This window comes from Phyllobates terribilis, unplaced genomic scaffold (assembly GCF_046119375.1).
Source record: "Phyllobates terribilis strain yellow unplaced genomic scaffold, ASM4611937v1 Scaffold_4__5_contigs__length_816908805, whole genome shotgun sequence".
Lineage (NCBI taxonomy): Eukaryota > Metazoa > Chordata > Amphibia > Anura > Dendrobatidae > Phyllobates > Phyllobates terribilis.
Genome location: NW_027362764.1, coordinates 358,724,175 through 359,699,349, shown reverse-complemented (window position 1 = coordinate 359,699,349; position 975,175 = coordinate 358,724,175). Strand labels below are relative to the sequence as shown.

Here is a 975,175-nt window from a genome sequence, read left to right as displayed (position 1 = left end):
ACACTTTTATGGAAGTCATGGTGACATCTACTGCAGCTACGCCCTTTCATTTCGCTATCAGTGGAGGCCTGATCCATGTAAAGCTCAATGCAAAGTTGCAGAAACTCCTTCAAGGAAGCAGAGATAATGTAATCCTGAGTATATCATTTCGGCTACTTTCAAGTCAGACATTCACTTAAAACTCTCTACTGGGTAACTGTGTGATTACTGAACGCATTACAGCATTTAACACTGATTAAAAAGGAACAATTTCAAAATTATTCAATGAACAGATTTTAAAGAATAACATTTCTGAGAAAGTTTAAAGTTGTGGAATTTCAGGACTGTGCATTTCTATTTCAGTGTACATAAAAGGAGAGGTTTATGATATTGAAGGCACTAAATATACATGCTGATTAGTATGGCAATTCTTGTGACCACTTACATCCTGAAAAGTAGTCATTGTGAGAAAATATGATGTTTATTGCATTATTGTGGGACTAGGTAAATAAAATTAATATTCATTAGTAATTTGGAGGACATCATTCTAATCCCAATTATCCAATCCCAGAGAACCAACTTTAGGTCTCAAATATTTGTCCTAGTTATTATTGGATGGAAAACTGCTATATTTATTTCAATTTGAACATTTTCCAATGATTCTTCTGTAAGTTTTATTTTAGGCTGAATTCACACAGATCATTTTTGCAATTTTTTTAAATTTTTTTTTAAATGCCAGATATGAGCAACACTGGAATGATAAAGTATGAGTAAAGCCAGACTGAGTGAGCTCTGTAAACTATCCTGGTACATAGCAAAGCCGGAGTGGTCAGCTTGCAGCAGTGTCCATTGAGTCTGCATTTCTTTTGTTTCTTCTAGTGCATTCTTCTTACACCTGAACAACTGAAGATAAACCGCTTTGTCTTAAAAGCTATGACTTATGCAGGACTACATATTAATTACAAAAGACAAACAGTGTCCTATTTTCAATAATTTGGAAATCCTCACATTTTCTAGCCAAAGATTTCAATATTATACCAATGATGATGGGAATAAACCAACAGAAAAATGTGCAAGGCATAAAGATATGGATAAAAAATATAATTTTATTTCAACATCAATTAAAATTGAATAGAGTAAAAAATTATACATAATACAAGACATTCATGGCTGGTGAATACCATAGCAACATAATAGACCCACGATATATATACAATCAAATACAATAGAAAAAAGGTACAATCATATGTTACAGACGGATACCAATGTAGCGAAGGTATTAATGTACAATAGATGTAAGTAGTAATTAAAAAATATTAATTACCACAAAATAATATAGTATAATTCCATAGGTATGGAGTATACAGAAATGCACAGTGGCAATAATAGAGTAGTAACAAATCTCACCAAACCATGAAGAACCACACCCGACACGCATTTCGCATCCAGCTTCGTCCCATTGACGTAATACCTGTACATTAATACCTTCACTACATTGGTATCCGTCTGTAACATATGATTGGACCTTTTTTCTATTGTATTTGATTGTATATATCGTGGGTCTATTATGTTATTATGGTATGTTTTAATTGATGTTGAAATAAAATAATATTTTAATCCATAGTTTTATGCCCTTTCTTTCTGTTGGTTTAGTCTATCTTTATGTGCAAATTTTGGCTATATTACCTCTTGCTCACTATATATTTGTAGGTTTACTTATTGATGATGAGAACAGTTATGTTTAGGACACTGCCTTTAAGTTACAAACAAGAGGTAACAGATAGAGCGGAAGTTTATATGATTGTGGGATGACGATGCTCATATTGGTCTGATGCAGTCTGTAATCATGGAGATGCATATTGTAGAGGTTAGTATAGAGACCAAGATTAATCAAGTTATTTTTAATGTTGCCTTACATTGTCACAGTGAAAGAAATGCCTGTATAGTATATTTGTGTAGGTCTTTTCAGCTGCATTTCCACTAAAATTGGGGTTGAAACATTTCTTGTGACAACAAAGCTAAAAGGATACCAGCAGTTCACACCAATTCTCTGTACAATACATAAAACATTGCTACAAAAATATTTAAAAAATACAAATGAAGTACATTTTACAATTTTCACAATTATGGTAGATTACTGCATCACAGATCATCAACAGCTGATATTTTTGTTTAAAAGAGAATTACTTTTGGTTGCCTTTCTGCACTCTCTCAATGTTACGGCATAGTTCTATTCTTTAAATATAAAGCACAACAAATCTCCACCAATACTACAAGTTGTGGAATTATGAAAATCATATAATCCATATGTGATCCTGTGATTTTAAATAACTCCATGACTTTTCCTTCTTGGCGTTGCAATTTTAATGTTGAAGAATATTGGTAAAGTTTAAGGGATGGTCTGAAGTCCAAATTAATAATATTCATCCTAGATCCCTATTTATTTAGTGCCATAATTTTAACTATTTTTGTCTATACATGAATTAAAAATACCCCATTCTTCCCTCACTACATTAACTGCTTTCTTTTTCCCACTTTCTTTTTGATGACGCTTCATTTGAGAATCGCAGTGCGTGCAGTAATGAGCTGGTAACACAGCGCTTTGTCAGAATACCCGCCATGCAAAGACTAGTGCCGACCCCTCAAGTGACGTCACTGGTTTCTGCACACTGGATATTCTGACAACACGCTTTGTTGTCGGCTCATTACTGCTGCTCTGAGCCAGCAACCAATGGAGCGCTGTCATTGTGCACATTGCAGATCGCACCGAGACTAGCTCAGCCCCTGAAACGAGCAGCACTGATGACACTTAGTCTCGGGGAGGGGGCAGGGGCTGCAGCAGTGACTGCTGAACTGTGATTCTCAAACGAAGCATGCGTCATCAAAAAGTAAGTGAAAAAAAAGAAGAAAAGCAGCTAGTGTAGTGTAGGCAAGGATAGGTCATTTTTAATTCAAGTATAATAGAAAATAGTTTACATTATAGCACCAAATAGATAGGGATTTAGGAGGAACATTTTTGGACTTCAGACCACCCCTTTAATGTAGTATACTAAATGAATATACTAATTGAGAAGAGACCATAGCACTTAAACTGCTTCAGCATATATAAATACATACACGCACTTATTTATGTGCGTTGGTTGACGAGTGATTGTCTGGTGCATCAGTTCAAGTATACAGTAACAGTGGACATGGCTTTATTTTGTTGTTTTTGGAAAGTGTTCCTTGTTTTTGCAGTGTTCCTTCATAATATCACCTAATCAGATTATTATGAATAGATGGTAATCACTTCTCGTCCACCACCACGAACAAGCAGAACTCTATGTAAGCCTTCGGTTAACACTTCTAAAAATTCCATATCTGGTATGCAATGGTTAAAGAATTTAGGATTTTAGGAGTTTTAATGATTTTACAGTAATTTATAGAAATTTTTGTTTTTTTAAAGATAAAAAAAGAAAATTGGCTTCGACTTGTGGAAGAAGAAAACACAGATATACCACTAGTTCTATGCATTTGATTTACCAGAGACTATGTTCACATGCACATATAAAAAAAAATCATTTTTTAGAATGCACGCCCACAGGAGGCAGACACTCAGACGCAGTCTACCTACGTATGGGCGTCCACCTCCAGTAGGAGTATACGCTCCAAAATGATGCACGACAGAGCGCATGTTAACTCGGTCGGCACTATTACAGTCAATAGCCCCGTCGCCGCATATGCTCCAACATAATTTTGCGGGGAAAGTTCAAACGTCAGCCCCAACAGGACCAATGAAGGTGTGACAAACTCTTAGTTTACTGGGAACAGCAGTTCTGACACAATCAGAGCTTTTACATGTAGAATACAGCAGAGGCTCATCGAATCAAGACCACATCAAAAAATAGACATATAAAACATCACTTTTAATAGAGTTATTTTAAAAGTCAAAACAAAAAACATACATTGCTTTAAATCATCAAATGGCTTGGTTAGGGGACTTGGCCCTATAATAGTCCTGAGCCGTCAAAGCTGTAGAAATAGAACAGATAATGCACTCACCAACAGTGTTGCTTGATAATAGTCCTGTTTATTCGGGATTACACATGCGGAGTGGTCGTGCAGGTTCTGGGGTGCGGGAGTAAGAGGACAATGGCCGTTTCTCGCGAGTCCTGCGCTTCAACGGGTCCACTATCCGTTGCGCAATATTAGCCATGGATCTAAAATAGGTGAATTCTGGGTGTATATTATATTGAAACCCGGCGCATAAATGATCATGACACTGTCCGCATTCAGGTAGGGTGAAATATATTTAGGGCTATTTAGAGAATTATTTCTACTTCTAACTCAAGATCTGCCATTTACCTACACCTATAAAAAGGTTCTATTTTGACTAACTAAGTAGAGATGGCCAACTGGTGCCTGGGGTATGATCCCTAATTGAGAAATATATCTTTAATATTTCTTGTATGGATACCCCTCCCTCTGGTTAGGGCCATCTAGGGTTAGACAGGGAGAGACGACGGTAGAACGATGACATCACTGCGCAGGATAAGGGTGCCAACATCTGCGGCAAGGCAGGTGACAGTAGGACTATTATAGGGCCAAGTACCCTAGCCATGCCATTTGATGACTGGATCATTTTAGGTCTGCTTTAAAGCAATGTATGTTTTTTGTTTTGACTTTTAAAATAACACTATTAAAAGTGATGTTTTATATGTCTATTTTTTGATGTGGTGTTGATTTGGTGAGCCTATAGTCTACAACTGAGTATATATATACCTGTGAAACAGAATTTGAAATAGTTACGAAAGCTTCCCCCACCCAAGAAGGCTTTCCATGTACAATGACTATTACCAGTGAGCTGCTTATCATGGGAAGGGGGGAAGACATGGAAGTTAGTGTTAACCCCTTTCTGACATTTGTGGTGATAGTACGTCATGGTGCCCTGGGCCTATTGGGCCAATGACAAACTATTACTTCAAATGTTGATTGCGCTCGCGCACAAGTGGTGCGGGGCGATCGCCGCTGGGTGTCAGCTGATTGTCACAGCTGACACCAGGTACTATATGCAGGGAGCGGTCCTGCACCGCTCCCTGCACATTAACCCCTGAAATGCTATGATCAAAGTTCATCGCAGCATTCCGGTGGCAAGGGGAGGTAAGCGCCGATACTTACCTCCTCTCCGGCGTCCCGCGCAGTCTGAGCCGGGCACCTGTGGTTGTCATGGTGACCCAGATGTCCTCATGACAACATCTGGGTCACCAGACAGCAATTAGTTACTGTGATCATGCGCAGTGCACAATCAAAGTATATTTTCCCTGTGCAGCAGCTGCAGCTCTGACAGCCTGTATAGCACAGGGATGCTGCTGCATTCCTGTGCTATAAAGGCGATCAGAGTGAAAAAAAGTGAAAATCCCATAGTGGGACAATGTGTAAAAGTACCAAAAGTGTCAGAAAGTGAAAAAAAAAAAAAAAACTGTAAAAATATATATAAAAAAAAAAAGCAAAAAGAAAAAATAATTTTTAAAAAAAAATACTGTACCCATAAACAAATATTATGAAAAAACAAACAAAGAAACAATAAAAGTAAACATATGTGGTATCGGTGCGTTCGGAACGACCTGACCTATAAAACTGTCCCACTAGTTAGCCCCTTTAGTGAACACGGTAAAAAAAAAAAAAAGACAAAAAAAAATGCAATAAAACGCGATCAAAATACGAATGCAAATAAAAATGGTACCGTCATCTTGCCCCGCAAAAAACAAGTCGCCATACAGCTCTATCAGCTGAAAGATAAAAGTTATAGCTCTCAGAATAAAGCGATACAAAAATATTATTTTTTCTATAAAATAGTTTTTATTGTGTAAAAGCGCCAAAACAAAAAGCTATATAAATGTGGTATCGCTGTAAACGTACTGATCCAAAGAATAACGCTGCCTTATCAATTTTACCACACGCTGAACGGAATAAAAAAAATAAAAAATCCGTAATTGTTGGTTTTTGTTTATTATGCCTCCCAAAAATCGGAATAGAAAGCGATCAAAAAATGTCACGTGCCCAAAAATGGTACCAATAACAATGTCAACTTGTCCCGCAAAAAAACAAGCCATCACATGACTCTGCTGGCCGAAATATGGAAAAATTATAGCTCTCAAAATATGGTGATGCAAAAACTAGTCTTCGAAAAAAAAGCATCTTTTACTGTGTGACAGCTGTAATCGCACCAACTCGAAGAATAAAGTCGTCTAATCAATTATACCGCACAAGGAACTGCGTAAAAATAAACTCTAGGGTTAGGATTGTGCTAGGGTTAGGGCTGTGCTATCATTAGGGTTAGGGTTGTGCTAGGGTTAAGATTAGGGTTGGGCTAGAGTTAGGGTTGAGTTATGGTTGGGCTAGGGTTAGGGTTGGGCTAGAGTTGGGGTTGTGCGGGGGTTGGGGTTGTATTATGGTTGGGATTTTTTCAAAAGTAAAGAAAAAAAAATGACGACGATATGGCGACTAGTGTTGAGCACAAGCGCTCGCTACTTGAGTTTGCAGCGGGTGCTTGGGTATCCACTGAGTATCGCAGGTGCTTGAGTGACATGCTCTAGTCTCTGCCCCATATGTTTTGCAGCAGTAAAAAAAAAACTTGCGGGAATTGCCTGCTATGCACAAGCGATTCCCGCATGTTTTTTTTGGCTGTATAACAGCTGCAAAACATATGGGGCAGAGACTCGAGCATGTCACTCAAGCATTCGCAATTCTTGGTGCATACCCGAGTACCCGATGCAAACTCACGTAGCGAGCACTTGCGCTCAAGACTAATGACAAGTTATTCAATGTAATGACCTAATGTTATCAAATTCTGTGTTGTACCGCTGGGTTCAAAATGTTCACTATACCCCTTGATAAAATCCTTGAGGGGTCTAGTTTCCTGAGGGGTCTAGTCACTTGTGGGGGGTTTCCACTGTTTTGGCACATTAGGGGCTCCCCAAACGCAACATGGCATCCACTAATTATTCATGATAATTTTACAGTTGTGCTCAAAAGTTTAAACACATCGGCAGAATTTTTGCTTTCTTCGCCTTGTTTCAGAAAATATGAATGATAACAAAAAACCTTTTCTTCACTCATGGTTATTGGTTGGTTGATGCCATTTATTGTCAAACTACTGTGTTTTCTCTTTTTAAATCTTAATGACAACCAAAAACATCCAAATGACCCTGATCAAAAGTTCACATACACCAGTTTTTAATACCGTGTATTGCCCCCTCTAACATCAATGATAGCTTGAAGTCTTTTGTGATAGTTGTGGATGAGGTTCTTTATTTTCTCAGATGGTAAAGCTGTCCATTCTTCTAGGCAAAAAGCCTCTAGTTCATGTAAATTCTTGGGCTGTCTAGCGTGAACTGCGTGCTTGAGATCTCCCCAGAGTGGCTCAATGATATTGAGGTCAGGAGACTGAGATGGCCCTCCGGAACGTTCACTTTGTTCTGCTGTAGCCAATGACAGGTCGACTTGGCCTTGTGTTTTGGATCATTGTCATGTTGGAACATCCAAGTACATCGCATGCGCAGCTTCCGGGCTGATGAGTGCAAATTTGCCTCCAGTATTTACTGATAACGTGCTGCATTCATCTTTCCTTCAACTTTTACCAAGTTTCCTGTTCCATTGTAGCTCACACATCCCCAAAACATCTGTGTGTCACCCCAGGCCTGGATGCCACAAATATTAAAGGCTGTGTCTGAGAGCAGGAGGGAGGTTCCCTGGTCAGGGACCATTAGCATGCAGCACCTCCTGTCCCAGGCCAGTAGGGGGAGCAGGCTGCCCCTATAAAAGCTGGAACTGGGGCAGGGTTAGAGAGACCAGGACCCACTTCTGAAGCATCCAGAAGGGTTCCCAGAGGAAAGGGACAGGTCAGCAGCAGCTGAGGAGTCTGGGAAGCAGAGGAGGAACAGCAAGCCAGGGACAGAGGCGACGAGAGCCTGTCCTGGCTGAGAGAGAACTACACAACCAGACACTGGGGTCCGAGGCTATCAGGGTTGCAAGCCCTGCAGCAGAAAACCAACTCGCAAGGGATTTCAGGTTCCTTGGCCTAAGAAGCCTGGAGGCTCCGCCACACAGAGGGACCAGTACAGCAAGGAGAAGCAACAGGTACCTAAGGCCCGAGTCGCAAGCCATACAGGCGTAGTACACGGCCAGCTCAGGGACGTGGGCTATCACACCACGAAAAGGGGGATAGTCAGCAAGGGCAGAGAGAGAACGGTAGGCCTACCCACTCACCCTGACCAGTGGGGCTTGCCCGAATGCTCTCAGACACCCAGGCCCATTCCTACCTTGTACTCCTGTTGGGTCATTAGTATTAACTACAATAAAGACCCTGGACTGTTTGAAGCAGACTCTGAACCCTTATTATTGCGGCCTGCACCATCACCCCCAGCATCCTATTACACTGCCCTGAGGCTACACTCTTCCCGTGGGGAGTTATCCTATCCCTGTGCTGCATACCAACATCAGCCTCAGCGGTCTGCCTTGCAGCGGCGGTCATCCCTGACCACAATCCACGGGTGGCGTAGTGGGACATTCAAAACCCTACAAATAGACTGCCACAGCATTTGGTCTGACCACCCTGAGCCACGGGATCGGGTTGCCACTACTACCCCCAACATTGCACTGAAGCCCAGTTCCGGGTGCCCCACGGCCCAGGGGGCGAGTCACATCAGCGATCCACCTCCGTGCTTTACAGTAGGTATGGTGTTCCTTTCATCATAGGCCTTGTTGACCTCTCTCCAAATGTAACATTTATGGTTGTGGGCAAAAAGTTACATTTTGGTCTCATCACTCCAAATTACCTTGTTCCAGAAGTTTTTCTCTCTGTTATTTGGTGTATCGTAGGCAAGATACTTTGTGGCATTTGCGCAGTAATGACTTTCTTCTGGTGACTCAACCATGAAGCCATTTTTCTTCAAGTGCCTCCTTATTGTGCATCTTGAAACAGCCACACTGCTAGTTGTCAGATAGTCCTGAATTTCAGCTGATGTTATTTGTGGGTTTTTCTTTGCATCCTGAACAATTTTCCTGGCAGTTATGGCCGAAATTTTTGTTGGTCTACCTGACCGTGGTTTGTTTTTTACAGAGCCCCTGATTTTTCATTTGTTAAACACAGTTTGAATGCTGCTGACTGGCATTATCAATTCCTTGGATATCTTTTTGTATCCCTTTCCTGTGTTATACAGTTCAACTACCTTTCCTGCAGATCCGTTGACAATTCTTTTGCTTTCCCCATGACTCACAATCCAGAAACGTCAGTGGCTGGATGAAAGATGCAAGAGTCTGTCTGGATCCCAGAAACTCACTCAGCTTTTATGCACACACACTGATTACAAGCAAACAGGTCACAGGTGAGAATGTTACCTTTAGTAGCCATTCAAACCCATGTGTCAAATTCTGTGCATGTTATCAGGCCAAAATCACCAGGGTATGTGAACTTTTGATCAGGGTCATTTGGATGTTTTTGGTTGTCATTAATATTTAAAAAGCGAAAACACAGTAGTCTGACAATAAATGGCTTCACCCAACCAATAACCATGAGTGGAGAAAAAGTATTTTTGCTATTATTCATATTCTCTGAAACAAGGTCAAGAAAGCAAAAATTCTGCCGGGGTATGTAAACTTTTGAGTAAAAGCTCTGGAGCTGTGGTTTCCTGTTAAGTAAAGCTGGACCTTGTGTTTGTTCCTGAAGCGGGCGGATTCCCGTAGCAATAAGGACTGTGCCATAAGTAATGTTTATGTTTTCATGCTAGACCAGGAAGGCCGAGTATGTTTTGCTAATGTTGACCTGAAGTATTTTTAATAAAACCAGTGGAAGGTTTAACGAAACAGTGTTTCTGTGCCTAGCTTTATGTGCAGCCAAGTAAGCCGATCTACCACAATCCTAACAAAATAAAATGACATCTGAAAAATGATGCAGATATAAAGTAAACATGTGGGAAATGTTATTTATTAATTATTTTGTACAGCATAACTAACTGGTTTAAGAATATAAAGATAGGAAGTTTGAAACTTGCAATTTTTTTTCTAAATTTTCCCCAAAATTGCAATATTTTCACAAATAAACTCAAGTCATATCAAACAAATTTTACCACCATCATGAAGTTTACTATATGTAACAAAAAAACATTCTCAGAATCAGTGTGATCCATTGAAGCGTTCCAGAGTTATTATCTCATAAAGGGACACAAAATTTGGCCTGGTCATTAAGGTCAAAATTAACTTGGTCACTAAGGGGTTAAACTTGCTACGAACAAAGAGGTCTTTTTTGAGTGACAAAATTATCCACATTATTTCCCTTTTATCAGACCTCCAAAATTTCAACATCACACTGATTTTTGTAGGATAATTGAAAACATCACTTCTAAGAATCTTAGAACTTCAACAGGTTTTAATCATAATAATTTTTTTAACTCTTAAGGTGCTTCACTGAAGCAATGTGTAAGGAAAAAATTAACATTTAACTTTTTTCCCCAAAATGTTAGACCTAATTTATTTTTATTTTTACAAGGGTATCAAGAGAAAATGTACCCCAGTATTTGTTCTGCGATTTCTTTTAAGTACGCAGATACCCCATGTGTGGAGGAAAACCACTGTTTGGGCACACAGCAGGGCTCAGAAGGAAAGGAGCACCATTTGACTTTTTGAACACAAGATTGGCTGGAATCGAGAGCGGATGCCATGTTACATTTTGCAGGCCCCTGATGTGCCTCAACAGTGGAAACCCCCCACAAATAACTCCATTTTGGAAACTAGACCCCTCAAGGAATGTATCTAGATGTGTGGTGAGCACCTTGAACCCCCAGGTGCTTCACATAAGTTTATAACTAGTGTTGAGCATTCCGATACTGAAATATCGGGTATCGGCCGATATTAGCGGTATCGGAATTCTGATACTTAATTCCAATACTTTTACAATATCGAATACCGGAATCGGAAGTTCCCATAATGCCTGCGCTCTGCAGTGTCTCTGAAGGATGACAAGCTGGATGGCAGCGCTCAGCTGCGATCCAGCCTGTCATCAGAATGCCATCCCAGCGTGAGAGAATTCTCCTGATTGTTTAAAAGCCGCCGGCTTTTAAACACTCACACAGCCCCATACTGCTTCCCCGCAGCCTCCGACCCCGATTCTCCGCTCCCCTCGCCACCTCCCATCCCGATCGTAAGTTAGGACCGCGCGGGGAGCACAGCACCAAGGAGCGGGGAGCGAAGGACCCGGGCGTGGAAGCCGGCAGTGAAAAGACTTCACCGCCGGCTTTCCCGCCGGTTATTTCAAATGAACAGCTGAGGTATCAGGTGATGCTGATCAGCTGTTCATTTGAAGTAGCCGCGGTGCCCTCAGAGGGTTCATGTGAGTTCATGCTTGACTGCATTGCATGAACTCACATGAACTTTCCCACGGCCGCACAGGTCAGCCTCACCTCCCAGACCATCAGCCCGTCATGATTAGTGTGTGCGCGATGTCTGCGGGTGTGTGCGCGGTGTCTGTGCGATGTCTGTGGGTGTGTGCGGGTGTGCGCGGTGTCTGTGCGATGTCTGGGGGGTGTGTGCGTGCAGGCAGACATAGGCCGATGTGACACTACTACTCCCATCGGCCTATGTCTGTCCCCCGTCCACTCGTGCCAGCAGGATCAGCTCGATGGGAGCATTAGTTCCTATCAGCCTGATCCTGCTATTTAAATTGCCCTACTGTGTCCCCAATAAATTTTAAATACATTTCATTGGTGGCCAGTGGTTACCTACAATAAATTAGTTCATACATTACCTGTCCCCGCCGATCGCCACCTAAAATAAAGTAAAAAATAAAAAAATACACCTACACTCACCTAGACACCTAATTCCCCGAAGCCATCGATCTCCTGTAATAAAATCTAAAATAATAAACCACAACCTTATCCTTACCCCTCCGTAGTAGTCCACGAGTGTCCCACGAAGATCTCCAGTTCAGAGCAGCCACATAGAATGTGACCGCTCTGAACCGCTGCCGCCGCTAGAATGGCGGGGCCGTAAAGCAGCCCCGTCACTGCATAAGCGGGTTCGCCGGAGTTCAGGCAGCGCTGCTCCGGTCAGCTCCTTTACGGCCCTGCTGTATCGTGAGAAATTCCCACGGTACAGCAGTGCCGTAAAGGAGGTCTCCAGAGCTGCGCTGCCTGAATGCACTCCGGTGACCTCAGTCAGGGGCTCCCGCTGCCGGGAGCGGACGTGTTCCCGGCAGCGTGAGCTTACAGCAGCCATGCACAGCTGTCACCATCTCCAGATGTGACAGCTGTGCATGGGAGATCAGCGCAGGAACGTGGACAGGTAACTATTTTTTTTTTTAGTACACTAAGAATTAAATAAAATGGTGTGTTTTATTTCAAATAAATTATTTTTTTCTGGGTGTAGTGTTTTTTTTTCTTTTTAACACTTTGTAGATTAGTAATGGGGGTGTCTTATAGACGCCCATCATTACTAACCTGGGCTTCATGGCAGCTGGCGCTGACATGAACCCCAACCCTATTACCCCCTGCCACCGCACCAGGGCAGCATGGAAGAGCGAGGCTAAGTGCCAGAATTGGCGCATCCCATGATGAAAATGATCTTGCTGCGAAATGCACGGTTCTTCTTCTTGAACCATGGAAGGAAGTGCTGTTTGAGAAACTCAACATACATTATGGAGTTCATCTTTACCCCTTCAGGGATCCTAAAAGGGCTGACAATCTCTCTCCCCATGATTCCAGCCCAAAACATTACTCCACCTCCTCCTTGTTAGCGCCGTAGCCGTGTTTGCATGGGGTGTCCATCAACCAGCCATCCTCCACTCCATCCATCTGGACCATCGAGATCATTTCATGCATGATAATGCCCCGTCTCATGCTGCACATAACAAATCTGCATCTCTGGCTGCTATGGGCATAAAAGGGGACAAACTTATGGCGTGGCACCCATGCTCCCCTGACCTCAACCCCATTGAGAACCTCTGGAGCATCATCAAAAGGAGTGTCTATGATGGCGGGAGCCAGTTCACATCTAAGCAACAGCTCTGGGACGGTATTCTGTCCTCATGCAAAACAATTAAAGCAGAAACCATCCAAAACCTGACAAATTCAATGGATGAGAGAGTTCAGAAGCTCCTTTCAAACAAGGGGTCCTATGTGGAAATGTAACATCACCTAGAATAAAGTTTTGAGTTGAAAACTGTTTGATTTCAGTTTGTAATAACCTGCTAATGCTTATAATTTCAAAAATGACCATTTTTTTGTTCTTTATTAAAATAAAAAGGTTGAAAACTCTGTTGTGCATAATAATTTGGAACATGCATTTTGAGTCCAGTTTGAGTTTTTTATTTTTTTTTTAAATATACTGTTATCATAGGCAGTTTGTACAAAAACCTTTCAATTGTACTCTAATAGTTATTTGACTGGAAAATTACAATGACTGCAATTCATATAGGTAATTTGGGAAAATCTGAGAAAATATTATTTGCATAATAATTTGGAACACAGTGTATACTGGAGGCTATATGGGGGCTCATGCTGTATATAGGGTTTGACTCATACGTAATATAGGGGGCTGTGTACGGGATCATACGGTATATAGGGGGATGTCAGCACACTTAATTCTGCTTAATATTAAGTGATACAATTAATATTATCCCCTTCCCGACCTTGGAAGTATTCATAGGTACTTACAGACCTTGGAGATATGGATACGTCATATCTTTAATGCGGCACTGCAACTCCAGTTGCCGTGATCGCATTAGAGCTCTGTCTCCATCTTGCAGCAGGGACCCGGGAGTCTACGTCCTAGGGGCTGGCTCTGCCCCCCCATAATGACAATCACTGTGATTGGCTGTTCTATTTTGAACAGCCAATCACAGCGTTTCTCAGTGTTCCAGACAATCAGATTGCCTGAAAAACTGATGCACAGCCTACGATAGGTGCTGTAAGAGCACCGATATTAGGCTGGTGCCTAGCAATGGTGGAGTCACCAGGGCCAGTTCTGATTGGTGCGATTGGACGAAGACGCTGAAAGCATTAATCAGTGTGCACAGACGCAGTGTGAAATCTCAGTGACTGCTCTGCACTTCCTCCTTCTGGGTTCCAGACATGAGTACAGTAGTCATTGACTTCTGTTGTGCTGGGCCTTGTGGTGCCACATACTTTTTTAAGTCTGTGTCATCACTGCTGGTGTTCCTGCTGCTGCTGACGAAAGAAGAAGAGTTGCTGATCCCTCCTTGATCCATTCCTAGTCCACCCCAATCCCCCCTCCCCCCCACCATTTTTACCCCTCTCCCCACCCTTCTGCCACCGAGCGCTTATCAGTAATTGAACGCTTGATTTTTGGCAGTTTTTTTCTTTTTCGTGCATCCTGCAGCCGCTGAGCGCTGATCAGTGACGCATTTCTCTGATCAAGTCCTCCAGCAGTACAGTGCCATGAGAAAAACCAAGGTGTGGTATAAGAAGCTGGCCGTGTATTTCGTACAGATGGCAATGTACAAAGCTTTCATGCTATCGCAATGTGCAGGCCAGACCGGTACGTCGTACCTTCAGTTCCAAGAGGTAGTGATCAAGGCCCTAATCTTTTTAAGTCAGGAGGGAGTGGATACCAGCACTTCTGGAACTGAAGCTGCTCGTATCGTATCAGGCAAACATTTCTCCGGTGATGTCCCTCAAAGCAAAAAGAAAGGAAGTTCGCAAAAGAGGTGCCGAGTGTGTTACAGAAGGGGGGAAGTAATTCCCGGCACTCTCGTGTTCAATGAATAATTGCTCTTTTATTTCATTGCTCCAAAGGACGTTTCAGCCTGTCCCAGGCTTTTTTCAACAATGATTGTCCTTTGGAGCAATGAAATGAAAGAGCAATTATTCATTGAACACGAGAGTGCCGGGAATTACTTCCTTTCCGCATATTTTACTCCAAGTGCACAATGCTAACGGAGTGCTGATCCATTATTACTGTGTCCATGTTACAGAAGGGGGACACTCAAGGATACCACTTATCAATGCGACACCTGCCCCAAACCCTAGCCTGTGTATAAAAGAATGCTTCAGACTGTATCACACAAGCATGGACTACTAAATTAATTTCTGACATAGACAACTGACGCATGACAACCTGACGTACACTACACAACTCACGTATTATTATTTATATAGTGCCATTGATTTCCATGGTGCTGTACATAAGAAAACAGGTTACATACCAAATACAGATATCACTTAAAGTAAACAAACTAACAATGATAGGGTGGTATAGAGGGAAGAGGACCCTGCCCTTGCGGGCTTATATTCTACAGGATGCATTTTAAACAATTTATGTATGCCACCATATTATAAAATTCACATACTAGGACACACCAGATCAATTACAATATAGAGTCACTTGTGGGGGATTTCCACTGTTTCGGTACATCAGGGGCTCTCCACACACAACATGACGCCTGCAGACCATTCCATCAAAGTCTGCATTCCAAACATCACTCCTTCCCTTCCGGACCCTGCCATGCGCCCAAACAGCAGTTTTTCTTCACATATAGGGTAACAGCATACTCAGGAGAAATTGAACAACAGATTTTGGGGTCCATTTTCTCCTGTTACTCTTGTGAAAATAAAAATATTGGGACTAAAATAACATTTTTGTTGAAAAATTTTTATATTTTTATTTTCACAACTCAACATAATTTTCTGTGAAGAACCTGGGGGTTCAAGGTGCTCACCACACATGTAGATAAATTCCTTGGGGGGAATTTACACTACTAAGGCACATCAGGGGCTCTCCAAATGCAACATGACACTCACAGACCATTCCATCAAAGTCTGCATTCCAAAACGTCACTCCTTCCCTTCTGAGCCCTGCTGTATGCCCAAACAGTAGTTTTCCCCCACATATGGGATATCCGTGTAGTCAGGAGAAATTGCACAACAATGTTTGTGGTCAATTTTATCCTGTTACACTTGTTAAAATAAAAAAAATTGGGTCTAAAGTAAAATTTGTATGAAAAAAAATTAAATGTAAATTTTTTCCTTTTCCACATTCAATTAATTACTGTGAAGCACCTGACGGGTTAATAAACTTCTGGAATGTGGTTTTAAGTACCTTGAGGGGTGCAGTTTTTAGAATGGTGTCACTTTTGGGTATTTTCTTTCATAAAACCCCCTTCACTTCAAATGTGATGTGGTCCTTAATAAATGGTTTTGTAAATGTTGGATAAATGAGAAGTGGTCAACTTTTAACCCTTATAACTTGCTAACAAAAAAAAAATATTTAAAAAATTGTGCTGATATCAAGTAGACATGTGTTAAATGTTATTTGTTAACTGTTTTGTGTGACATAGCTCTCTGATTTAAAGGCATACAAATTAAAAATTGAAAATTTCTAAATTTTCTGATTTTTTCACAAATGCAAGCAAGTCATATCAAAGAACTTTTACCACTATCATGAATTACAATATGTCACTAAAAATAATGTCAGAATCAGTGGAATCTGTTGAAGCGTTCAAGAGTTATTATCTCTGATGACATTGGTCAGAAATGTAAAATTTAGCCTGATTATGAAGGTGAAAACAGGCTTGGAGGCTGAAGGGGTTAATATAAAATAATTATAATATGTTAATATTAATACTGAATATAATTAATTTCAGCCTACTGGTTTGGCCCTCCACAACAGTCACGGTCTCTCATATGGCGTTTTTGAAAAATTAATTCCCCAACCCTCCTTTAAAGCAATAACATACTTTAATTGATAATATATCTGCAATGGACAGGTGAAATAAAAACAAAAACCCCCCCAAAATTTTCTGCTTCAGCGCCTATTACATTTTGTTGAACATGAAAAATTTGGTGAAAAGGCGCATAATAACATCCACCTGAAATATCTATAAATGCAAGCTTCACATAGAACGCAAACCTTTATCTAAATTTTATCCCTGTGTAACTCAGGGACATTTTAAAAATACTTTTTGCGATGTGGTTCTATATGATTTTAAATTGTTAAAAAAATCATCCCAAATCAAGCAGGATTAAAAATAATGTAAAGAAAAAAGATCCCTCGGAAACCAGATTGAAATTGCAATCCAATTGGCGGCTAAGGGGGAGGCACTGTCATTTAGAATAATCATGACTATACAAAAAAAGCAGTCAATATGTTATCTCATGACAAATACTATGAAATACTACAAGGAGAATAAGAAATTATAGTACACCCTAACCGTACATTGTGTATATTTCCGAAATCCCCAGACTGGACAGAATGCCTTCCAGGGTCTCGATCCATTCAAGCCACACAGGGTGGGGAGATACTAGATATTCTATGTAAGAAACAGGCAGCAAAACTATGTTTGGTCTTAACAGGTAGCAGGGGCCTCGCTGGATCCGACTGCACCAGTAACGCCTCCCTAAGACTGTTCATTAAGAACTTATGACCCATCTGAGGTTTTGGAGTTTTAGCTGCCAGAAGCACGGGGAGGGAACTTAAGTTGAGCCCAGAGGGCAGAAGGGGAGTGACCGAAAAGGGGATAAAAGCTAGTGTAAGGCCAAGTGGTCTCTCTCTCACCCTCTGTCATGCTGTTCACTTCGAAAAGGGGGCCCAAGTCGAGTAACCTGCTGCAAAGGAACTAGAAGCCAGCTGGTAGCACAGGCCCCCATGAGGCCCAGCGCACACATAGTCGAGCATCACACCGGTAATTGACATGATCTATCTGCTTATATCTGCTATAACCTGTATTTGCATATTTGACCATTAAATATGTATAACCATTGTGTATATAGTGTATTGTCTCTTGTGCCCTTAAGGAGATTAAATACAACCCCTGGCAAAAATTATGGAATCACCGGGCTCGGAGGATGTTCATTCAGTTGTTTAATGATGTTGAAAAAAAGCAGATCACAGACATGGCACAAAACTAAAGTCATTTCCAATGGCAACTTTAGGGCTTTAAGAAACACGAAAAGAAATCAAGATTAAAAATGTGGTACTCAGTAAGGGTAATTTTTTTCACACCAAGCAGAGGGAAAAAATTATGGAATCACTCAATTCTGAGGAAAAAATTATGGAATCACCCTGTAAATTTTCATTTCCAAAACTAACACCTGCATCAAATTAGATCTGCTCGTTAGTCTGCATCTAAAAAGGAGTGATCACACCTTGGAGAGCTGTTGCACCAAGTGGACTGACATGAATCATGGCTCCAACATGAGAGATGTCATTTGAAACGAAGGAGAGGATTATCAAGCTCTTAAAAGAAGGTAAATCATCACGCAATGTTGCAAAAGATGTTGGTTGTTCACAGTCAGCTATGTCTAAAATCTGGACCAAATACAAACAACATTGTTAAGTTGCTAAAGGCAAACATACTGGTAGACCAAGGAAGACATCAAAGCGTCGAGACCGGAAACTTAAAGCAATATGTCTCCAAAACAAATGAGGAACGAATGGGAGGAAATTGGAGTCAATGTCTATGACTGAACTGTAAGAAACCACCTAAAGGAAATGGGATTTACATAAAGAAAAGCTAAACATAAGCAATCATTAACACCTAAACAGATAAAAACAAGATTACAATGGGCTAAGGAAAAGCAATCGTGGACTGTGGATGACTGGATGAAAGTCATATTCAGTGATGAATCGCAAACCTGCATTGGGCAAGGTGATGATGGTGGAACTTTTGTTTGGTGCGGTTCCAATGAGATTTATAAAGATGACTGCATGAAGACAACATGCAAATTTCCACAGTCATTGATGATATGGGGCTGCATGTCAGGTAAAGGCACTGGGGAGAAGGCTGTCATTACATCTTCAATAAATGCCCAAGTTTGCATTGATATTTTGGACAGTTTTCTTATCCCATCAATTGAAAGGATGTTTGGGGATGATGACATCATTTTTCAAGATGATAATGCATCCTGCTATAGAGCAAAAACTGTGAAAATATTCCTTGAAAGAAGACACATAAGGTCAGGTCAATGTCATGGCCTGCAAACAGTCCGGATCGCAATCCAATCGAAAATCTTTGGTGGAAGTTGAAGATAATGCTCCATGACAAGGCTCCAACCTGCAAAGCTGATCTGGCAACAGCAATCAGAGAAAGCTGGAGCCAGATTGATGAAGAGTACTGTTTGTTACTCATTAAGTTCATGCCTCAGAGACTGCAGCTGTTATTAAAGACAGAGGTGGTGCAACAAAATACTAGTGATGTATTGGAGTGTTCTTTTGTGTGTTTGTTTTTCATGATTCCATAATTTTTTCCTCAGAATTGAGTGATTCTATAATTTTTTCCCTCTGCTTGATCTGAAAAAAATAACCCCTACTGAGTACCACATTTTTTATCTTGATTTATTTTAGTGTTTCTTAAAGCACTAAAGTTGCCATTTGAAATCACTTTAGTTTTGTGCCATGTCTGTGATCAGCTTTTTTTCAACAACATTAAATAACTGAATGAACATCCTCCGAGCCCGGTGATTTCATAATTTTTGCCAGCGGTTGTATATAATTTAACCTTGGGCTGTTCTTTTATCTCGATCCACATGCCGTTTCTTGGTTTAACTTTCCATGCTACTGGGGATGGTTTCTGGCCAGAGATAATTTCAGTTAACGGACCGGGTTTATATTGAACGAGGACCTGGTGGCAGTTGTACCAGGCTGATAAGGTTTTGTTTCACTGGGGTGAGTGAAAGGGACCTCTCAGCCTGGTGGGGTGTGGTAGAGTGTGGTGACACATCAGTGACTGTGTGGGCCACCTCCTCTCATTCTCTGTGATTTCATGGGCCCGTGTGGACATTGGGTGTCTGTGTAAAACTGTGCCAAGCTGAACTTACGTTCCCCCAGGAGGTGCGGAGCGTCACATTGGAGCAAAGTGGGGAGACATTATCACGTGATCCTTCTGATGTAATAGTGACGTCACGCAGGGTGGCAAGGTGCGGATCCTTCACATGTGGTGGCAGCAGTGAGATTTTGCGTGATCTCTCTGGTGCCATCCTTCACAGACACTTATTTACCATCAGATCAACGGGACTGCTATGGGCATGAGAGTAGCACCAACTTTTGCAAATGTATTTAAATTATCAGAACTGTAAGTAAAAATGTTAAACCATCAACATGGGAAATTGATTTATAAAACTAAAATTTTCAACGATCTTTTTTCCTAGTAAGAGGCTCAGAGTAAAGTTTTCCATGCATAGCTTACATATTAAAGCCCCTTCTCGCTCCCAAAACTTGAAAAATGAAAGGATACAGTTTTCATCACCTTGTTTATTCTTGGGTGGCCCAGGCATATTCAGCAAGACCAGCTGCGCACGCTGAGATCTGTTCAACACAACTTCATTTAGTTTTACTGCAGTGTGCATTCTTCTAACATTTGACTGATTTCTGAAATTTAAAGAAATGAAAAAAAAAGGAAATATATATGTGGCATACAATCATTAAAGGGATTGTCTAGAATTAGAAAAACATGATTAAGTGTGTTTGTAGATGGAATTGCAGAAGAGATGCAATTTCACACAACCCGTATACAGGTGTGGAATGGTTTTTAGAAGAAAGCAGCCATAGTTTTTTTTTTAAATTCTGCACAACTCTTAGATCTTTTCATTCAGCTATTATCCATGCAGTCAAATATATTTAATTTATAAATCTTCTAAGAAAAGGAAGTTTGTGTCTCATTTGCTGGCTCTTCTTTACAGAGCCCCTCTGAGTTTAGTTCTTGTTCCCCTACTCTTTTCCGACAATACAGGTTATATGTCTTTAACCCCTTTACCCCCGAGGGTGGTTTGCACGTTAATGACCAGGCCAATTTTTACAATTCTGACCACTGTCACTTTATGAGGTAATTACTCTGGAACGCTTCAACGGATCCCCCTGATTTTGAGACTGTTTTTTCGTGACATATTGTACTTCATGTTTGTGGTAAAATGTCTTCGATATCACTTGCGTTTATTTGTGAAATAGACGGAGATTTCGTGAAAATTTTGGAATTTTCAAAATTTTAATTTTTATACCCTTAAATCAGAGAGATATGTCACACAAAATAGTTAATAAATAACATTTCCCACATGTCTACTTTACATCAGCACTATTTTAGAACCCACATTTTTTTTGATAGGAAGCTATAGGGTTAAAAGTTGACCAGCGATTTCTAAGTTTTCCAACAAAATTTACAAAACCATTTTTTTAGGGACCACATCACATTTTAAGTGACTTTGAGGGACCTTTATAACAGAAAATACCCAAAAGTGACACCATTCTAAAAACTGCACCCCTCAATGTGCTCAAAACCACATTCAAGAAGTTTATTAACCCTTCAGGTTCTTCACAGGAATTTTTGGATTGTGGAAGAAAAAAATGAACATTTAACTTTTTTCACAAAAATGTTACTTTAGACCCCAATTTTTTTTATTTTTGCAAGGGTAACAGGAAAAAATGGACCCCAAAATTTGTTGTATAATTTCTCCTGAGCATGCCAATACCCCATATCTTGGGGCAAACCACTGTTTGGGCGCACAGCAGGGCTCGGAAAGGAAGGAGCGCCATTTGACTTTTTGAATGTAAAATTTGCTTGAATAATTAGCAAAAGCCGTGTTGCGTTTGGATAGCCCCTGATGTGCCTAAACTGTGGAAACCCCCCACAAGTGACACCATTTTGGAAACTAGACCACTCAGTGAACTTATCTAGATGTGTGGTGAGCACCTTGAACCCCCAGCTTCTTCACAGAAGTTTAGAACATTGAGCCGTAAAAATAAAATTTTCACATTTTTGCAACAAAAATGTTTTTCAGCCCCCAATTTTGCATTTTCATAAGGGTAACAGGAGAAATTGCACCATGCAATTTGTTGTGCAATTCCTCCTGAGCATGCCGATACCCCATATGTGGGGGAAAACCACTGTTTGGGCGCACGGCAGGGCTCGGAAGGGAAGGCGTGCCATTTGACTTTTTGAATGTAAAATTTGCTTGAATAATTAGCGGACGCCATGTTGCTTTTGGAGAGCCCTTGATGTGCCTAAACAGTGGAAACCCCCCACAAGTGACCCCATTTTGGAAACTAGCCCCCTCAAGGATTTTATCAAGGGGTATAGAGAACATTTTGAACCCAGAGGTACGACACAGAACTTGATAACATTAGGTCATCATATTGAATAAGTTGTCATTAGTCTTGAGCGCAAGTGATCGCTACTTGAGTTTGCATTGGGTACTCAGGTATGCACCATGTATCGAGGGTGGTCAAGTGACATGCTCGAGTCCCCACTCGCACGTTTCATGGTTATTAGACACTCAAAAAAAACAATATGCAGGGATCGCTCGTACACGGCAGGCAATCCCTGCAAGGTTTATTTGGCTGTATAACAGCTGCAAAACATTTGGGGCGGAGACTCGAGCATGTCACTCCAGCACCCGCGATACTCGGTGCATACCCGAGCACCCGAAGCAAACTCAAGTAGCGAGCACTGGCGCTCACTAGTCGCCATATCGTTGTCATTTTTTTCTTTACTTTTGAAAAAATCCCAACCCTAACCCCAACCCTACCCCTAGCACAACCCTAACCGTAGCACAACCCTAACCCTAGAGTTTATTTTTTACGCCGTTCCTCATGTGGTATAAGTGATTAGACCGCTTTATTCTTCGGGTCGTGCGATTACAGTGCTACCAGATTCATATTGGGTTTTTATGATTGACAGCTGTCACACACTAAAAGACGCTTTTTTTTGCGAAGACTAGTTATTGCATCTCATATTTTGAGAGCTATAATTTTTCCGTATTTCGGCTGACAGTCATGTGACGGCTTGTTTTTTGCGGGACAAGTTGACGTTTTTATTGGTACCATTTTTGGGCACGTGACATTTTTTGATCGCTTTCTATTCTGATATTTGTGAGGGAGAATAAACAAAAACCAACAATTCCAGGTTTTTTTTTCATCGGGTCAGTATGATTACAGTGGTACTACATTTATATTGTTTTTTTTTATGTTTTGGCGCTTTTACACAATAAAAACTATTACTAGTGGGACAGTTTTATAGGACAGGTCGTTCTGGACGCGGCGATACCATATATAGGTACTTTTATTTTTTTTCCACAATAATATCTATTTATGGGTACAATATATTTTTATTTTTTTGTATTATTTTTTTAAAATATTTTTACAATTTTTTTTATTTATTTTAACATTCTGATTCTTTTTATACTTTTACACCTTGTCCCACTATGGGACTTTCAATTTTTATTTTCAGATCACCTGTATAGCATAGACAGCAGCAGCAGCTCCCTGTGCTATACAGGCGGTCAATGCTGCAGAGGAAGAAGATACTTTGGTCATGCACTGTGCATAACCAAAGTATCTTCCTGCTGTCTGGTGACTCGGATGTTGTCATGACGACATCGGGTTGTCATGGCAACATCCGGGAGCCGCGGCAGACAGCGTTGGACGCCGGCAGGAGAGGTGACTATCTGCGATCACCTCCCCCGCAATGCTGTGATCGACTTCGATCGCAGCATTGAGGGAGTTAATGTGCAGGGAGCGGTGCAGGATCACTCCCTGCACATTGTCACAGCTGACACCCGGTACTATCAGCTGACACCCGGCGGCGATCGTCCTGCACCGCTTGTGTGTGGGTGCGATCGAAATATGACCTAATAGTACTTCATTGGTCCAATCGGCCCAGGTCACCATGACGTACTATTAGGTCACATGTCACAAAGGGATTAAGCTTTCTGTTACTTAACTTTCCTCTCGCCTATATATCCTGAATGTAGCATACAGACTCATATTTCTACCCAGCCTATACAGGTACTCATTGCACTGCTTCACCTCTGCTTCAGAATACAATAGAACATTATCATTATCACACACAAAGCTGTTCACAGTAGTGCACAGCCTTACATCAACTTAATTGTCACCAACCAGTGCTTTACCTTATGCTAATGATTTAAGGCTAACATCTTCCAGAATCTGAACCTCTTACTCCTGACTCCTAGACTTTTCTTGTGCTGCTCCATGTTCTCTGGAATGCACTACCCCAGATAATCAGATTAACCCCTTTCCAACCAAGTCAGTAATAGTACGTAGCTGCGCCCTGGGACTTATGGACCAGCTACATACTATTAAGCGTGCGGCGATCGCGCCCGCACACAAGCGGTGCCTGGCGATCGCCGCCGGGTGTCAGCTGATTGTCACAGCTGACACCCGGTGCTATGTGCAGGGAGCGGTCCCACACACCTCCCTGCACATTAACCCCCGCAATGCTGTGATCGAAGTCGATCGCAGCATTGCTGTGGCGAGGGGGGGGGTGATCGCTATACTCACCTCTCCTGCCGGCGTCCAGCGAGGTCAGCGGCGGCTTCTGGAGGTTGTCATGATGACCCGATGTCGTCATTACAACATCCGGGTCACCAGGAGGCAGGACGTTACTTTGGTCATGCGCAGTGCATGACCAAAGTAATGTCTCCCCTGTGTGCAGCGCTGACAGGCTGCATGGCATAGGGAGCTGCTGCTCTCTATGCCATGCAGCCAAACAGGCTGCAAAAAGTGAAAGTCCCAACATAGTAGGACAATGTGTAAGAGTAAAATAAAAATTAAAAAAATAATTCCCAAAAAATAAAAATATATTTAACCCATAATATTTAGTTATTATGAAAAAAATAAAAATAAACCAATAAAAGTACACATATTTGGTATCGCCGCATCCGTAACGACCTGACCTATAAAACTGTCCCACTAGTTAACCCCTTCAGTGAACATGGCAAAAAAAAAAAAATAAAAAATGACGCAAAAAACAATGCTTTATCATCATATCGCCAAACAAAAAATGGAATAACACGCGATCAAAAATACGAATGTAAATAAAAATGGTATCGCTGAAAACGTCATCTTCTCCCGCAAAAAGCAAGCCACCATACAGCTCCATCATCCAAAAACTAAAAAAGTTATAGCTCTCAGAATAAAGCGATACAAAAAAATATTTTTTTCTAGAAAATAGTTTTGTGTAAAAGCGCCAAAACATAAAAAAACGATATCAATGCAGTACCGCTGTAAACGTACTGACCCGAAGAATAAAGCTGCCTTATAAATTTTGCCACACGCGGAACGGCATAAAAAAAACCCCATAAAAACAATTCTGGAATTGCTGGTTTTTGTTCATTCTGCCTCCCAAAAATCGGAATAAAAAGCGATCAAAAATGTCACATGCCCGAAAATGGTACCAAGAAAAATGTCAATTTGTCCCGCAAAAAACAAGTCGTCACATGACTCTGTTGGCCAAAATATGGAAAAATTATAGCTCTCAAAATATGGCGATGGAAAAACTAGTCTTTGCAAAAAAAGCGTCTTTTAGTGTGTGACAGCTGTCAATCATAAAACCCGATATGAATCTGGTATCGCTATAATCCCACTAACCGGAAGAATAAAGTTGTCTAATCACTTGTACCACACGAGGAATGGTGTAAAAAAAATAAACTCTAGGGTTAGGGTTGTGCTAGCATAGGGTTGTATTAAGGTTGGGCTAGGGTTAGGGTTGGGCTAGGGGTTAGGGCTAGGGTTGGGCTAGGGGTTAGGGCTGGGGCTAGGGTTAGGGTAAAGGTTGGGCTAGGGTAAAAGTTGGGCTAGAGTAAAGGTTGGGGTTGGGATTAGGGTTAGGATTTTTTCAAAAGTAAAGATAAAAAAAAAGATGACGATATGGCGACCAGTGTTGAGCGCAAGTGATCGCTACTTGAGTCTGCATCGGGTGCCCGTGTATGCACTGAGTATCGTGGGTGTTCGAATGAAATTTTCGAGTCTCTGCCCCATATGCTTCGCAGCCAAAAAAAACGTTGATGGGATCGCCTGCCATGCACGAGCAATCCCCGCATGTTTTTTTTGGGTGTCTAACAACCGTTATACATGTGGGGCAGGGACTCGTGCATGTCACTCGAGTACTCGTGATACATGGTGCATACCAGAGTATCCGATGCAAACTCAAATAGCGAGCACTTGTGCTCAAGACTAATGAGAACTTATTTAATATAATGACCTAATGTTATCAAATTCTGTTGTACCTCTGGGTTCAAAATGTACACTATACCCCTTGATAGAATCCTTGAGGAGTCTAGTTTCCAAAATGGAGACAATTGTGGGGGGTTTCCACTATTTAGGCACATCAGGGGCTCCTGAAATGCGACATGGCATCCGCTCTTGATTCCAGCCAATTTTGCGTTCAAAAAGTCACGCAGTGCTCCTTCCCTTCTGAATCCTGACGTGTGCCCAAACAGAATATTTTCCCTACATATGGGATATTGGCGTACTCGGGAGAAATTGCACAACAGTTTTTAGGTTCTATTTTCTCCTCTTACCCTTGTGAAACTAAAAAATTTGGGGCTAAAAGATCATTTTTGTGGAAAAAGTTAGATTTTTTTACTTTCATGGCTTCATGTTTTAAACATCTGCGAAGCACCTGGGGGTTAAGGATGCTCACCACACATCTAGATAAGTTCCCTGAGGGGTCTAGTTTCTAAAATGGTGTCACTTGTGGGGGTTTTCCACTGTTTAGGCACGTCAGGGGCACATCCGCTAATTATTCAAGCAAATTTTTCATTCAAAAAGTCAATTGGCGCTCCTTCCCTTCCGATCCCTGCCGCAAGCCCAAGCAGTGGTTTTTCCCCACATATATGAAAATGCAAAACTGGGGGCTGAAAAACATTTTTGTGGGAAAAATGTGAAAATGTTATTTTCACGGCTCCATGTTATAAACTTCTGTGAAGCACCTGGGTATTCAAGGTGCTCACCACACAGTGGGGGTTTTCCACTGTTTAGGCACATCAGGGGCTCCCCAGACGTAACATGACGTCCGCTAATTATTCAAACAAATTTTACATTCAAAAAGTCAAAAGGCGCTCCTTCCCTTCTGAGCCCTGCTGTGGGCCCAAACAGTGTTTTTTCCCCACATATGTGGTATCTCTATGCTCAGGGGAAATTGCACAACACATTTTGGGGTCCATTTTTTCCTGTTACCCCTGTAAAAATAAAACAAATTGGGGTGTAAAGTAACATTTTTGTGAAAAAAGTTAAATGTACATTTTTTTCTTCCCCATTCCAAAAATTCCTGTGAAGCACATGAAGGGTTAATAAACTTCTTGAATGTGGTTTGAGCACCTTGAGAAATGCAGTTTTTAGAATGGTGTCACTTTTGGGTATTTTCTGTCATAAAGGCCCCTCAAAGTCATGTGATGTGATTCCTAAAAAAATGGTTTTGCAAATTTTGTTGTAAAAATGAGAAATCGCTGTTCAACTTTTAACCCTTATAGCTCCCTAATAAAAAAAAAAATTGGTTCCAAAATTGTGCTGACGTAAAGTAGACATGTGGGAAATGTTATTTATTAACTATTTTGTGTGATATATCTCTCTGATTTAAGGGTATAAAAATTTATATTTTGAAAATTGCAAAATTGTTAAAATTTTCGCCAAATTTCCGATTTTTTCACAAATAAACTCAAGTGATATCGAAGAAATGTTACCACTAACATGAAGTACAATATGTCACGAAAAAAACAATCTCAGAATCAGCAGAATCCGTTGAAGCGTTCCAGAGGTATTACTTCAAATTGACAGTGGTCAAATTTGTAAAAATTGGCCCGTTCATTAATGTGCAAACCACCCTTGGGGGTAAAGGGGTTAATTGCCAGTGTCCACATTTCAAATATGCCCTAAAAAACATCTTTTTAGACAGGATTGTCACATTACATCAATAATCTGTCTTTTCTCAGGCCTTACTTTCTACATATTAATCAGTATTTGGTCTTTTCTTTCATTAGTTTCCCTCATAATTGATGCACTTAGTAGCACTTTATATCTGTGCATATACAGTTAATGGCCAAAACCAATTTCTGGCAGCATTTCATGTTACAATAAATCTCTAAAATGACAAAAAAAAGTATAATAATAATTATATTATTATTATAATATACAGTACAGACCAAAAGTTTGGACACACCTTCTCATTTAAAGATTTTTTCTGTATTTTCATGACTATGAAAATTGTACATTCACACTGAAGGCATCAAAACTATGAATTAACACATGTGGAATTATATACTTAACAAAAAAGTGTGAAACAACTGAAAATATGTCTTATATTCTAGGTTCTTCAAAGTAGCCACCTTTTGCTTTGATGACGGCTTTGCACACTCTTGGCATTCTCTTGATGAGCTTCAAGTGGTAGTCACCGGAAATGGTTTTCACTTCACAGGTGTGCCCTGTAAGGTTTAATAAGTGGGATTTCTTGCCTTATAGATGGGGTTGGCATCATCAGTTGTGTTGTGCAGAAGACTGGTGGATACACAGCTGATAGTCCTACTGAATAGACTGTTAGAATTTGTATTATGGCAAGAAAAAAGCAGGTAAGTAAAGAAAAACGAGTGGCCATCATTAGTTTAAGAAATGAAGGTCAGTCAGTGCGAAAAATTGGGAAAACTTTGAAAGTGTCCCCAAGTGCAGTTGCAAAAACCATCAAGTGCTACAAAGAAACTGGCTCACATGAGGACATCCCGAGGAAAGGAAGACCAAGAGTCACCTCTGCTTCTGAGGATAAGCTTATCCGAGTCACCAGCCTCAGAAATCGCAGGTTAACAGCAGCTCAGATTAAAGACCAGGTCAATGCCACACAGAGTTCTAGCAGCAGACACATCTCTTCAACAACTGTTAAGAGGAGACTTTGTGCAGCAGGCCTTCATGGTAAAATAGCTGCTAGGAAACAACTGCTTAGGACAGGCAACAAGCAGAAGAGACTTGTTTGGGCTAAAGAACACAAGGAATGGACATTAGACCAGTGGAAATCTGTGCTTTGGTCTGATGAGTCCAAATTTGAGATCTTTGGTTCCAACCACCGTGTCTTTGTGAGACGCAGAAAAGGTGAACGGATGGACTCTACATGCCTGGTTCCCACCGTGAAGCATGGAGGAGGAGGTGTGATGGTGTGAGGGTGCTTTGCTGGTGACACTGTTGGGGATTTATTCAAAATTGAAGGCATACTGAACCAACATGGCTACCACAGCATCTTGCAGCGGCATGCTATTCCATCCGGTTTGCGTTTAGTTGGACCATCATTTATTTTTCAACAGGACAATGTCCCCAAACACACCTCCGGGCTGTGTAATGGCTATTTGACCAAGAAGCAGAGTGATGGGGTGCTACGCCAGATGACCTGGCCTCCACAGTCACCAGACCTGTACCCAATCGAGATGGTTTGGGGTGAGCTGGACCACAGAGTGAAGGCAAAAGGGCCAACAAGTCCTAAGCATCTCTGGGAACTCCTTCAAGATTGTTGGAAGACCATTTCCGGTGACTACCTCTTGAAGCTCATCAAGAGAATGCCAAGAGTGTGCAAAGCAGTCATCAAAGCAAAAGGTGGCTACTTTGAAGAACCTAGAATATAAGACATATTTTCAGTTGCTTCACACTTTTTTGTTAAGTATATAATTCCACATGTGTTAATTCATAGTTTTGATGCCTTCAGTGTGAATGTACAATTTTCATAGTCATGAAAATACAGAAAAATCTTTAAATGAGAAGGTGTGTCCAAACTTTTGGTCTGTACTGTATATATCTATAATATAACCAGCCAAGAGTCCCTCTATCTGAAGCCTCTATAGACTGTGCATGCGCGACGCACAGTCTGGCTCCAGACAGAAGAATGCATGGAGCTGTTACAGGTAAGAGGAGTGTTTGGCGCCGGAGATCGCGGTATGCGTAGACACTGAACGCATACCGCAATCTCCGGCGCCATACTTACCTGACTGGGAGGAGCGTTGCCGCGGCGCCTCTCTTCTGGCCGGAGAAAGGGGGCGGAGTGAAGGCGTCAGAATCGGTGCATGCGCATAGCGCTATCCGGCGCCATTTTACTGAAGACACATTTGCAGTGTGTCTTTGGCAAAATGGCGCTGGACAGCGTGGTGCTCAGGGAATTAAGGTGAGTATAAGTGTTTATTTTTTTTGTATGTGTGCAGCGTGAAAGGAATGAGGGGTGCCATAATACCAGGATTGGGGGATGAGAGGGCCACACATACCACGATTGGGGGATGAGGGGTACCATACATACCAGGATTGAGGGAATAGGGGGCCACACATACCAGGATTGGGGGATGAGGGGTGACATGCATACCAGGATTGGGGAAGAGGGGACCATGCATACCAAGATTGGGGGATGAGGGGTACCATGCATACCAGGATTGGGGGATGAGGGGTACCATGCATACCAGGATTGGTGGATAAGGGGTACCATGCATACCAGGATTGGGGGATGAGGGGTACCATGCATACCAGGATTGGAGGATGAGGAGTGCCATGCATACCAGGATAGGTATGAGGAGGCCACACATACCAGGATTGGGGGATGGGGGATGCCATGCATACCAGGATTGAGGGATGAGGGGCACCATACATACCAGGATTGGGATGAGGGGTGCCATGTATATCAAATTTGGGATGAGGGGTGCCATGCATACCAGGATGAGAGATGGGGTGCCATGCATACCAGGATTGGGATGAGGGGTGCCATGTATAAGAGATTAGAAATGAGGGGTGCCATGCACACCAGGATTGGGGATAGGGGGTGCCATGCATACCAGGATTGGGGGAAGAGGGGTGCCATGCATACCAGGATTGAGGGGTACCATGCATACCAGGATGCATACCAGGTTTGGGGGATGAGGGGTACCATGCATACCAGGATTGGGGGATGAGGGGAACCATGCATACCAGGATAGGGATCTAGAGGGGCCATGCATACCAGAATTCGGATGAGGGGCCATGCATACCAGGATAGGGATGAGGGGTACCATCTATACCAGGATAGGGATGAGGGGTACCATGCATACCAGGATTGGGGATGAGGGGTGCCATGAGTACCAGGATTGAGGGTGAGGGGTGCCATGCGTACTAGGATTGAGGGTGAGGGGTGCCTTGCGTACCAGGATTGAGGGTGAAGGGTGCCATGCATACCAGGATTGAGGGTGAGGGGTGCCATGCATACCAGGATAGGGATGAGGCGTGCCATGCATAATTACCAGGATGGGGGCAGCACAAATACCAGGATGGGGGCAGCACATACCAGCATGGGAGACAATATACCAATAAAAATGCTCGCCACCTGGGAGTAGAACGGGCTCAATAGCTAGTATATATACACATACACACACACACATATTTTTATTATAATATATTTTGTATGTATATACACACTTATTTATACATTAAAAACACGTGTGTATGCACATATATACAATAAATAAGCATGTTTTACAGTATAGACTAACACAGACCTTGATTTTTATTTACTTTGTAATATATAACTGAATTTTGTGGTGGGAAAAACTAAACTATAGGAAGGAAAGAGGTCCACACACAGAATAGATCTCACACAGGTAGATTAACCACAAGCAGTATAAACAATTAACAGATTAGAAGACTTTATAATAACTTACAAGTTCTCCCATTCTCTGCAGCATGAAAAAAGTGACATTAATAACATACAGTACATTGACTTATTTTTGGGCAGAATCGTAAACAATCATTGTATGGCACCACAGTAATATATACATACATTATTTCTTTCTCCAATAAAACATGGCTTTAGACAATCTTGCCAATTTAAAGCATTTCACATCTATATTGTATGAAACTAGCAGCATCAATGATTTGTTACAGGGCTTTTGTTTCTGTTTTGGCAGAAGGCATCAACTATCCAAAGTCATGTAATGCGGTCTACGTTATTAGCTGATTAATTACAAACAGACAAATACACTTGATTGCTGGGGCATTCAACTGGCCAATACGATTCAATGTGGATACATTTAAATTACCTTATTTAAAATTCATAGAATCATAGAATGGTAGAGTTGGAAGGGACCTCCTGGGTCATCTGGTCCAACCCCCTGCTCAAAGCAGGATTCACTAAATCATCTCAGACAGATGTCTGTCCAGCCTCTGTTTGAAGATGTCCATTGAAGGGGAACTCACCACCTCTCGTGGCAGCCTGTTCCACTCATTAATCACCCTAACTGTCAAAAAGTTTTTTCTAATATCTAATCTGTGTCTCCTCCCATTTAGTTTCATCCCATTGCTTCTAGTCTTTCCTTGTGCAAATGAGAATAAAGATGATCCTTCTACAATGTGACAGCCCTTGCCATATTTGTAGACAGCTATTAAGTCTCCTCTCAGTCTTCTTTTTTGCAAGCTAAACATTCCCAAATCCTGCAACCGTTCCTCATAGGACATGGTCTGCAGACCAGTCACCATTCTGGTCGCTCTTCTCTGAACTTGCTCCAGTTTGTCTATGTCTTTTTTAAAATATGGTGCCCAAAACTGGACACAGTATTCCAGATGAGGTCTGACCAAAGAGGAGTAAAGACCGATAATGACTTCACGTGATCTAGACTGTATGCTTCTGTTAATACATCCCAGAATTGTATCTGCCTTTTTTGCTGCTGCATCACACTGTTGACTCATGTTCAGTCTATGATCTATTAGTATACCTAAGTCTTTTTCACATGTACTGTTGCTTAGCTCTATTCCTCCCATTCTGTATATGCTTTTTTCATTTTTATTGCCCAGATGTAGTACTTTGCATTTTTCCCTGTTAAAAACCATTCTGTTGGTTGCTGCCCACTGCTCCAGTTTATTTAGGTCTTTTTGAATCCTCTCTCTCTCTTCTCTAGTATTAGCTATCCCTCCTAGCTTTGTGTCATCAGCAAATGTAATCAGTTTACCCTCAATTCCTTCAACTAAATCATTGATAAAGATGTTGAACAATACAGGTCCCAGGACGGAGCCCTGTGGTACCCCACTTGAGACATTCATCCAGCTGGATGTGAAGCCATTTACAACCACCCTTTGAGTCCGATCACTAAGCCAGTTATGAATCCACCTAACAGTTGCCTGGTCCATTGCATACTTGGTCATTTTTTCAATAAGGATTGTGTGAGATACTTTGTCAAATGCTTTGCTGAAGTCAAGATATACTATATCTACAGCATTTCCCTGATCCACCCAGTCAGTGATTCTGACATAGAAGGAAATTAACTTAGTCTGACATGACTTGTTAGTTACAAACCCATGCTGACTCTGGTTAATCACTTCATTCTTATCCAGGTACTTACATACATGTTGTTTAATAATTTGTTCAAAGATCTTTCCTGGTATAGAAGTCAGACTCACCGGCCTATAGTTCCCTGGGTCCACCTTCTTCCCCTTTTTGAAGATAGGAACAACATTTGCTCTTCTCCAGTCTTCTGGGACTTCTCCTGTTCTCCAAGAATTTTCAAAGATTATGGAGAGTGGTTCTAAAATTTCTTCTACGATCTCCTTCAGTACTCTGGGGTGTAATTCATCTGGACCTGGAGACTTGAACTCATTTATGTTAGCTAAATATTCCCTCACAATCTTTCTGTTTACAGATAACTTGGATTCTTCTATTCCTTTAAAAGGACAGTGAAGATCAGTTGATGTTACATTTTCTTTCTGAGAGAAAACAGATGCAAAATAGGAATTAAAAAGTTTGGCCTTCTCAACATCCTCTCTTACCATTTCTCCATTTTCATCCTGTACAAATCCTATAGCATCTTTGACTTTTCTTTTACTTTTGACATACCCCCAAAATCCTTTTTTATTGCTTTTGACATCTCTTGCAAGCCTTAATTCATTGTCAGCTTTAGCTAACCTGATACGTGCCCTACAGGATCTGCAGACTGCATTATAATCTTCTTTAGATATGCCTCCCTCTTTCCATTTAATAAACATTTCTTTCTTTCTTTTTAGCATGTGTTTAAGTTCTGTGTTCATCCATCCTGGTTTCCTTAAATGCTTCCCATTCTTCCTACTTTTCGGGATTGTTAACGATTGTGCTTTGAGAATCTCATTTTTAAAAATTTCCCATCCTTCCTGGACATTTTTGTCCTTAAGGACATCCAGCCATTGGATCCCTCCTATTCTCTTTCTGAGTCTCTTAAAATCTGCCTTTCTAAAATCTAACCTTGAAGTTTGAGTCTTCACATGTCTTCCTCCTCTAGTTATCCAAAATTCTATAATAGCATGATCGCTGCCTCCTAGGGTCCCAGCCACCTTTACCTCCTCAACCATTTCCTCCAAAGTAGCAGATCCCCTTGTTTTCTCCCCTACCTTTTGGAAGATAAAGTTGTCAGCAAGAGAGGATAAGAATTTGCTTGACCTGTTAGTTTTACTTGAGAGAGATTCCCAACAAATGTCTGGATAGTTGAAATCTCCCATGACCACTACGTCATATTTTTTTGAGAACTTGGTCATTTGATACATAAAGAGTTCATCCATATCTTCAGCTTGCCCAGGTGGCCTGTAGTAAATGCCTACAATGGTGTCCTTTCCGTTGTTCTCTCCTTGTATTCTTACCCAAACAGTTTCCACAGAACTCCCAGTCTCTGAAGCTTCAATCTCTGTGCAGATATACGCTTTTCTAACATACAATGCGACACCTCCTCCTCGTTTATCAAGTCTGTTTCTTGCAAATAAGTTGTATCCTTTTAGCCTTTTATTCCAATCATGTGTATCGTCCCACCAAGTTTCAGTGATTCCAATGACATCATATTCCTTTTCCTGCGTTAGTAGTTCCAATTCTCCTTGTTTGTTGCCCATGCTTTGTGCATTTGTATAAAAGCATTTTAGTTTGTGATTGGTTTCTCTTCCTCCCATATTTTTATTATTTAAATTGTTTTCTTTGTTCTTCCTTTCCACTTCCAGTAGCAGAGATCTCAATAGTATTTGTCAGCTGTATGGCTTTTTCTGGCCTTTTGCTTCCCTTCCCACATTGTTCTAGTTTAAAGCTCTCCTGATGAGTGTAGCAAGGCGACTTCCAAATACATGTTTTCCAGTCTTCGTAAGGTGCACCCCATCTCTAGCAAGTAGTCCATCGTATAGGTAATTCATTCCGTGATCCAGAAATCCAAATCCTTGTTGACGGCACCATCGACGTAGCCAGTTGTTCACCTGTAGAATCTTATTCCACCTCATTGTTCCATGGCCATCCACTGGGAGGATGGATGAGAAGACCACCTGCGCTCCCAATTCTTTCACTTTCTTGCCTAAGTCTTCAAAGTCACTGCAGATGGTTTCCAGGTCCTTTCTTGCGGTGTCATTTGTCCCCATATGTATTAGCAGGAATGGGTAGTGATCTGTAGGTCTGAAGAGTCTTGATATCCTGTCAGACACATCTTTAATTTTTGCTCCTGGAAGACAGCACATTTCTCTTGAGGTTATGTCTGGTCTGCAGATAGCGGCCTCTGTTCCTCTTAACAGGGAATCCCCCATGACCACCACTCTCCGTTTTTTCTTCACAACATTCTTCTTTCTCCATCCAGGAGGATTCTGAGGGCTTACAAGGTTATTCATTGCTGGCAAAGTCTTATCTTGCTGTAAATTAAAGTACCTTATATGCTAAAGGGCAGTGATGGCGAACCTTTTAGAGACTGAATGCCCAAATGGCAACCCAAGACGCACTTATTTATCACTAGGTGCCAACACGGCAATTTAATCTAGGGCAGGTGTTGACACTGCAGGAGACTTGCAAAATATACTCACACACACACACACACACACACACACACACACACAGCGCCCCTCTGCAAAATATACACACACACAGGGCCGGCTCCAGATTTTTGAGTCTCGGCGGGCCCCTTTAACACATACCATTATTCTTGATGCACAGATACGGGAGGAGAAATATCAATATACAACACAGGGCCCAGCCTGCCCTCTCATCCCGCACACACACAGAACGCAGACATGCACACACACAGTACACAGACTTGTATACATGGTACGCAGACATGCAAAAAAACACTGTATGTAGATATGCACTCACATACAGTACGCAGATATGCACATACACAAACATATACATAGATACATACACATACAGGCATATGTACATAAACATATTTGAAAAATTCACAAAACACAAACAGACAAATATATACACAGTCATACACACTGACATACATATATACAGTTGTGCTCGAAAGTTTACATATATTACTTGGAGTCATATTCTGTTGTTTAAGTGTTCCCTTTATTTTTTGAGCAGTATATACAATATACAGTTGTGCTCAAAAGTTTACATACCCCGGCAAAATTTTTGCTTTCTTGGCCTTGTTTCAGAGAATATGAATGATAAAAAAAACTTTTTCTCCACTCATGGTTATTGGTTGGGTGAAGCCATTTATTGTCAACCTACTGTGTTTTCGCTTTTTAAACCTTAATGACAACCAAAAACATACAAATGACCCTGATCAAAAGTTAACATACCCTGGTGATTTTGGCATGACCACATGCACAGAATATGACGCAAATGGGTTTGATTGGCTACTAAAGGAAACATCCTCACGTGACCTGTTTGCTTGTAATCAGTGTGTGTGCATAAAAGCCGAGTGAGTTTCTGGGATCCAGACAGACTCTTGCATCTTTCATCCAGCCACTGACGTTTCTGGATTGCAAGTCATGGGGCAAACTAAAGAATTGTCAACAGATCTGTGGGAAAAGGAACTGGGGAACTGAATAACACAGGAAAGGGATACATAAAAATATCGAAGGAATTGAGAATGCCAGTCAGCAGCATTCAAAATGTGATTAACAAATGGAAAATCAGGGGCTCTGTAAAAACCAAACCACTGTCAGGTAGACCAACAAAGATTTCGGCCACAACTACCAGGAAAATTGTTCAGGATGCAGAGAAAAACCCATAAATAACATCAGCTGAAATTCAGGGCTCTCTGAAAACTAGCAGTGTGGCTGTTTCATGATGCATAATAAGGAGGCACTTGAAGAAAAAACAAGCCAATTTGGAGTAATGAGACCAAAATTGAACTTTTTGGCCACAACTATAAATGTTACATTTGGAGAGAGGTCAACAAGGCCTATGATGAAATGAACACCATTCCTACTGTAAAGCACGGAGGTGGATCGCTGATGTTTTGGGGATGTGTGAGCTACAAAGGCACAGGAAACTTGGTTAAAGTTGAAGGAAAGAGGAATGCAGCACGTTATCAGCAAATACTGGAGGCAAATTTGCACTCATCAACCTGGAAGCTGCGCATGGGAAGTACTTGGACGTTCCAACATGACAACGATCCAAAACATAAGGCCGAGTCGACCTGTCATTGACTACAGCAGAACAAAGTGAAGGTTCTGGAGTGGCCATCTCAGTCTCCTGACCTCAATATCAGTGAGCCACTCTGGGGAGATCTCAAGCGCGCAGTTCATGCTAAACAGCCCAGGCATTTACAGGAACTGGAGGTTTTTTGCCAAGAAGAATGAGCAGCTTTACCATCTGAGAAAATAAAGAACCTCATCCACAACTACCACAAAAGACTTCAAGCTATCATTGATGTTAGAGAGGGCAATACACGGTATTAAAAACTTGGGTATGTGAACTTTTGATCAGGGTCATTTGGATGTTTTTGGTTGTCATTAAGATTTAAAAAGAGAAAACACAGTAGTCTGACAATAAATGGCTTCACCCAACCAATAACCATGAGTGGAGAAAAAGTTGTTTTGTTATCATTCATATTCTCTGAAACAAGGCCAAGAAAGCAAAAATTCTGCCGGGGTATGTAAACTTTTGAGCACAACTGTATATTGTATATACTGCTCAAAAAATAAAGGGAACACTTAAACAACAGAATATAACTCCAAGTAAATCAAACTTCTGTGAAATCAAACTGTCCACTTAGGAAGCAACACTGATTGACAATCAATTTCACATGCTGTTGTGCAAATGGAATAGACAATAGATGGAAATTATTGGCAATTATCAAGACACCCTCAATAAAGGAATGGTTCTGCAGGTGGGGACCACAGACCACATCTCAGTACCAATGCTTTCTGGCTGATGTTTGGTCACTTTTGAATGTTGGTTGTGCTTTCACACTCGTGGTAGCATGAGACGGACTCTACAACCCACAGAAGTTGCTCAGGTAGTGCAGCTCATCCAGGACGGCACATCAATGTGAGCTGTGGCAAGAAGGTTTGCTGTGTCTGTCAGCGTAGTGTCCAGAGGCTGGAGGTGCTACCAGGAGACAGGCCAGTACACCAGGAGAGATGGAGGGGGCCGTAGGATGGCAACAACCCAGCGCAGCAGGACCGCTACCTCCGCCTTTGTGCAAGGAGGAACAGGAGGAGCACTGCCAGAGCCCTGCAAAATTACCTCAAGCAGGCCACAAATGTGCATGTGTCTGCACAGACGGTTAAAAACCAACTCCATGAGGGTGGTATGAGGGCCCAACGCCCACAGATGGGGGTTGTACTCACAGCCCAACACCGTGCAGGACGCTTGGCATTTGCCACAAAACACCAGGATTGGCAAAGTCGCCACTGGTGCCCTGTGCTCTAAACTGATGAAAGCAGGTTCACACTGAGAACATGTGACAGACGTGACAGAGTCTGGAGATGCCGTGGAGAGCTATCTGCAGCCTGCAACATCCTTCAGCATGACCGGTTTGGCAGTGGGTCAGTAATGGTGTGGGGTAGCATTTCTTTGGAGGGCTGCACAGCCCTCCATGTGCTCGCCAGAGGTAGCCTGACTGACATTAGGTACCGAGATGAGATCCTCAGACCCCTTGTGAGACCATATGCTGGTGCGGTTGGCCCTGGGTTCCTCCTAATGCAGGACAATGCCAGACTTCATGTGGCTGGAGTGTGTCAGCAGTCCCTGCTAGATGAAGGCATTGAAACTATAGACTGGCCCGCCTGTTCCCCAGACCTGAATCCGATTGAGCACATCTGGGACATCATGTCTCACTCCATCCACCAACTTCACGTTGCACCACAGACTGTCCAGGAGTTGGCGGATGCTTTAGTCCAGGTCTGGGAGGAGATCCCACAGGAGACCATCCGCAACTTTATCAGGAGCATGCCCAGGCGTTGTAGGGAGGTCATACAGGTACGTGGAGGCCACACACAATACTGAGCCTCATTTTGACTTGTTTTAAGGACATTACATCAAAGTTGGATCAGCCTGTAGTGTGTTTTTCCACTTTAATTTTGGGGGTGACTCCAAATCCAGGCCTTCATTGGTTTGATTTCCATTGATGATTTTTGTGTGATTTTGTTGCCAGCACATTCAACTTTGTACAGAACAAAGTTTTCAAAGTTTTCAATGAGAATATTTCATTCATTCAGACCTAGGATGTGTTATTTGAGTGTTCCCTTTATTTTTTTGAGCAGGGTATATATATATTATATATATATATATATAATATATATATATATATATATAATATATATATATATATATATACACACACACACACACACACACACACACACAGGTGCATCTCACAAAATTAGAATATCAAAAAGTTAGTCTATTTCAGTTCTTCAATACAAAAAGTGAAACTCATTATATAGAGTCATTACAAACAGAGTGATCTATTTCAAGTGTTTATTTCTGTTAGGCTATGTCCCCATGATGCAGAAATGCTCAGGATTTTTTCCTGAGCGTTTCTGCATCTCCCTGGCAGAAAAAAATGCATGCGGATTGTACATGTGGATTGTACATGCGTTTTCCTGCCAGGGACATGCGGAAATGGAGCGTTATTCACTGACATTTCCGCATGTGGATTGACAAGTGCATTCCAAGCGATTAGCATGACTTGGAAAGTGCTTGTGACAACTAGGTCACACTATATAAATCCACGCAAACTGCATGGATTTATATAGTGTGAACCGAGAGAGTGGTTAAAAATAAAAAAAGAAATATATACTTACCCTCCGATGGCCCGCGCTGTCTTGTTTCGCTCGGTCCCGGCTGCCGGCAGCAGTGGATTGAAAGACCTGCCGACGTCAGTGTCGCGTGACCCGTCACATGACTCTGACGTCAGCGCAGGTCCTTCAATCCACTGCAAAGTGCCGGGAAGCAAGGAGGAGCGCAGCGCGAGCCGCCAGAAGGTAAGTATACATTTATTTTTTATTTTATTCTTTTTTTTTTACAGATTTTTTAATGGTACCTGAGTGTGGATGAGACTCTCCTCTCATCTACACCCGGGTACCATCCGCACATTAGAACGCACCAATTACGCAAGTACAGATGCAGTCTTGCGCAATTGGTGCGATCTAATGCAAGTCAATGGCAGCGAAAACGCAGCATTTCCGCAAAATAATTGATAGTGCTGCGTTTTTTTCCGCAACGATAATTCGCAGCGGAAATTTCCGCAGCATGTGCACAGCACATGCGGATTATCATTGGGGAACATTGCTGCCCTTCTACCACGCGTTTTTAATGCGTTTCCGCAGCTGCAAAAACGCTGAAGAAACGCATTAAAAAAACATCATGGGCACACAGCCTAAATGTTGAGGATTATGGCTTACAGCCAATGAAAACACAAAAGTCAATATCTCAGTAGATTAGAATACTTTATAACAGCAACTTGAAAAATGATTTTAAATCCGAAATGTTGGCCTGCTGAAATGTATGTTCAGTAAATGCACGTAATATTTGGTCAGGGCTCCTTTTGCATCAATTACTGCATCAATGCGGCGTGGTATGGAGGCGATCAGCCTGTGGCACTGCTGAAGTGTTATGGAAGTCCAGGTTGTTTTGATAGCAGCCTTCATCTTGTCTGCATTGTTGGGTCTGGTGTCTCTCATCTTCCTCTTGACAATACCCTATAGATTCTCTATGGGGTTAAGGTCATGAGAGTTTGCTGGCCAATCAAGCACAGTGATACTGTTGTTTTTAAACCAGTTATTGGTACTTTTGGCAGTGTGGACAGGTGCCAAGTCCTGCTGGAGAATGAAATTTCCATCTCTAAAAGCTTGTCGGCAGAGGGAAGCATGAAGTGCTCTAAAATTTCCTGGTAGATGGCTGCGCTGACTTTGGTCTTGATAAAACACAGTGGACCTACACCAACAGATGACATGGCTTCCCAAACCATCACAGATTGTGGAAACTTCACACTAGACCTCAAGCAGCTTGGATTGTGGCCTCTCCACTCTTCCTCCAGACTCGGGGACCATTATTTCCAAATGAAAATTAGAACTCTGGGACCTTGTGGAGTGTGTCAATGACTGCCTTCTGGACATCGGTCAAATCAGCAATCTTCAGCATGCATGTGGAGCCTACTGGAACAGACTGTGACATTTTTAGACACATAGGAAGCCTTTGGAGGTGTTTTCTGATAATTATTCTAATTTACTGAGATAATGACTTTCGTGTTTTCATTGGCTGTAAGCCATAATCATCAACATTAACAGAAATAAACACTTGAAATAGATCAGTTTGTAATGACTCTATATAATATATGAGTTTCACTTTTGTATTGAACTGAAATAAATAAACTTTTTGATGATATTCTAATTTTGTGAGATGCACATGTATATATATGTATAGGCTACTACTTTGAAGAGCCTAGAATATAAGACATATTTTCACTTGCTTCACACTTTTTTGTTAAGTATATAATTCCACATGTGTTAATTCATAGTTTTGATGCCTTCAGTGTGAATGTACAATTTTCATAGTCATGAAAATACAGAAAAATCTTTAAATGAGAAGGTGTGTCCAAACTTTTGGTCTGTACTGTACATGTAAATGAGATTCCCTCTGAGGCGTCGTTCTTCTGAGCTAAACAAGCTCAACTTTTTCAACTTCTGATCATATGAGAGGTCTTCCATCCCATGATTATAGCTTACAGCCAATGAAAATGCAAAAGTCATTCTCAGTAAACTAGAATAATTAACACAAAACACATTCAAAGGCTTCCTAAGCAATTAAAAAGGTCACAGTCTGTTCCAGTAGGCTCCACAATCATGGGGAAGACTGCTGAATTGACAGATGTCCAGAAGGCAGTCATTGACACACTCCACAAGGTCCCAGAGTTCCAACTTTCAATTGGAAATCAAGGTCCCAGAGTCTAGAGGAAGAGTGGAGAGGCCACAATCCAAGCTACTTGAGGTCTAGTGTGAAGTTTCTACAATCAGTGATGGTTTGGGGAGCCATGTCATCTGCTGGTATACGTCCACTGTGTTTTATCAAGACCAAAGTCAGCACAGGCGTCTACCAGGAAATTTTAGAGCACTTCATGCTTCCATCTGCCGACAAGCTTTTTGGAGATGGAAATTTCATTCTCCAGCCGGACTTGGCACCTGTCCACACTGCCAAAAGTACCAATACCTGGTTTAAAAACAACACTATTACTGTGCTTGACTGGCCAGCAAACTCACCTGACCTTATCCCCATATACAACCCCTGGCAAAAATTATGGAATCACCGGGCTCGGAGGATGTTCATTCAGATGTTTAATGTTGTTGAAAAAAAGCAGATCACATACATGGCACAAAACTAAAGTAATTTCAAATGGCAACTTTAGGGCTTTAACAAACACTAAAGGAAATCAAGATTAAAAATGTTGTACTCAGTAAGGGTAATTTTTCTCAGACCAAGCAGAGGGAAAAAATTATGGAATCACTCAATTCTGATTAAAAAATTATGGAATCATGAAAAACAAACACACAAAAGAACACTCCAATACATCACTAGTATTTTGTTGCACCACCTCTGGCATTAATAACAGCTTGCAGTCTCTGAGGCATGGACTTAATGAGTGACAAACCGTACTCTTCATCAATCTGGCCCCAAGTTTCTCTGATTGCTGTTGCCAATCAACTTTGCAGGTTGGAGCCCTGTCATGGACCATTTTCTTCAACTTCCACAAAAATTTTTTCAATTGGATTGAGATCCGGACTATTTGCAGGCCATGACATTGACCTTATGTGTCTTCTTTCAAGGAATGTTTTCACAGTTTTTGCTCTATGGCAGGATGCATTATCATCTTGAAAAATTATGTAATCATCCCCAAACATCCTTTTAATTGATGGGATAAGAAAACTGTTGAAAATATCAATGTAAACTTGGGCATTTATTGAAGATGTAATGACAGTCATCTCCCCAGTGCCTTTAGCTGAAATGCAGCCCCTTATCTTCAATGACTGTGGAAATTTGCATGTTCTCTTCATGCAGTCATCTTTATAAATCTCATTGGAACGGCACAAAACAAAAGTTCCAGCATCATCACCTTGCCCAATACAGATTCGCGATTCATCACTGAATATGACTTTCTTCCAGTCATCCACAGTCCACGATTGCTTTTCCTTAGCCCATTGTAACCTTGTTTTTTTCTGTTTAGGTGTTAATGATGGCTTATGTTTAGCTTTTTTGTATGTAAATCCCATTTCCTTTAGGCGGTTTCTTACCGTTCGGTCACAGACATTGACTTCAGTTTCCTCCCATTCGCTCCTCATTTATTTTGTTGTGCATTTCCTGGTTTGGAGACATATTGCTTTAAGTTTCCGGTCTTGACGCTTTGATGTCTTCCTTGGTCTACCAGTATGTTTGCCTTTAACAACCTTCCCATGTTGTTTGTATTTGGTCCAGATTTTAGACACAGCTGACTGTGAACAACCAACATCTTTTGCAACATTACGTGATGATTTATCTTCTTTTAAGAGTTTGATAATCCTCTCCTTTGTTTCAATTGACATCTCTCGTGTTGGAACCATGATTCATGTCAGTCCACTTGGTGCAACAGCTGTCCAAGGTGTGATCACTCCTTTTTAGATACAGACTAACGAGCAGATCTAATTTGATGCAGGTGTTAGTTTTGGAAATGAAAATTTACAGGGTGCTTCCATAATTTTTTCCTCAGAATTGAGTGATTCCATAATTTTTTCCCTCTGCTTGGTCTGAAAAAAATTACCCTTACTGAGTACCACATTTTTAATCTTGTTTTCTTTTAGTGTTTCTTAAAGCCCTAAAGTTGCCATTTGAAATTACTTTAGTTTTGTGCCATGTCTGTGATCTGCTTTTTTTCAACAACATTAAACAACAGAATGAACATCCGAGCCCGGTGATTCCATAATTTTTGACAGGGGTTGTAGAATCTATGGGGTATTGTCAAGAGTAAGATGAGAGACACCAGACCCAACAATGCAGACGAGCTGAAGGCTGCTATAAAAGCAACATGGGCTTCCATAATACCTCAGCAGTGTCACGAGCTGATCGCCTCCATGCCACACTGCATTGATGCAGTAATTGATGCAAAAGGAGCCCCGACCAAGTATTGAGTGCATTTACTGAACATTTCAGTAGGCCAACATTTCGGATTTTAAAACGATTTTTCAAGCTGCTGTTATAAAGTATTCTAATTTATTGAGATAATGACTTGTGTGTTTTCATTGGCTGTAAGCCATAATCATCAACATTAACAGAAATAAACACTTGAAATAGACCACTCTGTTTGTAATGACAATATAATATATGAGTTTCACTTTTTGTATTGAAGAACTGAAATAAATGTACTTTTTGATGATATTCTAATTTAGCGAGATCAGTGGTTGGTTTTTCAGCAGACTCTTGAGTATCTGGATTCACTGTGAATGTGAGGCCTCTGATCGTGTCCTCATAGTATGTCAGTTCTGTGTGGATTAGCTGGTAATAATTATTGTGCCTAAAAATATATAACTTTTTCGATGGTGGGTTCTTCCTCCCTCCCCTCCTCATTACCTTTCTTCGATCTCCCCTTTCTCTTTTTCCTTCCCCGGGTGTCCCCTCCCCCTCTTCCTTTGTTTTTATACATGCGTGAAAAATTAAGAGGAGTTCAGGTTATCTGTTAATGTACTTTACTAGTTTTCTATTATTTGCGATTCAGCTGTGACTCAATGTAACACAGATGTCATTTTTCTCTTATTATTCATGCAGTTGATTCTCAATTTCATTTTGTCATTTGTCATATCTGATTCTTCCTCTTTAAATAAAGAATTATAAAAAAAGATAAGATAATGGGAGAACCTGAAAAAAGGGTGGAGGGTGGGGAAGGGTAGGAAGAAGTTCATTATATAGAAGAGAAGAGAGGGGTAGGTAACAAGATTGTCCTTGGTTATTACTAGATAAGCTGTATCCTACCTAGCGGCAAGGGTTAGCACCCTAAAGGGAACGTAATGAGGCCCCCACTGCACGTCGACTCTCCCCTACTAGATTTCCTTATAAAACCATACCTCTTATTAAAGAAAACAGCTGAATGTCAAATGCTCATTCAAACTTCCATAGTGTTTGTGTTTTGAGACCAAAAATTCACTTCATTTTACATTGCAAAATGGGTCTATCCCAATTTCCCCTTCTTGGTGGTAAATTAACCTGCTCAATGCCCATGAACCTGATGTTGGATGTAGCACCTCCATGTTCAATATTATTGTGTCTAGCTGGGGTGTGTCTCTTTTGTAGGCAATATCTTTAAGATGTACACCAGCCCTTCTACTAAGCTCACGTGTTGTTTTGCCTAAGACTGCTTCATGCTCAGTCACTAACAACCCCACCGCCCCATATACCTTAGATAGCCGTTGGCCTATCATTCAGCCAACAACTATTACTCCTGACTCTCCCATACACAGGGGCACTCAGCTGGCAGTGCACTCTTGTGTTTTCTAAGAGAAAACTGCAAACAGACACTCTCTCCATGAACAAATGGATTAACAGTGTGAAATCAGTCACACTGGATCCTTCTGTTCCCGACAACATATATTGGGAGACAACTAGGACTCATACACAATAAACTGCTTGTCCCCTTTGATTATGCTGCCTCCTAACATATTCCTCTGGTGAATCTAGTTAGCAGCATTTAAAAGTCCTGTTACTAACCAACTCCTAAGATGTACAAAACCTAAACAAAGCTAATATCGTAGATGAAACATTAATACCAGAACCTACTTTTGGGTGTCAGTAGCAGTTGGGTTGATTGAAGGATTGCCCACTACTTGGACAACCCCTTCTTGATCTAAATGTTTGGAGCCAAAAAAATAAAAAAACTTATACTCACTTCCCATGCTGGGCAGTTCCAGTGGGTTTGTTGAGACACGTGACCCTGGAGCCCAATCAGCACTGGCATCACTGTCCCTGCCTTCGGACAAATCAAACATGAAGAGGAAGTTAGGGCTGCAGCTGATCTCTGACTTCCTCTTCGTGTTCAATTCGACAGGAGGTAGGGACAGTGACGGCGGCACTGATTAGGCGCCGGGTCACATATCACAACAACAGTATGGGAGCCCAGGGAGCGTGAGTGCCCACACCGGGGGAAATGCGCCAGCACGGGTGGCAAGTATAAGCTTTTTTATTTTATTGGGGCCAAGCATGATGTATGAGAAGGGGTTGTCCAAGTAGTGGACATACATGCCTGGTGGCCAAAGTTTAAAACAGGCATTGAGATATCCAGCAAGAAACACAACTTTTCATAACAGCACCCTTCAAATTTCACAATGAAACATACTATAACATTAGTAATCCAGCACCGTAGACAGCACAAAACATATTATAAAACAAAAACTGCCATTTTTGTTAATTTAACCTCACAAATAACTAATTAAAAAATAAACAAAAAGTTTTATGTATTCAATAATGGTACCGTAAAAACTGCAGATTGTTGTGAAACAAGTCCTCATATAGTTCTGCAAATGAGCAAAATCTAAAAAAGTTATGGCTTTCTGAACATGATGAAAAAAAAAAAAAATGTATGTACCATATTTTTCAGACTATAAGATGCACCAGACCATAAGATGCACCCCAAATTTTGGGAAGGAAAACAGGATATATATATATTTTTTTGTAAATGGTGGTGCATGTTATGGTCAGATTTTACGATAAGCTTAGTGGGGGGGGGGGGTGGCTGCGATGGAGCGGAGTCACAGGAGGAAAGGCCTCAATCTGCACATGCGCCGCCTCTGAAGGCCATTTTCCCAAAGCCCATTGCATCAAAAATTAATGGGAAGTGCGGGGACTTCGCTCACCGCCGACATTTTATGAAAGCCCAGGGACCGCAGCCTCCCATCCCTTCCCCCCAGCCCGGGGCCAGCAGCATCAGCCCACTCCTGCTGCTACCGGCCTCCTTCAGCAGCAACCCTGCTCCTGTGACCCTGCTCCACTGCAGCCTCAAACCTCGCCCCCCGGTAAGCTACATTTGAATTACAAGACGCACACTCATCTACCTCCCAAATTTTTTGGGACAAAAGTGCATCTTACAATCCGAAGACTATGGGATAAATATATGTATATTTTTAGTTGTCAAAAGGTTATTTTCTTGTGTACAAGTAGTAAAAAGTAAAAAAAAATTATATAAAAGTTGGATATCACTATAATCGTATTGTCCCAGGCTATACAACGATATCATTATTTATCCTGTATGGTGCCTTAAGAAAAAATATGAAAAAAAACAAATACCAGAATTTCTGGATCTTCACAAAAAAATTAAATGCATCAAAAATGGTACCAGCGAAATCTACAAACTACAAAAAGTAAGCCTTTACAAAACTCTGCCTCTGTCAAAGTAAAAAAAAAACAAAAAGCTATGAGTTTAATAAAAAGTCAGTCACCAGGTTTAGGCTGTCCCACCTGAGGGCAGCATAAAGTAGGGGCAGAGATCCCGATTCCAGAGGTTTTTTACTTAATCGGCTTCTTGCTTTGTTAGTCCTCTCAAAGATGAACTCCTGCTATCTAGGACTCTATAATAATTTATTCTCATGAAGTACCCCATAATTTAGACTGAACTCATCCTTCTGAGGCAGAACCACAGAATATAAAAATCGATTTTAGAAAACCTACAGCAAGACACCGAAAAAGTAAAGCACAGGTGGAAACAAGGTCTCTTTCTCTACCCTTTTCCTGCCCTCAGATTGGCAAGCAAAAAGCTAGTGATAGATTCTCTTCAAATCAATTGTGGCTCATTATACAGTGCTCAGCACAAATGAGTACACCCCAAAAGATTTGTCAGAAAACTTTGGTTTCCTTTCAGAAACAACATTTTTTATGGGATGATATACTACAAAAAACTCCCTCAAATGTGGACAACTGATTACAAACAAAACTTGTTGTTATTTTGCACACTCTCAAAAGTTATTTTTCTAACAAATTCATTCAAGACCATGTTGCAAAAACAAGTACAACCCAATGAAAGTCTTGAGAGTAAAGCTAAAAGTTTACGCTACAAAATTCTAATTAACAAGAATTCAACCACAGGTAAGTCATTAAACATGTTTACAGTAGAGAGTTGACTATTATTATTATAGCGCCATTTATTCCATGGTGCTTTACATGTGAAAGGGATATACATAGCACCCTGCCCGCGAGGGCTCACAGTCTACAGGGGATGTGTGAGGATACAGTAGGTAGGGGTAGAGCTGGTCGTGCAGCGATATAGTGGAGCGAGGGTTACTGCAGGTTGTAGACTTGTCGGAAGAGGTGGGTCTTCAGGTTCCTTTTGAAGGTTTCCATGGTAGGCGAGAGTCTGATATGTTGGGGTAGAGAGTTCCAGAGTAGAGGGAATGAGCGGGAGAAATCTTGTATACAATTGTGTTAAGAGGAGATAAGAGGGGAGTAGAGAAGGAGATCTTGTGAGGATTGGAGGTTGCATGTAGGCAAGTAGTATGAGACTAGGTCACAGATATATGCAGGAGACAGGTTGTGGATGGCTTTGTATGCCGTGGTTAGGGTTTTGAACTGGAGTCTCTGGCAAATGGGGAGCCAGTGAAGGGATTGACAGAGAGGAGAGGCCGAAGAATAGTGGGGGGACAGGTGGGTAAAGTGGGGCAGCAGAGTTTAGGATAGATTGGAGGGGTGCGAGAGTGGTAGAAGGGAGGCCACATAGCAAGAGGTTGCAGTAGTCGAGGCGGGAGATGATGGTGTGCACTAGTGTTTTTGCAGATTCATGGTTGAGGAATGTGCAGATCCAGGGGGATATTTTTGAGTTGAAGTCGGCAGGAAGTGGAAAGGGCTTGGATATGTGGTTTGAAGGAGAGGTTAGAGTCCAGGGTTACCCCGAAGCAGCAGGCTTGCAGGACTGGGGACAGTGGTCAGCCATTGACTTTGATGGATAGGTCAGTTGTGGGGGTTGAGTGAGACGGTGGAAAGATGATTAATTCAGTTTTATCCATGTTAAGTTTTAGAAATCTGTCAGAGAAGAAGAATGACATAGCGGACAGACATTGTGGGATTTTGGTTAGTAGGGAGGAGATATCGGGTCCAGATAGGTAGATCTGTGTGTTATCAGCAAAGAGGTGATACTGAAAGCCATGGGACTCTATGAGCTGTCCCAGGCTGAAGGTTTAGATGGAGAAGAGCAGAGGTCCTAGGACTGAACCTTGCGGGACACCGACAGATAGAGGGCGAGATGAGGAGGTAGTGTGTGAGTGGGAGACACTGAATGTCCTGTCTATTAAATATGAGGAGATCCAAGATAGGGCCAGGTCTTTCATGCAAAGAGATGGGAGAGTCTGTAGTAAGAGGGAATGGTCCACTGTGTCAAAGGCAGATGACAGGTCCAGGAGGAGAAGGACAGAGTAGTGTTGCTTGGATTTGGTACTTAGTAGGTCATTGGTGACTTTAGTCAGGGCAGTTTCAGAGGAGTGGTGTGGTCGGAAGCCAGATTGGAGGCGGTCAAAGAGAGAGCAGGAGGAGAAGTGGGAGGACGGTTCAGAATGGACGTGTTGTTCCAGTAGTTTTGAGGCGTAAGGGAGAAGTGATATGGGGCGATAGCTAGACAGAGTGGATGGGTCAAGGGAGGGCTTTTTGAGGATGGGTGTGATCGAGGCATGTTTGAGGCATGAGGGGAAGATACCAGTTGTTAGTGACAGGTTGAAAAGGTGGGTTAGGGTTGGGATGAAGACTGTGGTGAGGTTAGGGATGAGGTGGGATGAGATTGGGTCAAGTTCGCAGGTGGTGAGGTGTGATTTGGAGAGTAAAGAGGAGAGTTGATCGTCCGTAATGGTGGAGAAGCTGGTTTTGGAGGAGGACGGTTGAGTAGTTATGAGGAGGGGTTGTGGGGACTTTAGGCAAAAGCTTTGTCTGATGATGTCAATCTTCTGGTTGAATAATGAGGCAAAGTCTTCGGCTGAGATGAAAGTTGAGAGAGGAGGCGCTAGGGGACGGAGGAGAGAATTGAAAGTTTTAAATAGCTGTTTAGGGCTGCAAGACAGGGAGGATATGAGAGATGAGAAGTGTTTTTGTTTTGCTGCAGTAAGTGTGGACTTGAAGGTAGTGAAGGACTGTTTGAATGCGATGAAGTGCTCGTTGTAGTGGGACCTTTTCCATTTCTGCTCAGCAACCCTGGAGGCCCTTCGCAGTTCTTTAGTCAGGTTGGTGTGCTAGGGTTGCCTGTTCAGTGGGCGAGCTGTGGTATGTGTGAGGGGGGCGACGGAATTGAGAGCTGCAGCTGTTGTGGTGTTATATAAAGTGGCATCTGCATTTGCATTGTGTAATGAACTTATGCCTGTGAGAGGGAGAAGGGATTCAGAGAGTGAGTGTAGGTAAAGGTGCTTGAGATTTCTGCAAGGGTGTGCAAGTTTGTGGAGTGGGGCTTCTGCCCCTGGAGAGGAGAGGGAAGAGAATGTGAGTAGGTTGTGGTAAGAAAGAGAGAGAGGTGAGCTAGAGAGGTTAGATAGGGAACAGAGGCGGGTGAAGATGAGGTCCAGTGTGTGGCCATCTTTGTGAGTGGGGGCACAAGACCATTGAGCAAGGCTGAAGGAGGAAGCTTGGAGACAGATGAGTGCGAAGTGTCAATGGGCAGGTTGAAGTCATCCATGATGATAGTGGGGTTTTCAGTGGAAAGAAAATGAAGTAGCCAGGTTGTGAAGTGGTCAAAGAAGGTGGTGGCTGGTCCTGGTGGGCGTTAAACGACGGCCAGTTGAAGGTTGAAGGGAGAGTAGATGCACACACAGTGCACTTCAAAAGACTATAAAAGGGAGTTACGTTTAAAAACTCCCTTCCTACTTCATATTGTCAGCAATGGCACCATATGGAAGATAAATGTCACAAGACCTGAGAAAGAAAATTATTTCTTGACACAAGAAAGATGAAGGCTACAAGAACATCAGCAAAGCTTTACTTAGTCAGAATACTGTAGCAAAATTTAACAAAGATGGGACTGCAACCATCCCAGAGACATTCAGGCTGATCACGGAACATAACACCTAAACAGGAGTGTCTTCTCATGAGAAAGGTTGACGAAAATCGACATGCAAGTTCACCTTAGTTAGCTAAAGTAGAAAGCCAAACCGGGGTGAATGTTTCTCATGACACAATGCGGCATATTTAGTGGCCAAGTATGTCTCCTGATCTGAACCCAACCTAAACATCTATGGGGAATTCTGAAGAGACAAGTTGAGCATCAATCTTCATCCAGCATCCAGGCTCTAATAGAGGACGTTCTTGAAGAATAAATAAAATAGATGTTGCAATATGTCGCCAACTTGTTCATTCCATGAATGCCTAGAAGACTGTTCTTAAAAATCATGGAGGTCCCACAAAATACTAAATGTAGATGTTTTTGATGTATATGATGTATAGCATCAGCTAATTTGAGCAAAACTGAAGATTTTGTAATGAAAGTTATATTATTAACCTTACTTTCATGTTATGGGTTGAAAAATGTTTGATGAAACTTTAGTTTTGTCAAAATTTTGTACATTGTTATTGTATTCAGTCAGATATTAATTAAAATGTTTGTTTTCAAAGGAGGTGAACTCATTCATGCTGAGCACTGTAAATTCAGATTCTGTTGCATTAATAAGCTGTAAGCTTCACATGACACTAATTGACAGCCTTCTCCCCAATTCCATACCAAAAGAGAAAGCAAACAATCAATAGTGAGTAGGAAGGGGGAGCCAGCAGCTCATGAAATCTCAAGGCTTTCAGTGTGTACAGAAACACATTGGCCCCAATTATGGTGAAAAATTCTTTGAAATGTTGCAAGAATGTGCGACTTTTGGAGTTTTCTTTATGCCAGCTCCAGCCAGATCCAATGGTCAAAGTCATGATAAATTGCGCCACAAAAGTGGAGTAAATTACACCAGAAATGTGTGTTTAAGCCCCTGACTGGAGTAACATTCCAGGTAGACCATGAATTTGGTGCAGCACACCTTTCATTAATACAGGCGTGTAAAACACCAGTCTTAATTAATCAGAGCCTATATGTGCTGAACTAATAAAAAGTAAGTTTATCAGAAATATTGAATTTTTACACATACATAACGCTCCTATTACTTACGGTTTCATGTTAAAAAGATCCCTGTATCCTGTTGCATTTAGATCTTTAACTTTGTGTTTCTCAGCAATAAGTTTTTCTTTGGTCCATGTCATTTGTACATTCTCTGGAGCTGCGTTACTTGATTTGGCAATCACCGCAGAATGTGATGCGGTATTTCTGTCATGGATAAGTTGTGCCTAAACAAAAAGCATAAGTAGGAGTGAATTAATAAACTGTCATAAGTTTACATTTAGAGGTGAATTTTAACTTAATTAATCCACTTGAAAAGTGCTCAGAAAATGCCAAGCTGGTATACTGCATTAGAGACAGGAGGGAGAGACAAGTTTTACTCGACACAGACAATAGGGAGGAGTGGAACAGTCAAACGTTGGTTACCAGATATACCCGATGCTGCAATGTTACGGTTCATTGCTTCTGTTTAAGGGTTTTTCATGCAGCAAATTTTGCTCTGTCTAAACGTACATCCTGAATTTTACTAACACTCACAGCGGAGGAGGTATCTAGACAGTAGGTCTACCACATAAATGGAACTAAGGGAATTAAGTTAATCAGAAGATAATTGTATAAAATTTCACAAGCAACATGATATTCATTTATTATCTTCCAAACTTTTTTGAAAGTTAAGAAGTTTACTGTTCTGTATCACAACACAAAAAAGTATACAAAACAGCACAAAGGAAACATGGCATTGGGATGCTAGGAAGGTAGAAAAACATTTATTAAATGGCAAGTTTAAAGGGCCAGAGTTCTATATTTGTGTAAGCATATGACCTGACGCAAAACAGAATGTTTAGGAGCTACAATTCATTGAAACATAATAAGTTATACCATGTTCCATAGGTTTAGCACAAAAACACAATTATTCATTGATTACCAACATCAATATTCAATTATTCGCCTTAAAAGTAGTATGGCGGATGGCAGGAAAGGGTTCAACGTTGAAATTGCAACACCAAGCAGAAAAAGTCGTGGAATTATGGAAATCACAGGATCGACAGATATGTTAAAGATATGAAAATGATTATAATTGTTTAAAAATCTTGACTTAAATCAGTATAAAGTATGAATGCCATGGGCAGAAATGAATCCTCTTAAACAGCTTAGCATCCTATCAATGAGGTTATAAATGATCGTCTCAGGAATGTTCTGCCACGAATAAACTTGGGCATGCAAATCATCAAGATCTGTTGCTGGCAGCTCTCTTTGCTATGTGCCAGATATGCTCAATGGGAGAAAAGTCTAGGGATGCTACAGGCCATGGTAACACGTTTAAACCACAAAGGCTCCTTTTAGTTATACGAACAACAACATGCAGCCTGGCACTGTCGTGTTGAGAAACTGCTCCTGGGATAATTTATGCTTCTTTATGAAGGACTGTTCATGGCACTGCCTATTTGGTGTACAGACCAATCTCTGACTATCATTGCATCAAAGACACAAGTGAAACTCACCACTGAAAAGAATAGATCTCTATTCCAACGTCCATTGCTTTCTTGCTCTGCACCATGATAGCCTTTGAGAGTGGTGGCGTGAGGTCACCTGTAGCTGGATGTCTGGCTCATAACTCAATATTATGCAAATGTCTTTTGATGGTTTTTGTAGACACTGTTTGAAGTCTTAGGCTTGGTATGTGACATCTAATTTGATTTGCAGCTACAGAATGGATAATTTTGCACCATTCTTCGAATCTGACAACGCCAGCCATGAAGAGGCCTTCCCGAGTCACACCAGTTCTACTTCTAGGATTATGGTGGTGTGGGGTGGCATAATGTACGGTAGCCAGACTCCTCAAGTCTTCATTCCAGATACAATAACAACTTAAATTGATTTGGTCGTGGAACCACTGATACGGCCATTTCTATTAAGTGTGCCACGAGCCATATTTCAACACAACACAAGGCTGCATGTTGCTCAGCCAACTATGAGCAGCCATGGGTTGCCCTAATTGGGCTACCCATACCTGCAGTATCATGCACATCTAGGACATCATTGATTAGCGATTGCAAAGGTAGCTGTCAAAAGTGGATCTTGACGATTGGCTTGGCCAAGCGCAATCTGGTACTTCGACGGTGACATTGTGAGACATCGTAGATCTGTTGCTATTTCACAATATATTATTGATGAGTGACATAAAACAGGAGCTAAAGTTGACTTTAATATCTAACCATATTATATATCGAAATCTACATAAAACTATTATGTCTGATTGGTAGGGTCTGACAGAGCTGCCAAATGACAACAGACAAGCTGTAAAAGAAAAGTCATTTATGTTTTTCTAATAACAGAAAACTAGCCATTTTGGACATACTGTAGCTTGAGGCATCAATGAAGAAGACATCATGACAACGCATTTTTCACAAGCACACATTTTTATTTTTTAGTATGGCGAAACTCTGGCACTTTAATTCTTTCACCAAGAAATAAATACACAATGGGATGACAATACCCGTACTACCTCATTTTGTGGTTTGTCATTAGGTAGCAGAGAATAGGAGTCTTGTGCCACTGGTCGTGGAATAGAGTAGATTTTTCTTCTAACTGAACCACGTGACTCATCTGTAATGCTCTGTATCTAGGACATAAAGATTGCCCAGAGCAAATTACATAGCAGAAGGTTTCTAAAAAGACAATACAACAGAAAGCAATCCTAGATAGAGGAGAGTTAGAACAACTGCCACCTATAACAATACATCGTAACATATGCAACACTTAAGAAATGTGCATGAATAAGTATGAGGAAATTAGAGATTAAGATTTAAATGCAGCTTAATTATAGCTGCACGTCAGTACTCCTAGGAGCCAAAACAGCACAAACATGATTGGACACACCTCTTACTGACAGGCTATTGTGTATATATAGCAGCATGTCAATCACTGTCCTGATGAGGTGCGCTCTCCTCATTTATACACCGGCCTTATAAATGATGTGTACGGTGTACTCTTTCAGATCTCCCAGCTGCCAAATGGCACAATGCTTCTCTATGCCATTTTGGCTATAAGAAGTATAGACATATAGCTGTAATACGCTTACATATAGAAGCGGATTAACCCTTAATCTGCAGGTTAATAGAGTTGGGGGACATGCGAGGTTCCCTTTAAAATGAACAGTAATAAAGTCAGACAATACTTTACTGCAGCCATATATTAATCAATATATGTTGTCAGTTTAGATTAATTTCTGTCAGCAAGTACCAATTCGAAGGCTGAAAATGCAAACAATTATTTGTGCAATAATTTGTGAAAAACTTTCTTCATCACAAAGTAAAATCAGACTGGAAAATGCATCCTGTAACATTAAGAAAAAAAAGTTAGATATTAAAATGCCACTCTATAAACCTAAGAAATAACATATCAATTCGCTCTATTGCTCATTTATTGGGTAAATGAAGGCCTGGTAACTGACGTACAGGGTATTTTCTCTAAGGCCTATTCAGATATCCGTTTTTTTCACATACAGGTGCTTCTCACAAAATTAGAATATCATCAAAAAGTTAATTTATTAAATTTATTTCAGTTCTTCAATACAAAAAGTGAAACATATATATTATATAGAGTCATTACAAACAGAGTGATCTATTTCAAGTGTTTATTTCAGTAAATGCACTCAATACTTGGTCGGGGCTCCTTTTGCATCGATTACTACATCAATGTGGCGTAACATGGAGGTGATCAGCCTGTGGCACTGCTGAGGTGTTATGGAAGCCCAGGTTGCTTTGATAGCGGCCTTCAGCTTGTCTGCATTCTTGGGTTTGCTGTCTCATCTTCCTCTTGACAATACCCCATCGATTCTCTATGGGGTTAAGGTCGGGCGAGTTTGCTGGCAAATCAAGCACAGTGATACTGTTGTTTTTAAACCAGGTATTGGTACTTTTGGCAGTGTGGACAGATGCCAAGTCCTGCTGGAGAATGAAATTTCCATCTCCAAAATGCTTGTCGGCAGAGGGAAAAATGAAGTGCTCTAAAATTTCCTGGTAGATGGCTGTGCCGACTTTGATAAAACACAGTGGACCTACACCAGCAGATGACATGGCACCCTAAACCATCACTGATTGTGGAAACTTCACACTAGACCTCAAGCAGCTTGGATTGTGTGCCTCTCCACTCTTCCTCCAGACTCTGGGACCTTGATTTCCAAATAAAATGCAAAATATACTTTCATCTGAAAACACCACCTTGGACCACTGAGCAACAGTCCAGGTCTTTTTCTCCTTGGCCCAGGTAAGACGCTTCTGGCGTTGTCTATTGGTCATGAGTGGCTTGACACAAGGAATGCGACACTTGTAGCCCATGTCCTGGATACGTCTGTGTGTGGTGGCTCTTGCAGCAATGACTCCAGCAGCAGTCCACTCCTTGTGAATCTCCCCCAAATTTTTTAATGACCTTTTCTTAACAATCCTTTCAAGGCTGCAGTTATCCCGGTTGCTTATGCACCCATTTCTACCACACTTTTTCCTTCCACTCAACATTCCATTAATATGCTTGGATACAACACTCTGTGAACAGACAGCTTCTTTAGGAATGATCTTTTGTTGCTTACCCTCCTTGTGGAGGGTGTCAATGACAGCCTTCTGGACATCTGTAAAGTCAGCAGACTTCCCCATGATTGTAGAGCCTACTGAAACAGACTAGGGGACATTTTTAAACGCTTAGGAAGCCTTTGCAGGTGTTTTTTGTTGATTATTCTAATTTACTGAGATAATGACTTTTGTGTTTTCATTGGCTGTAAGCCATAATCATCAACATTAACAGAAATAAACACTTGAAATAGATCACTCTGTTTGTAGTGACTATATAATATATGAGTTTCACTTTTTGTATTGAAGAACTGAAATAAATTAACTTTTTGATGATATTCTAATTTTGTGAGAAGCACCTGTATGTGAAATAGTGAACTGATTCTCATCAGTGTTTTGAATCAGATTTCCATCAGTGTTTCAGTTTTACCATCAATGTTTCATCAGTGTTTTTCTTGTATGAAAAAAAAAAGCATCTCCTATTAATTGCAATTTTAAAGGGGGTTTCCGGGTTGAAAAGTCTGCAGTCACTGAAGAAAAGGAAGGATATGTTCAAGCGTACATACACAGGAGATATATGGTTAGTTCTCCAAGATGTTTGGAACAACCTGCCTGTTGAGTTCTTTCAAAAACTAAGTGCAAGTGTACCTAAAAGTACTAATGCGGTTTGGAAGGCAACAGGTGGTCACATTAAATATTGAGTTGAAAGAGTATAATAAATAAATAATAAAAAAACAGACACCTCTACATAATCTCTTGCTCTCTTTTGGATTCAATCTCCATGTACCCAAATCTCTCTTCGACCACTCTGAATTTAGTGGTCAGCTCCTTTGAAGGTATGCTCACACTGGTGTATAAAGACAAAATAAAAAAAAAATCAGTCCCATTCTCATCCAGGAGAGTGGGACGGTTTTCTCTCACTTGTCATCCGTCTGCTGTCCAGGTGCAATCCGTTTTTTTACTCTAATCTTTTACGGGATAATTTACAGTTTCCTATGCTGTAGAATTATAATGTATCAGTACATATCGGATGTCATACTGATGGTCTGTATAGCATGCAAATTTTTTCTCGCGCACTGTCCGATTTTGGAGTGAAATGATAGCATGCTGCGATTTTTTTCTCTTGCCAAATACAGTTGAGAAAATAATTTGCAGATCTTTACTGCCCCAATGAATAACATTGGTCCGAGTGCAATCCGATTTTTATTGGACAGCACTCATCCAATTTATTCACTAATGTGAGCGAACCCTCAAAGTGTAAAAAAAAACTTTTATAGGCGTAGATGACATTGGTAGAAGGTTCTCCATAGATGGTCCATACATATAATATCCATAGCTACACTGTTCATACATGACTCTCCATCAAATATAGACATGAGACAAAAGTACGGAGCTTGGTACCCCTCACTGTCACTATCAGTAAGGTATTCAGATCTGGACCTTCCACAAGGCAGAGCTAATTCATATGAAATCACTGACTATCTCGATCACTGTATATTACATTCCTGCTGTCGTTCCTATATTGTACAGGTCAGCCTCTCCATGTTGTCTGCTCGCACCTCCCTCACCATATACATTACATCGTTGTTGTGAGTACAAAATACATGGCTGCAATAATTCATGTTACTTGTTGTTCGGGCATGACTCTAATCACAGGTTCCCTTTAACCCCTTCATGTACATGTACGGCACAGCAGGAAGCGCGATCCAGCAAGATGTCATACATGTAGGGCGCGCTGATGGAGCCGGCTCACATGCAGAGGTGGCGAAATCATCAGCAGATATAAGCTATACATCATAGCTGACACCCTGCTGTAACGCCCAGGATCGATGCTAGCACCACCTGCCTGTGTCTGATTGACAGCTCTAATACCCTGCCATGAAAAAGCATTGCAGAGTAATAGACCAGTGATCATACCAGGAAAAGTTGATGTCCATACTAGGATTAAATTTAAAAAAAAAAGTGAACTAAACTGTGTAAAAATGTGAAATAATAAAAAGGAAAGTGTGAAAAAAAAAAAAAAATTATTCATTCAAATAAAAACAATTCTACCAAAACAAAAGTAAAAGAAAAAAAAAAGTACACATATTTGGTATTGCCGTCTATAGATCAAACCATTCTATAAAACTGGAAAAAAAAGTGATCAAAAAACAAACATGGCAGCTCGCACATTTCTTAGTAGTTTATTAGCAGACAAGTATTGAGCTTGGTCTCCCATTGACGTGAATATACTGCAGTATGCAGGCAGCGGACTCCAAGCAATGTACAGAGATAATGTATATATCCTTGTACCTCTCTTAGGCTAAGTGCACTGTGTCCGTGCACCTAGCCTACAGTATACGTCTGGAAACCTTTCCTGACGTATTCTGTAACATTACTATGGCCGACCATTCACCAGACACAGTGTGATCAAGCCTCTGCACCAGTTTAACTGTATAGGAAAGTGCAGCATATTGCACTTTACTATACAGGGTAATACTGCAAAGAGAAGTATACTATGCAAAATACGTCTCTTTACAGGGAGTCTTTTGGGATCCACACTAACAGTACACACCGATGAGCGCATTCCTCCCGACGAGTGTATGCACCCAACAGTGTTCACAATTGCAGTGTGGACCTAGCCTTGGTTCAGGCCGCTGCTGAAGAAGTTTCAGCTAATCGTAAGTCTATTGGATAAAAAGGAGGTTCTACAAAGTACTGGGGGGTGAATAGTTACGCACACTTAAGTATCCAATAATTTTGTTCTATTTGGTGTTTGCTTCACAATAAAAAGAAAACCAAATGTTCACAGTTGTGGGCATGTTTCTTTACATGAACTACATGTTCTTTTGTAGTTCTTTTACATGAACTACAACTGCAAACCCTCCAAAAAAACTGTGAAATTCCAAGTTGTGAGGTAACAAAACACGAAAAATGCCAAGCGGGGGTGTGAACACTTTCACAAGTCACTGTATTGGGCACTAAAATGGCATATTTGCAATTTTCAGTCTGCAACATCTATTGCGCACTAATTTATGGAAAAAAAGTGGAGGCACAATAGTCACCTAGATGATGTCACTGAGTGTAATTTGCAAAATGGGGTCACTATTTGGTGGATTTCTGCTGTTTTGGAAGCTTAAGGCCTCTGCAAATGGTGCACACAAACTAATCTAGAAAACTGATCACTAAAAACTAATTTAGTCCATTTTCTCCTGTTGCCCTTGTGAAAATGAAAAATTTGGGGTTAAAGCAACATTTTTGAGGGAAAAATCACAATTTTCATTTTTTTCTTACACGTCTATAATTCCTGTGAAGCAAAGGGTTAATAAAGTTGTTGAATTTAAGCACATTGAGGAGTGCAGTAAATGGTGTCACTTTTGAGTATTTTCTGTCACATAGACCCCTAAAAGTTACATCAAATGTGATGTGGTCCCCAAAACAATTGGTTTTGTAAATTTAGATGAAAGAATTAAACATTTCTGATAAACTTTTAACCCATTTAATTTCCTAACAAAAATATTTATTAATTTGGGGTATATCTCTGGTTTAAGGGCATAAAAATTCAAAGTATCAAAATTGTGAAATTTTGTCATTTTTAATATTTTCATAAAAAAACTCAAATCATAGCAACTGAAGTTTACCACAAACATGAAGTACAATGTGTCAGGAAAAAAACAAATCTCAAAATCACTGGGATATGTTGAAGGGTTTCAGAATTATTAGCTCAAAAAATGACACTGGTTAGAATTGAAAAATTTGGCCTGGTAAGGGAGGTGAAAATAGGCTTCGGGGTAAAGAGGTTAACGGCTTGGATAGCCAATTTGAAATATAGTATACTTTGACAATCTTTTTCATTCTTTTTTTATCCCCTCTTTATCTTCCCGTCTCCTGCAGATCAGATACAGTGATCCTGGTGTGTTTGTAGAATAATTATAAATTTTGTTTTGCTCTTAACCCCTTCCAAACATACGCCATATTAGGAAGGGGCATTATGATCGCGGTCGTAGAGGGTAGGACTGCGACTGGGTCGTGAGGTAGAGGGGACTGCTGATGTCATAGCATATTTCAGCTGGATGTGCGTCTGAGTACTCACATCCAGCTGAAATGCATTGCCACGTAGAGACCCACTGTGTCCCTGCGCCACAATACACGCTGCCAGCCAATTGAAGGCTAGCAGCTGACGTCGGTGTGCAAGTCAATGGCTAAGCATGGCTCTGCTTGTCGCTTGCATGACAATGTCAGCTGCCAGCTTCTGTGGTGGCTACAGAAGAGGACACCACGCAGAATGGGTTAGAAGGAAGGCCAGTAGAATAGATTGATATAGAATACAACGTTATAGATCAGGTAATATTTTACATATAGACACACAGTTATATATATACGGACAGCGTTTTGTATACATATACAACTTTGTATAAATTAATGTGTGTGTATTATGTAAAATCCTACTTATGTATATATAAAGGTAGGATTTTATAGAAACACTCATGATTTTATGCACACTCACATATAGAATCTTATATACACCAAGAACAAAGTTCTACAAACACAGGCAGGATCTTGTATACATACACACAACGATAAATCTATATATGTATACATGTACAGTGCATTGTGAAAGTATTTGGCCCCCTTGAACTTTTCTAACTTTTGCCACATTTCTGGCTTCAATCAAAGATATAAAATTCTAATTTTTTGGGGAAGAATCAACAACAAGTGGGACACAATCGTGAAGTGGAACGAAATTTATTGGATATTTTAAACTTTTTTAACAAATTAAAAACTGAAAAGTGGGGCGTGCAATATTATTCAACCCCTTTACTTTCAATGCAGCAAACTCACTCCAGAAGTTCAGTGAGGATCTCTGAATGATCCAATGTTGTCCTAAATGACTGGTAATGATAAATAGAATCCACCTGTGTGTAATCAAGTCTCCGTATAAATGTACCTGCTCTGTCATAGTCTCAGGGTTCTGTTTCAAGTGCAGAGAGCATCATGAAGACCAAGGAACACACCAGGCAGGTCCGCGATACTGTTGTGGTGAAGCTTAAAGCCGGATTTGTTGTTTGGGGTATGTCTCTATCAGTTTCGCACATCGAGAGGCGGAAAATCTTGCCCATTCTTCCTTGCAAAACAGCTCGAGCTCATTGAGGTTGGATGGAGGGCGTTTATGAACAGTAGTTTTCAGCTCTTTCCACAGATTCTCGATTGCATTCAGGTCTGGACTTTGACTTGGCCATTCTAACACCTGGATACGTTTATTTTTGAACCATTCCATTGTTGATTTTGCTTTATGTTTGGGATCATTGTCTTGTTGGAAGATAAATCTCCGTCCCAGTCTCAGGTCTTTTGCAGACGCCAACAGGTTTTCTTCCAGAATGGTCCTTTATTTGGCTCCGTCCATCTTCCCATCAATTTTAACCATCTTCCCTGTCCCTGCTGAAGAAAAGCAGGCCCAAACCATGATGCTGCCACCACCATGTTTGACAGTGGGGATGGTGTTTTGAGGGTCATGAGCTGTGCTGCTTTTACGTCAAACATATCGTTTTGCATTGTGGCCAAAAAGTTCGATTTTGGTTTCATCTGACCAGAGCACCTTATTCCACATGCTTGGTGTGTCTCTCAGGTGGCTTGTGGCAAACTTCAAACGAGACTTTTTGTGAATATCTTTGAGAAATGGCTTTCTTCTTGCCACTCTTCCATAAAGGCCAGATTTGTGCAGTGTACAACTGATTGTTGTCCTATGGACAGACTCTCCCACCTCAGCTGTAGATCTCTGCAGTTCATCCAGACTGATCATGGGCCTTTTGGCTGCATCTCTGATCACTCTTCTCCTTGGTCGAGATGAAAGTTTAGAGGGACGGCCGGGTCTTGGTAAATTTGCAGTGGTCTGATACTCCTTCCATTTCAATATAATCGCTTGCACAGTGCTCCTTGAGATGTTTAAAACGTGGAAAATCTTCTTGTAACCAAATCCGGCTTTAAACGTCGCCACAACAGTATCTCGGACCTGCCTGGTGTGTTCCTTGGTCTTCATTATGCTCTCTGCACTTGAAACAGAACCCTGAGACTATCACAGAGCAGGTACATTTATACGGAGACTTGATTACACACAAGTGGATTCTATTTATCATTACCAGTCATTTAGGACAACATTGGATCATTCAGAGATCCTCACTGAACTTCTGGAGTGAGTTTGATGTACTGAAAGTAAAGGGGTCGAATATATTGCACGCGCCACTTTTCAGTTTTTAATTTGTTAAAAAAGTTTAAAATATCCTATAAATTTCGTTCCACTTCACGATTGTGTCCCACTTGTTGTTGATTCTTCCCAAAAAAATTAGAATTTTATATCTTTATGTTTGAAGCCAGAAATGTGGCAAAAGGTAGAAAAGTTCAAGAGGGCCAAATACTTTCACAATGCCCTGTATATACAGGATTTGATACAATAATGATTTTCTGTACACACATACACGCAGGATTTGATATATAACATGTAACATGTGTGCATATACAGTACAGACCAAAAGTTTGGACACACCTCATTTTAAGATTTTTCTGTATTTTCTTGACTATGAAAATTGTACATTCACACTGAAGGCATCAAAACTATGAATTAACACATGTGGAATTATGTACTTAACAAAAAAGTGTGAAACAACTGAAAATATGTCTTATATTCTAGGTTCCTCAAAGTAGCCACCTTTTGCTTTGATGACTGCTTTGCACACTCTTGGCATTCTCTTGATAAGCTTCAAGAGGTAGTCACCGGAAATGGTTTTCACTTCACAGGTGTGCCCTGTCAGGTTTAATAAGTGGGATTTCTTGCCTTATAAATGGGGTTGGGACCATCAGTTGTGTTGTGCAGAAGTCTGGTGGATACACAGCTGATAGTCCTACTGAATAGACTGTTAGAATTTGCATTATGGCAAGAAAAAAAGCAGCTAAGTAAAGAAAAACGAGTGGCCATCATTACTTTAAGAAATGAAGGTCAGTCAGTCCGAAAAATTGGGAAAATTTTGAAAGTGTCCCCAAGTGCAGTTGCAAAAACCATCAAGCGCTACAAAGAAACTGGCTCACATGAAGACCGCCCCAGGAAAGGAAGACCAAGAGTCACCTCTGCTTCTGAGGATAAGTTTATCCGAGTCACCAGCCTCAGAAATCGCAGGTTAACAGCAGCTCAGATTAGAGACCAGGTCAATGCCACACAGAGTTCTAGCAGCAGACACATCTCTTCAACAACTGTTAAGAGGAGACTTTGTGCAGCAGGCCTTCATGGTAAAATAGCTGCTAGGAAACAACTGCTAAGGACAGGCAACAAGCAGAAGAGACTTGTTTGACTTGTGAATGTACAATTTTCATAGTCATGAAAATACAGAAAAATCTTTAAATAAGTAGGTGTGTCCAAACTTTTCATCTGTACTGTATATATATCTCAAAAAAATAAAGGGAACACTCAAATAACACATCCTAGATCTGAATGAATGAAATATTCTCATTGAAAACTTTGTTCTATACAAAGTTGAATGTGCTGACGACAATCGCACAAAAATCATCAATGGAAATCAAATTTATTAACCAATGGAGTTAATGGGTTCCTCCTAATGGGTCTAGGATGTGTTATTTGAGTGTTCCCTTTATTTTTTTGAGCAGTGTATATACATATACACACACACACACACATATACACTGTGTGCAGAATTATTAGGCAAGTTGTATTTTAGAGGATTATTTTTATTATTGATCAACAACTATGTTCTCAATCAACCCAAAAGACTCAAATATCCAAGCTTAATATTTTTGCAAGTTGGAGTGTTTTTTTTATTAGATTTGGCTATCTTAGGAGGATATCTGTTTGTGCAGGTAACTATTACTGAGCAGAATTATTAGGTAACTTAATAAAAACCAAATATAATGCCATCTCACTTGTTTATTTTCACCAGGTAAACCAATATCAGTGCACAAAATTTAGAAATAAACATTTCTGACATGCAAAAACAAAAACCAAAAAAATTACTGATCAATATAGCCACCTTTCTTTATGATGACACTCAACAGCCTTCCATCCATAGATTCTGTCAGTTGCTTGATCTGTTTTCGATCAACATTGCGTGCAGCAGCCACCACAGCCTTCCAGACACTGTTCCGAGAGGTGTACTGTTTTCCCTCCCTGTAGATGTCACATTTTATGATGGACCACGGGTTCTCTCTGGGGTTCAGATCAGGTGAACAAGGGGGCTATGTCATTATTTTTTCTTCTTTTAGACCTTTACTGGCCAGCCACGCTGTGGAGTAGTTGGATGCATGTGATGGAGCATTGTCCTGCATGAATATCATGTTTTTCTTGAACGATACCGACTTCTTTCTGTACCACTGCTTGAAGAAGCTGTCTTCCAGAAACTGGCAGTAGGTCTGGGAGTTGAGCTTCACTCCATCCTCAACCCGAAAAGGACCACAGGTTCATCTTTGATGATACCAGCCCATACCAGTACCCCACCTCCATCTTGCTGGCGTCTGAGTTGGAGTGGAGCTCTCTGTCCTTTATTGATCCAGCCTTAGGCCCATCCATCTGGCCCATCAAGAGTCACTCTCATTTCATCAGTCCATAAAACCTTTGAAAAATCAGTCTTGAGATACTTCTTGGCCCATTCTTGACGTTTTATTTTATGTTTCTTGTTCAAAGGTGGTAGTTTTTCAGCCTTCCTTACCCTGGCCATGTCCCTGAGTATCGCACACCTTGAGCTTTTTGATACTCCAGTAGCGTTGCAGCTCTGAAATATGGCAAAACTGGTAGCGAATGGCATCTTGGCAGCTTCACGCTTGATTTTCCTCAATTCATGGGCAGTTATTTTGCGCCTTTTTTGGCCAACACGCTTCTTGCGACCCTGTTGGCTATTTGCCATGAAACGCTTGATTGTTCAGTGATCACGCTTCAAAAGTTTGGAAATTTCAAGACTGCTGCATCCCTCTGCAAGACATCTCACAATTTTGGACTTTTCAGAGCCTGTCAAATCTCTCTTCTGACCCATTTTGCCAAAGGAAAGGAAGTTGCCTAATAATTAAGCACACCTTATATAGAGTTTTGATGTCATTAGTCAACACACCTCCTCATTACAGAGATGCACACCACCAGATTTACTTAATTGGTAGTTGGCTCTCAAGCCTATGCAGCTTGGAGTAGGACAACATGTATAAAAAGTGATCAAAATACGCATTTGCCTAATAATTCTGCACGCGGTGTACAGGTGCATATCACAATTAGAATATCATCAAAAAGTTAATTTATTTCAGTTCTTCAATACAAAAAGTGAAACTCATAGAGTCATTACAAACAGAGTGATCTATTTCAAGTATTTATTTCTGTTAATGTTGATGATTAACCATAATTCCTCATGGTCTAAGTCTAGTATGAGTTCCCCAAAAATCTGAGGTCTTTGAGGGTCTAATCTTGATTTTTACAGATTCAAACACCACCCCAAGTTTCTTAGAATGGGGCAAATTTCCATCACCTGCTTCTGACAATGACCATATGAGTTTCCTACTATGAGGAAATTGTCCAGATAGGGGATAATCGGTCTGTTCTTTTCCCAGAGGTGGGCAATAACTTCTGCTATCAACTTAATGAACACCCAAGGTGCTACTGCTAAACCAAAGGGAAGGGCCTTGCACTGAAAGTGCCTCCTGACCCCTTTATTGTTACTGCCACTCTGAGGAATTTTTGAAAATGTGCATGTATTGGTATGTGGGGATATGCATCCCTTAGATCTAGTATCGCCATGTAACAGCCAGGGAAGAGAAGTTTCATCTCTGATTTTATTGATTCTGTTACGGATCTGGGTGGTGGAACCTCTGTGCTGCGGTGCAAGGAGGGACCAGAGGGGCGTAACTAGGTATCAACTCGGACCGACCAAGGCCCTACGGTGGCTCAATCGACTCCGTGACCAGGGAAGGACCGAGCAGGGGGACCAGGTGCTACTCTGAGGACCGACCTTGTATGAGAGCAGGTGACTCCCACGGGTCAGAAGGCAGGGACTGACCGGTACAGCAGATGAGCACGGCAGGCAGGCTGACGGGTGATCCGGGCAGATGGACTGGCAGGCACGGCTGGTAACAGGCAGGTGCTTCTAGGTAAGCGGGCTGGCAGGCACGGCAGGAGCCTCCAGGTAGGCTGGCAATCCACCAGAAAAAAGTTTTTTCCTCTTACCCTCTTGGTGGCCAGAATGTTCTCTACCTCATAGACGTCCTAAGCAGAGACCGGAGCTGGGGAGGTACTTGGATTGTCGGAAAAAGAATTAAGCACAACTGCTTTGAGGAGAGATATGTGCAAGGAGTTGGGAATCCGTAAGGTGGCTGGGAGTTTTAACTTGTAGGCTACTGGGTTGATTTGCTTGAGGACTTCAAACGGACCGATGAACCGTGGACCCAACTTATAGGAGGGTATTTTGAGACGAACATGTTTGTAGGAGAGCCAAACCTTGTCTCCCGAACGGAATTGAGGTGGATCCAGACGTCTCTTATCAGCATGCTTCTTCATCCGCTCGGAGGATTGAAGAAGTGCGGATCTAGTGTCCTCCCAAATAGTGGAAAATTCGCTGACCAGAGACTCTGCGGCAGGGTTGTCCACTGAAGCGGAGACGGGAAATGGAATCCGGGGATGTTGACCGTAGACCACAAAGAACGGGGACTTGGAAGAAGATTCGCTCTCATGGTTGTTGTAGGAGAACTCGGCCTATGGTAGAAGCTCCACCCAATCGGTATGGTGAGCATAGACAAAGTGCCAGAGGTAGCTGGTAAGGATCTGGTTGATACACTCCACTTGGCCATTGGACTGTGGATGGTAAGCAGAGGAGAAATCCAGGGTGACATCCAGCAGCTTACACGTAGCTCTCCAGAAGCGCGAAGTGAACTGGATCCCTCGATCAGACACAATGTGGAGGGGTAGGCCGTGAAGACGAAAGATGTGATGGATGAAGTGCTTAGCCAGCACAGATGCAGACGGGAGACCAGGCAGAGGAATGAAGTGGGCCATTTTAGAAAAGCGGTCAGCGACCACTCAAATGATCGTACAACCGGCAGAAACAGAGAGATCCGTAATAAAGTCCATAGCAATGTGTTGCCACGGGGCAGCAGGTACGGGAAGAGGCAGGGGACGGCTGGCAGGAAGATGTCTGGGAACCTTGTTGCGGGCATAGGACGAACAGGCCGTGATGAAGTCTACCACATCCTGGCGCAGGGTAGGCCACCAGTAATGCCGGGTAATGAGCAGGAAGGTCTTCTTCTGGCCAGCATGGCCGGCTAATTTGGATGAATGACCCCAGTGAAGAACCTTCTTACGATCCGGAACCGCTACAAACGTCTCACCGGGTGGGAGACGACACAGATCTAACGGGGCCACATTCATCACTTTGGAGGGGTCGATGATATTCATAGGCTCCTTCTCTTGATCGGAAGACAAAAAGGATCGGGACAAGGCGTCTGGTTTAACGTTCTTGTCCGCCGGGCGGTAATGTAGGGTAAAGTTAAAGCGGGCGAAGAACAAAGACCACCGGGCTTGACGCGGATTGAGTCTTTGGGCATTCTGTAGATATGCCAGGTTTTTGTGGTCAGTATAGATGACCACCTGGTGCAGAGTCCCCTCGAGCAGGTAACGCCACTCCTCCAGCGCCAATTTGATGGCTAGCAGTTCTCTGTCTCCTATGGAGTAGTTGCGCTCAGATGAGGAGAAGAGCTTGGGGAAGATGCCGCAGGTTACCATTCTCCCGGATGGAGATTTCTGGGTGAGCACCGCTCCGGCTCCGGAAGAGGAGGCATCAACCTCCAGAAAGAACTGTTTGTTGCTATTTGGACGGTGCAACACTGGGGCAGAAGAGAAGGCTTGTTTTAAGGAGAGGAAGGCCTCCTCCGCTTCGGACGGCCATTCCTTAGGATTTGCTCCCTTTTGGGTGAGCGCAGAGATGGGAGCAGTCCGGGAAGAGAAATGTGGAATGAAGAGACGGTAATAGTTGGCGGAGCCCAGGAATCGCTGAATCACCTTCAACCCCTCCGGACGGGGCCACTTTAAGACGGCAGAGATCTTCTCAGGGTCCATCCGTAGACCTGTCTTAGAGATAATATAGCCCAGGAACGGAAGAGAGGACTGCTTGAAGAGGCATTTCTCAAATTTTGCATATAGGTGATTCTGCCTGAGCCTAAGCAGGACCTGACGAACATCCCTCCGATGTGAGGGAAGATCCGGAGAGAAGACCAAGATGTCGTCCATGTACACCACCACGCAAGAATATAAGAGGTCATGGAAGATGTCATTAACTAATTCTTGGAAGACGGCAGGAGCATTACAGAGACCGAAGGGCATCACACGGTATTCATAGTGACCGTCCCGGGTATTGAATGCAGTCTTCCACTCGTCTCCTTGGGGGATCCGGACCAGGTTATATGCCCCACGAAGATAGAGCTTGGTGAAGATCTTCGCGCCTTTAAGGCGGTCGAACAGCTCAGACATGAGCGGTAGGGGGTATTTGTTTTTGACAGTGATTTAGATGAGTCCTCTATAATCGATACATGGACGTAGTGAACCGTCTTTCTTTTTAACGAAGAAGAATCCGGCTCCAGCCGGGGAGGAAGATTTCCGGATGAATCCCCTAGCCAGATTTTCTTCGAAGTACTCCGACATGGCCCGGGTTTCGGCCAACGACAACGGGTAGACACGCCCACGGGGTGGAGTGGCACCGGGTATCAGGTCGATAGGGCAATCATATGGCCTATGGGGTGGCAGAGTCTCTGCCTCCTTCTTGTCGAAGACATCAGCATAGGACCAGTAAGGTGCCGGTAGACCGGGTAAATTAGCCGGAGTAGATGGAGGTAGAGCCGGGCGAACCGGAATCAGACAGGTCTCATGGCAATCCTGCCCCCAACGGAGCACCTCACCGGATTGCCAATTCAGAACGGGTTCATGTTTCTGTAGCCAGGGTAGACCTAGCAAAAGGGGGTGAGAGAGTCCGGAGAGCACATGGAAGGAAATCCTCTCTGAGTGCGCATTCCCACCTGCAGGGTTACGGCCTCTGTGACGAGCAAGATGGTCACCGGAAGGAGTCTTCCATCCACGGAAGCGACTGCCAAAGGTTCGGCCAGAGGTTTGGTAGGAATCTGATACTTCTCTACAAGGGACTGGGATATGAGATTCCCAGCGGCTCCGGAATCCAGATGTGCGGTTTCAAAGAAGCGGTTCTCTCCACAGGAAATAGAGACGGATAAAGTCAAGGACGGAGAGGATTTACTTTTGCCTGGGACGACCTCTCCACGCGGTCCTAGGCACTGGAGTTTCCTGGCTTCAACGGGCAGGATCGAATCAGGTGCTCCTTACTACAACAGTAGAAACTGCTCCCCTTGGCTCGGCATGTCTCTTGGCGAGATTTGACCATCTTGGTCTGGTCGATCTGCATAGGTTCGGGCGAGCGTGCGAGTTGCTGATTGGGAGGCCGGTTTCTGGAAAGCAGGAGCAAGACGAGGAAATCTTCTCTCCCGGGTAGTCTCCTTGGCACGTTCTAGGAAACGGAAGTCAATTCGGGTTGCTAGTGACACCAGGTCATCCAGGGTGGTAGGAACGTCCCGGCCGGCTAACTCGTCCTTAATCCGACCGGAGAGGCCCTCCCAGAAGGTGGACAGCAGGGCCTCGTTGTCCCAGGCAAGCTCAGATGCGAGGGTATGGAACCATATGGCATACTGGGCCACGGTGAGACTCCCTTGGCGGAGACGGAGCAGTGAGGAGGCAGTGGAGATCCTTCTTCCGGGTTCATCGATTACCTTCCGGAAGGCAGTGAGGAATGCCGGAAGATCGGACACCAGGGAATCCCCTCTCTCCCATAGAGGGTTTAGCCATGCCAATGCTTACCCGGTGAGGTGAGACATGATGAAAGCCACCTTGGCCCGGTCAGAGGGAAACTGATGTGGCAGAAGTTCAAAGTGCAGCGTGCACTGGTTCAGAAAGCCCCGACATAGGACGGGGTCACCTCCAAAACGAGGAGGCGCAGAAAGCCGGGTTCCTAGGCTGGATGCCATGGTATTGGTAGGTAGCGGCGCTGCCGGAGGGGGTGTCGCTCGACTTGAGGCGGACACAGATGGGACAGACAGCGTGTCCAGGCGAGTGTTGACAGACCGCAGGTAGGTCAGGATGGTTTCCTGTTGGGATCTCTGACGAGAAACCTCCTGGTACAGGTCAGCAAGCGAAGGGGCCTGGGGGCCACCGGGTTTCATGGCTCGTGCAAACTGTTATGGATCCGGGTGGTGGAACCTCTGTGCTGCGGTGCAAGGAGGGACCAGAGGGGCGTAACTAGGTATCAACTCGTACCGACCAAGGCCGTAAGGCGGTTCAATCGACTCCGTGACCAGGGAAGGACCGAGCAGAGGGACCAGGTGCTACTCTGGGGACCGACCTTCTATGAGAGCAGGTGACTCCCAAGGGTCAGAAGGCAGGGACTGACCGGTACAGCAGATGAGAACGGCAGGCAGGCTGACGGGTGATCCGGGCAGACAGACTGGCAGGCACGGCTGGTAAAGGCAGGTGCTTCTAGGTAAGCGGGCTGGCAGGCACGGCAGGTAACAGGCAGGAGCCTCCAGGTAGGCTGGCTGGTAGGCACGGCAGGTAACAGGCAGGCGCTTCTAGGTAAGCGAGCTGGCAGGCATGGCTGGTAACAGGCGGGAGCCTCCAGGTAGGCTGGCTGGTAGGCACGGCAGGTAACGGGCAGGTGCTTCCAGGTAAGCAGGCGGACAGAGCCCATAGACAGACTGGCGGACAGGACTGTAGACAGACTGTCGGGCTGGAGAGTAGACAAGCAGACTGACAGGACTTGTAGTCTGGCAAGCAGCGGGACCTGAGGGCTGAAGCAGAGTATCACACACAAAGCTACAACCTTGCACGGGCACCTCCATATTGGAGGAGGTGCCTTTTATAGGGGAAGTCCTCCGGCCATTGGCTGGGGACTTTTTAGGACGGCGCACGAGGCCCCTTTAAGAGGGAGGGAGCGCGCACGCGCCCTAAGCACAGATTCGGGGAGTCTGCGTGCACCAGCAGCAGCGAGGCCAGAAGACGCCGGAGCAGGACCGTGGCGGTAAGGGGGACGGCGTCTCTGCAGGGCAGGAGGCAGAGACGCCGATGCTACAGATTCCATCTTTAAGGTGGGAATTTTTTAAAATTTGTTCAAGTGTTTTAGGTTGATTATTGGACTGTAGGAATTGTCCGGCTTCTTTATCAGAAACAGAGGGGAATGGAACCCTCTCTTCCCACCTGATCTGGTGGCACCTCCAATAGGACATTATTTTTTAGGATGTTTAAATTTCAGTCTCTAGCGCCAGCTGTTCTGGAGGGGATACTTGTGGAGCAGTCATCACAAACTTGTCTGGTGGATGTTTCAGAAACTCTAGTCTCAACCCCGATTTTATTAGGCCAAGGATCCAGGCACTCGAGGAGATTTTTTTCCCAGGCTGGAAGGAAGAGAGAAAGCCTTCCCCCCACCTGAGAAACAAAGTCATTTGGGGGGTCTCTTGCTCTCCTGGGAGGGACCACTGAAGAGAAACCCCCTATTCTTTTTGGATCAGATCCCACTTGTCCCATTCCCTAAACATCCTCTTTCGGCTAAACTTCTTGCTCCAAAACGGCTGCTTGAAAGATGAATAGGAGTTTTTTGGAAAGTATTTTTTCTTATGTCCTGCGTTCAAGGATATAGTCCAGGGTTGAGCCAAATAGGTATTCCCCTTTGCAAGGGAGAGAACACAATTTCCTCTTTGCCTGCATGTCTCCTGGCCAGCATTTTAACCAGACAGCTCTGCATCCTGAGTTAAACAATGCCGCTGATCTGGCCGCTAACCTTGCTGAATTGGCTGATGCGTCTGAAAGGAAGGCCGTCACTCCCTTCATTACCGGGAGTGTAGCTAAGATGGATTCTTTGGGAACATTATCTTTCAGCTGATCATCTAACTTACTCAGCCAGATCATTAGTGATCTGGCTGTACACATTACCACTATGATTGGCTTTAAGGCCCCAGCTGACTACTCCCATGCGCCTTTTAGGAAAGTATTGATCTTTCTATCTAGGGGTCTTTTAGCATCCCTGTATCCTCAAAGGGAAGGGAAGACTTTCTTAAGGCTTTTGATATAGCGACATCGAACTTGGGGGCCTTACCCCAAGAAGTTGTTGCTTCCTTCTCAAAGGGGTACTTCCTCTTAAAGGCAGAAGGAAGTGGGTCCTTTTTCTCCAGTTTCTCCAATTCCTTGTTAATGAGTTCCTGCACTCTCTCATTGATGTGAAAGGATTTACGTTTTCTCTGATCTTGAGTTCCAAACATTATGTCTTGCACCGTTTCTTGGTCCTGTGGTCGACTAGCCCCATGGTAGATCTTATGGCTTTCACCAGATTATCTACTTCATCTAGTGGAAAGCAATGACGGGTTCCTGAATCACTTTTAGAAGAGGAAGAGCACGAGGAAAAGTCCTGTAAAACCCCTTCATCTGACTCCGTAACTGACAAAGTGGGAGATCTTTTGCGTTGTGCTGTTCTCTCTGAGTGGGATAGGGATCTTAAGGCGTTCTCCACCTCTGTTTTTATGAGGGACCTCAGATTGTTGGAAAAATTAGCATTTTCTTCTGAAACTGTCTTGTCAATACAAGATTGACATAACCATTTAAGCCAGGTTCTGGCTAACCCTTGACCAACAAAGCGCAGGCTTTGTGGTTAGATTCAGTAGAACATTTTTTGGTGGGCCTCCTACCATAGGGGAGAGACAGAGAGAGAGAAAGATAACCTCATTAACAGGCTGGACTTTCATGTAGATCACTCACCATTCAGAGGATATAAAGGGGTAGCGGAACAGGAGGCAGAATATCATCCAAAATCTCTTCTCTCAAGACTGCTGGAGCTGAGCCGACACCTGGACTCCCTGGTCCTGTGCCCTCCACTTGAGCAGCCGCCATGTGACCGTGGCTGCTGCTTTTCCTGAGGGCATTTCTGCCATCGGCTTGTCCCCGGCTGGGAACGCTGGGGTTGTAGTTCTGGCTCCTGCATAGCAAGCTGCTGCGGTTGCAGCTGTATTAAGGAGGGTTGCACCGACTCCATTGCGAGCCATAGGAGACCCTGCCTCGAATAGATATTCATCAAGGGGATCTGCTGGCCGGCGCTCTCCTCTTCCGTTACCACCCCCAGAATTCTTGATCCGAGTGAAAGGTCCCAGCATGCATCATCAGGGGGCAACTTCCAGTTCGCACCCTGTGATCACACGGCCAGGACGCGCAGCTGCCGGCCACTATGCTGTTAAGGTGCCGCAGCCCACGCTACGTCAGATGGACCAGACCCCATCGGGCCTGGCGCCGCCGCAGCCGAGACTGTGTCTTGCTGGAGGTCAGATGGCCCAGGTCTGGGAATCTTCTTTTTTTCTTTCTGACGGCACCCAGGAGGCTCCCCTTTCAAGGACAGGAAAACACTGAGGCATTGAAGCGCCGCCCTTTTATGTGTGGGGCTGGTTTTCAGCATAAGGCACTGGTAAACTTCATATGATTGAAGGAAGGATGAATGAACAAACGTATCCAGACATTCTTGATAAAAATCTACTGCCATCTACAAGGAAGATGAAGATGAAATGAAAGTGAACATTTCAGCAAGACAATGATCCTAAACACACAGCCCAGGAAACTCAATTGGTTTCAGAGAAATAAAATAAAGCTTCTAGAATGGCCCAGCCAATCATCTGACCCGTATCCAATAGAAAATGTATGGAATGAACAAAAGATTAGAGTTCATAGAAGGTGCCCACAGAACCTCCAGGATTTGAAGTGTTTGTGAGAAAACTTAAGAAAAGAATGTTTCATCACCAACAAAGGCTTTTGTACGAAGTATTAATTACATTTCAGCAAGCAAAACATTTCATCAAGCAATTCAGAATAGCAATACTTTTCCCATATGTCATTTCTCATTATTACACATACCTTAATTTATGGCTATCTATGGTTTGATTTCTTAGCATGTGTGGATTGGGTGGGTTGTTAACATCTGGTGAGAATGTCAGGGTAATAGCACGTTTAGAAATATATTTACTAAGAAAAATGATGACCTGTTCAATACTTATTTCATGCAGTTATCCCCCTCTGCTGTTATCAAGTTGTCACGAACAGCATTCCACTGCCTCCAATCATGAGAACAATTATGCAATTGACTGATGATTGATGGACGAGGCCACGGCTGCTTTCGCTAATATTTATTGTTGGTTGACCATAAAATACAAGCAATTGTTACCATTCACCTTTAGTGTCTCCCCTATTTCCTCATATATTGTAAGCTTGCGAGCAGGGCCCTCTGTCCCCCTGGTATCTGTTGATTTATGTGATTATTGTTATTCTGTAATGTCTTATTGTCTGTACAAGCCCCCTCTAAAACATAAAGTGCTTCGGAATATGTTGGCGCTATAGAAATAAAAATTATTATTATTATTAGGCCAGTTATTGGGAAACTCACCTTGAACGTATAGTATACACACATCGGATTCCAAAGCATCGATATAGATAAATATCTCCCCCTCTCTCTCTCTCTCTATATATATATTTATTAAATTCCTCTGGTGAGCTGAAATCTACAAGTCTGACCACAGATTCTCAACTGGATTAAATGGGATGTCTAGTCACAAGTGATAAGCCTGCAGTCACTCCGTGTGACTGCAGACTTATGAATCCCCCCAGCGCAGGCACTGTGCTCTGTGGGGATTTGCCAGTATGAGACCCGGTAATGGAGGGTATATATGTGCTATACAAACCTCCGGCCCGGCCAGCGGGCGTGGCCTCATTCTCCATACACTTGTATTGAGCAAGACTGTGTCTTCTAGTCGGACGCGCCCACTGGCTGTCCACATCACTAGACGGGGCATGACCTTGCTCCATACAAGTGAATGGAGTGCGGTGGTGCTGAATGGCCAGGGGTTTTATACCGTCGAATCCCCGCATTACACAGTGCCTGCGCTGGGGGGATTCATAAGTCTGCAGTCACACACAGTGCCTGCAGCTTATCACTTTTGACCGGACAACCCCTTTAAGGTCTGGGCCTTGACTAGGCATTTTCACGTTTCCCCTTAAACCAATCGAGTCTTGCTTTAGCAGTATTGTTTGGGTCATTGTCTTGTTGGAATGTGAACCTCCGTACCAGTCTCAAATCACTGACAAACTGAACCAGGCTTTGCTCAAGAATATTGCTGCTGTATTTCGCAGCATCCATCTTCCCCTCAACTTGCACCATTTTCACTATCCCTGCTGCCAAAAAACATACTACAACATGGAGTGTATGGCTTATTGTGGTCGTATATAGACAGTTACTGTCTCTGCTTGTGAACTCTGCAGCACCTTCAGGGTTATCATTGGTCTCTCCGCTGCATCTCTGATTAATGCCCTCCTTGTCCGGGGTGAGTTTTGGGGGCAGTCCGCTCTTAGATTTGTTGTGGTACCATGTTCTTTCCATTTGATGATAATGAATTTGGTGGTGCTCCAGGGGATCATCAGAGATTGGAATACCGTATTTTTCGGACTATAAAACACACTTTTTTCCTCCAAAATTTTGGCGGAAAGTGGGGGGTGTGTCTTATAGTCCGAATACTATATACCTGTGTATACTGTATGGCTTTGTGTGGCAGGAGGTGTGGGGGAGTGGCAGCGGGGGATCAGCGTGGCACAAGAGGCAGCAGCCACCGGCTGCAGCCTACGCTGTGCCCACTACTAAAGTAAATGAATATTCCTTTTCCCATGGGCGTGGAGAGCAATGAATATTCATTTTCCTTAATTGCCGGCACACTGTAGCCGCAGCGCGGCTCCTGCTGCCGCTCTGCGGTCTGTGTGCCCGCTATTAAAGCTCATGAATATTCGCTACAACCCACTCCCATGGGTTGTAGTGAATATTCATGGCCTTCAATAGCAGGCACACTGACCGCAGAGCGGCAGCACGAGCGCGCTGCGGTACAGTGTGCTGGCTGTTGAACAGACTGAATGGTCACTGCTCCCCACGCACAGAGTCCTGGAGTGGGGAGCAGTGACTATTCCGGCACAGCATCTCACACTGTGTGCGGACGCATGGCAGGGATGCCATGAGCGCCCTGCCATGCGCAGCTCACACACAGTGTCGGCAGCAGAGCGGGACAGTGCTGGAGGAGAGAGGAGGGAAGCATGATTATTTATTTTTTGTGGGCAGAGTGATGGGGGCTCAAAGGGTGCCATGCATACCAGGATGGGTGATCAAGGGGTGCCATGCATACCAGGAAGGATGATCAAGCGGTGCCATGCATAGCAGAATGGGGGATTAAGGGGTGCCATGCATCCCAGGATGGGGGATCAAGGGGTGCCATGCATACCAGGATGGGGATAAGGACCACATATACCCGGATGGGATGGGGGGCCACATATACCAGGATGGAGGATATTAACAGAATTGGGGGACATTACCCCAATACCAGTGTCAGCAGCAGACCGCCTCCCCGATAACAGGGCATCATGACCACATTTTTTGCTTAAATTTTTTTTTCTATTTTCCTCCTCTAAAACCTTAGGTGCGTCTTATGGTACAACGTGTGTTATAGTCAGAAAAATATGCTTTTTTTTTTTTTTTATAATCCAACCCTGACTTGTACTTCTCAAAAACTTTGACCCTGACTTGTTTGGAGATCTCCTTGGTCTACATGGTGTTGTTTGGTTAGTGGTGCCTCTTGCTTAATGGTGTTGCTGCCTCTGTGGTCTTTCAGAAAAAGTGTGTATATATTGACATGTGACACTTAGATTGCACATACGTGGACTTCCTTTCACTAACCATCAAGGTAATTGCTTGCATCAGAAATTTTTAGTGGCTTCATCGCAAAAAGATACATACATTTAAATTTATGGGCATATTTTTCTCACTTCACCAACTTAGACTATTTAGTGCTATTGCATCACACACAAATTGGATTACAAAAATATTTAAACATGGGTTGCAATGTAACAAAATAGATAAAAAGCAAAGGGGATGAATACTTTTGCAAGCCAATGTATTACATTTTATATACTTAATTTGAAAAGTAGTGTTTATAAAAATATACAAAATACAGTGACTTGCCGTCCATAGTGGCAGACCATACAGCTGCTATGGGGCCCGAAGATTCAGGGGGCCCGGTGTAGGCTGCCCTGTCCATAGACACGCCCCTCTAGATCACTGCGCTGCGCGCAGTCACTAGAGAGGAGTTGAGCAGCCTGAGCATGGTGCTCATTAGAGCCTTGCTAATGGAGACAGAGGGAGTCGTCCTGGATGCAGGGGTGAGACTCAGCTGACTGACGCACTGCAGGTTTAAAATGGCAGCACTGTGTACTCTATGTGAAATGACTGCCAAATGAGTTTCTACCATGAGTGTGGTCTGTTGGATGTGTGGGTGTTAAGGCCGGGGGAGGGGTTGTAAATAGAATTGTGCTAACTATTTACAAGTTTATGGGTAGGAGGGCTGTCATTGTGAACAAAAAGTCAGGAAGCCTCCTTCACATGGAGCAACTGTCACTGTGCTGTGTCAGTCACCACAGGGCCAGAGGTGGAGCTCCTGAACCTGGGACCAGAGGGAATTATGGCTGAACATGACACCTGTGTCAATGGAAGCATATTAGTAAATTGTATAAATTACTGCTTCACTCACATTTATCTGCACTGCAGTTCATGCTCTCCTAGTGGAGGATTAAAGAGGTTATCCACTACTTTTTGATTGATGACCTATTTTTAGCCAATGCTTCTATTGTCACAGGTGCCATGTTCAGTTATAATCTCTCCTTGTCCCTTACGATAGGTCATCAATGTCTGATCAGTCGGGGTCCGACACCCGGCACCTCCCGCTGATCAGCTATTATTGGTGCTGGCCGGAAGTGCTAACTTGTGGAGCTGGTCATCTTCTGGTAGTTGCCGAAGCTTGGTACTACACATCCATCTCCTATTCAAATCAATAGGAGGCGGACGTATAGCACATTACAGTCACCTCTATCAGAAGACGGCCAGTTCCACAAGGGAGTACTTTTGGCCGGCACCGATAACAGCTGATCGACGGGGGTGTCGGACCCCAATGAATCAGACAATGATGACCTATCCTAGGGATAGATCATGAATCAAAAACTAGTGGGCAACCTCTTTAACTGAAGGAGGATTAGACAGGTGGAAGAGTGCACAGCAGAGCAAAACACAAGGCTTTCAGAAACAGTAAATCTAACCCCAGACCATCACTAACCACTAGTCTATTTGTTGCATCTAGCTTAAAAGGGTTGTCCAGGTTTGAGATGAAAGTCTACAATCACTCCATATGACTGCAGACTGTTAGGATTCTCTGGTTACAGTGGCAAGAGCGGGCAGTCATGGGAACACAAGTAAGCGATTTGCATTCTTCCAGTCACATTCCGACTAGAAGTGCTCAGCCTCGATCAAGTGAGTGAGGCCGAGCATGTCTAATCGGCATGTGACCACATATATGCAAATCACATACTTGTAGCCATGTGACCCGCGGCCCTTGCCACTGGCATCGGAGAATCCTGACAGCGCATGATGTGAGGATTCAGATGTCTGCAGTCATATAGAGCAATTGCAGACTTTCATCCCAAACTTGGACAACCCCTATGTCTGTGTGTAGATATATATACACGTGTGTGGCTACATAATAAACAAAAGAATACAGTCGCCTTTGTAAGCGCAGAGATATTCAAATTGAAGGTACATAAATTGGCCAATTCATGGGAGCCCATGAACAATGACAATATATACCATTCTTTCTTGGGACCTAACCAAATTTAAAGGGGAGGTAGGATCCACCACTAGTTAATAACAGCCTTTCACACTTCTGTTTTTCCACAGACCGATTATTATCATCAGACTTTGATCAGAGTGTGGTCCAAATGTCATCCGTTTTTATTTTAAGTGGAGAAATAAAAAAAAACATCCGTGTGTCATCAGTGTGACACGTACTGGTGCCTGGAAATCGGCGGTACAGTTAGCGCTATTCCCAAGTGCCAGGTGCTGAAGGCATCTGTCATCATTGTCCTCTGCTAGCTGTGATCACGGAATCAATGGCGCTATATAAACAAATAATAATTATAATCAGCGCGAGCAGGGCACAATTTTGACTTTTATTGTGCCCCCGCTGTGTTCAACAAGTGTAAAAATAAGAATAAAATAAACTCTTATACTCACCTGTCTGACATACTGTCCCATGCTGTAATCCATCTGACTGAATTCTACATCAGCATCGGCATGTCATTGGGAGTGGGGCGCGGTGGATGTTAGGCTGAGACGTGCGGGGAAACCCTGCCCACAGCCCATCAGTCACTGAGTCACGCTAGACTTGATGTGACATATGCGAATGCCAGAAGAGGCTGCAGCCGGGGGTCACGTGATGCCTGAGAGCGGTCAGCGATAGCGCCACTCACAAGCAAAAAACACTTGTTGGCACAATTTAAATCCATGGGGGCAATGTTAATAGTAGTGGACAACATCTTTAAGCCGTGTGTCTGTGATTACATCACTATTTTGCGTCTGCTGTGAATAGTGCCTCAGTTCACAAGGTGCATAGAGCAGCTCATTGGGGAAACAGGCCAAGGTGATAAGTTTTTATATTTTTCATACGTCAGGACTTGTAGGGATTTGTGGGGCCTTATACTGTGATGGGGACTACTGAAAGAGGGTCATCATTGTGTGAGGGGGCTTGTCGGGACCATCATATTGTGGTGGGGACTACTGTGGGGGGCCAATTTTACCGTGTGTGGGGGACCTGTGCTGACCATGATACTGTGGGTACCTTAATCATATTGTATGGAGCGCCATCATACAATGTGGGTCTGTGGGGATCATTATACTTTGCAGGGACCATCATACTGTGTTGAGGTGCTGTGGGAGCTATTATACTGTGTGGGTGGTTGTGGGGACATCATACTCTGCTGGGGGGACTATAGAGTCATCAAACTGTGCGTGTAGGGGTTACACTAGGGGAATTTACTGTAGGGGGTATCATACAGTGTGTTGGATGCATTTTTGGGGGTATTTAAATCTATAGGTCGATAAAAGGGGTGAGAACACAAAGGGCTTCAGTACGGGCACATTGCACATTTACTAATTATATGCCACAAGACATGTCCATTTCCCAGTCTTAAAAAGTTGAATCATGCCTTTTTGTGACTGCGCCTATATACTGTGATTCCACTTACTTAGATATTTTTTAATATGGGGTTGGCCCAATTTGGACTTTTGCTATGGGGCCCCATGATTTCTATGTACATGCCTGACAAAATATATTAAAAAAGGGAACAAAACAATACAGTATACAAAAATCACAAAATTAAAAGGAATAAAAAAGAAAAGTACTAAACCTGTGTAACAAAAATGGCACATCTTAGTGGAGGGATAGGAAACTGGTACAGAACCACAGTGAACTGTGTCTTCCAGGACTGAATGATTATAATTCAAAATCTGTATTTAACAGAAAACTCGAGCCCACATACCTACCCTGGATGAACTCAAATTGGGTCTGGTCAATGGGATGCGGCTAGGTTCAAAAAAAAGTATGGGATCCCAGATTTTCAAAATATCTCTCCACCTGGATGTCCCAGGCGGGAAATATTAATGCCATATTTCCTATCATGATTTTAGCTTTCAATAGATGAATAACAATATATAAGCCATTTTTCCTATCTGTTCGATATTAATTTGGAGCTGATGCAGTGACCGCCCAGTGAGTTAAGTACATGAATTATGTTCCTCACTTTGTCAAAACACCAAAAATGTATGTCTCTCATAACTGTAGGATCTATGCAGTTTACAAAATAAACAATGTTCATAACTGAATCCAGCTCCACACAGTTTACTATAATTCCTATGAAAACCAGAACAGTTTTCTCAGGTGTTGATAGATTGTCGCTTCTCAGCCTCGTGTATACACTAAGCCCAGAATTCATGGATGTTCTTAGCTGCTGTTCAGCACATGAATTAATTCAATAACCTGTCCACAGCAGGAGATCATAAAGCAACCGGGGGTCAGATGAAATGCTAGCTCTTGTTCCTTTCCCAAGTTATAATTAAGCCATGTTTCAATGTTTAATATAAGGATGACATGTCCTCTTCTCAAGAGATGGCTTTATGGGTTATGATCCCATTTTAACTTTACATCTATGACAGTAATCCTAACACTACAGGTGCTGATTAGGTTCACCTCTATAGCTTAGATTAAAACCAGGCCATGTGTTCAATGGCCAGTCAGCTGGGGAAGCTGAGCAGAGTGGATTGTGTTGGATGTATAAAGAGACAAGCAAGAATCTCTCTCTCTCAGCAGAGACTGCACAGGATGTGTGCACCAAACTACAAGCATCACTGGTTGCTATGGATGATAGCAGTTTGTGTGGCCCAACTGAGACTAGATCAGTTGTGTATGCGTAGCCAGGGTCTGTATTGTTTATTTAGTGCCTGAACAAGGCTAGGGATTTTAGGTTTATGCTTTTTGTTGGTACTCTGAAACCAGTGAAAACAAACATTCAATTTTTGAGATAAAATCACTGTGGCTTTGTCTTCCAAACAGCAGAGGCAGCAACCTGAGACAGTGAATCCCTACAATATATACCGTATTTTTCGGACTATAAGAAGCACCGGACCATAAGACACACCTAAGGTTTTAGAGGAGGAAAATAGGAAAAAAAATGTAAGCAAAAAATGTGGTCATGATGCCCTGTTATGGGGGAGGGGGTCTGCTGCTGACACTGGTATTGGGGTAATGTCCCCCAATTCTGTTAGTATCCTCCATCCTGGTATGTATGGCCCACATCCCATCCTGGTATACGTGGCCCCCATCCCATCATGGTATACCTGGCCCTCATCCCCATCCTGGTATGCATGGTACCCTGTGATCCCCCATCCTAGTATGCATGGCACCCCTTGATCCCCCATCCTGGTATGCATGGCACCCCTTGATCCCCCATCCTGGTATGCATAGCACCCCTTGATCCCCCATCCTGGTATGCATGGCACCCCTTGATCCCCCATCCTGGTACGCATGGCACCCCTTGATCCCCCATCCTGGTATGCATGGCACCCCTTGATTCCCCCTCCTGGTATGCATGGCACCCCTTGATCCCCCATCCTGGTATGCATGGCACCCCTTGATCCCCCATCCTGGTATTCATGGCACCCCTTGATTCCCCATTCTGGTATGCATGGCATCCCTTTATCCCCCATCCTGGTATTCATGGCACCCCTTGATCCCCCATCCTGGTATTCATGGCATCCCTTGATCTCACATCCTGGTATGCATGGCACCCCTTGAGCCCCCAATCCTGGTATGCATGGCACCCCTTGAGCCCCCATCCTGGTATGCACGGCACCCCTTGAGCCCCCATCCTAGTATGCATGGCACCCCTTGAGCCCCCATCGTGGTATGCATGACACCCTCTGAGCCCCCATCCTGGTATGCATGGCACCCCTTGAGCCACTATTCTTGGAATGCATGGCACTCCTTGATCCCCCATCCTGGTATGCATGGCACCCTCTGAGCCCCCATTACGCTGCCCACAGAAAAAATAAACAATCATACTCACCTCCTCTCTCCTCCAGCGCTGTCCCGCTCTGCTGTCGACACTCTCACTGTTTGAGCCGCGCATGGCAGGGCGCGCTTGGTGTCCCTGCCATGCGCCCTCACACAGTGTGAGGCACTGTGCTGGAATAGTCACTGCTCCCCACACCGGGACTCTTTGCGTGGGGAGCAGTGACCATTCAGTCTGTTCAATAGCCGGCACACTGTACCGCAGCGTGCTCCTGCTGCCGCTCTGCGGTCAGTGTGCCTGCTATTGAAGACCATGAATATTCACTACAACCCATGGGAGTGGGTTGTAGTGAATATTCATGAGCTTTAATAGCGGGCACACAGACCGCAGAGCGGCAGCAGGAGCAGAGCTGCGTCTACAGTGTGCCGGCAATTAAGGAAAATGAATATTCATTGCTCTCCACGCCCATGGGCATAGGGAGCAAGGAATATTCATTTACTTTAGTAGTGGGCACAACGTAGGCTGCAGCAGGTGGCTGCTGCCTCCTGTGCCACGCTGATCTCGCGCTGCCGCTCCCCCCACACCCACCACCACACACAGCCATGTATATAGTATTCGGACTATAAGACGCACCCCCCACTTTCCTCCAAAATTTTGGAGCAAAAAAGTGTGTCTTATAGTCCGAAAAATACGGTATATACACACACAGTTGAAACCAGAAGTTTACATACACTATATAAAAAGACAGATGGATATTTTTCTCAATATCTGACATGAAATCAGAATAAACCCTTTCCCGTTTTAGGTCAATTAGGATTACCATAATTTTTAATATGTGCCAAATGCCAGAATAATGAGAGATAGAGAATGTTTTAGGGCCTTTTTATTACTTTATGCAAAGTCAAAAATTTACATACATTTCATTAGTATTTGGCACCATTGCGCTTAAACTGAGAGACTTGGGTCAAACATTTGGGATATCCTTCCACAAGCTTCTCACAATAGTTGGTCGGAATTTGAGCCCATTCCACCTGAGAAAACTGGTTTAACTGATTCAGGTTTGTAGGTTACCTTGCTCGCATCTGCCTTTTCAGCTTTTCCCATAAATTTTCAATAGGATTGAGATCAGGGCTTTGTGATGGCCACTCCCAAAACATTGACTTTGTTATCCTTAAGCAACTTTGTTACCATTTTGGCAGTATGCTTCGGGTCATGGTCCACTTGGAAGACCCATTTCCGCCCAAGCTTTAACTTCCTGCCTGATGTCTTGAGATGTTGCTTCAGTATTGCCACATAATATTCTTTTCTCATGATGCCATCTATTTTGTGAAGTGCACCAGTCCCTCCTGCAGCAAAACAACCCCACAACATTATACTGCCACCACCGAGTTTCACAGATGGGATGGTGTTTTTAGGCCTCCAAGTTTCTCCCTTTTTCCTCCAAAGGTAATAATGGTCATTATGCCCAAAAACTTCAATTTTAGCTTCATCAGACCACAGGACAAGTCTCCAAAAATTAAGGTCTTTGTTCCCGTGTGCATTTGCAAACATTAATCTGGCTTTACATTTCTTTTGGAGTAATGGATTCTTCCTGGCAGAGTGGCCTTTCAGCCCATGTTGATACAGTACTCATTTCACAGTAGATATTGACACAATCTTACCAGCTTCTGCCATCATCTTTACAAGGTCTTTTGCGTTTGTCCTTGGGTTGATATGCACATGTTGGAACAAAGCACGTTCATCTCTGGCACAGAAAACCTGTCTCATTCCTGAGCGGTATGATGGCTGGACATTCCTATCTTGTTTGTACTTGCGCATAATTGTTTGTACCGAGGAACGAGGCACCTTCGGGCATCTTGAAATTGTACCCAAGGAAGAGCCAGACTTGTGCAAGGCCACAATTCTCTTCCTGATATATTGGCTGATTTCTTTAGACTTTCCCATGATGCTACACAAAGACGCAGTGTGTTTCAAGTTTGCATTAAAATACATCCACAGGTGTGTCTCTAATTAACAAAAAACAAAAATTCCAAAAACATAAAATCAGAAACTTCCAAACACATGACATCATCATATTGGCAGTGCAGAATTGTTTAAAGGCATAGTAATCTTAGTGTATGTAAACTTTTGACTGTACAGTAAGTAATGAAAATGCCTTAAAACATTCTCTCTCTCTCATTATTCTGGCATTTGGCAAATATTAAAAATCATGGTAATCCTAATTTACCTAAAACGGGAAAGGTTTATTCTGATTTCATGTCAGATATTGAGAAAAACATGCATGTGTCTCTTTATATAGTGCATTCAAGCCTCAACTGTGTGTCTATATACAGTACAGACCAAAAGTTTGGACACACCTTCTCATTTAAAGATTTTTCTGTATTTTCATGACTATGAAAATTGTACATTCACACTGAAGGCATCAAAACTATGAATTAACACATGTGGAATTATATACTTAACAAAAAGTGTGAAGCAACTGAAAATATGTCTTATATTCTAGGTTCTTCAAAGTTCTTCACTCAGTGTGAACCTGCTTTCATCTGTGAAGAGCACAGGGCGCCAGTGGCGACTTAGCCAAGTGTCCTGCACGGTGTTGAGCACAACCCCCATCTGTAGACGTCGAGCCCTCAGACCACCCTCATGGAGTCGGTTTCTAACCGTTTGTGTAGACACATGCACATTTGCAGCCTGCTTGAGGTCATTTTGCAGGGCTCTGGCAGCGCTCCTCCTGTTCCTCCTTGCACAAAGGCGGAGGTAATGGTCCTGCTGCTGGGTTGTTGCCCTCCTATGGCCCCCTCCACGTCTCCTGGTGTACTGGCCTGTCTCCTGGTAGTGCCTCCAGCCTCTGGACACTACACTGACATACACAGCAAACCTTCTTGCCACAGTTCGCATTGATGTGCCATCCTGGATGAGTTGCACTACCTGAGCAACTTCTGTGGGTTGTAGAGTCCGTCTCATGCTACCACGAGTGTGAAAGCACAACCAACATTCAAAAGTGACCAAAACATCAGCCAGAAAGCATTGGTACGGAGATGTGGTCTGTGGACCCGACCTGCAGAACCACTCCTTTATTGAGGGTGTCTTGATAATTGCCTATAATTTCCATCTATTGTCTATTCCATTTGCATAACAGAATGTGAAATTGATTGTCAATCAGTGTTGCTTCCTAAGAGGACAGTTTGATTTCACAGAAGTTTGATTTACGTGGAGTTATATTCTGTTGTTTAAGTGTTCCCTTTATTTTTTTTAGCAGTGTATATAAATATCACACACACAGGATTTTCAATACATACACCACATTATATATGCACAGATATGATTTTATAGAAATACTTATGATTTTATGTACGCATACATAGGTTCCAGTATATACACAGGTAATATTGCATAAATATGTTATATACACACTATATATATATTGGTGTATATATTGGGGAAGTTGAAGCTAGGAATTTTCCAACCATGCCCAGACTGGTACTCGGGAAGACTGGTCAGACTCCTGATGGACCTGTCAATCGAGGAGGGGGGGGTGCTAACTTTCAAAAGCAGGAAGGTAGGTGCTAAATTGTATGGGCTCCTGGTAGGTCCTCCCTGCAGCCCATACAATGTAGCTTCTACCTTCCTCGCAGAGACATCATACCTACCAGGAACTAGGGGAGGGCTAGGCCTGGGGAGGTTTAGATAGCTGAAACAGCTGTGCAAGGCTCCTGATTTGATCACTTGAATTAAGAGGTGGGATGGGCTTAGCTTATCAGTACTGAGCTTACTTACTGTACAGAGCTGGCCGTAAACTTAGTGCAGATCGGCTGTAAGCACCTCTCTCTGCTGCAGATTTGACTAGAGGCCTGCGGAGTTGAGTTATGGAACAGGAGGAAGCTGCAGAGGAGAGGATCAGAGGTACTGGTGATGGACTGCTGGGGGGAGCATAGGGTACAGGAGAGTGTAGAAAGCTACTGGTGGTGAGTGTGCTTGGGATAAGGGATTATGTCACTTCTGCAGAGTGAGGGTTGTTGTGACTTTTGTGATAAGGAGGTTGCTCTGACTATGGAAAAGGGATCTACACGCTGTGACTAACAATATTTTGAAGGAGCTGCTGGAACTATTTAGGAGTTAACTAACTTCTGGGGACGATCTGCTCACCAAACTTTTATTTTCTGCAACAGTGATTAGCAACCAATTCCGCTTGTCGCCAGAAGGGGGGGGGGGTAGTTTTGTACTTGAGAACTTTCAGTGTTATTTTCCTAGGAATCGATATAGGTATACTATTCTTGAGTACAGAAACAAGACACTGAAATAACAAATCTCATCAAAATTGAAATCAGTTGCTGATAAAAGAAATGTATCACAGACTCAAATAAGCTTACCTCTCTCTCTCTTTCATTCTTAGACAGTTGCATCTGCTTAAGCATTTGTGATCTTTGTTCCATCATTAAAGTCTTCTCATATGTAAAGGCAGAAATGTCATTTTCAAACTACAAAAAAACAAAAAACAAAAACAGATTTACAAAACAAAACGTAAGTCAATTTAGTGACCATGTATATTTGTGTATATTTGCATGTAAGGCATAGTCATTCAGTGGCATTAGATAGCCATAACCACTACTGCGGAAGTGCACAATGTTGTACACATTCAAGAACATTTCATCTTTAATTTTTCAATATACAGTATAGCAATAGAACCACGTAAGAGCCCAAAATGGCTATGGTATATACAAGTGCTTCTACTAAATTAGAATATCATCAAAAAGTTAATTTATTTCAGTTCTTCAATACAAAAAGTGAAACTCATATCATACAGTCATTACAGAGTGATCTATTTCAAGTGTTTATTTCTGTTAACCGCTTCCCGACTGCCCACTGTATATAAACGTCGGCGATGTCTGGGCTCTGTGCAGCGCTGATGTTTATAAACAGGGGACATCATCGGTACCTGATTAGATCAAGTCCCAATGATGTTAACCCTTTGCTATCTTCTAGATGCCGCGATCTATGACGATCGCGACATTTAGGAGATAGTGAGAGGAGAGGGGGTCATCAACTTACCTTTCCGACAGCCCCCGTGATGCCTGAGAGAACTGTCACACTAACTAACACTAATTAACCCCTTCTGTGCACACCGTAAAAAAATAAAAATCGGAGCAAAAAACTATGCTTTTTCATCATATCGCCAAACAAGTAGAATAAAATGCGATCAAAAAGCCAAATGGAAATAAAAATGGTACCGCTTTAAAAGTCATCTTGTCCCGCAAGTAAAAAAGCCGCTATACAGCTCCATCAGCCGAAACATAAAAAAGTTATAGCTCTCAGAATAAAGCGATGCAAAAAACATTTTTTTTCTATAAAATAGTTTTATTGTGTAAACGCGCCAAAACATAAAAAAACTATATAAGTGTAGTATCGCTGTAAACATACTGACCCGAAAAATAAAACTGCCTTATCACTTTAACCACAGGCAGAACGGCATAAAAAAACCCCTCAAAATACAAATCCTGAATTGCTGGTTTTTGTTCATTTTACCTCCCAAAAAACCTGAATAGAAAGCGATCAAAAAAATGTCACGTACCCAAAAATGGTAACAATAAAAACGTCAACTCGTCCCGCAAAAAACAAACCCTTACATGACTGTTGGCCGAAATATGGAAAAATTATAGCTCTCAAAATATGGTGATGCAAAAACTAGATTTTGCAAAAAAAAAGCGTCTTTTAGTGTGTGACAGCTGCCAAACATTAAAACCCGATATGAAACTGGTATCACTGTAATCGCACCGACCCGAAGAATAATTACGTCTAATCACTTATACCGTATGAGGAACGGTGTAATAAATAAATAAAACCAATTCTTCACCTGCTGATAATTTGTTTATTATGTCTCCCAAAGATCGCAGTAAGGCTTGGCTCACAATCATCCTGCGCTCTGCGCTTATACAGGGGTTTCCATGTAAATCTCTGAAATACGTGATTCAGACAGAACCCCTGGCGGAAGATTCCCTGTAATGAGTCACATGAAGATGGACTGCTGTCCAGAAGGCAGTCACTGACACACTTCACAAGGAGGGTAAGCCACAAAAGGTCATTGCTAAAGAAGCTGACTGTTCCCAGAGTGCTGTATCCAAGCATATTAATGGAAAGTTGAGTGGAAGGAAAAAGTGTGGTAGAAAAAGGAGCACAAGCAGCCGGGATAACCGCAGCCTTGAAAGGATTGTTAAGAAAAGGCCATTCAAAAATTTGGGGGAGATTCACAAGGAGTGGACTGCTGCTGGAGTCATTGCTTCAAGAGCCACCACACACAAACGTATCCAGGACATGGGCTACAAGTGTCGCATTCCTTGTGTCAAGCCACTCATGACCAATAGACAACGCCAGAAGCGTCTTACCTGGGCCAAAGAGAAAAAGACCTGGACTGTTGCTCAGTGGTCCATGGAGTTGTTTTCAAATGAAAGTAAATTTTGCATTTCTTTTGGAAATCAAGGTCCCAGAGTCTGGAAGAAGAGTGGAGAGGCACACAATCCAAGCTGCTTGAGGTCTAGTGTGAAGTTTCCACAATCAGTGATGGATTGGGGAGCCATGTCATCTGCTGGTGTAGGTCAACTGTGTTTTATCAAGACCAAAGTCAGCGCAGCCATCTACCAGGAAATTTAAGAGCACTTAATGCTTCCCTCTGCCGACAAGCTTTCTAGAGATGGAAATTTCATTCTCCAGCAGGACTTGGCACCTGTCTACACTGTCAAAAGTACCAATACATGGTTTAAAAACAACAGTATCACTGTGCTTGATTGGCCAGAAAACTCGCCTCACATTAACCCCATAAAGAATCTATGGGGTATTGTCAAGAGGAAGATGAGAGACACCAGACCCAACAATGCAGACGAGCTGAAAGCTGCTATCAAAGCAACCTGGGCTTCCATAACACCTCAGCAGTGCCCCAGGCTGATCGCCTCCATGCCATGCCACATTGATGCAGTATTTAATGCAAAAGGAGCCCCGACCAAGTATTGAGTACATTTACTGAATTTACATTTCAGTAGGCCAACACTTCGGATTTTAAAAACATTTTTCAAGCTGTTGTTATAAAGTATTCTCATTTACTGAGATAATGACTTTTGTGTTTTCATTGGCTGTAAACCATAATCATCAACATTAACAGAAATAAACACTTGAAATAGATCACTCTGTTTGTAATGACTCTATATAATATATGAGTTTCACTTTTTGTATTGAAGAACTGAAATAAATTAACTTTTTGATGATGTTCTAATTTAGTGAGATGCACCTGTATATATATATATATATATATATAATATATATATATATATATATATATATATATATATATATATATATATACACACACACAGTTAGGTCCATATATATTTGGACAGAGACACCATTTTTCTAATTTTGGCTCTAGACATTACCACAATGAATTTTAAACAAAACAATTCAGATGCAGTTGAAGTTCAGACTTTCAGCTTTCATTTGAGGGTTTCGACATTAAAATTGGATGAAGGGTTTAGGAGTTTCAGCTCCTTGACATGTGCCACCCTGTTTTTAAAGGGACCAAAAGTAATTGGACAATTGACTCCAAGGCTATTTCATGGACAGGTGTGGGCAATCCCTTCGTTATGTCATTCTCAATTAAGGCAGATAAAAGGCCTGGAGTTAATTTGAGGTGTGGTGCTTGCATTTGGAAGGTTTTGCTGTGAAGTAAACATGCGGTCAAAGGAGCTCTCCATGCAGGTGAAACAAGCCATCCTTAAGCTGCAAAAACAGAAAAAACCCATCCGAGAAATTGCTACAATATTAGGAGAGGCAAAATCTACAGTTTGGTACATCCTGAGAAAGAAAGCAAGCACTGGTGAACTCATCAATGCAAAAAGACCTGGTCGCCCACGAAAGACAACAGTGGTGGATGATCGCAGAATAATCTCCATGGTGAAGAGAAAACCCTTCACAACTGCCAACCAAGTGAACAACACTCTCCAGGAGGTAGGCGTATCAATATCCAAATCTACCATAAAGAGAAGACTGCATGAAAGTAAATACAGAGGGTTCACTGCACGGTGCAAGCCACTCATAAGCATCAAGAATAAAAAGGCTAGACTGGACTTTGCTAAAAAACATCTAAAAAGCCAGCACAGTTCTGGAAGAACATTCTTTGGACAGATGAAACCAAAATCAACCTCTACCAGAATGATGGAAAGAGAAAAGTATGGCGAAGGCGTGGTACAGCTCATGATCCAAAGCATACCACATCATCTGTAAAACACGGCGGAGGCAGTGTGATGGCTTGGGCATGCATGGCTGGCAGTGGCACTGGGTCACTAGTGTTTATTGATGATGTGACACAGGACAGAAGCAGCCGAATGAATTCTGATGTATTCAGAGCCATACTGTGTGCTCAGATCCAGCCAAATGCAGCCAAACTGATTGGTCGTCGTTTCATACTACAGATGGACAATGACCTAAAACATAAAGCCAAAGCAACCCAGGAGTTTATTAAAGCAAAGAAGTGGAATATTCTTGAATGGCCAAGTCAGTCACCTGATCTCAACCCAATTGAGCATTCATTTCACTTGTTAAAGACTAAACTTCAGACAGAAAGGCCCACAAACAAACAGCAACTTAAAACCACAGCAGTGAAGGCCTGGCAGAGCATCAAAAAGGAGGAAACCCAGCGTCTGGTGATGTCCATGAGTTCAAGACTTCAGGCAGTCATTGCCAACAAAGGGTTTTCAACCAAGTACTAGAAATGAACATTTTATTTACAATTATTTAATCTTCCTCAATGAAGGTAATCAATCTCTCTCAGCATATTCTTACTCAGGCACAACATGATGTTCTGTGTAAGGGTCTTTCCTTTTCACCAATAACAGGCTTTGATTATTTCACTGCTTTAAAAGACCTCCACCTTTTTGAGTGCAAATTGATCTTTAAAAAAATATTTGATAGACCTGCTGACATTTATTTATTCCCCACTGTAGAGGAACAAGCGGCAGTGAACACACTTCAGAGTCTCCTTGATGAGCAAGAATCTACTCAATCCAGTAAGTTACCTGTTTCCATCATTCTTAAATCACAACGTTTTCCACCCTTGTCGATGTATCCAAATATAGATGTCTTTGTTCGTTTGGTTGATAATGAATTTAAACAGATTGCCTCCTCCTTACCTGATGACAACTGTACTAAGGATGAGCGGTTAGCAATCAATGACCTCAAAAGACTACAAGACGTCGTCATAAAACCCTCTGACAAGGGTGGTAACGTTGTTCTCTGGCCAACCCATATGTATATACGGGAAGCCAAAAAACAATTAAATGATGGGAATACATATAAAAAACTTACTTTTAATCCCCTGTCTAAATATCAGGCTGAGTTAAGATCCCTTTTGGAAGACGCAGTAATCCAGGGTACTCTCACAAAGAAAGAAGGTGATTACCTGTTCTACAAAGACCCTCGGATCGCCACGTTCTACCTCATCCCTAAAATTCACAAGGATATCAATAATCCTCCAGGTAGGCCCATTGTCTCAGGGGTGGGTAATCTTTGTGAACCAGTATGTCGATTTATCGATCATTTACTACGGCCTTTGGTACAAACCCTTCCTTCATTTATCCAGGATACAACTGATTTCCTAAAAAAGATGGATGGTGTACACGTGCATAATGACGTCCTGATGGTTACATGCGATGTAGAATCTCTCTACACCTCAATCAACCATGATGATGGCTTAAGAGCGGTTGAAATATTTCTTGAAATGTCTGACTATTAAAAGAACCTGAGAGCATTGATTCTACAACTACTCCAATTTGTTCTAAGTCGCAATTTTTTTCTCTTCCAGGATTCCTTTTTCCTGCAGCTCCGGGGCACTGCTATGGGGGCAGGCTGTGCACCCTCCTATGCTAATCTTTTCCTGGGACTGTGGGAAAGGGAATTCCTCATGACTAATCCATTACCTTTATCAAGTAACATCCTATACTGGGGTAGATACATAGATGACATTTTTTTCTTGTGGCAGGGTTCCCTGGAAGATGTTACATCGTTCATCAATCTACTCAACAGAAATAATCAAAACATCAAGCTCACTTTCACCACTGGAAGAGAAAAAGTTGTGTACTTGGATGTCATTTTGGAAGTTGATCCCAATGGCTTTTTCTAGACGGACGTCCATCGTAAACCCACTGCAGCCAATACTTTACTCCATGCACAATCCTCACATCCCAGGAATTTGATCAAGAGTATTCCTACTGGGCAGTTCCTAAGAATGCATCGTATTTGCTCTAATGACCTCAAATTTGAAAGACAAGCCTCAGTTTTAAAAAATAGATTCTACAATCGTGGTTATAATGACAGTACCATACATCAAGGCTACAGCAGAGCAAAATTCTCTAAAAGAAAGGACCTTTTGTACTCTACAAAGGTTAAAAATAGAGAAGACACTGTGAGATTCATTTCTACCTACAACGCAAGAAATGGTGAAATGTGGTTAGCCTTGAAAAAGCATTGGCAAGTTCTACAAATTGATCAAACCCTCAAAAAATATTTACCATCCCATCCAACCATTATGTATCGACGCTCTAAAAATCTCAAGGATCTGCTGGTCCATAGACATTTGGTATCCCCCAATACAAAAGGTCTTTTTGGTTCAAAGGGTCCTCCTTGGGGCTGTCGCCCATGTGGCTCTTGTGTTGCCTGTACCAATATCGAGTCCACCAAAGTTTTCTCTAATTCAGATAACACTAAAGAATTTAGGATTACCCACTCCATTAGCTGTACGACTAATGGAGTGGTGTATTGTGCAAAATGCCCTTGTGGTAAAAAATATATTGGACTAACTTCAAGAGAATTGCGGAGATGAACCAGGGAGCATGTCTTAGACATTAGATCAGCCAGGGAAGTTGATAACATAGACCATCTAAAAACACTTTCCCGCCACTTCAAACAATTTCATGACTGCGACCCAAGTGGTCTTCAAGTAAGTGGTATAGATCGAGTTTACCCGGGGGTTAGAGGCGGCAATTGGAAAAAGCTCCTGGCACAAAAAGAGGCAAGGTGGATCACAATTTTGAACACCTTAGCCCCTTATGGCCTGAATGAAACAAATAGTTTTGTTTCTTTTATTTAAGCAGTGTGTATTCATATAAGGCGTCTTTATGATCATTTGTATTTATTCCTATTTTTAACATATTTTTAATTATTTATTCTGACATCTTATGCTCACGTTATCCTTGTTTTTCTTTGTTTACTTACCCCTCTTTTTTTCGTTTTTTATGTATAGTTCTTTTGCCAGCTGATCCATTTGTCTTCCAGCCATATCCCTCAGACTGTTGGTGACATCAGGATTCCATAATATCTTCTTGCCATATTATTGTTATCCCTAGCATCTATTATGTTACTGGTGCTTGACGTTCACCTAAAAAATTCTTTTGTGTTTGTAACTCTTTCCAATATATGTTGTTTACTCTATTGGTACTGCGGTTGCCTGTTATATATGCAATCTATGTTGAAGTGCCTTATATAATTTGTATATATCTATATACCAGAGGGATTTGATTTTCAACCCATTTAGCCCTTCTATACTATATGGATAATTGGGTTCCATTCTCTATTTTATTACTGAGGACGGTACTTTTCACGAGTTGCTAATTGCAATCTATTATACATATTGAGGCACCTATGTTACACATCTTCACATTCACATATTTCTTTAACACATCACATTTCCATATATGATTATTTTCTTTCACTATTTTATATCTGTGCTTCGTTATATTCCATCACCCATGCACTTATTCACATCACATATACACCTTCCCACATCCACTCTCACTTTCCCTTCCATTCTCTGCCTAATACTTTATCCCCTCTGTCTCATCTTGCGTCTCAAACGGTGGAACGCACATCTCAGTGCACTTCCTGTGCATCGGGTACTACGTCACTTCCGGTTGGTGCGTTCCACCGGCTCATTGACACGCACGCCGGCATCCGACTTCCTCAGCTGATCTGCGCTCCTGTGAGTCGCATCTCAGCATGTGAAAGGGGCGTACCGCATACACGATATGGCGCTATATCAGCAGGGCAACTCATGTGCAAACACTCCATTCTTATTATTCCTTGTCCCTCATTGGCTGGACCTTCCATAAATACCCTCCTATCCTTCTTCCCACTATATCCTCGTTAAAGCTCCGGAGAAACGCGCGTTGGATCCAGGTCACACCGGTCAGTACCAGCTCAGTCATTTAGCACATGCTCTACTTTGCACACCATGCTCACCCATTTTTGTTACCTTAATATATAGTCAGTACTGTGAGAACTGTATTAGCACATTGCACTTTTACCACTGTTGTCTCACTTTATTATCTGCAATACACTTATGTAACTCTTTCTGTGGAGGATGGTTTTTATGTACTAATTTCTTGCATGTATATCTTAATATTGCTGCTACATACCTATGTGACCTCTTTTTTGTGTTTCCTTTCCCTAATTTTTATTCTAATTACGTATATTTTAATATATCATTAATAAATGTTACATTTTATATTTCATCTAGTTTATGTGTCATATATATAGGTCTTCTAATTATTTAATCTGTCCAATTACTTTTGGTCCCTTTAAAAACAGAGTGGCACATGTTAAGGAGCTGAAACTCCTAAACCCTTCATCCAATTTTAATGTGGATACCCTCAAATGAAAGCTGAAAGTCTGAACTTCAACTGCATCTGAATTGTTTTGTTTAAAATTCATTGTGGTAATGTCTAGAACCAAAATTAGAAAAATGTTGTCTCTGTCCAAATATATATGGACCTAACTGTGTATATATATATATATATATATATATATATATATATATATATATATACAGTACAGACCAAAAGTTTGGACACACCTTCTCATTTTAAGATTTTTCTGTATTTTCATCACTATGAAAATTGTACATTCACACTGAAGGCATCAAAACTATGAATTAACACATGTGGAATTATATACTTAACAAAAAAGTGTGAAACAACTGAAAATATGTCTTATATTCTAGGTTCTTCAAAGTAGCCATCTTTTGCTTTGAGGACTGTTTTGCACACTCTTGGCATTCTCTTGATGAGCTTCAAGAGGTAGTCACCGGAAATGGTTTTCACTTCACAGGTGTGCCCTGTCAGGTTTCATAAGTGGGATTTCTTGCCTTATAAATGGGGTTGGGACCATCAGTTGTGTTGTGCAGAAGTCTGGTGGATACACAGCTGATAGTCCTACTGAATAGACTGTTAGAATTAGTATTATGGCAAGAAAAAATCAGCTAAGTAAAGAAAAACGAGTGGCCATCATTACTTTAAGAAATGAAGGTCAGTCAGTCCGAAAAATTGGGAAAACTTTGAAAGTGTCCCCAAGTGCAGTTGCAAAAACCATCAAGCGCTACAAATAAACTCGCTCACATGAGGACCGCCCCAGGAAAGGAAGACCAAGATTCACCTCTGCTTCTGAGGATAAGTTTATCCGAGTCACCAGCCTCAGAAATCGCAGGTTAACAGCAGCTCAGATTAGAGACCAGGTCAATGCCACACAGAGTTCTAGCAGCAGACACATCTCTTCAACAACTGTTAAGAGGAGACTTTGTGCAGCAGGCCTTCATGGTAAAATAGCTGCTAGGAAACCACTGCTAAGGACAGGCAACAAGCAGAAGAGGCTTGTTTTGGCTAAAGAACACAAGGAATGGACATTAGACCAGTGGAAATCTGTGCTTTGGTCTGATGAGTCCAAATTTGAGATCTTTGGTTTCAACCTCCGCGTCTTTGTGCAACGCAGAAAAAGTGAACGGGTGGACTCTACATGCCTGGTTCCCACCGTGAAGCATGGAGGAGGAGGTGTGATGGTGTGGGGGTGCTTTGCTGGTGACACTGTTGGAGATTTATTCAAAATTGAAGGCATACTGAACCAGCATGGCTACCACAGCATCTTGCAGCGGCATGCTATTCCATCCGGTTTGCGTTTAGTTGGACCATCATGTATTTTTCAACAGGAAAATGACCCCAAACACACCTCCAGGCTGTGTAAGGGCTATTTGACCAAGAGGGAGAGTGATGGGGTGCTACGCCAGATGACCTGGCCTCCACAATCACCAGACCTGAACCCAATCAAGATGGTTTGGGGTGAGCTGGACCGCAGAGTGAAGGCAAAAGGGCCAACAAGTGCTAAGCATCTCTGGGAACTCCTTCAATATTGTTGGCAGACCATTTCCAGTGACTACCTCTTGAAGCTCATCAAGAGAATGCCAAGAGTGTGCAAAGCAGTCATCAAAGCAAAAGGTGGCTACTTTGAAGAACCTAGAATATAAGACATATTTTCAGTTGTTTCACACTTTTTTGTTAAGTATATAATTCCACATGTGTTAATTCATAGTTTTGATGCCTTCAGTGTGAATGCACAATTTTCATAGTCATGAAAATACAGAAAAATCTTAAAATGAGAAGGTGTGTCCAAACTTTTGGTCTGTACTGTATATATATATATATATATATATTTTTTTTTTTTCTTCATCTTTTATATTTAAAAAATTAAGATAAGGAAAATGGGCCGATGCAAAAAGTTTGGCCACCCTTGGAGACTTGTGTGTTCAGATAACTTTGACCATTGTTTCAGACCTTAACTAGCCTGTTAGGGTTATGGCTTGTTCACTATCATCGTTAGGAAATGCCAGGTGATGCAAATTTTCTAGCTTTATAAAAACCAAGCCTCCTCTAACCTTATGCCAAAAACAGCAGCCATTGGTTCTTCTAAGCAGCTGCCTAGCACTCTGAAAATGAAAATGGTGGAGGCCCACAAAGCAGAAGGCTATAAGAAGATATGAAAGCATTTTCAAGTTGCCCTTTCCTTAGTTTGAAATGTAATTAAGAAATAGCAGTCAACAGGAACACTGGAGGTCAAGATGAGGTCTGGATGACCAAGCAAAATTTCAATGAGAGCTGCTCATAGGATTGCTACAGAGGCAAATCAGAACCCCCACTTGACTGCAAAAGACCTTCAGAAAGATTTAGCAGATTTTGGAGTTGTGGTACATTGTTCTACTGCTCAGAGACACCTGCACAAAAATGGCCTTCATAGAAGAGTCATCAGAAGAAAACCTCTCAATAAAATTCAGCCAGTCAGAAGTATGCAAAAGAACATCTAAACATGCCTGATGCATTTTGGAAACAAGTCCTGTGGACCGATTAGGTTAAAACAGAACTCTTTGGCCACAGTGATCAAAGGTATGTGTGGAGAAAAAGGGTAAAAGAATTTCAGGAAAAGAACATCTCGCAAACCAGTAAGCATTGGGGGGTGGATCAATCATGCTTTGGGGTCGTGTTGCAGCCAATGGCACGAGTAACACTTCACGGTAGAGGGAAGAATGGATTCAATGAAATTTCAACAAATTCTTAATGCAAACATATCTGTAAAAAAGCTGAAGTTGAAAAGAGGATGGCATCTACAAATGGATAAAGATCCTAAACACACTTCAAAATCCACAATAGGCTACCTCAAAAGGCTCCAGCTGAAGGTTTTACAATGGCTTTCACAGTTCTCCTGATCTGAACATCATTGAAAATCAGTGGCTAGACCTCAAAATAGCGGTGCATGTAAGATGACCCAGGAATCTCATAGAACTGGCAGAATTTTCCAAGGAAGAATGGATAAAAATCCCTCAAACAAGAAGTGAAAGACTTTTCTCTGACCATAAAAAGCATTTACAAGTTGTAATACTTTCAAAAGGGGTGCTACCAGGTACTAACTATGCAGGGTGCCCAAACTTTTGCATTGGCACATTTTCCTTTTTGTAATTTTTAAAATCTAAAACATGAAAATATTTTTTTTTCCTAAAATACAAAGGAAATGTGTCATCTTTAACTTTAGGCTTTTTAGAGATCATTTCATCTTCAACTTGCTTAACTTTCATCTTCAACAGAGATGGCATCTGCGTGACAACGTGGCTAATCAGGGATGTTCATGGGCGGAGCCAATTTTTTGTAGCGAACAAGTCAGAACCCCGAACACGAATTTGAAATGCCTAACAAATTCGCTCAACACTAGTCGCACGTGAGCCCAAGTATGCAAGTCGCATAAATGTGGTCAAGTGACTTCCCACTTACAAGGGAATCGTGACAGTGTGCACATCACACACGGTCACGATTTTGTAGTCACATTGACTAAAGATTTGTTTTCCTGACCCAGAAAACCTGTCTCACCCACTAGATCACTATCTCTTATACAAGCAGAAATAACAGGCTAGATGTATAAAACTGTTAAATAAACTGCTTTTGTTGCAAATAGCAACCAGACTCACACAGAATGCACAATTATACATGGGGTCAAAATTGTTGGTACCCCTCGTTTAATGAAAAAAAAACTCACAATGGTCACAGAAATAAAACTTGAATCTGACAAAAGTAATAATAAATTAAAAATCTTAGAAAATGAACAAATGAAAGTCAGACATTGCTTTTCAACCCTGCTTCCACAGAATTAAAAAAAAAAATTAAACTCATGAAATAGGCCTAGACAAAAATGATGGTACCCATTTTATGGCATACCACACAGGGAATGCCATAAAAATGAAATCAATGCAATAATTGTAGGAATGAGAAAAAAAAAATTTCTCCAAGATTTTTCTTTTTTTCAGTACATTTGGCATTCAAAACGATAACTTACCTCAAAAAACAAAACAAAAACAAAACACTAAAAAAATAAATGTTATAGCTGTCGGAAAGCATAGACAAAGAAAAAGCTTGAAGAAAGAAAAACAAAAGCAAACAAAAAAATCTAAAAAAAAAAAAAATGGGCACGCAGAGTGGAGGTAAGGGAGGGGAATATAGAATAGGTATAAAGTTTGAATAAGATTCTTGCTGTACTATATCATATGCATATTAAAATGGGATTGCAATGGACAAAAAAATAAAAGAGACCGAATTCATGACATGTATTGGTTTGAAATGTATTGCTTAAAATCAATAAAAAAAAGTTTGGAAAAAAACAAAAAATGGGAAAGTACTTGAATGGTTAAACTCTTAGCTATCTAATTTCATCTGTTTTAAAAGTGAAAAGAAAACCAACCATTTCAACTACTTCGACTTCAGCATCCAGGCGGAGGTGATACAAGAACATCTGGAGATCTTTTTTCATCTGAATGCTATTATCATCCATTTGTGCAACAGTGAAAATCCGCATCCTGCACTTTCTCCAAACCTTTAGAAAGGTCAACAATAATGAATATTAGTAACTATAATATCAGTCTATATAAAACAATGCATCATTTGCTAATGTACACATACAAAATGGTTTATAGTGGCAGCATGACAAATTCTTTAAATCACATTATAATTTACCAGTATTCTTTTCTGATGTTCTGACTAGTGTGTTAAAATAGAATGCATGCTTCAATATACATAAAAAATAGAATGATGGCAACCTGAAAGATACCTCTTACATTGAATGTTTAATGTTTTTCCTCCACTTTTTCACAGCGCCCTAACTTTTTTTTTTATTTCAACTTACATGAAAATGAAAAATGGGAAACAAATTCGAAACAAGATGAAATGGTGAAAAGATGCAATACTGGAACTGTTTTCTTTTTTGGGGGGGGGGGGGGTTCGGCTGGGCTCACTGTGTGGTAAATATGATCTGGTAACACGTTTCTGCTGCTCAGTTATGGTTATGTCACACAATCTTTGCAGCCAATCAGCCTCTCCCCTCCTTCAGACAAATCAGACATTCGGAGGAAGTGAGCTGCAGCTATACTTTCCTCCAGACGTCCATTACCTCCAAAGGAGGAGATATTGAGGCCTGCTAACTGGCTACAAAGATTTAGTGAAATAATGTCACGCAAGCCCCGGGAGAACCAGTACAGATACTGCTGAAATGGCGTCAGCAATAGAGGTAAGTATAGGTGTTATTATTTTACTTACTCAGTGATTAAGAAGGGGTTGTCCAAGGATTGGACAACTGCTTTAAAGAAGATCTGCCACCAGATTTCACACTACAAACTGCATAAGTTATTAAATAAATCTTGGACATGAGTACGCTAGTGCAGCCAGTTACTGAAAAGATTCATGTCAAAATGATTGTATAATCCCCAAATTAAGATGAGTATTTTTATATCTTGCTGGGGAACTTTTAACTCCTTGCAACCTCATGAAGTACAATTCCATAATGGTTGAGTGGATTAATGTTACCTGTCATATTATTATAGCGGTCATGTTACATGGGCCTGCATCATCAGCAAAAGGTGTCAGATGTTACACATAGTTAACAGCCTGGTGCAATTGAAAGGACCGAATCAGAAAGTGTAACCCACTAGGTGGTGAAATAAATAGCTGCCGCCACATGGGGCTCCCACTGTAGCCTTATGAAACACCCCTCATCACCCCCCACATCGGCTAATGCAAAACTAACAAACTTCAAGCTTTTTATGTACAGAAACCAGCAGTAACATTTAATAGAATGTTTGTCAATAGAAAACTGGCAGGTCTAAAGTCTTTTCTTGTTGATTTAACGCCATTACTATTGGAAGAGGAATACAAAACAAAATAAAAGTACACATATTTGGTAACACCAAGTCCATAAGGACCAAAACTAGTGCATCACTTAACCCACTCACTGAACACGAGAGGAAAAAAAAAACCTACAAAGGCTGAATATGGCTCAGTGGTTAGCACTGCAGCCTTGCAGCACTGAGGTCCAGGGTTCAAATCCCACCAAGGACAAAATCTGCAAGGAGTTTGTATGTTCTCCCCGTGTTTGTGTGGGTTTCCTCAGGGTTCTCTGGTTTCCTCCCACACTCCAAAGACATACTGATGGGGAATTTAGATTGTGAGCCCTAATAGGAAAAGTGCCGATAATGTCTGTAAAGCGCTGAGGAATTAATGGTGCTATATAAAAGTGAGTAAAATAAAAAATAAATAAATATCTGTCGTCTTCCCTTAACACCTTCACCCCGAGCCATTTTTCACCTTCATGACCAGGCCAAATTTTACAATTCTGGCCAGTGTCACTTTAAAACTCTGGGACGCTTCAACTGATCCCAGTAACTTTGACATTGTTTTTTTCGCAGCACATTGTACTTCATGTTAGTGATCAATTTAGGCCGATATTATGTGTTTATTTGTGAAAAATATCGGCGTTTTGGTGAAGATTTAGTAAATTTTACAACTTTCACACTTTTAATTGTTATGTCCGGAAACCAGATAGTTATATCACACAAAATAGTTAATAAATAATGCTTCCGTTTTTTTTTTTAGGAAGTTAGAAAGGTTCAAAGTTCAGCAATTTCTCAATTTTACAACAAAATTTAAAAAAACATTTTTTTTTTTTTTTAGGGACCACATCACATTTCAAGTGACTTTGAGGAGCCTGTATGACAGAAAATACCCAAAGGTGACACCATTTTAAAAACTGCACCCCTTAAATTGCTCAAAACCACATTCAATAAGTTTATTAACCCTTCAGGTAGTTCAAATGGAATTAAAGCAATGTGTAAGGAAAAATGAACATTTTACTTTTTCCCTCAAAAATGTTGATTTGGGCCCAATTTTTTCATTTTCACAAGTGTACAGTACAAGTTGTTGTGCAATTTCTTCTGAGTACACCTATGCCTCATATGTAGTGGAAAAACTATTCTTTGGGTGCATGGCAGGGCTTGAAAGGGAAGGGATGCCAACTTAATTCTGGAGCTCAGTTGGCTGGAATAGATTGTGGATGCCATGTCAAATATGGAGAATCCCTGACATGCCCAGAGAGTAGAAACCCCCACAAGTGACCATATTTCAGAAACTACACCTCTGAAGGAATTCATCTAGGGGTGTAGTGAGCATTTTTAACCTTCAGGTGATTCACAGAATTGTGTAACATTGGGCTGAGTAAATGGAAAATTACTATTTTTTCCACTAAAATGTTACTTTGCCCCCAAGTATTTAATTTTCAAAAGGGTTAATCAGAGAAAATTAATGATACAATTTGTTGTGCAATTACTTCAGAGAATGCTAATACCTCATATGTGGTAAAAACTAATTTTGAGGTAAAGTTCTGAAGGGAAGAAGCGCCATATTGGAGTTCAGATTTTGCTGGAATGGTTTGAGGGTGCCGTCACACTGAAGGAGCCCCGGAAGGTTCCAGAACTGCAGAAATCCCATAAGTAACCACCTTTTACAAACTACACCCCCCAATGAATTTATCTAGGGGTGCCGTCAGCATACTGACACCATATGTGCCTCACAGAATTTTATACCATTGGGCGCTGAAAAAAAAATAATTACATTTTCAACACTAAATGTTGTTTTAACCCCAAATTTTTAATTTTTATTAGGGGTAATCAGTAGAAATCGACCACACAGTTTGTTGTGCAATTTCACCTGAGTACGCCAATAACCTACATGTATTCGGGAAACACTTTTCAGACACAGTGGAAAGCTCAGAAGGGAAGGAGCGTCATATAATACTGCAGATTTTGTTGTTTTGGTTTGCAGATTCAATGACCCACTGGGAGAGCGCCTGAGGTACCAGAACAGAAAAACTCCCCAGAAGTGACCTAATTTAAAAAAGTACACCTCTCAATGAATTCCTCTAAGAGTACAATTATCACATTGACACCATAGGTGTGTCACAAAATCTTATACCACTGGGCAGTGAAGAAAAAATAATTACATTTTTACCACAAAAATTTTGTTATAGTCCCAAATTTTACATTTTCACAAGTGGAAAAGGGTAAAATTGGCACCAAAAATTGTCAATTTTGGCTGAATGTTTCTGTACAGTACAGTTTAGTCAAACAGCAAGAATCGGCTGGAAGGAGTGCTATTTGACTCTTGGAGTCCACAAACTATTTTACAATAATTTGTTCTCCATGTACAGATCACTTAAAGGGAACCTGTCACCAGAAAAAACGCTATTAACCTGCAGATATGGGGTTAATCTGCAGGTTAATAGCACTATAAACCTATCTGGCGCCCACACTTAGCCGATAAAATGCTGTGTTGAGAAAATGAAATTAATTCCCCGTGGCAGCTGTAACCGCAACCCTCTACACTGACTGACAGCCGGCCCCAATAGAGAGCCTGTATCAGTCAGGGCTGGGGGCGCGGTTTCAGCTGCTGCTTTGTAAACACCATGACTGAAACCTGAACATTGTCAGGGGAAGGGGGCAGTTAGCCAAAAACTGCAAGGAGAAAATGAACTAAGTGTGGGCACGGGCAGGTTAATAATGCTATTAACGTGCAGATTAACCCCATGTCTGCAGGTTAATAGTGCTAGCACGCGTAGCTCTGTGTCTCTGCTGGATGTCAGGCTGAATGATGGCATCATGCCACCCAGGGCCGCCATAAGGGCATTACTGCCCTTACTGGTGTATAGGGCCCGGTGACTCACGTAAACTTGAAATCTATTGTTGTGTGAGAATAGTTAACAACTGCCAGCCTATCACAGGCCAGAAGCGGACGTCAGTGCGCACGTTGCTGGCATATGACATCACTGTCATGCGCCGGCGACCTTGCTTTGGGTGATGGGAGAGCCAGGCGCTGCAAGATAAGGAGAATTTTTTTACTTTTTTTTGTAAAGCTGCACTACTGGGTCAGGATGGAGAGACCTGGGGGGCAGGATGGAGAGACATGGGGGTCAGGATGGAGACACATTGGGGGGCAGGATGGAGACACATTGGGGGGCAGGATGGAGACACATTGGGGGGCAGGATGTGGGACATTGGGGGCCAGGTTGTGGGACATTATTACTGTATTGGTTAATTATTGAGACAATGGAGGCAGAATGGAGACATGGGGGCAAGATGTTGGACATTATTACTGTAGGGGTTGAAGGATATTATTACTGTTGTGATGTATTTTGTTTTTGAAAATATTATTTTCAGTGAGGGAGGTCGTGTTACTGTTAGGGCTGTACTGTCGCTTTTTTTTCTTCATCTGGCGTAGTGTACAAGTTGGAGAAAAAGTGAGGAATGTGCTCTGGAAGCGGTGCTTTAGATAACGGTGAGTCAGTGTGTTATCTGTACACTGACACTATACACTGTATACTATGTACAGAGCTCCTGCGGATAATGGCACTTATCGTAATACTAGAATTGCGTTTTTTTTTATTAATGATCAGTATGGTATTATTCGGTTACTATGTGGTGGTAATATGTGATCTGGTAACGGTGTAACGGTATTTGTCCCTTGTATGTGATATTATTGGTCAGTTTAAAAAATGTATGTGACACCTTACCTTAAATAAAAATATACCTAAAAAGAGTAATGGGTATTATAAGAAATTTTTAATCGGTTAGAGTACAGTAGATTACGGCCCGGCCAGAAGAGTCTTCCTTAGCCTGGTAGCGGCTTAAATTTTTTTTTGGGCCAAATCTAAAGTTGAGAAGGCTATATATGTGATATGGTGTTCGATGGGAACTGTTAATGTGTGACTGGTGAGAACTTGGTGCAGACGTAGCAGGAAAGTGGGAAGAGTGGAGGATAATTGTCAGAATTGGCACATCTTATGGATTCGCCATTTCTTGGCGGCTGAGAGCTTATGTCCTTAGACTGGGAGGGGGCCAATATCCAAGGTCCCTTCCTAGTCTACTAATATCAGCCCAAGGCTATATGCCTAGCCTTTGCAGATTATTAATTATAGGAGGACCCCACATCATTTTTTTGGGGGGTACCCCATTTTAATAACCAGTAAACGCTAAATATATAGCTGTGAGTTGATATGAATAGCCTGGAAGGCTCCATGTGTATTACCACCTTCCCAGGCTCTAACCATTAGCCCCCAGCTGTCGGCTTTCCCTCAGCTGGTTATTGCAATTTCGGGGAACCCCACGCTATTTTTTTTGTTAATTTATTGATATACTAGCTAAATACATGAACATTAAACTACTCACGTACTGCACTGACATCTTTTTATCTATTCTATGTAAATATCTATTCTTTCTATTCTATTCTGATAGGGTCACACTGAATTTACTGTACTCTGCTAATGAAATGTTGGGTTTTCTAGGGGATGGGTGTTTAAAAATGGTCTGAGTGCTGCACAATTTTTTTTCTCGCACCCATTGACTTGCATTGACGGGTCTCGTCAGATATACGTGAGAAAATGCAGCATGCTGCGATTTTTTTCTCAGCATGACTTGAGTTGAGAAAAAAAAATTGCAGATGAGCAGGCAATCGCAGAATAACATTAGTCAGAGTGCAATCCAATTTTTTAGAAAATGGCATTCGTTCATTTAGGTGGCTGTAGGTGCCAGAAGAGCAGGCTCCCCTCTCTAGAATTTGGGGGTACAGAATTCGCTGGATTTCTTTTGGGGGGGACGAGGAGCCATAGCACTTTTCCAGAGCCTTTGCGCTACCAGTAACGTGGAAGCCCCCTATCTTATCACTGACAGAGGACAGACATTAGTGAGGACTTGCTTTTTTTTGTGGATTGATTTGAAGCTTTTGCTAGGAACATTTTACAAAACATTTTGGATCACGTTTATCCTGTGCTCTAAGCACTTACAGTCATGGCCAAAAGTTTTGAGAATGACACCAAAATTATATTTTCACATGATCTGCTGGCCTCTGGTTTTTATTAGTGTTTGTCTGATGTTTATATCACATACAGAAATATAATTGAAATCATATTATGAGTACCAATAGGTTATATTGACAGTTAGAATGAGTTAATGCAGCAAGTCAATATTTGCAGTGTTGCCCCTTCTTCTTCAAGACCTCTGTAATTCTCCCTGGCATGCTCTCAATCAACTTTTGGACCAAATCCTGACTGATAGCAGTCCATTCTTGCATAATCAATGCTTGCATTTTGCCAGAATTTGTTGGTTTTTGTTTGTCCACCCGTCTCTTGATGATTGACCACAAGTTCTCAATGGGATTAAGATCTGGGGAGTTTCCAGGCCATGGACCCAAAATCTCTATGTTTTGTTCCATGAGCCATTTAGTTATCACCTTTGCTTTATGGCAAGGTGCTCCATCATGCTGGAAAAGGCATTGTTGGGCGCCAAACTGCTCTTGGACGGTTGGGAGAAGTTGCTCTTGGAGGACATTCTGGTACCATTCTTTATTCATGGCTGTGTTTTTAGGCAAGACTGTGAGTGAGCCGATTCCCTTGGCTGAGAAGCAACTCCACACATGAATGGTTTCAGGATGCTTTACAGTTGGCATGAGACAAGACTTGTGGTAGCGCTCACCTCTTCTTCTCCGAATAAGCTGTTTTCCAGATGTCCCAAACAATCGAAAAGGGGATTCATCAGAGAAAATGACTTTGCCCCAGTCCTCAGCAGTCCAATCTCTGTACCTTTTGCAGAATATCAGTCGGACCCTGATGTTTTTTCTGGAGAGAAGTGGCTTCTTTGCTGCCCTCCTTGAAACCAGCCCTTGCTCAAAGAGTCTCCGCCTCACAGTGCGTGCAGAAGCACTCACACCAGCCTGCTGCCATTCCTGAGCAAGCTCGGCACTGCTGGTAGTCCGATCCCGCAGCTGAAACAGTTTTAAGATACAGTCCTGGCGCTTGCTGGTCTTTCTTGGGCGCTCTGGAGCCTTTTTGACAACAATGGAAACTCTCTCGAAGTTCTTGATGATGAGATAGATTGTTGACTGAGGTGCAATCTTTGTAGCTGCGATACTCTTCCCTGTTAGGCCATTTTTGTGCAGTGCAATGATGGCTGCACGTGTTTCTTTAGAGATAACTGAAGAGAAACAATGATACCAAGAACCAGCCTCCTTTTAAAGTGTCCAGTGATGTTATTCTTACTTAATCATGACTGATTGATCGCCAGCCCTGTCCTCATCAACACCCACACCTGTGTTAATGGATCAATCACTAAAACGATGTTAGCTGCTCCTTTTAAGGCAGGACTGCAATGATGTTGAAATGTGTTTTGGGGGTTAAAGTTCATTTTCTGGGCAAATATTGACTTTGCAAGTACAGTAATTGCTGTTAAGCTGATCACTCTTTGACATTCAGGAGTATATGCAAATTGCCATTACAAAAAATGAAGCAGGAAACTTTGGAAAAATTACTATTTGTCTCATTCTCAATACTTTTGGCCATGACTGTACATTGGGGTTTCCACCTAAATCTACAAATGAAAAAATTCAGCTGAAACCCCCAAGGGATCCATTCAATAAAATGAGGCAACAGAGTTACTCTGGACTCCGTCTGGCCTCTGCTCAGTAGTGCCCTTCTTTTCAGAAATGCACAAATTATAGCAATAACAGGTTTATATAGTTTTTCTATGTTTGGCAGCAATCACAAACTAAGATGTTCTTCTTTGCAAAATAACATTTTTGCATCACCATATTTTGAGAGCTATAATTTTTCTATATTTTTGCTGACAGAATCATCTTAGGCTTGTTTTTTGCAGTATAAGCTGATGTTTTTCTTGGTACCATTTTCGGGCACATGACATTTTTGATTTCTATTCTGATTTTTGGGAGGCAGAATGAACAGAAACCAGTAATTCAGGATTTTATTTTTTTATGCCAATCCGCGTGTGGTAAAATTGTTAAGGCAGCTTTATTCTTCGGGTCAGTATGATTACAGTGATACCACATATATATAATTTTGTTTTTATGTTTTGCCATTTATACACAATAAAAACAATTTTATAGAAAAAAATATTTTTTTTTCAACACTTTATTCTGAGAGCTATAACTTTTTTTATTTCTCTGCTGATAGTGGCTTTATTTTTGAGGGACAAGATGACGTTTTCACCTATACTGTTTCTATTTCCATTTGACTTTATGATTGCGTTTTATTCCACTTTTTTACTTTATGATGAAAAAGCATTTTTTTTTACAAGATTTCACTGAAGAGGTTAAATAGTGTGACATTTAATAGGTCAGGTCGTTCTGGACGAGACGATACCAAATATGTGTTTGGTTTTGTTTACATAAATATACCTATTTATTGGTTTATTTTTTTTCTTCATTATGTATGTTTATTTATTTTATGATTTTTTTAAAATATTTTTACAATTTTCTTTAATACTTTTTTAAAATTTTTTTTACTTAGTCCCTAAACAGGACTTTAACTTTTATTAGTCTGATCGCTGGTATAATGCAGTGCAATGCACCAGCACTGCAATGCATTATCACTTTGAGCGAAGGACTGACAGAAGTCTCTTAGACCATTTTCTGAGAATGGTCTTTTAGGTTTGCCGCAGATGGGTGACCTGGATGTCATGATGACTATCTTGGGTTTCTATGGCAACGATTGGGCCCTTGTAATGACGTTGCGGGGTCGCTGATCTGAAGAGAGAGGAAATGGATGGAAACTGTTATGTTCTGCTACCAGAGCTAAGGAAAGAGAGGAGATCTATCCCTACGATAGAACTCAGCTGAATCCCTACGATGTAACAGGGGACCTGATCCTGCGATCAGACCTGCTAAAGTCCTAAGCTAGTCTGTACGGAGACCTATAGATGTGGGGATGGAATCCCTACAAGTACTAAGGACTGGGAGGAAAATGGACACCTCCTAACAGAAATAGTAGCAGACAGACGAACAAACAAAATATATAGAATATAGAGGTCCGTAGACCAAGCAAACTAACAGAGTTGGATACAGAGCACAGGCTAGCTAGAAAGTAGTTATACAATGAAGTCCAGCAAAGCCAGAAGGGCGGAGCAGGATTAAATAGGCCAACAAGGTCATGTGACCAGCAAAGGAAAAAACCTAAGAGCAAGGTTCTAACAGTACCCCCCCTTCTAAGAGGATCCTCCGGATCCCCTAGGACCAGGCTTATCAGGAAATCTCCTGTGAAACGCTCTGATAAGTCTGGACGCGGAAACATCATCTGACCTCACCCAAGAGTTATCCTCGGGTCCGAAACCTTTCCAGGCCACAAGATACTGCAAACTACCTCTATACCGTCTAGAGTTAAGGATGCGAGAAATTTCATATTCCCCGTCCTCCACCACCGGAGGAACAGAGGCAGAGGCGTCACCATCCGACACAACAGCTTTTTTTAACAGAGAGACATGAAATACCGGATTAATTCTCCAGGAGGTAGGAACCTCCAACCTAACAGCAGATTGGTTGACAACCTGAAGTACCTTAAAGGGCCCTACAAACTTGGGACCCAATTTCTTAGAAGGAATCCTCAACCGCAGATTCCTAGAGGACAACCAAACCATGTCACCAACAGCGAACAAAACCTCCTGTCGTTTCCTATCAAAGTAGTCTTTAGATTTTCTGTTGGCCTCCTGAAGATTACCACGCACATCCGTCCAAACTCTCTCCAAATCACCGGAAAAATTCTCCTCCTCAGGCACGGCAGATCCCAACTTGGAGAACGACCCAAACGACGGATGTCTCCCAGAACAACAAAAAAAAGGCGAATAACCAGCAGAAGAAGATGTATGATTGTTCAGAGCAAATTCAGCAAGTGGCAGAAACTCAGACCACCCCTCTTGATTGTCTGCCACAAAACAACGCAAGAACTGCTCAACATCCTGGTTTTTCCTTTCTGTCTGGCCATTAGATTCAGGATGATATCCGGACGAGAACGATAAATGAACTCCCAACCTGTCACAAAAGGCACGCCAAAAACGAGCCACGAACTGAGGACCCCTATCAGAAACAATGTCAGTAGGAACGCCATGAAGTCTGACAATTTCCTTGACAAAGGCCTTAGCGAGAGTTTTAGCGCAGGGCAGTTTGACGAGGGAACCAAGTGACACATCTTGCTAAAACGGTCCACGACCACCCAGATGACAGTAAAACCCTCAGAGGGGGGAAGGTCAGTTATAAAGTCCATAGCCAAATGTGTCCAAGGAGCACTGGGAACCTCCAAAGGACAAAGCAACCCCGCAGCAGGAGTATGTGAGGACTTAGATCTAGCACATATAGTACATTGACGCACCCACTTAATGACTTCCTTCTGCCATCCAGGCCACCAAAAACTGCGACCCACCAGTCTCTTGGTCTCAGAGATTCCGGGATGACCTGCCAACCGAGATTCGTGACACTCAACAAACAAATCTCTCCTAAAGGTCCCAGGCACAAACAACCTCCCATGAGGAGTGTTAGATGGGGCATTCTCCTGTGCTTTAAGAATCTCATCTTCCAAAACGGAGTCCAAAGCAGCTATCACAACACCTTCTTGTAAAATGTTCTCCTCTTTCTCAGCACCGACTATGGGAGAAAAACTGCGAGACAAGGCATCCGCCTTAACATTCTTAGTACCAGGGATGTAAGTAACGGAGAAATTAAATCGCGAGAAAAACAGTGCCCACCTAGCCTGACGGGCATTCAGGCGCTTGGCAGCATCAAGATATATCAGATTTTTATGATCCGTAAGAACCTGAACGGGAAATTCCGCACCTTCCAAGAAGTGGCGCCAGTGTTCAAATGCGAGTTTAATAGCCAATAATTCCCAATTACCAATATCGTAATTCAGTTCAGTCTCCGAAAATTTTTTTGAAAAAAAGGCACAGGGATGTAATCCATCCCCGTTATCCTGAGACAATACTGCGCCAACCCTCACAGAGGAAGCATCAACCTCAACCAAAAACGGCTTAGTCACATCAGGCTGCATAAGGATGGGAGCAGAGGTGAACCTCTCCTTGAGATACACAAAAGCTTCAATAGCCTCAGAAGACCACTGAACCGCATCAGCACCTTTCCTGGTGAGATCGGTCAGAGGTTTGACAATACTAGAAATTTTTTTTATGAATTTTCTGTAATAATTGGCGAAACCTAAAAACCTCTGTATCGATTTTAAACCAATAGGCCTAGGCCATTCCTGTACAGCTTGAACTTTAACCGGGTCCATCTCAAAACCTTCGCTGGAGATAATGTAACCCAAAAAACTAATTCTCTGTACAGCGAACTCACATTTCTCCAGCTTAGCAAAAAGCGAATTGTCCATTAACAACTGTAATACCTCACGTACGCTCCGCCAATGAGACTCCAGATCCGGCGAATAAATCAAAATGTCATCCAAATACACAACCACATTTTTGCCGATCAAAGGTCTAAGGATGTCATTAATAAGATTCTGAAAAAATGCAGGAGCATTGGTAAGACCAAAAGGCATCACCAGATTCTCAAAATGACCCACAGGAGTGTTAAAAGCAGTCTTCCATTCGTCACCCTCCTTCATGCGCAACAGATTGTATGCCCCCTTAAGGTCAATTTTAGAGAACCACTTGGCCCCCATTAACTGGTTAAATAAATCAGGAATCAATGGCAGTGGGTAAGGATTGCGTACAGTAATTTTGTTAATCTCACGAAAATCCAGACAAGGACGTAAACCGCCGTCCTTTTTTTTTTACAAAAAAAAATCCAACCGCCACAGGAGACTTAGAAGGCCTAATGTGACCGGCGGCCAAACTTGTCTGTATGTATTCCTCCAAAGCCTTCCTCTCAGGAATAGTAAGGTTAAATAAACGACTTTTAGGAAGAGTCGCTCCAGGGACAAATTCAATAGAACAATCATAGTCTCTATGGGGAGGCAAAACCTGCGATTCCTTCTCAGAAAAAACTCTCCAAAAATCCTGAATAGGAACAGGCAATTCTCCCCTATCCAAAGCTGCAATACGCCCGTTACAACACTTGTCATAACATTTATGGCTCCAGGATTTAATTTCACTGGTAGACCAATCCAGTACAGGATTGTGAAATTTTAACCAGGGCAATCCCAATATTACTGGAGAAGGCAAGTTATTCAACACTACCAAATCCAATTTCTCATGGTGAACACCATTAATAGTGAGAGGAAATTCACAGACCTTGAGAGTAATATTCTTCAAAGGGGAACCATCCACAGAAACCACAGCAATGGGGGATGATAAAGGTTCGGGTTTTAAATTGAGTCTTTCCAAGAATCCCCCATCAATTACATTCAGAGTAGACCCACAATCGACAAACACCCGAAATTCCATTAATTTTTCCTGAGCAATCGTGGAAGCAGCTAAAAATACACCCTTGGAATTTAAACAGGCAATACGGGCATGACTGACCATTTTTTTTTCTTTCTTCATACGAAGCTCACAGCCTTTAATCAAATGACCAGATTTTCCGCAATAGAAACACAAACCTTCAAAAAGTCTACGGTCTTTTTCTTGAGAGCGAGGTGCCACCGATCCAATCTCCATCGGTTCACCACTGTTAGTACACTCATTCTCATAACCAAAAACTGACATAGCAGAGGATTTGCTCTCATTAACCCTTGCACGCAGTCTTCTATCCACCCGTATAGATAATTGCATAGCCTGTTGCAAATCTTCAGGTGTAGGATAAGCAATTAGCAGGTCTTTAACCCTTTCATTGAGCCCAGCAAGAAATAGACTTTTCAGAGCAGAATCGTTCCACCCTGTTTGAGTAGACCATCGACGGAAATGAGTACAATATTTTTCCACATTACCTGATCCCTGTCTCAAACATCTTAACTCAGTCTCAGCTGATGCGACACGGTCAGGATCATCATATAATAGCCCCAAAGCAGAAAAAAAACTATCCACTGATCTGAAGCATGTATCACTAGTTTGCAAAGAAAAGGCCCACTCCTGAGGCTCTTTGCGCAAAAGTGACATTATGAACCCTATGAGCTGGGATTCATCCCCAGAGGACTTGGGTCTCAAACGAAAATATAATAAGCAAGCATTTTTAAATGAAAAAAATTCTCGGTGTTCACCAAAAAATAAATCCGGCAAACATACCTTAGGCTCCAAGAAATGTGCTCCAGGACAGTTACTCACGTGCTGACGGAGCTCGGCCACCTCCAGAGAGAGTCCCTGCAGGCGATGAGCCAAATCCTGAACCGACACCATGAGGGAACAGAAAAATCTTTCCTTAGAGAATTTGCAGGCTGGACTTACTGTTATGTTCTGCTACCAGAGCTAAGGAAAGAGAGGAGATCTGTCCCTACGATAGAACTCAGCTGAATCCCTACGATGTAACAGGGGACCTGATCCTGCGATCAGACCTGCTAAAGTCCTAAGCTAGTCTGTACGGAGACCTATAGATGTGGGGATGGAATCCCTACAAGTACTAAGGACTGGGAGGAAAATGGACACCTCCTAACAGAAATAGTAGCAGACAGACGAACAAACAAAATATATAGAATATAGAGGTCCGTAGACCAAGCAAACTAACAGAGTTGGATACAGAGCACAGGCTAGCTAGAAAGTAGTTATACAATGAAGTCCAGCAAAGCCAGAAGGGCGGAGCAGGATTAAATAGGCCAACAAGGTCATGTGACCAGCAAAGGAAAAAACCTAAGAGCAAGGTTCTAACAGAAACAAAGTGCTGTAGAGTTCTGAACTGGCTAGCAATGAGTCCAGATCTAAATTCCATTGAACACCTGTGGAAATATATTAAAATTGCTGTTGGCAGAAGGCACCTTTCAAATACGAAAGACCTGGAGCACTTTGCAAGAAAAGAGTGGTTTAAAATCCCAGTTGAGATGTGTAAGAAGCTTGTTGATGATTATAGGAAGCAATTTATTGCAGTTATTTATTCCAAAGGGTGTGTAACTAAGAAAACCATGTTCTGGAACAATTTCAAGGGTGCCAACAATTTCGACCATGACTAACTATATACATATTGTAAGGTGGCTAATGGTCGCATAGTCGATAGGAGGTATTTGTCACAGAGATGGCTGGTCTCGGTGATATAATACACAGAGTGTTTCTCTAGTGCATGTAGCACTAAGAGGATCGTTTGTTGCACCTGGGACAGGTTTAAGGGTAGTTTGAGAGTTGGGCGGGTCTTGCTACCCACATACCTCACTTCTGGGTGTGGTTAACAGCCTATATAATGGAGGCGGTTTGGCACATGGTCTGTGTCTGGAAGAAGGCGGCCTCCTGTGTGTTGTCTCCAGACTGAACCATGTACTGGATGCCTACCAACCTGTGTGACCACAGCGCTGGGTAATCAGAGTCTTTGCTAAAGGACTGTTTTCTTTGTTTTTGACTGCACTAAAGGCTGTTTGTTTGTATTTTTTTTTTAACCGGTTTATGAAGCCCATAAACAGTTATGGACACTTAAAGAAGGAACATGCCTCCTGTTTGCCCCTCATCGCACCTGAGTGCAATCCCTACTATAATATATATATATATATATACACACACACATATACATACACAAAGTATATATATATATATATATATATATATATATATATACACACACATACACTTAGTGCAACACAAAGGGAGAAGGGAAAGGGAGCCCAGACTCTAGGGAAAGGGGGAAGGGGAGGGGGAGACTTCCTAGTCTGGTCTAGTGTCACCCTGTCTCAATTACCATCCCTATATTGGCTCTCCACCAATCGCCGGGCGCGTGCCTCGCCCTGACTAAGATGAGCACTAATCGATCTCCACTAAACTCTATAGACAACAACGGTGGACAAGCGGGGGGGGATGGTTGCTTAGCTTTAAACGACTCCAGATAAATGTGCACATGGCCTCAAGCTCCAGAGAGGACAAAGTACTGCCCTTGCTAAAGCCTCACAAGTAGTAATGAATATCGCCAGCACCTCCCTCTCAGACACACCAGGTATTTATACACCTAGGCCAGGGAGCTAATTAGCCAGAGGGAGGTAGCCGCTGGGTCCTAGAGACAGCCAGCCTCTAAGAAGATGTCTTTCATACCCACATCTTCTCTCCTCAAGCGCTGTGTCCCGATCTGTGCCGGAATAGTCACTGCTCCCCACGCCAGGACTGCGTGCGTGGGGAGCAGTGACCATTCATTCTCCCTGATAGCGTGCACACTGTAGCCGCAGCGTGGCTCCTGCTGCGCTTGGCTGTCAGTGGGCCAGCTATTAAAGGCCATGAATATTCATCACTCATCCCGCAGCGTCTGAGTCAGGTCCCGGATGTTGCTATGGTGACACGATGTCATCATGACAACATCCGGGTCATCATGACAACATCCGGGTCACCAGGAGGCAGGAAGTTACTTTGGTCATAAGCAGGGCACAACCAAAGTAACTTCTCCCTGTGCAGCACTGACAGGCTGCATAGCACAGGGATGGTGCTGCATTCCTGTGCTATGCAGCTGATCAGGTTGCAAAAAGTGAAAGTCCCATAGTGGGACAATGTGCAAAAGTAATAAAAATGTCAGAAAGTGAAAAAAAAAATAAAAAAAATGTGTTAAAATATATATATATATATATATAAAAAATATGAAAATAATAATAATATAAGAAAAAAATTATATATTGTACTAGGAAATAAATAATGTTATGAAAAAAATAAATAAAATAAACCAATAAAAGTACACATATTTTGTATCGCATCCGCATCTGGAACGACCTGATCTATAAAACTGTTCCACTAGTTAACTCCCTTAGTGAACACGGTAAAAAAAATTAAATAAAAAACTAAACTTAAAACGATGCTTTATCATACCGCCAAACAAAAAATGGAATAAAACGCGATCAAAAGGACGAATGTAAATAAAAATGGTACCGCAGAAAATGTCATCTTGTCACGTAAAAAACAAGCCACCAGACAGCTCCAACGGCCGAAAAATAAACAAGTTATAGCTCTCAGAATAAAGCGATGCAAAAACAATTCTTTTTTTCTATAAAATAGTTTTTATTGTGTAAAAGCGCCAAAACAAAAAAAAAACAATATAAATGTGGTACCGCTGTAAACGTACTGACCCGAAGAATAAAGCTGTCAATTTTTCCACAAGCAGAACGGCATTAAAAAAAAAAACCCAAAAAAATTCCTGAATTGTTGGTTGTTTGTTTTTGTTTATTCTGCCTCCCAAAAATCGGAATAGAAAGCGATCAAAAAATGTCAGGTGCCCGAAAATGGTACCAATAAAAATGTTAACTTGTCCCGCAAAATACAAGCCATCACATGACTCTGTCGGCTGAAATATGGAAAAATTATAGCTCTCAAAATATGGAGATGCAAAAACTAGTCTTTGCAAAAAAAAAAAAAGTTTTTTTTTAGTGTGTGACAGCTGTCAATCATAAAAACCCAATATGAATCTAGTATCGCTGTAATTGCACCAACTCGAAGAATAAAGTCGTCTAATCACCGCACGAGGAACGGAGTAAAAAATAAACACTATAAATAAATACGTTTAGGGTTGTGCTAGGGTTAGAGTTAGGGTTGTGCTGATTTCAGTAGTAAAGAAAAAAAATGATGACGATATGGCGACTAATGTTGAGCGTAAGTGTTCGCTACTTGAGTTTGTATCGGGTGCTGGGGTATGCACTGACTATAGCGGGTGCTCGAGTGAGATGCTCGAGTCTCCACCTCAAATGTTTTGCAGCTGTTATACAGCCAAAAAAACCTTGCGGGGATTGCCTGCCATGCACGAGCGATCCCCGCATGTTTTTTTTTGGGTGTCTAATAACCGTGAAAATGTGGGCGGGGATTCGAGCATGTCACTTGAACACCCGCGATACTTTGTGCATACCCGAGTACCCGATGCAAACTCAAGTAGCGAGCACTTGTGCTCAAGACTAATGACAACTTATTCAATATGATGACATAATGCTATGAAATTCTGTGTCGTACCTCTGGGTTCAAAATGTTCACTGTACCCCTTAATAAAATCCTTGAGGGGTCTAGTTTACAAAATGGAGTCACTTGGGGGGGTTTCCACTGTTTAGGCACATCAGGAACTCCCCAAACGCAACATGGCGTACGCTAATTATTCAAGCAAATTTTTACATTCAAAAAGTCAAATGGCGCTTATTCCCTTCCGAACCCTGCCGTGCGCCCAAACAGTGGTTTTCCCCTACATATGAGGTATCGGCTTACTCAGGAGAAATTGCACAACAAATTGCATGGTGCAATTTCTCCTGTTACCCTTATGAAAATGCAAAATTGGGGGCTGAAAAACATTTTTGCTGGAAGAATCTGGAAATTTTATTTTCACGGCTCAATGTTCTAAACTTCTGTGAAGCACCTGGGGGTTCAGGGTGCTCACCACACTTCTAGATAAGTTCCCTGGGGGGTCTAGTTTCCAAAATGGGGTCACTTGTGGGGGTTTCCACTGTTTAGGCACATCAGGGGCTCTCCAAACACAACATGGTGTCTGCTAATTATTCAAGCAAATTTTACATTCAAAAAGTCAAATGCCGCTCCTTCACTTGCGAACCCTGCCGTGTGTCCCCACATATGGGGTATCAGCGTGCTCAGGAGGAATTGCACAACAAATTTTGGGGTTCATTTTTTAATGATACCTTTGCGAAAAAAAAAGGGGTCTAAAGTAACATTTTTGTGAAAAAAAATAAACGTTCATTTTTTTCTTCCACATTCCAAAAATTCCTGTGAATTACCTGAAGGGTTAATAAACTTCTTGAATGTGGTTTTGAGCACCTCGAGAGGTGCAGTTTTTAGAATAATAATCTTTATTTTTATATAGCGCTAACATATTCCGCAGCGCTTTACATACATTATTGTCACTGTCCCCATAGGGGCTCACAATCTAGATTCCCTATCAGTATGTCTTTGGAGTGTGGGAGGAAACCGGAGAACCCGGAGGAAACCCATGCAAACAAGGGGAGAACATACAAACTCCATGCAGATGTTGTCCTTGGTGGGATTTGAACCCAGGACCCCAGCACTGCAAGGCTGCAGTGCTAACCACTGCGCCACCGTGCCGCCCAAATGGTTTCACTTTTGGGTATTTTCGGTCATAAAGACCCCCCTCAAAGTCACTTCAAATATGATGTGATTCCTAAAAAAATGGTTTTGTAAATTTTGTTGTATAAGTGAGAAATCGTTGGTCAATTTTTAACCCTTACAGCTCCATAACAAAAAAAAAATTTTGGTTCTAAAATTGTGCTGATGTAAAGTAGACATGTGGGAAATGTTATTTATTAACTATTTTGTTTGACATATCTCTCTGATTAAGGGCATGGAAATTCAAAGTTTGAAAATTGGGAAATTTTCTAAATTTTCGCCAAATTTCCTTTTTTTTTCACAAATAAACGCAAGTGATGTCGAAGAAATTATACCACTATCATGAAGTACAATATGTCACGAAAAAACAATCTCAGTATCAGTGGGATCCGTTGAAGCGTTCCAGAGTAATTACCTCATAAAGTGACAGTGGTCAGAATTGTAAAAATTGGCCTGGTCATTAACGTGCAAACCACCTTGGGGGTAAAAGGGTTAAGGTCATGCCATAGCATCTAAATCAAATTAAGGTCAGGACTCTGACTAGGCCACTCCAAAGTCTTAATTTTGTTTTTCTTAATCCATTCAGAGGTGGACTTGCTGGTGTATTTTGGATCATTGTCCTGCTGCATAACCCAAGTGCGCTTCAGATTGAGGTCATGAACAGATAGTTGGACATTCTCCTTCAGGATTTTTTGGTAGACCGCAGAATTCATGGTTCCATTTACCACAGCAATGCTTCTAGGTCCTGAAGCACCAAAACAGCCCAAAATCATCACACTACCACCACCATATTCTACTGTTGGTATGATGTTCTTTTTCTGAAATGCTGTGTTACTTCTACGCAAGATGTAATGGGACATACACCTTCCAAAAAGTTCAACTTTTGTCTCGTCAGTCCACAGAGTATATTCCCAAAAGTCTTGGCGATCATCCAGATGTTTTCTGACAAAACTTAGACGAGCCTTTATGTTCTTTTTGCTCAGCAGTATTTTTCATCTGGGGAACTCAGCCATGCATGCCATTTTTGATCAGTCTTTTTCTTATGGTAGAGTCATGAACACTGACCTTAACTGAGGCAAGTGAGGCCTGCAGTTCTTTGGACTTTGTTGTTGTGGGATCTTTTGTGACCTCTTGGATGAGTCGTTGCTGCGCTCTTGGAGTAATTTTGTTTGGCCGGCCACTCCTAGGAAGCTTCACCACTGTTCCATGTTTTCACCATTTGTGGATAATGGCTCTCACTGCGGTTTGTTGGAGTCCCAAAGCTTTAGAAATGGCTTTATAACCTTCTCCAGACTGATAGATCTGTCATGGGTGTATCAGGTGTGACAGTCGTTCTGGATCCGGCTGTACAAGGTCACTGTGCTTGGCTCCGCAAAAGCCTCCTTGATTCTTTTATCTCTGTAGTTTAGAGATATCCTTCTCCTTCTAGGACCCAACAGAGACCTCCACCGTCTGCTGATAATTGACACACCCTTGCTTGAAAGTTAAAAACTCTCAGGGTCTCCAGAGAGTCGCTGGTGATAGATCTTTTTTCCTCTGTCCAGGCCTAGAGTACTAGTAGTCAGCTAGATCTCAGCTACTTTGTTTCTCATTTCTTCCTTAATTTCTTTGGATCACAGCATGATGTCTAGCTTTTGATGATCTTTTGGTCTACTTCACTTGGTCAGGCAGGTCATATTTAAGTGATTTCTTAATTGTGAACATGTGTGGCAGTAATGAGGCTGTGTGTGGCTAGGGAACTTGAACTTTATTTGCCAAAGATGTGATAAACCATAGTTAATTTATGTTTTAAGTGGGGCAATATCTTTTTCACACAGGGCCCTGTAGGTTTGGATTTCTTTTTTCCCTTAATAATGAAGGCCTTTATTTAAAAACTGCATTTTGTGTTTACTTGTGTTATCTTTGTCTAATATTTAAACTTGTTTTATGATCGGAAACATTTAAGTGTGACAAACATGCAACAAAATAAGAAATCAGGAAGGGGCAACCACCTTTTCACACACATATATATAGTTAGTCATAGTCGAAAGTGTTGGCATATGTGTGTGTGTGTGTGTAGATATTCTATATAATATACACTGCTCAAAAAAATAAACGGAACACTTAAACAACAGAATATAACTCCACGTATATCAAACTTCTGTGAAATCAAACTGTCCACTTAGGAAGCAACATTGATTGACAATCAATTTCACATTCTGTTGTGCAAATGGAATAGACAATAGATGGAAATTATAGGCAATTATCAAGACACCCTCAATAAAGGAGTGGTTCTGCAGGTGGGGTTCACAGACCACATCTCAGTACCAATGCTTTCTGGCTGATGTTTTGGTCACTTTTGAATGTTGGTTGTGCTTTCACACTCGTGGTAGCATGAGACGGACTCTACAACCCACAGAAGTTGCTCAGGTAGTGCAGCTCATCCAGGACGGCACATCAATGTGAGCTGTGGCAAGAAGGTTTGCTGTGTCTGTCAGCGTAGTGTCCAGAGGCTGGAGGAACTACCAGGAGATAGGCGAGTACACCAGGAGAAATGGAGGGGGCCATAGAAGGGCAACAACCCAGCAGCAGGACCACTACCTCAGCCTTTGTGCAAGGAGGAACAGGAGGAACACTGCCAGAGCCCTGCAAAATGACCTCCAGCAGGCAACAAATGTGCATGTGTCTGCACAAAAGGTTAGAAACCGACTCCATGAGGGTGGTATGAGGGCCCGACGTCCACAGATGGGGGTTGTGCTCACAACCCAACACCATGCAGGATGCTTGGCATTTGCCACAGAACACCAGGATTGACAAAGTCGCCACTGGCGCCCTGTGCTCTTCACAGATGAAAGCAAGTTCACATTGAGCACATGACAGACGTGACAGAGTCTGGAGACGCCGTGGAGTGCAATCTGCTGCCTGCAACATCCTTCAGCATGACCGGTTTTACAGTGAGTTAGTAATGGTGTGGGGTGGCATTTCTTTGGACGGCCGCACAGCCCTCCATGTGCTCGCCAGAGCTAGCATGACTGCCATTAGGTACCGAGGGGAGGTCCTCAGACCCCTTGTGAGACCATATGCTGGTGCGGTTGGCCCTGGGTTCCTCCTTATGCAGGACAATGCCAGACCTCATGTGGCTGGAGTGTGTCAGCAGTTCCTGCAAGATGAAGGCATTGAAGCTATGGACTGGCCCGCCCGTTCCCCAGACCTGAAACCAATTGAGCACATCTGGGACATCACGTCTCACTTCATCCACCAACGTCACGTAGCACCACAGACTGTCCAGGAGTTGGCGGATGCTTTAGTCCAGGTCTGGGAGGAGATCCCACAGGAGACCATCCGCAACCTCATCAGGAGCATGCCCAGGCGTTGTAGGGAGGTTATACAGGCACGTGGAGGCCACATACAATACTGAGCCTCATTTTGACTAGTTTTAAGGACATTACATCAAAGTTGGATCAGCCTGTAGTGTGTTTTTCCACTTTAATTTTTTTTTTTTTTGAGGGGGGGGGGGGGGGGACAGACTCCAAATCCAGGCCTTCATGGATTAATAAATTTGATTTCCATTGATGATTTTTGTGTGATTTTGTTGTCAGCACATTCAACTTGGTACAGGACAAACTATTCAATGAGAATATTTCATTCATTCAGATCTAGGATGTGTTATTTGAGTGTTCCCTTTATTTTTTTGAGCAGTGTATATGCACAGTGATGAACATATATACAGCAAAAGGATAACTATGTTTTCAACTTTTGACTTTCAGGTTCCATATCTCACCCTTTACTACTGCTTTTAATGTGATACTACTGTCATTTCATAGGCCTTCATATTGCATCTTGGCTATTTCATACATAAATTTGACTTACAACCATTTAGCAAATGATTAGTTATGCAGATTCTTGATATGTCACTGCATTGCTACTGTTTTGCTCATGTATGGACAGTGTTCCAGCACAACAATAAACCAAAGCATACATCGAGGTTGGCGAAGAAATGGTTCAATGACAATTAAGTAGAGGTGCTGAATTGGCCCTCACAGTCCCAAAACCTCGACCCAATTGAACACTTGTAGGTAGGGTTGAAGAAAAAACTGTTATACATACCCAAGTGTGTTGACAAGCAAGCACCAACTTTGTGAACATGTAAAAGAAACCTGGGATCAGATGTCGGTCGATACATGTTTGAATCTTATAGAGAGCATACCCAGAAGGATTCAGGCAATGTTGAAAGCCAAAGGTGGATTTATCAAATACTAACAAAATAATAATTTAAATTTTGATTTTTAGGAGCAAAACAGAAACAATGCAGTGACATGACAAGCATCTGCATAACTAACCACATGCTAAATAGTTGCAAGTAAAATTTATATTTGCGATAGCCAAGTTGATTGTCTCTAAATGAGGGTAGTCTCATGTTCAAAGTAGTAGTGGATGGTGAGATATGGAGCCTGAAAGTCAAAGGTTCAAATCATTGTTACCCTTTTGCTCTTCACTGTGTGTATATATACAGGTGCATCTCACAAAATTAGAATATCATCAAAAAGTAAATTTATTTCAGTTTTTCAATACAAAAATTGAAACTCATATTATATAGAGCTATTACAAACAGAGTGATCTATTTCAAGTGTTTATTTCTGTTAATGTTGATGATTATGGCTTACAGCCAATGAAAACTCAAAAGTTATTATGATGTGTTTATGATATGATGATATTCAAATTTTGTGAGATGCACCTGTATTTCTTCTATAAAATAGCTTTTGTGTAAAAGCGCCAACACATACAAAAACTAGATAAATATAGTATCGCTGTAATTGTATTGACCTGAAGAATAAAGTAGCCTAATCAATTTTACCAGCATAAGAAAAAAAAAAACATAAGACAATTCCTGAATTGCTGGATTTTGTTCATTCTGCCTCCCAAAAACCGAAATCGAAAGCGATCAAAAAATGTCATGTGCTCGAAATGGTACCAATAAAAACGACAACTCATCCCGCAAGAAAAAAGGCCTCACATGAATGTCGGTTGAAATAAGGAAAAATTATAGATCTCAAACTACGACGATGCAAACATTAGTTTTTGCCAAAACAAAAAAAGTGTCTGTTATTGTTTGACAGCAGTCAAATATAAAAACCCTCTATAAATCTGGTATCACTGTAATCGCATTGACCCAAAGAATAAAGTTGTCTTATCACAAAGAATGGCGTACAAAATAAATAAAATCAATTCTTCACCTGATTTGTTCATTCTTCTTCCTGTGCTCTGTGCTGAGCGTTGACAATGGGGATTCCATGTAAATCTCTGAAATATGTGATTCAGACGGAACCCCTGGCGGAAGATTCCCTATAATGAGGCAGATAGAGGCACTGTGGACGCCGTCTGAGCTGTCATCCCACGGTATTCGTCTTTTTATTAGGCGTGCATAAAAGTGCTGTCGGCCACAGTTTTGTGAACATCTTGAAAAAAAGGACACCACTGAGCAGAGGCCAGACGGAGTTCAGAATAACCCTGTTGCCTTATCATAGTGAATGGACCCCTCGGGGATTTCATCTGAATTACGTCGCTCGGAGATTTAAATGGAAACCCCGATATCAGTGCTCAGCATAGAGCACAGGATAAATGGGAACATTTTACATAACATTTTGGATCAGAATAAAAGTTTTGAGTCTATCGACAAAAAAGCAAGTCCCCACTCAGGCCCGTCATCTGTTCACGAAAATATAGGGGGCTGCCAAGTTACCAGTAGCGCAAAGGTTCTGGAAAAGCGAAATCGAACTAGCCCTTGCCCCCCAAAAGAAATTCCGCAAATTCCGTGATCCCAAATCCAAATGCCCACCTCCCTTCTGAGCCACCCAGTGTGCCTAAACCGCAGTTAGAATCCACATGTTTGGCATTTCTGTAGTGATGAGAGCCTGCCTAATTTATGGGTGCATGTCTCCAGAAGCACGAGCTGGGCATAACATGCTGGTCACTACAATGGCAGTTTGCAATTTTCAGTCAGCAAAATCTTGTTTGCTGCTTGTTTCTGGAAAACACCCATTCAGTTAAAATCCTCACCACACCTGTAGATAAATTCCCAAAGGGGTATCATTTCCAAAAAGGGGGACGCTGCTTTATAGTATTTAGGGTCTCTGTATATGGAGTCCGCATACTATTCTAAGAAAATCTGCGCTCCAAGAGGCAAATTGCGCTCCATCCTTCCCGAGACTCGATGTGTGGCTAAGCAGTACTGTACAGCCATATACGGGGTACTTCTACATTCAGCAAAAATTGTGTGACAAATTTTGCTGACATTTTTACCCATTTCCCAGTGAGAAAATGTGAAATCTGGGGCTAAAAAACTTTGATGGTAAAAATGTAATTCTTTCTTCATCACCCAATGGTGTAAAATTCTGTGAGGCACATGTGGTGTCAACATGCTCACTGCACCCCTAGATGAATTCATTGAGAGGTGTAGTTTCTAAAATGGGGTCTCTTATGGGGAGTTCTATTGTTCTGGCACCTTAGGGGCTCTGCCAATGTGACATGGCACCATCAAACCAGCCCAGCAAAATATGAACTACACTATGGCGGTTCCTCCATTATGAGCTTTGCACTGCGCCTCAAAAGTAGTTTTCGACCACATATGGGGTACTAAGGAAAAATTGCACAACACATTTTGGGATCCATTTTTTCCTGCTATCCTTGTGAAAATGAAAATATTTGGGGCTAAAAACATTTTTGTGGGAATTTTTTTTCCATTTTCACAGATCAACATTGTAAAATTCTGTGAAGCACCTGTGGGTTCAAAGTGCCCACCACACATCTATATAAATTCCTTGTGGGGTCTAGTTTCCAAAATGGGGTCACTTTAGGGGTTTCCACTGTTCAGGCAAATCAGGGGCTCTGCAAATGCGACATAACACTCGCAGACCATTCCATCAAAGTCTGCTTTCCAAACCACCACTCCTTTTCTGAGCTCTGCCATGCACCCAAACAGTAAGTTTCCCCCACATATGGGGTACCTGCGTACTCAGGTGAAATTGAACAACAAATTTTGGGTTCCACTTTCTCCTGTTACCCCTGTGAAAATAAAAACAATGGTGCTAAAAGAGCATTTTTGTGGGAAAAATGTGAAAGCTTTATTTTCACGGCTCAATGTTATAAACTTCTGTGAAGCACCTGGGCGTTCAAGATGCTCACCACACATCTAGATAAGTTCCTTGAGGGGTCTAGTTTCCAAAATGGTGTCACTTATGGGGAGTTTACAAAGTTTAGTTACATCAGGGGCTCTCCAAAAGCAACATGGAGTCTGCTAATTAATCCAGAAAATTTTGCATTCAAAAAGTCAAATGGCGCTCTTTCCCTGCCAAGACCTGCTGTGTGGCCAAACAGTATTTTTCCTCCACAAATTGGGCATCAACGTACTCAGGAGAAATTGCACAACAAATTGTTTGGTGCAATTTCTCCTCTTACCCTTATGAAAATGCAAAATTTAGGGTTAAACATTTTTGTGGGAAATAAGTGAAATCTTTATTTTCACAGGCTCAATGTTATAAACTTCTGTGTAGCACCTGGGGGTTCAAGGTACTCACCACGTATCTAGATAAGTTACCTGAGCGGTCTAGTTTCTAAAATGGTGTCATTTGTGGAGGGGTTTCCAAAGTTTAGGCACATCATGGGCTCTCCAAACGCAACATGGCATCCGCTAATTATTCTAGAAAATTTTGCATTCAGAAAGTCAAATGGTGCTCCTTCCCTTCCGAGCCCTGCGCCCAAACAGTGGTTTTCCCCCAATATGGGGTATTGGCATGCTGAGGAGAAATTGCACAACAAATTTTGTTGTTAATTTTTCCTGGTACCCCTGCAAAAATAAAAAAAGTTGGTATGACGACACAGCTTTTCTTCCTAATTATGCCAGACAATTTCTGTAGGCCAGGAGCAATATACCTTTATTTTTATGTTGACTTTTGAACCTATGTTCTTCCTTGGTTGCCCAACACAAACTAGTGTTCATATAAACCTGAATACCGATCACTTGAGGTGATATTGGCAATTGATAAATGGCTGCTATTCACATCTTATATCAGCTCTTACAACATTTCGTCTGCTAGTTTTGCAATACAGGGACTCTGAACAATGGATGTTTGCTAAGATATGTTAAATGCCATTGTAGGGTGTTTGCCAGCCAACATTGGGGGGATGAGCTGTGGCTATTCTAGTACTGTACATTAATATCATGCTCCCTGACCCTTGAAGGATGAAGTATAAAAGGGGGTCTCTGTGTCTATTCAAAAAGACACTACAGGATGACAGCCTAAGGGACCACAGCCCTGACTGAAAAGATACAGAACTGCTCCATTGACCATTGCTGAACTCTCAGAGACAATTTAAAGAATCCAGGTTGGGACAATCAGTTCACCTGGCCACATATCTCACTACTCTAATCCCGGCAGGCCAGTGAGACTCTGAAGCTTGCACCATCTCGTGTATTTGCTGGTGAATGCTGGTGATTCAATAAATTATTGCCACACTATTTACCATCACCCTCTGTTGTGTGAGTAGTGTTCTGCCCACGAAAGACCCCATGTCTTCCCATTTGGGTCTAAAGTAAAGTTTTTGTGAAAAAAAAAGTTAAATGTTAATTTTTTTCTTCCACATTACAAAAATTCCTGTGAAGCACCTGAAGGGTTAATACATTTCTTGAATGTGCTTTTGAATACCTTGAGGGGTGCAGTATTTAGAATGGTGTCACTTTTGGGCCTTTTATGTCATATAGACCCATCAAAGTCACTTCAAATGTGATGTGGTCCCTAAAAAAATGGTTTTGTAAATTTTGATGGAAAAATGAGAAATCGCTGGTCAACTTATAACTAGTGTTGAGCATTCCGATACTGAAATATCGGGTATCGGCAGATATTCGCGGTATCGGAATTCCGATACTTAATTCCGATACTTTTACAATATCGAATACCGGAATCGGAAGTTCCCATAATGCCTGCGCTCTGCAGTGTCTCTGAAGGATGACAAGCTGGATGGCAGCGCTCAGCTGAGATCCAGCCTGTCATCAGAATGTCATCGCAGCGTGGGAGAATTCTCCTGATTGTTTAAAAGCCGGCGGGCGGTAAAAAGCCGCCGGCTTTTAAACAATCACACAGCCCCATACTGCTTCCCCGCAGCCTCCCACCCCGATCCTCCGCTCCCCACGCCACCTCCCATCCCGATCGTAAGTTAGGACCGGGCGGGGAGCGCAGCACCAAGGAGCGGGGAGCGAAGGACCCGGGCGGGGAAGCCGGCAGTGAAAAGACTTCACCGCCGGCTTTCCCGTTCTGTGCTGCGCTTTCCCGCCGGTTATTTCAAATGAACAGCTGAGGTATCAGGTGATGCCGATCAGCTGTTCATTTGAAGTCGCCGCGGTGCCCTCAGAGGGTTCATGTGAGTTCATGCTTGACTGCATTGCATGAACTCACATGAACTTTCCCACGGTCGCACAGGTCAGCCTCACCTCCCAGACCATCAGCCCGTCATGATTAGTGTGTGCGCGGTGTCTGTGCGATGTCTGCGGGTGTGTGTGTGCGGTGTCTGTGCGATGTCTGGTGGTGTGTGCGTGCAGGCAGACATAGGCCGATGTGACACTACTACTCCCATCGGCCTATGTCTGTCCCCCGTCCACTCGTGCCAGCAGGATCAGCTTGATGGGAGCAGTAGTTCCCATCAGCCTGATCCTGCTATTTAAATTGCCCTACTGTGTCCCCAATAAATGTTAAATACATGTCATTGGTGGCCAGTGGTTGCCTACAATAAATTAGTTCATACATTACCTGTCCCCGCCGATCGCCACCTAAAATAAAGTAAAAAATAAAAAACTACACCTATACTCACCTAGACACCTAATTCCCCGAAGCCATCGATCTCCTGTAATAAAATATAAAATAATAAACCACAACCTTATCCTTACCCCTCCGTAGTAGTCCACGAGTGTCCCACGATGATCTCCAGTTCAGAGCAGCCACATAGAATGTGACCGCTCTGAACCGCCGCCGCCGCTAGAATGACGGGGCCGTAAAGCAGCTCCGTCATTGCATAAGCGGGTTCGCCGGAGTTCAGGCAGCGCTGCTGCGGTCAACTCCTTTACGGCCCTACTGTATCGTGAGAAATTCCAACGGTACAGCAGTGCCATAAAGGAGGTTTCCGGAGCTGCGCTGCCTGAATGCACTCCGGTGACCTCAGTCAGGGGCTCCCGCTGCCGGGAGCGGACGTGTTCCCGGCAGCGTGAGCTTACAGCAGCCATGCACAGCTGTCACATCTCCAGATGTGACAGCTGTGAATGGGAGATCAGCGCAGGAACGTGGACAGGTAACTATTTTTTTTTAGTAAACTAAGAATTAAATAAAATGGTGTGTTTTATTTCAAATAAATTATTTTTTTCTGGGTGTAGTGTGTTTTTTCTTTTTAACACTTTGTAGGTTAGTAATGGGGGTGTCTTATAGACGCCCATCATTACTAACCTGGGCTTCATGGCAGCTGGCGCTGACATGAACCCCAGCCCTATTACCCCCTGCCACCGCACCAGGGCAGCGTGGAAGAGCGAGGCTAAGTGCCAGAATTGGCGCATCCTATGGATGCGCCATTTCTGGGGCGGCTGACGGCTGGTGTTTCTAGCCTGAGAGGGGGCCAATATTCATGGCACCCTTCCTGGGCTATTAATATCAGCCCCCAGCTGTCTGCCTAGCCTTTGCTAGCTATTAAATTAGGGGGTACCCCACGTCATTTTTTTGGGGGGTCCCCCATTTTAATAGCTAGTAAAGGCTAGGTATTCAGCTGGGGGCTGATATTAGTAGTCTGGGAAGCTCCGTGGGTATTACCCCCTTCCCAGGCTTCAAACATCTTCCCCAGCCGTCTGCTTAACCTCCGCTAAAGACTAAAATTATGGGGGATCCCACGCCAATATTTTTTTAAATAAATCCTTTATTTTAACACTAAATGACAAGTACAGTAATCAACACTGTCACTGTACTTCATATATATGTGACTGACATGTTTCTATCTATCTAATCTATGTGTGATGCACTATTCCTTCTATTCTAAATTGTCGGGTACAGATGCTGAATTGCCGGCCGGCTTTTTTAAAGAGACGGTGCATGAAAACACTAATATTTTTTTAAATAAATCCTTTACACTAAATGACAAGTACAGTAAGCAACACTGTCACTGTACTTCATATATATGTGACTGACATGTTTCTATCTATCTAATCTATGTGTGAAGCTCTATTCTGTCTATTATAAATTGTCGGGTACCGCTGCTGAATTGCCGGCCGGTTTTTTTAAAGAGACGGTGCATGAAAACACTATTATTTTTTTTAATAAATCCTTTGCACTAAATGACAAGTACATTAAGCAACACTGTCACTGTACTTCATATATATGTGAATAACATGTTTCTATCTATCTAATCTATGTGTGAAGCTCTATTCTTTCTGTTGTAAATTGTCGGGTACCGGTGTATGCGCTGATGAATTGCCGGCTTTTCGCGTAATACATTCTACATTATTCTTAGTTGTTTTACTTCATGTAGAATTAACCTACAAGGAAAGAAAGGGTTTATTTTCATTCCGATATTTCTGTCCCATTGACTTGCATTGGTTTCCGGTATCGGAATCGGCAATATCCGATACTTTTTGAGTATCGGTCCGATCCAATCCGATACGATATTTCCTGATATCGGAAGGTATCGCTCAACACTACTTATAACCCTTATAACTTCCTAACCAAAAAAAAAAAAGTTATGTTTCAAAAATTGTGCTGATGTAAAGTAGACATGTTAAAAATGTTATTTCTTAACAATTTTTGTGTGACATCTCTCTAATTTAAGGGCATAAGAATTCAAAGTTTGAAAATTGCAAAATTTTTATTATTTTCACCAAATTTGCGTTTTTTGGCCCCGATAAAATAAAAAAAACTATTCTCAACTCCCAAGCTGGCACCATTCTAGCAGTGTCAGCAGTCGCGGGGTTCTGGTGCTGTGGAATGACACATGGTCCCTGGTGCCCAATCAGCTCTTGCATCACTGTCTCCACCTTCGTACAAAATTGAACAACAAAAGAAAGTCAGATCAGCTGCAACCCAAACGTCTTCTTCATGTTCAAAACATACGAAGGCAGGGCCAGAGATACCAGCGCTGATTGAGCGCCGGGCAGCACATATCATTCCACTGCAACAGAGCCCCGGGACCGCGAGTGCCAACCCCACTGGAACGGCACTAGCACGGGAGGGGAGTATAGGTGTTTTATTTTATTGGGACAAAACATTTAGTTCAAGATGGGGTTGTCCCAAGTATTACTTGCCCTTTTATGCCTCTGCTGCATCCCAGTGTGTTTACACGACAGGGATGTCGGTGCTACATCCCTTCTTCTACACATGAACACTAAAGCAAATCCGTTGCCTTAGCGGGCTTGTGCCTTCTACCCTGGCATAACTACTGATACCAGTGACTGAAAGTATTGATCAGGTATTGCAGACTTCAATGCTGCAGCATTCATCAAAGGCGTCAAAGGTTAAGCAGTGCCTAGTTTTTTTTTAATTTTTGATCATTTAACCATTACACCATTATTTTTTTTTCTTTTAAACAGACAAACTTTGTAACAACTATATAAATAAACCACTATATAACTTTAGAAATTATTACGTGTTCAGTTCCTTACCATCTTCTAAATAATTGTTTGCAATCAGTGACTGAGAACACTTTACATTGACAGGCTGATGTATTTAACTTGCATCAGAAACCAAATCATGCTATGAGCCAAGGGTGTACACTATGTTCAGTTTTGCAACTTCTGAAATGTAAATAAAAATGTTCTTATTCAACGACCGCAAACAAATTGAGAAGAATCAAAACACAAAATATCAGAAAGTTGTAGAACTTTTCATTGATACCATGATTGAGGTACAATTTACATAAAACTACTTTAACTGTGTGAATGTGAAAGAAGTAAAAACTACTACAACACTACTACTAAACTTCAACAATTTGAGTACATTTCAGCAAATTGTAAGTTCTAAAGTATGGATGCTGCTAAAGTCGTTAAAAGGGGCTGCCCATTACTGGCAATCCCTTTTCAATGTCCCTAAAGCGACGAGGAAAATTAAAAAAGGAAACTTTTCTCCAGGATGAGGGCACTCCTCCACTCTGAGTGTTGTGCCCCTCTATAATCTTGTGATATGGGCGCTGCAGCCTATCAGAGGCCGCTGATGGTTTGCAGCCTACATATTTCTGTTAAGCATACTCAACTTTTCTGTTTTTTTTTTTTGTTTTTTTTAAAGTTTTATGAAACACAACAGGGACACTGAAGAAGGGCTGTCTAGTAGTGGACAACCAACCTTCTTGATGTTGTCATCTTCTGCTCTTGCTTTTTCCTCCTCTTCTTCCAAGAGCTATAACTTTTACTTTTCCATTCTCATGGCCATATGAGGGCTTGTTTTTAGTTGTAATTTTGTATGACACCATTAATTTTATCATGTGATGTACTGGAAAGTAGGGAAAAAAATCCAAGTGCAGCAAAAAAGCAAAAAAAGCGCAATTATGAATTTTTCTTTTTTCTTGTGTTCATTATATGGCAAAAATGACCTGGCAATATGATTCCTCAGGTCAGTACGATTATCCAGATTCCAAACATGTATAGTTGTTTTGATGTATTTACTTATTTATTTATTTATTTAAGGGGTAAAAAAAAAAAAAATAATTTCACTTGTGTCATCATTTTCAGAGCCCGTAATGTTTTAAATTTTTGGTTGATAGGGCTATGTGAGGGCTTATTTTTTGTGCCCAGAGCTGACATTTTCATTGATACATTTTGAGGTAGATACAATGTTTTGAGCACCTCTTAATACATTTTATTGCAATATCTTGGCAGCCCAAAAAAAACGTAATTCTGCAGTTTCAATTTTCTTTTTCATTATGTGGTTTATCAATGGGGTTAAATTACATTTTGATAGATTGGACTTTTACAAATGCAGCAATTCTAAATATGTGTTTTTATTTTTAATGGAGGGGTAATTTGAACTTTGATTTATTTTTTTAAATTTGAAAACCTTTTTTTCACTTTATATTGTATTTGTTAGTCCATTTAGGAGACTTGAAATTGAGCCCCGTCCGTCATTGCAATCCATCGTTGATACACGATCACGACATGGGGGCATAGAATGACGCCCCCCCATCTGCTGACGTGCATTAAATGTAGCTGATGCCAGCAGCAGGCGGAGATCCGCTCCACCCACCATCAGCCATAGTTTGCCGGGAAAGACGCTGACTCCGCTTGTCAGCTTGCATCAAAGTCAGTGAGCCGGCATATGACATACCAATACATCATACAATATGCTGGTAAGGTGTTAAAGAATCACTTGAACAAAGTATTCTCAAATACACTATGTAGAGAAAATAATTGAATTTTTTTTTTCATTGGAGCTTTTTTATAGAATGAGACTCAATGTCAAAGGCTATGTTGTCTTCCTTTACAAACATTTGAAAAAAAAATGTGACATTTAAAAGCTTACTGAACTGCAGCATGGTCTAATAGGATGCCAACACTGCAACAATTCAGTTTGTTAAAACGCACCTGTCAGCAGGATTGTGCTCAGTAAACTACATACACTGCATGGTGGGCAACATTACACTGAATAAAATTATACCTTGGTTGATTAACTCCAATCTGTGGTTCTTGTGTAATCCCTTTCAGTTTGGAGATAATATTATGCTCGTGCTTCAGGGTGGCCTGTAGGGTGGGCTCTATCTGGTACTCTGCTTACATATTCGTCTGTATGCTCTTATGACAGCTCACTGTGCCTTCACCGACCTAAAAGTAAAGATTACACAAGAACCACAGGACGGACTTCATCAACCAAGGTATCATTTTATATAGTGTAATGTCACCCACCATACAGTGTATGTAATTTACTGAGCACAATCCTGCCGACAGGTGTGCTTTAAACTTCTTTCATCATAAATATTCCATGATCAACTGCGCGTGGCATTATTAAAAAATCAAGACTGTTGGGAAGAGCAGCAACTCTGCCAAAAAGTGGAGACCACATCGAATTGCACTGCGTGGTCACTGAGTGCTGAGGCACACAGCACATTAAAGACACCAACGCTCTGCTGACTTAGGAACAGTGGAAACATGTTCTGTGTAGTAACTTCTCTATCTGGCAAACTGATGTTAGGGTTTGGAGACTGACAGGAGAATGCCTGGCTGCATTGGGCCAACTTTAAACTTTGGTGGAGGACGGATGATGCTATTGGGTGGTTCTTCAGAAGTTGGCCTAGGCCTCTTAGTTCCAGTGAAGGGAAACTGTAATATTTCCCCATACAAAGACATTTTCGGTTGTATGGTTCTAACTTTGATTGAATAGTTTGGGGAAGGCTCTTTTCTGTTCCAGTGTGACTGAGCCCTACTCAGGTCCATAAAGACATGGTTGGGTGAAATGAAATGATTGAAGGTTGCCAGCCAGACCCTCTTGTCCATTATCACTGGCTGATCTCACAAATGCTCTAATAGATGAATGGGCAAAAATTCCCACATTCACACTCTTATAACTTGTAAACCTTTCTAGTAACGTGGAAGCTGTTATAGCTGCAAACAGGGACCAATTTCGGATTAATGCCAATGGATTTAGATTGGGCTGTCATAAAGCTCCTGTATGTGTAACGTGTAGGTGTTCCAATACTTTTGACCATATATAATATTTTCAGGAGTTATTAACATGTAGAAAGCAATGAAGAAGATACGTACCTTGTGTTGGCGCAACAAGAAAGGCAGCAGCATCAACATTCCACCGTCATGAACAATCCACCATACATCAACATTTCCTTCCGCAAAACGCTCCTGGTTGGTAGGGAACAAATCTATATTTTTGGCCACAAGTAAAGCTTGTTGAGCTGTTGTTGCATCTCGTACAGTGTCTGTAGACATACATTAAAATTAGAAAATGCAGCTATACTTAAAGCTAAATTTTTTATTATTTAAATTAAATACAGATGTAATAACATTTTGAATTTGACGAAAACATTATAAACAAGGCATATACCAAGTGGGAGAAAAACTCCCTCTCTTGGCAAGAGCCTCTCACTCAACTGAGCCGACTTCAGCTGTAGTCGCAGCCAGGCTGGGGAATTCCCGGCTTTGCTGCTGTGCTGACGTCACGCTCCCATGATGCCGTGCATCAAGAAAAGTGAACACAGTCTGCCGATCTGAGCCCAGGCAGCACTGTGACTGAACTGGATGTGATCAGTCCAGCAGCTGTGGATATGTGCTGATTGTGCTCCATAACTCACCAGGCAGTGAGCTGGAGGCTTCTCTCCGGTTTCCTCCTTCACCCCCTATTTCCCCGAGCTCACACTGTCCAGCAATGAAGCCTGAGAAGTGATTGTGCCCCTCCCCCACTGTCACCACAGGCACCTTGAAAAGAGAAAGATGTTGCCAGCAACAGAAACTAAACGCTGAGGAAGATATGTGCCAGAAAAGAGGGGTGTTTACTACATATGGTCAGTGTATGAATAATTGTGTGTATACATATGTGACATGTCTGCTTATATGTGAAAAGTGCATGCAGGAGTGTATGGTGCATTTGAGAACTGTATGTAAACATATATGCAGTGTGTTTGTGTGTGTAATATATATACCTTATGGGCAGTTCCTAAGGGCAAAAAGAATTGTGGAAGACTAATTGAAATTGGATATGACCATAAAAGCAATGGAAACTAAGTTTAGAGCGCATGGTTATCCAAAAAAGATCCTAGACAGACTAAGGACTAAGGCTAACAATGTGGAGAGAAAGGATTTATTTGTACAAAAGGAACGAAATAGTGCAAAAAGGTTTCCCTTTATTAGTGAGTATTGTGAAGAAGGTGACGCTATTGCAAAAATCATCAGACGACATTCGCCAACCCTGAGTAGGGGATTTCCTGGGGTAAGTGAGTTCCAAAATCCCCCAATTATGGAGTACCGGAGAAGCAAATGCCTTGGTGATAAACTGGTGAAATCTGTTTCAGGCCCTCTTAGAAAGGTTACACAAACATCAATGACGGGGACACAAAGGAGAGGGTGTTTTCCGTGCCTCTCTTGTGTCAACTGTTCATTGATGCTAAAAGGTCTATCCTTCCCCAATCCAGCGACGGGAGAAGAAATTAAGATTAAACACTAACTGACGTGCTCATCTGAGTGTGATTTATATGTTACAATGCCCTTGTCCACAGTACTATGTTTGTGAGATGACGTGTGATATTAAAACACGTCTCAACCAACATAGATACGATATTTGTAAAAAAAAAAAAAGGACCTACCTGTACCTAAGCACTTTTTCGAAAAAGGTCATTCGGAAAAGGAATTGAGATTCTGTATTATTGATCATGTGCCCATACATAGGAGGGGTGGTAACCGCATTGAGGCTCTTAAAAAGTTAGAACTCCGGTGGATCTATGTGCCCACGTAGCAGATTTGATGCAGAGCGTTTTTGCCTCTCTCTGGCAGAAAAACCCATGCAGATTTACATGCATTTTTTCTGCCAGGGAGAAGCGTTTTTACATGCGTTTTTTCAAGCAGTTTTCCAAGCGATTTTGAGCATCACTTGGAAAAGTGCTTGACAAGTTGGTCACACAATATAAATCCATGCAACTGGCATGGATTTGTATTGTGTGACCAACTTAGATGCTTTAAATGCTGCATCTATAGTAAAAAAAAAAAAAAAAAAGAATTAAAAAGTTAAAAATAAAAAAAAACCTGTATACTCACCTCTCCGGTCTCCTCCCGGCCGCCTCCTCTCTCTTCGGCGTCCCGCGGTGTACTGACAGGACCTGTGGTGAAGTCATTTAGTCAGCTGATGGTCACGCGACCATCACCTGACAGCTGACGTCAGCGGTCACGTGACCATCCGCTGATTAAATGACGTCACTGCAGGTCCTGGCAGTACACCGCGGGACGCCGAGAAGAGAGGACGCGGCCGCGAGGAAACCGGAGAAGTGAGTATACAGTTTTTTTTTTAATTTTTTTAACTTTATTTTTTTTTTTCACCGAGTGGTAGCGGGATGAAGAGGAGTTGTAGTCACCTCTTCATCCTGGGTACCACATGCACCGCGATTATGCCACAAATTCGTGGCCATTGAATTTAATTGAAATGCAGCAAGTCCACATATACCTGCGGGTTTGCTGCATTTCAATGTTTCTCAATGGCAACGAATTTGCGGCGTAATCGTGGTAGAAATGGTCATGCTGCGTTTTGCAACGCAATGCGAATTCGGCACGGCACATCTGAATTCACATTGCTTTGCATGGCAGACTGTTTTCAAGCGTTTTCGTGGCCGTAAAAATGCCGCAAAAATGCTACAAGAACGCTATGTGAGTACATAGCCTAAGACTCTCAGGCCTGGAGGGCTTAATATTGACTTTAAATTACATATAATAGTATAAATCCCTCCTTGATATGGGAGCTGGTTGCTCTAATTCTCTGTATATGAGGTTGTGGAATATTTTTTGTAAAATGTTTTATGATGTATTTTATGACATATTAACATGTTTTTATTTTTTCAGATATGTGAAAAAGAAAATATCCATGGAAGTATGGTGGGTACTATTATTATGTATATAATTTATTATTATTGAAAAAAAAAATGTCTATAAAGAATTTTATTTGGACACTCCCGGGCTGCCTTATGTGGTTGCAGTTTTGTTCTCTAAAGGTCTATGATATATGGAAAGCTATGAAGTGGAGTATACTTGCTTTGGAGGCATTTGTTCATATGATTATACGGTGCATAAGGCTGCTGGGAGATGCGGAGGGAGTGTGGATGTAATCCATTCATAACGTCCTATCCTGCACTCCTAAGGGCTAGTTGCACTCTTAACATGACCTATGTGGTCTAATTGATCTATATCGATATTAATTTTAAATGTTTAAGCCTCAGTATGCATGTATTGTGAGCCTGACTGTTGTGGGCAAGTCTGCCCTTAAGTAAAATGGCGGCCTTGGAAGATGAACACTGTGCATGCACACGCACACTGTACAGATTGGTTGGTTCCGAGGAGACGTCACAGACACGCACAGTGCGGCAGGGAGGAAGCCAAATACAGCGTGGGTGACGGAGGTGTCTTCATCATAGATGTAGAGTAAGATTTATTTCTGTAATGTGACTGTTTTTAGTACCCCCATATGAATATGATATTCTTCTTTATAAGAGCTCATGGGCACTTTATTACACTGTTGCACTTTAGAAACAGATGTATATCAACTGGGTGACTTGCTCACGTGTATCACTGAATGTGCTGGTATGAGCACCCGATGTATTAATTAACACTGTTTTACATAATTAATCGATGGTATACTGGGGAAACACCATTTAAATGTCCAGCTGATGTTTGTTCACTGCTTGAGAAAGGCCGAAACATTGCTGCTAATGGATCAGTAAAGCCACGGTGTTTTTCACTTTAAGTTTTGGAGCGCTGCCTGTTTATTCTAATTTTCTATTTGTGGAAGGTTTGGACGTCACCTTAACAGATTTTATTGCACCCGGCTTCTTTTGGTAGTGCTGCCAGATTTTCTTTAATTATTATATATATATATATATATATATATATATATATATATATATATATATATATATATATATGCAGTGTGTGTATTTTTATATACCTGTATGCAGTGTTTGTGTGTGTGTTTATTACCGTATAAATATATATATATGCACACAGCTAAAATAACAAAGGAGTGGCTTCAGAACAACCCTGTGACCATTCTTAACTGGCCCGGCCACAGCCCTGACCTAAACCCAATTGAGCATCTCTGGAGAGACCTGAAAATGGCTGTCCACCAACATTCACCACTTATGACCATGTGATATTTCAGTTTTTCTTCTTTTATAAATCTGCAAAAATTTCTACATTTCTGTTTTTTTCAGTCAACATGAGGTGCAGAGTGTAGTTTAATGAGAAAAAAATTAACTTTTTAGAATTTACCAAATGGCTGCAATGAAACAAAGAGTGAAAAATTTTTAAGGGGTCTGAATACTTTCCGTACCCACTGTATATACAGTACAGACCAAAAGTTTGGACACACCTTCTCATTTAAAGATTTTTCTGTATTTTCTTGACTATGAAAATTGTACATTCACACTGAAGGCATCAAAACTATGAATTAACACATGTGGAATTATATACTTAACAAAAAAGTGTGAAACAACTGAAAATATGTCTTATATTCTAGGTTCCTCAAAGTAGCCACCTTTTGCTTTGATGACTGCTTTGCACACTCTTGGCATTCTCTTGATGAGCTTCAAGAGGTAGTCACCGGAAATGGTCTTCCAACAATCTTGAAGGAGTTCAAACAAATGCTTAGCATTTGTTGGCCCTTTTGCCTTCACTCTGCGGTCCAGCTCACCCCAAACCATCTCGATTGGGTTCAGGTCTGGTGACTGTGGAGGCCAGGTCATCTGTTGTAGCACCCCATCACTCTCCTTCTTGGTCAAATAGCCCTTACACAGCCTGGAGTTGTGTTTGGGGTCACTGTCCTGTTGAAAAATAAATGATGGTCCAACTAAACGCAAATCGGATGGAGTAGCATGTCGCTGCAAGATGCTGTGGTAGCCATGCTGGTTCAGTATGCCTTCACTTTTGAATAAATCTCCAACAGTGTCACCAGCAAAGCACCCCCACACCATCACACCTCCTCCTCCATGCTTCACGGTGGGAACCAGGAAAAAAATAAAGGGAACACTTAAACAGCAGAATATAACTCCAAGTAAATCAAACTTCTGTGAAATCAAACTGTCCACTTAGGATGCAACACTGATTGACAATCAATTTCACATGCTCTTGTGCAAATGGAATAGACAATAGATGGAAATTATTGTCAATTATCAAGACCCATTCAATAAAGGAGTGGTTCTGCAGGTGGGGACCATAGACCACATCTCAGTACCAATGCTTTCTGGCTGATGTTTTGGTCACTTTTGAATGTTGGTTGTGCTTTCACACTCGTGGTAGCATGAGACGGACTCTACAACCCACAGAAGTTGCTCAGCTAGTGCCACTCATCCAGGATGGCACATCAATGCGAGCTGTGGCAAGAAGGTTTGCTGTGTCTGTCAGCATAGTGTCCAGAGGCTGGAGGCGCTACCAGGAGACAGGCCAGTACACCAGGAGACATGGAAGGGGCCGTAAGAGGGCAACAACACAGCAACAGGACCGCTACCTTTACCTTTGTGCAATGAAGAACAGGAGGAGCACTGTCAGAGCTCTGCAAAATGACCTCCAGCAGGCCACAAATGTGCATGTGTCTGCACAAACGGTCAGAAACCGACTCCATGAGGGTGGTATGAGGGCCCGACGTCCACAGATGGGAGTTGTACTCACAGCCCAACACTGTGCAGGACGCTTGGCATTTGCCACAAAACACCAGGATTGGCAAAGTCGCCACTGGTGCCCTGTGCTCTTCACAGATGAAAGCAGGTTCACACTGAGCACATGTGACAGACGTGACAGAGTCTGGAGACGCCGTGGAGAGCGATATGCTGCCTGCAACATCCTTCAGCATGACCGGTTTGGCAGTGGGTCAGTAATGGTGTGGGGTGGCATTTCTTTGGAGGGCCGCACAGCCCTCCATGTGCTCGCCAGAGGTAGCCTGACTGCCATTAGGTACCGAGATGAGATCCTCAGACCCCTTGTGAGACCATATGCTGGTGCGGTTGGCCCTGGGTTCCTCCTAATGCAGGACAATGCCAGACCATATGCTGGTGCGGGTGGCCCTGGGTTCCTCCTAATGCAAGACAATGCCAGACCTCATGTGGCTGGAGTGTGTCAGCAGTTCCTGCAAGATGAAGGCATTGAAGCTATGGTCTGGCCCGCCCGTTCCCCAGACCTGAATCCGATTGAGCACATCTGGGACATCATGTCTCGCTCTATCCACCAACGTCACATTGCACCACAGACTGTCCAGGAGTTGGCGGATGCTTTAGTCCAGGTCTGGGAGGAGATCCCACAGGAGACCATCCACAACCTCATCAGGAGCAAGCCCAGGCGTCGTAGGGAGGTCATTCAGGCACGTGGAGGCCACACACAATACGGAGTCTCATTTTGACTTGTTTTAGGGACATTACATCAAAGTTGGATCAGCCTGTAGTGTTTTTCCACTTTAATTTTGAAGGTGACGCCAAATCCAGGCCTCCAATGGTTAATAAATTTGAGTTCCATTGATGATTTTTGTGTGATTTTTTTGTCAGCACATTCAACTTTGTACAGAATAAAGTATTCAATGAGAATCTATTCATTCAAATCTAGGATATGTTCCCTTTATTTTTTTGAGCAGTGTATTACACAGATATATTTGTGTACCTATAGCTCTCTTCTCTATAGAAAGAGATACATATACAAACATACCTGTATAATATATAGTACACAGGTGTATTTATATTTCTCTCTCTCTGACATGTACACACATACATATTTATATATAGCAATAGAGAGCGCTATATACACATGTGATCAAAATTGTTGGTACCCCTCGTTTAATGAAAGAAAAACCCACAATGGTCACAGAAATAACTTGAATCTGACATAAGTGATAATAAATTAAAAATCTATGAAAATGAACAAATGAAGTCAGTTATTGCTTTTCAACCCTGCTTCCACAGAATTTAAAAAAATAATTAAACTCATGAAATAGGCCTGGACAGAAATGATGGTACCCCTGAAAATAATGTGACAAAAGGGACATGTTAAATCAAGTTGTGTCCACTAATTAGCATTACATGTGTCTACAATCTTGTAATCGGTCAGTGGGCCTGTATATAGGGCTACAGATTACTCACTGTGCTGTTTGGTGACATGGTGTGTACCACACTCAACATGGACCAGAGGAAGCAAAGGAAAGAGTTGTCTTAGGAGATTAGAAAGAAAATTATAGACAAGCATGTTAAAGCTAAAGGTTATAAGACCATCTCCAAGCAGCTTGATGTTCCTGTGACTACAGTTGCACATATTATTCAGAAATTTAAGATAAATGGGACTGTAGCCAACCTCCCTGGATGTGGCCACAGGAGGAAAATTGATGACAAATCAAAGAGACGGATAATACGAATGGTAACACAAGAGCCCAGAAAAACTTCTAAAGAGATTAAAGGTGAACTTCAAGCTCAAGGAACATCAGTGTCAGATCACACAATCCGTCGTTGTTTGATCCAAAGTGGACTTCATGGGAGACGACCAAGGAGAAAACCACTGTTGAAAAAAAATCTTAAAAAAGCCAGACTGGAATTTGCCAAACTACAATTTGACAAGCCACAAAGCTTCTGGGAGAATGTCCTATGGACAGATAAGACAAAAATGGTAGTTTTTGGCAAGGCACATCAGCTCTATGTTCACAGACGGAAAAATGAAGCATATCAAGAAAAGAACACTGTCCCTACTGTGAAACATGGAGGAGGATCTGTTATGTTCTGGGGCTGCTTTGTTGCATGTGGCACAAGGTGTCTTGAATCTGTGCAGGGTACAATGAAATCTCAAGACTATCAAGGGATTCTAGAGAGGAATGTGTTGCACAGTGTCAGAAACCTTGGTCTCAAGTCGCAGGTCATGGGTCTTGCAACAAGATAATGACCCAAAACACACAGCTAAAAACACCCAAGAATGGCTAAGAGAAAAACATTGGACTATTCTGAAGTGGCCTTCTATGAGCCCTGACCTTAATCCTATTGAGCATCTTTGGAAAGAGCTGAAACATGCAGTCTGGAAAAGGCAACTGTGACATGCAGAAGTAGTGCTTTTGCAGAGTGTGACATGCAGAAGTAGTGCTGGTGCTTTAAAAGCATCTAGCAACTAGAGGGGTTAACACAGTGACAGGAGAAGGGGAGTGTTTTAGCAGAGCCCCAGGGGGATTGTGGGGAAGTTGTTTACTGTCTGGCTGGAGCCAAAGAGAAAGGTGGTGTGGTGTGTGTTCTGTATCTCACAGAAGCGACCCCTGCAAGTTAAAAGGATTCAAGTCAGGAGTGAAGCTAAGCACCGGTCAGGTAGAGTTCCTGAACTAGCAGTGCAGAGTATTGTAAGGCATAAAGATAAGGACTGGAAGAAATGGTGTCACAGGGATCATCTCCCTCAGCAAACCCTCCACCCCTCCTCCATCTCACTGTGCTGTAAAGAATGTTGTGTTCATTAATGTGCCTTTGCATTAGAACTGTGCTGTCCTGTACTAATTGGAAGACTGTGAACTGCTGTGCAGATAAGGAAACTGTACTGTTTGTCACTGGAGCTTGTTGCTCACAAGACTTAACTTGCACTAGCTGTGCGGGTTCTTATTAAATGCTACTGTACTACTGTTTATGAGAACACTTGTCAAGTGTGTCTGGTCAGCAAGTGAAACAACCTACGTGTCTGTGCCTGAGGGTCAATGCCCCTGTGTGCCTGAGAGAAGCTGCAGCACATGGTCTATGGTCGCCTTGAGTAACGGTTCCCCCAGGATTCCAAAGAATTCATGTAACCTGTCTCGAACACTATCTGAACCTAGCGGCGTGAATGTAACATTGGTGGCCCGTACGAGGAATCCTGAGCGGGAATTAGTGTGTAGAGGGAGAAGAGGAAAAGTGTCTGGAAAAACACAGCAGCGCAGCACCTCAACTCAACTCTGCTACACCAGTTTAAGGGGATCAGCCCTAAAGAAAAACTCACTAGCAGCAATGGATGTGGAAATACAAATGGACAGAATTAGTGAGCTGCTTCTTCAGTTAACCTGTGAAGAATTGAGAACAGTAGCAGAACATGTAAAGATGTCAGTAGAACAGATTTGCAAAGCACACAATCGCTGCCATTAATGCAAAAATGGATGAGCTGGGGGAGAAAGAAGCTGAAGGCATCATGGGGACATTCCTCCAGGAACTAACACAGTTTCTAACCAGGTTGAAGTTGGAGGATGGAGGGGCGGCACCAATTACCAAAAGCGGGAATCTCCGTCCACAGACTGAACTACAGGAATTGAAAGAATAATTCAAAGCCCTACAGGAATCAACCAAAATCTCTGAACGGGTGATAGACTCAGACAGGGCTTTTAACCTGCTCGGGTTAGATAAATCAGGGTGACAGTCCTCTCTAACACCACAAATCACCATAAGGAAAGAATTCAAGATCCTGGGACAGATTGGAGAGTGTGAACAGAAAGAGAGACTGTCTTATAGGAATTTGTTGCACCAAATCGATGCAGGCTTACAGAAAAGCTACCAGCCAGATGAGATCGTGGTGGGGGTGGTGAAAGCGATCAGCCCAGGACTGAACCTCCATAGTATGCTAGAAATGAAGAGTTGACCTTGCAATAGCTGAGGATGATTTTAAAAGGGCAATATAAAGAAGAGAGTACTTCAGAATTGTTCCACCAACTCATTAACCTCTCACAGAAAAATAATGAATCACTCCAAAATTTCTTGTTCAGAGCAATTGAACTTAAGGATAAACTGTTGTTTGCATCCAGAGATGTAGAAGCGGAATAGAAGTTTGATGCTGGACTAGTCCAGAAGAAGTTGTTGAGATCATTGGGAACGGGATTAACCAGCAAAGATATCAAGTTGCAGCTGAAACAGTACCTAGAAGATCCTGGCATTTTGGACGAAGTCCTAATTGAAAAAATTAATGAGGCTGCTAGTTTGGTGTCAGAGAGCGAACAGAAGTTAAAGAAAGGCTCTGCTCCTAAAATCACCAAAATGAGTCAGCTGAAGTTGGAGACCCCCTGTGGCCAGTCCGAAGATCATCATAAAGACCCTCCAGTGCCACCTCCGGTAGGGAACCTTAAATCATCAACAAAAGAGAGGCCTGACAGTGCTGACTGGGAGGAAGTAATAGGAGAACTGCGAGCCGAGTTGATTGAGGTGAAAAAGTTGATTCGTTCCAGGCCAGAACTTGTATCCCTGAGACCCAAGAGTGGGTTCCAAAACAGAAGATACCTGGCTTGTGAAGCGTGCCATTCATCAAATCAGAGTACGGTATGTGTCCACTGTCTAAGATGTGGTGAGGAAGGACATTATGCCAAGGAATGCCAATGGTCATGGTCATTTGGGTTAAAAGACAGGAGGTTGCCAGTGCGGGCGACTGGTAACCACGACACGGAGGAGGCCCCAGAAGCAAATCCAAATCTCACCAAACCCCAGAAAGGTGCATGAGGTAAAACGGCTGCGTCAGTACTATCCCCAAGTGTGTTCCCGTCTACAACAGCTGCAAGGGAGACAGGGGCATCAGTTACTTAATGCCCAGTGCGGAGGTCAAACGATGTACTCCTGGGAGGCGGATTCCTCAGTCAGTAAAGATAGCCTCATTAGCCTAATTGGTGAAAGGTGATTTATACAATGCCAGCTAGATGGACTCCTAGTAAAAGCACTGTGGGACACAGGAGCCTAAGCGAGCCTCTTAAATGAAGAATGGAGAAGACGCTACCTGCCACACACTAGCCTTCGGTCACTAAGAGAACTCTTGGGACCAGTGGAACTCCACGGCAAAGCCGTCAACCAGACTGTAATCCCTTTCATAGGCTGGGAGGAAGTGACTTTCCAACTCAGGGCCACGAAGAACAGCAACACCATTGAGCTCTTGGAACCTTTTCTCGTGACAAGTGATCAGAACGTGGTAGAGAATCCTATCCTGGGTTATAATGTAATCAGTGAGGTCATCACGAAACACAAGTCAGGGACACTGGTAGTGGATGCAATTGCCACATCGCTTGCCATACCCAACGAGGTGGCGGAAAATGTGATTCATAGAGTAAAGAAAACAGTGAATACAATGGACCTAAAAGAGGTCAAGGTAGGCTGGCGCCCAACCGTCATCCCTGCAAACCAAATGGTGGGGGTGAGATGTGGAGTCCGGGTAGAACCGGGAAGAAAATTCCAGAAAAGACTGTTCGTGCCAAAAGACTCTCAGAAGTTTTGGAAGGCCTAGGTCAAGGTGAGACTGTGCTTACGATCCCTACTGGTGGGTTTGCTCGAGTGACAATACCGGTGATGAATACTACGAGACACGAAATTAAATACAATTAAAAAGGAACAAGGTACCAAAAAATAAGGGAAGATCAACGGAGCCTTTTTTATATATAACAAGCGTGATTGGTGAATATAAGACACTACAAATGGCTCATAGGCATCCTTCAATTATTAACCATAATGATCCTTATACTGGAAAAGTCATTCAACACCTCAAGGTCACATGAGATTAATAATAGCAACATGTAATATAGCAGTAGCAGCATGTAATATTAATAAAGTGCTTAAGTGCATATGGATCACATAAATAATCCAATCTAACATGCAATTCTACTCAAGTCCATATCAAATACATGTAAGGCTGTGTGCCCACGTAGCGTTTTACAAGCGTTTTTGATGCGGAATTTCCGCAGCGGAAACGCTTGTAAAATGCTTGGTAACCCGCACCCCATGATCCCCAATGGGTTTCCGCAACTTCTATGCACATGCTGCGGATTTTTCCGCAGCGTTTATGCCGCGTTCAAAAATCCGCAGCATGTCATTTAATTTTGCGTTTCCGCAAGTGGAATTGCCTTTGTCCAATGCATAAAAAACGCAAGGCAATTCCGCATGTGGAAAACGCGTGATAAACGCGCGAAAAAAGCGCGATAAACGCGTGCGGAATTCCGCATGCGTTTTTCCGGGAGAGGACTTGCATTTATGCAGCAGAAATTTTCTGCTTCATAAATGCAACGTGGGCACATAGCCTAATACTTCTAAATCAGGTGAACTTAATGAGGTATATAAATAGCAGCATATAGTGTAGATATCAGTAAAGTGCTTAAGTGCATGCAGACCACAGCATGAATCATAAATATGGCATACAACCCTATCAAACGTAAACTAATGTTTTCTAGGTCACTGGCACATTATATGGTGATAAAGAAAAGGAGACCCATATAGTGTCAAATAATCACCTGTTTTGTGTAGCACGCACCAATATACATAGTAACATAGTTTTTAAGGTTGAAGGAAGACTAAGTCCATCTAGTTCAACCCATTGCCTAACATGTTGATCCAGAGGAAGGCAAAAAACCCCATGTGGCAAACACTAAGCTCCACATTGGGGAAAAAAATTCCTTCCCGACTCCATACGACAATCAGACTAATTCCCTGGATCAACGCCCTATCAAGGAATCTAGTATTTATAACCTGTAATATTATACTTTTCAAGAAAGGCATCCATGCCCTTCTTAAATTTTAACAGTGAATCACTACTTACATCATGCGGCAGAGAGTTCCATAGTCTCACTGCTCTTACAGTAAAGAATCTGCGTTTGTGATTATGATTAAATCTTCTTTCCTCCAGACGTAGAAGATGCCCCCTTGTCCCCGTCTCTGGCCTCAGAGTAAAAAGATCAGTAGAAAGGTCTTTGTACTGTCCCCTCATATATATACTTGTACATAATAATAAGATCCCCCCTAAGCCTTCATTTTTCCACAGTAAATAACCCCAAGTGTAATAACCTGTCTTGGTATTGCAGACCCCCAAGTTCTCTAATAACCTTGGTCGCTCTTCTCTGCACCCTCTCTAGTTCAGCTATGTCTTTCCTATACACCGGAGACCAAAACTGTACACAGTATTCTAAGTGTGGTCACACTAGTGACTTGTATAGAGGTAAAATTATGTTCTCCTCATGAGCATCTATGCCTCTTTTAATGCATCCCATTATTTTATTTGCCTTTGCAGCAGCTGCCTGACACTGGCCACTAAACATGAGCTTGTCGTCCACCAATACACCCAGGTCTTTTTCAGTTACAGTTTTGCCCAGTGTTTTACAATTAAGCATATAATTATACATTTTATTTCCTCAGCCCAAGTGCATTACCTTACATTTATCCCCATTAAAGCTCATTTGCCATTTATCAGGCCAAGCTTCTAGTTTAAATAGATCCTCCAGTAATATAAAATTGTCCTCCTCTGTATTGATTACCCTGCAGAGTTTAGGGTCATCTGCAAATATTACTCTGTATGCCCCCTACAAGGTCATTAATAAATATGTTAAAAAGAAGGGGGCCCAATACTGATCCCTGTGGTACCCCACTGTTAACTGTGACCCAGTCTGTGTGCGTTCCATTAATAACCACCCTTTGTTTCCTATCATTGAGCTAGTTCTTAACCCACATACATATATTTTCCCATATCCCCATTGTTCTCATTTTATGTATCAACCTTTTGTGTGGAACCGTATCAAAAGCTTTTGAAAAGTCCATATACACAACATCCACTGCATTTCCATGGTCCAGTCCAGAACTTGCCTCCTTATAAAAACTCAGATTAGTTTGACAGGAATGGTCCCTCGTAAGAAATGTTGATATTGCGTCAGGAGGTTATTCTTCTTCAGATACTCTATTATAGCATCTCTTAGGAAACCCTCCAGGATTTTACCCACAGTAGAGGTTAAGCTTACTGGCCTATAATTTCCAAGTTCAGTTTCTGTCCACTTTTTGAATATTGGTACCACATTTGCTACACGCCAGTCCTGTGGTACAGACCCTGTTATTATGGAATCTTTAAAGATTAAAAATAATGGTCTATCTATGACGTTACTTAATTCCTGCAGTACTCGCGGTTGTATCCCATCCGGGCCCGGGGATTTGTCAACTTTAGTGATTTTTAGACACCGTCGTACTTCCTGCTGGGTTAAGCAAGTGACATTTAATGGAGAATTTTTGTTATCACTGATCATGTTTTCTGTCATGTGATTTTCTTGTGTAAATACGGTTGAAAAAAAATCATTCAGCATATTGGCTTTTTCCTCATCCTCATCCACCATTTCACCCAGACTATTTTTAAGGGGGCCAACACTATCATTTTTTAGTTTTTTACTATTTATGTAGTTAAAGAATATTTTGGGGTTATTTTTACTTTCTCTGGCAATGATTCTCTCTGCCTCAATCTTTGCTGCCTTGATTTGTTTTTTACATAATTTATTTAATTTTCTATATATATTTAATGCCTCATCACTACCTACTTGCTTTAGTTCTCTAAATGCTTTCTTTTTGTCACTTATTGCGCCCCTTACAGCTCTATTTAGCCATAGTGGTTTCCTCCTATTTCTAGCATGTTTATTCCCAAAGGGTATATATTGTGTACAAGTCCTATTCGGGATGTTAATAAATGTCTCCCATTGGCTTTGTGTAGTTTTATGTCTCAGGATATCATCCCAGTTTATTGCACTAAGATCATCTCTCAACCGTTGGAAATTTGCCTTCCTGAAGTTTAGTGTCCTTGTAACCCCTCTACTATACATCTTATTAAAGGATACATGAAAACTTATTATTTTGTGATCACTATTACCCAAGTGACCCCCAACTCGTATATTTGATATGCGGTCTGGCCTATTGGTTAATATTAGGTCTAGCAGTGCCCCCCTTCTTGTTGGGTCCTGAACCAGTTGTGAAAAGTAATTGTCTCTCATAGTTGTCAAAAACCTATTACCTTTGCTTGAACTACATGTTTCTGTCCCCCAATGTATTTTAGGGTAGTTGAAGTCTCCCATAATAATGACTTCTCCTTGAGTCGCTGCTTCATCTATTTGCTTTACGAGGATATTCTCCGCTACTTCCATTATTTTTGGAGACTTATAATAAACCCCTATCAGTAATTTATTATTTTTTTCCCCCTCCCCTTATCTCCACCCACAGGGACTCTACATTTTCATTAGATTCACATATATCCTCCCGCAAGACGGGTTTTAAGGATGATTTTACATATAAACACCCCCCCCCTCTCTTGTTTGTACGGTCATTTCTGAACAGACTATAGCCCTGTAAATTAACTGCCCAGTCATAGCTCTCGTCCAGCCATGTCTCAGATATCCCCACCATGTCATAATTATTTTTCAACAAAATTAATTCTAATTCCTCCATTTTGTTGGTGAAGCTTCTTGCATTAGTGTACATGCATTTTATGTATCTCTCTGTACCTCTATTCCTTCTTACTATATTGACTGTTCTAACCCCACCCCCAATTTCTTTATTTGTGCCCAGGTCACTATCTGCACTAATACCCTCCCCCCCCAATCCCTAGTTTAAACACTCCTCCAACCTTCTAGCCATTTTCTCCTCCAGCACAGCTGCACCCTCCCCATTGAGGTGCAGCCGGTCCCTAGTGTAGAGTCTGTAGCCAACTGAGAAGTCGGCCAAGTTCTCAAGGAACTCAAATCCCTCCTTCCTACACCAGTTCTTGAGCCACTTATTTATCTCCCTAATCTCCCGTTGCCTCTCTGGCGTGGCACGTGGTACCGGTAGTATTTCAGAGAATACCACGAGGTCCTTGCTTTCAGCTTGCAGCCTAATTCCCTGAAATCATCTTTAAGGACCTTCCACCTACCTCTAACTTTGTCATTTGTGCCAATGTGCACCATGACCGCTGGGTCCTCACCAGCCCCTCCCATTAATCTGTCAACCCGATCAGCGATGTGCCGGACTCGAGCGCCAGGTAGGCAGCACACTGTTCGACGATCCCTGTCTTTGTGACAGATTGCCCTATCTGTTCCCCTAATAATTGAGTCCCCCACTACTAGCACCTGCCTGGCCTGCCCTGCTCTCCTATTTCCCTCTTTACTGGAGCTGACACTCCTCCGGCTTTCAGGGGACATGCCTTGCTGTAGCAGTGCTACCCCTGTACCGTCACTCCCCTCATCTGCCAACTTTGCAAACTTATTGGGGTGTGCCAGATGAGGACTAGCCTCCCTGGCACTCTTCCCTCTACACCCCCTTCTAACTGTCACCCAACTAGCGGCCTCACTGTCCTGCAGCTCCCGACTACCACCCTCCCCCACATCTACCCCAGTGAGCTGCTGCTCAGTGAGCAGCAGACTCCTTTCCATATTGTCAATGGATCTCAGTGTTGCCAGCTGCTCATTTAGATCCAGTACCTGGGCTTCCAAAAGCACAACATGCACACATCTCACGCAGCAGTAAGCAACCCCGACCGGCTGTTCAAGGGATGCATACATGTGGCAAGATGTACACTGGATAGCATTGTCAAAAATGGAGCTCATTTTCTAATGGGGATTGCAATAGACAGAATGTTAAGTAAAAAGAAAAGTAAAGAATTAATAAAATACAGACAGCAATTCAGTCCAAAGTCCTCCCTTCCAAACTCCCTGAATCCAAAGTCACTGAAAAACAAGTCACACACTTACTTCGTTCACACTTACGCTCCGGTCACACTCGCAAACTAAGAGATTTAAAGAGTTTTTTTTTTTTTTTTTTCCCCTTTTCCAGCAATGCACCCTACAGCTCAATGCACTCCCAAAGGACTGGATGCCCAACCAGTTGCCCCTTATAAACCCTTAATTATGACCCCTCCCCCTTAATTAACCCCTTGTGACTATAGCTACACCTCAGGATTTTAGTGCAATGTAGTTAACCCTTAAATACACAGGTAGTAAAATATGAAAGCTCCAGCTTCCTGCTTCCCTTGTTATATATAAAAAAGACTCCGTTGATCTTCCCTTATTTTTTGGTACCTTGTTCCTTTTTAATTGTATTTTATCATGTCTAAAATAAAATATAAATTTTATTATACTACATTGTAGTTACTTCTATTTTTTACTTGGTGATTAACTATTCACCTTGTAAAGTGTTGTGTAAAAATTGAATTTGGAAGTACAAATTAGTTCTGATATACGTATGGACCCTTCGTGTTAAACGAGACACGAAATTAGACTGGATCGAAAGATTGTGTTATGTCACATCGAAACCGTTAAAACAGTATATCTAGCCAGTGTGAGACCCGCCCAGGGGTCTACAGTGAATTCAGTCTCCCCACCAAGGAACAGGGGTTGTCCAGGGGAAGAAATTGCACGACCCACCTCGGAGTCCTGGGATCCCCCAGTACCCCTGGAACACTTGTGTGCTGAAGATCTAGCGGTAGCAAAACAGATGCTGAGAGAAGAGTGTCATGCGTTCTCCAAAGATGACTCTGATAGACGGATTTTGGTAAGAACTTACCTGTAAAATCCTTTTCAGCGAAGGAAGGAAGGGAGACACAGACATTACTAGTGGGTAGGCGGAGCCCACACAGGATAGAACACCTCAGATTACAAAAAAGTGTTGACTGGCCCCTCCAGCTTGGGCTCCTCCTACTCCAGCTCCCCAGTCCGTACACAAGCTAAGGAAGAGCAATTAACACCAGCGGAGCAACACAACCCCTTCTGAAAAACTCAGAAAAAAGCAAGAAGACAGGTTATGCATATAACAGAAAAAACCACACAGTCCCAGGTACTACTCGCTGGACCTGACCACTGCGATGAGCTGGCAATGCTGGAACAGAGCCTTAGCGCGCCGACCCCAGCCCAGATAACCGCCATCAGAGAAGGGTCACGCCGCATCTAAAAACACAACAACACACTTCTGCCATGGGAGGGAGCTGTGTCTCCCTTCCTTCCTTCGCTGAAAAGGATTTTACAGGTAAGTTCTTACCAAAATCCGTCTTTCAGCAGCAGAATGGAAGGAAGGGAGACACAGACATTACTAGTGGGACGTCCCAAAGCAGTCCAGAAATTAAGGGTGGGAAAAAAACAACAGAGGCAGATTCCCAACAACTTAGATAAATGCGCAACCAGCGCTAAACACAAGTTAAAGAGATAACCTAAACTACAGCCGCCTGCATCAGCGGAAGCACTGACGTCCACCTTATAAAACTTTGTAACAGTGTGGACGGAGCGCCAGGTAGCTGTCCGGCAGAGTTGAGCTGCCGAGGCCCCTTGATGAAAAGCCCACGATGAACCCACAGCTCTCGTGGAGTGAGCTCGAATCTTAATTGGGCAAGGCTCGCCCTTAAGTCGGTAAGCCTCTAAAATGGCTGACCGAATCCATCGAGCTATAGTGTCCTTGGAAGCTCGTTGACCACGACGACGACCTGCTGGAATCACAAAAAGTGAGTCCGACTTCCGAAAACCTTGAGTAATAGACAAATAGAACTTTAACGCCCGCACTAAATCCAATGTGTGCAAGGCCCGTTCCTTCGCATTCCTCGGTTCTGGACAGAGCGAGGGCAACACAATATCCTGGTTAACATGAAATTGTGACACCACCTTAGGTAGAAAGTCGCCCTGTGTGCGAAGCACTACGCGATCCGGGTGAAACTCCAGAAAAGGAGGCAAGCAAGAAAGAGCCGCCAACTCAGAAACCCTTCTCAAAGAGGTGACCGCCACCAGGAAGGCAACCTTCCAGGAAAGCAATGAAAGGCTAACAGAGTCCATAGGCTCAAAAGGCCCATGTTGAAGAGCCTCCAAGACAAGATTGAGCCGCCAAGGAGTCACAAGTGCCTTCCGCGGCGGAAACTGACGGGTTACCCCGCGAAAAAAGGAACGTACGTCCCTACGCGAGGCGATAGCCTTCCGAAACAGCAAGGATAGAGCGGAAACCTGACCCTTCAGGGTGCTAACTGCCAAACCCTTGTCCAGCCCATACTGCAAAAAGGCCAACAAATTAGGAATGGAAAAAATCCTGGGGTTCCTTGAAGAACCCGAACACCACGAGAAGAAGGCTTCCCAAGTCTTGTGATAAATCCTAGTGGTAGCAGGACCTCTGGCCGCTCGCAGAGTGGCAATGACTTCGGCTGAAAATCCTTGACGGGTCAAGATTTCGGTCTCAAGAGCCACGCCGTCAAACGCAGAGACTTCAGGTCCGGATGACGAATGGGCCCTTGGGTTAACAGGTCCGGGCGAAGTGGAAGTGGAAGCGGAGGCGCTGCCAGAAGCGACACCAGCGTTGAGAACCACGTCCTCCTTGGCCAATCTGGGGCCACCAACATAGCCGAGACTCTCTCCAGTTTGATCCGACGTAACACCAAAGGAAGTAAGGATATCGGCGGAAACACATAGATCAGCTCGAATTAGTCCCACGGAGCCACTAGAGCATCCACCGCCACAGCCTTCGGGTCCTTGTACCTGGACATGAACGTCGGTAACCTGGCGTTGAACCTGGATGCCATCAAATCCACTTGGGGAGTTCCCCAACGGGAGCACAGCAATGCAAAAACTTCCGGATGAAGACTCCATTCTCCGGGATCCACCTTCTCGCGACTGAGGAAGTCCGCCGTGATATTCTGAACTCCTGGGATGTGAATCGCGGAGATGGCTGGAACCCTGGCCTCGGCCCATAACATGATCCGAGAGACCTCCATCATGAGCCTGGAGCTCCTCGTCCCACCTTGATGGTTGATATACGCGGCCGCCGTCGCGTTGTCTGTCTGCACTCGGACTGGCAGACCGCTTAAAGGGACCGTCCAGTGTTGGAGGCAAAGGAAAATCGCCCTCAACTCCAGGATGTTGATTGGCAGGACAGACTCTTCTGACGACCATACTCCCTGAACCCAGAGATCGTTCCAGACCCCCCCCCAGCCCGTCAGACTGGCATCGGTGGTTATGACCGACCACCGCGGAAGGAGGAAGGACTTCCCCTGGGATAACGCTTCTGGATGTAACCACCATCCTAGAGACTCTCGCACCCTGTGTGAGATGATGACACTGCGATCCAGCGAAGCCTGCGATCGATCCCAACGGGTCAGAATGAGCATTTGGAGACCCCTGGAATGAAATTGAGCAAACGGGACCGCCTCCATTGACGCCACCATCAAACCCAGAAGGCGCATACACCTTCGAAGGGACATTGCTGTCGAAGACTTCATAACCCGTACATGTTGACGAAGACTTGCTTGCTTGTCCGGAGGCAAGGACACCACTGCCCGTACCGTGTCGAAGTGCATCCCCAAAAACAGGATTGACTGTGACGGTTCCAGAGATTACTTCTTCCAATTGACTAGCCATCCGAAGTCCTCCAGGAGCTGAAGGGATAGATTGCGAGCCCTCACCGCCTCCTCCTCTGTGGACGCCACAATCAAAAGGTCGTCCAGGTAGGGAAGAATTGTAACCCTCTGCCTTCGAAGGATCGCCATGAGAGGTGCCAGAATTTTTGTAAAAACTCTGGGCGCTGAGGCCAACCCGAATGGCAGGGCCACAAACTGGTAATGGTCCTGACCTATGGCAAAACGTAGGAAGCGCTGGTGGGCCCTTCCGATGGGAATATGCAAATAAGCGTCGCGAATGTCGATTGACACTAAAAAATTGTTCTGCGACAGAGCCGCCACAACCGAGCGAAGCGACTCCATGCGGAATTTCCGTGTCCGGACATGCAGATTCAATTTTTTGAGATCCAGAATGGGGCGAAATTTGTCCTCCTTTTTGGGGACCACAAAGAGGTTGGAGTAAAACCCCCTTCCCCAGTCCTCCGGCGGAACTGGCACCACCCCACCATTCTGCAGAAGGGAATCGACCTCCCGCCGTAGAGCGGCAGCTAGCTCGGGCTCTGACGGAATGCGAGATTGGCAAAATCTGTCCGGGGGTCGAGAAAGAAACTCTATGAAATAGCCTGCCGACACAACCCGCGTCACCCAGGCGTCTGAAACGTGGGACGCCCAAGTCGACTCGAATTGGAGCAGGCGACCCCTCACTCGAGGACCCTCGAGTGAGACCCTGGCGTCAGTCCGCCTTAGCAGGCTTTTTGTCAGCTTCCCGTTTGTCTTGACGGAAGTTCTGTTTCCAGGGAGTGCGGGATTTCTGAGAGGTCTTTTTTCCTGAAAACGAGGGATGACCCGATCCCCAAGAGGGCTGACCGAACCGTCCCCTGGGCTGAAAGGGCCGCCGACTACTACCGGCACTAGACTTGCCAGACGCAGAAGCCACAGCTCTTCGCTGAGGTAAGGCCGTTTCTTTTGCCTTGGCCTTAGCAATCAGTTCTGTGAGGTCAGACCCAAACAGCTGACCACCCTTGTAAGCTAAACACAGCAAACCTTGCTTGGAAACCGCATCTCCGGTCCACTGCTTAAGCCACAGTGCTCTTCTGACTGTGACAGCCGAGGATTGCGCCCTGGACAGCAGTGACGTAGTATCCAGAACTGCATCTCTGCCATATCGTGCTGCCTCTTCCAACAACCTGAAAAGCCCTTCTACCTCGGATAGCGGGGATCCATCTTGCCACGCCGTCCGTAGGCGGTCCAACCACCTCAGGGAAGCTTCACCAGCACACATGGCTCCTAACGCCGCTCTGAATCCATGACCCGCGGCCTCGTAGATGGATTTAGCCGCCATCTCCGTTTTTCTATCCAGCGGATCCTGCAGACTCGCCTTCCCTTTAACAGGAAGTAATGAAGATTTGCTAAGCTGGGATAAAGGGACATCCACTTCAGGAGAAGGAATCCAATTAGCAATCGACTCCGTAGAACACGGATACAGTGCCTCAAAAAACCGTGTCCCCTGAAAACGTTTATCCGGACACAGGCGTTCCTTCTCCACCGCCCCATCAAGTTCATCCAGAGATGGTAACTTTGACCGCGACCTATGCGACTCCTGAAACAGCCGGGCCGACTTACCAGGGCGTCTAGTTACCTCCTCCGGTAACTGTAACGCCTCCCTCATAGCTCCAATAAAAGCATCCACACGGCCGAAAAGAGAGGCAGAGCGCCCCTGCCGATCCGCTTTATCCGAATCGGACATCTCCCCAGCAGAGCTTGAAGGGGAACCCTCCATATCAGAGATCTCCGAGTCGCTGCGCGGGGAGGACAGTACCGGCCTGTGGCGCTACCTGCCATGAGAAGACAGTTGGGATCTAGCTGACACCCAATGACCTAGAAGGTCAGACAGGCTATCAATAGAACGAGTGAGAGCCTCCATTTTAACATCACTGAGCCCCCCGACCTGCGCTACACTTGACGCCGTCGAGGGCTCCTGCGAGTCAGATACGCGAGACTGATCCTGTAGCGGACCTGGGAGACGGTCCGCGCCTCCTGGACCCTGATCTGACATGCCCTCACACAGTATATAGCAGGCTTAAACCTGTCAGTAACTAGGACAGTGTGGCTTCTAAAAGGAAAGAAACGAACGCTGAAGGGTTAAAGCTCTTAAAGAGAGAGCTAACCCAGCTGTCCCCCAATTAAGGGTTAACCGCCTACCAGGGGGTTAATGCAGCAGACTCCCCACAACCTCTGCTAAATGAAAGAGGTGTGCGAGTCCCAGACAAAAAAAACTCTATATGAGGTAGTAGCTGCAGGGCAGCACAGTCTGCCACCTAATTGTGCCGCAGAAAGGTGCCCTGCGCTGTGGGGGTGAGGAGGTTAAGCTTCTGCCCTGACAGGCAGAAGCGACTCACCCAGCTAGCCGCGGTGCAGTGTTCCTTCGGTTCTGACGGGAGGAGAGGAGAGTGAGGAGCCGGAGGAGGCTGTCAGCAATGGCCGCCGCGCAGTGAGAGAGAGAAGCCGGAAGGGGAGGGACAGGAGAAAGCGCGCGCTCAGAGCGCTACCTGCCCGCGAAAAGACCGGGAAGGCGCGAAGCCACGCCCCCCCGCCGGCATTCAAAAAAGCGCGCGACTCCTCCGCTCCTGCCCCGCTTCACATGTCCTGCAGGGATCCACCTGCGGACAAAAAACACACAGTCACCAACAGTACACATGTAACAGCGGCCGCCGCAGCAGCCGCTGAAGCACTCAAACACATTTACCAATGCTGAGTACTCACCCAGCTGAGCGCCACAGGGACCCCTAGGGATTTGTGGCGCTGTGGCCCTTAGCTTCCCCCCAGGGCGGAGAGCGCAGGGACCCCAATGGCGCGGTTTGCGTCTCCACCGGGAAGCGTCCCTCATCCCCCGGGGCCGGCAGGGTTCTGCAGGGACCACCATAAAGGGTATGCAGATCCGCCAGGGGAGGGGTGGGGGTCCAGCAGCGCTGAGACCCCTGAGACCTCTAGACCACGGGGGGTCCAAGTCTCCGTCCGATAAAAATAAAAAAATTTCCCGCAGCAACTATCCTCTGCGACCTCAAATTTTAGACTGGGGAGCTGGAGTAGGAGGAGCCCAAGCTGGAGGGGCCGGTCAACACTTTTTTGTAATCTGAGGTGTTCTATCCTGTGTGGGCTCCGCCTACCCACTAGTAATGTCTGTGTCTCCCTTCCTTCCATTCTGCTGCTGAAATAGGCTGTATCCTGTCGTTGAAAATCAGTTTGAAAGACACGACCACAGTAACCAGAAGTTACATGTCTGTGGCAAAACCATTACATCGTGAAGTGAAAGAATATTTACAAGATCTCATCAACAGAGGTTGGGTCCAAAAGTCAAAGTCGTCTTATTCCTCTCCTATTGTCTGTGTTAGGAAGACTGACGGTATGTTGAGACTCTGTTGTGATTACCGGGAACTTAACCGAAAGTCAGTACCTGATCGACACCCGATACCAAAGATCCAAGATATGCTGGATAGCCTATCAGGAAGCACCTGGTTCTCTGTCCTCGATCAGTGTAAGGCATACCACCAAGGGTTTGTCGAAGAGTCCAGTAGACCCTTGACAGCATTCATCACACTGTGGGGATTATATGAGTGGATCCGTATACCGTTTGGGCTCAGTTCAGCAGAATTCCAGAGGAGCATGGAGACATGTTTAGAAGGACTGAGGGACGATATCTGCCAGCTGTACTTGGATGACAATGTGGTACACAGCAAAACCTTCCGGGAGCATGTTGAACAATTGAGGACAGTATTACAAAGGTATCAACAACACGGAGTTAAGTTGACCCCAAAGAAGTGTTTACTGTTCAAAAGACAAGTCCGATTTCTAGGGAAAATTGTGTCCGGAGAAGGATATACTATGGACCCAGCAAAAATCGCTCCGGTACTGGCTTTAAAAGACAAGCGTCCCTCTACTGTCGGGGAGTTGAAGCAGATATTAGGATTCCTCTCCTACTATCGTACTTACATTCGGAACTTCTCCAGGATTGCCACCCCACTATACCTCCTCTTGGGGGAGGCAATAGAGACAACAACACCCACGGAGAAAAAGAAGAACGCGCTTAGGACCAGGCTTAAAAGAAACAACGCCGTTTCGTCCCAACAGTCCATTCTCTGGACAGCAGACCACCAGGAGGTATTGGAAGAACTAATAGACTACCTGGTAAAACCACCCATCTTGGGATATCCAAATTTCAACTTACCATTTGTTCTTCATTGTGATGCTTCTCAAGTTGGACTGGGAGCTGCCCTGTATCAGCATTCAAGATGGAAAATTGAGAGTCATCGGTTACGGTTCTAGAACGTTGATAGACGCAGAGAAGAATTACCATCTACATTCTGGAAAATTGGAGTTCCTGGCATTGAAATGGGCTATCTCTACTATAGCAAAGAGTTTGAGGTATACACTGACAATAACCCTTTGACCTATGTTCTTACTACAGCCAAACTGAATGCAACGGGTCAGAGATGGGTCGCTGAACTAGAGGACTTCAATTTCAGCATCAAGTACAGGCCAGGAAAGTGCAATGCGGATGCTGACGGATTGTCAAGAATGCCACTAGAGCCTGAGGAGTTCATGCAACAATGCTCAGAGGAAGTCAGTCTGGAAGCAAGTAAGAGCACTACCCAAGCAGTACAAGCTTATCAGGAGGAAGACACACCATTGTGCTGACGGTGGAAACCACCATAAAAGCGGGAGAACAAGATCACACCCAAGCTATTCAATAATTACCAAAAGGGAAAATCCATAGAGCACAACGGGAAGATCAAATAATTGGTAGAATACTACTTTATGTGGACTTAAATAGGTTTCCAAATAAACGGGAGAGAGACAATGAGTCACCAGCAGTATCTATTTTAATTAAAGAATGGACAAAGCTCTACCTCAGTGAAGACTGTATCCTGTATTGTAAAGGAGGACAAAACCGGCAGTTGGTACTACCCAGAGTGTTCCGTAGGTTGGTCTTCAAAGAACTCCATGAAAACATGGGACACCTGGGAGTGGAAAGGACAACACATTTGATCCGTGAACGTTTCTTCTGGCCGTACATGCAGAGAGATATTGAGAGGTACGTGACCAGGGAGTGTGGGTGTCTGAAAGATAAACGTCCCAACACATCAACCCGGGCACCTATGGGCAACATCCAAACTACATATCCGTTTGAGATGGTTTCAATAGACTTCCTACAACTCAAGACGTGCAAGGGTGGTTACGAATACATCTTGGTGGTGATGGACCATTTCACTCGATTTGCTCAAGCATATGCCACCACCAATAAATCGGGTCGAACAGCAGCAGTGAAGCTCTTCAATGATTTTGCTTTGAGGTTTGGGTTCCCTAAGAGGTTACACCACGATCAAGGAAGAGAGAACCAGCTCTTTGCCAAGCTAGGAAAGTACTGTAGAATTCAGAGATCCCACACAATGCCCTATCACCCAGAGGGTAATGGACAAGTGGAACGTTTTAAACGGACATTATTGTCGATGTTGCGCACTGTAACAGCTGATGAGAAGAAAGACTGGAAGAGTTCTGTCAAAAGTGGTACATGCCTATAACTGTACAAAGAGCGATGCAACAGGTTACTCACCCTTTTTCCTATTGTATGGACGATCGCCAAGACTGCCAATCAACATTATGTTCGATACTCCGGTGTCAGAGACTTACAGAACGTATTCGAAGTACTTTCGGAAATGGAAGGAACGGATGGTAGAGGCATACAACATAGCGTCCAAAGTGGTTACGCAAAAACAGAGCAAGAGTAAGGAGTACTATGATCGAAAATGTTATGGAGCAGAATTGGCACCGGGAAGCTGGGTGCTAGTCAAGAACGTACGTGAGAAAGGTGATCCAGGAAAACTTCGCTCATACTGGGAAGACAAGGTGTATGTGGTTGTAAGGAGGAAAGCTGATGACAGCCCAGTGTATGAAATACGATTGGAAACGGGAGACAAGTAAACCAGAATAGTCCATTGGAATTTACTACTACCCTGTGATTATCTCCCACCACAACAAGACTTCCCAGAAGTAGACCGACATCGTCCAAGATCGACTAAGGGACCACCACAGACTGAAGCTCCGGAAGTGGATAGTGACCTTGAAAGTTCCGATGAAGAAGAAAAAAAAATCGTATTTCACGGACCGGCAAGGAGAGGGATGTACCATTCTCAGGAGAGTGAACTAAGTCCCGAGGCTCCAGAGTTTGTACCAAGGAATACAGATGAAGTCCAATTCAGATCTGATGATCGAACACCGGCCCCTGAAGAGATTGATCGACACTCAGGAGGAGCGGAATTACCAGACCATGTGGAAACAAGCAACTCAGGAGAAGTACAGAAACTTACAGAGGCAGCTCCAAGAGCATCTGAGGAAGCATGGGAAATGAGTGTGGCGGAAGAAACTTCTGTGACCGAAGAACCCATGGTCTCGGAGGAACAACCCACCAGGAGGATGTTGACTCGAGAAATGAGGAGGCCCGTGATGCTGACGTAAGAGACACTTGGTGAATCGAGTCAAGTGCCAAGGACTGTCGACTGGAAACAGGTATCTCTGCCTGCGGACCAGGTAAGCCCACTTGAGTGGTATTCACCACCGAGAGACAGTAAGGAAGATGTTGCCTACGGGAAAGACTTGTTTCCATGCTTTGATTTTCCTTAAAAGACTTTGTTTTAACAGTTCTTTGTTTCTACATAGAGAGAGAGAGAGCTGGTTGAAGACGTAAGAAAACTCCAGCTGAAGAGATGCTGATTGTTTTAATTGTGTTAATTGTTTATCTCTTACAGGCATCCTACATGAAAAAGGTCGTAAGATTAGGTTGTTATCAATGTTTATGAATGTTATACCTATTTCACAATGCCAATTTGTATATAAAGTTATCCATCTTTCTCCACTGTCTCAGAATTGGTCAGATTGACCAATTAAGACGAATGTCAAGGACGACATTCAAAAAGGAGGGAAGAGTGTGACATGCAGAAGTAGTGCTTTTTTAGAGTGTGACATGCAGAAGTAGTGCTGGTGATTTAAAAGCATCCAGCAACTAGAAGGGTTAACACAGTCACAGGAGAAGGGGAGTGTTTTAGCAGAGCCCCAGGAGTATTTCTGGGAAATTGTTTACTGTCTGGCTGGAGCCTAAGAGAAAGGTGATGTGTGTGTTCTGCATCTGACAGAAGCACCCCTGCAAGTGAAAAGGATTCAAGTCAGGAGTGAAGCTAAGCACAGGACAGGTAGAGTTCCTGAACTAGCAGTGCAGAGTATTGTCAGGCATAAATATAAGGACTGGAAGAAATGGTGTCACAGGGATCATCTCCCTCAGCAACCCCTCCCCCCCTCCTCCATCTCACTGCGCGGTAAAGAATGCTGTGTTCATTAATGTGCCTTTGCATTAGAACTGTGCTGCCCAGTACTAGTGGGAAGACTGTGAACTGCTGTGCTGCTAAGGAAACTGTACTGTTTGTCACTGGAGCTTGTTGCTCATAAGACTTAACTTGCACTGGCTGTGCGGCTTCTTATTAAATGCTACTGTTCTACCATTTATGAGGACGCTTGTCAAGTGTGTCTGGTCAGCAAGTGAAACAACCTACGTGTCTGTGCCCGAGGGTCAATACCCCTGTGTGCCTGAGAGAAGCTGCAGCACATGGTCTATGGTCGCCTTGAGTAACGGTTCCCCCAGGATTCCAAAGAATTCATGTAACCTGTCTCACCCCTATCTGAACCTAGAAGCGTGCATGTAACACAATCTTCAAACACGAGACAACTGGAGCAGTTTGCTCATGAGCAGTGGGCCAAAATACCTGTCGAGAGGTACAGAAGTCTCATTGACAGTTACAGGAATTGTTTGATTGCCTCAAAAGGTTGTTCAACACAATATTAAGTTAATGGTACCATCATTTTTGTCTAGGCCCAATTTATGATTTTATTTTTTTTTTAAATTCTGTGGAAACAGGGTTGAAAAGCAATGTCTGACTTTCATTTGTTCATTTTCATAGATTTTTAATTTATTATTACTTTTGTCAGATTCAACTTATTATGTGACCATTGTGGGTTTTTCTTTCATTAAACGAGGGGTACCAACAATTTTGACCACGTGTGTGTGTGTGTGTGTGTGTGTGTGTGTGTATGTATGTATATATATATATATATATATATATATATATATACACACACACACAAATATTATATATATATATTATATAGACAGAGGGTGAAGTTGTGCGATATATAAATCTATAAGATATAGGGAGTCAAATTTGGAACAGCACCATATCTTCAAACAGATTATAGACAGTATAGCAAAAAAAACGGCAAGCAGCACTCCAAAAGTTCTTTGAAAAAATGTGGACTTTATTAGCCCGATGTGGCGATGTTTCGGTTGCGGTGCAGTGATCAAGCAGGGATGAAGGTTGTCCGCAACCGAAACGTCACCACACCGGGCTAATAAAGTCCATATTTTTTCAAAGAATTTTTGGAGTGCTGCCAGCCATTTTTTTGCTATATATATATATATATATATATATATATATATATATATATATATATATATATATATATATAGATAGAGAGAGAGAGAGAGATATATGGAAAAATATCAGCAACCAGCCAGAAACCTTCAAATTAGGAAAAAATAGAATGGAAATAGCACTTCACTGAAAATAAGTTATACAGATAGACTTTATTCCCCCATCTGATCTGGATGGATAAAGTCGGCCTTTTTCACTTATTTCCACTGCAGCGCTGCTTCAACTCTATTATTCAACTCGCTCCATTTTTAGCCAGGAGATGTAAATGTGGATTTTTATTAGCAGATATGGGTGACGCATGTTGTGGTTACTCTTTAGTCTTCTCTCTGGTTCTATACATATATATATGTTAGACAGGAGACCCCTTTATATAGATTGCCCCCCCTTTCTATTAATTCCATTTGATTAATGAGCTCTTAGGCTGTGTGCCCACTATGCGTTTTTTTAAGCGTTTCCGCAGCGGCAATTTCGCCACAGAAACGCTTAAAAAACGCTTGATAGAAGGTCTGCCATGTTCCCCAATGATAATCCGCATGTGCTGTGCACATGCTGCGGAAATTTCTGCTGTGGATTATCATTGTGGAAAAAGCCGCAGCACTACCAATTATTTTGTGTAATCATGGTGTTTTCGCCGCCATTGACTTGCATTGAATCACTTAATATCCGCATGACTACATGTGCACATGCGAATATTAAGCGATTCAATGTGCGGATGGTACCCGTGTCTGGAGAAGAGGAGACTCTCCTCCAGACCTGGGTACCATAGTACCTGAAAAAAAAAAAAAAAGAATTTAAAATAAAAAAATACATTATACTCACCTTCTGATGGCCCCCGGTCTCCTTAGTGATGCGTCCTGGCTTCCCGGCGGCTCGCGATGGTCTAAAAGAACCTTCCATGACGTCATTTAGTCATGTGACTGGTCACATGACTAAATGACGTCATGGAAGGTCCTTTTATACAACCGCGAGACACCGGGGAGACTGGACGCATCGGATAAGGAGACCAGTGGCCATCGGAAGATGAGTATAATGGGCTTTTTTTTTTATTTTTTACCATTTTTATCTTTTTTTAACATTTTTATCTTTTTTTAACTAACTTGGTCACACTATATAAAATCCATGCCGGTTGCATGGATTTATATAGTGTGACCAAGTTGTCAAGCACTTTCCAAGTGAAGCTAAAATCGCTTGGAAAGCGCTTGACAACCCGCATGAGAAATCGCATGTGCAAAACGCGTGACAAATGCTTATCCCTGGCTGAAAAAACTCATGTAAAATCCGCATGTGTTTTTTCTGCCAGGGAGATGCAGAAACGCTCAGGAAAAATCCGAAGCATTTTTGCATCGTGGGCACATAGCCTTAAGGTCACTACACTGCTGCTGAGAGAGGCACTACCTAGCAACCAGCCTCTGGGTGCGTGTCTCAGAACACAGCACACTGAGCTGCCAATCCCAAGATGGCCGCTCCCATAACTGTGATTCTCTTATTTCATAACACAAGTAATTCTTCCAAAGGTAATGTATTTCATGTTAATTTATATCTACAGTCTCCTTACTGTAATATACCATAATATGTGTGGAGGTGATAGGTCTGCTTTAACAGCAGTTCCCTACTTAATAGAGTATTGATGGCCTTGCTTTGTACTTCTATTTCTCACTTAATATTTTTATTTAATCTGCTAGCTTATACACTTTACAGACATTTCTATCATGTGCCACACTGGAGCTCAATACTAAATCGTTTATCAGTATGTCCTTGGAGCATGGGAGATAACCAGACAACCATGAGGAAACCTACCCAAGCACAGGAAGAACATGCAGACTCCTTGCTGATGTTGTCATTTAAGTGCACGACTACAGAGCTGCAAAGTTGCAATGCTAACCACTGAGCCACCATGCTACCCAGACTAAGTAACCAGTCACTTGTTTTGACTCGTCTATAACATGTAAAGAGCACTGGGGAATACAAGCAATTAAACAAAACTATTCCACCGGGTACATTTTGTAAAGTGTTAATTTAGCCATTGGGTATAAAAATAGGCTCACAATTATTTAAATAATAACTAATAGCAACTCCAAAATAAAAAATTTTCAACAAAAGAAAAAAGAATATTTTTTTTGCTAAAAACGTTAATGTTTACTAAATACACATGCATACAAAAAGTGTAAAGAGCGACAATCTCCAGAACACTGGTAACAATGCAGTTTATATACTGCTGTAGAAGTGGGTCCAATCAGTGTCAACGTATAGAATTTTTGTAGAATAACCACAGAGGTCAAAAGAATAAATTGTACAGTGGTGTGAAAAAGTATTTGCCCCCTTCCTGATTTCTTATTCTTTTGCATGTTTGTTACACTTAAATTTTTCAGATCACAAAACAAATTTAAATATTTGACAAAGATAACACAAGTAAACACAAAATGCAGTGTTTAAATGAAGGTCTTTATTATTAAGAGAAAAATAAATCCAAACCTACATGGCCCTGTGTGAAAAAGTGATTGCCCCCTAAACCTAACAACTGGTTGGGCCAACCTTAGCAGCAACAACTGCAATCAAGCGTTTGTGATAACTGGCAATGAGTCTTTTACAACGCTCTGGAGAAATTTTGACCCACTCGACTTTGCAAAATTCTTGTAATTAAGTCAAATTTGAGGGTTTCCGAGCTTTTTAAGGTCATGCCACAGCATCTCAACTGGATTAAGGTCAGGACTTTGACTAGTCCACTCCAAAGTCTAAATTTTGTTTTTCTTAAGCCATTCAGAGGTGGACTTATTTTGTATCATTGTACTGCTGCATAAGCCAAGTGCGCTTCAGCTTTAAGTCACGAACAGATGGCCGGACAGTCTCCTTCAGGATATTTTGTAAGACAGCAGAATTCAAGGTTGTATTTACCACAGAAAGTCTTCCGGGTCCTGAAGCAGCAAAACAGCCCCAGACCATCACACTACTACCACCAAATTTTACTGCTGGTATAATGTTCCTTTTCTGAAATGCTGTGTTACTTACAGTATACGCCAGATGTAATGGGACACACACCTTCCAAAAAGTTCAACTTCATTTAAAAACTGCATTTTGTATTGTGTTATCTTTGTCTAATGTTTATATTTGTTTTGTGATCTGCAACATTTAAGTGTGACAAGTATGCAAAAGAATAAGAAATCCGGAAGGGGGCAAACACTTTTTTACACCACTGTATATACAAACATACAAGCCTAATTTACAGGTTCCTGTATGTTGCTGTGTCGCTTGTTATTTGCTTGGCAAGATGACATTTAGGCTGTGTGCCCACAATGCGGATTTAGTGTGTTTCCGCGGCGGCATTTCCATGACATCAGTAGTCATGTGACAGGTCACGCGACCGCTGACAGCAGCGATCGAGTGACCTGTCACATGACCGCTGACGTCATGGAAGGTCCTTTTACATTACCGGTACCCGCCACAGAGCCAGCTGCGACGCCGGGAGCAGACCGAGGCAACCGGAAAGCTGAGTATAAGGTTATTTTTTACGTTCTAATTCTTTTTTTTTTTAACATTATGTTGGTCACACAATATAAATCCATGCCGGTTGCATGAATTTCTATAGGGTGATTAAGCTAAAATCGCATAATCAAAACGCTTGACAAACGCTTGTCCCTGGCAGAAAAAAATGCATGTACAATCCTCATGTACAATCCTCATGCGTTTTTTTAGCCAGGGAGATGCAGAAATGCTCAGAAAAAACCTGCAGCATTACTGCATCGTGGGCACATAGCCTTATACTGAAATCATTTAGGGGTAGACACAAAGTTTTAATCACTTCCTGTTGCTTTTTTTGCCCTGGCAACACAGCAAAAAAATGCAATTTGATTTTTCTTCTTTTTGTGGCGTTTACCAATTGGCAAAATTCATTATATATTTTAATAGTGCGGGCACAGCAATATTGATTTTATATTTCTATTTAATAAGGCGAAAAAAAAAGGGTTTTGTTCTCTCATTTTTTTGAATAAAAATATTTTTTCTCATTTGTAGTCCCCTTTGGTGGACTTGGACTTGAGATCATCTGATATACTATATACACTGCAATCTAACAGTATTGCAGTATATAGCAAAAATCACGGTCTATGAAACCCAGCCATAGGCCATAGGCAGACTCCCAGCTTCCATAGCAACCCACGGTGGGTCCCTTAGCCATGTGCTTTAAATGCAACTGCGAGTTTGGCAGTGGCATTTAAGGAGTTTTCATCAGTGAGCAAAGCTCTCCTCCATTCGTTGATGTTAGAGATAGATGATGGTTGAATAATACAGCCATCATCTGCTGGGAAAGATGCTGGCTCCATTCCTGAACCTGCATCAAAAGAGACCCGACATAAGAAACATTATGTCAAATGTCAGGAAGGGGTCAATCACTTCAGCATCCCATAGAAAATAAGAACAATCTAAACTCGCCTCCCATAGAAGTGCTGTTCCAACCATGTTGGCGCAGGCGTTTGACGTGACTACTGCAGCTAATCAGCTGAATTTCATTAACATGCTGTCAGAGTGGACGTCAGCTCTCACAGAATAGTAAAAGTTTCAGCTGATAAGTGGCTGTTAACTGGCTGCAGTGGTCACATAACCTGCCGGGAATAGCACTGCTGGAACTGCAGCCTCACTGCGGGAGACAAATATGGATAAGATGCCAACTAGTAGGAAACCGGAACTACTTCCTGATGTGGACTGGAGACTGGCAATCTACAAGTGAAAACTTCACTCCTTCAATGGTGCAGCAATATGACTTCCATTAATATTTCAGATTTCCTTGTACAGAAAAAAATAAAACAGGACACAATAAATAAAAAGGCAATACCCACCAACAAAGGGTTTCCAGCTGTAAGGATTATTTGGCTGCTTCCAAGAGTGTGGCCAAGCCATTAGTACAGTATTGTGCTTCATACCACCAAGACCAGCAGACTGGATCAAGTGTGACATTCCATCTCGAACACTGGGCGAAACTACTAGCTGACAAAATCCTTTCGTCTTTTCTGCAATCATTAAAGCTTTAACATTCTAAAATAGAAATAATAAATACAGATTTACTGAATTTTAAATAACACTTTAACCTAAAGGGAACCTGTCATGTCCTATCTACTATCTATAATAAATTTATAACATTTTATGTACTTATATCCTACCTGATTGTTTTCAGTCATAGGGGTGTGATTCTCATATTCAGTCAGGGGCGGCGCTGCATTCACTCACTACTGGCGTCGCCACGTATTTGAATTTTACTCCTGGCTAGCACTGATATTATTGGGGCACATATACATTTCTACATGGATAGGATATAAGTACATAAAATGTTATAAAATCATTATAATACCACCAATTTTAATGAAAAAAAGCTTGTTAGTGATGCAGTGTAGATAGTAGGTAGGACATGACAGGTTCCCTTTAAAATACAAAATAACTATACAAAGGAAGTAAATTGGATAAGACACATGGAATTTGCTAAGCATTTGCATAATCGCTGCCTTGCATCTCATTACTGTATAATTCACAGTCACAGCAATTAACTGTGGAGAAGTAACAAACCAAGTGTAAAGGAAGTATAGTACTAAGCCATCTCAGGGTGACTGTTCTTACATCTTCGCCTTTCTGAGCTTCTGTGTGTTTATCCAGAAAAGTCCCTTGGAGCACAGAACCAACAATTGTTAATCCTTTGCCGGCCTTCAGTTGAGTGGTCAGTGAAAGAAGTCGGGGATGCTTCACATTCTGCTCCGAATCTAGGTTTACTAACACCAAAATCTGAGGTCTGAAATACATGAAAATATTAGGAGTTATCCACAGAGCCAGCTCATTTTCCTAAAACTGTTGGCAGTCGGACAGAGCTGACACACAAGGTCCATATTCTCTGTAGTCCAATCTAGTGTCCAACAACACAAACCTAAACCGTTATAGAGAAGACTCCTATAAGGTTCTGTCAGAAGTACGTCCGCGTACTCCCTGATGTATAACTCTGGCAGAAATCTCTGCTATATCTCACTGTATATACGGTGTTGTATAATTGTTGTTTTTCTGCTGTTCCTCTCCTCTGCAAATTAGAAATTATTATACTACGCTTTCCTATATAGTGGAAAGCAGCAAGGCATACCAGTGCATAATTGCAGCCTATGCTGAAGGACAATCTTATTCTTCTGGCATATACTGGGTGCATGGTGGTATATAGACTTGGTTGTAGCGTAGCCCAGAAGCGACGTGTTTGAAGTCAACAACATACAGTACAACTAATCCCTAATTAGTACAGTGTTAGGAGTGAAGGAAGAGGAAACACATTATGTAAAAGCATCTGCATACTTTTTTTTTCTTTAATTGAATACTAGTTTATACTTGACTTTCAGCAGGGTTCTACCCATTAAAGGCAACTCTTATTATAACAACCCCATTTAAAGGGAATTTGTCAGGAGCTGTAAGGTCACCACATGGGTTGAGTAGAAGACAACCACAAATGGATATTCCGTTGTTTATAAAAGCAACCTTACATCTTAGAAAATGCACGAGGACTACCAGCTAATGTATTGATCCTCTGCATTATGTCCGTCCCCATGTGCTTAACTAACATCTCTTCCACATAGTCAAAAAAAGAAAAATGAATCAAGGCCTTAGGAGTGGTGCTAGGTGGGAAATAATATAAAGGATTACATCAGGAAGATATGTCTGAACCTGTCTTTTACTACCCAAACTAGCAATGCAGTTAGTATAGGTGTGCACAACATGTGGCCCGCCAAAGGGTTTGTTGCTGCCTTTCAGACACAAATACATTTGAACACTTTGGCGCCGAGACAGGGGCAGAGCTGCGCTAGTCAGCTCCCACCCCGACGTGCAGCGGCGTGAGGTCAGCGCGCTGCTGATCTCATCACACTGCGGCTAGCGCCTGAACCATAGAGGAAGTGGACACATTGGGCACTGGTAAGCACTCCATGGACGAGCTAAAGATGAAATGTGCTATTATTTTTGGTGAGGGTGCTAGAGGGAGGGGTAAGATGTTGTGTTACTATGAAGGCATATAATTGGGCAATGGGGGAAATTATGGGGCAATTAAGGGGGGTTGTGAAAGAAGACATAGTATAGCAATGGGCAGTCGGGTGGTGAGACTTAATGCAGAGGCAGTGTGGGAAAGATATGGAAAGGGGCAGTGTGGGGGGATATTATGTTGAGGGTAGTATAGGGGAAATTATGGAGAGGGGCAGTGTAGGGGAAGATTATGGAGGGGCATTCTGGGGGGGATGTTATTGAGAGGGGCAGTGTGGGAGATATTATGGAGAAGAGCAGTGTGGGGGGATATTATGGGGAAGAGCAGTGTGGGGGAGATGTTTTGTGCAGGAAGAACAATGAGGGGCAATTACTAATTCAAGGGTGCAGCATGGGAGATATTTAGATTTATGATACATTTATTTTTAAAGGCATTGTTTCGAAAGGTGCTGCTAAAGATTGAGAACATGGGAAATCTGGAGAGACGAGCTCTGTGTGTAAATTCTCATCATAGAAGCTGTACTACATGGAGATAATAGGAATGGGAAAGACTTGAATCAGAGAAGATTTCAACTTCCAGTATCTCTCTACCATTCTTAAGGATATTTGGGAATTGTAGGTTCATGCAATACAATTCTATATGGGGCTGACCTGACATTACAATTCATCGCTGTACTAAGCTTGGTGCTGCCTTCATGTACTGATTGTGGTTCTGGTGCTGAATTCTAATACATACAACGTTTCTGCCGCTGTATTCATGTACCGACAGTGGTTCTGGGGTTGCATTCATGTGCTGATGGTGGTTCTGATCTTGTATACATGTAGCAATCCATAGCGTGCTTGATAACTACCACTTAGAACTAAAAAATCCTCCAAAAGTTGAGATTAAAGACTATGAAGGGGATTTGGCAAGTTTCTTCTCCAAAAACTCAGCTTAAACTAGCATGTGTTCACATTGATTTTACTGAGCAGAAACTCTCCAAATCCTCCTCAAATACTTGGTTCTGGTGATGTATTAATTGAAGAGGTTGTCCACTACTTTAGCACTGATGACCAGTCCTTAGGATAGGTCATCAATATCTGATTGATCGGGGTCCGACACCCGTCACACCCGCTGATAAGCTGCTATTGGTGGAGATCGCCGGAAGTACTCACTTGTAGAGAGGCTGACGCAGGGTACTACACATCCGCTTCCTATTGATTTGAATAAGACCTGGACGTGTAGTACCCTGCGGCGGCCACCGTCAGAAGATGGCCAGCTTCGCAAGTGAGCACTTCTGCCGACCCAGATAACAGCTTATCGGCAGGGATGCCGGGTGTCAGACGCCGACCGATCAGACATTGATGACCTATCCTAAGAAAAGGTCCTCAATGCTAAATTAATGGACAACCTCTTTAATAAACTGATGTTGGTTCTGGTGATGTATTCATCCAAGTACCCGTTTAAAAAGTTTTGTGGTCCCAGGGATTGGTTTAATATGGCAATGCAGTCCTTGGACCAAAAAATGTTGTGCAGTCCTGGTTTAGCAGCTACTGTATAAGGATATGTTCACACATGGCGATTTTGCTGCATTATTTACACAGCGTATATGGTACACAGTGTTTTACAGTACCAGCATCATCAATCAGATTTATGAAATTTAATAAGCACCCTGGGTTTTTATCGTGTGTGTATTTTGTACCCTGCTGCGTTTTTGTCAAGACGCATCATGTCAACTCTTTTAGTGTTTTTTGCAGCGCTATGCACCTATTCATGTGAATAGAAGAAAAATGCAAAGTAAATATGCTGCAAAAAACATAAATAAGAACAAGATAAAAAAAGCGTATTGTATGTTTTTCATGCCGCCACTCTTGATTTTGGTGTAGAGAAAAAAATCTGCAAAAAAGCAATTTGTCAACAAACCCTTAGGCAATGCTTGAAAATCGCTGCTAAAATGCTGAACGAATTGATATGCAGAGTCTTGGCAAAAACACAGCAGGGTTCAAAGTACGCAAAAAAAACAACAAAAAAACAGCATGTGTATGAGTTTTCACTAATCTCATTGAAATGCTGCAAAAACTCCACGTATGTGTCACGTAAGGTGTGGGCAAGACTCAGTGCAACACAAAGGCAAGAATGGGAAGGGAGTCCAGACTATAGGGAAAGGGGGAAGTGGAGACCTCCTAGGCTGATCTGATATCACCCTGTCTCCCCTACCGTCCCTTTATAGGTTCTTCACCAATCGCCGCACAGGAACCTATCCCTGTATTTCCCTAGTTATTGTCCCTGGCTACGGAAGGAGGGGGATGAGCACTAGTCAATCCCCACTGACAACTAAAGTCATCAAATGGGACAAAACAGAGGAAAGAAACTTAGCTAGAGTCGACTTCAGAGAGATTGCAACACATCCTCTCAGCTCCAGGAGGAAGTAAGCAGACTGCAACAGCTCAAAGCCTTCACAAGGGGTCATGTGAATATCACTGGCACCTCTGTGTAGCAACCAGGAAGTATTTAAACACCCAGGCCTGACTGTCAATTAGAGCAGGGGGGAGGTAGCCGCTGGATCCTAGAGTGAGACAGCTAAGAATGTGTCTGTAATGCCAAACAAAGGGATCTCCTGCAACCAACTGAAGGGTGACTGTCTGTCACATCTGACACACCAGAGACAGTACCCCCTCCTCAACGAGTTATCTCCATACACTCAGAACCAAGTTTCTCAGGATAAGAGGCGTGAAATGAACGAACTGACCTGGGAGCATTTACCTCTGATGCTGAAACCCACATGCTCTCTTCTGGACGGTAACCCTTCCAGTTTACCAAGCACCAAGTATTATAGGGAACGACGATGGAGATGGAAATATACAATCCTAAAAATCTGAAACTCAAAATTACCATCAACCATTACTGGGGACGGCGGTAGGGGTGAGGGCTCAAGAGATTCCACATATTTCTCGAAAAAGGACCCGTGGAAAACATTGTGAACCTTAAAGGGCCTGAGGAAGCTCAAGACTAAACGCTGCTGGGTCAATAAGGGCGGTTATTTTATAGGGACCAATAAACCTAGGTTCCAGATTCCAGGAGGGAACCTTCAACTTGATATTCCTGGTAGACAACCACACAAAGTCATTCACATTCAGGTCCGGATCTGGCAAGCGTTATCTGTCAGCCATACGTTTATACCCGTCTCTCATGATCTTTAAATTAAATTACTCAGGATCCCCACGCCACACCGAGGAGAGTGACAAAGCAAAACGTTTCTCCTCAGGAACTCCCGAAGCTCCTCCCCTACTAAAGGTACCAAATTGTGGGTGGTAATCATATGCACCAAAGAACGGTGACCTGCCAATGAATTCTTGACAATTATTAATGGCAAATTCAAACAGCGTTAAGTAGGATGCCCAATTCTCCAGATTTTCGGAGATGAAACACCTGAGGTAGGACTCCAAATTCTGATTGACAAGCTCGGTCTGTTCATTCGACTGAGGGTGGAAGGCAGAGGAAAAGAACAGCTGCACCCCAGTCGAGAACAGAATACCTTCCAGATCTTGGAAACAAACTGGGTCCCCCCATCTTACACCACATCGGAGGGACCTCGTGAAGCTTCATGATCTCATTTATGAACACCTGAGCAAGTGTCTTAACATTGGGAAGTGCAGGTAAAGCGACGACGTGAACCATTTTACTGAACCTATCTACTACCACCAAAACCACCGTTTTGCCTGCAGATACCGGTAGGTCAGTAATAAAATCCATTGATAAGTGTGTCCATGGCCTACTAGGGATAGGTAGTGGAATAGGATTACCAGACGGACGGGTATGCGAAACCGTAGAATGTGCGCAAATACTATAAGCAGATACGTGTTCAATCACAGCCCGATGCAACCCCGGCCACCAAAAATGAGGAGAGAGGAGGTCCGCGGTTGCCTTACCACCTGGGTGACCAGCAAGAAGAGAGTTATGATGTTCCTTAATTACTTTGCGGCACAGATTAGATGGTACAAAAAACCTTCCTGAAGGGCAAAAGGCAAGGGCGTCCTCCTGAGCCTCCAACACCTCACCCTCCAGTTCAGGATATAATGCCGAAATGACTAACCCCTTCTGTAGTATCGGGGCAGGGTTCTCATGGTCACCGCCACCAAGGAAGCTCGGGGACAAAGTATCAGCCCTGACATTTTTGACCCCTGGACGAAAAGTCCAAAATTGAACCTATTAAAAAATAGGGACCATCTGGCTTGCCTAGGGTTGAGACGTTTAGCTGACTGGAGATATGACAGGTTCTTATGGTCAGTAATAACAGTAATAGGATGGACAGCCCCCTCCAACCATTGTCGCCATTCTTCAAATGCCAATTTGATCGCCAAAAGTTCCCTATTATCCATGTCATAATTTCTCTCAGTCGAAGACAATTTTTTAGAAAAGGCGGCGCATGGACGCCATTTATCAGGGGACGGACCCTGAGACAACACAGACTCAACCCCCACATCTGACTCCAAAATAAAGGGTTGAGAAACATTGGGTTGACTGAGCACAGGTGCAGTGGCAAAATAATTCTTTAAGGAACGAAAAGCCCGAAGGGAGGCATCCGACCATTTGGAAAAATCAGACCCCTTCTTGGTCATGTCAGTAAGGGGTTTCACAATTACTGAGTAATTTTGGATGAATTTCCGGTAAAAATTAGAAAAGCCCAGAAAACGCTGTAGTGCCTACAGGTTCTCGGGACTGCCCCAATCAAGGACTGCACGGATCTTCTCCGGATCCATCCGAAAACCCTAAGATGACAACAAGTACCCCAAAAACTGCACCTCCTGAACGGAGAAAACACATTTTTCCAGTTTGGCATAAAGTTTGTTATCCTTTAATATCTGGAGCACCTGTCTAACATGTTCCTCATGTGTCTCAAAATCAGGTGAGTAAACCAAAATATTTTCCACCAGAAACCTCCCCACCATGAGAGATCTCATTTGCATGTATAAATATATGTGTGGTCAGTACAAAGGACTAGCACATGACTTATTCCTTCCAAAGACTATACTAAGGACAAGGGGGCACGCATTACGGGTGGCAGAAAGGCAATTCCTGGACCTAAACATGAAAAGTTTCTTTACAGTAAGAGCAGTTGGACTGTGGAATTCCCTACCACAAAAGGTAGTAATGGCAGACACTATAACACCTTTCAAAAAAGGGCTGGACGATTTCCTCGATACACACAACATTGTGGGCTACAGTTAAATTATACAAAATATTACACCTATAGTAGTAAATTTAATACCACAATAGTAATTACATAACCAGTATTATAATTAGGTTTGATCCAGGGGTTCTAGGACTGATGGCCTTTTCTCGGGGTCAAGAAGGAATTTTTCCCCACGATGCAAATTGGCTGAATGTGTCTTGGGGTTTTATGTCTTCTTCTGGATCAACAGGTTTAGGCATAGGGATTTTAGTAATACCATTATTAGAATCACAAGAGTAATACAAAATATAACACTAATTAAAAAATTATAAACTGGTTCATTTTTAATTGTAATGGTGCAGCAATAATAAAAATGGTAATACTACATTTATCAGGCCTAGTACCAGTAAGTTGTTAGTATGTTAGTGTTGGGAGAACAACTGGGGGAGAAAAGTTGAACTGGATGGACCTAGGTCTTTATTCAACCTACGTTACTATGTTACCAAATGATGGAAAATATCATGTATGAAATGCTGAAATACCGCGGTCGCAATGGTCAAACTGAAAGGCATAACCAGACTCTCGAAAAGCCCTTTAGGGGTATTGAACGCTGTTTTCCATTCATCCCCTTCTCTGATTCTAACCAGATGGTGGGCTCCCCTAAAATCCAACCTGGAGAATACCTTAGCTCCTACAACCTGGCTGAACAAATCAGGAATCATAGGAAGAGGGTATGGATCTCGGATGGTAATTTGGTCTAATTCCCGGAAATCTAAACAGATCAGTAGACCGCCATCGTTTTTCTTCACAAAGAAGAACCCTACCGCCACAGGCAAAGAGGAGGGTCTAATATGTTCCTTCTCCAAACTTTCCACAATTAAATCCTTCATGGCTTGTCTCTCAGGGCCACAAAGATTATACAGTCTGGACTTCGGTAGTTTAGCTCCAAGGGTCAGGTTAATAGGACAGTCATATGCATGATGAGAAGGCAAACCCTGACACCCCCTCTCAAAAAAAACGTCCTCAAAACCAGGCAGAAAACCAGTTAATATTTCTGTAGAGACAGTAGCAAGGGAAATAGCTAAACAGTTCTCATGGCAGTAATCTCCCCATTCAATAATCTCCCGGATTTGCAAATTCACTAATAAATTATGTTTCACCAGTCAGGGAAGACCCAAAACATTAGGGGTGGGAAGACTGTCCAGGACACAGCAAGGGATTATTTCACAATGAACCGACCCCACCCTCAGTTTTACATTATGTACAATGTGAGTAAATGATTTCTGTGTAAGTGGCGCCAAGTCAATGGCGAAGATGAAAATAGGTTTAGCTAAAGTACAGCAAGCAAGACCATGAGTTTTCACAAACTCATCATCAATCATGCTGACTCCAGCATGGAGCTTGTCAACAAACACAGAAATTTTCTCGGTTTTGCTCTCTAGCACCACTTCTGCTGTCAGGACAAACCAGGAACTGCAGGTTGGCAACAAATGCACCCCTTGTTTATCCAACTCCAGACTACCAAGAGTTAATCAAGTCTCCTTTTGTTTAGGAATTGAAGGACAAGTCCCGACAAAATGTCCCTTTTCCCCACAAAAGAACATACGCCCTTTTTCTTGCGAATCTCCGGGGAGATGTATGATGCAGAGGCACCCCCTTACTGCATGGGTTCTCCACCGCCTCTAGCACTGGTTCATCCCCAGACTGCTCCCCCGGCAAAAGTACATAACCTCGACAAGAAGGCCCCAAAAAAGGTGGTCTTACCCGTCTATCACTACGTACGGCCAACGACATGGCAGCCTCCAAGGACCGAGGGGTTTCATATACTGCCAAGGCATCTTTCAACCTTTCAGTAAGACCCTCACAAAATTGACTTCTAAGGGCTAAGTCATTCCATTTAGAATCCGTTGCCCATCTTTGGAATTCAGAACTGTAAGTCTCCACTGACCGATTCCCCTGCTGAAGGCGACGTAGCCTAGACTCAGCCAAATTACCATCAGTGATCCTCTTCTTCTGATTGCTGATTTGTTCAGCCCGGTTGTAGGAGCTAAGGTATTCTCTAAGTTGGATTTAAGGGGAGCCTACAATCTGGTTAGAATCAGAGAAGGGGACGAATGGAAAACAGCGTTCAATACCCCGGAAGGACATTTCGAGAGTCTGGTTATGCCTTTTGGTTTTGCCAATGCACCTGCGGTATTCCAGCATTTCATAAATTACATTTTCCATCATTTGGTGGGGAGGTTTGTGGTGGTCTATCTGGACGATATTTTGGTTTATTCACCTGATTTTGAGACTCATCGGGGGCATGTTAAGCAGGTGCTCCAGATATAAAGGGATAACAAACTTTATGCCAAACTAGAAAAATGTGTTTTCGCTGTTCAGAAGGTCCAGTTTTTGGGGTACTTGTCATCTTCGGGTTTTCGAATGGATCCGGGGAAGATCCGTGCAGTCCTTGACTGGGAACATCCCGAGAACCTGAAAGCTCTACAATACTAATTTTTAACAGAAATTCATTCAAAATTACTCTGTTACAGTGAAACCCCTTACTAACGTGACTAAGAAGGGATCTGATTTTTCCAAATGGTTGGATGTTTCCCACCAGGGTTTTTCTTCCTTAAAGAATCATTTTGCAACTGCACCTATACTCAGTCAACCCGATGTTTCTCAACCCTTTATTTTGGAAGTTGATGCGTTGGATGTCGGGGTTGGGGCTGTGTTGTCTCAGGGTTCGTTACCTGGTAAATGGTGTCCATGTGCCTTCTTTTCTAAAAAAATTGTCTTCGGCTGAGAGAAATTATGACATAAGTAATATGGAACTTTTGGCGATTAAATTGGCGTTCGAGGAAAGGCGACATTGGTTGGAGGGGGCTGTCCATCCTATTACTGACCATAAGAACCTGTCATATCTCCAGTCAGCTAAACGTCTGAACCCTAGACAAACCAGATGGTCCCTGTTTTTTACTATGTTCAATTTTGTTGCCACTTTTCGTCCAGGGGTCAAAAATGTCAAGGCTGATGCCTTGTCCCAGAGCTTCCCTGGTGGTGGTGACCATGAGAACCCTGCCCCGATATTCCAGAAAGGGGTAGTCATTTCAGCTCTTTATTCTGAACTGGAGGGTGAGGTGTTGAAGGCACAGGGGAACGTTCCTGCCCTTCAGGAAAGTTATTTGTGCCGTCTAATCTGCGCCACAAGGTAATTATGGAACATCATCATCCAGGTGGTAAGACAACTGCGGACCTCCTCTCTCGTCGTTTTTGGTGGCCGGGGTTGCATCGGGATGTGTTTGAACATGCAGCTGCTTGTTGTATTTGCGAGAGTTCTAAGGTTTCGCATACCCGTCCATCTGGTACTCTTCTTCCACTACCTATCCCTAGTAGGCCATGGACACTTGGATTTTATTACTGACCTACAGGTTTCTGCAGGCAAAACTGTGGTTTTGGTTGTAGTACATAGGTCCAGTAAAATGGTTCAGGTGGTCGCAATGTCTGCACTTTCAAATGCCAAGACACTTGCTCAGGTGTACATAAATGAGATTGTGAAGCTTCATGGGGTTCCCTCCGATGTGGTGTCAGATCGGGGGACCCAGTTTGTTTCCAAATTCTGGAAGGCATTCTGTTCTTGACTGGGGGTGCAGTTGTCCTTTTCCTCTGCATTCAACCCTCAGTTGAATAGACAGACAGAGCGTGTCAATCAGAATTTGGAGACCTATCTTTGGTGTTTAGTTTCCGAAAATCCAGAGGATTGGGCATCCTACCTGCCGCTGGCAGAATTTACCATTAATAATCATAGTCAAGAATCCTCTGTCAGGTTACCGTTCTTCGATGCATACGGTTATTACTCACAGTTTGGTGCCTTTAGTGGGGGAGGAGCTTTAGGAGTTCCTGAGGAGGAACGGTTTTCTTCGTCGCTCTCCTCGGTATGGCAGGGTGTGATGAGTAATTTAAATATCATGGGAGACAGGTATAAACGTATGGCTGACAGAAGACGCCTGCCTGCCAGGTCCAGACCTGAATGTGAATGACTGTGTGGTTGTCTACCAGGAATATAAGATTGAAAGTTCCTTCTTGGAAGCTGGGACCTAGGTTTATTGGTCCCTATGAAATAGCTGCAGTCATTAACCCAGCAGTGTTTCGTCTTGAACTTCCTCAGGCCCTTAAAGTCCACAGCGTGTTTCATAGGTCCTTACTTAAAAAATATGTCGAACCTCTTGAGCCCTCGCCTCTACCACCGCCCCCAGTAATGGTTGATGGTAATCTGGAGTTCCAGATTTCGAGGATTGCAGATTCTCATCTCCAACGTCGTTCTCTACAATACATGGTGAACTGGGAAGGCTATGGTCCAGAAGAGAGCTTATGGGTTTCAGTGTCAGAGGTGAACGTTCCCAGACTGGTTCGCTCTTTTCACACATTTTTTCCTGAGAAACCCGGTCCTGAGTGTCCAGAGGCCACTCGTAGAGGGGGTACTGTCATGGGTGTGTCAGAGGTGACAGTCGTGCCCTGCAGTTGGTTGCAGGAGATGTCTACCTTTGGCATTACAGACATTTTCTTAGAAGCTGGCTGTCTCAAGGACCCAGCGGCTACCTCCCTCTTTCTAATTAGCTCCTGGCCTGGTGTATAAATACCTGGAATACCTGGTGTGTCTGAGAGGGAGGTGCCAGCTATATTCATTTCTACTTGTGAGGCTTTGGCAGGAGAAGTGCTTCATCCTCTCTGGAGCTTGAGGCCATGTGCACATTTGGAGTCGTCTAAAGCTAAGCAATTCCCACTGTTTGTCTACCCTTGTTGTCCATAGAGTTTAGTGGAGATCGACTAGCGCTCATCTCCTCCCATCCCTAGTCTTAGCCACATGCCAGGGAAAGTCAGGGCGAGGCACGCGTCGGCGATTGGTGCAGAGCCAATATAGGGACGGTAGTTGAGACAGGGTGACACTAGAACAGTCTAGGACAGTGCTGGCGAACCTATGGCACGCGTGCCAGAGGGAGCACGCAGAGCCCTCCCGGTGGGCATGCGCGCCATCACCGCAGCACTAGCGCTACTGGATCGGGCCCGGCGGGTGAGAACTCTGAGCCCGCCGAGTGCCAACACAAGCAAGCCTTGCTACTTCAACTAGATGTGCGTTCTTGGACGCACATCTAGCTGAAGTGTATTGCGGCGCATGAACTTGCCCGTGCGCTGCAATACACGAGGCCGGCCAATCAGAGGCCGGCCAATTAGAGGCCGGCCAATCAGAGGTTAGCGGCTGCCGGCCAATCAGAGGCCAGCCAATCAGAGGTTAGCGGCTGCCGGCCAATCAGAGGCCAGCCAATCAGAGACCAGCGGCTGCCGGCCAATCAGAGGCCGGCCAATCAGAGACCAGCGGCTGCCGGCCAATCAGAGACCAGCGGCTGCCGGCCACTCAGAGACCAGCGGCTAGCAGGTGACGTCAGCGTACACGCGACTGGGCGCATGGCAGTGACATCATGCGCCCCGTCGCTAGGACGCTGGAATCAGTTGCCGGCTACAGGAGAGGACGCGGCGCGGGAGAAGAAGAAAGGTGAGTAGGAGTGTTTATTATGTTTTTTTTTTTTTTTTTTAATATGCGATGCACAGTGGCGCCAGCAGGCATATATACATGGACTGGGGGGAGGGAGTATATATACATGGACTGGGGGGGAGGGAGCATATATACATGGACTGAGGGGAGGGAGCATATATACATGGACTGAGGGGAGGGAGCATATATACATGGACTGAGGGGAGGGAGCATATATACATGGACTGAGGGGAGGGAGCATATATACATGGACTGAGGGGAGGGAGCATATATACATGGACTGAGGGGAGGGAGCATATATACACGGACTGAGGGGAGGGAGCATATATACATGGACTGAGGGGAGGGAGCATATATACACGGACTGAGGGGAGGGAGCATATATACACGGACTGAGGGGAGGGAGCATATATACACGGACTGAGGGGAGGGAGCATATATACATGGACTGAGGGGAGGGAGCATATATACATGGACTGAGGCGAGGAAGCATATATACATGGACTGAGGCGAGGGAGCATATATACATGGAATGAGGGGAGGGAGCATATATACATGGACTGAGGGGAGGGAGCATATATACATGGACTGGGGGAGGGAGCATATATACATGGACTGGGGGAGGGAGCATATATACATGGACTGGGGAAGGGAGCATATATACATGGACTGGGGAAGGGAGCATATATACATGGACTGGGGGGGGAGCATATATACATGGACTGGGGGGAGCAGCATATATACATGGATTGAGGGAAGGCAGCATATATACAATGATGGGGGCAGCATATATACAAGGATGGGGGGAGGGCAGCATATATACAAGGATGGGGGGAGGGCAGCATATATACAAGGATGGGGGGAGGGCAGCATATATACGAGGATGGGGGAGGGCAGCATATATACAAGGATGGGGGAGAGCAGCATATATACGAGGATGGGGGAGGGCAGCATATATACGAGGATGGGGGAGGACAGCATATATACGAGGCTGAGGACAGCATATATATGAGGATGGGGGCAGCATATATACGAGGATGGGGACAGCATATATACGAGGATGGGGGAGGGAAGCATATATACAAGGATGGGGGCATATACCAAGATAGGGGTGAGCACATTCTTTATTTCTGCAGTCTCATACCCCTGCTCCTTCCTGTGGCTGCTCTATGCTGCCCTCGCCTGCTCTTTGTATCAGTTGTTTGTATCAGTAAAACCTCAATATTTAGGTTAAATTGTTGTGTTGGCACTTGGCGATGATTAAGAGGGTTTTGGATTGCAGTTTGGGCACTCGGTCTCTAAAAGGTTCGCCATCACTGGTCTAGGAGGTCTCCACTTCCCCCTTTCCCTAGTGTCTGGGCTCCCTTTCCCTCTTCCCTCTGTGTTGCACCTGGCATGACAGGATCTCCTTGCAATAGAGAGATCACAATTCCAACTCGTTGCTCCTCATTTCCGGAGGAGTAAGGACAAAATTTAAAATACAGTTTGCAGGACTACTTGAATACAAAAAACTTGTCCCTACCTCCTGAAAACCAGTCCGGGAGTGCAACCATGGGCTCAGGCTGGACAGGCCTACCCACAGAGACCCCCACATTAGTGACCTGTAGCCACTTATACTGTTGCTGAACCTCACAGGGGAGGTCATTCACCTCCAGAGACAGACTGCGCAGCCGCTCTGCGAATGAACCCATACAAAGGGAGAAAGGAAAAAAAATAAAAAAACACACCCCCAAAAAAAACAACACACAATTAAACCCAAGTGTCAGTTTTTTTTTTTCTAAATGTGCATGGCCGTGATAATGTCACGCAAGGTGTGGGAAAGACTTAGTGCAACACAAAGGAAAGCGGGGGAAGGAAGCCCAGACTCTAGGGAAAGGGGGAAGTGGAGACCTCCTAGGCTGATCTGAAATCACCCTGTCTCCCCTACCATCCCTATATAGGTTCTTCACCAATCGCCGCACAGAAACCTATCCCTGTATTTCCCTAGCACTTGTCCCTGGCTACAGAAGGAGTAGGATGAGCACTAGTCGATCCCCACAGACAACTAAATATAGAAAAGGGGACAAAACAGGGGAAAGCAACTTAGCTAGAGTCGACTTAAGAGAGATTGCAACACATCCTCTCAGCTCTAGGAGGAAGTAAGCAGACTGCAAAAGCTCCAAGTCTTCACAAGGGGTCATGTGAATATCACCGACACCTCTGTGTAGCAACCAGGAAATATTTAAACACCCAGGCTTGATTGTCAATTACAGCAGGAGGGAGGTAGCCGCTGGGTCCTAGAGAGAGATAGCTAAGAAGGTGTCTGTAATGTGAATGAAGGGATCTCCTGCAACCAACTGCAGGGCAACTGTCTGTCACATCTGACACACCGTGACAGTATGAACATAACTTAAGGGTAAGTTCTGCGAGGATTTGCTGAGTTTTTTATGTTTTTTGTGTTAGTTAAAGTACTTGTCTCACAGTGGAAACTCTCCCATCATGTATAATAAACTCTTGAGACAGAGTTATCTTCCAGGCACCGTCCTCCACCTAGCCTGGAAGAGGTCATTTATATAAAGTGATAAAAGAGGATTTATTCACAACAAGTCATCTGATATGAGGCATCACTCTCCTCAGCAGTCTATAACCTATATGCCCATATTAATAGTTTATATAGTCATATATTTTGACAGTTTCCCTTTAAATGAATATGATTGTGCATTTTGATTATATTAGTTGCATTGAAACATTGTAGTTTAACTACGTATACCTTGGTAACAAAGTACTGTAACTGTTATAAAGGCTGGTGCATTTCTGGACCAGCTATCAGCCTTACTAACCTTACTAACATTGCTTCTCAATGAGATTGTCATTGTCTTTTCCATACTTTTACCATCCAGGTATCACTCCCCCAAAAGTGTTCCAAAATTATTACTTTGAAAGAACATACTTAAATGGCAATTGTCTAGTGTCAATAATTGCAAAAAGGAAACTTTCCAGAAAGTACACTGTGTAAAAAAAGTAGAAAACAACTCCACAAGATGATGCTCTGATTCGAAGACCAAGTGGCATCCACCATAAGGAGTACAATTCAGGGTATCAAGAAAGAAATGGCATCACATGGGGTCAAAGAACATGCTTCAAAAATGTCCTGCCAACTTCTGCAATATTGCTGCAGGACTAGCTGACCTGAAAAGAAGCAACTTTTAACTGCTGCAATAAAGAAAAAGCACTTATCATACGGAAAAGAAGTTCAAAACTGGTCTCTGGACAAGTGGGAAAAAAAAGTAATTTTTTTTTACTAATAAAACTGTTTGAAGGGCAAAATAATAAACCACATCCAACAAACCCCAAAACAGCCACTTACTGTGATGTTTATGCTTTATACCTGCTGCATCAGAGACACTATTCCATCGAGGTCATAATTACCAGTGAAAAATATGTGGCTGTTCGGAATAAGAAACTGTTACCAACTATGCCGAAATGGATTCCAAATGGTGATTGCAGGATCTGGCACTTTGACATAATTCCAGGTAAAATAAGGAGATTTTGGCACAACACAAGCTTGCATTATTAAACTGACCTAGAAACTTACTCTAGGCTATTATGAGATGCATTAGTGACAAAAATGAGCTGAACAGCAAAAATTAAGAAGTTTGCAGATAAACGGAGAAAGACATTCAGGAAAGTGGTCTTCGTGTCTAAGAGGGGGAAGCAACTATTCACAGGTAAGGAGGTGACTTCAAGTACTGAAATGACATTATTCCATAACCTCCATCTCTATTACATGTTTGACCCAGTACCTTTGCACAGTACTGTCGTATAACACAATTATAATAAATTAAATGGATGCATACCTCCAGTTTTTTGTATGTGTTGCACCATGTTCAACTCTAAGCAAAGCATATCGAGCAGCATTTAAGGACAATCCGCGGATTCCATCACCCCATTCTTTCTCTGCCCTAGATTGAAATTTCACATACAGATTTTACATGCTTCAAATTTTTTTGTTTATTTTTTTACCGAAAACAATGACCACAAAATACAAGATTTACATTCTTTTATAAACGTTACCTAGAAAATGAAGTTAGCTATTTGCCACCAGGTTTTATCACGTTTGTGCTATACCCAATAGTTAAAGAGTAACTGTAATTTCAATTTTTATTTAGTCATTTAATAGTATTAGTGAAAATAATTAACTTTGTTAATTATTAACTATATCTTAGCAGAGAAATCTGTTTCTTTCTCCACTGGGATTGATCATTGATTCTCAAAATTCAGTTAAGAGAGACAGATCAATCCAGGAAGAAAAATAAGCAGATTTCTCTGATGAGATATATTACAAAGCTGCTTATTTTCATGTGCACTAATGATTTATAAAATAAAAATTATAACAACGGTAATGCATTAGATATTTGCGACACAACTTTCCTACATGTGAATAAGCATTGTAAAATGTTAGCAGTTAGGGATTAACAATGCAAAAAAAAAAACGGCAGAGAAGACCTTGGATTAAAATAAAAATTGTTGCTATATCTGTATATATCCCTAAACAGGACATATATCCCTAACCCACATATATCCACATCTAATATAAGTAACACAGGAGCAACACCATATCGGACAACTGCAGAACAAACAGATTTGTATCTGTCATTGCACAAGATTGTGTCCTGTACACATTGTGCCAGCTTGGATATCACGGATTTATCCAGGGGCAAAGAACTATATTCCAGTCATCAGCCAAGCACAACATTTTACCTCGCTGCTCCCTCGATAGATGCTAAATATAAGTTCCTAATTGGAGAAACCCATTTTCTATGTAATTATGGGAGTGATGTGCCTCACCAATTATGTGCCATGGAAAAATGGCAACGTGAAAGCCTGGATATAATATTTAAATTACATGTACCAAAAAGCCTAGACTGTAGTGAATTGATAGTTGCTCAGCCATAAGAATCACAGTGCCATTTATGTTAAGGGGATGAATTACTTAAGAGGCCATGGAAAAGTTGTGGCTGATGATTTGTGAATAACTTGTCTACACGATAAAACTTAACAGAACATACAGTAGTGTTCAAAATAATAGCAGTCCAATATGACTAACCAGATTAATCACTGTTTTTGGTATATATTATATTACCACATGTCAAACAATTTACCAGTTGGTGCAGTAGATTCTGAGAAAACCAACAGACTCAGCATTCATAATCTGCATGATTTTGAGTCTGTGTATTTAAATAATTAATTAAAATGGGGTGTGATCAAAATAATAGCGGTGTGGAGTTCTATTAGTGACGTCAAAAACTCTGTGAAGAAACAGGTGTGAATCAGGTGGTCTTTTTTTAAGGGTGAAGCCAGCACATGTTGTACATGAATTTCTCCTTGAAAGCCTGAGAAATATGGTGGTTCGAGACATTGTTCAGAAGAACAGCCCGTACTTTGATTAAAAAGTTGATTGGAGATGGTAAAACTTATATAGAAGTACAGACAATGATAGGCAGTCCGGCTAAAATGATCTGCAATGATTTAAAATGGAAAGCCAAATCAGAGAGACGTGGAAGAAAACGGAAGACTACCATTCGAATGGATTAAAGAATAGCCAGAATGGCAAAGGCTCAGCCAATGATCAGCTCCAGGATGATTAAATACAGGCTCAAGTTACCTGTGTGTACTGTGACAGAAGACGCCTGTGTGAAGCTAATCTCTTAGTAAGAAGTCCCTGCAAAGGCCCACCGTTAAAAAAAACAACAAAAAAAAAAACACATGTACTGAAGCAGATACAATTTGCCAAAGAACACATCAACTGGCCTAAGAAGAAATGGAGCAACATTTTGTGGACTGATTAATTTGGGTCCAGGGGCTGCAGACAGTTCGTCAGACGACCCCCAAACTCTGCATTCAAGCAACAGTACACTCTGAAGACAGTGAAGCTGTTACGGATCCGGGTGGTGGAACCTCTGTGCTGTGATGCATGGAAGGATCAGAGGGGCGTAACTAAGAGCCTACCTGGACCGACCCTGGCCACACGGCGGCTTAGTTGACTCCGTGAACCAAAGAGGGACCGGGAAGGTGAACCAGGTGCCACTCTGGGACAGACCTTGTGTGAGAGCAGGCAACCCCTACGGGACTGATAGCGGAAGCCAACAGGCACAGCAGATGAGCAGGCAGGCACAGGCAGGCAGGAGATGCGGGTAGACAAGCAGGCGGGCACGGCTGGTAGACAGGCAGGCGGGCATGGCTGATAGACAGGCAGGCGGGCACGGCTGATAGACAGGCAGGCGGGCACGGCTGATAGACAGGCAGGCGGGCACGGGAAACTGAGGGCTGGAGAGCAAAAACCTTGCACAGGCACCTCCATTTTGGAGGAGGTGCCTTATATAAGGGCAGTCCTCCGGCCATTGGCCGGGGACTCTTTAGGATGGCGCGCGCAGCCCCTTTAAGAGGGAGGGAGCGCGCGAGCGCCTTAAGTACAGTGCCCGGGGAACTGCGCGCGGCGCGCGCACCCCGGGCAGGTGCAGCAGGGGAGCCAGAGGATGCCGGACCGAGACCATGGTGGTGAGGGGATCGGCGTCTCTGCCCGGCAGAAGCATGGTGGTGCAAGCATCATGATATGGGCATTTTTCTCTTACTATAGTGCTGGACCTATTTAAAGCATACCAGGGATCATGGACCAGTTTGCATATATTTGAACACTTGAAGAGGTCATCTTCCCTTATGCTGAAAAGGATATGCCCTTGAAATGGGTGTTTCAAAAATACAACGACCCTAAACACATCAGTAAGAAAGCAAAATCTTGGTTCCAGTTCAACAAAATTGAGGTTATGGAGCGGCCAGCCCAATTGCCAGACCTTAAGATGATAGAACACTTGTGGGGTGACATCAAAAATGCTGTTTCTCAGGCAAAGCCAACAAATGCCAAAAAATTGTGGGATGTAGTCAAAACATCTTGGGCTGGAATAACAGTTGACAGGTGCCAGAAGTTGGTTGACTCTATGCAACATAGATGTGAAGCAGTTCTAAAAAGCTGTGGGTACACAACTAAATATATTAGGTTAGTGAATCACAGGAATGCTAAATCCTCAAAAAAGAGAGTACATATTGTGAGTTTGTAAAGACAAATGCAGACACTATTTTTAGAACAGTCCAATGCTCATTTTTTGTTATTTTCTGTAAAGTAGTTAAAAATTATATACATTTCTCTTCATGTTTTGAATTATAAAACAGTATGCAATGTTCCCAATGCATGGAAATAAAAACTATTATAAAGATTTTGTGCTTAACTCATGTTTTTGAACACACTGCTATAATTTTGAACACTATTGTATGCTAGAGGATTGTCTACAGCAGAAAAGCTCTTAAATAGAAATGCCATGTACATGTCCTAGTGTCTTGTGCTATGTCTGTGCTCAGAGTAATAACTGATAAAACAGCTTGGTTTTGGTAAATATTCTCCCAACCAAGTTGCATTTTTCAACCCAGTTAATTTGTACGTGGTGGAATTTCCACCACGAAGATCCCCACAGATTGTCAGAAAGGGGCATATGTGTCCTCTTTTCTTAAAGGGTTGTCCACTTTTGTGTTGAAAAGAAGTATCTTTGCAAATACCTTGCGTTGCTCTTACTGCCTGTGAGCGGCTATATCCTTGGCCGCTCACAGGCATCACATGACCCCCCCGCTGATGTCATGTCAAGTTAGGCGTCACATCAGTGACGTGGTCCCCACGGTGGATGCTGGGCTGTGGGTGGGGTTACCCCGCACGTCACACCCAGCATCCACCGTGCGCTTTCCCAATGAATGGGGAGAGGGAGAGCACACGGTGGATGCTGGATGTGACGCGCGGAGTAACCCCACCCACAGCCCAGCATCCACTGTGGGACACAGCAGAGAGAGAGACCCCCAGCTGCACCCAGAACATGCAGCCGCGGGTCTCGTGATGCCTGTGAGCAACCAGTGATAGCGCCGCTCACAGGCAGTAACAGCAGCACAAGGTATTTACAAAGAAACTTCTTTTCAACATAAAAATAGATAGGCCAATTATTAATAATTCTGGACAACCCCTTTAATGTAATGGTGGTCAATAATGCAAACGGTCACAGTTTATTGGTCACAGGACTAACAGATATCGGAGTACAGTGCTCAGCAACCTTTGCCAGTTTTAACAGAAACGGAATAATGTGGCAGTGTGTATATGCAACCGTTGCTCCATTTGGTGATTGCTGGAGTAGTGGATGAAATCCCACCACTCTAGTAATTGATAGGTACCTACTATAAATCAGAATGCCGTTTCAGCTACCTTATAGAACAGTCAAGCCATTTATTAACAAAGGCCATATTAAAAAACAAACAAATCAGTAAACCGAATTAGGAAAAGATCTTCAAGCGAATTAAAGAATTTTAGACAGAACAACAAAAAAGTAACAGCGAGTGCTGCCGACTTACCCGCGATATTCAATATACTTATAAATACATCCTGCTATTAGCATAGCCACTAATGCATAATACCATGAACATATGAACATCAGAGCAAGACATAAACTCATACCCACAAACGAAAGTGTCCTGAAACAAAAATAACGGTTAGTTCAGTCTTAAACTAAAAATGTATGATGATGACCTCAATTAATATCCTGTGACCCTCAAAATTTATGCTCTCTGTAATAATGTGCCAAGCAGCTGTAAAAGCTGGACAAGATGTACCTGTGTTCAATCGCATTCGTCCTCGAGGTAAGGCCACACACTGCACTTATGGCACAGGATTGACACAGTCCAAAATTTCCATGCAGTTGACATCGTAAAGTTTTTACATAATCAAGAATGGCTTTGACAGTAAGGTTCCGATTAATCAAGATTGGTGTATTGTATGTCAGCCGCACTCAGCACCCCCGCCAATCAGCTGTTACTGGTGCCAGCAGCCGCCGGCCGGAAGTGCTTACCTGCAGGGCTTGGCCATCCATCTGTAGTGGCCGCCGCAGGGTACTGCACATCCGCCTCCTATTCAATTCAATGGGAGGAGGATGTGCAGTATCTATCTTTATTACCTGTATTGCACAGGCGTGGCATAGCGGGTCGTGCGGCGTTGCCTCGGTGATGTGGGGGATGACATGCTTCATCCTTCCGATTATGTTCGACGGGCACCGGCCTGCATCATCAAGTGGGCGCGGCATCATTCCCGGATGCACACTGATTGGCTGTGGCTACACATTCCTCCCATTCAAATAGAAACTAGTTTTAAATGTAGCCACGCCTCCTGACCAAGCCGTGAGGCGAAACGAGTGTCGATTCGCCCAGCTGATCCCTCTCCCGAGCCCCACGTGTACCGCCGGCAACATGTCTCAAGGTAATAATACTCTTTAGATTAGCTGCGGATTTATAGTCTGGACTTCACAACTGCTTTAGGTTATTCCCTCTGTCTATATCTATTTACTCCTATTCAGGTGCATATTGAGCTAATGTGCTATTCATAGCTAATGAGGGGAACCTACAAATATATGCCTATCTAGGAGTAGTATTATTGTGTTATCTTGGTATTTTATTGGTGATACCACTATCTATATACAGTACAGGCCAAAAGTTTGGACACACCTTCTCATTTAAAGATTTTTCTGTATTTTCATGACTATGAAAATTGTACATTCACACTGAAGGCATCAAAACTATGAATTATCACATGTGGAATTATATACTTAATAAAAATAGTGTGAAACAACTGAAAATATGTCTTATATTCTAGGTTCTTCAAAATAGCCACCTTTTGCTTTGATGACTGCTTTTGCATACTCTTGCCATTCTCTTGATGAGCTTCAAGAGGTAGTCACCGGAAATGGTCTTCCAACAATCTTGAAGGAGTTCCCAGGGATGCTTAGCACTTGTTGGCCCTTTTGCCTTCACTCTGCGGTCCAGCTCACCCCAAACCATCTCGATTGGGTTCAGGTCTGGTGACTGTGGAGGCCAGGTCATCTGGCGTAGCACCCCATCACTCTCCTTCTTGGTCAAATAGCCCTTACACAGCCTGGAGGTGTGTTTGGGGTCATTGTCCTGTTGACAAAGAAATGATGGTCCAACTAAACGCAAACCAGATGGAGTAGCATGCCGCTGCAAAATGCTGTGGTAGCCATGCTGGTTCAGTATGCCTTCACTTTTGAATAAATTCCCAACAGTGTCACCAGCAAAGCACCCCCACACCATCACACCTCCTCCTCCATGCTTCACGGTGGGAACCAGGCATGTAGAGTCCATCCGTTCACCTTTTCTGCATCGCACAAAGACACGGTGGTTGGAACCAAAGATCTCAAATTTGGACTCATCAGACCAAAGCACAGATTTCCACTGGTCTAATGTCCATTCCTTGTGTTCTTTGGCCCAAACAAGTTTCTTCTGCTTGTTGCCTGTCCTTAGCAGTGGTTTCCTAGCAGCTATTTTACCATGAAGGCCTGCTGCACAAAGTCTCCTCTTAACAGCTGTTGTAGAGATGTGTCTGCTGCTAGAACTCTGTGTGGCATTAACCTGGTCTCTAATCTGAGCTGCTGTTAACCTGCGATTTCTGAGGCTGGTGACTCGGATAAACTTATCCTCAGAAGCAGAGGTAACTCTTGGTCTTCCTTTCCTGGGGCGGTCCTCATGTGAGCCAGTTTCTTTGTAGAGCTTGATGGTTTTTGCAACTGCACTTGGGGACACTTTCAAAGTTTGCCCAAAATTTCGGACTGACTGACCTTCATTTCTTAAAGTAATGATGGCCACTCGTTTTTCTTTACTTAGAATTTGTATTATGGCAAGAAAAAATCAGCTAACAGTCTATTCAGTAGGACTATCAGCTGTGTATCCACCTGACTTCTGCACAACACAACTGATGGTCCCAACCCCATTTATGAGGCAAGAAATCCCACTTATTAAACCTGACAGGGCACACCTGTGAAGTGAAAACCATTTCTGGTGACTACCTCCTGAAGCTCATCAAGAGAATGCCAAGAGTGTGCAAAGCAGTCATCAAAGCAAAAGGTGGCTACTTTGAAGAACCTAGAATATAAGACATATTTTCAGTTGTTTCACACTTTTTTGTTAAGTATATAATTCCACATGTGTTAATTCATAGTTTTGATGTCTTCAGTGTGAATGTACAATTTTCATAGTCATGAAAATACAGAAATTTCTTTAAATGAGAAGGTGTGTCCAAACTTTTGGTCTGTACTGTATGCGTATGCCTTCACGTGCTGTTATCTGCAGCACAATTAGACAGACTGTATTTGCATGATTGCTATATCTCTGACATTTCTTGCTGAATGAATATCATGTTTACATTTCTGGGAGCCCGAGTTTAAGGATCTTTTTGGTTATATGGGATTCTGTAATATTCTCTCCTATATGATTATTTTTTATTGTCCTGCTTACCGATCCATATTTACTGTATATCTCCATATCTCCTCACTCTTTTGGGCTTCTTATATCTGTCCATATGGACTAGAGACAGTTAAAGGATACTGTCTCTATACCTTAAGTCGCTCTTCTTTTTTGGTCATTAGAGAGACAGTTTTGTAAGTTGGGTCGTTATGGACGCGGCAATACCAAATATGTGTACTTTTTTTTTCCCCACAAATAAATGCATTCATTGGATAATTATTTTTTGTTTTTTTTTGTTTTTAATATAGTAAAAATATTTTTTTTTAAAAATCACAATTTTTAATAACTTATTTAACTATTTTACCTTGTCTCACTACGGCACCTCAACTTTACACTGACAAATCGCTGATCTAATACTCTGCAATGCTTCTGCATTGCAGGGCATTAGATCGGAGTCTCTCAAATAGTGAGGAGGCGTGCCAGTTCCAGCTCTGGGTGTCCCCATGGCCATCTTTTGTCCGGGTCACCATGGAGACCATGAGCACAATGCGATCTCGCATTGAGCCGATGGGAGCAGAGAGGGAGCTCACTCCCTCTGCGATGCTCCTCGATGTGACTGCCACTATTGACAGTGGCATCAGAGGGGTTAAACGCCCGCGATCAGTGCTAGCACTGATAGTGGGCATTGCTGCAGGGTGTCAGCTCTCATATAGAGCGGACACTCACACTCTATCACGGCGGCGCGCAGCATGAGCCCGCGCGATTGAGAAGAAGTATATGTGGTTTGCGGGAACGCCGCTCCTGCAGTGCCGTACATGTATAGTTTATGTTGGGAAGGGGTTAAAAAAGTAGGTACAGCGTTCATACATTATACAAGAATGCCTATGTCTACATGCACATATCACCACATGCTCCCTAAATATTACAAAAATCTCCATGAAGAAAAGTAAAGCTTGTTGGCTGCTTCAAGGAAAAAAAACACTGTAAGCAAGCTACTTATTTACAGGAATTCTGCATGAAAAAGGCAAAATTAAATGAAAATGGGCTTAAATCCTCTATTGCAGAAATCTAAGGCTGGTCATGTAATGTGTCAGGTTTGCAATATGTAACTCAGACAAGTGTGAACATAACCTAATTGACTAGATGTGGCAAGTGAGTAAGGTAATTAAGTATTAGGTACATCCTCGGCAATGAACAGGTTAACGTGTTTCAAGTCTGCATTTCTAAATCGCACAATTCTTAAGAAACCATAGCAATAAGGCAATAAACTGCTTTTGCTGAAAAGCTTGCAGGTCTTTAGGTTTCACAGTCGTTTCATGAAAGCCATCTTCTGTCAGAATGAGACTACGGCAGCTCCCGCCATGCCTGGTAAATGATTAATTTTACCAAGGAAGCCGCGGCAAGGCATTACTCATGCATATTGGTTTTCATGTGGTTTCCGATGTGGTGACAGGCTCAGATAGTATTATTCCCTATTCCCTTTACTGAAGTTTGCCATCAGCAATTAACACTAGTATAAGATTTATGAGACTCATATATTTATTAGTCTTTTTCCTTTTAATATTTAGTGTGGGTCAGAAACACATGGCAAACCTAAAAGCAGCTCATATGCTAACAAAGGTAGGGTACCCACGGCTATAATCAGTATAAATCTTGCTAAAATTAATATAGCTCAAAATTACTACTTTTAGAATTAACTTCCTAATGTACCATTAAGTAGTACGAGTTAAAAATTGGCAAAATGTCTATAATCAGAGGGCACTAGTAAACATCTGTATTTGTATTTGCCTCATTGGCAATAAGGAAAAAATTTGAGTAACAGGAAAAAGAAATACAGAAATTGTAAAGAATGTGGACTAAAAATAAATATAAATACATCGGACAAATACTTACCAATGATAGTATTTAAACCGTGGTCTCCAATTTGGAGTTCGCAATAATGTTTGCAAAGCACAAGCCAGGTTAACAAACATGTAACACATCAGGAAAAACCTAGGAAAAAATATGTGGAAAATAAAATGTAACAATTTTGTTCATTGCAATCTATATAATTTATAAAAAGCTTTAGCACTTTAAAGGGGTTAGTCACTTAACACAATCACTTATTCAAGAATTATTTTTATTAATTATTTGTATAAATTACATTTGGTCAATGAGTAACAGACTACAAAAACCACTGCTATAAAAGAAAAAAGGCATTTCTGTTAAAAAAAAAAAAAAGTCCCTAAAATTGCTTCCCTCTAAAACCATCACACAATACTAGCAGGCACAATTTGCATAAGTGTCATTTATAATCCAGACAAGTCTGTTGAATTTTCAGAGTGCTAATTGCATGCAACTAATGTATTATCAATTTCTAAGGTATATGCAACTAATTAATTTGTAAATATTTTGGAAGATCATGTGCAAGGCAAGAGGAGATCTATAGTGGGCCATGCTTTACTAATAAAGTAGTCCAGCTTTAACCATCTTTAAAAGTCCCCATTTGCCCTTTAGTGACCAAGCTAATTTTGACCTTCATGACCAAGCCAAATTTTAGCAACCTGACCACTGTCACTTTATGAGATAATGACTCTGGAATGCTTCAACGGATTCCACTGATTCTGAGATTGCTTTCTCGCGACATATTATTCTTCATGATGGTGGTAAAAAAAATTGATATGACCTCCGTTTATTTGTGGGAAAAAAAAAAAAAACTTTGGTGAAAATATTAAAGAAAAAAAATCTCAAATTTTTAAACTTTCAATATTTATTTCCTTAACCCCTTAATGACCGAGTCAATTATGTCCTTAATGACCAGGCCAAATTTTACAATTCTACCTCTTGAAGCTCATCAAGAGAATGCCAAGAGTGTGCAAAGCAGTCATCAAAGCAAAAGGTGGCTACTTTGAAGAACCTAGAATATAAGACATATTTTCAGTTGTTTCACACTTTTTTGTTAAGTATATAATTCCACATGTGTTAATTCATAGTTTTGATGCCTTCAGTGTGAATGTACAATTTTCATAGTCATGAAAATACAGAAAAATCTTTAAATGAGAAGGTGTGTCCAAACTTTTGGTTTGTACTGTATTTATTTGTGAAAAAAAAATGAAATTTTGAAAATTTTGTAAATTTCAAACTTTGAATTCTTATGCCCTTAACTCTGATTTATGTCACACAAAATAGTTAAGAAATAACATTTCCCACATGTCTACTTTACATCAGCACAATTTTTTTTAACAAATTTCTTTTTGTTAGGAAGTTATCATGGTTAAAAGTTAAACAATTTCTTATTTTTCCAACAAAAATTACAAAACCATTTTTTTTAGCGAACACCTCACATTTAAAGTGAATTTGAGGGGTCTATATCTCAGAAAATACCCAAACTTAACACTAGTCTAAAAGCTGCACCCCCAAGGTGCTCAAAACCATATTGAGGAAGTTTATTAAACCTTCACGTGATTCACAGGATCTGAAGCAACGTGGATAGACAAAATGAACATTTAAATTGATGCGTTTTTTTAAAGTGTTTTTTTTTCTTTTTTTTTTAAGTGTTTATGTACATCAGTGAAAGGTTTTTGGAGCTAAATAAAGTTATTTGGTGGGACATTGCTTTTTGGATTACAGTCAGAACTGGGGTGAGTATATTGGTTAATTTAATTGATTTAAGAATGTGTCTGTTGTATTTCAAATAAAGTGTTTACTCTTCTGTCTGTGTGTTTATTCTCTTTAGTTTGGTGATGAAAGGGTCTGATTGACACCTTGTGATCACCAAACCAAAGAGCTAGGTGTCAGCTGATTCCATTCACCCAATCTTCATTAGCATTTCCATTCATGTCATTAGCATTCCTATTCATGTAATTTATGCGGCAGCTGTGAGCTGCTATTTTTAGCCTAGGAAGGTGCCACTATGCAAACATGGTCCTTGGCCATTAATTACAGCTCACAGCTGTTTAGTTAGCCTCTACGTCTCCACGAACAGCAAGAAGTAGCGCTTTGGATGCTGCAATTTTTTGTTGCATCCAAAACGCTGTGTTCTAATGTCGCACTTTTGTTGTCGGTACATGTGAATCCACCGCATATAATGACACTTCAAATCGGTCAAAATCTGTGGAGGAGACTAGTGTGTTCGCAAAAGAAATTGACATGCTGCGGGTGAGTTTGGGTACCTGGCCACGATCAGGAGCTGCTGCAGGTTTGACGCTGCGTGTATATACAGCGTCAAACCCGCAGTGTCCAGATGTTACAGCATAGTGGATGGGATCTCTAGAAATCCCATGTCCACTATGCGTGCTTCAGAGGCTGCGGATCACTGACATGCAGCGCGTCTTTCAGGAACACATGTCAAATTCTTTTGCGGTGTCGATCATCTCCGCAACAGAAATTTGACCACTAGAAAGTATTGAATGAGATAAATCCACATGGTTCAGTGAACACATGTGGATTTACCTGCGTTCAATAGAACAAAGCGTTCTGGACGCAGCAATACTATATGTCCAAAGCGCTGCTACGTCCAGATCATGGGCACAGTGCATAAAATTAAAAAAAATAAATAAAATGGCATGGGCTCCAACGTCATTTTCATAACCAGCAAAGGGAAAGCTGACCACTGTGGGCTGATATAAGTAGCCGGGGAAGGGGCCATCAGCCCACAGCTGTTTGTTTAGCCTTTACTGGCTAGATTACAGGGGGACCCCAGAAAAAAATTGATGTAGGGTCCCCCTATAAAATCTAACCAGCAAAGGCTAGGCAGACAGCTGCAGGCTGATATTAATAGCCAGGGAAGGGGCCATGGATACTAGCCTCATCCGCGGCTATTAATATCACCCCTCAGCAGTCCCAGAAATGGCGCATCCATAAGATGCACCAAATATGGCGCTTAGCCTCTGCTCTTCCCACTGCCCTGTAGCGGTGGCAAGTGGGGTAATGGGGTTGGGGTTCACGTCAGCCCTGTATTGGCGGCTGACATGATGCCCAGGTTAGTAATTAAGGGCTTCTATAAGACGTCCTCATTACTAACCGCATCGTAAAGTTGTCGGCGCTTTTTCAATAAATACACGGCCAGAATAAAGTATTTTAATGAAATAAAAAACACTTTTTTTAAAAAGAAAAATTAAATTATTGTACGCCTTGTACCTGAAGCCTTCGATCTTCTGAAAAAAAGTAAAAAAACAAACAAACAACCATATCTCTCACCTGTCCGCCATCACGGCATAGTCCACAATTTCCGCCAACGATCAGGGTCACTTCTACAGCAGTGACATCTGCAATCACTGATGTCACTGCTGTAGAAGACAGCAATGCATACTGACAGGAGTGTTATCTTACTCCTATCCATATACATGCTGCTGCAGGAGGTCACTGGGGTTCATCAGCTGAAGATCACCACCATGGGCGCATTCTTGAGAATGTTCCCACGGTGATGTCACGTGAGTGATCAGCTGCTGCCTGGGACCATGAGGACACTGGAGGCAGCCGGACAGGTGAGTATAAGGTTTTTTTTTTTCTATTTTTCACCGCAGGCACGCAGGCTGGGCAGAGCAGACTACTGCTCCTCTCAGCCACGCCGCTCTCGCTGTCATCAGCGGGAGCAGCAGTCGGATGAGAGGAGTAGTAGTCCTCTCCCGACCCGGGTACCACCCACAGCGCTTTTCCGGCGTGAATTTGCGCCCATTGGCTTTAAGAGAAACACCGCAAAATAGATATTATACCTGCGGGTTTGCTGCGGTTCAATGCAAGTCAATGGGCGCAAATTCACGGCGGAAACGCCCTAACAATGGCCATGCTGCATTTTTTTCCGCAATGGTAATCCTGGGCGGAAATTTCCAAATCATGCATATCAGGATTACCATTGCTATAGCTGGCAGACCTATTAACAGTGTTTCTGCGGTGGGAAAACAGTTGTGAAAACGCATCAAAAACGCTTCGTGTGCACATAGCCTTTGGGCACACGGCAGGATTCGGATAAGAAGGAGCACCGTTTGACTTTTGAATGCAAAATTGTCTGGAATCGAGAGCGGACGCCATGTCGGTTTTGGAGAGCCCCTGATGTACCTAAACTGTTGAAAACCCCCACAATTGACCTTATTTTGGAAACTACACCAGTCAAAGATCCATGGGTATAGTGAGCATTTTGAATCCACAGGTATGACACAGAATTTGATAACTACAGTGCATTGTGAAAGTATTTGCCCCCCTTGAACTTTTCTACCTTTTGCCACCTTTCTGGCTTCAAACAAAGATATAAAATTCGAATTTTTTGGGGAAGAATCAACAACAAGTGGGACACAATCGTGAAGTGGAATGAAATTTATTGGATATTTTAAACTTTCAAAAAAAAAAAAATGAAAAGTGGGGCATGCAATATTATTCGGCCCCCTGGAGCTAATACTTTGTAGTGCCATCTTTTGCTGAGATTACAGTTACAAGTCGCTTGGGGTATGTCTCTATCAGTTTTGCACATCGAGAGGCTGAAATTCTTGCCCATTCTTCCTTGCAAAACAGCTCGAGCTCATTGAGGTTGGATGGAGGGCGTTTGTGAACAGCAGTTTTCAGCTCTTTCCACAGATTCTCGATTGGATTCAGGTCTGGACTTTGACTTGGCCATTCTAACACCTGGATATGTTTATTTTTGAACCATTCCATTGTAGATTTTGTTTTATGTTTGGGATCATTGTCTTGTTGGAAGGTAAATCTATGTCCCAGTCTCAGGTCTTTTGCAGACTCCAACAGGTTTTCTTCCAGAATGGTCATGTATTTGGCTCCGTCCATCTTCCCATCAATTTTAACCATCTTCCGTATCCCTGCTGAAGAAAAGCAGGCCCAAACCATGATGCTGCCACCACCATGTTTGACAGTGGGGATGGTGTTTTGAGGGTGATGAGCTGTGTTGCTTTTACGCCAAACATATCGTTTTGCATTGTGGCCAAAAAGTTTGATTTTTGTTTCATCTGACCAGAGCACCTTATTCCACATGTTTGGTGTGTCTCCCAGGTGGCTTGTGACAAACTTCAAACAAGACTTTTTACGGATATCTTTGAGAAAAAGCTTTCTTCTTGCCACTCTTCCATAAAGGCGAGATTTGTGCAGTGTACGACTGATTGTTGTCCTATGGACAGACTCTTCCACCTCAGCTGTAGATCTCTGCAGTTCATCCAGAGTGATCATGGGCTTTTTGGCTGCATCTCTGATCACTCTTCTCCTTGTTCGAGATGAAAGTTTTAGAGGGACAGTAGGGTCTTGGTAGATTTGCAGTGGTCTGATACTCCTTCCATTTCAATATGATCGCTTGCACAGTGCTCCATGAGATGTTTAAAACTTGGGAAATCTTTTTGTATCCAAATCCGGCTTTAAACTTTGCCACAACAGTATCTCGGATCTGCCTGGTGTGTTCCTTGGTCTTCATGATGCTCTCTGTACTTGAAACAGAACCCTGAGACTATCACAGAGCAGGTGCATTTATACGGAGACTTGATTACACACAGGTGGATTCTATTTATCATTACCAGTCATTTAGGATAAAATTGGATCATTCAGAGATCCTCACTGAACTTCTGGAGTTTGCTGCACTGAAAGTAAAGGGGCCGAATAATATCGCACGCCCCACTTTTCATTTTTTATTTTTTTTAAAAGTTTAAAATATCCAATAAATTTTGTTCCAATTCACGATTGTGTCCCACTTGTTGTTGATTCTGCCCAAAAAATTAGAATTTTAGAAATGTGGCAAAAGGTAGAAAAGTTCAAGGGGGCCAAATACTTTCACAATGCACTGTATAGGTAATAATATTGAAAAAGTTATTTTTTTTCGCAAAAATCTTGCTTTAGCCCCAAATTTCTCACTTTTCCAGAGGTAACAGCAAAAAGTGGACCCCAAAATTTGTTACACACTTTCTTACAAGCGAGGCGATACCCTACATGTAGTCTAAAAGTTTTGTTTGGACAAACTGCAGAGCTCGGAGCAATTCTTGAATTCTGGAACACAAATTTGGCTGAAGGAGATATCGAACACCATGTCACATTTGCAGGGCCCCTAAGGTGCCTAAACAGCAGAATTCCCCCCCAAAACTAACCAATTTTGTAAACTACACACAAATGTGGCTCTATTTGGAATAGATTGTCATATTTGCAGAGCCTGTGTGGTTCAAGAGCAACATAAATCTCCCATAAATGTATTTTCTGTAAATTATATCCTGTAATATATTTATCTAGGGAGGTGATGAATAGCTTGAAATTTTTTAATTAGCATTTTTTTCACTCACTTTCATGAATCTTCTTTGAACGTTCTGAGGAACACACCACATATTTTATTGAACTAGTTTTCAGTGTTCAAAAGTACATCCAATATGGCACTAATGTGAGTACTAGACACATGGCTGTGCCTATAATAACAGATGGCGTCTTTAGGGTAAAATTGAGGGAATTCCAGGACCCATTAAAAGCTTACAGAGATATTGAGCAAACAAGAAAATCCTTCTAGAATCTACATGCAGCGCTAAGAATGCACCATACTTTAGGCTGTGTGCCCACTATGCGTTTTCCAAGCGTTTATGCTGCGGAAATTGGTCCCCAATGACAAGCCGCAATCTCAATGCCCATGCTGCGGATTTTTCCGCAGCATTTATGCTGCGCTCAAAAATCCGCAGCATGTCCATTAATTTTGCGGACACGCAGCGTAATCGCCGCCACTGACTTGCATTGAAACGCATAATATCCGTGTCAGCACATTTGTACACACGGATATTATGCGTTTCTATGTGCGGATGGTACCCAAGTCTGGAGGAGAGAAGACTCTCATCCAGACCTGGGTACAATAGAAACTGTAAAAAAAAAAGAATTTAAAATAAAAAATAAAGATTATACTTACCTTCCGGTGTCCTCCCGGTGTTTTCTCCCCTCCGTCCGGTCCCTTGCAATGCTCGCGCTGTTGTGAAGGACCTGCCATGACGTCACTGAGTCATGTGACCCATCAGGTCCTTCACAACAGCGCGAGCCGCCCAACACACCGGACGCAGCGGAGATAACACCGGAAGGACACCGGAAGGTAAGTATAAACTTTATTTTTTACCATTCTTATTCTTTTTTTTAACTAACTTGGTCACACTACTATAAATGCATGCCGGTTGCATGGATTTATATAGTGTGAACAAGTTGTCAAGCACTTTTCCAAGTGATGCTAAAATCGCTTGGAAAAGAGCTTGATAACCCGCATGCAGAAAAGAATGCAAAGACGCTTGACAAATGCTTCTACCTGGCAGGAAAAAAGCATGTAAAAAACGCATGCGTTTTTCCTGCCAGGGAGAAGCGTAAAAAATATGCAGCATTTCTGCATCGTGGGCACATAGCCTTATGCTGCATCCAAAGCGCTGCATTTGACGAACGCAGGTGAATCTGCATGTGTTCATTGAACCATGCAGATTCACCGCATTCAATACATTGTAGTGATCTAATTTCTCTTGCGGAGACTAGCGACGCCACAAGAGAAATCGATATGCTGCGGTCTGGAAAGACACGCCGCAAGTCCATGTCCGCGGGTGATCCGCAGGTGCACGGAGAGGCATAGTGCACATGAGATTTCTACAAATCCCATCCACTATGCTGTAACATCTGCCCGCTGCGGGTTTGACGCTGCATAACCTGCAGCATCAAACCCACAGTGGCTCCTGACCGTCTGCACATACCCTAAGCATACCCTATGCACATACTCCAATAAAGTGATCATGCAAGTATCACCAACATAAATATATAAGTAATCTAAATGGAAACAAAAGTTTTGTGTAGCAAGACGTAGTCGTAAAAACAGTCAAAATAAGATAAATTCTAAAAAATATTTATGCGAGTAATCAAGCCCTGGAATTGTCAGATGACCTGACTTTTCAAGAACATTTGTGGGGTTCTCATTCTGGAATATACAGACGTGGATATGTGGACGAGAATTTGAATAATAGTTTGGTATGTGATAAATCAAGTCCTGGAATTTAATTGTGAAATGGGGTAAATGTGTTTTACTGACACAAATTTGGCCATATTCATGTAATATTAATAATGGGTAGTATTGTGGCAGTGTCACGAAAGGTGTGGGAAAGACTAAGTGCAACACGGGGGAAGAAAGCCCAGACACTAGGGAGAGGTGGGGTGGAGACCACCTAGGCTGATCTGATATCACCCTGTCTCCCCTATTGTCCCTATATTGGTTCCTCACCAATTGTCACACAGGAACCTAAACCCCGCATCTCTCAAGAGCTTGGCCCTGTATAGGGAAGGGTGGGGTGAGATCTAGTCAGTCCCCACTAACAACTAAAGACAACAAGGGAGACGAACACAGGGGAAAGTAACTTAGCTTGAGCCGACTTCAGAACGATTACACCAAACGTCCTCCAAGCACCAGAGAGGAAGTAAGTAGACTGCAACAGCTCCAAGCATTCAGAAGAGAACATGTGAATATCATTGGCACCTGCCTGTAGTAAACAGCAGGTATTTAAACACCCAGGCCTGGGTCTCTATTAGCAGGAGGGTGGTAGTGACTGGGTCCTAGAGTGAGACAGATCTAAGAAGGTGTCTGTAATGCCAAACGAAGATATGTTCTGCAACCAATTGCAGGGCGACTGTTTGTCAGATCTGACACACCAGTGACAGGTAAATTTCAAAACAGGGTGTGACACTAAGGCTAGGTTGGGATGGGCACATGGGGCAATAATATTGGGAATCACTCGTTCTGCCATGCTTCCTACAAACCCAGCATCTTTTTTGGGGACGGTTTTGGATGTGAGTGGCAGGGACAAGGTGCATAAAATGTCACTCTGATAGTCTCCGGACATCCTCTGACTCCAAGACTGCCTTTTGTGCCTGCATTGAGTCAAAAAGACACTTGACAAATTTCTCCTGGTACTGAAGAAAGGTCAGTCCTCCTTTTGACCTTTTATAGAGGACAAAGCTATTGTAGTTAGCAATCTGAATGAGGTAAATTGCTACCTTTTTGTACCAGTCCCTGGTCTTCCACTTCACCAGGTACAGTTGAAGCACCTGGTCCAACAAGTCAATGCCTCCCATATATTTATGTGATGCAGACCAGTCCATCATAGTGGTGTCCACATGCAGCGTAGTAAGCATGTAAATGTCCTTCTTGTCATTCCACTTCACTTCAAGAAGTTGGTCACTTGCAAGTGAGAATAGCACCCCCTTCTCCAAACGTCTGGACACCAACTGGGAGTGAAACTCCACTAGATTTTTCCTGGCTTTCCCACAGGCCCCTGTATTTGCAGCATGGAGGGATTAGTATAGAGGGATACTCGTGCAATAGTTGTCGGTATACACATGGTACCCTTGATGGAGAAAGAGCGTCATTAGCTCCCAGACAATTTTACCTGGGATGCTAATTGCCTGGGGGTAGTTTGAGGAACTAATTTGGTGGTCCCTATCTTCATAAATTATAAAGGTTGACGAGTAGCATGTTGTGCTTTCACACATTCTGTAGAGCATGACGCCATATTTTGCTCAAGTAAAGAAATCTCAGTAGGGTTTCATAGCAGCCTCGGGACATTAAGCTGCAAATATAGGGGTGCGGTAGACAGATTTTGTTGCCCAGTACGAGAGGACTGAATTTTTTTTTTTTTTTTTTTTTACTAATCCCATATTCAGGGTAATGCCTACATTTTTTTTTATTTTGGGGACATTTGTGGGGATCCAGGAACGGGAATGAATGGATTTTGTTTTTTGGGAAATATATAGTCGGGCATATCAATTGGTTTGGTGGGCAATCAATTGTAGGACTTTAGGGGTAATGAAAATTCGGAAAAAATCAAAAGGTGTAAAATTGTATTCAAGGGGCTGCTTAAAAAAAAGGGGGACTTTGAAGGGAAAAGAAACTGTTGTGATACTACAGCGGTGGCGGCTCTGCGGTACTTGGTCCTGCCTCTGAAGCTTCAGCAGTGACGACTGACTCCGCTACCATCGGGCTGCCGGATCCCTTGGAGGAAAAATAGTTGTAATTTACTGAAAATTTCTCTGCTTCAGAAGTAGATTCTGTTTCGCTGCCAGAGCAAAGCAGGGGGAACGCCTGCTCCGCTGAGAATGTTGTGCAGACCATCGCTTTATTTTATACGCCTGCCTGACAAAAAAACGAAACCTAATCTATCACAATTAGTCCTAAACCTAACACTAGTATCCTAACACTAGTATTTTTTTTTTTACTTTTAAAAAAAACTGTACGCCTATCTTTAACCCTAGTAACTAACTGCTAAGAATGAAAAAAAATAAAATTATAGAAAAAAAAAATCAGACAAGGGAGATGACAGAAGGGCGGGAGATCAATGAGGTTTAAAGGTACAGACACGGAGGTAGAAATTTGATTTTTTTTACTCTGACGGGGCAGCAATTGGACATAGAGGCATAGCCCAAGTGCTGCCATATTTACAAATATTGGGTTTTTTTCATCACTGTGATAGGGTCTATCACAGTAATCAAAAGTCAGCAGCCAATGAGAAAAATGCCTGCTGCTGCTGGGTGCAGGGAAGCAGATCTTCACGGGCGCACTGAGCATGGGCCCGCCATTTTGTTTCATCAGAAAAAGGAGGGGGCCGGGGGAAGGTCGGATCCGGTACAAAGGTACCGGGGGCGAAATCGGGGACATTGTTTTTCTCTCCTTTGGCATGTAAGATCATGTCAGAGGAGAGAGAATCTATTTTCTGACCAGATCACAGTTTTTTTTAACGTGATTGTCGTTATTCATTGAATAATGGCGATCACGTAATCAGGGACTGGAAAAACTGTCCCTGATCACGTTCACCAGGAACTCTCCTACCCTCGGTAGCTGAAACTTCAAAGAGTTTGCCACTCTGGTGGGCACTACAGCCAAATTCCCGATTGCAGTTTAAAAAACGGCAATGAGGGAATAAGGCCCCTTAACGACAGCAGTTTTAATGCGCATCGGCGGTCGTTAAGGGGTTAAACCAGTTAGTCATGCTGTACAAAATAATTAAAAAATAACATTTCCCATAAGTCTACTTTACATCTGCATCATTTTTCAAAAGTTATTTTATTTTGTTAGGATGTTACAGGGGTTAAAAGTTTAGCAGCAATTTCTCATTTTTTCAATAAATTTACGAAACCTGTTTCTTTAAAGACCTATTCAGCTTTCAATGGACTTTGATACCATTTTAAAAAACGCACCCCTCAAATACTTCGAAACTCTTGTCAGGAATTTTTAAACCCTTCATGCGCTACACAAAGTGGAATAAAAAAAATATATTAAAATTTAACCTCTAAAATGTTTCTTTAGCACCAATTGTTTTACTTTTGCAAGAGGCAACAGCATAGAGCATACAAAAAAGTTTGTTACGCACTTTCTTTCGAGTGCAGCGATTCCCTACATATAGTTAAAAAGTTCTTTTTGGACAAACGGCAGAGCTCAGAATGAAAGGAGCAATATTTGAATTTTGGAATAAGAATTAGCTGAAATACATTGTGGGAGACAAGTTACATTTGCAGGGCCCCTAAAGAGCCTAAACAGCAGAAACCCCCCACAAATCACCTCCCACTACTCCCCTCCAGGATTTTATCCAGGGTTATAATGAAGATTTTGAACCCAAAGGTACTACACAGAATTTGATAATATTAGGTTATCATATTGAATATGTCTTCATTAGTGTTAAGCACAAGTGCTCACTACTCGAGTGTGCATTTGGTGCTCGAGTATGCACTGAGTATCGTGGGTACTTGAGTGACATGCTCGAGCTCCCGCCCCGCATGTTTCACGGTTGTTAGACACCAGAAAAAAAAAAAACATGCAGGGATTGCGCGCATATGGCAGGCAATCGCCACATGTTTTTTGGATGTCTTAACAGTCACGAAACATGCCGGTTGGGGACTCGAGCATGTCATTCGAGCACCCTCGATGTTTGGTGCATATCCAAGCACTCGATGCAAACTTGAGTAGTGAACACTTGTGCTTAACAGTAGACATGATATCGGCATCATTACGTTTTAACTTTTGAAAAAATCCTAAGCCCAACCCGAAGCCGAAACCTAACCCTAAGCTGAACCCTAACCACAAAGAATGAAAGAAATAAAATTGATAAGATGAAAAAAAGTAAGACTAAAGGAATGATTTACAAATTATTGAGCTTTTGATCACTGTGGTAAACTCTTTCAGTGATCAAAAGTCAGCAACTAATAGGAAAATTCCCTGCTGTTGAAGGGCACACTGCTCATGCAGCCGCTATTTTTTTTCATGAAGAGGAGGCGGAGGGCCGGGGCACAGAGCAGGAGGGCACGAGGGATGGTGGAGGTACATAGGGTGGCTTGGGGACATCATTTCTATTCTCTGACATTTTATAACATGTCAGAAGAGATAGAAATTATTTTTATAGCAGACACACTTTTTTGAGTGATTGCAATTATTCATTGAATAACAGTGATCACGTGATAGGGGACTGGAAAAAACAGCCCTGATGGTGTTCTCCAGGGTCTCCGCTACCCCCGATAGCTGAGACACAAGAGATTTTACCAGCCTCACTGCGCATGCACAGTCAAGCTATATTCTGGTCACAGCTGTCAGTGCGCGTGAGCAGTGAAGCTGGTAACTACACAGCCTCATTGCGCACACGCGGGGAACAGAGGTTCATAGCGCATGCACAGTGAAGCCATACAGCCTCACTGCTCAGGCACGGGACCAGCGGCCAGACATGTAGAAATGCGCATGCGCCCCACAATAATAGTGCTTGCCGGGAGCAATATTCAAATACGTGGGCGGCGCCAGCAGTGACTGAATGCGGCGCCGCCCATGACTGAAGACTAAATAGCAGAATCACACCCCTATGACTGAAAGAGCAAGTAGGATCTAAGAGCATAAAAGGTTATAAAATCATTATAATACCACCAATTTTAATGAAAAAAGCTTGTTAGTGATGCACATTGCATCACTAACAAAGCAATGGGGGCAGTGTAGATAGTAGCTAGGACATGACAGGTTCCCTTTAACCACACACAGGCTTGATTGCTGCCACACCTGTTCGCAATGAAGAAATCACTTAAATAGAACCTGACTGACAAAGTGAAGTAGACCAAAAAATCCTCAAAAGCTACACATCCAAAGAAATTCATGAACAAATGAGAAACAAAGTAAATTGAGATCCATCAGTCTGGAAAAGGTTATAAAGCCATTTCTAAAGCTTTGGAACTTCAGCGAACCATAGTGATTGCCATTATCCACAAATGGCAAAAACATTGAACAGTGGTGAACCTTCCCTGGAGTGGCCGGCTGACCAAAATTACCCCAAGAGCGCAGCAACGACTCATCCAAGAGGTTACAAAATACACAACAACATCCAAAAATCTGCAGGCCTCACTTGCCTCAGTTAAAGTCCGTGTTTATGACTCCACCATAAGAAAGAGACTGGGCAAAAATGGCATGCGTGGCAGAGTTCCAAGACGAAAACCACTGCTGAGCAAAAAGAACATAAAGGCTCTTATCAGTTTTGCCACAAAACATCTTGATGATCGATAAAGCCTTTTGGGAGAATACTGGTGTGGACTGACGAGACAAAAGTTGAACTTTTTGGAAGGTGTATGTCCCATTACATCCTAATACAGCATCTCAGAAACAGAACATCATAGTAAAATATGGTGGTGGTAGTGTGATGGTCTGGGACATTTTTGCTGCTTCAGGACCTGGAAGACTTGCTGTGATAAATAGAGCAATGAATTCTGATGTCTACCAAAAAATCCTGAAGGAGAATGTTCGGCCATCTATTTGTGACCTCAAGCTGAAGCACACTTGGTTTATGCAGCAGGACAATGATCCAAAACACAGCAGCAAGTCCACATCTGTAATGGCTTAAGAAAAACAAAATTAAGACTTTGGATTGGCCTAGTGAGAGTCCTGACCTAAATCCAATTGAGATGCCGTGGCATGACCTTAACCCCTTTAAAACCCAAGGTGGTTTGCACGTTAATGACCAGGCCAATTTTTACAATTCTGACCACTGTCACTTTATGAGGTAATTACTCAGGAACGCTTCAACGGATCCCCCTGATTCTGAGACTGTTTTTTCGTGACATATTGTACTTCATGATTTTGGTAAAATTTCTTCAATATCACTTGCGTTTATTTGTGAAAAAAATGGAAATTGGCGAAAATTTTGCAATTTTCAAAATTTGAATTTTTATGCCATTAAATCAGAGAGATATGTCACACAAAATAGTTAATAAATAACATTTCTCACATGTTTACTTTACATCAGCACAATTTTGGAACCAACATTTTTTTTTGTTATGGAGCTATAAGGGTTAAAAGTTGACCAGCGATTTCTCATTTTTCCAACAAAATTTACAAAACCATTTTTCTAGGGACCACATCACATTTGAAGTCACTTTGAGAGGTCTTTATGACAGAAAATACCCAAAAGTGAAACCATTCTAAAAACTGCACCCCTCAAGGTGCTCAAAACCACATTCAAGAACTTTATTAACCCTTCAGGTGCTTCACAGGAATTTTTGGAATGTGGAAGAAAAAAATGAACATTTAACTTTTTTCACAAAAATGTTACTATAGACCCAATTTTTTTTTTCATTTTCGCAGGGGTAACAGGAAAAAATGGACCCCAAAATTTGTTGTGGAATTTTCCCTGGGCACGCAGATACCCAATATGTGGGGAAAAAACACTGTTTGGGCGCACGGCAGGGCTCGGAAGGGAAGGAGCGCCATTTGAATTTTCGATTGTAAAATTTGCTTGAATAATTAGCGGACGCCATGTTGCGTTTGGAGAGTCCCTGATGTGCCTAAACAGTGGAAACCCCCCACAAGTGACCCCATTTTGGAAACTAAACCCCCCTGGGAACTTATCTAGATGGGTGGTGAGCATTTTGAACCCCCAGGTGCTACACAAATTAATCCGTAAAAATGAAAAAGTTTTTTTTTTCCAGTTTTTCATTTTTACGGATTAATTTGTGAAGCACCTGGGGGTTCCAAGTGCTCACTATGCATCTAGATAGGTGCCTTGGGGGGTCTAGTTTCCAAAATGGGGTCACTTGTGGGGGAGCTCCAATATTTAGGCACACAGGGGCTCTCCAAACGCGACATGGTGTCCGCTAACAAATTGAATGGAAAATCGGCTCCAATTGTTAGCGGACACCATGTTGCGTTTGGAGAGCCCCTGTGTGCCTAAACATTGGAGCTCCCCCACAATTGACCCCATTTTGGAAACTAGACCCCCCTGGGAACTTATCTAGATGGGTGGTGAGCATTTTGAACCCCCAGGTGCTACACAAATTAATCCGTAAAAATGAAAAAGTATTTTTTTTTCCAGTTTTTCATTTTTACGAATCAATTTGTGAAGCACCTGGGGGTTCCAAGTGCTCACTATGCATCTAGATAGGTGCCTTTGGGGGTCTAGTTTCCAAAATGGGGTCACTTGTGGGGGAGCTCCAATGTTTAGGCACACAGGGGCTCTCCAAACGCGATCTGGTGTCCGCTAACAAATTGAATGGAAAATCGGCTCAAATTGTTAGCGGACACCATGTTGCGTTTGGAGAGCCCCTGTGTGCCTAAACATTGGAGCTCCCCCACAAGTGACCCCATTTTAGAAACTAGACCCCCCAAGGCACCTATTTAGATGCATAGTGAGCACTTGTAACCCCCAGGTGCTTCACAAATTGATTCGTAAAAATGGAAAAGTGGAAAAAAAAACACTTTTTTATTTTTACGGATTAATTTGTGAAGCACCTGGGGGTTCAAAATGCTCACTATGCATCTAGATAGGTGCCTTGGGGGGGTCTAGTTTCCAAAATGGGGTCACTTGTGGGGGAGCTCCAATATTTAGGCACACAGGGGCTCTCCAAACGCGACATGGTGTCCGCTAACAAATTGAATGGAAAATCGGCTCCAATTGTTAGCGGACACCATGTTGCGTTTGGAGAGCCCCTGTGTGCCTAAACATTGGAGCTCTCCCACAATTGACCCCATTTTGGAAACTAGACCCACCTGGGAACTTATCTAGATGGGTGGTGAGCATTTTGAACCCCCAGGTGCTACACAAATTAATCCGTAAAAATGAAAAAGTATTTTTTTTTCCAGTTTTTCATTTTTACGAATCAATTTGTGAAGCACCTGGGGGTTCCAAGTGCTCACTATGCATCTAGATAGGTGCCTTTGGGGGTCTAGTTTCCAAAATGGGGTCACTTGTGGGGGAGCTCCAATGTTTAGGCACACAGGGGCTCTCCAAAAGCGATCTGGTGTCCGCTAACAAATTGAATGGAAAATCGGCTCAAATTGTTAGCGGACACCATGTTGCGTTTGGAGAGCCCCTGTGTGCCTAAACATTGGAGCTCCCCCACAAGTGACCCCATTTTAGAAACTAGACCCCCCAAGGCACCTATCTAGATGCATAGTGAGCACTTGTAACCCCCAGGTGCTTCACAAATTGATTCGTAAAAATGAAAAAGTGGAAAAAAAAACACTTTTTTATTTTTACGGATTAATTTGTGAAGCACCTGGTGGTTCCAAGTGCTCACTATGCATCTAGATAGGTGCCTTGGGGGGTCTAGTTTCCAAAATGGGGTCAATTGTGGGGGAGCTCCAATGTTTAGGCACACAGGGGCTCTCCAAACGCGACATGGTGTCCGCTAACAAATTGGAACCATGTCGCGTTTGGAGAGCCCCTGTGTGTCTAAACATTGGAGCTCCCCCCACAAGTGACCCCACTTTGGAAACTAGACCCCCCAAGGCACCTATCTAGATGCATAGTGAGCACTTGGAACCCCTAGGTGCTTCACAAATTGATTCGTAAATATTAAAAAAGTATTTTTTTTTCCACTTTTTCATTTTTACAAATCAATTTGTGAAGCACCTGGGGGTTCCAAGTGCTCACTATGCATCTAGATAGGTGCCTTGGGGGGTTTAGTTTCCAAAATGGGGTCACTTGTGGGGGAGCTCCAATGTTTAGGCACACAGGGGCTCTCCAAACGCAACATGGTGTCCGCTAACAATTTGAGCCGATTTTCCATTCAATTTGTTAGCGGACACCATGTCGCATTTGGAGAGCCCCTGATGTGCCTAAACAGTGGAGCTCCCCCACAAGTGACCCCATTTTGGAAACTAGACACCCCAAGGCACCTATCTAGATGCATAGTGAGCACTTGGAACCCTCAGGTGCTTCACAAATTGATTTGTAATAATGAAAAAGTGGAAAAAAAAATACTTTTTCATTTTTACGAATCAATTTGTGAAGCACCTAGGGGTTCCAAGTTCTCACTATGCATCTAGATAGGTGCCTTGGGGGGTCTAGTTTCCAAAATGGGGTCACTTGTGGTGGAGCTCCACTGTTTAGGCACATCAGAGGCTCTCCAAACGCAACATGGTGTCCGCTAACAATTTGAGCCGATTTTCCATTCAATTTGTTAGCGGACACCATGTCGCGTTTGGAGAGCCCCTGATGTGCCTAAATAGTGGAGCTCCCCCACAAGTGACCCCATTTTGGAAACTATACCCCTCAAGGATTTTATTAAGGGGTATAGCGAACATTTTGAACCCAGAGGTACGACACAGAATTTGATAACATTAGGTCATCATATTGAATAAGTTGTCATTACTCTTGAGCGCAAGTGCTCGCTACTTGAGTTTGCATCGGGTACTCAGGTATGCACCATGTACTGTGTATGCTCGAGTGACATGCTCGAGTCCCTGCCCCGCATGTTTCACAGTTATTGGACACCCAAAAAAAAACATGCGGGGATCGCTCGTGCATGGCAGGCAATCCCCGCAAAGTTTTTTTGGCCGCGAAGCATATAGGGCGGAGAATCGAGCATGTCACTCAAATACCCACGATACTCAATGCATACCAGAGCACCCGATGCAAACTCAAGTAGCGAGCACTTGCGCTCAACACTAGTCGCCATATCGTCATCTTTTTTTCTTACTTTTGAAAAAAATCCCAACCCCAACCCTAACCCCAACCCCAGCCCTAACCCTAGCACAACCCTAACCCGAGAGTTTATTTTTTACGCCGTTCCTAGTGCGGTATAAGTGATTAGACGACTTTATTCTTCGGGTCGGTGCGATTACAGTGATACCAGAATCATATGGGGTTTTTATGATTGACAGCTGTCACACACTAAAAGACGCATTTTTTTGTAAAATCTAGTTTTTGCATCGGCATATTTTGAAAGCTATAATTTTTCCATATTTTGGCAGACAGAGTCATGTGATGGCTTGTTTTTTGCGGGATGAGTTGACGTTTTTATTGGTGCCATTTTCAGGCACGTGACATTTTTTGATCGCTTTCTATTCCGATTTTTCGGAGGCAGAATAAACAAAAAACAACAATTCAGTTATAGTTTTTTTTTTTTTTATTCTGTTCCGCGTGTGGTAAAATTGATAAGGTAGCTTTATTCTTTGGGTCAGTACGTTTACAGCGGTAACACATTTATATCGTTTTTCTATGTTTTGGCGCTTTTACACAATAAAAGCTATTTTATAGAAAAAATTATTTTTTTGCATCGCTTTATTCTGAGAGCTATAACTTTTCGATTTTTCGGATGATGGAGCTGTATGGCGGCTTGTTTTTTGCGGGACAAGATGACGTTTTCAGCAGTACCATTTTTATTTATATTCGTCTTTTTGATCGCGTGTTATTCCATTTTTTGTTTGGCGGTATGATGATAAAGCATTGTTTTTTGCTTCGTTTTTTATTTTTATTTTTTACAGTGTTCACTGAAGGGGTTAAAAAGTGGGACAGTTAATAGGTCAGGTCATTCCGGACGCGGCAATACCAAATATGTGTACTTTTATTGTTCGTTTGCTTTTTTTTCATAATAATATTTATTGATGGGTACATTATATTTTTATTTTTGGTGGATTATTATTATTCTTTTTTTTTTTAAATATTTTTACAATTTTTTTTTTATTTTTTTTTACACTTTCTGAGAGTTTTTACACTTTTTTACTTTGTCCCACTCTGGGACTTTAACTTTTTTTATTCTGATCGCCTGCACAGCATAGGGATGGAGCACCATCCCTGTACCATGCAGGCAGTCAGCGCTGCACAGTGATAACATTGTTTGGTCGTGCACTGCGCATGACCAAACAATGTTCTTGCTGCCTGGTGACCCGGATGTTGTCATGACTACATCGGGTCGTCATGGCAACACCCGGGAAGCCGCGGCAGACAGCGCTGGAGGCCGGAAGAGGAAGTGAGTATACCGATCACCTCCCCTTGCCACCGCAATGCTGCGATCGACTTCGATCGCAGCATTGCGGGGGTTAATGTGCCGGGAGCGGTGCGGGACCGCTCCCTGCACATAGTACCGGGTGTCAGCTGTGACAATCAGCTGACACCCGGCGGCGATCGCGCCCGCACATCCTATGAGCGCGCGCGATCGCCATGACGTACTAATACGGGTCAGGCTCTTAAAGCCCACGGCACAGACTCGTATTAGTACGTCATGGGCTGTAAAGGGGTTAAAAAGGCTGTTCATGCTTGGAAACTCCCCAATGTGGCTGAATTACAACAATTTTGCAAAGATGAGTGGGCCAAAATTCCTCCAGAGCATTGTAAAAGACTCATTGCCATTTATTACAAACATGGACCTGGACTCTAAGCCAGGTGGGCTAACCAGCACTATTATATGGACTTGTTACTCTATGTTTTACCTTGCACCGAACAAAGGCAGTATTTAAGTTTTCTGATTTATGATGATTGCAATAAACCAGCCAGACTTTAAATAGAAACGGTTTCTGTGTCAACCTCTTTGAGAAGCCGAGTGAGTAGTCTTACCACAATATACAGTTGAAACCAGAAGTTTACATACACTATATAAAAAGACACATATGCATGTTTTTCTCAATACTTGACATGAAATCAGAATAAACCTTTCCCGTTTTAATTCAATTAGGATTCTCATAATTTTTAATATTTTCCAAATGCCAGAATAATGAGAGAGAGAGAGATAATGTTTTAAGACATTTTTATTGCTTACTGCAAAGTCAAAAGTTTACATCCTGTGACAAAGTCACTGGTAAGGTGATAGAGGAAAGATATCTTTCACAGAGGATATTAGCTACCGTGAATTGAAACCATGAAGTTTGCTCCAGGGAGTGTTTTTTTGTTAATGACCAATGTGAAGAGTGGGAGGTCATTCACTATATCTCCACCTCAGGGTGTGGTCTGGGGCTTAAATACTCAGCCTGCTGAGGCATTCAGTGTTCAGTTTATCTGGAGAGGCATACTACAGACAGATGTGTGTTCTGTGCTGACCTGAACCATGTGGAGTTGCTAAACTCTGAGCAGGCAGACCCCTGCTAACACAGGGACTGTGTTGTGCATAACCACTTTGTTTTGTTTGCTCTTCCCATTTTGCTCAAAGGGCTGTGTTAATTTTCATGGACTCAATGTTGGTTTATGCCACATGCTAATAAACCAGAAAGAGATTGAGAGAGACAGAGTAGCTGTGTCTACCTCCGGGTGTAGCTGAGTGAGTGATCTACCACAAGTGGTGGAGAATGCGGGCAAGATCTCCAGGAGCCACGAGTAGCAGCGGAGGAGAAACCGCATGTCCTGGGTAAAGACAGCCATAAGCCAGGAAACTAAAACAGACGGTATGGAGGACCAAGCATCTGGCGCTAGCCCACCAGGAGACAAGAAAGCTGCTATTGCAACATATCCACCAACAGCAGCAGAAGCAGCAAGACCAGCTACAACAGCAGCAGCAGTTGGCATTACTCGCAGAGGCGGTTCATGCGAGGCCAGCAACCTCTCCCCCAAGTCGGTAAATGCTACCGCTAGAGCAGTGGTCGGAGGTGCTGATCCCCTATTTGACTGGTGATGTCACACTGGGTGAGGGAAGGAAAAAGTGTACAATAACAGGAAGAGGGGAAAGGAAGCCCAACAACTAGAAAAAGGGGGAGTAGAGACCCCTAGCCAGATCTAATATCACCCTGACTGCCTATAGTCCCTAAATAGGTTCCGTACCCATCGCCGAGCAGGAAACCTAATCCCTCAATGTCCCTAAAGCTAGGCCCTAGGTAGGGAGGGGACGGGGTGACAACTAGTCAGTCCCCATTGTAACTAAAGGCAACAAGGTAAACAAAGGGGAAACACTTAGCTTGAGAAGAGACTAGAGAGATCAAGCCAACTATCCTCCAAGGGAACTCCAAGAGGATATTAGACGACTACTAGTACTCCAGGCCTGGATAGAGGAAAATAGAGCTATCACCGGTGACTCTCTGGAGACACAGAGTTTTTAACTATCAAGCAAGGGTGTGTCAATTAGCAGCAGAAGGAGGAGGTCACGGCTTGTTCCTAGAAGGAGAAGACTATCAATAAACTACAGTGATAAAAGGATCAAGAAGGCGTCTGAAAAGCCAAGTGCAGTGACCTTCTGCAGCCGGATCCAAAACGACTGTCTGTCAAACTAGATACACCCGTGTGACAGGCGAGCCCCAGGAGGCTTATTACGACCTGGCTTTGCAAGATGCCCAGGATTATGTTAAATTCAAAACTGAAATACTGGCACGTGCTGGAGTGACTATGTCAGTCAGAGCCCAAAAGGTTCAGCACTGGGCTTATTATAGTGATAAACCACCTCGCTCCCAAATGTTCAACCTTCTGTATCTTGCACAGAAGTACAGAAGTGGCTGCAGCCGGAGTCCTCCACTCCAGCCCAGATGGTAGAGCGGGTTGTCATGGACAGATTTGTGCACTCCCTTCCAAGGCCGGTGCAGACCTGGGTTGCCCAGGGAGATCCTCAGAATGCGGATGACCTGGTCGGCCTCGTAGAAAGATACCAGGTGGTTGAGAGGTCCCTAAAGAAGCTGGGTGGTGTTGCATCCCCATACTGGGGTAGTCAGAGGGAGCCAGAGTTCCAAAAGAGGGGGAGTAAAGTCACAACTGGGGGGTGGGGAATCCAAGGTCCCAAAAGGTTGCAAAGGGGTTGCCAAAGGCCGCTGGGAAAGACCTGATCTGCTGGAGATGTCACGGTCCTGGACACACAGCTGCCCGTTGTCCTATGTCCCCCGAGAATATGGACTACAGCGTTGGAAGGCGCTGTTTGTATTATGCATACCCCACCTGCAGTGAGGACTATCAGCTTGGTGAGGGGCCACAGTCCTGTCTCATGACCATAAATTGGTTACTGTTGTTGAGACTTTTGGACTCGTGGAGTTTGGTGAGTCTGATAAGGGCCACACTCCCCCACCAGTTGATCCCTGGGAAACACGTGGGTGTCCGCTGTATCCATGGGGACGCCAAGGACTACCCTGTCGCCCAAGTGATTAAAATAAACAAACCGGGGTACTGACTCCCATGAGAACGGGGTAGTCAGAGACTTGTTACACCCAGTTATAATCGGGCGGGACTTCTGGCTGTTCTGGGACTTGTGGGGAAAAGATGGGGGTGCCCACTAGCTCAGACTGGAGCCTGTTCGTCCATGAAGAAACACCCTGTGTGTTCTTACTGCCAAGGAGGACGAGACTGGGACCCATGAGGATGAGATTTCTGAACTGTGGGATTCTGGGGTGGGAGGGGGGGGTGGATTTTGTAAGGCACAAATGCAGGGTCTTATGTTCAAAGGTACATTTGACAATGTGACGGTGATAAATGGGGTTGCTCAAGAGCCGGGGGCTGACGTCAGGTTCCCAAGTTTCACCTTAAATGAGGAGCTACTTTATCAGGTCACTAAACAAAGAGGCTAAGTGATAGAGCAGTTTGTGGTGCCGGGTCCCTATAGACGTAGGGTATTAGATTTGGCCTATTCACATGTGTTAGGTGGGCATCTGGGTGTAGACAAAACACATGAGCAGGTTCTGCAGAGGTTCTAATGGCCTGGGTGTCACCGAGACATTGTTAACTTCTGCCGGTCTTGCCCTACTTGTCAGCTAACTGCTCCAGTGTCCCATTTTCCAGAGTCCCTTGGTGCCATTGCCCATTATAGAGGTCCCGTTTGACCGAATTGCCATGGACCTTGTAGGGCACTTAGCCCTACCAGGGGTCATCAATACATCCTGGTGGTACTGGATTATGCAACACTGTACCCAGAGGCGGTACCATTGAGAAACTCTTCTGGCAGGAGAATAGCATGGGAGCTGGTACATATTTTCTCTCAGACAGGCCTGCCAAAGGAGATCCTGACAAACCAGAGAACTCCTTTCATGTCGAAAGTGATGAGGGAGTTGTGTAAGGCTCTCAATATCACGCAACTCAGGACGTCAGTGTACCATCCACAGAATGAAAGCCTGGTGGAAAGGTTCAATAAGACCCTAAAGTCCATGCTTAAAAAGGTCGTTGAGAAGGATGGCCAAAACTGGTAATGCCTACCTCCCTACCTGCTATTCTCTATTAAGGAAGCTCCACAGGCCTCTACGGGGTTTCTTATCCTTCGAGTTGCTTTAAGGATGGCACCCTCCGGGACTATTGGACATTGCGAAGGACACCTGAGAAGCAGAGGTAACACCCCACTGGAGCTTCATCGAGCATATGGCCCAGATGCAAGACCGAATCGCAAGGGTAATGTTGGTTGTAAGGGAAAGCCTACTTAAAGCATAAAAGGCCCAGGCAAGATTCTGCAATCAGTCGGCGAGACTGAGGCAGTTAAGCCCTGGAGACCGGGTGTTGGTGTTGATCCCCACGGTGGAGAGTAAATTCCTGGCCAAGTGGCAAAGGCCATATGAGGTGGTCGAAAAATTGAATGACGACAACTACAAGGTTCACCAACCTGGGAGAAGAAACCCTTATCAGGTGTACCACATTACCTGCTTAAACACTGGCGAGACAGGGAGCCGGTGGAAGCTACGTGCTTGGAGTCCTGAGTCACAGTGGAAGATACACTATCACCGGCACAGAAGCAACAGTGCCGAGAGCGGATTCAGTGGAACCAGGACCTGTTTTCTGAGCTGCCAGTTTGTATGCAGGTGGTCGAGCATGAAATCTTGACAGAGAAGCATGTAAGGGTGAATCAAAAGCCTTATCGCATTCCCGAAGGCTGCCGCGAGGTGATCGCCAAGGAGGTGAGGAGAATGTTGAGCCTGGGCGTCATCGAGGAGTCAAAAAGCGGCTGGCCCAGCCCCATTGTCCTTGTGCCGAAGCCAGATGGAGAATGGTGGTTCTGTAAGGACTACAGGAAGCTGAATGACTTGTCAAAGTTCGACGAATATCCGATGCCCGGAGTCGATGAGCTCAATGAGAGGCTAGGCCAGATATATCACTAATTAATCACCACATAAAGGATATATAGATCGATAGGTAATACATAAGGAGTAACCCAATTATTATAGCATATACACAATTCCTCCTCTTATTATAATAATCAAATAATTAGAAATAGTCATCTATTATTTCATGATATTACTTTATTCAGATATTTTAACACAGCAGGCAAGGTAAAAGTAAAAAAACAGCCCCTAAAAGAATTCCTTAAAACCACATGGGTGGTGTGGTCCGCCACTATCTTATTGACATGAGGTAGTATGTTGTACAAATTAATTAAACATATATCGGTATTACCAGCATATGTAGTGCACAGCATAAGTCGGTTAGTTTACTATTGAGATATATTAACCACTTCGCGCCAAAGCCTGTTTTTGCCTTCGTGACCAGGCCAATTTTTTCAATTCTGACCACTGTCACTTTATGAAGTAATTACTCTGGAACGCTTCAACGGATCCCCCTGATTCTGAGATTTCTTTTTCGTGACATATTGTACTTCATGATAGTGGTAAAATTTCTTCGATATCACTTGCGTTTATTTGTGAAAAAATCGGAAATTTGGCGAAAATTTTGAAATTTTCAAACTTTGAATTTTCATGCCCTTAAATCAGAGAGACATGTCACACAAAATAGTTAAGAAATAACATTTCCCACATGTCTACTATACATCAGCACAATTTTGGAACCAAAATTTTTTAGTGTTAGGAAGCTATAAGGGTTAAAAGTTGACCAGCGATTTCTCATTTTTCCAACAAAATTTACAAAAACATTTTTTTAGGGACCACATCTTATTTGAAGTGACACCATTCTAAAAACTGCACCCCTCAAAGTGCTCAAAACTGCATCCAAGAAGTTTATTAACCCTTCAGGTGTTTCACGGGAATTTTTGGAATGTGGAAGAAAACAATGAACATTTAACTTATTTTCACAAAAATGTTACTTTAGACCCAATTTTTTTTTTCACAAGCGTAACAGGAAAAAAATGGAATACACAATTTGTAGTGCAATTTCTCATCAGCACGCTGATACCCCATATGTGAGGGAAAACCACTGTTTGGGCGCACTGCAGGGTTCGGAAGGGAAGGAGCGCCATTTTTAATAATTAGCAGACGCCATGTTGCGTTTGGAGAGCTCCTGATGTGCTTAAACATTGGAAACCCCCCTACAAGTGACACCATTTTGGAAACTAGACCCCTTAGGGAACTTATCTAGATGTGTGGTGAGCACCTTGCACCCCCAGGTGCTTCACAGAAGTTTATAATATTGAGCCGTAAAAATAAAATTTTCACATTTTTCCCACAAAAAATGTTTTTCATCCCCTAATTTTGCATTATCATAAGGATAACAGGAGAAATTGCACCATGAAATTTGTTGTGCAATTTCTCCTGAGTACGCCGATACCCCATATGTGGGGGAAAACCACTGCTTTGGTGTACAGCAGGGTTCGGAAGAGAAAGGAGCGCTATGTTGGCTGGGATAGGTTGCAGACACCATGTCACATTTGAAGAGTTGCTGACATGCCGAAACAGCAGAAACCCCCAAAAGTGACCCCATTTTGTAAACTACACCTCTCAAGGAATTCATCTAGGGAAGTAGTGAGTATTTTTAAATTTTTAAATTCATACCATTGGGCAGTGAAGAAAACATAATTGTATTTTTACCACAAAAAAATGTTTTACCCTCAGGTTTTACATTTTTACACGGGGCAATGGGTAAAAATGGTGCCGAAATGTGTCACACAATTTCTTCTAAAAGTGGCAATACCCCATATGTGGCTGTATCATACCGCTTAGCCACACGGTGAGATCTGGGAGGGATGGAGCGCTATTTGACAATTGGAGAACAAATTATTGTAGATTAGGCATTTGGATTTGGGAGCACAAAATTTTCTGAATTTCTTTTGGGGGGCAAGGGCCATTTTGCTTTTCCAGAGCCTTTCTGCTACCAGTAACTTGGAAGTCCCTTATATTTTTAACAAATGACGGACCTGAGTGGGGACTAGCTTTTTTTGAGGACTGAGTTGAAGCTTTTATTGGGAACATTTTACGTAACATTTATCAGGCGCTCTAGGCTGAGCACTTACATCGGGGTTTCCATCTAAATTTCCAAGTGATGTAATTCAGATGAAACCCCTGCAGGATCCGTTCACTATAATGAGGCAGCAGAGTTACTCTGGACTCCGCCTGGCCTCTGTTTAGCGGTGTCCTTTTTTTCATAAGTGCACAAAACTGAGGCCAACCGCACTTTTATGCACGCCTAGAAAAAATGACACCGTGGAATCACAGGCCAGATGGCATCCACAGTGCCTATATCTGCCTCATTACAGGGAATCTTCCGTCATGGGTTCCGTCTGAATCACGTATTTCAGAGATTTACACGGAAACTCTGGTGTAAGTGCTCAGCGCAGAGCACAGGATAAATGTGAGCAGAGCCTTACTGCGATCTTTGGGAGACATAATAAACAAATCAGTAGCAGGTGAAGAATTGGTTTTATTTATTTTTTACGCTGTTCCTCGTGTGGTGTAAGTGATGTGATTACTTTATTCTTCGGGTCGGTGCAATTACAGAGATACCAGATTTATATCGGGTTTTTATGATTGACAGATGTCACACACTAAGACGCTTTTTTTTTGCAAAATCTAGTTTTTGCATCGCCATATTTTGAGAGCTATAATTTTTCCATATTTCGGCCGACAGAGTCATGTGACAGCTTGTTTTTTGCGGGACGAGTTGACATTTTTATTGGTACCATTTTTTGGTACGTGACATTTTTTGATCGCTTTCTATTCCGGTTTTTGGGAGGTAAAATTAACAAAAACCAACAATTCAGGAATTGTTTTTTGAGGTTTTTTTTTATGCCGCTCTGCGTGTGGTAAAAGTGATAAGGCAGCATTATTCTTCGGGTCAGTACGTTTACAGCGATACTACACTTACTGTATATCTTTTTATGTTTTGGCGCTTTTACACAATAAAACAATTTTATAGAAAAAAATATTTTTTTTGCATCACTTTATTCTGAGAGCTATAACTTTTTTATTTTTTGGCTGATGAAGCCGTATGGCGGCTTTTTTTTTGCGGAACAAGATGACGTTTTCAGTGGTACCATTTTTATTTCCATTTTGCTTTTTGATCGCATTTTTTTTTTTGTTTGGCGATATGATGAAAAAGCATAGTTTTTTGCTCCGTTTTTTATTTATTTTTATTACGGTGTGCACAGAAGGAGTTAATTAGTGACAGTTTTATACATCGGGTTGTTTCGGACGCGGCGATACCAAATATGTGAACTTTTTTTGTTTTTGCATAAATATACGGATTTATTGGTTTAATATTTTATTTATTTATTTATATTTATTTTGTGATGTTTTTTAACAGCTTGAAAACATTTTTTAGACTTTTTTTTAAACATTTTTACTTAGTCCCTGCATGGGACATTAATTTTTATTTTTCTAATCACTGTTCTCATGCAATGTAATAGACATGTATTGCATTGCATGAAAGCTTAGCTGACAGTTTCACACTGTCTGTCTCCTGCTAGGCTTCAGCTGCAGGCTGAGCCTAGCAGGACACCATATATGGCAGATCTGGAGGCGGTCATGTGACCTCCAGCTGCCATAACAACGGCAGGTCCTGGAAGGCATCAGGGGGCCGTCAGAGAGGTAAGTGGACGACCCCCTCTCCTCTATCTTTTATATGCCGAGATCACTATAGATTGCGGCATATAGCAGATAGGAAAGGGTTAACATCATTGGGACCTGATCCAATCAGGTCCCGATGATGTCCCCTGTCAGAGCTGTTGCTCTGAACCGCAACTGCAGCACTTGCAGGACCCTGGGGGTCCTGAGGGCTGCAGGACCGCCGACCGTTCATAAACGTCGGAGCTGCACAGAGCCCAGGCAGCGCCGACGTTTATGTACAGTGGGCGGTTGGGAAGCGGTTAAACAATTCTACCCAATATATCAGTAGAGTTAGCATGTATAACACTCAGCACCAACCATTTAGTATCACATGTATAATCCTCAACATAAGCTGAATGTATAGCAGCTAAAATACAAACCAGATGCCATGGCAGTATCTCCCTTGGGGGTACTTGGGTGGTGTGGAGATACTGCCATGGCATCTGGTTTGTATTTTAGCTGCTATACATTCAGCTTATGTTGAGGATTATACATCTGATACTAAATGGTTGGTGCTGAGTGTTATACATGCTAACTCTACTGATATATATTGGGTAGAATTGTTTAATATATCTCAATTGTAAACTAACTGACTTATGCTGTGAACTATGTATGCTGGTAATACCGATATATGTTTAATTAATTTGTACAACATACTACCTCATGTCAATAAGATAGTGGTGTACCATACCACCCATGTGGTTTTATGGGATTCTTTTAGGGGCTGTTTTTTACTTTTATCTTGCATGCTGTGTTAAAATAACTGAATAAAGTAACATCATGAAATAATAGATGACTATTTCTAATTATTTGATTATTATAATAAGAGGAGGAAGTGTGTATATACAGATATATCACTACCCTGAATGAAAGGGTACTGGCAAATTCTTTTGTCCCCTAGTGCCAAGGAGAAGACTGCCTTCTCTACTCCTGACGGGTGCTTTCAGTACACCAGGATGCCATTTGGTCTGCAGGGAGCCTTAGCTACCTTTCAGAGGGCCATGGACCGGATCCTAGTCTCTCATAAAAAGTATGCCGTAGCTTACCTGGATGACACTGATATTCATTCCAAATTGGGGAAGTCATTTACAGGAGGTTCAGGAGGTACTGGATGCACTAAGGAAAGCAGGGTTTACTATAAACCCATAGAAGTGCGCCATGGGGAAGGAATAGGCAAAATACTTGGGCTACATCGTTGGAAAGGGCGAAATAAAACCGCAAGTAAATAAAGTGGAGGCTTTGCAAAATTGTCTGCAACCGAACACCAAGAAGCAAGTTCAGGCGATTCTAAGAATTGTTGGGTATTATCGACGATTTGTCCCAAATTTCGCCAGAATAGCCGCCCCCTGATTGATCTTCTTAAAAGCACAAAGACATCGATTGCCAAGTGGCCCCTAAAGCGGAGATGGCATTATAGGAGTTGAAGCTCGCCCTATGTAAACAGCGAGTCTTAGTAGCACCTCACTTCACTAAGGAGTTCATGGTTCAGACTGGCGCCTCTGAGGTCGGGTTGGGAGCTGTGTTGTCCCAGGAAATAGATGGGAATGAACATCCAGTCCTATTCCTGGGTAGGAAACTCTCCTCCTGTGAAAAGAACTATGCCATCGTAAAGAAGGAGTTCCTGGACATCAAATGGGCAATTGAGACACTAAGATATTACCTGTTAGGCCGAAAGTTGAGGCTAGTATCCGATCATGTGCCCCGGAGATGGATGAGGGAAAGGAAGGGGAAGCATGCCCGGATGATTAAGTGGTTTCTAGCGCTCCAGGACTATAATTTTCATGTGGAGCACAGGCCTGGGAAACTACATAGTAATGCAGATGCCCTCTCTAGACTTCCCTGCTTAGCGAGTGAAAGTGCCAAAGCCCCCGGGCTTTGGGCACAGGAGGAGTATATGTGACGAAATCACTGGTAAGGTGATAGAGGGAAGATATGTTTCACGGAGGCTATTAGCGTCCGTGAATTGAAACCATGAAGTTTGCTCCAGCATGTTATTTGCTGAGAGGATTCAACCTCAATTTTAAAAAGGGATGTCTATGTGGTTTTTGTGAATGACCAATGTGAAGGGTGGAAAGTCATTCACCATATCTCCACCTCAGGGTGTGGTCTGGGCTTTAAATACTTGGCCTGCTGAGCATTCAGTGTATCTGGCGAGGCATACTCCAGACAGGAGATGTGCGTTCTGTGCTGACCTGAACCATGTGGAGTTGCTAAACTGTGAGCAGGCGAACCACTGCTAACACAAGGATTGTGTTGTGCGTGACCACTTTGTTTTGTTTGTTTTTCCCGTTTTGCCCAAAGGGCTGTGTTTAGTTTCATGGACTCAATGTTGGTTTATGCCACATTCTAACAAACCAACAAGAGATTTAAAGAGACAGCGCACCTGTATCTACCTCTATGTGCAGCTGAGTGAGCGATCTACTGCAATACACTAAAATTACTATGCCTTTAAACAATTCTGGACTGCTCATATGATGATGTCATGTGTTTTGGCAACATCTGAGTTAGAGAGACACCTGTGGATGTATTTTAATGCACACCTGAAACATACTGCTTCTTTGTATAGCATCATAGGAAAGTCTAAAGAATCAAGATATCAGGAAGAGAATTGTGGACTTGCACAAGTCTGGCTCATCCTTGGGTACAATTTCAAGATACCTGAAGTTGCCTCGTTTATCTGTACAATTATACGCAAGTACAAACAAGACGGGAATGTCCAGCCATCATACCACTCAGGAAAGAAACTGGTTCTATGTCCCAGAGATGAATGGGCTTTGGTCCGACATGTGCATATCATTCCAAACACAAAAGAAAAAGATTTTGTGAAGATGATAGCGAAAGCTGGTAAGATTGTGTCAATATCCACAGTGAAACGAGTATTGTATCAACATGGGCTGAAAGTCCACTCTGCCAGGAAGAAGCCATTACTCCAAAACAAACATGAAACAGGCAGATTAATATTTGCAAATGCACACACAGGAACAAAGACCTTAATTTTTGGAGACATGTCTGGATGATTTCCTCGATACACATAACATTGTGGGTTATAGTAAAGTAGAAAAATGTTACACCTATAGTAGTACATTTAGTACTGTAATAGTAATTACATAACTAGTATCATAATTAGGTTTGATCCAGGGTTCTAGGACTGATCGCCTTTCCTCGGGATCAAGAAGGAATTTTTCCCCGTGACGCAAATTGTCTAAAGGTGTCCTGGAGTTTTTGCCTTCTTCTGGATTAACAGATTTAGGCATAAGGATTTTAGTAACACCTTTATTAGAATCACAAGAGTAATACAAAATATAAAACTAATTAAAAATGATAAACGGTTTCATTTTTAATTGTAAATGTGCAGCAATAATAAAAATGGTAATAATAATACATAAACTGGGACTAGGCCTCACCAGTTAGTAAGTTAGCGTAGTGTTAGTGTAGGGAGTACAATTGGGGGTGGAAGGTTGAACTTGATGGACGTAGGTCTTTATTCAACCTACATTACTATGTCCTGTGGTCTGATGAAACTAACATTGAACTTTTTGGGCATAATGCCCACAGTTACGTTTGGAGGAAAAAGGGAGAAGCTTGAAAACATAAAAACACCCAACTGTGAAACACAGGGGTGGCAGCATTATGTTGTGGGGTTTTTTTGCTGCAGGAGGGACTGGTGCACTTCACAAAATAGATGGCATCATGAGAAAAGAAGATTATGTGGCAATACTGAAGCAACATCTCAAGACATCAGCCAGGAAGTTAAAGCTTGGGCAGAAATGGATCTTCCAAATGGGCAATGACCCGAAGCATACTGCCAAAATGGTAACAAAGTTGCTTAAGGATAACAAAGTCAATGTTTTGGGAGTGGCCATCACAAAGCCCTGATCTCAATCCTATTGAAAATTTATGGGCAAAGCTGAAAAGGCAGGTGCGAACAAGATGACCTACAAACCTGGATCAGTTACACCAGTTTTGTCAGGAGGAATTAGCCCAAATTCTGACCAACTACTGTGTAAAGCTTGTGGAAGGATATCCCAAACGCTTGACCCAAGTCATTAAGTTTAAGGGCAATGGTACCAAATACTAACGAAATGTATGTAAACTTTTGACGTTGCAGTAAGTAATAAAAATGCCTTAAAACATTCTCTCTCTCTCATTATTCTGACATTTGGCAAATATTAAAAATTATGAGAATCCTAATTGACCTAAAACGGGAAAGGTTTATTCTGATTTCATGTTAGATATTGAGAAAAACATGCATATGTGTCTTTTTATAAAGTGTATGTAAACTTCTGGTTTCAACTAAGACGCACCTTTTTTCCACCAAAACTTTGGAGGAAAGTGGTGGGTGCATCTTATAGTAGTCCGAATATGGTGGCTGTGGATGGTGGGAGGTATGGGGGAGCAGCAGTGGCGAGGAGCTGGCACAGGAGGCAGGATCCGCTTGCAGCAACCTACACTGTGCCCGCTACTAAAGAAAATTAATATTCACAGCTCCCCACGCCCATGAGCGTGGAGAGCAGTGAATATTCGTTTTCTTTAATAGCGCTCACACTGTACCCGCAGCACAGCTCCTGCAGCAGCCGGCAGTCAGTGTGCAGTTATTAAAGTCCATGAATATTCACTACAATCCACTCCAATGGGTTGTAGTGAATATTTATGCACTTTAATAGCAGGCACACAGTCAGATGGCCGCTGCATTAGCTGTGCTGTGTGTACAGTGTGCGCGCTATTAGGGAGAATGAATGGTCACTGCTCCTCACACACACAGGCTGGACGTGAGGAGCAGTGACTCTTCCGGCACAGCATCTCACAGTGTGAGGGCTCATGGCGGTGACGCCATGCGCGGCTCACACTGTGAGATCAGTGCTGGAAGCAGAGCAGGACACAGCGCTGGAACAAAGGGAAGAAAGTTGAATAGAAGTGTTTAATTTTTTTTTGTGCAGCATGTAATGGGGGATGCCAAGCATACCAGGAAGAAGGATGCCATACATACCAGGAAGAGGGATGAGGGGTGCCATGCATACTCGTATGAGTGGACCATGCATTCCAGGATGAGGGGTGCCATGCATACCAGGATGGGGATCAGGGGTGCCATGCATACCAGGATGGGGATCAGGGGTGCCATGCATACCAGGATGGGGGTCAGGGGTGCCATGCATACCAGGATGGGGGTCAGGGGTGCCATGCATACCAGGATGGGGGTCAGGGGTGCCATGCATACCAGGATGGGGGTCAGGGGTGCCATGCATTCCAGGATGGGGATCAGGGGTGCCATGCATTCCAGGATGGGGATCAGGGGTGCCATGCATTCCAGGATGGGGATCAGGGGTGCCATGCATTCCAGGATGGGGATCAGGGGTGCCATATATACCAGGATGGTCAAATGGGGTGCCATGCATATCAATGCCATGGGTGCCATACATATCAGGATGGGGATGAGGGGTGCCATGCGGTGTACGCGCGTGCCCATACCGTGCTGTCCGGCGCTATTTTGCTCAAGACACACTGCAAATGTGTCTTCAATAAAATGGCGCAGGATAGCGCGCTATGCGCATGTGCCGATTCAAACACCTCACTCCTCCCCTGGTCTCCGGCCAGAACAGAGGCGCAGCGGCAACACTCCTCCCGGTCAGGTAAGTATGTAGCCGGAGATCACAGTATGTGTTCAGTGTCTACGCATACCGCGATCTCCGGCGTAATACACCCCTCTTAGGATTTAGATATATGTCAAACCGAGAATTCTCGGTGCACGGAAAGGAAACCACTCCTTGTAAATAACAAAGATAGAATCTGGCACTCAAAATTGCAGAAGGTGTAGTTATTAATTGCATAAATAATAGGCCAACAGGAGTATATGAAAAGCAATGTACAAAATTGTAACGTTTCGGTCGTTAAACCACGACCTTCATCAGACTAAAGAAGCAAAAATAAATAGTATAAGAAAAAATAAAACAAGATACAATAGAACAAAACAATGTCCAATATACAATGACAAAATAGGATGTACAATAGGTTATTTTCAGATGCATGAGGAGGTTGGTGTGTAACAACATTATCTACACTAGGAATAGGCAAAATTAAATGAACAGCATCATCTCGAAAAATTTGTACCACCTGTATACTATGGGATAATCCGAAAAAATCAGTTGGAGAAAATAGAAAAAAAGGAAAAAATAGAAAAAATTAAAAATTAGCCTCTTAACTGGACTATATGACAAATGCTGTCTAGATCATAATAACCGGGGTTACCTGTGAAAGGGGTAAGACTCAGTAAGAGCCTAGTTAAACAGAGTCCAATGAACAGGTGGGAAGGAAACAGAAAAAGGCTTCAATGGGATATGATGTGCAGCGTACAGAAAGAAAATGGACTGTGTGGGAGTGAAAAAGATGTCCACCTAAGTAATTAAATATAATAGGAAAGTGGTAGAGCTTACCGGATTGCCAGTGAATTAGGACACCAATAGAAAGCAGCACTGTGGAGCATGGGCTTATAATGCCAAGTGAAAAGGCGCTGTATGGAGTGCTAAAGCCAATATATAAATAGCCCGAAGTTGAGGCGTGATTAAGAGGCATAATCAAAATACTAACACCCTATTGGTGTATTGTGTAGTAGGGGTGTGTATCGCCTTACTTCCATTGGTGGACCGTGGAAAGGATAACAGTGTGGTATAGCGTTGGAGCGCTCCATGTGACCGAACAGGAAGTGCATCACTGGGGCGCGCCGCGCACCTTAAGTGCGTCAATGGAACGCATCCTGAAACGCTCCACGCCGCTGCACCGGAAGTGCGTAATAAGACCATGTCGCCAACCGGACGTGCGTCACTGGAACGCATGTGGAGCGCAACAGGAAGTGAAGAAACTACAGAGGTACAGAAAGTGAGGCATGTTGGTGGAACATAATTGTAGCGCTCATTTAGGTGAACAGTAAAATGGCACCGGACAGCACGCTATGCGCATACACCGATTCAGACGCCTCACTCCTGCCTCGGTGTCCGGCCAGAACAGAGGTGCCGCGGCAACACTCCTCCCGGTCAGGTAAGTATGCAAGTATGTCGCAGGAGATCATGGTATACGTTCAGTGTCTATGCATACCGCGATCTCCGGCGCCATACACTCATCTTACCTGTAACGGCTCGATGCGTTCTTCTGTCTGGAGCCAGACTGTGCAGGTGCGTCGCGCTTACGCAGTCTATAAAGGCTTTGGACAGAGGGATGCTTGTAGCGTTATATTATAGATATTTCGTCCATAATAACTGAAAGAAAGGCACAATTCCCACTCTAATTATACCTCAAAAGTTTGAAAACTGTAAAATTCCCTGGTAGCAAAAGGGTTTAATTTATGAAAATCACGAAAATGAATAAAATACATTTTTCCTTTTCTATGTTAATAAAACATCACAATACTTACATGGAAAGAATTGGTGCAACACTATCTAAGGAAGCAATTAAAATTCCAATTTCACAAATACCAGCAGTCAACAACAAGGCCCATGTTGGTTCTCCATTGGCTTTTCCATGTCCAAACACCTAAATAAAAAAAAAAGTGTAAAGCATCATTTCTAAAACTTATGCAACAAAATCAATTCCTTCTGGAGTGGGGACCCACTGTACCTCACCTTTGTAATAATGTTAACAATATTATTTCTCAAATTACTTACAACACTTAATTGATATATTTAGTCCATGATACCTGAAGAAAAGGCACAATTCCATCTCTTGCAATGGCTTGCAGCAAACGCGGAGCACCCGTCAAACTTTGAAGTCCAGCACCACAAGTGGAAAAGAAAGACCCAATGACAATTACCCAAGGAGATGGCCAGGCCAATGTACCTATTACAAGTTGGCCACTAACTGCTTCACCAAATCTGCCATGCAAACATAGATAATAAGGTTAACAGACAATTTATTAAATGTGTGGTAATTTTAAAATGCCCATTATTAATACTAAATGAACGTGTTCAAGGAGCCGTTAATACAAATAGCTTAAACCAGTTTCACACAGAAGATCAGATCCAATAGTTTGACCTTCCAACTTAAGTTAAATGCTTCACAGGTAAATATAAAACAGTTAGGTCATGTCAGGATGGCTTTTCCAATGAGAATGGTTTACGTTTTACAGATGTGTGAAACCGGCCTTAGTTAAATTTCACGTTTAAAGGAACACCTCTTTTAAAAATGAAACGCCCGTCATAATGTAAATATGTGATTCTTACAGAGGCATTTCAAAGTCTGGCTTCTGCCTTCAAAACCACAATCCGTGCAGTACAGCTAGTTCAGCTTTATAGGGCCTACAACATCATGTTATTATAAGTCCAGATGTTGCACACGAGAGTTGAAAGCTTCATAATAGTCTTCCGCTGTGGCCCTGCTAGTGATGTCTTTGAAGTAGACAATTGTACAGCCACATATGAAAAAAGACAAAAAACTTCTGCCTCTACCAGCTATTAATGAACATGCAGACTGCAGTTGTCTACGATATCCAGACCTGTGAGTATAAGTGACACACAAACCTATGGTGTATTGCTGCATGTGTATAACTGATCTAACCACAAAACTGAGAATAATAAAACCCAGAAAATGAGAAGTGAAAAACAAAATTCATAATTAAAAAATATATACTGATGGACTGGAGCCTTCACAATTCCGTTTCAGAGGAAGAATAGTGTTTATTCTCCAGCCTTACACTGGCAATTGTTTGCATACATTTTTTTCAATAATATTACTTACTTGTCACGCAGAAGTGCACCCTCAATGCAAGCACCAAATAGAACCACACAGGAAAGATCTTTTAATCATTTAAGGAACAAAGCAGAATATGAGTTATAAGATCATGTTATGGCAGTTGATGTAGGAAGGTAGCAGCTAACAAATGATTATAGAGCATAGAAAGGGTAATTTAGACTAAAATATAACTTTTAATTAGGCTAGGCTATGTCAGCAGATATGGAGCATAACTGTCTCCACTAATCCCTGGTGTAGCAGTATTATGGCATAGGAGGGGAGTTACCTGATTGGAAGTGCACTCATTTGCTATTTGCATTTGATTAAAGACATTGCATTTAAAACTCCCCTCCTATGCCATAATACCGCTCCATCAAGGCATTGATCTTATCCTGTGTGACCAGTGCCCTCCGTGATTATTTGGAAGCATATTTTGCACCCCTGATATGGTTGTTGTCACGACCTGGGGGATATTTCTACATGATCTCCATTGTCATATATTTTAAACTTATATTTTAAATTATCTCAGTTGATGTAGGACCGTGTAATTAGACTTGTTCATCAACTTCACCACATGTAGTGGTTTTTTTTGGTTCTGACTACCAGCAACAAAACCATAAAAGAACACATACAGTAGTGTTCAAAATAATAGCAGTCCAATATGACTAACCAGATTAATCACTGTATAAATTATATTGACACATGTCAAACAATTTACCAATTGATGCAGTAGATTGTAAGAAAATCAACAGACTAAGTAAGCATTCATGATCTGCATGTTTTTGAGTCTGTGTATTTGAATAACTGAAAGGGGGTGTGAAGATACAGGTGTGAATCAGGTGGCCCTTATTTAAAGGTGATGCCAGCACATGTTGTACATGCATTTCTCCTTGAAAGCCTCAGAAATAAGAGTCTTTTGAGACATTGGTTAGAAGAACAGCTTACTTTGATTAAAAAGTTGATTGGAGAGAGTAAAAGTTATAAAGAAGTGCAGATAATGATAAAGGAAAAATGATCTCCAATGCTTTAAAATGGAAAGCAAAACCAGAGAGGCATGGAAGAAAACGGGAGACTACCATTCAAATGAATCGAAGAACAGACAGAATGGCAATGGCTCAGCAAATGATCAGCTCCAGGGTGATCAAAGACAGTCTCAAGTTACCTGTGAGTACTGTGACAGAAGACACCTGTGTGAAGCTTATCTTAGCAAGAAGCCCCCGCAAAGTCCCACTGGTATAAAAAAAAAAAAAAAAAAATGTACTGAAGCGGATATAATTTGTCAAAGAACAAATTGACTGGCCTAAAGAGAAATGGAGAAACACTCTGTGGACTGATGAAAGTAAAATTGTTCTTTTTGGGCCCAAGGGCCACAGACAGTTCGTCAGACGACACTCATACTCTGCATTCAAGCCACAGTACGCTCTGAAGACAGTGAAGATTGGTGGTGCAAGCATCATGATATGGGCATGTTTCTCTTACTATACCGAGTATCAAGGATCAGTTTGCATATATTAAAATACTTGAAGAGGTCATGTTGCCTTATATTGAAGAGGATATACCCTTGAAATGGGTGTTTCAACAAGACAATGACCCTAAACACACAAATAAACAAGCAAAATTTTGGTTCAAGTCCAAAAAAATTTAAGTTATGGAGTGGCCAGCCCAATCTCCAGACCTCAATCTGATAGAACACTTCTGCGGTGACCTCAAAAATGCAGTTTCTGAGGCAAAGCCATCAAATGTCAAAAAATTGTGGGATGCAGTCAAAGCAGCCTGAACTAGAATAACAGTTGACAGGTGCCAGAAGTTGGTTGACTCTATGCAACACAGATGTGAAGCAGTTCTAAAAAACTGTGGGTATACAACTAAATAGGCTAGGTTAGTGATTCATAGAAATGCTAACGCCTCAAAAAAAGTACATATTGTGAGTTTGTAAAGACAAATGCAGACACTGCTATTTTTTTTTTAGAACAGCCCAATGTTCATTTTTGTTATTTTCTGTAAAGTAGTTAAAGTTATTTACATTACTCTTCATGTTTTGAAAAAAAAGTGGTCAATGTTCCCAATGCAAACTAAACTTTTTTTTTTTTTTTTTTTAAAAAACAAACAAATAAAATTTGAGAAATTTAATTTTGACTTAGCCTCTGTTTGTTTATGACCCAACTTTCTTATACCAGTATTATATCTAATTAATAAACATACAGTAAAAGATACATATAAAAGATGTGGTTGCAATTGCCAAAATTGTTCCAAATGGGATAGACTTCTGAGCATCTTTCAAGTCTCCAGATCGGTTAGAACCAGCCATGATGCCTAATTTGAATAAACAAATATAAAAAGAGGAAAAAAATGTAAATGAGGCTAAAACAAACACAAAAGAAAAGTACAAAATTATGGTTCCAACAGGTTTCCATTGCTTTTTGCCAGGAAGTATAATGTGGTCTGCCGGGCTATTCTTTCCCTAGAAATGTGGATACCAGAGAGGAACCTTATCAAATCATCAAGAGTGTTCATATTGTTTTATTTAATTAAAGAGGTGCAAATTTCAACGTTTATTGATTGCTATGATATCCACGTTTTTCGTTTTTTCTATGCAATTTTCAAATTTTGATATTTTTTATACAAGTTTTTTATTGCGAGTTCTTTTACAGCCTTTCTTTGATTTCAATGTAGACTTGGTGAGGATTCCTTTAAGAATTTGCATCAAAGAAAGGTTATGAGAGTAATCTTGAAGTGAACATACCCTTTTAAGTCAAAGGAATCACTATGTATTTGTATAAGGATGTGGACTGTCTTAACCTGTCGATACGAGTTCAGTGTCAGACAGTGAAGTGTGGAGGAGAATTCAAGTTCAGGTGAGGTGGGTTGCTAGGGGCAGTATGGGCCAAATGTTCAGGGCAGTGGGCGGAAAAAATGCAGATCGGTGATTCCAACAGTGTCTGGAGCCTATGGCTCAGGCCAGGTGCCATGGAGTAGGCCTGGTCTTCCAACATCACGAGGTTGATGGACATGGAGTTACACGATGGAGTGGGGGGAGGGGGGGAGTAAGTGGACGATCTCAGGTGCACTGCTGGTGTGAATAATGAATCCCTGAGGCTGATTGGGCTTGGGGTCCAGAATGAACGTGTGGCAGAACAGGAGAGGAGTTGTGCCAAGGAGGAAGGAAGTCTGCATTGCTATGCCCTACCTGTATCCAGCGGATGAACTTGGACTGTTTATTAAAAGTTTGACTGTTGGAAAGAACTTTGTGTCCCATGCATTATGTGCGGTGCGGCTCCTGAGGACGGAAGCTTGGAGGCAGCGGAGGCCTGTGGCCTACAAGTGAGTGTGATGCACCCCACACCCTACAGAACACTGGGACTGTGACATCCCTTGTCTGTAAAGTGCCAGAGCGTAACTGTAAAGCAGAATGGTCACTACTACCGCTCCGTTAATGACCTATGGTACTATGTGAACAGAGCTTTAGGCCACTTTAATATGGGAGTTCTTAGTAGAGATGCAATTTTTATCAATATACTATTCCTCTGTTTATACTCCTCTTATAATTTTGGCTTAAAAATACTGACCTAGAAATTGACATATGATATAAGCTTAAAACTGTGAAGTATGATTTTCTTATTGATGAACTAATTATCCCTTTTCTGCTCCATGCCATGATTACATTGTGTTGCGGCAATAAAAGTATCAAAAACAAACACAAAAAAATCAAACCAAATTAATCCCGTCCCACCCATTGTATAAGGGAGCGTCTAGGCTTTTTTTGGAGATGTGTTCTCCATTAAATTTGCCATACAACCAATACATCTTGTGAAATACAATGAAAAAATATGTTCTGTATAATAAATATACAAGAGTCAGTCAATAAGTAATGCCTCCTATTTTTTTTCTCCTTAAATAAGGTAGTTATGTTAAATATTCGAATTTGGCACAATTCCTCAAACCTTCTTCTATAATCCACAGCAATTGCAACTTCGTGCACCAACAGGTGGCAGGACTGTATCCGTTTGCAAAATGGCTGACATCGATGTTTGTATTAGACAACGTCTGTGATTGAATTCTTGAATGCAGAAGGTGAAACGCCCATTCGAATTCATGAGAGACTGAAAAATGTGTACGGTGATGCAACAGTGGATGTCAGCACTGTTAGACGATGGGTTCGTCGCTGTAACACAGCTGAAGGGCCATCACCGTTGGCTGACAAAATGCAGAGTGGCAGGCCAGTAACCGCAGTGACTCCAAGCAGCATTCAGCGAGTCGATGACATCATTCGTGGTGACCGCCGGGTGACTGCAGATGAATTGTGTGGCATTATCGGCCTCAGTAAAGGCAGTGTAATGAAAATTATTGGACAACTGGGATACAGAAAAGTTTGTGTACGGTGGGTCCCAAGAATGCTTTTTACCATGCTGGAATACATGCCATTGTTTAACGGTGGACCAAGACTGTGGAAATGGATGGAGATTATATTGAAAAGTGACAAATTAATCGTTAATGTTGTGGTTTTCAACCTATGTAATTGCATTTGAATTTCTTGCCAATTAAAAGGTGAAAAAAATAGGAGGCATTACTTATTGACTGACCCTCGTATATATACTGTATGTATGTATGTATATATATATATATATATATATATATATATATATATACACACACACACATATATATATATATACATATATATATATATATACATATATATATATATACACACTACAGTACAGACCAAAAGTTTGGACGCACCTTCTCATTTAAAGATTTAAAGATTTTTCTGTATTTTCTCCCAGCGGAAGTACCCGCACAGGCAGCGCCGCTCCCCGGTCCTCACTAACACGGTTCGCTGATTGGTCGCGCCAATCAGCGATATTGGCGCGAAATTTAAAACACCGCTGTCCTGATTGGTCGCGGGCAGCGGCCGCCACCAATCAGCAACTGGCGCAGCCCGGCCGCGAATTGGCACCGGATTTGAAACACGCAGGCCACCGTCGGGAGTTCAGCGGCGACGCAGTCGGGAGATGACCGGTGCTAGCCGGTCATCTCCCGGCTGCTCGCAGCAGAAGTACCCCGACCGGCGGCCTCGCTCCCCGGTCCTCCCTTCACACTTGCCGCAAGGTCAGCAATGTTGTCACAAGCAGTATTGAAAACATGACGTAATTACAAAATTCATTAGGGGCCCCGGGGGGATACATTGGGGGGTTCATTTAAAGTAGTGCACAACCCATTTAAACACTGCTTCGCTGTTTAGTCGCGCCCGGTCGGCCGCATACATATTCTAGAATACCCGATGCGTTAGAATCGGGCCACCATCTAGTAATTGTAATAAAGTCCTTGCTTATTTTAAAGGTTATTGATATATTAGAATATATAAAAGGCATTTTAGATATAGAATGACATTCAGTTGAAATAAGAATGATAAGTGTGTCTTAATGTTTGTGAATATCTGCTGACCTCTTCAGAAGTGTCTTCTCTTCCTTATCTCTTTAACAGAATGCTTACGATCAGATTATAGGGTTTTCATATCTTATCAACCCATATGTTGTTTTTCTTTTTCTTTAAGTTTCCAGAACTAGCATATACACGCCTCTGTCTGTGTCTATTTAAACTCAAACAAAGTGATAATGGGTCAGACATTTGATTTTGATATCAATTTGTCTCCTTGCTAGCATGATCAATAAATAACAAAATATCTTATGAATTCAGGTGTGGACTATTTCTAATTGATAAGGAAGAAAACTCCACTGACAATGGCGGTTTTGTAATGATTACTGTAAGCTGAATGAGGTGTTCAAGTTTGATGCCCCGGATCAATGAGATGATTGAGAGGTTGGGGTCAGCAAGATACATCACAACCCTGCACCTAACATGAGTGTACTGGCAAATTCCCATGTCTCAAGTGGCTGATTCCAATACACCAGGATGCCTTTTGGTCCACAAGGAGCCACAGTCACCTTCTAGAAGGCCATGGACAGGGTCCTAACTCATCACAAGAATTATGCTGCAGCTTACCTAGACGATATTGTGATCTTCAGCCCGGATTCAGAAAGTCATCTGCAGGAGGTACTGAACGCACTGAGGAGGGCAGGGGTTTACCATAAACACAGAGAAGTGCAACATGGGGAAGGAGGAGGCCAAATGGATAAATTATATAGTAGGTAGGGGCGAAATCAAGCCTCAGGAGAACAAGGTGGAGGTGATCCAAAATTGGAGGAGATCCAAAATTGTTAGCAGCCAGTCTCCAAGAAACAGGAAAGGGTTTTTCTAGAAATTGTGGGATACTATTGGCAGTTCATTCTGAATTTTGCCATGAGAGACGCACCCCTGACCGATCTCCTTAAAGGCACAAAGTCATCGATAACCAAGTGGACTCCCAAAGCGAAATAACTTTCCAGGAGTTAAAGCTAGCAAGGGTTGTGGGCTGCGTTGTCACAGGAAATAAATGTGTAGGAATATCCAATCCTTTACCAAAGTAGGAAACTTTCCTTGTGTGAGAAAAATGATGCCGTTGTGGGAAAAAAAAGCTTGGCCATCAAATGGGCAATTGACACTTTGAAGTACTACCTGCTGGGCCGAAAGTTGCGCCTCTGATATGGATAAGGGAAAAGAATAGGAAGAATGTCTTGGTGACTAGATGGTTTCTGGTACTCCAGGACTTTAGCTTACATTTGGAGAATAAGCAAGGGAAACTAAACGCTAATGCAGATGCTCTGTCAAGGCATACCTGTCTAGTGACTGAAGGTGCCAAGCGCCCCCAGTTTTGGGCGGAAGGGAGGAATATGTAAGAGGGTCACTGGTAATGTTTCACTGAGGTTATTAGCTTCAGTGATATAAATCTGGAAGTGTTGTTCCAGCATTTTATGTGCTGAGAGGGGTTATTCAGCCATGACAGGGTCAGGTCTATTATGAACAGCTGAAGAAGTGTGCGGGACAGCTGTTCATCATATCTCCATCCTAGAGAGGAGTCCAGGAGTTGAAAGTGAAGCCTTTGGACTTAATGATTGTTCTATGTACTCTGGAGGGGAGCTGACTTCCAGAACTGGGCTCTTGGTAAACAGAGCTGAATCCTGTTTCCTGTGCTGGTGAACATAGCAGTTATAAGGACTATAGTGATTGTGGTTTTGTTTATGTCAAGAAGACTGAATATGTCTGTTTCGTTTGTTTGGACTGGTTTATGAAGCCAGTTTTAATAAGCCAGTTGAAAATTTAAATGAGAAGCATTCATGCGACCTCAGTGACCTCATTAAGCAGCCGAGTGAGCTGATCTACCACAATACATATGGGAAAATAAATATATACTAGCTCACCTGATTTTGCTACAATATAATATAATATATAGAAGCAAAACAATGTTGGCTGGTGATAAATCATAGCTCTACAGGTCTTGATTAGAATGCACCTGCAGTGTTTTATACAGAACCAGGAAGTGTGCTGTAGGGAATATGATAGCGCTATATAAGCATAGTAAAAAAATGTATTTGTTGCTGACCAAAACTGAGCGAGAATAGGTGTCTGAGGGTGAGAGGTGGAAAGCCCTCTTGGTGCAGACTCCATTTCGGACTAAATCTGAGGTAAAGCTGGATGTGTAACTGAAAGGGTGAGCCTATTCTGTCATATGGACTGTTTTGTTTTTCCTTTGCTTGACTTAATGCCGGAGTGAAGCTGTATATTTTGCTTTCTGCTGTAAGTATTATTAACTTTAATAAATCTTCCTATGTGCCATAAGAACTTTGTGCCTGTGTGTGAACGCTGCCAACTGCTAAAAAGCTGAATCCTTACAAAATATTATATGTATACGCGCACAAAAATGTGATGTAATTGGGTTACATTGGACATTGAACTTTACAAAAATAATTGTGAAAATAAAATATTGTAAAGAAAAAGAAAAAGAATTTCACAGAAGCCAAAGACCTTTTTCCTTATTTGTAGATTTGTTTATACAATATATCTTTGTCTATATTGGTCTTATAAATAAAAATGCGTTACATATTAAACCGTGAGCTCCACCGATTCTGTCACTCTCTTCCTTTTTGTACTGTGACATTCCATTGTAGAAATATTATTATTCATTGCTTTTGGAGTGCAATATGTGAAATCTCTGCGTTTCTTCAGACTCTTCTCTGGGCATTTGCGCTTTCACTTCTCCCTCCGAGGCTCTGTGAAAATATAGCTCGTCATCTGATCTGGGGTCTGGTGGTCTCAGATGCTGCTGAGCTATAATTGGCAGGATCTGGGAGGGGAGACATGAAAAGCATGCACCAGAGAAGACTCTGAAGAAACGCCCAATTTAACTGCAATCGGAGTTTTCAGATATTGCAATTCGAAAGCAATAAATATGAGTATCTCTGCAATGGAGTAATGCAACACAAAACAGAAAAGAGTAGCAGAATCAGGATATATCATGGATTTTTGCAAAGTATTGGAATTTAACAATTTTTTTTGCATAAGTGACAGATCCTCTTTGAAAACAAAGTATAAAAAAAAACTTTATGATGTTCTTAAAAATTTGGATAAAAATTATTTTCATATGCAAATTGGTTAAAAGTGATACTAAGATAATCACAGGCATACCAAAATTGTAAAATCTGGCCTGATCACAAAGACTTCAATTGCCTTGCAGCATGAAGAGATTAATATCTGCTGAAGCTTTCCTCAAATAAAAAAAAGTTGAATATATAAGAACCAGAGTCATGGCTTGTTTATATGGCTTACCAAAATAATTTTACCTGTTACAGATGGAAAGTAAATCCCAACAAGCATTGTGAAATAAGTCATTATATCGGTCAAGACGTATTTTTGACTGTAAGCTTTTTGTCCTTCTCCTGTAGCAGATGATGTTTGGTTCCGCTCAACAATAGATCCTTTTTGACTGTAAGCACTCCAAAGATTCTCTGGAAAAAAAAGTTTCAGTTTTTGACACAACGTTGCATTCGAATACACGCATGTTATATATATCTACTATGTTTTTATAAACCAGCTGTAGGACGTGGGTAGATGGGGGTGTTACAAGCCCTTCTCTCCCTGTCCTTAATTCGCCCCAGCCACTGCCTGTGCTCTGCTCCTTTCGTGTCCCCCGTGGGGGTTGGAGGGAAGGGGAATGAAGAGACCATCTGTTCGATGCCGAAAGACGCTGCTGCTCATCACCACCACCGCCTCTGCTCTCTGGCACCGCTGCTGCTATGGCTTCTTCTTCTCCGGCAGGTGAGTCTTATTTCCGACTGCGCAACAAGCAGGGGAGGGAGGGAAGGAGAGAGGGAGGCTGCACAGAGAGGCGCAGGCCACGGCCTCCACTCTGAGCGCTGAGCTGGGTCTGAGCCTCGCAGCAGTGGGCGGATAGTGAGTGAGTGCAAATCTCACTGCGCCACCGGCAGGAGCGGCGCTGTGATCTGGCCAGTACAGGCCCGGGACATGTCAAGTGGATCACCCCCTCCTCCTCTGCTGCCTGCCTTCATCTCTGCACCCCCTCCTGTCACATTTCCCCTGTACTAGGGAATTGCTTAACTAGCAATCCCTGACATAACCGGCTCCATTGTGACACCTGACAGCAAGTACCAACCTCTTTAGTGACCTGAGCAGAGTACAGGCCCTCAGGGCTCACAGGGTACAAGCTGCCACAATCCCTGCCTGAAGGGCATAACTATCAACAGCGCCAGCATTGCCCCATCTGAGATATATATCTATACCTATCAATCTATCTAGCTATGAAAATGTCAGTATATCTGTTGGACGTAAAAGCAACACAGGGACAAGCGAAACAGACAAAGAATGGCTCAAATACGTGCCAAGGAAGCAGCAGAGCGACGTGCAGCCTGACTTGAAGATGCACGGTTGAGAGCACTGCGATCGCGTTCTGCAGCTTCAGATCTGCTTTGTTCTCAACAGAATGAACGCGACAGGCTGAGAGTGGCTGAAAGACGTCAACGAGAAACAGCAGATCAGCAATTGACATGACGCCATCTGATACATACAAGATTGCTATTCATGCTGACAAAATGCCTGCTGGAGAACATGTGCTTAGATTCAATGCGCCAACAACAGACGAAGTGGCAATTGTTAAAGCCGTAGATAAATTCAAACCTACAGAAATTGTTCTTCATCGGAGAACTGACAAAAGTTGCAGGAACTCATCGATGCTACGATGCCTGCAATATCCACTCATTTTTGGGACGGTGCCGATGGATATCACTTCAACGTTAAGATGGTTAATCCAGTCAGTGGCAAAGAAACAAACAACAAATGCAGAGCAATGAACTATTATTCATACCGATTAATGATTCGAGAGAATGAAGACAATCACATTTTGAAATGCTATCAATTGTTTCACCAATACATCGTAGATATGTATGCAAAAATCGAAACAGAACGTTTGGTATTCATCCCCTTGAATCAGACCAAGCTTCGCTCTGAAGAAGACGTTCATTTGGGCGATGCAGTTGTAAACTACTGTAATTTTTTTCTTGTTACACAGTTTACCAATCGGGTTAATTCATTTTATATTTTGATTGATCTGATTTAGAAATGTGAGATACCACATGTGTATTTTTTTTTTATTTTAAAAAGAGAACCTGTCATCAGGTTTTCCCACTTAAAGTAGGGCTAGCACCTCTAAGTCCTAATATACAGCATTTTACAATGCTGTGTATATGTCCCCAATGAGCTCTGCATAACACAAAAATAGCTGGTCTTATACTCCCCTACGTCCGATGGGAGTCGCTGTTCTTAATCCGGCTCCTCCTCTCTTTTTGCTATCACAGCCCTTCTTCTTGCTCCTTCAAGGTCAGCTCCACAAACAGCTGTTAAAGGCAGATGATGACTGAATTGTACTGCCATTACCCGTTGGCAAAGATGAGCCCACATCAAAGTCAGAAAGTTGGCATATGACATAACCTTATTGACATGACGTACAGTTAAGTGGGAATTCTACTTTCAACAAATGTGGCATGAATAACTAGTATAAGCAAAATGTTGTAATATATCTAAAACAGAGAATTTTGCTTCTTTCTCCACATAGGAGACACTTTTCGCCTTTGTATCCTGAAATCACCATCCACTTTGAAAAAAACACTTAGGGAAATAAGGCAGTGAGAAACATGAAGAATGGGGAGGTGCAGCGAGAAAATACACTGATGTAAAAGAGCTACTGAATGTGAAAGGATACAAAAGCTGACAATGTGACAGTGCTAGGGAAAGGGCATCAAGGCTAATAGTTGGCTACATTTTCTGAATGCAGTTTCATGGTATGGGTAAAATTCCAAAAAGTATAAAAATGGTTTCTTAATACTTTTTCGTAAGCAAAGACATACATGTTATTTATTCTTTAACATCTGGTTACTTACCGATGAAAACACCACTTGCAACTCCAGGAATTCCCTGTATTTCAGTGATGTCATTTGTGAGAAAGTATGGATCACATGTAGTACTGTCATTTGTAGTTAAACAGAATTTATTCCACATGGCTTCATTAATTGTACTATTAGAAATATATTTGGCACAAATATCGAGGTTTCGTGTGGCTAGTACACGATTTCCAAGAAGGCATATGCTGCAAATGACAAACAGAGAGGCAGCTATTTAAAATCTTTGAAAGATATAGGAAATTATCAAGAAAAAAATGGACAAGTGATACAATTAATCTCCAAAACATTAACAAAAATAGTAAAAATGTTTTGAACAAATCAAATTGCACTTAGAGGCTTGTATTTTGCTATAAACATGTTTACACTTTGTTCCTGCACCTGTCTGCTCCTGAGACAAGGCCCCACTTCCCGGTGAGTAAATCCAGCCTGGGTACAATTGGGGTGGCCCTCAATTCTGCTCTGTGGGAGTCTTTTTTGAGGACCACGCAAGTTGGCTTAACAGGCTAGATTTATATACCGGGAAGAGGAGGCCAAACCTTAGGAACAAATAGAGATCTACCATTCATTATAAGGTGCATTTTTTATCTTTATATTTATCTGTAATTGACCAATATATCGTTTTTAAAGACTAAATCACATTTTGAAATTCTATTTATGACAGATCAGATATTTTTGAACATTTTTTAATTTTTTTCCTCTATTACAATTATTACATATAATGAATTTTAAAGCATATAAATTAACTTACGGAAAATCTGGTGGATCAAAGGCTGATTTAATTACACCTGCATATATTGCCATAATGGACAGTATCACACAGGCAAGGAAAACGAGTGCGAGTTTGTTGACATATTTAACACCAACAAAAACTACTATCGCCATCATAGCAATGATGCATGTCCCATAAATTCTCATGTTGTTTAACATCGCCTGAGGATCATCTTGTTCTATTGGAAATATAGCAGCATTTGGTGATATATAGGTCTGCAAAAAAAGAAATAAATAAATACCACGATATTAGTGAGCACCTGTCAATATGGAAAATGTGCAACATGAGAGAGTATTAAATGTGAAAGCTTGCCTTTTAACAAAATATACATTTTCCTAATTCCTTAAAAGGAATTTTTCAGCAGAAAGGACCTTTGGTTTAAATTAGATCGTTAAATGTAATATTTAAGCATGGGCTGCAATAGACTGGTTCCATTGACTTTCTATACAGAGCGTCTTTCTGGACATGTTCTGATCTTGCCAAGGGTCATAGTAAAAAGAAAAGAGGGGAGGTGATTTGTGACACAATCTATTGTGAATGGTGGATCCTGAGTTCTTTTGTACATACAGATGCTACTAATCATTGTACTCATCAATGATGTTAAAGGGACGGTCTGGCCTTAGGGTTCAAGTCTGCAGTCACTGTATGTGAATGCAGTCTTGTGAATCCTCAAACCGGTCACATGCCAATTACACAAGCAGTCTTGCTCAATGCAAGTGTATTCAGAGATACTGAACACATCTAGTCGCAATGTGGCCTGAAGTATATAAGTTGTATACTTGAAGACAAATGACCGCCCACTCCCGCCGGTCAAATTGGGTTTTTATAACTGCCAAGATGTACCAGTACGTCCATTTACAGGAATGCACTTCAAAATAGGACGTAATGGTATGTCAAATGTCGGGAACGGGTTAAAGCACCACTCCAACATTTTTTTTGGAGTGGTGCCACTAATCCAAGTTATAATTATACTCACCAGCCGCCGTCTTCAGCTGTTCCCGATGCTGCTTCAAACCAGGGGAGGACAAACTGCCGATGCAGCTGCACAGGAGCCCAGAAGGAGAGGGCCCCTGTGCAGCTGCTGACATTTCTTTTTCTCTCATAGAGCCAGCGGCTGTATCTACACTAAGAGGAGAGAAAGAGGGCCTGTACCTGAGTCATTTGCTGTCAGACAGGGGCTTGCAGACGACGCTGGTAGGGCCCCCTTCCTCTCCTCTTAGTTGGTGCTGTCGCTGCTCTCTGATGCAGGAGTGCGGGATTCCTGGACACACCCCGGCTTCTCAGTATTCAGGCTCAGGCAGGATTACAGCAGGCCTGGTAAGTAAGGCTGATGTTATCAGCCAATCCTGTCTGCCTCTGCACTGCCTCTGACTGCTGCTCTGAACAGCCTCCGAGCAGTCAGTACATATGACAGCTGAACTGCCTGACTGATGTTCTCATGAGCTATCACATCAATCCCCTTGTAGCTACCTCCACCCCCTGTACTGAGGTGGCTAAACTAGAAAACCGCTGCACTGGTCCATTCAAAAGCAGTGCCCGCAGTGTGAATGCTGCCTTAATGGCCAGTGCAGCCATTCCAAAAAAGCCCCTCAGTACAGGCGGTGATAAGTGGCTCCGTCCATAAGTTTTCTATGGGATTAAGGTCTGGAGACTGGCTCATCAAGAGAATGCCAAGAGTGTGCAAAGCAGTCATCAAAGAAAAAGGTGGCTACTTTGAAGAACCTAGAATATAAGACATATTTTCAGTTGTTTCACACTTTTTTGTTAAGTATATAATTCCACATGTGTTAATTCATAGTTTTGATGCCTTCAGTGTGAATGTACAATTTTCATAGTCATGAAAATACAGAAAACTCTTTAAATGAGGTGTGTCCAAACTTTTGGTCTGTACTGTATATATTATATAATCTGTAGCTTGGTCGCCATAAAAGGAGGGGGGCCCAAACATTTCTTGCACAGGGGCTCCAAGCTGTCTGTGTCCGCCCCTGCTTCAAACCCTTGCTACCATTTTGTGACCGCAACCTTTGACTGGCCAGACGTAACGATCACAAGCTCTTAATGCAAGTAATTTTTAACATGCTTAACTTGCCACATCATGAGAATGTGGCAGAAGATCTGAGTAAATAGATTTTTTGTTTCTCATCTCTGTTTGGGAGAGATTAACTTGTAAAATTTCTATACTAGTTTCTTGGGGTGTTTACTATTTCACTGGACAACCCGTTTAAAGAAACGAACAGAGTATAAAGTCTTATAGTTAAAGGGGTATTCCCATCGCCAACATTAGCAAATACCTCCAATTTAGTATAGTTCAGATTCGCCATGTCACTTACCCCATATACACGGTATTTCAGTAGCTTAAATATCCATGGTTATAAGCAATAAGAGCTTTCTAACTAACTATCACTATATGAGTGGTATTTACTGTTGATACCCAAGTTACTGCAATGCCCTACATGAGGTAAGCGACATAGAGAATCTGAAGAACTATATTTTTAATTGGAGGTATTTGCTAATGTTATTACACCTACTACATATTGGGATAGGATCTTAGAGATGGGACTACCCCTTTAATGCTCCTTACTCACGAGTCTCCATACTCAATTGACCTCTTTAAAGGTATGTGCCCACGATGCATACAAGTCCACAGCCCAGACGCTGCAGAAGAGCTGGCGGCGGCTGGGCCACAGGCGGTTTTAATTGCAGCAGGAACTTGCTTTCCCATACATAAGCAGGCTTATGTCTTAGAGAGGAGTTTACATTGGTAGGTTCCTGGTATGATGCCTTAACGTGGCTACCAGGTACACATGAACTGGGCAATTTATGCGCTAAGATTTCTAATTTATTTCTATTTTCTAGAGCAGTAATGCAATTCAAATTTCATATATTTCAAGTTCGTATACTTAGCGTTGCAGTGTGCCATTTTGTTTGTTAGTTATATATGGAGGTAGCAGCTCCGAGCAAGCACCTGTACACTCCTATTTCTTGTTTTGGAAGTGCCGGTCAGTTTTTTCTGTTTAGCCTTAGATACAGTCAGGGCCAGCGTTAGTGTGGGTGCGTGCAAACTGAGCAATTGCCTTAGGGCCCCCAGTCTCTTAAGGGTCCCCAGCGTTTATATTCTGAGCTTAACACTGCTTATTGACCTTTGGTGACATCACAGTCGTCTGCCCTTGATGTCAAAGGTCCATTAACTTCGGGAGTCTAGAGGTGATTAAGAGGAGACAGGCTGTTATGTACTGTATGTACAGTGTGTATGTAGGTGCCGTGTGTGTATATACATATACAGTGGGCACAGAAAGTATTCAGACCCCTTTAAATTTTTCACTCTTTGTTTCATTGCAGCCATTTGGTAAATTCTAAAAAGTTTTTTTCATTAATGTACACTCTGCACCCCATCCTGACTGAAAAAAACAGAAATGTAGACATTTTTGCAAATTTATTAAAAAAGAAAAACTGAAATATCACATGGTCATAAGTATTCAGACCCTTTTTGCTTTAATAAATTTGCAAAAAATCCTACATTTCTGTTTTTTTTCAGTCAAGATGGGGTGCAGAGTGTACATTAATGAGAAAAAAAATGAACTTTTTAGAATTTACCAAATGGCTGCAATGAAACAAAGAGTGAAAAATTTAAAGGGGTCTGAAAACTTTCCGTACCCACTGTATATGTACAGTGTTGTGTGTGTGTGATAACATCATTATATTTGAATAAACGTTGATTTTTTTTTTTTGTTCAAGAATAAATGTGGATCGTTTCTCACAGAAAAAAATAAGACATCCCCTGAAAATAAGCCCTAACCCATCTTTTGGAGCAAAAAATCATAAGAACCTGTCTTATTTTCGGGGAAACATGATAAACCCTCCTTACAGACGTTCACTTCCCGTCATTGGGGCAGTGCATGGAGCGGTTACAGTCACTGCTCACTACACGGTGAGCGTGTTGTTATCACTTTGTTTGTACCATGACTGACAACCTCTGCAGTGTAGGTGTGATATCAGCATGCTCACTGCTTAGTGAGCAGTGACTGAAACCTGTCACGGTTGTGTCAGGTGTTACAGACAGTCGTCCTGGATCCAGCTGTAGAGGTTCCTTGCGCTTGGCTATGCAGGCACCTTCTTGATCTTTCCATCTCTGTAGTGATATCCAGCTCCCTCTAAGACCCAGCAGTAACCTACACCTTCTGCTGCTATTTGACACACCCTTGCTGGTTGTTTAAATACCTTTTATTTCTCCAGAGAGTCTCCGGTGATAGCTCTATGTTGTTTACCTTGTCGTCTTTAGTTATAGTGGGGTCTGATTAGTGCTCACCCCGTCCCCTCCCTACCTAGGGACTAGCTCTAGGGACATTCAGGGTTTAGGTTCCTGATTGGTTCGGAACCTATATAGGGACAATAGGATAGTCAGGGTGTTATTAGATCAGCCTAGGGGTCTCCACACCTTCTTTCCTTAGTTGTTGGGCTCCTTTCCCCCTCTTCTGTCGTTGTACACTTGTTTCTTCCCTCGTCTTGCGTGACAAGACCACTCCCTGCACGCCCATAGTACTAGAAGCAGTAAGCTACAGGAAGGATACAAGTTCACTTTCTCCCTGTAACTGCAGCTCCAATAAGGCAGCCCAACATGATTTCATCTTGTTTACCCACAGATTAACCCTATGTCTGCAGGTAAGTAGCATTTCTAGATGTGATAATTTTCCTTTAAACAGGACCAGTCACCAGGTCAAAAGTATCACGTCTTTGGGCTTACTTTATTCCTACTGCTTCCCCGAGTACTCTTTCACTTATTTATTTTTTTTGGTGGGGGGAGAGGGGGGTGATTCAGTCTACTATGCAGTTCCAGAGATGTGGGTCTTTTTATCTACACAGTATCCAGTGGGCAACGCGACTTGAAATTGGCACTAAATGAAAATGCCCATTGGATCTTTATGGTGGATTAAAAAAAAGAAAGAAACAGAATACTCCTGGAAACTGCTGGAATAATACAAAGGAAACAAATGGCCACTTTTCTCCTGGTGACAATTCCTTTTTAATGATCATGAGACAACCCCTTTAATTAATAATGATCAGACTTTGAATTTAGCATTGAGAGAACCATTATAAAGATGGGGGCTAGGTCTAGCAAAAGTTTAGATCACAAAATGGCATTTTGGAACGTCACAGTATCAGGGTCAGTATTTTACTAGATAAGGTATGATAATCACTACTCATTAATGGGGTGAATTACATTAGATTATTACAATAGGAAATAAATGACGAATACAGCAGTAAGATATATTAAAAATGTATTGAAAAATATATCACACAAATATAAAGTAGAATAGAAATAAAGCTCACCAATAGAATTTCTATTGTACCAAGAATGTACATAGCTCCAGCGAAAGTTGTACCCAAGTAGAAGCAAAGACCCACAGCACCTCCAAATTCTGGACCTAGAGATCTTGATATCATGTAGTATGATCCACCAGCTGTTAAATTCAAGCATTAAATAAAAAAAAAAAAAACATTTATTTTTTTAAACCAAAACAAATTCACATTTAATTTGCGTTAACATTTCTTATTATTTACCCAAATGTAAAATATTCTAGCTACTTACAGAGCTTGTCTGGAACTAATATCACGGGGCTCAATATCAGATCAGTGGGGGGTTGACAAATGTCAACCCCACTACTCTGCTACAGTGGCGGCCATAGAAAGCTCACAGTGTAGAAAGCATGTACAACACAGCTCCTTACACAGCAAGGTGGCAGTTGCCTGGGATTGTAGCTCAGATCACATATTATCTTCATTGGGAACTGATCTGTAGTTCTCTTGCGAATAGCATGTTCCAGCTCCATTTCCTGTCAACTTCCATCAACTGTGGCTCCAGGTATCAGCTAATTGGATGGGGGTACCAAGTGTTGTAAAATCATTGATTCTGAAACAACCCCTTTAAAAACTTATTGACATTGCTTCTGCTAGATCAGATTTCCCCATGAGTTGCATTTGGAAAGGCGTTTTCTCTGATGACAATGCCTTAGCCATTGTCTGTTTTCTTCCACCCCTTCTCCCAAGAGCCATAACTTTTTATTTTTCCATCAATATAGCCATATGGGGGCTTGTTTTTTGTAAGACAAGTTGTACTTTTGAACGACACCATTCATTTTATCATGTAATGCACTGGAAAATGGGAAATAAAAATCTGAGTGCGTTGAAATTCCAATAAAGATCAATTTTACAATTGTTTTTTGGATTTTTCATTTAACATATTCACTATACAGTAAAATCTTAGGGCTTATTTTTTACACCCTCAGATGATGTTTTTACTGATACCATATTGGGGTAGGTAAGATGTTTTGATTGCATAGAGTATAGAGAATAGTCTGTTAGCTTTGGCTGTAAGTACAGTACAGACCAAAAGTTTGGACACACCTTATTTTTCTGTATTTTCATGACTTTGACTTTAAAAATTGTACATTCACACTGAAGGCATCAAAACTATGAATTAACACATGTGGAATTATATACTTAACAAAAAAGTGTGAAACAACTGAAAATATGTCTTATATTCTAGGTTCTTCAAAGTAGCCACCTTTTGCTTTGATGACTGCTTTTCACACTCTTGGCATTCTCTTGATGAGCTTCAAGAGTAGAGATGAGCGTTGTTCTACTCGAACTGTTCGCCAATCTCAAATTCGAGCTGTTTTGGGCGGTGTTCGAGCCGTTCGGCGAACACGAACAATTTGAGAAAAATTCGGCTGTTCGAGGTTATGTTCGATAACTGTTCGTGCACCAAAATCATAACTGGATTTTTTCTCAGTAATGATGAAAATTAATGTTAATACGCAGTTTGAGTGTACAGCGGGGTGGGGGGAGGGGCAGGGGATGGATCTCTGCAGGAACAATGAAGATCTCCATTTTTTTTTCTCTTTCCCGCATTTGCAGTGGGGAGGTGCAATCTGTCAGCCTATCAGCAGCGCACACACGGAGCGAAGTGCTTTTTTTCACACAAGCAAGGGCATGTGTCATTGGCAGTGTATGTCACATGTCCTTGCCCTATAAGACCAAGCAATTTTCCCCGTCGCCACCATTTTCTCACTGCTGCAGCTGCGTGTTAGACGGCACCGCTGTTGCTGTGTGCGCTATACCTTATTAATTTCAAGCCAATTTTCGCACAAATCTACAGATAGCTTGGGAGTAGGGAATAGTCGTGATTGCAGTCCTTTTAAGGACTAGGTTACAGCATTTCCTACGACTTTTATCAGGCAGGTCTGTGCTCTTAAATAGATAGATTGTGGGAGTAAAGACTAATTGTAATTGGAGTCCTTTTCAGGACTAGGTTACATCAGTTCCTATCAGTTTTTGCCAGGCAGGTCTGTGCCAGTGCTGTGCAAGTTTTTTTCACAGCATTTGGCTGAATCTAGCAAAGCTAATCCTTTTTGGCCTATTGCAGAGTGTGTTAGTCAGTGGAGTAGCCTATCTGTGTTGCAAGATATACCACCTGTGTATAGAATACCAATTTTTTTACTGCACCTAGTGAAGTAAAATCTTTTGGGCATAGCATCATTCTATTAGTCCATCTATACAGACCTCCATCAGGTTGCAAACTGAATATATTTTTTTCTGCATCTACCTCTGAAAAAATATTGGGCTTCTAGCTGTGTGTGGGACTTGTTCTATTAATCCATCTATACAGACCTCCATCAGGTTGCAAACTGAATATATTTTTTTCTGCATCTACCTCTGAAAAAATATTGGGCTTCTAGCTGTGTGTGGGACTTGTTCTATTAATCCATCTATACTGACCTCAATCGGGTTGCAAACTGAATATATTTTTTTCTGCATCTACCTCTGAAAAAATATTGGGATTCTAGCTGTGTGTGGGACTTGTTCTATTAATCCATCTATACAGACCTCCATCAGGTTGCAAACTGAATATATTTTTTTCTGCATCTACCTCTGAAAAAATATTGGGCTTCTAGCTGTGTGTGGGACTTGTTCTATTAATCCATCTATACAGACCTCCATCAGGTTGCAAACTGAATATATTTTTTCTGCATCTACCTCTGAAAAAATATTGGGCTTCTAGCTGTGTGTGGGACATGTTCTATTAATCCATCTATACAGACCTCCATCAGGTTGCAAACTGAATATATTTTTTTCTGCATCTACCTCTGAAAAAATATTGGGTTTCTAGCTGTGTGTGGGACTTGTTGTATTAGTCCATCTATACTGACCTCCATCAGGTTGCAAACTGAATATATTTTTTTCTGCATCTACCTCTGAAAAAATATTGGGCTTCTAGCTGTGTGTGGGACTTGTTGTATTAGTCCATCTATACTGACCTCCATCAGGTTGCAAACTGAATATATTTTTTTCTGCATCTACCTCTGAAAAAATATTGGGCTTCTAGCTGTGTGTGGGACTTGTTCTATTAATCCATCTATACAGACCTCCATCAGGTTGCAAACTGAATATATTTTTTTCTGCATCTACCTGTGAAAAAATATTGGGCTTCTAGCTGTGTGTGGGACTTGTTCTATTAATCCATCTATACAGACCTCCATCAGGTTGCAAACTGAATATATTTTTTTCTGCATCTACTTCTGAAAAAATATTGGGCTTCTAGCTGTGTGTGGGACTTGTTCTATTAATCCATCTATACAGACCTCCATCAGGTTGCAAACTGAATATATTTTTTTCTGCATCTACCTCTGAAAAAATATTGGCCTTCTAGCTGTGTGTGGGACTTGTTCTATTAATCCATCTATACAGACCTCCATCAGGTTGCAAACTGAATATATTTTTTTCTGCATCTACCTCTGAAAAAATATTGGGCTTCTAGCTGTGTGTGGGACTTGTTCTATTAATCCATCTATACAGACCTCCATCAGGTTGCAAATTGAATATAATTTTTTCTGCATCTATCTCTGAAAAAATATTGGGCTTCTAGCTAAGTGTGGGACTTGTTCTATTAATCCATCTATACAGACCTCCATCAGGTTGCAAACTGAATATATTTTTTTCTGCATCTACCTCTGAAAAAATATTGGGCTTCTAGCTGTGTGTGGGACTTGTTCTATTAATCCATCTATACAGACCTCCATCAGGTTGCAAACTGAATATATTTTTTTCTGCATCTACCTCTGAAAAAATATTGGGCTTCTAGCTGTGTGTGGGACTTGTTCTATTAATCCATCTATACAGACCTCCATCAGGTTGCAAATTGAATATAATTTTTTTCTGCATCTAACCCAGCCAATAGTTTTGGCCTAATACCACAGTTTGGCCACTCAGCTCTGCTCGGTTCCCATCCATTGTTTTTTTGTGCAAACAACTCCAGAGTTGTGAATTAGTTAACCACCAAAATGAGTGGAAAAAGGCCTGCTGCTGGTGGAAAGGGGAATAAGCGCGTTGGGAAGGGGAAAAAAGGTTGTGTCCGTGGGGTAGGTGTTAAAGCAACAGTAACATCTGCAGAAGAAAGACCATCTTCCAGCCAAACTAAAATGTCTACTTCTTTTAGCGGACAATGTGATAAGATCCCTTTCTTACGGCCACGCCAATCGCTACAAATTCCAGATGAGGCACAAAAACAGCAGGTGCTTCAACGGATATCAAGTGCTCCTTTAAGTGGGCTCTCCTCCACATCAACTTCAACATCACAAATACTCCAGTCCTCAAAGGTGTCACCCCAATCGCACTTGCTTCCTCACAGCTCCCAAATCTCCAGCTGCCCGTCTGAGTATGAGGTAGAACAGATGGTTGAGTCTGCAGAGCTGTTTACTCATACTATAGCCTGGGAATCAGAGGTCGACTCCAGCGCTTCTGTGAATCCAGACGAGGAAATGATCTGCACTGATGCCCAGAATCTTTATGAGTCGGATCCAGGACCAGACGCAGAAGGTTCTGACCATAATGTAGACCCTCATTCCCAAACTGTAACTCCTGTTGGTGGAGACAATGAGGAAGACGATGATAAGACTCAAATACCTGATTGGAGCGACAACTTTAGTTTTTTGTCAGGGCAGGAACAGGTTGGCTCTGAGGACGACGGGTGTGATAACGCACAGGGTGATGATGATGAGGTTGGAGATCCCACTTACTGTCAACCCACAGTCAGCCAAGAGATGAGGTCAGCAGAGGAGGTGGAGGAAGATGCTAGTGACGACGAGGTCAGGTTGCGCCTTCCTGGACAGAGACGTAGTACTGGAAGCACGTCAACAACTGCATCCTCAAACACAACTCTGCCTCTCACCACAAGTCGTGGTGGCTCTTCAGGTCGCATGGGTGCTAAGCCTTGCATAGCCTGGGCATTTTTTCAGATCGATAAAGATGACCCAACTCGTGTTATCTGTAACATTTGTCAGCAAAAGCTAAGTAGAGGCCAAAAAATACATAGTTTGAGTACTTCATGCATGAACCGGCACATGGACATGAAGCATAAGTTGCAGTGGGAAGCTCAGTGTGCTACAATGCGGCCTAGCCGGCCGGGCCAACCACCGTCTGCCATATCTTGTGCATCCGCGGCCTCTTCATCCTCTGTGACTGGGGGGACAGCAGTCACACCTGTTTTGGGGCGCAGACCTGCCACCTCTTTACCCGCAACAGCCAGCGTGATTGGCAGGTCATCATTTTCTTTGGAGGTGGTAACACCAGCTGGTGTTGAGCGCTGTCCGACATCGATAGCACCACCTTTGGATCAAGGCAACCTAACATGTCCGCCTGCATCTTCCTCACAGACCGGCAGTTTGCCGGGGACACCCTTATCAACCCCGTCTAAGCACAATAGCCAGCCCTCGGTCCCTCAGATGTGGACAAGTAAAAGACCATTTCCTCCTAGCCATGAGAAAGCTAAGAGGTTGAATTTCACCATCTGCAAGCTCTTGGCTACAGAAATGCTGCCTTTCCGCCTGGTGGACACAGAGGATTTTCGAGACCTTATGTCCGTCGCAGTGCCCCAGTACCAGATGCCCAGTCGGCACTACTTCTCAAAGAAAGGTGTGCCTGCGCTCCACCAGCATGTCGCACACAACATCACCGCTTCTTTGAGAAACTCTGTGTGTGACAGGGTGCATTTCACCACAGACACTTGGACGAGTAGGCATGGACAGGGGCGTTACATGTCGCTGACTGGGCACTGGGTAACTATGGTGACAGCAGGACAAGGGGCTGCTGTCCAAGTCTTGCCGTCCCCACGAGTTGTGCGTCAATCCTCTTTATGTCAAAGTTCCTCCACTGCTTCTGCCTCCTCAACCTCCTCTCGGTCTTCCACCTGCACCCAAAGCCTGTCTGGTCATGCCACAAGCTTTCTAACTGCGCAGAAGGGATCCTGCACACCTCCTTACTATGCTGGCAGTAGGGCTCAACGTCATCAGGCGGTTTTTACATTGAAATGTCTGGGAAATGTGAGTCACACAGCTGAGGAGTTGTGGTCAGCTCTGGAGAACCAATTTCATGAATGGTTGTCTCCACTGGACCTGAAACCAGGGAAGGCCGTGTGCGACAATGCTGCAAACCTGGGTGCGGCCCTTCTCCGGGGCAATGTCACACACGTGCCTTGTATGGCTCACGTGTTGAACCTGGTTGTCCAGCAATTTTTAGCCCACTATCCCAGACTAGATGGCCTTCTGCAGAGGGCACGGTCGCTGTGTGCTCACTTCCACCGTTCGCATCCCGCAGCTCAGCGACTTACATCTCTACAGAAGTCGTTGGGCCTGCCACTTCACCGGCTAAAATGCGATGTGCCTACCCGGTGGAATTCAACTCTGCACATGTTGCAGCGACTGTGGCAGCACCGACAAGCCCTGGTGCAATACGTTCTGACGTATAGCCTGGGCCAACGAGATTCAGAGGTGGGGCAAATCACGCTGGAGGAGTGGTCTCAGATCAGGGACCTATGCACCCTTCTGCACAGTTTTGAAATGGCGACGAAGATGTTTAGTGCTGACGATGCCATTATCAGCATGACTATTCCGGTGATTTACATGCTGGAGGACATGTTAAACAGAATTCGGAGTCAGGTGGTGGCACAAGAGGAGGTGGAGGAAGTAGAGGAGGAGGAGTTGTATGCGGAAGGGCTAACATCTGCAAGGTCCAGACGGTCGGCAGCACCAAGGCGGCAGGCATGTGAGGGTGGGGGAGATGGTTTTACTAGGGCGCATGGTAGCAGCCAAACTAGTGAGGAAGGTGCAGGAGCCCAGGAAGAAGTGGAGGACGAACTGATGGAAGACTCATCAGATGTGGGAGACCTTGATCACATTTCTGTTGTGCGAGGTTGGGGGGAGAGGACAGAGGAAGGAAGCATGATTGTTACCTCGCCACCAACACAACAGGGACTTGGTGCTCCTGGATGCGCAACACACATGAGTGCCTTCTTGCTGCACTACCTGCAACATGACCCTCGAATTGTGAGAATTAGAAATAATCCTGACTACTGGGTTGCCACACTGTTAGATCCCCGGTACAAAAGTAAATTTGCAGAAATTATTCCTGCCATAGAAAGGGATGCACGCATGCAGGAGTATCAGCAGAGACTGTTGCAGAATCTTACATGTGCTTTTCCACAAAATACCAGTGGTGCACGTAGTGAGTCTCACAGTTCCAACTTGCCAACCGTGGGACCGTCAAGTGTTCAGCACTCAAACCGTAACAGAACCACAGTATCTGCTGGTAACATCAATTTTGCGGAATCATTTCACCACTTTTTTAGCCCATCCTTTGCAAGGCCACAGGAGACAAGAAGTCTGACACATAGTCAACGCCTAGAGACGATGGTACAGGAGTATCTCCAAGTAAACATTGAAGCCACGACTGTGTCACTGGACCCTTGCTCTTTTTGGGCTTCCAATCTGGATAAATGGCCGGAGCTAGCCACTTACGCCTTGGAGATCTTGTCATGCCCCGCAGCCAGCGTTCTGTCTGAACGTGTGTTCAGCGCTGCTGGTGGTGTGCTGACAGATAAGCGCACGCGGCTCTCCACTGATAATGTAGACAGACTCACGTTCATAAAGATGAACAAATCATGGATCCGAAACGACTTTTATACCCCTGTGTCATCCTGGGGAGAGTAAAAGCTTGATGATTGGTTAAAATCACTCTACCAACCGTTTTAAGCTTTCAAATTACTAATCATGTTTATCTGTATCTTGGCTGGAAAATAATTTGGGCTTTGTAGCAGTGTGCAGCACTGATTCTATTAGGCCATCTATACTAAAGCTTCACCAGATTTAAAATTAATAATAATTTTTAGCTGCATCTAGCCCAGAAAATAATTTTGGGGCTCCGAGATGCGCAAGACACATAAGTGCCTTCTTGCTGCACTACCTGCAGCATGACCCTCATATTGTCAGAATTCGAAGTAATCATGACTACTGGGTTGCCACACTCTTAGATCCCCCAAACTTTTCGATCAACCTTTTCATTTTAATAAAGACCAAAAAAATGGTCATTTTTGAAATTATAAGCATTAGCAGGTTGTTAGAAACTGAAATCAAACAGTTTTCAACTCAAAACTTTATTCTAGGTGATGTTACATTTTCACATAGGACCCCTTGTTCGAAAGGAGCTTCTGAACTCTCTCATCCATTGAATTTGTCAGGTTTTGGATGGTTTCTGCTTCAATTGTTTTGCATGAGGACAGAATACCCTCCCAGAGCTGTTGCTTAGATGTGAACTGCCTCCCGCCATCATAGACACTCCTTTTAATGATGCTCCAAAGGTTCTGAATGGGGTACAGGTCAGGGGAGCATGGGGGTCACACCATAAGTTTGTCCCCTTTTATGCCCATATCAGCCAGAGATGCAGATGTTTTATGTGCAGCATGAGATGGTGCATTATCATGCAGAAAAATGATCTTGCTGTGAAATACACGGTTCTTCTTCTTGAACCATGGCAGGAAGTGCTGTTTGAGAAAATCCACATACATTATGGAGTTCATCTTTAGCGCCTTCAGGGATCCTAAAGGGGCCGACAATCTCTCTCCCCATGATTCCAGCCCAAAACATTACTCCACCTCCTCCTTGTTGGCGCTGTAGCCGTGTTTGCGTGGGGTGTCCATCAACCAGCCATCCTCCACTCCATCCATCTGGACCATCGAGCGCTGCACGGCACTCATCCGTGAACAAAACAGTTTTGAAATCAGTCTTCATGTAATGTTTGGCCCACTGGAGCCGTTTCTGCTTGTGTGAAGTGGATAGAGGAGGTCGACAGGATGGCGTATGCACAGCTGCAAACCTCTGAAGGACCCTGCATCATGTTGTTCGGGGGACGTTGGAGGCACAAGCAGCTTCAAAAACTTGTCTGCTGCTATGACAAGGCTTTTTTGCCGCTGCTCTTTCAACCTGACGTAATTGCCTGTAGGAAAGAGTCCTCAATTTGCCCTTATCAGCACGCACACGTGTGTACTGTGAATCAGCTACATACTTCTTGATTGCCAAGACACTTCATCCTGATCATCGCACAATGTTGATTGTAGTCATGCCTTGACCTAAACACTCCACAATTTGTTGCTTCTCAGCAGCCGACACATCCTTTTTCTTTCCCATTTTGGCAGAAAATGTAGGCTGCTTAATAATGTGAGACAGCCTTCTTAAGTAGTCTTGCCTTTCATTGGACACACCTGCCAAACTAATTAGCACAGGTGTCTGCAATTGCTTACAGTGATATAAAGAGCCCTGACACACATCACCATCAATGAATTTAACTGACAAACAAACAAATTCTTCCCTTATCACTCCTAAACACTTTTTGCATAATAATTTGGAACGCAGTGTACATGTGCTTTTCCACAAAACACCAGTGGTTCACGTAGTGAATCTTACAGTTCTAACTTGCCAACCGTGGTCTGTATGGAGTTGTTCAATAAAGGGCCCAAAATTAAGATAACATAGATGGGAGAGGTCTCTATGAATAGGAATTCCTAAGTATTTGATACTCTGTGAGGGCCAGGCAAAGGGAAAGTTGGACTGGATGGAATCCTATATGGATTTGGGGAGGGAGACATCGAGGGCCTCAGACTTCGCTGCATTGATTTTAAAATTTGACCATGTAACAAAGTGATCTATTTCAGCCATAACAGCATGGATGGATATATGTGATTGAGTGATATATACTAGGACATCATCAGCAAATAGAGAGCACTTGTACTCGGTGCCTCCCACCTCAATCCACCTAATATTGGGGTTATGGCAAATTGATGAGAGCAGGTGCTCCGTCACTAGGATGTATAAGAGAGGGGACAGAGGACATCCCTGCCTTGTCCCATTGGTGATTGTGAAAGGTGATGAAAATGTTCTGATGCACCCCCTGGGCCTTGGGACACCCGGAGCCGGACCCTTTTTGGTGGATGCTGGTGGTTGTAGTCTTCGTGGCGGCGACCCGGTTCCGTGGCTCAGGGTGGTCAAACCAGTGGCGGAACTATTTATGTGGTTTTGATGTTTAAATGTCCGACTACGCCACCCGTGGATTGCGGTCAGAGTGAACCGCCGCTGCAGGGCAGACCGCTGAGGCTCGTGTTGTGGGTGCAGCAGAGCGTAGCATAACTCCCCACGGGAGGAGTATAGCCTCAGGGCAGTGTATGCGGAGGATGGGGGTGATGGTGCAGGGCAGCAGCAGTAACGACACGGAGTCAGTGATGCAGTCCAGGGCCTTTACTCACAGTTCTTATTATCCAGACCACGTCTGCAGGTAACGGCTGCCCACGTCGTACTGTGCTCACCAGGTGAGGGGCTCAGACAACTCCCAGATAACTTTGGAGCGCTTCACAGGACCCCCTTTGTGTGTCCTTTGTCTGGCCTTTCTTACCAACCCTTCTGTCCGGCTGCCTCGGGCCTCCTCTTGGTAAACTTGGCGCCAGTTTCCCTGACCCTATGTGGTGCCTTCCTAGCGGGTGTAGCGAGGGGCTGCGCCACATAAAATGTCACAGCCTCCGGTTTCTAGCTGAGGGTCGTTTCCTGCCTCCACTAGTTTCGGGGACCGGTCTCCCCCTTTGGCCTGACCCCTCCACGCAGGTGGATTCGGGCGTGCGGTGGCGACTCACCCGTCCGCACCCCTGGGATCCCTTCATTCCTCGTTCCTGGAGCCTTCTCCGCTCCTCTTCCTTCCTTCTCCCTCTTCCAGGCCTGGGCCTCTGTTACTAGGCCCGCCTCCGGAGCAGAGCTCATGCAGAGCCCCTGCTCCCTGCCACTTCTGCTCAGACTTCTCTGCACTGAACTAAGATGGTGCCCACCTTTTATACTCCCTTCTCAATGCACCCAGGAACTGCTTCCTCCCTGCTCCTGCACTACAGGGTTCCCCTTCCTCAGTGTTCCCTCCCCCCACTACAGCCAGGGACAGGGACTGTCGTGCCCATCTCAGAGGCATATTGGTCGCCCTGCCCCACGGCAATGTGGTGTAATGCATGCAGGTGTCGGGTCCTGATCCACACTCCATCCTTACCTGAGAGTGAGATATCACACCTCTGGGTGAGGTGCAATACCTCTGTAGCAACCGAGCCCTCAGGGTGCTACAGTTCCATTTATCTTCAGCCTAGGTGACGTATTGTGATACAGGGCCGTGATTTTGGCTATAAAAGGGTCCCCTAGACCCCTACCCCAAGCTTTTTAAGAGAATCATATATGGCGTGCCAGGAGACTCTATGGAATGCTTTCTCAGCATCCAACGAGAGTATCTAATTACAAATTTTTAACTGCATCTAGCCCAGGAAATACTTTGTGCCTAGTAGCAGTGTCTGCTAGTCAGCGGATTATCCCGGCTGTTAAGCAAGCTACTCCACCTGTAGTTTAGACACTTAATTTTTTCAAAGGAAATGCTTCGGGACCATGGGATACTCAGTGAAGAGCATCAGGAGGCACCCCAAGGCATAGGGGCTGGGACTGGCAGTAGGATGCCTTGCGGTGGACAGCCGAGCTCGATCCTTATAAAAGCTTTTTAACTGCAGCAGCTTTAGTGGACGCTACTGGAGCTGGAATTACGCGGCTGCTGGCATGAGACTTGCCCTCCAATAGATCCTTGTAAATGGATTTAAAGTGTATTCATTCAAATTAGAGAGACAATTTAAATTAAAAAGCTTAGAGCTGCCTCCACCACAGGGGGGCTCGCTCGACCCACCAGCGGACAGGCACCAGTATTGGGAGAGGGGGGCTGGCCATCAGGGTTCACCGCGGCTCTGGCACAAACCCGGCGACACGGAGGTGGCACGGGCAGGAGCGGACTGGCCGTGTCGGCTTCTCACTTTTTGGATTTTAGAAGGGCATGACATGCCTATATCTGTGTCTCCCCCTCCTTTTACTCCTCCACCTCTTTTATTTTCGCATGACTATATGTACTTGTCACTTTTCCATGTGTTAGTTATGTCTTCTGAGCAGTTTGTCAGCTTTTGGACACCTTTGAAGGTGTTTTCTATGTGTTTCTATGTGTTTTTGTTTGCCTGCCATTGGTTTTAACGGTGTTCGAAGGTGTTCGACGAACAGTTCGGCGAACACACGGGTGTTCGACGAACCGAACCGAACTCGAACACTACGGGGGTGGCTCAACACTATTCAAGAGGTAGTCACCGGAAATGGTTTTCACTTCACAGGTGTGCCCTGTCAGGTTTAATAAGTGGGATTTCTTGCCTTATAAATGGGGTTGGGACCATCAGTTGTGTTGTGCAGAAGTCTGGTGGATACACAGCTGATAGTCCTACTGAATAGACTGTTAGAATTTGTATTATGGCAAGAAAAAAGCAGCTAAGTAAAGAAAAACGAGTGGCCATCATTACTTTAAGAAATGAAGGTCAGTCAGTCCGAAAAATTGGGCAAACTTTGAAATTGTCCCCAAGTGCAGTTGCAAAAACCATCAAGTGCTACAAAGAAACTGGCTCACATGAGGACCGCCCCAGGAAAGGAAGACCAAGAGTCACCTCTGCTTCTGAGGATAAGTTTATCCAAGTCACCAGCCTCAGAAATCGCAGGTTAACAGCAGCTCAGATTAGAGACCAGGTCAATGCCACACAGAGTTCTAGCAGCAGACACATCTCTACAACAACTGTTAAGAGGAGACTTTGTGCAGCAGGCCTTCATGGTAAAATAGCTTCTAGGAAACCACTGTTAAGGACAGGCAACAAGCAGAAGAGACTTTTTTGGGCTAAAGAACACAAGGAATGGACATTAGACCAGTGGAAATCTGTGCTTTGGTCTGATGAGTCCAAATTTGAGATCTTTGGTTCCAACCACCGTGTCTTTGTGCGACACAGAAAAGGTGAACGGATGGACTCTACATGCCTGGTTCCCACCGTGAAGCATGGAGGAGGAGGTGTGATGGTGTGGGGGTGCTTTGCTGGTGACACTGTTGGGGATTTATTCAAAATTGAAGGCATACTGATCCAGCATGGCTACCACAGCATCTTGCAGCGGCATACTATTCCATCCGGCTTGCGTTTAGTTGGACCATCATTTATTTTTCAACAGGACAATGACCCCAAACACACCTCCAGGCTGTGTAAGGGCTATTTGACCAAGAATGAGAGTGATGGGGTGCTACGCCAGATGACCTGGCCTCCACAGCCACCAGACCTGAACCCAATTGAAATGGTTTGGGGTGAGCTGGACCGCAGAGTGAAGGTGTCAGGGTCAGAAAGAATATATTTTTTTCCACTTTTATACGCTTTGCTTATGTACTAACCACCATTTTGTGTCTTCTAACAATAAGCTTTCCTTGCTACGTGTTACTTAGATCGAAACTTATGCTAAGATGGCGCCGGTATCGGCCAGCACCTGTTTCAGAGAAATGAAACCGGATCATCAACTGACGGTTGCAATATCTGCCCAGAGACTGAGTTAAGGAGACATGGACCAATCAGGAGTGGCCGGATACTAGACATTTATGGCTTACCCCGCCCCGAACAATCCCTTTCCCCTCCCCATTATGTAGTGTATTTAGGTTTGTGCATGCGGAAATAAAGGCAGAACATTGCTGAGATCGTGGCTTGCCAGTAGCCTTCTGAGCGTGCTCTGAGTTTGAACCAGCTCGTTGTCTGACTCATTCTTTGAATAATTGACCCATGCTCATAGCCTTAATTTGGAGTGACTAGAGGATGAGTGGATTGTCGTTACGACCCCGACATTTGGCGCCCAACGTGGGGCGTGGCTAGCGGTCCGCCGCCCTCCCGGACCCATATTGCTGACTTCCCTGGTGGTGACCGCGGCGGCTGAATTTGAGGCCTGATCAACCTCCATCGAACGCGGTAAGTTGAGATATATATTTTATATGTTTCACTTGCCTGTGTGTCAGCCGCAGCAGTTCCTGTGGGGTTGTCTGTTTGGATCTGGGTGGGTGACCGGTCGAGTGGTGAGACCTCAGGCGTCCCGCGCCACGTCCCGAACCAGCAACTGTGAGACCGAGTGACGTCGCATGCCTGCGTGTGCTCGTGTGAACACCACCTCCTCCTCCCCCGGTCACTGTACTCTTCTTAGATAGTTGTCTCCCGTGACTGATAGTCGGAATTTCAAAGCATTCCTAAATTGAAGTGTGAAAGAATCTGTGACGAATTGAGGAGTGCTCTTCGTCTACCACAGAGAAACCTCATAAGGAAGTATTCTGCTGTCAGAGTCAGGGTGCCGTGGTGAGTCGCACTGTAAAGTCGCCATTCAAGGTTAGGGAAAGGGATAGATGAGGGGTCTCTCTGTCTTATCAGTGTATTGAGGAGTGCTCTACACTGACGGGTGGCGACCTGTCGACTGCACCAGTGATCTGAGTCGCGACAGATCAGTGGATTCTATAAGAAAATGTTGCGTATGTTCAAATCTGAAAGACCTCACAAGTTGCCGGATGGTGCAGTGGGAGTCATCCAGCTAGTAGAGTCACGGGAAGGCAACAAGGCTGTTAAAAATGTTAGGAATCTGTATAAAATGATAAGTCTACCCAGTACGGGCAGACTTCAGCCTCCAGTGTGGAAGGAATGCGTTACAAAAAAAAAGGGGAAGTTGAGTGATGAAGGACTCCTGCACCAGGCTCAGGCACATCTTAGAGTAGCAAGTGATTTAAAGGCTGAGGACTGGAAGGAAGTAGATGGTGCAGGGGGGGCAGAGAATGCCGAGCCATTGTTCGGATACATGAAAGCTGTAGAATGTGATTTGTTATGTGACCCTAAATTGGCCGTAACCCCGTTGATGCCTGTCACTACACCGAGCCCTCAGCCACCACCCTATAATGGCGCCGACGCCAAATCATCGGAAGGATGGACGTGTCGTGTGTGCGGAGAGCAGAACCCGCCCTGGGCGAAGTTCTGCTGTGTCTGTGGGGCGGGCCGCCCATGGCTCGATGCCCCGCCTGCCCCCAAGAACAATCCCACTCCCACTCCAACTCCTCCCTCCAACGGCCATCTTACTACACCTTTTACTTGTTGTGGGAGGCCCGGGAAACCCCAATCCGGCCTATATCCACTATTAGATCCGTCCGGTGCTTATTACCAGCCGCCAGTACGGGTGGAAAAGACCGCAGTCCCAGAGCACCCATCTGAAACCAATGCGATACCCTCTGCTCCAGCCCACGATGCTGAGGCACTCCCTCTGTTCCCCATGGGGGTCGCCCATAACCCTGGGGATATCCTCCTCAACTCCCCAGAATTTCAGGCCAGACTGCTCTCCCTCTGCCAACATACTGTTACTCAAGATGATACGGAGCCAGATGAGGGATGGGCTCAAGATACTCCAGCGCCCCCCCCTTTACCCCATACGTCTCCTGTGGCACCCTCCACCCCACATTCATTACCCATACTCCGGCCCTTGCTCCAAGCAACTGCTGAAAGAGCACCACCCCCCAGCCCCTCAGAAGTCTGGGACCCCTGCCGCTCCCGGAATCTAGTAGACCCATCAGGACGCCCTGTCACTCTGTCAATAGGCTATGGTGACATCCTTACACATCGGGTGGGGGCCATAGTCAACCCTGCAAACTCCTGTATGAGCCATGCTGGAGGATTGGCTCGTAAAATTGCCCTTGCTGCTGGTTCCACTCTGGCTGCAGAATGCCAGGCTCACTTAGTCGAAAAAGGAGAGCTTTCAAAAGGCCAGACCTTAGTCACCCGTGCGGGTAGACTGCCCGCTGATGTCATCATACATGTGACGCGCCCCCTGGGCCAGTGTTGTTGGGGATACCCGGAGCCGGATCAGATGGGGGTTGTAGTCTCCGAGTGGCTGTGACCCGGTCCGTGCCCAGGGTGTCAAGCTCAGTGTGTGGCAGTCCTTATGATGTTACTAGATGTTCTTTTGTGTCGACTACGCCACCCGTTGAATTGCGGTCAATACGGCCGCCGCTGCAGCAGGGTCCACTGAGGCCGGTGATGTGTGTGCAGCTTAGGTAGTATAACCCCCAACGGGAGGGGTATAGCCTCAGGGGGTCAGCCGTGGAGGATGGTGGTTGTGAAGGTGCAGCAAGGAGACTCAGAGGCATAAAATGCAGTTCCAGGGTTTTACTTACTGGTGTTGCTCGGGTCACTGTGTACAGCAGTGACCACCCAAGCCGTGCTGCGTCCACCAGGTCCTGGACTCGGTCAACTCCCAGGCAACTCCGGAGTGTGGTCCTGAGCTCCTTTCTGTCTCTCCCTTCTTCTGGCCGTTCCCACCAGGGATCCACCTAAGTCCGGCTCCCTCTGGCCTCTTGTTGGTCAAGCCTCCTCTGGGCTCCCTGACCCTATTCTTGGTCTGCCTTCCGGGTGGATTTAGTGGGTGATCGTGGCAGATCCTGCCCACGACCTCCGGTTCCTGGCTAAGGTGTGCTGTAGCCTCTGCCAGCTTGGGATCCGGTACCCTGTTGCCGACCCTTCACCCTATTAGCTCTCTTATGGGCTCTTGGGGTCCCCTCTGCGCCTCTGGGTCTCTCTCTCTTCTCCTCTGCTCTGCTTCTCAGGTTACACTCTGACAGACTGACTGACTGACTGACCCTGATCTAAGATGGTGCCCACCTTATATACTCCCTCTATGTGTGAGCTCAGGTGACCAGCACCCAATGAGCTCCTAGCTTTACCCAGGCTGCTCCCCCTATCTGCCCCTACACTACTGGGATGTTCCACCCCCCTCCCACTCCAGCCAGGAACAGACACTGTCGTACCTGCACATTTCTCTAGTGGGAGTACCATCGGTCTGTTCCCCGGAAATGGGATGTGTGTAGTGCATGCAGCCTACTAGCTCAGTTCCACACTCCATCCTTACCCGGGAGTGGAATATCACACCTCTGGGTTGAGGTGCAATACCCCTGTAGCAGCCGAATCCTCAGGGTGCTACACATGCAGTGGGTCCTATTTATGACCCCCAGAACCCCGAAGAGTCACGTTCCACTCTCGCATCTACCATCCGTTCAGTACTCCTCCATGCAGGAAAATTGAGTCATCAGGATATGCCCAGACGCACTTTAGCGATACCACTCGGGCCCTGCATGGAGGAACACGTACTATCCCTCAAGGAGGGCATGGAGACCCTCCCCCATGGATTGGACTCAATACGCATTGTATGTGTCCGTAGTCCAGCAGTTCATGCTGCTATGCCTTTGGCCCTTAAGCTACTAATGGCAACCTCCTCCCCGACACCGATACCTAATGCGGTTCTGTTGCCTGAAGAATCCCCCCTAGCGGCCACCCCAAACACCACCAAGGAACACGCGACGCTGCCCGGTCCTCAACAAGTTCCTGGACCTTTAGGGATGATCAAATATCAACCCTTTACCCCAGTACAAGTAGACACTCTGGTCTCAAAGCTTCCTGATCCCGATAAATCTCCCATGCAGTATGCTAGACGCTTGGACACAACCAGAGCCATTTATGGTGCAACCTGGGCTGATTTGGCAGGTATCACATCTGTGAAGGCCAAGGAATATTTCTTGCCTACTATCGAAAAGGCCATGGATTCCACAAAAGCAGGATCCCTTAGTACGTATGAATCCGGCCTAGAATACATGATACAGTTGAAGGCCTGGGCTCAGGATCGCTTATCAGATCAGGCCGGGTCTGTACAGGATGTTCAACAAGATCCTGATGAATCAGTAGAAAGATACGCTGCACGACTCAGCATGCACTTCGAGGATTTGGGGTATAGCCCTCATGTGAAAACACAGGCCGCCCTGTTGGTCCAATCCCTCATCGATGGCCTACAAGATACTCTCAAAGATGAAGTCCTGAGGGTGCGCCCCGAGATTCATTCTTCTTCTTTTAACGACGCGGTGGACATTGTCAAAGCTTTCCAAAAAGCCATGCTAAAAATGGAAAAGGATACTAAGCCAAAGAAGAAAGCCGCTCCTGCCATGGTATATCAAGCTCAAGAAAGCTACCCACCCCCTGGCAACCAACATGGAATCAAGTGGGTAATGGTTAAAGGCACAGGTGATGACACTCCTCCCACGTATAGGAAGCAGGACAGAAGAAATGACAGGGGGCCACCTAGAGACAGGAGACAATCTCGTGATTCTGAAGGACGCATGCTGTGTTGGGAATGTGTTAGCCCTAATCACATTCTCAGAGACTGTCCAACCCGCAGACAGTACCATGACCGCTTGTTTCATGACGGTCCACGCAACCATGGACCTTCCCGTGAACCATCTCACCCACGCCAATGACGGCCCGGTCAACCAGTGTCCACTTTCCCGGCTACGCACCCCACGGCCGCCTGTGGGACCGTCACTTTACAGGTGGACCATCAACCATTGAAGTTCCTAGTGGACACTGGGGCGGCCACATCTGTCATTTCTTCCACACAGCTCCCTCCCTCGGTATACCTATCACCAGATACCCTCACCTGTGTTGGGGTGGAAGGCCAACATATTTCCTCTCCACTCACAGTCCCTGTGTCTGCAGGGCCGTTTACCAGAGTACTCACAAGATTCCTGGTCTCCGGAACTTGCCCCGTCAATTTGTTGGGGGCCGACCTCCTAGAACGGATGAAGGCGACTATTATTTTTGGGAACCATGGTATGGAGCTCCTTTTACAGGACCCTCATTCTGAACAAGGGACTGAAGACCGCTGCGTTCTCAAAGGCTTCCCTCTCATGATGATGACTATACAACCTCACACTCTTCTTGATACCTCACAGTTCCCTCACTCTCTGTGGTCCAGCGGGCCAGAGGATGTTGGCCTCCTGCAGGTTCTCCCTGTCCGAGTACACCTCAAACCTGGACACAAGTACCCACGGTTGCCACAATACCCCCTCAAGGCGGCACAGGAACAAAGCTTGGGTACTCAAATCACCTCTCTTCTGGAATCAGGAGTTCTTGTCAGATGTGTATCTCCATGCAATACACCCCTCTTTCCTGTAAAAAAGAAAACCGCTCCGGGAGAGCCTCCAAGATACCGGTTGGTTCAGGATCTCAGAGCCGTCAATGCAGCTACCATTTTAGAAATTCCAGTGGTACCCAACCCAAACACCCTCTTGTCTCAGGTGCCTCCAACGGCCACCTTGTTTACGGTGTTAGATCTGGCCAACGCCTTCTTCAGTATACCCTTACATGAAGATTCGTGGTTTCTTTTTGCCTTTACCTTTCAAGGAGCACAGCTTACATGGACCAGGACTCCACAAGGAGCCCAGAACTCTCCTAACCAATTCACTCATTCTATGAAGTCTATTCTGGAGCCATGGGTTCAAGAGAACCCTCAGGTCACTCTTCTACAATATGTGGATGATCTTTTACTCTGCGGCACTGAAGAAAATTTGCCAGAGATGTCAGCATCCCTTCTCTGGTTTCTTCACTCAGCTAACTGTAAAGTCTCGAAAGGAAAAGTCCAATGGTGTCTGCCCAAGGTCATTTTCCTCGGACATTGTATCTCACAAGAAGCTAGACATCTGACTGAGGAAAGAAAACAAGCCATCATGGATATTACTTTCCCAACCACCTACTCTGCTATGCAGACTTTCCTTGGCCTCATCACTTACTGCAGACAATGGATCCCTGATGCCTCAAAGCTCATGCAACCCCTGTACGATTGTCTCAAGGATGAAGGCTCAGTCTGGCTTCATGCTGAAGATCCACGAGTCTCTCACCAACGCAGACTATGTTTTGACCGCCTTAAACAGGCTGTTGTCTCTGCCCCGGCCTTGGGCTTACCAGACTATACTCAGTCATTTCATCTCTTTGTCTCGGAATCTGAAGGTCATGCCTCTGGAGTCTTAGCACAACGCTATGATCATATGTATCGGCCTCTGGGCTACTACTCAGCCCGCCTGGACCCTGTCGCCCGAACTGCCCCCACGTGCCTTAAGGCGGTCCACGCTGCTCACATCCTCCTTGACAAGTCAGCTGATATCGTCCTTGGACATGATCTAGTTATACAGGCTGGCCATGATCTCTCGGCTGTTCTGCAACAAACATCTCCGAAACATCTAACCAACCAAAGACACCTGCGGCTGCAGTGTTCCCTATTGTTGCCCTCCAATATAACATTTACCAGATGTCTGACTATCAACCCTGCCACTTTGCTTCCACCTTCTAGGGGGGAAGACGAACAGGGTGAAGGTCCATTGGTGGAACCTCATGATTGTATAAAAATTTTGCAGGAAGAGACTTCTGCTCCAGAGAATATGGTGGCACATCCGCTCGCACACCCTGCCTTGCACCTATGGACTGATGGATCCCGTTTCGCAGACCCTCAAGGGAAGTTCCACACGGGATATGCTGTCACAACAGACCTAACAGTCCTCAAGGCTGAAGCTCTACCACCATACATGTCTGCACAAGAAGCTGAACTTGTAGCTCTCACAGAAGCCTGCCACCTGGCAGCTGGAACAACGGCAAACATATATACCGATTCTAGGTATGGACATGGAATTTGCAATGATTTTGGACTCTTGTGGAAGTCTAGAGGATTCATCACAGCTGCAGGTACACCAGTGAAACATGCCTCATGGATTAAGGCCCTAATGAAGGCCCTGGAACTACCCATTCAGGTTGCTGTCATCAAGGTCAAGGCTCATGGAAGACTAGATTCCAGGGAAGCCAGGGGCAACCACCTAGCTGACCAAGCAGCCAAGACTGCAGCAGTGGAGAATGTGTCATCAAAGTGGCAGGAAAAGGAAGAAGAGATGGGGGAGACCCTGCAAACCGTAGCTGTGGCGCTCACTAGAGCAAGGGCCAAAGAACAGCCGGCGGAAGACCATACAAGTCCAGCGGGGACACGAGTGGAATCCAGGGGGGTCAGGATGCCTGAAGAAACATTGTGTGAAGAACAAAGGAAGACCCCCACTGAAGAAGTCAAGCAATGGAAAGCGGCGGGAGCCGTGCTGGCAGGTCGCAAAGATTTAAAGGTCGACTTAACTCTTTACCAAGTGGACGGAAAACCTTGTTTGCCCAGGCGCATGTACTCAGCCGTGGCAGCATGGGCTCACGGGCCTACACACAGAGGAAAGAATCAAGCCTTGGCATGTATCAAGAAACTGTACTTTGCACCCGGAATCTCTTCCACTGTGACTGCATACTCAAAATCCTGCTCTGTATGCGCTACCTGCAACCCAACGTGTACGGCACGGGTCCCTCTCCAACACCTGGCTAAACCAGACTACCCTTGGCAGAGCATACAAGTCGACCATATCCAAATGCCTAAAGCAGGAAAATATGAGTACGTTTTGGTAGCCGTGGATATGTTCTCAGCCTGGCCCGAGGCCTACCCGGTTGTCAACATGACTGCTAAAGTCACAGCCAAGAAACTGATCACTGAAATTGCCTGCAGATTTGGAGTTCCCCAAGTCATAGAATCGGATCAAGGACCAGCTTTCTCAGCAAATATCTACAAAGAACTTTGGAATATGTTGGGAACAGATTTGGGCCTCCACACTCCATACCATCCTGCCAGTTCAGGCAAAGTGGAAAGGATGAATTCCACACTCAAGACCCAGCTCTTGAAAATGACCCAAGATCATCCCCTCCCCTGGCCCGACCTACTCCCTATAGTATTGTATCAAATCAGACACACCCCACAAGCTAAACGTGGGCTAACTCCCTATGAAATTTTGTTCGGGACCCCACCTAAAATAGGAAAAATTAGGCCCCAAGAGTTGTCTGAAACACATGATCGAGTAGTAAAATTTGTGATTGCTCTGTCTAAAGAATTGACTAACACCCGCTCTACAGTATCTGCTTCTCTCCCAGAATCCACAGGTGATGCGGTACATGATTTCATCCCAGGAGACCTGGTGTACGTAAAGAAGTTTGTCCGGAAAGACTGTCTCCAACCCAGATTTGAGGGCCCCTACACTGTGATCCTGACTACTCCTACAGCTCTGAAGCTTGAGGGCAAGAGCACCTGGATTCACGCCTCCCACTGCAAGAGAGACAAAACGAGCCTATAAAAGATGACTACCTTCTTCTATATCCTTTCCATATGCTTACTGTCTGTCCCAGGGTGGACAGCTACCACATTTTGGGTAGATACTCACGTAAAAATCCAGACGTATCGATTTGATTACTGTGACATAGTGGATTGTGCAGGAATGACATGGTACTGGTATGATGCTTATGCCCGAGGAACGTTTTATCTCTGTGTAACCCATCCAGGAAACGAAAATTGCTATTATTGGTCAGATGTGGGGTGGAATACGGGAGATACTGACTGGGGATACAAACCAAAGGAAGCTGTAAACAGGAAGGACCGAGAAGGGAGATCTCTATTAACCCGAATGACCCTGAGCACTGGATTTATAGATAAGGTACAGTGGCCACGTAGGCCAAAATGTTCATGGGAAAAAGACTGCTTCCCTTTATATCTGAATCTGGAGAACCCTCAAACAGGAGATTTGGGGAAATATGTTTTGAGTAGCTACAATGGTGCTATAAACCCTAGGCAAGGAATAATAGAGCTAAAAGATATACAAACAAAACCTACACCAGCCCCTTTGAACACAAGTCAATCTAGCGGGGGTGCTATGCTACAAAAACTTTTAAACGAGGTCATCCCCATCCCAGGGCTTGGGTGGGAAGAACTTTTCTCCATAGAAACCCAGGTAAATCCCCGTAAAAATCTATGGTTAGAATGGGTACGGTACAATGTTAGAGCCCAGAATATATCCGTAAGTTGCGTGGCCTGTGCAGCCGCCAATACTCATCTGTACACCCATGCTTTCCCAGCTGACCATAATAGTACCCTCTGTTTATTAGAGTTGCTAAAAAATAAACTAAACGACAGCTCTTGTCCTGAATACATTCCCCTGGTTAGCTCCAAGGCAAAAATTCGGACCCCAGGTGAAGTAACAATAACCAAAGATAATTATACATGCTATTCCCCTGACAACTCTAGCGGTCGTTCTTTAGGAATTTTCAAAAACGGTTTCTGTCAGACTAACGAGACTGTGGACACTGGTCTACTAAGCAATCATTCCATATATATATATGATGGTTATTGGCTCTGTGGGGATGGACGACTCAGACCCAGGCTTCCCACCACCTGGACCGGACAATGCACCCTAGTAAAATTAGCCATGCAATTCAGAATCCTGCCCTGGAACCCGGAAACGACTCCTGAACTGACCAGGAAAAAGAGAAGTCTGGAACAGCTGCATATGAGCTATGCAGAAGACCCGAAGGTCTATATAGACTCTATAGGAGTCCCTAGGGGGGTCCCAGATGAGTACAAGGCTCAGAATCAAGTAGTTGCTGGATTTCTCTCTCTCATCCCGGCTATACAGATCAATAGGAATGCAGATTGGATAAACTATGTCTATTACACTGAACAGAGATTTATAAATTACAGCAGAGATGCCTTCCAGGGCATAGTTGAGGAACTAGGGCCCAATACAAGGATGACTCTTCAAAATAGATTGGCAATAGATATGATTCTTGCTGAGAAAGGTGGAGTATGTGGGATGATAGGGGAAGAATGTTGCACATACATTCCCGAGAACTCTGGAGGTGAATGGGAAAACCATGATAGCTCTTCAAAGGATAACAAGTCTGGCAGAGGAAGTGAAGGCGAACACAGGGGTAGATACCTCCTTCTTCTCAGGTTGGATGGGAGGGCTCAAGGGATTCCTCCAACAAGCTTGTCTAGTAATGGGAGGTCTACTAGTATTGGGCCTGGTGGTCCTATGCTGCATAGTCCCCTTATACAGGAAAGCTATAAACAATGCTGTTCCAACCTCCGGGACCTTTTTGAATCAAGAAACCACATCTCTGTTACATGATGATACCAGTAAGGAAGACATGGAGAAATACACTCCTTTGAACAAGCCTGACCAGACCCCCCATGACAGAGTCCAATTGAGAGATTTAGTTTAGGGTCAGTTGGGAGAACTCCATGTGTTATTTAGGGTAGGGCTCAATTATTTGGGGGCGTCCCATAAGGGGGCAGCTTCTAAGATAATTGGGTGAAGAAATCCACCTCCCCTCTCCCCACACATGGACAGTCTCAGAGGCCCCGAAGCAAGGGAAAGCTTAGTGTTTAGGGGGGAATGTCAGGGTCAGAAAGAATATATTTTTTTCCACTTTTATACGCTTTGCTTATGTACTAACCATCATTTTGTGTCTTATAACAATAAGCTTTCCTTGCTACGTGTTACTTAGATCGAAACTTATGCTAAGATGGCGCCGGTATCGGCCAGCACCTGTTTCAGAGAAATGAATCCGGATCATCAACTGACGGTTGCAATATCTGCCCAGAGACTGAGTTAAGGAGACATGGACCAATCAGGAGTGGCCGGATACTAGACATTTATGGCTTACCCCGCCCCGAACAATCCCTTTCCCCTCCCCATTATGTAGTGTATTTAGGTTTGTGCATGCGGAAATAAAGACAGAACATTGCTGAGATCGTGGCTTGCCAGTAGCCTTCTGAGCGTGCTCTGAGTTTGAACCAGCTCGTTGTCTGACTCATTCTTTGAATAATTGACCCATGCTCATAGCCTTAATTTGGAGTGACTAGAGGATGAGTGGATTGTCGTTACGACCCCGACAAAGGCAAAAGGGCCAACAAGTGCTAAGCATCTCTGGGAACTCCTTCAAGATTGTTGGAAGACCATTTTCGGTGACTACCTCTGGAAGCTCATCAAGAGAATGCCAAGAGTGTGCAAAGCAGTCATCAAAGCAAAAGGTGGCTACTTTGAAGAACCTAGAATATAAGACATATTTTCAGTTGTTTCACACTTTTTTGTTAAGTATATAATTCCACATGTGTTAATTCATAGTTTTGATGCCTTCAGTGTGAATGTACAACTTTCATAGTCAAGAAAATACAGAAAAATCTTTAAATGAAAAGGTGTGTCCAAACTTTTGGTCTGTACTGTAGGTCGTTCGTAATTTTAGTCAGGACAGTTTCAGTGGAATGATGGAGACGGAAACCAGATTGTAGGTTGTCAAAGAGCAAGTTAGATGAGAGGTGGGAGGAAAGTTCAGCGTGTACATGCTGCTCAAGGAGTTTGGAAGCAAATGGGAGGTTGGAGGGAGAGTAGAGGCAGACAGAATGGACTTTGAAAGAAGGGAGGTTAAGGGAGGGAAGACGAGGGATTGGGTTAAAGGTACAATTAGCACAATGGAGGAGACCCACTCCCCCGCCATGTCTGTTGCCAGGGCGAGGGGTGTGGGTGAAGTAGAGACAACCGTAACAAAATGCACATCAGGGGAGGTAGGGTCGGAGCGTGTCAGCCATGTTTCGGTGAGGCTCAGGAAGGAGAAATTTCTTGAGATAAAGAGGTCATAAATCACATGGAAATCATTACAGACAGAGCGGGCATTTCAGAGTGCCCCAGAGATAGGGAGAAAGGTGGGTGGGAGTCAAGGGCACAGGTTTTATATAGGAGAGAGTGCAATAATTCATATTAGGTTGAAAGTGATAGGAGGGGGAATTAATGGGAGGTATCAGCTGTGTGGGACCAGGGTTGGGAGATCTGTCGCCAGCAGTGAGGAGATGCATGCAGGGAGAGGGAGAGTAAGCATGGAGAACAGAAAGAGGAGAAGAGAACTGTCTTTAGAACCAAAATTGTTGGAAAATATCAACAATCTTAAGGTTACAAGTCCATCTCCAGAGATCTTGATCTTCCTTTGTCCACGGTGCACAAGAAAATTACAACCCATGGCATTGCAGCTAATCTCCCTGGATGTGGACAGCAGAGAAAAATTGATGAAAGGTTGCAAATGCAGGATAGTCCGGAAAGTGAATTAGCAGCACCAATAAGGTTCCAACTAAATTGAAGCTGTTCTGTAGGCTCAGGGTGCATCTCTGTCAGTGCGAATTATCCATCAACATTTGAATGAAATGAATTGCTATGGCAGTGAACCCAGGAGGATCCCACTGCTGACAGACAGAGTTAGATTGTAGTGTGACAAAATATACGCGAGTAAGCCAAAATCCTTCACGGAAAGCAACTTGTGGACAGATGAGACCAAGATAGAGCTCTTTTGTACAGCACATCATTCTTCTGTTTACCAAAAATAGAATGAGGCTTACAAAGAAAAAACACAGTACCTACAGTTAAATATGGTGGAGGTTCAAAGATGTTTTGGGGTTGTTTTGCAACCTCTGGGGTGGCCATACAGTTCTTTTATTAGTCATCAAAGATCTGGAGAGTCAGCAACAGTAGTGGCACCCAATGAATATGATATTACCGCAGTATGCAGCTGTGGTACTGGGTGTATAGATAAGCTTAGGGAGAACTGTTGCTTAAAAAATCTGATACCTGCTCTAGGTCTGAATGACAATAAAATACACTGCTCAAAAAAATAAAGGGAACACTCAAATAACACATCCTAGATCTGAACGAATGAAATATTCTCATTGAATACTTTGTTCTGTACAAAGTTGAATGTGCTGACAACAAAATCACACAAAAATCATCAATAAAAATAAAATTTATTAACCAATGGAGGCATGGATTTGGAGTCACCCCCAAAATTAAAGTGGAAAAACACACTACAGGTTGATCTAACTTTGATGTAATGTCCTTAACACAAGTCAAAATGAGGCTCAGTATTGTGTGTGGCCTCCACGTGCCTGTATGACCTCCCTACAACGCCTGGGCATGCTCCTGATGAGGTTGCAGATTTTCTCCTGTGGGATCTCCTCCCAGACCTGGACTAAAGCATCTGCCAACTCCTGGACAGTCTGTGGTGCAACGTGACGTTGGTGGATGGAGCGAGACATGATGTCCCAGATGTGCTCAATTGGATTCAGGTCTGGGGAACGGGCGGACCAGTCCATAGTTTCAATGCCTTCATCTTGCAGGAACTGCTGACACACTCCAGCCACATGAGGTCTGGCACTGTCCTGCATTAGGAAGAATCCAGGGCCAACCTCACCAGCTTATGTCTCACAAGGGGTCTGAGGATTTCATCTCGGTACCTAATGGCAGTCAGGCTACCTCTGGCGAGCACATGGAGGGCTGTGCGGCCCTCCAAAGAAATGCCACACCACACCATTACTAACCCACTGCCAAAGCGGTCATGCTGAAGGATGTTGCAGGCAGCAGATCGCTCTCCACGGCATCTCCAGACTCTGTCACTTCTGCCACATGAGCTCAGTGTGAACCTGCTTTCATCTGTGAAAAGCAAAGGGCGCCAGTGGCGACTTTGCCAATTCTGGTGTTCTGTGGCAAATGCCAAGCATCCTGCACGGTGTTGGGCTGTGAGCACAACCCCGATCTGTAGACGTCAGGCCCTCATACCACCCTCATGGAGTCTGTTTCTAACCGTTTGTGCAGACACATGCACATTTGTTGCCTGCTGAAGGACATTTTGCAGGGCTCTGGCAGTGCTCCTCCTGTTCCTCCTTGGATGGAAACAAAGTGCTGGAGAGTTCTGAAATGGCCAGCAATGAGTCTGAATCTAAATTACATTGGAAACCTGTGGAGAGATCTTAAAATTGCTGTTGGGAGAATGCACTCTTCATTTATGAGAGACGTAGACCATATGCAAAAGAAGTGTGGTCAAAAATTCCAGTTGAGAAAGTTGTATAAGAAGCTTGTTGATGGTTATAAGAAGCGGCTGATTGCAATCATTTATCTCAAAGGGGGAGAAAGCAAATATTAAGTTTGGGGTGCCAATATTTTTGTCTGGCTCTTTTTTTGGGTTGTGTGTGAAATTAAGTCCAATATGCCTTTTTACTCTTTTTTGTGTTGTTCCAATTCAAAAGGAAATAAACATGACATTACTAGTATTAAAAGGTAACTTCAAATCTCAGAAATACAGAAGAGTCTGGGAGTACAAACTCATGACAACCTTTGACACACTCTGCAGGAATGAATGTGTCATATGGATTTATGTCTTTCTATATCAACTAAGGAATGTGCTCCTCAGACCACGTAGGGGCATCACAATCACAGGACAATAATACTTTCACACTCCTTATCTATGAACTGTTCCAATATTTACAGCCATAACTGCTTATCCTTCTCCCAAAATGATAGTTCTGCTTCACGTCACTTGTCTTATCCGTTACATTATTTTTGTGTCCTGTTGTGCATAAATATGTTATTTTTCAGTTAGGTAGGTTATCAGTACATTAGGTATTACTAGGGACAACCTAAGTCCTTGATTTTTTGCTCTCCTGATACCAGTTACCCCAATGCATTGATAATGTCCCTAGTAATCCCTAATGTACTGATAATCTACTTAACAGCGGGCGGTTTACATCCAAGCGGGGCGATTTGATGCACCCGCTCCACGTCGGCTCTCCCTTAGTTACCCCAATGCATTGATATTTATTTTAATGGGTTGTGTCTGGTTGTTACACTAACCAAAACACTTTTAGTTGTACTCAATAAAAGTTATTTTTAAGGGGATATTTTTTCTTTTGTTTTTGTTTTTTCATCTTTTCAGTTAGCCATTAAAAGGTATCAATGACTGAGGACTCTCAAATCTTAATATTTTTCACTATTATTGTTTTCATAGTACAAAAAATATAGGTGACACATTCTCCTTAAAATGTATTTAAAGGACTTTTCACAAGAACGAATGTTGAATTTATTCAATAGATTTTGGAATAATAACTTCCACAATTGGATGTGTTTAACTAAAATGTTCCCGTGCCGAAATAACCTTATATATGTTCCCCTGTGTAATGGCTGTGTCTGACCGTGCAGGAACATGGTCTGATCATACCACATCTCCTGGGCAGGGGAGGAAGCAAAATACTATACAGACATTACAGCAGGGGATCACAGCTGATTCTTTCTTTGAAGTATAACATTAATTAAAAACAGGTAGGGAAATGTTTTACCTCACAAAAAGAATCAGCTGTGATCCCAGGCTGTAATGTCTGTATATTCTCTTGTGCTTCTTCCCTTACCCAGGAGATGTGGTATGATCAGTACACGGTCAGACACAACCATTGATTAAAATGATCTTTTGTTTGTGGGAAAACCCCTTTAATATCTGAGCTGAAAACAAAAAGGAGGTGAGAATCTTAGGCTGCAAAATTTATCAGTGCAAAATCACAAGGTGTGAGATATTCCTGTGAAGCCGCCAAACCACATTGGTCAAACCTGATAGTTAGTGGAAAATTAAAAACGTTATCTTCTTTTCTTACTAATTGACGCAACTGAGTGGGATTAACCTCTTAAATGGGGTTGTCAGACACAAAACTTGCCCTGTATAGATAGTTATTTAAAAAAAAAATTGTAATTTGCTTTATTAGGAAATTCCCTACTGTAATCTCTATACAGATAATACTGGTATTTTTTTATTTTATTTTACTTCCTCTGACGTTTCATTTTAGAGGAGTCTCAAACAGGACGTCACAGGAGGATGGCCCTGCAATCACTTCCCCGCAGCGTCTATTACTTCCATTGAATCAGTACATCATTAGAGGGCACTTGCCACAGTTTCTTTCATTGCCGTCCCCTTATGATGTCAAAAATCAATTGCGGTGATGGAGGCAAGAAGTAGTGACAGAAGTGCCACAGCTTATATTACCTCTGTCAAACTTCTTCTGTCACTGCCACTTTGCAGTATCTGTCTGTGCCACTTGTGACACTCAGCCTGCCCGGCTTCCGCCACTACCCTCTGATGACATCTCGTTTAGATGAAAGAGGCGGGAGGGCACAGAAACTGAGGGGTGGCAGTGAAAGAACGGTGTCGGAAATGATGAGCGCTTCAGCTTCTATCTGCCTCAATCACCACGAATAATTCTAGGCATAATCAGGGACGGCGCTGAGCGCAAGTGATCACAGCACCATCCTCTGAAGAAGTCCTGTTTTTTTTTTTTTAAAAAAAAAAAAGCATACTATTCTTATTTTTTAGTCTACGTAGTTGTATGAGTCCTTGTTTTTTGTGGGATAATAATTATAATAATAAATAAAAATAATAATAAATAAAAATAATAATAGGGATGAGTTATAGTTTTGGATCACACCATTCATTTTGCCATATAATGCACTGAAACCCTGGGAAAAGTTTTTTTTAAGTGGAATGAAATGGTGAAGAAAATTATTTTTTTGTTTTGTATTGATAGTATTCATTCAATGGTAAAAGTAGCCTGGAAACATGATTCTCAGAGTTAATACAATTTCAGTAATACCAAACTTGCTTAGATGTTTAGGTTTTTTAGCTTAAGTAGTAGAAAAAAACAATTTAGAATTTTGTCACATTTCGGTCACCATTTTCTAAAATCAGTGTGAAGGTTTGTTTTTTATGAGCTGCAGATTTTATTGATATCATTTTGACGTACAATTAACATTTTGATTGCTTATTTTATTTCATTTTTTTTAGAGGAAGGTGAGGTGATTGAAAAATACAAATCTGGCATTTCAATTTTGCTTCTGTTTAAGGCATGTACCTTGCGGCTTAATTTTATATTTTATTCCGTACATGGTGATAGCAAATAGATTTCTTTTGTTAATTTTTATTTCTTTATTTTTAACATGGGAAAAGGTTGACGATTCAATTTTTTATATAGTTTTTAGATTTATACATTTACTTTTTTTCACTCTACTTTAGCCCTGTCACGGAAGTTGAACCTGCAATTATTTGACCGCTTATACTATATACTGGAACCCAAGTGTACTGCAATAAATAGTGTAAATGAAGGTCTCCTATGAAACAGCCAGTGGCTTGGCTGCACAGTAGTGCCAAGATGGCAAGCATGAGGTTCTTCAGCAGGTCCTAAGCGGCCATAGCAACCTATCCCTACCCCACAATTGCAACGCAGGAAGTCAATGTGTGCACGCATTGGTAACTGCTCCTTTAAATACTGCCGTCCGAGATTCACAGCGACATTAAAGGGAAAAGCTCAGCTCCAGTCGCGGCTGTTAGTGACAGATGCCGGCCTCTACCGTGTGTGTGTGGAACAGGTTCAGATCCTGAGCCCTCTCCATGACAGATATAGCCATCATAGGGTGTTAAGGGGTTAAAGATCATTTATTATATAAAGTACTTTTGTAAAATGTCCCAAGTGAAAATATTACAGAATTTGTACAATTGGCCATTGTAGCTAGCAATCATGACAAGGCTTTCATTTTTTCAAGAACATAACATGAGAAGTAATGTGATCAGTTGTTATGGGAAACAAAAACTTCATAAATCTCCAGCAATTAAGGGAAAAAAAACAAGTGTTTTACCTGGGACAACTCCATTCGTTGCAATTGCACTCATAGATATGGCAGTCAACATTGTCTGGAAAAATCAAGTCACATGATGGCGGTTACTTCAGGAGAAGACATAAAAGTGCCGGCTTACATGTTTTAACACCACATTTTATTGTTAATGAACATATCAACCTCCTAAAAGGACACAGTTTTATTTCACATCATGTGAAAGGAAACCAGTCAAGTAAAGAAATGTCATTACCTGCAGATATGGGGTTAATCTGCAGGTTGATAGCATTCTGAAGCTGCCCGATGCCCGCACTGAGAACCCTGGGCAGGTTTGGGCTTTTAGCAATGGGGTGGACCGGCACAACATACTTGGTGCATAGTGAGCAGCGGCTGTAACTGCGCCCGGCACTGACAGAGAGCAGTTTATTTCCGCCTGGCAGTGGGGCTCTCAGTATCTATAGATTAACCCCAGATCTGCAGGTTAAAAGCGTGTTTTTACATGACAGGTTTCCTTTAAAAATTTATCAGGCAAGTATAGGAGAGAAAGGAGAGGATGCTCTTATTTGCAAGTATGAGTTCTGTGGTTAAATATTACTACTGAAATACAGATTGCATCAAAAAGACATAGTTTGCAGTTTTTTTTTACATACATAAAACAATGATACTTGGAAGCAACCAGGAGGATGGCCTGCTCCACTTCGCGGCATTCGAAACTTGAAGCATTTAGAAGGCAAAACATAATTAATCATCACAAGAAGAGATACCAGTGCTTGCAGTGTCGGGTACTAGCTACAGGGAGTAGTATCAGTAGAATGTTAAGCTTTATTCACTAGAAAAATCCCACAAAGTTTCAACCCAGATGTTGCGCCTTGGTCAAGAAGTCAAACATAACAAATCGTGCTATCAAAGGGGAATGCAGTCCCTATCCATTTAATTACATAAGCAAAGCATGTGACATAATTTGTGACAACATAGCATCCTGTTCACACATTACCAATGTATACAAAGCAGTGTAAAAAAACCCATCACAAATCAGCATCAACACAGACAGCATGGTGGCTCAGTGGTTAACACTGTTGCTTTGCAGCCCTGAGATGCTCCCACCAAGAACAACATCTGCAAGGAGTTTGTATGTTCTCCCCGTGTTTGTGTGCGTTTCCTCTGGGTTCTCCGGTTTCCAAAAGACATACTAATAGGGAATGTAGATTGTGAGCCCCAATGGGGACAGTGCCAATAATGTCTGTGAAGCGCTGTAGAATTAATAGCGCTATATAAGTGAGTAAAATAAATAAAACACGATTATCTGCAGAAATCATTGCCCATAGCAAGTCTACAGTCATGGCCAAAAGTTTTGAGAATGACACCAAAATTATATTTTCACATGATCTGCTGGCCTCTGGTTTTTATTAGTGTTTGTCTGATGTTTATATCACATACAGAAATATAATTGCAATCATATTATGAGTACCAATAGGTTATATTGACAGTTAGAATGAGTTAATGCAGCAAGTCAATATTTGCAGTGTTGCCCCTTCTTCTTCAAGACCTCTGTAATTCTCCCTGGCATGCTCTCAATCAACTTTTGGACCAAATCCTGACTGATAGCAGTCCATTCTTGCATAATCAATGCTTGCATTTTGCCAGAATTAGTTTTTTTTTTTTTGTCCACCCGTCTCTTGATGATTGACCACAAGTTCTCAATGGGATTAAGATCTGGGGAGTTTCCAGGCCATGGACCCAAAATCTCTATGTTTTGTTCCATGAGCCATTTAGTTATCACCTTTGCTTTATGGCAAGGTGCTCCATGATGCTGGAAAAGGCATTGTTGGGCGCCAAACTGCTCTTGGACGGTTGGGAGAAGTGGCTCTTGGAGGACATTCTGGTACCATTCTTTATTCATGGCTGTGTTTTTAGGCAAGACTGTGAGTGAGCCGATTCCCTTGGCTGAGAAGCAACCCCACACATGAATGGTTTCAGGATGCTTTACAGTTGGCATGAGACAAGACTGGTGGTAGCGCTCACCTCTTCTTCTCCGAATAAGCTGTTTTCCAGATGTCCCAAACAATCGAAAAGGGGATTCATCAGAGAAAATGACTTTGCCCCAGTCCTCAGCAGTCCACTCCCTGTACCTTTTGCAGAATATCAGTTGGTCCCTGATGTTTTTTCTGGAGAGAAGTGGCTTCTTTGCTGCCCTCCTTGAAACCAGCCCTTGCTCAAAGAGTCTCCGCCTCACAGTGCGTGCAGAAGCACTCACACCAGCCTGCTGCCATTCCTGAGCAAGCTCGGCACTGCTGGTAGTCCGATCCCGCAGCTGAAACAGTTTTAAGATACGGTCCTGGCGCTTGCTGGTCTTTCTTGGGCGCCCTGGAGCCTTTTTGACAACAATGGAAGCTCTCTCCTTGAAGTTCTTGATGATGCGATAGATTGTTGACTGAGGTGCAATCTTTGTAGCTGCGATACTCTTCCCTGTTAGGCCATTTTTGTGCAGTGCAATGATGGCTGCACGTGTTTCTTTAGAGATAACCATGGTTAACTGAAGAGAAACAATGATACCAAGAACCAGCCTCCTTTTAAAGTGTCCAGTGATGTCATTCTTACTTAATCATGACTGATTGATCGCCAGCCCTGTCCTCATCAACACCCACACCTGTGTTAATGGATCAATCACTAAAACGATGTTAGCTGCTCCTTTTAAGGCAGGACTGCAATGATGTTGAAATGTGCTTTGGGGGTTAAAGTTCATTTTCTGGGCAAATATTGACTTTGCAAGTACAGTACTTGCTGTTAAGCTGATCACTCTTTGACATTCAGGAGTATATGCAAATTGCCATTACAAAAAATGAAGCAGTAAACTTTGGAAAAATTACTATTTGTCTCATTCTCAATACTTTTGGCCATGACTGTATACACGAGAGAAACAGTGAATTCAGTATAATGTGTACAAATGGATCACAAATAGAGAGATAAAGGAAGAACCTTACAAGTAGATAGCGACAGATTACAGCATTCAGAAAATGTGAACACATACTCACTCACCACTGCGCTCTTTGAAGCTCTCCGTGCTCTAAGCTGATGTCAGAGCATACTGGGTAGCGAGGCAGCCCTTCACATCTATCTGTAGGAAGTGTGCGCTAAGCACCCATATATCTGATATTATCATCAGGAGTGGATTAAGAGTAGCCAGGGTCCCGGGTAGTTTAGAAGGGCCCCCCACCCCCGGGTACCTGATGTGTCACGTGACATGTCACATGACCCCCTTTGATAAATCATGTGAGCAACACACAAGGTGGTTTGGTGCATATATGTAAATGGAAAAAAAAGCAGATAGCGCAAATTTTTCCCTTGTGTCCAGCATTATACATAACATAGCGTTATACAAAATAGAGCAGGGTGGGAGATCAATTTTCCCAAGGGGCCACATGAGAGACCGTGACTGTTGTGGAGGCCGAACCAATAGGCTGAAATTAATTCTGCTCAATACTAATATTAACATATTAATTATAATTATTTGTTTACATTAATTGTATAACTTAATATTGAGCACTATTAAGTATGCTGACATCCCCCTATATACAATGTGAGCCCCCCATAGCTGGTTATATACAGTGTGAGCCCCCCATAGTTGGCTATATACAGTATGAGCCCCCCCATAGCTGGTTATATACAGTATGAGCCCCCCCATAGCTGGTTATATACAATGTGAGCCCCCCATAGAGGGTAATATACAATGTGAGCCCCCCATAGCAGGTTATATACAGTATGAGCCTCCATTGCTGGTTATATACAGTATGAGCCCCTATAGCTGGATATATATATAACTAAAAAAATAAACACAACACATACTCACCTCGCTCCCATACCCCCGACACTGTGCTCCAGACGGTACCCGGGGCCATTCCCGCTCTGCCTGATGTCATGAGGCAGGGTGGGCCCAGCATCTGCGTGCAATGGAGACAACATGCGGCCGTGGCGGCCGGCTAGGAGAGGCTGTGTCGTGACGTGAGTGGGCATAACTGTTAAATAGACATGCCCGGCCACCTGCGCTGTGTATGCTGGGTCCGCTCTGCCTGACGTCATGCGGCAGGGCAGACTCAGCATCATTCAAGCTGCCTGCAGCCGCGGGCCCACGGCGGTGCCTTAACACATGGGATTGCGAATTATAATGGGGGCAATTCATGCGGTAGCCCAGACTACCCTCATTATAATCCACCTATGGATATTATAGTGTGGCCAGGATCTAAGCAACTGCATTACTATGGTCAGGGACTATTGAACATTCATATAGGAAGTAAAATAAAGAGAGCGATGAGGTAAGTATATGGTGCAATCCAGGTGCATCAGATGGAGACTGTTTTCAAAGGTTTTACGGACTGGTGAGATGAGAGTGACTCTAGATGGACAGATGAATAGGTTGGTTGCGTGGCTGTATCAGTAACTGGCACAGACCTCCACTTCAACTCAGACGCCAGCAAGGCAGAGGTGGGGTAATTATTTGGGTTTCATTAATAAAGATTAGCTGGCTGGACCTTTTTGGGTTGAAGTTGGTCTAAAAATCAAATTACCTAACCCATTGCCAGTTTTTAGAAGACACTTTATACAAGCAGTGGTATAGGAAAAAGTCTGCATCTTTTAAGAAAACCATGATTTTTATGCAGGACAATGCTCCTTTGCAAGAATCAAAGTACTTTGCTGCTTGGCTAGCCATTAAAGGCCTTAAAGATGTAAGAATAATGACATGGCACATCTCATCTCAACTCTTTTTCATGTTTCATTTAGTCGCATGATAATTCTGCATAATAGTTGCCCAATAATTTTTTGCATAGATATTCTCTTAACCCCTTAGTGACCAATAGAAGTCGTTTTACTGACCTGCGATATAACAGAATGTGGGGGCTCCCTCTTTGACCTCATTGGCACCCTGAGATCTTGATCGTGTGGTCCCGATGTTTGCCATGGCAGCTTATGGCCAAATAACGGCCTTACAGTCTGCCAGCTATAGCCTGTACAGAAGTTATTAAAATTTAGGTGGTAAAAACAAACTTTTTCATTCTTGTCATGCCACTTAAAATTACTTACTGAAAAGAACTAGAAGGGTTAATGAACTACCTGAAAGCAATTTTAAATATGTTGAGGGGTGCAGTTTTTAAAATGGTTTAACTTGTGTGTGGTTTCCAACATATAGGACCCCCAAAGTCACTTCAAAACTGAACAGGTCTCTATAAAAAATAAGTTTTGTAAATTTCCTTGAAAAAAATGAAAAATTACTGCTATATTTTTAAACCTTCTAAAATGTAACAACATAAAACAACACTTTACAAATGATGCTGCTGTAAAGCAGACATGAGGGAAATGTTATTTATTAATGTTTTGGGGTAGTATGACTATTGGGATTAAAGGGATAGTCATTCAAAGTTTGAAAATTGCAATTTTTAAAACATTTTTGACAAATTTCTTATATTTTTATAAATAAACGCAAAACATATCAACCTAAATTTACCATTATTATAAAGTATCATGTGTCACAAAAAACAATGGGATACGTTGAAGCATTCCAGAGTTATTACTACATAAAGTGACACTGGTCAGATTTAAAAAAAATTGGTCCGGTCACTAAAGGGTTAAGACAAAACCTCACTTTTAGTTTCTTAAATATTCAGGTTTCAGGTCTATTAACATTTTGGATTTGTTACGCTCGCGCCCGGACTGACTGGCGTGAGCGTGATTAGTGATCCCACTGTACCATGAACCGGGGAGTGCCTGGAGGGGCGTAACTAAGTATCAACTCGGTCCAACCAAGGTCACACGGTGTCTCAGTTGACTCCTTGCTTGAACCAGGGAGGAACCGAGCAGAGGGACCAGGTGCTACTCCAGGTCAGACCCCGGTCACAGCTGTTGACTGACACCGGGGAATGCAGGAACAGGCAGGTTAGGCTGGTATACAGACAGGTGGGTACTGGCTGGCACGGCTGGTATGAAGACAGGTGGGTATTGGCAGTCACGGCTGGTATGCAGACAGTAGGGGACTGGCAGGCTGGGCTGGCATGCAGACAGGATGGGAATGGCAGGCACGGCTGGTATGCAGACAGGAGGGGAATGGCAGGCACGGCTGGTATGCAGACAGGAGGGGAATGGCAGGCACGGCTGGTATGCAGACAGGTGGATACTGGCAGGTAGGAACGCAGGTAGGATAGGAACCAGTTCAGACTGGGACACAGGAACGGAGCCGCAGGTGTGGTGGACAGCAGAGCAGAGCAAAACCGCAGATGCGGTGAACAAGCAAAGCAGAACCGCCGGAGCGGTGAGCAAACAGAGCAGGGCGAAACCGCAGATGCCGTGAACAAGCAGAGTGGAGCAAAACCGCAGGTGCGGAGAACAAGCAGAGCGGAGCAAAACCGCAGGTGCGGTGAACAAGCAGAGCGGAGCAAAACCGCAGGTGCGGTGAACAAGCAGAGCGGAGCAAAACCACAGGTGCGGCGAACAAGCAGAGCGGAGCAAAATCGCAGGTACGGCGAACAAGCAGAGCGGAGCAAAACCGCCGATGCGGTGAACAAGCAGAGCAGAGCAAAACCGCCGGAGCGGTGTACAAGCAGAGCGGAGCGGAACCGCAGGTGCGGTGAACAAGCAGAGCGGAACCGCAGGTGCGGTGAACGAGCAGAGCAGAAGGTGCAGGCAGACAGGACAGGGCTCTGTTCACATGGAGCAGACTGGAAAATACAGGAAGATGGTTAGAACACAGGAGGTAGATACGGAGGAAGGGAAAGGGGACAAGCAGAACCAGATACACACAAGGTACTTACAATGAAGTAGCGAGTGGACACAAAACTCACAAACAGAAGTACAGAGACAACGAGTTGGAGTTAGGTGCAGGTTCAGACACTGCAGGAAAAGGGAAGGTTCGGACATAGAGACAAACAGGTAATGGGCTAGGACACTGTTCAGACAGGAACTGAACCGGGAACAAGATACAGTAACGAGCCTGGGAACTCTGCCCCCAGGGTGGCGGAAACAGACTAGAAGTCAGAGAAACAGGTAGCGGCCCTGGGTACTCGGCCCCCAGGGTGGAGGAAACAGACTAGAAGTCACAGTTACAGGTAGAGGCCTTGGGTACTCAGCCCCCAGGGTGGCGGACAGACTGGAGTCAGGATAGGACCTGGCAGCTCACAGTTGCACAGAACAGACAGTAAGAAAGTGTTGGTCAGGCACCACCCACTGAGTGGAGGGGGTTTAAGTATCCAGTGACTCACAGCAATAGGCTGAGGACGCATTAGGACTGCGCACACTGTAGCTTTAAGAATCAGAAAGCAACAGCGCCGACGCCCTAAGCCAGCAGACAAGACACATACAAACAGCAGGTACTGGAGCAAAAGTGTGCAGCCTGGCCTGAAAGGTAAGATTGTGGTCTTGCATGGTGGGAGATGGTAAGCCATGCAAGCACGCCACCAGGGATGTTACAGGATTGACAGACAACACTGTAGTTGTTCAATAATAAAAGTAACCATCAAAATAAAATTCACTAAAAATTGTGCACAGAGTGTATATTTCCAATCGCCAAGGATTTTTAAGGAAGCAATTATTGGCAAAACCATTCAGTTGTCACATTGGGGAAACACCCCTAGGTAGCACTCACACAAAGGTGGTGTGTCAAACATAAGAACAGGATGAGTGGATCATTCTCAGAAGGCGAGCCTCCAGGAAGAAACAAATGTAAGTCCAGCTCACCATAATAGACATCCTTAGATATTCGGAGCACAGGAAAATGCTGCATCAGAGCATAGGGAAATCACAAACAGGAGAAAATCCAGCTCAACGGACTTGTGAACAAACTTCTTTATTTATTTCAGCCTTAAGAGTATGCAGTCACCTGAAACGCGTCGATGTTGCATATCATGTAACCTACATCGCGGATTCTGTTTTTTCCTCTACCAAGCACTTTTTTGGTGAATAAAGAAAGTAGTTTGTTCACAAGTCCGTTGAGCTGGATTTAATGGATTTTCTCCTGTATATGTGATTGTCCAGGAATAAATATCATAGGCTATATGAATAAAAAAACTGAAGTGTAAAAATTGGAATCTCATCTAGGTATTTGGTTTCTAACATCCTGATATAACAGAAGTTCACAAGTTGGAGAGGACGTATTTGGAAACCTGCTTTAATACAATATCAGACATGTCATTAGTATGTGTTTTTGCTGGCCATCCTTCAATCTCATAATCCAGGGGCCACAATGGGGGGGGGGTCAAAAAAGGCTCAGTTATGTAAATGGACATATGGAGATCTTCGATCAGGACCACATGTAACAATCCATCCTCTTATAATATGTGAGGGCCATTTTTTATATGGTTGGGCAATAAAGACATACTATTAAGAGTGGTTGGCAGACGTGAAAACTGTTTTTGGAGAATCACAATTGACTCCGACAGTACTGTATACTTAGAAGATGGTAAATTACTGACTAACTGGTACGGTAACGAGTCTTAAAACAATATTCTTATGTACGAGTCAATATACTATGAATATGTTAAATGGGCTTCCTTACAGCCAAATGTTGATGATAAGGAGGATAATTGCAGTTGAGACACTTACTGATGAAAATAATAAGATGATGCCCATCAAATTAATTGAAGGTGACATTCTGAGTTTGATAAATAATAAAGGGATAAAGTAAAAATATCAAAATGTAAGATTCTGCTTGGTGCCGGTAAGAGAGAGGTTTGTTTAAGAGAATGGCTAGTATTCTAAGATAAAATAGGACGATGCTGAGAAAAGCCTTACCGGACAGTTAAAACAGAGGTACCTATATAATTTATTTTGCCTCATACCCATTAGGTAGGAAGAAGGGTTGTTGAACAATTAGGATTCTTAGGATTCTGTAATTGCAACGATATGCAGGAAAGGGATCTAAGGGAAATGTTATCAGATTCCTAATTTTTACACATGTAGATTGCTACATGTGATGTAGGTTATCCAATTCCTGTGTGGGCCTCTCTATCATTTGGGAGAATACACAAAAATGCGGACTGAACGTGAATCTAAATGAATAGACTATTCAGGAGTCTATTGGAGTTTCAGATTCTTGAACATTTCCACAGCATTAACATAATGTTTCTTAGCTTAGATCTGAATAATTGATGGATATTAGTGATGAGTGAGCATACTCGCAAATACTCGGTACTCGCCCGAGCATCTCAGTACTCGAGATGCTCGGAGCTCGCCGAGTACTTCCGAGATGCTCGAGCGGATGCTCGGGTCCCCTCCCTGCATGTTTCGCGCTCTTTAGAGCACCAATCAACATGCAGGGATTGTCTGCCACACACTGTAATGCCGCAGCCATGTTGGTTGTGGCATTATAGTGACTGGCTGGCTGCACAGCGTCATCAGGTCTACATCAGACCTGGCGCCGCCGTGCTCGTCAGTCTATTCCGCAATTAGGCAGTGAAGGGGGAGGTGCTGTTGAGCTAGGGAGAGATTTGGTTGTTTATTAGTGAGTGTAGGCATTCCACAAGATTCTCTACACATATCCATGTCAACTAACAGTCCTTCTGAGGAGTAATCCAGCTGTAGATATATCAGTGCTATGCAGGCAGGCAGGGTATATAGCAGACTGCAGTGCATATAACAAGAGGGTCCATTCCAGTTCTGTCTGCTGGTGCTGTTACAGCTATTTCTACAAATAGCCCCAGGTAAGAGGGGCCAGAATAATTTTTTTTTTATCTTAATCCTTAAAAAGCAATCCAGAGAACACAGTTTTTCTGCGCCATTTGCTTGTTGGCACTGCAGAACACACCCAGGTCCTTTCCATATTACAGTGCTAAAATCCAGCTATTTAATCCAGCTGTGGTTTGTCTGTCACACGGATCACATATAATTGCGCTGAAAATTCTGCCATTTTTGGCCTCCATTAAAATTTTGTTGCAGTGTGTCAGTGAAGTTATTGACACGAGATAGTTGTTAAAAATAGTTACCTACAGGCCAGCTATTTAAAACTGTGGTTTGTCCGTCACACGGATCACATATAAGTTCCCTCCAAATTCAGCCATTTGAAGTGAGCGTGGAAGATATTGCCCTCCATTTAAAATGGGCAAGGCAGGTGGCAAGGGACGAGGAACTGGACGGTGATGGTGCATGCAGAGGCCAAGGCCGTGGTCCAGCTGAAATTGTGCCACAACAAACACCCACATCTTCTCGCTCGACCTTCCTGTCCCAATTAATAGGGGACCGTAGAACACCACTATTGAACACAGAGCAGTGTGAAAAGGTTATTGGTTGGATAGCAGATAATGCTTCCAGTCACTTAGTCACCACCACCACCCTGTCTTCCACGCTGTCAAGTCTCAGTAGCCGTGAGTCTGGACTGCATATTCCTCACCCTGATCCTCCTTCCTCCCACCATGCCGAGTGCCCAGAGACAACTGATCCCACACTAGGGCATTCTGAAGAGCTGTTCACTTTTCCATTTATAGATTCGGGCCTTTCGCCCGGTCCACTTGAAGCGGGGCAAGAGGAGATCGCGTGTAGCGATGCCCAAATATTTGAGCAGCCACGGTTACACGAAGGCGACGGTGGGAAAGGGTCACAAGAGATGGATGATGATAAGACACAATTGCCAGAAAGTCAGGAGGAGGACCAGGGTGCGGAAGTGGAAGACGAGGTGGTGGATGATATAGTAAATGACCCAATCTGGCAGGAGGACACGCAGAGCAAGGACAGCAGCACACAGGGGGAGGGAGGCAGAGCACCCCAACAGGCAGGAAGAAGCAGTGTGGTGGCCTCAGACAGAAGGCAGACAGCAGTTCCCCGTAACACCAATACAAAGGAAGTTGCCAGTACAACTGTTAGGCCTTCCCGAGTTTGGTTGTTTTTTAACTCTGCCGTTAACCCCAAAAAGGCAATTTGCACCACTTGCCAGGCCAGCATCAGCAGGGGTAGCAAAACTAGCAGCCTGACCACCACCAGCATGATCAGGCACATGGCAGCAAAGCACCCGACTTTGTGGGCCAAACCCCAGGGTCCAGGAACAGTGTCTGCGGGTGACACCACTGCTTCTTCCGCTGTTGTGCGTGCAAGCCAATCCCCTATCCATAGTGCATGTAAACATGCCTCCTGCCCTGCACCGGTCATTGCACACTCTCAACTAGCACCATCTGTAAGCACGTCCATGTCCCAGCGCAGCATTCAGTTGTCCATATCCCAGTCCTTGGAACACAAGCGCAAATACGCAGCCAACGCCCCACAACTAAATTCCCACATTTCGGTTACTGCTTGCACTCGAAATTTTGCCTTTTAGGCTCGTGGAGATGAAAGCTTTCCACAACCTGATGGTAGCGGCCGTCCCTCGGTACTCAGTCCCCAGCCGCCACTATTTCTCCAGGTGTGCCGTCCATGCATTACACAACCACGTGTCCACAACATTAGCCGTGCCCTCAACAATGCAGTTACTGGGAAAGTCCACCTATCCACGGACCCGTGGACAATTGCTTCTGGGCAGGCACGGTACATATTGCTGATGGCATACTGGGTTAACAGTGGAAGTCGGGACCCAGTTGGACCTTGGGACGGAACACATCCTCCCGACGCTGAGGATTGTGGGTCCTCGGTTAATCAGGGCTGCCTCCACAGTCTACAGCTCCTGCACCTCATCCTCCTCAGCATCCTCCTTTTCAGCCTCCATCTCTGAAATGACAAGCTGGAAGCACTGCAGCATTGCCTAAGCCAAGCGGAAACAGGCTGTGCTGAAGCCAATATGATTATGTTTGTGGACAGCTCTGAAAGAGCAAGCAGATCTATGGCTGACAGCTGAACCCACAGTGAGGCATGGTCGTATGTGACAATGGCCGGAAACTGGTGGCGGCTTTGAGGTGAGGCGAGCTCACACATGTACCATACCTAACCCACGTGCTTAACCTTGTGGTTCAGCAGTTTCTCAAAACCTATCCGGAACTGCCGGATCAGCTTGTCAAAGTACGCCGCCTGTGTGTCCATTTTAGAAAGTCAGCTACAGCTTCTGCCGCCCTTGCCGTGCTTCAGCAGCGTTTGCAGCTTCCGGCTCACCGACTGGTGTGTGATGTCCCCATGCATTGGAATTCTACACTTCAGATGTTGGGAAGGACTTGTGAGCAGAAGAGGGCAGTTGTTGACTACCAGCATCAACAAGGCTGTTGGTATTCAGTTCAGACTCCACACACAAGACCTCAGGAGTGGACATGGATGTCAGACATCTGTACCATCCTCCAAAACTTTGAGGACTCCACCAAGATGCCATAATTAGCGTCACCATACCGCTTCTCTGTCTTCTGAAACGCTATCTGCTCACAATCAGCGGATGCATGGCAGGCGGAGCATGAGGAGATGGAGCAAGGAACCATACAGGGTGATTACACACAGCCCAGCCTCATCTCATCCCAACGTGGATTGGGTGACAATGAGGAAGAGGAGGAGGAAGAACAGGAGCTAGTTTCCTGCGCTATAGATGGTACTACCTGCACTGTCATACCGTCTGTTCAGCGTGGATGGCCTGAGGACAGGGAGGAGGAGGAGGAGAGCATGGTCAGTCGTCCTCTTGGTGAGGACACGGAAGTCTTGCCTGTTAGCATTATGGCACGCATGGCTGAGTTTATGTTACGCTGTCTTTCCAGTGACCCTCGCGTTCTCAAAATTTTGGGTGACAGTCATTACTGGTATGACTACAAAAATGGGGCAGTACCAGAAGGCCCTTGTTGCGGAATTATTAAAAAAAATTCCCATCTGAAAACGCTGGCGGCAGAGGTCACAGTTCGTTGGATAACCAAGGAGTACAGATGAGAGAGACACAACTCCAATCCAGCAGACGCAGGGGAACACTGTCAAAGTTCTGAGAGAGTTTTCTCAGCCCCTCCCATCGCACAGGCCCTGAGGAGCGAGGTACTCTCACAAGGAGTGCAAAGTTTGGGAAGATGATGAGGGAGTACCTTTCCAACCGTACCAACGTCCTCTGTGATTCCTCTGTGCCTTATAATTATTGGGTATCCAAGCTGGACACATGGAATGAACTAGCTCTCTACGCCTTGGAAGTCCTGGCCTGCCCTGTCGCCAGCGTTTTATAAGAGCGAGTTTTTAGTACTGCTGGTGGAATTATAACTGATAAGCACAGCCGAATGACAACTGAAAATGCTGACAGGCTGACTCTTATAAAAATGAACAAGGGTTGGATCGGGCCAGACTACTCAACACCACCGAATGATAGCAGCGTAACAGGACACTGGATTTGAATTTTTTTCTGGGAGGTGTATTCCCATGCACCTTTTCACACCCACACATGGGTATACGCTTCCTGATTTTGGCTATTTGCTCTTGTCCTCCTACTTCTCCTCATCCTCCACCACCATATCACCAGGGCGACCGTGGTCCGTGATGCAACACCCGTAAAAAAAATTTTTTATACAGTATGTTCATGTATACCCCCCAGGGGTAAATGTTTGTCAGGCCATACACTTAGTGCATGGGCATTACAAGTGTAGGAGACCCGCTCCTTTCTAATGGGAATATTTTTTTATGAGGCCCTCCTCCACGTCTTTTCCAAGGTGCATTGGAGTGCCTCCCAATTTTTGGCAGCCGTTGCATTCACTGCATAGGCAAACACTATGGGAGAACCACTTCCCAATAATGGGAACATTGTTTTCAGGAGGCCCTCTGACCTCCACGTCTCTTCCAAGGGGTATTGGAGTGCCTCCAAATTTTTGGAAACCCTTGCATTCACTGCATAGGCAAACACAATGGGAGACCCACTTCCTAATAATGGAAACATTGTTTTCAGGAGGCCCTCTTTTAAGTCTCTTCAAAGGGGTATTGGGGTGCGTCCAAATTTTCAAAGGGGTATTGGAGTGCGTCCAAATTTTGGGCAGCCCTGCCACTCACTGTATATGCAATAACAGTATAGGAGACCCTCTCTTTAGTAATGGGAACAGCAAAGCATAGCAGGCTGATGGCACTCTAAGAATAGGGAGGGCCGACAGATGGACCTTCAAAAATAGGCTTTGTGACTTTCAGAGTCCCTCCTTCATAAATGAAACAGGATGTGTCTGATCACGTCTCACACACCACATGGCCAGATAAGGTTGTAAAATTGTTAATATTACATTTCCCGGTGAACGCATTTGTCACGGTTGAAAGCAGTGCAAAAAAGCATCAAAAACGCTACGTGTGAACATAGCCCAAGGTGTGGAGGAGTATTTTTGTTTTTGGTTATTTATTTTGCCTTATATACAAGTCATTACTCTGGAAAGGATGTTCCTTAACATATTTCCCAGGAAAATCCATTTTGATTTCGCTTTTGTATGTTTTATTGTGAGTCCGTAAAAGTGGCATAATACCTCTGACAACGTTGTTCACAGCAGTGACCCCGGAGTCAGGCTAAGTGCCCACGATGCAGAAATTCTGCATATTTTTTACGCTTCTCCTTGGCAGGAAAAACGCATGCGAATTTTAAATGCAGTTTTCCCGCCAGGTAGAAGCGTTTGTGAAGCGTCTTTGCATGCATTTCTGCATGCGGGTTATCAAGCACTTTTCCAAGCGATTTTAGCATCACTTGGAAAAGTGCTTGACAACTTGTTCACACTATATAAATCCATGCAGCCGGGATGGATTTATAGTAGTGTGACCAAGTTAGTTAAAAAAAAGAATAAGAATGGTGAAAAATAAAAAAAATAAAGTTTATACTCACCTTCTGATGTCTTCCCGGTGTTTTGTCTGCTCCGTCCGGTGTGTTGCACTGCTTGTGGGTGTGTGAAGGACCTGCGGTGACGTCATTGAGCCATGTGATGGGTCACATGACTCAGTGACGTCATGGCAGGTCCTTCACATCAACGCGAACATTGCAAGACACCGGACAGAGCAGACAAAACACCGGGAAGACATCAGAAGGTGAGTATAAACTTTATTTTTTATTTTAAATTCTTTTTTTTACAGGTTCTATGGTACCCAGGTCTGGATGAGAGTCTCCTCTTCTCCAGGCCTGGGTACCATCCGCACATTGAACCGTGTGATATCCGCATGTGCAAATGCAGTGATGCGGATGTCACGCGGTCCAATGCAAGTCAATGGCGGCGATTACGCCGCGCTTCCGCAAAATTAATGGACATGCTGCGGATTTTTGAGCGCAGCATAAACGCTGCGGAAAAATCCACAACATGGGCATTGAAAGTGCGGCTTGTCATTGGAGACCATGGGGGGCGGATTACCAAGCGTTTATGCTGCGGAAATTCCGCAGCATAAACGCTTGTAAAACGCTACGTGGGCACCAAGCCTTAGAAATGCTTTCAGGGGTCTTCCCCATGCTGTTCTCATGTCTTTTGAGCACTATTCCCATCAATTTGGGCAATTTTTAGGCCTTCTGCAGACCGCCGGGAGGAGCCGCCTGAAAAATGCTCGAGTTTCCCATAGACTTACATTGGGCTCGTTGCTCGGGTCTAGCACCCGAATATTCCACTGTGCTCGACCTGAACAACGAGCACCCGAGCATTTTAGTGCTCGCCCATCTTTAATGGATATTGCTTATTCCAAGTGAGTAGGTAATCGTGAGACACCATTAAAAAGACAAGAACTTTGGTGGAGTTACAAATTAGATACTCTTGAACCAAGAGGCCTGAGCCATGATTAACCACTTCGCACCAGAGCCTGTTTTTGCCTTCGTGACCGGGCCAATTTTTTCAATTCTGACCACTGTCACTTTAGGAGGTAATAACTCTGGAACGCTTCAACGGATTCCCCTGATTCTGAATTTGTTTTTTCGTGACATATTGTACTTCAGGATAGTGGTAAAATTTCTTCGATATCACTTGCGTTTATTTGTGAAAAAATCGGAAATTTGGCGAAAATTTTGCAATTTTCAAACTTCGAATTTTCATGCCCTTAAATCAGAGAGATATGTCACACAAAATAGTTAATAAATAACATTTCCCACATGTCTACTTTACATCAGCACAATTTTGGAACCCAAATTTTTTTTTATTAGGGAGCTATAAGGGTTAAAAGTTGACCAGCGATTTCTCATTTTTCCAACAAAATTTACAAAAACATTTTTTTAGGGACCACATCTTATTTGAAGTGACTTTGAGGGGCCTTTATGACAGAAAATACCCAAAAGTGACACCATTCTAAAAACTGCACCCCTCAAGGTGCTCAAAACCACATTCAAGAACTTTATTAACCCTTCAGGTGCTTCACAGAAATTTTTGGAATGTGGAAGAAAAAAATGAACATTTAACTTTTTTCACAAAAATGTTACTTTAGACCCAATTTTTTTTATTTTCACAGGGGTAACAGGAAAAAATGGACCCCAAAATTTTTTGTGCAATTTCTCTTGAGCGCGCTGATACCCCATATGTGAGGGAAAACCACTGTTTGGGCGCACGGCAGGGTTCGGAAGGGAAGGAGCGCCATTTGACTTTTTGAATGTAAAATTTGTTTGAATAATTAGCGGACGCCATGTTGCATTTGGGGGGCCCCTAATGTGCCTAAACAGTGGAAACCCCCCACAAGTGACACCATTTTGGAAACTAGACCCCTTACGGAACTTATCTAGATGTGTGGTGAGCACCTTGAACCCCAAGGTGCTTCACAGAAGTTTATAATATTGAGCTGTAAAAATAAAATTTTCACATTTTTCCCACAAAAACGTTTTTCATCCCTTAATTTTGCATTATCATAAGGGTAATAGGATAAATTGCACCATGAAGTTTGTTGTGCAATTTCTCCTGAACACGCTGATACCCCATATGTGGAGGCAAACCACTGTTTGGGCGCACGGCAGGGTCCGGAAGGGAAGGAGCGCCATTTGACTTTTTGAATGTAAAATTTGTTTGAATAATTAGCGGACGCTATGTTGCATTTGGGGGGCCCCTAATGTGCCTAAACAGTGGAAACCCCCCACAAGTGACACCATTTTGGAAACTAGACCCCTTAGGGAACTTATCTAGATGTGTGGTGAGCACCTTGAACCCCAAGGTGCTTCACAGAAGTTTATAATATTGAGCTGTAAAAATAAAATTTTCACATTTTTCCCACAAAAACGTTTTTCATCCCTTAATTTTGCTTTATCATAAGGGTAATAGGATAAATTGCACCATGAAGTTTGTTGTGCAATTTCTCCTGAACACGCTGATACCCCATATGTGGAGGCAAACCACTGTTTGGGCGCACGGCAGGGTTCGGAAGGGAAGGAGCGCCATTTGACTTTTTGAATGTAAAATTTGTTTGAATAATTAGCGGACGCCATGTTGCATTTGGGGGGCCCCTAATGTGCCTAAACAGTGGAAACCCCCCACAAGTGACACCATTTTGGAAACTAGACCCCTTAGGGAACTTATCTAGATGTGTGGTGAGCACCTTGCACCCCCAGGTGCTTCACAGAAGTTTATAATATTGAGCCAAAAAAATACAATTTTCACATTTTTCCCACAAAAAATGTTTTTCATTCCCTAATTTTGCATTATCATAAGGGTAACAGGATAAATTGCACCATGAAATTTGTTGTACAATTTCTCCTGAGTACGCCGATACCCCATATGTGGGGGAAAACCACTGCTTTGGTGTACGGCAGGGTTCGGAAGAGAAAGGAGCGCTATGTTGGCTGGGATAGGTTGCAGACACCATGTCACATTTGAAGAGTCGCTGACATGCCGAAACAGCAGAAACCCCCACAAGTGACCCCATTTTGTAAACTACACCTCTCAAGGAATTCATCTAGGGAAGTAGTGAGTATTTTTTAATTTTTAAATTTATACCATTGGGCAGTGAAAAAAGCATAATTATATTTTTACCACAAAAAAATGTTTTACCCTCAGATTTTACATTTTCCACACAGGGCAATGGGTAAAAATGGTGCCGAAATGTGTCACACAATTTCTTCTAAAAGTGTCAATACCCCATATGTGGCTGTATCGTACCGCTTAGCCATACGGCGAGATCTGGGGGGACGGAGCGCTATTTGACAATTGGAGAATAAATTATTGTAGAATAGGCATTTGGATTTGGGAGCACAAAATTTTCTGAATTTCTTTTGGCGGGCAAGGGCCATTTCGCTTTTCCAGAGTCTTTCTGCTACCAGTAACTTGGAAGTCCCTTATATTTCTAACAGATGACGGACCTGAGTGGGGACTAGCTTTTTTTGAGGACTGAGTTGAAGCTTTTATTGGGAACATTTTACGTAACATTTATCCGGCGCTCTAGGCTGAGCACTTACATCGGGGTTTCCATCTAAATTTCCAAGTGATGTAATTCAGATGAAATCCCTGCGGGATCCATTCACTGTAATGAGGCAGCAGAGTTACTCTGGACTCCGTCTGGCCTCTGTTTAGCGGTGTCCTTTTTTTCAGAAGTGCACAAAACTGTGGCCAACCGCACTTTTATGCACGCCTAAAACAAATGACACCGTGGGATCACAGGCCAGATGGCATTCACAGTGGCCTATATCTGCCTCATTACAGGGAATCTTCCGTCATGGATTCCGTCTGAATCAAGAATTTCAGAGATTTACACGGAAACTCTGGCGTAAGTGCTCAGCGCAGAGCGCAGGATAAATGTGAGCAGAGCCTTAATGCGATCTTTGGGAGACATAATAAACAAATCAGTAGCAGGTGAAGAATTGGTTTTATTTATTTTTTACGCCGTTCCTCGTGCGGTATAAGTGATGAAATTACTTTATTCTTCGGGTCGGTGCGATTACAGAGATACCAGATTTATATCGGGTTTTTATGACTGACAGCTCTCACACACTAAAAGACGCTTTTTTTAAAAAAATCTAGTTTTTGCATCGCCATATTTTGAGAGCTATAATTTTTCCATATTTCGGCCGACAGAGTCATGTGACGGCTTGTCTTTTGCGGGACGAGTTGACCTTTTTATTGGTACCATTTTTGGGTACGTGACATTTTTTGATCGCTTTCTATTCCGTTTTTTGGGAAGTAAAATTAACAAAAACAAACAATTCAGGAATTGTTTTTTGAGGGTTTTTTTTATGCCGTTCTGCGTGTGGTAAAAGTGATCAGGCAGCGTTATTCTTCGGGTCAGTACGTTTACAGCGATACTACACTTACTGTATTTTTTTTTATGTTTTGGCGCTTTTACACAATAAAACAATTTTATAGAAAAAAATATTTTTTTTGCATTGCTTTATTCTGAGCTATAACTTTTTTATTTTTTGGCTGATGGAGCTGTATGGCAGCTTTTTTTTGGGAACAAGATGACGTTTTCAGCAGTACCATTTTTATTTCCATTTTGCTTTTTGATCGCATTTTTTTCCACTTTTTGTTTGGCGATATGAGGAAAAAGCATAGTTTTTTGCTTCGTTTTTTATTTATTTTTATTACGGTGTGCACAGAAGGAGTTAATTATTGTGACAGTTTTATAGCTCAGGTTGTTTCGGACGCGGGGATACCAAATATGTGTACTTTTTTTATTTTTGCATAACTATACGGATTTATCGGTTTAATATTTTATTTATTTATTTTAATTTATTTTGTTTGTTTTTTTTTAACAGTTTCAAAACATTTTTTTTTACTTTTTTTTACATTTTTACTTAGTCCCTGTATGGGACAATAATTTTTATTTTTCTGATCGCTTATCTCATGTAATGTAATAGACATATATTACATTACATGAGATCTTCACACAGTCAGTGTGTCCTGCCAGGCTTCAGCTGCAGGCTGCAGGCTGACGCTGGCAGGACACCATATATGGCAGAGCTGGAGGCGGTCATGTGACCTCCAGCTGCCATAGGAACCCAAGGTCCTTGAAGGTATCAGGGGTCTTCGGAGAGGTAAGTATACCACCCCCTCTCCTCCTGCTGTGTTCTATATGCCACGATAACTATAGATCGCGGCATGTAGAAGACAGCAAAGGGTTAACATCACTGGGACCTGATCCAATCAGGTCCCGATGATGTTCCCTGTCAGAGCTATCGCTCTGCACCGCTCCCGCAGCACTTGCAGGACCCTGGGGGTCCTGAGCGCTGCGAGACCACCCACCGTTTTTAAACGTCCGCGCTGCACAGAGCCCAGGCAGCGCGGACGTTTATGTACAGTGGGCGGTCGGGAAGCAGTTAAAGTAGAATCCTTCATTTAAGCAGAACTCTAGATACAACAGCATAATTAGTGTAAACAATCAAATCAAACAAAGAAATGTAAGCTGGTACCTGCCTTAACTTCCATTAGGAGTATAGTCCATCACCAAGTTTAGATACTGGCCATGCCATCATTTTATTTTAGTGTGCACTTCACACACTCCCTATAGACAGACATGAAGGGCTGCCTAGCAGCCCCGACATCAACTTCGTTTGTGAGGACCTTCAGATCGTGGTAGTAAGCGAGTATGTGTTAATATTTTCTGGATGCCATGAGCGCTGTAATCTGTAATGTAAGGATTGATCTGTATCTTCTTATTTGTGATCTCTCTCTAAGTATGAGCAGAGGTGTATCTAGGTTTTCTGGCAAGAATTCAGTTTGGTGCTTCCCCCTCAAACGGTTTGAGTAGACATGATGTGACCGCTTACTCATATGTGATTTGCTTACATACAGTCACGTGCTGACAAGCAGCTTTTCATATTTCTCTCAATGCTCAGTGAAAAACAGAGAAGCAATAAGAAAAGCTAGTTGTCATGAGACCGTAAGTATGAAAATCTCATAGGTATGAAGTGGCCATGTGATAACTGCTGGAAGTAGGAAGCAGAGCAAATCCTGACTGTGGGTATATTTATGCTGTTAGGATTGACATACTACAGGGCCTGTATTTTAACTAAATGGCTTGTCCAGATTTGTGATGAAAGTCTGTAGTTACTCTACTCACTGCAGGCCTCTGAATTCTCAATGTGTGCACTGCACACTTTTAGGATTCTCCCGAGACAGCGGCAAGAGTGGATGGTCATGTGAGCGCAAGTATGCGATTTGCAAACTTCCGGACACATTCCGACTAGATGTGTCCTGCCTTGCTCAATTCATATTCATTGAGCGAGGCCATGCATGTCTAGTCATCATGTGACCAGATGGAAAGTGCATTATTGCGGTTTAGTGACCTCTCGCTCTCATTGCCAGCACCAGAGAATCATGACAGTGTGCATTGAGCGCTGTGAGAATTCAGAAGTCTGCAGTCACAGAGTAACTGCAGACATTCATCATAAACTTTAAAAGGAACCTGTCATATCCAAGCTACTATGTACACTGCCCCCATAGCGTTGTTAGTGATGCAATGCATCACTAACATGCTAATTTCATTAAAATTGGTGCAGCTATAATGATTTTCTAACCTTTAATAGACTTAGATCCTACCTGCTCATTCAGTCATAGGGGTGTGATGCTCATGTTCAGTCATGGATGGGCGCAGCATTCAGTCAGTGCTGGCGCCGCCCATGTATTTGAATAACGTGCCCGGCGAGCACTGATACTGTGGGGCGCATGCGCATTTGTCCATGTCCTGCCACTGGTTCCGCACATGCGCAGTGAGTCTGTGTAGTTGCCAGCTTCACTGCGCATGCGCTATTACCTGTGGCTCTCCGCGCGTGCGCAGTCCAGCTATATTGCGGTCACAGCTTCAGTGTGTTAGTGCACATGCGCAGGAGCATATGCGCATCACAGTGGCACAGTGTGAGGAGAGGAGTGCATGTAATTGTGGCACCAAATGTAATGTGCGCGCTTACAATTACATGTACTCCTCTCTACACACTGCCATGGCAACGCGCAGAAGTTGGAGCAGATACTGTACCATGAGACAGGCCAGTACACCAAGAGATGTGGAGGGGAACAACCCAGCATCAGGACCGTTATTCTCCTCCTTTGTGTAAGGAGGAACAGGAGGAGCAGTGCCAGAGCCCTGCAAAATGACCTCCAGCAGGCCACTAACATCGATGTGTCTGCTCAAAATGTCAGAAACAGACTCCATTAGGTTGGTAAGAGGGCCCGACGTCCACAAGTGAGTGTTGTGCATTCAGTTTCACAGCATGCAGGGCGATTGGCATTTGCCAGAGAACACCAAGTTTGGCAAATTCCACATTGGCGCCCTGTGCTCTTCACGGATGAGAGCAGGTTCACACTGAGCACATGTGACAGACGTGACAGAGTCTGGAGACGAAGTGGAGAACATTCTGCCGCCTGCAACATCCTCCATCATGACCGGTTTTGCAGTTAGTAAGAAATGGTGTGGGTGTGGGGAGGCATTTCTTTGGAGGGCCACACAACCCTGCAAGTGCTAGCCAGAGGTACCCTAACTGGCATTAGGTACCGGGATGAGATCCTCAGACCCATTGTGAGACATTGTATGTATGTGTATAATATATATATATATATATATATATATATATATATATATATATATATATATATATATATATATATATATATATATATATATATATATATATGTATACACACATACATACACAGTACAGACCAGAAGTTTGGACACGCCTTCTCATTTAAAGATTTTTCTGGATTTTCATGACTATGAAAATTGTACATTCACACTGACTGTGCAAAGCAGTCATCAAAGCAAACGGTGGCTACTTTGAAGAACCTAGAATATAAGACATATTTTCAGTTGTTTCACACTTTTTTGTTAAGTATATAATTCCACATATGTTAATTCATAGTTTTGATGCCTTCAGTGTACATACACAAACAGCTCTGGCAAAAATTAAGAGACCACTGATTTTCATTTTCTCTGATTTTTCTCTTTAAACGTATATTTTTGAGTAAAACGTACATTGTTGTTTTATGCCATAAACTACTGACAACATGTCTCCGAAATTCAAAGCTAAAAAATTTGTATTTATTTGCAGCAAATGAGAAATCGTCAGAATAATAAAAAAGAAACAGTGCTTTCAGACCTCAAATAATGCAAAGAAAACAAGTTCTTATTCATTTAGAAACAACAATACTCATGTTTTAACTCATGAAGAGTCCAGAAATCAATATTTGGTGGAATAACCATGATTTTTAATCACAGCTTTCATGCGTCTTGGCAAGCTTTCCACCGGTCTTTCACACTTCTTTTGGGTGACCTTATGCCACTCCTGGCACAAAAAAATAAGCAGTAGTTCTTTGTTTGATGGCTTATGACTATCCATCTTCCTCTTGATTACATTCCAGAGGTTTTCAGTGGGGTTCACGTCTGGAGATTGGGCTGGATGAAAGGCATTTTTCTAGCTTTACATTACTTGAGGCCTGCCTCTAGGAGCCTGTTACGAACTGTTCTTCCAGCGCACTTCACCCCAGCTGCCATTTGCCATTCCTTTTCTAGCTCACTTGATGTCATCCTGTGGTTGCTGAGAGACATTCGAATAAGAGGACAGTCATCCCGGTCAGTGGAGAGTCGCTTTCGTCCTCTGCCGGTCTGCAGCTTTGTTGTCCCCAATGTCTGCTGCTTGACCGTGTTGTAATGGACTGCCGTCTTCGTAATTTTAAGGATGGAGGCAGCATGACGCTCACTGTATTCCTCTGCTAGTAAAGCCAGAATTGAGCACTTCTTTTCCTCACTCAAGACTTTTCTTTCCAACTACTTTGGCATGGTTAAAAGTTATTTTTTCATTCAAATTACTTTTGGGCTATTCCTAGCACTTGTTTTGCCATCCAGCTTGTCCTATTGCAAGAGGATTGTGAAGACCACAGCAGTGTTTTTTATACTTTCCCTCGTTACGCAAGATTTGGTTCAGGTGATCACCTAATCAGAAGCACATTAAGTAGAATGAGGTGTACTTTGGTTGGAATTCAACTGACACTGGAATGGAATGGCTGTCAGACATGTAGAGTTGGTGATTTTTAGAAAACTGCAGTGGGCTCTTAATTCTTTGGAGATCGCGGTATGCGTAGACACTGAATGCATACCGCGATCTCCGGCGCCATACTTACATACTTACCTGACCGGGAGAAGCGTTGCCACGGCGCCGGCCGGAGACCAGGGCGGAGTGAAGGGGTTGGAATCGGCATATGCGCATAGCGCTATCCGGCGCCATTTTACTGAAGACACATTTGCAGTGTGTCTTCAGCAAAATGGCACCGGACAGCGCAATATGGGCTCGCGGGTACTCCGGCGTCGCACTCATCCCCCGGCCTCCGGCAGAACAGGACACAGCAGCGCTGGAGCACAGGGAAGAAAAGTGAGTATAAGTGTTTGTTTTGTTTATGTGCAGCGTGAAAGGGATGAGGGGTGCCATGTATACCAGGATTGGGGATGAGGGGGCCACACATACCAGGATTGGAGGATGAGGGGTGCCTTGCATACCAGGATTGGGGATGAGGGGTGCCATGCATACCAGGATTGGTGATGAGGGGTGCCATGCAAAGCAGGATAGGGATGAGAGGTGCCATGCATACCAGGATGAGGTGCCATGCATACCAGGATAGGGATGAGGGGTACCGTGCATACCAAGGAGGGATGGGGTGCCATGCATACCAGGATAGGGATGAGGGGTACCATGCATACCAGGATTGGGGTTTGAGGGGTGCCATGCATACCAGGATTGGGGATGAGGGGTGCCATGAATACCAGGATAGGGATGAGGGGTACCATGTATACCACTATAGGGATGAGGGGTACCATGTATACCAGGATAGAGATGAGGGGTACCATGCATACCAGGATGAGGGATGGGGTGCCATACATACCAGGATTGGGGATGAGAAAGCCATGCATACCAGGATGGCGGGTTGGGTACCATACATACCAGGATTGGGGGATGGGGGTGGGGGTGCCATGCATACCAGGATTGGGGATGAGGGGTGCCATGCATACCAGGTTTGGGGGATGAGGGGTGCCATGCATACCAGGATTGGGGATGAGGAGTGCCATGCAAAGCAGGATAGGGATGAGGGGTACCATGCATACCAGGATGAGAGATGGGGGGTGCCATGCATACCAGGATAGGGATGAGGAGTGCCATGCATACCAGGATTGGGTATGAGGGAGCCATGCCGATGAGGGCAGTACATAACAGGATTGGGGAGCCCAAATACCAGGATGGGGGCAGCACATACCAGCATGGGAGACCATATACCAATAAAAATGCTCGCCACCCGGGCATAGAACGGGCTCAACAGCTAATATTATATATAATATCCCTAGCTCTAGCTTTATTTTTATATAACGCCAACATATTTTGCAGCGCTTTAAATACATTATCATCGCTGTCCCCATTGGGGCTTCGTGTCTAGATTCCCTATAAGTATGTCTTTGGAGTGTGGGAGAAAACCCATGCAAACACGAAGAGAACATACAAACTCCATGTAGATGTCGTTCTTGGTGGGATTTGAACCCAGGACCCCAGCGCTGCAAGGCTGTAGTGCTAACCACTGAGCCACCGTGCAGCCTATATATTGTATACATTATATATTATAATTTATATTATATTTTTTGCACATATTTTAAACATGGTAGCCTGTGGGGCCACATATGTAGCAGGGTGCCTATAAAGAGGTATATATTGGACAATTCTATCAAAGGCATACTTTGTAAAAAAGGTAAAGAGAATATATAATCAGAAAATTACCTATAGTTAACTCAAGTTTATATATGTGCAGTATTGTTTACATTTTTTTGCAAATATCACCCCCCACATATTTCGATCTTTATTAAAAAAAAAAAAAAAAAAAAAAAAAAATTAAGCTTGCAATCTTCATACTGGCCACTAGGCTTATTATCAAGTCATATTTTCAGTCCTATTGGTAAGAATTTTCAGCTGGTTTTTATCAACATAGGTACAGGTAACACCTCTATAGATAATGACCCTGCTCCTCCACTTTCACGATGACAAGGGGCTCAGACCCTATCTTTTATATTGAAACATCTAATGAGCGTATACAGTCTATTGCGTGCATGTGAATTTGCTGATACAGGAAGTAAGATACATTTAAAAAAATTTTTAATTCATTTTAAAAATACCACTGAGAAGTAAAGAAATACAAGTAACAAAATTAATAATGTCAACTTACACATAAACAGCACATCAGGACTATGCAAAAGGATTCTAGAACGCCTGCATTTCCAACTATCCACGTCAATCTCAAAAAAAGAATTACTCCAAGAATATTTTGCAAGCAAGGCAAATATACTCCAATGAATGTCCCCATTCGCGTTTCCTGTAATAAAAATTAACAGATTTGGTATAAAAAAGTTTTATTTTTTTTATTTCATATGCACTACATTTAATTTTAAAGGAAACCTGTTCATTGATGCTGCCCAAGTCACACTTCCACATGAATCAGAGACTTGTTCCGGTGTTTTAAGGAAAACAGTTATAAAAGTCATAAAAGCAGTGACTACAATGACCAGTCAAGAGGCAGATCCCTGGCAGCACTCCCTGCCTCCAGACTGACCGGCCTCTCCCTACACGTGTATAGGAAGTGACCCAGGGAAGCAGAGCGAAGCCACGGTGACCGTTCTCTTGGCTTGGAGCAGTAATTTTGATCCAGGTCGGCTTTTAAAAGTATATTTTTTCTGAAACTCAAGGGGAGCAGGGTAAAAGCATTCTCAGACTCCGTATTGTAACGTTCTACTCCCTACATTGCAGCATTCACTATGCATTCCCTCTCTCAGATTCCACCACTTGCTGCCTACATCCATGTACCAGTATGTACTGTGCAAGTTTTTTAATATGGCTAAAAGATCTGCACGACTCCAGCTACTTTACACTTGGATAAGATAATTCTAAAAAGGAGATACTTTTTTGTCTACTGGACCTTTCCTCCCGAAACCTTCAACAACGTAACCTTTCCCTTTCTTTTACTCACACTTATATTGACAAAAATACAGACTACAAGCAGCATTTCTTATTGGCTCTATATATTGAAAAGAACAGTACCTGGCTATCTTATCATCATTTAGCATTGCCAACTTTTCTTGTAACCTTGGAGAGATCCAGGGTCAGGCTTGTACTGTTGACCATCTTCATGTCAGCACACACTGGACTCAAATCGTGCTCCTTTGCTTACACTTCCCTCATTCAAACAGAGACCATACAGTTGTTTAGAAGAGACCTATGATGTATAAATGTTGTTGATCTCTATTTGTCTCCACCCCTACCTTCTATCTTTTGCTAGCCCGGTTGGTCACCTTTTATCTCAACATCGCTCACTATGTCTTTTGAAGTTACATGGGCTTCCTCTCATGATTTGACCAATCCCACCTACAATTTTGGCTTTTCCCATTCAATGTTAATCTTTATTATTCCATAGAATTTCCAATTCATTATGTACTATGTATTATATAGTTAACTTTAATTAGAATTTATTTGAATCAGTTCTGTAACAGATCAGTTTTTTACATTACAGCAATCTTACATGCAAAATGTATACCATTTGTTATCAATAAAAAAGTTATAAGACGACCCGATCCTTTCCTACCATATCAGTGAGAAACATTTTCTTTCTTTATTGTTAATAAAGAAACTACAAGAGTTGTGTGTGCTTTTAGGCAGTAGCAATTCATGTTAGGATTAACAAAAGTTAAAAGAGAAATGTCAATTGACTAATATAGAATTGGAAGTGACAAGGAAAGGATGTGGCGAAACATACCTACCTCCTTATAGGCCTGAGAGGACTATACCGAGCATTGTGTGTATAGTGTTGCTATTCTGCTGTCTCTTGGCTTCCAGCAGTACAGAAGACCTGCCATCTGTCATTAAAATCTCTGCAACCTCTATCAAGCCAGGGGAGGGAATTACCTGTCATGTCGTGGTGGGTTATTAGAAACCGAAATACCGGTAAGTCTAATTCTATTTTCTCGAATAACGCCCCTTGACAGCACTACAGGAAGAGGAGTACCAAAAGACTAATGTTAGGGAGAAACAATAGTTTTCAGAACTTTTCTCCCAACTGCTAAGTCTTTAATAGGCATTAGGTCTAGCCTATAATGTTTGGTGAAGGTATGGACTGAGGACCAGGTAGCAGCTCGGCAGATCTGCTCGATGGAAGCGCTGTGTGTCTCTGCCCAGGAGACAGATACGGCCCTAGTGGAGTGTGCCTTAAGTTTTTCTGGAGACAAGATTCTGGATCTAATATGTTTTGATAGTTGCTTTTTTGATCCAGTTGGCAATAGCACATTTTGAGATTTTCTTGCCTTTATTTTGGCCTTTAAGTTGGATAAACAAATTTTGTTCCTTTCTCCAAGGTTTCTTTTTCTGGAGGTAGTGAAGGACCACTCTTTTTACGTCCAGGGTATGGAATTCTTCCTCTCTTTCATTTGTTGGATTTTGGCAGAAGGAACGTAGTTATATCTCCTGTAAGAACTCTGATACTACCTTCGGCAGGAAGAATGGGTCCAGTTAGAGAATAATCCAGTCGTTCAGTACATTTAAGTATGGTTAATTAGGAAGGCCGTTTTCCAAGATAACTTGTGCAGTTCTATTGAGGAAAATGGCTGAAATGGCGGTAATGTCAGGCCTTTAAGGACGATATTAAAGTCCCATACGAGAACATGGTTAATCAGTGCGGGATGAAGACGGGTAGCTGCAGTTATGAACCTTTTCACCCAAGGATGTTCAGTCAGGCTCTGGTCAAAGTATGAACTTAAAGCTGCAATCTGCACTTTAAGACTGCTACAGTTGTGCTGAAAAGTTTACATACCCCAGCAGAATTTTTGGTTTCTTCGCCTTGTTTCAGAGAATATGAATGATAACAAAAAACTTTTTCTCCACTCATGGTTATTGTGGTTGGGTGAAGCCATTTATTGTCAAACTACTGTGTTTTCGCTTTTTAAATCTTATGGACAACCAAAAACATCCAAATGACCCTGATTAAAAGTTCACATACCCTGGTGATTTTGGCCTGATAACATGTTCAGAATTTGACACAAATGAGTTTGAATGGCTACTAAAGGTAACATCCTCACCTGTGACCTGCTTGCTTGTAATCAGTGTGTGTGCATAAAAGCTGAGTGAGTTTCTGGGATCCAGACAGACTCTTGCATCTTCCATCCAGCCACTGACGTTTCTGGATTGTGAGTCATGGGGAAAGCGAAAGAATTGTCAACGGATCTACGGGAAAAGGTAGTTGAACTGTATAACACAGCAAAGGGATACAAAAAAATCCAAGGAAATGACAATGCCAGTCAGCAGCGTTCAAACTGTGGTTAACAAACTGAAAAAATCAGGGGCTCTGTAAAACCAAACCATAGTCAGGTAGACTAACAACAATTTCGGCCACAAGTGCCAGGAAAATTGTTCGGAATTGCCAGGGAGATATTAATTTCAGGGAGATATTGAGAATATTAGCCATTTCTCCCAAGCCTCTCTCCTATAGTATTTGTCCAGATATGACAATCTACAGTGTCTACCTGCAAATTATCACACACAGCCAAAATAGCTTACACAAACAATTGCCAGGCAAGAAGTGTTACAACCTAACTAAAATGCAAATGTATTTCCTCTTAACACAGAACTGGGATAGATTGACACCTTCCAGCATAGGGGCAGAGGTGAATGGAAGGAGGAAATTGCTCACTTAGTCTCCAAGAGAGTTTAACAATTCCCCAGCTGCAGATACGGAATATGGAATATTGTAAGTTTCATAATTCCGATAATGATGGGGCCTATATTTTTAGTGGCAGGATCAGCCAGGGAACGTATGCATATTTCCCTGTCGCTGTAAAACCCTCCGTGGAGCCATAGTGCAAAAGCAGCAGAATGATGGGTCGCAAATACATCATGCGTGGTCTCTAAATGAAGGTAAAATGATAATAGAAAATTTGGTATCACTTTTGGGCTTCTGGGATCAACGCGAGATAAGTTATCCCAGAAGTTAGATTTTTTTAATTCAGACTTTTAGGGTGGAGCCGAGCCCACATGATGTCATCACAGGGGTGTGTGGGCTGACCTTTCTTCTCGGCATAATAGAGCCAAAGAAAGATTGATCAATGTTCTTTGTCCGGGAGTAGATTTTTATTATAGCGAAGGACTCTGTTCAATAACAGTTTAAGAGGAGCGTCTCCCCTCCACCTACATTGAATCTCAGGGATCGTATAGTATGTGTCTCCTTTAATCCTTATTATTTTGTGTAACTGCTTATGTATTTTAAGGTCTTCTTTGTAAAATCCTTGTATATATTTTTCCTAAGCACTGCCTTCCTTTTGGATCAAATATAAAGTTTAATATTTCTGTTTCTTTTGTCCTGTAATCGTTCTCGCCCCCGAAGCCATAAGCTAAAAGAATGCAGGCGTCCACCCAGGCCTATATTATATTTCAAAGCTGGATGGTGGTGGCAGAGAATAATAATAATTGGGCTATTGTGAAGCAGACAGTGACTGTACGGGGCATCTACACATATTCAATGCATTGGAATCCGGAGGTGTGATGCCATACTCTCACTGGTCGCTTGCCGATACCCAAGTAGTGAGTAGTCTGGATCGTGTGCTCGTGATTCCGGACGAGATCCGTGACACAGTGACGGCACGGTGAGATATTGCGTGATCTCCCCGGTGTCGTCCCTGAGGAATCCCTGACAGGGATGCAAAGAAAAACCCACAAATAACATCACTCTGAAAACTAGCGGTGTGGCTGTTTCAAGATGCACAACAAGGAGGCACTGGAAGAAAAATGGGCTGCATGGTCGAGTCACCAGAAGAAAGCCATTACAGCGCAAAATGCCACAAAGTATCTCCCCTACAATATGCCAAACAACACAGAGACAAGCCTCAAAACTTCTGGAACAAGGTAATTTGGAGTGATGAGACCAAAATTGAACTTTTTGGCCACAACCATAAACGCTACATTTGGAGAGAGGTCAACAAGGCCTATGATGAAAGGAACACCACTCCTACTGTAAAGCACGGAGGTGGATCGCTGATGTTTTGGGGGAGTGTGAGCTACAAAGGCAAAGGAAACTTGGTACAAGTTGTAGGAAAGATGAATGCAGCATGTTATCAGCAAATACTGGAGGCACATTTGCACTCATCAGCCCGGAAGCTGGGACGTACTTGGACGTTCCAACATGACAACGATCCAAATCACAAGGCCAAGTCGACCTGTCATTGGCTACAGCAGAACAAAGTGAAGGTTCTGGAGTGGCCATCTCAGTCTCTTGACGTCAATATCATTGAGCCACTCTGGGGAGATCTCAAGTGCGCAGTTCATGCTAGACAGCCAAGGAATTTACAGGAACTGGGCTGTCTATCTGAGAAAATAAAGAACCTCATCCACAACTACCACAAAAGACTTCAAGCTGTCATTGATGTTAAAGGGGGCAACACACGGTATTAAGAACTGGGGTATGTGAACTATTGATCAGGGTCATTTGGATGTTTTTGGTTGTCATTAAGATTTAAAACTTCCATGGGTTGTAGAGAATATCCATGGTCTTTAATAGCAGGCACACTGACAGGAGCCACGCTGCAGTACAGTGTGCCGGCTATTGAACAGACTGAATGGTCACTGCTCCCCACGCACAGAGTCCCGGCGTGGGGAGCAGTGACTATTCCAGCACAGCGTTTCACACTGTGTGAGGGCACATGGCAGGGATGCCATGCACGCCCTGCCATGCGCGGCTCACACAGTGAGAGTGTCGGCAGCTGAGCAGGACAGCGCTGGAGGAGAGAGGAGGTGAGTATGAGTGTTTATTTTTTTTTTTGTAGGCAGCGTGATGGGGGCTCAGAGGGTGCTATACATACCAGGAAGGGGGCACAGAGGGGTGCCATGCATACCAGGATGGGGGCTCAGAAGGTGCCATACATACCAGGATGGGGGCTCAGAAGGTGCCATACATACCAGGATGCGGGCTCAGAAGGTGCCATACATACCAGGATGGGGGCTCAGAAGGTGCCATACATACCAGGATGGGGGCTCAGAAGGTGCCATGAATACCAGGATGGGAGCTCAGAGGGTGCCATGCATACCAGGATGGGAGCTCAGAAGGTGCCATACATACCAGGATGGGGGCTCAGAAGGTGCCATACATACCAGGATGGGGGCTCAGAAGGTGCCATGCATACTAGGATGGGGGCTAAGAAGGTGCCATGCATACCAGGATGTGGGCGAAGAGGGTGCCATGCATACCAGGATGGGGGCTCAGAGGGTGCCATGCATACCAGGATGGGGGCTCAGAGGGGTGCCATGCATACCAGGATGGGGGCTCAGAGGGGTGCCATGCATACCAGGATGGGGCCTCAGAGGGTGCCATGCATACCGGGATGGGGGCTCAGAGGGTGCCATGCATACCAGGATGGGGGCTCAGAGGGTGCCATGCATACCAGGATGGGGGCTCAAGGGATGCCATGCATACCAGGATGGGGGCTCAAGGGGTGCCATGCATACCAAGATGGGGGATAAAGGGGTGCCATGCATACCAGGATGGGGGATAAAGGGGTGCCATGCATACCAGGATGGGATGGGGGCCACTTATACCAGGAAGGAGGGGCCATACATACCAGGATGGAGGATATTAATAGAATTGGGGGGCATTACCCCAATACCAGTGTCAGCAGCAGACCCCCTCCCCCATAACAGGGCATCATGACCACATTTTTTGCTTACATTTTTTTTCCTATTTTCCTCCTTTAAAACCTAGGTGCGTCTTATGGTCCGGTGCGTCTTATAGTCCTAAAAATACGGTAAGCAGATTTCCAATTGGCACCTATAAGGAGTTTCGCGACCAAAAAACATATGTAGGGCAATAAGTTTGATTTCATTAGAAAGAAGATCTGTCTCTAGAGAGAGGAGAAATAGTCGAGGAGACAATTTTATTTTTTGCTTCCCTATTTTAGACAATAGAACCGTATTATCATATTTTAGGGTTTTTAACTTTGGACAAGATCAAAATATATGCATGATGTTTCCGCTGGATCCACAATCTCGCCAACAGAGATCCGAGAGGTTGGGAAATGTTTTCTTTAATCTAACTGGCGTGAGGTGCCATCTAGAAATTTTTTTATAGAAGTTTTCAAAAATATTTACATTAACCCCTTTACCCCCAGGGTGGTTTGCACGTTAATGACCAGGCCAATTTTTACCATTCTGACCACTGTCACTTTATGAGGTTAGAACTCTGGAACGCTTCAAAGGATCCCCCTGATTCTGAGATTGCTTTTTCCTGACATATTGTACTTCATGTTAGTGGTAACATATTTTCGATATCGCTTGCGTTTATTTGTGAAAAAAAAACGGAAATTTGGCGAAAATTAGAAAATTTCACAGTTTTCAAACTTTGAATTTTCATGCCCTTAAATCAGAGAGAAATAACATTTCCCACATGTCTACTTTACATGAGCAAAATTTTGGAAACAAAATTATTTTTTGTTAGGGAGCTATAAGGGTTAAAAGTTGACCAACAATTTCTTATTTTTACAACACCATTTTTTTTAGGGTCCACGTCAGATTTGAAGTCACTTTGAGGGGTCTTTATGACAGAAAATCCCCAAAAGTGGCATTCTATAAACTGCACCCCTCAAGGTGCTCAAAACCATATTCAAGAAGTTTATTAACCCTTCACAGCAATTAATTGAACGTGAAAAGAAAAAATGAACATTTTACTTTTTTTCACTAAAATTTTACTTAAGACCTCAATAGTTTTATTATCACGAGGGTAACAGGAAAAATTGGAAACCAAAAGTTGTTGTGCAATTTCTCCTGAGTACGCTGATACCCGATATGTGGGGGAAAGCCATTGTTTGGGCGCACGGCAGGGCTCGGAAGGGAAGGAGTGCTATTTGACATTTTCGATGCAAAACTCGCTAAAGTTGACAGCAGATCACGTCGCGTTTGGAGAGTCCCTGGTGTGCCTAAATAGAGGAAACCCCGCAAGTGACCCAATTTTGGAAACTAAACACCTTAAGGAACTTATTTAGATGGGGGTTCAAAGTGCTCACCAAGAGTTTCGCAACAGTTTATGACCTAGAGTCGTGAAAAAAAAACATTTTTTTCCACAAAAAACATCTTTTAGCCACAATTTTTTGATTTTCACGAGGGTACCAGGAGAAATTGGAAACCAAAAGTTGTTGTGCAATTTCTCCTGAGTATGCTGATACCCCATGTGTTGGAGAAAACTATTGCTTGGGCGCACGTCAGGGCTCGGAAGGGAAGGAGTGACGCTTTGGAATGCAGACTTTGATGGAATGGTCTGCAGGCGTCATGTCAGGTTCTCAGAACCCCTGATGTGCCTAAACAGTGGAAATGCTTAATAATTGCCCCCTTTTTGTAACTGATACCTGATTTGTGAATTTTATTATGTAGTGTCATACGTCAGTCGTGTAGGACAACCTGACGAACACTACACAACTGACGTATGATAACGTGACGAACACTAAGTCAGCTGTGTAGTGTTCGTCAGGTTGTCATACGTCAGAAATTAATTTAGTAGTGCATGTTAGTATGGTACCTTCTGAAGCATTCTTTCATGCACAGGCAAGGTTTGTCAGGGCAGTTGTGACATTGATAAGTGGTGTCCTTGCGTATTCCCCTTTTGGAACACACTCTGCACCTCTTTTGTGACTTACCTTTTTTTCCTGTTTGAGGGACCTCTCCCGGGAAATGCTGGCCTGGTACAATTCGAGGTTCTTCAGTTCCGGAAGTACTGTGGTCCTTCCTCTGAGGAGGAAGAGGAGGAGGAAGAAGAAGAGGAGGAAGACGAGGAATCAGAAAAATAAAGAAAGGTGGGATCCTCGCCCTCGCTGTCAGTGTCGGAGGCAAGGAAAGCGTATGCCTCCTCCACTGAATAGCAAGTTTGGGATGAGCGGGACATTTTTTGTTGTGTGTGTGGTGCGTGTGTGTCAGTACTTTATTTAGAGTGTGTGTGTGTGTGTGTGTGTGTCAGTGAGCTTTGTGTGAACTTTTTTTTTTTTCTGGAAAAAAAAGGAACAACCGTAGGTGGTGCAAACAGCGAGCACGAGTGCGGATCGGTAAACTGTGTCACCAATCAACTCTCGGCAGCTGCTGGGTGTGCGCGCGGATGTGGTGCAAATGAGGGGGAGTGTAAAACTGCGAGCACAAGTGTGGATCAGTGATCTGTGGTCACTAATCAGCGCTCAGCCGCTGCAGAAAGCATAAAATGAAAATAAAAAAATGGACAAAAGTTGAGCGATCAAGTACTGATCAAGTAATGATCAGCACTTGGTAGCAGAAAGGCGGATGGGGGGGGGAGGGGAGAGAGGGGGATTGGGGTGGAGGAGGACGGATCAAAAAATCCTACTTACAGTTGTCTTCTGTCAGATATCTTCTGTAGCAGGAGTTGCTATTGTGGTGTCACAGACTTCTGTGGCGCACAATAGGACAGCGCGACAGCGCTCTACAAAAGAAAAAAGGCTAGTGGAAAAAAAAGTGTAACGTAGCAAGCGCAAATGCTGATCAATGATAAGTGTCACCGATCAACGTTCAGCGGCTACTGGATGCACGCACGGAGGTGGTGCAAAGTGGGGGGGGGGGATGGACAGTGCCAAAAATAAGTCCTGGAAAACAGGGAGCACGGACATTGATCAGTGACGTAGTCACTGATCAGCGCTCAGCTTGTGCAGGACACACGAAAAAAATAACGCGCTTGGTGGCACAAAAAGGGGATGGGGAGGGCGTTAAAAAGAGAGAGGAGAGAGGGGGTAAAATGAGGGGGAGAGTAGGGTTAGGGTGGATGAGGGGAGATCAGAGATGGACTTACCAAAGTCTTCTCTGTTCTTTTTTCAGCAGGATCAGGAGCAGGGTCAGGAGCAGGATCAGGAGCAGGAGCAGGATCAGGAGCAGGAGCCCAGCATCAGCAGGAGACCGAAGACCAGAGCAGACCGGAGCAGGAGATCCAGGACACCGCAGCAGGACTGGAGCAGGACACCGGTGCAGCAGATCCAGAAGACCGGAGCAGGTAGGAGAAAGGTCCTGTAGTGTCACAGAAAAATCTGTGGCGCTACAAGGCCCAGCACAGCACAGATCAGACAAGACTGCTCTGTAGAAATCCTCACAAAGTGTGAGGATCTGCAGGGCGGTCACGGGGGGCTGATAGGGTGGTGACAGCCAGGTCACAGGCCGGTCACCACCCGGTCAGGCACTTTGATTGGTGCGATCGATGATGACATTGATCGTACCAATCAGAGATGGCTGGGGCCTGGGCCGCATCACTGGGGGTCATGGTGTGGTGACAGGCAGTTCACAAGCCGGTCACCAACCCGTGACCGCTCAGTCACCTGTGGTCAAGAACGCTGATTGGAGCGATCGATGTCATCATCGATCGCTCCAATCCGAGGTGGCTGAGGCCTGTACACACACTACAGGGGGTTATGGGGCGGTGACAGGCAGGTCACAAGCCGGTCACCGCCCAATGACCGCCCTGTCACGGCCCTGTCACCGCGCGGTCGCGCCATGAGCGGTGCGATCGATGTGATCGGCGACCGCACCAATCGTGGCAGGTTGGGGAGAGGGCTGGGGTCTCTAAGCAACAGCCTAAGATCGGTAACAGAGCACTGATCCTAGGCTGCACATCACTGTTTCCGGCAATCTGATTGCTGGAAACAGTGAGAAATGCTGTGGTTGGCTGTTCAGAATTGATTTGGTGATTTGAATGCCAAGAAAGGAGATGTTGATGTCTTCCCAGGAGTAAAGGAATTCATTTTTTATTATATTTTTTAGATTTAAGTCTATATGGAAACCAAGGATTTTAGATTTTACATTGTTAATTTTATAATATGAAACAAAGGCAAATTTATTAATTAAGTCAGACAACTCCCGTAACGAGTTTAGGGGGATCAGAGATGGTTAGAAAAATATTGTCAGCTTAAAGTCCAATTTTATTTTGTCTCATCTGAGTTGGTAGGCCTTTAATGATGTGGTTAATCCTAATTAATTCTATAAGGGGTTCCAACATAAGGATAAAAAGGAGAAGTGAAAGAGGACAACCTTGTCTAGTTCCGTTAATTAGATTAAATATATTTGAGTAATGATTATTTGCAATAGCTTTAGCTGAGGGGGCAGAATATAAGGCCTGAATGGAATTTAAAACCGAGCCTTCGAAACCAATTTTTTTTTTTTTTAGAGTAGCCAGCATAAAGTTTCAATTTATGCGGTCAAAAGCTTTTTCTGCATCAAGGGATAAGAGAATGTGAGGGATTTTAGATTTTTCTATAATAGATATGAGGTTTATAATTCTACGAGTACCATCAGAGGGTTGTCTATCTTTAACGAAGCCTAATTGATCTGAGTGACTCATGTCAGGGATAATGCCTTTTAATCTTTCTGATAGGATTTTGCAAAAATTTTGACGTCGCAGTTTAGTAAAGAAATGGGGCGATAATTTTGTAAGAGTTCCGGACTATTCCCCAATTTAGGGATGACAGTAATATTAGCATGCAATGATTCATTAAGGAAGGATGAAGTCTTGAATTCATGATTAAAGAAGGATAGTAAGGGAGAAAGTAAGCTAGATTTGAAGATTTTGTAATACTCATTTGAGAAGCCAGGGGCTTTGTTGTCCTTCAAGTTGGAGATAATCGTTAAAATTTCTGTTTCAGAGAATGGGGTATTCAGAAAGTTGAACTGTTTTTTATTTAAGTTAGGGAGGTTAACATTGACTAGGAATTTGCTTATGTCAGCTGAACTCGGTTGGGGGCATTGTGGGTCATCTTTTAGGATATACAAAGAAGAATAAAATTTGCCTAATTGGTTTGCAATGTCTTGCAGAAGAAAGTAAGAGGAGTTGTCTGCATCAGTGCGTTGGATTCTAGATTTAGTACGTTGTGTTTTAACTTTGTTAGCAGTCAGTTTGAACATCTTACTAAAAGAATAATAGTAGTTTTGTCTGCATATTTAGATCATCTTGACATGTTCATTTAGTAAAAGTAGTTTAAAGTCTGATCTTAATTTTAGTAAAGTTTGATGGGTATGAGTTGAGGAGTTAGTCTGTTGAATCTTTTCTTCTAAGTTAATTTTCCTAGTTAAATCCAGAATTTTTGCAGAGATACCAAGGGTTGAGTTTTCTTTAAAGAATAGAACAATAACTTTTTCTATTTCTTTTTTGTAGGAAGGATGATTAAGAATGAAGGAATTAGCTTTCCATTCTCTGAAATTATTTGGTGAGGCCAAAAAAAGTCACATTTTACAAATTATAGGTGTGTAGTCAGACCATGTTATATTACCAAATGAGGATTCCGAGAATTTTTGAAGGGAGCCAATATCTGTTAGGAAGAGATCAATTCTAGAGGCAGATTTATGGGCATTTGAATAGAAAGATTATTCCCTTGAAGAGGCATTAAGGCAGTGAAAAACATCAAACAGCTGTTCATGTATAATCCAGTTGTGAAGTGTGGTGTGTAGTTTCTGGAAGAGGAAGTAGAGTCCAGGACTTTATCTGGGATAGCATTAAAGTACCCCATAATTATGAGAGTACCCCTATGATGTTTATTAGTTTTTTTCAATAAATTTAGGAATTTTATTTGACCCGAATTTGGAGCATAAATATTGACTAAGGTGAAAATGTTTGATTCAATTTCACAGAGAAGAATAAGGAATCTGCCATTTGGATCGGCTAATTCCCCAATAAACTGAAAGGAGACAGAGTTACTGATGGCAGTAAGAACACCCCCTTCTTTCCTGACGAAGAGGCTCTAAATTAATGAGGAAAGGATTTGTGACTGAATTTGGGAGGATTAGTTTCAGAAAATTTGGTCTCTTGAAATGCGACTATGTCCGCTTTCGAATGGACTGCTTCCCTCCAGGCAGAGAACCGTTTCAAGGGACTATTGAGTCCCTGAACATTTAATGAGACAATTTTTAAAGACATAGGGTGTAAAGAAATCGAGGATTTAACACGAGCGAAGTCATATGAAAGGTGAGGAAACCGTGTAATTATTTGATGTAGGTGCTAAGGGCAATAGAACAGACATTTAAAACAATAAAGAGAACAAACAAATTACCAAAAAATTAAACAAGGTTAATTCCCAGCTAACTAAGAGGAGAGAATGGGAGCCAAACAAAGACACTCGCAAACAATCCTAAAAAGGTGGGGAAAAAGAAAGTCTGGCAAACTCTACAGCGAAGGACCAAAGTAGTAGAGATTAACAAGGAGCCCAATCTTCAACGTGATGAAAGGCGAAGGAGGCCAGGAAAGCAAGAAAAAGTCAGGCAGTGGCTCCGCAATCAGATTGTTTTTTCAAGAAATTCCATCCCTCCTTAGGATCCTTAATTAAGTGATTTTTCCCCTCCAGAAAAACAATCAGTTTGACAGGAAAGCCCCAGCTATATAAAATATTTTCCTTTCGGAGGTAGTTGGTTATGTTAGAAAAGGACTTCCTTAAGGTGAGAGTCTCTTTTGAAAAATCTGGAAAAATTTTGATAAATTCATAGGGTGGAGGAAGAGATCTGTGTTTTCTTAAAAAGCTAAAAGTTTTTCCTTTGTTTCCAAAAAGTGGAACCTTGTGATAGTGTCCCTAGGAGAGTCTTTCGAGATTGAGCTGGGTTTCGGGAGCCTCTGGGAACTGTCTAGAGTAATTTCAAGGTCTGAAATGGTGGGAAATATTTTTTGAAGAGTTTTTTATATATATCCTGAGGAATATTTTCAGGAATGCCTCTAAATTTCAAATTATTCCAGCGGTTCCTGTCCTCTTGATCTGTGATCTTATTTTTTTAAAGAGAAAATTTCCATTTTCAAGAGGGAATTTGATTTTTCTAATCTTGACTGTTTTTCAGCTTTGATCTCAACTCTTGCCTCTGTTTTTTCCACTTTTTGTTGTATTTCTAGGAAAGAATTTTGAAGATTGTCAAACCTTTTATTCAGACTGGCGCCTAGTTCAGAGATTGTTGATCTCACGTAGTTGCAAATAAAGGCTTCAGAAGAGGATAAATTAATGGGAAGCTCTTCAGACTGTGTAGTTTGGAACTCCATCTCAGAAATTTTGAAGGGATGGGTTGAAGCGGGACTGTGCAAATCTAGTCTTGGTTTTTGTTTATGTGGAGTAAAGTTCGGGGGAAGAGTCTTCTGATTCTCCATCTGTGTCATTAAGATCCAGAGAAGCAAATTTGTTGGTTTTGTTATTAATAGACCAGTCCTTTTTTTGAGAGGAGCTATTGGATACCTGAGTAAGTGATTTATTGAGAACAATGGGAGCGCAATCTGGTTTAGAAAGATTCTCTTTAGGCTCATCTTTGGTACATAGAAGATCTTTTTGAACTAGAGGTTTAGAAGAGCAGTGAGAAGTTGTGTGAGGCAAAGAGGAGGAGTTGATATCCCCCGTGCTCTTTGTTTTAATAGATTTCCCTTTTGTAAGAGATTTTTTAGAGCTCAGGGATGAGGCAAGTTTAGAAAAGGAAGAAGAGGAAGAAGAGGTGTTTGCATGAGGCGATCTTTGAATATGGTATGGTTAACAGGTGAACAGGTAGGCCCAGCAGAGCTGAGAGAGTTCCCAGGTTTCACAAAATAAGGTTTGTCACCTGGAAGCACAGTACATGAATGAGAAGGGATAACTGGGCCCTGGAGAGCGATTTCTCAGGGCAAAGTGCCTGTGAAAGTTTTTAGGGAGAGCACGTCCCTCCATGGAAGATTTAGTGTGTGCGGTGCTGCGCTGCATCTGAGGTAGCACACCTGCTGCAGGCTCTGTCGTTTTCACCAAAGGCTGCTCAGAAATAGTAACCAGGAGAGGAACTGCATCCTCAGCAGCCGAAGGGGAAGCCTCAGGAGGATGAGAAGACCCCATCGACAGATCCAACGGACCGCGGCCATGATGATGCACCATCTCAGGAGGTGAAGTGAGTAGGAGCAGATGCCATGGATAAACAAGATGGCGGCGGTAATGGCCACAGCAACTCCACCCAAGGCAGCTGGGAACCAGGAGCATGAAACGCAGAAATGCCACCAAAGCACAGGACTAAGAGGGTCAGGACCAACACCGACAAACACAGCTGGGGAGTCATTCTTCAGGACGAGGGGTGTGGGATGGAGGCGATGAGAAGCCGGCTGAAAATAACGGCTAAGGTAATTAATGAGGTACAGCCACAGACAGGCCTCCGATCTTGTGGGGCATGATAGGATTGAAACCGTACCTGAATGGACTCAGAAGGATGGTCAGATGAATCCTGAGGAGATCAGGAATGGTACAAGGTACTTTTTTATAAGGATTGGGATCCAAATGAGGGCATTAAATGAGGTTTCTGGTCTTAAAGTTGCAGAGCTCAAAGAAACATGTCCTATTCAGAGTGCATGTTGGCTACCCCCCATATTTTATGGTTTTGTTTTAACGGTGTTCATTGTGTGGTAAAAATTACCTGTAAACCAGATTCTCCAGGTCAGTATGATTATGGTGATACCAAACTTGCATAGATTTGTTTTTGTTTAACAGTAAAAAAAAAAAAAAAATTGTAAAAATAATTAAAAAAAAAATAAATTTGTGTCACCATTTTTGAGGCCAGTAACATTTTTTTTTTATTCAATAGATCAGTGTGAATGTTCATTTTTTGAGTCCTGAGCTGACTGTCTTATACACATCAATTTGAATGGAGTCTTCAATGAAATTCAGCATGTGGCAGCGACAAGAGACTTTAGCAGTTCCTCGACTGCCATGGTAACCCATCATTGCTCCACAGTCATGTCAAAGGAGGCCGATGGGAGCCGGTATGTGTGAGCACCACCAACAATGCTGTATAATGCAAGAGAGTATACAAACAGGACATCAGAGGATCACAGCTGATTCTGTGAGGCAAAACATTTCAAACTTTAAGAAATGTTTTACCTCACAAATAGAATTAGCTGGGGGCGCGGCCTGCTAGTCATGGAGTAGGTACGTGTTTTCTTGTGCTCCTGCCTCAGAATAAGCAACTGGGATGAAATGCCTTTTCAAAGACATTGAACTCTTATAAAAAGCTACTAAACTAACTCAGGATGCTTCTGAAACATTTTGAGACCTTCTTTGATATTATCTGAAAAATTTTACCTCACAACTATGCTGAGTAATTTTCCTGAGGGAAGCTTAAAGGTTTGAGCATTTTGAGATCTTATTACCTCATTATTTCATCACCTGGTCTTTGATTTGACCTTGGGGTTCATCTCGTACTACATAGAAGCTTTGAAGATTGGCCGCTCTTGAACGGATAAGTACCATTTTTTTTTTTTTTTTTGCTGTGCCACAAATTTTACATTGAAGCCATTTTTGTACTTCATCATATTCAACTATGCCATCTTGTGTGATAACAGAGGTTTTATGATCTAAAAGGATTTAAGTAGTCTTATTTAAATCTGTTACACATAGGTACCATTTATTGCATGACTGTGGGATCTTCACTGAGTTTTGGTGCCGCCATCTTGTGCTTTACGGTTCTTAACTCCGCCATTTTATGTAAAACTGTGATGATCTAACTGAAAAGACTACATATGGACCTGACATCCCTTTTACTCCTGATATAGATCTACAAATGTATGACTAACAAGAGATATTACAGTTCGTGAAAAATATTTATTAATATCTTTGGCCGCGATAGTTGATTATCATTATAAACAACAATTTCGGTACAGAGAAGAGAGGACTCTCCGTGAGCAAATGAAATCATTGGGTTTCCAACGAACACGAGCTGCACAGATCTGAAGAAGGAAACCAGTGTTTATATATATATATATATATATATATACATATAATTTTGTGTGTGTGGTAATTTTTCCTCTGTCATTGCTAACACTGCTACAAAGCTTTCTTTATTATTATATATATGTACAGTGCCTACAAGTAGTATTCAACCCCCTGCAGATTTAGCTGGTTGACACATGCGGAATTAACTTGGCATTGTGACATTTGTACTGTAGATCAGCCTGGAAGTGGGAAATGCACTGCAGCAAATTTTGTTTTTGTTTTTTTTTTATTTTTTTTTAAAAACGTTAAAAGTTAATTCAGAGTGTCATTTATTATTCAACCCCTCAAACCACAAGAATTCTGTTTGGTCCCCCTAAAGTATTAAGAAGTAGTTCAGGCACCAAGAATAATGAGCTTCACATGTGTGGATTAAAGATCTCTTTTGCCAGCCTTTTCTGACTATTTAAGACCCTCCCCAAACTTGTGAACAGCACTCAGACATGGTCAACATGGGAAAGACAAAGGAGCATTCCAAGGCCATCAGAGACAAGATCGTTGAGGGTCACAAGGCTGGCAAGGGGTACAAAACCCTTTCCAAGGAGTTGGGCCTACCTGTCTCCACTGTTGGGAGCATCATCCGTAAGTGGAAGGCTTATGGAACTACTGTTAGCCTTCCACGGCCTGGACAGCCTTTGAAAGTGTCCTCCCGTGCCGAGGCCAGGCTTGTCCGAAGAGTCAAGGCTAACTCAAGGACAACAAGGAAGGAGCTCCGGGAAGATCTCATGGCAGTGGGGACATTGGTTTCAGTCAATACCATAAGTAACGTACTCCACCGCAATGGTCTCCGTTCCAGACGAGCCTGTATGATACCTTTACTTTCAAAGCGTCATGTCAAGGCTCGTCTACAGTTTGCTCATGATCACTTGGAGGACTCTGAGACAGACTGGTTCAAGGTTCTATGGTCTGATGAGACCAAGATCGAGATCTTTGGTACCAACCACACACGTGACGTTTGGAGACTGGATGGCACTGCATACGACCCCAAGAATAACATCCCTACAGTCAAGCATGGTGGTGGCAGCATCATGCTGTGGGGCTATTTCTCAGCCAAGGGGCCTGGCCATCTGGTCCGCATCCATGGGAAGATGGATAGCACGGCTTACCTGGAAATTTTGGCCAAGAACCTCCGCTCCTCCATCAAGGATCTTAAGATGGGTCGTAATTTCATCTTCCAACAAGACAACGACCCAAAGCACACAGCCAAGAAAACCAAGGCCTGGTTCAAGAGGGAAAAAGTCAAGGTGTTGGAGTGGCCTAGTCAGTCTCCTGACCTTAACCCAATTGAAAACTTGTGGAAGGAGCTCAAGAATAAAGTCCACATGAGACACCCAAAGAACCTAGATAACTTGGAGAAGATCTGCATGGAGGAGTGGGCCAAGATAACTCCACAGACCTGTGCCGGCCTGATCAGGTCTTATAAAAGACGATTATTAGCTGTAATTGCAAACAAGGGTTATTCCACAAAATATTAAACATAGGGGTTGTATAATAATTGACCCACACTTTTATGTTTAAAATTTAATAAAATTCAACTGAGCAACATAACTTTTTGGTTTGTAAGATTTATGCTTCTGTTCATAAAACCTACTCTCGTTTGCAGTTTGAAGGCTGTAACTTATTTGCATCTTATCAAACCAGCTAAATCTACAAGGGGTTGAATACTACTTGTAGGCACTGTACATGTCTTGGTGCCGTGGTTCTTGGTGTAGGTAAGATGTTGCCTTCTCTTCATACTGTGTGTAATAGTGAATGGGAGAAAAATGAGCAGATTTGATTAGCTAATATCTGAAGACAGCTGATATTATCTACTTTTATTGTAATACCTAAGGTAATTGTTTTTAATAACATACATTTATTTGTTAGAAATATCTCTACTTTATATATAACTAATTTACTGGATGTATAAAAGCTATATTTCTCTCTCAAATTTTTCGCCTCAGTGGCGGGCTTTGGTGGCTGATTTTTGATACTGCAGCAAGGGGTCTTTAGATTCTTATGATCTTTTTTCTCATGTCTCCTTTGTGAAAACATATTATTATTATAGTATTATATATTATATTATTATTTTATTGGTTGTTTTATCTCTTTAGAGGTTGAAATTTTAAATCTTATCGCTCTAGCTAGGATTTTCACTCATTCCTTATTCTCCTAATTCATAATACTCATTGCTATGATAGTTTAGTACAGCATAAAGACTCTGGTGAACTGCAATTTATCTGAACCACTCTGTCATAATTGTTTGGTAATTATTTTCCAATTTCATCTTGTGAGGGATCACAATTAACATAATGTCTTCATTGAAACCTAAATCTATTCCCAACAACAAACCTAGGGACAGGTCAAGATCTCCATATAAAACTTCTGCTAAGAACACCCGGTCTCAGGACAAAGAAATATCTGATGACGACTCAATGTTCACTGAATCTCAGTCATCCTCAAAAAAGAGGAAGGAGAGGGAATCTAAGAAATCATCTCATACAAAGCAGGTGACGGAGGAGAGCTCTGAAGAGGATGAGACCTCCTCACCTACTGTAAGCCCGGATAAGCAGAGATCTAGGAGAGACGATTCATCCTATACTGACCCAAATGATCCTCTTCAAAGTTTCAAATGGGAGCAGCCATTAGACCAAACATTTTTCAAGAGACTGTTTACAGCTTTTAAAAAATCCATGAGACTGGACACAAAAAAAGACCTAGATAGGAGATTTGAGAAACTTCAGACCTCGATTCATTTCATCTCACATAGAGTAGAAAGAAATGAAGCTGAGGTTTTTGAATTAGGAAAAATGACTGATAAGTTGGGGAAGGAGCAAAGTACTCTAAGGGAAGATCTAAAATTCATTAAAAATAAGATGAGAGATTTAGAAGACAGGGATAGAAGACAAAATCTGAAGCTGAGAGGGATCCCTGAGTCAGTCAAAAATGACCAATTAGATCTTTATGTAAAAGGTCTGCTAAAGAAGTCCTTACCATCTCTGACAGATCTAGATGTCACTATTGTTAGAGTCCATAGACTTCCAAAACCTAAACATATCAGACCGGACATTCCAAGAGACGTAATTGTCAAATTCCATTTCTTTGATACAAAAGAAAGGTTAAAAGAATTTATAAGAACTAACAAAATCCTACCTTACCCCTATGAGAACATTAAAACTTTTGCTGATCTCTCAAAAGAGACCATGTTACAAAGGAAAAACTTAGCAAAAATCACAGACATTCTTCGGCAGAAACACCTCCTGTATAAATGGGGCTTTAACCCAGCGAAGGTGTTGTTTTCTTTCCAGTGCCGGACTGTCGCCATAAGCAATGTAGAGGAAGGTCTACAGATTCTAAGAGAACTTGGTAATACTATTTCCTGAGAAGTTAATTTTATGCATTTGAATTGAGGTTTTGGGCCAGAACTTAAGCCCTTTCCTAGAGGAGTTAGTTCCTACGATTAGTAGATCCTCTAGAGGAAGTAATCTTCAGCAGTTAAGTTAGGTTATTTTAGGCTAGATTCAGTTTTTAGTGGTTTACTACTGATCGTACTTATTTTTTATTGATTCATTAAGTTGTTTTCAGAATCTTTACAATGTCTCCATCCCTTTTTTTTTCATATTTCTAAAACACCGTGCTCAAATGACAAGCATCACTACTGACACCTTCTCCCATGGCAGTTAAGATTTTATCCCATAACGTTAATGGACTGAATAGCCCAAGAAAGCGATATCTAGTATGGAAACAGATAAGAGACTCTAGAGCAGATATTATTGGTCTTCAAGAAACCAAATTCGCAGCAGCCAACCAGCCCAAATTTACTCATAAGAACTTTCCCAACATCTTCTATGCCTCCAATCCAAAGAAAAAATGAGGTGTAGCAATTCTTATAAAAAACACAGTAACTTTTGAAAAACTTCTGATATTAGCCGATGAAGATGGAAGATATCTAATTTTAATATGTAAAATAAATGGTGTAGAATTCACCCTAGCTATTGTTTATGTCCCTAATAGTGGTCAAATAACCTTTTTGGATAAAATAATGAAGCTTATTCACCAAACCAAGAGGGGCAAATTGGTTTTGTTTGGGGATTTTAACATGGTACCTAACGCCTTAATGGACTCCTCCACTAGATCAAGACAGTTTCTCTCTAATTTAGACCAGTGGATTAATAAGAATGAGCTATATGATGTATTTAGATGCCTCAACACATCTTCTATAGAGTTTACCCATTACTCAGGAAGGCATAACTCATACTCCCGCATTGACCTGATCCTGACAGACATATTTTCTTTAACCAAATTCAAATCTGTGCGGATAGAGCCAAGGTTATGGTCTGATCATGCCCCTATCTTATCTGAAATAATTATTGGCCCAGTTTTAGTAGAGAATAGGCTATGGCGAAACAACAGTTACTTATTTACCCATCCTAAATACAGATGTGCAATAGAACAATCAATTAACAATTACTTTAGAGAGAATGATTCTGACAATACTCCAATTTATTTACTTTGGACGGCTTTTAAGGCGGTACTAAGGGGTCATCTTATCCAACTAAATTCATAATTAAAGAAAAACAATAGAGACAAAACAGTTGAAATCACTAAAGAAATGATAGCTTTAGAAGAAAAATTATTTAATAACCCTTTCCCAGATTTGCAAACTCAAATACTGACATTGAGGCAGAAACTCAAAACCCTTTTATCTGAAGAATTCGACAAAGTTACTCAAAGAATTAGAGCAAACCATTACTCATCAACCGATAAACCATCTAAAGCCTTTGCGGCAAGACTTAAACATTTTAGACAAGACAAAGATTAGTCAAATTATAGATAAAAATGCCCATTTAGTTACACATCCTAAGAAAATCACAGACATCTTTGCTGATTTTTATAAAAATTTATATAATCTTAAGGATAATCCCAACTTTTCTAACCCCTCATGTGAAGTGATAGACTCTTTTTTTAAATTCCATAAACCTCCCTTCCCTTTCTAAATCTGAGCTGGAAGAATTGAATTCCCCATATACTAAATTAGAAATTTAGTCTGTGTCCATCACCTTAAGTGTCCATTAGCTGAAGTGTCTGAAATTTGAATTAATCCTAAATAATATGATGCATGCAGACTGTACCTTATCTGCCATCACTGCACTCTAATCAGCATCTGTTTATCCATTCCTCTTACAGGTATGTCACCCAACTTTCCCATGCTGACTTCTATGCCGTCTTCTCTATACAGTTCTGTTCCTACTTTCTAATGGTACGTCACCCAACTTTCCCATGCTGATTTCTATGCCGTCTTCTCTATACCATTCTGTTCCTACTTTCTAATGGTACGTCACCCAACTTTCCCATGCTGACTTCCATGCCGTCTTCTCTATACCGTTCTGTTCCTACTTTCTAATGGTACGTCACCCAACTTTCCCATGCTGACTTCCATGAAGTCTTCTCTATACCGTTCTGTTCCTACTTTCTAATGGTATGTCACCCAACTTTCCCATGCTGACTTCCATGCCATCTTCTCTATACCGTTCTGTTCCTACTTTCTAATGGTACGTCACCCAACTTACACCAGCTACCCCCCACTTTCATTTATGACCTTGTTTACTCAGTCTTTGAGTATCCAGCATCTGGTTCAATCTAATCAGCTGATCAAGATGAGCACAGACCACTCCCCGCTGGTTCACAGCTGAATGCATTCTGTTACAAATATATTGTGGGCCAGGAGTATGTTAGACTTTAGTCTGTGGCCATCACCTTAAGTGTCCATTAGCTGAAGTGTCGGAAATTTGAATTAATCCTGAATAGAACCTGAAGAGAAATGAATACTTTGTCAGAGTAAACAATGTTTGTCTTTGTTTTCACTCTCACCCCCTTAATCCTTCACTTCTTACAACCACCCCCTAATCCCTACACCTAGTAATGAACTCTTCATTTCTCCCTCCATTCTCCCCACCCATCTCACCTCCTCCTCAGAGCTATTCCTCAACATACAATCCTTTGCCTCCAAACACAGACAGCCACCTCATGCCCTCTCCTGCTCCCACCTACTAACGCTTTCTCTGCTCCTGCTCACTGTCGGAGACATCTCTCCAAATCCTGGCCCTCCTCACCACATCCCTACACTCACTTCCACCTCCTACCCACGATCTATCCCAAACTCTCGTAACCCTTCTAACCTTATACCCATCCGCCCAGCCCCCGCTTCCCCAGTCCCACTAACAGGAGCTCTATGGAACGCTCGCTCCGTCTGCAACAAACTTTCCTACATTCACGATCTCTTCATCACTAACAAGCTTTCCTTCCTCAGCATCACTGAAACCTGGCTCACCCCCTCCGACACAGCCTCTCCTGCTACACTTTTGTATGGCAGATTCCACCTCTCCCATACCCCCCGCCCCACCGGCAAGCACGGTGGAGGAATAGGTTTCCTCCTCTCAGAAAACTGCTCCTTCACCCATATCCCACTGCCGCCCTCAATTACTCTCCCCTCTTTTGAAGTGCACTGCGTGCGCATCTACTCCCCATCCAACCTCCAACTGACTGTCATCTACCGCCCCCCAGGATCAACCACCACTTTCTTTGACCACTTCACCACTTGGCTACTTCATTTCCACTTCCCTATCAGCTGCCTCTAAGCTTCTATCCCTCACTTCCTCCTTTGGTCTTACTCAGTGGTCTTCCACACCCACCCACAAAGACGGCCACACACTGGACCTCATCTTCACCCTCCTCTGTTCTCTATCTAACCTCTCTAACTCACCTCTCCCTCTTTCTGACCACAACCTACTCACATTCTCGTCTCTCTCCTCCCCGGGGCAACAATCCCCACTCCACAAACTTGCATACCCTCGCAGAAATCTCAAACACCTTGACCTACACTCACTTTCTGAATCCCTCCTCCCTCTTACAGACATTAGTTCCTTACATGATGCAGATGTTGCTGCCACTTTATACAACACCACAACCGCTGCAGCTCTCAATTCGGTCGCCCCCCTCACACATTCCAAGGCTCGCACAATCAACAGACAACCCTGGCACACCAGCCTAACTAAAGAACTGCGACGGGCCTCCAGGGTTGCTGAGCGTAGATGGAAAAGGTCCCACTCCCATGAGCACTTCATCACATTCAAACAGTCCCTCACTACCTTCAAGTCCACACTCACTGCAGCAAAACAAACATACTTCACATCTCTCATATCCTCCCTGTCTCACAACCCCAAACAATTATTCAACACCTTCAATTCTCTCCTCCGTCCTCCAGTGCCTCCTCCCTCTCCTCTTATTTCAGCCGAAGACTTTGCCTCATTCTTCAAGCAAAAGATTGACACCATCAGACAAAGCTTTTGCCTAAAGCCCCCACAGCCCCTCCCCACACCTACTCAACGCTCTTCCTCCAAAACCACCTTCTCCACCATTTCTGAAGATCAACTTTCCTCCTTACTCTCCAAATCACACCTCACCACCTGTAAACTTGACCCAATCCCGTCCCAACTTATCCCAAACCTTACCACTATCTTCATCCCAGCCCTAGCCCACCTCTTCAACCTGTCACTAACAACTGGTGTCTTCCCCTCATGCTTCAAACATGCCTCAATCACACCCATCCTCAAAAAGCCCTTCCTTGACCCATCCTCTGTATCTAGCTATCGCCCCATATCACTTCTCCCCTATGCCTCAAAACTACTGGAACAACATGTCCATTCTGAACTGTCCTCCCACCTCTCCTCCTGCTCCCTCTTTGACCGCCTACAATCTGGTTTCGGACCGCACCATTCTACTGAAACTGCACTCGCCCCCTATCTGTCGGTGTCCCCCAAGGTTCAGTTCAAGGACCCCTGCTCTTCTCCATCTACACCTTCGGCCTGGGACAGCTCATAGAGTCTCACGGCTTTCATTATCACCTCTATGCTGATGACACACAGATCTACCTCTCTGGACCCGATATCACCTCCTTACTAACCAAAATCCCACAATGTCTGTCTGCTATTTCATCCTTCTTCTCTGCCAGATTTCTAAAACTTAACATGGACAAAACAGAATTCATCATCTTTCTGCCATCTCATTCAACCCCCCTAACTGACCTATCAATCAACGTCAATAGCTGCCCACTCTCCCCAGTCCCTCAAGCTCGCTGCCTTGAGGTAACCCTGGACTCTGAACTCTCCTTCAAACCACACATCCAAGCCCTTTCCACTTCCTGCCGAATCCAACTCAAAAATATCTCCCGGATCCGCACATTCCTCAACCATGAATCTGCAAAAACACTAGTGCACGCCCTCATCATCTCCCGCCTTGACTACTGCAACCTCCTGCTCTGTGGCCTCCCCTCTAACACTCTTGCACCCCTCCAATCTATCCTAAACTCTGCTGCTCGACTAATCAACCTGTCCCCCCGCTATTCCCCAGCCTCTCCTCTCTGTCAATCTCTTCACTGGGTCCCCATTGCTCAGAGACTCCAGTTCAAAACCCTAACCATGACATACAAAGCCATTCACAACCTGTCTCCTCCATATATCTCTGATCTAGTCTCCCGTTACATACCCGCATGCAACCTCCGATCCTCACAAGATCTCCTTCTCTACTCCCCTCTTATCTCCTCCTCCCACAATCGCATACAAGATTTCTCTCGTGCTTCCCCCCTACTCTGGAACTCTCTACCCCAACGTATCAGACTCTCACCTACCGTGGAAACCTTCAAAAGGAACCTGAAGACCCACCTCTTCCGACAAGCCTACAACCTGCAGTAACTACCGCTCCACCATACCGCTGCATGACCAGCTCTACCCTCACCGACTGTATCCTCACCCATCCCTTGTAGATTGTGAGCCCTCGCGGGCAGGGTCCTCGCTCCTTCTGTAACAGTCGCTGTCACATTGTGTTCAAGATTATTGTAATTGTTCTTGTATTATACCTCTTTTTCACATGTAAAGCGCCATGGAATAAATGGCGCTATAATAATAAATAATAATAAAATTTCTTCTCTAATTAAAAACCTTAAAAATGGGAAATCACCTGGCCCAGATGGGTTTCAAAATGAGTTTTATAAGTGCTTTGAAAATTTGTTGGAAGATCCTCTAGTTAGATTATCAAATACATCCGCGATTGAGAGCCACTTGCCTGAGATGCTGGAGGCTTTGGTGATAGTCATCCCCAAACCCAAAGGTGATCCGAACGACACAAAAAATTACAGGCCTATTTCTCTTTGAACAGTGACACCAAATTATTGGCTAAATTAGCGGCTCAACGACTTCAAAATTTTGTTCACGAACTAATTAACCCAGACCAGGTGGGTTTTATTCAGGGAAGATCGACATCAGATGCCACAAGACGAGCCCTTAATATTATCTCGATTATAAGCAAAAAGAAATCTCCAGTAGAGATGAGCGTTGTTCTACTCGAACTGTTCGCCAATCTCAAATTCGAGCTGTTTTGGGCGGTGTTCGAGCCGTTCGGCGAACACGAACGATTTGAGAAAAATTCGGCTGTTCGAGGTTATGTTCGATAACTGTTCGTGCACCAAAATCATAACTGGATTTTTTCTCAGTAATGATGAAAATTAATGTTAATACGCAGTTTGAGTGTACAGCGGGGTGGGGGGAGGGGCAGGTGATGGATCTCTGCAGGAATAATGAAGATCTCCATTTTTTTTTCTCTTTCCCGCATTTACAGTGGGGAGGTGCAATCTGTCAGCCTATCAGCAGCGCACACACGGAGCGAAGTGCTTTTTTTCACACAAGCAAGGGCACATGTCCTTGCCCTATAAGACCCAGCCATTTTCCCCGTCGCCACCATTTTCTCACTGCTGCAGCTGCGTGTTAGACGGCACCGCTGTTGCTGTGTGCGCTATACCTTGTTAATTTCAAGCCAATTTTCGCACAAATCTACAGATAGCTTGGGAGTAGGGAATAGTTGTGATTGCAGTCCTTTTAAGGACTAGGTTACAGCATTTCCTACGACTTTTATCAGGCAGGTCTTTGCTCTTAAATAGATAGATTGTGGGAGTAAAGACTAATTGTAATTGCAGTCCTTTTCAGGACTAGGTTACATCAGTTCCTATCAGTTTTTGCCAGGCAGGTCTGTGCCAGTGCTGTGCAAGTTTTTTTCACAGCATTTGGCTGAATCTAGCAAAGCTAAACCTTTTTGGCCTATTGCAGAGTGTGTTAGTCAGTGGAGTAGCCTATCTGTGTTGCAAGATATACCACCTGTGTATAGAATACCAATTTTTTTACTGCACCTAGTGAAGTAAAATCTTTTGGGCATAGCATCATTCTATTAGTCCATCTATACTGACCTCCATCAGGTTGCAAATTGAAAATAATTTTTTTCTGCATCTAGCTCTGAAAAATATTTGGCCTTCTAGCAGTGTGTGGGACTTTCTCTATTAGTCCATCTATACTGACCTCCATCAGGTTGCAAACTGAATATATTTTTTTTCTGCATCTACCTCTGAAAAAATATTGGGCTTCTAGCTGTGTGTGGGACTTGTTCTATTAATCCATCTATACAGACCTCCATCAGGTTGCAAACTGAATATAATTTTTTTCTGCATCTACCTCTGAAAAAATATTTGGGCTTCTAGCTGTGTGTGGGACTTGTAATATTAGTCCATCTATACTGACCTCCATCAGGTTGCAAATTAAAAATAATTTTTATCTGCATCTACCTCTGAAAAAATATTTGGGCTTCTAGCTGTGTGTGGGACTTGTTCTATTAGTCCATCTATACTGACCTCCATCAGGTTGCAAACTGAATATAATTTTTTTCTGCATCTAGCTCTGAAAAAATATTTGGCCTTCTAGCAGTGTGTGGGACTTTCTCTATTAGTCCATCTATACAGACCTCCATCAGGTTGCAAATTAAAAATAATTTTTTGTCTACATCTAGCTCTGAGAAAATATTTGGCCTTCTAGCAGTGTGTGGGACTTTCTCTATTAGTCCATCTATACTGACCTCCATCAGGTTGCAAACTGAATATATTTTTTTTCTGCATCTACCTCTGAAAAAATATTGGGCTTCTAGCTGTGTGTGGGACTTGTTCTATTAATCCATCTATACAGACCTCCATCAGGTTGCAAACTGAATATAATTTTTTTCTGCATCTACCTCTGAAAAAATATTTGGGCTTCTAGCTGTGTGTGGGACTTGTTCTAATAGTCCATCTATACTGACCTCCATCAGGTTGCAAACTGAATATAATTTTTTTCTGCATCTAGCTCTGAAAAAATATTTGGCCTTCTAGCAGTGTGTGGGACTTGTTCTATTAATCCATCTATACAGACCTCCATCAGGTTGCAAACTGAATATAATTTTTTTCTGCATCTACCTCTGAAAAAATATTTGGGCTTCTAGCTGTGTGTGGGACTTTCTCTATTAGTCCATCTATACTGACCTCCATCAGGTTGCAAATTAAAAATAATTTTTTGTCTGCATCTAGCTCTGAAAAAATATTTGGCCTTCTAGCAGTGTGTGGGACTTTCTCTATTAGTCCATCTATACTGACCTCCATCAGGTTGCAAACTGAATATATTTTTTTCTGAATCTACCTCTGAAAAAATATTGGGCTTCTAGCTGTGTGTGGGACTTGTTCTATTAATCCATCTATACTGAACTCCATCAGGTTGCAAACTGAATATAATTTTTTTCTGCATCTAGCTCTGAAAAAATATTTGGCCTTCTAGCAGTGTGTGGGACTTGTTCTATTAGTCCATCTATACTGACCTCCATCAGGTTGCAAACTGAATATAATTTTTTTCTGCATCTACCTCTGAAAAAATATTTGGGCTTCTAGCTGTGTGTGGGACTTGTTCTATTAGTCCATCTATACTGACCTCCATCAGGTTGCAAACTGAATATAATTTTTTTCTGCATCTAGCTCTCAAAAAATATTTAGCCTTCTAGCAGTGTGTGGGACTTGTTCTATTAATCCATCTATACAGACCTCCATCAGGTTGCAAACTGAATATAATTTTTTTCTGCATCTACCTCTGAAAAAATATTTGGGCTTCTAGCTGTGTGTGGGACTTTCTCTACTAGTCCATCTATACTGACCTCCATCAGGTTGCAAACTGAATATAATTTTTTTCTGCATCTACCTCTGAAAAAATATTTGGGCTTCTAGCTGTTTGTGGGACTTTCTCTATTAGTCCATCTATACTGACCTCCATCAGGTTGCAAACTGAATATAATTTTTTTCTGCATCTAGCTCTGAAAAAATATTTGGCCTTCTAGCAGTGTGTGGGACTTGTTCTATTAATCCATCTATACAGACCTCCATCAGGTTGCAAACTGAATATAATTTTTTTCTGCATCTAGCTCTGAAAAAATATTTGGCTTTCTAGCAGTGTGTGGGACTTGTTCTATTAATCCATCTATACAGACCTCCATCAGGTTGCAAACTGAATATAATTTTTTTCTGCATCTAGCTCTGAAAAAATATTTGGCCTTCTAGCAGTGTGTGGGACTTGTTCTATTAATCCATCTATACAGACCTCCATCAGGTTGCAAACTGAATATATTTTTTTTCTGCATCTACCTCTGAAAAAATATTTGGCCTTCTAGCAGTGTGTGGGACTTGTTCTATTAATCCATCTATACAGACCTCCATCAGGTTGCAAACTGAATATAATTTTTTTCTGCATCTACCTCTGAAAAAATATTTGGGCTTCTAGCTGTGTGTGGGACTTTCTCTATTAGTCCATCTATACTGACCTCCATCAGGTTGCAAACTGAATATAATTTTTTTCTGCATCTAACCCAGCCAATAGTTTTGGCCTAATACCACAGTTTGGCCACTCAGCTCTGCTCGGTTCCCATCCATTGTTTTTTTGTGCAAACAACTCCAGAGTTGTGAATTAGTTAACCACCAAAATGAGTGGAAAAAGGTCTGCTGCTGGTGGAAAGGGGAATAGGCGTGTTGGGAAGGGGAAAAAAGGTTGTGTCCGTGGGGTAGGTGTTAAAGCAACAGTAACATCTGCAGAAGAAAGACCATCTTCCAGCCAAACTAAAATGTCTACTTCTTTTAGCGGATAATGTGATAAGATCCCTTTCTTACGGCCACGCCAATCGCTACAAATTCCAGATGAGGCACAAAAACAGCAGGTGCTTCAACGGATATCAAGTGCTCCTTTAAGTGGGCTCTCCTCCACATCAACTTCAACATCACAAATACTCCAGTCTTCAAAGGTGTCACCCCAATCGCACTTGCTTCCTCACAGCTCCCAAATCTCCAGCTGCCCGTCTGAGTATGAGGTAGAACAGATGGTTAAGTCTGCAGAGCTGTTTACTCATACTATAGCCTGGGAATCAGAGGTCGACTCCAGCGCTTCTGTGAATCCAGACGAGGAAATGATCTGCACTGATGCCCAGAATCTTTATGAGTCGGATCCAGGACCAGACGCAGAAGGTTCTGACCATAATGTAGACCCTCATTCCCAAACTGTAACTTCTGTTGGTGGAGACAATGAAGAAGACGATGATGAGACTCAAATACCTGATTGGAGCGACAACTTTAGTTTTTTGTCAGGGCAGGAACAGGTTGGCTCTGAGGACGACGGGTGTGATAACGCACAGGGTGATGATGATGAGGTTGGAGATCCCACTTACTGTCAACCCACAGTCAGCCAAGAGATGAGGTCAGCAGAGGAGGTGGAGGAAGATGCTAGTGACGACGAGGTCAGGTTGCGCCTTCCTGGACAGAGACGTAGTACTGGAAGCACGTCAACAACTGCATCCTCAAACACAACTCTGCCTCTCACCACAAGTCGTGGTGGCTCTTCAGGTCGCATGGGTGCTAAGCCTTGCATAGCCTGGGCATTTTTTCAGATCGATAAAGATGACCCAACTCGTGTTATCTGTAACATTTGTCAGCAAAAGCTAAGTAGAGGCCAAAAAATACATAGTTTGAGTACTTCATGCATGAACCGGCACATGGACATGAAGCATAAGTTGCAGTGGGAAGCTCAGTGTGCTACAATGCGGCCTAGCCGGCCGGGCCAACCACCGTCTGCCATATCTTGTGCATCCGCGGCCTCTTCATCCTCTGTGACTGGGGGGACAGCAGTCACACCTGTTTTGGGGCGCAGACCTGCCACCTCTTTACCCGCAACAGCCAGCGTGATTGGCAGGTCATCATTTTCTTTGGAGGTGGTAACACCAGCTGGTGTTGAGCGCTGTCCGACATCGATAGCACCACCTTTGGATCAAGGCAACCTAACATGTCCGCCTGCATCTTCCTCACAGACCGGCAGTTTGCCGGGGACACCCTTATCAACCCCGTCTAAGCACAATAGCCAGCCCTCGGTCCCTCAGATGTGGACAAGTAAAAGACCATTTCCTCCTAGCCATGAGAAAGCTAAGAGGTTTAATTTCACCATCTGCAAGCTCTTGGCTACAGAAATGCTGCCTTTCCGCCTGGTGGACACAGAGGATTTTCGAGACCTTATGTCCGTCGCAATGCCCCAGTACCAGATGCCCAGTCGGCACTACTTCTCAAAGAAAGGTGTGCCTGCGCTCCACCAGCATGTCGCACACAACATCACCGCTTCTTTGAGAAACTCTGTGTGTGACAGGGTGCATTTCACCACAGACACTTGGACGAGTAGGCATTGACAGGGGCATTACATGTCGCTGACTGGGCACTGGGTAACTATGGTGACAGCAGGACAAGGGGCTGCTGTCCAAGTCTTGCCGTCCCCACGAGTTGTGCGTCAATCCTCTTTATGTCAAAGTTCCTCCACTGCTTCTGCCTCCTCAACCTCCTCTCGGTCTTCCACCTGCACCCAAAGCCTGTCTGGCCATGCCACAAGCTTTATAACTGCACAGAAGGGATCCTGCACACCTCCTTACTATGCTGGCAGTAGGGCTCAACGTCATCAGGCGGTTTTTACTTTGAAATGTCTGGGAAATGTGAGTCACACAGCTGAGGAGTTGTGGTCAGCTCTGGAGAACCAATTTCATGAATGGTTGTCTCCACTGGACCTGAAACCAGGGAAGGCCGTGTGCGACAATGCTGCAAACCTGGGTGCGGCCCTCCGCCGGGGCAATGTCACACACGTGCCTTGTATGGCTCACGTGTTGAACCTGGTTGTCCAGCAATTTTTAGCCCACTATCCCAGACTAGATGGCCTTCTGCAGAGGGCACGGTCGCTGTGTGCTCACTTCCGCCATTCGCATCCCGCAGCTCAGCGACTTACATCTCTACAGAAGTCGTTGGGCCTGCCACTTCACCGGCTAAAATGCGATGTGCCTACCCGGTGGAATTCAACTCTGCACATGTTGCAGCGACTGTGGCAGCACCGACATGCCCTGGTGCAATACGTTCTGACGTATAGCCTGGGCCAACGAGATTCAGAGGTGGGGCAAATCACGCTGGAGGAGTGGTCTCAGATCAGGGACCTATGCACCCTTCTGCACAGTTTTGAAATGGCGACGAAGATGTTTAGTGCTGACGATGCCATTATCAGCATGACTATTCCGGTGATTTACATGCTGGAGCACATGTTAAACAGAATTAGGAGTCAGGTGGTGGCACAAGAGGAGGTGGAGGAAGCAGAGGAGGAGGAGTTGTATGCGGAAGGGCTAACATCTGCAAGGTCCAGACGGTCGGCAGCACCAAGGCGGCAGGCATGTGAGGGTGGGGGAGATGGTTTTACCAGGGCGCATGGTAGCAGCCAAACTAGTGAGGAAGGTGCAGGAGCCCAGGAAGAAGTGGAGGACGAACTGATGGAAGACTCATCAGATCAGGGAGACCTTGATCACATTGAAGGTTGTGCGAGGGTGGGGGGAGAGGACAGAGGAAGGAAGCATGATTGTTACCTCGCCACCAACACAACAGGGACTTGGTGCTCCTGGATGCGCAACACACATGAGTGCCTTCTTGCTGCACTACCTGCAACATGACCCTCGAATTGTGAGAATTAAAAATAATCCTGACTACTGGGTTGCCACACTGTTAGATCCCCGGTACAAAAGTAAATTTGCAGAAATTATTCCTGCCATAGAAAGGGATGCACGCATGCAGGAGTATCAGCAGAGACTGTTGCAGAATCTTACATGTGCTTTTCCACAAAACACTAGAGGTGCACGTAGTGAATCTCACAGTTCCAACTTGCCAACCGTGGGACCGTCAAGTGTTCAGCACTCAAACCGTAACAGAACCACAGTATCTGCTGGTAACATCAATTTTGCGCAATCATTTCACCACTTTTTTAGCCCATCCTTTGCAAGGCCACAGGAGACAAGAAGTCTGACACATAGTCAACGCCTAGAGACGATGGTACAGGAGTATCTCCAAGTAAACATTGAAGCCATGACTGTGTCACTGGACCCTTGCTCTTTTTGGGCTTCCAATCTGGATAAATGGCCGGAGCTAGCCACTTACGCCTTGGAGATCTTGTCATGCCCCGCAGCCAGCGTTGTGTCTGAACGTGTGTTCAGCGCTGCTGGTGGTGTGCTGACAGATAAGCGCACGCGGCTCTCCACTGATAATGTAGACAGACTCACGTTCATAAAGATGAACAAATCATGGATCCGAAACGACTTTTCTACCCCTGTGTCATCCTGGGGAGAGTAAAAGCTTGATGATTGGTTAAAATCACCCTACCAACCGTTTTAAGCTTTCAAATTACTAATCATGTTTATCTGTATCTTGACTGGAAAATAATTTGGGCTTTGTAGCAGTGTGCAGCACTGATCCTATTAGCCCATCTATACTAAGCTCCACCAGATTTAAAATTAATAATAATTTTTAGCTGCATCTAGCCCGGAAAATAATTTTGGGGCTCCAAGATGCGCAAGACACATAAGTGCCTTCTTGCTGCACTACCTGCAACATGACCCTCATATTGTCAGAATTCGAAGTAATCATGACTACTGGGTTGCCACACTCTTAGATCCCCCAAACTTTTCGATCAACCTTTTCATTTTAATAAAGACCAAAAAAATGGTCATTTAAGATAAGATAAGATAAGATAAGATATACTTTATTTATCCCGGAGGAAATTGCGGTATCACAGCAGCAGAACACAGATCTCGAACATGACACATATGATAACAAAACATTTGGAATGCTTTAGACATTGCTTTTCAGACATTTGTTAAACACCCCCATAGCTGTTGGAACAAACGATCTCCTGTATTTTTCCTTTTTACACCTTAGTTGTATTAGGCGATTGCTGAATGTGCTCTTCTGTTTTGCAAACAGTTCATAAAGCGGGTGTGTGTTGTTGCCCATTATAGCTCTGCACTTCTTCTTAATCCTATCCTCTACCACCTCTTCAAAAGTCCCAAGCTGTAGGCCCACCGTCGCGCTAGCCTTCTTTATAAGTTTGTTGAGCTTGTTGGCGTCCGCAACACGCACACTGTTACCCCAGCAAATTATTGCCGCAAAGGTGGCACTAGCCACAATGGATTGGTAGAACACCTCAAGCATTTTGCCACACACATTAAAAGACCTTAACTTCTTTAGGAAGTACAATCTACTCATCCCCTTCTTGTAGACCTTCTCCATGTGGCACTTCCAGTCTAGCTTGCTATCCAGGTAAACCCCCAAATATTTGAAACTGTCCACCATCTCCACATCCTGACCGTCAATGGTAACAGGTAGGCATACCTTCTTGCACCTTCCATAGCTCATCACCAACTCCCTGGTTTTCTTAACATTTAGTTCTAGATGGTTAGCCTGGCACCATACTACAAAGTCCGCAACCACCCTTCTATATTCCTCTTCGTCCTGGTCCTTCCCAATACCGCCAACTATCACAGAGTCATCCGAGTACTTCTGGAGGTGACAACGGTCTGATTTATACTGAAAGTCAGCTGTGTACAATGTAAAGAGGAATGGCGACAGCACTGTTCCCTGCGGGGCTCCGACACTGCTCAGTACACTATCTGATGTAGCCGTCCCCCACCTAACAAACTGTGGCCTATCCGACAGGTAGTCAATTATCCAATTCACAAGTCCCTCATCCACCGCCATTTTAATCAACTTTCCTCGCAGTAAGAGTGGCTGTAATGTGTTGAACGCACTAGAGAAATCAAAGAACAAAGCACGCACTGTGGTTCCATCATTGTCCAAAAAGGAATGTACTGTTTGTAGCAGAGACGCTACAGCATCGTCCACACCCAGTCCCTGCCGGTACGCAAACTGAAGAGCATCAGTATGCGCCATCACCCTCGGACACAAGTGAGCAAGTACTATTCTCTCCAAGGACTTCATCGCATGCGATGTTAAGGCCACCGGTCTATAGTCCCCCGGGGAAGCCGGGAAGGTAGTCTTGGGAATCGGCACCAGGCAGGAAGTCTTCCATAGCACTGGTACTCTCTTTGATTGTAAGCTCTGGTTAAAGAGATGCTGGAAGACAGTACATAACTCATTTGCACACACTCTGAGGACACGTGGACTGAGACCGTCAGGCCCTGCTGCTTTGCCAATGGCCAGCTTACTAAACTGGTCCCTCACGTCATTTTTGGAGACCGAGAAATGATCTATTTCACCCCCTGTTAATTTAGCTAGTTGTTCCCCGGCCTCCTCCCCCTTCCCTGCTGCTACCGCACCTTTATTGCTGAATCTATTGAAGAACTGATTCATTTCATTAGCCATTGTAAGTCCACCACCCCCCTGCTCCGACCTTGCCTTAAACCCAGTCACTAGCTTCATTCCAGCCCACACCTCTCTGGAGCTTTTTTGTGCAAATTGATTTTCTAATTTAACTCTGAATGCCTCACGGGCAATCTTAATTTTCCCCTTTAGGTCTCGCTGTATAATTTTCAATGCCTCCTTGTCCTTCCTTTTAAAAGCCAGTTTTTTCATGTTTAGTAAATGTTTCAACTCTTTTGTAATCCATGGCTTATTGTTTGCATAACACCGAATCTCTTGAACAGGTACTACAATGTCCATACAGAAGTTGATGTAATCAGTAACTCTGCCAGTAATCTCATTAACATTACATTTCTCTTTCATGGTACACAACACCTCCCAGTCTGTACAGTCAAAGCAGTCTTGTAACGCCTCCTCTGCTGCTGGACACCACTTCCTTATCTTTTTAAATTGTCACTGGTTGTTTGCGGACGTCTGGTTGGTAAGCAGGAGACAATAGTATGAGGTTGTGGTCAGATTTCCCCAGGGGGGGTAATGCAGCCGATGAATAAGCATTCTTAACATTAGCAAAGAGGAGATCCAGTGTGTTGTTGTCCCGTGTAGGACATTTGACATATTGATAGAACTTTGGTATTGCAGATGAGATCTTTACTCGATTGAAATCCCCAGAAATTACAGTTAGAGAGTTTGGGTGTTTAGTCTGAAGCCGGGCCATCACCCCTGACAACACATCCCCAGCAGCCTCTGGGTTCGCAGATGGTGGTATATACATCACAACTACAATAACAAGAGTGAATTCTCTAGGCAGATAGTAAGGCCTGAGGCCCACTGCTAACAGTTCAATATTTGGACAGCAATGTTTCTCCTTAACAGTTACATGCCCCTGATTGCACCATCTGTTGTTAATGTAGAGTATCACTCCTCCACCTTTTTTCTTGCCGCATCTAACTCTCTCTCTATCAGCCCGAACCATTTGAAACCCTGGTACCGAGACACTTGAATCTGGGACCTCCTCATGCAGCCAGGTTTCTGTAAAGCACATGAGACTGCATTCCCTAAACTCCTTCTGGGTCTTACTCAGAGCCAGCAGTTCATCCGACTTATTTCCCAGCGATCGTACGTTACCCATGATAATGGATGGGACCACTGGTTTAAACCTTCTCCTCCAGGACTTGATCTTCTTGCCTGCTCTGCAGCCTCTGAAAGGTCTCCTTATTTCCCGTGGAACATTCAGTATTGCCACTGCTGGAGAAGACTTTATCCTGCGCAGTTCCAGAAGACGATCCCTAGAATACACTGCTCGTTTAGCAACAGACCTAGGGTCCACCATCCCGTCATTATTTCCACCCGTCACACCAGTCCTCTCCATGGCAAATCGTATACAGTGACCTCCACCGCTCACATATGGCTGTATCCCTGTCACAGGCTGTGGGTAGCAGCATGCATCCTTCAGTAGCATTAGCTGAGATGGTCCGTATTGCGTGCCCCAGAGTGTCTGTACCTGCAGGAGACTTGTAAGTGGTGGAAGAAGATCCAGGTGCAGATCTCGTGCTGTGTGCCCAGCAGCAGTTGATAGTGTGGGAAGTGTTGTATCTTCCATCCCCAATAGACGAGTATACAGGAACGTTGCAATCCAGAGAAGGTAATAAAATAATAAAATAAAATAACTGTAACAAAACTGTAACTAAAATAAAGTAGAAGCTTCTGCTGCTGCAATGGGCTGCCAGTAGTCCGGCGCCGTATTGTCTCCACAATCTAGCAGAGAGGCAGACAGGCATGTCCACACCCTCCGGAGTCAGAAAGTGAATCATTTTTGAAATTATAAGCATTAGCAGGTTATTAGAAACTCAAATCAAACAGTTTTCAACTCAAAACTTTATTCTAGGTGATGTTACATTTTCACATAGGACCCCTTGTTCAAAAGGAACTTCTGAACTCTCTCGTCCATTGAATTTGTCAGGTTTTGGATGGTTTCTGCTTCAATTGTTTTGCATGAGGACAGAATACCCTCCCAGAGCTGTTGCTTAGATGTGAACTGCCTCCCGCCATCATAGACACTCCTTTTGATGATGCTCCAGAGGTTCTGAATGGGGTAGAGGTCAGGGGAGCATGGGGGTCACACCATAAGTTTGTCCCCTTTTATGCCCATATCAGCCAGAGATGCAGATGTTTTATGTGCAGCATGAGATGGTGCATTATCATGCAAAAAAATGATCTTGCTGTGAAATACATGGTTCTTCTTCTTGAACCATGGCAGGAAGTGCTGTTTGAGAAAATCCACATACATTATGGAGTTCATCTTTAGCGCCTTCAGGGATCCTAAAGGGGCCGACAATCTCTCTCCCCATGATTCCAGCCCAAAACATTACTCCACCTCCTCCTTGTTGGCGCTGTAGCCGTGTTTGCGTGGGGTGTCCATCAACCAGCCATCCTCCACTCCATCCATCTGGACCATCGAGCGCTGCACGGCACTCATCCGTGAACAAAACAGTTTTGAAATCAGTCTTCATGTAATGTTTGGCCCACTGGAGTAGTTTCTCCTTGTGTGAAGTGGATAGAGGAGGTCGACAGGATGGCATATGCACAGCTGCAAACCTCTGAAGGACCCTGCATCTTGTTGTTCGGGGGACGTTGGAGGCACCAGCAGCTTCAAAAACTTGTCTGCTGCTATGACCAGGCTTTTTTGCCGCTGCTCTTTTAACCTGACGTAATAGCCTGTAGGAAAGAGTCCTCAATTTGCCCTTATCAGCACGCACACATGTGTACTGTGAATCAGCTACATACTTCTTGATTGCCAAGACACTTCATCCTGATCATCGCACAATGTTGATTGTAGTCATGCCTTGACCTAAACACTCCACAATTTGTTGCTTCTCAGCAGCCGACACATCCTTTTTCTTTCCCATTTTGGCAGAAAATGTAGGCTGCTTAATAATGTGAGACAGCCTTCTTAAGTAGTCTTGCCTTTCATTGGACACACCTGCCAAACTAATTAGCACAGGTGTCTGCAATTGCTTACAGTGATATAAAGAGCCCTGACACACATCACCATCAATGAGTTTAACTGACAAACAAACAAATTCTTCCCTTATCACTCCTAAACACTTTTTGCATAATAATTTGGAACACAGTGTACATGTGCTTTTCCACAAAACACCAGTGGTTCACGTAGTGAATCTTACAGTTCTAACTTGCCAACCGTGGTCTGTATGGAGTTGTTCAATAAAGGGCCCAAAATTAAGATAACATAGATGGGAGAGGTCTCTATGAATAGGAATTCCTAAGTATTTGATACCCTGTGAGGGCCAGGCAAAGGGAAAGTTGGACTGGATGGAATCCTATATGGATTTGGGGAGGGAGACATCGAGGGCCTCAGACTTCGCTGCATTGATTTTAAAATTTGACCATGTAACAAAGTGATCTATTTCAGCCATAACAGCATGGATGGATATATGTGATTTAGTGATATATACTAGTACATCATCAGCAAATAGAGAGTATAGCCTCAGGGCAGTGTATGCGGAGGATGGGGGTGATGGTGCAGGGCAGCAGCAGTAACGACACGGAGTCAGTGATGCAGTCCAGGGCCTTTACTCACAGTTCTTATTATCCAGACCACGTCTGCAGGTAACGGCTGCCCACGTCGTACTGTGCTCACCAGGTGAGGGGCTCAGACAACTCCCAGATAACTTTGGAGCGCTTCACAGGACCCCCTTTGTGTGTCCTTTGCCTGGCCTTTCTTACCAACCCTTCTGTCCGGCGGCCTCGGGCCTCCTCTTGGTAAACTTGGCGCCAGTTTCCCTGATCCTATGTGCTGCCCTCCTAGCGGGTGTAGCGAGGGGCTGCGCCACATAAAATGTCACAGCCTCCGGTTTGTAGCTGAGGGTCGTTTCCTGCCTCCACTAGTTTCGGGGACCGGTCTCCCCCTTTGGCCTGACCCCTCCATGCAGGTGGATTCGGGCGTGCGGTGGCGACTCGCCCGTCCGCACCCCTGGGATCCCTTCGTTCCTGGAGCCTTCTCCGCTCCTCTTCCTTCCTTCTCCCTCTTCCAGGCCTGGGCCTCTGTTACTAGGCCCGCCTCCGGAGCAGAGCTCATGCAGAGCCCCTGCTCCCTGCCACTTCTGCTCAGACTTCTCTGCACTGAACTAAGATGGTGCCCACCTTTTATACTCCCTTCTCAATGCACCCAGGAACTGCTTCCTCCCTGCTCCTGCACTACAGGGTTCCCCTTCCTCAATGTTCCCTCCCCCCACTCCAGCCAGGGACAGGGACTGTCGTGCCCATCTCAGGGGCATATTGGTCGCCCTGCCCCACGGCAATGTGGTGTAATGCATGCAGGTGTCGGGTCCTGATCCACACTCCATCCTTACCTGAGAGTGAGATATCACACCTCTGGGTGAGGTGCAATACCTCTGTAGCAACCGAGCCCTGAGGGTGCTACAGTTCCATTTATCTTCAGCCTAGGTGACGTATTGCGATCCAGGGCCGTGATTTCGGCTATAAAAGGGTCCCCTAGACCCCTACCCCAAGCTTTTTAAGAGAATCATATATGGCGTGCCAGGAGACTCTATGGAATGCTTTCTCAGCATCCAACGAGAGTATCTAATTACAAATTTTTAACTGCATCTAGCCCAGGAAATACTTTGTGCCTAGTAGCAGTGTCTGCTAGTCAGCGGATTATCCCGGCTGTTAAGCAAGCTACACCACCTGTAGTTTAGACACTTAATTTTTTCAAAGGAAATGCTTCGGGACCATGGGATACTCAGTGAAGAGCATCAGGAGGCACCCCAAGGCATAGGGGCTGGGACTGGCAGTAGGATGCCTTGCGGTGGACAGCCGAGCTCGATCCTTATAAAAGCTTTTTAACTGCAGCAGCTTTAGTGGACGCTACTGGAGCTGGAATTACGCGGCTGCTGGCATGAGACTTGCCCTCCAATAGATCCTTGTAAATGGATTTAAAGTGTATTCATTCAAATTAGAGAGACAATTTAAATTAAAAAGCTTAGAGCTGCCTCCACCACAGGGGGGCTCGCTCGACCCACCAGCGGACAGGCACCAGTATTGGGAGAGGGGGGCTGGCCGTCAGGGTTCACCGCGGCTCTGGCACAAACCCGGCGACACGGAGGTGGCACGGGCAGGAGCGGACTGAACGTGTCGGCTTCTCACTTTTTGGATTTTAGAAGGGCATGACATGCCTATATCTGTGTCTCCCCCTCCTTTTACTCCTCCACCTCTTTTCTTTTCGCATGACTATATGTACTTGTCACTTTTCCATGTGTTAGTTATGCCTTCTGAGCAGTTTGTCAGCTTTTGGACACCTTTGAAGATGTTTTCTATGTGTTTCTATGTGTTTTTGTTTGCCTGCCATTGGTTTTAACGGTGTTTGAAGGTGTTCAACGAACAGTTCGACGAACAGTTCGGCGAACACACGGGTGTTCGACGAACCGAACCGAACTCGAACACTACGGGGGTGGCTCAACACTAATCTCCAGCAGTATTGTTGGCCCTAGATGCGGAGAAAGCTTTTGACCGGGTGAACTGGTGTTATATGTTTAAAACTCTTGAAAAATTTGGATTTCAAGGCAGGATATTCAACAGCATTAAGGCTATGTATTCAAATCCATCGGCCCGGGTGTACACAAATAATTTTCTTTCAGTTAAGTTTCCTTTATCTAATGGCACCAGACAGGGATGTCCCCTCTCGCCTATACTTTTTGCCCTATTTATTGAACCCCTAGCTGCAAAAATTAGGTCTGACCCATTTATAGAAGGTATAAACTTTAAACAAACATGCTCGAAAGAAACACTTTTTGCAGACGATATTCTGCTTACTATCTCAAACTCCCTTTTGTCACTTCAGTGTTTAAATTCCCTGATAAAAAATTTTGCTAATGTTTCGTTTTATAAAATTAACTTTTCAAAAACACAATGTATGACTTTCAACTTAGAAGACAACTTGGCCACTGCCTTGAAGGTACAATTCGACTTTAACTGGCAACCGCAGCAGATTTCGTACTTGGGCATAATTCTGACAAAATCTCCATCAGCTGTGGTCAATGACAACCTGTCGGTCCTTCATAAATCCCTCCAAACCGAATTATTCCGTATGAGTAAAATAGACCTATCGTGGCTGGGGAGAATCATTACCTACAAGATAATGGCCCTTCCTAAATTTTTATATGTAATTAGATGTATCCCATTGCCTATACCTGGAAAATGGTTCAATAAATTTCAAACACAACTCAGAATGTTTATTTGGAACAAAAACAAGCCACGAATATCAATCACTCTTTTAGAAAAACATAAGAGACGAGGTGGATAGGGTCTCCCAAATCTTTTTAGTTATTATCAAGCAACGACATTGAAACTCTCAAATGGTTGGTTACTAAAAGACAATCCTATTCCCTGGGTCTCCTTGGAAAAGGCCCAAATAAATTACAGTGACTTGAAGCTAGTTATCACAGCTTATCTTATAGACCCTAGTAAACCTCTACCAAATTTTCAGACACTCAAGGCAGTTATCACCGTCTGCAGAAATCTGCTCAAAAAAACAAAGTCAAAATTTAAAGATTTTCAGCCTAATTCTCTTCCAATTCAAATTTTAGAAATTTTAATCGCTAAGCTGAAATTGAGTACATGGTTGGAATTGGGTATCTCAGTAATCCAAGATATAATTCTGGATAATCTTATTACTTTTCAATCCCTCCAGGATAAATATACTTTACCTAACAAAGAAATTTCGACATGGTTAAAATTACAATTATTACTGACTTCAAAAAACATTCTCTTTTCTCTTCCCCAATTCATTATTGACCTTTTATCTAAACCCTTCGGTAGCCCCAAATGGGTGACAAACCGTCTGTATAGGATTTACAATGATGACATTGAACTACTAAAGACTAAAAACATAATAACTTGGGAAAAAGAACTCCAAGTTCAAATAGACATATCACAACTCTCTTCATCTCTAGACATCATTTACTCAAACACTCTGTGCTTCTCTACATGATTCCCACTATAAGATCTTGTCTAGATGGTACTGGACACCGGAGAGAATTTATCAAGTCTCACCACCGACATCATCTGACTGTTGGAGGGGTTGCGGGAAGATGGGGACCCTCTCACATATTTTCTGGGGTTGTCCTAAGCTCAATAATCTTTGGACAGAGGTTAGAAACCTTATTAAAAACCTCACTAGCTTACGAATTTCCTTTAATCCACAATTGGTTCTTCTGCTGCTAGGTATAGATACTTTCCACAACAATCTAAGGCACATAATTTGTCACATTTTAATAACTACTAAATTGTTGATAGCTTCACGTTGATAACAAGCTGAAGCTCCAACCATAGCAGATGTAATAGACAGAGTTTCTATCCACAATATCTATGAATACAATATAGCCCTTAGACAGAAGGACTTGAATAAATATAAATTTAAATGGGATATTTGGTCGCAAAACTTTATGCCAAACTTAATTTCTTGACACTCCATTAATATTGTGAAACTACGATTTTTGAATTCTGACTGAATAACGGTGTATTTATATCATTTTGTTTAATTCACTAACTGAATGTAGTTCCGAAACGTAGGTTATGATACTCTTTGTAAGAATTCGGGATGTTAAAAGTAATGTATTACCCTTTTGGTTAACCAACTTGTATGATTATGTTGTAAGTTCCTTTCATGTTGTCTGTTTTTCCCCTTTCCCCAAATTTATGTTCTTTCCTTGTAAATCTGTGATTAAAACATATTGCATAGATATATCTGTATTATATGATAATAACTCACATGTTATATCTACAATAACCACTCTGTATAATATAATACATAAAGTATTTACAGTTTTGTTAATAGAAAACTTAATAAAAATATTTTAAAACAAATAGAATTAGCTGTGATCCCATGCAGTAATATCTGTATACACTTTTGCTTCCTTCCCTGCCCAGGAGCTGTGGTATGATCAGACACACAGTACACAACAGGGACACATTTCATCTCAGCACAGCAACATTTCTTTTAAACACATCCAATTGTGGAACTTATTATTATTCAAAGATCTATTTATTAAAATATTTAGAATTGACTTTGTTCGTGGGAAAACCCTTTTAAAGACCTCATCAACCCTACGTGGAAAAAAAACTGAAAATGTTAGCTATTTGTGTTTTTTTGCAAGAAGAAAGTGCTGTCTTATGTTAACATTGCTATTTTTTTACCTTTACTTCTTTCCTCTTACGATCTTCATACTCTTCATGTTCTTTAACCCCTTGTGGCAAGTTTGTGTAATTTGCAAGTTTGTTCAGAAGTGAGGACACCATTGGGTTACTGTCCATTTCTTCCTATAGAATTAAATAAAGATGAAATATTTCTATTTATAAGTAGTTACATTCTAATGAATTTTAAATTGTAGCTACATTTTTCCAAAACTTGACAGATCATAGAAAGATATCAGAAGTTTTTGACTGGTGAAGGTCTGCATGCTGAGACCCCCCTCAAATGCTAAAACAATTAAGTAGAAGTAATCAGTCAGTTGAATACTGCTCTCCTCTCAGACTTAAAAGGGGTACCCCTTTTTGAGACAAGCCAAACCCCGGGGCATCGCTTTTTTTTTTTTTTTTTTTAAACACAACAGAGCTTTACTGCAGCAATCAGTGAGCCCAGCAGCTTTTTATAACAAACTGCGCCCGGTGAACTTGATTTTCTGAAACGTTAACAACCCCTTTAACCCCTTCTCGACATTTGTAGCATACATACACGTCATTGTCGGAACGAACTTCCCAACCGATGCAGTATATATACACATCATGGAGTTCGCCCACACACTGGGGACTGTGCGCAGGCGATCGCCGCTGGGTGTCAGTTGATTCTGACAGCTGACACCTGGAACTTAGTGCCAGGAGTGGTGCGGGTACAGCTCCCGGCACTTTAACCTGCTAAATACTGCGATTGCAGCATTTAGCATGCAGGGAGAGGGTCTGGCAGAGGGAAGAAAGTCCCTCTGCCCTTGGATCAGAGACCCTGCAACGTCATCACAGGGTCCAATCAGTGCCATGGTGACCCAATGTCGTCATGACGACATCCAGGTTATCAGAACAAGCAAAGTTGACACAGTGCATGATCTAACAAGTTTGCCTGTCAAGTTTGACAGTTTCCATAACATAGTATAGGGATGCAGGAGCATTCTTAACCATTCAGCCTGCAAAAAAGTGAAAGTCCCATAGTGGGACGAAGTGAAAAAGTGAAATAGAAAAAAAAAAAAAAGTGGAAAAAAAACTTCAAAAAGAGGAATGTAAATATAAATGGTATCGCTGAAAACTTCATCTTGTCCCAGTATACTGCTCCATCAGCTGAAAAATAAAAAAGTTACAGCTGTCAGAAAGTGATGCAAAAATAATTATTTTTTCTATAAAATAGTTTTCATTGTGTAAAAGCTACAAAACATAAAAAAATATATATGTAGTATCGGTGTAAATGTAATGACCCAAAGAATAAAGCTGCTTCATCAATTTTACCACACGTAGAATGACATGAAAAAAAACACAATTCCTGAATTGCTGATTTTTGTTCATTCTGACTCCCAAAAATCAGAATAGAAAGCGATGAAAAAATGTCAGGTGCCCGAAAACATTACCAATAAAAACTTCAACATGTCTCACAAAAAACAAGCCTTCACATGACTATCTGGGCTGAAATATGGAAAAATTATAGCTCTCAAAATATGGAGATGCAAAAAAATAGTTTTTGCAATAAAAAAGCTTTTTTTTTTTCTTTTTTTTTTACAGTGTGTGACACCAGCCAAACATAAAAACCAGATTATAAATCTGATATCGCTGTAATCGCACTGACCCAAAGAATAAAATAGTCTAATCACTTATACCACATGAGGAACGGCGTAAAAAATAAATAAAACCAATTATTCACCTGCTGTTGATTAGTTCATTCTGCCTCCCAAAGATCTAAGTAAAGAGGGGTTCCAAGGGGTTTCCATGTAAATCTCTGAAATACGTGATTCAGACGGAACCCCTGGCAGAAGATCTCCTATAATGAGGCAGATGAAGGCATTGTGGACACCGTTTGGCCTATGATCTAACGATGTCCGTCTTTTTATTAAGCGTGCATAAAAGTGCCGTCGGCAACAGTTTTGTGCACTTCTGGAAAAAAAAGGACACCACTGAATAGAGGCCAGAAGGAGTCCAGAGTAACTTGCTCCCTCATTATAGAAGGTTTCATCTGAACCACTTCATTCGGAGATTTAAATGGAAGCCCTGATTAGAAGTGCTCAGCGTAGAGCGCCGGATAAATGTGAACCAAAATGTTATTAACAAAAGCAAGTCCATACTCAGGTCAGTCATCGGTTATCGGAAATATAGGGGGCTTCCACGCTACTGGTAGTAGAAAGGCTCTGGAAAAGTCCTATGGCTCCTCGCCCCCCAAAAGAAATTCAGCAAATTCTGCGCTCCCTAACCCAAATGCTGCCTCTCCCTTTTGAGCTTCAGAGTGTGCCTTAACCAGAGTTAGCATCCACATGTTTGGCATTTCTGTAGCGATGAGAGTCCGCCTAATTTACGAAAGCCGGTCTCTCCAAAAGCATTAGCTGGGCACTACAGCGTATTGTTCACTACAACGGCAGTTTACAATTTTCACTGAGCAACATCAGTGGCTGGTTGTTTGAGGAAAACACTCATGGAGTCAAAATCATCACTACATCTGTAGATAAATTCCCAAAGGGGTATAATTTCCAAGATGTGGTCACTTGAGGGGGGATTCTGCTATTCTAGCACTTAGGAGCTCTGTATATGGATCCTGCAAGCTATTCTATAAAAATCTGCACTCAAGAAGGCAAATAACGCTTTGTCCCTCTCAAGTTTCACCAAGTGGCTGAGCAGTACTACACAGCCACATATGGAGTAATTCTACATTCAGCAGAAATTGTGGGACAAATTTTTATGCCATTTTCACTCATTTCCCAGTACAAAAATGTAAAATCTGGGGTTAAAACAAAATTTTAGTGGTAAAAATGTAATTATTTTTTTCTTCACTGCCCAATGGTATAAAATTGTGTGACCCACCTGTGGTGTCAATATGATCACTGCACCCCTAGATGAATTCATTGAGAGGTGTAGTTTGTAAATTGGGGTCTCATATGGGGGGTCTGTTCTGGCACCTCAGAGCCCAACCACTGTGACATGGCACCCTCAACCAGTCCAGCAAAATCTGAACTCCAATATGGCGCTTCTTCCCTCCTGAGCTTTGCACTGTGCATCAAAAGTAGTTTTCGACCTATGTAGGGTATCGCAGACACAGGAGAAATTGCACAACAAATTTTGGGGTCCATTTTCTCCTGTTACCCCTTCGAAAATAAAAAAAATTGGGGCCAAAAAACATTTTTGTGTGAAAAATAGGATTTTTTAAATTTTCACGGCTCTACATTATAAACTACGATGAAGCAATTTGGGGTTCAAGTGCTCACCACACATCTAGATAAGTTCACTGAGGGGTTCAGTTTCCAAAATGGGGTCACTTGTGGAGGGTTTCCACTGTTTAGGCAAATTAGAGGCTCTCCAAACCCGACATGGCGTCCTCTAATTATTCCAGCAAATTTTACATTCAAAAAGTCAAATAGCCCTCATTCCCTTCAAAGCCCTACTGTGTGCACAAACAGTGGTTTTCCCCCACATATAGCACATCGGCTTGCTCTGGAGAAATTCCACAATAAATGGTATGGTGCAATTTCTCCTGTTACCCTTGTGAAAAAAAAAATGGGTCTAAAGTAATTTTTTTTTTGTGAAAAAAAGTTAAATGTTCATTATTTTCTTCCACATTCCAAAAATTCCTGTGAAGCACCTGAAGGGTTAATAAGCTTCTTGAATGTGGTTTTGAGCACCTTCAGGGGTGCAGTTTATAGAATGATGTCCCTTTTGTGTATTTTCTGTCATAAAGGCCCTTCAAAGTCACTTCAAATGTGATGTGATCCCTAAAAAAATGATTTTGTTAATTTGGTTGGAAAAATGAGAAATCGTTGGTCAATTTTTAATCCTTATAACTTCCTAACAAAAAAAATATTATTTTGGTTACAAAATTGTGCTGATGTAAAGTAGACATATGGGAAATGTTATTTATTAACTATTTTGTGTGACATATCGCTCTGATTTAAGGGCATGAAAATTCAAAATTTGAAAATCGCAACATTTTCAAACTTTTCAGCAACTTTCCAATTTTTTAACAAAGTGACGCCAGTCATATCAAACACATTTTACCACTATCATTACGTACAATATGTGAAGAAAAAATAGTCTCAGAAGCGCTCCAATGTTATTACCTTAAAATGACACTGGTCAGAATTGTAAAATTTGGCCCGGTCATGAAGGTGAAAACAGGCTCAGGGGTGAAGGGGTTAAGACAGGCTCAACTGAAAGTCTATATAACGAGAGCAGTGGGTGCTTTCTTACCTTTAATATGCCTACATTCCCCATTCCTGAATGATTTTTCCTTAGAAGAAATTCATGAACACTTACAAACATGATATGCAGCATGGGGGTGAGAAGGGGGTTCAGCTGCAGCTCCCTATAAAGTGTTTATGGAATAATTCAGGTGGAGAGAAGAAGATCTAAATGGAAGTGTGACATCTAATTATCCCAAAGCAAACAGAGCAGCTCTAAGGCTCTCTTAATATTAGTGGAGCAGTTTTCATTTATAAACACTACAAAGTGCTAGATAAACCAATGACAAATACCATCAATGCCCAATGGTTGCCACTGAGATATAGTGGGACTTCTATCATGGTGTGTGTCACTTTGACACACAGTCTACTGCTGCAACTGAATCTGTGATAGATACTTTCACCAAATGTGAACACAATCTTATTCTTGGAAATAGAGAGTGAAAATAATAATTTACAGAATCAAACAGATGTGAGAAAACTGAATCCAAAGTTTCAGGTAATCTCAATCTACAGCTCCCTAAGAAGTCATTTTAAATAATAAAAAAAAATGTTATCTGTTACTACTATCACTAAAGGGTGTGGTATGTCTGAAAAGAAAGCTTACATGTATCAGAATATCAAGTATGACCTGACAAATTAATTTTAACATATAGGATATATCATTTATAACCCCTATCAATTTATCAATATGGCATATTTGTGCATATAACCTCTCCAGATTAGATCAATGGGAAGAAGAAAAAAAAAAAAACCTTTTGTTTTGTCATGGCCCCAAATGATTTGATTCTTATGGACTGTGTTTTGCAGTGAGACATTTCCCCAGAGTGTGCCTTAAAGGAACTGTGGCCAGGCCAGGCTTACCTCAGGGAGGGTGTCCGCCCATGGAAACAGGGGCTGTCTACTAATCTTATTTCATTATGTGCCTTTTAAGAACTTAAAACAACTGAGGACCAGAAATGTGATTTTTAGTTAATTCTTTAGGTACAGATAAAAGAGTACTAGAGCTCACAACTGTAGACATGTGCCCCTTCAGTCCTCCCGCAGAAAGCACAATGCTGCGGTGAAATGATTTTATTTCAATCCTTTAACCTTGAAAGAACCTTACTGCCGTTGATCAAAATAGAACAGCTTTCTTCTTGTAGATGTGCTTAAGATTCAAATAGACTCCTTCACATGCCCCGGGAAGCTTGCACGGATTAGAACCATAGCCTTTTACAAATATTGCATGAAACTTGTTTTCTCCTACTTAAAATTTCACAGAGCTTTATGCCACTATAAATCACAGACAGAAAAACTTAATTTATTTTTTACTTTAGCACATTGCACAGAACAATTAGATAGGCGCAAGAGTATTATGTTATGACAAGACTCTCATTGTGGGAAATATAGTCTACATTAGGGGAAACCAGAATAGAGAGGAAGAAGGAATAACGATGGCAAACAACCCAGACATGGTATATCAATCAGGGCATACACACTACATGCACAAAATAATAGCGAAGTAATTTTCTCTAGTGCTTCCCTTAAAGAGTATTTACAATTTCAGTTTTTTTTTTGCCATTTCTGTCCAGCATTAAAGTTATTTAACTCTGCAAATAACTTTATTAAGTAATTTGGTTTCATGATCTCCCTGAACACTTAGGACACCTGAGCTCAACACCTTGTATGGGAGCAAACATTCCTAAGATGCGTTCCCCTCCATAGCCAGAATTCTTACTCCCAGTGCATAGTAACCCAGTACTGAAAAGTCAAACAAGTAGACCAAGTAATAAAGCAGTGGTTTTCAGACAACTTTGATGCAAGTATATTTTTTACAGGACTGAAGCCATACCGCTTAATAAAGGAATATGCAAAGTTAAATAAATTTCAATGTTGGATAAAGTTAGAAAAAGCACAGGGGAAGGGGAACAGGGGAAGGATACCACTCGGATCCCTTCACCTACCCACTCACCAAAGAACTAGCAACAGAAAATGTGAAAGTTTAGTTATTCATTTAATATTCTTACTTATATAGCGGAATCATATTGCGCAGCGCTTTAAAGATATTGTCATTACTGTCCCCATTGGGTCCACCAACCCAGATTTCCTATCAGTATGTCTTTGGAGAGTGGGAGGAAACTGGAGAAACCGGAGGAAACCTACGCAAACACGGGGAGAACATACAAACTAAGTCATGTTGTAAATGAAGTCCGATCTGTAGACAGCAAGGTAAAGGGAATAAGAAGAGGAGCAGAATTATATAAAAGTTTGTTGGAAAACATCTAGTGAGCGATCCTAGTCAATGACAGCTATCTCTGCATGCATATACATCAATTAAAGTGTGATTCTGTAAAGACATTACATTTTCATCTGCAATAGAGCGTCATGCTCTCCTTAGACTGGTGTGTTAAGTCCATCTTCAGTGGTGGACACAAGTTCTCAGTAGTCTCCCTACTCTGTCTTCATGATCTGTAATAATCTGAGATTTCTTGCTGACTGCTGTCTTTCTTGCCGATACTGATCATGTAACTCCGCCAATGACTTGTCACATCACTCATTGGAAAGACGAATAAAATACAATTTTACATCAGGCAACTACTCTGAAATGCCAGATTGACTAGGCCACTCCGAAACATTTACACGTTTCCCCTTAACATCTTTACCACCTTGGGTTTTTCCATTTTCATTTTTTGCCCTTCGTCTTCCCAGAGCCATAACGTTTTTTATTTTTCAGTAAATATGGCCATGTGAGGACTTGTTTTTTGTGGGGTGAGCTATAGTTTTGAACAGCACCATTGGTTTTACCATATCGGGTACTGGAAAACAGGAAAAATATTCAAAGTGCGTTGAAATTGCAAAAAAGTGCAATTCCACAATTGTTTTTTTTTACCATGTTCCCTGAATGCTAAAATTGACTTGCCATTATAATTCACCGTGTCATTATGAGTTCATAGACACTAAACATTTATAGGTTCTTTTTTATTTAAGTAGTAAAAAAAAATCCAAAGTTTGCAAAAAAAAACAAGTGCCACCCATTTTCTGAGACCTGTAGCGTCTTCATTTTTCGGGATCTGGAGCCGGGTGAGAGCTTATTTTTTGCATGCCAAACAGACGTTTTTATTGATACAATTTTGGGATAGATACGATCTTTTGATCGCCTGTAAATGCATTTCATTGCAATGTTGCGGCAACCAAAAAAACGCAATTCTGGTGCTTTGATTTCTTTTCTCGTTATGCTGTTTACCGATCGGTTTTGAATGGGACAAAAAGGGGGTGATTTGAACTTTTATATTTTTTAAGATTTTTAAAAACATTTTTTTTTTTTTTTTTAAACTTTACACGTTTCATGTCTCCATGGGAGACTAGAAGCGGCGATCTTGAAATTACCTGTGTTACACATAGCAGAGCGTCAGTCCGGGTGTGGGTAATTAAAATGCTCACTTGCTAGGAGTACCAACCGCTGGGCGGCGCTCATGGGATCCGGGTAATGACGACCCCAGGTTGTTATGCCGAACCGCGGTCATGTGACACAGGTACCGTTGGGCGGGATTAGTGACGAGCTTTCGGTAAGCGTGAGTTAAATGCCGCTGTCAGAGATTGACAGCGGCATTTAACTAGTTAACAGCCACAGATGGATTGTGATTCCACCCGAGGCATGTTAGGGGCACATGACAATTGATCTGTACAGCTGACTTGTGCCCGAAAACATGCAGGCTCAGCGCTGGAGCCCGCATGGAGTGCAGCGATACCACTTTAGATTAACTCATACGCTCAAGGTGGTAAAGGGGTTAAACCACTCGAGTGTTTCTTTAGCAGTATGCTTTGGGTCATTGTCTTGTTGGAAGGTGAACTTCCATCCCAGTCTTAAATCACTAACAGGTTTTGTTCAAGAATATCCCTGTATTTTGCACTATCCATATTTCCCTTGACTGATCATTTTCCCTGTCCCTGTTGCCGAAAAACATACCCACAGCATGATGCTGCCACAACCATGTTTCACTGTGGGGATGGTGTTCTTGGGGTAATTAGCTGTGTTTGTTTGGCACCAGACATAGCGTCTGGTTTAAAAGTTAAATTTAGTGTGCTGACCACAGCACCTTCCTCTATATATCTGGTGAATCTGCCACGTATTTTGACAAAAATCAAAATGAGCCTTATAATTTTTGTGTGCAAGTAAAGGCTTTTTTTCTGCCCACTTCCATAAACACAACCTCTATGGAATGTGTGGCTTATTGTGGTCGTATGGACCAATACTCCAGTCTCTGCTTGGGAACTCTGCAGCTCCTTCAGGATTATCTTTGGTCTCTGTGCTGCCTCTCTGATTAATGCCTTCCTTGCCCGGTGAGCAGCTCTCTTGGCAGGTTTGTTTTGGTACCATGTTCTTTCCATGTGATAATGGATTTGATGGTGCTCCAGGGGATCATCAGAGATTGGGATTTTTTGTCAAAACCTAACCATGAATTTGTCCCCGACTTGTTTGGAGATCTCCTTGGTCTTCACAGTGTTCGGTTAGTGGTGCTCTCTTGCTTGGTGTTGCAGCCTCTGTGGTCTATCAGAAAAAGTAAGTATATACTGAAAACCATGTGACACGGATTGCACACAGGAGGACTTTCTTTCACTAAGCATGTGACTTATGAAGGTAATTGCTTGCACCAAAAATTTTTAGGGGCTTCATAGCAAAAGGGGTATATACACATAAACATGCCAATTTTTAGTTATTTGAGCCCATAAATTTAATGTCTATATTTTTCTCACTTCATCTTAGGCTATTTAGTGCTGAAGCATCACACAGAAATAGGTTTACAAAAATATTTAAACACAGGTTGTAATGTAAGAAAAAAGGTAAAAAGCCAAGGGGTTGAATTCATTTGCAAGCCACTATATATACACATATATACACACACATTACACTGTGGGCAGAATTATTAGGCAAGTTGTATTTTAGAGGATTATTTTTATTATTGATCAACAACTATGTTCTCAATCAACCCAAAAAACTCAAATATCCAAGCTTAGTATTTTTGGAAGTTGGAGTGGGTTTTTTTTAGATTTGGCTATCTGTTTGTGCAGGTAACTATTACTGTGCAGAATTATTAGGCAACTTAATAAAAACCAAATATAATCCCATCTCACTTGTTTATTTTCACCAGGTAAACCAATATCAGTGCACAAAATTTAGAAATAAACATTTCTGACATGCAAAAACAAAAACCAAAAAAATTACTGATCAATATAGCCACCTTTCTTTATGATGACACTCAACAGCCTTCCATCCATAGATTCTGTCAGTTGCTTGATCAGTTTTCATTGTGTGCAGCAGCCACCACAGCCTCCCAGACACTGTTCCGAGAGGTGTACTGTTTTCCCTCCCTGTAGATCTCACATTTTATGATGGACCACAGGTTCTCTATGGAGTTCAGATCATGTGAACAAGGGGGCCATGTCACTATTTTTTCTTCTTTTAGACCTTTACTGGCCAGCCACGCTGTGGAGTAGTTGGTTGCATGTGATGGAGCATTGTCCTGCATGAAAATCATGTTTTTCTTGAACGATACCGAATTCTTCCTGTACCACTGCTTGAAGAAGTTGTCTTCCAGAAAGTGGCAGTAGGTCTGGGTGTTGAGCTTCACTCCATCCTCAAACCGAAAAGGTCCCACAAGTTCATCTTTGATGATACCAGCCCATACCAGTACCCCACCTCCACCTTGCTTGGCGTCTGAGTCGGAGTGGAGCTCTCTGCCCTTTACTGATCCAGCCTCTGGCCCATCCATCTGGCCCATCAAGAGTCACTTTCATTTCAGCAGTCCATAAAACCTTTGAAAAATCAGTTTTAAGATATTTCTTGGCCCATTCTTGACGTTTTATCTTATGTTTCTTGTTCAAATGTGGTCGTTTTTCAGCCTTCCTTACATTGGCCATGTCCCTGAGTATCGCACACCTTGTGCAGCTCTGAAATATGGCAAAACTGGTGGCGAATGGCATCTTGGCAGCTTCACGCTTGATTTTCCTCAATTCATGGGCAGTTATTTTGCGCCTTTTTTGGCCAACACGCTTCTTGCGACCCTGTTGGCTATTTGCCATGAAACGCTTGATTGTTTGGTGATCACGCTTCAAAAGTTTGGAAATTTCAAGACTGCTGCATCCCTCTGCAAGATATCTCACAATTTTGGACTTTTCAGAGCCCGCCAAATCTCTCTTCTGACCCATTTTGCCAAAGGAAAGGAAGCTGCGTAATAATTAAGCACACCTTATATAGGGTGTTGATGTAATTAGTCAACATCCCTCCTCATTACAGAGATGCACATCACCAGATTTACTTAATTGGTAGTTGGTTCTCAAGCCTATGCAGCTTGGAGTAGGACAACAAGTATAAAAAGTATCATGTGAGCAAAATACGCATTTGACTAATAATTCTGCACACAGTGTATACATACAGGGTGGTCCAAAAGTAGATGGCCAGAAAATAATAACATTTATTTTGATTTATATATAAAAGATATTTACTAACACAAGCATAACATTGACAATTAAATTTTATTCTGAACAATAATACAAAAGCCCTTAAATTTTATCAACGTAGGTGCTCAAACTGTTTTACTTACAATTTGCACAGCTTTGAAGTCTGCCTCATACGCTTCAACAAACTTTTTTGCACAAGTCTCTTCGGGTATTAATTTCTTGAAATGCATCTGTTATGTCATTTTTCAAATCACTGTCACTTTTTGGTTTTCGACTATAAACTTTGTCCTTGAGTACTCCCCAAAAGAAAAAATCCATTGGGGTCAAGTCTGGTGAACGTGCCGGCCAATCAAGTGGGCCTCTTCGGCCAATCCATTTATTAGGAAATGTTTCATCAAGATACTCACGAACTACTCTTGAATAATGTGGAGGGGCCCCATCTTGTTGGAAATAAAGGTAATTTGAATTAGGATGTTGCTGTAACTGGGGAACAACTTGATTCATTAGAATTTTGAGATACTTCTCTCCTGTGACTGTTCCATCAAAAAATATTGGTCCTAAAACTCCAAAACTTGAAATACCACCCCAAACATTGACACCAGGCTCATTTAGTTGTTGCTCTAATGTTAAATGCATGTTCTCATTATACCAGTAAATAGAATTATACCAGTAAATACAATTATGTCTGTTAACATGGCCGGATAATTTGAAAAAAGCTTCATCACTCCACATAATGTTATCTAAAATTACTGGATTTTCTTCAATTTCATTAAGCATAATCTCATTAAATTGCAGCCACCTGTCTGGATCATCCTCCAATAAACCATGAATTAGATGTGGACGATAAGCTTTCCACCCAATAGATTTCAGGATTCGCATGATAGATGCTCGTGAAATTCCCAATTCCAAAGAGGCTCTTCTGGTGGACTTTTTTGGACTCTTCCGCCAAAGCCAGAGGCCTTGGCACCTTCCGCTAAAGAAATAGTGGATCCTGGACAATGCGTCAGCATTGCCATGCAGTTTCCCAGGTCTATGCTCTACATGGAAGCTAAAATCCTGAAGGGCTAGGAACCACCTGGTCACTCGGGCATTGTTACCCTTTTTCTCGCTCATCCACCTTAGTAGGCCATTGTCTGACACCAGCCTGAACTTCCTGCCTAAGAGGTAGTATCTTAGAGTGTCCAACGCCCACTTATTGGCCAAAATTCCTTCTCCACTATGGAGTAATTCTCCTCACAAAATGTCAACTTCTGGCTTAAATACATTATGGGGTGCTCTTCCCCATTCATCTCTTGTGACAGGACAGCAGCCAGCCCGGTATCTGACAGAACAATTTGGACCACAAACTCTTTAGAGAAATCTGGTGCCACCAACACTGGCTGTTTACACAGGGCTTGCTTTCGTTCCTGGAAAGAAGTCTCAGCTTCTGGAGACCACTTGGTCATAGCCGATTTTGTACCTTTAAGGAAGTTTGTCAAAGGGACGGCTATCATGCAGAAGTTAGGGATGAACCGAAGGTAGTAGCCCACGATGCCATGGAACGATCCGACCTGCTTTTTTGAGTGAGGTTGTGGCCAACCCTGAATTGCGTCAACTTTATTTGTTTGAGGCTTTATCTCGCCTCTGCCTATGACATAGCCCAAATATTTAGTTTCCTCCATGCCCATGCCACATTTCTTCGGGTTGATTGAAAACCCAGCCTTTCAAAGAGCATCGAATATCGCCTGAACTTTGATCAGATGGCTTCTCCAGTCCTGGCTGTGGTTCACGATATCATCCAGGTAGGCCGCTGCATACTTCTTGTGGGGAGCAAGGATCCGGTCCATGGCTCTCTGGAAGGTAGCTCGAGCTCATTGCAATCCAAACGGCATCTTTGTGTACTGAAAACACCTATCTGGCGTTGAAAAGGCAGTCTTCTCCTTGGCATCTTGGGCCATAGGAATTTGCCAATAGTCTTTTGTGAGGTCAAGAGTGGTAATGTACCTCGCCGGCTCTAGCCTTTCAATTAGTTCTTTTACTACCCTGGGCAATGGGTATGAATCGAACTTAGATACCTCATTCAGTTTCCTATAGTCATTGCAAAACTGAAGTTCTCCATCTGGTTTTGGCACGAAGACTATGGGAGTGGACCAGCCACTCTTGGACTCTTCAATGACTCCCAGGCTCAGCATCCACTTCACATGTTTTGATATCACCTCTTAGTGGGCTTCAGGAATCTGACATGGCTTCATGTTCACTCGGACATGAGGCTCCCTAAGCACCCTGTTCCGCTGCAGCAACTCTCGGCATTGTTGCCTCTGGGCACGTGAAAGAGATTCTGCCAGTTTGACCTCTCCCACGTTGGCTTCAAACTTCGCCACCAAATACGGAGCTTCCATGGGCTCCCTATCTCGCAATGGCTTAATCAGGTTGACATGGTACACCTGGTAGGGCTTCCTCCTCCCTGGTTGGTCCATCGTAGGTACTAGCACCAGTATCCGATCCCCAGTGTTGGAGTGTCTCACCCTCGCAGACCTATTGCACACCCTCGACTGTGCCTCTTGTGCTCTGAGAAGGTGTTCTTTCATGATGGGCATCACCTCTGCAATCCTTTCTTGCATATGGGCCCTATGTTCGATTACACTGCAGCATGGTGTAGACTCCGACTCACAGGTCTCCTTTGCTACATTCTCGAGTCCGCGGTGGTGTCCGCCATGCAACAGCTTAGAAGGGGAGAATCCAATAGAGGCCTGTGGAACTCGGATAGAGAATAGTAGGTACGGCAGTAGACAGTCCCAGTCCTGGCTGTCTTTCTCTACAACCTTCTTTAACATGGCCTTCAAGGTTTTATTAAACGTCTTTACTAAGCCATCTGTCTGTGGGTGGTAGACTGAGGTCCTGAGTTGTGTGATTTGCAGGGTCTTGCACAACTCCTTCATCACCTTTGACATAAATGGAGTCCCGTGGTCCATTAGTATCATTTTAGGTAACCCTGTCCTGGAAAAGATATGGATCAACTCCCAGGCTATACACTTGGAGGAGTTTAGTAGTAGTACGGTCTCCAGATAACGGGTAGCATAGTCCAGTACCACCAGGATATACTGATGTCCTCTGGCAGACTTGACCAGAGGTCTCTGTTAGAACCCTCCTGTTAGTTTTTTCTATCTTGTGTTTTGCGGTCACGTGACCATCTGCCTATATATTCCAGCTCCGCCCTTCTGGCTTTGCTGGACTTCAGTGTTGTTTGACTGTTTTGCTAGCCTGGTGCTTCGGTGCCTATCTCTTGTCAGTTTCTTGGTCCTCTGGGACCTCTAGTACTTTTTGTCAGTTTGTCTTTTGTGTTCTGCAACAACTTCTGTTTAGGAGGTGTCCCATTTTTGTCCCAGTCCTTACTACTTTTAGGGACCCCTCCCTTATTTCTATAGGTCTTCGTTCAGACTGGCCAAGGACGAAGGCGGGTCTGTTCACAAGGAACAGGCAGCCCGCTACATCGTAGGGATTCAGCTTAGTCTTACTGTAGGGACAGATTTCCCCTATCTTTCCTTAGTACTTGTTGCAGATCATAACAGTAAGTCCAGCCCAAAAAAACTAAAAGGAAAGAAATTCGGGGATCAGTATGGTTTCCGTCCAGGAGTTGGCTCAACGCCTGCAGGGATTGTCTCTGGAGGTGGCCGAGCTTCAGCAACACGTGAGTAGCTGTCCTGGAGTGCATTTTGTCGAACCTAAGGTAGGACTGCCTGATGTTTTTTTATGGTAAACAGCAAGATTTTTTTTCCTTTAAAAATGCTTGTTTGTTATATTTTCGTTTGAGACCAAGATCCTCTGGGAATGAATCACAGCGCATTGGTTTTATTATGTCACTTTTGCGCAAAGAACCACAGGGTTGGGCCTTTTCTCTCCAGCCTAATGATCCGTGTTTAAGTTCTGTTGAAGAATTTTTTTCTGCTATGGGGCTATTATATGACAATCCTGATCGAATCTCATCTGCTGAATCAGAACTTAGACGTTTGAATCAGGGGTCTGATGATGTTGAAAATTATTGCACACGCTTTAGAAGGTGGGCTTCAGAAGTTAAGTGGAATGATTCGGCGCTGAAAAGTTTATTTCTTGCTGGTCTGAGTGAAAGGGTTAAGGATTTGCTAATTGCATTCCCTGCACCTGAGACTCTGCAGGAAGCTATGCAATTAGCTGTCCGTATAGACAGGAGACTGAGGTGCAGGCTCAATGAGGTAAAGACTCCTGTAACTTCAGGTCCTAGTTTCCAGAAAATCTGCTCTGACTGTGGGGAACCGATGGAGGTTGGGGGGATGTCACTCCGCTCTCAGGAAAAAGACTGGAGATTAGCCGAGGGATTGTGTCTTTATTGTGGTAAAGGTGACCATTTGATTAAGTTTCTGTGAGCGTCGTTGAAGTAAAGAAAAAAAAAAGTCAGTTACGCCCGTATAGCTTGTTTACGCTCTGCAGGAGAGTTTCTTTCTGGGAGTACTACTCTGCAGGGAGATTTGATTGAATTTCAGGTATTTGTGGATTGTGGTTCAACACTTAATGTGATTGATAAAGGGTTTTTGGAAAACCTTAAATTGAAATCCAAACCTTTGTCATCACCTATTTCTGTGGTTGCAATTGATAACACTCCTTTGAAATGTATTACTCACAAGACTGCTGCATTTCCTCTCACTATCAATGGAGTTCACCAAGAAATTTTGGACTTGGTTGTTTTGGATAATTTACCCTCTCCAGTTGTTCTAGGATTACCTTGGTTAAAACTGCACAATCCTTTATTGGACTGGTCTACTAATGTGATTAAGTCTTGGAGTCCGAAGTGCTATGATAAATGTTGTAATGATCGCATTGCGGCTGTGGAAAAAGTGGAATTACCTGTACCTATTCAAGATACCTATCGTTGAAAGAAAGGCTTTGGAGGAGTACATACACACTAGCCTGGCTGCTGGTCACATTAGACCTTCTAAGTCGCCTGTGGCAGTTGGATTCTTCTTTGTTAAAAAAAAGGACGGCAGTTTACATCCATGTCTGGATTTTCATGAAATTAATAAGATTACCGTACGCAATTCCTACCCATTACCGTTAATTCCTGACTTGTTTAACCAGTTAGTGGGAGGTAAGTGGTTCTCCAAAATTGATCTCCGGGGGGCATACAATTTGTTACGTGTGAAGGAGGGTGATGAATGGAAAACTGCTTTTAACACTCCGGTAGCTCATTTTGAGAATCTGGTGTTGCCTTTTGGTCTTACCAATGCACCTGCATTTTTCAGAACCTTATTAATGACATCCTGAGACCTCTGATTGGTAAGAATGTGGTTGTGTATTTGGATGACATTTTGATTTATTCACCAGATCTGGAGTCCCGTGAAGTTTTGCAGTTATTGAGTGATAATTCACTCTTTGCTAAGCTGGAGAAATGTGAGTTTGCTGTGCAGAAAATTAGTTTTTTGGGCTACATTGTCTCCAGCGAGGGCTTTGAGATGGACCCTGTGAAGGTTCAGGCTGTGCAGGAATGGCCTAGGCCTATAGGTTTGAAATCTATACAGAGATTTTTGGGTTTTGCCAATTACAGGAAATTCATTAAGAATTTTTATGTAATTGTTAAACCTCTAACCGATCTCACCAGGAAAGGTGCAAATACGGCCCAGTGGACTACTGAGGCCATTGAAGCGTTTGAGTATCTCAAAGAGAGGTTCAGTTCTGCCCCTATCCTTATGCAGCCTGATGAGACCAAGCCTTTTTTGGTCGAGGTCGATGCTTCATCGGTGGGGGTCGAAGCAGTTTTGTCTCAGGAGAACAAGGGTGGAGTACATCCTTGTGCCTTCTTTTCGAAAAAATTTTCGGAAAGCGAACTGAATTATGATGTTGGAAATCGGGAGTTGCTGGCTATTAAACTCGCGTTTGAACATTGGCATCATTTTTTGGAAGGCGCTAGATTTCCTATTCAGGTTTTCGCAGATCATAAGAATTTGATCTATCAGGATGCTGCCAAGCGCTTGAATGCCCGTCAAGCTTGGTGGGCACTTTTTTTTTCTCGGTTTCATTTTTCTGTTACCTATATCCCTGGTACTAAGAATGTTAAAGCCGATGCTTTATCTAGCAGCTTCTCTCCTACGGTCGTTGCCGAGGAGGAGGAGAGCATTTTACAGAAAGGAGTTGTGGTGGCGGCTTTGGACTCCGTTTTGGAGAATGGGATTCTGAAAGCTCAAGATGATGCTCCATCTAACACTCCCCAAGGGAGGTTGTTTGTGCCTAGAGCCTTTAGGAGAGATTTGTTTGTGGAGTGTCATGAGTCTCTGTTGGCAGGTCATCCAGGAACTTCGGAGACTAAGAAACTGATCAGTCGCAGTTTTTGGTGGCCTGGATGGCAGAAGGAAGTCATCAAGTGGGTGCGTCAGTGTACTGTGTGCGCTAGGTCAAAGGCTTCACATACTCCTGCTGTGGGGTCGCTTTGCCCTCTGGAGGTTCCTAGTGCGCCTTGGACGCATCTCACTATGGATTTTATTACTGATCTTCCTGTGTCCGAGGGTTTTACTGTCATTTGGGTGGTCATGGACCGTTTTAGTAAGATGTGTCACTTGGTTCCATTCATTAAGTTGCCCTGCGCCAAGACACTCGCTAAGGCGTTTGTTAAGGAGATTGTCAAGCTCTATGGCATTTCCACAGATATTGTTTCTGATAGAGGACCTCAGTTTGTGGCTCGCTTTTGGCGTGCTTTTTGTGACAGGTTGCGAGTCCATTTGTCATTTTCGTCTGGTTATCATCCTGAGTCTAATGGACAGACTGAAAGAAAGAACCAGGATCTTGAACAGTTTTTGCGTTGTTTTGTGGCGGACAATCAAGAGGTGTGGTCGGAGTTTCTGCCTCTCGCAGAATTTGCTCTTAATAATCATACATCCTCCTCTGCTGGGTGTTCTCCTTTTTTTTGTTGCACTGGGAGACATACGTCTTTTGGTTCGTTCTCCAAATTGGGGTCGGCGGTGCCGGAGGAGGAGAATTTTTCCGGTGATTTGGAGAGAGTTTGGACTAATGTACGTTGTAACCGTCAAGAGGCTAACAAAAAGTCCAAGAAGTATTTTGACAGGAAACGTTAAGAGGTTTTGTTTACTGTGGGTGACATGGTTTGGTTGTCCTCGAAGAACCTGCGGTTGAGGATTCCCTCTAAAAAACTGGGTCCTAAGTTTGTGGGTCCATTTAAAGTGCTTCACGTTGTTAACCAGTCTACTGTTAGGTTGGATGTCCCTACTTCCTGGAAGATTAATCCTGTGTTTCATGTTTCCTTGTTGAAAAAGGTTGACGTCTCTGATAGGGACGTCACTGTCACAGTTCCTCCTGTGGTGGAAGACTACGAATATGAATTCTAGATGGCATAGAGGGAAATTACAGTATTTTGTCTCCTAGAAGGGTTTCGGTACCGAAGACAACGCCTGGGTAAGGACGGATGATGTCTCTGCTCCTAGGCTTGTTAAAGCTTTCCACAGGAAGTTTCCGGATAGGCCTAGGCCTGGAGGATCCTCATAAAAGAGGGGGTACTGTTAGAACCCTCCTGTTAGTTTTTTCTATCTTGTGTTTTGCGGTCACGTGACCATCTGCCTATATATTCCAGCTCCGCCCTTCTGGCATTGCTGGACTTCAGTGTTGTTAGACTGTTTTGCTAGCCTGGTGCTTCGGTGCCTATCTCTTGTCAGTTTCTTGGTCCTCTGGGACCTCTAGTACTTTTTGTCAGTTTGTCTTTTGTGTTCTGCAAAACCTTCTGTTTAGGAGGTGTCCCATTTTTGTCCCAGTCCTTAGAACTTTTAGGGACCCCTCCCTTATTTCTATAGGTCTTTGTTCAGACTGGCCGAGGACTAAGGCGGGTCTGTTCACAAGGAACAGGCAGCCTGCTACATCGTAGGGATTCAGCTTAGTCTTACTGTAGGGACAGCTTTCCCCTATCTTTCCTTAGTACTTGTTGCAGATCATAACAGTCTCACTAGATCCATGGCAATGCGATCGAACGGGACATCATTGATAGGTAGAGCTGCGGAAGTGAGCCATTGGGGAGGTCAACTGACAGGTGGGACAGGACCTACAATAATTTACGATCTTTCGGTGACACCCGGGCCAGTAGAACCTTTGAAGGATATTTTCCTGGGTTTTTTCTACCCCCAGCTGACCCCCTAAGACATGTGCATGGGTCTTATCTAACACCCTGCGTCTGTACGGCCCTGGAACTAGTAACTCCTCATTTACAGCAAAGTACAGATATCGGGTGTCAGCCCTCGGCTCTTTAGCAACACCATTCAGAACAGTGACATTATCAAACGTTCCTATAGATTTAAGTCTCTGAGCTGGGCGGTTCCAAAGATTCCCTCGGACACCTCCAGCTCAGGGATGTTAGCCTCTGGGGGATGCTGCCTCATCCTCATCCCCAACAAGCACACAAAAAGGAAACCCATTGGCTGCGGCTTGCGATGTGGTTTCTTTAGGAGCGGCCTGGTTGTCATCTGAAAAAGTCAGCAACCTTTATTTCTCCCAAAAGTTTCAAAACAAGGCAAAGTCCCACCCTATTATAACAGAGTGCAACAGGTCCTCGACTACGTTCACCGAATGGGAGTCGGTGCCACAGTTTGTGTCTATGACCACTAAGGCCACAGGGTAGTCCTTAGCGTCCCCATAGATAAAACAAATGCTGACCTTCTTCCCCGGAATAAGCCGATGAGGAATTGTGGCCCTCACTAGGGTTACCAAACTCCCCAAGTTTGTACTCCATTCACTGACTCTGGACATGCCTGCGATCCCTCACCTGGTTGAGGAACATTACTGCAGGTAGAATATGCAAAATATGAACAGCGCCGTCCTGCACTGCACTCCATTGGCTCATTGGTCATGGGAAAATGGGTGGCTGTGTGACCGGGGGTGTGACACCTCCAACAAATTAAGAGGAGCCTTTGGCAGCAACTCTGACCCCTCTTGGGCTCTAGGACGCCCCCCAGATGTGGCTCTATTGCCCCTTTTTTGCGTGTCCGTTACCCTCAGTATGGAGATGCTACGATCCCTTGCTTCCCCAAGAAATCTCTACCGCCTGGTATCTTTGCACTGTTAAATATTAGTTATGGATATCCATTTTTTATTCTGAATTCTGTACCCATACATTGAAGAAGCCTCGTACTAGGTTTTTAGCGGACATCACAAAGTGCTAATCTTAGCTCAGTGTAAGTTAGTGCCATATATGAAGAACAGATGATATGAGGGGCCTATATAACCCCTGTAAAACATAGGGAGGGGCTCTCTTGGACTTCACTGGACCCCAGACAAAGGATCTACGTGTGGATGTCAGCCAATGTAGGCCCAAGCACATGTGCTCCATCCTGACATGTGCTTGTGTGGCGCCCTGCTGCGCATGGTGCCACAGAACCCGGAAGGGTGCACGGATGGATTTCTCCACAAGAGACCCTCACTACATGCAAACACCTCCACCTTCCACCTCATACCAGCAGAGGGAGCCCTGATAGGGATATATAAAGGGAAGGTGAAGCCAGGCAGCTCAGTTGTTTTTCTAGTCAGTTTACAGTGAGTGCTCAGAGTGAGAGCAGCACGCACGCTGCTGTATGAGGCAAGCTAGGCCTCCAGCAGTACTGTAGCCTAGTGAGGGCCCCGAGCGTGGCCAAAGGCGAGTGGAAGAAAGGAGTGATCAAGGGGGCAGAGGAGCATACAAGGCTCACCCCAGTATATCTACCGGACACCGGGTCCGAGCCTACAGGGACCCTTTACACCCAGTAGGGATAACCGGAATCCCAGGAGGACTACAAGTCCCTGGCAAACCTGAAGCTAGACACATACAGGACCAGGAACCACGAAGGCCCCGACATCCAGGGAAAGTGGTTACCAACCGGAGGTCCTACTTCAGAGCAACAGGTGGAGTGAAAAGCAAGACACATAAGCTAGGCACAGTTGCAGGCTGGCCAGGAGCTTACACAGAGGCAGACACGGATCAGGAGGCCTTATACCCGCTCCCTGGGGAGAAGTCCAAAAGTGCGCCCTTCACCTAGATTACCCTAGACAGTATCTATCAGCTGTACCAGTAAAGGTAACGAAGCAAAACCCCCTATCTCTGTCTGTTACTCCTGCTGCGTTCTCTACCTGCACAACAACGCCCAGTGCACCCATCATCTATCTACACTGCCCTGAGGCCCGCTCCACCTGTGGGGAGCTGTACCATCTTTAGATGCCTTGTCACCTGCCCTAGAGGACTGCTGCAGCGCTGGTGACCTTCACCAGACACCACAGGTGGCGTCAAGAATTTCTCCGAACTTTATAAGTAATCGCTACCCCTTTTGTGCACTGTCCGCCCTGGGCCAGCCACCGTGATATAGATATATATATATACACATACTGTCCCCAAACAGTAAGGCCCCCGGGGGCGCGACACTTGACAAGGCAAGGAAAGATGGACACTCAAGAATCAATCACTTTGTAACTATTTCACTTACTTTATGTAACTACTGCAATTATTCTTTTTAATGGACAATCCAAGAATAAACCGCTACTTTTTTTTATAAGAATATCATGATATATTCTTTAAACAATCACATCTGATAAGAAGTCCTCTATAAAAAATATACAGAAATAAGTACATTTAACATTTGGTGAGCCACAAGTTCTGATTTTTTTGTGTATTTAAAGTGGATTCCTTCTCCTTGAACAAGGAAAGGGGGTGAGGAGAAAAGCATTGGCTGAACACCTGTTGTCCAAGTGTCAGGAATTCCACTAACTTTGTCACAAGAATCAGACAGCACCTACATGAAGGAGGACTAAGATGTGCCAGATGGATTGAAGTACTTCAAGTATCAGATGAGCAGAGGATAAAAAGGATATTATTAATTCTTTCTCTAAGCAAAGTAAACTTAAATTTAAGGCTACTGACAAGACTGACTTAGACGTTTTGTTGCTTAGCTTATTTGGAGAATGTAAAATGGAGAAAGTTAGAGTCTAAGCTGGTGTCATCATTTCATAGAGACAAAGAAAAGTGGAAATTTTTTTTACAATTGGTTGACATATTTCATAAGCTCGTGTCAGAAAAGTCTAAGCAGGACGACTGTGTAGAAATAGTGTCAAATACTAATGATGTTACGGATTCTAACTCTAATGTGGAAATTGAACTAGATGTGAGACACATGTCTGTAATAGCTACTGAAGCTGACCTTGTGTCGGATGACAAAAACGGACAAACAAAAAACGGACATGGGAGGAGACATGATTGACGTACGAGAAACTGACATATAAGGTGATTTGGGAGGAGACATAATAGACCTAGGTGACGTTGGAGGAACTGACGTACAAAGGCCATTAAAAATAGCTGACAACTTAGAAGCCACAGATGCCCATCTCCAAATTACAGTTAGGAAACATTTATTAAAATTATACAAAACCATGCCAAAATATGATGTCAAAATCCATGTCTGTAGAAATTCAGTGATATTTGAGAGCTTTGCTGATAAGTTTCATTTAACCAATGAGGAGAGGAGTCAATTATTTAAAATATGGATTCCTGTGACATTTTCCAGACGTCTAGTATAAACGCCCATGGGTGTGGAGAATAGGGAATTATCATTCTCTTCAGTACATGGAGGAGCGCTGAGCCAGAGCTCCTGCTGACAGTGCCCACTACTAAAGAGAATGCATATTCACTCTTCTCCACGCCCATAGTCCTGGCGAGGAGAGGAGTGAATATACTGGCAACAGCTCACATCAGTGTCTGAGAGCGCACGCTGTGCTTCAGATGCTGACATGAGCTGCTGGCAGACAAGAGCAGCGCTGCAGCAGAGGTGAGAAAGGCAGGTGAGTATAAGTGTTTATTTTTTTATGTGTGCGGTGATAGGGCCATACAGACTAAGATAGGGGGATGAGGGATCCTATGCATACCAGGATTGGGGGATGAGAGGTCCTCTGCATACCAGGATTGGGGGGATGAGGTGTCCTATGAATAACAGGATTGGGGGATGAGGGGGCCCTATACATACCAGGATTGGGGGATGAGGGGGCCATGAATACCAGGATTGGGGGATGAGAGGGCCATGCATACCAGGATTGGGGATGAGAGGATCATGCATAACAGGGTGGAGATGAGGGAGCAATGCATACCAGGATTGGAGATGAAGAGGCCATGTATACCAGGATAAGGAGTGAAGGGGCTATGCATACCAGGATTAGGGTTGAGGGGGGCATGCATACCAAGATTGGGGATGTGTGTGCAATACTTACCAGGATGGGGAAATTTACCAGTAGCTGCTGCATTTCCACCCTAGGCTTATACTAAAGTCAATAAATTTTCCACGTTTTTTGTGGTAAAATTAGGTACCTCGGCTTATACTCGAGTCGGCTTACACTCGAGTATATATGGTAATTGAATTATAGTATGTTTAATATTTATTAATTAATTCTTTTGTGCTGTTAACATTTTCTGTGTACTAAGTGTTTTTTTTGCATGGCGAAGGTAACCTTACTGCATGATGTATGTGACAGCTGCAGCATCTGAAATTTGAGCAAATAATATTGATTCCATTCATCCTGTTTTCAGTTTGTGTAACTTAAAGTTTGTAGCCAGTAAGAAGAATTTCTAAGACATTTCTATCTTTGCAAGTCAAAGAAGTTCTTTAAAAATCCTAAGATTCACTAAAGAAAAATCTTATACAAGTTGTATTTGAGGAATATTCAAAGAAATATTAAGACATTAAATGTAATAGTTAACAATGCACATTGATAATTAGGATACAATAATTTTAGGTATATACCCCTATTGGTATGTTGAATGTATGGTTTGAACAGATCTGTGACAGTCAGAGTGTAGTGTGATATACAGTACAGACCAAAAGTTTGGACACACCTTCTCATTTATATACCTATAAAGAGAAAAATCTGAGAAAATTAAAATGTGAATGAATGAATGAAAATATTATTATATATATATATATATATATATATATATATATATACACACACACAGTACAGACCAAAAGTTTGGACACACCTTCTCATTTTAAGATTTTTCTGTATTTTCATGACTATGAAAATTGTACATTCACACTGAAGGCATCAAAACTATGAATTAACACATGTGGAATTATATACTTAACAAAAAAGTGTGAAACAACTGAAAATATGTCATATTCTAGGTTCTTTAAAGTAGCCACCTTTTGCTTTGATGACTGCTTTGCACACTCTTGGCATTCTCTTGATGAGCTTCAAGAGGTAGTCACCGGAAATGGTTTTCACTTCACAGGTGTGCCCTGTCAGGTTTAATAAGTGGGATTTCTTGCCTTATAAATGGGCAAATAATCTTAAATGACGTGCGATCCCCCCAATTTATAATAACCAGCAAAGGTAAAGCAGACAGCTGGAAGCCGATATTATCAGGCTGGGAAGATCCCTGGTTATTGGGCCTTTCCCAGCTTAAAACTACAAGCCTGCAGCCACCCCATTGGTGCATCACATTAGATGTGCCAATTATGGAGCTTTGCCCAGCTCTTTCAGATTGCCCTGGTGTCATGGTAATCGGAGTAATGGTAGTTGGGGTTGATGTCAGCTGTGAATTGTCAAAAATCACAACTGCAATCAAGCCATGTGGTTAGTAATGGAGACGTGTCTATCAGACACCCCCATTACTAACCTAGTAATAAAAATTAAAAACACACACAGAAAAATATAACTTTATTTGAATTAAGACCTCCCTGGTCATGGGTATTTCAAGTGTGACAGTCGTTCTGGATCAGGATGTAGAAGGTCCCTGCCTTGGATTTGCAGACGCCTTCTTGATCCTCTCATCTCCGTAGTGTAGTTATATCATTCTCTCTTTAAGACATAGCAGTGACCTTCACTTTCTGGTGCTAATTGATACACCCAGCTCAGATTAGAGACCAGGTCAATGCCACACAGAGTTCTAGCAGCAGACACATCTCTTCAACAACTGTTAAGAGGAGACTTTGTGCAGCAGGCCTTCATGGTAAAATAGCTGCTAGGAAACCACTGCTAAGGACAGGCAACAAGCAGAAGAGACTTGTTTGGGCTAAAGAACACAAGGAATGGACATTAGACCAGTGGAAATCTGTGCTTTGGTCTGATGAGTCCAAATTTGAGATCTTTGGTTCCAACCACCGTGTCTTTGTGCGACACAGAAAAGGTGAACGGATGGACTGGTTCCCACCGTGAAGCATGGAGGAGGAGGTGTGATGGTGTGGGGGTGCTTTGCTGGTGACACTCTTGGGGATTTATTCAAAATTGAAGGCATACTGAACCAGCATGGTTACCACAGCATCTTGCAGCGGCATGCTATTCCATCCGGTTTGCGTTTAGTTGGACCATCATTTATTTTTCAACAGGACAATGACCCCAAACACACGTCCAGACTGTGTAAGGGCTATTTGACCAAGAAAGAGATGACCTGACCTCCACAGTCACCAGACCTGAACCCAATCGAGATGGTTTGGGGTGAGCTGGACCGCAGAGTGAAGGCAAAAGGGCCAACAAGTGCTAAGCATCCCTGGGAACTCCTTCAAGATTGTTGGAAGACCATTTCCGGTGACTACCTCTTGAAGCTCATCAAGAGAATGCCAAGAATGTGCAAAGCTGCAAAGCAGTCATCAAAGCAAAAGGTGGCTACTTTAAAGAACCTAGAATATAAGACATATTTTCAGTTGTTTCACACTTTTTTGTTAAGTATATAATTCCACATGTGTTAATTCATAGTTTTGATGCCTTCAGTGTGAATGTACAATTTTCATAGTCCTGAAAATACAGAAAAATCTTTAAATGAGGTGTGTCCAAACATGTATATGACGCACCCCCTGGGCCATGTTGTGCCGGATCCGATGGGGGTAGTAGTCTTCTTGTGGCGGTGACCCGGTCCGCGCCCAGGGTGGTCAAACTAAGTGGCAGTGCTCGGCATTAAGATGTTATAGAGTTCGACTACGCCACCCGTTGATTGCGGCTATGAAGCCGCCGCTGCAGGGCAGACCGCTGAGGCCGGTGGTACGGTGGTGCAGCGTGGATGGTATAACCCCCAACGGGAGGGGTATAGCCTCAGGGCAGCTGGTGAGGCAGGGAGGAATGATGGTGGTAGTGGTGGTGTGGCAAGGAATCACTGAGACGTGCGGTTGCAGTTTTCACAGCTTTACTCACAGTTCTTTATCAGGTCACTTGTGCGCAGTAAGGACCACCCGAGCCGTGCTGCGCCCACCAGGTGAGGGACTCGGCTAACTCCCAGGCAATTCCGGAGCGTGGTCCAGGGCTCCCCTCTCTTCCTTTCTACTGGCCGTCCCCACCAGGGACCCACCTTTGTCCGGCTCCCTCGGGCCTTCTGGTGGCGAAACCTTTCCCGGCTCCCCTGACCCTATACGTGGTATGCCTTCCTGGTGGATATGGTGAGGGGTCGCGCCAAGGCTTGACCACGACCTCCGGTTCCTGGCTGAGGATAATTGGCCTCCACCAGTTTGGGATCCGGTACCCTGTTCTGCCAACCCTTCACCCATTAACTCGTGGGATCTCAGGGTTCCCTCTCTTCTTGCGTCTCTGGGCCTTTCCTGGTGTTCCTGTTCCTCCTTCTTCTTTCTCTCTCTCTGCCTCAGGCCTCCACTTCAGGCCTGGCTCTGGAGCTGGGCCCGGACTGAGCCACAGCTCCCTGTCAGCCCTCTCTGGCTGAGCTCCTCTCCTCTTCTCCTCCAGACTGCGCTGAACCGAACTGACTGCTGTCCTAAGATGGTGCCCACCTTATATACTCCCTTCTGACACCCGAGCCCAGGTGACTAGCACCCAATGGGCTCCTACCTATGCCCAGAGTCCCTCCCCTCTCTGCTCCTACACCACTGGGATGTTCCACCCCCTCCCCACTCCAGCCAGGGACAGAAGCTGTCGTACCTGCACATCTATCTGGTGGGAGTACCGTTGGTCTGTCCCCCGGAAATGGGGTGAGTGTAGTGCATGCAGCTAACTGAGCTATGTTCCACACTCCATCCTTACCCGGGAGTGGAATACCACACCTCTGGTTCGAGGTGCAATACCCCTGTAGCAGCCGAGTCCTCGGGGTGCTACATATATATATAAAAGGTATATAGGAATCATGTGCTAGGGCCGTTATGAATTTCCCTGGATGCGCATAGAAGCATTTTGAACCGGTTGGAGTGCATTGTAATCACAGCCACAGCTGTTGTGACTATGCAAAATAAAAGACCATGGATTTGGTTAAACTATTTTACCAAGTCAGATTTAAGAAAACCTGACATGGTTTTTTTTTTCGTGAAGAAATCTGTAGGATTGGAAGTAACATGGATCTCTCCCTCCACTCCAGGTTTTGGGAATAGCCCATGTTCACAAAACCCAGTTAAACTTCCAGTTTAGGTGTGTCAGTGTTTGGTTTGCAAGCAGCAGAGAAGTAGACTCTCTGCAATACTTGTCTGTGTGAGTCAGCAACACAAGCCAGAAGAAGCAAAGCCAATGACACACCCACGAGGGTTAAGGTGGTAAAGTCGCCAACGGTAACAGGCGGATACAGACTTCTGGCTGCGAACCGGACAATGAAGTTCTGGATTTATTTTGTGAGTTTGAAAATAAAGACGTTTAAGTTGAACTTTCTAGCCTCATTGCCGCACGGACACGAAAGCTGCTCCCGTACATATGGTGTAGAACGCGCAGTGTCAACTAAGGAATACCCAGAAAAAGCTGCATGTCCGTGATTAAGCCTGCAAAGTTACAGCTCAAGCCTGCTGACAACATGGAGGAGCTAATAAAGCAGTTGGTCCTCACCCAACAGCAGCAGCTGCAGTTTCAGCAGCAACAGCAAGAGCAGAACCAGCATCTGCAATGGCAACAGCAGGAATGGCAGCAACAGCACCAGACAAAACCTGCTACTGCAGCAGATTGCGGCCCTGCGAGAAATGCCCTCACTGCAGACTCCGGTCTGTCCCGAGGCTCGGGACAAAGAGCGGAGCTTAGGATATAGAGTCCAGAGGACGACCTGGAAGCCTTTCTCACAGTCTTCAAAAGAACCCGCGTGACAGGAGAACTTTCCAGCCAACCAGTGGGCTGAAGTGGTGGCCCCGTTCCTGGTGGGAGATGCCCAGAAGGCGTACCTTAACCTCAGCTGCGAAGATGCTCGGGACTATGGATGCCTAAAAGGGGAGATCCTTGCTCGGATGGGGGTCAACACCTATGTACAGATGCAGCAGGTATATCAGGGGACATTTGTGGAGGCCCAACCAGCTAGGTCTCAGGCATTTGACTTATTGCACTTGTTAAAAAAATGGCTCCAGCCTGAGACCTTGACCCCAACCCAGATGATAGAGGGTTGTGGTCGACAGACTTGTGAGAGTCACCATACAGAGTTTTGTGGCGCAAGGGGACCTGGGCAACCTAGACCAGGTGGCATGTGGCTGCCAACATCCCCCTGACTGCTGAACCCATGGACTGCAAATTAAATCACTGGGTGTCAATATACGCTCAAACCATCTATACCGCTAACGTTGTTGGTCCAGCTAGTGAACCCCATCTGTGCCAGGTGCATGTCAATGGACACAGAGCGGAGGCTCTCTTGGACTCAGGGAGCCTAGTGTCATCCATACATCACCAATCTCCAGCCTAGAACCCACTGTGGGGAAAGTGGAGGTCGTCTGTATACAAGGTTTACTCCGGAAGTATCTGACAGTGGAGGTTACCTTTTCCACTCCGTGTGGGGATGTTAAACATGTGGTGGGGGTAGTAAAAACCCTACCTTAAGGACTGTGTTGGGAAGAGACATACCCCTGTATTGGTAAAATTAATCTTCCCAGGATAAAGGTTAGTCCGAATGCAGAACCTGAAGATCCAGAGTCAGGTATACCTGCCGAAGAGGTCATCCACCTAGGGACAGAGTAAAACCCAATTGGTTTAGCCTAGAGGTATTGGCAGAAGAGATTTTAAAGACCCCCATCGATCCCGGAGCTGGAAGTATCCCGGGGAACTTTTGGCACAGCCCAGCTCCAGGATCCCACTCTGACCCGGGTATGATAGAGATAAAAGGGGTGGCTCAGCAACCGGGGGCAGAAGTTGCTATATCTAGTTGAGAAGATCGGGAACGAAGTAGAGGAACAGCTGGTAGTGTCCCAATCGTACCGCCAGGCGGTACTCAAGGTCTCCCACGCACATATGCTGGGTGGTCACCTAGGGCTTAAAAAGATGCAAGAGTGAATTTTGAAGTGGTTATTTTGGCCTGGGATTTATGCAGGGATTCAGAGGTTTTGAGAGTCTTGCCAAGAGTTTCAGCAGACCACACCCACATCCTCTGCCTCTTATAGAAGTACATTTTGAGCAGATTGCTATGGATCTGGTAGGGCCCATAGTTAATTCAGTCCATGGCCACCAACACATTAGTGGTAGTAGACTACGCTAAAAGTTACCCTGAGGAGATTTCGCTTCGTCACACCTCAGCTAAACTTATTGCCTAGGAGCGGTTTGTCATGTTCTGCTGCCTTGGATATTCTTACAGATCAGTGGACTCCTTTTATGTCTAAGATGACAAAGGAACTGTGTAAGCTGCTCCAGATAAAACAATTGCGCACGTCAGTGTACCATCTACAGGCTGATGGATTAGTTGAAAGATTTAACAAAACCCTTAAATCTATGTTAAAAAAAGGAGGTGGCTAAAGGTGGGAAGGACTGGGATATGTTGTTTCCGTATTTAATGTTCGCCATTTGGGAGGTACTGCAGTCCTCAACGGGGTTCTCTCTATTTGAACTATTGTATGAAAGATATCCTAGGAGCCTGCTGGACATAGCTAAAGAAACCTGGGAATCGGAGCCCACCCCTTATAAAATCATTATAGAGCATGTAGCGAGTATGCAAGACCGGATTACGTCCATAATGCCTATCATAAAGGAAGATCTCTTGAATGCCCAGGCAGCTCAGAGTCGAGGTTACAATAGGAAGGCCATAGATAGGTCCTTTACAAAGGGGATAGAGTGTTGGATTTGGTACCCACTGCTGAAAATAAGTTCTTGGCCAGGTGGTAAGGCCCATATAAAGTTTGGGAAAAAAAATGGGAGAGTGAACTACAGGGTATATCAGCCCGGTAAGTGGAAACCCGAGCAAATTTACCATGTCAATCTATTAAAAGAATTAAGAGACCGGGAATGTCTGGTTCCAGAGCAGACTCCGGTCGCATCTCTTATGGTCCCTCCGACACAGGCCCAGGAAGAAGCGGTGAATGAGATAAATATTAGTAACAGTCTCCCAACACAGCAGCGAAGGGAGACTTAGAAACTAGTGCAGGTAAGGGTGTGAATGAAACCATAACACGTGCCAAAGGCAAGCCATCTTAGAAGTGGTAAAGATGATGCTTCAGTTAGGAGTCATGAGTCATTGAAGAGTCCAGGAGTGAGTGGGCTTGTCCCATTATACGGATTCCAAACCCGGACAGATCGTTATGGTTCTGTAATGATTTTCGAAAATTGAATAAGGTGTCAAAATTTGACCTTTATCCAATGCCCTGGGTGGATAGGCTGATTTAGAGACTGGGACAGGCCCAGTATATCAAGACGCTCAATCTGGCATACCCACTTGTCCCAGGTGCAAGCGTTGTGGATTCTCTCAAAGCTGCACGTTTGACGGTGAACCCAAAAAAATGTGCAATAGATCTTGAGGAAGCCAGATATTTGGGGTATGCAAATGGCTGGGGAATTATTAAACCCAAAATAAATAAAATTGAAGCCATCCAAAACTGGACCCGGTCTTTAACTACAAAACAGGCGAGGGGATTCCTCTGTATCATTAGATATTATAGACGGTTTGTACCTAATTTTGCTGGGAGATCGGCACCGCTGACCAATCTCAAAGGGATGGAAGTCAGTCTTGGTTCAATTGAATCCTCAAGTGGAGAACGCCTTCCAGTGCATTAAGTTGGGACTGTGTGGACAGCCCATCCTTATCAATCCCAACTTTAGGAACGGATTTATCATACAAACTGACATCTCTGAGGTAGGGCTAGGAGTGGTTCTGTTGCAAGAGGTGAACGGAGAAGAACATCCATTCACCTACTTAAGTAGGAAGCTTACCCCGGTAGAGAAAAATTATAGCTTAGTGGAGAAGGAGTCCTTGGCTATTAAGTGGGGCTTGGAGCCCCTATGCGGCTATTTACTGGGGCGACAGTTTCGCCTGGTGACAGACCACACACCCCTTGTCTGGATGATAAAAGTTAAGGGTAGGAATGCTCGGGTTACCAGATGATTAACTTCCTTGCAAAATTTTAGTTTTTCAGTGAAACATCGAGCTGTCAACTTGCAAGAGAATGTGGATGTCACTGTTCAACCCCATAAGTTTGAAAGGGGGGGGGGTATACGAGACAGTGAGGGGAATCATATCTATATGATTGGTAGTGCGATTGATCTCTTCCTTCACTCCAGGTTTTGGGAGTAGCCCATGTCCAGGAAACCCATTTAAACTTCCTGTTTTAGGCTTGGGTGTGTCAATATTTGGTTTGCAAGCAGCTCAGAAGGAGACTGTGCAATACTGGTCTGTGTGAGTCTGAGCACAGGCCAGAGGAAGCAAAGCCATTGACGCACCCACCAGTGTTACAGTGGTGCAGTCGCCCTCGGCAACAGGCGGATGCGGACGTTTAGTCTGCGAATAAGAGGATAAAGTTCTGGTGGGTTTATTTTGTCAGTTTGAAAATAAAGACATTTAAGGTTGAACTTTGTGTCACTACCTCATTGCCGCATGGACAAGAAAGTCGGTGCCTTACAATATTTATATATACATACACATAGGAGGAAGGTACCCCTTAGGAAAATGAACACAGCCTACAGCAAGCAGCACATTACAAGAACTGACAAATGACCCAGTCCCAAATGCTGCTTTTAAATTAGCTCAAAGTTACGCCCACACACCTCCCCTTGATGAGCTCATGTGGGGGCAGGTTGTGGGATGTTTTGGGTCTGTTAGAATTTTATGAGATCCCCAACTTACAGGATATCTTCACCCCTGAAGGTTCCAGGAGGTAGATATTGACCTCATATTTCTTATGATTTAACCTAGAGATCAAAGATGGCCTTGTTCGCATCATCTATAGGACAGTTATTAAGATGGAGTGGTTCTAGTGGCCCCACGGTGAGTAAGTCACGTCAGTCCCTTTGCTACGATGCCAAAAATCTCTCTCTCATAAATATTGGATCGGTACAAAACTCCAAAGTTCATATTTAGACAATGGAGACACAAAGGCTGGAACATTTGCAGCAAAATCCTTTGAATCTTCCTTGGAACAAAGGAGCCCTTGCACTTCTCCACCTCCGCGTAAACAAATGTCATTTTGGTATGTGGTTCCCAGAGAAGATCTTTCCTGTTTAATTACCTGGCCACTGAAGGGGCTCTGTTTCAAAGGAAGTATAGGGTTTGGTACTCAATTAGCCACGTTAGAGGTAGACACAGGATACTGTTTCTTTAAAAATGTCCAAGGCAAGTTTATTATTCCTGCATAAACTGCACTTTTACAAGTAAACAAATGCAAGCCTGGTCCGGCACAGTGTAACAAAAACAGAAAATAAACAGTCCATACAATATGGCGGGTACGTCCGCTCACGGTCCGTGTCTTTTTTGCACAAAACACTCTAGAGGTCTCCACACCTCCAGCCACAGATACTGAATGAGACACTTGGTCTCCATTTTATGCACACGTCCGGGGGTGAGGATATGTGAGCAGCCAATCCCCCATCTCTTATGATGAAAACAGCCCTGATGCACTTAATTAACCCTCTCAGCAGTACTTGTGCTGGAGCATGTTTATCTGGATTTACATCACTAAAGTAACAATCCTCAGCGATACATACCTCCCCTCAAGGACATGTCCGGTGGCCATTTTACATACCCCCCCCCCCCACTCTGCCCAAAGTCGGGGGGCTTGGCACCTCTGCTAACATACAGTGGACCCTCAACAATGCGTCAGCATTTTCATGCAGTTTCCCAGGCCTATGCTCTACACGGAAGCTAAAATCCTGAAGGGCTAGGAACCACCTGGTCACACGAGCATTATTCCCTTTTTTCTCGCTCATCCATCTTAGTGGGGCATGGTCTGATACAAATCTGAACTTCCTGCCTACGAGTTAGTACCTTAGGGTGTCCAAGGCCCACTTGATGGTCAAACATACCTTCTCCACTATGGAATAATTTCTCTCACAGGATGTCAGCTTCCGGCTTAAATACATTATGGGGTGCTCCTTCCCGTTCACTTCCTGTGGTAGAACAGCACCCAGTCCAGCATCTGATGCATCCGTCTGGACCACAAACTCTTGAGCAATCCAAAGCCACAAGCACTGGCTGTTTACACAGAGCCTGCTTTAGTTCCTGGAAAGCAGTCTCCGCTTCTGGAGACCACTTAGCCATAACAGACTTTGTCCCTTTAAGGAGGTCTGTCAAAGGGGTGGCTACCATGGTGAAGTTTGGGATGAACCGGCAGTAGTAGCCCACGCTGCTCAGGAATGCTCTGACCTACTTTTTTGAGAAAGGTTGTGGCCATCCCTGGATCGTGTCAATTTTATTTATTTGGGGCTTGATCACGCCTCTGCCTACGACACAGCCCAAATACTTGGCTTCCTCCATGCCCATGGCACATTTCTTCAGGTTGATTGAAAACCCAGCCTTCCGAAGAGCATCGAATATTACCTGGACTTTACTTATATAGCTTCCCCAATCCTGTCTGTAGATCACAATATCATCCAGGTAGGCCACTGCATACTTCTTGTGGGGAGCTAGGATCCGGTCCATGGCTCTCTGGAAGGTAGCTGGAGCTCCCTGCAACCCAAACGACATCTTGGTGTACTGAAAACACCCATCTGGAGTTGAAAAGGCTGTATTCTCCTTGGCATCTTGGGCCATAGGAAATTGCCAATACCCGTTTGTGAGGTCAAGGGTGGTAGTGTACCTGGCCGGCCCTAGCTTTTCAATTAGTTCATGTACCCTGAGCATTGGTTTTGAATCGAACTTCAAGACATCATTCAGTTTCCTATAGTCATTTCAAAACCGCCATTCTCCATCTGGTTTTGGCACTCGGACTATGGGACTGGACCAGCCGTTCTTGGATTCTTCAATGTCTCCCAGACTTAGCATCCGCTTTACTTCTTTCGAGATTACCACTCGGCAGGCTTCGGGAATCCGATACGGCTTCAGGTTTACCCAGGCATGAGGCTCTGCAAGGACCTCATGCTCTATGATCTGGGTACAACCTGGTAGTTCGGAGAACAGGTCCCTCTTCCGCTGCAGCAACTCTTGGCACTGTTGCTTTTGGGCACGTGACCTCTTCCATATCGGCTTCATACTTCGCTACCAAACACGGAGCTTCCACGGGCTCCCTATCTCGCCATGGCTTGATTAGGTTGATGTGGTACACCTGGTAGGGCTTTCTCCTCCCTGGTTGGTGAATTTTTTTAACTGACATCACCAACCTTCTTCACTACTTCATAGGGACCCTGCCACTTGGCCAGGAATTTGCTCTCCACTTTAGGCACCAGCACCCGTACCCGATCTCCAGGGTTGAAGTGTCTCACACTCGCCGACCTATTGTACACCCTCGACTGTGCCTCTTGCGCTTTGAGGTGTTCTTTTGGAGTGATTTTGTGTGATTTGGAGGATCTTGCACAACTCCCTCATCACCTTTGACATAAACTGAGTCCCTTGGTCCATTAGAATCTCTTTAGGCAACCCAGTCCTGGAAAAGATATGGACCAACTCCTGGGCTATACACTTGATGGAGGAGTTTCGTAGGGGCACGGCCTCCGTATACCGCGTAGCATAGTACCACCAGGATGTACTGATGCCCTGATGTATGTACTGATGTCCTCTGGCGGACTTGACTAGGGGTGCCACTAGATCCATTGCGATGCACTCGAACGGGATCTCAATGACAGGAAGAGGCATTAAAAAGGCTACGGAAGTGAGCCACTGGGGAGGTCAGCTGACAGGTGAGACACTACCTACAATAATTCACTATCTCTCGGTGACACCAGGGCCAGTAGAACCTCTGGAGGATCATTTCCTGGAATTTTTTCTACCCCCAGATGTCCACCCAAGACATGTGCATGGGCCATATCTAACACTCTGTGTCTGTACGGCCCTGGCACTAGTAACTGCTCGATTACATCCCCTCTGAGCTTGGCGAACCGATATAGTAACTCCCCATTTACGGCAAAGTGCGGATATCGGGTATCAGCCCCCAGCTCTTGAGCAACACCATTAAGAACAGCTACATTATTAAACGCCCCTTTAAGAGTTAAGTTCCTGAGCTGGGCGGTTCCAAAGTTTCCCTCGGACACCTACAGTTCAGAGATGTTAGCCTCCGGGGATGCTGCCTCTTTCTCATCACCAACCAGCACACAAAAGGGAAACCCGTCGGCTGCGGCCTGCGATGAGGTTTCCTCAGGGGTGACTTGGTTGTTGCCCGGACAAACCGGCTTCCTCCCATTCTCCAAAAACTCCCAAAAAAGGGCAAAGTCCCGCCCTATTATAACCGGATGCAACAGGTCCTCGGCTACGCCGACCTCATCGGACTTGGCGCCACAGTTTGTGTCTATGACCACTCGGGCCACAGGGTAGTCCTTAGCATCCCCATGGATACAACGGATGCCAACAATTTTCCCTCGAAACCAGTTGATGAGGAACTGTGGCTCTCACTAGGGTTACTAAACTCCCCGAGTCTAACAGAGTAGTCACTTGTATACAATTCACCGACACGAGGCATGCCTCTAGTCCCTTCCCTGGTTGAGGGACAGCACTGCAGGCAGGATATGCAAAATATGAGCAACGCCGTCCTGCGCTGCAGTCCATTGGTTCAGTTGTCATGGAGCACCGGACGGCTATGTGACTTGGGGCGTGACATCTCCAACATGCTATATTATGGGGCAGGACCTTTGGCAGCAACTCAGACCCCTCCTGGGTTCTAGGACACCCCCCAGATGTGGCTCTAGCTCCCCTCTTTTGGGTGTCCACCCCCTTTTGAGAACCCCAGTATCGAGACACTACGACCCCTTGTCTTCCCAAGGAACTCTCAACTGCCTGGTAAATTTCCACCAAACCCACCAAGTCATCGGCATTACGGGGATCTCCCTGGGCAACCCAGGATTGCACCAACCACAGAAGGGAGTGTATGAACCGGTCCATGACAACTTTCTCAACCATTTGTGCTGAGGAGGAAGATTCAGGTTGCAACCACTTTTGGACCAGGTGTAGGAGGTTGAACATCTGGGACTGGGGAGGTTTGTCATTGTAATAGGCCCAGTGGTGCACCCGTTGTGCCTTGACAGTCAGAGTCACTCCCAAGCGCGTCAAAATCTAATTTTTTAATTTGGCGTACTCCTTTGCGTCCTGCAAGGCCAGGTCATTATACACTGTGTGCAGAATTATTAGGCAAGTTGTATTTTAGAGGATTATTTTTATTATTGATCAACAACTATGTTCTCAATCAACCCAAAAGACTCATAAATATCCAAGCTTAATATTTTTGGAAGTTGGAGTGTTTTTTTTTTTAGATTTGGCTATCTTAGGAGGATATCTGTTTGTGCAGGTAACTATTACTGTGCAGAATTATTAGGCAACTTAATAAAAACCAAATATAATCCCATCTCACTTGTTTATTTTCACCAGGTAAACCAGTATCAGTGCACAAAATTTAGAAATAAACATTTCTGACATGCAAAAACAAAAAACAAAAAAATTAGTGATCAATATAGACACCTTTCTTTATGAAGACACTCAACAGCCTTCCATCCATAGATTCTGTCAGTTGCTTGATCTGTTTTCGATCAACATTGCGTGCAGCAGCCACCACAGCCTCCCAGACACTGTTCTGAGAGGTGTACTGTTTTCCCTCCCTGTAGATCTCACATTTTATGATGGACCATAGGTTCTCTATGGGGTTCTGATCAGGTGAACAAGGGTGCCATGTCATTATTTTTTCTTCTTTTAGACCTTTACTGGCCAGCCACGCTGTGGAATAGTTGGATGCATGTGATGGAGCATTGTCCTGCATGAAAATCATGTTTTTCTTGAACGATACCGACTTCTTCCTGTACCACTGCTTGAAGAAGTTGTCTTCCAGAAACTGGCAGTAGGTCTGGGAGTTGAGCTTCACTCCATTCTCAACCCGAAAAGGTCCCACAAGTTCATCTTTGATGATACCAGCCCATACCAGTACCCCACCTCCACCTTGCTGGCGTCTGAGTCGGAGTGGAGCTCTCTGCCCTTTATTGATCCAGCCTCTAGCCCATCCATCTGGCCCATCAAGAGTCACGCTAATTTCATCAGTCCATAAAATCTTTGAAAAATCAGTCTTAAGATATTTCTTAACCCATTCTTGACATTTTATCTTATGTTTCTTGTTCAAAGGTGGTCGTTTTTCAGCCTTCCTTACCTTGGCCATGTCCCTGAGTATCGCACACCTTGTGCTTTTTGATACTCCAGTAACGTTGCAGCTCTGAAATATGGCAAAACTGGTGGCGAATGGCATCTTGGCAGCTTCATGCTTGATTTTCCTCAATTCATGGGCAGTTATTTTGCGCCTTTTTTGGCCAAGACGCTTCTTGCGACCCTGTTGGCTATTTGCCATGAAACGCTTGATTGTTCGGTGATCACGCTTCAAAAGTTTGGAAATTTCAAGACTGCTGCATCCGTCTGCAAGACATCTCACAATTTTGGACTTTTCAGAGCCCGTCAAATCTCTCTTCTGACCCATTTTGCCAAAGGAAAGGAAGTTGCCTAATAATTAAGCACACCTTATATAGAGTGTTGATGTCATTAGTCAACACCCCTCCTCATTACAGAGATGCACATCACCAGATTTACTTAATTGGTAGTTGGCTCTCAAGAATATGCAGCTTGGAGTAGGACAACATGTATAAAAAGTATCATGTGATCAAAATACGCATTTGCCTAATAATTCTGCACGCGGTGTAGGTCTTCTGCGGCTCTCCTGTTAAATATGGCACCAGCACCTCCGCCCACTGCTCCGGAGGCAATTTCTCCTGTTCCGCCACCCTCTCAAAGACCGTCAGAACGCTTCAACTTCATCACCCAGGGTCATATTTTGCAATGCTCTCCTTACCGTCTTCCTCGCGTGAGAGTTATCACCTGAAGTAGGAGGTGGGGCGGTTGCCCTTCCACAGATCACCTCAGCCAGGAGCTCCATCTGCTGCATGTGCTGTAGTTGTTGCATCTGAAGCTGCTGTTGCCACTGCTGCTGTTGGTGCTGCTGGAGGTTAGCCTGCACCAGTTGCTTAATCATCTTCTCCATGCTGCCGGACGTCCCTGGCTGGCTGGCGGCCTTCATCCAGGACAAATCGTTTCTTGTAGCAGTCACACTGCCCCTTGGGATTTGTGCCTGTGCTTCTAGCATCAATTGTAGTGTTTGGTACTCACTTAGCAATGTTAAAGGTAGACACAGGATACGTTTTTTTTTTTAAAAAATGTCCAAGGCAGATTTATTATTCCTGCATAAACAGCACTTTCACAAGTAAACAAAAGCAAGCCTGGTCTGGCACAGTGTAACAAAAACAGAAAATAAACAGTTCATACAATATGGTGGGTACGCCCGCTCACGGTCAGTATCTTTTTTGCACAAAACACTCTGGAGGTCTCCACACAGACAGTGAATGAGACGCTTGGTCTCCATTTTATACACACGCCCTGGGGTGGGGATATGTGAGCAGCCAATCCCCCCATCTCTTATGACTGCTCGTAAAAACTAGCCCTGATGCACTTAATTAATCATCTCAGCACTACTTGTGCTGGAGCATGTTTTTCTGGTTTTACATCACTGAAGTTACCATCCTCAGCAATATTTATCTCCCCTCAAGGGCATGTCCGTTGGCCATCTTACAGAAGTTAAAGAGTTAACGCTCTATTTCACTTGTTTTAATTACTTTCTCTCTCCATAGGTCTAATTAATCCCAGATATTCAATGTCTAATTCAAAAGAAGTTTGGAGTGTGAGCTTTTATCCCCCTTATGTTTAATGTGAGGAGGGGGGGCATGTCCCTTCCCTGGAGTTGTCTTACTTTTTTTAACTTTCCTCTAAGACAACAAGGATCTGCTGCTGTGGCCAGATCTTGGTACTACTTGAACTGTTAAAGACTGGGGATTATCGGCCAATTGGTATTGTGATGTGTTGCCCACCCGGCTGGATTTGGAGAGTTATTCTAAGGACCAGTGTCTTATTTCTCTTGGCATCGGATTACTGGGTGGCACCACTGGATTTTTTTCCTGTTGCCATGTTTCCGACTCTGGGAAATTATATCTCTGGTGGAATATTCTGTAATTGACCTAACAAAGGTTGTTGGATTATTCACCGGTCTGCCATTCCTGCCTGCCTGCTCTGTCGCACACCCCATCACAGGATACATTCTCCTGTAATCAACAGTGCCCTGCAAAAGTATTCACTCCCTTGGCATTTTTTCACAACCTGGAATTTGCCTGTTATTATTTTTGAGGGTTTGCATCAGCTCGTGTAAAGATCATGGCTACTACTGTTAACATTTGTTTTTGTTTTTATTGTGAAGCAAACAACAAATAGGAAAAATATTAGTCAAAACTTCAGTGTGTAGAACTATTCACCACCCTAAAGGCAGCACTTTGCAGAGCCTCCTATTGCAGCAATTATAGCTTAAAGTTGCATTGGATTAATCTCTATGATCTTTCCACATTTAGCCACTGGGATTTTTGCCCATTCCTCAAGGTAAAACTGCTCCAGCTCTTCAAGTTACATAGTTTCCTCTGGCAAACAGCAACCTTGAAGTCTGACCACAGATTGTCAATTAGATTAAGATCTGGGCTTTGATTAGGCCACTCCAAAACATTTACACATTTCCCCTTAAACCACTCAAGTGTTGCTTTAGCAGTGTGTTTGGGGTCATTGTCAGTGATTTGACACTGGGGAGGATGGTCACCTTCCAACAAGACAAACAGGTTTTGCTCAAGAATATCCCTGTATTTCGTATCTTATATCATCCCCTGGACTCAGACCATTTTCTCGGTCCCTGTTGCCAAAAAACATTACTACAGCATGATGCTGCCAGCATCATGTTTCAGTGTGGGCATGGTGTTCTTGGCGTGATTAGCGGTGTTGGTTTGGTGCCAGACATCGCATTTATCTTGGAGACCAAAAAGTTTAATTTTGTTCTTATCTGACTTGTTTGGAGATCTCCTTGGTCTTCATGGTGTTTGGTTAGGGGTGCCTCTTGCTTAATGGTGTTGCAGCCTCTGTGGTCTATCAGAAAAGGTATGTATATGACGATGTGACACAGATTGCACACAGGTGGACTTCCTTTCACTAATCAAGTGACTTATGAAGGTAATTGCTTGCACCAGAAATTTTTAGGGGCTTCATAGCAAAAGGGGTATATACATATGCAAGAAAACCCACAAAAGCACAAAAAACAGCCTTACCAACTCCAGGTCAGATTACCAATACACTAGCAGGATGCAGCAGACCCCAATGATAATTGCGGGGGCAGCACAAGTGCAAAATACTGATGGAGCAACTATTCACAGACCTACCAATTCATGGAGGGGGTTGATTGACAAGTAGTAAAAATGCACACAGACGAAGCTTGCATAGGGCGCCAGTCACACAGATACATGTGATGCACAGTGTCTTGCATACAGCCTATTGATGACGCCTATACTATTACACCAGGTGGGCTGCCCAGCACTATATAAGTGCACCGCACATTACTCAAGCAACAGTAAAGGCCTGGCTGCACCCTGCAAAAAGATTTAAAAAACAAAATGAAAAAAGTATGTATAAAATACATAAGGCATTGGTCGATAATTTGGCCAAAATATGCAAGCTCATAACCCATGTCAAGGGTACTCATACTTGCAAGTCCTAACACTAGATTCAAACACAAGTGGAAAAATTAGAAGTAGGCGCTGGTAGATTCAACCACTCAGCCAGCAGCTGGTGATAGCAGCAACCAATTACTGCTGGGGTGAGAATGCGGACAATTTATAATATGACCTGCGCTGGTTGTGTGGGTCTCGACGCTAAACCAAGAACAAAGGATAGTGATAAAAGAGGTATTTTATTTAAGGATCTCTTTAAAATGATCCAAGATTTAAAAAGGCTCCAGGGTTAAAGATCAAAGGCTACAAATCCAGACCCCTTTGTCCAAATCCCTCCGGGTAAACGTTAGTCCAGATATATCTGTTTGTAAGCTGAGTCCCTTAAGGGTGCTGAGAGGGTGACCTCCAGGTAAGAAGGCTTTCTGTGGAGAAAGTGGTAGATATAAATAAGTATATTGGTGTAAATTAGACTGTAGACTACTTACGTTTGGGGAAGTTTTATGAGTACCTGAGGTGGTGGTATCTTGTGATTTAAAGTGGTAGTTTCCTGAGATTTGAAGGTTGGATTCGTAAAGTTTACACGGTATTATAGGTAGAATACCAAAAAGCAAACATAAAATGTTAGGCGTAATGAGGTTTAAATGTAATGAAGGACTTCGGTTCTAGTGAGTATCTCCCATTGTGAGCATTTACCTGATAGTTTTAGGGTGAAGACTTAGTCTCCCCTTCGAGGGTGCCCGTGTGTGCCCGTTTGGTTGAGGCAGAGCCGATACTAGGGTGTAGTTTGCCTATTACCTGAAAGCGAAGGAGAGGTAATAGGAGAATAGTATTAAAGGGGTATTCCCATCTCCAAAATAATATCCCAATATGTAGTAGATGTAACTATATTAGCAAATACCACCAATTAGAATTGTAGTATAGTATTTTGGATTCGCTAGGTCTCTTTCCTCATGCACAGGCATTGAAGGAACTTCGATATCCAAGGTTACGTCCAATGATAAAGTGACAGTTAGCTAGCTGCTAGTGGTCGTAACCGTGGATACCTAAGGTCCTGTATTGCCAGCATATGAGGTAAGTGGCATAGCGAATCAAAAATACTATACTACATTTCTAATTGGAGATATTTGCTAATATTATTATTATTACTACACCTATTACATATTGGGATAGGATCTTGGAGATGGGAATACCCCTTTAAATGAAATTAACTTTAGGTGAGCTGAGTATACCTTACGGTTACCAACCTGAGCAGTACACAGTAAATACTTTAGTTGTCACAGGCCTGCAGCCAAGTGGAGGGGTATGGGCAGGCAATGGTTGTGGCCTGCTGTCTCCTTTTGGTGGGTAGGCTGTGCCCGAGATAGAATAAATACCTATGGTCAGTAAGAGTTATAGCATTAGTGGTCAGCGGTTAAAAGTTTAGTGGTCAGCGGTTTAAAGTTTCCCCCTGGTCCCTACCATGAGGAGTTAAACTGACAGTCAGTTGCCGCTGGTGGAGACTAACCTTGCTTTAGCTCCGGATGCTGGTTGGAGCTGGGGAGTACCTTAAAAGACGGTGTTCCTTCAGGGGATCTTGATGCAGTGATTGCAGGTGTTCTGATCCTATGGAGGACTCACAGTTATGTTGAAGCTACGAAAGCTGTGCAGAAGGCTGGCTGTACAGAGACACGGCCGGTGGCTCCGAACGCAAACATGTTGCTGCGGTGGCGCGCTTGTTGCTTGAGCAGGAAGGACCTGCGTGACGCAACATCCACGTGTTGATCACGTGGTTCAGGGCCCGACGGAGAACAAAGAGGACCAATTCCTATGCGTTTCAGAATCTACGGATTCCTTCATCAGGAATGGTGCCTTTGTGTTCACTGATTTTTTATATACACCTGCTTCTTGTGCAATTACTAGGCTGATGTTGATTAAACCATTTGGTTAATTGAAAGCAAAGAGCTCTATCTCACTATTGAGACCATGTGGTCTCATTGAGTCCAATCTAAAAATCTATTGGCTTTCAGCACTCAACACCTGCTTTATAAAGTCCTCCTGCCACCAATGTTTATGTATAACCTGGATACCAGTCACTGTTATGTCCTTGGTTGAGCCTCCATGCTTATCACGAAAATGTTTAGATAGGGAGTGACCATCATATTTATTTCTTATAATCCGTATGTGTTCCCAAAGGCTTTTATTTAGGGGGCGTATTGTGTGGCCCACATAGAGTTTCTGGCAGGGACATTTTAAGCCATACACTACCCCTTTAGTGGAACGGGTAATGTAATCGTGGATATTAATTTCTATGTTACCATGACTCACTGTTCTCTGTTCCTTATGGTTTTACACACACTACATTTTCTGCATGGAAAGGAAACCGGTGAGGCCAAAAGGGGTTATTGCTTGAAAAAAAATGGGGGGTTTTTTAACTGAAGGTTCAATGATATTGCCCAAGTTCCTGGCCTTTTTACAAGCACATTTGGGGTGAAGGGACAATTGATCTCCTATGGTTTTATCGTCCCTCAAAATGTTCCCATGTCGTTTCACAATTTTTTTCAAGATGTGAACATTGGAGCTATAAGTGGAGACGATTGTAATATTGATGTTACTGCTGGACTCCAGATTATTATTTTTGATTTTATTCAATAATGGATCAGAGCGTGCTAATTCTTTAACTTTATTGGCCGCAGCATTCAGCATCTGTTCCTCATAGCCTTTGTTGAGGAATTTGGTGGTAAAGAACTCAGCTTGTCTCTCAAAGTCGTCGATTTTAGAACAATTTCTGTATACCCTCATATATTGGCTCCTTGGAACGTTGAGGAGCCAACTAGGAAGATGACAGCTGTCCCTGTGGATGTAGCTGTTGGTGTCGGTGGGTTTAAAACGGGTACGTGTATACAGTTGGTTTCGCTGAATAAAAATATTAAAGGTCCAAGAAGTTGACCTGTTTAGTGCTGATATTATAGGTAAAATCAACGTAAAATTCATTATTATTTATTTCGGTTAAAAACTGGGTGAGTGAAGGCTCGTCACCCGACCTGTGACAGCCTTGGATGCACGCCTGTGACAACTAAAGTATATACTATGTACTGCTCAGGTTGGTAACCGTAAGGTATACTCAACTCACTTACAGTTAGTTTAATTTAATACTATTCTCCTATTACCTCTCCACCGCTTTCAGGTTAAAGGCAAACTACACCCTACTATCAGCTCATCCTCATCCACAAGGGCACACACGGGCACCCTCGAAGGGGAGACTAAGTCTTCACCCTCCAACTATCAGGTAAATGCCCACAAGGGGAGATACTCACTAGAACCCAAGTCCTTCATTATGTTTAACCCTCATTATGCCTAACTTTTTATGTTTGCTTTTTAGTATTCTATCTATAATACCGTATAAACCTTACAAATCCAACCTTCAAATCTCAGGAAACAAACACTTTAAATCACAAGATACCACCACCTCAGGTTCCTGTAAAACTTCCCCGAATATAGGTAGGCTACAGTCTAATTTACACCAACATACTTATTTATATCTACCCCTTTCTCCACAGAAAGCCTAACTCGGAGGTCACCCTGTCAGCACCCGTAAGGGGCTCAGCTGACAAACAACAGAAACCCTCTTAGATACATCTGGACTAATGTTTACCTGGAGGGATTTGGACATAGGGATCTGGATTTATAGCCTTTGATCTTTAACCATGGAGACTTTTTACATTTTGGAGCATTTTAAAGAGATCAATAAATAAAAAAACCATTTTATCACTACCTTTTGTTCTTGGTTTAGCATCGAGACCCACACAACCAGCGTAGGTCATATTATATATTGTCTAGATTCAAAAACAGCTCACAAAGGACATGAGTTCAAGAAAAAACAGCCTTACCAACTCCAGGTCAAATTACCAACTGTAACGGGTCTGGGAGGCGGAACCTCTGAGCTACTATACAAGGGGGCGGTCCTTGTAAGGGAGCGGGTGGCGACCAGGGAAGATGGGCAGGCAGTCACAGCAGGAGACCGAGACAGTCTCTGAGTGAACGGGCTGGAGGTCACGGCAAGTGACCGGGGCAGTCTCTGGATGAACGGGCAGGAGGTCACGGCAAGTGACCGGGGCAGTCTCTGGATGAACGGGCAGGAGGTCACGGCAAGTGACCGGGGCAGTCTCTGGATGAACGGGCAGGAGGTCACGGCAAGTAACCGGGGCAGTCTCTGGATGAACGGGCAGGAGGTCACGGCAAGTGACCGGGGCAGTCTCTGGATGAACGGGCAGGAGGTCACGGCAAGTGACCGGGGCAGTCTCTGGATGAACGGGCAGGAGGTCACGGCAAGTGACCGGGGCAGTCTCTGGGTAAAGGGTAGGTACGACCTGTGATGGCAGAGCCTCCAGGTAGGCTAGCAGGCAGATGGTAGATGTGTGCTCCCAGGTGAGCAAGCGAGAGTCTCTGGAATGGCAGGTGGTCACAGCACGTGACGGCGGAGCCTCCAGGTAGGCTAGCAGGCAGGTAGCAGGTGTGCGCTCCCAGGTGAGCGGGCAGGAGTCTCTGGAATGGCAGGTGGTCACAGCACGTGACGGCGGAGCCTCCAGGTAGGCTAGCAGGCAGGTAGCAGGTGTATGCTCCCAGGTGAGCGGGCAGGAGTCTCTGGAATGGCAGGTGGTCACAGCACGTGACGGCGGAGCCTCCAGGTAGGCTAGCAGGCAGGTAGCAGATGTGCGCTCCCAGGTGAGCGGGCAAGCTGGTCCATAGACAGACTGACAGGAGTTGGAGGGCAGACCGTCGGACCTCAGGCTAGCAGGCAGGTAGCAGAAGAGCGCTCCCAGGTGAGCGGGCAAGCTGGTCCTTAGACAGACTGACAGGAGTCGGTAGGCAGACCGTCGGACCTCAGGCTAGCAGGCAGGTAAGCGGAATATCAGGCAGAAATCAGACAGCAAACTGGCAGGAATCTGGCAGGTAACTGGCAACGGGACCTGAGGGCTGAAGCAGAGTAGTGAACAGTGCAACAACATTGCTCGGGCACCTCCATTTTGGAGGAGGTGCCTTATATATGGTGAAGTCCTCCGGCCATTGGCCGGGGACTCCTTAGGACGGTGCGCGCGGCCCCTTTAAGAGGGAGGGAGCGCGCGCCCTAAGCACAGTGGCCGGGAAGGAGCGCGCGCTGCCAGCAGAGCGGGAGGAGGACGCCGGGCTCGGAGCAGAGGGGTGAGGGGAACAGCGTCTCTGCCTAGCAGAGGGCAGGGACGCCGGCGCTACAGTACCCCCCCTTTAGGCCCCCCCTTTTTTAGGCCAGAGAGAAATTTAGCTAGGATGAGAGGGGCATGGATGTTCTCCCGGGGCTCCCACGTTCTCTCTTCAGGACCAAACCCCTTCCAATCTACTAGAAAAAAGGTCCTCCCTCTTACCCTTTTGGTGGCCAGAATGTTCTCTACCTCAAATTCGTTTTCAGCGGAAACCGGAGCAGGAGGCGTACCTGTAGACTTGGAAAAAGAGTTAAGTACCACAGGTTTGAAGAGAGATACATGGAAGGAGTTAGGGATCCGCAAATTGGCCGGGAGTTTCAATTTATAGGCCACCGGGTTGATCTGACTGATGACCTCCAGAGGACCGATGAACCGAGGCCCTAACTTATAGGAAGGAATCTTGAGCCGGACATACTTGGACGAGAGCCAGACCTTATCCCCTGGACGGAATTGAGGAGGATCCAGATGTTTTTTGTCAGCATGTCTTTTCATACGCTCGGATGACAGAAGGAGTGCGGATCGGGTACTCTCCCATATGGAGGAAAATTTGTTAACAAGAGATTCCGCAGCCGGATTGTCCACCGAGGTGGAGACGGGAAATGGGATCCGAGGATGCTGACCGAAGACTACAAAAAACGGGGATTTGGAGGAAGATTCGCTCTCGTGATTGTTGTAAGAAAATTCGGCCCATGGCAGGAGATCCACCCAGTCTGAATGGTGGGCATTAACGAAGTGCCGGAGGTAACTGGTCAGGTTCTGATTGATCCGCTCCACTTGACCATTAGACTGTGAGTGGTAAGCGGAGGAGAAGTCCAGGGTGACGTCTAGCAGTTTACAAATGGCTCTCCAGAAGCGTGAGGTGAACTGTACCCCACGATCCGACACGATGTGGAGGGGCAGGCCATGAAGACGGAAGATGTGGCGGATAAAGTCTTTAGCCAGCTCGGGTGCAGATGGGAGGCCTGGCAGGGGAACGAAATGAGCCATCTTGGAAAAGCGGTCAGCGACCACCCAAATGACCGTACAACCGGCAGAGACGGGGAGATCAGTTATAAAGTCCATTGCTATATGCTGCCAGGGGGCAGCAGGTACTGGGAGCGGAAGGAGGCGACCGGCTGGCAGATGTCTCGGAACCTTGTTGCGGGCGCAGGACACACAGGCAGAAACAAAGTCTATTACGTCCTTGTGCAGGGTAGGCCACCAGTAGTGCCGGGTAATAAGCTGGAGGGTCTTTTTCTGACCGGCGTGGCCAGCTAGTTTAGACGAGTGACCCCAGTGTAGGATCTTCTCCCGATCAGGTACTGATACGAACGTCTTACCGGGAGGGAGACGATTTAGACTCACGGGAGCCACCTGCATTACTCTGGCGGGATCGATGATGTGTTTCGGTTCTTCCTCGAGATCAGACACCAGAAAGGATCGGGATAAGGCGTCCGCCTTGATGTTTTTGTCAGCCGGGCGAAAATGAAGAATAAAATCAAAGCGAGCAAAAAACAAGGACCACCGAGCTTGGCGTGGGTTAAGTCTCTGGGCATGCTGGAGGTAAGCCAAGTTCTTGTGGTCAGTGTAAATTATTACCGGGTGAAGAGCCCCTTCGAGCAGGTAACGCCACTCCTCCAATGCCAGCTTGATGGCCAATAACTCTCGATCTCCAATGGAATAGTTGCGCTCAGAAGAGGAGAAGAGTTTGGAGAAGAAGCCACAAGTTACCATTCTCCCGGAAGATGATTTTTGGGTAAGTACCGCTCCGGCTCCAGAGGAGGAGGCGTCAACCTCCAGGAAGAACTGCTTGTTGCCATCTGGGCGATGCAGCACCGGGGCGGAAGAGAAGGCCTGTTTTAAGGAAAGAAAGGCCTCCTCTGCTTCGGGCGGCCACTCTCTGGGATTAGTGCCCTTACGGGTGAGCGCGGAAATTGGGGCAGTCCGGGAAGAGAAGTGCGGTATGAAGAGGCGGTAGTAGTTGGCGAAGCCCAGGAACCGCTGAATGGCCTTCAACCCCTCCGGTCGGGGCCATTTCTCGATGGCAGACAGTTTCTCTGGATCCATTCGTAGGCCGGTCTGAGAAATAATGTAGCCCAAAAACGGAAGCGAGGTCTGCTCAAAGAGGCACTTCTCATATTTAGCGAAGAGGTGATTCTGCCTGAGCCTGAGCAGGACCTGACGAACGTCTCTCCGGTGAGTCTGGAGATCCGGAGAGAAGACCAAGATGTCGTCCAGGTACACCACTACGCAGGAGTAGAGAAGGTCCCGGAAGATGTCATTGACCAACTCTTGAAAGACGGCAGGAGCGTTACAGAGACCAAAGGGCATTACCAGATATTCATAGTGGCCGTCCCGGGTGTTGAATGCAGTCTTCCATTCATCCCCTTGACGGATACGGACCAGGTTGTACGCCCCACGGAGGTCCAGTTTGGTGAAGATTCTAGCCCCCCTCAGACGATCAAATAATTCTGGAATGAGCGGAAGAGGGTACTTATTCTTCACCGTGATCTGGTTAAGGCCTCTGTAGTCTATACAGGGACGGAGAGAGCCGTCCTTTTTTACGAAAAAGAAGCCTGCTCCCGCCGGGGAGGTAGATTTCCGGATGAATCCCCTGGCCAAATTCTCCTCAATATATTCGGACATCGACCGGGTCTCAGCAGCGGACAATGGGTAAATACGCCCACGGGGAGGCGTAGCACCGGGTAACAGGTCGATAGGACAGTCGTATGGTCTATGAGGGGGTAATGTCTCTGCCTCCTTTTTATTAAAGACATCAGCAAATGACCAATAGGGAATCGGAAGTCCAGGTAGATTAGTTGGGGTAGGAGAAGGACGGGCGGGATGAACAGGAACCAAACAAGTCTTATGACAGTCCTGTCCCCAGCGAAGGACTTCTCCGGTCTGCCAGTCAAGCACGGGTGCATGTCTCTGGAGCCAAGGTAGACCTAGTAAGAGGGCGTGAGAGAGTCCAGGCAGAACATGAAAAGAGATGCTCTCAGAATGCAGCATTCCCACCTGCAGAGTTATGGATTCGGTGATGAGTTGGATGGGACGTGGTAAGAGGCCCCCATCCACAGCAGCGACAGATAATGGTATAGCCAGAGGTTTGGTGGGAATGCGGTATTTTTCTACCAGGGCCTGTGAAATAAGATTCCCGGCCGCTCCAGAGTCAAGTTGGGCTAGTTCGAAAAAACGATTCTCCCCGCAGATAATTGAGACTGACAGCAGCAGAGATGGAGAGGATTTATTCTTGTCTAGGTCGACCTCTCTGAGCGAACCTAGACACAGGCGTTTCCCGACCTCTTCGGGCAGGTACGGATCCGGTGCTCCTTACTGCCACAGTAGAAGCAGCTCCCCTCGGCACGGCGTAAGTCCTGACGGGTTTTGACCATCTTGGTCTGGTCGACCTGCATAGGCTCAGGAGAGTGTACCTGGGGAGAAACGGAGGGAGTGACGGATTTCTGAAAAGTAGGAGCTAGACGTGGGAACCTCCTCTCACGGGTGACTTCTTTGGCACGCTCCTGGAACCGTAGGTCAATCCGGGTGGCAAGAGTTATTAGGTCATCGAGAGTGGTAGGAATGTCTTGACCGGCAAGTTCATCTTTAATACGGCCGGACAGACCCTCCCAGAAGACAGATACCAGAGCGTCGTTATCCCAGGCCAGCTCCGAGGCAAGGGTACGGAACCGTATGGCATATTGACCCACGGTGAGACTTCCCTGACGGAGGCGTAGCAGAGATGATGCGGATGAGGTCTTCCGTCCAGGTTCGTCGAAGACTTTCCGGAAAGCCGTGAGAAAGGCAGGCAAGTCGGACACCAGGGGGTCTCCTCTCCCATAGAGGATTTAGCCAGGCCAGGGCCTCCCCGGTGAGATAGGACATGATGAAGGCAATTTTGGCCCGTTCGGAGTTAAACTGGTGGGACAGGAGTTCAAAGTGCAGGGTGCACTGATTTATAAAGCCCCGAGCCTGAGCGGAGTCGCCTCCGAAGCGAGGAGGTGCAGAAAGCCGGGGTCCGGGGTAGGATACCATAGTATTGGTGGGCAGCGGAGCTGCCGGATTACGAGTCATGGCACTGGTTGCTGGTGGAGCAGTCAGAGTGTCCAGGCGAGAATTGACATTCCGCAGGTGACCCAGGATGGACTCCTGTTGGGACCTCTGACGGGACAGTTCATGACACAGGTCCGAGAGTGAGGGAGCTTGGGTGCCACCGGGTTCCATGGCCCGAGCAAACTGTAACGGGTCTGGGAGGCGGAACCTCTGAGCTACTATACAAGGGGGCGGTCCTTGTAAGGGAGCGGGTGGCGACCAGGGAAGACGGGCAGGCAGTCACAGCAGGAGACCGGGACAGTCTCTGAGTGAACGGGCTGGAGGTCACGGCAAGTGACCGGGGCAGTCTCTGGATGAACGGGCAGGAGGTCACGGCAAGTGACCGGGGCAGTCTCTGGATGAACGGGCAGGAGGTCACGGCAAGTGACCGGGGCAGTCTCTGGATGAACGGGCAGGAGGTCACGGCAAGTGACCGGGGCAGTCTCTGGGTAAAGGGTAGGTACGACCTGTGATGGCAGAGCCTCCAGGTAGGCTAGCAGGCAGATGGTAGATGTGTGCTCCCAGGTGAGCAAGCGAGAGTCTCTGGAATGGCAGGTGGTCACAGCACGTGACGGCGGAGCCTCCAGGTAGGCTAGCAGGCAGGTAGCAGGTGTGCGCTCCCAGGTGAGCGGGCAGGAGTCTCTGTAATGGCAGGTGGTCACAGCACGTGACGGCGGAGCCTCCAGGTAGGCTAGCAGCCAGGTAGCAGGTGTATGCTCCCAGGTGAGCGGGCAGGAGTCTCTGGAATGGCAGGTGGTCACAGCACGTGACGGCGGAGCCTCCAGGTAGGCTAGCAGGCAGGTAGCAGATGTGCACTCCCAGGTGAGCGGGCAAGCTGGTCCATAGACAGACTGACAGGAGTTGGAGGGCAGACCGTCGGACCTCAGGCTAGCAGGCAGGTAGCAGAAGAGCGCTCCCAGGTGAGCGGGCAAGCTGGTCCTTAGACAGACTGACAGGAGTCGGTAGGCAGACCGTCGGACCTCAGGCTAGCAGGCAGGTAAGCGGAATATCAGGCAGGAATCAGACAGCAAACTGGCAGGAATCTGGCAGGTAACTGGCAACGGGACCTGAGGGCTGAAGCAGAGCAGTGAACAGTGCAACAACATTGCTCGGGCACCTCCATTTTGGAGGAGGTGCCTTATATATGGTGAAGTCCTCCGGCCATTGGCCGGGGACTCCTTAGGACGGCGCGCGCGGCCCCTTTAAGAGGGAGGGAGCGCCCTAAGCACAGTGGCCGGGAAGGAGCGCGCGCTGCCAGCAGAGCGGGAGGAGGACGCCGGGCTCGGAGCAGAGGGGTGAGGGGAACAGCGTCCCTGCCTAGCAGAGGGCAGGGACGCCGGCGCTACACCAACACACTAGCAAAATATGGATGGAGCAACCACTAATCACTACCACTATATAAGCCTCATCTGTGTGCATTTTTAATACTAGGCAAACACCCGCTCCATGAATTAGTAGGTTTGTGAGTGGTTACTCCATCAGTATTTTGCACCCGTGCTGCCCCCACCTTTATTATGGGGGCTGCTGCATCCTGCTTGTGTATTAGTGATCTGACCTGGACTTATTAAGGCTGATTTTTTGAGCAGTTTGTGAATACATATGCACATGCCAGTTTTTAGTTATTTGATCATATAAATTAAATTTCTGCGTATATTTTTCTCAGTTCACCAACTTAGACTATTTAGTGCTGATGCATCACTCACAAATCAGTTTACAAATATATTTAAACACAGGTTGTAATGTAACAAAATAGGTATAAAGCCAAGAGGGGGTGAATACTTTTGCAAGCAACTGTACGTATATGTTCATTCCCCATGTATCCAAAGAAAGGAATATAATATACAGCTGGTTATATTGGATAGGTGTTCATTCCCCTATTATCTATATATAATTTATGTTCATTCCGTGTCCAAAATGCACAAGAAATCTATTATAACTCTCAATATTTTTGGGACAATAATCACGTATGATTTTTCCTAAGGAAGAAGTGTATTATACGTCGAAAAGCGTCGAATATAACAGCATGTCTATTTATTCTTCTGAAATTAGCGTCTTTAATAATCAGCAGAGCGAACAAGTAGACACATTTTCCCTAGTCTTAATTGCAAACAGTCTGAAATCCCATGGATCCGAAGCAGCTGAACATCATAACAAAAAGCATAATTCTACGGATCAGGTTGGCATCATCTGCTATTCTTAATTTAAAATGTTTGTCGGATGGGACCTTATTGCGCTATTTGTTTTCCAGCCTTTCTACTTTGGACCAATAAGTTATATTCATGTTTCTTCATTCTTTTTAGTACATCCCCTACAATACACTGGAGATGTAGAGAAAATGAACTTGCCGGTAGATCCCATTGAGATGAAAGATCATTGCTAGGTGTTCCAGCTGCCAAACAACTAGCATCAAATGGTACTGTTTATGCCACATACAAACATATTCCAAACTGAAAACCTGTTAGAAATCAAAAGTTATAATCTTGCAGAATCAATCAGTGCAGCTCTGGGAGCATTCAGTAGATTTTAAAACCCACAGCATTTATATTCAATTTGCAGATTTGCTGCAAAACAATTCTGCCAGGGAATTCACTTTTGAATGTAAAACATGAGATATGTAAAGCAGGTATAGAAAATACCCCATTAAAACGTTGAGAAACGAATAGCCTTAGTAATATAGAAGGTGTCAGGTCAGTAGATTTCATCCTGATTAAATACTGAAAAGTAATCCCTTGGTGATTACATTTTTTTTTTACCAGCGGATTCTAAAATGAAATCCATTACAAGTCACATTTTGTGGTCCCCATTCACCAAGACTGTGGCCAAGGAGAAGCAGAGGAGCTGTGTCATTATGACAGCACAAACGCTACTCAATACATTATATGACAATGAGTGCAATTTGACTGCATATATTGTTAAATTGGCATGCACTACTGCACCTAACCCCACCATAACAGGGAATTGCAAAAAAAATAAACAAAAAAAACGTAGCACGATATAACAAATTTCAAAAAATGTTTTATGTTGCCATATTCTGAGAAAAATGTCATTTTTTCATCAGCGTAGCTATGTGAGGCCTTGTTTTTCTGGACCAACAATCATTTTGGGGTACATAGGACTATTTCTTTTGTTACATAATGTGGTATTTTTATAGTTCGGTTTATCAAGCTGACTGGCATTCTATTAAACCCTGCATCTACTAGAGCCTAATAGGTGTAATAGGAGGTCATAGTGATTGTTAGGCTGCTGGCTGCCATGTGTCACATCTCCATGAGAACCAGCTCCTGCGACTTCTGTCGCCAGGTGACACAGTGTTCACTCCGCGGACAGCGCTGATTATAAAAATGTCAGAACCAGAACCTCTGGACGGAGGGCTCTGTCCAGCCACTAAGGTGGGTGTGGCTGGGACCTGTAGTGCCATCCGGTCTGGCAGTATTGGTGTGTGTGCTTTTAGCTGAATTTATCAGCTCCCTGCTCCGGCCAACTGGAGAGCACCACACCCTACTAAAACTTCTAGCTTGCTGCTGGAAGCTGACAGATATAGCTGAGTGTTTCCCTGGCTAGGTGTACGGCTTCTCCTCCAGGTTTGCTTAGTATCTTCTCGTTTTGACCCCAGCTTGTTTCTGACTATTCTTATGAATCCTGATTATGTCCTTGAGGTGACTTTCGGCTTTAACCCTGCTTGGCGACCATTCCTACCTCTGAATGGCAGCACTTCCATGGTAGCATTCCAGGTCCCTGTCCAGGGTTTAAAGCGTATTGGGATTTCTCTGGAGTCTACCAGACGGAATGGCTTGTGCCAAGTCTGTCTGAGGCAGCCTTTTGAGCATTTGGCCTCAGGCAGACATTACACCATGAAAACAGCAGCACCACAGAACCATGCTGCTGGTGATGTGGTGACAGGCAGCAGATTGACCGGTGGGATGTGCAGCTGACACTTGCTGCAGGAGGTGGAAGGTTAGCTCCTGAATCCATGGGATTATAGTACCGAATCTGTATTACAGAAAATGCAACTCCCTTAGTGACAGTGCCGTATGTACAGTTAGGTCCATAAATATTTGGACAGAGACAACATTTTTCTAATTTTGGTACTAGACATTACCACAATGAATTTTAAACAAAACAATTCAGATGCAGTTGAAGTTCAGACTGTCAGCTTTCATTTGAGGGTATCCACATTAAAATTGGATGAAGGGTTTAGGAGTTTCATGTGCCACCCTGTTTTTAAAGGGACCAAAAGTAATTGGACAATTGACTCCAAGGCTATTTCATGGACAGGTGTGGGCAATCCCTTCGTTATGTCATTCTCAATTAAGCAGATAAAACACCTGGAGTTGATTTGAAGTGTGGTGCTTGCATTTGGAAGGTTTTGCTGTGAAGTAAACATGAAGTCAAAGGAGCTCTCCATTCAGGTGAAACAAGCCATCCTTAAGCTGCAAAAACCCATCCGAGAAATTGCTACAATATTAGGAGTGGCAAAATCTACAGTTTGGTACATCCTGAGAAAGAAAGAAAGCACTGGTGAACTCATCAATGCAAAAAGACCTGGGCGCCCACGGAAGACAACAGTGGTGGATGATTGCAGAATAATCTCCATGGTGAAGAGAAACCCCTTCACAACAGCCAACCAAGTGAATAACACTCTCCAGGAGGTAGGTGTATCAATATCCAAATCTACCATAAAGAGAAGACTGCATGAAAGTAAATACAGAGGGTTCACTGCACAGTGTAATCCACTTATAAGCATCAAGAACAAAAAGGCTAGAGTGGACTTTGCTAAAAAAAATCTAAAAAAGCCAGCACAGTTCTGGAAGAACATTCTTTGGACAGATGAAACCAATATCAACCTCTACCAGAATGATGGAAAGAGAAAAGTATGGCGAAGGCGTGGTACAGCTCATGATCCAAAACATACCACATCATCTGTAAAACACGGTAGGCAGTGTGATGGCTTGGGCATGCATGGTTGCCAGTGGCACTGGGTCACTAGTGTTTATTGATGATGTGACACAGGACTGAAGCAGCCAAATGAATTCTGATGTATTCAGATTCATACTGTGTGCTCAGATCCAGCCAAATGCAGCCAAACTGATTGGTCGTCATTTCATACTACAGATGGACAATGACCCAAAACATAAAGCCAAAGCAACCCAGGAGTTTATTAAAGCAAAGGAGTGGAATATTCTTGAATGGCCAAGTCGGTCACCTGATCTCAACCCAATTGAGCATGCATTTCACTTGCTAAAGACTAAACTTCAGACAGAAAGGCCCACAAACAAACAGCAACTGAAAACCACCGCAGAGAAGGCCTGGCAGAGCATCAAAAAGGAGGAAACACAGCGTCTGGTGATGTCCATGAGTTCAAGACTTCAGGCAGTCATTGCCAAGAAAGGGTTTTCAACCAAGTACTAGAAATGAAAATTTTATTTACAATTATTTAATCTGTCCAATTACTTTTGGTCCCTTTAAAATCAGGGTGGCACATGTTAAGAAGCTGAAACTCCTAAACCCTTCATCCAATTTTAAACCCTTTACCCCCGAGGGTGGTTTCCACGTTAATGACCAGGCCAATTTTTACAATTCTGCAATTCTGACCACTGTCACTTTATGAGGTAATTACTCTGGAACGCTTCAACGGATCCCCCTGATTCTGAGATTGTTTTTTCGTGACATATTGTACTTCATGATTGTGGTAAAATTTCTTCGATATCACTTGTGTTTATTTGTGAAAAAAAATGGAAATTTGGCGAAAATTTTGCAATTTTCAAAATTTGAATTTTTATGCCCTTAAATCAGAGAGATATGTCACACAAAAGAGTTAATAAATAACATTTCCCACATGTCTACTTTACATCAGCGATTTCTCATTTTTCCAACAAAATTTACAAAACCATTTTTTTAAGGGACCACATCACATTTGAAGTCACTTTGAGAGGTCTTTATGACAGAAAATACCCAAAAGTGACACCATTCTAAAAACTGCACCCCTCAAGGTGCTCAAAACCACATTCAAGAACTTTATTAACCCTTCAGGTGCTTCACAGGAATTTTTGGAATGTGGAAGAAAAAAATGAACATTTAACTTTTTTCACAAAAATGTTACTTTAGACCCAATTTTTTTTATTTTCGCAGGGGTAACAGGAAAAAATGGACCCCAAAATTTGTTGTGCAATTTCCCCTGGGCACGCAGATACCCCATATGTGGGGAAAAACCACTGTTTGGGCGCACGGTAGGGCTCGGAAGGGAAGGAGCGCCATTTGACTTTTTGATTGTAAAATTTGCTTGAATAATTAGCGGACGCCATGCTGCGTTTGGAGAGCCCCTGTGTGCCTAAACAGTGGAAACCCCCACAAGTGACCCCATTTTGGAAACTAGACCCCCCAAGGCACCTATCTAGATGCATAGTAAGAACTTGGAACCCCTAGGTGCTTTAAAAATTGATTCATAAAAATGAAAAAGTGGAAAAAAAAACACTTTTTCATTTTTACGAATCAATTTGTGAAGCACCTGGGGGTTCCAAGTGCTCACTATGCATCTAGATAGGTGCCTTGGGTGGTCTAGTTTCCAAAATGGGGTCACTTGTGGGGGAGCTCCAATGTTTAGGCACACAGGCGCTCTCCAAACACAATATGGTGTCCGCTAACAATTTGAGCCGATTTTCCATTCAATTTGTTAGCGGACACCATGTCGCGTTTGGAGAGCCCCTGTGTGCCTAAACAGTGGAACTCCCCCACAAGTGACCCTATTTTGGAAACTATACCCCTCAAGAATTTTATTAAGGGGTATAGTGAACATTTTGAACCCAGAGGTACGACACAGAATTTGATAACATTAGGTCATCATATTGAATAAGTTGTCATTACTCTTGAGCGCAAGTGCTCGCTACTTGCATCGGGTACTCAGGTATGCACCATGTATCACGGGTGCTCAAGTGAAATGCTCGAGTCCCTGCCCGCATGTTTCACGGTTATTAGACACCCCAAAAAAACATGCGGGGATCGCTCGTCCATGGCAGGCAATCCCCGCGAGGTTTTTTTGGCCACGAAGCATATGGGGCGGAGACTCGAGCACCTGCGATACTCAGTGCATACCCGAGCACCCGATGCAAACTCAAGTAGCGAGCACTTACACTCAACACTAGTCGTCATATCGTCATCTTTTTTTTTTTTATTTTTTTTTTACTTTTGAAAAAAAACAACAACCCCAACCCTAACATTAGCACAACCCCAACCCCAGCCCTAGCGTTTATTTTTTACGCCGTTCCTCGTGCGGTATAAGTGATGAGATTACTTTATTCTTCGGGTCGGTGCGATTACAGCGATACCAGAATCATATCGGGTTTTTATGATTGACAGCTGTCACACACTAAAAGACACATATTTTGTAAAATCTAGTTTTTGCATCGCCATATTTTGGCAGACAGAGTCATGTGACGGCTTGTTTTTTGCGGGATGAGTTGACGTTTTTATTGGTGCCATTTTCAGGCATGTGACATTTTTTGATCGCTTTCTATTCCTATTTTTGGGAGGCAGAATAAACAAAAACCAACAATTCAGGAATTGTGTTGTTTTACATTTTTTTTATTCTGCTCCGGGTGTGGTAAAATTGATAAGGTAGCTTTATTCTTCGGGTCAGTACGTTTACAGCGGTACCACATTTATATTGTTTTTTATGTTTTGGCGCTTTTACACAGTAAAAGCTATTTTATAGAAAAAATTATTCTTTTGCATCGCTTTATTCTGAGAGCTGTAACTTTTTTATTTTTCGGATGATGGAGCTGTATGGCGGCTTGATTTTTGCGGGACGAGATGACGTTTTCAGTGGTACCATTTTTATTTATATTCGCCTTTTTGATCGCGTGTTATTCCATTTTTTGTTTGGCGGTATGATGATAAAGCATTGTTTTTTTTTTTGTTTTTTTTACCGTATTCACTGAAGGGGTTAACTAGTGAAACAGTTTTATAGGCCAGGTCGTTACGGACGCGGCGATACCAAATATGTGTACTTTTATTGTTTGTTTTTCCTAATAATATTTATTGATGGGTACATTATATTTTTATTTTTAGTGGATTATTATTATTTTTTTTATATATTTTTACAATTTTTTTTTAAATTTTTTTTTCACTTTTTGGGAGTTTTTTTTTACTTTTTTACTTTGTCCCACTAAGGGACTTTCACTTTTTTTTATTCTGATCGCCTGCACAGCATAGGGATGGAACACCATCCCTGTGCCATGCAGGCAGTCAGCGCTGGACAGGGAGAAGATAGTTTGGAGATGCACTGCGCGTGTCCAAACAATCTTCCTGCTGTCTGGTGACCCGGATGTTGTCATGACGACATCGGGTCGTCATGGCAACACCCGGGAAGCCGCGGCAGACAGCGCTGGAGGCCGGAAGAGGAGGTGAGTATACCGATCACCTCCCCTTGCCACGGCAATGCTGCGATCGACTTCGATCGCAGCATTGCGGGGGTTAATGTGCTGGGAGCGGTGCTGGACCGCTCCCTGCACATAGTACTGGGTGTCAGCTGTGACAATCAGCTGACACCCGGCGGCGATCGCGCCCGCACAGCCTGTGTGCGCACGCGATCGCGATGACGTACTAATACGGGTCAGGCTCTTAAAGCCCAGGGCACTGACACGTATTAGTACATCATGGGCTTTAAAGGGGTTAATGTGGATACCCTCAAATGAAAGCTGAAAGTCTGAACTTCAACTGCATCTGAATTGTTTTGTTTAAAATTCATTGTGGTAATGTCTAGAACCAAAATTAGAAAAATGTTGTTTCTGTCCAAATATATATGGACCTAACTGTATGCTGTGCATGTCATCAAGGAGTTAGTGTATAATACACATATTACAATAATAATGAAATGTTAGACTACCAGTAAAGTACCTCAAAAAGTGCCATGTTTTTTCCATCATATAATGGGTCTCTGTCCATCTCATTATGAATAAAGGGGCTGTTTTCCCTAGGATTTCCATCACCTATAGAATAAACAAAGAAAATTTTCAATACATTTCCATGGTGTAAGAAGATAAATGTTATGTAAAAGACATTACATGCAAAGACAACACTACGTTCAATGAGGGTAGGTTTTGGCTTTAAATGAACCAGTTTATTTTTATTTATTTATTTATTAAATACCAGGATGAGGATGATGGGTGCCACGCATACCAGGATTGGGGATGAGGGGTGCCACGCATACCAGGATTGGGGATGAGGGTGCCACGCATACCAGGATTGGGGATGAGGGAGCCACGCACACCAGGATTGGGGATGAGGGGTGCCACGCATACCAGGATTGGGGATGAGGGGTGCCACGCATACCAGGATTGGGGATGAGGGGTGCCACGCATACCAGGATTGGGGATGAGGGGTGCCACGCACACCAGGATTGGGGACGAGGGGTGCCACGCACACCAGGATTGGGGACGAGGGGTGCCACGCACACCAGGATTGGGGATGAGGGGTGCCACGCACAACAGGATTGGGGATGAGGGGTACCATGCATACCAGGATGGGGGTGAGGAGCCCATTCATACCAGGATAGGGATGAGGGATGGGGTACCATGCATACCAGGATAGGGATGAGGAGTACCACACATACCAGGATTGGGGATGAGGGGTGCCATGCATACCAGCATTGGGGATGAGGGGTGCCATGCCTTCCAGGATTGGGGTTGACAGGTGCCATGCATACCAGGATGAGGGGTACCATACATACCAGGATGAGGGGTACCATACATACCAGGATAGGGATGAGGGGTGCCATGCATACCAGGATGAGGGGTACCATACATACCAGAATAGGGATGAGGGGTGCCATGCATACCAGCATGAGGGTACCATACATACCAGAATAGGGATGAGGGGTGCCATGCATACCAGGATGAGGGGCCCATGCATACCAGGATGGGGGTGAGGGAGCCATGCATACCAGTATTGGGGATGAGGGGTGCCATGCATACCAGGATGGGGGTGAGGGGTGCCATGCATACCAGGATGGGGGTGAGAGGTGCCATGCATACCAGAATGGGGGTGAGAGGTGCCATGCATACCAGAATGGGGGTGAGGGGCCCATTCATACCAGGACGAGAGGTACCACACATACCAGGATTGGGGATGAGGGGTGCCACGCATATCAGGATTGGGGGTGAGGGGTGCATGCATACCAGGATTGGGGATGAGGGGTGCCATGCCTTCCAGGATTGGGGATAAGGGTACCATACATACCAGGATAGGGATGACTGGTACCACGTATACCAGGATTGGGGTGAGGGAGCCATGCATACCAGGATTGGGGATGAGGGATGCCATGCATACCAGGATTGGGGATGAGGGATGCCATGCATACCAGGATTGGGAATGAGGGATGCCATGCATACCAGGATTGGGAATGAGGGATGCTATGCATACCAGGATTGGGAATGAGGGGTGCCATACATATCAGGATTGGGGATGAGGAGTGTCATGCATACCAGGATTGGGGATGAGGGGTGCCATGCATACCAGGATAGGGATGAGTAGTGCCATGTATACCAGGATGGCGGTGAGGGGTGCCATGCATACCAGGATGGGGGATACCATAGATACCAGGATAGGGATGAGGTACCATGCATACCAAGATAGGGATGAGGAGTACCACACATACCAGGACTGGGGATGAGGGGTGCCATATACACACACATATATATATATATATACACATATATATATATATATATATATATATATATATATATATACACACATACACACAAATAGATTCTGTATATCTGTATCTCTATACTTCGATAAATAGTACACACATACTAGCTTTACTTTATGTAACAGCTAATATTTACATAAATCATTTCCATCACGTACAGCCTTTCAAAAGTATGGCATACTGATTGCAAGGTACATGTAAGGCTCTTTTCACACTTTTCTTAACAATGCTTTTATTAACTTCACATAATAATAATAATAATGAATATAGAAAAGAGAAAGGGGGAGGGGAAGCATCATCATTTATCATCAATACTTATTACAGATCTTCATAATACACTGGGTACGGAAAGTATTCAGACCCCTTTAAATTTTTCACTCTTTGTTTCATTGCAGCCATTTGGCAAATTCTAAGTTAATTTTATTTCTCATTAATGTACACTCTGCACCCCATCTTAACTGAAAAAAAAAGAAATGTAGAATTTTTTGCAAATTTATTAAAAAAGAAAAACTAAAATATCACATGGTTATAAGTATTCAGACCCTTTGCTCAAACACTCATATTTAAACCACATGCTGTCTATTTCCTCGTGATCCTCCTTGAGATGGTTCTACTCCTTCATTGGAGTCCATCTGTGTTTAATTAAACTGATAGAACTTGATTTGGAAAGGCACAAACCTGTCTATATAAGACCTCACAGCTCACAGTGCATGTCAGACCAAATGAGAATCAGGAGCTCAAAGGAACTGCCCAATGAGCTCAGAGACAGAATTGTGGCAAGGCACAGATCTGGCCAAGATTACAAAAGAATTTCTACATTACTCAAGGTTCCTAAGAGCGCAGTGGCCTCCATAATCCTTAAATGGGAGAAGTTTGGGATCACCAGATGTCTTCCTAGACCTGGCCGTCCAGCCAAACGGAGCAATCGTGGGAGAAGAGCCTTGGTGAGAGAGGTAAAGAAGAACCCCAACATCACTGTGGCTGAGCTCCAGAGATGCAGTAGGGAGATGGGAGAAAGATCCACAAAGTCAACTATCACTGCAGCCCTCCACCAGTCTGGCCATTATGGCAGAGTGGCCCGATGGAAGCCTCTCCTCAGTGCAAGATATATGAAAGCCTGCATAGAGTTTGATCAAAAACACACGAAGGACTCCCAGATTATAAGAGATAAGATTCTCTGGTCTGATGAGACGAAGATAGAACTTTTTGGTGATTATTCTAAGCGGTATGTGTGGAGAAATCCAGGCACTGCTCATCACCTGCCCAATACAATCCCAACAGTGAAACATGGTGGTGACAGCATCATGCTATGGGGGTGTTTTTCAGCTGCAGGGACAGGACGACTGGTTGCAACTAAAGGAAACATGAATGCGGCCAACTACAGAGATATCCTGGATGAAAACCTCTTCCAGAGTGCTCTGGACCTCAGACTTGGCCGAAGGTTCACCTTCCAACAAGACAATGACCTTAAGCACACAGCTAAAATAACAAAGGAGTGGCTTCAGAACAATTCTATGACTATTTTTGACTGGCCCAGCCAGAGCCCTGACCTAAACCCAATTGAGCATCTCTGGGACACCTGAAAATGGCTGCCCACCAACGTTCACCATCCAACCTGACGGAACTGGAGAGGATCTGCAACAAGGAAGAATGGCAGAGGATCCCCAAATCAAGGTGTGAAAAACTTGTTGCATAATTCCCAAGAAGACTCAAGACTGTACTAGCTAAAAAGGGTGCTTCTACTCAATACTGAGCAAAGGGTCTGAATACCTATGACCATGTGATATGTCAGTTTTTCTTTTTTAATAAATTTGCAAAAATTTCTACATTTCTGTTTTTTTTCAGTCAAGATGTTCTTTAACCCCTTAAGCCCCGAGGGTGGTTTGCACGTTAATGACCAAGCCAATTTTTACAATTCTGACCACTCTCACTTTATGAGGTAATTACTCTGGAACGCTTCAACGGATCCCCCTGATTCGGAGATTGTTTTTTTATGACATATTGTACTTCATGATTGTGGTAAAATTTCTTCAATATCACTTGCGTTTATTTGTGAAAAAAACGGAAATTTGGCGAAAATTTTGAAAATTTTGAAAATTTGAATTTTTATGCCCTTAAATCAGAGAGATATGTCACACAAAATACTTAATAAATAACATTTCCCACATGTCTACTTTACATCAGCACAATTTTGGAACCAAAATTTTTTTTTGTTAGGGAGCTATAAGGGTTAAAAGTTGACAAGCGATTTCTAATTTTTCCAACAAAATTTACAAAACCATTTTTTAGGGACCACATCACATTTGAAGTCACTTTGAGAGGTCTTTATGACAGAAAATACCCAAAAGTGACACCATTCTAAAAACTGCACCCCTCAAGGTGCTCAAAACCACATTCAAGAACTTTATTAACCCTTCAGGTGCTTCACAGGAATTTTTGGAATGTGGAAGAAAAAAATGAACATTTAACTTTTTTCATAAAAATGTTACTTTAGACCCAATTTTTTTTATTTTCACAGGGGTAACAAGAAAAAATGGACCCCAAAATTTGTTGTGCAATTTCCCCTGGGCACGCAGATACCCAATATTTGGGGAAAAAACACTGTTTGGGCGCACGGCAGTGCTCGGAAGGGAAGGAGCGCCATTTGACTTTTTGATTGTAAAATTTGCTTGAATAATTAGCGGACGCCATGTTGTGTTTGGAGAGCCCCTGTGTGCCCAAACATTGGAGCTCCCCCACAAGTGACCCCATTTTGGAAACTAGACCCCCAAGGTACCTATCTAGATGCATAGTGAGCAATTGGAACCCCCAGGTGCTTCACAAATTGATTCGTAAAAATGAAAAAGTGAAAAAAAAACACTTTTTCATTTTTATGAATCAATTTGTGAAGCACCTGGGGGTTCCAAGTGCTCACTATGCATCTAGATAGGTGCCTTGGGGGGTCTAGTTTCCAAAATGGGGTCACTTGTGGGGGAGCTCCAATGTTTGGGCACACAGGGACTTTTCAAATGCAACATGGCATCCGCTAACAATTTGAGACGATTTTCCATTCAATTTGTTAGCGGACACCATGTCGCGTTTGAAGAGTCCCTGTGTGCCCAAACATTGGAGCTCCCCCACAAGTGACCCCATTTTAGAAACTATACCCCTCAAGGATTTTATTATTGTTTACATTAGGTCATCATATTGAATAAGTTGTCATTAGTCTTGAGCGCAAGTGCTCACTACTTGAGTTTGCATCGGGTACTCAGGTATGCACCATGTACAGCGTGTGCTCGAGTGACATGCTCGAGTCCCTGCTCCGCATGTTTCACGGTTATTAGACACCCAAAAGAAAACATGCGGGGATCGCTCGTGCATGGCAGGCAATCCCCGTAAAGTTTTTTTGGCCGCGAAGCATATGGGGCAGAGATTCGAGCATGTCACTCAAATACCCACGATACTCAATGCATACCAGAGCACCCGATGCAAACTCAAGTAGCGAGCACTTGCGCTCAACACTAGTCGCCATATCGTCATCTTTTTTTCTTACTTTTGAAAAAAATCCCAACCCCATCACAACCCTAACCCCAACCCCAGCCCTAACCCTAGCACAACCCTAACCGTAGCACAACCCTAACCCTAGCACAACCCTAACCCTAGCACAACCCTAACCCTAGCACAACCCTAACCCCAAACCCAGCCCTAACCCTAGCCCAATCCTAACCCAAGAGTTTATTTTTGACGCCGTTCCTTGTGCGGTATAAGTGATTAGACGACTTTATTCTTCGGGTCGGTGTGATTACAGCAATACCAGAATCATATGGGGTTTTTATGATTGACAGCTGTCACACACTAAAAGACGCATTTTTTGTAAAATCTAGTTTTTGCATCGCCATATTTTGAGAGCTATAATTTTTCCAGATCTTGGCAGACAGTCATGCAACGGCTCGTTTTTTGCGGGATGACTTGACGTTGTTATTGGTGCCATTTTCAGGCAAGTCGCTTTCTATTCCGACTTTTGGGAGGCAGAATAAACAAAAACCAACAATTCAGGAATTGTTTTTTTTGGTTTTTTTTTATTCTGTTCCGTGTGTGGTAAAATTGATAAGGTAGCTTTATTCTTCGGGTCAGTACGTTTACAGCGGTACCACATTTATATTGTTTTTCTATGGTTTTGGCGCTTTTACATAATAAAAGCAATTTTATAGAAAAAAATATTTTTTAGCATCGCTTTATTCTGAGAGCTATAACTTTTTTATTTTTCGGCTGATGGAGCTGTATGTCGGCTAGTTTTTTGCGGGACGAGATGACGTTTTCAGCGGTACCATTTTTATTTATATTTGTCTTTTTGATCGCGTGTTATTACATTTTTTGTTTGGCGGTATGGTGATAAAGCATTGTTTTTTGCTTCGTTTTTTTTTTTTTTACCGTGTTCACTGAAGGGGTTAACTAGTGGGACCACTTTATAGGTCAGGTTGTTCCGGACGCGGCGATACCAAATATGTGTACTTTTATTGCTTTTTTTTTTTATAATAATATTTATTGATGGGTACATTATATTTTTATTTTTGGTGGATTATTTTTTTTATTTTTTTTTAAATATTTTTGCAATTTTTTTTTTTTTTTTTCACTTTCTGGAAGCTTATATAGTTTATTACTTTGTCCCACTCTGGGACTTTCACTTTTTTTTCTCTGATCGCCTGCATGGCACAGGAATGCAGCACCATCCCTGTGCCATGCAGGGTGTCAGCGCTGGACAGGGAGAAGATTGTTTGGAGATGCACTGCACATGTCCAAACAATCTTCCTGCTGTCTGGTGACCCGGATGTTGTCATGACGACATCGGGTCATCATGGCAACACCTGGGAAGCCGTTGCAGACAGCGCTGGAAGCCGGAAGAGGGGGTGTGTATCTGCGATCACCTCCCCTTGCCCCCGCAATGCTGCGATCGACTTCGATCACAGCATCGCGGGGGTTAATGTGCTGGGAGCGGTGCAGGACCGCTCCCTGCACATAGTATCGGGTGTCAGCTGTGACAATCAGCTGACACCCGGCGGCGATCGCGCCCGCACAGCCTGTGTGCACGCGCGATCGCCATGACGTACTAATACGGGTCTGGCTCTTAAGTCCCAGGGCACAGACGCGTATTAGTACGTCAGATGTTGTTAAGGGGTTAATGAGAAAAAAAAATGAACTTTTTAGAATTTACCAAGTGGCTGCAATGAAACAAAGAGTGAAAAATGTAAAGGGGTCTGAATACTTTCCGTATCCACTGTACATTGGATTTCAAGTTACTCACTAAATTCCACAATATTGCACAACACGCCATGGATTGTAACTGGTATTTTGGAGACAGTCTCAATATACCCATGACTAAATGTAGGAACTTTATTCTGGAGAACAAAACTTTCGAGAAAACGCTCATATCTGTGTTGCTCTAAGACAGCAATTTCTGTTCATCTGTTCCACTTTAGGAACATGCAGAACACAGATCCATTACATAATGGATGCAAATGGCACCAAAAGGACCCAAATGACTATCTTCTGGTGCTCATTGCATCCATTATTTTACTTGAATAAATGGTGCAGCATGAGATAAAGCATTCCATGAAGTACATGCAAGTCAAGGTGCAGAAGGGATTAACCCCTTACCACCGAAGCCTGTTCAGACCTTCCTAATATTACCCCATTTTTCCAATCTGACATGTTACTTTATATGTTAATAACTTTGGAATGCTTCTTTTAATCCCAGTTTTTTCTGAGAGATTTTTTTTGCAACACATTGTACTTCATGATATTGGTAAATTTAGGCTGATAAAATCTGTTCCCATCTGGGAAACTACATCCCTCAAGGAATTCATCTAGGGGTGTAGTGATCATTTTGGACTCATAGATGCCTCACAAAATTTAATATCATTGGGATGTAAAAATAGTAAATGACGTGTTTTCCATGAAAAAAATTGTTTAAGTGTCAAAATGTTTCCTTTCACAAGGCTAGCAGGAGAGAATGGACCCCACAATTTGTAAAACAATTTACCTTGAGTACATATATTCCCAAAATGTGGTTGGAGACCACTGTTTGGGTACACAGCAGGGCTCAAAAATGTAAGGAGCACACTTTGTTCTAGCTAAAATTGTGCTTCAAGAGTCCAATTGTGGATACTATGTAAAATTTACAGATCCCCCAATGTACCAAAACTGCAGACACCCTCCACCCCAAAGTGACCCCATTTTGCAACCTAAATTTCAAGAAATTCTTCTAGGGGTATGGTGAGTATTTTGAACCCACAAGTGTTTCTCAGAATTTTAGAATGCTGGATCACGTTAGCAAAAATCACGTAATTACTTACTGGTAATGTGTTTTTTCAGAGTCCCATGACACCACCCTAACAAGAGAGAGGAATCCGCCCTCCAAGGACAGGAAACCATCAGTCTTTAAAAGGGGCGGTTACTCTCCCCATGTCAGTCGGTTAGAGTCTGAAAAACGGACGTCCGGAATATCGTTAGTCCACCACATGTAAAACACAAAACAACAAGAGGAAAAGAAGAAAAAAAGTGATGAACCCTCAACAATGGGATGGAATATGAGGGTGCTGTCATGGACTCCAAAAAAAACACATTACCGGTAAGTAATTAGGTGTTTATCGATCATCCATGACAGCACCCTAACGAGAGAATTACAAAGAAGAATAGAATTAGGGAGGGACCACAGCCTGTAGAACCCTACTCCCAAAGGTGATATCAGCACCTAAAGATCTAGTCTATAGTGCTTATAGAATGTAGAAAGCGAAGACCACGTTGCCGCTCTACAGATTTGATTGATAGATACTCCTGACCTTTCTGCCCAGGTAGTAGCCACGGCCCTTGTAGAATGAGCTCTGAAATTCTTCTCCACTTCTTTGCCGCTTGCAGAATAGGCCAACGTATCAGACTCTCGCCTACCGTGGAAACCTTCAAAAGGAACCTGAAGACCCACCTCTTCCGACAAGCCTACAACCTGCAGTAACCACCGCTCCACCATACCGCTGCACGACCAGCTCTACCCTCACCTACTGTATCCTCACCCATCCCTCGTAGATTGTGAGCCCTCGCGGGCAGGGTCCTCGCTCCGCCTGTACCAGTCGCTGTCACATTGTGTTCAAGATTATTGAAATTGTTCTTGTATTATACCCCCTTTTTCACATGTAAAGCGCCATGGAATAAATAGCGCTATAATAATAAATAATAATAATAATAATACTAATAGCCTCCCTAACTCAACGAGCTAGCGTGGCTTTGGAGGCCCTACATCCCTTCATCTGACCCTGAAAGCAGACAAAAAGGGACCTATCCTTCCTCCAGGAACTAGTGGATTCTAGGTACCTCTCTAGACAGCGTTTAACATCTAAGGAATGTAATTTTTGTACCTTATTGTTGGTGGGACTATTACAGAAAGTGGGCAGGACAATCTCCTGTGCCCGGTGAAATGTAGAGACTACCTTAGCGAGGTATGTTTGGTCGGGTCTCAAGATCACCCTATCAACTCAAATCAGGGTAAAAGGAGGGTCTGCTGAGAGGGCCTGATTGTCTCCTATCTGCTGAGCGGAGGTCAAGGAAACCAAGAGGACCGTTTAAGGGAAAGGACTTTGATAGGAACATCCTGTAAGGGTTCAAAGGGGGAGTTCCATTAATGCCGAGAGTACCAGGTTAAGATCCCAAGGGGCTGAGCTAAAGGACCGAACAGGTTTAGATCTGGTGCATGCTTTTATGAAACGTGAAACACAAGGGTCCCCTGCTAAGTTGAAGTTACCAGGACCCTAGGAGTGACACGGCCCGCCTCAGAGTCATAGTCGGTGATTCTATGGCCTTCAATACTAGAGTCTGGCTCTTCTTCACTTTGGTGGAAGGCGACACTCTTGTATGTCTGAGTCCAATATAAAAGTCCTAGAAAAATCTCAGACGTCGATGGAGTCGGTCTTGATTTGTCCAGGTTGATAAGCCAACCCAGATTCTGCAACATCTCTGAATCCACCTGAACTGCTACCCGCAGGAACTGCTGGGACTGGACACATATGGAATATGATGGTATGCCTCTTTTAAGTCCAGGACTGCCATGTGGCAGCCTGAAAAGAGAAATTTGATTGCAGCCCCAAATGACTCCATTTTGAAAGTCAGGACCTCCAGATAATCGTTCAGTTTTTTAGGTTCAGGATAGTTCAGAAAGAACTGTCTGGTTTTTTTTATACCAGGAAGAGGGGAGAGTAATACCCTCTCCCCTCCTCCTAGGGAGGAACCCGAACTAGGACTGCTTTGTCCAGGAGATTTCGGATTTCGCTCTCCAGCGCCCGCTCGTCTTCAGATGCTCTCGGGGGGGGGGGGGGGGTGAGTGACGAGAAAACTGGTCGGAGGAAGATTTGGAAACCACAACTGCAGCCCTGCTTTTATGAGGTCTAGAATCCAGTCGCTCAAGGAAATCCGTACCCAGGCTGGAAAAAAGTGAGAGCCGACCTCCCACCTGGGGAAAAGCGTCAACCCATATTTTCGAATGGCAGAGAATATTTCCTTGAGGCTTTCGCCACTGCTACATTCTAAAGAGTATGCCCCCGAGTGCCCACACTCTCCTTCTGAGCTATCTGAGTCTTCTAAGGGCTGGGAGATCAAATTAGAATAAGAAGTTGGCTGTTTTCCCTGAAAGAAGGTCCTAAAGGTATTCTCAACTTCAGACCTAAGTAGGGACTGCAGGCTGTTAGAAAAACCTGGCGATTCCTCTGTAATGGTCTGTTCTATACAGGCTCTGCATAATTTCTTAGCCCAAGTGACCGTGAGCTCACACTCACAGAGCCTACACTGCAAGTCTTTAGATTTAGCCGCCGACTTCCCAGGTTTTTTCTAAGTGACAAAAAGAAAAAAACAGGGAAAAACATTCAATAAAATGTCATTCTCAGAGTACCGAAGCTGAGGGAGGACCCTTGTCCTGTGACAATTCTCCTCTGGAGGTCTTGTGGGAAGAATGACTGCTGCAGCGGTGCGTCTTTTACTGAGACCCCGTCTCTGCAGGAGCCTCCATCCCACTCATGGCTGCTCGTCTGGAGCAATGGCACAGACCGAAGATGAATGGAGTACTGAGGTATCGCTCCATCCCATCCTCCTGCTTTTTATCAGAAAGTGCTTCGGCTCCCTGTAGCCTGCCTCCCAGTCTGAACCCAGAAGTCCGGGTGGGTCACATGACCGGAGCACTCGTCACCGGGGACCGCAACCTGATGTGCACATTCCAGGAATACGGCGCACACCAATCAGAAGGCGCTGCCATGGGTCCGCCCCCAGAAGTCCGGCGCACTAGTCACCCGGACCAGCTTCTTCCGGCAGGCCAGGCGCGTGTGCAGCCCCGGACACCCAGCGGACGCCCACCACAGCATGGCGCCGCCAGGCCATCACCATGAGGGACCACAAGCCTCCTCCGGGACCGGGAGCTGCAACCCTTGGTGCATGGAGCCACGTGGCCCAATCCCGCCTACCCCGCGCCCGCACTCACGGACCAACCGTGCATCCTGCCGCCAGCCTCCAGCTGCCCTGGCATGCAGGTATGTCCCCCTTTTAGGGAAAAAAAGGCAAAAAGCCCAAAACAAAAAAAATCAATCTTCTGGAATAGCTGTTCCTGAGGCTCCCCGTTCAAGGACAGGAAACCAACTGACATGGGGAGAGGAACCGCCCCTTTTAAAGCCTGATGGTTCCCTGTCCTTGTCGTTTGAAAAGATCAGGGCTCGAATGGGAAGAATTACTATTTGGCTTTTGGAGCACAAATTTAGCAATAATGGTTTGCAGCAGCCATTTAAGGAGTCCCCAAGGTCCTAGAGAGGTAGAAAACCACTAGAGTGACCCCATTTTGAGAAGTGCAAGGAGCGTGTTATAAGCAATTTTATCCGATAGATGTTTAACCGATTTCTTTACCATTGGGCTACGTGAAAGTGAAAAATTATATTTGTTACAATAAATGTAGATTTATATCAAAATGTTTCATTTTTACAATGGCTAGTAAAGACCCTGTGATTTTGTTACACTATTTCTCTCAAGTACTGCAATAAATTATAAGGTCATATACCCCTATTTGAACACAGCAGGGCTGAGAAGGGGCGTCATTTGGCTCTTGGGGCATATTTTCCTAGAGTACTTGGTGGCTCTGGAAATTGTTAACACAAAAGTAGCAAAACAGCATAATTCCCCAAAAATGATGCCATTTTACAAATTAGTTAGGGAATTCATGTAACGGTGTAGTGACTATTTGACCAAATTGGCACTTTGCACATTGGATGTTGCAAAATGAAAATCAAAAATGCCATTTTAGTGCCCAATACATGGTGCCCAGCTTGTGCGTCGTGTCACTCCCCCCCCCCCCCCCCCCGCATAAATCATTAAATGGGTTGTCCAGGGCTCAATATGAGATAGGCGGAGGTCCGACACCCCAACTTATTAGCTGAAAACTGTAACCTCTAGTACAATAATGTAATGGCAAAATACATCAGCACTATGAATTGTACTTGACTGTGACCATTAAGCAATATACTGGACTGCAGTGATCTGCCTAAACATTACTTCATTCTGGTTCTGCCAGAGCAGTTTTCAGCTGATCTCTTGTGGATGAACTAGCCAGTGGAAATGTCAAGGATTACACTTTGAAAACCCCATTAAGTGGGCTCACACCCGCACTGCAGGGCTTAGATGGGGCTGTGGGGGGCCTTTCGCTTTTGGAGTGTGGTTATTTTTGTTATATTTTTACATATTTTATTAGACTTTTACTTTAACTTTTGCACTTAGTCCGGTATGGGACATCAAATTTTACTTGTTTTTTTTGCTGGTCTAATATCTTTAAAATGTATGCATCATGGTATATTAAAACTTTCAGGAGGCCTAATAGATGTAGACTAGATGTAAACTATGGCAGGGCTTAGTAGACCACCACAGCAGCACAGCAGCTTATTTTCTTTTTTTATGGTGTTCACTTCAAGGGTCAACTGGTGGGACACTCTTATAGGCTGCGTCGTTCTGGACACTGCGATACCGTGTGTGTGTACGTACAGGTGCTTCTCACAAAATTAGAATATCATCAAAAAGTAAATTTATTTCAGTTCTTCAATGCAAAAAGTGAAACTCATTATATAGAGTCATTACAAACAAAGAGTGATCTATTTCAAGTGCTTATTTCTGTTAATGTTGAGGATTATGGCTTACAGATAATGAAAACACAAATGTCATTATCTCAGTAAATTAGAATACTTTATTACACCAGCTTGAAAAATGTTTTTAAAATCTGAAATGTTGGCCTACAGAAATGTATGTTCAGTAAATACACTCAATACTTGGTCGGGGCTACTTTTGCATCAATTACTGCATCAATGCGGCGTGGCATGGAGGCGATCAGCCTGTGGCACTGCTGAGGCGTTATGGAAGCCCAGGTTGCTTTGATAGCAGCCTTCAGCTTGTCTGCATTGTTGGGTTTGGTGTCTCTCATCTTCCTCTTAACAATACCACATAGATTCTCTATGGGGTTAAGGTCAGGCAAGTTTGCTGGCCAATCAAGCACAGGTCTTCCTCCAGACTCTGGGACCTTGACTTCCAAATGAAAATTGGAATTCTGGTACTTTGTGGAGTGTATCAATGACTGCCTTTTGGACATCTGTCAAGTCAGTAGTCTTCCCCATTATTGTGGCACCTAGTGAAACAGACTAAGGGATCTTTTTAAATGCATAGGAAGCATTTGCAGGTGTTTTTTGTTAATTATTTTAATTTACTGACAATGATTTTTGTGTTTTCATTGGCTGTAAGCCATAATCATCAACATTAACAGAAATAAACACTTGAAATAGATCACTGTATTTGTAATGACCCTATATAATATATGAGCTTCACTTTTTGTATTGAAGAACTGAAATAAATTAACTTTTTGATAATATTCTAATTTAGTGAGATGTACCTGTATGTTTATGTATATATACAGTACAGACCAAAAGTTTGGACACACCTTCTCATTTAAAGATTTTTCTGTACTTTCTTGACTATGAAAATTGTACATTCACGCTGAAGGCATCAAAACTATGAATTAACACATGTTGAATTATATACTTAACAAAAAAGTGTGAAACAACTGAAAATATGTCTTATATTCTAGGTTCTTCAAAGTAGCCACCTTTTGCTTTGATGACTGCTTTGCACACGCTTGGCATTCTCTTGATGAGCTTCAAGAGGTAGTCACCGGTAATGGTCTTCCAACAATCTTGAAGGAGTTCCCAGAGATGCTTAGCACTTGTTGGCCCTTTTGCCTTCACTCTGCGGTCCAGCTCACCCCAAACCATCTCGATTGGGTTCAGGTCTGGTGACTGTGGAGGCCAGGTCATCTGGTGTAGCACCCCATCACTCTACTTCTTGGTCAAATAGCCCTTACACAGCCTGGAGGTCTGTTTGGGGTCATTGTCCTGTTGAAAAATAAATGATGGTCCAACTAAACGCAAACCGGATGGATGCAAGATGCTGTGGTAGCCATGCTAGTTCAGTATGTCTTCAATTTTGAATAAATCCCCAACAGTGTCACCAGCAAAGCACCCCCACACCATTACACCACCTCCTCCATGCTTCACGGTGGGAAGCAGGAATGTAGAGTCCATCCGTTCACCTTTTCTGCGTCGCACAAAGACACGGTGGTTGGAACCAAAGATCTCAAATTTGGACTCATCAGACCAAAGCACAGATTTCCACTGGTCTAATGTCCATTCTTTGTGTTCTTTAGTCCAAACAAGTCTCTTCTGCTTGTTGTCTGTCCTTAGCAGTGGTTTCCTAGTAGCTATTTTACCATGAAGGCCTGCTGCACAAAGTCTCCTCTTAACAGTTGTTGAAGAGATGTGTCTGCTGCTAGAACTCTGTGTGGCATTGACCTGGTCTCTAATCTGAGCTGCTGTTAACCTGCGATTTCGGAGGCTGGTGACTCGGATAAACTTATCCTCAGAAGCAGAGGTGACTCTTGGTCTTCCTTTCCTGGGGCGGTCCTCATGTGAGCCAGTTTCTTTGTAGCGCTTGATGAATTTGGCAACTGCACTTGGGGACACTTTCAAAGTTTTGCCAATTTTTCGCACTGACTGACCTTCATTTCTTAAGGTAATGATGGCCACTCGTTTTTCTTTACTTAGCTGCTTTTTTCTTGCCATAATACAAATTCTAACAGTCTATTCAGTAGGACTATCAGCAGTGTATCCACCAGATTTCTGCACAACACAACTGATGGTCCCAACCCCATTTATAAGGCAAGAAATCCCACTTATCAAACCTGACAGGGCACACCTGTGAAGTGAAAACCATTTCCGGTGACTACCTCTTGAAGCTCATCAAGAGCATGCCAAGAGTGTGCAAAGCAGTCATCAAAGCAAAAGGTGGCTACTTTGAAGAACCAAGAATATAAGACACATTTTCAGTTGTTTCACACTTTTTTGTTAAGTATATAACTCCACATATGTTAATTCATAGTTTTGATGCCTTCAGTGTGAATGTACAATTTTCATAGTCATGAAAATACAGAAAAATCTTTAAATGAGAAGGTGTGTCCAAACTTTTGGTCTGTACTGTATATATATATATTTTGTTTTTAACATTTTTGTGGAAAAAAATGTTTTTTTTTCCTTATTTTCACAAGTCAACGTTATAATTTTCTGTGAATCACCTGGGGGTTCAAAGTGCTCACCACACATCTAGATAAATTCATTGGGGGTCTAGTTTCCAAAAAGTGGGGACTTGTTGGGCATTTCCACTGTTTAGGCACATCAGGGGCTCTAAAAACATGACCCGACGCCCGCAGACCATTCTTTCAAAGTCTGCATTCCAAAGAGTCACTCCTTCCCTTCCGAACCCTGCCGTGCGCCCAAACAATGGCTTGCCCCTACATATGAGGTATCAACGTACTCAGGAGAAATTGCACAACAACTTTTGGGGTTTCATTTCTCCTGGTACTCTCGTGAAAATAAAAATATTGCGGCTAAAAGATCGTTTTTGTTGAAAAAAATGATTTTTTTTCTTTTATGGCTCTACATCAAACTTTTGCGAAACACTTGGAGTTCAAAGTGCTCACCACACATCTGAATAAGATCACTGAGGGGTCTAGTCTCCAAAATGGGGTGACTTGTTGGGGTCTCAACTGTTTAGGTACATCAGGAGCTCTCCAAACGCGACATGGGGTCCGCTGTCCCTTCCAGCGAGTTTTGCATTGAAAAAGTCAAATTGCGCTTCTTCCCTTCCGAGCACTGCCGTGCGCCCAAACAATGGCTTTCCCCCACATATGAGGTATCAGCATACTCAGGAGAAATTGCACAACTTTTGGTTTTCAATTTTTCTTGTTACCCTCGTGAAAATAAAAAAATTGGGGTCTAAAGTAAAATTTTAGTGAAAAAAAGTTAAATGTTAATTTTTTCCTTTCAAGTTCAATTAATTGCTGTGAAGCACTTGAACGGTTAATAAACTTCTTGAATGTGGTTTTGAGCACCTTGAAGGGTGGTTTTTAGAATGGTGTCACTTTTGGGTATTTTCTGTTATAAAGACACCTCAAAGTGACTTCAAATGTGACGTGGACCCCCAAAAAAATGGTTTTGTAAATTTTGTTGAAAAAAAATTAGAAAAATCGTTGGTCAACTTTTAACCCTTATAGCTCCCCAACAAAAAAAAAAATGTTTCCAAAATTGTGCTGATGTAAGGTAGACATGTGGGGAATGATATTTATTAACTATTTTGTGTAACATATCTCTCTGATTTAAGGGCATGAAAATTCAAAGTTTGAAAATTGTGAAATTTTCAAAATTTTCGCCAATTTTCAGCTTTTTTCACAAATAAACGCAAGTGATAGCAAATAAATTTTACCACTATCATTAGGTACAATATGTCATGAAAAAAAAATCTCAGAATCAGTGGGATCCGTTGAAGCGTTCCAGAGTAATTACCTCATAAAGTGACAGTGGTCAGAATTGTAAAAATTGGCCTGGTAATTAATGAGCAAACCACCCTCGGGGGTAACGGGGTTAATGCCAAAGAGCTCAATTTTTGTCTCATCTGACCACAGCACGTTCTCCCAATAACTCACAGAATCATCCAGGTGCTCATTGGCAAACTTCAGACGGGCCCGCACACATACCTTGCGGGCACTGCAGGATTTTATACCTTTAAGGCGTAATGTGTTACCAATGGTTTTCTTGGTGACTGTGGTCCCAGCTGCATTGAGATCATTAACAATTTCCCCTCGTGTAGTTTTAGTCTGACCTCTCACTTCCTAATGATCAAGGATACCCCACGAGGTGATATTTTGCATGGTGCCCCAGATCGATGTTGATTGACAGTCATTTTGTATTTCTTCCATTTTCTTACTATTGCACCAACAGTTGTCTCCTCCTTATCCAGCATCTTACTTATGGTTTTGTAGCCCATTCCAGCTTTGTGCAGGTCTATGATCTTGTCCCTGAAATCCTTAGAAAGCTCTTTGGTCTTGCCCATGTTGTAGAGGTTAGAGTCTGACTGATTAATTGAGTCTGTGGCAGGCGTCTTTTATACAGGTGACTACATAAAACAGCTGTCTTTAATGCAGGTAACAAGTTGATTAGGAGCATCTAACTGGTATGTAGGAGCCAAAACTCATAATGGTTTGTAGAGGTTGAAATACTTATTTCTCACTGCAAAATGCAAAAAAAAATTATCTATGTCTCAATGTTAAAATTAACCTACCCTTAAAATTATAGACTGTTCATGTCTTTGTCAGTGGGTAAACTTACAAAAACAGCAAGGGATCAAATACTTATTTCCTTCACTGTATAAAAATATTAATATATTATATGCACATGCACACACACACACACACACACACACACACATACATACAGTATATATATCCGCTCACTCAGCTGCACATGGAGGTATACGCGATACACAATCAATTTAAATTTTCAGTTGGATTATTATGAGGCATAAACCAATGCAAAGTTCAAGAAAATAAACATAGCCAATCTGGCATAACGGTAAAACAAAGTAAGAAAATGTCTATCAAAGTCCTTGCACCAGCTGGGGTCCGGCCACTCAGGATTAGGAAAACATAATGTTCAGATTAACACAACCAAACACGAGCTCTTCTCTCTGGAGCCGATCTCCAGGTGCTGAACATCTCCTAAGTCCAAAGGCTGGCTCTTTATAGCCCCCAAACCATGCCCTGGAGAGGAGATAGGGTGGATGATGCCCTCCCAGCACTTAGCCATCCAGCTGTAAAGCATGCCCTTGTAAAGCCTGGCTATTAACCCTCTCTACACTTAACGTGCAGGAGAAAAATTCCAAGATTTCACATCACTGAAGCTTAAAGTCTCAGTGACACATCTCCCCTCCAGTATTCTGCAAGTGACCCTGTCACAATACAATATATATATACACACACACACACATATACACACCCACACACATTTGGTATCGCAGTGTCCAGAACGACGCAGACTATAAAACTATCCCACCAGTTGACACCTTCAGTGAACACCATAAAAAAAGGCAAAAAATTATGCATTTTCATCATACCCTGAACAAAAAATGGAATAAAACAAGATTAAAAAAAACAAATGCAAATAAAAATGGTATCTCTGAAAGTCATCTTGCCCCGCAAAAAACAAACCACCATACAGCTCTATTAGCTAAAAAATAAAAAGTTATAGCGCTCAGAATAACGCGATGCAAAATAACTTTTTTTTCGATAAAATGTAGTTTTAAAAAGTGCAAAACACAAAAAAAAAACTAATTGAAAATGGTATTGCTATAATCAAACTGAAACAAAGAAAAAAGCTGCCTTATCAATTTTACCACATGCGGAATGGCATAAAACATTATCCCCTCCCCCCCCCAAAAAAAAAAATTGTTGGTTTTTGTTCACTCTGCCTCACAATTGAAAATTGGAATATAAAGCGATCAAAAAATGTTATGTGCCCAAAAATGTATCAATAAAAACATCAACTCGTCATGAAAGAAAAAACCCTCACATAACTGTCAGCAGAAACATGGAAAAATTATAGCTCTCAAAATATGGCGATGCAAAAACTTGTTTTGCAAACAAAAGCATTGTTTATTGTGTGACAGCATCCAAACATAAAAAATATATAAATTTGGTATCGCTGTTATCACACTGACCCAAAGAATAAAGTCATATAATCACTTGTTCCGCACGAGAAACAGCGTAAAAAATAAAAATAATTCTAGACCTGCTGATGATTTGTTCATTCCGTCTCCCAAAGAGACTCACATTTATCCTGCACTCTATGCTGAGCGCTTACATCAGGGTTTCCGTGTAAATCTTTGAAATACGTGATTCAGACGGAACACCCAGCGGAAGATTACCTACATTGAGGCAGAAGGAGACACTGTGGACACAGTCTTGCCTATGATGCGACAGTTTCCATTTTTTAAGAGTGCATAAAAGTTGCCCACACTTTTGTGCACCGCTGAAAAGTAGGACACTGCTGAATAGAGGCCAGATGTAGTCCAGAGTAACTGTTACCTCATTATAGTGAATGGATCCATCAGGGTTTCATCTGAATCACTTAATTCGGAGATTTAGATGGAAACCTCAATGTAAGTGCTCAGCGTAGAGGGCCTCACAATGTGTGAATGCATGAGGACAACCTGACAGAACGCTAGTCTTGCTATATTGGCCAAACAAGATAACTCCCCAAGAAAGCAAGTATTGCTTCTAAGGGGTTTTCAACCCTCTCCCAACCCCATGTAAGGGCTAAAAAATCTTTAAGGTGTATCTGTAAGGCATATCGGTAAGGAAAAACAAAACCTCAACAGACACCTGAAACAATGGTTAAAATCACAAGTTCAGCAGAAACACAAGTGCAGACGTGAAAATGAGTTGAAAGGGGTGGTATTTTCTTTCGTACATTACAGTACGAAAGGAGAGGAGGAGAGGAGGATTACACCACCTTTTTACAAGTTTCGTAATTTTCCCTGCATTACAAAAATTTCATGGTGTTAAAATTTGGGGTCCTTTTTTGTGTCCCCCCCCCCCCCACACACCCACACCACAAAATGAGGGTTGGGGTGCCAGTAGTGCCACAAGAATGTGGAGAATTCCTTACTACAGAATTACACACCACAATCCATGCTGACTGTGTCCAGAATGCCCCAAACCCTTTTATGAGGGGTGTGTTAAGAGTGTTTTTATCCCACGGTGGCTTTTGACAGGTAATCTGATGATGCAAATTGGTTAGAATGATCAGTAGATGTGAGGAGATGAACATAATGTTTGCTTCTTTGCATAACATGACGTTTTAGGGGGTAAATTCTAAGGGGTACACATGCAAAACCCCTGAAAATGGGGATAAACATTGCAATTTGACAAGCTTCCAGACATTTTTCGGCGCCTTTGAAAGCATACTGATTCAATCAAGGTTATCATTATCAACCCTTTGGGCAGGGTTTCAGTTTAGGGGTGCACCAGAGGTGTAGTTTTTATTGTAGGTGGTTGAATTTGACAGGATCACAAATGATAGGCCATCCGCCATCACTGAGGAGATTTTCAAAACAATCCATTCGACAGTTTCAGAGAAAAGTCAACTTCTCTGGAATTGCTCTAGCCACTTTCCAACTTGGGGTTTTAGAGGGTTGCAGCCCCGAGAATTTAATTGAAAACAGCAAAACAATTTCCGTGTCAATAAATTCAGGTTCTGGCCTACAGTTACACAAAATTTCGTTTCAATCCGACCATTGTTTCAATTTCAAAATGAATTTGGAAATATTGATGCTTTAATTTTTCACAGGAGTGTAGTATGCTTGATTATGAGCATCGAGGCACCACATATTGATACAAATGAAAATAAGGGTATATACCACAGACTGCCTTATGACTATGCATCATATGTACAAGGTTATACTAATGTGTTTCAGTGCCGATATCTCCAAATATTATATTCTTGTGTCTTTGCTGGTTCCTACATTTTCTTAAATGAGATGGGATTTTCAAAAGTGCTTTATAGTTCAATAGTGATATTGGAAACCATAGGATTATCTAAAATAATGCTATGACCCAGGCAGTCTCCTATCTGTTAAATGCTGAAGCAGCCTATAAATTTTGTAATATTAACTGGCCAGCCATAATATAAAAACTATCTGCATAACATTGTGTGTGCTCCCCTCATGTTTACAAGACAGCATTGAACAGTTTGTGCCAGATGTCACAGGACACCTCCCCAGATCTTGTGGGCATTAAGACAAATAGCAGTGGATGCTTTAAAGCAAACCTGTCATCAGTATTGGGCTAAATAAACTACAGGCGGTGCCAGGCTGACACCGTTACACTGATTAAAATGATACCTGGATTGATGAAATCTGTTCTGTGGTTCTTGTTTAATCATCATTCGCATTTTGGAAATAAATAGATTCTTGTGCTTCGGGGCAGGGATTTTGTTGGTGCTCTGGCATTATCTTCATCATTGTGACTTAAATGACAGATCACTGATCCTTAAATGACCTGCCTTCTATTTTAAATACTATGCTTGCGCAGTTCATATTTTGGTCTTTAAAAAAATGTTTCAACTCCCACAAAATGCTACTGTGCACGCACCATTTTGTTGGAGCAAATAAAAAAAGTTAAACATTTTTCAAAAAAAACAAAAACAAAATATGAACTGCGCAAGCGGAGTATTTAAAATAGGAGGCAGGTCAGTGACCTGTCATTTAAGACCATAAGGATGAATATGAGAAGAGCACCACATAAAGCCACGCCCACAGGCCCACCCTGGAGCATGGACATATCATTATATCCAAACTGCAAACACTAATTACACAAGAACCACAGGATGGATTTCTTCACCTCAGGTATCATTTTAATCAGTGTAACAGCGCCAACCTGACACTGCCTGTAGTTTACTTAGCACAATCTCACTGACAGGTTCTCTTTAAGGTCTTTCATTTGAGAGGTGGGGTTTCCATGGATCTGACTTGATCCATTCAACATAAGTTTCTCTAACCATTCCTGAACAATATATGCAGCTAGGCAGAGAGCATTAACATGGCGAAGAAACTGCTGCCTTCAAGGAATACGGTTTCCATAAAGGAGTATCTTTTTGTCTACTATAATGAACAGGTTGAAGTCAAAGTAAAGTCATAAAAGTCCAATATGAAAATACTCAATTACATCTTTTAGCAAGCAATTTAATTTACTGTTAAGAAATATATTTACCAGTACAAATGAATTCCTCATTTTAAGAGGGCAACATGGCTAATAGTAAATTAAGATTATTGCACATTGCTTACAGGACTATGGTCTGCCTTTAGCTTTCACAACACCTAATGACTGCAGAAATGTTCACAAACGTATTCGAAAAGAACACCCTTCTGCTCCGAGAATGTTCCCTATTTTGTACAGTTTGCTAATGTACATTATAGCATTGAAAGTCCTGAAATACTGTCCACAACAATCCATAAAAAATGCAAAATCAGGGAAATTATTTATATTAACGTTCTTTCTAATAAAAAACATTCTAAATCGGCTTCAAACTTTAGCAATATTGCTTGCATACTCAACGTAAAGCACAGCCAAAAGTATTAAAATAGCACTGATTGCTGTTATTAAAACGGGTCTTGAAGTGCTATATTCCATCAAACAGTAAAAACCACAGGCACAGAAGAACTAAAGCCATATGTCTAATCCTTTTACATAACAGATGATATCAGCACCGTACTCATGCAATCATCTAGTCTAATCACTCAAATTACATTTATTAAGTCACTGCCTACAAAAAAAAATAACTAAAAATGCGGTTTCAAAATGAAAACTTATATCTTCTGCAAACAACAAAAACCTTCAACAAAAAAAATACAGGAATAGAATACTTTAGAAGGAACAAGAACACATAGCAAAATTCACAATAAGAAAAGAATAAAAGCCCAAAGTGAATACTTACCAGAACTAGGACCAGTGTCTCTATAATCCAGGATGTTCATTGTAAGGGTTTATGTAGGAAATGGAGGCCAGGTAATATACAGATAAGAAAGCAAACTCCTGTTTCCCACTCACTTCCACTAATGATTGTTTGTCAGTAGCAACCAAACTACTCAAAGGAAAGTCATCAGGCTTCCCAGGGTTGACACAAAGCCGAGCAGCACAGCAACAGCAATACACTTTGACAGGTTTAAGCCGAGGGATCTTTACCACTGTAAATAGTGCACGGTCTGAAGGGGATCGACAAACTGCTAGAAGCAAGTCTCTTAATGAGGATTGCCTTAAAACGACTCCCATTAATCGTTTCACTGCTAGAAAATATAGAAATTATATTATTTTTAGCAAACAATCCCTCCAAAACCTCAATTATTACAAGGAAAAAGTATTTTTATTTCGTTCAAACAATGGATACATTAATTGAAATATAAAAATGCATGTATTTTCACCAATTTTTGAGGTTAAGGTTTAGAAGAGGTGAAAATAATGAGAATTTAAGGCATGTCTGCCACAAGACAGACAAATGGATAACAGGTGGGTTCTCTTCTTGGGGTAAGTGACAGATACAAACATTTCTGCAACCTAAATACATATCAACGCCGGTGCTTAAGAATTAAATGTATGGATTTCTTCATGATGCATTTAGTTGAAGAGGACAAAAACTGTTGCAATACATACGGAAAAAGTGGTAACTATCCATTTATAGAGAACAGAGAAAAACTTTGCTGCTGTTTTAGGGCAGTAAAATCTCTCAATTATTGTCCATCACCCACCATTAAATACAGTTGGCATTATCTGAAAAATTAAATATAAGCATCTATATATTGTATACCAAAATGTCACTTGAAAGGTTTGGTTCCATTCACTTTACAAATCTCATTTTGTCCGGAAGGATTTAGTAGTTTATTATGTCATGTGACCAGTATACTTAATCCTCTATAAAGGACTTTGGGATTTTCCAAGTATCACTTTTCACTGACCCATTTTCTCATTGCTACACAATAAAAAAAAATCCCTTTGTGAACGGTAGAAAAAATATGCATGTTTGCAATAATTTCTATATCTCAAGTTTTAAACAGAATTAAATAGAAGTTAGATATTCTTGAACTGCAGACTGACAGCAGATGGTTGACCATTATTCCAGAGGAGTCGATGGAAGATTTTACCTTTTAACACTTTTTTGCTTCTCCACTCATGACACCAAAAGAGCAATAGTCTATTCATTCACTAGAATAATTCAGTTGCAGCAAACTGCTCAGCAATGTGTTATAGGAGCATGGAAAACACATAGGATATATTCACCCCGCCATCAGAGGAACAGTGGCGTTCAGATCCGGTCGATTACAGTGATACCAGATTCATATCGGGTTTTTATGTTTGGCCGTTTTTACACACATAAAAAACACTTATTTTTGCAAAGACTAGTCTTTGCATCGCCATATTTTGAGAGCTATCATTTTTCCATATTTCAGCCGACAGAGTCATGTGGCGGCTTGTTTTTTGCGGGACAAGTTGACATTTTTATTGGCACATGACTTTTTTTTTTAATCGCTTTCTATTCCGACTTTTGGGAGGCAGAATAAACAAAAATCAACAATTCAGGAATTGTTTTTTCGTTTTTATTAATACCGTTCTGCGTGTGGTAAAATTGATAAAGCAGCTTTATTCTTGGGGTCAGTACGATTACAGCTATTTATATAGTTGTTTTTTTTTACGTTTTAGCGCTTTTATACAATAAAACTATTTTATAGAAAACAATTTTTTTGCATCGCTTTTTTCTGAGAACTATAACTTATTTTTTGTCAGGCTTGTTTTTTTCGGGACAATATGACATTTTCAGCGGTACCATTTTTATTTACATTCATCTTTTTGATCTACTTTTATTCCACTTTTTCGGCGGTATGATAAAAAACTAAGCAAAAAAACTGTGCTTTATTTTTTACGGTGTTCACTAAAAGAGGTTAACTAGTGGGACAGTTTTATAGGTCAGGTCATTCCAGACGCGGCGATCCAAAATAGATATATATTTTTTAAAATATTTTTACAATTTTTTTTTTTACTTTACTTCATCCCACTATTGGATTTTCTGCAGGCTGATCGCAGTTATAAGGTTTAGCAGTGCAGGACCTATCAACCCTGCAGACACAAGTTAGTTTTATCATGCGCAGTCCATGATCAAACTAACTTGCTGGTGCCTGGTGACCCGTATGTAGTCATGGCAACAATTGGGACCCTGCACTGATAGCGCATGGTCTGCGATCCAAGAGCAGAGGGGGGGCTTCTGTCCCTCAGCTCACTCACTAAATGCTGCAATTGCAGCATTTAGGGGGTTAAAGTGAAGGGAGTGATGCAGGCATCGCTCCTCGCACTGAGTGCTGGTTGTCAGCTGTCAGAATCAGCTGACACCTGGCGGCGATTGCGCCCACAGCCTGTGTGTGGGCGTGATCGGCTTGTCGGAATAACACATACCTCGTCCAAAAGGCCCAGGGCACAGGGACGTATTATTACGAATAATGTTAGAAAGGGGTTAAGCATGAAGGTGGATCAATCATGCTTTGGGGTTGTGTTGCAGCCAATAGCACGGGGAACATATCACACGAAGGGAGAAGAATGGATTCAATGGAATTTCAACAAATTCTTAACGCAAACATAACACAACCTGTAAAAAGGCTGAAGTTGATAAGAGGATGGCTTCTACAGATGGATAATAATACCTCAAAAGGCGCAAGCTGAAGGTTTTACAATGGCCCTCACAGTTCCCTGATCTGAACATCATTGAAAATCTGTGGCTAGACCTCAAAATAGCAGTGCACGCAAGACGACCCAGGAATCTCACAGAACTGGAAGAAATTTCCAAGGAAGAATGGATGAAAAGCCCTCAAACAAGAATTAAAGACTCTTGGCTGGCTAAAATAAGCGTTCACAAGCTGTGATACTATCAAAGGGGATGCTACTAGGTGCTTGCCCATACTATTGCATCAGCCCATTTTCCTTTTTTTTAATTTTTAAAATGTAAAATATGAAAATATATACATTTTTTTGCCTAAAATACAAAGGAAAATTCATATTTAACTTTTGGCCTTTTAGAGATAATTTCAACCATGCTGAACTGTTCACAATAACAGTACTTTTGTCTAGGGGTGTCCACACTTTTACATGCCTGTGTATGCAAGATTTAAGCAGTAGGGCAGGGCTCGACAAACCCAGGCGCCTGGTCGCCAGTGGCGCCTAGAAAATGTTGTCTGGCGCCTAGAAAATGTTGCCTGGTGCTTGAGGAGTTGAGGAGTTGAGAAGAAAAAAAAATACTCTCAATCCAATCCCACCTCCTGCACGGAGTCATCCAATCGGAGGAAGCAGGGACAGTATCGCTCAGGCCGCCTTCTCCACTTTGCTCCGCCCCCCTTATGCTCCGGGACTGGACAGGGAGAGTTGGGTTACGGGGGAAGGATCGCTGTGGTCGGGGGCCCGTTCTCATCTCCCGCTACCTGTGTAAGTACATACAAAGGCCGTGCTCCCCGGGGAGACGCCGTGTGTGAGGGGGTCTATATGTACAGTTTGTCAACAAAAAAACGGAACAGGCATTTTTTTAAAAAAATTTGTTTCTTTGATTTTTCTGAGAAAAAAAACTGAGAATATAAAAAATTTATAAATGTAATGACATCTATTTTTTTTTTTTAAAAAGCAATTTTTAAAGCATTCGTAAAAATTTTAAAAAAAATGTCAAGAAAAAAACGGAACAACAATTTATCTTTACTTTTCCCTCCAAAAAACATTTAAGGTGAGTATGTTGTTTCATTGATTTAGAAAAGTGTTGTTCCTACAAAAAAGGATTTGAAACTTCTTATGGTTAGAAAATAAAATATATGGATAATAAGGCAGATTGATTTTTAATCTTCTCTAGAAGTGCTGAGAGACCCTATCCTGCTGGACCACCACTGAATGGAGTTTCCTACATTGCTAAATCTTTTTGTAAGTAGGGTATAGCAGTATATACACAGTAAATGCTGTAATTATATGGTTACTATATGGCAGTATATTCACAGTGTATCCCATTATTATATGGGTACTATATGGCGGACTGCAGAGTGCTGCTGGAAGAACAAAGTCGGGTGCCGCCGGGAGAACGAAGCCGGAGTACTGCCTCGTCCACTCGGACAAAGAAGGGTAAAGAGATCATGTGTAAGTTATAATTGGCATAGCAGAGCAAAGTGCACATTTTTTTTTCTTTTCTGGGTTCAGGAAAAAAATGAAGCGCAGAGCAACAGAGAGAATACCAGAAAATGAAAAGCAACTGAAAATGACACAGTTCTTTACAAAGACCTCTCTTGAAAGCGCAGTGCAACAGGTAGAAAGTGCCGGGCAACAGGTAACTGAAGAAACAAGAGTTGACCCACCAGCAGAGGAGTCCCCATCAACAAGCCGTTGTCAAACTGCTGGACCCAGGAGATTTAGGCAAGAGTGGTGTAAAGAACTCGCATGGCTTAAATTTGACCATACAACTGGTATAGCTATATGCGAGATTTGTGCTTCCTTCCCTGGCATTGCTGACCAAGCATCTAGGATCGTAAAAGGATTTTCAGGACCCTTTAAACTTGAAACCTTCAAAAAGCACGCAAAGTCTCTCCAGCATCTAAATTGTGTGGAGGCTAAACATGCAGCGTTGGCTCCAGAAGCTACTCCATTGGCTGATTGTATAAGGAAAATGGATGAAGACATTTTTAAACATATGACCATTCTATTTAATGTGGCCTATTATATTGCCAAAAACAACAGACCTTTCACAGATTTTGAAGGGTTGCTAGAGTTGACGGAGAAATTAGGGAGTGCTGTGCGACAGGAATATGCAAACGATAAAAGATGCAAAGAATTAATTTCCCATATTGCAGAAATAATCAGGAAAAACCTAATCAGTGAGCTCAAAGAGGCAAAATATGTCAGCTTGATGCTAGATGGCTCAACTGACAAAGCAGGGGTTGAACAACTGATTCTGTATGTCAGGTACATCAAGGACAACAGGGTCAAAGAAGTATTTCTTTCTGTTTCTCCTCTTGAAATGGCTACTGCAGATGGATATTTAGAAGCGCTCACAGAAGAACTTAGAACACTTGGTCTTGTAGGCTGGCTTTCTTCAAGTCACTTGATTGCCATTGGTACAGATGGTGCTGCCAGCATGATTGGGACCGAAAATGGCTTGGTGCAGAAAATACGCCAAAACATCAGTCATTTAATTGGCATTCACTGTGTTGCACACCGATTGAACTTAAGTGTATTAAGTTCAGTAAAACAAGCTAAATTAATTGATGATTTTGACTCTATTTTAAAGAAACTCTACCAATTTTATCAATACTCACCTAAGAGAATGCGACAGCTGAAGCAAGTAGCAGAAAACCTGCAGCTTACAATTCTGAAATTCCAATACTTGCATAATGTCAGATGGGTAGCAAGCAAAGTCGGTGCTCTGTCTGCACTTGTCAAAGACTGGAAATGCGTGACAATCCACCTAGAAAGTGTGGCTGCGGAAAAAGACAGTGCCTCTGCAGCTGCCCATGGTTTACTGAGAAAGCTCACAGATTTTAAATTTGTTCACATGCTCCATTTTCTACTGGACTATCTGGAAATTCTTAAAAACTTGTCACTTATATTTCAAAGGGAAGAGCTTTTTTAAGCACAATTGAGTTGCATGTGAAAAGCACAATTTCAACAATCAATTCACTTAGAGATGCACCAAAACAACATGAGGCCAGATTTGTCTCAGGAACATCTCTTCAAGGACTGTTTCAAAATGTACAGCTACATGGACTGAGCAACTCTGTAGCTGCATCAATTCAGCAGGAAAAAGCTAATTTAATTAATCATGCAGTTAAATACTTGACAGTGCGATTTCTAAGTGATATAAATATTGAAAGATCCACCGCAGTGTTTGACACATTTGCCTGGCCAGCAGGAACAACATTGCAAGACTACGGTGTGGTTGAGATTACTGCATTGGCTCATCATTTTCGTAAACAGCTATCTCCACCTGAAAGTGATGACCAATGCATTCACTCACTCCTCAATGAGTGGTATGAGTTTAAGGTCCTTGGAAAAGGAAAGAAACTGTGTGAGCTTCTGGATTTGGCACTCTCCAACACCGAGAGATTTCCAGTTCTGGGAAACCTGTTGTCAATTGTGGCGGTGCTCCCTGTCTCAACCTCATGTTGTGAAAGAGGATTTAGTTTGATGAACATGGTCAAAAATAAATTCAGATCAAGGATGCAAGAAGAAAGTTTAAGTGACTTGTTTATGATCACCATGAATGGGCCATCTGTGAAGGCGTTTGATCCTGCCAAGGCTGTGGACCACTGGTACTTCAGCTCTAAAATCACAAGGCATGTTCGTGGCCACAAAAAGCAAAGTGAAAAACACTAGAATGTTGCCTAAAATCTAAAATATCAAAATATAATATTTATTATCTTTAAAAGTAAAATGTTGTTTATAACGTTTGTAATGTTTTTTTTGTTAAATTAAAAACCAAGTTTGCTTAAAAAAAATTCTGGCTCCTAAATTTTTTGGCTGGCTTCTAGATTCTGAACAACTTTGTCGACCCCTGCAGTAGGGCCATCATATTCCATGTAGGAGGACCTTTTTTTCCCTTGCAGATTGTTATATTCCACATAGGGGCTATAGGGACATGATACTATTATATAGAGGGGCTGTGGGATCATTATAATATATACAAGATGCTACGGGGGACATAATACGGTGAGTAGTGAGCAATCATGCAATCATACTATATATAGGAAACTGTAGAGCTTCATACTAATATATTATATATGTGGTCTTTTGGGCTTTGGGCCCATCATATTGTATATACGGGGTTCTAAACTTTATACTATATATAGGGAGCACTGGAGCCCTCAATATACAATAAAGGACTTCAGATGCCCTCAAATTGTGTATAGGGAGCTGTAGAGCCATCATACTGTACATACGGAGCTGTGTGGGCACTCAGGGGACATTATTTGTTGCACATGGGGGCATGATTAGTTTTGATTGGGGGCACTCAGGTGGCATTTTTTGGGAGGTATTGTTACTTTAAGGGTATTTGTTGCTGGAAGGGGGCACGTGGGATATTATAACCTTCAAAAGGAAAATATGGAGCTTTATAACTTTCTAGGTAGCACAGTAGCTGCAGGTGAACGCAGAATGGAGTGTTTTTGTAGGTTGGGAATAGATGGGGATGTTACTGGAAATTTGAGAAATCAAATGTGTCTTTGTTGTAGACTCTGCAGACTATACAGGCTGGCAGAAGTGGTAATCGAGGTCTGAACCAAAGGAGAAAAGTGAACAGCCCCAATTATAAAGAACGTTCGCTGTAAGTCACTATCTCTAACTGTACTGTAATAACTTGTATGTTCTGCAGGACTGGTATCTACCAATATAAGGTCAATGTATTGTGGTAATATTGCTCTTTTTAATAGAGTTTTTTTATTTTTTTTTTTATTTAGTAACCGCTGAATATATATCAGTCATTATGCAGTAGAAGGTGTATTGTAGTATCATTGGTCTTTTTATAGAGTGTTTTGTTGTTTAGAGCTAAACTGTCATATATGTATTCATTTTTTGTGGTAATTGTAATATAAATTGTGTAGCGATATTATTTTGGCTTTTTATAAATAGTACTTTTGATAATATTGGTCTATGTATAGTGTATTTTAGGTTAGCAACAATGGTACAATGTAATTATACATTTATAGATCCACGATTACGGTAAATGGCGGAGGAGAAAGTGGTATGGACAGACATGTACTTTGGCATGTACAGCACAACAACGTTTCGACTCAGGAGAGTCTTTATCAAGTACTTGATAAATACTCTCCAGAGTCGAAACGTTGTTGTGCTGTACATGGTGAAATAAAAGGCAAATTTATTGGACTATCATCCTGGAGTGGGCGCTGTCTAACTTTTCCTTATGCTGTAATTTCACCAAGTTGGTTCCTTGGTAATTGGACATGCGTCCCAGCTGTGGAGTGCTGCTGCCAATATCTTCTTTTGAACCAGACATGTACTTTGGGTCTTGGGCTCCTGATCTTTTAGGACCTTTGCAACACCCCTGTCCTGCACATAGAGTAAGCAACTTAGCTAATCAGAAGATCTATACTACATATCTCATTGGAGGTATTTAACAATAATAATATTAGTATTACAACAACCACATATTGAGATAGGATCTTGGAAATGGAAATACCCTTTTAAGCTTTACCCAATGCTGCCAATTTTTTGTTTTTTGCATCCCCTTCTTCCAAAGACCATAACTTTTTTACTTTTCTGCCAATATAGCCATTTTAAGTCTTGATCTTTACAGGTTGGATTGAAGTTTTTAACAACACAATTAATTTCACCATACAATGTACTAGAAAATGGGAAAAAAATCCAAATGCGGTGAGATTTATTTAACCCCATTCTGACATTGTCAGTAATAGTACGTGCCTGTGCCCTGCGTCTTATGGACCAGATACGTACTATTATGAACAGGCGATAGTGCCCGCACAGCAGCGGTGCGAGCGTGATCGCCGCCGGGTGTCAGCAGCGGTCCCTCACCGCTCCCGACACATTAACCCCCAAAATGCTGCAATCTAAATCGAAGGTATAGCAGCGATCCTGCACTGCTATACCTTATAACTGCGATGAGCCTGCAGAAAGTGAAAGCCCCATAGTGGAACAAAGTAAAGAAGTTAAAAAAAAGTGAAAAAGTTTTAAAAATATTTTAAAAAATAAAATATATATATATATATATATATATATATATATATATATATATATATATATATATATATATATATATGTATATATTGTATTTACAAATAATATGAAAAAAAGAGTCAATAACGAAAGTACATATTTGGTATCGCCGGCTACGGAACGACATTACCTATAAAACTATCCCACTAGTAAACCCTTTGGTGAACACTGTAAAAAAAATTAAAAAATGTAAAAAAAACTAAGCAAAAAACAGTATTTTATCATCATACCGCCGAACAAACGTGGTATAAAAAACTATCACACAGAGAAATGTACAGTAAATAAATATGGTACAGCTGAAAATGTCGTCTAGTCCCGCAAAAAACAAGCCGCTATACAGCTCTATCAGCCAAAAAATTAAAAAGTTATAGCTCTCAGAATAAAGTGATGCAAAAGAATTATTTTTTCTAGAAAATAGTTTTTATTGTGTAAAAGCGCCAAAACATAGAAAATGATATAAATATAATATCGCTGAAAATGTACTGCCTTATCAATTTTATCATACACGGAACGGCATAAAAAAAAACCAAGAAAACAATTCCTGAATTGTTGGTTTTTCTTTATTCTGCCTCCCAAAAATCAGAATAGAGAGTAATTAAAAATAACACGTGCTGGAAAATGGTACCAATAAAAATGTTAACTTGTTTCACAAAAAACAAGCCATCACATGACTGTCGGCCAAAATATGTAAACATTATAGCTCTCAAATATGGCGATGCAAAAACTAGTCGTTGCAAAAATAAGGGTTTTTTAGTGTGACAGCAGCCAAACATAAAAACCCGATATAAATCTGGTATTGCTGTAATCGCACACACCTGAAGAATAAAGTCGCCTAATTGCTTATACCGCACGAGGAACGGAGTAAAAAATAAATAAAATCAATTCTTCACCTGCTGCTGATTTGTTAATTCTACCTCCCAAAGATTGCAGTATGGTTCGGCTCTCATTTATCCGGCGTCCTGCTCTGAGTGCTTGCACCGGGTTTTCCGTGTAAATCTCTGAAATACGTGATTCAGACTGAATCCCCGGTGGAAGACTCCCTGTAATGAGTCAGATGGAGGCACCGTGGACGCCGTCTGGCCTGTGATCCCACGGTGTCTGTATTTTTATTAGGCGTGCATAAAAGTGCCATCAGCCACAGTTTTGTGAACCTCTGAAAAAAAGGACATTGCTAAACAGAGGCCAGATGGAGTCCAGAGTAACTCTGCTGCCTCATTATAGTGAATGGATTACATGGGATAGGGTTAAATTGTGTTAGGATTAGGGTTGTGTTAGGGTGGAATTTTTTCAAACAAAGAAAAAAAAAGACGACGATATGGCGACTAGTGTTGCATACACGTGCTCGCTCCTATAGTTTGCATTGGGTGCTCTGGTTTACACTGAGTATCGCGGGTACTCGAGTGACATGCTCTGGTCCCCTCCCAGCATTTTTCACGGCTGTTATACAGCCAAAAAAAAAAAAACGCGTGGATTGCCTGCCAAACACGAACAATCCCCCTATGTTTTTTTTGGGTGTCTAGCAGGATGGGGACTCGAGCATGTCACCCGAGTACCCACTGCAAACTCAAGAAGCCAGCACTTGCGCTCAAGACTAGTGACAACTTATTCAATGATTACCTAATGTTATCAAATTCGATGTCGTAACTCTGGGTTCAAAATGTTCACTATACCCCTTGATAAAATCCTTGAGGTTTGTAGTTTCCAAAATGAGGTCACTTGTGGGGGGATTCCATAGTTTAGACAGATCAGGGGCTCTCCAAATGCATCAAGGCATCAGCTCTCGATTCCAGCCAATTTTGCATTCAAAAAGTCACAGAGTGCTCCTTCCCTTCTGAACCCTGATGTGTGCCCAAACAGTGTTTATTCCCCACATATGGGGTATCGGCTTACTCAGGAAAAATTACACAACAAATGGTATGATGCAATTTCTCCTGTTACCCTTATAAAAAAAACAAAACTGGGGGCAAAAAACATTTTTATGGGAAAAATGTGAAAATTTTATTTTTAAGGCTCAATGTAATAAACTTCTGTGTAACACCAGGGGGTTCAAGGTGCTCACCACACATCTAGTCTACTTTCCAAAATGGTGTCATTTGTGGGGGGTTTCCACTGTTTAGGCATATCAGGGGCTCCACAAACGCGACATGGCGTCCGCTAATTATTCAAGCAAATTTTACATTCAAAAAGTCAAATGGCGCTTCTTCCCTTCCGAACACTGCCGTGCGCCCAAACAGTGGTTTTTCCCCGCATATGGCGATTCGGCAAGCACAGGAGAAATTGCACAACAAATTTTGGGGTCCATTTTTTCCTGTTACTCTTGCAAAAAAATGTTAAAATGTTCATTGTTTTCTTCCACATTCCAAAAATTCCTGTGAAGCACCTGAAGGGTTAATAAACTTTTTGAATGTGGTTTTGAGCACCTTGAGGGGTGCAGTTTTTAGAATGGTGTCACTTTGGGGTATTTTCTGTCATAAAGACCCCTCAAAGTCACTTAAAATGTGATGCGGTCTCTAATAATATGGTATTGTAAATTTTGTTGGAAAAATGAGAAATCGCTGGTCAACTTTTAACCCTTATAACTTCCAAACAAAAAAATTTTGGTTTAAAAATTATGCTGATGTGAAGTAGACATGTGGGAAATGTTATTTATTAACCATTTTCTGTGATATATCTCTCTGAGTTAAGGGCATGAAAATTCAAAAGTTTGAATACTGCGAAATTTTCACCAAATTTCCATTTTTTTCACGAATAAACGTCAGCCATATTATTATTATTTATTATTATAGCGCCATTTATTCCATGAAGCTTTACATGTGAAAAAGAGGGTATACAAACAAAAACAATTACAGTAATCTTGAACAAAACAAATCAGCAACTGGTACAGGAGGAGAGATAACCCCGGCGGTGGAGGATCACAATCTATATATCAAATAAATTTTACCACAATCATGAAGTACAATATGTCACGAAAAAACAATCTCAGAATCACTGGGATCCGTTGAAGCGTTCCAGAGTAATTACCTCATAAAGTGACAGTGGTCAGAATTGTAAAAATTGGCCTGGTCATTAACGTGCAAACTACCTTCAGGGGTAAAGGGGTTAAGAAACAAAAAACAAATAAGAAAAAAAACAAAAACTTATTGCAACATTTTTTGGGGGTTTTGCTTTTACCTTGTTCATTGTGTATTAAAAATGATCAGTTTGATTATGGTATTGCCATTTTTATTATTATAATTATTTTTAGAGTGAAAATATTTCAGAAACTTGTAAAACAAAACAAAAAAAATTATGCTGCCATTTTTTGAGACACCTTGTTCTTACATGGATTGAGCATTGTGAGGGCTTGTTTTTTTGTAGGGCATGCTGTAGTTTTTGTAACATGTTGAGAGATTCTTATTGGACTTTTGCAAAGATTAACGATCGCTTTTATTCATTTTATATTTTGACAGATAGGACATGGCAATACCATCCAGTACAGACCAAAAGTTTGGACACACCTAATCATTTAAAGATTTTTCTGTATTTACAAGACTATGAAATTTGTACATTCACACTGAAGGCATCAAAACTATGAATTAACACATGTGGAATTATATACTTAACAAAAAAGTGTGAAACAACTGAAAATATGTCTTATATTCTAGGTTCTTCAAAGTAGCCACCTTTTGCTTTGATGACTGCTTTGCACACTCTTGGCATTCTCTTGATGAGCTTCAAGAGGTAGTCGCCGGAAATGGTTTTCACTTCACAGGTGTGCCCTATCAGATTTAATAAGTGGGATTTCTTGCCTTATAAATGGGGTTGGGACCATCATTTGTGTTGTGCAGAAGTCTGGTGGATACACAGCTGATAGTCCTACTGAATAGACTGTTAGAATTTGTATTATGGCAAGAAAAAAGCAGCCAAGTAAAGAAAAAAGAGTGGCCATTATTACTTTAAGAAATGAAGGTCAGTCAGTCCGAAAAATTGGGAAAACTTTGAAAATGTCCCCAAGTGCAGTTGCAAAAACCATCAAGCCCTACAAAGAAACTGGCTCACATGAGGACCGCCCCAGGAAAGGAAGACCGAGAGTCACCTCTGCTTCGGAGGATAAGTTTATCCGAGTCACCAGCCTCAGAAATCGCAGGTTAACAGCAGCTCAGATTAGAGACCAGGTCAATGCCACACAGAGTTCTAGCAGCAGACACATCTCTTCAACAACTGTTAAGAGGAGACTTTGTGCAGCAGGCCTTCATGGTAAAATAGCTGCTAAGAAACCACTGCTAAGGACAGGCAACAAGAAGAAGAGACTTGTTTGGGCTAGAGAACACAAGGAATGGACATTAGACCAGTGGAAATCTGTGCTTTGGTCTGATGAGTCCAAATTTGAGATCTTTTGTTCCAACTACCGTGTCTTTGTGCGACGCAGAAAAGGTGAACGGATAGACTCTACATGCCTGGCTCCCACCGTGAAGCATGGAGGAGGAGGTGTGATGGTGTGGGGGTGCTTTGCTGGTGACACTGTTGGGGATTTATTCAAAACTGAAGGCATACTGAACCAGCATGGCTACCACAGCATCTTGCAACAGCATGCTATTCCATCCAGTTTTCGTTTAGGTGGACCATCATTTATGACCCCAAACACACCTCCAGGCTGTGTAAGGGCTATTTGACCAAGAAGGAGAGTGATGGGGTGCTACACCAGATGACCTGGCCCCCACAGTCACCAGACCTGATCCCAATCGAGATGGTTTGGGGTGAGCTGGACCGCAGAGTGAAGGCAAAAGGGCCAACAAGTGCTAAGCATCTCTGGGAACTCCTTCAAGATTGTGGGAAGACCATTTCCGGTGACTACCTCTTGAAGCTCATCAAGAGAATGCCCAGAGTGTGGAAAGCAGTCATTAAAGCAAAAGGTGGCTACTTTGAAGAACCTAGAATATAAGACATATTTTCAGTTGTTTCACACTTTTTTGTTAAGTATATAATTCCACATGTGTTAATTCATAGTTTTGATGCCTTCAGTGTGAATGTACAATTTTCAAAGTCAAGAAAATACAGAAAAATCTTTAAATGAGAAGATGTGTCCAAACTTTTGGTCTGTACTGTATATATATACACACACACATACATACATACACATATATACACACACACACATTCACTCAGCAACTTAAAAATATGGTAGAATGTGAATTGTGATACACGAATGCCATGTTAAGTTCCTCATAATACTTCTCACCATTCTGTATTAGCCACCTCTTATAGGAATTGTGGTACTTTCAAGGACCATAGAAGATCTAGTTTTCTTTCACAAGGGGCTTTTAGCACGATGCGCTCATTACAAAAGAAAAACAGCCTGGTCTCCTGGGAAACATGTCCCTGTGGTGATTTGCTGACGCGTTCCTCTATGACGCATCTCATGGGGGGGGGGATATCATTGCATCACTGGATGCACATTTTGCAACCTCCAGGACCGAGGCAATCTGGCGCGAGTGCCAGATACTAATACTACATCAAGGTACATCACCTTATTGGATATGACTGGTATATAACACCCTCATCAGCTACTCATTCTATGAACCCCTTCTGAAGAAGCAACTTGAAACACAAGTCAATGGGCACCTGGTGACATATGCCATAGATATATAAAACCTTATTACCTATCACTTACAACTACTGCTAGTAATCTTCAATGTTATTTTAGGCTCAGCAAGTCTGGGTCGCTCTTATAAGCCTCCTAGGTGGAAGACGAGTCGTTTGTATTAACTCAATTACTGTATACTACCTAGGGCACTTTATGTATGCGTGATACAAATTCTCTGTAGCGTCGGCGTCCCTGCCTCCTGCTAGGCAGGGACGCTGTTCCCCTCAACTCTCCGCTCCGTGCCCGGCGTCTTCCTCCCGCTCTGCTGGCAGCGCGCGCTGCTTCCCGGCCACGGTGCTTAGGGCGCGCGCGCTCCCCCTCTCTTAAAGGGGCCACGCGCGTCGTCCTAAGGAGTCCCTGGCCAATGGCCGGAGGACTTCACCATATATAAGGCACCTCCTCCAAAATGGAGGTGCCCGAGCAATGCTGTTGCAAAGCCTTCACTCTGCTGCAGTCCTCAGGTTCCGCTACCAGTTATCTGCCAGTCACCTGCCAGATTCCTGCCTGTTACCTGCCAGTCACCTGCCAGATTCCTGCTTGATACCTGCCTGATATCCGCTTACCTGCTTGCAAGCCTGCGGCCCGACGGTCTGCCTTCCGACACCTGTCAGTCTGTCTATGGACCAGCCTGCCCGCTCACCTGGGAGCGCTCACCTGCTACCTGCCTGCTAGCCTACCGGGAGGCTCTGCCGTCACTTGCCGTGACCACCTGCGCGTCCAGAGACTCTTGCCCGCTCACCTGGGAGCGTCCACCTGCTACCTGTCAGCTAGCCTACCTGGAGGCTCTGTCGTCACTTGCCGTGACCACCTGCCTGTCCAGAGACTCTTGCCCGCTCACCTGGGAGCGTCCACCTGCTACCTGTCTGCTAGTCTACCTGGAGGTTCTGCCGTCACTTGCCGTGACCACCTGCCTGTCCAGAGACTCTCGCCCGCTCACCTGGGAGCGCTCACCAGCCACCTGCCTGCTGTCCTTCTACCCAGAGACTGTCCCTGTCACTTGCCGTGACTACCTGCCCTTCTACCCAGAGACTGTCCCTGTCACTTGCCGTGACTTCCTGCCCGTCTTCCCTGGGAGCCACCCGCTTCCTTACAAGGACCGCCCCCTTGTATAGTTGCTCAGAGGTTCCACCGCCCAGACCCGTTACAGTCTCTACCCTGAGAGACAGATGCATATTTTCTTGATACACTCTAGAGGAGGATGCTTATTTTTCTCATGACACGCCCCCTGGGCCGTGTGCGGGGGAATACCCGGAGCCGGGTCTCTGTGTAATGTCGGGGGTTGTAGTCTCCGTGGCGGCGACCCGGTCCCGTGGCTCAGGGTGGTCAAACCAGTGGCGGATCTGTTTACTTGGTTTTTAATGTTGAAATGTCCGACTACGCCACCCGTGGATTGCGGTCACTGAGAACCGCCGCTGCGGGGCAGACCGCTGAGGCTGATGTGCGCAGCAGAGGAGTATAGCCTCAGGGCAGCGTGTGTAGATGGTGAGGGTTGTGGTGTGTGGGCGCAGCAGAAATGACTCAGAGTCCGTGCAGTGCAGTTCAGAGTCTTTACTGTTGGTAATGAAGAAGGCCCTGCCCGGAGTACTGGCTAACATTAGAGGACTGGTCAGTCTGTGAGCGAACAAGAGTCCCCCTGGCCAGGTGGAGGTGTAGGCCTTCCCGTCTGACTGCACTCTTCCTGGCTACCTTGCTGTAGTCGTGTAGTAGCCCACGTCCCTGAGTGTACCGTGTGGTGCTCACCCGTATGGCTGGTAACTTGGGGCCTTTGGTACCTTCCGCTCCTCTATGGCGGTGCCCATCCCTTGCGTGTGACTGAGCCTCCAGGCTTGCTATGGCCAGAGGACCTGAAATCCCCTGCCAGGTGGTTTCTGCTGCTGGATGTTAATATCCTCACAGCCTCGGACTCCGATGTCCGGTTCTCTGCGTCTTCTGCCAGGATGAGCTCTATCAGCTCCAATCCCTGGCCTTCAGCTCCTGGCTCCTACAGAGCTCCTTGCTGCTGCTCTGTCCCTTCCTCTGGAACTAACTAACTAACCCCGCCCCAGATCCAGTTTATAAAGGGCAGGTTCCTCCCCTCCCTGGACTGGGGCAGGAGGCGTTGCATGCAAAAGTGCTCCTGACCAGGAAAACCCATGCTCACTCTCAGACATGGTATTTCTACCACTGTGGCAACCAGACCCTCTGGGGTGCCACACTCATACATTTAAAAAATGGATGTATGTTTTCCTTATATACTGATTATCTTGTTACTCCTCAGATACGAAACATATATACCTTAACAAATGTCCATTCCCCTTTAAAAAAAAACGTCCATCACTGCATTAGCATACATTTATACCAGTCTATATATGATCACCAGGTTTTACATTTACCGCACCATATCCTTGCAAATGTTTATGTAATTTATCATGTTATCTTGATTGTATGAAAACAGGAATTTTTTGCATATGAAGTAGTTAAAGGTGTCCTTTTGTCGCTCTCATTTCTGTTAAGTTTAAGCTCCTAGTGATTTATAGGCCTAATTGGTTGACTATTCTTTGCAACCTAGCTCTTGCTCAGTGACATTGGATGAAGAGTGTCTGAACAGCAATTTTCAAATCTTGCCACAAATGGTCAATGGGATTTAAGTCTGGACCGTAACTGGGCTATTCAAACACATTAATATGCTTTGATCTAAATCATTCTATTGGAGATCTGGCCGTATGTTTAGGGTTATAGTCCTGTACTGCAAGATGAACCTATGTCCCAGTCTCAAGTCTTTTGCAGTTTCTGTCCTGTATTTAGCTTCATCTATCTTCCCATCAACTCTGAATCAGCTTCCCTGTCCCTGCTCAAGAAAAGTATCCAAAGAACATGATGCTGCTGCCGCCACCTTGTTTGATAGTGGAGATTGTGTTTTCAGAGTGATGTGCAGTGTAAGTTTTCTACTACATATGGTGTTTTGTAATTAGCCCAAAAAGTTCTATGTTTGTCTCCTCTGACCAGAGCATAAATTACACACAGGTCGGCGGCTCAATTTCCGAATATATATGGGACTTCTGGAGGCAATTTGTCACCCAGAATATTATTTAGGGGTATCAAACTTGACTAGCAGCTTTCTGTGTAAATTTTAGATTGTCAGTATCAGTAGTGTCAGCTGCTAATCAGTGCTGGTGATGTGGTTGGACCTGGAGGCAGGAAGCCAGCTAGTCCTGGAGTGATAATCTCCTTCTGATAAAACACTCATTGATTTGAAAGGGCACACAGCACTGCTACTCAGCAGTGTTGCCACCTCCACATTACAGTGGGAGCCTGTCCTTTCCTTTGAGTGTTGCTGCCTGCTTATAATTGGTTAACATCATACAGGGAGAAGAAGTACACACCCCCAGTGAAAACTTACATTTTATTTTTAAAGACCATGTGGGTGTTAACTCAAAGTACCAAATGCTTTGATTGCCAATATGTCCGAAATGGAGAGGCAAAATTAAATAAAAAATATTCCTTTCTGCAGCCACTATTACATCCTGTGTCCAACATGAAAAAAATAGTGATAGGTCCTCTTTAATCACTTTTATTAAATATATAAATAGCTGGTAAAACAGCTCCTAATAAATTATAGAGCACCATTCACACATTTACTGTATAAGGCTATGTGCCCACGTTGCATTTATGAAGCAGAAAATTTCTGCTGCATAAATGCAAGTCCTCTCCCGGAAAAACGCATGCGGAATTCCGCACGCGTTTATCGCGCATTTTTCGCGCGTTTATCACGCGTTTTCCACATGCGGAATTGCCTTGCGTTTTTTATGCATTGGACAAAGGCAATTCCGCTTGCGGAAACGCAAAATTAAATGACATGCTGCGGATTTTTGAACGCGGCATAAACGCTGCGGAAAAATCCGCAGCATGTGCATAGAACTTGCGGAATCCCATTGGGGACCATGGGGTGCGGATATACATGCGTTTTTCAAGCGTTTACGCTGCGGAAATTCCTAAGGCTATGTGCCCACGATGCAGAAATGCTCAGGATTTTTTCCTGAGCGTTTCTGCATCTCCCTGGCAGAAAAAAAACGCATGCGGATTGTACATGCGTTTTTCCTGTCAGGGACATGCGGATGTGAAGCGTTCTTCACATGCATTTCCGCATGCGGGTTGACAAGCACTTTCCAAGCGATTTTAGCATCACTTGGAAAGTGCTTAACATCTTGGTCACACTATATAAATCCATGCAAACAGCATGGATTTATAGTGTGACCCGAGAGAATGGTAAAAAATACGACCCGGCTGCCGGCAGCAGTAGAGTGAAGGACCTGCCGACGTCAGCGTCGCGTGACACGTCACATTAGTCTGACATCAGCGCAAGCCCTTCATTCCACCGCGAACTGCGGGCCACCAGAAGGTAAGTATAATATTTATTTTTTATTTTATTCTTTTTTTTTTTTTTTTTTTTTACAGTTTTCTATGGTACCCAGGTCCGGAGGAGAGTCTCCTCTCCTCTAGACCTGGGTACCATCCGCACATTAGAAAGCATGGAATGCTCATCTACATATACAGTGATGCGTAATCCATGCGGTCTAATGCAAGTCAATGGCGGCGAAAACGCAGCGCTTCCGCAACATAATTGGTAGTGCTGCGTTTTTTTCCGCAATGATAACCCGCAGCGGAAATTTCGGCAGCATGTGCACAGCACATGCAGATTATCATTGGGGAACATGGCAGGCCTTCTACCAAGCGTTTTTTAAGCGTTTCTGCAGCATTTTTGCCGCTGTGGAAACGCTTAAAAAACGCATCGTGGGCACACAGCCTAAGGCATACTTCCTTTATCTCACATACTACATTCTAAAAGTAATGGGCTTATAGAAAAAAAAGCCTAATGCTCGATCATCTTGTTTGTACTTTTAATACATTTCTTTCACATTGTGCAAGTACATAAGAGATTATGGAGCTTTTAAAAATTAATCTAAAAGACAGAACATGGTATACAAATAGTCTCACTTTCAGTAAAAACTCCTCCCCAGTAAAGTTTGTTGACTTGCTACTTCTACTAAGAGAATGGTCACAAATAAGTTTTCAAGGTCTCAGTATCTAAAACAATTCCTGCAATAACTTGAGGACTGCAATTCACAGAGTATTTGCATGTAAATGCTGAGTTAATGGCAATGTATTGCATACATTGTTCCTCTTTAGGTCTTTCAGGAAACAAACAACTAAATAAAAGTTGAATACTATCAGGCTAATAAGACAAATATGGAGAGTGAGGCAGCACATTCCGTGAAATGAACCTTTAATTAACTCAGTGACCTTGCAGCTCAAATGAGCGTTAAAGTAACAGGTTAATGAAGTTGTTTAGGCAAGCTGTAACTTATTCCATGGAAGTGATGATGAATGCATACAAAAGTGCATATTACACATTCAACTGAAGACAGGTTAATCGTGTCTCTTCTTAAAGGGAACCTATCACTTCCAAAAAGCTATTTATCTGAAGTGGTAACCAGCAGGTAAATGTCACTTTTATCATGTCTGGCAGGCTTACTGGAAGTACAACAACAGGGAAAAATAAAGTTTTGTTCTCCCTGCAGCCACCCACTTGCAATAATCGGGTTAATGCAGAGAGCTGTTAAAGTCACTGCTCAATACACAGCACATTGATTGACCGCCTTCTCTGCCATGTGTGCAGAGACCATATATTTTTTTAATATATACTTAAATGTCAAGATTAACGCCGCCTGGGAAGGTCACGCAGAACTACCTTTTGTGATCTCTTGAGCGAACAGCCATCTGCTGCCCCCTATCGTCTGGACAATTACATGATTGGCCGAAGATTAACGTAGGGGGTCGCAGGCTGTTTGCATTAACAGGCCAGTTATTGGAAAACTAACAGTGAGCATACGGTATACACACCTCCGGACTCCAATATATGGAATATATGTATATACCCCCGAACGATCACTACTAACTTCACGATAACCCAAGAAAGATTATTAGCTGCCACCACCAGTTGGGTTTTATACAAGCTGACTGGACACCTGGTTCTGGTAGCATATGGCTTCGGGTGCAGTTTACAGAACAAAAGGAACAGAACTATTACATTTTATAGTTAATCCAGAAAGATAGGGAGTGTTTATAAAAATACACAAAGAATTTTACAAAGGGGACAAAACAATACAGAATACACAGTTAAATAAAATGATAAACCAAGAAAACTTACTTGGCTTCAGGTTTATGGAGGGAGGCTCTCCAGAAAAATCAGACAGCACCTACAGTGAACTGTGCCTCCACGTACTGATGACACCAAAAGTTAGCATTTGCTCTTTATTAGCTCATAAGTTACACCCACAAACACTGCCTCTTCATGACTCCTGCATGGTTGGACTTTTCAGTTTCAGAAAATTATGAGTTTACTTAAATGGACTACATCTTGGCTTCAGAGAGTCGCATGTGCTCGGTATCTACGTCATAAATTGGATCATGATTTTATCTTTGCATAGAGACCAACTATGCCAGAAGTAGCCTCGTCTATCAGGTCCGTATTCAATTGACAGGATTCTGGTCATCGCTCAGTGACTTGAAACTATGCTTTACATTCGTCACTTTATCACGTTTACAAAAATATGATTTTCCTATCTATTGTATAGACGCAATTCATGCAAATTTCCCTTCTTACTTTTCTAGTAAGCCAAGACATCTCAGATCTTTATGTTTTCTTCAGGTCTCACATCTGTTTAGCCATTGGAGTATCTATGGTTACCTAATTCCAAAATAGGGGGTCAGATGCACAGAGGAGAGTGTAAACTTCTCTCTCATCTCTGTAAGCATTTTACTTTTCTCCATGACACTTAAATATTGAAAGCCTGGTCTTATACTTTACATGGTGTTACTACTATCTCCTGACCACTAAATAATAGTGTAATGTGTAAATGAAAACAAACAATCTTATCAGTTTGATGCAATGTTAGCAGCTATGCTGTATTATGAGGTTTGGAGGCAGCCGAGGTGTGCATTATGTGGTTTTGCAGCAGCTGAGGTGTGCATTATGAGGTTTTGCAGCAGCTGAGGTTCGTATTATAAGGTTCTGTAATGGCTGAGATGTGTATTGTGAGGCTCTGCGGCAGCTGAGACGTGTATTATGAGGTTCGGGGAAGGAAAGGAAGTCTACAGCTTCTGAACCACAAATCAAGATGGTGTAGTTAAAAATCATAAAGTCTTTATTTCAAGGATTTAAAAAATGTCAAGCATCAAGAATTAGGATAAAAAAACATCAAAAACTCTACATATGAGGAGATGGTAGGGAGAACATGGGGCAAGAAAATAGAAGAACCAGACGCATTTCGAACGAAGGAACGTTCTTATACTTGGTTTAAACATAATGATGACAAAAGGAAGGAACCTTTATAGGGAGCGTAAGTAATGATTAATTACTAGTGGTTAAATATGGAAAACCTGTGGGAAGGATCATGTGTCATGAATGTTTTTTTTTTCGTGTTGTTCAATCACATGCAATTAAAAACAGGAATTATAAATAAAAACAATAAATCCTTTCAGTGAGTTTGTAATGCAGCATAACCTCCCCTCTAAGGTTCAAACCCAGTGGTACCCTGGTGTTTATCCACTTCACGTCAGAGCCTGTTTTTGCCTTCGTGACCAGGCCAATTTTTTCAATTCAGACCACTGTCACTTTATGAGGTAATTACTCTGGAACGCTTCAACAGATTCCCCTGATTCTGAGATTGCTTTTTCGTGACATATTGTATTTCATGATAGTGGTAAAATTTCTTCGATATCACTTGCGTTTATTTGTGAAAAAAATCGGAAATTTGGCAAAAATTTTTAAAATTTTGCAATTTTCAAACTTTGAATTTTCATGCCCTTAAATCAGAGAGATATGTTACACAAAATACTTAATAAATAACATTTCCCACATGTCTACTTTACACCAGCACAATTTTGGAACCAAAATGTTTTTTTGTTAGGAAGCTATAAGGGTTAAAAGTTGACCAGCGATTTCTCATTTGTCCAACAAAATTTACAAAAACATTTTTTTAGGGACCACATCTTATTTGAAGTGACTTTGAGGGGCCTTTATGACAGAAAATACCCAAAAGTGACACCATTCTAAAAACTGCACCCCTCAAGGTGCTCAAAACCACATTCAAGAACTTTATTAACCCTTCAGGTGTTTCACGGGAATTTTTGGAATGTGGAAGAAAACAATGAACATTTAACTTTTTTTCACAAAAATGTTACTTTAGACCCAATTTTTTTATTTTCACAAGGGTAACAGGAAAAAATGGAATACACAATTTGTAGTGCAATTTCTCATGAGCGCGCTGATACCCCATATGTGAGGGAAAACCACTGTTTGGGCGCACTGCAGGGTTCGGAAGGGAAGGAGCACCATTAGACTTTTTGAATGTAAAATTTGTTTGAATAATTAGCAGATGCCATGTTGCGTTTGGAGAGCTCCTGATGTGCCTAAACAGTGGAAACCCCCCACAAGTGACACCATTTTGGAAACTAGACCCCTTAGGGAACTTATCTAGATGTGTGGTGAGCACCTTGCACCCCCAGGTGCTTCACAGAAGTTTATAATATTGAGCCATAAAAATACAATTTTCACATTTTTCCCACAAAAAATGTTTTTCATCCCCTAATTTTGCATTATCATAAGGGTAACAGGATAAATTGCACCATGAAATTTGTTGTGCAATTTCTCCTGAGTACGCTGATACCCCATATGTGGGGGAAAACCACTGCTTTGGTGTACGGCAGGGGTTCGGAAGAGAAAGGAGCGCTATGTTGGCTGGGATAGGTTGCAGACACCATGTCACATTTGAAGAGTTGCTGACATGCCGAAACAGCAGAAACCCCCACAAGTGACCCCATTTTGTAAACTACACCTCTCAAGGAATTCATCTAGGGAAGTAGTGAGTATTTTTTAATTTTTAAATTTATACCATTGGGCAGTGAAGAAAACATAATTATATTTTTAACCACAAAAAAATGTTTTACCCTCAGATTTTACATTTTCACACAGGGCAATGGGTAAAAATGGTGCGGAAATGTGTCACACAATTTCTTCTAAAAGTGGCAATACCCCATATGTGGCTGTATCGTACCGCTTAGCCATACGGCGAGATCTGGGAGGGACGGAGCGCTATTTGACAATTGGAGAACAAATTATTGTAGAATAGGCATTTGGATTTGGGAGCACAAAATATTCTGAATTTCTTTTGGGGGGCAAGGGCCATTTCGCTTTTCCAGAGCCTTTCTGCTACCAGTAACTTGGAAGTCCCTTATATTTTTAACAGATGATGGACCTGAGTGGGGACTAGCTTTTTTTGAGGACTGAGTTGAAGCTTTTATTGGCAACATTTTACGTAACATTTATCCGGCGCTCTAGGCTGAGCACTTACATCGGGGTTTCCATCTAAATTTCCAAGTGATGTAATTCACATGAAACCCCTGCGGGATCCATTCACTGTAATGAGGCAGCAGAGTTACTCTGGACTCCATCTGGCCTCTGTTTAGCAGTGTCCTTTTTTTCAGAAGTGCACAAAACTGCGGCCAACCGCACTTTTATGCACGTCTAAAAAAAACTGACACCGTGGGATCACAGGCCAGATGGCATCCACAGTGGCCTATATCTGCCTCATTGCAGGGAATCTTCCGTCATGGGTTCCGTCTGAATCACGTATTTCAGAGATTTACACGGAAACTCTGGTGTAAGTGCTCAGCGCAGAGCACAGGATAAATGTGAGCAGAGCCTTACTGCGATCTTTGGGAGACATAATAAACAAATCAGTAGCAGGTGAAGAATTGGTTTTATTTATTTTTTACGCCGTTCATCGTGCGGTATAAGTGATGAGATTACTTTATTCTTTGGGTCGGTGCTATTACAGAGATACCAGATTTATATCGGGTTTTTATGATTGACAGCTGTCACACACTAAAAGGCGCCTTTTTTTGCAAAATCTAGTTTTTGCATCGCCATATTTTGAGAGCTATAATTTTTCCATAATTCGGCTGACAGAGTCATGTGACGGCTTGTTTTTTGTGGGATGAGTTGAAATTTTTATTGGTACCATTTTTGGGTACGTGACATTTTTTTGATCGCTTTCTATTCCGTTTTTTTGGGAGGTAAAATTAACAAAAACCAACAATTTAGGAATTGTTTTTTGAGGTTTTTTTTTATGCCGTTCTGTGTGTGGTAAAAGTGATAAGGCAGCATTATTTTTCGGTCAGTACGTTTACAGCGATACTACAGTAACTGTATATTTTTTTTTATGTTTTGGTGCTTTTACACAATAAAACAATTTTATAGAAAAATTTTTTTTTTTTTGCATCGCTTTATTCTGAGAGCTATAACTTATTTTTCGGCTGATGGAGCTGTATGGAGGCTTTTTTTTTGCGTAACAAGATGACGTTTTCAGTGGTACCATTTTTATTTCCATTTTGCTTTTTGATCGCATTTTTTTCCACTTTTTGTTTGGCGATATGATGAAAAAGCATAGTTTTTTGTTCCGTTTTTTATTTATTTTTATTACGGTGTGCACAGAAGGGGTTAATTAGTGCAACAGTTTTATAGATCGGGTTGTTTCAGACACGGCTATACCAAATATGTGTACTTTTTTGTTTTTGCATAAATATACGGATTTATTGGTTTAATATTTTATTTATTTTTATTTATTTTGTGATTTTTTTTTAACAGTTTGAAAACATTGTTTAGACTTTTTTTACATTTTTACTTAGTCCCTGTATGGGACATTAATTTTTATTTTTCTAATCACTGTTCTCATGCAATGCAATAGACATGTATTGCATTGCATGAGAACTTTGCTGACAGTTTCACACTGTCTGTCTCCTGCTAGACTTCAGCTGCAGGCTGAGCCTAGCAGGACACCATATATGGCAGATCCGGAGGCGGTCATGTGACCTCCGGCTGCCATAACAACGGCAGGTCCTGGAAGACATCAGGGGGCCGTCGGAGAGGTAAGTGGACGAACCCCTCTCCTCTCACTATCTTCTAAAAGCCGCGATCACTATAGATCGCGGCATATAGAAGATAGCAAAGGGGTAACATCATTGGGACCTGATCCAATCAGGTCCCGATGATGTCCCCTGTCAGAGCTGTCGCTCTGAACCGCAACCGCAGCACTTGCAGAACCCTGGGGGTCCTGAGGGCTGCAGGACCACCAACCATTCATAAACGTCGGCGCTGCACAGAGCCCAGGCAGCGCCGACGTTTATGTACAGTGGGAGGTCTGGAAGCGGTTAAGGAATAAATATAATATGCTTCTCTGTTGTGAAGCATTTTTTCACGGTCACCACCTCTTATAGGTTTTGGAATAAATTCTATGGCATAAACTACAAAGTTGGCAACTTGTATGTTATGGCAGGTAATGAAGTGTTTAGATGCATTAGAGGTATTGCATTTTGATGGACTGACAATATATCATATCATAGAGATGTTCTCTAATCCTGAATTTTAATTATCTAACGGTAGAATCCACATACAGTATTTAACCCCTTTCCGACCTTGTCAGTAATATTATGTAGCTGTGCCCTGAGCTTATTGGGCCAGCTGTGTACTATTATGCATGATACGATCGCGCCCACACACAAGCGGTGCGGGGCGATCGCCGCCGGGTGTCAACTGATTGTCACAGCTGACACCCGATGCTATGTGCCAGGAGCGGTCCTGCCAGCATACGCCCAGTGGTGGACCCTTTGTGCTCTGACAGACATAGTCACTCCTGAGCATGCCAATATCTCAGTTTTTAATTTAACATATTCCTTTGAATCCTGTAAAGTCAGATCGTAATAGGCCTTTTGCAGCTCCCCAGTCAAATATGGAGTCAGAACCTCCGCCCACTGCTCCAGCGGTAATTTCTCCGGTTCAGCCACCCTCTCAAAAAGAGTCAGGAATGCCTCAATATCATCCCCCGGGGTCATCTTCTGTAACGCTCTCCTTACCGTCTTCCTGACGTATGCGTCATCAATTGGAGTTGTCGGAGCCGTCGCCTTGCCATGGATCGCCTCTGCAAGTAACTCGATCTGCTGTTGGCGATGCTAATCCTGTTGCTACTGCTTCTGGAGCTGAACCTGTTGTATCAGCAGCTTAGTGGTCTCTTGTTGCTGCTGCATCTTCTCACGGTGGCTTTGCAAGTGCTGTTGCTGCATGATCTGCTGGCTCTGCACCAGGTGCTTAATTAGCTCTTCCATGCTGCCGGACATCTTTTGCAGGCTGGCAGCCTTCACCCAAGGCATCCACCAGTCTCTGTAGCAGGTACACGTGTTCCTGGAATCTTGCACGTACTCTGGCACAAACTGTGGTAAGACGCCTCACTCGGCCGCTTCCGTAAGTAGACTCAAGAACCGTGTTTTCTCTGCAGGCTTTATTTAGTGGCATAAAGCCCTGCAGCTTCAGCAAAAATAAACACAATGATAGCACAGTCCATAGCAGTGTGGGATTAGCCACACAGGTTGTAGTCCCAGCTTAAAGTTCCTCTCTGAGGTGTGGCCTTCCAGTCTGGAGTCTGCCACTCCAAACTCAACAGAAAAAAAAATGGTGACTGAGCATTTAAACTCTGCTCAGTCACACCCTGAGGGGAGGTATGGGGATTGAGTTCCCGCCCATCTCTATGTCACTCCCATAAAACTACACCCTTTAAAAGAGTTAACCCCCAGCAGTTCACACAGGAGAGCATCCTGAGTGACACATACCTCCCCTCGCATATAATACCAGTGACTGTCACAATATACACACGTAAGGGGCACAGGGTGGTAGTCATGGCAAGGGGTTGTGGTTCTTCTCCCACACCCTGGCTCTCCACAAATTAAAAAATAAAGTCCTGATTTTCATGTGACTTGTGTGCATTGAATAACATTCCCAGTTTTCCTTGAGTGTCTCATTTGCTCTGGGACTAAGACCTCAGGTGCAGGCAAATAATCAAGCACAGTCTCTTGTTTCTTATTTAACAAAACAATTTTTTACTGTGGAACTAGGGTTCAGTTTTGGTCTCAGTTACAGCACATTTCAGCCAGGGATGTGGAGTCAGTAAGCCAAACCTCCGACTCAGACTCCTCAATTTGCATGACGACTCCGACTCCCTCATACATGGCTCACGTGTAAGTGATAAATTTACTGTAGCACAGATTCATCTCAGCTAAAAGTCTAGACCCTTAGATCAGGAATAGGACAGAGATTTATAGCACATTTCATATCTTTCCCAAATTCTTATGAAAAAATATTCCCCACAAACTGCATTGAACTACTGTACCCAATGTATTATATATTTTAGGAGTCGGTCCATTTTATACAGATTTCGACTCCACCAAAATGGACACCGACTCAGACTCCACAGCCATGGTTTCAGCCTTCTTCAATACCCCTTTCACTCTTAACTCTTTGTTCCCCAGGTATGATCCACCTAGTACCGCTGCTTTCCAGAACCTGGTTCTGCTTCCCGTAAAGACGTTTTGCAACAGCTGAGGTATGCATTATGAGGTTCTGCAGCATCTGAGATCTGTATTATGTACAAGGCATTTTATATTTTTCTATGGATTTCAAGATCATTGACCTTTTTTTTTTTCCTTTTCATAACATCCAAGAAAATCAGATGCAAATCTGCAGTAACATGACATTATTTGGCATAGATTTAGAGCTTACCCGCAAAATTATTGGTAGTGTCGCCAACTCGTATGAGCCCACACTTAACAATAAATTATTATGCGGGATAGGCATGGCGGTATTAACTTATAAAATGTGCCCTCATATGTATGTGGTGCTGCACCTCAGTCTGATCATTTCAGTGGAGCCCAGAGGCAATGTCAGGAATAACCTGAAGACACTTTATTATGAAGGAAAGCAGAGATTCTTTTCCTAATTTTATGCAATCCCCTTTAACGCCTGTTTTTGGTCTTTTTGGTTTGAGTACATGCAGAAAAGGGCCACCAGCTACATCATGCATCATCTGGTATTCTCGTCGTGTACATCTAAGGCATATCCACAGGATTTACCAGAAATGCATAGTTAATGCTGATAACTCCACGTGGCCATGACCAGTGTGATTCTAGTGTATAGAAATTTTGACCACTTCTCCACGAAAAACAGTGCCTCACTCTCGAAATACATGTGGGTCCCTCTGGTGAGATCCGTATATACTATTCACCTATGTGATATCAATGGATACGGGATAAATATAAGGGATCAGAATACTCCTTTAAGGGCGAGTTCAGATTCCACACCACATATTCGGTGGAGATTACAGTGCAATACATGTGGGTGGGGTCATTTCATGTCAGGAAATAAAACTGAAGACCGCCAAAGTCAATTTTATTTGGATATAAAAAAAATGAATTCCTTCCAGTGTTTGTGTTCTGGGAAACTATGTAAAAAAAATATATAGGTTGGGGCACCAAAGGCAATCTTCACAGCCAGAGCTGATGTTCTGGTGCTTTGTGTTACTGTCAGATTTGCATTATATCAGCCTATATTATTTTCTACTGTATGGTTCCTCATCCCTTTATAACTCCTTTATGTTTACGATTTATAGCGTTATACAATACAGAGAAAATGTAAGGACAAAAGTAACATTAGGCAAGACATTACAAAGTAATAAGCAAGACATGGTTAAAAAGCATTGAATCATATTTTGTATTTAAAAAAAAATCTTTTCGGTTGGAGCGCACAGGGGGTTGCACAACTGTATTTGGTAAAACTACTTAAGGCTGTGGACCCACTATGTGTTTTTTAAGCGTTCCCACAGTGGCAATGCCACTGCAGAAACGCTTAAAAAACGCATGGTAGAAGGCCTGCCATGTTCCCCAATGATAATCCACATGTGCTGTGCACATGCTGCGGAAATTTCCACTGTGGATTATCATTGTGGAAAAATGAGCAGCACTACAACTTATTTTGCGGAAGTGCTGCGTTTTCGTCGCCATTGACTTGCATTGGAATGCATGACATCCGCATCACTGAATCTGCACATGCAGATTTCATGCGTTTCAATGTGCGGATGGTACCCGGGTTTGGAGAAGAGGAGACTCTCCTCCAGACCCGGGTACCATAGTACCTGTTAAAAAAAAAAAAAAAAAAGAATAAAATAAAAAATATTATACTTTCCTTCTGATGACCCCCGGTGTCCTTGTCTTGCCTTGCCGGGAGCTTGCGGTAGACTAAAAGGACCTGCGGTGACGTCATTTAGCCATGTGATGGGTCACGCGACCACCGACGTCGGCAGGTCCTTAATCTACCGCGAGCTGCCGGCAAGCCAAGACAAGGACTCCGGGGGCCATCAGAAGGTAAGTAAATATTTATTTTTTACCATTCTTTCGGTCACACTATATAAATCCATGCTGGTTGCATGGATTTATATAGTGTGACCAAGTGGTCAAGCACTTTCCAAGTGATGCTAAAATCGCTTGGAAAGAGCTTGACAACCCACATGCGGAAATGCATGTGAAGAACGCTTCACTTCCGCTTGTTCCTGGCAGGAAAACGCATGTACAATCCGCATGTACAATCCGCATGTACAATTCGCATGCGTTTTTTCTGCCAGGGAGATGCAGAAACGCTCAGGGAAAAATTTGGAGCATTTCTGCATCGTGGGCACATAGCCTTTTTTTTCCACCATACTGTGGATAGGTGATAACTTTAAGCATGGCCATCAGGACAGTTGGGTAGCACTCAAAGGGACCTAAAAAAATGGTCAGTAAAAGACTTGATTTGATTTTATAAGAAGGAATTAGGAGAAAAACTATTTGTGGATGCAACGAATGCAGCTAAAATAATACAGCTGTTTGTCTAATCCTCTCATTTAGCATGAATGAATTTCATATTAAACAGAAATATGTATGCCAAAAAACCCTGAAGGGATTTCGCATACCAGCAAGTCCAAACAAATTGCTGCTAAGACGTGTAAAACACTTGCATAAAAGGGAAAAAATCATTTTAAATTATCATAAAAATATCAAATAACCAAAGAAAAATGAGCTGTGCAGTTTTGAGTGAAACTAAGTGATCAGTGGGGGGTGTCAAAACTCCCACCGATCTGCAGGAAATGTAAAGTCCAACAAAATATAAAATAATGCAAAGTTTAGTTATAGCAGAGTTTAAGAACGCAGCTAGTGTTTGAAACGCTTCCGGCGTTTTCCTCACACCCATGCCAAGGAGTATGCAGTAGTGCTGGCTAGGTTTTAAATGAAGCAATAAAACTTTATGGATTGAAGCTGGATCATTACCTTTCTTGCAAAGTTTAGTTCTACTTTAACCCCTTTACCACCTTGGGTTTTTCCATTTTTGCGGTTTCGTTTTTTTTGCTCCCCTTCTTCCCAGACTTTTTTCTTTTTCCATCAATATGGTCATGTGAGGGATTGTTTTTTGTGGGACGAGCTGTACTTTCGAACGACACCATTGGCTTTACTGTATCATGTACTGGAAAACAGGAAAAAAATTCAAACAGCAGGGAAATTGCAAAAAAAAAAGTGCAATTCCACAGTTGTTTTTGGGGACTTTTTTTGCCATGTTAAATAAATGCTAAAACTGACCTACCATTATAATTCTCGAGGACATTACGAGTTTGTAGATACCAAACATGTATAAGTTAATTTTTATTTAAGTGGTGAAAAAAAAATCCAAAGTTTGTTAAAAAAAAGTTGCCATTTTCCAAGACCTGTAATGTCCCCATTTTTCGGGATCTGTGGCCAGGTGAGGGCTTATTTTTTGCGCGCCGAGTTGTCATTTTTATTGATACCATTTTGGGATAGATATGATGTTTTGATCACCTGTTGTTGCATTTTATTGCAATGTTGCGGCGACCAAATGAATGTAATTCTGGTGTTTTGATTTTTTTCTCATTACGCCATTTACCGATCGGATTAATTATTTTTATATATTGATAAATCAGGAAATTCTGAACGTGGAGATACCAAATATATGAATATGTGATTTTATCATTGTTATATTTTGAATGGGGCGAAAGGGGGTGATTAAAACATTATTACTTTTTTTAATAGATTTAAAAAATTATTATTTTTTTTTTTACTTTACACTAGTTTCAATAGTCTTGGCGGCTGAGCGGCGACCGCTGGGAGGCGCTCAGACTCCCGGCAATAACAACCGCAAAGGTCTTCTGCAGACCCTGGGTTGTCATGCCAACCTATCGGCGACCCGTGGTCAAGTGACACAGGTGCCGATGGGCGGGACTAATGACGTCCTTCCTCCGTGGTCATGACTGACAGCTCCATTTAACATGTTAACAGCCACGGGTGGATTGCGATCCCACCCGCAGCTGTTAGGGGCACAGCTGTCATGTCCCCAGAAAAGTGCGGACTCATCGCCAGAGCCCGCACCAAAGGGAGAGATCTGACGTGTGCCGTATGTAAGGAGCTGCCCACTTTCTAAAGACTATGATACTTTTCCAGCAACGGACCACCATTTTTGTCAATATTATTATTGCTTTATTAGTGGTTTACTTGTTATGTTTTATATAGTTCTGCTAACTTGTCAGTATGTGCACTAGATTCACTTGTAAAATGTCCAGCATTCCACTAATCTGTATCTCAGGATATCTGTATCTCAGGAGTATCTAACCATTGTTCCAACAGCCAATAATCTCATTATGTAAGACCCCCACAAGGGGTCTTACATGCAGTCTCAGATGAAGGTTTCTAGAATATTCTTCATTGTTTTTATCTAACAGTAAATGCTTAAGGGGGAGGGGGATCACTTCTGACCTGGGAAGGGGCTGACCCCAGCGAAAGAGAGGAGAGTCATGTTTTAGTCAGAGTTGTGTGGAAGGATTGAAGGAAGAGGATGGAGACCGTGGACTTGGAAGAATGGATGAATAAACATGTTAACATTATGGATTATGTCATTTGGATTTAAACTTTCTTAAAAGGGCTGCTGCTACTGGATACATGTGCTTTCATCGTTTTATCTGCCGTCTAGAGGATCATGGACTGTGGCTACAGACTATACTGGCTGGAGATAAGAAATCTGTCGGCCAACCAAAAGTTGGGAGACAGTGAGTATGGCCTGATACAAAGCCAGTGGAACTACTGAACCCAGATTGGGAACTTGAGGACTGAGAGAACTGTATTTTGGCCATTTACCTGGAATTGCTTTATTACCATGGCTGTGATCAATAAAATATTGTTGCACCATGGAATCAATGGCGCTATATAAATAATAATAATAATAATAACAACCACCCCCACTGGTCAGCAAAATAGACATCCCCTTGTGTAATGGCCTCACTCCCCTCATGCTGTTGGAGGAATTATAAACTATAAATGACTTCTGTTTGTCAAATATGTCTGCTTGAAAAAATAAAAAAAAGGAGCAGACAAGACAAACAAATGGTTACATTGTTCTTCAATAAAGATTAGTCTTTTTAACCACTATAATCCACTCTCCTCTTATTTCATGATAGCTCCCTGTTGGTTGAATTCCTCCTGTTCTAGCCACACGCCCTGAACTACAGAGTCTCTCAGATGTGACACCCATCAAGTGGTGTTTGCATCCGTAGTTATGAGGTCGCTGATCAAATACACCCATGATACCCCCCTGCTGACAGATTTTCTATGCTTAATCACCATAATAGAGTGTCTGTTGCTACCGACGAAAGATTTATGCTTCCTTCTAAACTCCCTCCTAGCTGTTCTTGGCCCATCAACATATCCCATTGCAGCTGCCAGGTATGAAGTTAGGCCCAAAATACTGCCAGAATGCATGAGGTCAAGGTTTCTAATAACAATATTGCCTTCTTGAGAGTCACAACAGGTCTGTTTACTGACAAGATTACTGTTTACTGTGCTTTTTCTCCTTTGGGAGACAGTATGTCTGATTTGTCGAGTCCAACATAAGACCCAGAAAGGACTGAACTTTTAACGGTCTTCATCGTGATTTTAGATTCAGCAACCAATTTAACTCCCCTAAAATAGCCATGACTCTTACTAGTTGAGTATTGCAGTACTCCACTGACCTTCCCACAATCAGAAAATAGTCTAGATATGGGATGATCAGCATATCCCAAAGATGAGCTGTCATCTCAGCTATGATCTTGGTAAAAACTCTTGCAGCCATGGACAGACAAAAGGGTAAGGCCCTGAACTGGAAATGTTTTAAATTCCCTTTTATGGATAGAGCCATGCTTCAGAATTTTTGGTGGTCAGTATTTATGAAGGAACATGGTACTACATCCAGTACAACCATGTAGCAGCCCAGAATCAGAAGTCTTATCGCAGTCTCGTTTGATTCTATCTTGAAGGGATGATATACTAAGAACATGTTTAGACTCAGTAAATTGATTATGGTCCTGAAGGCCCAGTCTTTTTTTTTTTTAATCAAAAAAAGAGGGGTGAATAGAATACCCTGCCTTCCTCTTCTTCAGTACTTCTTGAAGGACCAGCTTCTGAACTAGACTTAGAACTTCCATTTACAGTGCCGATTGTTCTTTGCGTGACTTCCTGGCAGATGTTACCATGAGAGTTTTTTGAGGGACCGAACAAAACTCCAACTTCAGGCCCTTTTTTATTATCCCTAGCACCCAGCCATTGGACAATATTTTTCTCCAGGCCAGGAGAAAGAGGGAAAGCCGCTCCTCCCCCCTACCCTCCCCCATCTGGGTGCTGGTGTCACTGGGAATTTTTTCTTGCCTAACGAAGAGGGACTCACAAACATGAAACCTAGATTTCTTCTTTTCACACTTTCCTTGATTCCTGGGAAGGTTTCCTCTGCTGTATCTTTTTTTCCAAAAGGACCTCCTCTTGTATTCTTGTACTACGGAAAAACTTGGAAATCCTTATTACTTATTGCCAGCTTTTTCCAGGATGTCATCTAAGACCAGACCAGAGTGGAACACTCCTTAACAAAAAAATAGAACATAATTTTGTTTTTGACTGTACATCCCCTATCAGCATTTCAGCCATAAAGCTCTCCTACCAGCATTAGAGAGACCGCCTGACCTCGCTGCTAGTCTCCCACAGTCTGCTGAGGAATATGCAAGAAATGCCGCTGCACCCTGTACTAAAGGCAGATTGTCAAGAATTTTTTTCCTTGGGAACGTTTTCCTTCAACTGATTTTTCAGCTGCTGAAACCAGATCATAATGGATCTTGTTGTACAGGTCACTGCTGTGGCTGTTCTTAAAGCACCTGCTGAAGCTTCTCAGGTATTTCTTAAATGACTGTCTGTCTTCATATCTAGCAGGTCCTTTAGAATACCCAAGTCTTCGAAGGGTAAATTAGATCTTTTAGATTTGGCTACTGCAACATCGATTTTTGGAATTTTATCCCATAATGCTGCTTCCTCTAACTCAAATGGGTACTTCCTTTTCAAGGATGAAGGCAGTGAGCCTTTCTTTTCTGCTTTTTTCACTCATCTTTTATGAGCTTTTGGAATTTTCTCATTCACAAGGAATGTACGCTTTTTTTCTTTGTTCAAGCCCCCCAAACATAACATCCTCTATTGACTTCGGGGTGTTAAAATCCATACGGTCCATAGTGGTCCTTATTGCTTTTATGAGCCTGCTTGTATCAATAGGGAAGCATGGTCTACTTCCTGCACAACCATCAGATGATGAAGAGGAGGAGGAGCCTGGTTCATGGTCACACTCTGATTTAACGGATTCATCCAAATCAGAGAACAATTGTCTAGGCCTCATTTTCCCTTTTTAGCACTTTCCTGCATAACGGAATTTGAGAGAATCCTTAACCTCTGCTTTAATGACCGAGTTCAGATTCACTGCAAAATAAGGGGCCTCTTCGCAAACAGTTTTCTTAATACATGATGCACAGAGCCCTTTCTGCCGGTCTGTCGGTAGTGGGAACTTGCAAAGCACACAGCATCTATTTTCACGTTTTGGAGTTAACTTTCCTAGATCTTTCCTATTAAACAAATAAAGAAAAAACAAGGGGGGCACCATTAACAAGGCGAACTTTCACAAAGATCACTCACCACCCATTGTTATTCAAGGGTACTGGATTCGAAGGCTGGACCAGGTCACAGGGCTATTCCTCTCTGGACCCCTGGCTGGTCTTACTGTCGCTCTTCCTGCTACTCGTCAGACTGCTGCACCCTCTTTGCTGATGCTGCCACGGTTGTTATAGCTGCTGTTCCTTCATCTGTACTGTGGGGAGAGCCAGGACACGGACGCTCTAACCATAGTCCGCTCTCATTTTAAATGAAGCGCCCACACAGCATTCTCCCTGCCTCCTCTGGAACTCACCGGAAGCGAACTCATCGCTTCCACTTCACGCAACCTTGAAGTGCTCGTCATCAGGGCGCACTCCCAGCGGGCACCGCGCATGCGCAGAACCGAGATGTTGCAGCGGTTGGAGACTGGGAAACTAAAGCTTCTGCCCCTCATGCTCGCACACTCAGACAAGCCTTAAAAAGGACCCGCAGTGTCGCTTTCAGGCTTGTCAGACGTTCTTCCAGGCAACCAGTTCAGGCCTAGGTAAGCTCCTTTTTCCAGCTGCTCCTGATATCTTCAACTTGAGGTCCCCCATCAAGGACAGGAAACCAACTGATGTGAGGGAGAGGTGCCACCCTTTTATTTTGGTGGGTTTCCTGTCCTGGATGGGCGGATCCTCTCCCAGGTGGTGCTGTCATGGGTGAAAGGAAAAATAGTAACAATTACAGAAAGGTCCACAATTAGGAGTTTGTGGGGGTTTTTTTCTATTGAAAGAGGAGATCTCAACAAGTCAAAAATGGCCATTTTTTGCTACAATTTTATTCCAGCTGCTCAGAGTATGGCATTTTTTGTTTGTTTTTGTTTTTTCTTAAATTTGCCATATGGTGGTCGTTTACCAAGGTGCTCATAAAAATTACTAGTAAATAAGGCCCACATCTCTGGGACTGCATGTCAGATTTAAAAAAAACAAAAGCAAAAAAAATGGCATTTTAAACATGGGAAAGCAAGAATAAAATAAGAGCAGAAATGGTTTTACATGGTGAAAGATCCTCTTTAAAATTTATATTTATATTGTCTAAATAAAACCGAAATCCTAAAAACTAGTAACCAGCATGTAAAATACGTTTCTTTGAACGCCATGTAATATATTTTTTTTTACAACCCCCTTTTGGTATTGATAAAGAATGTATAATTCACGGGGAAAGGCTGTATTAGTTGGGCCCAAGTCTTTTTTCAACCGATGTAACTGTTTCATTTTGCCTTTATTGCAGTGTCCTTATGCTTGCAGATTTAAAAATTGGCCACTAGATGTCAGTTCACACTGCTTTTACCCAAGACTTGGAAACAGCACAAGTACCTGACATTCTGCATCTATGCAAATAATGGAGAGTTTGTGCAATACTTGTACATAAACGTCCTGGACACTCAAAGTAGCCAAAAATGTATACATTCTGGAGACCTTGTGGTTTAGAGAAGAAATAGAAAAATCACTGGAGAGGAGTGTTCCTCTCAAGCAACTATGTACTGTGCTATCCTCTAGGCCAGGGGTCTCAAATATGCGGCCCAAGGGCCTCATGCGGCTCCGAAGGCTGTTTAATGCGGCCCACAGGGACCGGAGCACCCGTAACGATTGCTACAAGATACTACAAGATGCAGACAAGGATGGGGACATTACCACGAGATGGGGAAACTACTACAAGATGGGGACATTACTATAACAAGTTGGTCAGAATTACGATATGGTGCAAATTGTAAGAAAAAAAAACCTGTATGTAGCCAATTAGGGGACACAAAAAGAAATAAAAAAATTGTAAAAACTGTAAAACTGTAAACTTGTGAAAAGTATAAAACTGTACCATAGCCCATAAAATGAATGGCATGTAAATGATTAAAATAAAGCCAAATTTCAAAAAATAATCCAAAAAGGTGTATAGAAAAACAATATGGTATCATTAAAAATTTCATATCATCCTGCAAAGAATGCAGCCCATATACTTACCCGAGTTTGAGACCCCTGCTCTAGACTTTCATCAGACAATCTGTAAGCAAGAGACGTTTGGCTCAAAGATTAAAATAAGTGTTACCAGTTTGTTTATGCCTAGAAAATTCTGTGCACAAACAAATCTCTCTCCAGAGTGAGAGACGGTTATCTGCTGGAAATATGCACCTTGCATCTCTACAACTTGCTGGAGAAAATGGTACCCCTGAAAAACGCAAAGCATAAGCCGTCATACAACTTCACTGATGGGAAAATTTTAAAACTTATGGCCTTTAGAATACAGTGACACAAACTTTTTTTTCAACACAGTATGCATTGTAGAAAAGTAATAAAAACACAAAACTATATGAATCTGGCATTGCCGTAATTGTACTAACCCAAAGAATAACGTTAACACTTTGTGCAGGTCACGCACACACTTGACATTGGGTGCTGAAAGGGTTAATTTATCTCCTCTCAAACTCGCACTGAACTTCTGTTATAAGCTACAAAAGTGAGCTTAAATCACACCCCAACATAGTTCACAGATGCCCGGACACAAAACAAGCGGCCACCACTCTGACACAAGTGGTGATTAGACCCCGAAATACATACTACTGTCAGACAGTAAAAGGTCACACACTCTCTCAAAGGCTAAAGATCGTTCAAAGCATATAGGGACAAAAAGGTATTAAAAAGTTTCAGGTTTCAAATAAAAAATACAGAGCTTACAAGAAAAGGTACAAAAAGAAAAATTAAGTGATGCAAAAGTTATAAAATAAAAAAAAAACTGAGAAACATCAGAAATACCTAAACGTTTCTGGCTAAAGTTATTCTCCTGTTTCCTTGAGGGTAGTTAACCCCTTTACCCCCGAGGGTGGTTTGCACGTTAATGACCAGGCCAATTTTTACAATTCTGACCACTGTCACTTTATGAGGTAATTACTCTGGAACGCTTCAACGGATCCCCCTGATTCTGAGATTGTTTTTTCGTGACATATTGTACTTCATGATTGTTGTAAAATTTCTTCGATATCACTTGCGTTTATTTGTGAAAAAAAAAACGGAAATTTGGCAAAAATTTTGAACATTTTGCAATTTTCAAAATTTGAATTTTTATGCCCTTAAATCAGAGAGATATATCACACAAAATAGTTAATAAATAACATTTCCCACATGTCTACTTTACATCAGAACAATTTTGGAACCAAATTTTTTTTTTGTTAGGGAGCTATAAGGGTTAAAAGTTGACCAGCGATTTCTCATTTTTCCCACAAAATTTACAAAACCATTTTTTTAGGGACCACATCACATTTGAAGTCACTTTGAGAGGTCTTTATGACAGAAAATACCCAAAAGTGACACCATTCTAAAAACTGCACCCCTCAAGGTGCTCAAAACCACATTCAAGAACTTTATTAACCCTTCAGGTGCTTCACAAGAATTTTTGGAATGTGGAAGAAAAAAAATGAACATTTAACTTTTTTCACAAAAATGTTACTTTAGACCCAATTTTTTTTTTATTTTCGCAGGGTTAGCAAGAAAAAATGGACCCCAAAATTTGTTGTGCAATTTCCCCTGGGCACGCAGATACCCCATATGTGGGGAAAAACCACTGGGCGCACGGCAGGGCTCGGAAGGGAAGGAGCGCCATTTGACTTTTTGATTGTAAAATTTGCTTGAATAATTAGCGGACGCCATGTTGCGTTATGAGAGCCCCTGATGTGCCTAAACAGTGGAAACCCCCATAAGTGACCCCATTTTGGAAACTAGACCCCCCAAGGCACCTATCTAGATGCATAGTGAGCACTTGGAACCCCCAGGTGCTTCACAAATTAATCTGTAAAAATGAAAAAGTATTTTTTTTCCACTTTTTCATTTTTACGAATCAATTTGTGAAGCACCTGGGGGATCCAAGTGCTCACTGTGCATCTAGATAGGTGCCTTGGGGGGGTCTAGTTTCCAAAATGGGGTCACTTGTGGGGGAGCTCCAATGTTTAGGCACACAGGGGCTCTCCAAACGCAACATGGTGTCCGCTAACGGGACCGCTCCCTGCACATAGCCCCGGGTGTCAGCTGTGACAATCAGCTGACACCCGGCGGCGATCGCGCCCGCACAGCCTGTGTGCGGGCGAAATCGCAGGGCGTATTAATACGATTCTGGTCCATAAGGCCCAGGGCACAGATACGTACTAATACGCCCTATGTTGTAAAGGGGTTAAAGGTGTTTGGAGATCACACGGAGCTCAGGCCGACCCCACACGTGAACACATTTCCATGTGTAGCTTAGCTTTTATAAGTCTGTTACTGAGCGCAAGCTTTCAAGACGGCCTATATTGTATTATTGAAATGCAGGTCTGTCACTGGACTGTGGGCTAATAAGGAGGCAAGCACATTGCATATTAAATACTTTATTTCTTCAACCACCCCCCTCCTTCCTGGCTTTAGTAACTAGGAGATGTCCAGCCTGGCCATACAGGACATCTGCACAAGCTTTGTGTCACGCAGTGCCTTGGGACTGTGTGCGTTTACCTGGTCCCTAGAGCTAGGGGCGCCCTAGGCTATCCTTGTCCCCCGGATTGCTCCTGAAGGTGGAGATGCCGTGTTTACGTGCCTTGCTACGCTCCTATATCAACCGAGACAATCCAAGTTGGAAAGCTTCAGGAGTTTCAACTTAACAGAATAACTCTTGAACTGCCACCAAGTAAGATGATTAAGGATTTCTAACCAGTGAAGGAGTTTGTGAAACAAGACACAGCGATCTTTTGGCCCCTCTCTGTAGCAGTATCCCAGTGACACTTTGAAGCTCTGGCTCCCCAGGCAAAGATGTCAGAAATGACACACTGTAGTTCCAGTGACACCCCCTTGGGTTCAGAGTTCCTGTGAGGAATATTACACTCCCATGAGGCAAATAGGCTGCTGATTTAATTCCCCCCAGATTTGTTGAGAAAAATGGAGAAGTTTATCACAGTAGCAGTATCATGTTTGAAATTTCACCAAATATTATGCAGCATGTAGAGCAGGGGTCTAAAATCCACAGATTGGGGCCCCTGAGGCTGCTTTATGCGGCCCGCAGGCACCATAGACGCTTATTGACGATCTCGGCCCGGTCGAGGAACAGCCAACAGCAGAGCTTTATTTCAGATAAATGTGCGTCCTTGGACGCATATTCAATTGAAATGTATTGCCGCGTAGAGATAAGCTCTCTGCACAATACCAATGCGAGCCGCCGGCCAGTATTGAAAAGAATGTGAATTTCTTTGTTGTATGCCTTTACGATTCTCTTCATAACTCAGGCCAGAACCAAGATAGAGAAATGGAAAAACACCATTCCTCTCACAGGATTTCATCCGATATACCACAAGAGTATCTTTGTTAATATTTTACCCATGCTGACTCAATGCAAAATTTTGAAAAGCAAAAAATTCACATGTGCCTCCTATGCTCCTAACCATATCTGCACCATAATTCAAGTTGGGATTTCAAAGCGATCATATTTCAAAAAATAACTACATGAACAGTGTCAATTTGCAGATGTCGAATTCAGATCTGTTCAGCCTGTGGTCTGAAAGTGTCGGGTCTATATTTTCCAAATAACAAAAAAAAAGTTTCATGACTTGTCTTGATCCTAAACCAGGCAAATCATATATATATATATATATATATATATATATATATATATATATATATATATATATATATATATATATATATATATATATATATATATATCAGTCATCTGCTGAATTCTCCACTTGAAACATTTTTATGGTATAAATGTCTGTTTGCTGTATTTCTGCTATGTTATCTGTTGCATTTTATTCAATATTTACTGATACAAGTCTGTCCTTCCATCATTGTAGACTTTATCTGATGGAAGGTGTTATACTGTGTCAGGCATAGTGTGTTTGGCCTGTAACATAGTAACATAGTCTTCCTTCAACCTTAAAAACTAAGTCCATCTAGTTCAACCCATAGCCTAACATGTTGATCCAGAGGAAGGAATAAAAAACCCATGTGGCAAACACTAAGCTCCACATTGGGGAAAAAATTCCTTCCCGACTCCATACGACAATCAGACTAGTTCCCTGGATCAACGCCCTATCAAGGAATCTAGTATATATAACCTGTAATATTATACTTTTCAAGAAAGGCATCCATGCCTTTCTTAAATTTTAGTAGTGAATCACTCATTACTACATCATGCTGCAGAGAGTTCCATAGTCTCACTGCTCTTACAGTAAAGAATCCGCGTCTGTGATTATGATTAAACCTTCTTTCCTCCAGACGTAGAAGATGCCCCCTTGTACCCGTCTCAGGCCTCAGAGTAATAAGATCAGTAGAAAGGTCTTTATACTGTCCCCTTATATACTTGTACATAGTAATAAGATCACCCCTAAGCCTTCGTTTTTCCACAGTAAATAACCCCAAGTGTAATAACCTGTCTTGGTATTGCAGACCCCCCAGTCCTCTTAATAACCTTGGTCGCTCTTCTCTGCACTCGCTCTAGTTCAGCTATGTCTTTCTTATACACCGGAGACCAGAACTGTACACAGTATTCTAAGTGTGGTCGCACTAGTGACTTGTATAGAGGTAAAATTATGTTCTCCTCATGAGCATCTAGGGCTCTTTTAATGCATCCCATTATTTTATTTGCCTTTGCAGCAGCTGCCTGACACTGGCCACCAAACGTGAGCTTGTCATCCACCAATACACCCAGGTCTTTTTCAGTGACAGTTTTGCCCAGTGTTTTACAATTAAGCATATAAAGTATACATTTTATTTCCTCTGCCCAAGTGCATTACCTTACATTTATCCCCATTAAAGCTCGTTTGCCATTTATTAGCCCAAGCTTCTAGTTTACATAGATCCTCCTGTAATATAAAATTGTCCTCCTCTGTATTGATTACCCTGCAGAGTTTAGTGTCATCTGCAAATACTGAAATATTACTCTGTATGCCCCCTACAAGGTCATTAATAAATGTTAAAAAAAAGAGGGCCCAATACTGACCCCTGTGGTACCCCACTGTTAACTGTGACCCAGTCGGAGTGTGTTCCATTAATAACCACCCTTTGTTTCCTATCACTGAGCCAGTTCTTAACCCACATTCATATATTTTCCCCTATCTCCATTGTTCTCATTTTATGTATCAACCTTTTGTGTGGAACCGTATCAAAAGCTTTTGAAAAGTCCATATACACAACATCCACTGCATTTCCTTGGTCCAGTCCGGAACTTGCCTCCTCATAAAAGCTGATCAGATTAGTTGGACAGGAACGGTCCCTCGTAAACCCATGTTGATCTTGGGTCATGAGGTTATTCTTCTTCAGATACTCTAGTATGGCATCTCTTAGGAAACCCTCCAGGATTTTAGCCACAGTAGAGGTTAAGCTTACTGGCCTATAATTTCTAAGTTCGGTTTTTGTCCCCTTTTTGAATATTGGCACCACATTTGCTATACGACAGTCCTGTGGTACAGACCCTGTTATTATGGAATCTTTAAAGATTAAAAATAATGGTCTATGACGTTACTTAATTCCTGCAGTACTCACGGGTGTATCCTATCCGGGCCCGGGGATTTGTCAACTTTAGTGATTTTTAGACGCCACCGTACTTCCTGCTGGGTTAAGCAAGTGACATTTAATGGAGAATTTTTTTTCATCACTAATCATGTTTTCTGTCATTCGATTTTCTTTTCTAAATACGGTTGAAAAAAAAAAACCTTTAGCATATTGGCTTTTTCCTCATCCTCATCCACCATTTCACCCAGACTATTTTTAAGGTGGCAAACACTATAATTTCTTAGTTTTTACTATTTATGTAGTTAAAGAATATTTTGGGATTATTTTTACTTTCTCTGGCAATGAGTCTTTCTGTCTCAATCTTTGCTGCCTTGATTTGGTTTTTACAGAATTTTAATTTTCTGTATTTATTTAATGCCTCGTCACTACCTACTTTCTTTAGTTCTCTAAATGCTTTCTTTTTGTCACTTATTGCGCCCCTTACAGCTCTATTTAGCCATAGTGGTTTCCTCCTGTTTCTAGCATGTTTATTCCCATAGGGTATATATTGTGCACAGGTCCTATTCAGGATGCTAATAAATGTCTCCAATTTGCTTTGTGTAGTTTTATGTCTCAGGATATCATCCCAGTTTATTGCACTAAGATCATCTCTCAACCGTTCGAAATTTGCCTTCCTGAAGTTTAGAGTCCTTGTAACCCCTCTACTACACATCTTATTAAAGGATACATGAAAACTTATTATTTTGTGATGACTATTACCCAAGTGACCCCCAACTTGTTTATTTGATATTGTGTCTGGCCTGTTGGATAATATTAGGTCTAGCAGTGCCCCCCTTCTTGTTGGGTCCTGAACCAGTTGTGAAAGGTAATTGTCTCAAACCTATTACCTTTGCTTGTACTACAGGTTTCTGTTCCCCAATGTATTTTTGGGTAGTTGAAGTCCCCCATAATAATGATTTCTCCTTGAGTCGCTGCTTCATCTATTTGCTTTATGAGGATATACTCCGCGGCTTCCATTATTTTTGGAGACTTATAACAAACCCCTATCAGTAATTTATTATTTTTCCCCCTCCCCTTATCTCCACCCACAGGGACTCTACATTTTCATTAGATTCACATATATTCTCACGCAAGATAGGTTTTAAGGATGATTTTACATATAAAACACACACCCCCCCCCCACCCTCGCTTGTTTACACGGTCCTTTCTGAACAGAGTATAGCCCTGTAAATTAACTGCCCAGTCATGGCTCTCGTCCAGCCATGTCTCAGATATCCCCACGTCATAATTATTTTCCAACAAAATTAATTCTAATTCCTCCATTTTGAGGGTGAGGCTTCTGGCATTAGTGTACATGCATTTTATGTATCTCTCAGTACCTCTATTCCTTCTTACTATATTGACTGTTCTAACCCCACCCCCAATTTCTTTATTTGTGCCCAGGTCACTATCTGCACTATCTTCCCCACCTATAAAATGAATACCCTCCCCCCCCAATCCCTAGTTTAAACACTCCTCCAACCTTCTAGCCATTTTCTCCCCCAACACAGCTGCACCCTCCCCATTGAGGTGCAGCCCGTCCCTAGCGTAGAATCTGTAGCCAACGGAGAAGTCGGCCCAATTCTCCAGGAACCCAAACCCCTCCTCCCTACACCAGTTCCTGAGCCACTTATTTATCTCCCTAATCTCCCGTTGCCTCTCTGGCACGGCACATGGTACAGGTAGTATTTCAGAGAATACCACCTTGGAGGTCTTTGCTTAAAGATGATTTCAGGGAATTGGACTGCAAGCTTAAAGAGTCTCCCCCCCACCTCTAACTTTGTCATTTGTGCCAATGTGCACCATGACCACTGGATCCTCACCAGCCCCTCCCAGTAATCTGTGTCCTTGATCAGCTCTTCACCCCCTGGTGTGGTGACCAGCTGTTAATTTTTCCACAAGCAGCATTCACAATCTCGCTCACCTGATGCTACAACTCTGGCAAAAAATTAAAGAGACCAATGCAAAATTTTCATTTTCGCTGATTTTTCGCTTTATAGGTATAATTTTGAGTAAAATGTACATTGTTGTTTTAGTCTATAAACTAATGACAACGTGTCTCAGAAATTCAAAGCTAAAATTTTTGTATTTATTTGCAGCATATGATAAATCGTCAAAATAATAAAAAGAAACAATGCTTTCAGACCTCAAATAATGCAAAGAAAACAAGTTCTTATTCATTTAGAAACAACAATACTCATGTTTTAACTAAGGAAGAGTTCAGAAATCAATATATGGTGGAATAACCATGATTTTTAAATCACAGCTTTCATGCGTCTTGGCATGCTTTCCACCAGTCTTTCATACTGCTTTTGGGTGACCTTAGGCAACTCCTGGCACAAAAATGTAAGTAGTTCTTTGTTTGATGGCTTGTGACTATCCATCTTCCTCTTGATTACATTCCAGAGGTTTTCAATGGGGTTCAGGTCTGGAGACTAGGCTGGCCATGACAGGGTCTTGATGGGGTGCTCCTTCACCAATGCATTGATTGACCTAGTGTGTGGCATGGGGCATTGTCCTGCTGGAAAAACCAGTCCTCAGAGTTGGGGAACATTGCCTGAGCAGAAGGAAGCAAGTGTTTTTCAAGGATAACCTTGTAAGCGGCTTGATTCATACGTCCTTCACAAAGATTAACCTGCCCAATTCCAGCCTTGCTTAAGCATCCCCAGATCATCACCGATCCTCCAATAAATTTCACAGTGGGTGCAAGACATTGTGGCTTGTATGCCTCTCCAGGTCTCCGTCTAACCATTAGATGCCCAGGTGTTGGGCAAAGCTGAAAATTAGACTTTAGAAGATTACCTTACTCCAGTCCTCTATGGTCCAATCCTTATGGTCTTTGGCAAACTTCAGCCTGGCTCTCCTTTGATTCTCATTGATGAAAGGCTTTTTTCTAGTTTTACATAACTTGAGGCCTGCCTCTAGGAGCCTGTTACGAACGGATATTGCCATGCACTTCACCCCAGCTGCCATTTGCCATTCCTTTTGTAGGTCACGTTGTCATCCTGCGATTGCTGAGTGACATTCGAAAAAGAGGACGGTCATCCCGGTCAGTGGAGAGTGGCTTTTGCCTTCTGCCAGTCTGTAGCTTTGTTGTCCCCAATTTCTGGTGCTTGACTTTGTTGTAATGGAATGCAGTCTTTAAAATTTTAAGGATGGAGGCAACATGACGCTCACTGTATTCCTCTGCTAGTAAAGCCAGAATTGAGCCCTTCTTTTCCTCACTCAAGACTTTTCTTTTCAACTCCTTTGGCATGGTTAAGTTATTTTTTCATTCTAATTACTTTTGGGCTATTCCTAGCACTTGTTTTGCTATCCAGCTTGTCCTATTGCAAGAAGATTGTGAAGACCACAGCAGTGTTTTTTATACTTTCCCTCGTTACATAAGATTTGGTTCAGGTGATCACCTAATCAGAAGCACATTAAGTATAATGAGGTGTAATTTGGTTGGAATTCAACTGACACTGGAATGGATTGGCTGTCAGACATGTAGAGATGGTAATTTTTAGAAAACTGTGCAGTGTTCTCTTAATTTTTGCCAGAGCTGTATAGCTCTCTCTATAAATCGAGATGCATCATAAGGGGTGCACGTGGTGTGGGGTGCAGGCACGTGTCCTCTTCAGTCAAGTGTCCTATTCAACAAGTGTCGGTCATTTTAATGGCAGTCATTCAGGGTAACCCACACTTTGTACTCTCTTCTAACTATGTACTTTATTCCTGCGTCCATATTCCTGTGTGCTTTTTATCATCCACACATTCACCACCCCATCCCCCTCCATCACCACGCATCCACATCTGCCCCACCCTCCTCTCTCCCATGTACAGCTTCCTTGTTTTTAATTTCCTGAAAAATCTCACTCCATCTTATTCAAAGTTATTGCACAATAAACCATATCACAAATCCAAAAACTATTTGCTCTCTCTCTTTTTACTGCTACTACTCATTTCAGGGGATATCTCTCCCAACCCTGGTCCACCCTACGCCAACCTCAACCCCTCCCCCACCTCACATTGAAACACTGCTCACCTCATTAACATCAGTTGTACTCCATCTCCCTCCTTCAATTGTGCACTGTGGCATTCAAGGTCTGTATGCAGCAAGCTTCCTTTCCTGCAAAACTACTTTCTGACCAACTCTCTCAATCTGCTGGCGATCACTGAAACCTGGATTCAGGATTCTGACACTGTCTCACCTACCGCTATTTCTCATGGTGGCTTGCGTTTTTCCCATTCTCCGAGACCTGCAAACAGGCTTGGTGGTGCAGTCACCTTACTCCTGTCCCCACAATGCATCTTCCAGGTTATACCCCCAGTTCCATCACTCTCATTCCCTTCTTTTGAGGTCCACACCATCAGGTTCTTCCATCCCCTCTCCCTCAGAGTAGCGGTCGTATACCGTCCCCAAAGCTCACCCACCCAGTTCCTTGGCCATTTTTCTGCCTGGCTGCCGCACTTCATGTCCTCAGATTTACCAACCCTTATCCTGGGAGACTTCAACATCCCCATAAATAACCCCACCTCCCCATCCGCTGCTAGCTTTAACAGAGTTATTGTCTGGAATATGCTTTCATTGTTAGCGGGTTTAATGATAGATTTTTAACAAATGCAGAAAAAAAAACTTCCATTGATTTACTAGTGTACTTTTCCGGTACATTACTACAATATCCTGTGCGTTATTTGCACTTCACAAGCTGCCACAGCTGTACTTAGATTTAAACACTTTTTGAGCAGCTATTTTTTATCCAGTTACTTTGCAGTATTGACCATCAGAGATAGGCTCAGTTCAATGTGTTTTCATATATCTGTTATTTATCTTATTGATTATGATTATTCTGTGGGATGGTTTCTATAGTAGATGAGCTTCCACTCAGTGGGTAATCCCACTGTGCTTTTACTTGTATTTTAATATACTTGGTGTGTCTTTTGATGTACAGTACAGACCAAACGTTTGGACACACCTTCTCATTTAAATTTTTTTCTGTATTTTCATGACTATGACAATTGTACATTCACACTGAAGGCATCAAAACTATGAATTAACATATGTGGAATTATATACTTAACAAAAAAGTGTGAAACAACTGAAAATATGTCTTATATTCTAGGTTCTTCAAAGTAGCCACCTTTTGCTTTGATGACTGCTTTGCACACTCTTGGCATTCTCTTGATGAGCTTCAAGAGGTAGTCACCGGAAATGGTTTTCACTTCACAGGTGTGCCCTGTCAGGTTTAATAAGTGGGATTTCTTGCCTTATAAATGGGGTTGGGACCATCAGTTGTGTTGTGCAGAAGTCTGGTGGATACACAGCTGATAGTCCTACTGAATAGACTGTTAGAATTTGTATTATGGCAAGAAAAAAGCAGCCAAGTATAGAAAAACAAGTGGCCATCATTACTTTAAGAAATGAAGGTCAGTCAGTCCAAAAAATTAGGCAAACTTTGAAAGTGTCCCCAAGTGCAGTTGCAAAAACCATCAAGCGCTACAAAAAACTGGCTCACATGAGGACCGCCCCAGGAAAGGAAGACCAAGAGTCACCTCTGCTTCTGAGGATAAATTAATCCGAGTCACCAGCCTCAGAAATTGCAGATTAACAGCAGCTCAGATTAGAGACCAGGTCAATGCCACACAGTTCTAGCAGCAGACACATCTCTACAATAACTGTTAAGAGGAGACTTTGTACAGCAGGCCTTCATGGTAAAATAGCTGCTAGGAAACCACTGCTAAGGACAGGCAACAAGCAGAAGAGACTTGTTTGGGCTAAAGAACACAAGGAATGGACATTAGACCAGTGGAAATCTGTGCTTTGGTCTGATGAGTCCAAATTTGAGAACTTTGGTTCCAACCACCGTGTCTTTGTGTGACGCAAAAAAAAAATAAAGGTGAACGGATGGACTCTACATGCCTGGTTCCCACCGTGACGCATGGTGGAGGGGTGTGATGGTGTGGGGGTGCTTTGCTGGTGACACTGTTGGGGATTTATTCAAAATTGAAGGCATGCTGAACCAGCATGGCTACCACAGCATCTTGCAACAGCATGCTATTCCATCCGGTTTGCGTTTAGGTGGACCATCATTTATTTTTCAACAGGACAATGTCCCCAAACACACCTCCAAGCTGTGTAAGGGCTATTTGACCAAGAATGAGAGTGATGGGGTGCTATGCCAGATGACCTGGCCTCCACAGTCACCAGACCTGAACCCAATCGAGATGGTTTGGGGTGAGCTGGACAGCAGAGTGAAGACAAAAGAGCCAACAAGTGCTAAGCATCTCTGGGAACTCCTTCAAGATTGTTGGAAGACCATTTCCGGGGACTACCTCTTGAAGCTCATCAAGAGAATGCCAAGAGTGTGCAAAGCAGTCATCAAAACAAAAGGTGGCTACTTTGAAGAACCTAGAATATAAGACATATTTTCAGTTGTTTCACACTTTTTTGTTAAGCATATAATTCCACATGTGTTAATTCATAGTTTTGATGCCTTCAGTGTGAATGTACAATTTTCATAGTCATGAAAACACAGAAAAATCTTTAAATGAGGTGTGTCCAAACTTTTGGTCTGTACTGTACATACATACAATTCTGACCTTCATCAGACGGATTGCCTTTTTACATTTTAGAATGGGACAGCTCTGTTAAGCAGCCGGCAATACATTGACTCAGTGTATTGCCAGTAAATGAGGTCAGCGCATGCGCAGTGAGTATTTTCCCACTCTTGACAATGAGTTGAACTCATATACTCAAATATTCACTACGCATGCGCTGACCTCATTTACTGGCAATACACTGAGTCAGTGTATTACCGGCAAATGAACAGAGCAATCACATACAATGTGGCTGTTCTGTTCATGGGATCTCCGTGGGACCCTCATTATTTGGACTGCGTCAGAAAGGTAAGGATGAGGTTGGTTTATTATTTAATTTTTATTACAGGAGATCGCTTCAGCTGGAATGGGCGTGACGTTAAGTATGGTTTAATTTAGAACAATGAAGGGTGTCTGTTTTATTTCAAATAAAATATTTTATTCTGTGTGTGGGTACTTTTATTTTACCTTCACTTTGGGGTTAGTAATGGCGGAGTCTTATAGACGGGTCTTCATTACTAAGCTGGGCTTGATATTAGCTGGCATTATAAGCTGACATCAACCCCAACCCTACAACCCCACTGCCACCTCTACAAGGCAGTAGGTAGAGAGAGGCTATGTGCCAGCTGGGGGCTGATATCAAATGCCTAAGATGGGACCATGAATTTTGGCCTCAATGAATTTCTGGAGCAGCTGAGCGCTCCTGTTTCTAGCCTCGAAGGGGGCCAATATTCATGATCCCTTCTTAGGCTATTAATATATCAGCCACCAGCTGTCTGCCTAGCCTATGCTAGCTGTTAAAATAGGGGGACCCCACGCCATTTTTTTTCCAGAAATTTACTCATTTATTAATAAAATGAAGTGAACAGTAATGTACACACGCAAAGCATGGATTATATCTATCTAGCTATCCATACATCCTTAAGTGAAGATATTCACGGTAATCCCCTGTCCATTACTGTGCACTGGCAGGCGGGTTTTACAAAGCTCTACATATGCAAATCCGACACCACTGCAGCAAGCAGAAGAGGGGGAGGCTGAGAAGCAGGGAGTGAAATCCCTCACAGCAGCTGTGAGTGGCACAGGACGGCCCATTTCCCCGCCACGTGCTCCCTTTGTTTAATAAACTATAATTCAACAGCGACTTATGGGAAAAGGATACACCCGAGTGATACACAAAATAGATTGTTGGAAACCTGAGGGAATGTCGCCCTAGCTTTAAATACAGTCCAGAGTGCCCAGATGGGGTGATACCCAGCACGGCCTTGCAGGGGCCCCTAGGACGCTGATGTCTGGTTTCCACGTGTAACAGTAGCCTGGCTGGGTCCGATGACACCAGAACCGGCTCCCTAGGACCGTCCAGTAAAGACGTATGGCCCATTTTTGTTTTGGGAGCTTTTAGCTGGGAAAGAACAGGGGTGGAGATTGGGCTCGACCAGGGGGCAGTAGGGGGAGGAGTGACTAAGAGTTTGAAGGTCTCTGTATCTAGAGCCTATTGTCTTTTCCTGGGGAGGTAGTTACGTCAAGTTGTGTGGGGAAAGTCCTGCAACAACAAGAGGGCCCGCACGCCTCCCATGTGGCAGTCCTTCCCCCGAAAGCCAGACCTTTCCATCTAAACCAGTAACTGAATCGTAATAACTGCTTTATATCTGTTGTACCCATACTTTTGTATTTGTAACTCTGACCAGTGTGTGTGTGTGTGTGTGTGTGTGTGTGTGTGTGTGTGTGTGTGTGTGTGTATAACCCTTATGTTTTTAGTGTAGTGTTTAATGTGCCTTTAAGGCGATTTAAATATATAATAATAATTTAACCTTGGGCTGTTCTTTTATCTCGATCCACGAACCTTACATCTGTTGTTCGGTCCAACGAACACGCTATGGGGCTGGTTTCTAGCCCGATATCAGTCCGTTATATCAAATAGAAACTCGTGGCAGCTCTCCCAGACCGACCAGGCTCCGTTTCACTGGAGCGAGTGAAAAAGGCTCTCAGGGGGTGTGAGTGAGTGTGGTGCCACGTCAGTGGCTGAGTGGACCTCCTCTTCTCACCCCCCGGTACCTTCCTGTACACGTACAGACAGGGTGTGTGTGTAGGAACTGTACCAATCTGACCTACGAGTCCTCGAAGGGGGTGCGGAACGTCACGTTAGTGCAAAGGATAGAATTGTATCACGTGCTCTGCCTGGAGTAGTGTGACATCAGGCGTGTGGCGGGGTGGGGATTCATCCTAAGTGGTGGCAACAGCAAGAATTCTGCGGGGTTTCCCTGATGCCATTTCGTCACATAGCTAGCCACATATCTAGCTATACATATATCTAGCCATCTATCCGTCCATATATCTATTACCTATCCATATACAGCTGTGCTCAAAAGTTTACATCCCCCGGCAGAATTTTTCCTTTCTTGGCCTTGTTTCAGAGAATATGAATGATAACAAAAAAACTTTTTCTCCACTCATAGTTATTGGTTGGGTGAAGCCATTTATTGTCAAACTACTGTGTTTTCTCTTTTTAAATCTTAATTACAACCAAAAACATCCAAATGACCCTGATCAAAAGTTCACATACCCTGATGATTTTGGCTAGATGACATGCACAGAATTTGACACATATGGGTTTGAATGGCTAAACATCCAAATAACGAAGTTCCCCGAACATAGCCTTAACAGAGCGGCCTCATTGTAAAATGTGACTGCTCTGTTAAGCAGCTGGCAATGCACCGACTCCGTGTATTGCCGGTAAATGAGGCTAGCGCATGCGCAGTGAGTATTTTCCCACGCATGCAATCAGTTGAACCGAGTACAACGTGGCCGCTCTGTTAAGGGGATCTTCGTGGGACCATCGTTATTTGGACTGCGTCGGAAAGGTAAGGGATGAGGTTGGTTTATTATTTTAACTTTATTACAGGTGACCATGTGCTTAGGTGTAAGGTGAATATATTGAGTTTTTTTATTTTTTGCAGGGGCAGCAATCATCAGGGACAAGGTGTAGGTGAGTATAATGTGTTTTTATTTTTATTACAAATATTTCTTAACCCCTTAACCCCCGAAGGTGGTTTGCACGTTAATGACCAGGCCAATTTTTACAATTCTGACCACTGTCACTTTATGAGGTAATTACTCTGGAACGCTTCAACGGATCCCCCTGATTTTGAGACTGTTTTTTCGTGACATATTGTACTTCATGATTGTGGTAAAATTTCTTCGATATCACTTGCGCTTGTGAAAAAAACGGAAATTTTGAAATTTACATTTTTATGCCCTTAAATCAGAGAGATATGTCACACAAAATAGTTAATAAATAACATTTCCCACATGTCTACTTTACATCAGCACAATTTTGGAACCAAATTTTTTTTTTGTTAGGGAGCTATAAGGGTTAAAATTTGACTAGCAATTTCTAATTTTTCCAACAAAATTTACAAAGCCATTTTTTTAGGGACCACATCACATTTGAACTCACTTCGAGAGGTGTTTATGACAGAAAATACCCAAAAGTGACACCATTCTAAAAACTGCACCCCTCAAGGTGCTCAAAACCACATTCAAGAACTTTATTAACCCTTCAGGTGCTTCACAAGAATGTGGAACAAAAAAATGAACATTTAATGTTACTTTAGACCCAATTTTTTTTATTTTCGCAGGGGTGACAAGAAAAAATGGACCCCAAAATTTGTTGTGCAATTTCCCCTGAGCACGCAGATACCCCATATGTGAGGAAAAAACACTGTTTGGGCGCACAGCAGGGCTCGGAAGGGAAGGAGCGCCATTTGACTTTTTGAATGTAAAATTTGCTTGAATAATTAGCGGACGCCATGTTGCGTTTGGGGAGACCCTGATGTGCCTAAACAGTGGAAACCCCCCACAAGCGACCCCATTTTGGAAACTAAACCCCTTAGGGAACTTATCTAGATGTGTGGTGAGCTCCCTGAATTCCCAGGTAGAGATGAGCGTTGTTCTACTCGAACTGTTCGCCAATCTCAAATTCGAGCTGTTTTGGGCGGTGTTCGAGCCGTTCGGCGAACACGAACAATTTGAGAAAAATTCGGCTGTTCGAGGTTATGTTCGATAACTGTTCGTGCACCAAAATCATAACTGGATTTTTTCTCAGTAATGATGAAAATTAATGTTAATACGCAGTTTGAGTGTACAGCGGGGTGGGGGGAGGGGCAGGGGATGGATCTCTGCAGGAACAATGAAGATCTCCATTTTTTTTTCTCTTTCCCGCATTTACAGTGGGGAGGTGCAATCTGTCAGCCTATCAGCAGCGCACACACGGAGCGAAGTGCTTTTTTTCACACAAGCAATGGCATGTGTCATTGGCAGTGTATGTCACATGTCCTTGCCCTATAAGACCAAGCCATTTTCCCCGTCGCCACCATTTTCTCACTGCTGCAGCTGCGTGTTAGACGGCACCGCTGTTGCTGTGTGCGCTATACCTTGTTAATTTCAAGCCAATTTTCGCACAAATCTACAGATAGCTTGGGAGTAGGGAATAGTTGTGATTGCAGTCCTCTTAAGGACTAGGTTACAGCATTTCCTACGACTTTTATCAGGGAAGTCTGTGCTCTTAAATAGATCGGTTGTGGGAGTAAAGACTAATTGTAATTGCAGTCCTTTTCAGGACTAGGTTACATGAGTTCCTATCAGTTTTTGCCAGGCAGGTCTGTGCCAGTGCTGTGCAAGTTTTTTTCACAGCATTTGGCTGAATCTAGCAAAACTAATCCTTTTTGGCCTAGTGCAGAGTGTGTTAGTCAGTGGAGTAGCCTATCTGTGTTGCAAGATATACCACCTGTGTATAGAATACCAATTTTTTTACTGCACCTAGTGAAGTAAAATCTTTTGGGCATAGCATCATTCTATTAGTCCATCTATACTGACCTCCATCAGGTAGCAAATTGAATATAATTTTTATCTGCATCTAGCTCTGAAAAAATATTTGGCCTTCTAGCAGTGTGTGGGACTTTCTCTATTAGTCCATCTATACTGACCTCCATCAGGTTGCAAATTAAAAATAATTTTTATCTGCATCTACCTCTGAAAAAATATTTGGGCTTCTAGCTGTGTGTGGGACTTGTTCTATTAATCCATCTATACAGACCTCCATCAGGTTGCAAACTGAATATATTTTTTTCTGCATCTACCTCTGAAAAAATATTGGGCCTTCTAGCAGTGTGTGGGACTTTCTCTATTAGTCCATCTATACTGACCTCCATCAGGTTGCAAATTCAAAATAATTTTTTGTCTGCATCTAGCTCTGAAAAAATATTGGGCTTCTAGCTGTGTGTGGGACTTGCTGTATTAGTCCATCTATACTGACCTCCATCAGGTTGCAAATTGAATATAATTTTTATCTGCATCTAGCTCTGAAAAAATATTTGGCCTTCTAGCAGTGTGTGGGACTTTCTCTATTAGTCCATCTATACTGACCTCCATCAGGTTGCAAATTGAATATAATTTTTATCTGCATCTAGCTCTGAAAAAATATTTGGCCTTCTAGCAGTGTGTGGGACTTTCTCTATTAGTCCATCTATACTGACCTCCATCAGGTTGCAAATTGAATATAATTTTTATCTGCATCTACCTCTGAAAAAATATTTGGGCTTCTAGCAGTGTGTGGGACTCATTGTATTAGGCCATCTATACCAAGCTCCACCAGCTTTGAAATTAATAATAATTTTTAGCTGCATCTAGCCCTGAAAATAATTTTTCCCAATAGTGGTAGCAATAGAAATATGGGGCGCGCGCCTGGCTAACAAAAAGATACGCTTCATAACACAAAACACCTAGCCTAGCGCACTGCATTAATAAGATGGCATCATCGTCTCTCCCAGTGCTAGGCCTACTACGCAGGCTAGTATTCCTGTGCCTAAAACACAATGTATGGGTCCGCGCTAGCCACTATGCTGAGGGGTATAAAGCTGCTGCTAACGCTTTATAACAATTCAATTGGCAGATTTTCACAGAGCTCTTCCACAACGCCCACCCATCGGGCAACAGTTGCCCACCCTCCCTATGGGATCTAGTGGCGAATAGTTGATGCCATTAATCAGAGCGTCAGTTGCCCCGTCAACGTGGCAAGCATACGGTAAGGCATGGGAAGAGTGGACACGACTAGTAGCAGGCAGACGGGTTGACCAATGTGAACAAGCCAGATCACAAGTCACCATAGAATTTCTCCACCAGCTAATGATGAGGGGCATATCAGGGGCGTCAGCGCAGCGGTGTCTGACCGGAGTAGCATTTCACTTCCAACTACTGAATTGGGGAGATGTGACAAAGATTCATCATCAGACAATCCATAAAAGGGTGGAAAAGGGGTCAGCCAAGTCAGGAGTGTAGACGTCCCGTCCCGTGTCACTAAAACTGATTTCTCACATCTTATCCCTAACACCATTAACATGACACTCACAATTTGAAGCAACACTAATGTCTACTGCATTTGTGATCGCCTTCTTCGGGGCGCTATGTATAAGCGAATTAGTCCCTCAATCCAAAATTACCACCAGTGGACGCTTATTACACCAGGAAGTAGTCATAGCCAATAATGCAATACGTGTACGCATACACCAATCGAAAACGGTTCCAGCGGGCAGGGGTACTTGGGTACTTCTACAACCCACAAACGGTACACTGAGTCGGGTAACAATAGTAAAAACATATCTAACCATCAGATCACAAAGTAATTTCTTCGTATCACACATTGATGGAACGCCATTATCAAGATACCTGTTCCAAGCTATATTTAATAAATGCATAACATCGGCAGGGAACCACCCCAAAGATTACGGGACACACTCATTCCGCATAGGTGCGGCCACGGAAGCAGCAAGAGCAGGACTGTCAGAAACGGAAGTTCAGAGGATAGGGAGATGGCGATCCGCGTGTTTGGCGAGATACATAAGACCGGACTTGTTATCCTAACGTGGTTTGTTTCTTTTACAGGTGACGCTAAGCCAACAGTGTGAGTGATAGGCCACTCGTATATATATTGGGCACAGAAAAGGACGAAAGTCCGCCCAGGCGGGAGGAAATTAGAGTTCCATAACACATATTTCAACTGGAGAGGTATTAGAGGCCTGCTATGGCCACAGGTACTAATGGAGGTAATCAAGGTAGGGAGAGAGGCAAGAGGTCCGGTCATCTTAGTTATACAGGCCGGGGGAAACAACCTAGGTCATCACAAGAGCGCATAACTAATGGCAATAATGAAACTAGACACTGAGCGCTTCAGAGAATTTTTCACAAAATTAGCTATAGTATGGTCAGAGATTGTGCCGATAGCGGTATGGCAAGGTGCGCGAGACATCACGGCCATCGAATGGACAAGGCGGGTAATAAATATTCGGATGGTAAAATTTAGAAGAGACAGAGGCGGTGTAGTGATACGACACCGACAACTGGAAGGAGATAAAGCAGGCCTCATACGGCCCGACGGTGTTCACTTAATAGATATTGGACTGGACATATTCCTGTCAGGACTCCAGGACGGAGTGGAACAAGCGTTAAGAGTGATGGGTGGGGGTCAGAGTCCTGCATACGAGTACGCTGGATCCTCCGTGGCCTGGAAATAGAAAGGACATGTTGGAGAGTTACACTTGTTGGCCAACTTGCCGGAGTGGGGACCCAGGGCATGCTGCAACAAGCTGAATTATTTTAGAAATAAAATGCCTTTCTAATGGAATGAGTATAAAGAGTTAATAAAGCTGTGACCGATCCTCACCCATCCAGTTGTAAGAGTTACATTATTGGGTTGTCCATGAAAGGGGGGCGGTAGGGGGGCTGAGCATCTGGGTTTGGTTGGGGGTCCCCACAGTCTGCCTAGGCTAGATTAATTTAAAAATTCTTATTAGATACAGAGGCGGTGCAGCTTGCTTCGCAGCTGGGCTACTACGCCCAAAGTATTGCCTAGGCTAGATGCAGTTAAAAATTCTACGCTGACTAGCAGACACTGAAGATTTGGAGCAGACCTCTGAGTAAACAGCTCTTCAGACTCAACCATCTGTGTTACCCCAAGCCATAGTGTATGTAGTTTCTTACAGTTAAAAGGGGGGGGTGCGACCCAACCCACCTGGAATTGACGATGCCAACGTCACGTAAGACACAGCAAGGGGACTCCCAAAATTGTGGCACAGACACCACTTAACCCTAGAACGCATACCTGTGGCCTTGCAGGCCCGCCCAGTTAATTGTTTTCTATTTTCTGCAAGATTGCTTTAGTTAGAATTTTGAAACTCTAGGTATTCTTCATGTATATAGTTGTTTGTCATTTGAGTTTGAGTTATTCCATGTTATTTGCACACGGGCCTAAAGGGCCCCAGGTATGTGAAAGTGTAGATTTTTATGGTCATGCGTTCTAGGGTTAAGTGGCATCAATTGCCCCACTGTTGCTTAAAACGGTTGGTGAGGTGATTTTACCAAATCCCCAAGCTTTTAGTCTCCCAAGGATGACACAGGGGTAGAAATGTCCTTGCGAATCCATGATTTGATCATCTTTATGAACGTGAGTCTGTCTACATTCTCAGTGGACAGCCGCGTGCGCTTATCTGTCAGCACACCACCAGCAGCGCTGAACACACGTTCAGAGAGAACGCTGGCTGCATGGCATGACAAGATCTCCAAGGCGTGAGTGGCGAGCTCCGGCGATTTTTCAAGATTGGAATACCACAATGAGCAAGGGTCCAGTGACACAGTCATGGCTTCGATGTTCACTTGGATATTCTCCTGTACCATCGTCTCTAGGCATTGACTATGTGTCAGACTTCTTGTCTCCTGTGGCCTTGCAAAGGATGGTCTAAAAAAGTGGTGAAACGATTCCACAAAATTGCTGTTACCAGCAGATACTGTGTTACTGTTACCGTTTGAGTGATGAAGACTCGACAGTCCCACCGTTGGCAAGTTAGAACTGTGAGATTCACTACGTGCACCACTGGTGTTTTGTGGAAAAGCACATGTAAGATTCTGCAACAGATACTCCTGCATTCGTCAATACCTTTTTATGGCAGGAATTATTTCGGCAAATATACTTTTGTACCGGGGATCTAAGAGTGTGGCAACCCAGTAGTCGGGATTACTTCGAATTCGGACAATCCGGGGGTCATGTTGCAGGTAGTGCAGCAAGAAGGCACTCATGTGTCTTGCGCATCCAGAAGGACCAAGTCCTTGTTGTGTTGGTAGCGAGGTAAGAATCATGCTTCCTTCCTCTGCCCTCTCCCTCCAACCTCGCACAACAGAAATGTGATCAAGGTCTCCCTCATCTGATGAGTCTTCCATGCCCATTGCCAGTTCGTCCTCCACTTCTTCCTCGGCTCCTGCACCTTCCTCAACAGTTTGGCTGCTACCATGCGCCCTGGTTAATCCCTCTCCCCCACCCTCCCATGCCTGCCGCCTTGGTGCTGCCAACCGTCTGGATCTTGGAGATGTTATCCCTTTGGCATACGACTCCTCCTCTACTTCCTCCACCTCCTCTTGTCCCACCACCTGACTCCGAATTCTGTTTAACATGTGCTCCAGCATGTTAATCACCGGAATAGTCATGCTGATAATGGCATCGTCAGCACTAAACATCTTCGTCGCCATTTCAAGACTGTGCAGAAGGGTGCATAGGTCCCTGATCTGAGACCACTCCTCCAGCGTGATTTGCCCCACCTCTGGATCTCGTTGGCCCAGGCTATACGTCAGAACGTATTGCACCAGGGCTTGTCGGTGCTGCCACAGTCGCTGCAACATGTGCAGAGTTGAATTCCACCGTGTCGGCACATCGCATTTCAGCCGGTGAACTGGCAGGCCCAACGACTTCTGTAGAGATGTAAGTCGTTGAACTGCGGGATGCGAACGGCGGAAGTGAGCACACAGCGACCGTGCACTCTGCAGAAGGTCATCTAGTCCGGGATAGTGGGCTAAAAATTGCTGGACAACCAGGTTCAACACGTGAGCCATACAAGGCACGTGTGTGACATTGCCCCGGCGAAGTGCCGCACCCAGGTTTGCAGCATTGTCGCACATGGCCTTCCCTGGTTGCAGCTCCAGTGGAGACAACCTTTCATGAAACTGGGTCTCCAGAGCTGACCAAAACTCCTCAGCTGTGTGACTCACATTTCCCAGACATTTCAAAGTAAACACTGATGCGTTGAGCCCTGCTGCCAGCATAGTAAGGAGGTGTGCAGGATTCCTTCTGCGCAGTTAGAAAGCAGGTGGCATTACCAGACAGGCTTTGGGTGCAGGTGGAGGACCGAGAGGAGGTTGAGGAGGCAGAAGCAGTGGAGGAAGTTCGAGATAAAGAGGATTGACACACAACTCGTGGGGACGGTAAGACTTGGACAGCAGCCCCTTGTCCAGCTGTCACCATAGTTACCCAGTGCCCAGTCAGCGACATGTAACGCCCCTGTCCATGCCTTCTCGTCCAAGTGTCTGTGGTGAAGTGCACCCTGTCACACACAGAGTTTCTCAAAGAAGCGGTGATGTTGTGTGCGACATGCTAGTGGAGCGCAGGCACACCTTTCTTTGAGAAGTAGTGCCGACTGGGCATCTGGTACTGGGGCACTGTGACGGACATAAGGTCTTGAAAATCCTCTGTGTCCTCCAGGTGGAAAGGCAGCATTTCTGTAGCCAACAGCTTGCAGATGGTGAAATTCAACCTCTTAGCTTTCTCATGGCTAGGAGGAAATGGTCTTTTACTTTTCCACATCTGAGGGACCGAGGGCTGGCTGTTGTGCTTAGACGGTGTTGAGTAGGGTGTCCCCGGCAACTGCCGGTCTGTGAGGAAGATGCAGGCGGACATGTTAGGTTGCCTTGATCCAAAGGTGGTGCTCTCGATGTCGGAGAGCGCTCAACACTAGCAGGTGTTTCCACTTCCCAATGAACTGACGACCTGCCAATTACACTGGCTGTTGCGGGTAAAGAGGTGGCAGGTCTGCGTCCAAAAACATGTGTGACTGCTGTCCCCCCAGTCACAGAGGATGAAGAGGCTGCGGATGCACAAGATGGGGCAGACGGTGGTTGGCCCAGCCGGCTAGGCCGCATTGTAGCACAGTGAGCTTCCCACTGCAACTTATGCTTCATATCCATGTGACGGTACATGCATGAAGTACTCAAACTATGTATTTTTTGGACTCTACTTAGCTTTTGCTGACAAATATTACAGATAACACGAGTTGGGTCATCCTTATCGATCTGAATAAATGCCCAGGCTATGCAAGGCTTAGAGCCCATGTGACCTGAAGAGCCACTACGACTTGTGGTCAGAGGCAGAGTTGTGGTTGAGGATGCAGTTGTTGACGTGCTTCCAGTACTCAGTCTCTGTTCAGGAAGGTGCAACCTAACCTCGTCGTCAATAGCATCTGTGATGCCCCGCTGCGCTTGGTATCACAGATCCTACAAGAGTGCATTGATGGAATCCTCCACAAGAGGCCCCCATAAACATTCACACATCTCCACCTTCCACCTCAGACCAGCAGAGGGAGCCCGTTAGGGATATAAATAGGGAAGGTGGAGCTAGGCAGTTCAGTTCCTCTGAAGAGTTCCTGCAGTAGAGAAGCCTAAGAGAGGTCAGTCTGCAGTGGAGCTCAGTCTAGTCTAGAGAACGCAGTTAATAGTTCAGCAGTGGAGCACGAGGCTCCTGCTTGCTAGATTCAGGGAGCCCAGATAGAGCTTAAGGTGTGCCGGTGCTGTAAGATCAGTGAAGCGCGGCAAGCTGCCGTTAGTGTGTATAGCCTAGTGAGGGCCCGAGTAGGCCGAAGGCAAGTGGCGAGTTAGTACATAAGGGGCAGAGGAGCTTAACCAGCTCACCCCGAAGCATTTACCGGACACAGGATCCGAGCTTACCGGTATCTCTATGACCCAGTACGGCATAACCGGAATCCCTGGAGAACTACAAGTCCCAGGATCGCCAAGGTGCTGATATGTAACAGAGCCAGGAGACGCTTAGGCCCCGCATACTGGGAGCGTTAACTCCAAGAGAAGGCCCTACCACAAGGTCAGCCAGCGCAGGACAGAGACAAAGTTAGGCCTAGCTCCAGGCAGGTCAGAAACTTACTACGCAGAGGCAAGAAACAGGAGGCCCTACACCCGCTCATTGGGGAGGATCCTGATATGCACCCTTCACCCTACAGTGCTCCGGGATGTGCCTGAATTTCCACCAGTAAAAGGTACTGAAGTGACTACCGTGTCCGTTCCCGTTCTTGCTCTGACCCAGCTGGGTCTCGCCTGTCCTGCATTCCCCCTGCATACGCTGCCCTGAGACCTAGCTCCACCTGTGGGGAGCTATACCATCGAGCTGCCTTATCACCGGCCTCAGTGGACTGCTGCAGCGCTGGTGCTTGTCCCCAGATACCACAGGTGGCGTCATGAACTCTTATAAAATTAACAATTATCCACCCTTTTAAAGAGAGACCCCAGGGTACGGGCCAGGGAGCAGACCACCGCGACATCCCCAAGGCCAGGCAAATCCCCGGGTACAGAGTCATCCCCATCCCCAGGGCTAGTCACATCCTCCTCCACCTCCTCTGCTGAGCTCATCGACTGTCTCACTGTGGGTTGACAGTAAGTGGGATCTCCAACCTCGTCATCATCACCCTGTGTGTTATCACACCCGTCGCCCTCAGAGCCAACCTCTTCCTGCCCTGACCGAAAAGTCAAGTTGTCGCTCCAATCAGGTATTTGAGTCTCATCATCGTCTTCATCATTGTCTCCACCAACAGGAGTTACAGTTTGGGAACAAGGGTCTACATTATGCTCAGAACCTTCTTCATCTGGTCCTGGATCCAACTTATAAAGATTCTGGGCATCGGATCAGATCATTTCCTCATCTGGATTAACAGAAGCTCTGGAGCAGACCTCCGTTTCCCAGGCTATAGTATGAGTAAACAGCTGGGCAGACTCAGCCATCTGTGTTACCCCATACAGACGGGCAGCTGGAGACTTGGGAGCTGTGAGGAAGCAAGTGCGATTGGGGTGACACCTCTGAGGACTGGAGTATTTGTGATGTTGAAATTGAGGTGATGGAGAGCCCACTTGAAGGAGCACTTGATATCCGTTGAAGCACCTGCTGTTTTTGTGCCTCATCTAGAATTTGTAGCGATGGGCGTGTCCGTAAGAATGGGATCGTATCACATTGTCCACGAAAAGAAGTCGACATCTTAGTTTGGCTGGAAGATGGTCTTTCTAATGCAGATGTTACTCCCCCCCCCACCGTGGGGGGCCTCGACCCACCGGCGGACAGGCAGCAGTATTGGGATAGGGGGGCTGGCCGTCAGGGTCCACCGCGGCTCTGGCACAAACCCGGCGACACAGAGGTGGCACAGGCAGGAACGGACTGGCCGTGTCGGCTTCTCACTTTTTGGATTTTAGAAGGGCATGACATGCCTATATCTGTGTCTCCCCCTCCTTTTACTCCTCCACCTCTTTTCTTTTCGCATGACTATATGTACTTGTCACTTTTCCATGTGTTAGTTGTGTCTTCTGAGCAGTTTGTCAGCTTTTGGACACCTTTGAAGGTGTTTTCTATGTGTTTCTATGTGTTTTTGTTTGCCTGCCATTGGTTTTAACGGTGTTCGAAGGTGTTCAACGAACAGTTCGGCAAACACACGGGTGTTCGACAAACAGTTCGACGAACAGTTCGGCGAACACACGGGTGTTCGACGAACCGAACCGAACTCGAACACTACGGGGGTGGCTCAACACTATTCCCAGGTGCTTTACAGAAGTTTATAACATTGAACCGTAAAAATAAAATCTTCACATTTTTTCAACAAAAATGTTTTTCAGCCCCCAATTTTGCATTTTCATAAGGGTAACAGGAGAAATTGCACTATGCAATTTGTTGTGCAATGTCTCCTGAGTAAACCGATACCCCATATGTGGGGGAAAACTACTGCTTGGGCATACGGCAGGGTTCGGAAGGGAAGGAGCACCATTTGACTTTTTGAATGTAAAATTTGCTTGAATAATTAGCAGATGTGCCCCTGATGTGCCTAAACAGTAGAAACCCCCCACAAGTGACACCATTTTGGAAACTAGACCCCTCAGGGAACTTATCTAGATGTGTGGTGAGCACCCTGAACCCCCAAGTGTTTTACAGAAGTTTATAACATAGAGCCGTGAAAATAAAAATAAAAATTAAACTTTTTCCACAAAAATTATCTTTTAGCCCCAATTGTTTTATTTTCACAAGGGTAAGAGGAGAAAATGGACCCCAAAAACTGTTGTGCAATTTTTCCTGAGTACGCCAATTCCCCATATGTGGGGAAAATACAGTGTTTGGGCGCACGGTAGAGTTCAGAAGGGAAGGAGCACTGTGACTTTTTGAAAGCAAAATTGGCTGAAATCGAGAGTGGATGCCATGTCGCCTTTGGGGAGCCCCTGATGTGCCTAAATAGTGGAAACCCCCCACAAGTGTCCCTATTTTGGAAACTACACCCCTCAATGATTTTATCAAGGGGTATAGTGAACATTTTGAACCCAGAGGTACGACACAGAATTTGATAACATTAGGTCATCATATTGAATAAGTTGTCAATAGTCTTGAGTGAAAGTGCTCGCTATTTGAATTTGCATCGGGTGCTCAGGTATGCACCAAGTATCGCGGGTGCTAGAGTGACATGCTTGAGTCCCTGCCTGCATGTTTCACGGTTATTAGACACCCAAAAAAAAACATGCAGGGGATCGCTCGTGCATGGCAGGCAATCCCCGCAAGGTTTTTTTGGCTGTATATAACAGCTGCAAAACATTTGGGATGGAGACTCGAGCATGCCACTAGAGCACCCACTATACTCTGTGCATACTCGAGCACCCGATGCAAACTCAAGTAGCGAGAACTTGCGCTCAACATTAGTCGCCATATCGTCATTTTTTTTCTTCACTGCTGAAAAAATCCCAACCCCAACCCTAACCTTAGCCCAACCTAACACTAGCCCAACCCTTGTCCAACTCTAACCTAGCCCAACCCCAGCCCCAGCCCAACCCCAACCCCAACCCTAGCCCAACCCCAACCCTAAAGTTTATTTTTTACGCCGTTCCTTGTGCGGTGTAAGTGATTAGACGTTTTTATTCTTCGGGTCGGTGTGATTACAGCGATGTCAGATTCATATCGGATTTTTATGATTGACAGCTGTCACACACTAAAAGACGCATTTTTTTGCAGACTAGTTTTTACATTGCCATATTTTGAGAGCTATAATTTTTCCATATTTCGGCCGACAGAGTCATGTGGCAGCTTGTTTTTTGCGGGACAAGCTGACGTTTTTATTGGTACCATTTTCGGGCACATGACATTTTTTGATCGCTTTCTATTCTGATTTTTAGAAGGCAGAATAAACAGAAACCAACAATTCAGGAATTGTTTTTTGAGTTTTTTTTATGCCGTTCTGCGTGTGGTAAAATTGATAAGGTAGCTTTATTCTTTGGGTCAGTACGTTTATAGCGGTACTAGAATTTATATATTTTTTTTTATATTTTGGCGCTTTTACACAAAAACTATTTTATAGAAAAAAGAATTGTTTTTGCATCGCTTTGTTCTGAGAGCTATAACTTTTTTATTTTTTGGCCGTTGGAGCTGCATGGCGGCTTGTTTTTTGCGGGACAAGATGACGTTTTCAGTGGTACCATTTTTATTTACATTAGTCTTATTGATCGCGTTTTATTCCATTTTTTGTTTGGCGATATGATAAAACAGTTTTATGTTTCGTTTTTTATCGTGTTCACTAAAGGGGTTAACTAGCAGGACAGTTTTATAGGTCAGGTTGTTCCGGACGTGGCGATACCAAATATGTGTGTATATATTATATATATATATATATATATATATATATATATATATATATATATATATATATATATATATATATATATATATATATATATATATATTATTTTTTTCATTTTTTTTATATTTTTACAATTTTTTTTTTTTTTTTTCTTTCAGTTTGACATTTTTATTACTTGTTCACATTGTACCACTATGGGACTTTCACTTTTTGCAGCCTGATCGGCTGCATGGCATAGAGAGTAGCAGCTCCCTATGCCATGCAGCCTGTCAGCGCTGCACAGGGAGAAGTTGCTTTGGTCGTGCACTGCGCATGACCAAAGCAACTTCCTGCCTCCTGGTGTCCCGGATGTTGTCATGATGACATCGGGTCACCATGGCAACATCTGGGACCGGACTCAGACGCCGGCAGAAGGTAAGTATAGCGCTTACCTCCTTTTGCCACCAGAATGCTGCATTTCGGGGGTTAATGCGCTGGGAGCGGTGCGGGACCGCTCCCTGCCCATTGCACCGGGTGTCAGATGTGACAATCAGCTGACACCCGGCGACGATCTCGCCCGCACCGCTTGTGTGCGGGCGAAACCGCCAGGGCGTATTAATACGCATCAGGCCCATAAGGCCTAGGGCACAGATACGTACTAATACGCCCTGGGTCGGAGAGGGGTTAACATTTTTCACAAAAATGTTACTTTAGACCCCAATTTTATTTTTGCATGGGTAACAGGAAAAAATGGACCCCAAAATTTGTTGTGCAATTTATCCTGAGCACGCCAATACCCCGTATGTGGGGGAAAACCAGTTTGGGCACACGACAAGGTTCGGAAGGGAAGGAGCGCCATTTGACTTTTTGAATGCAAAATTTGTTTGAATAATTAGCATATGTCACATTTGGGAAGCCCCTGATGTGTGTGGTTTCTACTATTTAGGCACAAGTGACCCCATTATGGAAACTAGACCCCTCATGGTACTTATCTACATGTGTGGTGAGCACCCTGAACCCCCCAGGTGCTTCACAGAAGTTTATAACAAAGCCGTGAAAATTAAAAAAAATAAATAAATCAAACTTGTTATACGAAAATGATCTATTAGCCCCAAATTTTTTATTTTCGCAAGGGTAAGAGGAGAAAATGGACCCCAAAGCACCAAAATTACTTAGCGGTAGCCGGTTTTTCCTGAACCCATGACAGCACCCCTTGGGAGGGGGATCCGCCCCACCAAGGAAAGGAAACAGTCTGAAATAAAAGGGCTGTGCCTCTCTCCTGCTGCAGTTGATTAGAGAGCATTGAGAGGACCTCCAGAAAAGGTTAGACAATTAACCAACACCTACAATATACATAAGCACCCAAATAAGTGCACACCCAGGCTGTGAGAAAACGAAGAAAGGGTAAAGAATATGGGTGCTCTCATGGGTTCCGGAAAAAACGGCTACCTGTAAGTACTCTTGGTGTTTTCCCTTCACCAATGACAGCACACCTTGAGAGAATTTTGGAGAATATGAGGACCCTAGGGAGGGACCACCGCCTGAAGTACCCTTCTCCCAAAGGTAAGGTCAACAGAGGAGGACAGATCCAATCTATAGTGCTTGTAAAAGGTGGAAGGTGCAGACCAAGTAGCAGCTTTACATATCTCATCTATCGAAAAGTCCGCTCTCTCCGCTTAGGAGGTTGCCACGGCTCTGGTGGAGCGAGCCTTGATACTGTGCAGGGCCGTAACTCCTGTAGGCTAAACTAATGGCCTCCCTAAGCCACCTGGAAATAGTACCTTTTGATACCAAGTGACCTTTCCTATTCCCCTGAAAGTCCAGAAACAAGGAATGATCTTTCCTCCACTGACTAATCATATCTATGTACTGTAACAAGGACCTCCTGACATCCAGATTATGAAATCTAACCTCCCCGGGGTTTTTGGATTACTGAAAAATGAAGGTAATACAATCTCTGATTACAGTGAAATCTGGACACTACCTTAGGAAGTTATGCTGGATCTGGACATAGGATGATCCTGTCATCCTAAATTTGGGTATATAGAGGATTAACAGAAAGGGCCTGCAAGTCACTCACCCAACGGGCTGATGTTAAGGCCACTAAGAGAATAGTTTTAAGGCTGAGTTCACACAATGCATTTTTTATGCAATTTCATGGCTTTTTTTTCCGCTTAGCCTCCGCTTGGGAAGAGCGGTGGCTAAGCGCCAGATTTATGGATGGATGCATGATTTCTGGGACTGCTGAGGGGTGATATTAATAGCCGCGGAGGGGGCTAGTATCCATGGCACCTTCCCTGACTATTAATATCAGCCCGTAGCTGTCTAATTTAGCCTTTGCTGGTTAAATTTTATAGGGGCACCCTACGTCAATTTTTCTGGGGTCCCCCTGTAATCTAGCTAGTAAAGGCTAAACAAACAGCTGTGGCCTGATGTTAATAGCCAGGGAACATTGTTGGCTAATGGCCCCTTCATGGCTACTAATATCAGCCCCTGCAGGTTATCTCTCCAAAGATCCTCACCCTTAGGCTATGCGCGCACGATGCGTATTTGAAGTAGAAATTTCCTGAGCGTTTCTGCATCTCCTTGGCAGGAAAAAAAATGGGTGCGTTTTTGTACATCAATGAATGCTTTTTGGAGCTAAATAAAGTTTTTTGGTGGGACATTGATTAAACCCTTGGATTACCTTCAGAACTGGGGTGAGGATATTGGTTTATTTAAATGATTAAAGAATGTGTCTGTTGTATTTCAAATAAAGTGTTTACTCTGTTTAACTCTTTAATTAAGTTTGGTCATGAAAAGGTCTAATTGACATCACAAAACAAAAGAGCTGGGTGTCGGCTAGTTCCATTCCCTTCATTAGAATTCCCATTCAATTAATTTATGCAGCTGCTGTGAGGTGTTATTTTTAGCCTGGGAAGATGCCATTAGGCAAACGTTTTTCCTGGCCATAATTAACATCTCACAGCTGGTTTGCTAGCCGCTAGGTCCCCCAATCAGCACTCCGCATCACTTTGGACGCAGAATATTTTTGTTGCGTCCAAAACGCGGTGTTCTAATGCCACACTTTTGTTGTCGGTACATGTGAATCCACCGCATATAATGACACTTTAAACCAGTGAAAATCTGCAGTGGAGACTGGCGTGTCCGCTACAGAAATGGACATGTTGCGGGTGAGTTTGGGTGCGTGGCCACAGTCAAGAGCAGCTGCAGGTTTGACGCTGCATGTTTATACAGAGTCAAACCCTCAGCACCCAGATGTTGCGTTATAGTGGATGGGATCTCTAGAAATCCCATGTCCACTATGCGTGCATCAGAGGCTGCGGATCACCCGTGGACACGGACATGCGGCGCCTCTTTCAGGACTGCAGCATGTCAAATTCTCTTGTGAAGTCGCTAGTCTCCAACAGAAATTTGACCTCTAGAAAGTATAGAATGGGGCAAATATGCATGGTTCAGTGAACACATGTGGATTTACCTGCGTTCAGTAGAATGTAACGTTTTGGACGCAGCAAAAAATATGCGTCCAAAGCGCTGCTACATCCAGATTGTGGGCATAGAGCCAAAAAAAAAACAAAAAAACAAATGGCATTGGCTCCTGCGTCATTTTTATAACCAGCAGAGGGAAAGTCAAACGCTGGGGGTTCAAATGGGTCGTTAGTGAGTGCGTTCAAAATCCAAATTCAGGTCCCAGGGAGAAATTCTGAGAATCCAAACCAGTCTAGACCTAGCGCAGGATTTAATGAACCTAGAAACCCAACTGTTCCCTGCCAGGTTATAATTATATAGTGCCTCCAGAGCAGATACCTGAACTTTGAGTGTTCCACGTTGCCAACCCCAAGTCGTATCCTTTTTGCAGGAACTCCAGGACCGGGGCATTTATAAAATTCAAGAACTTCACCCAAATTCTGCTGTTGATTTTAGTTGTTATAGGATTTCTACTACCTAGTAGGGTAGAAACTAGGCCCAATGAAAACCCTTTATTACTCAGTAATTACTCTCAAATTCCACACTGAAAGATGGAAGCCTTTGGCCTGCTCAAGGAATACTGGCCCCTGACAGAGAAGGTCCGGCCTTTCCGGCAGGATTCAGGGATCTGAAATCGACATTAGTAGGAGTAGGGAGAACCAGGGTCTTTTTTGGTCAGAAAGGGGCTATCAGAATTATCCTCATGACTGTCAGAATCATTACTATTGGGGGAAATGGATAGGCCTTCCTGAATTTCCACGGAAGCTGGAGAGAATCTACAGCATAAGGATTCTCTGTTTGGTCTAGTGAACAGAATTTCGCCACTTTTCTGTTGGCCCTGCTGGTGAACAGATCTATGTCTGGTGTACCCAACAGCTGGACAATCTTCTGGGAGACTACCAGGTTTAGGGCCCACTCCTTGTTTTAAAGTGTGGCGACTCAGAAAATCTGCTTTCGTGTTCACTAACCCCCTTATGTATAGAGCGCTGAGGGATGGGAGACGCTGCTCCGCTAGTTGCAGGATTCAGTTTGCCACTATTATCAGGGAGCGCGATCTTGTTCCTCCCTGGTTATTTATGTAAGCCACTGTTGTCAGATTGTCTGACCTGACATGAACATGGTGACCCTGAATGTGGGGAAGGAAGCCTATCAGGGATTTCTCCACCACCCAAAGTTTTTTTAGATTTGATAATGCCCCCTCCTCGTGACATGCCCAGTGTCTCTGAAATGAGAGATCTGCTAGATGACCCCCCCCCCCCCCCCAAGCCGGAACCGCTTGCATCGGTTGTAATTATATAATTGACCGGTCTGGACCACTGCATGCCTGAGGTCAAATTTCCCCTGTTTGTCCACCATGAGAGGGAGTCTATACTCTCTAAGGAAAAAACGAATCTTCCTTTTAAACGTTCGTTGAAGAATCTCTGTGCTTACAGGACCTACCACTGAAGAAGCCTCATATGACCTTGGGCCCATCTGACTGCTGGAAGACAGGATGTTATGGAACCCAGTAGGGACATTGCTTCTCTCAAAAGACATTGCAGGAGACCTGATGGCTTTTGTGGCCAAATTGACCATTTTGCATACTTTGTCCTCTGGAAGGAAGTAGGCTTGGAGATGAGAATTTAGAGTTGGGCCCAGAAAGATTTGAGTCCTTGAGGGAGTTCGTCTCGATTTTTGAGAATTTATTAACCATCCCAGTCGTAAAACCGCTATGACCTCTAGAAGTTGAGTGGAACAGTGGTCCTCTGATCTCCCGATCACAAAAAAATTGTCTAGGTAGAGAATGATCACCATGTTTTTGATCTGTAGGAAGGCTGTCATCTCTGCTATGAGCTTTGTAAATACACACGGAGGTATCGAGAGACCGAACGGTAGGGCAGTGAATTAAAAAAGTCTTAGTCTCCCTTGTATGAACAAGGCTACCCTTAGGTACTTTTGGTAGGCTGGATGGATTGGGACGTGGTAATAGGCATCCTATAGGTCGATTACTGCCATAATTGTGGTGGAGGAGTTTTACTGCCGACTTCACCAATTCCATTTTGAACGTCTGGTTCTCCACCAATTGGTTTAGGCTCTTGAGGTTGATAATGGGACCCATTTGTTTTTTTTATCAAAAATAAGGGGGAATAAAATCCCCTTCCTCTTTGTGACTCTGGAACCTTGTGAAGGACCTGCTTCCCTACTAATTCTAATATTTCTGCCTTCAAGGCCATCTGTTCCTCCACTGACTTCCTCCTGGAGGTGATTACAAAGGTTCGGTGAAGAATCTGACGGAAGCGCATCTTCAGGCCATCCCTCACAATAAACACCCGATCAGGTCAAAGAAGTATAGATGCACAAATTCGATAAAAAGATTTTGAAACTTTTATTGAATTGAAATTTAAAAAAACACACATAAATAAATAAACAGATGGTATCATCAGGCATAGAGATAAACAGAATGTAAATAAAGACAATACAACCTTTCAACTGCAGGTAAGGACAGCCCCAGTGCGCATTTCGCAATCAGCTTCTTCAGGGGGAATAGTAAGTTTATTTCCATGCTTGATGATACCATCTGTATTTTGTGGGCCATGATTGACTTTGCCCTATATTGACACTTGTCTACCATTTGTGGGCTTTATGGCTTCTTTCTATATGACCTATTGACATATTTATAGATATATACCTTTACGGCATTTTGACTACATTTTTTATGCTGGATACTTTAAGGTGGGTACTTGTAATCCACTAATGCTTACTAGATGAATGAATTTTGGATACTGATCCTTTATTTAATTCTTTAAATATTTATCACTGGGTTCATTGATATGATCTCCTTTTGTTAGTCTTGTTAAAAAGAATAAAAATGATTGATTACCCTTGTTATTAGCACTGCAGGCACCTTCATTGGTTCACTTCTCCTTTATGTGTGTTTTTTTAAATTTCCTTTAAAATAATTCAATAAAAGTTTCAAAATCTTTTTATCGAATTTGTGCATCTATACTTCTTTGACCTGATCGGGTGTTTGTTGAATAGAAGTATTGTACCAAATAGGCTTTTCACTTTTTGGATTAACATCCCTCACAATAACCAGCACCCAAGGGTTTGACGTAATGGCCTGCCAGGCTGGAACAAAATGGGATAGTCTTCCACCGACTCTCAGCCTGGCGTCATTGGGAGGCTTTCTTGGTCGTGGAGGAAGATGGTCCTCCAAACATATAACCCTGACTCCTTCTATGATCTGAAATCCCATCTCTTCCTGTCTTCTGGAGGGCGACCCCGGTTAACTCTCTTCCTCCGAAAGCAAGACCTTTTTGTATTCCCCGAGAAACCTCTTTTCCCATCGCCTGCTTTCTCCAAAAGCTAGTTCAGCTTTTGGCCAAACAGGAGCTTGCCGTAGCATAGGAGAGAGCATAATTTTTGCTTCGACTGTACGTCTCCTGGGCAACCCTTGAGCCACAAGGCCGGTCTGGCTGCATTGGATAGGTTCGCTGACCTGGCTGACAGCTTTACCGAATCAGCTAAAGTATCAGAGTGGAAGGCTGATGCTGCCTGCATTAGAGGTAAATTAGACAGGATTTTATCTCTAGGGGTTCTTTTGTCTTTAAGCTGGTCTTCTAATTGCTGTAACCACACCATGAGTGACCTTGCTACACAGGTGCCTGCAATCGCTGGCTTAAGGCCTCCTGCTGCTGCTTTGCATGTGTGACTCAGGAAGGAGTCTGCCTTCTTATCTACACCATTTTTAAGGACACCTGAATCTTCCAGGCGTAGAGATGATCTTTTAGAAGACCAAGCTACCGATCCATTGACCTTGGAGATCTTATTCCAAGATTCAGAATCCTTATCCACGAAGGGGTATTTCCATTAGAGGATGAAGGTAACACCCATGTTTTCCCAGGCTTCCTCCATTCTCGGTTGACAAGGGCCTAAATTCTAGGGTTTACTGGGAATGTGCCTTTCTTTCTCTCCTCCAGGTCAGCAAACAATGTCCTCAAGGGATTTGGCTGCTCTCTCTTTCCTTAACCCCATAGTGGATCTAACGGCCCTGGCCAACTTGTCCGTATCCTCAATAGGGAAGCAGGGTCTACCACTATTTGAAAAAGAATTGAACGACGATGAATCACTGAGATATTGATCCTCTGACTGGGAAGATGAATCACAGTCGGAGGAGACTTCCTTATGAGATCTTTTCTTCCCTTTAAGCAAACCCTTCAGTGAGCCTTGCACCTCTGCATGGACTATGGACCTCAGATTAGCTGCAAAATCTGGTGTACTCTCTGCAATGTTCCTATCAATACAGCCTGAACAAAGCTGTTTTTGCCAATCTACGGAAAGGGGTATATGGCAGAAGGGCACACATCCTTTTTCTTCTGTTTGGTGCTACTTTGCTTAGGCTCCTAGGGGTTGAAGCACATAATAAAACTTTCATTAACACAAAGTATCATTCACGAAGATCACTCACCCCTGAAGTCACTGAAGGGTATCAGATTTGGAGGTTGTGGCAGGATATGAGATGAATCCCTTTTGGATGGCACAGAATCATCAGACACCATGCTTCTCTGGCTGTTGCTACGGTTGCTTGAGCGACTGTCTGTATGTGAGGAGTCAGCCTGTTTTTTCCGCTGATGCTGTTACGGCTGAGGTGGAGGGGTCAGAAGCTGCTGCTGCTCCTGATTGTCCTGGTCTGCCATGGCTACCAAGACTGTATGGCTGGGGCATGAGCAGTGCTGACCTGTCCTCCCCCACTTTAAATAGGGGCTGGTGCCATCCAGATCCTCCTTCGGTTCAAGTGCCCTCCCCCCTCCTTGCACCCGCCGGCCAAGGCTTCATGAACCGGCCGGCAAGCGCTTACAGGGCGCCGCCATATTGGATCCAGGCCCCGCCCCCCGAAGTCATTCGGCACGCCTCTCCCAGCGTGCACCGCGCCGAGACTTCAGGGGCAGCGTCACACCCGGAAAAACGCCACTCCATGCAGGCGGCTGGTGTGGAGCCTGGATGGACGGCAAGGGGAGGGTGGCGCAGCGGTCTGCGGGGAGCCGGAGCCCTCCTCACCGCTTGAGCCCGCTCTGACACAGTCCCAAGGAGCTGTGGACGGTGCCTCCGGAGCCTTGAACGCGGTGCACAGGCCAGAGCCTGCTCTTCCAAACCGGAACAGGCCCCGGGTAAGCTGAAACATCATCTTACTTTCTTCTGCAGACCGGTTCCCATCAAGGACAGAAAACCAATTTAAGCAGGAGAGGCAGCGCACTTTTATTTCAGATGGTTTCCTGTCCTTGCTGGGGCGGATCCCCCTCTCAAGGTGTGCTGTCATGGGTGAAGGGAAAAACTGTTGTGCAGTTTCTCCCAAGTAAGCAGATACCCCATATGTGGGGAAAATACACTGTTTGGGCACATGGCAGGGTTCAGAAGGGAAGGATCACTGTGTGACTTTTTGAATGCAAAATTGGCTGGAATTTAGAGTGGACATCATGTTGCGCTGTTTGGAGAGTCCCTGATGCGCCTAAACAGTGGAAACCCCCCAAAAGTGACCCCGTTTTGGAGACTAGACCCCTCAAGGATTTTATCAAAACGTATAGCGAACATTTTGAATGCAGAGGTACAACACAGAATTTGATAACATTAGGTCATCATATTGCATAAGTTGTCATTAGTCTTGAGTGAAAGTGCTCGCTACTTGATTTTGCATAGGGTACTCAGGTATACACCAAGTATCGCGGGTGCTCGAGTTCCCACCCCGCATGTTTAATGGTTGTTAGACACCCAAAAAAAAACCTTGTGCATGGCAGGCAATCCCCGTGGTTTTTTTTGCCCACGAAGTATATGGGGCGGAGCATGTCACTCGAGCAGCCGTGATACTTAGTGCATACCCGAGGACCCGATGCAAACTCAAGTAACGTACACTTGCGTTCACCAATAGTCGCCATATCATCTTTTTTTTTTTCTCTTTACTTTTGAAAAAATCTCAAACCCCAACACAACCCAAACCCCAACCTGCAAAGAATAGAAAAAAAAAATATATTTTTTATATTAAAATTTTTAGCTAAATAAGGAAGGGGGGGGGGTTCAAAGGGTGGTTTGATTTTTTTTATTTTGATCACTGTGATACAGTTAATCACAGTGATCAAAAGGAACCAATAGAGAAAATTTTCTATTGTTGCCGGGTACCGGCTGGCAAATCTAGGCGGGCGCACAGCGCATGCACCCATCATTTTTCTTTTCAGCAGCAAGATGCCAGAGGGTCGGGGGAAGATCCGGGGGTGATCAGAGAACAGCAGCGGCACAGGGTGGGCTAGGGGTGCTCAATTTCTCTCTCCTCTGAAATATTTCTCATATCAGAGGAGAGAGAAATGATTGTATGTGCAGGCACACTTTTGTTTTTGTGATCAAACCACCAGTAGCCAAGACCCCAGAGAATTTCCGATTCTGGGGCGGGGGCTACAGCCTTATTCCTCAGGTACGCATTTTCACGGCACTGAGGAATAAGTACCCTTGACTGCCGCCATAAAGATGCGTTACGGCAGTCATTAAGGGGTTAAATTAACTTCTCCAACCTTCCAGCCATTTTTCCCCCAGCACAACTGCACCCTCTCCATTTAGATTCCCTTGTGTAGAGCCTATGACCATCAGAGAGGTCTGCCCAGTTTTTCAGAAACCCAAAACCTTTTTTCCTACACCAATTCGTGAGCCACTTATTCACCTCCCTAACCTCCCACTGGCTCTCTGGCGTGGCACATGGTACAGGCAGTATTTCAAAAGACACTACCATAGAGGTCATTGCTTCAAGCTTACAGCCCAATTCCCTGAAATAATCTATAACCCCTTTCTGACATGCTCAGCCGTAGTACGTCCCTGTGCCCTATTGGACCAGGTACGTACTATTACGCGCACTGCGATCGCGCCCACACTCAAGCGGTGAGGGGCGATCACTGCCGGCTATCAGCTGATTCTCACAGCTGTCACCCTGTGCCACACCGCTCCCGGCACATTAACCCCCGAAATGCTGCGATCGAAGTCGATCCTCTCCGGCTTCCCGCGCTGTCTATGCCAGGTCCCGGTAGTTGTCATGGAAACCCGATGTCGTCATTACGACATCCGGGTCACCAGACAGCAGGAAGGTACTTTGGTCATGCGCAGTGAGCGATCAAAGTAACTTTTGCCTGTGCAGCGCTGAAATGCCGCATAACATAGCTATGCTATGCAAATGACCAGCCTGCAAAAAATGCAGGTCCCATAGTGGGATAAAGTGTAAAAGTAAAAAAAAGTGTAGGAAAGTGGATTTTTTTTAAAAAAAAAAAAAGTTGTAAAAATAAAAAAAAATGACAATCTAAAAAAAATAAATAAAAATATACTGTACCCATAAATAAATATGAAAAAAACAAAAAACAAATAAAAGTAAACATATTGGGTATCGCCACGTCCGGAACGACCTGACCTATAAAACTGTCTCACTAGTTAACCCCTTTAGTGAACACGGTAAAAAAATAAAAAACAAAGCAAAACACGATGCTTTATCATCCTACTGCCAAACAAAAAAAAACTCTCAAAAAGACGAATGTAAATAAAAATGCTACAGCTGAAAACGTCATCTTTTCCCCAAAAAAAAAAAAAAAAAAGCCGCCATACAGCTCCATCAGCCAAGAAATAAAAGTTATGGCTCTCAGAATAAAGATATGCAAAAAAAAATAATTATTTTTTCTATAAAAATAGTTTTTATTGTGTAAAAGCGCCAAAACAGTTTGCATCGGGTGCTCGGTTATGTGGTCAGAATTGTAAAAATTGGCCTTGTCATTAACATGCAAACCACCCTTGGGGGTAAAGGGGTTGAGGACCTTCTAGCTACGTCTCACTTAGTCATTGGTGCCAATGTGCACCATGACTGTTGGGTGCTCACCAGCCCCTCCCATTAATCTGTCAACCCGATCAACATTGTGCCGAACTCAAAACGCCAGGAAGACAACACACCATTTGGCGATCCCTGTCTTTGTGACAGATTATCCTATTTGTTCCCCTAATAAATGGAGTCCCCCCCCCCCTAGGGTGGGAAAAGCAGCAGCTACTGGTAAATCTCCCCATCCTGGTATGCATGCCCCCCCATCCCCAATCCTGGTAGGCATGCATGCCCGCCCCCCTGCATCTCCAAATCGGGTATGCATAACCCCCCCGCATCTCCAAGCCTGGTATGCATGCCCCGCCGCATCTCCAAACCCGGTATGCATGCCCCCCTACCGCATCTCCAAACCTGGTTTGCATGCCCCCCCACCCCACATCCCTAATCCTGCTATACATGGCCCCCCATCACTGCACACATGGAAAAAAATATAAACACTTCTACTCATCTTCCTTGCCTCTGCTCCAACGCTGCGTCCTGTTCTGCCAGCAGCTAATCTCAGAATCTGAGCAGCGCATGACATCACTGCCATGCGCCCTCAGATGCCGAGGTGAGCTGCAGGGATATTCACTCCTCTCCACGCCAGGACTATGGGCGCGGAGAAGAGTGAATATTCATTTTCTTTAATAGCGTGTAGTATCCAAAGCGGCTGCAGCTCAGAGATCCTGTGTACCCGCTTCTAAAGAGAATAAATATTCACTCCTCTCCATGCCCATGGGAATGAAGAAGAGTGAATACTCATACTCTCTAATAGAGGGTATACAGGATGCTGAGCCGCAGCAGAAAGACGGCGGCTGTTACTGATACTGCACGCTATTAAAGAAAATTAATATTCACTGTTCTCCACTTCCATGGGCATGGAGAAGAGTGAATATTCATTTTCTTTTAGCAGCAGGCACACAGGATCGCTGAGCAGCAGCAGCCAGCTACTGCCTGTGCCCAGTTCCTCAGCCGCAACCCCCCCCACACACTGGAATGTATATGCTATAACGTATATACTCGAGTATAAGCCGAGGGGGATTTTTTAGCATAAAAGATGTGCTGAAATAGTCGGCTTATACTCGAGTATATACAGTAAGTGATACATCGCTGGATTCAACTTCTCTTTGCCTACATTATACATGTCAAACTCTGGCCCGTGGACCCAATCTAGCCTGAAGGGGATATATGGCCCACGACACCAGAACAGCCACCCCCATGTGGGGCCCTTAAGTCTGTACGGAGACCTGTGTGAGGCCCATTCTGTACTAGCTACTGAACCCGTTCTACGCCAGGGTGGCGAGCATTTTTATTGGTATATGGTCTCCCATGCTGGTATGTGCTGCCTCCCTCCTTGTATTTGTGCTGCCCCCATCCTGTCTCCACCATCCTATCCTGGTATGCATGGCACCCCTCACCCCCAATCCAGGTATGCATGGCACCCCTCACCCCCAATCCAGGTATGCGTGGCACCCCTCACCCCCAATCCTGGTATGCGTGGCACCCCTCAACCCTATCCTGGTATGCGTGGTACCCCATCCCTCATCCCTATCCTGGTATGTATGGTATCCCTCATCCTGGTATGCATGGCACCCCATCCCTCATCCCCAATCCCGGTATGCATGATACCCCTCACCCCCAATCCCTGTATGTGTGGCACCCCTCATCCCCAATCCCTGTATGCGTGGCACCCCTCATCCCCAATCCCTGTATGCAAGGCACCCCTCATCCCCAATCCTGGTATGCGTGGTACCCCATCCCTCATCCCTGTCCTGGTATGTATGGTATCCCTCATTCCGGTATGCGTGGTACCCCTCACCCCCAATCCCGGTATGCGTGGCACCCCTCATCCCCAATCCCGGTATGCGTGGCACCCCTCATCCCCAATCCCGGTATGCGTGGCACCCCTCATCCCCAATCCCGGTATGCGTGGTATCGCTCATCCCGGTATGCGTGGCACCCCTCACCCCCCCCAATCCCAGTATGCGTGGCACCCCTCACCCCCCCAATCCTGGTATGCGTGGCACCCCTCAACCCCCCCAATCCCGGTATGCGGGGCACCCCCTCATCCCCCCAATCCCGGTATGCGTGGCACCCCCTCATCCCCCCAATCCCGGTATGCGTGGCACCCCCTCATCCCCCCAATCCCGGTATGCATGGCCCCCCTCATCCCCAATCGATATGCGTGGTCCCCTCACCCCCCAATCCTGGTATGCGTGGTACCCCTCACCCCACAATCCTGGTGTGCGTGGTACCACTCACCCCTTTCACACTGTACACACATACAAAAAAAAAAAATGAACACTTATACTCACCTTTCTTCTCTGTACTCCAGAGCTGCTGCGTCCTGTTCTGCCGGGGGAGGAATGCGGCGCCGGAGCACCGCACTGTCCGGCGCCATTTTGCTGAAGACACACTGTAAACGTGTCTTCAGTAAAATGGAGTCGGATAGCGCTATGAGCACGCGCCGATCCAACGCCTCACTCCTGCCCCGGTCTCCTGCGAAGAGAGGCGCCGCGGCAACGCTCCTCCCGGTCAGGTATGAGAGTATGGCGCCGGAGATCGCGGTATATGTTCAGTGCCTACGCATACCGCTATCTCCGGCGCCATACACCTCCTCTTACCTGTAACGGCTGGATGCCTGCTTCTGTCTGGAGCCAGACTGCGCGTCACGCATGCGCAGTCTATCGAAGCTTCAGACAGAGGTAAGCATCCACGGTTATATTATAGATACTGGTTGGCCCGCTGTGTGTTTGACATCACTGGCCTACATCATGCTGCTCTAAGATGAGGTAGCAAAGACATGCTGTTCCATTTAAGCCAAATCAAACTCGCAAGCTAGGAGGGATTATTTGATTTCGTTCCTATGGTCCCTACCCATAATCCAAACAGTCCCTGTCCCTATTCACTACTGTACACGTACTTTGGCAAAACTAATGTTTGTTTGGTCCTACCGTGTTTCCCCGAAAGTAAGACACCCCCGATTGTAAGACGTATCGGGGGTTTCAGGGGGGCTCGGCTAATATAAGCCGTACCCCGAAAGTAAGACATATGTCTTACTTTCGGGGAAACACGGCCGTCTCCCTCTCATCTAGCTGCGCGCCGCCTCCTGCCCACTTCGGCGCCGCCCCCCCCCTTCATACGTCACCGCGTCTGCCGCCTCCGTCTGACCCACGCCTGCGCCGCCCCCCTCTCCATACGTCACCGTGCCGTCCCCTGCACTTGTCACTGCCGCCTCCTGCTTAAAATACGGTAATGCACACAGTATTACATCAGTAAAACACACTGGCATATTGGGGTATCATCTGCTGTATGTAACCCAGTGGGTATCAGCAGGTGTCACACTGGATTAAATACAGCAGGTGGTACTGTATCACACTGGGTTAGATACAGGTATAGGTACAGGTTTGCACTTTGCTGTGCCCACATGAGCTGTTTGACGGCTTAGGATGCGCCTATGCAAATTTACTCGGGCACGTCCCTACTCCAAAGAAACCTCCCCCCCCGCCCGTCACAGAAGGTAAAATGCATATACACTAAAAAAAACACATTTTACACATTTTTTTTAGCTGTCAGTGCCCCTTTAACTGCGGGATGCGGACGGTTAGAGCGGGATGAGCGAAGGGATGTGGAGGCCGCGGGAGCAGCAGTAATGTTTTCCGTGGTCCATCAGGACAACATACAAAAACACGCTGTGTGGGATACTGTATGGAGCTGTAACCCTATGGAAGGCTGTGTGGGATACTGTATGGGGCTGTAACCCTATGGAAGGCGGTGTGGGATACTGTATGGGGCTGTAACCCTATGGAAGGCGGTGTGGGATACTGTATGGGGCTGTAACCCTATGGGAGACACTGATACAAGCAGTGCTTATACCGTATGCTATATTTTAGGCCCTAGACATGAGCGCTTCCGGTTCCAGTGGTAAAAGGAAGAGTTACACCGTGGAGTATAAAAAAGCGATTGTCGAAGAATCTTGGGGCAAAAATGTAGTGCAGTTCTGCAAGGAGAAAATGCTGGATCACCGACTGGTCCAAAAATGGCGTGCAGAATACACTAACCTGAGTGAAAAAGTGGAGAGCGGAATGGCTAAAAAGCGCAAGATTGGATGTGGTCGGCAACCAATGTATACAGAGCTGGAAAGCCTAGTCTCTGAGTGGGTTGCAGACAGGAGAGCAAAGACATTGGTGGTGACCAGGGCTCAGATTCAGGAATATGCCCTTGCAGTGTCGCCACAGTTTGACATTTCCCCTGAACAATTCAAGGCATCACAGCACTGGGTGGATAACTTTCTTGAACGCAATGACCTGTCTTTGAGAAGATCCACAACCCTCTTTAGGTTGGAAGATGCTGAGATTGTTAAACGTGCATTAGCCTACAAGAAGTTTGTGGATGATATTGACTTCTCTAAATACAGTCTTTGCAACATGATCGCCATGGACGAAACTGCCGTGTTCATGGGCCAAGCAGCTCAAACCACCATTGATCAACGAGGTGCCTCCTCAGTGTACGTTCCCTCCACCGCTTATGAAAGTGCACGTGTCACCTGCATTTTAACGATTCGTCTGGATGGCACTAAAGCAACACCGCTACTCATTGCAAAGGGCAAAAAGGAGAAGATTGAGCGGGTTTCTGGCATTTATGTGCTGGAAACTGAAAAAGCCTGGGCCACACAAGATGTTATAAGAAAGTGGCTTGATTTAATGCTGCCGCTTGCAATGCGCGGGAACAAAAGAGGGATGCTGATCTGGGATGCAGCCAGCACACCGCGCCAAAACCATGAAAAACTTCCTTCATGAGCGGAGAATCGACCAAATCATGATTCCTGCAGGGATGACGGCTTATCTTCAGACTCTCGATATCGCCATTAACAAGCCGTTCAAGGACTATCTGCGTGTGGAAATCAATGACTACATTGAAAACCGAATGGAGAGAAATGTACGTGGGAACTTTGTGAAGCCCAGACTGTCAGAGATTGTTAACTGGGTGAAGAATTCTTGGAATAAGATCACCAACACCTGCGTTGCAAATGCACTGCGAGCTGGCTACCTGGACAAAGCCTGCTCATTTCAGGACAGTGCCGTTGCTACCCATGAGAAATATGGGCCAATGATTCGGCAAGAAATGTCGTCCCGAGAGTCCCAAGAAAATCCACAGGAACCTAAGAGTGTGGATGTTTATGATGATATTCCTGAGGATGATGACATGGTTGTCATGGAATAAATCTGTTTTATCTTCCAGTATTCCACTGTTCGTTCTTACCATTTTTCATTGTTTTACATGTTATGCAATGTTGTAACAAGACATTCTTGGCACTTCCTTTTATAAAACTGTTTTGTGGTGAATACAATACAGGTTGTTAATAAATGTTAATTTTATGGTTAAAACAAAAAATTCGACAATTTTTTTCCAATGTAAGACATACCCCGAAAGTAAGACATAGTGGGGCTTTTGGAGATAAAAAGAAAGTAAGACACTGTCTTACTTTCGGGGAAACACGGTACTAATAAAGCTTCCTTGAAACAAATTATATTATTATCTATATAGTTTGTGCGTCCATTTTTAGAGAACTGTAACTTTTATTTTTCTGTCAATTGAGTTGTGTAAGGGCTTGTTTATTGCGTGGTAGCCTGATAGTTTGATAACAATTTGAGGTGCATATGACTTTACTGCATTTTTACTTATTTACCTCTTCACAGCATTTAAAGACTAACTTTCTCATTGCTGAGATAGAATCTGATCAGTAGCAACTGCCATCTCCTATGTAGACAGAAGGCAGGAAGAGCTCTGCCTCTATCTCCTCCCTCCTTCTGTCTACTAAAAATCTTATCAGTAGCAACAGTAATCTCTCTCAATAATAGGAAAGTCTGTCTTCACCAAATACATATTTTACCTCAGAACTGAGAATTTTGGATAACTGAAAGCAGATTTTTCTGATAAATATTACAAAGTTGCTTATTTTCACATGTACTATTCATTTATTTAATAAAGTGTAACATGGTTTTTATTTTTAACCCCTCTACCTCCTAAACCTGTTTTTGCCTTCATGACCAGGCCAAATTTTACTATTCTGACCACTGTCACTTTATGAGGTTGTAGCATCGGCGTCTCTGCTTCCTGCCGGGCAGAGACGCCGTTCCCCTCACCGCCGCGGTCCAGGTCCGGCGTCCTACTGCTCCCCTGCTGCTGTGGCGAACACCGCGCGCAGCTTCCCGGGCTCCATGCGTGCTGCCTCCCTCTTAAAAGGGGCCGCGCGCGCCATCCTAAAGTCTCCGGCCAATGGCAGGAGGACTTCCCCTATATAAGGCACCTACTCCAAAATGGAGGTGCCTGTGCAAGGTTGTTGCTCTGTGTGCTAACAGTAGCTTCAGCCCTCAGGTCCTGCTGCCTGTCAGTCCTGCTAGCCAGTCTGTCTACAGTCCAGCCCGCCAGCCTGCTTACCTGGAAGCACCTGTCTGTTACATGTAGTGCCCGCCCACCTGCCTATCTGGAGCACCTGCCAGTTACCTGTCGTGCCCGCCAGCTCGCCTACCCGGAGCACCCGTCTGGCTATCTGCCGAACCAGCCTGCTTATCTACCCGGACCACCCGTCAGCCTTCCTGCCGTGCTCATCCGCTGCACCGGTCAGTTCCTGCCATCTGACCCGTGGGAGTCACCTGCTCTCACACAAGGTAGGTCCCAGAGTGGCACCTGGCCCCCCTGCTCGGTCCCTCCCTGGTTCACGGAGTCGATTGAGCCGCCGTGCAACCTTGGTCAGACCGAGTAGGCACTTAGTCACGCCCCTCTGGTCCCTCCTTGCACCAAAGCACACAAGTTCCACCACCCGGACCCGTAACAGTTTGCACAGGCCATGGAACCAGGTGGCCCCCAGGCTCCTTCACTCTCTGACCTGTACCAGGTGGTCTCACGTCAGAGATCTCAACAGGAGACTATCCAGTCCTATCTGCGGTCTGTCAACTCCCGCTTGGACACTCTGTCCACCCTGTCTGTGTCCGTCTCTAGCCGAGCGGCACCCCAAACTACTGGTGCCATGGCATCCGGCTCTGGACCCCGGCTCTCTGCGCCTCCACGTTTTGGTGGTGACCCCGTCTTATGTCGGGGTTTCCTAAATCAGTGCACGCTGCACTTTGAACTCCTGGCACATCAGTTCCCCTCCGACCGGTTCAAGGTGGCGTTCATCATGTCTCACCTCACCGTAGAGGCATTGGCATGGCTAAACGCCTGTGGGAGAGAGGGGATCCCCTGGTATCCCATCTTCTGGCTTTCCTGGCTGCCTTCCGGAAGGTCTTCGATAAGCCCGGACGAAAATCTTCGACTGCCTCCTCACTACTCCGTCTCCGCCAAGGGAGTCTCTACGTAGGCCAGTATGCCATATGTTTGCGAACTCTCGCATCCGAGCTTGCCTGGAACAATGAGGCCCTGGTGTCCACCTTCTGGGGAGGGTCTTTCTGGTCGGATCAAGGATGAGCTAGACGGTCGTGACATCCCTACCACCCTGGACGACCAGGTGTCATTAGCTACCCAGATTGACATCCGTTTTCTGGAACGTGCCAAGGAGACTACACAGGAGAGAAGAAGATTTGATGTACTGTCATTTGGGTGGTCGCTGACCGCTTTTCTAAAATGGCCCACTTCATCCCTCTGCCTGGTCTCACGTCTGCATCAGTGCTGGCTAATGACTTCATCACATTTCTCGTCTCCACGGCCTACCCCTCCACATTGTGTCTGATCGCGGGGTTCAGTTCACTTCGCGCTTCTGGGGAGCTACGTGTAAGCTGCTGGATGTCTCCTTGGATTTCTCCTCTGCGTATCATCCTCAGTCCAGTGGTCAAGTAACAAGTATCAACCAGGTCCTTACCAGCTTTCTTCGGCATTTTGTCAACGCTCACCATAACGAATTGGGTTGAGCTACTGCCCTGGGCCGAGTTCTCCTATAATAACCATGAGAGTGAGTCTTCTTCTAAATCCCCATTCTTTGTGGTCTACGGTCAAGAGTCTTCTTCTAAATCCCCGTTCTTTGTGGTCTACGGTCAACACCCCAGGATTCCATTTCCCATCTCCTCTTCAGTGGACAATCCTGCTGCAGAGGCTCTGGTCAGCGAATTTTCAGCTATTTGGGAAGACACTAGATATGCACTTCTTCAATCCTTCGAGTGGATGAAGAAATATGCTGATAACAGACGTCTGGATCCGCCTCAATTCCATCCGGGACACAAGGTCTGGCTTTCCTACAAATATGTTCGTCTCAAGATACCTTCCTATAAGTTGGGTCCGCAGTTCAACGGTCCGTTCGAGGTTCTTAACCAAATCAATCCCGTGGCTTACAAGCTGAAACTCCCAGTCACCTTACGGATTCACAACTCCTTTCATGTATCCCTCCTCAAACCTGTTCTCCTTAATTCTGACGATCCAGGTGCCGCTCCAGCTCCAGTCTCTGCTGGGGAAGTCTTTGAGGTAGAAAACATTTTGGCCACCAAGAGGGTAAGAGGAAACACCTTCTTTCTTGTGGATTGGAAGAGGTTTGGCCCTGAGGAGAGGTCTTGGGAACCCAGGGAGAAGATTCATGCCCCTCATCTTCTTAAAAAAATTTCTTGCGGGCCTTAAGAAGAGGGGGAATAAAGGGGGGGGGGGGGGGGGGGGGGGGGAGTACAGTAGTATCGGCGTCTCTGCCTCCTGCCGGGCAGAGATGCCGTTCCCCTCACCGCCGCGGTCCAGGTCCGGTGTCCTACCGCTCTCCTGCTGCTGTGGCGCGCAGCCTCCCGGGCTCCGTGCTTAGGGCGCGCGTGCTCCCTCCCTCTTAAAAGGGGCCGCGCGCCATCCTATAGGGTCCCCGGCCAATGGCCGGAGGACTTCCCCTATATAAGGCACCTCCTCCAAAATGGAGGTGCCTGTGCAAGGTTGTTGTTCTGTGTGCAAGCACTTTCTTCAGCCCTCAGGTCCCGCTGCCTGTCAGTCCTGCTCTTCAGTCTGTCTACAGTCCAGCCCGCCAGCCTGCCTATCTGGAGCACCTGCCAGTTACCTGTCGTGCCCGCTTGAATAATTAGCGGACGTTTGGGGAACCCCTAATGTGCTTAAACAGTGTAAACCCCCCACAAGTGACACCATTTTGGAAACTAGACCCCTCGGGCCTCGGGGAACTTATCTAGATGTGTGGTAAGCACCTTGAACCCCGAGGTTCTTCACAGAAGTTTATAACATTGAGCCGTGAAAAATAAAAAAAATTACTTTTTTTCACAAAAATGATCTTTTAGCCCCAATTTTTTTATTTTCACAAGGGTAAGAAGAGAAAATGGACCCCCAAAATAACTGTTGTGCAGTTTCTCCTGAGTACGCTGATACCCATATGTGGGAGGGAAACAAAAAAAAAAAAAAAAAAAAAGAAACCCACACGGCAGGGTTCAGAAGGGAAGGAGCACTGACTTTTTAAACGCAAAATTGTCTGAAATCGAGAGAGGATGCCATGTCGACAGAAAAATGACAGAAAATAACCAAAAGTGACACCATTCTAAAAACTGTACCCCCCAAGGTGCTCAAAACCACAATCAAGAAGATTATTAACTCATCAGGTGTTTCACAGGAATTAATGGAATGTGGAAGGAAAAAAAAAAATATTTTTTTTTTCACAATAATCTTACTTTAGACCCAAATTAGTTTATTTTTTATATATATAGATTTATCTATCTATCTATCTATCTATCTATCTATCTATCTCCCCCCCCCCCCCCCACAAAAAACCTTTAGCCCCAAATTTTTATATTTCACACAAGGGTAACAGGAGAAAATGGAACCCAAAATTTGTTGTGCAATTTCTCCTGAGCACGCAGATGCCCCATGTGTGGGGGTAAACTACTGTTTCAGCGAACAGCTGGGCTCAGAAAATAATCGGTGACGTTTTGGAATGCAGAGTTTGAGGGAATGGTCTGCGGGTGTCATGTCGCATTTGGAGAGCCCCAGATGTACCTAAAAAGTGGAAAACCCCCACAAGTGACCCCATTTTGGAAACTAGACCCCTCAAGGAATTCATTTAGATGTGCGATAGAATCTTGAACTTAAAAGGTGCTTTACAGCATTTTACAACATTGATCTGTGAAAAAATGGAAAACAATATATATTTTTTCCCAAAAAATGTTGTTTTAAGCCCAACTTTTTTCATTTTCACAAGGATATCAGGATAAAAAAAATGGACCCGAAATTTTTTTGTGCAATTTCTCCCAAGTATGCTGATACCCCACAGGTCGCGAAAACTACTTTTGAGACCGGTCACAAGAGAAGAAGTGCAGTATTGGAGTTCAGATTTGGCTGGAATGGTTTGAGGGTGCCATGTCAAATTGGTCATGCCCCTGAAGTGCCAGAACAGCAGAACCCCCCATAAGTGATCCCAATTTAAAAACTACACATTTCAATGGAGTTCATCTATGGGTGTAGTGATCATATTGTCACCACAGGTGGATCACAGAATTTTATACCATTGGGAAGTGAAGAAAAAATATAATTACATTTTTGCCACAAAAATTTAGTTTTAGTCTAAGATTTTACATTTTCACACTGGGAAATGGGCACAAATGGCACCAAAATTTGTGCCCACAATTTCTGCTGAATGTAAAAATACCCAATAGGTGACTGTCCAGTACTGCCTTGTCATACGGCAAGACTCGGGAGGGACGGAGCGCTATTCGCCTTCTGGAGCGTAGATTTTCCCAGAATACTCTGCGGACTCTATAAACAGAGCCCCTAAGTGCTAGAAGAGCAGAATCCCCTCTCAAGTGACCCCATTTTGGAAATTATAGCCCTTTGGGAATTTATCTACAGGGGTAGTGATGATCTGACTCCATGGGTGTTTTCCAGAAACAAGCAGCAGTGGATGTTGCTGAGCGAAAATTTGCAAACAGACACGCATCCGTAAATTAGGTGGACTCTCATCGCTACAGAAATGCCAAACATGTGGATACAAAATGTGGTTTAGGCACACTGGGGCATTTGGATTTGGGAGAGCAGAATTCGCTGAGTTTCTTGCAGGAGACGAGGAGCCATTTCGCTTTTCCAGAGACTTTGTACTACCAGTAACGTGGAACCCCACTATATTTCCATTGACAGACCTGAGTTGGGACTTTATGAAGGGATTGCCAGTTTGTTAGACAGCTGTGACACGAGCAGGGAGTGCCTAACAGCCGCGACACATGCAGCCGCTGCGGCACTAACATAGATGCCTAGCACGCTGAAAATACTCGGCGAGCACCCAAGCGTTCTCGCCGAAAAAATTAACAATAAATGCTCACTCATAACTAGTTAGGAACATTTAACCTAACGTTTGGGATCACGTTTATCCAGCGTTCTACGCTGAGCACTTACATTGGGGTTTTCATCTAAATCTACAAATAATGTGATTTGGATGAAACTCCCGAGGGATCCATTCACTATAATGAGGCAGCAGAGTTACTCTGGACTTAGTCTGGCCTCTGTTCAGTGGTGTCCTTTTCAGAAGTGCACAAAACTGTGGCAGACGGCACTTTTAGCCTACAAAGCAGGGCTGTGGAGTCGGTAAGCCAAACCTCCGACACCGACTCCCTCATACATGGCTCATTTTAAGTGATAAATTTACTGCAGCACAGATTCATCTCAGCTAAAAGTCTAGACCCTTAGATCAGGAATAGGACAGACATTTATATGACATTTCATAACTTTACCAAATTGAACTACTGTACCTAATTTATTATATATTTTAGGAGTTGGAGTCGGTACATTTTATACCGACTCCACCGCCGTGCTAAAAAGACGGGCACTGCTGGACCCCAGGTCAGACGGCATCCACAGAGCTTCCATCTGCCTCATTATAGGGAGTCTTCCGCTGGGGGTTTCGTTTGAATCACGTATTTAAACGGAAACCCTGGTGTAAGCTCTCAGCGTAGGATAGATTTGAGCAGAGCCTTACTGTGATCTTTGGGAGGCAGAATGAACAAATCAACAGCAGGTCAAGAATTTGTTTTAATTTTTTACACCATTTCTTTTGTTGCTTAAGTGATTAGGTGACTATTCTTCAGGTCAATGGGATTACAGCGATACCAGATTTATAAAATCGGGTTATGTTAGTGTGTGTGTGACAGCCAAAAGAACACTTTTTTTTTTTTTGCAAAAAAAAAAAAAAAGGTTTTGCATCACCATATTTTGAGACGTATAATTTCTCCATATGTCTGCTGACAGAAGCATATGACTGCTTGTTTGTTGCAGGACGAGTTGTTTTTATTGGTACCATTTTCGGGCCCATGACATTTTTTGATCGCCTTCTATTCCAATTGTTGGGAGGCACAATGAACAAAAACCAACAATTCAGGAACTGTTTTTTCTTTTTTTTTTTTTTTTTGGGGGGGGGGGATGGGGGGGGTGGTGGTGGGAGTTTTCTACGCCATTCCGCATATGGTAAAAGTGATAAGGCAGCTTTATTTTTCAGGTCAGTATGATTACAGCGATACCACATTTATATATGTTATGTACAGCACAGACCAAAAGTTTGGACACACCTTCTCATTTAAAGATTTTTCTGTATTTTCATGACTTTGAAAATTGTACATTCACACTGAAGGCATCAAAACTATGAATTAACACATGTGGAATTATATGCTTACCAAAAAAGTGTGAAACAACTGAAAATATGTCTTATATTCTAGGTTCTTCAAAGTAGCCACCTTTTGCTTTGAGGACTGCTTTGCACACTCTTGGCATTCTCTTGATGAGCTTCAAGAGGTAGTCACCGGAAATGGTTTTCACTTCACAGGTGTGCCCTGTCAGGTTTAATAAGTGGGATTTCTTGCCTTATAAATGGGGTTGGGACCATCAGTTGTGTTGTGCAGAAGTCAGGTGGAAACACAGCTGATAGTCCTACTGAATAGACTGTTAGAATTTGTATTATGGCAAGAAAAAAGCAGCTAAGTAAAGAAAAACGAGTGGCCATCATTATTTTAAGAAATGAAGGTCAGTCAGTCCGAAAAATTGGGCAAACTTTGAAAGTGTCCTCAAGAGCAGTTGCAAAAACCATCAAGCGCTACAAAGAAACTGGCTCACATGAGGACCGCCCCAGGAAAGGAAGACCAAGAGTCACCTCTGCTTCTGAGGATAAGTTTATCCGAGTCACCAGCCTCAGAAATCGCAGGTTAACAGCAGCTCAGATTAGAGACCAGGTCAATGCCACACAGAGTTCTAGCAGCAGACACATCTCTACAACAACTGTTAAGAGGAGACTTTGTGCAGCAGGCCTTCATGGTAAAATAGCTGCTAGGAAACCACTGCTAAGGACAGGCAACAAGCAGAAGAGACAAGTTTGAGCTAAAGAACACAAAGAATGGACATTAGACCAGTGGAAATTTGTGCTTTGGTCTGATGAGTCCAAATTTGAGATCTTTGGTTCCAACCATCGTGTCTTCGTGCGACGCAGAAAAGGTGAAGGGATGGACTCTACATGCCTGGTTCCCACCATGAAGCATGGAGGAGGAGGTGTGATGGTATGGGGGTGCTTTGCTGGTGACACTGTTGGGGATTTATTCAAAATTGAAGGCATACTGAACCAGCATGGCTACCACAGCATCTTGATGATTTGGGGTGAGCTGGACCGCAGAGTGAAGGCAAAAGGGCCAACAAGTGCTAAGCATCTCTGGGAACTCCTTCAAGATTGTTGGAAGACCATTTCCAGTGACTTCCTCTTGAAGCTCATCAAGAGAATGCCAAGAATGCCAAGAGTGTGCAAAGCAGTCATCAAAGCAAAAGGTGGCTACTTTGAAGAACCTAGAATATAAGACATATTTTCAGTTGTTTCACACTTTTTTGTTAAGTATATAATTACACATGTGTTAATTCATAGTTTTGATGCCTTCAGTGTGAATGTACAATTTTCATAGTCATGAAAATACAGAAAAATCTTGAAATGAGAAGGTGTGTCCAAACTTTTGGTCTGTACTGTATATGATTTGGTATTTTTACACAAACTATCTTATAGGAAAAATTATCTTTGCATAACTTTATTCTGAGAGCTATAACTTATTAATCTGCGGCTGAAGCTTAACCCCTTAAGCCCCGGAGCATTTTCCGTTTTTGCATTTTCGTTTTTGCTCCCCTTGTTCCCAGAGCCATAGCGTTTTTATTTTTTGGTCAATATGGCCATGTGAGGGCTTATTTTTTGCGGGACGAGTTGTACTTTTCAACGCCATTACTAGTTTTACCATATCCTGTACGGGAAAACGGGAAAAAAATTCCAAGTGCGGTAAAATTGCAAAAAAAGTGCAATACCACAGTTGTTTTTTATTTATTTTTTTTACCACGTTCACTGAATGCTAAAACTGACCTGCCCTTCTTATTCTACAGGTCATTACGAGTTCATAGACACCAAACATGTATAGGTTCTTTTATATTTAAGTGGTGAAAAAAAAATCCAAAATTTGGTAAAAAATAAAAAATAAAAATAGCGCCATTTTCCAAGACCTGTAGCGTCTCCATTTTTCGTGATCTGGGGCTGGTTGATGGCTTATTTTTTGCGCACCGGGCTGTCGTTTTTATTGATAACATTTGGGGTAGATCCGATGTTTTGATCGCCCGTTATTGCATTTTATTGCAATTTTGCAGCGACCAAAAAACGTAATTCTGGCGTTTAGAATTTTTTTCTCGTTACGCCGTTTACCGATCGGATTAATTCTTTTTTTATATTGATAGATCGGGCGATTCTGAACGCGGCGATATCAAATATGTGTATGTAGGGTTTTTTTTTTTTATATTTTATTTTGAATGGGGCGAAAGGGGGGTGATTTAAACTTTTATATTTTTTTAAAAACTTTTTTTTTTTTTACTTTTTGCTTGCTTCTATAGTCTCCAAATGAGACTAGAAGCAGCAACTGTCCGATCACCTCTGCTACATACAGGGGACGAGCAGGTCCCCTGCATGCAGCAGAAATGGTCCTGTTCTATGAGCGCCGAGCACTAGGTGGCGCTCATAGCAACAAGATCATGACAACCACAGGCGTCTGCTGCAGACCCTGGGTTGTCATGCCCACCCATCGGTGACCCGCGATCACGTGACGGGGGTCGCCGGTGGGCGGGGCTTATGACGCGCAACCCGGAAGCGTGCGTTAAATGCCGCTGTCGGAGATTGACAGCGGCATTCAACATGTTAACAGCCGCGGGTGGATCGCGATTCCACCCGGGGCTGTTGCGGGCACATGTCAGCTGTAATAATCAGCTGACATGTGCTCGGTTCAGTGAGGGCTCAGCGCAGCAGCCCTCACTGAACGGACAGTACGCAAATATGCGTACTAATACGTCCCTGGTATTTAAGGGGTTAAGGTCAGCTTGTTTTTTGAGAAATAAGATGACATTGTCAGCTATCCCATTTTTAATTAAATTAGTCTTTTTGAGCGCATTTGATTCCACTTTTTGTTCGGTGAGATATATATATAAATATATATATATATATTGTAAGGCAGCGCTAGACATCATAATGGGGAATACTCGCTTCGCTGCGACAATCAATGCACACGTGCAATGTCTTTCCGTTTTTAAACAATGCTCAGCAGTTTATTACTTCATAAACCGCATATGACCAGGTCCAACTCAGTGGCACACCGACACACATATATATAATATTCACGAGCCAAGTGACACACCGGCCCACTTGCTCCAGGTACAGCCTTCAGCAAGGTAATAACATAGCCATGACCATATTAATGTCCATATAACACAGGGTATTACCTTTGCCGGGTTTAGCTGCTGCAGTCCATTTAATCCGCCACCACTGTGGCTTTGCGGCTTCCCAGGTGGGGGTCTCCAGCCGTCGTTCCCTCAAAGGCCACTGACATCCACACAGGATCCAGGCTCTGCCTTTCAGGCACCAGGCTTCACTCGGCCTCACACGGTCAGTGTCCCACACACACGGGAACAGGCCTTACGCCTCTCTCACAGAACACACCTGTCTCCCATCAAGCAGGGTTTATATATGCATCCCGTGCACACACACACATACTGACAGGACCTTGCTGATGTCACAGTCATGTGACCAGTCACCTGAGGGGAAAGGTACATGATCAGGTAAAACACATCCTGGACCATTACCATAATGCCAGCAAGTCGTCGCTGCATTACAATATATATATATATATATATATATATATATATATATATATATATATATATATATATATATATATATATATATATATATATATATATATATATATATATATATATATATATATATATATATATATATATATATTTTTTTTTTTTTGAAAACAGCACCATTTAATAATTACTCACTAGTGGGTGCCAGGCCTCCAGTCTGTCCAAACTGTTGCATATCAAAGAAGGTATAGCAAAAGGCAGCACTCCAAATAATTTTTTTAGAAAAAAATGGACTTTATTGAGCCCAAAAAGCAACATTTCGGTTCACAGAACCTTTTTCAAGCAGAGTTCAAATGCATAAGGTGCAATATATATATAGTTACAAACAGTGATTCCATAATAGCAATTAATTTATACAAAACCATGATTTCACAAAAAAAGTGCATGTCTCAAAATAACGTTCCAATTACATACTTGGTGATAAATTTAGAAAATACATTATTATCTTCAATATCATGATCCATAACTCTCATAAAGTGACAAGTGCTTTGATTGATAATTATTAGTGCCAGGTGTAAATTATAAATACTACAAATGAGGGTGCGACTCACCCCGCAGCAATCATGCACCAACATACTTCCGACTTCCTCCACGCTATTCTCGGCGTCTCAGAATTCAATCGGCACATATGTCTCCCGTGAGACCCACATTGTTTTGTCACATGACCGGAGCAAACTTAGTCCGCCCATATCGTGACGTCACCGGACATGCGCTTTACACTTGTGACACTACGGTCGCCATCTTTCTAGTTGGCAAATACCACACAGAAGATTATTTTTAAATATAGATAGAATGTGCACTTGATTAATATAGTTTGTCCTATCCTCTCCTAACCCATAAACTACAAAGACGCGCACACTTCTTATATCAATATTATCAAGGACACCATCCTATTCACACTTCTCAATTTATTTATATTATGAGGACGGTGTCCATACGATAATTCCCATGTTCATAATTATAAATGAACAGAGAGATAATATATTAATACTTAACCCAAACACCCTTCCATGGAATTCCCTATCCCTAGGTTCATCCATGGAGTGAGATTAAAGAGTCAGAGGAGGAACCTTCCTCAGGTCCCCACCCCCTTCCCAATCTCAGGCGATAATTGGAAATACATTATAATTCAATTCTCTCCATAAATAGGAGTACCATTTCACAATATAGAGATATATTTCTATCTTCATTAGGTGGAAACTTGAATATTTTGAACTACTATATAGTGTATATAAAAAAAATTTTTTTATGAAAAATCCATTCCCAGAGGAAGTCTCCCTTTCTTTATACGCATGTTGCTGCAAGTCGAGTCACCTCCATAAGATATCATAGTGAAAGTGATTGATCTGCAAGAAACCAAAAACATCGATATATAAATATATTAAAAAATAAAAACTCAATTATATTTAAAATACTCCAATTTTCATATACTGCTAATGTCTGAACATAATCCTCAGGTGATACCTGCTGTATTAAATTCAGCATTTAATCCATTAGGCTTCAATGTGTTCAATTTATGGATCCACTCAAGTTCCTTTCTCTTTAATAATTATATTCTGTCACCACCCAGTCTCTGCAATGGGACCGCATCTATAATTCTAAACCTTAATTGTGCCACAGTATGTCCCGCCTCCACAAAATGCTTTGATACAGGTAAATCCATCCTCTTTTTTCTAATAGAATGTCTATGATTATTCATGCGAGTTTTAAAATCACATGTAGTTTCTCCTATATACCAAAGTGAGCAAGGGCACTCCAACAAATATATTATACAGTCGGAATCACATGTAAAGAAATTTTTTATATTATATACTTTGAGTTTTTGGATGAACAAACCGATCACCTTTTAACATAAACGGGCAATTAACACATGAAAGGCATGGATAACAACCCTTTCTCCCCCTACCTGTAATGAATGTCTGAGTCACAGTTTTAGAGGGGCCAATAATTGAATGTACTAATACATCTTTAATATTTTTATTTCTTCTATAAGAAAAAAGGAGGGGGATTTTTAAATTCTGGCACGTCCGGTAAACACTTTAACATTTTCCAATGGTTCCTAACTATACTCGCTACCTGTTCACTGTCTTCACAAAATGTCGATACCATAGGTATTCTATCATCCTTATTACCTTTAGTCGTTTTTTTCAAAATAATATCCCTATTTAGTTCACTAACTTTTTTTTCCTGTTTATTTAAAAGTTTCTGAGGGTATCCTCTCGACCTAAGTTTTTTCGTAAGTTTCTGTGCACTTTTATGCAAACCCTCCTCACTACTCTCTATTCTTTTAATTCTTACATATTGACTAAAAGGTAATGATTCTACCATACGTCTTGGATGGTGACTGTTGTACCTCAGGAAATCGTTTCGATCCGTCGGTTTAGTGAAAAGGGAAGTCAATAGTTTTCCATTTTCCTGTGTGATAAGAACATCCAAAAACTGAATAGATTTACATGAGCTCACCAATGTAAATTTAATAGTCCTATCGACCTGATTCAAATTAACATAAAAATCCTCCAGTTCCTCTTGTGTACCTGTCCATAGGAGGAAGACATTATCTATGTATCGCCACCACACCATAACGTGTCTAAAGTGGTGGGACACAGACAAGGTCCTCCTCCAATGTAGCCATAAGAATATTTGCATAAGCAGGGGCCATATTGGCCCCCATCGCGGTTCCACGTTTCTGGAAGAAATAATGACATAATACGAACTCTAATAGTTCAATAATACGTTTCCTACTGTTTTCTCTGAGATCCATATATGACAGTCTCCGTTCAATCGCCTCCACCCCCCTATCATTATCAATGGAGGCGTATAGAGATACCACATCAAATGAGGCCAAAATTACCTCATTTTTTAATTCGACTTCCTGTGTTTTTAATAAAAAATCTGTGGTATCTCTCACAAAGGATTTAGTATTTTTCGCCAACGGATTTAATATTCTATCAAGATAAGTTCCAATTTTACTCGTTAATGAATTTACCCAATGTGGGTCTCATGGGAGACATGCGCAGATTGAACTCTGAGACGCCGAGAATAGCGTGGAGGAAGTCGGAAATATGTTTATGCATGATTGCTGCAGGGTGAGTCGCACCCTCATATGTATTATTTATAATTTACACCTGGCACTAATAATTATCAAAGCACTTGTCACTTTATGAGAGTTATGGATCATGATATTGAAGATAATAATGTATTTTCTAAATTCATCACCAAGTATGTAATTGGAACGTTATTTTGAGATATGCACTTTTTTTGTGAAATCATGGTTTTGTATAAATTAATTGCAATTATGGAATCACTGTTTGTAACTATATATATTGCACCTTATGCATTAGAACTCTGCTTGAAAAAGGTTCTGTGAACCGAAACGTTGCTTTTTGGGCTCAATAAAGTCCACTTTTTTCTAAAAAATTATTTAGAGTGCTACCTTTTGATATACCTTCACACACACACACACACACACACACACACACACACACACACACACACACACACATACATACATACTGTTCCCTGAAGAAGTTGACTGGGGGTACAGTTTTATAGGTCGAGTCGTTCTGGACGCAGCGATACCAAATGTGTAGTTTATTATTTTTTTTCCATGAAACTATTTGGAGTAGAATATATTTACTATTTTGAGATGTTTTTACAATTTTTTTTTACCTAGTCCCTCTATGGGACTTTCACTTTCTGCAGTCTGATTGCAGTTCTAATGCATTTGAACTGTCAGCCCTCCAGATAAAGTTAGCTAGATCATGCACTGCGCAAGATCTAACTAACTTGCTAGTACCTGTTGACCCGGATGACATCATGACGGTCGGAGTGCAGAGGGGGCTCCCTCCGTCTGCATGCCTGCTAAATTCTGCGATCACAGCACTGAGGGGCATAAAATGCCAGAAGTGGTGCGGGCACCGCTCCTGGCACTTACTCAGAATCAGCTGACACCCGGTAGCGATCGACCACGCACAGTCCCTGTGTGTGCAAAACCACCTGGATGTATCCACACGTCCAAGGTCGGTAAGTACCTAGTGACCTGGACGCATGGATACATTCAAGGTCGTAAAGGGGGTTAACGGCCTTCAGTGCGATCTCGAGCCAATTCGACTTGATGGATGAACGCTCTGTAGGAAGATCGATCTTGTGCAAGCCTAGATAGGTCCACCACGGTTTTCTCCGCCATTAGCTTGATAGTATAAAGCCATAGGGTTGCTGGTCTTCTTCTTCGCCTTGTTCCTTCAATTCTTCAAATCATGATGTCTTTCTCCAAAGGATTGCTCTCTTCGTAAGACTAGGCAAGTCTTAGCTTGTGATCCTAGTTGCTTCAAGTGACATGTCTGGCTTAATTTGTTCATTCTTCTTGCCACGGTATTGATCACCTTCGCAAGCACCACATTTTGAAGGCATTGATTTTTTTGTCTTGTTTCTTTATTGTCCGGGCTTCGCATCCATATGTTACTACAGAAAAGACCAGACTATGTACGAACAGTGTCTTCGTCGCCAGTGAAATGTTCCATGATTTGAAGACCAGTGACTTCATTGTTGATTTGCCCATAGCTAGTCCCGAATTGACTTCAGGTGTCATCGCTGCATCTTGAGTGATTATTGACCTAAGTAGGGTGAAGTCCTTTACAACTTCCAGTTTGTCGCCATCCATCTCAACTGTGTTCCGGTCATACCTGGCAGTAATCAATCTCTTGGTCTTCTTTGTATTGAGTAGGAGTCATATGTTTGAGCTTTCCATCTTCACACTCCATAATAAGTCCTTCATTCCATCTACCCTTGTTGCCAATGTTGTATCGTTTGTGTATTTAATATTGTTGATGATTCGTCCAGCAATTTTGATTCCTTTTTTTCAGCAAGTCCAACCTTCTTGAAAATAGATCCTGCTTATAAATTGAAGAGAAATAGTGACAGGAAGCAGCTTTGTTCAATGCCTCGCTCTACTTGGAACCATGTCGTGTCACAGTGTGCTGTTTAGACTGTTGCTTCTTTGTCGATGTAAAGGTTAAGCACACTCATATCCTTCATGGTATTGCAAAGTTTCTGATGATCAATGCAGTCGAAGACTTTGCTGTAGTTGATGAAGCAAGAATAGATCTCTGTTGTATTCTTTGGGCATTTCTATTATCCATCTAATATAGCTAATTACTAGTGTTGAGCGAGTATGTTCTGTTCCGAGTATGCTCGGGCCGAGCTCCGAGTATTTACAGCTGCTCGGTGATGTGTTTAAATCGCTCCCCGTGTGCATGATTTGCAACTGTTTGACAGCTTTATTACATGTGAGGAATGTGTAAGAAATAAACATTCCTCACATGTAGTAAAACTGTCAAACAGTCGCAAATCATGCACACGGGAGCGATTTAAATACTCGGAGCTCAGCCCGAGCATACTCGGCAAAAGGGTTAATAGAACATACTCGCTCAACACTACTAATTACATCTCTTGTTCCTCTGCCTTTTCTGAATCCTGCTTGTTCCTCTGCCAGCTCCTTTTCAAAGTAAGGATGTACCAGTATTTGTAGGATCTTCAGTATTATTTGGAACGCTGGTGGGTAAGGACCCACTGTGCCTCAGGCTGGGCTCACCCTGGAGGGGTGTGACTAAGCGACTACCTGGTTTTCGCTAGAGCCTCCAGTGGTGAGGATAGGCTTGGCTGCAGGTAGTCGCCAGGTACCACTCCAAAGCAGTTCCCAAGACTGCAGCAGCTGACCGGACGGTCTGAGGCACAAGTACGTGGAAAGGGATGGCAAATACCGAAACGTGGTCAGACGGTCCAAGGTTGGGGCAGACAGCACAGGATCAGTAGGCGCAGCCGAGGTCAGGGATATAGAGGTCAAACAGGAATGGGTAAATAAGCTGGGTCATTAAAGGGAAGCGGTTTCAAGAGAAAGCTATATATCGTGAACTAACAGGGAAGGAACAATGTTCTAGCAGAGAGTGGTAGCTGCCTAAAATGCGACCTAGTGGCAAAGGATAGGCCGGGGAACCAAATCTCTGCAGGACACTACAGGGTTAAATTCATGCAGAGACCTGCCACTCCACCCTAAGGCTAGATGGATACCACATGTGCAGCAGCAATGCTGTGATGTACAGGAGGAAACAAATTCAGCAGCACGGCCTGCCGCAAGAAGAAACCGCACAGCGAGTGGGGCGGCGATGGCATACAAGTAGATGCCACCGTGACAGTATTTTGATGGAATGAGGTAGGAATACAACAGTACGATTGTTTTCATAGTCAGTAGCATCTCCCTTATTTGGAATAAGAATAAACACAGATCTTGTCCTGTCCTTGGGCCATTTACCAGTTGTTCATATCTGTTGTCACAGGTGTGTGATGACCTCAACTGCTGTTTCAGAAGACTATTAGCTCTATTGGAATATTGTCACATACAGGTGCTTTGTTTTTTGACAGAAGCTTTATCGCAGCTACGACTTAATCTTTCAAGATGTTCAGTTACTTCTTAAGGACTTTGTATGTTCTCCCCGTGTTTGCGTGGGTTTCCTCCGGGTTCTCAGCTTTCCTCCCACATTACAAAAACATACTGATAGGGAATTTAGATTATAGGAACTGTTCCCATTAGGGCTCACAATGTCTGTAAAGTGCTGTGGAATTAATGGCGCTATATAAGCGAGTAAAATAAAACGTATGGGTTAATTGTATATTTCGATTAATCAGATTGTTACAGCGACGGGTGATACAAATATGCTTGTTTTTTTAAATCTCTTTTTAAATGGGTAAAATGTTGGGCAATTATAATTTCTATATGAAAAAAAACAGCTGTGCTTCACAGAAGTACCAAGTTGGCAGTGACTAAGCTTTTAGCACTGGTAATCCATTGGTGCCTGGCAGGCGGGGGTGGCTCAACGGGAGCCTATGACTGCGGAATTTCAATGGAGCAAAGACTGACAGCAGCATTTAAATGGTTAATAGCAGCAATCATGGACAGATGCTGGCATCTACTGCATGTAGAGGAATCTCTGCTCCAGAGCTCCATTCACACACTGACCCGAGTGCTGTCGTGCATGTACATTATTTTGTGCTAAGGGGTTAGAGAGCCACCCCCATGAAGATTTCTAACTACATACACCTAAACGTGTATAAAAGAGTACAAAGTGCAGATCTCAATATACTTCCTTCTCCAGTGATCAGCAGAGTTCCTGACCTCTTCTGCACTACTTAACTGCAGACGCCTGGTTTTGAGTTCTATATCTTTATTATACTATATACCTACAGGTTTCTGTCTATATGATCCTCTATATCTGCCATTTTGTTCAACCAAACTGCAGTATTTGATGTATGGTGGTTATTTGTAACATGTTCTTATGGGGCAATTGATCTATGTCATTATCTGTACCTTCAGGTTATTGATTACTTGTGGACATGGTCTTTCTGTATAGTTTCTGTTTTTTACTGGTTTTAGCATGTTTGTGTCAGTGCACATTAATAAATTTTGGAATTTTTTGATTTAACACTATAGACTCATAGGTGTGCATTTCCATATTACATTGTCTCTTTCTTCTTTTTTTGCTTCAGATTATCTTGTCATTTTTTGCCCTATGATTGGCACTGGTGCACCCCCCATTTCCATATATCTATCTCTACTTAACCGCAGATGAGACTATCCAGACCATAGTGTCTTTTGTATGGACTGGAAGTGGCTTTCTACGGCCACGTTCACACGTTCAGTAATTTTAGTTAAAAATTTGTGTGTGAGTGTATGCAAAAACAACTGCTCTATTTATTAAAGAGCAATTGTAATGACACAGTGCTATATAATAATATGATTATTGAAATATATTAAGACGATAAAAACTTTTATGGGAGTGCTTTTTAAACTCCTCCTAACCACTGTTTTGCAGTCAGAAAACAACAGGACCTGAAGTCACCCATTCTGCACATTGAGATCCACACCAAACTAACATTACATATTCAATGGATAGGTGACTTTTAGTAGATTACGATATCCTTTTAAAGTTTGATCATCAGCATCTAATCTATTTTCTTCAAACTTTTTTTTTGTAGAAACCTGTGCCCAATGAGTGTGAAAGCACTTCCCAAGTCTCTGACTCCCTGGGTCTAATCCCCATCCAGCACCTCCTTCCTCTGTTTGACTGACATTGTTACAAAGTTGTAGTAATTATATATTAAAGCGAACATATCTGGTCCCCTACTGTCCAAAATAGTTTCTACAGCAGGAAAGGATACATGCTGCTTATTCTGACAAAATGGGATGTGCCTTACTGAGTTTGCCATCTTTTAAACCAGTACTATCATTCCCCAGCTGAATACATGCTAACAAGGAAGGACTAGTCAGGCATGGCATCCCTTCTCCCAGATTAGTCCTGGTTTGCATTCTTTAACTATGCCCCATGGCCGTGATCAACACCCGCCATACAATCACAGTTATGGTAGGACTGACAGCAAAATGGAGAGATTTTGGAAGGCTATATGAGACCTTTAGAAGAAAAATCTAACGAAATCAGCATGCAGTTTGGGACAGTCTGGGGACCCAACAGTCTCCCCTGTTACTTAGCCATGTAACCGAGATAAGCCTGTCTAACACGTGCTCTGCAACGTACATGACATATCGGCAGGCCTACTGAAGCAGGTCACCAGCCCATTTATTATCCAGAAAGGATCACTATCCATAATATTGGTCACATCTGCAACATACAACTAACTTTAAAAGGGGTTGTCTGAGTTAAATGGGTCTGCCAAATGAAGGGAAAAGCAAAAAACACACAAGCGAGAAGGTAGAAGTTTCTCAACTCACACAACCTCTCTTACATGTATAGTTTGGGTTTTGCGTTCAGTAATATAATGACAGCCGTTTTGAAAAACCTTATAAATGTCCCATAGACAAAACCACAGTAAATGCACAACAACACAATTTATAATCACATGTATTTGTAATAGTGTACTTTATGCATTATTTCCTGGAGGACTCCTCTAAAAAGTCACCATAAGTACATACTACCTACGCTCCATAACCCATCCCCGGGACTGCAGAGATCTGCGCTCGGCTTTTTCTGTCAGCCCCATAAAGAATGATGCATGTACACCACAACCACACACCCTCCAGGCAAGGGGGGGGACGGGACTCAGCACCACACACCCTCCAGGCAAGGGGGGGGGGGGGTCAGCACCACACACCCTCCAGGCAAGGGGGGGGGGGGGGTCAGCACCACACACACACCCTCCAGGCAAGGGGGGGGGGGGGGGGGGTCAGCACCACACACACACCCTCCAGGCAAAGGGGGGGGTCAGCACCACACACACCCTCCAGGCAAAGGGGGGGTCAGCACCACACACACCCTCCAGGCAAAGGGGGGGGGGTCAGCACCACACACACCCTCCAGGCAAAGGGGGGGGGGGGTCAGCACCACACACACCCTCCAGGCAAAGGGGGGGGGGGGTCAGCACCACACACACCCTCCAGGCAAAGGGGGGGGGGGTCAGCACCACACACACCCTCCAGGCAAAGGGGGGGGGGGGTCAGCACCACACACACCCTCCAGGCAAAGGGGGGGGGGTCAGCACCACACACACCCTCCAGGCAAAGGGGGGGGGGTCAGCACCACACACACCCTCCAGGCAAAGGGGGGGGGGTCAGCACCACACACACCCTCCAGGCAAAGGGGGGGGGTCAGCACCACACACACCCTCCAGGCAAAGGGGGGGGGGGTCAGCACCACACACACCCTCCAGGCAAAGGGGGGGGGGTCAGCACCACACACACCCTCCAGGCAAAGGGGGGGGGGTCAGCACCACACACACCCTCCAGGCAAAGGGGGGGGGGTCAGCACCACACACACCCTCCAGGCAAAGGGGGGGGGGGGTCAGCACCACACACACCCTCCAGGCAAAGGGGGGGGGGGTCAGCACCACACACACCCTCCAGGCAAAGGGGGGGGGGGTCAGCACCACACACACCCTCCAGGCAAAGGGGGGGGGGGGTCAGCACCACACACACCCTCCAGGCAAAGGGGGGTCAGCACCACACACCCTCCAGGCAAAGGGGGGTCAGCACCACACACCCTCCAGGCAAGGGGGGGGGGTCAGCACCACACACACCCTCCAGGCAAAGGGGGGGGGGGGGGTCAGCACCACACACACCCTCCAGGCAAAGGGGGGGGGGGGGGGTCAGCACCACACACACCCTCCAGGCAAAGGGGGGTCAGCACCACACACACCCTCCAGGCAAGGGGGGGGGGGGGGGGGTCAGCACCACACACACACGTTTCAAACAGTCAGCCATGCCACAAAACCCCTCAGCAGAGGACGGCGCTGACACGTAAATGAAGTGCAAGCTTCCGTGTGACGAGAAGCAGCGGGGAGGGGCGGGGCTTGGCGTGACGTCACCGCTGGGCAGGTGAAGCCTTGCAGTGGGCTCCGCAGACAGTGGAGGGCTCCGCTCCTCGAACAGTGTGCTCTCTGCAGCGCTCACTCACACCTGCCCACTGAGAAGGTGACGGCTACCCGGCCGCTCGGTCTCTTACCTAGTAGGGACTCCTCACTGTGACACCGCGGTCCATGGCCAGTCCTCTCCTGGCCCGCTGCCGCCATCTCACTCTCCGGAGCATCCTCCTGTTGCTCCACAGGGACCACAGTAAAGCTGGTAGGCATCCCGCCTGCGTCCGTCACAGAGCCGTGTGCCCACACCGTCACCTGGTGGCCACTCGCCCGAGCTATACACTGGCCCAGGGACAGACTGACTTCTCCCCGCCCAGGTTTACTCTCCGCCCTATCAGTTTAACTCTTGTGTATCGCTACAGGGCTTCAGATAAGAAGCGGTTAACCCAGGAGGGCGGGGCGAGCCGGGGATCTCGGATACCGATCTGGCACGTGATGGTCACCGCTGCCGTCCGTGCACAGGGCGTGGCCAAACCTTTCCCGCCAATGACGTTCAAAACAGACTTCTCTCCTGCCAAGTCCACAGTCCACACACGGCCGCGGTGACGGGTGAGGAGCGGGCAGTGTGCAGCAGCTAGCCCTGCTCAGCGCCTATACCTGCTTAAAGGGAATGTGTCACCCCCTGGGCGATATCAGACCGCTACTATGGGCATACAGGTGATAGACAAGGAAATCTATACTTACCTGTATGGCCCATAGTAGAGGTTTGATTGCAGAGGAAATGCTTTTTATAAAATCAATAATTTTCCTTCCACGCAGCTATATAAGGGCTTGTATTTTGTGGGACGAGCTGTAGGTTATAGGCTATGGCTCCACTATCAGTATTTTACCTCAGTATGTGTAAGCCAAAACCAGGTGAGGAACAATCAGAGGAAAAGTATAATAGAAACACGTCACCGCTCTGTATTTAGCACCCACTCCTGGTTTTGGCTGTGGGTATGTGCCCATGATCCGGTGCTCTGGGATTTTGATGCTGTGTCTTTATGCAGCGTCAAACCCGCAGCGGCCAGATGTTACAGCTCAGTGGATGGGATCTGTAGAAATCCCATGTCCACTATGCGTCTGTGCGTGCATAATGAGCTGCTGTTCTGCTGTGTCAGGGCCGCAGACGGCTCCGCACAGTGCGCGCATACCCTTACAGATACTGACAACTACAACACTAGTGTGGTGGCTAATCCTAATCCTGTAAGATGTTAAAGTAGGTGACCAAATAAATTCCCAGAAAGAATCAATATGTATACGTAATAATCCAAATAACTGCTACTGAGCGGAATAAGCTATAGTTGCTATACTAGGTCCCAAAATGGGGAAAAAAGGTGCTTGAAAGTGGTATGATTAAAATAGCCTAAATGGAATGATCAAAAAATATATATATGTAAGACATGCCTTACGCAACCAAATAGAGATCAGCTATAGTGCATGTAATGGTCATTACCCCTGATGAAGCCACATTCCTGAGTGGCAATACATGTGGGGTCTCCGCATCTTCACAGGTTACCATCTAGCCTTAATACCTTAATATTTTTTCTTTTGTGTATATACAGGTGCATCTCACTAAATTAGAATATCATCAAAAAGTAAATTTATTTCAGTTCTTCAATACAAAAAGTGAAACTCATATTATATAGAGTCATTACAAACAGAGTGATCTATTTCAAGTGTTTATTTCTGTTAATGTTGATGACTATGGCTTACAGCCAATGAAAACACAAAAGTCATTATCTCAGTAAATTAGAATACTTTATAACAATAGCTTGAAAAATTTTTTTAAAATCTGAAATATTGGCCTACTGAAATGTATGTTCAGTAAATGCACTCAATACTTGCTCGGGGCTCCTTTTGCATCGATTACTGCATCAATGCGGCGTGGCATGGAGGCGATCAGCCTGTGGCACTGCTGAGGTGTTATGGAAGCCCAGGTTGCTTTGATGGCAGCTTTCAGCTCATCTGCATTGTTGGGTCTGGTGTCTCCCATCTTCCTCTTGACAATATCCCATAGATTTTTTATGGGGTTAAGGTCAGGCGTGTTTCCTGGCCAATCAAGCACTGTGATACTGTTGTTCTTAAACCAGGTATTGGTACTTTTAGCAGTGTGGACAGGTGCCAAGTCCTGCTGGAGAATGAAATTTCCATCTCAAAAAAGCTTGTCAGCAGAGGGAAGCATGAAGTGCTCTAAAATTTCCTGGTAGACGGCTGTGCTGACTTTGGTCTTGATAAAACACAGTGGACCTACACAAGCAGATGACATGGCTCCCCAAACCATCACTGATTGTGGAAACGTCACACTAGACCTCAAGCAGCTTGGATTGTCTGCCTCTCCACTCTTCATCCAGACTCTGCGACCTTGATTTCCAAATGAAAATTGGAACTCTGGGACCTTGTGAATTGTGTCAATGACAGCTTTCTGGACATCTGTCAAGCCAGCAGTCTTCCCCATGATTGTGGAGCCTACTGAAACAGACTAAGGAACCTTTTTAAATGCTTAGGAAGCCTTTGCAGGTGTTTTTTGTTAATTATTCTAATTTACTCAGATAATGACTTTTGTATTTTCTTTGGCTGTAAGCCATAATCATCAAAATTAACAGAAATAAACACTTGAAATAGATCACGTTGCAAAGACTCTATATAATATGAGTTCCACTTTTTGTTTTGAAAAACTGAAATGGATTAACTTTTTGATGATATTCTAATTTAGTGAGATGCACCTGTATATTTTTCTGTTTTGTACAGATTGTTTATTATTTTCCACCCTTGTGAGAGCAGTATATGCCTTTTTGTGTCAAAATTCTATAATGTTTTATAGCTGTTAGTGTATGTGCACACCATCCGTACAGGTAGCGTTTTGAACGCAGCATACTTTATGCTGCATCTAAAGCGCTTCACGCAGGTGAATCTGCATGTGTTCATTGAACCATGCGGATTCACCGCAATCAATACATTGCTGTGATCTAATTTCTCTTGCTGAGACTAGCGACTTCGCAAGAGAAATTTACATGCTGTGGTCTGTAAAGTAGCGCCGTATGTCCGAGTCCTCGAGTGAGCCATAGGTGCACGGAGAACCATAGTGGACATGGGATTTCTATAAATTCCATCCACTATTCTGTTACAACTGGTCGCTGCGGGTTTGACGCCGCATAACACGCTGAGTCAAACCCGCAGCGGCTCCTGACCGTGTGCACATACACTCAACACATCCTAGATCTGAATGAATGAAATATTCTCATTGAATACTTTGTTCTGTACAAAGTTGAATGTGCTGACAAAATCACACAAAAATCATCAATGGAAATCAAATTGATTAACCAATGGAGGCCTGGATTTGGAGTCACCCCCAAAATTAAAGTGGAAAAACACACTACAGGCTGATCCAACTTTGATGTAATGTCCTTAAAACAAGTCAAAATGATGCTCAGTATTGTGTGTGGCCTCCACGTGCCTGTATGACCTCCCTACAACGCCTGGACGTGCTCCTGATGAGGATGCGGATGGTCTCCTGTGGGATCTCCTCCCAGACCTGGACTAAAGCATCCGCCAAGTCCTGGACAGTCTGTGGTGCAACATGACGTTGGTGGATTGAGCGAGACATGATGTCCCAGATGTGCTCAATCGGATTCAGGTCTGGGGAATGGGCGGGCCAGTCCATAGCTTCAATGCCTTCATCTTGCAGGAACTGCTGACACTCCAGCCACATGAGGTCTGGCATTGTCTTGCATTAGGAGAAACCCAGGGTCAACCGCACCAGCATATGGTCTCACAAGGGGTCTGAGGATATCATCTCGGTACCTAATGGCAGTCAGGCTACCTCTGGCAAGCACAAGGAGGGCTGTGCAGCCCTCCAAAGAAATGCCACTCCACACCATTACTGACCCACTGCCAAACCGGTCATGCTGAAGGATGTTGCCGGCAGCAGATCGCTCTCCATGGCGTCTCCAGATTCTGTCACATGAGCTCAGTGTGAACCTGCTTTCATCTGTGAAGAGCACAGGGCGCCAGTGGCGACTTTGCCAATCCTGGTGTTCTGTGGCAAATGCTAAGCGTCCTGCACAGTGATGGGCTGTGAGCACAACCCCCATCTGTGGACATCGGGCCCTCATACCACCCTCATGGAGTCGGTTTCTAACCGTTTGTGCAGACACATGCACATTTGTGGCCTGCTGGATGTCATTTTGCAGGGCTCTGGCAGTGCTCCTCCTGTTCCTCCTTGCACAAAGGCGGAGATAGCGGTCCTGCTGCTGGGTTGTTGCCCTCCTACGGCCCCCTCCACGTCTCCTGGTGTACTGGCCTGTCTCCTGATAGCGCCTCCAGCCTCTGGACACTATGCTGACATACATAGCAAACCTTGCCACAGCTCGCATTGATGTGCCATCCTGGATGAGCTGCACTACCTGAGCAACTTCTGTGGGTTGTAGAGTCCGTGTCATGCTACCACGAGTGTGAAAGCGCAACCAACATTCAAAAGTGACCAAAACATCAGCCAGAAAGCATTGGTACTGAGATGTCGTCTGTGGTCCCCACCTGCAGAACCACTCCTTTATTGAGTGTGTCTTGATAATTGCCAATAATTTCCATCTATTGTCTATTCCATTTGCACAACAGCATGTGAAATTGATTGTCAATCAGTGCTGCTTCCCAAGTGGACAGTTTTATTTCACAGAAGTTTGATTTACTTGGAGATATATTCTGTTGTTTAAGTGTTCCCTTTATTTTTTGAGCAGTGTATATACAGGGTGGGCCATTTACATGGATACACCTAAATTAAATGGGAATGGTTGGTGATATCAACTTCCTGTTTGTGGCACATTAGTATATGGGAGGGGGAAAACTTTTGAAATCTGCCATTTTGGATCCAAGTTTATTTTTTTCAATGGGAAGAGGGGCATGTGACACATCAAACTTTTTGAGAATTTCATAAGAAAAACAATGGTGTGCTTGGTTTTTAACGTAACTTTATTATTTGAGTTTTTTACAAGTTTATGACCACTTATAAAATGTGTTTAAAGTGCTGCCCATTGTGTTGGATTGTCAATGCAACCCTCTTCTCCCACTCTTGACACACTGATAGCAACACCGTAGAAGAAATGCTAGCACAGGCTTCCAGTATCCGTTGTTTCAGATGCTGCACATCTCGTATCTTCACAGCATAGACAACTGCCTTCAGATGACCCCAAAGATAAAAGTCTAAGGGGGTCAGATCGGGAAACCTTGGTGGCCATTTAACTGGCCCACGATGACCAATCCACTTTCCAGGAAGCTGTTCATGTAGGAATGCTCAGACCCGACACCCATAAAGTGGTGGTGCACCATCTTGTTGGAAAAACTCAGGGAACGTGCCACCTTCAGTGCATAAAGAGGGCATTGATGTTTCCACTGATGAAGAATGGCCCCACTATCTTTGTACCCCATATACCACACCATACCATCAATTTTTGTGTTCCAACAGTCTTGGAGGGATCTATCCACTGTGGGTTAGTGTCTGACCAATAGCGGTGGTTTCGTTTGTTAACTTCACCATTCACAAAAAAGTTCTGTGTAAGCATTAGGGTCCTGTTCTAATTTTTGTTTTGCCCATTCTGAAAATTCAGTCGCTGATCTGGGTCATCCTCATTGAGATGCTGCAGCAGCTGTATTTTGTAAGGGTGCCATTTGTGAGTAGCTAATATCCGCCGAAGGAATGTTCGACTGATGCCACTCTCCAGTGACATGCGGCGAGTGCTACGCTGTGGGCTCTTGCTGAATGAAGCTAGTACTGCCACTGCCTTTATAATTATATATAGTGACATAACCTATGTGCTGCACTATCTGTTTGCTACACATGATACCTTATGCTTATTTTTAATCAGATGGTTTTATATGTATGTCTGTAATAAAATCTATTATTTTAAAATTATTTATGCCTCATTTAATAGAGACATTATTACTGTTCTATTAGTGTTTTTTGTGTCATTTAAAAACCTTCAGCAAAGGTTTGGGGTGTGACTCATTACTGCACAGTGTGAACATCGCCGCACTACAGTATGGTGGAGAATGCGGGCAGTGTGAACTGAGGCATACCCCAAAAGCTGCATGTCCGTGATCAAGCCAGCAAAGCTACAGCTCAGGCCTGCCGACAACATGGAGGAGCTACTGAAGCAGTTGGTAGTCACCCAGCAGCAGCTGCAGTTTCAGCGGCAACAGCAGCATCTCCAACAGCAAGAGCGGCACCAACAGCACAATCAGCAGCAGCTACTGTATCAGCAGCAGCAGAAAGCTAATGAACTGATTCTGCAACAGATTGCTGCCCTGCAAGATACATCCCCGACGCTGACCCCCCATCCGTCGTGAGGCCCGGGACAAAGTAAGAGCAGCGTTGAGGAAGATGAGTCCTGAGGACGACATGGAAGCCTTCCTCACAGTTTTCTAACGCACAGTGGAGTGAGAGTGCCTGCCAGCTGATTAGTGGGCTGAAGTGGTGGCCCCGTTCCTGATGGGAGAATGCCCTGAACTACAGAAAGCTGAAAAGTGAGATCCTTACCCAACTGGGGGTAAATACCTATATGCGAGCCCAGCGTGTTTACCAGTGGTCCTTTGAAGAGACCCGCTAGGTCTCAGGCTTATGACTTATTACAGTTAGTCAAAAAGTGGCTCCAGCCTGAGACCTTGGGCCCACCCCAAATGGTAGAAAGGATAGTGGTTGACGGGCTTGTGCAAACTCTGCCAGCAGCCATACAGCGTTGGGTGGGGCAAGGAGACCCGAGTAACCTGGACCAAGTGGGTAGCCTGATACAGCCACTCATGACTTTGTATGGGACTCTGCCCCAATGCGAATGGCACGCCGGCCCCTGCAAGTCTGGGAAAGGGTCACGTCCCTCTGCTGGGGACAGTAAAAACCAAGCCCACACTGAGGGGGCACCCTGGAGTGAGGGTGGCAGGAGACCAGTTTCCCCTAAAACGGTCTTGAGGACCCCCAGATCGACAGATTAGTCGAATAGTTCAATAAAACCCTCAAGTTCATGTTAAAAAAAAAAGTGGTTTCTAAGGATGGGAAGGATTGGGACATGTTACTGCCCTATTTGATGTTCGCTGTCCGGGAGGTACCACAGACTTCCATGGGGTTCTCACCCTTTGAGCTATTGTACGGCAGGCATCCTAGGGGGTCTGCTGGACGTAGTTAAAGAGATGTGGGAACAGGAGCTGAATCCGCATAGGTGTGTAATTGGGCACGTGGCAAATATGCAGGATCGGATCGCAGCAGTCATGCCTATAGTAAAAGAGCATCTAATGGATGCCCAGGCAGCGCAGACTGGCACGTATAATAAAAGGGCCACAGTCAGGTCCTTTAAAGAAGGGGATCGGATCTTGGTATTAGTGCCCACTGCAGAGAGTAAGCCCTTGGCCAAGTGGCAAGGGCCATATGAAGTCCGGGAAAAGGTGGGGGAAGTAAATTATAGAGTATACCAGCCTGGGAAGAGGAAACCCGAAGAGTTATACTACGTCAATTTGCTTAAAGCCTGGAAAGACTGTGCATGTATGATTACGGAGACGACTCAGGTCGTATCGTCTGTGAACCCTCCTACACCGGCCCGGGAGGAGGCCGGAGGAGAGGTAAAAAAAAAGCGACACTCTCACTAAACATCAGCGGCGGGAGGCTCGGAAATTAGTGCAGCAGAATGGGGACGTATTCTCCGAACTGCCAGGCCGTATTGCTGTCATCCAACTTGATATTGTCACCGAGCCTCGAGTGAGAGTGCGAATGAAACCGTACCTTGTACCAAAAGCCCGGAGGCAAGCCATTGCAGCAGAAGTAAAACAAATGCTCACACTAGGAGTAATCGAGGAATCCAGGAGTGAGTGGGCTAGCCCCATTGTGCTGATTCCATAGCGATTCTGTAACGACTTACTAAAATTGAATGAGGTGTCAAAATTTGACCTTTATTCAATGCCCCGGGTGGACGAGCTGATTGAGAGACTGGGGCAGGCCCAGTACTTCACCACGTTCGATCTGACCAAGGGTTACTGGCAGGTGCCTCTGACAGAATTGGCAAAGGAGAAAACTGCCTTTATAACACCAGAGGGCCTCTATCACTATGTCGTCTTGCCTTTTGGGTTACATGGGGCCCCGGCTACATTCCAGAGGCTGATGGACATAGTTTTGGAGCCCCATCAGAAGTACGCATCCGCATATTTGGATGATATTATCATCTTTAGTACTGATTGGCAGACCCACTTGTCCCAGGTACAAGCAGTAGTGGATTCCCTCAGAGTAGCGGGCCTGACAGCGAACCCAAAAATATGTGCGATAGGTCTCGAGGAAGCCCGGTACTTGGGGTACGTGATTGGCTGTGGAGTTATCAAACCCCAAATAAACAAGATCGAGGCCATTCAAAACTGGCCAAGCCTGTGGGTACTAAACAAGTAAGAGCTTTCCTCGGCATAGTCTGGTACTACCGACAATTTATACCTAACTTTGTTGGGAGAACGGCGCCCCTGACCGATTTGTTAAAAGGTAAGAAGTCGGTAATGGTTCGGTGGAACCCTCAAGCGGAGGAAGCGTTCCAGTCCATGAAGTTGGCTAGTCCTCATCAGCCCCAATTTCAAGAAAACCTTCATCGTGCAAATTCATGCCTCAGTGGTAGGCCTAGGTGCGGTACTGTCACAAGAGGTGAACGGAGATGAACATCCATTCACCTACTTGAGCAGTAAACTTACCTCAGCAGAGGAAAAATTATAGCGTAGTGGAGAAAGAGTGCTTGGCTATTAAATGGACCTTGGAGTCCCTATGCTATTATTTGCTTGGGCGACAGTTTCGGTTGCTAACAGACCATTCACCCCTTGTGTGGATGAGAAATGCAAAGGAGAGTAATGCTCGGGTCACCAGATGGTTCCTGTCCCTACAAAATTTTAGTTTTTCAGTGGAACATCAGGCTGGGAAGTCGCAGGGAAATGCGGATGCCCTGTCATGGGCACCCTGTATTGTGACAAGTGTTCAAACCCACAAGTTTGAACAGAGGGGGTAGATATGTGAGGCAGTGAGGGGAATTATATGTGAGGGACGATATATTTCCCCCAGAATGCACACCGAAGCATATTGAACCTGCTGGAGTGCATTGCAATCACAGGCAAGCATGTGGTTGCAGTGTAGAGTAAAAGTGAGTTTGGATTTGGTCAAGCTATTTGACCAACGCTGATTTAGTAAAACTCGGCATGGGCTTTTATTTCTTGGAGTGGACTACAGGATGGCAGTGGGGCAGTCCACTCCCTCCAGCCCGGGTCTTGCAGGTGGCTCATGTCCACAGTTTCATTTAAAAATCTGCAGCAAAGGTTTGGGGTGTGTCAGTGTTTTGTCTACAAGCTGAAGAGCAGGTGGATCTGCAACACAGGCCTGTGTGAAGCTGAACAAAGAGCCAAGGGAAGCAAAACTCCTGGTGCACCTCAGCGTGACATGGCGGTGCCGTCGCCCACGGTAACAGGTGTAATAGGTCTGGGAGGCGGAACCTCTGAGCTACTATACAAGGGGGCGGTCCTTGTAAGGGAGCGGGTGGCGACCAGGGAAGACGGGCAGGAAGTCACAGCAGGTGACCGGGACAGTCTCTGAGTGAACGGGCTGGAGGTCACGGCAAGTGACCGGGGCAGTCTCTGGATGAACGGGCAGATGGTCACGGCAAGTGACCGGGGCAGTCTCTGAATGAACGGGCAGATGGTCACTGCAAGTGACCGGGGCAGTCTCTGAATGAACGGGCAGATGGTCACGGCAAGTGACCGGGGCAGTCTCTGGATGAACGGGCATATGGTCACGGCAAGTGACCGGGGCAGTCTCTGGGTAAAGGGTTGGTACGACCTGTGGCGGCTGATGATAGACGTGAGCTCCCAGGTGAGCAGGCGAGAGTCTCTGGATGAACGGGTGGTCACAGCATGTGACGGCGGAGCCTCCAGGAAGACCAACAGACAGGCGGCAGATGAGTGCTCCCAGGTGAGCGGGCAGAAGTCTCTGGACAGGCGGGTGGTCACAGCACGTGACGGCAGAGCCTCCAGGTAGGCTAGCAGACAGGCAGCAGATGAGCGCTCCCAGGTGAGCGGGCAAGCTGGTCCATAGACAGACTGACAGGAGTTGGAAGGCAGACCGTCGGACCTCAGGCAAGCAGGCAGGTGGCTGAAGTGCGCTCCCAGGTGAGCGGACAGGCTGGTCCTTAGACAGACTGACAGGAGTAGTAAGGCAGACCGTCGGACCTCAGACTAGCAGGCAGGTAGCAGATAATCAGGCAGGAATAAGACAGCAAGCTGGCAGGAATCTGGCAGGTAACTGGCAACGGGACCTGAGGGCTGAAGCAGAGTAGTGAACAGTGCAACAACATTGCTCGGGCACCTCCATTTTGGAGGAGGTGCCTTATATATGGTGAAGTCCTCCGGCCATTGGCCGGGGACTCCTTAGGACGGCGCGCGCGGCCCCTTTAAGAGGGAGGGAGAGCGCGCGCGCCCTAAGCACAGTGGCCGGGAAGGAGCGCGCGCTGCCAGCAGAGCGGGAGGAGGACGCCGGGCACGGAGCAGAGAGGTGAGGGGAACAGCGTCCCTGCCTAGCAGAGGGCAGGGACGCCGGCGCTACAGTACCCCCCCCTTTAGGCCCCCCCTTTTTTAGGCCAGACAGAAATTTAGCTAGGATAAGAGGGGCATGGATGTTCTCCCGGGGCTCCCACGTTCTCTCCTCAGGACCAAACCCCTTCCAATCTACTAGAAAAAAGGTCTTTCCTCTTACCCTTTTGGTGGCAAGAATGTTCTCTACCTCAAACTCGTCCTCAGCAGAAACCGGAGCAGGAGGCGTACCTGTAGACTTGGAAAAAGAGTTAAGTACCACAGGTTTGAGGAGAGATACATGGAAGGAGTTAGGGATCCGTAAGTTGGCCGGGAGTTTCAATTTATAGGCCACCGGGTTGATGTGACTGATGACCTCCAGAGGACCGATGAACCGAGGCCCTAACTTGTAAGAAGGTATCTTGAGTCGGACATATTTAGATGAGAGCCAGACTTTATCTCCAGGATGAAATTGTGGAGGATCCAGGCGTTTTTTGTCAGCATGTCTTTTCATCCGTTCGGACGACTGAAGGAGTGCGGATCGGGTACTCTCCCAAATGGAGGAAAATTTGCTAACGAGAGATTCCGCAGCCGGGTTGTCCACAGAGGTGGAGACAGGAAAAGGAATCCGAGGATGCTGACCGAAGACTACAAAAAACGGGGATTTGGAGGAGGATTCGCTCTCGTGATTGTTATAAGAGAACTCGGCCCATGGTAGGAGATCCACCCAGTCTGAATGATGGGCATTAACGAAGTGCCGGAGGTAACTGGTCAGGTTCTGATTGATCCGCTCCACTTGACCATTGGACTGTGGGTGGTAAGCGGAAGAGAAGTCCAGGGTGACGTCTAGCAGTTTACAAGTGGCTCTCCAGAAACGTGAGGTGAACTGTACCCCACGATCCGACACGATGTGGAGGGGCAGGCCATGAAGACGGAAGATGTGGCGGATAAAGTCTTTAGCCAGCTCGGGTGCAGACGGGAGGGCTGGCAGGGGAATAAAGTGAGCCATCTTGGAAAAGCGATCAGCGACCACCCAAATGACCGTACAACCGACGGAGACGGGGAGATCAGTTATGAAGTCCATAGCAATATGCTGCCAGGGGGCAGCAGGCACAGGAAGCGGAAGGAGGCGACCGGCTGGCAGGTGTCTCGGGACTTTGTTGCGGGCGCAGGACACACAGGCAGAAACAAAGTCTATTACGTCCTTGTGCAGGGTAGGCCATCAGTAGTGCCGGGCAATAAGCTGGAGGGTCTTTTTCTGACCGGCGTGGCAAGCTAGTTTAGACGAATGGCCCCAGTGTAGGATCTTCTTCCGATCAGGTACTGAAACAAACGTCTTACCGGGAGGGAGACGATTTAGACTCACGGGAGCCACCTGCATTACTCTGGCGGGATCGATGATATGTTTAGGTTCTTCCTCGAGATCGGACACCAGAAAGGATCGGGACAAGGCGTCTGCTTTGACGTTTTTGTCAGCCGGGCGAAAATGAAGAACAAAATCAAAGCGAGCAAAAAACAAGGACCACCGGGCTTGGCGCGGGTTAAGTCTCTGGGCATGCTGGAGGTAAGCCAAGTTCTTGTGGTCAGTGTAAATTATTACCGGGTGAAGAGCCCCCTCGAGTAGGTAACGCCACTCCTCCAACGCCAGCTTGATGGCCAATAACTCTCGGTCTCCTATGGAATAGTTGCGCTCAGAAGAGGAGAAGAGTTTGGAGAAGAATCCACAAGTTACCATTCTCCCGGAAGATGATTTTTGAGTAAGTACCGCTCCGGCTCCAGAGGAGGAGGCGTCAACTTCCAGGAAGAACTGCTTGTTGCCGTCCGGGCGATGCAGCACCGGGGCGGAAGAGAAGGCCTGTTTTAGGGAAAGAAAGGCCTCCTCTGCTTCGGGCGGCCACTCTTTTGGATTAGTACCCTTACGGGTGAGCGCGGAAATTGGGGCAGTCCGGGAAGAGAAGTGTGGTATGAAGAGGCGGTAGTAGTTAGCGAAGCCCAGGAATCGCTGAATGGCCTTCAACCCCTCCGGTCAAGGCCATTTCTCGATGGCAGACAGTTTCTCTGGATCCATTCGTAGGCCGGTCTGAGAAATAATGTAGCCCAAAAACGGAAGCGAGGTCTGCTCAAAGAGGCACTTCTCGTATTTAGCGAAGAGGTGATTCTGCCTGAGCCTGAGCAGGACCTGACGAACGTCCCTCCGGTGAGTCTGGAGATCCGGAGAGAAGACCAAGATGTCGTCCAGGTACACCACTACGCAGGAGTAGAGAAGGTCCCGGAAGATGTCATTGACCAACTCTTGAAAGACGGCAGGAGCGTTACAGAGACCAAAGGGCATTACCAGATATTCATAGTGGCCGTCCCGGGTGTTGAATGCCGTCTTCCATTCATCCCCCTGACGGATACGAACCAGGTTGTACGCCCCACGGAGGTCCAGTTTGGTGAAGATTCTAGCCCCCCTCAGACGATCAAATAACTCCGGAATGAGCGGAAGGGGGTACTTATTCTTCACCGTGATCTGGTTAAGGCCTCTATAGTCTATACAGGGACGGAGAGAGCCGTCCTTCTTTTTGACGAAAAAGAAGCCTGCTCCCGCCGGAGAGGTAGATTTCCGGATGAATCCCCTGGCCAGATTCTCCTCAATATATTCGGACATCGACCGGGTCTCAGCAGCGGATAATGGATAAATACGCCCACGGGGAGGAGTAGTACCAGGTAACAGGTCGATAGGGCAATCGTATGGTCTATGAGGGGGTAGTGTCTCTGCTTCCTTTTTATTAAAGACATCAGCATAAGACCAATAAGGAATCGGAAGTCCAGGTAGATTAGCTGGGGTAGGAGAAGGACGGACGGGATGGACGGGAACCAGACAGGTCTTATGGCAGTCCTGTCCCCAGCGAAGGACTTCTCCGGTCTGCCAGTCAAGCACGGGTGCATGTCTCTGGAGCCAAGGTAGGCCTAGCAAGAGGGCGTGGGAGAGTCCAGGCAGAACATGAAAGGAGATACTCTCAGAATGCAGCATTCCCACCTGCAGAGTAATGGATTCGGTGATGAGTTGGATGGGGCGTGGTAAGAGACCCCCATCCACGGCAGCAACAGACAAGGGTACAGCCAGAGGTTTGGTGGGGATGCGGTATTTCTCTACCAGGGACTGTGAAATAAGATTCCCGGCTGCTCCAGAGTCAAGTTGGGCTAGTTCGAAATAACGGTTCTCCCCGCAGACGATTGAGACTGACAACAGCAGAGATGGAGAGGATTTATTCTTGTCTAGGTCGACCTCTCTGAGCGAACCTAGACACAGGCGTTTCCCGACCTCTCCGGGCAGGTACGGATCCGGTGCTCCTTACTGCCACAGTAGAAGCAGCTCCCCTCGGCACGGCGTAAGTCCTGACGGGTTTTGACCATCTTGGTCTGGTCGACCTGCATAGGCTCAGGAGAGTGTACCTGGGTAGAGACGGAGGGAGTGACGGGTTTCTGAAAAGTAGGAGCTAGACGTGGTAACCTCCTCTCACGGGTGACCTCTTTGGCACGCTCCTGGAACCGTAGGTCAATCCGAGTGGCAAGAGTTATTAGGTCATCGAGAGTGGTAGGGATGTCCCGACCGGCAAGTTCATCTTTAATACGGCCGGACAGACCCTCCCAGAAGACGGATACCAGAGCGTCGTTATCCCAGGCCAGCTCCGAGGCAAGGGTACGGAACCGTATGGCATATTGGCCCACGGTGAGACTTCCCTGACGGAGGCGTAGCAGTGATGATGCGGATGAGGTCTTCCGTCCGGGTTCGTCGAAGACTTTCCGGAAAGCCGTGAGAAAAGGCAAGTTGGACGCCAGGGGGTCTCCTCTCTCCCATAGAGGATTTAGCCAGGCCAGGGCCTCCCCGGTGAGATGGGACATGATGAATGCAATTTTGGCTCGGTCGGAGTTAAACTGGTGGGACAATAGTTCAAAGTGCAGGGTGCACTGATTTATGAAGCCCCGAGCCTGGGCGGAGTCGCCTCCGAAGCGAGGAGGTGCAGAAAGCTGGGGTCCGGGGTAGGATACCATGGTATTAGTGGGCAGCGGAGCTGCCGGATTGCCAGACATGGCACTGGCGGAGGTTGCTGGTGGAGCAGTCAGAGTGTCCAGGCGAGTATTAACATTCCGCAGGTGACCCAGGATGGACTCCTGTTGGGACCTTTGACGGGACAGTTCATGACACAGGTCCGAGAGCGAGGGAGCTTGGGTGCCACCGGGTTCCATGGCCCGAGCAAACTGTAACGGGTCTGGGAGGCGGAACCTCTGAGCTACTATACAAGGGGGCGGTCCTTGTAAGGGAGCGGGTGGCGACCAGGGAAGACGGGCAGGAAGTCACAGCAGGTGACCGGGACAGTCTCTGAGTGAATGGGCTGGAGGTCACGGCAAGTGACCGGGGCAGTCTCTGGATGAACGGGCAGATGGTCACGGCAAGTGACCGGGGCAGTCTCTGAATGAACGGGCAGATGGTCACGGCAAGTGACCGGGGCAGTCTCTGGATGAACGGGCAGATGGTCACGGCAAGTGACCGGGGCAGTCTCTGGGTAAAGGGTTGGTACGACCTGTGGCGGCTGATGATAGACGTGAGCTCCCAGGTGAGCAGGCGAGAGTCTCTGGATGAACGGGTGGTCACAGCATGTGACGGCGGAGCCTCCAGGAAGACCAACAGACAGGCGGCAGATGAGCGCTCCCAGGTGAGCGGGCAGAAGTTTCTGGACAGGCGGGTGGTCACAGCACGTGACGGCAGAGCCTCCAGGTAGGCTAGCAGACAGGCAGCAGATGAGCGCTCCCAGGTGAGCGGGCAAGCTGGTCCATAGACAGACTGACAGGAGTTGGAAGGCAGACCGTCGGACCTCAGGCAAGCAGGCAGGTGGCTGAAGTGCGCTCCCAGGTGAGCGGACAGGCTGGTCCTTAGACAGACTGACAGGAGTAGTAAGGCAGACCGTCGGACCTCAGACTAGCAGGCAGGTAGCAGATAATCAGGCAGGAATAAGACAGCAAGCTGGCAGGAATCTGGCAGGTAACTGGCAACGGGACCTGAGGGCTGAAGCAGAGTAGTGAACAGTGCAACAACATTGCTCGGGCACCTCCATTTTGGAGGAGGTGCCTTATATATGGTGAAGTCCTCCGGCCATTGGCCGGGGACTCCTTAGGACGGCGCGCGCGGCCCCTTTAAGAGGGAGGGAGAGCGCGCGCGCGCCCTAAGCACAGTGGCCGGGAAGTAGCGCGCGCTGCCAGCAGAGCGGGAGGAGGACGCCGGGCACGGAGCAGAGAGGTGAGGGGAACAGCGTCCCTGCCTAGCAGAGGGCAGGGACGCCGGCGCTACAACAAGTTTGGAGAAGGACTGTGTTATGACCCGGCTACGATCCAGAGGATACCGTTTACCTTTACTTTGTGAGTTTTGCCAAATAAAACCTTTTAAGTTGGACTTACCTTGGATCACTGCCTCATTACTGCACAGTGTGAACACCACCGCACTACAATATGTGTGTATTTATATAAATATATATATACACAGGGGCGGACATATCACTGGTGCAACCTTTGCAGCCACACAGGGGCCCAAGAGGAAGGGGTCCATTTATACCTCCAAAGCAGGTGCAATTTTGCATTTTTAGGAGCTCTTGGGCTGCAAAGTGTCTATATATTGTTCTTGCACAGCACTTTTCCTTATTCTGGGACCTCATATAGCAATAAGACATACTAGGTCCTAGAATAAGGAAAAAATGGTGCAATAATAGATTATCTGTACATAATGTCTGTGCAAGACAGAAAAACATTAAGGCTAAATGGTAACCTGTTAAGAAATACAGACTAGGATGCAGAGACCCCACACATATCACCGCTCAGGAATGTGACTTCATCAGGGGTAATGACCATTACACCACTTTATCTGATCTCTATTCTTTGTGTCTTTGCATCTTCCCACACTCTTGACTCACCTTCACTCATTTTTTCACATTCATGTTTGTGTGCCTTTTATATACACGTGTCTTTTATCATGTTCTTGTGTCATCTTACACTTTTTATTCACTTTCACTTGATTTTCACTAAAATGTATTAAATTTACTAAAACCAATTGAGTTTTATGTCACTATCATCTATTTTTAAAATACCATTTTTATACACACTTGTATTTAGTTCTTCATTGAATAGGGCTATCTGGCAATGGGACCCCCGGAGTCTTGGGCTATATCATCTGGTATCTGCTTTATTCATTGTCAATGGAACTGATGGAAATATCAAAGCGCAGTGCTCGGCAGCTCATAGATAATGAATAGAGCAGAGGTCAAGCATGCACAACTCTGCTCCATTCAGGACGAGAATGCCAAGTCCTGTTTTCAGAATCTCTAGGGGGCCCAGTAGTCGAATCTCCAGTGATCAGCAAGTTATACACGAGCCGATGGATCGTGGGTAACTTAATTATTTTGTGAATAACCCTTTAAAGAACCATGTTGATTCTAATATTCTTTGCAATAACAGTATCATACATGAGCCGAAAATAAATATGTTCACACACACAAACATATACCATACACACACGTACGTACACATATACCGTACATACATACAAACAAATGCATACACATAACGTACATACACACATACCGAACATATATACACGTATACATACACACATACAGTACAGACCAAAAGTTTGGACACACCTTCTCATTTAAAGATTTTTCTGTATTTTCTTGACTATGAAAATTGTACATTCACACTGAAGGCATCAAAACTATGAATTAACACATGTGGAATTATATACTTAACAAAAAAGTGTGAAACAACTGAAAATATGTCTTATATTCTAGGTTCTTCAAAGTAGCCACCTTTTGCTTTGATGACTGCTTTGCACACTCTTGGCATTCTCTTGATGATCTTCAAGAGGTAGGCACTGGAAATGGTCTTCCAACAATCTTGAAGGAGTTCCCAGAGATGCTTAGCACTTGTTGGTCCTTTTGCCTTCACTCTGTGATCCAGCTCACCCCAAACCATCTCGATTGGGTTCAGGTCTGGTGACTGTGGAGGCCAGGTCATCTGGCGTAGCACCCCATCACTCTCCTTCTTGGTCAAATAGCCCTTACACAGCCTGGAGGTGTGTTTGGGGTCATTGTCCTGTTGAAAAATAAATTATGGTCCAACTAAACGCAAACCGGATGGAATAGCATGCCGCTGCAAGATGCTGTGGTAGCCATGCTGGTTCAGTATGCATTCAATTTTGAATAAACCCCCAAAAGTGTCACCAGCAAAGCACCCCCACACCATCACGCTTCCTCCTCCATGCGTCACGGTGGGAACCAGGCATATAGAGTCCATCCGTTCACCTTTTCTGCGTCGCAAAAAGACACCGTGGTTGGAACCTAAGATCTCAAATTTGGACTCATCATACCAAAGCACAGATTTCCACTGGTCTATTGTCCATTCCTTGTGTTCTCTAGCCCAAACAAGTCTCTTCTGCTTGTTGCTTGTCATTAGCAGTGGTTTCCTAGCAGCTATTTTACCATGAAGGCCTGCTGCACAAAGTCTCCTTTTAACAGTTATTGTAGAGATGTGTCTGCTGCTAGAACTCTGTGTGGCATTGACCTGGTCTCTAATCTGAGCTGCTGTTAACCTGCGATTTCTGAGGCTGGTGACTCTGATAAACTTGTCCTCAGAAGCAGAGGTGACTCTTGGTCTTCCTTTCCTGGGGCGGTCCTCATGTGAGCCAGTTTCTTTGTAGCGCTTGATGGTTTTTGCAACTGCACTTGGGGACACTTTCAAAGTTTGCCCAATTTTTCGCACTGACTGACCTTCATTTCTTAAAGTAATGATGGCCACTCATTTTTCTTTACTTAGCTGCTTTTTTCTTGCCATAATACTAATTATAACAGTCTATTTAGTAGGACTATCAGCTGTGTATCCACCTGACTTCTGCACAACACAACTGATGATCCCAACCCCATTTATAAGGCAAGAAATCCCACTTATTAAACCTGACAGGGCACACCTGTGAAGTGAAAACCATTTCCAGTGACTACCTCTTGATGCTCATCAAGAGAATGCCAAGAGTGTGCAAAGCAGTCATCAAAGCAAAAGGTGGCTACTTTGAAGAACCTAGAATATAAGACATATTTTCAGTTGTTTCACACTTTTTTGTTAAGTATATAATTCCACATGTGTTAATTCATAGTTTTGATGCCTTCAGTGTGAATGTACAATTTTCAAAGTCATGAAAATACAGAAAAATCTTTAAATGAGAAGGTGTGTCCAAACTTTTGGTCTGTACTGTACATATACCGTACATACACACTCATACAGATTGTAACGGGTCTGGGAGGCGGAACCTCTGAGCTACTATACAAGGGGGCGGTCCTTGTAAGGGAGCGGGTGGCGACCAGGCAGGCAGTCACAGCAGGTGACCGGGACAGTCTCTGGAAGAACGGGCAGGAGATCACGGCAAGTGACTGGGGCAGTCTCTGGATGAACGGGCAGATGGTCACGGCAAGTGACCGGGGCAGTCTCTGGGTAAAGGGTTGGTACGACCTGTGGCGGCTGATGGTAGACGTGAGCTCCCAGGTGAGCAGGCGAGAGTCTCTGGATAAACGGGTGGTCACAGCATGTGACGGCGGAGCCTCCAGGAAGACCAACAGACAGGCGGCAGATGAGCGCTCCCAGGTGAGCGGGCAGAAGTCTCTGGACAGGCGGGTGGTCACAGCACGTGACGGCAGAGCCTCCAGGTAGGCTAGCAGACAGGCAGCAGATGAGCGCTCCCAGGTGAGCGGGCAGGAGTCACTGGACAGGCAGGTGGTCACAGCACATGACGGCGGAGCCTCCAGGTAGGCTAGCAGGCAGGTAGCAGATGTGCGCTCCCAGGTGAGCGGGCAAGCTGGTCCATAGACAGACTGACAGGAGTTGGAAGGCAGACCGTCGGACCTCAGGCAAGCAGGCAGGTAGCTGATGTGCGCTCCCAGGTGAGCGGGCAAGCTGGTCCTTAGACAGACTGACAGGAGTTGTAAGGCAGACCGTCGGACCTCAGGCTAGCAGGCAGGTAGCAGAATATCAGGCAGGAATAAGACAGCAAGCTGGCAGGAATCTGGCAGGTAACTGGCAACGGGACCTGAGGGCTGAAGCAGAGTAGTGAACAGTGCAACAACATTGCTCGGGCACCTCCATTTTGGAGGAGGTGCCTTATATATGGTGAAGTCCTCCGGCCATTGGCCGGGAACTCCTTAGGACGGCGCGCGCGGCCCCTTTAAGAGGGAGGGAGAGCGCGCGCGCCCTAAGCACAGTGGCCGGGAAGGAGCGCGCGCTGCCAGCAGAGCGGGAGGAGGACGCCGGGCACGGAGCAGAGAGGTGAGGGGAACAGCGTCCCTGCCTAGCAGAGGGCAGGGACGCCGGCGCTACACAGATATATACATATTGTACATAAAAATCCACATATACTATACATGCACAGACATATACCGTACATACATACACAGATGCACACACATATACCAGACATACACACACATATACCGTACATATATACACATACATATACGATACATACTGTAGTGTGGCGGTGTTCACACAGTGCAATTTAACAGGCAGTGACCCAAGAATGTCCAACTTAAAGGTTTTATTGTCCACAAAACTCACAAATTAAAGGCAGCTTTTATTCTCTGGAATGCAGCCAGGATCTCCAATACAGAAAGTATAACTCAACCTCGTTATACTGCACCACCGTGTTACTGAAGGTGCATCAGGTACGTTGCCTTCACAGGCCTGTGTTCAGCTTCACACAGGCTGGTAGTGCAGAGCCTCCTGCTCTGCTGCTAGCAAACACAACAATGAGCCACCCAAAACCTAGGCTGCTTGTTTTTAAATGAAAAGTGTGGGCAGGAGCCATGTGCAAGACCCAGGCTGGCAGGAGTGAACCGCCCCATTGCCATCCTGTAGTTCACTCCAAAAATAAAAACCCATGCCGGGTTTTCTTAAATCCGACCTAGCAAAATACAGGTGCATCTCACAAAATTAGAATATCATTAAAAAGTTAATTTATTTTAGTTCTTCAATACAAAAAGTGAAACTCATATTATATAGAGTCATTGCAAACAGAGTGAGCTCTTTCAAGTGTTTATTTCTGTTAATGTTTATGTTTATGGCTAACATGAAAACACAAAAGTCATTATCTCAGTAAATTAGAATACTTTATAACACCAGCTTGAAAAATTATTTTAAGGCTGTGTGCCCACGATGCAGACATGCTCCGAATTTTTTCCTGAGCATTTCTGCATCTCCCTGGCTGAAAAAACGCATGCGGATTGTACATGCGTTTTTCCTGCCAGTGACAAGCGGATGTGAAGCGTTCTTCACATTCATTTCCCCATGCGGATTGACAAGCGCTTTCCAAGCGATTTTAGCATCACTTGGAAAGTGCTTGACAACTTGGTCACACTAAATAAATCCATGCAAACGGCATGGATTTACAGTTAGGTCCATATATATTTGGACAGAGACAACATTTTTCTAATTTTGGTTCTAGACATTACCACAATGAATTTAAAACAAAACAATTCAGATGCAGTTGAAGTTCAGACTTTCAGCTTTCATTTGAGGGTATCCACATTAAAATTGGATGAAGGGTTTAGGAGTTTCAGCTCCTTAACATGTGCCACCCTGTTTTTAATGTCTAGAACCAAAATTAGAAAAATGTTGTCTCTGTCCAAATATACACTGCTAAAAAAAATAAAGGGAACACTTAAACAACAGGATATAACTCCAAGTAAATCAAACTTCTGTAAAATCAAACTGTTCACTTAAGAAGCAACACTGATTGACAATCAATTTCACATGCTGTTGTGCAAATGGAATAGACAATAGATGGAAATTATTGGCAATTATCAAGACACCCTCAATAAAGGAGTGGTTCTGCAGGTGGGGACCACAGACCACATCTCAGTACCAATGCATTCTGGCTGATGTTTTGGTCACTTTTGAATGTTCGTTGTGCTTTTATACTCGTGGTAGCATGAGACGGACTCTAAAACCCACAGAAGTTGCTCAGGTAGTGCAGCTCATCCAGGATGGCACATAAGGTGTGGCAAGAAGGTTTGCTTTGTCTTTCAGCGAGTGTCCAGAGGCTGGAGGCGCTACCAGGAGACAGGCCAGTACACCAGGAGACGTAGAGGGGGCCGTAGGAGGGCAACAACCCAGCTGCAGGACCGCTACCTCCGCCTTTGTGCAAGGAGGAACAGGAGGAGCACTGCCATAGCCCTGCAAAATGACCTCCAGCAGGCCACAAATGTGCATGTGTCTGCACAAACGGTTAGAAACTGACTCCATGATGGTGGCATGAGGGCCCGATGTCCACAGATGGGGGTTGTGCTCACAGCCCAACACTGTGCAGGACGCTTGGCATTTGCCACAGAACACCAGGATTGGCAAAGTCGCGACTGGCGCCCTGTGCTCTTCACAGATGAGAGCAGGTTCACACTGAGCACATGTGACAGAGTCTGGAGACGCCGTGGAGAGAAATCTGCTGCCTGCAACATCCTTCAGCATGACCGGTTTGGCAGTGGGTCAGTAATGGTGTGGGGTGGCATTTCTTTGGAGGGCCGCACAGCTCTCCATGTGCTTGCCAGAGGTAGCCTGACTGCCCTTAGGTACCGAGATGAGATCCTTAGACCCCTTGTGAGACCATATGCTGATGCGGTTGGCCCTGGGTTCCTCCTAATGCAGGACAATGCCTGACCTCATGTGGCTGGAGTGTGTCAGCAGTTCCTGCAAGATGAAGGCATTGAAGCTATGGACTGGCCCACCTGTTCGCCAGACCTGAATCTGATTGAGCACATCTGGGACATCATGTATCGCTCCATCCACCAACATCACGTTGCACCACAGACTGTCCAGGAGTTGGCGGATGCTTTAGTCCAGGTCTGGGAGGAGATCCCACAGGAGACCATCCGCAACCTCATCAGGAGAATGCCCAGGCGTTGTAGGGAGGTCATGAGGCCACACACAATACTGAGCCTCATTTTGACTTGTTTTAAGGACATTACATCAAAGTTGGATCAGCCTGTAGTGTGTTTTTCCACTTTAGTTTTGGGGGTGACTCCAAATCCAGGCCCCCATTGGTTAATAAATTTGATTTCCATTGATGATTTTTGTGTTATTTTGTTGTCAGCACATTCAACTTTGTACAGAACAAAGTATTCAATGAGAATATTTCATTCAGATCTAGGATGTGTTATTTGAGTGTTCCCTTTATTTTTTTGAGCAGTGTATATGGACCTAACTGTATATAGTGTGACCGTAAAGAATGGTTAAAAATAAAAAAATAAATATATACTTACCTTCTGATGGCCCCCGGAGTATTGATTCGATTCGTCTCGGCTTGCCGGCAGCTCGCGGCACACTGAAGGACCTGTCGTCACATGACTAAATGATGTCAGCGCAGGTCCTTCAGTCCACCGTGATCTGCCGGCAAGCGAAGACAAGCACACCGGGGGCCATCAGAAGATAAATATAATATTTATTTTTTATTTTATTTTTTTACAGGTTCTATGGTAACCGGGGTGTGGAGGAGAGTCTCCTCTCCTCCAGACCTGGGTACCATCCGCACATTTAAACGCATGGATTCCGCCGAATGTACAGATGCAGTGATGCCGAATCCAAGCGTTCCAATGCAAATCAATGGCGGTGAAAACGCAACGCTTCCGCAAAATAATAGGCAGTGCTGCGTTTTTTTCCGCAATTATAACCCGCTGTGGAAATTTCCACAGCTTGTGCACAGCACATGCGGATTATCATTGGGGAACATGGCAGGCCTTTTACCAAGCGTTTTTTAAGCGTTTCTGCAGCGGAATTGCCGCTGCAGAAACGCTTAAAAATTGCATCGTGGGCACACAGCCTAAATCCGAAATGTTGGCCTGCTGAAATGTATGTTCAGTAAATGCACGTAATATTTGGTTGGGGCTCCTTTTGCATCAATTACTGCATAGAATGTGACGTGGCATGGAGGCGATCAGCCTGTGGTATTGCTGAAGTGTTATAGAAGCCTAGGTTGCTTTGATAGCAGCGTTCAGCTCTCCTGCATTGTTGGGTCTGGTGACTCTCATCTTCCTCTAGACAATACCCCATAGATTCTCTATGGGGTTAAGGTCAGGCGAGTTTGCTGGCCAATCAAGCACAGTGATACTGTTGTTCTTAAACCAGGTATTGGTACTTTTGGCAGTGTGGACAGGTGCCAAGTCCTGCTGGAGAATGAAATGTCCATCTCAAAAAAGCTTGTCAGCAGAGGGAAGCATGAAGTGCTCTAAAATTTCCTGGTAGACGGCTGTGCTGACTTTGGTCTTGATAAAACACAGTGGACCTACACCAGCAGATGATATGGCTCCCCAAACCATCACTGATTGTGGAAACTTTACACTAGACCTCAAGCAGCTTGGATTGTTTACCTCTCCACTCTTCCCCCAGACTCTGAAACCTTGATTTCCAACTGAAAATTGGAACTCTGGGACCTTGTGGAGTGTGTCAATATCACGCAGGGTGTGGGAAAGACTTAGTGCAACACAATGGGAAGAGGGAAAGTAAGCCCAGACTCTAGGGTAAGGGGGGAGTGGAGACCTCCTTGGTTGATCTAGTGTCACCCTGTCTCCACTAACGTCCCTATATTGGTTCTTCACCAATCGCTGCACGCGTACCTCACCCTGTCTTTCCCAGGCGTTTAGCCCTGGCTACGGAAGGAAGGGGGATGAGCGCTAGTCTATCCCCACTGACATTAAAGACAACAAGGAGGAACAGACAAGGGAAAATTTCTTAGCTTTAGACGACTCCAGACAACTGCGCACACGTCCTCAACACCAAACAGGAAGAAGTACTGCTCTTGTTCAAGCCTTCACAAGGAGTAATGAATATTGCCTGCACCTCCCTCTGACACACAGCAGGTAATTATACGCCCAGGCCAGGGTGTTAATTAGCCTGAGGAAGGTAGCCGCTGGGTCCTAGAGACAGCCTCTAAGAAGTTTTCTGCAATGCCAAATGCAGAGATCTCCTGCAACCAACTGCAGGACAACTGTCTTTCACTGCTGACACACCTGTGACAGTACCCCCCCTCTATGAGTGTCCTCCGTACACTCAGGACCGGGTTTCTCAGGATAAGAGGTGTGGAGAGCCTTCACCTCTGATGCTGAAATCCACATACTCTCCTCAGGACAATAGCCTTTCCAGTGCATCAAGTATTGTAGAGAACGACGTTGGAGACGAGAATCTACAATACTCAAAATCTGGAACTCCAGAATACCAGCAACCATTACTGGGGGTGGTGGTAGAGGTGTGGGCTCAAGAGGTTCCTCATACTTCTTGAATAAGGACCTATGGAACACGTTGTGGACCTTAAGGGCCTGAGGAAGTTCAAGACGAAACGCTGCTGGGTTAATGACAGCGGATATTTTATAGGGACCCATAAACGTAGGTGTTATGTTCTGCTACCAGAGCTAAGGAAAGAGAGGAGATCTGTCCCTACGATAGAACTCAGCTGAATCCCTACGATGTAACAGGGAACCTGATCCTGCGATCAGACCTGCTAAAGTCCTAAGCTAGTCTGTACGAAGACCTATAGATGTGGGGGAGGAATGCCTACAAGTACTAAGGACTGGGAGGAATATGGGACACCTCCTAACAGAAATAGTAGCAGACAGACGAACAAACAAAATATAAAGAACATAGAGGTCAGTAAACCTAGCAAACTAACAGAGCAAGACACAGAGCACAGGCTAGCTAGAAAGTAGATATACAATGAAGTCCAGCAAAGCCAGAAGGGCGGAGCAGGATTAAATAGGCCAACAAGGTCATGTGACCAGCAAAGGAAAAAACCTAAGAGCAAGGTTCTAACAGTACCCCCCCTTCTAAGAGGATCCTCCGGATCCCCTAGGACCAGGCTTATCAGGAAATCTCCTGTGAAACGCTCTGATAAGTCTGGACGCGGAAACATCATCTGACCTCACCCAAGAGTTATCCTCGGGTCCGAAACCTTTCCAGGCCACAAGATACTGCAAACTACCTCTATACCGTCTAGAGTCAAGGATGCGAGAAATTTCATATTCCCCGTCCTCCACCACCGGAGGAACAGAGGCAGAGGCGTCACCATCCGACACAACAGCTTTTTTTAACAGAGAGACATGAAAGACCGGATTAATTCTCCAGGAGGTAGGAACCTCCAACCTAACAGCAGATTGGTTGACAACCTGAAGCACCTTAAAGGGCCCTACAAACTTGGGACCCAATTTCTTAGAAGGAATCCTCAACCGCAGATTCCTAGAGGACAACCAAACCATGTCACCAACAGCGAACAAAACCTCCTGTCGTTTCCTATCAAAGTAGTCTTTAGATTTTCTGTTGGCCTCCTGAAGATTGCCACGCACATCCGTCCAAACTCTTTCCAAATCACCGGAAAAATTCTCCTCCTCAGGCACGGCAGATCCCAACTTGGAGAACGACCCAAACGACGGATGTCTCCCAGAACAACAAAAAAAAGGCGAACAACCAGCAGAAGAAGATGTATGATTGTTCAGAGCAAATTCGGCAAGTGGCAGAAACTCAGACCACCCCTCTTGATTGTCTGCCACAAAACAACGCAAGAACTGCTCAACATCCTGGTTTTTCCTTTCTGTCTGGCCATTAGATTCAGGATGATATCCGGACGAAAACGACAAATGAATTCCCAACCTGTCACAAAAGGCACGCCAAAAACGAGCCACGAACTGAGGACCCCTATCAGAAACAATGTCAGTAGGAACGCCATGAAGTCTGACAATTTCCTTGACAAAGGCCTTAGCGAGAGTTTTAGCGCAGGGCAGTTTGATGAAGGGAACCAAGTGACACATCTTACTAAAACGGTCCACGACCACCCAGATGACAGTAAAACCCTCAGAGGGGGGAAGGTCAGTTATAAAGTCCATAGCCAAATGTGTCCAAGGAGCACTGGGGACCTCCAAAGGACAAAGCAACCCCGCAGCAGGAGTATGTGAGGACTTAGATCTAGCACATACAGTACATTGGCGTACCCACTTAATGACTTCCTTCTGCCATCCAGGCCACCAAAAACTGCGACCCACCAGTCTCTTGGTCTCAGAGATTCCGGGATGACCTGCCAACCGAGATTCGTGACACTCAACAAACAAATCTCTCCTAAAGGTCCCAGGCACAAACAACCTCCCATGAGGAGTGTTAGATGGGGCATTCTCCTGAGCTTTAAGAATCTCATCTTCCAAAACGGAGTCTAAAGCAGCTATCACAACACCTTCTTGTAAAATGTTTTCCTCTTTCTCAGCACCGACTATGGGAGAAAAACTGCGAGACAAGGCATCCGCCTTAACATTCTTAGTACCAGGAATGTAAGTAACGGAGAAATTAAACCGCGAGAAAAACAGTGCCCACCTAGCCTGACGGGCATTCAGGCGCTTGGCAGCGTCAAGATATATCAGATTTTTATGATCCGTAAGAACCTGAACGGGAAATTCCGCACCTTCCAAGAAGTGGCGCCAGTGTTCAAATGCGAGTTTAATAGCCAATAATTCCCGATTACCAATATCGTAATTCAATTCAGTCTCCGAAAATTTTTTTGAAAAAAAGGCACAGGGATGTAATCCATCCCCGTTATCCTGAGACAATACTGCGCCAACCCCCACAGAGGAAGCATCAACCTCAACCAAAAACGGCCTAGTAACATCAGGCTGCATAAGGATGGGAGCAGAGGTGAACCTCTCCTTGAGATACACAAAAGCTTCAATGGCCTCAGAAGACCACTGAACCGCATCAGCACCTTTCCTGGTGAGATCAGTCAGAGGTTTGACAATACTAGAAAAATTTTTTATGAATTTTCTATAGTAATTGGCGAAACCCAAAAACCTCTGTATCGATTTCAAACCAATAGGCCTAGGCCATTCCTGCACAGCCTGAACCTTAACCGGATCCATCTCAAAACCTTTGCTGGAGATAATGTAGCCCAAAAAACTAATTCTCTGTACAGCGAACTCACATTTCTCCAGCTTAGCAAAAAGCGAATTGTCCATTAATAACTGTAATACCTCACGCACGCTCCGCCAATGAGACTCCAGATCTGGCGAATAAATCAAAATGTCATCCAAATACACAACCACATTTTTACCGATCAAAGGTCTAAGGATGTCATTAATCAGATTCTGAAAAAATGCAGGAGCATTAGTAAGACCAAAAGGCATAACCAGATTCTCAAAATGACCCACAGGAGTGTTAAAAGCAGTCTTCCATTCATCACCCTCCTTCATGCGCAACAGATTGTATGCCCCCTTAAGGTCAATTTTAGAGAACCACTTGGCCCCCAATAACTGGTTAAACAGATCAGGAATCAATGGCAGTGGGTAAGGATTGCGTACCGTAATTTTGTTAATCTCACGAAAATCCAGACAAGGACGTAAACCGCCGTCCTTTTTTTTTACAAAAAAAAATCCAACCGCCACAGGAGACTTAGAGGGCCTAATGTGACCGGCGGCCAAACTTGTCTGTATGTATTCCTCCAAAGCCTTCCTCTCAGGAATAGTAAGGTTAAATAAACGACTTTTAGGAAGAGTCGCTCCAGGGACAAATTCAATAGAACAATCATAGTCTCTATGGGGAGGCAAAACCTGCGATTCCTTCTCAGAAAAAACTCTCCAAAAATCCTGAATAGGAACAGGCAATTCTCCCCTATCCAAAGCTGCAATACGCCCGTTACAACACTTGTCATAACATTTATGGCTCCAGGATTTAATTTCACTGGTAGACCAATCCAGTACAGGATTGTGACATTTTAACCAGGGCAATCCCAATATTACTGGAGAAGGCAAGTTATTCAACACTACCAAATTCAATTTCTCATGGTGAACACCATTAATAGTGAGAGGAAATTCACAGACCTTGAGAGTAATATTCTTCAAAGGGGAGCCATCCACAGAAACCACAGCAATGGGGGATGATAAAGGTTCAGGTTTTAAATTGAGTTTTTCCACGAATCCCCCATCAATTACATTCAGTGTAGACCCGCAATCAACAAACACCTGAAATTCCATTAATTTTTCCTGAGCAATCGTGGAAGCAGCTAAAAATACACCCTTGGAATTTAAACAGGCAATACGGGCATGACTGACCATTTTTTTTTCTTTCTTCATACGAAGCTCACAGCCTTTAATCAAATGACCAGATTTTCCGCAATAGAAACACAAGCCTTTCGAAAAACGACGGTCTTTTTCTTGAGAGCGAGGTGCCACCGATCCAATCTCCATCGGTTCACCACTGTTAGTACACACATTATCATAACCAGAAACTGACATAGCAGAGGATTTGCTCTCATTAACCCTAGCACGCAGTCTTCTATCCACCCGTATAGCTAATTGCATAGCCTGTTGCAAATCCTCAGGTGTAGGATAAGCAATTAGCAGGTCTTTAACCCTTTCACTGAGCCCAGCAAGAAATAGACTTTTCAGAGCAGAATCGTTCCACCCTGTTTGAGTGGACCAACGACGAAAATGTGTACAATATTTTTCGACATTACCTGATCCTTGTTTTAAACGTCTCAACTCAGTTTCAGCTGATGCGACACGGTCAGGATCATCATATAATAGTCCTAAAGCAGAAAAAAAACTATCCACTGATCTGAAGCATGTATCACTAGGTTGCAAAGAAAAGGCCCACTCCTGAGGCTCTTTGCGCAAAAGTGACATTATGAACCCTACGCGCTGGGATTCATCCCCAGAGGACTTGGGTCTCAAACGAAAATACAATAAGCAAGCATTTTTAAATGAAAAAAATTCTCGATGTTCACCAAAAAATAAATCCGGCAAACATACCTTAGGCTCCAAGAAATGTGCTCCAGAACAGTTACTCACGTGCTGACGGAGCTCGGCCACTTCCAGAGAGAGTCCCTGCAGGCGATGAGCCAAATCCTGAACCGACACCATGATGGAACAGAAAAATCTTTCCTTAGAGAATTTGCTGGCTGGACTTACTGTTATGTTCTGCTACCAGAGCTAAGGAAAGAGAGGAGATCTGTCCCTACGATAGAACTCAGCTGAATCCCTACGATGTAACAGGGAACCTGATCCTGCGATCAGACCTGCTAAAGTCCTAAGCTAGTCTGTACGAAGACCTATAGATGTGGGGGAGGAATGCCTACAAGTACTAAGGACTGGGAGGAATATGGGACACCTCCTAACAGAAATAGTAGCAGACAGACGAACAAACAAAATATAAAGAACATAGAGGTCAGTAAACCTAGCAAACTAACAGAGCAAGACACAGAGCACAGGCTAGCTAGAAAGTAGATATACAATGAAGTCCAGCAAAGCCAGAAGGGCGGAGCAGGATTAAATAGGCCAACAAGGTCATGTGACCAGCAAAGGAAAAAACCTAAGAGCAAGGTTCTAACAGTAGGTCCCAGCTTCCAAGAAGGAACTTTCAATCTTATATTCCTGGTAGACAACCACACAAAGTCATTCACATTCAGGTCCAGACCTGGCAAGCGTTTTCTGTCAGCCATACGTTTATACCTGTCTCCCATGATCTTTAAATTACTCTGAACACCCTACCACACCAACGAGAGCGACAAAGCAAACCGTTCCCCCCTCAGGAACTCCTGAATCTCCTGTCCCGCTGAAGGTACCAAACTGTGGGACAAAACCGTATGCACCGAAGAACGGTGACCTGCCAGTGGATTCTTGACGATGAGTATTAATGGCAAATTCTGCCAGCGGTAAGTAGGATGCCCAATCCTGATTTTCGGAGGCGAAACAGCTGAGGTAGGTCTTCAAATTCTGATTGACACGCTCAGTCTGTCCATTCGACTGAGGGTGGAAGGCAGAGGAAAAGGACAGCTGCACCCCCAGTCGAGAACAGAATGCCTTACAGAACTTGGAAACAAACTGGGTTCCCCGAATCAGACACCACATCGGAGGGAACCCCGTGAAGCTTCACAATCTCATTTATGAACACCTGAGCAAGTGTCTTGGCATTTGTAAGTGCAGGTAATGCGACGAAGTGAACCATTTTACTGAACCTATCTACTACCACCAAAACCTCCGTTTTGCCTGCAGAAACAGGGAGATCAGTAAAAAAATCCATGGACAAGTGTGTCCATGGCCTATTAGGGATAGGTAGCCAAAGAAGAGTACCAGACGGACGAGTATGTGAAACCTTAGAACACACGCAAATACTACAAGCAGCTACATGTTCAACCACATCCCGATACAACCCCGGCTACCAAAAATGACGAGAGAGGAGGTCCACGGTTGTCTTACCACCTGGATGACCAGCAACCACAGAGTTATGATATTCCTTAATTACTTTGCAGCGCAGATTAGATGGTACAAATAACCTTCCTGAAGGGCAGGAGGCTGGGGCGTCCCCCTGAGCTTCCAACACCTCATCCTCCAGTTCAGGATACAGTGCCAAAATGACTACCCCTTTCTGTATTATCGGGGCAGGGTTCTCATGGTCACCACCACCAGGAAAGCCCCGGGACAAACCATCAGCCTTGACATTTTTGACGCCTGGACGAAAAGTGACAACAAAATTGAACCTAGTAAAAAACAGGGACCATCTGGCTTGCCTATGGTTGAGACGTTTAGCTGACTGGAGATATGAGAGCTTCTTATTGTCAGTAATAACAGTATTAGGATGGATAGCCCCCTCCAACCAATGTCGCCATTCTTCGAATGCCAATTTGATCACCAAAAGTTCCCTATTACCCACGTCATAATTTCTCTCAGCCGAAGACAATTTTTTAGAAAAGAAGGCGCATGGACACCATTTACCAGGGTATGGACCCTGAGACAACACAGCCGCAACCCTGACATCCAACGCATCAACCTCCGCAATAAAGGATTGGGAAAAATTGGGTTGACTGAGTATAGGGGCAGTGGCAAAATGATTCTTTAAGGAACAAAAAAAAGGCATCTGACCATTTGGAAAAATCAGACCCCTTCTTAGTCAAAGCTCAGAAATCGTTGTAGAGCCTTCAGGTTCTAGGGACGTTACCAATCAAGGACTGCACTGATCTTCTCAGAGTCTATTAACCAGCATCTGCAGACGGTCTGGGTAGAGGGCGTGGAGCCTGTGGGGCTCCGTGAATCCGGAGCCTCAGTCACATTAATAAATCATCATTTAGTAGCCGACCAATGCATTGTCCCCGGCAGCCGTATGTTAGTCAACTTAGCCGGAGGTGAATCTTTGAACATTCGGAGAGCCTGACTAAATTTAGACTGGGGTCACAATCATGGAATGGTGGATATAGGAGTAGTGCGGCACCTACCTGTAGATGTGTTGTTGGGAAACAATCTGGGAGCAGGATTAGTATGCCACTGGGCCAATGTCGTAACCGGAAGCCAAGGACCGGTTCACACTGCATCAGCCGATAGGGAAAGGAGCAATATCAAGATGTCAGCAGTGAGTGATACACAAAATGCAATGACATTGTAACGTGTCTGGGAGGTGGAATCTCTGAGCTACTGTATAAAGGGGCAGTCTTTATAAGGAAGCAGGTGGCTCCCAGGGAAGGCGGGCAGATAGTCACAGCAAGTGACAGGGGCAGTCTCTGGGTAGAAGGGCAGGAGGTCACGGCTAGTGACGGGAACAGTCTCTTGACAGGCGGGTGGTCACGGCAAGTGACAGCAGGGTAGGAGTCTCTAGACAGACAGGTGGTCACGGCAAGTGACGGCTGAGCCTCCAGGTAGACTAGCAGGCGGGTAGCAGGTGAGCGCTCCCAGGGGAGCGGGTAAGAGTCTCTTGGCTGGCTGGCAGGTGGTCACGGCAAGTGACGGCAGAGCCTCCAGGTAGGAGCTCCGCCTTATATATGGGAGCTCCACCGGCAATTGGCCGGGGACTCCTTAGGACGGCGCGCGCGGCCCCTTTAAGAGAGAGGGAGCGCGCGCGCGCCCTAAGCACAGTGCCCAGGAAGCGGCGAGCGCTGCCAGCAGCGCGGGAAGAGGACGCCGAGGACGGAGCAGGGAGGTGAGAGGAACGGCGTCTCTGCCTAGCAGGAGGCAGGGACGCCGACGCTACAGTACCCCCCCCTTTAGGCCCCCCCTTTTTTAGGCCGGAGAGAAATTTATCAAGGATGAGCGGGGCATGGATGTTCTCCCGGGGCTCCCACGTTCTCTCCTCAGGACCAAACCCCTTCCAATCCACTAGAAAAAAGGTCTTTCCTCTTACCCTTTTGGTGGCCAGAATGCTCTCTACCTCAAACTCGTCTTCAGCAGAAACCGGAGCAGGAGGCGTACCTGTAGACTTGGAAAAAGAGTTAAGTACCACAGGTTTGAGGAGAGATACATGGAAGGAGTTAGGGATCTGCAAGTTGGCCGGAAGTTTCAATTTATAGGCCACCGGGTTGATTTGTTTGATAACTTCCAGTGGGCCGATGAACCGGGGCCCTAACTTATAGGAAGGAATCTTGAGCCGGACATACTTGGACGAGAGCCAGACTTTATCTCCAGGACGGAATTGGGGCGGATCAAGACGTCTTTTGTCAGCCTGTTTCTTCATCCGCTCGGAGGACTGAAGAAGTGCAGATCTGGTACTCTCCCAAATGGAGGAGAATTCGCTAACAAGAGATTCCGCAGCCCGATTATCCACCGAGGCGGAGACGGGAAACGGGATCCGAGGATGTTGACCGTAGACAATAAAAAACGGGGATTTGGAGGAAGACTCGCTCTCGTGATTGTTATAGGAAAATTCGGTCCACGGTAAAAGATCCACCCAGTCAGAATGGTGGGCATTAACAAAGTGCCGGAGGTAACTGGTTAAACTTTGGTTGATCAGCTCTACTTGACCATTGGACTGTGGGTGATAAGCAGAGGAGAAGTCCAAGGTGACCCCCAGCAGTTTACACATGGCTCTCCAGAAGCGAGAGGTGAACTGAACTCCTCGGTCGGATACGATGTGGAGAGGGAGACCATGAAGACGGAAAATATGATGAATAAAGTCTTTAGCCAATTCAGATGCAGACGGAAGGCCCGGCAGGGGAATGAAGTGAGCCATCTTAGAGAAGCGGTCAGCGACCACCCAGATGACCGTACAACCAGCAGAGACAGGGTGATCCGTTATAAAGTCCATGGCTATATGCTGCCACGGGGCAGTAGGTATGGGAAGAGGCAGAAAGCGGCCGGCTGGCAGATGTCTAGGAACCTTGTTGCGGGCGCAGGACGCACAGGCTGAGACAAAGTCTATTACGTCCTTGTGCAGGGTAGGCCACCAGTAATGCCGGGTAATAAGCAGGAGGGTCTTTTTCTGGCCAGCATGGCCAGCTAGCTTAGACGAATGTCCCCAGTGTAGGACTTTCTCACGATCAGGTACTGTTACGAACGTCTTACCGGGTGGAAGATGATTAAGATCCACGGGAGTCACCAGCATTACCTTGGCGGGGTCGATGATGTGCTTTGGCTCCTCCTCTAGATCGGAGAACAAAAAGGATCGGGACAAGGCATCAGCTTTGATGTTTTTGTCAGCCGGGCGAAAATGAAGAACAAAATCAAAGCGAGCTAAAACAAGGACCACCGGGCTTGGCGCGGGTTAAGTCTTTGGGCACTCTGGAGATAAGCCAAGTTTTTGTGATCCGTGTAGATTATTACTGGGTGAAGAGCCCCCTCGAGAAGGTAACGCCACTCCTCCAGTGCCAACTTAATGGCTAACAATTCTCGGTCTCCTATAGAATAATTGCGCTCAGATGAGGAGAAGAGTTTGGAGAAGAAGCCGCAGGTTACCATTCTTCCGGAAGACGACTTTTGGGTGAGCACCGCTCCGGCTCCGGAGGAGGAAGCGTCTACTTCTAAGAAGAATTGTTTGTGGCTGTCCGGACGGTGCAGCACAGGAGCGGAGGAGAAAACTTATTTCAAAGACAGGAAGGCCTCCTCTGCCTCGGGCGGCCATTCTTTGGGATTAGCGCCCTTATGGGTGAGCGCAGAGATAGGGGCAGTCCGGGAAGAGAAGTGTGGAATGAAGAGGCGGTAGTAGTTGGCGAAGCCCAGGAACCGCTGAATAGCCTTCAACCCCTCTGGTCGAGGCCACTTCTCGATGGCAGACAGTTTCTCAGGATCCATTCGTAGGCCGGTCTGAGAAATTATGTAGCCCAAAAACGGAAGCGAGGTCTGCTCAAAGAGGCACTTCTCATATTTAGCGTAGAGGTGGTTCTGCCTGAACCTGAGCAGAACCTGACGAACATCCCTCCGGTGTGTGGGGAGATCCGGAGAGAAGACCAAGATGTCGGCCAGGTACACCACTACGCAGGAGTAGAGAAGGTCCCGGAAGATGTCATTGACCAACTCTTGAAAGACGGCAGGAGCGTTACAGAGACCGAAGGGCATTACCAGGTATTCATAGTGGCTGTCCCGGGTGTTGATTGCCGTCTTCCATTCATCCCCCTGACGGATACGGACCAGGTTATACGCCCCACGGAGGTCCAGCTTGGTGAAGATTCTAGCCCCCCTCAGACGGTCAAATAATTCCGGAATGAGCGGAAGGGGGTATTTATTCTTCACCGTGATCTGGTTAAGGCCTCTATAGTCTATACAGGGACGGAGTGAGCCGTCCTTCTTTTTGACGAAGAAGAAGCCTGCTCCCGCCGGGGAAGTAGATTTCCGGATGAATCCCCGGGCCAGATTCTCCTCAATATATTCTGACATGTATCGGGTCTCAGCAGCGGACAAAGGGTAAATGCGCCCACGGGGAGGAGTAGCGCCGGGCATCAGGTCGATTGGGCAGTCGTATGGTCTATGAGGGGGTAATGTCTCTGCCTCCTTTTTATTAAAGACGTCCGCATACGACCAATAAGGAGCCGGAAGACCAGGTAGATTGGCTGGAGTAGGAGAAGGACGGACAGGATGGACGGGAACTAAACAAGTCTTATGGCAGTCCTGTCCCCAGCGAAGGACCTCTCCGGTCTGCCAATCAAGCACGGGTGCATGTCTCTGAAGCCAAGGTAGGCCTAGTAAGAGGGCGTGAGAGAGTCCAGGCAGAACATGAAAGAAGATGCTCTCAGAGTGCAGCATTCCCACCTGCAGGGTTATGGATTCGGTGATGAGTTGGATGGGATGTGGTAAGAGGCCCCCATCCACGGCAGCGACAGATAAAGGTACAGCTAGAGGTTTGGTGGGAATGCGGTATTTCTCTACCAGAGACTGAGAAATGAGATTTCCGGCAGCTCCAGAGTCAAGTTGGGCAAGTTCAAAATAACGGTTCTCCCCGCAGATGATAGAGACCGACAGCAACAGAGATGGAGAGGGTTTACTCTTGTCTAGGACGACCTCTCTGAGCGATCCTAGACACAGGCGTTTCCCGACCTCTCCGGGCAGGAACGGATCCGGTGCTCCTTACTGCCACAGTAGAAGCAGCTCCCCTCGGCACGGCGTAACTCTTGACGGGTTTTGACCATCTTGGTCTGGTCGACCTGCATAGGCTCGGGTGAGTGCGCCTGGGGAGTAGCGGGAGAAGTGACAGGTTTCTGAAAGGTAGGTGTGGCACCCCAGGGGTCTGGTTTCCACAGTAATAGCAGTATTACGTCTGTGAGCAGGTGGGAGGTCTCCTGGGCAGGAATCCTAAGCATGCCACACCTCCTGCCCAGTCCTGGGAGGGGAAGTACTTCCCCTATATAAACTGGGGCTGAAGCAGGGTTAGAGAGAGGAGTTCCAGACAGAGACGGAGTCTGGTCTGGACACGCAGAAACAGGGACAGATAGACATCAGGAGCTCTGTAGGAGCCAAGGAGAGGCGCCAGGGGCTGGAGCTGTGCAGAGCTCGCCCTGGGAGAAGGTACTAAAACCGGACACAGGAGTCCGAGGCTGTGGGGACTAAGATATACCCAGCAGCAGAATCCATCCGGCAGGGGATTCCAGGTCCTCTGGCCATAAAAGCCCGGAGGCTCAGTCACAACGAAGGGACCAGCACCGCCATCCCAGAGCGGAGGCTAACAGGAGGCCCCAGGTCACCAGCCATACGGGTGAGCACCACACGGTATACCCAGGGACGTGGGCTACTTGTAACCGCCGAAAGCAGGGTAGCCAGGAAGGGTACAGACTAACGGGAAGGCCTACAACTCCACCTGGCCAGGGGAACTCCGGCTTACTCGCAGACTAACCAGGCCCCAACTACTAGCCAGTACTCCCGGGGGAATTTGCCTTGTACCATCAGTAAAGGCCCTGAACTGTACCCTCGCGTTTCCGTGCTTCCTTGTCGCACCGTTAGTGCTGGGACATCCACACCATCACTCCCAACATCATCCACATCCGCTGCCCTGAGGCCATACCTCTCCCGTTGGGGGTTATATCAACATTGCTGTACACCTATACCACCGGCCTCAGCGGTCTGCCCTGCAGCGGCGGTTTGATAACCGCATCCAACGGGTGGCGTAGTCGGACACTAATACCATCATACCAATAACCGCCACTAAGTTTGACCACCCTGGGCGCGGACCGGGTCACCGCCACACGAAGACTACTACCCCCATCGGATCCGGCTCCGGGTATCCCCCGCGCGCACGCGCGCCGCACTACAGCACTGGCCCAGGGGGTGAGTCATAGGGGCTAGACGTGGAAACCTCCTCTCACGGGTGACCTCTTTGGCGCGTTCCTGGAACCGGATGTCAATCCGGGTGGCAAGAGTTATTAAGTCGTCGAGAGTGGTAGGTATGTCCCGACCGGCGAGTTCATCTTTAATACGGCCGGACAGACCCTCCCAAAAGACAGACACTAGGGCGTCGTTATCCCAGGCCAGCTCCGAAGCAAGGGTATGGAACCGTATGGCATATTGGCCCACGGTGAGATTTCCTTGATGGAGGCATAGCAGAGATGATGCGGATGAGGTCTTCCGTCCGGGTTCGTCGAAGACTTTCCGGAAAGCCTTAAGAAAGGCTGGCAGGTCGGACACCAGGGGGTCTCCTCTCTCCCATAGAGGATTTAGCCAAGCCAGTGCCTCCCCCGTGGATGGGACATGATGAAGGCTACTTTGGCCCGATCGGAGATAAACTGGTGGGACAGGAGTTCAAAGTGCAGGGTGCACTGGTTTATGAAGCCCCGAGCTTGAGCGGGGTCGCCTCCGAAGCGAGGAGGTGCAGAAAACCGTGGTCCGGGGCAGGATACCATGGTATTGGTGGGCAGCGGTGCTGCCTGGCTGCGAGTTATGACACTAGCGGTGGTTGCTGGTGGAGTAGTCAGAGTGTCCAGGAGAGAGTTGACATTCCGCAGATGACTCAAGATGGACTCCTGTTGGGACCTCTGACGGGACAGTTCATGACATAGGTCCGAGAGCGAGGGAGCTTGGGTGCCACCGGGTTCCATGGCCCGAGCAAACTGTAACGGGTCTGGGAGGCGGAACCTCTGAGCAACTATACAAGGGGGCGGTCCTTGTAAGGAAGCGGGTGGCTCCCAGGGAAGACGGGCAGGTAGTCACGGCAAGTGACAGGGACAGTCTCTGGGTGGAAGGGCAGGTAGTCACGGCAAGTGACAGGGACAGTCTCTGGGTAGGAGGGCAGGTAGTCACGGCAAGTGACAGGGACAGTCTCTGGGTAGAAGGGCAGGTAGTCACGGCAAGTGACCGGGACAGTCTCCGAGTAGAAGGACGGGTACTCACGGCAAGTGACAGGGACAGTCTCTGGGTAGAAGGACAGCAGGCAGGTGGCTGGTGAGCGCTCCCAGGTGAGCGGGCGAGAGTCTCTGGACGGGCAGGTGGTCACGGCAAGTGACGGCAGAGCCTCCAGGTAGGCTAGCAGACAGGTAGCAGGTGAGCGCTCCCAGGTGAGCAGGCAAGAGTCTCTGGACAGGCAGGTGGTCACGGCAAGTGACGGCGGAGACTCCAGGTAGGCTAGCAGACAGGTAGCAGGTGAGCGCTCCCAGGTGAGCAGGCAAGAGTCTCTGGACAGGCAGGTGGTCACGGCAAGTGACGGCGGAGCCTCCAGGTAGGCTAGCAGACAGGTAGCAGGTGAGCGCTCCCAGGTGAGCAGGCAAGAGTCTCTGGACAGGCAGGTGGTCACGGCAAGTGACGGCGGAGCCTCCAGGTAGGCTGGCAGACAGGTAGCAGGTGAGCGCTCCCAGGTGAGCAGGCAGGCTGGTCCATAGACAGACTGACAGGTGTCGGAAGGCAGACCGTCGGACCGCAGGCTTGCAAGCAGGTAAACGGATATCAGGCAGGTATCAAGCAGGAATCTGGCAGGTGACTGGCAGGTAACTGGTAACGGGACCTGAGGGCTGAAGCAGAGTGAAGGCTTTGCAACAACATTGCTCGGGCACCTCCATTTTGGAGGAGGTGCCTTATATATGGTGAGGTCCTCCGGCCATTGGCCGGGGACTCCTTAGGACGGCGCGCGCGGCCCCCTTAAGAGAGGGGGAGCGCGCGCGCGCCCTAAGCACAGTGGCCGTGAAGCAGCGCGCGCTGCCAGCAGAGCGGGAGGAGGACGCCGGGCACGGAGAGGAGAGGTGAGGGGAACAGCGTCCCTGCCTAGCAGGAGGCAGGGACGCCGACGCTACATTCATCTTTAATCCGGCCGGATAGACCTTCCCAGAAGACGGACACCAGGGCGTCATTATCCCAGGCAAGCTCAGAAGCAAGGGTACGGAACCGTATGGCATATTGGCCCACGGTGAGACTCCCTTGACGGAGGCGTAGCAGAGATGAGGCGGATGAGGTCTTTCGTCCTGGTTCGTCGAAGACTTTCCGGAAGGCCGTGAGAAAGGCTGGCAGGTTGGACACCAGGGGGGGGTCTCCTCTCTCCCATTGTTAGAACTCTCCTGTTAGGTTTTTTCTATCTTGCTGGTCACATGACCTTTTTTGCCTATTTAATCCTGCTCCGCCCTCCTGGCCTTGCTGGACTTCATTGTAATTTCTACTCTTAAGTTAGCCTGGTGCTTAGTTACCTTTCTCAGTCAGTTTAGCTAGGTCTTCGGACCTTTATGTTCTATGTTGTGTGTTTGTCTTTTACTGCTACAATTTCTGCTAGGAGGTGTCCAACTTTATCCCAGTCCCTAGTTCGTGTAGGGATCCCTCCCTTGCAACTATAGGTCTTCGTACAGACTAGCCGAGGACTTTAGCGGGTCTCATCGCAGGATCAGGTTCCCCGTTACATCGTAGGGATCTAGCTTAGTTCTATTGTAGGGACAGATTTCCTTTCTTTCCTTAGTGCTTGTAGCAGATCATAACACCCATAGAGGATTTAGCCAGGCCAGCGCCTCCCCAGTGAGATGGGACATGATGAAGGCCACTTTGGCTCGGTCGGTGGAAAACTGGTGTGCCAAAAGTTCGAAGTGCAGGGTGCACTGGTTAATGAAGCCCCATGCCTGACCGGGATCTCCACCAAAACGAGGCGGAGCGGAAAGGCGGGGACCGGGAAAGGATGCCATGGTATTGATGGGCAGCGGCGCTGCCAGGGTAGTAGTTGTGCGAGTGGAAGCAGCTCCCGACGAGGTAGTCAGTGTGTCCAGGCGGGAGTGAACACTACGCAGGTGGCCCAAGATGGAGTCCTGTTGGGACCTCTGACAGGAAAGTTCATGACATAGGTTCGAGAGCGAGGGAGCTTGGGTGCCACCGGGTTCCATGGCCCGAGCAAACTGTAACGGGTTTGGGAGGTGGAACCTCTGAGCTACTATACAAAGGGGCAGTCTTTGTAAGGAAGTGGGTGGCTCCCAGGGAAGGTGGGCAGATAGTCACGGCAAGTGACAGGGACAGTCTCTGGGTAGAAGGGCAGGAGGTCACAGCTAGTGACGGGAACAGTCTCTTGACAGGCGGGTGGTCACGGCAAGTGACAGCAGGGTAGGAGTCTCTAGACAGACAGGTGGTCACGGCAAGTGACGGCTGAGCCTCCAGGTAGGCTAGCAGGCGGGTAGCAGGTGAGCGCTCCCAGGGGAGCGGGTAAGAGTCTCTTGGCTGGCTGGCAGGTGGTCACGGCAAGTGACGGCAGAGCCTCCAGGTAGGCTAGCTGGCGGGTAGCAGGTGAGCGCTCCCAGGTGAGCGGGTAAGAGTCTCTCGGCTGGCTGGCAGGTTGTCACAGCAAGTGACGGCAGAGCCTCCAGGTAGGCTAGCTGGCGGGTAGCAGGTGAGCGCTCCCAGGTGAGCGGATAAGAGTCTCTCGGCTGGCTGGCAGGTGGTCTCAGGCAGGTATCAGGCAGGTGCTTTCTGATCCGCAGGCGAACTGGTCCATAGACAGACTGGCGGATGCTGGTAGACAGACTGTCGGACCGCAGGGAATGCAAGCAGGTAGACAGAGCTGGAAAACAGACTGGCAACGGGACCTGAGGGCTGAAGCAGATGTGAAAGGCTTTGCAACATCTTTGCTCGGGCACCTCCATTTTGGAGGAGGTGCCTTATATATGGGAGCTCCACCGGCAATTGGCTGGGGACTCCTTAGGACGGCGCGCGCGGCCCCTTTAAGAGAGAGGGAGCGCGCGCGCGAGCGCCCTAAGCACAGTGCCCGGGAAGCGGCGAGTGCTGCCAGCAGCGCGGGAAGAGGACGCCGAGGACGGAGCAGGGAGTTGAGAGAAACGGCGTCTCTGCCTAGCAGGAGGCAGGAAAGACATATTGGAGCTAGAGAGGGTACAAAGGAGTGCGACTAAGGTAATAAAGGGAATGGAGGGACTAGAATGCTCAGAGAGGTTGTCAAAATTAGGCCTATTTACGTTGGAAAAGAGAAGGCTTAGGGGAGACCTCATAAACATGTATAAATACATCAGGGGGCAGTACAGAGATCTCTCCCATGACCTGTTTATACCAAGGATGGTGACAAAGACGAGGGGGCACACTATGCGTCTGGAGGAAAGGAGGTTCCTGCACCAGCATAGAAGGGGATTCTTTACGGTCAGAGCCGTGAGACTCTGGAACTCTCTGGGAGAGGAAGTGGTGATGTCCAACTCACTTAATGAGTTCAAGAGAGGCCTGGACGCCTTTCTTGAGAACAATAAAATTACATCTTATGCTTAGTTAATTAATCCAGGGATTTAATCTGACTGCCAGATTGGTGTCGGGAAGTGAATTTTTCCTCAATGATGTAAATTGGCCTATACCGCATGTTTTTTTTTTTGCCTTCCCCTGGATCAACGCTGCGGAATAGCTGCAGCGCACAAGAAATAGGCTGAACTGGATGGACGCTTGTCTTTTTTCGGCCTTATAAACTATGTAACTATGAGGCAGGGACGCCGACGCTACAGACATTAAAAACTATTAATCCTAGTTATGTAATTACTATTAGGCTGTGTGCGTGACGCGCCCCCTGGGCCATATTCTTTAGGGGGAATATCCGGAGCCGGATCAGATGGGAGTTGTAGTCTTCCGAGTGGCTGTGACCCGGTCCGTGCCCAGGGTGTCAAACTCAGTTGTATGTGGCAGTCCTACAGATGTTAATAAGTTCTTAATGTCGACTACGCCACCCGTTGTATTGCGGTCACTATGGCCGCCGCTGCAGCAGGGTCCGCTGAGGCTGATGGTGTAGGTGCAGCTTTTGATGGTATAACCCCCAACGGGTGGGGTATAGCCTCAGGGGGTCAGGTGCAGAGAATGGGGGTTGTGGTGGTGCAGCATAGATGTTAAAGGAAGACAGAGTCGGGTTATGCAGTTAAGGGTATTTACTCACTGCTGATGTTCCGGTCACTCCAGCTTCAAGTGACCTCCCGAGCCGTGCTGCATCCACCAGGTCCTGGATCCAGCCAACCCCCAAGCGAGTCCGGAGCGTGACCCTGAGCTCTCCTTCTGTCCTTTCTCTGGCCGTCCCCACTAGTGATCCACCCAGGTCCAGCTCCCTCGGGCCTTCTGTTGGGAGACCCTTGGCCTTGGGTTCCCTGACCCTCCACGTGGTATGCCTTCGGGGTGGATGTGGTGGGTGGCCGTGGCAGACGCTGCCCACGGCCTCCGGTCTCTGGCTGGGGTGTGTTTTTGCCCCCACCAGCTTGGGTTCCGGTACCCTGATGCCGACTCTTCACCCGTGGATTGGATTTGGGGTCTCAGAGTCCTCTCTTCTGTTTCCCCCTCTGGGTCTCTCTTGCTTTCTCCTCTCTCTCTCTCTGGGGCTGCTCTGCTCCTCTGCTTCTTACTTCTCTGCAAAGGCTGACAGACTGACTGACCTGCCTGCAAAGACTGACCCTGTTCTTTGATGGTGCCCACCTTATATACACCCTCTATGTGTGAGCTCAGGTGACCAGCACCCAATGAGCTCCTATCTTTACCCAGGCTGCTCCCCTTATCTGCCCCTACACTACTTGGGATGTACCACCCCCCTCCCACTCCAGCCAGGAACAGACTCGGTCGTACCTGCACATTTCTAAGTGGGAGTACCGTCGGCCTGTTCCTCGGAAATGGGATGTATGTAGTGCATGCAGCCTACCGAGCTCAGTTCCACACTCCATCCTTACCCGGGAGTGGAATATCACACCTCTGGGTTGAGGTGCAATACCCCTGTAGCAGCCGAATCCTCAGGGTGCTACATTCCCCCCTGGTAAATCACAGCACGTCCTCGGGCTGTAAGACATAACACCAAAAACATACAAATTTTTGCATAAACATATAAAACATATAAAACATTATATATATATATATATCAATATAAAACATTCTCGTCGCCTCTGGCTCCTCCTCCGGTCACTGTGCAACGTGTGACTGGGTAAAGTGCGGCAGTCTCTCTAGAAAACTGGTTTTCCTATAAAACAGGTAGGGGGCGCTTTAGGACGCGCAACTATATACAAGGATATGGCCGCTCTCAGTCCTCGGCCAGGTATTAGGGAGGAATGACCGCTCTCAGTCCTCGGTCAGTGGGATTAAGGGAAATACGGGTAACAGTTCACACATGCTGGTCCCAACGGGGACTATATTAGCAACAGCAACAGTTTCAGTTTCAGTTCCAGTTCACGGTTTCAGTTCACGGTGCCCCGACGGGCAACTATATACAGCTTCTGCTTCGCTGTCCTTAGCGACGGCGTCCTCCTGCTCTTGCTTTATGGTTACCTTTGGCTTCAGACCCGTCCGGGTCCTCTCCCAGATGCGGCACTCTTGGTCTTATGGGCGCGGTGGTGGTGGCGCCCGGGTTGCCCGGGCCTTGCGGCCAGGCCTGGGGTATCTGGAAGGTAAAGGGCACCGTAAGGACGGCGGCGCCCTGGGCTACTTGGCCCTGCGACCAGGCCGGGGGCTCCGCGGAGGTAGGGGGCGCTGTTGGTATTGCGGCGCCCGGGGGTACTAGGCCTTGCGACCAGGCTGGTGGTACTTCCTGCTTGGTCACGCTCGGGGTCGAGGCGTGTGACGTCACAGGGGTCGCGGCTCCCGTTTGAGGCCTAGTCTGCGGCGGTGACGTTGCAGCGACGGGCACGGCAGGATAGACTTCGGGCTCTGCGACGGGGAGCTGGGGCAGGTACGCGGTTTCCCGGTCTGGGGTATAGACGTCCCCTTTACCTGCCTCCACTCGTTCGGCTCCCTTCTCGGCGCCGTCTCCGGCCTTCAGTCCTCCCGCGCCATCCTCAGAGGCGGTCTGTCTCCTCGTCTCGGGTGGCGTGCTCCGCTCACAGGTCTCGGTCTGCTGGGCCATCTCACGGCTCCACTCCGCCAACGTCTCTCGCTGCACCCGGGCCATCCTCCTTGCGAGGCCCTCCAGAGCGGTCTGTGCACACTCCCGGTCTCGGGGGAGCTGTGCTAGGACCTCCACTAGGCCTAGTGGGGTCGTTGTTTCCAGCAGGCTCCTGACCAACGGGTCGGTGCTGCTCTGCTCTCCTACAGTCGTCTCCAGCAGGCTCCTGGCCAGCGGGCCGGTGCTGCTCTGCTTTCTCGCCATCTCCGGGTAAGCTCCTCCGATACTCTTCTCCAGGCTTCTTGCCTCCGGGTGCGCTCGCTCTAGACTGCTCCAGGCGGCACCCATCTTTTCTCTCTCCTTTCGTCTCCTCCCACCTCGAGGGCGGTCCCGGGGCCACTTGGTGACTGTCAGCTCCAGGGGCTGTTCTTTCACGCTGACAGACACCTCTAGCATCACAGTCTCTGTTGGTGGGGGCGGTTTCCACTTTTGGCGCCATTTTCGGTCCTGGCCCACGATGGGAGGTGGCCTCTCGCCACCCTCTGGCACGCCCATAATGGCGTCCGCTCTTCCAAGGCGGGAAACCTTTGGAAATGGCGGGAATCGCTTCCCAGTGGCGGGAAACTCTGCAGATGGCGGGAAAACGCGGTTAATGGCGGACAACCGGCTGGAATCGACTGGTGATGGGGTCCGATGGCGGGGACCCTCCGGAACCGGCAGGAGACTTCTTTTTGAGGTAAACTCATTCTTTTCTTCAGGCACGCAGTACCCGGTTGTTGCGGGCACGTAATCCTGCCGACTACGCCAAAGTTGACGCGCCCCCTGGGCCATATTCTTTAGGGGGAATATCCGGAGCCGGATCAGATGGGAGTTGTAGTCTTCCGAGTGGCTGTGACCCGGTCCGTGCCCAGGGTGTCAAACTCAGTTGTATGTGGCAGTCCTACAGATGTTAATAAGTTCTTAATGTCGACTACGCCACCCGTTGTATTGCGGTCACTATGGCCGCCGCTGCAGCAGGGTCCGCTGAGGCTGATGGTGTAGGTGCAGCTTTTGATGGTATAACCCCCAACGGGTGGGGTATAGCCTCAGGGGGTCAGGTGCAGAGAATGGGGGTTGTGGTGGTGCAGCATAGATGTTAAAGGAAGACAGAGTCGGGTTATGCAGTTAAGGGTATTTACTCACTGCTGATGTTCCGGTCACTCCAGCTTCAAGTGACCTCCCGAGCCGTGCTGCATCCACCAGGTCCTGGATCCAGCCAACCCCCAAGCGAGTCCGGAGCGTGACCCTGAGCTCTCCTTCTGTCCTTTCTCTGGCCGTCCCCACTAGTGATCCACCCAGGTCCAGCTCCCTCGGGCCTTCTGTTGGGAGACCCTTGGCCTTGGGTTCCCTGACCCTCCACGTGGTATGCCTTCGGGGTGGATGTGGTGGGTGGCCGTGGCAGACGCTGCCCACGGCCTCCGGTCTCTGGCTGGGGTGTGTTTTTGCCCCCACCAGCTTGGGTTCCGGTACCCTGATGCCGACTCTTCACCCGTGGATTGGATTTGGGGTCTCAGAGTCCTCTCTTCTGTTTCCCCCTCTGGGTCTCTCTTGCTTTCTCCTCTCTCTCTCTCTCTCTGGGGCTGCTCTGCTCCTCTGCTTCTTACTTCTCTGCAAAGGCTGACAGACTGACTGACCTGCCTGCAAAGACTGACCCTGTTCTTTGATGGTGCCCACCTTATATACACCCTCTATGTGTGAGCTCAGGTGACCAGCACCCAATGAGCTCCTATCTTTACCCAGGCTGCTCCCCTTATCTGCCCCTACACTACTTGGGATGTACCACCCCCCTCCCACTCCAGCCAGGAACAGACTCGGTCGTACCTGCACATTTCTAAGTGGGAGTACCGTCGGCCTGTTCCTCGGAAATGGGATGTATGTAGTGCATGCAGCCTACCGAGCTCAGTTCCACACTCCATCCTTACCCGGGAGTGGAATATCACACCTCTGGGTTGAGGTGCAATACCCCTGTAGCAGCCGAATCCTCAGGGTGCTACATGCGCACTATGCATTTTTTAAGCGTTTCCGCAGCGGCAATTCCGCCGTGGAAATGCTTAAAAAACGCATTTGTTAGAAGGTCTGCAATGTTCCCCAATGATAATCCGTATATGCTGTGCACATGCTGCGGAAATTTCCGCTGCGAATTATCACTGCAGAAAAATCGGCAGCACTACCATTTATTTTGCGGAATCGCGGCGTTTTACCCACCATTGACTTGCAGTGGGCCGCATGACATCCGCATGACTGCACGTGCACATGCGGATATCATGTGGTTCAATGCGCGGATGGTACCCGGGTCTGGAGAAGAGGAGACTCTCCTCCAGACCCGGGTACCATAGTACCTGTAGTTAAAAAAAGAATTAAAATTAAAAAAAAAACCTTATACTCACCTTTCCGCCACCCCCCGGTCTCCTCTGCTGTCTCCTTGGCTTCCGGCGGTGGTCTGCAAGTACCTTCCGTGACGTCATTTAGTCATGTGACGGTCACACGACCGCTGACGGCAGCGGTCAGGTGGTGGTCGCGTGACCATCACATGACTAAATGACGTCATGGAAGGTCCTTTTTAGAGCATCGGGAGCCGCCGAAGATACCGGACGCATCGCTAAGGAGACCGGGGGGCATCTGAAGGTGAGTAAAGTGTATATAATATTTTTTTTTACTATTGATGCTACATTTGCAGCATCGTAACTTGGTCACACTATATAAATCCATGCCTGTTGCATGGATTTATATAGTGTGACCAAGTTGTCAAGCACGTTTCCAAGTGATGCTAAAATCGCTTGGAAAAGCGCTTGACAACCCACATGCGAAATCGCATGTTAAAAACGCTTCACTTACGCTTCTACCTGGCAGAAAAAATGCATGTAAAATCCGCAGTACTAAATGTACTACTATAGTTGTAACATTTTATCTAATTTAACTGTAACCCACAATGTTATGTGTATCGAGGAAATCATCAAGCCCTTTTTTGAAAGCTGTTAGTGTCTGCCATCACTACCCTTTGTGGTAGGGCATTCCACAGTCTGACTGCTCTGACTGTAAAGAACCCTTTCCTGTTTAGGTGCCAGAATCGCCTTTCTTCCACCGGTAATGAGTGCCCCTTGTCTATGGTCTTTGGAAGGAATAAGTGCTAGTCCTTTGTACTGACCACACATATATTTATACATGTAAATGAGATCCCCTCTGAGGCGTCGTTTTTCTAAGCTAAACAAGCTCAACTCTTTCAACCTCTCATCATATGAGAGGTCTTCCACCCCTTGTAATAATCTAGTTGCTCGCCTTTGAACTCACTAAAAACTTCTGAATATCCTTTTTAAAATGTGGAGCCCAAAACGGGATCCCATATTCCAGATGTGGCTTCATCAGTGATTTACAGTGCCTACAAGTAGTATTCAACCCCCTGCAGATTTTGCTGGTTGACACATGCGGAATTAACTTGGCATTGTGACATTTGTACTGTAGATCAGCCTGGAAGTGGGAAATGCACTGCAGCAAATTTTGTTTTTGTTTTTTTTTTTGTTTTTTTTTTAAAACGTTAAAAGTTAATTCAGAGTGTCATTTATTATTCAACCCCTCAAACCACAAGAATTCTGTTTGGTCCCCCTAAAGTATTAAGAAGTAGTTCAGGCACCAAGAATAATGAGCTTCACATGTGTGGATTAAAGATCTCTTTTGCCAGCCTTTTCTGACTATTTAAGACCCTCCCCAAACTTGTGAACAGCACTCAGACATGGTCAACATGGGAATGACAAAGGAGCATTCCAAGGCCATCAGAGACAAGATCGTGGAGGGTCACAAGGCTGGCAAGGGGTACAAAACCCTTTCCAATGGGTTGGGCCTACCTGTCTCCACTGTTGGGAGCATCATCCGTAAGTGGAAGGCTTATGGAACTACTGTTAGCCTTCCACGGCCTGGACAGCCTTTGAAAGTGTCCTCCCGTGCCGAGGCCAGGCTTGTCCGAAGAGTCAAGGCTAACCCAAGGACAACAAGGAAGGAGCTCCGGGAAGATCTCATGGCAGTGGGGACATTGGTTTCAGTCAATACCATAAGTAACGTACTCCACCGCAATGGTCTCCGTTCCAGACGAGCCCGTAAGGTACCTTTACTTTCAAAGCGTCATGTCAAGGCTCGTCTACAGTTTGCTCATGATCACTTGGAGGACTCTGAGACAGACTGGTTCAAGGTTCTATGGTCTGATGAGACCAAGATCGAGATCTTTGGTGCCAACCACACACGTGACGTTTGGAGACTGGATGGCACTGCATATGACCCCAAGAATACCATCCCTACAGTCAAGCATGGTGGTGGCAGCATCATGCTGTGGGGCTGTTTCTCAGCCAAGGGGCCTGGCCATCTGGTCCGCGTCCATGGGAAGATGGATAGCACGGCCTACCTGGAGATTTTGGCCAAGAACCTCCGCTCCTCCATCAAGGATCTTAAGATGGGTCGTAATTTCATCTTCCAACAAGACAACGACCCAAAGCACACAGCCAAGAAAACCAAGGCCTGGTTCAAGAGGGAAAAAGTCAAGGTGTTGGAGTGGCCTAGTCAGTCTCCTGACCTTAACCCAATTGAAAACTTGTGGAAGGAGCTCAAGAATAAAGTCCACATGAGACACCCAAAGAACCTAGATAACTTGGAGAAGATCTGCATGGAGGAGTGGGCCAAGATAACTCCACAGACCTGTGCCGGCCTGATCAGGTCTTATAAAAGACGATTATTAGCTGTAATTGCAAACAAGGGTTATTCCACAAAATATTAAACATAGGGGTTGAATAATAATTGACCCACACTTTTATGTTTAAAATTTAATAAAATTCAACTGAGCAACATAACTTTTTGGTTTGTAAGATTTATGCTTCTGTTCATAAAACCTACTCTCGTTTGCAGTTTGAAGGCTCTAACTTATTTGCATCTTATCAAACCAGCTAAATCTGCAGGGGGTTGAATACTACTTGTAGGCACTGTATAAGGGGGCAACAGTATGTTCGGATCGTGGGATTTTATTTATCTTTTTATACATCCTAAAATCTTATTTGCTTTTGCAGCTGCTGCTTGACATTGAGTAGTGCTGCTCAGCTTACTTGTAACCAGAATACCCAAGTCCTTCTCCTCTTCTGTAGTCCCGAGTATACTTCCATTTAATGTGTATGCAGCAATAGGATTACTTCGTTCTAGGTGCATTACTCTACATTTATCTACATTAAACCTCACCTACCAAGTGTTTGCCCATTCAGTCATCTTATCCAGATTGTTCTGCAATATCGTAATGTCAAGATCAGATTTTAGTATCAATAGCTGCAGTGTTACTGCGCATGTGGTGACCGCAAGATACATTGACGTGTGCGCGCGCTGGAAGCCACAGATCACAGTGCGTGCGCACTGAAGCTGGTAATCACACAGCCTCAGTGCGCACGCGCCAGACCAGCATCCCGACGTGTGCAAATGCGCATGCGCCCCTCAAACCTAGCGCTTGCCAGGAGCAGTATTCAAATGTCATGGGCGGCACCAGCACTAACTGAACGCGGCACCGCTCATGACTGAATCTGAGAATCACACCCCTATGACTGAATACGAGCAGGTAAGACAAAGTATAAAAAAACATTATAACATGATTATACTACCACCGATTTTCATGAAAACAGCTTGTTAGTGATGCACATTGCATCACTAACAACTCTATGGGGGCAGTGTACTTAGCAACTAAGACGTGACAGATTCCCTTTAAATATTGGTACAACATTGGCTATCCTCCAATCCTGTGTCACTACCCCTGTTACAAGAGTCTCTAAGAAAATGAGATTCAGCGATCGGTCAATTACTGAGCTCAATTCCCTCAGTATCCTTGGATGAATACCATCTGTGTCAGGGGATTTGTCATTGTTTAATTATCTCAGTGTCACAGGTGTGTTAGAGGTGACAGACAGTCGCCCTGCAGTGGGTTGCAAAATATCTACGTTTGGCATTGCAGACAGCCTCTTAGATAAGAGGCTGTCTTTAGGACCGAGTGGCTACCTCTCTCTTGCTAATTAGCTCTCTGCCTGGGTGTATATACACCTGGTGTGTCTGAGAGGGAGTCACCGGCTCTTTCTTTTTCTACTTGTGGAGCTTAGCAGGAGCACTACTTCGTCCTCTCTGGAGCTTGAGGCAGTGTGCTTATTTGGAGTTCATCTAAAGCTAAGCTATTTCCCCTATTTTGTCCACCTTTGTTGTCTATAGAGTTTAGTGGAGGTTGACTAGTGCTCATCTCTTTCCATCCCTAGCCATTTCCATACGCCAGGGAGAGTAGGGCGAGGCACACTTGCGGGGATTTCTGAGGAGGCAATATACGGACGTTCGTGGAGACAGGGTGACGCTAGACCAGACTAGGAGGTCTCCACTTCCCCCTTTTCCTAGTGTCTGGGCTCCCTTTACCTTTTCCCTCTGTGTTGCACTGTCTTTCCCACACCTGGCGTCACATTATAGCCGGCCGAGCATGTTTTGAAAAGGGAAAAAAAAGGGGGGGGGACTGACTTTTTGTTTTTTTCTCTTTGTGTGTTTTTGGGCTTGCACCTTTTTTCCTTTCTCCCTTGGGTATGTGGTAAGTTGTAGAGCGGCTACACAGTCTCTCTCTGAAGGGGAATGACATGACCTCCGTGGTGAGGTACAGCAGCATTAGCGGTTACAGGTCGCCAATATGGGGGGGTCTCTGCACTTAGGCCTGTCCAGCCTGAACACAAGGTTGCCCTCTCAAACAGGTTTTCAGGAGGTTAGGGCGCAAGTTTTTTGTATTTAAGGAGGCATGCAAATTGTATTTTAAACTTCGTCCCTACTCCTCCAGTAATGAGGAGCAACGGGTTGGTATTGTGATCTCTCTTTTGCAGGGCGATCCTCAGTCATGGGCGTTTTCGTTACCACAGGACTCGGTTTGTCTCCAATCTGTGGACGGGTTTTTCAGAGCTCTGGCCCTCATCTATGATGACCCTGACAGAGTCGCCTTGGCTGAGTCTAGGCTACGTCGCCTTCAGCAGGGGATTCGGTCAGTGGAAACATACATTTCGGAATTCCATAAATGGGCAACGGATTCCAAATGGAATGACTCAGCCCTTAAAAGTCAATTTTGTGAGGGTCTTACTGAAAGGTTAAAAGATGCCTTGGCAGTATATGAAACCCCTCGGTCCTTGGAGGCTGCCATGTCTTTGGCCACACGTCTTGATAGATGCCTTCAGGATATACGAGTGCGACCACCTTCTCCGGGGCCTTCTTGCCGGGGTTGTGTACCTCTGCCAGGGGAGTAGTCTGGGGGTGAACCAATACTGGGGGAGGTGGAGGAACCCATGCAGTTAGGGGGTGTCTCTACATCATACATATCCCCAGAGATTCGCAAGAAAAAAAGGTGTATGTTTTTTTTGTGGGAAAAAGTTACACTTTGTTGGGACCTGTCCTTCAATTCCTAAACAAAAGGAGACTCAATTAACTCTCGGTAGTCTGGAGTTAGATAAACAAGGAGTGCATTTGTGGCCAAACTGCAGTTCCGACTTTGTCCTGACAGCAGAGGTGGTGCTAGAGAGCAAAAGCAAAAAAATGTTTGTGTTTGTTGACAGTGGAGCCGGAGTCAGCACGATTGATGTTGAGTTTTGTGAAAACTCATGGTCTTGCTTGCTGTGCTTTATCTGAACCTATTGCCATTGACTCAGCGCCACTTGCACAGAAACCATTTACTCAGATTGTACATAATGTAAAACTGAGGGTGGGGTCAGTTCATTGTGAAATCATGCCTTGCTATGTTCTGGACAATCTTCCTACTCCGATTGTCTAAGGTATACCTTGGCTTGTTAAACATAATCCGTTGGTGGATTGGCAAACTGGGGAGGTTATTGAATGGGGAGATTACTGCCATGAGAACTGTCTAGATCAGAGGTCTCAAACACGCGGCCCGCGGGCATGCGGCCCCTAAGTCTGCTTTATACGGCCCGTAGGCACAGACCCCTTGACGATCCCGACCTGGTCCAGGAGGAGACGCTGACAGCAGCGCTGCATTGCCGCGCACTGCATCGGCTCTCTGCACAGCATTTCCAATGCCAGCCACAGGCCAATCAGTGGCCAGCAGGCAGTGACGTCATGCGCCGGTTTCTGCGCAGTGCGCGGCAATGCAGAGCTGCTGTCGGCGGCTCCTCCTGGACCAGGTCGGGATCGTCAAGGGGTCTGTGCCTGCAGGCCACATGTGCACAAAGGATGCCGAGGGAACGGAGGACAGGTGAGAAGAATCTTACATTACTGCAAGATGGGGACCACCAGGATGGGGCACATTACTGCAAGATGGGAACCACCAGGATGGAGCACATTACTGCAAGATGGGGACCACCAGGATGGAGCACATTACTGCAAGATGGGGACCACCAGGATGGAGCACATTACTGCAAGATGGGAACCACCAGGATGAGGCATATTACTACAAGGTGGGGATCAGGATGAGGCATATTACTACAACACGAGGACCAGGATGGGGCACATTACTGCAAGATGGGGACCACCAGGATGGGGCACATTACTGCAAGATGGGGACCACCAAGATGGGGCACATTACTGCAAGATGGGGACCATCAGGATGGGGCACATTGCTACAAGATGGGGACCACCAGGATGGGGCACATTGCTACAAGATGGGGACCACCAGGATGGGGCACATTACTACAAGATGGGGACCACCAGGATGGGGCATATTACTACAAGGTGGGGACCAGGATGGGGCATATTGCTACAAGATGGGGACCACCAGGATGGGGCACATTACTACAAGATGGGGACCACCAGAATGGGGCACATTACTACAAGATGGGGACCAGGATGGGACAAATTACTACAAGATTAGGACCACCAGGATGGGGCACATTGCTACAAGATTGGGACCACCAGGATGGGGCACATTACTAGATGTTTGCCAGAATTACTATATGGTGCTAATTGTAAAATAATATTACAGTATGTGGCCAATTAGAGGAAACAAAATTGTAAAAATTAAAAAAAAAATAAATAAATAAAGCATATTTTGCCACTAAAAATGCTGTTTTATATATAAACTAAACACAAAAAGTGCACCTTTATTATCGCCACATCTGTAACGACCCAAGCTATAAATAAAATAAACAGCAAAAATGTTCAGATGGTGTATACAAAAAAAATGGTATCACTAAAATTGTCACTTTGAACTGCAAAGAATGCGGCCCCCCAAATTCAAATTTTTTCCATGTGCAGCCCATAAACCCAGCAGAGTTTGAGACCCCTGATATAGAGGAACAAATGATCTACAGTAGAACACACTTTAAACCAGTGGATACAGGGGCGGACCTGAACGGGGTCCCGAGAGAGAGGGGGCCCCTCCAGCCTCCAGCAGGGCCACCATCAGGGCATGACTGTCCTGACTCCAGTATGGGGCCCGGCCGGGGCCCCCTCGGAGCCCCGTTGGGGCCCCCCTCTTGTGCGTCTCCTCATTGAGCCTCCGCAGGGCCAGTGTCAGCACCTGGCGCACCCGGGCAAATGCCGGGGCCCTGAGTAGGCGAGGGGGGGCCCTCACCGTCAGGCACTGTGCGCACTATGGGACCCGTGAGCGGAGGAAAGTGGTGTCAGCACCCGCTCCCCCCGCTTGCTCAGGGCCCCGGCACCCGGCACAATATTTACCCCTCCCCGTGCCTCCGCAGCAGCTGCTGCACTGTGACGTCTCAGGTCAGAGGGCGCGGTGACGTCTTTACACCGCACTCTCTCCTGAGCAGTCACAGCGCAGAGCGGGATGAGGCCGGCGACACTGGAGTCCGGAGCAGCAGCAGCAGGTGAGACGTGAGGTGAGTATTTGATTTTTTTTTTGTTGTATGGAGGCCTGTGGCAGTATAAGGGAGGGGGGTCAGGTGGGGGTGTGTGACATCCTGCATGGGGCATTATAAGGGGGGGGTGACATCCTGCATGGGGCATTATAAGGGAGGGGGGGTGTGACATCCTGCATGGGGCATTATAAGGGAGGGGGTGTGTGTGACATCCTGCATGGGGCATTATAAGGAAGGGGTGTGTGTGTCATCTTGCATGGGGCATTATAAGGGGGGGTGACATCCTATATTGGGGGGGAACAGCCTGCGTGGGGCATTATGTGGGGGGAACAGCCTGCGTGGGGCATTATGTGTGGGGAACAGCCTGCATGGAGCATTATATGGGGGCCAGTATTCTGTATGGAGCATTATATGGGGGCCAGTATCCTGCATGGAGCGTTATATGGGGGCCAGTATTCTGTATGGAGCGTTATATGGGGGCCAGTATCCTGTATGGAGCATTATATGGGGGCCAGTATTCCGTATGGAGCGTTATATGGGGGCCAGTATCCTGTATGGAGTGTTATATGGCGGCCAGTATTCCGCATGGAGCGTTATATGGGGGCCAGTATTCTGTATGGAGCATTTTATGGGGGCCATTATTCTGTATGGAGCATTATATGGGGGCCAGTATCCTTTATGGAGCGTTATATGGGGGCCAGTATTCTGTATGGAGCGTTATATGGGGGCCAGTATCCTGTATGCAGCGTTATATGTGGGCCAGTATCCTGTATGGAGCGTTATATGGGGGCCAGTATCCTGTATGGCACGTTATATGTGGACCAGTATCCTGTATGGAGCGTTATATGGGGGCCAGTATTCTGTATGGAGCATTTTATGGGGGCCAGTCTCCTATATGGAGCATTTTATGGGGGCCAGTATACTGTGTGGAGCGATTCGCTGGTTTCTGAGCTATTGTGGAATTTACAATAGATATCACTCATGTAATGTAAGAAGTGAAATCTTTGCATTGTACTATATATATATTTCTCTTCGGTATCTGTGCATCATGAATCGTGGTATGTGTTAAACGGGCCCACTGAGACTCTTTCGCCCGAGGCCCACAAAAACCTGGAGCCGGCCCTGGGCCCCCGGCCCCATGCTGAGCGCTAAGCGCTGGGACATCTCAGCGCTGCTTTCCTCTGTGTAGCAGTGCAGCGCTGCTGCGGCAGCGCCTTCATGATTCCCCTGACTTCCGGTCATGTAACGGCGCCGTCACATGGCCGGAAGTCAGGAGAATCTGGTGGCAGCGACGTAGACGAGCGCAAGGATTCTGCAGGGATCGCATGGGGGTAAGTATAACAAGTTTTATTTTTTTTAAATACAATTAATTAACTAGGAGTGGGGGGAATCAGAGATGCACGGGGGCGATGAGATGCACATGGGGGGGATGAGAGATGCACGAGGGGGATGAGATGCACTGGGGGGTGAGATGCATGTGGGGGATGAGATGCACAGGGAGGGGGGATGAGATGCACGGGGGGATGAGAGCTGCCCATGGGGGGGGGGTGAGAGATGCACGGGGGGGATGAGAGATGCACGGGGGGGGTGAGAGATGCACATGGGGGGGTGAGAGATGCACATGGGGGGGTTATGTTTACATAACTTTGTTGCCCTATAAAGGGCAGGGGGGGGCCAAAAATTTCTTGCACAGGGGCCCAGTACAGTCTGTGTCCGGCCCTGAGTGGATACAGATGGTTATCTTGATTTTTCCAGCACGCCCTATCCAAAGTGGAAAAAGAACATTCCCTCTAGCCATTTTCATGGCTTCAGACACAATTACACTTCACTAATAGATTATAAGGAGCAGTCAAACATTTTGATGTTGAGGTTTAAAGAAAAAGGATACCTGGAGACATTGGTTACATCTGCCTATCAAAATAATCTTATGCTCACACAGAATGATTATCTGGTAAAAAAGATACCAAAGAATATAGAAAACAATAGACCCGATTGGAAACCCAGTTTCATTACAATGTACATTAGGGGTAATCGGAGTGTCCGTAGTATTCTGAATAAATACTGGTATTTAGTCAGAAAGGATCCTATCTTGAAAGATTTAGTTCCATCAAGACCTAATATTGTCTTTAAAAGAGGCAAAACGTTGAAGAACAATATTGCACCCAATCATTTAAGACCTATGGATAAAAAGATCAGTATCACACAGAGTAAAATCAAAGAGAGAGTGGGAGTTTTTAAATGTGGAAATAATAAATGCTATTGCTGCTGACGTGCCCCCTAGGGTACTCGGTAGCTGGGCCGGTCTCTTCTATTTGGGGTAGTCACGGCGGCAGTGACCCGGTCCGTGGCCCAGGGCCGTCAATAAGAAGAGTCAATTGGGGAATAAAAAAAAGGGGAATAAAGTTTGTGACGCCAACCGTGGTATGCGGCTATATATGGTCACCGCTGCTATTCAGATCCACTGGGGCTGTTGGTGACGCAGCAAAGATGGTTCAGCTCTCCACGGGTAGAGCTAGGCTCCAGGGTAGCATATAGGGATTGATGAAGTAGATGTTGTTGGTGTAGTGCAAGGCAGGTGGTGCAGCAATTAGTTAAGGACACAGTGGGGTGCAGTCTTCAAGTATTTATTCACAGTTGTCAAGATGCTCCAGGTTACAACCGCCGAATTATAACCACCCACGTCGTCCTGTGTCCTCCGGGGAAGTGATCCAGCCAACCCTCAGATAACTTTGGTGCACTTGTACGGGACCCCTTTCTGTGTATCTCTCCAGGTCGTCTCTCTCTATGCGCTGGCTCTCGCCCTCTTGCCCTGCGCCTCACACACAGTGTCCCGAGCCAGTGGCCGTGGGCCTTGTTGGGCGACGTCCGGACTGTCCCCTTGGTCCTATATGGCCACCTTTTCAGCGATTGTGTGTGGACTGTGGCTACGGCACATGAAGATACCGCAACCTCCGGTTTGCTAGCTGAGTCTTGTAGTTCTCCACTAGTCTAGGGCCGGTCCCCTTCTGCGGCCTGATCCCTCCACGATCAGCGTGAACTCGGGCGCACGGGTGGCATCCCACACTTGCCGTGCCCCTAGGATCCCTTCTATCTCTGGAGTCTCACTGCTCCCGTCTTCTCTCCTCCTGTGGAACTGCTCTCAACTCCTCCCTTGCTCCCCTGAGCAGAACTGAACTGAACTACTGCTCCAAGTACTGGAACCAGGAATGGCTTCTTCTAGATGTTTCTACCCTTGTTTTTTTTTTTTGCTATCGGTGGCCGCTCACAGGCAGCATGTGCCCCCCCCCCCCCCCCCCCGCTGACGTCATGTCAAGTGAGGCGTGACTCAGGCCTGGGGTCCACGCGGTGGCTGCTGGGTTGTGGGTGGGGTTATTCCCCGCGTCACACCCAGCATCCACCGCGTACTTTCCCAATGAATGGGGACATGGAAAGCGCACGGTGGATGCCGGGTGTGATGCGCGGGGTAACCCTGCCCACAACCCAGCAGCCACCGGTGGAACGCGGAAGAGGGACCCTCAGCGGCAGCCTGAACTTGTCGTGACGTCAGCGGATGTCAGAGCCGGCTGCAGCTGGGGATCACGTGCTGTCTGTGAGAGGCCACCGATAGCGCCGCTCACTGGCAGAAACAGCACCAGGAGGTAATTAGAAAGAAGCTTCTATTTATCATTAAAACACATTGGCATATTTATAAAAGTACTGGACAACCCCTTTAAATAATGTCATCCTTGTCTTGGAAACTCTGTAGGTTTGTGCATTTTTTATATTGAAGGCATATAAATATGGGAGATAATCTGCAAATACATCAAAATAACCTTAGGGAACATAATGATGTGTAATTATGGGAATCTATGGGCAAAGGGGGAAAACATTTTTTTTTTCAAAAAAGTTTTTTGTTTTTTTATCAAAAAAAAATTTTTTTCTATTTTTTTTTGTAGAGATGGAATAGTTTAAAAAAAGTGGAATTAGTGGTTCTTCCCCCCCTCTTCTCAATAAGAAAGAAAGGAGAAAAAAAGCCATTAATATGATACCTTAAATCTACTTGAACCTTGGCTGTTCTGGGTTTAGGCTTAGAACAATTCATTCATTCCATCCCACTCCTAACGTGTCCGTTGTACCCACCGATTCGCGGAGACGTGGGATGGTGCTGGGTGTTTAAGGGGAACATAGCATCCAAACAGGAGCCCACCCCAGGGAATGTAGAATAAAAATGCACTACATGGCAGCAAATAGATTTGTATCAGTTATTAAATCTTTATTTTATAAATGTGATGATTTTTTAAAGTAGGTGTTGCTCTATTAGTGAAGATATTGTGTGCTGAGTTACATGGGGAATAATACAATGGTAGGTGTGTGTATCACCCAGAGAGGCCATCAGCTGTTTTAAATGAACTATGAGAGAACATCCTTCCTTCTAATGAATGGCAATGGGTATATAAAGTTTCTAAGTTGTAAAGTACCATGCACCTGATGAAGGCTCTTACGAGCAGAAACAAGTTGTGCGACCATATGACAGTCATCTGTTCATTATGACTGATGGAATGTTTTTATTTTTTATCAAAAATATTTTTATTTTTTATTAAAAACTTTTCTTGAAAAAAATCGACTGGGATTTATGGTACTAGCACATACCCACAGATTTAATCAAGTTTCGGTACGAGGATCTCAATATATCCAAACGGGAGCGCCTCCAGGATTACCATTTTCTTCAAAGATGATTGGATACATGCCAGCCCCTGGAAAAAAAAATATCCTGATCCCCGGCAGCAGCAAAGATGATGTCCCTGCCCCTTTGGACCATGCTGATGGCAATTGCATCCCTTGCCCAATGACATTGTCTCAATGACTTAATAAAGGAGGCGAGGAGCCTCCTACCGGGCAGAGACGCCGTTCCCCTCACCGCCACGGCCCTGGTCCGGCGTCTTCCGGCTCCCGTCTTGCTTGCAGCTACTGTGGCACGCACTGCGCGCAGGTTCCCGGGCACTCTTAAAGGGGCCGCGTGCGCTGTCCTAAAAAGTCCCCGGCCAATGGCCGGAGGACTTCCCCTATTTAAAGCACCTCCTCCAATATGGAGGTGCCTGTGCAATGGTTGTTGTTTCGTGTGCTAACACTTGCTTCAGCCCTCAGGTCCCCCTGCCTGTCAGTCCTGCCCGCCTGTCAGTCCTGCTCGCCAGTCTGCCTGCCAGTTACCTGCCGTGCTCACCAGCCTGCTTACCTGGTGGCACCTGGTCCCCCTGCTCGGTCCCTCCATGGTTCACAAAGTTGATTGAGCCGCCGTGCTAACTTGGTCAGGCCGAGTAGGTACTTAGTCACGCCCCTCTGGTCCCTCCTTGCACCGAAGCACAGAGGTTCCACCACCCGGTCCCGTAACATTTTTCCTCAGGTAATGCAAAGCCATTCCCCTTTTTATATCTTTGCAGTTGTAATAAAAATTTGTGACTGAGCATCTGAGATCAGACAAGCCCGTACACAAATAGACACTGGTTGTGTGCCCTTGTCTATGATCGATTGACTCTCTGATTAGATCAAAACTGGCAAATCCGTGAAACTTTTTGAGTTTCTCCGTAAGCTTTCAATACAGGTTTCCACATCACTGAGTTAGCAATGGGGGCGTCTGATAGACACCTCTCCATTACTAACACCAGAGCTGGATGTCAGCTGTGTTTTTGGGCAATTCCCTGCTAACATCAACACCAACTTCATTACCCTGATTGTCAATACGCCAGGACAATCGAGAAGAGCTGAGGCGAAGCGCCAGAGTTGGCGCAGCGAATGTGATGACCCACTTCTGGGGCGACTGTGGGCTGTTATTTTCAGGCTGGGAAGGGCCCAATAACCAAGGACCTTTCTCAGCCTCATAATATAAGCCCACAACTGTCTGCTTTACCTTTGCTGGTTATCAAAAATGGGGGGTAACTTGATGCAGTTTTTTTAAATTATTTATTTACTAATTAGGCTAAACAGGCTAAACACCCTTTAGTGCCATATTAAAGACACTAAATGGTGCAAGTTTATTATATGTAAGGGGCTTCTGACATTATATATCTACAGAACTTTTTAATTCCTATTTTGCATCTGTTTTCTCTCAGAAAGAAAATGTAACATCAACTGATCTTCACTGTCTTTTTAAAGGAATAGAGGAATCCAAGTTATCTGTAAACAGAAAGATTGTGAGGGAATATTTAGCTAACATAAATGAGTTCAAGTCTCCAGGTCCAGATGAATTACACCCCAGAGTACTGAAGGAGATCGTAGAAGAAATTTTAGAACCACTCTCCATAATCTTTGAAAATTCTTGGAGAACAGGAGAAGTCCCAGAAGACTGGAGAAGAGCAAATGTTGTTCCTATCTTCAAAAAGGGGAAGAAGGTGGACCCAGGGATCTATAGGCCGGTGAGTCTGACTTCTATACCAGGAAAGATCTTTGAACAAATTATTAAACAACATGTATGTAAGTACATGGATAAGAATGAAGTGATTAACCAGAGTCAGCATGGGTTTGTAACTAACAAGTCATGTCAGACTAACTTAATTTCCTTCTATGACAGAATCACTGACTGGGTGGATCAGGGAAATGCTGTAGATATAGTATATCTTGACTTCAGCAAAGCATTTGACAAAGTATCTCACACCATCCTTATTGAAAAAATGACCAAGTATGCAATGGACCAGGCAACTGTTAGGTGGATTCATAACTGGCTTAGTGATCGGACTCAAAGGGTGGTTGTAAATGGCTTCATATCCAGCTGGATGAATGTCTCAAGTGGGGTACCACAGGGCTCCGTCCTGGGACCTGTATTGTTCAACATCTTTATCAATGATTTAGATGAAGGAATTGAGGGTAAACTGATTAAATTTGCTGATGACACAAAGCTAGGAGGGATAGCTAATACTAGAGAAGAGAGAGAGAGGATTCAAAAAGACCTAAATAAACTGGAGCAGTGGGCAGCAACCAACAGAATGGTTTTTAACAGGGAAAAATGCAAAGTACTACATCTGGGCAATAAAAATGAAAAAAACATATACAGAATGGGAGGAATAGAGCTAAGCAACAGTACATGTGAAAAAGACTTAGGTATACTAATAGATCATAGACTGAACATGAGTCAACAGTGTGATGCAGCAGCAAAAAAGGCAAATACAATTCTGGGATGTATTAACAGAAGCATACAGTCTAGATCACGTGAAGTCATTATTGGTCTTTACTCCTCTTTGGTCAGACCTCATCTGGAATACTGTGTATAGTTTTGGGCACCACATTTTAAAAAAGACATAGACAAACTGGAGCAAGTTCAGAGAAGAGCGACCAGAATGGTGACTGGTCTGCAGACCATGTCCTATGAGGAACGGTTGCAGGATTTGGGAATGTTTAGCTTGCAAAAAAGAAGACTGAGAGGAGACTTAATAGCTGTCTTCAAATATGTCAAGGGCTGTCACATTGTAGAAGGATCATCTTTATTCTCATTTGAACAAGGAAAGACTAGAAGCAATGGGATGAAACTAAATGGGAGGAGACACAGATTAGATATTAGAAAAAACTTTTTGACAGTTAGGGTGATTAATGAGTGGAACAGGCTGCCACGAGAGGTGGTGAGTTCCCCTTCAATGGACGTCTTCAAACAGAGGCTGGACAGACATCTGTCTGAGATGATTTAGTGAATTCTGCTTTGAGCAGGGGGTTGGACCAGATGACCCAGGAGGTCCCTTCCAACTCTACCATTCTATGATTCTATGATGACATCAAGCTATTCTATCTATCCTATCTAATATCTTTCTACCATCTATCTTCAGCTTTATATTATTATTTTTTTATTTCAGTTTTGTGCACAAAAATCGCACAGCATACACATGGTCCATGTGCCGTCCGATTCTTTATCTTGCACCCATTGACTTGCATTTGTGAGTCTCGGCCATTTTACGCGACCATACGCAGAATGCTATGATTTTTTTCCTCAGCTAGTCGCAGATGAACACTGCCTCATTGAATAACATTGGTGCGAGTGCAATGTGTAGTGCTGGCGTCTCTGCCTCCTGCCCTCATTCCCTGGCAGAGACACCGACCCTCTCACCGCCGTGGCCCCCTGCCGGAGGGTCCCGCTGTGGCATCCTCTCACCATGCTGACACTGCCTAGGGTGCGTGCACTGCGCTCAGATCCCCAAGCACTGTGCTTAGGGCGCGCACGCTGCCTTCCTCTTAAAGGGGCCTTGCGAGCCGTCCTAAAGTGTTCCCGGCCAATGGCCGGAGGACACTAACTATTTAAGGCACCTCCTCCAATATGGAGGTGCCTTTGCAACTTTGTTGGTTTGTTTGTAACATTCAGTTCAGTTCTCAGGTCCCAGTACATGTGTCCGCCTGCCTATCTATCAGCCATGCCTGCCTGCCTGTCTATCACCCGTGCCCACTTGCCTGTCTATCAGACATACCCACCTGCCCGTCTATTAGCCATGTCTACCTGCCTGTTGTTGGGGGTCAGTTGCCATCCACCCAAAGTCAGTACCGGAGTAGCACCTGGTCCACCTCCCTCCTCGGATCACAGAATCGATAAGCCGTCGTAGATCTAAGGTTGGATTTGATTGGGCACCTAGTCACGGCCCTCTGGTCTCTCCTTGCACCACAGCACAGTGGTTCCACCACCTGTCCCGTTACACAATGCCATTTTTTATCACATTGCTGTTTGGCGTATTTATACGCAGATATGAGCAACCCCCAACAATTGTTATCTGTTTCAATCTATGTTGCAGCTGCTTTAACTAAGTATATTCTGTTTTATGGTTATCTATGTTCACACATATTAAAGAAGAACTTTAACTAGTTTTTTCATGTTGAATTGGACATACAATGTAATAGTGGCTGCAAAAAAATATATTTTTTTAAAATTTTGCAGAGATATTAACAAAAATTAACTCATTAGGTTTCAATATTCTGATGTGTGTGTTTTCAGATAGTTTTCATTTTGGGTATGTAGTTCTTCCTCCTGTAACACGTAGAGAAATCATAAGCAGGCATCAACAAAGAAGAAACAAAGAAAGAAGAACATGCTGCTGTTATTTGCTAAAACGTAGAGAGGCCCAGCAAGACTGGCACCAAACCAGCACGGCGCTGCCACAGATGCACTTTGCACAAGCTGCGCAGCTATGCAAGCCCTTGAGAGCCGGGAATACTCTTCACTGAGCTCCCATTAAACAGAAGGGGGACTTTGGCAGAGCCCTTCCCAGGCCCACTGTCACTGGAGAGCTGGAGTTTGGTGATGCGGCCAGTGCCTAGTCAAGAACCAGGTGAGTACCTCTGCAAGAACCCCGGGAAGTATAGCAAGAAGAGAGAAGGAGACAACCCCAAAGAAAACCCCTGAAAATATAGCAACGGCTACCATGGGCGTACCCAGGATCAAAACTAGGGGGGGGGGGCAAGCCATGGTCACAGATACCGAAGAGAAATATATATATAGTACAATGCAAAGATTTCACTTCTTACATTACATGAGTGATATCTATTGTAAATTCCACAATAGCTCAGAAACCGGCGAATCGCTCCACACAGTATACTGGCCGCCATAAAATGCCCCATACAGGATACTGGTCCCCATATAACGCTCCATACAGGATACTGGCCCCCATATAACGCTCCATACAGAATACTGGCCCCCATATAACGCTCCATACAGAATACTGGCTCCCATATAACGCTCCATACAGGATACTGGCCCCCATATAAAGCTCCATACAGAATACTGGCCCCCATATAACGCTCCATGCAGGATACTGGCCCCCATATAACGCTCCATGCAGGATACTGGCCCCCATATAACGCTCCACACAGAATACTGGCCCCCATATAACGCTCCATACAGAATACTGGCTCCCATATAATGCTCCATACAGGATACTGGCCCCCATATAATGCTCCATACAGAATACTGGCCCCCATATAACGCTCCATACAGAATACTGGCCCCCATATAACGCTCAATACAGGATACTGGCCCCCATATAATGCTCCATACAGAATACTGGCCCCCATAAAATGCTCCATACAGAATACTGGCCCCCATATAACACTCCATACAGGTTACTGGCCCCCATATAACACTCCATACAGAATACTGGCCCCCATATAACAATCCATACAGGATACTGGCCCCCATATAACGCTCCATGCAGGATACTGGCCCCCATATAACGCTCCATGCAGGATATTGGCCCCCAGATAATGCTCTATGCAGGATACTGGCCCTCATATAACGCTCCATACAGAATACTGAACCTCATATAACGCTCCATGCAGGCTATTCCCCACACATAATGCCTCATGCAGGCTGTTCCCCCCCACATAATGCCCCATGCAGGCTGTTCCCCCCACATAACGCCCCATGCAGGCTGTCCCCCCCCATATAATGCCCCATGTAGGATGTCACTCCACCTTATAATGCCCCATTCAGGATGACACACACCCCCACTTCCTTATAATGCCCAATGCTGGATGTCACACATCCCCCCTCCCTTATAATGCCCCATGCAGGATGTCACCCCCCCTGATAATGCCCCATGCAGGATGTCACATCCCCCCCTTATAATGCCCCGTGCAGGATGTCACCCCCCTTGATAATGCCCCATGCAGGATGTCACCCCCCCCTTATAATGCCCCATGCAGGATGTCACACACCCCCACCTCACCCCCCTCCCTTATACTGCCACAGGCCTCCATACAATAAAAAAAAAATCAAATACTCACCTCACATCTCACCTGCTGCCGCTGCTCCGGACTCCAGCGTCGCCGGCCTCATCCCGCTCTGCGCTGTGACTGCTCAGGAGAGAGTGCGGTGTAAAGACGTCACCGCGCCCTCTGACCTGAGACATCACAGTGCAGCAGCCGCAGAGGATGCAGGAGCTGCTGCGGTGGCACGGGGAGAGGTAAGTATAGTGCCGGGGCCCTGAGCAAGCGGGGGGGAGCGGGCGCTGACGGTGAGGGTCCCCCCGCCTGCTCAGGGCCCCGGCATTTGCCTGGGTGCTGACGCCGGCCCTGGTGTGCGGCTTGCGTGCCTGCTTCTAGGGGGGGGGGCAGCTGAAGGAAATGATCAGGTGTCGAATATCTCCCAATCATCCCCAGACAACCACTCCCTGCTAACTTGCACAGCAGAGTGGACAAAATCCCACCACTGCCTAGTGCCAGATACAGCACCGTCCAGTGTTGCCTGGCAACCGGGGAACACAGTGTTCCATGTTTCCCGGGCAGTGAAACCAATGTTTCTCAGTGTGTGAGATGTATGACAAACAGTTCTGATCTCCTGGTCTAACCTCCTTAAAAAGTTCAGGGAGTAGAGCACAGATGACTAACACCTTTCAGATAAGGTCACAGCAGTGAGTGTAGGAGAGGGGCAGCACAGCTGAGTCGTACAACAGACCGGACGCAGCAGAGAAAACACCGGGAGACATCGGAAGCTAAGTATAATCTTTATTTTTTATTTTAAATTCTTTTTTTAACAGGTAATATGGTACCTGGGTCTGGAGGAGAGTCTCCTCTTCCCCAGACCCTGGTACCATCTGCACATTGAATCGCATAATATCTGCTTGTGCTCATGTGCTCATACGGATATTATGAGATTCAATGTAAGTCAATGGCGGCAATTACGCTGCGTGTCCGCAAAATTAATGGACATGCTGCGTATTTTTCCGCAATGATAATCCGCAGCGGAAATTTGCGCAGCATGTGCACAGCACATGCGGATTATCATTGGGGACCACGGGGCACGTATTACCAAGCGTTTTTTAAGCGTTTTCGTTGTGGAAATTCTGCGGCAAAAATGCATGAAAAACCCATAGTGGGCACGCAGCCTAATCGTAATGACCCGCAGAACACAGCGATCAGATTGTTTATGGGGATCGGTAAATGGCGTAAAAAATATGGCGTAATTTATATTTTTTTTATATTAAACCCAAAAAATGTAATAAAACTGCAATGATTTTTAACAGTACAGAAAAGCTTTTATTCTGCGCTTAAAAATGCAGCGAAGTTTTTTTTCTTCATTCGATTTTTTCAGAAGAAGCTGAGGAGTAAATGCTCCAAAACCGCAGAGTAGTGATGAGCGAGCGTGTAATGTTAACTCTTTCGGCGAGCACGCTCAGGTGCTTACAGAGTATTTTCGGCGTGCTCAGCAACTACGTTTGAGCCGCAGCGGCTGCATGTGTGTGGCGGCACTAACATAAATGCCGAGCGCGCTTGCCGAAAGGGTTAACAAACCACACTTGCTCATCTCACTCTTCAGATGATTCTATGTGGAGCCTTAAAAAACGCAGCTACTTACTTCTTTAAGTGCAAAATCAAAGCTTTTCTGTCCTATAGAAAACACCTTAAAAACGAGGCTTCACATCTGCAGCAAAACACATCAAATAAGGGTAAGAAAATTTTTCTTGTGTAGTTTGGTGCGCACATCTGCAGGACGCACAGATGACATTGCGGAGTGGGGTATGGCCAGGGTCGTTGCTAAAATTTGCTGCGGTGCGCTACCGTATTATTTGTCCCTCTTTCTGTTCTTCGAAAGTTGGGAGATATGCTCACTCTCTTAGGGACTCCCAGAATTTGTATTTTGATGTTAAGACTGCTTAAGGACCTTTGTTGACTTCACAGTCATGTGACCATGATGTCACCTAAGGCAGTGATTTTCAACCAGTGTTCCGCGGCACACTAGTGTGCCGCGACACATGGTCGCGTGTGCCGTGGGGAAAGTTCCCCAAACTATGGTGCCCCCTGTGTTTTGTTTCCCGGCAATGCGCTCGATGCGCAGTCACGCCTTCTTACAATGTAGGAGACGTGTACAATAACACATGCGCAAGCTTTGAACCTCGCGCGACTTAATGACGTCACCGAGGCCGGCGCGTCATCCTGAGAGCGGAGAGACTTTCGCATTTGCCCGCCGCCAAGGTAATGCCCGCCAATAATGTTGACTATATGAGCTTTTGCCTGAGTATATGAACTGTTGGCAGAATACTCAGCATATGAGCTGGTACTTTTAGTACTCCAGCAGTATACTGCATATAACAATGAGAAATGTAAAGTGAGAAATACTATAGTCATGAGGCTGGAGTACTACAAGTACCAGCTCATATGCTGAGTATATGAGCTGGCACTTGTACTCTGGCCTCATGGCCATAGTACTTCTCATTGTACCCCTTTATATTGCAGTATATGAGCCACATAATAATCAGCACCATATACTGTGGCGCTGTACAGTGCACATCACCACAGTATATGATGCTGATAATCATGTGCTCATATACGTGGGACTGTATTTATGAGGTTACATGGGATTGAATATATGAGGGGGTTATCCTTTTTTATTTCACTTTTTTAAAATAAATAATTTATTGAAAGGACCTCTGCCAGGCATATTTCACTCTTGAGGGCTAAAAAAGTAGCTCTTGTGGTGGTAAGAAGCTGATTTAAAACCCCCAAGAGTGAACTCCGTGAGAGTTGTATGTATGGAATAATAAATGATATTAGTACCGTTCTTCAGCAGTCATGTCCTGCTTGAATTGACTCTAGTGGCGTAGCACTTGGCAGCCGGCTCTATTCTACTTATAGAGAAAGCTGAGTGCTACGTCAGTAGTGTCAATTCAAGCTGGAAATGCAGACCGTAGTAATATAAGTTATTATCACACACATACAGCTCTCGCGAAGTTCACTCTTGGGGGGTTTAAATCAGCTTCTTGTCACCACGAGAGCTGCTTTTTAAGCCCTCAGGAATGAAATATGCCTAGCAGAGGTCCTTTAAGTGTGGCAGATAATGTAATACTCTTCTATTTTAGTGTGTGGCTGCGCACACTATCTCAGCAGTGATGGAGAAGTATTTGAGAATGGAAAAGGCAAATGCCGAACAGGACCCTGGACACAATTCTAACCCAAATGAAGGCCCTAGTATGAGAGTTCGACAAAAGAAAAAAGACAAGACGGTGAGCTCAAGGCAATACAGTGAAAGCTATCTTTCATTTGGATTTACTTCCACTGGGGATGCGACAGCACCAACACCACTGTGCTTGGTGTGTGGTGAGAAGCTTTCCAATAGCGCTATGGTGCCAAGCAAACTTAAACGCCATCTCCAAACGAAACACCCTTCCGTTCAAAATAAACCGATGGAGTATTTTGTACGCTTACGTACAAACAATGAGAAAGGGGCAACTTTTTTGAGAAAAAGCACAAAGGTAAATGAGAGAGCCCTCAAAGCTAGCTACCTTGTTGCTGAACTCATAGCTAAATCAAAAAAGTCCCACACTGTGGCAGAAACATTAATACTACCAGCTTGTAAAGCTATTGTAAATGAGATGCTTGGCCCTGAAGCAGCTAAAGAGATAGCTAAAGTGTCTCTCTCTGATAACACAATTGCCAGACGGATTGATGACTTGTCTGCGGACATTGAAACAGTTGTTTTGGAAAAGGTGCGCATCAGTAAGAAATTTGCCTTGCAACTTGATGAGTCGACGGATATCAGTGGACATTGTCAGTTGTTGGCCAATGTGCGTTTTGTGGATGGTGAAGCCATTAGAGAAAACTTCCTATTTTGCAAGGCACTGACAGAAAAATCAACAGGAGAGGCAATATTCCAAGTCACATCGGAATATCTTGATTAAAGTGGACTTACATGGGAAAACTGCACAGGTGTCTGCACTGATGGAGCCGCAGCCATGGTCGGGCGCATTAAAGGCTTTGTAAGTAGGGTTAAAGAAAGAAACCCAGATGTTCTTGCTACCCACTGTTTCTTGCACCGTGAGGCCCTCGTTGCAAAGACCTTACCAGCAGATCTAGCTCCTGTGTTGGATGATGTTGTGCGCATAGTGAACTTTGTGAAGACGCGACCTTTGAGATGTCGCTTATTTGCGTCTTTGTGTACAGAAATGGGAGCGGAACATAAAATCTTATTGCTCCACACGGAGGTCAGGTGGCTGTCACGCGGCAAAGTGCTGGCCTGTGTGTATGAGTTGCGAGAGGAACTTAAAATATTTCTTACAAACGAGAGGTCCGATTATTCAAAGCTGCTTGCAAGTGATGAGTGGTGTGCAAAGCTGGCATACCTGGCTGATATATTTCAATATCTGAATGAACTAAACACACGGATGCAAGGTCGAAATGAAAACCTGCTTACAAGCACTGATAAAATGAACGGATTCCGTTTAAAGGTGCAGCTCTGGCAACAACATGTGCAGGGTGGCAACCTTCAGATGTTCCCACTCACCGAGAAACTGCATGATGACAATACTGCTGCAATGTGCGAAGCGATTGGCAGACATTTGAAAACTCTTGAGGAGAAGTGTAACATACCTGGCGGCGTCCTTGCATAGTGGTCCATCTCCCACTGTGCAAGAGCGCGCACTTGATCTCCAGTCCAGAATGTCTCTCTGGCTTCCCTCCATGCTGTCTGTTTGTGTCTATTTCTGCTGCTTAAGGGCGGCGCACGATCACTTCCTGCTTTTTGTACCTGCTGTGGGTCACACCCCTTGTGCGTCCTCAGCCTATTGCTGTCTGTCACCTGGTATTTAACCCAGCTGCCCCAATCAATCCCTGCCTGAGCATTGTGTTTCATTCAGTGTGTGCTTTCACTCTGAAGGTGCCAGGTCCCGTTCTGTGTTCTCTTGTCTGCCTATCCTGGAGGCTGTATTTCCAGGCCTGTCTGAACACGCTCCTAGCCTGTTCCTCCCGCCTTCTAGGGGCCGATTACCTAGACCCGCTCCTGTATCTTGTCTGTCCTGTCTGAACACGCTCCTAGCCTGTTCCTCCCGCCTTCTAGGGGCCGATTACCTAGACCCGCTCCTGTATCTTGTCTGTCCTGTCTGAACACGCTCCTTGCCTGTTCGTCCCGCCTCTCTGGGGGCCGTATTCCCAGACCCGCTCCTGTATCCCGCTGCAGTGTCGGTCTCCTCCGTACACTCAGTTCCAGTCTGTATTCTCTCCTATCTTTTACCTGTTTTTTCTCTATGTCCGTTCCTTTCCTTTTTCTGCAGAGTCTGAACTCGTACCTAACTCCTGCTTGTTGTCTCTGTACTCCCGTTTGTGAGTTTGTGGTCCACTCGCTACTTCACTGCAAGTACCCTGTGGGTATCTGGCTCTGCCTTTCCCTTCCTGTCTGTTCCGTGTGAACAGAGCCCTGTCCGTCCTGCTCTGACTCCTTGCTCGCTGCTCTGGCAGCCTTGCTCCGCTCTGACCCTTTTTGCTCACTGCTCCGGCAGCCTTGCTCCGCTCTGACCCTTTTGCTCACTGCTCCGGCAGTCTTGCTCTACTCTTGCTCACCGCTCCTGGCAGTCTCGTCCTGCTCTGCTCTTGCTCACCGCTCCAGGCGGTCTCGTCCTGCTCTGCTCTTGCTCACCGCTCCAGGCGGTCTCGTCCTGCTCTGCTCTTGCTCACCGCTCCAGGCGGTCTCGTCCTGCTCTGCTCTTGCTCACCGCTCCAGGCAGTCTCGTCCTGCTCTGCTCTTGCTCACCGCTCCAGGCGGTCTCATCCTGCTCTGCTCTTGCTCACCGCTCCAGGCGGTCTCGTCCTGCTCTGCTCTTGCTCACCGCTCCAGGCGGTCTCGTCCTGCTCTGCTCTTGCTCACCGCTCCAGGCGGTCTCGTCCTGCTCTGCTCTTGCTCACCGCTCCAGGCGGTCTCGTCCTGCTCTGCTCTTGCTCACCGCTCCGGGCGGTCTCGTCCTGCCCTGCTCTCGCTCACCTCTCTGGGCGGCCTCACTCTGCTGCGTTTGTCCGCCACATCTGTGGTTCTGTTCCAGAGTCCCAGTGTGTACTGGGTCCTATCCCGCCTGTGTTCCTACCTGCTAGTGCCTTCCTGTCTGCACTCTAGCCGTGCTTGCCTGTACCCCCCTGCCTGCATACCCGCCTGCCTGCATACCAGTCGTGCCTGCCTATTCCCACCAGTCTGTGTGCCAGCCTAACCAGTCTGTTCCTGTATTCCCCTGTGTGGGTCAACAGCCGTGTCCGGGGTCTGTCCTGGAGTAGCACCTGGTCCCTCTGCTCGGTTCCTCCTTGGTGCACTGGCGTCGTATGCCGTCGTGCGACCCTGGTCGGATCGGGTGAATACCTAGTTACACCCCTCCAGGCATTCACTCTCCGGCACGGTCCAGTGGAATCACACGCACACGCCGCTCAGCCCGGGCGTGTGCATTACAAGAAGTTATCGTTCTATTTCTCTTCAGCCTTCACAGAATGCCTTGACTGTGTTAGGGACCCATACAGCTCATTATCCGTTGCTGGAAAGGACATGACTTTAAAGGAGCAAGAGGAACTCGTTGAACTGAAGCAAGATCGCGGTTTAAAGCTAAAGTTTGCTGATCTTCCTTTGGACAGTTTTTCGTTATCTGTTGCCAAGGAGTTCCCCATTCTGGCCAACAAAGCTATTTTGACATTGCTCCCATTTTCAACCACATATCTATGTGAACTGGGCTTCTCAAGTTTGACTGCGATAAAAACTAAAAACAGGGAGAAACTGAGAACTGTTGAGGAAGAGCTTCGTGTGTGTCTTTCCACCATTCCTGCCAGGATATCCCTTTTGTGTTTATCGAAACAGGCCCAGGTTTCACACTGAGTGAGTAAAATAAATTTAGAATCTATATTATTAACTATATGTATAATATGACTGTTTTAGTGTCATTTTGTGCTATTTTGGTTGGTGGTGTACCCCAGGATTTTCTAAGTATAAAAAGTGTGCCGCGGCTCAAAAAAGGTTGAAAATCACTGACCTAAGGTCTCTTAACTGCAGGAGTCTAAAAGAACTGAATAGGAGACAGGCTGCTATGCAGGGCTACTGATAGGTCGAAGGAAGAGCAAACTGAGCAATTTCTCAGGGTCTCCATTCTTGGGGCACCCAGCATTTCTAGTTGGAGGTTAAGGCTATGTGCCCACGATGCAGAAATGCTTCGGATTTTTCCTGAGCGTTTCTGCATCTCCCTGGCAGAAAAAACGCATGCGGATTGTACATGTGTTTTTCCTGCCAGGGACAAGCGGAAGTGAAGCTTTTTGCACATGCGATTTCGCATGCGGGTTATCAAACACTTTCCAAGCGATTTTAGCATCACTTGGAAAAGTGCTTGACAACTTGGTCACACTATATAAATCCATGCAACCAAAAAAGAATAAAAATGGTAAAAAAAACCCCAAAACATTATACTCACCTTCTGATGACCCCCTGTCTCCTTATCCATTGCATACGGTCTCCCCGGTGTCTCACTGTGGTCTAAAAGGACCTTCCATGACGTCATTTAGTCATGTGATAGGTCACGCGACCGCCAACGTCAACGGTCGTGTGACCCGTCACATTTCTAAATGACGTCATGGAAGGTCCTTTTAGACCATCTCAAACCACCGGGGAGCCAGGACGCATCACTAAGGAGACCGATGGCCATCAGAAGGTGAGTATAATGTATTTTTTTTGTTTTAAATTCTTTTCTTTTACTGGTACTATGGTACCCAAGTCTGGAGGAGAGTCTCATCTTCTTCAGACCCTGGTACCTTCCGCACATTGAATCGCTTAATATCTGCACATGCACATGTAGTCATGCGGATATTAAGCGATTCAATGCAAGTCATTACGCAAAATAATTGGTAGTGATGCGGATTTTTCCGCAATGATAATCCGCAGCGGAAATTTCCGCAGCATGTGCACAGCACATGCGGATTATCAGTGGGGAACATTGCAGACCTTCTACCAAGCGCTTTTTAAGCGTTTCTGCGGCGGAATTGCCGTTGCGAAAACATTTAAAAAACGCATAGTGGGCACACAGCCTAAGACTGCTGTCTGTTATCAGCAGGAGTCCAGAGCTGAAAGGAGACAGGCTGTATGTGCAGTGTGTGTATATGTGTGTGTGTATCTATAATACACACACACTGTCTGAAGCCTTTATAGACTGCGCATGCGCGATGCGCAGCCTGGCTCTAGACAGAAGACCGAATCCAACCGTTACAGGTAAGAGGGGTTTATGGCGCTGGAGATCACGGTATGCATAGACACTGAACGCATACCGCGATCTCCGGTGCCATACTTACATACTTACCTGACCGGGAGGAGCGTTGCCGTGCCGCCTCTCTTCGCCAGAGACCGGGGCAGGAGTGAGGCGTCAGATCGGTGCATGCGCATAGCGCTATCCGGCATCATTTTACTGAAGACACATTTGCAGTGGGTCTTCAGCAAAATGGTGCCAGACAGTGCGGTGCTCCGGCGCCGCACTCCTCACCCGGCCTCCGGCAGAACAGGACACACAAGCGCTGGAGCACAGAGAAGAAAGGTGAGTATAACTTTATTTTTTTGTATGTGTGTACAGCATGAAAGGGATGAGGGGGCCACACATACCAGGATTGTGGGGTGAGGGGACCATGCATACCAGGATTGCGGGGTGAGGGGATCATTTGTAGCTCCCCGAGGGTTCGGTCGCTACAGAGGTATTGCATCTTAACCAGATGTGCGATATCTCACTTCCAGGTAAGGATGGAGTGTGGATCAGGACCCCAACACCTGCATGCATTACACCACATTTCCGGGGGGCAGGGCGACCGATATGCTCCAAGTAGAGCACGACAGTCCCTGTCCCTGGCTGGAGTGGGGGGGAGGGAACACCGAGGAAGGGGGGACCCTGTAGTGCATAGGAGGGAGAGGGCAGTTCCTGGGTGCATTGAGAAGGAGGTATAAAAGGTGGGCACCATCTTAGTTCAGTGGAGTCAGAGAGAGGAAGTCACAAAGTAAGGGCCTCTGAATGGGGCTCTGCTCCGTAGGCGGGCCTAGCCTGTAAGGCCCAGCCAGTACTGAAAGAGCAAGGAGAGTGGGGAGTTATACTACCCTCTGCTGCACCCACAACACACAGCCTCAGCGGTCTGCCCTGCGGCGGCGGTTCACTCTGACCGCAATCCACGGGTGGCGTAGTCGGACATTCAGCATATAGACTGCCATTAGATTTGACCGCCCTGGGCACTGACCGGGTCGCCGCCACGGAGACTACAACCCCCAGCATCCACAACAGGTCCGGTTCCGGGTATCCCCACACACACACGGCCCAGGGGGCGTGTCAACTTTGGCGTAGTCGGCAGGATTTCGTGCCCGCAACCACTGGGTACTGCGTGCCTGAAAAGAGACTGTTTTACTGTGTTGAATGTGGCGCCCGCCCCAGCAGAATGGACGCCATTATGTGCGCACCAAAAGACAACAAGAAGCCACCTCCCATTGTGGGTCAGGTCCCAGAATGGCGCCAAAGAAGGAGCCCACCCCCAACAGCCTTGAGTGCGGCTGTAGAAATGTCCATCAACGTGGGGGGGCTGCCCCTGAGAGTGATTGTCAGCAGGTTGCCCCGGGACCACCCCCAACAGGGGCGGAAGGAGAAGAAAACCAGGGGGGCAGGGTGTAGTTTGGATCAGTCTTGGCAGACCACACCCGGAGATGGTGAGCAGCACCGACTCCAGCACCCTGACGGGTGGCCTGCTGCAGGCCGAGGCGGTCCCGTACAGCCTCACGGAGCTGATGGCTCAGCTCCCTGGAGAAGACCCGGAGTACTTTCGGACTGCGCTGGAGGATCTAGACCGGAGGATGGTCGAGGCGCAGCGGGAGGCCATAGCGGGATGGAAAGAGGAGATGGCCCGGCGGGTCGCAACCCAGCAGCAAGTGACGCCGCCAGCACCGGACAGCGTGCCAGCCCCTGAGGACGAGGAGCGGAGGCCGGAAGCCGAGAACAGCGCAGCCCTGGAAGCAGGTAAGGGGGACACCCCTGCCACCAGCCCTGATGCTACAGACCTGCCCCTGGACCCCGTCGCGGAGCCAGACGTCCCGGGAGTCGCTGCGCCTCCCTCGCTCCCGCCGCCGGCATCTAGGCCCCAAGCTGCGAACACAGTCGCCGGACCACGCCCCAGGCCGTGCCCCCTGACCCTGGGTGCGGTCGGAAGCGGCCCGCTCCAGGCCCGGTCGCAAGGCCTGACCTCTCCAGGCGCCTTCCAGCAGCATGCGCCCCCGGTCCCAACACTACCACCCCTAGGGACCGACTTATACAGCCAGCTCACTGGACCTGATGGAGAGACGGTCCCCCTGCCACGCGGATGGGTTCACCCTAGTCATCGGAGGGACCTGTCTGCAGGGGCCAAGGCCCCGCTTGCTCCGCTCCCGCCCGCTCCACAGCCAGTCACCATCCCCCAGCTCCCGGAGGAAGAGGTCCAGAGGTATTGCATCTCAACCAGATGTGCGATATCTCACTTCCAGGTAAGGATGGAGTGTGGATCAGGACCCCGACACCTGCATGCATTACACCACATTTCCGTGGGGCAGGGCGACCGATATGCTCCAAGTAGAGCACGACAGTCCCTGTCCCTGGCTGGAGTGGGGGGAGGGAACACCGAGGAAGGGGGGACCCTGTAGTGCATAGGAGGGAGAGGGCAGTTCCTGGGTGCATTGAGAAGGAGGTATAAAAGGTGGGCACCATCTTAGTTCAGTGGAGTCAGAGAGAGAAAGTGACAGAGTAAGGGCCTCTGCATGGGGCTCTGCTCCGTAGGCGGGCCTAGCCTGTAAGGCCCAGCCAGCACTGAAAGAGCAAGGAGAGAGGTTTTGGAGTAAGAGGAGAAGACAGGGAGCAGAGGCTCAGACCGAGGCCTGAGAGAGCGGCCGGAGCCTGGAGGAAGGAGAAGGAAGGAAGAGCGGAGGAGGCTCCAGGAACAAGGAACGAAGAGACCCCAGGGGTGTGGGCCGGCGAGTCGCCACCGCACGGCCGAATCTACCTGCGTAGGGGGGTCAGGCCAAAGGGGGAGACCGGTCCCCGAAGCTAGTGGAGGCGGGGAGCTACCCTCAGCTAGAAACCAGAGGCTGTGACATTTTATGTGGCGCAGCCCCTCGCTACACCCGCTAGGAAGGCACCACATAGGGTCAGGGAAACGGCACCAACGTTCACCCGAGAAGGCCCGAGGCAGCCGGACAGAAGCGAGGTCACTGGTGGGGTATGACAGGCCAGAGAAAGGACACACAAAGGGGGTCCTGTGAAACGCTCCAAAGTTATCTGGGAGTAGGCCGAGCCCCTCACCTAGTGAGCACAGTGCGACGTGGGACGTTATGACCAGCTGGAGTAACGTGGATAAAGAACTGTGAGTAAAAATCCTGGACTGCATTACAGGACTCTGTGTCGTTACTGCTGCTCCCGCGCACCATCACCCCCAACATCCGCACTTGCTCCCTGAGGGGAGTTATACTACCCTATGCTGCACCCACAACACCAGCCTCAGCGGTCTGCCCTGCAACGGCGGTTCACTCTGACGGCAATCCACGGGTGGCATAGTCGGACATTCAGCATATAGACTGCCATTAGGTTTGACCGCCCTGGGCAAGGACCGGGTCGCCGCCACGGAGACTACAACCCCCAGCATCCACAACAGGTCCGGTTCCGGGTATCCCCACACACACACGGCCCAGGGGGCGCGTCACATGCATACCAGGATGAGGGGTACCACATATACCAGGATTGAGGGGGAAAGGGGACCATGCATACCAGGATTGCGGGGTGAAGGGACCATGCATACCAGGATTGCGGGGTGAAGGGATCATGCATACCAGGATTGCGGGGTGAAGGGACCATGCATACCAGGATTGGGGGTGAGGGATAATGTGAATTCGGACTCTATAATCTTATCCATAGTAGGATTAATAGGATTGGGACTAGGATTAGTAGCAAACCAATGTTTTAACTTGATTGATCTATAGAATCTAAATAGCTCAGTTTCAAGTTTAAACCAATCCACGTGGCTACTCAGACTAAAGGAAAGTCCTCTACCCAAATTTTTTTTATCTGTGTCAGAAAGAATTTTACTTGAAAGGTTTACCACTAGTTGTGATCTTTCTTCCTGTTGCCCAACCTCTGTGGAAGTATTCTGCTCCTGGACGTTTTTCTTTTTTGTTCGCCGGTGTTTTCTTCCACCACTTCTCCGGTTCTTATGCCAGTGTCCATATTTACTGTTGTTCCTAAAAAAGCAGCACCATCAGTGGATACATCCGTATTCTTATGTGTGGGAAACGGTTTCCTAGAACGATCAAAGGATCTTAAATCTTGTTTGCTATTATCCTTTTGCCAATTATAAATATTGCCACTTTTGTAATCACCAGCATCTCTGTTCCATTTCTGTCTCTTAACTTCGTCCAAGTCATCCTTAACCTTCTTATTTCTCAATGTTACTGTCTCTTTAAATTTTTCAAAATCTTCTATACTGATAAGACCATGCAATTTTGTTTCAAGTTCCACCACATCAATCATTAATGTTTTAATTTCTTGTTGCAAATAATCCATGTTTAACAAAAGGACATCCATCCCATATTTATTAGAAATTGCAGCAAACTTCTCACAAAAAAATGTGTTGCCAAAAAATAAATTAGGTCGAATATTAGAACGGATGCCTCTAGGTATACGTTTAGCTATATAATATTCTTTCAGTGTGGTAAGATGTAATTTCAAAGTAATGAGTCTCTTGGTCTCAAGACCATACTTGCGTTTTACTTCAGAAGCTGATGGTGTGCTCAAAAACAATACATCCTCTTCAATTCCAGCCAAGATCCTCTCCTCGTCCTCCATGGTATATGAAAAAACGTCAGTAGCAACATCATGAAGACTCTCTGCTGCAGACATGCTCAAAAAGGTAATTGCATAGAAAAAAAAGAAAAAGAGCAGCACAAGCAAACAACTTATAAATGGGTGGGTGCCCGTCCTCAGGTAAATACCAAACCTTCTTACATATGAAAAAAATAGTAGAAACAGCACTCCATAAATAGATGATTTATTAGCTCAGCAAGAGCTGTGGCAATGTTTCGGCTGAATACAGCCTTTTTCAAGCAAAGTGCAGCGTATACAGGTGAGGTATATATCAGGTCATCCATTTAAAGGACAATTACATTATAAAGTGCAAAAAGTACAATGTGCAAAGCGCATAAAAACATACAATACATATACATAGATAGATCACATTATATAAAGCTTTTTTTGATTCATGAAAATACATACACATTGTTTGTTTACATGATATAGCTCAATCCATGATAAATTACTTAATAGATACAGGTGTATGGAATCAAAAAAAATCAGGATTGACTCACCACATCAACATGTTAACAACGCCGAAAAGCGGAGTCTCCAGTGTTAAGAAACGCATGTCAGGATTGCTGCTACTTTTTGCACTTTATAATGTAATTGTCCTTTAAATGGATGACCTGATATATACCTCACCTGTATACTCTGCACTTTGCTTGAAAAAGGCTGTATTCAGCCGAAACGTTGCCACAGCTCTTGCTGAGCTAATAAATCATCTATTTATGGAGAGCTGTTTGTACAATTTTTTTCATATATATATATATATATATATATATATATATATATATATATATATATATATATATATACAGCTCTGGCAAAAATTAAGAGACCCCTGAACAGTTTTCTATTGGAAAGCATGGAAAGACTGGTGGAAAGCATGCCAAGACGCATGAAAGCTGAGATTAAAAATCATGGTTAGTCCACCAAATATTGATTTCTGAACTCTTCCCGAGTTAAAACATGAGTAATTTAAGGTCTGAAAGCACTGTTTCTTTCTTAGTATTTTGACGCTTTATCATTTGCTGCAAATAAATGCAAAATTTTTAGCTTTGAATGTACATTTTAATCAAAAATATACCTATAAAGAGAAAAATCAGAGAAAATGAAAATTTTGCAGAGGTCTCTTAATTTTTGCCAGAGCTGTATATATACACTGTGTTCCAAATTATTATGCAAATAATATTTTCTCAGATTTTCCCAAATTACCTATATGAATTGTAGTCATTGTAATTTTCCAGTCAAATAACTATTAGAGTACAATTGAAAGGTTTTTGTACAAACTGCCTATGATAACAGTATATTTTTTAAAAAATAAAACACTCAAACTGCACTCAAAATGCATGTTCCAAATTATTATGCACAGCAGAGTTTTCAACCTTTTCATTTTAATAAAGAACAAAAAAATGGTCATTTTTGAAATTATAAGCATTAGCAGGTTATTACAAACTGAAATCAAACAGTTTTCAACTCAAAACTTTATTCTAGGTGATGTAACATTTGCACATAGGACCCCTTGTTCGAAAGGAGCTTCTGAACTCTCTCGTCCATTGAATTTGTCAGGTTTTGGATGGTTTCTGCTTCAACTGTTTTGCATGAGGACAGAATACCCTCCCAGAGCTGTTGCTTAGATGTGAACTGGCTCCCGCCATCATAGACACTCCTTTTGATGATGCTCCAGAGGTTCTCAATGGGGTTGAGGTCAGGGGAGCATGGGGGCCACACCATAAGTTTGTCCCCTTTTATGCCCACAGCAGCCAGAGATGCAGATGTGTTATGTGCAGTGTAACATACCTGGCGGCGTCCTTGCATAGTGGTCCATCTCCCACTGTGCAAGAGCGCGCACTTGATCTCCAGTCCAGTCTGCTAGCCTGGTTCCCTCCATGCTGTCTGCTTGCCTCTGTGTCTGCTGCTTAAGGGCGGCGCCCAATCACTTCCTGCTTTTTGTACCTGCTGCAGGCACACCCCTTGTGCGTCCTCAGCCTATTGCTGTCTGTCATCTGGTATTTAACCCAGCTGCTCCAATGAATCCCTGTCTGAGCATTGTGTTTAATTTAGTGTGCTCTTTCACTCTGAATGTGCCAGGTCCCTTTCTGTGTTTGCTCGCTTGCCTTTCTTGTAGGCTGTATTTCCAGTCCTGTCTGAACACGCTCCTTGCCTGTTCGTTCCGCCTTCTAGGGGCCGCATACCTAGACCCGCTCCTGTATCTTGCTACTGTGTCTGTTCTTGTCTGTATACCCTTCTAGCCTGTTTCCTGAGTTTCTCTATGTCCGTACCTTTCCTTTCTCTGCAGAGTCTGAACTCGTACCTAACTCCTGCTCGTTGTCACTGTACTTCCGTTTGTGAGTTTGTGGTCCACTCGCTACTTCACTGCAAGTACCCTGTGGGTATCTGGTTCTGCCTTTCCTTTCCTGTCAGTTCCGTGTGAACAGAGCCCTGTCCCCTCTGCTCTGCCTTGCTCACCGCTCTGGCGGTTCTAGCCTGCTCTGCCTTGCTCACCGCTCCGGCGGTTCTAGCCTGCTCTGCCTTTGCTCACCGCTCCGGCGGTTCTAGCCTGCTCTGCCTTGCTCACCGCTCCGGCGGTTCTGGCCTGCTCTGACCCTTTGCTCACTGCTCCGGCAGTCTTGCTCCGCTCTGACCCTTTGCTCACTGCTCCGGCAGTCTTGCTCCGCTCTGACCCTTTGCTCACTGCTCCGGCAGTCTCGCTCCGCTCTGACCCTTTGCTCACTGCTCCGGCAGTCTCACTCCGCTCTGACCCTTTGCCCACTGCTCCGGCAGTCTCGCTCCGCTCTGACCCTTTGCTCACTGCTCTGGCAGTCTCGCTCTGCTCTGACCCTTTGCTCACTGCTCCGGCAGTCTCGCTCCGCTCTGACCCTTTGCTCACTGCTCTGGCAGTCTCGCTCCGCTCTGACACTTTGCTCACTGCTCCGGCAGTCTCGCTCCCCTCTGACCCTTTGCTCACTGCTCCGGCAGTCTCGCTCCGCTCTGACCCTTTGCTCACTGCTCCGGCAGTCTCGCTCCGCTCTGACCCTTTGCTCACTGCTCCGGCAGTCTCGCTCTGCTCTGACCCTTTGCTCACTGCTCCGGCAGTCTTGCTCCGCTCTGACCCTTTGCTCACTGCTCCGGCAGTCTCGCTCCGCTCTGACCCTTTGCTCACTGCTCCGGCAGTCTCGCTCTGCTCTGACCTCTTGCTCACCGCTCCTGGCGGCCTCGTCCTGCTCTACTCTTGCTCACTGCTCCAGGCGGCCTCGTCCTGCTCTACTCTCGCTCACCGCTCCGGGCGGTCTCGTCTTGCCCTGCTCTCGCTCACCACTCTGGGCGGCCTTACTCTGCTGTGTTTGTCCGCCACATCTGTGGTTCTGTTCCTGAGTCCCAGTGTGTACTGGGTCCTATCCCGCCTGTGTTCCTACCTGCTAGTGCCTCCCTGACTGCACTCTAGCCGTGCTTGCCTGTACCCCCCTGCCTGCATACCCGCCTGCCTGCATACCAGTCGTGCCTGCCTATACCCACCAGTCTGTGTGCCAGCCTAACCAGTCTGTTCCTGTATTCCCCTGTGTGAGTCAACAGCCGTGTCCGGGGTCTGTCCTGGAGTAGCACCTGGTCCCTCTGCTCGGTTCCTCCTTGGTGCATTGGTGTCGTATGCCGTCGTGCGACCCTGGTCGGATCGGGTGAATACCTAGTTACGCCCCTCCAGGCATTCACTCTCCGGCACGGTCCAGTGGAATCACACGCACATGCCGCTTAGCCCGGGCATGTGCATTACATGCAGCATGAGACGGGGCATTATCATGCATGAAATTATCTCAATGGTCCAGATGGATGGAGTGGAGGATGGCTGGTTGATGGACACCCCATGCAAACAAGGCTATGGCGCCAACAAGGAGGAGGTGGAGTAATGTTTTGGGCTGGAATCATGGGGAGAGAGATTTTCGGCCCTTTTAGGATCCCTGAAGGGGTAAAGATGAACTCACTAATGTATGTTGAGTTTCTCAAACAGCACTTCCTGCCATTGTTCAAGAAGAAGAACCGTGCATTCCGCAGCAAGATCATTTTCATGCATGATAATGCACTGTCTCATGCTGCACATAACACATCTGCATCTCTGGCTGCTGTGGGCATAAAAGGGGACAAACTTATGGTGTGGCCCCCATGCACCCCTGACCTCAACCCCATTGAGAACCTCTGGAGCATCATCAAAAGGAGTGTCTATGATGGCGGGAGGCAGTTCACATCTAAGCAACAGCTCTGGGAGGGTATTCTGTCCTCATGCAAAACAATTGAAGCAGAAACCATCCAAAACCTGACAAATTCAATGAATGAGAGAGTTCAGAAGCTCCTTTCGAACAAGGGGTCCTATGTGCAAATGTTACATCACCTAGAATAAAGTTTTGAGTTGAAAACTGTTTGATTTCAGTTTGTAATAACCATTTTTTTGTTCTTTATTAAAATGAAAAGGTTGAAAACTATTTCTCCACTCATGGTTATTGTTGGGTAAAGCCTTTTATTGTCAAACTACTGTGTTTTCTCTTTTTAAATCTTAATGACAACCAAAGACATCCAAATGACCCTGATCAAAAGATCACATATCCTGGTGATTTTGGCCTCATAGCATGCTCAGAATTTGACACAAATGGGTTTGAATGCCTAATAAAGGTAACATCCTCACCTGTGACCTGCTTGCTTGTAATCAATGTGTGTGCATAAAAGATGAGTGAGTTTCTGGCATCCAGACAGACTCTTGCATCTTCCATCCAGCCACTGACGTTTCTGGATTGTGAGTCATAGGGAAAGCAAAAGAATTGTCAGCGGATCTACAGGAAAAGGTAGTTGAACTGTATAACACAGGAAAGGGATACAAAAAGATATCCAAGGAATTAATAATGTCAGTCAGCAGCGTTCAAACTGTGATTAACAAATGGAAAGTCAGAGGCTCTGTAAAAACCAAACCACGGTCAGGAAAATTTTTCGGGATGCAAAGAAAAACCCACAAATAACATCAGCTGAAATTCAGGACAATCTGAAAACTAGCGGTGTGGCTGTTTCAAGATGCACAATAAGGAGGCACTTGAGGAAAAATGGGCTGCATGGTCGAGTCGCCAGAAGAAAGCCATTACTGCGCAAATGCCACAAAGTATCTTGCTTACAATACGCCAAACAGCACAGAGACAAGCCTCAAAAAGTTTTGGAACATGGTAATTTAGATTGAACTTTTTGGCCACAACCATAAATGTTACATTTGGAGAGAGGTCAACAAGGCCTATGATGAAAGGAACACCATTCCTACTGTAAAGCATGGAGGTGGATCGCTGATGTTTTGGGGATGTGTGAGCAACAAAAGCACAGGAAACTTGGTAAAAGTTGAAGGAAAGATGAATGCAGCACATTATCAGCAAATACTGGAGGCAAATTTGCACTCATCAACCCGGAAGCTGAGCATGGGACGTACTTGGACGTTCCAACATGACAACGATCCAAAACACAAGGCCAAGACGACCTGTTATTGGCTACACAGAACAAAGTGAAGGTTCTGGAGTGGCCATCTCAGTCTCCTGACCTCAATATCATTGAGCCACTTTGGGGAGATCTCAAGAGCGCAGTTCATGCTAGACAGCGATCTAGGACGGTGGGGTTTCAGAGGCTCGAAGAAGAACAGGAAGAGGAGAAAGTAATACAACATATTAATACCAATTCCTGGAGGATGGTGAATCTCTCTAAACATGTGAAAACTGGTTCTCAATCCAATACCCTCAAAAAAGGCCTTCATTTCTGCTTACCCACACGTCTCTACAAATTTAATGTTATAAAAGACCTGCACCTTTTTGGTCGAAAGCTGATATACAGTACAGACCAAAAGTTTGGACACACCTTCTCATTTAAAGATTTTTCTGTATTTTCATGACTGAAAATTGTACATTCACACTGAAGGCATCAAAACTATGAATTAACACATGCGAAATTATATACTTAACAAAAAAGTGTGAAACAACTGAAAATATACCTTATACTCTAGGTTCTTCAAAGTAGCCACCTTTTGCTTTGATGACTGCTTTGCACATTCTTGGCATTCTCTTGATGAGCTTCAAGAGGTAGTCACTGGAAATGGTCTACCAACAATCTTGAAGGAGTTCCCAGAGATGCTTAGCACTTGTTGGCACTTTTGCCTTCACTCTGCGGTCCAGCTCACCCCAAACCATCTCGATTGGGTTCAGGTCTGGTGACTGTGGAGGCCAGGTCATCTGGCGTAGCACCCCATCACTCTCCTTCTTGGTCAAATAGCCCTTACACTGCCTGGAGGTGTGTTTGGGGTCATTGTCCTGTTGAAAAATAAATGATGGTCCAACTAAACGCAAACCGGATGGAATAGCATGCCGCTGCAAGTTGCTGTGGTAGCCATGCTGGTTCAGTATGCCTTCAGTTTTGAATAAATCCCCAACAGTGTCACTAGCAAAGCACCCCCACACCATCACACCTTCTCCTCCATGCTTCACGGTGGGAACAAGGCATGTAGAGTCCATCCGTTCTCCTTTTCTGCGTCGCACAAAGACACGGTTTTTGGAACCAAAGATCTCAAATTTGGACTAATCAGACCAAAGCACAGATTTCCACTGGTCTAATGTCAATTCCTTGTGTTCTTTATCCCAAACAAGTCTCTTCTGCTTGTTGCCTGTCCTTAGCAGTGGTTTCCTAGCAGCTATTTTACCATGAAGGCGTGCTGCACAAAGCCTCCTCTTAACAGTTGTTGAAGAGATGTGTCTGCTGCCAGAACTCTGTGTGGCATTGACCTGGTCTCTAATCTGAGCTGCTGTTAACCTGCGATTTCTGAGGCTGCTGACTCTGATAAACTTATCCTCAGTATAAGAGGTGACTCTTGGTCTTCCTTTCCTGGGGCGGTCCTCATGTGAGCCAGTTTCTTTGTAGCGCTTGATGGTTTTTGCAACTGCATTTGGGGACACTTTCAAAGTTTTCCCAATTTTTCGCACTGACTGACCTTCATTTCTTAAAGTAATGATGGCTACTCTTTTTTCTTTACTTAGCTGCTTTTTTCTTGCCATAATACAAATTCTAACAGTCTATTCAGTAGGACTATCAGCTGTGTTTCCACCAGACTGCTGCACAACACAACTGATGGTCCCAACCCCATTTATAAGGGAAGAAATCCCACTTATTAAACCTGTCAGGGCACACCTGTGAAGTGAAAACCATTTCCGGTAACTACCTCTTGAAGCTCATCAAGAGAATGCCAAGAGTGTGCAAAGCAGTCATCAAAGCAAAAGGTGGCTACTTTGAAGAACCTAGAATATAAGACATATTTTCAGTTGTTTCACACTTTTTTGTTAAGTATATAATTCCACATGTGTTAATTCAAAGTTTTGATGCCTTCAGTGTGAATGTACAATTTTCATAGTGTTATGCACACGCCCGGGCTGAGCGGCGTGTGCGTGTGATTGTAGTGATTCCACTGGACCATGAACCGGAGAGTGCCTGGAGGGGCGTGACTAAGTATCTGGCCGATCCGACCAAGATGGCACGACGGCATACGACGCCAGTGCACCAGGGAGAAACCGGGCAGAGGGACCAGGTGCTACTCCAGGTCAAACTCCGGACACGGGGGTTGACCCACACAGGGATTACTGGATCAGGCTGGTTAGGCTGGCGCACAGACTGGAGGGTATAGGCAGGCACGACTGGTATGCAGGCAGGCGGGTAAAGGCAATCGCAGCTAGAGTGCAGACAGGGAGGCACTAGCAGGTAGGAACACAGGCGGGATAGGACCCAGTACACACTGGGACTCAGGAACAATACAGGTAGAGGGGTACAGGCAAGCACAGCTAGAGTGCAGACAGGGAGGCACTAGCAGGTAGGAACACAGGCGGGATAGGACCCAGTACACACTGGGACTCAGGAACAGGCAGGTTAGGCTGGCACAGACTGGTGGATATAAGCAAACACGGCAGGTATGCAGATGGGTGGATACAGGCGAGTATGCAGGCAGGGAGGTACTGGCCGAAAGGACGGGCTGGAGCACAGAAAGGTTAAGACCCAGTACAGACTGGGTCACAGAACCGCAGATGCGGTAGACAACCACAGCAGAGAGGGAACGCCCGAAGCGGTGGGCAAGAACAGAGCAGGACGGGGCTGCAGGAGCAGCGAGCACAAGCAGGGCAGGACAGGACTGCCGGAGCAGCGGGCAGAAGCAGGGCAGGACAGGACTGCCGGAGCAGCGGGCAGAAGCAGGGCAGGACAGGACTGCCGGAGCAGCGGGCAGAAGCAGGGCAGGACAGGACTGCCGGAGCAGCGGGCAGAAGCAGGGCAGGACAGGACTGCCGGAGCAGCGGGCAGAAGCAGGGCAGGACAGGACTGCCGGAGCAGCGGGCAGAAGCAGGGCAGGACAGGACTGCCGGAGCAGCGGGCAGAAGCAGGGCAGGACAGGACTGCCGGAGCAGCGGGCAGAAGCAGGGCAGGACAGGACTGCCGGAGCAGCGGGCAGAAGCAGGGCAGGACAGGACTGCCGGAGCAGTGGGCAGAAGCAGGGCAGGACAGGACTGCCGGAGCAGTGGGCAGAAGCAGGGCAGGCTAGAACCGCCGGAGCGGTAAGCAAAGGAGTCAGAGCAGACTAGAACCGCCGGAGCGGTGAGCAAAGGAGTCAGAGCAGGCTAGGCTGAGTAGGGGGGACAGGGCTCTGTTCACACGGAACAGACAGGAAGGGAAAGGCAGAGCCAGACACCCACAGGGTACTAGCAGAGAAGTAGCGAGTGGACCACAAACTCACAAACGGGAGTACAGAGACAACAAGCAGGAGTTAGGTACGAGTTCAGACTCTGCAGAAAAAGAAAGGGAACGGACATAGAGGCAAAACAGGTAAAGGATAGGAGAGAGTTCAGACTGGAACTGAGTGTACGGAGGAGACCGACACTGCAGCGGAATACAGGAGCGGGTCTGGGAATACGGCCCCCAGAGAGGCAGGACGAACAGGCAAGGTGCGTGTTCAGACAGGACAGACAAGATACAGGAGCAGGTCTAGGTAATCGGCCCCTAGAAGGCAGGAGGAACAGGCTAGGAGCGTGTTCAGACAGGTCAGACAAGATACAGGAGCGGGTCTAGGTAATCGGCCCCTAGAAGGCAGGAGGAACAGGCTAGGAGCGTGTTCAGACAGGCCTGGAAATACAGCCTCCAGGATAGGCAGACAAGAGAACACAGAACGGGACCTGGCACCTTCAGAGTGCAAGCACACACTGAATGAAACACTATGCTCAGGCAGGAATAGATGGGAGCAGCTGAGCTATATACCAGGTGACAGACAGCAATAGGCTGAGGACGCACAAGGGGTGTGACCCACAGCAGGTACAAAAAGCAGGAAGTGATCGGGCGCCGCCCTTAAGCAGCAGAAACAGACACAAACAGACAGCATGGAGGGAAGCCAGAGAGACATTCTGGACAGGAGATCAAGTGCGCGCTCTTGCACAGTGGGAGATGGACCACTATGCAAGGACGCCGCCAGGTATGTTACAGTACCCCCCCCCTTACGCCCCCTCTTCTTCAGGCCTGCCAGAATCTTCCGCAGGGAATTCGAGGGCCAATTCTTCACTTCGAAGAGATCACTTCCCCTGTCCACCGGAAAAACTGGTCTCCTCTGGGTAGCTAGGATGCTACCTCCCATCCAGCCACCCTTAGCAACAGACGAAATGGGTGGAGTACCAGGAACAGCACACAAGGAAGTCTCTCTCCACATATTTTCAGGTGGCACCCCAGAGGGTACAGGAGACAACTGGAAGTCCTCCACCGGGTTGGAGGGGGACAGAGACTTGGGGGTAATCTCTGCTTCGAGGTACATCTTGTCAAGCTCACAGGAAGAAATAGACGGGTTATCAGGTACATAATGAGGAAAAGTCACTGTCTCTTTGTTTTCTGGTGGTACCCCGGAGGATTCAGGAAACAACTGGAGGTCCTCCGCCGGGTCAGAAGAGTGCAGAGGCTCAGAGAAAACATCTGCTTCAGAGTACACTAGGTCGGACTCACTGGACGAAGCAGGCGAGGTATCGGGTACCGAGTATAGGAAAGTCTCTGTCCATTCTCCACCAGGTGGCACCCCGAAGGGTTCTGGAGACAACTGGCGGTCCTCCGCCTGGTCAGAGGGGTGTAGAGACTCACGGGTAACCTCTGCTTCAGAGTACACTAGGTCGGACTCACTGGACGAAGCAAGCGAGGTATCAGATCCAGGATATAGGAAAGTCTCTGTCCATTTACCACCAGGTGGCACCCCGAAGGGTTCTGGAGACAACTGGAGGTCCTCCGCCTGGTCAGAGGAGTGTAGAGACTCGGGAGTAACCACTGCTTCAGAGTACACTAGGTTGGACTCACTGGACGAAGCGAGCGAGGTATCAGGTACAGAGTATAGGAGAGTCTCTGTCCTTTCGCTACCAGGTAGCACCCCGAAGGGTTCAGGAGACAACTGGAGGTCCTCCGCCTGGTCGGAGGGGTGTAGAGACTCGGGAGTAACCTCTGCTTCGGAGTACACTAGGTTGGACTCACTGGACGAAGCGAGCGAGGTATCAGGTACAGAGTATAGGAGAGTCTCTGTCCTTTCGCTACCAGGTAGCACCCCGAAGGGTTCAGGAGACAACTGGAGGTCCTCCGCCAGGTAGTAGAGGTGCACAGACTCTGAGGTAACCACAGCTTTGGAGCATCCTTGGACATGCACACCGGTTAAAGTGGGTGAAGCATCTGATGCCGGGTGCAGGAAGTTCTCCTGTGTGGAGTATGGATGGGCAGAAGTCTCTTCGGGCAGGAGAACTGGTGCACTACCCACGCACATTACCCGTTGGGGCTTCTCCGGGATACAGGGAGATGAAGCTTCAGTAGGGACTTCAAGGTTGGGGTCAGGAGGTCTCAGGGAGGACAGACCCTGGCGTGACGGCTTGCCTCTACGTCTAGCACGTCTGGACTGCCTCTTGAGGTTGGGAGAAGTATTCCGGAAAGCGTAGTCACCCTGTGAGGATTCTGGGTGGGCAGTAGTCTCATTGGGCTGGAGGACTATTGCGCTACCCACACACATTACCCATTGGGGCTGCTCCGGGATATTGGGAAGTGAAGCTTCAGCAGGAGCCTCCGGGTTAGGATCATCGAAGACCATTAGAAAGGCCACCAGGAAGGCCATTAGGTCCAGGAGGATCGGATCCTGTGTTTCATATAGGGGGTTGATCCATTCCAAGGCATCACCCGCCAGGTAAGACATAATGAATGCCACCTTAACCCGATCGGTGGGAAAACATAGAGGGTAGAACTTGAAGTGTAGCATGCATTGCTCCACAAATGCACGACTTTGTCTAGGATCCCCATAATAACGTAGCGGATCCGCGGGAACGAGAGCAGATAGATCCATCTGGACGGGTGCGCAATTCGCCTGGAACTCAGCTAAAGGAAAAAAAAAATATTTATTTATTTATTTTAATGCATGTATTCGCTGGAAAACTTCTCAGAGAGCGAAGGCCGTGGGGCTCAACGGGAACCATGGCCTGAGCATGCTGTTATGCACACGCCCGGGCTGAGCGGCGTGTGCGTGTGATTGTAGTGATTCCACTGGACCATGAACCGGAGAGTGCCTGGAGGGGCGTGACTAAGTATCTGGCCGATCCGACCAAGATGGCACGACGGCATACGACGCCAGTGCACCAGGGAGAAACCGGGCAGAGGGACCAGGTGCTACTTCAGGTCAAACTCCGGACACGGGGGTTGACCCACACAGGGATTACTGGATCAGGCTGGTTAGGCTGGCGCACAGACTGGAGGGTATAGGCAGGCACGACTGGTATGCAGGCAGGCGGGTAAAGGCAAGCGCAGCTAGAGTGCAGACAGGGAGGCACTAGCAGGTAGGAACACAGGCGGGATAGGACCCAGTACACACTGGGACTCAGGAACAATACAGGTAGAGGGGTACAGGCAAGCACAGCTAGAGTGCAGACAGGGAGGCACTAGCAGGTAGGAACACAGGCGGGATAGGACCCAGTACACACTGGGACTCAGGAACAGGCAGGTTAGGCTGGCACAGACTGGTGGATATAAGCAAACACGGCAGGTATGCAGATGGGTGGATACAGGCGAGTATGCAGGCAGGGAGGTACTGGCCGAAAGGACGGGCTGGAGCACAGAAAGGTTAAGACCCAGTACAGACTGGGTCACAGAACCGCAGATGCGGTAGACAACCACAGCAGAGAGGGAACGCCCGAAGCGGTGGGCAAGAACAGAGCAGGACGGGGCTGCAGGAGCAGCGAGCACAAGCAGGGCAGGACAGGACTGCCGGAGCAGCGGGCAGAAGCAGGGCAGGACAGGACTGCCGGAGCAGCGGGCAGAAGCAGGGCAGGACAGGACTGCCGGAGCAGCGGGCAGAAGCAGGGCAGGACAGGACTGCCGGAGCAGCGGGCAGAAGCAGGGCAGGACAGGACTGCCGGAGCAGCGGGCAGAAGCAGGGCAGGACAGGACTGCCGAAGCAGCGGGCAGAAGCAGGGCAGGACAGGACTGCCGGAGCAGCGGGCAGAAGCAGGGCAGGACAGGACTGCCGGAGCAGCGGGCAGAAGCAGGGCAGGACAGGACTGCCGGAGCAGCGGGCAGAAGCAGGGCAGGACAGGACTGCCGGAGCAGTGGGCAGAAGCAGGGCAGGACAGGACTGCCGGAGCAGTGGGCAGAAGCAGGGCAGGCTAGAACCGCCGGAGCGGTAAGCAAAGGAGTCAGAGCAGACTAGAACCGCCGGAGCGGTGAGCAAAGGAGTCAGAGCAGGCTAGGCTGAGTAGGGGGGACAGGGCTCTGTTCACACGGAACAGACAGGAAGGGAAAGGCAGAGCCAGACACCCACAGGGTACTAGCAGAGAAGTAGCGAGTGGACCACAAACTCACAAACGGGAGTACAGAGACAACAAGCAGGAGTTAGGTACGAGTTCAGACTCTGCAGAAAAAGGAAGGGAACGGACATAGAGGCAAAACAGGTAAAGGATAGGAGAGAGTTCAGACTGGAACTGAGTGTACGGAGGAGACCGACACTGCAGCGGAATACAGGAGCGGGTCTGGGAATACGGCCCCCAGAGAGGCAGGACGAAAAGGCAAGGTGCGTGTTCAGACAGGACAGACAAGATACAGGAGCAGGTCTAGGTAATCGGCCCCTAGAAGGCAGGAGGAACAGGCTAGGAGCATGTTCAGACAGGTCAGACAAGATACAGGAGCGGGTCTAGGTAATCGGCCCCTAGAAGGCAGGAGGAACAGGCTAGGAGCGTGTTCAGACAGGCCTGGAAATACAGCCTCCAGGATAGGCAGACAAGAGAACACAGAACGGGACCTGGCACCTTCAGAGTGCAAGCACACACTGAATGAAACACTATGCTCAGGCAGGAATAGATGGGAGCAGCTGAGCTATATACCAGGTGACAGACAGCAATAGGCTGAGGACGCACAAGGGGTGTGACCCACAGCAGGTACAAAAAGCAGGAAGTGATCGGGCGCCGCCCTTAAGCAGCAGAAACAGACACAAACAGACAGCATGGAGGGAAGCCAAAGAGACATTCTGGACAGGAGATCAAGTGCGCGCTCTTGCACAGTGGGAGATGGACCACTATGCAAGGACGCCGCCAGGTATGTTACACATAGTCATGAAAATACAGAAAAATCTTTAAATGAGAAGGTGTGTCCAAACTTTTGGTCTGTACTGTATAAAAAAAAATGTTTGCGCAACAATCTCATGACACCTCTGAAATAGGAGAAGAGGCTGACCGACCTGATTTTTTAAGCCAGGAAATGCAAGCTCTGCAAATTTTGGAGGAATTGGATATTGATATCCCAGAAATTGAGCTTGACTACAACCGGAGTGAATCAAAATGGGAGAAGAAGAATTTGAAACCCAAATCCATGAATATGCCTTCCTTTCATACGTGTCCCGCCGTAAAGGTTTTCGTGGACATGGTAACCAGAGATGTATTAGCACTGCCCGAAAAAATAGTAAGATCACCCACTGACATAGAAGATAGGCGTAACATCAATTAAATGAAATGTTGGGATGATGTTATTTTTAAACCCAGTGGCAAGGGGGTAATATTGTCATTTGGCCTGAGGACAAATACATCCTAGAAGCAAAGAAACCGTTGATGAATAAGGAGTGCTACAGACCCCTATGGAGTGATCCAACAGCCCAGTTCTTGGATGAATACAAGAACATTATCCATCAAGAATGGGAAAGTGGAGCAATTATGGAAAATGAGAAGGGCTTTCTCTCAGTTAAAAACCCTAGAGTGGCAACATTTTACTTGCTCCCCAAAGCTCATTAGAACTTAGAAAACCCGCCTGGGAGACCCATAGTCTCAGGAAACCTGACCGAAAAGGCCAATCAGTGGCTAGATCAGGAACTAAGGGGATATGTGTATGATCTTCCCTCCTATACCAGGGACACAATGCAGGTGTTACAGGAGCTACAAGGGTATCAGCTCGATGAACAGGAATTACTTGTTACCTGTGATATAGAAAGCCTGTACACTAGCATTGACCAGGAGAGGGTCTGTAAGGCTGTGGAATTCTTTCTGTGTAAAAATCAGGAATACAATCCCGTATGTAGAAAATTTGTACTGGACCTTTTGAGGTTCATTCTGAAACGCAAATTCTTTTTTTTTGACGGCCGCATCTATCTCCAATCGCGGGGTACTGTGATGGGTGCGGCCGTGGCACCTACTTTTGCTAACTTATATCTAGGGTGGTGGGAGGAGGAAGTAGTTTTTGCTGAGGATATGTCATCGTATGTGAACCATATTGTAACGTGGAAACATTACATCGATGATGTACTCATGGTGTGGAGAGGCATGGAAGAAGATATACGAGCCTTCATTGATATTCTGAACAATAATATCTTTAATTTGAAACTTACGCTCTCCTTCCACAGACAGAAGATTCCATTCCTAGATATAATGATACAAAGGCGCATGAACAATATGGTGCAGATGGATTTATATAGAAAGGATACATCTACTAACAGTATTCTTGATGCTGGAAGCTCTCATTCTGCTGCTACCATTTGAGCAATTTTTACGTTTACATCGTTATTGTTCAACTTTTGAGTTCTCTAAACAGCAAGCTCAAGAACTCAAATTAAGACTTCTTGAGAGAAATTACTCGGGAAGAATGATTAAGAAGGCACACAATCATGCTTTAAGAACCGAGAGGGATGAACTTTTAGTCCCCAAAAAGAATAATAATAACAAGTGTTATCAGGTGAGGTTTATTACAGAGTACCATGAGGACTGGTCAAAAATGTTAGATATTCTGGATCAATATTGGGATATTATTAGATCTGATGAAGATCTTAAAGACAGTATTACACCTCGAGCATCGTCCGGATATAGGAAAACTACCTCTGTTTCAAACCTCTTGGTGTCTAGTCACTTCAAGCGTAGTAATGCATTAATAAGGAAAAGGGATCCTGGATTTTTCTCATGTAAGATGTGTAAGGTCTGCTAAATTTTGGTCCCTAAGAAATCGTTTGTGGACGCATTTGGGAAAACGTACTGTATAAAATCTACCAACATCTAAACAGCTCCACTAGTGGTCTAGTCTACTGTCTGGAGTGTACATGTGGACTCAGGTATATGGGCAAAACAGTGAGGGACCTTAAGACCCGTATAAGACAACACATCCAAAGTATTGTTAATTATGATAAGGATGAACAAGAAAGTCAGGAACAGAGGAAAATATTCAACCCCACGCCAATTGCAAAACATTTCAAAAATCGGCATTTGCTGCAGTGAAAGGAACTTAAGGGCTGGGCAACTTGTCAACTAAAACTGGATGCCAGAGGTGGGGATCTTGACGCCATGCTCTTGAAAAGGGAGAGCAAGTGGATTTTCAGGTGTAATTCTGTAAACCCACATGGCTTAAATGAAAACTTCAATTTTGGCTGTTTTTTGTGAGTCCTAATTCGTGAGGTCAAATGGTCAGCCATTTTTGCCTAAATCAATTTTTTGGATAAGCATAACAAAATCTTTAGAATGCCCTTATTCTACCACTCCAAAATGTCCTTGTCCCTCTTCTTATATGTGTAGAATCTTTTGGAGGGATTAAATTATAAAATTACGGTATTCTTCCAATCTGTAATTATACCTATTGAGAATTAGATCTAAATTGTTAATATGAACGAAGTATGGACAATTTTTCTTCATTTTCCTTCTGCCATGTGTATCTGACACTGCTGGATTATTCCAACTTGATGACACATGGAAAATTTATTATGTGACAAGAATAAGTGGATCTGACTCTGTTGGGCTATTTTGAGTGGAGTGATATGTGGAGAATTAATTATCCAAATATTTGCACAACATAGGTGGATATGGTTATACTTAATAATTTGGAGTTGGTGGTATGGACATTAGTCATGTTTGGATATGACACTCATATATTTTTTTTTCCTCTTTTCCATTATTTAAATTATTAGAGGGACAAATTAATTTTTAAACTCCCATTCTATGACTACCTATTGGGACTTTGATAAATATGAAAATTGTGAAGAAAATAGAGACCATAACTTTCCTCTGATATATGGATTTAATCATGTTGGGTCATTTTGAGTAGAATGACATATATCATTACACTAACTGAATGATAAGATACAATACATGATTCTTTCCTGTGATGTGGCCATATTTAATGATCTAAAAATTATGATATGGGAATTGATTACACTGGATATAGTATATGGTTTCCTCTTCCTTTCCTATTTTCATGAATTACTGTATTTTTACATGAATTTAATGGTGGATAATAAAACACAATTTACTTATGGAATAAGTTTATTAATTGATGACTGGATATATGCTAGCAAACATTTCTATGTTAGATTCATTCATCAATGAATTATTTTTTATTTAGACAACTTGATTGGTCGACCCACCTGTTAATCTTGATGGAATGTATAAATATCCGGAATTTGAGGCCAACCCAGCCCTTAGAAAAAGCCGGTATATCGGTGAAACGTGCGTCAGGGATTGTATCTCGAGTTCAACTAGTAATGTGAGAGGGAATCATATAAGTACCCCTAGAATACAGCTCATGTATAGAACAAAGCTGACCGGACTGTGAATTAGCACAGCCTCCGCATGTGTGTGATCATGTCAGCACCGATCAGCTGTGCCGGTGGTTCTTGTGGCCGGAAAAGCTGATTTCAACATTCAGAGCAGTTTAGGGGGTGTATGGTGTGGTCTGGTGTCCTACAGACCATTCCACATCCCTTGAATACTACCTATACCTATCACTCATATTTCTCTAGCTGGGTAATGTCATACTCACCAGCAGAGATTAGACACGCTGATTAGCTCGTGTGGCTTTACAGATTGACCACATGTTACAGGCTATAAATCAGATAGACGGCGTCACCTGTGCTGTGTATATACTGACTATATTGGTGATTATATGATTTTGCACTCTGAATTAAGTGCGACCATACTATATTATTGAACTGTCCAGTTAATAAAGTGCTTTACTGATGTGACAATCTATGACAAACAATACATTTATATTCCATGTATATAACACATTTGGATTGCACATGGGAGTTTTTGTCTGATGGGGCAGATATTAAAATATATATATAATATCTCTGATGGAAGATCAACTTTAATAAGTACAGCCATTATTTATATTTGGGGAAAATTGATGTGTATAATATACAGCCATAACCCATTTATTATAAAGGGACTGGGTTAAGCATTCCCATTAACATCTTTCTCACATTTCTATGCACCGGGATTTTTTGTGGGTTATCGTCATTAACTGTGACTTTATATACATCTGTAGATGTATGTGATCTGTATATTTTAGAATTATCCATTTTAATAATTTTTTGTAATAAAGATCAACATTTTTTTTACTTTATTGTCATCTTTTCTTCTACCCCCTCCCATAGAGTGTCCATGACTATTAGGTAGTGTACATCTGTGAATAGAGGTCTCATGAGATTTGACTTATTTCTTTTGTGTCTAGGCAAACTTCCCCATGACACTGGTATTGTCGATGATCCGTTTAACCAAACCATCTAATATTAATACCCATCTTCCCAAGAAACTCCTTTACTTAACTAAAATAAGACCAAAACACCATATACTTTGGGAAAAACTGGCCACAGCAGCCTTTATTTAAACAAAATTACATAGATAAGTAATTAAATTAACACACAATGGTAGGAGGGTCCTTGAAGCTCCAAAGATCTGGTGATTAACATAAACCAACAATTAACACCAACTTGCCCCCAGCCGATACCCACTGGCTCGAGAGCACCACAACCCAACATGGGTTCCAAAAATTACTTCCACTTCCCAGATCAGCAATCAACGCTTTCCAATTAAGGAATCCATACCCAAATGGACCCCTTATACCAATTTAAAACCAACTTCAAGGACCCCCAACCGCCACAACGAGGGCGCTTTGAATATCTCAATGCCCTATTAACTTTAATCCTGGCTTTATTGATTTTCTCCACTGACCTAGCCCTACGCCAACATCTTCGAGGAACAATCTCCGACCAAACAATAAACAAGCCTGGAAATGCCACCCACAAACGCAACAAATCATGTTTAACATCCCTTATCAACTCTCTAAAAGGGTGTGAACCTAGGTCGTTCCCCCCCCACGTGCAACACCAAAATGTCAGGTGACCTATCTAAACGCGCACTGTGATGTACCTCCTGCAGCACTCTGCACCAACTCATGCCTCTAAAGCCCAACCACCTAATCACAGCTGTTTCTCTGTCAAAACCGAGCTGCCTTCCTGCAGGCCTTATATCCGCCCTCAGTGCTCCCCAGTGCACGTAGGAGTGTCCCAGAATCCATACCAACGCGGAATTGGAACCTGCAGAAAATACAAACAAACTTGAACAACTCTCGCAATAACAACACCTGCCGTAAATCAAACATTAAAGTTGTATTTTACCCTGAGCCTGAGGCCTGATATAACTCCGATAACGCCTCGATTCCCAACGCCCAATGCGCTGTATAGTCTCCCCACTAAGACCACCTGCAGCCGCTTCCGTTGCTGCTCCAATCCAAAACAAGTGGGACCCAAAACGGGATGCATCTAACCCTAATGAATTTAAACACTTCCTAAATACCGCTATGAACTGATATCTGGACAAGAAGGAACCATCCTCATGACACAATAACGGACCACCCTGCTTTGGTTCGGACTCCCTAAACAGTTGCAAGCATCTTAGCGGACACATAATGGAATTCCCAATTGCTCTCAAAACTACATGCCTCCCTTTTCCCAACTGGTCCGTTTTAGATTTCCTGATCCAAAATTCCACACCTCCTGAGGTACCAATCACATCTGCTGACAAAAGCCCCCCGCCCACTGACCTGCTGGGTGACACGATCTCACCCAACCTCAACGCTCCAAAGAAGGCCAGGGAGAAGGCCAATCTAAAAAGACAGATTTCAAACCCGGAGCAACACACAGAAGGTAACACCCCCCCAATCTTTTCCAAAATGCCAAATGAAACCGGTCTCCTGGAGTCCACTTGCCCTTTCCCTTTCCGAAACCCCTTCAAAGCCTGTTTGATCAAAAAACTTTTTGTCAAATCTCTCTGACCATGAAACTTGAAACCAAAAGCCAAAGCCGCCATAGTCCGAGAGATTTTTGCTACCGACCAACCCTCCCCAGCCCCTTGACTAATCCATGACAATAGTGCGCCTAACTGATCGTCATCCTGAGCCATAAGCCCGACTGTATTAAGCAACCGATCTTCCCATAAATGCCAAATAGACTGATACGCTTCCCAAGTTCCCCCCGCCAACGATGACCTAATCAGCGACTCATCGGCCCGCATACCACCTTCCAAAGATCCAGAGGGCACTCCAGCCCCTTGCCTGCCGCCTCTGGTGCCAACTGCCGCAAGCGCTCCCACTGAAAACGAGAAAGTGAGTCAGCAATGGCATTCTGGACTCCCGGTACGTGAGACGCTGTCACATAAGCATTCATGGAAAGGCAAGTCAGCACTAACTGTCGTAGAACCCTAATCACTGGAGGTGAAGATGCTGTAATGTTATTAATTGCAAACACAACCCCCATGTTGTCGCAATTAAACCTCACCCTCTCATTTTGCAGTTCCCCCTTCCACAAATATATTGCCACCAAAATGGGAAAAATCTCTAATAGGGCTATGTTCTTTACCAATCTTGATGTTACCCACTCCTTAGGCCAACTGGATGCGCACCATCGACCTCTAAAGTACGCCACAAAACCTCAACTTCCCGCCGCATCCGTGTACAACTCCAAAGCACAGTTGTCCTGTACTTCCTCCATGAGCAATGAGCATCCATTATATTGCTCCAAAAATTTCTCCCACACTACCAAATCGTCTCTGTGTTCAGCTGACAAACGCATGTAATGATGCGGCAATTTTAGACCCGCCGTAGCGCTGGCTAACCGGCGAGAAAAAATTCTCCCCATAGGAATAATGCGACATGCAAAATTAAGTTTCCCAAGAAGAGACTGCATTTCTCTCAAAGTCATCTTCTTTAACTTCCTAGCCCGTGCGACCTCTTCCTTCAAAGCCTTCACTTTCTCCTTAGGCAACCTAAATTCCCAATTCACTGAATCAATTACAATTCCTAAAAAACAAATGGTGGTAGTTGGACCTTCGGTCTTTTCTGGAGCCAAAGGCACTCCGAAACGCTCTGCTACCCACTGAGTCGCTCTCAGCAAAATTTCACAACATGAAGAATCGCCCGAACCGATGCACAGAAAATCATCCAGGTAATGTATAATGGATTCGAGCCCTGTCACATCCTGTACGACCCATTCCAAAAATGTGCTGAAAGCCTCAAACAAGGAGCAGGATAAAGAACATCCCATGGGCAAACATCTATCTACGAAAAACTCGCCCTCCCAGTAATAACCCAACAACCTAACACTTTCAGGATGAACGGGCAACAACCGAAATGCTGATTCCACATCCGTCTTAGCCAGCAATGCCCCTTTACCACACTGTCTGACCCACCGAGCCGCCTCATCAAATGATGTATAAACCACGGAACATAGTTCCGGATCAATCCCATCATTCACTGATTTTCCCCGCGGATAGGAAAGATGGTGAATGAGCCTAAACTTATTAGGCTCCTTTTTGGGCACCACCCCCAATAGCGATACTACTAAATTCGAAAAAGGAGGATCGGAAAACGGACCCACCATACGCCCCAAAGCTACCTCCTTTTGTAACTTAGCAGAAACCTCCTCCGCATATTGATCTGCTGATCTAAGATTTTTCAACACCCGGGAATCTCGAATGGAGGTGGAGGAATTTTAAAACCGTCAGCAAAACCTGATACTAACACTGCAGCTTTTTCCCTATCGGTAAACCTACTTAGATAAGGGAGCATCGCGGTTAGTTTCACCGGCGTTTCCCCCTTGGGAATTGTTGGCCCCTGGCTTAGCCTTCTTTTTGAAACATCTGGCAGCACCGTGTGATGATCCACTGCAGTGCGAGCAAAGATGCTTGAACCTGCAGCTAGCCCCAAATTTGCACTGGCCGTCGTTGAACTGCCAGCATAAGCCCGGTTTCTGCGTTCCCGCTTGCCCTGACGTGCCTCCGCTCCCCTGCGTACTTGATTGACCCCCGGAATGGCCAGCCAAACCGGCCCCCCCATGAAAGGAATGCCCTAATCTAGAAGGAGCCATCACCCGTAGCCAAAGGCCAAAGTCCTTCTGATCCCATCTTATGGCAGGACGAATAGCTTTCCTCTGACAAAACTGCTCGTCATAACGAAGCCATGCTTGTCCCCCATAAGTTCTGTGAGCCTCCCTAATAGCATCCATATAGCAAAACAAGGGAGAGAAATTCTCCGGTGCTTTTTCACCTATTACGCTCGCCAAAATGGCGAATGCCTGCAGCCAATTAGTAAAAGTCTGCGGGATTAAGCGCCACCTTTTCTTTTCCTCCTCCTCCTTCTTACTATCATCCTTCTTACTTTTTTCCAGGTTAAATTTCACCAGAGGCAAAAGAGAAAAAATTTCGACGTACTCATCTTTCCAAATTTTTTCCCTCACCTCCTTCTTGAGGTGTGCACCCAACGGACCCTCAAAACACACGTAAACCTCGCCGTGAGACCTATCATCCAAATGAATTCTACACTCTTTTTCTTTCTCTGTCTGGACTGACACCAAACGGGCTCAGGCAATTGGCTCGCGCCCCCAAATCTATTACCTAAGCTGTTCAGCCTGCCCCATTGCGGGCTCACCCATGCGGCTAAATGGCCCGAAACAGCACTACTACCCCTTTCCAAACGCAACAATAACTCCCTCACATTTGCTAAAACCTCACTCACACTCTCCCCAACCTGTTCTTGACTTGTACCCCCAGCCACAGACCCCCGATTAGCACTTAAACCTGGGGATAAAAAATTCTGGGATAACAAACGAGACATAGAACCCAACTCACCGGGCTGCGGAGGAGCTGTGGTCCCCCCAGCCGATAATCCCGACTCCAGCCGTCCATCCCGACTTCCGACTCTTCCCGTTGGACCCTCTCTCTCTTGAGGCCCGAGCACCGCCGATGCACTGGATCCCGCCGACGCAGCCCTGTAAGGCCGAAAGTTACTGACATGCACTGGAGCTGAAGAAGGACCAAAGGGTTGTGTATGTGGGGACATATTAATATCACCCGACCCCCTGTCTGCTCTGCCCACTGCCCGCAAGGTCTGTGTATTGGCATCCGGTCCTGAATTTAACGCTGTCCAGAGACCATCTGTAAGGGCCGGTAACAACACTTGCCTGTTCTCACCGCCCGATTGCTGCCCATCGTGGATAATCCTGCCATCTACTGTGTCTGAGGAGGCGGGCCGCCCGACCTGAGCATCTCTGAAGCGACCCCCCGTGACGTCACTGGTGTTGCGAGGACTGGCGCATGTAGGCCCCTGCCTGAGCGCAGACTGCAGCCTACTAACCGCCGCGTGACACGCGCTGCAAGCGGATTCCTCCCAGACCGGGGCCTGCTGCTGCGCTTCCTAACCGGCACCCGGCCTGGAGGGTCCCCGGAGGGGCTCCTGCGCCTGCGCTTTGTCTCAGGAGCTAAATCAGGCGACAGCCTGGCAGGAGGCCGCGCCCGACGGGAACGCCGCTCAGGCTGCGCTGAGACAGCCACCATCCCCGCTCCCCTTCCAACGATCGCCGCTACCTGCTCTTCCAGCCAGCCCGCAGGGTGCGACTCTGCAGCCGCCCTCAGGGACTCAAACAGCTGCTCCGTGGACGCCATGAGGTACGCAGCACGATGTGGGGGAGACAACTCACCACCCTTGTGAGTGGGAAAATGTGACGGCCCTCCCCTCCCTGGCACTTAAACCCCCCCGTTAAACCCCTCCCAATGCTAATAGCCTTAGCCTCTCCCTCCAACCCATTGTCATGCAGGCCTGCGTCCAAGCCTGCGGGGGAGGGGGCGGCTGTACTCCGGCCTGTCCTTTACTACCCTACTGCAGTCACTAAACCGCCTGTGTCCTAAACTATGCCTTAAATTTTATACACTAATAGACCCACCACTGCCTATCAGCCCTAATATTTCTATCACTAACTAAACCTTGAACTCTATCCTATGCTTTCCCTATACACTATACACAGACTCATATTATTACAGTCACAAAAATACAATAAAACCATACACTTGGTACAAACACAGTTTAAAGAGGGAGAGGCATATGACAGCCCCTGTCACACCCTTACACTATCGCTGAAGTTGGGTGAGAGCTTGTTTATTTTCAGGACTAGCTTTCATCTTAAAATTTTGATGATGTACATCTTTTTGATCAGTTTTTCTTTCGTTTTTCAGAGGGGAAGTGACTGCTGTTATAAACATTGGCACCCCATGACCTCATTGCTGTAGTGTAGATAAAGTACCCCCTCCTTCTGTAAAGCATCTAAATGCCACTGTAGGTATTGACAGTGACACCTAACCTCAAGCGATATTTATCAAAAGTGGTACATGGGAAAAGTAGAGGATCTCGCTTTTGCTGCTTTCATTTTGCAAAATTCCTCTAAAAAATTAGAAGTAGAATCTGATGGGTCGTTAAGTCATTCCAGCAGTTTTCTATTGAACTAGTTTTGCTTAATCTCTGATATCGTTAAATTATTTAATACTAAACCATTCATCCACTATACATTCCAAATATATTTTTCATTGCATTCGGCTTTGATAAATATACAAATATTACAATACTTTAAATCTGTTGCTCAGACAATCCATAATATTTTTTCTTGTACTTTTGTAAACTATAGTGCTTGGAACAAGTAATGCTTTACATTGGCTCTCAGCTCTCGGATGAATGTTTGGAATTATATTTTCTTGCTCAGTTCTTCCTTTATCCAAGAAAAATCTCTAAGACAAAAGCAAACAGAGAAAGTCATAAACTTCATCTAAATGTTTCTGATAGATTTAAAACAGCCTTTTGGTATACACAAAGATACGAGTAAGTTGCAGAATTTCCTGCAAACGAAAATTTGCCCCATACATGTGATCTAGAACTGATGCAGACATTTCTGAAAAGAAGATTATATGGTAATGTTCACACCTGTGTTTGGCAATATTGTTTGTTTGTCCTGTGCATTGAAATGGCCGTGTAGAATTAATGTCCAAAACTGATCCATCACATAAATGATGCAAATGGAAGTAAAGTGACCACATACATCATGTGTGTCCATTTTTATAATGCAAAACAAAAAGTTTTGCATGATGAGCTTTTTCTGACAGCGGATGTTGGCACCCTAAGATAATGAAATGGCTGCTCCACTCAACGTCGACAGACCCTGAATGTCCTTTACCCTCACTATAGAAAATGTGCAACACCAAAGCAATAATAACTATAGAAAGAAATACACATAAATTAGAGGATGAGGCACAGGCCTATGAACAAGTTCACTCAGTCACACAGGAAAGATGAAGGAAATAAGCAGAACCATAAAACAAACAGAAAACGTGGAAACCTCCCAGACCCAAATGAGATTACTAAAACAAAATAATCTCTAGCTAAGAAGCTGGAATTCCAAACACAATCAATCTTGATGTATAGCCAGAAAAGAAGTCAGGTGGAAGGTGAGTATAAAAAGTCTCTTACAAGATGTGATAGGAAAGAACCAAATAGGGAAGTGAGAGACATCTGAATAGAAGCAAACTGAAGAAAGGAAAGAAAAGAAAAAAGAACCATCAGCAGTTGGACAGAGACCATACAGTTCATGATTCAGCAGAGAGGGAAACTGACCATGTAGCAAGAGGTCACTGGATCATGTCCCTGAACCGAGGCATGACAGTACCCCCCTTCTATGAGGGGCCACTGGACCCTCAGGAGGCCCTCCATGTGACATAGCTAATGGAACTTTATCACAAGGCGATCCACATGAAGATCCTCTGAATTAACCCAGGAGTTATCTTAAGGACCATAACCCACTTGATGAAATACTGTAAACGGCATCTGACACAAGGAACTCAGAACTCCCTCCACCTCCCTCCCGATGCTCCTCCAAATCCACCTTAATTATATCTTGAGGACAAGGTGTCCCCTCAAAGCTTTTTAAAAGGGAAAGGAGTTATTGATCTTTCAAACCACAGGAAGTTGAGGTTTAACCGTCACAGGATTCAAGACTTTAAAAATCTTATAAGGACTGTGACAAAGTCACTGGCAGTGTGTTGGAAGGGAGATATACGTCACTGAGGCTGTTAGCCTCAGTGATGTGAAGGCATGGAAGTTTATCCTGCACATTAAATGCAGAGAGGGTTAACAGCCCAGGTTTACAAGGGAATGTTTTTAGTGGATGACAAAGTGCAGGCCGCAATGTCATCCACAATATCTCTAATCCAGGGAGTGCTCTGGGCTTTAAATAGCCAGTCCTGACACTCAGTTGTGTTCAATACCTGGGGAAACCTGCACCAGAGAGGAGCTCACACGTGCTGTGCTGAACCGTGTGTACTTAATCATAAGTGGCCAGACCTTGGTCGATATACGGACTGTGCTGCAAGTTTTATATTTTGTTTTGCTGCTTTAGCCGAAGGAGCTGTGTTTTTCTTTATGGACTACCGGGTAGTTTATGACGCTGAATAAACTAACCCAAAATTTAAAGAGACAGTGTCCTGTGTCCCTACCTCCGCCTACAACTGAGCTTGTCGCTTTACCACAGGACCTACAAATTTGGGAAAAAACCTCTTAGATGCAACTTTAGGACACAGATTTTTTTAGGACACCCACACAAACTCCCCCACCCTAAAGATAGAGGCTTTCCCGGTTGGCAGCTTCTTTAGACCCAATCACTGGTTACCGAAAGACTCCCTTCTACCTCCTTCCAGGCTTTAATTATTCGGAAAGTAAGTCTCTCCTCCTCTGAGTTAGACAGATCAGTGACAAAGTCCTTGGACAATTGACTACAGGGCTATGACAGAACCTCGATAGGCGAAACAAAACCTGCTGGAACCTGATGAGAGGTTTTGGTCCTGGCACAGACTTTGCAATTACGGACATACTCTTCAATATCTTTAAGCCGCCAAAAAGATCTAGAAAGAAACCTCCAAATGGCATAAAAACTGAAAGCCCTGCCAAAATAGAACCATGCATCTCTTTAAGAAGATCTACTCAAAAAAAGGGCGGTATATTAAATTTGTTTAGAGGTAAATCTTGCACACTGACCTGAGCATTCTGAATGCGCTGTCTGAGATCTGTCCTCAGAGCACCCACCACTATCCCCTCACCAAGAACCTTGACTGTTTTTTTGTCCCTCAATTCTGGGACGTTACAAGATAAAACATCAGCCTTAACATTCTTAGATCCAGGGAGACAAGCTATGGAAGCCAATGATCTCGACAGACATCCAGAAAAGCAGTAGTCACCCCATGACCTAATCTCTTGGGTCTCCCAATTGATAGCCGGATTGTGTTTAAACCATGGCAGGCCTAGTACTTACTTTGTAGGTAGAGAAGGTAGAACCATAAATTAAATGGATTCAGAGTGTAACCCTCCTACCTTTATGAATACATTCATGGTTGCATGACTTTGTGAAAGAGGAGAGTTAACAATAGCAGAAACTTGAATAGGTGTTGAGACGAGTCATGATCAATTTATTCAGGGTAGAACCTGAATCCACAAATGCAAGTATGCAAGCAAAACCAGACTTTGTCTCTAATACAGGCATCCATTTTTTCCTTATAGGTATCCCTTGAGACTATCTCAGACTCCTGAAATCTGCATCTCTACAAAAAGTCTCTTCTTTTTTTTTCCTTTTGAAATTCTTTAATAAATTTGAAACATTGAACCATGATGTGATCCGAACCACCGCAATATAAACAGAACCAAGCTGATGCTCCAAGTTTAGTTCCCCCTCTGATGTCTCTGCAAGCACCAATTTGCATAAGTGCACCAGTCTAAACTCGTAGAGAGGAAGATGCAACTGAAACTTCTTTAAATGTGTCTCTATCTCTCAGGCGTCTATCTAAATGAACAGCCAGTGTCATGGCTTCCTGCAGGGACCGTGGGCAGGGACTGTAAGCCATCATGTCCCTAATCATACCTGAAAGTACCTGACAGAACTGACTCCGAACAGTGAAGTCATTCCAGGAGGGCTCTATTGCCCAACGTCTAAACTATGAGCAGTAGTCCTCAACTCTACGGCCTCGCTGAACCAACTTATGGATCTAGGATTCAGCAACAGCGACTTTGTCAGAGTTGTCATAGACGAGGCCAAGAGCTTAGAAAAATGGCTCCGAGGAAAATTCCGGGGAATCCACGGCCAAAGAAATTGCCTAGGCCTGCTAATCCTGTCGGAGTAAGGACAACATAATGCCCACTCATTGACTCTCACACCCAGAGGAGACAGGTTGGAGTCAAAAGTATAATTTGCATGAGGCAGAAAATTGAGAACTAACTTCTATCGCAGACTAAGCAGTCCGGTAACTTTACTTTGGGTTCTATTGCGCTATTAGGATTAGTGAGTTGTTGATGAGTGAATATGTTCGAAATCTGATCTTCAAACTTAAGTTTGACACGAAAAATCGGTAACGTTCGGAGAATTTTTACGTGGTTACGTGATTGCGGGGCAAGTACAGCGTTTTTAACAGTTTTGCTAGCATAGTACTTGTGTATAATGAGCGGGGAGACGTGGTAGATGAGTGGGGGGCTGGTGATAGCACAGAACAAGTCAGATCAATGGCGCGCTGTTTTTTTTTTTTTCTTGTAGGCAGTAACTTTAAGTCAGGAAAGCGCGGCTAACCAATCAGAGCGCAGGAAGCATCCACAGTGTCCCAGACACAAGAGCTTCTGCACTTGGCTGCTGAAATCACATGTCCTCTTAATATAAAAACTGGCCATGTTCCCTCAGTGCCATTTTATGCATGTCACTCATGTTAGATACTGCTCCTGCACCCAGCCCCTGTGTAATGAGAGATATTAGCTAGATAAATGGGCACTTGTTTGGAAGTCAGATAGTGTAGATAAGTCCTGTGCTGTGTACCTGTGCAATCGACCTTGCAGCACTTTTTTTTGTTTTTGTGCAATTACTGAGATTCTGACAGAAAGATGAGGGCCTATGGCATAAAACAGTGTTGTACATTGGTTGTACTATCTGTGCTCCATGCAGGGGTATACCGTCAATCTATTTTTGCAATTGATAATGTGATAAAGCAAGCAAGCCCTTGTAGGCCACTTTTTGATTTTGTGGGGTTGAAATTCAGCTATCTGCAGAGCTTGTCAGTGCAGAGCTGAGTGGAGAGCACAAAAACCTTTTTTTTTCATTTGCTAATGTGATAGGGCAAGCTGTGTTAGCCCAGTTTGTCATTTGATTCGGTGGGTGAACTTCAACTGTATGCATAGTAAAACAAATATATTTTTTCTGTTGGCACGCAGAGTCCACAAAAGATTTTTTTGTGTGGCAAACGTCATACATTCAGCTGTACATCAGCTACTATGTTAGTGACGGTGAACTTCAGCTGTTTTCAGAGTAGAAATTTTTTTTTTTTCTGTTGCTAGACAGAGTTCAAAAAATATTTTTTTCTGTCGCAAACGTGTTACACTCTGCTATAAGCCACCTAGTCCTTTTAGTGGCGGTGAAATTCAGCTGTATTCAGAGCTTGTGCAGAGTCAAAAAATCTATTTTTTGCTGTTGCTAACGTTATACAGCAGGCTAGATCTCAGTTTGAAATAGTTTGAAGAATATCTCGTATGTTATACAGGCATCATCCACAGTAAAAAAAAACACTTTGTTCGATTCCTAACGTTATACAGCAAGCCATATCTTACCTTGTCATTTAGTGCCGCTGAAATTCAGGTGTGTACAGAGCGGTTGCAGAGGAAAAAAATCGAATTTTGTTTTTCTAATAGCATGCTCCTACTACAGTATCTGAGCAACATGAGTGGGAAAAAGAGAGGTCGTGGTGGAAGGGAGAATAGGTTTGGTGTTCAAAGTATACGTGGGGTAGGTGGTAATGTTAATGAAAGCACTAGTGAACCATCACCGTCATGTCCTATCCAAAGACAACTGACAACTTCTGTTACTGGACGGGCTACTCCACTCCCTTTCTTTGGCAGCCGCAAAGCGATACTCCTTGTTGATAAGGGACAGAAAGAGCAGGTGCTCCAGTGAATGGCAAGTGTAGCGCCCCGAGGGTTCGGCCGCTACAGGGGTATTGCACCTCTGCAAGAGGTGTGGTATTCCACTCCCAGGTAAGGATGGAGTATGGACCAGGGCTCAGTTAGCTGCATACAGCACACACACCCCATTTCCGAGGGACAGCTCAACGGTGCTCCCACTAGACATAAGTGCAGGCACGTCCGACTATGTCCCTGGCTGGAGTGGGGAGAGGGTGGAATACCCAGTGCTGTAGGGGCAGATAGGGGTTGGTTCCTGAGCGTAGGAAGGAGCCCATTGGTTGCTGGTCACCTGGGCTCATGGTCAGAGGTAGGTATAAAAGGTGGGCACCATCTTAGCTCTAGGAGAAGTTCAGTGAGAGGAGAAGACCGGGAGTGGAGGCTCTGTAGGAGCTCCACTCAGGAGCGGGCCTAGAGAGAGGCCGAGGAAGAGAGAGAGAGGAGGTGAAAGGGAGCTGTGATTAAGTCTCATCCCAGCTCCACGAGAAAGGAACAGGAAGGAACAGAAAAGGAGAAGAGGGGACAGGGAAACAGAAGGGCTCAGGAACAAGAAGGTGGAAGGGACCCTAAGAACCCACGAGAATACAGTGTGAAGGGTCAGGCAGATTAAGGGTGCCGGATCCCAAGTTGGTGGAGGAGAAACTACCCTCAGCCAAAGACCGGACGTCGTGATCATTTATTGGTGCGACACCTCATTAAACCTGCTAGGAAGGTACCATATAGGACAGCGGAGAATGGGGCCCACGTTTACCCTCACAAGTCCGCGGCAGCTGGACAAAAGTGGGTCACTGGTGAGGCAAGCCAGAGAAAGGAAAGAAGGGGGTCCTGTGCCATATTCCTGAGCTGCCTGGGAGTTGACCGAGCCCCTCACCTGGTGGACGCAGCACGGCTCGGGCGGTCACTACCTGTACAGAAGTGACCCGGAGTACCTGAACTGTGAGTAAAAGACATTGGACTGCAGTACGTTGTCTGTGTGCTCTTTCGCTCCTCCAGCACTAACGGTACTGGGACTCCCACCACCATCACTCCCACCATCCACTACACTGCCCTGGGGCCGCACTCTTCCCGTGGGGAGTCACACCATCCCAGCTCCATACATCATCGGCCCCAGCGGTCTGCCCTGCAGCGGCGGTTCCTAATAACCACAATCCACGGGTGGCGTAGTCGGACATTATCTAAAACACCTAAAAGACTGCCACTGGTCTGACCACCCTGAGCCACGGAACCGGGTCGCCACTACTACCCCCATCGTTCCCCTATTGCCCGGATCCGAGTGCCCCACGGCCCAGGGGGCGAGTCACAAGCACTGCTTCAAGTGGCCTCTCCTCTTCTTCCTCCACCTCAACATCACACACAGTACAGTCCACAGATGTGGCACCCCAATTACCTTGCTTCCCCAGTGTCACAACTGTCCAAGTGCCCAACTGACTTTAGCGAACCACAGATGGACGAGTCTGTAGAACTGTTCACCCATTCTATACCATGGGCATCAGAAGTGTGCGCCAAACTGTCAGGATGCCAGGTTTAATTTTACTTTGCCAGTAGTTTTTCCCTGAGCCAAGATGGCTTCCACTGCCTCACTGGGGTCATGTGTTTCCTGCCTGTGGACCTACTTAAACTGCATGTGTTGCAATCATGCCTTGCCTGAGTTTGCTACTCACCTGTGCTAGCCCTCTGAATAGAGTCTTGCTGACCTTGTGTTTACTCCTAGTCATCCGCTGAAAGGATTGCTGCCTGAATCCTCTGCTAAAGGGACTTCTGATGAAAGGAACCGCTGGCTGTTGCTCACTCACTCTGGGATCTCTGAACTTTTGTCTTCCTGAAGAAAACTTCTCCTGGATCTCTACACTTCTGGTAAAGTCACCATCTGTGCTCAGTATTTAATACCCGGCTCCAGCTCTGCTTAAGACATCGCTGTTTCCTCCGCTGCACCTCCTGCATTCCTCAACATCCAGATCCATATTCCAGTTTGTCTTCTTTACTATACTACGTGAGTCCACAATCAACTGAGGAATACCTACGCCCGCTTACTATCCTTATTCCTGTTTGCATATTACTGTACCTAAGTAAACTTGGACTATTGTTTAGCGTTTACATTCCCCAAAAGTAATGAAAGCCGTGCCTTACAGATTATGTTCTAAGAAGTATTGTTTGGAATGAACTTACCTTCATAAACTGTTTGCTGTGAACCTTTGCACTTGTGTTTAAAATAGACTGTCACACTACTCTTGTCTCCGTCTCTGCTTTGGCCCACGCCATTGGACTTCAGCTTATCTACTAACATCGTAACACAAACATTCACAGAGTCAAGAAGAGGAGGAAAGCATTTACACCAATGCCCAAAATTTTTTTAGGTTGGATTTGGGGCAGGACGGAGTAGGACCCGAGCAGGTTCCTGACCCTTGTCACAAGACGTTAACCACTGGGAAGGGAGGTGATCCTGATGAGACTCAGATACCTGAGGCTCATGCAGACTGTACTGTGCTGTCAGGGTAACAAGAGGAGAACGGTCACTCTGAGGGAAGGAATGGGATAACTTATTGGATGATGACGAGGTTGAAGATCCTACATGGTTGGAGCCCAGAGTCATGCAGCCGAGTAGCTCATCTGAGGAGGTGGAGGAAGACAAGGAGGTTAGCTTCCGCCCTACGGCGCAGCCACAGAGTGATGCAAGTACGAGGAGCACTGCATCCACTCTGGCTGTGGCCAGCAGGGGTTGCAGGTCTGCAGCTTGCATGGGTGGCAAGGGTTGCCTGGCCTGGGCCTTTTTTGAGACCACAAAGGATGAGCCAACTCATGTTATCTGCACACTTTGCAAGAAAAAACTCAGTAGAGGGAAAAATTGCAATAATTCGACTACTACATGCATGAGCCTTCACATGCGCACACAGCATGGGTTATGCTGGGAATCTCACTGTGCTAAAATGTAGACCAGCGGACCTCAACAACCATCAGCTGCCCCATCAACAGCATCTGCTGCTTCTTCCTCCTCCTCTGTAACCGTGCCAAGTATTGGCACGCAGGTCTCCCACCGCAAAACTTCTGGTTCTCTACCCGCTCCAGTCAGGCTGAGTGAGAGTCTGTCAGCTGTAACGGAAGAGGACATGCCTGCTGTGTTTGTTTTACAGAGTACACCACATGTTTCTCAATCTAATGTAACATCTGCACTTGCACCTCACTCACGGTATAACAGTTTGTCCGTTTCACCGTACTCCACCCTCCCTCGGCACTGCAGCAAGCTCTCGGTCCCACAGTTGTGGTCATGTAAAAGATTGTTTCTTCCCACACATGACAAAGCTAAGAGGTGGAACTCCACCATCTCCAATCTGTTGGCCATGGAAATAGTGGTGTCAGGCCCTAATTTTTTGAACTGTGAACACTCCTGTATGGCTGCTTTTTTACTGAGGAGGTAACCGGAGAACTTGGAGGAAACCCCCGCAAACACAGGGAGAGCATACAAACTACTTGCAGATATTGTCCTCTACCATCATAGCTTGTTGTCAGACCACTGCTGCTGTCTACCTTGTGAACATTGTGTTGAAGCTTTCAAGGGGTCACGGGTTTACTGTGACAGAGAGGAGCCAGAAGACCGCAGCGTCTGGTTCCTCCCACTCCTGCAGTCATTAGAAAGAAGCCTTTCGCCTTCATATTAATCGGTGCAGGGGTTAATCTGCTTAGTTGTGAGCTCTTGTAACCTTAACGTGATTCAGGCTCTCAACAGATTTGTTCCATGCATCTCCCCGACTGTGATAACACTGTACCCCAACACATCAGCCTGTCGCCTACTGTGGAAACCTTGAAAAGGAAGCTGAAGACCCACTTCTTTTGACTAGCGTACAATCTGTGGTAAGCCTCGCTCCAGCATACCGCTGCACGACTAACTGTACCCTGACCTACTGTACCCATCCCTTGTAGATTGTGCGCCCTCACGGGCAGGGTCCTCTCTTCTCTTGTACCAGTGACCCCTTTTGACATGTAAAGCGCCTCGGAATAAATGTTGCTTTAATAGTAATAATAATTATAGTACTTGTACTCTGGGTCAATTGATGGCACTTTCCAGGTGTCTACCCCTAATTTGGTGTGTTTTGGCAGCTTTTGGGCCTGTTTGAAGGTGTTGTGTATGCATTTTTTTTTGTCCCCCCTTTGAATCTTACGGCGTTTGGTAACGTTCGACGAACATTCAACGAATAAATCACCGAATATTGCAAATTCGGCGATCGTAATCCGAATCGAATATTGAAACATTCGCTCATCTCTATTGATGACATCTGATGTCTGCAACTTCCATGTACAAAGTTTGAAGTTGTGTGGCCAAAGGGTTCACGGAATCCATGATGACACCCCAGCACACATCAATGTGCTGGCAATAATATTATGACTGAGCCTACATACTCACACGGGTAATGTACAAACCAGGCGAGACACAAAACCTGCACTCAACAGGTCCCTGTTCAGACTAGGAAAGTCCCTAATCTGAGCCTAATATATCTGACTGCAGAGAATGGAACGCTAAGATTACAAAATGGCGCCCCTTTCAACGTTGACTGACCCTGAATGTCCTTAACTGCATTCTCACTATAGACAACATGCAGCACCAAAGCAATAATAACAATACAAAGAAATACACAAATTATAGAATGAGGCACAGACCTATGAAGTCTTCACACATTCACTCAGGAAAGACGCGTTTCTGGCGCTGAGTGCGCCCTTAGTCATAGAGCATACTATTTACAAAGTGAAATGGAACTTTTAAAAGGAGAAAAAAAAAACACATATGCAGCAAATTCACAATTATGCAAGCACCTAACACAGGAAAAGCACACACACATAAGTACAGACCAAAAGTTTGGACACACCTTCTCATTTAAAGATTTTTCTGTATTTTCATGACTATGAAAATTGTACATTCACACTGAAGGCATCAAAACTATGAATTAACACATGTGGAATTATATACTTAACAAAAAAGTGTGAAACAACTGAAAATATGTCTTATATTCTAGGTTCTTCAAAGTAGCCACCTTTTGCTTTGATGACTGCTTTGCACACTCTTTGTATTCTCTTGATGAGCTTCAAGAGGTATGTACAATTTTCATAGTCATGAAAATACAGAAAAATCTTTAAATGAGAAGGTGTGTCCAAACTTTTGGTCTGTACTGTATGTACCATGCTTCAAAACTTTATATACACTGTGTTCCAAATTATTATGCAAATAATATTTTCTCAGATTTTCCCAAATTACCTATATGAATTGCCGTCATTGTAATTTTCCAGTCAAATAACTATTAGAGTACAATTGATAGGTTTTTGTACAAACTGCCTATGATAACAGTATATTTTTTAAAAAATAAAAAACTCAAACTGCACTCAAAATGCATGTTCCAAATTATTATGCACAGCAGAGTTTTCAACCTTTTCATTTCAATAAAGAACAAAAAAATGGTCATTTTTGAAATTATAAGCATTAGCAGGTTGTTAGAAACTGAAATCAAACAGTTTTCAACTCAAAACTTTATTCTAGGTGATGTTACATTTGCACATAGGACCCCTTGTTCGAAAGGAGCTTCTGAACTCTCTCGTCCATTGAATTTGTCAAGTTTTGGATGGTTTCTGCTTTAATTGTTTTGCATGATTTCAAAAATGACCATTTTTTTGTTCTTTATTAAAATGAAAAGGTTGAAAACTCTGCTGTGCATAATAATTTGGAACATGCATTTTGAGTGCAGTTTGAGTTTTTTATTTTTTTAAAAATATACTGTTATCATAGGCAGTTTGTACAAAAACCTTTCAATTGTACTCTAATAGTTATTTGACTGGAAAATTACAATGACGGCAATTCATATAGGTAATTTGGAAAAATCTGAGAAAATATTATTTGCATAATAATTTGGAACACAATGTATCTACATACTGCTCAAAAAAATAAAGGGAACACTCAAATAACACATCCTAGATCTGAATGAATGAAATATTCTCAGTGAATACTTTGTTCTGTACAAAGTTGAATGTGCTGACAACAAAATCACACAAAAATCATCAATGGAAATCAAAGTTATTAACCAATGGAGGCCTGGATTTGGAGTCACCCCAAAATTAAAGTGGAAAAACACACTACAGACTGATCCAACTTTGATGTAATGTCCTTAATACAAGTCAAAATGAGGCTAAGTATTGTGTGTGGCCTCCACGTGCCTGTATGACCTCCCTACAATGCCTGGGCATGCTCCTGATGAGGTTGCGGATGGTCTCTTGTGGGATCTCCTTCCAGACCTGGACTAAAGCATCCGCCAACTCCTGGACAGTCTGTGGTGCAACATGACGTTGGTGGATGGAGCGAGACATGATGTCCCAGATGTGCTCAATCGGATTCCGGTCTGGGGAACGGGCGGGCCAGTCCATAGCTTCAATGCCTTCATCTTGCAGGAACTGCTGACACACTCCAGCCACATGAGGTCTGGCATTGTCCTGCATGAGGAGGAACCCAGGGCCAACCGCACGAGCATATGGTCTCACAAGGGTTCTGAGGATCTCATCTCGGTCAAGCTACCTCTGCCGAGCACATGAAGGGCTGTGTGGACCTCCAAAGAAATGCCACCCCACACCATTACTGACCCACTGCCAAACCGGTCATGGTGAAGGATGTTTCAGGCAGCAGATCGCTCTCCACGGCATCTCCAGACTCTGTCACGTCTGTCACATGTGCTCAGTGTGAACCTGCTTTCATCTGTGAAGAGCACAGGGCGCCAGTGGCGACTTTGCCTATCCTGATGTTCTGTGGCAAATGCCAAGTGTCCTGCATGGTGTTGGGCTGTGAGCACAGCCCCCATCTGTGGACGTCGGGCCCTCATACCACCCTCATAGAATCAGTTTCTAACCGTTTGTGCAGACACATGCACATTTGTGGCCTGCTGGATGTCATTTTGCAGGGCTCTGGCAGTGCTCCTTCTGTTCCTCCTTGCACAAAGGCGGAGGTAGTGGTCCTGCTGCTGGGTTGTTGCCCTCCTACGGCCCCCTCCACGTCTCCTTGTGTTCTGGCCTGTCTCCTCGTAGCGCCTCCAGCCTCTGGACACTACGCTGACAGACACAGCAAACCTTCTTGCCACAGTTCGCATTGATGTGCCATCCTGGATGAGCTGCACTACCTGAGCAACTTCTGTGGGTTGTAGAGTCCGTCTCATGCTACCACGAGTGTGAAAGCACAACCAACATTCAAAAGTGACCAAAACATCAGCCAGAAAGCATTGGTATTGAGATGTGGTCTGTGGTCCGCACCTGCAGAACCACTCCTTTATTGAGGGTGTCTTGATAATTGCCAATAATTTCCATCTATTGTCTATTCCATTTGCACAACAGCATGTGAAATTAATTGTCAATCAGTGTTGCTTCCTAAGTGGACAGTTTGATTTCACAGAAGTTTGATTTACTTGGAGTTATATTCTGTTGTTTAAGTGTTCCCTTAAGTTTTTTGAGCAGTTTATATATATCTATAATATAACACTGCAAGTGTCCCACTGTCTGAGGCCTCTATAGACTGCACAGTCTGGCTCCAGACAGAAGAACGCATGGACGCATGGAGCCGTTACAGGCAAGAGGAGTGTATCGTGCCAGAGATCGCGGTATGTTTAGACACTGAACGCATAACGCGATCTCTGGCGCCATACTTACATACTTAGCCGACTGGGAGGATCGTTGCCGCTGCACCTCTCTTCTCACCGGAGACCGGGGCAGGAGTGAAAGTGTCGGAGTCGGTGCATTTGCATAGCGCTATCTGGCACCATTTTACTGAAGACACATTTGCAGTGTGTCTTCAGCAAAATGGCGCTAGACAGCGCGGTATGGGCACGCATGTACTCCGGCGCCACACTCTTCCCCCGGCCTCCGGCAGAAGAGGACATGGGCACCGCAGCGCTGGAGCACAGGCAAGAAAGGCGAGTGTAAGTGTTTTTTTTTGTATGTGTACAACGTGAAAGGGATGAGGGGGCCACGCATTCCAGGAATGGGGGGGAAAAAGGGGGCCACACATTCCAGGAATGGGGGGGATGAGGGGGCCACGCATTCCAGGAATGGGGGGGAATGAGGGGGCCACGCATTCCAGGAATGGGGGGGGGGGGTGAGGGGTCACGCATACCAGGAATGGGGGGAAATGAGGGGGCCACACATACCAGGAATGGGGGGAAATGAGGGGGCCACGCATACCAGGAATGGGGGGAATGAGGGGACCACGAATGCCAGGAATGGGGGGGAATGAGGGGACCATGCATTCCAGGAATGGGGGGGATGAGGGGACCACGCATACCAGGAATGGGGGGGGAATGAGTGGACCACGCAAACCGGGAATGGGGGGGAATGAGGGGACCTCGCATACCGGGAATGGGGGGTAATGAGGGGACCACGCATACCAGGAATGGGGGGGAATGAGGGGACCACGCATACCAGGAATGGGGGGGGAATGAGGGGACCACGCATACCAGGAATGGGGGGGAATGAGGGGACCACGCATACCAGGAATGGGGGATGAGGGGTGCCACGCATACCAGGATTGGGGATGAGGGGTGCCACGCATATCAGGATTGGGGGTGAGGTGTGCCACGCATACCAGGATTACGGGTGAGGGATGCCACGCATACCAGGATTAGGGGTGAGGGGTGCCACGCATACCAGGATTAGTGGTGAGGGGTGCTGTAAAGATCTGGGGTTGTAAGTAATCACCTAGGCAGGTTAACGATGCAACAATATTTTATTAATCACATCCATGGTAATGCAGCAATTCCAAGTAAATGGCCAAAATACAGTTCTCTCAGTCCTTACGTTCTCAACCTGGGTTCAGTAGTTCCACTTGCTTTGTATCAGGCCATACTCACTGTCTCCCAACTTTTGGTTGGCCCACAGATTTTGTATCTCCAGCCAGTATAGTCTGTTGCCACAGTCCACGATCCTCCAGATCAGGGTTCCCCAACTCCAGTCCTCAAGGCCCACCAACAGGTCATGTTTTTAGGATTTCCTTAGTATTACACAGGTGATAATTGCATCACCTGTGCAATACTAAGGAAATCCTGAAAACATGACCTGTTGGTGGGCCTTGAGGACTGGAGTTGGGGAACCCTGCTCCAGATGACGGATAAAACAATGGAAGCACAGATATCCAGTAGCAACAGTCCTAGAATAAAGTTTATATCCAACGACATATCTACAACTGTAGTACGTTTATCCAGCCCAGTTGATAACTGATCTCCAACAGTCCATAAGCCATCCATCCATCAGCTCCACGTCCACAACCATAGGTCCAATCCCTCCAGTGTCCTTCCATCAACTCCTCTACATCCCTGGGGTCAGCCCCCTCCCAGCACAGAAGTGATCACCCTCCCCCTCAAGCATTCACTGTAAGCCAAAAACAATGAAGAATATTCTAGAAGCCTTCATTTGAGACTGCAGGTAAGACCCCCTGTGATGATGGCTCCACTGTGTCTCAATCCAAACTCACCTAATGAGACCATTGGCTGTTGAAACAATGGACTCCTGAGATAAAGATGTCCTGAGATACAGATTAGTGGAATGCTGGACATTTTACAAGTGAATCTAGTGAACAAACTGACAAGTTAGCAGAACTATATAAACATAACAAGTAAATCACTAATAAAACACAAAAATAATATTGGCTAAAATGGTGGTTCGTTGCTGGAAAAGTATCATAGTTTTTAGTAAGTGGGCAGCTGCTCACAGGTGCCATGCATACAAGGATAGGGATGAGGCGTGCCATGGATACCAGGATAGGGATGAGGGCAGCACATAACAGGATGGAGGAACAGGATTGGGGAGCACAAATACCAGGATGGGGGCAGCACAAATACCAGCATGGGTGACCATATACCAATAAAAATGCTCGCCACCCGGGCGTAGAACGGGCTCAATAGCTAGTATATTATATATATATATATATACATACATACATACACATATATGCTATTCCTGTGTTAGGTGCTTTGCATAATTGTGAATTAGTTTCACATGTGATTTATTTATTTATTCCCCCCCCCCTTTCTCCTTTTAAAAGTTTAATTTCACTTTGTAACTAGTATGCTCTGTGACTAAGGGCGCACTCGGCGCCAGAAACGCATCAGAGTATTTTTACCACCAAATGTAGAAATTTTTATTCTCCTTTTTGATATGAAATAAAGTTTGAAGATTGTTTTAACTGGAGGTGCTTTTCCACTTTGTGCTTTTGATACTTGTAAGGGGGCTAATGGTCGCGTAGTCGATGGGAGGTATGTATCACAGAGATGGCTGGTCTCTGTGATGTTGTCACGGGTGTGTTGCCACGAAGATCGTCACGAGTACACAGCCTGACTTCTCGCAGCTGACTTGTTGGTGCTTTGTGTCTCTCGGCAGTGAGGGAGTTAATTCTCTCTCTCTCTGGGCTAGATGAGGTCCAGCCTCGCCCAGCTGCAATCAATACTTCTGTAGTGAGACTCCTTCTTATACCTGCTGGTCTGTTTGGGAAGTGTCGGTGTAAGCATTTCATTCAGACTGACAGAGCGGATCGTGGTGTTTGGAGTTGCTGAGATAAGTGTATTTGGAAGTGTTTTTCCCTTTCCTCGCTTTATCATTTATCTTCTTTCCCGTTGGTTTTCCCTCTGTTGTAGTTGAGAAGTTGTTTGTATGCAAGGTGGTTTTGGTTTTTCCCTTGTACTGTCTCGTTCGTCTAAGTATTGTGTTTGGGCATATTATGTCTTGTTCCCTTTGGTTGTGATCGGGGTCCTTCTCAAGACTAGATTACTGTGGTGCAGGGATCTTCAGGAGGTAGGGGTTACGCTGGCGGCCTGGACCTCTGTACCTTTAACAGTACCTCCAGGTTGAGGGATTAGTCAGGGCCCCAGCTTAGGGTCAGCTTAGGCCCCCTACTTCCAGTATACGGAGACAGCGTGACATTTTCACCGACCCAACTTAGTTTTTCTCCAGCTACCATGGATCCAGTAGCTGGTCTAGCTCGGCAATTGCAGAGTTTGTCCATGGAGCTGGCGGACGTTAGGTCCAAGGTTTGGCATCCTCAGGAGCAAGCCGGACCAGAACCTAAAGTAGCTCTCCCTGATAGGTTCACTGGGGGGCGGGACAAGTTTTTTGTTTTCCGGGAGGCATGCAAATTGTACTTTCGGCTGCGGCCTCGGTCATCGGGGAGTGAAGAACAAAGGGTGGGAATTGTCATCTCGCTCCTACAAGGGGACCCACAATCCTGGGCGTTCTCTCTTCCCCCGGGTTCCCCGGCTCTCCAGTCAGTGGATAGGTTTTTCGCTGCTCTGGGACTCGTATATGATGACCCAGATCGGATCTCCCTTGCTGAGTCTAAGTTACGTAGGATCCAGCAGGGAGATCGTCCGGCGGAGGAATTCTGTTCGGAGTTCCGTAGGTGGGCCACGGACACCCAGTGGAATGACCCGGCTCTTAGGAGCCAGTTTTGTCATGGTTTATCCGACAAATTACAGGATGTGTTGGCACAGTATGACTCTCCCGTGTCACTGGAAGCCGCTATGGCCCTTGCTATTCGCGTGGACAGACGGCTTCGGGAGAGGTGCGGGATAATTCTACCCCCTGTGATGACTCCACCTCCTACAAGGTCCCCTCATATGGTGGTTCCCCTGGTCAGTCCAGAGGAGCCTATGCAATTAGGAGGGACATCATTTCGGGGGAGGGGACCGGTGGTGCGCCATAAGGCAGGAAGGTGTTTCTTCTGCGGGAGAAAGGGACATTTTATTGGGGGGTGTCCATCCCGTCCCTTGCAGAGTGAAGAGTCGTCGGAAAACTGTTAATCCCAGGTTGTGTGGTGGACGGCAATCTGGGAGTAGGTATTTCGTCCCTAGGTTCGTCTCAGTTTCTCGTACCGGCGGAGGTGGTGGTGGGTACGAGAACTGAGAGGATATCTGTTCTTCTGGATAGTGGGGCCGGGGCTAATCTGGTTGATGCTCGGTTTGCCCGGGTCCAAGGTATGCGGTTGAGTGAGTTGGCTAAACCCATCCCCATATTCTCGATCGATGCCAGGCCTCTCGGTCAGGGAAGTTTTTTGCAAGCTGTGCATGACGTAAAACTTCAAGTGGGGGCAATACATAAAGAACTGTTGTCTTGCTACGTGTTGGAGGGTCTTCCCACTCCTATTGTGTTGGGCCTTCCTTGGTTAGCTAAGCATAACCCGGTTATTAATTGGCAAACCAGGGAGATAAGCCAATGGAGTAAATTCTGTAATAAAAACTGCATGAACACGGTCATTGGTGCGGTTACTCCTTGGGTCTTACCTCCATTTCTGGCGGACTTTGAGGATGTATTCTCGGAGAAAGGGTGTCAGGAACTACCTCCTCATCGCGTGTATGACTGTTCTGTAAAACTGCTCCCTGAGGCCAAGTTACCTAAAGCTAGGTTGTATAACCTTTCTGGTCCTGAGAGGCAGGCCATGAAGGATTATATCTCAGAAAGTCTGGCTAAGGGGCATATTAGACCTTCATCTTCACCGGTGGCTGCGGGGTTCTTCTTTGTTAAGAAGAAAGATGGAGGCCTACGCCCTTGCCTGGATTTCCGTGAACTTAATCGGATTACGGTCCGAGATCCGTATCCGCTCCCACTTATTCCCGATCTCTTTAATCAGATCGTGGGCGCCAAATGGTTCTCTAAGTTGGATCTCAGGGGGGCGTACAATCTGATTAGGATGAAAGAGGGGGATGAGTGGAAGACGGCGTTTAACACTCCGGAGGGGCATTATGAGAACCTTGTCATGCCATTCGGTCTGACTAATGCCCCGGCGGTGTTTCAACACTTTGTTAATGACATCTTTCGCCGCCTGGTGGGACAGTTTGTTGTCATATATCTGGATGATATCTTAATTTACTCGCCGGATCTGGTGTCTCATCAGGAGCACGTTAGGCAGGTGTTACAGATCTTGCGGGATAATAAACTGTATGCCAAGTGGGAAAAGTGTGTGTTCGCCGTACAGGAACTCCAGTTTTTAGGCTTCCTGGTTTCAGCGTCCGGTTTTCGTATGGACCCTGGGAAAGTGCGGGCAGTTCTTGAGTGGGATCGGCCAGAGAATCTTAAGGCACTACAACGTTTCCTGGGGTTTGCTAATTATTACCGGAAGTTCATTCGTAATTTCTCGTCCACGGTTAAGCCTCTCACAGACATGACTAAAAAGGGGACGGATTTTTCTAGGTGGTCTGACAAGGCTTGTCAAGCATTCTCCTCTTTGAAAAAATGTTTTGCCTCGGCGCCCATACTCATTCAACCTGATGCGTCTCAGCCATTCATTGTAGAGGTAGACGCTTCCGAGGTAGGGGTGGGAGCAGTATTGTCACAGGGTTCGTCCCCTGGTAAGTGGCATCCGTGCGCCTTTTTCTCTAAAAAATTGTCGTCCGCTGAGAGGAATTACGATGTCGGCAATAGGGAACTCTTGGCCATTAAGTTAGCTTTTGAGGAGTGGCGCCATTTTTTGGAGGGGGCAGTTCATCCGGTCACCGTCATCACCGATCACAAGAACCTGCTATATCTGGAGTCCGCGAAACGTCTGAATCCCAGACAAGCTAGGTGGTCATTGTTTTTTACCAGGTTTAATTTTGTCGTTACATATCGTCCTGGGTCAAAAAATGTAAAGGCGGATGCCTTATCTCGTAGTTTCCCGGGGGCCGGGAATACGGACGACCCGATTCCTATCCTTCAGGAGGGGGTGGTGGTTTCGGCAGTATGCTCTGAGCTGGAGGAGGAGGTATTGGAGGCTCAGGGGGACGCCCCTATTGGACCTCCAGGGAGACTGTTTGTTCCAGATCAGTTGCGACAAAAGGTGATCGAGGCACACCATAACTCTGTTTTTGCAGGACACCCGGGGAGTAAAGCAACTGTGGATCTCCTCTCGCGTCGGTTTTGGTGGCCTAACTTACATAAGGAGGTGGTAACTTTTGTCGCGTCCTGTGGGGTTTGTGCGCGCTCTAAGACCTCACATACCCGTCCGTCTGGGGCCCTCTTACCTTTGAAGATCCCGGAGCGTCCTTGGACTCATCTGTCTATGGACTTTATTACGGACCTCCCTCCGTCTTCGGGTAAAACGGTCATACTCGTTGTAGTGGACAGGTTCAGCAAGATGGCACATTTTATCGCTCTTCCGGCTCTCCCTAATGCTAAAACTCTTGCGCAGGTGTTCATTGGGGAGATTGTGAGGCTTCACGGGGTACCCTCCGAGGTGGTGTCTGATCGGGGGTCTCAGTTTGTGTCTAAGTTCTGGAAGGCGTTTTGTGCACGGCGGGGGATGCAGTTGTCATTCTCTTCGGCTTTTCATCCTCAGACCAATGGTCAGACGGAACGTATGAACCAGAGCTTGGAGACATATCTCCGGTGTTTTGTGTCAGAGAACCAGGAGGACTGGGCTTCTTTCTTACCTCTGGCAGAGTTTGCTCTTAATAATAGGCGGAGCGAGTCCACTGGTAAGTCCCCGTTTTTTGGGGCATATGGTTTTCACCCCCAGTTTTGTACTTTCAGTAGGGGGGGCTCTTCGGGGGTTCCTGAGGAGGAACGATTTTCCTCATCACTCGCTTCAGTATGGAGAGGGGTGCTGAAGAATCTGAATACTATGGGGAACCGATACAAACGTATGGCTGATAGGAGGAGAGTGTCTGGTCCGGACCTAAGTGTGAACGATCGGGTATGGTTGTCTACCAGGAATATTAAACTTAAGGTTCCCTCCTGGAAATTGGGTCCCAGGTTCATTGGGCCGTACAGAATCAGTTCTATTATTAATCCGGTGGCATTCCGTCTTGATCTCCCCCCTACGTTTAAAATTCACAACGTGTTTCACAGATCATTGCTTAAGAGGTATGTGGCGCCGGTGGTACCGTCACCTTTACCTCCCCCTCCAGTGGTTGTCAATGGTAACTTGGAGTTCCAGGTATCGAGGGTCATTGATTCACGCTTTAATCGCCGGTCCCTTCAGTACCTGGTTCATTGGAAGGGGTATGGTCCTGAGGAGAGGATGTGGGTTCCTGCGTCGGATATTAACGCAGACCGATTAGTTCGGGCCTTCCACACGACTCACCCGGATAAACCTGGCCCTGAGGGTCCGGAGGCCCCTCGTAGAAGGGGGGGTACTGTCACGGGTGTGTTGCCACGAAGATCGTCACGAGTACACAGCCTGACTTCTCGCAGCTGACTTGTTGGTGCTTTGTGTCTCTCGGCAGTGAGGGAGTTAATTCTCTCTCTCTCTGGGCTAGATGAGGTCCAGCCTCGCCCAGCTGCAATCAATACTTCTGTAGTGAGACTCCTTCTTATACCTGCTGGTCTGTTTGGGAAGTGTCGGTGTAAGCATTTCATTCAGACTGACAGAGCGGATCGTGGTGTTTGGAGTTGCTGAGATAAGTGTATTTGGAAGTGTTTTTCCCTTTCCTCGCTTTATCATTTATCTTCTTTCCCGTTGGTTTTCCCTCTGTTGTAGTTGAGAAGTTGTTTGTATGCAAGGTGGTTTTGGTTTTTCCCTTGTACTGTCTCGTTCGTCTAAGTATTGTGTTTGGGCATATTATGTCTTGTTCCCTTTGGTTGTGATCGGGGTCCTTCTCAGGACTAGATTACTGTGGTGCAGGGATCTTCAGGAGGTAGGGGTTACGCTGGCGGCCTGGACCTCTGTACCTTTAACAGTACCTCCAGGTTGAGGGATTAGTCAGGGCCCCAGCTTAGGGTCAGCTTAGGCCCCCTACTTCCAGTATACGGAGACAGCGTGACAGATGTAACCCGGAGTATTTTCTCTATTGCACGCATGCACTAAAAGGACTAATTGGTGCACCTGGGAGGCGGCTAACGGGTTGCTAGGAGACAATGGGCGGGTCAAGCAACCCACCTACCTTTCCTCTGGGTGTGGTTAACAGCCTATAAAATGGAGGTTGTTGTTTCGCATATGTTCTGTGTTTGGAGGAAGAAGGCCTCCTTTGTTTCGTCTCCAGACTGAGCTGTGTGCTTGACCAGAGAACCAGCCTGTGTGACCACAGGTCCGGGTCACTAGAGACTTTGCTAAAAGGACTGTTTTACTTTTGCTTTTGCCTGGACTAAAGGCTGTTTGTTTGCATTTTTCTTTTCACGGTTTATGAAGCCAATAAACCGCTATGGACATTTAAAGAAACAATCCCTAAAATTGGTGTTAGACTTGCGGGCAGCGTTCCCAGCAGACACGTGTGACTGCTATAAGAAGAACAACATGTCCTGGGTGAAGTCTGCTATAAGCCAGCAAGTGACAACGGACAAGATGGAGGACCTGCTCAAGCATCTGTTGGAGACGCATCAAGCGCAGCATCTGTGACGCCCAGCTGCGCTTGGAATCACAAATCCTAGAAGGGTGTATTGAAGGATTCCTCCACAAGAGGCCCCCATAACCATTCACACAACTCCACCTTCCACCTCAGACCACCAGAGGGAGCCCGTAAGGGATATAAGTAGGGAAGGTGGAGCCAGGCAGTTCAGTTCCTCTGGAGAGTTCAGCAAGTACAAACCTGAATGCAGAGTCGAGCTCAGTTAGTCTAGACTGGAGTAGAGTTCCTGCAGTGCAAAAGCCTGAGGGAGGTCAGTCTGCAGTGGAGCGCGTTCTAGACTCAGTCGTAGCTCAGAGAAGTGAACTTTAGGTGTGCCGGCGCCATAAGATCGGTGAAGCGCGGCAAGCTGCCCTTAGTGTGAGTAGCCTAGTGAGGGCCCGAGTAGGCCGAAGGCGAGTGGAGAGTTAGTTCATAGGGGGCAGAGGAGCTTAACTAGCTCACCCCGAAGAAGAATATACCAGACACCGGGTCCGAAGTTTACCGGGATCTCTATGACCCAGTAAGATACAACCGGAATCCCTGGGGAACTACAAGTCCCAGGATCGCTAAAGTGCTGATACGTAGCAGAGCCAGGAGACACATAGGCCCACAGCTAAGGTGCGTGTACTCCAAGAAAAGGCCCTACCACAAGGTCAGCCAGCGCAGGATAGAGACAAAGTTAGGCCTAGCTCCAGGCAGGTCAGAAACTTACTACGCAGAGGCAAGAAACAGGAGGCCCGAAACCTGCTCATTGGGGAGGATCCTGACATGCACCCTTCACCCTACAGTGCTCCGGGAAGTGCCTGAATTTCCATCAATAAAAGGTGCTGAAGTGACTATCGTGTCTGTCCCTGTTCTTGCCCTGATCCGGCTGGGTCGCGTCTGTCCTGCATATCCCTTCATACACTGCCCTGAGGCCCAGCTCCACCTGTGGGGAGCAATACCATCAATCTGCCTTATCAGCCTCAGTGGACTGCGCAGCGCTGGTGATCTTCACCAGAAGCCACAGGTGGCGTCACAAACTCATTCTTTTATAAAATCAATCAATTATCCACCCTTTTTAAGGAGCGACCCCAGGGTATGGGCCCGGGAGCCGACCACCGCGACATCCCTAAAGGCCAGGCTAAAAGGCCCGGGTACCGAGTCATCCCCATTCCCCTGGGCGAGTCATCTCCAACTTGGCGTCACGAACAGGATTGCGTGCCCACTGCAACGACGGAGTGTTATGCCCGTTGCCACCGGGTACTGTGCGCCTTTATTCTGAACTGTGTACGTAAAGTTGTGGTGAAGGTTGCCGCCATTGTTGGGTCGCCGAGCGAGAAGAAGGGCGTAACCGCGGGAAAATTAGGGGCGTACCTGCAAAAGAGCGCGAAGCCCCGGACACGCCCCACGTCTCGACGTAAAAGTGGGAAGCGCCAGGTCCTGTAAGAAGCGTCGCTGAACGCTCTGATATAGGACGCAAGCGACGCAAAGTCCTGAAGAGAACCGTCACCTGCGGAGCTGCGGCCTACCGGAAGAAAAACTAAAAAGGTAGGCCACGGTTAACTAGGGGGGCGCTAAGATGTCCGATGAACAGCAGAACGCCGACATGCCGGCCAACGTCCCTGAAGTTCAGCCCGCGCCCGATGATGAGCAGGTCGAATCCGCCACTCCACCAGCAGCGCCTGTATCACCTGTCATTCCTATGACTTTACCGTACATTCCTGGAGCAAAGTGGCTCCCCCAGTACAACGGCAAACCAGATACCCTGTCTGGATTCAAACGGAAGATATGTGGTATCTTGGACATGTACTTCATGATAGGTAAACAAAGAGCCGCTGTTGTATTAGGACAAGTGACCGGTGCTGCGGAACTGGAAGTGGAAACATGGTCGGCCGCAGACCAGGAGTCAGTGTCCGCAATATTTCAAAAACTACAGACTGTCTTTGAGGACCTTACTGAGGCTTACCTCCGGATGAGGTTCTACAGCTGTTCCCAACAGCCAGAGGACAATGTTCGGGACAACGCCTGGCATCTTCAAGGGGCCCTGCGGGCTCTGAACCAGGTTAGTCGAACCAGCATTGAGAATGAGAACAAAATGCTGAAGGAACACTTTGTCTGGGGACTGAGGTCTCCAGAGGAGAGCAGGACTGTGCGTTGGTGGTCCCTGGATCATCCAGATGCCACCTTTGACAATCTTAAGGACATGGCTATAAAAGGACTGCATCCCCTGGAAACAAATGCCATCCAACATTACCAGGGTGGGGCAACCCCAGTGCCTGCTACACCCAACTTTTCCCCAGTGGCTGCTGAAGCTAAAGTCCCAGCAACGTCCCCTAAAGAACTGGACAGTTTGCGCTCTGAGGTGCATCAGTTGAGCAAAACCCTGACCACTGTGCTGAGTGCTCTGCAGCTGCGGACGGAGCCTGAGGAAGGAGGGAAGATCCTGTTAGCCGATAGCCCTGAGGATGTCCCCTGGATGCGAAGGAGGAGGAGGCCAACACCACCCTCGCCGAGGACCAGTGACCAGAGCCGTCCACCAAAGGACCCAGCCTGCTACCGCTGCCGCAAGACCGGACACATCGCCCAGAATTGTCCTTTAAACGAGAAAACCCTGGGTCCGAGGGCTGACACCCAGGAGTAGACTCACCAGGCCCATCAGACTGGTACAACAGGTTTGTCGGAGGAAGACCTTTCCTGTCCATTGTGCTGGACGGGATCCCGACGCATGCCCTGCTGGACACAGGATCTCAGGTAACCATCATGCCTGAAGTCCTCTACAAGAGGTTCTGGTCCATGGACGACCTACGTCCGCCAGCTCCAAATTTGTCTGTATATGCTTCAAATGGACTCCCCCTTAACCTACTCGGGGTTAAGAATGTGACTGTGCAAGTGGGGAGAGTGGAGCTGAAGGACCAGGGACTAATTGTAGTTGAGACTAATCCTGATGACACCAACCCGTATATGGTACTAGGCACTAATGTTGTTGGTAACTGTTTGGGAGAGGTTGTGTTCTTACTCCAACAGATCGCCAACACTGCCAGACCAAGACTGAGGAGGGCACTGCAAAGGGAGATCCGAGTCCTGATGTATCAACAGCAAGTAAGGTTAACAGATGGTGAAATCGGTAACGTGCGGGTAACAGACCCCATACCCATTGTCGTCCCCCCAATGAGTGAAATGCTCATCTGGTGTAGAACTGCCATAGGTCTTAGAGGACAGAGCTACCAGGCGGTAGTAGAACCCCTCTGCTCTGAGCCTAGACCCACGCTCTTAACCGCCAGGGGAGTGGTAGATGTACGTAATGGAAGGGTGCCCGTCCGTCTTCTCAACTTAGGGGAAGATGAGGTCAGACTGCCACATTATGCCACTGTTGCCAAATTACATGCTGTCAATAACAACTGCATCCACGAGGCGGAGTCCTTAACCTCACCAGATGAAGTAGAGGATAATGACCCTGCGACCCAGGTGGAGGATTGGTGTCAACAGCTCCATGTTGGGACAGACACCACTCCTGCCCATCAAAAACAGGGTGTACACCGGGTGGTTCAAGAATACTCGCAGGTGTTCAGTAAACATCCACTAGACTTCGGGAGGGTATAGGGGGTTCAACATCATATCCCCACAGGCAACCATTCCCCAATCAAAGAACGTTATAGGCCTTTACCCCAAGCTCACTACCAGAAGGCAAAAGAAATGCTGCATGACATGAGGAAGGCGGGAGTAATAAGGGATAGTTGTAGTCCCTGGGTAGCTCCCCTAGTGCTGGTTAGGAAAAAGGACGGGAGCATGAGAATGTGTGTAGATTACCGACAAGTAAATTGCATTACACATAAAGATGCATACCCTTTACCACGCATAGAGGAGTCCTTAGCTGCCTTAAAGTCTGCAAATTACTTTTCTACCCTTGACCTCACTAGTGGATACTGGCAAGTAGCTGTGGCTGAGGAGGATCGGGAGAAGACGGCCTTCACCACCCCGATGGGACTCTGCGAGTTCAACAGTATGCCGTTTGGACTTTGCAATGCCCCCAGAACGTTCCAGAAATTGATGGAGTGCTGCCTGGGACACCGCAACTTCGAGACTGTGTTACTTTACCTGGACAACGTGATAGTGTACTCCAGAACGTACGAGGACCACTTGAAACACCTGGCAGAGGTATTTGAGTCACTGTCCCGGTACGGGATGAAGTTGAAGTCCTCAAAGTGCCACCTGCTCAAGAGAAAGGTACAGTACCTGGGGCACATTGTCAGTCCGGAAGGGGTAGCACCAGACCCGGAGAAAGTCACAGCCATCCAGAAGTGGCCAAAGCCGAAGAACCTCAAGGAGGTGCGTCAGTTCTTGGAACTAGTAGGATACTACCGGAGGTTCGTAAAGGACTGCACTAAGAAGGCAGCTCCTCTGCAAGACCTCTTGGTAGGGCAGTCCCCCAAAGGCAAAACCCCCCCATTCCATTGGGGTAAGGAGCAGGCCGAGTCGTTTCAGGAGATGAAGGAGATCCTGACAGGTGATAAGATCCTAGCCTACCCTGACTACAGCCAACCGTTCCTGCTGTATACAGATGCCAGCAACGAAGGTCTGGGCGCTGTTCTAAGTCAGAAGCAGAATGGGCAAGAGAAAGTGATCGCATACACAAGTAGGAAGCTCCGCCCGACGGAGAGGAACCCAGAGAACTATAGCAGCTTCAAGTTGGAGTTCCTGGCCTTGGTCTGGGCCATCACTGAAAGGTTCAAGCACTACCTGGCCTCCAGCAAGTTCACTGCCTTCACTGATAACAACCCCTTGACCCATCTTGAAACAGCTAAGTTGGGGGCACTGGAACAACGATGGATGGCTCGGCTGTCAAACTACCAATTTACAATTAAATACCGGGCGGGCCGCAAGAACGCCAACGCCGATGCCCTGTCTAGGATGCCTCCCAGTCAGACACAGAAGAAGAAGTGGATGACTTGGAAGAGATAGAGCTACCTGCCTTTCATCGGAATGGAATGATCCATGAGCAGAGAGCCTCCAGGAAGCAGCGTGGAAAGACGTTAAACCCCCTGCCTCACCACAGCTGGAAAGAGACCCAGGACAGTGACCCGGTTGTCAGCCGCATTAAACAGCTGATAACCCAAGAAGGTGCCTCCCTGGAGAAGGATGCGTCTCTCCAAGCGAAGCAGCTGTGGAACGAGAGAAGCCGGCTGTTTATCTACCGTGAGAAGCTGTGCCGGAGGTACGTCAATCCAAAAACCCATGAGACGGTATAGCAGATAGTGGTCCTGAAGACAGACATCCAGATGGTATTAGAAGCTTACCACGATCAGGCGGGGCACTTTGGTTGGAAAAAGCTTGAGACCCTGCTGAAATGTCGATTCTACTGGGTAGGAATGCGCAGCTCCATTGAGAGGTGGTGCCGAGACTGTGGACCCTGTGGCCTAAGAAGAAAAGACTTCAGCAGCCAGAAGGCACCCCTGCAACCCATCAAGACGACTCGACCCCTGGAGATCGTGGCCCTGGACCATATCAAGCTCTCCCCCAGCAGGTCGGGGTACTCATATGCTCTGACCATGGTGGATCACTACTCACGTTTCCTGGTGGTCGCCCCCGTCAAAGACCTGACGGCAGAAACAGCAGCAAAGACGTTCCAAGCGTACTTCTGCAGACCCCACGGATATCCTTAGCAGGTGCTGACGGACCAAGCCCCGGCCTTTGAGGCTGAGTTGTTCAAGGAGTTCTGCCATTTGTATGGGTGTAAGAAGATAAGAACTACACCGTACCATCCATAAACCAACGGTCTCTGCGAAAAGATGAACAACATCATCATCGACCTGCTAAAGACCATACCACTTGAGGAGAGAAACCAGTGGCAGACCTACTACCTGACTTAGTGGATCTGTATAATCATATACCAGTGAGTTCCACCAATTCCGGCATAACTCATGCGGGCAAGGCCAGGAAAGCTGCCCATGGATCTAGAGTTTGGTGTTGTTGAGCCTGAAGCTGATATGACCACTGAGGACTGGGACACCACCAGACAAGAGCAGTACAGAAGGGTACAAGCTTGTGTCAAGGACAGTCTTACTCGGGTGAGAGAAAAGCAGGAAGTTCAATACAATAAAAACGCACCCGCAGAACCCTTCACACCAGGTGAAACAGTACTAAAAAGGAAAAGACGCAACCACAAACTTGATGACCAGTGGGAAAAAGAACCCTACACTGTGTTACCGTCAAGATTTGACAACAAAAAGACATGTTTAATCAGTCAAGATGGAGGAAGAACATCTGCTACAGTGTCCAGGGACCACTTAAAGTTGTGTCCAGACTTACTGAAACCCCAAGAAAAGGTGCCTCTCACAATCCAGGAAGAACCTGAAGAAGCGGTGATACACACTGACCTGGGAGACTTCCCAGCTGATTGGCCTCAAATAGGAGGTGCAGTAATCATCCCAGTACTCCAATTCTATGAACAGCCAGAAAACCCTCCACAGCAAGTTGAACCTGTAAGTGCTGCAGAAGAGCCAGCTCAAGAAGTGTCCCTGGATGAAGGATCCCCGGTAGGAGCAGAGCAAGAGGGCCCAGCCAATGGTAGACTTGCCAGTCCAAGAGAGAGGTTAAGGCAGTTTTATAACATGGTCACACGTAGAACTGGTAGAGTAACTGAGTAGAGATGAGCGTTGTTCTACTCGAACTGTTCGCCAATCTCAAATTCGAGCTATTTTGGGCGGTGTTCGAGCCGTTCGGTGAACACGAACAATTTGAGAAAAATTCGGCTGTTCGAGGTTATGTTCGATAACTGTTCGTGCACCAAAATCATAACTGGATTTTTTCTCAGTAATGATGAAAATTAATGTTAATACGCAGTTTGAGTGTACAGCGGGGTGGGGGGAGGGGCAGGGGATGGATCTCTGCAGGAACAATGAAGATCTCCATTTTTTTTTCTCTTTCCCGCATTTGCAGTGGGGAGGTGCAATCTGTCAGCCTATCAGCAGCGCACACACGGAGCGAAGTGCTTTTTTTCACACAAGCAAGGGCATGTGTCATTGGCAGTGTATGTCACATGTCCTTGCCCTATAAGACCAAGACATTTTCCCCGTCGCCACCATTTTCTCACTGCTGCAGCTGCGTGTTAGACGGCACCGCTGTTGCTGTGTGCGCTATACCTTGTTAATTTCAAGCCAATTTTCGCACAAATCTACAGATAGCTTGGGAGTAGGGAATAGTTGTGATTGCAGTCCTTTTAAGGACTAGGTTACAGCATTTCCTACGACTTTTATCAGGCAGGTCTGTGCTCTTAAATAGATAGATTGTGGGAGTAAAGACTAATTGTAATTGGAGTCCTTTTCAGGACTAGGTTACATCAGTTCCTATCAGTTTTTGCCAGGCAGGTCTGTGCCAGTGCTGTGCAAGTTTTTTTCACAGCATTTGGCTGAATCTAGCAAAGCTAATCCTTTTTGGCCTATTGCAGAGTGTGTTAGTCAGTGGAGTAGCCTATCTGTGTTGCAAGATATACCACCTGTGTATAGAATACCAATTTTTTTACTGCACCTAGTGAAGTAAAATCTTTTGGGCATAGCATCATTCTATTAGTCCATCTATACTGACCTCCATCAGGTTGCAAATTGAATATAATTTTTTTCTGCATCTAGCTCTGAAAAAATATTGGGCTTCTAGCTGTGTGTGGGACTTGTTCTATTAATCCATCTATACAGACCTCCATCAGGTTGCAAACTGAATATATTTTTTTCTGCATCTACCTCTGAAAAAATATTGGGCTTCTAGCTGTGTGTGGGACTTGTTCTATTAATCCATCTATACAGACCTCCATCAGGTTGCAAACTGAATATATTTTTTTCTGCATCTACCTCTGAAAAAATATTGGGCTTCTAGCTGTGGAAGGGACTTGTTCTATTAATCCATCTATACAGACCTCCATCAGGTTGCAAACTGAATATATTTTTTTCTGCATCTACCTCTGAAAAAATATTGGGCTTCTAGCTGTGTGTGGGACTTGTTGTATTAGTCCATCTATACTGACCTCCATCAGGTTGCAAACTGAATATATTTTTTTCTGCATCTACCTCTGAAAAAATATTGGGCTTCTAGCTGTGTGTGGGACTTGTTGTATTAGTCCATCTATACTGACCTCCATCAGGTTGCAAACTGAATATATTTTTTTCTGCATCTACCTCTGAAAAAATATTGGGCTTCTAGCTGTGTGTGGGACTTGTTCTATTAATCCATCTATACAGACCTCCATCAGGTTGCAAACTGAATATATTTTTTTCTGCATCTACCTCTGAAAAAATATTGGGCTTCTAGCTGTGTGTGGGACTTGTTCTATTAATCCATCTATACAGACCTCCATCAGGTTGCAAACTGAATATATTTTTTTCTGCATCTAGCTCTGAAAAAATATTGGGCTTCTAGCTGTGTGTGGGACTTGTTGTATTAGTCCATCTATACTGACCTCCATCAGGTTGCAAACTGAATATATTTTTTCTGCATCTACCTCTGAAAAAATATTGGGCTTCTAGCTGTGTGTGGGACTTGTTGTATTAGTCCATCTATACTGACCTCCATCAGGTTGCAAACTGAATATATTTTTTTCTGCATCTACCTCTGAAAAAATATTGGGCTTCTAGCTGTGTGTGGGACTTGTTCTATTAATCCATCTATACAGACCTCCATCAGGTTGCAAATTGAATATAATTTTTTTCTGCATCTAGCTCTGAAAAAATATTGGGCTTCTAGCTGTGTGTGGGAGTTGTTCTATTAATCCATCTATACAGACCTCCATCAGGTTGCAAACTGAATATATTTTTTTCTGCATCTACCTCTGAAAAAATATTGGGCTTCTAGCTGTGTGTGGGACTTGTTCTATTAATCCATCTATACAGACCTCCATCAGGTTGCAAACTGAATATATTTTTTTCTGCATCTACCTCTGAAAAAATATTGGGCTTCTAGCTGTGTGTGGGACTTGTTCTATTAATCCATCTATACAGACCTCCATCAGGTTGCAAACTGAATATATTTTTTTCTGCATCTACCTCTGAAAAAATATTGGGCTTCTAGATGTGTGTGGGACTTGTTCTATTAATCCATCTATACAGACCTCCATCAGGTTGCAAACTGAATATATTTTTTTCTGCATCTACCTCTGAAAAAATAATTGGGCTTCTAGCTGTGTGTGGGACTTGTTGTATTAGTCCATCTATACTGACCTCCATCAGGTTGCAAACTGAATATATTTTTTTCTGCATCTACCTCTGAAAAAATATTGGGCTTCTAGCTGTGTGTGGGACTTGTTGTATTAGTCCATCTATACTGACCTCCATCAAGTTGCAAACTGAATATATTTTTTTCTGCATCTACCTCTGAAAAAATATTGGGCTTCTAGCTGTGTGTGGGACTTGTTCTATTAATCCATCTCTACAGACCTCCATCAGGTTGCAAACTGAATATATTTTTTTCTGCATCTACCTCTGAAAAAATATTGGGCTTCTAGCTGTGTGTGGGACTTGTTCTATTAATCCATCTATACAGACCTCCATCAGGTTGCAAACTGAATATATGTTTTTCTGCATCTACCTCTGAAAAAATATTGGGCTTCTAGCTGTGTGTGGGAGTTGTTCTATTAATCCATCTATACAGACCTCCATCAGGTTGCAAACTGAATATATTTTTTTCTGCATCTACCTCTGAAAAAATATTGGGCTTCTAGCTGTGTGTGGGACTTGTTGTATTAGTCCATCTATACAGACCTCCATCAGGTTGCAAACTGAATATATTTTTTTCTGCATCTACCTCTGAAAAAATATTGGGCTTCTAGCTGTGTGTGGGACTTGTTGTATTAGTCCATCTATACTGACCTCCATCAGGTTGCAAACTGAATATATTTTTTTCTGCATCTACCTCTGAAAAAATATTGGGCTTCTAGCTGTGTGTGGGACTTGTTCTATTAATCCATCTATACAGACCTCCATCAGGTTGCAAACTGAATATATTTTTTTCTGCATCTACCTCTGAAAAAATATTGGGCTTCTAGCTGTGTGTGGGACTTGTTCTATTAATCCATCTATACAGACCTCCATCAGGTTGCAAACTGAATATATTTTTTTCTGCATCTACCTCTGAAAAAATATTGGGCTTCTAGCTGTGTGTGGGACTTGTTGTATTAGTCCATCTATACTGACCTCCATCAGGTTGCAAACTGAATATATTTTTTCTGCATCTACCTCTGAAAAAATATTGGGCTTCTAGCTGTGTGTGGGACTTGTTGTATTAGTCCATCTATACTGACCTCCATCAGGTTGCAAACTGAATATATTTTTTTCTGCATCTACCTCTGAAAAAATATTGGGCTTCTAGCTGTGTGTGGGACTTGTTCTATTAATCCATCTATACAGACCTCCATCAGGTTGCAAATTGAATATAATTTTTTTCTGCATCTAGCTCTGAAAAAATATTGGGCTTCTAGCTGTGTGTGGGAGTTGTTCTATTAATCCATCTATACAGACCTCCATCAGGTTGCAAACTGAATATATTTTTTTCTGCATCTACCTCTGAAAAAATATTGGGCTTCTAGCTGTGTGTGGGACTTGTTCTATTAATCCATCTATACAGACCTCCATCAGGTTGCAAACTGAATATATTTTTTTCTGTATCTACCTCTGAAAAAATATTGGGCTTCTAGCTGTGTGTGGGACTTGTTCTATTAATCCATCTATACAGATCTCCATCAGGTTGCAAACTGAATATATTTTTTTCTGCATCTACCTCTGAAAAAATATTGGGCTTCTAGCTGTGTGTGGGACTTGTTCTATTAATCCATCTATACAGACCTCCATCAGGTTGCAAACTGAATATATTTTTTTCTGCATCTACCTCTGAAAAAATAATTGGGCTTCTAGCTGTGTGTGGGACTTGTTGTATTAGTCCATCTATACTGACCTCCATCAGGTTGCAAACTGAATATATTTTTTTCTGCATCTACCTCTGAAAAAATATTGGGCTTCTAGCTGTGTGTGGGACAAGTTGTATTAGTCCATCTATACTGACCTCCATCAGGTTGCAAACTGAATATATTTTTTTCTGCATCTACCTCTGAAAAAATATTGGGCTTCTAGCTGTGTGTGGGACTTGTTCTATTAATCCATCTATACAGACCTCCATCAGGTTGCAAACTGAATATATTTTTTTCTGCATCTACCTCTGAAAAAATATTGGGCTTCTAGCTGTGTGTGGGAGTTGTTCTATTAATCCATCTATACAGACCTCCATCAGGTTGCAAACTGAATATATTTTTTTCTGCATCTACCTCTGAAAAAATATTGGGCTTCTAGCTGTGTGTGGGAGTTGTTCTATTAATCCATCTATACAGACCTCCATCAGGTTGCAAACTGAATATATTTTTTTCTGCATCTACCTCTGAAAAAATATTGGGCTTCTAGCTGTGTGTGGGACTTGTTGTATTAGTCCATCTATACAGACCTCCATCAGGTTGCAAACTGAATATATTTTTTTCTGCATCTACCTCTGAAAAAATATTGGGCTTCTAGCTGTGTGTGGGACTTGTTGTATTAGTCCATCTATACTGACCTCCATCAGGTTGCAAACTGAATATATTTTTTTCTGCATCTACCTCTGAAAAAATATTGGGCTTCTAGCTGTGTGTGGGACTTGTTCTATTAATCCATCTATACAGACCTCCATCAGGTTGCAAACTGAATATATTTTTTTCTGCATCTAGCTCTGAAAAAATATTGGGCTTCTAGCTGTGTGTGGGACTTGTTCTATTAATCCATCTATACAGACCTCCATCAGGTTGCAAACTGAATATATTTTTTTCAGCATCTACCTCTGAAAAAATATTGGGCTTCTAGCTGTGTGTGGCACTTATTCTATTAATCCATCTATACAGACCTCCATCAGGTTGCAAACTGAATATATTTTTTTCTGCATCTACCTCTGAAAAAATATTGGGCTTCTAGCTGTGTGTGGGACTTGTTCTATTAATCCATCAATACAGACCTCCATCAGGTTGCAAACTGAATATATTTTTTTCTGCATCTACCTCTGAAAAAATATTGGGCTTCTAGCTGTGTGTGGGACTTGTTCTATTAATCCATCTATACAGACCTCCATCAGGTTGCAAACTGAATATATGTTTTTCTGCATCTACCTCTGAAAAAATATTGGGCTTCTAGCTGTGTGTGGGAGTTGTTCTATTAATCCATCTATACAGACCTCCATCAGGTTGCAAACTGAATATATTTTTTTCTGCATCTACCTCTGAAAAAATATTGGGCTTCTAGCTGTGTGTGGGACTTGTTGTATTAGTCCATCTATACAGACCTCCATCAGGTTGCAAACTGAATATATTTTTTTCTGCATCTACCTCTGAAAAAATATTGGGCTTCTAGCTGTGTGTGGGACTTGTTGTATTAGTCCATCTATACTGACCTCCATCAGGTTGCAAACTGAATATATTTTTTTCTGCATCTACCTCTGAAAAAATATTGGGCTTCTAGCTGTGTGTGGGACTTGTTCTATTAATCCATCTATACAGACCTCCATCAGGTTGCAAACTGAATATATTTTTTTCTGCATCTACCTCTGAAAAAATATTGGGCTTCTAGCTGTGTGTGGGACTTGTTCTATTAATCCATCTATACAGACCTCCATCAGGTTGCAAACTGAATATATTTTTTTCTGCATCTACCTCTGAAAAAATATTGGGCTTCTAGCTGTGTGTGGGACTTGTTGTATTAGTCCATCTATACTGACCTCCATCAGGTTGCAAACTGAATATATTTTTTCTGCATCTACCTCTGAAAAAATATTGGGCTTCTAGCTGTGTGTGGGACTTGTTGTATTAGTCCATCTATACTGACCTCCATCAGGTTGCAAACTGAATATATTTTTTTCTGCATCTACCTCTGAAAAAATATTGGGCTTCTAGCTGTGTGTGGGACTTGTTCTATTAATCCATCTATACAGACCTCCATCAGGTTGCAAATTGAATATAATTTTTTTCTGCATCTAGCTCTGAAAAAATATTGGGCTTCTAGCTGTGTGTGGGAGTTGTTCTATTAATCCATCTATACAGACCTCCATCAGGTTGCAAACTGAATATATTTTTTTCTGCATCTACCTCTGAAAAAATATTGGGCTTCTAGCTGTGTGTGGGACTTGTTCTATTAATCCATCTATACAGACCTCCATCAGGTTGCAAACTGAATATATTTTTTTCTGTATCTACCTCTGAAAAAATATTGGGCTTCTAGCTGTGTGTGGGACTTGTTCTATTAATCCATCTATACAGATCTCCATCAGGTTGCAAACTGAATATATTTTTTTCTGCATCTACCTCTGAAAAAATATTGGGCTTCTAGCTGTGTGTGGGACTTGTTCTATTAATCCATCTATACAGACCTCCATCAGGTTGCAAACTGAATATATTTTTTTCTGCATCTACCTCTGAAAAAATAATTGGGCTTCTAGCTGTGTGTGGGACTTGTTGTATTAGTCCATCTATACTGACCTCCATCAGGTTGCAAACTGAATATATTTTTTTCTGCATCTACCTCTGAAAAAATATTGGGCTTCTAGCTGTGTGTGGGACTTGTTGTATTAGTCCATCTATACTGACCTCCATCAGGTTGCAAACTGAATATATTTTTTTCTGCATCTACCTCTGAAAAAATATTGGGCTTCTAGCTGTGTGTGGGACTTGTTCTATTAATCCATCTATACAGACCTCCATCAGGTTGCAAACTGAATATATTTTTTTCTGCATCTACCTCTGAAAAAATATTGGGCTTCTAGCTGTGTGTGGGAGTTGTTCTATTAATCCATCTATACAGACCTCCATCAGGTTGCAAACTGAATATATTTTTTTCTGCATCTACCTCTGAAAAAATATTGGGCTTCTAGCTGTGTGTGGGAGTTGTTCTATTAATCCATCTATACAGACCTCCATCAGGTTGCAAACTGAATATATTTTTTTCTGCATCTACCTCTGAAAAAATATTGGGCTTCTAGCTGTGTGTGGGACTTGTTGTATTAGTCCATCTATACAGACCTCCATCAGGTTGCAAACTGAATATATTTTTTTCTGCATCTACCTCTGAAAAAATATTGGGCTTCTAGCTGTGTGTGGGACTTGTTGTATTAGTCCATCTATACTGACCTCCATCAGGTTGCAAACTGAATATATTTTTTTCTGCATCTACCTCTGAAAAAATATTGGGCTTCTAGCTGTGTGTGGGACTTGTTCTATTAATCCATCTATACAGACCTCCATCAGGTTGCAAACTGAATATATTTTTTTCTGCATCTAGCTCTGAAAAAATATTGGGCTTCTAGCTGTGTGTGGGACTTGTTCTATTAATCCATCTATACAGACCTCCATCAGGTTGCAAACTGAATATATTTTTTTCAGCATCTACCTCTGAAAAAATATTGGGCTTCTAGCTGTGTGTGGCACTTATTCTATTAATCCATCTATACAGACCTCCATCAGGTTGCAAACTGAATATGTTTTTTTCTGCATCTACCTCTGAAAAAATATTGGGCTTCTAGCTGTGTGTGGGACTTGTTCTATTAATCCATCAATACAGACCTCCATCAGGTTGCAAACTGAATATATTTTTTTCTGCATCTACCTCTGAAAAAATATTGGGCTTCTAGCTGTGTGTGGGACTTGTTCTATTAATCCATCTATACAGACCTCCATCAGGTTGCAAACTGAATATATTTTTTTCTGCATCTACCTCTGAAAAAATATTGGGCTTCTAGCTGTGTGTGGGACTTGTTCTATTAATCCATCTATACAGACCTCCATCAGGTTGCAAACTGAATATATTTTTTTCTGCATCTACCTCTGAAAAAATATTGGGCTTCTAGCTGTGTGTGGGACTTGTTGTATTAGTCCATCTATACTGACCTCCATCAGGTTGCAAACTGAATATATTTTTTTCTGCATCTACCTCTGGAAAAATATTGGGCTTCTAGCTGTGTGTGGCACTTGTTGTATTAGTCCATCTATACTGACCTCCATCAGGTTGCAAACTGAATATATTTTTTTCTGCATCTACCTCTGAAAAAATATTGGGCTTCTAGCTGTGTGTGGGACTTGTTCTATTAATCCATCTATACAGACCTCCATCAGGTTGCAAACTGAATATATTTTTTTCTGCATCTACCTCTGAAAAAATATTGGGCTTCTAGCTGTGTGTGGGACTTGTTCTATTAATCCATCTATACAGACCTCCATCAGGTTGCAAACTGAATATATTTTTTTCTGCATCTACCTCTGAAAAAATATTGGGCTTCTAGCTGTGTGTGGGACTTGTTCTATTAATGCATCTATACAGACCTCCATCAGGTTGCAAACTGAATATATTTTTTTCTGCATCTACCTCTGAAAAAATATTGGGCTTCTAGCTGTGTGTGGGACTTGTTCTATTAATGCATCTATACAGACCTCCATCAGGTTGCAAACTGAATATATTTTTTTCTGCATCTACCTCTGAAAAAATATTGGGCTTCTAGCTGTGTGTGGGACTTGTATTAGTCCATCTATACTGACCTCCATCAGGTTGCAAACTGAATATATTTTTTTCTGCATCTACCTCTGAAAAAATATTGGGCTTCTAGCTGTGTGTGGGACTTGTTCTATTAATCCATCTATACAGACCTCCATCAGGTTGCAAATTGAATATAATTTTTTTCTGCATCTAACCCAGCCAATAGTTTTGGCCTAATACCACAGTTTGGCCACTCAGCTCTGCTCGGTTCCCATCCATTGTTTTTTTGTGCAAACAACTCCAGAGTTGTGAATTAGTTAACCACCAAAATGAGTGGAAAAAGGCCTGCTGCTGGTGGAAAGGGGAATAGGCGTGTTGGGAAGGGGAAAAAAGGTTGTGTCCGTGGGATAGGTGTTAAAGCAACAGTAACATCTGCAGAAGAAAGACCATCTTCCAGCCAAACGAAAATGTCTACTTCTTTTAGCGGACAATGTGATAAGATCCCTTTCTTATGGCCACGCCAATCGCTACAAATTCCAGATGAGGCACAAAAACAGCAGGTGCTTCAACGGATATCAAGTGCTCCTTTAAGTGGGCTCTCCTCCACATCAACTTCAACATCACAAATACTCCAGTCCTCAAAGGTGTCACCCCAATCGCACTTGCTTCCTCACAGCTCCCAAATCTCCAGCTGCCCGTCTGAGTATGAGGTAGAACAGATGGTTGAGTCTGCAGAGCTGTTTACTCATACTATAGCCTGGGAATCAGAGGTCGACTCCAGCGCTTCTGTGAATCCAGACGAGGAAATGATCTGCACTGATGCCCAGAATCTTTATGAGTCGGATCCAGGACCAGACGCAGAAGGTTCTGACCATAATGTAGACCCTCATTCCCAAACTGTAACTCCTGTTGGTGGAGACAATGAGGAAGACGATGATAAGACTCAAATACCTGATTGGAGCGACAACTTTAGTTTTTTGTCAGGGCAGGAACAGGTTGGCTCTGAGGACGACGGGTGTGATAACGCACAGGGTGATGATGATGAGGTTGGAGATCCCACTTACTGTCAACCCACAGTCAGCCAAGAGATGAGGTCAGCAGAGGAGGTGGAGGAAGATGCTAGTGACGACGAGGTCAGGTTGCGCCTTCCTGGACAGAGACGTAGTACTGGAAGCACGTCAACAACTGCATCCTCAAACACAACTCTGCCTCTCACCACAAGTCGTGGTGGCTCTTCAGGTCGCATGGGTGCTAAGCCTTGCATAGCCTGGGCATTTTTTCAGATCGATAAAGATGACCCAACTCGTGTTATCTGTAACATTTGTCAGCAAAAGCTAAGTAGAGGCCAAAAAATACATAGTTTGAGTACTTCATGCATGAACCGGCACATGGACATGAAGCATAAGTTACCAGGCAATGTGAACTGAGGTCTAAGATGGTAGACATGCAAGAAATAGGAGCATGTTCACACTAGCAAAAAAGAAACAAAACCTACAAAAGACAAAAGACAAAAATATATCTCATACCCTACCATCATTATATATAAATGTAAAGCAAAGTTGCATAATAAATATAGGGTACTTAGTGAACTATTTTTAATCAAAAAAAGTATACAAGCCGTCCCACCAGCGGCAAGGTGACCCTAAATTGGGACGGTACCTATACTGCCTATATTAAAAACCTTACTGTATATCAAAGCTGAAGTAATGCATATAGAAGGGTAGTGTCACGCTGTCTCCGTATACTGGAAGTAGGGGGCCTAAGCTGACCCTAAGCTGGGGCCCTGACTAATCCCTCAACCTGGAGGTACTGTTAAAGGTACAGAGGTCCAGGCCGCCAGCGTAACCCCTACCTCCTGAAGATCCCTGCACCACAGTAATCTAGTCCTGAGAAGGACCCCGATCACAACCAAAGGGAACAAGACATAATATGCCCAAACACAATACTTAGACGAACGAGACAGTACAAGGGAAAAACCAAAACCACCTTGCATACAAACAACTTCTCAACTACAACAGAGGGAAAACCAACGGGAAAGGAGATAAATGATAAAGCGAGGAAAGGGAAAAACACTTCCAAATACACTTATCTCAGCAACTCCAAACACCATGATCCGCTCTGTCAGTCTGAATGAAATGCTTTCACCGACACTTCCCAAACAGACCAGCAGGTATAAGAAGGAGTCTCACTACAGAAGTATTGATTGCAGCTAGGCGAGGCTGGACCTCATCTAGCCCAGAGAGAGAGAGAATTAACTCCCTCACTGCCGAGAGACACAAAGCACCAACAAGTCAGCTGCGAGAAGTCAGGCTGTGTACTCGTGACGATCTTCGTGGCAACACACCCGTGACAGGTAGACAAATAGGACCGGGTCCCAACTCCAGACCACCCAGGCCCGTGGTAAGCTACATATATACCAGTCAGCTCAACAAAGGGGATGCCACACCCTTAAATTGCACAGAATGCAAACAAGACAAAAAACCAGGCAATGTGAACTGAGGTCTAAGATGGTAGACATGCAAGAAATAGGAGCATGTTCACACTAGCAAAAAAGAAACAAAACCCTCAAAAGACAAAAGACAAAAATATATCTCATACCCTACCATCATTATATATAAATGTAAAGCAAAGTTGCATAATAAATATAGGGTACTTAGTGAACTATTTTTGATCAAAAAAAGTATACAAGCCGTCCCACCAGCGGCAAGGTGACCCTAAATTGGGACGGTACCTATACTGCCTATATTAAAAACCTTACTGTATATCAAAGTTGAAGTAATGCATATAGAAGGGTAGACAAATAGGACCGGGTCTACCCTTCTATATGCATTACTTCAACTTTGATATACAGTAAGGTTTTTAATATAGGCAGTATAGGTACCGTCCCAATTTAGGGTCACCTTGCCGCTGGTGGGACGGCTTGTATACTTTTTTTGATCAAAAATAGTTCACTAAGTACCCTATATTTATTATGCAACTTTGCTTTACATTTATATATAATGATGGTAGGGTATGAGATATATTTTTGTCTTTTGTAGGTTTTGTTTCTTTTTTGCTAGTGTGAACATGCTCCTATTTCTTGCATGTCTACCATCTTAGACCTCAGTTCACATTGCCTGGTTTTTTGTCTTGTTTGCATTCTGTGCAATTTAAGGGTGTGGCATGCCCTTTGTTGAGCTGACTGGTATATATGTAGCTTACCACGGGCCTGGGTGGTCTGGAGTTGGGACCCGGTCCTATTTGTCTACCCTTCTATATGCATTACTTCAACTTTGATATACAGTAAGGTTTTTAATATAGGCAGTATAGGTACCGTCCCAATTTAGGGTCACCTTGCCGCTGGTGGGACGGCTTGTATACTTTTTTTTGATCAAAAATAGTTCACTAAGTACCCTATATTTATTATGCAACTTTGCTTTACATTTATATATAATGATGGTAGGGTATGAGATATATTTTTGTCTTTTGTCTTTTGTAGGTTTTGTTTCTTTTTTGCTAGTGTGAACATGCTCCTATTTCTTGCATGTCTACCATCTTAGACCTCAGTTCACATTGCCTGGTTTTTTGTCTTGTTTGCATTCTGTGCAATTTAAGGGTGTGGCATCCCCTTTGTTGAGCTGACTGGTATATATGTAGCTTACCACGGGCCTGGGTGGTCTGGAGTTGGGACCCGGTCCTATTTGTCTACCCTTCTATATGCATTACTTCAACTTTGATATACAGTAAGGTTTTTAATATAGGCAGTATAGGTACCGTCCCAATTTAGGGTCACCTTGCCGCTGGTGGGACGGCTTGTATACTTTTTTTGATCAAAAATAGTTCACTAAGTACCCTATATTTATTATGCAACTTTGCTTTACATTTATATATAATGATGGTAGGGTATGAGATATATTTTTGTCTTTTGTCTTTTGTAGGTTTTGCTTCTTTTTTGCTAGTGTGAACATGCTCCTATTTCTTGCATGTCTACCATCTTAGACCTCAGTTCACATTGCCTGGTTTTTTGTCTTGTTTGCATTCTGTGCAATTTAAGGGTGTGGCATCCCCTTTGTTGAGCTGACTGGTATATATGTAGCTTACCACGGGCCTGGGTGGTCTGGAGTTGGGACCCGGTCCTATTTGTCTACCCTTCTATATGCATTACTTCAACTTTGATATACAGTAAGGTTTTTAATATAGGCAGTATAGGTACCGTCCCAATTTAGGGTCACCTTGCCGCTGGTGGGACGGCTTGTATACTTTTTTTGATCAAAAATAGTTCACTAAGTACCCTATATTTATTATGCAACTTTGCTTTACATTTATATATAATGATGGTAGGGTATGAGATATATTTTTGTCTTTTGTCTTTTGTAGGTTTTGTTTCTTTTTTGCTAGTGTGAACATGCTCCTATTTCTTGCATGTCTACCATCTTAGACCTCAGTTCACATTGCCTGGTTTTTTGTCTTGTTTGCATTCTGTGCAATTTAAGGGTGTGGCATCCCCTTTGTTGAGCTGACTGGTATATATGTAGCTTACCACGGGCCTGGGTGGTCTGGAGTTGGGACCCGGTCCTATTTGTCTACCCTTCTATATGCATTACTTCAACTTTGATATACAGTAAGGTTTTTAATATAGGCAGTATAGGTATCGTCCCAATTTAGGGTCACCTTGCCGCTGGTGGGACGGCTTGTATACTTTTTTTGATCAAAAATAGTTCACTAAGTACCCTATATTTATTATGCAACTTTGCTTTACATTTATATATAATGATGGTAGGGTATGAGATATATTTTTGTCTTTTGTAGGTTTTGTTTCTTTTTTGCTAGTGTGAACATGCTCCTATTTCTTGCATGTCTACCATCTTAGACCTCAGTTCACATTGCCTGGTTTTTTGTCTTGTTTGCATTCTGTGCAATTTAAGGGTGTGGCATGCCCTTTGTTGAGCTGACTGGTATATATGTAGCTTACCACGGGCCTGGGTGGTCTGGAGTTGGGACCCGGTCCTATTTGTCTACCCTTCTATATGCATTACTTCAACTTTGATATACAGTAAGGTTTTTAATATAGGCAGTATAGGTACCGTCCCAATTTAGGGTCACCTTGCCGCTGGTGGGACGGCTTGTATACTTTTTTTTGATCAAAAATAGTTCACTAAGTACCCTATATTTATTATGCAACTTTGCTTTACATTTATATATAATGATGGTAGGGTATGAGATATATTTTTGTCTTTTGTCTTTTGTAGGTTTTGTTTCTTTTTTGCTAGTGTGAACATGCTCCTATTTCTTGCATGTCTACCATCTTAGACCTCAGTTCACATTGCCTGGTTTTTTGTCTTGTTTGCATTCTGTGCAATTTAAGGGTGTGGCATCCCCTTTGTTGAGCTGACTGGTATATATGTAGCTTACCACGGGCCTGGGTGGTCTGGAGTTGGGACCCAGTCCTATTTGTCTACCCTTCTATATGCATTACTTCAACTTTGATATACAGTAAGGTTTTTAATATAGGCAGTATAGGTACCGTCCCAATTTAGGGTCACCTTGCCGCTGGTGGGACGGCTTGTATACTTTTTTTGATCAAAAATAGTTCACTAAGTACCCTATATTTATTATGCAACTTTGCTTTACATTTATATATAATGATGGTAGGGTATGAGATATATTTTTGTCTTTTGTCTTTTGTAGGTTTTGCTTCTTTTTTGCTAGTGTGAACATGCTCCTATTTCTTGCATGTCTACCATCTTAGACCTCAGTTCACATTGCCTGTTTTTTTGTCTTGTTTGCATTCTGTGCAATTTAAGGGTGTGGCATCCCCTTTGTTGAGCTGACTGGTATATATGTAGCTTACCACGGGCCTGGGTGGTCTGGAGTTGGGACCCGGTCCTATTTGTCTACCCTTCTATATGCATTACTTCAACTTTGATATACAGTAAGGTTTTTAATATAGGCAGTATAGGTACCGTCCCAATTTAGGGTCACCTTGCCGCTGGTGGGACGGCTTGTATACTTTTTTTGATCAAAAATAGTTCACTAAGTACCCTATATTTATTATGCAACTTTGCTTTACATTTATATATAATGATGGTAGGGTATGAGATATATTTTTGTCTTTTGTCTTTTGTAGGTTTTGTTTCTTTTTTGCTAGTGTGAACATGCTCCTATTTCTTGCATGTCTACCATCTTAGACCTCAGTTCACATTGCCTGGTTTTTTGTCTTGTTTGCATTCTGTGCAATTTAAGGGTGTGGCATCCCCTTTGTTGAGCTGACTGGTATATATGTAGCTTACCACGGGCCTGGGTGGTCTGGAGTTGGGACCCGGTCCTATTTGTCTACCCTTCTATATGCATTACTTCAACTTTGATATACAGTAAGGTTTTTAATATAGGCAGTATAGGTACCGTCCCAATTTAGGGTCACCTTGCCGCTGGTGGGACGGCTTGTATACTTTTTTTGATCAAAAATAGTTCACTAAGTACCCTATATTTATTATGCAACTTTGCTTTACATTTATATATAATGATGGTAGGGTATGAGATATATTTTTGTCTTTTGTCTTTTGTAGGTTATGAAGCATAAGTTGCAGTGGGAAGCTCAGTGTGCTACAATGCGGCCTAGGCGGCCGGGCCAACCACCGTCTGCCATATCTTGTGCATCCGCGGCCTCTTCATCCTCTGTGACTGGGGGGACAGCAGTCACACCTGTTTTGGGGCGCAGACCTGCCACCTCTTTACCCGCAACAGCCAGCGTGATTGGCAGGTCATCATTTTCTTTGGAGGTGGTAACACCAGCTGGTGTTGAGCGCTGTCCGACATCGATAGCACCACCTTTGGATCAAGGCAACCTAACATGTCCGCCTGCATCTTCCTCACAGACCGGCAGTTTGCCGGGGACACCCTTATCAACCCCGTCTAAGCACAATAGCCAGCCCTCGGTCCCTCAGATGTGGACAAGTAAAAGACCATTTCCTCCTAGCCATGAGAAAGCTAAGAGGTTGAATTTCACCATCTGCAAGCTCTTGGCTACAGAAATGCTGCCTTTCCGCCTGGTGGACACAGAGGATTTTCGAGACCTTATGTCCGTCGCAGTGCCCCAGTACCAGATGCCCAGTCGGCACTACTTCTCAAAGAAAGGTGTACCTGCGCTCCACCAGCATGTCGCACACAACATCACCGCTTCTTTGAGAAACTCTGTGTGTGACAGGGTGCATTTCACCACAGACACTTGGACGAGTAGGCATGGACAGGGGCGTTACATGTCGCTGACTGGGCACTGGGTAACTATGGTGACAGCAGGACAAGGGGCTGCTGTCCAAGTCTTGCCGTCCCCACGAGTTGTGCGTCAATCCTCTTTATGTCAAAGTTCCTCCACTGCTTCTGCCTCCTCAACCTCCTCTCGGTCTTCCACCTGCACCCAAAGCCTGTCTGGTCATGCCACAAGCTTTCTAACTGCGCAGAAGGGATCCTGCACACCTCCTTACTATGCTGGCAGTAGGGCTCAACGTCATCAGGCGGCTTTTACATTGAAATGTCTGGGAAATGTGAGTCACACAGCTGAGGAGTTGTGGTCAGCTCTGGAGAACCAATTTCATGAATGGTTGTCTCCACTGGACCTGAAACCAGGGAAGGCCGTGTGCGACAATGCTGCAAACCTGGGTGCGGCCCTTCGCCGGGGCAATGTCACACACGTGCCTTGTATGGCTCACGTGTTGAACCTGGTTGTCCAGCAATTTTTAGCCCACTATCCCAGACTAGATGGCCTTCTGCAGAGGGCACGGTCGCTGTGTGCTCACTTCCGCCGTTCGCATCCCGCAGCTCAGCGACTTACATCTCTACAGAAGTCATGGGGCCTGCCACTTCACCGGCTAAAATGCGATGTGCCTACCCGGTGGAATTCAACTCTGCACATGTTGCAGCGACTGTGGCAGCACCGACAAGCCCTGGTGCAATACGTTCTGACGTATAGCCTGGGCCAACGAGATTCAGAGGTGGGGCAAATCACGCTGGAGGAGTGGTCTCAGATCAGGGACCTATGCACCCTTCTGCACAGTTTTGAAATGGCGACGAAGATGTTTAGTGCTGACGATGCCATTATCAGCATGACTATTCCGGTGATTTACATGCTGGAGCACATGTTAAACAGAATTCGGAGTCAGGTGGTGGCACAAGAGGAGGTGGAGGAAGTAGAGGAGGAGGAGTTGTATGCGGAAGGGCTAACATCTGCAAGGTCCAGACGGTCGGCAGCACCAAGGCGGCAGGCATGTGAGGGTGGGGGAGATGGTTTTACCAGGGCGCATGGTAGCAGCCAAACTAGTGAGGAAGGTGCAGGAGCCCAGGAAGAAGTGGAGGACGAACTGATGGAAGACTCATCAGATGAGGGAGACCTTGATCACATTTCTGTTGTGCGAGGTTGGGGGGAGAGGACAGAGGAAGGAAGCATGATTGTTACCTCGCCACCAACACAACAGGGACTTGGTGCTCCTGGATGCGCAACACACATGAGTGCCTTCTTGCTGCACTACCTGTAACATGACCCTCGAATTGTGAGAATTAGAAATAATCCTGACTACTGGGTTGCCACACTGTTAGATCCCCGGTACAAAAGTAAATTTGCAGAAATTATTCCTGCCATAGAAAGGGATGCACGCATGCAGGAGTATCAGCAGAGACTGTTGCAGAATCTTACATGTGCTTTTCCACAAAATACCAGTGGTGCACGTAGTGAATCTCACAGTTCCAACTTGCCAACCGTGGGACCGTCAAGTGTTCAGCACTCAAACCGTAACAGAACCACAGTATCTGCTGGTAACATCAATTTTGCGGAATCATTTCACCACTTTTTTAGCCCATCCTTTGCAAGGCCACAGGAGACAAGAAGTCTGACACATAGTCAACGCCTAGAGACGATGGTACAGGAGTATCTCCAAGTAAACATTGAAGCAACGACTGTGTCACTGGACCCTTGCTCTTTTTGGGCTTCCAATCTGGATAAATGGCCGGAGCTAGCCACTTACGCCTTGGAGATCTTGTCATGTGTTATGCACACGCCCGGGCTAAGCGGCGTGTGCGTGTGATTGGTAGTGATTCCACTGGACCGTGCCGGAGAGTGAATGCCTGGAGGGGCGTGACTAGGTATTCACCCGATCCGACCAGGGTCGCACGACGGCATACGACGCCAGTGCACCAAGGAGGAACCGAGCAGAGGGACCAGGTGCTACTCCAGGACAGACCCCGGACACGGCTGTTGACCCACACAGGGGAATACAGGAACAGGCTGGTAGGCTGGCACACAGACTGGTGGGTATAGGCAGGCACGACTGGTATGCAGGCAGGCGGGTAAGCAGGCAGGGGGGTACAGGCAAGCACAGCAAGAGTGCAGACAGGGAGGCACTAGCAGGTAGGAACACAGGCGGGATAGGACCCAGTACACACCGGGACACAGGAACAATACAGGCAAAGGGGTACAGGCAAGCACGGCTAGAGTGCAGACAAGGCTGAGCAGGGAGGACAGGGCTCTGTTCACACGGAACAGACAGGAAGGGAAAGACAGAGCCAGACACCCACAGGGTACCTGCAGTGAAGTAGCGAGTGGACCACAAACTCACAAACGGGAGTACAGAGACAACTGGCAGGAGTTAGGTACGAGTTCAGACTCTGCAGAAAAAGGAAGGGAACGGACATAGAGGCAAAAACAGGTAAAGGATAGGAGAGAGTTCAGACTGGAACTGAGTGTACGGAGGAGACCAACACTGCAGCGGGATACAGGAGCGGGTCTGGGAATACTGCCCCCAGAGAGGCGGGACGAACAGGCAAGGAGCGTGTTCAGACAGGACAGACAAGATACAGGAGCGGGTCTAGGTAATCGGCCCCTAGAAGGCAGGAGGAACAGGCTAGGAGCGTGTTCAGACAGGACAGACAAGAGAACACAGAAAGGACTCAGTTCAGACACGGGAACTAATACCGAAAAGCAGGAGACATACAGGACTCAGTTCAGACACGGGAGCTGAAACCGCAAAGCAGGAGAAATACAGGACTCAGTTCAGACACGGGAGCTGATACCGCAAAGCAGAAGACATACAGGACACAGTTCAGACACGGGAGCTGATACCGCAAAGCAGGAGACATACAGGACTCAGTTCAGACACGGGAACTGATACAAAAAGCAGGAGACAAGAGACGGGACCTGGCACCTTCAGAGTGCAAGCACACACTGAAGGAAACACTATGCTCAGGCAGGGATAGAAGGGAGCTGCTGAGCTATATACCAGGTGACAGACAGCAATAGGCTGAGGACGCACAAGGGGTGTGACCCACAGCAGGTACAAAAGGCAGGAAGTGATCGGGCGCCGCCCTTAAGCAGCAGAAACAGACACAAACAGACAGCATGGAGGGAAGCCAGAGAGACATTCTGGACAGGAGATCAAGTGCGCCCTCTTGCACAGTGGGAGATGGACCACCATGCAAGGACGCCGCCAGGTATGTTACAGTACCTCCCCCCTTACGCCCCCTCTTCTTCAGGCCTGCCAGAATCTTCTGCAGGGAATTCGAGGACCAGTCGTTCACTGGGTTGGAGGGGGACAGAGACTTAAGGGTAATCTCTGCTTCGAGGTACATCTTCTCAAGCTCACAGGAAGAAATAGACGGGTTATCAGGTACATAATGAGGAAAAGTCACTGTCTCTTTGTTATCTGGTGGTATCCCGGAGGATTCAGGAAACAACTGGAGGTCCTCCGCCGGGTCAGAAGAGTGCAGAGGCTCAGAGAAAACAACTGCTTCTGAGTACACTAGGTCGGACTCACTGGAGGAAGCAGGCGAGGTATCGGGTACCGAGTATAGGAAAGTCTCTGTCCATTCACCACCAGGTGGCACCCCGAAGGGTTCTGGAGACAGCTGGCGGTTCTCCGCCTGGTCAGAGGGGTGTAGAGACTCACGGGTAACCTCTGCTTCAGAGTACACTAGGTCGGACTCACTGGACGAAGCAAGCGAGGTATCAGATCCAGGATATAGGAAAGTCTCTGCCCATTCACCACCAGGTGGCACGCCGAAGGATTCTGAACACAACTGGAGGTCCTCCGCCTGGTCGGAGGGGTGTAGAGACTCAGGAGTAACCTCTGCTTCGGAGTACACTAGGTTGGACTCACTGGACGAAGCGAGCGAGGTATCAGGTACAGAGTATAGGAAAGTCTCTGTCCATTCACCACCAGGTGGCACCCCGAAGGATTCTGAACACAACTGGAGGTCCTCCGCCTGGTCGGAGGGGTATAGAGACTCAGGAGTAACCTCTGCTTCGGAGTACACTAGGTTGGACTCATTGGACGAAGCGAGCGAGGTATCAGGTACAGAGTATAGGAGAGTCTCTGTCCTTTCGCTACCAGGTAGCACCCCGAAGGGTTCAGGAGACAACTGGAGATCCTCCGCCTGGTCGGAGGGGTGTAGAGACTCGGAGGTAACTACCACTTTGGGGTACCCATTGTCAGGCTCACAGGACGAAGCGGACAAGGTATTGAGTACCGGGTGTAGAGAAGTCTCTCTCCATTTGTCATCGAGTGGTATCCCGGAGGGTTCAGGAGGCAACAGGGGATCCTCCGCCAGGTAGTAGAGGTGCACAGACTCTGAGGTAACCACAGCTTTGGAGCATCCTTGGACATGCACACCGGTTAAAGAGAAAGAAGCATCTGATGCCGGGTGCAGGAAGTTCTCCTGTGTGGAGTCTGGATGGGCAGAAGTCTCTTCGGCCAGGAGAACTGGTGCACTACCCACGCACATTACCCATTGGGGTTTCTCCGGGATATTGGGAAGTGAAGCTTCAGTAGGGACTTCAAGGTTGGGGTCAGGAGGTCTCAGGGAGGACAGACCCTGGCGTGACGGCTTGCCTCTACGTCTAGCACGTCTGGACTGCCTCTTGAGGTTGAGAGAAGTATTCCGGAAAGCGTAGTCACCCTGTGAGGATTCTGGGTGGGCAGTAGTCTCATTGGGCTGGAGGACTATTGCGCTACCCACACACATTACCCGTCGGGGCTGCTCCGGGATATTGGGAAGTGAAGCTTCAGCAGGGGCTTCAGAGTTAGGGTCCTCGAAGACCATACGAAAGGCCACCAGGAAGGCCTGCAGGTCAAGGATGACAGGATCCCATGCTTCCCATAGGGGGGTGACCCATTTCAAGGCATCACCCGCTAGGTAGTCAATCATAAAGGCCACTTTAGCCCAATCGGAAGGAAAATAGAGAGGGTAGGCCTTAAAGTGTAGCATGCATTGCTCCACAAATGCACGACACTGTCTTGGATCCCCATAGTAACGTGGCGGATCCGCAGGAACGAGGGCTGATAGATCCATCTGGACGGGTGCGTAATTCGCCTGGAACTCAGCTAAAGGGGGGAAAAAAATTTATTTATTTATTTTAATGCATGTATTCGCTGGAAAAACTTCTCAAAGAGCGAAGGCCGTGGGGCTCAACGGGAACCATGGCCTGAGCATGCTGTTATGCACACGCCCGGGCTAAGCGGCGTGTGCGTGTGATTGGTAGTGATTCCACTGGACCGTGCCGGAGAGTGAATGCCTGGAGGGGCGTGACTAGGTATTCACCCGATCCGACCAGGGTCGCACGACGGCATACGACGCCAGTGCACCAAGGAGGAACCGAGCAGAGGGACCAGGTGCTACTCCAGGACAGACCCCGGACACGGCTGTTGACCCACACAGGGGAATACAGGAACAGGCTGGTAGGCTGGCACACAGACTGGTGGGTATAGGCAGGCACGACTGGTATGCAGGCAGGCGGGTAAGCAGGCAGGGGGGTACAGGCAAGCACAGCAAGAGTGCAGACAGGGAGGCACTAGCAGGTAGGAACACAGGCGGGATAGGACCCAGTACACACCGGGACACAGGAACAATACAGGCAAAGGGGTACAGGCAAGCACGGCTAGAGTGCAGACAAGGCTGAGCAGGGAGGACAGGGCTCTGTTCACACGGAACAGACAGGAAGGGAAAGACAGAGCCAGACACCCACAGGGTACCTGCAGTGAAGTAGCGAGTGGACCACAAACTCACAAACGGGAGTACAGAGACAACTGGCAGGAGTTAGGTACGAGTTCAGACTCTGCAGAAAAAGGAAGGGAACGGACATAGAGGCAAAAACAGGTAAAGGATAGGAGAGAGTTCAGACTGGAACTGAGTGTACGGAGGAGACCGACACTGCAGCGGGATACAGGAGCGGGTCTGGGAATACTGCCCCCAGAGAGGCGGGACGAACAGGCAAGGAGCGTGTTCAGACAGGACAGACAAGATACAGGAGCGGGTCTAGGTAATCGGCCCCTAGAAGGCAGGAGGAACAGGCTAGGAGCGTGTTCAGACAGGACAGACAAGAGAACACAGAAAGGACTCAGTTCAGACACGGGAACTAATACCGAAAAGCAGGAGACATACAGGACTCAGTTCAGACACGGGAGCTGAAACCGCAAAGCAGGAGAAATACAGGACTCAGTTCAGACACGGGAGCTGATACCGCAAAGCAGAAGACATACAGGACACAGTTCAGACACGGGAGCTGATACCGCAAAGCAGGAGACATACAGGACTCAGTTCAGACACGGGAACTGATACAAAAAGCAGGAGACAAGAGACGGGACCTGGCACCTTCAGAGTGCAAGCACACACTGAAGGAAACACTATGCTCAGGCAGGGATAGAAGGGAGCTGCTGAGCTATATACCAGGTGACAGACAGCAATAGGCTGAGGACGCACAAGGGGTGTGACCCACAGCAGGTACAAAAGGCAGGAAGTGATCGGGCGCCGCCCTTAAGCAGCAGAAACAGACACAAACAGACAGCATGGAGGGAAGCCAGAGAGACATTCTGGACAGGAGATCAAGTGCGCCCTCTTGCACAGTGGGAGATGGACCACCATGCAAGGACGCCGCCAGGTATGTTACATCATGCCCCGCAGCCAGCGTTCTGTCTGAACGTGTGTTCAGCGCTGCTGGTGGTGTGCTGACAGATAAGCGCACGCAGCTCTCCACTGATAATGTAGACAGACTCACGTTCATAAAGATGAACAAATCATGGATCCGAAACAACTTTTCTACCCCTGTGTCATCCTGGGGAGAGTAAAAGCTTGATGATTGGTTAAAATCACCCTACCAACCGTTTTAAGCTTTCAAATTACTAATCATGTTTATCTGTATCTTGGCTGGAAAATAATTTGGGCTTTGTAGCAGTGTGCAGCACTGATTCTATTAGGCCATCTATAATAAGCTCCACCAGATTTAAAATTACTAATCATGTTTATCTGTATCTTGACTGGAAAATAATTTGGGCTTTGTAGCAGTGTGCAGCACTGATCCTATTAGGCCATCTATACTAAAGCTTCACCAGATTTAAAATTAATAATAATTTTTAGCTGCATCTAGCCCGGAAAATAATTTTGGGGCTCCGAGATGCGCAAGACACATAAGTGCCTTCTTGCTGCACTACCTGCAGCATGACCCTCATATTGTCAGAATTCGAAGTAATCATGACTACTGGGTTGCCACACTCTTAGATCCCCCAAACTTTTCGATCAACCTTTTCATTTTAATAAAGACCAAAAAAATGGTCATTTTTGAAATTATAAGCATTAGCAGGTTGTTAGAAACTGAAATCAAACAGTTTTCAACTCAAAACTATATTCTAGGTGATGTTACATTTTCACATAGGACCCCTTGTTCGAAAGGAGCTTCTGAACTCTCTCGTCCATTGAATTTGTCAGGTTTTGGATGGTTTCTGCTTCAATTGTTTTGCATGAGGACAGAATAGCCTCCCAGAGCTGTTGCTTAGATGTGAACTGCCTCCCGCCATCATAGACACTCCTTTTAATGATGCTCCAAAGGTTCTGAATGGGGTACAGGTCAGGGGAGCATGGGGGTCACACCATAAGTTTGTCCCCTTTTATGCCCATATCAGCCAGAGATGCAGATGTTTTATGTGCAGCATGAGATGGTGCATTATCATGCAGAAAAATGATCTTGCTGTGAAATACACGGTTCTTCTTCTTGAACCATGGCAGGAAGTGCTGTTTGAGAAAATCCACATACATTATGGAGTTCATCTTTAGCGCCTTCAGGGATCCTAAAGGGGCCGACAATCTCTCTCCCCATGATTCCAGCCCAAAACATTACTCCACCTCCTCCTTGTTGGCGCTGTAGCCGTGTTTGCGTGGGGTGTCCATCAACCAGCCATCCGCCACTCCATCCATCTGGACCATCGAGCGCTGCACGGCACTCATCCGTGAACAAAACAGTTTTGAAATCAGTCTTCATGTAATGTTTGGCCCACTGGAGCCGTTTCTGCTTGTGTGAAGTGGATAGAGGAGGTCGACAGGATGGCGTATGCACAGCTGCAAACCTCTGAAGGACCCTGCATCTTGTTGTTCGGGGGACGTTGGAGGCACAAGCAGCTTCAAAAACTTGTCTGCTGCTATGACAAGGCTTTTTTGCCGCTGCTCTTTCAACCTGACGTAATTGCCTGTAGGAAAGAGTCCTCAATTTGCCCTTATCAGCACGCACACGTGTGTACTGTGAATCAGCTACATACTTCTTGATTGCCAAGACACTTCATCCTGATCATCGCACAATGTTAATTGTAGTCATGCCTTGACCTAAACACTCCACAATTTGTTGCTTCTCAGCAGCCGACACATCCTTTTTCTTTCCCATTTTGGCAGAAAATGTAGGCTGCTTAATAATGTGAGACAGCCTTCTTAAGTAGTCTTGCCTTTCATTGGACACACCTGCCAAACTAATTAGCACAGGTGTCTGCAATTGCTTACAGTGATATAAAGAGCCCTGACACACATCACCATCAATGAGTTTAACTGACAAACAAACAAATTCTTCCCTTATCACTCCTAAACACTTTTTGCATAATAATTTGGAACGCAGTGTACATGTGCTTTTCCACAAAACACCAGTGGTTCACGTAGTGAATCTTACAGTTCTAACTTGCCAACCGTGGTCTGTACGGAGTTGTTCTTTAAAGGGCCCAAAATTAAGATAACATAGATGGGAGAGGTCTCTATGAATAGGAATTCCTAAGTATTTGATACCCTGTGAGGGCCAGGCAAAGGGAAAGTTGGACTGGATGGAATCCTATATGGATTTGGGGAGGGAGACATCGAGGGCCTCAGACTTCGCTGCATTGATTTTAAAATTTGACCATGTAACAAAGTGATCTATTTCAGCCATAACAGCATGGATGGATATATGTGATTGAGTGATATATACTAGGACATCATCAGCAAATAGAGAGCACTTGTACTCGGTGCCTCCCACCTCAATCCACCTAATATTGGGGTTATGGCGAATTGATGAGAGCAGGTGCTCCGTCACTAGGATGTATAAGAGAGGGGACAGAGGACATCCCTGCCTTGTCCCATTGGTGATTGTGAAAGGTGATGAAAATGTTCTGATGCACCCCCTGGGCCTTGGGACACCCGGAGCCGGACCCTTTTTGGTGGATGCTGGTGGTTGTAGTCTTCGTGGCGGCGACCCGGTTCCGTGGCTCAGGGTGGTCAAACCAGTGGCGGAACTATTTATGTGGTTTTGATGTTTAAATGTCCGACTACGCCACCCGTGGATTGCGGTCAGAGTGAACCGCCGCTGCAGGGCAGACCGCTGAGGCTGGTGTTGTGGGTGCAGCAGAGCGTAGCATAACTCCCCACGGGAGGAGTATAGCCTCAGGGCAGTGTATGCGGAGGATGGGGGTGATGGTGCAGGGCAGCAGCAGTAACGACACGGAGTCAATGATGCAGTCCAGGGCCTTTACTCACAGTTCTTATTATCCAGACCACGTCTGCAGGTAACGGCTGCCCACGTCGTACTGTGCTCACCAGGTGAGGGGCTCAGACAACTCCCAGATAACTTTGGAGCGCTTCACAGGACCCCCTTTGTGTGTCCTTTGTCTGGCCTTTCTTACCAACCCTTCTGTCCGGCTGCCTCGGGTCTCCTCTTGGTAAACTTGGCGCCAGTTTCCCTGACCCTATGTGGTGCCTTCCTAGCGGGTGTAGCGAGGGGCTGCGCCACATAAAATGTCACAGCCTCCGGTTTCTAGCTGAGGGTCGTTTCCTGCCTCCACTAGTTTCGGGGACCGGTCTCCCCCTTTGGCCTGACCCCTCCACGCAGGTGGATTCGGGCGTGCGGTGGCGACTCACCCGTCCGCACCCCTGGGATCCCTTCATTCCTCGTTCCTGGAGCCTTCTCCGCTCCTCTTCCTTCCTTCTCCCTCTTCCAGGCCTGGGCCTCTGTTACTAGGCCCGCCTCCGGAGCAGAGCTCATGCAGAGCCCCTGCTCCCTGCCACTTCTGCTCAGACTTCTCTGCACTGAACTAAGATGGTGCCCACCTTTTATACTCCCTTCTCAATGCACCCAGGAACTGCTTCCTCCCTGCTCCTGCACTACAGGGTTCCCCTTCCTCAGTGTTCCCTCCCCCCACTCCAGCCAGGGACAGGGACTGTCGTGCCCATCTCAGGGGCATATTGGTCGCCCTGCCCCACGGCAATGTGGTGTAATGCATGCAGGTGTCGGGTACTGATCTACACTCCATCCTTACCTGAGAGTGAGATATCACACCTCTGGGTGAGGTGCAATACCTCTGTAGCAACCGAGCCCTCAGGGTGCTACAGTTCCATTTATCTTCAGCCTAGGTGACGTATTGTGATACAGGGCCGTGATTTTGGCTATAAAAGGGTCCCCTAGACCCCTACCCCAAGCTTTTTAAGAGAATCATATATGGCGTGCCAGGAGACTCTATGGAATGCTTTCTCAGCATCCAACGAGAGTATCTAATTACAAATTTTTAACTGCATCTAGCCCAGGAAATACTTTGTGCCTAGTAGCAGTGTCTGCTAGTCAGCGGATTATCCCGGCTGTTAAGCAAGCTACACCACCTGTAGTTTAGACACTTAATTTTTTCAAAGGAAATGCTTCGGGACCATGGGATACTCAGTGAAGAGCATCAGGAGGCACCCCAAGGCATAGGGGCTGGGACTGGCAGTAGGATGCCTTGCGGTGGACAGCCGAGCTCGATCCTTATAAAAGCTTTTTAACTGCAGCAGCTTTAGTGGACGCTACTGGAGCTGGAATTACGCGGCTGCTGGCATGAGACTTGCCCTCCAATAGATCCTTGTAAATGGATTTAAAGTGTATTCATTCAAATTAGAGAGACAATTTAAATTAAAAAGCTTAGAGCTGCCTCCACCACAGGGGGGCTCGTTCGACCCACCAGCGGACAGGCACCAGTATTGGGAGAGGGGGGCTGGCCATCAGGGTTCACCGCGGCTCTGGCACAAACCCGGCGACACGGAGGTGGCACGGGCAGAAGCGGACTGGCCGTGTCGGCTTCTCACTTTTTGGATTTTAGAAGGGCATGACATGCCTATATCTGTGTCTCCCCCTCCTTTTACTCCTCCACCTCTTTTATTTTCGCATGACTATATGTACTTGTCACTTTTCCATGTGTTAGTTATGTCTTCTGAGCAGTTTGTCAGCTTTTGGACACCTTTGAAGGTGTTTTCTATGTGTTTCTATGTGTTTTTGTTTGTCTGCCATTGGTTTTAACGGTGTTCGAAGGTGTTCGACGAACAGTTCGGCGAACACACGGGTGTTCGACGAACCGAACCGAACTCGAACACTACGGGGGTGGCTCAACACTATAACTGAGATTGCAGACACTGATACCCCACAGACCACCGCACTACGCAAATCAACACGTAGGACGAGAGGTAAACCCCCTGCTAGGTACACTCAGTAAATAGCCAGGTTTCTGAGAGTGTAGATAGTTACCCCTGGGGTATTGTATAATAAATTGTAATGTATTGAATTAATTGTGTATTTTCAAGCATGCTAATCAATTTGTGCTTTACTTCATTAATTCTTTTATACATAACCAAAGAACTGCGTGGCTGAGGACTATGTGCAGCCCAAAAACTGCTTTTGTATATAATTGCGCTCCTTGGAGTGCCCTTTTAGGTGATCTCAGAAGGAAAACCTGTCTGGAGTGGCTCTCTTGGAGGTCCAACATGGAATCTTCATGCCCTGCAGCCACCCCAGGGCCTATGTAGAGGGTTTAGGACAGGTCCCTCAAAACCACCAAGTACTCTACCCTGTGAGTTGGACATCCTGTATGGGAACCTCACCACAAGAGACTTGGATACTGAGGACACTTTGCATTTGTTATTGTTATGTAACATTTAAGATTCGTGCCTCCCATAAAGGGAAGATTGTTCTTGTATTGCTTATGTTTCCTATTGTTATGGTTTTATAAAATGTACTTTAGCCCGGGAGTGCTGAGTTTAACTAGGGGGGAATGTGACGCCCAGCTGCGCTTGGAATCACAAATCCTAGAAGGGTGTATTGAAGGATTCCTCCACAAGAGGCCCCCATAACCATTCACACATCTCCACCTTCCACCTCAGACCACCAGAGGGAGCCCATAAGGGATATAAATAGGGAAGGTTGAGCCAGGCAGTTCAGTTCCTCTGGAGAGTTCAGCAAGTACAAACCTGAATGCAGAGTCGAGCTCAGTTAGTCTAGACTGGAGTAGAGTTCCTGCAGTGCAAAAGCCTGAGAGAGGTCAGTCTGCAGTGGAGCGCGTTCTAGACTCAGTCGTAGCTCAGAGAAGTGAGCTTTAGGTGTGCCGGCGCCATAAGATCGGTGAAGCGCGGCAAGCCCGAAACCTGCTCATTGGGGAGGATCCTGACATGCACCCTTCACCCTACAGTGCTCCGGGAAATGCCTGAATTTCCACCAGTAAAAGGTACTGAAGTGACTATCGTGTCTGTCCCTGTTCTTGCCCTGATCCGGCTGGGTCGCGTCTGCATATCCCTTCATACACTGCCCTGAGGCCCAGCTCCACCTGTGGGGAGCAATACCATCGAGCTGCCTTATCATCGGCCTCAGTGGACTGCTCAGCGCTGGTGATCTTCACCAGAAGCCACAGGTTGCGTCACAAACTCTTTCTTTTATAAAATCAACCAATTATCCACCCTTTTTAAGGAGCGACCCCAGGGTACAGGCCCGGGAGCCGACCACCGCGACATCCCTAAAGGCCAGGCTAAAAGGCCCGGGTACCGAGTCATCCCCATTCCCCTGGGCGAGTCACATCAACAGCAGATGGCGCAACAGGAGATCACCAAATTGCTTATGCAGCAAATTCAGCTCCATCAGCAGGCACAACAGGACCAGTGCCGACAACAGCAGCAGCAGATCGATTTGCTAGCAGAGGCGATCCGTGGCTCGGCAACAGCTCCGACAACAAGGTCAGTGGGCGATTTTTCCATCCGGAAGGCAGTAAGGGGAGCCCTGCAGAAAATGACCCGGGGGATGATATAGAGGCCTTCCTAACAGTGTTTGAAAGTGTCACCGAGAGGGATAAACTTCCGCCAGAGCAGTGGGCCGAAGTGCTGGCGCCATACTTGACGGGTGAGCCCCAGAATGCTTACTATGATTTGGCTCTGCAGGATGCCAAGGAGTATGGTAAACTCAAGAACAGGGGTGACTATTAGGCTGTGTGCCCACGATTTGTTTTTTAAGCGTTTCCGCAGCGGCAAAAACGCTGCAGAAACGCTTAAAAAACGCATGGTAGAAGGCCTGCCATGTTCCCCAATGATAATCCACATGTGTTGTACACATGCTGCGGAAATTTCCGCTGCGGATTATCATCGCGGAAAAAACGCAGCACTACCAATTATTTTGCAGAAGTGCTGCGTTTTCGCTGCCATTGACTTGCATTGGAATGCATGGATTCTGCATCACTGCATCTGTAGATGCGGAATCGATGCGTTTCAATGTGCGGATGGTACCCAGGTCTGGAGGAGAGGAGACTCTCCTCCAGACCCGGGTACCATAGAACCTGTAAAAAAAAGAATAAATAAAAAATAAATATTATATTTACCTTCTGATAGCCCCCGGTGTCTTTGTCTTCGCTTGCCGGCAGATCGCGATGGATTGAAGGACCTGCGGTGACATCATTTAGTCATGTGACGGGTCACGCAACCGCTGACGACGGCAGGTCCTTCAGTGTACCGCGAGCTGCCGGCAAGCCAGGACGGAGTGAATAAAGACTACGGGGCCATCGGAAGGTAAGTATAGATTTATTTTTTTATTTTTTTACCATTCTTCTGGGTTACACTATATAAATCCATGTCGTATGCATGGATTTATACAGTGTGACCAAGTTGTTAAGCACTTTCCAAGTGATGCTAAAATCGCTTGGAAAGCGCTTGACAACCCGCATGCAGAAATGCATGTGAAGAACGCTTCACTTCCGCATGTCCCTGGCAGGAAAAACGCATATACAATCCGCATGCGTTTTTTCTGCCAGGGAGATTCAGAAACGCTCAGGAAAAAATCCGGAGCATTTCTGCATCGTGGGCACATAGCCTTAGTGTTGAGCGAATTTGTTGGCCATTTCAAATTCAGGTTCGTGTTCGGGGTTCTGGCTTGTTCGCGCCAAAAAAAATCAGCTCCGCCCCTGAACATCCCGATTTTACCACGCTGTCACGCAGATAACATCTGGGCACAACGCGTCCACCGCTGGGTATATTACTGGGACAGACCCCCTCGCTCCCAAATGTTTGACCTTTTGCATCTGGTCCAAAAATGGCTGCAGTCAGAGTCCTCTATGCCTGCGCAGATAGCGGAATGAGTGGTAATGGACATGTTTGTGCACTCCCTGCCGAGACTCATACAGACTTGGTTTGCCCAGGGTGATGCCCTGAATGCGGGGGGTCTGGACTGGTCAAGAGATACCAGGGGGTTGAGGGTTCCTTGGGAAGGCAGCCCACTCAATACTATGGGTTCCAACAGGGGGCGGAGGCCCAAAAGGGGGTGGGGCGCCCAAGGTCCAAAAGGGCCGGGGAGGTGGTGTCCAAAGTCCCTTCCAGTGATGTAATTTGTTGGAGGTGCCACGGCTCAGGCTACATAGCGGCCTGTTGTCCCCTAATCCCCGAGCAGATGGACTGCAGCATTTGACGCCGCTGTTCATACTACGCGTATCTGGCCTGCAGTGTGAACTATCCACCCAAGCATGTCCTGTGAAAGTGAATGGGTGGCAGGTAACAGCATTGCTAGACTCCGGGAGTCTGGTGACCCTTGTGAGAGTCACTCTTCCCCTCCAACTGATCCCGGGAAAAAAAGTCAGAGTATGGCGCATTCATGGCGATGCTAAGGACTATCCGATGGCCAGAGTGGACATTGAAACAGCCCACGGTACCGAGTCCCACAAGGTCAGCTTCGTTCAGGACTTGTTGCACCCTATCATTATAGGCCGGGACTTTTGTTTATTTTGGTATCTGTGGGGGAAGGGTTCAGGGTTCGCTGGCGCAGTTGAGAAGCCAGGTAACCCTGAAGAGGTATCACCACACTCAGAATCAGACAGGTTTCCCTTTTGTGCTCTTGTGGGGGATGAGGAGGTAGTGTCCCCTGAGCCTGACATTCCAGAGTTAGGAGTGACCAGCCAAAATTTTGGGTCTGCACAACATAGGGACCTAACTCTGAAGGAAGCCTTTAATAATGTCGCTGTCATAAATGGGGTTGCACAGGAGCCGGGGGTTGACACAAGGTTTCCTTATTTTATGATGAGTGGGGAGTTGTTGTACCGCGTCACGAAAGTGAGGGAGGAGCGTGTGGAGCAGTTAATAGTGCCAGGCCCCTATAGACGGAAGGTGTTGGACATGGCCCATTCACATGTCTTGGGGGGACATCTGGGAGTGGAAAAAACGCAAGAATGGATCGTGCAAAGGTTCTATTGGCTCGGGTGTCACCGGAAAATACTGAAGTATTGCAGGTCTTGCCCCTCGTGTCAGTTAACTGCCCCCACCTCTCACTTTCGATGTGCCCTTGCCCATTATTGAAGTGCCGTTTGAGAGAATTGCTATGGACCTGGTCGGTCCCCTGGTTAAATCTGCTTGTGGGCATCAATATATATTGGTTATCCTGGACTATGCCACATGCTATCCTGAAGCGATTCCACTGAGAAACTCCTCCTCAAAGAGTATAGCCCGCAAGTTGGTCTACTTTTTTTCTTGAACAGCTTACCAAAGGAGATACTGAGTGACCAGGGAACTCCCTTTATGAGTAAGGTGATGAGAGAGCTATGCAAAGTCCTGCAAATCTCCCAACTGAGGACTTCAGTATACCATCCTCAGAGAGATAGTTTTGTGGAAAGGTTTAACAACTCTGAAGAGTATGCTCTGGAAGGCCATAGAAAAGGGCGGTAGAGACTGTGACTGTCTGCTATTGCTATTGCTATTGCTATTGTTCTCCATCCGAGAGGTTCCACAGATCTCTATGGGATTCTTGCCATTCTAACTCCTGTATGTTCAACATCCACGGGGTCTCCTGGATGTCGCAAAGGAAACCTGGGAAGCCGAAGTCATGCCCCACAGGAGGGTCATTGAGCACATTGCTCTGATGTAGGAGAGGATTGCGAAGGTGATGCCCATCGTAAAGGAACATCTCCTCCAGGCACAAGAAGCTCAGGCCAAGGTCTACAATCGATCAGCCAGGGGGAGGCAATTCAATCCGGGAGACAGAGTCCTCGTGCTAATACCTATGGTGGAGAGTAAGTTCTTGGCCAAATGGCAAGGGCTGTATGAAGTGGCGGAAAAAGTTGGTGTAGTGAACTACAAGGTTCATCAACCAGGACGACGTAAGCCGTATCAGATATCACGTCAACTTCATCAAGCCCTGGCAAGACAGAGAGGCTATGGAGACTCCATGCTTGCTGAGCAAACCAGAAGGTGACGTTGGAGGAGGCACAATAGCGGAAACGCTAATGAAGGCCCAGAAACAGCAATGTCGGGAGTTGCTACAGAAGAACCGGGATCTGTTTTCGGAACTGCGGGCTGCACAGGGGTCATAGACCACAAGGTTCTGACGGAGCCACATGTGCGGGTGAACTTGAAGCCCTATCGGATACATGAGGCCCGACAAGAGTTTATTTCCAAAGAGATGGCTCATATGCTGAAGCTCGGGTTCATTGAGGAATCCAAGAGTGGGTGGTCGAGCCCGATTGTCCTGATTCCAAAGCCCGATGGGGAATGGAGGTTCTGCAAAGACTATCAGAAGTTGAATGAATGAGGTCTCAGAGTTCGATGCATATCTGATGCCACGCATCGATTGGCTGATCGAGCGACTTGGGCCAGCAAGGTACATAACCACCTTGGATTTGACGAATGGATATTGGCAGATCTCCATGGCACAGGGAGCCAAAGAAAAGATTGCGCTTTTTACACTGGATGGATGCCGTTTGTACTTCAGGGGCCCCTGCCACCTTCCACAGAACTATGGAACGAATCCTTGCTCCTCATAACAATATCATCGAGGTATGCTGCGGCATATTGCTTATCTTCAGCCCAGACCGGTAAAGTCATCTGGAAATGGTCCAGGCGGTCTTTGGTGCTCTAAGGAAGGCGAGGTTTTCAATAAACCCAAAGAAATGTGCCATTTGGAAAGAAGAAGCCAAATACCTGGGTTATGTTGTTGGTAGAGGCGAGATCAAACCCCAAATCAGTAAAGTGGAGGCAATCCAAACCTGGCCAAGACCGCTGTGAAAAGAGCAGGTTAGAGCCTTCCTGGGGATTGTGGGATATTACAGGAGGTTCATCCTAAACTTTGCCATGATGGCCGCACCCCTGACTGACCTCCTTAAGGGGATGAAATCGGCAATGGCCAAGTGGACTACAGAGGCGGAGTCGGCCTTTCAAGAAATGAAGGTGGCGCTGTGTAAGCAACCGGTCCGGGTGGCCCCCGATTTTAAGAAAGAGTTTATACTCTAAACAGAAGCCTCAGATGTCGGTTTGGGAGCAGTCCTTTCCCAGGAGATGCACGGGAAGGCGCACGCTGTCCTCTACCTGAGTAGAAAGTTGTCCTCCTGCGACAAAAATTATTCGGTCATAGAGAAGGAATGCTTGGCCATAAAGTGGGTGGTGGACACGTTACAGTACTACCTCTTAGGTCGAAAATTTAGACTATTATCCAACCATGCCCTACTCAGATGGATGAGGGAGACAAAGGGAAAAAATGCCTGGGTCATCCGCTGGTTTTTAGCCCTACAGGATTTTAACTTCCATGTAGAACATAGAGCAGGGAAGCTACATGGTAATTCTGATGCCCTCTCGTGAATCTCCTGTTTTACAGCAGAAGGTATCAAGACCCACGGCTTTAGGCTGAGGGGAAAATATGTAAGGTGGCTAATGATCGCGTAGTCAATGGGAGGTATGTATCACAGACATTGCTTGTCTCTGTGATGTAACCCAAAGTATTTTTTTCTAGTGCACACATGCACTAAGACGACTAATTGGTGCATCTGGGAGACGGGTTACGGGTTCCTAGGAGAGAATGGGCGAGTCCATCAGCCCACATACCTCACCTCTGGGTGTGGTTAACAGCCTATAAAATGGAGGCTGTTGTTTGGCACATGTTCTGTGTTTGGAGGGAGAAGGCCTACATATATATAACTGAACATGAGGTTCTCAGTTTAACATTCTGATCAGACTGTATGAAGCCCACTGCCACGTCATGGCAAAAATGATAATTTTTTGGAAGCCTCTCCTTTTTGGCAGGAAATGTTAGGGCCCACTACGATGTTTGACGTGACGTGGCAATGGGCTTCATACAGTCTGATCAGAATGTTAAACTAAGAACCTCATGTAAAGGTATATATATTTTTGCCGAGAGGCATTAGATCAAATGTACGATATTTTGGAGATGCGGTTCATTCTCCTTTTTTTTCTCTAACATTTTATACACTTATATCCTACCTGCTTGTTTAGTCATAGGGGTGTGATCCTCGCATTCAGTCAGAGGTGGTGCCGCATTCAGTCATGTCTGGACACTTGTTCAGCATGACATGGCCAGCCGCAGTTCCCCGCACTTGCACAATGAGGATGTGTAGTTTCCAGCTTCACTGTGCATGCGCACACGTGGGTAGCCGCGGCTGGCCACATCATACTGCGCAAGCGCCCCACTTACATCAGCGCTAGCTGGGAACAAAATTCAAATGTGTGGGCGGCGCCACCTCTGGCTGAATGCAGCGCCACCCCTGACTGAATGCGAGGATCACACCCCTATGACTAAATGAGCAGGTAGGATATAAGTGTATAAAATGTTAGACTCATGATATTAGCACCAATTTTAATGAAAAAAGCGTGTTAGTGATGCACATTGCATCACTAACAATGCAATGGGGGCAGTTTACATAGTAGATAAGACATGACAGGTTCCCTTTAAGTATCATTTAGTCTACAATAGAGATGAGTATATCAATACACAGAGGGTCGCAATTTGAGTTGAATTTACTAAAATCTAAGGTCCCACGCAAATTTAAACTATGTACAATTTGATTCACGGGGATTAGTAAAAAAATAAATCTGGCTCCATTTCACACACTATACTGCGATTTTAACTGCAGCCAGTGTATAATCATCCCAGGCACACACCTCTTAACTGTGCACTGTGTTTCATAGTGTTAGACAGTAGTGCTGCTGCCTGGATTGCCTTTTCTGGCCTTAAACTGCTAATCCTCTCCTTGCCTGCCCCATCTAACTCTCCACCATGTTGTTACTGCCACACTCACTGCACAGGCATGCCAGTCACACATCTCCTGGCTGCCCACTGTGTTTTATAGTGGGCAGCCAGCAAATGAATGACTGGTGTGGCTGTGTTTATAGTGTTTTATAGTGCTAGACTGTACTACTGATGCTCGAAACACTCATGTTTTTATACCTTCATGAAACAGCTCTAAAAATAAAGAGAATTTTTAAAAACGCTTGGTGACTAAAAGCCAAAACTTCATGTTCAAAACAGTGTTCCTGTTTTAGCTTCAGAAAAAGGGACACTTTTTGGAAGCCTTGATGGTTGATAAAAAGCCTTTGTAATTTCCATAACTTCACGTTTAAAACAGTACACCTTTTTTGTCTCCAGAAAAAGGGGATCATTTTTGGACAGCTTGCTAAAAAAAAATATTTGCAATTGCCTAATTATTTTGGAATCCAAAACAGTGCACCTGTTTTATTTCCCTAATTTAAGGCATTATTTTTGGATGGGTTATGAAAAAATTTGTACTTCTTCATTTAGCAAAATGCAAAGCTCTTTATACAATTTTCTTTTGGGACTATTGTTGCACCCAACCATATGAAAATGCCATAGCTTCATTAATTTGCACCACCTGTCTGTAAACATCAGCAATGCATTCATCTGCCCTTCCCAAAAGGGAACATTTTTTAAGCCAGTTATAAAATGCAAATAGCCTAAAAAGTCTGATACTACAGTGTGTTATTAAATATGCTGTTGGTTACCTCTGGTTACCATCCATTTTTCCCTAGGCAGATATGTTAAAGTCATATGGAAATTAAAGGGATTGTCCACTATTAGGACAACCCCTTCTTAAACTAAATGTTCGGCCCCAATAAAATGATAAAGCTTATACTCACCTCCTGTGCCGGTTCTGTTCCAACGGTGTCAGCACTAACGGTCCCGGGGCTGTGATGCGGTGGAATGACATGTGATACCCAGTGCTCAATGAGCACTGGCGTCACTGTCCACGTCTTCAGACAAACTGAACATGAAGATGAAGTCCAGGATGAGCTGCAGCCCTGGCTTCCTCTTCATATTCCGTTTTGGGCATTACTTATCATTCCACCGCATCACAGCCTTGGGACTGTGAGTGGTGACACCGCTGGAACGGTGCCATCACGAGAGGTGAGAATAGGCTGTATTTTATAGGGGGTAAACATTTAGTTTAAGAAGGGGTTGTCCTAGTAGTGTACAACCCCTTTAACAAGATTGTGTTTGCATTACAGAGCTCAAAACCTGTTCAGTTAATTTCAAAGGTAACTTATGGCATTCTACAGATAATTTCCAGGCAAAGAGAGGATTTTTGTTGTGCGATTCATGCAGGTTAGTCGCAAATCTAATTATCTGGTAAAAATTCAGCAAAACCATTAAATTGGTATTTAAGAAGATCTGCTCATCTGTAGTTTACATATATTGTAAAATTTAGGATCTGTATTTTTTGCTGAAGTAATCTTTACTTTACTGAACAAAAATCTCTGTGCCCTCACTTTCAAGATCGAATGTGATCTCTTACAATGTGACTATTTATTTGTTTAAATGTGTGCGCAAATCTGTAAGGCATATTTTAGATAAGTTTTAGCCAAGAACTAGAAAAGAAGTAGAAGTAGAGCGATGCCCTTTACTAGTAAATCAATAACACTCATGATAAACTGTACTCGAGTAGTGATAAGCGAATATGTTCGAAAACCGATCACTAATGCTAAATTGGACACGAATATCTCACATTCGGGTTTGTGATCGGAAACACGAGCCTTTTTTCTTAAAATTGGCAAAAATCAGTAACCTTCTGTGAAAAAGTGAGGAAAAATTATTGTGTTGCAATTAAAGTGTTTTCAACACTTTGGCTAGCATACTGCTTGTGTATGATGAGCGGGGAGGATGTGTTTAAGGGGAGGGGCTGGAGGGAGAGCTGACAGAAGCTGAGAACAGCGCCGTGCTCTATTTTTTATTCCTAACTTTATATGTGCAAATCATGGCTACCCAATCAGGACGCAGGAAACATACACACTGTCCAAACACAAGGGGTTGTGCCATTGGCAGCTGAAATCACTAGTAATGAGTGAGCACTAAAATGCTCGGGTACTCATTGCTCGGGTCGAGCAAATTGGAATGCTCGGGTCCTCGACCCGAGCAACGAGCCCAATGTAAGTGTATGGGAAACTCGAGCATTTTTCAGAGGGCTCCCCCCAGCGGTCTGCAGAGGGCCTAAAAATTGCCCAAATCGATGGGAACAGTGCTCAAATGACATGGGAACAGCATGGGGAAGACCCCTGGAAGCATCACCGCCTAACCACAAACACGTGGACAAGTGAATGTGGCCAGGGACAGTACGGAGCCAGTCCACAACTTTTTTTTGCTGAGAGTTGTATTTAGCTCGGTGAAAGAACTGGCATAGAGGGAAACCGTATGTACCCTGCGTGTCATTTCTCCCAGGAAGTCCTGTAATTGAGCTTGTTGCAGAAGCAATGGCAGCCCGCGCAACATCAACTCGCACTTGTTCGTGGTGCTTTGACACACACACACATCTTTCTTTGCGCATTTAATTTCTTGAATACAGGGTTGGACAATGGCCTGATCTGTAATGCGTTTTGAGAAATAACATGCATAAGCATGGCCGATCCACATTAAAAAAGCAGCCATAGAGTGTCCGGGAACCTTCCCCCACACTTTTCGGCAGGGTTGGACGGGCCCACCAGAGAACCGGAGACTCCTCCGGCGGGCCCTGGCTTCTCCTTCAGGAGAGTTCATAGTGCCGAGGTGAGGCCATGATGATGATAGAGGCCACCATCTGCTTAGTTTTCTGTTACTTGGAATGAAAGTGCAAGTATACAGCCAGCCACCCGCCCACAGGCCGCAACACTAAACGGCCAGATTGATGGGCAGCTCTTTCCACTTGAAATATGACCTTTTAAGCTCGTGGAGGCAGAAGCTTTTCACAACCTCATGCCGACGGCCGGGTGTCCATACTCTGTCCCCAGCCACCACTATATTTCCCGGTATCGCCTCCGCCTTCTACAAGCATGGGTCCCACAACATTACCCGTGCCCTCCCTGAATCCTCTGGTGCGCCTTGGATTCTACCTCAGGAGAGTTCATGATAGTGCTAACTTTGCAGCTGCTATGGGGTTCTTGAGCGGGTGAGAAAGGTTAGCCCTCAGAATCAAATCCTCTGGTGGGCACAATGTTTTTCAATCTGAAACAGCTTCTCAGTGGGAGTTGTATTTCACCACAGCCATATTCTTTAGCTCGGTGAAAGGACTGGCATAGAAGGAAACCGTATCTACCCCGGCTGTCATTTCTCCGTCACCAGGTTCTGCCCATTGTCACACATGACCATGCCTGGCTGTATGTTCAGCGGTGAGAGCCACAGATCAGGCTGCTATGTTACAGCTTTCAACAACTCTGCAGCGCTGGGCAGTTTGTCAATTAAGCATTAAGCATGTTATCTTCAGCACAGCCTGTTGCCGCTTGGCCAAGGCAGTGCTGCAGTGCTGTCAGCTTGTGACTGATGTGGTCATTTCAGAGATGGAGGAGGAGGTGCATGAGCTGAACAATGTGATTACATTGAGGTTAAATTGGTGATGCTGTTTTTTATACTAAAGAAAGATCCTACTGTTTGCTTTTTTTTTTTCGTTATTTTTAAAGACAAATGCATTCACCGGGAAATGTCATTTTAACATTTTACAACCTTATCTGGCAATGTGGTGTGTGACACATCATCAGACACATCCTTTTTTATTTATGATGGAGGGACTCAAAGTCATGAAGCCTATTTTTATAGGGACATCAGACGGCCCTTACTATTCTTAAAAGGCCAGCAGTCGGCCCTAGATATTGTTAGAGAGCCATCAGCAGGCTATGCTTTGTTGTTCCCATTATTAACAAGTGGGCCTCCTATACTGAAGAGACATAGAGGAGGGTCTCAGTAAAAAAAAATGTTCCCATTATAAAGGAGCGGATCTCCTATAGTGGTTATGCCCTTGCTGTGACTGAAAGGGCTGCCAAAATTTGGGAAAAACCCCACTAAGAATTTAAAGACACATAGAGCAGGGCAACAGTAACAAGGTACGACATGTTCCCATTAGAAAGGAAAGGGTCTGCTATACAGTTATAGAGAATGCAGTGAGTCCAACGGCTGACCAATTTTAGGAAAAACCCCACTAAGAATTTAAAGACACACAGAGCAGGGCCACAGTAACGACAAATTCCGATTATAAAGGAGAGAGTCTCCCATAGTGTTGGCCTATGCAGTGAATGCAAGGGCTACCAAAAATTTGGAGGCACTTCAATGCCCTTGGAAGAGACGTGGAGGAGGGCCTCATAAAAAAAAATTCCCATTTTCCCATTAGAAAGGAGCGGGCCTCCTATACTTGTAATGCCCATGCACTAAGTGTATGGGCTGACAAACATTTACCCCTGGGGGTATACATGAACATACTGTATAAAAATTTTTTTTTACGGGCATCATAAGCACCCTTTAAAAAACTTATGTGGGTGTTGCATCACGGACCATGGTCACCCTCGTGATATGGTGGTGGAGGATGAGGAGGAGGAGGACAAGAGCAAATGGCCAAAATCAGGAAGCGTATACCCCTGTATGGGTGTGAAAAGGTGCATGGGAATACACCTCCCAAGAAAAGACACTGGATTTGAGTTTGTTACGGTGCTATCATTCGGTAGTGTTGAGAAGTCTGGCCCAATCCAGCCCTTGTTAATTTTTATAAGAGTCAGCCTGTCAGCATTTTCAATTGACAGGCGGATGCGCTTATCAGTTATAATTCCACCAGCAGCACTAAAAACCCGCAATGATAAAACTGTTAGAACCTTGCTGTTAGGTTTTTTTTCCTTTGCTGGTCACATGACCTTGTTGGCCTATTTAGTCCTGCTCCGCCCTTCTGGCTTTGCTGGACTTCATTGTATATCTACTTTCTAGCTAGCCTGTGCTCTGTATCTAACTCTGTTAGTTTGCTTGGTCTACGGACCTCTATGTTCTATCTATTTTGTTTGTTCGTCTGTCTGCTACTATTTCTGTTAGGAGGTGTCCCATATTCCTCCCAGTCCTTAGTACTTGTAGGGATTCCCTCCCCACATCTATAGGTCTCCGTACAGACTAGATTAGGACTTTAGCAGGTCTGATCGCAGGATCAGGTTCCCTGTTACATCGTAGGGATTCAGCTGAGTCCTATAGTAGGGACAGATCTCCTCTCTTTCCTTAGCTTTGGTAGCAGAACATAACAGTAAGTCCAGCCAGCAAATTCTCTAAGGAAAGATTTTTCTGTTCCATCATGGTGTCGGTTCAGGATTTGGCTCATCGCCTGCAGGGACTCTCTCTGGAGGTGGCCGAGCTCCGTCAGCACGTGAGTAACTGTCCTGGAGCACATTTCTTGGAGCCTAAGGTATGTTTGCCGGATTTATTTTTTGGTGAACACCGAGAATTTTTTTAATTTAAAAATGCTTGCTTATTGTATTTTCGTTTGAGACCTAGGTCCTCTGGGGATGAATCCCAGCGCGTAGGGTTCATAATGTCACTTTTGCGCAAAGAGCCTCAGGAGTGGGCCTTTTCTTTGCAACCTAGTGATTCATGCTTCAGATCAGTGGATAGTTTTTTTTCTGCTTTGGGACTATTATATGATGATCCTGACCGTGTCGCATCAGCTGAGACTGAGTTGAGACGTTTAAAACAAGGATCGGGTAATGTGGAAAAATATTGTACACATTTTCGTCGTTGGTCCACTCAAACAGGGTGGAACGATTCTGCTCTGAAAAGTCTATTTCTTGCTGGGCTCAGTGAAAGGGTTAAAGACCTGCTAATTGCTTATCCTACACCTGAGGATTTGCAACAGGCTATGCAATTAGCTATACGGGTGGATAGAAGACTGCGTGCTAGGGTTAATGAGAGCAAATCCTCTGCTATGTCAGTTTCTGGTTATGATAATGTGTGTATTAACAGTGGTGAACCGATGGAGATTGGATCGGTGGCACCTCGCTCTCAAGAAAAAGACCGTCGTTTTTCGGAAGGCTTGTGTTTCTATTGCGGAAAATCTGGTCATTTGATTAAAGGCTGTGAGCTTCGTATGAAGAAAGAAAAAAAAATGGTCAGTCACGCCCGTATTGCCTGTTTAAATTCCAAGGGTGTATTTTTAGCTGCTTCCACGATTGCTCAGAAAAAATTGATGGAATTTCGGGTGTTTGTTGATTGCGGGTCTACACTGAATGTAATTGATGGGGGATTCGTGGAAAAACTCAATTTAAAACCTGAACCTTTATCATCCCCCATTGCTGTGGTTTCTGTGGATGGCTCCCCTTTGAAGAATATTACTCTCAAGGTCAGTGAATTTCCTCTCACTATTAATGGTGTTCACCATGAGAAATTGGATTTGGTAGTGTTGAATAACTTGCCTTCTCCAGTAATATTGGGTTTGCCCTGGTTAAAATTTCACAATCCTGTACTGGATTGGTCTACCAGTGAAATTAAATCCCGGAGCCATAAATGTTATGACAAGTGTTGTAACGGGCGTATTGCAGCTTTGGATAGGGGAGAATTGCCTGTTCCTATTCAGGATTTTTGGAGAGTTTTTTCTGAGAAAGAATCGCAGGTTTTGCCTCCCCATAGAGACTATGATTGTTCTATTGAATTTGTCCCTGGAGCGACTCTTCCTAAGAGTCGTTTATTTAACCTTACTATTCCTGAGAGGAAGGCTTTGGAGGAATACATACAGACAAGCTTGGCCGCCGGTCACATTAGGCCCTCTAAGTCTCCTGTGGCGGTTGGATTTTTTTTTGTAAAAAAAAAGGACGGCGGTTTACGTCCTTGTCTGGATTTTCGTGAGATTAACAAAATTACGGTACGCAATCCTTACCCACTGCCATTGATTCCTGATCTGTTTAACCAGTTATTGGGGGCCAAGTGGTTCTCTAAAATTGACCTTAAGGGGGCATACAATCTGTTGCGCATGAAGGAGGGTGATGAATGGAAGACTGCTTTTAACACTCCTGTGGGTCATTTTGAGAATCTGGTTATGCCTTTTGGTCTTACTAATGCTCCTGCATTTTTTCAGAATCTGATTAATGACATCCTTAGACCTTTGATCGGTAAAAATGTGGTTGTGTATTTGGATGACATTTTGATTTATTCGCCAGATCTGGAGTCTCATTGGCGGAGCGTGCGTGAGGTATTACAGTTATTAATGGACAATTCGCTTTTTGCTAAGCTGGAGAAATGTGAGTTCGCTGTACAGAGAATTAGTTTTTTGGGCTACATTATCTCCAGCAAAGGTTTTGAGATGGATCCGGTTAAGGTTCAGGCTGTGCAGGAATGGCCTAGGCCTATTGGTTTGAAATCGATACAGAGGTTTTTGGGTTTCGCCAATTACTATAGAAAGTTCATAAAAATTTTTTCTAGTATTGTCAAACCTCTGACTGATCTCACCAGGAAAGGTGCTGATGCGGTTCAGTGGTCTTCTGAGGCCATTGAAGCTTTTGTGTATCTCAAGGAGAGGTTCACCTCTGCTCCCATCCTTATGCAGCCTGATGTTACTAGGCCGTTTTTGGTTGAGGTTGATGCTTCCTCTGTGGGGGTTGGCGCAGTATTGTCTCAGGATAACGGGGATGGATTACATCCCTGTGCCTTTTTTTCAAAAAAATTTTCGGAGACTGAATTGAATTACGATATTGGTAATCGGGAATTATTGGCTATTAAACTCGCATTTGAACACTGGCGCCACTTCTTGGAAGGTGCGGAATTTCCCGTTCAGGTTCTTACGGATCATAAAAATCTGATATATCTTGATGCTGCCAAGCGCCTGAATGCCCGTCAGGCTAGGTGGGCACTGTTTTTCTCGCGGTTTAATTTCTCCGTTACTTACATCCCTGGTACTAAGAATGTTAAGGCGGATGCCTTGTCTCGCAGTTTTTCTCCCATAGTCGGTGCTGAGAAAGAGGAAAACATTTTACAAGAAGGTGTTGTGATAGCTGCTTTAGACTCCGTTTTGGAAGATGAGATTCTTAAAGCTCAGGAGAATGCCCCATCTAACACTCCTCATGGGAGGTTGTTTGTGCCTGGGACCTTTAGGAGAGATTTGTTTGTTGAGTGTCACGAATCTCGGTTGGCAGGTCATCCCGGAATCTCTGAGACCAAGAGACTGGTGGGTCGCAGTTTTTGGTGGCCTGGATGGCAGAAGGAAGTCATTAAGTGGGTGCGCCAATGTACTATATGTGCTAGATCTAAGTCCTCACATACTCCTGCTGCGGGGTTGCTTTGTCCTTTGGAGGTCCCCAGTGCTCCTTGGACACATTTGGCTATGGACTTTATAACTGACCTTCCCCCCTCTGAGGGTTTTACTGTCATCTGGGTGGTCGTGGACCGTTTTAGCAAGATGTGTCACTTGGTTCCCTTCGTCAAACTGCCCTGCGCTAAAACTCTCGCTAAGGCCTTTGTCAAGGAAATTGTCAGACTTCATGGCGTTCCTACTGACATTGTTTCTGATAGGGGTCCTCAGTTCGTGGCTCGTTTTTGGCGTGCCTTTTGTGACAGGTTGGGAATTCATTTGTCGTTTTCGTCCGGATATCATCCTGAATCTAATGGCCAGACAGAAAGGAAAAACCAGGATGTTGAGCAGTTCTTGCGTTGTTTTGTGGCAGACAATCAAGAGGGGTGGTCTGAGTTTCTGCCACTTGCCGAATTTGCTCTGAACAATCATACATCTTCTTCTGCTGGTTGTTCGCCTTTTTTTTGTTGTTCTGGGAGACATCCGTCGTTTGGGTCGTTCTCCAAGTTGGGATCTGCCGTGCCTGAGGAGGAGAATTTTTCCGGTGATTTGGAAAGAGTTTGGACGGATGTGCGTGGTAATCTTCAGGAGGCCAACAGAAAATCTAAAGACTACTTTGATAGGAAACGACAGGAGGTTTTGTTCGCTGTTGGTGACATGGTTTGGTTGTCCTCTAGGAATCTGCGGTTGAGGATTCCTTCTAAGAAATTGGGTCCCAAGTTTGTAGGGCCCTTTAAGGTGCTTCAGGTTGTCAACCAATCTGCTGTTAGGTTGGAGGTTCCTACCTCCTGGAGAATTAATCCGGTCTTTCATGTCTCTCTGTTAAAAAAAGCTGTTGTGTCAGATGGTGACGCCTCTGCCTCTGTTCCTCCGGTGGTGGAGGACGGGGAATATGAAATTTCTCGCATCCTTGACTCTAGACGGTATAGAGGTAGTTTGCAGTATCTTGTGGCCTGGAAAGGTTTCGGACCCGAGGATAACTCTTGGGTGAGGTCAGATGATGTTTCCGCGTCCAGACTTATCAGAGCGTTTCACAGGAGATTTCCTGATAAGCCTGGTCCTAGGGGATCCGGAGGATCCTCTTAGAAGGGGGGGTACTGTTAGAACCTTGCTGTTAGGTTTTTTTTCCTTTGCTGGTCACATGACCTTGTTGGCCTATTTAGTCCTGCTCCGCCCTTCTGGCTTTGCTGGACTTCATTGTATATCTACTTTCTAGCTAGCCTGTGCTCTGTATCTAACTCTGTTAGTTTGCTTGGTCTACGGACCTCTATGTTCTATCTATTTTGTTTGTTCGTCTGTCTGCTACTATTTCTGTTAGGAGGTGTCCCATATTCCTCCCAGTCCTTAGTACTTGTAGGGATTCCCTCCCCACATCTATAGGTCTCCGTACAGACTAGATTAGGACTTTAGCAGGTCTGATCGCAGGATCAGGTTCCCTGTTACATCGTAGGGATTCAGCTGAGTCCTATAGTAGGGACAGATCTCCTCTCTTTCCTTAGCTTTGGTAGCAGAACATAACAAAAACGCTGGCGGCAGGGCAGGCCAGGACCTCCAAGGTATAGAGAGCCAGTTCATTCCACGTATCCAGCTTGGATATCCAATAATTATAAGGCACAGAGGAATCACGGAGGACGTTGGTATGGTTGGCAAGGTACTCCCTCAGCATCTTCCCAAACTTTGCACTTCTTGTGAGAGTACCCCGCGCCTCAGGGCCTGTGCGATGGGAGGGTCTGAGAAAACTCTCCCAGAACTTTGACAGTTTTCCCCTGCCTCTGCTGGATTGAAATTGTGTCTCTCTCACCTGTACTCCTTGGTTGTCCAACGAATTGTGCCTTTTGCTGCCAGCGTTTTCAGATGGGAATTTCTTTAATAGTTCCGCAACAAGGGCCTTCTGGTACTGCCCTATTTTTGTAGACCTGTTCGCCTCAGGAATAAGAGATATAAAGTTCTCCTTGTAGCGTGGGTCTAGAAGTGTCACCAACCAGTAATGACTGTCACCCAAAATTTTGAGAACGCGAAGGTCATGGGAAAGGCAGCGTAACAAACTCAGCCATGCATGCCAGACTACTAACAGGCAAGACTTCTGTGTCCTCACCAAGCGGATGACTGACCATGCTCTCCTCCTCCTCTCTGTCCTCTGGCCATCCACGCTGAACAGACGGTATGACAGCTGTGCAGGTAGTACCGTCTATAGTGCATGAAACTAGCTCCTGTCCTTGCTCCTCTTCCTCATTGTCACCCAATCCACGTTGGGATGAGATGAGGCTTGGCTGTGTGTAATCATCCTGTATGGTTCCTTGCTTCATCTCATCGTGCTCCGCCTGCAGTGCATCCTCTTTGATTGTGAGCAGAGAGCGTTTCAGAAAACAGAGAAGCGGGATGGTGACGCTAATTATGGCGTCATCTCCGCTCACCATCTTGGTGGAGTCCTCAAAATTTTGAAACATGGTACATACAGTACAGACCAAAAGTTTGGACACACCTCATTTAAAGATATTTCTGTATTTTCATGACTATGACAATTGTACATTCACACTGAAGGCATCAAAACTATGAAATAACACATGTGGAATTATATAGTTAACAAAAAAGTGTGAAACAACTGAAAATATGTCTTATATTCTAGGTTCTTCAAAGTAGTCACCTTTTGCATTGATAACTGCTTTGCACACTCTTGGCATTCTCTTGATGAGCTTCAAGAGGTAGTCACCGGAAATGGTTTTCACTTCACAGTTGTGCCCTGTCAGGTTTAATAAGTGGGATTTCTTGCCTTATAAATGGGGTTGCGACCATCATTTGTGTTGTGCAGAAGTCTGGTGGATACACAGCTGATAGTCCTACTGAATAGACTGTTAGAATTTGTATTATGGCAAGAAAAAAGCAGCTAAGTAAAGAAAAATGAGTGGCCATCATTACTTTAAGAAATGAAGGTCAGTCAGTGCGAAAAATTGGGAAAACTTTGAAAGTGTCCCCAAGTGCAGTTGCAAAAACCATCAAGCGCTACAAAGAAACTGGCTCACATGAGGACCGCCCCAGGAAAGCAAGACCAAGAGTCACCTCTGCTTCTGAGGATAAGTTTATCCGAGTCACCAGCCTCAGAAATCGCAGGTTAACAGCAGCTCAGATTAGAGACCAGGTCAATGCCACACATAGTTCTAGCAGCAGACACATCTCTTCAACAACTGTTAAGAGGAGACTTTGTGCAGCAGGCCTTCATGGTAAAATAGCTGCTAGGAAACCACTGCTAAGGACAGGCAACAAGCAGAAGAGACTTGTTTGGGCTAAAGAACACAAGGAATGGACAGTTAGACCAGTGGAAATCTGTGCTTTGCTTTGATGAGTCCAAATTTGAGATCTTTGGTTCCAACCACCGTGTCTTTGGGTGATGCAGAAAAGGTGAACGAATGGACTCTACATGCCTGGTTCCCACCGTGAAGCATAGAGGAGGAGGTGCGGTGGTGTGGGGGTGCTTTGCTGGTGACACTGTTGTGGATTTATTCAAAATTTAAGGCATACTGAACCAGCATGGCTACCACAGCATGTTGCAGCGGCACGCTATTCCATTCGGTTTGCGTTTAGTTGGACCATCATTTATTTTTCAACAGGACAATGACCCCAAACACACCTCCAGGCTGTGTAAGGGCTATTTGACCAAGAGGGAGAGTGATGGGGTGCTACGCCAGATGACCTGGCCTCCACAGTCAACAGACCTGAACCCAATCGAGATGGTTTGAGGTGAGCTGGACCGCAGAGTGAAGGCAAAAGGGCCAACAAGTGCTAATCATCTCTGGGAACTCCTTCAAGATTGTTGGAAGACCATTTCCGGTGACTACCTCTTGAAGCTTATCAAGAGAATGCCAAGAGTGTGCAAAGCAGTCATCAAAGCAAAAGGTGGCTACTTTGAAGAACCTAGAATATAAGACATATTTTCAGTTGTTTCACACTTTTTTGTTAAGTATATAATTCCACATGTGTTAATTCATAGTTTTGATGCCTTCAGTGTGAATGTACAATTTTCATAGTCATGAAAATACCGAAAAATCTTTAAATGAGAAGGTGTGTCCAAACTTTTGGTCTGTACTGTATGTCTGACATCCATATCCATTCCTGAGGTCTTATGTGTGGAGTCTAAACTGAATACAGATGGCCTTGTTGATGCTGGTACTCAACAACTGCACTCTTCTGCTCACAAATCCTTCCCAACATCTGCAGTGTAGAGTTCCAATGCGTGGGGACATCACACACCAGTCTGAGCTGGAAGCTGCAAACGCTGCTGAAACACTGGAAGGGCAGCGGAAGCTGTAGCTAACTTTCTAAAATGGGCACACAGGCAGCTTTAACAAACAGATCCGGCAGCTCCGAGTAGGATTTGAGAAACCGCTGAACCACGAGGTTAAGCACATGGGCCAGACAGGGTACGTGTGTGAGCTCGCCTTGCCTCAGAGCCGCCACCAGTTTCCGGCCATTGTCACACACGACCATGCCTGGCTGTAGGTTCAGCGGTGTGAGCCACAGATCTACCTGCTCTTTCAGAGCGGTCCACAACTCTTCAGCATTGTGCGGTTTTTCTGCTAAGCATATTTGCTTCAGCACAGCCTGTTGCCGCTTGGCCGAGGCAGTGCTTCCAGCTTCTGACTGATGTGGTCATTTCGGAGATGGAAGCTGAAGAGGAGGAGGCTGAGGAGGAGGAGGTGCAGAAGCTGTAGACCGTGGGGGCAACCCTGATTGACCTAGGGCCCGCAATCCTTGGCGTCGGGAGGACCTGTTCCGTCCCAAGGTCCGACTGGGTCCCGGCTTCCACTATGTTCTCCCAGTGTGCCGACAGTGAGATGTACCGTCCCTGCCCACAAGCACTTGTCCACGTGTCCGTGGTTAGGTGGACTTTACCGGTAACTGCTGAGAGCACGGCTAATGTTTTGGGACACGTGCTTGTGTAATGCGGGGACGGCACACCGGGAGAAATAGTGGCGGCTGGGGACAGAGTACCGAGGGACGGCCGCCGCCATCAGGTTGCGGAATGCTTCCGTCTCCATTAGCCTAAAGGGCAACATTTCGAGCGCAAGCTGTCGTGAAATGTCAGAATTTAGTAGTGTGGCCTGTGGGGCGTTGGCTGCGTATTTGCACTTTCGTTCCAAGGACTGGGGTATGGACAACTGAACGCTGCGCTGGGACAAGGACATGGACGTGCTTCCTGATGTTGCTACTTGAGAGTGTGCAACGACAGGTGCAGGGCAGGTGGTGTCTTCGCATGCACCATGGACAGGGGATTGGCTTGCATGCACAACAGCGGAAGAAGCAATGGTGCCACCCGCAGACACTGTTCCTGGACCCTGAGGTTCGGCCCACAAAGTCTGGTGCTTTGCTGCCTTGTGGCTGATCATGCTGGTGGTGGTCAGGCTGGTCGTTTTGCCACCCCTGCTGATGCTGGCCTGGCAGGTAGTGCAAATGGCCTTTTTGTGGTTATCGGCAGAGTCTTTAAAAAACAACCAGACTCGGGAAGACCTAACAGTTGTACTGGCAACTTCCTTTGTATTGGTGTTACGGGGAACTGCTGTCTGCCTTCTGTCTGAGGCCACCACACTGCTTCTTCCTGCCTGTTGGGGTGCTCTGCCTCCCTCCCCCTATGTGCTGCTGTCCTCGCTCTGCATGTCCCCCTGCCAGGTTGGGTCAGTTACTATATCATCCACCACCTTGTCTTCTACTTCCACACCCTGGTCCTCCTCCTGACTTTCTGGTAATTGTGTCTCATCATCGTCCACCTCTTGTGACACTTTCCCACCGTCGCCTTCTTGTGACCGTGGCTGCTCAAATATTTGGGCATCGCTACACGCAATCTACTCTTGCCCCGCTTCAAGTGGACCGGGCGAGAGGCCCGAATCTATAAATGGAAAAGTGAACAGCTCTTCAGAGTGTCCAAGTGTGGGATCAGTTGTCTCTTGGTACTCGGCATGGTGGGAGGAAGGAGGATCAGGGTGAGGAATATGCGGTCCAGACTCACGGCTACTGAGACTTGACCGTGTGGAAGACAGGGTGGTGGTGGTGGCTAAGTGACTGGAAGCATTATCCACTATCCAACCAACAACCTTTTGACACTGCTCTGGGTTCAATAGTGGTGTGCTGCGGTCCCCTAGAAATTGGGACCGGAAGGTCAGGCGAGAAGATGTGGGTGTTTGCTGTGGCACAATTTCGGCTTGCCCACGGCCTTGTCCTCTGCCTCTGCATGCACCATTACCATCACGCCCAGTTGCCCGTCCCTTGCCACGTGCCTTACCCATTTTAAATGGAGGACAGTATCTTCCACGCTCACTACAAATGACTGAGTTTGGAGCGAACTAATAAGTGATCCGTGTGATAGAGAAAACAGAGTTTTAAATACCTGGCCTGTAGGTAAGTAGTTTGAACAGCAAACTGCGGTGAATTGCTTCAATGACACACTAAAGGAAATTTTTAATGGAGGCCAGAAATGGCAGTATTTTCTGATAACGTATATGTGATCCATTTGACGGACAAAACACAGTTTTAAATAGCTGGATTTCTAGCGCTCTAATATAGAAGGACCTCGCTGTATTCTGCAGTGCCAACAAGCAAATGGCGCAGAAAAAATGGTGTTCTCTGGATTGCTTTTTAAGAAAATAATGAGGATTAAGATCCAAAGAAAAGTATTCCTGGCCCCTGAGACCTGGGCCTTTGTATAGAAATATCTAACAGCAGCAGAAGGCAGAATTGGAATGGAGCCTCTTGTGCTATATGCACTGCAGTCTGCTATATACACTGCCTGCCTATACACCCTGCCTGCCTGATATCTCTGCAGATGGATTAGTCCTCAGAAGGACTGTGTGTTGGATGGATATGTGTAATGTACGGTTTTTCTCCCTACACTACCTAATACACGATCAAATCTCTCCCTGATACAGCAGCAGCTCTCCCTACACTGTCTGATCCGGAGTGGCTGTGACGAGCATAGCGTCGTCAGGTCTGATATAGACCTGATGACGCTGTGCGGCCAGCCAATCACTGTAATGCCCACAACCAACATGGCTACGGCATTACAGTGCATGGCAGGCAATCCCTGCATGTTAATTGGCTCTCTAAAGGGCGCCAAACATGCAGGGAGGGGACCCGAGTTCCCGCCCAAGCAACCCTGAAATACTCGCCGAGCATCTCGAGCAGTGAGATGCTCGGGCGAGCACCGAGCAGTAGCGAGCATGCTCGCTCATCACTAGAAATCACATGTCTTCTCTATATAATGAGCAGACATGTTGTGTGAGCGCCATTTTCTGGTTATAACTGGTCACAGACGCTGCTGCTGGACGCTGCTCCAGTATACTGAGAGATTTTAGCTAGTTAGATAGGAAGCTACTTCGAAGTCAGATAGTTCAGATAACTAGTGTCCTGTGTGTCTGTGAAATCAACCTTCCAGCAGATTATTTTTGTGCCAATACTGAGATTTACACAAAGACAGCAGGGCCCATGTCATAGAACTCGATTGTGCACTGCTTCTATTGTGCTCCATGCATGAGTATCCCTTAACAAATCTATTTTTCCACTTGCTAATGTCATACAGCAAACCCTACTAGCCTTCCTTGTCATTTTGTGGGGTTGAAATTCAGATGTATACAGAGCTCCCGAGTGCAAAAATCTATTTTTTTCAATTGCTAATGTGATACTGCAAACTATAGTAGCCCACCTTGTAATTTATTTGTGGGAAATTCAGCAGCACGCACACTATAAAAAATAAAAAAAAAATATTTTTTTCTGTTGCTAACCAGAGTGAAAAAAAATGTTACAGCATGATAAACATGATACAGCAGGCTAAATCTGTATGCTTGAAATATGTTGGAGCAGATCTCCTATGTTATACAGGTGTCATCCACAGTAAAAAAAAACAAACTTTCTTCTGTTACTAACGTGATACAGCAAGCCATATCTCACCTTCTCACCTTATCATTTAGTGCAGCTGAAATTCAGCTGTGTGCAGAGCTATTGCAGGGCAAAAAAAAACTATATTTTTCAGTTGCTAACGTGATACAGCAAGCCATATTTCACTTTGTCATTTAGTGCCACTGAAATTCAAGTGTGTCCGGAACTGGTGAAGAGTAAAAATTCTAATTTTTTTGCTAATAGCGTGCTGCTACCACACTGTCTGAGCAACATGAGTGGGAAAAAGAGAGGTTGTGGTGGAAGAGGGAATAGGCTTGGTATTCAAGGTATACGTGGAGCAGGTGAAGACGCGTAGCTAGTGTTTTGGTTCAGGAGGGACGAAACTTCTGAGTGGACCCCTAACCAGGTAATCCTGATTACAACTATGGTGGCGCATCCTAATAGAGGATATAAGAGTACCTCAGCAGATGACCGCAAGGTTACTAAAAATAATCTCTATACAAAGACCAGCACTCAAATTTCTGTCATATGGTGACATATTGATAGATGCCAGTCCTGCAGAATATATAAGAGATTACAGTACAGTTATATATATAGTTACTTACAGCTGATGTTCTTTCTGGTTAAAATTGTTCACTTTTCTCATCTTTTCCATCTGGCCCAGATCGACATGACGACTTCTCCAGCCAGGACTCGGCTGCAGAGATTACAACAAAGACACATTTGACTCCGTACGTCCTCATCTATTTCCAACTTGCACAAACTCCTCATCCTGCTGATACCCTAATACTGAGCCATTGCTGCAGTATGTATACCTATTACTGCACCTACTGTGTGCCCTCTAGATGGAAAAACAAACCACTAGAATAAAGTAATGCCCTGTGCAAGTGCCCTGGAAAACAGTGCCCATAATGTGCCCCATATAAAGTAATAATGCCCTCTGTGTGCCCCTTTGACAGTTCCAATAACCAGAGTTCCCCTATAACAATAAGTGCCCACTTAACAATTAATAATGTCCTGAGTCCCCCCCATATACAGCTCCCCTATACACAATATGATGCTCTCTTATACACAGTATAATGCCCCCTCACTATATAGTACCCCCCTCCCCACACAATATACTGACCTCTTAGTAGCCCCCGAACTGATGGCTCTAAAACTGTATGATGCAGGGGCGGACACTGACAGCTTGAGGCCCCTGTGCAAGAACTGTGTATGGGTCCCCCTCCTTTTATTGAGACAAAGCTACAGATATATATATACATGGTTGTCAAAAAGTAGGTGGACAGAAAGTGTAATAAGGTTATGAAGGGGGAGATTTATCAAAAATGGTGTAAAGTGAAACTGACTCAGTTGCCCTTAGCAACAAATCAGATTCCACTTTTCATTCCTCACAGACTCTTTGGAAAATGAAAGGTGGAATCTTATTGGTTGCTAAGGACAACTGAGCCAGTTTCACAGATCTAGTTTTCACAGATAGATCTCCCCCAAATCTGTTTTCTTTTCAGATAATTCAGATAACACATAATGGAAAATAATTTAAATACAGATGAAAGAAAATGGATTTTAACAGAGTATTGGAAATCTCAAAGTGCTGAAACCATTAGAGCAAATTGGGTTGAAACATCTTGTACTCAAGCCCAAAGAGACAAACCATTTACCGTATTCGTGACAAATTCAATGCCACTGGCTCAATCCTTAATGCTCTAAAAACTGGTCGACCCAAAACAGCCTGTACAGAAGATAATAAACAACTTGTCCAAAAAAGTCCACCAGAAGAGCCTCTTTGGAATTGGGAATTTCACGAGCTTCTATCATGCGAATCCTGAAATCTATTGGGTGGAAAGCTTATCGTCCACGTCTAATTAATGGTTTATTGGAGGATGATCCAAACAGGCGGCTGCTATTTAATGAGATTATGCTTAACGAAATTAAAGAAAATCCAGTAATTTTAGATAACATTATGTGGATTGATGAAGCTTCTTACAAATTATCCGACCATATTAACAGACATAATTGTATTTACTGGTATAATGAGAACATGCATTTAACATTAGAGCAACAACTAAATGAGCCTGGTGTCAATGTTTGGGGTGGTATTTCAAGTTTTGGTGTTTTAGGACCAATATTTTTTGATGGAACAGTCACAGGAGATAAGCATCTCGAAATTCTAATGAATCAAGGTGTTCCCCAGTTACAGCAACATCCTAATTCAAATGACCTTTATTTCCAACAAGATGGGGCCCCTCCACATTATTCAAGAGTAGTCCGCGAGTATCTCGATGAAACATTTCCTAATAAATGGATTGGCCGAAGAGACCCACTTGTTTGGCCAGCATGTTCACCAGACTTGACCCCAATGGATTTTTTCTTTCGGGGAGTACTCAAGGATAAAGTTTATAGTCGAAAACCAAAAAATGTCAGTGATTTGAAAAATTACATAAGAGATGCATTTCAAGAAATTAATACCCGAAGAGACTTGTACAAAAAAGTTTGTCGAAGCGTAAGAGGCAGACTTCAAAGATGTGCAAATTGTATTAGAAAACCGTTTGAGCACCTGCGTTGATAAAATGTAAGGGCTTTTGTATTATTGTTCAGAATAAAATTTAATTGTATTCAAATTAATTGTGTGTGTGTGTGTGTATATATGTATATATGTAATATATATATATGTATGTATGTGTATGTAAAATATATATATATATATATATATATATATATATATATATATACACACACACACACATACTGTACCTTACGTAGTCTATATACTAAGCGACTGTGCTATACATAATAAGCTTACATTCTTGTATCCGTGTGCAGTGTCGGTGTGCTGCCCGATTTTACAGACACATTGAGCATGTCCTATTCTGATCCTCAAAATCGGATCAGAACAGGACATTCTCTGACCCTCACAGATCTCATTCAAAGATCCGTGATATTCACGGATGTGTGAATTAATCTATAAAACTCTACAAGTCCTTGTGCTGTCTAATAAAAAAAATCTGGCAGCACACGGACATTTCACACAAATGTGAGAATGCAGCCTAAGGGATTTTACAGGTAACATTATCACTCCAAGTCACACAGTGCATATACAGAATAATATTTTCATCCAGGCACTTACCGCTGACATCTCGTCTGATCAAAGTCTGTTTCTGCTGCTTTTTCTCCATCTGGTCAGAACTTCATGTCCACATCTCCCAGCCATGACTCGTCTTGTCACGATGATCTCCAGCCTAGAAAACAACAAGGTCACATATATTGTATACATACATGTGTCTCACTCACACTTTGGAGGTGGGAGAAGACGTTATCAGAAACTGAGCATCCTCTGCCACATCTCAAATCATTACAAGTCCCTGACAGCGTCTTCTCCCATCTTTCAAGTCTTTATAAAGTGTCCTATGCATCTTACCCCCCATCATTGCTCTCCTCCCATCTTTGTTCTTCCACACCACACCTCAGTGTCCTTTTCCCACCCTCATCATTGTTGTCCCACACCACCCCCCATCATTGCTGTCCCACACCACTCACATCATTATATACTCTATATAGTATAATGCACCCCAATAAAAAAAAACAAATACACTATTCACTTTTTCTCCTCATTCCCCACACTGCTCCGAACGCCTGCACATCTCAGGACAGCGCCAAGTGATAATGTCGTCGCACCCAGTCAGTGTCAACGTCAGATGCAGAGGGGGACTGATGGGAGAGGGAGCGTCGTGCTCACTCATCATTGAACTTGGGTTGGTAGGTGGGGGGCCCGATACCGGCACCTGGGCCCCCCGTCCTCCTGCTCAAGGGCCCACGGCAATACAGTTACACTGGCGTAGATCCAGGTGGGCCCTCTCAGAGTGCGGGGCCTGGGGCCACTGCCCCCTCTGTCCCCCGGTAGCTACGCTACTGGGTAGGTGGTAACGTTGGTGAAAGCACTAGTTAACTAACACCATCACGTTCTATTCAAAGACAACTGACAACTTCTGTTACTGGACAGGCTACTCCACTCCTTTTCTTTGGCAGCCGCACAGCGATACGCCTTGTTGATAAGGGCCCGAAAGAGCAGGTGCTCCAGTGGATGGTAAGCGCTGCTTCAAGTGGCCTCTCTTCTTCTTCCTCCACCTCAACATCACACACAGTACAGTCCACAAAGGTGACACCCCAATTAACTTTGCTTCCCCCCGTGTCACAACTGTCCATCTGCCCAACTGCCCAACTGACTGTAGGGAGCCACAGAAGGGTGAGTCTGTAGAACTGTTCACACATTCTATGCCATTGGCATCAGAAGTGTACTCCAATAATTCACAGAGTCAAGAGGAGGAAAGCATCTGCACCGATGCCCAAATTTTTTTTCGGTTGGATTCGGGGCAGGACAAAGTAGGGCCGAGAAGGTTCCTGACCCTCGTCACCAGACGTTAACCACCGAGGAGGGGGAGGGGATCCTGATGAGACTCAGATAACTGAGGCTCATGCAGACAGTATTATGTGTATCAGGAAAAGAAGAGGAGAAGGGTTACTCTCAGGGAAAGGCTGTTACGGATCCGGGTGGTGGAACCTCTGTGCCACGGTGCAAGGAGGGACCGGTATAGCGGATGGGCACAACAAGCAGGCGCGCCAACAGCAGCAGCAGGAAGAGGAGCGCTGGAGGACGCTGCGCGGGGAGCCAGGAGGTGAGAGGGATGGCGTCTCTGCCTGGCAGGGGGCAGAGACGCCGATGCTACAAAGGCATGGGATAACACATTGGATGATGATGAGGTTGTGTACCACACTTGAGGAGGTGGAGGAGGAGGAAGACGAGGAGGTTACGTTGCGTCCTACGGTGCAGACAGAGTGATGCAACCGCAATAAGCACTGCATCCTTAGTCACAACCGTGGCAGTGAACAGCAGCGGTCGTGGTTCTGCAGCTCACAGGGGCAGCAAGAGTTGCCTAGCCTGGGCCTTCTTTGACACCGCAAGGGGTGAGCCAACTCACGTTATCTACGAATTTTGCAAGAAAAAACTCAGTAGAGGGGAAAAGTGCAATGATTTGACTACTGCATGCATGAACCTTCATATCCGCAACCAACATGCGTTACTCTGGCAATCTCAACGTGATAAAATGCGGACCTCAACAACCATCAGTCACGCCATCAACCGCATCTGCTGCTTCTTCCTCCTCCTCCTCTGTTACCGTGCCAAGTATTGCTACACAGGTCTCCCACCGCAGAACCTATGTTTTTTTACGCGATCCAGTCAGACTGAGTGAGAGCCCGTCAACTGTGATGGAAGCGAACATGCCTGCTGTGTTTGTTTCACCGAGCACACCACAACTTTATCAATCCATCGTAACATCTCCACCTGCATCTCACTCACTGTCCAGCAGTTTGTCCGGTTAACAATACTCCGCCCTCTTTCAGGACTGCAGCCAGCCCTTGGTCCTGTAGTTGTGGTCATGTAAAAGATTGTTTCCTCCTACATAGGTTACAAAGTTAAGAGATTGAACGCCACCATCTCCAATCTGTTGGCCACGGAAATGGTTGTGTCAGGCCCTAATTTTTTGAAATGTGAAAAGTCCTGGTTGGATCTCCATCTGCTGGGTTGGCTTAGTGGAAGAGTTGTCGATACCCATTATACTAGTTCTACTTTAGTGAAATTAATTTTTTGGTGCAGATACTGTTGTCACAGGGGTACACATGATATAATCAAAATTGGTTTTCTTACTACTGTGGTATATAAAGCAGTTGCAGCGGTCGTAAGGGCCTAGGGTACTCGGTAGCCGGGCCGGCAGTCTTCCAGTGAGGTCACGGTGGCAGTGGCCCAGCTCCATGGCCCTGGCCGAGCAGATGAAGGGAGTATTTACAGGGGATTCGTAGTCTTTATGTGACGCCACCTGTGATGCCTGGTCAGGGATGTCCATCACTGCTGTGTGGACCTTGTGGGATAGATGGTATAGCAACTGGGATGAAACACTTCCCACGGGTGAAGCGGGCCCCCAGGGATTGAGAAAGTTTATGCGAAGGATGGTGGTGGGGAAAACAGGGTGCAGAGAGCAGGGTGGCAGCAGTGATGATAGCCGTGGTGGTAGCACAGCTGCGGGGAGGCAAAGAAGAAGAAGACAGACATGAGGAAAGCAGTCCAGTTACCTTTATTGCAGAGAAAGCTGTGGAGTCCGGGGCACTGGTCACTAGGTCCTGGACGGTCCGGTCAGCCTGGAAGCAATCTGAGTCCACCCCGTCAGGTGGGTTTGGAGGCCTGCCTGCTGCGCTTCTCCATTGCAGACCCCACTGCCTGTGAGCTATCATGCGGTCCCTTTTCTTCACTCCTGCCCTAAGCTCCGTCCTATCAGGTGGTGTGAACCTATAATGGATACTGCCGTCTTGGGTGCAGCTCCGGGTTCTAGTTATGTTGCTGTGCTGCCGGGCCTCTGCTTGTGGCCAGAAAACCCCAGATTCGGTTGCCAGGATGTGCAATGCCCGTACAACCCAGGACTCTGGTGTCCTCTGCTCGGCTGCCTGGGGTGAGCTCTTCACTTGCTCTTCTCCCCAAAAATTTCTCCTTCTCCCTCTGCTGCTTTCTCCCCCTCTTCCTTCCCTCTCACCCTCACTGACTAACTCCTCCCCCCAGCCAGAAAAGGCAGCTCCCCAAAATAGGGTGTAGAGCTCCCCCTTCAGGTCAGGGATCAGAACCTGTGTATGTATGTGGGGTTTACCTGACTTACTCCTCCTGCTTCCAAGCGTAATATCACATCCGGTGAAGGAGGCAACACTACTGTGGCAACCGGCCCATGGGGCGCCACATTCCCCCCCTAGTGAAGCACAGTACGTCCCGGACTGTAAAGACATAAGGAAATACAATTGTATCCAGCCGTACAAGTCATCATCAGGGCGATGGGCAAGGTCAGTGTCAGCCCAATAGCGTTTGTAAAGGATGTAAGGCATCATGGTCACTTGGGAACCAGTGTCCAAGTGAGCATTCAATGGAATGCCATCAATCACGACGGGCAGGATCGGCCGTCCCCCTACGTACATGTCCCTCCCGTTGTGTGGGCAAACACGCGTTGTACTTTTACAAGCAGCTCTGGCAGATCTGGTTAGGTTTTGAGAAACCGATGAACCACTAAGTTGAGCACATTTAGTGCTCTGTCATTATTAATGTGTATCCCTGTATGGAGACAAATATCAGCACCGAAAAATTAAAAGACGAAATATAGCCTGCTTTATATACCACGGTACTAAGAAAACAAATTTAGATTATATCTTTTGTACCCCTGTGACAAAAATATCTGCACCAAAGAATTAATTTCACTAGAGTAGAACTAGTATAATGAAGACAGAAACCTCTTCCACTACAGCCAAACCCAATCAATGGAGCCCCAATCAGGATTCCCCACATTTCCAAAAATTATTGGCAGACACCAGCAAAGTGGCATCAATTTCACTACACTAGAAATAGTGTAATTAGGACTGACACCTCTTCCAGTACAGCCAACCCAGTAGATGGAGACTCAATCAGAAGTGTTTACATTTCCTTAAATTATGGCCAAACAACACCAAAGTGGCATCAATTTCATTACAGTTTTAGTAGTATAATGGTGACTAACACCACTTCCACTACAGCCAACCCAGCAGAGGGACACACAATCAGAACTGTTCACATTTAAAAAAATTAGGGCCTAAAGCTACCATTTCCGTGGCCTACAGATTGGAGATGGTGGAGTTCAACCTCTTTGCTTTGTCATGTGTAGGAGTAAACAATCTTTTACGTGACCACAACTGCGGGACCGAGGGCTGGCTACAGTGCTGAGAGAGGGCAGAGTTCGGTGAAACGGACAAACTGCTAGACCGTGAGTGAGGTGCAGACTGAGATGTTACGGTGGATTGAGAAACATGTGGTGTGCTCAGTGACACAAACACAGCAGGCATGTCTGCTTCTGTTACAGCTGATGGGCTCTCACTCAGCCTGACTGGAGCGAGTATACAACCTTAATTTCTGTGGTCGGAGACCTGCGTGACAACACTTGGCACGGTAACAGAGGAGGAAGAAGAAGCAGCAGATGTGTTTGATCGGGCGGCTGATGGTTGTTTATTGAAAACCAATTTTGAGTTAATCATGATTGTGTACCCCTTTGTGGAGAACAATATCTGCACCAAATAATTAATTAAACTACAGTATAACTATGCAAATGAATAGAGATCAAAACCTCTTCCACTACGAACAACACAGGAGATGAAGACCTAACCAGTAGTGTTCACATTTCTCTAAATTAGGGCCTAACACCAACAAAGTGGCATCAATTTTACTAGAGCAGAAGTAGTATAAAGGAGACCAAATCCTCTTCCACTACAACCAAACCCAATAGATGGAGATCCAATCAGGATTCCCCATATTTCCAAAAATTAGAGACAGACACCAGCAAAGTGGCCTCAATTTCACTACAGTAGAAATTGTAAAATTTGTAATGACACCTCTTCCCCTACAGCCAACCCAGTAGATAGAGACCCTATCAGGATTCCCCACATTTCCAAAAATTAGTGGCAGACACCTGCAAACTGGCATCAATTTCACTACAGTATAAATAATGTGATTAGGACCGACACCTTCCAGTACAGCCAACCTATTAGATGGAGACTCAATCATGAATGCACCATCCTCTCCAGTCGTTCACCACATGTCAGACACACGAGATGTTCTAAAAAATGTGTGAAAGAACATTGTTTGAAAAGAAATTGCTTCTGCCACTTACACTACTGCTGCTGCTAATATATTGGCATTGACGAATTGACGTGCCGGAGGTTGGAAATGTAGAGCTGCAACGAACTCTGTGTGCCTCACTGCTGGCTTGGGGAAAACCTACAGCATGTTAAAGTTGTGTAAAAGCGTGTTTCAATACTGCAGCTTTTGCAGGTCCCTTTCCAGGATGGGAAGCATCTGGATAAATTTACTCTTATAATGTGGATCTAACAGAGTGGCAACCCAGTAGACAGCACTATTTTTAATCATAAATATACAGGGAACATGTTGCAGATAGTGCAGCAAGAATGCACGCATATGTCTGGCTCTTTCCTCAGGTTCAAGCCCATGCTGTGTTGGTGGCTGGGTAATTCTGATTCTTGTTTCCTCCGTCCCCTCCTGCCAAACACGAAAAGAGAGGAGATGATTATCCTCTTCATGTTCTGACTGTTGCTCGCCCATCACCTCTTCCTCTTCCATTTGTTCCTTGCCTTCACTAACACCTTTGTGACGCCCTGCTGTGCATGGAGTCACAGACAAAAGGGGGGTGCATTTCAGGTTTTCTCCACAAGAGGCCCTCAGAGCATACACACACCTCCACCCTACCTCAGAACCACCAGAGGGAGCCCTTTAGGGAATATATAAAGGAGGGTGGAGGCAGGAAGAGAGAGAGTTCAGTCAGTTGTCTAAGGAGTGAGTCCAGTCAGGAGTCTCTGCTGAGACACAGAAGGTTAGTGACTCAGCAGGTTTCTGCTGAGGGGAGTTGTTTGGAGTCTGCTGCAAGCAGCTCAGAGAGAGACAGCTAGGAGCGTAGCCTAGTGAGGGCCCAGAGTAGGCCGAAGGCTAGTGGAACAGTAGCATCGGGGACCGAGGAGCTTCATAAGCTCACCACAGAAATATACCGGACACCGGCTCCGAGTCTGCAGAGCAGTATACCCTCTGTGGAAAACAACCGGATCTTTCCTGGAAGACTTCAGGTCTCAGGATAGCCCAGGAGCGGACACGTAACAGGACCAGGAGGCACGGAGGCTCCGCTATACCAGGAGCGTGCTCTTCAGCAAAAGGCCCTAACACCAGGTCAGCCGACGCAACACAAGGACTAAGTTAGGCCTAGTTTCAAACAGGCCATAAACTACACAAGCGGCAAGGATACAGGAGGCCCTATACCTGCTCACTGGGGAGAGACCTGCAGTGCACCCCTCACCCTACAGTGCTCCGGGCGGTACCACAACTCCACCAGTAAACAGGTACTGAAGCCAAACGTGAGTGTGTCTCCCATTTTTCCTTGGACCCGGCTGGGTCACCGCCATATATTGCACCTTACCGAACACCGCTGCCCTGAGGCCTAGCTCCACCTGTGGGGAGCTACCCCATCATAGCTGCCGTAACACCGGCCTCAGTGGACTGCCGCAGCGCTGGTGGTCCTCACCAGACACCACAGGTGGCGTCACGAACTTTCATTTTCCATTTAACCCCTTTTTTTTAAGAGAGACCCCAGGGTACGGGCCCGGGAGCCGACCACCGCGACATCCCCCAAGGCCAGGCATTAAGGCCCGGGCGCCGAGTAGTCCCCATCCCCTGGGTGCCACATCTCTCTAACTGGCGTCACGAACAGGATTGCGTGCCCGCGGTAACAGAAGGAGTTGTGCCCATTGCCACCAGGTACTGTGCGCCTTAAGAAACTGTAAAAAACTCACAGTGGTGAAGCTTTTCCTGCCATTTTCTGGAGTTTCCCGCCATTGGCCGCCATCTTTCCGGTCACCATGCGAGAAGAAGGGCGTAACCGCGGAAAAACTAGAGGGCGTAACCGCTGAAAGCGCGCGAAGTCGAGGACACGCCCCACGCACTGACGCAGCGTCAGGTCCTGGCAGGAAGCCCAAGCGAACGCTCTGACATGGAACGTAAGCGACGCAAGGTCCTATCAGAAGACCTCCGCCTGCGGAGCTGCGGCCTACAGAAGGAAGGTAGGCCACGGTTCACTAGGGGGGCGCCAAGATGTTGCAGCAACAGCCCGACGTCACTGACCAGGCTGACAGCCCCGATGATGCGCCCGCAGCCGCCGCCGCGCAAGACGGAGCAGCCGCCCCTTTACCAGGGCCTGTAGCCCCTATTTTACCATTGACTTTACCGTACATGCCTGGAGCAAAGTGGCTCCCCCAGTACAACGGCAAGCCGGACACCCTGTCCGGATTCAAGCGCAAAATATGCAGCATCCTGGACATGTATTCTATGACCGGCAAACAAAGAGCTGCAGTAGTTGTGGGACAATTGACTGGTGCTGCGGAGAGAGAAGTAGAGACTTGGTCGGCCGCAGACCAGGAATCAGTGTCCACAATTTTCAAAAAGTTACAGACTGCCTTTGAGGACCGCACTGAGGCAGACCTCCGGATGAGGTTCTACCAATGCTCTCAGAAGCCGGAGGACAGCGTTCGGGACTATGCCTGCCGTTTACAGGTGGCCCTGCGAGCTCTAAAACAGGTTAGTCCAATTAGCATAACCAATGAGAGTAAAATGCTAAAAGAACAATTTGTCCGGAGGCTGAGGTCCCAAGCGGAGAGCAGGACTGTGCGTTGGTGGTCCTTGGACCATCCAAATGCTACCTTCGACACCCTTAAGGACATGGCTATCAAGGAACTGCAACCCCTGGAGACAGCAGATACGTCTATCCAGCGTTACCAGGGTGGGGCCACTCCAACGCCAGCAGCACCCACCTTTTCCCCGCTGGCAGCTGAAGCCAAAGTGCAGGCAGCGCCCCCTACTGAGCTGGACTGTCTGCGCTTAGAAGTGCGCCAGCTGACCAAAAACCTGGCCACTGTGATGAGTGCCCTGCAACTACGGACTGAGCCAGAGACGGAAGGAAAGATCCTGCTAGCCGACTGCCCTGAGGATGTCCCCTGAATGAACCGGAGGAGAAGGAGGACGTCGCCACCCCGGAGGAGGACAGCGCCACCCCCAGGAAGGACCAACAACCAGCGCCATCCTCACCAAGAGTTCGTCTGCCACCGCTGCCAGAAGGCAGGTCACACAGTGCACCAGTGTCCTTTAAACGAGCAAACCCTGGGTCCGAGGGCCAGCACCCAGGAATAGACTCAGCAGGCCCCTCAGACTGGCACCGCAGGTTCGTGGGAGGAAGACCTTTCCTATCCATCATACTTGACGGCATTGCGATACCTGCCCTGCTGGACACCGGAACCCAGGTAACAATCATACCTGATATCCTCTATAGCAAATACTGGTCCATGGACAGTCTCCAACCCCCAAACCCAGACTTTTCAGTATATGCCTCTAACGGCCTCCCTCTTGACCTACTCGGGGTTAAGAATGTAGCAGTAAAAGTGGGGAGAGTGGAGTTAAAGGACCAGGGACTCATTGTAGTGAAGACTGTCAATGAGGAAAATGGACTGAATATGGTACTAGGCACTAACATTGTTGGTAACTGTTTGGAGGAGGTTGTGTTTTTACTCCAACAGCTCGCTGACGTTGCCAGACCAGGGCAGAGGAGAGCGATCCAGAAGGAGATCCGAGCCCTGACGTACCAGCAGCAAGCGAAGCTGACCGGCGGTGAGATTGGTAACGTGCGGGTAACTGACCCGATACCCATTGTAATTCCCCCAATGAGTGAAATGCTTATCTGGTGTAGAGCAGCAATAGGTCTTAAAGGACAGAGCTACCAGGCGGTAGTAGAACCCCTTAGCTCAGAGCACAGACCTACACTCTTAACCGCCAGGGGGGTAGTAGATGTACGTAATGGGAGGGTGCCCGTCCGTCTTCTTAACTCTGGGGAAGACGAGGTTAAATTACCACGTTATGCCACTATTGCCAAACTCTACACTGTAAATAATAACTCTATTCACACGGCGGAGTCCTTAACCTCCCCAGACCAAGTGGAGGATAATGACCCTACAACACAGGAGGGGGATTGGTGTCAACAGCTCCACGTTAGGACAGACACCACTCCTGCCCACCAGAAACAGGGAGTACATCGGGTGGTTCAGGAATACGAGCAGGTATTCAGCAAACACCCGCTTGACTTTGGGAGGATTATGGGGGTACAACATCACATCCCCACAGGCAACCATCCCCCCATCAAGGAACGGTACAGGCCTATACCTCCAGCACACTACCAGAAAGCCAAGGAGATGTTGCATGACATGAAGAAGGCAGGGGTAGTAAGGGATAGTTGTAGTCCCTGGGCAGCTCCCCTAGTTCTAGTCAGGAAGAAGGATGGAAGCATGAGAATGTACGTAGATTACCGTCAAGTAAATCGCATTACACATAAAGATGCATACCCTTTACCACGTATTGAGGAATCCCTGGCTGCCTTGAAGTCTGCAAATTACTTTTCCACCCTTGACCTCACTAGTGGGTACTGGCAAGTAGCTGTGGCTGAGGAGGATCAGGAGAAGACGGCCTTCACCACCCCGATGGGACTCTGCGAGTTCAACAGTATGCCGTTTTGACTCTGCAATGCCCCCGGAACGTTCCAGAGATTGATGGAGTGCTGCCTGGGACACCGCAACTTCGAGACTGTGTTATTATACCTGGATGACGTTATTGTGTTCTCCAAGACGTATGAGGACCACTTGAAGCACCTGGCGGAGGTATTTGAGTCACTGCCCCAGTATGGGATGAAGTTGAAGCCCTCCAAGTGCCACCTGCTCAAGAAGAAGGTACAGTACCTGGGACACATTGTCAGTCCAGAAGGGGTAGCACCAGACCTGGAGAAGGTCACTGCCATCCAGAAATGGCCACAGCCGAAGAACCTCAAGGAGGTGCGTCAGTTCCTGGGACTGATAGGATACTACCGGAGGTTTGTAAAAGATTACACCAAGAGAGCAGCACCTCTGCAAGACCTCCTGGTAGGACAGTCCCCCAAGGGCAGAAATTCCCCGTTCCACTGGGGTAAAGAACAGGCTGAATCATTTCAAGAAATGAAGGAGATCCTGACAGGTGATGAGATCCTAGCCTACCCTGACTACAGCCAACCGTTCCTGCTGTATACTGATGCCAGCAATGAAGGATTGGGAGCTGTCCTAAGTCAGAAGCAGAATGGCCAGGAGAAAGTCATCGCGTATGCAAGCAGGAAGCTCCGCCCGACCGAGAGGAACCCAAAGAACTATAGCAGCTTCAAGTTGGAGTTTCTGGCCTTGGTCTGGGCCATTACAGAAAGGTTCAAGCACTACCTAGCCTCCAGCAAGTTCACTGCCTACACTGATAATAACCCCTTAACTCATTTTGAAACAGCCAAGCTGGGAGCCATGGAACAACGATGGATGGCTCGGCTGTCAAACTACCAATTCTGGGCGCTGTTCTAAGTCAGAAGCAGAATGGGCAAGAGAAAGTGATCGCATACACAAGTAGGAAGCTCCGCCCGACGGAGAGGAACCCAGAGAACTATAGCAGCTTCAAGTTGGAGTTCCGGGCCTTGGTCTGGGCCATCACTGAAAGGTTCAAGCACTACCTGGCCTCCAGCAAGTTCACTGCCTTCACTGATAACAACCCCTTGACCCATCTTGAAACAGCTAAGTTGGGGGCACTGGAACAACGATGGATGGCTCGGCTGTCAAACTACCAATTTACAATTAAATACCGGGCGGGCCGCAAGAACGCCAACGCCGATGCTCTGTCTAGGATGCCTCACCAGTCAGACACAGAAGAAGAAGTGGATGACCTGGAAGAGATAGAGATACCTGCTTTTCACCGGAGTGGGATGATCCATGAGCAACGAGCCTCCAGGAAGCCGCGTGAAAAGACGTTAAACCCCCTTCCTCACCACAGCTGGAAAGAGACCCAGGACAGCGACCCGGTTGTCAGCCGCATCAAACAGCTGATAACCCAAGAAGGTGCCTCCCTGGAGAAAGATGCGTCTCTGCAAACAAAGCAGCTGTGGAATGAGAGAAGCCGGCTGTTTATCTACCGTGAGAAGCTGTGCCGGAGGTACGTTAATCCAAGAACCCATGAGATGGTATGGCAGACAGTAGTCCCGAAGACAGACATCCAGATGGTATTAGAAGCTTACCACGATCAGGCGGGGCACTTTGGCTGGAAAAAGCTAGAGACCCTGCTGAAGTGTCGATTCTACTGGGTAGGAATGCGCAGCTGTATTGAGAGGTGGTGCCGGGACTGTGGACCCTGCGGCCTAAGAAGGAAAGACTTCAGCAGCCAGAAGACACCCCTGCAACCCATCAAGACGACTCATCCTCTGGAGATCGTGGCCCTGGACCATGTCAAGCTCTCCCCCAGCAGGTCAGGGTACTCCTATGCCCTGACCATGGTGGATCACTACTCACGTTTCCTGGTGGTCACCCCTGTCAAAGACCTAACAGCAGAGACAGCAGCAAAGACGTTCCAAGCGTACTTCTGCAGACCCCATGGATACCCGGAGCAAGTACTGACTGACCAAGGCCCGGACTTTGAGGCTGAATTGTTCAAAGAGTTCTGCCATCTGTACGGGTGTAAAAAGATCAGGACTACACCGTACCACCCCCAAACTAACGGTCTCTGTGAAAAGATGAACAACATCATCATCGATCTACTGAAGACCATACCACTAGAAGAGAGAAACCAGTGGCCAGACCTACTACCTGACTTAGTGGATCTGTATAATCACATACCAGTAAGCTCCACCAATTGCACTCCGGCATATCTAATGCGGGCAAGACCTGGGAAGTTGCCCATGGACCTGGAGCTTGGTGTGGTAGAACCTGAAGCTGATGCGACCACTGAGGACTGGGACACAGCCAGACAGGAGCAGTACAGAAGAGTACAAGCCTGTGTCGAAGACAGTCTCACTCGGGTGAGGGATAAACAAGAGGCGCAATACAACAGAAGTGCACCAGCAGAACCCTTCACACCAGGAGAAGTGGTATTGAAAAGAAAGCGGAGGAACCACAAGCTTGATGACCAGTGGAAGAGAGAACCCTACACTGTATTGAATTCAAGGTTTGACAACAGGAAGACGTGTTTGATCAGCAAAGATGGAGGGAGAACCACTGCAACAGTATCTCGGGACCATCTAAAGTTGTGTCCGGATCTGCTAAAACCCCAAGAAGAAGTGCCCCTCATCATCCAGGAGGAACCTGAAGAAGCAGTAATCCATACTGACTTAGGTGACTTCCCGGCAGATTGGCCTCAAATAGGAGGAGCGGTGATCGTCCCAGTACTCCACTTCTTCCAGCAACCAGAAAACTCTCTACAGCAGTGCTGACTTTAACTAGGGGGGAATGTGACGCCCTGCTGTGCATGGAGTCACAGACCAAAGGGGGGTGCATTTCAGGTTTTCTCCACAAGAGGCCCTCAGAGCATACACACACCTCCACCCTACCTCAGAACCACCAGAGGGAGCCCTTTAGGGAATATATAAAGGAGGGTGGAGGCAGGAAGAGAGTTCAGTCAGTTGTCTAAGGAGTGAGTCCAGTCAGGAGTCTCTGCTGAGACACAGAAGGTGAGTGACTCAGCAGGTTTCTGCTGAGAGGAGTTGTTTGGAGTCTGCTGCAAGCAGCTCAGAGAGAGACAGCTAGGAGCGTTGCCGACGCTCTAAAGAGCGGCAGAAGAGGCAGCCAGCTTACTGCCAGTGTGTATAGCCTAGTGAGGGCCCAGAGTAGGCCGAAGGCTAGTGGAACAGTAGCATCGGGGACCGAGGAGCTTCATAAGCTCACCCCAGAAATATACCGGACACCGGCTCCGAGTCTGCAGAGCAGTATACCCTCTGTGGAAAACAACCGGATCTTTCCTGGAAGACTTCAGGTCTCCGGATAGCCCAGGAGCTGACACGTAACAGGACCAGGAGGCACGGAGGCTCCGCCATACCAGGAGCGTGCTCTTCAGCAAAAGGCCCTAACACCAGGTCAGCCGGCGCAACACAAGGACTAAGTTAGGCCTAGTTTCAGACAGTCCATAAACTACACAAGCAGCAAGGATACAGGAGGCCCTATACCTGCTCACTGGGGAGAGACCTGCAGTGCACCCCTCACCCTACAGTGCTCCGGGCGGTACCGCAACTCCACCAGTAAAAAGGTACTGAAGCCAAACGTGAGTGTGTCTCCCATTTTTCCTTGGACCCGGCTTACCGAACACCGCTGCCCTGAGGCCTAGCTCCACCTGTGGGGAGCTACCCCATCATAGCTGCCGTAACACCGGCCTCAGTGGACTGCCGCAGCGCTGGTGGTCCTCACCAGACACCACAGGTGGCGTCACGAACTTTCATTTTCCATTTAACCCCTTTTTTTAAGAGAGACCCCAGGGTACGGGCCCGGGAGCCGACCACCGCGACATCCCCCAAGGCCAGGCATTAAGGCCCGGGCGCCGAGTAGTCCCCATCCCCTGGGTGCCACACCTTCACTAATAGTTTTTCGACAACCCCTCTCGATCGCAGTGAACCACCCTCCCTTGGCACCCTGAGGTGTCCCCTGGTGTATGACGTTAGTAACAGAAGAAAGTATTTTTTTAGTGTGGAAGAGGCCTGTATAACATACGAGATATTCTCCAAACTAATTCAAACTGAGATATCCCCTGCTATATAACTTTAGGAATCGGAGAAAATATTTGACTGTGGATGAGGCCTGTATAACATAGAATATATGTTCCAAGATATTTAAAACTTAGATCTAACCTGCTGTATTACGTTAGTCACAGTAAAAAAAGAGATTTTTTTTTACTCTGCATCAGCTCTGCATACAGCTGAGTTTCACCCCCACTAAAATAATAGGTGGCTTTTAGCAAAGTGTACCACGTTTGTGACACAAAAAAATCTTTTGTGCACTCTGCCTAGCAAGACAAAAAATCAATTATTTTACTCTGAAAAACAGTTGAGGTTCATCGCCACTCAAATAGCAGGTGTCTTTTAGCAGAGTGTATCATGTTTGCCACACAAAAAATTTGGTGGTGGACTGTGGCTAGCAACAAGAAAAATATATATTTTTTTACTCTGAAAACAGCTGAAGTTCACCTCCACTAACGTAGTAGCTGACATATAGCAAAGTGTATCACATTTGCACACAAAAAAATCTTTGGTGGACTCTTCCTGCCAAGAGAAAAAAATATATATTTTTTTATGAAGTTCACCCAGCAGAAAAAAATTACAAACTGGGCTAACACAGCTTGCATTATCACATTAGCAAATGAAAAAAGGGTTTTGTGCTCTGTCGTCAGAAGCTCTGCAGATAGCTGAATTTCAACCCCACAAAATCAAAAAGTGGCCTACAAGGGCTTGCTTGAGTTATCACATTAGCGAGTGCAAAAATAGATTGAAGGTATACCCTTACATGGAGCGCAGTACAACCAGTGCACAACACTGTTCTATGGCATGGGCCCTGCTCTTTCTGTCAGAATCTCAGTAATTGCACAAGAAAAAAAAAGTGCTGCAAGGTCGATTGAACAGGTACACAGCAGAGGACTTATCTACAGTATCTGACTTCCAAGCGAGCGCCCATCTATCTAGCTAATATCTCTCAATACACAGGACAGAGCACACTGAGCAACGTCTGTCTCCTTCAGTGACATGAATAAAATGGCGCTGAGGAAACATGGCCGGTTTTTATATAGAGAGGACATGTGATTTGATCAGCCATTTGCAGAAGCCCTTGAGTCTGGACAGTGTGGATGCTTCCTGCGCTCTGATTGGCTAGTCGCGCTATCCTGACTTAAAGTTACCGCCTATAGGAAGAGAAGAGATAAAATTGCAAGCGCGCCGCTGATCTGACCTGTTCTGAGCTATCACCAGCCCCCCACTCATCTACCACGTCCCCCCGCTCATCATACACAAGCACTACATTAGAAAAGGTTAAAACGCTGTAGTTGCCCCGCAATCACGTTCCCGCATTTATTCGCCGAATGGTGCAGATTTTTTCCGAATTTATTATTACTTTTTTTTTATTTTTTTTATTCCATTCTGTGTGTGGTAAAATTGGTAAGGCAGTGTTATGCTTCGGGTCAGTACATTTACAGCGATACCACATTCATATTTTTTTTAATGTTTTGGCGCTTTTACACAATAAAAACTATTTTATACTAGTTTTTGCATCGCTTTATTCTGAGAGCTAGAACGTTTTTAGTTTTCAGCTGATGGAGTTGTTTGGCAGCTTATTTTTTGTGGGAAAAGATGACGTTTTCAGGGGTACCAGTTTTATTTACATTCATCTTTTTGATCGCGTTTTATTCCATTTTTGCTTGGCGGTATGATGATAAAGCATAGTTTTTTGTTTTGTTTTTAATTTTTTTACCATGTTTACTAAAGGGGTTAACTAGTGGGACAGTTTTATCAGGTCGTTACGGACGTGGCGATACCAAATATGTGTACTTTTTTTTTTTCATAATAATTATTTATGGGTACAGTATGTTTTTACTTTTTTAGACTATTTATTCATTTTTTATTTTATATTTTTACATGTTTAATTTTTTTCTTCCCTTTCTGATGAATTGTTTTTTACTTTTACACTTTGTCCCACTATGGGACTTTCATTTTTTGCAGGCTGATCACTTGGACAGCATAGGGATGCAGCAGCATCTCTATGCTATGCAGGCTGTCAGCCCCTGCACACACAAGTTAGGTAGAAAGTGCGCTGAGCACGATCTACCTAACTTGCTGATGCCTGGTGACCCGGATGTCGTCATGACAACATCAGGTCACCATGGCAACGATCCGGACCCAGCGCACACACAGTGCGGGACCCCGGATACAAGGTAAGAGGAGCACTCTTACCACTGTCTCAGAAATGCTGTGATCAACTTTGATCATAGCATTTCCAGGGTTAATGTGCCAGGAGCGGTGCGGGACCGCTCCTGACACATAGTACCGGGTGTCAGCTGACACCCGCTGGCAATCGTGCCAGCACAGCCTCTATGCTGGTGCGATTGCCAAGGCATAATACATACCTGGTCCAATAGTCCCAGGGTGCAGGTACATATTATTACACAATGAAGCAAACATCAGCTCACAAGGTTGAGAAATTCCTGAAATAAGGTTTCCATGGAAAAAAGAGTGAAAATTTTTTCTTTTTCATGTTTTAATCTACAAATAAATGTGATGTTTTAATGATTTTTGCGGTTGCTGGATTTTCCCCTTTTTTTTCCATGGTACGTATTATTACACCTGACGTCAGAAGCTGAATCTCGGACTTCTCCTTGATGTCGCCTACTTGATGTATTGTGAAAATATAATTTGATTGTGAAGAACTTGCTTTGTAAGCTTCATGATTAAGGTTTACTTAACGCCATTGTAAAGCTATATTTTTCTACTTTATTGAGAACGCTTTTGTTTTTTTTCTGTAAGCTTTGAAAATTCAATAAAAGAGAGAGATAGAGATTTTCCTGCTTCAAAGTACATTGATTTCTATGGGGTTTGGATTCAGGTTCGAATTAGGGTAAAGTTCTGGTACCGAAACCGAACTTTGGACTAAAGTTAGGTTGAACCCAACGAACCCGAACTTCCACGATTCCGCTCATCCCTAATTTCTTAGGCTATGTTCACGCATATTTTTTATGCTTTTTTTATGCAAATTTTTACCTGCATTGTACAGTACCAGCAAAGTCAATGAGATTTCAGAAATCTCATGCACACAGCTTGGTTTTTTGTCCTCAATATTTTGTGCAAAACCTTGGGTTTTGCAAAATGCAGCATGTCACTTCTTTCAGCCTTTTTTCAGCATTTTACACCCATTGAAAGCAATGGGTAGTGGAAAAAATGCAGAAAAAATGCAGACATCAGGCTTTGCTGCGTTTTTGGTGCTAAAACCTGATAAAGTTGAATTCGGTTATTTTCTTTGCCACTAAACTTCATCAGCATGCACTAGAGAGAAATGTGACGCACCCCCTTGGCCATATTCTTTAGGGGGAATATCCGGAGCCGGATCAGATGGGAGTTGTAGTCTTCCGAGTGGCTGTGACCCGGTCCGTGCCCAGGGTGTCAAACTCAGTTGTATGTGGCAGTCCTACAGATGTTAATAAGTTCTTAATGTCGACTACGCCACCCGTTGTATTGCGGTCACTATGGCCGCCGCTGCAGCAGGGTCCGCTGAGGCTGATGGTGTAGGTGCAGCTTTGGTGGTATAACCCCCAACGGGTGGGGTATAGCCTCAGGGGGATCAGGTGCAGAGGATGGGGGTTGTGGTGATGCAGTGTAGACGGCAATCAGAGACAGAGTCGGGTTATGCAGTTTAGGATGTTTACTCACTGCTGATGTTCCGGTCACTCCAGCTTCGAGTGACCTCCCGAGCCGTGCTGCGTCCACCAGGTTCTGGATCCAGCCAACCCCCAAATAAGTCCGGAGCGTGACCCTGAGCTCTCCTTCTGTCCTTTCTCTGGCCGTCCCCACTATTGATCCACCCAGGTCCAGCTCCCTCGGGCCTTCTGTTGGGAGACCCTTGGCCTTGGGTTCCCTGACCCTCCACGTGGTATGCCTTCGTGGTGGATGTGGTGGGTGGCCGTGGCAGACGCTGCCCACGGCCTCCGGTCTCTGGCTGGGGTGTGTTTTTGCCCCCACCAGCTTGGGTTCCGGTACCCTGATGCCAACTCTTCACCCGCTGATGGACTTTGGGTTCTCAGAGTTCCTTTTCTTCTGTTTCCCCCTCTGGGTCTCTCTTTCTCCACTCTCACTCTGGGTCTCTCTTCTCCTCTGCTCGCTGACTTTCTCTCTGCAACTGACCCTGTTCTTAGTTGGTGCCCACCTTATATACACCCTCTATGTGTGAGCTCAGGTGACCAGCACCCAATGAGCTCCTATCTTTACCCAGGCTGCTCCCCCTATCTGCCCCTACACTACTTGGGATGTACCACCCCCCTCCCACTCCAGCCAGGAACAGACTCGGTCGTACCTGCACATTTCTAAGTGGGAGTACCGTCGGCCTGTTCCTCGGAAATGGGATGTGTGTAGTGCATGCAGCCTACCGAGCTCAGTTCCACACTCCATCCTTACCCGGGAGTGGAATATCACACCTCTGGGTTGAGGTGCAATACCCCTGTAGCAGCCGAATCCTCAGGGTGCTACATTCCCCCCTGGTAAATCACAGCACGTCCTCGGGCTGTAAGACAAAACACCAAAAACATACAAATTTTTGCATAAACATATAAAACATATAAAAACATTATATTAATTAGCAGCATCAATAAAACTTTTTATAATAAACATTCTCGTCGTCTCTTGCTCCTCCTCCGTCAGGCGATGCACATGGAGGGCGTAAGGACCTTTGGCACACTTGTGCCGGGTGAAGGTGACCTCGTCCCCGATGTAAAGGTCACGACCTCTGTGTCCCTCCGGTAGGTGGGACTCAACGTCTCTCCTGGTTACGAAGACGTCGCCTAGGGTGTGGTGGTCTCGGATGAAGCCCCACCCATGCTGCAGGTTAAACTTTATCACAGTCCCGGTGGTGCGGGGACTGTGCGCTGCACGGGGGTCCCTCCTGGTCCGGCTCTTCTGCTCGGCGCTCCTTATTTGGGCCTGTTGTTCCCGGACCCGCCTCTCTCTCCGCTCCCTCGCAAACTCCTCGAGCTGCTGTCGGCAGCACTCAGCACGCTCCGCTGCAGCTGCCCGGGTTTCTTGAGTGAACCCCATTAGATCTTCTCCGGTGGGGTCCCACTCAAATTGGGTCTCTTCAAGCGGGGGCGAGATCCTTATCACGGGCTTCGGAGCCGGAATCAGGGGTGCACACATGGCCCCAACCCTCCTCTGGTGCTCCAGTCCATAATATTCCTGGGGCCAGATGAAAGGCTGCCCGTCCGGCCACGTGTGCTGGGCAAACAAGTCCTCTCCCAGACGCGGCACCCTTGGTTTTACGGGCGCGGGCGCGGTGGTGGTGGCGCCCGGGTTACCCAGGCCTTGCGGCCAGGCCTGGGGCACCTGGAAGGTGAAGGGCACCGTTAGGACGGCGTCGCCCTGGGCTACTTGGCCCTGCGACCAGGCCGGGGGCTCCGCGGAGGTAGGGGGCGCTGTTGGTATTGCGGCGCCCGGGGGTACTAGGCCTTGCGACCAGGCTGGTGGTACTTCCTGCTTGGTCACGCTCGGGGTCGAGGCGTGTGACGTCACAGGGGTTGCGGCTCCCGTTTGAGGCCTAGTCTGCGGCGGTGACGTTGCAGCGACGGGCACGGCAGGATAGACTTCGGGCTCTGCGACGGGGAGCTGGGGCAGGTACGCGGTTTCCCGGTCTGGGGTATAGACGTCCCCTTTACCTGCCTCCACTCGTTCGGCTCCCTTCTCGGCGCCGTCTCCGGCCTTCAATCCTCCCGCGCCATCCTCAGAGGCGGTCTGTCTCCTCGTCTCGGGTGGCGTGCTCCGCTGACAGGTCTCGGTCTGCTGGGCCATCTCACGGCTCCACTCCGCCAACGTCTCTCGCTGTACCCGGGCCATCCTCCGTGCGAGGCCCTCCAGGGCAGTCTGTGCACACTCCCGGTCTCGGGGGAGCTGTGCGAGGACCTCCACTAGGCCTAGTGGGGTCGTGGTTTCCAGCAGGCTCCTGACCAACGGGTCGGTGCTGCTCTGCTCTTCTTCCAGCAGGCTCCTGGCCAGCGGGCCGGTGCTGCTCTGCTCTCCCTCCTCGGTTTCTAGCAGGCTCCTGGCCAACGGGCCGGTGCTGCTCTGCTTTCTCGCCATCTCCGGGTAAGCTCCTCCGATGTTCTTCTCCAGGCTTCTTGCCTCCGGGTGCGCTCGCTCTAGACTGCTCCAGGCGGCACCCATCTTTGTTCTCTCCTTTCGTCTCCTCCCACCTCGAGGGCGGTCCCGGGGCCACTTGGTGACTGTCAGCTCCAGGGGCTGTTCTTTCACGCTGACAGACACCTCTAGCATCACAGTCTCTGTTGGTGGGGGCGGTTTCCACTTTTGGCGCCATTTTCGGTCCTGGCCCACGATGGGAGGTGGCCTCTCGCCACCCTCTGGCACGCCCATAATGGCGTCCGCTCTTCCAAGGCGGGAAACCTTTGGAAATGGCGGGAATCGCTTCCCAGTGGCGGGAAACTCTGCAGATGGCGGGAAAACGCGGTTAATGGCGGACAACCGGCTGGAATCGACTGGTGATGGGGTCCGATGGCGGGGACCCTCCGGAACCGGCAGGAGACTTCTTTTTGAGGTAAACTCGTTCTTTTCTTCAGGCACGCAGTACCCGGTTGTTGCGGGCACGTAATCCTGCCGACTACGCCAAAGTTGACGCACCCCCTTGGCCATATTCTTTAGGGGGAATATCCGGAGCCGGATCAGATGGGAGTTGTAGTCTTCCGAGTGGCTGTGACCCGGTCCGTGCCCAGGGTGTCAAACTCAGTTGTATGTGGCAGTCCTACAGATGTTAATAAGTTCTTAATTTCGACTACGCCACCCGTTGTATTGCGGTCACTATGGCCGCCGCTGCAGCAGGGTCCGCTGAGGCTGATGGTGTAGGTGCAGCTTTGGTGGTATAACCCCCAACGGGTGGGGTATAGCCTCAGGGGGATCAGGTGCAGAGGATGGGGGTTGTGGTGATGCAGTGTAGACGGCAATCAGAGACAGAGTCGGGTTATGCAGTTTAGGATGTTTACTCACTGCTGATGTTCCGGTCACTCCAGCTTCGAGTGACCTCCCGAGCCGTGCTGCGTCCACCAGGTTCTGGATCCAGCCAACCCCCAAATAAGTCCGGAGCGTGACCCTGAGCTCTCCTTCTGTCCTTTCTCTGGCCGTCCCCACTATTGATCCACCCAGGTCCAGCTCCCTCGGGCCTTCTGTTGGGAGACCCTTGGCCTTGGGTTCCCTGACCCTCCACGTGGTATGCCTTCGTGGTGGATGTGGTGGGTGGCCGTGGCAGACGCTGCCCACGGCCTCCGGTCTCTGGCTGGGGTGTGTTTTTGCCCCCACCAGCTTGGGTTCCGGTACCCTGATGCCAACTCTTCACCCGCTGATGGACTTTGGGTTCTCAGAGTTCCTTTTCTTCTGTTTCCCCCTCTGGGTCTCTCTTTCTCCACTCTCACTCTGGGTCTCTCTTCTCCTCTGCTCGCTGACTTTCTCTCTGCAACTGACCCTGTTCTTAGTTGGTGCCCACCTTATATACACCCTCTATGTGTGAGCTCAGGTGACCAGCACCCAATGAGCTCCTATCTTTACCCAGGCTGCTCCCCCTATCTGCCCCTACACTACTTGGGATGTACCACCCCCCTCCCACTCCAGCCAGGAACAGACTCGGTCGTACCTGCACATTTCTAAGTGGGAGTACCGTCGGCCTGTTCCTCGGAAATGGGATGTGTGTAGTGCATGCAGCCTACCGAGCTCAGTTCCACACTCCATCCTTACCCGGGAGTGGAATATCACACCTCTGGGTTGAGGTGCAATACCCCTGTAGCAGCCGAATCCTCAGGGTGCTACAAATGAACATTGACAAACCGTAGTAAAAACAGCACCAAAAACGCAGCAAAACAATGCAGCAAAATCTCAGGAAAACCTGCTATTTGAGGCAAAAACTTCACTGCCAAAACAGCAGGTTTGGCTGCAGAAAAAAATGCATCAAAAACGTAGCTTTATTTCAGTCAGGGTTAGGCTATGTTCCCACGATGAGAATTTGGTGAGTTATTGATGTTGCAGATTTTCTGCAGCATTTCTGCACCTGTTAGCTAAGGCAGGCTTTGTGTCTATGTAGAGTTTTTTGCTAGTTTTTGGCTTTGCATATTTATAGAACTCAGGCCCACTATGGTTTTTTCTTTACTCAGCATAAACTGACCTGCGGTGCATGTTTCAAATCTGAAACATGTAAAAAAAAAACTCATTGTGAGAATGTAGCTTTACTTAATAGGTGCAGAAAATCTGAAACATCAAAAACTCAAAGGCTCTTCTTGGGAACGTAGCCTAAGGCTATGTGCCCACGATGCAGAAATGCTCCGGATTTTTTCCTGAGCGTTTCTGCATCTCCCTGGCAGAAAAAACGCATGCGGATTGTACATGGGGATTGTATATGCGTTTTCCTGCCAGGGACAATCGGAAGTGAATCGTTCTTCACATGCATTTCCGCATGCGGGTGTCAAGCGCTTTCCAAGCGATTTTAGCATCACTTGGAAAGTGCTTGACAACTTGGTCACACTATATAAATCCTTGGAACCAGCATGGATTTATATAGTGTGACCGGAAGAATGGTAAAAAATAAATATTATACTTACCTTCTGATGGCCCCCGGAGTCCTTGTCTTGGCTTGCCGGCAGCTCGCGGTAGATTTAAGGACCTGCCGATGTCAGCGGTCGCGTGACTTATCACATGACTAAATGACGTCGACAGGTCCTTTAGTCTACTGCGATCTGCCAGCAAGCCGAGACAAGGAGACCGGGGGCCATCAGAAGGTAAGTATAATATTTATTTTTTATTTTATTCATTTTTTTACAGGTTCTATGGTACGCAGGTCTCCTCTTCTCCAAACCTGGGTACCATCCGCACATTGAACCGCATGCATTCCGCATGTACATATCCAGTGATGCGGATTCCATGCGTTCCAATGCAAGTCAATGGCGGCAAAAACACATCACTTCAGCAAAATAATTGGTAGTGCTAAGGATTTTTCCCACAATGATAACCCGCAGCAGAAATTTCCGCAGCATGTGCACGGCACATGCGGATTATCATTGGGGAACATGGCAGACCTTCTACCAAGTGTTTTTTAAGCGTTTCTGCAGCGGAATTGCGGAATTGCGCTTCTCTTTTACTCAGTGTAAACTGACCTGTGGTGCTTGTTTCAAATCCGCATCATGTCATTTTCTCTTGCAGAAACGTGGAGAGTTTTCTGTGACGATTTTCCCCATACACTTCCATTAGATGTGGAAAATACGCAGGTATAAAACGCACATGCATTCTTAGTTCATTCCCTCAGTGGAAACACATCAAAAATGCATGTACCATAGCCCACACAGGACTATATCAATAAAGTTTTGTCAAAGCCAGCAAGCATAAAAAACAAAGTAGCTTTATTTCAAACATGACATATTAAAGAGACAAAAAATGCCGCGTTAAATATTCGATAACAACGTATGTAAAAAAAAATGCGCTCAAAAGCACAAGTAAAAAATGCAAATAAGCAAATCTACTTAATAGGTGCAGAAGTGGTGCAGAAAATCTGCAACATTAAAAACTCAACAAAAGCTTGACGTGGGAACATTTTTTTTTTAGTGCAGTATTTTTTTCCAGGTGTCTTTATTACATTTTTGATGCTGAAATGCACTAAAAACATATATACATTTTTACCTGCGGCTTTTCAACATCTAATTCAATTCTCTGGGGAAAACCTGCACATAAAACTCAGCATACCCATAAAAGAAATTGACATTTCCGATTTGAAACACGCACCGCAGATCAGTTTTCTGCAACATAAAAAAAAAAAAGCTGCTGAGTTTTTTGCTCAAAGAAAATAGGCAGCCTCAAAAACTTATTATGGGGACTTAACCTTAAAAGCCTCCAGAATGTTGTTGGTTTAAATATATTTCTATGAAGCTACTGTAATAGTGGGGAAGGGCGTAGCCTTCCCTTGGCACTGAGATAGTTAAAGGAAGTGTTCCTGAAGTCAGACCTCTCTGAACTGTTGGTAGAGGGGAGGAGTCCTGAGGAGATAATTTGCATATTCCCACTGCATTTTGGGGTAAGTGAAGAGTCTCCGCGAGCTCAAAGAACACTGGATTTTGGCTGTTGGAGCTGAAAAGAGGACATCGGTAAACCGCGCGCATTTTGCAGCTTTTTTTTTAAGCTTTTTTCACTGTTTTCAGAACATTAACAATAAGAACATGGAAGAGTCCAGGAGCCATTTGGTGAGCTGCATATCCTGCTACATGTTCACAGACTTGCCAGTGGAAAAGCCAAACTTCACATGCCAGAAATGCAAGCTTGTGTCCCTGTTGGAGGAAAAGTTGCGAAATCTAGAAGAGAGGTTAACTACCTTGAAAATCATTAAGGAAGGTGAAGAGTTCTTAGACAGAGCAGAATTATCTCTTCATGATTCAGAAAGAGAAGAAATTCGAACTGCACCTGACGAAACAGAGGAATGGAAGCATGTGACCCACAGAAGCAGGAGGATCGAGAGGCAGTCAGCACCCATACTGCTCAGGAACCAGTACCAGGCTCTCACGCAGGAGAACCATGAAGAAATACAGCAAAATAAGACTTTGCCAGCAATGAATAACCTTGTAAGCCCTCAGAATCCTCCTGGATGGAGAAAGAAGAATGTTGTGAAGAAAAAACGGAGAGTGGTGGTTATGGGGGATTCCCTGTTAAGAGGAACAGAGGCCACTATCTGCAGACCAGACATAACCTCAAGAGAAATGTGCTGTCTTCCAGGAGCAAAAATTAAAGATGTGTCTGACAGGATATCAAGACTCTTCAGACCTACAGATCACTACCCATTCCTGCTAATACATGTGGGGACAAATGACACCGCAAGAAAGGACCTGGAAACCATCTGCAGTGACTTTGAAGACTTAGGCAAGAAAGTGAAAGAATTGGGAGCGCAGGTGGTCTTCTCATCCATCCTCCCAGTGGATGGCCATGGAACAATGAGGTGGAATAAGATTCTACAGGTGAACAACTGGCTACGTCGATGGTGCCGTCAACAAGGATTTGGATTTCTGGATCACGGAATGAATTACCTATACGATGGACTACTTGCTAGAGATGGGGTGCACCTTACGAAGACTGGAAAACATGTATTTGGAAGTCGCCTTGCTACACTCATCAGAAGAGCTTTAAACTAGAACAATGTGGGAAGGGAAGCAAAAGGCCAGAAAAAGCCATACAGCTGACAAATACTATTGAGATCTCTGCTACTGGAAGTGGAAAAGAAGAACAAAGACAAAACAATTTAAATAATAAAAATATGGGAGGAAGAGAAACCAATCACAAACTAAAATGTTTTTATACAAATGCACAAAGCATGGGCAACAAACAAGGAGAATTGGAACTACTAATGCAGGAAAAGGAATATGATGTCATTGGAATCACTGAAACTTGGTGGGACGATACACATGATTGGAATAAAAGGCTAAAAGGATACAACTTATTTGCAAGAAACAGACTTGATAAACGAGGAGGAGGTGTTGCATTGTATGTTAGAAAAGCGTATATCTGCACAGAGATTGAAGCTTCAGAGACTGGGAGTTCTGTGGAAACTGTTTGGGTAAGAATACAAGGAGAGAACAACGGAAAGGACACCATTGTAGGCATTTACTACAGGCCACCTGGGCAAGCTGAAGATATGGATGAACTCTTTATGTATCAAATGACCAAGTTCTCCAAAAAATATGACGTAGTGGTCATGGGAGATTTCAACTATCCAGACATTTGTTGGGAATCTCTCTCAAGTAAAACTAACAGGTCAAGCAAATTCTTATCCTCTCTTGCTGACAACTTTATCTTCCAAAAGGTAGGGGAGAAAACAAGGGGATCTGCTACTTTGGATCTAATCCTTATAAACAGGGAGGAAATGGTTGAGGAGGTAAAGGTGGCTGGGACCCTAGGAGGCAGCGATCATGCTATTATAGAATTTTGGATAACTAGAGGAGGAAGACATGTGAAGACTCAAACTTCAAGGTTAGATTTTAGAAAGGCAGATTTTAAGAGACTCAGAAAGAGAATAGGAGGGATCCAATGGCTGGATGTCCTTAAGGACAAAAATGTCCAGGAAGGATGGGAAATTTTTAAAAATGAGATTCTCAAAGCACAATCGTTAACAATCCCGAAAAGTAGGAAGAATGGGAAGCATTTAAGGAAACCAGGATGGATGAACACAGAACTTAAACACATGCTAAAAAGAAAGAAAGAAATGTTTATTAAATGGAAAGAGGGAGGCATATCTAAAGAAGATTATAATGCAGTCTGCAGATCCTGTAGGGCACGTATCAGGTTAGCTAAAGCTGACAATGAATTAAGGCTTGCAAGAGATGTCAAAAGCAATAAAAAAGGATTTTGGGGGTATGTCAAAAGTAAAAGAAAAGTCAAAGATGCTATAGGATTTTTACAGGATGAAAATGGAGAAATGGTAAGAGAGGATGTTGAGAAGGCCGAACTTTTTAATTCCTATTTTGCATCTGTTTTCTCTCAGAAAGAAAATGTAACATCAACTGATCTTCACTGTCCTTTTAAAGGAATAGAGGAATCCAAGTTATCTGTAAACCGAAAGATTGTGAGGGAATATTTAGCTAACATAAATGAGTTCAAGTCTCCAGGTCCAGATGAATTACACCCCAGAGTACTGAAGGAGATCGTAGAAGAAATTTTAGAACCACTCTCCATAATCTTTGAAAATTCTTGGAGAACAGGAGAAGTCCCAGAAGACTGGAGAAGAGCAAATGTTGTTCCTATCTTCAAAAAGGGGAAGAAGGTGGACCCAGGGAACTATAGGCCGGTGAGTCTGACTTCTATACCAGGAAAGATCTTTGAACAAATTATTAAACAACATGTATGTAAGTACATGGATAAGAATGAAGTGATTAACCAGAGTCAGCATGGGTTTGTAACTAACAAGTCATGTCAGACTAACTTAATTTCCTTCTATGACAGAATCACTGACTGGGTGGATCAGGGAAATGCTGTAGATATAGTATATCTTGACTTCAGCAAAGCATTTGACAAAGTATCTCACACCATCCTTATTGAAAAAATGACCAAGTATGCAATGGACCAGGCAACTGTTAGGTGGATTCATAACTGGCTTAGTGATCGGACTCAAAGGGTGGTTGTAAATGGCTTCACATCCAGCTGGATGAATGTCTCAAGTGGGGTACCACAGGGCTCCGTCCTGGGACCTGTATTGTTCAACATCTTTATCAATGATTTAGATGAAGGAATTGAGGGTAAGCTGATTAAATTTGCTGATGACACAAAGCTAGGAGGGATAGCTAATACTAGAGAAGAGAGAGAGAGGATTCAAAAAGACCTAAATAAACTGGAGCAGTGGGCAGCAACCAACAGAATGGTTTTTAACAGGGAAAAATGCAAAGTACTACATCTGGGCAATAAAAATGAAAAAAGCATATACAGAATGGGAGGAATAGAGCTAAGCAACAGTACATGTGAAAAAGACTTAGGTATACTAATAGATCATAGACTGAACATGAGTCAACAGTGTGATGCAGCAGCAAAAAAGGCAAATACAATTCTGGGATGTATTAACAGAAGCATACAGTCTAGATCACGTGAAGTCATTATCGGTCTTTACTCCTCTTTGGTCAGACCTCATCTGGAATACTGTGTACACCACATTTTAAAAAAGACATAGACAAACTGGAGCAAGTTCAGAGAAGAGCGACCAGAATGGTGACTGGTCTGCAAACCATGTCCTATGAGGAACGGTTGCAGGATTTGGGAATGTTTAGCTTGCAAAAAAGAAGACTGAGAGGAGACTTAATAGCTGTCTACAAATATGTCAAGGGCTGTCACATTGTAGAAGGATCATCTTTATTCTCATTTGCACAAGGAAAGACTAGAAGCAATGGGATGAAACTAAATGGGAGGAGACACAGATTAGATATTAGAAAAAACTTTTTGACAGTTAGGGTGATTAATGAGTGGAACAGGCTGCCACGAGAGGTGGTGAGTTCCCCTTCAATGGACATCTTCAAACAGAGGCTGGACAGACATCTGTCTGAGATGATCTAGTGAATCCTGCTTTGAGCAGGGGGTTGGACCAGATGACCCAGGAGGTCCCTTCCAACTCTACCATTCTATGATTCTATGATTCAATGATTCTAGACCAAGCTAAGGGGTTAGCTTTAGTGGTCCAGTCAGTAGAGTAGAGGGGGAACTTAGTGCCCTGATCAAGCCTTGAGTGATATAGAGCTTGTTCCTGGCATAATTCCTTGTGGGCTGCAGTACCTGTAAACAGCCACAAGATGCCACTGTCCAGGGTGCAGATGTCAGGTTGAGTCTGCTAGCAGTGTTACAGACAGTGATGAGTTAATGCTGTGTGATGACAGCTCACTGAGGGTGGGCACATTAGGAAAATCTCTGTTTAGTTTCCAGAATCAGGAAGTGATTCTTCAGTAAGAGATAGGACAGTGAATTGTACGGGCAGCTAATATATGTGGCTGCTAGGGTAGACGGGAGCTCCATACCCTCAGACAGTGGGATCACCAGTGTGAAAGTCTCCCTACGCAAGAGCAAGAGTCCTGTTAGCCGGCCGGAGAAACTCATCAAAGGTAGTGAGGACCCGGGGCACTTCTAGTCTGCAGGAAGCAGAGGAAGATAAATAGGACTCCAGGCTAAGACATGGGGGAGAGATATCGGATCCAGATCACTGTTGGTATTTCAGAAGAGTCTCTTGGGCCAGAGATTAGAGTCACAGAGATGCTTCACTTAAAGAGGGAACCAGGGCTGAAGGAGTTACCAGCGCCTGTGAGAGAGATGATAACCTGTCGGGCCTTATCCATTATATCTGCCTGTAAATATTGTACATATTCCTCTTCCCCAAGTAAAGTTCAAGTTCTGGTTAAGAACCTCGTGTCCTCTGAATTTATTGCTGCCCTGGTCCCGGAAGAGAAATGCCTGGAGACAGCCGCGATCGGATGGTTTGAAGTAAGTGGAGAGCCCCACATACAAAGCCGCACATCAGAGAGAGGACACGTATTGTCTGTAGGGTGCCAGAGCGAGAGGGGGCTACAGCTCGCCCATGACTACCTCGCTGGGGCACCTTACATTTGGCGTAGTCGGCAGGATGCGAGCTCCTCGCATGAAGAAAGCAGGGAAGAACCGATGCTGAACACTGAGGAGAAAGTGTTGGAAGGCATGTGGCCCAAGATGGCGGCCCGAAGCATGGATTCCAAGATGGTGACAATGGCGGTAAAGTCTGGGAGAACCGCCTATCGTTGGAGTGGACGGCGCCGGAGAGCGTGAAAAGATGTCCAGCCCCTACGAGTTCTGGCCCAAAGAAGGATGGGCCCATCAGTGAAGATGCGTCCCAGGATGGGACGTCCAGTGAAGAAGAAGGCGCGGCGCGAAGTGAAGTCTGGCCCAGTGAGTATCAGCACGCACAGAGAAGGGGCGCGGCTGAAGGCGGAGCTGCCGAGAGTGACGAGTGACGCGGCGGTCGCGTCAGAAGGCCGGCCCAGGAAGAGGAGGAGTTGGACGCGCAGGACGCACGTCACTGGTAAGCGACCAGCGCCATTTTCTGTCCAGCGCACGAGAGGAAGGAGGTGCTGCAGTGGACGCTCTGCGAAGATGGCAACCGGAGGATCGGATGACCTGTCTGGAATGAACGCCGAGGAGGAGATCTTGGAGCTGAGTACCCCAGGGGCCGCAATCGAGAGTCGCTCACCCGTGGATGCTGCCCGTGAGTCCTTGCCCCCAGTGGCTGTCCAGTGGTCGACTAGGCCCGATCCGGAGCTGGGCCTGCTTGTCCATGAGTTCTGTATGTGGTGCTGGAGCCGGATGCCGGAAGACCCGTCCCCCTCGGCCGAGGGTGGAGAACATTCCGGTGGGGCCGGAGCAACAGCTGCAGCGGGTCTTGACGGAGGTGAGCAGCCTATACCCCAGCAGCCGGTTCCACCTGCGGCGCCTGCTGCGACAGCTTCCACGGCGACAGGGGCCCCTAGGCCTGAAAGGAGTGGTGCGGAGGCGAGGCTTCCCAGAAAGAGGGCCCCGCAAGAGAGTTTTTGGCAGCTGGCATTGGAGGCCATCAACGCCCCTTCGGTGAAGCATTACGCCGAGCTCGGGAGTCTGAAGTGGACTACCCGCAACCCCCGATGACACCACGGGAGCAGCGGCGATGGACTGACACCTTCCTGAGAGGTTGGCTGGAAGGGTCCAACGCGGCGCGGAGAGAGTCGGTGGAGGCCTCCCAGACTCGGGGACGAGTTCTTGAGTTCCACATCCGTGAGGGGTACGGATTCCTGGAGGAAGAGTGGACCGGGCACGAGGTGTTCGTTACTCGCGAGGTAATTAAGCGAGATTATCTGCCTGATCGCCTTCACAATCTGCGTGTGGGGGACATAGTGCACTTCGTTAAGTGCGAGTGTTCCGGAGGGTGGTACGCGGCTGCGCTCACCTGACCGTATGAATGGAAAGATGTCCTGGAAAAGGACAAAGAGGTCTTCAGGAGGAGGTCCAAGAGGGAGGCTAAGCAGCGCTGGGCTAAGGAAGCCCCTAAAGGCTTTCTGCCCCCAACTAAGGCCAGTGCTCCGCCAGCAGAGGAGCCTAGGAGGCGGCAGTGGGGGGAGATTGTGAGCAAGGAAGAGGAAGATCTCGCAAGTGGCAAGGAAGATGATTTCCCTAGTGAGGTGCCAGAGGAGGAGTCGGCGCCACAATACCCAGGAGGGGCTGAGAGCGCTGTCGGGGAAATTCAAGCTGGCACCAGTAATGTCGTCCACAGCTTTACAGTGACCAGCTACGGCCCTACCTAGGTCGGCTGTGGCAGTGCTACATCCTCGGACGTGGACCCTGGGCCTACTAAGTACCCCGATCAGCCTTGGAGGTGGAAGAAGCCACCTTCCTCTGCAGCATGGGCCGCCTTCATGAAGGAACGGAAGGAGGCCCGGAAGAAGTGAGCTGGCTAAAAGGTCCGTTGACCTTTCACCTTTTCTTCTACTAGGACCCACCAGCTGTGGTCCTGATTCTGGGACTGTTTCCCAATGGGGGCGGAGTGCCCCATGTTGAATTAGGTTGGAGAGAAAAATGGAGGACTGTCCCCCTACCTCCCAGGCCAGGAAGGCCTTAAGCAGCACTAAAGTTGTGTGCCCATGAGAGCTGCTCTTTTTGTTTTTACTCTTTATTTTTCTTTTTGTTGCGCTTGTTGCGCCTTTTTCTGCTGGAATTTAAAATGCTGATGCACACCTTGAGGATGGATGTCCTCCAAATCTAAGAGACTTGCGGCCTAGCGGGAAGAACCGGTGACCCCCTCTAGGGCCAAGAAGAAAGAGACTCACGGGGTGTTACCGGTGACTGTGTGCCTCAGAATGCAGCCCTTGAAGGAGATTGGGGGCTATTGAGGTGTTGGCATGTCTTAAAAATATGGACATGGACACTGTGTTTCCAGGATCCTTACCAAGAAGGACCGGTACTCCTGAGAAAGTTTTGAAAACTTGATAATGGACTGTCCGGAATTGCAGTTCCGGTGCCCTTAACCGAGAAGGGCCGGTCTCCTACTCAAGAAGAAGACTTCAGGACCAGTCGTGTACTAAAATGTTTTAGTAAATGTAGTAGTGTGATATAATGCCATAGCTGCTGATATGTGTTGATTGTTTAGTGTGGTCGGGGACGACCAACATTAAAGTGTCGGGGAATGTAATAGTGGGGAAGGGCGTAGCCTTTCCTTGGTACTGAGATAGTTAAAGGAAGTGTTCCTGAAGTCAGACCTCTCTGAACTGTTGGTAGACCAAGCTAATGGGTTAGCTTTAGTGGTCCAGTCAGTAGAGTAGAGGGGGAACTTAGTGCCCTGATCAAGCCTTGAGTGATATAGAGCTTGTTCCTGGCATAATTCCTTGTGGGCTGCAGTACCTGTAAACAGCCACAAGATGCCACTGTCCAGGGTGCAGATGTCAGGTTGAGTCTGCTAGCAGTGTTACAGACAGTGATGAGTTAATGCTGTGTGATGACAGCTCACTGAGGGTGGGCACATTAGTAAAATCTCTGTTTAGTTTCCAGAATCAGGAAGTGATTCTTCAGTAAGAGATAGGACAGTGAATTGTACGGGCAGCTAATATATGTGGCTGCTAGGGTAGACGGGAGCTCCATACCCAAAGACAGTGGGATCACCAGTGTGAAAGTCTCCCTACGCAAGAGTCCTGTTAGCCGGCCGGAGAAACTCATCAAAGGTAGTGAGGACCCAGGGCACTTCTAGTCTGCAGGAAGCAGAGGAAGATAAATAGGACTCCAGGCTAAGACATGGGGGAGAGATATCGGATCCAGATCACTGTTGGTATTTCAGAAGAGTCTCTTGGGCCAGAGATTAGAGTCACAGAGATACTTCACTTAAAGAGGGAACCAGGGCTGAAGGAGTTACCAGCGCCTGTGAGAGAGATGATAACTAGTGTTGAGCGAGCACTAAAATGCTCGAGTGCTCGAAGCGCGGGCCGAGCTCGCCGTGATACTCGGGTGCTCGACCCGAGCAACGAGCCCAATGTTAGTCTATGGGAGACTCGAGCATTTTTGCGGTGGCACCCCCGGCAGTCTTTTAAAAGCCTAACAAGTGCCCAAAACGATAGTGACAGTGCTCAAATGACATGGGGACAGCATGGGGATCGCCTCAGGAAGCATTTCTGACCCCCAGGTCACTGCTGTCAACAACGTGGTCAGAGGTATTAAGCCACTTTTACAGGCTCACAATAAAACGTTCAAAAACGAAACTCAAACTTTTTTCCTGTGAAATATGTTAAGGAACATCCTTTCCAGGGTAAAGACTTGTGTATAAGTTAAAATAAATGACCAAAAACAAAAATACTCCTCCACACCTTCGGCTATGTTGACAAGTAGCATTTTTTATGCGTTTTTGCACTTTTGTATTGCTTTCAACTATGACAAATGCATTCACCGTGAAATGTCATTTTAACATTTTACAACCTTATCTGGCCATGTGCTGTGTGACACATGCATAAAGTGCTGAAAAGACAAGGGAACAGCATGGGGAAGACCCCTGGAAGCATCTCTGACACCCAGGTCACTGTCTAAAAGTGTGCCCATCATAAGTGATCCTTACCGCATCAGAAGATGCAGACTTGCAACTATCCCCATGCAAGTTCTAGTCCCAGGGCAGTGTTCAATTGTACCTCCCCCATTCCTTGCAATACAAACTCAAGTATGCAGCCTGCCACCCACCCACCCCCAGGCTGCAATACCATACTGCTTGCTTGCTTGAACTTGAAATTGGGCCTTTTAGGCATGTGGAGGCAGAATCTGGCCACCACGTCATGGCTGTGTTGCCGGCCTGGAATCCATACTCAGTCCCCAGCCGCCCGGCGGCCGGGTGTCCATACTCGGTCCCCAGCCGCCCCGCGGCCGGGTGTCCACACACGGTCCCCAGCTGCCTGGGGGCAGCCGGGTGTCCATAAACGGTCCCCAGCCACCCCTATTTCTCCTTGGAACATCCCCCCACACACTTTTCTTAGCCCAGCCTGCTTTAGGCAGCATTGGACGAGCCCACCAGAGAACCAGACTCCTCCGGTGGGCCCTGACTTCTCCATCGGTGGAGTTGAGAGTGCCAAGGTGAGGAGCATGATGATGATGACAGAAGTTAGCATCTGCTATGTTTTCTTTTAATGCAAGTGTAAGTGTGCAGCCTGCCACCCACCCACCCCCAGACTGCAATTCCATACTGCTAGCTTGCACTTGAAATGGGGCCTTTTAGTTTGGAGGAGGCCGAAGCTGGCCACTACCTCATGGCTGCTTCGGCAGCGAGGTATCCATACTCAGTCTCCAGCCGCCCATATTTGTCCTGGTGTGCCTTATAGATAAGATTAAGTGCGTATACCAAAACATTACATGTGCCCTCCCCATTGCATTTAGTGGGAAGGAGAGCCTATTCCGCTGTAGTGTGTGCATGCCAAACCCCTGTTCATGGTACATGCGAAGATGCCTCCCACCTTGCACCTGTCGTTGCAGACTTGCAACTATCCCCATTCAAGTCCTTGTCCCAGGGCAGTGTTCAATTGTACCTCTCCCATTCCTTGCAATGCAAGCGCAAGTATGCAGCCTGCCACCCACCCACCCCCAGGCTGCAATACCATACTGCTTGCTTGCACTTTAAATTGGGCCTTTTAGGCATGTGGAGGCGGAATCTGGCCACCACGCCATGGCTGTGTCGGCGGCCTGGTATCCATACTCAGTCCCCAGCCGCCTGGTGGCCGGGTGTCCCCACTTGCTCCCCAGCCTCCAGGGGGTGGCCGGGTGTCCATACTCGGTCCCCAGCCACCCCTATTTGTCCCGGTAACCTTTCCCACACTTTTCTTAGCCTGGCCTGCTTTAGGGCAGCATTGGCCGAGCCCACCGGACTATCAGACTCCTCCGGTGGGTCCTGGCTTCTCCATCAGGGGAGTTGAGAGTGCCAAGGTGAGGAGCATGATGAGGATGATAGAAGTTAGCATCTGCTTTGTTTTGTTGTAATGCAAGCGCATGTATGTAGTAGCGGCTAGGCCTGAGGTGGTCAGCGTTTTGGCGCATATCCTACCTCCTCCGAGGATTGCTGGATGTTTTCCTGCTACTATCCAAGTTCTATGACTCCCGTTAAAACAAAGCTTCAGGTGATAAATGATGGATGAGGTAGTGGCAAAGGAGAAAGAGCAGGAGGAACAGGGACCATTCACATCAATATCAGGTCAGTCAACCAGATATGTCTTGTAGGATATGTTTCTGTAACAAAAGGAGCGGTTCGGCTACACAGTTATAGGGCATACAGTGAGTGCAATGCCTACCAAAAATTTCGAGCCACTCCAATGCCCCTTGGAAATGACATGGAGGTCAGAGGGCGTTAACTAAACCTTTTTTTCCATTTATAGCAACTGGGTCTCCTGTGCACTGTTGGCCTAAGCAGTGAATGGAAGGCTTTCCAAAAATTATGAGGAACTGCAATGCCCCTTACAAGAGCCATGTGTGGCACCCCAGGGGTCTGGTCACCACAGTAATAGAGATATTACGTCGGAGAGCAAGTGGGAGGTTTCCTGGTCAGGATCCCTTAAACATGCAACATCCTCCTGCCCCAATCCTGGGAGGAGAGAATTCTGCCCTTATAAACTGGATCTGGGGCGGGGTTGAGTGAGTCAGAGAACAGTCAGAGTCAGAGTGAGAGCAAGGGAAAGTAATAGCAAGGAGCTCTGTAGGAGCTAGGAGCTAAAGACCAGGGGCTGGAAGCTGAGCAGAGCTCGCCCTGGCAGAAGACAATAGGAACCGGACACAGGAGTCCGAAGCTGTGAGGACTTATATATCCAGCAGCAGAAACCAGCCGGCAGGGGATTTCAGGTCCTCTGGCCATAGAAGCCCGGAGGCTCAGTCACAAGCAAGGGACCAGCACCGCCGTCGTGGAGCGGAGGCTAACAGAAGGCCCCAAGTCACCAACCATACGGGTGAGCACTACACGGTACACTCAGGGACGTGGGCTACTTCTAGCCGCTTACAGCAAGGTAGCCAGGAAGAGTGCAGACAGAAGGGGAGGCCTACAACTCCACCTGGCCAGGGGAACTCCTGCTTGCTCACAGACTGACCAGGCCTCTTATGCTAGCCAGTACTCCCGGGAGGGTCTACCTTATAATCATCAGTAAAGACCATGAACTGCACTGCAAAGACTCAGTCATTCCTGCTGCGCTCGTGCACCATCACCCCCATCATCCACACTCACTGCCCTGAGGCTATACTCCTCCCGAGGGGAGTTATCCCATTCGATGCTGCGCACACAACACCAGCCTCAGCGGTCTGCCTCGCAGCGGTGGTACTCCCTGACCGCAATCCACGGGTGGCGCAGTCGGACAATTAACCTCAAAACCTAAGAAAGAATGCCACTGGTTTGACCAGCCTGAGCCACGGGACCGGGTCACCGCCACGGAGACTACAGACCGCAGAGACCCGGCACTGGGTATCCCACACACGTGTACACACGGCCCAGGGGGCGCGTCACATGCAGTACAGCATATTACAAACATAAGTCCCATTATTGGGGAGTGGGTGTCCCATGGTATTTGCTTATGCTTTCCAAGAAAAAGTTGCCAAAAATTAGGACGGAGCAACTTGCAATGCCCCTTACAAGATCCATGCAGTACAGCATATTACAAACATAAGTCCCATTATTGGGGAGTGGGTGTCCCATAGTATTTGCTTATGCTTTCCAAGCAAAGGCTGCCAAAAATTAGGACGGAGCAACTTGCAATGCCCCTTACAAGAGCCATGCAGTACAGCATATTACAAACATAAGTCCCATTATTGGGGAGTGGGTGTCCCATAGTATTTGCTTATGCTTTCCCAGCAAAAGCTGCCAAAAATTAGGACGGAGCAACATGCAATGCCCCTTACAAGAGCCATGTAGTACAGCATATTACAAACATAAGTCCCATTATTGGGGAGTGGGTGTCCCATAGTATTTGCTTATGCTTTCCAAGCAAAAGCTGCCAAAAATTAGGACGGAGCAACTTGCAATGCCCCTTACAAGAGCCATGCAGTACAGCATATTACAAACATAAGTCCCATTATTGGGGAGTGGGTGTCCCATAGTATTTGCTTATGCTTTCCCTGCAAAAGCTGCCAAAAATTAGGATGGAGCAACTTGCAATGCCCCTTACAAGAGCCATGCAGTACAGCATATTACAAACATAAGTCCCATTATTGGGGAGTGGGTGTCCCATGGTATTTGCTTATGCTTTCCAAGCAAAAGCTGCCAAAAATTAGGACGGAGCAACTTGCAATGCCCCTTACAAGAGCCATGCAGTACAGCATATTACAAACATAAGTCCCATTATTGGGGAGTGGGTGTCCCATGGTATTTGCTTATGCCTTGCAAGCAAAAGCTGCCAAAAATAAGGACGGAGGAACTTGCAATGCTGGCACCCTGGTGGTATAGTGGTGGTGGAGGCTGAGGATAAGGAGAAGAAGATTAAACAGCCGAAACAAGGAAGCGTATACCCATGTGTGGGTGTGAAGCGGTGCATGTCAATACACCTCCCGAAATAACACAGAGGATTTGACTTTATGTTACTCTGCTGTCATTTGGTGGTGATGAGAAGTCTGGCCCAATCCAGCCCTTGTTCATTTTGATAAGGGTCAGCTTGTCAGCATTGTCAGTTGACAGGCGAGTGCGCTTATCAGTTATAATTCCCCCAGAGGCACTAAAAACACGCTCCGATAACACGCTAGCGGCAGGGCAGGCCAGGACCTCCAAGGCATACAGAGCGAGTTCATTCCAAGTGTCCAGCTTGGATACCCAATAATTAAAAGGCACAGAGGAATCACGGAGGACGCTGGTACGATCGGCAAGGTACTCCCTCACCATCTTTTGAAACTTTCCACTCCTTGTGAGAGTACCCCGCGCCTCAGGGCCTGTAAGCTGGGCGGGTGTCAGAAAACTGTCCCAGAACGTTGACAGTGTTCCCCTGCCTCTGCTGGATTGGAGTTGCATCTCTCTCGCCTGTACGCCTTGGTTGGGCAACGAACTGTGACCTCTGCCGCTAGCGTGTTCAGATGGGAATTTTTTTAAGAGTTCTGCAGCAAGGGACTTCTGGTATTGCCCCATTTTTGTAGACCTCTCCCCCTCAGGAATAAGAGAGTGAAAGTTCTCCTTGTAGCGGGCGTCTACAAGTGTCACCAACCAGTAATGACTGTCACCCAACATTTTGACAACGCGAGGGTCACGGTTAAGGCAGCGTAACATAAAGTCAGCCATGCCTGCCAGACTGGTAACGGGTAAGATTTCCGTGTCCTCACCAAGATGACGACTGACCATGCTCTCCTCCTCCTCCTCTTCCTCCTCCCCCCTGTCTTCAGGCCACCCACGCTGAACCGACGGTATGACACTTGTACAGGTACTACCGTCTACAACGCATGATAGCAGCTCCTGTTCTTCCTCCTCCTCCTCCTCCTCTCCCTCACTGTCCCCCAATGCACGTTGGGATGAGATGAGGCTGGGCTGTGTGTAATCGCCCGCTACGGCTTCTTGATCCATCTCATCATACTCTGGCTGCAATGCCTCCTCTTTAATTCTCTGCAGAGAGCGTTGCAAAAGACAGACAAGTGGGATGCTGACACTAATGATGGCGTCATCGCCACTCACCATCTTGGTGGCCTCCTCAAAGTTTGTCAGGATGGTACATATGTCAGATATCCAGGTCCACTCCTGAGGTCTTATGTGTGGAGTCTGACCTGAATATCGACGGCCTTGTTGCAGCTGGTACTCCACAACTGCTCTCTTCTGCTCACAAATTCTTTGCAACATGTGGAGGGTAGAGTTCCAACGTGTGGGGACATCACACACCAGTCGGTGTGCCGGAAGCTGCAAACACTGCTGCAACACAGCAAGGGCGGCGGAAGCTGTAGCCGATTTGCGAAAATGAGCTGACAGGCGGCGTACTTTCACGAGCAGATCTGGCAACTCGGGGTACGATTTAAGAAACCGCTGAACCACGAGGTTAAGCACATGAGCCAGGCATGGTACGTGTGTGATCTCACCTCGCCTCAGAGCCGCCACCAGGTTACGGCCATTGTCACACACGACCATGCCGGGATGTAGGTTCAGCGGTCTCAGCCACAGATCTTCCTGCTCTTTCAGAGCTGTCCACAACTCACAAGCAGTGTGAGGTTTATCACCTAAGCTTATGAGTTTCAGCACAGCCTGTTGCCGCTTGGCGGAGGCAGTACTGCAATGCTTCCAGCTTGTAACTGATGTGGTGATATCTGAGATGGAGGCTGAACATGAGGAGAAGGAGGAGGAGGAGGATGCGCAGGAGCTGTACACTGTGGGGGCAACTCTGACTGACATAGGGCCCGCAATCCTCGGTGTGGGGAGGATGTGTTCCGTCCCAAGGTCCGACTGGGTCCTGGCTTCCACTATGTTTACCCAGTGTGCCGTCAGAGAGATGTACCGTCCCTGGCCACAAGCACTTGTCCACGTGTCCGTTGTCAGGTGGACTCTCCCAGTAACTGCGTTGTTGAGGGCACGGCAGATGCTTTGGGACACGTGCTTGTGTAGTGCGGGGATGGCACACCGGGCAAAATAGTGTCGGCTGGGGACCGAGTACCGAGGGACGGCCACCGTCATAAGATTGCGGAAGGATTCCGTCTCCACCAGCCTAAAAGGCGGCATTTCCAATGCAAGCAGTCGTGAAATGTGCGAATTTAGGACTGTGGCCTGTGGGGCGTTAGCTGCGAATTTCCGCTTTCGTTCAAAGGTCTGGGATATGGACAATTGAACGCTGCGGAGGGACGTGGACGTTGATGCTGTTTCTTGAGAAACTGCCATAACAAGTGAAGACTGAGAGGAGGGGGCATCTTTACATGCAGTATGGACAGGGGATTGCCTTGCACACACAACAGGGGGTTCTATTGCACGCACAGCAGTGGAAGAAGCAGTGGTGACACCTGCTGACACTGGTCGTGGACCCTTGGTTTCGCCCCACAAAGTTGGGTGCTTTGCTGCCATGTGCCTGATCATGCTGGTGGTGGTCAGGCTGGTAGTTTTGTCACCCCTGCTGATGCTGGCATGGCAGGTGGAACATATGGCCTTTTTGGGGTTATCAGCAGAGTCTTTCAAAAAATTCCAGACTCTGGAAGACCTACCGCTTGTACTGGCAACGTCCCTCGTGTTGTTGTTACGGGGAACGGTTGCCTGCCTTCTGTCTGCGGCCACCACACTGCTTCTTCCTGCCTGTTGGGGTACTCTGCCTCCCTCCCCCTGTGTGCTGCTGGCCTCACTCTGCATGTCCTCCTTTCACGTTGGGTCAGTTACTAGATCATCCATCACCTCCCCCTCTTCCACTTGCGCACCACGATCCTCCTCCTCACTTCCTGGCAATTGTGTCTCGCCATCGTCCACCTCTTGTAACAGATTGCCAACGTCGACTTCCTGTGGCCGTGGCTGTTCAAATATTTGGGCATCGCAACATGGGATCTCCTCTTCCACCACTTCAAGCGTATCAGGCGAGGGGCCCAAATATGGAAATGGACCAGTGAACAGCTCTTCAGAGTGTCCAAGTGTGGGATCACTTGCTGTCTGACGACACTCGGCATGGTGGGAGGAAGGAGCATCAGGGTGAGGAGGAGTATGCGGTCGAGACTCACGGCTACTAAGAGTTGACCGTGTGGAAGACAGACCGGAGGTGGTGGTGCCCAGGAAACTGGAAGTATTGTCTGCTATCCAATTAATAACCTGTTCACACTGATCAGTTCTCAATACTGGTGTTGTTCTGTGCTTCCCTAGTAATTCGGTCAAGAAGTGGGAGCGAGAAGATGTGGCTGTTGGTTGTGGCACATTTTCACCTTGGCCACGGCCCCGTCCTCTGCACGAACCATCACCAGAACGTCCACTTCCACGTCCCTTGCCACGCGCCTTGCCCATTGTAAATGAAGTAAAATAGCTTACACTTGCACTATCAATGGAAAAAGGGTAATAAAGAGTAGATTAGAACCGTGGAAGAGGAAAACCACAGTTATTGTTTACTGGGGTATACCACACTTTTTTAAATAGAGATATTTGCGGCTGAACAGTGAGCGACACACTCAAAGTGCTTTTTTTTTAGATACCAAAGGCCCAAAACTGGATATTACAGCGATTTGACCCGTGGAACTGCGAAACCACGCTGGGATGTCGGGCCTACACAAGACTATTTTCAACAGATACATTTTTGTGTCACAACAGTCAGGAGACACTACTGTTTTTCTTTACGGAAAAAACTACCAAAACCTGAATAATAGAGATTTTTTACCGTGGGATGGCAAAACCACAGTTATTGTTTACTGGGGTATACCACACTTTTTTAAATAGAGATATTTGGGGCTGAACAGTGAGCGACACACTCAAACTGTTTTTTTTTTTAGATACAAATGGCCCAAAATGGATAATACAGAGGTTTGAACCGTGGAAGTGCAAAACAACACTTCTGTTTCTCTAGCCTACACCAGACTATTTTCAAAAGTTATATTTGTGTCTGAAAAATCAGAGACACGCTTTTTTTGGGGGGGAGGGGGGAGGGGGGACACACCAAAAGGTTAATAAGACGGGTATTTGTACAGTGTGAAGGAGGAAAAAAAAAGGAGGATTTAGATGGAAAAAAAAGGATTTTTCCTGGCCCCCGACACCTGGTGCTAAGTCCAGCAATTTCAGCAACAGGAGCACACAGGACTGTAATGCAGCGTTTGCTGGTATAACCACTGTGTCTCCTATACAGCCTGCCTGCCTGGTATCTGGGATGGATATTAGTTCTGAAAAGGACTGTTTGTTTGTTCTGGCAGCCTTTATGTTATGCACACACCCGGGCTGAGCGGCGTGTGCGTGTGATTGTAGTGATTCCACTGGACCGTGCGAGAGAGTGAATGCCTGGAGGGGCTTAACTAGGTATTCACCCGATCCGACCAGGGTCGCACGACGGCATACGACGCCAGTGCACCAAGGAGGAACCGAGCAGAGGGACCAGGTGCTACTCCAGGACAGACTCCGGACACGGCTGTTGACCCACACAGGGGAATACAGGAACAGACTGGTAGGCTGGCACACAGACTGGTGGGTATAGGCAGGCACGACTGGTATGCAGGCAGGCGGGTATGCAGGCAGGGGGGTACAGGCAAGCACAGCTAGAGTGCAGACAGGGAGGCACTAGCAGGTAGGAACACAGGCGAGATAGGACCCAGTACACACTGGGACTCAGGAACAATACATGCAGAGGGGTACAGGCAAGCACAGCTAGAGTGCAGACAGGGAGGCACTAGCAGGTAGGGACACTGGCGGGATAGGACCCAGTACACACTGGGACTCAGGAACAGAACCACAGATGTGGCGGACAAACACAGCAGAGTGAGGCCGCCCAGAGAGGTGAGCGAGAACAGGGCAGGACAAGGCCGCCTGGAGCGGTGAGCAAGAGTAGAGCAGGACAAGGCCGCCAGGAGCGGTGAACAAAGGATCAGAGCTGAGCGAGACTGCTGGAGCAGTGAGCAAGAGTAAAGCAGGACGAGGCCGCCTGGAGCGGTGAGCAAGAGTGGAGCGAGACTGCCGGAGCAGCGAGCAAAAGGGTCAGAGCGGAGCAAGGCTGCCGGAGCAGCGAGCAAAGGAGTCAGAGCAGGCTAGAACCGCCGGAGCGGTAAGCAAAGGAGTCAGAGCAGACTAGAACCGCCGGAGCGGTGAACAAAGGAGTCAGAGCAGACTAGAACCGCCGGAGCAGTGAGCAAAGGAGTCAGAGCAGGCAAGGCTGAGTAGGGGGGACAGGGCTCTGTTCACACGGAACAGACAGGAAGGGAAAGGCAGAGCCAGACACCCACAGGGTACTTGCAGTGAAGTAGCGAGTGGACCACTAACTCACAAACGGGAGTACAGAGACAACAGGCAGGAGTTAGGTACGAGTACAGACTCTGCAGAAAAAGGAAAGGAACGGACATAGAGAAAAGACAGATGAAAGATAGGAGAGAGTACAGACTGGAACTGAGTGTACGGACGAGACCGACACTGCAGCGGGACACAGGAGCGGGTCTGGGAATACGGCCCCCAGAGAGGCGGGACGAACAGGCAAGGAGCGTGTTCAGACAGGACAGACAAGATACAGGAGCAGGTCTGGGTAATCAGCCCCCAGAGAGGCGGGACGAACAGGCAAGGAGCGTGTTCAGACAGGACAGACAAGATACAGGAACGGATCTAGGTAATCGGCCCCTAGAAGGCGGGAGGAACAGGCTAGGAGCGTGTTCAGACAGGCCTGGAAATACAGCCTCCAGGAAAGGCAGCAGGCAAGAGTACACAGATAGGACTCAGTTCAGACATGGGAACTGATACCGCAAGGCAGGAGACAAAGACAGGACTCAGCTCAGACACGGGAACTGATACCGCAAGGCAGGAGACATAGACAGGACTCAGTTCAGACACGGGAACTGATACCACAAGGCAGGAGACATAGACAGGACTCAGTTCAGACACGGGAACTGATACCGCAAGACAGGAGACAAAGAACGGGACCTGGCACCTTCAGAGTGCAAGCACACACTGAATGAAACACTATGCTCAGGCAGGGATAGATGGGAGCAGCTGAGCTATATACCAGGTGACAGACAGCAATAGACTGAGGACGCACAAGGGGTGTGACGCACAGCAGGTACAAAAAGCAGGAAGTCATCGGGCGCCGCCCTTAAGCAGCAGAAACAGACACAAACAGACAGCATGGAGGGAAGCCAGAGAGACATTCTGGACTGGAAATCAAGTGCACGCTCTTGCACAGTGGGAGATGGACCACCATGCAAGGACGCCGCCAGGTATGTTACACTTTACAGACCCTACACTAACTATTTCGCAGTTTATATCTCTCCCTAAATCAGCAGCGCTGTCCCTACACTGTCTAATCCGGAGCGACTGTGTCCAAGATGGCGGCGCCCCGTTTTAAATACTCGAGGTGACGCTGTGCGGCCAGCCAATCACTGTAATGCCCACAACCAACATGGCTGCAGCATTACAGTGACTGGCTGGCAATCCCTGCATGTTCATTGGCTCTGTAGAGAGCGCCAAACATGCAGGGCGGAGACCCGAGCTCCCGCCCGAGTAACCCGGAAATGCTCGGTGCTCGCCGAACATCCCGAGTAGTGTGATGCTCGGGCGAGTACCGAGCAGTGTCGAGCATGTTCGCTCAACACTAATGGTAACCTGTCGGGCCTTATCCATTATATCTGCCTGTAAATATTGTACATATTCCTCTTCCCCAAGTAAAGTTCAAGTTCTGGTTAAGAACCTCGTGTCCTCTGAATTTATTGCTCCCCTGGTCCCAGAAGAGAAATGCCTGGAGACAGCCGCGATGGGATGGTTTGAAGTAAGTGGAGAGCCCCACATACAAAGCCACACATCAGAGGGAGGACACGAATTGTCTGTAGGGTGCCAGAACGAGAGGGGGCTACAGCTCGCCCACGACTACCTCGCTGGGGCACCTTACACTACCATGCTTAGGTCGGGAGACCGGCTGACCAGTCCGTGCATAGCAGTCAATCTCAGTCCGATTTATACGACTGCGCCCTAACTCTTGATATCTGGGGCTGATATATCGTGACTATAGTGGCGATTCGGGTCTCATTTAAAGCTGACAACCTCAGTGCAGGACCACCGCTATAGCTGAAATCCAGGCTGAAATATGGTCATTAGCAGCTTGGACATTAAAAAATGCAGAATCAAAGCTCTAGCTCCCCAGAGTGATTCCCCACTCAGAGATTCCTGTTACTTGCTACAGTCATAATGCTATAACTGTTAAAAGCAGATCGAAATTGGTAAATTTGCTATGGGCATTAAAACTAGTGTTGAGCCACCCCCGTAGTGTTCGAGTTCGGTTCGGTTCGTCGAACACCCGTGTGTTCGCCGAACTGTTCGTCGAACTGTTCGTCGAACACCTTCGAACACCGTTAAAACCAATGGCAGGCAAACAAAAACACATAGAAACACATAGAAAACACCTTCAAAGGTGTCCAAAAGCTGACAAACTGCTCAGAAGACATAACTAACACATGGAAAAGTGACAAGTACATATAGTCATGCGAAAAGAAAAGAGGTGGAGGAGTAAAAGGAGGGGGAGACACAGATATAGGCATGTCATGCCCTTCTAAAATCCAAAAAGTGAGAAGCCGACACGACCAGTCCGTTCCTGCCCGTGCCACCTCCGTGTCGCCGGGTTTGTGCCAGAGCCGCGGTGGACCCTGACGGCCAGCCCCCCTCTCCCAATACTGGTGCCTGTCCGCTGGTGGGTCGAGGGAGCCCCCCTGTGGTGGAGGCAGCTCTAAGCTTTTTAATTTAAATTGTCTCTCTAATTTGAATGAATACACTTTAAATCATTTTACAAGGATCTATTGGAGGGCAAGTCTCATGCCAGCAGCCGCATAATTCCAGCTCCAGTAGCGTCCACTAAAGCTGCTGCAGTTTAAAAGCTTTTATAAGGATCGAGCTCGGCTGTCCACCGCAAGGCATCCTACCATTAGTCCCAGCCCCTATGCCTTGGGGTGCCTCCTGATGCTCTTCACTGAGTATCCCGTGGTCCCGAAGCATTTCCTTTGAAAAAATTAAGTGTCCAAACTACAGGTGGTGTACCTTGCTTAACAGCCGGGATTATCCGCTGACTAGCAGACACTGCTACTAGGCACAAAGTATTTCCTGGGCTAGATGCAGTTAAAAATTTGTAATTAGATACTCTCGTTGGATGCTGAGAAAGCATTCCATAGAGTCTCCTGGCACGCCATATATTATTCTCTTAAAAAGCTTGGGGTAGGGGTCTAGGGGACCCTTTTATAGCCAAAATCACGGCCCTGTATCGCAATACGTCACCTAGGCTGAAGATAAATGGAACTGTAGCACCCTGAGGGCTCGGTTGCTACAGAGATATTGCACCTCACCCAGAGGTGTGATATCTCACTCTCAGGTAAGGATGGAGTGTGGATCAGGACCCGACACCTGCATGCATTACACCACATTGCCGTGGGGCAGGGCGACCAATATGCCCCTGAGATGGGCACGACAGTCCCTGTCCCTGGCTGGAGTGGGGGGAGGGAACACTGAGGAAGGGGAACCCTGTAGTGCAGGAGCAGGGAAGAAGCAGTTCCTGGGTGCATTGAGAAGGGAGTATAAAAGGTGGGCACCATCTTAGTTCAGTGCAGAGAAGTCTGAGCAGAAGTGACAGGGAGCAGGGGCTCTGCATGTGCTCTGCTCCGGAGGCGGGCCTAGTAACAGAGGCCCAGGCCTGGAAGAGGGAGAAGGAAGGAAGAGGAGCGGAGAAGGCTCCAGGAACGAGGAACGAAGGGATCCCAGGGGTGCGGACGGGCGAGTCGCCACCGCACGCCCGAATCCACCTGCGTGGAGGGGTCAGGCCAAAGGGGGAGACCGGTCCCCGAAACTAGTGGAGGCGGGAAACGACCCTCAGCTAGAAACCGGAGGCTGTGACATTTTATGTGGCACAGCCCCTCGCTACACCCGCTAGGAAGGCACTACATAGGGTCAGGGAAACTGGCGCCACGTTTACCAAGAGGAGGCCCGAGGCAGCCGGACAGAAGGGTTGGTAAGAAAGGCCAGACAAAGGACACACAAAGGGGGTCCTGTGAAGCGCTCCAAAGTTATCTGGGAGTTGTCTGAGCCCCTCACCTGGTGAGCACAGTACGACGTGGGCAGCCGTTACCTGCAGAAGTGGTCTGGATAATAAGAACTGTGAGTAAAGGCCCTGGACTGCATCACTGACTCCGTGTCGTTACTGCTGCTGCCCTGCACCATCACCCCCATCCTCCGCATACACTGCCCTGAGGCTATACTCCTCCCGTGGGGAGTTATGCTACGCTCTGCTGCACCCACAACACCAGCCTCAGCGGTCTGCCCTGCAGCGGCGGTTCACTCTGACCGCAATCCACGGGTGGCGTAGTCAGACATTTAAACATCAAAACCACATAAATAGTTCCGCCACTGGTTTGAGCGCCCTGAGCCATGGAACCGGGTCGCCGCCACGGAGACTACAACCACAAGCATCCACCAAAAAGGGTCCGGCTCCGGGTGTCCCAAGGCCCAGGGGGCGCGTCAGAACATTTTCATCACCTTTCATAATCACCAATGGGACAAGGCAGGGATGTCCTCTGTCCCCTCTCTTATACATCCTAGTGACGGAGCACCTGCTCTCATCAATTCGCCATAACCCCAATATTAGGTGGATTGAGGTGGGAGGCACCGAGTACAAGTGCTCTCTATTTGCTGATGATGTCCTATTATATAACACTCAATCACATATATCCATCCCTGCTGTTATGGCTGAAATAGATCACTTTGTTACATGGTCAAATTTTAAAATCAATGCAGCGAAGTCTGAGGCCCTCGATGTCTCCCTCCCCAAATCCATACAGGATTCCATCCAGTCCAACTTTCCATTTGCCTGGCCCTCACAGGGTATCAAATACTTAGGAATTCCTATTCATAGAGACCTCTCCCGTCTATGTTATCTTAATTTTGGGCCCTTTATTGAACAACTCCATACAGACCACGGTTGGCAAGTTAGAACTGTAAGATTCACTACGTGAACCACTGGTGTTTTGTGGAAAAGCACATGTACACTGTGTTCCAAATTATTATGCAAAAAGTGTTTAGGAGTGATAAGGGAAGAATTTGTTTGTTTGTCAGTTAAACTCATTGATGGTGATGTGTGTCAGGGCTCTTTATATCACTGTAAGCAATTGCAGACACCTGTGCTAATTAGTTTGGCAGGTGTGTCCAATGAAAGGCAAGACTACTTAAGAAGGCTGTCCCACATTATTAAGCAGCCTACATTTTCTGCCAAAATGGGAAAGAAAAAGGATGTGTCGGCTGCTGAGAAGCAACAAATTGTGGAGTGTTTAGGTCAAGGCATGACTACAATCAACATTGTGCGATGATCGGGATGAAGTGTCTTGGCAATCAAGAAGTATGTAGCTGATTCACAGTACACACGTGTGCGTGCTGATAAGGGCAAATTGAGGACTCTTTCCTACAGGCAATTACATCAGGTTAAAAGAGCAGCGGCAAAAAAGCCTTGTCACAGCAGCAGACAAGTTTTTGAAGCTGCTGGTGCCTCCAACGTCCCCCGAACAACAAGATGCAGGGTCCTTCAGAGGTTTGCAGCTGTGCGTACGCCATCCTGTCGACCTCCTCTATCCACTTTACACAAGCAGAAACGGCTCCAGTGGGCCAAACATTACATGAAGACTGATTTCAAAACTGTTTTGTTCACGGATGAGTGCCGTGCAACGCTCGATGGTCCAGATGGATGGAGTGGAGGATGGCTGGTTGATGGACACCCCACGCAAACACGGCTACAGCGCCAACAAGGAGGAGGTGGAGTAATGTTTTGGGCTGGAATCATGGGGAGAGAGATTGTCGGCCCCTTTAGGATCCCTGAAGGGGTAAAGATGAACTCCATAATGTATGTGGAGTTTCTCAAACAGCACTTCCTGCCATGGTTCAAGAAGAAGAACCGTGTATTCCATAGCAAGATCATTTTTATGCATGATAATGCACCGTCTCATGCTGCACATAACACATCTGCATCTCTGGCTGATATGGGCATAAAAGGGGACAAACTTATGGTGTGACCCCCATGCTCCCCTGACCTCTACCCCATTCAGAACCTCTGGAGCATCATCAAAAGGAGTGTCTATGATGGCGGGAGGCAGTTCACATCTAAGCAACAGCTCTGGGAGGGTATTCTGTCCTCATGCAAAACAATTGAAGCAGAAACCATCCAAAACCTGACAAATTCAATGGACGAGAGAGTTCAGAAGCTCCTTTCGAACAAGGGGTCCTATGTGAAAATGTAACATCACCTAGAATAAAGTTTTGAGTTGAAAACTGTTTGATTTCAGTTTCTAATAACCTGCTAATGCTTATCATTTCAAAAATGACCATCTTTTTGGTCTTTATTAAAATGAAAAGGTTGATCGAAGAGTGTGGGGGATCTAAGAGTGTGGCAACCCAGTAGACAGGATTACTTCGAATTTTGACAATCTGAGGGTCATGCAGGTAGTGCAGCAAGAAGGCACTTATGTGTCTTGCGCATCTCGGAGCCCCAAAATTATTTTCCGGGCTAGATGCAGCTAAAAATTATTACTAATTTTAAATCTGGTGGAACTTAGTATAGATGGCCTAATAGAATCAGTACTGCACACTGCTACAAAGCCCAAATTATTTTCCAGCCAAGATACAGATAAACATGATTAGTAATTTTAAATCTGGTGGAGCTTAGTATAGATGGCCTAATAGAATCAGTACTGCACACTGCTACAAAGCCCAAATTATTTTCCAGCCAAGATACAGATAAACATGATTAGTAATTTTAAATATGGTGGAGCTTAGTATAGATGGCCTAATAGAATCAGTACTGCACACTGCTACAAAGCCCAAATTATTTTCCAGCCAAGATACAGATAAACATTATTAATAATTTGAAAGCTTAAAACGGTTGGTGAGGTGGTTTTAACCAATCATCAAGCTTTTACTCTCCCCAGGATGACACAGGGGTAGAAAAGTCATTTCGGATCCATGATTTGTTCATCTTTATGAACGTGAGTCTGTCTACATTATCAGTGGAGAGCCGCATGCGCTTATCTGTCAGCACACCACCAGCAGCGCTGAACACACGTTCAGACAGAACGCTGGCTGCGGGGCATGACAAGATCTCCAAGGCGTAAGTGGCTAGCTCTGGCCATTTATCCAGATTGGAAGCCCAAAAAGAGCAAGGGTCCAGTGACACAGTCGTGGCTTCAATGTTTACTTGGAGATACTCCTGTACCATCGTCTCTAGGCGTTGACTATGTGTCAGACTTCTTGTCTCCTGTGGCCTTGCAAAGGATGGGCTAAAAAAGTGGTGAAATGATTCCGCAAAATTGATGTTACCAGCAGATACTGTGTTTCTGTTACGATTTGAGTGCTGAGCACTCGACGGTCGCACGGTTGGCAAGTTGGAACTGTGAGATTCACTACGTGCACCACTGGTGTTTTGTGGAAAAGCACATGTAAGATTCTGCAACAGTCTCTGCTGATACTCCTGCATGCGTGCATCCCTTTCTATGGCAGGAATAATTTCTGCAAATTTACTTTTGTACCGGGGATCTAACAGTGTGGCAACCCAGTAGTCAGGATTATTTCTAATTCTCACAATTCGAGGGTCATGTTGCAGGTAGTGCAGCAAGAAGGCACTCACGTGTCTTGCGCATCCAGGAGCACCAAGTCCCTGTTGTGTTGGTGGCGAGGTAACAATCATGCTTCCTTCCTCTGTCCTCTCCCCCCAACCTCGCACAACAGAAATGTGATCAAGGTCTCCCTCATCTGATGAGTCTTCCATCAGTTCGTCCTCCACTTTTTCCTGGGCTCCTGCACCTTCCTCACTAGTTTGGCTGCTACCATGCGCCCTGGTAAAACCATCTCCCCCACCCTCACATGCCTGCCGCCTTGGTGCTGCCGACCGTCTGGACCTTGCAGATGTTAGCCCTTCCGCATACAACTCCTCCTCCTCTACTTCCTCCACCTCCTCTTGTGCCACCACCTGACTCCGAATTCTGTTTAACATGTGCTCCAGCATGTAAATCACCGGAATAGTCATGCTGATAATGGCATCGTCAGCACTAAACATCGTCGTCGCCATTTCAAAAATGTGCAGAAGGGTGCATAGGTCCCTGATCTGAGACCACTCCTCCAGCGTGGTTTGCCCCATCTCTGGATCTCGTTGGCCCAGGCTATACGTCAGAACGTATTGCACCAGGGCTTGTCGGTGCTGCCACAGTCGCTGCAACATGTGCAGAGTTGAATTCCACCGGGTAGGCACATCGCATTTTAGCCGGTGAAGTGGCAGGCCCAACGACTTCTGTAGAGATGTAAGTCGCTGAGCTGTGGGATGTGAACGGCGGAAGTGAGCACACAGCGACCGTGCCCTCTGCAGAAGGCCATCTAGTCCGGGATAGTGGGCTAAAAATTGCTGTGTGACATTGCCCCGGCGAAGGGCCGCACCCAGGTTTGCAGCATTGTCGCACATGGCCTTCCCTGGTTTCAGGTCCAGTGGAGACAACCATTCATGAAATTGATTCTCCAGAGCTGACCACAACTCCTCAGCTGTGCGACTCACATTTCCCATACATTTCAAAGTAAAAACCGCCTGATGACGTTGAGCCCTACTGCCAGCATAGTAAGGAGGTGTGCAGGATCCCTTCTGCGCAGTTAGAAAGCTTGTGGCATGACCAGACAGGCTTTGGGTGCAGGTGGAGGACCGAGAGGAGGTTGAGGAGGCAGAAGCAGTGGAGGAACTTTGAGATAAAGAGGATTGATGCACAACTCGTGGGGATGGCAAGACTTGGACAGCAGCCCCTTGTCCTGCTGTCACCATAGTTACCCAGTGCCCAGTCAGCGACATGTAACTCCCCTGTCCATGCCTACTCGTCCAAGTGTCTGTGGTGAAATGCACCCTGTCACACACAGAGTTTCTCAAAGAAGCGGTGATGTTGTGTGCGACGTGCTGGTGGAGCGCAGGCACACCTTTCTTTGAGAAGTAGTGCCGACTGGGCATCTGGTACTGGGGCACTGCGACGGACATAAGGTCTCGAAAATCCTCTGTGTCCACCAGGCGGAAAGGCAGCATTTCTGTAGCCAAGAGCTTGCAGATGGTGAAATTCAACCTCTTAGCTTTCTCATGGCTAGGAGGAAATGGTCTTTTACTTGTCCACATCTGAGGGACCGAGGGCTGGCTATTGTGCTTAGACGGGGTTGATAAGGGTGTCCCCGGCAAACTGCCGGTCTGTGAGGAAGATGCAGGCGGACACGTTAGGTTGCCTTGATCCAAAGGTGGTGCTATCGATGTCGGACAGCGCTCAACACCAGCTGGTGTTACCACCTCCAAAGAAAATGATGACCTGCCAATCACGCTGGCTGTTGCGGGTAAAGAGGTGGCAGGTCTGCGTCCCAAAACAGGTGTGACTGCTGTCCCCCCAGTCACAGAGGATGAAGAGGCCGCGGATGCACAAGATATGGCAGACGGTGGTTGGCTCGGCTGGCTATGCCGCATTGTAGCACAGTGAGCTTCCCACTGCAACTTATGCTTCATGTCCATGTGCCGGTTCATGCATGAAGTACTCAAACTATGTATTTTTTGGCCTCTACTTAGCTTTTGCTGACAAATGTTACAGATAACACGAGTTGGGTCATCTTTATCGATCTGAAAAAATGCCAGGCTATGCAAGGCTTAGCACCCATGCGACCTGAAGAGCCACCACGACTTGTGGTGAGAGGCAGAGTTGTGTTTGAGGATGCAGTTGTTGACGTGCTTCCAGTACTACGTCTCTGTCCAGGAAGGCGCAACCTGACCTCGTCGTCACTAGCATCTTCCTCCACCTCCTCTGCTGACCTCATCTCTTGGCTGACTGTGGGTTGACAGTAAGTGGGATCTCCAACCTCATCATCATCACCCTGTGCGTTATCACACCCGTCGTCCTCAGAGCCAACCTGTTCCTGCCCTGACAAAAAACTAAAGTTGTCGCTCCAATCAGGTATTTGAGTCTCATCATCGTCTTCCTCATTGTCTCCACCAACAAGAGTTACAGTTTGGGAATGAGGGTCTACATTATGGTCAGAACCTTCAGCGTCTGGTCCTGGATCCAACTCATAAAGATTCTGGGCATCAGTGCAGATCATTTCCTCGTCTGGATTCACAGAAGCGCTGGAGCCGACCTCTGATTCCCAGGCTATAGTATGAGTAAACAGCTCTGCAGACTCAACCATCTGTTCTACCTCATACTCAGACGGGCAGCTGGAGATTTGGGAGCTGTGAGGAAGCAAGTGCGATTGGGGTGACACCTTTGAGGACTGGAGTATTTGTGATGTTGAAGTTGATGTGGAGGAGAGCCCACTTAAAGGAGCACTTGATATCCGTTGAAGCACCTGCTGTTTTTGTGCCTCATCTGGAATTTGTAGCGATTGGCGTGGCCGTAAGAAAGGGATCTTATCACATTGTCCGCTAAAAGAAGTAGACATTTTAGTTTGGCTGGAAGATGGTCTTTCTTCTGCAGATGTTACTGTTGCTTTAACACCTACCCCAGGGACACAACCTTTTTTCCCCTTCCCAACACGCCTATTCCCCTTTCCACCAGCAGCAGGCCTTTTTCCACTCATTTTGGTGGTTAACTAATTCACAACTCTGGAGTTGTTTGCACAAAAAAACAATGGATGGGAACCGAGCAGAGCTGAGTGGCCAAACTGTGGTATTAGGCCAAAACTATTGGCTGGGTTAGATGCAGAAAAAAATTATATTCAATTTGCAACCTGATGGAGGTCAGTATAGATGGACTAATAGACCAAGTCCCACACACTGCTAGAAGCCCAAATATTTTTTCAGAGCTAGATGCAGAAAAAAAATATTTTTAATTTGCAACCTGATGGAGGTCAGTATAGATGGACTAATAGACCAAGTCCCACACACTGCTAGAAGCCCAAATATTTTTTCAGAGCTAGATGCAGAAAAAAATTATATTCAATTTGCAACCTGATGGAGGTCAGTATAGATGGACTAATAGACCAAGTCCCACACACTGCTAGAAGCCCAAATATTTTTTCAGAGCTAGATGCAGAAAAAAATTATATTCAATTTGCAACCTGATGAAGGTCAGTATAGATGGACTAATAGACCAAGTCCCACACACTGCTAGAAGCCCAAATATTTTTTCAGAGCTAGATGCAGAAAAAAATTATATTCAATTTGCAACCTGATGGAGGTCAGTATAGATGGACTAATAGAACAAGTCCCACACACTGCTAGAAGCCCAAATATTTTTTCAGAGCTTGATGAAGAAAAAAATTATTTTTAATTTGCAACCTGATGGAGGTCAGTATAGATGGACTAATAGAACAAGTCCCACACACTGCTAGAAGGCCAAATATTTTTTCAGAGCTAGAAGCAGAAAAAAATTATATTCAGTTTGCAACCTGATGGAGGTCAGTATAGATGGACTAATAGACCAAGTCCCACACACTGCTAGAAGCCCAAATATTTTTTCAGAGCTAGATGCAGAAAAAAATTATTTTTAATTTGCAACCTAATGGAGGTCAGTATAGATCGACTAATAGACCAAGTCCCACACACTGCTAGAAGCCCAAATATTTTTTCAGAGCTAGATGCAGAAAACAATTATATTCAATTTGCAACCTGATGGAGGTCAGTATAGATGGACTAATAGAATGATGCTATGCCCAAAAGATTTTACTTCACTAGGTGCAGTAAAAAAATTGGTATTCTATGCACAGGTGGTGTAGCTTGCAACACAGATAGGCTACTCCACTGACTAACACACTCTGCAATAGGCCAAAAAGGATTAGCTTTGCTAGATTTAGCCAAATGCTGTGAAAAAAACTTGCACAGCACGGGCACAGACCTGCCTGGCAAAAACTGATAGGAACTGATGTAACTTAGTCCTGAAAAGGACTGCAATTACAATTAGTCTTTACTCCCAACCTATCTATTTAAGAGCACAGACCTGCCTGATAAAAGTCGTAGGAAATGATGTAACCTAGTCCTTAAAAGGACTGCAATCACAACTATTCCCTACTCCCAAGCTATCTGTAGATTTGTGCGAAAATTGGCTTGAAATTAACAAGCAACAGTGGTGCCGTCTAACACGCAGCTGCAGCAGTGAGAAAATGGTGGCGACGGGGAAAATGGCTGGGTCTTATAGGGCAAGGACATGTGACATACACTGCCAATGACACATGCCCTTGCTTCTGTGAAAAACAGCACTTCGCTCCGTGTGTGCGCTGCTGATAGGCTGACAGACTGCACCTCCCCACTGTAAATGCGGGAAAGAGAAAAAAAAATGGAGATCTTCATTATTCCTGCAGAGATCCATCCCCTGCCCCTCCCCCCGCCCCGCTGTACACTCAAACTGCGTATTAACATTAATTTTCATCATTACTGAGAAAAAATCCAGTTATGATTTTGGTGCACGAACAGTTATCGAACATAACCTCGAACAGCCAAATTTTTTTCAAATCGTTCGTGTTCGCCGAACGGCTCGAACACCGCCCAAAACAGCTCGAATTTGAGATTGGCGAACAGTTCGAGTCGAACAACGCTCATCTCTAATTAAAACACGTCTGGGTTTAATTTTGTGAAGTTCACAAATGAATGGAAAGTTTGATATTCCACGTAAAAGTAAAACAAATAGCACAGTTTAATTTCTAATGAAATGATAAGTAAAATAATATTTGTAAATTAAATACAACTAGAACAGAAGCAGCTTTTGTGTCCCTGAATTCATTCAAGTTATTCAGCTGTTAAGAAAAGCTTGAAGTGATTTTTTTCCTGTGGATTTGTTTGCATGGAACGTTTCCATGACACATCTCCTTCAATTGTATTTTTGAGGAGAGTTTCTTCCGCAGTATTTTTCTCGCATCCTGTATTATGATGGGGGTTTGGCTTTCCTAGTCTCTGTGGCTAGACGCTAGATACATATTTTATAGTAAGTCTGCACTGCTTACATTGTCTACTATTGCGCATTGATCTAAACATTGATGTTCATTGCTTTGCATTCAATGTTTTAGGAGATTTATTAAAAGTAGATGCGACTTCCTTTCACTACATCCTGATGCGCGTGAGGCTGAATCACATACATAATATGCAGTTATACAAATAAACCAGAATTCTTAAAATATACTATACCGGAGGTGAATACACTGAATATGTATATATAAGGCAAACCTGTCGAGTGATTGTTGTTTCCCTATCTGAGAGCAGCATATTGTATGATATAAAGGGTCATACACTGGATTTCTACGTAGAATGCAAAGATTGCTAGGAGAAAGTGCTGTTTAGCCTGCTTATAAAGGCTCATTGACGGCTTTCCCCTGCACATAAGGCCTCATTCAGACGTCTGTTTTTCTCATATGAGTCCGTTTTTTTACAGTTAGCATTTGTACCTTTAATAGGCTATGGGGCTGTTCACATGTCTGCGATTATTTACGGACCAAGTGGTCTGTACAAAATCACAGAGACGTGTCTGATCTTGTTCCTATCTTGGTCAAAATTGGCAACACAACTCCATGGGTCCATGAAAAAACTTCACAGCACTCTGATGCCATCCAAGTGCTGTCAGTCTTCAAGGTATAATAGTTAGGCGAAGCTGGGAGAAAATTTTTTTTCACATCCAAGAAAAGCTGATGAAAATCTGCTCAAACTCTGGACAAACTGATGAAAATCTCCTGAAACTCTGGACAAACTCTCTGATGAAACTAACTATTTTTCTCATAACTGAATAAAACTGACGTGTAAATGAGGCCTAATACAGGTAAATCACTGTGTAGAAAGAATAAGCATGACACTCACTGTCTTTCCTAGAAGTCTTGTCATAATTTTCTCTGCTTAATATCAAATATACTCTTGCATCACAGAGCTCACATTTAGGCTATGTGCCCACGATGCAGAAATGAAGCAGAAAATTTCTGCAGCATTTCTGCATCTCCCTGGCAGAAAAAAACGCATGCAGATTGACAAGCGCTTTCCAGGCGATAGCATCACTTGGAAAGTGCTTGACAACTAGGTCACACTGTATAAATCCATGCAACCAGCATGGATTTATACAGTGTAAACCGTAAAAATTAAAACAAAGCTATACTCACCCCCGAGGCCCCGGCGTGTGCTGCAGCGCTCGTTCCCGTCTGGTTCCCGGCTGCCGGCATATCGCGAGACAGAGCGGTGAAGGGCCTGCGGTCACATGACTGTGACGTCACCGCCGGTCCTCAAGCGATGCTGGCATTCAGAGAGAAGCCTTCGGACAGGTGAGTATAAACTTTATTTGTTATTTTATTCTTTTTTTACAGGTACAATGGTACCCAGGTCTGGATGAGAGTCTCCTCTCCTCCAGAACCGGGTGCCATCCGCACACAGAGACGCATAGAAGCCGCTTGTACAAATGTACAGTCGCGGTTTCTGTGCGTCTCAATGCAAGTCAATGGCGGGAGTTACGCTGCCCTTCTGCAAAATTAAATGACATGCTGCGGATTTTTGTACGCAGCATAAACGCTGCGGAAAAATCCGCAGCATGTGCATAGAACATGCGGAATCCCCTTGGGGACCATGGTGTGCGGATTACCTAGCGTTTCACAAGCGTTTCCGCTGCGGAAATTCCGCAGAATAAACGCTTGAAAAACGCTACGTGGGCACCCAGCCTTATGCTACCACCAGCCCACCTCCTCCCCGATAAGGCACCAAAAATCACATCTCAGGTTAGTCTTATCTAGACTTTTAGGAACTTTAAAGGGAAGGTGCAGCTTTTTTTATTTTTGTATTAATATTATTGATTATATAATCAATTTTAAAGAAAACCTGTCGCCAGGTTTGGCCGATATGAGATATGGCCTTCAGCTTTCAGGCCTGATATACAGCATTCTATAATGCAGTATATAAGGCCCCGATCTGACCTGCAAGAGAAGAAAAAGAGCTTTTATCATACTCACCTAGGGGCAATTCGATCCGTTGGGTGGTGATCGTCCTGGTCCGGTGCATCCCTTCTTCTTTCGGTGCTGTCCTCCTTCTTGCTTCGTGTGGATGATGCAACCCTACATCATACACACAGCCTCCGAGGCATCGCACTCCTGCGCAGGTGTACTTCACTGCCCTAGCTAGGGCAGAATAAAGTACTGTGTGCATGCCCAGGGGCTCTTTGACCTTTCCCAGTGCCTGTGGACTGCAATGTGACCCTGTTCGGGATGCTCTTACACTGTATAATATTAAAAACCTTTCCATGTGTCAGAGTGGACCTCAATGTGTATAAGGGCAGACAAAGGACCAGGTCCCAAACTGTGGTCACCAGCCATGGGAAGCTATTTAAATATAATATCCAGCTCAAGGAAGAGAGGACACAGCCTGGTTTGAATAAAATAGAAAAATACAAAGAACAAAAAATTGAGCTTGGGTTTAAGTTGATATACATGCATCAGATAAACACATGTTTACAGTGGCCATTTAATATACAAAACCTGCAAGAAACAAAATGATCATAAACCCTGCTGTAACTAAATAAATAAAAAAGCAAAAGTGCATTTAAATAACATGGGGTTCTTAGTAAAAACTGTTTTTGACCAAAAAGCATAAAATTCATCCCACCATCAGCATGGTAACCCTGTTCGGGATTGTCCTACACTGTCTAATATTAAAAACCTTACTATATGTCAGAGTTAAGCTGGTTATCACATTTAAATAGCTTCCCATGGCTGGTGTTCACAGTCCACAGTTTGGGACACGGTCCATAGCCTGCCCTTATACACATTGAGGTCAACTCTCACACATGGTAAGGATTTTAACCTCTTTCTGACGTGAGGCATAATAATACGTCCCTGTGCCTTGGGCCTTATTGATCCGGTACATATTATTATGCCTCAGCGATTGCCGCTGGATGTCAGCTGATTTTGACAGCTGACACCTGGCACTCTGTGCCAGGAGCAGTGCCGCACTGCTCTCGGCACATTAACCCCCGAAATGCTGCAATCCAAGTCGATCGCAGCATTTTGGGAGCAAGCAGACCTAAGAAAGCACCTATTACCTTGTATCAGAGACCCCGCAATGACTTTGGGGTCCCGATCGTTGCCATGGTGATCTGATGTTGTCATGACGACATCCGGGTTACCAGGCACCAGCAAGTTAGTTAGATCATGCACAGTGCATGATCTATCTAACTTGTGTCAGTGCAACCCTGGCAGCCCGCATAGCATAGGGATGTTCCTGCATCCCTATGCTATACAAGCAATCAGCCTGTAAAAAATGAAAGTCCCATAGTGAGACAAAGTAAAAAAGTAAAAGAAAGTAAAAAAAAAAATTGTAAAAATATAAAAAAAATAATAATCCAAAGAAAGTAAAAATATATTGTACCCATTTGGTATCGCTGCATCCGGAACAACCTGACCTATAAAATTGTCCCACTAATTAACCCCTTTAGTGAACATGGTAAAAAAAAACAAAGCAAAAAACAATGCTTTATTTTCATACCATCGAAAAAAAAGTGGAATAAAACGCAATCAAAAGATGAATGAAAAAAAAAAAATGGTACCGCTGAAAACGTCATCTTGTCCGGCAAAAAACAAGCCGCCATACAGCTCCAGCGGCCGAAAAATAAAAAAGTTATAGCTTTCAGAATAAAGCACTGCAAAAAAAATCTTTATTCTATAAAATAGTTTTAATTGTGTAAAAGCGCCAAAACGTAAAAAAACTATCTAACTGTAGTATCGCTGTAAACATACTGACCCAAATAATAAAGTTGCTTTATCAATTTTACCACACAAGGAACGACATAAAAAAAACAATTCCTGAATTGTTGGTTTTTGTTAATCCTGCCTTTCAAAAATCAGAATAGAAAGTGATTATAAAATGTCACGTGCCTGAAAATGACACCAATAAAAACGTCAACTTGTCCCACAAAAAACAAGCCCTTACATGACTCTTACATGACCCTTACATGACTCTTTTGACTAAAATATTGAAAAATTAAAGCTCTCAAAATATGATGATGCAAGAACAAATCTTTGAAAAAAAAAGTTTTTTAGTGTGTGACAGCTGGCAAACATAAAAACCCTATAAAAATTTGGTATGGCTGTAATCGTACCTACCCGAAGAATAAAGTAGTTGTCTAATCACTTTAATCACTTATATCGCATGAGGAACGGCGTAAAAATTAAATAAAACCAATTATTCACCTGCTGCTGATTTGTTCATTGTGCCTCCCAAAGATCACAGTATGGTTCCAGAGTAACTCTGCTGCATCATTATAGTGAATGGATCCCTTGAGGGTTTCATCTGAATTACGTCACTCAGAGATTTAAATGGAGATATCAGCATAGAGCACAGGATAAATGGGAACATTTTGCATAACATTTTGGATCACAATAAAAGCTTTGACTCAATCCACAAAAAAAGTAAGTCCCCACTCAGGTCCGTCATCTGTTAACGAAAATATAGGGGCCTTCCAAGTTACTAGTAGCAGAAAGGCTCTGCAAAAGCGAAATGGCCCTTTACCACCAAAAGAAATTTGGCAAATTCTGTGCTCCCAAATACAAATGCCCACCTCCCTTTTGAGCCCCACAGTATGCCTAAACCGCAGTTAGGGTCCACATGTTTAGCATTTCTATAGCAATGAGAGCCCACCTAATTTACGGGTGCATGTCTCCAGAAGGACGAGCTTGGGACAAAGTAGTGGGCACTACAACAATTGTTTGTAATTTTCACTCAGCAACATTCACTGCTGCTTGTTTCTGGAAAACACCCATGTAGTTAAAATCTTCACCACACCTGTAGATAAATTCCCAAAGGGGTATAATTTCCAAAATAGGGTCATCTGATGGGGGATTCTGCTCTTCTAGCACTTAGGGTCTCTGTATATGGAGTCTGAATATTATTTTAGGTAAATCTGTGCTCCAGGAGGCAAATAGCACTCCGTCCCTCCCAAGTCTCGCCGTGTGGCTAAGCAGTACTGTACAGCGACATATGGGGTATTTCTACATTCAGCAAAAATTGTGTGACAAATTTTGGTGCCATTGGGGGGCTAAAACAAAACTTTGTTGGTAAAAATGTTATTATTCCTTCTTCACCGCCCAATCGTGTAAAATTCTGAGGAGCACATGTGGTGTCAACATGCTCACTGCACCCCTAGATGAATTCATTGAGAGGTGTAGTTTGTAAAATGGGGTCTCTTATGGGGGGGCTTCTTCTGTTCTGGCACCTTAGGGGCTCTGTCAATGTGACATGGCACCGTCAAACCATCCCAGCAAAATATGAACTCCAATATGGTTGTAGTGCCGGCGTCCCTGCCCTCTGCTAGGCAGGGACGCTGTTCCCCTCACCGCTCTGCTCCGTGCCCGGCGTCCCTCTCCCGCTCTGCTGGCAGCGCGCGCTCCTTCCCGGCCACAGTGCTTAGGGCGCGCGCGCGCGCCCTCCCTCTTAAAGGGGCCGCGCGCGCCGTCCTAAGGAGTCCCCGGCCAATGGCCGGAGGACTTTACCGTATATAAGGCACCTCCTCCAAAATGGAGGTGCCCGAGCAATGTTGTTTGCACCTGTGTCTCACCTGTGCTTCAGCCCTCAGGACCCGTTGCCAGTTACCTGCCAGTTACCTGCCAGATTCCTGCCTGATTACTTGCTACCTGCCTGCTAGTCTGAGGTCCGACGGTCTGCCTTACTAATCCTGTCAGTCTGTCTAAGGACCAGCCTGCCCGCTCACCTGGGAGCGCACATCAGATACCTGCCAGCTTGTTTGAGGTCCGACGGTCTGCCTTACTAATCCTGTCAGTCTGTCTAAGGACCAGCCTGCCTGCTCACCTGGGAGCGCACATCAGCTACCTGCCTGCCTGCCTGAGGTCCGACGGTCTGCCTTCCAACTCCTGTCAGTCTGTCTATGGACCAGCTTGCCCGCTCACCTGGGAGCGCACATCTGCTATCTGCCTGCTAGCCTACCTGGAGGCTCCGCCGTCACGTGCTGTGACCACCTGCCTGTCCAGTGACTCCTGCCCGCTCACCTGGGAGCGCTCTTCTGCTACCTGTCTGTTTGCCTACCCGGAGGCTCTGCCGTCACGTGCTGTGACCACCCGCCTGTCCAGAGACTTCTGCCCGCTCACCTGGGAGCGCTCATCTGTCGCCTGTCCGCTGGTCTTCCTGGAGGCTCCGCCGTCACTTGCTGTGACCACCCGTTCATCCAGAGACTCTCGCCTGCTCACCTGGGAGCTCACGTCTATCTTCAGCCGCCACAGGTCGTACCAACCCTATACCTAGAGACTGCCCCGGTCACTTGCCGTGACCTCCAGCCCGTTCACTCAGAGACTGTCCCGTTCACTCAGAGAATGTCCCGTTCACCTGCTGAGACTTCCAGCCCGTCTTCCCTGGTCGCCACCCGCTCCCTTACAAGGACCGCCTCCTTGTATAGTAGCTCTGAGGTTCCGCCTCCCAGACCCGTTACAGTTTGCTCGGGCCATGGAACCCGGTGGCACCCAAGCTCCCTCGCTCTCGGACCTGTGTCATGAACTGTCCCGTCAAAGGTCCCAACAGGAGTCCATCCTGGGTCACCTGCGGAATGTCAATACTCGCCTGGACACTCTGACTGCTCCACCAGCAACCTCCGCCAGTGCCATGTCTCGCAATCCGGCAGCTCCGCTGCCCACTAATACCATGGTATCCTACCCTGGACCCCGGCTTTCTGCACCTCCTCGCTTCGGAGGCGACTCCGCTCAGGCTCGGGGCTTCATAAATCAGTGCACCCTGCACTTTGAACTTTTGTCCCACCAGTTTAACTCCGACCGAGCCAAAATTGCATTCATCATGTCCCATCTCACCGGGGAGGCCCTGGCCTGGCTAAATCCTCTATGGGAGAGAGGAGACCCCCTGGTGTCCAACTTGCCTGCTTTTCTCACGGCTTTCCGGAAAGTCTTCGACGAACCCAGACGAAAGACCTCATCCGCATCATCGTTGCTACGCCTCCGTCAGGAAAGTCTCACCGTGGGCCAATATGCCATACGGTTCCGTACCCTTGCCTCGGAGCTGGCCTGGGATAACGACGCTCTGGTTTCCGTCTTCTGGGAGGGTCTGTCCGGCCGTATTAAAGATGAACTTGCCGGTCGGGACATTCCTACCACTCTCGATGACTTAATAACTCTTGCCACCCGGATTGACCTACGGTTCCAGGAGCGTGCCAGAGAGGTCACCCGTGAGAGGAGGTTACCACGTCTAGCTCCTACTTTTCAGAAACCCGTCACTCCTTCTGTCTCTAACCAGGTACACCCTCCTGAGCCTATGCAGGTCGACCAGACCAAGATGGTCAAGACCCGTCAGGACTTACGTCGTGCCGAGGGGACCTGCTTCTACTGTGGCAGTAAGGAGCACCGGATCCGTGCCTGCCCGGAGAGATCGGGAAACGCCTGTGTCTAGGTTCGCTCAGAGAGGTCCACCTAGACAAGAATAAATCCTCTCCATCCCTGCTGTTGTCAGTTTCAATCGTCTACGGGGAGAACCGTTATTTCGAACTAGCCCAACTGGACTCTGGAGCAGCCGGGAATCTTATTTCACAGTCCCTGGTAGAGAAATACCGCATCCCCACCAAACCTCTGGCTGTACCCTTGTCTGTTGCTGCCGTGGATGGGGGGCTCTTACCACGCCCCATCCAACTCATCACCGAATCCATTACTCTGCAGGTGGGAATGCGGCATTCTGAAAGTATCTCCTTCCATGTTCTGCCTGGACTCTCTCACGCCCTCTTGCTAGGCCTACCTTGGCTCCAGAAACATGCACCCGTTCTTGACTGGCAGACCGGAGAAGTCCTTCGCTGGGGACAGGGCTGCCATAAGACCTGTCTGGTTCCCGTTCATCCCGTCCGTCCTTCTCCTACCCCAGCTAATCTACCTGGACTTCCGATTCCTTATTGGTCTTATGCTGATGTCTTTAATAAAAAGGAGGCAGAGACACTACCCCCTCATAGACCATACGACTGTCCTATCGACCTGTTACCTGGTACTTCTCCTCCCCGTGGGCGTATTTATCCATTATCCGCTGCTGAGACCCGGTCGATGTCCGAATATATTGAGGAAAATCTGGCCAGGGGATTCATTCGGAAATCTACCTCCCCGGCGGGAGCAGGCTTCTTTTTCGTCAAAAAGAAGGACGGCTCTCTCCGTCCCTGTATAGACTATAGAGGCCTTAACCAGATCACGGTGAAGAATAAGTACACCCTTCCGCTCATTCCGGAGTTATTTGATCGTCTGAGGGGGGCTAGAATCTTCACCAAACTGGACCTCCGTGGGGCGTACAACCTGGTTCGTATCCGTCAGGGGGATGAATGGAAGACGGCATTCAACACCCGGGACGGCCACTATGAATATCTGGTAATGCCCTTTGGTCTCTGTAACGCTCCTGCCGTCTTTCAAGAGTTGGTCAATGACATCTTCCGGGACCTTCTCTACTCCTGCGTAGTGGTGTACCTGGACGACATCTTGGTCTTCTCTCCGGATCTCCAGACTCACCGGAGGGACGTTCGTCAGGTCCTGCTCAGGCTCAGGCAGAACCATCTCTACGCTAAATATGAGAAGTGCCTCTTTGAGCAGACCTCGCTTCCGTTTCTGGGCTACATTATCTCTCAGACCGGCCTACAAATGGATCCTGAGAAACTGTCTGCCATCGAGAAATGGCCCCGACCAGAGGGGTTGAAGGCTATTCAACGGTTCCTGGGCTTCGCCAACTATTACCGCCTCTTCATCCCGCACTTCTCTTCCCGGACTGCCCCAATTTCCGCACTCACCCGTAAGGGTACTAATCCCAAAGAGTGGCCGCCCGAAGCAGAGGAGGCCTTTCTTTCCCTAAAACAGGCCTTCTCTTCCGCCCCGGTGCTGCATCGCCCGGACGGCAACAAGCAGTTCTTCCTGGAAGTTGACGCCTCCTCCTCTGGAGCCGGAGCGGTACTTACTCAAAAATCATCTTCCGGGAGAATGGTAACTTGTGGCTTCTTCTCCAAACTCTTCTCCTCTTCTGAGCGCAACTATTCCATAGGAGACCGAGAGTTATTGGCCATCAAACTGGCGTTGGAGGAGTGGCGTTACCTCCTCGAGGGGGCTCTTCATCCAGTAATAATTTACACTGACCACAAGAACTTGGCTTACCTCCAGCATGCCCAGAGACTTAACCCACGCCAAGCCCGGTGGTCCTTGTTTTTTGCTCGTTTTGATTTTGTTCTTCATTTTCGCCCGGCTGACAAAAACGTCAAAGCAGACGCCTTGTCCCGATCCTTTCTGGTGTCCGATCTCGAGGAAGAACCTAAACATATCATCGATCCCGCCAGAGTAATGCAGGTGGCTCCCGTGAGTCTAAATCGTCTCCCTCCCGGTAAGACGTTTGTTTCAGTACCTGATCGGGAGAAGATCCTACACTGGGGCCATTCGTCTAAACTAGCTGGCCACGCCGGTCAGAAAAAGACCCTCCAGCTTATTGCCCGGCACTATTGGTGGCCTACCCTGCACAAGGACATAATAGACTTTGTTTCTGCCTGTGTGTCCTGCGCCCGCAACAAAGTCCCGAGACATCTGCCAGCCGGACGCCTCCTTCCGCTTCCTGTACCTGCTGCCCCCTGGCAGCATATAGCAATGGACTTTATAACTGATCTCCCCGTCTCTGCCGGTTGTACGGTCATTTGGGTGGTCGCTGACCGCTTTTCCAAGATGGCTCACTTTATTCCCCTGCCAGGCCTTCCGTCTGCACCCGAGCTGGCTAAAGACTTTATCCGCCACATCTTCCGTCTTCATGGCCTGCCCCTCCACATCGTGTCGGATCGTGGGGTACAGTTCACCTCACGTTTCTGGAGAGCCACTTGTAAACTACTAGACGTCACCCTGGACTTCTCTTCCGCTTACCACCCACAGTCCAATGGTCAAGTGGAGCGGATCAATCAGAACCTGACCAGTTACCTCCGGCACTTCGTTAATGCCCACCATTCTGACTGGGTGGATCTCCTACCATGGGCCGAGTTCTCTTATAATAATCACGAGAGCGAATCCTCCTCCAAATCCCCGTTTTTTGTAGTCTTTGGTCAGCATCCTCGGATTCCTTTTCCTGTCTCCACTTCTGTGGACAACCCGGCTGCGGAATCTCTCGTTAGCAAATTTTCCTCCATATGGGAGAGTACCCGGTCCGCACTCCTTCTGTCATCCGAGCGTATGAAAAGACACGCTGACAAAAAACGCCTGGATCCTCCACAATTTCGTCCAGGAGATAAAGTCTGGCTCTCATCTAAATATGTTCGACTCAAGATACCTTCTTACAAGTTAGGGCCTCGGTTCATCGGCCCTCTGGAGGTCATCAGTCAGATCAACCCGGTGGCCTATAAATTGAAACTCCCGGCCAACTTACGGATCCCCAACTCCTTCCATGTATCTCTCCTCAAACCCGTGGTGCTTAACTCTTTTTCCAAGTCTACAGGTACGCCTCCTGCTCCGGTTTCTGCTGAGGACGAGTTTGAGGTAGAGAACATTCTTGCCACCAAAAGGGTAAGAGGAAAGACCTTTTTTCTGGTAGATTGGAAGGGGTTTGGTCCTGAGGAGAGAACGTGGGAGCCCCGGGAGAACATCCATGCCCCTCTCATCCTAGCTAAATTTCTATCTGGCCTAAAGAAGGGGGGGCCTAAAGGGGGGGGTACTGTAGTGCCGGCGTCCCTGCCCTCTGCTAGGCAGGGACGCTGTTCCCCTCACCGCTCTGCTCCGTGCCCGGCGTCCCTCTCCCGCTCTGCTGGCAGCGCGCGCTCCTTCCCGGCCACTGTGCTCCCTCCCTCTTAAAGGGGCCGCGCGCGCCGTCCTAAGGAGTCCCCGGCCAATGGCCGGAGGACTTTACCGTATATAAGGCACCTCCTCCAAAATGGAGGTGCCCGAGCAATGTTGTTTGCACCTGTGTCTCACCTGTGCTTCAGCCCTCAGGTCCCGTTGCCAGTTACCTGCCAGATTCCTGCCTGATTACTTGCTACCTGCCTGCTAGTCTGAGGTCCGACGGTCTGCCTTACTAATCCTGTCAGTCTGTCTAAGGACCAGCCTGCCCGCTCACCTGGGAGCGCACATCAGATACCTGCCAGCTTGTTTGAGGTCCGACGGTCTGCCTTACTAATCCTGTCAGTCTGTCTAAGGACCAGCCTGCCCGCTCACCTGGGAGCGCACATCAGCTACCTTCCTGCCTGCCTGAGGTCTGACAGTCTGCATTCCAACTCCTGTCAGTCTGTCTATGGACCAGCTTGCCCGCTCACCTGGGAGCGCACATCTGCTATCTGCCTGCTAGCCTACCTGGAGGCTCCGCCGTCACGTGCTGTGACCACCTGCCTGTCCAGTGACTCCTGCCCGCTCACCTGGGAGCGCTCTTCTGCTACCTGTCTGTTTGCCTACCCGGAGGCTCTGCCGTCACGTGCTGTGACCACCCGCCTGTCCAGAGACTTCTGCCCGCTCACCTGGGAGCGCTCATCTGTCGCCTGTCCGCTGGTCTTCCTGGAGGCTCCGCCGTCACTTGCTGTGACCACCCGTTCATCCAGAGACTCTCACCTGCTCACCTGGGAGCTCACGTCTATCTTCAGCCGCCACAGGTCGTACCAACCCTATACCTAGAGACTGCCCCGGTCACTTGCCGTGACCTCCAGCCCGTTCACTCAGAGACTGTCCCGTTCACTCAGAGACTGTCCCGTTCACTCAGAGACTGTCCCGTTCACCTGCTGAGACTTCCAGCCTGTCTTCCCTGGTCGCCACCCGCTCCCTTACAAGGACCGCCTCCTTGTATAGTAGCTCTGAGGTTCCGCCTCCCAGACCCGTTACAATGGTGCTTCTTCCCTTCTGAGCTTTGCACTGTGTCTCAAAAGTAGTTTTTGACCAGATATGGGGTATCGGCGTACTCAGGAGAAATTGCACAACAAATTTTAGGGTCTATTTTCTCCTGATATCCTTGTGAAAATGAAAATATTGGGGACTAAAACCACATTTTTGTAGGAAAAATATGTTTTTTTCACTTTTACAGATCCACGTTGTAAAATTCTGTTAAGCACCTGTAGGTTCAAGGTGCTTACAACACATCTAAAAAAATTCCTTTATAGTTTCAAAAATGGCATCATTTTTGGGGGCGGTTTCCACTGTTTAGGCACATCAGGGGCGTTCCAAAATGTCACTTTCCTTTCTGAGCCCTGCTGTACTCCCAAACAATAGTTTTTCCCACATATGGGGAATCTGAATGCTCAGGAGAAATGATAAAACACATTTTTGGGGTCTACTCTCTCGTGTTACCATTGTGAAAATAACTTTTTTTGGCTAAAATAACATTTTTGTGGAAAAAAAATTGATTTTTTTACTTTCACTAGTCAATGTTATAATTTTCTGTGAAGCACCTGGGGGTTCAAGGTACCCACCCCACATCTAGATAAATTCATTGCGGGCTCTATTTTCCAAAAAGGGGGCACTTGTTGGGAATTTCCACTGTTTAGGCACATTAGGGGCTCTTCAAACGCGACATGACGCCCACACACCATTTCATCAAAATCTGCATTCCAAAACGTCACTCCTTCCCTTCCCAGTCCTGACATGTGCCCAAACAGTTTTCTCCCACATATGGGGCATCTGCATACTCAGGAGAAATTGGGCCCCAAAAGTTGTTATGCAATTTCTCCTATTACCTTTGTGAAAATAAAAAAATTGGGGTTAAAAGATCATATTTGTGGAAAAAAAGTGATTTTTTATTTTTATTTTCACATCTCTACATTATAAACTTTTGTGAAACACTTGGGGGTTCAAAGTGCTAACCATATATTCAGCTAAGTTCCCTGAGGGGTCTAGTTTTCAAAATGGTGTCACTTGTGGGGGTTTCCACTGTTTAGGCAGATCAGGGGCTCTCCAAACGTGACATGGCGTTCACTAATTATTCAAGCAAATTTTGCATTCAAAAAGTCAAATGGCGCTCCTTCCCTTCGGAGCCCTACCGTGCGCGCAAATAATGGTTTTCCTCCACATATGGGGTATCAATTTAGTCAGGAGAAATTGCACAACAAATGGTTTGGTGCAATTTCTCCTGTTACCCTTATGGAAATGCAAAATTTGGGGATGAAAACAATTTTGTGTGAAAAATGTGAAAATTGTATTTTTACATCTCAATGTTATCAATTTCTGTGAAGCACCTTGAGGGTTCAAGGTGCTTACAACACATCTAGATAAGTTCCCTGTGGAGTCTAGTTTCCAAAATGGTGTCACTTGTGGGGGATTTCCACTGTTTAGGCAAATCAGGGGCTCTCCAAATGCAACATGGCGTTCGCTAATTGTTCAAATAAATTTTACATTCAAAGAGTCAAATGGCGCGCCTTCCCTTCCAAGCCATGACATTCCCTTGGGGTCCATGTTTTCCTGTTACCCTTGCGAAAATAAAAATAATTGGGTCTGAATTAAAATTGTGAAAAAAGGTTAAATGTTAATTTTTTTCTTTCACATTCCATTAATTGCTGTGAAGCACCTGAAGGGTTTTTAGAATCATGTCATTTCTGGGCATTTTCTGTCATATACAGTGGGGAAAAAAAACATTTAGTCAGCCACCAATTGTACAAGTTCTCTCACTTAAAAAGATGAGAGACCTGTAATTGACATCATAGGTAGATCTCAACTATAAGATGTAAAATGAGAAAACAAATCCTGAAAATCACATTGTCTGATTTGTAAAGAATTTTTTTTCAAATTTTGGTGGAAAATAAGTTTTTTGTCAATTACAAAAGTTCATCTCAATACTTATTATATTATTGTTATATATCCTTTGTTGGCAATGACAGAGGTCAAACGTTTTCTGTAAGTCTTCACAAGGTTGGCACACACTGTTGCTGGTATTTTGGCCCATTCCTCCATGCAGATCTCCTCTAGAGCAGTGATGTTTTGGGGCTGTCGCTGGGCAACACGGACTTTCAACTCCCTCCAAAGGTTTTCTATAGGGTTTAGATCTGGAGACTGGCTAGGCCACTCCAGAACCTTGAAATGCTTCTTACGAAGCCACTCATTTGTTGCCCTGGCAGTGTGCTTGGGATTATTGTCATGCTGAAAGACCCAGCCACGTTTCATGGCTCTGGGATTTTTGCTCACCGTTCTTGAGATCATTTTGACCCCACGGGGTGAGATCTTATGTGGAGCCCCAGATCGAGGGAGATTATCAGTGGTCTTGTATGTCTTCTATTTTCTAACTAATGCTCCCACAGTTGATTTCTTCACACCAAGCTGCTTGCCTATTGCAGATTCAGTCTTCCCAGCCTGGTGCAGGGCTACAATTTTTTTTCTGGTGTTCCTCGACAGCTCTTTGGTCTTCACCATAGTGGAGTTTGGAGTGTGACTGTTAGAGGTTGCGGACAGGTGTCTTTTATACTGATAACAAGTTCAAACAGGTGCCAGTACTACAGTTAATGAGTGGAGGACAGAGAAGCCTCTTAAAGAAGTTACAGGTCTGTGAGACAGACATCTTGCTTGTTTGTAATTGACCAAATACTTATTTTCTACCAAAATTTGAAAAAAAATTCTTTATAAATCAGCCAATGATTTTCAGGATTTGTTTTCTCATTTTGTATCTCATAGTTGAGGTCTACCTATGATGTCAATTACAGGCCTCTCTCATCTTTTTAAGTGAGAGAACTTGCACAATTGGTGGCTGACTAAATACTTTTTTGCTCCACTGTATATCCATCAAATGACTTCAAATGTGATGTGGTCCCTAAAAAAAATGGTTTTGTAAATTTTTTTGTAAAAATGAGAAATAGATAGTCAACTTTTAACCCTTATAACTTACTAAAAAAATGTTTGTTACAAAATTGTGCTAATGTAAAGTAGACATGTGGGAAGTGTTATTTATTAACTATTTTGTGTCACATATCTCTCTGATTTAAGGGCATGACAATTCAAAGATTGAAAAATGCAAAATTTTCAAATTTTTTTGCCAAATTTCTTATTTTTTCACAAATAAATGCCAGTCATATCAAATAAATGTTACTACTGTCATGAAGTACAATATGTCACGAAAAAACTCTCTCAGAATCAGTGGAATCCATTGAAGCGTTCCAGAGTTATTACCTCACAAATTGACACTAGTTAGAATTGTAAAAATTGGCCTGGTTATTAACGTGCAAACAGCTTTCTGCACAAAGGGGTTAATATTAGACAGTGTAGGACCACCCCGAACAGGATCACCTTGCCAATAGTGATGAGCGAGCATGCTCGCTACTGCTCGGTGCTCGCCCGAGCATCTCACTGCTCGAGATGCTCGGAGCTCGCCGAGTATTTCCGGGTTGCTCGGGCGGGAACTCAGGTCCCCTCCCTGCATGTTTAGTGCTCTTTAGATAGCCAATGAACATGCAGGGATTGCCTGCCATGCACTGTAATGCCATAGCCATGTTGGTTGTGGGCATTACAGTGATTGGCTGGCCGCACAGCGTCATCAAGTCTATATCAGACCTGGCGCTGCCATGCTCGCCATAGTCACTCCGGAATCAGACAGTGTAGGGAAAGCTGCTGCTGCGTCAGGGACAGATTTGATTGAGTATTAGGTATTATAGGGAGAAAAACCATACATTACACATATCCATTTCAACAAACAGTCCTTCTGAGGACTAATCCATCTGCAGAGATATCAGGCAGGCAGGGTGTATAGGCAGGCAGTGTATATATCAGACTGCAGTGCATATAGCACAAGAGGCTCCATTCCAATTCTGCCTTCTGCTGCTGTTAAATATTTCTATACAAAGGCCCAGGTCTCAGGGGCCAGGAATACTTTTCTTTGGATCTTAATCCTCATTATTTGCTTAAAAAGCAATCCAGAGAACACAGTTTTTCTGTGCCATTTGCCTGTGTAGGGAGAGCTGCTGCTGTGTCAGGGACAGATTTGCTTGTGTATTAGGTAGTGTAGGGAGAAAAACCGTACATTACACATATCCATCTTAAAAACAGTCCTTCTGAGGACTAATCCATCTGCACAGATATCAGTCAGACATGGTGTATAGGCAGGCAGTGTATATAGCAGACTGCAGTGCATATAGCACAAGAGGCTCCATTGCAATTCTGCCTTCTGCTGCTGTTAGATATTTCTATACAAAGTTCCAGGTCTCAGGGACCAGGAATACTTTTCTTTGGATCTTAATCCTCATTATTTGCTTAAAAAGCAATCAAGAGAACACCATTTTTTCTGCGCCATTTGCTTGCTTGCACTGCAGAATACAGCCAAGTCCTTTCCATATTAGAGCGCTAGAAATCCAGCTATTTAAAATTGTGTTTTCTCCGTCAAATGGATCACATATACGTTGTCAGAAAATTCTGCCATTTCTGGCCTCAATTAAAAATTTCCTTTAGTGTGTCATTGAAGCAATTCACTGCAGTTTGCTGTTCAAACTACTTACCTACAGGCCAGGTATTTAAAACTCTGTTTTCTCCATCTCAAGATCACATATAAGTTTGCTCCAAACTCAGTCATTTGTAGTGAGCGTGGAAGATACTGTCCTACATTTAAAATGGGCAAGGCACATGGCAAGGGACGGGGAACTGGGCGTGATGGTAATGGTGCATGCAGAGGCAGGCCGTGGGCAAGCCGAAATTGTGCCACAACAAACGCCCACATCTTCTCGCCTGACCTTCCTGTCCCAATTTCTAGGGTACTGCAGCACACCACTATTGAACCCAGAGCAGTGTCTAAAGGTTGTTGGTTGGATAGCGGATAATGCTTTCAGTCACTTAGCCAGTCACTTAGCCACAACCACCACCACCACCCTGTCTTCCACACGGTCAAGTCTCAGTAGCCGTGAGTCTGGACCACGTATTCCTCACCCTGATCCTCCTTCCTCCCACCATGCTGAGTGCCCAGAGACAAATGATCCCACACTTGGACACTCTGAAGACCTGTTCACTTTTCCATTTATAGATTCGGGCCTCTCGCCCGGGCAACTTGAAGCGGGGCAAGAGGGGATCGCGTGTAGCGATGCCCAAATATTTGAGCAGCCACGGTCACACGAAGGCGACGGTAGGAAAGTGTCACAAGAGGTGGACGATGATGAGACACAATTGCCAGAAAGTCAGGAGGAGGACCAGGGTGTGGAAGTGGAAGACGAGGTGGTGGATGATATAGTAACTGACCCAACCTGGCAGGAGGACATGCAGAGCGAGGACAGCAGCACACAGGGGGAGCACCCCAACAGGCAGGAAGAAGCAGTGTGGTGACCGCAGACAGAAGGCAGGCCACCGTTCCCTATAACACCAACACAAAGGAAGTTGCCAGTACAACTGTTAGGTCTTTCCGAGTCTGGTTGTTTTTTAAAGACTCTGCCGATAACCACAAAAAGGCCATTTGCACTACCTGCCAGGCCAGCATCAGCAGGGGTGGCAAAACGACCAGCCTGACCACCACCAGCATGATCAGCCACATGGCAGCAAAGCACCAGACTTTGTGGGCCGAACCTCAGGGTCCAGGAACAGTGTCTGCGGGTGGCACCATTGCTTCTTCCGCTGTTGTGCATGCAAGCCAATCCCCTGTCCATGGTGCATGCGAAGACTCCTCCTGCCCTGCACCTGTCATTGCATACTCTCAAATAGCAGCATCAGGAAGCACGTCCATGTCCTTGTCCCAGCGCAACGTTCAGTTGTCCATACCCCAGTCCTTGGAACGCAAGTGCAAATATGCAGCTAATGCCCCACAGGCCACACTACTACATTCTCACATTTCACGACTGCTTGCGTTCAAAATGTCGCCTTTTAGGCTCGTGGAGACGGAAGCATTCCGCAACTTGATGGCGGTGGCCGTCCCTCGGGACTAAGTCCCCAGCCGCCACTATTTCTCCCGGTGTGCCGTCCCCGCATTACACAAGCACGTGTCCCAAAACATTAGCCGTACTCTCAACAACGCAGTTACCGGTAAAGTCCACCTAATCACGGACACGTGGACAAGTGCTTGTGGGCAGGGATGGTACATCTTGCTAACGGCACACTGGGTTAACATAGTGGAAGACGGGACCCAGTCGGACCATAGGACGGAACACGTCCTCCCAATGCCAAGGATTGCGGGCCCTAGGTCAATCAGAGTTGCCCCCACTGTCTACAGCTCCTGCACCTCATCCTCCTCAGCCTCCTAATCCTCTTCAGCCTCCATCTCCGAAATTACCACATCAGTCAAAAGCTGGAAGCACTGCAGCACTGCCTCGGCCAAGCGGCAACAGGCTGTGCTGAAGCTAATATGCTTAGTTGAAAAACCGCACAATGCTGAAGAGTTGTGGACAGCTCTGAAAGAGGAGGCAGATCTGTGGCTCACTCCGCTGAACCTACAGCCAGGCATGGTCGTGTGTGACAATGGCCGGAACTTGGTGGTGGCTCTGAGGCGAGGCGAGCTCACACACGTACCATGCCTGGCCCATGTGCTTAACCTCGTGGTTCAGTGGTTTCTCAAATCCTACCCGGAGCTGCCGGATCTGCTTGTTAAAGTATGCCACCTGTGTGCCCATTTTAGAAAGTCAGCTACAGCTTCCACCGCGCTTGCAGTGTTTCAGCAGCATTTGCAGCTTCCGGCTCACAGACTGGTGTGTGATGTCCCCACTCGATGGATCTCTACACTGCAGATGTTGGGAAAGATTTGTGAGCAGAAGAGGGCAGTTGTTGAGTAACAGCATCAACAAGGCCGTCGGTATTCAGTTCAGACTCCACACATAAGACCTCAGGAGTGGACATGGATGTCAGACATATGTACCATCCTCCAAAACTTTGAGGACTCCACCAAGATGGTGAGCAGTGATGACGCCATAATTAGTGTCACCATCCCGCTTCTCTGTCTTCTGAAACACTCTCTGCTCACAATCAAAGAGGATATATTGCAGGCGAAGCACGATGAGATGGAGCAAGGAACCATACAGGGTGATTACACACAGCCAAGCCTCATCTCATCCCAACGTGAATTGGGTGACAATGAGGAGGAGGAGGAGGAGTGTAACGGGTCTGGGAGGCGGAACCTCTGAGCTACTATACAAGGGGGCGGTCCTTGTAAGGGAGCGGGTGGCGACCAGGCAGGCAGTCACAGCAGGTGACCGGGACAGTCTCTAGAAGAACGGGCAGGAGGTCACGGCAAGTGACCGGGGCAGTCTCTGGATGAACGGGCAGATGGTCACGGCAAGTGACCGGGGCAGTCTCTGGGTGAACGGGCAGATGGTCACGGCAAGTGACCGGGGCAGTCTCTGGGTGAACGGGCAGATGGTCACGGCAAGTGACCGGGGCAGTCTCTGGGTGAACGGGCAGATGGTCACGGCAAGTGACCGGGGCAGTCTCTGGGTAAAGGGTTGGTACGACCTGTGGCGGCTGATGGTAGACGTGAGCTCCCAGGTGAGCAGGCGAGAGTCTCTGGATAAACGGGTGGTCACAGCATGTGGCGGCGGAGCCTCCAGGAAGACCAACAGACAGGCGGCAGATGAGCGCTCCCAGGTGAGCGGGCAGAAGTCTCTGGACAGGCGGGTGGTCACAGCACGTGACGGCAGAGCCTCCAGGTAGGCTAGCAGACAGGCAGCAGATGAGCACTCCCAGGTGAGCGGGCAGGAGTCACTGGACAGGCAGGTGGTCACAGCGCGTGACGGCAGAGCCTCCAGGTAGGCTAGCAGGCAGGTAGCAGATGTGCGCTCCCAGGTGAGCGGGCAAGCTGGTCCTTAGACAGACTGACAGGAGTAGTAAGGCAGACCGTCGGACCTCAGGCTAGCAGGCAGGTAGCAGGATATCAGGCAGGAATTAGACAGCAGACTGGCAGGAATCTGGCAGGTATCTGGCAGGTAACTGGCAACGGGACCTGAAGGCTGAAGCAGAGTATTGAACAGTGCTACAACATTGCTCGGGCACCTCCATTTTGGAGGAGGTGCCTTTTATATGGGAGGTCCTCCGGCAATTGGCCGGGGACTCCTTAGGACGGCGCACGCGGTCCCTTTAAGAGAGGGGGAGCGCGCGCGCGCGCGCCCTAAGCACACTGCCGGGGAAGGAGCGCGTGCCGGAAGCAGCGGGGAGAGCAGCGCTGGAGGACGCCGCGCCAGGAGCGGGGAGGTGAGAGGGATGGCGTCTCTGCCTAGAACGGGGCAGAGACGCCGATGCTACAGTACCCCCCCCTTTAGGCCCCCTCTTTTTTTGGCCAGAAAGAAATTTCTCAAGGAGAAGCGGGGCGTTGATGTTCTCCCTGGGTTCCCAAGTTCTCTCCTCAGGACCAAACCCCTTCCAATCTACCAGAAAAAAGGTTTTTCCTCTTACCCTCTTGGAGGCCAGAATACTCTCTACCTCAAAGATGTCATCAGCGGAAACCGGAGCAGGAGGGGCACCTGGATTTTTGGAAAAAAAGTTAAAGACAACGGGTTTAAGGAGAGATACGTGGAAGGAGTTGGGGATCCGTAGGGTGGCCGAGAGTTTTAATTTGTAGGCCACAGGGTTAATTTGCCTGAGGACTTCGAAAGGGCCGATGAATCGAGGACCCAACTTGTAGGAGGGTACTTTGAGCCGCACATGTTTGGATGAGAGCCAAACCTTGTCTCCCGGACGGAATTGGGGCGGATCCAGACATCTCTTATCAGCATATCTCTTCATCCGCTCAGAGGAGAGAAGAAGAGCGGACCTGGTGCTCTCCCAAATAGTAGAAAATTCGCTGACAAGAGACTCCGCAGCAGGGTTGTCCACAGAAACGGAGACAGGAAGTGGAATCCAGGGATGTTGGCCACCGACTATAAAGAACGGGGATTTGGAAGAGGACTCGCTCTCATGGTTGTTATAAGAGAACTCGGCCCATGGTAGGAGATCCACCCAGTCCGAGTGGTGAGCATCAACGAAGTGCCGGAGGTAGCTGGACAAGATCTGATTGATCCGCTCCACTTGACCATTGGACTGAGGGTGGTAAGCGGAGGAGAAATGCAGGGTAATGTCCAGCAGCTTACATGTGGCTCTCCAGAAGCGAGAGGTGAACTGAACCCCACGATCCGACACGATGTGGAGGGGCAGACCATGGAGACGGAAGATGTGGCGGATAAAGTCTTTAGCCAGCTCGGGTGCAGACGGAAGACCAGGCAGGGGAATGAAGTGGGCCATCTTAGAAAAACGGTCAGCGACAACCCAAATGACAGTGCAACCGGCTGAAACTGGAAGGTCGGTGATAAAGTCCATAGCGATGTGTTGCCAAGGAGCAGCAGGTACGGGAAGGGGCAGGAGATGGCCGGCAGGTAGATGTCGGGGAACTTTGTTACGGGCACAGGATGAACAGGCCGCGACGAAGTCTACCACGTCCTTACGCAGGGTAGGCCACCAGTAATGCCGGGTAATAAGTTGGAAGGTCTTCTTTTGGCCAGCATGGCCAGCTAGTTTAGAAGAATGTCCCCAGCGAAGAACCCTCTCCCGATCTGGCACAGCTACGAACGTCTTACCGGGTGGAAGACGAGTCAGATCCACGGGGGCCACATTCATCACCTTGGAGGAGTCGATGATGTGCGTAGGTTCCTCCTCTTGATCGGAGGACAGGAATGACCGGGACAAGGCATCAGCTTTGACGTTCTTGTCCGCCGGACGGAAATGAAGAATGAAGTCGAAGCAGGCAAAAAACAACGACCACCGGGCCTGGCGAGGATTGAGTCTCTGGGCATTTTGGAGATATGCCAGGTTTTTGTGATCCGTGTAGATAATTACCGGGTAGAGAGCCCCTTCAAGCAGATAGCGCCACTCTCCCAGTGCCAATTTGATGGCTAGCAATTCCCGGTCTCCAATGGAGTAGTTGCGCTCCGACGAGGAGAAGATTTTGGAGAAGAAGCCGCACGTTACCATTCTCCCAGTAGAAGACTTCTCGGTGAGCACCGCTCCGGCTCCGGAAGAGGAGGCATCAACCTCCAGGTAGAATTGTTTATTACAGTCCGGACGGTGCAGGACGGGAGCAGAGGCGAAGGCTTTCTTTAGGGAAAGGAAGGCCTCCTCGGCTTCAGGCGACCATGTTCTGGGGTTAGCCCCCTTACGGGTAAGTGCAGATATGGGAGCAGTCCGAGACGAGAAGTGTGGGATGAAAAGACGATAATAATTAGCGAAGCCCAGGAATCGCTGTATCGCCTTCAAACCTTCAGGACGAGGCCATTTTAGAACGGAAGAGAGCTTCTCGGGATCCATTTGCAGACCTGTTTGGGAGATGACATAGCCCAAGAACGGAAGGGAGGTCTGATCGAAGAGGCACTTCTCGTATTTGGCGTAAAGGTGGTTCTGCCGAAGCCTAAGCAGGACCTGACGAACATCCCTCCGGTGTGTGGGGAGATCCGGAGAGAAGACCAAGATATCGTCCAGGTATACCACTACGCAGGAGTACAGGAGGTCACGGAAGATGTCGTTGACTAGTTCCTGAAAGACCGCGGGAGCATTACAGAGACCGAAGGGCATCACAAGGTACTCGTAGTGACCGTCCCGGGTATTGAATGCCGTCTTCCACTCGTCTCCTTGACGGATACGGACCAGATTATACGCTCCTCGTAGATCCAGCTTGGAGAAGATCCTGGCGCCCTTGAGACGGTCAAACAATTCGGAGATGAGTGGCAGGGGATATTTGTTTTTTACCGTGATGAGATTGAGCCCTCTGTAGTCAATACAGGGACGTAGCGAGCCGTCTTTCTTTTTGACAAAGAAGAATCCGGCTCCAGCCGGGGAGGTAGATTTTCGGATAAATCCCCTAGCCAGATTCTCTTCAATGTACTCAGACATGGCTCGGGTCTCGGCTGCAGACAACGGGTAGATACGCCCACGGGGAGGAGTGGTGCCAGGTACCAGGTCGATCGGGCAATCGTATGGCCTATGGGGTGGCAACGTCTCAGCTTCCTTCTTACCGAAGACGTCCGCATAGGGCCAGTAGGGAGCCGGGAGACCAGGTAAGTTAGCTGGAGTAGGCTGAGGGCGAAGTGGACGGACCGGGACCAGGCAGGTCCTATGGCAGTCAGGACCCCATCGGAGTACTTCACCGGACCGCCAGTTCAATATGGGTTCATGTGTCTGGAGCCAAGGTAGACCTAGCAACAGGGAGTGAGAAAGTCCGGACAGCACATGGAATGAGATCTCCTCAGAGTGCAGCATTCCCACCTGCAGGGTTATGGGTTCGGTGACGAGCAGGATGGTCTCCGAGAGAAGTCTTCCATCCATGGAGGCGACTGACAATGGTTCAGCCAGGGACTTGGTGGGAATATGGTATCTCTCTACCAGAGACTGGGAGATGAGGTTTCCAGCAGCTCCAGAATCCAGATGGGCGAGTTCAAAGAGACGGTTTTCTCCCCAAGCAATAGAGACCGGTAAGGTCAGAGACGGAGAGGGCATACTTTTGTCTAGGACGACCTCTCCGAGTGGTCCTAGACACTGCCGTTTCCCGGCTTTTCCGGGCAGGAACGGATGAAGTGCTTCATACTGCCACAATAGAAACAGCTTCCCTCGGCTCGGCGAGATTCTTGGCGAGAACCGACCATCTTGGTCTGGTCGACCTGCATAGGCTCAGGAGAGTGTAGCTGAGGAGAGACGGAGGGAGTGACGGGTTTCTGAAAAGTAGGAGCAAGACGTGGAAACCTCCTCTCACGGGTGACCTCTTTGGCACGCTCCTGGAAGCGCAGGTCAATCCGGGTGGCAAGAGTTATTAGGTCATCGAGAGTGGTAGGAATATCCCGACCGGCAAGTTCATCTCTTATATGGCCGGACAGACCCTCCCAGAAGACAGTAACCAGAGCGTCATTATCCCAGGCCAGCTCCGAGGCAAGGGTACGGAACCGTATGGCATATTGGCCCACGGTGAGACTTCCCTGACGGAGGCGTAGCAGAGATGATGCGGATGAGGTCTTCCGTCCGGGTTCGTCGAAGACTTTCCGGAAAGCCGTGAGAAAGGCAGGCAAGTCGGACACCAGGGGGTCTCCTCTCTCCCATAGAGGATTTAGCCAGGCCAGGGCCTCTCCGGTGAGATGGGACATGATGAAGGCAATTTTGGCCCTGTCGGAGTTAAACTGGTGAGACAGGAGTTCAAAGTGCAGGGTGCACTGATTTATGAAGCCCCGAGCCTGGGCGGAGTTGCCTCCGAAACGAGGAGGTGCAGAAAGCCGGGGTCCGGGGTAGGATACCATGTTATTAGTGGGCAGTGGAGCTGCCGGATTGCGAGTCATGGCACTGGCGGTGGTTGCAGGCAGAGCAGTCAGAGTGTCCAGGCGAGAATTGACATTCCGCAGGTGACCCAGGATGGACTCCTGTTGGGACCTCTGACGGGACAGTTCATGACACAGGTCCGAGAGCGAGGGAGCTTGGGGGCCACCGGGTTCCATGGCCCGAGCAAACTGTAACGGGTCTGGGAGGCGGAACCTCTGAGCTACTATACAAGGGGGCGGTCCTTGTAAGGGAGCGGGTGGCGACCAGGCAGGCAGTCACAGCAGGTGACCGGGACAGTCTCTAGAAGAACGGGCAGGAGGTCACGGCAAGTGACCGGGGCAGTCTCTGGATGAACGGGCAGATGGTCACGGCAAGTGACCGGGGCAGTCTCTGGGTGAACGGGCAGATGGTCACGGCAAGTGACCGGGGCAGTCTCTGGGTGAACGGGCAGATGGTCACGGCAAGTGACCGGGGCAGTCTCTGGGTAAAGGGTTGGTACGACCTGTGGCGGCTGATGGTAGACGTGAGCTCCCAGGTGAGCAGGCGAGAGTCTCTGGATAAACGGGTGGTCACAGCATGTGACGGCGGAGCCTCCAGGAAGACCAACAGACAGGCGGCAGATGAGCGCTCCCAGGTGAGCGGGCAGAAGTCTCTGGACAGGCGGGTGGTCACAGCACGTGACGGCAGAGCCTCCAGGTAGGCTAGCAGACAGGCAGCAGATGAGCGCTCCCAGGTGAGCGGGCAGGAGTCACTGGACAGGCAGGTGGTCACAGCACGTGACGGCAGAGCCTCCAGGTAGGCTAGCAGGCAGGTAGCAGATGTGCGCTCCCAGGTGAGCGGGCAAGCTGGTCCTTAGACAGACTGACAGGAGTAGTAAGGCAGACCGTCGGACCTCAGGCTAGCAGGCAGGTAGCAGGATATCAGGCAGGAATTAGACAGCAGACTGGCAGGAATCTGGCAGGTATCTGGCAGGTAACTGGCAACGGGACCTGAGGGCTGAAGCAGAGTAGTGAACAGTGCTACAACATTGCTCGGGCACCTCCATTTTGGAGGAGGTGCCTTTTATATGGGAGGTCCTCCGGCAATTGGCCGGGGACTCCTTAGGACGGCGCGCGCGGTCCCTTTAAGAGAGGGGGAGCGCGCGCGCCCTAAGCACACTGCCGGGGAAGGAGCGCGTGCCGGAAGCAGCGGGGAGAGCAGCGCTGGAGGACGCCGCGCCAGGAGCGGGGAGGTGAGAGGGACGGCGTCTCTGCCTAGAACGGGGCAGAGACGCCGATGCTACAAGGAGGAAGGACAGGAGCTAGTTTCATGCACTATAGACGGTACTACCTTCACAGCTGTCATACAGTCTGTTCAGCGTGGAAGGCCAGAGGACAGAGAGGAGGAGGAGGAGGAGAGCATGATCAGTCATCCTCTTGGTGAGGACACGGAAGTCTTGCCTGTTAGTAGTCTGGCACGCATGGCTGAGTTTATGTTACGCTGCCTTTCCCATGACCCTCGCGTTTTCAAACTTTTGGGTGACAGTCATTACTGGTTGGTGACACTTCTAGACCCATGCTACAAGGAGAGCTTTATATCTTATTCCTGAGGTGGACAGGTCTACAAAAATGAGGCTGTATCCGAAGGCTCTTGTTGCGGAACTATTAAAAAAATTCCTATCTGAAAATGCTGGCGGCAGAGGGCACACTTCGTTGGACAACCAAGGAGTACAGGCGAGAGAGACACAACTTCAATCCAGCAGAGGCAGGGTAACACTGTCAAAGTTCTGGGAGAGTTTTCTCAGACCCTCCCATCGCACAGGCCCTGAGGCGCGGGGTACTCTCATAAGGAGTGCAAAGTTTGGGAAGATGCTGAGGGAGTACCTTGCCAATTGTACCAAGGTCCTCTGTGATTCCGCTGTGCCTTATAATTATTGGGTATCCAAGCTGGATACGTGGAATGAACTGGCTCTCTATGCCTTGGAGGTCCTGGCCTGCCCTGCTGCCAACGTTTTATCAGTGCCGCTGGTGGAATTATAACGGATAAGCGGATCCGCCGGTCAACTGAAAATGCTGACAGGCTGACTCTTATAAAAATGAACAAGGGCTTGATTGGGCCAGACTTCTCAACACCACCGAATGACAGCAGCGTAACATAAACTCAAATCCAGTGTCTTTTTTCTTGGGAGGTGTATTCCCATGCACCTTTTCACACCCACACATTGGTATATGCTTCCTGATTTTGGCTACTTGCTCTTGTCCTTCTGTCATGGTACATCGTTTTCCCTGTCCTGCATTTCTGTATAAAATGTCATGATGTGATGTAAATACCCATGCTCTTTCCCAGATCTTTGTTCCTCAACCATAATTTAACTTGGGCTTGTGTCAACACCGTTAGAGGACTCCCCATTGTTCTCTTAAGCGGGGGTGGAGAACTCACAGTACACATCTTTATAGACACATCGGAGCCATGCCATGGACTAAACCATCGACTAGGAGGGGGGAAACCTCTCCTCCCCTACCCTTGGGCTGTTCCCGGTAGCCCAAGACAATGGACTTATGTGTGACCAGTGTTGTGTTGGGAGATCTCTGGAGGAAGAAGGGTGGGGGCTCTTAGCTGCGGCAAGACCTCACGCCCGTTGGTGATTGTGGACTTATTATGGACCTTATGAATAACATGGATTTTTGATTTGGTATGCTGCCTGCCTTAATAAACCCCGTTGGATCGTTTTTAGTCCGGTGGTCTCTTCTTGCTCTGCCACATACCCCGTCACAAACTGGTTGGCAGCGGTGGGATCAGAGCAGAAGGAATGCAGGACAACGGCCCATCAACTGCTGGAACCAGAGCCTCAGAGTACAAGAACTGGACTGTGGTGAGCTTACAAACAAAGGCCCGTGAAGTGGGGGTCAGCTACAAGGGACTCTCAAAGGAGCAGCTAACTGAGGCTTTGGAAGGAGTTCGTCTGCAAGAGGACTCTGAGGAAGCACCTCCACGGCCAATGGAGGAAAGGCGACAGGCAGAGGTAAATACCCAAAAAAGTCAGTGGGCTGTGTGGTACGAGGAGGAGATGGCAATGATGGGAGAGGAGGTCTCCATAGACTATAAGATGGAGGTCATGCGAGGAGCTAAGGAGATGGCATTGCTGGAGAGGCAGATAGCTTTGGAAGCAGCTAGAAGCGCCAGACAGACTGTAACCCCAGCACCCAGCATGAGGGAACTCCCCAGAGTGTCCCGCAAAGATTTCAAGCCGTTCCAGGAGGCTGCAGGTGACATTGAGGGCTTCTTCTAGGACTTTGAGCTTCAGTGTCGATTAATGGAAGTCCCAGAAAGGGAGCGAGTCCGACATCTGGTGGGGCTCTTAGAGAGTGGAGCTGCCGCAGCCTATAGAGCTATGGACCCTCGGGGGGACTGTGAGTATGCAGACTATTCTAGAACGCTACGCTGTGACCCCAGACACTTATAGGACCCAGTTTCGTACTTTGGCCTGTGATGAGGAGGTGTCCTTCAAGATGTATGCCCACAGACTCAAACAAATATGTCATCGCTGGCTGGCATCGCTGGCTGGAGGGAGAGGAGGCCTTAACTTGGGGGGCCTTCCTCCAGGTCATCTTGAAAGAGCAGTTTTACTTCAAGTGTCCCGCTGAGATCCGAGAATGGGTGCGTGAAAGGAGACCAGCCACGGTGGAGGAAGCTGCAGCTCTAGCGGATGAGGCTCTCACCATCAAGCCTCAATGGAAAAAACTACTACTCAGTGAGAAAAGAACTACCAGCCCCCTGACGATGGTGGCCCCTGGTCCTGCGGCCTCCCATACTCACCATCCCAATAGACCATCCACTCATGGTGACTTTCGTGTGACTGTGCCTCGCATTACTCCTGCTCCGCCTTCAGGACTACGACGTGGAGGAAGAGTCCCAGAGCGCAGATGTTATAGATGTGGGCAGCCTGGGCATCTGCAATTCCAATGTCAAGGTGTTCGGAGGCAGGACAGCTAAAGACCGCCTTTGCCGGTTCATTATCTACAGACACCCTCACCAGGAGAAGAGCTGGATTCAGTCCCTTGCCAAGTGACTCCGATACCCTGGCTCCCATACCAGGAGTCTATGGGGTGCGAGCCCCAGCCACCTGTTCTTCTGACCGTCAGCACAAACATCTACAGGAGGTCGTGCTGGATGGCCAAAAGGTTGTCGGCTTCCATGACACTGGGGCTTTTCTCACCATAGCCGATCCCCGCGTACTTCAGCCAGAAGCAATTCAAAAGGGACCAGGAATTGCCATTGAATTGGCTGGAGGCACCCAGAGATATATTCCAAGAGCGAGGGTGACCCTGGATTATGGCTTTGGGGCCAAACAATGCGTGGTCGGTGTGATGAGCGGCCTCCCCGCAGACGTTCTTTTAGGAAATGATGTGGGACATCTGCATTGCCACTTCGTCGGTGCGGTAACCAGAAGTCAAGCCAAGAGAGCAGCAGATGGGGATGCATACAACTCATCCATGGAAATGAGGCCACCAGAACCGCCGACACCGCCGGTGAGTGATTCTTCTTGTGGGGACAATGTGAGTGATACCTGGGATATGTAGCATCGGCGTCCCTGCCTCCTGCTAGGCAGGGACGCCGTTCCCCTCACCTCTCCGCTCCGTGCCCGGCGGCTTCCTCCCGCTCTGCTGGCAGCGCTCGCTGCTTCCCGTCCTCTGGGCTTATGGTGAGGTCCTAAGGAGTCCCCGGCCAATGGCCGGAGGACCTCACCATATATAAGGCACCTCCTCCAAAATGGAGGTGCCCGAGCAATGTTGTTGCAAAGCCTTTCAACTCTGCTTCAGCCCTCAGGTCCCGTTACCAGGTACCTGCCAGTCTCCTGCCAGATTCCTGCTTGATACCTGCCTGATATCTGCTTACCTGCTTGCAATCCTGCGGTCCAACAGTCTGCCCTCCAACACCTATCAGTCTGTCTATGGACCAGCCCGCCCGCACACCTGGGAGCGCTCACCTGCTTCCTGCCTGCTAGCCTACCTGGAGGCTCTGCCGTCACTTGCTGTGACCACCTGCCTGTCCAGAGACTCTTGCCCGCTCACCTGGGAGCGCCCACATGCTACCTGTCTGCTAGCCTACCTGGAGGCTCTGCCGTCACTTGCTGTGACCACCTGCCTGTCCAGAGACTCTTGCCCGCTCACCTGGGAGCGCCCACCTGCTACCTGCCTGCTAGCCTACCTGGAGGCTCTGCCGTCACTTGCCGTGACCACCTGCCTGTCCAAAGACTCTTGCCCGCTCACCTGGGAGCGCTCACCTGCTAGCCTACCTGGAGGCTCTGCCGTCACTTGCCGTGACCACCTGCCTGTCCAAAGACTCTTGCCCGCTCACCTGGGAGCGCCTACCTGCTACCTGCCTGCTAGCCTACCTGGAGGCTCAGCCGTCACCTGCCGTGACCACCTGCCAGTCTAGAGACTCTTACCCTGCTGTCACTTGCCGTGACCATCCGCCTGTCAAGAGACTGTCCCCGTCACTTGCCGTGACCTCCTGCCCTTCTACCCAGAGACTGTCCCCGTCACTTGCCGTGACCTCCTGCCCGCCTTCCCTGGGAGCCACCCGCTTCCTTACAAGGACTACCCCTTTGTATAGTTGCTCTGAGGTTCCACCTCCCAGACCAGTTACAGTTTGCTCGGGCCATGGAACCCGGTGGCACCCAAGCTCCCTCGCTCTCGGACCTATGTCATGAACTTTCCCGTCAGAGGTCCCAACAGGAGTCCATCCTGAGTCATAGAATCATAGAATCATAGAATGGTAGAGTTGGAAGGGACCTCCTGGGTCATCTGGTCCAACCCCCTGCTCAAAGCAGGATTCACTAAATCATCTCAGACAGATGTCTGTCCAGCCTCTGTTTGAAGACGTCCATTGAAGGGGAACTCACCACCTCTCGTGGCAGCCTGTTCCACTCATTAATCACCCTAACTGTCAAAAAGTTTTTTCTAATATCTAATCTGTGTCTCCTCCCATTCAGTTTCATCCCATTGCTTCTAGTCTTTCCTTGTGCAAATGAGAATAAAGATGATCCTTCTACAATGTGACAGCCCTTGACATATTTGTAGACAGCTATTAAGTCTCCTCTCAGTCTTCTTTTTAGCAAGCTAAACATTCCCAAATCCTGCAACCGTTCCTCATAGGACATGGTTTGCAGACCATTCACCATTCTGGTCGCTCTTCTCTGAACTTGCTCCAGTTTGTCTATGTCTTTTTTAAAATGTGCTGCCCAAAACTGTACACAGTATTCCAGATGAGGTCTGACCAAAGAGGAGTAAAGACCGATAATGACTTCACGTGATCTAGACTGTATGCTTCTGTTAATACATCCCAGAATTGTATTTGCCTTTTTTGCTGCTGCATCACACTGTTGACTCAGGTATACTAATAGATCATAGACTGAACATAAGTCTTTTTCACATGTACTGTTGCTTAGCTCTATTCCTCCCATTCTGTATATGCTTTTTTCATTTTTATTGCCCAGATGTAGTACTTTGCATTTTTCCCTGTTAAAAACCATTCTGTTAGTTGCTGCCCACTGCTCCAGTTTATTTAGGTCTTTTTGAATCTCTCTCTCTTCTCTAGTATTAGCTATCCCTCCTAGCTTTGTGTCATCAGCAAATTTAATCAGTTTACCCTCAATTCCTTCATCTAAATCATTGATAAAGATGTTGAACAATACAGGTCCCAGGACGGAGCCCTGTGGTACCCCACTTGAGACATTCATCCAGCTGGATATGAAGCCATTTACAACCACCCTTTGAGTCCGATCACTAAGCCAGTTATGAATCCACCTAACAGTTGCCTTGTCCATTCCATACTTGGTCATTTTTTCAATAAGGATGGTGTGAGATACTTTGTCAAATGCTTTGCTGAAGTCAAGATATACTATATCTACAGCATTTCCCTGATCCACCCAGTCAGTGATTCTGTCATAGAAGGAAATTAAGTTAGTCTGACATGACTTGTTAGTTACAAACTCATGCTGACTCTGGTTAATCACTTCATTCTTATCCATGTACTTACATACATGTTGTTTAATAATTTGTTCAAAGATCTTTCCTGGTATAGAAGTCAGACTCACCGGCCTATAGTTCCCTGGGTCCACCTTCTTCCCCTTTTTGAAGATAGGAACAACATTTGCTCTTCTCCAGTCTTCTGGGACTTCTCCTGTTCTCCAAGAATTTTCAAAGATTATGGAGAGTGGTTCTAAAATTTCTTCTACGATCTCCTTCAGTATTTTGGGGTGTAATTCATCTGGACCTGGAGACTTGAACTCATTTATGTTAGCTAAATATTCCCTCACAATCTTTCTGTTTACAGATAACTTGGATTCCTCTATTCCTTTAAAAGGACAGTGAAGATCAGTTGATGTTACATTTTCTTTCTGAGAGAAAACAGATGCAAAATAGGAATTAAAAAGTTCGGCCTTCTCAACATCCTCTCTTATCATTTCTCCATTTTCATCCTGTAAAAATCCTATAGCATCTTTGACTTTTCTTTTACTTTTGACATACCCCCAAAATCCTTTTTTATTGCTTTTGACATCTCTTGCAAGCCTTAATTCATTGTCAGCTTTAGCTAACCTGATACGTGCCCTGCAGGATCTGCAGACTGCATTATAATCTTCTTTAGATATGCCTCCCTCTTTCCATTTAATAAACATTTCTTTCTTTCTTTTTAGCATGTGTTTAAGTTCTGTGTTCATCCATCCTGGTTTCCTTAAATGCTTCCCATTCTTCCTACTTTTCGGGATTGTTAACGATTGTGCTTTGAGAATCTCATTTTTAAAAATTTCCCATCCTTCCTGGACATTTTTGTCCTTAAGGACATCCAGCCATTGGATCCCTCCTATTCTCTTTCTGAGTCTCTTAAAATCTGCCTTTCTAAAATCTAACCATGAAGTTTGAGTCTTCACATGTCTTCCTCCTCTAGTTATCCAAAATTCTATAATAGCATGATCGCTGCCTCTTAGGGTCCCAGCCACCTTTACCTCCTCAACCATTTCCTCCCTGTTTATAAGGATAAGATCCAAAGTAGCAGATCCCCTTGTTTTCTCCCCTACCTTTTGGAAGATAAAGTTGTCAGCAAGAGAGGATAAGAATTTGCTTGACCTGTTAGTTTTACTTGAGAGAGATTCCCAACAAATGTCTGGATGGTTGAAATCTCCCATGACCACTACGTCATATTTTTTGGAGAACTTGGTCATTTGATACATAAAGAGTTCATCCATATCTTCAGCTTGCCCAGGTGGCCTGTAGTAAATGCCTACAATGGTGTCCTTTCCGTTGTTCTCTCCTTGTATTCTTACCCAAACAGTTTCCACAGAACTCCCAGTCTCTGAAGCTTCAATCTCTGTGCAGATATACGCTTTTCTAACATACAATGCGACACCTTCTCCTCGTCTATCAAGTCTGTTTCTTGCAAATAAGTTGTATCCTTTTAGCCTTTTATTCCAATCATGTGTATTGTCCCACCAAGTTTCAGTGATTCCAATGACATCATATTCCTTTTCCTGCGTTAGTAGTTCTAATTCTCCTTGTTTGTTGCCCATGCTTTGTGCATTTGTATAAAAACATTTTAGTTTGTGATTGGTTTCTCTTCCTTCCATTTTTTATTATTTAAATTGTTTTGTCTTTGTTCTTCCTTACCACTTCCAGTAGCAGATATCTCAATAGTATTTGTCAGCTGTATAGCTTTTTCTGGCCTTTTGCTTCCCTTCCCACATTGTTCTAGTTTAAAGCTCTCCTGATGAGTGTAGCAAGGCAACTTCCAAATACATGTTTTCCAGTCTTCGTAAGGTGCATCCCATCTCTAGCAAGTAGTCCATCATATAGGTAATTCATTCCGTGATCCAGAAATCCAAATCCTTGTTGACGGCACCATCGACGTAGCCAGTTGTTCACCTGTAGAATCTTATTCCACCTCATTGTTCCATGGCCATCCACTGGGAGGATGGATGAGAAGACCACCTGCGCTCCCAATTCTTTCACTTTCTTGCCTAAGTCTTCAAAGTCACTGCAGATGGTTTCCAGGTCCTTTCTTGGGGTGTCATTTGTCCCCATATGTATTAGCAGGAATGGGTAGTGATCTGTAGGTCTGAAGAGTCTTGATATCCTGTCAGACACATCTTTAATTTTTGCTCCTGGAAGACAGCACATTTCTCTTGAGGTTATGTCTGGTCTGCAGATAGCGGCCTCTGTTCCTCTTAACAGGGAATCCCCCATGACCACCACTCTCCGTTTTTTCTTCACAACATTCTTCTTTCTCCATCCAGGAAAATTCTGAGGGCTTACAAGGTTATTCATTGCTGGCAAAGTCTTATCTTGCTGTATTTCTTCATGGTTCTCCTGCGTGAGAGCCTGGTACTGGTTCCTGAGCAGTATGGGTGCTGACTGCCTCTCGATCCTCCTGCTTCTGTGGGTCACATGCTTCCATTCCTCTGTTTCGTCAGGTGCAGTTCGAATTTCTTCTCTTTCTGAATCATGAAGAGATAATTCTGCTCTGTCTAAGAACTCTTCACCTTCCTTAATGATTTTCAAGGTAGTTAACCTCTCTTCTAGATTTCGCAACTTTTCCTCCAACAGGGACACAAGCTTGCATTTCTGGCATGTGAAGTTTGGCTTTTCCACTGGCAAGTCTGTGAACATGTAGCAGGATATGCAGCTCACCAAATGGCTCCTGGACTCTTCCATGTTCTTATTGTTAATGTTCTGAAAACAGTGAAAAAAGCTTAAAAAAAAGCTTCAAAATGCGCGCGCCAGTAGGCGCACGGTTTACCGATGTCCTCTTTTCAGCTCCAACAGCCAAAATCCAGTGTTGTTTGAGCTCGCGGAGACTCTTCACTTACCCCAAAATGCAGTGGGAATATGCAAATTATCTCCTCAGGACTCCTCCCCTGGTTTACCGATGTCCTCTTTTCAGCTCCAACAGCCAAAATCCAGTGTTGTTTGAGCTGGCGGAGACTCTTCACTTACCCCAAAATGCAGTGGGAATATGCAAATTATCTCCTCAGGACTCCTCCCCTGGTTTACCGATGTCCTCTTTTCAGCTCCAACAGCCAAAATCCAGTGTTGTTTAAGCTCGCGGAGACTCTTCACTTACCCCAAAATGCAGTGGGAATATGCAAATTATCTCCTCAGGACTCCTCCCCTGCGTAGTGTTAACTCCCGCCTGGACACACTGACTACCTCTTCGGGACCTGCTTCCAGTCGCACGACTCCTACCCCGGCAGCGCCGCTGCCCATCAATTCCATGGCAACTCTTCCCGGTCCTCGCCTCACCGCCCCGCCTCGTTTTGGCGGAGATCCCGGACAGGCACGGGGCTTCATTAACCTGTGCACTCTGCACTTCGAACTGTTGGCACACCAGTTTTCCACCGACCGAGCCAAAGTAGCCTTCATCATGTCCCATCTCACGGGAGAGGCGCTGGCTTGATTAAACCCTCTATGGGAGAGAGGAGACCCCCTGGTGTCCAACCTGCCATCCTTTCTCACGACTTTCCGGAAGGTCTTCGACGAACCTGGACGGAGGACCTCATCCGCCTCATCTCTGCTTCGCCTCCGCCAAGGAAGTCTCACCGTGGGTCAATATGCCATACGGTTCCGTACCCTTGCTTCGGAGCTTGCCTGGGATAACGACGCCTCGGTGTCCGTCTTCTGGGAGGGTCTGTCCGGCTGTATTAGAGATGAACTCGCCGGTCGGGACATTCCTACCACTCTCGACGACTTAATTACACTTGCCACCCGGATTGACATCCGGTTCCAGGAGCGCACCAAAGAGGCCACCCGTGAGAGGAGGTTTCCACACCTTGCCCCTACCTTCCAGAGACCCGTTACTCCCCCAGCGCACTCACCTGAACCTATGCAGGTCGACCAGACCAAGATGGTCAAGACCCGTCAAGAATTACGCCGTGCCGAGGGGAGCTGCTTCTACTGTGGCAGTAAGGAGCACCGGATCCGTTCCTGCCCGGAGAGGTCGGGAAACGCCTGTGTCTAGGGTCGCTCAGAGAGGTCACCCTAGACAGAAATAAACCCTCTCCATCTCTAATGCTGTCGGTCTCTATCATCTGCGGGGAGAACCGTTATTTTGAACTGGCTCAACTTGACTCTGGAGCTGCCGGAAATCTCATTTCTCAGTCCCTGGTAGAGAAATACCGCATTCCCACCAAACCTCTGGCTGTACCCTTATCTGTCGCCGCCGTGGATGGAGGCCTCTTACCTCATCCCATCCAACTCATCACCGAATCCATCACTTTGCACGTGGGAATGCTGCACTCTGAGAGCATCTTATTTCATGTTCTGCCTGGACTCTCTCACGCCCTCTTGCTAGGCCTACCTTGGCTCCAGAGACACGCACCCGTGCTTGATTGGCAGACCGGAGAGGTCCTTCGCTGGGGACAGGACTGCCATAAGACTTGTTTAGTTCCCGTTCATCCTGCCCGTCCTTCTCCTACCCCAACCAATCTACCCGGCCTACCGGTTCCCTATTGGTCTTTTGCGGACATTTTTAATAAAAGAGAGGCTGAGTCATTACCCCCTCATAGACCATACGACTGCCCAATTGACCTGATGCCCGGCGCTACTCCTCCCCGTGGGAGTATTTACCCTTTGTCCGCTGCTGAGACCCAGTCCTTGTCTGAATATATTGAGGAGAATCTGGCCCGGGGATTTATCCGGAAATCTACCTCCCCGGCGGGAGCAGGCTTCTTCTTCGTCAAAAAGAAGGACGGCTCACTCCGTCCCTGTATAGACTATAGAGGCCTTAACCAGATCACAGTGAAGAATAAATACCCCCTTCCGCTCATTCCTGAATTATTTGACCGTCTGAGGGGGGCTAGTATCTTCACCAAGTTGGACCTCCGTGGGGCATATAATCTGGTCCGTATCCGTCAGGGGGATGAATGGAAGACGGCATTCAACACCCGGGACGGCCACTATGAATACCTTGTAATGCCCTTCGGTCTCTGTAATGCTCCCGCCGTCTTTCAAGAGTTGGTCAACGACATCTTCCGTGACCTTCTCTACTCCTGCGTGGTGGTGTACCTGGATGACATCTTGGTCTTCTCTCCGGATCTTCTCACTCACCGGAGGGACATTCATCAGGTTCTGCTCAGGCTCAGGCAGAACCACCTCTACGCTAAATATGAGAAGTGCCTCTTTGAGCAGACCTCGCTTCCGTTTCTGGGCTACATAATCTCTGAGACCGGCCTACAAATGGACCCTGAGAAACTGTCTGCCATCCAGAAGTGGCCCCGACCAGAGGGGTTGACGGGTATTCAGCGGTTCCTGGGCTTCGCCAACTACTACCGCCTCTTCATTCTGCACTTCTCTTCCCGGACTGCCCCTATCTCGGCGCTCACTCGTAAGGGCGCTAATCCCAGAGAATGGTCGCCCGAAGCTGAGGAGGCCTTCCTTTCCTTAAAACGAGCTTTTTCCTCCGCCCCTGTGCTGCATCGTCCGGACGGCAACAAACAATTCTTTCTAGAAGTCGACGCTTCCTCCTCCGGAGCCGAAGCAGTACTTACCCAAAAGTCGTCTTCCGGGAGAATGGTAACCTGCGGCTTCTTCTCCAAACTCTTCTCCTCTTCTGAGCGCGATTATTCTATAGGAGACCGAGAATTGTTGGCCATTAAGCTGGCACTGGAGGAGTGGCGTTACCTGCTCGAGGGGGCTCTTCACCCGGTAATAATTTACACGGACCACAAGAACTTGGCTTACCTCCAAAGTGCCCAGAGACTTAACCCGCGCCAAGCCCGGTGGTCCTTGTTCTTCGCCCGCTTTAATTTCATTCTTCATTTTCGCCCGGCTGACAAGATCATCAAAGCTGATGCCTTATCCTGATCCTTTTTGGTCTCTGATCTTGAGGAGGAGCCTAAACACATCATCGACCCCGCCAAAGTAATGCAGGTGGCCCCCGTGAATCTAAACCGTCTTCCACCCGGTAAGACGTTCGTATCTGTTCCTGATCGTGAGAAGGTTCTACACTGGGGACACTCGTCCAAGCTAGCTGGCCACGCTGGTCAGAAAAAGACCCTCCAGCTAATTTCCCGGCATTACTGGTGGCCTACCCTGCACAAGGACGTAATAGACTTTGTTTCAGCCTGTGTGTCCTGCGCCCGCAACAAGGTTCCGAGACATCTGCCAGCCGGCCGTCTCCTTCCTCTTCCTGTACCTGCTGCCCCGTGGCAGCATATAGCTATGGACTTTATAACGGCCCTCCCTGTCTCTTCCGGTTGCACGGTCATATGGGTGGTCGCTGACCGCTTTTCCAAAATGGCTCACTTTATTCCCCTGCCGGGTCTCCCGTCTGCATCAGAGTTAGCTAAAGACTTTATTCATCATGTCTTCCATCTTCATGGTCTTCCTCTCCACATCGTATCCGACCGAGGGGTTCAGTTCACCTCTCGTTTTTGGCGAGCCATGTGTAAACTGCTGGGGGTCACATTGGACTTTTCTTCTGCCTATCACCCACAGTCCAATGGCCAAGTAGAACGGATCAACCAAATTTTAACCAGTTACCTCCGGCACTTTGTTAATGCTCACCATTCCGACTGGGTGGATCTTTTACCGTGGGCCGAATTTTCTTACAATAATCACGAGAGCGAATCTTCCTCTAAATCCCCGTTTTTTGTAGTCTTTGGTCAGCATCCTCGGATCCCGTTTCCCGTCTCCGCCTCGGTGGACAATCCGGCTGCGGAATCTCTCGTTAACGAATTCTCCTCTATTTGGGAAAGTACCAGATCCGCACTTCTTCAGTCATCCGAGCGGATGAAAAAACAGGCTGACAAAAGACGTCTGGATCCACCACAATTCCGTCCTGGTGATAAGGTCTGGCTCTCGTCCAAATATGTCCGGCTCAAGATTCCTTCTTACAAGTTAGGGCCTCGGTTCATCGGCCCACTGGAAGTTATCAAACAGATCAATCCGGTGGCCTATAAATTGAAACACCCGGCCAATTTGCGGATTCCTAACTCCTTCCATGTATCTCTTCTCAAACCCTTGGTACTTAACTCATTTTCCAAGTCTACAGGTGCGCCTCCTGCTCCGGTTTCCGCTGAAAACGAGTTTGAGGTAGAGAACATTCTGGCCACCAAAAGGGTAAGAGGAAAGCCCTTTTTTTCTAGTGGATTGGAAGGGGTTTGGTCCTGAGGAGAGAACATGGGAGCCCTGGGAGAACATCCATGCCCCTCTCATCCTTGATAAATTTCTCTCTGGCCTAAAAAAGGGGGGGCCTAAAGGGGGGTTTACTGTAGCATCGGCGTCCCTGCCTCCTGCTAGGCAGGGACGCCGTTCCCCTCACCTCTCCGCTCCGTGCCCGGCGGCTTCCTCCCGCTCTGCTGGCAGCGCGCGCTGCTTCCCGGCCTCTGTGCTTAGGGCGCGCGTGTGCGCGCTCCCCCTCTCTTAAAGGGGCCGCACGCGCCGTCCTAAGGAGTCCCCGGCCAATGGCCGGAGGACCTCACCATATATAAGGCACCTCCTCCAAAATGGAGGTGCCCGAGCAATGTTGTTGCAAAGTCTTTCAACTCTGCTTCAGCCCTCAGGTCCCGTTACCAGTTACCTGCCAGTCTCCTGCCAGATTCCTGCTTGATACCTGCCTGTTACCTGCCTGATATCTGCTTACCTGCTTGCAATCCTGCGGTCCGACAGTCTGCCCTCCAACACCTGTCAGTCTGTCTATGGACCAGCCCGCCCGCTCACCTGGGAGCGCTCACCTGCTACCTGCCTGCTAGCCTACCTGGAGGCTCTGCCGTCACTTGCCGTGACCACCTGCCTGTCCAGAGACTCTTGCCCGCTCACCTCGGAGCGCCCACCTGCTACCTGTCTGCTAGCCTACCTGGAGGCTCTGCCGTCACTTGCTGTGACCACCTGCCTGTCCAGAGACTCTTGCCCGCTCACCTGGGAGCGCCCACCTGCTACCTGCCTGCTAGCCTACCTGGAGGCTCTGCCGTCACTTGCCGTGACCACCTGCCTGTCCAAAGACTCTTGCCCGCTCACCTGGGAGCGCTCACCTGCTAGCCTACCTGGAGGCTCTGCCGTCACTTGCCGTGACCACCTGCCTGTCCAAAGACTCTTGCCCGCTCACCTGGGAGCGCCTACCTGCTACCTGCCTGCTAGCCTACCTGGAGGCTCAGCCGTCACCTGCCGTGACCACCTGCCAGTCTAGAGACTCTTACCCTGCTGTCACTTGCCGTGACCATCCGCCTGTCAAGAGACTGTTCCCGTCACTTGCCGTGACCTCCTGCCCTTCTACCCAGAGACTGTCCCCGTCACTTGCCGTGACCTCCTGCCCGCCTTCCCTGGGAGCCACCCGCTTCCTTACAAGGACTACCCCTTTGTATAATTGCTCTGAGGTTCCACCTCCCAGACCCGTTACAGGATAGAGTTCAGTTTCGACAAGAGGTCGATACTGACCCCACCCTAGCTAGTTTTAGAGCACGAGCTGAGACAGGGCAGTTAGGGGAGAACTGGGAAAGAGCATGGGTATTTACATCACATCATGACATTTTATACAGAAATGCAGGACAGGGAAAGCGATGTACCATGACACCTCCTCCTTCTCCTCATCCTCCACCACCATATCACCAGGGTGACCGTGGTCCGTGATGCAACACCCACATAATTTTTTTAAAGGGTGTTTATGATGCTCATAAAAAATTTTTTTTATACAGTATGTTCATGTATACCCCCCAGGGGTAAATGTTTGTCAGCCCATACACTTAGTGCATGGGCATTACAAGTATAGGAGGCCAGCTCCTTTCTAATGGGAACATTTTTTTATGAGGTCCTCCTCCACGTCTCTTCCAAGGGTCATTGAAGTGCCTCCAAATTTTTGGCAGCCCTTGCATTCACTGCATAGGCCCACACTATGGGAGACTCAATGTGTCTTTAAATTCTTAGTGGGGTGTTTCCCAAATTTTGGCAGCCCTTGCACTTACAGCATGGGCATTACCACCCGCTCCTTTATAATGGGAACATTTTTTTAGACCCTCCTCTATGTCTCTTCAAAGGGGTATTGGGTTGCGTCCAAGTTTTTGGCAGCCCTTGCAGTCACTGGATACGCAGTAACAGTATAGGAGACCCACTTTTTAATAATGGGAACAACAAAGCATAGCCAGCTGAAGGCTCTCTAACAATAGCGGGGGCCGACTGCTGGCCTTTTAAGAATAGTAAGGGCCGTCTGATGGCCCTATAAAAAACAGGCTTTATGACTTTCACAGTCCCTCCATCATAAATAAAACAGGATGTGTCTGATGATGTGTCACACACCACATTGCCAGATAAGGTTGTAAAATGTTAAAATGACATTTCCTGGTGAATGCATTTGTCTTAAAAAATAACGTAAAAAAAGCAAAACAATAGGATCTTTCTTTAGTATAAAAAACAGCGTCACCAATTTAACCTCGATGTAATCACATTGTTCAGCTCATGCACCTCCTCCTCCATCTCTGAAATGACTACATCAGTCACAAGCTGACAGCACTTCAGCGCTACCTTGGCCAAGCTGCAACAGGCTGTGCTTAAGATAACATGCTTAATGCTTAATTGACAAACCGCCCAGCGCTGCAGAGTTGTTGAAAGCTGTAACCCAGCAGTCTGATCTGTGGCTCTCAGCCAGGCATGACCATACAGCCAGGCATGGTCATGTGTGACAATGGGCGGAACCTGGTGATGGAGAAATGACAGCCGGGGTAGATATGGTTTCCTTCTATGCCAGTCCTTTCACTGAGCTAAAGAATATGGCTGTGGTGAAATACAACTCCCACTGAGAAGCTGTTTCAGATTGAAAAACATTGTGCCCACAAGAGGATTTGATTCTGAGGGCTAAACTTTCTTCCCCGCTCAAGAGCCGCATAGCAGCTGCAAAGTTAGTGCTATCATGAACTCTCCTGAAGTAGAAGCCAAGGCACACCAGAGGATTCTCTGGTGGGACCGTCCAACCCTGCCGAGAAGCAGTCCTGGCTAAGAAAAGTGTATGGGAAGGTTCCCAGACATTCTATGGCTGCTTTTTTACTGAGGAGGAAACACACGCAAACACGGGGAGAACATAAAAAAGTTCTTGCAGATGTTGTCCTTGCTGGGATTTGAACCCAGGATCCCAGCGCTGCAGGGCTTCAGTGCTAACCACTGATCCAATGTGCTGCTGTTCACCCTCTAATATCTATCAGGCTGGAGAAACTTGCACCTACTGCCACTCTATCTTCAGCTCCTTTGTGAAAAAATGTATTTGGGTAGCCACTCAGTCTACCAAATAAAATTCCTGAGAAGGAAATTGGGGATGGCTTCGCTACTGGTACTGGGGGCAATGCTAATACCATGGCGTCGTGCCATAGTTTGCTGAAAATATTCCAGGCTGGTAGGAGGCAAGAAAATTCCCACAGAAAAGTACCAGCAGTAATGTTCAGACCACATTTCAAGTGCATGCAGCTTTAGAGGACTTCCTGGGAGAAATGACACACAGGGTAGATACGGTTTCCTTCTATACCAATCCTTTCACCAAGCTAAATACAACTCTCAGCAAAAAAAAGTTGTGGACTGGCTCCGTACCGTCCCTGGCCACATTCACCTGTCCACGTGTTTGTGATTAGGCGGTCCTTCCCAGTAAGTGCACTGGGGGGTTCATGGGTAATGTGGGACCCGTGCTTGTGGAAGGCGGAGGCGATACCAGGAAATATAGTGGCGGCTGGAGACAGAGTATGGACACCCGGCCGCCGCCGGCATGAGGTTATGAAAAGCTTCCGCCTCCATTGTTAGAACTCTCCTGTTAGGTTTTTCTAGTATGCTGGTCTCATGACCGTTTTTGCCTATTTTATCCTGCTCCGCCCTTCTGGCCTTGCTGGACTTCATTGTAATTTCTACTCTTAAGCTAGCCAGGTGCTTTGTTACCTTTCTCAGTCAGTTTAGCTAGGTCTTTTTACCTCTATGTTGTTTGTTTGTCTTTTTACTGCTACAATTTCTGCTAGGAGGTGTCCATCTTTCTCCCAGTCCCTAGTTCTTGTAGGGATCCCTCCCTCACATCTATAGGTCTTCGTTCAGACTAGCTGAGGACTTTAGCGGGTCTGATCGCAGGATCAGGTTCCCCGTTACATCGTAGGGATCTAGCTTAGTTCTATTGTAGGGACAGTTCTCCTGTCTTTCCTTAGTGCTTGTAGCAGATCATAACAGTAAGTCCAGCCCAAAAAATTTCTCTAAGGAAAGACCTCCAGTTTCCATCATGGTGTCGGTTCAGGATTTGGCTCAACGCCTGCAGGGACTCTCTCTGGAGGTAGCCGAGCTCCAACAACACGTGAGTAGCTGTTCTGGAGCGCATTTTGTGGAGCCAAAGGTACGATTGCCTGATTTATTTTTTGGTGAACAACAAGATTTTTTTTCCTTTAAAAATGCTTGTTTATTGTATTTTTGTTTGAGACCCGGATCCTCTGGTGATGAATCACAGCGCATAGGGTTCATAATGTCACTTTTCCGCAAAGAACCTCAGGGATGGGCCTTTTCTCTCCAACCTAGTGATCCGTGCTTTAGATCAGTGGATAGTTTTTTTTCTGCTTTGGGGTTGTTGTATGATGATCCTGATCGTGTCTCATCAGCTGAGACTGAATTGAGACATTTGAGGCAGGGATCAGGTAATGTGGAAAATTATTGTACTCACTTCCGTCGGTGGTCTGCTCAGGTGGGGTGGAACGATACAGCTCTGAAAAGTTTGTTTCTTGCTGGGCTAGGTGAAAGGGTTAAGGATCTGCTGATTGCTTATCCTACACCTGGAAACTTGCAGGAGGCAATGCAATTAGCTATACGGGTGGACAGGAGACTGCGTGCAAGGGTTAATGAGAGTAAATCCTCTGCCATGTCAGCTCCGAGTCTTGAGAGGGTCTGTACTGACACTGGAGAGCCGATGGAGATTGGGGTGATGTCACCCCGCTCTCAGGAAAAAGACCACAGGTTTTCTGAAGGTTTGTGCTTTTATTGCGGCAAATGTGACCATTTCATTAAGAACTGTGTGCTTCGTATGAACAAAGAAAAAAAAAAGGTCAGTTACGCTCGTATAGCCTGTTTAAACACTAAGGGTGTATTTCTTTCTGCTACTACCGCAGCTCAGGAAGAATTAATTGAATTTCGGGTATTTGTGGATTGTGGTTCAACTCTGAATGTGATTGATGGGGATTCTTGGAAAAACTTAATTTAAAACCCAAACCTTTGTCATCCCCTATTGCCGTGGTTTCTGTCGATGGCTCTCCCTTGAAATGTGTTACTCACAAGGTTTATGAATTTCCCCTCACTATTAATGGTATTCACCAAGAAAATTTGGATTTGGTGGTATTAAGTAATTTGCCTTCTCCAGTAGTTTTGGGGTTGCCCTGGTTAAAATTGCACAATCCTGTTCTGGAAGGGTCTACCAATGAAATTAAGTCCTGGAGCCCTAAGTGTTATGACAAGTGTTGTAATGGGTGCATTGCTGCTGTGGATAAAGGGGAATTACCTGTACCTATTCAGGATTTTTGGAAAGTTTTTTCTGAGGAGGAGTCGCAAATTTTGCCTCCCCATAGAGACTACGATTGTACCATTGAATTTGTCCCTGGAGCGACTCTTCCTAAAAGTCGTTTATTTAATCTGACTATTCCTGAGAGAAAGGCTTTGGAGGAATACATACAGACGAGCTTGGCCGCCGGTCATATCAGACCCTCTAAGTCAGCTGTGGCTGTTGGATTTTTTTTTGTTAAAAAAAAGGACGGCGGTTTACGTCCTTGTTTGGACTTTCGCGAGATTAATAAAATTACTGTACGTAATCCCTACCCACTGCCATTGATTCCTGATTTGTTTAACCAGTTAGTGGGGGCCAAGTGGTTCTCTAAAATTGATCTCCGGGGGGCATACAATTTGTTGCGCATGAAAGAGGGTGATGAATGGAAGACTGCTTTTAACACTCCTGTGGGTCATTTTGAGAATTTGGTTATGCCTTTTGGCCTTACCAATGCACCAGCATTTTTTCAGAATCTTATTAATGACATCTGTGGCACCCCAGGGGTCTGGTTTCCACAGTAATAGCAGTATTACGTCTGTGAGCAGGTGGGAGGTCTCCTGGGCAGGAATCCTAAGCATGCCACACCTCCTGCTCAGTCCTGGGAGGGGAAGAACTTCCCCTACATAAACTGGGGCTGAGGCAGGGTTAGACAGAGGAGTTCCAGACAGAGACGGAGTCTGGTCTGGACACGCAGAAACAGGGACAGAGAGACATCAGGAGCTCTGTAGGAGCCAAGGAGAAGCTCCAGGGGCTGGAGCTGTGCAGAGCTCGCCCTGGGAGAAGGTACTAAAACCGGACACAGGAGTCCGAGGCTGTGGGGACTAAGATATACCCAGCAGCAGAATCCATCCGGCAGGGGATTCCAGGTCCTCTGGCCATAAAAGCCCGGAGGCTCAGTCACAACGAAGGGACCAGCACCGCCATCCCGGAGCGGAGGCTAACAGGAGGTCCCAGGTCACCAGCCATATGGGTGAGCACCACACGGTATACCCAGGGACGTGGGCTACTTGTAACCGCCGAAAGCAGGGTAGCCAGGAAGGGTACAGACTAACGGGAAGGCCTACAACTCCACCTGGCCAGGGGAACTCCGGCTTACTCGCAGACTAACCAGGCCCCAACTACTAGCCAGTACTCCCGGGGGAATTTGCCTTGTACCATCAGTAAAGGCCCTGAACTGTACCCTCGCGTCTCCGTGCTTCCTTGTCGCACCGTTAGTGCTGGGACATCCACACCATCGCTCCCAACATCACCCACATCCGCTGCCCTGAGGCCATACCTCTCCCGTTGGGGGTTATATCAACATTGCTGCACACCTATACCACCGGCCTCAGCGGTCTGCCCTGCAGCGGCGGTTTCATAACCGCATTCAACGGGTGGCGTAGTCGGACACTAATACCATCATACCAATAACTGCCACTTAGTTTGACCACCCTGGGCGCGGACCGGGTCACCGCCACACGAAGACTACTACCCCCATCGGATCCGGCTCCAGGTATCCCCCGCGCGCACGCGCGCCGCACTACAACACTGGCCCAGGGGGTGAGTCAACTTTGGCGTAGTCGGCAGGATTACGTGCCCGCAACCACCGGGTACTGCGTGCCTGAAAAAAGAGACTTTTATACTTACCTGTGGTGAAGTTTCCCGCCGTCCGGAGTCGTTTCCCGCCATCTGGAGCCGATTCCCGCCATCCGACGCCATCTTCTGCCTTCTTCCCGCCATCCGTGGAGTTTTCCCGCCATTGGACGCCATCTTGAGGGCGCCGCGCGGGAAGAAGAGGGGCGTGGACTCCGAAAGCCCGCGAGAACTGAAGCCCCGCCTCACGTCCGGACGTTGCGTAAGGTCCTGGAAGGAGCCCAGCGGACGCCGACGTCACAGGAGCGCGACGGAAGGTCCTCAACCCTGACGATCGACTGCGGAGCCGCGGCCTACGGAAGAGGATCATCGCAAGGTAGGCCACGGTCCACTAGGGGGGAGGAGGATGTCGGATACGGAGGAGAGCTTCACCGCCACAGCCGCCGCCAGCGCCACCGCTGCTGCGGTCATGCCTTTCACCATGCCCTATATCCCGGGGGCAGCCTGGCTACCCCAGTACTCAGGGGAGTCACATACCCTAAATGACTTCAGAGAAAGGCTGGATAGCCTCTTCCAGGTGTATCCCCTCACGGAGGCGCAAAAAGTGAGCATCCTGGTGGCCCAATTAATCGGGGCAGCCCAAAGGGAGGTAAAGTCCTGGCCACCTGGGAGGAAGAGGACTGTCAGAGACATACTAGCCCGGCTGAAAGACACATTTGACACCCGCACCTCAGCCGAAATAAAACTAAGATTTTATGGGTGCAAACAACGGGCACATGAGAGTATAAGAGACTATGCTCTAAACCTACAAGAGGCCCTGAGAGCCATTAAGCAGGCAGACCCTGACAGCGTGGGAAATGAAGATAAGCTGTTGACTGAACAATTCATTGAGGGTCTACTGTGCAATGCCCACCGAACCCAGTTGCGGGCAATGGCCTTACAGGACCCTGACCTGGACTTTGCACAGTTCAAGGACAGAGCCATCCGGGTGCTCCGAGAACCGGCACCAGGTGGCGCTGTGACCCACAGGCGCCCTGCTATCACTTACCACCAGGAGACGGCGCCCTTGTCTGCAGGGCCTGTGGGAGCTGATGCGCAGGCTTTAAACAGTGACCTGGCTACAGACCTGCACCATCAGGTCCAAGAGCTAACTAAAAGCGTTGCCGCGCTAACCCGAACTGTGCAGTCTTTACAGGTTTCTACTGCAGGGAAGATCGAGCTGGCATCCGGACCGGAGGACATCCCGTGGCGCCGACCAAGGAGGACCCCACCGGCCAGAGGAAGACCCAGCGATCGATACAACGAGGACGGACGACCTATTTGCCGCCGCTGCAATCAACCCGGACATGTGGCAAGGTACTGTCATTTAAACGGGCACAACCTGGGGTAGAGGGCCAACCCCCAGGCATAAGACCATCAGGCCCATCAAACTGGCGTGATAAATACGTAGGGGGACGTCCAATCTTGCCTGTGGTACTGGATGGCATTACTATGAGTGCCCTACTAGACACTGGGTCACAGGTCACCACCATCCCGTACGTGCTCTTCAAGCAGTACTGGAATGATTCGGACATAACCCGCTACCCAGACGACGACCTGAGTATCATCGCCAGCAATGGTCAGCCCGTGCCGCAGGTGGGATTCAAGGAGGTGACCATTAAAATCGGTAAAGTCGAACTGGCGGCACAAGGACTGATTATAGTGGACATAGACCGTCATGAGAGTCACCCTAGAATCACCCTGGGAACCAATGTAATTGAAAATTGTCTTGCAGAGGTGATTCTCATTTTACAGCAGGTTGTCAAGAACGCCAGTTCCGGCCAGCAGCGTGTGCTCCAAAAAGAGATCCGGGCGCTGATGAAGCGGCAACAGGTGGAACTATCTGGTGGTGAGATAGGTAGCGTGAGAATGTGTGACCCGTTCCCTATTGCCATGCCCCCAAAAAGTGAGATGATGATTTGGTGCCGGGCAGCTATTGGTCTAAGAGGTAGAGACTACCAAGCAATGGTAGAACCCGTCTACTCAGACAGTAGGCCCACCATTTTGACAGCACGGGGGGTGGTCGATGTACGCCATGGGAGGGTGCCCGTTCGCATCATAAATATCGGTGAGAGAGAAGTACACCTGCCCCGGTATGCCACGCTAGCTAAATTGATCACCATAAACCAGAATTCTGTACAGGCCGTGGAACCCTTGCCTCCATCTCAACCAGAGGAAGGTAACGGCTCTAAGAAACCAGTGGAGGACTGGTGTCAGCAACTACATCTGGGTACTGACCCCACTCCCTCACACCAGAAACAAGGAGTCTATCGGGTGGTTCAAGAGTACGAGAGAGTGTTTGGTAAACACCCGTTAGACTTCGGGCGAGTAAAGGGGGTAGAATACCACATCCCCACGGGAGACCATCCTCCCATAAAGGAGAGATACCGACCCGTACCCCCTGCACACTACCAACACGCCAAGGGGATGCTTAGAGACATGAAGGAGGCTGGGGTAATCAGGGACAGCTGTAGCCCCTGGGCAGCTCCACTAGTCTTAGTGAAAAAAAAGGACAACACTATGAGAATGTGTGTAGACTACAGGAAGGTCAACCGTATCACACACAAAGATGCGTACACGTAACCAAGGATAGAAGAGTCCTTAGCTGCATTAAAATCTGCTAATTTCTTCTCTACTTTGGATCTCACTAGCGGGTACTGGCAGGTTCCTGTAGCAGAGGCAGACCGAGAGAAGACCGCATTCACCACCCCGATGGGTCTCAGCGAATTTAACTGTATGCCGTTCGGGCTCTGCAACGCACCAGGAACCTTCCAACGGTTGATGGAATGCTGTCTGGGACACCGGAACTTCGAGACGGTCCTGTTATACCTGGACGATGTCATCGTCTATTCCAAGACCTACGAGGACCACCTGAAACACCTGGCAGAAGTGTTCGAAGCTCTGGCAAACTACGGCCTAAAGGTGAAACCCTCCAAGTGTCACCTCCTGAAACCAAAGGTGCAATACCTGGGACACGTGATGAGTGCTGACGGAGTGGCTCCTGACCCTGATAAGATCACCGTGATTAAGGACTGGCCAAGACCCTCCAGCATAAAGGAAGTGCGGCAGTTCCTCGGGTTGGTAGGCTACTACCGAAGATTCATTCCCGGTTTCACCAAAATGGCAGCCCCTATGCAGGACCTCCTGATAGGTCAATCTCGAAAAGCCAAAAACCAGAAGCCGCCCTTCAGGTGGGAAAAGCTGGAAGAGGAGTCCTTTTGCCAGCTGAAGATGGCCCTCACGGGGGATGAAATCCTGGCATATCCAGACTACAGCCAGCCCTTTATCCTCCACACTGACGCAAGTAACATCGGGCTAGGAGCCGTGCTGTCCCAGATCCAGCAAGGAAAAGAACGAGTAATCGCTTACGCTAGCCGAAAGCTACGACCCACCGAGAGGAACCCTGAGAATTATAGCTCATTCAAGCTGGAGTTCCTGGCAGTAGTGTGGGCAGTGACCGAACGTTTCAAGCATTACCTTGCCTCCTCCAAATTCATCGTGTACACGGATAACAACCCGTTGACACACCTGGACACTGCAAGGCTCGGTGCTCTGGAACAGAGATGGATGGCTCGCCTGTCCAACTTTGAATTCACCATCAAATACCGGGCAGGACGCTCAAATGCCAACGCGGATGCCCTGTCTAGAATGCCGAACTTACCGGACGTAGGGGAAGATCCAGAAGATCTGGAAGAAGTTGAGCTCCCTGCGTTCCACCGTCATGGGATTACCCTGTATTCCCACCGTGTGAAGGACAGGCGCTCCGCGACGTTCAATCCCTTGCCCCACTACAACTGGGCGGAGACGCAAGACAGTGATCCTGCAGTCCGTCTTGTGAAGGAAATGCTGACCCAAGCCGATGCCAGTCTGGACCCAGACGCCCCAGAAGAGACTAAGCAACTGTGGAAGGAGAAAAGTAGGCTGTTCCTCTACAGGGAGAAGTTGTGCCGGAGAATGGTTAACTCTCGAACACATGAGTTGACCTGGCAGGTAGTGGTCCCCAGACGAGACGCGGCTATGATTCTGGAGGCGTACCACAACGGAGCAGGACATTTCGAGTGGAAGAAGCTGGAGTTCTTGTTGCGTGAACGGTTCTACTGGGTAGGCATGAGAGGAGCCATCGAGAGGTGGTGCAGAGACTGTGGACCGTGCCACCTAAGAAGGAAGGACCGTGCCAGCCAGAAGACTCCCTTGCAGCCCATCATCACCCGACAGCCACTGGAACTGGTAGCCCTGGACCATGTGAAACTGGCTCCAAGCAGATCTGGGTATGTCTACGCCCTCACAATCGTAGATCATTACTCCCGGTTCCTGGTGGTGGTCCCGGTCAAGGACTTAACGGCTCAAACAGCAGCTAGAGCCTTCCAGCAGCACTTCTGCCGTCCACACGGGTACCCGGACCAAGTGCTGACAGACCAAGGGCCAGCCTTCGAAGCGGAAGTCTTCCAGGAGTTCTGCAACCTGTATGGCTGCACGAAGATAAGAACAACGCCCTATCACCCACAAACTAATGGACTCTGCGAGAAGATGAACCAGGTGGTGATAGACCTCCTGAAAACATTGCCCCTGGAAGAACGCAGTCTGTGGCCTGAGAAGCTGCCTGATCTGGTGGACCTATACAACCACATCCCTGTAGGTTCTACCAACTGTACCCCGGCTTACCTAATGAGAGCGAGGCCTGGTAAGCTGCCTATTGACCTGGATATGGGAGTCCTGACGCCCGAGGACACCTCGCCAGAGGCAGACTGGGATACAGGACGGCAGCAGCAGTATCGGAAAGTGCAGGAGAGCGTGGAGCGAAGTCTGTCTCAAGCTAGAGAAAGGCAAGAGAAGGCTTATAATCAGTATGCTCCCGCTGTTCCCCTGGTACCTGGAGAGCAGGTCTTGAAGAGGAAAAGACGGCTCCACAAGTTGGACGACCAGTGGGAGAAGGACCCGTACACCGTACTGCCATCAAGCCATGAGAACCCAAAGATTTGCGTGATCAGTAAGGATGGGGGAGAAACCACAGCCGTTGTCTCCAGAGACCACCTGAAGAACTGTCCCGAGCAGCTGCAAAACCCTGAAGAAGAAGATCAAGAAAACCCTCGACCCGCAGAGGAAAGGGAAGAAATGATCAGGACTGTACTCGGAGACTTCCCCCGGTCTTGGACACAAGTAAACGGTGCTGTCGTGGTACCCGTCCTCACCTTTCTCCAGCCAGCCCCGCAAGTGCCTACAGAGGAACCAGTAGAGCTGGAAAAGCAGCCGGCCCAAGAGGCAGAAGAGTCCACGCCAGCAGTACAGCAGGATCAACCCTCTGCTAGTAGTGAGCCTGCCGTGCCCCTAGTGAGCCAAAGAGTGCGCAGAAAGCTGCCCAGCCTGCCCATAACACCTCCTACACCCTGTAGTGCAGGACCAGTTAGTGAGCTCCGTAGGTCCACTAGGGTTACCAGAGGCCAGATGCCCGTACGTTGGAGAATCTAAGTTGGCTAGTTGCTTTAACTATTTTATGTTTACCTGTTTTGTTGTAGCCGTTGCTAATTATGTTTTTCAGTTACAGATTTCTTTATATGGACTGACAGGTTATGGACAGTGAGTAACCGGAACTCTGTTGTAAATATGTTTGGAGCGTAACCCAGGAATGGACTAAAGACTGTTGAAGACTCGGGGCAGGACAGACCCCTACCTGGTTACGGCTCCCTGTTCTTTGGTGAAATGGACACCCTTATTGCTTCCCGGTTACGGACACGCCGTGACCATCTCATGTATTTAATTGTTATTGTTTATACCCTGTTATGTTTTGAAAAAAAATATGTTTAGTCCGGGAGTACTAAATTTCACTAGGGGGGAATGTGGCACCCCAGGGGTCTGGTTTCCACAGTAATAGCAGTATTACGTCTGTGAGCAGGTGGGAGGTCTCCTGGGCAGGAATCCTAAGCATGCCACACCTCCTGCTCAGTCCTGGGAGGGGAAGAACTTCCCCTACATAAACTGGGGCTGAGGCAGGGTTAGACAGAGGAGTTCCAGACAGAGACGGAGTCTGGTCTGGACACGCAGAAACAGGGACAGAGAGACATCAGGAGCTCTGTAGGAGCCAAGGAGAAGCGCCAGGGGCTGGAGCTGTGCAGAGCTCGCCCTGGGAGAAGGTACTAAAACCGGACACAGGAGTCCGAGGCTGTGGGGACTAAGATATACCCAGCAGCAGAATCCATCCGGCAGGGGATTCCAGGTCCTCTGGCCATAAAAGCCCGGAGGCTCAGTCACAACGAAGGGACCAGCACCGCCATCCCGGAGCGGAGGCTAACAGGAGGTCCCAGGTCACCAGCCATATGGGTGAGCACCACACGGTATACCCAGGGACGTGGGCTACTTGTAACCGCCGAAAGCAGGGTAGCCAGGAAGGGTACAGACTAACGGGAAGGCCTACAACTCCACCTGGCCAGGGGAACTCCGGCTTACTCGCAGACTAACCAGGCCCCAACTACTAGCCAGTACTCCCGGGGGAATTTGCCTTGTACCATCAGTAAAGGCCCTGAACTGTACCCTCGCGTCTCCGTGCTTCCTTGTCGCACCGTTAGTGCTGGGACATCCACACCATCGCTCCCAACATCACCCACATCCGCTGCCCTGAGGCCATACCTCTCCCGTTGGGGGTTATATCAACATTGCTGCACACCTATACCACCGGCCTCAGCGGTCTGCCCTGCAGCGGCGGTTTCATAACCGCATTCAACGGGTGGCGTAGTCGGACACTAATACCATCATACCAATAACTGCCACTTAGTTTGACCACCCTGGGAGCGGACTGGGTCACCGCCACACGAAGACTACTACCCCCATCGGATCCGGCTCCGGGTATCCCCCGCGCGCACGCGCGCCGCACTACAACACTGGCCCAGGGGGTGAGTCACATCCTTAGACCTTTGATCGGCAAAAATGTGGTTGTGTATTTGGATGACATTTTGATTTATTCGCCTGACCTGGAGTCTCATTGGCGGAGCGTACGTGAGGTATTGCAGTTATTGATTGACAATTTGCTTTTTGTTAAGCTGGAGAAATGTGAGTTCGCTGTACAGAGAATTAGTTTTTTGGGCTACATTATCTCCAGCGAGGGCTTTGAGATGGACCCGGTGAAAGTTCAAGCTGTGCAGGAATGGCCTAGGCCCATTGGTTTGAAATCGATACAGAGGTTTTTGGGTTTCGCCAATTATTACAGAAAATTCATTAAAAAAAATTCTATTATTGTTAAACCACTGACCGATCTCACCAGGAAAGGTTCTAATACGGTTCAGTGGACTACTGAGGCCATTGAAGCTTTTGTGTTTCTAAAGGAGAGGTTCAGCTCTGCCCCCATCCTTATGCAGCCTGATGTGACTAAGCCGTTTTTGGTTGAGGTTGATGCTTCTTCTGTGGGGGTCGGTGCGGTGTTGTCTCAGGAAAACAAGGATGGAGTACATCCCTGTGCCTTTTTTTCAAAATTTTTTTCTGAGACTGAACTTAATTACGATATTGGTAATCGGGAATTGCTGGCTATTAAACTCGCATTTGAACACTGGGTCATCTCTTGGAAGGTGCTGATTTTCTCATTCAGGTTTTCACTGATCATAAAAATCTGATCTATCTTGATGCTGCCAAGCGCTTGAATGCCCGTCAGGCTAGGTGGGCACTTTTTTTTTCTCGGTTTAATTTTTCCGTTACTTACATCCCGGGTGCCAAGAATGTTAAAGCTGATGCTTTGTCTCGCAGCTTTTCTCCCATGGTCGGTGCTGAGGAGGAGGGGAGCATTTTACAAGAAGGTGTTGTGATTGCTGCATTGGACTCCGTTTTGGAACATGAGATTCTTAAAGCACAGGAGAATGCCCCATCTAACACTCCCCATGGGAGGTTGTTTGTGCCTAGGACCTTTAGGAGAGATTTGTTTGTTGAGTGTCATGAGTCTCGGTTGGCAGGTCATCCTGGAATTTCTGAGACCAAGAGACTTGTGGGTCGCAGTTTTTGGTGGCCTGGATGGCAGAAGGAGGTCATTAAGTGGGTACTTCAATGTACTGTGTGTGCTAGATCTAAGTCTTCACATACTCCTGCTGCGGGGTTGCTTTGCCCTCTGGAGGCTCCTAGTGCACCTTGGACACATCTGGCTATGGACTTTATTACTGACCATAGGGTTTCACGGTCATCTGGGTGGTCGTGGACCGTTTTAGCAAGATGTGTCACTTGGTTCCCTTCATCAAACTGCCCTGCGCTAAGACACTCACTAAGGCCTTTGTCAAGGAGATTGTCAGACTCCATGGTGTTCCTACTGACATTGTTTCTGATAGGGGACCTCAGTTCGTGGCTCGTTTTTGGCGTGCCTTTTGTGACAGGTTGGGAGTTCATTTGTCATTTTCATCCGGATATCATCCTGAGTCTAATGGCCAGACAGAAAGGAAGAACCAGGATGTTGAGCAGTTCTTGCGTTGTTTTGTGGCAGACAATCAAGAGGGGTGGTCTGAGTTTCTGCCGCTTGCTGAATTTGCTCTTAACAACCATACATCCTCTTCTGCTGGGTGTTCGCCTTTTTTTTGTTGTTCTGGGAGACATCCGTCTTTTGGGTCATTCTCCAAATTGGTATCGGCTGTGCCTGAGGAGGAGAGTTTTTCCGGTGATTTGGAAAGAGTTTGGACGAATGTGCGTGGTAATCTTCAGGATGCTAACAAAAAATCTAAGAGGTACTTTGACAGGAAACGTCAAGAGGTTTTGTTTACGGTTGGTGACATGGTTTGGTTGTCCTCTAAGAATCTGCGGTTGAGAATTCCTTCTAAAAAATTGGGTCCCAAGTTTGTAGGGCCCTTTAAGGTGCTTCAGGTAGTTAACCAATCTGCTATTAGGTTGGAGGTTCCTACCTCCTGGAAGATTAATCCGGTGTTTCATGTTTCTCTATTGAAAAAAGCTTATGTATCAGATAGAAACGCCACTGCCACTGTTCCTCCGGTGGTGGAGGACGGGGAATATGAAATTTCCCGCATCCTTAATTCTAGACGGTATAGAGGGAGTTTGCAGTATCTCGTCGCTTGGAAGGGTTTCGGTCCCGAGGATAACTCATGGGTGAGGGCAGATGATGTTTCTGCTTCCAGACTTGTCAGAGCATTTCACAAGAGGTTTCCGGATAAGCCTGGGCCTAGGGGATCCTCATAGAAGACGGGGTACTGTTAAAACTCTCCTGTTAGGTTTTTTCTAGTATGCTGGTCTCATGACCGTTTTTGCCTATTTTATCCTGCTCCGCCCTTCTGGCCTTGCTGGACTTCATTGTAATTTCTACTCGTAAGCTAGCCAGGTGCTTTGTTACCTTTCTCAGTCAGTTTAGCTAGGTCTTTTGACCTCTATGTTCTATGTTGTTTATTTGTCTTTTTACTGCTACAATTTCTGCTAGGAGGTGTCCATCTTTCTCCCAGTCCCTAGTTCTTGTAGGGATCCCTCCCTCACATCTATAGGTCTTCGTTCAGACTAGCTGAGGACTATAGCGGGTCTGATTGCAGGATCAGGTTCCCCATTACATCGTAGGGATCTAGCTTAGTTCTATTGTAGGGACAGATCTCCTGTCTTTCCTTAGTGCTTGTAGCAGATCATAACATGCATGAGCCTAAAAGGCCACATTTCAAGTGCAAGCAGCTGTCCAAAATTTGGCAGGATAGTATTGCAGCCTGTGTTGGCTGCCTGCATACTTGCGCTTGCATTCCAAGGAATGGGGTAGGGACAACTAAACGCTGCAGTGGGACAAGGACGTGGACGGTGATTGTTGCAAGTCTGCAATGACAAGTTCATGGCGGGAGGCATCTTCGCATGCGCCAAGGATCACTTATGATGGGCACACTTTTAGGCAGTGACCTGGGAGTCAGAAATGCTTCCAGAGGTCTTCCCCATGCTGTTCCCATTTCTTTTCAGCACTGTATGCATGTGTCTGATGATGTGTCACACACCACATTGCCAGATAAGGTTGTAAAATGTTAAAATGACATTTCCCGGTGAATGCATTTGTCTTGGTTGAAAGCAATGCAAAAGTGCAAAAACGCATCAAAAACGCTACGTGTGAACATAGCCCAAGTTGTGGAGGAGTATTTTTGTTTTTGGTTATTTATTTTGCCTTATATACAAGTCATTACTCTGGAAAGGATGTTCATTAACATATTTCCCAGGAAAATCCATTTTGGTTTCGTTTTTGTACGTTTTATTGTGAGTCCGTAAAAAGTGCCGTGATACTCTGACCACTTTGCTGACAGCAGTGATCTGGGACTCAGAAATGCTTCCAGGGGTCTTCCACATGCTGTTCCCATTTCATTTGAGCACTGTTCCCATCGATTTGGTCAATTTTTAGGCCCTCTGCAGACCGTCGGGGGGAGCCGCATGAAAAATGATCAAGTTTCCCATAGACTTACATTGGGCTCGTTGCTCGGGTCGAGCACCCGAGTATTCCAATTTGCTCGACCCGAGCAACGAGCACCCGAGCATTTTAGTGCTCGCTCATCACTACTTGCCAATGGTAGGATGGCTTTTAGGTTTTTTTGATCCAAAGCACTATTTAGATTCTGAGCCCTCGTGGGCAGGGTCATCTCTCCTCCTGTACCAGTCTGCGTAGTGTTTTGGTTCAAGATTACTGTAAGTGTTTTTGCTATATATACCCCCTTTTTCACACGTAAAGCACCATGGAGTAAATGGTGCTATAATCTAATATATACTGTAAGGCAGCGCTTGTCATTATCACATATTCCCCCCCTCTGTTCAAACTTGTGGGGTTGAACACATAATATATAAAACAGTCTATATCCCACAGTTCACACTGAGACCATGGACTTGACCCTTGCGTTGCCCAGTCCCTGGAACATTAAACATTGACATTAACCCACTCCTTAGGGATCTACCATCTGTCAATGTCATCGACTCCGTCAAGTCACATTTCTGGGTCGTAAACTTGTCAGACTGCCGCCGCTCCCAGCGGCTCCCCCGCTCCCAGAGGTCAGTCGAAACCCTACCAGGTCTCCCCCGCTCCCAGCGGTCAATACAACAGTGTGACTCCACATGGTTCCGTCCTCTATTGGGTCGATTGTATGGGCCACTCACCCCTGAGTCACTGGAGGTCTCACTACCTCCAAACCCACTCCCAGGACATCTTGAAAGGTCCCTAACCTCAGCTGCTCTGATATTTAGGGAGCCCTTTCTCTGTCTGGTCTCACACTTTCTAGACGGCTGCCATCTTCTGCTGCTCAGATGATGCTGTCTATCCACTCTCAGTCTAGTGAGATTCAACTTTTCCACCTCTCTCAGGTAGGTCACTCGGTACCCCACCAGCATGCTCATGTCTGCAAGACTTTCTTCCGTTCCTACAGCGTAGAACGACACCATGCCATCTTCATCCGGCATCCAGTCCTGACGATCACGTTGACTGCTTACTTTTACCACACCAGACTTCTTCACCATCATCTGCATGGCTCGGCCATTTCTCCCAATGAGCTCTCTCACCAGAACATGAGGCACCCGGATGACCTCTTCTCGCAGACTGTGAGCCTTTCTCATCAGCTCCAGTTGTCTAGCGGCTTGCTCCGTCTTCAACCGCAGAAACTGCTTCGTGCGAATACATCGCCAATGTATGTCACTCAGGATCGCCACCCTCTTCACCGTGACTTCGGTTGTGGACAGGACCACCAGCTGTCTAGCCTCTGAGGTCAAGTACACCTTACAGGCTCCCACGGCCTTCTTAAACTCCTCATGCACGAACTCACGGGTGCATTCTTCCCTCAAGTCCTCGGGTACATCTACGAGGCACTTGTACCGAGACGTTTCGGTCTCACCAGTGGTTCCCAGACGATCAACCAGCTCAGGTTTCAGGGACAACTGACTTCCAGCTTCTTCACCCTGGATGCTTCCCCTGAGCTGACTCACAGCTACAACTTCACAACTTTTCGTCTTGACCACCTCCACTTCACCTTTATCTTCCAACACCATACTCTTAGCTCTCCTCAGGTCCACCTTCTCATGGTCTAAGGGAGTAAGTGCAACTTGTTTGCCTTTTCCCTTCTCCAAGGAGACCTCGTTCACCACGTGACACTTTGCTAGGCGAACTTTGAGCTCTAAAACTTCTCCTTCCAACTCAGTTACTCGCCTCTCAGCAGTCCATCTCTGAAGCTCTTCCTGCTTCAACTGCTCTTCCAGCAGCAGAGCTCTCTCAGACCTCTCCGTCTCCAATGCGCCCACTCGGCTCTCAATAGCCAGTCTCTCATGCTTCTCTTGCGTCCACTGGGCTTGTAGCAACTCCTTGAGCTGCTTGATCTCGGCTCTGACATCCACCGAATCCTCCGAGCCCACATCACTCGAGGAGGTATCTGCTTCATACCTCCCATCGCCAGCGGTCAACTCCTGGCCCTGGTCTGTGGCTTTTCCGATGGACTCCTCCATCTTCTCTCGCTCAGCTTCCATCTTGCTGACTGCTTCCTTAAGGTACGTCTCCGCCTTCTGGAGAGTATCACAGGACATCTGTAGCTCCTTCACCTGAGCTTCCAGATCTAGGGTCTTTCCCCGGAGATCATCATTCTCCTCATGGATATCTTGCAGAGTGGTCTCAACCACTTGGCGCTCTTGCTCTGCATCCGCCTTACCCTCCTCTAGTTTTTCTTTAACTTTGAGGAGGTCCTCATAATCTCTCCTAATCTGTTTCAGTTCCTCACTGAACTTTCCATACCTCTTTTCTGCCTCATGATCATGAGCAGACACTTCAACTTTTATTGCCTCTTTCAGGGTGGATAGCTCCTGGTCTCGCTGGTACAGAAAGTCCTCCAGCCGCTCCTTCTCCTGCATTAGAGGCTTTACTTGGTCCTGAAACTGCTACAGCTCCCTCATGAGTTCATCATACTCCTTTTTAGATTTACACAGTTCCTGGTTGAACTGTTCGCGCAGACGTTCTAGTTCCTGATCACGTCCAGAAACTCCATCCTGCCGCCTCTCCTTCTCAAGCTTCAACTGCAAAACCTCTTCCTTGATTTTGCGGCGGTCCTCCTTAATTGCATGGAACATCTCCTTCCACTGGACAACTTCCTCGTTGCTTTCCTTTAGACCTCGCTGTAAGTCCTTCACAACCTGGTATACTCTCTGCCGTTCAGACTCCAGGCACCGCTGGTCTGAGGACACGTTCTCCAGGTCCGTCACCTCCTCTTCTGCCTCTGAAGGAGGATCCACACTTGAAACTATGGCACACACCATTACATTTTCTTTATTTTCACTTTTAGTCAAGACCACAGGAGCGACCTTTTTGTGGCCCCAGCGCCGTCTACGACGAGATGTGGACTCTCTCCCCTCGTCTAGCCCCGCCTGACTGACCTCTCCTTCTACTTCCGTAGTGTCACCGTCAGCTATCGGGTCTGTGTCACTCCCCATGATGTTGTGGACTATCAGGTCACCTCCCACTTTGACTTCACCCCCTTCCACTGGAGCTACCCCGTTATCAACGGTCACTTTGTCATTTTTAGGAGGTACCCACCCACAATCATCAACAATTTCCAGTTTTTTACACTCCACACTCTTGTGAAAATCCGCCCCCTTTTTAGACTCCACCCCCTTTTTAACAACCACACCTGTAAGGGAATTTTTACATAAAACATCAGCGACAGTCTTAGGACTCAGTTCACAAGACCTCTTACCACCTCCCCGGGCACTCTGGGACAACACGGGCGCCCCCGGAGAGTCCATAGAATGGTCCACCGCCGCCATTCTATACGGTGCCCACAGCTCCTGTGGTTCACGCACCATGTCCTGCAAGAGTTTCTCAAATACCTGTTCCGGACCCAACCGGCCCTTCAAACGCTCAATAACACCCATCACGGTACACTGTTCACAGTTGAACTTCACCGCTCTCCCCGAAAAAATTTTCGTGGCCCCGCCGAGCCACCGCAAAACAGGATTTGAGTGCGCTGTCAATCTTCACAACCCCGCCGAGTTGCAGCAAGATGCTTTGACTTCGTGAGCCCCGCCGAGCCACAGCAAACCAGGTATGAGTTCGACGACGACCTTCACAACCCCGCCGAGTTGCAGTAAGATGCTTTGACTTTCGTGAGCCCCGCCGATCCACAGCAAATCAGGTTTCAGTGCGACGACAACCTTCACCTGTACAGTTGCTCCCAGCAACCAGACTGCAGATGCTCCCAGCAACCAGACTGCCGATGCTCCCAGCAACCAGACTGCAGATGCTCCCAGCAACCAGACTGCAGTTGCCCCCAGCAACCAGACTGCAGTTTCCCCCAGCAACCAGACTGCAGTTGCCCCTAGCAACCAGACTGCAGTTGCCCCTAGCAACCAGACTGCAGCTGCCCGCACTCTCAAACCACATGTAAGGCAGCGCTTGTCATTATCCTGGGGGATACTCGCTTTGCTGCGTCAATCACTGCACACCAGCAACTACTTTACCGTGTTTCACAATCCACAGTTCATTATCTCATCATAAACCGTATTTCACATACAAAATGTCCACGAGCCCAAGTGGCAGACCGGCCCACTTGCCTCTAATTACAGCCTTCCGCAAGGTAATAAAACAATGTCCATGAAAATGTCCATAACATAAAGAGTATTACCTTTATCGTCTTTCAGCTGCTTTTAGTCCATTTCACCACTGTGACTCTAAGGCTTGACCACACGTGGTCTCCAGCCCTCCACCCGTCCAAGACCACTGGCATCTCTCACACACAGATCCAGGCTCTGTCCTCCAGGATGCTTGTGTGGCACTCCGAGGCTTACTGGCATCCCCCACACTCTCACAGAGGGATCCAGGCTTCACCTCCACCGGAGTCCACCAGGCCTCACAGGAGCGGTGTTCCCCCTACACACACAGGAAACAGCCTCGTGTCTCTCACACGGTGCCCACACAGGAGCTCCCAACACCCAGGAACTCCTACACACCGGAACACACCCACACAGGAACACACAGGGTTTTTATATCTTGCAGCACACTCACAGATAGGACCTTAACTGATGTCAGAGTCATGTGTCCACACCCTCTGTGTGCATAAGGACCTGTGTGATGTCACAGTCATGTGACCAGTCCGTTAAAGGGGAAGGTACATGGTCATTTAAACACACTGAACCATTAAAGGGATGTCTGCTACATCACAATACTTACTTTGTAATGTCTTCACATCCTGTTTCGTCCAGATGTGTCCGGATCCCAGAATTCTAAGCGGCGGAAGTTCGCTGAACGCGATATTGGGACACCCAAGTGATGGATGTCTCAATATGAAAACCGCTGGTGGTACCAGCCTCTTGCGCAGTGCCACCAGAGGAACACCGTCGCACCACACACACACACACAGTATACGCCGTATGCACCACACACAGTATACGCCGTACAGACACACACTGTATATGCCGTACGCACCACAAACACACTGTTTACGCTGTACGTAACACATACACACAATCACTGCATATGCCGTAAGCACCACACACACACTGCATAAGCCGTACGCACCGCACACACACTCACGCGCACACACACACACACACTGTATATGCCGTATGCAACACACACACTGTATACGCCATATGCACCATACACACACACACACACACACTCTGTATACGCCGTACGCACCACAAACAGTATACGCTGTACGCACCACACAGTATACGCCATACGCACCACACACACACACACACACACTGTATACGCCATAGGCACCACACTGTATACACTGTAGGCACCACACTGTATATGCTGTAGACACCACACTGTATACGTCGTACGCACCACACACACACACACTGTATACGCCGTACGCACCAGACACACACACACACTGTATACGCCGTACGCACCACACACACACACACACACTCTATACGCCGTACGCACCACACACACACACTGTATACGCCGTACGCACTACACACACACACTGTATACTCCGTACGCACCACGCACACACACTGTATACGCTGTAAGCACCACACACACACACACTGTATACGCCGTACGCACCACACACACACTGTGTATGCTGTACGCACCACACACACTGTGTATGCCATATGCACCACACACACTGTGTATGCCGTATGCACCACACACACTGTGTATGCCGTACGCACCACACACACTGTGTATGCCGTACGCACCACACACATACAATACACACTGTATACTCCGTACGCACCACATACTGTATATGCCTTATGCACCACACACACCCTGTATACACCGTAAGCACCACGCACCCTTACACTGTATACGCCGTACGCACCACACACACTGTGTATGCCGTACGCACCACACACACTGTGTATTCTGTATGCACCACACACACACTGTATATGCCGTACTCACCACCACACACACTGCATACGCCGTACGCACCGCAAACACACTCTGTATACGCCGTACGCACCACCACACAAACACACTGTATACTCTGTATGCACAACACACACACACTGTATGTGCCATACGCATCACACACACTGTTTACACCGATGGAAGACATATACACACACACACTGTATATGCCGTACTCACCACCACACACACTGCATACGCCGTACGCACCGCAAACACACTCTGTATACGCCGTACGCACCACCACACAAACACACTGTATACTCTGTATGCACAACACACACACACTGTATGTGCCATACGCATCACACACACTGTTTACACCGATGGAAGACATATACACACACACACTGTATACGCCGAACGCACAACACACACACACTGTATACGCAGTACACACCACACACACACTGTATACGACGTACGCATCACCACACACAAACACACCTTTGTTTACATCATATGCACCACACACACACTATATACGCCGTAAGCACACCCACACATACAATGTATACGCTGTACGCACCAAACCCACTATATTTGCTGTACGCACCACACACACTGTATACGGCATATGCACCACCACACACACACTGTATACCCCGTGTGCACCACCACATACACACACTGTATACGCCGTACGCACCACACACACACACTGTATACTCCGTACGCACCACGCAAACACACTGTATACGCCGTAAGCACCACACACACACACTGTATACTCCGTACGCACCACACACACACACTGTGTATGCTGTACGCACCACACACACTGTGTATGCCATATGCACCACACACACTGTGTATGCCGTATGCACCACACACACTGTGTATGCCGTACGCACCACACACACTGTGTATGCCGTACGCACCACACACATACAATACACACTGTATACTCCGTACGCACCACATACTGTATATGCCTGTACGCACCAAACCCACTATATTTGCTGTACGCACCACACACACTGTATACGCCATATGCACCACCACACACACACTGTATACCCCGTGTGCACCACCACATACACACACTGTATATGCCGTAAGCACCACCACACACTGTATACACCATACGCACCACCACTAGTGTTGAGCCACCCCCGTAGTGTTCGAGTTCGGTTCGGTTCGTCGAACACCCGTGTGTTCGCCGAACTGTTCGTCGAACTGTTCGTCGAACACCTTCGAACACCGTTAAAACCAATGGCAGGCAAACAAAAACACATAGAAACACATAGAAAACACCTTCAAAAGGTGTCCAAAAGCTGACAAACTGCTCAGAAGACACAACTAACACATGGAAAAGTGACAAGTACATATAGTCATGCGAAAAGAAAAGAGGTGGAGGAGTAAAAGGAGGGGGAGACACAGATATAGGCATGTCATGCCCTTCTAAAATCCAAAAAGTGAGAAGCCGACACGTTCAGTCCGCTCCTGCCCGTGCCACCTCTGTGTCGCCGGGTTTGTGCCAGAGCCGCGGTGAACCCTGACGGCCAGCCCCCCTCTCCCAATACTGGTGCCTGTCCGCTGGTGGGTCGAGCGAGCCCCCCTGTGGTGGAGGCAGCTCTAAGCTTTTTAATTTAAATTGTCTCTCTAATTTGAATGAATACACTTTAAATCCATTTACAAGGATCTATTGGAGGGCAAGTCTCATGCCAGCAGCCGCGTAATTCCAGCTCCAGTAGCGTCCACTAAAGCTGCTGCAGTTAAAAAGCTTTTATAAGGATCGAGCTCGGCTGTCCACCGCAAGGCATCCTACTGCCAGTCCCAGACCCTATGCCTTGGGGTGCCTCCTGATGCTCTTCACTGAGTATCCCGTGGTCCCGAAGCATTTCCTTTGAGAAAATTAAGTGTCCAAACTACAGGTGGTGTAGCTTGCTTAACAGCCGGGATAATCCGCTGACTAGCAGACACTACTACTAGGCACAAAGTATTTCCTGGGCTAGATGCAGTTAAAAATTTGTAATTAGATACTCTCGTTGGATGCTGAGAAAGCATTCCATAGAGTCTCCTGGCACGCCATATATGATTCTCTTAAAAAGCTTGGGATAGGGGTCTAGGGGACCCTTTTATAGCCAAAATCACGGCCCTGTATCACAATACGTCACCTAGGCTGAAGATAAATGGAGCTGTAGCACCCTGAGGGCTCGGTTGCTACAGAGGTATTGCACCTCACCCAGAGGTGTGATATCTCACTCTCAGGTAAGGATGGAGTGTGGATCAAGACCCGACACCTGCATGCATTACACCACATTGCCGTGGGGCAGGGCGACCAATATGCCCCTGAGATGGGCACGACAGTCCCTGTCCCTGGCTGGAGTGGGGGGAGGGAACACTGAGGAAGGGGAACCCTGTAGTGCAGGAGCAGGGAGGAAGCAGTTCCTGGGTGCATTGAGAAGGGAGTATAAAAGGTGGGCACCATCTTAGTTCAGTGCAGAGAAGTCTGAGTAGAAGTGGCAGGGAGCAGGGGCTCTGCATGAGCTCTGCTCCGGAGGCGGGCCTAGTAACAGAGGCCCAGGCCTGGAAGAGGGAGAAGGAAGGAAGAGGAGCGGAGAAGGCTCCAGGAACGAGGAACGAAGGGATCCCAGGGGTGCTGACGGGCGAGTCGCCACCGCACGCCCGAATCCACCTGCGTGGAGGGGTCAGGCCAAAGGGGGAGACCGGTCCCCAAAACTAGTGGAGGCAGGAAACGACCCTCAGCTAGAAACCGGAGGCTGTGACATTTTATGTGGCGCAGCCCCTCGCTACACCCGCTAGGAAGGCACCACATAGGGTCAGGGAAACTGGCGCCAAGTTTACCAAGAGGAGGCCCGAGGCAGCCGGACAGAAGGGTTGGTAAGAAAGGCCAGACAAAGGACACACAAAGGGGGTCCTGTGAAGCGCTCCAAAGTTATCTGGGAGTTGTCTGAGCCCCTCACCTGGTGAGCACAGTACGACGTGGGCAGCCGTTACCTGCAGACGTGGTCTGGATAATAAGAACTGTGAGTAAAGGCCCTGGACTGTATCACTGACTCCGTGTCGTTACTGCTGCTGCCCTTCACCATCACCCCCATCCTCCGCATACACTGCCCAGAGGCTATACTCCTCCCGTGGGGAGTTATGCTACGCTCTGCTGCACCCACAACACCAGCCTCAGCGGTCTGCCCTGCAGCGGCGGTTCACTCTGACCGCAATCCACGGGTGGCGTAGTCGGACATTTAAACATCAAAACCACATAAATAGTTCCGCCACTGGTTTGACCGCCCTGAGCCACGGAACCGGGTCGCCGCCACGGAGACTACAACCACCAGCATCCACCAAAAAGGGTCCGGCTCCGGGTGTCCCAAGGCCCAGGGGGTGCATCAGAACATTTTCATCACCTTTCACAATCACCAATGGGACAAGGCAGAGATGTCCTCTTTCCCCTCTCTTATACATCCTAGTGATGGAGCACCTGTTCTCATCAATTCGCCATAACCCCAATATTAGGTGGATTGAGGTGGGAGGCACCGAGTACAAGTGCTCTCTATTTGCTGATGATGTCCTAGTATATATCACTCAATCACATATATCCATCCATGCTGTTATGGCTGAAATAGATCACTTTGTTACATGGTCAAATTTTAAAATCAATGCAGCGAAGTCTGAGGCCCTCGATGTCTCCCTCCCCAAATCCATACAGGATTCCATCCAGTCCAACTTTCCCTTTGCCTGGCCCTCACAGGGTATCAAATACTTAGGAATTCCTATTCATAGAGACCTCTCCCATCTATGTTATCTTAATTTTGGGCCCTTTATTGAACAACTCCATACAGACCACGGTTGGCAAGTTAGAACTGTAAGATTCACTACGTGAACCACTGGTGTTTTGTGGAAAAGCACATGTACACTGTGTTCCAAATTATTATGCAAAAAGTGTTTAGGAGTGATAAGGGAAGAATTTGTTTGTTTGTCAGTTAAACTCATTGATGGTGATGTGTGTCAGGGCTCTTTATATCACTGTAAGCAATTGCAGACACCTGTGCTAATTAGTTTGGCAGGTGTGTCCAATGAAAGGCAAGACTACTTAAGAAGGCTGTCTCACATTATTAAGCAGCCTACATTTTCTGCCAAAATGGGAAAGAAAAAGGATGTGTCGGCTGCTGAGAAGCAACAAATTGTGGAGTGTTTAGGTCAAGGCATGACTACAATCAACATTGTGCGATGATCAGGATGAAGTGTCTTGGCAATCAAGAAGTATGTAGCTGATTCACAGTACACACGTGTGCGTGGTGATAAGGGCAAATTGAGGACTCTTTCCTACAGGCAATTACGTCAGGTTAAAAGAGCAGCGGCAAAAAAGCCTCGTCATAGCAGCAGACAAGTTTTTGAAGCTGCTGGTGCCTCCAACGTCCCCTGAACAACAAGATGCAGGGTCCTTCAGAGGTTTGCAGCTGTGCATACGCCATCCTGTCGACCTCCTCTATCCACTTCACACAAGCAGAAACGGCTCCAGTGGGCCAAACATTACATGAAGACTGATTTCAAAACTGTTTTGTTCACGGATGAGTGCCGTGCAGCGCTCGATGGTCCAGATGGATGGAGTGGAGGATGGCTGGTTGATGGACACCCCACGCAAACACGGCTACAGCGCCAACAAGGAGGAGGTGGAGTAATGCTTTGGGCTGGAATCATGGGGAGAGAGATTGTCGGCCCCTTTAGGATCCCTGAAGGCGCTAAAGATGAACTCCATAATGTATGTGGATTTTCTCAAACACCACTTCCTGCCATGGTTCAAAAAGAAGAACCGTGTATTCCACAGCAAGATCATTTTTATGCATGATAATGTACCATCTCATGCTGCACATAAAACATCTGCATCTCTGTCTGATATGGGCATAAAAGGGGACAAACTTATGGTGTGACCCCCATGCTCCCCTGACCTCTACCCCATTCAGAACCTCTGGAGCATCATCAAAAGGAGTGTCTATGATGGCGGGAGGCAGTTCACATCTAAGCAACAGCTCTGGGAGGGTATTCTGTCCTCATGCAAAACAATTGAAGCAGAAACCATCCAAAACCTGACAAATTCAATGGACGAGAGAGTTCAGAAGCTCCTTTCGAACAAGGGGTCCTATGTGAAAATGTAACATCACCTAGAATAAAGTTTTGAGTTGAAAACTGTTTGATTTCAGTTTCTAATAACCTGCTAATGCTTATAATTTCAAAAATGACCATTTTTTTGGTCTTTATTAAAATGAAAAGGTTGATCGAAAAGTTTGGGGGATCTAAGAGTGTGGCAACCCAGTAGTCATGATTACTTCGAATTCTGACAATATGAGGGTCATGTTGCAGGTAGTGCAGCAAGAAGGCACTTATGTGTCTTGCGCATCTCGGAGCCCCAAAATTATTTTCCGGGCTAGATGCAGCTAAAAATTATTATTAATTTTAAATCTGGTGGAGCTTAGTATAGATGGCTTAATAGGATCAGTGCTGCACACTGCTACAAAGCCCAAATTATTTTCCAGCCAAGATACAGATAAACATGATTAGTAATTTTAAATCTGGTGGAGCTTATTATAGATGGCCTAATAGAATCAGTGCTGCACACTGCTACAAAGCCCAAATTATTTTCCAGCCAAGATACAGATAAACATGATTAGTAATTTGAAAGCTTAAAACGGTTGGTGAGGTGATTTTAACCAATCATCAAGCTTTTACTCTCCCCAGGATGACACAGGGGTAGAAAAGTCGTTTCGGATCCATGATTTGTTCATCTTTATGAACGTGAGTCTGTCTACATTATCAGTGGAGAGCCGCGTGCGCTTATCTGTCAGCACACCACCAGCAGCGCTGAACACACGTTCAGACAGAACGCTGGCTGCGGGGCATGACAAGATCTCCAAGGCGTAAGTGGCTAGCTCCGGCCATTTATCCAGATTGGAAGCCCAAAAAGAGCAAGGGTCCAGTGACACAGTCATGGCTTCAATGTTTACTTGGAGATACTCCTGTACCATCGTCTCTAGGCGTTGACTATGTGTCAGACTTCTTGTCTCTTGTGGCCTTGCAAAGGATGGGCTAAAAAAGTGGTGAAATGATTCCGCAAAATTGATGTTACCAGCAGATACTGTGGTTCTGTTACGGTTTGAGTGCTGAACACTTGACGGTCCCACGGTTGGCAAGTTGGAACTGTGAGATTCACTACGTGCACCACTGGTGTTTTGTGGAAAAGCACATGTAAGATTCTGCAACAGTCTCTGCTGATACTCCTGCATGCGTGCATCCCTTTCTATGGCAGTAATAATTTCTGCAAATTTACTTTTGTACCGGGGATCTAACAGTGTGGCAACCCAGTAGTCAGGATTATTTCTAATTCTCACAATTCGAGGGTCATGTTGCAGGTAGTGCAGCAAGAAGGCACTCATGTGTGTTGCGCATCCAGGAGCACCAAGTCCCTGTTGTGTTGGTGGCGAGGTAACAATCATGCTTCCTTCCTCTGTCCTCTCCCCCCAACCTCGCACAACAGAAATGTGATCAAGGTCTCCCTCATCTGATGAGTCTTCCATCAGTTCGTCCTCCACTTCTTCCTGGGCTCCTGCACCTTCCTCACTAGTTTGGCTGCTACCATGCGCCCTGGTAAAACCATCTCCCCCACCCTCACATGCCTGCCGCCTTGGTGCTGCCGACCGTCTGGACCTTGCAGATGTTAGCCCTTCCGCATACAACTCCTCCTCCTCTACTTCCTCCACCTCCTCTTGTGCCACCACCTGACTCCGAATTCTGTTTAACATGTGCTCCAGCATGTAAATCACCGGAATAGTCATGTTGATAATGGCATCGTCAGCACTAAACATCTTCGTCGCCATTTCAAAACTGTGCAAAAGGGTGCATAGGTCCCTGATCTGAGACCACTCCTCCAGCGTGATTTGCCCCACCTCTGGATCTCGTTGGCCCAGGCTATACGTCAGAACGTATTGCACCAGGGCTTGTCGGTGCTGCCACAGTCGCTGCAACATGTGCAGAGTTGAATTCCACTGGGTAGGCACATCGCATTTTAGCCGGTGAAGTGGCAGGCCCAACGACTTCTGTATTGATGTAAGTCGCTGAGCTGCGGGATGCGAACGGCGGAAGTGAGCACACAGCGACCGTGCCCTCTGCAGAAGGCCATCTAGTCTGGGATAGTGGGCTAAAAATTGCTGGACAACCAGGTTCAACACGTGAGCCATACAAGGCACGTGTGTGACATTGCCCCGGCGAAGGGCCGCACCCAGGTTTGTAGCATTGTCGCACACGGCCTTCCCTGGTTTCAGGTCCAGTGGAGACAACCATTCATGAAATTGGTTCTCCAGAGCTGACCACAACTCCTCAGCTGTGTGACTCACATTTCCCAGACATTTCAAAGTAAAAACCGCCTGATGACATTGAGCCCTACTGCCAGCATAGTAAGGAGGTGTGCAGGATCCCTTCTGCGCAGTTAGAAAGCTTGTGGCATGACCAGACAGGCTTTGGGTGCAGGTGGAAGACCGAGAGGAGGTTGAGGAGGCAGAAGCAGTGGAGTAACTTTGACATAAAGAGGATTGACGCACAACTCGTGGGGACGGCAAGACTTGGACAGCAGCCCCTTGTCCTGCTGTCACCATAGTTACCCAGTGCCCAGTCAGCGACATGTAACGCCCCTGTCCATGCCTACTCGTCCAAGTGTCTGTGGTGAAATGCACCCTGTCACACACAGAGTTTCTCAAAGAAGCGGTGATGTTGTGTGCGACATGCTGGTGGAGCGCAGGCACACCTTTCTTTGAGAAGTAGTGCCGACTGGGCATCTGGTACTGGGGCACTGCGACGGACATAAGGTCTCGAAAATCCTCTGTGTCCACCAGGCGGAAAGGCAGCATTTCTGTAGCCAAGAGCTTGCAGATGGTGAAATTCAACCTCTTAGCTTTCTCATGGCTAGGAGGAAATAGTCTTTTACTTGTCCACATCTGAGGGACCGAGGGCTGGCTATTGTGCTTAGACGGGGTTGATAAGGGTGTACCCGGCAAACTGCCGGTCTGTGAGGAAGATGCAGGCGGACATGTTAGGTTGCCTTGATCCAAAGGTGGTGCTATCGATGTCGGACAGCGCTCAACACCAGCTGGTGTTACCACCTCCAAAGAAAATGATGACCTGCCAATCACGCTGGCTGTTGCGGGTAAAGAGGTGGCAGGTTTGCGCCCCGAAACAGGTGTGACTGCTGTCCCCCCAGTCACAGAGGATGAAGAGGCCGCGGATGCACAAGATATGGCAGACGGTGGTTGGCCCGGCCGGCTAGGCCGCATTGTAGCACACTGAGCTTCCCACTGCAACTTATGCTTCATGTCCATGTGCCGGTTCATGCATGAAGTACTCAAACTATGTATTTTTTGGCCTCTACTTAGCTTTTGCTGACAAATGTTACAGATAACACGAGTTGGGTCATCTTTATCGATCTGAAAAAATGCCCAGGCTATGCAAGGCTTAGCACCCATGCGACCTGAAGAGCCACCACGACTTGTGGTGAGAGGCAGAGTTGTGTTTGAGGATGCAGTTGTTGACGTGCTTCCAGTACTACGTCTCTGTCCAGGAAGGCGCAACCTGACCTCGTCGTCACTAGCATCTTCCTCCACCTCCTCTGCTGACCTCATCTCTTGGCTGACTGTGGGTTGACAGTAAGTGGGATCTCCAACTTCATCATCATCACCCTGTGCGTTATCACACCCGTCGTCCTCAGAGCCAACCTGTTCCTGCCCTGACAAAAAACTAAAGTTGTCGCTCCAATCAGGTATTTGAGTCTCATCATCATCTTCCTCATTGTCTCCACCAACAGGAGTTACAGTTTGGGAATGAGGGTCTACATTATGGTCAGAACCTTCTGCGTCTGGTCCTGGATCCGACTCATAAAGATTCTGGGCATCAGTGCAGATCATTTCCTCGTCTGGAAATGAGAAGGCCAAATATTTTTTCAGAGCTAGATGCAGACAAAAAATTATTTTTAATTTGCAACCTGATGGAGGTCAGTATAGATGGACTAATAGAGAAAGTCCCACACACTGCTAGAAGGCCAAATATTTTTTTCAGAGCTAGATGCAGATAAAAATTATTTTTAATTTGCAACCTGATGGAGGTCAGTATAGATGGACTAATAGAGAAAGTCCCACACACTGCTAGAAGGCCAAATATTTTTTCAGAGCTAGATGCAGAAAAAAATTATATTCAGTTTGCAACCTGATGGAGGTCAGTATAGATGGACTAATAGAACAAGTCCCACACACAGCTAGAAGCCCAAATATTTTTTCAGAGGTAGATGCAGATAAAATTATTTTTAATTTGCAGCCTGATGGAGGTCAGTATAGATGGACTAATAGAGAAAGTCCCACACACTGCTAGAAGGCCAAATATATTTTCAGAGCTAGATGCAGACAAAAAATTATTTTGAATTTGCAACCTGATGGAGGTCAGTATAGATGGACTAATAGAGAAAGTCCCACACACTGCTAGAAGGCCAAATATTTTTTCAGAGCTAGATGCAGATAAAAATTATTTTTAATTTGCAACCTGATGGAGGTCAGTATAGATGGACTAATAGAGAAAGTCCCACACACTGCTAGAAGGCCAAATATTTTTTTCAGAGCTAGATGCAGATAAAAATTATTTTTAATTTGCAACCTGATGGAGGTCAGTATAGATGGACTAATAGAGAAAGTCCCACACACTGCTAGAAGGCCAAATATTTTTTCAGAGCTAGATGCAGAAAAAAATTATATTCAGTTTGCAACCTGATGGAGGTCAGTATAGATGGACTAATAGAACAAGTCCCACACACAGCTAGAAGCCCAAATATTTTTTCAGAGGTAGATGCAGATAAAAATTATTTTTAATTTGCAACCTGATGGAGGTCAGTATAGATGGACTAATAGAGAAAGTCCCACACACTGCTAGAAGGCCAAATATTTTTTCAGAGCTAGATGCAGAAAAAAATTATATTCAGTTTGCAACCTGATGGAGGTCAGTATAGATGGACTAATAGAACAAGTCCCACACACAGCTAGAAGCCCAAAGATTTTTTCAGAGGTAGATGCAGATAAAAATTATTTTTAATTTGCAACCTGATGGAGGTCAGTATAGATGGACTAATAGAGAAAGTCCCACACACTGCTAGAAGGCCAAATATTTTTTCAGAGCTAGATGCAGACAAAAAATTATTTTGAATTTGCAGCGTGATGGAGGTCAGTATAGATGGACTAATAGAACAAGTCCCACAAACTGCTAGAAGGCCAAATATTTTTTCAGAGCTAGATGCAGAAAAAAATTATATTCAATTTGCAACCTGTTGGAGGTCAGTATAGATGGACTAATAGAATGATGCTATGCCCAAAAGATTTTACTTCACTAGGTGCAGTAAAAAAATTGGTATTCTATACACAGGTGGTATATCTTGCAACACAGATAGGCTACTCCACTGACTAACACACTCTGCAATAGGCCAAAAAGGATTAGCTTTGCTAGATTCAGCCAAATGCTGTGAAAAAAACTTGCACAGCACTGGCACAGACCTGCCTGGCAAAAACTGATAGGAACTGATGTAACCTAGTCCTGAAAAGGACTGCAATTACAATTAGTCTTTACTCCCACAATCTATCTATTTAAGAGCACAGACCTGCCTGATAAAAGTCGTAGGAAATGCTGTAACCTAGTCCTTAAAAGGACTGCAATCACAACTATTCCCTACTCCCAAGCTATCTGTAGATTTGTGCGAAAATTGGCTTGAAATTGACAAGGTATAGCGCACACAGCAACAGCGGTGCCGTCTAACACGCAGCTGCAGCAGTGAGAAAATGGTGGCGACGGGGAAAATGGCTTGGTCTTATAGGGCAAGGACATGTGACATACATTGCCAATGACACATGCCCTTGCTTGTGTGAAAAAAAGCACTTCGCTCCGTGTGTGCACTGCTGATAGGCTGACAGATTGCACCTCCCCACTGTAAATGCGGGAAAGAGAAAAAAAAATGGAGATCTTCATTATTCCTGCAGAGATCCATCCCCTGCCCCTCCCCCCACCCCGCTGTACACTCAAACTGCGTATTAACATTAATTTTCATCATTACTGAGAAAAAATCCAGTTATGATTTTGGTGCACGAACAGTTATCGAACATAACCTCGAACAGCCGAATTTTTCTCAAATCGTTCGTGTTCGCCGAACGGCTCGAACACCGCCCAAAACAGCTCGAATTTGAGATTGGCGAACAGTTCGAGTCGAACAAAGCTCATCTCTAACCACCACACACTGTATATGCCGTACGCATCACCACACACTGTATACGCCGTACGCACCACCACACACTGGATACTCCGTACGCACCACCAAACACTGTATACGCCGTACGCACCACCACACACTGTTTACGCCGTACGCACCACCACACACACACTGTATACCCTGTGCGCACCACCACACACACACACTGTATACCGCGTACACACCACCACGCACCACACACACTGTATACGCCGTATGCACCACACACACTCTATACGCCGTATGCACCACACACACTCTATACGCCGTACGCACCACACACTGTATATGCCGTACGCACCACCACACACTGTATATGCCATACGCACCACCATACACTCCATATGCCGTACGCACCACCTACACACTGTATACGCCGTACGCACCACCACACGCTGTACGCACCACACACTGTATACGCCGTACGCACCACCCACACACACTGTATACGCTGTACGCACCACACACATACACTGTATACGCCGTATGCACCATACACACTGTATACGCCGTACACAGCACACAAACACGCACTCTATACGACGTATGCACCACACACTGTACACACCATAGGCACCATACACACACTGTATACGCTGTACGCACCACACTCACACACACTGTATACACCATACGCACCACACACACACTGTATACGCCATACGCACCACGCACACACTGTATACGCCATACGCACCCCCCCACACACACACTGTATACGCCGTATGCACCACACACACACTGTATACTCCGTACGCATCACACACACACACTGCATACGCACCACACACACACACTGCATATGCACCACACACACTGCATACGCACCACACACACACACACTACCACACACACTGCATACGCCACACACACACACACTACCACACACACTGCATACGCACCACACACACACTGCATATGCATCACACACACACTGCATATGCATCACACAAACACACATACTGCATACACACCACACACACTGCATACGTACCACACACTGCATACGCCGAACGCACCACACACACACACACACACTGTATACACCATACGCGCCACACACACACACTGTATACACCGTACGCACCACACACACGCACTGCATACGCACCACACACACTGTATACGCCGTACACAGCGCACACTGTATACGCCGTACACACCACACACACTGTATACGCCGTACACACCACACACAATGTATACGCCGTACACACCACACACACTGTATACGCCGTACACACCACACACACTGTATACGCCGTACACACCACACACACTGTATATGCCGTACACACCACACACACACTGTATACGCCGTACACACCACACACACACACTGTATACGCCGTACGCACAACACACACACTGTTTACACGGTACGCACCACACACACACTGTATACTCTGTACGCACCACACACTGTATACGCCTTATGCACCACACACACACTGTGTATGCCATACGCACCACACACACTGTATATGCCATACGCACCACACACACCCTGTATATGCCATACGCACCACACACCCACACACTGTATACACCGTAAGCATCACACACCCTTACACTGTATATGCCGTACGCACCACACACACACACTGTGTATGCCGTATGCACCACACACACACACTCACTGCATATTCTGTATGCACCACACACACTGTATACGCCGTACTCACCACCACACAAACACACTGTATACTCTGTATGCACAACACACACACACTGTATACGCCGTACGCACCACACACACACACTGCGTATGCCGTATGCACCACACACACTGTGTATGCCGTACGCACCACACACACTGTGTATGCCGTACGCACCACACACACACTTTGTATGCCGTACGCACCACACACACTGTGTATGAAGTACGCACCACACACACTGTGTATGCCGTACGCACCACACACACAATACACACTGTATACTCCGTATGCACCACATACTGTATATGCCTTATGCACCACACACACCCTGTATACACCGCAAGCACCACACACCCTTAAATTGTATACGCCGTACGCACCACACACACTGTGTATGCCGTACGCACCACCACACACTGCATACGCCGTACGCACCACAAACACACTCTGTATACGCCGTACGCACCACACACGCACACACTGTATACTCTGTATGCACAACACACACACACTGTATGCGCCATACACATCACACACACTGTTTATGACGCGCCCCCTGGGCCTGTGCTGCTGCTGCTGTGCAGGGGGAATACCCAGAGCCGGATCGCTGGGGATTGTAGTTCTCCGTGGCGGTGACCCGGTCCGTGCCCAGGGTGGTTAAACCAGTGGCAGTCTAAATGTTGTAATAAGTGTCCGACTACGCCACCCGTGGATTGCGGTCAGTGGGGACCGCCGCTGTGCTGCCGACCGCTGAGGCTGATGTTGGTTGCGCAGCCGAGTATGGGATAACTCCCCACGGGAGGAGTATTGCCTCAGGGCAGCTAATGTGAGAGATGATGGGAGTGATGGTGTGAGCGTCCCAATACTAATGGTGCTGGTGCGGCAAGGAATCACAGAGACGTGTGGTGCAGTTCAGGGTCTTTACTGATGGTACAAGGTAGACCCTCCCGGGAGTACTGGCTAGTATAAGGGGCCTGGTCAGTCTGCGAGCAAGCAGGAGTTCCCCTGGCCAGGTGGAGTTGTAGGCCTCCCTGTTTATCTGCACTCTTCCTGGCTACCTTGCTGTCAGCGGTTACAAGTAGCCCACGTCCCTGAGTATACCGTGTGGTGCTCACCCGTATGGCTGGTGACTTGGGGCCTTCTGTTAGCCTCCGCTCCTGGATGGCGGCGCTGGTCCCTTCTTTGTGACTGAGCCTCCGAGCTTCTATGGCCAGAGGACCTGGAATCCCCTGCCGGCTGGTTTCTGCTGCTGGGTTTATATCAGTCCCCACAGCCTCGGACTCCTGTGTCCGGTTTTAGTGTCTTCGTCCAGGGCGAGCTCTGCTCAGCTCCAGCCCCTGGACTTCAGCTACTGCTCCTCCAGAGCCCCTGATCTCACTTTCCCTCTCCAGACTCTGACTCTGTCTGCAGCTTCACTCTCTAATCCCGCCCCAGACCCAGTTTTTAAGGCCAGATTCCTCCCCTCCCAGGTCTGGGTGGGCCGTGTTGCATGTTTAGGGCTCCTGACCAGAGAAACCTCCCACTTGCTCTCAGACATAATATCTCTATTACTGTGGCAACCAGACCCCTGGGGTGTCACATTCCCCCCTAGTAAATTTTAGTACTCCGGGACTAAACACATTTTTAAAGAAACATAAATACAAGGTATAACAATAACAAGACAACATATTTACAAGAAGCTTTAGTCTGTAGAGGTCACGGCGTTTCCGTGACCGGGTGTCCATATCACCCAAGGTGAAGTTTATGAAACAAAGGGGGTGTCCATGTCACCCAACAAGGCGAAGTCTTGGCACAGAATAGGGGACCTGTCCAAAGCAAACCCCTTGCGTTGTCCTTGGGCGTGGCTGCAAGGTTAGAGCTAGCTACTTTGGGCCGCAAGTAGGCCACGCCAGACAGGTTTTCTCTTCTGTGACCGTCTTCGCAAGAGGCACCAAGGTGCAACTATCTACAAAACTGTTCCGGTTATCCAGTGTCCATAACCTGTTAGTCCAAAGAAATCTGCAGGGTAACTGAGAAACATAATTAGTAACAGGCAACACACATAAACCATAAACAGTTAACAGATAAATTCACAGTGCATTAGTTTAGATTTTCCAGCGAGCGGGTGTAGCACCCTGAGGATTCGGCTGCTACAGGGGTATTGCACCTCAACCCAGAGGTGTGGTATTCCATTCCCGGGTAAGGATGGAGTGTGGAACTGAGCTAGTAGGCTGCATGCACTACATACATCCCATTTCCGGGGGACAGAACAACGGTACTCCCACCAGTATATGTGCAGGTACGACAGCGTCTGTCCCTGGCTGGAGTGGGAGGGGGGTGGAACATCCCAGTAGTGTAGGGGCAGATAGGGGGAGCAGCCTGGGTAAAGCTAGGAGCTCATTGGGTGCTGGTCACCTGAGCTCACACATAGAGGGAGTATATAAGGTGGGCACCATCTTAGATCAGGGTCAGTCAGTCAGTCAGCCTGTGAGTCAGTCAGCCTGTCAGTCAGTCAGACAGTCTGTCTGAGAGCCTGAGAAGCAGAGCGGAGGAGAAGGAAGAGAGACCCAGAGGCGCAGGACGAGAGGGGACCCCAAGATCCCAGAATAAGGACAAAAGGGTGAAGGGTCGGCAAAAGGGTACCGGATCCCAAGCTGGCGGAGGCTACAGCACACCTTAGCCAGGAACCGGAGGTCGTGGGCAGGATCTGCCACGACCCTCACCAAATCCACTAGAAAGGCATACCAAGCATAGGGTCAGGGAGCCCAGAGGAGGCTTGACCACCAAGAGACCCGAGGGAGCTGGCCAAAAGTGGATCCCTGGTGGGAACGGCCAGAGGAAGGGAGAGTCAGAAAGGAGCTCAGGACCACGCTCCGGAATTGCCCGGGAGTTGACCGAGTCCCGCACCTGGTGGACGCAGCACGGCTTGGGTGGTCACTGCTGTACACAGTGACCCGAGCAACACCAGTAAGTAAAACCCTGGAACTGCATTTTATGCCTCTGAGTCTCCTTGCTGCACCTTCACAACCACCATCCTCCACGTCTGACCCCCTGAGGCTATACCCCTCCCGTTGGGGGTTATACTACCACAGCTGCACACACACCACCAGCCTCAGCGGACCATCCTGCAGCGGCGGCCTTTTGACCGCAAATCAACGGGTGGCGTAGTCGACACAGAAACAACAACTACCAGGACTGCCGCACACTGAGTTTGACACCCTGGGCACGGACCGGGTCACAGCCACTCGGAGACTACAACCCCCATCTGATCCGGCTCCGGGTATCCCTAACAACATGGCCCAGGGGGCGCGTCAACTTTGGCGTAGTCGGCAGGATCACGTGCCCGCAACCACCGGGTACTGCGTGCCTGAAGAAAAGTTCGCATTTACCTCAAAAAGAAGTCTCCCGCCAATTCCAGAGGGTCCCCGCCATCGGACGCCATCTCGGATCAGTTCCCGCCATTTGCCCGTCATCTGCAGTCTTTTCCCGCCATCCACAGAGTTTCCCGCCACTGGGAAGCGATTCCCGCCATCAGAAAAGATTTCCCGCCTTGGCAGAGCGGACGCCATTATGGGCGTGCCAAAGGATGGCAAGAGGCCACCTCCCATCGTGGGCCAGGACCAAAAATGGCGCCAAAAGTGGAAACCGCCCCCACCAGCAGAGACTGTGATGATTGATATGTCCATCAGCGTGAGAGAACTGCCCCTGGAACTGGCAATCATAAAGTTGCCCCAGGACCGCCCTCGGTATGGGCGTAGACAGAACAAAAGAGAGAAGATGGGAGCAGCTTGGAGGAGTCTGGAGGAGAGTCCAGAGAGAACACACCCGGAGATGGAGGGAGAGTCAGGCAGCACCGACCCAGTGGTCAGGAGCCTGTTGCAGGTCGCCACTCCAGAAGGCCTGCTGGAGATCCTGGCGCAGCTCCCCGGAGATCGGGAGCGTGCACAGACCGCGCTGGAGGGCCTCGCACGGAGGATGGCCCGGGTGCAGCAGGAAACACTGGCGGAGTGGAGCAGAGAGATGGCCCAGCAGGCTGGAGCCCGCCAGCGAAGCATGCCACCCGCAACGAGGAGCAAATCCACCTCTGAGGACGGCGAAGGAGGGACGACGGCCGGAGACGACGCCGCGGAGGGAGCCGAAGAGATGAAGGCAGGTAATGGGGACGATAGCATCCCGTGCCCAGAAGCCGCAAACCTGCCCCCGCTCCCCGTCGCAGAGCCCGAAGCCCCACTCACCGTTCCCGTATCCGCTGCGTCATCGCTCCAAGCTAGGCCTCAAGCGGCCGGAGCCGCGGCCACGCCCCCTGCTACGTCACGCGCCTCAATCCAGAGCGCGGCCAAGCAGGAGACGCCACCGGCCTGGTCGCAAGGCCGAGTGCCCCCGGGCGCCGCAGTACCAACAGCGCCCTCTACCTCTGCCGAGCCACCGGCCTGGTCGCAAGGCCAGGAACACCCGGGCGCCGCCGTCTTCACGGTGCCCTTCACCTTCAGGGTGCCCCAAGCCTGGTCGCAAGGCCTGGTAAACCTGGGCGCCGCTACCACCTCCGCGCCCTCAACATCCACAGCGCCACACCTGGGTGAAGACTTGTTTGCCCAGCACACTTGCCCGGATGGGCAGCCCTTTGTGTGGCCACCGGAGTACCACCATCCCCGACTCCGGAAAGAAAGACCCCTGGATGAGCCCCTGATACCGCCTCCGGCGCCTGTCAAGATGACCCCACTCTCGTTGGAGGAGGCGCAGTTTGAGTGGGACCCCACTGGAGGAGACCTCATGGGGTTCACCAAAGAAACACGGGCGGCCGCAGCCCAGCGTGCAGAGTGCTGCCGGCAGCAGCTGGAGGTCTTTGACAGGGAAAGGAGAGAGAGGCGGGTCCGTGAGCAGCGGCTGCAAATACAGAGCGCTGAACAGAAGAGCCGGACCCGGAGGAACCCCCGTGCAGCTCATTGTCCCCGTGCCACCGGGACTGTGATTAAATTCCAACTGCAGCACGGTTGGGGTTTCATCAGGGATCATCAGACCCCCGGCGACGTCTTTGTTACCCGCAGAGACGTTGAAAGTCATCTGCCGGAGGGACACAGAGGACGTGACCTATATGTAGGGGACGAGGTCACATTCACCCGGCACAAATGTGCCAAAGGACCGTACGCCCTTCATGTACGCCGGCTGACGGAGGAGGAGCTGCGGTGTGAGGAGGAGCAAGAGGACCCGGACGGGTCTGAAGTTTGCCCGCGAGAAGGAACAGGAGGACGCCGTCATTAGAGTACGGTATTGTGAAACTGTAAAATAGTTACCCATCAGGGTACAAGAACAGTTAATAGTTTAAAATATAGTCCCCGTTGGGACCAGGGAACTGTACCCGTGTGTCCCTATCCCCCAACAGGCTGAGGACTGTGAACAGCCATTCCTCTTCCCCATTGGCCGAGGACTGAGAGCGGCCATACCTTCCCCTTTTTGTACATAGTTGCGCTTCTTAAAGCGCCCCCTACCGGTTTTATAGGAAACTGTTTTTCTTCCAGAAGAGACTGTGGCACTTACCCGGTCACAATTTGCACCGTGGCCGGAGGAACAAGAATGTTTAATATGAAAAGTTTTATGATATATATAATGTTTTATATGTTTATGTTTTAAAAAAAAAATTGTATGTTTTTGGATGTTTATTCTTTTACAGCCCGAGGACGTGCTGTGATTTACCAGGGGGGAATGTAGCACCCTGAGGATTCGGCTGCTACAGGGGTATTGCACCTCAACCCAGAGGTGTGGTATTCCACTCCCGGGTAAGGATGGAGTGTGGAACTGAGCTAGTAGGCTGCATGCACTACATACATCCCATTTCCGGGGGACAGAACAACGGTACTCCCACCAGTATATGTGCAGGTACGACAGCGTCTGTCCCTGGCTGGAGTGGGAGGGGGGTGGAACATCCCAGTAGTGTAGGGGCAGATAGGGGGAGCAGCCTGGGTAAAGCTAGGAGCTCATTGGGTGCTGGTCACCTGAGCTCACACATAGAGGGAGTATATAAGGTGGGCACCATCTTAGATCAGGGTCAGTCAGTCAGTCAGCCTGTGAGTCAGTCAGCCTGTCAGTCAGTCAGACAGTCTGTCTGAGAGCCTGAGAAGCAGAGCGGAGGAGAAGGAAGAGAGACCCAGAGGCGCAGGACGAGAGGGGACCCCAAGATCCCAGAATAAGGACAAAAGGGTGAAGGGTCGGCAAAAGGGTACCGGATCCCAAGCTGGCGGAGGCTACAGCACACCTTAGCCAGGAACCGGAGGTCGTGGGCAGGATCTGCCACGACCCTCACCAAATCCACTAGAAAGGCATACCAAGCATAGGGTCAGGGAGCCCAGAGGAGGCTTGACCACCAAGAGACCCGAGGGAGCCGGCCAAAAGTGGATCCCTGGTGGGAACGGCCAGAGGAAGGGAGAGTCAGAAAGGAGCTCAGGACCACGCTCCGGAATTGCCCGGGAGTTGACCGAGTCCCGCACCTGGTGGACGCAGCACGGCTTGGGTGGTCACTGCTGTACACAGTGACCCGAGCAACACCAGTAAGTAAAACCCTGGAACTGCATTTTATGCCTCTGAGTCTCCTTGCTGCACCTTCACAACCACCATCCTCCACGTCTGACCCCCTGAGGCTATACCCCTCCCGTTGGGGGTTATACTACCACAGCTGCACACACACCACCAGCCTCAGCGGACCATCCTGCAGCGGCGGCCTTTTGACCGCAAATCAACGGGTGGCGTAGTCGACACAGAAACAACAACTACCAGGACTGCCGCACACTGAGTTTGACACCCTGGGCACGGACCGGGTCACAGCCACTCGGAGACTACAACCCCCATCTGATCCGGCTCCGGGTATCCCTAACAACATGGCCCAGGGGGCGCGTCACGGGCATCTGACCTCTAGTGACTCTAGTGGACCTACGGAGCTCACTAACTGGTTCTGCACTACAGGGTGTAGGAGGTGTTATGGGGAAGCTGGGCAGCTGTCTGCGCACTCTTTGGCTCACTAGGGGCAGAGGGTTGATCCTCCTGTACTGCTGGTGTGGACTCTTCTGCCTTTTGGGCCGGCTGCTCTTCCAGCTCTACCAGTTCCTCTGTAGGCACTTGCGGGGCTGGCTGGAGAAAGGTGAGGACGGGTACCACGACAGCGCCGTTTACTTGTGTCCAAGACCGGGGGAAGTCTCCGAGTACGGTACTGATCATTTCTTCCCTTTCCTCTGCGGGTTGAGGGTTTTCTTGATCTTCTTCAGGGCTTTGCAGCTGCTCGGGACACTTCTTCAGGTGGTCTCTGGAGACAATGGCTGTGGTTTCTCCTCCATCCTTACTGATTACGCAGATTTTTGGGTTCTCATGGCTTGATGGCAGTACGGTGTACAGGTCCTTCTCCCACTGGTCGTCCAACTTGTGGAGCCGCCTCTTCCTCTTCAAGACCTGCTCTCCAGGTACCAGGGGAACAGCGGGAGCATACTGGTTATAAGCCTTCTCTTGCCTTTCTCTAGCTTGAGACAGACTTCGCTCGACGCTCTCCTGCACTTTCCGATACTGCTGCTGCCGTTCTGTATCCCAGTCTGCCTCTGGCGAGGTGTCCTCAGGCGTCAGGACTCCCATATCCAGGTCGATAGGCAGCTTACCAGGTCTTGCTCTCATTAGGTAAGCCGGGGTACAGTTGGTGGAACCTACAGGGATGTGGTTATACAGGTCCACCAGATCGGGCAGTTTCTCAGGCCACAGACTGCGTCCTTCCAGGGGCAGTGTTTTTAGCAGATCTATCACCACCTGGTTCATCTTCTCGCAGAGTCCATTGGTTTGAGGGTGATAGGGCGTTGTTCTTATCTTCTTGCAGCCATACAGGTTGCAGAACTCCTGGAAGACCTCCGCTTCAAAGGCTGGTCCTTGGTCTGTCAGCACTTGGTCCGGGTACCCGTGTGGACGGCAGAAGTGCTGCTGGAAGGCTCTAGCTGCTGTTTGAGCCGTTAAGTCCTTGACCGGGACCACCACCAGGAAGCGGGAGTAATGATCTACGATTGTGAGGGCGTAGACATACCCAGATCTGCTTGGAGCCAGTTTCACATGGTCCAGGGCTACCAGTTCCAGTGGCTGTCTGGTGATGATGGGCTGCAAGGGAGTCTTCTGGCTGGCACGGTCCTTTCTTCTCAGGTGGCACGGGCCACAGTCTCTGCACCACCTCTCGATGGCTCCTCTCATGCCTACCCAGTAGAACTGTTCACGCAACAAGAACTCCAGCTTCTTCCATCCGAAATGCCCCGCTCCGTTGTGGTATGCCTCCAGAATCAGAGCCGCGTCTCGTCTTGGGACCACTACCTGCCAGGTCAACTCATGTGTTCGAGAGTTAACCATTCTCCGGCACAGCTTCTCCCTGTAGAGGAACAGCTTACTTTTCTCCTTCCACAGTTGCTTGGTCTCCTCCGGAGCATCTGGGTCAAGACTGGCATCGGCCTGGGTCAGCATTTCCTTCACCAAACGGACTGCGGGATCACTGTCTTGCGTCTCCGCCCAGTTGTAGTGGGGCAAGGGATTGAAGGTCACGGAGCGCCTGTCCTTCACACGGTGGGAATACAGGGTAATCCCATGATGGTGGAACGCAGGGAGCTCAACTTCTTCCAGATATTCTGGATCTTCCCCTACGTCCGGTAAGTTCGGCATTCTAGACAGGGCATCCGCGTTGGCATTTGAGCGTCCTGCCCGGTATTTGATGGTGAATTCAAAGTTGGACAGGCGGGCCATCCATCTCTGTTCCAGGGCACCGAGCCTTGCAGTGTCCAGGTGTGTCAACGGGTTGTTATCCGCGTACACGGTGAATTTGGAGGAGGCAAGGTAATGCTTGAAACGTTCGGTCACTGCCCACACTACTGCCAGGAACTCCAGCTTGAATGAGCTATAATTCTCAGGGTTCCTCTCCGTGGGCCGTAGCTTTCGGCTGGCATAAGCGATTACCCGTTCTTTCCCTTGCTGGATCTGGGACAGTACGGCTCCTAGCCCGATGTTGCTTGCGTCCGTGTGGAGGATAAAGGGCTGGCTGTAGTCTGGATATGCCAGGATTTCATCCCCCGTGAGGGCCATCTTCAGCTGGCAAAAGGACTCCTCTTCCAGCTTTTCCCACCTGAAGGGCGGCTTCTGGTTTTTGGCTTTCTGAGATTGACCTATCAGGAGGTCCTGCATAGGGGCTGCCATTTTGGTGAAACCGGGAATGAATCTTCGGTAGTAGCCTACCAACCCGAGGAACTGCCGCACTTCCTTTATGCTGGAGGGTCTTGGCCAGTCCTTAATTACGGTGATCTTATCAGGGTCGGGAGCCACTCCGTCAGCACTCACCACGTGTCCCAGGTACTGCACCTTTGGTTTCAGGAGGTGACACTTGGAGGGTTTCACCTTTAGGCCGTAGTTTGCCAGAGCTTCGAACACTTCTGCCAGGTGTTTCAGGTGGTCCTCGTAGGTCTTGGAATAGACGATGACATCGTCCAGGTATAACAGGACCGTCTCGAAGTTCCGGTGTCCCAGACAGCATTCCATCAACCGTTGGAAGGTTCCTGGTGCGTTGCAGAGCCCGAACGGCATACAGTTAAATTCGCTGAGACCCATCGGGGTGGTGAATGCGGTCTTCTCCCGGTCCGCCTCTGCTACAGGAACCTGCCAGTACCCGCTAGTGAGATCCAAAGTAGAGAAGAAGTTAGCAGATTTTAATGCAGCTAAGGACTCTTCTATCCTTGGTAACGGGTACGCATCTTTGTGTGTGATACGGTTGACCTTCCTGTAGTCTACACACATTCTCATAGTGTTGTCTTTCTTTTTCACTAAGACTAGTGGAGCTGCCCAGGGGCTACAGCTGTCCCTGATTACCCCAGCCTCCTTCATGTCTCTAAGCATCCCCTTGGCGTGTTGATAGTGTGCAGGGGGTACGGGTCGGTATCTCTCCTTTATGGGAGGATGGTCTCCCATGGGGATGTGGTGTTCTACCCCCTTTACTCGCCCGAAGTCTAGCGGGTGTTTACTAAACACTCTCTCGTACTCTCGAACCACCCGATAGACTCCCTGTTTCTGGTGTGAGGGAGTAGAGTCAGTACCCAAATGCAGTTGCTGACACCAGTCCTCCATTGGTTTCTTAGAGCCATTACCTTCCTCTGGTTGAGATGGAGGCAAGGGTTCCACGGCCTGTACCGAGCTCTGGTTGATGGTGAACAATTTGGCTAGCGTGGCATACCGCGGCAGGTGTACTTCTCTCTCCCCGATATTTATGATGCGAACGGGCACCCTCCCATGGCGTACATCGACCACCCCCCGTGCCGTCAAAATGGTGGGCCTACTGTCTGAGTAGACGGGTTCTACCATTGCTTGGTAGTCTCTACCTCTTAGACCAATAGCTGTCCGGCACCAAATCATCATCTCACTTTTTGGGGGCATGGCAATAGGTAACAGGTCACACATTCTCACGCTACCTATCTCACCACCAGATAGTTCCACCTGTTGCCGCTTCATCAGTGTCCGGATCTCTTTTTGGAGCACACGCTGCTGGCCGGAGTTGGCGTTCTTGGCAACCTGCTGTAAAATGAGAATCACCTCTGCAAGACAATTTTCAATCACATTAGTTCCCAAGGTTATTCTAGGGTGACTCTCATGACGGTCTATGTCCACTATAATCAGTCCTTGTGCCGCCAGTTCGACTTTACCGATCTTAATGGTCACCTCTTTGAATCCCACCTGCGGCACGGGCTGACCATTGCTGGCGATGATACTCAGGTCGTCATCTGGGTAGCGGGTTATGTCCGAGTCATTCCAGTACTGTTTAAAGAGCACGTACGGGATGGTGGTCACCTGTGACCCAGTGTCTAGTAGGGCACTCATAGTAATGCCATCCAGTACCACAGGCAAGATTGGACGTCCCCCTACGTATTTATCACGCCAGTTTGATGGGCCTGATGGTCTTATGCCTGGGGGTTGGCCCTCTACCCCAGGTTGTGCCCGTTTAAATGACAGTACCTTGCCACATGTCCGGGTTGATTGCAGCGGCGGCAGATGGGTCGTCCGTCCTCATTGTATCTGTCGCTGGGTCTTCCTCTGGCCGGTGGGGTCCTCCTCAGTCGGCGCCACGGGACGTCCTCCGGTCCGGATGCCAGCTGTATCTTTCCTGGAGAAGAGACCTGTAAAGACTGCACAGTTCTGGTTAGCGCGGCAACGCTCTTAGTCAGCTCTTGGACTTGATGGTGCAGGTCTGTAGCCGGGACACTGTTTAAAGCCTGCGCATCAGCTCCCACAGGCCCTGCAGACAAGGGCGCCGTCTCCTGGTGGTAAGTGATAGAAGGGCGCCTGTGGGTCACAGCGCCACCTGGTGCCGGTTCTCGGAGCACCCGGATGGCTCTGTCCTTGAACTGTGCAAAGTCCAGGTCAGGGTCCTGTAAGGCCATTGCCCGCAACTGGGTTCGGTGGGCATTGCACAGTAGACCCTCAATAAATTGTTCAGTTAACAGCTTATCTTCATTTCCCACGCTGTCAGGGTCTGCCTGCTTAATGGCTCTCAGGGCCTCTTGTAGGTTTAGAGCATAGTCTCTTATACTCTCATGTGCCCGCTGTTTACACCCGTAAAATCTGAGCTTTATTTCGGCTGAGGTGCGGGTATCAAATGTGTCTTTCAGCCGGGCTAGTATTTCTCTGACAGTCCTCTTCCTCCCAGGTGGCCAGGACTTTACCTCCCTTTGGGCTGCCCCGATTAATTGGGCAACCAGGATGCTCACTTTTTGCTCTTCTGTGAGGGGGTACACCTGGAAGAGGCTATCCAGTCTTCCTCTAAAGTCATTTAGAGTATGTGACTCCCCTGAGTACTGGGGTAGCCAGGTTGCCCCCGGGATATAGGGCATGGTGAATGGCATGACTGCTGCAGCGGTTGCGCTGGCGGTGGCTGTGGCAGTGGAGCTCCCCTCGGTATCCGGCATCCTCCTCCCCCCTAGTGGACCGTGGCCTACCTTGCGATGCTCTTCTTCCGTAGGCCGCGGCTCCGCAGTCGATCGTCGGGGTTGAGGACCTGGCGTCGCGCTCTGATGACGTCAGCGTCGCTCTTCCTCCCTTCCAGGACCTTGCGCAGCGTCAGAGCGTGGGGCGGAGCTTCGGATCTCGCGCGCTTTCGGCGTCCACGCCCCTCTTCTTCCCGTGCGGCGTCCCGAAGATGGCGTCTGAAGGCGGGAAGCAGCTGCGGATGGCGGGAAGAAGGCAGAAGACGGCGGGAAACGGTCCAAGATGGCGTCTGATGGCGGGAATCGGCTCCGGATGGCGGGAAACGACTCCGGACGGCGGGAAACTTCACCACAGGTAAGTATAAAAGTCTCTTTTTCAGGCACGCAGTACCCGGTGGTTGCGGGCACGAAATCCTGCCGACTACGCCAAAGTTGACGCGCCCCCTGGGCCTGTGCTGCTGCTGCTGTGCAGGGGGAATACCCGGAGCCGGATCGCTGGGGATTGTAGTTCTCCGTGGCGGTGACCCGGTCCGTGCCCAGGGTGGTTAAACCAGTGGCAGTCTAAATGTTGTAATAAGTGTCCGACTACGCCACCCGTGGATTGCGGTCAGTGGGGACCGCCGCTGTGCTGCCGACCGCTGAGGCTGATGTTGGTTGCGCAGCCGAGTATGGGATAACTCCCCACGGGAGGAGTATTGCCTCAGGGCAGCTAATGTGAGAGATGATGGGAGTGATGGTGTGAGCGTCCCAATACTAATGGTGCTGGTGCGGCAAGGAATCACAGAGACGTGTGGTGCAGTTCAGGGTCTTTACTGATGGTACAAGGTAGACCCTCCCGGGAGTACTGGCTAGTATAAGGGGCCTGGTCAGTCTGCGAGCAAGCAGGAGTTCCCCTGGCCAGGTGGAGTTGTAGGCCTCCCCGTTTATCTGCACTCTTCTTGGCTACCTTGCTGTCAGCGGTTACAAGTAGCCCACGTCCCTGAGTATACCGTGTGGTGCTCACCCGTATGGCTGGTGACTTGGGGCCTTCTGTTAGCCTCCGCTCCTGGATGGCGGCGCTGGTCCCTTCTTTGTGACTGAGCCTCCGAGCTTCTATGGCCAGAGGACCTGGAATCCCCTGCCGGCTGGTTTCTGCTGCTGGGTTTATATCAGTCCCCACAGCCTCGGACTCCTGTGTCCGGTTTTAGTGTCTTCGTCCAGGGCGAGCTCTGCTCAGCTCCAGCCCCTGGACTTCAGCTACTGCTCCTCCAGAGCCCCTGATCTCACTTTCCCTCTCCAGACTCTGACTCTGTCTGCAGCTTCACTCTCTAATCCCGCCCCAGACCCAGTTTTTAAGGCCAGATTCCTCCCCTCCCAGGTCTGGGTGGGCCGTGTTGCATGTTTAGGGCTCCTGACCAGAGAAACCTCCCACTTGCTCTCAGACATAATATCTCTATTACTGTGGCAACCAGACCCCTGGGGTGTCACATTTACACCGATGGAAGACATACACACACACACACACTGTATACGCCGAACGCACAACACACACACACTGTTTTCACCGACGCAAGACATACACACACACACTGTATAAGCCGTACGCACCACACACACACTGTATACGACGTACGCATCACCACACACAAACACACCTTTGTTTACGTCATATGCACCACACACACACACTATATACACCGCATGCACACCCACACATACACTGTATATGCTGTATGCACCAAACCCACTATATTTGCTGTACCCACCACACACACACTGTATACCCCGTGCGCACCACCACACACACACACTGTATACGCCGTAAGCACCACCACACACTATACGCCATACGCAACACCACACACTGTATACGCCATACGCACCACCACACACTGTATATGCCGTACGCACCACCACACACTGTATACGCCGTACGCACCACACACACTGTATACGCCGTACGCACCACACACACACTGTATACGCCGTACACACCACACACACTGTATACGCCGTACGTACCACACACTGTATACGCCGTGCGCACCACCACACACACACTGTATACCGCGTACACACCACCACGCACCACACGCACTGTATACGCCATATGCGCCACACACACTGTATACGCCGTACGCACCACACACACACTGTATACGCCGTACACACCACACATAGTGTATATGCCGTACGTACCACACACTGTATACGCCGTGCGCACCACCACACACACACTGTATACCGCGTACACACCACCACGCACCACACGCACTGTATACGCCGTATGCACCACACACACTGTATACGCCGTACGCACCACACACTGTATATGCCGTACGCACCACCACACACTGTATATGCCATACGCACCACCATACACTCTATATGCCGTACGCACCACCTACACACTGTATACGCCGTACGCACCACCACACGCGCACTGTATACGCTGTACGCACCACACACACGCACTGTATACGCCGTACGCACCACACACTGTATACGTCGTACGCACCACCCACCCACACTGTATACACTGTACGCACCACACACATACACTGTATACGCCGTATGCACCATACACACTGTATACGCCGTACGCAGCACACACACACACGCACTCTATACGCCGTATGCACCACACACTGTACACGCCATAGGCACCATACACACACTGTATACGCCGTACGCACCACACACACACACACACTGTATACACCATACGCACCACACACACACACACTGTATACGCCATACGCACCACACACACACTGTATACGCCATATGCACCACCCCCCCCACACTGTATACGCCGTATGCACCACACACACACTGTATACTCCGTACGCACCACACACACACACTGCATATGCACCACACACACTGCATACACACCACACACACACACACACACACACTGCATACGCACCACACACACTGCATACGCACCACACACACACACTGCATACGCACCACACACACACTGCATATGCATCACACAAACACACACACTGCATACACACCACACACACTGCATACGCACCACACACACACACTGCATACGCACCACACACACACTGCATATGCATCACACAAACACACACACTGCATACACACCACACACACACACACACACTGCATATGCACCACACACACTGCTTACACACCACACACACACTGCATATGCACCACACACTGCATACGCACCACACACACACTGCATACGCACCACACACACACTGCATATGCATCACACACACACACTGTATACACCATACGCGCCACACACACTGTATACACTGTACGCACCACACACACGCACTGCATACGCACCACACACACTGTATACGCCATACACAGCGCACACTGTATACGCCGTACACACCACACACACTGTATACGCCGTACACACCACACACATTGTATATGCCGTACACACCACACACACACTGTATACGCCGTACACACCACACACACACTGTATACGCCGTACACACCACACACACACACACTGTATACGCCGTACGCACAACACACACACTGTTTACACCGTACACATCACACACACACTGTATACTCCGTACGCACCACACATACACACTGTATACGCCTTATGCACCACACACACACACACTGTGTATGCCATGCGCACCACACACACTGTGTATGCCATACGCACCACACACACTGTATGTGCCATACGAACCACACACACCCTTTATATGCCATACGCACCACATACCCACACACTGTATACACCGTATGCATCACACACCCTTACACTGTATATGCCGTACGCACCACACACACACACTCACTGTATATTCTGTATGCACCACACACACTGTATACGCCGTACTCACCACCACACAAACACACTGTGTACTCTGTATGCACAACACACACACACTGTATACGCCGTACGCACCACACACACACACTGTATATGCCGTACGCACAACACACACACTGTATACGCCGTACGCACCACCACACATGCACACAGTATACGCCGTACGCACCACCACACATGCACACAGTATACGCCGTACGCACCACCACACACGCACTGTATACGCCGAACGCACCACCACACACGCACTGTATACGCCTTAGGCACCACCACACACGCACTGTATACACCGTACGAACCACACACACGCACTGTATACGCCGTACGCACCACACACACACACACACACAGTGTATATGCCGTACGCACCACACACTGTATACACCGTACGCACCACCACAGACGCACTGTATACCCCGTACGCACCACCACACACTGTATACGCCGTACGCACCACCATACACACTGTATACGCCGTATGCACCACCACACACACTGTATACGCCGTACGCACCACCACACACACACTGTATATGCCGTACGCACCACACACACACACACTGTATACGCCGTATGCACCACCACACACGTACACAGTATACGCTGTACGCACCACCACACACGCACTGTATACGCCGAACGCACCACCACACACGCACTGTATACACCGTACGAACCACACACACGCACTGTATACACCGTACGAACCACACACACGCACTGTATATGCCATACGCACCACACACACTCTATTCGCCGTACACACCACACACACACTGTATATGCCGTACGCAACACACACAAACCTGTATACACATTATGCACCACACACACACCCACTGTATACTAGTGTTGAGCCACCCCCGTAGTGTTCGAGTTTGGTTCGGTTCGTCAAACACCCGTATGTACGTCGAACTGTTCGTCGAACACCAATGGCAGGCAAACAAAAACACATAGAAACACATAGAAAACACCTTCAAAGGTGTCCAAAAGCTGACAAACTGCTCAGAAGACACAACTAACACATGGAAAAGTGACAAGTACATATAGTCATGCGAAAAGAAAAGAGGTGGAGGAGTAAAAGGAGGGGGAGACACAGATATAGGCATGTCATGCCCTTCTAAAACCAAAAAAGTGCGAAGCCGACACGACCAGTCCGTTCCTGCCCGTGCGACCTCCGTGTCGCCGGGTTTGTGCCAGAGCCGCGGTGGACCCTGACGGCCAGCCCCCCTCTCCCAATACTGGTGCCTGTCCGCTGGTCGGTCGAGCGAGCCCCCCTGTGGTGGAGGCAGCTCTAATCTTTTTAATTTAAATTGTCTCTCTAATTTGAATGAATACACTTTAAATCCTTTTACAAGGATCTATTGGAGGGCAAGTCTCATGCCAGCAGCCGCGGTAGCAGGAAAAAGCGGAGCCTGCCGTGTGCTGCTGTGTTTGGGGTGTGGAGAGAGCTCCTGGGAAGGGAGGTTTTGTTTTTCCATCTGGGACTTTTTGTCTGCCCCCTTCCCAGGAAAGAAGGCTTGTTCTTGGATTGGCCTCTGGGGCTGGGCCCGAAGAGGAAGAAAGTAAAGAAAAGGCAAAAAACATCTGTGGCACATAAGTTTGTGTATGTCCCCCTCTCTGGGGCCCCCCGGTCCCGTTGTGCGTCACCCGCTACCCACCCCGGCTCAGGCTCTGTTGTGGGTCCGCAGCGAGGGAGCGGGGAGAATGTAAGCCATGGCATGCAGAGCGCCGCCTCTGTTTGTAGTAACGAAGGTGGTGTGTCGGATGTGTCTGACATGGAGCATGGCACGGAGTGCGGCCCGGCGGCGGGCAAAACCTGTGGTGGTGCTCATGCTGGGTCCCCTGTGAGGGAAGGGACTGGCCTGGCACCTGGTGTGCCTGCTGGCGTGCGGGGGGCGGCGAGCGTAACTGCCGCTGCCACCCGCACTGCTGGCGGCACACCGGCAGCCGGGGCCGCATTTCCGGCGGCGTGTGCTGGGAAGGTGTCTGGGCCCCCCACTCACGGATCCGTTAGAAAAACTGGATCACCTTTGGGAACCCAGGCACCCGGTAAGGCATCTGGCAAGGCAAAAGGTGCGTGGCTGGCGACTCCGGCAGAGCAGGCTCATAAAATGAAGGTGGTGGGGCCTGCTCCCCTGGCGGGGTCTGCGGCGAAGTCGGGGCCCCCGAGGGTGAGTGGCCTAGCCTGGGGCTGGCCACTGGAGTTGCTGTGGCCAAGCTCTTTGTGGCCAAGGGAGTGATGGTGGGGGGTGCTGTGCCTCCGGGAATTGGTGCCGCTGGACCGGGGACCCCTGAGAGTAGACCCGGCTCCGGGTCAGCTTTGGGGGTCCCGTTGTGGCCATTTGGGGGGGGGCGTGGCCTCCCTGGTGTCCCCCGCCCATGTGGGAGTGCCCTCAGAGGGCCGCACTGTGCTGCCGGGTGCAGGGGGCGTGGCTTTGCGAGCGGGGCCCGCCCATGTAGGAGTAGCTCCAGAGAGCTGTGCTGTGCTGCCGGGCACTGGGGGCGTGGCTTCCCGGGCTGGGTCTGCCCAAGTGGAGCCGTACGGACCGCAGCTGCGGTTAGCACCAATGTGGGGGCTGCTGCGGGTGCCTGCGTATCGGGGTCCCCTTTGTCTGGGGGCTTACCTGGGGCAGGGGCTCTGTCAGTGCAGGTGCCCAGGAAAGCTGCAGCAGGGCTGGAAGGTGCAGGGGGAGGAGCTTCGCCTGGTTCTCTTCCTGCCAGTAAAGCAGGAAGCTCCAGGAATACTGGGAGCAGTGGTGCTGCACTGCTTAAGGCATGCAGTGTGGTTCTTAAAGGGCCGGCAGCACACTGTGTACAGAATCCCCCGGCAGGGAAGACGCCACCTGCAGGTGGCAATACCAACAGCAATGGTAACGTGGAAGTTGGAAATAAAGCAGTGCATAGTAAGTGTGCCTAAAAAACAAAACACATCGACCCCAGTGCGCATGGGAGTGGGAGCGGGGCGAGTGGGGTGATAGTGGATGCAATTGTGGGTATGGACATGCTGGTGGCTGAGGATGCAAATGGGGGTGTGTGGCACCCCAGGGGTCTGGTTTCCACAGTAACAGCCATGTTATGTCTGAGAGCAGGTGGGAGGTCTCTTGGTCAGGAATCCTATGCATGCCACACCTCCTGCCCAGTCCTGGGAGGGGAAGAACTTCCCCTATATAAAACTGGGGCTGAGGCAGGGTTAGTGAGTTCAGAGGGAGAGTTCAGCCAGGAGGGCTGACAGGGAGCTGTGGCTCCGGCTGGGCCCAGCTCCTGGGCCATGCCCGAAGTAGAGACAGAGAAGAGAAGCAGCTATGGGAAGAAACATCAGGAGCTCTGTGGGAGCAGTGTTACAAGGAGTCAGGGGCTGGCAGCTGCAGAGCTCGCCCTGACTGAGAAGATTTCTTACCGGACCCGGAGTCCGAGGCTGTGGGGACTAACTCCTACCCAGCAGCAGAATCCGTCCGGCAGGGGATTTCAGGTCCTCTGGCCAAGAAACCCGAAGGCACGGTCACACGCGTGGGACCAGCACCGCCATCGTGGAGCGGACGCTACTAGAAGGCCCCGAGTCACCGGCCATACGGGTGAGCACCACACGGTACACTCAGGGACGTGGGCTACTTTTACCTGCCTCTAGCAAGGTAGCCAGAAGAGTACAGTTAGTTGGGAAGGCCTACAACTCCGCCTGGCCAGGGGAGATCCCATCTGCTCAAGGACTGACCAGGCCCCGATTGCTAGCAAGTACTCCGGGAGGGTCTATCTTTGTCACCAGTAAAGACCCTGAACTACACCGCATCGTCTCTGAGTGGTTCCTGCTACCCCCATCATCCACGTCGGCTGCCCTGAGGCCATACCCCTCCCGTTGGGGGTTATACCATCCACGCTGCACCATCCTTCCACCGGCCTCAGCGGTCTGCCCTGCAGCGGCAGCTCCATAGCTGCATTCAACGGGTGGCGTAGTCATCCACCATCTACTGCTAATAGACTGCCACTTAGTCTGACTCCCTGGGCACGGACCGGATCACCGCCACGAGACTACAACCCTCAACAGATCCGGCTCCGGGTAAGCTCCCGCGTGCGCAACGCTGCGCGACACAGGCCCAGGGGTGCGTCAACTTTTGGCGTAGTCGGCAGGATTTCGTGCCCGCAACCACCGGGTACTGCGTGCCTGAAAAAGATTTTTGAACTTACATGTGGTGAAGTTTCCCGCCGTCCGGAGTCGTTTCCCGCCATCCGCAGCCGATTTCCCGCCATCGGACGCCATCTTGGGTCGTTTCCCGCCGTCTTCCCGCCATCCGCAGTCGATTTCCCGCCATCGGGCGCCATCTTCGGGACGCCGCGCGGGAAGAAGAGGGGCGTGGACGCCGAAAGCGCGCGAGATCTGAAGCTCCGCCCCACGCACTGACGCTGCTCAAGGTCCTGGAAGGGAGGAAGAGCGACGCTGACGTCATCGGAGCGCGACGCCAGGTCCTCTACCCCGACGATTGACTGCGGAGCCGTGGCCTACGGAAGAGGATCTCCGGAAGGTAGGCCACGGTCCACCAGGGGGGAGGAGGACACCAGGAACGGACAGCAAGATGGCGGACCGGCAGCATACTAAGCTGCCCAGCATCGGCAGTGCCCCAGTCGTCGCCGGCCCCGACCAGCGCCAGGAGAAGATGCGTGACGCAGGAGCGGTCGCGGGAGCAGGTAAGAGGAGTCTCCCTGTCCCGGACGCTGCCAGCGTCAGCCTGCTTCCGGGCCCCTTGGTGGAGCCGCCGATCCCAGGCGCTGCAGACACCAACCTGCTTCAGACCCCGCAACCAGCCCTGCAGCCGAGCCCTCCAGCCCTGGGCACCGCCACCACCAGCCCAGGCCCAAAGTCGCACCCTCTGACCCCGGGCGTCATCAACAGCGGCCTTCTCCAGACCCTGCCGCAAGGCTTCACCCGGCATGAGTGTGCCAAAGGACCGTACGCCCTTCACGTACACCGGCTAACTGAGGAGGAGTTGCAGTATGAGGAAAGCCAAGAGGACCCGGACGGGTCTGAGGACTACCCTCAGGAGAGAGCACAAAGAGGACATAGCTACTGAAGGGAAGTAGCGTGAATAAAGAGTTGTAAATAGTTACCCGTAAGGGTACAAGAACTGTTACCAGTAAAGTATAGTCCCCGTTGGGACTAGTGAATTGTTCCCGTGTGTCTCTATCCCCACAGGCTGAGGACTGTGAACAGCCATCCCTTATTCCCACTGACCGAGGACTGAGAGCGGTCATTCTTTCCCTCTACCTGGCCGAGGACTGAGAGCGGCCATATCCTGTAAATAATTATGTGTTTCTAGTAATTTATGGGAGTCTTTGGTGGATTTACCGGGAATCCTTTGTACATAGTTGGAGCGTAACCCAGGACGGACTAAAGACTGTTAAGGACTCGGGGCAGGACAGACCCCTACCTGGTTACGTCTCCCTGTTTTTGGTGAAATGGACACCTTGTTTTTCTTCAAAGACTGCACCCGGTTACGGACATGCCGTGACCACCTTTATGTGTTTTTCTTATTGTATCATTATTGTTATACCTTGTTATGTTTTTCTAAAAATATGTTTAGTCCCGGAGTACTAAATTTCACTAGGGGGGAATGTGGCACCCCAGGGGTCTGGTTTCCACAGTAACAGCCATGTTATGTCTGAGAGCAGGTGGGAGGTCTCTTGGTCAGGAATCCTATGCATGCCACACCTCCTGCCCAGTCCTGGGAGGGGAAGAACTTCCCCTATATAAAACTGGGGCTGAGGCAGGGTTAGTGAGTTCAGAGGGAGAGTTCAGCCAGGAGGGCTGACAGGGAGCTGTGGCTCCGGCTGGGCCCAGCTCCTGGGCCATGCCCGAAGTAGAGACAGAGAAGAGAAGCAGCTATGGGAAGAAACATCAGGAGCTCTGTGGGAGCAGTGTTACAAGGAGTCAGGGGCTGGCAGCTGCAGAGCTCGCCCTGACTGAGAAGATTTCTTACCGGACCCGGAGTCCGAGGCTGTGGGGACTAACTCCTACCCAGCAGCAGAATCCGTCCGGCAGGGGATTTCAGGTCCTCTGGCCAAGAAACCCGAAGGCACGGTCACACGCGTGGGACCAGCACCGCCATCGTGGAGCGGACGCTACTAGAAGGCCCCGAGTCACCGGCCATACGGGTGAGCACCACACGGTACACTCAGGGACGTGGGCTACTTTTACCCGCCTCTAGCAAGGTAGCCAGAAGAGTACAGTTAGTTGGGAAGGCCTACAACTCCGCCTGGCCAGGGGAGATCCCATCTGCTCAAGGACTGACCAGGCCCCGATTGCTAGCAAGTACTCCGGGAGGGTCTATCTTTGTCACCAGTAAAGACCCTGAACTACACCGCATCGTCTCTGAGTGGTTCCTGCTACCCCCATCATCCACGTCGGCTGCCCTGAGGCCATACCCCTCCCGTTGGGGGTTATACCATCCACGCTGCACCATCCTTCCACCGGCCTCAGCGGTCTGCCCTGCAGCGGCAGCTCCATAGCTGCATTCAACGGGTGGCGTAGTCATCCACCATCTACTGCTAATAGACTGCCACTTAGTCTGACTCCCTGGGCACGGACCGGATCACCGCCACGAGACTACAACCCTCAACAGATCCGGCTCCGAGTAAGCTCCCGCGTGCGCAACGCTGCGCGACACAGGCCCAGGGGTGCGTCAGGTGTGTCTGTGGTAGGGTGTGTGAATGGTGTGTCTGTTGGTAGCGGGGAGCACGGGGAGGGGGCTGGTCCATCTGCCGCCCCCCGACCGCGGGCCCCCGGAGTTTTGCGGGGGTAGTGGCCGGGGCCTCGGGGTCCTCTCGGGGGTTTCCTCGTCTCTGGACCTCAGGGACGGTGACTTGCGACGCCGTTTTCTGGAGGAACTCAAGAAGGGAGAACGGACGATCACGGTAGAGGGAAGAGAGGTGGACCTGGCCTTTTGGCTGGACAGGCACGGCCAGGCCGCCTTCCAAGATAAAGGGGAGGGGGAAACAGTGTGGTCCCTCCCGACAGCTGGGCAGGGGGTGACCAGGAGGAATGTGGTCCGTCTTCGGTGGAGGGGCAGTGAAGCGTGCCCGCCTAGAGCGAAGGTCGTGGAGCGCCTCCTGAAGATGGACTTGAGGGCGATTGACATCTTTGCCCTGATCCATCCTTTTGGTACCTCCATCTTTGACATCAGTTTTGTTCGGCCAGAGGGCTTAGAGCTTTTCTGGTCGAATTTTGAACTGGTGAAGGGAGAGCCCGGCTGGCAAGACTTTACCGTACAGGCGGTGTCTCGCCAAAATGGTGTATAGAGGGTGACCGTTAGAGATGAGCGTTGTTCTACTCGAACTGTTCGCCAATCTCAAATTCGAGCTGTTTTGGGCGGTGTTCGAGCCGTTCGGCGAACACGAACGATTTGAGAAAAATTCGGCTGTTCGAGGTTATGTTCGATAACTGTTCGTGCACCAAAATCATAACTGGATTTTTTCTCAGTAATGATGAAATTTAATGTTAATACGCAGTTTGAGTGTACAGTGGGGTGGGGGGAGGGGCAGGGGATGGATCTCTGCAGGAATAATGAAGATCTCCATTTTTTTTTCTCTTTCCCGCATTTACAGTGGGGAGGTGCAATCTGTCAGCCTATCAGCAGCGCACACACGGAGCGAAGTGCTTTTTTTCACACAAGCAAGGGCATGTGTCATTGGCGGTGTATGTCACATGTCCTTGCCCTATAAGACCCAGCCATTTTCCCCGTCGCCACCATTTTCTCACTGCTGCAGCTGCGTGTTAGACGGCACCGCTGTTGCTGTGTGCACTATACCTTGTTAATTTCAAGCCAATTTTCGCACAAATCTACAGATAGCTTGGGAGTAGGGAATAGTTGTGATTGCAGTCCTTTTAAGGACTAGGTTATAGCATTTCCTACGACTTTTATCAGGCAGGTCTGTGCTCTTAAATAGATAGATTGTGGGAGTAAAGACTAATTGTAATTGCAGTCCTTTTCAGGACTAGGTTACATCAGTTCCTATCAGTTTTTGCCAAGCAGGTCTGTGCCAGTGCTGTGCAAGTTTTTTTCACAGCATTTGGCTGAATCTAGCAAAGCTAATCCTTTTTGGCCTATTGCAGAGTGTGTTAGTCAGTGGAGTAGCCTATCTGTGTTGCAAGTTATACCACCTGTGTATAGAATACCAATTTTTTTACTGCACCTAGTGAAGTAAAATCTTTTGGGCATAGCATCATTCTATTAGTCCATCTATACTGACCTCCATCAGGTTGCAAATGAATATAATTTTTTTCTGCATCTAGCTCTGAAAAAATATTTGGGCTTCTAGCAGTGTGTGGGACTTGTTCTATTAGTCCATCTATACTGACCTCCATCAGGTTGCAAACTGAATATAATTTTTTTCTGCATCTAGCTCTGAAAAAATATTTGGCCTTCTAGCAGTGTGTGGGACTTTCTCTATTAGTCCATCTATACTGACCTCCATCAGGTTGCAAACTGAATATATTTTTTTTCTGCATCTACCTCTGAAAAAATATTGGGCTTCTAGCTGTGTGTGGGACTTGTTCTATTAATCCATCTATACAGACCTCCATCAGGTTGCAAACTGAATATAATTTTTTTCTGCATCTACCTCTGAAAAAATATTTGGGCTTCTAGCTGTGTGTGGGACTTGTTCTATTAGTCCATCTATACTGACCTCCATCAGGTTGCAAATTAAAAATAATCTTTTTCTGCATCTACCTCTGAAAAAATATTTGGGCTTCTAGCTGTGTGTGGGACTTGTTCTATTAGTCCATCTATACTGACCTCCATCAGGTTGCAAATTAAAAATAATTTTTTTCTGCATCTAGCTCTGAATAAATATTTGGGCTTCTAGCAGTGTGTGGGACTTGTTCTATTAGTCCATCTATACTGACCTCCATCAGGTTGCAAATTAAAAATAATTTTTTTCTGCATCTAGCTCTGAAAAAATATTTGGCCTTCTAGCAGTGTTTGGGACTTTCTCTATTAGTCCATCTATACTGACCTCCATCAGGTTGCAAATTAAAAATAATTTTTATCTGCATCCAGCTCTGAAAAAATATTTGGCCTTCTAGCAGTGTGTGGGACTTTCTCTATTAGTCCATCTATACTGACCTCCATCAGGTTGCAAATTAAAAATAATTTTTTGTCTGCATCTAGCTCTGAAAAAATATTTGGCCTTCTAGCAGTGTGTGGGACTTTCTCTATTAGTCCATCTATACTGACCTCCATCAGGTTGCAAACTGAATATATTTATTTTCTGCATCTTCCTCTGAAAAAATATTGGGCTTCTAGCTGTGTGTGGGACTTGTTCTATTAATCCATCTATACAGACCTCCATCAAGTTGCAAACTGAATATAATTTTTTTCTGCATCTACCTCTGAAAAAATATTTGGGCTTCTAGCTGTGTGTGGGACTTGTTCTATTAGTCCATCTATACTGACTAGTGTTGAGCCAGCCCCGTAGTGTTCGAGTTCGGTTCGGTTCGTCGAACACCCGTGTGTTCGCCGAACTGTTCGTCGAACTGTTCGTCGAACACCTTCGAACACCGTTAAAACCAATGGCAGGCAAACAAAAACACATAGAAACACATAGAAAACACCTTCAAAGGTGTCCAAAAGCTGACAAACTGCTCAGAAGACACAACTAACACATGGAAAAGTGACAAGTACATATAGTCATGCGAAAAGAAAAGAGGTGGAGGAGTAAAAGGAGGGGGAGACACAGATATAGGCATGTCATGCCCTTCTAAAATCCAAAAAGTGAGAAGCCGAGACGGCCAGTCCGCTCCTGCCCGTGCCACCTCCGTGTCGCCGGGTTTGTGCCAGAGCCGCGGTGAACCCTGACGGCCAGCCCCCCTCTCCCAATACTGGGGCCTGTCCGCTGGTGGGTCGAGAGAGCCCCCCTGTGGTGGAGGCAGCTCTAAGCTTTTTAATTTAAATTGTCCCTCTAATTTGAATGAATACACTTTAAATCCATTTACAAGGATCTATTGGAGGGCAAGTCTCATGCCAGCAGCCGCGTAATTCCAGCTCCAGTAGCGTCCACTAAAGCTGCTGCAGTTAAAAAGCTTTTATAAGGATCGAGCTCGGCTGTCCACCGCAAGGCATCCTAGTGCCAGTCCCAGCCCCTATGCCTTGGGGTGCCTCCTGATGCTCTTCACGAAGTATCCCGTGGTCCCGAAGCATTTCCTTTGAAAAAATTAAGTGTCCAAACTACAGGTGGTGTAGCTTGCTTAACAGCCGGGATAATCCGCTTACTAGCAGACACTGCTACTAGGCACAAAGTATTTCCTGGGCTAGATGCAGTTAAAAATTTGTAAGTAGATACTCTCGTTGGATGCTGAGAAAGCATTCCATAGAGTCTCCTGGCACGCCATATATGATTCTCTTAAAAAGCTTGGGGTAGGGGTCTAGGGGACCCTTTTATAGCCAAAATCACGGCCCTGTATCACAATACGTCACCTAGGCTGAAGATAAATGGAACTGTAGCACCGAGGGCTCGGTTGCTACAGACGTATTGCACCTCACCCAGAGTTGTGATATCTCACTCTCAGATAAGAATGGAGTGTGGATCAGGACCCGACACCTGCATGCATTACACCACATTGCCGTGGGGCAGGGCGACCAATATGCCCCTGAGATGGGCACGACAGTCCCTGTCCCTGGCTGGAGTGGGGGGAGGGAACACTGAGGAAGGGGAACCCTGCAGTGCAGGAGCAGGGAGGAAGCAGTTCCTGGGTGCATTGAGAAGGGAGTATAAAAGGTGGGCACCATCTTAGTTCAGTGCAGAGAAGTCTGAGCAGAAGTGGCAGGGAGCAGGGGCTCTGCATGAGCTCTGCTCCGGAGGCGGGCCTAGTAACAGAGGCCCAGGCCTGCAAGAGGGAGAAGGAAGGAAGAGGAGCGGAAAAGGCTCCAGGAACGAGGAATGAAGGGATCCCAGGGGTGCGGACGGGCGGGTCGCCACCGCACGCCCGAATCCACCTGCGTGGAGGGGTCAGGCCAAAGGGGGAGACCGGTCCCCGAACTAGTGGAGGCAGGAAACGACCCTCAGCTAGAAACCGGAGGCTCTGACATTTTATGTGGCGCAGCCCCTTGCTCCACCCGCTAGGAAGGCACCACATAGGGTCAGGGAAGCTGGCGCCAAGTTTACCAAGAGGAGGCCCGAGGCAGCCGGACAGAAGTGTTGGTAAGAAAGGCCAGACAAAGGACACACAAAGGGGGTCCTGTGAAGCGCTCCAAAGTTATCTGGGAGTTGTCTGAGCCCCTCACCTGGTGAGCACAGTACGACGTGGGCAGCCGTTACCTGCAGACGTGGTCTGGATAATAAGAACTGTGAGTAAAGGCCCTGAACTGCATCACTGACTCCGTGTCGTTACTGCTGCTGCCCTGCACCATCACCCCCATCCTCCGCATACACTGCCCTGAGGCTATACTCCTCCCGTGGGGAGTTATGCTACGCTCTGCTGCACCCACAACACCAGCCTTAGCGGTCTGCCCTGTAGCGGCGGTTCACTCTGACCGCAATCCACGGGTGGCGTAGTCGGACATTTAAACATCAAAACCACATAAATAGTTCCGCCACTGGTTTGACCGCCCTGAGCCACGGAACCGGATCGCCGCCACGAAGACTACAACCACCAGCATCCACCAAAAAGGGTCCGGCTCCGGGTGTCCCAAGGCCCAGGGGGTGCGTCAGAACATTTTCATCACCTTTCACAATCACCAATGGGACAAAGCAGGGATGTCCTCTGTCCCCTCTCTTATACATCCTAGTGACGGAGCACCTGCTCTCATCAATTCGCCATAACCCCAATATTAGGTGGATTGAGGTGGGAGGCACCGAGTACAAGTGCTCTCTATTTGCTGATGATGTCCTAGTATATATCACTCAATCACATATATCCATCCCTGCTGTTATGGCTGAAATAGATCACTTTGTTACATGGTAAAATTTTAAAATCAATGCAGCGAAGTCTGAGGCCCTCGATGTCTCCCTCCCTAAATCCATATAGGATTCCATCCAGTCCAACTTTCCCTTTGCCTGGCCCTCACAGGGTATCAAATACTTAGGAATTCCTATTCATAGAGACCTCTCCCATCTATGTTATCTTAATTTTGGGCCCTTTATTGAACAATTCCATACAGACCACGGTTGGCAAGTTAGAACTGTAAGATTCACTACGTGAACCACTGGTGTTTTGTGGAAAAGCACATGTACACCGCGTTCCAAATTATTATGCAAAAAGTGTTTAGGAGTGATAAAGGAAGAATTTGTTTGTTTGTCAGTTAAACTCATTGATGGTGATGTGTGTCAGGGCTCTTTATATCACTGTAAGCAATTGCAGACACCTGTGCTAATTAGTTTGGCAGGTGTGTCCAATGAAAGGCAAGACTACTTAAGAAGGCTCTCTCACATTATTAAGCAGCCTACATTTTCTGCCAAAATGGGAAAGAAAAAGGATGTGTCGGCTGCTGAGAAGCAACAAATTGTGGAGTGTTTAGGTCAAGGCATGACTACAATCAACATTGTGCGATGATCAGGATGAAGTGTCTTGGCAATCAAGAAGTATGTAGCTGATTCACAGTACACACGTGTGCGTGCTGATAAGGGCAAATTGAGGACTCTTTCCTACAGGCAATTACGTCAGGTTGAAAGAGCAGCGGCAAAAAAGCCTTGTCATAGCAGCAGACAAGTTTTTGAAGCTGCTTGTGCCTCCAACGTCCCCCGAACAACAAGATGCAGGGTCCTTCAGAGGTTTGCAGCTGTGCATACGCCATCCTGTCGACCTCCTCTATCCACTTCACACAAGCAGAAACGGCTCCAGTGGGCCAAACATTACATGAAGACTGATTTCAAAACTGTTTTGTTCACGGATGAGTGCCGTGCAGCGCTCGATGGTCCAGATGGATGGAGTGGAGGATGGCTGGTTGATGGACACCCCACGCAAACACGGCTACAGCGCCAACAAGGAGGAGGTGGAGTAATGTTTTGGGCTGGAATCATGGGGAGAGAGATTGTCGGCCCCTTTAGGATCCCTGAAGGCGCTAAAGATGAACTCCATAATGTATGTGGATTTTCTCAAACAGCACTTCCTGCCATGGTTCAAGAAGAAGAACCGTGTATTTCACAGCAAGATCATTTTTCTGCATGATAATGCACCATCTCATGCTGCACATAAAACATCTGCATCTCTGGCTGATATGGGCATAAAAGGGGACAAACTTATGGTGTGACCCCCATGCTCCCCTGACCTCTACCCCATTCAGAACCTTTGGAGCATCATTAAAAGGAGTGTCTATGATGGCGGGAGGCAGTTCACATCTAAGCAACAGCTCTGGGAGGGTATTCTGTCCTCATGCAAAACAATTGAAGCAGAAACCATCCAAAACCTGACAAATTCAATAGACGAAAGAGTTCAGAAGCTCCTTTCGAACAAGGGGTCCTATGTGAAAATGTAACATCACCTAGAATAAAGTTTTGAGTTGAAAACTGTTTGATTTCAGTTTCTAACAACCTGCTAATGCTTATAATTTCAAAAATGACCATTTGCACCCAATGAGCTCCTATCTTTACCCAGGCTGCTCCCCCTATCTGCCCCTACACTACTTGGGATGTTCCACCCCCCTCCCACTCCAGCCAGGAACAGACTCGGTCGTACCTGCACATTTCTAAGTGGGAGTACCGTCGGTCTGCTCCTCGGAAATGGGATGTGTGTAGTGCATGCAGCCTACCGAGCTCAGATCCACACTCCATCCTTACCCGGGAGTGGAATATCACACCTCTGGGTTGAGGTGCAATACCCCTGTAGCAGCCGAATCCTCAGGGTGCTACACGGTGTACATGTGCTTTTCCACAAAACACCAGCGGTTCACGTAGTGAATCTTACAGTTCTAACTTGCCAACCGTGATCTGTATGGAATTGTTCAATAAAGGGCCCAAAATTAAGATAACATAGATGGGAGAGGTCTCTATGAATAGGAATTCCTAAGTATTTGATACCCTGTGAGGGCCAGGCAAAGGGAAAGTTGGACTGGATGGAATCCTATATGGATTTGGGGAGGGAGACATCGAGGGCCTCAGACTTCGCTGCATTGATTTTAAAATTTTACCATGTAACAAAGTGATCTATTTCTGCCATAACAGTATGGATGGATATATGTGATTGAGTGATATATACTAGGACATCATCAGCAAATAGAGAGCACTTGTACTCGGTGCCTCCCACCTCAATCCACCTAATATTGGGGTTATGGCGAATTGATGAGAGCAGGTGCTCCGTCACTAGGATGTATAAGAGAGGGGACAGAGGACATCCCTGCCTTGTCCCATTGGTGATTGTGAAAGGTGATGAAAATGTTCTGACGCACCCCCTGGGCCTTGGGACACCCGGAGCCGGACCCTTTTTGGTGGATGCTGGTGGTTGTAGTCTTCGTGGCGGCGACCCGGTTCCGTGGCTCAGGGCGGTCAAACCAGTGGCGGAACTATTTATGTGGTTTTGATGTTTAAATGTCCGACTACGCCACCCGTGGATTGCGGTCAGAGTGAACCGCCGCTACAGGGCAGACCGCTGAGGCTGGTGTTGTGGGTGCAGCAGAGCGTAGCATAACTCCCCACGGGAGGAGTATAGCCTCAGGGCAGTGTATGCGGAGGATGGGGGTGATGGTGCAGGGCAGCAGCAGTAACGACACGGAGTCAGTGATGCAGTCCAGGGCCTTTACTCACAGTTCTTATTATCCAGACCACGTCTGCAGGTAACGGCTGCCCACGTCGTACTGTGCTCACCAGGTGAGGGGCTCAGACAACTCCCAGATAACTTTGGAGCACTTCACAGGACCCCCTTTGTGTGCCCTTTGTCTGGCCTTTCTTACCAACACTTCTGTCCGGCTGCCTCGGGCCTCCTCTTGGTAAACTTGGCGCCAGTTTCCCTGACCCTATGTGGTGCCTTCCTAGCGGGTGTAGCGAGGGGCTGCGCCACAGAAAATGTCAGAGCCTCCGGTTTCTAGCTGAGGGTCGTTTCCTGCCTCCACTAGTTCGGGGACCGGTCTCCCCCTTTGGCCTGACCCCTCCACGCAGGTGGATTCGGGCGTGCGGTGGCGACTCGCCCGTCCGCACCCCTGGGATCCCTTCATTCCTCGTTCCTGGAGCCTTCTCCGCTCCCCTTCCTTCCTTCTCCCTCTTCCAGGCCTGGGCCTCTGTTACTAGGCCCGCCTCCGGAGCAGAGCTCATGCAGAGCCCCTGCTCCCTGCCACTTCTGCTCAGACTTCTCTGCACTGAACTAAGATGGTGCCCACCTTTTATACTCCCTTCTCAATGCACCCAGGAACTGCTTCCTCCCTGCTCCTGCACTACAGGGTTCCCCTTCCTCAGTGTTCCCTCCCCCCACTCCAGCCAGGGACAGGGACTGTCGTGCCCATCTCAGGGGCATATTGGTCGCCCTGCCCCACGGCAATGTGGTGTAATGCATGCAGGTGTCGGGTCCTGATCCACACTCCATCCTTACCTGAGAGTGAGATATCACACCTCTGGGTGAGGTGCAATACGTCTGTAGCAACCGAGCCCTCGGTGCTACAGTTCCATTTATCTTCAGCCTAGGTGACGTATTGCGATACAGGGCCGTGATTTTGGCTATAAAAGGGTCCCCTAGACCCCTACCCCAAGCTTTTTAAGAGAATCATATATGGCGTGCCAGGAGACTCTATGGAATGCTTTCTCAGCATCCAACGAGAGTATCTAATTACAAATTTTTAACTGCATCTAGCCCAGGAAATACTTTGTGCCTAGTAGCAGTGTCTGCTAGTCAGCGGATTATCCCGGCTGTTAAGCAAGCTACACCACCTGTAGTTTAGACACTTAATTTTTTCAAAGGAAATGCTTCGGGACCATGGGATACTCAGTGAAGAGCATCAGGAGGCACCCCAAGGCATAGGGGCTGGGACTGGCAGTAGGATGCCTTGCGGTGGACAGCCGAGCTCGATCCTTATAAAAGCTTTTTAACTGCAGCAGCTTTAGTGGACGCTACTGGAGCTGGAATTACGCGGCTGCTGGCATGAGACTTGCCCTCCAATAGATCCTTGTAAATGGATTTAAAGTGTATTCATTCAAATTAGAGAGACAATTTAAATTAAAAAGCTTAGAGCTGCCTCCACCACAGGGGGGCTCGCTCGACCCACCAGCGGACAGGCACCAGTATTGGGAGAGGGGGGCTGGCCATCAGGGTTCACCGCGGCTCTGGCACAAACCCGGCGACACGGAGGTGGCACGGGCAGGAGCGGACTGGCCGTGTCGGCTTCTCACTTTTTGGATTTTAGAAGGGCATGACATGCCTATATCTGTGTCTCCCCCTCCTTTTACTCCTCCACCTCTTTTATTTTCGCATGACTATATGTACTTGTCACTTTTCCATGTGTTAGTTGTGTCTTCTGAGCAGTTTGTCAGCTTTTGGACACCTTTGAAGGTGTTTTCTATGTGTTTCTATGTGTTTTTGTTTGCCTGCCATTGGTTTTAACGGTGTTCGAAGGTGTTCGACGAACAGTTCGACGAACAGTTCGGCGAACACACGGGTGTTCGACGAACCGAACCGAACTCGAACACTACGGGGGTGGCTCAACACTAGTGCCTACCCGGTGGAATTCAACTCTGCACATGTTGCAGCGACTGTGGCAGCACCGACAAGCCCTGGTGCAATACGTTCTGACGTATAGCCTGAGCCAACGAGATCCGGAGGTGGGGCAAATCACGCTGGAGGAGTGGTCTCAGATCAGGGACCTATGCACCCTTCTGCACAGTTTTGAAATGGCGACGAAGATGTTTAGTGCTGACGATGCCATTATCAGCATGACTATTCCGGTGATTTACATGCTGGAGCACATGTTAAACAGAATTCGGAGTCAGGTGGTGGCACAAGAGGAGGTGGAGGAAGTAGAGGAGGAGGACTTGTATGCTGAAGGGCTAACATCTGCAAGGTCATAGTAACATAGTAACATAGTTTGTAAAGCCGAATAAAGACTTGCGTCCATCAAGTTCGACCTGTTAGTTCTGTAATTGCTAAAGTTGATCCAGAGGAGGGCAAAAACCCCAAATGATTTGGCCAATCTTCACCTGAGGAAAAATTCCCTCCCGACTCTGAAACCAGCAGTCAGAATAAATCCCTGTATCAACCTACTATTTTATTTTATTTTTAAGTATATGCTATAATCTGCCTGGTATCTAGAAATGCATCCAGTCCCCGCTTGAACTGCTGTAGTGAATCCGACATTACCGTCTCCTCACTCAGTGAATTCCATATTCTCACTGCTCTTACCGTAAAGAACCCCTTCCTATGCTGGTGCTGAAACCTTTTCTCTTCCAGTCTTAGTGAATGCCCTCTTGTTACCGTAATATCCCTCCTTTTGAACAAATCCCGGGCAAGATCTCTATACTGTCCCCTAACATATTTGTACACATTTATTATGTCCCCCCTCAACCTTCTCTTTTCCAGGCTGAATAGTCCTAGTTTTGCCAACCTCTCTGGGTATTGCAGTCCCTCCATTCCCTTTATTAATTTTGTTGCCCTCATTTGTACCTTTTCAAGCTCATTTATATCCTTTCTATATATTGGGGCCCATAACTGAGCACAGTATTCCAAGTGTGGTCTGGCCAGTGCTTTGTACAGTGGAAGAACAATGTTCTCATCCTTTGCAGCTATACCTCTTCTGATACATCCCATTACCCTGTTTGCCCTTACAGCAGCGGCCTGACTTTGGGCACTCCAATTTAGTTTGCTATCAATCAAGATGCCCAAGTCCTTCTCCATCTCTGAATTCCCCAATGATTTCCCATTCAGTGAGTACTGGTGACTTCTATTTTTCCTTCCCATATGTATGACCTTACATTTCTCCTCGTTAAACCTCATTTGCCATTTAATGCTCCACCTACCCAGCTTATCCAAATCCCTCTGTAGGTCTGCACTGTCCTCTTTTGTATTAATTGTTTTACATAACTTTGTGTCATCTGCAAATATTGATATTTTACTATTTATCCTGTTGACTATGTCGTTAACAGAGATATTAAATAACATTGGGCCTAGTACAGACCCCTGTGGTACCCCACTAGTGACGCTTACCCAATCTGAGTATATTCCATTTATAACCACCCTCTGCCTTCTATCCTTTAGCCAGTTAGCTACCCACTTGCAGACATTTTCCCCCAGCCCCATCATTCTCATTTTGTATACCAACCTATTATGTGGCACGCTATCGAACGCTTTTGAGAAGTCGAGATACACGACATCCACTGGTTCCCCCTGATCTACTCGAGAGCTAACCTCCTCGTAGAAGTCAATCAGGTTTGTTTGGCAGGAGCGATTCCTCATGAATCCATGTTGGTTCGGGATTAAAAGATTATTAGCATCAAGATGCTCCGTAATTGCCTCTTTAATGAAGCTTTCAAAAATTTTGCCCACAACCGACGTCAGACTCACCGGCCGATAGTTTCCGGCGTCACTTTTCGCTCCCTTTTTGAATATTGGCACTACATTCGCCTGTCGCCAATCAAGTGGCACAGACCCAGTCTCAACAGAGTCCTTAAATATAAGATATAACGGTCTGTCTATCACATTACTTAGTTCCCTTACTACCCGTGGGTGTATGCCATCAGGTCCTGGTGATTTGTTTATTTTAATGTTACTGAGGCGTTTCTGTACCCCAGCTTGGGTTAGATTTGTCATACTTAGTGGAGGATTAAGTTTGTCACTTCTCATTTCTCCTGTTAGTTCGATTTCCTTTGTGAAAGTTGTCGAAAAAAAATTATTTAATAGATTAGCTTTATCCTCATCTTTCTCTATGATTTTGCCTTCCTCACTTTTTATCGGTCCAATATTATCCGATTTAATCCTTTTACTATTTATATACGTAAAGAACAGTTTGGGATTTGATCTACTTTCCCTAGCAATACGTCTCTCTGTTTCCTCCTTCGCTATTTTTATTTGTTTTTTACAGGTTCTCGTTTTTTCCTTGTAACACATTAGTGCTTCCTTACTGTTTTCCTGTTTTAATCTCTTGAATGCCTCTTTTTTTCTATTTAATGCCCCTTTTACGTTCTTGTTCAACCATATTGGTTTTCTCTTATTTCTGGCCCTTTTATTCCCATACGGTATATATCTCTCGCACTGAGTATTCAGAATTCTTTTGAAGGTTTCCCATTTACTATTCATATTCCTTTGATTAAGAACTTTGTCCCAGTCAATAAGTTGAAGGCTTTCTTTCAGCTGATCAAACTTCGCCCTCCTAAAGTTTAATGTTTTTGTTGTTCCCTTATTGATAACCCTACTGAAGGGCATTTTGAAGTTGATAATATTATGGTCGCTATTACCTAGGTGCCCCCCTATCTGTACCTCAGTTATTCTATCAGGCCTATTAGTCAATATTAAGTCCAACACGGCCTTCCCTCTCGTTGGTTCCTGCACTAGTTGGGAGAGATAATTATCCTTAATATTTGTCAAGAACCTTTTTCCTTTCTGAGATCTACAGGTTTCTGTTTCCCAGTCAATATCTGGGTAGTTGAAATCCCCCATTACAATCACTTCATTATGTTTTGCTACTTTGTCTATTTGTCCTAATAGCAGATTCTCATTCTCCTGTGTTATATTTGGTGGCTTATAGCAGACCCCCAGTAATATTTTATTATTATTTTTAGTTCCCTCTATCTCTACCCACATGGACTCGACCCCCTCTTCTCCCTCTCCTATATCTTCCCTTAGTCTGGGTTTTAGACATGACTTTACATATAAGCAGACTCCTCCGCCTTTCCCCTGTTTCCGGTCCCTTCTAAATAAACTATAATCTAATAAATTTACCGCCCAGTCGTAGCTATCGTCTAGCCAAGTCTCTGTTATACCTACGATGTCATACCTCTCCTCCGATATAAGCGCCTGCAGCTCATCCGCCTTATTGGTCAGGCTTCTTGCGTTGGTCAGCATGCAAGATAAAACTTTGGGGTTATTTAGCATCCTATTCTTCTCTAACGATCTAACTGTACTATCCCCACCCCCCTCTCCACCCTCATTATATCCACTTCTCCCCTTCCCCCTTGCTTGCCTCACATCCCACCTATTTCCTTGGTTTCCCCCCCCGTCTCTAGTTTAAAAACTCCTCCAACCTATTAGCCATCTTCTTCCCCAGCACCGCTGCACCCTCCCCATTGAGGTGCAGCCCGTCCCTACGGTAGAGCCTGTAGCCGACTGCGAAGTCGGCCCAGTTCTCCATGAACCCAAACCCTTCTGCCTTGCACCAACTCTTTAGCCACTTATTCACCTCCCTAACTTCCTGTTAGCGCTCCTGTGTGGCTCGCGGGATTGGTAGTATTTCTGAGAAAACTACCTTGGAGGTCCTTGCCCTAAGCTTCCTACCTAGGTCCCTGAAATCATTTTTAAGGACCCTCCATCTACCACTCACTTTGTCATTGGTGCCGATGTGGACCATGACCGCTGGGTCTTCGCCAGCCCCACCCAGTAATCTGTCAACCCGATCCGCGATGTGCCGGACTCGAGCGCCAGGGAGGCAGCACACCGTTCGGCGATCCCGGTCTTTGTGACAGATTGCCCTGTCTGTCCCCCTAATAATAGAGTCACCCACTACCAGAACCTGTCTTGCCTGCCCTACACTTCCCCCCTCCCCCTCATTACTGGAGCATACACTCCCCCGGCGGTCAGAGGATCTGTCGTGCTCCAATAATGCCGGTTCTGAACCAGCCTTCCTATACTTCTTCCCTCTATCCCTCCTAACTGTTATCCAGCTCCCTGCCTGTTCAGCCTGCACTTCCTCTCTATGCTCCACCCCCAGTATTGACCCATTGAGTGTCTGCTCGGTCCAGACGGTCGGCAGCACCAAGGCGGCAGGCATGTGAGGGTGGGGGAGATTTGTTTACCAGGGCGCATGGTAGCAGCCAAACTAGTGAGGAAGGGACCTATGCACCCTTCTGCACAGTTTTGAAATGGCGACGAAGATGTTTAGTGCTGACGATGCCATTATCAGCATGACTATTCCGGTGACTTACATGCTGGAGCACATGTTAAACAGAATTCGGAGTCAGGTGGTGGCACGAGAGGAGGTGGAGGAAGTAGAGGAGGAGGAGTTGTATGCGGAAGGGCTAACATCTGCAAGGTCCAGACGGTCGGCAGCACCAAGGCGGCAGGCATGTGAGGGTGGGGGAGATGGTTTTACCAGGGCGCATGGTAGCAGCCAAACTAGTGAGGAAGGTGCAGGAGCCCAGGAAGAAGTGGAGGACGAACTGATGGAAGACTCATCAGATGAGGGAGACCTTGATCACATTTCTGTTGTGCGAGGTTGGGGGGAGAGGACAGAGGAAGGAAGCATGATTGTTACCTCGCCACCAACACAACAGGGACTTGGTGCTCCTGGATGCGCAACACACATGAGTGCCTTCTTGCTGCACTACCTGCAACATGACCCTCGAATTGTGAGAATTAGAAATAATCCTGACTACTGGGTTGCCACACTGTTAGATCCCCGGTACAAAAGTAAATTTGCAGAAATTATTCCTGCCATAGAAAGGGATGCACGCATGCAGGAGTATCAGCAGAGACTGTTGCAGAATCTTACATGTGCTTTTCCACAAAACACCAGTGGTGCACGTAGTGAATCTCACAGTTCCAACTTGCCAACCGTGGGACCGTCAAGTGTTCAGCACTCAAACCGTAACAGAACCACAGTATCTGCTGGTAACATCAATTTTGCGGAATCATTTCACCACTTTTTTAGCCCATCCTTTGCAAGGCCACAAGAGACAAGAAGTCTGACACATAGTCAACGCCTAGAGACGATGGTACAGGAGTATCTCCAAGTAAACATTGAAGCCATGACTGTGTCACTGGACCCTTGCTCTTTTTGGGCTTCCAATCTGGATAAATGGCCGGAGCTAGCCACTTACGCCTTGGAGATCTTGTCATGCCCCGCAGCCAGCGTTCTGTCTGAACGTGTGTTCAGCGCTGCTGGAGGTGTGCTGACAGATAAGCGCACGCGGCTCTCCACTGATAATGTAGACAGACTCACGTTCATAAAGATGAACAAATCATGGATCCGAAACGACTTTTCTACCCCTGTGTCATCCTGGGGAGAGTAAAAGCTTGATGATTGTTTAAAATCACCCTACCAACCGTTTTAAGCTTTCAAATTACTAATCATGTTTATCTGTATCTTGACTGGAAAATAATTTGGGCTTTGTAGCAGTGTGCAGCACTGATCCTATTAGCCCATCTATACTAAGCTCCACCAGATTTAAAATTAATAATAATTTTTAGCTGCATCTAGCCCGGAAAATAATTTTGGGGCTCCGAGATGCGCAAGACACATAAGTGCCTTCTTGCTGCACTACCTGCAACATGACCCTCATATTGTCAGAATTCGAAGTAATCATGACTACTGGGTTGCCACACTCTTAGATCCCCCAAACTTTTCGATCAACCTTTTCATTTTAATAAAGACCAAAAAAATGGTCATTTTTGAAATTATAAGCATTAGCAGGTTATTAGAAACTGAAATCAAACAGTTTTCAACTCAAAACTTTATTCTAGGTGATGTTACATTTTCACATAGGACCCCTTGTTCGAAAGGAGCTTCTGAACTCTCTCGTTCATTGAATTTGTCAGGTTTTGGATGGTTTCTGCTTCAATTGTTTTGCATGAGGACAGAATACCCTCCCAGAGCTGTTGCTTAGATGTGAACTGCCTCCCGCCATCATAGACACTCCTTTTGATGATGCTCCAGAGGTTCTGAATGGGGTAGAGGTCAGGGGAGCATGGGGGTCACACCATAAGTTTGTCCCCTTTTATGCCCATATCAGCCAGAGATGCAGATGTTTTATGTGCAGCATGAGATGGTGCATTATCATGCAAAAAAATGATCTTGCTGTGAAATACATGGTTCCTCTTCTTGAACCATGGCAGGAAGTGCTGTTTGAGAAAATCCACATACATTATGGAGTTCATCTTTAGCGCCTTCAGGGATCCTAAAGGGGCCGACAATCTCTCTCCCCATGATTCCAGCCCTAAACATTACTCCACCTCCTCCTTGTTGGCGCTGTAGCCGTGTTTGCGTGGGGTGTCCATCAACCAGCCATCCTCCACTCCATCCATCTGGACCATCGAGCGCTGCACGGCACTCATCCGTGAACAAAACAGTTTTGAAATCAGTCTTTATGTAATGTTTGGCCCACTGGAGCCGTTTCTGTTAGAACCTTGCTCTTAGGTTTTTTCCTTTGCTGGTCACATGACCTTGTTGGCCTATTTAATCCTGCTCCGCCCTTCTGGCTTTGCTGGACTTCATTGTATAACTACTTTCTAGCTAGCCTGTGCTCTGTATCTAACTCTGTTAGTTTGCTTGGTCTACGGACCTCAGTGTTCTATATATTTTGTTTGTTTGTCTGTCTGCTACTATTTCTGTTAGGAGGTGTCCCATTTTCCTCCCAGTCCTTAGTACTTGTAGGGATTCCTTCCCCACATCTATAGGTCTCCGTACAGACTAGCGTAGGACTTTAGCAGGTCTGATCGCAGGATCAGGTCCCCTGTTACATCGTAGGGATGAAGCTGAGTTCTATCGTAGGGACAGATCTCCTCTCTTTCCTTAGCTCTGGTAGCGGAACATAACAGTTTCTGCTTGTGTGAAGTGGATAGAGGAGGTCGACAGGATGGCGTATGCACAGCTGCAAACCTCTGAAGGACCCTGCATCTTGTTGTTCGGGGGACGTTGGAGGCACCAGCAGCTTCAAAAACTTGTCTGCTGCTATGACAAGGCTTTTTTGCCGCTGCTCTTTTAACCTGACGTAATTGCCTGTAGGAAAGAGTCCTCAATTTGCCCTTATCAGCACGCACACGTGTGTACTGTGAATCAGCTACATACTTCTTGATTGCCAAGACACTTCATCCTGATCATCGCACAATGTTGATTGTAGTCATGCCTTGACCTAAACACTCCACAATTTGTTGCTTCTCAGCAGCCGACACATCCTTTTTCTTTCCCATTTTGGCAGAAAATGTAGGCTGCTTAATAATGTGGGACAGCCTTCTTAAGTAGTCTTGCCTTTCATTGGACACACCTGCCAAACTAATTAGCACAGGTGTCCGCAATTGCTTACAGTGATATAAAGAGCCCTGACACACATCACCATCAATGAGTTTAACTGACAAACAAACAAATTCTTCCCTTATCACTCCTAAACACTTTTTGCATAATAATTTGGAACACAGTGTACATGTGCTTTTCCACAAAACACCAGTGGTTCACGTAGTGAATCTTACAGTTCTAACTTGCCAACCGTGGTCTGTATGGAGTTGTTCAATAAAGGGCCCAAAATTAAGATAACATAGATGGGAGAGGTCTCTATGAATAGGAATTCCTAAGTATTTGATACCCTGTGAGGGCCAGGCAAAGGGAAAGTTGGACTGGATGGAATCCTATATGGATTTAGGGAGGGAGACATCGAGGGCCTCAGACTTCGCTGCATTGATTTTAAAATTTGACCATGTAACAAAGTGATCTATTTCAGCCATAACAGCATGGATGGATATATGTGATTGAGTGATATATACTAGGACATCATCAGCAAATAGAGAGCACTTGTACTCGGTGCCTCCCACCTCAATCCACCTAATATTGGGGTTATGGCGAATTGATGAGAGCAGGTGCTCCGTCACTATGATGTATAAGAGAGGGGACAGAGGACATCCCTGCCTTGTCCCATTGGTGATTGTGAAAGGTGATGAAAATGTTCTGATGCACCCCCTGGGCCTTGGAACTCCCGGAGCCGGACCCTTTTTGGTGGATGCTGGTGGTTGTAGTCTTCGTGGCGGCGACCCGGTTCCGTGGCTCAGGGTGGTCAAACCAGTGGCGGAACTATTTATGTGGTTTTGATGTTTAAATGTCCGACTACGCCACCCGTGGATTGCGGTCAGAGTGAACCGCCGCTGCAGGGCAGACCGCTGAGGCTGGTTTTGTGGGTGCAGCAGAGCGTAGCATAACTCCCCACGGGAGGAGTATAGCCTCAGGGCAGTGTATGCGGAGGATGGGGGTGATGGTGCAGGGCAGCAGCAGTAACGACACTGAGTCAGTGATGCGGTCCAGGGCCTTTACTCACAGTTCTTATTATACAGACCACGTCTGCAGGTAACGGCTGCCCACGTCGTACTGTGCTCACCAGGTGAGGGGCTCAGACAACTCCCAGATAACTTTGGAGCGCTTCACAGGACCCCCTTTGTGTGTCCTTTGTCTGGCCTTTCTTACCAACCCTTCTGTCCGGCTGCCTCGGGCCTCCTCTTGGTAAACTTGGCGCCAGTTTCCCTGACCCTATGTGCTGCCCTCCTAGCGGGTGTAGCCAGGGGCTGCGCCACATAAAATGTCACAGCCTCCGGTTTCTAGCTGAGGGTCGTTTCCTGCCTCCACTAGTTTCGGGGACCGGTCTCCCCCTTTGGCCTGACCCCTCCATGCAGGTGGATTCGGGCGTGCGGTGGCGACTCGCCCGTCCGCACCCCTGGGATCCCTTCGTTCCTCGTTCCTGGAGCCTTCTCCGCTCCTCTTCCTTCCTTCTCCCTCTTCCAGGCCTGGGCCTCTGTTACTAGGCCCGCCTCCGGAGCAGAGCTCATGCAGAGCCCCTGCTCCCTGCCACTTCTGCTCAGACTTCTCTGCACTGAACTAAGATGGTGCCCACCTTTTATACTCTCTTCTCAATGCACCCAGGAACTGCTTCCTCCCTGCTCCTGCACTACAGGGTTCCCCTTCCTCAGTGTTCCCTCCCCCCACTCCAGCCAGGGACAGGGACTGTCATGCCCATCTCAGGGGCATATTGGTCGCCCTGCCCCACGGCAATGTGGTGTAATGCATGCAGGTGTCGGGTCCTGATCCACACTCCATCCTTACCTGAGAGTGAGATATCACACCTCTGGGTGAGGTGCAATACCTCTGTAGCAACCGAGCCCTCAGGGTGCTACAGTTCCATTTACCTTCAGCCTAGGTGACGTATTGCGATACAGGGCCATGATTTTGGCTATAAAAGGGTCCCCTAGACCCCTACCCCAAGCTTTTTAAGAGAATCATATATGGCGTGCCAGGAGACTCTATGGAATGCTTTTTCAGCATCCAACGAGAGTATCTAATTACAAATTTTTAACTGCATCTAGCCCAGGAAATACTTTGTGCCTAGTAGCAGTGTCTGCTAGTCAGCGGATTATCCCGGCTGTTAAGCAAGCTACACCACCTGTAGTTTGGACACTTAATTTTTTCAAAGGAAATGCTTCGGGACCACGGGATACTCAGTGAAGAGCATCAGGAGGCACCCCAAGGCATAGGGGCTGGGACTGGCAGTAGGATGCCTTGCGGTGGACAGCCGAGCTCGATCCTTATAAAAGCTTTTTAACTGCAGCAGCTTTACTGGACGCTACTGGAGCTGGAATTACGCGGCTGCTGGCATGAGACTTGCCCTCCAATAGATCCTTGTAAATGGATTTAAAGTGTATTCATTCAAATTAGAGAGACAATTTAAATTAAAAAGCTTAGAGCTGCCGCCACCACAGGGGGGGTCGCTCGACCCACCAGCGGACAGGCACCAGTATTGAGAGAGGGGGGCTGGCCGTCAGGGTCCACCGCGGCTCTGGCACAAACCCGGCGACACGGAGGTGGCACGGGCAGGAACGGACTGAACGTGTCGGCTTCTCACTTTTTGGATTTTAGAAGGGCATGACATGCCTATATCTGTGTCTCCCCCTCCTTTTACTCCTCCACCTCTTTTCTTTTCGCATGACTATATGTACTTGTCACTTTTCCATGTGTTAGTTATGTCTTCTGAGCAGTTTGTCAGCTTTGAAGGTGTTTTCTATGTGTTTCTATGTGTTTTTGTTTGCCTGCCATTGGTTTTAACGGTGTTCGAAGGTGTTCGACGAACAGTTCGACGAACAGTTCGGCGAACACACGGGTGTTCGACGAACCGAACCGAACTCGAACACTACGGGGGTGGCTCAACACTAGTGACCGTTCTAACAAATAACGAGTCACTCTCTGGGATTGATATTATGACGTGGCTTTCTCGCTATGGGGAAGTCACGGAGGTCCCAAAAAAGAATCGGGATGAGTTTGGCATTTGGTCTGGACCTTCATGATGAAGTTGAAGGTTTTAGGTGGTACTGTCACCCACATCCCCTCCTCGGCATTCCTGGGAGGGACAGGATCCTGATCTTCTACCAGGGGCAACCGAAGGTCTGCCACAGGTGCGGTGACCCCCGCCAATTCAGCGCGGGCTGCAAGGTGCAGAAATGTGCCTTGTATAGCGGGGTAGGTCATCTGGCCGCGGCCTGTAGTGACATTAGGTGTCACCTGTGTGGTGATCTAGGTCACCCTTATAGCCGCTGCCCCCATTCCTTTTCCAACACCATCTCTGGTCAGGTGGGGGAGAGCAGTGGGGGGGTCCCCAGTGGTTCATCCTCTGCTGGAACTGGAGGTGGGGGCGGGAGGGGAGCTGAGGGGTCAGTGAAGAAAGGCAAGGGGAATACATCTGCCTGCCAGTGGCAATAGGTGGGGCGCCGAAGGGACAGGGGGCAGGATAAGCCTCAGGCGACTGGGGTGATGACTGTCCCATCCCCGGAGGCTGCAGCCGGTGCCTCTGAGGTCCTGGGGGAGAAGGCGGTGAGCGAGGAGATCAGGAGGATGGAGAGGGAGGAGGCGGCTGCTTCCGATAACTCCTCCCAGTATGAAAGTCTGGATGAGGAGGTGGTGGACCAGACAAAAAAATCGGGTGACAAAAGTACCAGTAGTCGGAGGAAAAGAACAGGAAAAGGGAAAAAAAAATCTAAAGCCCCCCCGACCGCTACGGTGCCTACGGAAGAGCTTACCGGCTCCCCTCTGATCCCCCTCTCCAATTGGTTCCAAGCCCTCGATGACTCTGCTGTGTCGGAGGTCGGGGGTAAGGAGCCGGAGACAACATCTGAGGTGCCTTCAGAGGGCGGCGGGGTCCGTCCCCCGGGGAACTCAGTTGCCCCTTGGGGGGGGGGAATGCCCCGGGGTCCAGAGGCGAGGAAACCTGTGCTGGGAATGAGGTGTCCGATGCTGGAGGGGCGGGCATGGACACCTCGGTATCCCTAAAGAGGAGGGGTGACTCGGGCTCCTCCTCAGACAGCGAGAGGAAGAAGGGGGGTACAGTGAAAAAGATGGCCATCTAACTCAATCACCCATGATGGCGGAACCTACCCAGTTGACTCTGGCGTCGATTAATGTCGCCAGTATAAAGTCAGATGCGGCCAGATTTATGGCCTTTGATTTTTTCACCCGAGTTGAGGCTGACATTTTATTTTTGCAGGAGACCAGACTAACGGACATGGGAGCCATTTATAAAGCAAAGAGGGAGTGGAGGTGTGGGCCCTCATACTGGTCTCTTGCGGCCGAGCCGTATAGCGGGGTAGCGGTCCTTTTTAAGGCCGCTTCGGTGGAATGCAGACGGGTGATTGAGGTAAAAATGGGGAGGTGCTTGGTTCTTGACATCTTCATGAGGGAACAGGAGCTCCGGCTCATTAATATCTACGGCCCGCAGTCTAAGTGGGCCCGTAAATGTCTCTTCCTGAAGGTCAAGCCCTATCTTTTTACGAGCTGGCAGGTGGTTTTCGGTGGGGATTTTAACACTATAACTAGATCCCGTGATAAGGGAGGCCCCGGAGACCGGCTGGCTTATGATAGCATAGCCCTGAATAGCATAGCAAGTGAAGCTCACCTGGTGGATGTCCACATCCGGCACACCCCAGGTCACGGGGGTTTCACCTTTCATAGGGGTAGCAGTAGGTCTAGGATAGATAGGTTTTTTTTTAAAGGAGGAGGCCGTCTCTTCTGCAGTGTCCGCTGTTGAGGTGGAATTCTCCGACCACTGTTTCATTTTCTTTTCCTTGAATGTTACAGAGACCCCCCCCCGGATGGGGAGAGGCCTATGGAAGCTGAATTCGTCCCTGTTGGAAGAAGCGGATGTAAGACAATCCTTTGAGGAATTTCTACAGAGCCAGGTACCTCTCTTGGGTCCCTGTAGTACTAAGTCTGAGTGGTGGGAGATCTTCAAAAGAAGGGTTGCAAGGTTCTTCCGTCAGCTCTCGAGCCTCAGGGGCCTGAACAGGTACCGCCTGTATCGGGATCTGGGGAGGAAACTTGAGCAGCTCGTCTCGACTGGAGGGGACAACGAGGAAATCTCCAGGGTGAAGACCTTGCTCAAGGGGCGCCAGTATGATAGGCACACATCCTTGGTTTTTGAGAGGGATTTCGGGAGGTACCGCTCGCCCGACCCTTACAGGAACTGCAGGATGTCCGTGAGTTGTAAGGTGGTAACAGGACTGATCGACAGTACGGGGTCCCTGAACAGATCCAAATCAGGGATCCTGGAGGTGGTCAGATCCTTCTACTCGCACCTCTTGGGGAGGAGGGAACCTGATCGGGATGAGATGTCGGCTTTCCTGGCTGAAACCATCCATGAGCCAGGGGATGACCCCTCTCTTCATGTTTTGGCAGAAGCAATCAGGGAAGAGGAAGTTAGACGGCCATTGATGGGCTTTGGCCCAAAAAGTCGCCTGGTCCGGATGGCTTAACATCCGAGTTTTATAAGACCTTTAAGGACTCTTTGGTCCCCCTCTTGACTGAGGTGTTTAATGAGTGTCTCTCCTCGGACACTCTGCCCAGTTCAATGAGGAAGTCAACCTTGATTAGTCTGTCAAAGGGTAAAGACTCGTCCCGTATTGAGAATTGGCGTCCCATAGCGCTTCTCAATACGGACCGAAAGGTTCTGGCAAAGGTGCTTTTTAATCGTTTAGTGAAATTTGCACCCCGGCTTCTTTCCAGGCCGCAGTACATTTAGTGCTGTGCTTGGTGTCTGGGAGGCAGTGGAGCAGAGCAGGGCAAGTCACTGGAAGGGGTACTTGCTGTCCTTAGACCAGGCGAAAGCCTTTGACGGGTTAACCATGAGTACCTCTGGTCCATCCTTCTGAGGTACGGTCTGCCCGGGAGGTTTGTTGATTGGTTGAGAGTGTTATACAATGGGGCAGAGACTTTTCCGCTCGTGAACGGTTGGGTCGGACACCCTTTTGAGGTGAATTCTGGTGTCCGCCAGGGCTCTCCTCTGAGCCCACTGTTATACGTGTTCGCGATCGACCCCCTTCTAAGGAGGGTGGAGCATGGACCATTGGTGGGAGTCAGGATGGACCAGGCGGAGCCAGAGGCCACCTTGAGGGTAGTGGCGTACGCCGATGATGTTTCCCTTTTTGTATCCTCGAGAAGGGAGGCAGATTGGGTTATGTCTGAGGTTGAGCGCTACTCAGTGGCATCCGGGTCCATGATCAACCGGGATAAGTGTGAGAGTCTCTGGCTGGGAGGGGGAGATCCTAGTTTTGATCTCCCGGACACCCTTCCAGGGCCTCAGGCCACAGCAAAAAATTTAGGCATCAGTTTCGGCCCGGGGGACTATCCCCAGCAAAATTGGGAGGGCAGACTTAAGATCGCCGCCCAGAAAGTGGATCAGTGGAAGGGTTGGTCCTTGACCCTGAGGGAAAGGGTTAGCCTGGCCAAGGGGTATTTGCTCCCTTTATTAATATACCTGGGCAGCGTCTGCATCTTGCCAGAGCCTCTTTGGACACGGGTCAGCAGCCTGTTCTTCCAACTATTATGGGGGAATAGGCTGAACCTAATCAAGAGGGAGGTCACGTACCGCACGAGGAGACTAGGAGGGTTGGGTATGGTCAACCCAGTGGTGTTCCTTGTAAACACCTTTATTAAGGCAAACATCGCCAACCTCTGGTTAGAGAGGGCTCCTCCGTGGGTGTTCTCCTGTAGGGGGTGGTTTCGGCCTTTCTTCCAGTAATGGGAGACAGGAGGGCAGGTGAAGGACCTTCGAACGCCACATGGGCATCTTCCGGCTTATGCTACCCCGGTTCTGAAGGTGATCCGTCGGTGGGGTCTGGGAGTGTGGGAGATCAGGACCTTGTCAAGGAGGTTACTTGACAATAGGGTCCTGTTGACCCACTTTCAGAAGCCCCTGGCGCTCAAGGATTGCCAAAGCCGGGATCTGGAGGTAGGGCTTGGGTTATTGAACTCTAAGCGGATCCCCTTGAAGTTTTGGGACTTGGCTTGGCGATGCTTCCATGGGAGACTGAAGTACAGGAACTCTGATGACCGGGATTGTCCCCACGAGGAGTGTGGCGGCATGCTTGAAAGCATGGAGCACGTCCTGCTTTGGTGTCCCTTTTAATACAGAGATCTACAGTAGGGTGGGTGCTTCCATTGGCTGGCCCAGACTGGCAGACCTTTCCTATGCGGAGTGGGCCTATGGGGCATTCAGGTCCCTTGGTGGTCGGGATCGGGGCACTGTTTTCTTAGTTAGCTTAGTGACTAGGTTCTACACGTGGAACGCACAGTGCTTAGTGTCCACCCAGCAGAAAGCCCTTCCCCGGGAAGAGGTGATTAGGAACATCCTGGGTGACCTGGCAAAAGTGCGTTCGCTGGAGTATGAGAGGCTGGGTGCAGGGAGAGTTTCCCTTCTATGGAGAGGGTTCTCATTTACTGTGCCCTAGGGAGGGTTAGGTTACGTGTGTCTGTGATAGGGTGAGTTTACTCTCTTTCTATATTTTATATTTATTTGTAGGGTCAGATAGGTGTGTAGGGTCAGGGAGGGACAGACAGGGACAGTCTTCAGGGATAGGTAGTTAGTATTAGGTTGGTAGTGAGGGTCAGAGAGGGACAGGTAGGGAAAGATTGGTTAGGCGTTAGGGACAGGTTTTTCTTTTTCTTTAATAGGGAGGGACAGGGTGTTGTGTGTTAGATCAGGGTGAGAGCCTCGGTAGTCTCCAGTTTCCTGGTGGTGGGCTGCTCCCCTCACATTGTAGTTTTTTGTTTTACGGTATTGGAGACCCGAATATAGGGCTTGCAAGCACTGAACTTGGGTCTGACTTTTGGTTCATGGTTTTGGTCAGTTGTTATGTCATGGTAAGTAGTTAAAAGTTGTTCAAGTATATTGTTCTATTGTTATGTTGTGTTTATTGTTATAGTTATGTTGTATAGTGTATGTACATGTATATTTATGTTGTGTATTGTATGTATATGTATGTGTAATTTGTGTGTGGGGGGGTTTAGTGTAGGTTGGGTGTGGGGTTTCAGGGGGGGAGGAGTTTTGGGAAAATGGACGTCCTACGGGATGCGGGAAAAAGGACCCGTTATGTGTGACGAATTTAATGAAGGCCACAAACTTTCGTTGAACCTTGGTGTGATAAGGCCACAGACTATCGTTAGACCTTGGGTGATTAAAAAAAAAAAAAAAAAAAAAAAAAGGAGTGGTTTTCCTGAGTGCATAGTAGTAAGTTTAAGCTTTTGGCCAGGTTGGCCTATCTCTTATTTCTTTGGGCGATGGGCCAGTCTTTTGTGTTGTTTTTTTTTTTCTTAGGGGGTTAGGTGTGAATGTGCAGGTATGAATGTGGTAAATGGTAGGGGTCGTGGCTATGAGGGGCGAGTTGAGGTCTTTCCTAGCCGGGGGAGAGACTTTTTCTTACCGTACATGTTATTTTAACTAGACTCTGTGATTTTGGATTTGGGCTATGTCTTGTTGGGGTTTTTTATTTCTTGTATGTTTGTATTTGTGGTTATATTTGTGTTTTGTATGTGTTTTGTATTTTTATAATAAAAAAAGAGTTCCAGCTCCAGTAGCGTCCACTAAAGCTGCTGCAGTTTAAAAGCTTTTATAAGGATCGAGCTTGGCGGTCCACCGCAAGGTGTCCTACCGCCAGTCCCAGCCCCTGTGCCTTGGGGTGCCTCCCCGATGTTCTTCACTGAGTGTCCCGGGGGACCGAAGCATTTCCTTTGAAAAAATTAAGTGTCCAAACTACAGGTGGTATAGCTTGCTTAACAGGTGGGATAATCCGCTGACTAGCAGACACTGCTACTAGGCACAAAGTATTTCCTGGGCTAGATGCAGTTAAAAATTTGTAATTAGATACTCTCGTTGGATGCTGAGAAAGCATTCCATAGAGTCTCCTGGCACGCCATATATTATTCTCTTAAAAAACTTGGGGTAGGGGTCTATGGGACCCTTTTATAGGCAAAATCACGGCCCTGTATCGCAATACGTCACCTAGGCTGAAGATAAATGGAACATTTTCATCACCTTTCATAATCACCAATGGGACAAGGCAGGGATGTCCCCTCTCTTATACATCCTATTGACGGAGCACCTGCTCTCATCAATTCGCCATAACCCCAATATTAGGTGGATTGAGGTGGGAGGCACCAAGTACAAGTGCTCTGCATTTGATGATGATGTCCTAGTATATATCACTCAATCACATATATACATCCCTGCTGTTATGGCTGAAATAGATCACTTTGTTACATGGTCAAATTTTAAAATCAATGCAGCGAAGTCTGAGGCCCTCGATGTCTCCCTCCCCAAATCCATACAGGATTCCATCCAGTCCAACTTTTTCTTTGCCTGGCCCTCACAGGGTATCAAATACTTAGGAATTCGTATTCATAGAGACCTCTCCCGTCTATGTTATCTTAATTTTGGGCCCTTTATTGAACAACTCCATACAGACCACGGTTGGCAAGTTAGAACTGTAAGATTCACTACGTGAACCACTGGTGTTTTGTGGAAAAGCACATGTACACTGTGTTCCAAATTATTATGCAAAAAGTGTTTAGGAGTGATAAGGGAAGAATTTTTTTGTTTGTCAGTTAAACTCATTGATGGTGATGTGTGTCAGGGCTCTTTATATCACTGTAAGCAATTGCAGACACCTGTGCTAATTAGTTTGGCAGGTGTGTCCAATGAAAGGCAAGACTACTTAAGAAGGCTGTCCCACATTATTAAGCAGCCTACATTTTCTGCCAAAATGGGAAAGAAAAAGGATGTGTCGGCTGCTGAGAAGCAACAAATTGTGGAGTGTTTAGGTCAAGGCATGACTACAATCAACATTGCCAAGACACTTCATCCTGATCATCGCACAATCAAGAAGTATGTAGATGATTCACAGTACACACGTGTGCGTGCTGATAAGGGAAAATTGAGGATTTTTTCCTACAGACAATTACGTCAGGTTAAAAGAGCAGTGGCAAAAAAGCCTTGTCATAGCAGCAGACAAGTTTTTGAAGCTGATGGTGCCTCCAACGTCCCCCGAACAACAAGATACAGGGTCCTTCAGAGGTATTGCAGCTGTGCGTAAGCCATCCTGTCGACCTCCTCTATCCACTGTACACAAGCAGAAACGGCTCCAGTGGGCCAAACAATACATGAAGACTGACTTGAAAACTGTTTTGTCCACCGATGAGTGCCGTGCAATGCTCGATGGTCCAGATGGATGGAGTGGAGGATAGCTGGTTGATGGACTCCCCATGCAAACGTGGCTACGACGCCAACAAGTAGGAGGTGGAGTAAAGTTTTGGGCTGGAATCATGGGGAGAGAGATTGTCGGCCCCTTTAGGATCCCTGAAGGGGTAAAGATGAACTCCATAATGTATGTGGAGTTTCTCAAACAGCACTTCCTGCCATGGTTCAAGAAGAAGAACCGTGTATTCCGCTGCAAGATCATTTTCATGCATGATAATGCACCGTCTCATGCTGCACATAACACATCTGCATCTCTGGCTGATATGGGCATAAAAGGGGACAAACTTATGGTGTGACCCCCATGCTCCCCTGACCTCAACCCCATTGAGAACCTCTGGAGCATCATCAAAAGGAGTGTCTATGATGGCGGGAGGCAGTTCACATCTAAGCAAAAGCTCTGGGAGGGTGTTCTGTCCTCATGCAAAACAATTGAAGCACAAACCATCCAAAACCTGACAAATTCAATGGACGAGAGAGTTCAGAAGCTCCTTTCGAACAAGGGGTCCTATGTGCAAATGTAACATCACCTAGAAAAAAGTTTTGAGTTGAAAACTGTTTGATTTCAGTTTCTAATAACCTGCTAATGCTTATAATTTCAAAAATGACCATTTTTTTGTTCTTTATTAAAATGAAAAGGTTGATCGAAGAGTGTGGGGGATCTAAGAGTGTGGCAACCCAGTAGTCAGGATTATTTCGAATTCTGACAATCTGAGGGTCATGTTGCAGGTAGTGCAGCAAGAAGGCACTCCTGTGTCTTGTTCATCTAGGAGCCCCAAAATTATTTTCCGGGCTAGATGCAGCTAAAAATTATTATTAATTTGAAAGCTGGTGGAGCTTAGTATAGATGGCCTAATAGAATCAGTACTGCAAACTGCTACAAGGCCCAAATTATTTTCCAGCCAAGATACAGATAAACATGATTAGTAATTTTAAATCTGGTGGAGTTTAGTATAGATGGCCTAATAGAATCAGTACTGCACACTGCTACAAGGCCCAAATTATTTTCCAGCCAAGATACAGATAAACATGATTAGCAATTTTAAATCTGGTGGAGCTTAGTATAGATGGCCTAATAGAATCAGTACTGCACACTGCTACAAAGCCCAAATTATTTTCCAGCCAAGATACAGATAAACTTGATTAGTAATTTTAAATCTGGTGGAGCTTAGTATTGATGGCCTAATAGAATCAGTGCTGCACACTGCTACAAAGCCCAAATTATTTTTCAGCCAAGATACAGATAAACATGATTAGTAATTTTAAATCTGGTGGAGCTTAGTATAGATGGCCTAATAGAATCAGTACTGCACACTGCTACAAAGCCCAAATTATTTTCCAGCCAAGATACAGATAAACATGATTAGTAATGTGAAAGCTTAAAACGGTTGGTGAGGTGATTTTAACAAATCATCAAGCTTTTACTCTCCTCAGGATGACACAGGGGTAGAAAAGTCGTTTCGGATCCATGATTTGTTCATCTTTATGAACGTGAGGCTGTCTACATTATCAGTGGAGAGCCGAGTGTGCTTATCTGTCAGCACACCACCAGCAGCGCTGAACACACGTTCAGACAGAACGCTGGCTGCGGGGCATGACAAGATCTCCAAGGCGTTAGAGGTGAGCTCCAGCCATTTATCCAGATTGGAAGCCCAAAAAGAGCAAGGGTCCAGTGACACAGTCATGGCTTCAATGTTTACTTGGAGATACTCCTGTATCATCATCTCTAGGCGTTGACTATGTGTCAAACTTCTTGTCTCCTGTGGCCTTGCAAAGGATGGGCTAAAAAAGTGGTGAAATGATTCCGCAAAATTGATGTTACCAGCAGATACTGTGTTTCTGTTACGTTTTAAGTGCTGAACATTCGACGGTCCCACGGTTGGCAAGTTGGAACTGTGAGATTCACTACGTGCACCACTAGTGTTTTGTGGAAAAGCACATGTAAGATTCTGCAACAGTCTCTGCTGATACTCCTGCATGCGTGCATCTCTTTCTATGGCAGGAATAATTTCTGCAAATTTACTTTTGTACCGGGGATCTAACAGTGTGGCAACCCAGTAGTCAGAATTATTTCTAATTCTCACAATTCGAGGGTCTTGTTGCAGGTAGTGCAGCAAGAAGGCACTCATGTGTCTTGCGCATCCAGGAGCACCAAGTCCCTGTTGTGTTGGTGGCGAGGTAACAATCATGCTTCCTTCCTCTGCCCTCTCCCCCCAACCTCGCACAACAGAAATGTGATCAAGGTCTCCCTCATCTGATGAGTCTTCCATCAGTTCGTCCTCCACTTCTTCCTGGGCTCCTGCACCTTCCTCACTAGTTTGGCTGCTACCATGCGCCCTGGTAAAACCATCTCCCCCACCCTCACATGCCTGCCGCCTTGGTGCTGCCGACCGTCTGGACCTTGCAGATGTTAGCCCTTACGCATACAACTCCTCCTCCTCCTCTACTTCCTCCACCTTCTTTTGTGCCACCACCTGACTCCAAATTCTGTTTAACATGTGCTCCAGCATGTAAATCTCCGGAATAGTCATGCTGATAATGGCATCGTCAGCACTAAACATCTTCGTCGCCATTTCAAAACTGTGCAGAAGGGTGCATAGGTCCCTGATCTGAGACCACGCCTCCAGCGTGATTTGCCCCACCTCTGGATCTCGTTGGCCCAGGCTATACATCAGAACGTATTGCACCAGGGCTTGTCGGTGCTGCCACAGTCGCTGCAACATGTGCAGAGTTGAATTCCACCGGGTAGGCACATTGCATTTTAGCCAGTGAAGTGGCAGGCCCAACGACTTCTGTAGAGATGTAAGTCGCTGAGCTGTGGGATGCAAACGGCGGAAGTGAGCACCCAGCGACTGTGCCCTCTGCAGAAGGCCATCTAGTGGGCCAAAAATTGCTGGACAACCAGGTTCAACACGTGAGCCATACAAGGCACGTGTGTGACATTGCCCCGGCGAAGGGCCGCACCCAGGTTTGCAGCATTGTCGCACACGGCCTTCCCTGGTTTCAGGTTCAGTGGAGACAACCATTCATGAAACTGGTTCTCCAGATCTGACCACAACTCCTCAGCTGTGTGACTCACATTTCCTAGACATTTCAAAGTAAAAACCGCCTGATGACGTTGAGCCCTGCTGCCAGCATAGTAAGGAGGTGTGCAGGATCCCTTCTGCACAGTTAGAAAGCTTGTGGCATGACCAGACAGGCTTTGGGTGCAGGTGTAGGACCGAGAGGAGGTTGAGGAGGCAGAAGCAGTGGAGGAACTTCGAGAAAAAGAGGATTGACGCACAACTCGTGGGGACGGCAAGACTTGGACAGCAGCCCCTTGTCCTGCTGTCACCATAGTTACCCAGTGCCCAGTCAGCGACATGTAACGCCCCTGTCCATGCCTACTCGTCCAAGTGTCTGTGGTGAAATGCACCCTGTCACACACAGAGTTTCTCAAAGAAGAGGTGATGTTGTGTGCGACATGCTGGTGGAGCGCAGGCACACCTTTCTTTGAGAAGTAGTGCCAACTGGGCATCTGGTACTGGGGCACTGCAACGGACATAAGGTCTCGAAAATCCTCTGTGTCCACCAGGCGGAAAGGCAGCATTTCTGTAGCCAAGAGCTTGCAGATGGTGAAATTCAACCTCTTAGCTTTCTCATAGCTAGGAGGAAATGGTCTTTTACTTGTCCACATCTGAGGGACCGAGGGCTGGCTGTTGAGCTTAGATGGGGTTGAGAAGGGTGTCCCCGGGAAACTGCCGGTCTGTGAGGAAGATGCAGGCGGACACGTTCGGTTGCCTTGATCCAAAGGTGGTGCTATCGATGTCGGACAGCGCTGAACACCAGCTGGTGTTTCCACCTCCAAAGAAAATGATGACCTGCCAATCACGCTGGCTGTTGCGGGTAAAGAGGTGGCAGGTCTGCGTCCCAAAACAGGTGTGACTGCTGTCCCCCCAGTCACAGAGGATGAAGAGGCCGCGGATGCACAAGATGTGGCAGACGGTGGTTGGCCCGGCCGGCTAGGCCGCATTGTAACACAGTGAGCTTCCCACTGCAACTTATGCTTCATTTCCATGTGCCGGTTCATGCATGAAGTACTCAAACTATGTATTTTTTGGCCTCTACTTAGCTTTTGCTGACAAATGTTACAGATAACACGAGTTGGGTCATCCTTATCGATCTGAAATAATGCCCAGGCTATGCAAGGCTTAGCACCCATGCGACCTGAAGAGCCACCACGACTTGTGGTCAGAGGCAGAGTTGTGTTTGAGGATGCAGTTGTTGACGTGCTTCCAGTACTACGTCTCTGTCCAGGAAGGCGCAACCTGACCTCGTCATCACTAGCATCCTCCTCCACCTCCTCTGCTGACCTCATCTCTTGGCTGACTGTGGGTTGACAGTAAGTGGGATCTCCAACCTCGTCATCATCACCCTGTGTGTTATCACACCCGTCGTCCTCAGAGCCAACCTCTTCCTGCCCTGGCCGAAAAGTCAAGTTGTTGCTCCAATCAGGTATTGGATTCTCATCATTGTCTTCCTCATTGTCTCCACCAACAGGAGTTACAGTTTGGGAACGAGGGTCTACATTATGGTCAGAACCTTCTGCGTCTGGTCCTGGATCCGACTCCTAAAGATTCTGGGCATCAGTGCAGATCATTTCCTCGTCTGGATTCACAGAAGCTCTGGAGCTGACCTCTGATTCCCAGGCTATAGTATGAGTAAAAAGCTCTGCAGACTCAACCATCTGTTCTACCCCATACTCAGACGTGCAGCTGGAGACTTGGGAGCTGTGAGGAAGCAAGTGCGATTGGGGTGACACCTCTGAGGACTGGAGTATTTGTGATGTTGAAGTTGAGGTGGAGGAGAGCCCACTTAAAGGAGCACTTCATGTCCATTGAAGCACCTGCTGTTTTTGTGCCTCATCTGGAATTTGTAGCGATTGGCGTGGCCGTAAGAAAGGGATCTTATCACATTGTCCGCTAAAAGAAGTAGACATCTTAGTTTGGCTGGAAAATGGTCTTTCTTCTGCAGATGTTACTGTTGCTTTAACACCTACCCCACGGACACAACCTTTTTTCCCTTCCCAACATGCCTATTCCCCTTTCCACCAGCAGCAGGCCTTTTTCCACTCATTTTGGTGGTTAACTAATTGACAACTCTGGAGTTGTTTGCACAAAAAACAATGGATGGGAACCGAGCAGAGCTGAGTGGCCAAACTGTGGTATTAGCCCAAAAGTATTGGCTGGGTTATATGCAGTAAAACAATTTTATTACATGCACAGGTGGTGGAGGTTAGTATAGATCGACTAATAGAACAAGTCCCACACACTGCTGCAAGCCCAAACCCAAATATTTTTTCAGAGCTTGATGCAGATAAAAATTATTTTGAATTTGCAACCTGGTGGAGGTTAGTATAGATGGACTAATAGAACAAGTCCCACACACTGCTACAAGCCCAAGCCCAAATATTTTTTCAGAGCTAGATGCAGATAAAAATTATTTTGAATTTGCAACCTGGTGGAGGTTAGTATAGATGGACTAATAGAACAAGCCCCACACACTGCTACAAGCCCAAGCCCAAATATTTTTTCAGAGCTAGATGCAGATAAAAATTATTTTGAATTTGAAACCTGGTGGAGTTTAGTATAGATGGACTAATAGAATGATGCTATGCCCAAAAGGTTTTACTTGGCTAAGTGCAGTAAAAAAATTTGTATTCTATACACAGGTGGTGTAGCTTGCAACACAGATAGGCTACTCCACTGACTAACACAGACTGCAAGAGGCCAAAAAGGATTTGCTGAGCTAGATTTAGCCAAATGCTGTGAAAAAAACTTGCACAGCACTGGCACAGACCTGCCTGGCAAAAAGTGATAGGAACTGATGTAACCTAGCCCTCAAAAGGACTGCAATTACAATTAGCCTTTACTCCCAACCTATCTATTTAAGAAGAGCACAGACCTACCTGATAAAAGTCGTAGGAAATGATGTAACCTACTCCTCAAAAGGACTGCAATCACAACTATTCCCTACTCCCAAGCTATCTGTAGATTTGTGCGAAAATTGACTTGAAATTAACACTCAAAGTATAGCGCACACAGCAACAGCGGTGCCGTCTAACACGCAGCTGCAGCAGTGAGAAAATGGTGGCTACGTGGAAAATGGCTGGGTCTTATAGGGCAAAGACATGTGACATACACTGCCAATGACACATGCCCTTGCTTGTGTGAAAAAAAGCAGTTCGCTCTGTGTGTGCACTGCTGATAGGCTGACAGATTGCACCTCCCCACTGTAAATGAGGGAAAGAGAAAAAAAAATGGAGATCTTCATTATTTATGCAGAGATCCATCCCCTGCCCCTCCCCCCGCCCCGCTGTACACTCAAACTGCGTATTAACATTAATTTTCAGCATTTATACGCACCACACACACTTTTTATACGTTGTGCGCACCACACACACTCTTTATATGCCGTATGCACCACCACACACACTCTGTATACGCCGTACGCACCACACATACACACACACACTCTCTGTATATGCCATACGCACCACACGCACACTGTATATGCCATACGCACCACACACACACACTGTATACGCCATACGCACCAAACACACACTGTACGCCATACGCACTGCACACACACACTGTATATGCCATACACACCATACACACACAGACTATATGCCATACGCACCACACACACACTGTACGCCATACGCACCACACACACTGTATATGCCATACGCACCACACACCCCCACACACTGCATACGCACCACACACACACAGTGCATACGCTGTACGCACCACACACAGACACACTGTATATGCCATATGCACCACACCCACTGTATATGCTGTACACACCACAAACACTGTATACGCCGTACGCACCACACATACACAGTGTATACGCCATACTCACAACACACACACTGTATACGCCGTACGCACCACACACACAGTATATACGCAGCACGCACCACACACAGTGTATTTGCCGTACGCACCACACACACTGTATACGCCGTATGCACCACACACACACACTGTATACGCCATACACACCACACACACACTGTATACGCTGTACGTACCACACACACTGTATACGCCGTACGCACCACACACTGTATACGCCGTACGTACCACACACAAACTGTATACGTCGTGTGCACCGCACACACACCTCTGTATACGCCGTACGCACCACACATACACAGTGTATACGCCATACGCACCACACACACTGTATATGCCGTATGAATCACACACACACTGTATACGCCGTACGAACCACCACACACTATATACGCCGTACGCACCACCACACACTATATACGCCGTACGCACCACACACTGTATACGCCGTACGCACCACACACACACACTGTATACGCCATACGCACCACAACCACACACTGTAAACGCCGTACGCACCACACACACACACACTGTATACGCCGTACGCACCACACACACACACACACACACACACACACTGTATACGCCATATGCACCACACACGCACACACTGTATACACCGTGCGCAAAACACACACACTTTATACGCCGTACGCACCACACACAGTATATGCAGTACGTACCACACACACAGACAAACACACACTGTATACGCCATACACACCACACACATTGTATATGCCGTACGCACCACACACACTGTATACGCAATACGCACCAAACACACTGTATACGCACCACACACACTCTATAAACACCGTACACACCACACACACACTGTATAAGCCCTGCGCACCACACACACACACTGTATACTCCGTACACACCACATACGCACACTGTATATGCCATACGCACCACACACACACACTGTATATGCCGTACGCACCACACACACATTGTATAAGCAGTACGCACCACACACACACTGTATACGCCGTACGCACCACACACACACTGTATACACCGTACGCACCACACACACACACAGACACACACACTGTATACGCCATACGCACCACACACACTGTATATGCCATACGCACCACACACACACTGTATACGCCGTACACAATGTATACGCAGTATGCACCACACACAGACACACACACTGTATACGCCATACACACCATCACACACACACTCTGTATACACCGTACGCACCACACACACTTTAAACGCACCACACACACTTTTTATACGCTGTGCGCACCACACACTCTCTTTATATGCCGTATGCACCACCACACACACTCTGTATACGTCGTACGCACCACACATACACACACACTCTCTGCATATGCCATACGCACCACATACACACTTTATATGCCATACGCACCACACACACTGTATACGCCATACGCACCAAACACACACTGTACGCCATACTCACCACACACACACACACTGTATATGCCATACACACCACACACACACACACTGTATACGCCATACGCACCACACACACACTGTACGCCATACGCACCACACACACACACTGTATACACCATACGCACCACACACACTGAATACGCCATACGCACCACACACCCCACACACACTGCATACGCACCACACACACACACACTGCATACGCACCACACACACACTGTGCATACGCTGTACGCACCACACACAGACACACTGTATATGCCATATGCACCACACCCACTATATATGCTGTACGCACCACAAACACTGTATACGCCGTACGCACCACCACACATACTGTATACCCCGTACGCACCACCACACGCACACTGTATACGCCGTACGCACCACCTCACACTGTATATGCCGTACGCACCCCCACACACACTGTATACGCCATACGCACCCCCACACAGACTGTATACGCCATACGCACCACACACACTGCATACGCCATACGCACCACACACATGCACACATTGTATATGCCATACGCACCACACACACACACACTGTATATGCCATACGCACCACACACACACACTGTATACGCCATACGCACCACACACACACACTGTATACGCCATACGCACCACACACATTGTATACGCCGTACGCTCCACACACGCACACTCTGTATACGCCGTCGCACCACACACACACACACACACACACACACTCTGTATATTCCCTACGCAACACACACACTTTGTATAAGCCATACGCACCACACACACACACTCTGTATACGCCATATGCACCACACACACTGTATACGCCATACGCACCACACACACACTATATATGCACCACACACGCACACTGTATACGCCGTACACACCGCACAAGCACACTGTATGCGCCGTACGCACCACACACATTGTATATGCCGTATGCACCACACACGCACACTCTGTATACGCCGTACACACCACACACACACACTCTGTATACGCCATACGCACCACACACACACTGTATACGCCATATGCACCACACATGCACACTATATACGCTATACGCACCACACACACACTGTATACGCCATACGCACCAAACACACACTGTACGCCATACGCACCACACACACACACTGTATATGCCATACACACCACACACACACACTGTATACGCCATACGCACCACACACACACTGTACGCCATACGCACCACACACACACACTGTATACACAATACGCACCACACACACTGTATACGCCATACGCACCACACCCCCCACACACACTGCATACGCACCACACACACACACTGCATATGCACCACACACACACAGTGCATACGCTGTACGCACCACACACAGACACACTGTATATGCCATATGCACCACACCCACTGTATATGCTGTACGCACCACAAACACTGTATACACCGTATGCACCACCACACATACTGTATACCCCGTACGCACCACCACACGCACACTGTATACGCCGTACGCACCCCCACACACACTTTATACGCCATACGCACCCCCACACAGACTGTATACGCCATACGCACCACACAAACTGTATACGCCATACGCACCACACACATGCACACACTGTATATGCCATACGCACCACACACACAATGTATATGCCATACGCACCACACACACACACACTGTATACGCCATACGCAGCACACACACACACACTGTATACGCCATACGCACCACACACACTGTATACGCTGTACGCACCACACACGCACACTGTATACGCCGTATGCACCACACACATTGTATACGCCGTACGCACCACACACGCACACTCTGTATACGCCGTCGCACCACACACACACACACACACTCTGTATATTCCCTACGCAACACACACACACACTTTGTATAAGCCGTACGCACCACACACACACACACACTCTGTATACGCCATATGCACCACACACACTGTATACGCCATACGCACCATACACACACACTATATATGCACCACACACTGTATATGCCGTACACACCACACACGCACACTGTATGCGCCGTACGCACCACACACATTGTATATGCCGTATGCACCACACACGCACACTCTGTATACGCCGTACACACCACACACACACACTCTGTATACGCCATACGCACCACACACACACTGTATACGCCATATGCACCACACATGCACACTATATACGCCATACGCACCACACACACACTGTATACGCCATACGTACCACACACACTGTATACGCCATACGCACCACACACACTGTAAACGCCGTACGCACCACACACATTGTCTACGCCGTACACACCACACACGCACACTCTGTATACGCCGTCGCACCACACACACACAAGCGCACTCTGTATACGCCGTACACACCACACACACACTGTATACGCTGTTCGCACCACACACATTGTATACGCCGTACCCACCACACACGCACACTCTGTATACGCCGTCGCACCACACACACACACACACACACTCTGTATACGCCCTACGCAATACACACTCTGTATACTCAGTACGTACCACACACACTGTATACGCCATACGTACCACACACACTCTGTATATGCCGTACGCGCCACACACACTCTGTATATGCCGTACGCACCACATACACACTCTGTATATGCCGTACGCACCACATACACACACATACTGTATACGCCGCACGCACCACATGCACACACACACTGTATACGCCGTACGCAGCACACAAAAAGACACTCTATACCCCGCACACACCACACACACACACACAGTGTATGCCGTTTGCACTACACACACACAGTGAATACGCCGTATGCACCACGCACACATGCACACTGTATATGGTGTACGCTCCACACACACATGCACACTGTATATGGCGTACGCTCCACACACACTATATGCCATACGCACCACACTGTATACGCAGTACGCACCAAACATACACTGTATACGCCGTAGGCACCATACACACACTGTATACACCGTACACAGCACACACACTCTGTATACGCCGTACGCACCACACACACAGTATATATGCCGTACATACCACACACTGTATACGCCGTATGCACCACACACACTGTATACGCCGTACGCACCACACACACTGTATACGCCGTACGCACCACCATACACTCTATATGCCGTACGCACCACCTACACACTGTATACGCCGTACACACCACCACACATGCACTGTATACGCCATACGCACCACCACACATGCACTGTATACGCCGTATGCACCACACACATGCACTGTATATGCCGTGCGCACCACCCACACACACTGTATACGCTGTACGCACCACACACATGCACTGTATATGCCGTGCGCACCACCCACACACACTGTATACGCTGTACGCACCACACACATTGTATACGCCGTATGCACCATACACTGTATACGCCGTACGCACCACACACACACACACACACGCACTCTGTACGCCGTATGCACCACACACACTGTACACGCCATAGGCACCATACACTGTATACGCCGTACGCACCACACACACACACACACACACACACACTGTATACGCCGTACGCACCACACACACACACACACTGTATACGCCGAACGCACCACACACTCACACTGTATACACCATATGCGCCACACACACACACTGTATACGCACTACACACACTGTATACGCCGTACACACCACACACTGTATATGCCGTACACACCACACACACTGTATATGCCGTACACACCACACACTGTATATGCCATACACACCACACACTGTATATGTCGTACACACCACACACTGTATACGTCGTACACACCACATACACACACACACTGTATACGTCGTACACACCACACACTCTGTATACGCCGTACACACCACACACACACTCTCTGTATACGCCATACGCACCACACACACACTGTATGCGCCATATGCACCACACATGCACACTATATACGCCATACGCACCACACACACACACTGTATACGCCATACGTACCACACACACACACTGTATACGCCATACGCACCACACACACTGTAAACGCCGTACTTACCACACACATTGTATACGCCGTACACACCACACACGCACACTCTGTATACGCCGTCGCACCACACACACACAAGCGCACTCTGTATACGCCGTACACACCACACACACACTGTATACGCTGTACGCATCACACACATTGTATACGCCGTACCCACCACACACTCACACTCTGTATACGCCGTCGCACCACACACACACACACTCTGTATACGCCCTACGCAACACACACACACTGTATACGCAACACACACTCTGTATACTCCGTACGTACCACACACACTGTATACGCCATACGTACCACACACACTCTGTATATGCCGTACGCACCACATACACACACATACTGTATACGCCGCACGCACCACATGCACACACACACTGTATACGCCGTACGCAGCACACAAAAAGACACTCTATACCCCGCACACACCACACACACACAGTGTATGCCGTTTGCACTACACACACACAGTGAATACGCCGTATGCACCACGCACACATGCACACTGTATATGGTGTACGCTCCACACACACATGCACACTGTATATGGCGTACGCTCCACACACACTATATGCCATACGCACCACACTGTATACGCAGTACGCACCAAACATACACTGTATACGCCGTAGGCACCATACACACACTGTATACACCGTACACAGCACACACACTCTGTATACGCCGTACGCACCACACACACAGTATATATGCCGTACATACCACACACTGTATACGCCGTATGCACCACACACACTGTATACGCCGTACGCACCACACACACTGTATACGCCGTACGCACCACCATACACTCTATATGCCGTACGCACCACCTACAGTATAGACCAAAAGTTTGGACACACCTTCTTATTTAAAGATTTTTCTGTATTTTCATGACTATGAAAATTGTACATTCACAATGAAGGCATCAAAACTATGAATTAACACATGTGGAATTATATACTTAACAAAAAAGTGTGAAACAACTGAAAATATGTCTTATATTCTAGGTTCTTCAAAGTAGCCACCTTTTGCTTTGATGACTGCTTTGCACACTCTTGGCATTCTCTTGATGAGCTTCAAGAGGTAGTCACTGGAAATGGTCTTCCAACAATCTTGAAGGAGTTCCCAAAGATGCTTAGCACTTGTTGGCCCTTTTGCCTTCACTATGCGGTCCAGCTCTCCCTAAACCATATCGATTGGGTTCAGGTCTGGTGACTGTGGAGGCCAGGTCATCTTGCGTAGCACCCCATCACTCTCCTTCTTGGTCAAATAGCCTGGAGGTGTGTTTGGGGTCATTGTCCTGTTGAAAAATAAGTGATGGTCCAACTAAACGCAAACCGGATGGAATAGCATGCCGCTGCAAGATGCTGTGGTAGCCATGCTGGTTCAGTATGCCTTCAATTTTGAATAAATCCCCAACAGTGTCACCAGCAAAGCACCCCCACACCATCACACCTCCTCCTCCATGCTTCACGGTGGGAACCAGGCAAGTAGAGTCCATCCGTTCACCTTTTCTGCATCGCACAAAGACACGGTGGTTGGAACCAAAGATCTCAAATTTGGACTCATCAGACCAAAGCACAGATTTCCACTGGTCTAATGTCCATTCTTTGTGTTCTTTAGCCCAAACAAGTCTCTTCTGCTTGTTGCCTGTCCTTAGCAGTGGTTTCCTAGCAGCTATTTTACCATGAAGGTCTGCTGCACAAAGTCTCCTCTTAACAGTTGTTGAAGAGATGTGTCTGTTGCTAGAACTATGTGTGGCATTGACCTAGTCTCTCATCTGAGCTGCTGTTAACCTGCGATTTTTGAGGCTGGTGACTTGGATAAACTTATCCTCAGAAGCAGAGGTGACTCTTGGTCTTCCTTTCCTGGAGCGGTCCTCATATGAGCCAGTTTCTTTGTATAGCTTGATGGTTTTTGCAACTGCACTTGGGGACACTTTCAAAGTTTTCCCAATTTTTCGCACTGACTGACCTTCATTTCTTAAAGTAATGATGACCACTCGTTTTTCTTTGCTTAGCTGCTTTTTTCTTGCCATAATACAAATTCTAACAGTCTATTCAGTAGGACTATCAGCTGTGTATCCACCAGACTTCTGCACAACACAACTGATGGCCCCAACCCCATTTATAAGGCAAGAAATCCCACTTATTAAACCTGACAGGGCACACCTGTGAAGTGAAAACCATTTCCGGTGACTACCTCTTGAAGCTTATCAAGAGAATGCCAAGAGTGTGCAAAGCAGTCATCAAAGCAAAAGTTGGCTACTTTGAAGAATCTAGAATATAAGACATATTTTCAGTTGTTTCACACTTATTTGTTAAATATATAATTTCACATGTGTTAATTCATAGTTTTGATGCCTTCAGTGTGAATGTACAATTTTCATAGTCATGAAAATACCGAAAAATCTTTAAATGAGAAGGTGTGTCCAAACTTTTGGTCTGTACTGTACACACTGTATACGCCGTACGCACCACCACACATGCACTGTATACGCCGTACGCACCACCACACATGCACTGTATACGCCATACGCACCACCACACATGCACTGTATACGCCGTATGCACCACACACATGCACTGTATATGCCGTGCGCACCACCCACACACACTGTATACGCTGTACGCACCACACACATTGTATACGCCGTATGCACCATACACTGTATACGCCGTACGCACCACACACACACATGCACTCTGTACGCCGTATGCACCACACACACTGTACACGCCATAGGCACCATACACTGTATACGCCGTACGCACCACACACACACACACACACACACACTGTATACGCCGTGCGCACCACACACACACACACACACTGTATACGCCATACGCACCACACACACTGTATACACCATGCGCACCCCCCCACACACACTGTATACGCCGTACGCACCACACACACTGTATACGCCGTACGCACCACACACACACTGTATACTCCGTACGCACCACACACACACTGCATACGCACCACACACACACACACTGCATATGCGCCATACACACTGCATACGCACCACACACACACACACACTGCATATGCATCACACACACACACCGCATACGCACCACACACACACTGCATGTGCACCACACACACTGCATATGCACCACACACACACACTGCATACGCATCACACACACTGCATACACACCACACACACTGCATACACACACACACTGCATACGCACCACACACTGCATACGCCGAACGCACCACACACTCACACTGTATACACCATATGCGCTACACACACACACTGTATACGCACTACACACACTGTATACGCCGTACACACCACACACACTGTATATGCCGTACACACCACACACTGTATATGCCGTACACACCACACACTGTATATGTTGTACACACCACACACACTGTATACGTCGTACACACCACACACACTGTATACGTCATACACACCACACACACTGTATACGTCGTACACACTACACACACTGTATACGTCGTACACACCACACACACACTGTATATGCCGTACACACCACACACACTGTATACGCCGTACACACCACACACACTGTATAAGCCGTACACACCACACACACTGTATACGCCGTACACACCACACACACTGTATACCCCGTACACACCACACACTGTATACGCCGTACGCACAACACTGTATATGCCGTACGCACCACACACACTGTATACACCGTACGCACCACACACACACTGTATACGCCGTACGCACCATACACACACACACTATATACGCCTTATGCACCACACACACACACACACACACTGTGTATGCCATACGCACCACACACACTGTGTATGCCGTTTGCACCACACACACTGTATATTCTGTATGCACCACACACACTGTATACGTCGTACTCACCACCACACAAACACACTTTATACTCTGTATGCACAACACACACACACTGTATACGCCGTACACACCACACACACACACACTGTATATGCCGTACGCACCACACACACACTGTATACGCAGTACGCACCACACACACTGTATACGCCGTACGCACCATACACAGACGCACTGTATATGCCGTACGCACCACACCCACTGTATATGCCATACACACCACCACACACACTGTATACCCCGTACGCACCACCACACACACACATTGTATACGCCGTACGCACCACACACTCTGTATATGCCGTACGCACCACACACACTTGACCTGTTACGGCCAATGTGGTTTCCTACCTGTTGTCTTCCCACTTCCCACAAACCCTGGGATCCCATGATCCCGTCCCTGAAATAAAGTCGCTACAACCTGTTATTCGTTGGATAAATTTGGCCACAGCGGCCGTTTATTAACAAACAACAAATAACAATGAATAAATATATATATAAATATATGGAGGGAGGGTTCTTGGAGCTAATAGATCTGGCTTTAAATTAACTATAAAAATCAACTGCCTTGTTACCCTCAGCCGTTCAGCACCAGCTCGAGGGCACCAAAACTTCCACATTCCGTGAAAGACCAACCAACTAAATGCTCCCAAGGTGAAACCCCGTCCAGAGCCCAGAACCGACTGCCAGATCACCCCCCACTCAATTTAAATGACCTGGAATTTTTCCCAATTCCTTCCACCGACAATTCGGTACCAACTCCCCCCGCCAACCACGAACAGCCCTGAAACCGTAGGCTCGTGAGTGCCCCAAAGCCACCAACGCCCTTTCAATCCCCTCCTGTATTGGAAGGGCCCAAAGATCCATACCGATATCATTGAGATGAACACCGTCCTTCAACCAAAAATTACCAACCCCCGTTCCAACTCAAAGTGCCTAACACTTATGCCGCCATTCCTTGACACAAAACTGGACACGGCCCTATCTAATTTCACTCTCGCTCTGTTTATACCTTTTTTGGATCTGACTGCCCGCCATTTTTTCCTGGGCACTATATCCGACCAAACCGTCAAAACCCCGGGAACCAAGTCCTCAATCTCAAAAAATCAAAACGGATATCCTGAATCAACTCTCTCACGGGCCTTGCCCCCAAATCGCCCCCCCCCAAATGCACAACCAAAATATCCGGTGTTCTGTCCAATCTTGCCGCTTTATGAAATTCCGACAAAAACCGGCTCCATACCATCCCCCTAAAACCTAGCCACCTGATAACCACTTGTACCCTTGGAAAGCCCAATTGCCTACCGTCACGCCTTACGTCCGCACGCAGCGCCCCCCAATGCACATACGAATGTCCGAAAATCCAAGCTAATGAGGGAAAACCACTTAAAAGAATAATAAACAAGCATATTCAACAACTATTCAACAACTCATAAATGAGACAAGGTCCTGCGGTATTTAGCGACGAACATACGTCAAATAACGGTCCGAACTCCACCTTCCAATCCACTTTATCACCTCCGCCCCCAAACCGCGCCTATCAGCCTCAGACGCTGCGCCAATGCTAAAGGAATGCGAACCATAAACACCTGGGCTAAGGCCCAACTCCTGCACCCCCTTTTTTAGGACCGCTATAAACTGGAAACGGGAAAGAAATGACCCGTCGCGATGACGTAACAGTGGGCCGGATCTACCCGACCACACTTGCCAATAAACCTCCAAGCACCTTCTTGGACACATCAGAGCCCCGTCCACTCTACCCAAAACGACACGCTTACCTCTACCCAATTGATCAGTTTTTGAGTGTCTAATCCAAAAATCGATACCCCAGGCCCAGCAACTCATGTCTTCGGCTAATGAACCTCCTTCCCTATTCCTGCTGGGAGCGACCAACTCGCCTACTCTCATCACCCAGAAAAAAGCTAAAGAAAAAGCTAACTTAAACAGAGCCGCCTCAAAAGTAGAACAACAAATCCTTTCCAAAACCAGACCTAACCTTTCCAACATACTAAACGTGACTGGCCTACGCTTATCCACACTCTTGCTACCCTTTCGAAAACCTCCTAGTGCCTGCTTGACCAAAAAGGATTTAGTAACATCAGTCAAACCCTGTAACTATAAACCGAATGCGAGGCCAGCAACAAATTTACTAATTCTAGATGGCGACCACCCTAAGTCCGCAGCCTTACCAATCAAAAACAAGACCGCCAACGTCCTATCCTCGTCACTCTCTATTGCCCCCTAATGCGACACCCAGCTTTGCCATACTCACCACGATGCCTCGTAAGCAGACCAGGTTGAACTCGCCACTGACTCCTGGATCAATCTTCCGGCTCGTCCGTAATCAGCTGCCACAACTGCGAAGGGCATTCCACTCCTGCGACCTCTGCCTCTGGTGCCAGAGCACGGAAACGCTCCCACTGGAAACGAGACAAAGCAGCCGCTATAGAATTTTGGACACCTGGCACATGTACCGCCGAAATCCATGCATTCAACTCCAAACACCGGAGTAGCAGTTCCCCGACCAGCTTAATAACCGGAGGAGACGAAGCCGACAAGCTGTTAATCACCATCACCACACCCATGTTATTGCAGTGAAACCTGACTCTCCGATTCAAAAAGAACTCACCCCAAATCGAGACTGCAACTACAATTGGGAATAATTCCAACAGAGCTAGATTCTTTGTAAAACCCCTCTCTTTCCATGAATCAGGCCATTTTCCCACGCTCCACTTTCCCTTACCAAAAGCTCTATAGCCAGCACCGCCTGCCGCGTCCGTGTAAATCTCGCAATCAAAGCTGTTCAAAAAATCCTGCTGAATCAACGACCTACCATTGTAATTGTCCAAAAAACGCTTCCACACCAACAAATCATCTCTGTGCTCTCTATTCAAACGAATAAAGTGATGCGATGCCTGCACTCCCGCAGTTGCCCTTCACAACCTGCGACAAAATATTCTGCCCATAGGCATGATTCTACAAGCAAAGTTCAATCTCCCTAGCAGTGACTGGAGCTCCTTCAATGTCACCTTACGCAGTTTACCAATTCGCTCGACCTCCTTCCTGAGTAACAACAATTTATCCTCGGGCAATCGACACTCCATGTGATCCGTATCAATCAATATTCCCAAAAAACTCAATACAGTACAAGGACCTTCAGTTTTTTCTTTTGCCAAAGGGACCCCAAAACGTTCTGCAACCCACACCATGGCTGCCAACAAATTACCATAGACAAACAAATCTGGGGGACCTATGAACAAATAGTCATCCAGGTAGTGGATTACGGACTGCACACCCGCAACATCCCTGACCACCCATTCCAGAAAAGTACTGAAAGTTTCAAACAAGGAACATGAAATAGAACAACCCATAGGCAAACACCTATCCAGGTAATAACCTTTGTTCCAAAAACAACCCAACAGTGGAATGATAGCCGGGTGAACCGGGAGTAACCTAAAAGCTGATTCAATGTCAGGTTTTGCTAACAATGACCCAGGCCCATACCTACGAACCCAAGACACCACCGCATCAAATGATGTGTATTCAACCGAACATAATTCCGGCGCAATACCGTCATTGACTCAACAACCTTTTGGGTATGACAAATGCTGGATCAGGCGAAATTTATTTGGCTCCTTCTTAGGTACCACCCCCAAAGGAGAAATGATCACACCCTCAACCGGTAGACTATCAAAAGGCCCCGCCATACGACCTAACTCCACCTCCTTCGCCAACTTAACACCGACAACCTCTGAATGCAACAAAGCAGACCTCAAATTCTTAACAGAAAAAGGAACTGTATTGCCAGGAGGCGGGATCCTGAAACCTTCCAAAAATCCATCATTAATAATCCTGGCCTTCGATTGATCAGGATATCTACTTAGAAAGGGGGCCAACCCTAGCAGATTCACTGGAGTCACCCCCTTGACCGGTACCCACAGACATCCTTCCTTTTCCTTTCTTGAAGCATTTTGCTGCCCCATGGGAGTTCCCGTTGCAATGGGAACAAACGTGCTTGAACTTACAGCCGTTCCCATATTTGCACTGGCCATCATTAAATTGCCAGCACGTTCCCAACTTCTCTTTTCCTCCCTGTGCTCCCTGACTACCTCTACCCGTTCCCGACGGTTGACTCCCGCTTACTCCGCTCCCGTGAAAGGACTGCCCGTATCTAGCAGGGGCCATCACTTTTAACCAAAGGCCGATATCTTTCTGATCCCACTTAATCTCAGGCCGCACTGCCTTCCTCTGCCTGAATTGCTCGTCGTACCTCAGCCATGTTTGTCCCCCGTAAGTACGATGCGCTTCCCCAATCGCGTCTAAGTAACAGAATAAACCCGAGCAATTTTCTGGAAACTTTTCCCCAATGACACCGGCCAATATAGCAAATGCTTGAAGCCAATTTGCAAAAGTCTGAGGGATCAAGCGCCACCTGCGCTTCTCCTCCTCTTCCTTTTTGCTATCATCCTTCCTCCCCTTGTCGAAATTAAACTTCTCCAAGGGAAGGAGGGAGAAAATTTCGACATATTCATCATGCCAAATTTTCTCCTTCACCTCTTTTTTTAAATGTGCCCCCAGTGGCCCCTCGAAGCACACATACACTTCACCCTTTGCCCTATCATCCAGCTTTACCGTATCGCCCTTGTCCTTTTCGGTTTGAACCGAAACGCCCGTAGACGCTACCTCAGTGCCCGCCGAAGACCCTACCGTAACCTAACTGGGTTGCAGCAACACCTCCTGGCCTGGTAACCAGGCTCCTACGGGGGATGCCCTTGACCCACCCACTGCCCCGCTCTCCATTCTAAGCAAAATCTGTGACATGCTATGTAAGATATCCCTAATCCCCGATACCTCTGCACCCCCGGGACTGCCTAAGCTCCTCCCCTCTGGCCCTGCAAACTGACCACTACCCCCTGTGACGGGGTATGCGGCAGAGCAAGAAGAGACCACCGGACTAAAAACGATCCAACGGGGTTTATTAAGGCAGGCAGCATACCAAATCAAAAATCCATGTTATTCCTAAGGTCCATAATAAGTCCACAATCAACGACGGGCATGAGGTCTTGCCGCAGCTAAGAGCCCCCACTCTTCTTCCTCCAGAGATCTCCCAACACAACACTTGTCACGCATAAGTCCATTGTCTTGGGCTACCGGGTACAGCCCAAGGGTAGGGGAGGAGAGGTTTGCCCCCTCCTAGTCGATGGTTTATTCCATGGCATGGCTCCGATGTGTCTATTAAGATGTGTACTGTGAGTTCTCCACCCCCGCTTAAGAGAGCAATGGGGAGTCCTCTAGCGGTGTTGACACAAGCCCAAGTTAAATTATGGTTGAGGAACAAAGATCTGGGAAAGGGCATGTACTTACATCACATCATAACATTTTATACAGAAATGCAGGACAGGGAAAACTAGGTACCATGACACCCCCCCTGGCAAAACAGCCCCTGCGGGCGACAAACAAGACATAGAATTATACTCACGCAGCTGCGCAGGTGCTGTGTCCCCGCCAGTCAGAATTCCTGAGTCCTGACGATCACCACTTCCGTCACGGTAACAGCTGGAATTGGATCCTTCTGTGTCCGTTCGCCGCTCAAGGCGCCTCCACGTCACCAGGGGGGACCTGAACGGCCACAGATGCTGCAGACTGTCTTCTCCTCGACGCTCGCCTCCCGCCAGACCGTCTTATACTCCTGGATGCAGCTCTGGGCCTCCTCCGGCTACCAGACCCAGATGCACGGGCTTGGTCCATGCTGCCAGAACGGACGCTGCCAGTCAGCGCGGTGTCGCTGCCCGCCGCTCCTTCCCTTCCACGTCTTACATGTGAGCCAGGCAGCAGTGGATCCCTGGACTGCTGCCTGCCCGCAGATGCTTGTCTCCCTGGTGTCATAGTGGTCCTCCCAGCAGGCGCCCCGACAGGAGCATCGCCAGTGGCGCCTGCCGTTTTTTGCGCTCTTCCCCCGATCCTGCTGGGCCCTCTCTCCTCGTTCTGGCCCCCACCCCTGGTAGCAGCTGGCCTGTGCGGCCCGGCTGCGGTGCGCAATCGCCACTCAGCCGGGGCCCGGAACCCCGGCTCCAGCGCCGCTGTTCCCGTGGGGCGCACATTCGGTGCGAACGTCACTTCCGGTGCGGACGTCACTTAAGGTGCGGCCCTGACTTTCGGTGGGGGCCACGCTCCTCGTCGTGCAGCGCCAACAGGCCGGCTGGATGGATTCCTATCGGGGCGAGCGCGGCAGGCAGGGACCGCACAGTCTTGCTCTCCTCCCGCAGGGGCTCCTGAGCCTGCGCCTGTTGCGCGTTGATCCCTCCGGTGATAGTCTCTCCGGGGTCCGGGTCCTCCTGCTCCTTCGCACACCTCCGGACGGCACCTCCATATTTTCAGCTGCTCCCAGCAAGGCAGAAAGCTGGGCCACCAGCCATCCCCCTCTCCGTGACCTGGCGACGTTTCTGAGTTGGCCCACCAGGGATTCGATAGACGCCATCTCTGGTAATCAATCTGCTGCTCTTCAGGGAATGGCAGTTTTCCCGCACTTTTCCCTATGTATGCACCTCTCCCACTACCAACCCCCAACTTCCCCTTGTCCAATCCCCAAGACCGCCTTATTCAAAACGGGGGGGGGGGGGGGAGTGAAACCTCCAGGCCAACCCGGTCATGGGTGGCTTCCCCCTAGCTGTGCTGTCTCCAGCCCCCTCCTGTTTGCGCCGTATGCACCACCACACACTGTATATGCCGTACGCACCACCACACACTGTATACGCCACACGCACCACCACACATGGTATACACCGTACGCACCACCACACACTGTATATGACGTACACACCACCACACACTGTTTAAACCGTACGCACCACCACACACTGTATACGCTGTACGCACCACACACACACAGTGTATATGCCGTACGCACCACACACTGTTTACACTGTACGCACCACCACACACGCACTGTATACCCCGTATGCACCACCACACACACTGTATACCGCGTACACACCACACACACGGTATACGCCGTACGCACCACACACACACTGTATACGCAATACGCACCACACACACTGTATACGCCGTACGCACCACACACACACTGTATACGGCATACGCACCACACACACACTGTATACGCCATACGCACCACACACACTGTGTACGCCATACGCATAATGTACGCCATACACACAATGTATACGCCATACGCACCAAACACCCCCCCACACACTGTATACGCTGTATGCACCACACACACACTGTATATGCCGTTCGCACCACACACACACACTGCATACGCACCACACACAGACACACTGTATATGCCATATGCACCACACCCACTGTATATGCCATTCGCACCACCACATACTGTATACCCCGTACGCACCACCACACGCAAACAATGTATACGCCGTACGCACCACCACAAACACTGTATACGCCGTACGCACCACCACACACTGTAAACGCCATACGCACCACCACACACTGTATACGCCATACGCACCACCACACACTGTATACGCCATACGCACCACCACACACTGTATAGGCCATACGCGCCACACACACGGTATACGCCGCACGCACCACCACACACTGTAAACACTGTACGCACCACACACTGTATACACCGTACGCACCACCACACATGCACTGTATACCCCGTATGCACCACCACACACTGTATACCGCGTACACACCACACATACTGTATACGCCGAACGCACAACACACACTCACACTGTATACGCCGTACGCACCACCACACACTCACACTGTATACGCCGTACGCACCACCACACACACACTGTATATGCCGTACGCACCACCACACACGCACTGTATACGCCGTACGCACCACACACACGCACTGTATATGCCGTACGCACCACACACACTGTATAAGCCGTACGCACCACCCCCACACACTTTATACGCTGTATGCACCATACACTGTATACGCCGTACGCGCCACACACACACGCACTCTATACGCCGTATGCACCACACACAATGTACACGCCGTAGGCATCACACACACTGCATACCCATACGCACCACACACACACACTGTATACGCCATACGCACCACACACACACACACACACACTGTATACGCCATACGCACCACACACACACACTGTATACGCCATACGCACCACACACACACTGTTTACGCCATACGCACCACCCCCCCCACACACACACTGTATACGCCGCATGCACCACACACACTGTATATGCCGTACGCACCACACACACACTGTATACTCCGTACGCATCACACACACACTGCATACTCCGTATGCACCACACACACACACTGCATACTCCGTACGCACCACACACACACTGCGTACTCACCACACACACAGAAACTGCATACGCACCACACACACACACTGCATACGCACCACACACACACACTGCATACGCACCACACACACACACACACTGCATAGGCACCACACACACTGCATAGGCACCACACCCACTGCATACGCACCACACACACACTGCATACGCACCACACACACACACACTGCATACGCACCACACACACACACACACACTGCATAGGCACCACACACACTGCATACGCACCACACACACTGCATACGCACCACACACACACTGCATACGCACCACATACACACACTGCATATTCACCACACACACACTGCATTTGCAACACACACACACTGCATTTGCACCACACACAGTATACACCATACGCGCCACACACACACACTGTATACGTCGTATGCACCACACACACTGTATACACTGAACGCACCCCACACACACACGCACTGCATACGTACCACACAAACTGTATACACCGTACGCACCACCACACACTGTATACACCGTACGCACCACCACACACTGTATACGCCGTACACACCACCACACACTGTATACGCCGTACGCACCACCACACACACACTGTATACGCTGTACGCACCACCACACACGCACTGTATACGCCGTCTGCACCACCACACACGCACTGTATACGCCGTGCGCACCACCACACACGCACTGTATACACCGTACACACCACACACACGCACTTTATACGCCGTATGCACCACGCACACACTTTATATGCCGTATGCACAACACACACTGTATACGCCATACGCACCACACACACTGTATAAACCCTGCGCACCACACACACACACTGTATGCTCCGTATGCACCACACACACATACTGTATACGCCGTACGCACCACACACACACTGTATACGCCGTACGCACCACACACACTCTTTATACGCCGTGCGCGCCACAGCCACACACACACACACTCTATACGCTGTACGCACCACACACACACACAAATACACCGCTGTATACGTCGTATGTAGTGTTGAGCCACCCCCGTAGTGTTCGAGTTCGGTTCGTCGAACACCCGTGTGTTCGCCGAACTGTTCGTCGAACTGTTCGTCGAACACCTTCGAACACTGTTAAAACCAATGGCAGGCAAACAAAAACACATAGAAACACATAGAAAACACCTACAAAGGTGTCCAAAAGCTGACAAACTGCTCAGAAGACACAACTAACACATGGAAAAGTGACAAGTACATATAGTCATGCGAAAAGAAAAGAGGTGGAGGAGTAAAAGGAGGGGGAGACACAGATATAGGCATGTCATGCCCTTCTAAAATCCAAAAAGTGAGAAGCCGACACGTTCAGTCCGCTCCTGCCCGTGCCACCTCCGTGTCGCCGGGTTTGTGCCAGAGCCGCGGTGAACCCTGACGGCCAGCCCCCCTCTCCCAATACTGGTGCCTGTCCGCTGGTGGGTCGAGCGAGCCCCCCTGTGGTGGAGGCAGCTCTAAGCTTTTTAATTTAAATTGTCTCTCTAATTTGAATGAATACACTTTAAATCCATTTACAAGGATCTATTGGAGGGCAAGTCTCATGCCAGCAGCCGCGTAATTCCAGCTCCAGTAGCGTCCACTAAAGCTGCTGCAGTTAAAAGACTTTTATAAGGATCGAGCTCGGCTGTCCACCGCAAGGCATCCTACTGCCAGTCCCAGCCCCTATGCCTTGGGGTGCCTCCTGATGCTCTTCACTGAGTATCCCGTGGTCCCGAAGCATTTCCTTTGAAAAAATTAAGTGTCCAAACTACAGGTGGTGTAGCTTGCTTAACAGCCGGGATAATCCGCTGACTAGCAGACACTGCTACTAGGCACAAAGTATTTCCTGGGCTAGATGCAGCTAAAAATTTGTAATTAGATACTCTCGTTGGATGCTGAGAAAGCATTCCATAGAGTCTCCTGGCACGCCATATATGATTCTCTTAAAAAGCTTGGGGTAGGGGTCTAGGGGACCCTTTTATAGCCAAAATCACGGCCCTGTATCACAATACGTCACCTAGGCTGAAGATAAATGGAACTGTAGCACCCTGAGGGCTCGGTTGCTACAGAGGTATTGCACCTCACCCAGAGGTGTGATATCTCACTCTCAGGTAAGGATGGAGTGTGGATCAGGACCCGACACCTGCATGCATTACACCACATTGCCGTGGGGCAGGGCGACCAATATGCCTCTGAGATGGGCACGACAGTCCCTGTCCCTGGCTGGAGTGGGGGGAGGGAACACTGAGGAAGGGGAACCCTGTAGTGCAGGAGCAGGGAGGAAGCAGTTCCTGGGTGCATTGAGAAGGGAGTATAAAAGGTGGGCACCATCTTAGTTCAGTGCAGAGAAGTCTGAGCAGAAGTGGCAGGCAGCAGGGGCTCTGCATGAGCTCTGCTCCGGAGGTGGGCAACCTGATGGAGGTCTGTATAGATGGATTAATAGAACAAGTCCCACACACAGCTAGAAGCCCAATATTTTTTCAGAGGTAGATGCAGAAAAAAAATATATTAAGTTTGCAACCTGATGGAGGTCAGTATAGATGGACTAATAGAGAAAGTCCCACACACTGCTAGAAGGCCAAATATTTTTTCAGAGCTAGATGCAGACAAAAAAATATTTTTAATTTGCAACCTGATGGAGGTCAGTATAGATGGACTAATAGAGAAAGTCCCACACACTGCTAGAAGGCCAAATATTTTTTCAGAGCTAGATGCAGATATAAATTATTTTTAATTTGCAACCTGATGGAGGTCAGTATAGATGGACTAATAGAGAAAGTCCCACACACAGCTAGAAGCCCAAATATTTTTTCAGAGGTAGATGCAGATAAAAATTATATTCAGTTTGCAACCTGATGGAGGTCTGTATAGATGGATTAATAGAACAAGTCCCACACACAGCTAGAAACCCAAATATTTTTTCAGAGGTAGATGCAGAAAAAAAATTATATTCAGTTTGCAACCTGATGGAGGTCTGTATAAATGGATTAATAGAACAAGTCCCACACACAGCTAGAAGCCCAATATTTTTTCAGAGGTAGATGCAGAAAAAAAATATATTCAGTTTGCAACCTGATGGAGGTCAGTATAGATGGACTAATAGAGAAAGTCCCACACACTGCTAAAAGGCCAAATATTTTTTCAGAGCTAGATGCAGATATAAATTATTTTTAATTTGCAACCTGATGGAGGTCAGTATAGATGGACTAATAGAGAAAGTCCCACACACTGCTAGAAGGCCAAATATTTTTTCAGAGCTAGATGCAGAAAAAAATTATATTCAGTTTGCAACCTGATGGAGGTCAGTATAGATGGACTAATAGAACAAGTCCCACACACAGCTAGAAGCCCAAATATTTTTTCAGATGTAGATGCAGATAAAAAATTATATTCAGTTTGCAACCTGATGGAGGTCTGTATAAATGGATTAATAGAACAAGTCCCACACACAGCTAGAAGCCCAATATTTTTTCAGAGGTAGATGCAGAAAAAAAATATATTCAGTTTGCAACCTGATGGAGGTCAGTATAGATGGACTAATAGAGAAAGTCCCACACACTGCTAGAAGGCCAAATATTTTTTCAGAGCTAGATGCAGATATAAATTATTTTTAATTTGCAACCTGATGGAGGTCAGTATAGATGGACTAATAGAGAAAGTCCCACACACTGCTAGAAGGCCAAATATTTTTTCAGAGCTAGATGCAGAAAAAAATTATATTCAGTTTGCAACCTGATGGAGGTCAGTATAGATGGACTAATAGAACAAGTCCCACACACAGCTAGAAGCCCAAATATTTTTTCAGATGTAGATGCAGATAAAAAATGATATTCAGTTTGCAACCTGATGGAGGTCTGTATAAATGGATTAATAGAACAAGTCCCACACACAGCTAGAAGCCCAATATTTTTTCAGAGGTAGATGCAGAAAAAAAATATATTCAGTTTGCAACCTGATGGAGGTCAGTATAGATGGACTAATAGAGAAAGTCCCACACACTGCTAGAAGGCCAAATATTTTTTCAGAGCTAGATGCAGATATAAATTATTTTTAATTTGCAACCTGATGGAGGTCAGTATAGATGGACTAATAGAGAAAGTCCCACACACTGCTAGAAGGCCAAATATTTTTTCAGAGCTAGATGCAGAAAAAAATTATATTCAGTTTGCAACCTGATGGGGGTCAGTATAGATGGACTAATAGAACAAGTCCCACACACAGCTAGAAGCCCAAATATTTTTTCAGAGGTAGATGCAGAAAAAATTATATTCAGTTTGCAACCTGATGGAGGTCTGTATAGATGGATTAATAGAACAAGTCCCACACACAGCTAGAAGCCCAATATTTTTTCAGAGGTAGATGCAGAAAAAAAATATATTCAGTTTGCAACCTGATGGAGGTCAGTATAGATGGACTAATAGAGAAAGTCCCACACACTGCTAGAAGGCCAAATATTTTTTCAGAGCTAGATGCAGACAAAAAATTATTTTTAATTTGCAACCTGATGGAGGTCAGTATAGATGGACTAATAGAGAAAGTCCCACACACTGCTAGAAGGCCAAATATTTTTTCAGAGCTAGATGCAGATATAAATTATTTTTAATTTGCAACCTGATGGAGGTCAGTATAGATGGACTAATAGAGAAAGTCCCACACACTGCTAGAAGGCCAAATATTTATTCAGAGCTAGATGCAGAAAAAAATTATATTCAGTTTGCAACCTGATAGAGGTCAGTATAGATGGACTAATAGAACAAGTCCTACACACAGCTAGAAGCCCAAATATTTTTTCAGAGGTAGATGCAGATAAAAATTATTTTTAATTTGCAGCCTGATGGAAGTCAGTATAGATGGACTAATAGAGAAAGTCCCACACACTGCTAGAAGGCCAAATAATTTTTCAGAGCTAGATGCAGACAAAAAATTATTTTGAATTTGCAACCTGATGGAGGTCAGTATAGATGGACTAATAGAGAAAGTCCCACACACTGCTAGAAGGCCAAATATTTTTTCAGAACTAGATGCAGACAAAAAATTATTTTGAATTTGCAGCGTGATGGAGGTCAGTATAGATGGACTAATAGAACAAGTCCCACACACTGCTAGAAGGCCAAATATTTTTTCAGAGCTAGATGCAGAAAAAAATTATATTCAGTTTGCAACCTGATGGAGGTCAGTATAGATGGACTAATAGAACAAGTCCCACACACTGCTAGAAGCACAAATATTTTTTCAGAGGTAGATGCAGAAAAAAATTATATTCAATTTGCAACCTGATGGAGGTCAGTATAGATGGACTAATAGAATGATGCTATGCCCAAAAGATTTTACTTCACTAGGTGCAGTAAAAATATTGGTATTCTATACACAGGTGGTATATCTTGCAACACAGATAGGCTACTCCACTGACTAACACACTCTGCAATAGGCCAAAAAGGATTAGCTTTGCTAGATTCAGCCAAATGCTGTGAAAAAAACTTGCACAGCACTGGCACAGACCTGCCTGGCAAAAACTGATAGGAACTGATGTAACCTAGTCCTGAAAAGGACTGCAATTACAATTAGTCTTTACTCCCACAATCTATCTATTTAAGAGCACAGACCTGCCTGATAAAAGTCGTAGGAAATGCTGTAACCTAGTCCTTAAAAGGACTGCAATCACAACTATTCCCTACTCCCAAGCTATCTGTAGATTTGTGCGAAAATTGACTTGAAATTAACAAGGTATAGCGCACACAGCAACAGCGGTGCCGTCTAACACGCAGCTGCAGCAGTGAGAAAATGGTGGCGACGGGGAAAATGGCTTGGTCTTATAGGGCAAGGACATGTGACATACACTGCCAATGACACATGCCCTTGCTTGTGTGAAAAAAAGCACTTTGCTCCGTGTGTGCGCTGCTGATATGCTGACAGATTGCACCTCCCCACTGTAAATGCGGGAAAGAGAAAAAAAAATGGAGATCTTCATTATTCCTGCAGAGATCCATCCCCTGCCCCTCCCCCCACCCCGCTGTACACTCAAACTGCGTATTAACATTAATTTTCATCATTACTGAGAAAAAATCCAGTTATGATTTTGGTGCACGAACAGTTATCGAACATAACCTCGAACAGCCGAATTTTTCTCAAATCGTTCGTGTTCGCCGAACGGCTCGAACACCGCCCAAAACAGCTCGAATTTGAGATTGGCGAACAGTTCGAGTCGAACAACGCTCATCTCTAGTCGTATGCACCACGCACACACCTCTGTATACACCATACGCACAACACACACACTATATACGCAGTACTCACCACACACACTGTATACGCCATATGCACCACACACACTATATACGCCATATGCACCACACACACTATATACGCCATATGCGCCACACGCACACTATATACGCCGTATGCACCACACACACAGTATACGCCGTATGCACCACACACACACTCTGTATACGCCATGCGCACCACACACACACACACACACACACACTGTATACGCCATACGCACCACACACACACACAGTATACGCAGTATGCACCACACACACACACTGTATACGCCGTACGCACCACACACACACACTGTATACGCCGTATGCACCACACACATACACACTCTTTACGCTGTATGCACCACACACGCACACTGTGTACTCGATACGCACCACACACACTGTATACACAGTACGCACCACACACACACACTGTATACGCCATACACACCACCACACACAGTTTATACGCACCACACACACTCATTCTACGCCGTGCGCACCACACACCAACCTGTATACACATTATGCACCACACACACACCCACTGTATATGCCGTAAGCACCACACACACACTGTATACGCCGTACGTACCACATACACACACTGTATATGCCTTACGTACCACATACACACACTGTATATGCCGTACGCACCACACATACATACTGTATACACCGTACGCACCACACACACACACTGTATACGCCGTACACACCACACACATACACACTGTTTACGCCGTATGCACCACATATGCACACTGTGTACTCGATACGCCCCCCCCACACACTGTATATGCAGTATGCACCACACGCACACACTGTATACGCCATACGCACCACCACACACACTGTATACGCAACACACACACTCTTTCTACGCCGTGCGCCCCACACACACTCTTTATACGCCATGCACACAACAGACACACACACTGTATACATTGTACGCACCACACACACTATATATGCCGTACACACCACACACACTGTATACGCCGTACGCACCACACACACTGTATACACCGTACGCACCACACACACACACACTGTATACGCCGTACGCACCACAACCACACACTGTATACGCCGTACGCACCACACACACACACACACTGTATACGCCATATGCACTACACACGCACACACTGTATACGCAGTGTGCAACACACACACACACACTGTATACGCCTTACGCACCACACACAGTATATGCCGTATGCACCACACACACACTCTGTATACGCCATGCGCACCACACACACACACACACACACACACTGTATACGCCATACGCACCACACACACACACAGTATACGCAGTATGCACCACACACACACACTGTATACGCCGTACGCACCACACACACACACTGTATACGCCGTATGCACCACACACATACACACTCTTTACGCTGTATGCACCACACACGCACACTGTGTACTCGATACGCACCACACACACTGTATACACAGTACGCACCACACACACACACTGTATACGCCATACACACCACCACACACAGTTTATACGCACCACACACACTCATTCTACGCCGTGCGCACCACACACCAACCTGTATACACATTATGCACCACACACACACCCACTGTATATGCCGTAAGCACCACACACACACTGTATACGCCGTACGTACCACATACACACACTGTATATGCCTTACGTACCACATACACACACTGTATATGCCGTACGCACCACACATACATACTGTATACACCGTACGCACCACACACACACACTGTATACGCCGTACACACCACACACATACACACTGTTTACGCCGTATGCACCACATATGCACACTGTGTACTCGATACGCCCCCCCCACACACTGTATATGCAGTATGCACCACACGCACACACTGTATACGCCATACGCACCACCACACACACTGTATACGCAACACACACACTCTTTCTACGCCGTGCGCCCCACACACACTCTTTATACGCCATGCACACAACAGACACACACACTGTATACATTGTACGCACCACACACACTATATATGCCGTACACACCACACACACTGTATACGCCGTACGCACCACACACACTGTATACACCGTACGCACCACACACACACACACTGTATACGCCGTACGCACCACAACCACACACTGTATACGCCGTACGCACCACACACACACACACACTGTATACGCCATATGCACTACACACGCACACACTGTATACGCAGTGTGCAACACACACACACACACTGTATACGCCTTACGCACCACACACAGTATATGCAGTACGTACCACACAGACACACACACACACTGTATACGCCATACACACCAAACACACTGTATATGCCGTACGCACCACACACATTGTATACGCCATACGCACCAAACACACTGTATACGCACCAAACACTCTGTAAACACCGTACACACCACACACACATTGTATAAGCCCTGCGCACCACACAGACACACGGCATACGCACCACACACACACACACTGTATACTCCGTACACACCACATACACTCACTGTATATGCCATACGCACCACACACACTGTATACGTCGTACGCACCACACACACTGTATACGCCGTACGCACCACACACTGTATACGCCGTACGTACCACACACAAACTGTATACGTCGAATGCACCACACACACCTCTGTATACGCCGTACGCACCACACATACACAGTGTATACGCCATACGCACCACACATACATACTGTATATGCCGTAAGCACCACACACACACACACTGTATACGCCGTATGCACCACATATGCACACTGTGTACTCGATACGCCCCCCCACACTGTATACGCAGTATGCACCCCACACACACACTGTATACGCCATACGCACCACAACACACACTGTATACGCACCACACACACTCTTTCTACGCCGTGCACACCACAGACACACACACTGTATACACTGTACGCACCACACACACACTATATATGCCGTACGCACCACACACACTGTATACGCCATACGCACCACACACACTGTATACACCGTACGCACCACACACACAAACACACACTGTATACACCGTACGCACCACACACACACACTGTATACGCCGTACGCACCACAACCACACACTGTATACGCCGTACGCACCACACACACACTGTATACACCGTACGCACCACACACACACACACACTGTATACGCCGTATGCAGCACACACGCACACACTGTATACGCCTTACGAACCACACACAGTATATGCAGTACGTACCACACACACAGACACACACTGTATACGCCATACACACCAAACACACTGTATACGCCATACGCACCAAACACACTGTATACGCACCAAACACTCTGTAAACACTGTACACACCACACAGACACACGGCATACGCACCACACACACACACTGTATACTCCGTACACACCACATACACACACTGTATACGCCATACGCACCACACACACACTGTATACGCCGTACGCACCACACACACTGTATACGCCGTATGCACCACACACTGTATACGCCGTACGTACCACACACAAACTGTATACGTCGAATGCACCACACACACCTCTGTATACGCCGTGCGCACCACACATACACAGTGTATGCGCCATACGCACCACACACACACTGTATATGCCATATGAACCACACACTATATACGCCGTATGCACCACACACACACTATATACGCCGTACGCACCACACACTGTATACGCCATGTGCACCACACACACTGTATACACCGTACGCACCACAACCACACACTGTATACGCCGTACGCACCGCAACCACACACTGTATACGCTGTACGCACCACACACACACCCACTGTATACGCCGTACGCACCACACACACACTGTATACGCCGTATGCACCACACACACACTGTATACGCCGTGCGCAACACACACACACTGTATACGCCGTACGCACCACACAGTATATGCAGTACGTACCACACACACAGACACACACACACACTGTATACGCCATACACACCAAACACACTGTATATGCCGTACGCACCGCACACACTGCATACGCCATACGCACCAAACACACTGTATACGCACCAAACACTCTGTAAACACCGTATACACCACACACACACTGTATAAGACCTGCACGCCACACAGACACACTGTATACTCCGTACACACTGCATACACACACTGTATATGCCGTTCGCACCACACACACGCTGTATACACCGTACGCACCACACACACTGTATATGCCGTAAGAACCACACACACACAGACACACACACTGTATACCCCGTACACAATGTATTCGCAGTATGCACCACACACAGACACACACACTGTATACGCCATACACACCACCACACACACACTCTGTATACACCGTACGCAGCACACACACTTTATATGCACAACACACACTTTTTATATGCCGTATGCACCACCACACACACTCTGTATACGCCATACGCACCACATACACTGTATACGCCATACGCACCACACACACACTGTATATGCCATACGCACCACACACACACACTGTATACGCCATTCGCACCACACACACACTGTATATGCCATACGCACCAAACACACACTGTATATGCCATACGCACCACACACACAGTGTACACACCATACGCACCACACACACACTGTATACGCCATACGCACCACCCCCCCCACAAACACACACTGTATACGCCGTATGCACCACACACACTGTATACGCCATACGCACCACACACACACTGTATACTCCGTACGCACCACACACACTGCATACGCACCACACACACACTGCATACGCCATACGCATCACACACAGATACACTGTATATGCCATATGCACCACACCCACTGTATATGCCGTACGCACCACAAACACTGTATATGCCGTACGCACCACCACACACACTGTATACCCCGTACGCACCACCACACGCACACACTGTATACGCCGTACGCACCACAAATACTGTATATGCCGTACGCAGCACCACACACTGTATACGCCAAACGCTCCCCCCCACACACTGTATACGCCATACGCACCACAAACACTGTATATGCCATACGCACCACACACACACACTGTATACGCCATATGCACCACACACACACACACACTGTATACGCCATACGCACCACACACATTGTATACGCCATATGCACCACACACACTGGATACGCCGTACGCACCACACACATTGTATACCCCGTACGCACCACACACGCACACTCTGTATATGCCATACGCACCACACACACTGTATACGCCATACGCACCACACACACACACTGTATACGCCGTACGCACCACACGCATTGTATACGCCATACGCACCACACACACTGTATACGCCATACGCACCACAAGCACTGTATATGCCGTACGCACCACCACACACTGTATACGCCAAACGCACCCCCCCACACACTGTATACGCCATACGCACCACAAACACTGTATATGCCATACGCACCACACACACACACTGTATACGCCATATGCACCACACACACACACACACACTGTATACGCCATACGCACCACACACATTGTATACGCCATATGCACCACACACACTCACACTGTATACGCCATATGCAACACACACACTGTATACGCCGTACGCACCACACACATTGTATACGCCGTACGCACCACACACGCACACTCTATATGTGCCACCGCACCACACACACACACTTTGTATAAGCCGTACGCACCACACACACTGTATACGCCATACGCACCACACACACACACTGTATACGCGGTACGCACCACACACACTGTATACGCCATACGCACCACACACACTGTATACGCCATAAGCACCACACACACTGTATACGCCATATGCACCACACACACACTGTATACGCCATACGCACCCCCTCACACACACTGTATACGCCATACGCACCACACACACACTGTATACGCACCACACACACACTGTATACGCCATACGCACCACACACACACACTGTATACGCCATATGCGCCACACGCACACTGTATACATCATACGCACCACACACACACACTGTATACGCCTTATGCACCACACACACACACACTGTATACGCCATATGCACCACACACACACACTGTATACGCCATAAGCACCACACACATTGTATACGCCGTACGCACCACACACGCACACTCTATATGTGCCACCGCACCACACACACACACTTTGTATAAGCCGTACGCACCACACACACTGTATACGCCATACGCACCACACACACACACTGTATACGCGGTACGCACCACACACACTGTATACGCCATACGCACCACACACACTGTATACGCCATAAGCACCACACACACTGTATACGCCATACGCACCACACACACACTGTATACGCCATACGCACCCCCTCACACACACTGTATACGCCATACGCACCACACACACACTGTATACGCACCACACACACACTGTATACGCCATACGCACCACACACACACACTGTATACGCCATATGCGCCACACGCACACACTGTATACATCATACGCACCACACACACACTGTATACGCCTTATGCACCACACACACACACACTGTATACGCCATATGCACCACACACACAATGTATACGCCATATGCACCACACACATACACTGTAAACGCCGTACGCACCACACACACTGTATACGCCGTACACACCACACACACTCTATACGCCGTACGCACCACACAAACAAACACACACACTGTGTACGCCGTATACACCACACACATTGTATACGCTATACACACCACACACACACATTGTATACGCCGTACCCACCACACACGCACACTCTGTATACGCTGTCGCACCACACACACACGCACTCTGTATACACCGTACACAGCACACACACTCTGTATAAGCCATACGCACCACACACTCACACTCTGTATACGCCCTACGCAACACACACTTTGTTTACGCCGTACGTACCACACACACTCTGTATACGCCATACGCACCACACACACTCTGTATACGCCGTACGCACCACATACACACTCTGTATATGCAGTACGCACCACATACACACACACACTTTATACGCCGCACGCACCACATGCACACACACACTGTATACGCCATACGCACCACGCAACCAGACACTGTATACGCTATACGCACCACACAACCAGACACTGTATACGCCGTACTCACCACACAAAAAGACACTGTATATGCCGCACGCACCACACACACACACACACACACACACACACACACACATACACACAGTATATGTCGTTTGCACTACACACACACAGTGAATACGCCGTATGCACCACACACACATGCACACTTTGTATGGCGTACGCTCCACACACACTATACGCCATACGCACCACACTGTATACGCAGTGCGCACCAAACATACACTGTATACGCCGTAGGCACCATACACACACTGTATACACCGTACACAGCACACACACACACTCTGTATACGCCATATGCACCAGCCACACACTCTGTATATGCCGTATGCACCACCACACACACACACACTCTGTCTACGCCGTACATACCACACACACACACTCTGTATATGTCGTACGCACCACACACACTGTATACGCCATACGCACTAAACACACTCTGTAAACGCCGTACACACCACACACACACACACACACACACACACGGTATAAGTCTTGCGCACTATACACACACACACAAACACACACATACTGTATATGCACCACGCACACACACTCGACAGTGTACGGCCATCCCGGGTTCCACCGTTTAACATGCCCCATCCTTTCTTCCAGCACTCACCTTCCCTACCAAATAAAAACACTGCACCTGTATTTCTTTTGGATAAATTTGGCCACAGCGGCTATTTTATTAACTACATTAACATATAAACAGTGTTATAAATTAAATAAGAAGGGAGGGTTCTTGGAGTTAGAAATAGATCTGGCATAAACAGAACTCGAACCACCATGTTACCGTCAACCGTCCATCACCAGCTGAAGGGCACCCCCCGCCAAGCCACTGCGACAAACCCCCTTTGAATTTTTTTTTTATATATATATACCATTATAATAGACAATATCAATTACTCCTTTGTCTCTTCCTCGATACCACCACTCTTTCACCATTATATTCAAAAGATACCAACAGAAAGAAGGGTTGGGTGGGTGGGAGCTTTCTCCTATGACTTCCTTGCTGGACTGACTATTTCCCGCACTTTTTCCTCATTATACCCCCCCCCAAATGCCCTCCCCCACCACACTTATACCCAATCCGGATCTCTAGGGTTCAAAAAATTATACCCTCCTGGCCAACCCCGGTCATGTGGGGCTCCCTACTAGTTTCACTTGCTTCCAGCCACCTTCTTGACTGTGTTCCTGGGTTCCACCATTTAACATGCCCCCTCCTTTCTTCCAGCACTCACCTTCCCTACCAAATAAAAACACTGCAACTGTATTTCTTTTGGATAAATTTGGCCACAGCGGCCATTTTATTAACAAACAACATTAACATATAAACAGTGATATAAATTAAATAAGAAGGGAGGGTTCTTGGAGTTAAAAAATAGATCTGGCATAAACAGAACTCGAACTACCATGTTACCCTCAGCCATCCATCACCGGCACCAAAAGCTCCCAGGGTAAAACCCCATCCAGAGCCCAAAACCAAATGCCAGATCACCCCGCTTAATCAACCAACTGCCTGTAATTTTACAATATTCTTTCCACCGACACTTCTGTGCCAACTCCAAGAACCCCACCCCCCGCCACAAACGAACAGCCCTGACCACCTCAGGCTCGTGAGTGCCCCAACACCGTCAAAGCCCTCTCAATCCCCACCTGGATAGCCAATGCCCATTAATCGATACCAATGTAGTTGAAATGCACGCCATCCTTTGCCCAAAAATTGCTCAACATGTCGAAAGCTTACTCCCCCATTCCTGGACACAAAAGCTGATATGGCTCTGTTCAACTTCACTCGTGCCCTATTAATTCCCTTCAATGATCTAGCCTCCCTCCATTTTTGCCTTGGCACAATGTCGGACCAAACTGTCAACACCTCAGGAAAGGATGTCCATAACCTTAAAAAATCAAATCAAATATCCCTCATCAATTCTCTAACTGGGCGAGCCCCCAAATCATTCCCCCCCCCATATGCACCACCAAAATATCCGGCGTACGGTCCAAACGGACTGCCTTATGAAATTCAGGCAGCAACCTTCTCCATACCATCCCTCTAAAGTCGAGCCACCGAACCACCACTTGCTCTCTACTAAAACCCAATTGCCTACCGTCTGGCCTCACGTCCGCCCGCAGCGCCTCCCAGTGAATGAAAGAGTTTCCCAGAATCCACGCTAACAACGGGACGCCACCTGCAACAAGACAACCACAAGGTATTCAATTCTTAACAAGATAAAAACACATAAGCCCGCATACCTAATGCCGTACATAGGACAAATAACGATCAGAACTCCACCTCCCAATACGTTTTATCACGTCCTTGCCTAAACCCAAACCATCCGCTTCTGATGCCACGCCAATTCTGAAAGAATGTGACCCATACACCTCAGGGCTAAGGCCCAACTCCCGAATCCCTTTCTTAAATACCGCTATGAATTGAAAACGTGACAAAAACTCTCCATTTTCATGACACAATAAGGGACCCGCTCGCCCCAACCGAACCTGCCAGCACGCCATTAAACATCTCCTCGGGCAAAAGAAAGATCCATTAACCTCACCCAATACTACTCGCTTGCCTCTACCCAATTGATCCGTCTTCCCACGCCTAATCCAAAATTCAATGCCCCTAGCCCAACCGTTCACATCCTCCGCAAACAAACCCCGAATCTTATTCCTGCTTGGTGCCACCAATTCACCTAATCTCAGCGCACCAAAAAACGCCAATGAAAAAGCCAACCTAAACAGTGTAGCTTCAAAAACTGAACAACAAATCTTATCCAACACTAAACCCAACCGTTCCAAGATGCTAAAAGTCACCGGTCTTCGTTTATCTAACACCTTACCTCCTCTCCTAAAGCCCTTAAGTGCTTGCTTCACTAAAAAGGACGTCGTAACATCTTTTTTCCCCTGCAATTTAAAACCAAACGCTAGTCCTGCAACTAATTTGCCAACTTTTGAAACAGACCATCCAATCTCCACTGCCCTTCCCAAAAAAAACAACACTGCCATCTCTCTATCTCCTTCACTCTCCACCAAACCCCACTGCAGTATCCAACTTTGCTATACCCGCCACGATGCCTCGTATGATGACCAGGTCTGCCTTGTAATGGACTCCCGTATTAACTGTCCCACTCCTCCATAACCAGCTGCCACAGATGCGAAGGGCATTCCTGTCCCACGTCCTCTGCCTCTGGTGCTAGCGCCCGGAAATGATCCCACTGGAAACGAGACAAGGCATCTGCGATGGAATTTTGTACACCTGGAACATGGACTGCTGTAATCCAAGCATTCAAAGTAAGACAACAAAGAACCAGTTCCCTCAGCAGCCTAGTCACCGGAGGAGACGAGGCTGACAAGCTGTTGATGGCAGACACTACTCCCATGTTATCGCAATGAAACCGTATTCTCCTATTCGCAAAACACTCCCCCCAAATTGAAACCACAACAACAATAGGAAACAATTCCAAAAACGTCAGGTTCCTCGTAAGACCCTTCTCCTTCTGCATATTCGGCCATTCTCCAACACTCCAACGCCCCTTCCAGTAGGCCCCGTAACCAGCACCTCCCGCAGCATCCGTAAAAATCTCACAATCAAAACTGCTCAAAAACTCGTGCTGAATAAACGACCTGCCATTATAATCTTCAAAAAACAACTTCCAAACCTTCAAATCCTCCTTGTGGTCCTTATTTAAACTAATGAAATGATGCGGCGCACGTGCTACCGCTGACAATCTGCGACAAAATATTCTGCCCATTGGCATAATCCTGCATGCAAAATTCAAACGACCTAATAGTGATTGTAGCTCCTTCAGCGTCACCTTATGCAACCTCCTGACTCTATCAACCTCCTGCTTAAGCAAACTCAATTTACCATCAGGCAGCCGACACTCCATCCTTTCTGTATCAATTAAAATGGCCAAAAAAAGATGGTGCAAGGTCCTTCCGTTTTTTCTTTTGCCAATGGTACGCCAAAATGTTCAGCTACCCACACCATAGTACCTAACAAATTCCTACACAACAACAATTGCGGAGGACCTATAAACAAAAAGTCATCCAAATAATGAATGACCGACTGAACTGATGCCAGGTCCCTCACCACCCATTCCAAAAAGGTACTGAACGTTTCAAAGAAGGAACACGAAATTGCACAACCCATTGGCAGACACCTATCCACGTAGTATTTCCCTTTCCAAAAACAACTTAACAACGAGATGCACCGCCGCATCGAATGATGTATACTCAACCGAACACAATTATTGCGCAATGCCATCATTCACCGAAAACCCCTTTGGATACGACAAATGCTGAATTAAACGAAACTTATTCAGCTCTTTCTTGGGCACAACCCCCAGCGGCGAAATAATCACCTTGCTGCTAGGTAATTCCTGAAACGGTCCAGCCATCCTACCCAATTCAACCTCCTTAGCCAACTTCAAACTAACCACCTCCAGATGAAGGGAAGCCGACATCAAATTTTTAACAGAAAAGGGGACCTCGTGATCAAGTGGAGGAATTCTAAAATCCTCCAAAAAAACATCTTAAATGACCTTAGCCTTCAACTGATCCGGATACCTACTTAGAAAGTGGGCCATTGCGTGAAGCCTCACCGGAGTCACCCCCTTTACCGGTACCCACTGTCGGCTTTCCCTTAGCCTTCTTAAAGCATTTAGATGCTCCGTGTGAACTTCCGTTACAATGGCAGCACACGTGTTTGAATTTGCAGGAGTTCCCGTACTTGTATTGGCCGTCATTAAATTGCCAGCAAGTTCCCGCTTCCTTCTTAGTGCTTTGTGCCTCCTGACTACTTCCCCCATGTCCTGCTGATTGGTTCCCGCTACTGCTGCTCCCGTGAAAGGACTGCCCATACCTCACCGGAGCCATAACCTTCAGCCATAGCCCTATGTCCTTCTGATCCCATCTAATCTCCGGGCGGACTGCCTTCCTCTGCCGGAATTGCTCTTCGTATCGTAACCATGTCTGACCCCCATAAGTACGATGAGCATTCCCAATAGCATCAAGGTAGCAATTAGCCAGAGCTTTTTCTCCAATGAAGCTAGCCAATATTGCAAAAGCTTGCAACCAATTGACAAACGTCTAAGGAATCAACCTCCACCTACGCTTCTCTTCGTCCTCTTTTTTACTGCCGTCCTTTTTTCCCTTATCCAAGTTAAACTTTTCCAGCGGAAGAAGGGAAAGAATTTCAACATACTCATCCCGCCAGATTTTTTCCTTAACCTCTGTGATGCAGCAGGCATCCCTTTAACGGTTCAGTGTGTGTTTTGACGGACCATGTACCTCCCTTAGCTGACTGGTCACATGACTGTGGCATCACACAGGTCCTTTTGCTCACAGAAGGTCTGGACACATGACTGTGAGATAAGCACAGGTCCTGTGGCTGTTTCTATAGGATATAAAAACCCTGGTGATTTGAGACAGGTGTGTGCAGTGGTGCAAGGGGTGTGATAGGCGTGAGGCCTGTTCCCCATGTGTGTGGCACCGTGTGAGGCCTGGTGAGGCCTGACGAAGCTTGGTGGACTCCTGGAGGGTGAAGCCTGGATCCTTGTGTGTGTAAGTGATGCCAGTAAGCCTTGGAGGGCCAGAGGTTTTGGAGGATAAGCGTCCTGGAGGGCAGAGCCTGGATCTGTGTGTGTGAGAGATGCCAGTGGCCTTGGACGGGGATAAGGGCTGGAGACCACATGTGGTAAGCCCTATAGCCACAGTGGTGGCGGGACAAAGTGGACTGAAGCAGCTACAACCCCTCAAAGGTAAAACACTGCTTGATGTGGACATTAATGTGGACATTAATATAAGTGCCTTAGCTGAGGGATGTAACTGGAGCCAAGAGGGCCTGTCTGCTAGTTGAAAGGCTCCTGGATGTTTAATATTCCGGTGAGCACTAAGATGGACTGTGTGATCAGCAGTTTATGAAGTGTAATAAACTGTTGGACTGTGAAACACCGCAAAGACATTGCTGGTGTGCTTTTGTTGATGCGCTGCAGCGAGTATCCCCCAGGATGATGACTAGCGCTGCCTTACACCTCTTTCTTCAAGTGTGCCTCCAACTGCCCCTCAAAGCACACATATACCTCCCCTTTTGCCCTTGCGGCATCCGCTTTTTCCTTTTCTGTCTGCACACAAACCGATACCCCAGAAGGTGCCCCCGCTGCGCACACCGCCGACCTGGCCGATTCGCTCCCCACCTGCGACACTATTGGTTGACTAGGTAACCAAGCCCCCACCGGAGATAACCCTGCCTCATTGGCTCCACCACCGTCTATTCTATCCAAAATTTGCGACATGCTTGCCAAAATATCCCTAAGCCCCATGACATCCAGCCCACGCCCCCCCTAACATTTACCCTGCTGGGCCCTGCCAACTGCCTATCACCTGCCCCATCTGCTAATGAACTCGCAGGTGACAAACTATACATAGACGCATACTCACCGAGCTGAGCAGGTGCTGTATCCCCGCCAGCCGTACGTCCCGAGTCCTGTTGATTCCTTGAGTCGCTCTGATCCTCTCCATATTCCGATCCACCAGCCTCCTGCTGCTGCTCAAGGCCCACGCCCCTGGCCTCCTCATCACCAGAGGGGACCTGAGCACGTGCCGATATCTCCGTAGATCGTCCTACGCCCATTACTGCTCCGGTCCTTTCTGCCGGCCGTGGCACTGTGCGACTTCCGGACCCGGACTTCAAAGCCCGGTCCATGCTGGTCCGTGGGTGACTGCCAGGCAGCCCCGTGCTGCTGCCTGCCTTTCCACTACCCTGGATAGGATGACTTGAGCCAGGCAGCAGGTCATCAAATTGCTGCTGCCTGCCCGTGTACCTGCCGTGCTGTCTTCCTCTGCTGCTCTGTGTGGCAGGCACCCCAACAGGTACATCGCCAGGTGTGCCTACCGTGCTGGTGGTCCCTCCGGTCCTTTTATCCGATCTGGCACTCCTTTTTCTAAATATGCGGTGCCGTGGAACGCCGCCGACTCTTGTTGCGGGGGACGTGTATCTGCGCCCACCGCTCACTTCCTGTGCGGCCCTGTCGCATGCCCCGGCGATGACGCAAGCCGCACCTCCGGGGAGGCCCTGCCCCCCGGATGATGACGCGGCTGCAGAGCGGGCCCCTTGCTTCCGGTGCGGCCCGGGCTCTGTTACTGCAGCGCACCGCCGGAGCAGGTCACACTACAGCCGGGGGGTAACTTCAGTCTCAGACCGCGACACAATGCTGGCGGCACCTGCAGACCGGCTGGGCGGATTCCTGCCGTGGCGGGTGTGAGGAGCTGCTCACTTACTAAAAACTATGATACTTTTCCAGCAGCAGACCACCATTTTTGTCAATATTATTTTTGTGTTTTATTAGTGTTTTACTTGTTATGTTTATATAGTTCTGCTAACTTGTCAGTATGTGCACTATATTCACTTGTAAAATGTCCAGCATTCCACTAATCTGTGTCTCAGGACATCTTTATCTCAGGAGTCCATTGTTTCAACAGCCAATGGTCTCATTAGGTGAGCTTGGATTGAGACACAGTGGAGCCGTCATCAAAGGGGGTCTTACATGCAGTCTCAAATAAAGGCTTCTAGAATATTCTTCATTGTTTTTGGCTTACAGTGAATGCTTGAGTGGGAGGGTGATCACTTCTGTGCTGGGAGGGGGCTGACCCCAGAGATGTAGAGGAGAGACATGTTTTAGTGGAGGGGTGGATGGAAGGACACTGGAGGGATAGGACCTATGGCTGTGGACGTGGAGCTGATGGATGGCTTATGGAGTGTTGGAGATCAGTTATCAACTGGGCTGGATAAACGTACTACAGTTGTGGATATGTTGTGGGATATAAACTTTATTCTAGGACTGTTGCTACTGGATATCTGTGCTTTCATTGTTTTATCCGTCATCTGGAGGATCGTGAACTGTGGCAACAGACTATACTGGCTGGAGATAAAAAATCTGTGGGCCAACCAAAAGTTGGGAGACAGTGAGTATGGCCTGATACAAAGCAAGTGGAACTACTGAACCCAGATTGGGAATTTAAGGACTCAGAGAACTGTATTTTGACCATTTACTTGGAATTGCTGCATTACCATGGATGTGATTAATAAAATATTGTTGCATCGTTAATCTGCCTAGGTGATTACTTACAACCCACAACCTCAGATCTTTACAAGTGGTGGCAGCGGTGGGATCACCTATCTCTGGAGAGCATGCCAGGGAAAGTTACCGAGCGGTGACTTGGCAGAAGAGATGACAGATGATGGACCGACTGAGTTGAGGAGGATGCTGGACGCACTAGGAGAGCGGGCCATAGAGATGGAGCGGGGGGCAGTGTTAAACAAATTGCTGGGTGTGCATGTAGCGATACCCCCATCCGCCCCAGTGCAGAGGACAATGGATAACAGGAGAGAGGGGTCTACATTTTTAAAGTACCGGGATATACCACAGTTTAATGAGGACACCTCGGATATTGATGAACATCTCCGGTTATTTGAGAACCTCTGCCTGTTGCATGAGGTATCAGTCAGTGACTGGCCCAGATATTTGAGTGTTGGCCTAACCGGAAAAGCAAGAGAAGCTTTTAATAACTTGTCTTCGGTGGATCAGAGATGTTACTCTACCATTCGCAGTGCATTGCTAGAGAGGTATGCCGTCATGCCGGAAACCTACCGGAGGAAGTTTCGGGAGACTGACAAGCTCGCTGCACATACGCATCGGGAGTTTGCTAACACACTACGTATGGCATGCACTCGGTGGATAGAAGGACTAAGGGCTCAGGAAGCAGAACATGTAATGCATATAATCATGCTGGAACAATTTATATCAAAGCTCCCAGGTAATTTGAAAGAATGGGTGGCAGATAGAACACCACTCAGCCTGGATGAGGCTGCAAGATTGGCTGATGATTGGTCTGCTAATCGCCCAGGGCAACATGGAAGTACAGCCCCAGTGAGACAGGAACAGGATTTTACAGGGAGGCCATCGAGACCCATTGATCGGCCAGATGAGGAACTGCAGGGAGTTCAGACTTCACAAAGAGGGGGAGGTTGCCCAAGTCCCCAAGTACGGCCCTTGTTGGGACGAGGAAGGCTTAACTGCCTTAATTGTGGACGCATGGGACACTTTGCCAGGGAATGCTGGGAACGTTCTAGCCCACATCACAACCTAGGATGAGGATTGGTGTGCCACTGGGCCAATGTCATAACCCAAAGCCAAAGACCGGTTCTCACTGCTTCAGCTGAGAGGGAGCGGCATTGTCTGCAGACTAACCCCCCACCTGTGGTGAGTAATACACAAAATGCCATGACTGTCACAATGAAGGAATGTAATCTGGGGGAGGTAAATTACATCAGGGAGGAGGCCCAGGGACTTCGGGACACTGGATCTATCCTCACCCTGTTCAGCCCAGATACTGTCCCCCCAGAGCTCCCTTTACCAGGTCGCCAAGTGACCACCCCCCTAGCTGGGTGTCAGCACTCTGGGGTTGGTTGCAATGGATACAAGTTTGGTTCTCATTGGGCATGTGGGGAGTTTCCCAGGACAAACCGGGGATCGGGGGGGATGTGGAGGACCCCGCGGAAAGGACAGACCCCTGATCCAGCGAAGTAAATACAGAGTCCTTGTCTCCGGGAAGTTGGCAGGATCTGAAAGACCATATGAGAGAAGCTGGAGATGTCTATTACACTGACGTATAACAGGGTGGAATGGGAACTGTGGAGTATATTCACAAGGACGACATGGAATATGCTTTGAGGAAACTGGATGATACAAAGTTTCGTTCTCATAAAGGCGAGACCTCTTACATTCGTGTCTGTGCTGAAAAAGTGGGGGAGGTATGTGAGGAGCTGCTCACTTACTAAAGACTATGATACTTTTCCAGCAACGGACTACCATTTTTGTCAATATTATTTTTGTGTTTTATTAGTGTTTTACTTGTTATGTTTATATAGTTCTGCTAACTTGTCAGTATGTGCACTATATTCACTTGTAAAATGTCCAGCATTCCACTAATCTGTATCTCAGGACATCTTTATCTCAGGAGTCCATTGTTTCAACAGCCAATGGACTCATTAGGTGAGTTTGGATTGAGACACAGTGGAGCCGTCATCACAGGGGGTCTTACATGCAGTCTCAAATGATGGCTTCTAGAATATTCTTCATTGTTTTTGGCTTACAGTGAATGCTTGAGTGGGAGGGTGATCACTTTTGTGCTGGGAGGGGGCTGACCCCAGAGATGTAGAGGAGAGACATGTTTTAGTGGAGGGGTGGATGGAAGGACACTGGAGGGATAGGACCTATGGCTGTAGACGTGGAGCTGATGGATGGCTTATGGAGTGTTGGAGATCAGTTATCAACTGGGCTGGATAAACGTACTACAGTCATGGATATGTCGTTGAACATAAACTTTATTCTAGGACTGTTGCTACTGGATATCTGTGCTTTCATTGTTTTATCCGTCATCTGGAGGATCGTGAACTGTGGCAACAGACTATACTGGCTGGAGATAAAAAATCTGTGGGCCAGCCAAAAGTTGGGAGACAGTGAGTATGGCCTGATACAAAGCAAGTGGAACTACTGAACCCAGATTGGGAATTTAAGGACTCAGAGAACTGTATTTTGGCCATTTACTTGGAATTGCTGCATTACCATGGATGTGATTAATAAAATATTGTTGCATCGTTAATCTGCCTAGGTGATTACTTACAACCCACAACCTCAGATCTTTACAGCGGGCGCTCCGGCGGGGGATTCCGCCGCCATGCTCACCGGACGCAGGGTCCCCTGAGTGGCACCGCAGCCTGCGCCTTCTGCACATGCTGGTAATCTCCGGCAAAAGCCTCGAGGAGGGCCGTGTCCTCCTGGTCCTTCTTCCTGATCCCGACGGCGATTCCTCTGACCCGGCATTCCCCAGCAATCTGGACAGCTGGGACTCCAGCCACCCTCCATGCCTGGATCTCGCAGCCTCCCTCAACCTGGTGATCAGGGAGTCCACAGTCTCCATAATGCCCGGTCTGTGTCCTGAAAATAATGGGTAAGTTGTAAGATTTTTTTTTTTTTTTTTGGGTGCGCTCACAACTTTCCCCTATGACTTCCTTGCTGGACTGACTATTTCCTGCACTTTTCCTTATTATACCCCCCCCCCCCCCCAAATGCCCGCCCCCTCCATACTTATACCCAATCCGGATCTCTAGGATTCAAAAAATTACACCCTCTTGGCCAACCCCAGTCATGTGGGGCTTCCTACTAGTTTCACTTGCTTCCAGCCCCCTTCTGTATACGCCATACGGACCACACACACAGACTGTATACCCACCACACACACACTGTATACGCCGTACGCACCACGCACACACTGTATATGCCGTACGCACCACTCACTGTATACGCAGTACGCACCACGCACACACACTGTATATGCAGTACGCACCACACACACAAACTGTATACGCCGTACGCACCACACACAAACACACTGTATATACCGTACGCACCACACACACAAACACACTCTGTATACGCAGTACGCGCCACACACACACACACACACACACACACTCTGTATACGCCGTACGCACCACACACACACACACACTCTGTATACGCCATACGCACCACACACACACACTCTGTATACGCCGTACGCACCACACACACACTGTATACTCACCACACACACACGAAATAGCCATACGCACCACACACACACACACACTGTATACTCCATACGCACCACACACACACTGTATACTCCATACGCACCACACAAACACTGTATATGCCCCACACACACTGTATACACACCACACACACACACAATAGCCATATGCACCACACACACACACACACTGTCTACCCACGACACGCACACTGTATACGCCGTACGCCCCCCCACACACACTGTATATGCCGTATGCACCACACACTGTATATGCCGTACGCACCACACACACTGTATACGCAGTACTCACCACACACACAAACACACACTGTATACGCCGTACGCACCACACACACAAACACACACACACTGTATACACCGTACGCACCACACACACCCTGTATACGCCGTATGCATCACACACACACACACACACACACACACTGTATACTCAGTACGCACCACACACACAAACACACACACACTGTATACGCTGTACGCACCACACACCAAACACACACACACACACTGTATACGCCGTACGCACCACACACACAAACACACTCTGTATACGCCGTACGCACCACACACACACACTGTATACGCTGTATGCACCACACACACACACTCTGTATACACCGTACGCACCACACACACACACACACAATCTGTATACGCCGTACGCACCACACACACACACACTCTGTATATGCCGTACACACCACACACACACACACATACACACGCACACACACACACACACTGTATACGCCGTACGCACCACACACACACTGTATACACCGTACGCACCAAACACACACATTCGGTATACGTCGTCGCACCACACACACACTGTATATTCCCTACGCACCACACACACACACACACTGTATACTCCATACACACCACACACACACACTGTATACTGTCATGGTACATAGTTTTCCCTGTCCTGCATTTCTGTATAAAATGTCATGATGTGATGTAAGTACCCATGGCCTTTCCCAGATCTTTGTTCCTCAACCATAATTTAACTTGGGCTTGTGTCAACACCGTTAGAGGACTCCCCATTGTTCTCTTAAGCGGGGGTGGAGAACTCACAGTACACATCTTTATAGACACATCGGAGCCATGCCATGGACTAAACCATCGACTAGGAGGGGGGAAACCTCTCCTCCCCTACCCTTGGGCTGTTCCCGGTAGCCCAAGACAATGGACTTATGCGTGACCAGTGTTGTGTTGGGAGATCTCTGGAGGAAGAAGAGTGGAGGCTCTTAGCTGCGGCAAGACCTCATGCCCGTTGGTGATTGTGGACTTATTATGGACCTTAGAAATAACATGGATTTTTGATTTGGTATGCTGCCCGCCTTAATAAACCCCGTTGGATCGTTATTAGTCCGGTGGTCTCTTCTTGCTCTGCCGCATACCCCGTCACAAACTGGTTGGCAGCGGTGGGATCAGAGCAGAAGGAATGGAGGACAACGGCCCATCAACTGCTGGAACCAGAGCCTCAGAGTACAAGAACTGGACTGTGGTGAGCTTACAAACAAAGGCCCGTGAACTGGGGGTCAGCTACAAGGTACTCTCATAGGAGGAGCTAACTGAGGCTTTGGAAGGAGTTCGCCTGCAAGAGGACGCTGAGGAAGCACCTCCACGGCCAATGGAGGAAAGGCGACAGGCAGAGGTAAATACCCAAAAAAGTCAGTGGGCTGTGTGGTACGAGGAGGAGATGGCAATGATGGGAGAGGAGGTCTCCATAGACTATAAAATGGAGGTCATGCGAGGAGCTAAGGAGATGGCATTGCTGGAGAGGCAGATAGCTTTGGAAGCAGCTAGAAGCGCCAGACACACTGTAACCCCAGCACCCACCATGAGGGAACTCCCCAGAGTGTCCCGCAAAGATTTCAAGCCGTTCCAGGAGGCTGCAGGTGACATTGAGGACTTCTTCCAGGACTTTGAGCATCAGTGTCGATTAATGGAAGTCCCAGAAAGGGAGCGAGTCCGACATCTGGTGGGGCTCTTAGAGGGTGGAGCTGCCGCAGCCTATAGAGCTATGGACCCTCGGGGGGACTGTGAGTATGCAGACATTAAACGGACTATTCTGAAACACTACGCTGTGACCCCAGACACTTATAGGACCCAGTTTCGTACTTTGGCCTGTGATGAGGAGGTGTCCTTCAAGATGTATGCCCACAGACTCAAACAAATATGTCATCGCTGGCTGGAGGGAGAGGAGGCCTTAACTTGGGGGGCCTTCCTCCAGGTCATCTTGAAAGAGCAGTTTTACTTCAAGTGTCCCGCTGAGATCCGAGAATGGGTGCGTGAAAGGAAACAAGCCACGATGGAGGAAGCTGCAGCTCTAGCGGATGAGGCTCTCACCATCAAGCCTCAATGGAAAAAACTACTACTCAGTGAGAAAAGAACTACCAGCCCCCCGACGATGGTGGCCCCTGGTCCTGCGGCCTCCCATATTCACCATCCCAATAGACCATCCACTCATAGTGACCTTCGTGTGACAGTGCCTCGCATTACTCCTGCTCCGCCTTCGGGACTACGACGTGGAGGAAGAGTCCCAGAGCGCAGATGTTATAGATGTGGGCAGCCTGGGCATCTGCAATTCCAATGTCCAGGTGTTCGGAGGCAGGACAACTACAGACCGCCTTTGCCGGTTCATTATCTACAGACACCCTCACCAGGAGAAGAGCTGGATTCAGTCCCTGACGACTTGCCAAGTGACTCCATACCCTGGCTCCCATACCAGGAGTCTATGGGGTGCGAGCCCCAGCCACCTGTTCTTCTGACCGTCAGCACAAACATCTACAGGAGGTCGTGCTGGATGGCCAAAAGGTTGTCGGCTTCCGTGACACTGGGGCTTTTCTCACCATAGCCGATCCCCGCGTACTTCAGCCAGAAGCAATTCAAAAAGGACCAGGAATTGCCATTGAATTGGCTGGAGGCACCCAGAGATATATTCCAAGAGCGAGGGTGACCCTGGATTATGGCTTTGGGGCCAAACAATGCGTGGTCGGTTTGATGAGCGGCCTCCCCGCAGACGTTCTTTTAGGAAATGATGTGGGACATCTGCATTGCCACTTCGTCGGTGCGGTAACCAGAAGTCAAGCCAAGAGAGCAGCAGATGGGGACCCATACAACTCATCCATGGAAATGAGGCCACCAGAACCGCCGACACCGCCGGTGAGTGATTCTTCTTGTGGGGACAATGTGAGTGATACCTGGGATAGAGTTCAGTTTCGACAAGAGGTCGATACTGACCCCACCCTAGCTAGTATTAGAGCACGAGCTGAGACAGGGCAGTTAGGGGAGAACAGGGAAAGGATTATCCGAGAAAATAGACTTTTGTATAGGGTTACCAATGCTGCCTCCCCAGATAAGCCCTGGACTTGTAACAAACAGATGATTGTTCCTCAGAAGTACAGGATTCCCCTACTACACCTTGCTCATGATATCCCTACTGCTGGCCATCAAGGCAAAACCTGCACCGAGAGCCGATTGACTCAAACCTTCTATTGGCCAGGGATTTCTCAGGCTGTGGCGCATTTCTGCCGAACTTGCGATATATGTCATCGTAGAGGGCGACCCGGAGATCACCCAAAGGCCCCTCTGCAACCACTCCCTATCATAGAAGAGCCATTTCAAAGAGTAGCTGTCGATATCATTGGGCCACTAGCTAAGCCAAGTAGATCAGGAAAGCAGTACATTCTCACTGTTGTGGACTACGCCACCCGATATCCGGAAGCTGTGGCCTTGTCCAGTATTTCTGCAGCCAAGGTGGCCGAGGCCCTGGTTACCATTTTCACCAGAGTAGGATTTCCCAGTGAGATCTTGTCGGACCAAGGCTCCCAGTTCATGTCAGAACTAGTCCAGTGTCTGTGGCACACCTGTGGAGTACGAGCGATTCGAACGACACCGTATCATCCACAAACAAATGGACTTTGTGAACGATTTAACGGCACTCTGAAGAATATGCTGAGGGCCTTCACGGACAGAGATTCAGACTGGGAAAAGTACCTGCCCCATCTCTTGTTTGCCTATCGGGAAGTTCCTCAGGAGTCCACCGGGTTTTCCCCCTTTGAACTCCTCTATGGAAGAAAGGTCCGAGGACCCTTAACTCTGCTCAATGAATACTGGGCGGGGCAAGTTGAAGATACAGGAGCCCCTGTTGTCCCTTATGTCCTAAAGCTGCGAGAAACCCTGGCTCAACTTGCTAGTTTCGCCCAGAGTCATGTGCATATGGCTCAAACCTGACAGAAGACCTGGTATGACCGTAAAGCACGCTATCGGGAGTTTGTAGAAGGACAACCGGTCTTAATGATTATTCCCCATCCACAAAATAAACTGCAGACCATGTGGGAGGGTCCCTTCCGGGTTCTCAAGAAACTAAATGACACCAATTACCTTCTTGCTCTAGATGATCAGGGACTAAGACAAAAGACTGTCCATGTGAATATGATTAAGGAATACCACGACCGGAACCTTCCAATGATAGCAAGCTGTCGGCTAGCTTCAGAAGACGGTCCCGAGGAGGAGGACTCCCTACCGGATCTCGTGGAAGCCACGAGAGCCCCGTCCACTGTGGAACAGGTTCCTCTGGGAGATCACCAGGACCCCTTACAGAAAGACCAGATGCTGGGAGTGCTTCAACAGAGACGGGCTGCTTTCTCATCTCAACCAGGTCGAACCACCGTCACCCAACATCATGTAGACACTCAGGGTATCCGTCCCATACAACAGGCTCCTTACCGGGTACCTGAATCAGTTTGAAACACCATGCAGCACGAACTAGAGGAGATGTTACAGCTGGGGGTAATCCAGGCCTCTCATAGCCTTTGGGCCTCTCCTGTGGTGTTAGTACCAAAGAAGGATGGGAGTACTCGATCTTGTGTGGTCTACAGACGACTTAATGACCATACTGTCAGTGATCCTTACCCAATGCCCCGTATTGACGAACTTCTAGACCGAATGGCTGGATCCCGGTATGTCACTACCTTAGATCTCAGTAAGGGATACTGGCAAATTCCTCTGACAGAGGAAGGGAGAGGACGGTCCGCTTTTATAACCCCCTTTGGTCTGTATGAATTTCTAAGCATGCCTTTTGGAATGAAAAATGCCCCGGCAACCTTCCAGAGAATGGTAGATCAGATCCTCCGGGGACGTGGGGACTTTGCTTGTGCCTACTTAGATGATATCGCCGTCTTCAGCCAGACGTGGGAGGAACATCTGAATCAAGTAGCCGTTATTCTTGACCTGATTCTTGCAGCCGGCCTAACTATTCGACCCGATAAATGTCAATTGGGGATGGGTGAAGTCCAGTACCTAGGGCATAGAGTAGGGGGAGGGAAGCTCCGTCCAGAACCTGCAAAAATCCAGGCTATTAGAGACTGGCCTGTACCCCAAACTAAGAAACAAGTTATGGCTTTTTTGAGCACTGCTAGCTACTACCGAAAAATTTTTTCTCATTTTAGCACTGTGGCCAAGCCTCTTACCGACCTGACCAAGAAAACGATGCCCAGGCTGGTAATCTGGACTCCAGCCTGTGAGGAGGCTTTTAACCGTCTGAAGGATGCCCTGGTCTGTGACCCTGTTCTGGCTGCTCCGGACTACAAGAGGCGATTCATTGTGCAGACGGACGCCTCTGCTTATGGATTGGGAGCTGTACTCAGCCAGGTGAATGCAGCGGGGGACGAGCACCCCGTCGCCTACCTCAGCAGGAAACTGCTGGACCGAGAAGTGGCCTATGCAACTGTGGAAAAAGAATGTCTGGCTATAGTGTGGGCCCTCCGGAAACTAAAGCCGTATCTGTATGGACGAGAATTCACTGTGGTTACTGATCACAATCCCCTCACTTGGCTGAACAGAGCCTCTGGGGACAATGGACGCTTACTACGATGGAGCCTGGCTCTGCAGCCCTATAACTTTACAGTACAGTATAGAAGAGGCAGCCAACACCAAAATGCAGATGGACTGTCCAGGCAGGAGGAGCCCTGAGTCCGGTCAGCCCTGCCTGTGTGTACTTAACAAGCGACCTGTAGAGGTCCCTCGTACGTACACAAAATTGGAGGGGAAGGAATTGTCATGGTACCTAGTTTTCCCTGTCCTGCATTTCTGTATAAAATGTTATGATGTGATGTAAGTACATGCCCTTTCCCAGATCTTTGTTCCTCAACCATAATTTAACTTGGGCTTGTGTCAACACCGCTAAAATGTGACGGGGTATGCGGCAGAGCAAGAAGAGACCACCGGACTAAGAACGCTCCAACGGGATTTATTAAGGCAGGCAGCATACCAAATCAAAAATCCAAGTTATTCCTAAGGTTCATAATAAGTCCACAATCACCGACGGACGTGAGGTCTTGCCGCAGCTAAGAGCCCCCACACTTCTTACTCCAGAGATCTCCCAACACAACACTGGTCACGCATAAGTCTATTGTCTTGGGCTACCGGGAACAGCCCAAGGGTAGGGGAGGAGAGGTTTCCCCCCTCCTAGTCGATGGTTTAGTCCATGGCATGGCTCCGATGTGTCTATAAAGATGTGTACTGTGAGTTCTCCCCCTGCTTAAGAGAACAATGGGGAGTCCTCTATCGGTGTTGACACAAGCCCAAGTTAAATTATGGTTGAGGAACAAAGATCTGGGAAAGAGCATGGGTATTTACATCACATCATGACATTTTATACAGAAATGCAGGACAGGGAAAACTATGTACCATGACAATTCTTTCCTTCCAATTTTGTGTACGTACGAGGGACCTCTACAGGTTGCTTTTTAAGTACACACAGCATCTGCATTTTGGTGTTGGCTGCCTCTTCTATACTGTACTGTAAAGTTATAGGGTTGCAGAGCCAGGCTCCATCGTAGTAAGAGTCCATTGTCCCCAGAGGCTCTGTTCAGCCAAGTGAGGGGATTGTGATCAGTAACCACAGTGAATTCTCGTCCATACAGATACGGCTTTAGTTTCCGGAGGGCCCACACTATAGCCAGACATTCTTTTTCTACAGTTGCATAGGCCACTTCTCGGTCCAGCAGTTTCCTGCTGAGGTAGGCGACGGGGTGCTCGTCCCCCACTGCATTCACCTGGCTGAGTACAGCTCCCAATCCATAAGCATCCTTAGGAATAACTTGGTGATTGTGGACTTATTATGGACCTTAGGAATAACATGGATTTTTGATTTGGTATGCTGCCCACCTTAATAAACCCCGTTGGATCGTTCTTAGTCCGGTGGTCTCTTCTTGCTCTGCCGCATACCCCGTCACATATACGCCGTATGCACCACACACACAGAGACTCTGTATACGCCATACGCACCACACACACACTCTGTATACGCCGTGCGCACTACACACACACACTCTGTATATGCCATACGTACCACACACACACAAACACACTCTGTATACGCCGTACACACCACACACACACACACTGTATACGCCGTACGCACCACACACACACACACTCGGTATACGCTGTCGCACCACGCACACACTGTATATTCCCTACGCACCACACACACACACACACACACACACACACACACACACACTGTATACGCTGTACGTACCACACACACACAAGCACACTCTGTATACGCCGTACGCACCACACACACACACTCTGTATACGCCGTACGCACCACACACACACTCTGTATACGCCGTACGCAACACACACACACACTCTGTATACGCCGTACACACCACACACACACACACTCTGTATACGCCGTACACACCACACACACACACACACACTCTGTATACGCCGTACGCACCACACACAAACACTCTGTATACGCCGTATGCACCACACACACACACTCGGTATACGCTGTCGCACCACACACACACTGTATATTCCCTACGCACCACACACACACACACACACTGTATACTCCATACGCACCACACACACACACTGTATACGCCGTATGCACCACACACACAGAGACTCTGTATACGCCATACGCACCACACACACTCTGTATACGCCGAACGCACCACACACACACACTCTGTATAAGCCATACGTACCACACACACACAAACACACTCTGTATACGCCGTACACACCACACACACACACACTGTATACGCCGTACGCACCACACACACACACACTCGGTATACGCCGTCGCACCACACACACACTGTATGTTCCCTACGCACCACACAGACACACACACACACACTGTATGCGCTGCATGTACCACACACACACACAAGCACACTCTGTATACGCCGTACGCACCACACACACACACTCTGTATACGCCGTACGCACCACACACACACACACTCTGTATACGCCGTACACACCACACACACACACACTCTGTATACGCTGTACGCACCACACACAAACACTCTGTATACGCCGTACTCACCACACACGCATATACACTGTATACGCCGTACGCACCACACACACACACTCGGTATATGCTGTCGCACCACACACACACTGTATATTCCCTACGCACCACACACACACATACACACTGTATACTCCATACGCACCACACACACACACACTGTATACGCCGTACGCACCACACACACAGAGACTCTGTATACGCCATACGCACCACACACTCTCTGTATATGCCGTACGCACCACACACACTCTGTATACGCCGTACGCAACACACACACACTGTGTAAGCAACACACACACACAAACTCTGTATACGCCGTACGTACCACATACACACAAACACACTCTGTATACGCCGTACGCACCACACACACTCTCTGTATATGCCGTACGTACCACACACACATTCTGTATACGCCGTACACACCACACACACACACACTCTGTATACGCCGTATGCACCACACACACACAGTCTGTATACGCAACACACACACACTCTGTATACGCAACACACACACTGTATACGCCTTACGTACCACACACACACACTCTGTATACGCCGTATGCACCACACACACACACACACACACACTCTGTATACGCAACACACACACACACACTCTGTATACGCAACACACACACACTGTATACGCCGTACGTACCACACACACACACATTCTGTATACGCAACACACACACACTCTGTATACGCAACACACACACACTGTATACGCTGTACGTACCACACACACACAAACACACTCTGTGTACGCCGTACGCACCAGACACACTCTCTGTATATGCCGTACGCACCACACACACTCTGTACACACACACTATACGCAACACACACACACAAACTCTGTATACGCCGTACGTACCACACACACAAACACACTCTGTATACACCGTACGCACCACATACACACTCTGTATATGCCGTACGCACCACATACACACTCTGTTTACGCCGTACACACCACATACACACTCTGTACACGTCGTACGCACCACATACACACACACACACTGTATACGCTGCATGCACCACATGCACACACACTGTATACGCTATACGCACCACACAAACAGACACTGTGTACGCCGTACGCACCACAGACACTGTATACGTCGCATGCACCACACACACACTGTATATGCCGTATGCACTACACACACACACTGAATACACCGTTTGCACCACACACACATGCACACTGTATATGGCGTATGCTCCACACACATGCACACTGTATATGGCGTACGCTCCACACACACTGTATACGCCATACGCACCACACTGTATACGCAATACGCACCACACTGTATACGCAGTCCACACCAAACACACACTGTATATGCCATAGGCACCATACACACTGCATACGCACCACACACACTGCATACGCACTACACACACACACTGCATATGCACCACACACACACACTGCATACGCACCACACACACTGCATACGCATCACACACACATTGCATATACACAACACACACATTGCATATGCACCACACACACACACACTGCATAAGCACAACACACACACACTGCATAAGCACAACACACACACTGCATACACCGAACACACCACACACTGTATACTCCGTACGCGTCACACACATTCTGTATATGCCGTACGCTACACACACACACACTGTATACGCCGTACGCCACACACACACACACACTGTATACGCCGTACGCACCAAACACACACATACACACACTGTATACGCCGTACGCACCACACACACACACACACTGTATACGCCATACACACCACACACACACTGTTTACGCCGTACACACCACACACACACTGTATACGCCATACACACCATACACACACTGTATACGCCGTACACACCGCACACACTGTATACGCCGTACACACCACACACACACTGTATACGCCGTACACACCACACACACACTGTATATGCCATACACACCACAGACACACTGTATACGCCGTACACACCACACACACACTGTATACGCTGTACACACCACACACACACTGGATACGCCATACACACCACACACACTGTATACGCCGTACACACCACACACACTGTACACGCCGTACACACCAAACATACTGTATATGCCGTACACACCATACACACTGTATGTGCCATACACACCACACAATGTATACGCCGTACACACCACACACACACTGCATAAGCTGTACGCACCTCACACACACTGCGCACGCACCACAAATACTGCATACGCCGTATGCACCACACATACTGCATACGCCGAACGCACCACACACTGTATACGCCGTACGCACCACACACACACACACTGCATACGCACCATACACACACTGCATATGCGCCACAAACATACTGTATACGCACTGTATACGCACGATACACACTGTATACACCGTACGCACCACACACACGCACTTTATATGCCGTTCGCACCACACACACTGCATATGCACCACACACACACACTGAATACGCACCACACACATACACTCTTCATACGCTGTACACACCACACACACTCTGCATACGCCGTAAGCACCACACACACTCTGCTTACGCCGTATGCACCACACACATACACTGCATACACCGTCCGCACCACACACACTGCATACGCACAACACACACACTGCATACGCCGTACACATCACACACACTGCATGCGTCTGTCTGGTGCATATGGCGTATATAGTGTGTGTGGTGCACCACACACACACTGCATACGCACCACGCACACACTATATACGCCGCACGCACCACACATGCACGCACACACTGTATATGCCATACGCACCCCACACACTGTATACACACAATACACATTGTATAGACCGTACGCACCACACACACACACTGTATACGCTGTACGCACCACACACACTGCATACGCCGTACGCACCATGCACACTCTGCATACGCACCACACACTGCATACGCACCACACACATTGCATACGCACCACACACACACACTGCATACCCACCACACACACACTGCATACGCACCACACACACACACCACACACACACACACACTGTATACGCACCACACATACTGCATACGCAACACACACACACACTGCATACGCCGTACGCACCACACACACATGCACACTGTATATGGCGTACGCTCCACACACATGCACACTGTATATGGCGTACGCTCCACACACACTGTATACGCCATACGCACCACACTGTATACGCAGTGCGCACCAAACACACACTGTATATGCCATAGGCACCAAACACACTGCATACGCACCACACACACTGCATACGCACCACACACACACAATGCATACGCACCACACACACTGCATACGCACCATACACACACACTGCATACACACCACACACACACTTCATACGCCGAATGTAACACACACACACACTGCATTCGCCGAACGCACCACACACACACACACTGCATACGCACCACACACACATTGCATACGCACCACACACACACTGCATACGCACCACACACACATTGCATATACACCACACACACACACTGCATATGCACCACACACACACACACTGCATAAGCACCACACACAACACACACACACACACTGCATTCGCCGAACGCAACACACACACACACACTGCATACGCACCACACACACATTGCATACGCACCACACACACTGCATACGCACCACACACACATTGCATATACACCACACACACACACTGCATAAGCACCACACACACACTGTATACGCCGTACACTTCACACACTGTAAACGCCGTACACACCACACACTGTATACGCCGTACACACCACACACACACACTCTGCATAAGCCGTACGCACCTCACACACACTGCGCACGCACCACAAATACTGCATACGCCGTATGCACCACACACACTGCATACGCCGAACGCACCACACACTGAATACGCCGTACGCACCACACACACAGACACACACTGCATACGCACCATACACAGACTATATATGCACCACAAACATACTGTATACGCACTGTATACGCACGATACACACTGTATGCACCGTACGCACCACACACACGCACTGTATATGCCGTAGACACCACACACAGTGCATACGCCGTACTCACCACACACGCTGAATACGCACCACACACACTGCATACACACCACACACACACACTCTTCATACGCCGTACGCACCACACACACTCTTCATACGCCATACGCACCACACACTCTGCATACGCTGTACGCACCACACACACACTGCATACGCACCACACACACTGCATACGCCTTACGCACCACACACACGGCGTATACAGTGTGTGTGTGTGATGCGTCTCTCTGGCGCATACGGCATATATGGTGTGTGTGGTGCACACACACACACACTGTATACGCACCACACACACACTGTATACGCCGCACGCACCACACACACTGTATACGCCATACGCACCACACACACTGTATACGCACGATACACACTGTAAACACCATACGCACCACACACACGCACTGTATACGCCGTACGCACCACACACTGCATACGCACCACACACACACTGCATACGCACCACATACACACTGCATATGCACCACACACACTGTATGCGCACGATACACACTGTATACACAGTACGCACCACACACACACTGCATACGCACCACACACACACTGCACACGCACCACACACACACTGCATATGCACCACACACACTGTATGCGCACGATACACACTGTATACACAGTACGCACCACACACATGCACTGTATACACCGGACGCACCACACACACACTGCATACGCACCACACACACTGCATACGCACCACACACACACTGCATACGCACCACACACTACATAAGCACCACACAAACTGCATACGCACCACACACACACTGCAAACACACTGCATACGCACCACACACACACACACACTGCATTACACACACTGCATACGCACCACACACACTGCATACGCCGAACGCACCACACACTGTATACGCCGTACGCACCACACACACACACACTGCATACGCACCATACACACACTGCACATGCGCCACAAACATACTGTATACGCACTGTATACGCACAATACACACTGTATACACCGTACGCACCACACACACGCACTTTATATGCCGTTCGCACCACACACACTGCATATGCACCACACACACACACTGAATACGCACCACACACATACACTCTTCATACGCTGTACGCATCACACACACTCTGCATACGCCGTAAGCACCACACACACTCTGCATATGCCGTATGCACCACACACATACACTGCATACACCGTCCGCACCACACACACTGCATACGCACAACACACACACTGCATACGCCGTACACATCACACACACTGCATGCGTCTGTCTGGTGCATATGGCGTATATAGTGTGTGTGGTGCACCACACACACACTGCATACGCACCACGCACACACTGTATACGCCGCACGCACCACACATGCACGCACACACTGTATACGCCATATGCACCCCACACACTGTATACACACGATACACATTGTATAGACCGTACGCACCACACACACACACTGTATACGCCGTACGCACCACACACACTGCATACGCCGTACGCACCATACACACTCTGCATACGCACCACACACTGCATACGCACCACACACATTGCATACGCACCACACACACACACTGCATACCCACCACACACACACTGCATACGCACCACACACACACACCACACACACACTGTATACGCACCACACATACTGCATACGCAACACACACACACACTGCATACGCCGTACGCACCACACACACATGCACACTGTATATGGTGTACGCTCCACACACATGCACACTGTATATGGCGTACGCTCCACACACACTGTATACGCCATACGCACCACACTGTATACGCAGTGCGCACCAAACACACACTGTATATGCCATAGGCACCAAACACACTGCATACGCACCACACACACTGCATACGCACCACACACACACACAATGCATACGCACCACACACACTGCATACGCACCATACACACACACTGCATACACACCACACACACACTTCATACGCCGAATGCAACACACACACACACTGCATTCACCGAACGCACCACACACACACACACTGCATACGCACCACACACACATTGCATACGCACCACACACACACTGCATACGCACCACACACACACTGCATACGCACCACACACACACACTGCATATGCACCACACACTGCATAAGCACCACACACACACAACACACACACACACTGCATTCGCCGAACGCAGCACACACACACACTGCATACGCACCACACACACATTGCATACGCACCACACACACTGCATACGCACCACACACACACTGTATACGCCGTACACTTCACACACTGTAAACGCCGTACACACCACACACTGTATACGCCGTACACACCACACACACACACTCTGCATAAGCCGTACGCACCTCACACACACTGCGCACGCACCACAAATACTGCATACGCCGTATGCACCACACACACTGCATACGCCGAACGCACCACACACTGAATACGCCGTACGCACCACACACACAGACACACACTGCATACGCACCATACACAGACTATATATGCACCACAAACATACTGTATACGCACTGTATACACACGATACACACTGTATGCACCGTACGCACCACACACACGCACTGTATATGCCGTAGACACCACACACACTGCATACGCCGTACTCACCACACACGCTGAATACGCACCACACACACTGCATACGCACCACACACACACACACTCTTCATACGCCGTACGCACCACACACACTCTTCATGCGCCATACGCACCACGCACTCTGCATATGCTGTACGCACCACACACACACTGCATACGCACCACACACACTGCATACGCCTTACGCACCACACACACACCACACACACGGCGTATACAGTGTGTGTGTGTGATGCGTCTCTCTGGCGCATACGGCGTATATGGTGTGTGTGGTGCACACACACACACTGTATATGCACCACACACACTGCATACACACCACGCACACACTGTATACGCCGCACGCACCACACACACTGTATACGCCGCATGCACCACACACACTGTATACGCCATACGCACCACACACACTGTATACGCACGATACACACTGTAAACACCGTACGCACCACACACACGCACTGTATACGCCGTACGCACCACACACTGCATACGCACCACACACACACACTGCATACGCACCACACACACACTGCATACGCACCACATACACACTGCATACGCACCACACACACTGTATGCGCACGATACACACTGTATACACAGTGCGCACCACACACACACTGCATACGCACCACACACACACTGCATATGCACCACACACACACTGCATATGCACCACACACACTGTATGCGCACGATACTCACTGTATACACAGTACGCACCACACACATGCACTGTATACACCGAACGCACCACACACACACACTGCATACGCACCACACACACTGCATACGCACCACACACACACTGCATACGCACCACACACTACATAAGCACCACACAAACTGCATACGCACCACACACACACTGCATACGCACCACACACACACACTGCATTACACACACTGCATACGCACCACACACACTGCATACGCACCACACACACACACACTGCATACGCAACACACACTGCATACGCAACACACACTGCATACGCAACACACACACACTGCATACACCGTACGCACCACACACACACTGTATTTGCCGTATGCTCCACACACACACACTGTATATGCCGTACGCACCACACACACTGTATACGCCGTACACACCACACACACACACACTATATACGCCGTATGCAACACACACACACTGTATACACCGTACACAACACACACACACACACACACTGTATACGCCGTACTCACACCACACACACTTTATACGCCGCACGCACCACACACACTGTATACGTCGTACGCACCACGCACACACTCAGTATACACCGTATGCAACACACACACACTGTATACACCGTACACACCACCCCCCCACACTGTATACGCCATCCGCACCACACACATACACCCACACACTGTATACGCTGTACGCCCCCCCACACACTGTGTAGGATGTACGCACCACCACACACACACACTCTGTATACGCCGTACGCACCACATATACACTGTATACGCCGTATGCACCACATATACACTGTATATGCTGTACACACCACCACACACACATTCTTATACACCGTACGCACCACATATACGCCGTACGCACCACATATACACTGTATACGCTGTACGCACCACACACACACACTGTATACACCATACGCACCACACACACACACACACACACACACTGTATACGCAATACTCACCACATACACACACACTATATGACGTATGTACCACACACACACACTGTATGCGCCATACGCACCACACACACTGTATACCCTGTACACACCACACACACACTGTATACGCCGTACGCACCACACACACACTGTACGCCTTATGCACCACCACACACCTACACACACACTGTATACGCCATATGCAGCCTCTTGTGTGGTACCACCAGCGGAACACCGCTACAAACACGCTGTACATGCCGCCGCCGGGATCAGCCGAATGATTCACTGACCGCCGCCATCTTTTTACAGGAGGAGCGCATGCACAGTTTTAATGTGACCGCCGGTATCTGCCTGCACAAATATGGCGGTGGTCTGATTTACTACGCGGGGAGACAGCTCAAACGAGAACACACGAGAGAACACATGAGGGAAGAAGACAGCAGAGGGGTGGATAGAGAGAGCAGACAAGGGGGAGAGCACATGGGGTACACAGGTCAAAGAAGAGATCACATGAGAGGAGAAGACAGCAGATGGGGGAGAGAGAAAGCGCACAGGGGGAGAGAGACAGCACAGGGGGGAGACAGCTCAAATGGGACAGAACATGAGGGGAGAACACAGCACAGGAAGGAGAGAGACAGCAGACAAAGGGGATAGCACATGGGGTAGACAGGTCAAAGAAGAGAGCACAGATGGGAGAAGTCAGCACATGGGGGAAAGAGAGAGTAAATAGGTGGGTGAGCACATGGGGGGGAGAGATTCTCAACGCTGCAAAGCCTGCGCCCATCGTGACATTACCGCCCTCCCGATGCGATTGCATCGGGTCTCCATCTAGTAATAAATAATAATAATACTAAGAACCCCATGTTCTTAGTATTTTTTGCACTTTTGCTTTTCTACTTAATTAGTTACAGAAGGCATACGAAGAGAAATGCACGGGGTGGCACTCCGTTCCAAGTGTGCCTGGACCCATAGAAGCCTGTATACCATGCTAAATGGTCGTCGTGCTGTGAACAGCCCGCATCCCTGCATCCATGATTTTATTTGTACTTGAATAAAAGAAGATTTTACCTTTAGCGGAGTGCCACCCCGTGCATTTCTCCTTGTATGTATGGAAGCTTATCGTGGATGGTGCTGCGACTGCTGATGAGGGTGATTGCTGCAGCTACTCCTGTCCATGGTGTTCTGCAGTAAAGGTACGCTTAGCACACGAGGTGCTGGTTCCTGACTTATGTAATTTAATTAGTTACAGAAGGGTTTATGATCATTTTGCTTTTTATCGGCTTTGTCTATTAAATGGCCAATGTGAATATGCGTTTATGTGCTGCATGTATAATAAAATAACCTAAGCTCAATTTTTGTGTTTTTTTCTTTGTATTTTTGCAAGCCAGGGTGTGGCCTCCCTTCCTTGAGCTGTATATTAAATTTAAATAGCTTCCTGTGGCTGGTATCCACAGTTTGGGACCCTGTCATAGAAAATATTAAGGATTTCTCTCTCCCTCTGGAATCCCTCTCACTCTTTCCTTCCTCCCCTATCTACCCTTTGTCAAAGGAAGAGGGGCTAGTAATCTAGACAGCTGCATTTATGCAAATGGCAGGGGACACAAGAAGCCCCAAACTCCATTATCTATACTAATTATCATACCAAACAGGGAGACATGGGTGATGAATAGGCACCTGGGTAAAGAGGAAACTGCTCATTTAAGCTTCAAAGAAATTATATCACACTCCGTACAATAGCAGGGTCATCCTCATTTGCAAAATCCTTTTTCTCACCCGCAGGCACTGACACGAAATATGTAATATCAGAAGTTCTATAATTCTGATAATGATGGGACCCACAATTTTAGCAGAGGGAGGTAGCTAAGGTACGATGTGCACATTTTTCTGGATCTGTGAGCCCTTCCGGTGAGCTGTGGCACAAAAGTACCAAAATAACGGACAGCAGCCATGTCATGTCTTATTTCTACAGAAAGGTAAATTCGCAATAAAAAATATGGTATCACTTCCGAACGTCTGCGAACAACCAGTGAGTAGTTATCGCAGAAGTTAGAGATTTTAATAAAAACATGAAGGGTAGAGCTGAGCCCACATGAGGTCATCCCAGGGGAGTGCGTGGGCAGGAACCCTCTTCGGCATAAAAGATCCAGCTGAAGGTGGATCCATAGTCATGCTGGGGAATACATATTTTTTAAGCATGGGTCCTGTTCGATGATGGTCCATTGGAGCTCCTCCCTCCAAGTAAACTGAATGGTCTCTGCGATCTGTCTAGAAGTTCTTCTATTAATCCCTTTTTGTGTAACTGTATATTCGGTATTGTATTGTCCCCCTTTGTAAAATCTTTGAATATTTTTCATAAACACTGCCTCCTTTTTGGATTAATATAAAATGTAATAGTTCTGTTTCTTCTGTCCTGTAATCGTTCCTCCCCCGAAGCCATAAGGAATCCAGTCGAGTCCGATTGGACTTCCATAAGGAGTCCAATCGGCCAGAACTGATTGGTGGTGGCAGCGAAAAATCTTAATTGGGTTATCGTGAAGCTGGTAGTGATCGTACGGGGTGTATACACATATTCCATGTGTTGGAATTCGGAGGTGTGTATGCCAAATGCTCACTGCTTGCTTGCTGATAACTACGTAGTGAGTTATTGGGATCGTGCGTGTGCTGAGTCCCTGGAAATGTGACGGCAGTGGTGGGATATTGTATGATCCTGCTGGTGTTGTTCCTGAGAAATTGGTGGCAAGTGGTGGGATATTACAGAACATCAGTGGCTGGATTGAGCAATCATTCCTGTCACTGAAAACTACAAGGTTCTTGCGAGAATTCTCTGCAAAGTTTTAAGGAATCTTTGTTTGCCCTTATACACATTGAGGTCAACTCTGACACATGGTAAGGTTTTTAATGTCAGATAGTGAGATATCTGTTCCACAAGCGCACAACAGATGAGGTCCACAAAAAGAGGGGGTGGGGGGAAGTTGCAGATAGCCAGGCAGATCTTGTGTGAGAATCTGCAAAGGCGGCTAATTCCAATGGTAAAAATCACTCAACAGTCCTTATAGTTCTAAAAATATTCATCAATGTCCAAAATAAAATCCCAAAAGGAAAAATATACTAGACACTGCCAAACTATCAGTATATACTTAATCCAACTAAGTTGAAATCTAAACCAACAGGGTATCAGAGACTCTAGTTTAATTTAAAAACATAATTTTTATTGAAGACATATAATATAAAAACATATACAATGTGAGAACAGGAAACCTCCATGGTAGAGAGATGTAATGTTAAGCTGAATCATACCTCCATCCCAAAAGAAAGGAGGAAATTAATTAATAATACCTCAATGAGAAAAAAAGTGCCAATAGTGCAAGAAAAAGGCCTTTTCAATCTCAATGGAGTCAAATATGGAATTAGTAATAGATATAAAGTGCAACGTGCCACTGTAGTTTAAAACAATATATCTAAGCTACCATATCACAGAATAATAGGGCAAAAAGGCACCCTGCTGTTTCACTGACACCAAGGTGTAGCGTCGGCGTCTCTGCCTCCTGCCGGGCAGAGACCCTGATCCCCTCACCGCCGCGGCCCCGGTCCGGCATCCTCCAGCGCTCCTGCTGCTTCCGCCCCGGGTGCACGCACCATGCACAGTTCCCCGGGCACTGTACTTTGGTGCGTGCGCGCATGCTCCCTCCCTCTTAAAGGGGCCGCGCGCGCCGTCCTAAAGAGTCCCCGGCCAATGGCCGGAGGACTGTCCTTATACAAGGCACTGCCTTCAAAATGGAGGTACCTGTGCAAGGTTGTTCTTTGTGTGCTAACACTCTCCTCAGCTCTCAGGTTCCAGTACACGCCAGCCTGTCTATCAGCCGTGCCCGCCTACCTGTCTATCAGCCGTGCCCTCCAGCCTGTCTATCAGTCGTGCCCGCCAGCCTGTCTACCAGCCGTGTCCACCTGCCTGTCTATCTGCCGTACCTGCCTGCCTGTCTACAAGCCGTGCTCATCAGCTGTGCCTGTCGGCTTCGGCCATCAGTCCAGTGGGAGTCGCCTGCTCTCAGACAAGGTCGGTCCCAGAGTGGCACCTGGTTCACCTTGCCGGTCCCTCCTTGGGTCACGGAGTCCCTTCAGGGTCGGTCCGGGTAGGCACTTAGTTACGCCCCTCTGGTCCCTCCTTGTATCACGCCACCGAGGTTCCACCACCCGGATCTATAATAATACCTGTTGGACTAATGGATGGAGATTGACCATGAAGTGCAGCGTCACCTCTCAAACCCTACGCTGTTTTGCAATTATGCTTCTTCCGGGGGTTTAAAATTATGTTTTTAAATTAAACTAGAGTCTCTGATATCCTGCTGGTTTAGATTTCAACTTAGTTGGATTAAGTATATATTGATAGTTTGGCAGTGTCTAGTAGTTATAAATATAGTCCATAATCAATTATGCCAAACTGATGTTTAGTTGACAAATGAAATAGAATATCCTGGGAAATCTGGTGGTTCTTAGTGAAATAGGTAGCACTCCGTAATGTTGCAGAGAGTGTATGGTAAGCTGGAAATCCTGCTGGTATTGCGCAATGGAAATGATGCTTACTTGGATTTAGTGGTTCCATTGGAATTTTTATCTATATTTTTATTGTCATATTTATTCTATTAACTACTGTAGGTATTTATTCCTAGGTATATCCCCTGCCCGTCAGCACCCACACTTTCCTATCTATGTAATTAAAATATTATTGGATCCACTATAGATATCTCCATCATATGTTGGTGGATTAATTTCAAACACATCCACTCCCTTCTTTTTCTCCCGCCTTCTTTTTTTTCCCTGGCATCATTCTACCCTAGTGCGATATATTTATTAAGTTTAATTTAAATATCAGACAGTGTAGGACCATCCCGAACAGGGTCACCTTGCTGATGAAGGCATGACCTTTTTTGATCAAGCTGTGACACCCCAGGGGTCTGGTTGCCACAGTGATAGAGATATTACGTCTGAGAGCAGGTGGGAGGTCTCTTGGTCAGGGATCCTATGCATGCCACACCTCCTGCCCAGTCCTGGGAGGGGAAGAACTTCCCCTATATAAACCTAGGGCTGAGGCAGGGTTAGTGAGTAGAGAAGAAGTAGAGAAGAGAAGCAGCATAGGAAGAAACTACAGGAGCTCTGTAGGAGCAGTGCAACAAGGAGTCAGGGGCTGGCAGCTGCAGAGCTCGCCCTGACTGAGAAGATTTCTCACCGGACCCGGAGTCCGAGGCTGTGGGGACTAACTCTTATCCAGCAGCAGAAACCGACCGGCAGGGGATTGCAGGTCCTCTGGCCCAGAAACCCGAAGGCACGGTCACACGTGTGGGACCAGCACCGCCGTCGTGGAGCGGAAGCTACTAGAAGGCCCCGAGTCACCGGCCATACGGGTGAGCACCACACGGTACACTCAGGGACGTGGGCTACTTATACCCGCCTCTAGCAAGGTAGCCAGAAGAGTACAGTCAGTTTGGGAGGCCTACAACTCCGCCTGGCCAGGGGAGATCCCATCTGCTCAAGGACTGACCAGGCCCCAATCGCTAGCCAGTACTCCGGGAGGGTCTATCTTTGTCACCAGTAAAGACCCTGAACTACACCGTACCGTCTCCGAGTGGTTCCTGCTACCCCCATCGTCCACGTCGGCTGCCCTGAGGCCATACCCCTCCCGTTGGGGGTTATGCTATCACGCTGCACAATCCTACCACCGGCCTCAGCGGTCTGCCCTGCAGCAGCAGCTCCTTAGCTGTACTCAACGGGTGGCGTAGTCGTCCAACATCTACCGCTGATACAGCGCCACTTAGTCTGACTCCCTGGGCACGGACCGGATCACCGCCACGAGACTACAACCCTCAAGAGATCCGGCTCCGGGTAAGCTCCCGCGTGCGCAACGCAGCGCGACACAGGCCCAGGGGCGCGTCAAAGCCATTACTGACGGAACCACTGGCTCCCTTTACTAGCACCGTGCCTTTCCAGTTTGTTGAGTGCTAACCTTTATCGTTTCCACTTTTTTGATCAGAAACAGTGTTTACTAAGAATCCCATGTTATTTAAATGCACTTTTGTTTTTTTACTTATTTTTTCACAGCAGGGTTTATGATCATTTTGTTTCTTTTAGTTTTTTTTCTATTTATTGTCCAATATGAACATGCGTTTATGTGCTGAATGCAAACCAACTTAAACCCAAGCTCATTTTTTTTGTGTTCTTGCAGTATAGAATGCTGTATATCAGGCCTGAAAGGTGTTGGCCGTATCTCATATTGTCCAAACCTGTACCTCCACAAAAAAGAGAGAAAGGTAGACAGAGAGCGCACCAATCTAAGTGTAGTATATAGCGGTAATATGAATATTTATAATAGTCTTTTGCACTCACCTTTATTTGGTCTTTCAATTCAGCTTACTGATCTCTAAGGATCACAAAGAAAGGGATTTTCTCCTTTCAGTTGGCTTGCTGCATACACCTGGTGGCTATTCGATAGCCCTGCTCGGGTTATCATTGGAAAGAGAGTTTGACAATAATGTTCATCCAGGCCAAATGCGCTCCCAAGAAGCCAGTGAATACTGTGGGTATATATTCCACAGTATTCACTGGCTTCTTGGGAGAGCATTTGGCCTGGATGAACATTATTGTCAAAATTGTCCAAACCTGGTGACAGGTTCCCTTTAATACAAAATTCAATTCACTGTTTTAACTTTTATTATTATTTTTTTTTTTCTGTAACCACTGGGCGCTGGCATCTGAATTTGCTGGTGGGTAACTACACTAACACACCTCAAATATGGCAGCCCCTGTACATAAGAGTCTGTGGTCGCTGTCTGTCTGCATTCCTATACTTTGGCTGCCTCCTGCTGGGACCTGGGCATGTCAACTGGGCTGTCCAGATCACAGCTATGGGGGGAAATCAGCTCCATTTTTGTAAAGCCAGCAGCATAAGTTATGGGCTACACTATTTCCCTGTCACAGCTCAGTGCTTAGCGTGAGATGAGCAGTGACTGGAACTGCCAGGCTGGGAGTGGTGACAGGAGGTGCGGGGAGCAGAGGTCCTGGATGAGGTGAGTATCAGCGGTGGGGAGCAGTGATCACAGCCTGACATCAGTAGTATGACGTGCCCCCTGGGCCATGGGGTACTCGCTAGCCGGACTGGTCGATGCTGGGGGATGTCACGGTGGCAGTGACCCAGGGCGGTCAATTAAAGGGGAAAAGTAAAAGGAGTTTTTATAGAGATAATGTTTGTGACGCCACCTGTGGTATGTGGCTATATGGTGCCGCCACTGCGGTGCAGATCCTCTGGAGCTGATGGTGACACAGCAGAGTTGGTTCAGTTCTCCACAGGTAGAGCTAAGCTCCAGGGCAGGATATAGTGATGCTATGAGGTAGATGATGTTGGTGCTGTGTAATGCAGGGCTGGTGATGGCGCAGCAATAATCCCAGGACACAGTGGGGTGCATTCTTCAGGTTTTACTCACAGTTGTTCAATTCTCCTGGTTACAAGGGCCAGTGTGTAACCTGCAACGTTGCCCTGTGTCCTCCAGGGAAGGGGTTCAGCAATCGCTCAAGTCTCTCAGGAGTACTTAAATGGGACCCTGTTCTATGTGCCTTTCCCAGTCGTCTTCCCTGCGCTGGCTCTCGCCCTCCTGCCCTGCGCCTCACAATCAGTGTCCCAAGCCAGTAGCCTAGGGTCTTGTCGGGCAACGTGCAGTCCCGTGGACCCTATGCAGTCACCTTTTCGGCGATGTAATTGTGGTTGTTGGCTGTGGCACCTTGAAAATGCAGCAGCCTCCGGTTTTCAAGCTAAGCCTGGTTGTTCTCCACTAGTTAGGGGCCGGTCCCCTCTGCGGCCTGATCCCTCCATGTCCGTGTAGATTCGGGCACACGGGTGGCTTCCTGCACTCACCGTGCCCCTGGGATCCCCTCTGTCTCTGGAGCCTTCCCTCTGATCCCATCCTCTCTCGCTCTCTCCTCCTGGGCCTCTCAGACTAGGCCCGACTCCTGTCTCTCCACTCAACTCCTGCTCAAAGCATTGGAGCCAGGAGCCTGGACCCTCCTACTGTTATGTTCTGCAACTAGGAACTAAGGAATAGGAGGAAAAAGCTGTCCCTGCACTGAAGCTAAAACCCTACATTGGGGTGGGTGCCCTATTCCTTGTGAATAGCCCCACCGACGATCCTGCACTGAACTCAAATGAAGCCCTGAAGAAAGGGGAAAGGGTATCCCTAAAAGATCTAAGGATTGGGAGCAAAAACAGGTGACCTCCTAACAGAGAAGTTAGTTGCACAAATGAAAATTAAAGGAAACAAAACTGGTGGAACAAGTAGTCCCAGGATATCAATTGTCCTAAGCACAAAGAACTAACTAGGCAACTTAGTCAGAGAACAAGCGTAACAACACTGATGTCCAGAGAGGAATGGGAGACAGGTGCTGAGTAATAAAGAGTGAGGGGATCACGTGACCAAGACACCCAGCACCAGAGGAAAAGACTAGAAGCCAGCAAAACACAAAAAGATGGCCGAAAAGTAAAACAACATAGATTCTAACACCTACACTGCTCTCATGAGCAGGACTGGACCCTTCTTGATGTTTCTATCTCTCTTTTATACCCCTACTGACGGTGCTCCCCTGATCTACCTCCTCCATCCACACCCACTACATGGTTCCCCCTCTCTTGGTTCCCCACCTTCCAACCAGGGACAGGGCTCAGCAGTGGATCAGTGCACCTTGCCCCTCCTGCTGGTCTGGAATGGTGTAGTGTTGGATGTGGGTGTTTGGGTCCCAGGTAGTACTCAGAGTGTGGTACCCAGAGGAGAGTGGGGTACCACACTTCTGGGTGAGATGCAGTACCTCTGTGGTGACTGACCCCGCAGGGGCACTACAAGTACAATACAGGCTGCAGCTAATCGCTGCAGTTGTGTTCAGAGCTCAGCAGAGAAATCAACACGCTGCAGTGCTCTGAACACACTCACTCAGCTCTACTATATCAGTGTAAACTGACATAGCGGAGCCATGTATCTAATGCCCATCATGGGGACTATGTGGAACACATTATACTCTACTGAGCACTACGTGGTATTATACTGTACTGTATTGAACACTATGTAGGGAGCATTATACTATATTGAGCACTATGTGAAACCATTATACTGTACTAAGCACTATGTGAGGCCTTTATACTATAATGTTGAATACATTGCACCACTGCTTCTATAGAAATAGACAGAGCAGGGTGACACATTTTTAAGTGTAGTAGTGTAATGTGTGACACAGCTCAGTCCACTTCTACGGAAGCAGAAGTGTAATAACGTGACCTTGCTCTGTCCACTTCTATGAGAGTAGTAATGTAGTGGTGGAAGCTAGGTCACACATTACACCACTGCTCAAATAGAAGTGGACAGAACATGGCCACATATTACACCACTGCTCCCACAGAAGTGGACTGAGCAGTGTCCCAAATAATACCACTGCTCCATTAGAAGTGGACGGAGTGGGGTTACAAATTGCACCATTGTTCCAATAGAAGTAGACAGGGCAGGGTCACACATTTCTAAGGGAGTAGTAGTCTAATGTGTGACACTGCTAGATCCACTTCTATGGGAGCAGTAGTGTAATGTGTGATACATCTCGTATCTTCACAGCATAGACAATTGCCTTCAGATGACCCCAAAGATAAAAGTCTAAGGGGGTCAGATCAGGAGACCTTGGTGACCATTCAACTGGCCCACGACGACCAATCCACTTTCCAGGAAACTGTTCATGTAGGAATGCTCGGACCTGACACCCATAATGTGGTGGTGCACCATCTTGTTGGAAAAACTCAGGGAATGTGCCATCTTCAGTGCATAAAGAGGGCAACACATCATCATGTAGCAATTTCAGATATCCAGTGGCATTGAGATTTCCATTGATGAAGAATGGCCCCACTATTTTTGTACCCCATATACCACACCATACCATCAAGATACGAGATGTGCAGCATCTGAAACAATGGATACTGGAAGCCTGTGCTATCATTTCTTCTGTGGTGTGACAAGAGTGGGAGAAGAGTGTTGCATTGACAATCCAACACAATGGGCAGTACTTTGAACACATTTTATAAGTGGTCATAAACTTGTAAAAAAACTCATGAAATAATAAAGTTAAGTTAAAACCAAGCAAACCATTGTTTTTCTTATGAAATTCTCAATAAGTTTGATGTGTCACCTGACCCTCTTCCCATTGAAAAAAATAAAGTTGGATCCAAAATGCCCGACTTCAAAGTGGCCGCCATGGTCACCACCCATCTGGAAAAGTTTTCCCCCTCCCATATACTAATGTGCCACAAACAGGAAGTTGATATCACCAACCATTCCCATTAAATTTAGATGTATCCATATAAATGGCCCACCCTGTACTACAAACGAGGTTCAGTCAGACGATTAAATGTTTAGAGTTGAGTGCTCAGTGCTTGTAAAATTACAGTCTGTGCTCAAGCACTACACTCAAGCACTATATCATTTAGACCAGATTTACACATTCGTGTTTCAAAGCCCATATTCTGGCTGTGATGCACAGATTGTCTGAGGGTCTCCTGACTGAACTCTGTAGCCTCCCATATGCATGTGTGCTGGGATCGTATTCAAATTTAAAGCACCAGGTTCCCTGTTTGTGTGTTCGGACACCACAGCTCTTTTGAATGGCGCACAGCTTTCACACACCCTTGTCTTAGGCGCAAAATAAATAAAAAGAAATAACAGTAACTTAAGGTAAAGGCACTATATCCTTCATACTTTATTTATACTATAAGGCAGCTACCGGACATATAGTTGATGGGAGGTATGTGTCACAGATAGTGATGATCGAGCACATTGATGATCGGGTCGAGCACATTGGAATACTCGGGTGTTTGACCCGAACAACGAGCCCAATGTAAATCTATGGGAAACTCGAGCAAGCGGCTACCCAGGCAGTCTGCAGAGGGCCTAAAAATTGCCCAAATCGATGGGAACAGTGCTCAAATGACATGGGGACAGCATGGGGAAGACCCCTGGAAACATTTCTGACTCCCAGGTGACTTCTGTCAACAACGTTGTCAGAGTATTACGCCATTTTTACGGACTCACAATAAAACATACCAAAACGAAACCAAAATGGATTTTCCTGGGAAATATGTTAAGGAACATCCTTTCCAGCGTAATGACTTGTATATAAAGCAAAATAAATAACCAACAAACAAAAATG

General features: G+C 45.9%; 1 protein-coding gene across 3 annotated transcripts; it reads right to left on the bottom strand.

Annotated features, from left to right (window-relative positions):
• Positions 1-1,710: 1,710 nt before the first annotated feature.
• Positions 1,711-533,308, bottom strand: SLC12A7 (solute carrier family 12 member 7). Of its 3 annotated transcripts, XM_073678432.1 has the most exons (25): positions 532,913-533,308; positions 407,011-407,102; positions 348,363-348,485; positions 304,999-305,145; positions 279,077-279,131; positions 247,946-248,076; positions 242,597-242,832; positions 241,828-242,033; positions 239,218-239,382; positions 232,715-232,813; positions 230,507-230,564; positions 229,470-229,644; positions 229,188-229,306; positions 193,834-193,932; positions 189,046-189,165; positions 184,461-184,565; positions 168,553-168,721; positions 167,781-167,976; positions 134,405-134,574; positions 100,140-100,271; positions 87,428-87,535; positions 54,484-54,600; positions 52,029-52,204; positions 20,201-20,334; positions 1,711-3,339 (listed from the first exon to the last, which is right to left on the bottom strand). In XM_073678432.1, the coding sequence occupies exons 1-25, from the start codon at positions 533,037-533,039 to the stop codon at positions 3,248-3,250; spliced, it is 3,351 nt and encodes a 1,116-aa protein (XP_073534533.1). In that variant the 5' UTR covers positions 533,040-533,308; the 3' UTR covers positions 1,711-3,247. The 3 variants fall into 3 exon arrangements, with proteins under 3 accessions (XP_073534533.1, XP_073534534.1, XP_073534535.1); XM_073678433.1 differs by lacking the exon at positions 54,484-54,600; XM_073678434.1 differs by lacking the exons at positions 1,711-3,339; positions 20,201-20,334; positions 52,029-52,204; positions 54,484-54,600 and adding an exon at positions 84,598-85,063.
• Between the last annotated feature and the right edge of the window lie 441,867 nt (positions 533,309-975,175).

Bases quoted from the DNA above. Each gene is read 5' to 3' on its own strand.
- SLC12A7 (XM_073678432.1), bottom strand. From the start codon at position 533,039: ATGCCTACCAGCTTTACTGTGGTCCCTGTGGAGCAACAGGAGGATGCT. The intron at 193,933-229,187 runs GTAAGTATTGTG...ATTTTTTCCTAG, and splicing joins GTTGCACCAATTCTTTCCAT to GTTTTTCCTGATGTGTTACA. The intron at 100,272-134,404 runs GTACGTATCTTC...ACCTTTCTAAAG, and splicing joins TCTTGTTGCGCCAACACAAG to GTTTGGAGAAAGTGCAGGAT.